The sequence below is a fragment of the Emys orbicularis genome, chromosome 9 (genome assembly GCF_028017835.1).
Source record: "Emys orbicularis isolate rEmyOrb1 chromosome 9, rEmyOrb1.hap1, whole genome shotgun sequence".
NCBI classification, from domain to species: Eukaryota; Metazoa; Chordata; order Testudines; family Emydidae; genus Emys; species Emys orbicularis.
Genome location: NC_088691.1, coordinates 30,042,179 through 31,167,253, shown reverse-complemented (window position 1 = coordinate 31,167,253; position 1,125,075 = coordinate 30,042,179). Strand labels below are relative to the sequence as shown.

General features: G+C 41.0%; 2 protein-coding genes across 2 annotated transcripts; one reads left to right on the top strand and one right to left on the bottom strand.

Annotated features, from left to right (window-relative positions):
• Window positions 1-411,837: 411,837 nt before the first annotated feature.
• Window positions 411,838-894,613, bottom strand: DACH2 (dachshund family transcription factor 2). Its single transcript, XM_065410944.1, has 12 exons — window positions 894,105-894,613; window positions 612,206-612,321; window positions 590,302-590,373; window positions 536,489-536,620; window positions 488,085-488,264; window positions 483,416-483,588; window positions 470,613-470,748; window positions 468,883-468,963; window positions 422,254-422,399; window positions 421,495-421,642; window positions 414,975-415,118; window positions 411,838-411,941 (listed from the first exon to the last, which is right to left on the bottom strand). Exons 1-12 carry the CDS (start codon window positions 894,611-894,613, stop codon window positions 411,838-411,840), a joined length of 1,941 nt encoding a protein of 646 aa, XP_065267016.1.
• A 73,995-nt stretch (window positions 894,614-968,608) lies between these two features.
• CHM (CHM Rab escort protein) lies at window positions 968,609-1,124,371 on the top strand. The gene is made up of 15 exons (XM_065410805.1): window positions 968,609-968,671; window positions 994,980-995,046; window positions 1,007,046-1,007,118; window positions 1,016,867-1,016,991; window positions 1,024,528-1,024,912; window positions 1,030,317-1,030,433; window positions 1,031,046-1,031,166; window positions 1,033,642-1,033,867; window positions 1,078,371-1,078,448; window positions 1,092,475-1,092,579; window positions 1,095,000-1,095,063; window positions 1,097,712-1,097,808; window positions 1,113,357-1,113,455; window positions 1,117,551-1,117,720; window positions 1,124,165-1,124,371. The coding sequence occupies exons 1-15, from the start codon at window positions 968,623-968,625 to the stop codon at window positions 1,124,369-1,124,371; spliced, it is 1,983 nt and encodes a 660-aa protein (XP_065266877.1). The 5' UTR covers window positions 968,609-968,622.
• Window positions 1,124,372-1,125,075: the final 704 nt, after the last annotated feature.

The following is a 1,125,075-nucleotide window of genomic DNA, read 5'->3' as shown; positions in this document are numbered from 1 at the left end:
GTACGGGCTCAACGGGTAGTGATCAATGGCTCGATGTCTAGTTGGCAGCCAGTATCAAGCGAAGTGCCCCGGGGGTCGGTCCTGGGGCTGGTTTTGTTCAACATCTTCATTAATGATCTGGATGATGGGATGGATTGCACCCTCAGCAAGTTCACAGATGAGACTAAGCTGGGGGGAAAGGTAGATACGCTGGAAGGTAGGGATAGGATCCAGAGTGACCTAGACAAATTGGAGGATTGGGCCAAAAGAAATCTGATGAGGTTCAAAAAGGACAAGTGCAGAGTCCTGAACTTAGGACGGAAGAATCCCATGCACTGCTACAGGCTGGGAACCGACTGGCTAAGTGGCAGTTCTGCAGAAAAGGATCTGGGGATTACAGTGGACAAGAAGAAGCTGGATATGAGTCAACAGTGTGCCCTTGTTGCCAAGAAGGCTAATGGCATATTGGGCTGCATTATTAGGAGCATTGCCAGCAGTTCGAGGGAAGTGATTATTCCCCTCTATTCGGCACTGGTGAGGCCACATCTGGAGTATTGTGTCCAGTTTTGCTCCCCCCCCCCACTACAGAAAGGATGTGGGCAAATTGGAGAGAGTCCAGTGGAGGGCAACGGAAATTATTAGATGGCTGGAGCACATGACTTATGAGGAGAGACTGAGGGAACTGAGCTTATTTAGTCTGCAGAAAAGAAGAGTGAGGGGGGATTTGATAGCAGCCTTCAACTACCTGAAGAGGGGTTCCAAAGAGGATGGAGCTAGGCTGTTCTCAGTGGTGGCAGATGAAAAAACAAGGAGCAATGGTCTCAAGTTACAGTGGGGGAGGTCTAGGTTGGATAGTAGGCAAAACTATTTCACTAGGAGGGTGGTGATGCACTGGAACAGGTTACCTAGGGAGGTGGTGGAATCTCCATCCTTGGAGGTTTTTAAGGCCCAGCTTGACAAAGCCCTGTCTGGGATTATTTAGTTGGGGATTGGTCCTGCTTTGAGCAGGAGGTTGGACTAGATGACCTCCTGAGGTCTCTTCCAACCCTAATCTTCTATGATTCTATACTCAGCATGTCTTAGAATCAGACTTTTTATTTTATGACTTCACAAAAATCTTCCTTTTACTTAGATGTAGTTCTTAATAATTAAGTATAAGCTCTGCCCTATACTTTGTAGAGACATTAGTCTGAATTTAATTACTGTTACAGTTACCCAATGTTTTTTCTCTACAATATTTTAATTGTATATTGTCAGATATTACCATTAAATTATTTTTTTCCTGGCTATGAAATTGCTGGGGTTTATGTGGAAAGCAAATAATTTCTACAAGATATTTATGATCACCAAAGAGAAAAGCAGGCTGGAATGTGCAATATGTTTCAAGCTGGAACCAATGTTGTTAGCATGCTGCTTTATAAGAATAATCATTTTATTTTGGAAGCATCCTCTACAATATGTCAGAGTGCTGTACAACATATTGAAATGTGTTTAAATACAGTGAAAACTTTTTTAAAATCATGTTCAAATAAAAGCCAGTAGGTTCCAATGCAAAATATGGAGTCAATAATAAAATAATAAAACCAGATTTCTAACAGGAAAGTGTTAAGTTGAGGAGAAGAAATTTGTGATGGAAGAAGTTCTACATCCTACTGCCTACTACAAAAAAGGCATGTTCACAGGCCAACTTAGAATGTGATTGTGGGATACAGGATATGTGTCTGCTCAGCTACTGATCAATAGGGGGCTTGAATATATATATGGCTTACAATATTTAAGGTTTTAAAATAAACTGGATCAAACTAGTCAAATTGCCACTTTATAGACAGTCAACGTAAAGAACATAAATTAGGGCCTATGACTAAATATGTTGCTGTATTCTGAACAATCTGCAGGTAGAAGAGATGCCCTGCTAACAGAGAATCTCAATAATCAAACCTTGTAATCAGTAGTATGTAAGTATTGCAGGTCATCATGTGATAAATTTGGGTGCAGCTCACTAACCCATGACACGAAAAAATATTTTGTACCATGCGGCTTTTTAGGCAAAGGGAAAATTCTGTTGTGACATTAAGATCTTTACCTCAACTCCTTGTAAACAAGTCCATTCAATAAGATAGAACATGAAGAAAATAAGAATATCTTCACAATGGCAACTTCCACTGCGCTGCAAGATCTGTTTTCCCATGATGAGGATATGGAAGCTAAGATACATTTAGTTAGCGCTATTATCTAAATAACCGTCAGGAGAAAATTGCAATATTTATAGGACAAGACATATGGTATCTTGATAATACTCCATCATGTGTTTACAAACTACCTTGCCAAGAGGCCTCAGATGTTTTGCACATGGTGGAAGATGGACAGATCCTTGAGATGCTACATACCAAACCCCCAGGTTGTGGTACAGAGATATCAATCAGTAATGGACTCTTACAATGTCTTCTAGTTATAACATGAACCACTGGACAGCAGTTCAGTCATGTTCCTTTGTCATCAAAACAGCACCCAGGTTCTTTCGTATCAAGCATAATAGCTAACCAAAATGGCCTATTGACCTTCATTTAAAATCAGCAGAGCATTCTCAACTGCTAAGCAAAGCCAGAATCCTACTGGTGTCTGACTGCACCTGTAGTTGAATAGCCACCACATTCTTTATCACCTTCCCTAAAAAGGGCAAGACATTGAACAACTGGAGGACAATTCCAGAAACAGCAGCAATTTCTTTTGTGAGTGAAGCAAGAACACCCTCATCAAGAGATGTCTTCTCAAAAAACAAAACTTCTGTCCATTTGAGGATGGTTGGCATTCTCTTTTCTTGGCATAATACATTATTAATGTATGTTATAATGTGGCTATGATACTGTTACTTACTATAAGCAATCAAGGGGCAGAGTCTCAAGGAAGTTAGAGGACCATAAAAATCATCATCAGAAATCCAAGTTTAATTCAACTAGAGCACCACAGTGTATCAGAGTCAATGGCACTTTCAGTCAGAAAGTCCAGAAAGACCATTCTAGAACTAATCTGAGTTTATGGTTCAATAACATAACTATATCACACTCACATGAACTTTGTGCTGAACAAAATGGTATCAGTGGTCCTGTCTCTACATAGGCCAAAAAGGGGGGCGTTGGTTTTCAATCAAGTTTCCTTAACTCAATTGAACCTGTCCCCTCACTTAACACCCACGCAAACATGGTTTAACACCTTAACAAACACAAACTGTCTTAATGTTGTAGCTTAGGTGGGAGCCTAAGGTATCTTAAATCTCTCAAGGGGGGGTGGGGAAAACCCATATACACACACCACCTTTTTTACCAATAGGCAGACAGGGCTACTGAGTACCAGACTTGACTCATCTTTGTCAAAACGAGCCTGGTGGCATTGTTCAAGCAAGTGCCAATGTAACTTGCCAGATCTGAATAGTGAAAGAGACAAGGAACCATACTTTTATTTTCACTAGAACTACTTTATATTTTATAGCATATGTTTCCTGAAAGATGTAGAAAGTGCTTGGAAAACTAACATTGTCTTTCTTTTTATGAATGTAGGAAGTCTCTCTTTATCCCTGTTAACCTTGACAAGAATGGAAATGTGAAATCACCCAGTAATTCATGTGAATAAAGGTGAGTTTCCCTCTGAGATGAATTCATTGTTGATGAAGCAGTTTTTGCTTTGGCAAGTATGTTCCTAATGTGTCCTAAGAATTTCAAGTAATCCAGAACAAAATCACTGCTATCTCTTTTCAGTGGTCTGTAATTACCTTTTCATAAAGCTCTCTTGTATGTATTGTTTTAAATAATTTAAGCTACCTCTTTCTATTACAAAAAACAGTGTGCAAATCACTAGCATATAAACACAAGAATGCATCAAAGAATTAGTTTGTCATATATTGTAATAAGTTTGAATGCTAATTAGCCTGCTGTGGTCTGAATGTATTTTTCTGACAATGTTGGTAATATAAAAAGTCTTTGCTCTAGTTCTGAAAACAAATATAGTGACCAGATAACTTCAACAGGAGATGAATATCTGAGAAGTAATTGTTGCAAGTGGATTTTTTTTTTTAAAGTGTGTCTTTGTCCAATTTTTGTTGAGCGGTGACATTTTCCTTTTTGGTGGTTGTGTTTTCAATCTACAAAAGCAGTTTTCAGGAAAGCAGATTGGAGCATTTGCAAACATACCCACACTGGTTGCTTGTTAAATGTGTCAGCAGTTGAATTGCATGGCCCCGGCTTTGAGATTGTTAGAGAAGCTGGGATATTACTTTTTATTTCATTGCTATTCTGAATCAAAGGGGAAAACAATTCCCCCGAGGCTGAGATTTTGAGAACTTGGCATTGTTAGCCATGGGGAAATTCAAATCAACACACTGTTTACAGTTTTATTTTTAACCTAACATACACTGTATCAGAATACAGTTGATACCATGTATTTGATCTTTACTGTCATTGGAACTGGTAAGTAATAAGATGGTCTTTTTAACTTTTAATTACACTAACAAATCACATGCAGTTAGTATATGATATATTATGCTTTGTTAGTAATGACAGTATATATTCCATAACTGACTTTGATTCATGAGAATGATAATAGATTGAGACATGCATTCTTATTTCCAAACTCCCCAGTATTGAGAGATGTGATTGTTTTTCAACAATTTCACTCAGTGTTCATTTGACTTGCTTTTTAATGTGTCTGCTAATTTAATTTAAAATATGACACTCCCTAAAGAATAAATAGGATGAGCCTGCTAAAAAGACGACTGTGTATTTTCCATTCTAAGAAAGGCCAGAGCTCATTAATGTCTATCACAACAAAAATGTATTTTTAGAAAGATAGAAAAAATCATTCTTCATGCATGAGTTCTACATATTTCTAAGCATCTTCATTACACCTGCAGTGCAATTTAACCTAGCAGCTGGTACACTGAGTTGGCATTTCAGAAAATTATACAACAAAATTAAAAGCCATAATCCCTTACACTGTCCTAGGTAAATGTATGTCCTTTTATATCTTTCAGAAGTTGTTTACTTTTTTCTTTGATCCTTGGCTATGTGCTTTAATGTTCAGCAATTTTTATCCATCAATAGCACTGATAATTTAAAGGTAACAAGGTGTGCTTCTTTTGCTGGTGTATAATGATTCAATGATTTGGAAGAAAAATATAAAATCATTGCTGATAAAGTATGCAGATGGCAATTTGATGGAGTGGCAAATAATGAGAGGTCATTTCTATAGGGCAATCTGGATTTCATGATAAAATGGAGTCATTTGAACAACATACCTTTTAATACAACCAAATGCAAGCTCATATATCTAGGAACAAAGAATGTAGGTCAGACTTCAAGGATGATGATTGTATTCTGCAAAGTGTAATAGGTGATTCTGTGAGGATTTAGGGTTCATGGTGGATAAGCAACCAAACATGAGCTTCTGGTGTAGCAAAATGGGTTAATGTAATTCTTGGGTGGATAAGCAAGGGAATATTGATTAGGAGTAAGGGGGTGGCATTACTCTGTTCAGAGTATAGGCAATGCTCTGTATAGAGCATTAGTGAGACCATTTCTGGAACACTGTGTCCCATTCTGGTGCGAACACTTCAAAAGGATGTTGACCAATTGAAAAGGATTAAGTCCTGCAAGAATTTATTTGAAGTCTAGAATAAAAATCTTACAGTGAAAGATTTAGGAAGCTCAATCTGTTCATTTTATCCAGGGGAAGATTAAGAAGTGACTTGATCATGGTCCATAAGTACCTATGTAGGTAGAAGTTTTCTGATAGAGGGAGCTCTTCAGTCTAGCAGGAGGAAGCACAATATGATCCAATAGCTGGAAGCTGAACCAACACCTGGAATACTACAGGCTAGATATGTGTAAATGTTTAACCATGGGAGTAATTAACCATTGGAACAATTTGCCTGGGAAAATGCTGGATTCTCAGTCTCTTAAAATCCTTAAAACAAGATTGAAGACTTAGGAAAAAAATGTCTCCTTATTCTGTTGGAGAAGTTATGGTCCTGATGCAGGAATCACTGGATAAAATTCTTTGCCCTGTGTTTATACAGGAGATCAGAAAAGATTATTATAATGGTCCCTTCTGGCCTTAAAATCTATGGATATCTTGGCTCTTGGAGGACAATGAAACATGTATAGTGTACAAAGTTCCCCAAGAAAACATTCTGCTTTTATATGTTTTCTTTTCACCAGGACTGAGAGTCTCAGAAAGTTCCAGTCAAGCCTTGATTTCAGCCTACAGCCTGCAAGAAAGCATCGTCCCAGTATAAATTGAATTGATAAATGAAATGCTTACTTTTCCCCTTTTGCAATTCTTTTATAAAACTGCAGTTCTAACATTGCTGTTGTCCATAGATAAATTGATATAGTCAATAAAAATTGAACTGACACTCAGGATCTTAGAGGAGAGCTAAGCATCTTGCAGAATCAAGCTCCAGTAACTATCCAGTTTAATGCTATGACACATAGATGCAATAATCTAGAATTGGCATGAATCCACTACCTATCACATGCTCCAAGTCATAAGACACTTTTTCAGTATAACCTATGAGTAGGGACTAAGGTCACGTCTACACTTCTGGCTAAATCGGCACTGCTGTGTTCAGTGCAGTGGTATCAAATTAGTGGGTCTGTTGAAAACAAGCTAAGTCGATGGGAGAGTGCTCTCCCATTGAAGTCTGTACTCCACCTTCCTGAGAGGCAGAAGGTAAGTCGGCAGGACAGCGACATAGCACAGCATAGCGTGGTGTAGACACCGCTGTAAGTTGACTTAAGCTACATCGACTTACATAACTGAAGTAGCGTAACTTAGATCGATTTACAGTGTTACTGTAGGCCAGCCCTAATTGTCTAAAGCAATGGTTCTCAAACTGTGGTTCGTGGACCACCAGTGGTCCACGAGCTCCATTCAGGTGGTCCGCGGATAGAGCCCTGTAAAGTGCGCACCTGGGCGGCCGCACATGAGAGAATGAAGGGCCACGCACCTAATTAGTGGAGCCATGCAGGCGTGGCTCTACTAATTATGTGCCTGGACCCTGGAGAAGACGCACATGTAAGGTGAAGTGGTGACCTTGGGGGGAATAGGGCTAGGTGGGAGGGGGCAATGGGTTGAGAAGAGGGGGTGGGGGGAATTTGGGACGTGCAGGGCTGCAGGAGCCAGAGAAAGAGGCAACTTTCCCAAGATCCAGTGCTGCGGCTGCTGGGGATAGACAGCCCTCCTTCCCAGCCTCAGCTCTGTGGCTGCTGTGGTGGAGGAGAGACCCCCACCTCCTTCCCAGCCCCAGCTCCGGGGCTGCCATGGCAGGGGAGAAAGGACACATTCATTGCATTAGAAAGGTAATACTACTGATAGTAAAATATGAGTTCTGTGCTTTTATTTGTAGAACAAAAAATGTTAATTATTATTAAGGTTTTTTTTATATAGCGCTTTTATCCAAAGCGCTTTTCAATAGTTAGCTAACGGTACAAACAACATTTGGAAAGATCATTAAGTGGTCCGCCGAGACCCTCAGCAATTTTCAAGTTGTCCACACAAAAAAAAAGCTTGAGAACCACTGGTCTAAAGAATGTTGTGATATGGAGCTTTTTACCTCCAGGTCAGCTGTTAAAATCCAGCCCAGTTTGATAGAGAGTGAGAGTCATTCCTGTGCATGGTAGTTCAGTGGACTAAATTAAATGAGTTAATTTCATTACAATTCCTACTGGAAACACTGCTATATAATTTAGCACTCTACTTTGCTTTAGCAGATTAAAAATAAAGTGCCTGATCCTGTAGGACAGTGGTTTTCAACCTTTTTTCATTTGGGGACCCCTAAACATTTTCAAATGGTGGCATGGACCCATTTGGAAATTTTAGACATAGTCTGCAGATGCCATGTGGTCTGCGGACCACAGGTTGAAAACCACTGTTCTATGGTAATGACAACTTTTTGAGAACCCCTTAGAAATAGTCTGCGGACCCACAGGGGGGGCGCGGACCATAGGTTGAAAACTACTGCTGTAGGGAGTTGAGTACCCTCATCTCTCAGTGACAGCACTGCAGGTTGAGGCTACTCAATAGTTTGCAGGGAGCACTCAGTTCCTTTCAGTTTGGGGTCCAAATACAGTAACCAAGTAGTAAAAGCAACAATGTATTAGCACTGGCTCTATGAAAAGCGGCTCTAATTTTCCTTTGGCTGTGGATAATGAATCACTTCTTAATGCACTTGTATTGAATGAGGAATTTAGAAGATAATTACCACATTGCATGCCAGGCAGGAATTGCTTTCAGATGTAGTAGGTTAAAATTATTCCTTATTTGTAAGCAAGATAACCCCAATTAGATTGGTTAGGAATGTCTGGAGATGGCATTTCACTTGCACAACCCTCAAATTCAGTTTTGTACTTCTATGTTAGAGTAATAATTTGTAAGTGACAGGGCAAGCATATGTTCTTATACCAGGGCTTCAGTGTGTTTGGACTGTAGCAGTTGAAAGCAGTGCCTTGGAAAAGAGGCAATGAGAAGAACAGTATGGCTGGAGATTTTGGACACAGCTTTTATATTGTTGGAGTGAGAATATTTTGTATTGGTATTGGGACATATTAGGCCCCCCCATCCAGGATGCCACCTGGTGTGCTGGGGTCCCACTGGTTCCGCCCGTTCCATCAGCCTGGGTTTCTTCACCCTGTCTTGGTTGTGCCAGCCCCTCAAGCCGTTTCTAGCATGCACATACGTAAGGTCACACCAAGCTGCAGACACAGACTGAAATCAGCACTGTGTGGGAAGAATCAGCTTGGGGATTTACTTAGCACTCATTTGCATACTGCCTTTGGGGAGTAAATCCAAAATAATATTGTCTTGCGTTATATAGAAAAATCCGCACAGCGCAAGCTAATAAAAATTGCCCTCTCCCTCAATGTGGAGAGAGCTATGCACAGCTTCTTGCCTCCCCTCCCCCAGATATGAATTGCACAAGCTGGGTTATGTTATGAACAAGAAATAAATTTATTAACTACAAAAGGTAAATTTTAAGTGATTATAAGGGATAGCAAACAGAACAAAGCAGATAAAACAAACTAGGCTTTATACACTCAACAAACAGGTTACAGAATGTAATTTCTCACTCTCAATGTTGTTTTAGGCAAGTTGCAGAGTTTCCCTAGCTTAGAGTTCCAGCTATTTCTCTTTACAGACTGGACCCTTGTCTTAGTCTGGACTCAACCCTGCCTTTCCCCCTAGTTGTTTTTAGCAGTCTTCCTTCTTGGGCAGGCAATGGAGGGAGAGATAAGATTAACTCCCTCCCCAGCCTTAGAAATTATTTACCTAAGGCGGGAATCCTTTGTTTGATCCACATCCCCATGCAGTGGAAAAATACCAGCAAGTTAAGATATTGTCCAGTACCAGGTGACACGGTCATCTGACCCTGCTGTGTTAATGTAGCATTCCAGTAACTTCTCAGGAAGGAGTGATATTAGCATTTTCAAAATTCTATTGTTCTCCTTAATGGCTCATCCAGGTTCTTTGCCTATTGTCTGGTGGGCGCTTCCCAGGTGAAAACACAGTTGTAATTGTTACATAGTTAATATTCCTAATTCCGGATACAGAAATAATACAGACATAAAAATTGGATAAACACATTCAGCAAATCACAATCTTTCCAATAATATCTCACATGACCCATCTTGCATAAAACATATCTTAGTTATGCCATATTCATATCATAACAATATTTCTATGAATAATATGGAGTGTAACGTCACAGTTTCCCTGTGGGGGAGGGATAGCTCAGTGGTTTGAGCATTGGCCTGATAAACCCAGGGTTGTAAGTTCAATCCTTGAGCGGGCCATCTGGGGCAAAATCAGTACTTGTTCCTGCTAGTGAAGGCAGGGGGCTGGACTCAATGACCTTTCAAGGTCCCTTCCAGTTCTAGGAGATAGGATATCTCCATTATTTTTTTTAATTTAGGTGTGTTTTAAGTTTTCTTCTTTTTTCGTTTACTATTGCTGCTCAAAGCAACAGGAACAATGTGCATAATGGCAATAAAAACAGAATAGGAAAGAATGCCTCACCAGTTTCTCTATCAACATGAATTAACCACTCCCTGATTTAAACCTGCTTTGACACCTCAGAAGCAGAACAATACATTTTAAAGGTGACCTGAATGGAGGTTTCCCTTCCAAGACATGAGTTCAGATATATTTCCCACTGAAAGTATCAGTGAAAGCACAAATACCTAAACAATGCAGAAAGCTTATGCACTGCCTTAGTGTTAGTAATGTCACCAACAAAAGCGGTACATGGACAGTCAAATATTACTCAGCTACATCAGTGTAAACACTTACTTCATTGGCATTACTCCAGATTACACCCATGTAGTAGAGCAGAACTTGGTCCAGAGCCTTGAACTCAAGGCTTACCGAGTAAAGAAAAATTGCTCATCATTTACTGTTTGGACAAAGCGAAGGACAATTTCTACTTCTGGTTTTTCAGTGTCCTGTGCCTTTCTGGTGAGGAAATTAAAAAAAAAGTCATCACTTTTTAAATAAAATTGAATTATAACTTTTGATCAGATACATTACTCTTATGTTGCGCAAAAGATGGCACTGTCCATTTTTCCATAATGCCACCATGATCTTTGGAAATACTTATTTTTAAGTTGCAGAAGTTCCCAATTTAAAAATAAAATTTGAGAGAAGAATATGACTAGAAATAATAGCTGCATTTTTATGCAGCTTCCATTTCTATGTATGAATAACAACTGCACGTTAACAGTGTGGCTGGTAAGAAATGTTCAGTTCATGCAACACAAAACAGTGTTCATATCCAATGTCTTTTAAAAAGATAGAATCTGCCACAATTCAGCATGCCTGACAGTTTGTTTTCTAAACATGCTTTTTGCACTTCAGCTAGAATATTTCTCTTATCTAACTTTAGAGGGAAGTGAATGAATCAGAGATCAGGATAAGCTTAGCAAAACAAAAACAAAAAGAAAAAAAGTAAAAATTGGAGGCATAATAGCTGCCTCAGCATCCTGTAGTTTAGAGGTAACTGAATTGTGAAATTAAAATTTGTTCAAACAGCTTTCTTCTGCTCTTATAAACAGAGTTATTTCTGTATTAAATATTTGCACTTTTAGCTTCTTTCATCTAACAATCTCAAAGCACGCTAACATATTATGTCTTGTAACATCACTTTGAGGAAGTTAGTTAGGTTTTTTTATACTCTCTTTACAGATGGTTAAAATACCTTGCTTAAGGTCAAGTGGCAGTGCTAACGTTGGGAAGTGAAGTTAGACCTGACTCCAAGTTCCTGCCTCTGACCACTAGGCAACTGACTTTCCTGTTCTTTGGCAGGGTGGCAGCAGCAGCTATAATCAGCATCTCCTGTCTGACAGGATGAAACAGAAGGTGTCATTTAATAACTGTTTTTTTTAGGGATGTATGACATTTGCATAAATTTGAGTGTGCTTCAGTTAGATGTTTTCCGTCCCCCAAAAGATCTACAGTTATCATCATGGATTGACAAGAATGTGACAGTATCTTGGTCTGTAATAGAATGAGGAAAAACAATGTTTAAAAGCACTAAATATTAAAACAAAGTGCACAAGCAATGAAAAATCCAAGCTGAGTCTTCGCTTTCTCAGCCAAATAACCTCTTGTTCTACAAGTGGAGAGTACCAAAATCACCATGAATCCTTGCAAGTGAGAAGGTGTGGAAGGGAATGCTGATTTCATGCTGTGCTTCCCTCTTTCTTCTTTCTGTCCCCAGAGAAATAGCTTTATGAATGTTCTGTGGGGATCTTGTTCTCCATTGCTTAGTGAAAAATCTTATTAGATAGAACATCAATATAACACTAATCACCTCTAAAAATTCTGAAGACACCTTCTATTAAAATCTAAACTAAATTATAAAATTTATTAACTAATTATAATCCTGCTTCAAAACCTACAGATTGATTTAAAATTTCTGCAGAAAGGATCCTGTTTTCTACAAAATACTATAGGATTTTTCTAAATCCTAAAATCTATTGGATTGTTTTCATAAGTATACTATGCTAATTTAAACAAGCTGATGATCTGGCTCACAATTTTGTCTGTCTATTCAAATTTTGAATATATAGGATATATGTATTATCGGATTATGTAGTTAAAGAATTCAGTGGATGTGGTCAAGCTAATGGCTTCTATGGAGTGATGCCACATTTAGCATCCAGCTCGTGACGCCATGTCCCTGCCAGCAGGTATATGGGATCTTGGGGAGCAATTACCACACAGGTGGGGTGCCAATTAATTTCTTTATTAAGAAAATGCAAAAACAGGGAAAATTCAATAGTGAGGGGTATGGGGTTTGTTAAAGTAGACAATTGGGGAGGGGTTTCTTTTAGTAAATGGGATAGGGGGTTTCAATAGTGGGGTACAATACAGTGGGGTACAATACAGTTGGTAACCAATTAACACTGAAGTGTAAATGTAACAGGTAGCTAACAATTTATATGTAAAGAGTGTGTCACAGCAGCATATAACCAACTAACAGTATGGGTAAAATGTGTTAAATAACCAACAACTTTAGGTAAAAAATGTGTCACAGTGGTGTAAATGTAAAATGTGAGGTGTGTTAGAGAGAAAAGGGGTGACCAATGGGGTTTTACGCTAGAAAGAGAGAGAGAGAGAAAGAAAGTGGTAGAGAAGTGAGGTTGGGGGATGGGGGAAGAGGAGCACGTGGTGGAGGGAGATTTAAACTCAGGGAGACACAGAGAGCAGACAGGCTGCAAGTTTAAACAGAAGAGAGACAATTATACAAAACACAGCAAAATCTTATCTATGATTTAACTTAACCAAAACTACACAAATTAGCAAGTAACAAAACACAATGCAACAATTCTTTAAGCCTAACTTACAGGGTACAATGCAAGCAATTTTCTAAACCTAACTTAACTACAGCTATGCAAAATGAAATTACAATTTATCTAGACTGAAAGACAAAATCTAACCTAATGGGTGCACCTTATACTAGGGGTAGTTCCAGAGGGCAGAGTGGTGTGTGCCTAGGATACAGCTCCAAGGGGGGAAGGGGATTTAACTAGTGGTGGCTGCAAGCTGGCAGCCCAGGATACAGTCCAGGAAGGCACAGGCTTATTTCTAGCAGCAAAGGCGCTGCAAAGCAAGAAACAGATTACAGATACAGACCAAGGAGTTTAAGAGAGGTTTTAAGACACAGACCAAGGTTTAGCTTTAGTCTGTGTGCTAGGGAAACAGAGCCAGCAGCTAAAGTAATAAAAGTATAGAAAGTTTCACAGAGGGATTCTTACCAGTCCCCAAGGCAGCAGCAAAGGCAGAAGCAGCAACAACATCAGAAGAAGCAAGGAGGGCTCGGTACGGTCTTGATAATCAGGAGGTCTCTCAGGCAGCAATTCGTTCTTCGTGGGTGGGGTGTTAAAAACGGGGGTACGCTCAAAAATAAAATGAGAGCGGAGAAAGGACCCCCCAGAACTCCTGGCTGATCAGACCAGGTAGCAATGCAGGAACCTTTCTGATGTTTGTTTCAAAAATGCCTGTTCTTAAAGGCAATCTCAGGCAGTTTCCCCACCAGTAATCCTGATAGGCTCCTTCTGTCACAGGGGAGGAGATACAGGGAAAAACTGCAGGTGAGCATAGAGACATGCCTGGGCAGAGTCCTGGACCATAGGCGTGAGTTCCCACCTCAGGACTCAAAAGCACATGAGGCCTATGACTCATGCCCAGGATCTTAAAAACACATTAGGTCTTGCAGCTCTGGACATTGCCTACCCTACACCGAGCCCAGGTTTAACAAGGTGATAACAGGACCAACCCTTTGAACAGGGCAGTAGTCCCACTTAGCACGTAGCACAAGTGGCCATCCCTTTGAGAAGGGCAATGGCTCTTGGTAAACAACTTAAGGGGCCCTCCCTTTGAGAAGGGCAGTGGCCCTGGTAAACAACTTAACAGCCAGGGAGGGGCGGCCACAGGAGGAGAACAAAAACAAAATGGAGTAAGGGGACAGCTGTAAGAAACAAAATGGAATAGGGGGAAAGCTGTAACAGACACTAATAAAATACACTTGTTCACTACATACACCTCTACCCCGATATAACGCGACCCGATATAACACGAATTCGGATATAACGCAGTAAAGCAGTGCTCCGGAGGGGCGGGGCTGCGCACTCGGGCGGATCAAAGCAAGTTTGATATAATGCGGTTTCACCTATAACACGGTAAGATTTTTTGGCTCTTGAGGACAGCGTTATATTGAGGTAGAGGTGTATCTAAATAAGCCACAAATATGTATGTGGAACAGCCCACCCTCCCTCACGATGTTTGGAAAAAGTGCTAAAATATCATAGAAAATACAAGACTAGAACCTATGAATTATTTCAGCTTAGTAGTAATGTGGATACGAGAACGAATGGATATAAACTGGCCGTGGGGAAGTTTAGGCTTGAAATTAGACGAAGGTTTCTAACCGTCAGAGGGGTAAAATTTTGGAACAGCCTTCCGAGGGAAACGGTGGGGGCGAAGGACCTCTCTGGCTTCAAGATTAGGCTTGATAAGTTTATGGAGGGAATGGTTTGATGGGATAATGTGATTTTAGTCAATTAGGCATTAACGGGCCATCGCGGGTAAAATGAGGGTCCGGCTGTAGAATCTTGCCTGTATGCTCGGGGTTCTGCTGATCGCCATATTTGGGGTCGGGAAGGAATTTTCCTCCAGGGTAGATTGGCAGAGGCCCTGGAGGTTTTTCGCCTTCCTCCGCAGCATAGGGCAGGGGTCGCAGGCTGGAAGATTCTGTTGTGGGTGAGTCAGCTTTTGTGGCCTGCATCATGCGGGAGGTCAGACTAGATGACCATATTGGTCCCTTCTGACCTTAAAGTCTATGAGTCTATGAGTCATTGCAGAACTACTGCATAGTCCAATAAGACACCTTGTCTCCAAGCTCATTTGCTGAATCTTTCTGAGTCTAAATTACTGCATCTGAAAAGTATGGCTAATATGGTTTTATACTTAATATCAACTATGTATCTCAAAGCACTTTACAAATGTGAATAAGTTTTATTAAACACATTTTAAAGTCAATCTAATTTAAACCTATTTCACAGACTTTAAGGCCAGAAGGACCATGATCATCTAGTGTGACCACCTGCATAACACAGGCCATAGAATTTTTATCTCTGTATATAGCCCAGCATCTTGTTGCTGAGTCAGGACTTAAGTTTTAGAAAGGCATCTAATCTTGATAGGAAAAACTCCAGATAACTGAAATTTTATGACATCCTTGATAATCTGTTGCAATGGTTAATTACCATCTTTACTTGTCTCTAGTTTAAACTTTGCTGACTTAAATTTTCAGCCATTAGATTCTAGATTAAATAACCCACAAGTAGCATCTCTCTTTCCACTGTAGGCTTGCAATCTAAGATCACATCACACCTTTGCCATCTCTTTGTTAAACTAAATAGATTGAGCTCCTTTAGTTCACTCATTGTAAAATCATGTTTTCAGCTCATGAATGATTCTTGTAACTCTTCTCTGAGCCTTTCCCAGTTTTTCAATATCTTTGCAAAATTGTGGACACCAGAACTGGACACGGTTCTTTAGAAGAGGTACTAATGGATAAAAGATGGCTCTACCACATAAAATATGAGGTTGCACTCTAGTTTTCCACGAACTTCCTGTGGAACCATTATAAAGTCTCTTCATTTTCTATTACTCATTTGCCCTGTCTGTAAACTTGTCCAGTGCTCATTCCTCTGTGTTCAAGAGGTCACTTAGGTGATAATTTGAGGTGCAGTAATTTTACTAGATACTAGGGTTTCCTTTTACTTTTGTACTGGGTTAGGATCAGTGTTCATGATGAAAGTGTTCTTCATTGCCATGTTCTTTTATGGGGAAACGTTATGCTCCTTAACTCACTACAATATTTTATTTTAACCAGTGTAGCACTTAAATAAATGCATAAAACTCAACAAAACAACTTTTCTGACATTTGAAAAAACTTTGACTACTCTCGTTTTTAATTTTTTACATACCTTGCATTTTCCTCATTTGGGGGGTACTGCCAGAAAAGCAATACCTCCTACTAGACCAGACAAGTACTGGAAGTACTAGAAATATCCCAATTAGAGCTGCGTAAACAGTTTGCATAGAACCCATCCAAGATGAGGGTATTCATGAGCATCAGTCCACGTTCAGGATTACTCACAAATATAGTGTGATACTATTCAGATGGCACTAACAGCATTTGCCAGTGCTTCAACCCATTCCCTTTTCCCCCAAACACATGTTCTGATTTCATGTCTATCAGGGAGGGGATGGTGGCTGCTCTCTCTGTTTTACTTGAGAGGGGATGCCGGGATGACCCTCTGAACAGGGTTTTCAAAATGAACCAATGCCACTCCGAAACTGAAAGATGAATTATCTTGGTCATGGGAGGCTCCTTCCCCTAGTGTAATGCATGATAACTTAAACTCTCCTACTCCCACTGCACCTGCTCTAGTGAGTTATGGAGCAGATGCTCTGTGATCCCTCCCATAGTACCTGGGGATGCGTTAAGTCTCACCATGAGTTTATTAGAGCAGCTTTGGGAGTAGAAATATTTTCCCAGTTGTGGTGCCCTTCGAGTGCACTAAATTAATGGAGAAAAGTGAATAAATACAGTAGGTTGTTGAACTTTCTGAGTAAATGTTGCTCTTTCAAAGAATGAACAATATGTGATATATTACATTGTCTTGAGATATAAGAATTTTATTTCCTGTTACTTTGCTCATTAAGTGATATGACTTTCTCAAATGCATTAAGTGAAGTTTTATTAAAGAAAATGAAACGAACATTAATAAGCTGCTGCAGCATCAAAATGATGACAAAAATTATACAAAAGTCTGGTAATTTCATCAGATAAAATTAGAGTAAAATAAGAGTCAGAGAAAGATGGGTATTTTTTGTTATATGCCACTAACTTACGCTTCAGATAGTTTCATGTGTGCATTTTCTTTATAGTGATTTTTCTTCTTGGCACTATTCAATTTAGTGTCATTTCTCTATTTTCAAGACATTTGCTAAAACATGAAACTAGGATTGGTCAAAAATTTTCTGACAAAACTGTTTTTTAGTGGGAATTTTTTTTGACTAAGCAATTTTTTTCAAAAAAGTATCTGTTTGCCACAGAAAATTTTGACTTGCAGTCAAAAAAATTAAAGTTTTCATTTATTGGCTGAAAATCAGAAAACTTTTGTGTGGGGAAGTGGAGGGAAAAGCACTTTCTGACCAGTTCTATATAAAATAGTTGTAGCGAGTAGAGCCAGTCAGGAATTTTTAATTGGAATTATTTTCAGATGGAAAATGCAGTTTCCATCTGAAAATTTTGATTTTGCTGAAACTTCAGTTTTCTGACAGGAAAACCAAAATTTTGTTTTAGATGAGTTTGACCCAGATTGGAATATTTCAGGTTGTTGAACTGACCCAAAACTTTTCATTTTGAGACAGTTCAACATTAAACTGCATTTCCATATTCTGGTGCAGTACCTCCTGGGAGTTGTAGTTTGGGCCCCCATTTTCTCCTCTGGGCTGGGCTTTTTGATTGGATTTCATCTTCCATGACACAATGCAGTCTTCCCTCTGACAGAGCAGTGTGAGTGCGTTATGGGAGTCCCATGACTGCAGGTACATCATGGAAGACCTACTTTGGCCAGGGATCTTGGTCAATATGAAAGAATGGGTTCATCAGACAACTTGATCTACAACTCCCATGTGACTATGTGCCACAATATGATAATGTAGTTTAATCATGAAATGACTTGACACAAAACATTTCAAGTTAGTTCAACAAACTGAAATGAAACATTTTGAATATCTCTAAATGTTTTGTTTTTGGCTGGAAATGCAAAGCAACATGTTTTGAGTTTAAATGTTTTGATTCCACAGAAAATTTTGGTATTTCAACTTTTTTTGTTCTGGTTCATTTTTGCTCAGCCCCAGAAGCAACACTGCTGGGGTCCACTCCTACAAAGTGCTCTACGCTTTTAACACCCATTTTGTTCTTTGTGAGTTTATGGCACTCAGTGCCTCACAGGTCGAGCTCGACCTTTTGTAAAATTGTTACATTTATACATTACCTTCCAGTCCTCCAGAATAGAAGTTATTTTTAATGAGAGATCACATAGTTTTTGTTCAGTAGTACACATGACTTCTGATATTTTATTGTGTTTTCTGAGTAGCATCCATACCCCACGGATTCTACTTTCTTTACTTTTAACTTCAGGGCCTGTTTCAGTAGCCTCATAATTTTAGTCATTTTATTGAACTCTCTTTGCTACCTTACTTCCCCTTTGGACGTTGATCCTGTTGAAATGAGTAGGCCTCTTGTCAGAGATGGTCAACATATCTAGCATGATCAGACACTAAATGTGAGTGGGTAAAAACAAATGTCTGAGAGGTATGGTGATATTTCCATTATATTTTCACTCTGATACATTTCTGCCTATGTTTTATATGTACAGTAAGTAATTTTATCTAATTTCAGTGGTATTTCATGAGGAATATCTTTGATTAATGACCACAACAGTGAAAAGTCTTTCTTAAATCAAACTCAGGCTCATGTGAAGAGAGGTGAGGAATTCACATTAGTAGCAAGTGAGTGGTAACTTCTAGTTAAAAACCTACAGTGGGATCCATCTAGACAAATGGTTGAAGAAAAAGAGGTTACTTACCTTACAGTAACTGGAGTTCTTCAAGATGCCTTTATCCACATGGATTCAATGATCTGCCCTTCTTCCCCACTGATGCAAAGTCCTATACCTGGATATCTGTATTAGCAAAGGAATTGCTTGGCAGGTAGAGCTGTTCCACCCTTTATGCCCTTGAAGGAGGGCGTGCAAGAGTGTTCAGGGTGCATACTCAGCCTCACCGGACACTGCTGACTAAATGATTCCAGGTTTATGTGAATGGGGTGCATACACCCAATGGGGTCTGTGTGGAGAAAAGCATCTTGAAGAGCTCCAGTTACTGTAAGGTAAATAGCCTTTCTATTGTATGGGTCTTAGTAAGATTGTAAGAAATGAATTCTTCTGCATAGCACCACATGCACTGTTGTCATCCAACAACTAATTAAACAATATGTTTATAATAAGTTTTTGACTGAATTATGAACTGTCCAACCTTTTGTCAGCAAATAATTTGAGCAGAGGGATTCAAACATTCATGGATGGTTGGAATTTCCATGTGCAACATATCTGGAATTTTTCATCTATTCACTAGTGATAAAGAGTGTGCGAGGGAGCGGGCATACCTCTAAACACAGTTAGTATGTAGGCTTGGCACTCATCAGTATAGATTTTCATTAAATGACATCTCAGGGCCTTGACAGAATAAGGACTTATGCCTAAGGTCAATCTTCCATTCTCTGGTAGTTCTCATGTTCATCTTTCAGAGAGTATCTTTCTTCACTGTCACTTAAAACACAATGAACAACTTTTCTAATCTTCAAAGAGTATGCCCCTGAGGTGGTTGCATTTCAGTGATGGGTGAAATGAAATGATCCCTAGATTTGTACAGTTTTTCAATCAATAATGCACTTCTGAGATGTTTGAAAGGTGCCATATAAATCAATAATTTATTAATAATGAAATTAATGTGGAAAAGCATGTAGCTCAAAGCTCCAGGGATAGAGGTATCTGAGGTTCTGAGATGGGTCATATTATTACCTAGTCATACATAACGTACATGCCTAAGATTGAGTGTTTTGTATGGTTTGATGCCAGGACCTGAGCCAGCCATTGGTGAATTTCATAAACTGTAATGTTTCTTCTTAATCGCCCGATTCAATGTCACCTATGCATATTGAGTAGTACAGGGACAAACAGATATGCACACCAGGGCAGGCAGGGACAGAAAAAGCCAGGGACTTATGCCATCTGATTTAACTACTAGAAGTAACCTAGGAATCTCTGTTAGACTCTACACCCATTCAGGCATGCAGCTTTAAACCAGGAGTAAAAGAAAGAAGTATGAGGCTGTGATTGTTGTGTGTGTGTCTGTGTGTGTGTGTGTGTGTGTGGTTTTTTTTTATAGTGTGGCAGTAGATTAACCACAGCTTTTCCTATTAAGATCCCATCAGTGTTCCCACCAGTTTACCTAAAGTATTATGGATTCTTATTCCTATACACTATCCTACAGGGAAAGTAATATCTTTCAAAAAACAGTTGCAAACATCAAGCATTATAGTCAACGTATGTGTGTGAAAGAATGTTTTAAACCAGCAGCACAATACCCAAACTATATAAAAGCACACTATGAACAAGCCTCTGTAATATTACATGTAAAAGCACAGCCTAAACCAGCTTTTGTATTGCCAAAACTCCATGTAAAATCACATTATTAACCAGCCCTTATTCAGTCAAACTACATATAAATTTAGTGATGGGGGAAAACTCCAAAAATTTCAGAGTTTAGAGGCTTACCTAAACTGAATCTGTGGGAGATCCATCACTTCAGACCGTCTGTCTCCATGGAGTCCCCTTTCAGCTCTACATTACTAGCACTGTCCTCTTCTGTGTGAGGACTAGTGTCCTTACACTATTGTTGGTGGATGGGCAGCTCTCCCATCCATTGTCTTCAGGGGCTGCTAAGCAGCACCATTGCCCTCTGTCCACCCAAAATCTTGGGCAGTTACTGAAGAAAGGGAATAATAGCTGCCTTCCCTTGCCCACACTGCAATAGGAGGCAGTGCATTCTCAAGAATTCAGCTATCCGTTACCTTCCAGTCATTGACACATCACCAACAGAGATGTCTACTGTCTACACTACTCTGAAAAGAAGTATTTCTACAGCTGAACAGCTTGAAATTAAGCATGAAGTCTTGGTCATCGACCAAGCAATATGTGCTTAAACACCACAAATCGGATGGAAAAACAAAGATGTGATTCTTCACAGTGACAAGAAACACTTTGCAAGACTTATTGTATTAGGTCAAAGTAGGAAAATTGATCTCAGGGAAATCTTGTTGTATTCTTTGGGAGCAGATTCCTGCCCTTTTGCTAGTACTGACAATACTCTGGCAAAAACCAACACATCAGCTCTGCTTGATCTGCTTCAATCCAGAGGTGAAGACTGCTGTATTGACCATGTTCCAGCAAATGGTGCAATATTTTTTGTTGGAATGTCTGTCATCCAAGCACTACGTGATGTTCCTTCAACATTTGGTGAGCTTGCAGACACCATTTTACTGTACATGATCAAGCTAGCAGGAAAGTACAAGTGTACTCATTTGGATTTTGTCATAGATCAGTCATAGATGAGTATCAAGATTTTGTCATAGATCAGTATTCTAATATGAGCATCAAAAATGTAGAATTGGTTTCTCCCAAACTATACATAGCCACAGAAAGGACTAGAAAACCACCAGTTAGTAGAAGTTTTTTTTTCTGATGGCAACAAAAAGAAAGCACTTCAGATATTCTTATACACAGTGTGAAGAGATGCATATTTCCATACTGTAGGCTTGTCACTGCCTGGCTGTGCAAAAGGGTTCAGTGACAGCCACAGCTGTTCATGAAGTAAATGGTGACCATGAAGAATGTGACACATGTCTATTTCTTCACATGAAACATGCTGCCAAGGACTACCAGAATGTGATCATTAGGAGCCAAGATACAGATGTTGCAGTCATAGGCATCAGTCTTAAGTCACAACTGCTAGTTAATTTGCATTTCATCACTCGTGCTGGGAATCGAAGCTGCATTATTGATTTGGAGAAAGTCCCTTCAACTCTAGATCCAATGGTCTTTTACCCCCCCTTATAGGACTCCACACATTCACATGTGCCTTCTATGGGGACGGAAAGAGGCATTTGCTGAGGCCTCTGAGAGTGAAGATGTTTGATGCTCTCACAGACTTTGGGAAAGATTTCACACTTCAAGACTCAACATTCCTTGTGCTTGAGAAATTTGTGTTCATCTGTATGGCCAAGCTTCACTGCAGGGTGTCAAGGATGCCCGATACAAGATGTTCTACCTAGCATCATTTTCACTGCCTGAACGGAACCTGCCGCTAACATGTGATGCTCTATACCAATGCAGTAAGCAGGCAAATTACCAGGCTGCTATTATGAGGTGCTCTCTCTTATCAACTGGATGCATGCTCCTTCCCATGTTGGCCATGGATAGCATTTAGAAAACAAGGAACTTGCCATCAGCTGGATGACAGGAAGTCTAGTACCAGACAGTATGTTGCAAGCAGTGCATTATGAAATTTGTTCCTCTCTTGCTACTCAGCTTTCTTGCACAGACTTGTGTAAGTATCAGAAGTGCAAGAATAGTGACGAGCTGCTGAACCTGTCATTCACACTGATGACATGTCAGACTGGGAAATAAAAATTTATTTTATTTGGGGAATAAGTATCACAGTGCCAATAGCAGTGCACATAATTTGTAACGAACAGTGGATTTGAACAAGGAAATAAAATTTTGATTTATATCAATAATTATGTCAATTCATAACAATCCAAATAAGCTGTTACTTATAAATATTTGAGAAATAAATGTCATATACAAGGGGATTCCAGTTAAAAGGTTTGTGTTTTACTTTTTTAGTGCAGTTGCTGAGGAAACTATGCTGGTTGTCAAGGAAAATAATATTTACATAGAAAAATGTATCAGATTTATTAAATTTTTCATGTCACGTAGTTAGACTGTTGTACAAACATTTCTCATGAGGGTAAATGGTAACATAATCCAGTTTTACAGTGAAAGACTAGTATTGCCAATAAAAACAAATTATGGGGATGAGGTGATACCTTGACCTAATCTTACTACCAAAAGATAAACACTTAGGAAGGAACAATCAGTTGTACACATATAAACTGGAAATGACTGTTTAGGAAGGAGTACTGCAGGAAGGGATCTGGAGTTCATAGTGGATTACATGCTAAATATGAGTGAAGAGTGTAACACTGTTGCAAAAAAAGCAAACATTATTCTGGGATGTATTAGCAGGGGTGTTGTAAGCCAGACACAAGAAATAATTCTTCTGCTTTACTCCATGCTGATTAGACCTCAGCTGGAGTATTGTGTCCAGTTCTAGGCATCACATTTCAGGAAAGATGTGGAAAAATTGGAGAAAGTCCGGAGAAGAGCAACAAAACTGATTAAAGGTCTAGAAAACATGACCTCTGTGGGAAGATTGAAAAAATTGGTTTTGTTTAGTCTGGAGAAAAGACTCAGAGGGGAAATAACAGTTTCCAAGTACAGTAAATGCTGTGTTATCCAGCCCTGTACCAACCTGAAAAGTCTATTAACTGGCATTTTTAATCTTCATAGAAAGTCCAGTTTATAGTCCAGTTGGCACAGGGCTGGTAGGATCCATACCTGGCTCCGTGTGGCTGCCCGGAAGCGGCGACATGTCCCTGCTGCTTCTAGGCAGAGGAACGGCCAGGATGGGGTTTGGAGTGTGGGAGGGGGTGTGGGGCGCAGGTTCTGGGAGGGAGTTTGGCAGAAGCATGGCAGGTGGCTCTGCATGCTGCCTCCACCCGCAGGCACCCCTCCCCCCCGCAGCTCCCATTGGCTATGATTCCTGGCCAATGGGAGCTGCGGAGCCAGCGCTCGGGGTGGCACGGGGGCAGCATGCAGAGCCTTCTGCTGCACCTCCACCTAGAAGCAGCAGGGACAGGCTGCTGCTTGCAGGGAGCCACCTGAGGTGAGCGCACCCCCGGATCCAGCACCCCAAAACCCCTCCCATGCCCCAACCCCCTGACCGGAGCCCCTCCTGCACCCAACTCCCCCCCAATCCAGCACCCCGAGCCCCCGCCCACACCCCAACCCACTGCCCCAAGTCCCCTCCCGCACCCCAACTCCCTCGCAGAGCCTGAGCCCCCTCCCTGCCCCAACCCCCAGCCCCCTCCCACAGTCCTTCTTAGTTAATCGGCATTTTTCACTTACCGGCACCCCACATTGCCCCAACATGCCAGATAAAAAAGCTTTTACTGTACATAAAAGGTTGTTACAAGGAGGAGGGAGAAAAATTGTTCTCCTTAACCTTTTAGGAGAGAACAAGAAGCAATGGGCTTAAATTGCAGCAAGGGCAGTTTAGGTTGGATATTAGGAAAAACTTCCAAACTGTCAGAGTAGTTAAGCACTGGATTCCACAACAGGGAGGTTATGGAATCTCCATCATTAGAGATTTTTAAGAGCAGGTTAGACCAACACCTGTCAGGGATGGTCTAGATAATACTTAGTCCTGCCTTGAGTGCAGGGGACTGGACTAGATGATCTCCCGAGGTCCCTTCCAGTCCTACGATTCTATGATTCTAATTTGTTGCATATTATCTGTTAGATTTATGATTGATGTATTAAAACACCCCAAGAGGGCAAGAATTTTTAGTTTTTTAGCATATTTTATTGTCCATAAATACTTTAAAAAATTAAAGAATTTTCACCAAAATTGACTATTTGCAATATTTTTCTTGTGTCTGACTTTTGAGTTCCTCATTCTACTCACTTGCCTTTAATATGCTTCCATATGCATTTCAATCATTTTCAGCCAACTTGCCATTTAGGGGGAAAATAATAATAATGTTGTGGGAAAAAATCCTTTATCGGTATGGTGTCAAAATTGGTAACTTTGTATGTGCTGTGGCGGAACTGCAGGGTTCTTGCAGAGAACTTTTATCATAAGGTGTCTCAAGTTAGTGGCTGTATAAATCTGAAGAGAGTAAGTAGAGTCCCTGTTGCCGGAATGAAACTCATTTTCTGAATACAATAGGTCTCACTGTACAGCCTACTGGAGATGGAACACTTGGGACACTGGATGGGGTGGGCCAGTGCTCTGAGGTGGCACTAAGCATTCTCTCTTTCTCAAGTGCTTATCTGGCTGATTTTTGCTCACAGGTTCCGGGTCAAACTGATCACAATATGTAAGGTCAGGAAGGAATTTTCCTCTTGGTCAGATTTTTTGGGGTTTCACATTCCTCTTCAGTTTGTGGTTGTGGAACACTTGTCAAGATTATCTGGGTATACCTTACCTAATCATTATCCTACCATGGGAGGGGCCTCAGGCACTAGTGCACCTCAACCCCTCCTATTCTCTCCCTGTTGCACATAATAGTCTAGTCTGCCATGGGCCATAATGCTTTGATCTAATTTTGGTGGTTGAGTTCAGTGTGCGGGGGCTGGGTATTTTGGTGGCTGTGATAGACAGGAAGTCAGATTAGCTGATCTAGTGGTCCCTTCTGGCCTTACTGTCTATGGCTAGGACAGCCTTTAAATTGTGATTTGAGGGCTTCAGTAACTCAGCCGGCAGTTATGAGTCTATTTCAGGATTGGTTGGGTGAGGTTCTGTGGCCTGCAATTTGCAGGAGGTGAGACTAGATCAGGGGTGGGCAAACTTTTTGGCCTGAGGGCCACATCTCGGTATGGAAATTGTTTGGAGGGCCAGCTGCTGCACGGGATTGGGGTGCACAGGGGGATGAGGGCTCTGGCTGGGGGTGCAGACTCTGAGGTTGGGCTGGGGATGAGGGGCTTTGGGTGCAGGAGTATGCTCCAGGCTGAAATCAAAGGGTTTGGAGGGTGATCAGGGCTGGGGCAGGAGACTGGGGTGCAGGGGGAGGCTCAGGGGTGCAGGATCCGGGCAGTGCTTACCTGAAGCGGCTCCTGGAAACAGCATCCTGTCCCCCTTCCAGCTCCCACGTGAAGGCAGGGCCACACTGCTCTGCGCGCTGCACCATCCGCAGGCACCACCCCAACAGCTCCCATTGGCCACGGTTCCCAGCCAATGGGAGCTGCAGAGCCAGCACTTGGGGCAGGGGCAGCATGCCGAGCCCCCTGGCTGCCCCACTTCCAGGAGCCAGCCGGAGCTGCTTCACATGCAGAGCGGAGCAAGGCAAGCCCCCGACCCCAATCCCTGGCTGGAGCACCAGAGCGGGGAAAGCTCCCAACCTCACCTCCCCGGTGAGAGCTCAAGGGCTGGATTAAAAGGTCTGACAGGCCGGATGCAGCCCACAGGCTGTAGTTGCCCACCCCGGACTAGATGAACATAATGGTTCCTTCTGGCCTGACAGTCTGAAGTGTATTAGTGAGAGATGTCACGGAAGATCAGGACTGTAAGGGAGCGGGAACACTAGTGATAGAAGAGCAGTGCAGTTTATGATTGAAGTTTACAATTAGATACCCACATTTTGAGATGCTTTAGGTACACAGAAATTTTAGTTATTCAGGTTTTCACATTTTTAGATGCATGTCCAAAATCTTTGGAGTTTTATCTATCCTTGCTCTATGCAGCAACAATAAAGACATCTGCCTGGTACTGTACTTGAAGTGCTTGTATTGTCTGATTATATTAGATATAGATTTAATTTCTCTACTCCACAGGCTTCTAATGAAACTTTGTCATAGCTTTTCACACATGTCCTTGATTTGTGTCCTCCTGTATGTCTGGTATGCCAGGGCAGGCTCCTCTGCATTTCTCTGCTATTGATTCACATGTAAGAAGAAAGTCAAGGAAAGTGTGGGACCCTTACTGAATGAGGGAGGCAACCTAGTGACTGAGGATGTGGAAAAAGCTAATGTACTCAATGATTTTTTTGCCTCTGTCTTCACAAACAAGGTCAGCTCCCAGACTGCTGCACTGGGCAGCACAATATGGGGAGAAGGTGACCAGCCCTCTGTGGAGAAAGAAGTGGTTCGGGACTATTTAGAAAAACTGGACGTGCACAAGTCCATGGGTCCAGATGCGCTGCATCCGAGGGTGCTAAAGGAGTTGGCGGATGAGATTGCAGAGCCATTAGCCATTATTTTTGAAAACTCATGGCGATCGGGGGAGGTCCCGGATGACTGGAAAAAGGCTAATGTAGTGCCCATCTTTAAAAAAGGGAAGAAGGAGGATCCGGGGAACTACAGGCCAGTCAGCCTCACCTCAGTCCCTGGAAAAATCATGGAGCAGGTCCTCAAGGAATCAATTATGAAACACTTAGAGGAGAGGAAAGTGATCAGGAACAGTCAGCATGGATTCACCAAGGGGAAGTCGTGCCTGACTAACCTAATTGCCTTCTATGATGAGATAACTGGCTCTGTGGATGAGGGGAAAGCAGTGGATGTGTTATTCCTTGACTTTAGCAAAGCTTTTGATACGGTCTCCCACAGTATTCTTGCCGCCAAGTTAAAGAAGTATGGGCTGGATGAATGGACTGTAAGGTGAATAGAAAGCTGGCTAGAGCGTCGGGCTCAACGGGTAGTGATCAATGGCTCCATGTCTAGTTGGCAGCCGGTTTCAAGCGGAGTGCCCCAAGGGTCGGTCCTGGGGCCGGTTTTGTTTAATATCTTTATTAATGATCTGGAGGATGGAGTAGACTGCACTCTCAGCAAGTTTGCCGATGACACTAAACTAGGAGGCGTGGTAGATACACTAGAGGGTAGGGATCGGATACAGAGGGACCTAGACAAATTAGAGGATTGGGCCAAAAGAAACCTGATGAGGTTCAACAAGGACAAGTGCAGAGTCCTGCACTTAGGACGGAAGAATCCCATGCACAGCTACAGACTAGGGACCGAATGGCTAGGTAGCAGTTCTGCAGAAAAGGACCTAGGGGTCACAGTGGACGAGAAGCTGGATATGAGTCAACAGTGTGCTCTTGTTGCCAAGAAGGCTAACGGCATTTTGGGCTGTATAAGTAGGGGCATTGCCAGCAGATCGAGGGACGTGATCGTTCCCCTTTATTCGACATTGGTGAGGCCTCATCTGGAGTACTGTGTCCAGTTTTGGGCCCCACACTACAAGAAGGATGTGGAAAAATTGGAAAGAGTCCAGCGGAGGGCAACAAAAATGATTAGGGGTCTGGAGTGCATGACTTATGAGGAGAGGCTCAGGGAACTGGGATTGTTTAGTCTCCAGAAGAGAAGAATGAGGGGGGATTTGATAGCAGCCTACAACTACCTGAAGGGGGTTTCCAAAGAGGATGGAACTCGGCTGTTCTCAACGGTGGCAGATGACAGAACAAGGAGCAATGGTCTCAAGTTGCAGTGGGGGAGGTCTAGGTTGGATATTAGGAAACACTATTTCACTAGGAGGGTGGTGAAGCACTGGAATGCGTTACCTAGGGAGGTGGTGGAGTCTCCTTCCTTGGAGGTTTTTAAGGCCCGGCTTGACAAAGCCCTGGCTGGGATGATTTAGTTGGGAATTGGTCCTGCTTTGAGCAGGGGGTTGGACTAGATGACCTCCTGAGGTCCCTTCCAACCCTGATATTCTATGATTCTATGATTCCATGATTCTATAATGTATAGAGCAAGCCATGTTTTAAACTTACAACATTGTCACCAGGTCACTCTGGCTCTGCAATGTTTGTAACCTCAACAAAAGACCAATTAATGGGCATTAGGCTGCTGATAATTTCTTTGAAGCAATTGTGTTCAATATCACTGTTTGACAAAAGTCATTAAGTTAGTTCTGTGATCAGCCAACAGCATTGTGTCAGCACTGGGTTATCAATGAGAATGAAACCAATGATAGAAACATAGAGCCAGAATTAGTGTTTCTTCTTTCTCTTAAATGACCTAAAGAGGCTGGATAAATTAGAAGACCTGGGTTATTATGTTCCTTGTATCTGACTAATTCCACTTCACCTCTTGCATGGGTAGAGAAGGGTAGGAGAGTCTCTCCAAATTGGGGATGAGGGTCAGCCTGTGTGGAGGTGGACCAAAAAAGGACTTTGGAAAGCGCTGTCTCAAACCATAAATATCTAGTCAAGTTTTCATTAGTGAAGAATTTTGGATGACAAAATAAATCTACAGTTAGAGCTTGTTGAAAAGCTCTATGCCAACAATGCTCCCAATCCTGGTGTTAAACTGAGAAGGTGGCTTGAGGCAAGTGGGCATGGCTACATGACAGTTATGCTCTGACTATTATCAGCTGCCAAACAGCCTTGGAGCTACTCTAGTTTACACTGGGTGGGGCAAACCCAGAATATAAAGAGGTGCAAAGGGGGCCTTCAAACCACCTTTTCCCCTCCCCCCACCATCATTTCTGTGCCAAGCTGAAATCGATCAGGTTCAGGGTATTTGGATTTTAGTGAAGTTTTTGGTATTGTTTCACAAAATATTATTCCCAGAATTAAAATGAACTTGGATATGAGTGTTGTCACTTAAACTGAGAACTGATGAACCCCCTGATAAAATGCAAGATACTGAGTAGGGGGAGGAAGTGTCTAGTGACACCAAAGGGTCTCTTCTTGTTTAATACCTTCATTAATTATCTTTTAAAAGGTAGTAAACAGCCCAGAAATTAAATTAAAGTTGATACTAAATTGCAAACATCATATGGATTGGGAAATAATACAAAGAGTTCTAGAAAGTTTAGAAGCATGGACAGATACAAGCATCTGAAGAAGAAAAATAATCCCCCAAATCCCCAGATTCACAGCAAAAGGGAGAAATCTGGAATGCTGAAAGATATTTAGGGATCTAGCCAGCAAATTAAACATGAGCATGTAGCTTGAAGGAAGAGTTAAAAAAAAAAAAGTTTTGGGCTGCGTACCCTAGAGACATCAAATCAGAGTAGAGAGGCAATACTGGGTGAAATCTTGGTCCCACTGAAGTCAATAGCAAAACTGTCACTGACTTTGATGGGGCCAAGATTTCACCCCCTGTGTATAACTGCATGTGGAATATTGCATTAATTTCTGGTTATTACATTACCAGAAAGATCTTGACACATCATTAGGGAATTCAGAGAGGAATAACAAAATTATTAGGGTTGTAAGGATTGATTTACGAGGAAATATTCAAAGAAGATGGATATCTATTGCTGGGGCAAGGGATGCTTACGGGGGATAAGAGACCTAAGTTAAGTGTAAACACCAAGAAGGCATGGGAATTTAGGATAGTAAAGGTACAACTAGAATGAAGTTTTATAAAAACTAAGTTCAGTGGATCCAGACAGATGTGCATATATTTTAGCCATGATACTGCAAACACTTATTCATGTTCTTAATTTTACTTGCGTATGTAATCAGTCCCATTAAAGTCTATGAAAAGTGTGTGCAGGAGTAGGGGCCTATTGATGACTGGATGATCTAAGGTACCAGTCCTGACACATGTAGCATATAGTTGGATCACTGCATTGATTTCAGTGAGACTCCTCAGTGGTGCAGCATTCCACCTGCGGGCTACTGATTACAGAATCAGCTCCTTACAGTTGCTGTAATCTTCATCCTGCCTTCTGCCACATTGTTTATTAAACATGCTCCCGAGTAATGGCTAAAATTAGACCCTGATCAGAAATGAGGCTGTGCCTGAATACATATGGACTTCAACCAGTAGGAGTAATTGGAGGCCATCGTGTTTCACCACTAGATGGCGCTGTGTGTAACATAGCTTATTTGAGCATACAACAAATATGCCTGGCTATGCATTAAAGGATCTCATGGAAGACACATCTCTAGTATCTGTCTCTGTGACTGAAGCTCTGTAGTCCATCTATATCTGGTTCAGGGGCCTGACCTGCTAGTAGCTACGGTGTGCAAGGTGTACATGACAATAGGAGCAGCTGCAGAAGCAATCATAGGAGAGCCTGCTGCACTGGAGGCAAGAGGTTAAAATGGGCCCAGCCAAGGCTATTCCTCCCACTAACATGCTTCAGATCCAGAAATGTGCAGGGGGGACCTGCCATTCTCTGGGGGCACTAGGACCCAGGTGGAGTTTCCCTCCTGCCCTGTGGTCTTGGGGAAAAGTTGAAGCTGGAACCTAACCAGCCATAGGGTGCAGCCTGGTGGCTGCAGATACAGCCAAAACAGGGACCTTCAGATGTTCAGAGAACTTCTAACATTTTTGACTGGACTTAATCTGCCCTGTGCCAATTGGCCGTGTGTTCCAACTGTCTCCCTCCCCATCCGTCTGTCTCATTGCCTCAGCTTTCCTGCACACCTGCCCTAGGGTTGCCAACTTTCTATTTGCAGAAATGCGAACACCCTTGCCCCACCCCCTTCCCTGACCCTTGTCCAAAGACCCGCCCCCACTCACTCCATCCCCCCTCCCTCCATCACTTGCTCTCCCCCATCTCTCTCACTCACTCATTTTCACCTGGCTGGGGCAGGAGGTTAGGTTACAAGAGGGGGTGAGGGCTCCAGCTGGGGATGCGGGCTCTGGGATGGGGTATATGAGGGGTTTGGTGTGCAGGAGGGATCTCTGGGGTCGGGGTTGGGGCCGAGGGATTTGGAGTTTGGGAGAGGGTTCCAGGCTGGGGCAGGCGGTTGAGGCATGGGAGGGAGTATGAGCTCTGGGCTGGAGTGGGGCCAGAAATGAGGGGTTCAGAGTGCAGGAGGGCGCTCCGTGCTGGGGCAGGGGTTTGGGTTGCGGGGTATGGGCTCCGGGAAGGGGCTCAGTGCTGGGGCAAGGGATTGGGGTGCAGGAGGGGTTGAGTGGTGCGGGTTGTGGGTGGCGCTTACCTCAGGCGGCTCCTGGGAAGCGGCAACATGTCCCTCCAGATCCTAGGCGGAGGCAGGGCCAGGCAGCCAGTTCCCAGCCAATCAGAGCTGTGGAGACAACGCTCAGGGTTGGGGCAGCATGTGGAGTCCCCATGACCGCCCCTACGCCTAGGATCCAGAGGGACGTGCTGGCTGCTTCCTGGGAGCTGCGCAGGCACCCTGCCTGCTCGCTGCAGGCAGCCAACCAGACTTTTAATGGCCTAGTGAGCGGTGCTGATCAGAGCCGCCAGGGTCCCTTTTCGACCAGGCAACCCTAATGTGCCCCTTTTACCTTCTTCCCTGCCATGCACCCCTCTTTGTCCCCTTATCTTTCCATTTAGTTTATCCCCTTCTAACAACCCCCTGCCCCCCAAAAAATCAGAGCACTAACATGATGTTTGCCACCATCACACTGTTCACTCTGCTTAGGTGTTGTATCCTTTCCCCACCTTGTATCTGTCTTGTCTGGTTAGACTGTAAGCTCCTCAGGGCAGGAACTGTCTGCTACTGTGTGTTTTTACAGTACATAGCACAATGGGGGTCCACTCTTGGTTGATCTTTAGGCACTACCCTAATAAACATGATTAATAATAATGATGGGAGGATCTAGTCCTTAAGCCCTGACCCTGCAGTTCATTGTGGACAGGTGTATAGCTGTGCCTGCGTGGAGTCCCACTGACTTCAGGGGTGCTTTGTATGGATACAACCTTTAGAATGGTAGGTTTAGGGCCTTACAAAGCAAGGACTTCTGGGTTTGAACTTATAGTTGTTTTTAAAACCCTTAGCGCACTATTGGGCATCTGAGTAATATGCATATGTATATTGAGAATTCAGTAATTCTAGGAATATGATTACATCCAGTAGTCCAGTGTTATTGCTGACACTGACATACAGGTACTGTAGGAATAAATGATGTGTATAAGTGCCCATCAGTGATAGGGTGGGTATACCTTGCTAAGGAATTGGCAGAGAGAGAGTTAACATTTTCTTTCATTTTGAGTAAGGAAAATGCCACAGCTGCCTGCCATAACTGCAGTGATTGTCAGAGTACCAAAGCTGGACCAGCTGTGATAGATTAAGTCATTTCCCTAGTACACTAGCCCTAGTGCTTGGGGGAGCTGAGGCTGGCTGGCATTGAGAAGTAGAATCTCCTTGAAGTAAGTAAGCTACATTAGCTGCAGATGGTTTATTTCAGGGGGTGGCTATAAGCACAGGGAGCTGCCCTTTGTTGATTAAATTCATTTGGAAACCAGGCTGAATTAAGCCTTTAGTTCTCAGTTTAAATCACTGACTAGAAAATGTTTGACCATGCACTAAAATGCCTGGCCAAATCAGTCAACTGGACTTTCGGACTTGTTGGTATTTGTCCCCTAGCTAACTATGCCTTTCTTGATTTATTGCACCCCATGCTCTTTGGATACCTTGAACTTCTGTAAGTAGGTGGGTATCCTCAACATCTCAAAGTAAGACACTCAGTTGACTTTAAAGAAGAGGTTCTTAAAATCTGTTTTCTTTGTGGTGGTGGGATTCATGGTGAGGAAAAGTGTATTATTACAATATTTCCTCCCCTATTATAAATTCAATAGGCAAATAACCTTTGAAGATTAAAAAAACAAGTGTTTGCTTTGACTACTTTTAGCTGCTGTAGGTCATATGATATATCTTAAATAATTAATTTTAATTAAATGTTCTGTCCCATGATTTCATTGTGTGTTTATGAAAAAGGTATGGGGAAGCCAGTGCCAAATAAATACTGCTGGACTTCACTTATCTTATAAGCCCTTTCTCACAGATTCCTCTGGGTATTTTTCCCCTCTGTAAAATTGCATTCTGTATGCTGGAGCAGAGCTCATTGTTTTTTCTGTCTGACTCAATTTCATCAGCTTGGATTGCAGACCTTTTACCCACATAATAAATAGCTGCATGTGGCAGAAAAGGTTTTCCCATATTAATGCAGTGTATACTTTATATGGAAATTACCATAAAAAGTTTTGTTTAAGAATGCGAAAAGTCCTACAAAGTTATAAAAATCATGTTTGTGATTCAAATGATTCATAGATCAAGGACCTTTTGAATCAATCTCTGTTGTGGAACTTGGTAGCCACTAGGCAGATATAATAAAAGGGTGAATTACACTTATACTACTTATACCAATGTAACAGTTATTTTCCTTTTACATCAGCCTCACAAAATTGTACTTGATTGTTTACCGAGGGCAAGTAATTTTTTTGGATTGGTAAACGAAATATCTTAATTTTTCTCAATCTCTTGATGGAAGGGTGAGCAAATCTTTTTTTTTTTTTTTTTTTTTTTTTTTTTTTGCTAAGCTACTGAGAATAGTCTTAACTTTTTTTGCAAGTCTTCTGTACAGTGGCATAAAAATAAATTAGTAGTAGTATTTTAAAGAAGGACACAACTTCTTCCTTGCTTTTTAAATCCCAGTCTGTGCTAAGCAGCATCAGACTAAGGCATGACAAAGGAAACTTTATAACAAAAATTATCTGGTGATAGTTATCTTTATCAGATTGCATATGTCTTGCATTTTAATTCTTTGACATACTTAAGTAGTGTTAAATTCATCACAATCTACAATCAATAGTTCATCTTCTATATTAAAAATTGATGGTTTGGTAACTACCTTAGTGTTTATTTGGCAACACTTTGCACTGCAATTCTATTGATGTAAGTTTGATTGCTATATATATTTTATATCTGTGCAAATGGAGATAAGATCGCTCAGGGGTTGACAATGAGAAATTGAGCCTTTGGCTTACTGGTCAAATGTCTAAATTAATCCTATCTTGGAATTAGCTAACAGTTGTTGTTGTTGTGACAAACTGCCACCAGTTAATGACCTATTTATCTTGGGCTTTAGACTTCTTTGGGGTTCACTCCTTACCTTTGCTAATAAAAGCCAATGTGCACAAGAAATCCTGAATCTTAAACTGGAGCTTTAATTGTAAGGAATCAAAATATCATGAATGTGATAGATTAATAATCACTTTTCAGAGGGTTAGTTCAAGTTGAATTTACACTCCATCAGCCTCTCAGAGCTGTGACACCATTAAAACTACCACTGTACCATTTTGACTTTAACCGATCCAGTAGTCTAGGATTTATTAGCATGCTTACTATTCTTGCCATTCTCACATCTTCCGTAAAATTAAACTCCTTGCTGCTGTTGGGTTGATTTGTAAGCCTTAAGCATAAAAGGCCTTATATTTATTTTTGTATTTGGTATTCCACAGTGGTGCATTACAACGGACTTTCAAACTTGGGTCTGTGTTCCTAGCTCATTACTGGCAGGAACTCCTGGAAAGCAGTGGTATCTGAGTGCCTGAAATTGTGGGCTGATAACTACCCCTATTATAAGCAGGTGTAACTGACCCCTGATCAGGAGTAGCAACCTTAGCACCTGTTGACTGTCATTAGTTCCTTTTTTGCTGATGCAGTTAGAGGAAATGCCCTATACTGTATCTTTTGTAGCAAACATTGGAATCATTTTAAATTCAAATCCTGTGGTGAACTTGAGTTTTGATTTTTGATTTAAACTAAATTTTCCTGCCTCTTAGTATGTCAGTTTGGAGGGAGAAAGGACTGGGATTTGTGCTGTGTAAGGTGATTGGTGCCTCATGTGGCTCCAGGTTACTTTTCTCTCTCTTCTGTTTCCTTTCAGTTTTGCATCTCACAGTTCTCCTCCATCCTCCTTCTTCTTTTTTTTTTAACTCAAGCTCAAATTCTGTCTCAAATTGACCTTAGTATCTTCACAAAGCCCTTTGTTTGACTATGTGTGGTTGGTATATATTCTTCTAATGAGGGTGCTATGCTACCACCAACACTTCGAGATTGTACTTCTGAGGCATACGTGGCATGGTGAAGCAAAACTCTAGACTTTGAAGTTTCCAGTGTCCCACTCTGGGTTGCCAACTCTCTAATTGCATAAAACTGAATGCCCTTGCCCTGCCCCTTCTTCTGGCCCCACCACCTTCTCTGAGGCCCCACCCCCACTCGTTCCATTCTTCCATCACTCACCCTCTCCTACCCTCACTCACTTTCACCAGGCTGGGGCAGGGGGTTGGAGTGTCAGAGGGGGCTGAGGGCTCTGGTTGGGGGTATGGGCTCTAGGATGGGGCCAGAGATGAAAGCTTTAGGGTGCAGGAGAGGGCTCTGGGCTGGGGCACAGGGAGGTGAGGGCTTCAGCTGGGGGTGTGGGCTCTGGTGTGGGCCTGGGGATGAGAACTTTGGAGTGCAGGAGGGGTCTCAGGGCTAGGGGCGTGGGGGGGTTGCAGGCTTTGGGAGGGAGTTTGGGTGCAGGAGGGGACTCCAGGCTGGTGCAGGGGGTTGGAGTGTGGGAGGGGGCTTGGGGTGCAAGGTCCTGGCGTCACTTACTGCAGCTGCCAGGAAGTGGCCACCAGGTCCCTGCAGCCCCTAGGTGCATGGGCAGCCAGGGAGGCTCTGTGTGTGGCCCTCCCACCCACAGGTGCCACCCCTGCAGCTCCCATTGGTTGCGGTTCCTGCGCAATGGGAGCTGCGGAGCCGGTGCTGGGGGCGGGGGCAGCGCGAGGAGCCTCCCTGGCCGCCCATGGACTTAGGGGCTGTAAGGACCTGGCGGCCGCTTCTAGGAGCCAGGGCAGGCAGGGAGCCTGCCTTAGCCGCAGGTCCCCACTGTGCTGCCGACTGGACTTTTAACAGCCTGGTTGGCAGTGCCAACCAGACAAACCAGGGTCCATTTTTGACCGGGCGTTCCAGTTGAAAACCAGGCGCCTTCCAACCCTACTGGTACCAGCCATGAGAACATGACTTTAAGAAGAAACATTGCTGTGTCATCTCCCTTTTCACCTTCCCCACCATATCCAGCACTAAAAGGAAGTCCTACCAGGCATAGTTGCCCCTTGTCCTGCTTCTGAACATGTAATACTAGGAGCAGGAACTAGAAGAGCAACTATGTAGCAACTACAGTTGGTCATAACATTTTTGACTAAATGAAGTTGTGTGTAAATATACTGTTTCTTCAAAGCTGGAGACATATCAGTGTCAATAAAGTTTTCATCTGGAAGGTTAGGGAAGGGTAGAGAGACCCGATGACACTCTCACTTAGGGCACTGACTTAGGAGGTGCAGGTTCATCTCCCTCCTCTGCCTGATTCAGAGCAGAGTTCTTCATCCTAGCCCACCCTGGGTCTCCCATATTGCAGGCCAGTGCCACCATGTTTATGCCTTCAGGTTTTGATGCAAGAATGCATATTATGACACAACTTTGTTTTCACAAAAATGTTCAAAACGTTCTGGTTTCGTTCCAATACAAAACAAAACTGACTTTAAATAGTTGCCAGTCATGAATGGAAAATTAGTCCTCTGGTTAGCTCCAATGTCAACCTCCCTTTGGTACTGCCTCTGTGCATCCCGTACTAAGAGGAAATGCCTGCACTGATATCTCCTACAACAAACCCTTCCTCTCTCTCTTTCTTGGTCAGGAGGAAGTTCCCTCTATATAAAAACGACTACTGTTAAATGCCTTGTCAGGATACTGAGTTCCCTACACAGAAATGTGACTGGTGGGGAGAGAGAACATAACACAGAGGAGGCCAGCCAGTAGAAGCATCTGTCAAAAATGTGGGGCGGGGAGAAGGGAGACACAGAGTGTCAGTCAACACAAAGGAATTGAGGAGATCTATCTATTTCCCATATCTGTGTTCAAAGACAATATTCACAAACAGGCTTGGGCTTTAGATCTCAAGATTTGCAATACTTTTATTAAATTTTAAACTGATTTGGGGAAGAGGCAATTGATTTGTAAAGAGACTTTTTGTAAAGAGATGAACCCTCAGCTGAAGCAGCCCAGGGGTTCCCAATGTGATGTCAGAATCACTTTGTGATCTATAACAATTAAATCCTTCAAATCCAGTCAGTGGAAGCATGCCCTGGTTCCATGAACACTGTTAGAGGCATCTGCCCCGATGTGTGCATAGTAATCACTGCAGAAACTGCTGGACATAGTTAAATCCATTGGTCCTGTTTGCTGTAGAGGAAGGATGGCTTAAAAATGAGCCATGGCTAGGAAAGCCCTTATAGAGTCCCAACTTTGGGACAAGAATAGTTTCTGAGACGAGTGTTTCCATCTCAACTCCGTCACCAGTTCAGCTGGGTAGATTTTTAAGGGAACCATTGTAAACTGTAAACTATGTTTGTGTGCGCTAAGAAGTTCTTTCATTACCCTCTGCTAACAGGATTAGCTGTCAATCCCACATAGCTCACACGTAGTTGCATATGTAGATAGGTTTGAATGACTTGCAGGGAGAAGTTCATTTTTATGTTCACATTAAATAACCAAATGCTCCCTTATGTCTGGGAATGAGATAGTTTGAGTTGGAGGGGGATTAATAACTGTGTAATCCATGGTGACTAAATGTGCAAATTTAAACTAATAAGAGGCTTGTATAAAAGTGTATATAGAATTCATGTTGAGGCTTGTATTAATGGATTTGGTATGTGTTATTGTTTGCCATGTCACTGTTACCCTTATGATGACAGTGATATTAAATTCTAATGATGAATTAGAAATGAGATACTTGTTTTTGCTATTTGGATAGAAAATAGTTAGTGAGAAATCAGTCAACTACAAGGGAAACACAGTGGGTATCTGCACACGCAGACAACTTGAAGGAATTCTGCCAGGAGCTGCTTCAGCCAGTCTTGTATTTTTAATCCATTTTATGATTGCTTGCTTCTTGAGGAGAATTCTGAGTTCCAGTAACACAAAAGTACATTTTGGAGCTGGAATTGGTTGTGTGAATCAATATGTTTCACAAAACAACTGACTTTTAAAAAAGCAAGGCTGTCTGTGGCAAATACCAACAGCATAGGATTACTGTTTGCCATGTTAAAAACTAAAATTGGAGAGCCACCCTGTATCACTTAGTTGATAGTATAAACATAATATTGTTTGGTAAAAGGGTAAAGGAGCACACTCTTCTTATGCAATAAATTGGGTACATTTTATGCTTTCTACAATTAAAATATAGGAGATGCTTTGACAGTATTGACTATTACTGCATTGTGGTAAAAGGAAACCAAAAGATAACAGAGTCAAGGGCACTCTTATTTGGAACTTGCATCATTCAGTAAGTTTGGAGAAACATTTTCTGATTCTCCCTTGTTTGTATTTTTCTTAAAGGAGAGTTACGTTACTCTAAAAAGTTGAAAATGAATTTCTCTCCCTGTTGGACTACTTTGTCCGTTGTTCATTACCAATTCTATTATTATGAAGTCACTCTAGGTCAGATTGCTTGGTCTCTGGCCGACTTGCTTTCACAATACATTACCATCTAGACTCACTTTTTATCATGAGTTCGAGTTTGTCCTTTTAAGTTACAGTAAATGTCTTAGGTTGACAATGGCAAACTCTCTTGTCCTCCTCCATGCCTTAAGGGTTATGGGATATTTCTAGTCAGTTAAGATGCTTTATCTCTGTGGTGTTATTGGAACAATAAACCTTTCTGAATGCAGTAGTTTCCCATTAGAGCATCAATGCTATAATTAGTCTTCTCTGAAGTCCAACAGCTTTTTATCACTAGGAGCAGAACTGTGCTATAGTGTATGTATAACATTTGGAGAAGAGAAAATTTATCACTTAATTCTAATTATTAACTGTTTCATTACAATAAAGCTACATGTCACACCTATCTACTCCACAAAATTGTGGATACATTCAAATATTGGTTGAAAAATTGATGGTTTGTGTCATAGGGGCTAGAACCTACATCCCCCTCAACAAGGGTGGAATATATTATCTATTGGTGTGGAAATGGTGATATATAACTGCTGTGGCCAACAAGTCATGCACTTAACATATGGACCTTAAAGCATGCATCTTTTGTAATGAAAACATTTCTGAGAATAAGAATTCTAGGTAAAAAAATTCTGTACTTCCTGAAAAAAACAGCTAGTTTTGTTTGACAATTATAATGTTTTAATACTTACAAAGTTTAAATGCAAATGTAATATCCTTTCAGTACTGTGAACATCCTTTCAAATTATTGAATAGTATGGAATTTAAAACCTTGAAGTTTCTGTACATGTGATGCCAAACAGCTTGAGACAAAAATTTGACAATATATTCTTCAGATTACCTTAGTGATTTATTTTCCCTATTATGCCTCTGACCTGGAGTATAGACCAGCTTTTAAATACAATGGTAATAGGTATTGAGAATATATTACTCTGCCGGTAGTTAGGTAGGAAGATATAGGACCTGGAGTAAAAATACTTCCTCATTTAACTCACTTCATTGTTTTGACTGACCCAAAAGGTGCTATAGCAGGCTCCTTCAGTCAATCTTTCTTCAGCTTACTTGCTCTGTGTCACTGTTACGGATATAACCCTCTAACTTTCTGTAAGCAAATACATTTCAGAAAGCCTGAAAGAAGAGTATAGCACCATTCAGTTTATCATCGTGTTTCATTTAGAATAGCTGCAATTAAACATACGAAATATTTATAAATGTCTACGATTATTCTTGCTGGCCTTTTACACTCATTTTCTGTAAAACTAAAGTGATTATACTTGCTTTCCAGGGTCTGTGGATTAATTCATGTTTGTACAGTCCTTTAGAGACGTAAAGAACTTTACACTATAAGTACTAAATATAGTTTATACTAAATTAATCTGTGCCACCATTTAAACTTTCCTTTATACCCCCAGCAATCTCATCTAATATCTATTTCTACTTGATATTTTTGACTAGAGTAATTTTAAAATTAGTCTGAACAAAGCTCTTGAGATATAATGCTGGAACACTACGAACATGCAGTTACAGAAGTTAGACAGGATGACCTAATTGGTCTCTTCAGTTTTTAATTTATATGATTCTTGAGTCTGAGATTGAAATCTTGACACTTTAAAATTCTATCTTTCCTATAAGGGATTTTTTTTTATCCTGAAGGATGAATTCCATTGAAACCTTTGTAGAAAAAGCCCATTTTTTTTCTATAGGACAGGTAGAATCTAAAAGCTTCAAGTCTGTGTATCTTTACTTCAGCATTCATTCATTCCCTCCTAGCTCAATAATCATTGCTATCTCCTTCCTCCGACATTTAAAATTACTCCATTCCAACAGTTTTCCCTGTGCTCTTGCTTTCACTATGAACATGGCCTCTTGCTTGGGATACAATAGCTTTTGTGAGTGCTCACCCACTAAATTCAGACTCTGTGGAATAATTTGTTTGGCACCTTTCCACATTCTTCTTTCAACGTCTCCAAATTTGACCATCTTTCTTAGTTGATTTTTTTTCTCTTCACTTCAATACTCTTAACTATCCCAATTTTCCTGACCGTGCTATCCAAATCTCTAACATCTATAATAATAATTTTGGATTTTTTTGCTAAATAAAATATATTTGACTAATGTAAAAACTGAAGAATTTATGTTATAATTATTTTCCTTAAACTGGTTATAATATGGCTTGATAGAGTAAAATAAAAATGTTAAATATTTTAATAAGGTAAAAACAAAAGTATAAAGTAATTAGAGGATCCCACACAGGTGTAGTAGTGGGACCACATGGTTCTCTTTCCAGAATTGGGGCATAAGTAATTTGCATAGGAAATTGGCTGCTGCTTTTGCGGAGTTACTTTCACCAAGCATTTAACATCAGGTCAGTTTTACCTAGTGAAGCTTTTTACATGTTTTCAGAGTATGCGTAACAGATTGTAAAATGTTAGCCACATATTTGAGGGAAATTTTGAATTATTTTAATAAAAAATTATGCATTCTCTTTCACATGCCAGGAAATCTGCATTAAGTTCACATCTCTGTTAATTACCAAGTTGTTAATATTTTGTATCTTCAACAAAACTAGTGTTGCTCAATTTCTTTCTCATACTGAACAATTTCATCTACATTGTTTGTGTTGCCAAACATTGCTTATTTTAGGCCACTGTCAAAATATATGTATGATAGTACCCTGAAAAGCATGGCATTCCCAGGACACTCCAGAACAGTGCCGAGTTTACAATGGCTCCAGTGGCTCCATGCTCAGAAGGGGCCCCGGCCTGCTATGCTTGCACTGTGCCCCAAGACCCCGCTGGCTCCCCTTGCCCACCACTTGCTCCTCTCGCCCTGCCCGCTGGCTGGCCGAGGGCTCCTCTCCGCTCCCTGGCCCCATCCCCATGCTCCTCTCAGCCCCCTGGCCGGACCCCAGTGCACCTCCGGCTCGGGGCAGTCTCTGCTTCCCACCACCTGAGGGGCCCCGCCTGTCTCCCCGGAGCTGAGCCACCTGGGACTGGTGCAGAAGCCTGGCCAGGCTGAGCCAGGTAGAGAGGGAGACAGTGTGGAGCGCTTGGCTGGGCCCCTCCAGGCAAGTGCATCTTGAGGGACCCCAGCCGGGGCAGGTCCTGGCCTGGCTGATCGCGCCACTCCCGAGGGGCCAGAGCAATTCCTGGCCCTGGGACCAGCCCTGGCTGCGCTGCTGGCTTAGCCTGGCAGACAGTCACCTTCCAGCAGGGCTGGTGAGTGCGGCCAGGAGGCAGGGCTTCGGGGAGTGGGTCTGTGGGGTGTATGGGGGGGAGCTGGGCTGTGAAGGGGCAGGGAAGATCTGTGTGTGTTGGGGCATTAGGGAGTGGGGGTTTTGTGGGGGGTGCTGGGCAGCTGTGGTGGGGCTGTGGGCAGGGGTGGTGTTGTGCAGGGCACTGTGCATTTGTGGGTGGGTCTGGGGGGGTGCTGAGCATAGTGGGTCTGAGGGGCCTCTGGCCTAGGGAGTCGGGGGTGTTGGGTGGGGGGGCTGTGTGGCGCGGCATGGTCCCACCCCCGAGGGGAAGGGGCATGCTGGCACCACAAGGCCGGGCAGGCCACTGTTTGTCTGACAACTGCTGGTTTGTAAATAGTGCCCTCACATTGGGTGGAGAAGGGCCGGGCCTGCCATGCCATGCCCCATTGCCTCTGGCTGGCCCCTCACTCTGGGGACTGACCTCCCTATACCATGCTCCATTACCTCCATGGGGGCCCAAAAATATGTTTGGCACTGGGCCCACAGACGGTTAATCCGTCCCTGCTCCTGAAATGTCTGTGTTTACATTATGAAGTTTTACTAGAACAAGGTATAAGCCCCCAATCATGCAAAGATTTTGGCATGTACCCAACTTGGTGCACTGTGAGTAGTTCCATTAAGTTAAGCGTGCATGTGAGTCTTTTCAGGACTGTGGGCTAAATCATGAACAAGATAAGGCCCATCCTTCAGTCATATCCAAATGGCTGGACTCTTGTGGCTGTGTGGAGCCTCTTTGAAGTCAGCAAGGCTCTGGCCACAGGTGCAGGAGTCTGCCTGAAGAGATCTAATTGCAAGACCATGGCCTAAGCATGCTTACATGGGGAAAATTGTTGTATTTTTATTTAATGAAAGCACAGAATTTGAGTTTTCTGCACAGGGGAATTATAGTCCTACTCAATGCTCCCATGATATTACAGAGACTGTTCCATGTCAGTGTGTTTTATAGAACATTATAAGCAGTAGTTAACCACTTAGCATGAGTCATCATTGGCTAGTAGAGATAGATTTGACACACAGTTTCTATTATTTTATGTAACTCCAACTGGATATAGATGAAAATACAAGCCGGTCCATCTGAAGGTATAAAAATATCAGTAAATAGTGGAATTAGAGAGCTAAACTTCACAGTGCAATAACAAAGCTTACAAGCTCTTCTCCTGAAAGTACTTATGCATGTGCTTAACTTTAAGCGCATAAGTAGTCCTGTTGATCTCAGTGGGACAATATACATGCTTACAGTTAAGCATGAGCCTAAGCGGCTGCAGAATTAAGTCTTAGATTGTTTAAAGTCAACCTTCCCATTTTGTATGGTAAAGTTACTACTTTTTTTCCCCTCAAACGAAAGTCACATTTTATTGCTAAGGCATTTATGAATGTACGTAGTGCCATTTGAAAAACAAACAGATGGTATATTGGTGGTATATTTATTTTGAGAGGAGTTGCCCTACCAAATAAAAATGAAGAAAGATGGACCCATTTTGTTTTAGATCCCTTCTCGTTTTCTGCAAAAAGGTCCTGACCCACTGAATTAAATGAAAAGATGCCTATTAACCTCAGTGGTCATTGTGTCAGACCCTCAATGATTTATACTTTAACTATTGCATAAATTGATTAATTTGCCATTACCTACCTTCTTAACAATGTGTTAAGAAATTCCTGACAAATTAAAAGGTTCATTATTTCACAGAATCCAATCTATCATTAAACACTTCCCTCCTAAAATGTTATCAAAATACTCTTTTAAAAATGTTTATGCTGTCGTGATTGTGTTGAATTTTGAATCATATCGAAACATGGTCCATAGGGCGAACTGAAGTAAAACCTAAGAAGCCTTACTTAACAGTGTAGGATCTACGGTGGTGTATTTTACGTAAAGGGAAATAGAAAGTACATTCTTCATTGTTGGGATGTTTCTTCCTGAATGAATCTTTTAGGCTAAATTCAGTTCTGTATTGGTTTATGAGTTGTGATGGTTTTTTTATTTGCATGTGTGAGGAGCAGATCTAGCAGGGGCAGGAAGAGTCTGCTGCTGCTGCTGATTTATTTTATTTCCCATATTTTGAGGGGTGGGGGTGAAATTCTGCAAGAAAATATTTAAAATGCAAAAGTTACAGATCATCCATATCTAGTATGTATATAGTTGTTTTGTTTATCTATTTGTAACTATGCTATTGTGCAAATAATTAAGCTTAAAAGTTATTCTAGTGATTTAAACATCTTTAGCTATTGCAAAGCAAGCATTTTTGGTTTCCTCATTCATTTAATCTGAAAAATTCCATTTCTGCTTCCATATTACCTAAGTTCTTGTGATTTTGTTTGTTATAGTTGTAGCATCTACATAGTGCTTTACAGTTTATTAGCATTATACAAACTTGGTCTCTGATCCTGGGATCTGATCTATCTGAATAAACCATAATGCATATGCAGAGTACCACTAAAGTCAAATAGGGCTTTTATTTTTTATAAACACACCTTGTAACTTTTTCTTCTCTTGCTGTTGTAAAATTACTTCCTGAATCTGAAATGTTGAATTAGCACTAACTTTTTGCTTAAAAACATTGATTTAGAAATTTCCCTTCTTATTTACCTGACCATATACTCCTCATTAATGTATCCACTGATAAATGTTATTTATTAAACAAAAACTCCTGGAAGTTCTCTAATCTTCTCACTCCAAGTATCAGTAGAGTCCTATTCTCATCAGTATGTTTTCACTTTCTTACTCAATGCCCAACACCCAGTCAATCAGAACTACAGTTAGGAATCCTTAGCTTTTCTTGTTCTGGTATCTGTTTCATTTATCTGTATTGTAAAACACATTGTATTCTAGTGTCTGTAGGAGCTAAAAGATGCCATTTTGCACTTTCTGATTCTCTATTAGAAGCTGTTGATAGTTCTCAGTAACTATCATTTGTTTTCTGTCCTTCACTGTTTGATTTCTTTACAAAAACAACTTATCTTGCATCTCTCCAGCTCATATTCTACAAACTGGAAATTAAGCTTTCATTTTTTTGGTATTCATAGAAGTTAGAGATGGGAAAGACCAGTGGGCCATCGAGTCCAGCTCTGTCAATGTTGGCTTGTTCCCTACGTTATATTCTCAATTGTTTTCTCTAGCAAAATTTTAAATGAAGTGGTAGAGCTTCCAATTTCCTGATGGAAGTCTTCCATATGCATCCCACTATTAGAAAATATTTCCTGAAATTCAGCTTAAATTTTTTTGTGCGTAACTTCCTCCTAGTATTCCTGTGAAGGCTCTACTATTTCCATAGAGTTGATCAAATACCTTTTATTAAGAATTTTTAGCTCAAGGCAAAAATCAACTGTTGTGCTTTCTGTTTCTCTATCCTTCACAGCTGATTTTCCACATTGCAATTGCAATGTCTCTACTACAGTAGGTTACCTGTCATGCAGAACATAATATACCTGTAGGTAGCATACACATTTCCTACCTTCAGTTTAGCTAAAGCAATGAAATTAGAACTCAAATCAAACTAGTTAAGACCAAATTCTTCTTTTTTTTTGTGGCTATACTTTGGCTATAGAATCCATTGCCAACTTATTTTATAAAATCTGTTCTTTCTGAAGTGTTTTGACACAAACTCCTGAATTATTTGCTTTTTGAGTAATTGTAAGTAATATACATGCTCTTTTAGTTTTTCCTTAGTCAGGAAATGATACTCTCTGCCAGTACAGTTATTATGTCTGGTCTATTCTTGTTCACTCTTGTCAGAAAGCTGTTGGGTTTCAGCAGATATTTCCCAAGCCATAAATCATTCCAGATTTCTATTATTTCTTAATTACTTTGTATGGGATGCCTGTTTGCAGATATTGTACAGTGATTTACAGTTTCAAGTGAAGTTTTTGCTAGCAAGGCTATATAATGACAATCTAGTAAGTCTCAGTCATGCATTCTTGATTAGTTTAAGGTACAGCGCTCATTACTTATACAGTTCTAAGAAATTGTTTTATGTTGCTATGTACAAATATGAGTTAACAAAGGCTTAGTTCAGTAAGCATAATGTGTTGCTACATTTTTGCTTATCATAAGAGCAGAGTAAATAACGCAGTTTTTATTGATTCTCAGCAACATTATAACTGAACACATTTTTTTCTAATTACTGCTTCTCATTTGTGAATCAGTATTGTATAGCTACAAAACTGAATGGACACGAGACATCTGTCCAGCTACAGATAAGATTTGGTATGGTTTGTTGCTGTTTTAATAAAAAGGAGAAAGTCAGATTGATAGCCTAGCATTTCAGCATTGGCTCCTGCTGCTTATGGAAAGACCTGTGATAAGTTTGAGGACAAATCTCCCATTCTCTGTACCAGCAGGGCTTAAAGAAACATTTAGGCAACACCTTTATATCCCTTCTGGCTGATCAAAAGATGGCAACTTTGGACTAAGAGATAATGACAATAATAAAATATTTAACAGTTCTCCAGCATCTTCCATCTAAGGATCTTGGAGGTCTTTACAAACACAATTAAGTTTTATAGCACTCCTGTGATAAAAGTAAGGTGACAATATCCCAGTTTTATAGCTGTGGCAATACTGATACATAGTTTATGCATTTTTCTGACATATACATAGGGTTTTTCATTAGTGGAACATAAGTCTCCTGACTCCCAGTTTCAACCACTGGGGCAATGCTGCATGTATGTGCATGTGTAGGCTACACTATATAACCATGATGTGAGATCTGTACAAGGGTCTATTACCATTTCTAATGAATAGTGTATGTTGTCTACTTTTGATGACTCCTAATCATTATTTAGTCAGCTGGCTACACAATACAGTGAAGTGAGTGAGGGAGGGAAGGAAGAGATGGAGTTTCCAAACACTGTGGCCCTATTCTACTTTATCCCTTAGAGTATGGAACATGTTAGGGAAGAGACCATGTCTTCCTTGTGTTTCTACATTGCTTAACACAGTGAGGCTCCGTCATCAATCTTTGAATGATGATAAACAATGGTAAATTGTCATACTTTTAAACTATTACTTACAACATCTCCTAGTTTAGAAATAAACCTCAGCGACATAAAACTATGCCTACGCTGACAATCCACATTTTAAAAAAATGGCCAATCTAGTGCCATGCTACAGGTTTCTTAGGTAACCAACATTCAGCTACAGAAGGAGAATGCACAAAATAGAAGGAAATTTTGAAAGGAAATCTGCAGCATTTCTGCATGATCAGTACTGTTCAAAGACAATAGGCCCAGAGTAGTCTGAATTTAACAGAAGGATTTTAGAATTAGGTTTTTCTTGTTTAATACACAGTAATCAGATGGACTATTAAGCTAGTCAAATTTGGCTCTTAACAATATATATTCTTCTAAAATTCATTTATACGTATATCTGTACATTAGAGAGGTGCAGTGACCTAGAGTGAAATATTAGGTCATTTTCAGAATACCCCTATTAAAAGACATGAAATTCAGTCATTTTTGGATCAAATGGAAAATGTTCATATTTTGTCAGGTTTTGTATATGCTTTGACTGGTGGTTGATGCTAATAGGTAACTTTATTTTGTAAGGGCACTATGGTCTAAAGTCATATCTGATTGAGAGAGAGGAAAAAAATTATCTAATTGTTCATCACATAACTAAAAATTATTCTGAATGGGGGGATAAGTGATTTTGGATTTATTCAAGACACATTGTTTTGAGTGGGCACCCCTGTAATGGGATTCCCTGCCACTAGCTCCATGTAAGTTTTTATCCAGTGGCCCCTAGCCTGCTAACATGTAAGCTGATGGAAAAACTGATTTCCCTCTGCCTGTTTTGTTCAACATTATTAATGATCTGGATGATGGGATGGATTGCACCCTCAGCAAGTTTGCAGATGACACTGAGCTGGCGGGGGGGGGAGAGATAGATATGCTGGAGGGTAGGATAAGGGTGCAGAGTGACCTAGAAAAATTGGTGCATTGGGCCAAAAGAAATCTGATGAGGTTCAACAAGGACAAGTGCAGAACTGGCTAAGCATCAGTTCTGCAGAAAAGGACCTGGGGATTACAGTGGACAAGAAGCTGGATATGAGGCAACAGTGTGCCCTTATTGCCAAGAACGCTAACGGCATATTGAGCATTGCCAGCAGATCAAGGGAAGTGATTATTCCCCTCTATTTGGCACTGGTGAGGTCACATCTAGAGTATTGCATCCAGTTTTGGGGCCCCCTTTACAGAAAGGATGTGGACAAATTGGAGAAAGTCCAGCAGAGGGCAACAAAAATGATTAGGGGGCTAAGGGAACTGGGCTTATTTAGTCTGCAGGAGAGAAGAATGAGGGGGGATATGATAGCAGTCTTCAAGTACCTGAAGGGGAGTTCCAAAGAGGATGGAGCTAGGCTGTTCTCAGTGGTGGCGGATGACAGAACAAGAAGCAATGGTCTCAAATTATAGTGGGGGGGAGGTCTAGGTTGGATATTAGGAAACACTATTTCACTAGGAGGGTGGTGAAGCACTGGAATGGGTTACCTAGGGAGGTGGTGGAATCTTCTTCCTTAGAGGTTTTTAAGGTCAGCCCTGGCTGGGATGATTTAGTCGAGGATTGGTCCTGCTTTGAGCAGGGGGTTGGACTAGATGACCTCCTGAGGTCTCTTCCAATCCATATCTTCTAGGATACCTGGCTGCTCCTGCATCCCCAGCTATACCAGGGTGGTATAGGGATCTACAGCACAGGGGCTCTTGCACAAACTCACTTTTGTGGACATTATTCCTCTCCCTTATTGAGAAGGAGTCAACAGCATGGTGTAGCTTGTTGCTCATAATAATCTGTCTGTGACTGAAAGGCATTTTCTCATTGCAAGGTAATGTGGAATGTCAGATTTTCAATGTCATCTGTTTCACCACTGCTATCTTCTACTTCAGTGCTAGCAGCACTAGCTCTGCTGACAGTAAAGACTCTGATGTCTCATTGTAGAACTGACTGGTAGGGGATGTGCACAGATCTTGATATTAGGATGTGTTTATATTCTGAAGCAGCCTGATTTTTATAAATTAAACAAAATTCTAGACAGTTATAAGGCTACAGACCTCTGTGGTGTTTAATTAATGTGATGTTCACCCCAGGATATGGAAAATGTCCGTTTTCATTGACTACAGCCACGATGAGCCTGGCTATTAGGCCACAGATGTGAGTAGGGCACTAAACCATTATCATGGTGAGAGAAGATGAGGAGAAAGAGGTCATAAAATTGTAAGCTCAGCGGCTTTGATAGATATTATTTTGGAAGTACATTGTTTCTATTTTTGGGTGGTATATGCAAGCCCATGCTCATATGATTTGCCATAATAGTTTGCATATATTGCTGTTAGTGCATATAGGATTGAATTCAGTGCCCCATGCATCAAGCCCTATTCATTAAGATTATTGGTGGAGTTTTTTTAATACTTAATTTATCATGACACTCAACCAGATGATCATACACGTGCTGCAGTGGTTGTGATGCCTGTAGTGAAAAATGATGTCTCTCTTATTGAATAGACGCCAATTACATAGGTGCTCTGGGGCTGGAGCAAAAAAAATAGTGGGTGCTCAGCACCCACCGGCAGCCCCACAGATCAGCTCCTCCCCCTCCCTCCTGCCCACCACGATCAGCTGTTCAGTGGCATGCAGGAGGTTCTGGATGGGGGAATGGGGAGGAGTGGGGGCAGGAAGAGGGAGGGGTCAGAAAGAGATGGGGTGTGGGTGGGGGCTTCAGGGAAGGGGTGGAGTGGGGGCAGGGCCTGTGGTGGAGCGGGGGTCCAGCACCCCCGGGAAAATCAGAGTCGGCACCTCTGTCTTTCAGTATCCCCACACATTTGTAATGGTTGTGCAAAATAATATTTACATCCAAGTCTGAGAAGCTCTGGGTCAGGGTGGTTTTCACCCCAGAAAAATAAAAGGAACAGTTGTAGTCCTGACTTAACATAAATAATTAAACATGGCGGGGAGATAGAAATCTTGGAAGACAGAATTAGGGAAGTAAATAGATCAGCAGGCTGAAAACAGAATGTGCTAACTAAGATAAGTAAATGAGTCGGTGAGCTAAGAAACAGAATGTCTGACCTAGCTAAGGGGCAGGAATGCCCAGAGAACCCTTTACAAAGGATAAGATAAGTTGGGAATGTAAAAATGAGGTAAAGAGTAGGTCAAACATGAACAGTGCTTGGACAAAGCATGCTGTATGGGGATTGGTTTCTACAAAGAAACTGAGACCATTTCAAAATGTGTAATGCAATATTATAGTAAATGCAATGAAATGTGTAAATGTATATAAAGGGGGAGAGGGGTTTTGTGTAACTTTGGATCTGTGATGTACTCTGCATCCACCCCCTGTGTTTGAGTCTGATCAACTCAGCACAGCATTGCTGTGTGTCAAATAAGGATACCTGACTGATCAAGTCTGGAATTGAACTGAGTTCTTGGGAGGCCTAAGGAAAAGAGTTCTTGAAGGCAAGCCCAAGAATAGTTTCATTCCTTGCACTGTGTTGCTATTCTGAATGGCCCAGAGCACACTGTGCACAGCCCCATTTGAAAAACATGCAGCAGTGATGTCACTGTTTCCTTATTTCCTCCTTTCAACCACAATCCCTGGCATTGCACCATCCTTTTTTACCTGTATCCTCTCGGTCACCTAAAAGCACCATCCAATATGTCAGTAGAGAGACATCTAGAATACTATGATTTTAAGCAATTTAGCTGAATTAGCCAGGGTTTTCAATTATGTGTGTTAGGAGGAGGCACATTCTATGCACATTACATACCCCTCTCCTCTATATGTCTGTCTTAACAGATTGAAAGTGTTGGCTAGCAGTTAAATTAAATCTCCTTGAGCTCTACTTCTCTTCCCTCCACTTTCAAATGTTTCTGCCATATCTTGAATCAGTTTGGAAGCTGGAACTGGTTCTGAAGGTGTCTGCCTGCTTGGTAAGCAAGGCAACTTATAGAAAGCACATGACACCTGAGCTCCAGGATCTTGTGAGGTGCCACATCGATTTTAAGGTGGTGGTTTAGAGCTATGATTTGGGGGTCAACTTATTTGAGAGATCATTTCTCTCCTCTGGAAGTTCTGATGCTAGATTCCCCCAGATATAAGACAAGGTGGCAAGGCATTCTCTGTGTAACCTATTGCTTAAATCAGTGGTTTTCAAACTTTTTTTCTAGGGACCCAGTTGAAGAAAATTGTTGATGCCCACGACTCAACAGAGCTGGGGATGAGGGGTTTGGGGTGTGGGAGGGGCTCAGGGCTGGGGCAGGGGATTGGGGTTGGAGTGTGGACTTACCTCTGGTGGCTCCCAGTTAGCAGCACAGCTGGGGTGAAGAGGCAGGCTTCCTGCCTGTCTTGGCACCGTGGATCACGTTGTGCCCCAGAAGCAGCCAGCAGCAGGTCTGGCTCTCCTAGGTGGAGCTGCGCAAGCAGCTCCACGCGACTGTCACCCACAGGCACAACCCTCCCCAGTCCCCATTGGCTGGAAATGGAGCCAGTGCTCAGGGTGGGGGACAGCACGCGGAGCCCCGTGGTCCCCCTGCCTAGAAGCCAGACCTGCTGCTGGCTGCTTCCGGAGCGCAACATGGTGTCAGAAAAGGTAGGCACTAGCCTGCCTTAGCTGGGCAGCACCATCGACAGGACTTTTAACATCCTGGTCGGCAGTGCTGACCAGAGCAAAGCGACCCAGCGCCTTATATGCCACAACCCAGTAGTGGGTCGTGACCCATGGTTTGAAAAACACTGTCTTAAATCACCTTCTGAATCAGATGATTGGAGGATATCTAAAGTAATACCGATATTTTTTTTTTTTTTTTTTTTTTTTTTAAAGTGGTGCCAGAGGTGATCCTGGTAATTACAGGGTGCTAAGCCTAATTACAGTATGAGACGAATTGGTTGAAACTATAGTAAAGAACAGATTTATCAGACACCTAGATGAAGACAATGTTAGGGAACAGTCAACACAGCTTTTGTAATGGGAAATTATGCCTCACCAATCTATTAGAATTCTTTGAGGGAGTCAGCTAGCTTGTTGATGGGGCTGATCCAGTTGATATAGAGCATTTGGACTTGCATTCTTTGAGGTTCCACACTAAAGGCTCTTAAGCAAAGTATAAGCAGTCATGGGATAAGAGGGAACGTTCTCTCATAGATCAGTAATTGGATAAAGATAGGAAACAAAGGATAGGGATAAATGGTCAATTTTTACAATGGAGAAAGGTAAATAGCAGGATCCCCCTGGAAAAGCAGGTGAATAGTGAGGTGGCAAAATTTGCAGACAATACAAAATTACTCAAGATAGTTCAGTTCAAAGCTGAACCAGAATATACATACCAGAATCAAAACGTTCTTGTAACCTCCTTGCCATTTGGTATAGAGGGTTTTATTGGTCACGCCCATGTACCACTTAGCTGATAAAATTTTGTAAAAACTCCATGGGTCCAGTATTATTGAAGATAGTGTATATCTCTGCCAGGGGATAGGATGACATCTTCACTTAAGGATACAAACAATTTTTAAGGTCATAGTGATGGATCCAGTAAGCAGGGGACAACAAATCACGTCAGTTCCTCCCCCTCTGCACATCCTCTTCTTCCTGGGAAAGCAGGAACTATGTTTCCCATCAGCCCTCTCCCTTCCCGTTGCTCTTCCCTTTCCTCTGTCCAGGTAAGGTGAAGGGTCCTGAACTGGGAAGTTCCTGGGCTCTGTGGGGAAGCAACAGCTGTATAGTGTGGCAGGAACTGGAAAGCAGCTGGATGCAGAGAGGAACCCCCAGGAACTATATATAGAGCCACGTATCAAACAAGCTGTGACTGCCAGACATCACAGCTGAGTGCAGGTCTGTGTAGGACTTATAGGAGAGCAGCAGAGTAGTGTGTCAATGCAGAGGAGCCCTAATGAAAGATACTAAGTGATCCTGGCTGGGAAAGCTGCAAGTGCCTATTCTCTTGAATAGAGACTGTACTGAAGAGAGGACCCCAGGCACTGTCCCAGTGACTAGGGTTGTCCGGTGTCTGGTTTTCTACTGGAACGCCCGGTCGAAAAGGGACCCTGGTGGCTCTGGTTGGCACCAGGGCTAAGACAGTCTCCCTGCCTGCCCTAGCTCTGTGCAGCTCTGGGAAGCGACTGCCAGGCCCCTGCATCCCCTAGGTGCTGGGACGGCCAGGGAGTGGGAGGTGCCGGGCACTGCCCCCGGCCCCAGTGCGGGCTCCGCAGCTCCCATTGGCTGGGAACTGCGACCAGTGGGAGATGCGGGGTGTGACACCTGCAGGTATGAAGGCAGCATGCACCACCAGAGCTGCCTGGCTGCCCATGTGCCTAGAGGCCGCAGGGACCTGGCGGCCTCTTCCTCGGAGCTGCAGTAAGCGCCACCGGGACATCTCCCCTCCCCCCCCCCGTGCACCCCAACCCTCTGCCCCAGCCTGGAGTCCCCTCCCGCACCCCAAACCCCTCATCCCTGCCTCACCCCCCTGCACCCCAACCCTCTGCCCCAGCCCGGAGTACCCTCCCAAACCCCTCACCCCAACCCCCTGCCCCAGCCCAGAGCCCCCTCTTTCACCCCTTATCCCTGGCCTCGCCCCCAGCAGAGCCCTCACCCCTCCCCAAGCCCAGAGACCCCTCCTGCACCAGAGCCACCCCAGAGCCCCCATCCCCTCCCATACTCCAAGTCCCTCAGCCCCAGCCCAGACTTCCATCCTGCACCCCAAGCCCCTCATCCCCAGTCCAGAGCCTGCACGCCTAGCCCAGAGCCCATGCCCCCTCCCACACCCAACGCCTGGTTCAAGTGAGTGAGGGTGGGGAAGAGTGAGTGACGGAAGGAGTGGGAATGGAGCAAATGGGAGCGGAGCCTCGGAGAAGAGGTGGGGCAGGAGTGTTCAGTTTTGTGTGATTAGAAAGTTGGCAACCCTAGTGGTGACCCAAAACAACCACTATTGCTCACTTTGAACTGTAACTGTTAAGCCTCTGTACCTAGGGTATTTGCAAACTTTCCTTTTCCTGCCAGCTCTAATAAAATACCCTAACACTTAGTCATGTGTCTGGCCACTGGGACTATCGCTGCTAGCACCTCACAAGGCCTAGCTGCTGCATGCCTACAGTGCTTGCCTCTAAGTTGCGGCACACTACTGGTATTGTAGGGGTTTGGTGTTTGGTGAACAGCCCCTATAATTACATCACTACTAATGAAATAACCTGATACTGATGGTCTTCTTTCATGCTGCCCCTTGTACATAGAACACCCTCCTTGAAATGACTCCTTAATATTCCCCTCTTTTAAATTCTTCATTACATTTTTTTATTAACAGCAAACCCATTAGTCAGATGTGCAGTGTTATAAATACAGTAGGGCTGAAACTGACCCCTGTTTAAAAGGCCAGCAGAATGTTTGTGTGCCACTTAATTCCCAATAAATTCCTCAGAATAGGTTTTAATTATTGGGTGAATGGAGTTGTGCAAAGGCATTTTGCTAGCCCTCGCCATAGGGATGAATTTCACTCTAAAAGAGTAGCCCTAAAGTGTGTGAAAGTCCTAGAAAGTCAGAGGGATTACTCTGTTTTCTGTAGTTAATGGTTTTCATAGCCTGTAAAGGAAGATAGCATTTGTTTGGGAAACAAATCTAATGGAAATATATATGCACTGTGTGCAAAGAGGGAACAGGAAGAAGCATTCTGACCTTAGCCGATGTGTCCTGTATAATAGACATCCTAATTAACATAAGAGAGAAATGAGATTTCTTCAGCAAAAATATTTTTCATAAAAAATAGTGATTACTTTTTATGCATGAGTCAATGAACCTTAACATAAACTTCCCTCTAGTACTTATGATTTGTTTTGTTTTGGCAGCACTCAAAGAAAGATAGTATAATTTGTGTGTGTCATGTACTGATTACTGACACTCTACTATATTTCTCTAGACTGGGATTTGATAGCTGACATCTACCTAATATGCTGTGTTATAGCAGTGTCAGACCCAGGATATTAGAAAGACAAGGTGGGTGAGGTAACGTTTTTTATGGACCAATTTACCTCACCCACCTTCTCTTTCTAATCTAGCTAATATGTGATATTGGCAAAAGGGACTCTTCCAATTTAGGCTTATCTAGCTACATATCAAGTTGCTGTGATATCTTGGATAAAAGAATATTACAAATAATCATAGTGTAATAAGTGTGGTTGAATGGTGACTCTCAATGGTAACCACTTTATATATAGGTGGAATCATAATATTTTGTAATATTAAAATAGACATGAACAAAAATGATTTATCCCATTCCCTACTCCCCCAACTTTTGTTTCTGACTCATCTCTAGAGAAGGAAGGAGACAACGCTTTCAAGCTATAAGTAATGCTAATAGCTATATGAGGCAAAGTGATTAAAGGAATTCAAAGAATTCCAATTCTGCAGAATACTAATAATGTCTGTAATATAAAATCCATAATATATTCCATAGCATTAATTCCTGAAACATTATTTAGTCAGATATAGTGAGCTTGTGCTAAACACATAAGCTAACTTGTAACATCATCAAAAAGATAATGAACCACCTGTTTCCCCCCCCCCCCCCCCCCCATGAACAGGATACCATTTTGATCATTTGCACTAAATATCTAATTTGAAATTGTTCTTTGGGTAGCATAGAAAATTCAGGTATCCAATGTAATTTAAAGAAGCAACTTAAGCATTTCATAATCAAAATTAACATGTTGAAATATGATTTCTATTATGACATCTAGGAGGTGTAAAATAATGTGGGCCTGCTGAAGTTACAGTTTAAAATTCAGATGACCATTTAAAAGATCAAATTTTCAATTTTGTTTCAAACCTTTCCATAAATGTGCAGGTCCGAAATAGCTTGTCTAAGATTTGAATTGTGCATATTCATGACAATTGCATGTCAAAATCAGGAAACCATCTCAGTAGTTCCTTTAAGTGAACAAATCTAAATTTTATGTTAATAGAAAATCAAATTCAGTCTTCAGACTGAATCAAATTTAGAGGCCACGCTTTAAACTTTGGCCCTTCTTTTTCAAGTAAGAATATTGGACTGCATTTAAGTGGGAAGTTTATGCAGTTGATCCTTTAGAACATTTGCCATGTGCAGGTATTAACATCATTTAACTGACCACCTGAAAATATTTTATTATTTTAAACATCTGGTACATTTAAAAATTTCTTACTCTTTTGTCTGTAATATATACACTATAATGCACTCTGAACATATATTCACGTTTCGAGATACTGTGGCTTTGCAATGAGTCGAATAATGTGAGGAAACATTTTAGCAGTATTTTACATTGGTGACATTAGTATGAGGTAGTGTATATTGGAATAACTTTTTAAGGACTTCTGAGGTGGTGTATTTAAAAAACAAAAGTAAAAAAACCCTTAGTTGGATTCCTGGTGACCTGGTTAATGGTTCCATGTCACTTTACACAAAAGCATTGGTTTCCTGCAGTGTCCCAAGGGTATGTCTACACTACGGGATTACTCCGAATTTACAGAATTCGATTTTTGGCAACCGATTGTATAAAGTCGAGTGTATGCGGCCACACTAAGCACATTAATTCAGCAGTGTGCGTCCATGTACCGAGGCTAGTGTCGACTTCCAGAGCGTTGCACTGTGGGTAGCTATCCCATAGCTATCCCATAGTTCCCGCAGTCTCCTCCACCCATTGGAATTCTGGGTTGAGATCCCAATGCCTGATGGGGCCAAAAACATTGTCACGGGTGGTTCTGGGTACATCCTCCCCCTCCCTCTGGGAAAGCAACGGCAGACAACCGTTTCACGCCTTTTTTTCCTGGGTGAACAGTGCAGACACCATACCACGGCAAGCATGGAGCCTGCTCAGCTCAAGACAGAACCTGCAAAACCAGGCGAGGAGGAGTTGGCTATAGCAGCGCGGCGACGAGAGTGATGAGGACATGAACACAGAATTCTCTCAAACCACGGGCCCCACCGCTTTGGAGATCATACTGTTAATGGGGCAGGTTATAGCTGTGGAGCGCCAATTCTGGGCCCGGGAAACAAGCACAGACTGGTAGGACCGCATAGAGTTGCAGGTGTGGGATGATTCCCAGTGGCTGCGAAACTTTCGCATGCGTAAGGGCACTTTCATGGAACTTTGTGACTTGCTTTCCCCTGTCCTGAAGCGCCAGAATACCAAGATGAGAGCAGCCCTCACAGTTGAGAAGCGAGTGGCGATAGCCCTGTGGAAGCTTGCAATGCCAGACAGCTACCGGTCAGTCGGGAATCAGTTTGGAGTGGGCAAATCTACTGTGGGGGCTGCTGTGATGCAAGTAGCCAAAGCAATCACTGACCTGCTGCTACCAAAGGTAGTGACTCTGGGAAATGTGCAGGTCATAGTGGATGGCTTTGCTGCAATGGGATTCCCTAACTGTGGTGGGGCGATAGATGGAACCCATATCCCTATCTTGGCACCGGACCACCAGGGCAGCCAGTACATAAACCGCAAGGGGTACTTTTCAGTGATGCTGCAAGCACTGGTGGATCACAAGGGACGTTTCACCAACATCAACGTGGGATGGCCGGGAAGGGTTCATGACGCTCGCATCTTCAGGAACACTAATCTGTTAAACGGCTACAGCAAGGGATTTACTTCCCAGACCAGAAAATATCCATTGGGGATGTTGAAATGCCTACAGCTATCCTTGGGGACCCAGCCTACCCCTTAATGCCATGGCTCATGAAGCCATACATAGGCAGCCTGGACAGTAGTTAGGAGCTGTTCAACTACAGGCTGAGCAAGTGCAGAATGGTGGTAGAATGTGCATTTGGACATTTAAAGGGTCGCTGGCGCACGTTACTGACTCGCTCAGACCTCAGCCAAACCAATATTCCCATTGTTATTGCTGCTTGCTGTGTGCTCCACAATCTCTGTGAGAGTAAGGGGGAGACCTTTATGGCGGGGTGGAAGGCTGAGGCAAATCACCTGGCAGCTGATTACGCGCAGCCAGACACCAGGGCGATTAGGAGAGCACACCAGGAAGCGCTGCGCATCAGAGAAGCTTTGAAAATCAGTTTCATGACTGGCCAGGCTACGGTGTGAAAGTTCTGTTTGTTTCTCCTTGATGAAAACCCGCCCCCTTGATTGACTCATTCTGTGTAAGCAAACCACCCTCCCCCCTTCAATCATAGCTTGCTTTCAAAGGAAATAAAGTCACTATCATTTTAAAAATCATGTATTCTTTATTAATTGATTATAAACATAGGGAGAGAACTGACAAGGTAGCCCGGGTGGGGTTTGGGAGGAGGATAGGAGGGAAGGAAAAGGCCACTTCCAAAGTTCAAAATAATGACAGCCTTTTGCTTGGGCTGTCCACTGGGGTAGAGTGGGTGGGTGCACGGAGCCTCCCCCCCCCCCCCACGTTCTTACACATGTGGGTGAGGAGGCTATGGAACATGGTGAGGGGGAGGGTGGTTATACAGGGGCTGCAGCAGCACTCTGTGATCCTGCTGCCGTTCCTGAAGCTCCACCAGATGCTGGAGCATGTCTGTTTGATCACGCAGCAGCCCCAGTGTTGCAGCCTGCCACCTCTCATCTCGAGCGTCCCTCATGGCCTCACATTCACCGGCATCTTTCCTGTACTTTGATACCGTGTCCTTCCACTCATTCAGATTAGCTCTTCCATCGCGGGTCGATTGCATGATTTCAGAAAACATGTCGTCTTGTGTGCGGGTTTTTTTGCCACCTTATCTGAGATAGCCTTCGGGACGGAGGAGGGAGGCTTGAAAAATTTGCAGCTGTGGGAGGGAGAGGAAAAAGAGAGAGAAATATTTTAAAAGATACATTTTACAGAACAATGCTTATACTCTTTCACGTGAACAACACTATTCACATTACATAGCACATGTGATTTCGGTACAAGGTTGCATTTTGCATCTTATATTGAGTGCCTGCGGCTTTGGTATTAGAGATCACAGACGCAGGGCCAGGCAACAGAATTCGGCTTGCATGCAGCCGTGGTAAGCCATTGTCTTTCGGCTTCTGCAACCTTCATAAAAGCAGCGCCCTCCTTTCCCATACCAAGCAAAGCCCATTGAGTGCTGCGGTTTTCCTGTTAACGTGCAGCAGCAGAAACGAAACTAAACCCCACCACCACCCATCCAATTCTGTGTGAAGATCGCTTTACCCCTCCCCCCACCGCGTGGCTGGTATCAGGGAAGATCCCTGCTAGCCAAACGCAAAAAGGTCAGGGCCAATGTCCCCCTCCCCCACCCCCGCCGCTTGGCTAACTGCAGGGAAGGATTTCTTTTCAGCCACAGGCAAACAGCCCAGTAGGAACAGCCACCTCTGTCCCCTTCATTAAATTCCCATATTTCAACCAGGTTACCATGAACGATATCACTCTCCTGAGGATAACACAGCGAGATAAAGAACGGATGTTGCTTGAATGCCAGCAAACACCGGGACCATACGCTGTCAGGCTTTGTCATGCAATGATACCAGATTACTTGCTACTAGCATGGCGTGGTTAAGTGTCCTACCATGGAGGATGGAATACGGCTGCACTGCCCAGAAAACTTCTGCAAAGGCTTTTGGAGTACCTCCAGGAGAGCTTCATGGAGATGTCCCTGGAGGATTTCAGCTCCATCCCTAGACACGTTAGCAGACTTTTCCAGTAGCTGTACTGGCCGCGAATGTATCCTAAGTCCTCAGGGCAAATTAATCATTAAAAAATGCTTGCTTTTAAACCATGTTTTATATTTACAAAGGTACACTCACCAGAGGTCCCTTCCATGGCCTCATTGTCTGGGATAATGCCTTGGGAGAGTTGGGAGGGTACTTCAGTCAGGCTGAGAAAAAGATCCTGGCTGTTGGGGAGAACGGTGTGCTGTGTGCTCTCCGCAAGCTCCTCCTCCTCCTCATCTTCCCCGTCCGCAAAATCCTCAGGCATGGCTGAGATTACCCCCTCCTCAGAATCCACAGTCAGGGGTGGGGTAGTGGTGGCAGCCCCCCTAGAATTGCATGCAGCTCAGCTTAGAAGCGGCATGTCTGCGGCTCTGACCCGGACCTTCCGTTTGCTGCTTTGGTTTTCTGGTAGGTTTGTCTGAGCTCCTTAACTTTCACGCAGCACTGTAGTGAGTCCCTATTGTGGCCTCTCTCCATCAGGCCCTTGGAGATTTTTTCAAATGTTTTGGCATTTCGTCTTTTGGAACGTAGTTCTGCTAGCACGGAATCCTCTCCCCATATAGCGATCAGATCCAGTACCTCCCGTACGGTCCATGCTGGTGCTCTTTTTCAATTCTCGGACTGCATGGTTACCTGTGCTGATGAGCTCTGCGTGGTCACCTGTGCTCTCCACGCTGGGCAAACAGGAAATGAAATTCAAAAGTTTGCGGGGCTTTTCCTGTCTACCTGGCCAGTGCATCCGAGTTCAGATTGCTGTCCAGAGCGGTCACAATGATATACTGTGGGATAGCTCCCGGAGGCCAATAGCATCAAATTGAGGCCACACTAACCCTAATTAGAACCGGCAATGTCGATTTTTGGCGCTACTCCCCTCATCGGGGAGGAGTACAGAAATCGATTTTAACAGCCCTTTATGTCGAAGTAAATGGCTTCGTTGTGTGGATGGGTGCAGGGTTAATTCGATTTAACGCTGCTAAATTTGAACTAAACTCGTAGTGTAGACCAGGCCCAAGGTACACATCATAAGAGTCTGTCTGGGAAACTACAGACCCACAGACAAATTATAGCTCAGTTTTGTTTCACATGGTGCACCAATTTAGAAATGTGAGTGTTTGGTAGGGGAACCACACATTGAGCTAATTTACAAGCCCAGGGAGATACCAAGTGTGACGGGTTGGATCACAGAAACCCCCTTGGGAGCTGCCACCCAGTGTACCAAGACTACTTCTATTCCTGTTTTCCCTGCCAGCTCAGGACTCCGGCACCCTGTCTTGCTGAGCCAGATACTCCCGCCTGCTCCAACACAGACCCAGGGTCTGAATTACTTGCCCCAAAGCTGCAAGTTTACCTGAAAACAGCTCACAGAAGTGTGCTTGTCTTTAGCACTCAGATGCCCAACTCCCAATGGGGTCTAAACCCAAATAAATCCGTTTTACCCTGTATAAAGCTTATACAGGGTAAACTCATAAATTGTTCGCCCTCTATAACACTGATAGAGAGAGATGCACAGCTGTTTGCTCCCCCAGGTATTAATACATATTCTGAGTTAATTAATAAGGGAAAAAGTTATTTTATTAAATACAGGAAGTAGGATTTAAGTGGTTCCAAGTAGTAACAGACAGAACAAAGTAAGTCACCAAGCAAAATAAAATAAAATGTGCAAATCTATGTCTAATCAAACTGAATACAGATAATCTCACCCTCAGAGATGCTTCAGGAAGTTTTTTTTCTCAGACTGGACACCTTCCAGGCCTGGGCACAATTCTTTCCCCTGGTACAGCTCTTGTTGCAGCTCAGGTGATAGCTAGGGGATTCTTCATGATGGCTCCTCTCCTCCTCTGTTCTCTTCCACCCCTTTATATATCTCTTGCATAAGGCGGGAACCCTTTGTCCCTCTGGGTTTCCACCCCCCCTCACTGGAAAAGCACCAGGTTAAAGATGGATTCCAGTTCAGGTGACATGCTCACATGTCACTGCAAGACTTCACTACCCACTTGCCAGCACACACACATACAGGAAGACTCACAGGTAAACACAGCCATCTGCAGACAATGGGAGTCATTAAGATTCCAAACCACCATTAATGGCCCACACTTTGCATAATTACAACAGGCCCTCAGAGTTATATTTCATATTTCTGGTTTCAGATACAAGAGTGGTACATTTATACAAATAGGATGATCACACTCAGTAGATTGTAAGCTTTGTAATGATACCTTACAAGAGACCTTTTGCATGAAGCATATTCCAGTTACATTATATTCACTTATTATCATGTTTTTATAAAACCATATAGACTGCACAACGTCACACCAAGCGCAATGAAGGAAATAAATATTGCAATAGGCTAGGAAAATATGTACAGTCTGTACAGGCCAATGGATCAGCAGAGATACAAAGACTGCTGTACACATCTGGTAAACAATTTTGTTTTTTCATGCAAAAAACAAATCACCATAGGAGCTCCCATGAGATTTGGGACAATTGCTGCTCTTATAGGAACCCCAGGACATAAGCCCCACAGCTGTGCAAATTGCATCCAGTCCCCCAGTATTAGATGCTTTAGAGAGAGGCCTTTACAAATCTTGATGTGGTTTTACTGTCTGAGCTTACCATATTTATATCAGGAATTATTGGTTTGACTCCAAATTTTATATTTTTCTTGTCACTGTACAAGTTTTCATTTTGGGGGTTTTGTTTGTTTGTAAGGGGGGATTGTGTTTTGTTTGTAATAAAGGGCATAATACCACAACAAAATACAAGATTTTATAACTATGCTACAGTGCTATTCTCCAATGCAGGCGCAGCTTTAGCATTTGGGTCTATCATGAAGCAGCATACTTTGAGAGATTGTGAATCTCAGCTGTGAGATTTAAACTCTGGAATTTTATTGCCATAATACCATATAAATGGATGCAGTTTATTTTGTATTTGCTAATAGGACAAGCAGTTTGAGAAATATCAAAGGAACATCCCTGAGTGTTTCAGAGCGGGAGAATTTAGAGTACATGGAGATACTTTTTTTTTTTTTTTTTTTTTTTTTTTTTTTTAAAGGATCAGTGACTGAATCACTATATCTCTTCCTATTCCTCAGCTAATCTCTAATTTTCTTCCCTTATCCATAAATGAAAAGATGTAATTAGACAGGCATAGGTGTGTCTACTATATTATTCCATTTCTTTATGTGTAATACCTTCTGCAAGTCTGTCTTTGTGTGTTGACTTTATTACAGAAAGCTTTTGGTAGTTTAATACTCTGTTCAGTAGTGGAGAAAAGAATGTGTGGCAACTGGATAACACTAAGGGTATATCTACACTTACCATGGATCAACGCTATGGCAATTGATCCACTGGGGATCGATTTAGTGGGTGAAGACCTGCTAAATCGACCGCAGATCGCTCTTCTGTCAACTCCAATACTTCACTGGAACAAGAAGCATAAGGTAAGTTGACAGGAGAGTTTCTCCCATCGACCCAGCGCGGTGATGACGCCACAATAAGTTGATCTAAGCTACATTGACTCCTGCTACGTTATTCACATAGCTGGAGTTGCATAACTTAGGTCAACTTAACCCTGTATTGTAGAGCTGAGCTAAAGAGTAACTGTTTCATTATTTTTCCAAAACTGGCAAATGCCAGTATTTCTCATTTACATAGTGCTTAAATATGTACATGAATAAAGTTGTCTTGGCTCACTTTATATTGGACTATTCTGCCTGCTTTATCAAGGTCAATAAGTGTTTATATATCACAATAACTTTTGAGTAGCTCAGTTTAAGATCTGTGACACATTTTAGTAATCCAGTGGGGTCTGTCTTTGTCTGTACTGTTACTGTTCTGTTCAACCACCATACTGCTTACAGCAGGGGTTCTTACAGGTTCTACTTGTGTATCTAGGTTGTGGTGCTCAATTCATCATTCCACTTTTTCCTCTGTAAGGGCTTGACTTTGCATCTCATCTTCTGTAATCCCCTGCTAGTATGATGTACACATGCTCCATAGGAACATGACAAGAATACATAACTGTGTGAACCCACATAAAAGGGAAGATTGTACTCTTTGAGTTTAACGTGCTTATGCTCTTCAAAATGCTAGTACAATTTTGAATTGGGATCTCCCTCACAACTTTGCCTTATAGTGCAACTCCACTAACTTATGCAGTTCTGCAGTGTCTTAGAAACACAGATCTATGATTTTAAAACTTCTTGAGGACTTTTCTTTTAAGAACTGTTTACTCTTGATCAGGAGTCTAAGGAAACAACTAGAAAGTTACTGGGAGAGTTAGGTTTGTTTACATTGACAGTTACATTGACTGCGGCCCACGCCGCTTCCTGCAACTCCTATTGGCTGGGAACGGCAAACTGCGGCTACTGGAAGTTGTGGGTGGACGTGCCTGCAGATGGTCAATGTAAACAAACTCTCTGGTGGCCTGCCAGCGGATTACCCTGATGGGCTGTGTGCGGGCCGCAGGTTGCCCACCACTGCTCTATATCCATTACTTGCTGGAATATATAATTGCAACTTATTAAAATTCTCAATTATTTACCATAATACATGTGACTTATTTAATCAATATTGTACATTTGTGTTTTCACTGTTTAAAATTCTATAATTGGGGGGGCTCCATTCGTAAACATTGCTAAAGAATGACATACGATGCAAACAATGTCATAGGTGAACACAGCTTGGGCCAAATGTTCTGCTGGTGTACATTGGTGTAACTGCAGTAATTTACACTGATAGAGATTGTGTTTTAGAAGTTGCATGTGGTTGTTCGTGTGTTTGTTTTTTAAAAAGGGAGCACCAAATTGCTTATACTTTACTGTAATAAGCCATGTATTAAGGAAAACCTTTTTTATCATAAGCTAATCAATGCTATGACCTCTCAGGTGGATAACATTTGTGCAGCCACTCATGATTTATGCAACAAAAATAAATGGCAAAAGGGTCCATAAAGCAAAAATGGCAATTTTGCAACATTGCATTTGAAGGAATTGAGCTGTGACCTAGTGTCAAAAATAGATCTGTTGATGTTTGCTTATGTAAGGGGACTGTTGCCCCCTTAGGGTATGTCTACACCCAGCCGCTAGTTCAGCGGCTGGGAATCGAAGTTCTGGGTTCGACTTATCGCGTCTTGTCTGGACGCGATAAGTCGAACCAGGAAGTGATCGCCGTCGACTGCGGTACTCCAGCTAGATGAGAGGAGTACCGCGGCGTCGACGGGGGAACCGCGGCGTCGACGGGGGAGCCTGCCTGCCGCGTGTGGACCGAGGTAAGTTCGAACTAAGGTACTTCGAACTTCAGCTACGTTATTCACGTAGCTGAAGTTGCGTACCTTAGTTCGAATTGGGGGGTAAGTGTAGACCAAGCCTCACTAACATTCAGTGGGGGTGTTTTGGTTGGCTAGCTCCCAGCACTAAAAGGGGAAGGGTTGATGGCAAATCAGGAGCCTGAGACTGACAGTCCCCAGGAACAATGGGGAGAGGCCAATGCTCCAGATCAGCCTGATTGACAGGCTAATCAGAAGGTCAGGAGGCCAGGGAGGTCCCGTCCTCCGTGTGAGCTGGAATTGCCTGGGTCAGACTGAGTGGGGCCGAGCTAAGGAGAAAGCAGGGGCCCAAGCTGAGCTGGAGAGCAGAACTGTGCCAGATCCAGAGGGGCCAGAGGCGCAGCCACAGAGCCAGAGAAACAGCCCAGGGAGAGCAGATCCTGTGCTGGGAGCAGAGACGCAGCCACAGAGCCAGAGACACAGCCCAGGGAGAGCAGATCGTGTGCTGGGAGCAGAGCCGCAGCCACAGAGCCAGAGACGCAGCCCAGGGAGAGCAGATCCTGTGCTGGGAGCAGAGCTGCAGCCACAGAGCCAGGTGTGGTGAGCAAGTGGGGCCAGCCAAAGGGGGACCTTGGGCAAAGGGCCCAGCACAGAAAGACACCCCCAGACAAGGGCCCTTGCAGGCCAGACCGGGAGGGGGACCTTAACCTGACGGGGGGCTGACGCTGGGAAGAAGGGTCCCACCACTCAAAGCCCGGAGGTGTGTGGCCACCACCATTGCAAGTGTCCAACCCGCAGCATACCTGCAGCACAGCCAGGGCCGGAGACGGAAATCTGGGACCTACAAGGAACAGACTGTGAAGTGCCCGGATGTCCAGAGACACTGTTTGTGATGTTCCCTGCCACAAAGCAGGGTGATGTGTTTTCCTTTAACCTTTTCCCATTTTTCCTTATTCTTTTCTTTAGATTAATTGTTAAACAACTTGTATTTGTTTTAAATTGTATGGAATAATCAGTGGGTCAGGGAGGTGCCCAGTGCAGAGAGAGTACCCCGGAGTGGGGACACCCTAGCCCCTGTTCTAGGTGACCACAGCAGGGTTGGGGGTTGAGCCCCCCAGGAATCCTGGGCCCAGCCTTGTTGGGGTTACGAGGACTCTGCCAGACAGGAGAGTGGAAGGGGAGCCCTCAAGGGCAGGGAGGCCTCTGGGTAAAGGGAGTGGGAGCGAGGACTCAGATCCTTTCGCTAGCCCACTTCACCGGGGTAGTGCAGAAGCCAGGAAAGTTCCCCACAATAGCGGGACCATTCCCCCGCTTACACTTATATCAGAGGTTGCTGGATGCATAACATGCAGATACTGAATATGTTTCTTCTTCTGAGTTGCTTTAATAATCTTGTCTTGTATACTGAATGAGTAATGGCTACAGATTATTAAAAATTAAATTTCAATGTGATAGCAAATATGTGTTAGAATTTTTGGAGTACAATTCTCTTCAAATGTTTGGGATTTGGTGCTGACAACACTCAATACTGCAGTAAAATCCTGTCTGAAATTTGTAGTGGAATCTGAGCATGACTTAAGTATCATGAGCCAGATTTTCAACATTGCCCATCACCTAGCAGCTATTGGGCATTGATCACCTTTGAAAATCTGGCCTCTTCGCTTAGAAGCCTACTTGGGAGCTCAACTCTTTTGTAAATCTAGCGCTTTCAGAATTGCTAGTGCTGAAGTCTTCTGTGATGCTTTGCATCTAAGGTCCTCAACACTTTACAGACAATAAATCAAGCCCCACAACATTCCTATGAAATAGGTATTATTAGCCCTATTTTACAGATGATGAAAGAGAAGCACAGATGTTGAGTGGCTCAAAGTCTTACAGGAAGCTTGTGACAGAGCTGGGAATGTAACCCAGATCTAATCCAATTCCCAGTCCTGCTAATTTATGCCTCAGTCACACAACTATCCTCTTTCTCTTTACATATACAATAAATAGATTTTGGTTTTGGAAAAAACATAAATATCAGAGGAGTGCTGCAATAGCTGGTTAAAACACAGTGCGCACATCTTTGGGTTCACGGAACCAAAAGCAATCAAGAATTCTCAGTAACTGAGAGAAACCTAGCTTTGCACAGCAGGGGTAAAGGGACATTAAAGTTTCTTGTGGGATTTCTGGGAGGAAAAAAGTAATGTTCTGCCTTTTGAGGCAATATAACTTTGTGAAGTTAAGATGGAGACCTTCCTTTGGGACTAGCATTTAAACTTCAGCTCCAAAGATTAGGAAAAAGCGGATGTGTTCCCAAGGTAACACATGACATAACACCAGTATTAGTGAACTCCTGCCAGCTCATCCACAGTTCCGTGCTGATGGCAGCTTTAGAGATTACATGTTCTTCCATAAAAGCAGTGGGATAGAGCCTTCCCCAGAATAGGAACTAGGATTTGGAAGTGGGAATTCAAATTAATAATATTTTAGCTTAATGTATTGGACCACATTGTAGCACTGTTATTATATAAAGCAAACAAAAATGATATTAAAGAAGAAACAAAATTACTTATAAAAACAAGCATATACTTTTGTTCTCATAAAATATTGCCATATATCTTTATCTTAAAAAGTACTGTAATGTACAATTATGTACATATTTACTCAGATTTTTAACATACAACTTTCCTGTGCATTGTGTGCTTCTCTCATAAATTAAAAATCACAACATAACCAAAGGGCTGCCCATACCTATATGCATTTCAGCCCATATCCTCCTGAACAGCCTCAAAGAAGAAAGAAAAATATGAGCTTAGAAGCATGCCCTACAGGTTAACAATTCTGGGCACAAGCAGATGAAGATGTGAAGTGAGTTCCAAAACAGAGATCCCATCACAGAGAATGTTCTTCCAGCAGTCTCCTCTTGTTTATACCTTGAGTGCCTCTGCTGAACGTCTCTCCCCCTCAAGGCATACTGCCACAGGTGAGATCTCTTGCATAACCAAGAATTAAATTCTTTAAAATACTCTATTACAAATCTCTATTGCAAATAGATACTGTAACTGCTTAGAACATTGCACCAAGTATTTTAATAATTTCAGCTCATTTAATCACGCCTCATGGAAAAATACAAAATTTAAGTTCCCCATAGTACTTGGCTTATGTATCAAATCCTTCCATTTGACCTAAATAAAATTTTCAACACTTGTTAATACCCATATTTATTTTGAGCATCCAGAATGAGGGTCATTTGCAGAGCTTGCCCTTTCTCATTGCATCATTTCAGTACACTTCTTGAATGTAAACAAAGGATGATCAAGAAGCAGAAGTACATGAGCCTGCAAAGGACTTACTATTGCACTATATTCAGTCAAGTAGAAAAAGAAATATTAGGAATCTTTCATCATATTTCAAGTTCTATTTCCAGATCATATCTGTCTTATACATATCTGTCTTGTACTAACCAAACCTGAATGCATTTTAGGACATCACTCATCTTATAATAAAGTTGTCAATAAAACATCTTAAATATTCTTTAGGTTGATGTAATAATGACATATGCTAATTAGGTTTATACCATTAGGTTTATACCATTAGCATACACCTATCACCAGCTGGGATCAGAAAGTATTTCCAGCATGGTATTAATTTGTACCCTTATTGGGGGTTAATAAGATTATTCCTTCTTCCAAAGCACCTATAGTGAGCACTGTCAGAAACATAATGCTGGACTAGCAGTTTGTTCCAATATAGCATTTCCTATGTTCTTATGAATGATATAGAACTGAACATCTGAAAACAAGAAAACAAAAGTTTTGAATAAGATCTTTGAGGCACTATACATGTGTAAATTACTACAGTATTAATATTTTCTCCAAACATTTTCTGTATTTTTTTGCCTTTATCCAAAACCTTCAGGTCTCTCTTCTGTGAGACTATTTTTATTCCTGTTCTAGAAATAGTCACAATTATTTAAACATTCTTCTTGTGCACAGCTTTCCAGTTGAAACAGTGGTTAGTCCAAAAGCCTCATTGCTGTGGATTTCTTGTGTGATTTCAGTAGCTCTTGCATCTTAAGCCATTTCTCTGTGACAAGGACATTTTGAAATTTTTCTACCCTGCTTCACTTGTCAGGCTAGAATATAAGCAGAAAATAAACCTCAACTAGAAATGAATGTCAAACAATGCAAAAATGACAGTTTCATCAAATTGATGATGACTAAAATGATTTGCCAAAGCCATCAAAGCCTTCATTACAAGAGGCAGACGTTGTAGGCTGGGAAAACAAAAATATTCTAGTTTGGATGTTTTTCCCCCAAATAGTAAAGAACTGCAGAGCAGTTTATATTTACATAGATCAGTTAATTTGACATTTAATTTATACCGGAGTATAAATTATGTATGATGACCATGTTGATATCATCCGAAGTATGTCACCACTCTCCTATTATTCTTGATTCAGCTAGAGTACAAGATTAAACAGAGGATCTGTTGCTTTCTTATTTAAAATGAATGAGTTAAATGCATTATCAATGAGGTCTTACTTTTTTTGCTATGACTTTTTCTACTATACAGTTAATACTGTTAAATGGCAGCTAATAATCGTTTCAATATTTAAAAGTAATTTGGGGGGGGGTTGGTTATTTTTTTTTTTCCCCCTCTTCTTTTCCCCTTTGAATTCACACTTGTCTGCTACATGGTTATGCTACATATGCTATAAATAGAGCTGTGATAAAATGTCAACAAAATTCCAAATCATGTGAATGTTAACTCATTTTCAATTTAATAACCCTTTTATGTGAATTTGGGCAGACTCGTGGTTTTGCATTGTTGCCCAATTTGCGCACACGACCTACTGAGACAAATAGAAAGAACACATAATTAATAATTTCACTTTCATGATATGACACTTGTCAGTGTCAGCTGAGTTTGGCTTTCAATTTGTTTCCATTGCTTGAGACCTGAAATTCTCAGGGATGTGAATGTGCCTGGCCAAAAAATGAAACTGTTTTCATGAACTCATATAGAGCAGAACACCAAGTTTTGCACAGCCCCAACTATATATCCTATTGGAACTCATTCTGCAGAAACAAAAACATTTTAAGTGAGGCATTCAATGTCTGATGGTTTAGAATTTGCTTATGACTGAAATATCGTGTTAAAATATGTCATGACAATGTAACCAGCTAAATCTTCAGCTGTACCAGAGCGGAGCTTGACAAAAGGTGACGAAACCGCCTTTCTGCCCCCAGGGTACAGCTGCTGGCAGTAAGCTAAACCAGCCCCAGGCATAAGTTAAAGCAGCATAGAAACTGCTTTAAATTCTATGGGTTTGTAATGGCCTCCAGGAGCCAATAAATTAGTGAAGACTGCCAGAATGTAGCTGCCTTTGGCCTGGGAAAAGGCCCTTATCCTGGACAGGAGGGGCCCAGGAGCAGGTGGCACAGAACTAGTGCAACCTGCTTTCTATAGGAATCAAGGAAATCTCCATCTGCCCCATTAATGGAACTTTCTGGATGCTTGTGCATGGCAAAGCAATCAGGCAGGAGGCCAAGGATTGGCATATTATGAATGGCTATCACTAATTCAGACTTCTGAATTTTGTTACAAATATAGGGATAGTTCCTCTGCCTGTTTAAACAGGCAATCTCCATTGACTTAATAGCGGTCCCAATTTACACCATCTGAGGAGCTGACCTATAATGATTTAGCTCGTACTTAATGAGAAAATGGGTGAAGTGCATCTTCATTATTCTAGTTTAAGGAGGTGAAAGGAATGCAAAGGAGATGAGAAAACAAATTACCCACACTCCAAACGTGTCTTCTCTCTGCTTCCTCTAGACAGAGCTGCAACAGGCAAAGTGTTCTATATCATTACAGTGGACCAGTAACATAAAATGGAATAATAAATGGAATTGTATTATTTCTGTACCTGGCGACTTCCCCTTTAGGGTGCGTAGGCTCAAAACTAGTTATGTGATTTCTTGTACCTTGTGCTCACCGCACAGATGTGACAAGAGTGGCAGCTTCATCTGCAGGAGTGCAGGGTTAAGAAAGGACTGGCTCTCTGTAGCTTCTTTCTTCTTGCACTCCGTGTTGGGGTGTTCACCCCACATCAGCACTGAAAGGGTTAAGGTGTCTTGGAATTAACCTTATAGGCTGCACCTGGGGGAGAGTCAGACTTGATTGAAAATTGCTAATAGCTGATAAAGCCCAGCTGGGGGAAGAAGCTGGGTAAGGCATAAAGCCAGGAAGTTTGCAGCAGAAAGGGGCTTCAGGGACATAGTCAGCAATCACTCTCTGGGCACTGAGAAGTGGGGAAGGGGAAAAATAGAAACATTAACAATTACAAGTGCCACTCATACTGCAGGAGCTGCATTCCTCCAAACCACAGCAAGCCCAGATTTAAAAAAAAAAAATCAACTGTGTCCCCTAAATATTTAACATGCATAAGAAGAAAAAAATAGACCAAAATGTCATATTTCTGCAGCATACACTTAGAGGCTGATAATTTATGCAGTTCTTACAAACCTTCTCTTACTCAACTTTCAAAAAATGTCCTTACATCATGCTTGCCTATTGTAATGACGGGAGCTGTATAAGCACATCGATGGATGAATTGTTTGTCTTACATAATGTGCACAATTTGTTACTTACAAGATCTCTGAAATGCAAGGAAAAAATACCTCCCCTGTTACCCTGTAATCTTCCGCCTTTGTGTTTTCTGCAAGGAAATATTTATTTTAAATAAACCCATTCTCTTTATTTTCAATACTGATTTATAATGAGTGCTGCAATTCCATTTGGTAGTGTTGCTAGTCATTTAAATGTATACATTCAATTTTCCTCACTTTTTTTAATCATAAAACTAACATTTTTCAAAAAGGGACAAAAGTTGAAGGAATGAAACTAATACTACCAATGAGCAATGAAACGGCACTTTCTGCCTGTAGACCATTTTATAAAGTTAACTTATTGAAAGTAGGAAAGGATAAAATTACCTTTGATTTGGTGCTTGTTTTCTGAACCGACGTTTTGTGTCTCATCTAAGGAAAACTAATATAAATTAGTATTTTAATGGAATGTTCTTTTATATCCAGAATCCTATTTCCCCACGCACAGGTGTGTATTGTCCAAGCCTTGATCATCTTGGTGCCTGACTACTGTAATCTTCTCTCTGGCCTTAATGCCTTCATACTTGCCCCCCAACCCACCACACCCCCCGCCCCAAGCTGGTGTAGTCAGCTCTTTGACACCACAGTCCCCTGTGTACGCAAATGGCTAGAGTCATCTGTTCTGGCAATCTCCGGTTGCAGTAATGGCCTACTGAGGACTCTCACCAGCTGGTGCAATTCGGAGCTGTCTCAGGTGTGCCCCAAGTTGCACCTCAGGTCTGGATTGATAGTTGGCAGAATCAGGATCGAGGAGGTGTAATGATGGCTTAACTCCACCTTCATGCACTTCCCTCTAGAACTGTACCAGGTCCTGAAGATCTGGCCCTTGTTATCTTGTGTTATGAGCAAGAGCATGGTAGGTAATCTGGGTTTGATGTGATCAGGAATGTTGGTTTTGTATTTGCAGTATATTTTAATATTTTGCCATTTGGGTCCAGTAAGTTGAGCCACTTGATTTTAGAGGCATTGGGTCATGTAGTCATGATTTTTGCTGGGTTTTTAAAGGTGATATAAGTTGGGATTTTTTCTCTCCCATTTGGAAGTCCAGAATTTGTTGTTACATCTTTCATTATGGTAGCAATCTTATTTATACAAAAATAGCTGATTTTGTGTGTGAAAGATCCACACAGCTTGTGGTTAGATAAATTCTTCTTTTAAGGAAAAATTGTTTTGTGCATTTTAAGACAATATGTTACCACATATGTCTGAGGCTTTATTTTTCTATATTTATAGGATTCTTTCCAGTTCTTGATTTGGGTCTCCTTTAGAAAATTACAAGTGTTTCTATTCATTACCACTTTTCATTTATTTCTCTCACTTACATTTTTTTGTTTTATTACCTTGATACCAAAAAATAACCCCACATAAGATCTTAAGAGGTAAATGATTTTAAGTGTCAGGCAGGCATGCAGTAAAAAAGTCTGTCATGTGTTAAAAATATCTCTGTGCTGACACCTCCGTACTGGAGGTGTCGGCTTCCTGGGAATATTAAAGACAATTTTCCAACAGCATTCTGCTCTCTCTTCCTTTGTACTTTTGGATAGTTATTCTTTCCTTCCTAGTTTGAGGGAAATAGCGGGAGAGAGGGGAGAACAATCTTTTAAAGCCCGATCTTGTGAACACGCACTCACATGCCTAACTTTATGTAGGGACACTTCACAGGAGTTAAGTTAGGCACATGCATAAATGTTTCAGTATCTAGTTCCTATATTGTAAGCACTTTGGGGTAGGGGCTGTTTTATTTTTGGGCACAGTATCCTCAGACCACATAAAACTTGTGTTTCCTCATTATCCTGTGGATTTTTTTTTTAACGTTGCTGTGTTTATATCAGCAATTAACCTCATTTTGAGGAGTATTTGGGAGAAGTTACTATTTATTTAGTAATAAATTTAAGCTGTATTTGCTCTAGCTGTAGAGCAGTTCTTCTGGTGTCTAATGGTTTCCTCTCGCTATTTTCTTTAAAGTTAATTCAGCTGCTGTGTAACTTTTCTACCTCTCCACATTTATTTTATTAATATGGTAATTTGCCCTTCATTTCTTTAGCGTTCAACAATTATTCCTGCTTCTTATTCCTTTCATGGTATGTTACACTTATTTGTACAGTTAAATTTTCTACCGTATAAGCATTCCATTAATCCCTTGATAGTAATAGGGAAAGCTTCTCTCAGACACTATTCTTTGTGCATCATTGTGGTACAACAGAGACTCCAATGGAGAAGTATTCCCTCTTCCCTCCCCGCCCCCCAATCTTCTCTCTGCTTTTCAAAGTGCTGTTTGTTTGTATATAATATAGACTATACCTGGTCAGCTTCCTCTCCCTCAGAACCCCTTCCAGCTTCACCTGTTTGGTTTTTTTTTTTTTCTCTCTCTCTCCCCTCCTCCCCCCAAAGACTCAGGTCTCTCCCAGGGCTATGAATGCTGTGACATTACACCCCATATTCTTCATAGAAATATGGTTATGATATGAATATGGTATAACTAAGATATACTTTATGCAAGAGGGCTCATGTAAGTTATCATTGGAAAGGTTATGATTTACTGAATGTGTTTATCCAATTTGTATGCATGTATCACTTTTGTATCTGAAGCTGGGAATATTGACCATGTCTCTGTATTTCAAATGTGCTACATTGGATGAGGCCAGACAATGTTGGTGGCTTTTTGAAGACATGCACACAAGCATAAGGATTACCCCAGTAACTGTGTGCGATAGAAACCTCTGAGAGAGAGCTCTACACAGTGGGAACTGTTTGACCCAGCTCACAGCAAGAAAGCTTTCCAGCAAGTGTGGGGAAGATATAAAAGAGGGACAATGACAACATGAGGGGTCCTCACTCTCCCTACAACAACACACCTGAAAGCACCTGAGGAATAAAGACTGAACTGTGAGAAGTGAGGGTCCCAGGCTAAGATCTTTAGCCTGTGTAAGAAAACCTGGGAAAGCCAAGGCAACTTGTTCCTTAAGAATCTGCCAGCCTGTTTATCACTTAGGTAAAATACAAATTAACAAATTCTCACCATCTAGTGTGTCAAGCTCAGTCTGCGGCTTTTGTTTATTTACTAAGGTAATCTGCTTTATTCTGTTTGCTATTCCTTTGACCACTTAAAATTCACCTTTTGTAGTTGTTAAACTTATATCTTGTTTATAATAAAACCCAGTTTATGTAATTTTTAACTGGGGGAGGCAAGAAGCCATGCACATCTCTCTTCACATTGAGGAAGAGGGCGGATTTTTATGAGCGTGTGCTGTGCAGATTTTTCTATACAGTGCAAGACAGTAGTATTTTGGGTTTATCCCCCAAAAGGTGTGTGCACGTGAGTGCTGGGGGAGTCCTCTCACACAGAGCTGACTTCAGTCTGTGACTGCAATGGGGTGCTGCAAGAAGCCGGAGAGCCTAATTCAGCAAAGGAGGGAGAGGAAACCCTGGCTGGTTGAGCAAGAGAGGGTCAATGAAATCCCAGTACATCCAGTGCAGGGGGGGTCAAAACCTGTTACAAATGCATTGATCAATTTCCTCTTTATATTGGTTCATCCAGCACACCATCAGGGGTCATGGCTTCAGAAGATTTTATTTTTTTCTTTGAAGTGTCTCAGCAAACCCAACACAAATCTGATGTCTAAAGGGTTAGTAGAGCCCCGCATCTGAATTTAAGGCAGCCTTGAGGTTCTGAATTGCCAGTGTTCATACTTCCAGCAAATAGCTCTTAGAAGTTCTGTTTCAAATACCCAAGTTCCTTTTTCATCCTCAAATTATTTTTAACTATTATTCATTATATGGAATAAACAGTGTTCTTTACTATTTTTTTTTAAATGGTAACAGTAATAAACAAAGCACTGTGAGGAATAGAAAACTAAATGTATCTTGCATAACCACACAAAAACACCCAATCCTGAATTTGAAAGTTTTTTTTTGTTATGACTCTACAAAATTTACTATAATCATGTAGATAATTTTGTATTTAATCATCCAGAGTTTTACTGGGGAAAGAGAACATTTTATTAACTTTAAAAAATAAATTTATAGTGCAACAGGAATTTTGATGATCTTTTATCATTGCTTAGTGTAGTTAAAGTATTTCTATCTTGTACCCTATTTTCTCTCTTTTCTAGGTCTTGTGAATTGTTTGTCATTCACAATCCTATTAAGTGGTAACAAATACATTTATCCATTGTTAACAATATTAAATTTTAGCCATCAAAGCTAGTCCAGTCAAACCCAAACTCATTGTTTTAGCTGAACTGATCTCTGGTGTTGCAATATTTTTAGAAAGAAGAGCCAGTATGAAACATACTAATCTTTAAACTCAAACTAATCTTTGATTGGTTTTTATGAACTCAGTTTTTTTGAACCTTGACACATTAGTTTCTAAATGAAAATAATAACAACAAAGAATATACTCCTGGGGAATTCAATCCAGAGCTTGGTAATTTAGCAGGTTTATGTATGCAAGGTTGCCATGGAGCTCTGTCAGGCACTTTGATTCAATGATCTTCCATATTGTGATAGTTTCCTTTAGGGTATTGTGACATATACCACTAATGAAGTATATATTTTCATTACTAGTTTATTCTGCTTTTCAGACTATGGGAGGGAGCTAAATGCTGAAGAAATTTCTTGATGCCAATTTCAGCTGTGATATATGCTTGTACACAGACCCTTAACCAATGGTAAAAGGGTTATACATAGGATGGCCAGCCCTCTCCTTGAACAAAACGGAACACCCTTGCCATGCCCCTCTTCTGAGGCCATGCCCCTCCTCTGAGGCTCTGCCTCCACTCACTCTATCCCCTCTACCCCGGTCGTTCGCTCTCCCCACCCTCACTCACTCGCTCATTTTCACTGGGCTGGCTCAGGAGGGCGTGGGGGGGAGGTGAGGACTCCGGCTGGGGGTGCGGGCTCTGTGGTGGGGATGAGGATGAAGGCTTTGGGATGCAGGAAGGTGCTCCGGGCTGGGACTTAGGGATTCAGAGGGCAGGAGGGGGATCAGGGCTGGGGCAGGGGGTTAGGGTGTGGGAGGGGTGCAAGGGTGCTGGCTCCGGGTGTTACTTACCTCAAGCAGCTCCCAGAGCTGTCCCCCCTCCAGCTCCTATGCTGAGGTGCACTGTGCCGTCTGCAGGTGCTGCCCCCACAGCTCTCATAGGCCATGGTTTTCAGCCAATGGGAACTGCAGAGCTGGTGCTTGGGGTGGGGGCAATGTGCAGAGCCCCCTGGCTGCCCTTATGCCTAGGAGCCGGAGGCGGGACTTGCCGTTGCTTCCGGGAGCCACGCAGAGCCACAGCAGGCAGGGAGCCTTGCCTTAGGCCCGCTGCCTGGACATTTAACAGCCTGGTCAACAGTGCTGACTGGAGCCACCAGGGTCCCTTTTTGAGCAGGTGTTCCAGTTGAAAACTGGACACCCGGCAACCCTAGCTATACAAGAGTCTAACCCACTCTAAATATCGTGTCCTCCAGAAAACATATATGAAATTCTGAAGTGAGGCTAGAGTGCAGCAGCCAGTTACAATAATTAGATTTATGCTACATTTTTGGTCTTGTTTCAACCCTAACAGAATCTTTCCTGCTTCTAGAACAATATTGAAAATGAGCTATAGGGATATAAATATGTGATCTTTAGCTCTATAGTTGCTGTGCCATTGATTTGAGGCCACTTATTTCAATAATACTTTGTTTTTTAATTGCTGTGCTTAGTATCCATCTACATACACAAATGGATGTCAGGCTGGCTAGCTAACTGCATGAATGTAGCATAATATAGAAATCTAGTCCAAAATTACTTAATTGACAAATATTTTAATTTAAATCATCACCAGTAATAGCACACCTCTCTTATTCAGGCCTGAGGCTTATAATCATTGTAAACTGATTAAACTTTTGTTTGTATTAATGTAGTACCTAGGAGCCTGAGTCATGGCCCAGGTTCCCCCATTGTGCTAGGTGCTGTATAAACACAGAACAGAGAGACAGTCTCTGCTCCAAAGAATTTAGCATCTTAAAATGAGTAGGTTCTAGCATATTCTACACACTGGAGAGCAGTGACACACCTTTCCACTCTCTACATTAAAGAAGAATTCTTCTTAGATTCAGTGCAGAGTATCTCTGGCCAAATAATGGCTTGGGGCAAATAGTTCATGACATCATTGAATATGAATTTGCCAACACTAGAGTGATTCTTCAGAAGAAATGAAGATTATGACAGCATTTGATGCACTTTCCTTGGATTTGATAATTTTCTTGATTGAAAATTTACCTCTGATGTAACTTGCTAATATCTAGGCCTTTAGAGTTCTGCTAAAGCATGTGTTCTAAACATGTGTTCCATCACAGAAGTCTTTGAGAAATCATATTTGCTATGTCTGGGAGGCAGTTACACTTACAATGAATGGTTTTACAAATATGAATAAATTAATTGCTCTTTTGGTAACATTGTGCGAATTCAGTTATTTGGTAACCACCAGGGTACGTACACCGACGCAGTGCTCATACTAGTGTATTCAGGGCCGGCTCCAGGCACCAGCTTACCAAGCAGGTGCTTGGGGCGGCCACTTCGAAGAGGGGCGGCACGTCCAGCTGTTCGGCGGCAATTCGGCAGACGGTCCCTCACTCCTGCTCGGAGCGAAGGACCTCCCGCCGAATTGCTGCCGCAGATCGCGATCGCGGCTTTTTGTTGTTGTTGTTGTTTTTTGTTTTTTGTTTGGCTGCTTGGGGCGGCCAAAACCCTGGAGCCGGCCCTGAGTGTATTTCCCTAGTAAGTGGAAAAAGAGGCAATCCTGTGTTTCTTATCTATAAGAAAACTAGCGTTGCTTATTCATTGACTCTGATATCAGTACTGGGGAAGAAAATCCAAAGAAAATAAAGCATTACTTTATTCGTTCCTTTGTTTAATTTACAGTGTTCGATACCAACTCCTTTTCATTCCTAAATTTTCTGAATTAATGTTGGTTCATGTATATCTTCATTCTGTTGAAACTCTGAATATGTTCACCTACTTGCTCACTATAAATTTACAAGCTACTGCTTTTAATAGAATTTTTGAATACTTATGTATCATAGAAGCATGTATCTTCATGTTTTACAGTTATGCTGTTAAAAACCAGTAGGGAAAGAAAATTGCAGGCACTTATCACTAAATATGCTTGAATAAAATTAACTTAACCACAGATACAGTGGAGAAACAATGCATCATAAGAGAGATTTTTGGTCCACTGCCATGGATGCCATAGCACAGCAACTCTTTTAAGCCACCTTAGTGGTATGGGATATCTAGAGTGTTAGTCATAAGTGATAAAGAGAGAGAAAATAATTTTCTATTCCATAGATCCGGTAGTTTTTATTTCATTGTGGCATGCCCTAAGAAGACAAGGGGTGTCTATCAATACCCTCTTATTTATTACCTAACCCTGAAATCTTCAAAAGGAAATGTAGAGACATCAAACCGTTTTCATCTGCTCAGTACTCATGTTCTGAGGAAAAACTGGTAATGGTGTCTTAGGGTTTTATGCTGGGAAGTCCGTGATTCACATTTTGTTTCTGCAAAAAAGTCTGTTCCCTAACCCCAGGAAATAACCTGAACGATTCCAAAGTAGAACATAAGCTGGTATAGTACATTTTCACCTTAGCTGAGGGTGAACAGAGAAATATGGACATTATAAAAACAAAACCAAAGAAAAATATTTGCTTAAAATTATGTCCTATGTGAGTCTTTGGTATCTGGATTTGGGTGAACAGAAGATCATTTTTAAACATTCATTGTGTTGGGCCTATTTTTTAAGGCATACAAATCATTGTCTGATTTTTTAGGACACCCGCCTGTACCCAAAGAGCTGTAGGTTCAGAACTGAAACTATGGCCAGAATCCAGCAGCCACATGCCCTCCTCATCCCCTGTTTTGTGAATACCTAGAAAGGCAAAGAAAAATATTTTAAAGTAAGCTTCTAGTTCTTTTTCATGTCTTTGGGGGCAGTACTGCCAAAGCCTTCATTTTTGGTAATAAGGTCATTGCAAGGTCCATCCCAGTTGGCTGTATGCAACCGAGCTGGTTCCTCTGATGAGCAGCCAGTGTAAACCATTCCCACAAGAAGGGGTCAGTCCAGGAGTATATATGAGAGCATAATCTTAAGGAATAAGCCTGTATTGAAATCAAGAGACTTTGGAATCTTGGCTTTGATACGGACTCCCTCTGTGGCCTTGGTCAATTCACTTAACTTTGAGGTGTGTCCCCAAAAGACAGAGTACGATTATGTTCAAAAAGACAATGGAAAACCTGAGAACAAATTCTGCACTGTTGGGGGCCAGGATGTTGCCCCCAGAGCTGGTGCAGGAGTGGAAGGGAACCATCCACAAGCTATATGGGCATTGCCAAGACAGCTGCATTGCCATGCAATCTGCATGCCAAAATAAAGAATTATCTTTGGTTTAAGTTCTCTTATAACACCCACAGATCAGTGTAAAGTCCACTGCAAAATAATTAGTATTCCACAGTAACCCTAAGGGGGAGTATGCTTGGATGCCTTAAAAGGCTTTTAAATATTTCTTTCTTTTTTCAAAATATTTCCTTTTCTCAAAACAGCTCAAGTTTTCGCAAAGCTGAGGACACAAATGACACAGTGAGTCAGAAAAATATTTCTAGTGCTTTTCTTTTGTGTATCTGCAGCTACAATGTGCCATTTGTTCAATCACTCTCATTTGTAACCCACGTGGTGCTGCAACCTTGAATGAGGAGCAATACGCACTGCAGCGAAGGGGTGTGGGGCTGGACTGAGTAAGCTTGAACAATGGTTGTTTGCACACTTTTGGAGAAATAAATGGTACAGAGTGTTTTAAATCTCTGGCATGGCTGCCATTTTGAGCATCAGGTAGGGAGATTAAAAGCTAAGGAGGCTGAAGAAGGCTAGCCCAACATAGTGGTATCCTAATGGTGCCCAGAACTGAGTTGTTTGATCCACCAGTACAGTTGTATTCTAATGTAGCATGTAATATTTACTGGAAGAAATCCCCTTCACAGGTTGGCTCTCAGTCAGTGGTTCAAGTTGATCCTATGGCTATGTGTGTTTGGGGAAGAGGATCTCCGGTCTCTAACACTGCATCTGCCTCAGATTTCAGCAGATTGATTGATTTGAATTGACAAGATTTTGTATTTCTATATCAATCTCCTATGTACTGATTGGCATTCGGAGCCTGCAATGTGCCATGATTCAGTGGTGGTCTCTCTGCCAAATATATGGTCCAGCTCCTCATGGTAGTTGCCGTCCATGTGAACTCCCTAGAGATATTCTTATTGTCCCTAACATTCTTATAATCTAGCTGGAGTGCCTTTCCAGTTTTGTGGCACTGGAGCAGGTCCCAGGAGTACCCCCTCTCATGCATTTGTCCAGATAGTCACTTGTAGGTCTATGCATTTTTGGTGCATTCAAGATCGGCCTGGACACAGTCCTCTCCCTAATGTGCAGTGAAATCCAGGACCTCAGCACAGGGCCACAAAGAAGGACGAGGCACAGTTGTTATATAACAATTCTTTGACTCCAAGTGTATGAACTTGCCTTGAGCTGAAATCACAAAGGCCATACCTGTGCCAGAATTTAAACTTTGAGGTGACATCTGGCCAGGAGGACCCCTGAGCAGTGAAAGCATGCAGATAAACTGACCAGCCAATCCAGCAAGACCTCAAAGCAGTGTGGAATAACAGTGGGAAGATTGGCAGATGCAGAACAGTTGTTTCAGGATGGCAATGCAGCCATATCTACTTTGTTGAGTGTATACTCATCCTGCAACTCAGTAAACCTACTTCCAAAGTGAGTGTATTAGCGAGAGTTAGTACCAGCTGATTCACAGACACAAACTTGTTTGGTCGCTATATTGTGAAATAATTCAAGTTAACCCGCAACAACATTCAAGTGTGGACAAGCCCTAACTAAATGTTTGCAAAGTGCTATGTAGTACCAATTTCACTAGAAATTGCCTGCAATCCTCTAGTGGCAGGGGACCTAGTGTTGCACAGACTTCTCTCTCATTTGAACAATCGTCCTTAGCAAAATCTGTTTAAACGTTGGCAGCTTTATGCAGAATCCAGCACAACCAGCTGGGTGGCTGTTGAGTAGCAGAGTGCTGAGGAACGAAAAGGTTATTTTCTCCTCCTTCACACACTCATTGTTAATTGAAAAGGAGGTCATCTATGTTTGAAGATATATCCCCAAAGAATCCTCTTGCTGACTTTGCTTTCAGACCAGTGAATAGTAGTGTGATCATGGTGGCCAGGAACTAGTTATGTTTTGGGGTGCAAAACATTGCTTCACAGGCCCACTCACAAATGGTAAGGCTGGCTCTGATAAAATCAAATTTCCTAACAGATCTCTAAAGAGGATAAAAAAACCAATGCTCCACCGAGTAAAGAATGGTGTTCAGTCCAGCGGGACTTAGCGACAGATAGATCTTTGTTGTTCTGGAGGTGTGATCAGAGTCTATTTAAGGAAGACATTGCTAACAAAGTTTTATTTTCTATCTTGTCATCCTGCATGTTGAATTGATTTCATCAGTCAAACTATGTATTTCCCTTCCTTGTTCTGGGTGGTTGTTAAATGTGGCTTTGGTAAACTAATAAATATTTAATAACTTTAATTTGTCTCTTGGGCTGTATTAACTCTCATTCCTACTCCATAAGTGACTATAGCCTCCAACTATGAAAAGCTGACTGATAGCCTGGCTCAAGTTATTTTATTAAATCTCGTCTGCTTTTATGAGGTTGTGGTGCCCATGAGACACAGTTTGAAATTTAAGCTTTTTCTTCACAAGGCTGTAAGCAGTTTCTGTCACTTGACATTAGACATGTGGATATCTATTTTTTTTGCTCATCCTAAAGAAACAGGATTTTTACCCTGCTCTATGATTTTTCTAATTGGTTTTACTAGTTCAAGAAAAACCTCCAGTGTGTCACTGTAGACTTTGTACCCAAGTAAGCTTCACAAAGTCTTCAAGAATTTTTATTTCTCAGGATGTAGTATATTTTGTCAGTTCTTTGGATTTTTGGTCAGACTTCATTGTTGTAATGAACATAAGAACGGCCATATTGGGACGAAAGGTTCATCTAGCCCAGTATCCTGTCTTCCGACAGTGGCCAATGCCAGGTGCCCCACAGAGAATGAACAGAACAGGTAATCATCAAGTGATCCATTCACTGTCGCTCATTCCAGCTTCTGGCAAACAGAGGCTAGGGACACCATCCCTCCCATCCTGGCTAATAACAATTGATGGACCTATCCTCCATGAATTTATCTGTGTGGGGTTTGTTTTTTTGTGTTTTGTTTTTTTTCAACCCTGTTATAGTCTTGGCCTACACCGCATACTCTGGCAAAGAGTTCCAAAGGTTGACTGTGCATTGTGTGAAGAAATACTTGCTTTTGTTTGTTTTAAACCTGCTGCCTATTAATCCCCTGCTTGGGGGAGAATGATACAGGAAAGCCAGAAAAAATGCCTGAAATTGCCCTATATATGGAAGTTCAATATCTGAAGTTTGAGATTTCACAATTAGTCACCAACGAACTAAGATCAAGGGTAAAACTCTGAACAATAGGTGCATAGCAGTCAAAAGCCACAGTCAATGCTAAAATGTTTTACTTTAAAAGAGTGAGGGAGCTTTCCTTTGTTCCTTAGAACTGTGCTACAATATAAATGCCTTACTATAGTATCTGCTATATAAATCTGCAGGTTAGCTAACTTACAAAGCTTAGGATTCCAGAAACCTGAGCTGAATGTTCTGTACCACAAGTCTTTTTATACCTAAAGAATGAGCTTTAAAGAGAGAGAGAGGAAAAGGGAGAACTTCATAGAAACATTCTGTGCTAATAAAAGAGTCATCTTTTGGTTATATGTGTAAGGTATCTTTGTGGGGATTATGCCTTCCTGAAGCATTGAATAGAAGTAATCTTTTAGGATCAAGTGGTCATATTCTATAGGATTAATTTGTTGAAATTATAAAGTGGCAAAGGAGGGATAGACATTGGAGTGAAACTTTATCTTCTGTAATGAATATCTTTTTCAGTAAAAATATCCCTGTCCCCTTATTTCCATATGCTCTCCTGTAACCCTGTTTGAGGATACCTTATCTAGAAACAAGTAGACAGAGCTGATGCATGATGAAGAACCATGCAGACTTCTGTGGTTTTTACTGACCCCCAAACCAGTCTCGTGTTCCACATTACTGGGGTTCATGATGCATGTTTTACACAGTTCTAACCAAAACTCTGTCAGGTACAACAAACCTTGTGTTAGTGATATTAGATATAGTGATGAGGTAAAGCCAAATCTTTGGTTTAGTACTTACCAGTTTGAATATTAAAGATTTAGTCACAATTTCTGAAGGAAGCTGATACTGATGCTTTAGATTGTGATCTGTCTTTGTAGAGCAGGTTGGTAAATTTGCCTGCTCATATCTCTCCAGTTCAGTTTAAATTTCAAGTATCAGTGTTTAGGAAGTACATTCTGATTTCAGTATGTCACTCAAAATCCCCTGCCATTAACCATATAGTATTTTTCTGTATTCACATCAACTAGGTATAAAGAAAACCTAATTGAAAGCCTACTGTGCTCAGAAATCAGACTTCAGTTTTATTTTTGCAACCCATGTAGAATGAATAGGTTCTATTTGCAGCACTAAATTTATATTCTGACAGACACATGCAGGCTACTCAATCAAAGGAGCTCATTATTGAAGATAAACAGTGGGTATTAATAGTAAGCATGTCCATTTCATATTATGTATTATTCTGGCAGAAGAATATTTTCCCTTCCAAATTATAGCTGAAGTAATTAAAATTCAAGGCATTAATTATACATTAATGAAAACCAAACCATATTTCATACTTTTGTTTTGGCAGCATATGGAAAAATTCTGTGTCCTCAACCACTAGTGTGTTGGTTCAATGACAAATTATATAATCTCTAAAGCCAAATAGAATTGTTCCAGTGAATTAAGTTTGTCTGTGAAGGAGCATATACAGTGTGTGAGGAGTAGGAGAAAAAAAAGAGAGCAGTAGTTTAAAGCATTTCACCCAAATGCCACAATTGTCAGAATTTATGAATAATGTGAATGAGCTTTTTTGCTCTTTCCTATGCAGCTTTGTGCAATCTTAAAAATCCATTGCTTTAACTGAGAGGAATTTGTATGCTAATGGCACAATAACCTTTTAATTTAGATTTCCCTAGAAGACAGCAATGCTGAGAGGTGTTTAATTCTCTGAAGGAGGAAGAGTGAAACTACTGTTCAGAAAAAGACCTAGCTAGACCCATTTTTGCTATTGCTATTTAATGCACCTTTGAAATAAAAAAAGGCATTTCTTTTGCTACATTGTTTTATGTTTTAATTTTAAAACAGAAGAATTTAAATCCAGAGGCATAGGTCTGTCAAATTTAGCATCTGCCTTCTTATGAGATTATCAGTAAAATGTTATTTTTGTATCATTCTGAGCATTCATTTGTTAAGGATTTCCCCCCTGAATTTAAAGAGCCATAAATTGCAGGGATTACTTATAAATTCAAAACCTTTTGGCTGGTCTGGGAGCTCTTCTGCTGGGCCCAACTCATGCTGCCTGCTCTGGGCTTACAGACCAGGCACTCTTAGTACTGTTAAGTCAGATGCCAGCACAAGCAAGGGGCGGCTCCAGGCACCAGTGCACCAAGTGCGTGCCTGGGGCGGCAAGCCGCGGGGGGTGGCCTGCCGGTCGCCGTGAGCTTCCGCGGCAATTCGGCGGCGGGTACGCTGAAGCCGCGGGACCGGTGGACCTCCCGCAGGCATGCCGCCTGACTGCTGTGCTTGGGGCGGCAAAATACATAGAGCCGCCCCTGAGCACAAGGGAGGTGAAAATAGTGTCAGGGATACTCAGTAGACAGGCATTTGCTGCTGCTATGATGTGCCCTGGTGTTTCCCAATTCCGGGTTTGAAAGATGACTTTAGCTGCCAGGATATGAAGTGGCCATTGGCATGGATCTTCCTCCCAAAGGCTGTCAGTCCAAGTAAGGTGGTCTTTGTAGTGGTTGTGATAAAGGGGCATTACAACTCCTTGCTGTTTTAAGCAAAAGACAACCAATTATTCAAGCCTTTTAGTTATATCAAAGAACGATGTCTCCTTGCCATGGCTCCTTTTGAGCCCTTCTAGTACAGGCTGAGGGAGATCACATGGGCATAGGCCACTGAAAATCATAGGCCCAGAGTGCAGTATTTAATGTCTGTTTCCAGGTTGTGCTGATTGTTTTATATCAGGAGTGCAGGGTTCTAGCAGGTAATGACCCTGATCTTTGATTTGTGCTGTTAATTTTTAAGCCAGCAGTTAATAAAGTTGCCACCATCTGTAGAGAGGGTGTTTGCATGCTTGCAGGAGACTTTGGATGACAATGTGGCTCAGATTTTCAAACATACACATGCAAAATGGTGTGCAAAATACCCAATGTGTATGCAGCCGTGACTTGCATATGTGCATTAGGCACAGATCAAGCCATGCATGGACATGTTTGAAAACCTGGGACTTCAAATGATGTGGCCAAATTGTTTGCATTTGGCTTCTCTCTCTAGCAGTTCTTAGAAGTCAGTTCTAGAATGTAGCTAAAGTGGAACTGATACTGGTGTACACCTTACCTTACTTGGTCTGACACTAAAGTTTCCAGGACCAATTTGCTGTGGTTAACTTGATTATCGATACAGATTATGTTTTACCAGTTAGCTGAAGATCTCGTGGCCAATATGACAACCACGGGATTGTCACATGGGATTATTGGCTATATTCAGACATCTGGCCACACTACTATTCAACCTAGTCATAGTAGTTTAATTCAACTAATGTAGCTTCTCTTTATTTAAAAGTTATTTGCAAACAGGCTTTGTTTTTATTACTGATTTGTTTATTTGTCATAGCCTGAATTTGAGAATATATTGGAGATTTTAAAATATGATGCATCTGGTGAAGGAGAGCCTGTGAAAAGGGTCTTGAAGTGGATGGAGGAAAGCTATAAGCTAAGTGTTGTGTTTTTCCATTATTGTTCAGCACACAGAGATCTGATTTTGTCAGCTCCAGCAGGGCCTAATATGTGCACCAACTTTAATGAAGTCTGGCCTATAGCCACAGGTGCACCAGAGGGAGAGTATGAATCTGAATTAGACCAGGAATCATAATGCAGTTGAGCTTTTGGGATAAAGAATTAGTCACACTAGTATGGATTCTGGGAAAAGGATTATTGTGCTATTTGTCAGGGATTGCTAAATGCATTCTTCCCTGTTAAAATTTTCAGGTTGGCTAGTCAAGCGGTTTTATTTATAATCAGTTGTGACGATCTGAAGAATCTGTCTATATACAGCTTAAGAATTCCGTTTCATATTGGGGAATCCTACATGTGTGTTTGTCAGACAGAAAATTCCATTTGGAATGTGTGGGCCTTGTTGCTTTCTCTTGTCTTTTTACCTCTGTATTGCACTGAAATTCCAAGGGTTCCTGAGGAAAGACTCAATGGAGAGTCATTAACCTGAATGGCTCCTATTGAAATGGGAGCACGTGGGACAATGGGATGGCTAAAGGCTAGGGTAAACGATTGTTCTCAAACTTCCCTTCAGGGCCTGGGGTGTAAAGCAGTGGAATTTGGTACAGTCCTTTAAAAACACAAAGATTTTGAATCTGGAGAGGTGACTCACAAAAAGTTCGGGAAGAAGAGAGAGAGAGGGACATGCTTTCATAGCAGGGGTTCTTGTTCAACTGTGGAACGAGCCAAAAAGAAGGAAATTGACTATACGAGAGAGATCCTTCATGATTCAAAGCAGCAGCCATGTGCAGGAAGGGCATCCTAGACTCCTTATCACTGAGAAGTATTGTCCGGACTAAGGGAAGCGTGCAGGGTTTTAATATTTGTATGGATCTTTTGTGATACCTAAAGACTAAGTATGTTTAGAAACCATTGCCAAGCCTACATGTCTGTCTGCTTCAACTATCACATGTCCCAGAAGAGGTAAAACTGTGGACTCAGAGCTCCCACAAGGATGGAGCTCTGGGAAAGAGTGTGTTTAAGCTACTGGGGCAGATAGTTGTCCGGACTGCTCCTGGGAGCCTAATGCAGCTGGACTGGGAGATCCCATTTCTGTGGAGGAGTACGAGATAGTCTGTACCAAGGAAGAGTGTCGGAGAAATTGGAACCAGCAAGAGTCTGGAGCGTACTGAGACCCAGAGAAGCTTAGAGAACATGGGGCCAGTATGGCAGGACATAAACACAGCAGTCCGGTGAGGATCCTGCCGAGGGGGCTGTGTGACATCATTGTATAAATATTATGTTTGTTGTGACTTTTGATATACTGTCAGTATAACACCATTATAATACCATTACAGTGGGAATTAAATTCTGGTCCTGTTTGAGTACAGTTACACAGTTGTGATGCATAGGTTTGTGTGGATCTAATCAAGAGGAAACCTATGCAAATAGACAATATGGTGTGTCACAAAGGACATGGAATTCTTTACTCATCATATAAAGATTTTCTCTGTAGTTTTCTGAAGATTTTCAATTATTTTTTGTTTTTCACACTGAAGTTTACTGAATTCATTTTGACATGTACCTTTTCAATGAAACTGATGAGCTATCTAAGTAAAGATTATTTTTATTAGCCTGGTATATATACTCTATCCCATAACCTTTGAATTCAAAAAATGATGCTTTGGAATCTGATGGGTTTTGTCTGTGGTACTGCATCAACAAGCCATGATGTTCTAATCATTTGACTCACTGTTTCTATATAAAGAACGAACATGCTCAGTAAGACTTGCTTCTTTTGGTTCTAGTTTGAATATGGATCTGACACATTCTAAATCCTGCCTTCCACACACAGCCAAGAAGTTCAGTGGCTTAGAAAGAACAAGAGATGTACAAAAACATGTATCAGTTTTATTTGTCTGGCAATTCGTACTTTGACATGTGACTTATAAGGTGCCATGGCATTACCAGGTGTCTGTTTGCTTTCCTCAGATTGCCAACATGATCCCTTTCTTCCATGTTAGCAGGGGCTGGGAGCAAGGTGAAGATAGCCTGTCAGTCCTCTGGGGCTTGGTCTACACTACAAAGTTAGGTCAACATAAGGCAGTTTACATCAACTTAAATATGGAGGTGTCTGCACTACAGTGTCCTTCACACTGCTTTAACACACCCGCTGTGCCGACCTAATAAAACCACCTAAGCGAGAGGCGTAATGCTTAGGTCAATGTAGTAAGACATTGCGTTGCTTATGTTGACCTAAGTAGTCTCCAGGAGGGGTCCAGCAATGCCCCACCATGACCACTCTTGTCACTTTTGAACTCTGCTGCCAGGCAGCCAGCTACATCGTTAAATGCCTGTCCCCTTTTAAAGTCCTGGGAATTTTTGAAATTGCTCTTCCTGTTTGCTTGGTGTGGAAAGCAAACATAGCAACTGCCCAGCTGACTATACCAGTTCCATACAGCAAATGCCTGGAGTACATGGGAGGTGGTGGATTTTCTGGGGCTGTGGGGAGAGGGGAGAGGCTGAGAAGTCACAGCTCTGATCCAGCCATAGGAACTTTGACATCTGCGACCAGGTCGCTCAGAGTGTGGAGGAGAAAAGGTACACAGGGATACACAACAGTGCCATGTGAAAATCAAGGAGCTCTGGCAGGTGTACCAAAGGGCAAGAGAGGCAAATATTTCCTCTGGTGCAGAACTGCAGACATGCTGCTTCTACCAGTAGATGCATGGCATCCTTGATGGCGGCCCATCTCCAATGACAAGTGCCCTGTGGATACTTCGGGGGAGCTGGAGTCACACGCCACTGCAGTGAACCCTAAGGACAGGGCCATCCCGAGCCATTTTGGTGTCCTATGCAGCTCCCCCGTGGGGGAGGCAGGAGGAGGCTTGGGAGGCAGGGGGGAAACTGCCTCCCAGCACGATATGGCAGAGCAGAGTGGGCTGGGGCCAGGTCACTCCACTTCCCACCACCCAGTGAATGCAGGGCAGGCCCGACCCCTCCTGCAGTCCTCGGGGGAAGGGGTGAAGTGGGGGCGGGGCTGGGGTGGAGCAGGGGAGGGGCCATGTGGAAGAGGCGGAGCAGGGGCTGGAGGAGCAGGCAGCTGCATACTTTGCGTATGGGTAAGGACGGCCCTGCCTAAGGATGAGGTGCTGGAGGAGGAGGAGGAGTATGTGGGACAGGTGACTGCGGGATCCAGTAGCATGGTGAGCCAGGACCTGTTTTTGACACCTGACTAGTCAAGTCACTCCCAGCAGTCCAACACTGACAAGCCTGATGCAGGGGAGGGAACCTGTGGTTTGCTTCAGTATTGCAGGGAGAAATCTGCTCATGTACTATTTTTTTTTTTTTTAAATCAGGCTAGAAGAGGTAGTGAAGTAACCAGTAGAGGTACAGTTGCTATCTGCTTCTCATTCCCCTGTATAGCTATGCAGAGGGGGACCTGCGGAACAGTTTGTTTATGGGGTGTCCCGTGAATCCTCCATAGAGATCTCTAGGACACTTTCCTGGAGGTAGTCTGCAATCCTCTGCCAAAGGTTTCTTGGGAGGACTGCCTTGTTTCTTCCCCCGTGGTAGGATACTTTGCCACGCCACTCAGCAATTAGTTCAGCAAGCACCATTGCCGCGCACAGGCTAGCAGCATACCGACCTGGTCTGCAGCCAAATGCATGCAGGAGCTGTTCCCTTTCAGCCTCAGTTATCCTCATGGGTGAGATATCAGCTAAAATCACCACAGCCTGTGGAGAACTGTGCCAGCATTTAGTTCAGTTGCACTATCCACTTGTACTAATGCCCAAGTGCTACCCCCACCTTATTTTCCAAACTTGGCCCCTGCCCTCCAGGCCATACTCACTATGGGACTGGGACTGCCACCATTCTCTCTGAATCACAATGGGAAGTGAAGATGTTGTGCTTGTAACTTCTGTGGATCAAGGGGAGTGAATGCACTCACAATAGTATCTCTGTCCATTGTTTCTTTAGCAGCTGCTAATGTGGCCTTGAGGGTTGCTCTGTCCACACCAGCAGAGCAGCTTGGACAGATAAGGAGGAGAAAGAAGAGTACAAGGGAAGACATATTCCAGGATGTCCTTAATCCTCTGGTGCTTTGGATTGCGAGCAGAGGCCTTGCAGGGTGGTGATCAGTGACTAAATGCAGAGGGATAGCAAGAGATGGTAGCACTGTCAGGAAGCAAACAGACATGTTGCGGTCTCTGATTGAACTTCAGGGTGACACATCTATGTTTGCCTCCTCCTGCAGCCCATAGAGAACTACATTCCATAACCTCCCTACGCACCCTTCCACATTCCACATATCTACTGGGGCCACAGCATTCCCCCAGGCACTCCACCAAGTGGGAGACTACACACAATTACAGCTGCACATACACTCAGGTGTGAGAGCCTTATTGGTGTATGTGCTTGTGAATTCCCTGTTCTTTCTCCTTTAAAGATACTCTTCCCTGTATATATGAAGTTTACTTCAGCATTACATAGGTATGTTTGTATAGGTGTGGAATAAAAATCTATTTATGGAAACTCAATTTGTTTATTAGTCTCCAACATATGCTGGCTGCCGCTAACATTGACAGACAATAGCAATAGGTGCATTTGCATTGTTATAGTAGTGCCCACATAGCAATCATTATGAGGTTTATAGTACACTCCAAAAAAAAAAAAAAAAGAGCCAGGCTCAGCCCACAACAACACACACTACTGAGACTTATTGTTAAAATGCTCCTTCAAAGCTCCCTTAAGCCAAATAGCTCCCCATTGAGCTCTTCTTATACCCTGGTTTCTGACTGCTCAAAATCAGCAGACAGCTGATCCACCTCCGTATTCCACCCCTGTGGAAACGTTTCCCCCTTTGCGTCACAGATATTATGAAGCACACAGCAGGCAGCTATGACCATGGGGATATTGTCCTCACTGAGGCCTAACATTCTGAGTATACAGCACCAGCAGCCTTCAAACAGGCAAAGGCACATTCACCAGTCATTCTGCACCTGCTGAGCCTGTTGCAGTGCCCCTTGATTCTGTTGAGGTGGCTGGTGTATGGCTTCACGAGCCATGGGAGGAAGGGGTAGTCTGGGTCTCCCAGGGTCACTATTGGTATTTCCACATCCCCAATGGTAATCCTCAGGTCTGGAAAGAAAGTCTCTGCTTGCAGCTTTCTGTACAAACCTGTGTTCCTACAGGTACATGCGTCATGCACCTTCCCTGACCAGCCCACATTGATGTCTGTGAAACGACCCCAGTGATCCACTAGTAATAGCATAGAAAAGTAACCCTTTCTGCTGATGTAATCCATCGCTAGGTGGTCTGGGGCCAAAAAAGGGATGTGTGCCTGCTATTGCCCCACCGCAGTTTGAGAACCCCATTGCTGCAAAACCATCCACTATTTCCTGCACATTGTCCAAAGTCACAGTCCTTCGTAGCAGGATGTGACTAAGGGCCCTGCACACTTGCATCACAGCAACCCCCATGGTGAATTTCCCAGCTCCAAATTGATTCCCGGCTGATCTGTAGAAATCTGGTGGTGACAGCTTTCATGCAGCAATTGCCACTCGCTTCTTCACCGTGAGTGCAGCTCTCATTTTGGTGTTGCTGCACCAAAGGGCTGGGACAACCTCCACACACAGTTCTAAGAAGGTGGCCTTGCACATCTGAAAGTTCTGACACCACTGCTTGTCACCCTGTACCTGCTTAATGATGCAATCTCACCAGTCAGTGCTCGTTTCTCGTGCGCAGAACTAGCCGTCCACCACATTGCAGCTGCTCCACAAATGCCATGGCACACAGCAAGGCATCCTCCAAGGCACCATCATCAGACTCACAATGCATCTGATCCTGCAGTATTTCCTGAGTTGTGTTTGTAATGCTCAGCACAATATTGAAGAGCAGTACAGGATCCATGCTTTCTGACAGAGATGGTGGATGTGCAGGTTACAGAGGCTTTTGAAAAGCAACATGAAACATCCTACGATGCCCATGGAATGAGGGGATGGAGAAAACTGCATCATAGGACACTGAACCTGCTCCCATGAGGCATTGCAAACCCTTCCTAAATCACCCTGCGCTAAATAGTGGCGAGTTGCACGGTGGGATAGCTACCACTGATCAAGTGCTGCTACTGTGGACATGCAACGGTGGCTTGTACATTCACACAACTTAAATTGACTTAATTTTGTAGTGTAGACAAGTCCTGGGATAGAGGGTTTATTCCTAAATCCAGCTCTATCCCACAAAAATCTTTTAACTGAGACCTTGTTATAAAATACCCCACTATCATCATTGTCATGTATAACCACATTTGAAAATCAGATATCAGTGTAAAAAAAAAAATTGTTCACATAACATTCTGTGGGGGAGCAGTGGGGGAATACACATTTTCTAGCCGCTATTCCATTCTGCCCTGGCTTAGAGTGCAGTCAGTGAACATTTTGTGCTGTTAAAACTCCCTTCTGTGAGGCAAACTGTTCCTTGAAGGTTCTTATTGTTATCACAGATTAATTCTATCCCATTTAAATATTGCTTGGACTGCAAACCACATCCTATATGCAGATACTGTACTGCCTGAAAGATTTGTAGGAGACAAACTTCTATTCCAATGCAATGGAAATGTTGGCATAAGCTGCTACACACAAATGAGATGTTTACAAAAATTGAATAGTATGCCATATGTGAGGCCATTTATTTTATATATACACACCTTTTTTTCTACCTCTTCACACACACAAATCAAGGGAAATGGATCTTGTAATAAATGAAAATATTAAGGGAAAAAACTACCCACCTGTCTTTATTTTGAAGCAATAAAAATGTATTTGTTAGGTTTTCATCTAATGGGCCAGTCTAGTGAAGTCTAGTATGGCCTCAGCTCCCATCAGTCAATGGGAGTTGAGGTTGCTTGGCATCTCCTTTACTGCATGTTAGATCAAAATAGTCTGAGTAAACGTAAGTTATTTTATAGGCTAGTGTAAAACAAAATCCACCTCACATGCAGAATACCTTCCTCCACTACCACTCGTATACTGTGGAAGAGGGCCTCTTCCCTTACCTTTTTAATAGTATGATGTCTATCCTGTATGTAAGCTCTAGTATTTATTACAAATCTACAACATCTTTATTGTTTTTTGAGGTGGATAGCTAGTGGGGAGACCCAGTGGCATTGGATGTTTGTTTTATTTTTTACTAATATTTTATTAATTGAAAAGATAAAATGAAAATTTGATTGAAAACTCTGCCCAGTTTACCCATCTATAAACTGTCTGTAAAGCATTGCGTTACATACTGACAGAAGTGTTACATAAACTGCAAAAAGCCTGGAGATGATGGATGAAACGACCCTTCTTTACATAAAGTCAAATTATTACTATAAAGGATTTTCCCTTTTTCCCTTTAAAAATCAACTTGTGCAGCTGCCTGCTGGTATTCTCAACTCTGTCTCAGAGCACTGAAGAGCTTTCTCTTTCTCATTTACCTCAATAAGGGCAGTATGTTCGTTTTGCTTCAGGTAATACTATGAAAGAATTTCCAGACTAAGTATACAGTGGAATCTTTGAGTGAAATGGTCAAATCTTCAACTAAAATTGTTTTTAAAAATTCTATACTTAAATATATTTCTATTCACTATTTGCAAATAAAGTATTCAGTTAAAACCCCACACTCCACTGAAAACTTAGTGGAGATAAAATTTGAATAGATTGACCATTGTTTTGTTACTAGCCTATTTGATTTCAAAAAGCTTTCTATCAGGTCCATTAATAATAACGAATTGTCACCAGGGCCTGCTACTATTAACGTTCAAGACTTCCTAATATTTTGCTGTTTGCAAGTGTGTGTAGCAATAGCAAGCCCTAAAAGTCTCATACCATAATTGTATCAACCAACGCATGTTATTTCATGACTATTCAATTGAATTGACTAAAATAATCTATTTTCTCATGTATTTTTTTTTTTTTTTTAAGCAGACAAAACAGAGAGAGGGACAGATTAGACAGCAAAGAGCAGTGGAAAACAAGACATTTGTAACTGAAAAGCCAAAACCACTGCTTTATAACAACTGAAAGTAATTAAACGGCTTTAAATAAAACAGCAATTTCCACTGCATTATCCTGTGAGATAGTGGTAGAACAGTAAGATAGGAAAAGTAGGGAAGTAAATAAAACTAGAACTACTACTGTCACTCAGGCAGAACAAGGAAGACACAATGTTTCCTAATATTTATAATTTTCTGTGATGCTCCACACACCTACCCACTTTTCATTATTGTTTCATGAAGACAGGGAAGGGGTGAAAGAGGCCTCTTATGCTAAGACTGACTTACCACTCCACTGCTACTCCAGCACAAATCCTCCCAAAGTTCCATGCTGCTGTCACAGTGATTCATTGTATTTGATTTTTCAAATGAATTCTAAATGCTAAATTTCCATGATTCATTTGCTTCTCTCAGCTTTAGTCACTTGAAACTTAGTAAGTGATTAATATCTTATCTTATTCTATAGTACGTGCAGTATTTCTTTCCCTGAATAGTCAGGTATTTTATACTACGATCCTCTGTTAAATGTAGATAATATCGCTCTTGACAAGAGTATCTGTTGCAGGTATTTTATATGCATAGGGGGAAAATATCCAAGCTGGATTCATTGTTAAAGAATACCATCCCAATTTTTCTGTTTCCATCTGGGATACTAATGTGATATGCTCAAATTATAATTTTTCATTCATCAAGCTGTTGAACTATCTACAAAATGTTGATATATCAACTTAAACAATTACTGCAAATAGCATTCAAGATAAATTGGACAGACCTAAATACTAAATCAGTCATTTCCTGAAGGCTTTTCTCTTCCCACTTAGATATGTGGTAAGATAGAAGAAACGCCTATTATCTCAAAGTTTCTGGAGAAATGCCTATCCTCTTTATTCATTTTTGTCACTCCATTGTTTGAAATATATTAAATTCTTCTTTCCTTTTCAGTAATCCTACCTTTCCCTGTGATCCCATTAGATCTCTCAAACTGTATTTGGGATGCCTCAGTATGGGAAGAAGAGGCCCCCGAGTTAAAACAATGGTGTTGGTGGACAGTAGGTGACCTGATTCATAAGTCATATTGAACCAATTTTACTGCATAATGGTGGTATTCACCTAAATTATTTTTACATTGATAATGTGCCCAATGCTTTATAGTACACACAATTTGTTCCCCCCACCCTTTATCTGTGTTTTCTATTTAGATTGAAAACACTTCAGGAGAGGGACTATCTTGGTGCAGTGCATAACACGAGGCCCCATTCTCATCTGGCCCATAGGTGGTATTGTAATACAAATAATAGCCAAACTGACACATAGTTATATGGCCCTAATTATATAACCTAATTTTCCTGAAGTAAGGAAAGGGGATTTCAGTTTTCAGTGCTGTCAATTTGTCCCCTAACTTTCACAGGCACAGACCACCCCATTTCTCCACTATGTAGATGGCAATCTGATCTACCAAGGGTGGTAGTTGTGCTAGTGATTAATATTAATTGTCTTAATGGAGAAATTGAGAGCATATATCATAAACAACTGAATTATGTGTCAAATCTTCAGAATCACATAAAAACAAATGTGTGCCCAATTACAGAAACTACACATACAGTTATAGAAATTATACATGCAAAATATGTGCACTCCGTTTTTAGGATTTGGGTGTGCAAAAAGTCTTAATTGCAAATACTTACTTTACTTGGTCTCAGTCCTGAAAACGTTTATCTAGATGAGTGTCCCTTTGCAATCAAATTAACTTCTCTATCTGTGAAAGGAGTAATCACATAAGCAACAATCTTGATGCAGTTTTCATGATTACCCTTTGGTAGTACTAATTTTGATGGGTTGCCCGCCTTTAAGGTACCACCTGATGTGCTGGGATACTACTGAGCCCACCTGTTCCGCCTGCCTGGGCCCCCTTTACCCTGTCTTACTGAGCCAGGCTCTTAAGCCTCTTCTAGTACACACACAGGCAGGTCCACATCCAGCTGCAAAAAGACACAGGCACGGAGATCAGCTCTGGGAAGACTTGGCTTAAGGGACTTGCCCCAGCACTCAGGTGCCCACCTCCCTTGAAGTGCAAACCCAAAGATATATTGTCTTGCACGGTATAGAAAGATCTGCACAGCTCAAGCTCATAAAAATTCGCCCTCTCCCTCAATGTGAAAAGAGAGATGCACAACTTCTTGCCTCCCATTAGAAATTGCACAAACTGAGTTTGATAATAAACAAAACAAATTTATTAACAATAAAAGGCAGATTTTAAGTGATTATAAGGGATAGCAAACAGAACAAAGCAGATTACTGAGCAAATTAAACAAAATATGGAGACTAAGTTTAAGATCTTAAATAAACTGGTTTCAAGAAGTAATTTCTCACCCTAAATGTTATTTTGGGCAAGTTTCAGAGTTTCTGTAGCTTGGAGTTCCAGTTATTTCTTCTTATAGACTAGACCCCTGTCTCAGTCTGGACTCACCCCTGTTTTTCCCCTCAGGTTAGTTCCTTTGTCCCTTCAGGTACTTTCAGCAGTCTTTCTTCTTGGGTAGGCAATAGAGGAGAGTCCAGATTAATCCCCCACTCCCCAGCCTTAAAAAGGATTTACTTAAGGCGGGGAACCTTTGTTTGATCCCCATTCCCCTACAGAGGAAAAGTACCAACAATGTCCAAGGTGGTATTTTGTATCAGGTGATCTTATCACCTGACCTTGCAGTGTCAAAGCAACTATGAAACTAAGTTTATTTGCAATGTCCACTGGAAGGAACGTGTAGTAGAGTTGGCCGAGGTTCGGCCCTCAGCAGGGCTGTGGGGTATCCCACCGCCTCGCTCCGGTCCACCGTCAGTCCTGGTCCGGTGACAATCTGGGCCAGTGGACACACGGTTAGGGGCAAGCAGGTTAGGGGCAAGCCCGCAAGCAGGGGCTGAGCCGATAGCTCAGCAAAGAGCCCCGAGCCCTCAACCAGGGCGGGGCAGTAATCACACAGTCTGGTGCTCTGGCCCTCAAGCGGGGGAGGCTGAGGCAGTGTCTACACCAGCCCAGGCCCTAGGTCAGGGAGGGGCAGCAAGCAAATAGTTAGTCAGAGGCCCAGGCCCTTAAGCAGGGGCTGGGTCCGGGTTTGTAGCAGCCCCCAGCCTCTCTAGGCCAGGGAAAAAGGGGGGAGTCTGCCACCCAAGGAGTGGGTGGCAGGGGGGACGCAGGCCCTCCCACTCCACTGCGTCCCAGCCCGGGGCCCTAGCAGCGACAGAAACTCGCTGCTGTCTGTGGGGATCCTGGCCGCAACACACTGACATCGGCTCTGGCAGTGCAGCAGCCAGACTGGGGTCGGCTGCCCCCGAGCTACTTCCACACTCCCCCTCGTATGGTACCTGGGCCGTCTTAGTATCATCGGTGCTCTCCACCAGCATTGGCTCCTCTGGGTAGGTAGCAAAGGGCAGGCTCGGCTCCTCCTCGGGGTAGCTGGCACGGGGCAGGCTCGGCCAGTCTTCCTCGGGGTACCTGGCACGGGGCAGGCTCGGCCAGTCCTCCTCGGGGTACCGGGCGAGAGGTAGGCTCGACCAGCCCGGTGAGTCAGCAGGCCAGTCGCAGCCTGCGGCTGTTTCCCAAGGGGGAGCTCGGCCACAGACGTCTACTCTCTCCGCCGGCCTGGGCTCCACTGAGCTCTGCAGGCAGGCTTTTATACTTCCGGGTCGGGGCCGTGACCTTGGAGGGGCGGGCGCCGGACCCGGTGGCTCCGCCCACGTTGGTATTAGGGGAGGTTCGGCCGTCAGTGGGGCTGTGAGGTATCCCACTGCCTCGCTACAGAACTCCAGGCAGATGGGAGATCCACATCTTCAAAGACTCATTCTCTTTTTCTAATGGCCCATTAAGGCTGATTGCTTACTGTCTGGTGGACGTTTCCCCAAGTACACACACAATTGTAATTGTTACATAGTCAATATTCCTAACTTCAGATACAGAAATGATACATGCATACGAATTGGATAATCACATTCAGTAAATCATAACCTTTCCAATGGTATCTTACATGAGCCATCTTGCGTAAAGTATATCTTAGTTATGCCATATTCATATCATAACCATATTTCTTTGAAAAATATGGGGTGTAATGTCACACTAATGGCAGCAGCATTTTGACTGGTAATATGGAAAATTCTCAAATGTTCTTCTGCACAGTCATGTCTCTCTAATACTGTATTTTGCTAATTGACTATAGAACTCTGTAGTTAATTTTGCAATTTAATTGTCTTGCGAGATGTCTGTTTCAATACAGCATCTCAATCCCCAGTCTAGATAAGTACAAGATAAATCTGAATATGCGATCTTTCAACAAATAAAATGTTCCAAGTTGATCTAGAAAGCTAAATAGAGTTGACTTCCGAGGGTTGACAGAGAACTTTTGGAAGGATAGCACTGAGACAGAGGAGGTGGTGAGAGAAAAGATAAAAGGTTATTATACAGAGAAAGCATTTCTGATTCAACTTCTAAAGATCGATTATTTAAGAAATAAGTGTGTGCAAGAGAGAGAGCAAAAGTTCTTTACTTCCTGAGATGTGACTCAGAAAGCTGTTTCCCATTTAATTAAATTGGGAAATTGTGAGACAGTCATGGTATGTGCCTCAGAATAACGAGACAGGTCAGTGAATGGCACTGAATGCTATATCTACTGTACAATGAAAAGTGCAGCATAAAACATGAAATGGTTTCATTTAAGGTTATTTTAGATTACTGTTTTCTTTTTCATTTGATAATGTGTTTTTCCTGCTCAGTGTGTTTTAATAGTCATTCTTTTCCTTCTGGAACTGGTTGACTCCAGTTACTTTATGGTCAAATATAAATTTGATTATGAAATAAAGTCTTTATTAATGTATCAAAATGTGTTTCACACACATTAGAGCTTAGTGAGAAAGAGAAATCCTTACTCTTTACTCTCCCAATGTCACCTTGGTGGAAAGCCTGGAGGTAGATTATCTGTAGCTACTGTTCATTATCTCACACCTTTAGGCTATTCAGTTTCAATAACAAATTGAAAAAAGAACTTTACAAGTTTAAAGGAATCAGGAGGGAAGGATAAAGCCCTTTTATGCAGGAGCCCACTTTAAATTAGAATGAAAGGGTTATAGATGAGGTTCATATCCTTGAAGATAAGGTTGTGGTGGATATATTACAGGCATCTTTCTGTACGATAGAGGAAGAATCCCAAGCTTCAGATAGCTGCAGAAAAAATGATCACTCAGAGCCATCGCCAAATGTACTTCATTCACACTGTAATTGATATAATATCTTTGCAGTTTTACTAAGGAATCTTCTGAAGTCTGATTGCTGGTAATTCCTTATGTGATCAGACTACTGTTTTGTATTATTTCTAGTTAAATGAATGAGCTCTCTCTCAGGGTATGTCTACACTACGAAATTAGGTCGAATTTATAGAAGCCGGTTTTATAGAAATCGGTTGTATACAGCCGATTGTGTGTGTCCCCACATAAAATGCTCTAAGTGCTCTAGTCGGTGGACCGCGTCCACAGTACCGAGGCTAGCGTCGACTTCCAGAGCATTGCACTATGGGTAGCTATCCCACAGTTCCCGCAGTCTCCGCCGCCCATTGGAATTATGGGTTGAGATCCCAATGCCCGAATGATGCAAAACAGTGTCGCGGGGGGTTCTGGGTACATGTCGTCAGGCCCCTCCCCCTCCATCAGAGCAACGGCAGACAATAGATTCGCGCCTTTTTACCTGGGTTACCTGTGCAGACAACATACCACGGCAAGCATGGAGCCCGCTCAGCTCAGCTCACCGTCACCATATGTCATCTGGGTGCCGGCAGACGTGGTACTGCATTGCTACACAGCAGCAGCAGCTAACTGCCTTTTGGCGGTAGACGGTGCAGCATGACTGGTAGCCGTGAGGCTGGCAGCCATAGGGCTGCATTGCACCAGCCCCTTGCCTTTTGCCTTTTGGCAGTAGATGGTATATTACGACTGGTATCCATCGTCGTCATATTGCGGTTCGATCAGAGGCACCTGGGCAGACATGCTCAGTCCTATTGAACTGTCTTGACGATGATGGCTATCAGTCGTAGTATGCTATTTTCTGCCAAGCGCCCAGTATTTTCTGCTAAGCACCCAGAAGAGGCCGAGGGCGATCTGGGTGCTGGCAGATGTGGGGCTGGCAGACGTGGGGCTGCATTTCTACACAGCAGCAGCCCCTTGCCTTTTGGTAGAAGATGGTATATTAAGACTGGTATCCATCGTCATCGTACTGCAGTGGCTATCAGTCATGCTGCACCGTCGGCTGCCAGCTTAAGATGTAAAAAATAGATTTGTTCTGTATTCATTAGCTTCCCCCTCCCTCCGTGAAATCAACGGCCTGCTAAACCCAGGGTTTTGAGTTCAATCTTTGGGGGGGGGCATTCTGTGTGACAGTTGTTTGTGTTTCTCCCTGATGCACAGCCACCTTTGTTGATTTTAATTCCCTGTACCTGTACGCCATGTCGTCACTCGCCCCTCCCTCCCTCCCTCCTTCCCCTGGTCCGTCAGATACTAGTTTCACGCCTTTTTTCAGACCAGGCGCCATAGCTAGCACTGGGATCATGGAGCCCGCTCAGATCACCGCGGCAATTATGAGCACTATGAACACCACGTGCATAGTCCTGGAGTATATGCAGAGCCAGGACTTGCCAAAGCAAAACCAGGACCAGCCGAGGAGGCGATTGCAGCGCGGCGACAAGAGTGATGAGGAAATTGACATGGACATAGACCTCTCACAAGGCACAGGCCCCAGCAATGTGGAAATCATGGTGTTACTGGGGCAGGTTCATGCCGTGGAACGCTGATTCTGGACCCGGGAAACAAGCACAGACTGGTGGGACCGCATCGTGCTGCAGGTGTGGGACAATTCGCAGTGGCTGCGAAACTTTCGCATGCGTAAGGGCACTTTCATGGAACTTTGTGACTTGCTTTCCCCTGCCCTGAAGCGCCAGAATACCAGGATGAGAGCAGCCCTCACAGTTGAGAAGTGAGTGGCGATAGCCCTGTGGAAGCTTGCAACGCCAGACAGCTACCGGTCCGTCGGGAATCAATTTGGAGTGGGCAAAGCTACTGTGGGAGCTGCTGTGATCCAAGTTGCCAGGGCAATGAAAGACTTGGTGATATCAAGGGTAGTGACTCTGGGAAACGTGCAGGCCATAGTGGATGGCTTTGCTGCAATGGGATTCCCAAACTGTGGTGGGGCCATAGACGGAACCCATATCCCTATCTTGGCATCGGAGCACCAAGCCACTGAGTACATAAACCGCAAGGGGTACTTTTCAATGCTGCTGCAAGCCCTGGTGGATCACAAGGGACATTTCACCAACATCAACGTGGGATGGCCGGGAAAGGTACATGATGCTCGTGTCTTCAGGCACTCTGCTCTGTTTCGAAAGCTGGAGGAAGGGACTTTCTTTCCGGACCAGAAAGTAACCGTTGGGGATGTTGAAATGCCTATCGTGATCCTTGGGGACCCAGCCTACCCCTTAATGCCATGGCTCATGAAGCCGTACACAGGCAGCCTGGACAGGAGTCAGGACCTGTTCAACTACAGGCTGAGCAAGTGCCGAATGGTGGTGGAATGTGCATTTGGACGTTTAAAAGCGCGCTGGCACCGCTTACTGACTCGCTCAGACCTCAGCGAAAAGAATATCCCCATTGTTATTGCTGCTTGCTGTGTGCTCCACAGTATCTGTGAGAGTAAGGGGGAGACATTTATGGCGGGGTGGGAGGTTGAGGCAAATCGCCTGGCCGCTGATTACGCGCAGCCAGACACCAGGGCGGTTAGAGGAGCACAGCAGGGCGCGGTGCGCATCAGAGAAGCTTTGAAAACGAGTTTTGTGACTGGCCAGGCTACGGTGTGAAACTTCTGTTTGTTTCTCCTTGATGAACCCTCCGCCCCCCCCCCCCCCGGTTCATTCTACTTCCCTGTAAGCCAACCACCCCACCCTCCCCTCCCCCCTTCGAGCACCGCTTGCAGAGGCAATAAAGTCATTGTTACTTCACATTCATGCATTCTTTATTAATTCATCACACAACTAGGGGGATAATTGCCAAGGTAGCCTGGGATGGGTGGGGGAGGAGGGAAGGAAAAGGACACACTGCAGTTTAAAACTTTAACTCTTATTGAAGGCCAGCCTTCTGATGCTAGGGCAATGGTGAGCAGATCCCGTACCTCCCATTCTGTCCATGCTGGAGCTCTTTTGCGATCCTGGGACTCCATCATGGTTACCTGTGCTGATGAGCTCTGCGTGGTCACCTGTGCTCTCCACGCTGAGCAAACAGGAAATGAAATTCAAACGTTCGCGGGGCTTTTCCTGTCTACCTGGTCAGTGCATCTGAGTTGAGAGTGCTGTCCAGAGCGGTCACAATGAAGCACTGTGGGATAGCTCCCGGAGGCCAATAACGTCGAATTCCGTCCACACTACCCCAATTCCGACCCGCTAAGGCCGATTTTATCGCTAATCCCCTCGTCGGAGGTGGAGTAAAGAAACCGGTTTAAAGGGCCCTTTAAGTCGAAAGAAAGGGCTTCGTCGTGTGAACGTGTCCAGGCTTAATTCGATTTAACGCTGCTAAAGTCGACCTAAACTCGTAGTGTAGACCAGGCCTCAGATGCAAGCACCCACTCTGATATAGCATTAGGAGTGACTTAAAAATATAACAAGCATGTACTGGCTGCAACTACAAGAAACAGACTTTGTTGCTCAGTGGGAAGTGTCTTAGCAGAGAATAAAGCCAGACTTGTGACCATCAGCTTTTCGCTATAAATAAAGGGATTAGAGCCCATCCAACTCCCATTAAAGTCAAAGAAGAGAGCTGGCTCTTAGGTGGTATGATTCTTAATTGCACAGTTGTCATGAGTCAGTTGGAGCTGAAGCCACTCTGGCCAACTGCACCAATGTGGAATTATTTTAAAATGCGTTTCAAGATGGATTAAACAGGCCATGCGATCATCTTGGCATAAGCAAAATTATAGAAAATCAAAATGGCAGCAAAAGCATTAGTTTGAAGTATGTATTTATTGCACATTAAATTGGCTCAAACATACACCATGTTTTAATCTGATAAAGTAATGTATCTGAAACGTACTGATGATAAAACAATGACACCCCAATAGCTGTGACACTTTCCTGCATAAAGTTTGCAAGGTTTATGGCAGGTGCTAGTGCAACAAAATATGGAAATAATATTAATCAGAAGGATTATTTAATAGTGTTGATTTCTTTACAGCATACTTTAGAATAGGCATTGCAGAATCTGTACAACTGCTATGAACTTGGCATAGAAATATGTCTGAATTTGTGGGTAATTCTTCCCATTAATTGCCTCATAAAATTAGAATGAGCTAAATCCTTTTAAGATACTGTAGCTCTTTTTCTTCTCACTTTCCATTTAAAAAAAAAAGTGGGTGGGGGGAGCAAGCCATAACCTTTCTGTTAAAAACTGCAGTTTCTCAGTTGCTTTATATAGTTACCTCCAGATTGTCCACTGTATCATTTTGCTAACTTCTGCAGCTCTTCACATTTTTTTTTATCCTTCTTATGATAGCTATTCTCTTCTTGACCTTACCCCCACACATGCACATACATTATTTATTTCAGCAATCACCTTCTACCGCAACATGGTTAAATGTGGAGAATGCAAATTTATTAAGTTATAAACCAATAATGAACCACTCACTAAGCTACCTGGCAAGGCCCTTCCACTGCAGAGTTTAACTGGGCACCATTGGTTGTGGATTCTACAAACCTGAGAATGAGTATAAAGACAATACCCCTTTCTACATTCCTGTGCCTTCCCAGGGATCCTGGCAGGAAGTCATAGTCCCAAGTCATTCCCCTCATCCTCACCCAAGGTCGGAGAGAGGAGATAAGGGGAGCCCCACAGTCCACAAGGCATGCACTATGCTGTCTCATGCAATGTTGTTTGCATCCCATGCCCAAGCAGCTCATTCTTAACACACCCACCAGACTGGAATCTCCTGTTATCCCCTGTCTATCCCCTCACCTTTCTGGGCATCTAGAAAGGAATCCACCCATTGCCTGAGATCCTCCAAGAAAATTTCTGACCCATGTCAGATAAATGTACTCCATCCATTCTAAACAGCTCTGGGGAGGTATAAATAATTCTTGAATGGGAAATCTCTGCACCCCCTAAGGTGATGATATACTTACTAATTTCCTGATTCACTTCTTCTACACCTGGTTGATATTTACTGGTTGGGCAATTATTCACCAAAACCCATCTTGGAATCATCTCTGATCCCCAGACTAGGACACTGCCAGAGGGACAGCCCACCTAAAACAGAAGGGACTGGAGAGCCAGAGTTCTCCCACCCAAAGGGAGGGAAGGGGGTGGCACATGTCTCCATTGCCCTCAGAACCAACAATTACATATCAGAGTTAGTGAAGTGAGAATTTTAGAAATATCTTTTCTTGGGGGATTTTTTGGAAAGGTTTTTAAAAAATGTGTATCTCAGAAGTATTTGAATGGAGAGAGGATAAAGATCATGTTCTTGGCATAACAAGCAGTATGGCCATTTAATTCAGCTGTCCATCTTGCCTGTTCCATGTCTGTGCTTTGTCTTCCCTGGACCCCAAGAACATTAACTTTCACACACAAAAATTTGCTTAACTTCCTTTACCTTCTTTCTTTAGTAAAACAAACTTTCTGTATCTTTAATAAACACTTTAACATTAAAGACATCTTGTGCTCTGTAGAGCTGGTAAATTCTCCCTTTAAAACTCTTTTTTCAGAGTTAATATGTGTGATACTGTATTTACAAATAGGATCTGGTCCTTCTGTAAAAGACAATGTAAAAACTCCTATTAACTGTAGAAGGAGCAGGCTTATAAATATTCAAAATAATAAAGTAAAAACATAATGTCACAAACATAATGGCACTGTTTTAAATTATATTTCAGTAGCCCTATAAACTGAACCCATGCTGCTAATTCCTTTTATTAACATTCTAAACTTTGATTAAGCATCCAGAATTCAGGTGCATCTCTGAACTGAATTAAATCCAGGCCCCCAACATAGTAACAGGCCATGGGGCTGCTGTGGAACCCCTGTGACGGCTTCTGTAGCCTATGGAATACTGTGTGTGTTAAAGTAGCACAAAGGGTGGCATGGAGGGGATAAATAAAAAAGATACACTATCTACTTGAGACTGACACTTAGACACCTTCCATGACTCAAAGGACGCAAAAGCCTTCCCTGTGTGTGACCACTCTTTCTGTGCTGCTACATTGTGGGGCTTGCATAATGGAGATGGCTTCCTGTGAGCCTTGTGCAGCTGTGTGGTTTTGAACTAAGGAGGGCAACTATTAGGTGGTAGATGAAGTAGGATAAATTTAAGGAACAGCAGCAGGCTACAATAGAGAGAGGAGGAACAATAGGGGGAAATAGTGGGTGCTAATCTGGTGGATATGGAGGAGAAGAAATTTTTTTAAGCGCTCATAGCACAGTCTTACACTTTTAGTATGATTTTTAAGTTAAATACACTGTTTTTGGCTACTATGAGGAGGTGTTAAGAAAATTAGAGAGATCATTTGGGTCAGATGTGGTGGATATTTGTAGTAGGCAACTGTTGCGTTTTGTTTCCTCATTTGTCAAAAAGTGACCCCAAATATTTTTTCTTATTTTTTTGTACTAGAAAATAGCTTATGGAGTTTTCTGGTAAAACAGTTATGTGAAAAAACAAAACAAAACAGGTAAATGTATATAGGAGGTTCCAAGATGAATGTTAGCACTGTTTTCCTGTCACTGATAACACACTTTGTTTCTAGTTCATACAGACCTGAAGCAGTATCAACCATTACAATATACATATTAAAATAAGGATGGTTCTTCTAAAATTCACCAAAAAGTGAAAGAATATGAACCTTAGAATTCCTTAGGTGAGTTTAGGCTTCGACTGACTTTATTGCAAAACATTTCCAAACCTGTGTGAAAAATACACAATGTGAGAAAATAGATGGAAAGGAAAACTGTTGGGGGGCGGGGCAGGGGATGAATGTTTCATGTAGATTCCTCTACAGTAAAATTTTAAGATTCCCTAAAATCTTTGTGAAATTCTAAATGGGTCATTCTAGTGTGAAAATGGTGACTTTTTTTTTTTGCAAAAAGAGATAATTTTACTTTATAGAAATAATGAACATTCATGCTTTTCCCCAGAAGACAAAATGTAGTTTTCACCTAAAATAGTCTTTATTAATGAAAATGGTGACATTTTCATGCAAACAAAACTCACAAATGGTGAAAATAACACTTAAAACAAATTTGAGATGAAAAAATTAGTGGTTTCATACACCTTTCACTTATCTTCATGCTGGGCTAATTTCAGAGAACTGCTCACTAGAGCTGTGCAAATAACAGCTTTTCTTCTTCAAGTGATTGTTCATGTCCATTCCAACCAGGTGTGTGTGCACCGCGTGCACGCCAGCCAGAAGATTTTTCCCATAGCGGCATCCATAAGGTCGGCCTGAGCGCCCCCTGCAGTGGCACCTTCATGGCGCCCAATATAGGGTCCTGCCGACCCTCCACCCCCTCAGTTCCTTCTTACTGCTGGTGACAGCTAGCTGGAACTTCGCTTGCTCCTACAGCAAGCGCTCTAGCAGTTTCTGATAGCATATCGTGTATATAGTTAATAGTTGTTCCTTATAGTTATAGTTAGTTGGTTTGGGGGGCTCCCCCACACACAACGTTCCCCCTCCTGGGGTATGCCCGAGTCTCCAGGGTTTAAGCTCTGTGAGGCCTGTGGCAAGTTTATGCCCAAGAGTGATCCTCACTCTTCCTGCTTGCGGTGCCTTGGTGAGAGTCACCAGAAGAAGAGCCATATCTGCAAGGTTTCTGTCCCAGAACCCTCAAAAACCGGGAACAGAGAATAAAACTTCTGTAGATGGAGGCGGCATTGAGGCCACACTCTGACCTGGGACCCACTGAACCTGCACTGAGCACGTCCTCATCAGTGCGCAGTGCTCCGGCACCAATAGCGTGCGAAATGGCCCCGACTAAGGACTCTAAGGCCCCTCGGCACCGCCACAGCTCAGGCCATAAGAAGTCGGCCTCAGCACGGCACCGTTCTCCATCCCCAGTGCCGGTAAATAAGAAGAGGCCGGTGAGGGGTCAATCGCCCCTCTCGAAACCTAAGGGGTCTGTGGTATCCATGGGTGTGTCGGGACAGACCGCCCCCTCCTTCCTACCACTGAGGGTCTTGTTGACTCCTGCCCCGGCCGGGGTTCAGTTGAGTCCGAACCCTCCTTGGTCCCCGGACCACCAAGGGGACATACAGCTACCAACGACGCCAGAGGCGTTCAAGGTGGCCGCAGACCTGATGCGCCTCCCGGTGCAATCCTCCCCACAGAGGAGGGACAAGTCGCCGGTGACCGGGCCCCCCCGTTCCACTCCAGGGGCAAGCCTGCCATGATGGCCTGCCGGTCTCCATCACCACCGCCCACGCAGACAGAAGGGCTGCACCGTTCCCCGGCTTCGCGGCACTGCTCGCTGGTGACCCAGGGTACTGCACCTCCGTGGTCCTCCTCCTTGGAGACCTCGGAGTCGGAGATGGGCTCTTATCACTCCAGCAGATCGTGGAGCAGGAGGTCCAGGTCTCGATGGAGTCACCAGCCATACCCGGCACCATGGCAGCAACAGTGGCAGCTGTCTGCTCAATGGTCCTACTGAACACCCTGGGCTTACCATCAGAGCCAGGGTCAAGTCCATGGTCCGCAATCCAGGACTGCGTCGGTGTCTTCGGCATCTTTCATGCCACAGATAGTGCTGGCACTGCCACCAGCAGCACCATCGTCCGAGGGAGCGGCACTTCTGGCACAGCCAGCTCCAGCACAGTCTCTCTAGACAATGGCACCGCCAGGGGCTCCAACTTCGACCCCACCAGCAGCGTCGGGCTCAGCACCGCTGGATTTGTCTGCCGTGGCACCAGCCGCGGTGCCAAATCCCCCATCAGCACCAGCACCACAGCTCAAGGGACGAGGGACCCCAGAGGGGCTGAGGTTAGCGAATGGGACCCGCTACCCATCCTCTCATCTTCGTCCTTGCCAGATGAAGCGGTCGCGGGGAATCGATGGCCCCGGCTCTCGAGGACAACCGTGTTCTCCAGAAGCTATTGAGACGGGCCACTCAAAGCCTGGGGAAATATGCCAAGGAGGTGGAGGAGGATTTGGACCCTGTTGTGGACGTCCTTGCTTCCTCCGGCCCATCCAGGGTTGCTCTGCCATTGATAAAAACAGTAGTTGACACATCCAAAAATCTGTGGCAGACCCCCACTTCTCTGGCCCCTACAACCAAGAAAACCGAGCGGCGCTACTTCATACTGTCTAAGGGGTATGAACACCTTTAAACCCACCCTCCCCCAGACTCTTTGGTGGTCAATGCGGCCAATCAGAGAGAGCGCCAGGGGTTCCAAGTCTCCACCCCTAAAAACAGGGATGCCAAGAAGCTGGACCTATTTGGCCAAAAGGTCTATTCGACCGGGGGCCTGCAGCTCCGCAGCCAACCAGCCATTGTAAGCCGCTATGGACATAACACCTGCTCGGCAATGGCTAAGTTCGCAGAGCTCCTGCCTCAGGACTTTCGGGTGGAGTTCTCCGCACTTGTGGAGAAGGGGAAATTGGTTTCCTGGGCCTCTCTGCAAGCGGCTCTGGATGCAGTGGATGCAGCCTTGCGCACGCTGGCCACAGGCGTGGTGATGTGGCAAGGCTCCCGGCTACAGGTCTCTGGTCCGCCCCACAAGGTCCAGCAGACCACACAGGACCTCCCCTTTGAGGGATCCTCCCTTTTCTCTGAAAAAACAGATAAGAAACTTCACAGTTTGAAGGACTCTAGGGCTACTCTGCGCTTGCTGGGGCTCCACACGCCAGCTACCCAGCGCAGGCATTTTAGGCCTCAGCCTGCCCGTCAGCCTTACCAGCCGCAGAACCGCCAGGACATTCCACGTAGGCAAAACAAGAGTGGTAGGAGGAGGAAACGTCCCTCCTCTGGGCAAAACTCTGGCCAGCCCAAACCTCCGCCTGGGCCTAGACCACCCTTTTGAAGGTGCGGTCGAGGACGGCTCACCAGTAGGGACTCTGGATCCTTCTCCTCTTACCTTCTTGTCCCATGTATCCCCTTTCTGCCATGCCTGGTCCCAAATGTCTTCAGACTGTTGGATGCTCCGCATGGTAGAGAGGGGATATTCCATCCAATTCTGTGCCCCCCCCCCATCCCTCCAACCTCCTTCCCCGTCCCTCTTCAGGGACCCCTCTCACGAGCAACTTCTAATTCAAGAAGTGCAGTCCCTCCTCTCGGTGGGGGCAGTGGAGGAGGTTCCTCAGGAGCTAAGGGGCAAGGGGTTTTACTCCCAGTATTTCCTAATACCAAAGGCCAAGGGGGGCCTCGGACCCATCTTGGACCTGCGGCAGCTCAACAAGTTTGTAAAGAAACTCAAGTTCCACATGGTCTCACTAACCTTCATTATCCCTTCATTGGATCCGGGAGACTGTACGCCGCCCTCAACTTGAAGGACGCGTAATTTCACATCGCAATAGTACCACATCACAGACGCTACCTCTGATAGTGGCCGCTGCTCACCACGAATCTGTTTGCCGTCCTCCTGTTCGGACTGTCGACAGCTCCCCGAGTATTCACAAAGTGCATGGCAGTCGTTGCGGCATTCCTGCACAAGTGCCAGATACAGGTTTTTCCTTACCTCGATGACTGGCTGATCAAGGGCCACTCAAGAGCCCACGTGCAGGGTCAGGTCGAATTCATAAGAAGGACCTTCCTCGAATTGGGTCTCCTCCTAAACAAGGCCAAATCTACTCTGTCTCCGGTGCAGAGGATAGAGTTTATAGGCGCAGTCTTAGACTCGACTCAAGCCAGGGCATACCTCCCAGAAGTCATGTTTCGCTCACTAGGGGACATCACACGGGGCCTCAGACAGTTCCCCACGACCACAGCAAGGAACTGCCTAAAGCTGCTGGGACACATAGCTGTACCACGTAGGTGCATGCAGTCTGTATTGGCCAGCCTGAGACACTCTGGACAGCATCATAACCTTGCCCCGCCTGGTGTTGGACTCCCTCCTATGGTGGCTGGACCCGCGAATGGTTTGTGCGGGAGTGCCCTTTGCCAGCCCTCAGCCCTCTCTCTCATTGGTGACAGACGCCTTGGATCTGGGCTGGGGAGCTCATCTAGGGGACCTCTGGTCTCAGGCGGACTTCGCTCTGCACATCAATGTCAGAGAGCTGAGAGCAGTACGACTGGCATGCCACGCTTTCAAAACCCACATAGCAGGCAGGTGCGTCTCAGTCCTCATGGACAACACCTCGGTGATGTTCTATATCAACAAACGGGGGGTGCACGCTCCTCTCCCCTATGCCGGGAAGCCCTCGCGCTGTGGGACTTCTGTGTAGAGCACTCGATCCACCTGCAGGCGTCATATCTCCCAGGAGTGCAGAACAGGCTGGCGGACAGTCTCAGCCGGACCTTCCACGGCCACGAGTGGTCCCTCCAGCCAGATGTGGTGAGCTCAATCTTCCGTCTCTGGGGCTCTCCCCAGATAGACCTGTTTGCCACTTGTGGCAACAGGAAATGTCAGCTATTCTGCTCCCTCATGAGTCACAGTCCGGGGTCCATTGCGGATGCCTTCCTCCTCCCATGGGAGAGGGGGCCGCCGTCTCTATGCTTTCCCACCAATTCTTCTGGTTCACAAGGTGCTCCTCAAGATCTGCAGGGACTGGGCCAGAGTCATACTGATAGCGCCAGCGTGTCCGCGCCAGCACTGGTTCACGTCGCTCCTGGGAATGTCCATAGTGGCACCACTTACTTTACCACTGGTTCCGGCTCTGATCATGCAGGACCATGGCCGACTCATGCACCCGAATCTAGAGTCGCTCCACCTCACGGCTTGGGTGCTCCATGGCTAAACACCACGGAGCTGTCATGCTCGGATCAAGTCAGACAAGTCCTCCTTGGTAGTAGAAAGCCCTCAACCAGGGCAACGTACCTTGCCAAGTGGAAGAGGTTCTCCATCTGGGCGGAGCAACGCAGTCAGTTGCCATTGCTTGCCCCCATACCATTCATACTGGACTACCTCCTTCACCTAAAACAACAAGACCTGTCCCTGTCATCAATAAGGGTCCACTTAGCCGCCAACTCCACCTTCCATCTGGGCATAGACGGCTTCTCGGTCTTCGCAAACCCTCTAGTCAGTTGTTTCCTCAAGGGCCTAGACAGGCTCTTCCCGCAGACATGTCAGCCTGGCCTGGCCTGGGACCTTAATCTAGTCCTCTCCAGACTTATGGGCCCTCCATTTGAACCACTGGCAACCTGTTCCCTGCTCTTTCTCTCGTACAAAGTCGCATTCCTCGAGGCAATTACCTCAGCTAGACAGGTATTGGAGGTCAGGGCCCTCACATCTGAGCGTCCTTACACAGTTTTTCATAAGAACAAGGTCGAACTCAGACCTCACCCGGCTTTTCTCCCTAAGGTTGTCTCCCAGTTTCACATGGGCCAGGACATCTTCCTCCCAGTGTTTTATCCCAAGCCAGACTCCTCCAATAGGGAGCACAGGCTGCACTCACTGGATGTACGTAGGGCCCTAGTCTTCTACGTAGAGAGGACTAAGCCATTCCGGAAGTCCATCCAACTCTTTGTGGCCCTGGCGGACAGAATGAAAGGTCTCCCTGTCTCTTCTCAACGCATGTCGTTGTGGATCACATCTTGCATTTGGAAGTGTTACGGCCTGGCGAGGATGCTCACCCCGCCGATTACCGCCCACTCTACCAGGGCCCAGGCCTCCTCGGCAGCATTCCTGGCGCAAGTCCCCACCCAGGAAATCTGCGGGGCGGCCACATGGTCTTCAATACATAGATTCACGATGCACTATGCAATTACACAACAGGCCAGACACGATGCAACCTTTGGACGCGCTGTGCTCCAATCAATGCATGACTCCGATCCCACCTCCTAAGCTTTGGCTTGTGAGTCACCTGGTTGGAATGGACATGAACAATCACTTGAAGAAGAAAAAATGGTTACTCACTTTCTCGTAACTGTTGTTCTTCGAGATGTGTTGTTCATGTCCATTCCAATACCCACCCTCCTACCCCTCTTTCGGAATAGCCGGCAAGAAGGAATGAGGGGGTGGAGGGTCGGCCGGGCCCTATATTGGGCGCCATGAAGGCGCCACTCCAGGGGGCACCCAGGCCAACCCTACAGATGCTGCTAAGGGGAAAATCTTCCAGCTGATGGGCACGCGGCACGCACACACCTGGTTGGAATGGACATGAACAACACATCTTGAAGAACAACAGTTACGAGAAAGTGAGTAATGTTTTTTCTTTTTCATTACATTGGTAATTCTGAAAAATTGGAGGAAATTTTGCTTTGGGTTAACCTGAAAATGATTTTTTTAAACATTTTCAGTTAATCAAAAAGAAAAAAACAAAATGCATTTCATTAAATAAGATTTGACAGATTAAAATATAAAAAATAAATATTGCAGACTGATTGTTTTGGACAGCAGTAGAAGAAAGTAGGTGGAAAAAGCAGAAGTTTGAGTGTAATTTTTAAAATGTGTGATTTTAGCTTTTATGAAAAATGAGTGAGACCTTAATTGAATTCAGGTCTGGTGGTACAAAGATATTAAACAGTTGTAAAATTTGGCTCTGTAGGAATTATGGAGACAGTAGTATCTCTAGCACAGTACTGTATGACACAGTTTACACAGTTTCCTTCATAGCTGGTTACTGCTTATACTGATGGAAAATTTTATATTAGAATAGTTTTTTGATGGAAATTACAGTTTGGTGAAGTTTTAAAACTGAAAGAAATCCTACAGTAGATTTCCTGCCCTGCAGGCTGAATCACATTGAATCCCTATTTAAACATAAAAAGCTATACCCCCCACTTCCTACGGTGAAGGTGGAATTATAAGGCTAGAAAACTGTAAGAGCATTGATCGGGATTGTAGGCATTAGAATTAATTTTCCTTAGGAATCACTATGGTGTAACACCATGGTTGTAAGCTCAATGTTATCGTTGTAAATACAAAAGTAGTGGGGAGGGGGGAAAAGTAATCTTAAACAAAACAAGGTGGAAAAGAAAGTTCTAAACTGGTACTATAAGGCTAGTGTGTAATGCTATATAAAAATATTGATCCATAGGATACAAACGGACTAGTATATGCAATAATATAAGACCAATGAATAATGTTGGGGAGACACAAATTTGAATAAGCAATTCTTGCTAAGAAGATATCTCTGCGTATATAAATATGTATATCTATTATTGGTGGAGGAAGCCCACTGCACTTAGAATAAAACACACTAAAAATAGTAACTGCTTGATTATAAAAAGTGTTACATTTCCATCCACCCCTTAAAACAATTATTTAATCCTGGATCAATGGTCTAAATAAAACAATTCATTAAGCTAAAGCAATTGTGATTTTTGGGGGGTAATTTTATCATTTAAAGAATGTTGTTTGTTACGCCTTGTTTTTATTGATGCACAAACATTTTAAGAGTGTGGGGGTTTTTAATTGCTCTTGTGCTGAGACTAAGGCTGAATCAAGTTGCATGTTATAAACTTATGAAAATGTTGATGCAGCCATAATTCAAGAACAGTGTCCTAATCAAGCCTTCCGCCCAACTCACATTGTCTGAATCAATATAGTATTCCAAATACATTATCTTCAGCTCATTTCCCTGTGTATCAAAACAAATAACGATTGAAATACTGTGTTGATTTTTGTTAACTATATTTCCACCAGCATAGCAGGCAACATTATTTCAGAATATTAAGTGCCCCAGGTAAATTAGTTAAAAAAATTATTTATGCTGCAAATTATTAGACTGTCTTGCTGTATGAACAGACCAGATTTCAAGAGAGCTTTAGGCACAGCTGGTGCAAGCTTTGTATGTACTATAGACAGAATCATAGAATATCAGGATTGGAAGGGACCTCAGGAGGTCATCTAGTCCAACCCCCTGCTCAAAGCAGGACCAATCCCCAACTAAATCATCCCAGACAGGGCTTCATCAAGCCTGACCTTAAAAACCTCTAAGAAAGGAGATTCCACCACCTCCCTAGGTAACCCATTCCAGTGCTTCACCACCCTCCTAGTGAAAAAGTTTTTCCTCATATCCAACCTAAACCTCCCCCACTGCAACCTGAGACCATTACTCCTTGTTCTGTCATCTGGTATCACTGAGAACAGTCTAGATCCATCCTCTTTGGAACCCCCTTTCAGGTAGTTGAAAGCAGCTATCAAATCCCCCCTCATTCTTCTCTTCTGCAGACTAAACAATCCCAGTTCCCTCAGCCTCTCCTCATAAGTCATGTGCTCCAGCCCCCCAATCATTTTTGTTGCCCTCTGCTGGACTCTTTCCAATTTTTCCACATCCTTCTTGTAGTGTGGGGCCCAAAACTGGACACATTACCAATGCCGAATAGAGGGGAATGATCACATTCCTCGATCTGCTGGCAATGCCCCTACTTATACAGCCCAAAATGCCATTAGCCGTCTTGGCAACAAGGGCACACTGTTGACTCATATCCAGCTTCTCATCCACTGTAACCCCAAGGTCCTTTTCTGCAGAACTGCTGCCTAGCCATTCGGTCCCTAGTCTGTAGCAGTGCATGGGATTCTTCCATCCTAAGTGCAGGACTCTGCTCTTGTCCTTGTTGAACCTCATCAGATTTCTTTTGGCCCTCTAGTTTGTCTAGGTCCCTCTGTATCCTGTCCCTACCCTCCAGCGTATCTACCACTCCTCCCAGTTTAGTGTCATCTGCAAACTTGCTGAGGGTGCTGTCCACACCATCCTCCAGATCATTAATGAAAACATTAACCAAAACCGGCCCCAGGACCGATCCTTGGGGCACTCCACTTGATACCGGCTGCCAACTAGACATGGAACCATTGATCACTAGATGTGCTCTTTCCTCCATATTCCTTCTCCAGTTTTCTCATTGTCCTCCTATTGTTTGTTTATGTTTGCTCTTATTGGCTCTGATAGGGACAAGCTCTTCCATTCTGTATTCACCAAATACATTTCCCAATCTTTTCTTGTTGCTGCTTTTGTTTTCTCATTCCATTTTCCCATTTGTGCATTTTCTCATGCTGCTCCAGTTGGAATAACATCTGTTCTATGTTCCAAACTGAACTCTTCTTCCTGTAATCCATCTTCAAAACTCACTCTAAGCTTTGTAGAGTATAATATATCTGTTTAGTAGTAGTTATAATAATGCAAGGAGGAAAGAGTCCATGGTGCCAGCTTATGACAGTATGCCTGATTGCTTTTTACACTGCCTATATCAACTACCCATGTTGCTAACTACGTTGCTTAAAATGGTCTTTTAATGACTGCCAATTTTGAATAGAAACAAGTGATATTAAAGGTGTTGCTTTTGCTTGGTTAGTTAATAATGAGGATTTTAAAATGATTCCACATCCCAGAAATATTTATTGAAAACCTGAATAAGAGATTGTGTATAGATTAGAACTTCAGGGCTCTTTATGGACTAAAGCACACAAGGGAATATAAAGCAAAACTTAAAACTCTGAAAATTGAGAAATATATATGGCAGGAATATAAAATACAAGATTTGGATAAGTTTTTTTCTCTCCGTATACCATTTTCCTGCTATTTTTTTAACTCTTTGCTATACTTAAGAATATAGTGAATATTATGTTAACTATCCCTCCAGGTCGCTTAATAGTGTTGCTCCAAGGTGTAGTCTTAGGAAAAACTTCCTGACACTGAGATCTAGTAGACTGGAGAATTTATCCACCAGTTCCCCTTGCAGGTTAGGTAAGCAGGGAGACCATTGCTCAGAATCTCCCCTCCCTTATAAATTACTGGGGAGATTTAGGAAGATAGGTCTGTGTTGATTTAGGAAAAGAGAAGTGGCTCACCTGGGTGTCTCTGAAGAAGGGAGGACTGAAATGTTACTGGGCCTTATCTCCCATGAGCCATTTGCAAGTGAGTGGAGGATTTGAATGGGGCGCTTGTGTTTGTGGGGGCAGGATATAGATAGGGGATAAGCATTCCCAAGTTGTTGTTGAGTAGGGAGACAGAGGCAGATATTCAGATTTTGATGATACAGTACTCAAATCTGTTCCAACTACCTAAAAAGTTGGTCATCCAAATATTCCAATTGAGATCACATTTGTATCTGTCTCAATAAGCACAGCCATTTCAACTTGTTTCTTCCTACTGATAGATGCAGACTTACGGTATTTAACAATACTGTATGTTTCAGTATAATAACTTGCAGATGTTTCCTATTAACTCAGTAATAACTGTATTCTTACCTATAAATTCCTCTCCCTGAGTAGTTAACATAAAAATAAAGTGTTATATTACTACCTATTAATGTTTGTAAAAAATATTACTAATATAATTCCTTCTAGAATCAAAAACAGAAAAAACAATTGGCTTCTGTTAGAGACCTAACTATCCAAAATATATATTAATGGATAAGTACTGTAGTTGATAAAACAAATTCAATTTTTTGTTCTAAGTTATCTTTATTGTGGCTACTTTAAGAAGACTAACAGCCTATAACGCCAAAAATGGTACAAAATTGCTTCTAACACATTTACATTGATCATTTTGGATTAAAAACCAGTTCAAAATATATAGATGAAAAAAGTATTGATCAGAATTTGATTTCAACTGTATTTTGGAAAAATAAACATGTCCTAACAGAAAACAGATTACTTCAATAAATTTTGATGAGAATATATACCCTAATGATTTTATTTTTCTAGTTAAACAATAGCCGTATACAGTATGCGTATGAGTAGAGAGATGGGACTGTGTTTGCTATGGTAGAATCTCATGAAGAGTTGCCATGACTCAAGCACAATACGTATAGCTAGGGTCTGAGAAGAAAAAAATAGAGGAAGTGGAAAACTGGAAAAGTGAAAAACAAGCTGGCAGGAAACACAGTTTTACAGCCTTCTAGGGACTGTCTGTTTATATGACAATGAAAATAGGTTTTAACTCAAAGTTCCATGGAGGCACGCAACTGAGCTGCTGTTTATCTCTGAATATACTGCAAGGTGGAAGAGGTGCAGAAACACTGACAAGTTAGGGAAATCTAACATTGCACATTTTAGGGAAACAGTCTCCTGGGAGTGGAATACAATTTAAGAATTATTGTTGTAATGATGGTTAACATCCTTCCTCAAAACACAGACCTAAGAGGCAATGTATACAAAGTGACAAAAGCAAATTAACTGAATGCTTATAATGCACACTCAGATGGGAGTCAATTGAACTCCAGTGATATGAAAGATAACATAGGACATGGATTTGTAGGGTCCACATGCATGCTATTGTTTCAGATGTGTATAAAAAGGCTGACATAGTTAATTTCAAAAGAATCAGTCATTGGTTCATAGTTATATTTTTCTCAGTTTCTAAATCAATCAAACCTAATTAGATTCAATCTGAGGATCTGCTGCAAAAATTTATTGAAATGTATTTTAACTGGTGAATAAATTGACATCCAAACTCTTTAAAAGAGCTGCTGATGTCTCGTAGAAAATGTTGGAAATAACAATTTATCAACAGGCCTACTCTGTTGATTCAGTTTTTATCTTTGTTGTTAAGGTATTTGAATGGGGGGGGGGAGGAATCTGTTTCTCAAACATTCATCTGTTCCTACTGTTTTAGCTACCCTTGAAGTCATAAACCCTATTTTTGTGACATCTTAAGTCTTTTCAGAGCAGCAAGTATATCATAACAAAGAGACGATTATGATTTCAGGTGAGGAATGAGCTGCAGGAGCTGATGAGCAGCTAAACAAAGAATCCTGTTTTCATGTAAATATCCTTAATAGAGAACAAAAAGAAAAATATAGATAATAATTAATATGTCAGCAGAACTGTACTGGGCAAAATAGATTTGAATTAGATATCTTAGGCCCTGTCTGAGCTCCCCCAGGAACTAAGGATGATCACAAACCTCCTTCCACTCCAAGTGCAAGGAGCATTTCTTTCACCTTGCCTTCTCTAACATAAATTTACAGCAACATGTATAATAAAAAACAAACAAAAAGCACCATACCACACAAGACACTCCACTGCACTCACTTCTCTCCCTGGGGAGAGGCTGATAGTCATGTCACTTAATGAACTACTGGAAGGCCCTCAGATACTACAGTAATGGGTGCCATATAAGAACCTACAATGAATAGAATAAAATGTATGTGAAAAGGTTTATAGTACCCAAAATGACTGTCTTTGGATTTTGAATCAATGGGGCTGGAGTAAGGGCTCCAACTGCTTAACTTCCCTTGGAGGCAAATTCTGTTTCTGCAACTCAAAAATGTAGACAACACCACTTCAGAGCTTAACATCAGGATTTCTCAACCTCCCCAAAACAGTACATAACCTATGCAAAGGTTTGCCAGACTTTGAAATGTAACCTGGGAGCAAAGTTGGTATCAGAGCTGAGTGAATAAAAGGGAATCCCTTTTTGTGGAACATTTCAATTTTTTTTAAATGTCCTGAATTTGGACAAACAGCCAAAAAAATTGCACAGAAAGAAATTTAAAGAATTATTCCACTTTAGGAGAACTAAAACATAATTTTTAGGCTTCATGTTGGGCAGCCAGAAAGCCATTCTCCACAGCTTACTGGAAAGACAGAACCTGGGCACTCAGCCTGGGCAACAACTCCAGGAGACAGAGAGCAGGGGCACCTGGGCTCCATGCCACTCCATCCTGAAGCTGGTTGGGAGGTAGGCAGCCCTGGCACTTCTCCCCTCCATCCTCCATGGAAACTTATGGATTTGGAAAAAGAGCATTTTTTGTCAGAAAATCATTCTGATGAAAAACGTGACGAACTCTAGTTGGTATAAAAATAGATTTCTTCTCCCTCCCCCAATTTGCTGGTTGTAACAGAAAAGATTAAAATTTTGAAAAAAAAAATCACCCAGCTGTCTTAAGAACCTCAGTCTCTGACTTTCAAAGGGATTTAGGATGAAAACTTTACTTAATCTCAAGAATGAGTGATGCCTGCTATCTGAGAAGGAGGGAGTTTACTCGCAAGTGTTTCATCACATGACTGGCCAAATTTTCTAACTGAGTGCAAACTTGCCTTTGAATTTGTGCATGCATTTTTTCTAGTGTCTCCATGAATAGGCAAGAAATGAAATTGGGATTTCAAAAGGTGGCTCATTCAAATGGAAATATATCCACGTGACCCTTTAGAAAGATAAGGTGGATGAGGTAATATCTTTTTATTGGACCAAGTTCTGTTGGGCAGAGAGACAAGCTTTCAAGCTTACATAGAGTTTTTCTTCCTGCAATCAACACAGCTACAACTAAACTGCATAAATGTGACCCTTTGTCATTCTCTTGTCTTCTTACTCAGATTTTATCTCCTGCTACACTGTCATCAGTGAAGAATCTGTTTATCATCATAAAGTCTCAATCCTAATTCCTACTGATTTTAGTGAGACTCTATGCTGATAAAAGAGTTCAGCCACATGAATTAAATTGTAGGATTGGTGCCTAATGTTTTTTTCTTGTAAAGTAAAAGAAAAAGATTTGGCCACTATTATTCCAAATAAGAGTGCCTGCACAGGGAATTATGGTGGTATAATCATACCAGTGTAGTAATGCTGGTAAAATTCCCTGTGTAGACCAGTTAGGTTTGACAACTTCCTAATTTCTGAAAACTGGGCCCCCTGACACACTTCTTCCTTCCGAGGCCCCACCCCTGTTTTGCCTCTTCTCCCAAAGCCCCGCCCCCTGCTTGCTCCTCTCCTCCCCTTCCTTCGTCACTCAATCCTTTCCACCTCCCCCACTGCCTACCTGGGCTCTCTCTGCTCCGGGACTAGGATGGGAGCTGCAGCCTGATGCAAAGCCTGCTGACTGACTGCCCACAAGATGCAGATAGGAGGCGGCCCTGGCTGGCACAAATTGATGACCTGGCACCTCCTATCCAGGGTAACCGGACTTTTGGTGTCCGGTCAGTACATCTGACCAGACATGACCAGGTCCCCTTTTTGACTGGACTTTCCAGTTGAAAACCAGACACCTGGCAACCCTAACAACAGCCTTAAACCCAGACTCCTCCTCCCATAGCTGTGACTGCTTTTTATTCAATACTGCAGATGAGACTCAGTACATAGAGGGAACAGAGCTATTACATGAAAATGTGCCATTTTTATACAGGTTTCAGAGTAGCAGCCGTGTTAGTTTGTATCCGCAAAAAGAACAGGAGTACTTGTGGCACCTTAGAGACTAACAAATTTATTTGAGCCCATGAAAGCTTATGCTCAAATAAGTTTGTTAGTCTCTATGGTGCCACAAGTACTCCCATTTTTATACAGTTACTATTTAGAAGAACAGCATTAAAACTAGTGCCCTGGTTACACATGTAATGCACCACAATAATCTCCATGTTGCTAAACTAATCTGAGTGGTGTGGAAGCAGTCTTACAATGAAATCAAGTAGCCAAGCAGCAATAATAATTGTTCAGAACTTGCTATTAAAGCATTAAATATTTTTAACAGATCACATTATTACATTTCTTATGTATTAGATGTTACTTATTGCAGAATAATGTATGGGATGAGATATAAAAATGAGGACACTAAATAATTTGATTTTGTTACATTATTCAATTCCACAGTAATTTGTTGGTGCAAGTCTTGAAAAGCATATGTGGCCAGTTAAATGAGCTCTTAAAACCATGTTAGAGCTTTTAAAGGATTTTTGTTCTTTGGCAGTACTATAATGGCAGAGTTCAAAAGGTTAATTACCAAATGTGTAATTTTCTAACAAAAATGTCCATCATTGCTCTGTCATCAATATTTTATTAATTTTTATCGCTTTAGATCTTTTCTGGTTAAGTCAAATAATAATATTTACAATGGATTAGGATTTAAGAAAACTCAGCTTTGATTATACCACATGCTGAGTATATGTATATATATGCTGAAGTCAGACTTCGAAACAAGATTGCTAAACTGGTATATTTGAGCTTTGATCTGTTAACACATGATTCTTGGGTACAATGCTAACAAGGTTTTGAGTTTACTTCCCTATATATGTTGCATATAGAAGGATTAGGACTGGACTTTTGAGAGCAATCACAGTTCTGTTATGGAAATACCATTGCTTTCCACAGAGAGTTGTGATGTACTTATTTATAAAATAATGCTTTTTTTATAGATAGGATCTTCATTGAACATACAGTTAGCAAACCATATGGTAAGTTCACACACATTTTCTTACATCTACTGAAAAATTCAAGGGTAAAAAAGAAGACAGTGCTCAAAACGGAGAAATGAAAAAGAAACCAAACAAAAATATATAAATGAGCTAAGGGTTGTAGAGGGTGACCATATACTCCAACCAACTGGAAAACTCCTGCATTTCAGGAGAAATCCAAGCCTTCTGTTTGGATTTACAGAGTAAACCTAATCTTTTCCAGGTTTTTGTAAGTCCACTTAGATCAGTTTCCTAGCTTCCTCTGCTGTTGTAGCACCTCCCTGCTATTTATTCTACCATACAGTCACCCCCTTTCCTTTTCTCAATCAGAGCAAAATCAATATGGTTGCCAATAGTTTATACAGATGTGAAATGGAGAGAAGACTATGGGTGCTAGCTCCTCTGGGGACTACTTCTCATATCCTTAGTTCCTCATTCCATTTCAAGCCATTTAGTCTCACTGAAGAGAGAATGAGGAGTAGAGAGGGAGAAGCAAGCAATGGGAATGAGACTAAAGCTGGGTGAGAGATAATTTTTCTCATCCAGTACATATGTTCAAAAAATGTTGAATAATTTTCCCATCCGAAAGTGGGGCAAAGAAGTCAAAATCTCAAAAATGTTCATGAGCTCTGTGACGTTGCACTCCATATGTTTATGGAAATATGCTTATGAGTGTAAATATAATGTAACTGAAATGTGCTTTATGCAAAAGGTCTCTTGTAAGGTATCATTACAAAGCTTATAATCTACTGAGTGTGTTCATCCTATTTGTATGAATGTATCATTCCTGTATCTGAAGCTAGAAATATGAAGTATTACTCTGAAGTCCTATTGTAACTATGTAAAGTGTGGGCCATTAATGGTGGCTTGGAATATTTATGGCTCCCATTAACTAGGACAATTGGTTCTGAATGGCTCTGTTTACTCACAAATCTTCCTGGGTGAAGACCAGCCCTGAAAGAATGGAGAATGAGGTCTTACATGTGATCATGTCACCTGGTACTGGAATCCATTTTAAACCTGGTGCTTTTCCATTTAGAAGGAGGGGTGGGGACCCAGAGAGACAAAAGATTGCTGCCTTGTGCCAAAGCTTATAAAGGGGATGGAACAGAACAAAGGAGGCTGCCAGTCATAAGAAATCCCCTAGTTACCACCTGACCTGGAACTAACAAGGTCTGTACCAGGGGAAAGGATAGGGCCCAGACTAGAAAGGAGTCTAGTCTGTGAAAGAAGCTTATTGGAACATCTCTGAGGGTGAGATTTACCTGTATTCAGTTTCTTAATGCATTAGGCTTAGACTTGCATGTTCTGTTTTATTTTGCTTGGTAACTTACTTTGTTCTGTCTGTTATTACTTGAAACCACTTAAATCCTACTTTTTATACTTAATAAAATAACTTTTGTATATTTATTAACCCAGAGTAAGTGATTAATACCTGGGGGGAGCAAACAGCTGTGCATATCTCTCTATCAGCTATAGAGGGCGGACAATTTATGTAATAGGGATCACAGATACACTCTCCCTGCCAAAGCTCTACATGCTTGTTACCAACCATTACTGTAAATAATCAATGTACAGACCTCTACCCCAGGGTGCATGGACTCACCTCTCAATCAGAGAGAGAGAGACAAAACAACCCCCTTTTTACTAAATTAACACATCACTCTCAGTTTTCAGTAATTCTCTCAAAAGCAAGATACTACTAGCCTACCACTAAGCGAATCATATTTCTTACAGTAAACCAGCAGTGTCAGTTGACCATAATTCCACCTTGCATTGTTTTCATTTGCACAAGTTTAGGCAAACCATTGCAGAAATTGAGATTTATAATCCCTGCTACTGGCCTAGAATGCAGGTACATTTTTGCACCTGCATTTAACAGACGATTCCACCTTTATCTTTATGCATGCCAATTTTACTTTTATGCTTTTGTAGCTTATACACTGTAATGGAACATTTTGAAATGAAATATTTTATATTAATTACAGATATCCTTATTCATTTTCAATAGTATGATTTCCATGGTGATTGGTGACTGGTGATTTCCAGTAGTATGGATCAATTAACAAAGATTTTAGGATATTTGCCAGGGTTGAATCATGGAATCTTTCCTCTGGGACTGTTAATAAAGGATACCAGAAAGCATGTCAAAAAGGGGAAAAGAACCAGCAATTTTAATAATATGTTTTCAGCGTAAAAGTCACCACCAATACTAGATTCTTAAATAAACAAGGATTTATCAGGCAAAATGCAAAACATGTCAAAACTGTAGGAGGAACTTTAAACAAATCTTTACTGACATAGGATATATGCTTAGGAATAATGCTTTGATTGTCATCTCCCTGAAATAACAAAGCATTATAAGAAGAAACAATAGCAATTGATGGGATTTGTTGACAATGGAAACAGAACAGTATCATGACATTTTCCACAATGCAGTGAAATGTTCTCAGTGTGCTTTGTGTTATCTCAGGTCATCTGTGTGAGAGGGTGAAATAGTCACCGATTATGAGAGAATCTGGAATCACTTAATTTGGTACAGCTTCACTACAGAATGTGGCTATAAGACAAGAAGTTTTAAATAACAGAAATCCCACTCTAAGTTAAAAAGACTAAACTTTGATAACTAGAGAGTTTAAATAGAAAATTCTTATCTAAAGAGTTTGAATAGAAATTTCTTTAAAAAATTCTACTGTAGTGTACTTCAGGAAAAACTTTATGCAATCAACCAAATAGTGAAGACTTCCATATTGTACTTTTAGTTCTTACCATAACTTACCATAGCTTTACTATAACATTTTGCTTTTTTTTATTTTGGGAATGGTTTTTCTACATACATGGGCCCAAGGGACAAGCCTATACAAGTGTCATAACCCATACAATTGTTAATCTTTGTTTGCCACACTTTGATAGTAGCAAGATCAGTGCAGAAGCTTTAAGATAAAACTATTGTGTGAAATACCATGTGAGATGGCAACTTCCGATAGTTTGTAATGCACTATAGTGCAATGAATTAAGCCTGGGAGAAATATGTAACTTCTCTACACCTATGGAAATCCTTCACGCTTCAAACAACCAGTATACTATAATTGACCAACTCTTGAGAATTACAAGATTAATACTGAAGCTGCTCTCATAGCACAAGATGTAGCACAAAAGCGGAACTTTAACTTTCATGAAGTAGAAAGATTGATAGGGGCAAACAGTGTGTTTGTGTGTTTTGTAGCATGCAGTAAGAGAACATCGATTATGACCTCTGATAAATGGACACTTTTGGAGCAATTTCTCTTGCTTCTGAAACCACATAAAATAAATATCGACAAAGAGTCCTGTGGCACCTTATAGACTAACAGACGTATTGGAGCATAAGCTTTTGTGGGTGAATACCCACATCATCAGATGCATATAAATATGAAACCTGTGCAGACCTCATTCAGATAATTCAGTACCACAGATGGACTCTATGCTATTCCCAATAGCTAGTACTAAAGGGCAACATTTTGTCAGCTTACTGTTGCAGGTGGGTAACATCATCTGTTCTGATGAAGATAGTAAACATTTTGTTGGAGCTCATTTGAACAGACTGTTGGCTCACCCACTTCATCTCACCAACACAGCTTGATGACAAGAATTGAAAATTGGTTAATAATTCCTGACAGCCATAATGGCATCAAGTGACTGCTAGCTTCACAAGTTCAGGTATAAGCATATAAAGATAATGGTTAAAAGAACTACATTATACTACACACACACACAGCACTCTTCATTATCTCACGGTCACACCACAAAAACTAGCATGTTGTGCACTGGTAGCAATAAATAAAACAGCTCAAGTGGTTTTGCAGGCTGAAAAAGTCCTACTTATAATTTGGAGAATACCTATAAGGACTTTTTGTAGCTAGCTCAGCTAAGGTTTTCTGAGTAAATGCTTGTAGCTTATTTTGCAGAGCCAAAACATATAAATATTTGTCAGCTTTTGGATGAACAAATTAGTTATATGCTCTGCTTACACTGTACCTTAGGATGTCCTCCAAATTTAATTCAGTCAAAGAATTTTTAGCACAAGTGGTAACTTTGCCTCATTTTAAATCACACCCAACTTCTTAGGCATATTTAGATTTTACGCCTCTTCAAAATGAAGAGTATGCCAACACTTAGTTTCTGAATACAGATTTAATCCAGCAAAGCACATAAGCATGCTCTCAACTGTAGGCATCCAGACAGTCCCATTGACTTCAGTTTAAACAAATGGTTATATGCTTTGTTGGACTGGGTTCTGAATTCTCACAAGCATTATCCAACATAGCCCTATCTTTTAATCAGAAGAATCTGATTCAATTAAAACAACAGTGGTGGGGTAATGGTGATGTAACTGCTTGCATCTTGGTCATTAAGCATCCTTTTCTGCATCTGTTTTATTTGGGTCAGCTCATTGCCATTGTCACATTTTCCAAGTATTCTGTTGCATGCTTTTCAGTCAAGCTTCATGGGATGCTCATATATTTCTAACTGTCAATATACCTTGTGTGCATGTGTGGCTGTTTTTTGTGAAAGACTGAATTGGAAAATACTGTTCAGCAGCACCATCCATTTTAGAATCTTTTGTAGTCTCCATCTTCAACTGTAAACAGAAGTATTTTGTCACCTTTGATTATTTCACCCCACACATATCTGTAAAAACTTATGGGTGAGATCAGAATCAGCCGTTATCTTTTCCCTGAAGTCTAGGCAGGGAAATATTTTTGGAGTAAGAAACAAGAATTCATATTATGAGGAGAAAGGGGATGATTTTGGAAAGGGTCAGGACAATGCACATGAGAATTTTGGCATCTACGGAAAAAAGGATACCCTATGCTGCTTAGACAGCCTCTCTCCATCATCCTCTTTACATCCAGCATGAAAAGCCAGGATATGCTAAAGCCAGGGGATGGTAAGAAGAAAATATTTATTCCTCAGCGTCCCCATCATTCCTTTCCCCCAGATCCCATCCTTGTGCTATCTTTTTTGTCCTGTTTCCATCAACCTAATTACTCATTTCCCAACTTTATTTCTTCTCCTCTCCTCCTGTCTTTACATTCTGCGGTCCTTCTCTTCCCAGTCTTTGTTCAGACAAGGTCATGCTTCTGCCTACTCTCTTTTCCCTTACTTTGCTTCCTGGCCCCTCTTGTATCTTTCCCCCCACCTATTATCTACATCTCTGTTCCCCCATGAGCTAGAATTGGCTTTATGATCAGAAATCACCTTGTGGGAGGCTAGGGTCAAATGTGTGAGAGAGATGGATGCCACAGAAAGGAGAAGATAGACTCAGAAACTGAAGAAGGGAAGAGGGCAGCCAGAGACGGGGAAGGTGAGGAAATCTAGCTAAAGGAAACAGAAGGAAAAACAGAGAGAATTGTATAGAGGAAACTTGGGGGGTAGAGACAGAGGAGGAGAAAAAATTCTTTGGGAAAGGACATGAATTTATGCAAATGAAATAATGGCAGAGTTATTTAAAAATTATTTAAATAAATTTCTTCATATTTTTATAGAAAATAGTTTCTGTAAACATTTTGATAACATTTGCAATAAAAACAGAAACACTAGAAAAAAGTAAAAAGCATGAATTTTTCATGAACAAAAAAAATAATTAAAGAAGAAGCAATTTTCATTTAAAAAACCCTCTTCATTCCAAAAAATTAGACAAGCACTACTCTCCAGATTTCTGGCTTTACAGCCTTAATAGGTATCCCTCAGCTCACACTTACCTTTGCCTCATCGCCTCTATACCAATATTGTCAATTACCCCAAGGCTTAATTTAGATCTGATCAGGAATTTTTCAAACCATATTTTTTTCCAAAGAACAATTTGTCAAAACCAAAGTGTTCATAAAACAGGGCCAATTTTGACTAATTGCCTGATTTAAAAATGATTGGAAAAAAAGTTTTGAAATCTAGATGTCCCATTTTCACATTTTTGAAAAGATTGTTTTTTTTTTTTAAATCAAAATGACTTTCAAAATGTTAGTACATTTAGACTAAAAGACTAAAGAATAAAAGGTCAAAACCAAAATGAAATGTTTGAAAATTATTGAAACAAAATGATTCAATTGACCCAAACAAAACTTTTTTTGGTGGGGTTTCAGCTTGTGACGGGTTCGGTCACAGAGACCCCCTTGGGACTGTCACGTGATGTGCTGGAATTACCTCTGAGCCCATTTTATACTGCCAGCTTGGGACTCCAGAACCATGCCTTGTTGAGCCAGACATGCTAGTCTGCTGCAACACAGACCCAGGTCTGGTACACGCCCCCAAAGCTGCAGACTTTAAACAAAAACTGCTCAGCAAGTCACTTATCTCCAGCACCCAGACACCCAGTTCCCAATGGGATCCCAAACCCCAAATAAATCTGTTTTTCTCTGTATAATACAGGGTAAACGCATAAATTACAAAGGGAGTTTGGAGTGGGGAATTGAGTGGTATTAAATGGGAGGAAGAAAGGGGACTTTACGTCTGAAATGTGGGTAAAGTGTGATCTCGTCTTTAGCTTGGTCTTTTATCCAGTTTCTTTAATTGGGGTGTGTGTTCAGCAAAAGACTCCTGAAATCTCTGCCAGGGGTGTCAGTGAAGCTTCTAACCCACACTTAGTGCAGCATTTCACAGGAAAACATAAGAAGTTGCTTTGCAAAGTTGAGCTCATGGAGCTCATCAGCGCTTCCTCTGATGGCAGTGCTACAGAACCCACCCTTTGCTATGGAATTGTGCTCTAGAATGAATGTAAACTCTTGTTTGTTTCTAGCTCTAGTGGTTGAGAGGATAAAGTTGAAAATATGATGTGTTTATAAGCACTGCGGTGTTGTCTGCCTAGCAGCAGGCAACCTGAAATGATACTTCTGAAAGAGATGAGAGGTAGCTTTGAGAGGGTGTACTATAATTAGGAAGGAAAAATTAAATGAACAACTATAAAATGGGGAATAACTGTCTAGGCAGCAGTTCTACAGTAAATGATCTGGAGGTTATAGAGGATCACAGATTGAATATAAACCAGTAGTGTGCTGCAGTTGTGAAAGAGGCAAATATCATTCTGGGATGTGTTAACAGGTGTGTCATATGTAAAACACAGGAGATAATTGTTCCTCTCTACTCAGCACTGGTGAGGCCTCAGCTGGAGTACTGTGTCCAGTTTTGGTGCCACACTTTAAGAAAGATATGGACAAATTGGAGATAGCCCAGAGGAGAGCAACAACAATTATAAAAGGTATGTAAGGAAAAGTTAAATTGTGCATGTTTAGTCTTGAGAAAAGATGACTGAGGAGGGAGATGACAAGAAGTCTTCAAATAAGATAAGGGCTGTTATAAAGAGGACAGGGATCAATTCTTCTCCATGTCCACTGAAGTTTGGACAAAATGTAATCAACTTAATCTGCAAGGGAAATTCAGGTTAGATATTACAGAAACTAATTATAAAGATACTGGAATAGGTTCCCCAGCAAATTTATGGAATCCTCATGACTGGAGGTTTTTAAGAAGAGGTTAGAAATATATATGTCAGGGAAGGTCTAGGTATACTTGGTCCTGCCTCAGTGCAGGGGGCTGGACTAGATGATTTCTCAGGGTCTCTTCCAACCCTGTTTCTATGAATCTTTTCTGTAAGTGCTAAATTTAATTTATCACCATATGATGATAATAAACAACATTTATAATAATCAACATTTGAACCCTTAGCTCTGTCAAATGTCCTAATTCCAGTCTTCCTCATTTCTCCCTTCCCCCTAGAGATTTGTTTCCAGCACGTTTGTAACAACCAGAACTCAGATCTTACTTAAAACTAGGCGAGTTCTCAGGGGTTTTTTTATTTTAGATTTCAGTTAAATGGTAACTTGTCAGAGAAGGAACAAGTAAACATGGTTGTGATATAATTGTGAGAGTACATTTTGGCTTAAGTGTCTTCTAAATTTTTCTCACCATGAATATATTTGAACCACACCATTTAAAACAACTTGGTTGTGTCTATTGTGTTTCACTTTGATACTGGGCTGGCTATGCTGTTCATTAAAAGAATTTATTTTAAAGAAATTAAATATGAAAAATAAATTGGCATAATCTTAAAGCTGTGAAACAAATGAAAAAAGCTAGGAGACTGAAAGCTAAAATTCATGTTCCAAGTTTCTTGGTGCCTTACCTAATCTAGAGTGTGTGTGTTTGTTGCTTTTGTTGGTTTTCTTCATATCCTTAAAATATATATTTAACACAATACTCAGTTTTCTGTACAAAATAAATATACTATTCTAAAATAAAAACGTCAATACTTACTACACAAAAATAATAGCTTTAAAAATATGAAATGTTTGACAAAATTAGAGGAAAGGATACATTTGTATATCAGAGGTAATGTGTAGACTGAGATTATACATTTGCTTGCTTGGATTCAGAAGAAAAGCAGGAACTTTATTATGGCCTCAGTAGTGATCTATAGATTCATAGATTCTAGGACTGGAAGGGACCTCGAGAGGTCATCGAGTCCAGTCCCCTGCCCTCATGGCAGGACCAAATACTGTCTAGACCATCCCTGATAGACATTTATCTAACCTACTCTTAAATATCTCCAGAGGTGGAGATTCTACAACCTCCCTAGGCAATTTATTCCAGTGTTTAACCACCCTGACAGTTAGGAACTTTTTCCTAATGTCCAACCTAAACCTCCCTTGCTGCAGTTTAAGCCCATTGCTTCTTGTTCTACCCTTAGAGGCTAAGATGAACAAGTTTTCTCCCTCCTCCTTATGACACCCTTTTAGATACCTGAAAACTGCTATCATGTCCCCTCTGTCTTCTCTTTTCCAAACTAAACAGACCCAATTCTTTCAGCCTTCCTTCATAGGTCATGTTCTCTAGACCTTTAATCATTCTTGTTGCTCTTCTCTGGACCCTCTCCAATTTCTCCACATCTTTCTTGAAATGCAGTGCCCAGAACTGGACACAATACTCCAGTTGAGGCCTAACCAGCACAGAGTAGAGCAGAAGAATGACTTCTCGTGTCTTGCTCACAACACACCTGTTAATGCATCCCAGTATCATGTTTGCTTTTTTTGCAACAGCATCACACTATTGACTCATATTTAGCTTGTGGTCCACTATAACCCCTAGATCCCTTTCTGCTGTACTCCTTCCTAGACAGTCTCTTCCCATTCTGTATGTGTGAAACTGATTGTTCCTTCCTAAGTGGAGCACTTTGCATTTGTCTTTATTAAACTTCATCCTGTTTACCTCAGACCATTTCTCCAATTTGTCCAGATCATTTTGAATTATGACCCTATCCTCCAAAGCAGTTGCAATCCCTCCCAGTTTGGTATCATCTGTAAACTTAATAAGCGTACTTTCTATGCCAATATCTAAGTCGTTGATGAAGATATTGAACAGAGCCGGTCCCAAAACAGATCCCTGCGGAACCCCACTTGTTATACCTTTCCAGCAGGATTGGGAACCATTAATAACTACTCTCTGAGTACGGTTATCCAGCCAGTTATGCACCTACCTTATAGTAGCCGCATCTAAGTTGTATTTGCCTAGTTTATTGATAAGAATATCATGCGAGACCATATCAAATGCCTTACTAAAGTTTAGGTATACCACATCCACCGCTTCTCCCTTATCCGCAAGACTTGTTATCCTATCAAAGAAAGCTATCAGATTGGTTTGACATGATTTGTTCTTTACAAATCCATGCTGGCTATTCCCTATCACCTTACCACCTTCCAAGTGTTTGCAGATGATTTCCTTAATTACTTGCTCCATTATCTTCCCTGGCACAGAAGTTAAACTAACTGGTCTGTAGTTTCCTGGGTTGTTTTTATTTCCCTTTTTATAGATGGGCACTATATTTGCCCTTTTCCAGTCTTCTGGAATCTCTCCTGTCTCCCATGATTTTCCAAAGATAATAGCTAGAGGCTCAGATACCTCCTCTATTAGCTCCTTGAGTATTCTAGGATGCATTTCATCACGCCCTGGTGACTTGCAAGCATCTAACTTTTCTAAGTGATTTTTAACTTGTTCTTTTTTTTATTTTATCTTCTAAACCTACCCCCTTCCCATTCGCATTCACTATATTAGGCATTCTTTCAGACTTCTCGGTGAAGACCGAAACAAATAAGTCATTAAGCATCTCTGCCATTTCCAAGTTTCCTGTTACTGTTTCTTCCTCCTCACTGAGCAGTGGGCCTACCCTGTCCTTGGTCTTCCTCTTGCTTCTAATGTATTGATAAAAAGTCTTCTTGTTTCCCTTTATTCCTGTAGCTAGTTTGAGCTCATTTTTTTGCCTTTGCCTTTCTAATGTTGCCCCTGCATTCCTGTGTTGTTTGCCTATATTCATCCTTTGTAATTTGTCCTAGTTTCCATTTTTTACATGACTCCTTTTTATTTTTTAGATCATGCAAGATCTCGTGGTTAAGCCAATGTTGTCTTTTGCCACATTTTCTATCTTTCCTACCCAGCAGAATAGCTTGATTTTGGCCCTTAATAGTGTCCCTTTGAAAAACTACCAACTCAGACTTGATTCTCATGGGACCTTACCTATCAGCTCTTTGAGCTTACCATTAATTACTATAATTAAGGCCGCACTGAGTTTTGCACGTAGAGATTTTAATCCTGCTTTATTTAACAGTTCGGGCATTACATTTAGTCACAAGTTTTCCATGGTTAATTTTCAGTGCATTGAGAGAGTATCTTATCCCCCATACCTCCAGAGTTGTACTGCAGTTTTCGTCTACACCACAGCTAAGTATCAGAACTTCATCTTTAGTTATGCTATCTTTAGTAAAAATAATTAAAGAGGGATCAAACCTCATACGTCAGTGTCTGTATTCTGTGGTATAATATTATACATAGGCTTGGCAGATTTCAATTTTTATTTTTTTATCATTTAGAAGGATAATATCAATGTTTATTTTTAAGCTTTTTTCTATTTTTGTTTAATTTTTAACAGTTGTGCAACATTATGGATTTTGAGCACTTTTACTGTCTTTATTAATTTAAATGTTCACAGTTGATCGGGACATTATGGTGAGGTCAGATAATTATTTTATGACAATACACCGAGGAGTCCCTAGGGGACAGTGAATCAGGGCGACCGCACCAGGGCCCGGGTTTTGGGGGTCCACGTGGGCTGGTGCGATTGCCCGGCACCTCATGGGCGGTGGGTGAACCACTGGCTGGGGGATGCAACCCCCAGCGCCGCCCCTTCCACCTGAGGGAGAGCATGCACCCAGGAGCACCATGAGGGAGAGCGTGCGGCAGCGCCGCAGCCTCCCAAGCCCCGGGAAGGCAGGCAGCGTAGTCCCAGCCCCCTGGAGCCCAGCGGCACCGCCGAAGCAGAACCCTGGCGGGGCAGTGTGGGTGGGGCCACACCTGGCTGTTTGGCGTGGTCAGTCACTTCCACCCCAGGCCCACACCCTCCTAGGGATGGCCCTGACAATACATGCTGAGATTTAAAAAGTTAAGGTTTTATAACAATTAAAACACAAATTGTCAACATCATATGTCAAAATATACAAACTAAAATGTCCTTAAATCAAACTCTAATACATTCTCAAGCAGCATTTTTCTTATTTTGCTTATCATTACATTTTGATTATCAATGGGAATATTTTTGTCAGTTTGTGTGTACAGGGTGAAATCAAAGTTTACCAATGTTAACTGATAAAAATCTAATCCTTATAAGCTTAGTTTTACATCTGGCCAAACACATGATTTCTTGCCTGCCTATGAGAGATCGTTTGTGAGCTAGACAGACCATTTGGTCTGGTATTACAATCCTTATGTTCATAGAAACATACGTAAACAGAGGTACATCTCAGAAGAGAATATCATTGAATTTTGTCTGTTTAAACTTCAGAAATAACCATTATTTTCACTACTTTTCTTAAAAAATAAAAAATGTGTAACAATATTAAAACATTAAAACATTGCTAACTTAAAATTTGGCATTTAGGTGACTTTCTGTTGCCTAATCATCTTTTAACTAGTTCTTTCCACTCAGATTTCACGTTCCTTTTTTCATCAAAACCTGATTCTCTCTAGCTATTAAATGCTTATGTATGTAATTGTAAAAATCAATTAATTCCATTGTGACAGTTCAAGGTAGTCTATGAGAACAGGTCCTGGGGGATTGCTAACTCTCATTACGGTTACTGGGAGTTATCCACGTAATTCCCTTCACAATGATTTGCAAATCTACCCCTCATTTAATGCTTTAAATATTATTTTTGTTCAGTGATAAAACTGGAAAAGATCCTGGTAAAAGCCATGTTTTATCTGCTCATTTCATTTCCATTGCTACAGGAACTGAATAGTTTCAAATGACAAGCCATTGATTCCAAAGCTATAGAATTAGGGATAATTCATTGTTCAGTTGAAATACCAATTGGTATGTTTAAGTGCTCTCAGACGGTCATCAAAACTATCTTCCCTGAGATACTGGATTATTACCTTGTTTACTTCAATATTTATTTTATCATCACATTTCTTGATAAACATAAATTAATTTGCAGTGCACTCCAAAATCATTAAGAAAATATGTTAAGTAGTGTCAGTGAAGGCATACATGTCATAACTATGTCAAAACCGAGATATTATTCGCCAGATTGCCATTTAGTGTAAATTGGCATAGTTGGCATAAACTGAAGTCAATGGAGCTATGATGATTTACACTAAATGAGGATTTGACCCTAATTTTCAAAGAAGACGTGACTCATTGTTTATCATTAATTCAAGATTAGAAGAAATGTGGATAAGGATAAAAGGAAAACTGACATGATTTGTGGTGTTAGTCCTTCATTTTCAGGACATCAGTGATGCACACCAGGATTAAAAAATTTCCAAACCTCAGGAGCCTAAGTCTCATTGAAAGGCAATGGGACTTCAGCTCCTGTCACTTAGTTGCTTTTGAAATTTTAACCTGATCCCAACCCACCCCTTGGCAAGCAAATGATATGTGAAAGGTTCTTCAAATGGAAAGAGAAGCAGCTGGATGTTTGAGAGGGACATTTTGTGAAATGTTGTAAGTCTGATATGTGTCAAAACAATTTCCACAGCCCTAGAGATCAACTAGAATTACTTTTGAGAGAGATCTTTATGCATTCTTCATCAATGATATCTTCAGTGCCTCCTTAGTCCAGCTCTTCATTGAAAGTGAAAAATTAGTCACAATTTTGTAATATGGAATGTAATATTCCTTATTGTCAAAGTGTTGGGAAAATCACCTTTCAGCTGCATTCTGAATGGATATGAGTAGAAGACATCATTTGTCAAGGCCAGCAAAAAGAATGTGTTGTAATCAAAGCCTGGAGTTTAGTTCTGTGACTTGATCCCATGCTACCTTAAACTTAATAGCACATCGAACATCTGACAGAACAGACCTAATATTGCTTTCTGTACTGTACAGTTTTGTGGCCATGTTGTATTAGCAATTTAAATAAACTTTAAATTGTTATTCCTTTGGAGGGGAGACAGCTAATTGCACAAAAGTTATGGGCATTTTGTCTTATTTAGTGAAAATGATCTTGATAATAAAATAACATTTTTTTACTATAAAGATAGATGAGTGACTAAAATCAATATGTTGTGATTACAATCTGGTCTAGTGAAATTATTTAGACAAAATAAGTACCCCCATTTCTAAATTACAGGATTGGATTACAGTAAAATAGCTTATCAATTCTTGGTCTCTTTCATTATCTTATACAATATAAAAACTAACAATTATTTATTCAATTTGTAAAGTGATTTCACGTCTAACTAAAAGTGCCAGGTTGATACTTCTTGGATTGAGGTCTGAATCCCATGATTATCCATACAAAGATATAGCAATGGGATTGCAAACTTCATCACTCTTTTGATATTCCTCAAACCTGACCCTAAGGGGCCACTTCTATTGCTGTAAGAGAATTCAGTCTTTATACCATCAGGTTATGGCCGTTCTAGTAAGAGTGCCATTATGGGGTTTTTTTATTATGTAAATAGCTGTCTGACCGAAATAGATCAAAGTTCCCCATCTTGTTTCATATAGACCCATGAACAGTTATCAAATTCTAATATGTTTGTCACTGCCAACATTGGTTAGATTTCAGTCAGTGACCATTTATAAAGTTCATATATATTTAGATAACTTTATAAACACTTGGAGGTAACTATATATAATCTGATGGATTAGGCCTATTAGAAACAAATCCAAACCTGTTTCATTAATAAGTTCAATTTAGTTTATATGTTTTAGATTATTAGAATTTGAATGAGACCTCACTCTCACTTACTGACAGCAAAATCTGGGAGGGACTTGTCTCATGTATCATTGGTAAAAATGGAGATCCGGCCATGCAACTCATTCTATATCTATATTTTATATTCAGTTCCATCTCACCCCACACGCACACACTGTATATCCCCAACTGCCCCCAACCTACTTTAAAAATATATATTATTTCAACAGCTTAGACCATGACCCCCTCTCTATATAAGCCCTCTTCCTCCTGCTATTCATTCGGTTAGGAGACCACTGGAACTCCAAAGGTTATCCCGCTGCTATCCAGGAGGTAGAAGTGGATCCCTGCTGGTGTTATATATAAAATGTCAAAGTCCACTGCTAATCTTCACCTTATTGGTCTCCCTGACACCCATGTGCCCTGTCAAGTCCATTCAAAATGCAGTTACTAAGACAATCTTCCTTTCCTGTTGATCTGATCACATCACTCACCCACTTTGGGATCCTCCAGTGGCTCCCACATTTGTCATACATCAACTTCAAATTTATCATCTTCAAGGCTCTACATAGCTATGCCCTTCTCTCTTATTGTGTCACCTTCTCTCTCCTGGTGATGTAAGCCTTCATGCCCCATTTATATGCTTCACCCATGACCATCTAGAACTGTTTTGCAGATCACACCATGTATGGGAGATGCCTTTGTGAGCTACTCTCATAAGCCACTACCCTCTCTTCATTTAAGACACCTCCTGAAGAACCATTTTTGGCTGCTACCCCTACAGAAAATTAGGGCCCAATTCAGCAACCTCCTTATGACACCTGTCTAACTTAAAGCACCTGAGTAGTCCCAGTACCTTGCTGAACTGACACCTAGTTGACTAAGTCATCTACTTATCCAATTTCACTTATTCAGCTCATATATGCAATGTTCATCTGTATTATGGATGAAGGAAATATAGAGAGAGGGACATGAAAATACTGGAATTTAAGGTGGGCACTAGTGTGGGGGGGAAAGACTTCAGGATTGAATTGTGATGAGAGGGTGGGTGTGGAGGAATTTAACATATAAAACTTAAAAACAAACAACCAGTACGTCTATAATCACCCTGATAATTTTGCTTGTGTATGTTCCTTCCTACCCCACTTTTTCTGTGCTCTTCAGTATAGAGACTGTGTTGTCACCTAAATTTGGAGACCAGCTGTAACACTGAGGATGCTGCTGCCATCTGAATAATAGAAAATACTATGTAGCATAACAGCTATTTAACTCAAACAGTTAGGCCTGGTCTACACTACCCGCCTGAATCGGCGGGTAGAAATCGATCTCTTGGGGATCGACTTATCGTGTCTCGTCAGGACGCGACAATCGATCCCCGAATCGACGCGCTTACTCCACCAGCGGAGGTGGGAGTAAGCGCCGTCGACTGGGAGCCGCGGCAGTCGATTTTGCCGCCGTCCTCACAACAGGGTAAGTCGGATCTGATACGTCTAATTCAGCTACGCTATTCGCGTAGCTGAATTTGCGTATCTTAAATCGACCCCCCCCCTGTAGTGTAGATGTAGCCTTAGATACATATCAAAGAGATAATAAAACCACAGGGCAGCAATCGGGGATTTAAATTTCATTTTAACCCTTTAAAATTCTTTTTGAAACAAAAAAAGGAAAAATGATTTTCCTTTAAATCCTGACTATTGGAAGGGCCATTTGGCTATTTCACTGCATGAGTGAGTGTTTTCCTATTTATAAAAATAGCTAAATGTTGCTCAACCAGTTACATTATCAGCTAATAAAATGCTTTTCAAAGCACAGAAGCTAAACCTTAATGAACATATATTTTCTTAGTCAATCACTGCTTAATTAACATAGTTGACCATCCTGTCCTGTTACCTCTACATGAAATGTTTGATTAACCAGAAGGTACTTAGGATTCAAACACAATCTAAATGTTCTCAAACTTACAGTTATAAATCACACACAAATAATAATTAGCAACAGAATGTGCCCATCCCTACTCAGGTACACAAAGGAAGAGAAAGGCAAGTTTCAAGAGGCATCCTCTTATTGCACTCCTGTGCAGAGGTCTGGTATAGTCTTACTGGAGAGCACCCACATTGCTATCTGCCGCTAACATCAGCTACTCAAAAGAATGCCTCCCACCTGAATGGGGTGTGAAGCTGTCATTGCAGTTTTTCCTTCATGGGAGCAGACCGCCGAGACCCCTAGATTTTGGCTGAATCAGAGTTCTTGCGGCAGCAGAGCCTCTTTGCTCCCTGCAACAGACTTTTGCCTGCCAAAATTAGAATTTTAACTTCAGAACTCTTTATCTCTACACCATAATGGTCCTCTACTAAGTGCATGGTAGCACAAATAATGGGCTGTATTTTGCCACTTTACCTTAAAACAAAAAAGTCTACAAAATGCTTTAACATCAACTGTTTTAATGCTGACAAGATCCTCAGTTTTCTTGATATGATTTTGTTTTTCCTATGCGTTGTCCAAAATCAAAAATCAACATACTAGTGATGTGTCAAAATAGCAATAAAATTAATGTTTTGTCCTATTTCTGAATTTGGCATGGAAGCAGAAAATATCAAGTGATAGCACAATGCTGCAAAAAGTCTTGAGTTGTGGTGCAATTTAAAATAATAAGTGGCAATACACAAGTGTTTTCTCACTGTTCAGTGAAAGATGATTTCAAAGAACTCTCTAACCAACTTCCTATTTCTTTTGCCCTTGGTCTGCTGACTAATATTTGCATTTCTCCTAAAACAACATATCTTCCTCCCTGGATGGAAATTCCTGATAAATGCTTTCCGTTGAACTTCCTTCAGCATCTACATTAAACAACACTGATGCCAGGGATCATTTCCTGAGGTCTTTGCTTTCTACTTTCTGAACAACATGCAGTATCCTCAAGAGTCCATCATGACTGCCTGCTACCAGTATTTTTGTTGTTCAGTCTTGGGAAGATTTCCAATCTTAATTATAATTATTTTAGGAATTGCTCCAGAAATGGTCTCCTGGTTATTCTTTTGGGAACTTCTGACTATGAGTTAAAGGAAAATAAAATGACTTAATCGAATAAGCTACTATTCTTAATCAAAGATTCATGCATTAAGCCAATTCTAGGGATAACCTTAAGAATCATTCTACCTTGGTTAGGAGTATAGTTCTGAAATATTTGCAGAAACATTTTGAAAATAAAATGAAACTCATTGTTTTGGGGTTTCATGTAAAAGCTTGTATCTGAGACAATAGTCATTGAAGTCTTTGCTTAGGTTTCAAGTTTTGAGAGATTTTTTTTTTTAAACAATCCAAGTCAGACTGAGTAGTTATAACTGAGTTTTGTTTTGTGTTTCAGGTTCAAATGAACCCAAAATACAAAGTGAAACTGGAGTGGTACCAACCAAAACAAACTGAAATCAAAGGAAGTGTTCATAAAACCCCAGATCATGTGAGTTCAAAGTTTCACAGTACTGTAAATTTAGCCGTTATCATATACATTTTGTTCTCTCAGATAATAGCTCCCAGAAAAACAACCATAAAAGGTAAAACTCCAGAAAATAGTAAAGATGCAAATAAATTGGACTGAAACACCTAACACAGAGGGTTTGGGGCTCCATCGGTAGGATGTGTTGTGGCTGCTTTGAAAGGCAGGGAGGTGAAAGGGGTAGCAGCTCTACATAGCATGATTTCTCTTCCGACCTGTTGGAAAGAATCTGTGCAAGATAATGCTGACCACTTTAGAGTTATCTTCCCTGCAATCCCTATGTGCACTGTCAAAAAATTAGGGGATGAGGTGAAAATATTTGTATTTCTGTAGCACCTACGGCAGTGGTCTCCAACCTTTTTATGCACAAGATCACTTTTTGAATTTAAGATCAACCCAGAATCTGCCCTGCCCCTTCCCCAAGGCCCCGCCCCACTCACTCCATTCCCCTCTCCCTCCATCACTCGCTCTCCTGTACCCTCACTTTCACCCGGGCTGGGGCAGGAGGTGAGGGTGCAGGCTCTGGGCTGGGGCTGAGGGGTTTGGAATGTGGGAGGGGGCTCCAGGCTGAGCCTGGGGCAGAGGGTTGGGGTGCAGCAGTGAGGGGTGCAAGCTCTGGTAGGGAGTTTGGGTGCAGGGGTCATATGGTCACACTGAACCCAATCTCATAGAGTCCACTGGACATTTCATGAATTTTACCTTTTATTAGTGTCATTTGTGGTTTATAAATCCAAAATCCCTCAGGGATTGTCACAAATCAGTGTAACATTCTCAACTGTGGGGTGTGCAGCGGCTGGCTGCTAGCACGTCTCTGCAGCCCCTGGGCGGGAGGGGACACTGGTCTCCGTGCGCTGCCTGCACCCTCAAGCGCTACCCCCACAGCTCCCATTGGCAGGTTCCCTTGCTGGGGGCGGGGGCAGCACGCAGAGCTGCCTCACCCATCCTCCCAGGGGCTGCAGAGGCGTGCCACAGCTAGACACTTCCGGGAGCAGCATGGACCCAAGGCAGGCAGGCAGCCTGCCTGAGCCCTGCTGCACCGCTGGACTTTTAGCGGCCCAGAGGTCACGATCAACTGGCAGCAGCTCCAGGATTGACCAATGACCTACGGGGATACAGTCACAAACCAGGATCCCACTGTGCTAGGCACTGTACATACACACACAAAAAAGAGAGAAATAGGCCAGGGTCCCTGTCAGTGCAGTTCCCAAGAAAGTAGAAGGGGGATCAGGGCACGAGGGGTAATCCAACAAATCCAGTCACATTGGATTGCTTGGTGTCCACAGAAGCATTCCTGTTTGTCCTGGACCATTTTATTAGGTGGGGAAAAGAGAAACTCAGCAAACCCAAAGTGAGATAAGGATGAAACAAAATATGGCTCCTTCAGTTTTCTTCAACCAGCTTTAGTCCCCTGCACACTGAGATTTCAGCTGCATGTCACTTAAACGTTACATGACTAAATCCCTATGCATCAGTGACTAAATCCGTATGCATCGGGATGTGACTATACCCTTAGTATGCATCCCAACTGCAGGTTTTGATGGTAATATGCTGTCACAAGCACAACTGAATGTTTCTTGAGAAGCTGTAACAATTTTTAAGGGAACAAAACAGAATATGGTATGTGCTTCTCTCTCTTTTCCCAAACAGAATTTTCATGACTCTATTCTCCTTGCATGACATGGCCAGGGAAAAAGGGTTAGAAGCAGCTCCCACTTCATTCATCCTCCATATGAAACAAAAAAAGCATCTGATGACAGGTGAACCTGAGAAGGTTTGGCATTTCAGTTTAGATAAGTATGTGAGCTTTTGATGTTTATCAGAAACTTATTGGAATTTATCTAAGTAGTTTTACCTCGAAATAGAGTTGGAACTCTAAGGAGAACAGGCTGTCTGATGATCTGACCAGGTAGAAAATGCCACAGACAGATTTTTTCCCCAGTATTTTACACAATCTGTTTCTGATTATTTCATGGACCCTTTCTAAGCTAAAGTAGGCAGAGTAGAATTAAGACAGGCTCCACAAAACTGAGCCCTGCACTGATGTGGGGGCCCATTGACCCATGAAGTTGAACTGAAATATTTTAATTTGTGTGTGTGTGTGAGAGAGAGAGAGAGAGAGAGAGAGAGAGAGAGAGAGAGAGAGAGAGAGAGAGATCCATCAGAGAACTCTGGAGTCTACGGGAATCGGGGAGTAGGGAGGGAACCTTGGCATTTGGGTTCTGCCTTCCACAATTGCAAATCTGCTCTTGCCTCTGCCCCTGCCTCCTTATTTCTTCTCTCAACGGACAAGTTGCAAGTTCCCTCTTATGAGTGCTGCAGGTACACTAAATGGTGTACCTGCACCACATCCCCCATCACCCTGACTAGCCCAGAAACCGTCTTCTATTGGCCAGGGCTGGTCTGAAGGTTGGTGTGCACCTCAGGTCACTTGAGAATAATTTGTGAGCCGGGGGCCTGACGGAGGAGGAGAGGTGCAATAATGGGCAGCCAACATGATTTGTGTGTCAGGGGCAAAATGTGCTGAAGATGGTTTATGTGCCTGCTTTTGCCTTCACTCTGTTACTATGAAACACCTCAGTGAACCAACCAAATGATGCTGAGGGCCACCACCAAACCAGAGCAGCAAAAAAGCATAAATCTGTTGAGTGGGGGAGAGGTTACAATCAAAGAGGGAAGGAAGAATAAGAAAAACCTTGGGACTCAGTGGGGGTAAGAACAAAAGAGAAGGGAGTTCTATGAGAGAGATAATGGGGGAAGAGGAGAAGAAAGAGCTTTTAGGGCTGAAGGGGAGCAATGCAAATGGAGAAGAAAGGCCCTTAGTACTCCTAGGTGTAGGGCATTGAGGCAAGGAGAGTAAGAGGGGCCTTTTGGGGCTTGGTGTGAGAGGCAATGTAGGGGAAAAAAGCACTTTGCTTATTTAGCTCATAGCTCCATACTTCAAGGGAAAGCCAGGTTTTAATAGTTAGAATGCTTTTGTTACCCCCCAAAAATGCTGAAAGAAGAAATTTTAACAACACTTGCCTCCATGGTTAGCGTTGCAATCTTACTGTGGGCTCTTCTAATTGTTAGCCAAGAGGATGATCAGAATGAACCAGAATTCTAAGGCTTAAAAAAAAATCCCTAGAAAAAACTCCAGTTGAAAAGAAATCTTAAGGTTACAATGGAGTTGAGTGAAAAAAAATCTGTTTCCTATCGCTTCTTGAACAGATAACAGAAATTATTTTTTTCAAAAAATGTGTGAATGTCCTCTGTGAATTATTCTTTGACAATGCACAGGTTACAAATAATCTTTTGTGAAAATTTGCAAGTCAGAATTTGTTATATAATTCACTTTGTATTGTTACTGTTCTCTGGTTGAATGACTTCCATCATTAGCTAGTGCAAAATGGAAATTTTGAAATAGAAAATAGAAGTCTTAATTAGAGAGGGATTTTCAAAAATGCTCAGGCTTGCCTCTCCTTCCATCAAGATCAGTGGGAGTTTGACTTCAGCAGGAGAAGAGTTGAGCCAACAGGAGCATTTTTTTGAAAATTCCAACCAAAGTAAATATTCTTATGCAGTCTTAAAATTTGTTTTTTCCAAATTTGAGCACTTTGGGAGAAGCAAACCCAAAAGATAACACATACAGTTGAAATGGAAGTTGCTATGTCTAATGGCTAGTTACATATAATATTTTCTACTATTCATTAAGCTTTAGTCACAGATTTAGCATAAATACAAGAATCTCTTGGTTGGGTTGTACCTGTATCAAGGCCCCATTTCTTAAAAACTAAAAAGGAGATTAAGATCAATGTCAGAGAAGCAGTAGCACATTGTACTACATTATATAAGATATAGTTTTGCAAATGTACTCAGTACTCCTTCTTCCTGAGTTGAGGGAGATGAAGTATGTCAAAGAAGTGACATGCTTGATTTATGAGCTAGAGAGGAAGGCTGCTAACCTTGCTCCTCTCTAGTACCATGGCTGTCTGATTAATGGAGTGTCATTAGTGCCAGTCTTGAGAACAATGTGTCACACCTTCCAAACTAACAAAAGGTAGTCAGCAGAACTAGATTGGCGGGGGGAGGGGGGAACTAGAGATAAAAGGAACCTGATTTCAGAATTCACATAGTAATTAATGCCAAAGTTCTGCCATCCTTGCTCACAGTGAATAGTAATTTACTCTGTGAGTAGGTGCCTTAAAATAAATTAATCTAATTCTGAAACAACTTACTCTGTAATTTGAATAAGGGTGGCAGGACCTGATCTCCATTGTTTGTTCATTTAAATGTTGCCATAGAATCAATAATTAGTCTAGTAATTTCTTTCCAGAATCTAAAGCTCCCTTGAACTGGTGGAAAACTTTCTTATAGGATACTGTCAAACCGAAGGAATAGACATTCCCTATTGTTTAGTTAAGATTGTTTAGACATTATAAAATTGCTTTAGTTTGCTTGCAGTATATAAGAAGTAAGATAAAACATAGGACTCTATTAAGTACAGTAACTCCTGACTTAACGTTGTAGTTATGTTCCTGAAAAATGCAACTTTAGGCTAAACAATGTTAAGTGAATCAAGTGTCCCCATAAGAATTAATATAAATAGGAGGGGTTAGGTTCCAGGGAATTTTTTTTTGCCAGACAAAAGACATTATATGTGGTTTGACTCACAGCTGTGACTAGGTAAGTGAATATCCTCTGGCCCCAGAGCTGTGGCTAGGGTGTGGGCCAACAACACCCCCACTCCTAGGCCTGAAGAGTCCTCCCCATGCAAGCTCTGTGGGTTTGGGCACGACATGGGAGCCAGGCGGAGCAGGCAAGCGGCAACACATAGGAAGGGATACTGCTGCATCCTTCCCCAGCACCCGATTGGGATGTCTCTGCTGGTCTCTGAGCAGCAGATCACACAAATGCCTGCTCCAGTTAGTCACTGAACCCCCCCACACACACACACCCCGGAGTGCTGGAGAGACCAGTCATCTCCTAAGGGAACCAATCTGCTAGGTTGCATGATACGCTTGGGACACACAATGCAGAGGCATGGGCCTCTAGATCCCTGCAGAGCTGGAGACAGCCATAGGCTTCCGGGGCCACAGGGCGCTGACTTTTCAAACTGCTGCGGGGTGCTGGACCCCTGGCTCTTCCCTGAGCCCCCACCCCGCCTCTTCATGCCCAGTTCCGCCCCCCTCCCCTGAGCTCACCGTGTCCTTGCTCCTCCCCGCTCCCTCCCAGCCTCCCTGCACGATGCAAAACAGCTGATTGCGGCGGGCAGGAGGCTCAGAGAGGAGGGGGAGGCGCTGATCTGTGGGGCCCGCTGGTGGGTGGGAGGCACTTGCGGGGGTGGAGGGTGTTATAATAGAACATTGCACAACTTTAAACGAGCATGTTCTCTAATAGAACAGTGACTTAATAATGAAAGAACTCTAACCAGGGCAACTTTAAGTGAGGAGTTACTGGATTGTATGTATAATTTCAGGCAGTGATTCATTTTGGAAACCAGAGGGAAGAATTAAGATATAATTTAGTCACTCATAACAACTATAATTTATCTCATTAATACAAATGGCATGAGTCTTTATTGATTTAATACATTTTGGGTGTATGTATAGAGATGTTACCACCTTAAGTTGCATTTGTTCCAAGGAGTACCCAACTCTTCTGTGGGAGTGTAGAGTAGTGCACTCTGTTGCTCAGTCTTCACTATGATGTTGTCTTTGTTAAAGCATTTTTAATATATATAATACACTTTAAACATTAAGAATAAAAATTTGCATAAGTGTTGCCTGTTCAAATGTCAAGCCTCACTACAAGGCTAAAGCTAGATGAATAATATTAATCCCTTTAATCAAAGAATATAAAACAGCTTTTAATATTTTTTTTGAATATTTGCTATCATTTACTCAGTTTATAGTTTGTTTTTTACATGTTCAGATTTATACTTTTACTTTCCTCCAAAAGTATTCAAGTTTGTCACCTTCCAGGTCTGTGCAAAGTTCCCATTAAAAGGAAAATTCTGGAAGAATTTTGAACAATGAAGCTACTTTTGGCATCTCCCTATTAAGGTAGAACATTTGTAGCTGTAAGGGGTGGTAACAGCAGCTACAAGGCCATAAATATGATTAAGAATAGTTATCAAGTTGAAACCTAAAGAGACTTCAATTAATACATTGTGTTATTTGGGGACTATATGCGTGCTTTTTTGCAATGTATTCATAACATTATTTGATAATTGTCTTGATTAAAAAAAAAGAATAAAATATTCAACAACATTTTCCCATTGTTTGTCCTGCTCTACTGTATCCTGCTTTAGGCTCAATGAGTTCAATGAAGTACGTATTTAAATGCCTTATTGTATTGGCATCTTGATGATCACAAGCTATTGATATGAAAGAAAAGTGCATATGCATATTGATAACTGCACATTTCTTTACAGTTATATTTAATGGTATTTTGGCTACACCCATCCTAATGATATTTAAATGCCTGTTAGGCTTAACAATTTGCAGTTTAATTATGAAAACAACTTAGGCCAGGTCTACACTACCGCGGTAGTTCGACAGCTGGCAATCGAACTTCCGGGTTCGATTTATCGCGTCTGGTCTGGACGCGATATATCGATCCCGGAAGCGCTCGCCGTCGACTGCGGTACTCCAGCTCGGCGAGAGGAGTACCGCGGAGTCGACGGGTAGCCTGCCTGCCGCATGTGGACCGCGTCTGAACCGCGGTAAGTTGGAACTAAGGTATGTCGACTTCAGCTACGTTATTCACGTAGCTGAAGTTGCGTACCTTAGTTCGAATTTGGGGGTTAGTGTAGACCAGGCCTTAGTATGTGAGTCACCTGCATGCTAAGAACTAGAATGAGCTTTATATTAAAACAAAAGATATTAAGGTAATCCTTGCAACATAGTATGTAAAAATAGTTTGTTACTCTAAATGTTGTAGAAGATCTGGAAAAAAATATAGCAAAAGATATTGCACATAAAGAGAGAGAGATTTTTAAGAAATAAAGCTAACTGTATTAACCCCATTACAGTAAACCTTGAAGTATGTGTCAAAATACTCACCTGACGCTAGCTTTAAAAATTCTTAAATTATTTTTTGGGACAAACACATTTTTCCCTAGCACACCTCCGTCCTACTGATGATTATTTTTGACACTGTTCTGCAATTTCAGACGTTTATCCGTTCTGTTAAATGTGATGTTTTTTGAGACAAAAGTGGAGGTAAGCTGTGAATACAGTAGATATGTAAAGTTACTATTTATGTAGCTTGTTGTGACACTTTTATTACTTCCCCTACAGAAAGATTCTGAAATATATTCCCCTTTAAATATGGCCCACATAGGTTTTGTATTGAAGGAGTTATAATAATAGAATTGCCAAATGTCTCGGGTTACATAGCATGACATATTTTAGTTCATGTACTGAAGCACATTTACACTAAAACTGCTGTGGCAATCGATACAGAATTGCAGTGCTAGAACACCAAGAATTATTTTTAAATCTTAGCAATTTATCCTAAAAGACTGCTTAGTCAATATTAAATAGCAATGTAGGACTGCTGCATTATAGCCTTATTTTATCATAATGTAAAAAGATAAAGTATTGATTTGTATTTGTTTTTATATCCTCCAATATAATACAAGAATGTCAATTTTAAACACTAAGATTGCATGCCTATTTTCTTATTGGTTATAAATTAAATAGGTATGTAAGGTAATAGTTGAAATTGGTTTGAGGCAAAATAAGTGCTGCCCAAAACAAAATATTTTTCTCAACTAAAGTAGTAATATTTTAAGAAAATAATCTACAGCTAGTGCATCCATCAAACTGAGCTTTCAGAAGGTCTTTTAACATTTGTATTTGTAGTATTGCTGTCTTTAATGTACAATGCACAGGCTTTGATTTATGGGTGAGTGCACACAGTTACTTCTAGAAAAGTTGTACAATACTCCATGATGTCAGTTTGTTGGGAGTTCACTTAATTATAGTCACCCTTGGCTTGAATGTGTTTGTACCCCTGAGTTTCACTTTGAGTTCTGGGTTTGAATGAAACCAAAGACGTACAGCCATCTGGGGACAGTTTTGCTTTATCTGGGGAAAAAAACACCAAGTTTCCCCCTGAAATAAGCCAGGTCTGGCTTAGTCACAGTTCAGCTCAGGTTCTCCAAAAGTTTTGTTAAATTTGGCAAAACATTCTGGGAAAACAGGACATGTCTAATTGTTTTTTATCTTCTGTGCTGTCAAGTAGGCACCAGTATTTTGTCACCATCTTCAGAGCATAATCCCCTTTTCCCCCTAATGTTTTATTTCTCTCTACCAAGATATAACATTATTTGATCCCATTCATTCACTAACAGTCAGAGTATATGCAGGTCTGCTAAGCAAGATGATGGATAATGAGACAAAATAGTTGTTTCTTTGGAAATCCAGGAAAAAGTGAAAAGGAAATAGGGAAGGCAGGAGACGGAACAAGATGGAAGCTGCAAGCTGGAGCTCTGTACAGTAGTGTTGCTGAGCACTGCTGTTTCTTTACTTCATGTTTTGCAATTTAAAATAAAATTCCTAGCAACCACCAGTGCTGCAGTCCAAATCAATAAAAGACTTAATATTCACAGACAAGAGCCTGTATCTATTATGGGCTTGTAATTGGATTGAAATGGAAATGCAAATAGCCAGAGCTCAAACCAACCAAAAAAAAAAAAGAAGAAAGAAAGAAAGAGAAAGAAAGAAAGAAAGAAACCACCGCCGCAATACCCCATCCATGTATGGCTGACAAAATGACTATACCTCCTCTTGCTGGATTTTGACATGGTTGCAGGGATGTACATATTTGCAGTCTCCAGGTTTGCATGTAGCTGTTCATTATCTCCCAGACTACTATTTCCCTATTCATTTCTTCATGGATAATTTATTATTATTTCTAAAAAGCATTTATAAACTTGCAGTTTTAAGATCAGTACTTCTTAGTGCAACTGAAATAAATAACCACAAGTGTTGCATCCAATGAACGTACATTAGCACTTGGCACCACTTTTTGCTTAAATTCAATATTCTTCCTTCCTATTGTGTGTTCTTTTGAATTCTTAACCCTCTGGGGACGCACTGACGTTTCCATTAGTCACAAAATGTGTGTGTGTATTGGACATCTGTATGCTCATCTTGATAACCCTTAGAGATGCTTATTTATCAGTGAAAGATTCCTCAAAAAAAATCTCCCCTTCAGTGTATTGATAGGCTCAAACCAAAACCCTAGATGTAAACATCCCAAACTTCGTAGGTGTAGTAAGAGGGAGTTGGGAATCTGTATTTTGCAGCTGGCCTTAACGCTGTAAGATTGCAAATACTTATCAGTGTTTTGAGTAAACAGGACCTGTTGTTTTCCAAGAATGATTGAGAATTTATTGCAAAATATTTTTTTTTACATTTCAGCTTAAAGAGTCTATTCTGTGTTCAGTTAGACATCTTTAATTGAGAGTATTCAATTAAGAGAGTGACGTTGAAGTTGAAATTGACAGTTGGTCCATAAATAAAATCAATCCCCTGTTCAGAACTGTCTGGCCCTAAAGGTTATTTAAATTTGTTTTCCGTTAGTAAATGCCAGCGTGAGACTTTAGACGTGCTTTACGTGTAAATGAGTGGAGGAATGGCACCGTGATCTTTCTGTCTAGATGTGTGATTAGCCACATATTTATGTATGCAAATGTTGTTTTTAGACTGGCTTTAGTAATGTAAGACACCTTAAAAATATATGTAATTGTATTTAATTTGTTAATTAAGAATACACAATGCTTCTACATTTGTAGCGGTGTCTATGCCCTTCATTACCATATTAATTATTGTGAGGCACTGCATAGTACTGTGATGAAAGCCATATGTCTGAGCAAGGTGCAGTCATAACTGCAGCAAGGAGGGCCACATAAGTACCTGGTACCTTGCAGGATCAAGCTCTTAAACGTTGAACTTTTGAAAAAGCAACAAATCTCTGCTTAGAGATTGAAAGTGCCTCTGTGCACATTGACAATATATACACTTTTATTTTGCAGGTGTATGCAGAAAGCAAATCTACACTGAAATGCATTTTTGAAGTAAATTTATTAGAGCTATTCTGCAGGAAGCCCACTTTGTATTGTAGCCTTTACAAGCCACTGTTTTTATTTTGGGATCATCATTTAGTGTAATGCAACACAGGTCTTCCCTCAACCGACCTCTGCTCCAGGGATGAGATTTGGCATTTGTTGTCTATGGGGCAACCTCAAGTGTTCAAATATCAGCCTTCTCTTCTCCCTGCCCCTCCTCCCCAAATAAGATTAATTATTTTAAGCCAGATTTTTTTAAAATAATACATTTGGGGTACTTTTAATTTGCCTTTTGAACCTATGGAGTTTGTTTCATGTTTTTCTCCATAACCATAAGGTCTAGAAACTTACTTCTTTAAATGAAAGCTGAGATATTTCTGTAATTTCATGACTCCAGAAGCTGGGGCTTTAAGAAAAACTACAAATATAATAATGCAAAAGTTGCCATTATTATTTGAGTGTGCCCTGGCTCTTTGAAGAAGTGCAATTTTAATTCTGAATTTCTGGACATCTAATATATTTGTGTTTAGGAGATAAAGTTTTGCAAAGTAATCCAAGTACAAAAGATTGACATGTGCCTCTTACCTGAATTTCATATTAACAAAGGATTTTGTGGAAGAATTTTGTTTTTAAAGATATTAAGATCCACTAGAAAGGAGCCTTTTTATTGCAGACCCTAGGAGCATGTCAAAGAAATGACTGCTCTAATCTATCAGATCTTAATGGGTTTGATGGGGAAATACCTCCTTAGTTTGTTGGTCACAAAATCTTTTGTTGATCAATTTGCATCCACCATCCCAGGAGAGGGAGTCTGGATGTTGCACACCATTTAATCTCTGTAGAACTTCTAACTCCTCATATTTGGGATTCTTGCATGCAGACCATAGGCTAGGAGGTGTGTCCAAGTGTGGCTTTCCTGTCAACTTCCTAAAAGAGCTGTTTTTATAAACTCTGAATTTCTCTATAGCAAATAAAATTCAGTGATTGACCCTGAAACAGACTCTTGAAAAATCTTTCTTATAAATTATTTTTAAAATTTTTTGTAGTTGATCATCTACTGAAAATATTATAATACCTGACATCAGTCTTCACTATGCTATCATGAACTGCCATTTGTCATTTCTTTGAGATTTACCTGTCTATTCCCTTATCAGAGTATAATCTGCACTAGATGTTAGTGTTTGTGAGGCTAGTTTTCATTTTCTTCTGTCAAGGCCCTGGGAAAGGACAATCCTGGAGGCAAGAGAAATATGAGAATTGGAGAGAGTGTCAGTGGAAAGATGCATTTTATTTTTTCTCTGAAGAGTTCACATGTTGAAAAACAATGAAATATCTGTCATCACGAAAAATGAGATAAAACAACCCCTAAAGTAAAATAATGTTTTAAGAATTCTTCTCTGCAAAATTATTTTCCTACTATTTCCCTATGTTACCACACTACTAGGTTTTTTAACTTGGCAATCAACCAGAAAGTATTAAATAAAAATTTATTTTCCTCACCTTAGACTCAGATTAATTTTTATTTGTTCTCCAGAACTGATCAAAAAAATAGAGAGAACCAATCATTTCCTTATGTAGGCTCAGTTCCACTAAGCGCTTCTGCACATGATTGTCTATACCTAATCATCAAAACAGTTAAGAATGTGTTTAAGTTTAAATTGATTTGTTGAAACAGGACCATATTGGATATGTGGATAACCTGGCAGTGGCCACAAAACAAAACTTTTTTTTCCCCTAAGCAGTTTTGTTGCCTCTATCTATCTTTGACATTTATCAGTACATCTTATAGAAACAAGACAATGCTGCTCTCATTTATGTTAAGTGAAAATTAGTTTAATCCTTAGCGTTTTGGTGTATTATTCTAACACTATTGAGGATAAAAATATCCTGGAGTATTGAACAACTAATACTGTGTTAGGGGAATTTCATTGCTGATAAACATGCCAAAGTAAGTTTTCCTTGAAGCACAGGTTGCTGCAGATATTGCAGCCTACATAAATATTGGTCACAGAGTTCTGCTGCACATGAGTAGATAAAAATGGTAACTGAAAGCTAAAAACTAGTTGGGAATCCACAGTGTATTCAGGCTGAGAATAAGAAATAGAAAACTACAACAGCAATTTTGAGCTCCTGAAATGTGAGAAATTAAATATATTTTAATCCTCCCTCCCCCCCCAAAAAAACTGTTTGAGCTGCCATAGCAACTGTTACAAAATATATCTTCCCAATAAAAAGACAGCCCAAAAGATTATAATTGAGTGCTCATACCAAAACATATTTAATGATATAGATTGCAGAAGTATTAGTCAACAAACAGCTTTTCTTAATTATTATCCAATTGTTTCCCAGCCAGAGCACAGCACTACAAAACAAAGTTGTAAGGCTGAATTCAGCATTCAAATGTCCTTCTTGCTTCTCCTATAACTTCAGCAGGAGTGTTCTGACATATGAAGGTAAAATCTGTCCCAAATGCTTACATTTAGATTGCTATTCTACATGTTTTTAACTGAAGAAAATGTTTGAGGTATAGAAAGGGTGTTTCCTACTTTTGACAACACAATATGATGAGTTAAGAGTTCTGGCTTTTCTGTTCCTAGTTATGTCATTGTTTGACCTTGGGCAACTCACTTAAAGCTCTCTACTTCAATTTCCTTATCTGTAAAATCTGCAATATTAGTTTTCAGCATTACAAAGGTATGTAAAGCTTAACTATTATTTGTGAAATGCTTTTGGGTTGAAAGGTGTTTGAGATGGGGCACATGCCCCACACTGGCAAATAAAGGGTTAAGAGAAGTCTCAGGGCCTAAATTAGCCGAAAAGGATACATCTGGGGTTGGGAGCTGAGGGAGGGAGTCAGGACTAATTTAGTATCAGGCCCAGCTAAGGAGGTGGAGATGGTTCCATGAAGACAGGCCTGAAGTAAAGTAGGGCAAAGACTCTGGAGAGGGCTCACAGAGAGGCTTAGAGTGCCTTCAGGAAGCTTCACAGTAGCATGCTGGGGAAGAAAACATACGAGGAGACAGAACTCCAGAGCAGGAGGTCTCAGCCCTTCAAAAAAGACTGATAAACTGGCAAGAGGTAGGAGCAGCCCAGCAAAGCTGTGAGGGATAGTAAGGAACAGTCCTTAGCTGCCTAACACAGGATCCCTGGGCTAGAACCAAGAATAGAGGGTGGTGTGGGTCTGCGTTCCCCTCCCCCAACAAGAGAAAAAGTACAAGCCTTGGGACTAAAAGGGGTCAAGAATGATGAGTCCCTGATGGGGACTGAAAGTCTGGCATAAAGGCCAGTAGACTTTGGGTCATTTCTGTCTGGTCTTTTCTGTCAGCCCAAAAGGGGACTGAAGTGAAAGGTGACCTGACTGGAGGGCTGGGCCACAGAAGCTGCAGATGGCTACAACACCAGAATGACAGACAAGGGGGACGACTAGAACAGAAGCACCCCATAACACCACAACCCATCACAAAGGGGCATTCTGGTGGTGAGTATACCCCATGGCAGTGTTATAATGCAAAGCAGCATTATTTGTTAAATATTTATTGTACAACTGGAATATATAAGAAAACAAAAGAAGATTTAACAATTACCACTTAGGAACAAGCTTTATTCATAGATGATGTGTTCTTACAAAGAGCCTAAGGTTCTGTACTTAAATGAAGTCCTTTCTGACCTTTCAAGCAAGGAATGCAGTTTTATTCCAGATGTTGACTCCTGACATTCAATCATTTACTATTTTTAATTTTTAACTCAAGGTGTCCCTCTGCTGGCTTACTTGATAACCGATGAGACAAAACAGTGCTTGGTGTTTGTTTTTTGTTTGTTTTTTGTTTTTGTTTTTAAATTGGGTATTATCAATTTAGATATTTCTGTCAGAGGAAGAGCGAACACCGAATGCACAATGTACAATGCACAGGCTTTGATTTATGGGTGAGTGCACACAGTTACTTCTAGAAAAGTTGTACAATACTCCATGATGTCAGTTTGTTGTGAGTTCACTTAATTATATTCACCCTTGGCTTGAATGTGTTTGTACCCCTGAGTTTCACTTTGAGTTCTGGGTTTGAACGAAACCAAAGACGTACAGCCATCTGGGGACAGTTTTGCTTTATCTGGGGAAAAAAACACCAAGTTTCCCCCTGAAATAAGCCAGGTCTGGCTTAGTCACAGTTCAGCTCAGGTTCTCCAAAAGTTTTGTTAAATTTGGCAAAACATTCTGGGAAAACAGGACATGTCTAATTGTTTTTTATCTTCTGTGCTGTCAAGTAGGCACCAGTATTTTGTCACCATCTTCAGAGCATTATAATTGAGTGCTCATACCAAAACATATTTAATTATATAGATTGCAGAAGTATTAGTCAACAAACAGTTTTTTTTAATTATACCTTTATCTTTCTTAGCTCTTATATTTTCTATGTGAAAACAATAGTATTGCCGGCAACAACAACAACAAAAGTATTTTTCTAAAAAAAAAAAATTCCTTTATATTGCTCTTTTGCTCAAAAACAATGTGTGGGGAGGGTTTTATTATTGTAATGATAAATATTTCTTCTGAGACAAATTGTTCAATTGATAAATATTGAGTCTTGGATTTCAGAGAGTTTTGAGTTAATAGTGTAAGTTGATTTAGGAGGAAGGATGGTCTTGTGACTAAAGCACTGGGCTGGACATTCAGTTCCTGACTTACATGAGCTTGTTCTATGGCAGGGGTTCTCAAACTGTGGTCCGTCGACCGCCAGTGGTCCGCGAGCTCCAATCAGGTGGACCGTGGATAGTTCCCTCTAAGGTGCACGTCTGGGTGCCCGCACACAAGAGAATGACAGGCCACCCACATAATTAGTGGAGCCACACAGGCATGGCTTCACTAATTAGGTACCTGGCCCCTGAAAAGACGCACATGTAAGGTGAGGTGGTGGCCTTGGAGGGAATAGGGGGTAGGTGGATGGGGGCAGTGGGGTGAGAAGTGGGGGCGGGGGGAATTTGGGACGTGTAGGGCTGCGGTGGCCAGAGACAGAAGCGACTTTCCCCAGCTCCAGGGCTGTGGTTGCCGGGGAGAGACACCCCCCCCCCCCTTCACAGCCCCAGCTCAAGGGCTGCCGTGGCAGGGGAGAGAGGGAGAGACCCCCGCCCCTCCTTCCCAGGCCCAGCTGAGGGGGAGAGATGGCACATCCATTGCATTAGAAAGGTAAAACTACTGATATTAAAATATGAGTTGTGAGCTTTTATTTGTAGAACAAAAAAATTAATTATTATTAAGGTTTTTTTATATAGCACTTTTATCCAAAAGTACGTTACAATAGTTAGCTAACAGTACAAACATTTGGAAAGATCATTAAGTTGTCTGCCGAGACCCTCAGCAATTTTCAAGTGGTCCGTGGAAAAAAAAAGTTTGAGAACCACTGTTCTATGGACTTGGTCAAATCACTTATTGCATCTCATTTCCCCAGCTGAAACTTAGAGATAATAATATCATACTGGGGTGCTGTGAGGATTACTCCTGGGGGCACTCTGCGCCAAAAAAATTAAAAATTCTATGCACAATATTTTAAAAATCTGCAAAATTCGCCAAAATTATTTGTCCAAATAACATTATATAATCACATCAGATTCAGTTATTTTGGTAATTTATTTCAAAATACCTGTCAGCAAGTATGTCTGTAACAATAGACGCACAAAAAATTTCCCCCTGAATAGAGAGTTAAAGAAGCCCCTAAGACAACCCAGTTCCTATTTCTCAGCCCCCTCCCCCCCAGAGGCCAGCTGTGGGGCCCCTCTGGCCCAGAAACTCACACCCTTCCCCCCCAGAGCTCAACCATGACCCCCCCCAGCCCAGACACTCACACCCACACCTCCCCGGCCCAGACACTCACACCCTGAATCCCCCAGAGCCCAGCTGCGTGCCCCTCCCCTGGCCCAGAGACTCACATCCCCTCCCCCCAGAGCCCAGTTGCAGTCCTCCCCCAGCGCAGACACTCTCAGACCCTATCCCCCCTCCTCCCCAAAGCCAGGGATCCAGAGGGAGAAACAGCCTGATGCTGAGTCCCGGGCTTGCATGGAGTTTCCTGCCTACCACCTCGTTTCTTCAGGGCATGCTGGGAACCCTCTGGCTCCCTCCCCCCAGCCTTGTCTTCTATTTGTGAGCTGGGCTCCTTTGGGTCCAGCGACCCCCTAGTAGCGGCCAACATCTCTGCAACCTATTTCTGTGGGGGGGAAAGGAAATTCTGCGCACCCAACATTAATTTCTGCACAATTCTGCATTGTGCAGTGATGCAGAATTCCCCCAGGAGTAAAGGATGCATTAATTATTGTTGGAGAGATGCTCTAATACTATGGTTATGGGTACCATATAAGAGTCAAGATATACAAGTGTTCATGTAAAGACTTCAAAGGGGGTACTTTAAAATTTGATCAATTGCATTACATAACTGAGATTGCTATTTAGTTAACTTCAATGTAAACAGTATTCAAGGTTGAGCTGGCTGAAATTTGGAACTTTCAATTTTCAGGAAATTTCAACAGTTAATAATTTGGTTTCGATCTTATTCAGACCGAAACCAAATTTTTAATCAGGAGCCAGCTCGCTCCCCAGGCTAAGTGATTGCCACAGCTTGGGAAGTCAGCTGTCCTGGCAGCCTGGGGAGGCATTGACCCAGAAGTCTAGGTCTGTGGTATGGGTCTCTCAGGGCTTCCAACTCCTTGTGCAGTGCCATGAGCATACACCCTCATAGCCCCAGGTTGAGCTGGAGTTTTCAGGGTTTCCGGGCTTTCAGCTATGGAGCTGGAGTTCCCAGGACTCCAGGGTCTCTGCAGCTCTGGGTCCCTGGCCCCAGGTCAGTCCATATGACAGGACAGCCCTGGTAGGTCAATATGACAGGATAGCTTTTTTGGAGCCAACTAGTTGGTAGGCAGGGTTCCGACAGAACCCTGCCTGTGATTCAGCGAAAGTTTGTCAAACCCGACTCATTTTCAAAAGAAACTTCAGGCTCAGTGAATCAGCATTTTCACTGAAATTCGGTTTCACTGAAAAGTTTCCAACCCCAGCTTTAATGCAGGGTACTCTGTACAGTAAGTACAGGGAAATACAAGGCAAGATTGTAGATGCTGAAGTAATTATCTATTTTATCTGAGGTAGAACTGACCTATATCGGTACCACCAGTTTAGTATTATGCACATCCAGTTGGATTGCAGGTCTACTTAGAATTAAATTCTAATCCCCAATTCAATGAAGTGCTCGGTGCTCTAAAAACCAAATGAAGTCATCAGTTTGCAAAACATTCCCCATAACTGCTGGAATCATGGTGTAGCATGCAGTGGGTCTTATGTCAAACCTTTGGATTTTTTTCAAGTAATGGTCACTATTTTGATTATTTTAAGTACTGGTAAGGAATAGAGAGGGATCTTTCAAGAACATAATAAAGAGCTGAATATGAAGATTGCCCAGGTCTGCGCAATTTATATTTCAATTTAACCTGACAAGAGAGGCCAAGAAAGCAAAGGAGCTCCCATCCCAGTGACTCACCCGAATCTCAAATGTTTTTTCTCAATTTATGTTGCTAATTCAGGAAATAACTCCAGATTTAGTTTGACTCCAATAAAACAAAACTCAGTATTCCACCTCATATAACCATGGGGATAGAGAATCCTTACTTGCACTTTGTCATATGTTGTGTATAGTTTAGTGATATCTTCTCTATCCCTTCATTGGGATGAGCTTGGAAAGTATCCTCCAAAAATTCCAGCATGAGCGTGGTAGTCAATAAGGGTTATAGGAAAAGTCTTTCCTGAAGTACTTGATAAATAAACAAATGAGAAGCAGTGGTCATACTGGATCTAGATATCTCAATCTCTTACAATATTGTATCCAAAGAGATCTTGTTACAATAATTGGTAAGCAAGATGTGAAGGAAAATACAAATGCACCACTCAAAGAGATACAAAACCAACCTATCAATAATGGGCCAGATCCTCAGTTGTAGCTCCACTGACCTCAATGGATCTCTAGGTCTCTCGCCTGATCTTTGTTATGCAGATAAGAATCCCTGACTCTTATTTTTGATTTGCCAAATCTGACTGCCTGAGCTTCCCACTTCCTTACTCTCCCGCCCCCACACCTGGAGCGTGTGTTCTAGTGAAACTAATTTTTTTTAAACAAAAAAAGGTGTGGGGGCGGGAAAGTAAGGAAGTGGGAAGCTCAGGCAGTCAGATTTGGCAAATCAAAAATAAGAGTCAGGGATTCTTATCTGCATAACAAAGATCAGGCGAGAGACCTAGAGATGACTAATGTCATGAGTTGATTTAAAATCATGAGAGCAAGGAAATAAATGTCAATGTTGTGGCTGATAATCCAGGTTCATGCTTCAGTCTTCACTTGCATCGTAGTTGGAAATAAAAGGCATATTACCATGAATTATGTGGCCAAGGTTTTAATCTTAATTTTCAACAATGAGCCATGAATTTCTTCCCATTTGTGAGTAGTCGGTTCCTTCATATAATTCAACTGTAGGTTTGCTTCTCAGAATCATTTTATACTGTTATTAAGAGCCTGATCCCTTATAGTATGGTGTGAGAATTGCCTCAATAGATTATAAGATCTATTTGAAACAATAACAATCATTACATAATTAAGTAATTATAGGTTTTATAAATAGACAATTTGTAATGTCTCTAAGGCAGAAAATGGGATCTATTATGCCAAATCTTTTGAGAGTATGTAGTGTTTAGTCTGCTGTTCATTGCTTCAGTAGATGATTATGAAATATCCAGTGAAGTGCTACATATAGTTTCTAAGACTCTGTGCTAATTACTCTTTTGGGGCACTTTTGATGACAAGCTAAAACTATACTCATTTAATAAAACAATCCTTTTATTTCATTTTTTTTAGTAATGAGACCATTTTAGTCTAAATTGTGGGTGAATGCCTGAAAATTAACAGTTACAAACAAAACTTTCCTCATATTATTCTAAATGTGTATAGGAGTGGGGAAAAAAAGCGATAGCGGAAATGTGGTCTGACTCTTAACTATAGCCAGTTTTGTAGTGTGTTACCTGAAATCCTCCTTCCTGTTTGGCACCAGAAAAAAAGGTAAGAGCTTAGATAGACGTATGGGTTAGAGTATAAATCTGAACATCTATTCTTCTTCGAGTGATTGCTCATGCCAATTCCAAGTAGGTGTGCGTGCGCTACCTAGCGATACCCGCTGGGTCGGCTGTGGTGCCCCCCGGAGTGGCACCTTCGTGGTGGTGTATATAAATCCCTGCCAACCCGCCGCCTCTTCAGTTGCTTCTTACCGCCAGTGATGGTCGTTGGAGCTACTTCTCTCTCGCGTTAGCAAGTGATTCCCTAGTGGACTCTGTTTTTCCTCCCTGTAAATAGTTTTAGTTATAGTTAGTGATAAGTTTTAGTTGGAGGTTACCACCCCACACTACTTTTGTTCCCATCCCAGGGACCAGGGCATGCCTTGGTGTCAGGGCTTCAAGCCATGCGGGTCCTGCCTGAAGCCCATGCTAAAGAGAGACCCACACAACTCCTGTCTCAAGTGTCTTGGAGAGAGGCACCAGTCCAACAGGTGCCACATTTGCAGGGGGTTTAAGCCCAGAACAAAGAAGGAGCAGGACTTTTGCCTAAAGCTCCTCTTAATGGCGTCAGCTCTTCAATCCCAGGCGGTTCCCAACCCGGCGCCAGGTGCTACGGTGCACAGCATGCCGTCCTTGGTACAGGAAGCCACGGCACGAAGGAAGGACTCCTCTAAAGAGCCCAGGCACCACGGACCAGCTCTAGTGCGAGGCACCACTCACAGTTGCTGGTGCCGCACAAGAAATAGAGGAGTGATCGGGCGTTCCCCCACTAAGGCAGCAGAGCAGGCGGGCACAAGTGGGGTGCGACCCATGTCGGGACCCCCAGCCTCGGGTCTGCCTAGACCAGTGCCATCAATTCTGGCCTCTCAGAGAAGTCTGTCAAGTCTGGCCCCAGTGGACTCCCTGGTGTGGGAGGATTTGGAGGAGGACTTGGATGCTTCCTCCATGCCAGACATGTTCGAGGCAGCCAGGGACCTGATTGCCATGACGGCACCGTCCCCCGCTCCACCAGCCCGGCGCAGGCAGCACCACTGGCACCGGTTTGTCATAGGGACAAGCCTACCATGATGCAGCGCCGATCATCTGCACCACCCTGGTCAGACTGGGACTTCTCTTCAGAGTCGGAGGCAGAATCCTACACATTCAGGTGGAGTCGGTACCACTCCCACACTGCTCCTGGCACCACCTGAAACAGAATGAAGTGCAGACAATACCTGTAATGTCCTGGCCCCCTCAGTAGCAGGAACTGACACACTGGCCCTTTTGGACAAGTCCAGGGGCCGGGTTCCAGGACCCTGCCGGTGGTGTCGGAGGTGCAAATCCCTCCATCGGCCGCTTCTGTAGCCCAGGAAGCTCCCCGGGGTAGGGATGCGGAAGCCCAGGCCAACAAGGATGCAAGGCCCGGCACCAAAGCAGCTGCAGCACCAGGCACTACCACCATTCCCTGCATCTCTCAAGTGGCACAAGGGGATCCCTGCGAGCTGGAGGGGCAAGAGGACCTGGTGCCACCAAGGGCATCGTCCTCATCCTCCCTGGATGCTGCGGTGGCAGGAACCTCCACCACACTGCCCGCTATGGACACTAGGGCCATCAGAACCTGGTCAGGAGGGTGGTCCAGAACCTGAACTTGCAGGCTGAGGAGGTCTCTAAGGACACGGATCCCCTGGTGGATATTCTGGCCCCTGAAGGGCCCTCAAGAGTGGCTCTGCCCCTCATTAAAACTATACAGAATACTACCAAGGTGCTGTGGCACACACCCACCTCTATCCCACCAACTGCCAAGGGGGTGGAGTGCAAATACTTTGCCCCATTTAAGGGGATATGAGCACCTCTTTACCTACCCCAGGTCTTGGACCCTGGTGGTAGAGGTGGTGAACCACAAGGAGCAGCAGGGGCGACCTGGGCCTATGTCCAAATCCAAGGAAACTAAGAAGGGTGGGATAGCTCAGTGGTTTGAGCATTGGCCTACAAAACCCAGGGTTGTGAGTTCAATCCTTGAGGGGGCCATTTAGGGATCTGGGGCTTGGTCCTGCTTTGAGCAGGGGGTTGGACTAGATGACCTCGTGAGGTCCCTTCCAATCCTGACATTCTATGATTCTAAGCTGGAGCTTTTCAGTCGAAAAGTGTACTCCACCAGGGGGCTTCACATAACAAACCAGCAAGCAGTCCTGAGACGCTATGCTTATAACTCCTGGAGTTCTCTGGCCAAATTCCAGGAATTGCTCCTAGCGGACTCCTGCTCTGAGTTTGGAGTGGTCCTGGAAGAGGACAAGGTGGTTGCCAGGACCACTCTTCAGGCTGCCCTAGACTCAGCCACCCACATAGCCATAGCCATGAGGTGTAACTCATGGCTTCAGGTGTCAGGGCTACTGCATGAGGTCCAGAAAACAGTCCAGGACCTTCCCTTGGACTGCTCTGGCCTCTTTGCAGAACAGACAGACTCAAAGGCTTCATTCCCTTAAGGACTTGCAGGCAACCCTCAAGTCTTTGGAGCTGCACACACCAGCCCCTCAAAGAAAGACATTTAAGCCCCAGGCCATCCCACACTTCTGCTCTGCTTTCTGCTATAGTCCTGTCTAGGAGGGGCAGAGTAGAAGTAACAGGAGGTGCCCATCTCAGTCCTCCTCCGGACAGGGACAGGGCTCGGCTAAGCAGCTTCTGAACTCAAAGCCAAACTTTTGAAGGTGCACCCGAGGACAGAGCACCACTTCAATGCCCAGATCCTTCCCCTCCCTTTGTGAACTTCTATCCCATTTCTACTGTGCCTGGCCTCAAATAACCTCAGACTGTGGGGTCCTGAGCATGGTAGAATTAGGATATTCTCTCTGATTCTGTTCCCTCCCACTCTCCCCATCCCTCTTCAGGGACCCTTCTTATGAGCAACTTCTAGTGCAGGAGGTGCGAACACTCCTACAGCTCTGGGTGGTAGAGGAGGTTCCTCAGGAGTTCAGGGGCAGTGGATTCTACTCCCATTATTTCTTAATCCCCAAGGCCAAGGGTGGGCTCAGGCCAATTTTAGACCTGCGAAATTTCAACAAATTCATGAAGAAATTGAAGTTCCTCATCGTCTTCCTGGCTTCCATCATTCCCTCTCTGGATCCAGGGGACTGGTATGCTGCCCTCAATTTGAAGGACACATACTTCCATGTCTCCATAATCCTGTCCAACAGACAGTGCGTGTTGCTGACCACAAATCTCAGAAACGATCAGTTCATGGTCCTCCTCTTCAGCCTATCAGCAGCCCCTTGGGTGTTCACCAAGTGCATGGCAGTTGTGGCAGATTTTCTTCGAAAGCATCAGGTGCAAGTCTTCCTGTACGTAGATGACTGGCTCATCAAGGACCGGGCCAGAGCCCAGGTGGAGAAACACATAAACCTGGTGTGTACGACGTTCCTCGGACTCGGGCTCATCCTCAACATGGCAAAGTCGACCTTAACTCCCAATTAGAGAATAAAATTCATCGGGGCCCTCTTGGACTCCACCCAGTTCAGGGAGTTCCTGCCCGAGTCTCGTTTTCTGGCCATGAGCGCCATCTTAGAAGGTCTCCACTGGTTCCCCACCACAACGGCCAGAAATTTCCTAAAATTGCTCAGACATATGGCAGCTTGCACTTATGTGGTGCAGCATGCACTGCTGTGCCTCTGACCCCTCCAGGTGTGGCTGGCCCAAGTGTACAGGCCAAACTGGGACCACCTAGACAGGCTGGTCACGCTCTCTCCTCAGGTTCTTGAGTCCTTCCGGTGGTGGCTCAATCCACAAGCAGTTTGTGTGGGAGTACCCTTCTCCATACCTCAGCCATCGCTGTCACTAGTCACAGATGCATCGACACTGGGGTGGGGAGCACACCTGGGTGACATCAGAACTCAAGGTCTATGGTCCCAGGAAGCACTATCACTGCACATCAACGTCAGGGAGCTGCGCGCGGTGCATCTAGCTTGCCAGATGTTTCAGGTCCGTTTTGAGGGCAAACGTGTATTGGTGTTGACAGACAACACCACAGCAATGTTCTTTATAAACAAACAGGGTGGTGCTCGCTTCTCTCTCCTGTGCCAGGAAGCCCACAGGTTGTGGGACTTTTGCATCGCCCACTCGATACAGTTGGAGGCATCGTATCTGCCGGGCATGCAAAACGAACTGGCCAATCACCTCAGCAGATCCTTCCACGGCCACGAATGGTCTCTCTGAATGGATGTCATCAGCAATATCTTCCTGAGGTGGGGATCTCCCCAGGTAGACCTGTTCATGACACGGTGCAACAGGAGGTGCCAGCAGTTCTGCTCCTTCCTGAACCACAGCCCCAGTTCAATCACGGATGCCTTTTTCCTCTCATGGACGGGGAGCCTGCTGTACACATTCCCACCTCTCCCTCTCATCCACAAGGTCTGGCAGGACAAGGCATCGCTGATCCTCGTAGTGCCGGCGTGGCCCCTCCAACACTTGTTTTCCATGCTGTTAGACCTCTCAGTGGACAAGCCCATGGTCTTGCCCATGATTCCAGACCTCTTCATGCAGGACCACTGCCACCTTAAGCACCCCAACCTGGAGTCTCTCCACCTCACAGGGTGAAAACTCCATGGCTAAATTCGTTAGATCTCCAGTTCTTCTATTTGCTTAGGCAGGTTCTCCTTGGAAGTAGAAAGTCCTCCACTCGCAACACTTATCTGGCCAAGTGGAAAAGGTTCTCTATTTGGTCCTCACAGAAGGGCACTCCTTTATACTGGACTATTTCCTCTACTTAAAGCAGCAAGGGTTGGCAGTCTCGTCAATCAAGGTGCACCTGGCTGGTATTTCCACTTTCCACCCGGGTGCAGTGGGGTGATCAGTATTTGCCAACCCCATGTTTGGACGCTTCCTTAAGGGGCTAGACAGGCTGTACCCCCAGGTGTGGCAACCAGTCCCTCTATGGGATCTTAATCTGGTTCTCTCAAGGCTCATGGGGCCCTTCAAACCTCTAGCAACTTGTTCTCTGCTTTATCTCTCTTGGAAGGTGGTGTTCCTCATGGCTATAACTTCAGCCAGAAGAGTTTGAGTTCAAAGCTTTAACATCTGAGCCCCCTTATACAGTATTTTATAAGACAAGGTGCAGTTGCAGCTGCACCCGGCCTTTCTCCCTAAAGTAGTTTCACAGTTTAATGCAAATCCGGACATCTTTCTACCAGTGTTCTTCCAGAAGCTGCACGCTAATGATAGGGAGCACATGCTCCATTCCCTAGATGTTAGACAGGCCCTGGCTTTTTACATTGAGCAGACAAAGCCATTTAGGAAATCGAAGCAACTCTTCATTGCCATCGGTGAAAAGATGAGAGGACTTCCAGTCCCATCCCAACAAATCTCTTCTTGGATCACAGCCTGCATCAGGACATGCTATGACCGGGCAAAGATACCAGCCCCAGCATTGATGGCGCACTCCACGAGAGAGCAAGCTTCATGTGCAGCATTCCTAGCGCAGGTCCCCATTCAGGATATCCGCAGGGCGGCGACGTGGTCATCTATTCACACCTTTACATCACGCTATGCCATCACACAGCAGACTAGAGACAATTCTGCATTTGGTAGAGCAGTGCTTCAGTCTGCAACTCAGTGAACTCTGACCCCTCCTCTGGAGGACTGCTTGGGAGTCACCTACTTGGAACTGACATGAGCAATCACTTGAAGAAAAAATGTACAGGGCAACACCCACAGGCTCTCTAGTCCCAGTCTTGTTTCCCCAGAAATGTGGGTCTTGTACTGTCCAGCACACTACTGAACAATGCAAGCTCATTGAAAGTCTGTCCTTTCATCAAAGGAAAACGATATATGCAACAGCTTTGTTATCCCAAATGGAGTTTCAACACACACACACTTTAATCCAAAAACACTGGTTAAGATAAAACAATAAGTTTAATAACTACAGAAAGGTAGATTTTAAGTGATTACAAGTGATGCATAAAAGTCAGGAGAGGCTACAAAAGAAAATAAGAAGAATACACAAACTAATACCTAATTTAAGAAGCTAAGTGAACTTAAAAGCAAAGGTTTTGTCTCATCATATGCTGTTGTAAATTTCACAGTCTGGGTCTCCTTTCAGCCTGCGACCACTCTCCCTTAGTTCAGTTCTTTGAGAGTCCTTGATGTCATCAACAGAGATGGCAGGAGGAGAGTGAAATGGAGTCTTGTAAAAGTGGTGACTAAATAATAGTCCTGTGGCACCTTATAGACTAACAGACGTATTGGAGCATGAGCTTTTGTGGGTGAATACGAAAGATCATGCTCCAATACGTCTGTTAGTCTATAAGGTGCCACAGGACTCTTTGCCGCTTTTACAGATCCAGACTAATACGGCTACCCCTCTGATATATAATAGTATAGACTATTATACGTATGTCATATGTAACTTATATGCATGCATAAACTTTTTAATTTTAATATTGTTTTGCTGGCTATGCCATTTTCATGTTCTCTTTTCTGATTGGTTACACTGCTCTACAGCCAAAATGCGTCTGAAATAAATGTAGTCAAACTTTACTAATTCTGGGTCACTGAGAACGAAAATGATGCTTAAAATTGTTAATTGGCTCTAGTTTTCAAGATATGATATTGGGTCAGTATATACGACCCTTGACTTGGGAATGGCGGAGGATAAGTGAGTTATAAAGGGAAGGGATCTCAATTTAAACCAGAAATGACTAAAATACATCTTTGACTGGATCTATGAATAAATCTATGACTGGGTTTGGACAGTACTTGCTTTTTAGGCAAAACAATGAATGATGCAATCTGAAGCTGGTATTGCATCATACATGATATGAATTGCATCATGTTATTCCTAGAAGTCATGGATGATGCAATCATAACGAAGCTTACATCACTCTGCTGAACAAATTGCCCTATATCAGCTCTAGAAATCATACAGTGTCGTGCTCTCTTATTTGTCAGTGTTTTATTTTGCAAAGGGACACATTTCTGTTTAGCCAAAGTGAGCAGGGATGCCTCGTACTTGTGTGAACAGTGCAGATAACTTCTGCTATGTTTGTGGTGAAGTGACTTTTGCATCACAAAAGCGCAGTATAACCACTATGGTTAAGAAAGCCTATCACCTTTATTTTGGCTGCAAAATTGGAGATCAGGACAAGAGGTGGGCCCCACACATATGCTGCAACACTTGTGCAACAAATCTTCGCCAGTGGTTGAACAGGAAAAGGAAATCTATGCCTTTTGCAGTGCCAATGATTTGGAGAGAGCCAACAGATCATACCAGCAATTATTACTTCTGCATGGTGCCTCCAGTTGGGAAAGGTGTGTCAAAGAAGAAAAAGTGGGCTGTGCATTATCCAAACATTCCATCAGCTATACGCCCAGTACCCCACGGAGAAGGACTGCCGGTTCTTGATGCACCAGAATCATTCTCACTTGAGTCAGACGAGGAAGAGGATGAAACTTCTGGTCCTGAACCATCAATGTCACAGGACCCACATTTTCTCCCATCCTCCTCCTCTGAACCACACCTCATAACACAAGGTGAACTGAATGACCTTGTCAGGGATTTGGAACTACCCAAGAGTAAGGCAGAGCTGTTGGGCTCCAGACTACAGCAGTGGAATCTCCTGGCAGGTGATGTTAGGGTTTCCATGTTCCGTGACCGTCAAAAGGATCTTGTCCCATTCTTCTTCATGGAAGGTGATCTTGTAGCCTGCAACAACATCGATGGTGTGATGGCAGCCCTCAACATCGTTCACGATCCAGATGAGTAGAGACTGTTCATTGATTCATCGAAGGTGAGTCTTAAAGCTGTTTTACTGCATAATGGCAATGTTTTGCCATCAATTCCAGTTGGTCATGCAGTCCATATGAAGGAAATCTATGACAACATGAAACAACTTTTGAGGTGCATAAACTATGACCAACATCAGTGGCAGCTTTGTGGCGATTTGAAGGTTGTTGCTCTCTTGCTTGGTCTGCAGACTGGATACACAAAGTACTGCTGTTTTCTCTGCGAATGGGATAGTCGTGCAAGAGATTCCCACTACATCAAGAAAGATTGGCCACTCCGACAGTCATTGGAGCCTGGGAGGAAAAGTGTTCAGCATCCACCACTTGTTGAATCAAGGAAGATTTTGTTACCACCCTTACACATCAAGCTGGGTCTGATGAAGAACTTTGTCAAGGCCATTGACAAAACACAAGCAGCTTTCAAGTACCTCCGTGGAAAATTTCCAAGGTAAATTGTGGTAAAGGTGAAGCTAAGATAAAGGAAGGTGTCTTTGTTGGTCCTCAGATTCGTGAACTTCTTCGAGATGATGCATTTGACCATGCACCGCGTGGCAAGGAAAAGACGGCATGGAAAGCCTTCCAGTTAGTGGCAATAAATGTTCTCGGAAACAACAAGGCAGACAACTACAGGTTGTTGGTGGAAAACCTCCTCAAGGCATACAAAAGCCTTGGTTGCAACATGTCACTAAAGATACATTTTTTGCACTCTCATCTAGATTTTTTTCCACCGAACTGCGGAGCAGTGAGAGACGAGCACGGCGAGCGATTTCACCAGGACATTGCAACAATGGAGAAACGCTATCAGGGCAAATGGAGCCCATCAATGCTTGCAGACTATTGCTGGACAGTGACAAGAGATGCTCCATTTAATGAATACAAGAGACAAGCCAAGAAGCGCCAAGTAGACACTGAATAGGACTAAACTATGTACATAATAGTTTTTTGCCTTTTGTTTCATAATAAATTTTATTTATATAACCCTTTTGTTGATTTTTAAAGTGTTACATAAACAGGACAGGTGAAATATTATCATGTAAAGCAACCATAAACACATGAAAAGACCTAGGTTTACAATTTATGATTAAAACTCTACTATCTACACAATATACATAGACATAAAATGTAAAAACTTAAATATTTTAGAAACAGTAGCCAATCAGTTGTTTTAATTGTCATATTTGAATTCAGCACATCAAAATACATAATAAATAGCACATTTTATCTCTGAAGCAGACAACTTCTCAAAAATTGTAGACCAGTGTTATCAGCGATTACATACTAATGATATTACCTAACTAGGTGAATTGACGGTACTATGCATAGGGACTCTTAGGGAATTTCCAAGTTCTCTGGGCTTTCCGTTTTCCCTGATTGCTTATGGCAGCACGTTTTGTATGTCAGGGTGTCTTTCTTCAATTGAATTGTACAAAACGTTCTCCTTTATCCCATACAAAAGTCAAAAATATTTTCTCCAATAACAAGGTCTAAGAAAACATTTTACTTGTGTCAAGCACAAGGATGATACCAGCACGTCTGAACTTATGCATCTGCCATACCAATTGTCAATATTTCAAAAGTAGCTAGTGATTTCTAGTTACCTAATTTTTGACTTTGCTAACTGAAATACCTTAAGGGGACCTGACTTCCATATGAGCAGAAATAATTCTGGGGTCATTCATTTTTCAGATAATACTGCTAACTTTTCTTTTTATCTTGCTTTTAATATAAAAATTATATGTTCTTGAAGGGCCTCTGTGTGCATTTCTACTTGTGGGTTATGGCACTCCTGGTGTTGAGCTGTGTGATTGCTTTGAAAAGATGTCTGTTACAGGACGTGTGAGATTTCAGATGAGGGTGATGTCATTGTTGAGTGCACCTCAACTCAGTATTGCCACTGCCCCTGCAAAGAGTAAACAGAAGTTAATTTGGTGTCTTTAGGTCTAGACTTCCCTGAGATTTAGACTTTGTAAATATTTAGCTTACAGTAGTATAGAGTAGTTAGGGTAAATAGCTCTTCCCCTTTCCTAAGACCTCTGAGCCCTTTATCAGCACTATGTTGGTCCTGAGCCCTGTAAGGGCTACAAGGGGTGTGCCTCCTGCCTGGGGATTAGTGCCTTTTCTGTCTCCCAGAGACCAACATGATGATTCAATGTATGGTTTTGCTGTGCCTTCACTCAAGACACCACAAGGGAAAGACACTTGAGGCTCTACATCTGGTTTCTCAATGCCTATACCCTGATAACCCGACATGGGTACTGAGACCAGATCCTATGCTGAGTTCCTCTTACACAGGATCTAAGATGCATTTACCACTCCAGCCTCAGTGCGCTTTTCTGTCTTGGGCTCCAGATTGGAATTTCCTGAGCCCTATACTGGGAGCACATCTCTCACCTGGTGTCGGTTAAATCTGAAACAGTATCAGTAATGAAGATCAAACTGGTCAGCTCTTACGGTCTCAGTAGTGTTGGTGCTGATGTAGGAAGCATTTATCTCAGCACCTACTCCTAACCCAACACTGTTGCCCTCAGCACTGACTCTGGATCTGTCCTTGGGCACAGACGCCTCTGCCTCAATATCTCTTGTCCAAGCAGATGCTTCTTGGAGAAGAAGAAAAGAGGAGAAAGTACATATCCCAATGGAGGGTGTAAACAGAAGACATAGAAGATCTGCATTTTCCTCCTCCTCCTGACCCACAAGTGCTTTGAAGACCCTCAAACAGCACTGCTGTCATCTCTTCACCACAATTCTCCAGCGTTGGACATCCCAGCACCAACAAAGTTGGACTTATCAGGATCTGAACTGGTGAGAACACCTCTGATCTCCCAGTATTTGAGTGGGGATCCCCCATCAAGGCTATTATCCACTCCTCTCAATGCTTTTCTGCTACCTGACTGCACCAATACCTACTCTTCTGGTTCCAATCCACAGTTGCCTTGGAGTATATTCAGCCGCATTGGAGATTAACTTGGAGGGTCCCCTAGATTTGATCTTGGGACAGCAGACTTCTTTCCTTCCCTCAAATCCAGATATCATGGAAGGGTATCATGCAGGTTCAGCTGTTCATGTGGCCCTACACACAGGATTCCATGAAGGCCCTTTTGTAAGCTGTGAGGCCAGCTCTGGCAGCAACCTCGATGTCAATACCAATATGCTTGCCTCTTAGCTCTGACCTTCTTGACTTAGCCAAACATATTTGGCTATCTCCTTTTTCAACCATATCTGTGTCCAAATGAACAGACAGGACATATTCTATACAAGCCGATGGACAGCAGTTCCTGCTACATTATCTTCCACCCAATTCTGTTATGGTTTCTACAGCACAGGAGTGAATTAGGGACAACAAAACATCACATTCTGCCCATTCTGACAGACAGGGACACAAGATGGATGCATTTTTGGGAAAGCCAACTTATCTGGGACATCAGTGCAAGGGCAACACCCACAGGAGATTTTCTCAGGAGCTACTCCTGACTTAGATTCTCTGGTGTCTCACCAAATCGTAGAACATCAAAACTCTCCCATTTGAGGGTAGTGACCTTTGTAAGTGACGTGACTGAATAGGCCCTAGAGAAGATCAAGGCAGCTAAGGCCACTGCCCAGTTTCTGGGACAAACTCAGTCTTCCTCTGCTCAGAGGAGGTTCTCCTACCCATCATTACTCTTCAGAGGCAGATTCTATCGCAGCAGCAAGGGATGCAGTCCCAGAGGCACTATGGAGTATCTCTGAAACCAACTGCTGGCAAATGACCTCAGCAGTACAGGAACAAGATTCCTCATTGCACATCCTCGCAGTCCTGAGGATAGAAGAGATAAAGTGGAGGCCTAACCTATATCATCCCAGCACCCCTGAGACTCAGAACTTTGTGGGAGACCATCATTCTGGGGGCACTTGAATCAATGTGGTGTCTTCCCTCCTTCCTCCACCTATGTGGTTTTGGGGAAAGAAACTGTAGCGAGGTGCCAGACAGAGATTCCAGCCAGTAGGAGCAGTTGCAGAGACAGCTAGAGCACAGACTTCTGCACTGGGAGAGGCGGGGAGGGTTAAAATAGGGTTGAGCCAGCACCTTTTGAACCCAGAACTTTGCAGGGCAGTCTGCCCTCTGGAGGCACTTGCATCCATTCATGCAGTGCTTCCCCTCCCCTCATCCATGTGGTTTTGGGTAAAGAAACTAAAGGGAAAAGTGTCGAGTGTCCTTTCTTGCTTCAGCCTTCAGAAAACCTGTAAATAAGATTATAAGTAGTTAGCTTTGTTCAGTTAATTTCTGGTATAGTTAGTGTAGTTTGTTTCTCCAGCCCTGGGACTTCCTCCCTGTGGTCGGGGACTATGCCCAGAGTTGTGAGCTTCAAAAACTGCATCTCCTACCAGTCGAGCCAAAGGGGGGTGGGGGGGTTGGATACAGTCAATGAAGCCACACCAGGTGCATAAGTATAACCAGTTTTATTGCCAAAGTATAATAAGCTTCCCAGCCTTCATGCGTTACTAAATACGTGCTTTCCAGCAACCAAGCAAGCAAGAATCAATGCTTACGTCCCTTCTGCTATGGACAGTCCTGGACCCTCCAGTCTTGTCCTTGAGGACTCGTAGCAGGCACTGCTCCAGCATGGGGAATTCCTGGGCACCCACAAGGCCAGGGTCCGCAGGTGAGACTGTTCATCCAAAGCAATTCGCATAGCTGTTTTTTATCATAATCTCTTTCTAAGGGGGTGTCATAAACATACAGCTATGGGTAGCATAAAATCCCTCCTTTACATGTAAGGAGTTAAGAAGCTCAAATAATCTGGTTGGCACCTGACCAAAAGGACCAATAAGGAAAGAAGATACTTTCAAATCTGGGGCGAAGGTTTTGTTTGTGCTCTCTTTGTTGTTCCCTCTGGATAGAGAGAGAGAGAGACCAAGCAGGTAACCCAGCTCCTACTGAAATGATACATCTAAGATTACAGAAATTGTAAGTAATAACAAGGAAATGCATTAGATTATCTTTTGTTTTAGCATGTGAATTTTCCCTATGCTAAGAGGGAGGTTTATTCCTATTGTAACTTTGAAGTTGAGCCTAGAGGGGAATCCTCTGTGTTTTAAATCTTTTTATTACCCTGTAAAATTACCTTCCATCCTGATTTTACAGAGGTGCTTCTTTTACTTTTTTCTTTATAATAAAGTTCTTCTTTTAAAAACCTGATTGGTTTTTAGTGTCCTAAAAACCCATGGGTCTGGTCTGTGCTCACTTTTTTAACCTATTGGTTAGTATAGTATTCTCAAGCCTCCCCAGGAAAGGGGGTGAAGGTGCTTGGGGGGGATATTTTGGGGAATTATGAACTCCAAGTGGTCCTTTTCCTGAATCTTTGTCTAAATCACTTGGTGGTGGCAGCAATACTGTCCAAGGACAAGGAAAGGATTTGTGCCTTGGGGAAGTTTTTAACCTAAGCTGGTAGAAATAAGCTTAGGGGGTCTTTCATGCAGGTCCCCACATCTGTACCCCAGAGTTCAGAGTGGGGAGGGAACCCTGACGGGGGGGCGTGTACATCCACAAGCAGGAAACACTACTGTTCCTACACTTAACTCTCTCAGGCCCTCCTTATCTCTTTACTTGTTTATCCAGTCGAGTGGCTGCAAGCCAGTTCACTATTAGCTCCCCCCAAACCATTCTGTAACAACAGGCCAAGGTAACTTGCGGTCAGCACCAACACTGCCTGAAATCCTTCTTCATCAGTGACAAATACAAACACTGTCTAGGAGAGACACACATTTCAGCAAAGTGCAGCCTTTGTGTCTCATTTTCATCAAGAACTTATGAAGCCCATGAGCTTCACCTTAGAAAACACTTAATGGAGAAAGCTATGAGGTCCCTATCTGATCTGAGCCAGGGATACTCCCTGTACATCAGGCCACCAAATGAGCAGCGCCCTTCCGAGCACATGCTTAGGAGCAGAGCCCTTTGTTTCTAAGCCCCAAAGTCTTCCTCCAGGGCTTCCCATGAGAGCATGGCACTGGGGTATCTTCCTTCCCTATCCAGTCTCCCCTCTTCTCTGGCCCAGCCCTCCTGAGGACATTACTACACCAGAAGATGATAGTACTTTGGAGTCCCTGGAACTTTCTCACTTACAACTGTCAGGTAGTATTACCCCAGTATTAACAGCCCTGTCATGCCAACAGGAGCAATTTTCGGATTTGGATGAATCTGATGAGCCGGTCCCTCCTTCATTCCCCACGAGAGAGCCAAGCCTAGACAGGTGATCCACAGGTGATCCAGGAATTAGGATACCACCCTTACGAACTCATCCTCCCTAGGGACTGATGGTTCACCTTAAAGTGTTGACCTCTCTGGCCCTACTGGGAACTGTGGGATTCCTATACCGGACATCCAGAACCCACCCAGTAGTCTTTCTGCTCCCCTCCCTTGCGTCAACAACCAGCTCCACTGTTGTATGAGGATGAACCAGAACTGCAGGTACTGACAGTTCCAATGGGAATCTTCTCTTCTCTCCCCAGATGAGGCAGTCTCTCCTTCTTCCCTATCCCCACCAAATGACCATAGGCAATACTAGGTGCTCTGTCTATACCCACCCAACTATGACATGGTTCATGAAGGGCTTCATCAAGACTTCCTGCCAGTTATTAAACCAACACCACCCTGGGATCTTAACCTCATGCTGTCAAAACTTACACTGTTTGAACCCTTAGCAACATGTTCCATGTCCTACTATCCATGAAGGTGGCATTTCTAATGGCCATCACTTCAGCCAAGAATGTCAGCATCTGGGAGTCCTCATGGTGCGCACACACCCATTTACGATGTTTCAGAAGGACAAAGTATCCTTTTGCCATTAGAAATGCTTCAAAATTTTTCATCGTGATCGCAGAGAGATCTCATGGTCAAGCTATATCTTCTCAGAGGATTTCCAAGTGAGTTTCTGGTTGTATTATCAAATGCTATAAACTAGCTCACTTCCCGCCACCCAGTGATATAATGGCCCACTCCATGAGAGCACAGGCTGCCACAGTCAGGACACATGCAGGACGCAGCCACCTGGAGCTCCATACACACATTTGCTAGGCATTATGCACTAGTCCAGACCTCTGTTGCACATGATCTTCATGTATCTTTGTTGCCAGCTTCCTTTCACCTACCTCCAATCTGAGTACTGCTTGTCAGTCATTCACATGTGGAGTACACATAGGGACCAACACTTGAAGAAGAAATTGAGGTTACTTACTGTAACTGGAAGTTCTTCAAGATTTGTGGTCTCTGTCTGTGTTCCACTACCTGCCCTCCATCCCCTCTGCTTTGGATCTGGTCGAATTCACAGTAAGAAGAACTCAAGGGGCATCGGCTCACACTGCCTCTTATACACTTGATCAGGAGCATGTGCAGACCAACAGACACTGCTCATTAAAATCTCCGGACTCAGGTGCATGGTGTGCATGCATATCCCATGTCTGGAATATAAATAGGGACCACGTGTCTCAAAGAACTTTGTTACAATAAGTAACCTCCATTTCTGCATTCCAGTCCAAAGGCACTCCACATTGGAATATGGAGAATAACCTGCTGACTGAATGTGAGCCATTTATGTTCTGAGTGTTCAAGCAATCTTTCTATAGTCCAGGAAGGCTTACCCCTGAAATTGTTCATTGTATTTAATAGCATAATTATAAAGGATCAGGGCAGAACATAATTACTACCAACTATTAAGCAAAATTATGACCAGGAATGAGAGAACACTTCCCCCCCTCCCCCCCGCCCGAAATCTGCTGTTGGTAAAACTAAGCTTCTGAAATAAATAGTCGCTCGGGGGGGGGGGGGGACACTAGTTACTGCTGTATAGGCTATGATTTTCTTCTTGATGTAAAGAGACTTATTTTGGAAATATATTGAAATGAATACACACTTTGCCTCTGATATTTCCCTAGGAAAGTGCTGATCTTTCTTTGTTAATTTCTTTGTAAATATTCAGCTCCTGCTGTTTGAGGTGTGAGTATGCTAACTATCAGCATCACATTTTGTTTAGACCTGACTTTGCTAAGGAAGCAGGCAGAGGCGTAGCGAGCGCCCTCCGTACCCTCCGACCGGAGGGGGCCTCGCAAGGAAGGGGGCCCCTAAAAGTGGCAAAATAAATACCGCATTCCAGTTTCTGCATTGTAAGGGGCCCCGCCCGGACATATGTTCGGAGGGGGCCACGTTCTTTGTTGCTACGGCCCTGGAAGCAGGAGCATATTGGGTGAAAGCTGCAATTAATTGCACAGCAGAAGCTGATTTGACATTCTGGTAAATCTCCTGTGAGTTTACATACTGAGTTGGATCATGGATACTAGCTTAGACTGTATGAATTGTTCCTCTGAGACATTCTGCAAGACTGCTTATTTAGACAGATTCTGCAACACTGCTCAGTTATGCTAGGTAGTGCTGCCCTTTTGGGGAAAAGGAGTGGATAACCTGAAAATATTAGTAGATCTACATAGATTGGATTGACAACATAAGTATTGCTGCATACCACCCTTTCTCAAATGTAGATTTTTTTGTTACCCTATATATATCATATCTAGCTATGAGAGGAATGAGGGATAGTTTTCATATTTCCACTTACAAGCAATATGGTCAGTTTTTAAACAATAGCTAGCTACGTATCTGAGGCTACATGTAATGGGAAAATAGTAAGATATTCCAATATACTACATATAATTAGAGACCTAGATAGTCCACTTTACTAGCTGCCCAGAATGAGGAATAGTACATAGCTGCACTGCTCCAGGAGCAGCTCACAATGCAGACTGTAATTCAGTCATGTTTTGTGTCCTGGTCCACATCCTGCTTCAGGTAGGGAAAAAAAAACAATTCTAAGCCCTGACCTGGTACAGTGTGTGCCATCCAACTTGCCGGAGCAAGTACGCTGTCTGGTATACTGGCAGTGGGGCAAGGCTCCACCTGGTCCCTTCCCTCTCCTGCCTACCTTTTCAGGTTTGATGGGGTGTAGTACCTCTCCTGTAGCGTCTGCTTTTCCTCCCATGCTGCAGTCCATGGTATAGGTAGCCTGCACAAGACATTAAGCCTTAAGGGGTTGCTTTATTCAATCCCTTGGTTGAGCATGTAGGACTAGTGGAAATCTAGCCCAATGTAGAGTAAATCCCTAAAAGAAATTGAGTCTCAAATATAATTTTAAAAAAATCAAATTGCCATCTTTAGTTTTATGGTTCAGATTAGACAATGGAAAATACAGCACACCATTGGAAAGCATGGAAAATATAGATTTTCCTAACTGTTATAAGAAAAAATTGATCACTTTTGCATTCAAATATTATTTATTCCTTAAAAGTATTAATGTTGAAAAGTGAAACTCTTAGAAATTATTAGCAGTTACAGTTGCCCACATAACCTTATCTTTACTCAGTTGTCATGTGGAACAAATAGTATACAGTTATGTTTATACACAAAAGGCAGAGTTAAAGTTGTGTGGACAACATTAATTTTGACATTCCTAGGTTTTGAGTGCTTTGTGTTCTTGTAACATGTCGCTCCATATATGGAATTCCTAGGTTTTTAAAAAATACATCTAAATTATATCATGTGAATCTGTCTATATAGCAATAATGCTACTAATATAATGGAATGAGGGAGGGCTGATTTAGCTCTAATTCAACAAAGCACTTAAACATGTGCTTAACTGTAAGCATATTCATAGGCCCCATTGACTTAAAGATAAGTATGTGCTAAACTGCTTTTCTCAACTGTCACTTCAAAGCCTGTCTCATTGCATACTTCCCTACACAGATTTTATGGTAGGAGAACTGAAGAGGAATGTTCTAGAGGATATTGGTGCACTGACTGTTAATCTGTCCCAAGGTGCTCCTTTCTGTGTCTCACAGTGAAAGAAGTTGTTCAGAGCTAGGGTAGCTCTTGTCAGTTTCACACTTGAAGCACAAGATTCTACAAAAGGGATTAATCAATAAATTTTCTAGAAAAACAAATTACAGGTAAGCCCTTATCCCTGTTTCACAGATGGGGAAACTGGTCAAGCTCAAGAGGGTCTTTGCTGATTTGCCCAAGGTTACACAAGAAGTTCAAGTCTGTGTCGGAACCAGGATTAGAAACTGTGTCTCTTGAAGCTACTAGGACACAGTGCCTCTTATGCAAGTCACTTACTTTCTCTGAGCTTCAGTTTCCTCATCTGTGAAATCAGGATAACACTACTTATCCCAGTGCTAGTCTCAAAATTAAGTAATGAATGTTTGTAAAGTGCCTCTCACTTAAGGCACTATAATAGTGCAATATGTTGTTGTTTTTACATTTTTAAGATTAATTCCATCAATACACTGTCATCCCTCAATAGTGCCAGACACTCTGTGTAAACTCCCACACATGATCCTTGGACCCCATTTTGCCATTAGCAGATTATGCTGGCTGGCATACTGGGGGTGGGGGGAGAGAGGTTAGTGCAAGCCTCCACCTGTTCCCTTCTCTCTCCTGCCTACTTGCACAGGTTTGATAGGGTGAAGTACCACTCCTGTGGAGTCAGCTTCCCCTCCCATGCTGCAATCTATGTTATAGTAGTATGCACAAGACACTAAGGGGTTGCCTTATTCAGTTCCTCGGTAAGCAGGTGAGGTAGTATCTTTTATTGGACCAACTTCTGTTTGTGAAAGAGACCAGCTTTCATAGAACTCTTCAGGAAGAAGAATAAAAGATATTACCTGACCCACCTTGTCTCTCTAATATCCTGGGACCAATACGGCTAAAACTACACCGCATACAATATTATACTTAGTTGTTTGCAGTGTTGTTGTATCAGTTCCAGGATATTAGAGAGACAAGGTGAGTAAGGTCATATCTTTTATTGGACCATTTTCTCTTGGTGAGAGAGAGAAGCTTTTGAGCCCCACAGAGGTCGTCTTCTACCACTCAAGGTAGAGTGGCTCATTAACACTAAAAATCATGAACCGAACAAAAAGACTGGATTTATGGATTATTACAGGGGTGGCCAAACTTACTGTTCCTCCGAGCTCCATACAACAATCTTCAGAAGTTTGAGAGCCGGGGCACACCAGCCAGAGACTGGGGCTCAGGACTCCAGCTCCGCGGGAGGCACCTGAAAGGGCTCGGGCTTCAGCCCTGCTCCTGCTGAAGCCCCAAGCCCCAGCAGGTGCACCCCACAGGGCTGAAGCCCCGAGACCCCCCTCCCAGCTGGACAGAAGCCCCTACCCCACCACCCCGCTGCAAAGCATAGGTCCTGAGCTCTCCCACCAGTCTGGTAGATGGAGATGGGGGGTGGGGGGGCTCCATGAGCCACACTTTAACAGTAAAGGAGCCACATGTGACTCGTGAGCCACAGTTTGGCTGCCCCTGGATTATTACAATAATCTGTAGCCCACTGAACTACCCATTTTGTCCTGTGACTGTAGAGGTGTAAACAGGCCATTCTACCCTGAATAGTCCCTTACAATATATGCTAATCACTTATGCTAAACAATCTGTTCCACCTTGCAACTTGCTGTGATGCTCAGAGGTGAAGAAGAGCTCTGTGTAGCTTGAAAGCTTGTCTCTCTCACCAACAAAATTTGGTCCATTAAAAGATATTACCTCACCCACCTTGTCTTTCTAAATAGAATATTGGCATTTAGATTTAGAAAGTATTTCATAGCAAATTTAGACCTGCGCTTTAAACAATCTATAATGACCTGAAAGTTTATCTTTTGCTATTGTAATTGAAGATAGTGACATTTTAGTTTTCAACAAACATATTGATGTTAACCATGAAATTAATAGTTGTCACTTTCACAAAGGCAAATTGATCAAGTAGATAAATTGTGATAAAGCTATAATTGTCATAAAGACTCCAGATATTTTAGAAAATATAAACAGATATAACATTTAATTCTGTGTAGATAACTAAGCACCCAATATAATATATGACCGATGAAGAAGTTCTAAGTGAAAGGGGAAATAACACTTCTTTATTCAAGTTCTCCACATGGTTATTGATTTTTATAGGCCTCTGTCCTCTGTCAGTCAACTCTTTTCCAAGCTAAACAGTTGCAGTCTTTTTAATCTTTCCTGTAAGCTCTTCCATACCCCTAGTAATTTTCATTGTCCCTTGCATGTGTGCGTGTGTGTGTATAGTGTGTGTATTGTAGCCTGTAACTTTTCCTAAAAATCATTATAAATTGTTAATAAAGTACCTTTTATAAATGATATTTTAAAGATTTAGTCTTAAATGGTTTATTTTCTGTTCTTGTATAATTCACTTTATGCCACTAGAGGGTACCAAAACATTTTCATAAAAAACATTTTGTTTTCCAAGTCGCTGCCATGATAACTGATCAGCAGTGGAGGTTTACAGTTGAGTTAATATTAATAGGCCTCTTAGCAAATAAATATGCACTCATTTGTGGTGAAATCTTAAATTGTACTTTGGCCTATATCCTTTGTTTTAGGATGTTTGCACTTTTTAAATATATATTATTTTTCCTTCTTTTGACTACATTAGAAGGAATTATATATATGTTTTCAAAAATGACTAGTGATTTTGGATGTCCTAATTTTTGGGTGCCCAGCTGATTTGGGGTTATCCTGTAAGGTTGCCCTTACCTTTCATTGTAGTGAGTGTGAAGTGAAGGTATTGAACAATTCTGAAAATCACGCATCTGTTAGATCACCTACCCGTTGAAAATCAAGCTGCTTTCAGATGTCTCAAGTTGGGCTCCCAAAATCACATCCCTTAGTTGCTTTTGAAAATCTTGGATGGGTGCCGAAAGTTAGGCTCCCTAAATCCATACTGAGTCATCAAAATATAAGTGGCCTGACTCCCAAAAGAATTCCATTGAAATCGATGAAAACTGCAGGGGCTTTTCACCTTTGAAATGTAGGCCTTATTTAAGTCACTACATATCGTCTTAGGAATCTAACTTTAGCTGGACATGCTTGAAATTTGGGCCGTTAATAGTAGTGTAGTAGTAATAGTATTTTGAAACCCCCAAAGGCCCTAATCAGGACTGGAGTGCTACTGTGTTACTGTACAGACACACAAGAAGACCGCTCCTGCAGAGTTTACATTCTAATCTGAGACAAGATAAAATGAAGGTAACAAACAATAGGAAGGAAGAGGGAGAAAATATTGTTAATATACATATGTAAGCTTGCTATAACTTTATTTATATTACTTGGATTTTAATTTACTAATATATTGGCAATACCTTAATAAATTATATATTTATTATATCAGACTGCATCAGTCTGATATAATACTGATACAGTCTACAAAATGTATGAGTCTATATATAACTAACATCCAATATTTTCAGAATATTGCAGTCTATATAGTTTACATGTATTTAAAGGTTCCATTTATATTATATATAATATATTATATTGACATGGTAAGATTGACAGTCTTACCATGTCAATCACTTTATCAGATCCTTCCCCTGGTTCTTTGTGCTTGTGATTTAAACAGTGTCTTACGGCCTGATCCTGTGAAGTGTTGCACTCCCCTATCTTCCATTATCATCAGTAGGAGATGAAGATCTTCATCTCTAGAGCTGGGCAAAATTGTTCAGATGGATAATGTATTTGTCAAACAACATAATTTGTGTTTAAAGTCACATAACCTTGCTCAAAATTTTTTGGGATTTAAGCATCATTTACAAAACAGTTGGAGGAGTTGCAAGGATTGAAGAAAACATTTCATTCAACCTGAATTATCACTTTTGTTGTCTTTTTTTGATTTGCTGATATTTTTCAGAGTTTTCTAATTTGGCTCAGGTCGAACTGGCTTTTTATTTTTCAGAAATGCCAGTGAACTGCAAAATCTGATTCATCCATCTCTATTCATTACCTCAAGGAGGCACACTATGTTTTACAAAATTAGACCTTTTATTTTGTATATTTGGCATCATGGCATGAAATGATCCCAGTTTGGATTTATAATCTTGAAAATAACTAACATAATTTGATGGTTTAATTTACACTGCAGAATTTAACCTAATCTACATAATTGTTTGTCACTAATGATGCATAAAAGGTTAATTGTCAGACTAGTGCCAATGAGCCCACAAGTTTTCTCAGTTACGCTGGTGTGACTCCATTGAAGTCAATAGGAAACTTGGTTGAATCTGAGTGAGTTTCTCCTGACTTATGCTTCCATTAATTTTATAGTTAATTGGGAGCTTTAGAAAGAAATAATGTTCTTTGGATATTCTAGGTGCAAATGAAATTACAGCAATTCATTACAATTGATTATCTTTGTGTCATGTTATGTCATGCCCTCCTTGACATCTTGTGTTCTGTTGTTTTATGTAGCATATTTGTTTGAATTACATTTAAGCTGATTGAGACCTTTACTTCTAAACAATGGTCAGATAGTACAGTGATGGTGGTCATATACATACCTAGATAAGTAGTCTGTATGCCACTAAGTACACCTATGGCTCCATAAGAATGATGGTAGTATGAATGATTAAAAGAAGAAGAAAAAGAAAGGGGAAAACCAGAGTGTTCTGAAATATTAGGCTGTGTGAGAAATCTCATTTAACATTGTACACATGAAATTCAGTGAGGGAAAATCCAGCATATTAAATATTTACTGTATTTCTAACCTTTAGAAAAGATGGGAGTGGCAGCATTCCATTCTGGTAGTCATTTTGTAGGCAGCTATTTTAGTCAGTCTTTTATTTAATACATTTTTGATAACTCAGGAAGTAAAATATAATAATTAATGTAATTGAAGTATAGATTCAAAATATTGTGAAACAACCAACACTCCACTTACTCTCCCATTGAAAAATTCTTCTGGAAATATGGGTTATGAGCCAATTTTAGTTCAGGTAATTGCAAGCTCTGAGGTACAATTAACATCTATTTTTTCATTTTTCTTAAGTCTTCTCTATCTATTTGAATTTAGTACCAGTTATTCTAATTCTAAATATGTGAAATTTCTTAAATTGTGCACAGTTTATATGCGGTTATAAAATATTTTGCATATTGTAATAAGCTTACACTAAAACAGTTTCAGCTATGAGAATGTTAAATGTGAGAAAGGGCAAGTCTCATACGTAATGAAAAAAAAATCTTAAAAACGGATAGTTACAGTTAGGCTCTAGAAGAAAATATTATTTGATTCTTTGATATGGGTCTCAGTTGCTATGTGTCTTTGATTAAATAAGAACAGAAATCAAATTTGATACTATTGTTAAAGAATTTACCTTATTTAACCTTCACCTCTCAGATTCAGTTATTTGGCTTTGCTCCTTTGTTTGCTGTTTGAGCAAATTCTCATTTAAGTCATAGACTGTTTGATTCCTTTGAATTATTTTGCCAAGCTTTTTTGACTGCTTTATCTCCCATTTCATTTCCTTTAATACCTACACAAGCTGAGATCCATACAAAAATGACATTGTTGCTGTGACATATTACCATATTATAGACATCAATAATTTCCAAAGCTATACCTCCTCTGGTGATTGAAATTTCTAGGGTGATATCAATGGCACTTAAAAGATCTGGAAAAGTGACAGATTGTAAAGGTTGTACTTCAGCAATCTAATTCAGTACCATCAGGACATCAAATAACTCAACAGTATAACCAGATAGGTAATCTAACTGACTTCTTCAACCCAAATTCACACATGCTAGGTTGATGAATCCTTCCTTTTCCTCCCTCCACCCCCAAAGAAAAACAAAAAACCCAAAACAACAACCCAGGAAGACTAATTTGAGAATATTAAAAAGAGAACTAAAGGTCTAAAATGAAGCCACATTTACAATTCGATTATTTTAATTGAATTGCCATCCAAGTAAAGACCTTGCGCACTGCAAAGAAGGAACCCCGAAGAAAGATTTCTAACTAGTGCAAGGCTACACTCAAAAATTTAGAGGCGTGGTTCAGCTTCAGTTGATTCTTTATCTCAAACATCTTCGCCTAGAGAGAGTTCAGAAACTGGACTGCATGAGATTTTCAATACTGTTAGTTTTATCTGGGTAAAAAATACTGCAAGAATAATCTGCCTTACGTTATCTCAGTATTTCCAGTTCTGTTCCTGGACTAAACCAGAAAGTTCAGGTTTGAGTGCAATGAAATGATTCACCAAATTTTATTGAACTTTACAAAATGTTTGAGTTTTGTGTCATTCCGGTAATGGACAAAGGTTCAAGCAATTAATTATTTTATCCAAACATGGTGCAAATTATTTTTGATTCATTCATGTTTTCTCTTTTGTTCTATACCATTGGGTTAGTTCTTACTGCTTCTTCCCCCATAACAATTCTAAATCAAATTTTCTTTTTCTGTACATACTGCTCAAATTATCATTCAGTTCATAACTGCCCACCTTGTTATCTGCAACATCTTTATTTTTGGCCTCCCCAATAATGAAATGGCTTCCTTCTGATGCATACAAAATGCAGCTGCTAATATCATATTCTATGCCCAACGCTCTGAGGACAGTATCCATCTCTTTGAATCTTTTCACTGGCTACCCATCTTCAACTGTATAAAGTTAAAGATTCTCATCCTCAGCTTTAAGAATGTTCATAATGTGGCCCCTCCTTCTGTACCACACTGTGTTGTCTTTTGTCTATCCATCCAGCCTCCTCCAGTCTGTCAATGATGCTAACTTTGCCTGCCTGGTTGCGTGCTTCTCCCCAAATGTCTTTACATCTCCAGTTTCCCCTTTAGGGAAGGTCCTCTCTGAAATTGCCAACACCTACACTTCTCCAAATGTTAATGAGGATAATCACATACGCCCTTTTTGTTATCAGTTTGTAACTTTTCATGATGATACTGTTTTGTCTCCATGCTTCCTTCCAATTATATTTATGTAAATTAATACTTTAATTATAATAGCTCTTCTTTAGTATATGACATGCAGTGAAGAAATTATCATATAACTACATGGTCAATAAAATTAATGTAGCTTTTAAAAATCAGCTTGCAGGATTAAATTTTTGACACTTATAATCAAATAATTTTAATCTGAATCTTAGGTAATAAAAGAGAATGTCTTATCCATTTCCTATATCAATGTCTCATTGTTCAATTACAAAACTGAATTTGATGACCCCAGGATAAGTAATTATTCAGTCATACTTCTAAATATTTAAATTCTGCAGTAAATGTCATTCTTTCCTCCTTATTGGAGATATGGAGGTAATGAATTATCAGTGGCTTGAAAGAATTCATAGATAATTTAAATTGCCCACCCTTTGACTACCTGACCTGCAAATTACCTACCCCATTCTTATGCTGAAGTTAGACTGGGTATCATAGGAAAGATGACAATATTGCGTGTTCTTCACTTTTGACATTTCATTATGTTGTCACATTGTGATGTATACTTGAAAGAGGAAGCAGTTTTAAAGCAAAACTTACCAGTATAGATATAGAACATACCATTTTAACCCTTCTCTATTTGTTCTTTAAAAGTAGTAATATCTTTCTTATAAAAACTCATAGGTTTGTGGTACAGTCTCAAAAGTATATGAAATGGATACATAGGAGAACCTTTTATATCAAATTTTAACACCAGCATACTCTTAGTGTACTATAGAAATGTTCATTGCTAAAACAAATCAGTTAAGGTAATTTACATGACTATTACAATATCCATACAGTTTGCACCTTCAGTTAAAAACCATTATCCTTACTAGATCCTCTAGTTTCTTGATGTACCATCTCCTAACAAACTCTAGGTCTCTCACATATCCTAAATGCTTTATAATTTTAAGTTATACCAATGTAAGCCCTTTAAACTTTATTTTCAAAGAATATCACAGGTAAACTATCCTTTCTTAAACAGCCTATTATAGTTTTTCACTGTCTATAAATACAACACATAAAAACTCCTTATTACAGAATGCTTTATTAACATCAGAAGACAGTCTTATGACATGATCTATGGTTGATTGATTTGCCTGAAAGACACTTTAATACTGAGGAAGAAGATTATTCATCTCCAGAAAGAATGACAGCCAACAATAAATCATTTCCTCCATCATCTTACATAGAGATGAAAGTAAGGCTATCAGATAAGAACCTAAATCAGAACATGATCCTTTTAAAAAAAAAAAAGGAAATGTAAAAGATTGCTTTCCCATTCTTGAGCTTTCCAAAAGTACAAACATAATCAGTATAAATATGATGAGCTATGTGAAAATAATTTAAACATGGCTGACAGTCAGTCATTCCATTACTTTTTATTTGAGTCTGTTTCAAATTTGATGATGATTATTCCATTTGATTTTTTTTAAAGAAAAGTATCCCAAACAAGGGAAATGTTTTGTTACACTAGTGCATACTGTATCTCATCAAACTAATAAACAGATTAATGCCTCAAGAGAAATGGTACTATTTTGGTTTATTGTGTCATTGCATCTAATTGACATGCATGTTTCAGTAAGTCCATATACAAAAAATACTTATTTCATGTGTATCTAAATTCCTTCTGAAGTTTCAACTTGGTAAGGTATTCTTCACTTTCTTACACTAAAAAACTGAGTAGTTTATTAAACACCTGTTGTCTCTCACTGAAGTGCTAAGCCATTTGAGCAATATTAGCCAGGTGATTTCTATAAACATCACAGCTTGGGAAACTCAGTAAAGTCAGGTGATTTTCCTACATCTAAGTGTCTTCATGAATGCTCTAGAAGAAGGGAGTGTCTGCTGCTGCGTATCACAGATCTTACGTGCACAAAAGTGAGGTTGTCGTCATGAATACCAGATACAATGTAAAATGTTGTGGCAAACTTTTTGTGGGATGAACTGCCAAAGAACCACCTAGAAACCTTCATTCATTTGATTTTTTTCCATGCCATATTGATCTTAACTTTCAGGGTTCATATTTTTAAAGGGAAATTCTCATGATAAAATTCAGTTTCTGGTGCAATCATAAGTTCAAGTAGCCATTTTTAGAATAGAAATATATCTTCCAACTTGGTAAGTGTAATCCTTCCTTGTATTCAGAATCCTGTCTGTGGATGTAAATGACTGTCTTTAATTGCTTTTGCTCCTGTAAATATGCTGCAAGAAAGATGTTTGAATTCCAATCAGTTACTCCTGAGTGTAACCCTATTAAAAAACAATGGGATTGTATAAGTGTCATTGGAGGCATAATTTAAAGACAAGGAGGCTGCAGAGGTGTAACTGGACTTTTATTTCTGTGATTAGTAACAGCCAGGCTAAGTTTGTAGCGCTGGCAACTGGGGGGACAAAACATCTTTATCTGTTAACTGAGAACATTTTTAATGGAAATTTGTGAGACAATAAACCTGGAACCCAACAATGTCACTTTTACTAAGTCTCTTCACAGTGGAAGCACACTTTTATATAGCTCATTCAAAATGAGAAGATTGTTACAGTTGAAGAAAAGCTAAACATTCAATAGTATGGAAATGACAAATTAAGATAATGGAATATGCATGTAAATTACCATGACAGTTAATATATTTGGTATGCAAAATAGAGAAAATGAGGCTCAGAGAAGTTAAGGCTCAGATTTTGAAAAGATCTCAGCCATGTAAGCTAACTTTAAGCACCTAAATAAGTGACTGGATTTCAAAAGGATATAGCTCCCATTTAAGTAGCCAGATTTTAAAACATTCTCAAAAGGAGCTGCTGGGTTTGAACCTTTTTTTAAAAAAAATCTGGCTAGAAGTAACTGTCCAAGTCCATACAGAAAGACCGTCTCAGACTGAGCTTAGAATCCAAGCTTACTTAATGCTAGGTGATGTCTAATACACTAGTTTAGTCACTAGATGAAAAGGGTTCCCTAAGGAGGTCACTAAAGTTGTTTGTTTTTTCATTTTGTAAAATGAGGATAATAAATATAATGCTGTGCACCTATAACACACACTCCTCTTTATTTCTCAAAATGCATGATAAACACGGCTGCTACTCTGAAACATGATAAAGGTAGTGTCCTATTACTATCCCCCTTTCTTAGAACAATTGAGATGCAGATTGCCTGGGGGATACAGTAGTCTAGTTGCTTGAACATAGCATAGGAGGTTGTAGACCTGAGTTTTTGAACTTGCTTCTGATGCTGACTTGCTGTGTGACTTTGTACAAATAGTTTTACCTCTCAGTGCATTTCTGATTATTGAATGCTTTATCTGTGCATCCCTAACATTACACTAATAGTGTTCTGCATATAATTTGAGTTATTTAAAGAACAAGAGTTTTTAAAAAATTAGAAATGGAGCTGAACAGGTAACAGTTGGATGAGGCAAACTGCTGTGTATTACCTTCATTAACCAACAGCAAATCTGTAGATTTAATATGCACCAGACAGCCGAAGGACAACTAATGTCAGTTATCCATAACTTAGCATACATTTCTGTAACAGCACATGAATGCATGGTATTTCGCAGGAGGAGGAGGATGGGCTTGTGTTTAAGCCACTAAACAAGGACTCAAGACCTGCCTTCTCTTCTTGGCTCTCCCACCGACTTCCTATATAACCTTGAGCAAATTTCTTAATCGCTGTTAGTGCCTAAATTTATTAATCTAAAATGGCAATATTTCCCCACCCATAGCAGTTTGTGAGGATAATGATTTAATGTAATAATTTTCATAATTTTTAATTTAAGAACTGCTAAGAGAGCAACATAAAAAATCTAGAAATATTAAAAATAGCACGCCAGTGTTTATCCAAACCTCATTTATCTGAAACAGGGAATTGCTCTTATAGGTTTCAGATAAGGAGATCACATAAAGGAGAGTGCAGAAGTCTTTACCTGCTGAGAGACCTGGTCACCCAGACTCCTTATAGCAACGTGTACATTTATGAAAGAAAATAAACCAAAAACAAGCTCTCCCAAATAAACAACCCCTACCAAAGCAAGACACTCCACTGCACGTGATTCTCCCCTAGGGGAGGGTGAGAGAACAAACACCACATGACAGATGTTAGTCACATTGTTTAATTCACTACTGGAAGGCACTCAGATACTACTGTGATGAATGCTGTATTAAAAACCTATGTAGAATAGAATAGTTTTCCGGGTGAACTGAACCTTGGACTGGGTGTGGGGGGAAGATGGAGAGATTGGAGAAGGAGCCAGTAGGGGGGAACTGGGACTGACTGGGAAAAAACACTCGGTACAAGAAGTTTAATAGATTTCACCGTTTAAGGCCAGAAGGAACCATTAGATCAAAATATGGAATTAAATGCTCATTAATTGAACACTGTTCATCCAATGCACTGAATGAGGCAGGGCTCCTGTGGAAAAAATAGTATGTGAACACATAATTAAAGACTGTATCATAATACATGTGAACAAGAGGGGCAAATTAGGTAACCTTATTGCACAGGCAACCTTAATTCTAACATCCTAACTTTTGAGTGCTTGACTTTATTAAGGCCTGGTCTACACTAGGCGTTTATGTCGAATTTAGCACCGTTAAATCGAATTAACCCTGCACCAGTCCACACCACGAGGCTATTTAGTTCGACATAGAGGGCTCTTAAATTCGACTTCTGTACTCCTCCCCAACGAGGGGAGTAGCGCTAAATGCGACATGGCCATATCGAATTAGGCTTGGTGTGGATGGAAATCGACGGTAATAGCTCCGGGAGCTATCCCACAGTGCACCACTCTGTTGACGCTCTGGACAGCAGTCCGAGCTCGGATGCTCTGACCAGCCACACAGGAAAAGGCCCGGGAAAATTTGAATTCCTTTTCCTGTCTGGGCAGTTTGAATCTCATTTCCTGTTTGGACAGCGTGGCGAGCTCAGCAGCAGTGGCAATGATGCAGAGCTCTCCAGCCGAGATGGCCGTGCAATCCCAGAATAGAAAGAGGGCCCCAGCATGGACTGATCGGGAAGTCTTGGATCTCATCGCTGTGTGGGGCGATGAGTCCGTGCTTTCCGAGCTGCGCTCCAAAAGACGGAACGCAAAGATCTATGAGAAGATCTCTAAAGCCATGGCAGAGAGAGGATACAGCCGGGATGCAACGCAGTGCCGCGTGAAAATCAAACAGGCAAACGGACGCTCCGGATCCCAGCCCCACACATCCCGTTTCTACGAGGCACTGCATTCCATCCTTGGTGCGGCCGCCACCACTACCCCACCACTGACCGTGGACTCTGAGGATGGGATATTGTCCACGGCCGGTTCCTCGGACATGTTAGCGGACGGGGAAGATGAGGAAGGAGATGAGGAGGACGAGGCAGTCGACAGCGCTTACCAAGCTGATTTCCCCGACAGCCAGGAGCTCTTCATCACCCTTACAGAGATCCCCTACCAACCCTCCCCAGCATGTAACCCGGACACAGATTCAGGGGAAGGATCAAGCGGTAAGTGCTTTAAACATATAAACCTTTATTTTTTACAAAACTTGAATATTAAGACTAATAACAATCTGTGATTCATGATTTCTTCCCCCTGGGCGCTTAAGTAATCAGTAACAACTATTTATAAAAAAATCAAACAGTGTCTGGTTGTGCATGATTGTGCTGCCCAAGCTGCTCCACTCTTTAGTCCCTGCTACTGCAGCTAGATGAAAATCCTGTCTATATGTCCGGGGATAGAGCAGTAGTCCTCCACAGACATCTCCACAAAGCTCTCCTGCAAGTAATGGGATAGCCTGTTCATCAGGTTCCTGGGGAGAGCGGCTTTACTTGGTCCTCCGAAGTACGAGACGTTCCCGCGCCAGGAGACAAGCAGGTACTCTGGTATCAGTGCCTTGCATAGCATGGCGGCATAGGGCCCCGGTCTCTGCAGGCTTTCTCGAAGCATCCTTTGGATATCGGTGTCCGGGATCCTCATGAGAGTAATGTCGCTCATGACAACCTGCTTTGAATTAGGTAGGGGACTGTTATTGGGACTGCTTGCAACAAGTTCCTTTACAGAACTGTGACCGCTAGTTTACAGCCACGCGGTGGGGGCGGGAGAGGGCCAGCATCCAGGGATCTTTCCCTGGCACATCCGCGAGGGGGTGGGACAGGGCCAGAGTTCCTGCTTGGCCGATTGCTGGCAGCACAGACTGGCAGTGCTTTCAATGTGAAAGGTGGCCAGTGGTACTCCTAAAGTTTTAATCTGCCACAAGTCTACGGCTTACCATGTTTGCCTGCTACAGAGAGTACCGTGTCCTGCCCCAGTTCCCAGATCGGCAGTGCAAAAGCCCAGGCACTGAAGGTGAGGTTCGAAAATTCGACCTTGTCCTCAGTGCGCATGTGATAGGTGTGGTTCATAGTCTTTCTCTGTGAACAAGACCATGTTCTTGATTCACAACTACATTTATCTTTCGGAGGAATTCACTGCCTTTTCCTCATTCCCACAGCCACATCTGCAACTGTCTCCCAACCCAGCCTGGCATCACACTCCCAGAGGCTAGCGCACATTAGGCGGAGGAAGAAGAAGCGAGAGGACATGTTCTCTGAACTTATGGGCTGCTCCCGAGCCCAGGCAGCACAGCATAACCAGTGGAGGGAGAATTTGTCCCAAATGCACCGGACACACATGGAACGTGAGGAGAGGTGGCGGCAGGAAGACCAGCAGGCGACTCAAACGCTGCTTGGACTTCTGAGGGAGCAAACGGACACGCTCCGGCGCCTTGTTGATGTTCTGCAGGAACGGAGGCAGGAGGACAGAGCCCCGCTGCAGTCTATCAGTAACCGCACTCCACTGCCACCAAGTCCCATACCCCCCTCGCCCAAAGTCCAAAGAAGGAGGGGCGGAAGAGTCCGTGAAAACTCTCACTCCACCCCTGCAGACTGCTCAAGCACCAGAAGGCTGTCATTCCCCAAAATTTGAAAAGTCCTTTCCTGGCCGCCTCACCCAAGCCCCCGTCCAAGTTTCACCCCCCAGTTTCATGTGTGGTTGTTAATAAAAAATACGTTTCTGTTCATTACTGTTTCAGTCATGCTGTTTTGAGGGAGAGTCTGTCTGCAGGGGGGGAAGGGGCTTGGTAATTGGACAGGACAGTCACCTTTAGCAGGGTACAGAGGCGGGGGCAGGTCCAGCAGCAGGGCACATACACAGTGCAGTGACTAGTTACCCTGGTCAGTATGGGAGGTGGTTTTCATGTTCTGTGGGGGGAGGGGGGGGTTAGTTGCTCTGTGACTTTGTGGCGGGGGAGGGCAGTTACAGATCGTATGCAGCGGTCCTTGTCCTGGATCACAGAGCCACGCAGCAGGGGATCTGTAACCCTCCTCCCCCTGCCATAAAGTCACATAGCCCCCACATACACGCAGTCCCACTCAGGAGGGCTGGCAGGCTCCGTTGAAACAACCAGTCCGCTACTGTGAATCCTGTCATTCCTGGAGTTTAGAAGGATCATTTGCATCAGTACACTACACCCGCTCCCCACCACAGTCTGCGTCCCCAGTTTCAAAGATTCCCGCGAAAACAGTACTAAAGACAACGGTGTTCAATAACAAAAGTAAAACTGATTTTATTTTTTTGGAAGGGGGTGGAGGGGGTCTGTAACTGGAGAGGATAGTCATCCTTAACTGGGTAAAGAAACGGGGGCATGTTCAGCTTCTCTGTACAGAAACTTAAAAGTCACTGGTTACCCTGCTCACTGTGGAACCTGGCTTTCAAAGCCTCCCGGATGCACAGGGCGTCCCGCTGGGCTCTTCTAATCGCCCGGCTGTCTGGCTGGGCGTAATCAGATGCCAGGCTATTTGCCTCAACCTCCCACCCCGCCATAAAGGTCTCCCCCTTGCTCTCACACAGATTGTGGCGCACACAGCAAGCAGCTATAACAATGGGGATATTGGTTTCGCTGAGATCACAGCGAGTGAGTAAGCTTCTCCATCTCCCCTTGAGACGTCCAAAAGCACACTCCACCACCATTCTGCACTTGCTCAGCCGGTAGTTGAAGAGTTCTTTTTCAGAGTCCAGGGCGCCAGTGTAGGGCTTCATGAGCCAGGGAATTAGCGGGTAGGCTGGGTCCCCAAGGATCACTGTAGGCATCTCCACATCCCCAAGAGTTATTTTGTGGTCCGGGAAGTAAATACCTTCCTGCAGCCGTCTAAACAGACCAGAGTTCCTGAAGACGCGAGCGTCATGAACCTTGCCCGGCCATCCAACGTTGATGTTGGTAAAACGTCCCCTGTGGTCCACCAGTGCTTGCAGCACCATTGAAAAGTAGCCCTTTCGGTTGATGTACTGGCTGGCCTGGTGGTCCTGTCCCAGGATAGGGATGTGAGTTCCATCTATAGCCCCACCGCAGTTTGGGAATCCCATCGCGGCGAAGCCATCTATGATGACCTCCACGTTTCCCAGGGTCACTACCTTTGAGAGCAGTACCTTGACGATTGCGTTGGCTACTTGCATCACAACAACCCCCACGGTAGATTTGCCCACGCCAAACTGGTTCGCGACAGACCGGTAGCTGTCCGGCGTTGCAAGCTTCCAGAGGGCTATGGCCACTCGCTTCTGGACAGTCAGGGCTGCTCGCATCCGGGTGTCATTGCACTTCAGGGCAGGGGACAGCAACTCACAAAGTTCCATGAAAGTCCCCTTCCGCATGCGAAAGTTTCGCAGCCACTGGGATTCGTCCCAGACCTGCAGCACTATGCGGTCCCACCAGTCAGTGCTTGTTTCCCGTGCCCAGAATCGCCGTTCCACAACATCCAGATGACCCATTGTCACCGTGATGTCCTCGGAGCTGGGTCCCGTGCTTTGTGAGAGGTCTGTGCCCCTCTCAGACTTCAGGCCCTCACCGCGGTGCCGTAGCCTCCTCGCCTGGTTCATCTGCATCTGCCTCTGGGAAAGGTGGATGATAACCTGCGAGGCGTTCACAAGTGCCACAACTGCAGCGATGGTCGCAGCGGGATCCATGCTCGCAGTGCTGTGGCGTCCGCGCTGTCACTGACCCGAAAAGTACGCGAACTGATTTCCCGCCGGCGCTTTCAGGGAGGGAGGGAGGGCGGTAGTGACAGACGGATGACAACAATTACCCAAAAGCACCCTCGACCCTTTTTTTTTACCCAGAAGGCATTGGCGGCTCGACCCAGAATTCCAATGGGCAGCGGGGACTGCGGGAACTGTGGGATAGCTGCCCACAGTGCACCGCTTCCAATGTCGACGCTTTCCCCGTTAGTGTGGACTCACAAAGTCGAATTACTGTCCTTAGTGTGGACACACAAGTTCGACTTTGCAATATCTATTCCACATATTCGATTTAAGTGAAATCGAAATACCCTCGTAGTGTAGACATACCCTAAGATTGCAATGTTCTTTTAATGGAGATTTTTGGGGGTGTAATTGCTTTAAGAAAGTGTAGACCTAAATTTATCCTGTCCTTCATCTGCAAATGCAACCTCAGGATCCCTTATACTGAGCTAGGTCCTTAGGTAGTTTTCCAAAAAATGCAGGAGGAGTGAGGGGAACGGAGAGTAAATAGACCAAAAGTAATCAAGATATGTAATACAAATATACTGGCTTCATTATTAGCAAGGCCTTTAGTTTTTGCCCTTTGCATCTTGAGGTTTTCATTTTCAATTTATTAAATGTTTATAAAAAATATGATGGACATCTAGCCTGAATAGTAAATGCCTCAATAGTAGTTAAATACCATGCTAAGAACAGAAATATCATTTCCCAAACCATTTTCTGCATCTCCCTTAATTTCATTTTCAAATGTCGCTGAGGTTTTCATGATTTTCCTAATGCAGTAGATTTTACCACATCAGGAAAGAAAAGACCACTCAACCTTGTAACATGAAACTAATTTTGCTTTGGATGTGGGTGTTGTGATAGAAAAAATTAAATACTCATATAAGATGCCAGATGGTCATTGTCAGAGATTTCAGCTGTCTATTCAGACACTGAGCCTGCGTAATGTTGGCACCAGTTGTGCAAATCTCTCCCTATCTCCCAACCCACAATCAACGTAACTCAGCTCTGTTGTGTAAGGACCACCATTAGAATGCAGGCAGCAATTCTCCATATCGAGTTCTAACATTAAACCTTTCTAAAGAGTGCCAACAAGGATAGCCAATTGGTGTCAGCCCTGATGGTGGTATATGTGAAGACTACATCTGTCCACTGGAAATTGGAGTGAGACCAGCAAAATATACATTTTGCTTTGATTCTTCCTCATTTTAGAAATTAAAATAACACAAGACATTGTTCTGATGAGAATATTGCCCCTTCGCTTTCTATTTCTGATCCTCGGCTAAGTCTCTGCTCTTACTTTGAAGTTTAGATAATCAACCAAATCAGGGTTTTCTTGTTAGTTTTTATATGGGTTTTTATCCATACTGAATTTATCACCGTAAAATCTTTATTGAGGTTTTGATTTTTCTTATTTGAATGCAATAAACCAATTTAGCATTGCCTTATCAAGTGCAACTAATTAACATCAAAGATATTGTTATTCATTATCATTCTATGATTGGTTATGTGTACTATAAATGCTGAATTTGCTTTTTTGAATCTCATTCAATACGCTAGCTTTAAGTTCCATATAGATTGCCTTCTTCATTTGCACAGTACTATACAAGTTAATAATGCATATGCATTTAACTGGAAAATTACCTCTTCCTGAAGAACCATCAGACCTTTCAGCGTTTTATAGAAATTAAAAGTACAACTATTTCAGTGCTAAAGGACAAAGTATTCCATCCCCACATATATCTTTCATGATGTTATGATCCATTCATATGCTATTTGATATATAATCAATGTATACTAAATAGATTTATATTGTAGGAAAATAGAAGTATAAGACTAAGTATTTAGGAGTGATGAGTATATTAGGTATACAAGTAAAGCATGGCTGAAACACAAGGCCTACAGGATGAAACTTGTAAGATTTAGGCTTAGCCATACTAGGTCATAGGCTTAAGAATGCTTGATGTCAGTGGGTGACCTAGAAATAACCCTATGCCAGAAAGGTCAGAAGATTACTGCATAAGATGTGCCAATAGTTAATGTTACAAAAAACTAGACTGCAATAAACAGTAAGGTATTGTCTAAGATCATGAGACATCTGATTACAAAGTCTTGGACATCTGTTCTGATCACAGGATACATGCCGTGTTTAGATGCTAATTAGAATAAGAAGAACTAAAAACAACCTAGGAAAAATGGGGGTACCCAATATTCATGGGGTGTGGAAGTACAGATAAGGAAAAGACCGTTGATACCTTCATGCATATGCATAAGGTTTTAGGTATAGCAGAATTACAATATAAAAGAGGGTTCCATGTTTGGGTAAAAGTGGAAAGATTCAAAGGACGACTCCTGGGAAACCCCAGTAGGAATCATCTTCTACTGATGATCATCTAGTGAGAGATGATCCTAGAATAACGTTTAGGATGTGAATATGACTGCAGTCATGGATTCTGTGACTTTCCGTGACTTCTTCAGTGGCCAGTGTGGCTGACCCCAGGGACAGCCACACCAGCTGCTGGTCTGCTAGCCCTGGGCAGCAGTCCCCGACCAGCCAGCCAGGAGCAGCTCTGGTCCACTAGTCCTGGACAGTGGTCCCCGGCTGGCCGGGAGCAGCCATGGTCTGCAGTTCTAGGCAGCTGGTGCCACTGGCCCCGGGTGCCTCCCCCCCCCCAGCAGCGGCCCCCTCCAGACTCTTCCCCCCACCCCCAGCAGCAGCCGCCCTCCCCATCTAGCACCCTCCCTCCCGGCAGTGCCCCCCCTGGACGTCCCTCTCCCCCCGCCCAACAGTACCCCCCGTGCCTCCAGTGCCCTCCCCCCCCCAAGATTTAATCACAGGTATTTTTAGTACAAGTCATGGACAGGTCACGGGCCATGAATTTTTGTTTGTTGTAGTTATAACTGTGACCTGTCTATGACTTTTACTAAAATTTCCCGTGACTAAATCGTAGCCTTAGTTATAACTTTTGCATGGGTTTTTGTAGGATTTCTATATGCATGGGTAATTGTACCTTTATTTATTGCTTTAATAAAACTTGTAATATGGTCAAGACTTTGTACTGGTGATTGTATCTGTGGTCACTATCCTTGGACTTTGTGTGTTCCTAGAGTCTCCAAATTTAAGAAAAGCACTAGAGGCAATTTTCACTCTGAAACTGTGGCAACTGGAGCCAAACCCATGGTGGTATAATACAACATCACTAGATTCACTTGAAACAAAATTAAAGGCCATATGGGGCAATTAGACTGTACTCTTTAGTGTATGCTGCACTTCATTCCCCTTTCGTCTGTGTTTTGCAGGGCAGTATAGACAAGCCCTTAACTTGCCTTGAAGATGTTCTGGAAGTGACAAGTTTGTATTTTGAGAGAAGAACTGTTGACACAGTTTACAAATCATCACTCAACTGATATTTAATATTTGACTTCAACTGCTCCATGCAGGCAAATCCCTTACCCTTTTGCAGAGCTCCATTAAAGTAAATGTGGCTCCACTTAAGTCTGCCTAAATGGAGCAGCTTGGTTTGTAAAACATAGGTGAAGTTGTTTCTTAGCTTGCCAGTGGCTATGTCTTCCCGTTGTAGGGTAGAAATCGGCAGTGTGAGTTTTCCATAGACATGTCTTCTGAAATAACAGATAAGAAATTACCTGAGGCATATATTTATCCATCTAATGGACCTATAAGAAGCATAAATTCACTGAGCAGTGTTGTTTCTTTGTTACTTGACATTTTTTGCTTCATTTTTGTTAGTGTCTATTAAACTAATGTGACAAAGTTCCTCCTCTATCTTGGTGGGTCCTGTGCTTATTGGCAGATTTTCTTGCCTCAGAGATTCACCATGTGGGTTGGGGAACAGCCCAGAGACCTTCCCCTCTGGAAGAACCCACAGTCCAGGTCAATTGGGAGGTTTGGGGGGAACCCGGGCCCGCCCTCTACTCCGGGTTCCAGCCCAGGGCCCTGTGGACTGCAGCTGTCTATAGTGCCTCCTGTAACAGCTGCATGACAGCTACAACTCCCTGGGCTACTTCCCCATGGCCTCCTCCAAACACCTTCCTTATTCTCACCACAGGACCTTCCTCCTGGTGTCTGATAACACTTGTGCTCCTCAGTCCTCCAGCAGCACACCCTCTCACTCTCAGCTCCTTGCGCCTCTTGCTCCCAGCTCCTCACACTCCCACCACAAACTGAAGCGAGCTCCTTTTAAAAACCCAGGTGCCCTGATTAGCCTGCCTTAATTGATTCTAGCAGCTTCTTCTTAATTGGCTCCAGGTGTTCTAATTAGCCTGCCTGCCTTAACTGGTTCTAGCAGGTTCCTGATTACTCTAGTGCAGCCCCTGCTCTGGTCACTCAGGGAACAGAAAACTACTCATCCAGTGACCAGTATAGTTGCCCTCTACCAGACTCCTGTACCCCACTGGTCTGGGTCTGTCACACTAAGTAGTATTTACCTACATTTCTTGCTGCAGTTATATGTATGCACATTACAGTAGAGGTGTTTGAAAACTCTGGCACTTGTTGATTTTGGGGGGGGGGGAGGGTATTAACTGTTTTTCTCTTAAACCATCATTTTTAATGGAAAAATAATTTTAAAAAAATAATTATCACAACTATTGCTAACTAAATGGAAGCCTAAATACCTTCCCAGCCCCAAAAAGGCGACTAGTGTGATGTCCACAGCAATGCCCAAAGACCTGGTCCTATTCTAATCCCAGATGGTAGGGTGTTATCTGTTGCTCCTGGACACAGAATGGTGCCCCAGGCAGAAATCCTGTAAGCAGGCTGACTTTCTCCACTACAAATTCATTTTCTCCTTCAGGTCTGCCATCTTCCTTACTAAACAACTCTACTTCTCAAACTTATTTGAATACCACACCTGCAATCCCAGCCACTTTTTTCACTATCTTTGTCTGCACCTCAAATCCTCTCCATCTTCCGCCTTCACTTGTCTCTCTGCACAGGGTTCCACAATTTCTTCCTAGAAAAAATGGACAACATGATGTGACCTTCCATTCTTCTTCTCCCCTCCAAATCTCTCCTCCTTCTCTCCTGTCACAGATGCAGAAGTTTCTTTTCTCTTGTCATCCTCTCACCTCTCCACTTGCCCCAGTGACCCCAACACGTGCCATCTCATCATCTCCCTTACACACACTCTTATTCCCTCCCTTACTCTTCTCCTTAACCTCACACTCCTCTGGTTGTTTCCCCTCACAATACAAACGTGCTTTAGGCTCTTCCATCTTAAGAACCAAACAGACCAAAAAACAAAAACAAAAAACCTTGACTCTCAACCCCCATTGAATCTCCAATTACCACCACATTTCCCTCATCTCCTATATCTCTGAGCTTATTGAATGAACTGTTTAAAATTGTTGGCTGGAGTCTTTCTCCAATTCAATCCTAGACCCTCTCCAATTCAACTTCGCCCTTGCACTCAAATGAAACTGCTCTTGCCAAAGTCTCTTGTTCCTAGCTAAATCTCAGAACCAGTATTCTTTCCTCATCCTCCTCGACCAGTCAACCACCTTTGACACAGTTGAGTCATGCTCTACTTCTTGAAATCTTGTCCTCACTCAATCCTTTCCTGATTCATTATTTCTGGATGTCCTTGAGAGGATCCTCCTCATCCTCTCTCCAACTTTCTATGGGGGTTCCTTAGGGCTCTGTCCTTGGTCCTCTTTTCTTCTCCCTCTACATTTTATCTCTGGGTAATCTCATTTGCCAACACAAATTCAACTATTATGTCCATTTGGGTGACTCAGAAGTCTACCTTTCTCCTCCAGACTTGTTTCCTTCTGTCCAAACTAAAATCTTGTCCCTTGTAACCATCCCTGCCGGCTCCTTTCTAAATCTCTGTGAACACCACCATCCTCCTGCCTGTCATTCAGGCCCATAAACTAGGTGTCATGTTAGACTCTCACTTCTCTTGAGATGCTCACATCCAAGCTATGTTTCAGTCTTGCTGAATCTTTTTGCATAACATGTCTAAGATAACTGTTTGGATGAATAAAGACTAAAATTTTCATCCAGGCTCTCATAATCTCATGTCTCAATTACTGCAAGATCATTTTCTCTGCCCTTGACAAATGCAACCTTTCCCCACTCATATTCATTAGAATGCTGCTGCAAAGATCATTTTCCTGGCCTGTCACTTTGTCCATGTCACACACCTCTTTCCATCTCCTCACTAGCCCCCTGTTCTCCATCACATCAAACATAAGCTACTTGTCCTCATTATCAAGCCCCTTCATGGCCTATCCCCAACCTATCTATTATTCCGTGTTGAGAGATTGACTCTTGCCTCCAATCAACCCATGATGTCGGTCATGCTGTCTGGAGCAATTCACGACTCTGAGGGAAGACTGTCAAAAAGCAGGGCAGCCACCCTAACCTTGGGGGTATGTTCTATAATTAGATGTGAACTTCAGAAGCACTAAACAGTTTTACCATGGAGTCATGGTCAATCCCCTTGGGCACTCCAGTCTATTTTGCCACAGAGGCAAGCTGGACTTAGTGATAAATGGTCACTTACAGCAAAAATCACAAAATATTCAGGTTGCTCCCAGTCCCAAGAGACCAGTCACTTACCCCAGCTCAATTTGTACCTCAGATCTCACACCAAAGACAACACTTGTAGCCAATCCTATAGTACATTAGCTACGGATTTATTAACTAGGAAAAAGAAATGAGGTATTTACAAATTAAAGCAGGCAACATATACTCAAATGAGTTAGTCTGTGATTCCAAAAGGTGACAGAGTTTTAGTAATCTGTCAGCAATTAATGTCTTTTAGGGCTAACCCAGGTTGACCCTGGGAATCTATGCTTTTGTTTTGTAGCTCCAGCAAAAAGATGAAGAATTTTCATGTTGGCTATCTTTATTTCCTTCTTCCAAAATTCAAGCTGATGGGACGAGTTTTCTCGCACATAGCAACTTCATGGGTGTAAGAGGACTCAGTCTTTGCATCATGATGTTTAAAGATGGCCCACTTAGTTTTGATAGTCCTTAATGGGCGGTGGGGGGGGGGAACACCACTCCTCTTGCCTGGGTTCACAAGTTCAGAGCACACATTTTTACGGTTATAAAGCAAAGCTTACATATTACCTTTATAGCATGGGATACAGACATTACAAGTAAGATTAATGCATGCAGCAACTTACAAGCATTTTAGAGAATCTAAACACAAAACACCTCCTTACAAGTCTAACATCTATCTTCAATAATACTAACCTATAGATGAGCTGATCCGGTTTCCAGTTCTGAATTTGTTAGTGCTCCGCTGATGCCTACAGCTTGGCAAGAGCTGGCACCTGGTCTACCAGCATCACAGTGCCAGCCTCCATTGCCCACTTGTAAACTTTCTAGCAAGCACCTTTGTGCTTTATCACACTTAGGAAGAACTCCCCATAAACTTCTGTAAAACGTTGTTATTGCTCTCTTCCTCCTTAAAACTGTCCTTTGCTGTGATGCCTACAAAAAACTTGACCATAGTTTGGCTGCTGGTGTGCCAAGACCACTGCCTATCATGTAGACCAGTACTGTCACGTTGTCTCCTTATACTTGCCTGCCCGTCTGTCTCCATCTATTGTCTCTTGTCTTACACCCTAATTGTAAGCTCTTTGGGGTAGGTACTATTTTTGTGCAGTGTTTGTACAGCTCCAAGCATGGTCCATGGCTGGTCCACACCAGACTTCTAGATGCTGGTGATAATACAAATAACACTGCTCTACAGCCAAAATGCTTCTGAAATAAATGTAGTCAAACTTTACTAATTCTGTGTCACTGAGAATGAAAATGATGCTTACAATTGTTGATTGGCTCTAGTTTTCAAGCTATGCTATTGGGTCAGTATATACGACCCTTGACTTGGGAATGGCGGAGGATAAGTGAGTTATAAAGGGAAGGGATCTCAATTTAAACCAGAAATGACTAAAATACATCTTTGACTGGATCTATGAATAAATCTATGACTGGGTTTGGACAGTACTTGCTTTTTAGGCAAAACAATGAATGATGCAATCTGAAGCTGGTATTGCGTCATACATGATATGAATTGCATCATGTTATTCCTGGAAGTCATGGATGATGCAATCATAATGAAGCTTACATCACTCTGCTGAACAAATTGCCCTATATCAGCTCTAGAAATCATACAGTGTCGTTCTCTCTTATTTGTCAGTGTTTGATTTTGCAAAGGGGCACGTTTCTGTTTAGCCAAAGTGAGCAGAGAAGCCTCGTACTTGTGTGAACAGTGCAGATAACTTCTGCTATGTTTGTGGTGAAGTGACTTTTGCATCACAAAAGCGCAGTATAACCACCATGGTTAAGAAAGCCTATCACCTTTATTTTGGCTGCAAAATTGGAGATCAGGACAAAAGGTGGGCCCCACACATATGCTGCAACACTTGTGCAACAAATCTTCGCCAGTGGTTGAACAGGAAAAGGAAATCTATGGCTTTTGCAGTGCCTATGATTTGGAGAAAGCCAACAGATCATACCAGCAATTGTTACTTCTGCATGGTGCCTCCAGTTGGGAAAGGTGTGTCAAAGAAGAAAAAGTGGGCTGTGCATTATCCAAACATTCCATCAGCTATACGCCCAGTACCCCACGGAGAAGGACTGCCGGTTCCTGATGCACCAGAATCATTCTCACTTGAGTCAGACGAGGAAGAGGAAGAGGATGAAACTTCTGGTCCTGAACCATCAATGTCACAGGACCCACATTTTCTCCCATCCTCCTCCTCTGAACCACACCTCATAACACAAGGTGAACTTGTCAGGGATTTGGAACTACCCAAGAGTAAGGCAGAGCTGTTGGGCTCCAGACTACAGCAGTGGAATCTCCTGGCAGGTGATGTTAGGGTTTCCATGTTCCGTGACCGTCAAAAGGATCTTGTCCCATTCTTCTTCATAGAAGGTGATCTTGTAGCCTGCAACAACATTGATGGTGTGATGGCAGCCCTCAACATCTTTCACGATCCAGATGAGTGGAGACTGTTCATTGATTCATCGAAGACGAGTCTTAAAGCTGTTTTACTGCATAATGGCAATGTTTTGCCATCCATTCCAGTTGGTCATGCAGTCCATATGAAGGAAACCTATGACAACATGAAACAACTTTTGAGGTGCATAAACTATAACCAACATCAGTGGCAGCTTTGTGGCGATTTGAAGGTTGTTGCTCTCTTGCTTGGTCTGCAGACTGGATACACAAAGTACTGCTGTTTTCTCTGTGAATGGGATAGTCGTGCAAGAGATTTCCACTACATCAAGAAAGATTGGCCACTCCAACAGTCATTGGAGCCTGGGAGGAAAAGTGTTCAGCATCCACCACTTGTTGAATCGAGGAAGATTTTGTTACCACCCTTACACATCAAGCTGGGTCTGATGAAGAACTTTGTCAAGGCCACTGACAAAACACAAGCAGCTTTCAAGTACCTCCGTGGAAAATGTCCAAGGTTAAGTGAAGCTAAGATAAAGGAAGGTGTCTTTGTTGGTCCTCAGTTTCATGAACTTCTTCGAGATGATGCATTTGACCATGCACTGCGTGGCAAGGAAAAGACGGCATGGAAAGCCTTCCAGTTAGTGGCAATAAATTTTCTCGGAAACAACAAGGCAGACAACTACAGGTTGCTGGTGGAAAACCTCCTCAAGGCATACAAAAGCCTTGGTTGCAACATGTCACTAAAGATACATTTTTTGCACTCTCATCTAGATTTTTTTCCACCGAACTGCGGAGCAGTGAGCGACGAGCACGGCGAGCGATTTCACCAGGACATTGCAACAATGGAGAAACGCTATCAGGGCAAATGGAGCCCATCAATGCTTGCAGACTATTGCTGGACAGTGACAAGAGATGCTCCATTTAATGAATACAAGAGACAAGCCAAGAAGTGCCGAGTAGACACTGAATAGGACTAAACTATGTACAGAATAGTTTTTTGCCTTTTGTTTCATAATAAATTTTATTTATGTAACCCTTTTGCTGATTTTTAAAGTGTTACATAAACAGGACAGGTGAAATATTTTCATGTAAAGCAACCATAAACACATGAAAAGACCTAGGTTTACAATTTATGATTAAAACTCTACTATCTACACAATATACATAGACATAAAATGTAAAAACTTAAATATCTTAGAAACAGTAGCCAATCAGTTGTTTTAATTGTCATATTTGAATTCAGCACATCAAAATACATAATAAATAGCACATTTTATCTCTGAAGCAGACGACTTCTCAAAAATTGTAGACCAGTGTAATAAATTGTCATTATCATCATTGGTCTGCCCTACCTACATTATGAGCTGGGCTTAAAAAGCCAACCCTGCTGCAGTATTTTCATTCTGCTGCAGAATTTCTATACTTAAAATATAGGCTATGGCTGTCCTTTTCTTACATCTATATGTGGATTCTATGAGAGTCTGACCAATCCCAAGGATGATCAAGCTTGTTTAAAAGGAATGCAGAATGCTTCAATACCTACGGTACTGCTGAAAGGAGGGGAGAGTTCTTTCAGCTCAACATCTTTCTTGCTTCAGGCTCCTCAAAGATTATTGCAGCTCTAGGACTGTACATAATTTTGGCTGTCAATTTGCCAAGAAGAGCCCATTCCCCAGCACAGTATGTATTTACAGAGAGAAATTTCTCTCTTCCTAAGCCATAAGAGATTCAGAACATGAATTCTACGGATGTCGAATGTAATCATACCTCAAAGACTTGATATAATTCCACCTTGAAAATAGTTCTCTCTCTCCTATCATACTATAATATACGTACATGACATGTTTTTGACACTCACAGCTACTAACTGCCATCATGGAAATAAGCCCAGTTTTAATTGGACACTATGTTCCAATTATTTAGACCTTTCCTTTGGTTTTCCAACATCTACATACATTTAGCCAGCTGCGATCTTCTCTGGCTCTTTACACCAAATATAATACTCATGGGCCATCTCCCCAGTTTGTCCTGTGGTATTTTCATCTGGAAATGTTTTCCGCAGTTTATTTTAAGTGTGTCACTGTGTTCTGTATACATACACATAGTTGTATGAGATTTAGCCAGATAGCTCCAAATATCTTTAGTTGGAGATATGTGGCAAAATGCTGTGCAGCTCCTAAAACTTAGTATGTACTTTTCTTACATTTTATGAAGACTTTGCATTTATAGATACCGAATGAAAATTGAGAAGCTGTAAGGCACTAGAGAATAATTGTGGTTCTGTGTCAAATAAGTATTTTGAGAAGGACTAAGTGAGGCATAGTATCAGGAAATGCCCTATGTAGATTTGATTTCTGTAGTGCCACTCAAGAGTACCCAGCTTCTGTAGTGGAAAGATCTGCAGTGCCTGCAGAAGAGCAACAAAAATGATTAAAGGTCTAGAAAAAATGTCCTATGAGGGAAGATTGAAAAAATTGGGTTTGTTTAGTCTGGAAAAGAGAAGACTGAGGGGGGACATAACAGTTTTCAAGTACGTAAGAGGTTGTTACAAGGATCTGGGAGAAAAATTGTTCTTCTTAACCTCTGAGGATAGGACAAGAAGCAATGGGCTTAAATTGCAGCAAGGGAGGTTTAGGTTGGACATTAGGAAAAACTTAACTGTCAGAGTGGTTAAGCACTGGAATAAATTGCCTAGGGAGGTTGTGGAATCTCCATCATTGGAGATTTTTAAGAGCGGGTTAGACAAACACCTGTCAGGGATGGTCTAGATAATACTTAGTCCTGCCATGAGTACAGGAGACTGGCCGAGGTGACCTCTCAATGTCCCTTTCAGTCCTATGATTCTAAGACATTTCTGAAGATGTAAGAATAGTGCAAAAACAGATGGTCATTTTTTTAAAAATTCCTATAGATTTAGAATGGGAAAAATAAACAAGTGCAGTCGGACTAGTAATCTTCACAATATGAAACAGACTACAGAAAAAATAGATTTTTACAGATTATTTCAAAAGGTTAGGTGTGTGCTTAGTATACATTTGAATGTCAAGTTTCATGCACAGTTGCTGCAGCTGGAGTCACCAATTGGGTGTTTATATGTGCAAGTGACTAGTTTAGATGCATAACTGGCGATTTGGATGTGCAAATACCAGATTGATATGTTTTGGTAATTGTGCAAGCAAATTGGGCTCTCAGGCTCTTCTTGGTGTGTGTGTGTGTGTGTGTGTGTGTGTGTGTGTGTGTGTGTGTGTGTGTGTGTGTATTAGGCTCTAATTGTTGTTTGCCTGCTCACAAATTATATTTGCTACTCACACCACGGCTAATTCTCATCTCCTTGGGTTTGTGGTAAGCTGCAACAGCCTGAGAATGAAGATCTCTGTTCATGCTCCTTGACTGAGACTGAAGTTAGAGGTTATGAGTTCTTTTCTCCTTGAAGGACCTCTACATGCAATTACTTTCACAAAATAAAACTTAACAAGGTTTATTAAAAACCAAATAAAAAAGAATTAAGGGAAAAGAAAGTTTGTTCAACACTTCTTGTAAGCTAAATTAAATAAGGCATTTTCAGCTAGTTATGGGTGAAATAAAAGTGATATAGTTTGCATCCCTTGAAAACAGCCCTCTCTGTCTTGACCCTTTTTGTTCAGCCTATTAGTATTATTTGCTGTCTAGAAACCACACAACTATGCTGTGTTCAGAACACATTTTTCAAGTTCCTGTGACTAGGTAAATGTTCAGACATGCCTCTTCTGACTTTTCATCCTTTGCTCAGTTGCTAGACTCCATTAACACATCAGAGTGAAGTTTAATTTATGGTTACACAGAAGGAGTCTTTGATCAGAAGTCCCAATTGGGAAGAAAAGCCTCATGACTACCACCTCCTGAGTTTTCCCCCCCGAGCCTTCCTCTCTCTAAGGCTGGTATGTCAAAAGTGACTTTTGTTTATTTAGACAAAGTATAGTGAACAACTTTAGATCTATACCTTGTTGCTTTTTATAGACGTTAGCTCATACCCTCTGACTAAATATATCCAGTCCATCTTGACTGGACACAGAGAGCTTGGATGTGACTCTTTCTAAAAATTTCTTCTATTAAATTCTCTTACTATCAAAAATACATTACTGACAGACTCTAGATTCTCTGTCATAGTATTTCTTTAGCTGATTATTTAATCAAGCAAATATTTTTCCTCTTTGCAATTTTAGGCACATACATTAAAGAGAGTACCTATCCGTACATTCTAGGCACTCTTGATGTAACTTAAAAATACCCACATACAAAGTAATACTTATGTCTGATGCACTGGAGGCATGTCCCTTTCAGAAGTTCATTCCTTTACCCAGGTATTTGTTTAAGAGAGCTCTAGTGTATAATGTCAGATCAGCAAGTCTGTACATTTTGGGGCTTACTCAGTTTTTAACATCTAACCTGTGACTGAAATATACCAATGGTGTGTCTAAACTAAACCAAAGAGAGGTCATCTCTTATGATAGCATTCAGTGGTCTCTGGAGATGTAGATTCAGCTAAGTGCCGACTCCATGCAAGTCATGACTGGTATGGCTAAATTTGTGCTCTAAATTAGCTTACCAGAACTGTCTCTAGAGAGTTTGTGATGTATGAGAGCATAGTCACACCAACTCTGAAAGAGCTGATAACTAGATACTCCCACTTATGCACTACAGCTCTAGGAGACGATAAATTATAGCTGCCTCTTACATGGGTGTTCCTCTCCCCACTCCAGCATGCTTATAAGCTAATCTATAATGCCGTGTACAGGCACCCAAAATGGAAGAGGAAAGAGACAAGGGGAACAGAAATTTCCATTTTAAAATCAGACTTTTGCTGTTTTAAACAGTACAGAGGTTAGATGATTGATTGTAGTCAAATGGGTGAAGTTATTTTAAAAGTGCTTTATTCTTGGTCATTTTTTTCTGAGACTATGGGATCTTTCTAGCTCTTCAAAAAATAAGACTAGATTATCTGAGACATTTTAATGTTTTGCACCAATTCTGGATCATTATACTTTGAAATGTTCCCTGTTCAAGGAACACACATAGGTCAGGCTGTAAAATAGATACAGTTCCCAAAGGAGTATTAAAGGCCAATCTGGTGTTAGGAAGGCTCAGAGAGAGAGAGAGAGTATGAGTTCCCAGTTGAACATTTAGCAGTAGTTACAGTTACACTGAACTCTTTGTGTCACTTTAGATCAGAGGCGGGCAAACTTTTTGGCCTGAGGGCTTCCAAAATTGTATGGAGGGCTGGTTAGTGGAGACTGTGCCTCCTCAAACAGACAGGCATGGCCCAGCCCCGCCCCCATCCGACCCCTCCTAGTTCTCGCCCCCTGATGGCCCCCCTGGGACTCTTGCCCCATCCAACCTCCCCATCCCCTGACAGCCCCCAGAACCCCTGCCCCTGACAGCCCCCCGCCTCTCCATCCAACCCCTCCTCTCATTCCTGAATGCCCCCCCAGGGACCCCTACCCCATCCAACCACCCCTTCTCCCTGTCCCCTGGCAGCCCCTGGAACCCCTGCCCCTGACTGCCCCCCGCCGCCCCATCCAACCCCCCCTCCTTCCTGACTGCCCGCTGGGGACCCCTGCCCCCTGTTCCCTGCTCTCTGACTGCCCCAACCCCTATCCACACCCTTGACCCCTGACCACCACCCCGAACTCCCCTGCCCTCTATCCAACACCCCCCCCCCCCCCGCTCCCTGCCCCCTTACTGCACTGCCTGGAGCACTGGTGGCTGGCGGCGCTACATCCGCGCCGACCAGGACAGCCAGCCATGCCACCGCGAAGCACAGAGCACCAGGTCAGGCCCCGGCTCTGCAGCTGCACTGCCCCAGGAGCTCGCAGCCCCGCCCCCCAGAGCATTGCGCTGGCGGCAGAGCGAGCTGAGGCCGTGGGGGAGGGGGAACAGCAGGGGAAGAGCCCGGGGCTAGTCTCCCAGGCCAGGAGCTCAGGGGCCGGGCAGGAGGGTCCCGCGGGCCGGATGTGGCCCGCGGGCCGTAGTTTGCCCACCTCTGCTCTAGATGATAGAAATGAATGAATTGCATGCTTACTTGACAGTTTGTGGGAAGAGCTAAAAAGATAATGCAGATTTGCATTCATTGAGGAATCAAACCTTGCTGCCCAAATCTCAAAATACAGTTGTATTAGGCTCTGGGCAGTAAAATACTAGGGATGGATTTTCAAAAGAATGCAGTAGTGAACAGCTCCCATTCAGACACCTAAATGAAGCAGCCAGGTTTTCAAGAGCACTCAGCATCCCGTAGCTGTCATTGAAAACCTTTGCTTTAGATACGAGACCATCCTTCCCCTTCTAATATGCATTCCCTGTTGGCTGAGGGTTTTTTCTAGGGTACAAGTTTAATTTTAAAAATATATATTTCCTATGACTGGAACAAGGCATAATTTGAAAATTACATTTCCTCTAACATAGCAATTTCAGAATGAATTGGAGGAGTAAGTCCTAAGAGGGAATGCATATATAAGCAATTTATTACTGTGAGGGGAACTGTGCTTAAGCCCTTTTCAGACCTGCCACACCTCACTTGAGACTTCTCAGTGCAATATCACGGCTAACCTGGTGACTGAACTTTGTGACTTTGTCCTCACCCACAACTATTTCACATTTGGGGACAATATGTCAGCGGCACTGCTATGGGTACCCGCATGGCCCCACAGTATGCCAACATTTTTATGGCTGACTTAGAACAACGCTTCCTTAGCTCTCGTCCCCTAACGCCCCTACTCTACTTGCGCTACATTGATGACATCGTCATCATCTGGACCCATGGAAAAGAAGCCCTTGAGGAATTCCACCATGATTTTAACAATTTCCATCCCACCATCAACCTTAGCCTAGACCAATCCACACAAGCGGTCCATTTCCTAGACACTACTGTGCTAATAAGTGATGGTCACATAAACACCACCCTATACCAGAAACCTACTGACCACTATACTTACCTACATGCCTCCAGCTTCCATCCAGGACACACCACACGATCCATTGTCTACAGCCAAGCTCTAAGATACAACCGCATTTGCTCCAGTCCCTCAGACAGAGACAAAAACCTACATGATCTCTATCAAGCATTCTTAAAACTACAATACCCACCTGCTGAAGTGAAAAAACAGATTGACAGAGCCAGAAGAGTACCCAGAAGTCACCTACTACAGGATAGGCCCAATAAAGAAAATAACAGAACGTCACTAGCCATCACCTTCAGCCCCCAACTAAAACCTCTCCAGCGCATTATCAGAGATCTACAACCTATCCTGAAAGATGATCCCTCACTCTCACAGATCTTGGGAGACAGACCAGTCCTCGCTTACAGACAGCCCCCCAACCTGAAGCAAATACTCACCAGCAACCGCACACCATACAACATAAACACTAACCCAGGAACCTATCCTTGCAACAAAGCCCGATGCCAACTCTGTCCACATATCTATTCAAGTGACACCATCATAGGACCCAATCACATCAGCCACGCCATCAGGGGCTCATTCACCTGCACATCTACCAATGTGATATATGCCATCATGTGCCAGCAATGCCACTCTGCCATATACATTGGCCAGACTGGACAGTCTCTACGCAAAAGAATAAATGGAAACAAATCTGACATCAGGAATCATAACATTCAAAAACCAGTGGGAGAACACTTCAATCTCTCTAACCACCCAGTGACAGACCTGAAGGTGGCAATTTTGCAACAAAAAAACTTCAAAAACAGACTCCAAAGAGATACTGCCGAACTTGAATTAATATGCAAATTAGATACAATTAACTTAGGTTTGAACAGAGACTGGGAATGGTTGGGTCATTACACTAATTGAATCTATTTCCTCATGTTAAAATATGTTAAAATAGCCTCACACCTTCTATGAGTCATCTCAATTATCACTTCAAAGGTTTTTTTCTCTCTCCTGCTGATGATAGCTCATCTCAATTGATTGGCCTCTTACAGTTGGTATGGTTACTCCCACCTTTTCATGTTCTCTGTATGTATAAATATCTTCTTTCTGTGTGTTCCATTCTGTGCATCCGATGAAGTAGGCTGTAGCCCACGAAAGCTTATGCTCAAATAAATCCGTTAGTCCCCCTAAGGTGCCACAAGTACTCCTGTTCTTTCAGTGCAAAAGGCTAGCAGTTCAAGGGAAACTGATCAACTTGTAAATTACACTTTTGTCTGATACTGTTTATCTTCTTTAGTTGCAAGTAAATCCTAAGGCTACTACAATTGAAATGAGTTGGCAAATATACTCTCTTCAGCTAGTTCACTTTGTGCATTTGACAGCCCCTGGTGTATAGTCATTTTTACTGTTTCCCTATACAGTCTGTCTTTTCTGTCCCACAATGATCCTTACAAACAGCAACAGGGAGTAGAAAACAAACAAAAACCTTGTATAAAAGCAATTTTTAAAAATAACTCCAATCACTCTTTAACTAATGTGGCTCATTGGAAATTGGATTTTATTTTTAATTAGTCAATTTACAAATAAAAGGTGACTATCAACTACTTGTGTATAGTCTCCACTTGCACTTCTGCACCCTAATACACACCACACAAGGACATGCAGGATAAAGACTAAAATGAAAATGTTACCATTAAAATGGCATTTGTCTCAGTCCCGTAGTCTAGGTTCGTCTTTGAGTAGCTGCAGCTGTGTATTCTACCTAGGAATGTGCGCGGTCAGTGCACCGGAGCTAGAGATTTTTGCCTCGCAGTACCTGTTGGGGTGGCGCCAGGGCCGGCTCTAGGCACCAGCAAAGCAAGCAGTTGCTTGGGGCGGCAAATTTGTAGGGGCACAAGAATCCAGCATGGGAGCTGAGAACCAACAGGAGGCCCTGGGAGCTGTAGTTCCTTGGTTAGCTCCCTGCCTATAGAGCCAGCCCTGGAGCACGGAAAGAACTACATTACCCAGCATTCCCTTGGCCGCAATTAACAGGAAAGGGAGGGGGAAGTGTGGAACTGAAACCTCATGCTGCAGCTTGCTGTGAATGGTAGGGACCGAGCCAGCTCTAGGTTTTTTGCCGCCCCCCACCCCAGCCCTGGCTCCCCCCGCACCCCTATGTTGCCCCAGCCCTGGACTCTCCCCTGCCCACACCCCCTGCTGCCCCAGCTCTGGTCCCCACCTGCACCCACCTGCCGCCCCAGCCCTGGGCTCTTCTCCCCCCCCCACACCTGCACCCTCTGCCGCCCCAGCTCTGGCCCCCACCTGCACCTCCTGCCGCCCCAGCCCTGGGCTCTTCCCCCACCCCCACACCTCCTGCCGCCTCAGCTCTGGCCCCCTCCTGCCGCCCCAGCCCTGGGCTCCCCCCCCCACCTCCTGCCGCCCCAGCCCTGGGCTCTCTGCCAAAGAAAGAATTGGGTGGACTAAATGGACAGTGCCCTCTCTATCTGAAGCCTAGCAAGGGAGGTACGTGGATCCCACTAGAATTTAAAATGAAAAGTAAGGGAGGGGAGGCTCTGGACCTGGGCAGCTTTAGATACAGTACCAGGCACATAGGAGGATTTACACTTCTGAGCCATGGAAGCAGAAATTGACTTTTCCTTTCCAGATTTAGCTAATATTCAGAAAGGGAATCTAGCACCTGCCTTCCAGATTTGAACACCTCAAAATTCAGGAGTGCTCAAGCTCAATTGGGGTAGCTGTTACTTAATTTCTCCCAAATCAAATATACTGATCCACTGTAACTTGCTGTAGAAAAAGTAGAATAAATTGAGCAAGAAATGCTTCCCAGTGGTTATTAGGACTGGAATTGCTATTTTCAACAGCCATTGCTTTTTTTTTTTTTTTTTTTTTAGTTTTAGTTTTGGTTTTATTTGTTTAAAAGGAAGACAGTGATATTGCACTGGCAAATTCCCCATAGAAACAAAGAATGGAACAAAAGAATAATAAAGGCACCTCAACTTTTCCTCATTTATGTAGGACAGTCTTATAATATGCATCCAGATATCCTTCAATCACACAAGCTGAAAATTGTTCCACTTTACTGCAGTTCTGTAACCATATGGGAGCTTATCCTGTCTGTGTTCTGTGCACATCCAAAATTCCTGCTGAATGACCCGCCCTGGGAGCGAGTTACCAGTGACCCAGGGCTGGGGTGGCAGTTGGGGGGGCAGCCAAAAATTTTTTTGCTTGGGGCAGCAAAAAACCTAGAGCCGGCCCTGGGTGGCGCTCATGCCATGTGACCCTAGCCCCTTTCCTGGCCAGATAAGGTCACCGCCACCCCGACCCCGTCAGTTCCTTCTCACCGCTGTGGCTAAAGTCAGAGTTCCGTGTGGTGTTTTCCACCTCACGCTTTCAGTCTCAGTCTCTGAGAAGTATATAGTAGTTAGTAGTATAGTTTAGTAGTACCTTAAGTTAAGTTAGTGTTAGTATAGTATTAGAACAGTTGGTTGCCCTTTGTGATACCCTCACCAGGATTCAAGCATATTCCATTATGTGTGGGGAGGCATCCTCAACAGTGATCCCCGCATGACGCGCTTGTTGCGTCTCAGCGAAGGACATGTTAAAGAAAAGTGCTCCATCTGCAAGTCACTCACAGAGAGGACTTGGGTGGTGAGAGACTTGCAGCTGAAGCAGCGCCTGCTGGAGCAGGCCATGAGGACTGCTTTGAAACTGAAGCCCTTGTCTGACTGGCGGTCCAGCACAGAGGGTCCCTCAACACTGGTGCATCCTTTGGCACCATCATTGTCTTGGCGTTGAGTTCAGTACTGCCCTTTGTACCAGCACCTTTCCTGGTACCAGTTGGGAGTCTCTCTCTTTCGGTACCTCTAGTACCAATCCCCCTTTCCTCTATGGCACCGATGCCATCTCTGTATTGGGCTTCAGATGAGTGTGACAGTTTGTTTGTTTGCCCTGTCAGGGCTGGCTCCCACATTGTCATCAGAGAACCTCCAGGACTCCTCAAGATCCAGGTTGGGGTCTTCCTCTCCCTTGTCAGATAGGTGCCAGAGATCATCCTGGGATCACCATCAGTACCTTGATCGGAATCCCTCAGGACGGGGCTCCTGGCCTGGTGCCTACTGTCACCAGTAGCTTATCCATAAGTCCAGTTGTTACGTGGGGTTTTCAGAACCCAAAACAGTGGTAACTTAACTGTTTCAGTCCAAGCGGTGTCAGGAATAAATCAATGGGAACACAGAAATTCTGTCTGATAAATGATTAATACAAGTAAGTGTGCTCTTAGCTAAAATTATGATTTATTAGATATTAAGCATACACAGACATAAGCAATAGGTTTAGGACATCCCAGATATAGTTACCCACAATCTGAGATGGTTTTGAGTAATCACCAACCCGACTTCCAGGGGGTGCTCTTTCCATCCGGCTAATGGGGAGTTTAGATGTCAGCTCCTTTCCCAAAGAAAAGCTCCCTCAGACTGCTCTGAGGTATTTACTTTTACCTAATCTTTTATAGCTAACTATAACAAAACACACAAGCTATAGTGACTCCTAGTGGGTCACCATAATAACCTGTATTGGGTTAATAATTCTCCTAATTTCAACAAACTACCCATTGTCTCAAAACATTTCTAGTATTTCTAGCCATAACAACAATATGTCTGGGGCACCTAAAGTAAGGTCGTTATTCACTCACTTTCCTCCATAACTTTCTATCCCATCTTCCCATTCTGATTAACAAACTGCAATATGCAGCTATCTGACCTTGTCTCACAAAGGCCTAAGATTATTCCTAGCTATGTGATATTTGGTTTTCAGCCGTCAGTGGCTGAACATACAAAATGGCTGACTGTAATACTGTCAAGTTCTGGGGTACATGCAGGAATATCAAATTCTGGGGCAACATAGTGGCCTCCCTGGAATCCTTGGAACACTGCGCAATCCGGGGGTTCCCACTTCTCAACTTGTGACAGAGCGAGATCACTGGTCCTAGTGGTGGCTCCCACTCCCAAAACATCTCAGCTGCAAGCGAGTGCTGAGCCTGCTCTTCCTAGACCTACAGAGCTATTCCGACTGGATCCCATGGTGCAACAGGAGCTGTCATTGGCACAGCAAACCACTTCCCCAGATGACTCTACTGTGTCAGAAACATCTTCTCCCTCGGTGCCCAAAGACTTTTAAAGCATATTATGGATCACCTCAGGGATATGGCCACTACCTTGGGTGTCCAGCTGGAATTCCTACAGGAGAATAAACATAAACTGCTGGATATTCTCCAATCATCAGCTTCTGAGAGAGTAGCCCTCCTGATAAATGAGACTCTTTTGGAGACTGCAAAGGCCATCTGGCCTCATTGCCTCCCATCGTAATGCATTTGAACAAGCAGTACTTCATTCCCATGTGGGATTTGAGAGTTTCCACTCCCACCCAGCCCCTAACTCTCTAGTGGTAACTGAAGCAAATGACAAGGTATGGCAGGGAAGGTATAGATCCCCCTCCTAAGGACAAAGAATCCAAGCGGGTGGATTTGATGGGAATGAAGATTTATAACTCCTCTTCCCTGCAAACCAGGAGGCATTGCTTTCTAAATATGACTGTTAGTTGGATGGCCATCTCTAAATTTGCAAACAAGTTGCCAGAACCCTCCAGGAAAAAGGTTATGGCATTCATTGTGGAAGGTTGTATAGTGGCCAAGACCTCATTGCAGTCAGCTCTGGATCTGGCAGATGAGATAGCCAGAATTATGGCATTGGCTGTGACCATGAGGAAGGCCTCGTGGCTTCAGAATTTGGGCATTGCACCCAATGTTCAGCAGAACATTGAGAACTTACTGTTTGATGGCTGCGTTTTGCTTGCAGAAAAAGAGATGAAATCCTGAATTCTTTTAAAGAGTCCCAAGTTCTTTGGGAATATATGCTCCAGCAGTGAAGAGATGCCACTGTAGGGGTCAGCAGCAGCAACAACAGCAATACGACCTGCAGCATTTTTTCAGACAGTCCGCCCTTCCTGTTAGGCAGTGAAACTATTTCCAGAAGGGCCACAAATCCTAGAGGAAAAGGTCCTCTGGTTCTGGGTTTAACCAGCCAGATCATTCCCACCCCCACTCCCAGTATCCAGCAAGTGCCCATTTTGACTCATGTGTCTAGGACAGTGATCCAGTAGTAACCTCTCTTTCTCCATCCCCCCATTCAGGGAAAGGATGATGGCTTGTTTATTTGTTTGTTTGTTTATTTGTTTGTTTGTAGGGGGGGGTTGTTTGTTTTTGTTTTTTTGTTTTTTTGGTGGTTGAGATTCAGTTACCATGGGCAGCCGGGTCCTAAGCACTGTCAGATCAGGTTATAAAGTCCCTCTCCATCCCTCCTACCATGTCTCTCTTCAAGGACCCCTCTCACAAGACATTGCTCCCTGAGAAGGTTCAGTCTTTACTGGTTCTGGGGGCTGTAGAGGAGGTCCCCTTGCAGTATCAGGGACAAGGGTGCTACTCCCAGTATTTCATGGTTCCCAAGTGAGAGAGGAGACTTATCCTTGGCTTCCACAATCTCAACAAATACATCAGATATGTGAGATTCTGTGTGATCACCTTGCAACTGTCCTCCCCACCTTAACTCACAACTGATGTGCTGCCCTGGACCTGCAGCTTCCTTATTTTCAGGTAGCAATCCTCCTGAGCTACAGGAGGTTCCTCACATTTGTCGTAGCTGGCCAGTACTACCAGTACATTGTGCTGCCTTTTGGCCTCTTTTCCACTCCGTGGGTTTTTACCAAATGCATGATTGTGGTAACAGCATCCCTCAGGAAGAGGGGAATTCATATCTTCCCATATCTGAATGATTGGTTACTGAGGGGCAAGTCAAGTCAGGAAGTCCTCTGTCATGTCCACTTCACACTACACCTACTCTATCATCTAGGTCTGATCTTAAACAGCGGGAAGCTAACATTGGTTCCAACTCAAAGAATGGAGTTCACTGGGGCCCTGATAGACTCTACAAATTTGAGAGCATTTCTGTTGACCAGGCGATTCCAGGTGATTCGCCACCTATGTCTGGAGCTGCAGTCTCAACCCTCAACCAGAGCCCAAGTATGCCTGAGGTAGTTAGGCCATATGGATGCAGGCACCTAAGTAGTCCAGTATGCCATTCTCTTCAGATGTGGCTTAAGTTGGTCTATCATCTGAATTGTCATCCCTTGGACAAATTGGTCTGACTCTGAGCCCTACTTGATGAGTACTACTTGTGAGTCACCTAAGTACCATATACAGCTGCATCTACTTGAAGAAGAAAAAATGGTTACCTACCTGTAACTGTTGTTCAAGATGTGATGCAGGTGTGTATTCCATGATCCACTCTCCATCACCTCTTCATCAGAGTCTGTACTTCTGACGTTTAGTGTGAAGGAACTGAAGGGGTTGGGGCAGCACTGCTCTTGTATGGCTGGGGGAGGGCCTAGGGCTGCAGGGCATGAGTACCACCCTTACAGGTATTGCTAAGCAAAGTTCTCTGGTTCCAGTGTGCTGGGTGTGCACCCCCCTAAGTAGAATACACACCTGATCACAACTTGAAGAATAACAGTTAAAGGTAGGTAACCGTTTCTTATCAGCATTTTCATTGTAAATACAGTATTATGAAATACAAATTCATTTGCATGAACCACCAAAATAGATAAAGTCCAATACTATTACAGCCCTTTACACTGAGGCATCCTGCTCCCTGAACGTCACCTTTCCATCACCATGTTCATGAGGAATGTTGATTTAGAATATGAATACACCTCTACCCCGATAGAACGCTGTCCTCGGGAGCCAAAAAATCTTACCACGTTATAGGTGAAACCGCATTATATCAAACTTGCTTTGGCCTTGAGCATTTCCGTCAAAATTATATGGAGGGCCGGGTAGGGAAGGTTGTGCCTCCCCAAACAGCCTGGCCCCACCCCCTATCTGACCCCCACCTACTTCCCGGCCCCTGACTGACCCCTCAGAACCCCCGACCCATCCAACCCCCCCCCCCACTCCTTGTCCCCTGACTACCCTCTCCAGAGACCCCCCTGTCCCTAATCACCCCCAGGACTTCCACGCCCTATCCAACACCCCCGTTCCCCATTCATCCCGCCCCCAGAACCTTCAAACCATCCAACCCCCCCTTCTCCCTGTCCCTTGACCGCCCCCCGAGACCCTCTGCCCCTTATCCAACCCCTTGGCCCCGGCCCGGCACCCTTAACATTCCGCTCAGAGCAGCGTGTCGGAGCCAGACACGCTGACGCACTGATCCGCCGGAGCGCAGAGCCCCCCACGCCACCCCGGAGCACTGCTTTACCACATTATATCCGAATTTGTGTTATATCAGGTCACGTTATATCGGGGTAGAGGTGTATGCATCTAGTGATCAAATAAATCAGTTTTCTAAAAGATTTTAGGCACTAGAAAATCAGTGTATTAAATATGGTGTCCTGTTGAGTTTTTCATTGTTATTGCTATAAGTTTGGAGTAAGTCATTGCATTTTGTAATAACTGAAAAATATAATTTGACATTTTTAATATTAAACCATCATGGTATTAAAGATGAACTTGAGCTCTGCTAATTCTATTAAACTGTTGGCTGCCAATGAGTTATAAAGTCTAATTAATCATTTTGTCAGCTTTGCCTTCTGAACTGAGTCAATATAAATTTGAATAAATAGAAAGCTGTTGACCCACGAACCTTTGAATATTCTAAATAAAGATGTGCCAGTTGTAAAATACTGTAACTGCCCCCTGTGTTGACTATAGGTAGTAGAAACACATACATTTATTGGGTATTACACAACTCAACCTACAGACACTCAGAATAATCTGCATCTAAATTGTTTAATTGTGGAGGAGAAAGATGGATAAAGTAAGCTAGGGTATGTAGTAAGATATATATCATTTTTTAAAACAACATGTTAAAGCATCAGACTAAAATATAAAGGTTTTGAGGATGACTAAAAATATTCTTAAAGTTTGTAGCTGACATTGCAGTGTGACCTGTCATTTCAGGTTTCATCACTAGAGCTGTATTATGTAAAAGTAATGAAATGTGACTGATGGAACCCAAGCTACTGTAACATACTGTAACTTATTGTGTCAGCATTTTTTAATAAAGCCTTTCAGGAATGCTTTTTGGTAAGATACAGTATCTGTTAGATACCTTTAAAAAAAATCAGAGTTAAAGATGAACATATATAAAAATTTGCTACCATCCACACATGCTAACTAATTATCCAGTAAGAGGTTTGTTGGTGGGTTTCTTTTTTACCTACCTCCCACTTATACTGATGTAAATTGGCACAGAATGGTTGAACTAAAATTGTCCCATCATTAATACAATAAGAAACAAACTGAGGTTCTGAATAGGATACTTAAGTGCTGAGCATTGGAAGCAAAATTTGACCTGGAGTTGGCACAGGGACATTGTAGATTTACCCAGTCTGTGACTGAAAAGATGTACACTGAAAGGAAAACATTGTTCGAACCTCCAAGTCTTCTGTAGACTATGCCCTATTAGAAGGTGTGGGGTTTACTTCTAACACGCTGAAGCTAAATCCTAAATCTTAATTTCCTTAAACTAAATGGGAGAAAGAGAAGGAAAATATAGCTTGTACAAATGCATCTTCAACATAAAATAGCACCTAACATCTGTGTTCTCATTTTAATTACAACTGAAATAAGTCAAATTCCAGCATAGATCCATAACAAACGTACATATTTTACACATTGATAAATACAACTAAAATGAACATATATGCATTATCACAGAAAACTCTGATCATATATTATGAAGTTAACTCACACTCCCAACAGCTTTATTAGCTTTTATTATGTTTTAAGTGTTCAATGTATCATAAAACTCATTTCTATAACATGTTCTAATTAGCTAGTAAGATTCATTTTTATAAAACATGGAAAACAAAAATATTAATTTTTAGAGAGGTTGAATTCCATCTATTTCTTTAATATCTTACAAAGCTTTTGAACCAGAAAGCAGAATAGCATTGTGTGAAGGATGTGATATATAAAACACCATTGCCACTGACATCCTTCTTCTGAGGATGAAAGACAGTAAACTGTTTGTCTTCAGCAGATTAACAGGGAAGGTTGTTTTTGTTTGTCTGACTGGTCAAGGACAATTTACAGTTCAGTTACTCTGAAGGAAAGACTTGTTGATCTGAGCACACTCCTATTATAGCTCCAGGTAGAGGATGATAGATTTAGCCGTCATTGTGATAAACTGCAGCCTATATGCCTGCAATACACAAAATAAATACAACACTAGTAGATCTGTTTGGTTCAGATACTTAACAACAAGCAGTGGCATGTAGGGGTAGACTTCTTTAGAGAAGTGCCGAAGATTTAAGCCCCTTGGGTCCAAACGTTTCTCCTCCTTTCTGTGAACAGTCAATATTTGTTCAAATTAGTTTTTTCTGTTTAAAAATAAATTTATTCTGAATCCTGTTAGATCACAGGAAATGTTGTACATTATATTCCATCATAAACATTGCTACCCTCATTTAAACTTTTTGTTTGCTTCTCTTTCTTTCACACTCTGATGGAATTTCAGAATCGAAAAGACCTTGTATATCATCTGGTTCACCCTTGGCCTATGCAAGATAGTTGCCTGTGGAATATTAATCCTGAATGCTTTTTTCTATTTGCTCTGTATAACTGCTGAAGATTCCCCTAATTTCCTTGGAATGCCATAATTAAATTGATAACCAGGTAGTTGGAAAATTTTGTTTCCTGACAGCCAATACTAGAGCAGTCTTCTCCATTTTCAGATCCCATATAACTACTTTTAGAATACTTTTCACATATAGAACCTCTCCTCTTTCTCTCTCCCTTATTTATCCTGATGGTATCTGTGAAGGGGTCTCCAGTCCCCACACTGAATCAGGACTGAGAGTAGAACAGTACTGGGTGAGGGAGGCCCCCACCTCTGAGCACGTGCAGGGCATGTTTCTGGTGAAGGAACAGTTAGTTTAAACGGACACTGGTAACTCAGGTAAAGGGGTTGCATGCTGTACCAGGAAGCAAGGCCGATGCTGAGGACTGTGTCAGGAGAAGCTACAGGTTGCTCCAGCAGCAGGAATTTGGATCTCCTCTCTCGTAGTGAAAAGCCCTAAAAGAAATCACTTGAACAGGACAGTAAGAGACTGAGGAGAATCTTCTAAACCAATAACCACTCCCCAAACCGAACAGATCCAAACTAGTAGGAAGTGACCCAGGGGAAAGCTAATGTGGGGTAGCTCAGTAACTAGGCCAGCTGGTCATCCTGCTACAGTATTCATCATGTTAATATTGCAGCTTTGCGAATCATCCTTCCAAGCTTCGACTAAGAAATATTTATCATGTGGTGTAATTTGGGCTTATTCCCTATGAATAAACAAGAAATAGATAGCATTAATATTGTAATATTTCCATGGAGTCTCGCTAATGTCCCTGACACTCCAACCACCTCCCCATCTCCAAAAATGTACATTTTCTTTATAAAAAGTTTGGACTGTTTTAAGAAATCAACTACCAAAAAATCTGGAAATAAATATGCATTTTATCCATGATTTTTCCTTTTCGTAGCCTCCTTCACCTCCAGTGCCACGCCCTACTCTATATTCCCTAGCTAAATCTTCTCTTTTGTTCCCCTTGCTCTACTAGTCACCTTCCCTTCTTTCCCACAACTCCATGTTTCATTTACTCCTTATATTTATACAGATATACTTGAATGCTGTTTAATTCTGTTTCTTTTCACCTTATCTCATGGTCCATCAATAACTTCTTCCTTTGTATCCATATAGCTTCACGTGTTTCTTGAAGTTAAAAGAGAGCACCGTTTGTTTAAAACCTTGCAACAGTTGAACCCAGAAAGTTAGCTGCTATTTGTTTTAGTGGAGACTATCAATTCAGCCTTCTTTCATTAAATAAGGCACTGAAGGTTTCCTTGAATCCAAAACCCGTTTCACTGCACTTTATCATTGCTTCCAGTGCTTGGAATCACCTTTGTCCTCTTTTCATTCACACTGACCTGAGTAGAGACAGAAATTAAAACCTTTTTCTATGAGTCAGTGTGATTTTAGGAGATGATGCCTGTCTCCCCCAATTCAGAAATCAAGACTATTTCCAAATCTGCCAATGGCTTCCTATGTAACTTTTGGAAAATCATTTAAATTATTGATTGCCTAGTTACCTCAGAAAAATGGGCCTGACAACATTTTGTTGGGGTATAGGAAAGGAGTGTGTGTTTTCAGATTCCTGGAGTTTCCTTTCATTTTTAAAAAGTTATTGAAGGTTGATGAGGATAATATTCTCTCACCATGTTTCTTTTCTCTGTAAGCTTCATTGACAGAAAATCATGTATAAATTTCAAATGGCAATACTTTAAAACATGATTCTTTTTCTATCCTTGAAAACTGCTTCATGTAGAAGCCTGCTAAAACTGACCTATATTTCATATGTTGTGGTGTAATGTAATTTTCTACACCATAGCCAGCCACCAGCCATTAGAAGACACTTTCTTGCTCACACATTGCCCAATCTTTTCTTACTGAAATCAATGGTAAACAAACACCCATTGACATTAGTGGGAGCAGGACTGAGCCTCAACCGTCAACTATAGTAACTTTGCTTAATTACAGCTTATTTTATTCAAGTATATCTGGGGCATGAATTTTCAAGAAAAATTAATACTATTTGGAGGATAATTAACATCTGTTTTTTAGCATAGGGACCCAAAGGAATAGTAAAGCAAAGTTTAACTTCAGATCAGAGAAAATTTTAAATGACCTGTGACTCAAAAATCTGTTGACAAATTTTCTTCAAAAATTACAGAACCATTCTCTGTGCCTTCAGAAAATATCTGGCAATATCAGGCCAAACCAATTTTCCAAACCTGTGTTATGAGGGACAAAACCAGGACTTTATAATGGAATCTAGTTGCTACTTTAGTATGGAGAGGTTACCACTTCTTTATCAAGCAGTGGAGGCTAATAGATTCAGAGGTCCCAGGTTCAATCCCTTTACACAACCCATCCACAGACATAGTTACATAATGACCTCCTTCTCCCAATAGCTGGTACAATTTGAATGCATAGCTTTGCAGAAATGTTTCAACAACTTAAATATTAGACATGTCTCCCTAAGTATGCCAACTAGTCCCATGCACCACATTTTTTGTGTACAGCCAAATATTCTGTGATATCTTTGATATTCTTGAGATGCATTTTTTTCATTAAAGTATCAGGAAGTCAAGCACAGGGTCATTATTTAACTCACTTCTGAATGGGACCTTTTGATCTGAATGGCATGTGATTATTTTATAATTTTGCATGACATTTTTTTATGCAGAGGGAATTCAAAAAAATTTACCTCTTCCCAGTCCAGAAAATGATGAGAACAGGTAAACATTTCTATTCTGCTTTTTTCATTTCTTTGTCTTGATCAGAATTTGAGTAATCAGATAACAGTTACCACACCATTATATCGGATATACCATAAGTTATTCTGTTCTTAGAATAGGGAATGCTGTGGTATTTCAGATACCATATTGTGGTAAATATTGACCCTTTACTAGCGACCATTATATATCCTTGTGATCAGCAACTCTCATTCTTATGAAGTGAAAGTCTTTAGAGGCACATGTGTGGTCATGAAGGAAAATATGAAAATGTAATCAGTAGGTTGTTTAAAGTAGGTACCTAACTTTCTACCACTTCCTAGTTCATACTTGTATGCTACAGTGTAGAAAATTAGTTATAAGACCACTTAATGATTTGTGGAAAGGAAGGATGATGGGACATTGGAGAGGTGTATTTTTTTGACATTCAGATGCATAACAGGAAATTTAAATTTTTTTAAAAGAGAAGATTTTATATAGGGATGAAGGCCAAAAAAAAAGCACTACTAAGGTGATATTTATAGATTAATAGTCAATACTAGCTATACTAATACTAGCACAGCTATAGAAATAACGGCTGGAGAAATAAGATCAGATACAATGGCAACATAATCAACAGTAATGTTTCATCCCACATATGCACAGAAGGCAGACATTAGAAACTAGGGCTTGGTTCTGAGAGGCAGAAGGTGTCAAGTATTAGGAGCTTTGCAGATGGTATCGATGACCTAACTATTTAGCAAATAATTTATAACAAATGAAATGAGGATTTATCTACTATTGTTACATTCTCCACCAGCTATTTGTTGTCCTGATCTCTTAGCATGCTGTTTAAAATCAACAGGATAGGTGCGGTTCACTTAAGTATAGAGCTGGTCAGGTTTTCGTCTGAAAATGCTGATCTGTCGAAACCAAAATGTGTCATGGAAATATATTGGTTTTGACAAACTTCCATGCAAAACACAGGCAGAGTTCCTGGATGGCTGCTGGAGACCCTGGGATTTCCAGGGTATGGATTCTGATGTACCCTTGCCATGCAGACTTCCCTATGAGCCCCAGCTCCAGCTGGGGCTTGGCTCCTGGCTCTGCATCAGGTAGCGTGGAACCCTTGAGAATCCCAACTCAAGCTACGGAGCTTGGAAACATTGGGGGCTGTCAGGACTACCAGGTTTCCTGGCACAGATTTACATTTTTGAAACAAAAACATTGCAATTATTTCTAAACATTTTTTCAGACTTCCTTTCCATGGGAAATTTTGAAATTCATTCTGTCATTCCAAACTGGAACAATTTTTTTTTTTTCAGAATTTCCCATGGCATGGAAATTCTAATTTTCAACTAGCTCTACTTCGGAAGCTTTAAAACAGGCAAGTTTCACCTGGCTTTGGCTTTTGTTATAAGTGTTCTTCGCAGCTCTATTCTTTACTTTGTATTAGTTGAATTTTCATTTCACAACTAACCAGCCTAGTTCAGATAGACTGCCAGATACTCAGTGTGCCTTGTAATTAATCTATAGAGACAAAAAAAATAGAAGTCAAAATAAGGGTAAATTGGAGCTAATTGTGCTTACAGACATTCCACAAGTAGAAAAAGATTAAATTCCTTGAGTAAAATGTCCCTTGTGAATTCTTCACTCTGCTTTATTTAATGGAGTATTTATAATTTTAATTAAAAAAAAAGTAGTCTAGATATACTGTTTTCTTATACTTCCGGAAAATATCCAAAAGTGAAAATGAGTAATTAAGTAATGTATTAGTGTGGTTGGATGCATAGGTGCTTGAACTAGGTGTCTGGGGATGCTACCACACTCCCTGGCTTGAAGTGGTTTCCATTATATAAAGGGTTTACCATTTGGTTCAATGGCTCTCAGCACCCCCACTATAAAAATTGTTCCAGCACCCCTGGTTGGGTGGCAATCTAAGAGGGATCTTCCTAGTGTAGTTGCAGTTTCAGAGAGCTGCATTCTAAAAGGGCCCTGAAGCATTTTGGCTTCTACTCCAGAAGCAACTTAAAATAAAAATCTCAGTGAATAATTTGACTTCAAAATAAGGTGATTTGCCAATAATGAGGTTTCTTTAGTAATGAGTTAACTAAAAATGCAAACACTACCATTTGCAGAAACTTATTGTAAATGCCCCAGTAGCACAAGGTACTGTATAATTTATTGCCTTTTTCTCTATGATTAGAGGAAGCAAACAAGTCCATCTCTGCACTCAAGGTAATTAGGAAATCAATTTCATGGAAAGGGTAAACAGAAAATCTCTAACCCCAACACATGAATATTCACGTTTACAAACTTCTGCAGACCAAGCAAAGTTTCTTCTTTTGCACTCTGATTTTTTTTCATTCCACAGTACAGGCTCTTAGAATTATTAGATGTCTGAATTTTAAAGGGTGATGTGATGAACTATAACCATATATCACGAGCCAAATTTTACCCGTTGATATACAAGTGTCACTCACTTTGATTTCAGTATGTATTTGAGGACAAATATTTGGCTCTGTTGTGTTTTAATGTAGAAGATGATACATCCATTAGAATTCTAAATGTTTAGAAAAGAATGTTAGTTAATGTACTGCTTCAAAATGTCTTCAAAATAATCCATATATATTGTTTTATGAAATAGAAGGAAGGAAAGTTTTACTGAAATTTAAATATTTTAAAAAACTCCTCATGTAAAATTAGTTGCCAAATTTCAGTAACCCCAGATTATACTATTTAGCTGGATTTTTATATACTTTACTTCACTCACTTGAATCATTTTGAACATGCACGTTGTAGTGCTATATGATTACTCATGTGCATAAAGCTTCTCACATGCATAATTATTTGCTACAGGATTGGGACTGAAAACTGTCTTTTTATTTCATGGCTTTAGTTTCATCAGTACGTAGTGTAATGACAATTTTAGAACTGGGTATACAGTTCAGCACCATGTATTCAACTCCCATTTTCCTGAAACTCCTTCAGATCCGCAATTTTGTCCCACATTAATCACATTCCTAGTCTTGCTCTCATTTATCTGAATTCCCATTTGACATTTTTTGATGTCCCTGAAGCACTCAAAACAATCAGGGTTGTGCTATCAGGTGCAATATATTAGATCTTTTTCAGAGTCACAAGATTCTAGACCTCTCGTGCAATCAGCTAGTGGACTCCAAATATGAAATGTGCAAAAAGTACATCTTTTTAAGACTAACCTTCTCTTGCTGGCCAACATAGAAACCTAAATGGAAAGACAGTAAAGACTATAAAACTCATTTTAAAATAAATCAGAAATTATCCTTTTCAAAACAGCAAAAACCTTGTTTCTTTCACAGATTGTATTTCAAAACCCCAATGACCCCATTTAAAGGCTAAATTATCAAACACTGGTGTCTGTTTTTGCAAATAATTATAGGCATAAATGTTTATCGAGAACTTTTGCACCCACAATTTAGATGAGAGATTTCCAGATACTGTCCGTGGGTTAGATGTCCAAATGACTTATAATTATTTGCACCAGCAATTTATGTGCATAATTATGGCCATGTTTACTTTATGCTTGAAGTTTTGCTCCCTCAAAAACAGAGGGCTAGCTAATTCTGGACTAAATATTTAGCCTTTAATAACTAAGTTTTCAGTATTCACTGGCACAGTTTTATGTTTATGAATAACTAGTCTTTTAGCAGGGCTTGTTTGCTTTGTTGCTTTGGGTTCTTTTCCCCTTCCATCTTGAAATTATGCTTTATTTCCACTAGGGAGCAGCAAACAACATAGAAAAAAGAGACATTTTTATCGCTTGTCTCTCTAATCCATTAGAAAGTAACCATACAAGTTGGGTAAAGGTTATTTTAATTAAATAAACTTGCAGGATTTTCTTCCTCCTTCAGTTTCAAAATGTTTTAAAATAGTTATAATTTTACAAATCGTCACAGTAGTCTGGTTTCTTTTTCTCTTTTCGTCTTTATTTCTTCCTTATTTACAGTGACATGCAATAGGTTTTCCTTGTTCAAGCAGCTGTCCAAAATATCAAGCCATGAGTTAATGAAGAGCTAGGATCTTTGTGGGGACTTGTAACATTACCACTAGCTACCAGATGTGATGAAAATAACAGAAGAGCCATCTTGCTTATAAAAACACTTAATTTTGGTTAAATACAAACAAACAAATCCTAATAATTTTCTGCTTATTTCTCATAATCTTATAGGCTTCAGTGCAGAATGGAACAGGGAAGTAATAAAAAAAACATGACTGTCAACTATTTTATCTTTAATCTGTGTAGGTATTTTATAGTTTTTTTTCCCTTTATCCTGCTAATTACTCCCACCTTACCAAAACCAAAATAAAGATCTAGCAGATATTGGACAATGACAAATATTGAATACTTGCACATGAAATAGCTGTATGTGCCAGCTAAAAATTAAATATGTATAGATGGTATGTGAAGAATATAAACACTAACAAGAGAGACCAAGCATTTAGGATGGTACAGGGTAGTTTAACCAGGTCTATTGGGATGAAATTAAGAAAATACCTGATAATAGTGAGAGCAATTAGACTGTGGAATAATCTTCCAAGGAAAGGGATGGAAGCTCTCTTGCTTGAGTCATTTAAACCGGACTACGTAAAGCTGCAGACAATATATTGAAAGAAAAAATCCTCCACTAATGGAGAGATGGATATAATCACCATCTCTTACTTTTGATGTCAGTTTTTTAGCTAAAGTATGTTAAGATTGGATACATTAATGAGAGGCAGCCAAAGACCTGTCCTGTGTTGCAAGGGGCATAGAGAGACACTTTTTACCCCCAGATCTTATCTTCACAGCAGCAGGGCCGGATTCCACCCTAGCACTTGCAGGTACTTGGAAGGGATCCTTGCTGCTGAAGTTGCTAGCATACTTCCAAGGGTCTTGTTCAGGCCCCCAGATATGCAGCATAAGCTCATAAGGGGCTCATGGTGCTAGTCTTTAGAGCAGTAATATCAATTTACCACTTGTTCCTGCACTGAGCTCTGTACCAGCAGGCTCACTGCAGTCGGCGTAGCATTGCCTCTTTCCCTGCCACACAGCTTTCAAGGGCGGGATTTTGCCCAGAGAGAAGACACAACATTATTTAGAAGCTTTTCAAAAATGTTCCATAACACTTGGATTATAGCAGTACTGATGTGTTCTGAGGACTGCTTGGTCCAAACTGTCAGACAGTTTGAAGTAATGAATTCAAGTGGCAAACATGATCTGAGTATTTGTGAGTATCTTTCAGGTCAGGATACCCAGCAGAACAAGGTCTTTTATGGACGTGAATGCATAATATATAGGGCCAAATTCTGCCATTGTTTAGTTCCCAATATGCGTATCTCACTCTAATGCGAGCTGTGCATGCACTGTTTCAGGGTGAGTGGAGTTTTGATACATAATTATTAGATAGTGAACTGGTTGAGCTATCTTTCTGTACCTGTGGAAAGCTTTCTTCCAGCACGTGTTTACTGTGCTGTCCCAGCTCATGAATCTGTGGAGTACAGTTAACGTTACTGAGAAAATTTAAAATAGAGTAGGAAAAGAACAGCAGAAAAGGTCTGACAGCCACTAGCGAATGAGAGGAAGTGCAATAGAACAGCAAAGAGACAATCATGTTGTTGTGTGATAGCCCTTTTCCCTCATGGAGCCACCTCACAATTTTAAGTAAAGTAATCATTGTGGGGGTGCTCCAAAGCCAAGAATGTCTGGGACACAGGTGTTTGGTTTAATGTCAGTTTCTGAAAAGTTTATATGAATATTCGGAATCCCTGCAGCAGGTGTGAATGATATTTAAAATGAAATTTCCTGCCTAACATAGAAATGATATAGACACAGCTATGCTGTCACTACAATGTTCTTCTTTTTGATACGTTTGTACTGAATGGTGCTGGATCTAGTAATGTTAAGATATATCTCTGAAAACAAAAAATAAAACAGCATTAAATTGTATTTTTAAATTGTTGTCCCTTGAGAAAATTTGAGTGCCTAAATCCATGTAGAGATGCCTAACCTTAGGCACCCAAGTATGAAAATCTCTCTCCTCTCTAGCTCATCATGGATATAAAAAGAAAGCATTAACCCCTTTCCTATTGGTTCCTCGTAAAGGCTTCGTGGGCTGGAAAAATATTGTGGCAGGCATGTTTCGAACATCATCATTTCAAAGGTGAAGTACCAGGACCATGAGGAAGCTCTAATGGTATGTTTTGCCCGACGTCCTGGTATGTTAGGCAGCTGAACGGCCCATTAATGTGTAGTCTACTTTGCTCTTTACATCTGCTTCTCCTCTTTCAATGTCTGTCTTTACATGAGAAATACAAAGCGCTTAAATAATTTCTTTCCAAACTCATTTTAAACTTGCCCCATTTCTTTCAACTTCCTCCAGTTTATATGCTAAACTCACTCTATATCACTTTTTAAAAAAATTTATAAATGTTAAATTCCAGGAAAGGGCCAATCCCATCCATGACATTGCCTCTCCTTAGCAGTATAAAACCTTTTAGAATAGTGGTGCTATTGGATCCAATTCCTGCACCCGCACAAATCCCTTCTATAGGCAAGGGTTGCAGGCATTGCATCCTTGCAGTACATGGAGAGCTAAGTGAGGGGTACCATGAAGTTCATAGAGAGCATACTGCAGAGTGCACCTATTTCTCAGTTCTAAGCACTGGACAATATGCCCATGCTCAAATTGCAGAGACCTGATTGTCCCAAAGGAACCATTCAAGAGAAAGCATGCTACAGAGGTACTGCTTTCCAGATTGGGGTCCATTTTTCTGACCTTCACGCTGCCTAGTAGAAGGAAGCATGTAGAAAGTGACTAGTTAAAAATGTGAGCGTTATTAGCAGAGAAATAAACACAGGGGAAGATGTGTTAAACTATTTCATCTATTTGTTCCTCTGCCAACATAATCTCTCACACACATTGAATAAAAAATAGTCTTCATGTATTATGCATGGTAATTATTAGGATAATTTCTATTCACACATCTGTTGTTCATGTTTTTCACACTAAATTCAGCATTTATAAACTATGGTCTGTATCTCAAAGCTACTGCAGAGAGTTTGATAAATGCTCAGGGTGCAACAATTTTTGGGTGCAGCTATAATTGAATAACAGGCTAAAGGTATAAAAACACAAAAATTGTTAGCATGTACCAATTGGCTGTTGATTTTGGGGTGCAGGGAATCTAAACTCTTTAATCACATCAGAATATTTGTATTACCCTATGTCATAGGATTCGTGTCACTCTGTTGGCTGTTTTATAAGTAGGAAATCTAACTCCAGCTTCAAGTTGCACACAAACTAAAAATAAATTAAATAAGATCATGCGGCTGAGTATAAATATGCTGAACTCCTTAAGGGTGAAAATTATGACTTCAACTTCTCTGTTGACTCATAGGCTTCAAGATGTTGGAATTTTGCACTGGTTCAGTAATACACATTTTGGCAAATATTTTATGCTTCATTTTCATTGCAAGTCTAAGACATGATCAGCAGTAATCTTATGAATTCAGAGAACCTGTTATAGCAGAGTCTAGAGTTTTGACAAATAGGTGGTTTTTTTCCCTGGCAGTGCTGCCAGCTCTGAAGCACTTTCGGCAAGATTCTGATCTCATTTACATTGGGATAATCCATAGTAACTGCATTGAAGTCAATGGAGTGCAATCAGCATAATTAAGACCAGAATCTGGCCCAGTGTTTCCAGTATTTAAACATTTTGGTTTTGTTTCATGATTTCTTTACATGTAGGAAATGGCTGGCAGAAAGTTTTGCTGATGCATACAGCTAGCCTTGAGAGTTCAAAAGGATTTATGTTCATCATTCTTAAGTAGTAATCAGTTTTCTTACAACTGTTCTCTGGGTTTTTCAAGATTTAGTGTCAGCGCCTTCCATTCTCTTGATTTGCTTTCCTTAGTAAAACTTCTAGTAGAAATAAATTACCCTATAACTAATACAGCTTGCATATTTTATCAGCATTCTTTCTATCATTTGTTTTCTTTCAATTTATTTTAATCTTTCCTGTTTAGAAGCTCGTACAATATAGTAAGTTACCAGTCCATCTATCATAAGGTTTCATTGTTGCCTTTGAAAAGGGAGTTCTGCCTGAGTCGGGGAAGCAGGATCAAGCCCCTTTAATGGAGGAGCTGCTTTCTGGAGCATGGTTTATTCTGGAAGTCCCACACTTTATCCAAGGGAATTGATTTGTTAGAGAATCATTTTTAAAACGAAGACAATACTTGCATGTATAAAAGTTCACTTCTTTGTTTACATCATGATATATGTAATATATATAGTATGTGATACAATTTTAAATAGTTTTGTTGTGGTTTTTAAAAGAAATTACAAACTGTAATTTTATACAGCTTTCATTCAGACACCTCAATGACATGCACTCAGTAGGGTATGATCATGCTGTGAATTAATACTTGTATGAACTCAATATATTTTGTACATATAATGAACATCTGGTGACAAGGCGCTTACAGCAGCAGCAACAACAACAAAAAAGACGAGGAGGAGGGAAAAAAGACGAGGAAAAGAAAAAAGGTAGTAAACTCTTTTGCATGCCTGCTACTTTTATGGCTTAAAAATAATTTTCCCCCAATCAGTGCATCCAGGGCAACTTTTTTTAAAATCAGTTTTAACAAGGAACACAATCTGAACTCATAAATATTGTATCTATTAATTGTGAAGCTTAATGGAACATTTTATGTTTCTGAACAACTCGTTTACATAATTAAAATCTCTTTTGATCTGTGAGTAAATGATTTAATCATAATGCTCATTAGGCTAAATGGGTCTTCCATTCAATTGTATCAAGATGGTATGGAAAATTCTCAGACCTTTAGAAAATATTTGTTTAGTTGTTAAGTAAACATAGAAACCTACTTGTGAACAGATATATTTTCTTTTATCTTTATGAATGTAATTAATGCAAAAATTATTCAGATTAAAGCATTTTTTTCTTTTATCTGATTTTGTTTGCTTCAGGAACAGTTCAGTGGAATAAGTGCATTGTTGGTCAATTTATGTTCATTAACCACTTCACTACAAAAATAATTCATTATAAATCAATCTGTCTTGTGCTGTTTGTGAGATATGTAGGAATTATTTTCCCTACAAAAGAAATATAACCCTAATACATTTTAAATCTTTAACAATGAAAACTAAGGCATTAAATGAACAAAAGTAACTTCAAAAATTAGACCCGTTGCTTAAGGCCCAGATTTTTAAAAGTATTTGGGTGTTGCTATGCTCAGCATGTCAATACTTAACTAATTTAGGAGCCTAAATCTCATTTTCAATTGACAGCCAATGGGATTTAGGTTCCTAAGTGCCTAAATCCCTTTTGAAAATGTGATTTAGGCTCTTAAATCAGTTAGGCGTTACATCACTGAGCACAGCAACACCGAAATACTTTTGAAAATCTGGGCCTAAGTAACTTCCTTTCTGTGGGTTTTTTTCCTCCATAACGTTCATACAAGATCCATATTCTGGTTTAAATTTAATTTATTTTTTTAAAATGACAGTCCAGTATTACAATCTATGGAGAGAATATAACATCTGTGATATTTATTAGTCAGGGAAGTGGTGTGGATCCAATGATCTATATGAAAGTATGTAGCATTCTTCTAACTCTGAAGGTTTATTTTTTATGGCTAAGGGTGATAGTGTAAAGAGATAACTATTTGAATCATGGCAATGACATGGCATTTGTGGCACATTCTATTGTATTCTGCATTTGAGTACATATTAAGCATAAGGATGTTATGAATAGAAAAATATTTGAAATAGCCTGTGAGTATTGAGATCAAGGAGGTACAGGAGTCAAGGTTACAAGTTCCCACCTGATACCACTATCAGAGCAGAGTCATCATTAGATGGGCCAGCTTTGTGCATTCTAACTGGGAATCCATTGTCCTTAATTCAATAAAATAAAAAAAGAGCATCCAAATTAAATATGAATTTGTGCAACTATGGAGGCCTTAGTCAAATGAATATCTTCATTACAGATCTCAGTAATTAAACTCTTATGATATAATCCCCAGTTAAATCTTGGAAATAAAGGGCCAGATTTAGATCTCGAATACACTGATGTAAATCCTGACTAACACTGTTGACTCCAAGAACTTAATGACTAAGATAGGTTAATGTCTTAACTTAATGACTAAGGTCAAGGTTATAGGACCCATAAAGGGGCAAGGTGGGCAGGACTGTTTCTAAAACATGGTATTATAATGAGAAAACTGTAATAATTTCTGTGCAAAATGTTAAAGAAAGGAACGACCTGTTACCTATTGTCCTGGGCATACAGGAAGAAAGACAAGATGTGAGGGAGGTGGTTTTGGTTTAATTAGGCCACAGCTGTAGTAACCTAACTCTCGTGGGAATTATCTTGAAATCAGTCATACAATGCATGTCATGATTCCTTTCTCATTCCTTTCCATCGATTTGCAGAGGTCTGCCATCAGCCCCTCTGAACTTAGTTCCAACCTGTACTGGGACCCACCACCTTCTCATCATATAAGGTTTAAGAGGCTGGGGAAAGTGGATTGTCTCCTCTCTGAACCAAACATTAGGAGCCCCCCACCCCATTACCTGCTTCTTTAGGCATCCCTTCCTCAAAGTCCTTTACCAATTCAGTTTATCAGGGAACTGGACCCCATATGGAAGTACCTGCACTGGACACAGGGGTGAAAATAACTGAGGACACTTACCGGTAGGGGGGGGTTGTGGCTCTGGCCCCCGGAAGGGGCGGGGCTAGGGGTCAGCATCCCCCAGCTGGCCCTTGGCCCGCACCACCCGGGGCTCCCTTGTTGATTTAAAGGGCCCGGAGCTCCGGATGCCGCTGCTGCAGTAGCCGCAGCAGCGTCCGGAGCCCCAGGCCGTTTTAAATCACCGGCCACAGGGCAGCTGCTCCCTTTCCCTCCCCACCCCGCCCATCAGCTGCCGCAGCAAAGGATCATCCTTAAAGCGCTGCCGCGCTTTAACATTGTTGCCCCTTCTCCCCCTGTCAGCGGCCCTGCCAGTACGGACCCTACCAGCAGGGCCCCGACAGGGGAGGCAAAAGGGGAAGGGACATTAAAGCACTGCTGCGGCAGCGCTTTAATGTGGGCTGGGTATGGGCCGGTGCGGGTTCTTACTGGTCTGGAGTACCGGCCCGTACCAGCTCACTTTCACCCCTGTCTGGACACCTTTCCCTAGGTGGTGCCAGCAATTAGAACCAAGTGTGAGAGGGCTCTGTTGAGCTGGACATGGAATCTATCCCCTCAACCTGGTGCTCAGGGAGCCAATGGGCCACCTGAGCCCCTCTGGCCAGCCCCCAGTTCAAGTGATGCCTGTCTCCCTGATCCTCTTGGAACACAAAGAAAGAGGGAAACCTATAAAGGAACCACATCCCCTTTCTTCCCACTTGACCAGGCACAGCCCTCCCACCTTTGAGGTTGCAGGGGTTCCATTGTGAGATGTCCAGACATGCAGGCCCAGTGCAAAATATAAAATTAGGCAAGGCTCTTCAGCCAGCAGTTAAACAACTGTCCTGTCCCTTTTGGGACTAAGCCAAAAAAGTGTTCCCATTGGTGGCTGATACAAGAATGGAAAAAAGAGGTAGTCTTACTTTAGCCTTCCTTACAGTGCAAGGACTTGCTCTGTTCTAGGGTTCCCTGCCCAGGAGTGTCTTTCACTTCCTGCTGAGCTCATTTCCCTGCTCCCTTTTGAGCAGGGCCGGCTCCACGCACCAGCTCAGCAAGCAGGTGCTTGGGGCGGCCAAGGGGAAGGGGCGGCACGTCGGGCTCTTCGGCGGCAATTCGGCGGAGGGTCCCTTGGTCCCTCTCGGAGGGAAGGACCTGCCACCAAAGAAGAAAGCGGCGCAGTGGAGCTGCCGCCAATCGCGATCGCAGCTTTCTTTTTTTTTTTTTTTTTTCCCGCCGCTTGGGGCGGCAAAAACCCTGGAGCCAGCCCTGCTTTTGAGGGAAACTGGAAGCAATCATGAATCTTCTGACTATACTCTTCTCCCTGCATTAAGAGCAGACAGCAGAAAAATAGGGTGTTTACAATCCATTTAACCTAAAAATAACAAATATATCACTGTGTTGTTACATATAAGCCAATGTATCCTTGATTAGAATTTTAAGTTACTGTAGTAGACACACAATATAAGAAATGCAGCCGAAAGTGTATTGTAACCAGACCAAGTACACCTTTTATACACTGTGCATGCTTATTTAGACATTGAAAATGTGTGTGTGGTTCCTCTATACAACTTGTTTATTGCATGTTCCTGCAATATGTATTTCAGTTGCTTTTCATTTATATATACCCTACATTTATTTCAAAAGCACTGATATTAGAAAGATCAATTCAGAAGTTGGGGGTCAGGGTTTTTGGGCTGGGGGGGTTGGTTGTTTTTTTTGGGGGGGGGTTGTTTTTTAGTTTTATAGCGGTACATCATAGCTGCTTGGTTTCAGGAGCTAAATCAGGCTTCACAGGTTGCTATTGTTTGGCAGTGTTCTTCTTGCACTGTAGAATGAAGCTAATGTCTACTCTTAGTTATACCATTGATTTCAATGGCATTATACCAATATAACTGAGAGGGGAATTGAGCCAGAGATTTTTATTAAGCCACTTTCCCTTTACTATATATGATATATCATTTTAACGAATAAAGTTTTCAGCATCACTTTACTATTTTGTTCCGAAGGCTGCCCTATTAACTACCATTCATTCTTTACTCAAGCAGAATTCTTATTGACACTATCTGGAAGTTTGCCTGTGCAATAACTGAAGGCTCAGGTCCTTTATTATTATTAAAATCATGATTAGTCAGGTTAAGTCTAATCCTGATCAGACTAATATCAATTTGTGTTTTGTTGTGGACCTCAAAGGGAGCAGGATTTTGGTTTTTACTGCTCACTGAGTTAGCACAGCAGTGTACATACATACAAGAAAGCACAGCTCTTTCCCCAGGAGATTATAATCTATTGCACACACAAATTGTTTAGAAAATATAGTTCAATAGATGCTGAAACAATTTCAAGTTGGTGATGTAGTGCCGGGGTTCTCAACCTTTTTTCTTTCTCAGGCCCCCCCCACACACACACACACATGCACACGCTATACAAATTCCACAGTCCACCTATGCCACAACTGTTTTTCTGCATATAAAAGCCAGGACTTACATTAGGTGGTAGCAAGCAGGTCAGTTGCCAGGGTCCCTATGCCACATGGGCCCCCCTGAAGCTAAGTTGCTCAGTCTTTGGCTTCAGCCCCAGGTGACGGGGCTTGGGGTGGCAGGGCTTTGTCTTTCTGCCCGGGGCCCCAGTGACTTTAATGTCAGTCCTGCTTGGTGTATCACCTGAAACCTGCTTGTGGCCCCCCAGGGGGACTCAAATCCCTCATTGAAAACTGCTGATGTAGTGGAACATTTTCAAAAGCACATACCGTAAATAACTTAGTATGTGGAACTTAGTCTACTATCAGTGGAATTTAGGCATTTAAACCACTTTGGCACATTCAAAAATTCAACCCATAATATGTAAAGGTCAATGCCAACACACTTTTGAGGTTATCTAATGCATAAGAATAGAGTGATATTAGCTACTAGTTATTTTCTACAATTCTAAAGACTGTGAAGAGTTAACATTTAAAACAATCAATTAAATTATTTTCACATGGAAAATAAATCCTAAAGGAGTTCTGTTTTGAGTATTAGCACCAGTTTTTTCCTTTTCATTCTTTTAATGTAACTTGGATAAACATTTTTATTCAGTTCATTTCACCTAATGGCAGTGATGTAGTAGTGACACACAAAGAGCTAAGAAAACAGCCACCAACAGAAAGAACCTCTGATATAACTTTGAGGACATCTTGGGGTAGATTTCAAGTTTTAACAATAATAAAATCAAATCAATTGAAACTTTGAGATTAAAATAGGGGAATTTAGGCTAAATATAATACACGTTGTATCCAAACGTGCAGGACACCTTATTAAGGCAAGCCTTTACTTATGTGAGCTTAAGGAAAATACAAAAGTTTTATGGAATTAATATCTTTACAATCAGTCAATTTCAGGATAAAAATTTAAATCCAAACAGATTAATCATGGGAAAATGCTATGTATGTGTTAAAACTGATAGCGCATTAAAAATTGATTCCACAAAGTATTTATACTTTAATACTGTTACCAAATTTAATTATGCTTGAATAAGATTTTAACCATTCAAATCAGAATTTAGAAGGAAACAAAATGGATTCCCGTAATACTGTGTTAACAGAACATCGCATAAAGATATGCAATTTTATCACCTGCTTTTTCAGGTCATGCCATTCCTTTCCATTTAGCATCAGTTGAAAAGTTGTCCATGACCTTAAGTGAAAGGCATTCTTTTCAAAGTTTTTGAGTAAGGTTCCACAGAAGAAACCTGTCTATTTATAATTCCTATGTCATATGATGATAAAAGGTGTGTTTCACTCATGTTCATGTAAATTTTCAATGTAATATCTGTACACTGAAATAAAATTGGTACTGTACACCAACTACAATTGGTGGCATGTTTTAATAGCACTTTTAAATTGTTTAGGTAAAAAATACAAAATTCACTCTCACGAGTATTTATATGATGGGTAAAATCTTGACTCCATTGCTGTTGATTTCAATGAGACCAGGATTTTACCCAAGGTCTCAATTTGCCCTACAATGTGGGTGTTGGTGTTATGAATAAGTCACAACAATTCTAAGATTGACTACCTAACCCCTTGTTTTTCTTTCTGGCCCTTTTTGCATCTCGATGTAGATCCAGGAATACATCTTATAAAGTAAAGCCATTCTTGTGAAGTCCCATGGTAGTCATGGGACATGATAGATGATGGTCAAACTAGAAGCTTCTTAAATTAAAGTTCATATCAGAGATGTGCGTACACATTATTTCTGTACCTGTGATTGGATTTAATTCCTTAACTAGCCATTGTACAAATTATGGGAAGGACTAGAGATATTTTTATTCTGATCCACAATCTTTCATTGTCCAAGCTTATCTTTGAAAGTCTAGATCACTGTTCATATTAAAACAGGGGAGGTAGTGGAATCTTTGTCATAGGACTTTTTTTTTTTTTTTTTTTTTTAAAGAATAGGTTAGACAAATGTCTGTCAGGGATGATCTAGGTTTACATGGTCCTGTCAGCTCAAGGGGGCTGGACAATATGACCTCTTGAGGTCCCTTCCAGCCCTACACTTCTATGATAACTAGTGATAGTCCCAACAGCAATAATAATAAATAATGAATCAGTCTACACATACACAGAGCTAGAGAATATTGAGACACACACAAGAGCAAGAGAAAATAAAAAGGGAGGACAAAATGGTCAAAAATGAACTGACGCAAATAAAAAGACTGTGTAACATTAAACAACTGAGGCATTCTGATGGACATACTCAGAGAGACAGAGAGCATACATAAGGCTCAGGATCTAAAAGTTCCTTTCTCAAACCAGAGGAACCATTGCTGTGCACAAAATTTCACAATGAAACTCCACTTCTGATTGATTTTGGGGTAGATTATGTGTTTGGTTTTCTACATAATACTAATAATTATTCTAAAAAAAACCCTTTTCAATAGACATTAAAGTTGAGAGTATAGATCAATAACTTAAGGGCAGAGATCCTTACAAGAACAATCATTAAAAAGCCATCTGATTCAGAATTAAAGTTATATTTACAAGAATCCCAAACTTTTGAAAGTAAGGAAATTAATATTTTAGTCAGTCATACAGTCTTAAAATTGAACCTCTTATCAATACCAGGACAGAATCAGAAACTCAGACTCCTGGGTTTATGGGGCTAGTTTTGAGTCCCTTGATAAGCCTACTAACGCTTACGGGAAATGTGAGAGGGAAACTGGAATGGACTTCAATGGACCTAATAAGTCTTGCAGGGTCCTAAGGTCCACAGGAGCCCTCCCAACTAGTATATGTGAGAACCTGTTCTGCTGTACCTCACGCTTCTTCATGGTCCTTTATGTGAGCTTGGCTAGCTCAGTCGGTAGAGTATCAGACTTTTAATCCGAGGGTCCATGGTTCAAGTCCCTGGTCAGGCGGCGAGCCCCTCGGAGGGAGGGATAGCTCAGTGGTTTGAGCATTGGCCTGTTAAACCCAGGGTTGTGCATTCAATCCTTGAGGGGGCCATTTAGGGATCTGGGGCAAAAATCTGTCTGGAGATTGGTCCTGCTTTGAGCTGAGAGTTGGACTAGATGATCTCCTGAGGTCCCTTCCCTCTCTAACCAGCTCACTCATCCACTTCCCTCAAACCATGTTTAGAGGCTTATCTCTGCAAAGAAAAGGGTTAGAAATATTTTAAATACTATTTAAATCTTCCAGACCTGATGTGCTATTCTCACATTAGTACTTCAAATATTAACTCATAAAAGTAGCTTGATTGACCAGTCTGTATACTGTATTTGAATCCAACTGTATCAGTGCAGTAAGCCAAGTAAAATATTAGACAGCTTTTTGGACTCTGGCAAATAGCTCCATAATTATAATATCATAGTCAATAACTGGCTCCATTCTTAACCTGCAAAATTTGAGACTGATATTCCTTTGTTTATGGATTTTGGTTGGGTTGAAGGGCAAAATCAAGCTTGTAATGGAAACGTAGCTGCAACCTTAACTATGGAGTCACAGGCAGTGGTTGAAAATGACTTGCCTAAGGATACAGAGTCAACTTCAGAGAATTCATGAAGTCCTGTCTCCCTGTCCCATGCTCAAACAACAAATGGCCTCTCATAATACTCTATTTTATTTTATTTTTCTAAATATTTGTTTTTTGGGTTTCAGGGACTGGGAAGGGAGGGGGGTGAAGGATTAATCATCTTTCATCTCAAAATCTTTTTAAAACAAAGCTATTTTAAGTAACTTGAAGTGCAGAAAATAATCTTAAAATAGTTGAACTATTCTCTATTGGGACTCCTCCATTTCTAAAGTGATCAAATGTTTATAAAAAGTTTCCTTTTAATATCTTCCGTGCCACATTTCAACTCAGAGCTAGTATTATCATCAGTTATATCCCTCTTATAAAAGTGGTTGTTATAATCTAAAATTTCTGCACCACACGTGGCCAACCTGAGCCTGAGAAGGAGCCAGAATTTACCAATGTACATTGCCAAAGAGCCACACTAATACTTCAGCAGCCCCCCATTAGCTCCCCCCACCCGCTCCCAGTGCCTCCCGCCCACCGGCAGCCCCACCGATCAGCGTCCCCTCACCCCCGCACCTCCTGATCAGCTGTTTCGTGACATGCAGGAGGCTCGGGGGAGGAGGGGGATGAGAGGGGGCATGGCAGGCTCAGGGGAGGGGGCAAGAAGGGGTGGAGTGGGGGCAGGGCCTGTGGCAGAGCCAAGGGTTAAACAGCGAGCACCCCCTGGCACATTGGAAAGTTGGCACCTGTAGCTCCAGCCCCGGAGTCGGTGCCTATACAAGGAGCCACATATTAACTTCTGAAGAGCTGCATGTGGCTCCGGAGCCACAGGTTGGCCACCCCTGGTCTGCACTTTCATGCTAATATTTTGTGTAGCAAAATACAACTTGTTCTGATACTCCACCCTGCACCCCTCCCACCCCCAAAATCAGTATATTAGACATTTCAAAATCTTTTTTCTTTTAAAATACCACAGGGCACCTGAGTCCGCATAAAACTGAAAGTAACATTTAAAATTAAGGATAGTGTTTATCTAAAGGGTAGGAAACTACTAAAGAGACTTACTAGTTTTTATATTATAATGAAATATAACTTAATGTTATGCTATGTGCACCTGGGATGACAGCTGATGCTCTGAGTTTCAGATAACTTTTGAGCATAGAATTATTTTTAAACTAGAAAAACAGGGATTATGATGGGTATGTTGAAAGAGTACAGGCTATCACAAGTTACTACCGTTTACTGCTTGAATAGTCCATTCTTGAGCAAATGACGCCTCATATTGCGCGCACGCATGCACACACAAAGAAAAGTGTTCTGTCTATGTATACCTACCATTAGATTCAGCCAACATGGTTCACTTTTCACCAGAAGATGGGTTCAGGTCACACTTAGATTTAGATCACAATGCACTGACTGTTTTACCAATGCGAAGATAGTGTGAAACTAACTATGAATAAACTTAGTTTTTGCATATTAACATTCACAGAGCGAAGAATTTTGTGAAAACTTGCAAATTAGGTCAGTAGTGAAAAATCATCATTCATGAGTGAAAATATTAATTTTGCTATGAAAATATTAATATTGTCAAAGAACAAATAGTGAAGCCTCACATATGCACTTCAAGGGAAAATTTAAAGATTCTTCCATAGAGGTTTTGCAAAGTTTGCAGCAAAACTTTTTTTTTTTAAATGGTTCTGCCTAATACTGCCTGCCATTTGGAGAAAAAGAAGTGATAGCTCTGAAGTTTAATCCGGAAGTGTTTTGATTTTGTGAAAGTGCTAAAAATGTAATTATCTATTTTATTTTATGGTGGTACAATTTGTTTTCAAAGGAGAGTGCTAGACTGGTAAGAGTTCCTGGTCTTGGGTCTGAGACCAATGAGATACTTAGAATGTACAAGACACTAGATAGAATTTTGTTCTATCCTAGTGGTCAAAAGGTAGTGCTTATGTTGGAATTAGAAGAGGAAAAATACCCCCTCCTCCCTCGATATGGAATTCCTACTACTTTGATCCAATCAGTGCTTGCTATACAGTGCACTTTGTGTAACACAGCTGTCAGCAGTGGTAGACAGATGAATCACCTTGACACTTCCACTTTAGTACAGCACCTAAATCAAATGCATCTGTAAGTGTGGGCTATAAACTATTCCTCACCTGCTCAGGGGAGATGGAGAATGAGTGATGCAGATGACAGTGACGTTTTCTTCATAAGAAAAAGTAACCTAGCTGGATAATGTTTAAATCCAGCATGTGGGACAGACTCTAGTGAAGTTTCATTGTGGATTGGCTCCCAGGCTTCTTGATTGCTAAGCAGTTAAACTGCTTCAGGGTAGCTACAGTGAAAACAAAGGCAATTTTCTTTATTTTTGTCCTCTTTAGACTTTTAATTAGCACTTTGTCAAAACAGTTACTCTTTAAATGTGTTCGTTCCAACACCACCTATGTTAGCCAAGCCTTCTACTATAACTATATCATACCAGAGGAGAGGGCAATGGGGAAGAGTGTATATAATTGTATTGTAACAGGGCAAGACCATGCAAAAAATGTGTGAACGAGTAGCCAAACAATAGACAACAAGACCTGGTAGAGTATTTCTAGTTGTTTAATGTCCTGCTTCATAATATGACTTAAGTGATAGGCTAAATACATGCTCCTAAAAGAAAACCTGTCATTATTAAGGTTCTCCAAGGAGACACTGTAAATAGGGATCCAAGCCATGCCACTTAAAAGAACAGACCTCTATTCAACCAAGATCTATATAGGGTCCCAAACTATAGCTCTGTGCTTCTAGACTTAAGCTCTTACTCCTTCTCAGAGAGTAAATGCATACTCAGGGATCCTGCCCCAAATTCCTCCTCCTTCATGCATATGAAAATAGCAGTAAGTAACAATTCCTTCCTGTATCCACTATGGGGATCAGTGCAGTTTACATGACACTAATTTTTACTGTAAAGTACTTACCTTTATTAGGTTTGGTGTGGGATAATACATTCTAACCATAGATGCTTCCTGTCAAATGTGTGGAAAATATTTAACAGATCTTTAAATAATTAGTTTTAAAACAGTGTGGTAGTAGTAAAAGTCATATATTCTATAATTTGAGTAGAGGAAAAGACTTTTATCAAGTGGAACTCTACCATTTGGATTATAAAATGCATCTTCTGGAACCATTACTGACTATTAGTTTCATTTTCACTCATATTATGCTCATGCTAGACAGTGTCTTTTTTTATATTTGTCATACAGCTTGACATGAATCCATTAAAACTTTATTAAATTCACATTCTCCTAATTTTATAGGCTGACTTTCTTTTTCCGTGATCAAGGGTCTCCAATGTAATCCTAGGAAGCTAATTACAAGGGATAATGAGTTGAAGAATTGGCACAGTAAGCAAAAATATTGGACAACTTTATATAACTGTTTGCTGTAAAAGTACTAACCTCTCAGTAAGTCTCTATGTAGAGAGGTGGTACTATTGATTTCTATAGTAGTTTATCTCAGTATAGTGTGAATTAAAAGAAAGTGGGACCTTTACTTTCAAACCTGCTTAGAGGTACAGTATACACTAATTTAAAGGTTTTGCACTTGCCTCTAAAGGTCGTTACAGAGACATGTCTAATGATCATTCTGTGTTAGCATATTCTTGATAGTTGCAGCATAGGTTTATAGATTCAGTTCTGTACTTCAGAACTAATCAGTATAAAAAAGAAGCATATAGCCAGAGTAAGAGGATCAGTAAGTGAGTTTTTTCTTAGTCCTAATTTAGCTCCACATAATGAAAATCTCTTCATCAAAGCTATTGACCTATGGGGTAAGGTACAGCCTTTCTTAGTCCTTTGGGGTCACAAGAAGAAAAAACCCATTTCAGCATCACAGGTGCATCTTATTAGACACACAAAGCACTTGTTAACAGAAAATATGGGATAGCTCACATTTATCAAAATTATCCTTGACATTTCCTTTTGCTCAGCTGAAAACAGTATCTAAGCTCCCAAAGCTACATGTTACTGGCTAGAGAGAAACCCTTGTTTTGTTTGTTTGTTTTTGTAGAGGACATCCAAATGAATATCTAGTGAATAAGCATTGTTAACTGCAGTTATTTTAATAGCCTGATAAGCAATATTTATGCCTATGTTATAGGATTTTTTAATTCTGGAAACTTCTAACTATACATCATCTCCAAATATTTCCATAAGTGTAGCTAAATACTTATCGTTTGTTCTGTTTAAAAAGATGATGCTTATAAACACCATGCAAGGTGTTGGACACCCCCTGAAAACGAACATCCTCTATTCACAGAGCAGGTAATGTATATCACAGGCAGGGGAGATGCAAACTTTGCAATTATTCCCCACCCGGCTGCCTCTGCCTGTCTAGAAGGAGATCACATTTAGGAGCAATTCAGTCTTCATACACATTCAGTTGATGGCCCCTCTGCAGTGACAACAAAGGTGCATGCTAGTGAAAGCTGTGGTAATGCTTTCTGTAATGTGTTAATAACTTTGAAAACCTAGCCTGCATAAAGCTTGTCTTTTTTTCTTCCAGACTGTCACTTAGACACTAAAAGAAGTGTTTGTGTGTGTTAATTGAATGTTGGCATTGCAAAGTTTAACATAACTTATTGTTGAAATTATTATATGTATCAATAAACAAAACAAAAAAAGTCTCTTTATGGAGAGAGGGAAAACAAGGGTTAAGACAGGAACACTGTGTAATTGTGAATTGCATTATTATTAAGACTGACAAATCTGATTTAGTTGTCATGCCTACTTTAAATAATATTTATCAAAAGTCGATGAAGGCAAATATGATTATTTCTTAGTGCAAGGGTACCATTTTTAAATAGTAGTTATAAAGGATTTTTTTTTATAAAGTATGCCTCTTGTTTGTTTTCACACATTTCTGTAGCAGCTGAAGGTACACAGGTAAGAGGATCTTGCAAAAAACAAGTTACTTAACTCCAGCAAAGTTCTTCCTAGATGTTGTCACAGGCTTCCAGCTATTAGGAAAATGAGTTAATAATGTGACAGGTTGTGTCTGTTGCTATGGAGAATTCAATCAAACAACTGAGCAAATCATCAGTACAGACTGCTAAGCTAGCAAAGTTTACCACCTGTAGGCTAAGGAAAACATTAAACAACCTCCACATTCCCAGCATCCTAGTTCCATGTTATCAAAAGAAAACCTTTCCATATGATACACACACACCTTATTATGCTAGTCTAGTTAACTACATTCCTTCATCAATGATGTAGCTCCTTTTCAAAACTAATCCCTTCCACATACTCTCTGCCCCCCTCTCTTTGTCAAGAGATGTTGACAATAGAGAAGCTTAAGATTTAAGTATACTTGAACATGAAGTGAATGTTCTGCCTTTAAGAACATAATCATTTGTGTATAATCAATTGATTCGAAACAGGTTTCAAATAATTTAAACATCTCTGTGCTTGTGATTCTCCTTTATCCTGGCCTATTGTAGCTCATGCTTCTTTTGCTAATGGACTCATTCTTCTCCTGCTGTTCCTCCTCCTCCTCCTCCTCCTCTACCTCACTTTACATCTTAATGGCGTACATCTGTTAGTGGACAGCTTGCACAGGATGAACATAAGGCGCTCTTTTCCAGGGTCAACTAAATTGCCAAGCTAGGGCCATTTAGCCTATTGAAATGTATCTTCAAAATTCCAGAAATTCTGCTAATGACAGATATCTTGGAATATTGTGCTACATAATAAACATAGTTGTGCAGGCCTATGTGAGGTCAGTGTCTCATCACAGATATATATTTGTGTGTGTGTGTGTGTGTGTGTAATATATAATTATAGTAACGTGTGTTCCCTATGATTTCAAATAATGCACTCATAGTCTGATTTGGGTTTAATTCAGGATAAAGGAATATGAAGGAAGCTCAGGAAGTTACATAACATTAATGTTTTGATAGATTTCTCTCTATACAGTGGTCACCTTTAAAATGCCAACAGATATCGTACATTTGCCACACATGGGGAAAAACAAGTATCTATTGGCAAATGCTACCTTTTTTGATAATCACACTGTGTTTTCTGGAGATTGTTATAGAATAACTCTGTTGTCATATATGGGTATGTTAACAATAGACACTAGTTTTCTTAATTCTCCATATTATAGGCTATTTAAGAGCTGGATAAACAACTCACAAAGCATTTGATAAAAAAGAGATGGCATACAAGTGAGCTGATTACACTAATATTGTCTATCAGCAAACACTTCAATGTTGTAATTGAAGGGCCTATCTCTATATGCTTACCTCAGATGAGAATGAAACAATTGTAGTAATTTTTGTGGACGCTAAACTTTTCTGCGTGGTTTGATATGTTCAAAGGTAGCACTGATATCTTAATAGTGTATTATACATTGTAACTAAACCACCATTTGTAGTGTAGATTTTTATCATTATTGTTGTCGAAAAGTCTGCCCATCTTTAAATATAAAAAAAATCAGAAAGCTACAGGCTACTACATTGATCAATAATAAAAATATTTAACTTACCCTGTATCTGTATTATTAAAAATGTACTCAGAAACAGCAAATATCACTGTAAAACATGACTCACTGTTGCCCTCTGCATTTGAGAAAAAAGGGTCCTTGATCTGCTGAAAATATATATATATATTTTTATGGATCCTAGAAATAATTCTGTACTAGGTCTTACATAGTTCAATGAAAGTTTGACACAGGTGCTACTAGAGAATTGGGGCCTCAACTATATTTGCTAAAAGTGGATATAAAGCTTACCTTGCACTACCCCAAGCAAGAACCAAACTCTGTATCTGGAAGGTATAGGTTAAAAGAGTGAGATGAACGTACTAGAGAAAATTAGGGCTTGCCTATCCCAGAAAGGAAGCAAATCCATTGAAGGAAAGAGAGGTCTCTGGTTATGAAATATAGCTCAAAAGGGGGCTGAAATGGGTGGGGGGAAAAGATTGTGTTTATTTTTGCCCAGTGATACATATAATCACAGTGACCAACAGGAATTTATAGTAGAATATTTTCATTACAGTAGCATGGCTGTTACTTGTCTTATCATCATTCATGCACACTGTCACAGCCAGACATTTAGATCAACCCTTCATTGGCTTGTCTTCATCTAAAAAGGAGCAAACAGGGAAGACAGGGACTGATAGAAGAAGAAATAAAGACTAAAAAATCAGCTACAGATATTAAAAAGGGAAAGGGTAGAGAAACATAGAAGAGAATTGATTTATACCAATTAGCTGCAGTTATCAGATGTGCCTCTTAGTATAGTCTAACTTCTTTTGTCCTGCTGAGAAATCTGAGTAAACATTATGGGTGTGATTAGCTGTGTAGTTAATATATCCAGGCTTTTTTTGTTTTCTGAATTACAGGCAGGGAATTTGAAAAGTAGTACCAGATGGAGTGAATGTTGTATTTGTCATTCTAAAAGTTATCAATGCACTTTTCTGTAAGTACTAGTCGTGTCAAGGATTTGTCAAGTAAAGTGGTGGTATTAAATATCCATTTTATTGCACCACATTGAGTCCATCTGTAGAAATAAATCATACTGCTAAGTTTTTGAATCTCCAAGGAATGCTTACATTTTTATAGTCTCCGGTAGTGTATCTTTAAATTCATTGTTTAAAATATAAATTTTTGTTTGGTAAATATGTAATAAATGTCCCATGTACTGTATATATCCTGTTATAGACCAATAAGTCCAATGAGGTAGCAATCACACACATACAATAGCTTCCATTAACCGGTGGAGTTATATATGTTTTGAGAAGATAATATATATGTATATGTTACAGAATGATATGTAGAGGAGACAATAGTAAAAAACAACAGCAAAAGGTTTGAACTTTTCTTGCTCTTTTTGTTAACAGATAAGGGACTTAAAGACCTTCTTGTCTTTATTTTACCACTTGTATTAGAGTTAATAAAATGCCCACATTTATTGACCAGGTAACTGATACAAGTTAGGGGATTCAGTTCCAATAACACTATTGATTTTCCAGTGAGAATACCCCTCCAAAGTTTAATTTAAATCCTTGGAAATGTGTAAGTAGGAGTCCTCTGCTTCCTATCATGCAAAACAAAGAAAAAGATAAATCCCATTCTTGGGAGACTCAGTTCTTGATTTCAGAATGGTCCCTGGGAAAACCCAGATCTCTGTTAACTTTAAAAATTATTTGCTAAGAGAAAATATAAGGGTGTATGAATAAATGCAAATTGATCCTATCAATGTCTGGTGGTGGGTAAAATGGTAAGGTGGTTTGGGTAATGGGCCAAATGTCTATTTTGTTTCCACAATGAATTGTCTCCATACTTTTGTAGACACAAAATGAAACCCAGCTTCTCGAAATCTGTGAAAAAAATCATCTATTGGATTGTCTGTTAACTTCCTGATGCTTGTGGTAATGGACTCTTGAAGATAATAAGAACCATTTTTGTTCAGACATAATCCACTGCCCCATTGACTGTAACATAGTGGAACAATAAGATTCAGTGCCTGCCTCTATTGCTGCCTTACCAGGATTATGCTTATAGTAATTTCCATGGCCTCTGCTACAAGTACAGAAAAGGCTGGACACAGTGGAGCATGTACTGCACCACTGATAATCCAATAGGTGCTGTTGTCTGCTCTGGTATATGGTTGTGCCTTGTGTTGTGCTTTTAATAAAAGGATATTGCCAAATAACCTTTTATCTCTCTCTCTCTCTCTCTCTCAAATACCATTGTAGAAGCTTTAACATGCTCCCTACCAATTTTGTCCTTTTTCCATTTGATAAACATTGATTTGTTGTCTTGTTTCTAATGGAGCTTGAAATTAACACAACTCTCTTTATTTACATCCTTGTTTGTGCAACCACTATCACCGGTAATATAACAGTGCAAGAAATACATTATATGCCCACACATACACACTCACTTTCCTCCATAAACAACTAATCTGGGAAGAGTGCTAATTAGTTTATTGCTACTAACAGAGCCAGAAAGAGAACACCGGGTATGCAGAAGTCTTACATAAACCAGGCTTTTCTTGTTAATGGTGTAATAGATCAAAATAGATATGTATACATTCCATCCTAATGATGATTAAATAATGTAGCATACATTTTGAGCCCAAAAGGGTTAATATCTTTAGGTATACTTTTTTGTAAATTAAATTTATCAGAAATATTCATAAAGGAGCACTAAAAACAACAGTTAACAAGCTATTAAGTTCAACTGATGGCTGTTAATGGAATGGTAGAAAAGACAAAGACCTGCAAATAAAACTGATCTAATGAGGAGACAACCTCTATAATATCAAATATCATTTAATAGCCTCCATTTTTAGCTAATATCATGCTGTAACTAATTGGTCAAAACAGTCCCAGAATAATAACACATTGTCAGCACCCCAGAAGAATATATTTAAAAAATTAGCATTTCCACTCAACTAGGCTAAACTTAGACATGGTGTACATTTTTATAGTTTACTTGAGGTCACTTGAGAAGTAACCTCTTACATCAGGTGTAAATTTGCCATGTTAACTCTACTTTTCATCCTCTAAATCAGTGGTGAGCAACCTGCAGCCTGTGAGATAGCAAACTGGCTATCTGGTATGATTTTTGCAATGGGAAATCTTTAAAAATCTCTTTAGAATATTTTTTTTAAAAGTCCATTACTTTGTATATTAGAATCCTGGGGATTTCTTTGTAGGGATGGATGAGCAATTTTGATAAAAAAGCACCAGGCCAAACCTTATCAATCCCTCTAATCACATCATACCATTCTTGGTGTCAACAAACTTTTCATTAAAATTTTCTCCACTTTTTGTTTTCATTTGGAATTGCCTAATTTTAGCCATGACTAGAGCAGAAATATTAAAATATTGTGTGAAGAGAAACTCTTGGGCATGACCCAAGCACAAATATGAAGTACCAGAAATGTCATAACAACCTAGTCTCATAAGATCTCTAACATCTAAAATTCTGGATGCTTATTCAGATCAACTGAATCTCTGAAAATTTAGAGGTTTACTCCATTGCAATCTTTATTTCAGAAAGTACCTAGGGTCCAGTCCGGCAAACACCCATCATCATGAGTCATCTTACTCCCAGAAGAAGTGTCATTAAGTTCAGTGGTACTTTTGTTAATGGGATTACATACTTGATTTTCCAGGACTGGGGACTAAGTGGTTTTATAAACCTTTTCATTGTGGTCCGAATCATGCAATCTTTCTTCAGTCTAAACTTCCAGATGACTTCACTGGGAGTCAGGGCTGCAAGATTCGGCAAAAATATAGAATAATAAAATGAAGGCACATTCAAGGGAGAAATGCTAACATAGTTTGGGTTGGTGCAGTCTTCATTATGTGGTATCAGATTATAAGGGTGGAAATTATTATAAATAAAAAGGTAGCAGGCAGAGAAGTGTGTGTGTGTGTGTGTATGTCTAGGATTGGTATTCTCTGCTCATTGTAGAAGCCAGCCATTGGGATCGGTTGCTGCCACTATTATTAATCTTTATCTTGTGTTGGCACTTGGCTATCAGAACACTGCTGAAGTTTGATGGGGCCTGGAACAAATGATTTTGTTGTAATAGAATTTTTATGTCTCTGACCAGTCAAGGAAAGAAGGAAAGACTTTTGTGAGCACAGGGTAAATATACAGCAGAACTTTTATTTTTCTTTAAGCTTTATTTTGTTTTGTATCTGACAGAGGTCAACAGCACAGAGAAAGTACAGCCTTTCTGTCAATATTCTTTGCTCACGATTAGGAATATTTATTTTCATTCATGATTCACAGTTGTTACAGCAATTCAATAAAGCATTCCAATATAAACTTACTCCCATACTATATCAAGTAATTAATAAATAAGGCACAAGAGCATGTGTGCCTTGTTGGGATTGTCATGCCTCAGGTGAGCTGTTAGATTGGAGGTCTAAAAAATTTTTGATCTACTATGTATATATAACCTTACCTGAGAAATCCAAAGATTGGGCAGAGGTTGACACAACCTTCTAAAAATCTGGCCCTGTGTAAACAAGTAAATGCAATCAGATATAAGGACTGTTCTATATCCATTATACATTCATCGGAAAGGATATTTGTTTATTCAATAGATAGGTATTATTTTACTATAAACATGATAGTCTACTGCAATACAAAATAATCTAGGGATGGTCTAATGCCTAAAGGCCCAATTCTGACACCATTACTCTTTGCGAATGGTCCCATGGAAGTCAGAGAGAACTCATGAAGTAAGGTTCTACTGAAGGTGAAACAGTTGGGTGCTTAGTGCGCTAAGGATCCTGGAAATCTATATGTTTTTTTGGAAAATGGTGGAACACTAAAAGTAAAAACAGAATAAGGAAGCACACAATGAAATCTTTTCTTTGTAAGTGTAGCCCTTTCTGCCAGGTGGAGTCAGCAGCAACAAGGGCCAGGTTCAATAAGCAGGGGTCCCTCTTAACAATACAACAGAGAACCGGCTCGAGCCCCCACCCCGTAATCTGGGGAAATTAAATACCACCCATGGGTGCCTCTCTGAGGCAATACTTCCCGCTTGCAAGCATGAAGTCTGCAAAAGAACTTTTTATTAAAAGGGGAAAGGAACCCAGCATTAATTTGGGAAAGCACCACAACCACGATTCAAACACATCTGACCATGAGCAAAACACCCATCTCAGAATGCGTGGGACAGGTTTTTATTGTTTTTAATATGTTTTCTCTGTAATGCTTTTACCTTAAGAACAGATTTACTTGCTTAGGAAGAGTTGTGTAGTAACTTAACTATGGCAATCACAGTTTTACTGTTTCTAAGGAGAAAAGTAAGGCAGGCCTGGTTAGGCAGTCTCACTGTGCAACCTGGAAATGCTGTGGTCAGAAGGGAGAGAGATGCATGTCTCTGCCCAAGAGAGATAACAGCTAGGGAGTCAGAAGCCTAAGAGTTGGGCCCTTGCTGGATCATAGAGTGGGAATTCAGGTACAGTTTCCCTGAATTGAGACAGATGTTGACAAATTTAGGCTCTGTTGGGCCAAATTCTTGTAATATTATTGGGAGTCCCCAGATGGCATTTTTCTAGTTAGTCCTCCAAGTTCTGTTTGTCTGACTATATAAGCAATTAGGTCTTGTTGACATGCTAGCTGTTAGTTGTAGTACAGTTCTTTCTAGAAACTATACAGAGACCAGTAAAACTGGTTCCCCGAGTGAATCTGACTACAATAATTTCTTAGGTGCTGAGCTGCTTCCTACATGTTATATCCATGAAAATAAACAAAAAATGGTTTGCTGGAGTATGGTGGCCCAGCATGAACTATGAAAGTATGAACCTTTCTGACTGGAAAAAATTCAAGCACCACATATAGCTCATTTTCAAGAGCCCTCAAATCCCCAAGATGAGGAAGAAAAATGATGTTGCATGCTGATGTGTGAAATATGGCAAATAAGTGAACTAAATAGAAAAAAAGAGTAGAGGTCATATTACAGAAGGTTTATGAATATGTCACCCTCAGAAGTTAACCAAATATTTGCAAGCTAGAAATTGCATTACAAAGTACAAGGCCTAAGACATCCCAGAGTAAATGTTGTTTATTATTACATGTATTTATGGCAACACCCACTATGGCCTAGGCACTTTCTAAACACTCAAGGATTGTACCCTGATGCAAGATGTTCACAATCTAGGGACAAAAGAGTGACAGTTTGCAGCATGGTTAATAGTTGCTGATTAAGGACTGTACACGTCCTAACACACACACAATTATTTGTGACAGGAGAACATTCAAGTCAGTTTTATCAAAAGTACATGAAAAGCTGATAGTTGAGGGAGCTAAGCTTGATTAAAGAAAGAAGTAGATGTTGCTAGAATTCATGAAATGGCAGAAGCCCAGCTAAATCTCTGTCTAAAGAGAAGGAATAGTGGAGTCTTGCTTTCCCTACAGTCAAAAAAACATTACATGGTATCAGAACCATAAATTCCAAACTCAGGGACTCTTCACTATAAACATCTTGTCTCAACCCACTTCTTTTTAAATCAGGGGACTAGTAGCTTGAGCACTTCTGGTCATCGCTGCTGCCATAGTATCATAGTCTTTTATCTGAGAACTACCTAGTTCCAGTCACCATTTCAGAAAATAATATTGTAAAACTCTACTTGGCATATCAGAAGGAAATCAGAACAGACTAAGTGAATAAAATATCATTTATTTAAAAGGTTAAATAAACTATATGTATTTCCCTTGAAAATAATTCAGAAGAAAGTATTACGAGATTATATAAACTATTGGCCACACACTAAGCACTACTTTAAATTGTGAAAAAAGACAGGAAATGAAGAATTTATTTCTAAAGTCCTTTACATAGCACTTAGTTTATGTCTCTACTACTGTACTGGAATAACTAGAATAAATAGTTTTTAAAAATGAGAAAATTATCTAGAGGTTAAATATATTTTCAGATGTAACTATTAAACTATACAGAGCCATTCTTAATGGGTCACATTCACCCCGGTGTATTCTTCAGTAGGGTTACCCTAGGGATTAATTTGGCTCAATACTCTAATATTAATGGAGTCTATTTCATTGGCTGCTGATATGACATTAAGTGAATATTCAAGCATAATAAAAAAGTGGAAATAAAACAAAAAAGAGAGAGAGGTGTAATGAGCATAGTATCTGCTATGAGTTCTATCTAGTTCCTTTCCAGAGGTTCTGAATCTTAGCTAAAGTCTATCTAGAAGATTTTATCTGAAATTTCTATAACTGCTAAACTCCCTGTCTCTTGGCAACTATCTACTAGAATCACAAAGCACTGTAGTTCCTCTATTCAGCATGCTATTGCATGAAGTTCTTGAAAAGGTCATCTTCTTGGGCAGTGAGTTTTCTTTCTCCACCAGTGGAACTGTGCTACAGGCCTCGTAACAGAAAATGTACTAGACAAACCATAGTTCTCATTTGTAGCAGGAGTCACAGAATCAGCCAAAGCAGGCCCAGAAGTGTTTGGCTCTGATAGGAAGAACCACAGCCAAGGTGTTCAATGCCTATACCAGTCTCCTGCACAAATATTTGTCCTTTCTTGCACCCTGGTGTACAAATTGTCCCAAGCCCAGCCACGTTAGTGGGATGAGTAATACACTTCTTCCAAATGATATTGCACATGTATCAGAGTTATATCCTCTTATGAATAGGGAAAAAAAACCCTGTGCTGTCACAGAGACCACTTTGTAATAACTGGACTAATGCTGGTTTTTAATGGCAGACACTGCACATTTAATTTTTTTTCTAATTGTGCTGCTTGTTGTTTGTTCTTTCAAAATCTTATTAAGGGAATAGTTCTTGAAGTTAGTGAGAATTCTACCTGTTTAAAGACTTTACCTTCAAGCTTTATGACCTTAAAATTGTCCTTGCTACGGTAGATCCCTTCAATCCCCAAAGGTTTTTTCAGTTGTTTTAAGATGATGATAGCTTATTCTGCCTATTTCCCTGAGTACTTTGAGTCCTGCGATATGACCAATAAAATCATCCAATACATTTTAAAATACTCAATGTTGTTTTTAATTTTTGCCTAAAAAGTGAAGCTGTGTGTGTTACAGCTATAGTGGCTTAATTTCTTAAATATGGGCTCAGGTTTGTTCATGCTCTTTCTATCGATAGAGAATCCCTATGAGCAAGGGGGATGTGTGTGTCGTACATGCACACACATCATAGTGGACTTGTCCATATGCACTTTATTTATTCTGTTCAAATATTTTATTAACTAAAATATAAAGCATGCTTTGAAAACTAATTCAATTTATTATTAATTTTGAGATTGTAGCATTTGGTTTGCAAAAAGGCTTAAGTACTTTAATGCCTAAAGTATGTTTATTTTTTAGTAGAATGTTAGTAAAAAAAAAAAAAGCAACTGCCAAAAGAGGAAAATCTCTCTACAGTTCTCATTTCAATTAATTACAAGAGCTGTTTAGTAGAGAAACATAAAACCTTAAACTTATAACAGTTGTTCACTGCAATAATATCATCTTCAAATTCAAGCTACTGTTGAGTATCAACATTTGTAATATTTCTCTTCAACCTGCGTATGGATTTTTAACAACCAAAATTTCATTTCAAATATAAGTCCTGACCCAGACAACGTAATATGATATGTTAGAATCATTTGAGAGGATAAATTGAAACCTATACTAGGAATAAAAACAAGCTACGTGGAAAGCCCTGGCTAATAAGTAGGTTGTTTTCAGGCACTTGGCCTGTAATATTTTAGCACTTTTTTTAAACCTTCTTTTCCATTATTTTTATTTCTGTTTTTTTAAAAGAAAACCATAAGGTTAAGCTCAGTAAAACTTTTGTTTGGTCATCTTAAATCAACTTTTTCCTGCTAATAACTGAAGATGGTCCACTTGCTATATTTGAGCAACTGTTTAGTGGCACAAAGTTATTTTCTCCAATTTCAACCTACATTTGATTTTTGATATTAAACATTATTTGTGCTACTCATAAAGTTCTTTGCTATAAACATTGTAATTCTTGTGCATTTTTTTATTGACTATTGTCTTGAAGTAGCATGTGTTTCTCTTTTGTTGACTAGGGAGATTTTGAAGTGGTGTTTGTAATTAGGAGTGTCAAACCTGATATGAAGGCTAAACTCACGTGAAAATATTCGATAATTTGCATGAAGGCTAGAACAATGTATTTCATCATGTTGAAGACTACAGTACAGTGACTGCAGGGTCCAGTCCTACTTCTGTTGAAGTCAGTGGGGGAAAGAACTGGGCTCTTTATCCCTAGTATAGTTAAGATTGTTACCAGATTTGTAAGTGGGCAGCACTTTGTACTGAATAGATTGCCCCAAATTAGGTATATGAATGTACTCTAAAAGGCTAGGGCCTATCAAACTCCGGCCTGTTCTCAAGGATTATTTCTACAGTAATTTGGAAAACTACTGTACATTAGTTACTTCTGTTAACCAGTGTTATTATGTTGTCTGTGTGGTACTGAAGTATACTCCCTCTTCCTTCGGCATATAATATTATTACGGTTTCTTTTATATTTGCATAAGTAACGTTATCTTTTGTTTTGGGCAGACTTGGATTTGTAAAAATAATAAATATCTATAACAGAATATTCTTGAACAAAAACATTTAAATCAGCTATCCTGTTCTTCTGTTGGACTCCAGGGATGATGTCCACAGGCAGGGCCGGCTCCAAGCACCAGCTTACCAAGCAGGTGCTTGGGGCGGCCACTTCGGAGAGGGGTGGCACGTCCAGCTGTTCGGCGGCAATTCAGCGGATGGTCCTTCACTCCCGCTTGGAGCGAAGGACCTCCTGCCAAATTGCCGCCGCAGATCGCGATCGCGGCTTTTTTGTTTTGTTTTTGTTTGTTTGTTTGGCTGCTTGGGGCGGCCAAAACCCTGGAGCCAGCCCTGTCCACAGGAGCCTACAGTACTTTTCTTTCTGTTATAAATATGCAGTTGACCTATTTACATAATGTTAGGAAGAGAAAATGACAAAAACAAACATATTTGTCTTTCTGGAAGGGTTGTGTGTGAAAATCTTCTTTATTTCACTCTCCTTTACATTTCCTATTCGCTTTTAGAAACTGCAGATTAAGGCAAGCTTCCTTCAGCAGGGGATGGCTGTTTAAGACTCACCCTAGAAGCCTTCATTGCTGATCCTCGATCAGTGGGACAGATGAGTCAAATGCAGTTATATGAGGCAGCTCTTCCACCTACCACTAGGGATAGAGTGCATTGCCTCAGTAGAACTCTCAGGATGTGTAGGCCTGAGAAGTTAGAGAATGCAGTCCAATCTTTCTCCACTGGCATCAATAGGGGACTTACTATTGATTTCAATAGGCAAAGATTCAGGCTTTGGATAAGGAAACTGAACACTGGAGTGCATAACACTTTAGAAATAATAACATTTTAAAAGAGACAGTTCCCAGCCCTGAAGAGGTTACAGTCTGACCCCCAGTTCTAGAAAGGCTTCTGGATGGTAAGCTCACTCACACTTGGGAGTACTTGGGAGGTGTGAACACAACACAGGTAAGGGGTTAAAAATATGCACAACAGGGGGCAGAAGAAACAAAGAACAAATTTCTTTGATTTTCACCCAGTCTTATGTCTCTATTATTATTTATTATGTTTATTACAGTAGTGCTTGTGTCCCAGACAAGATCAGGGCCCCATTGTGCTAGGCACTTTATAAACATAGAGTAATAGACAGTCCATACATTGAACAGCTTACAATCTAAATAGAAAAGACATACAAATGGTAGGGGAAAGGAATATTACATACATAAAGAGAATGATGGTTTGTTGGTTTAGACCAGGGTTTCTCAATCTGTGGGTCAGGACCCAAAATTGGGTCTCCAGAATGTTTGAAAGGGTTGCATGGCAGCTCCTGTCCCACAGGGCTGACTGGGCTTGGCTCCCTGCTCCAGGCACTGCAATGTCTGGGGTCTGAGTGCCACTCAGGTCTGGTCCAGCTGTCATGATGATGACGGGCAGGCCAAATTTGAGTGAGCAGCACTGCAACCCCATGAGCCAGGTCACAACTCCATTCACACAAATTTGGTCCATTTGGGGGGATGCGGCCAAACCCGAGTGGTGCTACAACCCTGAAGGTTGCAATGCCTGAGTCGGAGAGCCAAGCCCAGCCAGCCCCACAGCACTGAGGCTGCAGGAGCCACCACTGTGGGGTGAGTGCCAGACATGACCCAACGCTCCCCCAGGGGACAGGATCTGGCCAGAGTGGACCATAACCAGGGCGGGGTGAGCAGGGCAGCTACCTCCATCCCCTAACTCACCTCAGTGCACCACCCAGCATGTCGGGGTTGGAAGCCACAACTAGAGGGATAGCTCAGTGGTTTGAGCATTGGCCTGCTAAACCCAGGGTTGTGAGTTCAATCCTTGAGGGGGCCACTTAGGGATCTGGGGCAAAATCAGTACTTGGTCCTGCTAGTGAAGGCAGGGGGCTGGACTTGATGACCTTTCAAGGTCCCTTCCAGTTCTAGGAGATGGGATATCTCCATTAAAAAAAAAAAAAAAAATGTGAGGGGGGGAGCATGTGAACTTGTAATGCCCCCCCCCCCCCGAATTAAATGGATTAAAAACTGGCTAACTGATATTTCACAAAATGGAACTGTAAATGAGTAATCCTCTTTGATCAGGTGTGTTTTTAAGTGGGGTCCCACAGGGATTGGTGGTTGGCACCATGCTATTTAACATTTTTATCAGTGATAAAGTTTGCAGATGACACAAAGGAAGTTGGGGGACTGGTAAATAAGGAAGAGGACAGGTCACTTGTACACAGCAATCTGGAGTAACCTGACTGAGGGACTGGATAGTCAGAAAAGGACAGAAGTTGCTCTGTTTGGCTTCTTTGGCTATTTTTCACCAGTTTAAGATGAAGGAACCTGCTCCAGGAGCTGGATGGGGCACCTCTCTGAACATAGATTGTACCCCAAGGATTATCAAAGGAAGGGTGAGCTGGAGAGGAAAAATGTGTGCAGAGTTTATTACTTTTGTATAGATCTATGTATTACACATGTGATTAAGTAAAGATCAACAGTGTTGTAGAACTCTGTGTGAAGCATCCAGGTGTGTTATGTGCTATACCTACCATGTGATCCCTGAGAGAGTTAAACTGTAATCCAGAAGGCTCACACCTTTGGTGGAATTCTGGAAGATGATGTGTTTAAGATACAGGGGCAATATGAGGAGTCAGCACTAGTTCTAGGGGCTAGGCAGCTGGGGTGCGTAGTCACAGCTCTCAGATGGGAATGCTAAATACTGTGTCTGCACTGTGAGTGTGTCCAGGGACCCTGGCAGTCCAGAGACTTAAAGCACCTGGGGACCCAGAGGCTGGATTCTTCTCACAGCAATCTGGCAAGCCACCAGTAGGTGGAGTCTGACCCAGTCTGGGACACTTGTGATCATCTGTTCTGACCTGTGTAACAATGGTTTGTTCTGCCCTATAATCTATGGAACTGTGCATTCTGCTCAGCATTGGATGGGGCTGGTCATAGACCCCTGATTCTGAAGGCCCTATCCAACATAGTCAACACAATCCAGATCACCCCTTAAACCCTGGTCAAGACCTATCTTCAGCTGCTGGGGCCTATGGCAGCTGATACTTTCATTATAGACCATGCAAGACTGTGAATGTGATGCCTTCAAGGGTGGATCAGGACTGTTTATTCACTGAACAGACACAGTCTAACTACACTAATTTCCATACCCACCTTCATGAAGAAATCTCTCAATTGGTGGAAATACCCTCACAACATTTGTACAGGACTCCCTTTCACCTGCCCTCACCCAGCAGTTACCATAATGACAGATGTATCCTTGTTGGGGTGGGAAGTGCATCTAGACACCCACATGGCCCAGGGCAGGTGGACACCTCAGGAAACCATTCTGCACATCAACCTCCTGTGAGTCAGAACAGTCAGTTATGCCTGTCTCCATTTTCTACCACTAATCAGGGGCAAACATATAAAGGTCATGACAGATAAGGTATCATGCATGTTCTTTATCAACTGGCAATGAGGGGCAAGATCCCCCTCCCTCTGTGCCAGAGCTGTCAAACTTTGGAATTGGTGCATATACAATCAGATCATCATCACAGCAGCTTACCTCCCAGGAGTTTGGAATGTGACCGCAGATACACTCAGCAGGCACTTCTCTCAAGACCATGAGTGGGAGATAGATTCCATCATACTTCAGCACATATTCTGGCAATGGGGCACCCCTCAAATAGACCTGTTCCCCACAGTGGTAAACAAGAAATGCACCCAGTTCTGCTCCAGAGGCAGGCTGAGTAATCGGTCCTTGGGGGATGCATTTCACCTTCAATGGTCATCGGGTCTAATATACGCATTCCCCCCAACTCCTCTAATATCCATATTCCTACTCAAAATAAGAAAGGACAAAGACAGAGTTATTTAAATAGTCCCAACCTGGCCTAGACAAACATTGCTCCCTTACCTGATACAGCTAGCTGTTCATTCACTGATCACTCTCCAAGTAGCTCCTCATCTTCTCTCTCAGGAATGCAGGAAGTTCCTTCACCCCAATCTTGGGGTTCTCTGTCTCAAAACATAGCTGGTCAGTGGTTAACAGGATTAGAAACAACCTGTTCAGAGGAAGGAAAAAGAGAAACCATCTACCTGCTACACTTACTTACAAAAATGGACAAGATTTGCTTGCTGGTGTGACCTCAAACACATTCCACTGACAACATCATCACTGTCAGACATACTGGACTACATTATAGAACTAAAAAACTGAGTGCTGTTTCTGAATTCCATTAGAGACCACTGGCAGCAATCATAGCTTTCCATTCTTCAATAGAAGGTTATTCTATATTTGCCCATCCAATGGCAGTGAGGTTCCTCAGGGGGCTTGGAAAGCTGTTTCCACCAGTCAAATGTCCTCCTCCTGTTTGGGACCTCAATCTGGTTCTTAAATGTCTTTATAAGATCTCCATTTGAACCGATGTCTACCAGCTCACGCCTCCATTTGTTGATGAAAACAGCATTTTTGGTAGCCATCGTGTCAGCTCAATGAATTGGGGAGATAGGGGCCCTTCTGGCATACCTCCCTTTCACAATATTTTCAAAGACAAGGTCACATTATGATCACACCCCAAGTTTTTACCAAAAATATCTTCCGATTTCATATTAACCATCCCATTCACCTCCCTATCTTCCACCATAAACCTCATCTGGACAAAGATGAGGCATCGTTAGACACACTTGATGTCAGGAGAGCCCTGGCCTTGTATCTTGACAGTACTAAACCATTCAGAAAGACTCCCAATTTTTTTTTTTTGGTCTTGATCACAGACAGATCAAAAGGGTCTGTAATCTCTAAGGGTATGTCTTCACTACTGGCCGGATCGGCGGGCAGTGATCGATCCAGCGGGGATCAATTTATCGCGTCCAATCTAGACACGATAAATCGATCCCTGAGCGCTCTCCCGTCGACTCCTGTACTCCAGCTCAGCAAGAGGCGCAGGCAGAGTCGCCGGGGGAGCGGCAGCAGTTGACTCACCGTAGCGAAGACACCACAGTAAGTCGATCTAAGTATGTCAACTTCAGCTATGTTATTCACGTAGCTGAAGTTGCATAACTTAGATCGATCTCTCCCCCTTCTCCCCCCCCAGTGTAGACCAGGCCAAAACAAAAACTCTCCAAGTGGCTAGCCAACTGAATTAGCTGTTGCTAACAATCTTGTAATCTCCAAGCACCCTCGTACATATGAACTCATTCTATGAGATCTATTTCCACTTCTACAACCTTTCTCAAAAATGTTCCCATCATTGAAATATGTAGAACCGCGAGTTGGGCTTCTGTACATACCTTCCTTGAGCATTATGCAATAACTCACAATTCAGCTTCCAATGCTGCATTTGACTCAGCTATACTTTCTTCAATATTGGACTTGACTCCAAAGCCCCCTCCTCCTTAAAGGGAACTGCTCAGTAGTCACCTGAGTGAAGCACCCATTGGGACACTAATCAAAGAAGAAGAAATGGTTACTCATCCTGTGCAGCAACTGTGCTCCTTCGAGATGTCTCCCCCTATAGGTGCTCCACTACCCACCCTCCTTCCTCTCTGCTTCAAAGTTCTCTGCTATGGAGCTTCACAGTAGAGAAGGAACTGAAGATGGTTCACCCACGCAGTGCTATATAACAACAGCACGGAGCACAAGACTGAGTAACACACATGCATGGGCCGAATGGATACTGCTATGAGAAATCTCCAATCAAAAGTGCATGGGGCGCAAGTGCACCTAGAGTGGAGCAACCATAGGGGGACACATCTCCAAGAGCCACAGTTACTGTACAGCATAAGTAACCATTTCTTTCTTGCACTGTGATTCTTTTGGAATTAGATGTGTTTATATATAGACCCCAAAGTTGCAAATATTTATTTATATGAGTAACTTTACACATGTGAATTGACACCACCTCATCAATTATTGGGAGTGGACTTCATCCACCCTGATCGAATTGGCCCTTTCAACACTGGTTCTCCACTTGTGAGGTAACTCCGTTCTCTTCATGTGTCAGTATATAATGCCTGCATCTGTAATTTTCATTCCAGGCATCTGAAGAAGTGGGTTTTTTACCCACGAAAGCTTATGCCCAAATAAATCTGTTAGTCTTTAAGGTGCCACCGGACCTTACATTTTTACACATGTGAGCAGGTCCTTGAGTAACTCACGTGTGCAAGTGTCTGCAGGAGCAGGGCTTTAATAATAATATGTTTGTATATGATATTTTACCAAGTTTAGTTTGACTGATTTTTTTTATTTGTAATTTACCTAGTTTTCTTTTGCGATTGTCGGTAACTTCACAGAAACGTTTCTCTATGATTGATTGTTGATCTCTTTCTTGAAAATAATAGACGGAAAGGATGTTCTTATAGCTAAAAGCACAAGGGGCGTCAAGGATAACTGTGTTCTATGTTGGCTCTTTCACAGACTTGCTGTGTGACCTTGGGCAAGATACGTAGGTCCACGAATGTGGGGTGCCTTTTGTTTTTGAGTATTCAACTTGAAACATGATGTAAGGCTATCTTTTCAGATGTGCTCCACATCTGCAACCATTGATGTAAATTAAAATAATAAACAGACCTTGGTGTTTCAAGTAATGTATTCCAAATTAGTGGATACTTTTTGAAAACGTAGGTCTTGGTGTCTTCCTTTTTTCCTATTTGTAAAATGAAGATGATAATTCGTGAGTTTGTGAGGCTTAATTCAGTACAATTTCTGGGCACCTTCATTTAAAGAGAAAATGCCATAGAAGTTCAAAGTTTTATGTTTGTTTTTCCATGTGTAAAAAGTGAAGGTATCTGGCCCTCTGCACTCATGTCTCCCACTGACTAAAAGATCTACCTGCCCAGAAGAGTTGCAGCATAAAGCCCTCGCAAAACAATAGTAAACACCATGGAAAATTAAATTGTTTATTAAAGAGAGGGAATTCTATTGTTCATAATGTAGTCATGTGTAGTCATGAGATCCTCTGGCTATGTTGTAGAGTTAAGCAGATTCTAAAATTGGATTGTATTAAGTACAGAAAATGTGAAAATATACAATCTATTCCAAGAACCCACAGCATTGGGGTAAATTAATAGATGAATTTGTACAGTACATGGTTGAATCAGGGAGGGATATAGTGCAATGTTGTACATTTGCCTAACAACTTGTTCTGAGAGCAAAAAACAAAGTACCACTGTATGTTTCTTTCTTATCGAATGGAAAGAATAACAGTCTCAATTCTTGAAATATAAACCCCCACATTAATTTTATTTTTTGATATGTCATTGTAATTCAAGAGATGTTTTTAATCTCAGGATTGCTGGGGCACAATAAACCATTTTAAAAGTATTTGGCAAGGATCCCTGTGCTTAGCAACAGTTCCTTTCATTTAAAACTGTTTTTTGAACACAGCCATTCAAAGCTTTGTTCCACTTATTAAAATAAAGTATCGTACTTCAAACAACTGTTTCAGAGAATAAAATCAAGAGGATAGAGTTAGAACACAATGCACAGAAAATATAAAAGTGAAAAATACAACTACTTTGTATACATCATGTTTTTCATTAAGAGGGATTATAAAAATACAGAATACTGCTTACTTTTATGTGGCTTTATCAGGATGTCCAATACTCCCCATTCTTTTTATAATGTCTTTAAATTCATTATGCGATTTAATTTTAATTGATTTTTTATTTTGAATGAGTGATTTTGATTGATGAGAGACTGCTTTATTTTGGTGTATTTTCCAGTCATAGAAGTGATGTAAAACACAAAAGAGAAACTTCACACAAAATATAGTATAGGTTCCACGTCTTTTGCTGTTGGTTTATATAATTAAGTGAGCTGCATAGTTAATATGTTTGTATATTTTGATATGGATCTCTTTCAAACGCATTCACTCTCTGTACCTACTGTTCAACCTCATTTTTCTTTTGTAGGCTAATTTACACTTCATTTCACATTTTTGTGAATGTAATTTTCATTTTGTTTTCATTCTGTCATAATTATTGTTTGTTTGGTTTTTGCTCTGGAAGCACTGCTAAGATAACGCTGACTTCAGGAACAGAATGTAAATGCTCTATTTGCTTGCATAAATAACTCCATGTGATTCATTCTTCACTACATCCTGTTTCACATGCATTCCTTAGAAAGTAAAGGATGATGTGTAATGCCACACAAAAATCCTATTCAAACTATTTAGTAAAAGAGTTACACTTTGTTTAGTTTGAATTTACTAAAAATTTAATGTACTGCCTTATAGTCAAATACCTCTTGGGAATTGTGTCTGAATAAGGATAAGGGCCTGATCTTGTGAAGTGCTGATTGACTCATAGAGAGTCCTGAGTGCTCTCAACTCCCAGTGAAGTGAAGAGAAAATTGACCTAAAGGATGTCAGAACTAGAGCTGTGCTGAGAAAGGTAATTACATTTCACTAAGGATATTAATATTTCAAAATTTGGTTATGTTCAGATGAGGAACAAAACACCAACATTTTGAAATTCTTTTTGAAAGGGAAAGCCTTTGGGTCTGCAACTCCAGGGCAGTCTGCCTGGCTGGCTGTCCCAGGGCCACAGAACCTGCGAGGCCTGGGTCCCCAGGCAGTCTGCATAGAACCCTGCTGAATTCAAAAAGCCTCTGTGGAATGTTTTAATTTAGATACATTGATAAATTCAGATGAAAAACTGTTTCATCAGAATTTCTCTGACCAGCTCAAGTCAGAATCTTCCAGGGGACAGTCAACACCCCACAGAGTAGTGCCCTGAGTAAAGTCTGAAAAATGTGTTCCTCCAGAAGGTAAACATCTGATTTGATTCATCTTAAAGTTGCATATAATCAGAAATGATTTTTCATATATGGCCTTTGTTCATTCTTCAAGAAAAGCCTCTGTTATCAGAGAGTTTGGCTGCAAACATGGTGCTGATAAACCATAATTTCCAGATAGAACATGCTTTGGAATCTGATAGAGTGGGTTAATGTACTGTTCTGTCACCTCTGGGAAAACTCTATTGATCCTGTCCTAAATTACAAATGAAAGTTGAGTTTGTTTTCATCTTTATCCCCCATGTAATTATAATCACCCCTCAGAACCATTTTAGATTTGGCACTCTCCCCTCAAGAGAAACCCAACCCAATATTGTGATAATGTGCTATCTTTTTGTGTCTTTACAGTACCTAACACAATGGGATACTGATCTGTGATTGAGATCCCTAGGCACTACCAAAATTCAAATTAATAATAAGGTTTCATCAGATCGAGTGAAATATATTGACAAATTTATAGTGGGAATATTTGTACAGCTTGGTTCACTCAGTTCTTCACTCAGCAGCACAGAATCACTCCATTTACTATAAAAAAATAATTTAGGTTTCCCCACATACTAAGAGTAGGAGTATCATAAAAATCTTAACAGTAAGACTGGGGAAGATTTTTAAAACCAGCCTCTGCAATGCTGCCAGTTTGTTATTCACAAACGGACATTCAAACATGGAAACCAAGGAGTTAAATATCTGCCTATACCATTTGGGTGCACAAAAGTAGGTTTTAGCACTAAACTTACAGGTGCACATTGAGGCAAGGTGAACATTTGTCTCATATGTTTGTAGGACAATAGCCTCTTTTTTCCCCCTAAAGATATTCTTTACCCAAAACTAGTGCAGATGGATAACCCTCGGGCATACTGGCAAGAGAAGATATAATACAGGGAAAGGTTTGGAATAGTCCTGCAGAAAGACAGTGCTCACTGCAGAACTGCAGGATAATTCAATGACTCTCACTGTTAATTTTAGTTTCTCTGGGATTGGAATGATTTTTTTCTGCAGCACTGAAAGATTTTTCAGCTCCTCTCATTGACTTCAATGGAGCTATGACAATTGACATCAACTGAGGATATGCCCCTCCAGTCCTATGTTGGAATATTATAGACAAGAAAACATAGCTATATCATTTTATTGTTCTGATCCCTTACATTCCATTTCATGTTAATGCCTTTACTCTTTTTATTTTCCAATGGCCTTGTTCACAAGGCTTCTAAACGACCCTATTCAAGATCCAGAGCTTTCTCTTTGCCTTTTCTTTTGGCTCCCTAAGCACACCAGAGAATGTCATGTAGATTATTAAGTGTATTTCTTATTAATTTTGACCACCCAGCCCCTGACAATTGATTATAATCCCAGTTATCACATGTAGGTTTGTGGATAGATTCATTAAAAAGAGTTTAACATAATGTAAAGCCCACATGAAGAGTTTTCTCTGTGTTAGTACTTACTATTACATGGATTTCTAGTGGTGCCCATCACTGTAGTTTCTGGGTGCATTTTAATCTCTGGGCACCTTGTGGAAAAAAAGTTATTTCCAGGATGTTAAAATGCTAACTATATTCTGTTATGTTTTTGTATCTTGTATAAATGCAGCTTTTTTTTTTATTTTTACAAACCAAATTGGTAGCTTTGACATTTATTGGGCCCCCATATTTTTCATTTATATTCTCCCTTGTCTTTGCCATCTGTTATGATGGTAAATAAGTTTTAAGTGAGCTATATCTTCCTCAGTTACTTTTTCTGCAAAGTTTTTTTTTTTTTAAGTTGCAGTTGGATACCATATCTGAAGTCACAGCTTGTCTTCAAATATTTAGTAGAGTATTCCTCTGCCAAGGGATATCAATCTGCCATTTGCATTACTTACACTATAATTAAATATTATCCATTCCTTTCTTTCATATGTGGATGTAGAGGTTTTTAATTACTATTATTAAGGAATGAAGATCATCCCCCAGCATTTTTCCAGTTTGCAGGGTGTCGAAGTGGTTGCCTGTTGTAGATGACCTATAATTCTCACTTTTGATGCAAATTGTTCAGTTGTGTGGCAAGTAGGTATCTTTTTTTTTAAAGAGAGCAGCACTGATTTTATCTTCGTGTACATTCCCCCTAAGAAATTTAGTAGGTAACTTCTCTAGGCAACATGGTACATTTCAGTATATTTACTATCTATAGTTACTTCTTATCATAAGTGTATGTCTCTGGAGACTTCAACATACTGTACCAGAGGAGAGCTCTGACTCAGAAGTCAACATTACTCAGGAATGTCACTTTAATTTCATTTCTTTACAGAGGAAACTTTATATATATACCCTGGTTTGCTAGTTTCCTTTATTACAGCCTTTTCTGTGGATATTTGTGACACCGAGACTTTCTCTTAGTCCTTTGAGGATAACAAAGTAAAATGGCAGATGGTTTTGCTTCCTTCCCTAGTAATACAATAAATGCTTCCTTGAAACTATAATTAGGTTCAAAAAAGAATTAGATAAGTTCATGGAGGATAGATCCATCAATGGCTATTAGCCAAGATGGTCAGGGACACAACCCCATGTTCTGGGAATCTCTAAACAACTGCCTGCCAGAAACATGGAATGGACAACAGGAGATGGATTACTCGATGTTTGCCTGTTCTGTTCATTCCCTCTGAATCACCTGGCACTGTTGGAAGACAGGATATTGGGCTAGATGGACCATTGGTCTGACTCAGTATGGCCAATCTTATGGTCTTAATTTTTTCATGAGCTATCTCCTTTTGACAAGGAAAATGCTTAAAGCTCAAAGTACCACTAGTAGAGTGCACTGCAGATTTTTCATGTGGCTTTTTTTTTTTTTACATTCTCATAAATTGTTCAAGTATTATGTGTTTGCCAAAGAAAAAGTAATTCTAGCCCATGAGTTTCCCAAAGTTGTCAGCAGATATGCTATGATAAATTGGTAATCATAGTTGCTCCCTCTCCCTCCTGCCCCAGCCTCTTAACCCCTAATGTTCTTTGCTTTCATGGCCTTTCAAGTCCGGTTTATAACAATATCCATGACCTAACATGTCTGTCAGCTTCCTTTCATTGATACTTGTGTGGCATATAGTGTCAATGGTTCCATGTATATTTGATAAATTTAGAAATCTGTTGCATTCATCAGTTGCCTCATCATGTGGTAGCAATGGATTCTTTGTGAAAATGGTTCCTAAAAGAAAAATATTAGATGAGCTTTAGCTTTGCAAGGCTCAGAGGAATTGGTGTTTGCATTCTGACTTATATGTAAGGTCCCATGTACTATGTCTCACATAAGACCTATATTATGCAGAAAGGCATTCTGATTAAAGAAAGAGGTTCTCTAGCATTAAAATAAAGAATGTGTGCTGCATTGTTTTAAGCAAAAAGAAAACTGATGAACAATTAAGATTAACCCTTTTGTTTGTAAAGGAGTCTCACTATCAATTTGGTATTTATTAGCTTTCTACTATAGCAGTAAAGCTTTATTATTATTTTTATTAATGCAATCACCATTTTACCTTTTTCTACCTGTAAATGGAGTAATTGCACTTTTTTATGCTTTTCAAGTGAAATATTAGACTAATTTCATAGCAAATTCTGAAAGTTCATTCTCTTTCAGTATCAATCTTTGTTTTCCTTTTATTGCAGAATTATACTTACAAATAACATCATATCAGAACAGTAACATGAAAATATAGCTAATGCAATATCATATCATAGTTACAGGTTTATTGAGTAAACATTTTATTTGAAGTAATATTCTACTAGCTTACCTATTATAATATAAAAGTGGCAAGGTCAGTGTTAGTGGCTTAGCTATTCACACCTGGAGAAATGTAAGTCTATTCACTAGTGATCAGTTTGAGGCCACAAAACTCATTTCTATTGTAGTTTTTTGTTACTACAGTAACTTGTAAAAAGTATATAAAGGAAGTTGTTTATCTTTTTTTAAAGCAGGGTCTTGGATGTGGCATTGCTCTTATGATAAGAACTTGTTGTAGGATATACTTTAACAAAGCCAAGTGTTGTTCCACAAAAGTCAGTAATTAGCAGCTCATGTTGGTCTGTACCTGCTACTTCAGAAGAAGGCTCCAATATGCCTACTCCCATATCCTAAGGGGTTAAATTCTTTCCTGGGTAAACCTGTGTGACCTTTTGTGGTAAGAACTCATCAGGTTTCAGGGTTCATGGACAGAACTCTGCCCAGGTTCAACTGATATTCATTACACTTGGAGATAGTCACTTGAGTCCAAGCCCATCCAATCCCCAGGTCCAAGCTCAGGTGGCTAGCCCAAGCTACCACTGATGCGTCAACATCCACACTGCTATTTTTAGCTTGCTAGCAGGAGCAGAGCTAGCACAAGTATGTCTATTGGCACTGGGACACTCACCTCCCAGCTGCGGTGTAGACGTATCCTTGTAGGCTAAATTTCAAATTAATCTGAGCTCAAGTTTGCCAAACATGACGCAGGACATTCCCTAGTACTACTACGTTTTCTGGAGTGAATCTGGAGGAGGTAAAGGATGCAGCCAGAAGTAGCCTCTTTAGCAGCAGAATTTAGACTCCTGCTGCAACAAACAAGGGGAGTACTGGCAAGCATCCTATTCAGCTGATGAGGATTTCTGTAGACCGTGGGGACTGGAATTAACTTGCTTTCCCCTCCTGTTTTAGAGGCCAGTCAACTGCTTTCCAAAGATAGACAGACGGTAGATAAAATATTATTGTAGCATCTAAGAGCCCCAGTCTTGGACGAGAAAGCTGTTATGCTGAGACTTTAAAAAGTGACCAGTGGTTTTGGGTGCCCAACTTGAGACTCCATAAATGCGCCTGATTTTCAGAAGGTAGATGCTTAGATATGGGATTTTGCAGATCATTGTCCACATTCTGCCCCAGCAAAATTTTGTATGGTTTCCATCTCAAACCTGGCAAAAATGTATGGCTAGCTTTCACTTTCAGTATTTAATGTTTATTCAAACATGAATCTCAAAGTGAAATTAGGTAATTTGGACTCATGTGGACTGAAACTGGAAAGAAAATGTTCCCACTACAGTGGTGAAGGCACTGGCCCAGGACTCAGGAGATTTGGATTCAGTTGTTGTCTCTGAAACAGACTTCAAGGTAACCATGGGCAGGTCTCCTTATGCCTCAGTTTCCCATCTCTGAAATGTGACAGTCACTTCCTTTCCACCACCCTTTTTCTGTTTTGGCTATTTAGATATAAGTCCTTTTGGACAGAGGGTGTCTCGGACTAGATGTGTGTTCAGTACCTATCACAATAGGGCCCTGATCTCAGTTTGGACCTCTGAGTGCTACTGTGAGAGTTAATAAAAATAACTGACTGCAAACCAAGCCATCTGTCACAGAGCTCTATTCCTCTTTCCCTGATGATACCTTCATTCTCTGAGTGGGAGATTTGATGATCCCTTCCCTCTCCCTTGCATAATTACAAATATGATTATTCGTCATAATATTATCCAGTCACTTGTAAAGCCAAGTATAATATTTAACTCTGATAGGTCAAACACATAAACATACAGAGCTGATTTGTTTAACAGCTATCCATCACTATTCTTAATCGCATGTACTGTGCTTCACATCGTACTATTGCCAACCTCAAGCTTTCAAAAAACATGAGGTAGAACATGATTTTTTCTTTTAAAAAGGGTTCTTTTTATTTCTTTCTGGGGCTAGAAACTGACTTTAAAATAACAGGAGTACTTGTGGCACCTTAGAGACTAACAAATTTGTTAGTCTCTAAGGTGCCACAAGTACTCCTGTTATTTTTGCGGATACAGACTAACACGGCTGCTACTCTGAAACCTGACTTTAAAATTAAATCTAAAATGAGATTCTCACTTAAATCCCTGACTACAGGAGCTGGGGCTTTAAGAAAAACACCAACTATTGCAAGTCTAACAATAAAATTACAAGAGTTGGCAACACTACTTATTGTTTAAGCTGGATACATGTTAAAGTTTTGATTTTTGAACGTTGATTTGTCTCAGTTACATCAGACTGAAGAGAACGTCAGTTAAAATAGTGGGATTGTACAGATGTCATTTAGGATGAATTTTAGCCTGCACAATTTTTTGTAATTGGCAATGATGTACGAGAAGGAAAGAGCCCAGCTTCACTTTCAAAGCCCAGGCTTGAGCCTACAGGGCTGGCAGTTAGAAAAAAAAAAGTTTTATTTGCACATAATCTGGATAGCACTGAGAGGCAATAAACATGGAGCCATATAATGTCATTTTTAAGTTGTGTAACGTAATGTAATGGAACAATATTTGAGTCACATGGCCAGGTGCCGTCCTTAGGCATACGCAGCATATGCAGCTGCGTTGGGCACCTGAAAATTTGGGGCACCCCTGGGTCTTCGTGTCCACCCTCCTACCTCTTCCTATCCCTGTTCTGACCCTTCCTGCAGGCTCCCACCACAGCTGGCTGCTGCAGCCTGGTGAGTCTTCCTCTGGAGGGGATCTAGTACTTAAAAGTGAAAAAGCCTTCCAGCCTGGCAGACCTATTAGCACAACATTGAAACTGTTAAAGAGCCATTCAAGTGGTAATGAAGCCATTTAACAGGCATTTGCTAACCCCCAGGTATATACTGTCCGTTTCTGAATTTACTGACAAAAACAGTTGTGCATTGGTGACATGCAAGTGGGATGCCAGCAACCACTTCCTCCCCTTGGGAAGCTTCACCCGATTTGCCGACTGGAGGTTAATCCACAGGGCCCGGCTCAACTCCGTCCCACTGAACAGAGCCGTCCACCATGGGAATCAGGACAAGTGATGCAGGAAGTGCGGCTATGCCAACAAGACGCTACCCCACGTCCTGTGTAACTGCAAGCCCCATTTGAGAGCTTGGCAGCTGCAACACAACACCATCCAAGATCGCCTGGCCAGAGCCATCCCGCCACCCGTGGGGAAGGTTGCCATAAACTCTGCTATCCCCGGAACCAACAGCCAACTGCGACCAGACATAGTCATCACCAACGAGGACCAGAAGATCATCATCATGATAGATGTCACAGTACCCTTCGAGAACAGGACCCCGGCCTTCCATGATGGCCAAGCTTGAAAGGTAGAGAAATATGCCCCTCTGTCTGAAATCTTGAGAGCTAAGGGTTACAGGTCCAGACACATGCACTGATCATCGGAGCCTTAGGCGCAGTAACGAGCGAGTGCTGAGAGAATGCAGAATTGGTCAACGCTACGCTCGGCAGTCAGGAAAGTAACAAATACTTTCCTCATGGATTGGAATTTCTAAATAGACAACCAACCTAATTCTCAATTACTGAGGGACAATCTCCACTCATTGATATATTTTGCTTTCCACAACCAAATCTCTGTACAACTTTTCATGAGTGAAGTACCCGAGTATTCAGATTCTAATATCTAAACTGTATTGTTAAATCTATTCACCTAAATTTGGTTTATTGCTGATTATGTACTCTATGTATCAAGTGACTTTTAAAAAACTAACTTTGTATTTGTGGATAATCTAAGCACTATACCCAGATGTACAGACACTCTTTTCCCAACCTATGTATTATATAATTTTTTTACCATTAGCTTTAATAAAAATTTTAAATGTACTCAGAACATGTTAGTCTACATGACCTTAGTTTAAAATTTGCTTTAAAAATATTTCATTAGTGTGTTGCTGAAGATTATAAAATCACATCTCTAAAAAATCCTCGCATCAATTTTTAGATGTACAATCTGAGTATTCATCTTTAGCCTTAAATGCTTAGATCTTCAGACATATCGTTTTTTAAATAAATCCTTCAAAAGATCACCCTTATCTAAAATACACATGCGAGCCCGGGCTGCTGTCAGGCATAGGGGCACCAGTTACTGCATAGGGCCCCATAAATAATACTGTATAGGGCCCCATAAATCCTAAGGACAGCCCTGCACGTGGCCTTGAAGAAGAGTGCAGTTTAATGGTAAGGATAGATGTCAGAAAGTCAAGGCTCCATAGTTCCTTTTCTTGCTCTTCCTCTGCCTCACTGTGACTTTGGGAAGTCATCTGAATTCCTGCATGCAAGTTTCTTCATCAGTATATGCGTGTAATAAATAGCTTCTTTGCACACGGTTAATATTTTTTAAGTGCTTAAATTCCTCAAATGAAAGGCAGCAAAAAAAGTGCAAAGTAATATAATTATAAGCAAGAGTAATTTGCACAGTGTTACTATTGATAGTATTACTATCAACGAAAACATTTTAATTTTCCTAATAGATCCTTTGTATGGAAAGCATAGTTGCTATAGTCTGTGATTGTGTTCTTTCATCACTGGATTCCCTTTCTAGAGTTGTAGTTTAATCTTGTGAAGATTCTGTTTTAGAAATCAGGGAAGATATTTGCAAGTCTCTCTTTCCCCCCTTCCCCTTAAGTCAAAGATCTTTCCAAGGTTAGTTTACTTGTTTTAACAGTGATTTCATTTGCAAAGAAGAAATGTATTAAACCTGCTGTCAATTAGCTGAATTGATAACACCTGATTGAGCAATTGGTGAGATTTTTACAGCTGGGCTTCCTAAATATTTATCATCTCAGTTTAAAGTCAAGAAAAAATAAGTTATGAGGGTAAAGAAACATCAGACATATGTTATGTGTTACCATCTTATTCGCCATCGAGTATTTAATAACGATTTTTATTTTTAACTTCATCAAAGAAAGTGGTTTTTTAAAAATAAAGTATGAGACTCAACAAAGTCTAATAGACAAAAAGGGTGTTGTCTATTAGAATAAATAGACTGGTGGATCTGTAAATATCACCTATATCTGGGCTGAACCAGGGGAGAGTGGGGGGTGAAATACCCACCCCCCACCCCCACGGCCTTGCTGTTGCCAGCTTAAAAGTAGAATAAATGGGCTGAAGAAAAGTAATAACAATAGCATTAAAACATCTGCGGCAGACCTGAGAACTGATAGACTCTACACACCCAAAAATGAATTTCACAATAGAATGCATTGTTTCTATTTTGATCTCCACCAGTCTTAAAAAAAAATAAAAAAATAAAAAAATAAAGTACTATATATGGGCAGGTAGAGCATTCTGTGAAATGCTTTGATCAACAGGAAAACGCTGCTGAAAGTGGTGAGGAAGAGTGGACCAGTGCTTAGGGTGCTAGCCCAGGACTTGACACCTGGGTGCAATTCCTTGCTCTACAGCAAACTTCCTGTGTGACCTTTGGCAAGTGAGTTAGTCTCCTCTCTGCCTCAGTTGCCTATCTGTAAAACAGAACCTTACAAGGGCACTGTGAGGCACTGAGATACCATGGTAACAGGCTGTAAAAATACAGTCTATAGATAGAAAATGTTGACAAACTGAAGGGAGAACCAACTTAGAAGAACTATCTAGATCAGAGGTGCCCAAACTTTTCCTGTAATCCCCCTCTCCCCCACCACCAGTAATGGAATCTATCCATGCTCCCACCCGCCCCACCATTACTGCACAGTTGGCTCAGCAGAGGAGCTGATAGCAGATAGGGTGACCAGACAGCCACTGTCAGGGCCGGCTCTAGGCACCAGCGTTCCAAGCATGTGCTTGGGGCAGCACTTTTCAAGGGGCATTTTTTTTTTTTTTTTGCTTTGGCGGCAGCACTCCGGTAAAGCCAGACTAACTTGTTTTTTTCTATACTGTTTTGCACTATTCCCTATTTATGACTGGGAAAATTGAGATTTCATAGCCCTAATCTTTTCAATTAACAATGGGACTGAAAGTTAAGTAGTGTTCTGAAAAAATAGTTCATTTGTCTTATCCCTCGGTTTGACATGAATTATAACAGATATACCTCTGGCACTTGGTAATTATATTTTTCCACTGTGTGACTCAAGTTCTTTTATTGGACAGGTGATAATTATTTATTTTAACAGGTGAAAATTTAGTATTTTTAGAAGGGGGAAAAAGGAAGAAAAAAAGACTTTAATGTGATGGCTCTAATATAATGGGAACAATATTAAGTATTGGAGGGCACCAAATACAAAGCCCTGGAGGACTCCAGCGTAGTGCAAGAGAAGGGAGAAGGAAGAGCAAGTGAGAGAAACATTGAAGGAGTGAGTTGGAGAGGTAAAAGAGAACTAGGAGAGCAATGAATGGAGCACACGGAAGACAGGGAGATTAGGAAGCATGGTGATCATCTGTGCTAAATGCAAGAGAGATATCATGGTGGATTAGTACACAAGAGAGGCCCTTTGATTTGGCCAGGATTTAGTCCTTGGTAATCATAGTAAAAGCAGGTTCCAGTTGTGTAGAGGGGCTGGAACCCAAACTTAAGGAAGTTCAAGAGAAAACCAGAGGAGAGGAAGTTGAGACAGTGTTCTCAGAACACATACCAAACAAAGGTGTTTGCTGATAAAGGGGAGAAGGGCAATAGAGAGGCAGGTATAGCAGAGAAATGTATTACTATTTTATTATTTTTAAATAAATGGAGTAATGAGTATTCTTTTGAAGAGAGTAGTGAATGTGTTATAGAATAGCATTTAGCTGAGGATGGGGGAGAAGAGGGGGGGCACCGAAAGGAGGAGGAGAAAATGGGGCTTCCGCGAAAGGATGAAAGATTAGAGGTAAATTGCTGCAGGGCCACTTCAGATATAGAGAGCAGTGAAGAGGGTTGTGCCGCGAGTGTAAGAGGGAGTGAGAGCTTTCATTGAATTGCATTTGTTTTATACTTGCAGAAATTGCCTGGGCAGAGTTTGAGTGGGAAAGAATTTGAGTAGAGAGCTTTAAGTAGAGGAGATGTAAAGGGCATATATATAGAAGTTACCCTTGTTGAGGAAAATAGAGCTGTTTGATGGAGCAGATGCAGTAGAGACCAGCTTTATAGTGGAGGGATACAGCTTGATCCCATGATATTCTTCAGTGGTGCTCACCAGCATGGGAGCAGGAGCATTTGATCTAATTTCTTCATGCCTTTCATCATTTGATATTTTTATTATGTCCCCTCTTTTTCATCAACTTTCTGAAGTAAGCAGTCTCAATCTTTGCAATCTCTCTTCATATGAGAGTTTTTGCAGGCCCCTAATTCTTCTCATTGCCCTTCTCTTAACCCCCTGTACTTCTGCATTAACATTTTGAGACCAGTACAGCAAATAAGAGGGAACCATCAATATATATATAGTGGCAATACAATTTTTTCCATATTCTTCATCATTCCATCTGCATCCTAAATCTTTGCTTTTTTTGGTTACAATTGCATATTGAGAGAAGGTCTTTTCTGGCCTACACTGATATCCAGGTTCCTTTCTCAAGTGTATACAGTTAATTTAGAATCCTCTAAGATGTATGAGCAGTACAGTCTTTTTTCCTACAATATAAATTACTTGCATTTATCAACATTGAACTTCTTTTGCCTATATATTACCCATTCACCTAGCTCGGTTAAGCACCTCTGAGGTTTCATGTCTGGACTTGACTAACCTAAATAACTTTTTGTAATCTACCAATTTTGTTAACTCACTGCTCACCCCCCTTTTAAATATATTAAATATGAAAATCTAAATAAACAATACTTGCCACAATTAGGCAACTTTATGTAGGGTTCTTGCACCTACTGACAGAATGGGTCAGCTAAAGGGCCTAGACTTATTCTTACCTGTGAGCAGCAGTAGTCACAAATTTATAGTTGTGAAGTGGAAATGTCACTGTTCTTCTGCCAGTCTCAGGGCTGGAGTAGAAGCCACATATATCTGTGGAGCTGGCCTGCACCTAAGTTATAGTTGTGGGTACATTTTGTCCCTCACAACTCTTATAGAGTTCCAAATGCACAGCCAATTTACTCAGGTGTTGTGAATAGAGGAGGCTGAATTCCACATTTTGAACATATTATTCTCCATCAATGATTTTCTTGCCTTGTCATTTCTTGGATAAGAAGCAATTTTTAAAATGTGTTGTCAGATCCATCCCTTATGCAATAAAAAACTAAAAATCTGTGTCTGATGACATACAAGATGTCCAGATCTGCACTGGCTCATTCTCTGCAATCTGTTTACAAAAGTTAAAAAACACAGCAGAATGGGTTGATGTTTAGAAAGGTGCTTTGTAGAATGCTAAATCATTTGTGAAAAACTGAAACACTAAAAATTGTTTTGTTTAATTAAACAGGAGTTTACTGAGATAATTTGTAATTAAATTCCAAACTAAAAAGTGTTTCCCCACTACCCCACCCCATTTTAAAATGAATTGCTATTCCTAAATTACAGTATAAAACAAACCTATCACAGAGATATTGTTCCCTTATTTAAAATATGATTAACCAGAAAGTGAGCTACTTCTGTGGAGTTAAAATGGTGTCTGTGTCAGTATATATTAAATATAGAACATTAGAGACGTTATATGTCTGAAAAAAAAATTTCCAATAGCATTTGTATTAGTCTCTCACCTAGAATGCCTTTATGCAATTTAAATTCCTTTAAAGACTTCTCTCTATCACAAATATAAATTAATGATCTCATTTAAAAAAAAAACTCAGCCAAAATTTTCAAACTTGACTGCCTTGATGTTAGACTTCGAAATCAGTGGTCTGATATTTTAATCTGTGGTCTGATATCTAAGTACACTTACTGCCACTGATTAAAACCTCTGAAAAACAAGTCACCTATTTTGGTGCCACTTTTAACATCTCATTAAGCTGCAGGCAATTGGAAATTATTAAATAAGTCTTTGGAAGTGCTGTTAATGAAACAATCCCAATTATTAGAATGTGTGTGTTTGTGTGTATGCCTCCCTTATCCACTATAAATATTTTGCCATTTCGGTAGCATGGCCATAAATTTCTTGCATTATATGAGAGCTGGGCTCATCTCCACTTTTTCTCTATGCTATACATAAGGACAATGAAAGGTTTCATGATTGTTTTTATGAATACAGAAAAACAATCAGCCAAATCCTCAAATAGATGGGAGCAACATGAATTGACACTGGCTCCTTGTTACATGAAAGGTCAATGCAAGACCACTCCCTATTACTTACTGTAATTCATTCCTTGCTTATATGAGCTGTATCAAGGTGCCAATATTTTCTTATTAACCCACTGCCTACTAAAATTGCTGTTTTGATCTGTATGAAACAGATGTCCTGTTTTACAGGTGAATTGATTTTTTGACTAGTGATAGGTATAAATCAAACGTTCTGAGGTTCAATCTGGTTGGCATAAGAATAGAGCAATAATGCAAAACATTCTTATGCAAAACATATCCAGATATCTTGATTCTTCAAAATTTAGTTGGGAATCTCACAAGAGCAGGGTTTCTCATGAAATTTCCCTGCCAGAACCAGGAAGTGCAGAGGTACCCCAAAATGAAAAGTAATGGGGAAAAAGTTTTCTAGACAATGTTGAGGATAGCGTGGATATGTATTTGAATGAGTTCACCTATTCCATCTAAACTTGGGACCTGATCCAGCAACTAATAGGACTATTGGAACTAATGACTGAAGGATCAGGCCCTAGATAGTTTAGTGAACTGTATTACTGAAACTATAACATGAACTGGTAGAGCTGTATCTGTTGTCCTATTTTTAGTGCTAACAAAAATAAAGTATGTCAAATTCTGAAACAAACAAAACAAATGGGCTGTGACACTGCTACTGTAACATCAAAAAATCAAGACATTACCCTAATCTGTTTGGTTAATTAATGGCCATAATTTCATTGCTAACAGACAAAGCCAACAACCAGTTTCCCGACAATATAGCACGTGCAATGTGTAGTTCTTATGATAGGCATAACATCCTGTCAGACCCCAAGATGACAGAACATAACCATATAATGTAGAGATAGAAAAGACAAATTAGGGTCCAATTAATCCTGTATATTTGCTAATGTTTGATGGATGCTGGTGACGTAAAAGATCAACCTGCCCTGATCATTAGGATTCCCCCATACAAAGAATTGGACTCTGATTAACAGAGACCTAAAATTGGTGCACCATCGTAAAGCCCAGCTCATAATGCATCCCCTATTCCACTCAGTCCCTCAGGTTTGAGAGAAGATATGGAGCCAGCCATTCAATCGGAGCCATAATGGACTCTTGCCAACCTCTGTTTTCACCAAACAAAAATCTAGCATCCCAAAAGAGTGACTATAGTGAAACAAATAGCAAGCATAACCCTGTATGAGGTCTAACCAAACAGTCTGACTCAGTGTAACTACCTGCATTGCTGTATACATGCTCTAGGGGAAGGCAAAACACACACACAAAACAAAATAAACAAAGCCAACCAGCTGTGGTGTGGGAAAATTCCTTCCAAACCTCAAAACTAGCAATCAGCAAGAGTCGTAAGTACACCAGAAAGTCCCACTGCAAAATTTACTGTGTCACCATGAAAAACTTAGCTGCCCCAATATATAACTGTACATTGTGCCAACATACCCCCCTCTATTGTTATATCTGAAGCTACAGCAAACAAAGAAGAGACGGAGTTACTCCAGGTTCTTATGCATTGGCACTGCACTCCCTCATCCAAGTGTCCACAATATAAACCCCAGGAAATGAACAAAGCGTCACATTCACGAGAGCAAGTCAAGGCTTAATGGGCAATTATAACCTAGATCTTTCCCCTTGGTAACTCACCATAATGTGATCCCCTTCCAAGTCAGTAGCTCCAAACAATTTAAAGAATCAAATAAAAATAAATTAAACAATGATTGGAGTGTAAAAAAGTGAGGTTCCAATTTTTAAAAGCTCCTCCCACCACTTACAAATGATGAACATTTTGTACTATTTCACGTTTCTACCCAAAGAGAACGTTTACAGCCAAGTTATAAACCTTTGAACATTACCCTTAACTGCAGTTGCACTAGCAGGAATTGTTAGAACAAAATGTATTAGAACTGCTATCAAAAGGTCTACATTTCTTATCTTGAAACATAAAGCCTTGAGTGGTACACATTTTGGCAAGTAGGCTGCATGATTTTCAAGTCTTTCCAAGTTTCCACAGTCCAAAAACTTTATTTGTGACAGAAGACATGTTTTAATAGGGTTTGATGAATTTCCTTTCTGGGATGTGGGCATGCAGTGGTGTCGGGCACACTGAGTTCTTAGCTATCTCTTTGGTTTGTGTCAGTCTCTGAGCTGTAATAAAACAGTAACCGTCTTTTCATGTTTTTTCAGTAATAGTCCAAAAATCAAAATATATGGTTAGGTTTCTTGTTGGTTGGATTTTTTATCTGACCTGTAAATGATAATGTAACTACTATTTTCATGTTATTTTTGAAAAAGCTGCACGTCATAGTATTTTAAATATGTTTTTACATAATAATGATAGTGAAGGGGGAAAAGTCAGCATTCCAGTGGTAGGTCACATGTAGGTTAAAAGAAGGAACAAATATACATTCTGAATCTCTATCTTGACTGCCTGCCATGGGAGCGATGAGATCTAAATATTCAGGTCAGGCGTTCTGTACTGAGTAGTATCTAAAATATATCCCTCAGTACAAACTAGTGGTCTTAAAAATATCACAAAGCTGGGCAATTCATCCACATGGTATGAGAGGTCATTTACTGAAAGGTAAAAGTATAGGGTGAAGTTAAAATAGATCACGGGCCTTGAACAGATATGACTTGCTAAATCCAAGCTCCTAGTGTGAGCCTCAAAAATCATATTCCATTTAGTGATGTATATACGTATGTGAAACTCCTTCTAGTGCTTTACATAAGAATGTGTAACAATAATCTGTGCATCAATCATTGACTCAATACAATTTTCATTTCTAAAGTGCTTTTTATACAAACACCTTAGGGTGTTGTGCCAAAGTATATATAAAATGCTAAAACATTAAAGAACCAAGTTATACTCTATGGTCTGCTATTCGCAATTGATGGTTTTTCTCCTTTACAATAAAAACATCTATGCAACTGTTTATCTATTTCTTTATGCATCCCTGTATCCTTTCCATAAATTACTTATACACAGGTTTTCCACAAAATACACAGGATGTTCCTCTAAGAGAGATGGCTTTTGTAATATTTCAAAGAAGCTCTCTAAGGAATAATATTCAATACAAAATACTAAATTCTACTAATCTGGCATTATATTATTTAATTCTTTGACGCACTGTGAGTCCATCTATGCTATAATTATAGGGATTTCTGAATGATGCAACTTGTTGAAAATCGAATGACTATTTTGTTTCTGCAGCCCACAATGCTGCTGTTAGTTTGTGAATATTCATTCCTTTTCTTTTGCTTGTGCTTAATGAAAAGATTCAAAAGGCTGTGAACAATTACACTAGCTTATTAAGTTAGTTTTCTCCTCAGCTCAGCCATATGGAATCCATTAAGGAGGTGTATTTTTGTGTAGCTATTCGGCTAGAGAAAAACAAAATACTTTGCACTATACAGGATACCAGAATTATCTCCAAAAGGATAATATTAGGTTAAAATTATAAAGATCCCGAGTACAAAATTCAGATAAAGAGATGCGTCAGTAGGGGCATGTTTCCATTCCAAGGGGGAAACCCCCCTTAAGCTCCCTGAGGTCACCTTATGCAGTGTGCTCTGCATGCTCCTTTCAGGGGGGAAAGGGCTTGCAGATAATGCAAGAGGTGTGGACTGGAGATTCTGCAGAGCCCTAAACTCAGAGCAGATACCAGGCTCCATCTGTGTATGTCTGAGCTGCTCCCAGCTCTCCACATTTCCCAGCAGTACAGTTCTGTTACTACCAAGTATTCTTAGTAGTTGCTTTGCCACAATAACTACAGGGAATTGAGTATCCGAGGGGTAGCCGTGTTAGTCTGGATCTGTAAAAAGCAACAGAGAGTCCTGTAAAAAGCAACAGAGAGTCCTGTGGCACCTTTAAGACTAACAGATGTATTGGAGCATAAGCTTTCGTGGGTGAATACCCACTTCGTCAGACGCATGTAATGGAAATTTCCAGAGGCAGGTATAAATATGCAGGCAAGAATCAGTCTGGAGATAACGAGGTTAGTTCAATCAGGGAGGGTGAGGTCCTCTACTAGCAGTTGAGGTGTGAACACCAAGGGAGGAGAAATTGCTTTTGTAGTTGGCTAGCCATTCACAGTCTTTGTTTAATCCTGATTTGATGATGTCAAATTTGCAAATGAACTGAAGCTCAGCAGTTTCTCTTTGGAGTCTGGTCCTGAAGTTTTTTTGCTGTAAGATGGCTAGCTTTACATCTGCTATTGTGTGGCCAGGGAGGTTGAAGTGTTCTCCTATAGGTTTTTGTATATTGCCATTCCTGATATCTGACTTGTGTCCATTTATCCTTTTACATAGTGACTGTCCAGTTTGGCCAATGTACATAGGGAACTGAAATCTCTATTAAAATGCATTAACTCTGCTGTGGGTATCTCAGCAAGGCAAATTTCACCCTAGGGGTATCTTCCTAACCTAGACCTCTGCCTTACTCCCATTCCAAGGGCACAGTAGGTACATGGATAAATTAATGCCTGTCTCAGCAGCATTAACTATGTAATCTGTCAGCTGTTGAGAGGAAAATGTCACAAAGAGTAGGTGCTACTCACCAGCTCTGATCCCCTATCCAAGCATGCTCCCCAGATCTGGGAAGCCTTGTTTGTGCAGAATGGGTGCAGAGGGACTTCCACTGATTCACAGGATGGAGACACAACCAATTTATCTACTCTCAGATTTGTTCACTTGACTAACAGGTAACAAGCTGTCACCTGTGCTGGATTGGAACAAGCATATGGCGTAATATTCATATGCTTGAATATTGATCACATCATCATGGATAAGGCTGTGAATCTTGGAACTGCCCTCAAATGTAGTAAGTTGTATAAAAAATTATGGATAGGACAGGATTGAGTAATCTTCAGGCCCCTTCTTTGTGTCCTGTTGCAGGAGAAGTGGAATTAGGCGGCTTGTGCTGAGATATTGAGTAGCAAATCTTATTTTCATGCACAGACTGGTTCTATGGTTCACGACTGGATTAACCAAAAGGCACATTAAACTCATGGCTAGAGCTCCAAATTCATGTCACACCCTCATGTGATCCTGAAATCCACAAGGGACAAGTTCTGTTGAGGCAGATTGCTTCACCCACAGCCACCAGGAAGGAGAAGAGAGAGTCTGCATGCCTTATTGTCAGTTTTTTCCACAACATCAGACCATTCCCTACCATGTAAGCTCCTGGGGAGACTGTCAGCCAAGGGATGAGGCGAGATCAGCCACTGCTGCAGCTGGGAAGAGGGAGGGCTCTCAGCTCTCACTGCAGTGGGAAGGAGAGCCTCACTGTTACATGTAGAGAGGGGAGCCTGAGCTTCTGTAGCTGCCAGTACTTGTGGGTGATGTGGTTTTGCTGGCTGAAGTTGCTCCTGGGCTGGCTGAACAGTGGGGAGGGAAAGAGGAGCAAAGTAAGAGGGACAAAAGAAGTCACTTTTATAAGGAGTTTAATGACAAAATATTAAAAACACACAGTACTGTAATGAAAATGTGGTACAAATGTAAATATGCATGGGCCCTAACCAAATTGTTTTGCAGGGAATCCTGAATTTGCACCACTCAAAAATGTGGGCTGATCTCTTCACAAGTTTATTTCAAACTATTGATCATCCTGATGCTTATCTGAATCAATTTGGTCTGAGAATCAAGATGTAAACTGGGGAAAAACAAGCTTCTTTATGAAATTTCCAGTACTCCTGGTTTCATCTGGGTTAGGAAATTTGCTCAAATAGCCTGTCTCCGCATTTTACTATTTCCACTCCCAGCTAGAGCTCATGGGGCAGTTTCGTTGATTGTAACTGCTGAATTATGCCTCTTTGAATTTAAGATATTTATTCAGCCAAGCAGAGACATGTGAAAGGTAGAAACTTAAACTTAAAACATGTAGTTTGTTTCTGTTTGAAGGGTTCTGGTCAGTTTTTAATGTCTGAAATGTCTGATATATCTCTACTCTCCTAAATAAGTGCAACTCTTACATTTGTCTATTGAAGAAAAAATGCACTCCTAACAATCTCATCTAACATGGCCCAGCATGCACTTTTTCAGGAATGATAGCACTGAAAAATCTAATTTAGCGGCATCAATATTTGGTTCCTGTAGCTGGTGGGACTCACCCCTGCTGCGCCTCCTGCTGGTCTCTTCTGGGAATTAGCTCTGTCAGCCTTGGAGTGCCATCTGTAGGCCGGTGTCCCACTGCCGTTTGGCCCCCGTGTCCCTCCCTGGACTCCGGTGCCACTTTATCTGGGGTGCTGCCCCCTGGCAGTACACCCCTCAGTCTCAGGGTCACCCCTCCCTGGGGAACCCCCACCCCCTATCCCCACCTCGCCTCAGTCATAGGCTACTGCCAGTCACCAATTCACCCCCGCGCCCTAGGGCAGACTGCAGTGTCAGCCACTCATCATAGGCAAGGTCGGGTCTGGACCTGCTGCCTCTCTCTGCAACCCAGTGCCTCTTTGGGGCCTTGGACAAGGCCCTGCAGCCTGGGCAGTTGCCAGCCTGGAGCTCCCCAGCCCCTCTGGCCTTTCCCCAGCCCTGCCTCACTTTAGGCACCCTGAGCTTCCCAGCAGCCAGGCCGCTCTCTCTCTGAAGGCAGAAAGAGACTGTTGAGTGCCTGGCTCCCAGCCTCTTATATAGGGCAAGCTGAGGCCTGATTGGGGCGTGGCCCAGCTGCGGCTGCTTCCCCAATCAGCCTAGTAGCTGTTTCCCCCTGCAACAGCCCTCTCCCAGGGCTGTTTTAAGCCCTTCAGGGCAGGAGCGGGTGATCACCCCACTACAGTCCCATTCAATGTAAAGGCTATTTCCATCTCCTAAACTAAAACTTTGTATCTTTTAAAAGTAATTTATGCATGGCAAAATTAATATTTACAAAAATAAGTTTGAATTAGATTAAAATCAAAATCTATTTGCCTATCGAAATACATTTATTATGGATTCTTTTCTGTCTTGGATGACAGATTGATGTGTCAACACTAAAAAGAGTTATAACTATCAATATGTCTCATCTTTTATGACAGTGATTTACGACTACTATTCAGCATGTCTGTTAACATAACTTTCAGATTAGGCAACTATTGGAGGAAATATTCCATTGGGACAAATATCCAGCTGTACTAAGAGCATCACTTCCAATGTGCCTATTGGAGCTATAAAACATCTGTGACCTCAACCATCTAAAGAGAACCAGGCAGAAGGACCCCTGTCCTGCATGGGCACCCATCGAAGTCATTTGTGCACCACGCTCACTTGGGCAATTCTCTTTGCAGGATAAGGGCCTAAGGTTGGACTTTGAGAACCTAAGGGCTAGTCTACACTTACCCGGTAGTTCGACGGCTGCGGATCGAAGTTCCGAGTTCGATTTATCGCGTCTGGTGTGGACGCGATAAATCGAACCAGGAAGTGATCCCCGTCGACTGCGGTACTCCAGCTCGGCGAGAGGAGTACCGCGAAGTCGACGGGGGAGCCTGCCTGCCGCGTGTGGACCGCGGTAAATTCGAAGTAAGGTATGTCGAATTCAGCTACGTTATTCACGTAGCTGAATTTGCGTACCTTACTTCGACTTGGGGGGTAAGTGTAGACCAGGCCTAAGAGTTCCAGAATTTTTTGCCTGTGGGACATATTTGCAATTCCACATTTGGTCAGTGATCAGCCAATAGGTAGCTCAATATCTGAGACTAGATTTAATACATTTGATGATAATATTAATAATATGTATTCATTTCTATGTGCCTAAGCCCAAAGGCCTTACCAAAAGATTAATAAATAGGGCACTACCCTGCACCCCTTGAACCAAATGAGAAATCCCCCATTAATTTCACTGGATGCAGATTCATGGCCATAATTATTCTATAGTGGATCATCACTATACAATCTAGTTTACCCTAGTAGTTGCACCATTTCCCATTTTATGTATAGGAAAGAGCACAATAAATTTAAATACCTTTACACAGTAGATGTTTTTATTTATTTAGTGGAAACCACTGTAAATAGGCAATTTTTTCAAATAAATCCAAATGGAAAAGCATGTGTCAGAGTGGGAGGTTAATTCTGAGATCAGAAATACAAAAAGCTCCATAGCATTTTTTGTACGAGAAGTACACTGATAAAAATCTTTGTGCCTAGTTAGCAAAGTTTAACACATGCTTCTATTTATGCTTAAAGAGCATAGTATCAACAGATGATCAGAAAGATTATTCCACGATGGATTATTCCAGGTAGATAGTATTCTAATTGTATTTAAATTTGTTGTGATATTTCCTATACTAAGCACCTTTCAGTGATATCAGCACTAGATATCTAAATAAATAAATAGAGAGCACGTGACTTGGTTCACACTTCTCCTACAGGATGTGAAGAGAATGAGGTAGGGTTCTGTCTCATTGTAAACTATGGGAACATAATTCGGAGATATGGCATTTTTACTTTTAAAATAAGAATTTTGAAAAAAAGTCAAGAATTCCATTCTGAACTCCCATTATTTTTTGTCAGAAAACATAGGCATTCCCCCAAATAATTAATATATTGCTCAATAGAATTTTTTCTGTTTGGGGGGTTTGCACCAAAATAAGACCTTTTCCATCAATTTATATATTTTATCAGTCCTTCAAATTCTGAGGCTGAAAGTGAATATATGGAATTAATAATTTAGCTAAAGATTTATAGCCATGGTAATAACAGAAAAATTAGAATCTTTCTAAAATTTCACTGGACATATTAGTAATGATGCTGAATTTAGAGTCTGGTCAGCATCCCTTACTTAACAGGATTGGGACGGTGGTTATAATTAAGTAATTTTTATTGGTTCTCAGTATTCCAAACTTTGTAAAACATTTGTACTAAAATTAAATATTGGTGTTATCAATGACAAAATAGTTTTTATTTTTTATTCCTGATTATGAAGAATTTTTGATATACTGGAAACCTGGTGATTTACTATTTTACGTTTTTAAAGCCAAAAGATTGGATCAAGCACTAGATAGCAATGTGGTTTAGACATGTTTTGGCATCTTTGGACTGTTTTCAGTTATGTGCAACTTTTCCTAGTATTTTTCTCTAAGCTCTGCTGGCATTAATAAAGGATTTCCTCATATTTTTGACTTTCCTCGCTATACTCCATACTGAAAACTGTATCTGTATGCAGAACTTAAGTTCAGTAAGTGTATAATTGAAGATGACATGGCTCTTACTTGCTATGTCATAATGCCTTTTCTCTCTCAGTACAGCAAACATCATGACTTGGTGTCTTCTTCAGATTTTTGTACTCATTAACTTACTGTTTTAATGAAGGACAGCTAATCACTATGTATGACTGTTGATAAGATTAAAAAGTTGGAGTAATATTTAATATATGGTTGCTTAATGAGAGAGAGAAACTCTGGTCCTTCAAACATATGAAATCCTTATATGCTATTAAAGCTAATCCAGTGTTCTCAAGTTACAGATATAATGAAAAATACAGTATCTCTCAGAGTCACAGTCTATGACTGAACTTAACTTCCTTCGAAAGGATTACTTCTTATGACGTTAGTGAGAAAATGGCCATATTGTGTTTGGGCTATTCACTCCAGATTCCAAGAAAGTGCTGAGTAAGGAAACTACCATAACATTGCAGTCGGCAACTGATATGGCCATGTCTCATGAAATTGCACAAGCATAAATCACAACAATGAACCTATGACTGAAATCCGTAAGCGAACTCACAACTGCATGAACTTTGTCAAGTTGGGTTTTGCTGTCAACATTTTCCCATGATCCACCTGCAGACTCATTTAACAGGAAGTGTACATTTGTTACTACTTTTTTATATTTCAGCCTACCGTGACACTATAGCACTGTAGTAATATCAACAATATTCTTCTTTTTAAAATACAATTGAATTAGATATGTTCATATTTTGTTTTGAAAATTTCATTTTTGTTCTGTCTTTTGCAACAACTAGTGTAGTGTTAAAATTTCTACAGGCTACAAAACTGTGTTGACAAAAGGCTCAAGTCAATTATCATGAGAAGTAAAACAGGAGGCGAAGAAGAAAATTGTGGTTTCCTAAAGACAAAGATTGTTCTACTGTAATTCAGCCTTCCAATCTGTTGTAGCAAAATTGAAAGATTACAATAGAGCATATGTGATTTATGAGGAGTTTTCTTCTTCAACACACCTTAGAAGTAGCATGACAACCATGTTATGTGATAGTTGTCATAGTAACTATCAGTTTTTTACTAAATAATGTATAATTTGAAAGTTGTTATGGTAACACCTATCTTCTTATTACATTAGTGGAGTAAATAGTTGTGGGGAACTGGCATAACTTAAACACTTGTAAATTAAAGATCCATCAAAGCAGCCTTAACTCCTCTCTGGTTAATGTTTTTGTCTAGTTATGTATATTTAACTCTTTTTTTATTAGGCACAAAATCACACTGCACATTTTAAGAATATAATATTATAACACGCAGATATTACAAGGTCACTCACCAACTCCAGATCATAATTAGTTTCCTCTCACAGAATGTAACTGCAAACTCTATTCCAAATTCAAATCCATTGCAATTTCATGCTGCTTCAGAGTACTTTGCTTTGTAGCTGTGGGATTCCTAGGATATAATACCAGAATACTTAGCACACAGAACACAATAATAAATACAGCTATTTTGCCTTTTCCTATTACCTTGCATCCTGAGTTTGTTGTAAAGCATTTTACTATCATTTATTAAATAAACCTCAAAAGACTTTATAACAATTCTTGTTAAAAAAAATCATTACTGTACTTAATCCCCAAAATTTATAGTGCCAGTGTTAACAGCACAAATACAGTTCACACTGAAATTGTTTAGAGAGTCCTCCTGCTACTGTCCCAACATGCATTGGTGGCATTTTGAAATCTCCCAGAATCCAATTGTGTAGTGTGGACATTAGAGGCCATTGCAAGTGAAATTATTCAGATGAACACACTGGCATGAATATGGCTCAACACTACAATAGGTCAGAAAATGAAACAGCATGTGAACACATTGAACCAGTGGTGCTTAAACTGATGCAGTCTCATCTGTTCAATTTGAAATGGTTCAGTTCTCTAGTGTGGGCATGGCCTTATTGATGGTGGTGCTTTCTTCTGAGTTTCTTCTTCTTTATCAGTAAAAGAGCACGGCTAATACCAATGTTATAATTTACTCCAAGTTAGGGGAGTTGGGTCCTATTCCCAAGTCCGCTGCAGACTTCATATGACAGGGCCAGCCATTAAACCACTGTATGCTTTAGTTGCCACATCTTTAAATTGGGGATAATAGCAATCTATGTCTAAGCGGTGATATGAAACTAAGTCCATTAATGTTTGTGAAGTGTACACAAATAGAAGGCACTATAGAGAATGCAACATAGTATTATGAGCTATCAGCATATACTGCAGATATAGATTAAGCAATGAACAGGAACTGTTACAAAAATATCTTAAATGATACCTATAGGTAGAAACTCAAAAACTAGAGTTCAGTGCACTACCAAGAAATGTAACTTTCCCATAGTGTGTTAGCATAGAGTTTCTAAAGATCATAAACATTTGCTAGATCTTTTGGCATAAACCCCTTAAGTTTTTTTCTCAATTAGTGTCCTGCCAAACCTTTTTTCCCTTTTACTTTTTAGAGTATAGACATTAAAACTCTTGCCTGTGGGGATTTTTCAAGGGAAACTGACTTTTTCATTAAAAACCAATAGAAAGGGTAAATCTTGGCATCAAATTAAAAGACAATCACTTTTTTTTACTACTAAATTAATTATCTTCAAATGTTTCATTAACAGAAGATTTCTTATCACCAAAGTCAACTTCAGAATTGGAAACTGGACAAGTTTCTCTCTTTATCAAAGGAGAAAACATTTTTATGGCCCTTCCCCCCCCTTCACCCCCCTTTGTCCTTTTAAAAGACTACAGCACCTACAGTGGGATTCACAATGAGTCTTCAAATCTTTTCTTTCTTTTTTTTTAACTGGAGTTCAAAAATATAATTCCAAAACAGCAGCTAATTCACCAAGCTGATTTAAACTAAAAATTAATTCCTGTGACGCATTCTGGGATATGCTGCTTCTATTGCTAAAGAGAGAAACATCTATATAAAATGGCCTGTTCTTCGGCCAATTCAGTTCCAGAATTCCACTTATGTGTGCACATCCAGTGCACTGAAGTCACAAAACTTTGCTTATCTCTACCCGTCAGGGTACCGCACACACACTTTGGCACTCATAGTCCCTCCCATGGCTATTTAAGGGTAACAACACCAAGACCCCCCTCAATTCCTTCTCACCACTTGCGGCTTGAGTTGGAGTTTTCTTTGCGGTATTTACCTCACAGTTTTGTTGTTATCTCAGAGTTTTCTCTTTTGTTTTGTGTATGTAGTTAGTAGTTATAGTTAATAGTAGTATCCTTAGTCTTAAATCAGTGAGTCTGAAGGTACTGAGGCAAGTCAGGGCGGCACCACACTTAAATAGCCCCAGGAAGGGTATGAAGGCCAGAGGGCACACAGATCGCTCTAATGGGTACTGCTAAGCCAAGTTCTCTAGCTTTGGTGCTCTGGGCATGCACACACCTGAGTGGAATACATGTCTACACCCACATCTTGTAGAACAATAGTTATACTACAGGTAAGTACCCTGGGGTTTTTTTGCTTTTGCTTTTTGTTGGGGTAGTGGTGATTTTTTTTACTGTGAATGAAGAGAGGGCTGCTACAGGTTTACTTAAAACTGTAAAGCTCAACATTTTCATTTCTAAGGGGTTTGTGTGAATCATTTTCCCCCTTCAGTTTGCACGTGTGCTCCTTCTGAGTTTTGCATTTTGCTTCATGTTTGCATGGAACAGAAAATGCAATAAGATATTTACCAGTAACCACTGAGTTCTGTCTGATTTCAAGCTGAAACCATTTGAAATCAAGTTTCACATTGTTTCACTGTGAAAACATGAATCAGTCCAGATTCACTCAACACTTGATTCAGGTTCACTAAGGGTATGTCTATACTGCAATTAAAAACCCACAGCTGGCCCATGCCAGCTGACTAGGGCTAAGGGGGAGTTTAATTGAGTTGTAGACATTCGGACTCAGGCTGGAGCCTGGGCTCTGGGACCGTGTGAGAGAGGAAGGTCCCAGAACCTGGGCTTCAGCCCAAGCCTGAATATCTACACTTCATTTGCCCCAGCCCCAGAAGCCTGAGTTAGCTGGCACGGGCCATCTGCAGGTGTTTAGTTGGAGTGTAGGCATACCCTATGATTTGTTCTGTGTTTTGGGTGGGTAATGAAACACCAACCTAGGACAGTTTTGCCTGGTTTCAGTTTTCATTATGAAAGTTTCACACAATTCTGATGTTCCTACTTACAAGTGTCCTTTCTAAAAATTTAAGAACTTTCTACGTAACGTATACAATCTAGTTGTAAATGAGTATTTTTCTGCTAGCTCTGACTTGTAGCATGGCTTGACATTAGTTTGGGTAAGCAGATAATTTACCTAGAAGACTAAGGAAAGGCTATCACTGATCACATTAATTTTCCGATTCCACTAGCTACATCGTATCTTGCCTAACATTTTAAAAAGACAATTTGACTCAGAATACCCATACAAGGAAATGGTGGCAGATTCAGAGTCCAGGAGGTTGAAGAATTAGATATTACAGAAGGATCCCCATACTATATGCCTCGCAATGAGTCTCAACTCAGAGTTGGAGGACTATCTCCAGTATGGTGGTTTTTTGTTAATAGTAAAATTGAAGATGAAATTCAGCCCCAAATTGCCAGCACAAATGCTATGCACCTATTAAGTTATACCTAAGTCTTTTTTTTTTTTTTTTTTTTAGTACTTCACTGAGATTTAAGTTGTCTATAGCCCTCATACTGGCCCTCTACTCAGGGCTGAATTTCATCTTTAGGGATCACCTGGCTGCATTAATTATGCACATTTCAGGTTGCATGGTCAGTAAGGTGGGGGTAGAGTCCTCACCTCATTCGCTGCACAAGGACTGAGGCAAGGGCTCCTCAGGATTTGTGGGCTATAATTATACCTAGCAATTAAAGAATCCATTTACCTTCTGCACATAGAGAAACAGCTTAAACAATCAGCCTTTACTGGGCACATGCTGTTGGCTCTTTTGTAGGTGCTCATATTAAAATCCCTACCTTAGCCCAGACTCACCTTCTGCACTTCCTTCTGAGCTGCCTTTGCTTCTTGTTCTTTCCACGTATATGCTCCCAATTACCTCATTAGCTCAGTGATTACCACCCAGGCTCACAATGGCCCAGCAGAAACTGTAAATGGCCTGCAGCCTTCTTCAGCCTGCAGCAATATCAGTGATCAGAGTGCTGCTGATAGTGCCCTGGCATAGACATCATTGGCTGATCAGGGGCAGGAGTCGACATTTAGGTAGTAGAAGTGGGGATAGGTATGAAGGGCCTTGAAAGTGAAGACAAGCAACTTGCCTTTAATAATCCAGAGAAGAAGGAGGTAGTGGAGGGATGCAAAGGGGAGAGGGGGATGATATGATCAAAGTGATAGCCTAGGAGAATGATCTTTGCAGCAGCACTCTGAATGGAAATGAGCCTGGCAAGACTGCATTTCTCAAGGCCTGAGAAAAGGATGTTGCAGTAATCAAGACATGAGATGATGAAAGCCTGGACAAAAGTTTTAGCTGTGTGGATGGATAGGAAAGGCCATATCTTAGAGATGTTACATAGAAAGAATCTGCAAAGTTTAGACACCATCTGGATGTGAGTCTGTAGAGAGAGGTCCAAGTCAAAGAGGATGCCCAAGTTATGGGGCTGAGTGACAGGCAGGATGGTAGTGGTGTCCACAGTGATCAAGAAAGGAGGTGCAGGGGGAAGGGCTTCAAGGGGGGGAGGAGATTAAGAGCTCAGATTTAGCCATGTTAAACTTGAGCTGATGGCTAGACATCCATGGGGAAATGTCTGAGAGAGAGGTTAAGATTCTAGTTTGGATAGAAGCAGACAGGTATGAACAGAAGTAGAGCTGTGAGTTGTCAGCATCAAGATGGTAGTTGAATTTGTGTTAACTCGTTACTGTATTAACAATCATAATCTCGACTTTGCTGCCACCATTAAAACTATTGTTTGCTAATACAGCTCAGAGTTGCCACCTATTCCAAGATTAGGAGAAAAATAGTAGTCTCAGATACTGTTGTGTGGTAACAGTTGCTAATGCTGACTTGGCAGCTGCTACATTTTATTTTCATGGTATTGATACTGTATTTATACTTCTAAATTTTGACAATTTATGTATTGGTTTTTCCGTTATGTTCATCACCATGGTTATGTAACATTAGTGAATTTAGTCCTCAGTACCCCTCAGCTTTAGGAAATATTATCCCTCATTCACAGATGAGGAGCTGAGGCATTCAGAGATTCCTACAAAACTGAACAAATTACCTTTTAGACTGACGCTTTTCATGTTTGGTTTCAACCAAGCCTATGTTTTCACTGAAGAACCGAAAACTTTGAAATTGAATCATTTTTACAAAATATTTTGATTGAGTTGAAACTGATTTTTTTTTAATGAACAATAATTTAGTTCAAATAATTTCAACAAGCGCTTTATATAAGTGAGCCAGGGTTGGGGGAGTAGTAGGAATTGTCATAGGTGAGGTCAAGCTACTGGGGAACAGCTCTATTTCTGCAAAATTCATAGTGCCATTAGACAGAGGCTCCAGTTTTGAAGAGCTTAACAATTCTGCATGTTCTTTAGTCATGGAGGCTGTCTCTTCTCCTGAAGAGTGTTAACACCACCCAGGGCTGGGAATTTTTGTAGGATTTATAAGCGCCAGCCACTGCAGAGTGTATGAGCTTGTAGGCCTTGATTCCCTAGGGCTCTTTCTGTTCCTATGGAACTTAGTAAATTCTTCAGGCTTCTTCATGCCAGCAAGCCTTTTTGCTCCTGAGGCTCATTCTGCTCCTATTCAGCTTATAAATTACAAAGGGTCTTCAGCCTAAGGGTCTCTCTAGCATAAGCTATGAGAGAGTATCATCCCAGGGAGTATATAAATTCTGAGACTTGGCTCCCTTGTAGAGTTTTCAAACTTTGAAAATAATATTTGTACCTATTTAAATCAATGATAAATTTGGCCCAAAGCATACTAAAGTATTGCAGTTATTGATGATCTATGCTGTTAGTAACTCAGTGTAATAGTATACTTGCTTTTTTATATCTATTGATAATGAATACACATATTCTACAAATCAGATGAGTTGGATCAAACCATTTCTTTTTTCAGTGGACTTTGCAGCTATTCACAGTTACAAATGGTACATTTAATTTTCTTGTGATATATTTTAAAAGAAATTATCATTACAGTGTAAGCATGAATATTTCTCACAATAGTTAAAGGCTAATCACCATTGCTGCTAGACATAAATCTCAAACAAGACTATGTGCCAAGTAAATGTGAGTTTGGCTAACTCCTTAAATCTTGAAGAAATAGAAAAAACAGAAATCATGCCGGGTTGCCTTTCTCTATATGTTTTTTGTTGCAAAGTGTTTAAAAAATAAAGTCAATTGCTGGTAGTTGCACACTTTTTACATACAAAAGGCAATGTCTAGCTTTCCTTTATTATCCCTTACTGGGATAATGTTTTCAATCTCTTCACATATAAAAGCAGTAGAAATAGTTTCGCAATTAATAAATTCCAATACCCAATTTATTGTGCAAGAAATGCAAGAAAGTTTTGACATTCATAAATTGTTTCCTACTGTAGTCTGAATAGCTAGCTGGGTAGCATCCATTTGATGTTGCAACTTGAAAGGCCAGTGGTCATGTGTTCCAGGTGTTCTGAGTTAATATTTACACATAGTATGGTGTAAAAAAATATACAGTTAGCTAATAAATAGTTGACTCCTGGCATTAGGAATAAAAAGGAAGGTTTTCTTTTTCAGTCAAAGCTTTGTTTCTGCTTTAGTGTAATATTACTACTGGAAGCTCAAATTTGAAAGACCTACAGACATCAGGGTGGATTATTATGTGTAAGCAGAATGGTGATTTTGCTTAATAAATGGCTTATTTCTGAAGTAAGTAATAGAAAAATTGAAATTTCTCTTTTGGGAGACTTGTTTCACATAGTAGTTTGAACTGCCAACTGAGATACAGTTAGGATTTTTTTCTATATAAATAAATGGTCAAAAGGACTTCATCAGTTGTCATGACTACATGAATGAAACTTTATTTATGGACCTCTTTGACGCTGCTAGTTACAACTATTGCCAAAGAGGTGGGCTCAGAGCAGTGACAAGAATATCATAGCGTAATGAAGTGTAGGCTTTCAGGTAAGCAAACAAATAACTCAGTGAGGTCTGAATCAGATGGTTTGTTTAAATAAAATAAAATGGAACATTTTTAAATATGCCAGCCAAGCATCACATCTGTATATCAAGGCCAACTGTCCTTGTCAATTGCTAACTTTCACCTACAAAACTCATTTTGGAGCATTGCTTTTAAAACCATTATTTTTATTGATAATGTCTAATTATTAACCTAATAGATATGCATTTTTAAAAATAGCTTCTTTTGTCATCATACCAATGGAGTAGGTATGTATGAAAGAAAGGGTGAAACAAGGGGAAGACTCCTCTACATAAGAGAGTCCGCTTCTCTGTAGGTGAAATTAACAGCCTCCCTTTTCATCAGGGAGATCAGTCCCAAAAATTTCTTAATCCAAATAACCATTGGGGTTACTGTTAGAATTCCTTGGAGGGGGAGAGAAGGAAGGATTTGTGCCCCTGAATATCCAGTGGTGCAGAAGCAAACACGGCTCAGTTTTGTTTTCTTCATGTTTTGTGCAACAGCGTCACTGACAATGTCAACAAAAGTGAACAGAGCTCTGGCAGTTGTGGGTAACTGCTTGCAGCAGGTTCCAAGGACAGCTGTGTTTCATAGTATCAGAATTTTGGATTCTTTCTAAATGAAACAAATTAGAATGTTTGCTGTGTACAAGTAAGTGGGAAAATAAAGAAATTGGATCATGGAAAAACCTTTCAGAAGACCGTATATACCACCCTTGTTCCTTTATTTTCCTCCTATGGAGCATGACGCTGCTCTTAATGAAGTATTTTGCAAAACTAATTTACTGCACTGGAAACTGGATCAGGTCTATCCTCCTACAATTTCATTTCCATTGTCCCTTTCATATTTGTTTCAAACAATTTCCTCCTTCAGTATTTAACTCAAGCTCTATCATTTCATTGAACAAATAATGTGGATAAAAATAATATAAATCCACTGAAATATCACTTTGAAGAGCAATCAAATACAGTTTTATAAGTGAGCTACATAAAACTGAAATATAAGGTAGCAGAACAAAATGCTGACATCATGCAGCCTACTGAAAACTTTAAGTATTAATGTAAGAAGAAGAAAAAATCTCTAGTGGGGGAGAGCAATATGAACGACTCATTATAGTTTTAGTTCTCAGAATTATTCCTAATGTTGTTAGGTTAACAAAAGCCTTAGACACCTTTTTGTCTAAGCTTAATAAGGTTATCTCCCACGCTGCAGTGGATTACAAGCATTCCTCTTGTGGTTCACTGCAGAATATGTACAAGAAGAAAAAAACATTGTTTCCTCTACAGTACACTGAAGGCCGAATTCTGGCACTATGCCCAAAAGTCAGTTCATTCTAAGCAATGGTGCACCCTCAGATATGCTGACAGAATCATCCAATACAAGAGAAGTCTTGCCATGCTAGGACAAGATGCCTGCCCTCATGGGGACCCAATACACTGCTTTTTTTGTGTCAGAGCTAGAAAGTGATAAAGTAACAATAAAAGCTCCCCACTGTTCAAAGGAGAGGCAGATTAGTGAAATAGTGTAAGGTAGCTTATACTACTGATGCTTATGCTATACCTATTCTGTGAATAAAGTACTTTAGTCCACAAGAATTTCAGTCCAACACCTTTCTGGAGCAAATCCTGTATGCCAGATATGCAAATCACCTCTCTGCTGAGCACACCACCTACCAATTATTTTATTAATCTTGTGTTAGGAGAAGGAGCAACCTTGTGTTCTGTTCTCCTCTGTTCTTTAATCAGCACTTCAGAATTTCCCATTGATTTAATTAAGCTTCTGTATGCTCAACAGCTTGGCAGCTTGGAACGAGGTATACTTGACCTGGTGATGAGCCAAACTTCATGGCCTTTGAATGTACCTCTGTATTCTCTTTTGAGGTATAAAATCTCTTACTCTACCTGTAAAAATAAATGCAGTTTATACAGGTCTATACTGTGAGCTAAATTCTATCCTGGAGTAAGCAGGTAAACTCCTACCTATTCCAACACTGAATTTGGCTCCATATGTATGCATTGACTGTTGTGGATAAAACTGTATAGAAACATAATGAGGCTACCCCATTGGTGCATATTTTGATTAACTTATAACTTATATAAATATGTATTTAGTTTATCCACAGCAGAGATATTGCATGAGCAACAGTAGTGCAGACTTATTTACATTGTTCTTCTAATTTGCCTCAACACTGAACTGGAGAGAGCACCTCTAGGTCTGGAAGAACTGTTCCATTTCTATGCCAATTCCATCTTCATTCTGTCTGCCAACTCTGGGGCCAATTAGTGTCAATTGTGATGCGTACACCTGTTCTCTTTAACCTGAATGGAGACTACCAACTCATTTAATGCAGGCCACTAAATAGTGTGATTGGATTGTAATAACTTTCACAAGATACTTATCTAGCAATATTTGAACTGGTGACCAGGAAGTTGGTTTCTGTATTCAATGCCCTGAACCATCCAAGCTCCCATATACAAAGTATTATGCCAAAGGGACTACCCAGAGGACCAACAAAAAAGTGGTCTCTTGAAGGAGATGAGTCAATGAAGGTTGCTACAAAATTCACTTGAAAAACTGAACATAGTCTCATAAAAGATTAAATTATACTTGTCATACCAAAATTATTCCATTGTTTTATAAAATACTGAAAATACAAACACTTTGCTTTTATAGAATAATTGAAATACAAGCTTAATACACAGACAGGTTTTTATGTATTTAAAATGTTGTTTGAAGCAGAAACATTGCTCTGTCCACCAATTACCCCAGACATAAGTAAAATACAAATTTAATATGTATTAAATTTAACTGCTGTCTGGTGTTTCAGTATAAAATCTTAAAGCAATTAGCAAAAAAATTTGTAAAGTGCATCATTGCCTGTTCATATGCAGTGTATACTTTCCAGTCTTTGCAGTCCAAAGTGGTTCAGCTGTATCTGGGAATCAATTTTGGGTGGTCACTGGTTGCTTCAGCAGTACAAGGGCAGACCCTCAGCTGTGTTAAACTGGTGTGCTCTATTCCAGTGGTCACCTAATAAAATAATTTAATACTGTAAAATCCCAGGCAAGGGCTTGGGATGGTTGATTGGGTTAGATTGTTGGTGAATAAATGTGAAGGGGCCAATTTAAATAGGTGATGTGTAAGGTGCTGTGAGTTAGACTTCATTAGGCCCTGTCAAACTCAGACTCCATAAACCCACAGGTCTTCTTAAACCCACTCTACTGATGTGTAAGGAAGTCTACACCCTGAATAACTAAAAGAAGGTCTAAGCAAAAGAAGGATAGGGTCTACAGTAATTTACACCTTCTTTCATCTTCTAGAGTGTGACATCAACATAAACTCCCTATACATCAGCAATGTGGATATAATTAGGTGTGACCAGACTATGTTGCTACCCCATCCTCAGAGAGCAAAAGACTATAATTTGGTGCCCAAACTTAACCCCCTTCCTAGGGTCTGGCTGAATTGGTATCTCAGAAACAACAACAAAAACTTCAGCCTAAGTTTCTACCTTGAGCTTGGGTTTTCATAGGGCTCCTTCAAGATTCCTCTGGAGCAAACTGACACTCCCATCCTCGTTTATATTTTAGGATTTTGTATTGCTGTCCATCACCATAGTATCAGAGTGCAGATGCTACAGTAATCCTGATAGGAGGTAATTGCACCCAGAATGATTCAGCAGTAATCACTCAGTTTTACCACTCAACAGAAGAGTTCTGAATTTTGTTATAGTAGGTCTAAAGGAGTCTAAGGGTAATAAAAGGGATCTAACTTATACCATCTTACACGTCACCTGAATTTAGCCCATTTTACTACGGGTTTCACTGTATCTAAGTTTAGAAATATTTAGATAAAAGTATACGTACTAAAAGAAAAGTATTTTTTGCACCTAATTCTTTTTTTGGACTGTAGTACTTCCCTGGCATTGATGGACTATTCACCAGATAATAAGATGAAACAAAACAAAAAACTGGTGTGAGACTTACCTGTGAATTCTTCCAGTGAAAACTGGTAACTAAAAATACCTTTGAAAAGGTCAGAGAGATGGGAACTCTCTGTTTTTAATTGATTTTGAATAATTTGTTAGTGTACACTTTTCACCTTAATGGCTAATCCCACATTGAATTCATGTGCCCTGCCAAAATGAATTTCTCATAGACAAAATTAATTTTCCACAAACTTCTTCCCTATTTTTATTCCAATTCAAGGGCTCCAGAAGGCGTGCATAGGTTTAATGATTAGATCTATAAATATAAGACTTTGAAGTTCAGTTTAACCAATATTGCTGTGTATTGAACATTTTAAAATATTAATATTGGGTGTGACTTGTAGGAGAGTATGATTCATTTTCATGGAACAGATTCTAGGTACAGTATCTGTATTGGTGCTTATTAATTACTTTAACAGAAGTGTTTTGTTCCTTTAGTTCCTCTTGAGGATTAAATACCACATAACATATGTTAGATTTTGGCAATCTTGTGTTTACAGAAGTTTAAAAAATATTTTGAGCAGTTGTGCATGAAATTATTTAATATCCCTCATGAGAGGAAATGCTAACAATGTTAAAACCAAATACAACTGCTTTCTATGAATACTTTTTTCATATCTCGTGAGAAACTACTGAAAGGAATATGAAATTTCCGGACTTACTCAGGCTGTGGAAAAAAAGACAACAATGATACCTGAAAACACACATTTTTAGAGAAAAATGCTGAAGATAATTGAAATTTACATACATTAACCAGGTTATAGTCCCAAATTAGGAGAAAGTAGCTTCCTTTTTTAAAGCAGGTTAACAATTTAATAGTACAGGAATTCAAGTGATAAAGAGAATATATTTGAGAACTATTAAGTTATTTTGCTTACTTTGACATAAATAATAGAGAGATTCGGAACATAGTGAGTAGGTAAATTTCCCTCTGAAAGAGAAAAAAAGAGTCCGTGAGTGGGGCTGTGCAAACGACTGATTTTTTTTATTTGTTGGACGTTCCAAAAAAAAAAAAAAAATCAGAGAAAAATTTTGTTTCAGGTCAAACAAAACAAGTGAAGCATTTGAAGACTGCAAGATAAAATGAAAGTAAAGCCCAAAACAGGAAAAGAGGGAGGCACAGATCAGAGAAAGGGAGAGTCAGAGGCAGTTTTGGCTCTACATCATGTCAATCTGTAATCACTGTCCATCTTGCTAGCCCACACACCAAAATATCTGGTTTCCTGTGCCTGGGTTAATATAATTGTTTTTCTCTCCTGTATAAAGCAGGAATTATAAATCAGTATTTATAACAATACATCACTAGCATAATATTAATAAAGATTGGACACATTTTTAACTTGATTATGGTCTAAACAGGCCTTGTACTTTCAGAAGTATACAAAGTTCACTGTGAGGAATGCACTCTGATGTATTTATCTCCCAAAATCTTAATGTACCAAAAGGGTGAGAGAAACTTTTTGTGCTTATGTTACACATTCCATCCTGCACAAAGCCATCTTCACTTGTGCACATACGTATATGGAACTATCCTTAATTTTGCTAACTGTAAAGAAGTTAGGAGGGAATACTAATTGTAAGAGTTGCCATCAACTTGAGGACTGTAATGGGGTGTACTGGCCTTTTAAACCTAAGAGGGGCCAGAAAACCCCCATCCCAGGGATGTTGGTGTGAGCACAGGCTGAGGAACTAGCCAAAACTGGAAGAGAGGTGGTCGTCCCAGGAAGTTAACAGTAGGATGAAAAGAACTCAGGACACAGTTACTTTAAGGGCCTGGGATCAGAAGCCTTGTAGTGTAGGTGGGGGCAGAGCTCCCTTCTCCCCTGACCAACTGGAAGGATCTCTCCTAAGGAGATATATGTATGCCACCTTCCCTCTCAGAACAGGGTGCACACTGACAGAGGAAGAAAGGTAGAGCCAGAAGTCTAAGATTCTGCTGGACAGAATAAAGTCTCTGTGAGTAGCAGGAGCATCAGAGATGCGTGTGAACCCTGGGGATGCTATGGTGGACCTTGTGTTTGGGACACTGAGGACTATTTTGAATTACTTTTGGCTGCTGACCCAGTTTCAGAGGAGGGCTGATGATTCCCCTAAGAGAGACTGTACGGTGCTCCTAAGAGGCCTAAGGAGAGGATGCAGATGGAGGGCACTGTGGAAACACCTGTGGCCACAAGAGTAAACCGGGTGAATGGTATCCCTGCCACAGGGACCATTTATGTTTCAATTGAATTCTGTAGTACAAAACAATTCCAATTAACATCCAAGGAAGTAGGATCTGATCCTTCAGGGCAACTTCTAAGTGAGGAATGATGAACTATAGAGGGGAGAGGTCTAATGGACCCTCTCTCTTTTGTGGATTTTAAATTAGAATGTATTACATAAATACAAATACTTTACTATAGCAAATGTATGTCTGCAGCTAACTAGATATGTGCTAATGCTAACTTTTTACTTTTGTCTACAAAGCTTTAAAAATTTGCTGACAATAAACCAGTCTTTTAAAAATGAGGAAAGATGGGCTTAGAATTAAGGCATAGGACAGGTCGCTGGAGAATTGGGTTTCTATTTCTGGCTATATCACAGTCTTTGTGCTACTTAACCTCTGTGTGCCTCAGTTTCTCTTTGAAAACAAGAATGATAATTAAATACCTAAGAGGTGTTATGAGGATTAATTGAATAAGAACTTTAAGAATTTGAAATCCTTGGATACAGGTTGTTATAGAAATGCAAAGTGTTATCAATACTATTAAGTAAAACATTTTTAAAGTAATTATTTTCATCTAGGTCTTGTTACAGATTTGCCACTATTTTTTAAAAATGGTACAGCAGTTTTAGCTGTGCAATTCCTTAGTAAATCAATGGAAATAGGAAAATATCAAAAATACAGCATTGTATAATTTTCCACTGTGAACATACTCTAAATCGTTTAATGGCTACAAGAATTGCATTTTTCCTCCTATTGTATTACTAGGCATACAATGGACAGGGTGGTAGAATAAACACGCTAGTTAAATATATTTAGCTTGCAGCATTTTATCTCATTAATGCATACTATACATTTATGCCATAAGCAAACTTTAGAAAAACCTCAGATGCTACAAGAATGCACCTACATCAAAAAGGAACTAGTTGGGTAGATACATATGCAATATATTTAACATTAAAAATGTAATATATTTTTGAAATCACACTGCACAATAGAAAACACTGACATGACCTAACTGTGGTTGTGAAAGATGCCTAATGGGCTAGATTTGTTGGCTTCTGATGGAAATTCCACCAAGGAGACACTTGTGGAAGAGTCAAGTGACTTCCAACTTCCTTTGCTGTGGAATGGGTGGGTGGGAGCAGGGCCAGTGCAAGGAAGTTTCGTGCCCTAGTCGAAACTTCCACCTTGCGCCCCCCCCCCAGCCCTGCGGCAGCTCCCCGCCCCCCCTTAACCCTTAGGCGCCCCCCCCACGGCAGCTCCCTCCCCTCTGCCCTGAGGCACCCCCCCTGCGGCAGCTCCCCCCTCCGGGGAGCCATGCGGCAGCTCCCCACCCCAGCTCACCTCTGCTCCACCTCCTCCCTGAGCACGCCGCCCCCACTCTAATTCTCCTCCCCTCCCAGGCTTGCGGCGCCAAACAGCTGATTGGCACTGCAAGCCTGGGAGGCGGGAGAAGTGGAGTGGCCGCTGTGCTGGGAGAGGGAGTCTGAGCCGCACATGTCAGCGCGCCGCTGGCAGCCCAGCCCAGGAACGCTGTAAAAAAAAAATTGGGGGCACCGCTTTTTGGTGCCCCCAAATCTTGGCGCCCTAGGCAACTGCCTAGTTTGCCTTAATGGTAGCACCAGCCCTGGGTGGGAGCTCTAAGAAACCAGTGTAGCACAAAGTGTAAAATTCACCCTTGGTGCACAGGCCTGCACACCACTTACATCTCGCTTAAATCTTCAAACTAGAACAATGGTTTTCAAACTGGGGTACACGTACCTCTAGGGGGATATGCAAGAAATATCCTGTAATGGCGGGCTTATCCCTTACAGACCTTTCCCCCCTCCCTCTGTTTTCATAGATGTATTATGACCCTATCTCAGATGTGGGTACGCGGTAGACTGCATTATTTGGAAAGGGGTACACAGCCTAAAAAGTTTGAAAACCACTGAACTAGAGATTCACAGGATTTTTGCCGGCTCTTTGCAGAGGAGCCTATTTTATTCCCAAACCTCTTCTATTCAGTCAGTAGGAGTTTGCCCGAGTAAGCATTGTCCTTTATTACCTTATAGTGTAGTAACAAGGCATCTCATAGCTTCCGTGCATGCCTTTATTCAGTGGAATCATACAGCTGAGGCTGTTGGATTCCCTGTGGAGGAGCTTGGATGAGGTTATTTTCCAGTTTAGGTCTCTTGGCCTTTTTCTTTGGCCTTCAAAGAGAAAACATTTTCTAGACAAACACACACCTGGTGGTAAAACAATAGATGCTAATAAATAAATTAATAAAGAAGATGGAATGGAACCATCATATACAAGGTTTCCAGGAAAACAATTAGCTGTGAGTTACTTCAAGCCAGAAGATACGTTTTTTCTTTATACCTACAGTACATGCAGAGCAGCAAACCTTAAAAACTTTCTCCTCCAGTCACAGTAGGAATTTAAAAACAAACAGAAAATATATATAGTTTTAAATTTTAAAATGTTGGTGTAGTGGGAGGGAAAGTTGTAAGTTTGTGGAAATATGTTTTTCTTAAACACATGGAGATTTTGCATTTTGGGAAAAATGAAGTAAGCAAAAACCAGCCTAAGTGTTTATTTTAATTAGATAGAAGTACCACACAGATTAATACTGTGGAAGTAATAAAGATATGAGCATAATATTATGTGCCATGTTAAAAAAATTAAGAGTATATTCTGCATAGTCTAACCACTGCAGAAAGGAATTGAGCAACATTTGACCAGAAAGTTGAATTAGTGGTACAAATCCTGCACACAGTGCATCTTGGTGGAAGCAACATTCTGAGAAACATTTAAAACTGCATTAGAAAATATGATTGTACTGATCTTATTATTTTCTGTAGGTGCCTCCATCTACCCACCTGCTAGCTGAGATGTTATTCCAGAATTGAATTATGTTAAAACCCCAGGGTTTGGGTGTTATTAACAATATTTGCCCACATTCTCCTTTTTTTCTTCCTTTGATTTTTACTTTATTTTATTGATACATATTCACATAGCATAGATAAAACTAGAAGAAAATACATAAAAAGGTACAGGAAGACTACAGGCAAGTCCTCAGTTATAGACAGATGATGAGTGGGTGGGTTTTGTTCATGATCCATCTGTAAATAGTTTTAAATATAACACCCTACAAATATTCGTTGGAGTGGATGGATTCAGGTCTGAAGATTAGGTTTAAAATACTTAGGGCAGATCCTCAGTTGGAGTAATGGAGCTATGTCAATTTACAACAATTGAGAATCTGCTCCTTAGAACCACAGATTGAAATATCAGCAGATTCGACTTTCTGTAAGGATTGCACTGGTGTCTTTGGCCAACAAACAGTAAGAAGAAAGTATACAGAGGACTAATTCCCTGATCCAGTAAAATGCTTAAACATGTACTTAAAGTAAATGGACTACTCATGTAGTCCATTTACTTATGAAACAAGAATTTGGCTCAATATGGAAGACATTTTTAAAATAAAAAATTGAATCTTTAACATGAATTGGCTGGAAAAACCTTGGAACATAATTCCAGTGACATATGCTTTTTTGTTTCATTACCCTTTATTTTGACATCACATAACATGTAGGAGAGGAAATTTAAATTAAGATAATAATGAGCAGCATTAAAAAAAGAAACCAGTTTGGAGACACAAAGATCCTTCTGCTTTACATTTTAGGAATCATAGGTAGCAAATGAAAATCAAATAGTGATATAATAAATGTGTGTAGAGAAAATCCAAATGTAACCATTCACAGAAGGTAATGTCTAGTGTTGGTATTTGGATTGATATACAGGGAGTTGTTGAGTTATTTGCTAAGAATAAGAGTCACTGAAGGTGAACCTCTTTTTAAATATACTACGCTATATTAGATAAGATTCTATTCCTGAGTGTGGCACATGTCCATTTAACAGCAACAGCAAAGCTATTTAAAACTAAGCTATTCAAACTGAATAATGAACAAATCTTAACTTGCATCATCTTCCTTTCAACCTCACACACATCTTGGACAGTAAATAGAAACATACATACATGGAGTGCAGCACAATAAGGACAATATTTTGCTTTGGGTTTTGGAAAGTTTGTGTCTGCTTTCCATATTGTGGTCCATAGAACTCTTCCTTGTGGTCCATAGGAAAGTGGGCAGCCACATGGTGCAGTCAATCCCAGCCCCCTATGTGCAAGTATGGCCAGGATGTCTCAAACATAAAGCTGGAACTGCCTGCTGAAACTGCTCTTTAAAGTGAATTAATTCCTACTTTTCCCCCTAACTCATGGGAGGAGGGGGGTGAAGGTGACAGGCCCCTACCAGCAGACTGGGAGACAGAATAGCTACCACTGCTGACTGGAACCCAATGCCCTGGAACCCCTTGGGCTTGACAAGGACCAGCTGTTACCCATAGTAGGAAAATGACAACTGAGGGATCCTTAATGGGAATCAGAAAAGTCACACTGAAGGAAGACAATTGCATCAGAAAAAGAAGTGGAGAGAAACCAGGATGTAGGGACTCTTGCCTGGAGCAGTGGGAAGAGACAAAGAAAAAGACAAAGATATGCCAGGACTGCTGCCCTCTGAGGAGACGGGGTAAAAAGGATGAAGCTGGAGTGAGAACTTGGAAGGGGCTTCCATGAGACCAGGGCTTCTGAAGGACAAAGATTAGAGTAGAAATGTGCTTCAAGGGGAAGGGTTGTGATTGCAAGTGTATGTAGGGAGGAGAATGAGATTCAGTGCGGGAGAACTGGTTTTGACTGGGGAAAATAAATTGATCTTGTGCACGTGTATGTGGAGATTAATTTTGATTTGTCTGGGGGTGAGGGAAACTGATTTGTGAAAACTTGATTTTGGGTTGAATTAATTTTAAGGGTATTGGCAGTAAGTAGTTTTGAGTTACAGAGGGAGGGGATTGATAACAGATGTCTAGGGCCCTACCAAATTCATGGTCCATTTTGGTTAATTTCACGGTCATGGGATTTTAAAAATCATACATTTCATGATTTCAGCTATTTAAATCTGAAATTTCACAGTGTTGTAATTGTAGGGGTCCTGACCCCAAAACGGAGTTGTGGTGGGGTCGCAAGGTTATTGTAGGGGGGAGTGTTGTGATACTGCTACCCTTACTTCTGTGCTGCTGCTGGCAGCAGTGCTGCCTTCAGAGCTGGGCTGCTGGAAAGCGACGGCTGCTGGCCAGGAGCCCAGCTCTGAAGGCAGAGCCACCGCCAGCAGAAGTAAGGATGGCATGGTATGGTATTGCCACCCTTACTTCTGTGCTGCTGCTGGCGGGGCGCTGCCTTCAGAACAGGGCATCTGGCCAACACCCACCGCTCTCCGGCCACCCAGCTCTGAAGGCAGAGCAGAAGTAAGGATGTCAATACTGTGGCCCCCTTAAAATAACCTTGTGACCTCCCAGCAACTCTCTTTTTGGTCTTCTCCCCTCATTGCCCTTTTTCCGTGGCCACTGGCCATTCCACTGTACTCCCGGTTGCTCAAGCTCACAACCTTTAGGTTATCTTTGACTTCTCTCTTGCCTCTTCTCCTCACATCCTCATTCTCCCTTTTCCTATTATATTTTTAAAGCTTTCCCCTCCCATGCTAGCACTCTTGTACATACCATGCTTTTTTCTTACCTGGTTACTATTGTAACTGCCTTTTATCTGGCCTCCTTGACTATTATCTTTCCTGTTGAAAATCAAATATAGTCTTCTTTTCCTGCTGTTCTGTCTTACCCTGACTACATGTCATCCACCTTCTCTTATTGCTTCCCACCTTGCAACCCACACTCTGCCTGCTCTTCTTGCCTCCTTATTCCTTTGTTGCTTGCCTCCACACTCATGCCAGAAATGGTTCAAATCTTGCAAGATCTTCTTGAATGGCACATCTTTTATGTGATTTCAATTATCTTGGGCCAAAGTCTCCTAGGAATAGCTGCTCTAATGAGATTTCAGTTTCATTCAAACAGCAGCAGGCAAATATGGGTCACTTCTAGCTACACATTTGACCTGATCCTTCTCTTATCCAGACCTTCCCAAAAGTTGAATGGGTGCAGATTTGGTTTTTGGCCTCACTCTAGCTGAACTATATAAACTATATTAGAGCTTGTTCACTAGTTTACAGCAAAAGAGTGGGTGTCAAAACCCCTGTACCAAATCTCTAGCGCAGACTGATGAATTTTTGTCAATACTTTATTTTTGTGAGCTATGGGAGACTGAAAAATCTGAATGAAAAATTGCTGTCTGTGCTGTTGCAGGCAGAAAATTACCGTATATACTCGATCATAAGCCACTTCGTTTATAAGCCGACCTCCGCGAGACGGATAACTAAAAATGGAAAATGTGTATGACCCGTTCATAAGCCAACCCTATAATTCAGGGGTCAGCAAACTTTGGCTCCCGGGCCATCAGGATAAGCCGCTGGCGGGCCGAGATGGTTTGTTTACCTTGATCATCCGCAGGCATGGAGGTAAACCTAAGTAAACAGAGTGTCCCGGCATGCCAGCTGCTTACCCCGACAGCCCGGGACAGCAACTGGTGGGGAAATTTTTTGTGGGGGAGAAGCTGGGGTTCAGAGGAGTAACCCCTGTGACCACCCCCCACATGACCCCACCCCCAGCCCGGGACCCCCACATGCTCCCCATCCCATCCCTTCCCACTTTATCTGAGGAGGGCCAGGGGAGGCTGTCTCTGGCCTGGCTGGAGCTGCTCCCACAGGCTGAGCAGCGTGGCCGCAGCCTGCTCCAGCAGGCCAGACCCGGCGGCGTGGCCGCAGCGTGTTCCAGCGGGCTGGGCCGGGCAGCGCAGCCACCGCCTGCTCTGGGGAGCGGGGCCGAGCGGCATGGCTGAAGCCTGCCAGACCCGGAGCTGCAGCTGCTTCGGAGGCTGGGGGGAGAGCAGCGTGGCCAGAAGCGGAGACACTCTGGCTCTGCCTCTTCCCTTCTGGTTCTGCTGGCTGTGCTGCCTCTCCTTGCTCCCTCTGTTGGGGGGGAGGGGCTGTGTCCCACGTCTCCCTCTCTATACCTGTTCATAAGCCAACCCCCTTCTCTGGTGCTTCCCTTTTTTACTAAAAAAAATTGGCTTATGAACGAGTATGTACGGTAATTAGTTGATTGTACAAATCTGTACTAATATGAACTTGGTGCCTTTCTTCTAGCTTAAAATCATATGTGATGTGTTCACAGCTTATTATAGCAGTCTTCTTCAAAAAGACAATAATGGAAGGAACACATTATATCTGAATAGATTTGAAAGAAACAATACAATGTTGAAGTCATTGGTATGACTAACATTCCCTTGGGGTTGAGGAGTTGTCTCTATTTCTGTCTTGAACTGTTTTAGTCTTAGTTGTGTATTCATGTCTCCATACATGCACATTAGCAAACACCTTTTACCTGGGAATGTCATAGCTAAGCCCCTGCTAACATTGCCTGTTCTTCTACACAAAGTGAGAACATTGGCAGTGGTGATGATCAAAGCTTTGATTCAAGGATGGCTGTCAGCAAATAGCATTCAGCACAATGTAGCATAGTAGAGAGATGGGATATTGGGTCAAAGCCATCAAGGGAAAATCCTTATTTTATGAAAAGTGCCATGGGGACTTTTCTATCCATGTAGGGCAGGCAAGGCTTCAGATTTTTACATACGCACACAGAAAAACAAATAGTAATCAAATTACTTACCAAGAAAGTATGTAGTACTGAATTGGCCATGATGGGATTTGAACCCATCATAAAAGTGAATCTTGGTATTTTATACCAGACGCTGAAACCACTAAAACATTCCAATAGGAATGCAGTGTTGTGGTAAAATTGTGGACGTCTCCTCTGGATTTTAAACTGCCTAGCTCTTTTCACAACTGGCATGATGGTTCTTTATATCATGTCAGTTTAGATATTGTATGGCTTTCACAAAGACAATTCCACACAGGAAAATGGCGTTGTCTGATTTAGTTTTCTCTCAAGCAAGCATCTCGCAATTTCATCAACATGGAGTTTTCAGAGGGCTAGAGTTAAGATGCAAAAGGCCATACTTAAAATATGCTTCACAGTGGATCAGTTTTCAGATTTTGCTTTTCAGTTAAAAAAAATAAAAAATCAGAGCTGGCAACAGCAGAACAATGGCCAGTATAGCTGATTGCACCTAAAAAAGCTGTCTTGAAATACAACATGGGCCTTTGTTTCTAATTGACTGAAATAACATGAGGAAGAGTAGTTTTAATATAGTCTCTAGAGAGGACTTAGATTTTGGTAAGATAGGACGAAAGAAAACTGAATATATTTTATGGGCTGTAGAGATATGCTGAACAGTTTGGTAAAAAGAATTACAAATAGATATTAGCCCATGAGTAAGTTAGTTATTTTTAGATACACACGTATGCACAAATATATATAACATATATTAAAATATATTGTCCACACTTGAATCATGTTTCTTGTGTTTTAATTGTGGTAAGCACATCTCATTCCCCATATATATGGTGTCCTTCATGACTGTACACTCACTACCCTTCAGATACAGGCTTGCAGGTTTTCATGTTCAACTATTTAAATCTCCCTAAGGCTATTGGTAAAAGACAAGTAAATATTATATATACCAAATGCACAAATGCACCTTTGATTTACTGCATTATCAGCAAGTGAACATTCATCACACACCTCATGTTTTCATTTGTCCCATGGCTTGCTGGCAATGTGCTTAGAAGCAGTTTGTGAGACTGACTCCCAAGTATAAAGCTAGCATTGTATATCTTTGTTTCCTACTGTGAGCTTTTAAAGATTTTTCTTCTTGCTCTTTACAGCACTTTTTTCTGTTATAACCATTTCACTAATGCATATATGCCTTTTTTCCAATCAAATTGAATGTAATAGCAATTTTAAAACCATAGACTCTCAATATAAAGACAATGGGCCTGGAACCTTTATGGTGATGGTCTGAGCGCTGTATTTTGGGGATTCAACTTTCCAGCAGTATAGCATGCAAGTAGAATAATAGCCTGGTCTTGCTCTCATTGAAGTCATTAGGAGTTTTGACATCAAAGTGGCAAATAGGATCCAATCTCACTTTATAATCCTTTACTTAAAAAAATAAACCTGTACTGAATAAAACAGTCATCCAGAATTACCCTTAAATGAAAAAAAGGCTAAAAATGAAAACAACAAGTTTGACAAATTATAGCCAAATAATTAAATGTGTATAGAATGAACTGAGATAAACAAGTGAAAGGCATCTTTGATGCCTGCTATGTGAGGCTGGCTACACAGTGGTTTGCATGGACAGTAGAAGCAAAACCCTAGCAATAATTTCTTCCACAGAAAGGTCATTTTGAGTTCTTGCTAACAAGTTGTTGACTCCAAATTTTTAGGTTTGGATTTATTTTTACATCTTTAAGAAAGATGAAGCACTGATTTATTTAACATTTCTGTTGACATTCCAAACTAAAGGAAGGTCAGGTTAGTCAAGGCTGAAAATAATGAAAAGAAAAAAAAACTTGCGAAAGTTTGATATGCTGCCAACCATTGTGCCTGTTTATATTTGACAATATTCACTGGCACCTGAAAGTTTTTTTTTTTCATAAAGATTTGTTTTCATGTTTAGAACAGAATGTAGGATACTCTGTTAGGAAATACTGATCTTAGTTTCCTGAACTAGTTGCGGATGAAAGATGATGGTATCCTTTAATTTTGGCAGCAGGAACATGTTTGTGACCTTATGTCACTTTCACTGCTAGTGGCCTTAGAACATACCAGGGTGTTTCCTATGTGTAAGATGTATCACATGGTGTTTCCATGCAGACAATTATGTGTGTATGTTAAATCCCAGAATGACACTTCTGCTCAAAGAAAAACCACTGCCCATGACAAATATGTTCTAAAGATAAACAGAAGACTTACATCTCTATGGTCATATCTGTAGAACAGAGGTGGGCAAACTATGGCCCGCAGGCCACATCCAGCCCCCAGGACCCTCCTGCCCCGCCCCTGAGCCCCTGGCCTGGGAGGCTAGCCCCGGGCCTTCCCCGCTGTCCCCCCTCCCCCGCAGCCTCAGCTCACTCACTCCGCTGCTGGCGCAATGCTTTAGGCAGCGGGGCTGGGAGCTCCTGCGGCAGCGCAGCTGCAGAGCCCTGGCCTGACCTGATGCTCTGAGCTGCGTGGTGGCGGCAGCGGCAATGTGGCCCGGCTCCAGATGGGTGGCGCGGCTGTAGTGCCGCCAGCCACCGGTGCTCCAGGCAGCGCAGTAAGGGGGCAGGGAGCAGGGGGAGGTTGGATAGAGGGCAGGGGAGTTCAGGATGGTGGTCAGGGGGTGGGGGTGTGAATGGGGGAAGGGGGATTCTGGGGGGACAGTCAGGAAGGAGGGGGGGTTGGATGGGGTGGCAGGGGGCAGGCAGGGGCAGGGGTTCCGGAAGCAGTCAGGGGACAGGGAGAAGGGGTGGTTAGATTGGGCAGGGGTTCTGGGGGGGCCGTCAGGAATGAGAGGAGGGGTTGGATGGGGCGGCTGGGGGGCAGTCAGGGGTGGGGTCCGGGGACGGTCAGGGGACAGGGAGCGGGGTGTGTGGATGGGGTAGGGGTCCCGGGGGGGGCCGTCAGGGAACAGGGGGGGTTGGATGGGGCAGGAGTCCCAGGGGAGGCAGATAGGAGGTGGGGGCCGGGCCGGGCCACGACCCCCACCCCTAACCGGCCCTCCATACAATTTCTGAAACCCGATGCAGCCCTCAGGCCAAAAAGTTTGCTTGCCCCTGCTGTAGAACCTTTTATGAGCAGCAAATACACTTTTCTTAAACATCAAAACAAAGCTAGGAAGCTTTTGATTTAGGTCCTGTTGTATCTGAACCCTCACATTTCTTGTTTAGACTGAGGACTAGAAATTAGTCTAATTTAGCACTAACTACTTGAGAGATTCTCTCTTCTTTTGTCTTTATGTCCTCCCACAAGTTACATTCCACTAGTACTATGAAGCTGTCAATCAAGGAGGGGAAGTTCATGTGTGCAGGAGATAGAATTTCTCACCTTTTACTATGGTACTCCTGCAAAAGCTACAAATTTCCACAGACTTCAGTACTTTCATAGCTAAATTCAAATCTCACTTCAACTTCTCTCCCTCAGTAACCTTTTCACAGGCACAGTTACTCTGTCTCTCTCTCTCTCACACACACACAGTCATTTAAATATATTAAGCAAAAAAAAGATACAAATAATTAAGCTATTCTGAAAACTAGGAAGGAATAAAAAGAAAAATTATTTCTTTTTAAAAGATATTTTGAAGATGCTCAGATATGATGTAGATCACTCAAATACCTAGATAGATAGATCTACATTTATTTAATTATATTTAAATGAATCAATATCAAATATATCTATTATAGGGTGATTTCGTTAATCTGTTTTTATTTTTGAGTTCATCTGTTGTTGTTGTTGTCATTACTTCCTTGAGCAGTATTGATGACTATGGAATTTCATAATATCTTTCAGAGATTTCTTGCTGCTGTTGCTTATTTCCAGAACTTTTTCTTTTGTTCTGATGAGTCACTTTTTTGATGAGTCACTTCAATATTTGTTATTCATGTATAATGAGGCAAAATAGTGAGATAGATGTGTAGGAAAGGTGCAGTATTTGAAAAGCCAAATAAAAAGTGCAATTTTCTTCAGCCTCAATATAATTAAAACTTACACCCATTTAACTTTAGGCACATGAGTAGCCCTATAGAAATACTCACATACTTAAAGTTAAGCATGTGTGTAATCATTTGTAGGATCAGGTCTTTAAATGTTTTCTTTACCACAGAGTAGTAATCTTGGAAGACAATGTTGATTGTATAGACAGTAACTCCACTCTGCTACCACAGTTTAAAAAAGATTGAGGAAAATATGTCTACAGTGGTTTGGCAAAATATCAGTGATCACAGATATTTTTATACGAGAGTGGTATGCTATTGACCAAAGGAAAGGAAACTCTCTGTGGTACAATACGATTGTATTATTTGGTTCAGGGATTGTATTCTCTCAGTTTTGCAGGATTATTTTTCATTACACTAGAGAATATCTAATTGATATTGTGAACTAGAAAAGGTAAATCTAGAGATTTCAAACTTTTGAATTTTTCTTATCATTTAGAACTATGGTGATAATGTTACAAAAGGTAACTAGGTGGACTGGATGGTTGAGATTTAGATGTGTAACACATTATCTATCTTGCTCACCCTACTCTAAAACTAAATAGTACTACTTGTGTGGGAGGAGATTTTCCCTGCCCCTCCACCTGCCAATGCCTCTTCTAAACCCTAATCCCTCTAAAACCATTCCATGTGAGCTCCTTTCCCCAAGGAAAAGTATCTTGGTTTTTCACTTAAGAAACTGGTTACCCTATGTCATAGGGTGCTCTGCTCACCTCTAGGATGGCACCTCCTCTGGCTGTTCTGGGGATTATTTTTCCATGACTGACACCCCTTCCTGCAGTTGCATGCTTTTTGTGGAGCTCCAGAAGCTGCTGTGTTTCCAGGTCACTCAGAATTTCCTCCTTCTGGGGTAGTCTTTCTACTCTTTCCACACGTAATGTCAGGTCGTCTTCCAATTCACTGCCCCTGTCTGGGCACCACTTCCCTAGGGGCAGGCAGGGGAACCCAGGCCCACCCTCTACTCAAAATTCCAGCCCGGATACTCTACAACATGCAATCAGGGTCTGTTCAGTCCCCAACCTTGATGCTTATTCCATGGGCTGCTTCCTACTCTGCATCCCATAGGCTCTCTTCAGCCAAACATTTTGATTTCTCTTTCAAATAATATAAAATGAATAAAAGTTTTGATTTAGAGTGAAAACAAACTTATCAAGCAACCTAAAATGATTATTTTTTCTGACTTTTTTTATTTCATGAAAATTTTGATTTTGTTTTGTTTTGTTTAGTTTAGAATGGGAAAAAATTCAAATTTGCAGATTCTCCCACAAAATGAAACATCCAGTCCCCACTCAGCTCTACTGATATCATCACAAATCCTCAGGGTTTATTTCTGACTAAACACAATGAGACTTCTGCTATGAAGCCAACTAATGGTTAGTTCAAGTGTCAGTTGGGGATAGTTGTCATTTATATAGTAGGAAATGTTGATTGTATATTTATCCATCTCCCCCGATCTTTTGTTTGTTTCTTGCCTTTCTATATTGTAAATTCTTTGCCTCAGGGACTGTGTGTTACTACCAGTCCTCCATTTATTCCATGGCTAGGAAATTTGCCATGAAATCCACTTCTTGAATTGTGTTCTGGAGTCTGAGATTTCATTTATATATTTAAAAAAGGGTTCTTGCCCTTATGATTCCAAAGAAAACCATGAAAATATGCACCCAAGTGTAAAGTAATTCAGTGTTGTATTCCTGAGTCTGCAGATAGCAACTGTCCACAAGCCAATTGCCAAAACCTCCAGCTTTACCCTGATAAGGTCTAGAATGCAATTAGGCATTGTCAGTGCAGAACTCTGCCAAATGAAAATGTGGGGACAGAATGGAACACTGTGGGTGCTACAACAATACAAATTATATATAAAAACAACAATAGTACATTATGCAAAATCTAAGTTTGAATCTTTAAGTCCTGTCCTAATGAAGCTGGAGTTCAGGGGGCCATTAGGTTTCCAGATATTTGCAGGGTTTTGTATGTGTTCTGCAAGTATATAGCATTTTGTAAACATTAGTTACTAAAGTTGCATTCACTGGTATATAAAGTTGTGTCTAAATCCATGTTTATATAGTCTGACCTATGCATACATCTATTTAAAAGGATCGTCTATCTTTGCTGTAAGTGCTGCCTGACCATTCTTAAACACACAGTCTTGAAATAGACCTCTCCTGTATCTCCTCTTCAGCCATTGGCCAGTATATCCACATCAACCAGCACTAACCCAGCAGCTAAAAACATACTTAAGACCTATGAGCTCTCTCACCAGAGCCATCACATTCCCTCACAGCCAGGAAAAACAATGGGCCTAAATAAATGTGGGCTGATTTGCAGAAGTGCTGAAGACCTGCAGCTCCCACTGAAGTCAATGAAAGCTGCAAATACTGAGCACCTCTGAATTTAGTCACTAAATGTAGGTAGGCCCCCAAATTTGAAAATGTTGGTCCATGCGAATTGACAAATACCACAGAAATCAGTGTAAGAGCTGGGATTAATCCCTTGCTCTGTCCATTTCTTAGTCCAGTATACCATGCTGCCTCTCATGCTATTGAGCAGCCCCTGCTGTAGCCAAATGTCATACTGGTTGCTCAGCAGGGGAGCTGTTTTTGCTGCTATCCAGCTGATGGCTGCTGGAGAGCTTGCAGCACCTGTAGTGCTATTAGTGCAGCCCGAGCAGCACTAAACAGCTGGGAATTACTCTGGGATCTTCCCAGAAATCAAGGGATCGATGGCTATGGTTTTTCTTGACTCCAAAGTCTGGCTTTAAGTGGTACGTAACTTGTGAATACTCTGTGATCTTTGGGAAAAATCAGTCACAAGCTTTCCTACCTACAGATTGAAAGTTTCAGTCTATAAAATGATACAAGTCAAAGAAAAATAACAAAAACAGATTTTCCAAGCAAAGGGACTTGCAGGCCTGCAGAGGCCAGAGGTTGTGTTCCTGTCATTCTTAGTGGACCTGTCCCCATTCAAAAAAGCAACTGGGCAATCAGCATTAGTTAGAACCTGTGTTAGCAGAGTGGGGATAGACTGAATGGAAGGATCATGGAGATTCAGACCTAGTAAGGGAGTCTGCAAACAGAGGATGTGGAACATTGACAGGGTAGTTTGGAACTGCAGCTGAATCGACTATGCCTGTTTGCTGGATAAAGACAGAGGTTTTCATCTCCAGGGACATGACAGTTTTTCATAACAACTAAATGCACTTTAAATTTAAAGGTTTTAAATTGTTCAAAAAGAAAGAATGACAGCTTCAAACAAAACTGGTATCAAATAACACTGAGGCAAAACATTGTTCAAATATAAAATCAACATAACTTTTTATTTTGGTGAGCGTTTAATGTTAGATAAGGTGTATCAATGTTTCAAACATGCTGGAATAGGATTTTTCTGGAAAAGAAAGAATTTAGTTAGAAACAAAATGTAATGTGGAAAGATATGCAAAAAACGTGTTTATCTTCTAAGAAGAGCAGTATATTTGTTTGGAGTTGATTTGTTTTGGGGGGGGTTAACAATTTCACACTGACTTAAATTGAGCAGTTTGAGCATTTAAACAACGTTCATAACCATCTGATTCCTTAATAATAGTTTTAGAAGGTTTGAATAGTTATTTTAGATGTTGGATCTAGAAACATGCCTGTCTGCCTCCCTCCCTCTATTTCTCTCTCTCTCTAAACATATCCCCAGTTTCCCAGCAGGTTCAAACACAGATGGCAGCCTTATTGCGACAGAAGCAAAAATGCTACATTAATGTTTAAAGGGATTAAAAATCCTCTTGGCATCAGTGGCATATGTTACCAGTTAATTGTAGCACTGGAAGCTTCCCTGCTGTTTTAAAACATGGACTCATTTTACATGCTTTCTGCAGAGCAGTATGAAATGTCAAATTTGTTGGTATAAGTTTTGAATCCAGTCAGACAAAAATGAGTCATAAAGATAATGTTGTGCTATCTAACACAGCTTTTGAATCCAAATAATGTTTTACTGCTGTTCCAACTATGGTGGAAAACTGGCTTGCTGCTCTAACACTGCAGTTGTGTGCATGTTTCATGCTTATAGCAGAGGGTACTCACATTTGGTAGATGATTTTAGCTTTTCACCTGCATTATTTCAGATTGTCATTTTGGCTGAAACACCTTGCTTGTTGTTTAAATTATTTTCAAGATGCAACACTAGCATTTCTGGTTTCTTCAATCAGTTGGCTATAGAATGGCAAAACCCACCATGTGATAGCTTGCTAGCAATGAACATTTTGGTTGTGGTGAGGACATTTTTTAACTGCCATGGTCAGGTGATTAACATACTGCTGAGTAACATAATTCTTACCATGTCCCTATTCACAGATTAGCAATTCTCAGTAATGAGTTGTAGACCATATGCAGCTATTCTGTGTTATATTTCAAGTGAAAAGAATAAGAAGTTTGAAATGCTGAAAAATTGTCATTGCTTTAAGTAAAACAAAAAATCCTACAGTTGGACTTTCTCCAGTTCTCTTCAAATCAGGTAACACCTGTCACATTAGATATACATTATTGTAAACAAAGGATTCAACCCCCTAACTTTAGCTTTCAAACCTCAGATACCATTAAAAGAACATTTTTTTTACCATAGGGCTGGTATGAAAATGATGTCAATACAATAAAGGGTATCATTTCAACCTTTTCTACATTTTTGATGACAAGTAGAGCTACAGATGTTTCTGTAACCTTATAATCCTGGAAAATAACAATGGCTTGAATAAATTTTCATAGTATGCACTCAAGTTTTTAAAGGAATTTTACTGTAGTAAGTCAGAGAGGAAAAACTAAAAGAAGAAAAGATAAACAAAGCCTAATCTCATATTGGCTATAATCATTTTTATTTGTCCATTACCATATGTGCACATTTTGTTTTACAGATAAGTAAAATACATTGTTTCTGCCCCAAGGAGTTTACAGTCTAGGTTAGATATCACATGGAGAGAGGGCATGAGGCAAGGGGGATGAAATTGGCACCCTTGTTGGTAATCTCAGCAGGAAGGCCAAGGCTAGAATAGGCACAAGGAGTAAATTAACCTAGCTTGCCTAAAGGTGGTCCCTCTAGCTCAAGGTCAAAGCACACAATGACAGAGAAGAGTGCACAACTGCTGCTCCTAAATACTTGTGCAGAGGGCTTCAATCTGCAGGGCTACCAGTGTGGCATCCTTGACAGGCACTGATGTCAATGTTTTGACAAATCTGTGCTGGCGCAAGTGGCCAGTGTGCTCAAAAAGGAGCACATTGCATGTTTGGGCACTTGGAAGATTTTTCAGAACAGGAGCTCAGTCATTCCCCTGTGCCCAGAGAACTTTGGGTGCTAAGAACTCATAGACTTTAAAGCCAGAAGGCTCCATCATAATCATCTCCTGCACATCACATGTCCTCACCCAACCTCTCCTGCAGTATGCCCATAACCTCTGGTTGAGTTACTGACCTCCTCAAATAATGATTTAAAGACTTCAAGTTACAGAGACTTCACCACTTATCTAGTTCCAGCCAGCAAGTGACCCATGCTCCATGCTGCAGAAGGTGAAAACTCACCACAGTGTTTGCCAATCTGACCTGGGGGGAAATAAACCCTGAGAATGTGGGTGAGACCCACCAGCTATACAACTGGGAAATAATTCTCTGTAGTAACTCAGAGCCCTCCCCATCTAGTGTCCCATTTCCGGTCATTGGAGATATTTGCTAATAACAGTCACAGATGGGCCATATGCCATTGCAGGCAACCTCATCATATCATCCTCTCCATAAACTTATCAAGCTCAGTCTTGAAACAAGAAGTTTTGGCAGGAGCATGGTTAAAGAGATGGGTCTGAATCAGCACAGCAGAATTTCATAAAAGCTTAGGGCAAGAAGTGAAACATCTTATATACTTTTGGATCTCAAACCCAATCTGTTGGCAATAGGCAAAGGCTAAGTATAGGTGCCCGGCGCCCCAAGTGACTGTGATGATTTAGATGGAGAGTGATTGATGACATTAGCCAGTGGCAACTGGCAAGAGATTGGAATATTTGATACAAGTAATCTGAGTGACGTTTTGGAGATAAAGGTAAAATCTGTGAAAATGACTGCATGTACTGTTCTCTGCTGAATTACTGTGAAAACCTAAAATCTAGCATAAATCCTGGTGATTATTGCCCGTATGGAGCATGAATTCTTGGATGCAAATGAAGATATTGCTAAGAAGGAGTGCAAAAGAATAGCACAAGCATGTAGGAACAAATCAGAAAGGCTAAGGTACAAAATGACTTGCACCTAGCAAGGGACATAAATGGAAATAAAAAGAGGTTCTTTAAATACATTCAAAGCAAAAGAGAGACAAAGGAAAGTGTAGGTCCTCTACTTACAAGGGAAGGAGAGCTAATAACTGATGACATCAAGAAAGCCGAGGTGTTTAATGCCTATTTTGCTTCAGTCTTCACTGAAAGGGTTAATGATGACCAGATACTCAACACAATTAAATTAACAACAAGGGGGAAGGAATGCAAGCCAAAATAGGGAAGGAACAGTTAAAGAATATTTTGTTCTCCATGTCCTCTGAAGGGAATACAAGAAGTAATGGCTTAATCTGCAGGAAAGAAGATTTAGGTTAGCTATTTCTAACCATAAGGGTAGTTAAGATCTAGAATAGACTTCCAAGCGAGGTTGTGAAATCCCCATGTTCGAGTGTTTTTAAAAACATGTTGGGCATACACTTCTTAGGGATGGTCTAAGTTTACTTGGTCCTGCCACAGCATAAGCGGCTGAACTTGAGGACTTCTTCAGGACCCTTCCAGCCCTAAATTTCTATGATTCTGTTCCTGAATGAGGTAAAGTGCAGGTTAGTGTGTTGGAAGGCATTAGATGATGTATAGGTAGAGACAACTACTTGTTGAAAGATTTGCAGGACTGAAAAACACTGGCGGTATGTGGGACATATGAATGCAGCCAATTATTGACACATCTTTGCTACATTAAAGCAAGATGTAGGAGCAGCATGTTTGTTTCTATCAACTACCATCAGTTAGCTTTTTCACCCGTAGATGGCAGGATAGCAAAATACTCAGATTAAACAGAAGTGATGAATCCTTGACTTCACTATATGTCAGATAAAGACATGGAGATATGTTCCATTGTTTGTCTATTTTGGAAGTGGTGACTTACCAAATTAAATTGATGTCATGATTGTTTATGGCAGCAAGGAATCTGTTAGTCTGTTCTTTTCCTTCCTATCTGTCAGTGTCATTTTGCTCCAGATCATAAAATTCAGCCATACCTACTTAAGATTTTGTATTATGATAAACTAGTACCCTGAAAAATCTGAGTCACCATATTCTGGAGATGCTGTAGTTATCCTTTTTATCACTTATTTTACCAAAAGACCATTTGTCCTCAACACACAATTCTTGTGGATCCCACTTTCATTTGGTCATTCAAACATTCTTGCTTTTTCCTCCTGCTGCTTTTCCCAGCTTAATTTGATTATATCAGAGACTTAAAATATACATAGTGAGGAATCTGGCTTAAGGCCTCCAACTATGAGCAACAGCAGTAGTTTGCTAACATAAGAAATATACAAAAATCCCTGCTGTTCTTTTATGGATTTCTGACATGTGTGCCTCGTTGTTACTAAATACACATACTATTTGAGATGCTGCATGTTGCTAGAGGAGCATAGAATCAGGAGGTCATCTAGTCCTACCCCCTGCTCAAAGCCGGACCAATCCCCAACTAAATCATCCCAGCCAGGGCTTTGTCAAGCCTGACCTTAAAAACCTCTAAGGAAGGAGATTCCACCACCTCACTAGATAACCCATTCCAGTGCTTCATCACCCTCCTAGTGAAAAAGTTTTTCCTAATATCCAACCTAAACCTCCTGCATTACACCTTGTTCTGTCATCTGCCACCACTGAGAACAGCTGAGCTCCATAGACTCATAGACTCATAGACTTTAAGGTCAGAAGGGACCAATATGGTCATCTAGTCTGACCTCCCGCATGATGCAGGCCACATCCTCTTTGGAATCCCCTTTCAGGTAGTTGAAAGCAGCTGTCAAATCCCCCCCTCACTCTTCTCTTCTGCAGACTAAATAATCCCAGTTCCCTCAGCCTCTCCTCATGTGCTCCAGCCCCCTAAGCATTTTTGTTGCCCTCCGCTGGACCCTTTCCAATTTTTCCACATCCTTCTTGTAGTGTGGAGCCCAAAACTGGACACAGTACTCCAGATGAGGCCTCACCAATGCCGAATAGAGGGGAATGATCATATCCCTCGATCTGCTGGCAATGCTCCTACTTCTACAGCCCAAAATGTCGTTAGCCTTTTTGGCAACAAGGGCACACTGTTGACTCATATCCAGCTTCTCGTCCAGGGGTGGCTCCAGGCACCACAGCAGCAAGCACGTGCCTGGGGCGGCAAGCCGCGGGGGGCAGCCTGCCAGTCCCTGTGAGGGCGACAGTCAGGCTGCCTTCGGCGGCATGCCTGCGGGAGGTCTGCCGGTCCCGCGGATTCGGCGGCAATTCGGTGGTAGGTACGCCGAAGACGCGGGACCGGCAGATCTCCCACAGAAACGCCGCTGAATTGGCGTGACCAGCGGACCGCCCGCAGGCGCGCCGCCGAAAGCCGCCAGACTGCCGTGCTTGGGGCAGCAAAACACATAGATCCGCCCCTGTTATCATCCACTGTGACTCCTAGGTCCTTTTCTGCAGAACTGCTGCCTAAGCACTCGGTTCCTAGTCTGTAGCAGTGCATGGGATTCTGCTGTCCTAAGTGCAGGACTCTGCACTTGTCCTTGGTGAACCTCATTAGATTTCTTTTGGCCCAATCCTCATATATCTTTCCCAAGTGCAAAAGACTCTTTATTGGAGAAAAATAGCAATTATTAAAGCACCTATAAAGCATATATTTGTGTGCTATTTAATCTGAACTAGTAAAGATGGGCAGGAGTTAGAATACCAGAAATTACTAGAAAATTCAACCTAATTTAGAACTCCTAGACTGCTGGTAGGAAGACAGTACTTTTGGGAATGATGAAACAGTGTATACCAGAGGTGGCCAACTTGAGCCTGAGAAGGAGCCAGAATTTACCAATGTACATTGCCAAAGAGCCACAGTAATACGTCATCAGTCCCCCCATCAACTCCCCCCCATGCCTCCCGCCCACCGGCAGCCCCAGTGATCAGCGCCTCCCCCTCCCTCCCCACACCTCCTGATCAGCTGTTTCGTGGCGTGCAGGAGACTTGGAGAGGGATGGGAAGGAGCGAGGGCATATAAGGCTCAGGGGAGGGGGCGGGAAGGGGTGGAGTGGGGGCAGGGCCTATGGCAGAGCCAGGGGTTGAGCAGTGAGCACCTCCTGGCACATTGGAAAGTTGGCACCTGTAGCTCCAGCCCCGGAGTCGGTGCCTATACAAGGAGCCACATATTAACTTCTGAAGAGCCGTATGTGGCTCCAGAGCCACAGGTTGGCCACCCCTGGTGTATACAGTGATGACAACTCTTTTGGCTTTAAGTTCTCCCACCAACAACATCGCTGCCATACACAGTTTTGAAAAGTCATATTTTTCCAACCACATTTGTTTCAATGTTCAATCCAGTGATCAAACATTCTGGCTTGGCCAGATGTATCACAGCAGACTTACTTTTAAAGAACACATTTATGAATACAACACACACAGCTAAAGTAACTACCTCATACTAGGACTCTCGATTAATCGCGGTTAACTCACACGATTAACTCAAAGAAATTAATTGTGATTAAAAAAATGAATCATGATTAATTGCAGTTTTAATCGTGCTGTTAAACAATAGAATACCAATTGAAATTTATTAAATATTTTGGATGTTTTTCTATATTTTCATATATATTATATTCTGTGTTGTACCTGAAATAAAAGTGTATATTATTTTTATTACAAATATTTGCACTGTAAAAATGAAAAATAGTATTTTTCAATTCACCTCATACAAGTACTGTAGTGCAATCTCCTTGTCGTGAAAGTGCAACTTACAAATGTAGATTTTTTTTTGTTACATAACTGCACTCAGAACCAAAACAATGTAAAACTTTAGAGCCTACAAGTCCACTCAGTCCTACTTCTTGTTCAGCCAATCACTAAACAAAACAAGTTTGTTTACATTTATGGGACATAATGTGCCCTCTTCTTATTTACAATGTCATCAGAAAATGAGAACAGGCATTTGCATGGCACTTTTGTAGCTGGCATTGCAGGTATTTACGTGCCAGATATGCTAACCATTTGTATGCCCCTTCTTGCTTCGGCCACCATTCCAGAGGACACGCTTCCATGCTGATGATGCTCATTAAAAAAATGTGTTAATTAAATTTGTGATTGAACTCCTTGGGGGAGAACTGTATGTCCCCATCTCTGTTTTACCCGAATTTTGCCATATATTTCATGTTATAGCAATCTTGGATGATGACCCAGGACATGCTGTTCATTTTAAGAACACTTTCGCTACAGATCTGACAAAACGCAAAGAAGCTAGCAATGTGAGATTTCTAAAGATAGCTACAGCATGTGACCCAAGGTTTAAGAATCTGAAGTGCCTTCCAAAATCTGATCGGGACGAGGTGTGGCGCATGCTTTCAGAAATCTTAAAAGAGCAAGTCTTAAAGAAGTCTTAAAAGAGAAACTACAGAACCCGAACCACCAAAAAAGAAAATCAACCTTCTGCTGGTGGCACCTGACTCAGGTAATGAAAATGAACATGTGTTGGGCTGCACTGCTTTGGGTTATTATTGAGCAGAACTCACCATCAGCATGGAAGCGTGTCCTCTGGAATGGTGGCCGAAGCAAGAAGGGACATATTAATCTTTAGCACATCTGGCACATAAATATCTTGCAACGCCGGCTACAACAGTGCCATGCCAATGCCTGTTCTCACTTTCAGGTGACATTGTAAAGAAGTAGGCAGCATTATCTCCTGCAAATGTAAACAAACTTGTTTGTCTGAGTGATTGGCTGAACAAGTGTATTTGCAAGCTCTAAAATTTTAAATTGTTTTTATTTTTGAATGCAGGTTTTTTTGTACATAATTCTACATTTGTAAGTTCAACTTTCATGGTAAAGGGATTGCACTACAGTACTTCTATTAGCTGAATTGAAAAATACTATTTCTTTTGTTTTTTTACAGTGCAAATACTTGTAATCACAAATAAATATAAAGTGAACACTGTTCACTTTGTATTCTTTGTTGTAATTGAAATCAATATATTGAAAATGTAGAAAACATCCAAAAATATTTAAATAAATGGTATTCTGTTATTGTTTAACAGTGCGATTAATCGCGATTAATTTTTTTAATCCCACGATTAATCGCGATAATTTTTCTAAGCACTTAACAGCCCTATTTCATACATAACAGTAGTTTTCTGGAATACTCCATTTAGTTGTAGCTTAGACTTATACCAAGATTTTGAATGTAGAAATTGTATACCATAAAATCAAAGGGCCAAGGCCAAAGGCAGTCTTGTGGGATTTCGTTAGCTAAGGGGCTGTAAATTTTAATTGTTCTAGGCCACAGGTTGTAAACTATTTAGTTGGACAAATATGACTTAATTGTATGTTAGTCCACAGTATATTTATATAACATTTTGCAAAATATCTATTTTTTAAAATCTGATTATTTCATGAAAGTCCAACCTTTCCAAACGTTCTCCTATTCTCATTCAAAAACTGAAAACAGTATTCAGAAATTTCAGTAGAAATGTAAGAATGAAGCCATTGGTGGAACTAATAGTTTTAAATCTGTGCATTGAACAATTCCCCACCTCCACCCACCTGCCCACAAGCTGTACCAACAATCTCTCAAAATAGTTATGCTGTTACGCCAGTAGTTCTCAAACTTTTGTACTGGTGACCCCTTTCACATAGCAAGCCTCTGAGTACAGATCCCCCTCCCCCATAAATTAAAAACACTTTTTTATATATGTAACACCATTATAAATGCTGGATGCAAAGCGGGGTTTGGGGTGGAGGCTGACTGCTCACGATCCCCCATGTAATAACCTCATGACTCCCTGAGGGGTCCCGACCCCCAGTTTGGGAACCCCTGCATTACGCCCAATAAACTAACCTCATCTCTGATGAAACTCTATTGGCCTAGTTTTATTCACTATCACAGCTCTAGGGAACTCGACAGGGAGCAGTTCCAGACACCTTTCATTTCTAACTCTATTTTATGTTCACAATTAGTATCTTCAAGAAACTTCCAGGTTCCAGTCAAATCCGGGATTTGCTTTATTTTTCCTATGTTCAGGAAATATGAAGTAGAATATCAGTCTGAAAGCAACATTAGCATCATTTAGTTAAGACTAGTTGTGTATGAATTTCTTTGTGTGAGAGAAATACTGAGATTTAAAAGTGAAGTCCTACTGTGAATGTGGAACTATTTGTCAAATTATGAACTGATCCTAGAGCCTTAACCCATTTTGTTTTGTTTACATAATGACTTTGCTTGCTAAAATGGTAGAGGTGCAAATACTTTCCATGCACAAGTTGAATACATTTTACTATATTTCTGCATCACTTTGAATAGTCAGATTATCTGTTTACTAGTTTTTTTGGAATAGCAACAACAATTAAGATAGAGTAAAGGTACCAATTCCTTGAAATTTACATCACTAAGTAAAGTTAAGAGTAATCAAATATACTATGATTTCACACTTTTCTGACTTCCCTTTCTGTATATAATTCAAAGGAAGCCTACAGTAGCAAAAAAGCTATAATTCTTCAAAGTTTTGTTCGTGCTGTCACATTTTTGCAAAATTGTAATAACAGCACAAAATACTCCAATATTAGTCTTTACATAATTCTGAAGTCAAAATGAATCTGTTAAAGATATAAGCAAGACTATTTAGTTATTTGCATTATTCATGTAACTCTGGCAATAAGATTCAGTTTGGGGTAGACAATTATTGTACATTAACATCGGTGTAGGGCAGTTGAAATGGTTTGTAATGAGGTGTTACCAATCCTGAATATCTTTTAAGAGCCACTTGACCCAACATTTTTTTTAATTGGGTCATCTTCTTGATTTAAAACACTTAGACTTATTTTAAGGATTTGATTAATCGCTTGTACTAGTCATGACATATTTGGGGTAAGAAATGCTTCTTCTATTGTCATGCAAAGGACTGTGAAGGTTTGAGAGACCAGCAATGACTATAATCTGTCTTTAGGCTTTTATACAGCACCTATAACCAGAGTAAAAATGTATGTTAAAGACAAGTTTGACTTTCTGCTTTCCAATAAGGTCTTCTTCATATGAATGTTTTTTTTTCTTCAATTCAGCAAAGGCACATACATTTCACAAACATAAGAACAGCCATGCTGGGTCAGACCAATGGTCCATCTATCCCAATATCCTGTCTTCTGACAATGGACCATGCCAGATGCTTTAGAGCAAATGACCAGAACAGGGAATCATTTAGTGATCCCTCCCCTGTCATCCACTCCCAGCTTCTGGTAATTAGAGGCTAGGGACATCCAGAGCATGGGATTGCATCCCTGACCATCTTGGCTAATAGCCATTGATGGATCTATCCTGCATAAACTTATCGAATTCTTTTTTTAACCCAGTTATAGTTTTGGCATTCACAAAATCCCCTGGCAATGAGTTCCACAGGTTCACTGTGTGTTGTATGAAGAAGTACTTCCTTTTGTTTGTTTTAAACCTGTTGCCTATTAATTTCATTGGGTGATTCCTGGTTCTTGTGTTATATGAAGGAGTAAATAACACTTCCTTACTCACTTTCTCCATCCCATTCATGATTTTATAGATATCTATTATATCCCCTCTTAGCCATCTCTTTTCCAAGCTGAAAAGTCCCACTCTTTTTAATCTCTCCTTATATGGAAGCTGTTTCATACGCTTAATCATTTTTGTTGCCCTTCTCTGTACCTTTTCCAATACTAATATATCTTTTTTGAGATGGGGTGACTAGAACAGCATGCAGTATTCAAGGTGTGGGCATACCATGGATTTATATAGTGGCATTATGATATTTTCTGTCTTCTTATCTACCCCTGTTCTAATGGTTCCTAACATTCTGTTGGCGTTTTTGACTGCCATTGCACATTGAGCAGATGTTTTCAGAGAACTTTCCTCAATAACTCCAAGACCTCTTTTTTGAGTGATAACAGCTAATTTAGATCACATTAACATCCTTGAAGTCATCATTTTCCTTAGACAAATTTTTCCCTTAGGTCTGTCTATTGATCTAGCAGATTCTTGATTTTTCTTGTCACTGGATATACTATTTGGGAGAAATAATATTAATTCTAGTGTTGGTCACATTTGACTTAATATTTGCAGTAGTTTCACCTTTTTGTCTTTGTCATCTTTATTTTAACACTTGATTGTCTCAGATAGTTATCCCTATTTGTAAGTAAAATATAAAGACAAATTGGACAAACCTTTTGTTTTTAGTAAGTAAGGTTTATAGATTCTTAGTCTCAAAAGATGGGGTAACTGCCACTATATCTAACTTACAGTATGGTTTAAGCTAAAAAAGAGGGACATCGAATTAATTTGTCACAGAATAAACATATGTAAATTGTATAATTTCTAGAGTAATGTTTGGTTTTGGTTTTACTGGCCACTATGGTGATTACATTTAAAACTTGTTCCCCTAGAATTTAAATAAAGTTTGACACTTAGTAAAGCAAAAATCAGGCAGACTTGCTGTGATTTCTCTTTTCATCTTTAGAAGTACCAATATCTCCTCAGCATTGTGAATGGAAGTGTTCATATATCTGCTTATTATTGGATACCGACTAATATCATATTACTTGATGTTACTTTTGTTTCAAAAGCAGATAACCTATATAGTCCCTGATAACAGTATTTGTTTGTGATTGTCAGAAAAGAAAACTATTTATTAAATTATCCATGTTATTGTAATAATGATAGCCTGTGACAGGTTTGGGGGGACCCCGTCCAGTGCAGAGCGAGTGTGTCCCTTAGGGTGTTGGGGCAGGACGTACGTGACCTGCATCTATGCCTTTGTAGCCAGAGTTAATATACTTGCCCCAGTTAGCAGGGCAATGAGGCCTAATGACCAAAGTCAGTGTATTTGCCCCTATTAGCAGGGCAATGTAGCCCAATGGCCAGAATCAATAGATTCACCGCAGTCAGCAGGGCAGTAAGATCTAGCGGCCGAAGTCAATAGAATTGCCCCAGTCAGCAGGGCAGTAAGACTCACTGGCCTCAGACAATAGATTTGCCCCTGTTAGGAGGCCATAAGGCCTAGTGGCCAAAGTCCACGTACCCACCCTTGTTAGTGGGGCAGTAAGGCTGAATGGCCAAAGTCAATGTATTCACCCCTGTTAGCGGGACAGTAAGGCCTAGTGGCCACAGTCAATATCTTTGCCCCTGTCTGTAGGGCGGTAAGGCCTATGGCCCTGGTAGTGGCAGGAGTGCATGCCACTGAGTCAGGGGTGGGCGGTTTCTGACCAAAACATGCTGACTCAAAATTCCGGTTCACTAACCAGGCCACTATCTAATTCCCCTGGGCTGCTTCCTACTGTAGTTCCCACTGCTGCGGTCTGGGCATCTCTGCTGTCTCCGGGCTCCCCGGTCTGTGCTGTCCCTGGCAACCCTGGACTCTGTGAAGCTTCTGTGTGTACCCTGATGTCTGCCTGGGTTGCGGTGTGTCTGGGTCCCATGGCCTTGGGCTTTGGCTGATCCTTGGCTGGAGCCTGCGGCAGGTGCTCGTCCTTCCTCTCTGGTGGTTAGCCCCAACTGAGCTGAGTTGCTCCCTTTTATACTAGTGCATTTGGAGCATGCCCAGTAGAGTTGAGGGAGCGTGGCTTCCTCAACCCACAATGTAGGGTTAACCCTTCCCTGTCCAGTGAGGGACAAGTGCGCCCTGTCACATATCCCAAATAACAAGTCCAGAACCCTATGTCCCAATATAGTAGTAAAGGCAAGGAAACATGACACAAACCAAATTGTAAACCAAATAATAATATTTGAGAATAGGTTGGCTGTGGTTCTTTTCTTGATGGAACATACAGTGTATGAATATTATTTACCTTAATGAGTAGTGGTGGGTTCAGAATATGAGAGAGAAAAACTTTCTGGCTGTTATACCAGTACAATGCCAGTTACTGTGCTGGAGTCTCTTTCTTCCTGTATTTGTAATCTATGTTGCATTAATATGCTGACTTTCAAACATGTTGGGTTCAATTTCATGTAGGTAGATGGAATTTTTTTTTAAATCAGTTCACTATGTTACATGGTTCAGCAACTATTAAAACTTTGCATTTGCAAGCCTGGTGGGGAAGAGTCTGAGTTTGCTTCTTTATGGCCTCTCCTGTTTCTTTCTCTGTGTCCTGGACAGTATAGGTAGGCAATTAGTTTGTTTCTGGACCTTCCAAGGATCTTTGTTTTAGGATTTTTTGGTGGGGAGGCTTATTTTATTTTGGGGGGAGGGAATGAGAGGGATATTGAACTTGTCATACCACCTTGTGTCACAGCAGTGGCTGCAGTTTTTGTAGATGAGACTGAATGGATCCTAATCTTTCAGAGCTGGGCTAAACAAAATGATGGGATGATTTACATGGTTTTGATCCACACATATTTGGAGGGGGAAGGGCTAGATGTCCAAAGTGGAGTGTTCTCTATTTGCGTACAAGGAGAGCCTTGCATGCAAACTTCAACTTATATTTGCGTTGAGTTTCTTTTAATAAAATGGAAGGTTTGGGGTTTAAAGGAATTTCCATATCGACAAATGTTTACCTAATCCACTACTGTATACTAGAAATATGACAGTAATGACCTGGGAGCCTGCTAAAATGAGACATAAGGGACAGTTGGAGTTTTCACATTTATAAACAGCAAAAGCTGTTGGGGTGGTAGGTATGTTCAATATGGTAAATTATAAGCAATCATTCTAAACTTAATATTAACAAGGTAGGAGGTTGACTGTAAAAGCTTCCAACAAATTTTCAAGTTAGTACCTATGTAGCAACCCGTATAAATCATAGGACTGCAAGGAACCTCAAGAGGTCTTCTAGTCCAGTTCCCTGCTCTGAAGGCAGGACTAAGTATTAACTAAACCAGGGGTGGGCAAACTTTTTGGCCCGAGGGCCACATCTGGGAATAGAAATTGTATGGTGGGCCATGAATGCTCACAAAATTGGGGTTTGGTTGTGAGTGGGGGGGGTGAGGACTCTGGTTGGGGGTGTGGGATCCAGGATGGGGCCAGAAATGAGAAGTTCAGGGTGTGGGAGGGCTCCGGGCTGGGGCGGAGGAGTGGAGTGCGGGTGGGTGAGGGCTCTGGGGTGGGGCTGGGGATGAGGAGTTTGGAGTGTAAGAGGGTGCTCTGGGCTAGGACGGAGGGGTTTGGAGGGCGGGATGGTGATCAGGGCTGAGACTGGGGGTTGGGGTGAGGAAAGGGGTGCAGGCTCCGGCTGGGGGTGAAGGCTCTGGGGTGAGGCTGGGGATGAGGGGTTTGGGGTGCAGGAAGGTGCTCCAGGCTGGAATTGATGGGTTCGGAGGGCGGGAGGGGGATCAGGGTTGGAGCAGGGGGTTGGGGCACGGGGAGAGGCTCAGAGATGCAGGCTCAGGGCAATGCTTACCTCATGCGGCTTCCGGAAGCAGTGGCATGTCCCTTCTCCGGCTCCTATGTGGCGGTGCGGCCAGGCAGCTCTGCACACTGCCCCATCTGCAGGCACCGCCCCTGCAGCTCCCATTGGTTGCGCTTCCTGGCCAATGAAAGCTGCGGCACTTGGGGTGGGGACAGCATGCAGACTGCAGCCCCCGGCTTCCCCTATAGGAGCCAGAGGGGGGCCATGCCACTGCTTCCGGGAGCTGCCTGGAGTGGCCCCTGACCCTGCTCCCCAGCTGGAGCACCAGAGTGGGGCAAGCCCCAAACCCCACTCCCCAGCGGGCGCTCGAGGGCCGGATTAAAATGGCTGGTGGGCCGGATCCAGCTCGCGGGCTATAGTTTGTCCACCCCTGAACTAAACTATCCCTGACAGGAGTTTGTCTAACCTGCTCTTAAAAATCTCCAGTGATGGAGATTCCACAACCAACCTGGGCAATTTGTTCCAGTGCTTAACCACCCTGACAGTTTTTCCAAATGTCCAACCTAAACTGCCCTTTCTGCAATTTAAGCCCATTACTTTTTGTCCTATCCTCAGAGGTTAAAGAGAACATTTTTTCTCCCTCCTCCTTGTAACAACCTTTCCGTTGGTGGCCTCAGCAACAAGAGCCTTTGAGAAACCTCAGCGTAGGTGCTGACTACAGTTGTCTAGATTAACCTTTCTCTCGGCAACAAGGTTTTTGTAGAGACTCTTGGGATTTTCTACTGGTTCTTGCAGCTGGACACTCTTACCCTCCACCCTATCCCCCACTGCTGGCCTAAAACTACTGAGGTGCAGAAAGATTGAGGTTTGCAGCTTTAGCAGTCATATTGCTTGGCTTGCCACTCCCTTTGTGGCACTGGTTTCCAAACAAACAAAACTCGATCCATTTCCAAGGGGTTTATGCAACAAGGAATGTTGTTCTGTTCCTGGGGCGTATAACAAGGTTGGAATTTAGGGGTAGGGGGTTTGTCTATAAACAAACCATCCTCAAATATACAACAGCCTGCAATAGTCAGAGAAGCCCCTACCAGAGTGAGAGAGAGGCACGATTAAATGAATGGTTGACTCGCCTTAGAAAGTGAAAAAAGATATCCATCCAGAACCAAGAGGATTTCTCTCACTATGAAATTCTCACACCCACAGTATGGGATTAGGGTGGAAGAGCCTTGTGAGTTGAGAGTTCTATTGGCACCTACCATTTGATCTGCAGACATAAGAAGAATCTCTCATTCACATACAGTACTGTATGCAGTGTAGTTGTAGCTATGTCAGCCCCAGGGTATTAGAGAGACAAAGAGGGTGAGGTAATATCTTTTATTGGATCAACTTCTGCGGGTGAGAGAGACAAGCTTTTGAGCCACACCGAGTTCTTCTTCAAGTCTGGGAAAGAGACCTGAAGAAGAGCTCTGTGTGAGCTCTAAAGCTTGTCTCTCTCACCAACAAAATTTGGTCCAATAAAAGATATTACCCACCTTGTGTCTCTAGTACAATACTACCCACCTTGTGTCTCTAATACAATACTATAGTCAGTTTCAGGCACCGTTTTACATAAACAGAGTCCTAACACTCTTGCCTCAGCTGTTGGCCCTACAATAAGCTCCCTTGAGAACTCCTCTTCCTTTCTCCGTGCATCTCCTAAAGCAATTTCCAAAGGGGATTCTCTCTGTGGAGGCCCAACCAGGGACAGGACACTACATCACACCTCAAGTACTTGGATAGCAGATAGAAATGTCTGAATGCCAATTAATCCTGTCTGTGCTTTTTATATGGAACAGCTAGGTATTTTATCCAAGTGGTCTTGGAATTGGGAAATATCAGGCAGAAGGCTAGGTAGTTCAGTATTCTAACACATCGCGTAACAATGTGCTATTAAAGATAATGCAACTGGAAAGGGCTGGGTGCTTTGATATTTCCCTTTGAATTTTTTATACATGATTTACCAGTTCAAAGTAATATTTCCCATATTTTAAACTGACAGAAGGTTTCGCTAGGGTTCTCCTAGTCTTTTCATAATCTGGCTCTTTATCTAACCTCTCAGTATTTTTTGTAGTGCATTTCTATTCTTTGAAAAGAATATTATGGTGTACTGAAGATGGGAGGTAAGACTGACAAAAACAATAAAAAACCCAACTTCTTCAAGTGGCTCTGCATAATCCCACTTACGGGATATTGCGATGCCTGGTGGCATCTAAGAATAGAACCTTCTCCAAGCAGTATCCATTAGAGTGTACCTTTCCCCTCAGTACTTCCGAACGCTCCAAAGGTGAGACTATCTACCATTTCAGTCCTTCCAACTGCAGCGTCAAATGGAATTGAACACTCCTGTTCTTCGAATCCGGGTTTTTCTCCATTTATAGTGCCTTGATAGATTATAGTTATTCTTAGTGTAGTTTTTAATGTAAGGTAGTTTTAAGTATAGATAGTTTAAATGTAGATCTTAAGGTCAGTTCCCTATGACTGTGGAACCACAGAAGAAGAGGCCAGGCTTTAAGAGATGTGCTTTGTGCCCTGCTGTCTTCTGAGACTCAGATGAATACATCAGCTGCCTTAAGTGCCTGGGAGAAGGACACTCTCCATGTGGATGTTCTTTTTTGCTGGACTTTCACATCCAGAGCATGCAAGGCCAGGCAGAACAGATTACAGGTGCTTCTGCTTAAAGAAGCTCTTGCTGCTAAGCTGTACAGTTATGGTGGATCATCAGATCCGAAAACTAAGAGGCCTGTTTCAGTTCCAGTAGCTTCCTCCAGCCAGGATAAGTTGTCTAAAGGTTCCAATTCATCAGGATTTTTTTTGGTGCTGATTCCTGATTCTTTGGTTAAAGCTGTCTAGGATTCAAAGGCACCATTGGTAGACAAGGGTCATCTGCCTGATAAGGAGCCTAGAGTTATTTCAGTTTCGATTGTATCAGTTCTGAAGAAGAATCTGAGGGAGAAGATGGCCACTGTTTGATACGTCATTCTTATCAGATCTGTCTGATTCTGACATAGCCTTTGTTGTACCAACTTTGAAACCCAAATTGGTTCCATTTCAAAGTCCAGTGCTGTGGAGCTGAGTGTTTCTCCAGGCCGTGGGTGCCAGTTCCATCATCCACTCCTGTTCTAGGACCATCCTCTATGACCAAAGAGGATGTTAACGGTAGTGGATGATGTGCACCTTCCTGTGTCTGAGCATTCCTCAGAGTCAAATGATAGGAAATTGGCAATGAGGAAGAGACAGTCTTCTTCAGTTCTGTGATCTGCTTCTTCCTCCTTGAAAACAGGAGAAAGCAGAGGAGATTGTTAGTCTTTCTCTGGATCCATCTATAACTCTTCCTCAGACTCCTATGGAATTTTCAAGCAGATCTTTCTAATCTTTTCACTCTCTTCACCCTACAGTTCCATTGCTGTCTCGATAGCAGATCTGAGGTTGGATCTATTTTAGAGGAGGATAGCGGAAGAATTTAGAAACCTGATTCATCCTGGTATATGCCTCCTTATCCTTTTATTCCTCCTCCTATGGGTATGTTTCCAGATCTTAACTACTGGGAGAGATTAGCAGCCCTTGTATTCATGGCCATATTGGGTTCAACCACAAGAATTTTTGGATCAGCTTCCTGATAGATGGAGAAGTGATGTTTCATCCTGTAATGATCTGGTAGCTCAACAGTCCTTGGATCCATTTCCTCTGGATCCATAAGCAGCTCATACAGCTGTACCTGATATGCTTTCCGAAGATGAGGCGATAGCTGCTGTTTTTGAGCAAGAACAAATTAATATTGACTTTGATACCAGTTTGTCACATCTTGAGCAACTGGGTATAGCTTCTGCTTAATCCCCTTATGAGAATACTTTGCAGCAATAAGACTAATGAATTGTTGGAAAAACCACAAGAAACCAGGTCGACTGCTTGTTCTCTGGGTCTTTACCCTCAATCAGAAGGAGAGCTTCTACTCCTCCTTTTCAATATCAGAGGTAATATTACCCTCAGTCATCTGCTTATTTTTTCCTCAAATCAGAGATGTCTTTGACAGCACCAGCAACCTCCATTTTCATTCCAGGCTTGGCATAAAAACAGGTCTTTCAGATCTAGACCTGAGATGAAACAATCTGCTCCCTCTTTTTCATTGTCTTTGAACACCAGGACTCAGATTTGATGTAGGATTGAGAGTCATGGACCATCAGTGAGGATCCATCCCTTCTTTTATATGGGGACAAGCTATCCCAATACATCAACAAATGGAGACTGATTACATCAGACTTATGGGTACTATAAATTTTAAAGAAAGATATAATTCTGTTTGAAACACTGCTCCCTTTCCTTCCTTTTTCGGGGAACCTTTTCACAAGGTTTTTCTACTTACAGAAGTACAGAAGCTGCTCTAGATAGGAGATGCTGAGGCGGTAGCCAAACATCTGTGGGTTCTGGTTCTATTCAAGATACTTCCTGGTACAGAAAAAAGATGGGTTTCTCTATCTGATTTTAGATTTCATAAAATTGAACAGCTACATCTGGAAGTTCTGGTTTCATATGTTAACACTGGCTTCCATAATTCCCCCACTTACAGTTACAGATTGGTTCTCCACCCTCGATTTTAAAGGATGCTTGTTTTCATCTCAGTCCTACACAATCATCGGAAATACCTGCATTTCACGGTGGCAGGACGTCATTTCCAGTACAAGGTGCTTCAACTGTCAGACACACTTCACATCTCTTGTCACAGCAACAAAGCAGGGTCCTTCATCCAGATCCTTAGTCTCTTCATATGACAGTCTGGGCTATCAGACTTTGACTAGTCTTGGTACAGAATTTATTGCCTAATTCTAGAAAATTGTATACTAGAAAGTGTTGCTATTTAAAATGGGCTAATTTGTTGATTGGATACAGTGAAAATCTGTTTTTCCAGTTTCAGCTTCCATGCCCTGTATTTTGGAATATTTAGTATACTTAAAATCTGAAGGGTTATAATTGTACTTTAAAACTTCACCTGGCAGCTATTTCAGTTTAACACTTTGTGGTTGATAGTAGATCATTGTTTGTACATGATTCTTGTAAAAGGTTTATGAAGGTGTTATCTGACATGTATCCTCCTTTAAGAGATCTTAATCTGGTTTTATCTATGCTTGAACAGTGATACTCAGACATCAGTGGTTCAGGAGCCAAATTAGGAATCAACATTATCCAAAAGAGCCACAGTAATGTGAATTCATTGTTTCATTCTCTCTCTCTCTTTATATATCTTGTGACAAAGTTCCTCCTCTATCTTGGTGGGTCCTGTGCTTATTGGCGGATTTTCTTGCCTCAGAGATTCACCATGTGGGTTGGGAACAGCCCAGAGACCTTCCCCTCTGGAAGAACCCACAGTCCAGGTCAATTGGGAGGTTTGGGGGGAACCCGGGCCCACCCTCTACTCCGGGTTCCAGCCCAGGGCCCTGAGGACTGCAGCTGTCTATAGTGCCTCCTGTAACAGCTGCATGACAGCTACAATTCCCTGGGCTACTTCCCCATGGCCTCCTCCAAACACCTTCCTTATTCTCATCACAGGACCTTCCTCCTGGTGTCTGATAACGCTTGTGCTCCTCAGTCCTCCAGCAGCACACCCTCTCCCTCTCACTCTCCCTCTCACTCTCAGCTCCTTGAGCCTCTTGCTCCCAGCTCCTCACACTCGCACCACAAACTGAAGTGAGCTCCTTTTTAAAACCCAGGTGCCCTGATTAGCCTGCCTTAATTGATTCTAGCAGCTTCTTCTTAATTGGCTCCAGGTGTCCTAATTAGCCTGCCTGCCTTAACTGGTTCTAGCAGGTTCCTGATTACTCTAGTGCAGCCCCTGCTCTGGTCACTCAGGGAACAGAAAACTACTCATCCAGTGACCAGTATATTTGCCCTCTACCAGACTCCTGTACCCCACTGGTCTGGGTCTGTCACAATCTATATCTATATAGTTGATTCCTAATTTGAACCACTGAGGCCTGAGTATCACTGTTCAAGATAAAGATATTAATAAGATAATACATAAATAAAATAAAGAATGCTTTGTCAGGAGTTCAAAAGGTAACCTCACAAGCATAGCTAAAACCATATACTGTATATTCATATATATATATACTGTATATTCATTCATTCTCACAGCAAAATGACTGACCCAGTACTGATTGGTAAATCACACAATCTAAATGATTAAATTATTAACCAGTGTTTTAATATGTGCTGCAAAGAGCCACAGGAGACACATTAAAGAGCCCCCTCCCCAAACCCGGAGCCCCTCCTGCACCCCAAACCCCTCATCCCTGGCCCCACCCCAGAGCCTGCACCCAGAGCCCTGACCCCCTCCCACACCCCAACTTCCTGCCCCAGCCCTGAGCTCCCCACAAACCCGGAGCCCCTCCTGCATCCCAAACCCCTCACCACCAGCCTCACCCCAGAGCCCGCACCCCCAGCCCAGATGTTGATCATTTAAGAAAACAAATTATATTTTCTAGGAATTAAAAATAGGCAGATACTGGAGAGAGCATGTATAATGTAAGAGCTAGCTCTTTCTTAAATGTACACATACTTTTACCTGTGCAGAACTTCTTAACTTGAACATATATCAAGAATTGTGGAGGCACAACTTAGGTGCTTGCAAAGGTGCACATACTTTGGAAAACATTGGCCTATTTCACCAATATGTTACTATAGATCTGTTAGGCCAATTATGATATTTCTGCATTTTCTTATCCACATTTCCTGTGACATAAGCATTTTTTAAAATGTTATAATTAATGTAGCTTTCCTTTCTCTGTTAGAACAGGAATTTGAAATAATTGTGCTATTGCATTGAGTATCTTGGAAATGCCATTCAAACTATACCTCCATTATAGAGTAGGGAAGGCAGGGTAGTAATTGCAGTAGGACAGCTGCTACATGCCCTGGAGGCTTCACATACAAAAAGAGGAGAGTGGCACAAGAAACAATCAGCTCTTCCTTTCCCTTCCCACAGCCTAACCAATGGCAGCAGGGAGAGGCAGAGAAATCTCTTTTCCGACCCTGCCTGTCTCCCAGCCTCAGGCATGATCTCTACATGTGTTCTGGACAGAAGTAGGAAAGTGGGGAAATGGACAAGGCCCCAGAGCAGCTGTGCGAGCCACTCTCTTTTTCCCCTCCTCTTAGGACTTCAAGCATTGTCATTCCTTTGCTGGTCTCCTCAAACATCTCTCCTTCCTGTGACATGGGGTGGGGAAAGAGCAGAGGTGAAAGTAAGCCGGTACGCCCCGGTATGCCCTGGTACGGCGTACCGGCAAGAGCCAGTGCGCTGTACCAGGGTGGCCCAGCTTCTCCAGGCGACAATTTAAAGGGCCTGAGGCTCCCAGCAGCGGCTGGAGCCCCAGGCCCTTTAAATTGCTGCCAGAGCCCTGCTGTTGGAGCCCTGGGGTAGCGGCAGCGGGGCTCCAGGGGTTATTTAAAGGGCCGGGGCTCCCGCTGCCTCTACTGCCCTGGGCCCTTTAAATAGCTGCTGCAGTCCCGCCGCCACTACCCCAGGGCTCCGGGGGCTATTTAAAGGGCCGGGGCGGTAGAGGCAGCGGAGTCCTGGGCCCTTTAAATAGCCCCCAGAGCCCCGGGGTAGCAGCGGCAGCCGGCGGCTCCAGCAGCGGTTTAAAGGGCCCGGGGCGGTAGCGGCGGCCGAGCCCTGGGCCCTTTAAACTGCTGCCGGAGCCCCCGGCTGCCGCTGCTACCCCGGCGGGGGAGGGCACTTACCGGTACAGAACGGGCCGGGGCTGGCTCTGAGCCCTCCCATCCCCGCCCCTTCTGGGGTCCAGAGCCGGCCCCAACCCAGCCCTGTACCGGTAAGTCCCTATTTCTACTTTCACCCCTGGGAAAGAGATTTAAACTGTGCTCTCCCACTATTCTATTCTCAAGGACTTCAAGAACCTGTTTAACAAATGGACTGAATGAAGGCTGATATTTTATACTACTGCTGTAGGGGGGTTTATTATTATTTTTAAACTAACAGTAACTGTGAGACTGTGCAGGGAAAGAATGCTCACTTAGGCCTCAGTCCTGTAATGGAACTCCACCTCGGCACCAGGGTTCACCCACCAGAGATCATTGCAGGATCATGAATGTAGACTGTAAATTCTTCAAGGCAGGCTATGCCTTCTTGTACATAGTAGGGATAGTGCATCACACAAAGAGGCCTCTGGGAGCTTTATAAATGTTTAATAATGTGATAAAAGTTCAGGCCAAGTGTCCTAAGATGGGAGCCTAGTGTTAGACTCCTAAGTCCATATTTAACCACCAAAAGTTGCCTGATTTTCAAAGTGCTGATCACCCACTATCTTCTATTTACTTTATTGGTAGCTGCTGGGTGCTCCACTCATTTGACAAGCCATTTATTTAGGTGCCTGAATGTGCATTTAGGAGCCGTACTTTAGGCCTTCATTTTTAAAAACTGTGGCTTCAGTACTAATACAAAATTGTGATATTAAAGATTGAGGCACAATGCTTAAATCGTAAAATGAAAGGCTTAGACAGCAAATGTATTGTCAGTATATGAAAACAAAATCCATATTTCTCCAGATTTAAAAATATGTATCTTTTTTGTGGCAACATTTGTTTTCCTTTTTAAATACTGACTGTGAAGCAACTGAAGGTGAACTTGAAACCCTACTATTCAATTCTGTGAGAGTTCAGGTCACAGGGCCTGATTCAAAGCCCAGCAAAAACAACAGGAGCCTTTCCTTTGACTTCAATGGGCTTTTTATCTGGCTTGTAGAAGTCATGTGATAGAAGACGTATCAGATATTAAACTGATACTACACTTGGAGCAAGATTCTCCATAGCCCTTTGTTGGGAAGGGAGAGGGGAAAAAGAGCCTCCCATTTTCATTGTGCCCCTACCGAGAAGCCAGATATATCCTGTTAAGAAGCACAGGCCCTCCTTAATGGTAGCATTGCTGCTGGCACTAGCTAGCCAAAAAGGGAGTGTGGAGAGACACAGTGAGCTGCTCTGCTTTTTTGACACCAGCCAGCTAGTCACTAAGAGCTGTCCCTGTTGCCAGAGCTGCTGCTCCCTGGCAAACTCCAGTGGAAATTCTGACTCAATTCTGCCTGGGTTCTGCTGCTGCAGCACAGCCCATTCACACTCCCTCCAACACGCTTCTGGCCTTAAAAACCAGCATCTATCCCTTGATCGTAGCCGAAAGGCTGAGAAGGGCTGAAAAGTTAACATCTGTCTTTGTACAGTAAGTTCAAATGTTCCTTGACAGAGATTTCACTAATGATAGCCACACATATCCTCTACAGGCCTTCCATGACCTTCTCAGATCACCCTCTTAACAACAGCTTAAAATATTTAATGTCTTCACCCTTCTTTATGTAAAAAAGCCCAGAAGATGTGGCTTAGAATGTTCTCTTTCCTCAAAAGGAGCCTGCGATAAATATTCATCTTAACCTGAGGCACTTCCATTAATATTCGACCTTGTGCTTTTGAGCTCCACTTTGCTCACAGAGCTCCTCTTTAAAATAAAGATGGGCACACGCTTTCAGCAGATGGGCTTGACCAGGAAACTGCCTTTTTGATAGATATTTTGCAACTGGAGTTACATTTAACTTTCCAAATCTTTTGTTAATTCAGCTACTTTGGTTGAAAACGCATGAGGTTTGAAAATTTCTGAGAAATCTTACTCCTCAATTTAGATGAAACCTCAATAAGTAACATCTGTTCATTTGCTCTGCTACAGACAATTGCTTCTTACAGAACTGTCTTAAGTCATTAGTCAAACTTATCAGTACTTAATGCAATAACAATTATACTGTAGTAAAGTTACAGTCGAGTATTATCTGCAGCACAAGAAATGATTTGGAAACAGTGCCTTGTACTCTGTAAAATGCTGTGGTGAATCCTGTACAGGAAAAAAAGGCCAACCCTGGCTCCAAGCAAGAATGGGAAAAGGGAGCCAATTGTGAGTCACTGCATTGAAAATATCAGAAGTGTAAAACTTCTGCCTCATAGGCATTGGTTATATTGATGATGCAGGTCTTGTGGAAGAAACACTTTGTGAGGTTGTGCACATACATGCTCTGAATCAAGGGATTCGGAACTTGGAAGACAGCTTGCAATACTGTGTTGTGCAAAAGATTCAAGGAGAAAAAGCTCAAAGGCCCTAATTCAGTAAACATTTAAGCACATGCATGTGCTTAATTGCTATGCTGAATAGGGATGGACTGCTGAATTGGGACCTTGTGACTGCTGCCTTTTTATGAAGAAAAATCTCAGCAATAAGCCAGCCTTTAAGGAGAAAAATAAAAATTTCAGGTAGTTATTCTGCCAGTATGCTAAGGCTGACTCTGAAAGTATGTTTGTTGTACCTGAGTGAGGGTGGGGAAGAGTGAACAACGGAAGGAAGGGAAATGGAGTGAGTGGGGGCGGGGCCTCGGAGAAGAGGTGGGGCATGGGCGGGCCCTCAGGAAAGGGGCAGGGCAGGGGTGTTTGGTTTTGTGTGATCAGAAAGTTGGCAACTCATTCAAAAATTAGGAAATGCCAGACTTATGGTTATCTGCAAAACCTTAATTTGGCTCCCTTGTGCATAATCTTTATGACAGAATTTAATTACACAAACGCCTACTATTTTTTCCACAAGACCCCCTGCCTTATTCATGGGCACACAAGGGAGCAGAAGTGGGAAAGCAACTATAAATCTAGCATTTCCTACCTTTAGAGTGCTTGACTTTGTAATCTAAATAACATTCTTTTTAAACATTTAAAATGTAATAATTATTGAGAGTAATCACTATATATTGGCCCACATTGTGGGATATACAACCACACCTCCTGAGCATCATCTAGCTTTCTGTTGTTCAGTGGGAGTGTGGTCACTCATACAGGGTACACTCTGTACTCTCCTCCTAGTCCAGTCAGCTTCTCTGGCTTCTTTAGGGGGACTTGGGGCCATGCCTATGCTGTTGCTGTTTCTTTGCCTCTTTTGAGGTGGCTAGTGCCCAAGGAGTATAAGTTGGGAAAGGTCCTGATACACATTGAGTACAAGGACTGAAGGGGAAGCCAACCCCAGTGAGTGTGTTGGGCGGGGAATGTGGTACATCATCTTAGTCCTTAGAACACACCAATGAAATGGGGAAATATTCCTGTTTACAGAAGAGGAAACTGAAGTGCAGGAGTAAATGAATCAGTGTCAAAACCAGGATTAGGAAGAAAGGTCACCTGACATCTGTTGTTATGCCTATTCCACTAGATTGCTATGTCTCCCAAGAAACTTAGTATTTGGCAAAAGTGTGGGGGAGGGTGGTACATGCGTGCACACACACACACACATTGCACACATATATTTGGTTGAATAATGAGTAGTCTTCTAACATATGTGTAGAAAATTAACTTGTATATATTTACAATTTTAGTTTTGTGCACTTTGTAGTAATATCTGTAGTTATAAAGAGCATGAAAGCTTTATCAATTTTCTGATATTCATATTTATGTAACAGTTTATCTACAATAAATGTTTTGATTCCTGATCTGTAGTACACTATCTAAATTACAGAGTTTTATTTTCCACAGTATCTCAGAATGTTCATGGTGGGTCTTTAAAGTAAGATGGTTCAGTATCATTTGCCACACTCTATAGTGCATTTATAAAGACATTTTAAAATTGCCTAAGATATTTTCCAACACTTTAGGGGGGCCTCTTCAGAGGTAGTATGTAGCAAATTAGCCTTGTTTTATTCTTTTTTGTGTGTCACTTATTAGGTATCAAGGAGTAGAATTTTTTTTTTTTTTAGTGATATTTGGCCTTTGGGGAGGGGAAGAGGATGCTGAAGTTTCTGAATAAGAATATTTCTCAAGATGTGCAAAATATGTTGTGATTTACACTGAAGAAGAACAACTATGAATGTGAAAACATGAATGCAACAGGCATGAGTTTTAGCACACTGAGCCTGCTTCTCCCCTCATACTGCTTTTACAGCAGTGTATTACTACTCCCATTAGCTTCACAACAGTTTCTTCTTCCATCAGAGTAGCTGAGAGGAAAATCAGGCTCTTTGCCTTATGCATATTATAGAGTGCTTTTCCAATACAATCGCATTTTATACGCTTGGTACAAGTTAAATTGGTAAGGTTTAGTGGGGTACCTTTTTAACTTATTCAGATATGTGAACCCAAGATGGCCTTTTTCACTTTACCCACTGCACATTTAAAAAGGGGAAGCATTTGATTATTGAAGGAGAGTAGGAATGTGGAAAATGCACAGTCTGTTTCTTTAAATTATCTTTCTAGATATTTTTTCTCTGAAAGTAGCAAGTGCTTAAGTATCTCCTGCTGTCTTGTTGTTCGACATCCACTACTGCCCATCTGCCTATTGATTGGTAGGAAACTCCAAATGGGAATTTCATCTCATTAATCATGTCACATCACAGGGATTAGGACAAAAAGAAAACCTTCTATGCTTCACAGCAGCCATCTAATGCCCAGTAAGACAAGTGAACGAATATGATAGGGATAGAATATCTTCACACTAATTAAAGATCATCTGCTATAAAATTGTGTATCAGACTTGCTTAGATTATCCCAGAACCCGTCTGCACATACAATTCTTTGCCATGTGCAAAGTTCAGTAAACATTTATTTGTAATTGTGTTATGTAGTATAGGCTTAGGAATAGTGGAGTGAGGTTGTTAACCTTAGTTGTGACAGTGCTTATGGCAGCAGGTCTTCAGAATAGATGTGAGGCCAAATTCTGTTGACCTCGCTCATTCCCTCCTCACCACCATCAGCATAACCATGGCATTACCCACAAGCCTTCTCTGTCATCCCCCAGCACCACTATTAATATAGTTGATGTCCTACTCAGAACCCTTCTTTTTCTACCTCCTCACTCACATCGTCTGCATTGCAAGATACCTGGCTTTTTCTAAATCTATTTGGTCCCATAAGGAGCAAGAAAAAACCAATTAAAAATGTTGAGCTGTGATTGAGCAGGTGAGATGAGGTTTCTTTACTATCAAAGCACTATGCAGATGAGAGGGACACACACAGACTTGGAAAAAGGCCAACTTATTAATGGAATTTGACCATGCAAAACTTGTTGAAATCCCTCTAGAACATCAAATGCCACATTATAATGTCTTTACTGAGGCCCCTGCCATTTCCAGGAAAGACATAATTCCCTTTTCAGAGAATGATTTTTCAGTAATACTTTCCAGAGTGAAATTTTTGGGATTAATTTTGTTTCTGTTTTATGTCTGCCTTTATCCTCCCTGCGTGAAAGATCTCACCCATGAAAAGAGGGGAACTGCTTTTAACAGAGAGAACTTTTCATGGATGTGTGTTTTTTCTTTTTATCTTTTAAATTAAAAATTATTGTAAATTTGTGCATTTCTGTCCAATTGAAATCATTACTGTTTACAGCATCTTATGCAAAACATTAGCATTCATCTCACTCACAATAAAGTCTTAAAATGAAGGTTAGAAGAAAACATGTTTTAAAAGAAACCACAACTGCTATGATAAAGTAACAATGGTCCAACTTAATACCCCTTGGACTCAGTTTCCCTATCTAAAATGAGGATTATATTACTACCGACCTCCCATTGGTGGTGTGAGGACTGATTAGACACCGTTTGTATACAATTGTTGCCTGCCCAAAAAGGCCTCGAGATGGCAAACAGGGTTCGTCGCCCGGTGTGCTTGGCACCAATAAAGACACCGAGGGGAGAAAGCAAGCCAAGTTTATTTCAGAGCTCTGAAATGGCACTAGGAGACCAGCTTGTCTCAAATCCAGTGCAGCACATACAAATAAAATTTTCCCTTTTATATTCCAAGCTGTTTCTGTGTAAGCCTTTGTTCTGTTACTACCTCTTACCCCTCCCACCCCTCCCTTCTCTAGCAGTTACAATTAGAAAAATTCCCATTCGTCTGCTTATCTTTTGGCCTTGCAAGGCCTGTTTACAGCAGCTGCCTGCTAGAAAAGCTGACCCTTACATTTCTGCTTCAACATGTAAGCAGTTAGCATAGAAGTAGGTGAGAGTTCACAAGATGGAGTTTTGTGGTTCAGGTAGGCCCAGAGCAGAAGAGCTTCATCGGCTCTTTTGGCCTTCTACTCCCCTGAGTTACCTGGTAGCTATGCCTAGTGACACCAACACAATTATTGTTATTTGTATTGTGATAGCACTTTCCAGCCCCAGTCATTGATCAAGACCCCATTGTAGGCACTGTACCAACACGGAACAAAAATATGGTTCCTACCCCCAAAGAGCTTATTGTCATGAAGATGAAATGTGCTGTTTATTCTTAGTATTATTAGTTTCCCCATCCTTATAAGATTAACAGGTAAAGCTGAAACTCCATGTTGACTCAGTGTCCTTAAGTCCCTCCATTTGCTTTAGTACTGTAGCAAAACATTCTAAAGTACATAGGTTATGATAAATAAAATCATTCACTAGTTTGGAAATTCTAATGCCTAGAAGAGCATGATTAATGAAGGAAAACTTTTGGGCATTAATTGTATTCCCTTGCTTTTGTACGTTTAAGTCAAGCCCCTATATGACTGTCACTTTTATTTTTGCATAACAGTGGAATTTAACAAAGAGAGAATTCAGAGGGCAAGGATCAAATTATTTGCATCTCCTCGATTAGAGTTGTGTTAGCAGACTGTGTCATAATCCCTGAATATCTGTTTCCCTGGTATGCAGATTATTAATGTTTATTAATTAATTAATTCATCTAATTTTGAGTAATTCGTCTAATATGCATAGTTGTGGATTTTAAGAAAGTGTATTACAGGGATGACTTCATTAAACCATATGCCCATAAGGTTTCATGACTGACCACATTGCTGCAAGTTATTGGGGCAGACACTTTAAACACAAATAAATTATACTGATTGTAGGGACAAGAGCTTAGCTGGTTTGTAGGGAGAAAGAATATGGTTTTGCTCCCATTGAAGTCACAGGCAAAGCTCCCAATGACTCCAGTGGAAGCAGCATTCGGTCTGAAAGAGGAAAAATATTTTTTAAATATTTATTTAATAATTTTCCCTTTGAGAAGTCTCACAATCCCACTTTCTTCCTTTTTTCCTTCCTCCCTTTTCCTGCATGTTATTAATACATTTTGCTTCAGCTGACAGGAGTGACTTCCTGACACAACATCTTTGTTGCTGATAGGCAGCTTGAAACTTGAGATGAGGGAGACAAAAGTAGCCAATCAAAAGTATTTTTTTATATTTGGAGAACTAAAAAATGACCACTCTAGGATATGATGCTTCTTCTGCACACTCATGTTGAGTAGTGCCATTCACTGTGAATAATCCAAAGCATGGAAATACTTACGTAGTGTGATACTACTCAAAATGAATAAGACTCATTGTGCCCATAATGATTATGAAAATCAACAGACACATCCAGCCAGAGCACAGGGAATTGCATAACTGTGAAGAAATTGTTTTGTGGAACAGTATTGCTGCACTCTGATTGGCTCAGATAATTCTGTTTCAATATCATATTTATATGTAATGGATGTAATCCTAGAATCATAGAAATATAGTGCTGGAAGGGACCTCGAGAGGTCATTCAATCCATCACCTTTGAGCTGAGAAAGAATCAAGTATACCTAGACCATCCTTCATAGGTGTATGTCTAACATGTTCTTAAAAATCTCCAATGATGAGGATTCTACAACCTCTTTTGGTAACCTATTCTACTACTTAACTATCCTTATAGTTACAAAGTTTTTTCTAATATCTATTCTAAATCTCCCTTGCTGCAGATTAATCTAATTACTTCTTGTCCTACCTCCGGTGGACGTGGAGAACAATTGATCAGTCTTCAGTCTCCTTTTCTCAAGACTAAACATACCCTCTCTTTAATCTTCCTTCATAGATCAGGTTTCTCCTTCTCCAGTCCTCACCTGTCCTCCATGCATTCTCAAAGATGATTGCTAATGGTTCCAAGATTGCTTAATTACCCTGTAGTGAATTTTGTCAGACCCTGCTGAACTGATTACATTCAACTTGTTTAAATATTCATTAACCTGTTCTTTCACTATTGTGTATTTGTCCCAATTTTAATTGTGTTAAGCACCTGGTTACAATTAACTTTTTAGTGAAGACTGAAGCAAAATAGGCATTCAACACCTCAGCCTTCTTGGTGTCATCCATTATTAGTGCACCTTCACTGCTAGGTAGTGGACCCACACTTTCCCTCATCTCTCTCTTGCATTTAATGTATCTATAGACACTCTTCGTATTGCTTTTTATTACTCTTGCTAGCTGTAACTGATTCTGTGCTTTAGCATTTTTTATTTTGTCCCTGTTTGTGCTATTCCTTTGTACTGCTTCTTAGCAATTTGTCCATGTTTTCACTTTTTATAGGATTCCTTTTTTATTTTGAGGTCATTAAATAGCTCGTGATGGAGCCATATTGGTCTCTAACTATTCTTTTCTGTCTTTCCTTTGCATTGGGGCACTTTGCTATTGTGCCTTTAATATTGTTTCTTTGAGAAACTGCCGGCTCTCCTGAACTACTTTTCCCTTACATTTTCTTCCCATGGAACCTTACCTACCTGTTCTCTGAGTTTGATAGTCTGATTTTTTGAAGCCCATTGTCGATATTATGTTGCTTTCATTCCTCCCTTACCTTAGAATCATGATGTCATTATTTCATGATCACTTTCACCCAAGTTGCCTTCCACTTTCAGATTCACAACTAATTCCTCCCTGTTAATCAGAATTAAACATAAATGGTGGCCTCCCTGGTTAATTCCTACACCCACTGAAACAAGAAGCTGTCCCACCCACTACATTCCAAGAACTTATTGGACATTTTGTGTTTTGCCGTATTACTTTTCCAAAAGATGTGTGAGTAGTTAAAGTCCACCATTAAAGTGTTTTGGATATTTCTGTTTATAGAAATGCCTCGTCCACCACCTCTTCCTGATTTGGTGGTTAATAATAGACCCCTACCATGTTGTCATCTGTGTTCTTTTCCCCTTTTATCTTCACCCAGAGACTTTCAGTTGGTCTGAACCTCAGAACATGTGTATACATTCTTGATGAACAGTGCAACACCTCCCTTTTTCCCCCATCTACCCTTCCTGAACAAGTTATATCCCTCGAAACCAATATTCCAGTCATGAGATTTATCCCACCAACTCTTTGTGATGCGAGTTGTGTAATAATTTTGCCTATCTACTAATATTTTCAGTTATTTCTGTTTCTTTCCCATACTCTTTGCATTTGTGTATAAACATCTAAGATGTTGAACACATCCTGTTATTGTTTTTCCCCTTGTTGCTACTATGACCCTATTGTAATTCCTATTGTAAATCCCCCTCAATGTCCACCCCTCTGTCAAGGTCACCTTTTTTTATATACTTACCTGGCTTTTGTTATCTGCCCCCTTTGAACCTACATTAAAGCCCTCCTCACTAGGTTGGCAAATCAATGTCCCAAGACACTCTTCCCCTTCGCCAGATGGATCCCATCTCTTCCCAGCAGTCCGTCTTCACTGAACAGCTTCCCATGATTGAGGGAGCCAAAGTCCTCCCATCGGCACCATCTGCACATCCTTGCATTCATCTCCAGGATGTGTCTGTCCCAGTCTGGACTTTTATTCTCAACCAGATGCATGGGTGAGAACACAACCCACAACTCCCTCTCTTCTGTTCCCAGAGCTCTGTTATAACTACTGATCTGCTCTGTCATATCTGGCAGTGTCATTAGTGCCCACATGGAAGAGCAGCATGGGATAGGGGTCAGAGGAATGGATGAACCTTGGCAAACTTTCCTTAATGTCTTAGATGTGGGCTCTAGGCAGGCAGCACACCTGCTGGGATGTCAGGTCACATGGGCACATGGATGACTCTGTCCCTCTCAGAAGGATGTCCCCAACCTTCACCCCCCTTTATCTCCCTGTCTTGGATATGCTGGCCGTGAGCCTCCCAACTTTGGGGGCAAGTTGCTCCTCTTACCCGACTATTGGAATCTGGCTCTTTACCATGATGGACAAGGGACTGGGGGTGGGGAACACTGTCTGCTTTCCAGTAGCAAGTAACCAGTCTCCAGTCTCCAGAGCAGTTAGTTCTCCTTCCCCATTTGGTGCCACTGAAGTCTCCTCTACGTGGCTGTCACCCTACATCCCAGATGTCTCCATGTGCATCCTATCGATGAAGTCCTTGTGCTCCTGGATGCTACACAAATGAGCCACCTTCTCCTGCAGCTCTGCTACCTGCTTCCTGAGACACCTCTCACACTCTGAGCAGATGAAGGGCTAGCAGTGATGTTGGCAGTGTGCTGTTTTCCCTTATGGTGGGTTCTTCCTTGCAAACTACTGCAAGTAGAAGAGAAAACTACCTCCCTGCCTTCCTCTGCCGGCAAACTCATCTGATTAACTTCCCTAGTTTTCCAGCTATCTTTGACTCATCAGCCATGTGTCTTAACGTCCAATTTGATACATATTTCAGTTTCCTTTGTTAGTTGACATTGTACAACTTCTTCTTTAGCTCACTTTCATAGAAATCTATCTTTCTAGAGCTCAAATTCTCATGAGTTCTCTTCCTGAGGCTACTTGCTGATAATCATGCTGTCTGTATGTTTGTAGTTATGAATCATTATGTGTCAGCACTATTTTATTTCCTACTGCCAAGTGCAGTGGCCAGCATTGATGTTAAATCTATGCAGTGTTATTGTATTATCATACAGCTTAAAGCAATGATACTTCTCATCTACAAATCTCAAATACATTATCCATCATGTCATCACAACTAGATCAGTGTGGGTAACCCAGCCACACAAAAAACTACATTAAAAGAACATTCTGAAGGTTGCCAACTCAAATACTCAAAAATGACAGAATTAAAATTCCCTGTGCAACCGTAATTCAGCTCCCTTGTGCATTATAATATAGTCTTTAATTACATGATCAGACACTGTTTTTTCAGCAGGACCCTGCCTTATTAGTGCACAGGATTTTTTAAAAAAGCAAACTTAAAAAAACCCCAAAATTCCACTATGTGTCATCATGTTGACACCCTCATGGATCACCAGCAGGTTTAGAATCTTTAGATCAGTGGTTCTCAAACTGTGGGTCAGGACCCCAAAGTGGGTCACAACCCCCCTTTAATGGGGTTGCCAGGGCTGGCGTTAGACTTGCTGGGGCCCAGGGCCGAAGCCCGGGCCCAAGCCTGAGCCCTGGGTTCAGCCTACAGCCCCCCCCCACCCCCGCCTAGGGCTGAAGCCCTTGGGCTTTGACTTTTGCCCCCCTCCGGCCCAGGGCAGTGGGGCTTGGGCAGGCTCAGGCTTTGGTCCCCCCTCCTGGGGTCATGTAGTAAATTTTGTTGTCGGAAGGGGATCGCCGTGCAATGAAGTTTGAGAACCCCTGCTTTAGATCCACTACACTCACCTTTGCCACTTGAGCTAATGGAGTAACTGATAGCAGTAGTATGTTGTCATCCTCTGTGTGGACCAGCACTAGAGTGGGATTGGAGAGAGACTTTTTCAGTATGGTTTACAGATATTTGCTGACAGCAGAGGAATAGTGAGACTCAGGAATCTATAGTCCCATTCCAGGCTCTGGAGGCGAACGTCTAATACTCTTCTGCCCATTCTCCCCATCAGCCTTGATCCTAAGCCAGGAGCCTGATGACTCTGAGAAGCTAGGAGCTGTGAGGGGTCAAGCATGAGCAGTGAGAACACAATCTTTGCAGAATTTAGCTGCTAAAATCCAATAAATCCCTACTGAGGATTTGCAAACTGTGACTTTTCAAAGGTGTATAACCTGGGAAAATCTGAACAGATTTTCATGGGGATGGCAAAGGCACATCACTGATACAAAGGCCACCCCCTTGCCAAATTTCAAGTCTTTGTTCCAAAGCATGAGGGCACTAGAACTTTTCAAAGAAAAAGTTGCTAGAATTTTTTCACATGGGCAAAACAATGTGTTTTTCCCTAGATCTGTTCTTGGAAATGGATAAATCATTTCATCAGAAATTTTCAAAAAGAACTAAGCTTGAGGCAGACAGCCAGCATAGAAAATTTTAGCCTACATGGTTAACATTTGGCAAAGTTATAAGCACCCGAAAAAGGGTCTTAGAATAGGAAATGTCAAGCATCCTTAATGATAGATAGTGATACCAGCCCCAACTATAATATTGTATGGCATTTGTATGTAAAATTTGTATAAATCATTTGTCATATTGCTGCAGTAACATACTGCCATTGTAATAATCGGTAGCTATTGTAGTAGCTTTTTGAGAGCCATCAGGTAGGGTTGTTTCTGCATTAGGATCAAGGCAGGGCAGATTGTAAGGGTAAGCTCTATTGCTACTTTAAAAAAAAAAAAACTCCAAAAATCCTAGATCACTTTTTTAATTAAAAATTCCTAATGTCCTTTCACTCTTCTTATATATACACTAAAACATAAAGATTTTATAGAATCAAAAAGAATTTCAAAAACAGATTCTACCCTATGTTATTATGTAAAAATACACTTTCTCCACTGCAGCCAAATCACAGGTTCACAAAAATGCTGCATATTACAACCAATAAGACTTGGAATGCAGTGATCACTGTTAGCTCACTAGTCTTCGTCTCAAACATTTCAGCTGTTGCTGGACATCTTTATACTATTTTGACTTTGTGAGAATGATACCAGAGAGGGGATGTCTCAGAGTTACTGTATCAATGGACAAAAGTTAAGCATAGTCATACAGGACAATAAACTTAGGCAAACTCCCTTTGTTTTAGGAAAAAGTTCCCTGAGCTGGCAGGCAGAAGGCCATGGTTCTAAAACTCACCTCTACTACTGACGGTACTTTATGATTCAATGCACTTCAGAGCTCATATTATTCAGTATTGCTTCATATCTCTTATCCTGGGAGAGAAGTTAATATCATTTCCCCCTATTTTAGGAATATGTTCACTGAAAGGTTGTACAAGGTGACATCTGGTAAAAGAACTCAGGTCTGTATATGAGAGAGCCAAGCCTACTCCACTCAGCCATGTAGCCTTTCAGAATGAATGTTTTGAATCTATATTTTTAGCAATCCTGTACGAAATAACTGCTCTGACCACAAGACAACACTCCCCTGCCAAGGGCGGGAATACTCAGCTGTAATGTTCTATTCTGTCTAGCAAATAATAGTGTCAAAATGTGTCTCATCCCCTCTAGTAGCTGGTCTACAGCAGTGGTTCTCAACCAGGGGATCCACCAAGAAGGGCCAGCATTAGACTCACTAGACCCCAGGGCAAAAAGCCGAAGCCCTGCCATATGGATCTGAAGCTTGGGACCCTGAACCCTACCACCCGGGGCTGAAGCTGAAGCCTGAGCAATGTAGCTTCATGGGGGGCCCTGTGGCATGGGGCCCCAGGCAATTGCCCTGCTTGCTGCCCCCCTAACACCGGCCCTGGTTTTTATATGCAGAAAACCAGTTATTGTGGCACAGGTGGGCCACAGAGATTTTATAGCATGTTGGGAGGGCCTCAGAAAGAAAAAGGTTGAGAATCTCCGGTCTACAGAAAAGATAATGGTCCAATGTACAAAAGCAGTCTATGCAGAGGACTCTTACTGTTTCACATGATTGAATTTCTGTTTTTTCTGCGATTTTTTTTAAACAATTGGTTTATTTAATACACACAATGAGAAAATATCCATATAGAAATGTATAGTTAAAATATATAATTTATGAAATACGGTACCACATGCAACAAAACACAGTTGTTTCACATTTCAGTTATTTGCTGCACATTTCAGTTACTTCTGCCACATGTTGGCAGGTTTGAAAGTTATGAAGTATAAAGCCAAAAACAGATGCTTTGGAGGTAAGATAAAAACACACTTTGGATCTCCGTGTGCTGCCGAACATTTCTTAAATAAGGGAAGTATCCATATGTTAAAACCCGATTACTAAAGTCATTTATTTGTAGATTGTATTTTGTGTTTATAGCCCTTGTAAACTCTTTCTGGTTATAGGCAAGACGTGATGATATGGAAAGCAGAGCTAATATAGGTAGGGTCCTCATAGGGGAAAGGCTAGGATGTCTATCAGTAAAGGAATGGCTTCCCTATGATTTCTCCTGTGAAGATCTAGGTTGGGAGGGAACCAGTTAACTACTGGGGGGCACAGGATACTTTTTTATTGGGAGGGAGGCTGACTTCTGTTCCAAACTCAGTGTTTTCTTTATTTATTGATGCAATCCCTAAATGTTGAGGGGCTAAAGGCCTCCAACTCCAGTTGTCTATGTCCATGTACAAGGAAGAAAAGAATAGAGAGGAGAGATGTGCAAAGGTTGGTGCTGACTGGCCAGATAGCCACTGACTTCTACATCTGCATACACTAAAGGCGTATCAACACTTGGAACTAGGGGAGTGATTTTCACCTCAAGTAGATATACTTGCTGTGACACACAGGGTCTTTGGCAATTGGTCCTCTCTTCTTTGCAAACAACTCTCACCTCAGACAGGACAAACTCCTACACCAAACACGTGTTTCACAGAATATTTATCCACAAAGAGTGATATGTAAGGTATCTAAAGACAGCTTGTAACTTTTCCAGCTTCATAATGATTGTGAGATGTATGTATGGGAAATATTTAAAGAATAATGTAACTATGATGGAAATATGAAACTGTGTTGAAATTTTTATGGTCTTGGAATTAAAGTTAGTCACCAGGGGGACAATATGTCTCAGAAGGGACTTGTCACCTCTCCCTTTTTAGCCAGTGATGTAATGCAAAGCTCAATTGTCTAGCCTTGATCCATCCCAAGACTATCAATGGAAAGCCATCAGAGACAACAGCAGTCAAAACCCACTTGCAGGTTAAAAAGAAACATCGCAACAGACAGAGAATCACTCTGTCTGTGAATAAAGACAAAAGACAGATTCAGTATACAGGTGGGATGGGGGAAGACCTTCTGCATTGTTTTACTGAGGAGGCATCTCAGGGGAGCAGGGATGTTCTCATGAAAAATTGGATCCTGTTTCCCATGAAGCTAGCAACAGATTGAATTTGGGGGAAGGGGGGGAAACCTACTTTATTAGATAGAAAAGGTAATTATTAGTAAGTGTAGACCCAGGTTCAGGTTTAAATATTTTGTTTTGCATTGTAATAATTTGTTTCAGTCACTCTCTCTTGCTTTTAGTAGAATCTTTGTCCTTTCTTCAATAAACTTCTTTTGTTTTATTACAAGTGCTGTGTGCAATACAGGAGCGGGGGTGGGAGGGTTAAGGTAAAATGGTAAATTGGAATATACTGCTCCTTTGGGGACAGAAGGTCTGGGATTTCTGGGAGTATCCAGTGTCAGGGGCTGGATATCACAGGAGAATGCTTCCAAAGGACTCAGGGACTGGGGTGTACCTATTGTTAACCTGCAATGCAAAGAGAAGGTTGGCACAGCCAGAGGAGAGTGTTTCAGTGGCTGAAAGGCTGGTGGTATTAGGGAGATGACACCCAGCTAAGTACAGGTAAGAATCCCTCACGCTGCAGGCAGGGGATAACAAAATGACTCAGTCCTGGGTGCCCCAAGAACCATCACACTTGCACTCTCTCTCATTGAACTAGCACTAAAAACTAGCACTATTACTAAAAAAACAGTAATGTAACTGCAGTAGAACTGGCAGCAGTGGCATGGGCTAACCACCCGAATACACACCCAACTGGACCCCGCGGGTATGTACTCAGCTGCTGCTCTCAGCTGCCTGTGCTACCACAGCTACACCGCTATTGTTAACACACCAGTTGAATGACAGCTAGCATGGGTACATCTACCAAACTGGGAATCACACCACAGTTCCAAGTATAGATGCAGCCTCATATTGTAGAGCACGAAAAGATACAAAAGTGCTCCCAGTGGCCCAGATTTGCAATTACTGCCAGGAGCTGGCTCATTCCCTTGGCTCTATCTCGGTGGTGACTGCAACATTCTTCCCTCACTTATCCCTCTCTTACTCCACACACGTAGGAGAAACTTTTCAAGAACAGCTTGTCACTGCAGGCTGGTGACATAATATGTTTGACCCTCATAAAGAAGGGCAGGGAAAGGCTCAAATGCTTCATGACTTATATTATACTGTCATTCAGTTGAACCTGGGGTGATCAGCTACACCTGGGCCAGGTTTACATTTTACACCCACATTTTCCAAAACAGATGGACGGTTTTGAAAGGAGAAGAATGCAGCTTGCTCATTTAGCTGTTTACTCCTGGGGAAAACTGCCCCCCAAAAATTAAAAATTCTGTGCACAATATTTTAAAATTCTGCAAAATTCTGCACATTTTATTTATCAAAATAACACAATATAATCACACCAGTTTCAATTATTTTGGTGATTTATTTCAAAATACCTGTCAGCAACTATGTTTGTAACGATACAGACAACAAAAAAGATTCAGGAAATATTTTTTGACAAATAGATTCCTTACTAGGCATATTAATATAGAACTCTGAGTAATAATTCATTTAAACTACAATACAGAACAGTATTTCCTGCACCCCTAAGAAGAAGTGCAAAGGCTTGGGGGAGTCAGGGATAACAGAGGAGCTGAGGGAGAGGGAAGTAATTGCTGGGAAGGAGCCTTGGAGTGAACCTGGAGGGTTCTTGGGTGTGGGTGGGAGAAGTATGGAACAGTTTTTTGGGGGGGAGAGATTGCTATGGAGTTGGGGAGCCTCCCCCATGCAGACCCCAGCTGACCCCTAGCTTCTCCCAGTCAGTCAGGCACATCTGCCCCTGTCCCCATGTGGCCTTGCACCGCCACTCAGACACACACCCCCAGTTCCCCAGCCCCATATGGCCCTGCACCCCACTCCCATTCAGCCCCTACCCCAGTCTATGCCCCCAACTCACCCTTCTGGACCCCAGTCTATGTTACCCCTCCCCCGCAGCAGCCCCATGTCCATCCTCCCTATATCCCACCCCCCCTCACCTGGCTCCACAGGCATGTCACTATGAGAAAAGCAGCTTCTGCTCTCTCCCTATTGGCTGCTGGCTGCTACGGTGAGCTGGCTGCCCTCTGTTCTGGCGCCACAGCAGCCCTTGGTGGGCGAAAGGCATAACTGCAATGCCTCTCTGGCAGACTGTATATTCTGCAGAGAGAAAAAATCTGCGGGAAACAACAAATTCTGTGTGTGTACAGTGGCACAGAATTTCCCCTGAAGTAGATGTATTCCCTGATCCTTTAATATGTTTGCATGTACCCATACTCACATTTCTTCCTTCAAGCATACACTTGTACCTGGCACGTTTCCTGAACTATACGCCTAAATCTGGTTGAGAATGGTTCCACCACACAATTTTAAGCAAGAAATGTGTATCACACCACAGTTTGTTTTAAATTACTGAAAAACCCCAAAATCCAAGACAAGGACGTAAGTAGAATTAGAACATTCCTCAGGATACAAAGTTTACCTAGCATGTATTACTTTCTAGTGATTTACAGTAAGCAAATGTTTATCAACCATAATTTTATGAAAATGACAAGTGAACCGGACATCTGGTGAGAATTTATTTATGCCTTTTTACATTTTAAACAACCTGGCTATTTTTACTCTCTTAATCCTCTCCAAGGGAGGGCGATGTAATGAAGCATGGAGCTGGAACTAGGCCACACCTCAGTTGGAAAATGTCAAATTCTAGTATGCAGCCCTCAAAAGCATAAATCATACCTGTGCATTTTTAAAAATACCAAAGACAGAAGGAATGATTATAAAAGCATGTTACCTGAATGATATACAGCATGTTTACAAGAAAGAGGACTTTTTTGGTCTTTCTTTTAATGAATGAATGTAATAAAATATTTGCTTGGTTGAAGTCTATAATATATAGTATTTTGTTTTTGCTGAGGGATTTTTTTAACATCATTCAGGTTTTCAAATCCCACTTATTATTCTATTGTCAGTTATTAAACAGGTCTACTTTAAGTCGTACTATACTTTGTTTTAAAGTCTTTACATATAAAATCAACCACAAAATTTGGATCTGAATCCGAACAATCCCAGACTTAGTTCAGGCCCATATAATTACACCTATTAACTGTAAAGTACACTCATCTCCATTTTGCCACAAGAACTGGGCTGGAACCACCTGAAAGAGAGCAACAGTTCCAGGTGATATTTTGTAGTAACTGCTCGTTTTCATGTGCAACACATTTTCAGAATGCAGACATTTCTGTCTGCAGTATATTCCAAGATAAATGTTGGAAATTTTAGAAAAGTGCATGGAAAGCATTTTAACTGGACCCATCCTCTTTTTATATGCAAAATTATGGTAGGATTTTAGATGCCAAATTATAGTTGGTTTGGATATCTTTCTAAATGATCCAAATGTAAATAAACCAAGTTGCAACTAAGCAAAAGTATATTTGGATAAGTATAGTTACAGGAGAATGACATGTATTCTTTTAGGAAGTATTCATTATGATATTTGCCTCTAATCTCAGATCTTGTTTGTGTACGTACCTCTGCTCTCTTGCTGACAGTACGTAATAATGATAAAAAATTAATTTAAATTGCATCACAACATTTGATCATCCTTACAGTTCACTGTAGTGAGTCACGGCTAGACACTAGTTCCAAAGATGTTCACTTGATATCAGATTATTCTAATGGTAGATTTCCAGTTCACATTTCTTTGTATTGCCAATAAAAAGAGATCACATCCATTGCTGGATTCTGTGGCAGGTATGTCATTAATCTATGTCACTGACTCACTGTTTGATTTAGAGGCTCTGACTCTGGCTCTCAGAATATTCTTCTAAGATTTCAGTTTCAATAGAATAGACTCTATGGGCCACCTTCTCAGCTGGTGCAAATCAGCATAGCTTCATAGACCTGCATTTATTTACACCAGTTGAGAATCTGCCTGATAGGTATAAAAGTTCTCTGAGTTCTCTGCTGTGACTTGCCTTGTATATTGTTCCTCTTTTCCGTTTCTGTGAGGTAGTTTACTGACATTCTTTTTCTGTGGCAATATAATCTGGAATTTGTGTGAGCAATGGTTTGAAAGCAAAATATATAGCTCTTGTAATGATGTAACTAATGTAAGAAAGGCAGACTCCAAATATGCACTGTGCAAGCAAATTCCTGTGAAACAGACAGGTTCCCCCGCCGCGCCCCCCCCCCCCCCAACAAGCACTCAGTTTGTGCTAAACTGTGGACTTATTCTTGGGTCTGCAGTTGAGCAATATGTTTTGTATATGCAACTATATTATATTTCAATAACCTTGTGTCTGTTAGTTTATAAAGATGGATTTTCTTTGTTTTTTTATTTTATTTATTAGCAGATCCAATAAATTGTTATTGAAATATTTTTGCAGCACTAGCTTTACAATTCCACAAAGAATAGGTCTGGTGGACACACAAATTCTGGTACATAAACTGGGCTTCAGAAGTTGGTAATGCTAGAATGGTGGCCGATTAGTAAGGTAGCAGTTTAACAACTTCTCCCATCCTCAATATTCAAAGACAGTCCTCAGTTTTTCAGGTTTCATGGTGCAGGATGATTCTTTCCCATTGGATTCAAGAAAATTCCACAAGGTTTCCAGTAAGTATTTTTTTTCCTTCTTCCCTGTAGAACTCTGAATGTTTGGGTCACCTTTTCTAGTACTAATATTTCCCATACTTTTTGAAACCAGTCAGTTTAGGGAAGCCATGTCTCTTCTGCCACCATACAATTGTGATTCTTGCTGCAACTAACAAACAGGTAGTCCAGGGGTCGGCAACGTTTGGCATGCGGCTCGCCAGGGTAAGCACCCTGGTGGGCCGGGCCAGTTTATTTACCTACTGACGCGGCAGGTTCGGCCGATCGCGGCCCTCACTCGCCGCGGTTCGCCGTCCCGAGCCAATGGGGGCGGCGCGGGCGAGGGATGTGCTGGCCGCCGCTTCCCGCCGCCCCCATTGGCCCGGGACGGCGAACCGCGGCCAGTGGGGGCCGCGATCGGCCAAACCTGCCGCATCAGCAGGTAAATAAACTGGCCCGGCCCGCCAGGGTGCTTACCCTGGCAAGCTGCGTGCCAAACATTGCCGACCCCTGAGGTAATCAGATCTTTGTAGCATTTATACAGAACAGAATTTTCAGGAAAATTCAACAAAAACATGTGGTTAGTTGGCAACCCATCATCTCCTTAATGGAGTCTACAGCCTCTTTCCAATTGTCTTAATTTTTGGACAAGTTATCCATACATAAAGAAATCTGCCTGTTTCATTATACACCTCTACCCCGATATAATGCGACCCGATATAACACGAATTCGGATATAATGCGGTAAAGCAGTGCTCTGGGGGGGCGGGGCTGCGCACTCTGGTGGATCAAAGCAAGTTCAATATAACGTGGTTCCACCTATAACGCGGTAAGATTTTTTGGCTCCTGAGGACAGCGTTATATCGAGGTAGAGGTGTACTTTCTCCAGTATTGCGTGTGTTTCAGGAAAATGCCAAAACAAAACCTAGCCAACAGTCATAACTGACCAACTAATTAATTATTTGCTTATATGCTCTATTACTTTTCATACTACCATAAAATACTGACACTGTCTTACAAAGTATATTAGCAATACCTGCTTACGCTCTGGCATAGTCTCCATAACCACATAGAAACCTGCATTGTGATAAATGTATTATTTTACACTGCAACCATGTATTATTAAATGCTGTGTTGTTGACATAAAATATAAGTTGATCAGACAGTCAAAGAATATTATTTTGACAACTGAGTACCCAAGGGATCATTGTACACTGAATGTCAATGTGTAATATGGTATAAATCTTCATAAGAAGAACAACCTATATTGGATGCACAGAAGGTGTTTTTGCTTATTAAATACAGGAGATAGTCACAGGGGATTTGAAGCATTTTAAAATATCTTTATAATTTTTTCCTTCTAGCCTATGGGCCCTGGAAGGTTGACAGATACAGTGTAGTAAGCATTTCCTGTTGTTGTCCAAAGGTATAGTAAACTAGGACAATTTCAGTGTCACGCTGCTCTACCTGAAAACTAACACATTTTTATTTGAAACAAGGTTGCTGAGGTAATATCTTTTATTGGACCAACTTCTGTTGGTGAGAGAGACAAGCTTTTGAGCTTACTCAGAGCTCTGCTTCCAGTCTGGGAAACATACTCAAAGTGTCACAGCTATATACAAGGTGGAACAGATTTTTTGACATAAATAGTTAACTCGTATTTCAAGGGACCATTCAAGGTGAAGTGGCCCCTTAACACCCCTCCAGTCATAAGGGGGAAAGGAAGGGAAGAGGACAGTTAGCCGGGGGGTTGTTAGTGGGATTTAGATTGTTGTAATAAACCATAAATCCAGTGACTCTATTCAGTCCATGATTTTTAGTGTCTCGCAAAGTTATGAATTTAAGCTCCCAGGCTTGTCTTTTGAAAGTGTTGTGCAGGTTTCCTTTGAGCAGTTTTTCCCAAACTTGGGACGTCACTTGTGTAGGGAAAGCCCCTGTCGGGCCAGGATGGTTTGTTTACCTGCCGCGTCCGCAGGTCCGGCCGATCGCAGCTCCCACTGGCCGCGGTTTGCTGCTCCAGGCCAATGGGAGCTGCTGGAAGCGGCGCAGGCAGAGGGGAAACACTGCCTTTGAGGGTGAGGACTTATAGATCAGATAAAGTGATCACTCTGTGTGAAAAGTGTTCATCCACAACTTCAACAACCACCACCCATCCATTAAACTCTCTCTGGAAAACTCCCACACTAGCATCAACTTCCTGGACACCACGATCAGCTTCAACAATGGAACCCTACGGACAACTATATACAAGAAATCCCACGGATCAACACACCTACCTTCAAAGATCCAGTAACCACCCCAAACACACCAAGAAATCTGTTATCTACAGCCAGGCACTCGGACACCACAGAATATGCTCTGAGGAAAAAGTCCAGGATACACCCCTTAACACACTCAAAACTGCCTTTACCAAACAAGGACCAGAGAAGTAGATCACATCATTGAATTGGCCACTCAAATACCCAGCTCTCAGAGCTGCTTTTTCTATTTACTTTCAAAAGCATTAGCAAACAGTCTTCTAGACAACCTGGGTATTGTTTCAAAGTAATGAAAAATAGATATCAAATAGATTGAATGCCTTTTGGCTACTTGCTTTCAGTAAAATATTAAAGTTGTTTATGTAGTGCTCACTGATTGTCCACATAGTGACAGCATTAGACTAAAACTAAACTCAAACACTCTCCACAGTGCACAACCCCACAGAAGGTGGCTATTAACTCCAAGGAAACCAAAGTTTTGAAATCAAGACTCCCTTAGAAGAAACTAAATATATTAAGTCCTTAATTCTGAAAAGAAAGACACTAGCATGGATCCCTACATTCACATAGATTTCCACTAAAGTCAGTGGGACTCTACACAGCTGCAAGAGTCTGCACTAGAACTGGGGAAATAATGTTTTTTGGTTTGCTGGCAATTCTGAAAAAAATCTATTAAAAATGTATTTGGAATTCACCTGAAAATGAAATTTTCAAAAATTCTAGGTAACCAAAAAATCAGAAAATATTTGTTTAGATTTTGACCATTTTTTCCTGTTTTTAAATTTTTTATAAAATTAAAGGACATTTCAAAACAAACAAAAATTCATGTTAACTCAAGAAATTGAAATTAAATGTTTAGAAAATGTCAAAATGAGACAATTTGATTTTTCCAGATTTTTTTCTGCAATCTCTACACAATTCCGCAAAATCTACACATTGTGTAGATAAATTAATCTGCACTTTTTGCTGAAAAAAAAGTTTGAGGGGAGAAATTTCTCTTAGCTCTATTCATTTTTTTCAGGATAGAAACCTAGATAAGTGGCTCCATCTAAGTGGAGGCACTGGAGATTAGTGGAATGATAAAAAATGATAATATGCCAATATGTAAATTCCTGTTCTTTCCTAAAGTTTAAATATACAAATAAATTCAATTTTCATAACTGTTCCACTTAACAGCTTGCACAAAAGTGTAAGAAAATGTATTTACAGCCAAATTATTACATCAATTATTTAGCTGTATTAGTTTATCTTATCTTACAAGTACAAGTGATACATTTTAACTGAACAAATACAAATGTATGCAGTGTTGTTGTAGTTGTGTCACTCCCAGGATATTAGAGAGAAAATACACTCTGTGACAGGTGTATAAACCTTGCACCAAAATGGAAGGGGTTAAAGAGATGCTTTAAGCTGGAGTAGCCTCATGCCGCTGCACCTGCAAGTCATGCTAGGAATGGAGGAGGAGTTTAAAAGGAGAAAGTGCCACTCAGTAGTGAGCAGCCTCTGCCCTCACAGAAGGGGAACACAGATTTCCTCTGCTAAAAGGGAGAAGAGACTGTATCCTATAACTTGTCCTGGAGGCCCAGTGGATGTTGGAGTGGACTGTGGCTTATCCAGTATCCTGGCTAGAACTGTCTACTCTTTTTGTTGTATGCAGTGTTGTTGTAGCCATGTCAGTTCCTGGATATTGGAGAGACAAAGTGGGTGAGGCAATAACTTTTATTGGACCAACTTCTGTTGGTGAGGAAGACCAGCTTTCAAGCTTACACAGAGCTTTTCTTCAGGTCTGTGTCATAGCTAGGTACAAAGTGAAGAAGAGGAGGTTGAGTAAGCTTGGAAAGCTGTTCTCTCTCACCAATAGAATTGGGCCAATGAAACATATTACCTCACCCACCTTCTCTCTTTATGGTTTTCTTTTTGTTTTTTGTTTTCCTGCTTTGCCTTTCCCCTTTTGTTCACTTTCTTTTGCAGAGCTTGGATTTTTTGTTTGTGTCACTTGGAACACTGAAAAGGGAAGATGTAGACAGAAGGCCATGGCTAGAGGGCTGAGAGCCTGTCATTGCTAGACTGCCATTGGAATGTTCCTACTGGAAGGACTGGACTTGTGTAAAGTGTGCTTTCCATGTAACATCTAAAGCAGCTGCTCTGATTGGGACAGACCCTTGACAGACTCACTGTAATGGCTCTCACCTAGAGTGTGTGTGTGTGTGTCGGGAGGGTGGGGGGATTGTTTGTTTATAAAGTAAAACTACATCACACTGTTAGGTTTTTTTCCAAAATCAAGGTATAAAATTTATTCATAATAAGATTATTTTTAATGTGTATTTTACTAATTGGGTCCTGGCTTACTATTTACAGATTCTCACTCTATGGGCCTTAAGGCAGGTCTATGCTTAAAACATTACAGCAGTGCAGCTGAACTTCTGTAGGGCTTCAGTGAAGATGCTGCTACACCGATGAAAGAGCTTCTCCCATCGGCAAAGTCAAAACACCTCTGTGAGAGGTGTTAACTATGCCCTCTTGTTAACATAGCACTGTCTGCACCAGGGGCTAGGTTGGTATAACTACGTTGCATAGGGGATATGGAGTTTTCACACCCCTGAGCAATGTAATTATACTGATGTAAGTTTATAGTGTAGACCTGGCCTGAGAAAGAGTCTTAAAAGCATGAGGAATGCAGTATTAATATAAATTGTACACACTGTACTGTGCTACTATCATTGCAAATTAATAACATTGAGTCTGATTTTCAGAGGTGTTAAGTAATGCCAGCTCTCACCAACATCATCTTTCTTCAAGGCATATTTTCCTATCTCCCCTTGTCTATTTCTATATTTGAGTAAAATCAGAGAAGGAAGTTGCACAGTCAGGCAGGAAAACTTAATTTCAGTGGGAGTTCAGTCCTACAGCACTGCAGCTTTCCCTAAGAAGCAGGAAAGGTATCTAGCCAGTGGAGTGTATGGTGTGAAAGGACTGGTGGCTAGTAAAGCACTTTGGTAGGGCCAGAGAGACCTTTCCGCATGTGTGGAGTCAAGAGTTGATTTTAATTAGTGTCACAGGTAGATGGTCCTCTGAGCAGGCCAGGCACCCAACCTACCTGTGACAAGCTCTGGTAAGGAGAATGAGCCAAACCAAATCCACCTGTGAGTAGTTAATTACCTAGGTGGCTGAGTGGCAGTTAATTAGCTACAGAACACCTGGGCATAATAAAGGTTTATGATGGCTCAGTCAGGAAGTCTCAGAAGACTTGAGATGAATGAGGCGGTGCCTACGTCTCAGAAATATTGTTTCAAGCTTTCTGCATGGTCAGTCAGACATCTCTGCATTGGTTATATTCTTAAATATTTAGAAGATTTTTTTCACAACCATAAGGGCTAGATACTAGAGCTGTGTGAATAACAGACTTATTGGTTTGGTGAGACAAGGTGGGGGAGGTAATATCTTTTATTGGACTAACTTCAGTTGGTGAGTGAGAGAAGCTTTTGAGCCACACAGAGCTCTTCTTCAGGTCTGGGAAAGGTACTCCCAGTGTCACTGCAAAATGCAAGTTGGAACAGATTGTTTAGCAGAAGCAGTTAGCAGATATTGTAAGGAACCATTCAAGGCAGAATGGCCAGTTTGGTGGTGGAACCGAAAAATCGGGGGAGAAATCATTTTGGGTCTACTCAAATTGAAGTTTGTTTTGAATTTTTCAGCAAAACAAAAAGGTCGAGCAAGTCATTTTGCTTGATCAATAACTAAATATTATGTTTCATGTTTGATGGGTTTTTACCATTTATTTTAATAAAATTAAAGCAAAATTCAAAACAAAGTCATTTTGTATCAAAAAATCAAAACACTGCAATTTTTTTAGAACTTTTGTCTGAAACAATTTGGTGAATTTGAATCTGCTGGCCTGGGCTGAGTCCTGCTGCTCGGCTTGGTCTGCTCCGTGCGCTGCTGCCCTGAACCTCTCTCCCCGTGAGTACCCGCCACCCTGCCCACAGCTAGCCCCTGTCTCCAGCCCCTGCCGCACCCCCTGCCCGCAGCAAGCCAGCCCCACACACACCCTGCCCTGCCTCCAGCCAGCCCCACACCCCCTGCCCGCAGCCAGCCCCTGCCTCCAGCCAGCCCCTGCCGCAACCAGCCAGCCAGGACCGGTGCAACCTATTAGGCGACCTAGGCAGTTGCCTAGGGCGCTAGCATTTGGGGGGCGGCATTTTCTTCAGCGGCGACCGGATCTTCGGCTGCCCAGGTCGTCGTCGGCATTTAGGCGGAGGGAGCTGGGGTAGGGGGGGCGCGGGGAGGGCTGCCTGCAGCAAGTAAGGGGGGGGCGGCGGCACGCAGGGGAACTCCCAGTCCCAGCTCACCTCTGCTCTGCCTTCTCCCCTGAGCACGCCGCCCTGCTCTGCTTCTCTCCCTCCCAGGCTTGCGGCACCAAACAGCTGATTGGCGCCGCAAGCCTGGGAGGCGGGAGAAGTGGAGCAGCGACGGCGTGCTCGGGGAGGAGGCGGAGCAGAGGTGAGCTGGGGCGGGGAGCTGCCACATGGCTCCCCGGGCGGGGGGGGAGCTGCCACGGGGGAGGTGCCTCAGGGTGGAGGGGGGGTGGGGAGCTGCCGCAGGGCTCGGGGAGGGGGCGGAGCAGAGGTGAGCTGGGGTGGGGAGCTGCCGCACGGCTCCCCGAGCGGGGGGGGAGCTGCCACGGGGGAGGTGCCTCAGGGTGGAGGGGGGGTGGGGAGCTGCCGCAGGGCTCGGGGAGGGGGCGGAGCAGAGGTGAGCTGGGGTGGGGAGCTGCCGCACGGCTCCCCGGGCCGGGGGGGGGGAGGGGGGAGCTGCCGCGGGGAGGGCACCTCAGGGCGGAGGGGGGAGTGGGGAGCTGCCACAGGGGGGGCCCCTCAGGGCAGGGGGTGGGGCCGGGAGCTGCCGCAGGGCTCGGGGAGGAGGGAGAGTGCAAGATGGAAGTTTCGCCTAGGGCGCGAAACATCCTTGCACCGGCCCTGCCTTCAGCCAGTCCCACACACTCCCTGCCCTGCTTCCAGCCAGCCCCACACTCCCTGCCCGCAACCAGCCCCTGCTGCACCCCATGCTCTGCCTGCACCCCCTGGCCTGCCCGCAGCCAGCCCCTGTTTCCAGCACCTGCCACAGTCCCTGCCTGCAGCCGGCCAGCCACACACACACACTGCCCTGCCTCCAGCCAGCCCCTGCCGCACCCGCTGCCCTGCCCTCAGCCAGCCCCGCCGCACCCCCGGCCCTGCCTGCAGCCAGCCCCACACCCCTCGTCTCCAGCCAGCTCCGCACCTCCGGCCCTGTCTGCAGCCAGCCCCGCCGCACCCCCGGCCCTGCCTGCAGCCAGCCCCACCGCACCCCCGGCCCTGCCTGCAGCCAGCCCCACACCCCTCGTCTCCAGCCAACCCCGCACTTCGTCTCCAGCCAGCTCCGCACCCCCTGTCCTGCCCGCAGCCAGCCGTGCACCCCCTGCCTCCCGCTAGCCCTGCCCCATGCCCGTGTCTGCAGCCGGCCCCATGTCCACTGGTGCCCTGCAGTTCCCAGGGCAGTAACCCTGCACACCTGCTTCAGTGAGGGGGGCAGGGAGCAGCTGGGACCCACACATGTGAAACGGAGCTAATTTCTAGTTCAGGCCCATCTTTTAAAAAAAGAACTTTAGGTAGGGTTACCAAACGTCCGTATTTTCCTGGACATGTCAGGCTTTTTGGTTCTTAAATAGCTGTCTGGGAGATATTTTTAAATTTTGAAATACGGAAAAATACGGACGTATGGTAATCCTATTTAAATATCTAAAAACATCCAGGAGTGCAGCTGCAACAGTGAAGGTTCTTCTCCCCCAACCCCCGTGGAGTGTCCTCTTTTTTGAATGTTCAAATATGGTAACCCTAACCTTGTCTCGCTAATATCCTGAGACTAACATGGCTACAACAACACTGCATAAAACTTTAATTTGTCAGCTTCCATGGCATAAAGAGAAACATTAATGATTAAAAATGCTAATTATGTTTCTTTTAACTAAAATCTAGTTTATGCACAAGACTTTGTTTAGATCTACGTAAAGTTTCAAGTGTTGAAATAAAACCATGTAGTGTATGTCAGAAAAATATTTAAAATCACCCCTAAAATAAAAAAGGCACATTTAACTGTTTCAGATTACTAATTGATTTAAGATCTGATCCTGCAACTAGAACTACATGGGTGGACCCTGACACAGATCTAATTGCAGGATCTTATTTATCTTCTAGAAAAGTGAACTTAATTATGGCGTTACTATCAATGCTTCTGTAATGCTCTGTGCTCCTGAAAGATTTTTTTTCTTCTTCTTGATAACTTCAACAGAGAGAAGGGTTGACAGATAAATCTATCACCACTTTAGCATCTTCTATAAATTTTATATTGAATATGCTACAGTGGGTAAACAATTTGCAAAAACATTGGATGAAGGTTAGGGTTGCCAACTGTCTAATAGCACAAACCCAAACACCCTTGCCCTGCCCCTGCCCCACCCACCCCTTCTCGGAGGCCCTGCCCCCCACTCACTCCATCCGCCCCTCCTTCTGTTGCTCGCTCTCCCCCACCCTCTCTCACTTTCACCAGGCTGGGACAGGTGGTTGGGGTGCGGGATGGAGTGGCTGCCCCTGCCAGGACAGGTAGGGAGCCTGCCTTACCCTGCTGCGCTGCTGCCTGGACTTTGGCCTATTAAAATCTCCTGGATTGCCTTTAATAGTCACTGGGAGATTGAGGCCAGTTCCAGGAGACTTCTGGCTAATCCGGAAGGTTTGGCAACCCTAATGAAGGTAGAAGTTTCACCTTGTTTGAAACTATCTATTTTTATGGTCAAGACACTGCTAGAATAGCAATACAAATTATATTAATATGTACACAGATAGCACAGCCCCAGGTTCTTGTTTTCTCTGTATCCCATTACTGTTCCCCCATGTGTTTGTGTATGTATTTACGGTTCACCCATTGTTACTTCCTACTATCTGTAGGCCTCAATCCTGTGAAATCTTATGCACCTGCTTAATTTTAGGTGCTATGAGTAATCCCATGGAAATAAACAGGACTACTCACAGTGCATAGTTAAGCACATAGATAAGTCTTTGCGAGATCAGGGTCTTAATTTGTAATTATGATCAGCTGGAACTCTTAGTATGTAGCCCTCTAAAGTTGGTCAATCAGTCAACTATAGATATCAATAAGAAGAGGCTGCCACAGCAAAGCTATTGGTCTTCTACTCTTCAAGGTGACAGTGAGAGTTATACAAAACTTACTGCTTTTGGAGAATTATGTGGAGTCTCCCCCCCTTTAAAATATAATGCTCTGGAATTATTACTTTAGCCACATAGGGGCAGGTGTCATAGTCATTGTCCTAGAGCAGGGATCGGCAACCTTTCACACGTGGCCCACCAGGGAAATCCACTGGTGGGTTGGGACGGTTTGTTTACCTGCAGCGTCCGCAGGTTTGGCTGATCGCAGCTCCCACTGGCCACAGTTCATCGTTCCAGGCCAATGGGGGCTGTGGGAAGTGGCGCGGGCCAAGGGATGTGCTGGCCACTGCTTCCCCCAGCCCCCATTGGCCTGGAATGGCAAACCGTGGCCAGTGGGAGCTGCAATCGGCCGAACTTGCGGACGCTACAAGTAAACAAACCGTCCCAGCCTGCCAGCGGATTTCCCTGACGGGCCGTGTGCCAAAGGTTGCCGATCCCTGTCCTAGAGCTTGAGGCCAGAAGGGACCACCAGATCTTCTACTCTGACCTCCTGAATATTACAGGCCACCAACACCACCCAGCACTAAACCCAACAACCAAAATTAGACCAAAGTATTACAGCCCACAGGAGACTAGACTAGGCTAATATATGCCACAGGCAGAGAATAGGAGGGACCGAGATGCACCAGCACTTGAGGACCCCGCAATGGCAGGGAAATGGTTAAGTGACATATTTCCAGATAATTGCAGAGGAAGGCAAAGAAGACCCAAGTTCACTGCCAATCTGGCCTGGAGAAAATTTCTTCCTGACCCTACATATGATGATCAGTTAGACCCCGAGCAGGTGAACGCAATTGTTGTTGATTCGTTATGCTTAGCATTAGTGCTAGTATCTATGTGATGTTCATCACCATGGCATCTGGGCACATTTGCAAGGCTTAAACTGAATCATGCAAGACATCTATAAGAAAGAGTAAATACCATGTTTTCTTTCTAGAACAAATCTGAGCGATATGCTCCCTTCTTGCAGCTTAGGCCGCAGTCCGGCAAAGACGTATGTGCATATTTAAGAGTTTATAAGATCAGAGTCTCTGAGGGCACTTCACTGCAATAGTGGGGTAAAAAAGTGCTACATTTCTGTCAGAGGGGCAGTGGGAAAGCAAGGAGCTATGGCCAGGGCTAGAACTTCCCAACAAAGATGTTCTTTAAGCAGCCAGTCTCAAAAAGGAGTTATTGATAAGTTCATGTCCCTGAACTGATGGGAAGCAATAATAAGCAAACTTAAGGTGGACACTCAGTGGGCCAGGGGCTGTGGTGAAAGTCCAGCTCCACAAAGGGACTTATGCACCTAAACCCAGATTTAGATGCCTAAGTCCCAGTTTTAGGCACTACTGTCATCCACAAAACCCCCACGTGGCTGCCACCTAACCCTATAGGAACCTAAACTCACTCAGTGCCAAAAGTGGACAAGGGATAGAAAAGTGGTGGAATTGTTATGGTCCCACTCTCAGAATAGTAGTTGATGGCACTGGGAGCTGCACTCTTGATTCAGTGCAGACCTTACTGAAAACTACTTCCTAGCATGGATTTATAGAACCAGGTGGGTCTCCTCTCTGTCTCTAGCAATATGCTGAACACTCAAGGGCACTTCATTTTTAATATATTGTATAAACAGAAATTGTAAAACTTTATTTCTTATAAAGCCCATATGGAAATGACATGTACAGTAAATACTCTTCAGTTTTTGTAATATTATTTACAAGCTGTCATCATGGGCATCTGAGGCTAAATAAATAAAAGAAATGAAGCTATTAACATGCTAAATCTTCATGTTCTGTGGCTTGCTGAGCTGGAGCTGAACTGCTCAAGAAGAGGATGCTTTCCCTTCACTAACTTCTTAGACTTGCATTAAGAAGCCTCCAGTGATGTTACATTAACCCCCTACAGCTGGTTAATTAGCCCAATACCAGGTGGAGTTGACAGTATCAGAACCAGCACAAACACTTGGAGAGAGTTTACCTGCATCGAGAGAGAACCTGGTGTAATTATTTCCTAGTAAGCTGTTATAATAATGTAACCCCAAGTTAAATGCTAAAACAATGAAGCAAATTCTAAACATAACTGTTTCCCCATCCTACCCTCTTGCTCCACATTTGCTGTCTTATATGGCAGCCCATGTGCCTAGAGAAAGCCTTACCTGAGTGTAGCTAGAGTACTTTCAAACTCTTCATTACAGGATTAAGCTCTCTAAAGTAAATTCCAAACTATTGCATGCAGGCAGGGCCGGCTCCAGGCACCAGCCTGGCAAGCAGGTGCTTGGGGCGGCCGCTCCGGAGAGGGGCGGCACGTCCAGGTATTCGGCAGCAATTCGGCGGACGGTCCCTCACTCCCGCTCGGAGCGAAGGACCTCCTGCCGAATTGCCGCCGCAGATCGCGATCGCGATCGTGGCTTTTTTTTTTTTTTGGCTGCTTGGGGCGGCCAAAACCCTGGAGCCGGCCCTGCATGCAGGAGAGCTTGGGGAACACATTAGAAGTCAGATCTAGTTAATGTGTACTTGGTGTGTCTTGGGCTGGCCATCTAAAAACTGAGTGTACAATAAATTGCAATCTGTATGTACCAGTGGTTTGTTACATTTTGTAAACTCCAGTTATTTGAATTCAGATTCTAAAGACTGTTTAGTCAGGTATCAGTTCGGGCTTAGTATTGCTTAATGTTATTTCTTCATTGATGTTTAGAGTTTTAACAATACAGGAAAATTATTACAAGTCAAGTGAAGATGAACAAAATCAACCCAAATCAAAGCCTTTCGGTTGCATCTGTTTTTCTTGTCTTGACTATGTTTTCTTCATATGCAGAAGCATGTAATTTTATGTATGTATTTAGTTGGTGGAGGATGAGTGACATTAAGGGACCAAATTTGTTCTCACATACATCGACTCAACTTCATGCTTATGCAAAATAGTCCATAAGTATTAGTTTTCAGAAAAGGCATTGGACTGAGATTTCAGAGAGACCTTGGTTCAGTTGCTAGCTCTGTCATAGACTTCCTATGTGACCCTGAAAAAGTCACTTAGTGTTTTGGTTCTTCTGTTCCCCGTCTGTACAAATAATGATACTTAATAAAATGTCTGTATCCAACAGGGTGATGGGAGACCTATCAGTACATATATAAATAGTTTTTTGGGAAAACCCACATTCCCTCATACTGAAGGGAAGATACATTTTCATAATAAGCATATTTTTAATCTATTCCTATAAATCTACCTAAGATGTATACCAGATGTCATACTACATATTAGTACAGCTTTACTGTTGTCATTATTATTTTGTTACTTTCTAAAGGTCAACAGTATTCTCAGTACTGTACAGAACACAGAAGTCCTTGCCCTATGGCACTTTCCCTCTAAGTAAAACACAAATTTCACAGTCAAATCAATGTTATGTGTATACTAGGCACATATATTGGTTGGTTATCAACATGGCTATAGGCACATTAAATGATCTATACCTTTTGATTCCTAATCAGCATTACTGAGGCCCCATACATGGGTTGCAGTCCTTGATAGGTAGTGAGACAGAAGTGTGTTTTGAGGAAGAACTTGAATGTGGAGAGAGCAAGTACAAAACAAGCTAGTTTATAATACTGTCCAAAATCTTTAGCATGACATTTTTCAGACAATATTTGCAAATTTTGAGTAGGCAAAATGTCTGAGAAATTGTAGTTGTTTGGGAGGAAAAAAGTTGTTAAAACAGCCAAAGGAATACGCATGCCTTGCCCAGCTGTATACCTTCTGTATACCTTCTGTACTGTCTGTTCCTATATACTTTGTTCTTTTAATTTTCAGTTTAAGTACCAGATATGAATATGACGGTCGGTGCCCCCCCATAAGGCTTTATGGAAATATGCTTATCTATGTGTATATATATAACATAACTAGAATGTGTTGTATGCTACCTATGCCATGTAACATATCTCTGCAAAGGTTATGATCTACTGAATCTATCAATCCTATTTTCAGGCATGTATCATTTTTGTATTCAAAGTTATGAATATTGGCTGCATACTTGTTTGATTCTAAGTAGGCTGTAGTGAAGCAGTTGGTCAGCTTCCTGAGAAAAGACTATTCTTAGTAAATGCCCAATCAAGAAACACTTAAGTCAACAATGAACTTGGAAAAAGCAACAGAGGGTCCTGTGGCACCTTTAAGACTAACAGAAGGATTGGGAGCATAAGCTTTCGTGGGTAAGAACCTCACTTCTTCAGATGCAAGTCTGACTTGCATCTGAAGAAGTGAGGTTCTTACCCACGAAAGCTTATGCTCCCAATCCTTCTGTTAGTCTTAAAGGTGCCACAGGACCCTCTGTTGCTTTTTACAGATTCAGACTAACACGGCTACCCCTCTGATAATGAACTTGGAGACACCAATCCACATCTGGGCTTTCCCAGGAGTGTGGCTTGGCTGGTAAGGAACTCAGTCATGCATGGACATGTCACTTGCCCAGGTGACTCCAAAACTCCATTTTGTAGCTGGACTTTGCGTAGGAGAGAGGAGGGGGTCTCCACCTACAAGAGAAAGTCTATTTAAGCCCATGGGAGACCCCTCCATTTTGTCTTCAGCTGGCTAACGAGAGAGCCTCTCCACCCCCAAAGATACCTGAAATAAACTGGAACAAAGGACAGTGACTGCAAGGGGTGTGAGTGATTGCTGGACCCAGACTAAAAGGAGATTAGTCTGTAAAAAGAAGCTTACTGGAACTGGTGAGGATCTTATCTGTATTCAGTTTCTTACTGTATTAGACATAGACTTGCATGTTTTATTTTATTTTGCTTGGTAATTCACTTTGTTCTGTCTGTTACTACTGGAATCACTTAAATCCTACTTTCTGTATTTAATAAAATCACTATTTACCTATTAATAAACCCAGAGTAAGTATTAATATCTTGGGGGGCAAACAGCTCTGCATATCTCTCTGTCAGTGTTATAGAGGGCGAACAATTAATGAGTTTACCCTGTATAAACTTTATACAGGGTAAAACAGATTTATTTGGGGTTTGGACCCCATTGGGAGTTGGACATCTGAGTGTTAAAGACAAGAACACTTGTGTAAGCTGCTTTCAGTTAAGTCTGCAGCTTTGGAGAAAGTGGTTCAGACCCTGGGTCTGTGTTGGAGCAGACAGGCGTGTCTGGCTCAGCAAGACAGGGTGCTGGGGTCCCGAGCTGGCAGGGAAGGCAGGGCCAGAAGTAGTCTTGGCACCTCGGGTGGCAGCTCCCAGGGGGTTTCAGTGATCCAACCTGTCACAATGAGATCTGCATGGCTCAAGCAGTAACTTAAAAATCAGATATTACTGAATGCTTACTGTTGACAAAAACATTGTTGTTGCTGCTGTTTAACTAATTATGCCTCTCTATGTTACACTGTCAGTACATATATTAGCAGCACTGAAAAGATGTTTCTGCAGCATCGTTAAAGGGAAATTGCTTTTTTCAGAACCTACTACAGTATAAGAACATAAGAATGGCCATACTGGGTCAGATCAAAGGTCCATCCAGCCCAGTATCCTGTCTACCAACAGTGGCCAATGTCAGGTGCCCCAGAGGGAGTGAACCTAACAGGTAATAATCAAGTAATCTCTCTCCTGCCATCCATCACCACCCTCTGACAAACAGAGGCTAGGGACACCATTCCTTACCCATCCTGGCTAATAGCCATTAATGGAGTTAACCTCCATGAATTTATCCAGTTCTCTTTTAAACCCTGTTATAGTCCTAGACTTCACAACCTCCTCAGGCAAGGAGTTCCACAAGTTGACTGTACACTGTTTGAAGAAGAACTTTCTTTTATTTGTTTTAAACCTGCTACCCATTAATTTCATTTGGTGGGCCCTAATTCTTATATTATGGAAACAAGTAAATAACTTTTCCTTATTCATTTTCTCCACATCTCTCATGATTTTATATACCTCTATTATATCCCCCCTTAGTCGCCTCTTATCCAAGCTGAAAAATCCTAGCCTCTTTAATCTCTCCTCATATGGGACCTGTTCCAAACCCCTAATCATTTTAGTTGCCCGTCTCTGAACCTTTTCTAATTCCAGTATATCTTTTTTGAGATGAGGAGACCACATCTGTATGCAGTATTCAAGATGTGGGCGTACCAGGAATTTATATAAGGGCAATAAGATATTCTCCGTCTTATTCTCTATCCCCTTTTTAATGATTCCTAACATCCTGTTTGCTTTTTTGACTGCCACTGCACACTGCGTGGACATCTTCAGAGAACTATCCACGATGACGCCAAGATCTTTTTCCTGATTAGTTGTAGCTAAATTAGCCCCCATCATATTGTATATATAGTTGGGGTTATTTTTCCCAATGTGCATTACTTTACATTTATCCACATTAAATTTCATGTGCCATTTTGTTGCCCAATCACTTAGTTTTGTGAGATCTTTTTGAAGTTCTTCACAGTCTGCTTTGGTCTTAACTATCTTGAGCATTTTAGTATCATCTGCAAACTTTGCCACCTCACTTTTTACCTCTTTCCCAGATCATTTATGAATAAGGTGAATAGGATTGGTCCTAGGACTGACCCTTGGGAAACACTACTAGTTACCCCTCTCCATTCTGAAAATTTACCATTTATTCCTACCCTTTGTTCCCTGTCTTTTAACCAGTTCTCAATCCATGAAAGGATCTTCCCTCTTATCCCATGACAACTTAATTTACGTAAGAATCTTTGGTGAGAGACGTTGTCAAAGGCTTTCTGGAAATCTAAGTACACTATGTCCACTGGATCCCCCTTGTCCACATGTTTGACCCCTTCAAAGAACGCTAATAGATTAGTAAGACATGATTTCCCTTTATAGAAACCATGTTGATTTTTGCCCAACAATTTATGTTCTTCTATGTGTCTGACAATTTTATTCTTTACGATTGTTTCAACGCATTTGCCCGGTACTGATGTATGTAAGATTACAAGTAGTAGTAGTCACTGCATAGCTTAAAATCTCCACTACTGATGTTACAATATTTGTGGATTTCAAGTTGTACAAATGCAATCAGCAGGGTTGTGTGAACATGTACTGATATGGGGACAGCGATTAGGTGAGCACTTAGTTCTGTTCAGCAAAGAAAACTCTTTTCTGAATTGAGACTAGTGTACCTTATTCATTGGCAGTTTCAGTATGAAGAATTTGTGAACTGTGGCAATATTTAACTTACTATCCTTTAGGGCAGGGATTGGCAACCTTTGGCATGCGGCCCATCAGGGTAAGCCCCCTGGTGGGCCGGGACGGTTTGTTTACCTGCAGCATCCGCAAGTTCAGCCAATCGCAGCTCACACTGGCCGTGGTTCACCATTCCAGGCCAATGGGGGCTGCGGGAAGCGGCGTGGGCCGAGGGATGTGCTGGCCGCTGCTTCCTGCAGACCCCATTGGCCTGGAATGGCGAACCGCGGTCAGTGAGAGCTGCAATTGGCCAAACCCGCGGACGCTGCAGGTAAACAAACTGTCCTGGCCCGCCAGTGGATTTCCCTGATGGGCCACATGCCAAAGATTGCTGATCCCTGTCTTAGGGTGTATGTGAGGATTAATATTAGTCTTTACATGTGTTTTTCACAGGGCACTTTAAATGCTGGGTAGGGAGCTGGAGGCAATATGTACATGCAAAAATTAAAATTGAAAACATTTTGTCTTTGTGCCCTGTTTTATTGCTAGACAGTAAAGACTTTCTCTCTCTCTCCATACACCTTTTTCCTAGACTCTCCTTTTTCTATGGCCTACTTCTCCTTTCTATCCCCACTCCTGTTCCTTTTGTAGAGACTTCTAGCAAATTCAGACTACTCCAGTCCTTTGTGTGACCTTTCCTAGATACTCTTTTTTTTTTAAATTTACATCATATTTACATTTTATTTTCTCTGTTAAAATGTTGACACTTGTGAATTGCAGACATGACTGAAAGGGGCACTTGCAACTGGTTTGCAGACTTCTCCACTTGAATCATAACAAAACTTGAAAGCAGCTATGCTTGGAGTTTGAACTGTGTCTGGGAACCACAAATACAATAGTCTGACAGAATTTTTATTTTTTCCAGCAGATTGTCAGTAGAAGCACTGTATTCTCTGAATGTTTGTGCTCTGGCTTCCTGCAAAACTATTGAGGCCGTGTTCATTGTCTGTTCCAAGTATAGACTTGGTTCATTGGAATGGAATACATTAGACAAGTCACCTGGTGGAAATTGTACGGTATTTCTCCTACATACCTCACTGTCTTAGTCTGCCCAGGGTGTTCGGGAAGCACAGCCTAGCCCAGCAGGAGCTATGTTCGGAGAGTCAACGTTCTTATTGAGTGCCGTCATCCAGCTGGAAAACTCCTGCCGTTTTGGCTGCAGCAGTAGGAGCAACCAGCAGCACAGGATGCTGCGCATCAGTGGCCTCAATAAGTCACAAACTGATAATAGCCTTTTGAGAAAATTTCTGATTGGAGTTCACTTTTCAAAGTGACTGCCAAAGTTTGTGTGTTGAGCTCTGGATTTTGGTTCAGATAATCTCTAACTTCCCAACACAATATTTTCTGCTTTAACCAACAATTTGTCCAGTCATCATGTTTATTCAAGGGTGAATTATTTTTATTTCTTTTATTATTATTTTAAAATTTGGTAACATCCCACTCCTTCAATTCTGAGATTGCTGAACATGAATGAGTGGGGGTTAGTCACTAGTCATGAGTATTTTTTCAGGCATATTGTAAAATTTAGGTAACTCAAAAATGCCTTATTTTTAAAATTTTAGACTTGAGACTCAAATGCCTTTGGCAGATTTGAAGAAATTTGGTTTAGGTATAATAACTTCATTACAGTTCATTAAATTACTGTGTATGCTGGCAGACTTTTTTAACTGAATGTTTCAGCCATGATCGTGGAGTGGTGATTTTGTTGTAATTTGTTCCAAAATGCCAACAGCCTGTGGCCATATAATCAAAGGCATGAGTTACGCCAGGTTTAAAAATGCCTGTCTTAAGAATTGTGTAAAATGACAATAACCACTGTATAAAACCAGTAAATGTAAATAGATTTTCAGGCTGAAATTTTGTAGTGTCAGACTTCAATTAAGTGTGAATAGCTTTTTACATCTTATTTACACACCCTTAATGTCAAACTTAATCAAGGGAAAATGTCCCCCATCTCATAGGGTGAGAATATTGATTGGACCAGCAGTAGAATAAATAGCTTGGAAAGAAGGGAAAATGGTTTTTCTTCATCCCTCGGTACTCCGCCTCTTGTTGGCCAGCCAGAGGAGAGCTGGGAGCTGATAGGCCACACACTCACCCTCCCTAACACACCATTAATTTGAACTTCTTTTAGGGACTTGTGTCCCCTTTTTATGTCTGATTTACAAATCCTTAACATCAAACTTCATAAATGACAGATGCTGAATGGCATAGCTGCTGTGCATGGCTATTGTGTCTCCATGAAGTGTGTTTTAAGTTGGTAAAGTTATTTGCAGTAAAATATTACTCCTACTTTGTTGAAGCAACAGAAGCAAATTCACATGGCTAAGATGCAGCCTGATAGTGCATATAATGAACTTCCATCTTGAATGATCCCTTGCAAGTCTTCTTCTTTTGGCAAGAGTAAGGGCGGGAGAGTTAGGTTTTTCAAATCCCTCAGAATTACATCTTCCAACTTCATAGAATCATAGGGTTGGAACAGACCTCAGGAGGTCATCTAGTCTAACCCCCTGCTCAAAGCAGGACCAATGCCCAGACAGTTTTTCCCTCCAGATCCCTAGGTGGCCCCCTTAAGGATTGACCTCACAACCCTAGGTTTAGCAGGCCAATGCTCAAACCACTGAGCTATCCCTCCCCTTCATTTGTGGTCAGCCTCATACTCTACCTCCTTCAAGCTCAGCTCTATATATTTTCTAGAAGTATAATGTTTTCCACACATTGGACATTTCCCCACCATTACAATCTTGTTCTCAACTTCTACAAGACTGCAAGTTGCTGGGATTGTCTACGTATCTCCTACTTTGTAATTCAGTCTTTTATGCTTTCTCTAAAAAGAGTAAGAATTAATATTTTCTAATTTTGTTGTGTATATTTTGCCTCTGATCAAGCATCTTTGAGAAACATAAAAATCTGACACAATATCTTTTTACAAACGGTGGATATTGATTTGGTAAGGCCTTTTCCATACTAAAACCATAGTGATTTGAGTTTCTATTTTTATTCCTTGATATAGTGTATGGAAATATGTGGGCTTTATAGCTAAAAACAGCATGCAGAATTTATTCAACTCTTACTCAATTTACAGTTAATTTAATGATTTTTGCTGTTTAGAATGGTATGCCAACTATGCCACCATATTTTTCCCTACCGTGTTCTTCATGGTTATTTAATGAAATGATGATAAAACATTTCCGTCTTTCATTCAGGAAAGCTTAGTGGAAATATTTGTGGCTTTCATTCTGAGAAAATGTTTCTGAATATTTAATGATTCTTCTTGAAGTGCTGGTCCCTATGTGTATTGCATTGCCGGGTTTGCATATGCTCCATATGCCGGAGACAAGAATTCTTGCAAGTAGTGTCCATTAGTCTGTACCCACACCCCTGTTTTCCTCAGTTCCTGAACCAATGGTATAAGGGGCGGGGCAGACTGCCCGCCTCTCCCATTCCTTCTTATCACCGCATGGCCTCAGTCAGAATCCTTCAGCATCTGGAGCTTCTCCTTTCTCTTCTTGCTGTAAATATTCAAAGTTTTGATATTATTCTTAGTTTTGTTGTTAATGTTTTGATAGTTCTAATTAGTTAGTGTTAAAATCCCCAACCCTGGGAACAGTTCTGGTCTCCTGGCACAGGACTTAGATTATGCTCAGGATTCCAGGCTTCAAAAACTGCATTTCCTGCTCCTTTTTGGTCAGTGATGATCACTGGCACTGCCTCTATTGTCTTGGGGAGGCAAATGTCTCATCCCGTAAATCAGCCAAAGTCAGCAAGGTGCGCACCCCCTACTTCTATGTCTGACTCCAGAATGGAGAAGGGCAGAAGGAAGGATCCTTACTCTCATCAGAGTAAAGGGCACTCTCACAAACACAAAAACAGATCTTCTAAAAGGAGAAATCCCTCCATTCAAATCTGGTGAGCCTTCACACCCAAACCATAAGGAGTTATGTCCACCTAATCTGCATGGGCATGTACAAAAGACTCAGAGGATTAAGACTCCTTTGGTACTAGCCTTCGCATCAATTCCAGCACTGACCATGATGCCACCTAAAAAAAACCACCAAGACAAGAAAGACCAGGAACTGCCTACCTTCAAAGATTGTGAGGTTTGAGTCTCGTTCACCAGGCCCTGTAAAGAGCCACCATCTAAAGTAGGGGTGGGCATACTTTTTGGCCCGAGGGCCACATCAGGATGGGGAAATTGCATGCAGGGCCATGAATGTAGGGCTGGAGCAGGGGGTTGGGTTGTGGGAGGAGGTTACAGTGTACAGGAAGCGGCTCAGGGCAAGGGCTTGGGGCGGAGGAGGGGTGTGGGGTGTACAAGGGGAGTCAGGCCAGGAGTTGGGGTGCAGGAAGGGGTGCGGAGTGCAGGAGGGGACTCAGGGCATGGAGTTGGGGTGCAGGAGGGGTGTGGGGTGTGGCAGGGGTGCAGGGCAGGGGTTCGGGGTGCAAGAGGGGGATCAGGACTGAGGTTGGGGTGCAGGAGGGGTGCATGGTGCGGCAGGGGGCTCAGGGCAGGAGGGGTTGGGAGTGCGGGCTCCCGGCCCGGCGCCACTTACCTGAAGCAGCTCCGGGGTGGCAACAGTGCTGTGCCACTAAGGCAGGCTCCCTGCCTGCCCTGGCCCCGCGCTGTGCTGCTCCTGGAAGCGGCCTGCACCACATCCCTGCGGCCCGTGGGAGGGGGCAGAGGGCTCCACGTGCTGCCCTCACTTGTGGGTTACACACCCCAAGCTCCCATTGGCTGGGAACGGAGAACCGAGGCCAATGGGAGCTTCGGATGTGGAACCCACAGGTGAGGGCAGCGTGCTGCGCCTCCTCCCCCCACCCCCCAACCCCCGGGGCTGCAGGGACGTGGTGCCGGCCACTTCCAGGAGCCATGGGGGTGGCAAAACCACGGGCCGGATCCAAAGCCCTGAGGGGCCAGATCTGGTCCACAGGCCATAGTTTGCCCACCCCTGATCTAAAGCTTCTCCAGTGGTATCAGTCCTCTGAAGGTACCAGCAATTTAAACCTCTCCTGACCCACATCATCTTCATCATCCCCGACCCACAGTCTCCCTTGTTATTGCGACCGCTCCTCACCCGTGAGATACAAACACCTGTGGGAATCCAGGACTCCAGAAAGTCGATCCCCATCCCTTCCACTAGCCATGATTCCCACTCAGTGGATCTGTCAGCACCACCATTAGACTCAGATCAGAACTTTTAATCTTTGGGAGAGTTGGATGTACTGGTAGTACCATCGTCTCTCAAGGAATTCAGCCCAGAAAGGGGAGTTGAGAATTTCATGGAAACAGCTTGGGCCATACAGAAAGGAATTTCCTCCTTGGGACTGGTGGTGCCCAATGCCTTGGGAACCACCACAGCCTGCCTTCAACCCCTCATATTGGCCTTATTTGGGGATCTTTGACCCTGTATACAAGTTAACTTGGAATCAATCCATTCCAACAAAGATTCTTAGCTCTCCACTCCTTCAAGGAGTCAATCTGAACCCTCCTAGTCCACAGAAGAAGGAAGGAAGATGAGCTGGATCCGCCAGTACTGCTGGTTCCCATGGGTATAGTCCTCCATCACCTGATGAGGTTATCACTCCAGCCTCTCCATCTCCCCCAAACAATCATACACAGATTCAGAAGCTGCTATGAAGAGAGGCAGAAGAGCTGCAGATCTCCTTAGAGGAGGCCAAGGACCCTCAACATAAGCTCCTGGATATCCTGCAGCCTACGGGCTTCAGCTGAGTTGCTCAGTCAGTAAACAAAGCCATACTAAACAAGTAAGGGCTTTGTGATATACACTAACTACCTATGCCCCTACCCCTACGAGGGCAAAGAAGTGATCCATTGTCCCAGATAAGGGAGCAGGGTTCTTGTTCAGCCACCCTGCCCCAAACTCCTTGGTGGTCCAGATGGCCACCGACAGATCCAGACAACCATGCCCAAGGACCAATACACAGAGAAATGTCTTTACATCTACCAGCCTTCAATTTAGGATTTCATTATCAGGCCTTTCTCACCAAATAAGATTTCCTGAACTAGTCTAAGTTCCTGAACTTAGAATTGCCTCAGAAAGACAGGGATCAAGTTCAAGCCCTTATTGATGTGGGTAAAGTAGTAGCCAAAACCACTTTACAAGCCACAGTCAATGCAGCTGATAGGATAGTGAGATCCATGGCAACTCCCATTGCGATGTGGCGGAAATCATGGTTACACTATTTGGGGACCCCAACAAGGTTCAAGACGTGTTTGAGGAGGTACCTTTTGATGAGGCAGAGCACAAGGGGAGCATTTATTTTTTGGAAACAAAATGTCTCAATAGATTGTTCCTGCATTGTGCTTTTGACTTCAATGTAATTTCACAGCAAATCACTAGAGTTGACTCCTGAAGACATATATTGATGCGGAAACCTTACATAGTTAAGGTTTTGTGTTGAAAAAAAGGAACATTTTGTTCCTTAAAATTTTCATAAAGTCAAAGGCCATTTCTGCAAATAGAAAATGACAATTTCATGAAAACTTGCAGGGGGATTTTTCCTTCAAAATTGGTCCTTTTCCTTGTGAAAAATCATATCAGAAAATTCATGAAAATTCAAGATCAAGAGGAGAGACAGAAAGTTGCTGATTTTTGCCACAAAAGTCTCTGTTCACTGGTGGAAAACAGAACAATATGTGAAATAGAAAAAAAAATCTCACTTTTAGTGTTCAAGATGAAAATTAGTCATTTTTCACAGCAGTACTCTCAACTCCCTCCCATTATATAATAGCAGCTATCACAGGGAAATCTATGACTTGCTGCACTAAAAGACATAATTACATGATGTTCAACATGCATTAAACGACAGATAATTTGTTTAGAGATGTATGTTCATTCTGTGAAAGGTTAAGTAGCTTCTATCTTTTATATTTTCTTGTATTCTTACATAGGGGTAGCCTGCTGTTGGTGTCATAGTATTGAAGAAAGACGGAGATGCAGTTTAAAGTACCCATGCTTTTTCCATTTTAATTAAATGAGAAAATAGCAGGTGGCCCTGCAGTGCACACCTACTTTAATTTAATGTTTAATATTGACAAAAGTTCTTGAGTGGCATAATCCTAAAAACCTAGCTGCTTGTGTACAGATTGCAAAGTCATGCTGTTAATGTAGTGCTTATAGGGTTTCTACACACAGTGTGCTCCTTTTCAAGATGTATAATTTTGTGTATACGATTTTCATGTAAAGGAGATGCCCTATTACCTACTTAGTTAAGGTTATGTTGTTACTTTTACACTTAAAACTGTTTATAACTCTGTAGAACTCACATTATCTTACCATATTTTTAACCATCTGAAAGGTTCAGTTTGAGTTTCTAGATAACTATTTCACCAGGTTTGCCAACAGTTTTTATTTTCTAAACACTATAAAATCCCTCTCTTCTTAAAATTTCATTTTTTCTTGGATCCCCTGTAACTGAAGTATATAAATATTTCAAATTTTCCACAGTTATCAGTCTTCACTAAAACACTGACATAAGGACACAGACCCAACCCACTTATGATGAATATCACCATAATGTATTTTCTTTATTGCCATAGAAGCAGTGGAGACTGTCTCCCCAAAGTGCTTCCCTACACAGAAGCAGGAGACGAGAACCGGTGACAGCTGGAGCCCAGTAGGGGAGCCAAGCAAGTTAGGCACTGCAAGGCCTGTACTCCATCTGATCCTAGTATCCATTTACACTGCAGGATAAGTAACTAATTGTTTGTTTTACAATATACCTGGAAATGGTGTACGTACAGCTATGAATTTCTGGGGATACCCTAGTGGAAATCTGAGACAACCAGGCATAACCCAGATGAGGTAATTAGTGTAGTTATTTTGGAGAGGTGGGGAAGTCAGATATGTGGTCCTGGTTGAAACTTATGGAGAGAGACCCCAATTTTTAAATTCAAGTTTGGGCTCAGGCCTAGATTTTTAATTCCTTTCCAAAATATGTAAGTATTTGCATTGATGATTCTGATTAGAGTCCATCACTGATTATTTTATTATTATGAGAGCCATCAGTGTGTTCAGCTCTGGTTGGGGCACATGTATTATGCTGATTATATGTTACCATATTTAATTAATAAAAGTTGTGACCATTACCATTTACCATAATGGATCTTGTGATTTAATTTTGACAGGCTGTGGCATTTCCAATGGAAAAGATGAGCTATAAAAATTAGCGTTAGATGACTAATACATCTTTTCTATCTGCCTGCTATTGCAGTATAAGCAAATTGTTTTTAATAGGTGCCATGTTTGTATTGAAATAACTGAGGGAAATCCTATTGTGGGTCTCATTCACTTTAAATTTAAAATCCCAGCCACACATGGACAAAATTAATTCCCATTTCATCTTTATCTTCTTGGGTGATCTTGTCCAGCATTAGCCACCTTATCTGATTGTTACGCCCAGTCATTCATGCATTTCCATTGGTTAAGGTTATGTTGTGCACCGGAGAAACAGGTTTCACACACTGAAAAGTGGGGTATTGCTCTGCAAACAAAACAATTACCCCCAACAAAAAATATACAGAGTACTTTGGAGTATTTCAGTATTTTTCCTGGCACAAGATGCTTCTCTATTTAGGTTTCCTATGCCTTTATATTTGTAGTATTTATTTTTTCTCTTGCACATCCACAAAAAGCAAAATTAAGATCCAATACACTTATGTTTCAGATTTTCTCATTAGTGAAATCCTCTTCTTTGTGCTAAAAGGAAGGGAGTCAGAGGTGGACTCATTGGGGGCATACACAATTCAGAAGAGTTGAGAGAGGCAATATATGCCACAAAAGACAAGGAGTACAGGTCTCCAGAGATCTGTGTCTGACTCTAAATCCTGTGACTTCACTACCATAATAATAATGCCCAGCTATTCTGTACCTTTCTTCATCCATAGATCTCAAAATGACTTACCCCCATTTTAAAGAAGAAGAAAATGCGGCAGAGAGGAGTAAGGTAATTGCCTAAGATCACAACAGGTCACTGACAGAACTTGGGCCTAGAACTCAGATCTCTAGTTGGCCATGTGGAGCAAGACCCTTCATGCAACTCAATGGTATCTGTCTGTCTGTACTGTGATAATTTTTGAAAACCAGAAAAGCCATCAGTAAGAAAATCAGAAAACCCTGATTTCCACTGGTGTGAGAGGAAAATCAGGCACAAAGAGTGTCCATTTGGTGCTGCAGGCACAGCAATTTTTCTGGTGTACCCTGTTGCTGCCTACACACATCACAGACAAAATGTGCAACTGCCTAGTCTATTGTCCTGTAAGAAATAGAACAAATACTTTGAGCAAAAAGAATGTGTTACAGTATACTAACATAGTCTTCAAAAAATGGCTACAGACATGAGTGCATTTCCTGGCTTCCATTCTTTCCAAAATTACCTGTGGATGCACATAAATCAAAAGTATGTATGCTTATACCTTATAAAATGTTTTACTGCATAAATTTCTCATTCTTTCACATAACAGATGAACAAAGGGAATGGAAATGTTTTATGAATTGGGCTCTTAAATTGCTTACTTTCTTTGTTAAACCTTGATGTTTTTGCATACTGTGTATTAGAGAAGTATGCAAACATTTTCTTATAGGGGAAAATTCTAATTTCCTTTTAAAAACTGGCAACCTTATGACTCAAAAACATGATAAAACATCACAGTCTATTTCTAAATGCTTTGCATTTTAATATGGTTGAAGTTAAGGCAGTAAGCAATTTCAGAGATTTTCCCTTGAGCTGTGTAGTTCTTTTCATATGTAATTATTCTCTGAGTGCATTAGATAATGCTATGGTTCCCACAGCTGTATACACATCTATAAATCATTAATGAGGCAGTTAACTGAAACAAAACTATAAAAGATTTGCATTACCCGGCAGAACCCAGCCTTAATTGACTTCCAGTTATTTACAATTAATTTTTCCATTTGGAATAATGATTGCAAGTAACTTCGTTGTTTTTTTATTGCTCAAGAATTAGATGCTGTCTATTCATCAAAAGTTTTTACAACAAAACTCTGTCAGCAACAAGCCTGAGGTAAACTTATTTTATAGACTATATGCACATTTGTGCACACACTGATATATATAAACAGCGCATTAAAATAATTGTGTGAAAACAGTGAGTTGGGGTAAAGTGGTAGTCCAATTTAACATTTTTTAAAATCACATTCCTAAATTAAACATTATTTTATATTAATTTCATTTTCTACAATAGGTATATGAAAGGAAAAGTGATGGATGAAAATGTGTGTATGGTAGATAGACAAGGTGGATGAGGCAATATTTTTTCTTGGACCAACTTCTGTTCATGAGGGAGACAAGCTTTCGAGCTTACACAGAGCTCTTCCTCAGGTCCTGAAGGAGAGTCTTCTTCAGGTCTCTTCTTCAGTTCCTCTGTAAGCTCAAAAGCTTGTCTCTCTCACCAATGGAAGCTGGGCCAATAAAAGCTATTACCTCACCCGCCTTGTGTGTTTAATATTCTGGGACCAATATGGCTACAACAACATTGAATGGTAAATGACAGACTAAACCATGTGCGTTAGGAATGAGCAAATGCATATTTATTCATATGCATTATTTTAGTCTTTTTTCCCCCTTAGGCTGTAATTTAGACATTAGGGCATAAATGCTCCAAAGTCTATAAAGTTAATGTGTGTTTTGTTACTCTCTTTTAGAATAGCATATACATGAATCTAATATATATTGTAAATCTTTGCAGATCTTTGACTCAATAATCTAGGATGCCAGTGTCTGGTAGACATGTACAACTAAAAGACCTTTTCTCCCTGCATGACTCTGATTGACACTAATGGTTTTGTATGTATTTATCAAGAAGGAAAAGACCTTTAAGTCATGTGTTGAAACTTCTAATGAAACTTAAAGTGAAAAAAGATGCACAGCAGCTGACTTTAAACTTCATCAGCTCAGCTGGGTTTTAATTTTCCAAACAGCCAAGTAATTCGGCCATATTAAGAGTAACTGCTGGCCAATTTTCAGTTTTTAAATGGTAAGTGGTTTAATAAGTCCCTCAAAATACACTGGGATCTGATGAATGTATAGCATTGGCCTTGGAAGCCTGTGCTCCCCTCTGTGCCTGCCTAAATGAACCACTTCCTTATTTCTCCAATCTACCCCAAGGTAAGAGTGCAAAGCAAAAAAAAAGTTTTTTCTGGGGTTCAAGTAGAATGCAGAGGGATTTCCCAGGAGGAAAAATGACTACATTTCTTTTTCTAAAAAATTTAAATAACATTGTTGTCCTTGTCTTGTATTTAAGGCTCCCTCCCTCCGTGCACAGTGAATAAGTGTGACACAAAACTAATGGATCTGGAATGGAAATTGGAAACATAGTGAATATGGGAAAGTGCTGTCATAGTGAGAACTAAGATTTATACTTTGGGTAGACTGGGAGACGTAGTTGCACTGGTATGTATCAGAAAACTTAATGCTGAGTGATGTTAAGGCTAATGGTTGACTTCTTAGCCTTACCAATAAGTGCCAGCTAAAGGTCACTATAGTTGTTGCTGTTCAGCTTTTGCAGATCAATCAGACACTTGTAACCTTGAAAAATCTCTCCATCTACTACAGAAGTAATTTTTTTTTTAGGTTATGCCAAGTTATGTTCCATTGGATCATGTTACAATTTGTAATGTAAAATAACATGACAAGCCTAGACATGGGTCATTCAGTCTGTCAGTAATTCAGATGCTGGCAAATTGGTCCTCCCTCTTCACCAGTCCATGAACTTCACAGATACTTAACTTCTTCATGCTATGCTAGCTCACCACATTATTTTATCTGGGAAAGCTACTAAGTTATGTGAAGTCAGAGAGGCTTTGCCAGCTGAAATTGTGGTGTCACCTGATGGGGGAAACAGCTTTGTTATTTGCACTAATACATTGCATACTTTAATGTGGACAATAAATTTATGAATAGTAACCACATAATGCAATACAAACTGTAGAATATAAATTCAGATTTATATTATGTATCCATGGTTTCATATGAATAGCATCATTTTTCAATTGGACTTAATTTTCTAGGTATGTTTTTACTCTTGTGTCTCAGATCTACTTGTTTTATGTAAGTCTGTGACATTGTCTGCTTTTCTTTGCTTCATGAGGCAATTTTTGAATATTTCTATAACCCGGGATTTCACCAACTTCAGGCAAGTCCTAAGTTTGTGACTCCTCTTTGTCCCAGACAGCGTGCACGCACATATGCACTCACAACTAAAATGAATCAATCCAGATGTAAGCAGAGTCTGAATGAGCTCTCCCCTGACATCTAGTGGTGAGCTGTGGAAAAAGATTTCAGGAGCTTATCTCGTTTGCATGGACACACCCACCCTGCCTAGGTGCTCAGCATAATGGGATTGCTTGCCCAAATGATCACTTGTGGCTGGTGTTGGATCCCCAGTCTCCTTGTTATGGGGCAGGAGTTATCCTTGTGGTGTGAACCGAGGTCAGCAAAACTGTACCTGGCCTACCCCGATGGAGGGACTTATCCTCAACTCAATGGCACTTGCTAGGCAAGGGACATGGGTTCCAAAGCCCAATGAGTTTAGAAAGGGTGGGAACAGGTACTTGTATCTAGTGGCATGGACACCAGTTGATCCTCTCTGCATGATAATAAAAAAAGCTAATTTAAACTCAATTGAGAGTCTTGTTACATGTTGCAGAGCTGAAATCGCTGATACCTAGGTCTAAGTATTACATGCATCCGACAAAGTGGGCATTCACCCACGAAAGCTTATGCTGCAATACATCTGTTAGTCTTAAAGGTGCCACAGGACTCTTTGTTGCTTTTTACAGATCCAGACTAACATGGCTACCCCTCTGATACTTTGGGACAGTGTCTCTATTGCAAGAGACTGGCCAGTGTACACCAGCAGTGATGTTCCCCCATTAACAGCTAAAATCACTGAAAGCTGTGTTAAGTGCAGGGGCCCTGAAGATACCTTGGCAAGTGGCCAAACGGGAGGCTGGTGGAAAGGCATGGCCAGCAGGGCGGATGGCCGAGAGGTCCAGTAAGCAGCCATCAGGGTGACTGGTGGAGAGGGCCAGAGCAGAGCCCTGCAGAGAGGTGCGGCCATCAGCCGTTGGGGCAACGAACAAGTGCCCAAACAGTGGAGTGTGTAAGGTGCCTCCTTACCGCCTGCCCTCTCCACACAGGGTGGGAGGTGAACTCTGCGGATGAACCTCTGAACTCTGGGGCTACACTGGCCAAGGCGAGCTGGTTTTGTGTTGTATTGTTGAAAAAGAACCTCTGGATACTGAACCCGGCCCTTGTTGCTGCTGACTCCACCTGGCAGAATATGTAAATATTACATCTGTGAATTAGAGCTGGTCAGGAAAGCAAACCTTTTAAATTGCTTTTGTTTGTTTGTTTGTGTGTGTGTGCGTGCGTGCATGTGTAAAAACAAACTATTTTTCAGTGAAAATAGATTTTTGTACAAATTTCCATTTAGCTTAAAAACAATTTTCAACCTGTTGTACTACACATCAGAAATCTCAGTCCTGCAATGTTTTCATCACATCAGCACGTCAGTTCACCCACTTGTTTTTGTTTCAGTTATGCCAAATTACTATTTAGTAGAGCTTCATAAACTTTGGAGGAAAAACTGGCCTAAATCTTTGGAATTGTCTCATTTGTTAACTACAAATTCTCTTAGAATTGCTGGAGCTATTGGACAATACAGTGCTCAATGCCCAGGGAAAGTCCATCTTCTAAGCTCCCTTCTCTTCCACTCTGATAAAGACTGAGAAGTATGACAGATGAGATAAATAAGTATACAGCAATCTCAGTTCAATTAAAGGTAGATTGATAGTATAGATGGCCTTGACCTGTCAATTTCAGTTGTGAAGTTCCCCATCTTGGGTGTGAGGCGGGGTGGGAGGGTTTGCTCTTGGGTTTTGGTTCAGTCTCTTCTCTGACTGTTCTAGCAAACCAGATTCATAACAGAATATTGTGCATCTGTATTAGCAGTAGAGACACAGGCCTCAGATTTAGTGGGAAATATAGGGATTTTGGATTTAAATACAAAGGATGGTCCATCTATATAGGCAGATTCTAGTGTATTTCTAGTAGGGAAAAAACTTCATATTAGGCTGGCAGAGATACTATAATCATAATCATGGAGAACTTATAGGAAAGCCAGAAAGTCCTTATAAGTTTGTGTGAGACTGGGGGAAGGAAAAAGACAGCAATTAGCTTTTAAGGCCAGCACACTCTTCATTTCCCCAGAACTGAACCACTGGCTGAAAGCCAAAGGAAGGAGATGATGCCTTAAAAAGGATTTATTAACCAGAATCTACAAGCTTCAGTTTTATTTTGGCCCAAGCTTAAAGTCCTTACAAAAACAGTGCGTATATCTTCAGGAATATTGCTGGAGCCAAATGTCTGAAAAAAATACTCCAAAAAATCACAAGAGACCAACTCTAGTGCATAAATATCAGTTATCATCAGTGACTTAGATAACATCACGTAGTGGAAGATATATTAATATCTCATTATATTTCCAATTGCGACTCAAAGTAATAAAGTTCCTTTTTATTGATAATGAGCCCTGAAGAGAACTTTTATCCTTTATCAGAGAACATAATTTGTTTCCTGTACTCCTCCTACCTCCACTCTCCACATAAAGGATGGGTGGGTAAGATGCCTATGCCAATTGTCCAACAAAATCAGAAGTAGTTTAGGTTATGATGCAAACAGCAACTAGCAATCCAGTTGCATGTACTAAATATAAGGGGTTTTTTATTATTTTCATTGCTTTCACTGAGATGAGAATATAAAATGTCATGTTTCATAATGAGTCAATATTTTATTTAAAATCCTGCATTTCAATTTTTTTCCACAATGGCCTAAGACAGACTTCTGCAGACAGAGCTACAGCTACATTTTTCAAAAGCGAGGTCTCCTAAATTGACCCACAGTGGCTTGATTTTCAGAGTGGCTGAGCACTCACAATTCTCTTTTCGCCACAATGAGCGTTGTAGGAACTCAGTAGGTATGAAATTCAGGCCAGTTATTTAGACTTAGCACATAGTATCTAAGCACCTCACAAACATTAAGTGCGTTACGTTTCAGTGGGTAAATATTATTCTTTATCATGGATAAAAAGACTGAAAACAAATTTCACTAAGAAAGAAATGGGTATAACTAAAACACCAGGAGGTGTTTATGAAAATAATTTTTCATTGATGATCACTTACGTTCTTAGGCCCAAATCCTGCACCAAGCCCTAGTAGGTGGTCTGGGGAATGAAAAAGAAGAAGGGAAAATCTTCTCCATCACAAAGCCATGGAACAGCAGAGGAGGAGCCTACTCCATTATCTTTGGGAACACTTTCCCTGGGAGTTAGGGGAAGACAGAAGTATCCTGCTGCACAGACAGCCCCTATACAGCTGGGCTGTGTCTTGCAAGGGATGCACGCAGGGCCGTCCTTAGGCATACGCAGTTGCGTAGGGCACCCGAAAATTTGGGGCACCACTGGGTCTTAGTGCCCACCCGCTTCCTAGCCCTGTTCTGACCCTTCCTGCAGGCTCACACCACAGCTGGCTGTTGCAGCCTGGTGAGTCTTCCTCTGGAAGGGATCTAGTACTTAAAAGTGAAAAAGCCTTCCAGCCTGGCAGACCTATTAGCACAACATTGAAACTGTTAAAGCGCCATTCAAGTGGTAAAGAAGTCATTTAACGGGCATTTGCCAACCCCCAGGTATATACTGTCAGTTTCTGAATTTACCGACAAAAACAGTTGTTCATTACTGTAATATTTACTCAGAACACGTCTACAGGACCTTAGTTTAAAATTTGCTTTAAAAATATTTCATTAGTGTGTTGCTGAAGATTATAAAATCAGATCTCTAAAAAACCCTTGCATAGATTTTTAGATGCACAGTCTGAGTATTCATCTTTAGCCTTAAATGCTTGGATCTTCAGACATATAGTTTTTTAAATAAATCCTTCAAAAGATCACCCTTATCTAAAATACACATGCAAACCGGGTTGCTGTCGGGCATAGGGGCACCAGTTTAATAATACTGCATAGGGCCCGGGCCCCATAAATCCCAAGGTCGGCCCTGGATGCACACCTTCTGAGTGGCTCACATCTGTTGTATAGTAGTAGTTCACCAGTTTCTCTCTGAGCGCCCTCTGTATTTGCAAACATTGAACAGGAGTAGCTGCTAAAATTAGGGCATTATTGACTTAGGTTCCTCAGCAGCACCCATTGATACCAGTGTCAAAACCTATAGTAGACCTATAATGGCCAAGGTTTCAAGCACAGATGCCTGTGTTGCAACACAACACATGCCTGTGCTCGCATAAAGGCACCATTCTCTATTTCCAAAATGCACAAAGTATATGTAATATATTCATAGTGGCCTATATTGTCTTGACATTTGATTCATTGTTTGTGTGGCGAGGGAGTTTGAAACCAATCAGGTTTGTCAGTTTTCTTGGGAGTTTAACAAACTACATTATATGTAAATATGTTTATTCACCATTTTTGAGTAGCATTTCCTTATTCTAGCAGCTTGTGTACACCCATGCTTTTCTAAAGGAAAGTGTTTGTGCTGTGCATAGCTATAGATTTTAAACTGGGAGTGTTCACTATTGATTCTTATATTATGATTGTTACATTACACAAGAAATATAAATTCATTACATTACTAATAGAAATATGCTGTGCACTAACCTACCTGCTCCAAACCAAGATCCCTTGCATGGACAATTTAAGGAAGACAACACTTAATGGGAAAACAGTGCTGTCACAGTGACTTAGGGTGACCAGATGTCCCGATTTTATAGGGACAGTCCCGATTGTTGGGTCTTTTTCTTATATAGGCTCCTATTACCCCCCACCCCGTCCCAATTTTTCACATTTGCTGTCTGGTCACCCTACAGTGACTAAAACTTCCATGGATGACAGGAAAATATACACAGGATGTCACTTTAACATGTGGGTATATACTAGTCAGTAGCATACCTACGTGTCTTATAGGACGATACAGGTATGCCCATCTGCAGCTATGCATAGGGCACCAGAGACAATGCAACTTGCTCTACTGTTGAGACACAGTTTTTCAGTATGCTTGTTATTCAAATAGTTGTAAATAGGATTCATCTTAAAACTTGAGGTAAGTAATAAGACACATAAAGGAACATTCAAGCAGTATTTTTATCATGTTTTTCAAGCATATATTTTCAAATACTAAATTTGTAATGTGAATGACATGCATGTTATATCTTAATGGAATGCAACATAGCTATTGAACCTTAGGGCTTTTTACAATTAATCTCACTAGCTTCATTCACAAACCCACCTTTCAGTCTTTCAAGGATATCCATCATTGTAGTTTGTACGGCTTTGTGCCAAATGACAATCACAGTGAAAAGACAACTTCCAAAGCATCTAAATAAGCATATTTGTCACTTGGTGGAACAATATTGTTAACAAAGGAGTGACAGAAGATAGTTATAAAATGTAAAAATTTGGAATCTGCATTTGTATATAAAGTAAACTATTGCAAATGGCCTTTATATTTATTCACTACTTCAGTATATTACCTTTCTGCAAAAGAATGTGTGGCTTATTAGGTTGGGTTGAGACATAAAAGCTCTGTATCTTCGTTTGTCAATATTTTTCAGGAGTTGTTAGCTAAGGAGGACTTAACAACAGATTCCTTCTCTGAAGCTTATCAGTTCCCTAAATCTCATTTGCTAGTACTTTGACATTTAAAACTATTCTTGGAAGGGCAAATTAGAAATCAATGAAGTGCTCATGAACCTAATATCAATGCAGTATGAAGAAATGTAGATCAGTCTTTGAGGAAAAATGCTGATTGCCTTTATGGAGGGTAAAGAAAATGCAAAGATTTCAAAGTTCTTCCTTAATACTCCAGCATTAAACTTTACATTTGGATCTCCATATAAAACTAGCTGAAAGTTTGAGCTAAGGTTTAGGCGATAATAGAGTGGTAATGCTAATGATTAGCCTCTCTGATGACTGAAATTACATCTGCTACAGTGAGAAAAAGCTTCACATGCAGCTTCTGGGCATATTCTATTACTCAAAGAGCGGTCTCTCCAGAATCCACATTTTTTGAAAATAACATCCCAGTGTTTGCTCATCTGCAGTCCCTATGCTGTAACCTCCTTCATCGGGGCATAGATACTCAAAGATGCACTATAAAAGCTTCTAATGCTGTTCTCGTGACTCATTGTGCAGAAAGGGCAGAAAGACTGAAACTTGCAAGTTGTATGTCCTGTGAGTTGAGCATCCTCTTCCATTTTAATGGGAGTTGGGAGGATTGGCAAATGGTAGGAAACCCAAACCAGGGCCAGCCCACAACATTTTGGCACCTGAGGCACCTGAAGAGCTCAAATGACGCCCGCATCCCCCCTCGCTTGGGCCAAAACTTTGAAAGGTCTCAATTCTGCTTCTTCCTGTTCTACTCCTCTCATACTACTGCTCTGCTACCTACCCCAATAAAGGAGAACTAACAACTTAAAATGCCTTGTTCAAAATTTTTAAGTAACACTTAACTTTCAAACGCCTGAACAGCAAATGTGACTTTTCTTGTCTGCATAGTAAACACTGGCATTTTTATCTGTTTGAATAATCAAAGTGGTGCTTCCCGTGCCTTCTTGGTGGCAAAGATTTGAACTGCTTCCTGAAGGTCCACAGTCTGGGCCAGCTCATGCTCTATTGAGATGGTTGCAAGGCCGACCAGCCTCTCCTGTGTCAATGTGGAGCGTGGATGTGTTTTTATTAACTTCAGCTTGGAGAAGCTGCATTCTCCATTGGCAACTGTTACAGGAAGTGTTAGAAGTATGCACAGAGCAACAAAAGCATTTGGAAAGAAGGTGGTCATCTTATTTGTGCACATATATTCCAGAACAGCCTTTGGAGTTGATCCTGCTGAAATGTATCTTGAAAGGGCTTTCAGTTCATCATCTAAATCACTCGCATCAATATAGTGCATGTCATCATGTGTCAACACTGTCTCTAGTACCCTGCATTGCTGGTGTAGGTCTTCTTCAGGTATAGTGAGGAGTTTTGGAATATCATACAACATCCCAAATATACTACTGTGTTCCTTGAGCTGCATGAAACATTCTTCAACTGATTGTATTGCACAGTCTAGCACCTGGTTAAAAAAAATCAACTTTGAATCGTTGTTTGGGGTCTCTTATGGGATTATTCCGTGCCTCATAATCAACATGTCTTCTTTGGTGACTCTTGTATTCTTGAATGGGTGGGAAAATAGCTTCAGTGTGAAGTTCCTCTGCCAACTTCTGTGCACTCTTCAGAATATTTTGAAATCCCTCATCTAACCGGTAAGACTGTAGGTATGACTTTGCTTTGTCCAGTTGTTCCATTGCTCCAGATACATCAAGGTCAACACCTCGGAGTCTCTTGCTTACAACATTTATTTCAAACAGTATGTCATGCCACAACACTAAGCCACACAGAAATTTGAAGCTATGTATATTTCTGGTGATTCCATTTCCCTCTGCCACTGTTCTCCCATGAACAGTTCCTGTCATAGCATTATCCTCCATAATGACAACTATGGCATCATCTATCTCCCCAGTTTGGTGTTTGATAGGCTTTATCACCTCCCCTCGACTTTTCCATCGTGTGGCACTCAGTGGTTTCAGTGTCAGAGAGGATGTTCCCAGATGTTGCTTTAAAATTTGCCATTGATGAGTTGATGCAGAGAAAAATACACAGATGCTTTGAATTACATAAAAAAATTCAGCAGCCTCACTAGAAGTTGATGCTGCATCACTGACCACCAAGTTCAATGAATGAGAACTGCATGGGACAAAAAAAGCTCGAGTGTTTAACTCTGGGATCCGTGTCTGCACTCCTCTGTTCTTTCCTCTCATGTCAGCTATCACAATTCCCATATCTTCCAGCTTTTTAAGAAGCACATTTGTCATACCAGCTCCTGTAGTATCATCAATGTCAATAAATTCTAGAAAATGCTCTCTGACAGTCACCATTGCAGGAACATTTTCACTAGGTTCTGTTGTTGTTACAAAACACACTATTAAAGTCATTTGTTCCGTATGGCTGATGTCAGGTGTGCAGTCCAGAATAAAAGAGTAATATCTTGCTGACTTCAGATTTGCCACAATCTTCTGTTTGACTTTTGTTGTCAGTAACTGTATGATCTCATTTTGAATTGTTTTTCCAAGGTAGCGGTGTGTATACATTTCTTGGGTGGTGACTCTTCTTAGATGCTCCTGGAGTTCAACATCAAACTCAGCCATCTGCGCCACAATTTTAAGGAAGTTTCCATTGTTTGGCACATACAGTTGATCTGAAGTGCCACGCAGTGCTAGGTTTTGGGTAGCAAGCATTCTCACAATGGCAATGAGCCTTTTCAGAACATTTTGCCAGGAAAGAGACTTGGATGCAATCTTCTCTTGATGCTGATCATCTATGGTGGCCTTTAACCTTAGTCTCATCTCAAGCTCTTTCCACCTATGGAATGCTCTCTGGTGATTTGCTGCCTTCTCATGGCATGCCAGATTTCTAGCCAGATTTTTCCAGTCCTTTGTTCCTGTAGAACCCCATGTGGCTGGAACATTAGACTGGAAGAGTTTGCAACAAAAACAGTATGCAGCATTCTGGGTTTTTGAGTACATAAGCCATGGCCTCTCCACTTTGTCACCATTGGGGATTTCACGCCAGAAATGTGTTGGATGGAAACTTCTATTTTCATTGTCTTTGGGCAACATGAAGTTTTTCACTTGCTGTGGCCCATGCAGTACAAGGAAGCCCCTCAGGCTACTGCTCAAGTGGTTCCACAGTCCTGGATCATCTAGACTTAAGGAACTAAACTCAGCAGCAGCTGTTTCTTGCGCCTCCACCACACTCTTCTCTGATCTACACTTTTCTTCAGGAATGTGCATTGTTACATCCATTTGAGATGGGGCTATGGATGTTGCAGTAGCTGCCAGGTCACCTGCACTCTGACTAAGTGGAAGATCAGGCATCTCCTCACCACTCACATCCTCACTGGGGCTGGAAGGCTCACCGTGAACATTTGTGTCTATGTATTTCAGGAGAGCTTCTTCCTGCTTAGATCGAAAAGCTTCCTTTGCTTTCTTTCTTTTTCTGAATGCTGCCCCAGAGGGTCATTTTCTTCTTTCACTCATGACTGCTGTTCTGTGCCAGCTATAGTGGTTCTCAATACTCAATTGAAGAGGACAAATAATCAGGCTGGTAGCAGGGCCTGAGTGTGGGAAGATATCAGCGTTTTAGGAGCCTAACTGGCTCCTACTACTTCAGTTGACAGTCTGTTCTCCTCAAGTGGGTTCAGGGAAGCAGCAGGAAACAGGAAGCTCCCCAAGAAGCTGGTGTTAATCAGTCCAGGCTCCTGGGGGTGCTAGAGAGGTACATAAGAGGCTCCTCCTCCTTGCTCTCCCTGCAGCTCCTGCTGCTTTCTGTTATTCCCTCTCACCTTTTCTCCTCCCTGCCTGTTATGTCTCTTGTGCCCCCCTTCCTCCAGCACAGCACTCCACCATCTCTGTACATCTAGAGCAGAGAGAATACATATGCACCAGCAGCAGACACAATTTTCTACACTCTGGGTCCTAGTGGCGCCCCCACACAGTCTGGCACCTGAGGCAGCCACCTCATTTCACCTCATGGTAAGACCAGCCCCGAACCAAACCCTTGTTACCAACCAAAATGAACATTTGCAGAAAATGAATACATTTGCATATTTGCTGTGTATAAAAGGGGCCCACAAGCTTCTGAACACCCCTCATTGAAAATTCTTTCAGTTCTGCAAACATCATTTGGGGAAATTTCCAAAAGCTGGCCTCTGCTTTTGTACCCATGAACTAAAGGTGCAGTAATTGAGGGTGCAAGTTTGTACTTGCATCCATTTGTACCCACAGTTAAGGTCATTTGGACATCTACATAACTGATTTGGAAATGAAAAAAAAGGTAAGATTGGTGGCTTGTCTGAAGATATGTAAAGATGGCTCTGTACATGACACTCAAGATTGGTGTGTGAGAATGGGAACCTTTGGTAAACTCTTTGGTCCTAGAAATGAGAAGTTACTAGAATTTCCAACATTTATTGTACAGTCAAGGGGAAAATAAATAATTTTTGAAAAGGAATTAAAATTATTAGTTTATTTTTACTTTTATTTTGGCCTTATGCAAACTCTAAACAAAAGGACATCCAGTCAATGCAAAAACTACACTGAAAAGAGTTTCATTTACTCCTGCCAATTTTGGTGGTTTTCAAATCACATTTATTTAGTGTTTAAATATTTTTTCTTGTTGTTGTGTGAAAGTCCCATACAAACAACAGAGGGAAACTGACTATGCATGGAATACAGTAAAAGTACCTTTACACAAAGTGTTGTCCAGTGCAATGAGTTTGCAAACTGGGGGTGGAAGAAATATTTTTCCATCCTATGACAGAGAAAATCAGAGGCAGACTTATGGCTCCACCTGTTAATAAGCTTTGACAAAAGAATTATGAATGAGCCCCCCATCCCTTTGACTAAACCCCAGTTTGCCCCTCTTCAATTCTTTTATCAACTTGACCAGGAAGTATGGCGTCCTCACTGCAGTTCTCCACTCTATCAACTTCATCCACTCTGCTTTCTAATTCTCTTATTTCCCTCTCTTTTACACCAGTCAAGAGGCAGATCGAGGAGATGGAAAGAACCAAGACAGCAGATTCATCTTCGGGATCCGAGAGCAGAGGGAGAGATCAGAAGAGATGGAATATCCCATTCTACATCTTATTCTCCTGTTAAAGGCAAAGCCCTGTGAACAGAAGATGCTGCTTCTCTCACTATCCCTTCTCCTGATGATGACAAGGAAATCAGAAAGGGTAGGGATGGTATTGTTGGCTCCTTGGTGTCTTTGCCACCCAGGATTCTTTGGTGAACCAAGCTTAGACTCTGTTTAACCTTCCTGCCTAAAATTAAGTGCCAGGAAATTGAAAGGAGCTGTTTCATAGCTGAGTATCTCTTCACAAAGGTTGCAGATTGCCTGATTAGAAGCAGGACTTTGACCTATTCCTGTACAGAAGCCCTTCACTAGATGACCACTAGAAGAGGTATGAACAATTGTTTCTGCTTATTGCAAAACATCTTGACTGGATTCAAAAGTAGCTATATTTACCAACTGTCCCAACTGTTTCTGTTGCAGGACAGCAGGAGGAGTCTATGACAAATACAATTAATGGTAAGTAGTTTTCCTTTTTATCTTCCAGTCTTAACAATCTTGTACCGATAGTTGCTAAACATTTCCAGATTTTTTTTTAATTTTCCAAAGCAGTTTTAATTAATAGCAATTCACTATAGACACTTTAAAAACTGTATTCCTCTTTTTAAAATCATTTTTAGAACTAGGGCCCTGATCCTCATCCCAAAGAAGTTAATGAGAGGAGAATCTAGCCTGAAAAGAACTTTAGGCTGTCAAAAAACCCTACATTTACTAGCGAATCCAACCTGACTCTGGCATTGTAGCGTGATCCTAGACCTTTGTGATTTTTCAAATTGCCAGCATTGCACAGAACAAGGAAACTATCTCAGTCACTAACATGGATTCGTACTGGCATAATTTTGAGGATCATTTGTACTACAATACTACCATCTAATTGTAAATAGCTAACCATAGGCACAATGAGCACAATGAGCTTTAATTAAGGGTGCAGTAGTAGTCTTAACTCAGTGTGCCCTTGCTTTTGATGTAGTTAAATGCATTTTGTTTAATCATATGGAAATATGTTTGTTGCAGATACTGGAATTTAAGTGTTCTCACTTTGTTTTAGAGCAAGCAAAGCAATAATATAAAAAGGAATATTTGGAACGTTTAAATTATGGCATGTCCTGTTTTTTCTGCTTATATTTATTACGTAGTTCAGAGACAAAGTTTGTAGAAGTTTATCCTCATATTAAAAAAATTATCCTACAAAGATAAAATTAACCAAAATTTAAGTTCTACATTCTTACATTTCTAAAACATAGAGTTGAGACATTTAACATTGCCAGTTTAATTTTTTTCAGCACATTAAAAGGATCACGTCATACGATTATTCAGGCATTAGGGTACATGAGAACCAATACAGTGATTGCCATTGAAAAAGCCAACATTTTCCAAGAATTACATATGTCAGTATGAGAGAGACTGCAGTTATTTCCTAGTTTACATGTGCTGAAATACTGGGCACCTGCGGTACCATCACTTTTTGTACAGTTAACACAACTGAAAGCCCTTTAATCATCTTTGGATGCAGAGCACAGATATTACTTCCATAAAATATATGAAATATCTACAGTTTAAAACAATTTAAGGGACTTTTAACTTCAATTTTATATGCTCCTGACTTGCTAATTTTGACTTGTTAAATGCATATTCATATACAGAGGTCCAAATTCAGCCCTCACTTGCAACACCTGACTTCACTCTACTAGAAGACACTCCACCTTGCATTTGGCCCCCACACCAGAACTATGTTATCATGCCTGTATTTAAGGAAGAGGAAGCTGCTTTGTTTTTCTGAAATGATCTATTTCTAATCATACCCTGCTTTCATACTAGTCCCATTTAATTGTGTGTGTGTGCATGCGCATGCATGTGTGTAAGAGTAGTAGTGCGACTGAACTCATGTGAGTAAAGGAAGTGGGATCTGACATTTAATCAGTCGAACTAAGTGAGAAATGTATATTGTATGCACTTTGTTCCTTATTTTATTCTTTTCTGGCAATTGGGATGCACAGCATTTTGTACTTTATTTTTAGTTTTTCACTCCGTGTTCTGTGGAGTAGTTGCAATTCTTCATGTTCATGATAAAGAATCACAGATCCCCTATTTTAATACTCCCGAACAAGGACCATTGCAAAGAAATGGCGACATAGATTTTGATCAGCGGGCAAATTCACCACTGGTGTAACTCAGTAGACTTATGCCTGCTGAGCCAGTGATGAATTAGGGTCAGAGGCCCAAATCCTGAGCTGCCATAAATCAGTTTAGTTGCACTGACGTCCATGGAGCTATGCTGATTTTCATCAGCTGAGGATTGGGGCCAGAATCTTCAGTGGAATTCCATTCAAAATCCATCAAAACTATTACATAATCAGCTGAAGGGGCTTCTGTTGAATTACTAGCAGCACGGGAATCTCTCTGCATAGCAAAGGCTGAGCGGCATCTTGCCTCCACAGTTCTTTCAACATGGGAGCAAAGACCAGACTGAGCATAGAAATTGAAGCTTCCCACGTTGGTAGTGCAGAATGCAACCAATAAATTATTCCTAGCTAATGCTTATCTTGTTCCTTTGAAAAATCTTATACAGTTGATATTTATCTAATAATTGCATAAAACTTCTGTGAATGAGGGAGTAGAAACTAAACTGATTGGTTCCACCTAACCAATGCATCTTTCAATTACCTGTTTGAGCAAAGGAATGACTCTGGTAAGTTTTCAAATAGGTGTGGAATCTGTGACATATAATAATTAAGAAAAATGTCTGATACCAACCCCCCTCTTTATTAATTCATTTATCAAAATATGTATCCGTGCAAAATATCAGTTTTGAATTAGCATAAAAACTGTGGGAATCCATGTCCAAAAAACCAAAAAAAGATTTCCAAAGTCAAACAAAAAGTTTTTAATACTGTATTCTTAGCAAGAACATTTTAACAAAGAATGTGTACTTTAACTTAATATGGTACAACAGAGAAACCATACTTAAAAGTTTCCATTATCTACCACTCTACTGCATATTCATTTTTTATCTTAAAAGACCAAAAGCCAAGCTGAACTGAGCATAAAAAAGCATCAATTATAATCCTCATATTACGTCAGCTATTAGGGTTTAGCTCACACTCTTGAATTGGTCATCTAATGAAAGGACAATTTTTACATCATTGTTTTAAAAAATGTACACACATTTTCTTTAAAACGTAATATATTGAGTATCAGCTTCAGTAAACAAAGCTTAATTTATAAACACAATTGAAACAGCTCTATGTTGAACAGTTTCAGTGATAAACTGGACTTGTATGATGTACAGCCAGTGAGGACATTTGCGGCTTAATAAAATCATTGTGCCATTGCTATACAGTAATCACTACCTCCTTTAAAAAAAAAGTTAGTTCTTTTGGGGAATAATTCCTTTATGTGCTTAAAAATACTACAACTTCTTTCTATCTTCTGGGACCTAAAAATGATCAGTTGCAACAGGCTTGGTTTGGTATGGTAAGCTTGTAAAAAGTCTCAGTATATCTTAATGACAATACGGCAGTTTTCGATGCAGCAACAGTAAATTGCTTGAAATTGTCCTTCAAGTTTCATGCTACAAATCCTTCACACAGTACTGAAGGCATCAAAGGTTGGAAGGGATGTCTTTCATGTACTATATAGTCTTCAAATAGTGATCATTATATATTTTTCAACAATAGCTTCCTTCAGTACATAATAGTAGGTTTGACATATGTTCTGTTTTCTGAAAAAAATAAAAAGTTGGTTACATAGTGATTTGTATATTTTATAAATGAAACATTTAGGGTTCTTTAACCATGCAATTTAAATTATCTGATGTGTAAGTGACAGCTCTTGGTTCAAATGAGTGTCTTTTACCTCTGGAAAACAGGTGCCCATGTACTTTAGTGATTGAGGCCATATAAGGAACTAGAGATATAGACTCTTATGTATGTCACAGTTGGAAATAAGCTTAGTATCCAAGCAGATCCACCTATTTGGTGCATTGACTATCCTCCTATATATGGTATGAGTTGTAGACTTTCAAATTGGTTTACAAATGCATGTAATCCCAGCTATCTCTCATTATAAACAAACATAGTAGAGGCTGGACATTAAATATTTAAAATATCCACTGCCATGTATCACCTCAGCTCCTGTTGCCATCTGCTGCCCCATCTGACGTCTGCCATCCTTTCCATCCTTTAGTCTCAAACCAGCTCCCTCCTACAAGCCCATCACTGCCCCAGACTCACCCCATCCCCAGCATACCCTCACTTGCTAAATTCCACTTATGACCCCTTTCAGTCAAACCCAGCCCTGATCCTCGAGTCATGATCCCTTCTCCCCCCACAGTGTAACTCCCTCTTCATGGCAGCTGTGACTATCTGGGTTTGGATTGTGCATCCCCTGAAAACTAGTAGCCGCTATCAATGACTTGACAAATCCCCAAAAGCTGGATTTAATCATATCTCTAATTTTTACCCCCCATAGGACAATTTTTAAACCAAAGGGGGAATAGTTTTAGTTCTGAACTTAAAAGTCCACTCCATGGCCAAATTCCACACTGACAGTCTGACAGCATTGTATTGCAAGGGATCTGCAAGGCAGATTTTGGTCCTACACATTTTAAAAAAATGAAGAATTGAGAACAATGTTCCTCTTCCCCTCCAATTCCTGACTGACTTACCCCCTCTTTGTACCTCACACTAATGGGACAGATTCTTATCTCTGCACTACAGCAGGCTGGCTGCTTTGTAAATCCATTGAAATCAGACACATTGTAGAACCTGGCATGCTTCTAGTGAGACCAAATATGGTTATGGCAAAGAAGAGAAAAGCCATTGTTCCCTTATTTATAAAATCCTTAAAACTTAAATGACAGTTTTTCCTCCCGCCACAACCTTTAAAAAAAAATTAACTTCTGTTTCAGAGGGTAGAACCATGACGTACTTAATGCAGTGTTCAGAGTACCACAGAAATTAATGTAGTTTATATTGTGCAGAGTAAAATGTGGCTATTACAGACCCAACAAAGCCTTCTGCAAAGCAGTGCTATTGAAGAATAAAACTGAAAATCAACATGGTAACAGCAGTAAATCAATATGTGTTCCTTAGAAAAATGGTGTTTCACTCAGAACACCCCCCCCCACACACACACACACACGTCATTTAATTATTGTCTTTATTTGAAGAGACAAACAGAAATCCACCCACACACATCATAAAAAATTTGCTTGGGTACAGAGCCTATCATGTGTGATCTTCACATTCAGCAGCTTTAAGCCCAAAGACAAATAAATGTTAAAATACCCTCAGAAAGCCAAAGTAATATGAATCCATATTCCTATCCAATAAACACTGAATCAACAATTCATACAGCTAAACCTACTAGTTCTGATTCTGAAGATGGTAGCAAAATGATAATCTTGAGTAGCATTCTGTATAATGTTGACATCTATCCCATTACTGTTTTACATATGCCAATACTGAATACTCATAAGGAAAGAACCAGTATTGACCCGCTAACTGACACAGATCCTTGGAGCAATCTCAAAGTTTGCCACATTTCAATTTCAAAATGCATTTCAGCTATAATATGAGTGATTTATCATTTAGCAGTAGCTGTCAAAGTAAGCTCCTAGATAAAACAAAAACATCTGGAACCATAAACAGAGGAGAGCAGTAGCTGAATTTTAATCCAAATCTGACATGCTCACTTCATTAGGAACGGGAAACAGCTAATTAGTAATTGAATGTTTCATGTTTAAGAGGGCTCCTACTCTCCAAGCAGAGATGATCTAATATATATTTTGGATGTAAACAAGAATAAAGATCAAGAAGAGCCAGGGAAAAACATCTCCCAAGGAATGTCTGAGAGCCAGGGAACCTCAGCAAGAGTTAAAGAAATGATAGCTGTGTTAGTCTGTATCAGCAAAAAAAAAAAAAAAAGAGGAGTCCTTGTGGCACCTTAGAGACTAACAAATTTATTTGGGCATAAGCTTTTATGGCTAAAACACACTTCATCAGATGCATGGAGTGAAAAATACAGTAAGCAGTATATATAAACAGCACATGAAAAGATGGGAGTTGCCTTACCAAGTGGGTGAGTCAGTGGCCTTGTTAGCACAGACCCCCCCCAATTGTAAGGCAACTTGCATCTTTTCATGTGCTGTAATATATACACTGCTTATTGTATTTTTCACTCCATGCATCTGATGAAGTGGGTTTTAGCTCACGAAAGCTTATGCCCAAATAAATTTGTTATTCTCTAAGGTGCCACAAGGACTCCTCGTTGTTTTTGCTGATAACATTTAGTATCTTATGATTTATTGGGGAAAGTTTGGGGAGTGAGTCAGTAGACATGCACATCTTGTGGCTTTTTTTAAAGCAGATTCACAAGAGTTCCTCACACAGCAGGCTGTAGATTATGTCTCCTATTTTAATGTTGTACTTTTAACTAATGGATTGGTACTCATCTGGACCTATTGACATAGCAGATATTGATTGTCCTTGAAAATCATAGAAATGCCTTCAAAAGGGCCCTAGTTAAGTCCCGAAGGCTTAGCTCATAGTGTATATGTGGGAGACCTGATTCAGTAACACAAAAGCTCTGTAATCTGTAAGGAGGTGGCTTCCTTCGTAGTCCCCAAAAGCAAGATTTTCAAAGGAATGTAGGTGCCTAAAGATGCAAATATGCACTTTTGTAAATTCCACTAGGAATTTGGTGCCTACGGCTCATTGACTTTCATTTGAGTTAGACACCTAACTCACTTTAGTGTAGGGCTACTCTACAGCCATCTGTCTGTCAGTCAGGGTAAGACTGAAGACGTGTGATACCTGTGCCAGTGGAAGGCCCTAGTGTAGTTGCAATTATACTGGCAAAACTCTGCTTTTTCCAGTCTAGTGTGTTTGTCTCATGGTGGATGGTTTGCTGATATCGTTACATCCACACTGGGAGTACTTTGCGGGTATAGTGTACCAGTATTCCTATTCCAGTAAGACCTGTTCTTAGACACTCTTGAAAAATCCCAAGAGACACTGATCTGCAGCTTTAGGCCCCTGAATACCTTTTGTTTATCTGTCCGCAAGTGTACATAGCATTCAGAGAGCACATTCACGGGGTTGGGTTTATATGGAGAGCTGGCTGAATACTGGCTTTTCAGTTAACACAGAATTCCAAAAAATAAAAATAATAATGCATTTTGGATGAATCTGAGAATAAAATGTTTAATTTTATTTTAATTTCACTAGTTTCAGGTCAAACAAAACATTTTATTTGACCTGAACCAAAATGTTTTCTTTTGGTTTTTGACTTTTTTTTTTTTAAAATGTTTTTAATTTTTATGTGGCAAAAGGCAGTCTGAGACACTGCCTCAGGGCAAAAGTTACTTTGTTGAGGGAGAGAGGACATGAAAGATCTCATGAAAGAGTTCCTTCTTCTCACTATAAACAAATTAAACAGAAAGCCTTTGTTGTGACATGAGACAGGCTGAAGGGTATCCAAGGATTCGTATACTTTTACAAATACACAAGCATTTCAAAGAGATTTTTGTGGATGTTTTTTAACGTTTCACAAGCTTTTCAACAGTGACTTATACAAAATGGACTGAAATGTCTTTTGGTCAGCTAGTCAGTAACTGGAACAACGACGCACTAAACCAACCCAGTTAGGAAAATTTGGTTTAAAAATGGCTACAATTTTTATATAGCCATCTCAATAGGAAAAAGAATAGAATTGTGTTTTAAAATTTCTTAAACTAGCTCCAATTTTGCAACTGTTTTGTAAATTTGAAAAATAGGTACACTTGGAAGAAAAACATTTTGCTGTGAACAGTTCAGCTAGTTCTCCTCACATAGGGAACGGGAGAGGCTGTGTGTAAAAGCACTCCAAATTATTAGTCAGTATGTAATTACCCAGCTGTACTAATTTACGCTCCTCTGCAGTGCATGCTGGGTGAAATTTACCCTATGCAAAGGGCTAGTACAGGGGCTATGCACTCTTTAAGTTCCACATAAACGTTAGTGTGTGGTTTCAGTGGCGCTTAAGTGAAACATAGGCCTTGTATTGGCCCTTTGCACAGTGTTGAATTTCACCCTGAGAGATTCTGTGACAAAAGGCACTAGCAAAGTGCTAAATATACACTTTGCTTAATCTGGACACATTTAACTGGAAAACCTGCTTTTTTCAGGACATCTTTTAGGGAAGCTGTAGCAGCAACTGCTGCTCAGTGTTGAGACTAATTCCACTTCACTGGTTTAAGGTGTTCTACCTAACCTAAAGCACTTCTGTTGAGGCCTAGTTCTGTGGACATCTTAAATGCAGTATATTTCTTGATTTTATTCTTGGTAAAAGTTAATAACTCTATTATAAATAGTTAAAATTTGAGGGTCGGCAGTGATTACGTAACTTGCATGAGGGCAATATTGTCTAGTGGTCTGGATTTTAATGCTGAAACTGGCTTGCTATTTAAATTTTGGCACTAAATTCTCTAAGCTTCAGTTTTCCAATCTGTTAAATGGAAGCAATGCCATTACTTCACTTCATAGGAGTATTCTGAGGCAAAATTAAGTAGTATTGGAACAGTGTGCTCTTAAAAACAAACAGCGAGGACTAGAATTAGACCTCCTCATTCCCAGTCATTCTTCTAGACCTAGGGCTGTCAGGTTTTTTTGTTTTTGTTTTTACACATTACAGCTCTATTTACCACACAAGGTTGAGAATCCCTGTTCTAGCATATTTGCAAGTATACCACCAGTCGGTATGTGGAGTTTATATTCAAATACCAACACTTCATTCAGAATTGGCATTCCCTTAATGACTTTGGTGAAGCTTAGTGCTTGTAAATGTGAATCTGAATATGGAGGCTCTGGCATATTATGGCCATCCTGTGTCTACAAGGTTCTGTTTGGCAATATACAGATAATGAGTAATTTAAATATTTCTTGTTTCAAGAGCACTTATCAGACATCAGAAACAATTCTGTATTACTAGTTGTGCTATTAAACGTCACTGTATGGCATTCTCTAATTCCACACAACCCCCACCTACAAGAAGTTAAAGTTTTAAAAGCATCCTTGATGCGATTTGTGGGAGAAAGGCAATGAAACATGGACAAAAATTCATAGTACCGCAGAATATTCAGTATCTCTTCCCCGTAGCCAACTGCAACCCACATACACTTTTATAGCATTTTATGGTATTATATAGTCAAGATTTGAATAAATCTGTGTTCAATAAATGTATTCTTTTATTAGGTTTATCCCTTAATCAAATATTCATTTATGTAGGCTTCATTCTATTAAAAAATGAAATTAGACAAAGGTGAGCAAATCTGTAGAGTTACAGTAGTTTAAAGCTTAATCTCATTCTCTAGGGGTAATATTGACAATATAAAAAGTGCATAAATGATATTCTGTAACACTGAAAAATGCTTATGAGCCCCCTGTGCATGTTATACTGTTTTACAACCTACAGTGAAATGCATGACTCGCTTAATAAGCAAGACCTTTAGAAAGCTTCCCCACACCTCCTGCAATGTATAACATAAGTAAAGATCTCACCGTTTCTATGTGAGCCAAATCCTATATTAATTATTGTAATTTTCCTGTAGGATTATGTTTTCTTTCCTAACAGAGTGGTCATTTCAAGGTATGTGTATCTCTCTTTTTTCCCACAACATAATTGTTTAATAATTTTGAAGTCTTAATTTATATTAAACAGAACAAAATCTACAGGCAGTAGTTACCATTTCCATATATATTCACATTTCATACTTAATTTATCTCTCTTTTTTCTGCAAGCCCATTTGTTCTGGTCCTTCTCCTTCCCCCACCCCCAAACAAGTGTGCAAAGTCTGACATTTTCAGCCTACTGTTCTTGACAGTGCTCCTTTAAGAAAAATGAGGGTGGCAAACAAGCACAGAATCACCTTCCTGTCAAACACTTTTCTCTGCAGTTTTTTTCATGAATTTTGCTTGTTATCATAGGACATGTCCCTTTTCTGTTTCCCTAATCCCACCCCTGTTGTGGTTTGCACATCCTTGTGGAGAGGGCTGGCAACCTGTACCTAAAATGCAATTTTTTTTAATGAGTTACAGAAGTCAAGGGCAAGTCTACCATACATTGAATACAAGACATGCAGGTGTTAGATTTGAACACACAGCAAGACAGAGTTGTAGTTAGCACTGAGGTAAGATTCAAGCTTCTACTGAAGCTTCTTCTCTGATTAAAATGTTCACATCCCCTTCCTAAGAACCGAAGATGAAGAGAACATAGAATATTGTGGACGGGGAAGCCTTTCTGCTGAAAAAAATCATTTTCTTTCCCCAGTTCTCCATAAAGTAAAAAACAAAACAAAACAAAACCAACTCTCTCTTTCACCTGCACCCAAAAAATGTTCCATATGAAATGTCCAATTAACATGCAGGTTAAGAGTAGTGGTATAGTTATTTTAAAAGCACTGTATTTATATTTTACTCAAAAGAGCTCTTTAATAATGTATGAGAATTGTAAGCTCCTAGCTGGTGACTAGCAAACAAGCTGCTTTGGTTCAGAAGTCACATGAGATGCATATAACTTTTGCTATTCTTATATCAAGTGTAGGCTTAGTTTCTGATGCTTTTGTTACAATACATGGAAGAGATCATCTGACACTTTAATAATTGAACCATTACAGTATTTTTTTCAGAAAAATTATTCTTGTAACATTACAAAATTAAGTAGTACAAATTAAAAACTGGAATCCTTACTCAGGGCTGAAAACACCTGAAAACCAGGGCTGAAAACACCAGTGGATCCACTGACTGTCTAAAAGGAGTTCTTGGCGTGGGGGGAGGTGCTTGGACTAATTTAGCAGAACAGAGGGGTATCATGTGTCTGCCTTGGGAAGCTACCACTATGTAGGGGTCTCACAAAACAAAAAGTTCCGTTGAACATGAAGGAAATGACAGACACACTAATTTTTTTTAACTCTACTCACAGTTTAAGGAACCCTGCAGAAACTACCAATGCAACCAGAGTGAAAAGACTGCTTTATGGGAACAGGCATGAATGAGACAAAGGAGGATACATATAGAAGAGATAAAATGAGGCTTGGGCAGGAGACGGAAGATATTTGAGAGCCTGCTGGGCAGTAGTAGAAATATTAGGGCTCTATTAAATGAAGAGTCAAGGTGCCAGTCTCAAAGTGCCGGATCTGATTCCCTCATCCCCACCCCCCACCGCACACACACACACACACACACACTTTCACAGGGCTTGGCCTGTTCTTATTGAAGCTCTGGCATTGACTTCAGTCGGAGTAGGACTGTGGGACTCAGTCCCGCAAGGTGTTGAACTTCTCTCTTATGAGATGCTGAGTATCCTCAACCACCACTGAATGCAACTGGTTTCAGTGGGAGTGTAGGATGCACCTTGAGGCAGAATTCGGTACAGTGACAAAGTGGTAGACTAAACTGATTTTTTTTTTAAACTGGGCTGGTTTCTGTTTGTCGCAGAGGCTTGATTTTACAATTGTCTTTCACATATTGGGATACTAAAAAAATAACTGTTGGGTTCCAGCAGATTTACGAATAAATAATAGATGGCAAAATAAATACTAAAGTTAAATAGTCCTTTATCTTTGCAAAATGTGTAAAGAAGCAAGAAGTTATTGATGTTTATTGACAGTCCTCCTGTTAAATATATTCCTGGCTTTTTCAAAAACAAAAATTACAGTAGCATTGTGTCACCTTGCCCTTGTACTTTATGGTGTATTTCTCAATATATTTTTTTAAATTACAGAAAGGTCAGTTCCCCAATACTGTCATCTGTTTACTTAAATTTAGGGCCTTCATACTTTTTATGTTGGTTCACCTGCTATTAATCTGTTTATAAAAAACTAAGATAATGTGCTTTGATGATTGTATCAATATCCCCCAACAATGAAATACAGTCATACAAAAGTTAACTAAGGTATAAACATGCAAAAGGAGAAGTCTCCCTGCGATCATAAAATCATGTTATTTTCTGTTCAGCAGTTCATGTTACTGCTGTTCATGCTAATTAATTAAAGGAGCTGTTGCTGTAATGTGCAAACAGGGAATCTGAGAAACTGAGAGGGCTTTTAGGTCTCTGAGTGAAGTTAAGTCAATCTGGGTGCGGGCAATCAAATGTAATGAAATCACTTGTCAGTGCTAAGCTTGCAAAAACTGTGAAGTTTGACTAGGGAGTAAAAGGATTATAATTAGATTTCCAATAGGATAATAACTAAATGGCAGAAAGCAGTAAAGAGAAAATATTACTTTGTTAGCTAATGGTGCTGCTGTTCAGTTTTAGTTTTTATCAGCACACTTGTAGTTGTGCTAATTTAATTTGCTTTTATCAGCAAAAATGCACTACTCAAATGGTACTTGAATGTCATTTGCAAAAATCATTGATCTGAAGGTGCACTTAATGACACCCAGTATGTTTATTTTATGTGAAACGGAGATTGGTTGATAAAAAGGTTGACGTGCTATCTTTCTGGCCCACAAGTAAGTTATGGAAAGAGGAATGGAACGGTATTTGTGTGCATGCATCGCCCTTTCCTTCACCATTCAACTATGCAGTGGACATCACCATAAGAGCGACTATTATTTTTTTATTTTGTCAGCTGAAAAGATTTATCCAGCTTAAGCCATACTCGGCTGATAGACTAAACATTTAGGAGGATTGTGGGTATAATTATTGAGAAAGTTACATATAGGGGTCGGACTATCGGGACAAAATTTCAGATCAATTAACATAGAGAAAAGGAACCAACTAAACTGAAAAGATTTATAATGCATATCAGAATCCTAGTACATGAACAGCTTGCATTAATAAAATCATTTTAAGAAATGAGCATAAAATATGATGTGACTTAATTACTGTGAAAGGTGGTCATGCAATATTTTTGTAATTCTCCTTTAAACCTTCTTAAGGAGATACTGGCAGTGGAACTAATTGAATTTCAAAGGAAAGGCACTGTGTGAATGATAGATTTCTCTCCAACAGAGCTATTGACAACAGAAAAAGAAAAGTCCTCACTGATGCCAGAGATTTTTGCTATGAGCTGTAGATATTTTTTGGAAATAGCTTTGTATTAGGGATGCATGAATTGTTACCCCCACAAACAAAGCAAGCAAATGAAGATGGTGATGGAGAATATATTTAAATTGTTAAAGACTAAAGGGCAGTTTTAGCTGCCAAGTTTTGTAAAAGTGTAATCAAAAGAAAATGGAAAAAGATAATACAGTATCAACATAGAGTAAAAGGATATGGGACACAGAGTTACATAGCAGAATTGCAGTGAAAGCCAAAACAAACCTTAATACTGTATTAGCTAGAGAGGGCTTCGTAATAGCCATTTTACAAGCTCATTGTGGGTTTGTAAGAGTACTATGTAAGCTCACAGCACTTTTAAGTATGAACAGAATTGTCTGGAAAGGCTCCATGGCAGTCATTTGTTACTGGTGATAAACTATGTTTAAGATGAATTCTGATAATATTTCTACTCTTATTTCGCTGCATGAGGGAAAGAAAACCTTTTTTGTGCTTGGACCTAACCTTCTGTTAGAGCTGAAATTGTGATTCTGTGGTGTTGTTAATACTAGACATTGTGTGCACCAACATACAAAAAGATTCTTGGACTCTAGCATTTGCAAAATTCCAAAATAATTCTAGCAGGACATTTAGCTTCATCAATGTTAACCACTATGCTTATGAAGAATGGAATTTTACATAATTTTGTGGACCCATTTTAAATAATAAAAGAACATTAACTTGAACAATATCAGATGAAGACAATGATTTGCCCAGTTAAGAGTTTCTGATAGATTTACAACTAAAATATACAGAGTCCTATTTTATGCAGTCATTTTTATATTTATAGGGGAGCACCAAACTGGGGAATGCTCAACCTAGCCCCTGAATATCCAGCCTCCCACTCTCAAATTCTATCATTTAGGGCAGGGATGAGCAAACTTTTTGGCCTGAGGGCCACATCGGGGTATGGAAATTGTATGGCGGGCTATGAATGCTCACGAAATTGGGGGTAGGGGTGCGGCCTCCGGCTGGGGGTGCAGCTAGAAATGATGAGTTCAGGGTGCAGGAGGGGGCTCTGGGTTGGGGCTGGGGATGAGGCATTTGGGGTGCAGGAGGGGGCTCCAGGCTGGGACCGAGGGGTTCGGAGGGGGATCAGGGCTGGGGTAGGCTGTTGGGGCATGGGGGGGTGAGGGCACTGGCTGGGGGTGTGGGCTCTGGGGTACAAGAGGGGGCTCTGGGCTGGGATCGAGAGGTTAGGAAGGCGGGAGGGGGATCGCAGCAGGGGATTGGGGCGCGGGTGGGAGCTCAGGGCGGAGCTTAGCACAAGCAGCTCCCGGAAGCATGTCCCCCCTCTGGCTCCTATGAGGAGCCGTGGCCAGGTGGCTCTGCATGCTGCCCCATCCGCAGGCGCCACGCCATCTGTAGGCACCACCCCTGCAGCTCCCATTGGCTAGGAAATGTGGCCAATGGGAGCTGCGGGGGCAGTGCCTGCGGACAAGGCAGCGCGTTCTACGTAGGAATCAGAGAGGGATCATGCTGGCTGCTTCCTGGGAACCGCGTGGAGCGGGGCAAGCCCCCCGACCCTGGTCCTCAGCGGGAGCTGAGGGCCAGGTGTGGCCTGCAGGCTGTAGTTTGTCCATCCCTGATTTAGGGCCTGATCCAAAGCGTACTTGCCCCGCCCGTTTGAAAATGTTTGCTTTTTCTTCAATTAAATATGGAAATTTACTTCCTTTTCTGATAGGATTCAATCACACCTTTGGTTCATACCTCCATTATGTGAACAACAATGATGTCAGTGCTTTGGGGCTTCGTAAAGACGATTTAAGTATATTTTTAGTTTGCCAAATTTAAGTGGGAAGATCCCAACTATTTGTTTATTTCTTTTTATCTAACTTCCACATTTCAATACTTACTGCAAAACCATAATCATTTATGTGTAATTGTGATTTTTCCACATTTAGTAGGTTACTGAAATTATCATTAGAAATACAAAACTAGTAATCAAAATGTCAAGTAAATCATTTTAAAGAATATTCTAGGCAGAACTGGTAGCACTGGCTATTATTAAGGTTGCATGACACTTTCGATTAGAAGACCCAGAAAAGGTTGCTTATACCTTTGTCAAGCTTTAACTGTTTCAGCTGAAATTTTCCATGCTGGATGTTTGCCTCAGAATGTGTTTGTCTGAGAAAATGTCACCCAAAATATTTACACCATTTCCAAGAACAAGGCTAGGAAAAAATTCATTGTTTTGCCTATTATTTGGGTAACCTTTTATTTGAATAGCTCTAGAATTCTGCTACTTTGCAACAGAGACTTGAAATTCAACAGGGAATGACCTTTGTGTCAAGGATATGCCATGGGTTCAGAAACGGACTGATGAAGATGGGGGAGAGAAACTGAAGGTATGTCTACACTGCATCGGGGAGTGTGCCTCCCAGCTCAGGTAAAAGACACCATCTAGTTCTGCTCTGGTATGCTAAGAACAGCAGTGTAGATGTTGTGTAGAAGCCTGTCTGAGCTCAGGTGACTAGACAGTGCCACAACATCCATACTATTATTTTTAGCACACTAGCTTGAGCAGAGCTGGCATATGTCTGTCTACCCAGGTTCAGAAGAACGGTCCCAGCTACAGTGTAGACATACCATGAGAGGGAAAACACACTGTGTGTGTAAAGACATATGGGTATACATATAAAATATGTAAAGACACTATTCTTTGTAATAATTTTGGCATTTGGGCTTAGCTAGGTTTGCACTTCTAGTGATGATTTTAAATATATACAGTATGTGTATATTTGTGTACATAATACACACACACACACACACACACCCCTCTGATTTTGACATGCGGGTAAATAGAGGGACTAAAACTATCTCAAAAGATGTGCAATTCTAAAAGGCATGTAAAATCACAAGACATTACATCTTTTGGATTAAACCTACATATGTGCTAGTTTGGCAGTTAAGTATGAGATTTGCTTACACTGGATTAAAACTAATTTAATACCTGCACATCTAAATTTACTGTGTTTTTTAAATTGTTTTCTAGATTAAACAAAAAATGAACTAACAGACTGTTCTGCAATTTCTGCATTTGTCATCAGGCATGAAAAATTAGATCAAGCTGATGCTGCATTGAATCTCATTTCTCTGGAATACCACAAATTATAGATTTTTAAATAACAGCGTGAAGTATACTGCACCTTGCATTGCTGCACTGTCATGTTGAGTTCCATTGTGTTCTATTTCCATGTCTGGGATTCCAGCTTCTGAAAAATGTGACACTTAAGATTAATGTCTTTGTCCTTCCTTGATGCAGCTTTAGAAAAATACTTATTGCAAACCAGGACGATCTTTAACTTACACTAGTCCTGCATAAAACATTGGCATTTCACAGAATTTCCAGTAGTAAATTGTTTATCAAATGTGAAAAAGTATTGCCAGTCTTATAGTGAATTATTTTTAACATACTTCACACATTCTCTGGTGATACAATAGTAATCAGCATATGTTATTAATATGTCAGTGAAATTCTCTTTTGGAGTACTGGTGCCATCTCTCGCATGAAAAAAGTGGAAATTCAGATGGGGAAAATACTAAACTAAATTGCCCCATCCTAGCAGCGTACTTGCAAAGCAAAATATTAGATAGGGCAGCCAATGCCGTTGAGAGTGTCAAATGGTATGATCTGAAGCCATTGTACACTGTTACCTCCTTGCCCTAATTGTATGTCATGATAATGTCTTTAAAATATTCCCCTAAAGAAGACTAGCAGTATATCATATATTTGTTATAGTTATTTAAATGTTTTTTCTCAAGCTTGTGTTAACCCTCTACTGTGTGTGTGTGTGTATATATATATATATGTATGTATATGCAGAAATTGTACAAGATTTCTTTCCAAGTCTTTTCTAAGAATGCTTTAGGTCCCATAGCAAAATTATATATGTTTAATAATTTGAAATGTGAAGCACTTCCAAATCTCTGAAAGGAAACTCCCACCAAACTGATTGCGTTCTTATTCCCAAGTTAGGAGAGATGTTCTAACAATGTAACACACACACATATACATGTCTGAACCATAGTTTAATGCTGATAATGTCTTTGTAGGCAGTGTTTGTGGGTGCTTTGGGGCTCAAACACCCAGGAGTGTTGGGATAACAGATGCCACTATACCATTCAATGCCATCAAGGATTAACATGAGGAGTATGTGATTTGAATTCATGCCCTCCCCCATCCTGTGGAAACATCTGCTTTCCCTTTATAATACAGCACTTAGAAACTTTGGCAGAGCCCATTTAAAAGGGACCTGCAAATATAGTGTAAGGAGTCACACAACTTTAGAATTTTGTGCTAAATGCCCCAATAACTATTCTGCTAGTTTAAACTTACCTTTATTTTTTCCTCCTTTAGGTCTGTGACATCCAGACTTGCCAGTACTTGTTTGGTACTATGGACTAGCATGCACTCAGCTGGTCACATCCTAACCACCACTAACCCTCACTAGGGACCAGTGCAGGTCTACAGAAGAAGGTAAATTCCATACTTGTATAGTGTTGCAAAGATTTTAATATTTTTATCATATATATAAATGTTTACAAAAAAAAATCACAAATGACTGTAGCCAAATGGGCTTTCCTTGCCCTTACTGGTATTTGTATGGGCCCGATGTCACCAGCAGAGTGTATGCTGGTGCATCGCACAGAGAGAGAGAGTCACTGGGTCTGAATGTCATGGATCTGAAGGAATAAATAAGAACAAAGGCTGCATTTTAAACTAGCAATAATCTGAATGTCCTCCTTTCCCAATTATCTGGGGCATTCAGTACATATTTCTAAAGGGTTTTATTAACCTTTTAAAATATATGCTGTATGTTCATAAAACAACAAAATCATCTGTAACTAACAACAGTATCTGTTACAGGGACAGACCATCAGAGTTAATTTAAAAACAAAATTCTTCACAATCACCCTTCAAATGTTATGGGCATAAAATTGTACCTGCAATTAAATTGTGGTGTTGGGTGCTAATGAGCTACCTGATTTGCCGGTGAAATCAGATTAACATCTAAATACCAGCATTTGTGCTTCTTGCAGGTGTTAACTATAGACATCTACCTGATTGCAAATTAAGTAGTTGTCTAAATGTCTAAAAGAGCACAATTAATTGTAGATTTAACTATATGCTGATATAATTAGTGGAGTACTGACAACCCTGACATGATTTTCAGAAATGCTGAGCATCTACAAATTCCAGTGAAGTCAATGGGAGCTGCAGATCCTTGGCACCTCTGAAAAAAATCAAGCAAATGGATCTTAGGTTATATCAAGATTCAATTTACTCCAACACAGTCATCAGTTGACTGGCTGTGTAAACCTTTTGCTACAGAACCTGAAACCAAGTGAAAACACAGAAACAGAAGTGCTAATTTTTGTTCACATCTCTTTAGACTCAATATTTTTTAATATCACTTGATAGAACTTGTTGTCCTTGGTTATTCATACATTTCTGGAAATTAAGTTGTGTGGTTTTATTTTACAATACTTGAGATGGCTGTGAACCTAAACAGTCACAAAGATTTACGCAGTGTAGAGCTTGTCTACACTGGCACTTTACAGCACGGCAACTTTCTCGCTCAGGGGTGTAAAAAACTCCCCCCTCAGCGCTGCAAGTTTCAGCGCTGTAACGTGCGAGTATAGACAGTGCACCAGCACTCGGAGCTATGCCCCTCGTGGAGGTGGTTTCTTTAGAAACTTCTCTCCCAGGGCTCTGCCACGACTACACAAGCCACGTTAGAGTGCTGCCGCGGCAGCGTTTTAATGTTGCCAGTGTAGACAAGCCCGTAGTAAGCTTAATAAGTCTTCAGTTTGAACGAGTTCATAATGAGTTTGAACAAGTTGAACTTTTGGAATGAAATTCAATAGTTATGAAACTGAATCTGCACAGATGGGAAAGTCACAGAACCTCATGCAAACTGAAACCAACAAGTTTCACACTGACCCAGCCATCACTGTAACAGGTTTCTAGGGTAATAATGTGTAGACTTTCTTGGCATTCCTGCATTATTTGTATGTCTGCCCTCCTCTTTCTTTCTAGATCTAGACTTACTTATTTTTTCTTGTTTAATTCATGACTCAGAGCACTTGACTTAAATTTGTTTTTTAATTATTTCTGGACAAGGCTCGTGTTTAAAAACTAGACTTTGTTTTTTGCATCTCTAGTGCTATTTTATATTTTCCAGCTAATTAGAACTGATAAACATAATTCTAACTTAATTGTCAAAGTCCAACTAAAACATTACCATTTAACATCCTGAGACCATCACCCGACGTGGCCTGTTTAAGTGCCTGTTCCACTTGTTCTCTCCTCTTTGATTCAAACTCCAGGGCTTCCTGCAATTTTCTCTTTGCTTTTTTCTCTTTCTTCAAGCGCTTTTGAATTGTTGCTGGAAAATAAATGTAGTTCAAAGACTTCATTAAATAGTTCCAAGTAAGCTATAAATAATGCTTTCATAACAAAGATACTTATCAGCTGACATTCAAGCTCTGTGCAGCCAGGAGAGGAAAATATCAGAAATGGGTCTGCTACAAAAATTATAGATCCATATCCAAAATGTGAAAATGTTTGGATCATAAAATTTTAAATGTCCTGATCCCGCTATCCTCAATGAGAGAGAGCATCCCATTGATGGCAGTATACCATTCAGTGTAAGCAAGCATGACAGAATCAGGCTGAAGGACCAGCAGTGAAATTTGGACTAGTTTTGGATTTGCATTTCACAAAGTTTGAGGGAGTTTGGACTTGGAGTTTTGTTTTACACCAATTCTAATAAAAATTTAATTTCCTCAGCAATGACATGTGTCTAGTCTTCCATTCCAACTCTTCTCTTCGTCATTGAGAATATTAGACCCACCTTCCCCGATGACTGTTTGCTTTCTACATACAACTCCAATTATATTAGTAATGTATGCAAAGCATGTGTCAGATGCTGGGACCAGTGATATTCACATTGACATACCAGAGCATTTATTTACTACTTTGACATCCAGTGGTATTTTCCAATATTAAAAGGAAATGGAATTTGCTATGTTTGAATTCCCAGGTACTATAAAATCTGGAATGATCAATACTATTATGGAGTTGGGGTGAAACCTCATTGAAGCTGGTGGGCATGAGAGCGTCCTTCATTCACAATAAATGTAAAAGCAGTCAGACTCATTTTGGAGTAAAATGGCTGAAACTGCAGGAGCCATGACCACTTGCAAGGCCAGTCAAAAGCTGAGCTATGTGGGTGGAGGTACTGCACCAGGGACTGAATGCAAATGCAGGAGGTTGGATATTGTTTGATGGAGGCGTCTGTATTTGTGAGCAGAAGCAGCCCAAGATAGGCAGAGATGGAGAAATGAAGGAGACAATCAGAACAGTAGCAGGAGCGTACTTCTGAGAGAAAGCCCAGAGAGAGAGCTTTTTGGGCATAGTGTTAACTGGAAAGAGGCTTGGAACTGTCAGCAAAGAGTCTGCCTCCCAGGGCTGCCCAGAGGGGGGGGCAAGTGGGGCAATTTGTCCCAGGCTCCGGGCCCCGCAGGGGCCCCCACGAGAGTTTTTCGGGGCCCCTGGAGCGGGGTTCTTCACTCGCTCCGGGGGCCCCAGAAAACTCTCGCGGGGCCTGGGCCCCTGGAGCTTCTTCCGTTCCGGGTCTTCGGCGGCAATTTGGCGGCGGGGGGTCCTTCCGCTCCGGGACCCGCCGCCGAAGACCCCAGGCCCCCTGAATCCTCTGGGCGGCCCTGCTGCCTCCTGCTGTTTGAGTCTTACTGTTCAGGAAAACAGGCCTTTGTACATTATTTGTGTTTAAATAACAAAACAAATCAGGATTGGATCTAAGAAATATCTGATTCTGTCATCAATTTCTCCTCCTAACAGAAACAACCCACCAGATCCAGAATTTTGGTCCAACACTCAGGTCAAAATAGGTAAAAGTATTATAAGAATAATACCTAACTCTTAAATACTGCTTTTTTCATCAGTAGATCTCAAAGCACTTTGCAAAGGAGTTATGTATTATTATCCCTGTTGAACAGATGGGGAAACTGAGGCACAAATAAGTGCAGTGACTTGCCCAAGTTCACCCAGAAGATCAGTGGCAGAGACTAAGGTCTCCTGAGTCCCAGGAGTGTGCACTATCCATTGGAATGCCATTTTCTTTGAAGAGCTCAAAAAATGAAAATGTTTTTCCTGAAACTGCTTCAATATCCTTTATAACAGTTGGGAAGATTAAGACCTAGATTCAGCTACCCTGCTTCAAGGGTAGCCTTCTTCTGCATGCAGTCCTATTGTTTTATTGGGGGCGGGTGCTTGTAAAGAACAGTGCTACATGCCTTGAGGAAGGGTGAATCAGTCCCTCAAATATTAACTGAGAGCATTAAATGAGAACAAAAGCCCACAGGTAAGTATAAAAAAGGAAAGTTAAACAGAGGCCCAGATGTTGGGGGGACAAGGAAAATTACATTAGGGTCATAGGAGCAATAAGCAGGAAATTGGTGAGGGAATCATGTCAACAGCTTAGATGCCTACACAAATGGAAGGAGTATGGGGAGTAAACAGGTAGAACTTGAAGTATTAATCCAAAAGCTAATTTATTATTTAACTGGCATCAAAGAGACTTGGTGGGATCAGTCTTGTGACTGGAATATTTATATAGAGGGGTATAGCTTGTTTAGGAAAGACCAGCAGGATGGAATAGGGGATGCTATTTTATATATTGAGAATATAAATACTTGTTTTGAGGTCCAGCAGTAGGTGAGAGACAGACCAATTGAAGGTCTCTTGGTAAAGGTAGAAGGGGTAAAAAAATAATAGGGGTAATGTCATGGTACAGGTCTACTGTAGACTATCCAGTCAGGAAGGTGTTGGCTAAGGAATAACAAAAATATCCAATATACAAGACCTGATAGTAATGGTGGACTTTACCTACCCAGACATCAGTTGGGAAAGAAATATGGCAAAACACAAACTTTGCAATAAGTTCCTAGAAGGTATTGGGGGGAACTTTTTGTTTCAGAAAGTAGAGGAAGTAACCAGAGGGACAGCCATTTTAGGCTTGAGTCTGAGCAGCAGGGAGAAATTGGGAGCAAATATGGAGGGTAATTTGAGTGACAGTGACTCTGAAATGATAAATTTCATGATTCTAAGGAAAGGAAGGAGTGAGCGCAGGAGAATAAGAACAATGGACTTCAAAAAACAGATTCGGAGAACTGATAGGTTAGGTCCCATGAGAAGGAAATGTAAGGGGAAAAGGAGTTCAGGAGGACTGGCAGTTTCTTAAGGAGATATTAAAGGCACATCTGAAAACTGTCCCGATGCGAAGAATAGTAAGAGTTCAATATGGCTCCCTCAGGTGCCCTTTAATGACCTCAAAATGACCTTGGCAAATAGGTCTGAAATCAACAAGATGAATTTCAGTAAAGAAAAGTGCTGTAGGAGGAAAAATCAAATGCACAACTACAAAATGGGGAATAACTGGTTAGGTGGTAGTACTGCTGGAAAGGATCTGGGGGTTATCACAAATTGAATAGGAGTCAACAGTGTGATGCAGTTGTGAAAAAGGCTAATATTCTGGGGTGCATTAAAAGGAGTGTCATATGTAAGACATGGGAAGTCGTCGTCTCACTCTACTCAGCACTGGTGAGGCCTCATCGGGAATACTGTGTCCAATGCTTTAGGAAAGATAGGGACAAACTGGAGAGAGTCCAGAGGAGAGCAACAAAAATTATAAAAAGTTTAGAAAACCTGACTTATGAGCAAAGGTTAAAAAACCTGGGCATGTTCAGTATTGAGAAGAGAACCTGTAAGTCTATAAATATGTTAAGGGCTGTTAGAAAGAGGACGGTGATGTTTGCCATGTCCACTGAAGGTAGGACAAGAAATAATGGGCTTAATCTGCAGCAAGGGGAATTTAGGAAAAATGTCCTAACTATAAAGGTTGTTAACCATTGGATTAGGCTTCCAATGGAATCCCCATAATTGTAGGTTTTTAAGAACAGATTGGACAACCACCTGTCAGGAATGGTCGAGGTATAGTCCTGCTTCAGCACAGGCGGCTGGACTTGATGACTTCTCAAGGCCACTTCCCACCCTACATTTCTATGATTCATTGTCCCGACCCCTTTCCTTCTCCACCTTCTGCATACTGTAAAGAAAGGGATATTTGGGTGTCGCATGCTTCAGCTGGGTGCTTGTCCCAGTCCCTATTGCTGCTACTGGGAGTGGTGTGAGGCCAGGTTATTAGCTGTCACCTGGTTGATGGAAGAGGGGAAGGAGAGATACAGTCTGCTTCGCATGCATGGTAGCCATTGCAAGGTCCCTGTTTCATCTCTGACTTATCCACCTTTTAATAAAAAGGGGACTATACTGGTTGTCAGTTTTGGGGTCTGGAAGTGACTTTTCCCATATGGTGAAATTGACACAAAGCTGTATGGGTTTTTCATGTTTTCAGGAGGTCTGTTTGGGGCTGGGGGATGTTGAATTACAATTATCATAACTTTGATGGGTTCAGAAGGGTCTAACTGAGGGCCCTAAATCCAGTGGGCTGCTTGTCCATTGGTTCTGGACACACATGGCATGGCAAAGGCGGAATACATCAATGTCTGCTGCATATTGTGGCTCCCCTCATCTCTCCTACCTCCAGCACGAAGGTGAGTCAGGACCCTAAAACTGAGGGTGCATGGCTTTCACACTCACCCCAGATGTACAGTCCATCAGGGCCACCGGTGTCCATTGGTTCATACTGGACAACCCTGCCAGGTAGTTTGGGGTGGTTACCCCAGTCAGGTAATAAAGTCACGGCCTCTGCATTTAACCATTTTACGGTGTCTTTTTGGTCACTGTTTCCATGTTCACATCAATTGTTCGCTGCAAGTACTTTACCCAGCTCTCTCTAGCGATCTAGTTAGAGGACAGCCAAAACCAGCTTCTTTACGCGTACAAGTAGTCTCCACTGAAATAACTGGCGTACTCAAAGTCAAGCAGCCCAGCCTGCATTGAAAAGTCCTTTCAACTAATTTCATACTACATTTAAAACTGAAGTTATATATTGAAGTTATAGTTCAGATCATCTCAGATGATATATTGCCAATCTCCATCTATCTGGTCTAAGACTGCAATGGAAGGACTTTAGTGCTTTTTAATATTTTAAAATGTAATCAAAATACTTCTTTAAAGTGTAGAGGGAGTGGTTCTATTATCACGTAGATTGTAAAGCTATGGCAGCTTTATGAAGGTATTTAATTCTGTTTATTTTCAGATACAGCAGCATCTTGAGACTACCAAAGCCTGATTCAGTTTCAATCTTCCAGTATTCACATAGGAGCAAATCCTGCCTTCTTACCCCAGTCAGCCATAGAGGTTCCTGCCTGCAGCAAAAGTGCTGCAGTTCCACTACAATGTGGGGAGGGGGACATGATGCTGGGAATTCAGCAATCTCTGTGCATTCTTTTGTGAAACAAAGACCAGGTCCATGGGAGCTCTTTCTGCACTGATGGAGATGGTCTGGGAGAGGAACAAAATCAAGGCTGATGCATCAGTGATTGTTGGTGAAACTCAGTCCTGTGCTGGAGGCCACCGAAGTCTATACATCACTTCAGTCTCATGTAAGGATTGTGATGGTTTAAATGAACCTTAAGCGATGCACAGATTTTGTGCTGGCCTTTTACATAGGGGTGAATTTCACCTTATGAGAATATACCAGCCTTTCTTTCCTTTGGATTGTGGGGGTACAACAAATTGCAGGTCCTCTGCAATTTAATTATCTCCGGGGAGTTTTCTCTCCATTCACTTCTGACTCCTAGAGTTCCGCAGGCCATCTACTCAGGCTTGGCACTGAGAATAGGAGTTGTCCCCATAATCCAGTCTCAACTTCAGGAGAAGCTGCAGATATGCATATAAGGGTAGAATTTGATATGATCCATGGACCGTATTTTAGTACGTTCACTATAACTTCGACTCATTTCATATTGCCCTGTAATGTAGATTCTGAACTTTGGACAAGTCTGCTCTCTTTGCAATACCACAGTGAAAAATGTTACACTTAAAGACTCCATATTATAAAACTAACACAATCATAGTGCTGTTGTGATTATACTTCATGTTACAGCCTTACAAGACCCAGTTTAAGAGCTATATCGTGTTTCCCTCCATGATACGACAGGAGAATTAGTAAGGTTATTTGCTTCTGATCTCAGGGAAGGACAGTTTTGGATAAGCATCTTCTCCTCCCAACTGATCCATGGTGTGGCACTGGAGTCATCTGCAAATGAAGCAAACTGACTAGCCTCCCTGTTAGTGTAATAATTACCCCCAAAAGGATGGGCTAGCTCAGAGGGAAGATGATGAAAGAAATTCTGGTGTAAACACATTTTAGAAATGTACTTTCCTTGTGAATCTTTCTCAAAATAAGACTGCTCCTCACTGGTGAAGATAATAGTTGGAAACACAGAATAAATTAAAGCTGCCAGATCAAGAATTCAAGTTAAGAACCCACAGAAGGACTGGTAATAATACATGTGAAAGCCATGGAACTGAATCAGCTCTCAACTAGGGGAGCTGCCAAAATATTTTGTGGCCAGTTATCCTCTAGGAAACAGTCCTACAGTCAGTTTTTTTCCGATCTGCCTGAAGAAAAACTTGTTTTACATTAAAACTTAAATCTTTCTTTAACAGTTTGTCCACTACTGTATTATGCTAATCTATGATTGCTAGCTAAGTCCAAGTCACCAGCAGCTCAGAGCAGGCAAAACATATCTAAAGTCCATTCTTAATTCACTTACCTCTGCTTTGCAGCTCAGCTGTAAGTTGCCTTTCTAAGCTCTCTCTCAGTTCTCTCTCTCTACAAAGCTCCATCTTTAACTCTTTCTTTTCCTGCTGTATCTGTTTTTCCTGGACTCGTGCGTTGTCCACAGCTACTTTCAGTAGACCCTAAAAGCACACACATACATCAGCCTTGTGAAAAATCACATTTAATCTCAATGGTAGCATAAAGCATCATTTGATCTTATTATCTGTGAGCGAATAGAAAAAAATATGACAGGAAACTTGTAGACCTTTGAATATAACTGAGAAGATTAGGCAGCGATATCATATTTAATATTCTATGAGCAACTTTGGGGTGTGGACTCATTCAAAATAGCTTTTCCAAATTCATCCTGTTGAGGTTTTTTATCACACAAAAACTAAACTTAAGTAAAAGACATGTGAGGACTCAAGAAACACAAACATAGATAAACTGCACATATGTATTCGCATGTTCTGTACAATCAGGGGGGAAAAAACCCTAAGAGAGACATATTACTGCTGTTCTGAAAAGTTTAACTCTTGCACTGCATTTTAAACAAACTATCAAGTGTAGCTAGCATTCTTCAGTTTGCTTCAAAAAATCTAATTAAAATAGATCTGATTTTACAGATTACTCTGAATCCAAAGAAATATGATTTTGTAGAATGTATGAATTACTAAATAAATGGGAATGCTGCATGTTCATTCTTTATGAGTTAATTTATCATTATGTAGCTCTGGTTCCGATAATTTACCTGAATGTTGGTTAATAGAGTTTCTACTGATGATAAACCATCAGCAAAAAGAAATGGTGCAGGGAATCCAGGAGGCAAGGTCTGTCCAGCCAGTTGGACTTTATCTAAGGTTGGTTTCATTATTGGAATAGCAATTTGGACCTCTTCTGTAAAGACATATTAGAAAGCAACATCAGAAAGTTAATATATTGGCAATGGCAACCTTCTTATACAGGCAGGTGACTGAAATGTTTAAAGCCAGGACTTAATTCACCTTAAAATCAACTCATAACTATTATAGCAAAATTGGCATTGTTTGTCTTACGGCAGCAAGAATTGTGATTATGGTAAGGCTGAAAAATAGTACAAGTTAAAGAAAATTCACGCTGAGCAGCCTGGAGGAGGTGCACTAATATTATGTCATACCCCAAATGTCAGTATATTACAGAATTATAGCTATGTTACTCAGGTCATTAGATCTGAATTGTTTATCAGAGAATAATGAAAAGTAGGGTTTTTCTGTTACAACAAAAGAAATCCTCTATAGTCACGGAATTTATCAGTTCTCCTTCCCTTTAATTTTCTCCTCCCAGAGTCAAATCAACTCAGTTATTCCCTCTTGCCTTGATGACACTGAGTCTCAGTTGTAGGTGAAATGTCAGTTCAGATTTTCCTACAGAGTATCTTGCTATTGTCATCCTTTCTAGTGTTCAGCATTAGCTAAACATGCTTTGATTATTTTAGGTGAGTTGTTTCATCTAGGGTAAAAACAGAAAGGGTGTATTCTGAAGTAAGTCAGGCAGTATCATGGTAGAGTAGGGAGAACCCCTTCTCCTGCAATTTACAATACGTAGCCAAACTGGTGTACCTTTTCTAAATTGCAGGATTCTGGCCCAATACAGTATTCCCTATTTGACAGGCAACACATTAACTTTTTACATCATGGACGGGCAATCTCCAAAGAAGCAACATCATTTAAAAATGTTTTTCACCAACCTGTCTGAGCCCAAAACATTTTTTATGAATTAACACTGTCACTAATGAATATTGTAGAGCAGTAGTTTTCAACCTGTGGTCCGCAGACCTCTCAGGGTCCACAGCCTATGGCTAAGATTTCCAAAGGGGTCCGCACCACCATTCGAATTTTTTTAGGAATCCACAAATGAATAAAATTTGCAAACCACTGTTGCAGAGCAATAACTGACATATCACCTTTTTTTAAACCCTCCTCTACACATAATGGCTTTAAGTATCAAGCTTACTGCTGAGACCTATAGAACAAAAATCTTCAATCGGTTATTTTACATCAGGTGTTGTGTTGTACATTCTTTGAATCTGAAATGTCTAGAAATATATCTGTGTAGTGTTCCTGTGGAATCCATGAAACACCCCTTTAATTCCTTTGGCAGTTGCAGAAGTTATGAAGAACATCTTCACAGCAATTGCTTTTTAGTAAAGCTTGAAACTAATATATTGATCATAAATGCATGATGCATGTGTTTTCTAAAGGCAATTGCACAACCAATCCTGATAGTTTCATTTGTCAAGTCCCTTGGTCATATTAATTCTAAGATTTACAATTAGATCACATCACATTTCCCCCTCAGCATTAAAAAAAAAATGCAGAGGGAATCAGTACATCAGTTACAAATACTATGACAGAAATTAAACTGCAGGTCTTTACATTGGTAATATTATATAGCTTGAAAAACAAATTCCTTGGGCATCTCTTGAACAAGATAACGTGTTATGTTTCTGAAATACATTTGCCAACAACTAACCCAGGAGTGCTAGTAGTTTTCCTGTATTTGTTGAAATCTATATTAGGGAGTATTTTGTCTTCACTGTGTGAGAGCATTGAATGGAACATCTTCATAATGATGCCTCAAGTATTAATAACAAAAACCTACATCATATTCACATCTATGTAGCTAACATTTTATAAACTGGATCTATGTCATATAAATTATCTATTTTTAAACAACTGTGGTTACATATTCAGACCACTGCAATCTTACCGATTCAAAGACTATATACCGTTTCTCCTGTTTAAATATTTTATATAAGAAGTAGAATTCTTAAAATTAATTGATTAGCTCTTGCATATGATATTACACAGAAATTACATTTATGCTACAGAGTTAAGGCAGACTAAACAAAAGTGGCATCTCAAAAGGAGAGCAATACATAAAGTATGCATAACAGAAAACTATAACAGCTTTAAAATGTCTAGAAATCTCTCCTACTTGGAGATGAAAGTAATACTATTAAATTGGCTGAAAGGAAAATTACTATTGACTGTGAAGACAGGTTTCATGGTCTATGGTTTGTAATGTTGCTATACAGTAGATTGAAGTTTCAAAATAGTATTACTCTTCTTTAAAGAGATAGACACAGCTAAATTAGGTGCTGCTTGCTGCAGTGAGGATCAAATGCAAAAAGAATCATATTTCATCAGACCTAGTCAACACCAGGAAAATAAATAGAAATATAAGAGGTATGCAGGCAATGATTCATTTTGATAATCTGGCCCAAGAGAGACACATAGAGACAGCACACAGATCTAAGCTTCTACCAAAAGACAAATAGGACACAGAGGGTGGGAATTGGGATGACAGTGTAGCAGAGGTCACATCGATTTTCAGCAGCAGTTTTCACACAGATGAGATAACCCTGGACTCTATTTGGCCCATTGTTCATATCCTACCTGTCCCACAAGCAATAAATTTCCTAGTCCCAGAAAAAGGGCAGTAAAGAAGAAGGATTCTACTTATGACTCCTTATGATTAAGTTTTTGTGCTAACCAAACATGCTTTGCAGACCAAGGTCACATTGCATGTTAAAGTCTGTAATAGCTGAAAACTAGTAGAAGCATATTATGTTTTAGCGTATATGGGTGGAAACTGTCAAACCATTCATCATTTTTTTCTGATTGAAATCACACGCTGCAAAGATGAATGATAAATGCATTAGAAATCTATTTCAATCTTGTAATAGGTCTTCACATCTGAATGGTGTCTACATTTTGTCCACAGTCTGAATAAGTGCACACAATGGCAGAAAGGTATTAGCGAGGCTTGAGAAATCCTAATTGACAAAGTAATTAAAAAGTGGGCAAGTGCTGGAAGCATATTTTGTGGGTTAAATAAGTACATCTTTTTATAGTAAAAGAAGAAAAGGTTTTGACTCAAACATTTTGAATTTAAAGCCCTCTAGAACTGTACATATTAAAAGCAGCATTCATAAATATAACACAATAGAATAAACAAGAAATACAGCTGGGACAACTACTATCTAACCAAGGACACAAACAACCTTTCCATTTATTGAGGCAAAGTGAAGCCTGCTTTTATTGAGCCTGTTTGTTAAACCTGGCACACTTTGTAATAGCATTCAGGAGTCCATTTAGAGGGCAAGTCTTTTTATTTTAATTTCTTGCTTGAGGCTGTGCTGACTAGACATAAAGGATGGCAAGAATTATATTTGCAGAAAAGAAATATACAGTAAATACCAAGAATGAATTGAATGCTACTCCTGAAAACTACATTTTAGATGACTAAAAAATTTTCTGTAGATCCAACAGACCACTGTAGTTCATCTTCTGGCTCACCAGTCTCTTGCCCAGCCCTGATTGGGAAGTGAAACTCCAGCCTATGGACTAAAAATCAGGACTGGGAATAGATGCTATGTGACTAGTCTCTAACCTGAAAGTGCAGCGCACTACCAATAGGCTAGTCAGTATTTTTATTAAAGAAGAAACCTGCTAGTTAAGCACATTCTTTTAACTCTATGTGATATGCACCTCACACACTTGATAGACTACGAGTATGAAAACAATCTAGTTCCCTTCTATTCACATCCTAAAACATTATTTATAAGCCCACCAAGTTGGCACCCATTGCTCCTGAGTGGCTAACGTCTACACACATCTGATTAATTTTGTTACCCTATCTCCCCAACCTAAGCAGCTACAGTGATAGCCTCAAAGGGTTTACAGTTGAGGAGAGGTGACAAACATGTGGGTCTGGGTTGGAGAGGCAGGGTAAAAAAATTACTTGTGTAGGGCTTAGTCCTCGGTTGTCAGAACTAGTACAAATATAATCAGTTGGGAAACTCTACCGGCAACACTGGGGCTGACACAGCTGCACTAGGCCATAAGACTATGTATGACCGTAAGCGCCCCCTCGATGCCAAGTGGCAGAGGCAGGGGCGACTCCAGGCACCAACGCACCAAGCGCGTGCCTGGGGCGGCAAGACGCGGGGGGCGGCCTGCTGGTCGCTGTGAGGGCAGCAGTCAGGCTGCCTTCAGCGGCATGCCTGTGGGAGGTCTGCCAGTCCCGCAGTTTCAGCGGCAATTCGGCGGCAGGTATGCCGAAGGCGTGGGACCGGCAGACCTCCCGCAGGCATGCCGCTGAAGGCTGCCTGACTGCCGTGCTTGGGGCGGCAAAATACATAGAGCCGCCCCTAGGCAGAGGGCCCACCATACATTAACTCATATCAGGTCTGACACACACAACACATAATTATCATAATATTTATCTAAAAGCAGCCATATAAGGGATCATGCATAAACTGGTGACACACTGGGGCTGACAAATCATTGTGTTATGTATGTATGGGTAGTGTAGATAAAGGGTTTTTTTTTTTTTTTAAATATGTGTGCTGTAAATATGGTCTTAAAAAAAACTGTTTGGGAGGCAGAGCATGCAAGAAGCCTGACAAAGCAATGTGGATTTCCTGTCTGACCAGCTTGATTACATATAAGGTAACCAATGCCATCAAGCAAACAAGCAGAGGAGATAACTTAGTAAACATGCCAGGTGACAGAGTCTGCACCTCAGGATACCTTCCTGCTCTCACAGTGGAGACAACGGAGTATGGGTAACATAAGGGGAGGGAAAAAAGCCTTTTTATCTACCAGGTAGGGCACAGCACCTTATGAGTCTGTGAAAATTGGATCCTCTTGGCCTGAAAGGAAGGAGCAGCTGGTAACTAGCTTAAGTGAGAAACTGTTGTAGGCAAAGATATAACTTCCTAGACTTAAGTTTTAGTTGCTTGTATTTTTTTTGTTTGGTTTGTAACCATACCAGGCTGGTGAACACCTGCTCTGGCCCTAGAGGGATTGGAAAAGCCCTACAGAGGGCTGGGGCTGGGCAAGGTAAAACCCTGGCTGATTGGGGGAAGTGGCTGCAGCTGGGCCACGCCCCAATCAGGCCCCAGCTGGCCTGTATAAAAAGGCTGTGAGCCACTCTCTGCATTCAGGAAGAGAAGGGCCTGGCTGCAGGGAAGCTAGACATAGGGTACCTGTAGTGGAGCAGGGCTGGGGAAAGGCTGGGGCGCTCCAGCCTAGATGGCCCCAGGCTGCAGCCTAGCAGGAGGCTAAGGGGTACTGGGGGTTGCAGAGGGCAGCCCAGGGCTAGGCCAAGGCAGCAGGTCCAAACACAACCTTGCCTGTGATGAGTGGCCTATACTGCAGTCTGCCCCAGGGAACAGGGGCTAGTTGGAGACTGGCAGTGGCCTTATTCTGAGGTGAGGTAGGGATAGTGGGTGGGGGTTCCCCAGGGAGGGGAGACCCTATTACTGAGGGGTGTACTGTCAGGGGGCAGCACCCCAGATACAAGGGCACTGGGGTCTGGGAGGGACACGGGGGCCAGAGGACAGGTGGATCACTGACCTGCAGGGGGTGCTCTAGGATGCTGGAAGAGCTAATTCTTGAGACAACCAGCAGGAGGCGCCGCAGGAGTGAGTGCGCTCCTCTACACAGGCTCTTTTTCTCTTGCTTAGTATCACTCAAATTTCTGGTCTTTATTAATAAACCATCTTAGTGCTATGTACACAATGTGCCCTGCTTGTGATGGACAAAGACTTCTCAAAGGTTGTCAAGAAGAAATTAAGAATAATCATGATAGTGATAACCTTTTGTATTTTTTTTTTCTCCAAGTGATGAAGTGGTGGAAACCTACATCCTTACGGAAAAGCTGTAGACAGTTGTTGTGTTCTTTGAATGGGGGAAGGGATTGAAGATATAGTTACAAATACTTATTTTCCTCTGCACCAACTTACTGGGATAGATAAAATCTAGTCTGTCCACTACTGAAAACATTATTCCCTTTCAAAAATTTTTTTTAAATCAAATTGCCCCCTATTTTAGGATCAGGTCCCATATGTTTCATTAAAGGAAAAATATTTTGCAGCAGTGTATTCTCTCCTGTGCCTATTTAAGAAAAGATGCCTGTAGTTGTATATAGGAGGAGGTGTAAAACACAGGAGGTGCTGTGCACCTATCTTTTAAAAGAACTGAACATTTACAACTCTAATTGAAGTCAATGGACACTGCTGACTAGTACTACTGTGTCCAAAAAAAATCTAGTCTCCCTGTACACAGATTTAGGCCCTGATCCTCCAAAGGGATGCAACCACAAGGATACTTATGCCTGAAAGTCAGTGGAACTCTTGACAATTTATTTTGGTAGGATTCTCATCAAGCTAAGGGTTGACACCTGTGAATCCTCATGTAGGCTCAGGCCCTCAAACTCATGCAGGGCTGTTTATCAAAATGAAGATTTTGTTTGATTATTATTTTTTTTTAATCTTGGCAGCGCCAATGCTTCCTTAGTAAGTTGTGGGATCAGTTTCCACTACAGTGGGACAGACAGTAAAGAAGATGTGTTTATTTCAAACATGGATGGAATATATATGAAGTCTGCAAAGACAGTTATCTGTCTGCAATGACTTAACAGCTCTGCAAACCCTCACTGCTTCTCTGCCAGGAGGTGAGCAGTTCTTTTAATCAATGAGAAAAGTGATGCAGCCTCCTAATCTGGCACAAGTCAAAAAAATTAACTGCTTTAAGCATGTGATTCAGGTGCCAAATTTAAAATAACTCCTTTTTTTTCTTAATTACACTCCCTGAATGCAGAAGGTTAATGAGGGCAATTGGAAAGCAGCTGATTATTCCAGTATACCAACTTTAAATCGAACTTTGATCCATTTAAAAAAGGGCTCTATATCACTTCATGTCACAATAGTGTTTTTCACTAGTGCACTTTACAATAAAAAAAAAAACCCTCACTTTAACCATAAAACTTAACCATTATGTATGAATTTTCAGGATGCCCTAAAAGCTTTGGAAGCTAACAGTAAAGCCAGCTATTCTCCACATCACCTTATTCAGTTCCCTTGTGCTTTTCATCCACTCACTCTAAAAATCAATTTATTTTGTTTTGAAGAAGTGTTGAATAAAACCTTGTAATTGTTTTCAACACATCCAGGGGAAAACGTAGATCACTTCTATAACACTTGAAGCAATGTGAAGGCTTAAGAAAAGCAGACTATTTGCAGTAGTAAATAAGAGAGAAAATAGTGTAAGCAATGCATATACTGCCCTTTCTATAGAGCTGTTTTCAGGAGTTATGAGGGTACATTTACCAGGAGGATTTTATGAAGTAGGCACTTAGGAAGTATTTCAATGGAAAGACGAGTCAGATAGCCCTGGAATGGAAAACTTGACTAGAATAGGTTGAAACAACAATTTGCAATTTGTCTTTAGCTGTACACTCTTTAACAAGGGACACATGGATAATTATACAGATTTGACATTTACATCAGTGGGCTCTCATTAGTACCATTGAAAATTATACCTATTTATAGTTGCACATATTTAAAATATACTTGGCTCTTACAATAAAAACAAGGGGTTTTTATTAATTTAAACCTTAACAAGGAAAGAATCAAGTTAGATGAGATTTATTTTGCAATATTGAATAAGAAATTGTGGAACAATGCATACTGTTTGCTGGTGTCAAGCCTTGGAAATGGTCTTGCGAGCTACTTTACAAATAGCTTCAGTGTAAAAATCGACATGCCGGGTTTAATAAAAATAAAGTTAAAAAAAAATCCCATCACCACCTGGGTACGGTCCTGTTCTTTAACAAAACTCGTAAGTACAAACAAATTCTACTCATACAATAGCCATTTCCTATAAAATACTTACCAAACAATATATTAAATAATATCCTACTATTTACAATTTGTAGTCTGGTTATTTTATTCTCATATTTAGGTTCTAATAGGAGTTATGCAGCTTTTGTAACTTGGATGCTGAGTTTTGAACTGATGTTCCCTTAATGGACCTTTACAAAGCAGTCCTTAAACCTACATGAAAAGTCAAGTACTATCAAATTTTATTTGCCATATGACAACTTTCTGAAGCTTTATTAAAATAACAGGCACCTGCTAGTAATATTAACCTTGCCATTCCCCCGCATAAATATACAATGATTATTTCTAGTGGCCAACTACAAAAGCAAGGATTTGAACTATGCTGTAAAAGCCAAGAACACTTTTATTTCAGAGCTTTCCAAAGATCTCCCCATTGTGGATCAGAGGGATGCAAAGCAAGAGAGGGCAAAAAACTATGGTGTCTACAAAATCTTTCTGAATTAACTGTTTCCTATTCAAATTGACATGTGTTTCTCATGGTAAGGTTTAGGTTTCACTGCTGTCAGACTATTCTTCCACTGAGATGTAAACTCTCAGATGAGGTTGGGTGGGTAAAACTTGCCAAGAAAAAAAAAAACTTAAATTTTCTTGGCAGATTCAGCCTTTTTCTATTAATGTTGAGATTATTTCTTCAACTATTTTGTTGCAAATATTTATGACTCCATATGGAGCAACAGATGTTGAAGGGAAGGCATGGCAGAAAAGACTTCTTTTTCAGCAATTACTCTACTACTTGTTGTCATACTGTAGGTGTTTTTAAGTGCCTCTCTTTGCTCACTGCCCTGTCCTCTCACATACTGTAAGAACGTCAGTTTACATAATTAGTATAATAACTTCAGGCCCTATCTATACACAGAGGGGAGTAGTACAACAGGCGGTAAAGATCAGGGAGGATGGGGGACTACATGCATCGTTCCCTCAACCCTGCTGGAAAATCTGCTCAGAAATTAATATAGTGCAAAGCTATATTAGCTCCTTAGTGGAAACTGTCCCCCCTCCCCCAATGCCTTTAAGAGATGTTCTAGGGGCTACAGCCAGCGGCGGAAGCCATACCAGGAACCATGCTGACAGGGAACCAAAGCAGGCAACACGGATCATCCAGGGGACATAAGGGTTTTAGACTTTGAATTCTTTCTTTCAGAGGAGTTGCCTGCTGTGGTGTAATCAGAAGGTTCTAAGAAAATGTCGGGATAAAATTTAAAACAATTCCCTTTAAATAAAATAAATAAATTTTAAATAAATTATAAAAAATAATAAATTATTATTTCCCCACCCCGAACCAAAAGAGGCAGTGATCTGGCTATTCATTAACATCTCATTCACTCTAATAATAATTTGGCTGTTTACCACATATAAACATATTTTTGCATAGGTTTTCCATTTTCCCACCATATTCTTTCTCTTTAGCCCTTTCTTCCATAGTATCTATGGCAACAATGTTATCAAACAGAAGCAAGGCTGCAATATTTTAGATAATGCAGCAGTAACCTTTTAAGAGTAACAAGACTTCAATAATTTAAAACTAAAAATCAAGTTGGGAAAATTTCATTATTTTTCTTATTTACAAAAACAAATCTACTGTATAGATTCTTCCTGATCCCCATGACAGCCAGGGCCTAATTTTAACCCAACATTGTATACATGTTTACACTCCTACTTGGCACCCACACAGCTTCATCTGAAATGTTGGGGATTTGGACACATAGCTAGCTAAATAAATGCATCACAAGTTGTCTACCGAGCCAAGTGTCCATACAAATCCCAGATTTGTATGCGCATGTGGTTGTGTGCTGAAAACAGTCCTACGTTGGCTCCCATGAAGTCTATGCTACTAATCTGTGAAAAACAGACTGGAATCAAGACACTCTGTGAAAAACAGACTGGAATCAAGACACTTGATATCTTCCAGGGTTCAGAAGTAATCAAATCTGCCATAGGGAAATCTAACATTCTGTGATATTTTCTTGTAGAAAAGAATGATAAGGAACATCATCATTCCTTGACATCAACACGTGGAGACTGGATATGTCTACACAGCCCAGGTCGCCAGACTCAAGTTAGTGAAACTCACAGGTAGAGCTCTGAAGCATAGGGAGGGGGTGGACTTCAGCACCCAAGCGCCAGTCCACGTTGCAACTTTAAAGCACAGTAACTTCTCACTTAACATTGTCCCGGTTAACGTTGTTTCATTGTTACGTCGCTGATCTATTGGGGAACAAACTCCTTTAAAGTTACACAATGCTCCCTTATAACGTTGTCATTTGACAGCTGCCTGCTTTGTCCACCGCTTGCAGGATTCTCTGGAAAAGCAGCCCCTCCTTGTGGGGATTAGAACTGGGGGGGCCAACAGCCCCCCCATCAGCTCCCCTAAATTCCCTGTAAGGTATGTAGCTCGGCAGCTGCCCAGCAGCAGTTCAGCTGTCCCTCCCCCCACTGCTGTGCTGCTCCTGACCTGCCCTCTGCCTTGGAGCTGCTCCGGGGAGCTTCCGGCTTGCTGAGGGAGGGGGGGAGAGGGGTGCCGATATCAGGATGTCCCCCTGATCCTGCCCCCCACTCTGTAGCCCCTCTCCACAAAACGGAGGAGGGAGACAGGGCCCAGGGACAGAAAGGAGGGAGCTTGCTGGAAGCTGTTGCTTCCTGTCTGAACTGGCTGATCTGCTTAAAATGGCAACATACTTGAAGTGGGGGTCAGCATACTCAAAGGGGCAATGCACGTCTCTCTCACACTCATGTACGCGCACCCACCAGCACTTTGGAAAGTTAGCACCCGTGCAGACGTGCATGTGCTGTCAGGAGGAGGAAGTGGTGCACTCCAGCTGGATAGTGTGGGCTCATCATCATGTTCGGTTTTTGCAGGGAAGTGTTTGCAGCCACTGCCCTGCATCTATTGTGTTTCCTCCCTCCTGCCTCAGTCCATGCTGCCTTGTAGAGTGTGAGGCTACATTAACAACAGTATATTAACCCTTGAGGGCTCAGCTGAGTGCTAGTTCATCATTTAGCAGCAAGGCATTCCCTGGGAAATATTCCACCCCCTTACTCCACCACCTCAACCAAGCTTCACAGTCATTCATTGTGTACAATATTAAACTTTGTGTTTTAAATTGTTTAAAACTTATACTGTATATCACTGTTTCCCAAACTTGGGACACCGCTTGTGTAGGGAAAGCCCCTGGCGGTCCGGGCCAGTTTGTTTACCTGCCACGTCCGCAGGTCCGGCTGATCGTGGCTCCCACTGGCCGCGGTTCGCTGCTCCAGGCCAATGGGAGCTGCTGAAAGCAGTGCAGGCCGAGGGACGTACTGGCCGCCGCTTCCAGTAGCTCCCATTGGCCTGGAGCAGCAAACTGCGGCCAGTGGGAGCCGCGATCAGCCGGACCTGCGGACGCGGCAGGTAAACAAACGGGCCAGCCCCACGGGCTTTCCCTAAACAAGCGGCGTCCCAAGTTTGGGAAACACTGCTGTATATGTATATAATGTCTTTTGTCTGGTGAAAAAAATTTCCCTAGAACCTAACCCCCCCATTTACATTAATTCTTATGGGGAAATTGGATTTGCTTAACATTGTTTCGCATAAAGTCACATTTTTCAGGAACATAACCACAACATTAAGTGAGGAGTTACTGTACTGTCTACACCACTATTTTTACAGCAGTGTTAGCAAGATAACCACCAGTTGGCGCCTCAAGGTGCAACCAGAATATAAATAATAAATAGTAATCACAAGCCTTAAAAAATAAAAAACATAAAAAAAAATTCCCTTCTAGGTAACAAGTGCAAGCATTATTTGCAATAGATTTATATAAACACTTTACATTAGATGGTGTATGATAACACACTTGATATCTCATATCTCTTAAAATGGCACCCTACTACTATTATATTATTATTATTATTATTGTTAAGTTCTATTTTTAATGTAGGCGCATAAACAGCAGTTAAACTTTCAGAATCCTTCAAAATATCTGAAGCAGTCTGAAGACTGCATTTCCTACTCCTGGGTAATTATTTCTGTTTTATTAAGGTTTATTTTACAACTGTATGAAATAGGTTATAAAGAACAAATCTGCTATTATGTTCTCCGCTTCTTAGGCTTAATAAATATTATATCCCACACCATACATTAAAGCCAAGCAGTGGAGAAAATAAGAGTGGTAGTAATCTCCTCCACTGATGTAAAATACCCTTAATAAAATAGGGGTGTATAACAGTCAGGAACAAATTACTCAGGTCTGCTTTAATAAAATAGTATCCTTAAAGCAGTATTATTCTTAAGGTACTGACATTCCCATTGGTGCTGCAACTGTGTCCTTTCAAAGCAGTATAACCTGTTAAAATAGCAAGATATCTTTTTGCAATAGAGTGTTTGTGTCCAAGCAGATAGAAGGTTTGTAGAGAATGCATCCAGGGAGCCATAAAACTGGTGGGAAACATATTTCTCTGTGGTATTTTAGTACTTTGAAAAATTCAATCACTGGGAAAAAATGTTTTGCTGTAAACATCTGAAGAGCCTTATAAAAGCAATGGCTTCCCACAGCACCTGCTTAAATAATTTTAAGAGATGGAATATGTCTTTGCTTATGTTCTAAAACTCATAGAGAGCTTCTCCTATTAATTTCCCTGGTGCTGTCAGGCCAGGGCATTTTTAATCAGGAAATAATTATTAGTGGAAATAGAGGGAAATTCACCAGCATGATTATTACATTTTTAAAATCAAGCAAGTCTCAAAAGTGATTACTAGAAAATCCTTTACAATATGATTTGGACTCTACTTTTGGCTTTATTTAGAAGTGTACATACACACAGTAAGAATGATCTCTCCGCAGTTTCCTTGCCATAACGCAGGGAAGGAATTCTAAACGTGGCCAAAAAGGAGAATAGCATTCTGTTCCTATATTCCAGCATTTTAATATACTCTCTTAGTCGTGCATTGGATTTACACACACACGAAACATGAGGCATTATTTCCTTCTGAATTTACCTGTTATCATCTTTAATTTAATACGTAAAGTAGAAATGCTATGTCACAGACACTGCCAATAGCATACCTGACATAGAAAGGCCTCTGGCTGCAACCTTATTAAAAGTTTACATTTTATTAAACTTCAGAGTAAAACTTGTATTACCTACCAGCTCCTCAATCCCTATAGGCTCTTTATCTGCTGTAGACTACTAAGGCCTATGGGAATCTAGTCATCTGGACCCTAACAATGTAAGTATCCAACCTGGCCTTTTTCCTGGGAGGAGGCTCTCATTCACCTATTGTGGGCAACTTATGCTAGTGCCTGGTCACAATTATGCTTTAATCACAGTGGAGATCGGTGAAATTTCCAATTTATTTTTATAAAGAAAAATGTGTGACTCACTTTGTACTGTTACTCACCAGGTAATAAAGGTGGCAAAGGGTTAACTTCTTTCTTGAAATAAGAGGAGCAATTCAATAACTGATGAAAAGTCACTTAGTTACTGATAGCCCATTCATACTAACATCACTAGGAGGTAATTACTGCAAATCTCTAAACAGTTAAACAAATTTGCAGAAGTACCACTCCTGGGGGAAGTTGCATATACAGGTTTTGACCAGGTTCAAGAGACGCAGCAGACAAAGGACCAGGAACTGTATAAAGTGGGCAGCCTGCTATAGAGGAGGGGTCATCCTCATTGGATCCAAGAACTCATATGAGATTTTAACCAAGAGCAACAAATCCTGCTGGAAGGGTCTGAAGGACTTCGAAACCTACCAGGGTTTCCATGTGGAAGACTGATGACAGCTGGTAAAACAGGCAGGCATATAGGGTTACTGTCTTCAAGCTTTGTTTTCTCTGTAATGCTTTTGTTCTCAATAAATACTTTGCTTTGTGAAGGGTGGCTGGTCACTGGCTAACCCTGTCACAGCCCATGGAGACAGCAGGACAAAAATTGCTGAGCTAAACTCAGACTTGCTAAAGTGATCACAGTGAGCTGCAGGAGGCACTTACCACCTAATTCCTAATCTGGAAAGAGAGCAATGAAAATTACTGCTGGGAGAAATGTGACAGCTCCAGGCATGAAATGTGAGGGGGGGAAGGGGTGCTCTCAAGGAGGCCACAAAGGAGTCAGAGGTGCAGTTATTCCAGAACTGTGACAGCCCCTCCCTCCTCCAGTCCACAATGCTTGAATTTGGATTAATACTAAACCATATTCTGTCCTACTATGAGGCTGCCCAATTCCTAAAGCTTTGACATTAAATCTCAGTAACAGGATGACTAGTGGGCTCAAATATGTCAGCACTACAACAGCTTCCAGTTACTAAGAGCTTCCTATGTTTATAACAAAGTCAGGGCAGAACTCTCTCACCAAACAATCCTCACGTGATACTCCAGAGAAAGGCAAACTCTTCCTAACTCTCAGCTAATATGCCAAAATGGAAAACTCCTTCCTGACCCAAGTGGTGGATGGGATCAGTATATCAATAAAACCAATGTGAATGTGAGCAAGAGTCAAATGTTCAAAACTTACTGCTTTATAATCCAGTAACTGCTCAGGCTACTGTTTCCCAACTCATTCCATGCTCTTCAACAAGGTTAGCACCTACCAGAGACCAAACAGAGTGAGAGAAGGAGAGCAGAAAGAAAAACCTGAGCAGGAAGAAGGTACATCTCCCCTTTCCCCCCATACACACACCCTGACCTCTATCTGTTATATCCACAGGTGAAACAAAGTCAGGATGGGTTTAGCCATGGGGAAGGAGGAGCCTACCTACTTCCTCCTGGCATCACCCCGGTAGGGTCATTGTAAACACTGTACACCACAGTGAATGGCAAGTATACAACTTTTTATCTGAATATGTCATTGGAGTGATTCCCTGAACATCAAAAAGTGTATCAGATGGAACATCCCTTAACTAATAACAAATTAAAAGATATTTTACATGCTAATAGCTAAGATCAAGGATCCTAGACTTTTCCTGTAACCTTTGATGGCCTAAACAATTAAAAGAGTGCAGGGAGCCTAATTTCTAGGGGTTGATCAAAACAATGTTTATTAAGTTTCAGAACAAAAGTTAGTTACCTGGTAGGCCCTGACTCCCTACTGTCTTTCTCTCTCTGTGGGCCCTAAAGGCCCATATGAGCCTCTGTGTCCAATTAGCTATACCCTAGGCCTCAAACTGCAAGCCAACATGAGGAAAAACAGACTCTTCTTTCTGTGGGATGCTTATGCTAATATTTGGCAGTAAAGCTCAGCCCCACATGTAAATTCTGTTAATAATATGCCAACATCTGCTGCATGCAAAACACAAACACCTGAGCTCTGGTCTTGAGAGGTAAATGAAGGATGAATAGTATTAACTATTTTGTTCAAACACATTTATAATGATGAAATGTTCGCATATCTTCCATCACTGGTTTGGTGTTACTTTTGTAAAGCACCCTGGCGGGCCGAGCCAGTTTATTTACCTGCTGACGCGGCAGGTTTGGCCGATCGCGGCCCCCACTCGCCGCGGTTCGCTGTCCCGGGCCAATGGAGGCGGCGAGAAGCGGCGTGGGCGAGGGATGTGCTGGCCGCGGCTTCCCGCCCCCATTGGCCCAGGACAGCGAACCGCGGCCAGTGGGGGCCGCAATCGGCCGAACCTGCCGCATCAGCAGGTAAATAAACTGGCCCGGCCCGCCAGGGTGCTTACCCTGGCGAGCCGCGTGCCAAACGTTGCCGACCCCTGAGCTATACAATAGGGGAGTTTAGTGGAGTCTGAATTTTGCTAATCTTTTTCAAGTTTCATGAACTATTTTCCCATTAAATTATTTTTCAAGGGAAGTTAAAAAAACACATGAGAGACATTTCTTACCAAATGGAAACCTTTACATTCTTGTTTAAAATTAGTTCTTGCCTGGATTCCAAGACTGACAGGGAAATGTAGTTTTAAAAAAAATAACTACTCATGCAGACATGCATCATCCAAAAATACAGAAATTGTGGCACACTGATGCAAGTGATCCTTTAGTGGGACATTTCCCAGGTAAGATGGGGAGTATGTTATCTCAAGTAATATTGTTTGATGTTTGTAATCTGTATTAATTTTTCTGTTTGGTGGATAAATGCAAACAGCCATTTAATTTTCAGGTTTTTTTTTAACACTACTACTCCTCATGGGTTTTAATAACCAATCCTTTGTAAACTGACTTGCTCATTTCAGAAGTATTATATTCCCCTGCTTTGACACTGCACACCACTCAAGTGAATGGCTGACATATCCGCTCATGTCAGGGCAGGAAAATGAAGCTTAATGAATCCCACCCAATAGCAGCATACTGTATCCATGTGTATGCCACCTTACAGGTTCCTCTGTAAAACTGAAGCGTTTGCTCAGAAATTTCTCTTGAAAGGACCTTTTATTGTTTGTAATGTTTAACTGCCTTTTTCTGCTCTTGTCTCCCTTCAGTATTGCTCAGATGGCAAACTCATTTGGATGATACAGGATGGGCTACAGCTGTGTGTTGCTATTTAGAGGGTAAACTATGTCAAACCGTTAAATAATAATAATATATGGAGATATACTTATCTCATAGAACTGGAAGGGACCCCTAAAGGTCATCGAGTCCAGCCCCCGCCTTCACTACCAGGACCAAGTACTGATTTTTGCCCCAGATCTCCAAGTGGCCCCCTCAAGGATTAAACTCACAACCCCGGGTTTAGCAGGCCAACGCTCAAACCACTGAGCAAACACAACAAAACGTAACTTTTTAACTGAAGATTATTAACAAGGCAGGGCTGTTTTTTCTAAACTGAAAGTAGTATTTGAAATCAGCAGCATCAGGTTTTTTTAAATTCTGAAACGTCTTGATGCGGTCCACATTGCCTCTTGAGCGCCAAGGGTTTCACAAAGGTTGTTGCAACCCAGCGTAACAAAAAGTAGCTGTGAAGCTTGTGCAAACATGCAAGTCAGTAGTCACTCAGTCCCCAAGCAATCATTAAGTACCGGATCAGAAAGTTTATCAATCTTGATTATTACCTGTAAATGAGTTTTTAAATATTTGTTACAAAAAGTGGAAAAAAAAAAAAAATCAGGGGCCACTCACTGTTCAGATTAATGAAGTAGCATGTAACCTCTCAAACAACTGTTTTCAAACAACACAAAAAGTTCTTAATTTCATGACCTATCTTGTTTGGGTTAATATGCTTTAATAAAAACTATTGACTAAAACGGCAAGTTGTACTATTTCTGACACAATTTCCCATGTAAATTGATCACTCAGTCTGGAGCTAAAAGAATTAAGGAACTCTTCCTATAATTTACCCGCACTGATAAATATTTGACCCTTTGCCCAAATAAAACCTTTCAAACATAAGACTGTCCATAAAAACTAATGTGGAAAAAAAAAATAAAGGAAGCAGCAATCAAAATCATTTTGGGTTCAAGCTAAGTATCTGCTGCATGGGTGCTAAGGATTGGATTTTAGGCACTCAGCACCTTACAAGACACAAATAATATAAATGATTAAACTGGAATCAAGTCCATGGGGACAAATTGTGCTCACCTTATTTGTATGAGAAAGTCCCATTGATTTCATTAGGTCAGTTGTACCTAAGGGTACGTCTACATGAATATAAAAGACTCACGGCACAGCCATGGCGGGCCCGGGTCAGCTGACACAAGTTTGCGGGGTTGGGCTATGGAGCTAAAAATTGTGGTGTAGACACTTGGGCTCAGGCTGGAGCTGAGCTCAGACCCTCCACCCTCACAGGGTCCCAGAGCTCGGATTCCCGCCTGAGCCTAAATATCTACACAACAATCTTTCAGTCCTGGAGCCCGAGTTCCGCAAATCCAAGTCAACTTACCCAAGTCAGCCATGGGTTTTTATACCCGGGTAGACAGTGACACTACTGGAATTACTCGTGTGAAAAATGCCTGGTGCAGGTAACTAGATTTCATTCTCAATATAGATTTTTTGTTTGTTTGTTTGTTTGTTTGTTTGTTTCTGAAATGTAGGCAATAGGAACTGATAATCTCTATTAAGTGGCAGTATGAAGAACCCTCATTAGCTTGAAGTACATGGATTATCAGTCAAAAAAGAAATAAGCATAGAGCAGATGAAAATGGCAAACTGCTATAATTACAAATAATGTTATGTGCATGACTGTGTCTCAAGAACTGTTACAGGATACTTGTAGAAACAAATTAATTTATACTCACAGTCTAAAATAACATGGTCCATTACAATGAGGTACTTTGGAGCAGGAAATGTCACTTGTTATGTCTCACATTGTTTCTGGTCCATCCAGTGAATCAATATTTATTTTGCTTTTTTAAAAGTGCAAATTTTTGCTTGCAAGCACCAAAAAATTATATTGTATAAAACTCAAGTTCTACTTCAAATTCTTTCCCCTAAAATGCATAGTTGATATAAATTGGATGTTTATTACTCACTTTGTATGAACAATTGCCTTTTTTCCCCAGGTACATTTGTTAAAAGTTATATAAAAACAATGAGCCAAATTCTCTTCTTAATTACATCTATTCAGCTCCACGGAACTCAGTGAATTTGCACCAGAATAACTAAGAGAAAAATTCAGCTCACTATTCCAAATATAGCTGAAAACACGTATTACTTTATCTTTAATCCTTTCTCAGCTATTCTTCATCAGGCAAGAAATAGCAGATATGCTGGTAGGCAGTCAGGACCAGAGATAGGAACAGAAATAATGGATATACTACATCCGCTCAGTTAGTTGGGGTCAAATTCTGCATTCAGTGTATATGCACAGTTCCCACTGAAGATTAGTGCAGAGGTTTCCATCGACTTCCCTGGGCAAAAAAACTGGTTTCATTTTCTTTAATGGAAGTTGTGTGCACTAACTTTCCCATGAATAATCTGTTTACAAATATATTACATGTATTCAAAAACACACAAAGAAGAGTCCAGTAGAATGTCTTAAAGTTATCCTAGCTATGGGGAAACTCTATTCAGAATGGAAGACAAATTGTCTTGATGCACTACAATGTGTGAACTGAAGTTCTGGTTATAGGAGACCACTGCTTATGGTGAAGTTGCATTACATTAGGGTTTTACTGCATTTTGATTGATTATGTCTTTCTCAACAGAACTCGCATGAAAAATCATTCGGCTCAAAGACTGCTATGTGCAACTGCAATAGGAACAAGGTTGAGTGTCTCTTGTCTGTCATTCCCCAAGAAATTATAGTTTACAGCTTGTTAGTTGGAAAATGCTATGTTTAAAATTTAAACCAATGTTTTCAGAAATATCATATATTGTCTTTATTGCTGAAATAACAACCCCCACCCCAAAATATAATAGCAAGTAATGTGCTCATTGCCCTTGGCAGCACCATTAAACTGGGCAGCGAACTACTTCAAATAGCTGAGAATGTTAAACATTAGTTCTGCCTTAAGTAGGTTGATTTTAACAGCCAAATGTGCTCTGTAGTCTATTTGAGCATTAAAAGCACCTTTCAAACTTCATTTTACAGAAATGTTAATGACCAGAACAAACTACTGAAGGCAAAAAAAAAAAAAAGTAATTATTTCAACAGATGAAAGGAAACAGTAAATTAAAGCTTCTGGTTAAAGAGGAGTGCACTAACATATCTGTTTTAAGGAAATGTCATTAGCTGAAGGCACCGTGGAGATGTTAATCTTTTCATGTTTTTCTCTTTTCTCTTTTAAACATGAGACTGGGGTGTAAGAAAGAGCTTTAAATCTTTAGTCAACATGTGATAAGCCTCAGAAATACTTTACTGAAAAAACAACAACGTAATGGTTTCTAAATGTCTAGTTTACAAGGTGTTGTCTATTATGATGACACCTAAGAAGATATTACAATACTGTGACTTACTGAGACCAAAAATAAAATATGTGGGCTTCTTTTAAGTTTATCAGATGACTGGAAAATAAAATAAAAAATTATACAACTCGGAGGAAAGGTAAGCCGTATCAGAAGTGAAATACTTTAATGTGTTTTGATCTGGTGACGTCTATACAAATGCAGTGTGAGAGAGAAGAATGAAAGGGGGGGAGGGGAGGAGTCTAAAGTAGTGATTCCTTTTGCTACCAATGGGTGTCTCTGTAAATATTTTTTTTAAATGTTAAGTGGGGAAGCCAAGAGACTAAGACATTAGAAATATGGAAATTTAACTAATGCTATTTCAGTTCATTAGAAATTGTTACCTTGAGAAAATCTTTTCAAATGAAGAATATTAAACTCTTTGTAAACATGAAATACATTTTAACATATAGGGATTTTTGTGTATGTTAGTGTTGTAGTCACAATTTAGGAATCTGCTTAGAAAATTTTGTCTTTGGCTTCCAAGAAACATTGATTCCCAGAGGAATTTCAGACACATATTTAAAGAATTTTTAAAATAAAATTGAGATTCTGATTTCTGTGTAGAGGATGCAAATATTGCTCATTATTAAGAAATACTTTGATATGAATGAGGTTTTGAAAATAATTTCCTTTCTTTATACTTCGCTGCATAGGCTTTCTCAAATTAGCCACTCATCCAGTTCAGATCTTTAAATGGGTAATTTCTCTCATATGTTTGTGAGTGCAACCAGGTGTCCATGCAAACTTTACTGGTGCAATTTGGGAGACTGTTTTGAAAATTTGGCTCAAATGTCACGGCAGATTCAGGGAATGTGGCTCACTGTGTGGGGGAAGGGGGAAATCCCAATTAATTAACAGAAATTGGCAAATGGTTTTTGTTAATCATTTTACACTGATTACAGTTGTTTAATCTTGTCTTTCAATCCGTTCTTTTTTTTTTCATATTAAAGCCCGCTAAGATATTTGGGTAGATAAAGTGGTGATAGCGTATTTTATATACACACATGTATACATAAATAGACATATATATACACACACACACACACACACCCCTCTGAATATGTCAGAGGTAAGGAAAAAAAACTGGATTTGAAGGTAAGACTGGAGTAGGTGAAGAGTCAGAGGAGGGAAAGTCTGAGGGTAGGAGAAGATAAGTTTTGGGAGGGACTTGGACATTTCCATGCTCCCCAGATTTTGATATGGAAACTGACAAAACCTGGTTCATAGTTACATTTTAACTACATCAGTAATGTTTTGGTCATTTCAGATTTTTTTTTTAAACAGATGAACATAAAAAGTATTAGTCAAATTTAAAAAAAAGAATCAATAGGAAAAAACAGTAGGGATAAATTATTTTTTTAATAAACCAAAACATCTGGACAACATCTTTTGAATATTAAGTTAATTTAGTTTAATTTTGATTAATATTGTATTTGTATGTATATTTAAAACAAATGCCTTCACTCTCCTGAAGAATACTGCAATATGCATGAGAGCATGCTGGAAATACAGGCTCATACAGTAACTGAAACAATGACAAAGCCCCTCAATGATATTGGCACTAACACCCTAATTCAACATGCCTGAGCCAGCATTTACTGAAGTTATGTAAGTTTTGAGATTCATTCCAGTGGGACCAGAATCAGACCTTGACTCTTAGGCTATGTCTACACGATGCACCTTTTAGTGACACAGCTGTGCCGCTAAAAGGTGCGCAGTGTAGCCGCTCTTCCCAACGACAAAAAATATGACACCCCCAACGATCGGTGGTTGCTTTGTCGGCAGGAAAGCTCTCCCGCCAACAAAGTGCCATTCACACCAGTGCTTTTTATCAATAAAACTTTTGTTGTTCGGGGGGTACTTTTTTCACACCCCTGAACAACAAAAGTTTTACTGACGAAAGTCCAGTGTAGAAAAAGCCTTAGTAAAATCTGCTATGATGCTTGCAAAAGCTTGAAAGGAAAGACTTTTCTGTTGAGGAATAGAATCATAATTTGGTATTGACCTGTGATAACTACCAGACCACTTAAGCTTTCAAATGATAAGTCCTAGTGTCACTAATACAATTTGGCCATATTGCTCCTATGAAAACATCTGTATCAAATATTTCAGTAAGTGACTTTTGTAAGCCAATAGACTAAAATCATAAGTTTTAGCTGCACCCAGCAAGGTATACTTATTTAAAACTAAATGTGAAATTCACTCTTCCACAAAAGAAGCAGTGTCATGAGAAAACTTAGGCTTTAAGTTTTGTAAACGCTGCATTTTCAATATTAGAGTGTCAGTCTTCATTCACTCTCTGACAAGGTTGTCAATCAAACAACAATCTAGTTTTGTAAGACTTTAACCAAAGATCAGAGCAATGATACTGCTGAGTTCACATTATCTTCCCAAAGATAACTACTTGAACACTTTCATAGTGCTGCATCGATATTACTTTTGCACCATTCTTTCCAAGTAAATAAAACACTACAAAGTTTGGCAGTCCTTCTGGGTTCCAGTTTCAGCTCTGATATAAACTGATACCCCCCCAACACACTCCCTCCCCCCTCCCCCCCCAATTGCTAGCTGTGAATAGCAGGACTTGCATTCAGCTAAACTTATGTCAATTAAAAAGAAAATGAAGCATGCTCTCTGCCTCTTTGAAATATATTGAATGTCTTTTATTCAATAACAATAGTTAGGCAATAAAAAGAAGAGAGAGCAAAATGTGGTATATCATCGTTTTGCTTCTGACTTTAGCCAATGGCAAATGAAAGGCATCCAAAATCAATTTCAAGAAGCTAATAAATTCAGTCTATGAAAGCAATGAAACTATAACTTTTGCAACCTCATCATCAAGCTGATTTGTAAGCAAAGCTGGGCCCAATTCCTGAACATTATGTCACCTACATTTTCAGTTTCAAGCAGGTAATATAACATTTCTACACAGCTTATATTCAGAGGCTAAACATGTTTATATCTTCTTTCCCCAAACATATGTCCTGGTAATATCATAATAAAAACCTAAATGTTCTATGTATAGGAAATAATCATGTCGATCACTATCAGTTATTTCTTCAAGTGATAGAAAAGAAAGGTGAAGCCTCATGTCTGAAGCCAAATGATTGAGTGTTCTGCACAAACTCTCCATGGTCTTCTAAACAGACCATTTAATGGGAACTGAGATTTTAGTTCTGTTTTGTTTTTTAACTGAGTGAAAAGCTCACCTGCCACGCACAGTCTCAAAGAATAGATAGCACTTTCTAAAGGGGAAATTAATATAGGTTAAATTACAATTTAATTAGAGATTATCCTGTGAGGTGCTGAGTATACTCAATTCCCAGATGTATAGATTCTGATCTTAGTTACACAGGAGTAAACCTGGAGGAACTCCATTTACTTCAAACATTATTTCAGATTTACATGAGTTCACCTAAGAATATAATTTATCCCACGGACTGTAGTATGCATTGCAAGTGCTTTTCACCTCTCTTCTGCGTAGCACGTTCCAGAATCAAATACTAAATCCACATAGCTACCCAAAGAATTCAAAAGGCTGTCTGTTATTGGTAACAGTTTTTGCCATTAAAATAAGAAGAATCATTCTTAAAGATGATTAACAAAGAGAAAAAATGTACCTGTAACCTTTTTTTCTACTTTATGCAGGGGTGGCTGGCCAGATGGGGCTAAGCCCAACCAATTAGGTCCCACCTGTGTAGCCTGGCTGATGTCCCATAGGTGCACCACCTACCACTTTGAACTAGTGAGGCTAGAACTTTTCCGTCCCTGGGAGGCTGCAGTATATTTGGCTGCCACTGGAGGTCTTTTCATCTAAGGCCTGGTCTACACTGGGGGGGGGGGGGGTGTTCGATGTAAGATACGCAACTTCAGCTACGGGAATAGCGTAGCTGAAGTTGACGTTTCTTATTTTGACTTACCTCCCGTCCTCACAGTGCGGGATCGACGGCCACGGCTCCCCCATCGACTCCGCTACCGCCGCTCACCCTGGTGGAGTTCCGGAGTCAACGGGAGCGCGTTCAGGGATCGATGTATCGTGTCTAGACGAGACGCGATAGATCGATCCCCGATAGATCGATCGCTACCCGCCGATCTGGCGGGTAGTCTGGACGTACCCACAGTCTGCAGGTGCAGAAGGAGGAGCCACACACTAGGGAAAAAAGGTTTCTGTATGGATACTTCAGTTTTTCTCCACATAGGGAAACTATGGGGCAGCCTACATATATACTCTGTAGCCTGCATTCCAGAGACTGAAAGCAAGAGACGAAGAAGGCAAACAGAACAGGCAAAGAGAGCTGTATTCAGCTTCTGTGCATTGATTTCAGACACGCACATGGTCCATGCTACCTCTGCTACTATATTTTCAGACCCAGCTATAAGTTGGGATAATAAAAGCTGAACCACACTAATGTACATTATTTTGGAGAATTACCTCCTATAGTTGCATTTTTTCTTCGGTTTGCTCATTTTAAACTATATATACACAGATGTATGTGCACATAGATTTCTGAGCCTGGAGAGTTATGTGTGTGCACATGGACTCATTTTAAGCCTGAGAGAGAGAGATTTGGTAGACGCTGCAGAGAGATTGGGGAGGGAGCCAGGTTCTCAGGCTGAGGGGGAAGAGAGAGTTTCTACGCAGATGGGAATTGGGCTGTGGGGCGCTGAGAGGACCTGGGGAGTTTCTGAGACAGGAGGGAAAAGGAGTTAGGTTGGCAAGGTTCAACACAGGGGGAAAGTCAAGACCAATGGGGGTGTGGGCAAACAGGTAGCATGTGGAAGTTTATAGGAGGTGGAAATTGTGGGGTACCATTACATTTGAAGGGGAGAAACTGGGACTACCTGAGAACTATAAAGGAGTCACATACACAATGATAAATACTGGTTTTTGCCATCCTGCTTTTTCTGTAAAAGTGTCCTACTTTTTTCCATTTTGGACTGTGGTACTGGAACGAGAGCTGGTAGCACCTCCCGGCTTGAAGCAGTAATAACAAACGCCAAATACATGGTTTCCATCATCAGCACCCCACTATAAAAATTGTTCCAGCACCCGTGATTCTGGAAGAGGGAGGGTTTGGGAAAGGATGACCTCATACTTTCCATTTCCTCATCAGCCCACCTTATCCCTCATCAGCCCACCTTATCCCAACATCCCCTTCATCTGATCACCATGTCCCAGCTCTTAACGTTGAAAATATGATCTATCTGGTGTCTGTCTTTATGGGTTACAGACAAGGATTACATTTTAAAATATTTTCATGCTTGATTTTTACATTCAGCATATCAGGTCTAGTTTACTATGCTATTTCTCTAGGACTCTACTGATCAATAGAAAATGAGGGGCATTACAAGAGACAAGTGACTGAAGTCTGAGCATGTGAGAGGTGAATACTGTTATTTGTTGTTAACATCTATTCATCTCAAACCCCTTATAAACAAGGGAGAGAAAAGCTTTCTTTGTTGAAGTTTGAAACACTCTGTTCCTTCAATTGAGCATGGAGAAACCACCTATGCCAATTCTCTACTCTTTCAAATTCAAGGAAGCCTCTAGCAAAACCAGGGAATTCAAAATCCAAGAATTGATATTCCTGATATATATCTGTGGTTAAAAACAAGCAGAAAAATACCTTTCAGTTCTTCTTTAGAAGCAAAATAGGGCAGAAGTGCTTTTTGGTGTATCCTTTTGTAGGTCATTTTTAAAATAACAAAATGTTCAAGTTAATGCATAATGGATTCACTCTGACTTTCTGTACCATGCTTCCATGCTTGTGTCTTTATTTCCCAAGGATCCACTGCTTAGTTGAATGAGTGCATCGCCTGCACTGTATTTAGTAGAAAACTAAAAATCTGATCACACATTGGCACGTGGCCAGGGTTTAACCAGCTGTGTGTATGAACAAGAGTTTCCAATACAAGCAACAAGAGTCTTCCTTTTGATAAGGAAAAGCAAAAGCTACACTGCTAAATACATACACCACTCAGCAACAAAGGCCACTGTAGAAGCAAATCCCGCCCTAGCTTTTGTGGCTACAGAGATGTCTCTAGAAGTAGAACCTATGCAGCTTAAATGTGCATGGGTAGAGGCAGGATTCTGGGGACATAGAGGTGGTCTGCTGGTGTGAAACTCAGCTGTGTTAGGGCCTCCTGCACACTACAGAGATCCTCCTCTTTCCCCTGCTACACTCCCCAAAGCATTTCTTGGCTCCACAAACCCCACATGGGGCGGAGCAGCATACAGCCTGGTACTCATGTTGCCCAGAATTCAGACCTAAATATAGAGTAAACTGGAGCATGGGTTGTCCACCACCAGCTAGTATTTTTAAGGGTGATAAACTTTGCCTAAACTAGGTATTAATCTGTTTTTAAACAGCACTTCATTGAAACATGTCTGCTAACATGTTTTTTAAACAGTTTTTTCCTACTTTAGAAAAGGACTATGGGACTGGTCCTATAAGGTGCTGCCCCCTTTGTTTAGCTCTCACCAGATATGTCTACACTGCAATTAAAAACCCGCAACTGGCCTGTGCCAGTTGACTCAGATTCACGGGGCTCGGGAACAGGGGCTGTTTATAATTGCAGTGCAGAAGTTGGGGCTCAGGCTGGCTCAAGGAAACTGCAAGGTGGGAGGGTCCCAGAGCTCAGGCTGAAGCCCAAGCCCAAATGTCTACGCCACAATTAAATAGCCCCTTACCCTGCGAGCCTGAATCAGCTGTCACAGGCCAGCTGTGGGTGTCTAATTGCAGTGTAGACATACCCACCAGGTGCTTAAACTTCTAGGTGAGTACACACTGACTGTTTATAACTTAGACATGAGACGGACATTTTATTGTTTTTCAAATAATTTTCATAAACCAACATTTGTACAATTATACAAAGTTTAAATCCGTTTAGATTTTTTGAATTATTAGTTGATAGATTTTCAGATTTATGTAAGCTGATAGCCCTGCAATTCCTTTAGATTTATGTAGTTAAAATTCATTTTTATTGCTTAGAAAATGTAAGGTTAAGTAGCTAAACTTTTCTGAATTTGCTTGCACCTGTGACTCAAATGCTATGCTGTAAAGGGTTATCTTAAATTCATCTCCTGGTGAGAGACTGGTGATAAATTCAATTTAAGACATTTATAAAGACAACATTTTATCATAACCTTGGGAAGACTAATAATGTATTACTATATTAAAGTAATAATCCTAACTGGGCCTAACTCTTCACTCAGTTTTGATATTGTCTCTATTATTTATTCCTTGAAGGAGAATATTAAACACAGTAGAGTTTGCAAATTTCCACTAACGAACAAGAAAAGTTCATTGGAAGTACTGAATTTTATGAATTAGAAAGTAAGTAAATTAGATAGAAAACAAGTCACATGCATCAAAACCCATCATGTTTGTATATTTGACAATAGTTTATTTCCAATTATTTATGACAATTTGGGATAGGAGAATTAATTCTGCTTAGTTTTTATTCAAACTTGAACATTAATTGATTAGTTTATATTCCCCATGCTGTGAAAAAAAAGGGTGAAGAAAGAACCAGAGATTTAAAAAATTTGGTGAAAGAACACTGAAAAATGAGGCTGAGAATGAAATAGGGTAAAATAAATGCAATGAGACTATGATAGTGAGAGACAAAATTTTATGAAAAAATAGATACTGAGTATTCATCACATACACTGCGGATACCAGTTATACGAGCATTATATTTGGGGTGCTCATTCCACCCTTATACATAGCACAGGCTCTCTCTAGGCAAAAACAGTTATTTTAATTGCATCACATTTGGGGTCAAAAAACTAGATCCCAATCCTCAGGTCTGGTGGAACTATGGTTGATACAGGACTCAAGGATACCCTGCAGCAACTGAGAGCTGGGTTTAGCCCTGAGCATCACTCAGAACATCCTCAGGGCTGCTTTAAATTATGCTGACTGGTAACAGCCCTCCAGTAGCAGTTCTGCTGGTCAAGGATTGTCAGAGCACAGAGTATTCCAGCCACACCCCTACTGCTTCCAATTTGCTCCCTACCAAAGTTGCCAAGAGCAGGTGGTACAGAGCTGCTATGCTGTTTTCATGCCACCTGGGGACTCTCCTGGCTGTTCAAGCCCACAATCCATCCCCTGAGGTGGGACAGAGCAGGGCAAGGATCTAGCTGTGAGACAAAAAAAAAAAAAAAGTTTCACACACTAGTTTCATCATCAGTTCTCAAACCAAAATGTCTTTAGTGTGGTTCAAAAACCTCAAACTCCATGAGGCTTGGCCATCTCTAATGACAATATCTGATAGTAAACTAGTAAATGTTCTGCAGTACATTTTGTAATGGTAATGAAATCTCATTAATATGAGACCTTATTACAGGTCAATATTATTAATTCTTTGCAGAGAAGATGGAAGAATATTGCTGGATTTTGAGTGTGCATTATAGGATGTGCAGATTAGCAATGTGCAAATTAGAGAGATACTATTGTATCTTTGAATCTACATCAATATTCACTCTGTTTCTTGATGTTTTCCAATAAGAACTTGAAAGGGACACTTGAATACTTTTTTATTTATATTCCCTCTTCCCCCCCCCCCCAGCCCACCCTGTGACCTTCATTGCTGTCCTTGTGACATCTTTCTAAAACTAGAAAAAAAGGATGCTATTAAAAATGCCTTTGCTACAGTATGTGTTAGCACCATTACAGGAAATAATTGCTGCTTGGGATTTCTAGCCAGTCAATTAACCCCCAATTCGCACCTCAAGTAGCAGAGCAGGCGCACAGTAGATAAAGGGTAGGGGTTCAAGCCTCAGTTAGGATGATATTTTCCCCTAATAATTTAATATTTTGGTCAGTTAAGTCCCTTAACTCTGAATTAACTGTTACAGGAATTGTAGGAGCAACTTCTCATTCAAAGGTTAGTTATGGTGTATTGTTGCTGGGCCTGAGTACTAAACTTATTCTCACTCAAATATTTTCAAAACTGCAGGTCAATTCTATTTAAAGGGGGGGGGAAGCATTCTCTCTTGGAACAGGAAAAGAAAACGTCTTTCTACCATACTTACTAAACCACAGGATACTTCTACATCTGCTGTAACTTCTGTGCCAAAGACAAGGTTACAGTTATGCAACAGATCTATTAGAAGTAAGTTAACTACTCCACCACGCACTCATATCACTTGTCATATTAAGAAGGATTTCAGCATAGATCTTTAAAAGACTAAACTCATCTCCATCCTACTTAGCTTGTTTCACATATTGCTAGGCATAGCAGCTTAGAATATTAGCTTGCTTTCCATCTGCTAGTCACCTAGACACTATCCGTTTGTGAAGTACTTTCTTGGTACTCATTTTCGGAGAATAAAGTCCTGGATTGCCTCATGGGAAGCAAAGGACATATGCTGATGCTCTACAGCTACTGAGTTGCTGCAGAGATGAATTTTTCTTGGACAGCATTCTGTTGAGTAGGTTCTGGAATCATATAAAACAGCCACTTGCAAAAAAAAGTAAAATGGTGAGTTCCTCGGCCAAATCAGTGATCTTTCTTCAACTAATTATTTTTTTCTTGCTCAGAATGAAAACAGTCTGTCTTTGAAAAAAATCTATCATTAAAAAAGAAAAGTATTGCAAAGTTTTTGAAACAACTATAACAGATGTCATAGTAGTTGAAAGTACAATTAGAAAGCACAACGCCGCAGAAATAAAACTTCAAACAAAAGCAGAAAGAGCTCTTTGTGCACATCAATAATTTAGAATGATTTAAGAACTGTTTTATAGATGCAAGTAGAGCTCTCTCTGTCCATATATAATACACTTTCAATAAATTGAATGTGGTCTTTATAGGCAAACAAAAAGGGATACAGTCCTTTTAAATTATTTTTAGGATAATTGTTTCCTCAGCAAACATCATTATTTATCAGTTTTGAAAAGAAGCCAACTGCTAACAGTTGAAATGCACAAATTTTGGCACACAACATAGAAAATGGTAATCTCTCCCCTTTTCAAAAACAGTTTTGCATCTATTTTACACATTTGTCAAGTTCTTATCTCAAAGCCCATGTAGTGATACACAGTTCTATCAGAAATCATTATACTCCATTTCTAATCATTTCCCCATAGCTAATTTGGTAACAGAGAAAAAGAAACATTCATTGCTAACAGGTGTAGTTACCTTCTTGGCTGCTTATGTAACACTATAAGGACTGCAGGGATTTGGGTGGAAAAGGTTTAATCTTTGTTTTTCTCTTCTTTGTATTTATTTTTGTCTCTTCGATTCATTGTATCTCTTTAATCTTTTTTCTGAGACAACCAAGCTCATGACAGTGGTATATATGCTCTAGTTTTTACTTATTTGGGTTAAAGATCTCTCTCTCTCTCTCTCTCTCTCTCTCTCAGAGAATCAGGTTCATGGGTTAGATACATACAATAGCCAGATTATCCCTTTTTTGTTGTGAAGGATGCAGGAGAAAGATGAAGTGGAGGGAATCCCCGAAAAGATCCCCTCAAATTGTCCTGACTCCATCATTTCAGGGTGAGGGGCGGAGAACAGGAACAGCCCATAAATGCCTGCCCCAAGCCTGCCCCAGCCTCAGGGATTTATACACATGGAGAATCCATAGAAGGCCAGTTGTTTATTTTGTTTTTAAACAAATTATATTATTGACCCTACGTGCCCATTCTTTGTGGCAGAAGTGTGCATTCAGGAGGGATTTGGATGGTAAGGAGGATAATTTGTGCAGAAAAGCGTTCCAAGTGGAAAACAGCAGTGCGGGAAGTGATGTGAAGTAGTAGTGGGGTATTTAAGTAGGCTTCAGGCAGTAGAGAAGTAAGAAATGGGAAGAGAGTGACAGGCAGATATAAAGAGCCTTGTGGGTGAAGATGAAAAACTGGTCCTCCAACAGCTTTCACTTATGCATGTAAAAATCTGGAGTAATTCCATTTAAGTCAATGAACTTTTGAGTGAGTGGAGTCAGACCCCAGATCTTCAGAGTTTTGGAACTTTTCAGAGATTAAAACCGGCAACACATGGGATGCCTCTGAGCCAGGGAAATATTGATGTAAGCAGTCTGGATAGCGCAACCAACCAAAGCTAAGCAGAAAGAGCAACATATCTGAAATAATACCCCAGTGTGATATCTTCAAAGGTAACAGGCTTGTTGATGGCTGTGGAAAATTAGATAGGGGACAAAGTCAATAAAGGAAGTTGACAGAGATCAAGGAGCCTGCTGAAGGTTGGAGAGAGAAAGTTATGCAAATCAAATCTCTGAAACTTTAGATGTTTGCCCAGCACTACAATTTGTTAGCCCAAACATCCACATTGTCAGAACTCACTGGTCAAAACACTAAGAAAACAACATATACATATATTAATACACTTTAGACTGCACACTTATAGTGTCATAATATTTTTCAGATGTTGGAAGGAATCTATCATCTACTTTTTGTGTGTGATAATGCACATAAGTTGCATATATACACACACGGTAACTGAAGCCTGATTTATATGATTGTTGACATATACTATAATGGCAGTAAATATTACAGAACATTATTCTTTATTCCACAGGAAAAATAACTTGTATAGTATAGGTAAGTACTTATTAACACTACAAGAAAATGTGCCCCAACTAATTCTTTGATTAGATTTCAATATATTGTATTGTTCAGAGACAGGCTAGTAATAAATATTCTTGTAAAAATAAAAATGCCTTTTACTAGCTCACTTTATTAACATTGAATAGTTTTATCTTCTACCAAAGGGTTTTGTACTGATTCCCATCATGTAAGTCCCTCCCACTGCTCTTCCACATATTTATTACTAACTTTGTTTTAATTTTATGACAGTATTTTGTTTTCTATAAAACATGTAAATTTGTGGAAAACACCAAGAAAATGCACTCCTTCTAAAAAAGTAATTTTTCATTTCTCCTTTGCATTTCAATCCCCTTCTGTCTGTAACGCCTAAAGCTACATGACAACAATATCAAAAGTCAAACAGCAACTGGCATCCTTTACTCTGTACATTTCCTTCACTCTTTTACCTGGATGGCACAAAGGAGAAAACCAGCAACACTGTGATCACTCTTCTCCTTTAAAAATTAATAATAATAAATAAATAAATAAATAAATAATAATTCTGGTTTAACACTTTTGCCAGCATCCTGATTGTCTGCATTCAAAATTATTCTTTTAAAAATAGCTCTAGTGAACTGTCTTTGTCTTTGAAAATGCCGTCTCCAATCCCCAGCCATACATATCTAGGGATTTCCAGCAAATTCACATGAGCTGATTCTAGATATCATAATTTTGCAAAGAAATACAGGTGAAACCTAAAATAGACAGGTGCAAAACCAGAAGAAAGGTTTTATAGTTTGGAAACAATGTCTTGAAATGCACCTGGAAGCAGAGTTTTATTCATTAAACTACACACTGTATTCTTCAGGAAAGTCCATTATTTCAATTAGAAAAAAAAAAAATCTGCTTTAGAAACCTACGTAGAATTAACTAGAACAGAAAAAGGAGAAAATAAACTAAGTGGTGTTTTCAAAACAACATACAGAGAACAAGCTTGATAAAAGGACCATGTTAAGGATTAACATACTTGAATAATAATTCACTAGTTTTCAGTTTCTATATCTTTTTCATGGCCAAAAAGATTAGATGTTGATGTGTCTTTTCATTCTGATACTCCTTCTCCACTTGTCAATTTTCTCAGACATATAGACTGATTCGTGTGAGTATGTTTCTAAAGACAAACTTTGGAGACAGGAAAAATATACACAAACTGATTCTCACTACCATGAGGGCTATTAGCAATCTGTCACAATGGAGTAAAATTTTCCAAAGTGTGTAAGTGATTTAGGAACCCAATTCCCATTTTCAAAAGTGAGTTAGATACATAGGTGCCTAAGTCTCATTGAAAGCAATGAGGTGCTTTTGAAAATGTTACTGCTAGTCTAACAATGCTTAAATTTCCTGTCTTTCATATTCCATTTCATTGTAACTTGTCAGATCACACCACTCTCATGTACAGCCTGTTGGTGTAATCTGACAAATTTACACCAACAGCAGGTTTTTGGGGGGGGTATAACTAATTCATTGTAGAGTTTGGGAAGGTATTGGAGAAGGAGCAGAATATGGGGGAATGAACCAGTTTGGAAAAGGCTTCTCAACCATTTTGCATATTTTTTCCCCAAACATTTTTAGGGGAGAGATTACTTTGAGAGGGAGATACTCTAACACAAAACTGAAAGGACATTAAATTGGATCTGACCAGGATCACAAAAAGACAAAATAAAAAATGTAGGGTTTCCTCTTCTCATCCCTGTATGTTTGTTTTAATGATTCCTTCCTAATACTCATTATTTTATGTACCATTCATAATATACATCTTGTTCATTTGCTGGCTTCCAAGCTGTCGCACCCACACGTCTACTTCACAAGTAATACTAAGCTAAAGTATTACAGTAGTAAGAATCCAGAAAAGAATACCAGATACAAACCACCTTATATAGTGCTGAATTTACAGAAGACTGCAGGGGGAGGCTTTGTGAAGAGATAATTCAAAGCAGGTGCTTTTTGTTCTTCTACTTTTAAATATGCATTTTTAGACCAAAAATTGTCCTAAAAGCATATTTGTACATTGCTTCCAGGCACCTATTCTATTCTTCCAGGTAAAGGACACACTATTTCAAATATGTTTACATGGACTAATATTAAAATGTTACTAATAAAACTGCCCATCACCAGAAAGAAAAATGGCTACAATGAACAGGTACTTAGTACAGTAAGACAGTAGTGAAGCCCCCTGCCCACTACCCCAACATGAAACCTAATTTCCTTGAAATCGTAACCTGAGCTGGCTATAGTCCGGACCTCCCTATGTTCTGCAGCCCCAGTGGTTTTTGAGGTCAGTGTACAGGTCACATCAGCTCTGCTAACAAGATATCATGCATCCTAATAGATGTAACCCAATGCAATGCCTGAAATATAATGAAGAGCACACTTATTCTAGATTCATGCCTTCCTATCAATTTCAAGCATAGATAACTACCAATCAGAGGTTTGTTCACTTTCTTAAATATCAGCAGAAGTGTTTACTACTTTCTATGCCAGGAAATTATATCCTAGTAGGGTAGGAAAACAAATATTTTGGAGGTGCAAGTAAAGGTTTGTGTTCCCAAACTTCTAGTCATCAACAGGAAACAGATCTGTGGGCCTTGATACTACAACAATGGATACTTTTCAAATAAGATGGGGGAAGAGAGAGAGGGATCATGTTTACAAGGTGCTTATTCTGCTCTTATGTAAGATGTGACATAGGCCCTAAAGGAGGGGCGGGGGGGGAGGTCTCTTAAAAATACTCAAAGGGCTATTATTAAAGGAGAGAGAGAGAAAATGTGCTCACTTCAACTGCCTTGGCTGGCTAGAGAAAGAAACGGGGGGCTCTTTACAGAGCTGCATTCAAAGAAATTGTGAGGGGGAATGGAATACTCAACTGAACAGTGCCGGGGTAGGGAGGCAGGGGGAAAGGGCTGGGGAAACACTATCCCAACATGTGTCCAGGGAAGGAAGGTATTTGTACATCATGGTAGGAATTCTTTCCTTCTACCTCAAGCCAACAACATCCCCCCGCTCACCCATGGGTCAGACAGAGTAGGACTGGGTTACTATGATCATCTGGGGGCATTACACTAGTTGCCCTTTGGCGTGGAAAGGAATTTTTTCCCACTCCAACACACTGGCCAGGTCGGTAGGTATTTTTTGCCTTCCCCACAGCTGGTCAGGGACAAGGGTTTGGTCAGAAATGTCACAGATGGTTTTCCAGGTGTCATCCAAATATGAGCCGCTACCCCAGAAAGGCACTCTGACCACAACCCCTTTCTATGCCCCAGGAATGCCGTCTACTCTGGACGTGGGTTCAGGAGAGGATCATATGGGGCCAGATCCACTGGTACCACATCAGCCACATTTTCCCCTAAGCAATAGGAATCCTCAGCAGCCATTTTAAGGTGAATTTCTGGCCTTTTGTGCCACAGGAGTGATGCAAAGGGGACAAAGCAGGGGGTCAAGAATCAGTCAAGAATCAGTCTCTAAACTCTACAATCCAATTACTATAACTATTCTCTGAAAATGAATACACTTTACTATATTTCATTATAATTAATTTAGTGCTTGTGAAGGATTTGCAGCCCTAGAAACTGGAGTTCTCTAATTGACCATGTAAAAGTTACAACATGGACAGCATCAGCGCAAGTTTCTCCACATTGCTCTGCTTTACCTAAACCTTACCTAAAGGGACCACTCTCTTGGACTGGTCAGTTTGGTCAGTCACCATGTTTATTCAACACGTGGTCTCTCCTTTGTGACTGGAAATGGACAGGTCACCAAGACTCATTATATATTAGTTACTAAACACATCAGACAGGAAAGATTTTCATTCCTCCAGCCCTTTTCTGGGTTCAGAACAGATACCTCAAAAAGTTCCAGATCCCATTAACAACACCGTGAGTCATCTAGTCACCATTTCTATATGATATATAACTGATATGAATGTGTTGTCAGAATCTGCACTTTTAAAATAAAAATATACTGCCAATTATAGTGTGTTAATCAAGATTTTAGTGAAGTTTAATTGGGACATTCGCACCTATCTATGAGTATCATGAAAGACTTCATAGTTAATCTAACTCAGAACATAACCATTAAGTAAATAATAATAATAATTAAGTAATTTTTCCCAAATGTCTGCAGTACCTGGGATAATCTCAACGAAATCTATGGCAGTTGCACTTTTTTAACCCTATGTTACGTTATTGCAAACGTAACATAGGGTTAAAAAAGTGCAACTGCCATAGATTTCTTTGAGATTATCCCAGGTACTGCAGACATTTGGGAAAAATTACTTAATTATTATTATTATTTACTTAATTAATATTGTTCTTTTACCTTGACCTCAAATCAGATGCAATGAAAACTACCAAAAATTTCTTTGCTGATAGCATACACCTTCCTTAGAAGCAGAAATTGCTAGCTTCTAAAAAAGTTTTCCAATGAAGAATGATGTTTGACCTCAGCCTTCATTGTCCTTCCTGACATCAGCAGTTTTTCCAATAAAATGTGCTGTTAGGGGAAGCCAAACTTTCGAAAAGGGATGGTCTAATCCAGATCAGATCAACTTATATTGATGAATACATCATATCAGAAACTAAACCTTCTCAGAATGCATGCCTGAGCAGCATGTGCATGCCCACACACACACTTTCTTCGAAGGGACAAAACTCTACACGATTTTGAAGATACAGTAACGGAGACAATAAGAAAATTCTCTGCCAAATCTAGCATCAGCCCTTGAAGCCAAATCGAAAGCATGTTTAGTAAAAATGTATATAGAACTCCAGGTTGCAGCTCTGCAAATTTCAGTAACCAGGATTTGCTTAAAGCAAGCAAAAGACACTGACAAAGCTTTGGTGGAACAAGACTGTACCATTGTAAATACAGGAATTTCTGCTAATGTGTAATACTGAACAATACATTTTTTAATCTATCTAGAAACAGTCTGGGAAGACACAGTATAACCCAGGGTGATTCTTAGCATAAAACATAAATAATCTAGATGAATATCTGAAAATTTTTAGATCTATTTAAGTAATATGTGAGAGCTCTTCTTGCACCACAGAATGTAAAACCAATTTCCCCTCATTAGAATGTGTCTTTGGAAAAAAAAATACTAGCATATTAATTGTCTGATTGAAGTGAAATTCAGAAACCACTTTGGGAAAACCTGCGATCAGATCTAAGAACCACCTTATCTTTACAAAAAGATATAAATGGTGGATCAGCCATCAATACATTTAATTCACTCACCCATCTGGCTGATGTTATGGCAATAATGAATGCCTTAAGAGAGAAATATACAGAGAACTCTCTGCCAAGGGTTCAAAAGGTGGCTTCATGAGTGTAGGTAAGGCCAAATTAAGATCCCAAGGGAGTACAGGATTTCTTAAAGGAGGATACACATTAGACAGCCCCTTCTTAACTGTATTACGCACATACAGCAATCTACAATCAACCAAAATATGGTAAATTGATATAGCTGCCAAATGAACTTTCAAATGTGAGTTAGATAACCGCTCTGGTTTTAAGTGCATTAAATGTTCCAAACCACAAGATATGGAAGCTGAGACAGGAGAACCAGATTTTCCCTGTATCCAAGCCCCAAATCTGGACCATTTCAAATAACAACACTTTCTGGTAGAGAGCTTTCTAGAATTAGGCACTACAGTTTGCACTGACAAGGAATGTGACTGTTCCTTCTCAGATGGAGTCGACAGAGTCTGCCAAAGGGTATGTCTTCACAACTGGCCAGATCGGTGGGCAGCAATCGATCCAGCGGGGATCGATTTATTGTGTCTAGTCTAGACGCGATAAATCGATCCCGAGCGCTCTCCCATCGACTCCTGTACTCCAGCTCAGCAAGAGGCACAGGCAAAGTCGACGGGGGAGTGGCAGCAGTCAACTCACCGTAGTGAAGACACCGCGGTAAGTAGATCTAAGTACGTCGACTTCAGCTACGTTATTCACATTAGATCGATTTCCCCCCCCCCCAGTGTAGACCACACCTAAGAGTAGACAGAGTCGAAGTCTGATTGCCCAAGCCATCAGGATCCAGATGAAGTATCCTGTTACTGAGGCAGAAGGTCTTGAGACAGAGGAAGACATGGAAGATGCAGATGGACAGTTGAAACAGAATTGTCCACCACTGCTGACACAGCCACGCTGGAGCAATCAGAATTATCCTTGCCCTGTTCTGACACATCTTCCTTACCAACTTCTGGATTATTGGAAAGGGAGGAAAGCATAGAGAAGGCCTCTTCCCCAGTGCAGAATGAAAGCACTCAAGATGGATTGACTGTCCCTTCCCACTCTTGAGTGGAAACGGCAACACCTCGTAGCAAATAGGTCCACATCTGGCTGACCCCAACTGGAAAAGATGCCCTGATTCAACTGATCCTTCAGGACCATTCGTGCATCTGACAGTTGTCCCTGTTGAGATGATCTATAACCACATTGTTTTCTCCTGCTAAATTCAGGACCACTGGTTAAATGTCCTGGAGAATATACCAGTCCCTTAATCTGATTGCCAATATGTTGACATAATGCATAGCAGATGTATTGTCCATTAGTACTTGAGGGAAGGAGGAATGATATGAGGGCCAGACTAATAGCGCTTAACTCCAACACACTGATGTACAAGCCTCTCTCCTGAGAAGTCCAGTGACCTCAAACTGTAAGATGACTCAGATGTGTTTCCATTGACACATCGGAAGTTACTCCTCACTGATGGTGAAGGGGGACTGAACTGGACATCTCTGAGAACATATGGTCTAATTAACTACCATGTCAATGAATCCAAAATATTTCAAGGCATGCTGACTAACATCTGTAAATTGTCCATATTTGGTCTGTAGACATGAGACATCTAATGCTGCATTGGCCTCATTCTGAGACCTGCAAACAGAGTCACATAAGTAGCAGCTGTCATGACACCCGTGAGATCCAGAAAGAAAATTACATTCTGAGTTTGATGTATTTGAATGTTTAAAACATATTGAACAATTTAAAAAAAATCTGTCATCTGGTAGAAAAGGCTTTCCCTGCTACCAAGTCCCATATGGAGCCTATGAATAAAATTCTCTGAGTTCAAACAGAGGTTTACTTTCTCACATTCATAAGTAATCCCGGGTCTAAAAAAAGTTGTAAAAGCAATGTGGTTTAACACATCCGTGTGAGCAACGGCCTTAAACAGCCAGTCATCAAAATGTGAGCCACTACCCCAGAAAGGCACTTCATAAAAACTCTTGGTGCTTTGGACAGGTCAAATGGAAGCACCTTGTAATGGAAATGGCATCGCATCACCACAGAATAAAAATACTTTTGATGACTGTGTCAAATAGAGATATGAAAATATCCATCCTTTAAAATCGGAAGTCACAAACCATTCCCTAGCTGAAAGCAAAGGGATTATGGAGGCCAGAGTGAACATGAAACAAACTTTCAAATGTTCAGGTTTCTTAAATCTAAAATTGGAGGAACTGCCCCCTCCTTTTTCTACACCAGAAAGTATCTAAAGCTTCCTCGGGTGCCCAGATACCTTCTTGTCAGCCCCTATCAGAAGCAACTTTTGCACTTCTGAATGTAGAATAGCTTCATAGAAGGTTCCCTGAAAAGGCCAGGTTAGGGGGGAATTAAAGAGCATAGTTTCTTGAACTTAATGACATAGCCCTTCTCTATAATTCCTAGAACCCATTTGTCCAGTGTAAGAAGCCTCATTTGTTGATAAAAATGGGCTAACCAGCCTCAAAACAGAAGAAGGGAAGGGGCTTTGCTGACTGGTTCTTAATTTTTGATCCTCTATCAACTCTGAGGCTTGCTGTTCAACCAAGATGAAAGGGAGAGAGCTTAGATTTAAACCTTGATTTAAAAGACTTCTCTCTGTGTTGGCTTTGGAAAGATGTAGCCTGCTGTGCTGTTGTAGACATCTTTTGATTTGATGAAAAATAAGCTGAGGAAGATGGCAGATAATGCTGTCTCTGATAAGAGAAGAAAAGAGCAGAAGGTCTTGTAGAAGAAATCAAGCCCAAAGAACAGGACATCCATCTTGTGTCCTTCACCTTTTTCAGCCACTCATCCATCTTTTCACTGAAAAGACCATCCTCTTCAAAGGATAGATCCTCCACTTTAATTCTAGTACAGTAGAACCTCAGAGTTACGAACACCAAAGTTATAAACTGACCAGGCAATCACACACCTCATTTGGAACCAGAAAGTATACAATCAGGCAGCAGCAGAGACAAAAATAAAAGTGCAAATACAGTATAGTACTGTGTTAAATATAAACTACTAAAAATATAAAGGGAAAGTAGCATTTTTCTTCTTCATAGTAAAGTTTAAAGCTGTATGAAGTCAATGTTCAGTTGTAAACTTTTGAAAGAACAACTATAATGTTTTGTTCAGAGTTACGAACATTTCAGAGTTACGAACAACCTTCATTCCCGAGGTGTTTGTAACTCTGAGGCTCTACTGTATCCAAAGCAAAAGAAGAGGACTGTCTCCTCAGAATAACTACAGAAGTCAATGCTCTAGCAGAACAGTCTGAGGCATCAAATGGAGCCCTGAAAGCGTGCTTTGCCACATTTTGGCCTTCCATTATAATCACATCTGCCATTCTCCTTTTGTCTTCCTGAAAACCCTGCACAAACAGTACCATGTTTTCCCACAGGTGGAATTGATAGTGGGCCATAACTGCTTGGTAATTTGCCACCTTAATACCATGACAGGAAGAAGAGAATACCTTTCTCGCTAGGGAATCAATCCTTTTCCCTTCTCTGTCAGCTGGAGTGGAAAGTGCTTGTCCAGACCTTAATCTACTACTGGCTGCAGCCACAGCCAATGAATTAGGTATAGGGTGTATGCGAAAATATGAAAACCCTTCCAAGGGTATCTATTATAATTTGTCTGCCCTTTCGAAAATAGGCTGGCAAGAGGTAGGGGTGGAGCAAGCAATCTTAGTGGGCTGCAGCCGACCACTGAGAATTGGTAATGACATCCTACTCTTGGAGGTAGTTCCAAGAATGTTGGACACCGAATGGGAGGTTCCCCCCACAGGTACTGAAGGGAAGTTCAATGTGGATGCCATGCAATCCACCAGGGCATGAAACTGCAGAGCATCCGCAGAAGGGGAAGAGGCATAAGCTCATCTGGTGACAAATCATCGTCTGTGTTCAAAAAAAGATGTCATCTTCTTCCTCAGACGGAGTATGTGGCACCCCTGTCTGGTAGAAGTGGATCTGAGGTTTTCTCCCCTGCCAGATCCTTTACAGATGAAACATCAGGAGGACAATTGAAAAATTTCCACTGTGGCCTCCAATAAGGCCAACGAGCCAGGACTGCCTCTCTCCCCAGCAACTGGTATTTGGGAACATACCTGAAGGAAGAGGGCCGAAAGGCAGCATGAAATAAGGGGAAACAGGTCTCTTTATTCTTCCTCTATCCTACTCTGGCAATGGATCCAGCCTCAGATCCATGATGGACTGCACCAGAACCAGCAATAGACCCGGAAGATGGAGAGAAATAAATGGAGAGAAAGCTCTTCATTGAGACCCTGTAGGAATCTTAGGAGGAGGAAGAGATACAGATAGATCCAGAGAAAAATTAATAATCTCCCATCTCCTTTTTTCCGGTGAAGATGATGCAGCCCTTAAAGCTTGTCTCTTCCTTGAGATCATCTGTTTCTTACTCAAATCTGAGGAATGCTTGGAAGCAGAATGGCGTACATCAGCCACCAAAGTAAAAGTCCTCCTCTGATCCAAAGATGGACCTGGAATCTGAACAGGGGTCTAAGCTGTATCTGAACACCTGGATGGCACAGGATCTGGTGAAATGAAACCCCATGACTTTCTTTTAACCCTAATATATTATTTCTTTCAACTGTTATGAAATGACCTAAGAGTCTGTAGTGTGCATGGTGAGAGACATCAAAAGGAACATGAATTTATTTTTAATTTGGGAGTCTTCAATATTTCTCAAGAGGAACATTCACAAGAAATAAAAATTAAATATGTCTTGAACATGTTGTGAAATACTGGTATGTTGACAACACAGCCAGTGAGTGAATTAAGATATACCCATCATGAAAATTTTGAATAGGTGTTGACATACACTGTGCACTTTCTGTATTTCACACACACTGTGTATTTCAGCTTCATGCCCTTTAGTTCTTTTCTTATTCCTTGTAGACTCCATCTGGATGCTTTCAGTTTAATTGTTGGAAAACTTCTGTCTCAAGAGAGCACATCCTCCATATAGCATGGTGCCAGTTGCTGTTTCAGGTGGTCTGCACCTGTTTTTACTCTTCCCCTCACACTTAAATAACCTACTCCTCCTTCGGCAATGATTAATTCAAACTGTATAAAAGTCTGTTGTCATCTAATGAAATGTGTTAAACAAAACAGCTAATTTTTCAGTTGCCTCAAGCTTCCAGTCAACTGTAAATATTTCTGTCACTTTCAGTAGAACTTCTATAGATACCTCAGCTGACAGAAAAGATGCAAAATCCCCAGTTCCCTTTGAATAATATGGGAAGAGTTTTTTTTCAAAAGAAAAAAAGAAAAAGGAAAGTAATAAATACCAGATTCACAGCTCTGGAGACCAAAACTCTCTGTAGAAAAAATAGAACATATCCCACAGGGCTTTGCCTAAATGCCTAGAGAGTGCTAGAGAGCAGTTTCCAGAACTGGGCAACTAATTCAGAGCAAATAATTTTTTCAACAGATGTAGTCTCTTTTTCAGCTCCAAGTATAACCATGAGCTTGTCAAACTATCCCCTGATTCCATTATTCACATTTACACAACAACTTTTTCTTGCAAGATTTTTACTTTGTTGTTCAGTTGTGAATAGTTCACTGAGAATATCTGATTCTTGATATTCCAAATTTGTGCTGTGATGGTTAGTTGTGACTGGCCAAAAGATACAGTATTGTTTCTGTTTAACTCAGTCAGGAAAAAGCTGAGGCTTTGAACCTCTCAGGGTAAGGGAGCCGTTTTGACAAAGGTAGGGAACAGGTCTAGGGTACTAAATAAAATTTTAAAACTTTTCTAGGAAAGCACAGGAATCTTTGCTAGAAAAAATAGGCTACTGAGTGATTTATTGGTTGGCTTTATTATCTGGGTGGGATTTTTAAAAGTGCTTATCATTGACCTAAATGTACCCCAATGACTTAATTAGGAGCAGAGGTAGGCTTTGGCTTTTAATAAACTTACCCTGGGTGTAAGTTTAAATTAATTTTTCTCTTCATATAGTCACAAACAATAACTGCAGGCTCATGCATGATCCTAGTTGCGAAGGTAATGGCCAAATATTCTTGTCTAGCTTATTTAATTGTCTCAGTGATAGGGTTCTGGGGAAGAGTTTGGGAAGCCTATTCTCTGCTGGGTTGAGCACTGACCTGTCCCACACAAAAGATACCATCTCCATTTGAGCTCAAAGTTCACTTTAATATCTGCAAATATTTGTGGAAAATTTTTGTGATAAATTTGCCCAGCTCAACTAGTTTCCTTTGCAAGAGCCCACCAAATAATTTCAAATAAACTACAAAACAACCCTTAAATATGGTTTATACTGGCTAGTATGTATAACCACAACAGTCATCCACCAAAGGGAACTTCCGAACTGTTCAATTCGAGGATTAAAAGCCCCTCTATAATTGAGAGTTTATGCTGTTTCTCCTTCAGCAAGCTAAAAGTTATGCACACGCTTAAATACCCTGAAGAATCAGGAACTATATGCCAGCAGCCGCAGTTTTATTACTCGCTACTGACCCTACTAAATGTGAATTGCCAGCATGAAGGTGAAAATCTCCGTAACCTATCACTAATCCTCTGTGCCATCTGGTGTCCTGACACCTCTGTGGTATTTTTATTAACATAAAATGATAATCTGTAACGTATATTATACAGATCTGTATATACAGATTGCCATATCATAACAACAACTGTGCTACATGTATTTTAAAGCTATTTTTCTCTTAAAGACTAACTCAATCAAAATTATTTTGATTAAAGCATATATTTTGTCTGTTTCTGACATCATTCTATACGATGGGAGAAGAAAATGCCTGAAAGTTGCTTATTTTAAAGTGTATTACAGCATTCACTGATAACAACTAGGATAAACTCTTACTGTTTCTTGTGCTGAGATTTTACATTAGTAACTCCAGCAGCTGAATTTTAGTTAGTTAATTTTCATTTTGTTACTCCCCTAATTGTGTCAGAATGCTCAAATTTGTATAAGTTATAAAAAGGTGTATGTCACAAAAAAACATGTTCTATACATGTCTTCAATAATAATTTCTTCATTGTCTGAAAATTTCCAAGTTACAGCAAAGCTGGCATTTTATGGCGTGTACAGCTATAAATCATTTTTAAATCATGATGATATTACTCAAAACAGATGTGAAAACATATGTTTGCCACGGTTGTATAAAGTGCTTACTTGTCATACTTAATAAATGTTGATACTTTTATTTAACTACATTCCTTCCTAATCTTTTCTCTGGTAAATATATTTTGCTTTGCTAAAGGCAGTGGCAGTGTTTGAAAAATGAAGCTCACTGTTTATACAAATGATATCTGTAGTATTTACTGAGCAGTTCAACATATATCACCCTCTTCTATTACTGCCACACCCATATGTGCTAAAACTATGATCTCATAGAGAGGTGTGACATGCTGCTCTCAAATATGTTGGTACAAATTACTGTGTAACTTCTAAAATCAGCTAATTTGCAGATGCACAAATTCTGCAGTTCATTTTTCATGTTATGTGGCAATGTGCTGTCTGTGTGCAAGAATCTAACCTTTGGGAATAAAGTTCATGTTAAGGATGAGATACTTTAAGTGAGGAATAATATTGTGACATTTACATAGCACAAGAGAAAGGCCTAGGCTAGAAAGTTTAGGGGCTTTCAAAAGCCAATCATCATGGGGCAACCATTGGATCACTATAGCTAAAGTAAAATAGAAACCTCCACTCAATGGAGATTTTACCAGGAGCTGTAAAATAAACATGGAGGCCAGTCACCATGCTAGATGTGAATTAAGTTTGGAATTATTTGGATATACAGTATTGCCAACATTCATAATTTTATCCTGAATCTCATGATGTTTAGTATTTTTCATAAAGTCCCAGCTCCTGGAGTCATGGGATTACAGGAGGGTTTTAACTTTTTTTAAAAGAAGTTTCTATACCTCATGGTTTCAGAGAAAAGCTTGAAAATGTGATCCAAGTGCACCATAAAGGCTGAAAAATGAAAAGGCAAATCAAAATAACCTATCACCCCTTTTAAAAAAAATCGTATAATTTTTGAGCCAAACTCAGGAATTTTGGGGAGGGCCTGATTCAAGATTTTTGAATGGGTTGGGTAGACAGTACTGTTTGCACCAATCTCTAAACAGCAATTTCATCCTAAACATCCTTCAAGCACTTGTATAAGATACATGTGTATATATGTGGCACTCAGTGGGTGAAACAAAGCAACACTACATAAAAATGTAGGACAAGAAATGAAGATTACTATATAAATTGAAACTTCATGGGAAGTTGGCTAGGACATTGGTGTTCATTCCCCTGTTCATGAAAAAAGTTACAAGGGATATTAAATGACTACAGAAAGTCTGGATTTGAGTTTAAGTTCTTAAAATGAATTTTATATGGGATTTGGGTTTTGGGGTTGACTTTTTTGTAGTTCATTAAACTATACAGGATGTGCTCTGCCTTGAGTGACAGACAACTGCTATCAGTCAAATATATGATTTGCATCTTGGAGCCTCATAGGGCAGATTGCATTGTTTCACTGAAAAATGACTAAACATGTGGCAGGAAACCATGCATGCTTCAACAAAATTAAAATCAACCACACTTACAGGTTCAGACTAAAATACTCATCTACGTAATAACTGAAGTAAAGGCAGGTTTCAGAGTCACAGCCGTGTTAGTCTGTATCCGCAAAAAGAACAGGAGTACTTGTGGCACCTTAGAGACTAACAAATTTATTTGAGCATAAGCTTCATTGGCTACAGCCCACTTCATTGGATGCATGGAATGGAATATATAGTGAGGAGATATATATACATACAAAGAACATGAAAAGGTGGGAGTTCTTAGTTGGTAGGGGAACTCCTGCTGAGGTGAGTCGGAGTGGCGCTCCCTCCCTGGACCCCGTCGTGTGGAGCTGGCTCGAGCCCCACTGGCCCATCCAAAATAGAAGTTAAACTACATCTGTGCCCAAGGGTTGCTACCCCACCCCACCCCCCGGCCCGGAGCCCTGAATCCCCCCTGTCCTGCTGGGCCCTGGAGTTAAAAAGGCTGAGAACCCCTGGAGTAACTACTATTTAGCTCCTGGTGTTGGTTTGTTCAACACTGCCTACACAAATGCAAACTGTTAGGGGAAACAACGGTGAAGGACTTAAGCATAAGGGCCCAGGGGGCATATGAACTCAAGGTATTCCATGAACTCATTACGAGTTCTCAAATGAACTCAATAGGGCCCATCATTGGGTTCCTTGAGAAAGAACTGCAATGACTAGAGAAACATCAGAAAATGGGTGAGGAGGAGGAAAGGGCAGTGACCACTAGAGACACAGATCAGTAAAGGTAAGAACATGCATTCTCTCCCCCAGGGGAGAAGAGGTCAGGGGTCTAAAGAACCTCTTATCCCTGCCTGCCCTGACCCAGCACTGCTCCCAGAAGTAGCCCACAGGCCCCTGCGTAAGACTGAAAGCTGCAGAAGCCTCAACTCTTTGTTGACATTAGCAGCAGGGGGACCTAGTTAACATTTGCCAACAATGTCGCCCCCAACTTGAGCAACTGAATTGACTGGTATGACTTTTTGCAGAAAACAAACAGACTGCCTAAAAAGCATTCACAGAAATTAAATTCACATGCACAAGTATTAACACTGAAGGTGCTTCCACACTCACCCAGTAAAGGAACAGAAACAGTACCAAGTAGCTAACCAAATATTTGTAGAGAATTATTCATAATCAATTAATAAAATTTAAAAGATTTGCTAAATATTTCTCCAATAATGAATAAATACAAAGAAATACAGATCTTATTGTTTATACTTCCTAAGCAGAAATACGGCTAAATTCATTGGATACCTTATTCATTGCAAATTATGTGTTCAGCTCTATAAATATAACATGTTATGCCACTGGATATATAGAATGTGGGCAATGCAGGTAAAGTGCATTATTAATTTCCTTACACATGCAGTATAAAACACAATAAATGATTCTACCTTTCTCCTTTTGGAGTTTTTTTAGATTGGTCCCAGTATCTTGATCAATGAGTTCTCCTTCTCTGGTGTTGGTCAGCATAGCTAAAAAAATCAGAGTGCACAGCTCTGTAACACTGCCAGTGAAAAAAATTGCCAAAATACAGAATGAAAATATTAAATGACATTTTTTTTCTGCCAATATTCTCGCAATTTTGCATTCTTATACAGCGAGTTCTTAAGTGGTGGACCATTTTTTGTCATCTACTAAATTCCAAATCTTCAACATTTACAGCAAAGTATTAACATAAACAGCAAAAGCAAATTTGCTTAAGTTGATTACACAAAGACACCAGAACAGAAGAAAAATTACCACTGGGATGAGTGCAATTTCCTATAAAATGCTCAAATTAACTAATTACAAAAGTGCTTCACAGAAATCATTTTGGGGAAAAAAACATGTTTAATAGATGAGAGGATTTAAAGAATCAGTAATTATCTATAATGCAGCTAGCTTAAGAAAGAAATACAGACAGATAGATGGTTAGCAACCCAAATTGATGGATGACAACTAAAAGACAATCCTTTCTGATGTTGAGAGAGCAATTCTTTACTTACCACCTGGAAAATCAGTGAGACATGTTAAGTTTATGATTTCAGAATGCTTACTTTCTTTGTTCTTATTTGATTAAAACATTACCTTCTCCGCAATTAACTGATTATAGAATTTGAAATCACTCCAGATCAGGAGAATTGCTAAGAACTTTATGTTAATTCTTTAGACAGTGTTTAACTGGAAATAGAAAAAGTTAAAAAATATTTATATATCCTTCTAAAACCAGCACAATATGGGCAAACATCACTATTAGACATAGAACAATATTTTGGTTCAGCATAAATTTAGGTGCTGCCTCAAAGATTTTTTTTATTTTGGCAACAATACCGTAGTTAATAATACCTAACACTCCTGGAGCACAGAGGATCTCCAAGTATATTATTATTAATAATCATTTATATAACAATGGCATCAAAAGGCCACAGTCTGGATCAAGGTCTCATTATGCTGGGTGCTGTACAAACAGATGAAGAGACATCGCCTGCACTGGAGAGTTTTACAAGCATGAATTAATTGTCGACAATATGTAAAATGAGGAAATATTATCCTATTTTGCAAATAAGGAAACTGACATGCACAGGGATACAGTGATTTGCCCAAGGTCAAACAGGCTGTCTGTGGGAGAGCCTGATCTTATGTGTCCCAGAACTGTGTTTCATCCACAAAGCCATCCTTCATCTAAATAATGCACAGACCCTAATGCCTATGGTGAAAATAAAAAACTCTTATGACAATGGAAAAAAGTGGGGGGTTTCCTTTATTATAGTCATGATATCATTTGCTGAGTTTGAGGTAAATACAACAAATGTACATTTAGAAGGACGCCATGAGACGTGTATGTTATATCATAGTAGGGGCAATATACTGTGACACTGAGTTGATGTGTGCATGATACGTACTCATCTGATTGGTCAGGTTTTCTGCAGTAATGAGCAAGTATGAGAAGAACAGGCAGCTTTATATCCTGTATTCTAATGCCTCTCTAATTTATGTGAATGATAAATGACTGCTTCACAGAGTCAGTTTTAAAACTAACACTGTCAATTTTCCTTTAGTGAAGTATTTTTCACAGCACACTTTTCAAATCCACAGAATAGTTGTCTGAGTGAGGGGAGGCTGGGAATAATAAAGTACCAACCAATTCTATCTGGTGTGTTGTCTAGTTGGGATGGAGAGCTGGACACACTACTGCTCTGATGTGAAGAAGCATGACTCCCAGGCCTCTGACTATCTTCCAGAGATGGAGCAGGAGAAGGGCTGTCTTGAATCCTCTCCTTAAAACAAAAAACAAAATAATGGCTGTTAAACTGGGCAGTTTGTTTTCATTTACTTTATGTACGCAGTGTTGTTGTAGTCATGTTAGTTTCAGAATATTAGAGAGACAAGGTGGGTGAGGAAATATCTTTTATTGGAGAGCTTGTCTCTCTCACCAACAGGAGTTAGTTCAATAAAAGATATTGCTTCATCCACCTTGTCTCTTTAATGTACTTAAGTCTTATCTAAAATAGCAAATCTCCTTTTGAAGGTAAATTAATTCAGCTCCTTTGTGAACTCACATTCAAAGACCCAGTACAGTCTTGCATACATATAATATCTGGGCACCATGTAACCACATAGGTATGACACCCTTATCAGCATGACATAGCAGCTACTGTGCGGCTTGCTTTTTTTTTAAGCTATTCAATTACTTGGGGTACTTTTTATTTTGTTACATTTTCATCCATATTAATACAAAAATGCATATTCCTCCTCAGTACATTACTATTTTTATCTGTATCTATAAATGATACAGAAGAGTCAAATTTCAAATACCAAATTCAGATTAAATTGGCAATTTAAGATTCATATAAATACAAATACTAAACAATTGCAAATTCATAAAAACAATCATTGGTCTGCCTGAATAACTTCCATTCGTCCCCATTAAAGTTATATCAGCCAGATTTCCAAAGCCATGCATGCAAAAGTGCACAATATCTCAGTGTAAAGACAAAATTTCTCTAAAACTCTAAAAACGTGCTCTAAAACTCACAGGAGGAATCAAATTGCCTTGAATATTGGTGTGCCACATCAGGAGTTGACTTTCTGATGCAAATTTGTTGTCACCTGGCCAAAGGGTTCCCAAAAGAACCTCCCTCCCCCACAAAGACCTGGTTTTAATTTTCAAAGGGCTCTAAAATTCACATGTATCTGGAGATTGTCCTGAAAATAAAGAGTTATGGTAAGACTAATTTAACACTGCACATTCTGGTTTTTCAGAGGTTTAAGTTTAATAGATCAGAGGATTTGCCAGCTCTAGGCAACATTAGCTCTGCATTAACATTTTTTAGAAGTAAATATAAGACTGTGCTTGCAAAACCTAACATATGCATGTGCATGTTTGCACACACAACTTTTAAAATGTGGCTCCCAGTTCAAATATACCTGATACCTTGGGTAGAGAAAAAGGAGTAAAACAAAAAATTGCAAAATTTTCCAAAATTTTACCCATAATGAAATTCTCCCACTTTGTTCACCTGTAATAACAATGTTATATGCATTGTTTTTTCCTAGAGCTTTCACAATTATAGCTGAAACACACATTTTCATCATTTATCCCCTCCCACCTACTCCCACATCCTATAACCAATGAAAATCCACTAAAAAGCACGTATTACAGGCTGAGACTGTACTTCTTCTGGGCCTTTTTCTCTGTGGCTCCTTCCATGAGGTAGACTGCCTATAACACTTCAAAGGTAGTATTGAAGGGAGAGTCCCTGGCAGTATGGTTGCAATGGAGCCATGCTATGAGGAAGATGGATAGGATTAGGGAGCTCCTGAATTTGTGGACAGTCCTGGCCTCTGGCAGCTCCCCGATATCCCTGTGTTCCGGGAGCTGAATTCTTTGCCTCTTCTGCGAGAAGGACAAATTCCCCACCACTCCACAGTATAATCTGGGGAAGCTCCGAGGATAACTTTTCAGCTTTCCACCCTTTCTGGTACATTCCCAAAGATTTTTCAGTGAAATGGTGTGATCTGGCCCCTTCTGACCATGTGCTAAGGAGCTCAACAGTGATTGAATTCCCCCCCCCCCCCAAGGTTGGGGTAGAGAACATGACAAATCAATAAAATACCTTTAGAAGCAGATCTGTAGATTCGAAAAGTCTCTCCATTACTAATGATTAACTTAATAATTTCTGTTCATTATCTACTGCTGTAACTCATTAATACCAATGGCAGTTTGGTTAGTGTGTTAAAAATACTCTGTTACCCATTAAAACCACATCTCCAAAATACACTCAACTTTATATTTAGGGATACATTGTAGCATGATGCACATGGAATTAAAGAGCATCTCCTCTTAACAATAATGGGTGGTGTTTGTCTATTCCAGTCACACCACACTGAAAATGTAGCCTTGAATGTGTTTTTAATAGGATAGTTATTATACATTAAATAACAACTGAGCTTCGGAATCATGTAACAGATGCATATCTATTACATAGCTGTTAATTCTCAATGGATATGTTTTCACTAATTATCTGTTATTTAATGAACATACAATAACTAATAAAACCTAAAGAGAGACTTTTAATTGCAGTAGTCTTGGTATGCTAATTAAAGATGTTTATTAAGTTTTAATAGATATGCACCTATTATAGGGATGTCAAACCTCAGTAGCTTTATGTTTTGAAAAAAATCAACTGTTTTCAGCAAGTAATATCCAACCATTCCAAATCTTACAGCAAATCAGTACAATGTCAAAGCTATTGGCCTATAGGCTTTCCCCCTCTATGCTCTGAAATGCCCTGCAAAGGACTTGGGAATTAGTGGCTGCTAAGGAGCCTTTATGCCCTGGCTTCCTGTCTTGAAATTCCCTCTATTGTGTCACATTAGAAGGCTTCCATCCACCACCCTAGAGGTATCTTTACTAATCAATGAATTTTACACATACAGGCCTGATCTTGTTGGTTCTCTGTGCATGGACCTTCTATTAAATTTGATCAAGTAGCAGCTTTAGAATTGGGACCCAGGTGAACAAAATTGTGACTTTATCTTTAATTGCTTCCTTTTATTTGTCATGGCCTACTTGACATCAGTCACAGTCTTGTGTACCTAAAAAGGTCTCTACCGTTGTTTCAACTCAGAATGTTCAAATGATAATTTGCCACAAAGATACGTAATGTACCTATAACAAGCATGTGAACAGCCAAGGAAAGAGTTTGCCAACTGCTCTACAAAAAAGATCTGAACAAACCAAATTACTGGACATTAACACTCAGAAATCACATATACAGCAGTATATGTCATCCTTAAATGAAAATTATTTGAGTAATTCAGAAGTTGATGATTTGGAAAAACAGAGGATTCCAGCTCTCTCTGGAACTGCATTTTCTCATTGTCTGGCCATCATCCTTTCCTTAATCATTTCCAAATGATTCCAGGACCCAAACCAGGTCCTGACCAGGTCAGTTCCCCGCTGTTTCATGTATAAGAGCCCCAACCCCCCTTCCTCAAGTCCTTTAAAAGGGACTAGGAAAAGGAGGGGGGGTTGGATCCCCACTGTACAAGATGTAGGAGCCTGAAACTCCCTTTACTGCTTCAGTATGGGATGGATTCCTTTACATTCTTTTGCAATCCATTTAATCCGATAACTGTATCCCTTCCATAATGAGTACCTGCACTGGACATTTGCCACAAATTTTACATATTAAATTGCAACATTATAATCTAACCTCCTACTCCACACCACACGGTCCCATGGATCCTGTGGGGAAGGTGGAAAAAAAACACCCAATCTGGGAGTCAGGGGAAAACTCCTTCTCAACCCCCAACAAAAAGGGCAACTAGCGTAATTCCCCCAGCGGGTTAGGAGGGAACTTGGTCCTTTTGTTCATGGGTGGGTGGGTGAGTGAGTGAGTGCTGTCAGCCTGATGCAGGTAAAAGAGGGCCTCCCTAGAGCTGCATGGCATATAAATACCATGCCCTTGCTTCTGGCCAGAGGAAGGACAGTGCAGTGACCTTCTCCCGACTTTCCCCAACTGCTTCCTGCCCTTCCCTGTAAACTTTCCCCCTTCTCTCCAACCATTGTAAGGAAGCCCTTAAAAGGGCTGTGCCACTTTTCTTCCAGCTAGTGGGACAAAGAGCCGCCACCCTGCTTCATGAAGGTTGCAGTGCCTACATTGTCTCCCACTATAAAGCAATCTACTTAAAATAATCTGCCTTAAAACTCATACTATGTTGGATTTACAATGTTCAGGTAGAAATAAATGTGTCAAATAATAATGTCATGCTTAATTACACAGTGAATCATTTTATGAAATAATTTGTTGATTATGTCATCTAACATCTTACTGCCTACTAGAATTAACATATACCGGGAAGATACAGTTTTCCCTGTAGACAACAGAAGAGCTGGAATTTTCTCTACATCATATGTACTATAAATGAGGATAGAATATTATCACCTGAGCCTGAATATTGGTTGAGAAATGGTCTATTTCTAAGTGTTTGTTTGGAAATGTATGAGTTTCTCCTACCATAATGAATAGCACTCTGAACAGTTTCTTCTTTGCAAGTAAACAGATCCATTTTTCAGTCCCGTAATCAGTATGCATCTATTTAGCTACTTAACAGCAATGTGCTCTGGTTCATTAGGCAGCTACTGTTGTGTCTCAGCCTAGTTAAAATTTCACAGCAAGTTAATCTATTTTATTACAAATGAGAACACAAGTGATAATGTCCTCACCATTTTCTAAACATAGGGTTAACCGTATTTGTAACAAATCAAAGAGGGAATTTAAATGGGAAAATTGCAAATATAAAATCTTAATATTTTTTACACAATTATGACTTCATTTTATGTCATTTATGAATTTTACAAACCTGTTACTGTTCATATATTTTATTTTTTTCTATTAAAAATAGCTGTCGTTCCACTACAGGCTGCAGTCCAGCCTGCTTCTGCAGTCATTATATTTATAGTATCAGAAGAATATTACTTCTAAAATAATGCCATATTTCCTAAGTTCAATTTGTTTTCACATTTTGCAAAATTCATAAACTAGGTTGTAATGTACTGAATTAGAGAGATAATTTACAGATTTGGAAATTTGATGAAAGAATTAAAACATGTCTGAAGATCTCATCTATTTATCTATCTGAAATGCCTACTTTATATATCTTATATTTCTCTTCTCTTAACAGAGCTGTACCATAAATTCTCAAAAAAGACTTTTGCAGTATTAAATCCTTTTGAAGGACGATATATTTCTGTCTTACTAAAGGACAGCATCTTGCTTTGGCTCAGAAAATGTAGCTACAAAGCTTGACATAGTTACTTTTAGTTATGATTTAGGTTAATGGCACTAAAGTCATCAGCTCTTCCAATTTTCAGGGACATCCTTGCTTTCACCTCAGTATCCCTTTTGCATCCCTTGTGAGGTGCTATTCCATACAAGAAATGTGAAGCACTAACATAACAGTTACATCCACAATAATTGTATTAGAAGTATATATGAACGGCTTACCAATTTTTGACATAATCACCTTAACTTTAATTCCTTATCGCTAATATTTTATAGTATTGATTCTCATCTTATATGTCAAGAATTTTAGAAGAGCTATGCTGTTGGATTTGCCTTTTTATTTTTATTTATTTTCAGTTCCAATGTAGCTGTAATTACTCTTCCAAATGTTAATCTATTAATGAGCTCCTAAAGGATTTAATGGCATTTCATTGCTGACAAGCAGGTTTTGGACATTTGTCTGAATGCTGGATATTTTATTCATACATTTGTCTTGATATTTCATATTTAATTGATGTGCTCCTTCTGTACTCTACAGGGCTCTATAATGGCAAGACAGCTTGGAACATAACAGACTTTGCTAATGAAAATGGGGGCAGGGAAAAATGTGGTGGGCTGTTGTTGGTTTTAAGTTCCAGATAAGTATTTGCCACTAATCCAAGAATAAACTTGGAGCTGCTGAACTTATTGGAAGAACCGTAATTCATAGATCCTTGAAGAATAACTTTTTTACTTATTTGTGCACTAGTCCCAATTAGAGTTTCTACAGTATTATACTTGCCTTCCTCAAGGCCAGCTTACCATCATTCAGACTCTCAAAACAGTTCAGGAGAAATTCACCCCAAACCTCCACAATCACCAAGTAAATGGGCTTTGTGTGTCAAACCACATAGAGGGTGAAGTTACAGAACCCACATGCAGGATATAGGACAGCTCAGAAGCTCATTCTGTGGCTGCTATAATAGCATCAGGACTGAAATAGGGGCAACAAATCCTGCAACCACTTCCCCACCCTCAAATGTCTCTTCAAAAGTGGTATACGCAATGCAGAGATATGAAGGGGCGGGGGTGGAGAGTCAGCTTGGATGCCTGCTCAATAGCTATCCATCTTTTGTACAGATCTGGCAGTTTTTCTACTTCGAAGGCCTACCATTGCCTTTACTCAAAATTAAAATAGGAAATATACAAACACTACTGTTTTAGTTACCAAATAATATAATGGTTATCATTTGATAACAGCTAATATCAGGATTCATATTTCTTTTCCAGTTGGACCTTAATTTAGCATTATGATTATTTTAGTTTCTATGAAAAATGTTTAATACTTGTTCTAAAGTTTATGGTCCTAAACTAACACATTATAGCTGGAGGTAAAGCATAACGTGCATTTCCACATTTACAACACAGATAATAATTCTGGCTCAGTCTAAAGCAGAAATCATGTCAGATCAATGTACAGCTGGACTGCACACCAATCCCTTACAGAGATGATAGCTCAGGAGAAACCTCTGGACTTGTGTTCCTTGGGTAAGTAGATACCAGGCTCAAAACTCGGAAGACCTTGATATGGGTGAGGGGAATAGGCAAAGAGATCGGCAGACTCAGTATCTCCCCTGGTCTCCAGAGCTAGAGTTGTGAGAAGTGCAATTCATACAAGAACTGGGGATCACATTTTAAATAAGGAAAAAGAATGACTGAGATGTGGCTGGATGCCTGCCAAAGAGTCAGCTGGATTCAACTATCTTCTGCTCCAACTCTTATCTGAAATGAACTCACATACAATATACTTATTCCATTTACAGTGCAGTCATATTTTTAATTGTGTGCACCAAACATTTCAGTAATAGTCAACTAGTATTTATTTTCCTACTGAATTTAAGAAATCACAAAAAAACCTCTTCTGTGTTTACTAATTTTTAATACCAGATGTTCACTTGCTAATTCCACCGTCTTGTGACTATTTCCTATCAATTCATTAATTGCCAGCTGCTCAGCCAAACAAACAAACAAAAATCACAGCTAATCAGATGGTATTGGTAAACAGCCAAACAAGAGCTTCCCACTTTGGTGTTTCTTAAATTAGTAATCAGAGGGAAAACAATGGCAGCTTTCACCCGTATATTACAAAGTTGCCATTAAATTTGTTTATCAGTATTGTCAATGTGCAAAGGTGTAAAACTGACTAATAATGGACTGGCTGTTGTGCAGGTGAATCATCATATATATCCTTGGTCCTTTGAATTCTGCCATGTCCAGTGCTAGAACTGAATGAAGAAAGGACACTCCCAGGCCTAATGATGTTATAACTATATTATAGTTATGTAATAACTATATTAGCTAGTAACTTCAAATGCTAATGGCTGAGCCAATGCTAAAAGGATCTGAGCCAGAACTAAAGGCTATGTGTTTGGCCTAACAATATTACCATGCTAACTCTGGGGGGAAAAGCAATTGTGTTTGCAACTTATAATGTCTTTTCCACCTTCAGAATCAACGCAAGCATCCACGGGTTCCCCTTTATGTTGGAAACATGCAGTTCCCAATGTTAATAAACAATACATACTTGATGTTGGGAAAAGGCGTATGAGAAATAAAATAGTAGTTTAAATGAAACGAGACTAAATAAGATTATAGACATCTGAGTATGTCCAAACATTGCAGTAACCTGCATGGCAATGGATAAAAAGATATATGACTGCACATCCTCTGCTTTCTTGCAATGGACTCAGCTGTTCAAATTAGCCACGAAAAAAGTTATCTCAAATTACTTTCTCTGTTGTATGATCTTTCCCTGACATTCCAGCAAACATTTCATCTACAAGTTGGCAACAATGAATTAATTCTATAAGACGGAAAAGTATAAAAATAAATGTGATCAAAAGTTATAATTTTTATACATTTAGATTTAAAAAGTTGAACTTTATTCTGAAAGTATTTCAAAATGTTGGGTGGGCATAGAGAGGAAAAAGTAAACATGTATTAATCCTTAAAATATATCTGTGTTTTTGTATTTTTGGGGAACTGTTTTTGAGAATTTTGAGGTTGGGAGATTTTTTTCTCTCTGTCAGTAAATAAATAAATACTGGTATAAGAGTTATACAGCCCACAGAAAACAGCACCGCCCAGTAATGATTGCACAGCCCATCTTTTTTCTCATTAGGGAATTTAAAATTTACGTCATACATCCTTTACAACTGCTTTGGGTTAAATTTTCCACATCAGGTTTCCGCCCGAGGATGAATGAGCAAATGAGTTAGGTTAGGGGGGTGGAGAGGGTGGGAGAGAATTTCAGCTAAAATAGTTGAGCCATTTCTGAGAATGAGATTAGGGAAAATATGATGTTTCCCCATGTTAAAAAATTCTTACAACAGTTTTGCTGAGAAGCAATATTGTCTCTGTGTGTATTGCCACAGAGGCAGAAGGAAGGATCTATAATCACTGGACCACACCCCCTTCCAGAACCTGGTGCTGAACACTGTAGTCTTGAGTCTCTACAATCCTCCACCGTCAGCAAACAGGGAGGGTGGGTTAAAGCAATCGGCGAGAAGGCGGGAGGGGGGGGAAGGAACAGGAGCAGGGGAAGAAAGGGACAGGAGTTGGATGGGTAGGAGAGAGGACAGGGGCAGGAGAAGGATGGTAGCAGGAGAGGGGCAGGAACGGAGGAGAGGTCGGATGGGGCAGAAGGAGATAGGGAGAGATTAGGGGCAGAGCAGAATGGTCTTTAATCACTCGAGCACACTCCCCTACAGAAACTGGAATTGAACCAATTACTCCTGAGTCTAAACATTCTTTTGCTGTCTTGTAAAGAGCAGCGAAACCCACTGGTTTTTGTGTCTCCACCCTGCTCTAGTGGCAGGTCCACATATAAGTCCACCAGACTTCTACTGCCACCAGTTACTATGTTGGCTCAAACAACAGAGGACTGTGCTGAGGATCTAAAGATCCCAGCCCTATTGATGTGGGGTCAATATGATTCCAGATGATGGCATTTTTGTTTTATCAATATTTAAGTTTTTAAAAACATAGGAAATTACATTAAAACCCCTACATGAAAAGAACATTATGAAGGTTGTAAAGTAAAGCAATCAAAAGCTAGGAAATACCAGAATGAAGACTTTCCAAGCAATCTTCATTCTGACACTTTGTGAGTATGCATTATGATACAGTCTTTAATTACATGATCACAGTACCCTTCTGGCCATAAAAGTCATTAAGCAATTTCTGGATAAGCAGGCTCCTAGTTTACCTAGTGAGGTAGGAGGAAAAACAGTTTCTATGATGATATCTATACAGAATTTAGGACCAGATTTCCTCCCCCTGTTCTGGCTTCTTTGTGCTGCGTAAGCAAATGAGCCAAAATCTGGCTGCAGCTGCCCGCTGAGAATTGCGGCTCGACTGGTGTAAATCCAGTGGAGCTAGATCCCACATCCAAACATCTACCCTAGTGTAAAGTATATGTCAGGGGTCTGCAGGCCACAATTCTGCTCTGCCAAAATCGCAGTTTGAGTATGTTGCTCTGGAGACCATAGCCAGCTGGAGTAAGTTAGGGCCCAAGGTTGCTCTAACTTACAGCAGGGCTAGCAGTGGAGTAGCTGGAGCTTGACAAACAGGAACCTATAACTGGCTCCCTAAAGGGATTCTTCCTAGTTCTCCTGTGCTCAGTGGATCTTGGTGCAGAAAAGAACTGGATCCTTACAGTTAATTTCTGTAGCCTATCTGAGCTTGGGTTGTATAAATTGGGGGGCTGAAAGCCTATTCTGGTTTGGCGACACCACTGGAGCGTCCAGACCTCATTGCTGGATATAGGTGGAGGGCACCCTGCAACCCTGCAGGCCTGATTTCACCCATGGGAACAGGGGCGGCTCTATGTATTTTGCCGCCCCAAGCACGGCAGTGAGGCAGCCTTCGGCGGCATGCCTGCGGGAGGTCCGCCAGATCCGCGCCTTCGGCGTACCCGCTGCCGAATTGCCGCCGAAGCCTCACAGCGACCGGCAGGCCGCCCCCCGCGGCTTGCCGCCCCAGGCACGCACTTGGTGTGCTGGTGCCTGGAGCCGCCCCTGCATGGGAATGATTAGGATGAAGACCCTGGTCTGGGTAAAAGGTTCAAAATCTGTTATCAGTAAGGTTCGGAAATCTTTAACACAGACCTTGAGTTGTATGCTCACTGTGTTGTGGCATTGAATGAGTGGCACTTGGCATCCATTTATATACTGTGAATGCTCAGCTCCTTTGCACCCAATATCATTTTAATGGACATGAAAAAGATTTAGCAATATTTTGAGCATTCTATTTAATATGTATTCTCAGCATAAACCTTAACGACTCCTTTATGTGTACTATATGCTGTGAATGCATATTAATAGTCATATGTATTTGCATATTATGGATCCATTGTATAATAAAAATCTTACTGAAAAGTACATATACCCTTGGTGTAGAACTGCTCCATAAAATTCAGAAGAAAAAAAGTTTTAGTTTATGTATAAAGGACCTATTCAACCATATGGTCTAGAGATCTGAAAATAATGTCAATGAATAGATTTTTTTTTTAAATTACAGACACGCCAAAACAGTATTGGATCACAGCATACTACTTCATTTATTTTGTACTCTTGTAACTTAACTGAACAGATAGTTCTGAAAATTTTTAGCCAAGTTTCAGTTGGAGCAAGTTTTTACAGCTGAGCTGTAAATCCCTGAAAGTAGGGATTTATAATGGAAGACACTGACAGACCCTTAACTATAGCAGCGTTAGCAGGTGCCACTGTAATCACATTAGATTATATTATAGATGGCAAAGAAGGCTTTGTGAGTCTGGCCATTGTGGCTGCCTAATTTATAGTGTTCCTGTCAAGAAGAAATCAAATTTCATAGTTATGACATTTCTTTCTGGAGCACTAAATGTTAACTTTGCTGATCATGCATATTTTGGTAGGACAGCTTATTTCTAAATGGCAGATATGATATAAAAAGCATTATGACTTCATTCAAATCCCTTTTAAAGCAGCCCATTCACAAACTAATAGAAAATGGGCTAAATGGTATTTTAGATGTCTAATTATGGAATTAGGTAAACAGTATCTTCAATTCAGTTTTACATTTTAAGTAGCCATATCATGCCATAATTATGATATATTTAAAAACATGGTCAGTTTTATGCACTCGTATTACATGGATTTAAAGAGTATCAAGCCGGTGTGATATAACAACAGAATAATGAATAATGACAAAAACAATACTTTGCTTGTATATAGTTAATTTAATCTGAGAATCCCATTGCACTTTACAGTCATTCAGGACCAGACTGTGGTGCACGAAGCAAGGACAGAACACAGGGAGTCTTTCATCTTCCCTTGAACACTTACACAAGGGGCAGCCACAGTCTTAGTCATTGTGCAGTCAGAACACAAAGGGGAGGAAGGCATTACTAAACACCCCCAAACAGACCGACATAGCAAAGGATGCATGCTGTATCCTGTGAAAGGCTGTGGCAGTGGCCACTCATTGCATATTTCCCTACATCAGACAGGAGTAATTCTGGCTAGAATGCCTCCAGGACCTACTGCTGCTGCAGAGGTATTACACCCCCCACCCCACTGGTGGTAAGGGAAGCTGTGTGCCAACTTCCCCTTCTATAAAATGGGGATAATATTGAGAGATTCCATTCAGGAAGTCAGTAGAAGAGCCAGGAATAAAAATCAGAACCCCCGATTGCCAAAATGGAAGCATTTAACACCTACTTTGTGCAAGTGAAAATGATTATATAAGAGGCAAAGCAACAGAGAATTAGGACCTAATAATCCTAATATTTAAAATAATATTTTAACACACACACACACACACACACACACAAACCCAGAGACAAAAAATGGGAATATAATTACCCCATAACAGTGCTACAATTTCTAAACTTTTTTTAAATTTTTCAAAATTGCTAGAGAAACACACATGCTCAAATATTAAAACTGACAAAAAGCCCTTTTTATTTTTTGTGCAAATAAAAAAGGTGATAGAAGCCATTTTTCTGAAATTTTACAAAAAATGTCCACATTGTAGCTACCTGCTCTTCAATATAATCCATCAGTCTTGATCCTTCACACTCCCATTTCTAATCTCTTTCCTCTGAGAATTTAATCCATGACCGGACTTGCTCTTTCAAGGTGGTTACCAAATTTTCCTAATAGCCTACTTGCAAGAGTCTTTATCAAAAGTCTTTTGAACGTCTAAGTACATTTTATCCATCATTTAAAGAAGCAGGAGTCCTATCTCGTATTATAGTAATTAAAGTCCTTTTAATGATTTTCTAAACTTTTTCTCAGATACTGAAGTAAGGCTTGCTGCACTAGAATTCCTGGGATCACCTGTAGCACTTTCCTTTAAAATCCATGTTAGTATCTGTTTTTAATAATATTACATACTTGCATCAGTAGCAGAGATGCTTTTTCTTTATTTGCTTAGTGATTGTTGTTATCAATATTTATTGATACTGCAATAGCACCTAGAAACTCCCGCCAGGAACCTGGACCCAGTGTGCTAGCTGCTGTACAAACACATAGCTGTTCACTTATGTTCCCAAGGAATCAGTATAATGCCACTGGGAGTGTGTTTTTTATCCATAAATCATTGTTTTCTAAATCAAATATTGCACTCTTACCTTAATAACAGAGGCCCCTGCTCTGGAAAGAGGACTATGCATCTGGGCTGCAGCAGCCATGTTAGCAATAGTATTGAGGTGGTTCATCTGATTCATTGCCATTGCAACTGAAGCAGGAGGTAGGCTGACTGGGAGGAGAGGATGGGGCATCATCATAAATGGCAGATCTATCCCTAAAAGAGATGGTGGGCATGATGGTTTGTTAGTCTCTCATTTCATAATCCAACACTTTAGTTCAAGAGCGTAGCTATCATACTACAGAAAGAGTAATTAGTCTAGGTTGTCATTATTATGAGTTTGAAATTTATATAACTAATACGACATTGCCATTTAAAATAATTAAGAAGTCAGAGAGAATGCCTCATGCTAATGGTATTTGCATTCCATAAGAGGACTATATGTACTGCATTAATGAAAGACAAATCTAGCTGTAAACAAACAGGCAATACTAACAAAACAGGTATGCCACAATCTGCAAGCTCAATGACCCCTTTAATCAGCAATGTAAAAATCCATGGGACATGCAGAAACTCTTACAATTATATTAAAACAGATCAAGGGGTAAGTTAATTAATATACCGTATATACTCGTTCATTAGCCCATTCGTTTATAAGCCGACCCCCCAAGATGGTTAGGTAAAAATAGCAAAAAATGTATGACCCTTTCATAAGCCGACCCTATATTTCAGGGGTTGGCAAACTTTGGCTCCTGGCCCATTAGGGTAAGCCGCTAGCGGGCCTGCATGTTTTGTTTACCTGGAGCGTTCACAGGCACGGAGCCCCTCAGCTCCCAGTGTCCACGGTTTGCCGTTCCCAGCCAATGGGAGCGGCGAACCACAGCCACAGGGAGCTGAGGGGCTCCATGCCTACAGACGCTCCGGGTAAACAAAATGACAATGTATAAGATATTCAATCCAATGATTTCACAGAGTTTAAAATCATCACATTTTGGTGTAGACCCGTTTATAAGCCGACCCCTGCTCTTTGATGCGTCACTTTTTTACCAAAAATATTCGGCTTATGAACGAATATATACAGTAGTCTATTCTGTCATCAGTGTATACACTTAACTCCCATTAACATTATTGAGTATTACTCATATGCAGCAATTTGAGACCAGATTTTGATGTGTTACTGAATACGATTAGACCAGTAAGGACTGAATACAAGATGGTAGCTAAGTTTGTGAATTGAGATGTGCAGTGTTCCAGTTTAAGACAAAAAATATTTCCACATAAGGCTAGGGACCTAATTCTCATTTACACTGAAGCCATTTCACACTGCTATGGCAGTATAAAGGGGCCTGGAAAAGGAGTGAATTACATGTACGTCCACATTAAAGCTCTTTGACACTGCCAGAGTGGTGTAAAGTAGTCCTGGTGTAAATGAGAATCAGATTCCAATACCATATGTTCCCTTAACACACTGGTTCTCAAACTATTGTACTGGTGACCCCTGTCACATAGCAAGCCTGTGAGTGTGACCGCCCCCCTTATAAATTAAAAACACTTGTTTATATATTTAACAGCATTATAAATGCTGGAGGCAAAGCGGGGTTTGGGGTGGAGGCTGACAGCTCGCAACCCCCCATGTAAAACCTCGCGACCCCTGGAGGGGTCCCGAACCCCAGTTTGAGAACCCCTGCCTTAACATGTACATATACTGCATCACTTGTCTTACAATAGATCATATAGTTTTCAATGATGATCACAACACTTAGGTGGCACAAACAGACTAAACTACTGAGAAACCTTTTTAACTGCTCTGACTTTGAGTAACACCTAATTCTTAAGACTTCTCAGGAGAGACTTCCTGATCCCATTTACCTATGAGTATTACCTGATTTTCTCAACACAAACAGGACCAAATTCTGCCACTATACAGAGTCAAAATGGCTCAATAATTTCTGCAAAGGGAATTTAGGCAGATTAGAAATGATCATCACTAACCTCTGGCAAAATATGAAAATAACATAATTGTATAGCCTGTCATAATTGTAAACTACGTGCCTATTTATTGTAGATATTTCTCTGAGTTTATTACCATGGTTCTACCTTAATCATTATCATATTACAAGGTAAATCATTGTTTTCCTATCTTATATTCCTACAGTAAGAGTACCATGAGCTGATCTTGCTTACATAATTTCTTTCATTCAAAACACAATTTTTTGATCCACCAGACACCAGAAACACCCACATAAACCACCATCTGCCCACAAAGGGCAGAATCATCTGAAAACTGAACACCCTTACTACCCCTGGTCAGCCATCAGCCAAACACTATTATATCCATTCACTGCGGTGTGTTATGCTTCACATTACTTTGTTTATGAGATGGTCCATGTCATTGTTAATCAAGATAGTAACAAGACAAAGTCCATGGACATCTCCATTTACTTCAAACCATACTGACAATCCCTTCAGTGCTTATATACATAAGCTTTTGTTCCCTTGTATATCTCCCGTAGCAGCCGAATAATCTTTCCTCATACTCCATAGAGTTCCAAAACTCCCAGACACCATCTGTCCACTTTGAGTTGTATGTCTACTTAAAGTCCAATTGACATGCAAACTAAATGCAAACTACAAACAGAATATAACAGCACATCACCAGTTTTAAGACACAACCCGTCAAGCATTTCTGAGGACTATAAAGGAAATACATCTTACACTTGCAAATCATCAGACATAATGTCTGATATTCAATAAACCTCTTAATAGCCTTTAGACAACTACTTAGAATGAAAAATACTGAATAATATCTGGAAAGATTACCAAAACAGGGAAGACCACAGTTGCCTCATATGTAAAACATGTGCAGATACTGAATTACGTAAGTGCATATTCCACAGATAAGGAACATAAAATTAAAGAATCATCTATAGTACGTAAGAGTCCTGCAGTCTGCTCCATTTAATCAGATGACAGACCCTAACTGTGCATGAAAGGGGACAAGCACCTATAATAAGAAACATTTAAATGGTCTCGGCTTCTCCACCAAATTCAGTGACACTACATAGATAGTGATCAAGGTATCTGGTCCTAAAAATAAGGTATTTCTGATGAATAAGACATTTCATACACTTGTAAAAAGTAAGTCCTTGAAATCAATTTGTAAAACTCTCAGAACAAAGATACATACATGAACAATAAGGATTTTTAAAACTTTAGCAGTGTTTCCATTCCTTCATCCCACTGTAATCTTTTATCCAATTATCATGTCCCACCTCTTCCTTTAACACTGATTCTATTTTCATTTTGGCCTGAACAATAAATTCTTTATTTACAAAAGACTACAAAAACTTTCAGGCCAAATTTTTTGCTGGAGTAACTCCATCGACCTCAGTAAAGTTATAGAAGTAGAGAACTTGACTTTTTAGACTCCAAGATTTGGAGAGGATTTTTACAGTACCTAATCCAGGAAACAGGAGAGATCTTAGAAAAAGAGCAAAATTCACCACCACCATTTGGGTACACATTTACCAAAATGAATGCTAGTTACCTTTATATAAATGCCTTCATATAGAAAACTTGCTACTGTTTGTGATGCAGAACTCATTAAGTTTCAGGAAAACTTTTATTGATTTGAAAACAATGAAACTAGGATATATAAAAAAGTATATTGATTGTATGAAATAACACAAGCTTTATTTTTTTAAGGAGTTAGAGTTAGTAATAAAAGAAAGCCATTCAATTCATTAGTAAAACTATTATGATAGTGTGTCTAAACAGTGAATTAATCTTGAAGTGATATTTATAGCTTGGTCGTTTATTTCACAGTCCGATATACCTACATTAATGTTAAATCAAATCATTAGCTGCACTGTGACATAGTATAAATGCAAAAGACTTAGTTAGGCAGGTCTAGGGTGTGTAAATGGTAAGTATGGGAGTGGTGCAGGGACAAGGAACTCAGGCACCTGCTGATTACTCCTCCCGCTCTGAGGGGTAGCATGTGATGGGTCTAACAGTGTGTGCTCTGACCTGTCCCAGCCATTCCTGCTATCACTGGATGACTGGGGTTATGTCAGACTGACTGACTGGCACCCTCCTTGAAGAGGTAGGGAGAGGAAGGAGTTTTTTCTACCCACTGCTGGCTCGCTGCCGTTTTGGCTTTGTTCTAGTCCCACTCATTCCCACCTTTATATGATATGCTGGATTTTGTAGGATGCTGTGGACTATGTTTATTGCCAAAATTATATTTGGTGTCTGGAAGAGATTTTTCCCCTTTGGCAAAACTGGCAAATTACTGTGTGGGTTTTTTCACCTTCCAACCAGCATCCTGGAGCTCTGTTTTAGGGATTTACATTACATGTGTCCCATAGGCTGGGCAATATCCATCATCCTCAGGTTTGTAAAAACCAGGGCTATTCTGCAATGGAATGGCTCTGCCAGTTAGTTCGGGGAGTAGTTCCTCATTGGTTAATAGTTTAATCAAGTTACAGCCTCTGCATTTACCGACGTGTGTGTGTGTGTGTGTGTGTGTGTGTGTGTGTGTGTGTGTGTATGTGTGTGTGTGTGTGTGTGTGTGTGTGTGCACTAAATTCTTCCAGCACATTATGTTATCACATGCTATTTATTAGTTACCAACTTCTTGTATATCTTTCCTTCTTTACAGACAAACAGTATAAGACTGAAGGTGTCTGTATCTTAGAATGTCTTCTTACTATTTATAAGGACAGTAAACGTACTGTTGGTGAGCAGGTGATTTTGCTGGAGAGGACTGAGGGGATGTGCACTCCCAAGGCTGGATTGCCCTGATAGCGTGGCGTGACCAACACCATGCTGTGATCCTGTTGTAATAGGAGACTGAAGTTTCTCTTTATCCCAGGAGGATTCACTCCCACCTGCAAAACAGTGTACAAAGATATTGTAAATACCATATTCTTCCCTTGAAGAGATTTTGCTAGCTTTACTGCACACTTTTTATTATCCTAAATTACTCAATTTTTGTTTTGGAATACGTCATAGTTTATTGATTACTCAGCACCAAAAGACATGTAGGTGCTGCACCTGAAATAAATGAATAATTTAATAATCATAAACCAGGCCAAATAACCTAACTAGAACACCGTGTACCCCTTCTGGAAACAGAGAAAGCTAGATGTTTAAGGAGAAAATGAACCAAACAGGAAGGACTCACAATTAGTTGTGATAACAACTAAACAGGGACTCTTCTTTTGTAATCGACACACAGGACCTCATCATTGACAATACCCAGTGGGAGTTTTTTTCAAGGAGTTGCTAAATAATAAAATAATAAAAATTAATAATACCAGCTAGCACTAATATAGCAATAGATGGGGAAACATGTGCAGAGAATTTAAATGATTTGCCTAGGGCCACCGAACGGGTCAATTTTAGCATCAGGATTAGAATTTAGTAGCTCCTGGATTCCAGTCCTGTGCTCAGAGCACCAGACCAGGCTCCTCTTAAATTCTGAATATAATTGAGAGATTCAAAGACTGAGCTTGTAGATAGTCAGCTTTGAGGCATTCATATGTATCATTCGGATGTAATTTTTGTTCACCACAATTGATGTCTAAGAGAGAAAGCAAAGTATGTCATATTAAACAGTGTAATACTAATCTGTTTGTTTTTCCGGAGAGATCTTATTTTGTATTGGTTTCATGGCAATCCCTATGTCAGACAGTTATGCACGTGAATAATCATATGCTCCTCTTATTAAATCACAGTAAGGTAGATTGTGGTAAGAATTTTGCAATGAGTCTGGTCCACAAAATAAAGCCTTTAAACAACTATTTGTAAAAGTTGAACATTTCAGGAACACAAAAAGGCCATAATGTTAACATAGGTACATTCCTTTTCCTTCCATCATGGATATTTTAGATTAGATTAAAGAATAATAAGAAACTGTGTATCTGCAGTATTGATATTGTCTAGAATGTATTAACTTGAATTGCAATTAGAATCAGTAACACACTGTTGTGATGCAATGGATAGAGACAGCAGGCACAAAAAAAAATGTATTTTAATTGAAGATGAAAGTAACCACATAGAAACATTCAACATTCTTTATGGTAACACTCAGCTAATAAACATGATTAATACTACCAAATGTAAAAGACTGAAAGATCAATGATTGTGCAAAATGGGAATCACTCCATCATTTTAATACCATGTCCAAGCCATGAATTACCTTACCATTACAGATTTGTAATTTGTAAAATGATGAGCAACACATTGACAAAGAAAGATACATTTATTCAGCACTAAATTATACCATATGATGTAATATAATATGGCATAATTACAGCAGTGCTCAGTAGCCCTGCCACTGTTAAGGTGGCTGTTTCAAATCATGTTGAACTGAAACTTCAGTTATTCACAGCATTAACATTTGATAAAATATTCCTTGAGTTAAACAAGTGAGGAAAAATGATTTTCTAAGAACACTTTTTAAGAACTGATTTGCTAAATGATTTCTACCATTTTCCAGATGTTTTTTCAATATTTTAGTCTAATGTTTAATTTTTTTTTTAAAAAAAGCATTATTGTTCAAAGTACAGCTTGTATGTACTTAAGTGACCTAAACTTTCACTGGCACTTAAATATTTAAAAGTAGATTTTCAAAAGTATGTAAAGAATGTATACACATACATGTTTGTGAGGTATTAATTTATCAAGTAGAAATATCTCAACAGTCCTTGGACCATAAACTTTTATTTTACAAAGCAGAAGGTCCAATCCTGCAAATGTTTACAAACAAGCTTGATGTTACACATGATTAACCCCACTATAACTCTCTATGTACATTAAGTGTTTGTTGTTCAGGACCCCAGACATTTTCATGTCTTTTTCCTTGTGAAGTCAGAGTCATGAACTTCAATGGAGCTCTGCCCATTTTAACTGACTGAGGATCTGGCCCACTACCTTCAAAATGTAAACTGATTGCTAAGGAAGTTTGTCATAGTGATTTTTCAAAAATGAGGGGGGAAAATCACAGTCCTTGCCTGAAAGCACACCCTTACCAGCTGTGCTCTCTTCCCTAGTGGCCTACCAGTGGCCAGAGCTCCAAACTCAATTACCTACTCCTAACAGTTTATCCTTCCTTCAATACCTCACCATGGGCCCAAGTTCTAATACAATATCCCCTTTCTCTCCCCCCCACCCCGACATATTCTACTATCTGCTCTTGTATTCAGTAGCAGTACCACTGCAAGTCTCCTCCACCCACACCCACTCTCCCTTGAGAAAAAAAAGTCCGTCTCACAGGGAAGTCTAATGAAACAATCAAAGTTGAATGCTAAGTGAAATTTAATTATAGGGTCTGAAATTTACATAGATATCACCACACCCTGCTGTGGTAAAGACTGACAGACACAGTTTCCATAATTAAGTTACATGGTGAGTAATTCATTGAAAGAGAAAACTATTATGAATAATAACACCTAGCTCTTACATAGCATTTTTCATCAGAAACTCGCAAAGCACTTTGCAAACGAGGTGAGTATCATTATCCCCATTTTACAGATGGTGATACTGGGGCACTGAGCACTGAAATGACTTGCCAAGGTTATCTGCAGGCCAGTGGCATAGCTGGAACTAGAACTCAGGTCTCCTGAGCTTTAGGTAGTGCTCTGTTGTCCAGAAAACCTTTTCCCTGACACTACACGCACTATGTTGCAGAACTTGTTAATGGAATTGTCACTGAGCAGTTAAGGACACGAACCTTAAAAGATGGCTTTTATCCTTGCCTGAAAATAATTCTCTCTTTCTTCATGTGCTTGATACAATATGAAAAATTTAAGTGTAAATTTAATAATAGGCAAAAGTCTCAAGACCCAGTATAAATCCATTCCAATCTCTACTTTCTATATCATTCTTAGGAGCTAATGGTATAAAGACAGCAATGAAGTAATTTTGACTTCACTAACAAAGCAAATAGCTCATTTTATAAGTTAAATATGCATAGTGCAAAGGATCCAAATCTCATACTCTTCTAATTTCAGACACTTCTTCAAAATTCCAGAGAAATATTTGTGCATACACACACACACACACACACACTTTCACACCAATGCTAAAAGCATAATGTAATGTACAATTATTGTCTGTATAAGAATAGTGAGCCCATCACATCAACAGTATACATATTCTCAAATTGTTGATTAATATCATAATTAGAGGTCAGTACCTACAGCAACTAAATCAGCTGTAAAATTTGAAAATCAGATCCAGATACAATTGTTCATTAGATTTTTGTTAACTGTTCCCATATTTTGTGCAGAGAGACTATGCATCATCAATACGGCAAATGTAATTGTCCCTTATAACATAAAACAAACACATGATATTAAATCCTGCATTGGGATACAATAGTTTATAGGGCCATAACTGAAAGCAAAATTAGGCCTGTGGTCTTCATCATGTACAAGATGCACCATATGGTAAAAGGCAAATCGGTCCCTCCCAGACATGGTGGAGTAGGTATATTTAAACAGGCTAGATAAATCTGTCTTTTGCTCAATCCAAAAAGTGTAGCCTTTGGAAAAACACAACATATTTTCTGTCATAATTAAGCTGTCGAAGACCCACATTCTTTACTAAATAGCGGTTGTGGAGTGTAAATTAAGACAATGATCCATGCCTGGATGCATGCCAAATAACGTCTCCACGATAGATGCTGAACAGGAGAGAAGGGGAAAAAAAGAATGAGAGACAAGAAAACCAACAGGCAGTATCATTTAGGGAAATGAGGCAAAAGTCTCTTACAATAAAACAGTGATGTGAGCTGTCTTACGGGTTATATACAAAGGAATGTAATTTATTATTCATTTTTAGGAAGAAAAGATTTCATATTTCCGTATAAAAGTTACGAAAAATTAAGCAGATTCTTAAGTGTCATAAAATTATTATTAGGTCCTTTTTAAGTACACCTCTACCCCAATATAACACTGTCCTTGGGAGCCAAAAAATCTTACTGCGTTATAGATGAAACCGCGTTACATCGAACTTGCTTTGATCTGCCGGAGTGCGCATCCCCCCCCCCCCCCGCCCCCGGAGCACTGCTTTATTGCGTTATATCCGAATTCGTGTTATATCGGGTTGCGTTATATCGGGGTAGAGGTGTATATTTATTTGTCAAAATGCATTTCTGAACATTACGAATAAGTAAAGAGCTTCACATTTAAAATTGTCACCCCTGCACATACAACCTCCCTCCCCGCCCCAAACAAAAGAAAACACATGAAGGTAACTTTTTCCTATCTTGCTTCCATTCTTGTTGGTCTTGACTAGGACCAGACTCTCTCAGTCCCTTACTCAGGTGCTCAAAAGGGGAGGAAAGACCCCATCTTGCACAGTCTATGATGCCAAGGGCCTATTACAGATGCAGTCCTCCGTTCAGGTGGGACCACAGGGACTGCTCCCTCAATACACATGGTGACCACAAAGGGGACAGAGAGACTGTAGGGTCAGGTCCTGTCTACCTGCCTTCACATCAGCCTGCAGTGCAGAGTGTGTTGGTTGCAGTGGAGGAGGGTAAAACAGGGTATAGACTACACAGTGCCCCTGTGCCCCAGGTCACTCGTGGGGGGGGGGGGGGAAGAGAGAAGAGGTCACAATCCTGTCCTGGCCTCCCCCTGGAGTGGTGTTGTTGCACATTACCCCTATCATTAATGCTATGTTTCAGCATACACACAGAAAAATTAGATAAAAATCTAAGTACTCCTGCTGGAAGATTGCAACGTGACACTACTTTATTTCTGAGAATTCAGAACAATAACACACAAAAACCAAAACCAGAGAGAGAGAAAGCAAGCAAGCAGGCAGACAGCTCCCTAAAACTGAGAGGCACAACTCACTCCACCCTGGCTAACTGCAGACTGCCTGCTGCATGCTTTTGCTACAGAGCCCTCTAGCTGTCAAGAAGGTTCCGGAAACAGTCCCCTCCCCTCCCTCAACCCCGGGTTCTTAAAGTGATCACTCACAATTGCAACACAGTCCTCAATACACCACAATTACTACCTCAAGCTATCAGCTAAATACCAAAATTTGGCCCAAACACAGAGGGCCTTTTTATTGTGTGCCTACTATATAGCACCTATAGGAGATTCTAAGTCTGAAAAATAAAAATATAGTAGCTAAGATATAAATGTAAGCCTAGGTGTGGGAAAGCACTGGTACACGCTACAATAAGTAAAGCCCAGGAGCTAAATGGATTTAATGAGAAAAATCTTATTTATTAATTAAAACTAAGTATTTATCATAGGCTTAACAGAAGAGTGTTTGACATAACTCATATATCAACCCAGGAATTAGACTGGCATGTTCAAGTAAGCAAAGGTAAAACTAAAATAGCAAGTCCCAGTACAGTCACTTCTAAATTAAATGCTGTGAGATGTAAGTATTCCCCTAGTACTTCTTTACGGCACAGTGGCTAAAGTCTGTGCGTTGCTGTTATTGAGTTCCTAAGATTAGTTCAGATGCACAGGGAATTAAATTGCAGGTAACAGAAGAAAACATGTGAAGTCAATCTAAGCAATACACACACATTTTCATTAGATGATGTACTGTGTATTTACAGTTTTGTGATAAGCTTGTAAATGTGGGTATTCACAATTGATGAGAGTTATGTAACTGGAGGGCCTCTGTTTAGGTTTCATCTACCTACAGTAAGAAAAGGAGGTTTTCCTTCCGTTGCTTTCTCCTTCCAGATGAAAAACGTGTCTTCATTCCTCTGTAGATGCTGCTGCTCACATATTTTTTATTTTTCACTACTGAAGTTGAATTTAAAAAGTCAAGCTCCATCTAATATACTTTCCTTCTGAAACCAGAATCTAAGAACTTTTTTGATGAACATATCTTTGTGAAGATTAAATTACCTTCTTAGTTTTATGTGTTGAAAGATTTTCAAAAAGTAATCTAAGTTCAATTCAGTGACAGTACCTTATTTGGATTTGAGTTCAAGCTATCAGCCTCGAAAGTGTGTGCTCGGCCTAAATGAAATTCACACTCTCAGAGGTACCTTTGAATTGAACAATCACACTTTTTCAATGTATGTCTGTCATTTTATTTTTTGTTGTTATATATTTCAGAAAAATATAACTCAAATTTTGAAAATGTCTTTCATGCCCAGTTTTAATGTAAAGCATTTTTAAACACACATTTTTCATGTTATTAGGTATATTTTCAGCACACTCCTGAAAGTATATATATGTTGTTGTTTCAGCACTGTTAATCCAGAACACTTATCACCAATGGCCTGATTTGCAACGTTGCTGATTACACCACAATTCCTAGAGACTTCCTTGGGATTTGTGGATGCTTAGCACTATGAAAATGAAGTTAGAAATTCTGCCCTTGGATGCTTATGTGCAGTGTCCATTGACACCAACAGGTATGTGAGAGCAGAATTTGCCCCAAATAACGTAAGTACACTTTTTTTTTTTTTTTTTCAAAATCTGGTAAAACTCTAAATCATGTGACCTAAACATACACACATTAAGTTCATGAGGCAGTTTTCATAGGTTAAGGAAATATCAATTTAGCCTTAAAATAACATATACAGTATTTTAAAGCCTAATCAGTAGATTTTAACAGATGTCTACAATATTGGAACACAGCACTCTGGTGTTAGGTTCTAAGTGCAGCACTGGTGTCCAGTGCTCATGGCTAATTACTCCACCGAACAAGTAAGCTGTGGCATTTTGCACTAGTTGCAGCTAGATGGATGTAAGGTGTAACTCCATGTAGTGCATAATGCAGTAGTCCAGGCTAAAATAAGCAAAGGCAGGAATCATGGAAGTAAGGTCTGAATCTGTGAGGAAGGTTCACAACATTCAGACAAAAATGGAAAAAGTAGCACAGCTGATTGCTACTATTTGATCATCTAAAAGCATCTGGGACTCTAACCAGAGTACTGAGTTTCAAACTTTGGTTATAAAGAATGGATGAACATCCTCCTTTAGGAGAGCTGATGTAAACTCATCCACTTACTTTCCTTAGCCCACCATAATCACCTCAGTGTTCTCAGATGTCCCAGCCCATGTCCCATCTCACCTAGATACTGGGAAAGACAATCAGTGTCTCTGGGCTGTGCATAAAGCTGAGTGTATAAAGCTGAGTATCATCAGCATACTGAAAACACTTCAGCTTGTATCTCCTCACTAACTCTCCAGAGAGCCTCATAAACATACTATATTAGTGGGATAACAGCAGAGACCTGAAGTATCTCACAGCAGGAGACTATCAGGTTAGAAAAATAATTGTTCAACAATACCCTATGAAAGCTCTGATCTCTCAGTGAGAAAAGAACAATACCACCAAAGAGACCAGGGACCATAAATGTGATAACTGCACCTAACAATCTCAATGGTATTAAAAGACAGCACAGAGCTCTAATAGTATCAGCACAGAGGTATGATTTTCATCCATCAACAGGAGATCATCTGCCAATGTGACAAATGTAGTTTCTGTGCCGCATCCAGGTCAGAACACTAATTGCCAGTGCTCAAAGAAGGCTGAGGCATCAGCATATTGTGAGAGTCATCTCATCATAACCTTTTCCATAATATCCTGACTAAAAATGGAAAATACATATCAGTCAATAGCTGGAAAGATTTGCTGGTCAATATCTGGCTAGTCAGCATCAAGATATGGCTTTTTAAGAAGAGGCAAAACACACAGTAACTCCTCACTTGTAGTTATGTTCCTGAAAAATGCGACTTTAAGTGAAACCATGTTAAGTGAATCCAATTTCCCCATAAGAATGAATGTAAATGGGGGGGTTAGGTTCCAGGTAAAAATTTTTTTGCCATACAGTACAGTATATGTGCCCCCGCCTTACCCCACACAGGCACAGCCCACTGGCACTGGAGACAATGAGGTAGGCAAGGAGGCTGAAGGTGCTGTAGGCTAGGAGAAGCACATTGCGCAGCAGCAGCTTCCCCTACTCTGCAAGCACCAGGGGCGGGGGGGCTCAACCCTCTGCCCGCCCATGCCACCACTTCCCCCAAGCCTCCACCCTTAACCCGCCTCTTCTGTCCCCTACTCCTCCCCCTTTACTCCGCACGCCATGTCCTCGCTTCTCCCCCTCCCTCCCCTTTCTCCTGTCCACACCAATCAGCTGGCTTGCAGCGTTCAGGAGGCAGGAGGGAGGGGGGAGGAGCAAGGACACAGCGCACGGGCTCCCCTTCCCTCCCCTGCCTCCTGAACGCCACAAGCCAGCTGATTGCCACGGGCAGGAGGCGGGGTAAAGGCAGGAGGCAGGGTCTGCCAGCAGGCGGGAGGTGCTGTGGGGGGGCATAGGGGGCTGATAGGGGGGCTTCCAGCTGTGGACAAAGCATGCAGCCAAACAACGTTATAGTGAAGCATTGCGCAACTTTAAATGGAGCATGTTCTGTAATTGAGCAGAGACGCAAGATCAAAACAACGTTAAGCGAGAGGACGTTAAGTGGGGAGTTACTGTAGTTCATTTACAGCAGTTGGTGCCCTGCCATTCAAAAAGGAAGCACTGACAATTTCCTCCAATAAACAGCCCAGTATTTATCCATGGGCATTCAGCAGTCAGGAAGGACAAGAATCCAAAGCATAGATTGTGCCAGGGATCCTGAGTCTTCCAAACCTCTGTACGCTAAACTGGTTGGCACTCAACATATTATCCTGCTTACACACACACAGTCTAGTCTGAATCAAATTAGTTTGATCAACCAAATAAGCAGAAATGTCCATATTTTAGGTTGAACTCACATGAGCAACCAAATGAAGACAGTTCAGCTTAACCAGGCTATCTACCAACTAAAATGTAGGTGAGAGTCGTATTTGATAAACTTTATACTGAAATGTCTTCCCAGTGAGGGTGAGACAGTCCTGTTCTTGTTAAATTGCTGGCAAACTGTCAACTAGAAATTGATTTTTTTTAAAGCAAGCATATTTGTTTCAATGAGTCTATGATTAAAATCTATTTTGGACAAAGCAGTCTCCAAAATAATGAGACCTATAAGAATCTCAAAAGCTAAATTAAAGATGTAGAAAGGCATTTTAGACTTGAATGTATTGATTTGTGTAGCTGCATGTGTATTTGGCTGTATCATATTCTGGACTGTTCTCTAGAAATAAGCCATAAAATTGGGGAAAGTAAGGTATTAAAAATGGAGAAATCTAGTGATGGCTTTACTGGGTTACTTCCAAAAACTTATCAAGTGGTTCAGCAGATGTAATTACTGCTTAGCCATGCCAAGGTTTTGAAATGTGCCCATTAATTCAGCAATTCCCAATCTGTCCATCAGTCAGTCATACTTAAAAAATATGTCTGTCACAACTTAGGTGAAGTAATCTACTGATAATTATACAATAAAAACTCATTTGAAAATCTGAATATAATTTCAAAACTTCCTGAAAAGTCTAATGATAGCAAAATGAAAGTTTATTTCAAAGCAAAGGAAATGCTGAAGATAATCATGGACATGTCAGAGTTTTCAATGCTTGTGACTAATATTAGTTTTTTAAATTTATACATGTTAAGGAGAACACCACAATCATGACTAGACAGTGACTTTCTAGAGGGGAAATGTGCCTGACCTAGAGGCTGTATAGGGAACTAAGTGCACCTGCCCAAAAGGTACCCCCCCCCCTTTCTCTTTCATGGGGTAGAGAATGGAAAATAAGTAGAAGGTCAAAGAATTATGATTTTAGAGAAAAAACTATACACATAACATTTTTACAATTCCTAAATTATTCCTATCACAGATTATTCCTATCACTATTTATATAGCATTTTTACTAGTGGATCATGTATCCCTGCTCAAGCAGGTCTAAATTACATCCAGTTAAAAATATTGGTGGCCACTAAAATATTGTCTAGACTTGTGCTCCAACTAACCCCACCACTATTGGAAATGAACCAGTGGTTGCAATAGTTGGAAATTTTTTAGCAAAAACAAAACAAAAAAACACCCACTGTAGATAACATCCAAGAGATAGTCCCTTCCCAAAAGAGCCCCAAATCTTAAAAAAAGAGGAAAACACAATGGAAATAGTGATGGAAAGAAAGGGTGGAATGAAGTAAAGGAAAGATAAATAAAAACAGAAGGGGGAAAAAATGGGCCTGATCTTTAATGGGTCTGCTAGCTGTGCAGCAATACTTTTGGATATATTAGTTTGTCTATAAAAACACAGAGTTTTATATGTACAAATTAATAGTTAACAATTACTTAATTTGCATGCCGGCTCTTTTAAGGAAACCCACTAAACATTTCACCCCGCTAGTAAAATTATTATTTATAGAAAGTTTGATGCAAAAATAGCACAATAAAACACACAAAGAATATGGCAATATTAATACACCCTTTTCAAAAATGCCTCTGCCAAACTCCATCCTCCTAATTTCTTTTGCTAGGTTTGCACACATATTTATATTAAACAAAACATATGCTTCTTCCTAGCTATTTAGGAAAGTGACAAGACTGACAAAAATTGTGAACAATTGACAAACGAAATCTTTAGAACTAAATCTTTGTAGTTCAGTCTGTGTGGAATTAGCTAAAAAAGATGATAAAAAAAATCTCTTCTAAATTTTAACATCAGCAATCGGACACTTCATTCCTGCCTTTCTAACTAGGTGCAATACTTTAACAGGGATGGACGCAGTAAATACAGGAACAATGGCTGCCAGAATGATGGGCTATATAAAATATAGATTCTGTTCTTCTAGGATTTAGGAGTAAATTCTCCTGATACAAATGAACTGCAGAATTAAAAATGTCAAAAGTGTGTGCAAACTGAGTCCTATTCTGGGTGGTACTAAATTACTTGTGCTCTCATTGACTTTAGCACTTTGTCTATGGAGGTCAGCACAACATAGTCTGATCTATCTGAAGGACCAGTGTTTCCCAAACTTGGGACGCCACTTGTTTAGGGAAAGCCAGGGCCGGTGCTACCATTTAGGCCAACTAGGCGGTTGCCTAGGGCACCAAGATTTGGGGGCGCCAAAAGCCCCCTTTTTTTTTTTTTACAGCGGCCGCTGCGCTGGGAGGGAGAGGGAGTCTGAGCCACCGCCGGCAGCCCAGGGGTTCACCTGGGTCAGCACGCCGCCGGCAGCCCAGGGGAACCCCTGGGTCAGCGCGCTGCCGGCAGCCCAGGGGAACGCCTCAGGGCGGAGGGGAGCTGCTGCGGGTGGGGGGCATCTCAGGGTAGGAGGGGCGAGGAGCTGCCTCAGGGCTGGGGGGGGGCGCAAGGTAGAAGTTTCGCCTAGGGCGCAAAACTTCCTTGCACCGGCCCTGGAGAAAGCCCCTATCGGGCGGGGCCGGTTTGTTTACCTGCCGCGTCCGCAGGTCCGGCCGATCGCGGCTCCCACTGGCCGCGGTTCGCTGCTCCAGGCTAATGGGAGCTACTGGAAGCGGCGCCAGTACGTCCCTCGGCCCGCTCCGCTTCCAGCAGCTCCCATTGGCCTGGAGCAGCGAACCGCGGCCAGTGGGAGCCGCGATCGGCCAGACCTGCGGACGCGGCAGGTAAACTAACCGGCCCCGCCCGACAGGGGCTTTCCCTACACAAGCGACGTCCCAAGTTTGGGAAACACTGCACTGGGTTAACAGGCCAACAAGAAACCCTCTGAACATACAGCACATTTTAGTATGTTAACCCCCGACATTTTAACTAAACACAGTGGGACTAATTCAATCCCTGGCAGAGCCAAAGGTTTACAATTGGGATTAACCTTCCCCACTCTTTCTAAAATAACACTTTTCAGTGATGCTAGGTCAGTTTATAATTCCCTGAGGAAAAAGGAGAAAAAAGCCAATATCCTAAAGACTGGATATCAGGGCTCATGGGGCCAAGAGAGGACAGTGCTAACCTCTCTCCAAAAGAAAAGAATGTCAAGAACTAAAAACTTCATTTGAAGGACTGAATCTAATGCAAGGACTAACATTACTGTAAACAGAGGTACTAAACTAAATGGTTGAAACAGCTAAAACCCCAAACATTAAATTTAAGGAAATACAGTCTTCATAAAAGTGAACTAGTGCAGAACATGCAAGTGTCCTTATCTCCATATAACAAAACAAAAAAGTTAAGAGAACCAAATCCATCATAAACTCATCAGGGTCAGCCCTGTGCAAAGCAAGATGCCTGAGGCTTCAGGCAGATATCCATAAACCCATAGCATATCTCAGGAAGAATGATTTGACAACTGGGTGTGTTAACTCTTCTAAATCCTTCAAGCAATCCTATCAGCTATGCTGGGACAAAGGGGTTTTGGGACCTGGACATGATTGGGCCATTGCAGTTCATCTTTCAAAATGTGTGTGTGTTCAGTTGTGACAGGTGACTGAGTCAAGGAGATCCTAACTGCATGTAGAAAAATGGTTGTGACAAAGCTGGGCTTCAAAAAATCTGTCCATGGCACATATCATTATTCCAAATGCCACCTTGCAGGCAAGCTCAGCAGAGAGGATAAGGTTATAGTACAACTCTAGTTGGAAATGTGAAAATAGTGCTTTGTTACACAACCGATCTGCTTCCCATGTGTATTCAGAGTCATAATTGTTGACATTTTTGGTAACCAATATAAGATTTTACTACTTTATACTCCTGTTGTTAATGAAGAGCTAACAATGCGGTGGGAGAGTGAACTAGAGTCTATTCTGATTTAGCACCAGCAATAGAACTGTGAACTAAGTTCCATCTGCAGAGCCAAATTCTGCCCTCCATAATACTTGCACAAATCCTCTGAAGACAATGGATTTTCCCAGGTGCAACTAACGGTAGAATTTGGCATGAAATGTCTTTATTAATGTTGATGATACACAACCCAGAAATAAAACAGCTTGATTTTCAGATCTGAGTCTGCAGAGTTGGCAGATAGCATAAAACATCTTTTTACTTCAGATTTCCTCAGTTTAGATCTGCAAGTCACTGAGATCACAATATTTTTACAGAAGATACTTATAGGAGTAGAACTACATTTTAAAATGCACAGAAAAATGAACTTTCATTCCTAGAAATTATTTAGAAACTGAATCTGCCACTCTTTGCATTCATAAAACAAGCACTTTATGAAGAAATAAAAAAAATTTCCCCCATAGTTGACAAATGAACTGAAATAGCCAATGAGATAAATATAATGTGCATTTGTAATGTGTGTATATTTGGATGATCTGGTTTTCAAAGGCTTTGAGTATTTGCAGCTCACAGAATTGCAGTATTTGTGAAAATCAGGCCATTAAAGTTTCAACAGTTTATAATTTACTATTTCTTTTAAATATCACTAACAAACAGAAGAAATCACAGATTGTTATCTAATGAGTTGAACTGTAGCAGCATACAAAAATGATGTACTTATCATCTCTTCAGAAATTCCTAACAGGGAAGAGCCCCACATGAAAAGTATAGTGGTTTGCCTTTAAATCTGATTGGGGGCAGCTCATACTTACATATTTGGACAACTTTCCAACCTCTGCCAACCTGACACTAATCCACACAAAGCTGAATGCCATAGGAGATTTCATCAGAGAATGAGGGATTGGAAAAGTGCTGCATAACTATCATCATTTTACATTCAAGCTGAAAGAGTTTAGGTGCTCTCCGACTAAATTTACTATCATAAGCCAGTCTTGAAAAGGATCAACAAATGCAGACGCTTATTCTTGCAAAGTCCCACCAACTATTCCAGTATGTGGGATATTTGTAGGGTGTGTGCTAGTTCTAATGTTGCAAAACTATTTTATACCTGGTATTTCCTACATGGCAATATTCTTTCACCAACTCCCCCAAAATCTGGAGTCTCTGCCAAAACTATGAAAGCTTGTCAGTATGCTTAACTCACCCAATAAAGGTCAGCAGTGAAATCCACAGTGCTTCAGTTAATGTCAGTTTAAAAATAAACATGCAAATATGTAAAAACCTTGACTCTGCCAACAACCAGCATACTTTATACTTCTTTTTTTAATTCTGCTTTTAAAAATATGTATATGCTTAACTTTTTTTCTATTGCCGTTTCTAACAACTGAATACAGATTTAAAACCGAACTGTATGGAATTGTGAAACATTGAGGGAAGTTGTCTAAACCTTCAGTCATCCTAGTTTACTGATTTTTTAATTTCAATTGAGGCTGGATTCTCAGGTCACTTTTCTAGCATATCAACCCTAACCATCAGGATCTCTCATAGATTTTGAGGGGTCTAGTTCTCTCCATAGAAAGCAATGGGAGTTTTGCCACTGACTTGAATGGGAGAAGGATTAAGACCTTGGAGATATCCAGCAGTTGTAAGAAAAATATTCAGGATATTGACAAATCCAATCCTTGTTGTGGTATAAAATGTATTTTAGATTTTCAAAGGGATACTCTGCCTTTAGCCACACAAAAATCTCAAGCTTAGCTACAATAAGAGAAGACATCATTAAAATATTGGTAGCGACATTTGATAGAGGGAAAGTACTGCCTAACTGAAAGACTCTAAAGAAAAGAAAGAGTTTTAGCGGCAATGTATAACAGCATTGTGCCAGCCTAAATTTAAACGAAGCTTTTAGGTTTTCTGGGTGGGTTTCACTTCTGCTCACGATGTAAGTATGCACCACCTTCATTAAAAAAAATACTGACAGCTTGCATTCTCATACCAATGCCTAGTAACAAATTCCAAATGTTTTGTCACATTTCTTGTGAGCAATGCCATCTGCCAGAGGTGGCATTTCATGGCTGTTTACCCCGACTCCCTCCAAGAATTCATCTGCCACTATCTAATGCTGCCTGAATAAAGGGGATTAAGACTCTGATGCAACAGAGACTATTGATAATTTGGTATAATTGGGAAGAAATGAAGATAAATGAGGTTGAGGATGGAGAGGCAATTAGTTGAGCCGCCTGTACAGCTGTGTTCTCGGCCTAGCTCCCCTGGCCTTTTCTTTGGTAAGGTATGTGCAAATTAAACATAATGACAAATACACACTCTCCAAAGCTCTTTAGTTTGGAAATCTTGAAGATATGATTTTCACTTTTGAGATCCTATGTAGTTTTCAATGAAAAATGAACACTTTCTGTAGAGATTGCTAAAAGAGCAATGCACTTTATACCACCACTCCTACTATGCATATCTACTATTGTTCATAGTTCTCCTTTATTTGATAATGACAGCACATTTGTTGCTTGTACACTGGCTTTGATTGAGGGCATGAAGGCCACTATTCACCTAAATTCTACAGATGGCCCTAAACATTCCTGAAGTTTGGGGTTATTCACAATCCAAATTAAAATTCATATTTTAAAAAAGACACCTCCCCCCACAAAAAACAACAACAAAAAAACAAAAACAAAAGCCTTGATCCTAATACCCCCTAAATTTTGGGATGTTTGAATTCCAGGTCCAGATTCTGCAGCTGGAGCCTCTTTATATAATGTTTCTGTTTTTAAAAGTATTGGTCAGTACACCTCAAGGGAGATCGCTAAAGTAATCACTTGAAAGTTGGAAAGGGATTATAGGTGATGGTCTTTTAGCTGTGAACAAATCAGAAAGATAGTTATCCAGGCAATTAGTTCCACTTTCTAAGTTGTCATGTTAAGGTAGGCATAAAGTAGTCATACCTACTGAACAGTAACTTAAATCTAAAATGAACAAGATTGCAATTCAGACCTCCATGTAAGAAGGCTCAAAGCCAGACGTATGACCTAAATCAACATCACATTGAAATTCTTCTTTAAAATATCAGCTTATATTTTTGAAAGTAGCCTGTTATTTTTTTTGTCACAAAGTCAGCTGTATTCATTTTGCAGAAGGTTTGAGAACAAACGGTGAATTTTTGCATTAAAGAAACAACAAAAATGCTACTTAGAAAGAAGATCAGTGGGTCAAAGGGCATTTTGGCCTAGAAAGATATTTTCACTAACTGAAGAACCCAAACATCTCTTCAGATCTATTATCATAGAATAGAATATCAGCGTTGGAAGGGACCTCAGGAGGTCATCTAGTCCAACCCCCTGCTCAAAGCAGGACCAATCCCCACACAGATTTTTGCCCCAGATCCATAAATGACCCCCTCAAGGATTGAACTCAACCCTGGGTTTAGCAGGCCAATGCTCAAACCACTGAGCTACAGGGCCGCCCAGAGGGGGGACAAGTGGGGCAATTTGCCCCAGGCCCCGCAGGGGCCCCCATGAGAGTTTTTCGGGGCCCCTGGAGCCTGGTCCTTCACTCGCTCCGGGGGCCTCGGAAAACTCTCGCGGGGCCCGGGCCCCCGGAGCTTCTTCCGCTCCGGGTCTTCGGCTGCAGTTCGGTGGCGGGGGGTCCTTCCATTCCTGGACCCGCCACCGAAGTGCCCTGAAGACCCATTGGGGGGGGTCCTGAATCCTCTGGGCGGCTCTGCTGAGCTATCCTCCCCCCATATCACCCCAAGTAGTGTTCAGCTGAGTCAGTTCTTGGGTGGCAGACCTCTGAGTCATACTTTTTTTCTGTATCAGTATTGTCTTAATCAATTTCCAAGCATAATATTAGTGGTCACAGTGCTGCTAAAAGTACTATCTTTTGGATAAAACATAAGCCCAGGTACTGAGCTATTAAGCATTAAAGGAACTGGTGGTGGTGGCAAATTATGAGAGAAAATACAATAAAGTCCTGCACTAATGTAATCTTGATTAGTTTCTTTCACAATCTGCATTTTACACTATTTAAATTATTGTGTGTTATGAAAATAGCTTTCTGGAATATTTGTAGTGAACTTTAAAACACTTGAATTAGCCCCTTTCCTAATTCAGGGGGTATCTACAAAAATATAATGTTTCCTGCTAATTTTTTGCATCAGCAAAACTTTCCTCAGTGCTCAGCACGACATTCTTTCCAACTATCTGGAAGTCAATGAACATTTCAGTGCAGCTTTCTGTTATGTATTGTTGCGGTTTGAGCTGGGATGGTTGGATTGCATCATATGGCTTAAGACACGGTATTTCAGAAGAATATTATTTTAGTTTGGGAGTTGCAAATCAGGAGGGGAAAATTGGAAAATGTAAAAATATTCTATATTCAAAACCTAGTTTTTATGTACCTGAAAATTACTTGGTATTTGGCTATTCCTTTAAATGTAAAAATCATTTACATATGAATGTGTGGAAATGGCCACATTTTCCTATTGGTCCCCATTACTTTAATTTTACATTTTATACCTGTGGTCTGTTATGAAAATCCTCTTTAATATCATGCAGTGGTGTAGGCAAGTTGATTTGCTGCTACTGTTTCTACTGCCTGATAGTATTTTATTTAACTTTTCTAAGCTAATCTTCAATCCTGTGACTGACAGCATGCAGTGCACAGCCTGTGCCAGTCACATTCAGTAATGCTTTGGCTTTTCATTAGAGTCAGAAGGTGTCCTCGTATCAGAGCAGGCCAGCAGCTCCGCCTAGCTCTGCCTTTGCTTCTCAGACCTGCAGCACAGATGCACACACTTACTGACATTCGTGTTGGCAGCCTCCACCTCTTAAAATAACAAAGGGCTGAGCATTCCCAAATAAGGCCAAATGCACATATTTGTGGGTGCTCTTGAGATGCAACAACACTGCTGTAGTCACTATGCATAGCTTGGAACCACCATTTACCTCCTTCCCAATTTCTCTACAGTTAGCATATCAGTTCAAGCCTTATCTCAGGTGACATATCCCCACACCTTGGCCATACCTTGGTATTTTACGCGCAGTTATAACATAATTTATATTACAATAATACCTAGGAGCCCCAATCAAGATCAAGGATATACTGTGCTACACCCTACATAAATAGATAGTGAGAGACAGTCCCTGTCTGAAGAGTTTACAAAATAGGCAAAAGGCAGGAAGGGAAACAGAAGCACAGAGGGGGGAAGTAATTTACCCCAGGTCAGACAACAAGTCAGTGACAGAGCTGGAAACCGAAAAACTGCAGCCTCCTCCCCACACTTGTTATCCTCTCTGCACCCTCCTCCTCCATCACAGTAATAATGTGCATGTAATAAACTCCTCGTACACTGTTGTTTTCTCACTCCTTTCCCCTCCTCACAAAGGAAAATTTTTGTAGACGAGCGCTATTCTATTTACACTTAAATTTTGCAATCACAACATATAGGGCCTGATCCAAACCCAGAACATGGGAAAGACTCCCACTAACTTCAATGGGCTTTGGATCATGATGTTAATGAGAAAGCAGCTTTTCTGTGTTTTCATATGATCCCCTATATCACTACCTTTCAAATGCCCTTGTTGATAACACAATGTAAGAAATATGTTTGTCATTACACTAGAGAATGTTGTGACGTTAACCATGAATTTTACTCCACCTCCTTTTAGAACAACTCAGAACTATACTTCTCACATATTATAGATATACGTAACCCCTGCCTGCTTGGCATGGCACTCTGTCTCCCTCTAGTGGTGGCTAGGCCAGCTAGAGATTGGTGAGCCTGCTACAGCCTTGGCTAAAAGACAGGTGTCTTTTAGCTCAGGCAATAAAGGTTCATGCATTTAACTCCAGAGGTCCCAGGTTTGATCCCTGCTGCCAATGCCTCTGTGTGGGTCAGCGTTACATATATAAATGAAGGATCAACAGAGATTAACTACTTTGACTACTAGGAACATTTATGTAACTTCCCTATACCTCATTTTTCCTCTTTTTTAATACATGTACCATCATTTACCTGTGTCACAGTGGAGCATGTGGCCTTAGTAATAACTTTTGTAAAGTTATAAATAAGGGTAAAGTATTAAGACCAAAACAGATGGGATTTCCCAAAGATTTTGTGAACCTGAAAGCAAAATAGTAATGGATAAAGAATTTTCGCAATGCATGTTTCACCCAGTTCCCTTGAACCAGTTCACAGATATTTAACTGTTGAGCTTAAGGTGAACCTGTGGCAATGGCATTGCTGTTTTGTGTGTCTTCAAAGGGGTATGGCTTATAATTACATCAGAGCACAGCATGAAGAATACAGATATCTTCTTCTTATAATCAGAGAACAAATGTCCCTGTGGAAAAAAATGTTATTCTGAATACATGCTGGCCAGATCCATGAAGGTGACTTGAGAAGTAATTTGTGGCCTATTCTTCTATTTGTAAGAATGAACCAATGACAGATAGCTATTACTGATAATGGCCATGGATTTCAAGAGGCTTTTAGGGCTCATGGTATTAGACTGAGAACAAAAATATCAAAAGGGTCTTCTCTCTAGCACTGCTGGTGTCAAGGTTAATGAGCTAAAACTAGTTAAATTGATATTACTAAATTAATGAGTTTTTTATAGTACACTGCATGGATGTTAACAGACAGCCTAATGTGGAATATGGCTAGTCTTAATTGAATTAGAAGGTATCACATGTATACAATTAAGATAACTGAAGACTGTGGTGCTATAAAGTAATTGTATCCAGTTCTATCCCGTCCATCCCATGCCCATCATCACATGCTATGTGTGCTATACCACAGCAAAAATGTGCTTAGAAAGCCAAATTCAATCAATGAATTCCAAACACATTCAGTTACAAATCATATAAAAGGGAGAAAATGGATGTGGCTGCACAAAAATTGGTACCAATACTATGATGCCTACCTTAGAATTACTATTAACTGTGAATTTGACACTTGAAAAAGTTGCTAATTCTGAGCCCTACAAAGAGGTTTTCATCAGTGAAGAAAACAAGGAATAATTTGGCCTTCAAACATTTACGCTTGAAGATTTGTGGGTCAGATACTCTCCTGCATCAAGATATGCTCAAGTTCAGGAGAAGCAGGGTAGGTTTTAGCAGATCTCAAGCTGCCATCACTCTAGGGGACATATGCCAGATGAGAACTGCTGCAGGGGAGCAGAACACCACCTCGCCATGCCTTCTCCTTTCCCCAGCATACTTCCTATACTGGATGGGTGGAAGCTGACAGATTGATTAGTGTAGGAATCAGCTCTGCTGGATTCTCAACAGTTCAGATTTCTCCTCCTCCTTAACTGGTCAGTCATGGCTAGATTACATGCAGTACAAAGGGAATGAAACTAGATCTGAGAATCTGTCTGAGAAAGGAAAAAAACAGCTTGACTTAGATTCTAGGATGAGTTTGCAGTGAAGCAGTTAGGAAAAAAAGCATCCTTTTTACTTATAAACGGAACACTTTTCATAGAGAAGTTATCAAACTAAAATGAACACAGAAGCGCATGATGCCATTTTTAAAGTCATTTGTCAGAATACAACTCCAGACTACATATCATATGTTTATATAGAGGAAAAATGAAAATACAATATCCACATTCAAAATGGATGAACAAAATCAGAAAAAAAAAAGAATTTTTGTGTGTGTGATGTTTTAAAGAGGAAGGAACATATAAGGAAATAAATGGCATTTGCAGATGGTTAAATTCTGAAGGAAAAGCATTGCATAACTGGAACAACTTTTTCTTGTGAGCATATTGTGGCCAACCTATTTACTTTAGCTATTTTCTAAAGCACTCATGTCCAAGGATTTGAGATCCTGTACAATTCCAAAAAAAATTAACACTGGATTGAATGTCCCCCAAAACTAGCCACGTTATCAAAGAACAATAGAAGATCTGTTGCAAAATAATGGAAAATATGCACAAAAATGAACTGACTCAAATAAAATGGCTTCACACCAAACCTTGGAGACAATCACAAAGAGACGTTAGCTAATAATCCCAGGAAAGAGTTCCATAGGTATCATCTTTGATCTAAGAAAGCCCACCCCGTCCCCGAGTCATTTAACTTCAGAACAGAAAGCAAGAACAACTCAACTGACGTTGACTATCTCATATGGGTAAAGGGGATATACAATCACTCATCTACCACTGGATTATTAATGGTTTATACTCTATTCTGAATCTGTATATATCAAATTTTAGGCATTTTAGAAGTTTCCCACCCACACAGTCAGTACAATAACATGATGTGTGTCTCTTGAAAAAAAAAATATATATACACATACACTCACACACACACATACACATATATATTTGCATCTTCTTCAATCTCACAAATGCAGAATAGCCACAATAAAACAAGTCTCTTGATTTCTCAAATTTTAAGTATCAATGCATGTCTGATCTAAAAGGCAAGCTTAACATTTATGTCTTGTCTTGGTGATAAAGTTCATGAATATATAATGAGAATGGAACAACTCTACTACTGATTAAATGTCAAAAAAGGTTTTTATTGTCAAATATACTGTAGATATAGAAGATATACAACAAAGAACACTAATTGCTGAAAGCTTTGTACAGTAAAAAAATTCACACGATGTGTAGAGGAAATGTTTATTCTCACCGTCAACTATCAATTATAAGTTGCTTTAAGATTTCATTCAGGCTGAACCACACTATTACTGACTATAATACAACCAAGCTCTGCTGAGTGAAATGTTTCAAATTCAAGTGTAGAGATACAGTCTATATAGCAAGTAAGGCTACGTCTACACTACAAGCTAGGGGCGGGATTCCCAGCTCACATATATATACTCATGCTAACGTGATGAGAGCTAGTGGGAGTATAAATAGTAGCATAGCCGGGGCAGCACAGGAAGCAGCAGCAGGGCCTAGCCTAGCCAACTACATACTATGGGGTTCAGGCGGGTTCGTACTCAGCATGCTGCCACTGCCTCTGCTACCACAGCTATACTACTATTTAGTCCAGGGCTAACCCTCATGAAGTTAGCACGAGTATGCATATGTGAGCTGGAAATCACACCTCTACTTCGCAGTACAGATGTAACCTAAAGTTATAATATAAGCGGTAGGTATAGCAGAGGCAGCATACACTGTATAAGAACAGCTGCTTTCAAACACGCAGTCAAATCATGCCAGTAGTATTAAACAAGGCTACTAGAAGATTACAATAATAATTTGTCAGATTTTAAGGATTTTGGTCATCATTTCTTGATAATATATTGTAGGAGAAACCATAGAAATTGTTCTACACCTAATTTGTATTCTTCAGTTCAAACAACACTTTTTATTAGGCATATAGGGTGCACTAAGCTGCTCTGTGATGTTTGTCTTGGCAATAACTGTAAATTCAACTTCCAGTTTTGCACTTTTGCTAAGCAACAATTCTTAAACTACTGCATGTCTCCATTAATTTCCAAAGCAGATGAGCTGAGAAATCAGACTGACAATATTATAGCACAAGACATTTACTTGGAACTTTACAAATCTATGCTAAAAAACACTCCCTGCTCTGAAGAACTTATAGTCTGCTGCCAGATATACAAGACAAACAAAGATAAGGGTCTCACTTCACAAATGGATGATGGCAGGGCCTGGAACAGCAGAAAGTCTTTCTGGAAGGGAGGTCTCACAGTAGCACAAGCCACCCACAACTCCGAGAATGTCAGGGGGACTAGAGACAGTCATTGCAGCCCCACCAGTGTTTCGTGCTGGCTAGGGAAGGAGCATGGCCAAGATACCCAGAAGCTGCACTGATTCAACACATATCCTGGAGCAGTCTCTGTTGGTGATGCTCCGATAGGAGCCTCAGAGACAAATTAAAAATTCCCACTCCTGGCAGAACTTTTGACGGACATCAGTGCCTTCCTCTGGGAATGAATGCCTCTTCTAGCACACCTATGCCCACTGGGGCTGATGTTTGCAAACTGCACACATAACCCCATCCCACCACTATGCCTCCAGGGATGAATCAAGCTCACAAGCCCAGGTGCGTTTTGACAACAGTTCATGGGAGAGAAGATACAGCAAGTAGGTGGATGGCAAGGTGGTGAAGGACCCAAAAAGTGGATATAAAGGACAAATGTGGAGAAAAGAGAGGGCATTTGGGGGTAGAGAAAAAGGATGCTATTCCATGCTCAGGGAGCTGTATGAATCAGGGCACAAAGTGAGGAGTAGGAGGGAGCAGCAGGTAAGAAGATGGGAAGGAGTGATTGGGAGAGTACCCCTATATATGCTGGCAGAAGTCTGTAGCATAAACCTAGCCTAACAGAACTACCTCTGTTAGGTACTTCTGTTAGGCCAGGTCTATGCTACAGACTTCTGCCAACACAGCTATGTTGGTCAGAGTGTGAAGAGTTGTGATCTCTGAGCAACACAGCTACACGGTCATGGCAGAAGCCCTTAAGTGTAGTTGCAGCTATTCTGGCACAAGAAGCAACAGAGGCCAGCGAAGGCAGCTTTCTGTGAAGCCCCTCCCTGTCCTATGACTTCAGGCTCCATTCCTCTCCCCTGCTGCCCAACCTAAGCCTCAACAGAAGTCAATGGAACTAAGTTCTATTAGGCCCTGGACACCCTAACAGCTGGAACTCAGATCAGTGAGATCTGTTGTTCTTGATGTATGGTTGCTTGGATGGGTGTTGAGATGTCTCCAAGACTTAAGGTGCCTCCCTGTAGCCTGGCCCAAGTCTGTTCAAACATTGTGTAAACATTACCTAGTTAATTCTTAACATACCCTTGTGAGGTAAATTAAATTTACTGTTTTAATGGTCTAAGACATCTCTTTTAGCAACCTTCTGCTATTAAACAAACTGAAGATGCTGGAAACCAGAAGGGAGCAAAGTCAGTGAAATGGAGGCATAAGCCCATGACATACACAAATTAAATTTACAATTATATTTAAGATTAAAACACAGATAATAGGTTACGTTATGGTCTCAACTTGACAAATAAGAACTGATAACAGGTAACTTAGGTATTTCTCCTTATAGTCATACATACTATGGCCCCAATTCAGAAAAACATCTCTATTTTGGAGTATACTTAAGCAGGTGGTTATCTGCTTTCCTGAGTTGGGGCCTAGGTCTGGAAAAGCTAATGTACAAATTGGCTGTTTTAAAATATGTATGTACTAGCCACTTATTGTAAACAATGGATCACACAATATTCATGCTACCTCTAGGATAATAAAAACTTTCTCAGAGCAACACACTCAAAATGTAATAAAATATTCTTTGTATTTTCACTTTATTTTAATGGACAAATTAATAGTTTCCAATATACTCTGCCAACGTGATTTACTTGTTCATTGCTTTACTACATTTACTGGACTAATTTTTAATATTTTTCTAGGTTCTTATAAATATAAAATGTATATTTTTATAAAAATACAAGCAGTTGTGGAGTTAGAAATAAAGGTGTTTAACATGGCAATAATTTTCTATGGGCACATTTGTCCTTGACTGGAGGAAACATGACAGCTCCTTTTCAATCTTAGCTAATATTGATCTGGCAAACTGCTGCTGTGAATATACAGCCAGGTCTTTTTTTGAGCCAAAATCATGGTACACCCACCTGCACCCATTTGAATTTGGTATGGAACCACCTTGCCAAAATTCCACCAACATGTCACTTAGAGTCACGGAACACAATTTTTAAAAAGTATATATAAAATACAGATAAAAGGGAGTAAGCTCTCTTGTAAATTCATAGACTAAATTCAGGCTCCACCTAATTGTATGAATCAACACCTTAAAGAGAGAAACCAGAATTAAATTACTCAGCTAAGCTACCCAAATTCTATAAAACTAAATAAGGCTCAAAAGATATCTATCTATCTTAGGTATTTCTAGGCATATTTCATTGTTACTTCTAAGCCCTTACCTGTATGTGCGTTTATATGTACACTTATACCGACCTAGGAAACTAAGGGCCTGAATTTTAAAATTGCCCTCTCATTTTATGGATCCAAGTAAAGGCAAACTCAGCTGATGTCACTTAGATATCTAACTGTCTCACCAAGTCCACACATGAGGTAGACACCCAAACAACATCAACTACACCCCTATTTACAGCTGCAAGCAAAGTTGTACTCTTTGTAAAAATCAGGCACTGAATCTCTAGTAACCTGTATACACAAAGAAAGTCACAGCTAAGGGTGAAATGGTTGCTGTGCCATTGTGTGAAAAAGCACACAGCATTCAGAATGTGCACATGATAAGAGGTATTTCTTTCTATGTATGCACATCAATTGTATTTTTTAAAAACATTTCTGATTACAATTGGCATTTATGAAATTCCTGCTGTTAGCAGTTGTATTGCGACAGTAACACCCTCAACACGTGGGCTCTGCATGTAAGATAGTATGCCAATTTCCATCCTAATGTATAAGTGACTTAACAAGCAGGAGAATGTTTCAAACTTTAAAATTGTATTTAAATATTAAAGTACTTTCTTCTGATTGCTAAAATACCATTAAAGGGAGATGGAACTAACTCACTAACTTTGACTCTGGATTACTATAATGACAGTATCACAAATAGTGTCACTTTGCATGACAAAATGGTAGTGTCCATCAGCTGGAAGTTCAGAAATGCCACTTTGACTCAAAAACATCTTTTCCCTAACCACCTGAACTTTCAGAAAGGGATGCTGATCAAATGGGCAGGTTTTTTTTTAACTTAACACTGATAATTTAGGGGGGGGGGGGAACAGTTACTAACCTTTCCGTAACTGTTGTTCTATATGTCCATTCCCATGTAGATGTGTGTGTGCCCCAAGTACAGATGCCAGAATTTTTTTCCCTCTTGATATCCATAGGGTTGGCTCTCGCACTTTCTGGTGCTATGTGCACATGGTGCCGGTATAAATGACCCTGCTGACCCCATTCCTCTTCAGTTTCTTCTTGCCGACCGCTTCCAAAAAGGGGACAGGGAGTCTTGGAATGGACATGTGCAACGCATCTCAAAGAACAACAGTTACAGAAAGGCTAGTAACTGTGTTTTCTTCTTCAAAATGCACATGTCCATTCCCACCGAGGTGACTCACAAGTAGTTGTATAGGAAGTGGGTTTGGAGTTCAAGGACAGGCTGACTGCAAAACTGCCCAGCGAAAGCCAGCATCCTCTCTAGCCTGCTGAACAATGGTATAGTGCATTGTGAATGTGTGAATGGATGACCAGGTCACTGCCCTGCAGATGTCCTGAATCAGAACTTGCGCTAGGAAAGCCACAGAGGAGGCTTGGGACCTTGTAGAGTGAGTCATAAGGACAGCTGGGGGTAGGATGTTTGTGGACTCATAACACACCTGGATACACAAGGTGATCCAGGAAGACAGTCTCTGTGCACAGATGGGGAGACCTTTCATTCGGTCTGCTATCACTATGAATAGTTGAGAAGATCTGCATAACAGCTTGGTCCTTTGAATGTAGAAAGCTAAGGTCCTCCGGATGTCCAGCGAGTGGAAACACTGTTCTTCTCTGTTTGCATGCAGCTTAGGGTAGAATACCAGTAAACAGATAGCTTGACTGCAGTGGAACTGTGAGACAAACTTTAGGCAGCTGTACCTTGTCCTCCGATATGAGGGCCCAGATCTCTGAGACTCTTCTGGCTGACGTGATGGCCACCTGGAAGGCCACTTTCCAGGAAAGGTGTAACAATGAGCATGATGCTAAGGGTTCAAACGGGGGCCCCATTAGATTTGATAGGATGAGGTTCAAGTCACAGGTGGGCGTGGGATCTCTGACCTGTGGGATACACCCTTTCTAGGCCTTTGAGCAATCGGATGACCATTTTGTGGGAGAAGTCTTATCGGTTGTCCATCTTGGGATGGAAGGCAGAAATAGCCGCCCCGTGGACCTTGACTGATGAGAGGGCTAGGACTTGTTTCAGGAGCAGCAGGTACTCCAGATAAGCTGTAGAGATGACTGTAAAGGCGGGTTCTGTTGTTGGGAGCACCAGATGGACAATTGCTTCCATTTCGCAAGGTAGGTGGCTCAGGTGGAGGGCTTCCTACTGCTCAGTAGGACCTCACTTCCCTGCTCCGAGCACGCTACTCCTCCAGGTTCAGTCATGGAGCTTGCAGGCCGCCAAACGGAGAGTCAAGATTTGGATGTAGCAGCTGGCCATGGTCCTGAAAGATCAAGTCCGGGACAATGGAAGCTGAATTGGCGCCTCCACAGGTATACCGAGGAGAGTGGCAAACCAGTGCTGTTGGGCCATGCAGATGCTATGAGAATGACTCCCGCGCAGTCTTCTTTGATTTTCACCAGAACCCTGTGAATCAATGGAATAGTAGGAAAGGCATAGAAAAGGTGACTGGTCATGGCAACAGGAACACCTGTGTGAGGGAGCCCAGGCTGTGGCCTCATAGGGAGCAGAGCTGATGACATTTCCTGTTGATGCGGGTGGTGAACAGGTCTATGAGGGAAGACCCCCACTGTTGTCCCTCACAGTGTCTGGTCAGAGAGACCACTTGTAATGAGAGGAGAAGAACCTGCTGAGGTGATCTGCTAGCTGGTTGCTGGGAGGAACGATGCCACTAGATTGATGGACTGAGCGATGCAGAGTTCCCTGAGGTGGATTGCTTCTTGGCACAGGAGGGAAGAATGTACGCCTCCGTGTCTGTTTATGCAGAACATAGCTGTCATATTGTCCGTGAGAATCAAGACAGTCCTGCTGTCCATGTGAGGAAGAAACACTGGTAGGCTAGACACACTGTCCTGAGTTCCCTGATATTGATATGGAGGGTGAGTTCTTCTTGGGACCAAAGGCCCTGGGTCCTGAGAGACCCAGGTGGGCTCCCCTGCTGAGGACTGATGCATCGGATACTAGAGAAAGGGACAGTTGAGGACTTGAGAAGGGTACCTCTGCCCATACCATGTGGCTGTCTAGCCACCAGTCACTGAGTTGAGGACGTGGGTCGAAACTGTGCACACTGAGTGTAGGAGATGGCAAGTGGGGGAATATACTGTGGCTGGCCACACTTGGAGAGGTCTGAGACGTAGCCTTGCATGTTGCACTACGTGTCTGCATGATGCCGTGAGGCCCAGGAAACTCAGACACTGTTGCACGGTCATAATTGGATGAGCTTGTAAGGACCTTATCAGGGCTGTAATTGAGCTGAACTGGTCATCTGGGAGTAGAGCTCTCACTTGCACGGAGTCAAAAACTGCGCCAATGAACTCTATCCTTTGGACTGGGATAAGGGTGGACTTCTGAGCGTTCAGCAGAAGGTCTGATGTGTTGAGTGTCGATTGAACGAGATGGATGTCAGCTTCCATCTGAGTTCTGGAGTGACCCTTGATTAACCCAGTCATGTAGATATGGAAAGACAAGGACTCCCTTTTTTCTGAGAAAAGCTGCTACCACTGCCATACATTTGGTGAAGACTTGTGGGGCGGCTGACAGGCTGCACAGGAGCAACGCAAACTGGTAATGTGCTTGGTTCATTATAAACCTTAGGAAGCATCTGTGGCCATGGAAGATTGAGATGTGGAAGTAAGTGTCCTTTAGATCGAGGGTGGCATACCAGTCCCCTGGATCCAGAGAGGGGATGAGGGAGGCCAAGGAGACCATGTGGAACTGGTTGAGATGGCACAGGTCTAAAATGGGTCTGAGCCTACCCTTTGCTTTTGGGATTAGGAAGTAACAAGAGTAAAAAAACCCTCCCTCTCATGTGAACTGGAACCTCTTCTTCTTCCATCCGAAGGAGGGATTGGACTTCTTGTTCCAACAGATGCTTGTGAGAAGGATCCCTGAAGGGGAGAATGGGTGGGAAGGAGGGGTAGATAGAAATGGGATGGTGTAACCCAGTTCTATTGTGTTGAAGAGCCAGTGGTCCTATGTGATCTGAGTCCAGGCATCCAAGAAGCGGGAAAGGCAGTTGGAAAATAAGGGGGTAGCTGGATCCGATGCAGGGGAAACAGCAGTGCAGATCTCGAGCATCTTGTCAAAACATGTGTTTTGACAATCCCAAGTGTCTGAGTCCGGGTTGAGTGGGACCCGTCGATGAGGACAGGGGAGGAGGTCTGTGTCTAAACCCCCTATTTTTCCTCTATGTTGATCCTGCCTAGGAGGTTGACAGAAGTAGTGGCCTGTCTGTTGTGTCTTGTACTGCTTTCTTGACCCTGCCGGCATGTAAAGTTCCAGGGATTTTAAGGTTGCTTTTGAGTCCTTGAGGCCGTACAGCCTGCCATCCATTTGCTCTGAAAAGAATGATGTTCTCTCAAAAAGGAGGTCCTGAATCGTTTGTTGCACCTTGTTAGGTAGCCCTGAGGACCGCCACCATGAACTCCTTTGCATTGTCACTGCAGTGGCCATTATCTGGCCGCAGAATCAGCAGCATCCAGAGCCGTCTGCAGAGAGACACAAGCCACAGTTTTCCCTTCCTTAACAAGGGAGGAAAACTCCTGCCTGGAGTCCTATGGGAGAAGGTCTTGAATTTCATCATGGACTCCATCATATAAAATCATAATGATCAGCAAGGCTTGCTGGTTCGCTATGCAGAGTTGAAGGCCCCCTGAGGAATATGCCTTCCATACGAATAGGTCCACTTTCTTTGGTTCTTTTGCCTTAGGCATAGGAACCATCTGTCCCTGGCAGTCCCTCTTATTGGCAGCCGCAACAACCAGGGATCCTTGGGGAGGGAGGGTGAGAAAAAAGAAATCCATACTCCTTGGCCAGTACAAGATACTTGTGCTCTGTGCGCTTTGGTGACAGAGGGAGAGAGGCAGGGGTTTAACACAGAACCTTCATCAGTTCCACGATGGCATCATGCAGAGGTAGGGCCACTCTAGAGGGTCCCGTGGGTGATAAGATGTCCAGGAGGCCATGCACAACCTTCTTGACCGCCTCTATTTGGATACTCAAGTTTGAGGCTACCCGCTTTAACAAGTCCCGTGTTACGCCTTGTGGTTGTCCTGCAGAGGGAAGACTGCTGGTGACACTAGTGCCTCATCTGAAGAGGAGGATGAGGAGGCTAGGACAGGCTGTGGAGCTTCCATAGGTTCCTCAGCATCCACCGGGAAACTATGGGCTTCCTTCGTACCATGCTCGATACGTCTGGATACGGAGCCTCCCTGAGCGGTGCCGGGGGCGCTATCACCTCTGAAACAATGGAGTATGAGCACCTTGAAGGGTTTCCAAAAGGGCCACTGTATCATCGGTGGACCCCATGGACCCTGTGGCTATGCGTCTGGCAGTACCATGGAAGACAGAACCGTGGTATGGTATGAATGGCCCAGAGAGCTGTGATGTCAGCTATGTTGAGGAGGGGAATAATACCCGACCTCTGAGTCTGACGAAGACTCTGAGCTCTGGTGCAGAGAACAGGACAATGCCATGCCGCTCGGTGCTGGAGATGGAAAACGAGGCAATCCTGTGGCTGAAAACGTGGCCTTTCCCCCAGACAGCAGTTGCGGCACTGGGTGAAGTTCAGGGAGTGGCTCCCTGCTGCTCAGTGGCACCGGTGGTGCCGAGTCTTGACCCTCTGGGGATCCTGGTACCGGTAGGGTAAGAAGGTCCCTGGCCGCTGCGAATGCCTCAGGAGTTAATGGCACCGTGAACTAGCCGGTGCATCATCTACTCTGGGATGTTCCTTTGTAGGTGTCCGAGGAGCTTGTTGTGGCTGACGTTGTGGTGCTGGGGGAGATGATTGGTCCAGCGTGGTTCTCGCTTTTTCCCTGTCTCCCTTCAATTTCGGCATTGGAGACCTGGTATTCTCTTGGTGCTTGCAGTGCATCTTCTTAGACACTTAGATCGGTGCCAAGAGTCCCGGCTCGATGGAGGAGTACTCCGAACCAAAGTTGAGGTGCTTGGTGCTGAGTCCGAGCGTGGCTCCGAAGCTGGTCTTAAGGCTGCTTCCATGAGGAGGACCTTCAGCCGGGCCTCTCAGTCCTTCTTAGTCCGGGGCCTGAAGTCCTTGCAGATTTGGCAGCGGTCTTTCCTATGATCTTTCCTCAGGCATTTGAGACAGCTTGAGTGGAGGTTGATCAGGGGCACAGGCTTACCGCAGGCAGCACAGAGCTTGAAACCCAGAGACCGAGATATGCCCTGGCACTGGGAAGGTGGACAACCCCGCAATTTAAGTACGGAGGCATCTGAGCTTTCTAAAACCTCAAACTACTAAAAACTACTTTAACTACTAACTACAACAACTATTTAGACTAAAACTGGTATGACAAAAACACTAGGAGAGAACTGCCTAAGCAATGAAGGATTCCAGCCAACCATCACAGGCAGTAAGAAGGAACTGAAGGAGAACGGGGTCGGCAGGGCCCTTTTTACCAGCGCCATGTGCGCACGGCACCAGAGAGTGCTAGAGCCAACTCTACGGATACTGCTAGGGAAAAATTTCTGGCAACTGTGCTCAGGGCATGCAAATACCTATGTGGGAATGGACATGTGAAAGCAATCAATGAAGAAAAAGTCTATGACTTAATTGGCTGAAGGGTCCGACCAGATATTCAAGCCTAAATTTATTTGGAGGGTTTAAGACAGACAGACAATGCAGCATCAATGAAATTTTTTTAATTAAAGAAGTCTTTAGTGGGTTTTATGTAAATAATAATAATATGTAAAGAGAAGAAAGGCGGGGGGGGGGGGGGAGGGAGGGCAGCCTTCTAAAACCTTTATTGTATTATGAGCATTGATACCTTTTAGTATACAGACAGATGCATTGTATGATGTTGTCATCTGATAGTTAGACCAGATGTTACAGAAACAAACTAAGTTACTTAAGATTTAATAGGATATTCTTTCCATAACTGTGAGCTCACTCAAACCTACGTTCCAATCCCTAATTTGTGGTGCTTACAATAACCTCTATTAAAAAGCAGTCATTGTCATAGGGGAAGCAATATAAATAATCGTCTTCATCAATGGCAGTATTATGGAAGTTTCATAAGTCACTTAGAAGAAACAGGCACGTTACTTAGTATTTTTGGATCCATAATTAATGGGATTTAGTTGATGATCTCTGCCATTTAGGACACTCCCAATGTTATGGGTAGTTGATATGACACATGTGAGAAAAGTGAACTCACCACCTTAAGCTGTGGGGACCATAGTCTGGCTTGTAGGAAAAGGTGTCTGGCCCCTTTAAAGACAAGACAGTTATAGAGAGACTTGCGTGGCAGCTTCAGACCAGGTTAGTGTGGGAACGCTGATCCATCCCCAGTTCACTGGGTGACGAGAAGGGAGGGCTCTTTAGGTCCACATTGGTGCAGGAAAAGCCCTCTTTTACCTGGGCCAGGTGAAGCAGCACACACCCTCCGACCAGTGAAAGTAGTTAGATACCAGGCTTTGTTATGATCCACTGTGGGCATTACAATAGTCACTCCTTTCTCGGGGGCTGTGAGGGAATTTTTTTCTTTATCACCAGGTTGGCCAAGGTGAGCTGGGGATTTTTCACCTTCTCCACAGCAGGTTGGGGTCTTAGTTGGGACAAACATGAAACGGAGGTTAGACTATGATGTCACAACTCAGTATGTATGCATGGGGCAGATGTCCAGTGCAGGTATTCCACAGGGAAGGGATACATTGATCAGATAAAATGGACTGGTAAAGGATTTAAAGGGGGTATTCTCTAAACAAGTGGAAACGGGAGGGAGGGTTGGACTCCCCTTTAACCCTCATTCGAGGGGAGGATGGTGAGATCCCAGCAACAGGTTGGCTGGGGACCAGGATGGGTAAAGCAGGAGGGCTGAAAGCAGCCCCCCTATCCGCTGGGTATATGTAAATGATTATGGAATTACCTGCACTGTACATTTTCATCTCCTGGATACTCCCTGACATTTAGGAATAAAGTTGTACCCTAATTAAACCACATCCAGTGACTCCTGTCCTTCTTCCATCATAGCCAGAAAAAGAAGAGTACCACCCTTAACATTTTCCCCAGAATTTGTAATTTTCTTTCATAGATGTAACACTAAACATGTTTTTTCCAGATAATTTGCAATTTACATCTCTACCCTGATATAACGCTGTCCTTGGGAGCCAAAAAATCTTATCGCGTTATAGGTGAAAGCGCGTTATATTGAACTTGCTTTGATCTGCCGGAGCGCGCAGCTCTGTCCCCCCGGAGCGCTGCTTTAACGCATTATATCCGAATTCGTGTTATATCGGGTCGCGTTATATTGGGGTAGAGGTGTATTATAAAGCATATCTTAGTTAACTCTTCAAAAATACACAGCTGCACACAAAAGGAATAACATTCTGTTTAAAATCTCCCAAAGCCAGTCCACATCCTAGGACTACATTTTATTATATGCCACTATTAGTAAGTGTGGGTACAGATGTAAAATATATATTATTAAGTCTTAAGCAATTAGAGCCTATTCTTTCTTTATTTGACCTACTCCCTGTGCAGTCCCTTTGCTTTCAATGTCACTACACTGAAAGTAAACAGGGGCAAATTTTGTCATTTAAGGTATGACCTATATTCTTTTCATTTGTCATGATGACTAGATTTATATTAGGGCAAGTACTGAATTTGGTCCACTGTCTTTATTCTCCTCTTGATGCCATGGGAATTACACATGTGTCTTGGGGAGAGAGACTAGACTTAATGAGTTACAATTTTGGACAACCTGCTTTCCTTTGGCAGGTTTGTACCGAACACTAATATTTGTTACCAGATATGAAAATTATAAACAAGGAAAAAATGTTGCCTTGAATCTACAGTGGCCAGTATGATTTATGACATCAAAAACTAGTAAGAAGACTAATGTTCTGAAGGGGTAGCTCTTTGAGTTAGCCTACATTCCCTTGTACTATGCCACTCTTAACTACTTCATTTGCAACTATAAAACTGTTTTAACAGACAAAATTAATTATTTTGAACAATCTTCTGAAATATTATATGCATTTTAATTGTATACACGCTGTCATTAATTAAAGTTTCCTACCTTTTTGGTGCATTAATTCAGAGATCATATCACTGGTAAGGCAACAATTATAAAAGGTTGTTTACTAAAATTAAAAATAAATGAAAACATTAATGTATTCTTATAATATATTTAAAGTAATGCTAAAATATTTTGATTGGGCGGTTTTATTAGATATTATTTTCCTACTTTTAAAAATCAATCTCTTTGTTCCTTGAACACATTTCCTGTCAATAAAATGAAAAATGATATAGATTTAGGAGGATAGTGGTCTCAGCGTAGCATCTCTCATATTATTATTCCAGTATCATCTGTTACAAAGTAAGACCAATTCCCACATCTAATTACAAACAGGATTTCAGAGTCATTAAACAAAATACATTTCCATTAGTGCTGCTGTAAGAAGATAGGGGGAAAAAATGAAGATTAGTTCATGCTGCACCTCTGTTTTTCAAGCTTTGAAGATTTAGACCTCTGCACTCTGAGATTATAAATTTGTAAGGGATCGGAAAGGTGACAGACATGTGAAAGCTCTCAATTCTGAACAGTTTAAACCATACTATTTGCATTTTGTCATTGGTCTATCTTGTGCTCCATTTAGTTCTGATAGAAAATATAGCAAGAACCCAGACATGCCTAGAGGTATTTTACTTGGGTTCAGGGTTCTTTTTAAATAAACATTTTTTGCTTATTTAAACTAAATTTGTTCCAGCAGAATGTAGGTATGAAAACATAAGATTACTTGTAAGTAATTTTATCTTGATGGAAAAAAATTATTATCTGCTATTAAAAATGAGTATAGATTCTTAGAATCCAAGTCAGACTAGATAAATCAAGTGAATAGATTATGCAATATGTCTAAATGGCTGAAATACAAACTAAGAGGCATATATTCTCCCTCCTCAATGCGTGCATTCAGCTACCATTAATTGTAATGCGTCAGTGGAAAAATATACCCCTAGAACTGCCAGTTGAATAAAGTATGCACACAAACATGCTTAAACATTATTTAGTGACAACTTTTCTTGCCAAAAGTCTGTCTCAAGTAGTCTCAACATTTTGCTGCCTAAATGTTGAGACATATACCAAGTTATCTATTTTAGTTAACTGTTGATATATACATAATTTTTAGCATGTGTGAAATGAGACCCAACAAACAGAAACTTTGGGCTTTTTTTCTCCTTTACAAGAAAGGGATGCTGTAGAATAGTTGCAGTATAATAGAATTTCAGTTTTACCCTTGTCCATAATTGTATCTCCTTCGTTATTTTTAAAATTATAGTGTCAGTTATTTATATTGTTTGAAGTTGTTTCTCTGTGGGTCCAAATACAGAATAGTTATCTAGTCAGATACTATTACCTTATGAATTACAAGATGTGCCAACCATATTTTAGGCCCTGATTCAGCACAGTAGTTAAGCACATGCCTAATTTTAACAACGAAAGTACTACCACTAAAAACAAGAAATCTACTCACATGCTTGAAGATAGGCATGTGCTTAAGTACCTTGCTGAAGTGGGGCTTTAATGGACACACAAAATAGTTCAGAGTTGACTAAAGGGATAAAAGCACTGTAATGTTTCACAGCTTTACAGATTATATACTTGTTAAATTCTTAGGGCCAAATTCCGTTCATAGCTACACTGATATAAATCAATGGGGGAATGGAGCAAAATCTGGCCACTGATATTTATTCCGAGAATAAACCTATTTGCAAAATAAATAAATATATTTGCACCTTGCAAGCTAGACTTGAGGTTTCAAGTTTTCACATATAGGGCTGGGGTCTCTCACAGGCTGACTGGGAAAACCAATGAAGCCAGCGATATAAATGCCTACTATGCAGGATCACAAACTGAATACAATACAAAAAACCTGTTCCTTTTACTGGAACCCACATTTGTTAGTAGATCCTCCAGGAGGATGATCAATCTGCCAGGCACTCCCTCATTTTTCCTTCCTCTCAAATTCTCATCCCCCTGTTTTCCCAGCAAGTTCTTCTAAAAACTCTGTTCTTCCTTCCTCAACATCCTCCAGTTCTCCCATTTCTGAGCTATTCCTCACTCCCCAAAATGTTCTGCTCCCCACTTTCACAATTCCTTCTGTCACAGTTACAGGGCAAACTGTACCTCTGACCCTTCCTGGTCTCTCCTAGTATACCCCTGTTTAGGTCTCAACCTGGGGCCATTACCTGTCTCTTGGGATTGAATCATGTATTTCTCTTACTCTCAGACAAGGGCCTGGTTGCAGTCCGCTGGGCGTCAACTATGACTTACCTCAGCGGGTCTGACTTATATCTAGACCCTGCAATTCTGTTCCCTCTGGGGCAATGACAGTAGTCATCAGTGATCAGACAGCCCCATTAAAGCAATGTATTATTTATTCAGAACAAAAGCATTTCAGGGGAAACATATAAAAACAATAAAACAGACTGTAGGCATATCTAGCTTTTCCCTAAAGCTTACAATTCCCTGGCTCTGGAAAGGCCCAGCTTCTTAGACTCTCCGCATAGAGTATTTCTCTCTTGTTCAGCCTGTCTCCCAAGACAGTTTCTGACCAGTGACACCTCCCCCCTCCACACTCTTTTTCTACCCTGAAAAATGCTTTTCAAACTCTTCAATATTCTTCTGATCTCCATACTCCTAGCTTGCAACTTGTTCGAAACCGGAGTCACGATTCTTGAGGCTAACAGCTTGCCCTGCTGTCTTTCAAGTATATGCTTCGGTGTTCTTAGCCTGGGAAGCCACTGTGTCACCTTCATACCCAGAATCCACTGAATTTGAGTATTTTAGGCATAAAACAAACTTTCCACTACCCCCAGTATATAATCAGTTCCCCTCACTGGCCAGGACACATACAGTGTTCATAAAACTATTACATAGTATCATGCATAACATTATTACATATCATAGCCATAGCTGTCATCCCTATAAGGAATAAAACTTCTCCCTGAAATGTCCACTCTACCTGCTGTCTCTCTCCCTCCCTCAGGTGAGCACACTCCCTCTAAAGCTGCTGTTTGATCTCTATAGTAATCAAAGGCAGCAACACTAAAGGGCGCCAGGCTTAGCAGCTGCCCCTGGTGCTCGCTCCCCTCCATCATGTGATCCTAATCCATAGGGCAGAACTTCAGCGGGAGGCTTGGACAAGATGATGCATCCAAAGTGCCTCTATAAAGTGGCAACTTATTTTTTAACTGCCTGTTCACATAATTGGTCTGCCTTTGTTAGGAGGCTGTGGATTGTTGGGTCAGTCATTTGAAAACCCAACCAACTGACAATCTGATATTTACATTTGGTCAATTTCTCTAGCCATTGCTTAAGTGTGCCTCAGTGCAAAGCTTTTTATCTTCTACCAGCAGTTTGGAGTATACAAAAGCAAATATCCTCACCAGCCATTGAAACCGATGCAAGTTTTGGTTTCTGATTAATCAGCATAGATGTTCCAATTAGTTAGGAGAAAGGTTTAATGCATTTATTTTAAGTAAGTTGAAGGAGTGTGGAAGTCAGCAGAACATAATTTGAGATCTAGGGCAGTGGTTTTCAAACTTTTTTTCTGGCGACCCAGTTGAAGAAAATTGTTGATACTCATGACCCAATGGAGCTGGGGATGAGGCGTTTGGGGTGTTGGAGGGACTCAAGGTTGGAGCAGAGGGTTGGGGGGGCAGGCGTAAGGGCTGTGGGGTGGGGCCAGGAATGAGGGGTTCAGGGTATGGGATGGGGATCTGGGTTGGGGGAGGGAGTTGGGGTGCGGGAGGGGATCAGGGGTCTGGGCTGGGGGTGCAGGCTCTGGGGTGGGGCTGGGGATTTTTTCATAGATTCTAGGACTGGAAGGGACCTCGAGAGGTCATCGAGTCCCGTCCCCTGCCCGCATGGCAGGACCAAATACTGTCTAGACCATCCCTGATAGACATTTATCTAACCTACTCTTAAATATCTCCAGAGATGGAGATTCCACAACCTCCCTAGGCAATTTATTCCAGTGTTTAACCACCCTGACAGTTAGGAACTTTTTCCTAATGTCCAACCTAGACCTCCCTTGCTGCAGTTTAAGCCCATTGCTTCTTGTTCTATCCTTAGAGGCTAAGGTGAACAAGTTTTCTCCCTCCTCCTTATGACACCTTTTTAGATACCTGAAAACTGCTATCATGTCCCCTCTCAGTCTTCTCTTTTCCAAACTAAACAAACCCAATTCTTTCAGCCTTCCTTCATAGGTCATGTTCTCAAGACGTTTAATCATTCTTGTTGCTCTTCTCTGGACCCTCTCCAAATTCTCCACATCTTTCTTGAAATGCGGTGCCCAGAACTGGACACAATACTCCAGCTGAGGCCTAACCAGTGCAGAGTAGAGCGGAAGAATGACTTCTCGTGTCTTGCTCACAACACACCTGTTAATACATCCCAGAATCATGGTTGCGTTTTTTGCAACAGCATCACACTGTTGACTCATATTTAGCTTGTGGTCCACTATAACCCCTAGATCCCTTTCTGCTGTACTCCTTCCTAGACAGTCTCTTCCCATTCTGTATGTGTGAAACTGATTTTTCCTTCCTAAGTGGAGCACTTTGCATTTGTCTTTGTTAAACTTCATCCTGTTTACCTCAGACCATTTCTGAGGATGAGGGGTTTGGGATACAGGAGGGGGCTCCAGGTTTGGGTGGGGGCTCAGGGCTGGGGGTTGAGGTGCGGGAGGGGGTCAAGGCTCTGGACTGGGGGTGCAGGCTCTGGGTTGGGGCCAGCGATGAGGGGTTTGGGGTGCAGGAGGGGGCTCTGGGTTTGGGAGGGGCTGGGTGTGGGGTGTGGGAGGGGGTCAGCGCTCTGGGCTGGGGGTGCAGGCTCTGGGGTGGGGCCAGGGATGAGGGGTTTGGAGTGCAGGAAGGGGCTCTGGGCTTGAGGGAGGGGGCTCAGGGCTGGGGCAGGAGATTGGGTCACGGGCTTCCCTCTGGCGGCTCCAAGTCAGCAGTGTAGTCAGGGTGCAGAGGCAGGCTTCCCACCTGTCCTGGCACCGCGGACTGTGCTGCACTCCAGAATCGGTCAGCAGCAGGTCCGGCTCCTAGGTGGAGGCACGCAAGCAGCTCCACGCGGCTTTCACCTGCAGGCACCGCCCCTCCCAGCTCTCACTGGCTGGCAACCGACCAGTGGGAGTGTAGAGCCGGTGCTTGGGGCAGAGGCAGTGCGCAGAACCCCATGCCCCTCCCCCCCCCCCCGCCTAAGAGCCAGAGCTGCTGCTGGCCGCTTCCGGGGCACAGCGCGGTGTCGGAACAGGTAGGCACTAACCTGCCTTAGCCGCGCAGCACCACCGACGGGACTTTTAATGGCCCAGTCAGCAGTGCTGACCAGAGGCACCCAGTGCCTTACATTCCGTGACCCAGTACCAGGTTGCAATCCCCAGTTTGAAAACCACTGATCTAGGGTGTCAGGAGTCAAACAAAGGTATCATTTGGGTAAGATGGTGTAGAGAAGTAGATTAGACTCTCTTATTTCAAGACTATACACAAGTTATTTTAGACTTAAGGATAATTAATATAAATGAAATTCATACCTGGTTCTCTTTACAACTGATCCTAAAAATACCAACACAATATCTGACTGGTCATAGAAAACAATCTCAAAAATATTCATGATTTTTTTAAAAGAAAATTTATCCCCTTTGAAATAAAGACACTTTGTATGAATGTGTAAAAAATACCTGATTTAACAACAGAAAAGAACTGACTTCATGAAACCTGCATGGCATTCAAAAAGATAAAAACAAATTCTGTTCTTTGGTCTTGTCATCTTTACTCTTACAATAAAATAACAGCTTAGGCATCCTGCTTTTTAGAATAAAAGACCTACCTCTTTTGACTTTTCAAGCACTTGAAAATTTAAAAGAGAAAGCCTAAAAATGCTGACCGTGTAATAGCTGGGTATTCATGGTAGGTGTAGAACATGAAAGGTTACAATATGGATCTGTGCCTACGCATTTCTTTTCAACTTGAGCAGCATCCTCCTGCTTCTGCTAACTCGGCAATCATACAGCTGACAGATTTCTGGGTTTTCTAAATAATGCATGGGATTTTCTTTTAACATGTCAGTGCAAAAATATCAATTCTGCCCCTGTGTCGTTTGTGATGCTGATTTTCCTTGACAGCATTCCATTAAACCAATGAGTTTTTTCCCTCCTGATGGTTCCTTAAATATTCCTCTGAGTGATGTATTTGTGGTTTTTTAAACAGATTGTGAAGGATGTTTGCATTTATGAGAAACCTGCATGGCAGGTACTGCAAAAAAAAGGAAAAAACGAAACACTTCCCTCCCCCCCGCCCCCCCCCCCCCCCAACACACCTATCTCTGACTCCTCCAATGCCAAAAGGTATGTGGAGGGAATGTGGGGGGAGAATTTTCAGTTTTCTGCTTACTTAATTTATTTTGTTCTCTGGAAATTAAGCAACAACAGAGTCTACATTCAGAGTAACATTTGGACTTCCTAAGGAAATACCATTGGAAACACAGTACCGTTTGATATCACTCCTGGGAAAGCAAAAAAAGCATGTATGCATGTTAACTCCAAAAGCCATCAAAAGGAAAACAACTAGTTTATCCTTTGCATAGTGGTTTGTACAAACAGGTACTGTCACTGATACTCTACACTGATACTTCTTGATTATGCCACTGTGGTACATAGTATTCTTAAAGGATAACAGAATAATGCCAGCTGTACTGTATTTTTGCACCCTATCATTCATATTTTCCACTTAAGCTACTGTCCCATATACTTTAGCTCTTGATCACCTGTAGCAAAGAACTTCAGTTTCACTGTGAAAACTAGCATGATTCAAATCAGTTTCAGGTTCCCCTAGTCAATGATATGTTAGTTTTCCATAATCCACATCAGCCTAATATTAGGACTGTATGATGATCAAATATATAATTTTATAACCACTTTTGTGCAACCAGAGAAGTTTTATATTGTTTGCCTTGTTTCTGTAGGACAGCAAAATTGGTCTTTTGGCTTGGCTGTGGCAATCTGCACTCAGCTGACATAACTAGCTTCAGCTGTGAGATTTGAACTCTTGCTCTTATTCATTCACTGGAGTGGGAGGAGTAGGAAAGGCCATGCCACTTACACTGCACCTATTACCAAACAGTCTGTGGAGCATTAGTCATAGAATCTCAGAGTTGGAAGGGACCCCGGGAGGTTATCAAGTCCAACCCCCTGCTCAAAGCAGGACCAATCCCCACACAGATTTTTGCCCCAGAGTAGGCTGACCAGACAGCAAGTATGAAAAATCGGGACAGAGGGTGGGGGGTAATAGGCGCCTATATAAGACAAAGCCCCAAAAATCGGGACTGTCCCTATAAAATTGGGACACCTGGTCACCCTACCCCAGATCCCTAAATGGCCCCCTCAAGGATTGAACTCACAAGTCAGGGTTTAGGAGACCAATGCTCAAATCACTGAGCTGTCCCTTCCCCCCTCATGTTAACTCTTCAGAATCTAGCCAGTTCCCAAATGACTGGTAAATTGAGTGATCTCCAAAGACTATATAGAACAATTGAGGAGGAGGAGGAAAATAAGATTAAGAAAGATGCAATAAAAAAAAAATCTAAATTTGTGTTTCCAAGTAAACATGTAGCCCTCAAACTCTTTGTTACAGTAAAAAACCCAAAGGAAACAAAAAAAACCCCTCAGCTGCTGTATAACTATATTTTTGATTTGACAGCTACAATTATAATCATTCAGGCATCTATTTCCCACAAATTCTCCACAGCCATAACCTTTAGTGATTAATTATAAAGTTCCAGGAGCAATAGTACATAGACTAATTTCCTAAAACAATAAAAGACAGGATTTCTCATTTAGAGCTAAATGAAACACGAACAGGTTGTTATTCATGCTGAAATCTAGATGCAGAGTCATGTTGCGGCCATTACAGAAGCTATTAAACGCAACCTTGAATCAAAAAAACTGTAGGTCTGTCTCCTAAAATAAAATGTTTTTCCTCCCATAAGATGCTTTTGACTTCTTTTTTCCACTTTGTTAGTAAAAAAAACTTTCAGAATCCAATTTTCTTTCTCATTCTGCATCACCATTTTTTTTTTAGTGGTCATTTAAACCCAAACAATCTAGGTGAAAACAAACTTTTGAAAAAGCTTCCCATGCACATAGAATTATTAGGAGGTGATTTCATAGTTTCACAATACCCATAAATGAATCAAAGTTATAAAGTGTGTACTAACTCCTGATCTAAATGCCAACCTTTTTTCAACTGTTAAGCCCCTACTCTGATCATTTAAGGCAGTTTAGAGTTTCCATGCATAAATGGGTGAAAGTTTGATGAGTAGTCTGTTGCTTTATACAGTAAAATCAGTAGTTGCTGATCTGGTGCCCTCTAGGAAAGTTCTCTATTCCTACACATATTTCTCTTGACTTGAGACAGACACTTATTTTCTGTACAACCTGTCCTTTACCAGTAATCATTCAGAGAGTGAAAGATCAGCTAGGCTTTATACAAATAAGAATATTACAGAGATTAAGAAAAATAAAAATTGTGATTTTTATTGTATTTGTTTTGTTTTAACAATGGATATTTTATTTTTCATCATGGAACAACTTTAGGGCCCAATCCTGCAAATATGCACTTGAGCAACTTTACCCAGTAAGACTAGAGATATAAATAAAATGTTTGCACTTTTAATTTTTCTCTGTCATTTGATGGGATTTTATGCAACCACAGTGGTATTACTGAATTTGCAATAAATTCAAGGACAAGAAAAGCAATCCTTTCACCATATGTACCTAAGCCCCAATCTCCAGCAAAAGTCAATGGAAATCTTTCCAATTATTTCAATGAGTGCTGAATCAGTTCCAGAATGCAGAGAATCTCACATGATACAAAGCCTCTCTCATTCATACATACTGTATCCTCAGCATACTTTGGGAATATTTACATGATGGTCACCCAGAAAACCTGACCATTAGGTAACCAAAATAATGTTGACTCTGTACTTGAAATATTCCCTAGTGTTCCCATCATACATATATCAAATATTGCAAATGCACGGCTGGTAGCTCTGCCTATTATTAAGGTTGCCTGACACTTTCCATTGTAAGGTCCTGTTTTCAGTTGCTTATAGCTTTGCCAAACTAACTGCTCAGGCTGAAATTTCACATGCCAGGTGACTATCTCAGGTTGAACTTTCTTCGGAAAATTTCAGTCAAAACAGTTGAGCCATTTTGAGCAAGAAACGCGTGAGCTTTTTGCCATTGCCATGAAATCTGCCACAAATTGGCCAAGTTATAAGCCTTTGAAAAATCAGAGTTTGCCATGCTCAGTAGAGACTTGCTGGAGTTTAACAGCTAAAATCTCTGAAGATTACATCCTCACTGAGCATGCTCAAGCCTCTCACACCTCCTAGTGCTGACCAGATTGTGCATGCATCATCCCCACAGGACAACTTAGTATGCACCATCCTTTCACAGCTCTTATGTGTAACAGAACAGCATATATACCATTCCTACAGAGTCACTGAGCATGCTCCAGCCAGGGCTACAGGGGAGAAGCCAGACTTTCCCTACCATAGCTGCCTCTGGCTGTGGTGTGGCTGACTGTTGGAACTGAGGGCACGAAGCCTGACACTCCTGATAGCACCCAGGCAGTTTGGAGGAGGAAGTTGCCCAATTCAAATGCAGAGGGGAAAACAGCCAGATCTTAATGTTGTGGTGGAGAGCCAGGAGAGTGGATCGGGACAAGGAGCTTGGGGTGGCAGAGACTAGGACTGGAGGCTGGCATGGGATGGGCACTTGGAGTAGCTAGGCACGGGGACTAGGGATGGAAACAGTGAGCCAGTGGGTAGGGAGGACACTGAGATAGGATGAGGAGCTGGGGCAGAGTGGGACTGGCAGGGCAAGGAGGAATCAGTGGGGCAGGGGAGAAGACAGATCTGACACGGAGCCAGGTGGTGGTGGGGAGCTGGTACTGGTGTGGCAAAGAAACTGGGACAAAGATCTAGGGGAGGAAAGGATATGGACACTGGATGATAAAACTGGGGAGAGAGACTGGGACTTGGGGCCTGTGGGGATGGATAACGTGATGGGGATGGCGGCTGAGGGAGACAGATCAGAGAATGAGACTGAGTAGGCAATGAAGGTGGGAGTGGGAGTGGGTGAAAGAGTTGAGGGAGGATAAGACTTCCTGGGAAAGGAGACTGGGATCAGAAGCCTGAGGCCTGGAGACTGGGACTAGGTAGGTAAGGTGAATAGTAGTGGGACAAGGAGCCAGTGGTGGCAAAGAGACAGGACGGAGGCTGAGACAGGTTGAAGAGGATGGGGTAGAAGTGGTCAAGTTTGGGAAGAATGGGCAGAGTCGGTACCCACTAAAGAACACTTTCCTCCACAGCCTGAAATGGAACCTGAGATACTGGAGTATGACAGTTCCTCTACTGCCAGCAAATAAAACCAATTGGAACATAAGAACATAAGAACGGCTGTACTGGGTCAGACCAAAGGTCCATCTAGCCCAGTATCCTGTTTGCCGACAGTGGCCAATGCCAGGTGCCCCAGAGGGAGTGAACCTAACAGGTAATGATCAAGTGATCTCTCTCCTGCCATCCATCTCCACCCTCTGACAAACAGAGGATAGGGACACCATTCCTTACCCATCCTGGCTAATAGCCATTAATGGACTTAACCTCCATGAATTTATTCAGTTTTCTTTTAAACCCTGTTACAGTCCTAGCCTTCACAACCTCCTCAGGCAAGGAGTTCCACAAGTTGACTGTGCGCTGTGTGAAGAAGAACTTCCTTTTATTTGTTTTAAACCTGCTGCCCATTAATTTCATTTGGTGGCCCCTAGTTCTTGTATTATGGGAATAAGTAAATAACTTTTCCTTTTCTACTTTCTCCACATCACTCATGATTTTATATACCTCTATCATATCCCCCCTTAGTCTCCTCTTTTCCAAGCTGAAAAGTCCTAGCCTCTTTAATCTCTCCTCATATGGGACCCATTCCAAACCCCTAATCATTTTAGTTGTCCTTCTCTGAACCTTTTCTAGTGTCAGTATATCTTTTTTGAGATGAGGAGACCACATCTGTACGCAGTATTCAATTTATATAAGGACAATAAGATATTCTCTGTCTTAGTCTCTATCCCCTTTTTAATGATTCCTAACATCCTGTTTGCTTTTTTGACCACCTCTGCACACTGCGTGGACATCTTCAGAAAACTATCCATGATGACTCCAAGATCTTTTTTCTGATTCGTTGTAGCTAAATTAGCCCCCATCATATTGTATGTATAGTTGGGGTTATTTTTTCCAATGTGCATTACTTTACATTTATCCACATTAAATTTCATTTGCCATTTTGTTGCCCAATCACTTAGTTTTGTGAGATCTTTTTGAAGTTCTTCACAGTCTGCTTTGGTCCTAACTATCTTGAGCAGTTTAGTATCATCTGCAAACTTTGCCACCTCACTTTTTACCCCTTTCTCCAGATCATTTATGAATAAGTTGAATAGGATTGGTCCTAGGACAGACCCTTGGGGAACACCACTAATTACCCCTCGCCATTCTGAGAATTTATACTTTATTCCTACCCTTTGTTCCCTGTCTTTTAACCAGTTCTCAATCCATGAAAGGAACTTCCCTCTTATCCCATGACAACTTAATTTACGTAAGAGTCTTTGGTGAGAGACGCTGTCAAAGGCTTTCTGGAAATCTAAGTACACTATGTCCACTGGATCCCCCTTGTCCAAGTTTGTTGACCCCTTCAAAAGAACTCTAATAGATTAGTAAGACATGATTTCCCTTTACAGAAACCATGTTGACTTTTGCCCAACAATTTATGTTCTTCTAGGTGTCTGACAATTTTATTCTTTACTATTGTTTCAACTAATTTGCCGGAAATTACTGTTTTTTGTTTTTGTTTTTTTTACAAAACTAGGAAATTACACACACAAAACTCTACATTAAAAAGACATTAATGTCGCAAAGTCAAGCACTCAAAAGTTAAGAAATATCAGAATTAAAGTTGCCTGTACAATCTTAATTCAGCCCTCTTGGGTGCATGCAATATGATACAGTGTTTAATTATATAATTACAAACTACATTTTCTATCCTACTCTGGCAATGAATCAAGGATGTGTAGTGAAGAAGGCTGTTATTCGTAGTACCCCTGCCTCATTTGTTGCAGCAGTTTAAAAGTGTATATTGAATAAGGGAGGAGACTACAAGAAGAAAAAGGATGGTCTCATAATTAAGGTAGTTGAATGTCATCCTGAAGAAGTCAATTCTATCTGTGCCTCTGCCACAGAGTTCCTGTGTGATATTAGCCAAGACACTTAAACCAACCTTTTCACATGTCGTCACTAATTGTGGTCCCCATTTTTTTGGGTGCCCCACTTAGACCCTTCAGTCTGATCTACAGAAGGGCTGAGCATTCTCAGCTGCAACTGAAGTCAATGAGATGTGTGCTTGGAATAGATGAAGAGCTATATAATGCTAACAACTCAAAAAATCAGGGCTCAGCTAAAATAGTGGATACTTTGGGCCTTAATCTCTATGTGCCTCACTTCCCTGTCTGTAAAATGGGGAAAATACCCACTCATCTCACAGGGTCTTGTGAAAATAAATTCATTAATATTTTGTGAAGCACTCAGACACTATAGTGATGAGCACATAAAAAAACCTCATGAAGAAATGAATAATTCTGTCTTCAGAGCAGGATTTGAACAGTGTGCAGTTAAGAAGGCCTGGGGCCACACATTAAACAAAGAGAAAGCAAAATATAGAATTGCTGCTAATTACAGTGAGCACCATCAATTCTGTGCACTGAATGAGGCAGGGAGTCTTAACTCTGGCATTTCCTAGCTTCTTAGTGCTTGATTTTGCAACCTGAATAATGTTCTTTTAACATAGTTTCTAGTGTGTAATTTAAGGTAAAATTAGACTATTTTTATAAGGCGACCACTGTAATTATACTAATCCTTAAAACTAGCCATGGGGTTTTTCTATGGGAAAATTTCTGCTCAGCCATTAGGGCTGAGAGGAAATATTTGTTATTTATCAGTTATGTTTTCAATCATACCTTTTACAATATATACTCATGAAAACTAACAAATGCAACTAGGTTTGAAATTTGTGGAGACTGTATCTGAAGGACACAAATTTAAATGATTATTCAGTATACACTAATTGATATGGGTTCGAAAATGTGAACAAGAAGTAAATATTCTGCATACTGGATTTTTCTGGGAGGAACAGGGGGAGTTAAATGCATGACTTGAAAGCCCAATTTCTTCAATACAGATGAGCACACACAATTCAGTTAGCAAAAGGTAATGCCACTTCTGGAGAAACTCTGCTTTGTGAATAATTTGTCATGAGTTCAAAGTTATTCCTTTAGAAAATGAGCCTAAGACATCCCAGCTGCTGCCTTATTTGTCTAATAAATTACCATTTTGATGGTACAACACATATACACTAAATGCCATTCAAGCAACAAACGCTGTTAGAATGCATCTTCTTTTGATACATGTGTGATTTCCACTGATGTCAAGGAGAGTTCTGAGTACAGACAGAGGGAATAATATACAGTACCATTTACATCAGTGATGAAAATAAAAACTGCATTATATTTTAAAGTGAAAAAATAATATATGGGAAGGGGAGAGCTCTTGTTGAAAATAATAGGCCTGAAGAAACATGGCCTTCTGACAGCAGGCATTCTAATCTGGCCTGTAGTATCTCCACTACTTCCCTGAGTCAGAAATGGATTCATCTTATTCTAGGTTGCTTGCAGTGTCCTGGGAATACTTCCTTTGAATGCTTCCTCTATATTCCTGACAAGGGTTCTAGAATAACCAAAGACATACTTTCTTCAAAGAATCCATCTCAGGTTTTATCTTCAGCCCAGTGCTTGTTGAGTCAGAACTTTGGGAGTTTAGTTCAGTGCTGTGTGAATATTTATACAGGGCAGACATGCTCAATAACACTCATAACTTAACTACCTCACTAGTGAGTTTCAGTGTATTCATTTAAGAATATCTTCAGTTATCTATGATATAACATGCACCTCCTATGTCTCTAATTCATAGCTCTGGGCTGTAAATAGGAAGGCTAGTGTGCTGGAAGGCAGAACTGCAGAGTTTAAGGTAGTAATTTACCACTCCCTCCTTCCCTCTCTCTGATGAATTGTGACTCATCCTGAATTCCAGAAATCGGATTGCTTTGGAAACCTTCCATAATTTACAGGAAAACTCTACACTCAATATTTTTTGGCAACAGAGAAGGCTTTTGTTACTACAAAAAGTATTTAGAGAGGCATTTAGAATGTTTGTGATTTTTGCATAAGCTGTAACAATCTTAAGCAACATTTCTGAAAAATTAGTGTAAATTACTGTTATGAACAACATTGGGGAAGTGTGTGAGGTGATTGATTCTGGGGGTGTATAACTAACTACAATAGCACCAGCATGACAATACCAAAGAGCCACTCATTTTTGCTTTCCATGCCCAAACCATAGGAGGCAGAGCCCTCTTGGGGATTATACAGGAGACAATATTTACCTGCATTAGAATTGAGCTCTTCATTCTCTGATTCTGTTCCATTTTGGCTTCCACTTCCATGGAGGCTGTTCATTGCCATAAGCTTCATCTTCTGTAACTTCATTGCCTCAGCCATGGCAGCTGCTGTTAGACCTAGCAAATGTAAATAAATAACTAAATAAATAAAAATGGAGCATTCCTTTCTACAATATGAATAAAACACATGAATGCAGTTCACATCTCTTTGCCAATTACTATACTGTTATTTTGAACATCACCTGAAACTGACTTACTTGGGATATTCCTGGATCCGATTTTATTTTTAAATATTATTTCCTGTTGCTTTGATCACAATCTGCTAATAGAACTGCAAGAAATTCCTGAATATATATAGGTCCTTAATTTCAAAAGCAGGTGGCCAATTAATACCACCACACACACACAAAAAAGGCATGAAGAACACAATTTTGGCATTTTTCCAGTCAGCAATATGGGTATCTGATGCAAACAAAATTTTTGCTGTCCCACTGGAAATGAAACAATGCCATTAAGAGTTCAGGTAACTATAAACTTGACCTCCAAGAAGCCCAGGAAAGATGTTACAGTGTTTATCAGCTAAATCAGTGGTTCTCAAACTATTGTACTGGTGACCCCTGTCACATAGCAAGCCTCTGAGTGTGACCCCCCCCCCTTATAAATTAAAAACACTTGTTTATATATTTAACACCATTATAAATGCTGGAGGCAAAGCGGGGTTTGGGGTGGAGGTTGACAGCTCGCGACCCCCCATGTAATAACCTCGTGACCCCCTGAGGGGTCCCGACTCCCAGTTTGAGAACCCCTGAGCTAAATAGACCCATAAAAACATACAGCATGAATCAGGTAGGAATGGGAGGATTTTCAAATGGCTCAGAAGCCACTTTCTCTGCCATATAATCTGAAAGAAAGGGAAATGAGGGGAGGGAGATGGGAGTAGGTCCTGGGCATTGCTTATCATCACTGGTACTGTTTGTAGAGAAGAATGAACCTTAGAAGTTTTGGCATTTTGGCTTAGCTCAGCATCCAGAAAGTCAGATGCTCTTTTAGACCATGTCCAAATTACCCGAAATCCTAATGTCTGCAAAGTTGAGCTGGAAATATTTTATCTGAAGCAGTTTCTCCCCCTAGCAGGAATATGAAGAAAGAGAAAACTATCAATCCAAAGAACTCTACAAATATCATTTATAGTTCTTCTTGTTTGTTTGGAGGTTTTTTAGAATCCTAGGCTAAATGGGCTTTTCTGGCTCCCTCTCAATAGAATATTGTATAACTTGTCCTGTGTCATTTGCTGTGACTCTACACAGTCCCACTGTACTTCAGTGGCAGTGGGCTGGGATGCTTTATATCAGACATTATTCACAAGTTGTTACAATTGTTCCACAAAATCACTGAATTACTTTAAACACACGCACAAAAAAGTGGGGGAGGGGGAGATGTTGCAGTGCTGTAGTTAGTTAGAAAATTAGAAACTTTAGGAAAAGGTTTTATTTTCATACTTTCATAAGAGTGAAAAGCCTGCAGGGTGCAAGGAAACTTTTTAAAAACACCATAATAGAGGCTCAAATTAAATCTATATCCCAAAAAATAGTAAGAGGACCAAAAGAAAAAAAATAGTACGAGGACAAAAAATGCCAATGTTGTTTAGCTGTGGCTAAACAACAGTGTAAAAGAGGCAGTTACAGGCAAAAAGGCACTCTTTAAAAATTGGAAGTCTAATCCTACTGAGGAAAATAGAAAGGAGCATAAACTCTGGTAAGTCAAGTGTAAAAGCATAGGCCAAAAGAAAGGCCAAAAAAGAATTTGAAGAGCAACTAGCAAAAGTTTTAAAAACTAATAGCAAAATTTTTTAAGTACATCAGAAGCAGGAAGCCCACCATACAATCAGTGGGGCCATGAATGATCAAGGTGCTAAAGGAGCACTCAAGGAAGACAAGACCACAGTGGAGAAGCTAAATGAATTCTCTGCACTGGTCTTCACTGCAGAGGATGTGAAGGAGATTCCCATACCTGAGCCATTCTTTTAGGTGACTGACCTCCCAGGTTGAGGTGTCAGTAGGCCACCAGGACCAGATGGTATTCACCCAAGAGTTCTGAAGGAACTCAGATATGAAATTGCCGAACTACTAATTGTGGTATGTAACCTGTTACTTAAATCAGTTTCTGTATCGGATGATTGGAGGATAGTTAATGTGAAGCCAAATTTTTAAAAAAGGTAAATCCTACTGAATCCATTGCCAGGAGATGTTGTGAAGGCCAAACTTATAACTGGCTTTAAAAAAGAATTACATAAGTTCATGAAAGATAAGTCCATCAATGGCTATTAGCTAAAATGGTCAGAGGTGCAATCCCATGCTCTGGATGACCCTAAGTCTCTGACTGTCAGATGCTGGGAGTGAACGATAGGGGATGGATCACTTGATAATTGCCCTGTTCTGTTCATTTCCTTTGAAGCCTCTGGCACTGGCCATTATTGGGAGACAGGATTAGACTAGATTTTCCATTGGTCTGATCCAGCATCACCATTCTTATGTTTTATTTTATTTTCTAATGCTGTATCATGAGCTGGGAAAACATGACCCAAAAAAGAATGAAATGTTCTGTTGTTTCTGGAAATTATGCTTTATTGAGACATTAGGCACTGACTTCACTGCACTAATATATATCACAGACTTTACTGTCATATCTCCATAAACCAAAAGTAAAGATGACTTTATTTTAAAAGTTCTTGTATATGAACTTGATACCTAACTAGGTGTTGTGCTTTTCAGACTAGTTCCTTATATAGGCTTCACAAGAGTTCTTACTATTGTAGTTTGGCTTACGTAAGGAAACACCCAATAAAATTAAACTGAATTCTTTGTTCCTGATTTTCTTTTCAAATAATTTTACACTGATATGGCTCAACTGACTTCAGTGAAGTTACTCCTGATTTACATAAGGTATGGGTTCAGAATGAAGCCAGTTATCTAAGCAAACTCATAAACCACTCTCCTCCATAGTTAGTTGTTTCTCTCCTTGCCTAAGAGCCTTCCAGTGTTCCCAGGTATGGACTGCATTTACTCGCTTCTCTATTCCAAAATCTACTGAACATCACCCGTACTAGCTAGGCATCTGTTTCATAATCCTGTCACCTACATGTGAAAACACCAACTGTATTTTAATAGGGAGCTCTTTTAATACTCTTTTAATACAAATAAGAATATTTATATATTATTCATTTCAGAAAACAGCATCAGAAACTTTATTTCAATATTTTAATACAATTCCCAACCCGATACACATTAGACCACTACTCAAGCTATAGCATGCAATCTCACTTTAAATGCAAAACAGTTAAACACACTTTTTTTGGTTATACTTTTGCAAATGCTGATTGTTAATCACTCAAATATAAGTCAGAGGGTCATAATACTACCACTTTTGTTGCTACAGATCCTCAGACCAATATTACTGGTACAATCCCAAAACCACCCCCAACAGACACTGGAGAAATTCAATGTCATTTCTTTCAGGCATTTTTCAGCTCCCTAACTAGGCATTTATGCCATGAGGATAAAAGCCAAAAACAACAATATGGCAGAAATCAATGTTGTGACATCTGCCATATAAGTGTCACTCTAAGCAAGGAGGTTGGGCATCTGGGAGTTTCAGTGTTCAAACTGTAAAGGATAAAAAACAATTAGTCCTAGTGCAAAAAGACTATGCCTTAAAAAGCTTGGGTAGCCTGGCTAACAGTTAAAGGGTTGAAGCAAGCACATCCCACACCATTTTGAAGTTAAAGAGTATCACTGAGGTCCTTCGGCTCCCACTTGGTCATCCCCCACTCTATATCATTTATTGTCTGCACTGCAGTAGTGCCTAGGAGCTTCAGTCATGGACCAGGACACCATTATGCTAGGTGCTGTACAAACAATGTATTTAGTTCTGTAGCATTCCTGAGTTAAAAAGTCAGGAGCAATACACAAGGCATAGGCAGCACAAATTGCTGGTTCTAAGCAAGTGACATAGATTGAAATGATGGTACAGTGTACAACAAATAACCCATTTGCACAGGCTTCAACTAGGAACATTGGAGAGCTGATCTATGAATCGATGTTCCCATTTAATGTGGTTCCAGCTGACTATTCATAAAATTCATAGCTGCAGCTGATTCAACTCTCACTAGCTGTGGCAAAAAGGGCTCTTCTCCATCTGACTTGCCCACCATTCAGGGTGAATTTAGGAGGCATTTTCCTTGCTATTGGTTGCTTTGTTAGAGGCAGAGGAACCCTATTTAGTACAGCCAGATCTGAGTGCCTCACTTTAAAATAAATACATATACGGAAAACATCCCAGATTATGCATCTGCCCCTCTGATTTATAACTCAGAAGACAAGGCTCACTAGAAAGCCATAGTCTGGCAATTTCCCTGTCTCAGAGACAGCAGCTGCCACAAAATAAGATAAGCACAGACACTCCTGGGAACTTAGAAAGTGATCCGCAATATCACTAATGCAGAGCATCCAAACCAGTTTTGTTTTCTGAGTCAGCTCTAAATATATGAATCTTGATTACAATTGGATAACTGGAAATGTCAGGGTGTATGCTCATATAGATACACCTATGTTGACTCATTGACAAAATGGCAAATGATCATTCATTTCCATTTCATGATTTATTTTTGTCAGGACACTGTATACTCTCCCTTCGACAGTGTACATGACCTCTATTATATCATACATTCAGACATTCTTGAACTAAACCTTCAAATACACAATGATCTATTCTGTACATACTACTATCAGCACACAATGAAATGAGATTTTGAAATGGTTTTCTTAGTCTGAATTAAAATACAACATAGCGTGGTTTATTTCGTGGCCCTGGATGGATTACATATACAATCATATTAAAGCCAGATTTTCTATGGCCCTTGCCTGAGTGTGAGGATGGTACAAGGCATATCCTTCCGCTTGTGCATCCTGCATAAAAGTCTGGGACTATTCCATTCCCTCTGGGTAGCCAGAGAGCATATATCAACCAAACTGGGATGGAGAGACTATGGCTGCAATACCCCACCCCATCCCCAGCCTTTCTGCACGGCCTGCACAAGGCTTTTTGAGGGACAATACAACATACACACCGTCCCTTTGGACACCAGGGAACTACAGGAGGGTTTGTATCAGGCCTGTGACTAAATACCATAATTTAGACTTTATGAAATACCCTTAATAGAATAATACCTAGTTCTTAGATAGTGTTTTTAACCTGTACATTTCAAAGTGCTTTACAAAGGACGTCAGTATCACTGTCCCCATTTTGCAGATGGAGAAACTAAGGCACAGAGCAGCAACATGACTTGCCCAATGTCACCCAATAGGCCAGTGGCAGAGCTGGAAAGAACGCAAAAGAAGACATACTGAACCAAAGTTCAGTTACACCCTTGCAACGCCACTGACATAGATGAGGTAGCTCAAGTGCAAATGAAGGCAGATTTGCCTCCACATATATAACACATATCCAGTCAATGAAAACTAGATTCAGACAGTTAACAGGACAGAGGACTAAGTCAGTCCTACAGAGAGAGTTCCAAGGTGATAGAATGTATCTAAGTAATCCTGTGCTCTAAGTAAAGCTATTTTTTCACTTTCCTAATTAGTTATACTGTGCCCATCTCTTCATATTAGTCTGAAAGCTTTTCTGTCAAAACTGTGAACAAGGAAATTAACTAAAGGGGGGCTATGAGTAATCAAATCTTAAGGTTTGCAATTAATTAAATGAAATGGTGAGTCAGTGCACTGCAGTATGGTCTTATATTAAAACAAAACATTTAATTAAATTAACAGTCAACACATTGCAATTAATAATATTCAAAAGAAAAAAATGAAAGGCAGTTTAGCCCTGCCATATTATTTCAGTCTAACAGTCAAGCGCTGTGTATCAGCTTGTTTGTTATTTGCGTTCAAAGCTGCTATGGGTCAAGTGTGATGTGCTAAAACAGGAATAATGAAACATCTGGTGGTATGAAATGTTAATATGAGATACCATATTGCAAACAGTAAAAACAGTTCTGAAACATCTTATAAAGTATGCTTTTGAAGATTGGGGGTGACGGGCTTGACTCATTTTTTTCCATAAGTAATAAAACAATGCTTACACAGTGCTTTACATTTTCAAAGTGCTCTCCAAACATTTACTAATTCGTTTTCACATTAAATAATATAAAGTGGAGGCCTCCATGTTGTTAAAACATACAACCCCTACTTAATGACCACAGGTGATAAAAAAGCTGCTACTGCTTAGCATGAGGCTTAAACAAAACCCTAAATAAGAACATTAGAACCCTTTGGATCGGAGTCCAAATCCAAGTCCCTGTATTGCAGCTTTTGCCCATCTCTGTTAATTGAATAAACTAGGAACAAATATGAACAACATATCTACATACAACTAGAGTATATGCTTCTCCTACGGACTTCTATTCTCAAGGGTGGTACAAAAATATCCTAGCTACCATTTCAGACAGGCCACAGGAAAAAAAAAATCTACCACAGCAAAATAACTTTGTGAGAGTGTAAAGGTGGAAGTTAATGAACAATTGGTCATGGGGGTGGGGGGCTTCTTGTTATGCAAACAATACATTTTGCACAATCTCAGCCACAACCTTCATTTATAAAGACAATCAGTTCTAAGGGCAGAATCCGATCTTTAGGATAAAGCAGTAGGGAAACACAACCATTTACTCAGTTCATTGTGGACATGCAAGTCAACAGCAACAGGAATCAATTAAAGAGAATCTGGGATGATTTTTGGTGTCTCTCAGCATGTATCACTAAGAGGTAACAAGAAAAAAAAGCAAAGTGACAACTAACAGTACTAACTGGGCGGAGAAAACAGATGAGTTAGAGAGCAAATCACAGAAACAAAACATGCTTGCCTGATTTTACGTAAGTGAAAAATAGGAAAGGAATCCAGTGAATAAGAATATATATCAAACTCCAAATTTTAGCAAAGGAGAAAAATATGGAATCAGCTACAGATAAACGGACCTAATTCCACTCGTGTTATACCAGCAAACCCAAGGAAGCTTCTCTTGATTTATGCTAGTAACAGGAGAGCAGAATTAGCCCCATTAATTGTTTTCCTTTTATAAATGTCAGTAGAATTATTCCACATTTACACCCAGGCAAACGAGAATAGAATTTGGTCCCAAATCTTTTTGAGTAAATCTACAAATTTAATTCACTAGTGTATTGTCTCTTCATTACTAATCTCTTTGTAAGAACATTTCTCATTATTTTCAAATATTAAATTTAATATATTATTTTAAAAATACAAATGGAAATATCAGTGCCAAATTCTGGCTGGAAATTTGCATACAAACATCAGAAAACCTGCAAGCAGTGGCAGTAGTTTTTGGCAGAAGTTGGCTGCTCCATGTTATGCCTCTGCCAGAAAGCCACAGACACGTACAGAAGACTTATGAAGCTGACTTTGAACAGTGGTGGAATGGGTTCATGTGTGTGGTCCACAAGTATATTTTTTATTTCACAAGGATATTGTGAAGCTCAGCTCAGTGTCTATAAAGTACACTGAGACCCTAGGACACATAAAACATGTCATAAAATAAAGCTTTCACTTGTAGAACTCAAAGTCCTTCACAAATGTGATTAAGACTTGCCAAGGTCACAAAGCAAGTCAGCAGCAGAGCTGGCAACGGAAACCATGTTTCTTCCCTCCCAGACTTATGATGTAGTCACTGGTCAATGCTGTCTTCTAAAAGCCTCCATAAAAGAAAGATAAGTCATATTTACATTTGTATTAACATAAAAGCTAGTATACTAATAAAGGTGCCTGGACCAAACAATCCTCCCTATGCAATGCTTGTAATCCAAATCATTCCTTGTCTAAGGACAGAATCAGTTAATACTTGAGGATGGTGCAAGTAGAACATGGATGAATATCAAATAGAAATTTGCTCAATAACAAAAATGAGTTAAAATACATCACTGTTGTTCCACTGAACCCAAGACCCACAAGCATGCTCAGTGCAGATAGAATCTCTGTGGAATCTGTCTGCTAAAATCAAAAAGTCTCTACTGAGCATGTCTGAACTGCAATTTATTCTAATGCTTATAATTTGGACAAGTTTTCATGGGGATTGTGATCAATGAAAGGGGGGGAGGGGTAGCTCCCTTTTATGGACACCCAACCAGCCAGTTAGCTATAAAATCCCTGTTAGTAGCTGTTCTCTACGTTTTTTTATCTGTAAGGGGTTAAAAAGTCCATAGGTAAAAGGGAGGGAGTGTACACCTGACCAAAAGAGCCAATGGGAAGGCTAGAACTTTTTAAAATTGGGAAAAAACTTTCCCCGTATATGTTGTTCTCCCGGAGAGCAGGGACAGGGCTGGAACTATGCTGTAAAAGCTTGTGCCAGGTATGAAAATCATCAGATCATACCTAGAACTACTCATTTGAAAACCCAGATATGTAAGTAGATCAGGGAATGTCTAGGAAGAGGCAATTAGGTTTATCTCTTTTATTTCTTTATGGCTTGTGGACTCCTCTATGCTAACCCCAGGTGCTTTTGTTTTGCTTGTAACCTTTAAGCTGGACCTTAAGAGAGCTATCTTGATGCTTAATTTTTGTAAAAGTTTTTTTAAAACATAGCAAAAAGCCTAAGTTCCAGATGTATTTTCTTTCCTTTTGTTTTTAATAAAAATTTTCTTTTTTTTTAAGAACAGGGTTGGATTTTTGTGTCCCTAAGAGGTTTATGCATATGTTATTTAATTAGCTGGTGGCAACAGCTAATTTCCTTTGTTTTCTTTCTCAGCTCTTCCCCGGAGAGGGAGGGTGAAAGGGCTTGAGGGTACCCTACAGGAAGGAATTCCCAAGTGCGCTTTCGTTGGTTCTAAATGGGGTTCTTTGCACTTGGGTGGTGGCAGCATATACCCATCCAAAGTCAGAGAAAAGCTGTTACCTTTGGAGTTTAATACAAGCCTGGAGTAGCCAGTATTAATTTTTAGAATCCTTGTGGGCCCCCATCTTCTGCACTCAAAGTGCCAGAGTTGGGAATCAGCCTTGACAAGGATAGAAAAAGGCACATCCTTGACACAAAGGCCATCTCCCTGCCAATTCAATTCTCTGCTCCAAAGTATGTGAGCATGAGAGCTTGTCAAAGAAAAGGTCACCAGAAGTTTTTAATATGGGCACAACAACATATTTCCTCCTAACCTCCTCCTTGGAAACAGTGGAACAATTTTGGTTGAGATTTTCCAAAAATACTCAGCATAGTGACCATCACTATGGAAAATTTCAGGACAAACAGTTAAAATTTGGCCCAGTTACGAGTAACTGAAAGCAGGTTCTTATAACGGAAAATGTCAGGCAACCTTAATAATAAATAGTTCTACCACCCCCACTGATAATGTGTTATCACTTTATTTAGAATTGAGTTATGCCACCTTCCATAAATTAGCCAGAATTTGGTCCCTTGTGTCTAAATGTGAAAATGCATGTGTTTTGTTTTTGTTTTTTAAGAAATAGGGAAAAATAATTCCAAATTTGGAAATACTTTCATCTGTTGTGTTACAGAAATTGTATAAATGAAATAATAAAAACAAATGAGAGTAAAGTAACTTTTACCTCAGAAAGGAGAAAAGAGCCCTAGGCATGTATATGTAATGAAATTTTAAAAATACAAGAGAGACAATTTTAAGAATGTGAAAAACAGCCTACTTGCTGAAAATTATAAATACACCTAAAGTTCTCTGGGAATTTAATCAGTTACCCAACATTACTGCATCTGATGTTGTTTTCAGTTCTCTTGTAGATGTACCATGCAATGCAAAAGCTGCTGCAAGTGAGATATTTTACGACCCTCCCCTGCAGGAAGAAGTAAAGGTAGCGGATCTGTCTGATGCATTGGCCAAACCCAAAAGGACTCAGTTTGAACTATAATTACATCAAAACATTGATCCCAGATGTTCTGTCAACTGTCTGCTTATTACATGTAGTGATGTATAAAATTTTAAGGCCTTGATTAATGTTAAAATGAAAAATGATGCTAAAACTCTACAGACAAATACCCAACTACATCTTTTACAGAAAGTTTCACATCCTAAAGGTTGACCATATCTTATTACAATCAAAAGTGCAGGTGGTCTTCACAAAGCTGCAGAAAGGCCCAGCTCACAAATGCTTTGACATGGGACTACTTTTTAAAAAAAATTAAAGCATGGTAATTCCCTTGATGGAAGCACTGGGACCCAGACAAGAGTATTGGATTCTGAACTGGGAAAACATTCCCAATGTGCAGTCTGTGACTTTGTCAGATTAATCTTAAAACAGCTTTATTGCAATATACTCTATCAGAAAATTTTCTCATGGGAGCTGTATGTCACTGGTTTGTGCTTTGCATATCAGAATTCACTTGTCCTTCTTAGAGTAATTTTGATTCATGAAAACTTCAAATTATGTGATTAATAAATTCTATAAGACCAGCCACTCTGAATTTATTTGTCTTTTACATTCTATAACCCCATTATCAGGTTATAAGGAAGAGATAAATGCATGTTCTTGCATGTGAGATTAGATTTAGCTGTTGTGAATCCTTCCTTCATGTTTATTCCTTTGCTATTAAATCCATGTCTGTGATTTTAAATCACTTGTCTGTATGCTACAATGATGGACAAACCTCTAAAGTTTTGGAGGTCCTTTTCAGTAAAGCACCAAAAAGTGTGAAAGTTTATCTGGTGTTGATGCAAACCTCTTCTGTATGCAAAATTAATTAGGCTGGAAATCTTGTGAGAATATTGCAACGTTTGTGTGAAATTTCAAGCTATTTCCTGCTTCTAATTGGACTGGAAATACTGTGAAGATAGTTTTTTGCAATAGATGGAATAGCTCCATTGTCTAAGAATCAGGTCTCTCAAGCCACAGCTTAAAATCCTGAATGTCTGCTTCTTGTGAGGTAAATACTGAGTTCCATGAAGCCCATGTAGAGTGACCAAATGTATAGGGACGGTCTCGAAATTTGGGGGGTTTTCTTATATATGTAAGGGGACTGTTGCCCCTTACTAACATTCAGTGGGGGTGTTTTGGTTGGCTAGCTCCCAGCACTAAAAGTGGAGGGGTCGATGGGAAATCAGGACACTGAGACTGACAGTCCCCAGGAACAATGGCGAGAGGCCAATGCTCCAGGTCAGCCTGATTGACAGGGCGGGCAGGCTAATCAGCATGACAGGAGGCCAGGGTGGGTCCCGTCCTCCGTGTGAGTTGGAATTGCCTGGGTCAGACTGAGTGGGGCCGAGCTAAGGAGAAAGCAGGGGCCCAAGCTGAGCTGGAGAGCAGAACCGTGCCAGATCCAGAGGGGCCAGAGCTGCAGCCACAGAGCCAGAGACGCAGCCCAGGGAGAGCAGATCCTGTGCTGGGAGCAGAGCTGCAGCCACAGAGCCAGGTGTGGTGAGCAAGTGGGGCCAGCCAAGGGGGGACCTTGGGCAAAGGGCCCAGCACAGAAAGACACCCCTAGCCAAGGGCCCTTGCAGGCCAGACCGGGAGGGGGACCTTAACCTGACGGGGGGCTGACGCTGGGGAAGAAGGGTCCCACCACTCAAAGCCCGGAGGTGTGTGGCCACCACCATTGCAAGTGTCCAACCCGCAGCATACCTGCAGCACAGCCAGGGCCTGAGAAGGAAATCTGGGACCTACAAGGAACAGACTGTGAAGTGCCCTGATGTCCAGAGACACTGTTTGTGATGTTCCCTGCCACAGAGCGGTGTGATGTGTTTTCCTTTAACCTTTCCCATTTTTCCTTGTTCTTTTCTTTAGATTAATTGTTAATTAAACAACTTGTATTTGTTTTTAATTGTATGGAATAATCAGTGGGTCAGGGAGGTGCCCAGTGCAGAGAGGGTACCCCGGAGTGGGGACACCCTAGCCCCTGTCCTAGGTGACCACAGCAGGGTTGGGGGTTGAGCCCCCCAGGAATCCTGGGCCCAGCCTTGTTGGGGTTACGAGGACTCTGCCAGACAGGAGAGTGGAAGGGGAGCCCTCAAGGGCACGGAGGCCTCTGGGTAAAGGGAGTGGGAGCGAGGACTCAGATCCTTTCACTAGCCCACTTCACCGGGGTAGTGCAGAAGCCAGGAAAGTTCCCCACAATAGCGGGACCATTCCCCCGCTTACATATAGGTGCCTATTACCCCCCACACTCTGTCCTGATTCTTCATACTTGTTATCTGGTCACCCTAAGCCCATGTGAGAGATCTCAGATAAAAACTTAAAACCAAGGTCTTTCTCTGCATGGTATTAATGGTTAGATTTTCAAAAATGTTGAGCGCTGACATTGACTTCAATGGGAACAGTTTGGCCAATGCGGAATGCTTTTGAGAATACCACCCTAAAGCTCCCATTGGCATTCTCTCTTTCCCACAGTTTCCTAGGGAAAGAAGTCTCTATATCCACTCCTTTCCCAGCCTCCATTTCACCACCCTGTTTGCTCTGAATAGCAGCGATGAAACTGAACAAACATTAATTTCACTCTGCTACTTAGAAAAGCTATGAGCAGAACAGAGGAATTGGTGGTACCTCTCTGCAGACTCAGGAAGACAATGTCGCAGTAAAGATTACCGTTGTTACTAGAAAGGCTAAGAGCAACTTTGTTGTTCAAATGAAAAGTTTAAATACTACAGCAGTTGATGGGTTAAGCATCCATACTCATTAAGGTTACTCACTTTGAGTAGTGATTTAATTCATAAATGGTAAATCAACGGGACTATTTGCAGAGATTAGGTGCTTGTTAGCATAAGGTTACTGGAAACTGGGCCCAAGTGAAACTTCCCATTCATCACTGGTGAGTGAACAAGAAGGTTTGATCAGGACACACAGGCAAATGAAGAACAGACACAGGGATGGATTAGAGGCCACAACATTATTAATTTAATATTGGGGAGGAGCATTATATGCCTTCCCTCCCACCCGCTACTATCACCTAACAGGCATACAGCTAGTTCCAGTATGGTTACAAGGCTCCCATCATATTACCAATAACTTGAGGTAGATCCTCCTCAAACTACGCCTAGGGCTCAGCTCACTTCGGAATCCATTAGCCTTCCCCACATGGGAATGTAGAAGGAACCAAGGAAGGACCTCAGTCCTTGAAGACTTCAGGTGTCCCATTCTCCTACAGGCACAAGGTCCACCAGCGAAATCCTGGGTCTCACTTAATGCTGGATGCTGCTCTTTTAGCTATCATCCACACTGGACACCACATAAGTTGCAATGAACTCAACAATCTGACCTTTCCTAATATTCAACTTTCAAGTCCTATTCCTTTCAGCCCAGCTATGCCTCCATGATGTTGTGAGGAAGATGAAGAAAAACCACCAGACGGTGGCTAATTTAGCTGAATAAGAAAAATTAGTTCCTAATCCCAAAACAAGCAATTGTTCAGAGCTGAAGCATCCTGAAAAACATAGCTCTTATACTACAACTAACAGGAGGCCGGCTGAAGGACCAATAGGCTCTTTAAAAGCCTGGGAAAGCTTTAAATAAACTGGGAGATGGGGCGGAGTGGAAAAGAACACGACAGCCAATCAGCCCCCCCAGGCTCCACTCTTGCCTCGTCTCCCAGGCACTGTCTCATCCCTGCCAGTCCAACTCACAACCCCTCACACTGACAGGGGGCATTTTGAAGGTATGACAACAATGACAGGTTTCTTCCCCCCCCCCCCCCCCCCAGTATTGCTGGCCAGAATTTGTTGTCTTCCTGTACACTGTATTATAACTTCTTGGTTGTTGGCTGCTCATCCTCCATTAGTATAATCATTGACTGATTGTCATTATTGTGTTCAGCACTGAACAAAGGAAAATATGATCCTTTCCTCAAAGAGCTTACATTCTAAGTCTCTACTGCAGAGAAAGCTATATGAAAGAAGACATTTTTTTTTGTCTATGACATCTGAATTATTTGAGTTGCAAAAGACTCATGACAGAAGCCCTCCATTATGATTTCATTTAATTTGGAACTCAAATAGAAGAAAAAAAATAGTGACTATTCTTGTATAACCTTTAAATTGAAAGCATAGAAGAAATACAGGCTAAATCCTTTGTATATTCAATAATTGAAGAGTAGTTTTCCATGTAAAGACTTTCAAAAGGTGCTAGCTGCACTGCTGATGAAAACTACACTGGAAAAGTTGCAGTGCTATGCTTCTCTAGATGTACTGTAGTAACTCAAGTTCTCTCACACTGTTTCTTCTACCTTCAGCCTACAGTATTTTCAACAGCAGAACATAATTAAGGGACTATATACTGCCAAGCATATTGCCATTACAACCACTTCTTCAAACCACTACCACAGTTTGATAAGATGTAGGAGGATCATATCACTGACATTTTTCTAAATCAACACAAACTTCTGCAATATAAAAAAAATAAAAAATTCATCTGAAATCTTGTTTTCAAAAGTATTTGCACATTTCATTTTATTATTAAAAATTCCATATGATAATATGGACTTTTCTTTTGATAATATTTAGCAAAATTCATTTACAACAATATTAACTGAAATACAATGTGCATTCCATAGTTACAATGGATCTGTACTATATATTGACTGTTACACTGATGTGACCAAAGTAATACAGGTCATTCTTACAGATCTAAGCCACACTCTGCTTTTTACAAACTCAAAATGAGATGCATCTCTGCTCTCTATAAGAACAAAATACATGACATATATAAAAAGCAACAGAGAGTCCTGTGGCACCTTTAAGACAAACAGATGTATTGGAGCATAAGCTTTTGTGGGTGAATGCCCACTTCGTCGGATGCATGTAATGGAAATTTCCAGGGGCAGCTATAAATATGCTGGCAAGAATCAGTCTGGAGATAACGAGGTTATTTCAGTCAGGGAGGGTGAGGTCCTCTGCTAGCAGTTGTAGTGTGAACACCAAGGGAGGAGAAACTGCTTCTGTAGTTGGCCAGCCATTCACAGTCTTTGTTTAATCCTGATCTGATGGTGTCAAATTTGCAAATGAACTGAAGCTCAGCAGTTTCTCTTTGGAGTCTGGTCCTGAAGTTTTTTTGCTGTAAGATGGCTACCTTTACATCTGCTATTGTGTGGCCAGGGAGGTTGAAGTGTTCTCCTACAGGTTTTTGAATATTGCCATTCCTGATATCTGACTTGTGTCCATTTATCCTTTTACGTAGTGACTGTCCAGTTTGGCCAATGTACATAGCAGAGGGGCATTGCTGGCACATGATGGCATATATAACATTGGTGGACGTGCAGGTGAATGAACCGGTGATGTTGTAGCTGATCAGGTTAGGTCCTGTGATGGTGTTGTTGGTGTAGATATTGATATGGTGTAGAGTTGGCATCGAGGTTTGTTGCATGGACTGGTTCCTGAGTTAGAGTTGTTATGGTGCGGTGTGTGGTTGCTGGTGAGAATATGCTTAAGGTTGGCAGGTTGTCTGTGGGCGAGGACTGGCCTGCCTCCCAAGGTCTGTGAAAGCGAGGGATCATTGTTCAGGATGGGTTGTAGATCACTGATGATGCGTTGGAGAGGTTTAAGCTGAGGACTGTAGGTGATGGCCAGTGGAGTTCTGTTGGTTTCTTTCTTGGGCTTGTCTTGTAGCAGGAGGCTTCTGGGTACACGTCTGGCTCTGTTGAGTTGTTTCCTTATTTCCTTGTGTGGGTATCGTAGTTTTGAGAATGCTTGGTGAAGATCTTGTAGGTGTTGGTCTCTGTCTGAGGGGTTGGAGCAGATGCGTTTGTACCTTAGTGCTTGGCTGTAGACGATGGATCGTGTGGTGTGTCTGGGGTGGAAGCTGGAGGCATGAAGGTAGGCATAGCGGTCGGTGGGTTTTCGGTATAGGGTGGTGTTAACGTGGCCATCACTTATTTGTACTGTGGTGTCTAGGAAGTGAACCTCCCGTGTAGATTGGTCCAGGCTGAGGTTGACGGTGGGGTGGAAGCTGTTGAAATCGTGGTGGAATTCTTCCAGAGTCTCCTTCCCATGGGTCCAGATGATGAAGATGTCGTCAATGTAGTGTAGGTAGAGGAGGGGCGTGAGTGGACGAGAGCTGAGGAAGCGTTGTTCCAGGTCAGCCATAAAAATGTTGGCATATTGTGGAGCCATGCGGGTGCCCATGGCGGTGCCACTGTTCTGGAGGTATATATTGTCACCAAATTTGAAATAGTTGTGCGTGAGGATAAAGTCACAGAGCTCAGCAACAAGTTATCCTCACGCACAACTATTTCAAATTTGGTGACAATACATACCTCCAGAACAGTGGCACCGCCTGGATAGTCACTACGTAAAAGGATAAATGGACACAAGTCAGATATCAGGAATGGCAATATTCAAAAACCTGTAGAAGAACACTTCAGCCTCCCTGGCCACACAAAAGCAGATGTAAAGGTAGCCATCTTACAGCAAAAAAACTTCAGGACCAGACTCCAAAGAGAAACTGCTGAGCTTCAGTTCATTTGCAAATTTGACACCATCAGATCAGGATTAAACAAAGACTGTGAATGGCTGGCCAACTACAGAAGCAGTTTCTCCTCCCTTGGTGTTCACACTACAACTGCTAGCAGAGGACCTCACCCTCCCTGATTGAAATAACCTCGTTATCTCCAGACTGATTCTTGCCAGCATATTTATACCTGCCCCTGGAAATTTCCATTACATGCATCCGACGAAGTGGGCATTCACCCACAAAAGCTTATGCTCCAATACATCTGTTAGTCTTAAAGGTGCCACAGGACTCTCTGTTGCTTTTTACAGATCCAGACTAACACGGCTACCCCTCTGATACATGACATATATACTGTTCTGTTGCTTTCGGTAGTACTTCTGTGTGTCTAGATGGGGATACATTTTTCAGCTTTGTGCTTCTGCCAAATATGGTAAGAGCTTATTCTATATAGATGCCTGTAAGAGAGATCTTCTGGCAGCTATTTTCTTTGTTAGTCTCTAAGGTGCCAGAAGGACACACCCCCACCCGTTGTTTGTGTATTTATTTGGTAAATGCTTTGATTGGTTAGGAAATAATCATATACCCCCCAAAAGTGCTATTTTTAACCAGAGGGAAGAGGGAAAGAGTATGATGAGGAAACGGATCACTGGCATCCAGCACGGTCTCCTGAAAACAGCAAATGACTCCACCCACTGCTGTTGAATCCTTGTGATGAGGTAGCCACACCTGCTGCCCACCCACCAAGCACTGCTAGAAAGGGAAAGGGCTAGGGAGATGAGAGAGGGACAAGGGAGCTGGAAAGAAAAGAGAAAGGACGCGTCAGATATAGCTGAGGAAGCAGAAAGGAACACAGATGAGATTATGGAGACAGAAGCAGAAGGAGAAAAGTCAAAGTACATAAACAAATGCTGACTGGCTGTGAGGACAATAGGAGAAAAAGAATTGTACCTAGAAAAACATAATTCCACTGATTGCCAATAATCATAATTCCAGGATTTGTTTTTTCCTCAGGTCAAAAACTAACTATATTTATGTGTATGGGACAAAGGCAAGGTTGCAATTTTAATGTTAGAATACTCGGAAGTAAAAAATGTTAACTATTCAACTATAAAGTTCTCTTACTACATTTTTGTATGGAATGTATATCTGCACATTTCCCCCAAACAGTAAAATCCTACCTATTGGGACAAGATAATTCTGTGTGGCACCATCTTTGATGGTGGAAGCATGCTGGAATATTTTGTGCTTCAAAGAAGCAGTAACTCTTTTATCCTATGCTGCACCCTGAGGTGGAGAAGAGCATTATTTCTACCCCACCCTGATTCTAGAGGCTAAAAGTGGTACTTCAGCCAGGAGGTTCCCATCTAACTCAATAGGAACCAATGCCATTGATTTTAACGGGTACTTAGATAAGTGTTTCAATGTATAATTGTATCATTTTCTTCCCATTTAACGTGTTTTTAATTTTTCCCTCCAATATGTATGGCCCAGGAAGGAGATTTATGTAACTGGAAAATGGTTCACACTCAAACTCAATTAGCCAGAGGGCAGAATGATTGTAGGTGGAAAGGTGTACTTTCCAAAGTAACTAGTGAGGGAGTGAGTCAGAGCCAAAGAGAAAATATTAATTGGTTCAGCCACTGAGGATTAGAATGCTGAAGTGGAAGGCGCTCCTGTTAAAATACATACAAACTAGTATCCTTTGTGGCTCTCAACCTATTCTCCACATTAGTACCATACTCCCTCATATGGATTGCAAAATTTTGCAGCTAGGAACTGCAGCATTTCAGAACATTTGGCATGCATCTAAATGAACTGAAAGACATATCACAAGTCAGCTTCATGGCCATAGCAGGCCTCAGACCATGTGTCATGCTCTGCTTTTCAGTAGAATTAAAGATAAGAAATATTGCAATCCCCTCTCACATTCTGGAAAGACCATTTCCCTTGGATTATGCTCTCTTGTAGATGGTCTTCTGAAACAGTTAAGTAAAACAAAGAACATTTTAAGTAATTTGTATCGAATTATACTTGGATTGGTTTAAAAATGAAGAACACTATATCTATCACAAATGAAAAAAAAAATAACCCAACTACATATTGCATTGAATGTAGTCCATTCTTTGTTCTAAGGACATAAAGTCCTCCAGGTGCACATACATAGAATATTATATTCTGTATTTAGATTCCTGAGTTAGGAGAGAAATGTGTAAAATGTGAAAAATCCCAGAAAAATCCCTGTTGGCTATGTAATCACAAAGACTCCTGTGCAGTCTTCCTTCTGTCAGATATTTAGAATCTGCTCATTTCAGACAGGAGCTTATAATTAAGTGGAACATTGGGCCAAAAACTCCTAATTTTTGGTCAAGATGCACTTTTGGTTTGGGAGGAATCTCTCGGCACAGATATGGTACATATATTGCACTTTTGGAGGATTGCCACAGTCTAATGTACAATATGCTATTTCTCCACAAGTGCATAGGTCAAATACATCCATACTTTGCTGCTGCACTCATATGGATCTGAGATCACACTGGAGTCCTTGTTATAAATTAAACCAAGAACAAAAGTGTACAATCAGCAAATGTGATTTCAAACGTGCCAAATGAGTAAATCACTGTCTTACTTTTCAGAGTGGATTTAGAGTGTCAGTGAGTAACTCAGAGAACAATTTCTTTGTTGATGACATCATGTTACATCCCATTTCAAGAGCACCACATTATAAGAACCATATTTCAAAGACACAAACATCAAATCAGAATATAGGACACCAATGTATTATAATTTTAATCCAAGGAAAGTTCATATAATATGTAGGGTATTCTTGGCCTGATGTTTAATTTTGTTGCACTAATGTAAAACAGTCTCACACTTTTAAAATTAATACAGCCAGACTAAATTCTATTAAGGATTATTTCTGGTAATACCCTGTGCTGAAGAGTTGTAAACATTTTAAATTAGTTTAGAGGGCTAGCATTGGTGATAAATGATAATGATTCTCATTATCTTTTCATAGCTGAGAGGTTTAAGGCTGCTGTAAGATGTTTTTCCACATTGATATACTGAGTATGATATGTGTGTGTGAGTGTGTATATATACACACACACTCATACATACATACATACAAACACACACACACACATATATATATATGAACACATTTCTTCAGTATACATTTAATTTGATTATTATATATTAATGTATATTAACCACCTGCTGATTATAACATTCATCCAGATTTGATAGTTTGTGCAAAAGATGTATACTGTTTCTTCCATGCATATTTCTCCTAATTAAATGTTTTTAGAGAATCATTGGCTAGGTCCATGTATTTAAATTGCCATAACTGTCACATTATATCTAAAGAGTTAGGTTTAGTTGGATAGTTATTACAGGTTAATTAACAGTTGATGGTTATTCAAATCTAACTGCTGTGTTAAAGATAAATCCAGTGGTTTTAGTCTTTTGTATAGTTTTAATAATCAATTCATACATATTTAATATACAATTGCTATCTTATGATATCTAAATTAAAAGTGAATCTGAGGCAGTTAGGACATTGCAATTTGCAAGACCCCACAGATGACCAAGAAACATCCTTGTAATCCTATCCAGGCAATAAAGGATGCAATACCCACAGCCCAACTTGTTTCTACTTTAGAAACAAAAAACCTCACTAAACTTCTCATACTTAAGAAAAAAATAATCTTTTTCCTGATTAATCACTAGGCAGCTTTGATTGGTGAAGAGAAAATTGTATTACAAATGAACAGCTACCTGTTATCAAATTACAAGGCATTTTCATCAAAGAACCAAAAACGGCAGCAGATTGACCAGTTAACATGTTTCCACTGACCTGGGGGGATTTTTCCAGTTAACAGCCTCTGAAGAATGCTTCCGTTTGATTCTTGTCTCTGACACAAAAATGATTGTCCCATTTAACCAGTGTTCTATCACATATATCAGGGAATCCTATTTACTCACACACTACTGGAACATTAAAACACAATAGTGTGATTGTCTCTGGAAGAAAATTTTAAAGATTGACTTTTTTTCCTTTTTCAGAAAAGGGGGTGAGATCAAAAGCTAACTTTAATAGATGTTTGACTAAGGTCATACTGCTAGGAAATGGAACACTGAAGATGAAAGAGAACAAATAGATTTGGCTTTTGATCTCAGCCAAATCCTTTTGGCATTGTTTAGCTTTTATATAATACTTCATTTTCAGGTGATATCATGAGAAAAATGAATTGGCTTTTGTCTTGAGGTTTCAATAGCTTAGTAATAGTTTCATATGTACCAAAGTTTAGGAAAATAGCGTCCTACTTTCTTAACTATTAGGCTAGATTTTTTTTTAATAGCAGTCAGGTTAACCCTCACTATAATTGCCAACACTGCGAATGTGTAAACAAAAATATTGAAAAGCTAGCAAGTTACATGCTGCATGTAAAAAGCCTGGCTTGAATTGTGACATAATTTACAAAGCACATATCCTTTTTAAAGATGCTAGTAAATTATGTACTGTTCTGACTTCACTGAGACCAGGATTTGGCCTTTAGAGAAATATGACATAGGAAACAGAATAGTATTCATTGCATTTAGAATGATAATGGTTCTCTTTTTATTTTAAGCTATTTGGACCATGTTTAAATTTAGAGTAATCTAGTGGTAAGCTATCAGAGTGAAATTCACCATTGTGCAGAATGTCAGCACAAGATTTTATGCACCAGTTACATCCCATTTAAACCCTAATTTAAGATTAAGGCCCCTGTTGACTTCAATGGTGCAGAATCAGGACCACTGATACTCTCATTTAGAGTTTTTAACTTTTTTTTTCAGCGGGGGGGGGGAGAGGGGGAGATGTAGGAGGGCAGTATTCAGATAAAGGAAATTACACATCTGACAATTTTACTAAATTATTCCACAATTACAATCTGCTACTTCTTAAAACTACTATAGACCGGAAACTTTGGAAACCCTTATATCTTTACAGGATTGAACATAACAAGTTCTAAAGAGAAATAGCCTACCAATATGAAATTAGTTCTTTAAAATCCTTTCATAACAGTGCCCATCTCATTTAAAAAAAATACTAAACTTGTTAAAATTCTCTAAGCAAAAATTGGGATTATTAAAGAAAATAAAATGAAGTAGTTGGAACTAAAGCTCTTCTATTAATTGATTATTATTGTTTGAAACTATTTAATGATTTGTAAGTAGCAGTTTAAAACAATGCAACAGCCCATTCTCCACTATGCAGGACATCTAGAGTCATAACTGTTAAAAACTGATTTTGTCATTTGGGGATTAAGCTATCATTTCATACATTTTAATAAATGCTATTGATAGTGGCAACAAATCAAGGTCGGAATGGTATATTCAAAGCAAATATGTGATTTTTTCTCATATCAATAAGGAGTAACTTGGAGATGACAACATATACATGGTAATCAGTGATTTAAAAGCAACATATTTCAGATATGTAGTAATTCTTCCCAGCTAAAGATATAGGCTGATATAAATCATTTTTAGTTTGAAATGGTATTTAATCTTAAAATGTAATTGAAAATAAATAACATCTGAAAGTAATAAGTAAATGTAAAGTTATATATTTTTGAAAAACATTTAATTGGAATAATTTATAATGCACCCTCTTGTTATTTAGTCAATGGGCAACTATTTCTTTAATATCTACCTTTCAAGTGATTTAATTCCTTCATGTTTGTGAAAGCTTAAGTCTTCAATGAATGCTCAGATTAGCAACATAAGTACTCTACATATTTTTATTTTAAAATACAGCATAATCTGAAGAAACTGGCACACATTGTGTTTACAAAATAATGGCTAGTTCCCCTTAGCAAGCAGTTTTTTCTATGGATATCCAAACTAATATGTACAGAACCATATATTTTCACAACAGTTTATAAAACAGAGAGTTAGGTGGGGTCAAGGAGCTTGAGGAGACTCAGACTTCAGAGGATGAAAGAGTGGAACCTGTGGTGTAAACTGGGGTGGAAACTTTCTGCCTGAAAGCTTCTGCAATTGCTATATCACTTGCGTCCAGAGAATAGTACTGTCTTACAAGTAGCAAGTCAATCAGCAGTATCCTTCTCCTTCAAGCCTGATTCTGCAACCTTCACCCATTTATGCACAGAAATAGTTCCTTTGAAGTCAATGAGAGTACTCAGGTGATGGCTACTCTACATGATTAGGGTTGCTGAATCCAATTCTTAGGCCTGGTCTACACTAACCCCCCAATTCGAACTAAGGTACGCAACTTCAGCTACGTGAATAACGTAGCTGAAGTCGACGTACCTTAGTTCGAACTTACCGTGGTCCAGACACGGCAGGCAGGCTCCCCCGTCGACTCCGCGTACTCCTCGCGCCGAGCAGGATTACCGGAGTCGACGGCGAGCACTTCTGGGATCGATTTATCGCGTCCAGACAAGACGCGATAAATCGAACCCAGAAGTTCGATTGCCTGCTGCCGAACCAGCGCGTAAGTATAGACAAGCCCTTAGATAGTATGTGTGGTAAACACCCTATTCTGGGGCCAAACTTACCAGTTAGCTACTGGCCTGAACAAACGATGGGGTGCTTTTCACTAGCCCAGGGACAGCCCATCCTTCCTGGCTCCCAAGCCCTTCCCAAACATCACGATGAGCACCCTACACCATCCTTCAGTGACCACTTCTCACTGAAACAAAGAGAGGGAAAGCTTCTCATTCAGGGAGGAACAAAGAATAGAGGTTTCATAAGGCCTCCCACATTCAAGAGGGAGGAAATCCCTTTAACTTTATCACCCCCTCCTTAGTAAATGCAAAATTATATCTGTCATGCACTTATGTCTTCCCAGGGGCTAACAACAATTCTTTTTCAGCTCCTATAGAATCTAATGCTCCTCTCTGAGCCGGACCTGCTAAAACATACTACCCTTTGAACAAATGCAGCTATTAAGTCATTTTGCTGACTTGCTCAATATGTAATATTATGCTGACTCAAGCTGTGTTACCTTCAAAACATTTCACACAGCAGGAATTTAAGTTTCTAAAAATGTTTTCGTAGTGGATGTTTTATTCTGTATGGTTTGTGTTTGCAGTTGCCTTTCCCTAAAGAAGGAAATTCTGGATTGACTGTCTTCTGAAACTACTTAGTTGTTGTATATGAGAGGCAGATTCCTTGTTATCTCATCTATGTAGAAATCTGTACAGATGATAAGATACAGTTACAAATAAATATATCAGTAAGTTTTATATTGTAATAATTAACTTGTTATGGTGATCAGGCCCTAGGATCAAATTGTACAGCAAATTATGATAATGACAATGGAAGTAGTTTCCAATTTGACTTTCAAACTTCCGACTACCTACTCTGTTCTCTGGGAAAGGGCAATTTCTACCCACCAGATAATAATTTACCTCTCCTAAAAGCTTCCATTGTTATGAAAATATTATCCCCTCCTAATTTTATACCCAAACAAGCTGTATGTCCAAGGAAGGGGGACTCAAAAGACTGCTCAGCTTTTAGTTAGAATTAGCAATTTATGATCATTTCAAAGCAAGGTTTCCCACCAACTTTTTTGGGAACCTCATGGCACACCCCTGGTTGTAAAGCTAGCTTTGAAAGACATTAGGACAAGTGACATTTATCTTTGAAAAAGTGGCACTGGGGGAATGGTCCTGAGCACCAGGAACTCCTGTATTCTAATGCCAGATCCGAAACCTACTCCTCCTTCTGTTGCCTTGGGTAAATCACTTATCCTCATCTGTGAAATGGAGGTGATACAATTTACTTACCTACTTCAAAAGGTGTGTATTGACAGTTAATTTGCTAATGCTCATAAAGTAACTTGAAAATAAAAAGTACTGTAAGCGCTAAGCACCTGGTAGGTCTACCAGCTGACAGCATCTGGGGGGGGGGGGGAAACTAATATAATTGAATTATTTAAAGCTCTTTTCATCCACACTGAAAGAGTTCTTAATCTTCCTGGAGTAGGATGAAGCTCTTTTATTAATTATTGTTATTATTTATTATGATTGGCAAAAGACAAGAAATTCCATAGAAATAAAAGAAGTCATGCATTTATCATCTTTACAACAGAAGACAAACTATACAGATGGGCAATGCCCACAAATCCTAAAAGTAATCTGGGGAAGAAAGGGATGACTTCCTACACACACCTCCACTCGTAAGAGCATCATTCAAAATATGGCAGAAACTTCCTAGTCAGCCGCTACCCAACCTCTAGCCACAAACTGCAGTATATCATTTCTTCCTCCTTTATATTGTGCAAATCTCAGAGGATTTTCTACTTGCTAAAAAAGGAAAAGGTATTCAATTCCTCTATAGATAGAATTTATTGTTTTACCTACTTTATTTCTGCTACTTTGGCGATTTGCAAGATTTGCTGAGCCTGCTTGGAGTCCTAAGATCTGGAGACAGACTAGAAAACCCTAATAAACTTAGACCTGATGCTGATGGGTGCAGAGGATGTGTAACTCCATTTTACTGATCAATACTTTAAATATGTAACTTCAAATACTGTCAGGATTTATTACCCTTTATGCACTGGTGTAACCTGCTGGATCATCCTGAGTGAGTTAGGAGACACCTATAACAAATATACTCTGAATTATCACTCTTCAGCATCTCAAATCAGTATCAATTTACTCTCCACCAAAGAAGCATATTCTGACATATTGGTGCCTCCCCCACTCTTATTCTACACTCCTTAAAATGCCCATACATGCTGACCTACATGGTCATATACTACACATGGGGAAAAAATGCCTTAAAACAGGATTAGGACTAGAGGCTCAGACAAAGAATATACAAAGAGATTTGATATTTAAACCACTGCAGAAAGTTATTCAGTGAAGTAACAAGTAACAAACCATTTTATTTTACAGCTAATTGATTTCCTGTGAACACATACTGTTGAAACAAAAGTCTGTATTGAAGTTTACCAAACTGGCTATCAAAATCTCAAAATCACTTCTTTATCGATATAATTCTAGATTATCTTTCAGCTTTAACACCAAGTATTATATATTTAGAGATCATTTGAGTCGATTCAGCTTCATTCTCTCCATATGTGGCATTTCAGAGAATAGGAATATTTGAAAATACATGAAGTTGAAAATCCATCCAAGGTGGCTATCTAGATACCAGCTTTCAACATTATTTTTAGACTATTTATAGGGCTGAACCATCTCCATCCCTGGAATATTTAACTCTTATGAAGCTGGCAATTTTATTCCGGATATTTGTCGATTTGAAATGAGATGGTTATTATTTCCACCAAGCGGATTTTAAAACTCCATGTCCTCAGGATCAATGTCCCTTTATAAGCATTTAAGAGGATGCTATATATTCCTGCCAAGGTATTAGCTTCCTGCCCAAATGCCACAAACATGGCAAAATTAAATTGGAATCTCTCTCTTCAAAGTTTACTCTTTAGAAAGACCAAAATTACTTGATATGGTGAATGTACATGATCACCAAGTTGCATCTGAAAAGAACCAAAAGAACTCACTGGGCCTTAGAGCCTGGGCTCCAGCTCAACCCTGAACATCTACACTGAAAGTTTATAGCCCCGCAGTCTGAGCCCCATGATTGCAAGTCAGCCGATCCATGCCACGGGGCTTCTATTGCAGTGCAGACATACCCTCAGTGACTGGCCTCTTCAAGACTGCCTACTTGCATTACTGCCTATTGTTCATTGTTCGTGTTTGAATGTAGATCACCATTATGGGGGCATATTCTACCATGCGCTATAAAGAACACCACAGCTACATGCTAAATTCAAACACAAGAGATAGCAGAGAGCAGCCAGGACCAGCTCCTGCCCTCACTCATTTCCAATAGCAAGATCCCCTACGATGTTCTTTTGGGCCCTGAGCATCCTGCTGGCCAGCCATAATTCACACCCTCAGATCAATGGGATGTGTTTCATCTGTCCCTACTTTCATTGATAGTCACAGCCTCCATGTCCGGGGGCCTCCTGAGAAATTTCCTGTAGCTTAGAGGACAATATGGAATGAAAACAAATTTCAAAGCCTCAAACCATAAAACAGAATTGTCATGCTCTGGATCATCCTCTACAAAGCATCCAAATCATGTGTTCAGTATCCTAAGGCTTTATATCCTTGGGAGAAATTCTAAGGACCTGATTCTACAGACACTACATACTGTACATTACACCAAGAAATAACTCGGGTTCTTTCTCTCTCTCTCGTTTTTTGTTTGTTTGTTTGTTTAATTTCAGGTTACTTTTGGCCACAGTAATCTATCTAGTGGGAAATAGGGCATGACATTTTGCTGGTATAAGAAGCAAACACACTAAAGGCAAAGGAGCTGTACGCAGTTACACCAGCACATGATCTGGCCTTTGGATTTTTATGGTATTGCAAATAATTCACGGTTGTTTTTTTCTTTAGGCCAGATTTTGTAAGTGTTCTGCTACATCATTTCAAAGTTCTAGAAGATTCCTGTATATCAAACAGACTTTTGGTTTCATAATCCTTAATGTCTGGGTCTGTGCAAGAAAAGGAGTTTGTTAAAAGATGGAACTATAATTTTGAAAAAAACACCCACACAAAAAACAAAACAAAAACAAACAAAAAAACAAAAAAAGAAGTGAGCGCTGCATGTTTTCTAAATAAAGTACATAAGAATTATATAAAAATAAACAAAATAATGTTTTATGAATTATGTCTTCTCTATGAAAATAAAAGGACCAGTCCCATCTGCTGAAACAGACCACATGATTGATTTATGCCATGATTATGGAATCATTGATACATATGCTTATATATAATATTTTATAGGGGGCATCAAGGGATCACACCATCTGGTAGACATCAATGATAGTACCTTCTTCTAAAGACTCTAGCAGCCAGATACCAAAATGATCACACAGAGGTTTTATTGTTTTCTTTTAAAATATGGAAATTTTCCAAGGAAAAGCATCAACAACAAAAAGTTAGAACAAAACCAAACCAAACTGCTCTAAGAAGCTCTCTTCTCAAAGGAAATGCTGGGAATCATCATTATTATGCCAGCAATGATGATGTTGCTCAGTAGTAATAGAAAATTCTAGACATGGAGATGTACTGTACTGCTGCTGTATTTAAACTGAAGATAAATACATTATTCTTCCTAAAAGAGTACTTTGTGTTAGGTAGAACAACAAACACGCACATATAAACAATTAAAATTAAATATGATAATTCCCTAGCTCCATGAGCAAAATATCATTTTAAATTGTCCTTTTCCAAACAACATGGAGACTAGTAACAAAACTTTGGAAAAAATAATTCCAACTACACAGATATAATAATGGGTTCTAAATTAGCTGTTACCACTCATGAAAGAGATCTTAGAGTTATCATGGAGAGTTCTCTGAAAACTTCAACTCAATGAGCAACGGTGGAGGAACTCTTAGAAAAGGGATAGAAAATAAGACAGAAAATATCATAATGGCACTATATAAAACCATGATGTACTCACATCTTGTCTACTTTGTCCAGTTCTGGTCACTCCATCTCAAAAAGGATATAGCAGAACTGGAAAAGGTTCAGAGACGGGCAAAGAAGGGTGATTAAGGGTATGGAGCGGCTTCCATACACGGAGAGACTAAAAAGATAGGGGTTCGGCTTACAAAAGAGATGACGGGGGGAAGGGGTCTGATAAAAGTCTATAAAATCATTAGTGTGGAGAAAGTGAATAGAGAAATGTTATTTACCTTTTCACAAAATACAAAAACCAGGGGTCACTTGATTAAATTAATAGGCAACAGGTTTAATACAAACAAGAAGAAATACATTCTCACACAAGGCACAATTAACCTGTGGAAATTGCCATGATGTTCTGCTGGCCAAAACTATAACTGGTTAAAAAAAGAACTAGGTAAGTTCATGGAGGATAGGTGCATCAATGGCTATTTGCCAAGTCAGGGATACCACCCCATGTTTGGGGTGACCCTAAACTTCTGACTGCTAGCACCTGGGAGGGGAAGACATGGTAGACCATTCCAACTGCCCTGTTCTGTACACTGTACCTGAAGCTCTTGTATGAGTCTCTGTCACAGACAGGATACTGGACTAGATGGACCATTGGTCTGACTAAGTATGGCCATTCTTACATTCTAGTAAAGAGTTTGTTGCTGTATTTTGCTTATTTATTGGTTGAAGAGTGCTGTACAATGTGAAGTTGTACAGAACAGAAAACAGTCTAGCAAAGATCATTATTTACATATAGACATTTAATATGACTCCAATAATGCTTTTTCCCCCCTCACAATTTCAATTTCTGATTAACAAGCCCTAAGACTGCAAGAGTTAGCTCACTACAATCCACATTTATTCAATGAAGAGTCTCATTGCTGTTATTAGTTGCTTATTGTTTATATTGCTATTTTAAGGGCTTAAGTGGGACTAAAGGTTATATGGACCTTATGCAGATTCTCTGTCCCGGTTGAACTTCACTCTAACAGATTTTATGGATGCTGGGTCTAGAGCTTCCAGATGCCAGGACTTGTGGACAAGAGTTGATCAAGTTTCATAGTGGAAGAATTGCTTTCCTAGCCAGGACCTACATAGTCCAGGACTTAAGTATTTTTTTTGGCCAAGTAGAGTGGGAAATTAACAGACAACAGATATTTATATGAGATGTTTGGCCCCCAAAATCAAAACAAAATATGAATGGTTTGTAAGGGTCTGCCATAATCTGTTTTTAAAAGATAAGAATATACATTTTATTCTCATGATTTTCTCAGCACCAACGTGCCTAAGAGAACAGAAATAATTTTCTAATTAAACATTTAACCAATTAAATCTAACGTCCCTTGAACTCAGATAAAGAAGATTAGTAAATGAAGTTGGTATGAGACAAGCTATCATTAGCACGCTATTTTTTAAATGAACACTCATTGCTGTCTTGGAAATAACCACAACTAGACTCCACTCATTGATGTTTCCCACTGTCTTCGCAATCTCGTTGAAGCATTTAAGTAGACATTGCCATCTTTAAGGTACGAGAACTGAATAATCACTTAAATGTTTTCCCGAGCATAAACCATTGTTTTAAACAATATACCTGAGCACCTTCTAAAATTACATGGATCTACCACAACTTCTAATAAATATTGATATTTAGTTCTCTCTGCTCTTCCCCAGACAGCAATTCAATATTTATTATTGTGACATAGTGAAGAAATGCCACAATTCTTCTTTTAGTGAAGAAATGAGTCTTAGACATTTTGTTGGACAAAACAGTACAATTTCATTGGTGATATTGCAACTCAGAACAAAAAGATTTGCATACAAAATGTGAAATTGAAGTTCTGGTAAGATGGGCTGATTGTATGGCATAAGCCCTAGCATCATGACTAAATTCCAATTTGGGTAATTACAAAATGTCTACCTGAAATTCTCCCTGGAGCTTTAAATGCATGTAATATTGATTAGGACACACAGGCAAATGAATGACGTATACACGGATGGATTTAAGTGGCAGGCCACAATTTTATTTAACACTACGGAGGGGCGTTATATTCCCCGCTTCCCCCTCTCACATACAAGGCATTTAATGGGGTCCTGTGTGGTGTTTAGGACTTCCACCATACAACCAATAGCTTGGGGTAAACCCACCTACACCTACTCCTAGAACTCAGCTTGCTTCTGAATCCCCTCCACATGCCCCTGTGTGGGGTGAGGGTTAAGATTACCAAGGAAGGACCTCAGTCTGCAGACTCCAAGTCTCCCCTTTTTCCCATAGACAAAAGAACCACCATCAAAATCCTGGGTCTCATTTACCTCTGAGATCTGGTCTCCTTTAGCCTTATCCAAGAAGGCTAATGGCATATTGGGCTGCATTAGTAGGAGCATTGCCAGCAGATTGAGGGAAGTGATTATTCATCTTGAATACTGCATCCAGTTTTGGGGCCCCAACTACAGAAAGGATGTGGACAAATTGGAAAGAGCCCAGCGGAGGGCAACAAAAATTATTAGGGGGCTGGGGCACGTGACTTATGAGGAGAGGCTGAGGGAACTGGGCTTATTTAGTCTGCAGAAAAGTGTGTGTGGGGGGAGATTTGATAGCAGACTTCAACTACCTGAAGCGGGGTTCCAAAGAGGAGGAGCTAGGCTGTTCTCAGTGGTGGCAGATGAAGAACAAGAAGCAATGGTCTCAAGTTGCAGAGGGGGAGGTCTAGGTTGGATATTTGGAAAAACTATTTCACTAGGAGGGTGGTGAAGCACTGGAATGGGTTACTTCGGGAGGTGGTGGAATCTTCATTCTTACAGGTTTTTAAGGCCCGGCTTGACAAAGCCCTGACTGGGATAATTTAGTTGGGGTTGATCCTGCTTTGAGCAGGGGGTTGGTCTAGATGACCTCCTGAGGTCTCTTCCAACCCTACTTTTCTATGATTTTATGATCCACACTAGACATCAGCCAAAAACTGAAACAAGCTAAACAGTCTTACTTCTCCTAATATTAAGCTTTTTAAGTCTCACCTCTATAACCTAACTGTGCCTCCACAATTCTGCAAGGAAGCCAAAAAACCCAGCCAAACTTCTTGCCACTTTCGACCAAAAATATCTTCCTGATCACAAAATGGGTGATTGAATAGACCTGCAACATCCTAAAGAACACAGCACCAACACTACACGTAAAGGGAGAGTGGAGGGGTAGCTAGCTGGACCAAGAGGCTTTTGAAAAGCCTAGGGGAGTTTAAATAGATAGGGGAGGGGCACAAGAGCCACCCAGCTACCCCATTCCCGCATCCCCAGAAGCCAGCAGACACATCTCCCCCAACACACACCCATACCGAAGGTGGCATTCCCCCCTCCCAGCTACTCATGAGCTTGTGTCTGCCTACTATTCCCCCTTCAACACACGCACGGCTGTCTACATCCCCTGCAGTCCATTCAAGATTGCTCCTTTTCTGCAGGGGAGGAGCATTCTTCTCTTCCTGTTTGTGTAGCATTGCTTGACAATACTTTTTATTGTTTAACATCTGTTGTGTTCCACCACAAAGCTGACCTGATCTCAGTGATGGGAGAAGCATTTCCTGTATATATTCTGTATATGCTTAGAATAGGGCTGTATGGGAGAGGTGATACAAACTGCCACACTCCTTGAGTGGTTCTTTTCCTCTCTGGTCCTCACTGTACACCCAGCTCTCACCTGTGGCTCCAAGTAGCTGTAAGTATGCGACAGCGGCCACACTCCGGTAAACTGCCTCGGCAGGTGGGCTAAACCAGGTGAAGGTAACTGGAAGTGTGGAAACTGACAGTGATTTAGAGATTGCCCTCCCAAGCAAACAAAGACTGTTCTGGTGGCCAAAGCAGAAGAGACCATATCTTCGTCCAAGGGCTTGAAAAGCAGTGCACCAACATATTGTGGAAGGCAAAAGGCATGATGGGGCACTACAGAAGTCGTGGCTATTCAGTGCAGATAAAGAAGCCTCCAGCTGTAACAGCCTTTGTGCGACTGGGCCAAGCTTCAGCAGCCGAGAGAATGGGATTGTCCCAGTGCAACGACTCTCCCACTTCAATCAATCTCACGCACACGTCATTCATACACATCTCTCTTCAAAAGTCCTGTGGCGATGGGGGAGTGGCAAAGCGACAGGTGAAGATGATTCCTGGCAGTCGTAGCCACAAGCCTGCATGCAGGCGACCTGGGACATTGGCCGCCCATCCCTGACCTAAGGGCAGCAGGGAAGCTCGGCAACATCCCAGGTGACAGAGCAGCCCTTTTTAGGATTGCACTGCTCTCCCTTTGTAAGGGAAGGGGCTAGAAAAGGTGCCTCAAACATTGCCTGCCCAAATTAAATCTGGACAGTTTACCACAGCTGGTGTATCATCCTCAACACAGTCGAAAACCAAAGATAACTAAAAAAGCACTAACGATTGCTGCTTGGAACATCAGGACTATGATGAACAATGACGATACTTCTCGATTTGAAAGAAGAACAGCTCTCCTTTCAACGGAGCTAGCCCAGTATGACACTGACATTGCAGTGCTCAGTGAAACTAGATTGGCAGATGAGGGTATTATTCAACTAAAGCAAGTTGACAGCAATATCAGAAATAATCAATTGTTAGTTGCCAGGGAAAAGCGTCGTACTTCTGCTATAGCTACCAAGATGCTCACCAATGACTTTGTCTGCCCGATATGCTCATGAGCATGTGCGTCACGCTTTGGACTTCAGAGTCACTCCAGAATCCACAAAAAGAGATAGCATGAAAATGTCATTGTCAAACCGACAGATTACCTCCCCTCCCCCCCACACACACACTTTGAATAGCACTTGGAGATCTTTCAGAATGGAAGGTGCTATGTGAATGCAAGAGATTGTCATTAACAACAGAATACTTATTTTCAAAATATTTTAGGGATGGTTAAAACAGCAGTATAATGAGATTTAAGGTGGAGGTAGAAGCCATGCTGAAAGTTCAGATCAAAATTTCACCAAACATTAGCAGTGTTCATATTGGAGGATGTGTTCTGCCCCATTTCTACATCAGACAATTTTCATTTAGAACACATTGCACTGAAAAATAAACAATGAAGTGCCACTAAACATGAAGTTTACATGTTCCCAATTAAATCACTGACTTTTTTTTTAATGTAAAGCATTCTGTCATTGATTTAAAAGAAAGAAAAATTAGACATGATTAGCTGAAGGCCAATGAAGGAAACCTTGTAAACCAGGGGGAAAAATGACTGGACAATTTTTATCAATTGCAGGTAAATTTCTATAAAACTCAAATGAACAAAAGCACATTTTGTTCTACCTATCCTGGCTGATACGGTCACTCAGCCTCACTGAAGATAGCATTGGTTTTATTTTATTCAGAAGATTAAGTGCTCCTTCTGTGGACAAAAATACCTAGTCTCTACATACAGCTACCAAAAACAAAAAACAAAACAAAACCTGTCTCAAGGAAATGAGCTAGTTTTCCCTTCCTGAAAGAAACTCATAATATGAAGAGCATAACATCACCAATAATGAGATGAAATGGCATTGTAAACCACAGTAGAAATAACAAATCTATTATGAAGAACTCCCACCAGAAATCTTGGAAACTGGACAACTTACTGTCTGTTCTTATTTTATTTAGTCAGAGCAGAAAAATGAGAGGGAGATCTGTATGCCTGGATTTCGATTGGCTTTACTCATAACTTCCAATTGCATTCACTCACAGATGACTAATTGTTGTCTTCCGTTCTTGTCTTTCCTATTTGGCCAAACTGAACAGAAGGCAAAGATGTCTGCTGTCCCTTGACGCATTAGTATTCATTACAGTGAAAAGTAAATGAGAACTATTTCATCTTCAGAGCACTATCCTAAGACATTAACATCTAATAACAATATTAAAGTCACATTACAGGTCTTTAATGTGTGGCAGTAATAACGTTGTCTAGTTTAATAAAAGTATGTATTAAAATAAATATTTGGGCTATCCACTCTTAGGAGTTTGAAAACAATATTAGTAGCAAGTTAGACAGACTTCAAGAGAGTTAAAACTAAATTGTAACAGAGCAGTGCTGGATAATTTTAATTGTTCTTATAACAACAGATTTCCTTCCTCCTCTCCTTCCCACCACTATTCCTGTACACAGAAATACAAGGTTTTATGAATGTATCTTATGTTGGTAGCCTTTTAACAAATAGCATGCAAGCTCTGAGACTAAATGTAACCCCTGGAATTCTGCAGACTGGAATAACCACAGCATAACCACAGCCGTCAGTACTTTACCAAATCTATAGCAATTCCTCACCAAATTCAACAGATGTTCTACAGTGGAGAACAACTTTAACAGATACTTTTTTGTTGTGCTGCATAGGGAAATTGCACATTTTTAACATCTTTATTTAACCAGGTAAAGAAATCTCTGAGATAAGAGCCTCTTGTAAAAAAGATGCCTGGTTAAGACAGCAAGCCATTACATGTTACATAAATATGGCATATTTATAGCTTAATTATATCCTTAATTTATTATACTGACATACCGTATAGATAAAATAAAATACAAAGACTATACAGTGCTAATTGCTGCCAATGGTAGCTTCCAAATTAATTCAGTAACTACTAGGAAATGTATCACACTAAGTTCCTGTGGTTCTACACTTACAGAATTCAGGGTCAGCTTAAATTTTTCAGGAGCTCTACGTAATCAGGTTCTACCTCTTTCATCTACTGTGTTGCGACCATTGCATTAGCCAAGGAGATATTCAGCAATTACGCATTTTAACAAAAATAAGAAACAAAATAAATGTATTTATGCTGTTGGCTTCATGGAAAATGCAGCCAGCATTTTAATATTGTAATATATGCTCTCCTTCTATTTGTTTTGGGCTCATGACTGAGGCCTCCCTAGCCAATCATGTTGCTTTACTGAGGATGGATAACTTGGAATTGTTGAAAGGCTTTTAAATCATATTCTGACATTCCCTAAAACAGCATATGAAAAGCTTTGGAACTGGAATTTCCTAGCACAGCAATGCTATGTGCTGCATGGTTTGTTGCTATTCCTTTTTTTGCACAGCTGCCTATATCAAATCAGTTGCAAGTGATGTCAGGTGAGATGAGCCAATACCAAACCCAGTGTCTTCCATTTGAAATGTCTGCATTTTATTCACCTGTAAAAAACATTTCCTATTGTACTGCATTTGATAAATTATTCAGCTGGCAGAATCTGTCTGAGCAAATGAACAAGTTGCACAACTCATCCTCCAAAATGTATTGAAAATCTTGGTAAAATTGGGTGCATACACTGTGGAACTTTCTTTACTCTTTTCATATTAAAATTTAGTCCTGGATTGACAGTGTGGAGGCTCTGGCCCTCTCTGACTTCCCAGACACATGCATTATCTGCACCCTTTCAGCCCATACAAAATGCCCATGCAAAAGGAAGTCATCTTCTTTGCCTATCAATTTGTTCATAAGTTCATCTACAGCTCCTCATCTGCCATCACATCAAATATAAACTTCCTGCCATCACCTTTAAAGCTCCATATTACTCTAAACATTCCTACTTATCCTCCCCTGTCAAGTTTCCCTTCATCAGCTCTGCCAATGTTCCCATCCTTATTCACCTGTCAGTTTTTTCATACTTACCTTCTTCCATACACCTCTTATGCATTTTATGACCACCCTGAACTCTGCCCTCAAAATGCCCCTATCTGTGTACATTTAAGTTCTTAAAGGACCTGCTTCTGCCTTATTGCCTACATTGAATCTAGCTGAGTTGTATAAAAGTCTCTATTTGTTGTTCCCCTTTCCCTAAACTCTGTCTGCTATCTATCTACCCTTCCACTGTGAGCTCCTCAAAACAGGGGCCATCCCTCCTTAAATTCCTGGGAAGTGTCTAGCATATTGAGAGCGCTACCATAAACAAACAATAATAATCCACAAAATAAGTACATCAACAGTAGTACAGGCTTTCCAACACTGATCACCATGCTTCTACCCTGTTTTGAAAGAACCACACCTAGAGATTAGTTCAGTTTCCCTACCAACTCAATCGTTGACCTCTCTTGTTGTGAATGAAGTTTCTGTGACTTTGGGTATAGAATGGTGACAGCACTTTCTGGATGCCAAAGCTGCTCAGCATTATCCCTACAGAATTCTGCTTACACTTTTCCTTAACTATCTTACAATATGATTGTATGCCCTCAGAAGGATATGAGTGTGAGAGAGCATGTGCACACATCTGAGAGTGCAGAAGGAGCCTTCATACTCTTTAGTATGTTCTGTATTTCCAAATAGTTGGTTTGGCTGAGATTGTACAGATTTCCCCTCCAACATTTCAAGTCCCCATGGATTCAGAACTGATTTGTATCAACACTATAGAAGAGCAATTTTTCAGAATTTCCATTTCACAAAATGGAAATGGAAGATTTGGATTTTGTCCAAATTTGGGATACAAATAAATTTCTAAATCTCAAAAATGTCCATGTAATAGAAATTCCATTTTCCCAGCCAGCTCTAATTTTTCACACAATTTTTCAAGTATGCATGCACACACATGCTCACTACAGTACATTATTTTGGAAAGGATAAAGCTGTAATAAAAATGGAAAAAATGCCACAAAAATGTTTTTAAACCATTTATATTTATATATTATATACACTTATATATTATATACATGCAGACCAGCTCTAAAGCTGGTCAAGAAACAGGAGGAAAAATTTGCAAAAAATTGTTGAATGTTTTCCTAATTATTTTTCAAATTTTGATGTTAAGCATAAAATTTTAAAATTCTAAAAATTTTGATCAGCTCTAGTAAAATAGATTTTATTCAGCTTTGCAGAATCTCTATAGCATGATTATCCTTTAAGTAGACCCTTGAAAAGTCTTTTCTGCTGAACCAATCTGGACATATCATAGGGTACTCAAAAGCTGTAGAAGTCATTCTGATCAACTTGTGACTAACTGCCACAACCAGAAGTTTATTCAGGAAGGCAATTTGCTTACTTGCACAAAGTGTATCTAGTTTGCCTGAGCCAGTTTTCCTCAGCAAGGCCAGAGATGGGTCTAAGTGTATGTCCTGTCTAGCTCAGGGGGTTGGATTGGATGACTTCTCAAGGTCTCTTCCAGCCCTACATTTCCATGATTTATATGACTGCAATTGGCATTTGTATATTTGTGTTGATTCCATCATTCCCTTTCATTTTTTGATAGAAAAGAGATGGAATTTAATGTACTGATAGTTATTAAGATCCAGGAATAATTACTCCTAAAGATACACTAAGAAGGTGTAAAAGCACACAAAAATACACACGGACTGTAACAATCTGTACACTGAAACCACAATTGGCACATGATTTATTGATTGCCCCGCTCCCATCAAATAAATAGTTATCAGCTAGTTAGAGAGTAAAATTACTAACTAAAATGATAGCAAAGGGAGATAAAAAGTAAGAGGTTCATGTAAGGGGGAAAAGATGCATTTTTAGCAAAGACAGTAAATGAGATGGAGAGTCAATGATAAAGAGATACATGCAGATCCTTCCAGACTATAAATAGATGCAGAAGAAAATGTTCTTGTAGCAACAATTAGATGTTTAGAGGGAGCCAGTACTAGAGAAGCAGAGTAGACAAGGAAGGGCTTGAGGTAGGCTGACCCCCATTTTTAAAGTATTAATAATTTCAGGGTAACCCAATCTGTATGGAGGGCCAGACAGAGGAGGATGGAGTCAGAACTGACTAAGAGAGCGTGAACTTAGTGTCAAATTGAAAACAAGTTTTGTAGCAACTGTAAATGGATGAGTTAAAATCATCATAATCATACAAGAAGGCATCTGGAGTTCTGAATACACTCCTTTCATGTGTCCCTTTCCAAAGCAAGTTCCACTCCTTTTCCCTACTCTTTGTGGCCACCCCTCTACCTCATTTTACCCTCTCAACACTCTCCTGCCCCAAGTTCTCTCTCTACATCACTGATTATTGGCTCTCCTTCTTCCTACACACACCTGCAGTGTTTTGCTACTCGCTCAGAGCTGGAGCAGTACAACTGAGTTTCCAGCAGCTGAGAGCAAGAAAACAGGAGGCACCAAGGGCTAGATGCACTAAGGGAGCTGGGTGTGGTGAGGCTGAGCTTTGCTACACTTAACTTTTAGGCACCCTGCTGTCAGTGGAAACCTTGAGTTAGGTGCCCAGACTCCCTATACAATGTAGGCTGCCAGCCAGGCACCTAAGCAGGGAGTCTTAGAAGCTAGCAGCCTGAGTGGGGAACCACCTAACCTAGCCAGTAGTAAATACTGAGGAGATGGGTGAGAGCGCCTGTCTCCAAAGGGAAGTTAGACACCTCCCTCCCACCCAGAGGTACGTGCTTATTTCCGCTTGGGATTCAAAGCCACAAATTCTCTCCTGGAGTTGGGTGACTAAGCCAGATCAGCCTTTTCCCAATAGCCCAGGGGTTAGGGCACTCACTGGGGAAGTAGTAGTTACTCTTACAAGCTATATGTTTTAGTTGTATACATCCTTTGGTAATGTATCTATTCTATGGAAATGTGTATGGCCCTCTATCAAATAAGTGGACCAAGAATATTTGGTTATAATCATTTTGAAATCCCTAGTGGCTGCAGTGTTTCACATTTATAAGTGTTGAATAACAGGTTTAACCATGCATCGTACGGAAATTGAGTTGTGTCCTTCTGTTTATTTAAAATCGCTTTGAGACTGACTGAAAATAAAATGTTGACAATTGTTTTTATGGATGTTTTCATGTTTATGTTTCATATATATAAACTTCTTGTGTCTCATTCTTTTTTGCATTTGGTCGTATCTATGGAAATAAAATGAAATTACAAATTGGGTCTATGTTAATTTGTGGTATTTATTACCTATGGTCTATGGCTAGATTGTGTCACTTAGTCACAACAGAGCCACCCCGCCACAGAGAGCACACTGGGAGGCAGTGAAAGGGACATACCGAGGCAATACAGGTGCACAGCAGGGAGCGTGTGCACTGCTACAGCCCTTTGTGGGGGTGCAGACTGTGTCCCTCAACTGTCTGAAACCTAACAGGATGGTGCCTACTTTCCATCCTCTGCCCCAAAGATGCCATGTCTCCTCAGGGAAGCATCTCGAGAGCAGTCCCTGTACTGTCTTGAGAACAAGGATTGCAGCTTTCCCTGACTCCTGCTCCGGTTGCAGGAGGAGGCTGCCTAATCACTCTGAACACTACACAACCATGGAAGGACTAAGCAGAATTTAGCCCATGAGGATTTGTGTATGTATGTCTCAACAGACATAACACAATTACAAGTAAGATTGCCATGTTGTATGTATCTGATGGGCCATGTCCTCAGGTCTTTATTCACTTTTTACTGAGTCCTTAATGAAACAGAATTCCCACTGAAGTCAACAGGAGCTTAGCATGAGTAAAGACAATGAAAATGGAGAGCCCAATGCAGAAAAATTGAAGATAAAATGGGAAAGATTATAAGGGCAACCACTGTATAAGAATTATACAGTTCATTTACTGAGGGCATGGGATCCACTGGACAGGCCAGGTGTTCTATGACCCAAACACAAAGATTCCTCCAAAGAAGAAAGGCTCACTTGTGCCAAGACTATTTGCTTTTATATTGCCACTTGTCTTCCACCAGATTATCGAAAACAAAGTTCCTATAGAAACCATCCTGATATGGTCTCCCCAAACCATTGTTGTCCTGGAATCTTCTTCCTAGGACACAGTGTGTAGTTAATTTGTGAGTTTCTACCGCGCTTTTCATGGAGAGAAGAGAATTTGTCAGTAGCTGGCTAGCACCCCTCAACCCACAGATCCCAAACCCTCACAGAGCCTTCTGCAGTACTGAGAGAAAAAGGGAAACATTCCAAGGAACTGGCACTCCTCTAATCCCCCACCCTACCACACAAGCTCAGATGCACAGCAAGTGTCTCCCCTACACATTCCTGCACAGAAGAGGGCTTGGGGAGGGGCTGAGTTCCTAGGTTAGGATTTGGTCCTGTGAGTTTCTATTACCATATGGTTATATTTATTTACATATTGCATATATTTGAATCTGTATCTATGTGCTTACATTCTTGTGGAAGTATGTATTATTTACAAGTACATTTCATAAGTAATAAGACCTTGTGGGATTTATTTTCCAAATAGACTCGGCACCTACCAAGATGTCACTTTTCAAGTATTACTTAAACTTTTTATTTCCCAACTGTCAAAAGTGATTAAAGGGCAAATCTAGACTATTCATAGAATCACAGAATCATAGAAGATTAGGGTTGGAAGCAGGGCCGGCTCTGGCTTTTTTGCCGCCCCAGGCAAAAAAGCCTCCGCCACCCCCACCCCCGCGGGGGGGGGCGGAGCCCGGGGGGGGCGGCGAGCCCCGGCGGGGGCTCCGCTCTCCCGCCGGGGGGAGGGCGGCCGGAGCGGCCCCGGGGCGAGGGTGGCGAGCCCCGGGGCGAGGGTGGCGAGCCCCGGCGGGGGCTCCGCTCTCCCCCCGGCGGCCGGGGGCAGGGCGCCAGGGGGGAGGGCAGCCGGAGCCCTGGGAGGAGGGCGGCGAGCCCCGGTGGGGGCTCGGCTCTCCCCCCGGCGGCCAGAGCGCCGGGGGCAGGGCGGCGAGAGGGCGGCGAGCCCCGGCTGGGGCTCGGCTCTCCCCCCAGCGGCCAGAGCGGCAGGCGGGGGGAGGGCGCGGGGGGGGAGGGTGCGGGGGGGGGAGGGCGGCCAGAGCGCCGGGGGGAGGGCGGCGAGCCCGGCTGTGGCCCCGCTCTCCCCGGCGGCCCGAGCGCCGCGCCGCCCCCCTCCAGGTGCCGCCCCAAGCACCAGCTTGGGTGCCTGGAGCCGGCTCTGGTTGGAAGAGACCTCGGGAGGTCATCGAGTCCAACCCCCTGCTCAAAGCACAGGAGCGGATTTACCATGAAATAAACCATGTGGTGGTACGGGGCACCCAACAACAGGGGGCCCCCCCAAAATGGAGGACAAATCTCATCTGACAACCAGCCCCTGAGTCCCGGCCGGTGGCGCAGCAGGGCTCAGGCAGGCAGGCTGCCTGCATGCCATGGCCGGTGGCCCCATGCCGTTCCCGGAAGCGGCCAGCTGCTGACACATCTCTGCGTGTCCCTGGCGGGGATGGGGAGGCGGCTCTGCACACTGCCCCTCACACCGGGCAGCGTATGGAGACCCGCTGCTCCCCTGCCCCAAAGGGGCGCCCAGAGATGTGCCAGAAGCAGGGCAGCTCCCTGCCTGCTCTGCCTCCCTCCCTTCGCGCCACGCCACTCCCAGAAGCAGCCGGCATGTCCTTGTGGCCTCTGGGGGATGGGTGTCTCCACGTGCTGCCCCCACTCCGAGCACTGACTCCACAGTTCCCATTGGCTGGGAACTGCGGCCAATGGGAGCTGTGGGGGCGGCGGCGCTTGGAGACCCCCTGCCGCCCCGCCTAGGAGCCGCTGCCGGAGGGTGTGTGTACCGGTCGCTTTGGGAGCCACGCTGCCAGAGGTAAGCGCCGCCCCCCTCCCCAGCCCAGAGCCCACACCCAAATGTCCTCCCAGAGCCTGCACCCCTCACTCCCTCCCACACCCCAACCCCCTGCCCCAGCCCAGAGCCCGCACCCAAACTCCCGCCCAGATCCCAATCCCTGCATCCCCTCCTGCACCCCAACCCCCTGCCCCAATCAAGGTACCTCACTTTATTTTCATTTACTTCCCATTACTTATAACAAAGGAGGAGGATGAAGAAAAAAAGAATGAAAAACGGGGAGGGAGATAAGAGAGAATGTTCTTTTTCTTGGCTGGGTCCCGAGGGGCGGACCCCGAAAATGAAGCTGCGCACAGGGCCCCACTAACTCTAAATCCACCATTGTCAAAACAGGACCAACCCCAACTAAATCATTGACCTGCCAAATCATATTTAAATCGAAGTAATTGTTTGGACTATTTTAAACCCAACAAAACTGTATTTGAAAGTGACTAGCAATTTGTTTCAATACGTGTAATTTAGGGCTTGTCTTCACTGCAATAGTTACCTCCATTTACTACAGCTGAGTTACTCCACTTGAGCCTGCCTAGCTAATGTGAGAGCAACCACACTGTGAAATAGCACTCAAGCTATGGAGAGTGATTGGATTAGCACAGGGGTTCTCAAACTGGGGGTCGGGACCCCTCAGGGAGTCGTGAGGTGATTACATGGGGGGGCACGAGCTGTCAACCTCCACCCCAAACCCCACTTTGCCTCCTGCATTTATAATGGTGCTAAATATATAAAAAAGTTTTAATGTATAAGGGGGGGTCGCACTCAGAGTCTTGCTATGTGAAAGGAGTCACCAGTAAAAAAGTTTGAGAGCCACTGGATTAGCAGATGATGAGTTGTGCTAACTGTGAAGCAAGCCCACAGCCAAACCAGGGCTGCTCAGTCAGCTGGCCCTGCAAGGGAGCTGAGGTGAGTCACCAATCAGGCACATGTAGCAACAACCCAGTCACACTGACTTACCTTTCCAACAGAGCCTGCAGTGACTCAGCCCTCAGGCATGCGGCAGCAACCTATCCCTGAGTCAAGATGGGTCAAATGACCCTCTCCCCTCCCCAGGCTCAGGTATTTCCCCAACCCCCAGAGCTGCATGTCAGTCAGATCACTACGTGGCCAGGAACCCTCCTGCTGCCTCCCAGTGTTTCAGACTCTTGAGACTCTAAGCCCTGTTCCAACCTTGTCCTTGGCCCTACTCTGACTTTGCCTCTGTCATGTTACTGACCTGCTCCAGTCTTTCCTCTACTTCCTGACCCTCCTTGGACATTTGGACTCTGACTACCTGCCTTCAACTTTTGGGCTGTGTCTGGACCCTGGCTACGGTACTAACTTGGCTTGTCCCTGGACTATGACCACCTGGCTTTAACCTTTGGCTTGCACCTGGACTCAGCTATGGTACTGATTCTGGCTTGTTTACGGACTCTGATCTCAGTTCTGACCCTGGCCTGTCCCCGGAACTTAATTCCAGTGCCACTCTTGGCCCAGTTCCAACCCCACATCTAGCTTCAACCTCTGCTCCAACCACTATGCTTGACTACCAGAGGAGGCAGTGCCTGACACTAACTCAGATTTGTAGACTGTAGCTGCATCCTCGCTGCATTTGAGTGTTGCAGCACTTGAGCTTCAACCCATACCCCTTTGGCAGGCCAGCTAGCTCATGCTTAAAACAAGGCAGAGGTTTGTGGGGGGGGGGGGGGGGGAAAGGGGGGGGGGATTAAGGACAACTCTCAAGTTACACCTTGAGCTTACACTACAGTGAAAACAAGCCCTTAAAAAGAGTCAAGTTACTTGTTTAACTGAAAATTTGTAAAAGAAAAAAAAATCAACCCTAGACTCAGTTCTCACTGGTCAAATTTAAACCTAACATTACTGTACCTGAGAGCAGATTTTCACAACTCTGAAAATAGGGGAGAGGAAGGAGTGCTTTGCAGTGGAGACACAAACAGGCATTATTAAAAATGACTCTGAGAGACTACCAGAAAAAATACAAGTAACATGATAATTTGATGCATATATTAAACTCAAATAAATTCCCTCCCCCCGACTTTACGTTGGTTAATTACCTTTAAGCCACCTCATTTGCCTGAAAAAGACTGGAATAGACACCTTGAACACCAATTGCTCATTAGGTTAGTGAGGAGTTTTAAAATCTGTCCTTTCTTCTTCTTTTGGAGTAAAGGAAACATCTAAGTAGGGCAATTCATTATCACTCCTACTGACAGCACTAAATTAGATTTTCAAAGAATGATCTTTGACATTCTGTCTGAAGCTGGAAAACATGAAATTAAATCTAACTTTTAAAGTGGGTTTATGACAAAGGAAGTAGCACATAAGCACTGAACTGGGTGTATCATGCATGGGATGGTTTGGGGTTCCAGGAAGAAGGTGCTTTATAAACCTTTGAGTCCTGTGGAAGCCCTAAATGTTATAATTACTCCCATGCCATGAGTAGCCTTTCCTTGTGAGTGGTGGATTTGGCATGGATGCAGTTGGTGTTTGTCAGCCATGTTCTTAGCATCATCAAGGATACCAAGGCACTGGTCACTCCGAAAGTGTAAAATCCAAATGTATATCCTCTATATGTCAAAATGTGTCATTTCCACTTTAGTACTGGACCACCCCAGAAATAACCATTGAAATAAGTTATGCAAACATTTGATCTGCAACAATGGGAAAATGCTTTCAGTATAGAGGAGATATATCTGTGCCGACTGAGAGCAGGTGGCCAACTACCCCAATATAAGTAACTTGTAGCAGTGTAATTTAGTCCTAAATGCGCAGCTGCCTCTGCACTGAACCACCTCTTCCCAAAAATAACTACAAATGTACAGAAAAGAACTGAGAAAGATGGAAAGATTTTATTAACAATCAAATATCTCTGACTGAACCATCACTCTCCTCATCTCTGTCACCAGCCTTAATCCCCTTACAATTGTATATGAAGACTGTATTAGGCATTCCCTATACTTTTACATTCTCCTATTCTGTCCCTTAAAACTCATCCTTTCTCTGGCTAGAAAAATAAAAAGGTATAATTATGACCTCACTTGAGCTTGTTTGGCTTTGCTGTCTGACAAAGCACGTCCCAATAGACATTTTATTTCTGAGAAATCCATTAAAGGCCCAGAAGGAGCCTACTCAACTAGATTCATGGTGTAAACAAACGTTATAGTGATAGTGGGAAATAAACACTTAACCCTTGTTAACATCTAATGGGGTAGGATAATATCATACATTACTTACTTCCACAATCAGTATTTATATGATACTATAGATAAAATGCCCTTTTAAATTACTTTTATGAACTTTGATGAAACCTATTATTATAGTGGACTCACTTATCTTTAATATGACAATTCCCTGTGGGAAAAATACTAAGAACACATAATTCAAGAAGGCTGAGGAGTCTAACCCACAGGTATTCAGACACCAAGAAGAAAATCGTGTAAGTGCTTAGAATAAATAAGAGAGAGTTATCTACTAAGTGACTGGCGTGATTGCCCAAAAGGAACCCCCAAAATATTTACTATTGTGGGACCACAAAAGGCCCATCGTTAAAGAGAATAAAACACACACATTTTTGTTTCTTTATTTTAACCCCAAAACAAAAATGTAAGAAGAGAAGATATTTCTATATGCTCCTTACACAGCTAAGCACAAGGCCTCATTCTACTAATGATAACTGCAACAACGGAACATTCACTGTATTGTTATTTAAGTCACACACATGATGTTTCAGACCAAGAGACCTAAGCTTTGTGCTTTATTTGCATGGAGAAAATATAGACTTACTTCCATGCTGCACTAGTTTACTAGCTTCAGAGGCTGCCATCAAAACATATAAACCTTCTCTTTGTAACCTCTGTCCCATCTCCTCTGTTTTTTTACAAAAGCAGGTTACAGTAATAGAACAACCTCACTTTACAAAATGCATACCTGGTTATTAGGTGCAGCAATTAAATGTTTCTTTCCATTTAAATTGCAACCCCTGACTGTATACAGTGTATAGAAACATACAGGGTTGTCGCAGTTTGAAGATTTCATATTACCTCTTTAATTGTGGACATTTAGCAGACAGCCTCTTATTATTAAGATACTGCTGACTTTCATTGACAATGTGGCCACAGGACAAGGCTAATAATTACCAGCACCAGTAGCAGCTTGTGGTTTTATATTACATTGAGGTAAATTACACTGGAATTAGAGTGGATTACTTTTATCAAATGGGGAATAAGCTGTTAATTAACTCCCCGCTGTAGCAATCTTTTTCTGAGCTTGCAACTGTTATTAGCTCTAGATTAAACTGTTGAATTAATTTCCCACTTACTTACTATTTCAAGAGTTTTTAATTTACCTGGCAGCAGTTTTAATAGGAAATTGTATTAGTGAGCATAAATTGTTTTGGGGAAGGGTAAACAGTTTGTGATAATGTTTATTAAGTCATTTTGTTTGAGCAAAAATATAATTGCAGTTTTAATTAGTGCATGGTTGTCAGAGTATTAGGTTTGAGATTACATTATGGGTTTCTAAGAAAACAATCGCCCAGGTAATCCCAGCGTTTATAACTGATAGCAAATAAAAAAACCTGTGTCAATATGCATTGACTTGTTTTTGTGTGTGTATGCATGTGCTATGTTTTGGAAAGAAAAAGGAAAACATAATTCAAACTACCCTTTGTGCTATTACCTGAAGGTTTACGGTTTGCATTTAATATAAGAAAATTGAGCAGATTTGAACAAAGCAGGAAACTTTTGTCAACTGTAACGTGTGTGAGGCAAAGCTCTCACTTTTCACATTTAAAGATTAGGATCTTTCAACAGGGCAATAACCCAGCCTACTTGCTTTAAATATATTGCATTTTCCAGTCCATAAGCAAGTAGTTGGGTGTAATGCTGAGCCTGAGGGATTCCTTTAGGTCATAAAAGAAAAATGTAGGGGAAAACAATTCATCTACCATAACAAATTGCACAGACCATTTACTTTGTTACTTATTTGCTGTATTTATGGCTGTTCGTTTACAGTAGCTTGCTGTTTTCAGATGTTTGCAAATCTTATGTGTTTCATAAGAGATAATTAATATCCTTTTGGACAGTAATATAGATGGATTATTTTCTGTCTATAACATATTATACGAATGAGAAATTTCAGATAGTTATTGCCAAGAAAAATTCAATGTTATCCCTCCTTATAAATGCAACTAAAACACTTACTAACATTGTGTACCTAGTTGGCATCTAAGTATGGGCAACCAGTTCTACATTTGGACACCCAAATTGAATTTAGGATCCAGATTTTCAAAAGGTAGGCTCCTGAGCCCATATTCAACCACCTAAATAATTTTCAGAAGTGCTGACCTAATTTTCAGAAGTGCTGAGCACCCAGTCAACAGAAGCTGCTGAGTGCTTGATACTTTTTTTAAAAATCAGGCCACCTATTTAGGAGTACACTGTGAAACCTAACTTTAGGCATCCATTTGAAAGTGCTGATCTAGGTGCCCAAATATCCTGTGTTTTTAAGTTATCGTTACACAACATGCATATATTGCTGTAAAATTCACAAGGTACTTAAACACAGAAAGATATACCTTCCTGCAATCCAGAGTTTAGGCACTCCAAAGAGATCTGAGCCCGTAAATGTAGAATGGTGTTCTTATTGGTTGTGGTTTAATTAGGCCACAACTTTATTCTCTTAAAATAACTAGGAATAACCAGCAATAAATTGTACAGTGCGGGTCATCATTATTTCCCTAATCGTTTCCACCTATTTAGGGGGCTTCCATCAGCCAACCCCCTTTCCAACCTGTCCCAGTCAGCCTGTTGCTGGGACTCCACCCTCTCCGCTGAGGATTAAGGGGGGGTCTGGGGGAAAAAGGGGGGGTATCTCCCTGAGGTTGCAGACATTCCTATAGAAGCCACTACCTCCTTTTTTCCAGATTCTTTAGGGTATGCTTCCCCTAAATCGACTTTTTAACTCCTGTTTATCAGGGAACCATAACCCCTCCGTAGTTCTGGATATTTGTCACATCTGCTACCTCCTAAGTTGTGACAATCTTGACCTAACCTCCTTACCTACCGCTCCTATCCACTGTGGGAAAGGTGAAAAAAATAACTTGCACTGCCTTGACCAATCTGGCGGTGACAGAATTTTTTCCCCCACCCCGAAAGAAAACGGAAGTGACCAGTGCAAGCCCACAGCAGACCATAAAACACAGTCCTACTCAGATCCTAAGGGTCCCATGTAGTTTAGTAATTCATGGCAAAGAGAATTCCCTCCAAAATGCAGAGGGTATATATATACACCCTCCCTTCTCCTCCCCTGCCCCCCAGTGCACATGGTGGGTCAGTGCCTCAACCTGACCCGGCCACTTCCTATTCCGCCCCCCTTTGGCTCCTCTCAGGTAAGTCTGTCCCCCCTTTCCTTCTCTCTCATAACCCAAATGCAGTAGGGATCCTTAAAGGAGCCCTGTCCTTTCTTTCCTGCTGCCCAGACAAAAAATTACTGCATTCAGTTGCAGTGAGAATATTTTAAGATTGGTCTCCTGTGGACAAGATCCCATGAGGTGTTGAGTGAGCTGAAATTTCACTAAGTGAATGGGAGTTGAAAGTAAACAGCACCTCCCAGGATTAGGCTTCATGTATTCAACTACAACACTGCCTTTAAATGTAAGCCACTTCACCAAACAGCTATTCATTTTGTAGCTATGCCCTCCACTGTTTAGTCACAGTCAGCATCCTCAAAGAGACATCAATAGAAACTCCAAGGAGGCAACAGCACAAACTTCCTTCTCTCACAAACAAAGCAAAAAAATGTATTATTTTATATTGTGGCTTTTCTATCTTTCTTCCTCGATCATAGAATCTGAGGGTTGGAAGGGACCTCAGAAGGTCATCTAGTCCAACCTCCTGCTCAAAGGAGGACCAATCCCCAACTTTTTTTTTTTGCCCCAGATCCCTAAATGGCCTTTGCAAGGATTGAACTCACAACCCTAGGTTTAGCAGGGCAGTGCTCAAACCACTGAGCTACCCCTTGATATCAGTGTTCACAGCAGCAAATATATAATAAACTGCTTAGGCAGTTGTCAAAATCAGCCAGCTTCATTTCAGCATTTAATTATCCCAAAAAGTTGTTTATTGCCTCACATTGCTGCAAAGGGCCACCATGAACATTAACCTTAGGTAGATTTTAAAAATGTCTCAGTATAAAACCATATGTTCCCTAAAATCTACAGGAAACTGAATGTTTGATATACCCAAGACAAATATGTGAATATTAATTTAGTACTGCAATAGGGTTAAACATAAGATTGGATAATGGGGACTTGCTACCTGTAGACTTAGAAATCTTTTTAGCATTTTGAAAATTGAGACCAGTCCAGTTTATGACTTAGTAAGGTCTCGTCTTGAGGTCAGGAATGTTAGATTCCAGGCTCGATGACTTTTAATCCTTTTGAACTCGGTATCATTAATAGTAATTACCTTTTGCTATAAACAGTGATTTGGACTATGTCTAATGTTTGTTATTGTCTATATTTATTTATTTCTTCCATCATTTATACATATAACATGACCTTTGGTTCCAAGAAAATCATGTACTTTGAAGACACAAAGATAATTAATACCCATTCACAACATCTTCCAGCCATTACAAATAATGGCTTACAGATGGACATAACCCACAGCCCTAAGACTGTTATTTTTCTGGGTGTAGTAATTAACTTCTATTGTATATTCCATTATTACCTTTTAAATGCAGTTTGTACTCTCCAGTTAATATTTTTGGTGACATTATGATTTATGTTAAGCGCTACATTCTGGCTGCCCTGGCACATATACAGTACACGTAAATTAAGGAAAGGCACAGATAGCCCCTTTCCTCGTCACCAGAGCTTGCCCTGCATTTACAAGGTGGATGTGATAGAATGGCTAGATGTACTCTGCACTTCAGGGAATCTAGGTTTAGGGGAGTGGAGGAAAGGACAGGGCCTCACCACTCCTGCACATCAGTTGGTGGCTGGTGCTACAGGAAACACTTTACACCTTTAAAAGGAGGTACAAAAGCTGCTTCTAAACAAGCTGCCCTAGCAGCATTCTGTCTCCTTCAGTATTCCACAGACAGAATGCCTCTAGCAACAGTCACTGATGAGTATAACTTCCTACTCCCTATCCCACTTCAGCTCCTGCTGTAAAATACATAGTAGTAGTAACAACAGTAGCAGTATAAAAGCTATAACAGAGCTCTAACAATTAAGAAAATAGGAGGTTTGAAGAATTTAGGCCTCAATGCAGCAGAGCATTTAAGCACATGCTTAGCTTTAAGCAAGTGAATGGTCTCATTGACATTCAATGGCACAGCTTATTTGCTCATAGGCAAGTATGTACTTAAGTGCTCTGCTGAATTGGGCCTTAGATGTTCATTATAAAATTACATTTGTGATTACTCCTTAAGTGATTGCTGTAAGAAAATATAGTTAACTCAAAGATTACTAATAATTTGAAATCCAACATTTTCAAATTTAGCTGCCTAAAGTTAGGCATACCTCCACCCTTAATTAAATGACCTGATTTTCTGAGGTGTTATACAATGAGTTCTGTGCTGACATCTCAGAAAGTCAAATCACGTATTTTACTGCCTAACCACAGACCCCCGAGTTTGAACATTTTGGTATCAAACAGAATATCAAATTACCGAAATACAGACTAATGAGTAGGCAGAAGTACTGCACAAACTGAGGAGCAGATCCTACAGTCCGCATACAGTGACAACTCCAGCTGAATACCAAGCTTTAAGGCCTGCCATGGTGGTTGACCTTAGGGATTCTGTATTGTGTTGGGAAATAAAATTTAGATACAGATACCAGCAATAACAGCTATATTACTGAAATAAACATAGTAACTCTGAGAACTGCTACTGAACATTTGATGTTATTTGCTCCCCTACATCAGCACTATTTTTCCTGCCCTACATTATCTCAGTGAGGTGTGGTCAATGTTAAGCACCATCATTTGCTGTGAAAAAAAGTTTGCAATGCGCTTTTTTAAAATGCAAGCAAAAACATAAAAACATTCAATGGGAGTTTATTCAATTAATTTTAGTTTCCAATTTATAAAGATTTTACTATTCATGCAATGGAAAATGAGAATTAAAATGTGCCTGAATATGCAATGTGCTGACACCAAGCTTAGTTTTACAGCCTTTTTAATACAAAAGTAATTTTAAAAATAATAGGCTTAAAAGAGTAAAAAACAAAAACTAATAGTTTTACTAAATTACCTTTTTATTACATGGTTTCAATTAGCATTTTTTCCTCTCAAAGATACAAATTACTGTTTTCTCTGGAAAGAATTAGGAGATGATAGAAATACAGAGAAAACTTCGACCAAATGCTGGACTTAACCCCAATTGAAAGCATACGTCCACATAATTTCCAGAATGGATTTGTTCTTGCAAATACTGCAAACATTAACAATTCTTACAAGTGTACATGAGTTATGAGACATGCTTCTCGCATATGGTAATACATATTATTCGACTAAACTCATTAGTTATTACATTTAATATATACAAAGCTAAGAATTACAAATAATAAAATGTTTTCCATATGAATGTGGTTTTCGGTTTCTTTGAAGTCATAAGAAAGATGCTGTGGTATTAGTCAAGGTATTATGCTATAGCATAAGGAAAATATTGTACTACAGGTGCAGAAAAGATTTATCCCACATGTTATCAGGCTACATCTGGTGTAAAAACAGTGAATTAATCTTTAGTTCCTTTGGGGTTTAAATCTCACAGGTCAAAAAGAAAATGGCTCAACTCTTAAATGATATGGCTCCATGTATTGTCAGAACCTTTTACATCATCTACCAAAGATTTTGTGATACAATGTTTTCAACATTCATTTTTTTAAAATGAAGAAGCTTGAAGTAGGCAGATGAAAAAGTAAAGAAATATCCACAACCAGAAAAAAAAGTGTTGCTCCTGCTAACATTACAACAGTGTGGTACCATAGTACAACTATATTGAAGGTATGTGTTAGTTCAAGTTTCCCATTGTAAAAAACTAGTTTTTGTTTTTCCAAGATTAACAAACCCATTGGAAAAAATGTGCCCTAATACTAAATTTCACACGCAATATACTGTATCTGCCTAAGCTTTTGGAGTGTATTTGTGTTTTAAAAAAGTTTGACAATTTAAAATTTTGTCTATAGAAGCACTTTTAATATACAATTACAAAAAAAATTCATTTAAGAAAATAAAAAATATTGCTAGTGATTTGTTCATACTGGAGCTGATGCACAGCAAATCATACATTAGATTAAATTAGTCTCTTTTTCAGTTCACAAATTGTCCTTAGGTAGCAGACAATTTTCTCAATTATGTTAGTTATTTGAAATTATTCACTAATAGTGAAATACACACCAGGTAGCTTGCATAACTTAAGTCCAACATAAATGCTTCTGCTGGTCCTCTTCACAAGGGAGAATTTCCCCCCAAATAATTTCTGCAGAATGTTGAACTCTGAAGAGTCACAACTCTCAAATTCTGCTGACCAGATTTGATTAAACATATACCAGCTATTTTTTCTGTTCCCTGATTGGATGAATATAACTCTTAGAATCAGGTTTCTTGTGTAAATATTTGCATTTAGGAATTCCAAATGTCCTTTCAACAAATATTCTCTATTATTCATCCTATTTATTTATATTTAACCTAATATTATGTGGCCTAAATATTATAGCACATATGTGAAATCATTCTATGTCACGTGACCCCTTATCCATACTGTGAACACAATGTTGTTGAGTAGAATGATGGAGCTTTAGCATTCATTATACAATTTCTGTTTATGCCATTTCTCATTCTACTTTTTAAATCTCCGTTAAGCAGAAAACAATAATTCCAAAAAGTATACAGATTTTGTGATGTGCATAAATATTCAGCACAGGCTAGCTTGTGATCACAATACTCTCACAAACTGAAGGACAGTCTTGAAAATTTACCAGGTTGCCTAACTCATTGTTATTGTAATAGAAACTGCACACATATATAGGTGTTTATAAGCTAGAAATTAATATGTATTATGAGAAAGAAATAGCATAATTACAGCAAATACATGATTTTCTTCTCTGGAGAATTTCACATGTACCACACCAATGGCACTACACATATTATACTAAATACTATGCGATCAACAATATAACCACCACTGGACTGTGTTAGATTGGCCTTTGTGTTAACTTTCTCTCTGATACAAATCATGCTACATATTATAGTACTACACATTAAGGTAATAACAGTGCTACTGTCCAACTAATTTTGGCCCAAGAAAGTTATAGATACAGGCTTGCTTGTTCAAGTTGTTATAGCTAGGAATTTGGAGGTGTAAGGGTGAACAAAATTAATGAAATCATATTATAAAGCATATAAACATTTAGAGACCAATTTTACATTAGTTTGGTGTACACACACACACTTTATATATAATATGTAGATAAATGCATATACAGAGCCATAGGCAGTGCTTAAAGTGTGTTGGGTCGCAACAGGTCACAGACCCAGGGAATAAAATTTCTAAAAAATGAGCTGGGTCACTGAGGCACAGAATTTTAGTACTGTGGGGAGGGGAATCCCTTTGAGTCTCTGCTTTCCCCGCTTGCCCACCTCCTGAGGAACAGCAGACAATCAGGCTCCTGCAGGAAGCAGGTAGAACTCTTTCACCATTCTCACAGGAGGGGAGGGAGGGAGGAGCAGAAAGAGCCCAGCAGCTCAAGGCAGCTCCGCAACATTCCCTCCCCACCCAACACCATGAGCAACAGGAGAGCAACTCTATTTCTCCCCCATCCCTCCCAGAAATACCTGTCCTTGTAAGGGGGAGAGGAGATCCTGAAGCAGCTCACCCCAAACTTGAGAGGGGGGTGAAGAAGTTGCATTAGAAGTGGGGGAAACTGCAGAAGGCATGGGGGAAGGGGTGTCTGGAGGGTTCAGCAGATGGGGAGCAGAATTAATTGGGGGACAGGATTGATTTGGAGGTTGGGGAAGATTTAATTGCTGGGCAGAGGGACAGGCAGATGTGGAGGTGATGACAGACGCCCCCCCCCCACAACACACACACTTTTTTCAGGCTACTTTAAGCACTGCCCACAGGTATAGCTATACTGACAGAGATGGATAGACAGCATACGTCTTCCTATTCATCTGTCTCGCTACTTGAAAAATGCAAGCCTCAAGGTTAAAGAAGCAAAATTCTATACAGCTGTACAAAATAATAGTTAAACAAAGCTTATAACTAGAGCCAAATACAGTCATTTGCATGAGATATAAATAGTAGTAAACACCTTGGATTTGAAGAGTCTTGAGCTTTGCAAACTTTATCTGGGTTTCATCAGGAAAAAACAAAGTTCTTAAATCTGGAAAAAAAACACACTGTTAAAAGCACTTATATGTTATTGAAATAGAATTCCATCTGCTAACAATATAGCTTTTTAAATTCTAAATATACAGATTGACCAGATATCACCAGTTTAAAAATCTCTGGAGAAGCTAATAAGTGGCAAAGGTATGTTTTCATTTGTTCATCTATATAAGTGTATGAGGTTTTTTGTCTACATGAGGTGGTTCCCACAAGTGTTTAACACTGATGACTCTCCCAAGGTGGAAATCTCAAAAAGCTTCATTACTCACAAAAGCACATGTTCTCCAAGGAGAGATCACAGAGGAGAAGTGTCATATGATTGTTTACCTCTTCAAAATGACGGCTGGGGATCAGTACAAGTAAGCAAGACTCACTATGACTGGCAATCACAACGTGAAGCCAATATACTACAAACTTAGATCAGTACCAGCAGCGTTGTGTATGAGTCAGGTATGCTGTAAAATTTCAATGATGCCTTTAAATTCTAATGGTTTCAAGCTGCTGTAAACTTCTGCAGCAATCAAAAATAATCTGTCATGGGACTGAGGGGTATGAACATCATGTCATAGCCACTCTGCTGTTAGATTTATTGGAGGGTAAGGCATGTCATTTATGCACCAACTCACAGGAGAAAAAAGCAATCCCTATGAAGTTAATCTAATAATAGACTGGAAAGCAATGATTACTGTTTCATGTGCACTAGCTATTTGTAGCAGTGATTGGCCTAATTCAGCAGGCCTCACTTGTCAGAGCTCTGGGATTAACAAGTGTTTAGTTGAAAACCTATTGGGAAACATCAAGAAATGGTTTAATGAGGAACAAAAGTCTTCCACTTCTGGGTCACTGAAACCCTCCCCGCCTCTACCCCCACCTTTAAAGAGCTTGTTGGAAAAGACTTATTCTGGATATAAAACAAATGCTGTGGAATGGTAGTTTTAATGAATCTACACTATTATCAACACATTTTTCACAATAAAGGAGTTTGATCCGGCAATCCTTATTCAGGCAAAACTCCCAGGAAAGTGAGCAGAGTTTTTGCTAAAGTGTGACTGCAGGATCAGACCCACTGTAATACAACAACATATTCAGCCCCTTCTGCTTATAGAGCACTTTACAAACAACAATTAACCATCTAATTCTCAGAACAGCCCTGTGAGGTAATTAAAAATCAGTCTTATTAACCCCATTTTATAGACTGGGAAGCTGAGAATAGCAAATCTTAAACTAAGAGCCACATCACACAGCAAGACACTGGCAGACCTGAGACTGAAACTCAAAAGATCTTGATTCCCAAGCCCATGCTCAGTCCACTAGACATGCAGCCTCCTGCTAAATGTCCTTAAACATTTCTCAGTTCTGAAAACAACTTGTACAAAAGCTCTCCAGTCCCCAAGTTATTTATGTGCAGTAGTGTTAAAGAACCCTGGGAAAGAGTTTGCCTTTCAACTTTCAATAAGAGAAATTCAAACTAAATTGCGGGAAGGGGTGCTATTCTCCTTCACACATAGACTTGTAATTCACGTTAGAGCCGCAGGAATGACTTGTATGGACAAAAGACAACATAGCTCTTGTCAACAGGAAAATCAGAAGTTAATCCTCCCCTCATCGTATAACTCATTTTTCTCAGAAAAATTAAACTGCTCAGCATGGAATGGAGCAAAGCTGCCAAAAAAAAAAAAAAAAAAGATTGTGTATGTGTGTGTGTGTGTGTGTGTAATTTAGGTACCCCCTCCTTTCCACACCCATGTTGCCGCCTCCATTCCCTCAGAAAGAAAATCACATGAATAGCAGGAAGCAGCTGAGAACAATAATCCACATAGACTAAAACCTACATTTTTAAAAAACTGAAATAGATAGTGCTACTCAAAGCAGCATTAACAGAGAGGTCACAAAGCACTGGCCAGAAGCAAATGGCAATGCTGTCACTGTTCTGATGGATCAGACAGAAGACTGGAGAAGCAGTCCCTTTGTGGACCCAGTCAGAGCTTGAAGGGGTGAGGCTAATGTTTTGTGCCACTCCCCAGCAGACTGCTAAATCAGGCTGCATTCTCTCCTCTGGCCAAGGCTAGGTCTACACTGCAGCGGGGGTCCGACCTAAGATACGCAACTTCAGCTACGTGAATACCGTAGCTGAAGTTGCGTATTTTAGGTCGGCTTACCTAGCGGTGAGGACGCGGGAAAGTCGACCGCTGCCGCGCTGCCGCCGCCTCCGCTGCCGCCTCCTGCCGAGGTGGATTTCCGGAGTCGACGGCAGAGCGATCAGGGATCGATTTTACCGCGTCTTCACTAGACGCGGTAAGTCGATCCCCGATAGACCGATTGCTACCCGCCGGATCGGCGGGTAGTGAAGACAAAGCCCAAGTCTTTCCCCTCCCTCTTGGTCCTACACAAAAGAAGAGATGCTACGTTGGGCCAGCAGATCAAATCCTTTGTCCTTTTTCAGCTACCCGTTCCTCTCTTACATCTTTTTATTGGCCACAAAAATTCCAGCTCATTTCTCAGTAAGAAACAGGGTATGCAATTCAAGCCTACCAAATTGTTAAATGTGACCAGCGGCATAATACTATCAGTACATCCTGTCATACAGAATATTGTATCTGCCAAACTTCTCAGTGGCTAGGGAATCAGGAGCCCCGGATGCATTCTCTGATATTAAAAACAATGAAAGGAAGTTTTATGTTTTTAAACTATAACTAAAATACCCTTGTTAACTGAAAAGTATTCTCTAGAATCTTAATGTTTTGCAGACTATTAATGGAAAGAAAATTTAGAATTCATGATCAGTTATTTGCACTAGAAATCTAATCCTAAGAATTATGCTCATTCAGACATGTGACCTATCTGTTCAATTAAATCAGAGCTTTTACTGGCACAGATAAAAGCAAGAGAGCCAAAGCTATCTCAAACTTTAGCCAATAAAATACTTGAGACTCCACTCAGTGCTTCTAAATGAGTGAAACAATTATACAAATGCAGACCTGTTTCTTTAGCAATGGCAATATCTAGCACTATGAAAAGTCAAACTTGGCCAGCAATGTCAATATAGAGTATCAAGCTGCTAGGTGCCCAGAATCTAATACAGAAAGCACCTGAGTCACTGTTAAACTAAAATTAATCTAGAAAGTGCAGAAAATGCTTGCTTAATTTTTAATCTGGGATTTAGCACAGAAACTCAGTGGACAATATTTGTATTTTACTTTAACTCCCTATTGAAAGGGTAGAGTCACTTTGAAAAACATCACAAGCCTGACACATTCAAATTACACTGATTTTGGTAACTGCATTTTCACACAAAAGAATAACATCTTGGACTTGTTCTGCACCCAAGAAGATTTACACACTAGAATTTTTTAAGTTTAGAGCAAAAAATCCCAAATTTTAGTTGGATTCATTATATATATAGCAACATGTGTAAAACTGTAGTAAGAAATTAACTACTTATGAGAAAAATCCTTTTTTTCTTGTGCATACCTTGAAAGTGATGCATGTAGTTCCTTAACTGGTTTATGTTAGGAAGCATGTACAATTCCACCAATATATTGCACTGTTTATAATTACAATTCATGGCATCCCAAGAAAGCATTGCAGGAACAGCATTGATATTCCACAGAAGACAAATATTGATTGAACCAGATAGAGCATTTATAATGACAGGAATTCCACAAACAAACTGGCACATCTTGACACATGTGAAAGCAAACCTTTGAGATGCCAAACAGAAGATGTGGAGCATGGAAGTCACATTGCTAGCTGTCAACCAGCAAGAATGTACATGTGTGACATGTGAGTGATAACATCAGACAACACAGCTCACCCATTTCTGTAAATGCCCTCTAATTTTCTTGGACAGGAAAGTGTAGCCTTAGCAAAAACACCCGGGAGCTCAATATCCACTTACCTGACTAATCAATTTGGCATTAAAAAAAGAAATAAATAAATAGCAAATCTTAAAGCTGAATGCTCTTTTACTACCTTAAACTGGCTATTTGCATTATTGTCAATGATTTGTATTACAGAAGCACATAAAATATGGTACGTGCTGTACATATAAAAAGGCAAAGATGCTGCCCCAAAGAGCTTACAATCTGAAAAACAGTCACAGATGAAGAGTAAGAGAAAGAGGTACAAGAATAAGAGTAAGTGGTCAAGATGATAATAGGGCACATCTTGAGAGTTCCATCATGTCTTGATGATGATGACGATATATAGCTGGCTAGTTTTTTGTACTCATCAGAGTAGAAATGGATCTTGATAGGGATTTGAATGCAGAAAGGGTAAGACCATCCAAGGAAAACATCTGATATATAGGAAGTGGCATGAAAGAAAGCACTGTTGTAGGAGAAGCAGACAAACAAGATGTTAAGGTTAGCATCGTTGGCTGAGTAGAGAAGACAGGAGATCAGACAATACGAGACAAGGAGAGATAAGTAAGGAGAGGCAGAGTAATGCCAAGCCTTGAAAACAAGGCAAGAAGCTTGAATGTGATTCAATGGAGAAAGAGGACCAATTGGAAGGATTCAAAAAAGGGGGTGATATGGTTATATTGATGGGTAGGACCCTACCAAATTCACAGCCATGAAAAACGCATCATGGTCCATGAAATCTGGTCCCTCCGCCCCCCGTGAAATCTGGTCTTTTGTGTGCTTTTATCCTATTCTATACAGATTTCACGGGGGGAGACCAGCATTTCTCAAATTGGGGGTCCTGACCCAAAAGGGAGTTGCAGGGGGGCCACATGGTTATTTTAGAGGGGGTCACGGTATTGCCACCCTTACTTCTGCACTGCCTTCAGAACTGGGAAGCCGGAGAGTGGCAGCTGTTGGCCAGGCGCCCAGCTCTGAAGGCAGCCCCCCACCAGCGGCAGCACAGAAGTAAGTGTGGCAATACCATACCATGCCACCCTTACTTCTGCACTGCTGCCTTCAGAGCTAGGTGTCCAGAGTGTGGCAGCTGCTGACTAAGGGCCCAGCTCTGCAGGCAACAGCACAGAAGTAAGTGTGGCAATAACATACGATGCCATCCTTACTTCTGCGCTGCTGCTGGCGGCAGCTCTGCCTTCAGAGTTGGGCTCCCGGCAGCAGTGCAGAAGTAAGGGTAGCAGTACCGCAACCCCACCTATAAATCCTTGCGACCCGCCCCACACAACTCCTTTTTAGTCAGAATCCTTACAATTACACTACCACGAAATTTCAGATTTAAATAGCTGAAATCATGAAATTTACAATTTATAAAATCCTATGACCGTGAAATTGACCAAAATGGACTATGAATTCGGTAGGGCCCTATTGATGGGCAAAGAAGCCAATCTCAGCGTTAGTTCCTATGTACAATGCTTGACTAAAATTTGTCTGGGTACACAAATTCTCATCAGCGTTGGGACTTTTGGTCAAACAGCACCCTTGCTGGGCAAAAGACAGATATAACAAGCAATTTCCCCCTCACATAATAAGCTACTGAGGAGAAAAAATCATCTGTAACTCCAAATGATGGCTCCTAGTTACAAGCAATGCTCCAAACAAGGAAGACTGACCTAAATCCTGATAACATGTCTACAATGCTTAATAGATTTTTGCATAGGGATAGTCAAGCCTGGCAGCAAAAAAACTTTCAGTAATCTGAAGTTGGCAAATAGTTGCCATTTACACCAAATGAACGTCATCTAGGTTTTTATAAAGCCTACATTATTCTGATATATTTCAAATACACATCCAAGATTTTATCGTAACAGTTTTTAAGGGCCAAATTTGCACGTATAAACACCAAAAACTAACCAATGGATCCACTGCATTTTCCATACATCACATACAGGGACTCTGTTAAGAGCCTGCTAGAGCTAGCAGAAGCTGGTCCCATGCCACCAGCAAAGATGCATCCATCTTGTTAGCAGTGTGAACCTTCCCACTCCTTTCTAAGACTCTGCTTGCCTTTGAGACTTCTGCCTTCTTTCTCCACTGATCTGCATAAGTCATATTCTGACTCTGTGTACTGAATCAGCAGGAGTGGAAGTTTCTTTCAATTTCTCCCTGACCACATCTCTTGTTTCTGTACATTTACATGAAATGAAATAAACGAAATGAAAGACACCAACATATCTTAATCTTTTTGTGTGGGACAATAAAACACTGTGCACCTAGAGGCACAAAAGAAATGTAGGGCTGGCATATGGACAGAATTATATACTGGGATGCACCATCTATATGGGTAAATTATGTAGATCTTTGGTCTCATTTCTACAAGACCCCTTAGAATTTTAGTCCATATTTAAAATTAAAAACAATATTAGAAGCTTTCTAAGGGAGTATTTGTTCTGCTAAACTCCTTAAAATTAACTGGTACTTAATGGCCTGCAATTAATGGCAAATATGTTTCTAATTCTTAAAAGTGTAAGTTAAGTGTCCCCTCTGAATTATATCTGTTATTTAAAAAAAGCTCAGCCACAAGTAATTTTAGTCAATTTTAAAATCATATTTAATCTTTTCTTCTCATTCTGTCTCATCTGAAAATCTGAAATATTACTTTCTAATTATATAAAGTCATAAGAGAGTTGGAATTTTCTTAAATGGACCTAAGTCTTCAAGTATTTCAGCATCACTGCATGAGAAGGTTGCACATCTGAAATAGCTCTAGTATGCTGGCTGATTCACATTCACTAAATGGATCAGCTGAAATAAGCATAATAAATAAAAGAGAATAAAATAAAAACAATTTCACACTAAGTGAAGGCTTGACTTATAGGAAGTGGCAGCTCTGATGGCCCAAGGCGTAGAATTAGTTTTGCCACTCGATAATTTGACTGATTCACTTGAGTGGCCAGAAGAGGACATTTTCTGCCTGATTTCAGTGTAATCAAGTCACCTGCTCTGTGATTGCTGGGGCCAAGTCAATTGCACTCTGTTGAGCATGGAATGTGTGCAGTGAGTAGCAAGAAGAGTGTTTTCTGCATATGTGTGCAGAACTATTGAGCTGTCAATGACAGTGGGATTTAGCTGTTTCTGTATATTAGTGTACTTTCATTTGAGATCATATATGTAATATGAAAATAATCCATTCAGATTTACTCCTTCAGTTACCCACCATTTAGGAATCAGTGACAGTATTCAGAGACTCAGATTCTAAAGCCAGATGGGACCACTATGATCATCTGTTCGGAGCTCCAGTATAGCACAAGCCATAGAACGTCAACAAAATTGACTACTGTTTGTAGCTCTCCTTTCAAAGCTCTGATTGTATACTCACATGACTGGAGCACTGTCATGGATAGGTATAAATTGTTCAGGAAGGACAGGCGGGGGAGAAAAGATGAAGGAGTTGCAGTGTATGTAAGAGAGCAGTATGATTGCTCATAGCTCCAGTATGAAACTGGAGAAAAGCCTGTTGAGAATCTTTGGGTTAAGTTTAGAGGCGAGAGCAACAAGGGTGATGTCGTGGTGGGCGTCTGCAATAGACCACCAGACCAGGAGGATGAGTTAGACGAGGCTTTCTTCAGACAACTAACAGAAGTTTCCAGATCACAGGCCCTGGTTCTCATGGGGGACTTCAATCAGCCTAACGTCTGCTGGGAGAGCAATATAGCAGTGCACAGACAATTGAGGAAGTTTCTGGAGAGTGTTGGGGACAACTTCCTGGTGCAAGTGCTGGAGGAACCAACCAGGGGCCGTGCTCCTCTTCATCTGCTGCTCAAAAACAGAGAAGAATTGGTAGGGGAAGTAGCAGTGGTTGGCAACCCAGGCAGCAGTGACCATGAGATGATTGACTTCAGGATCCTGACAAAAGGAAGAAAGGAGAGCAGCAGAATACGGACCCTGGACTTCAGAAAAGCAGACTTTGACTCCCTCAGGGAACTGATGGACAGGATCCCCTACTATGAGGGAGAAAGGAGTCCAGGAGAGCTGGCTGTATTTTAAAGAAGCCTTATTGAGGGCACAGGAACAAACCATCCCGATGTGCAGAAAGAATAGCAAATATGGTAGGCAACCGGCTTGGCTTAACAGAGAAATCTTTGGTGAGCTTAAACATAAAAAGGAAGCTTACAAGAAGTGGAAACTTGGACAGATGACTAGGGAGGAGTATAAAAATATTGCTTGAGCATGCAGGGGTGTAATCAGGAAGGCCAAAGCACAACTGGAGTTGCAGCTAGCAAGGGATGTGAAGGGTAACAAGAAGGATTTCTACAGGTATGTTAGCAACAAGAAGGTGGTCAGGAAAAGTGTGGGACCCTTACTGAATGGAGGAGGCAACCTAGTGACAGATGATGTGGAAAAAGCTGAAGTACTCAATGCTTTTTTTGCCTCAGTCTTCACAGACAAGGTCATTTCCCAGACTGCTGCACCGGGAAGCACAGTATGGGGAGGAGGTGAGCAGTCCTCAGTGGTGAAAGAACAGGGTTAAGGACTATTTAGAAAAACTGGACATGCACAGGTCCATGGGGCCGGATGGAACGCTGAGGGAGCTGGCTGATGTGATTGCAGAGCCAATGGCCATTATCTTTGAAAATTCATGGCAATCAGGGGAAGTCCCGGATGATTGGAAAAAGGCAAATATAGTGCCAGCTTTTTAAAAGGGAAGGAGGAGAATCCAGGGAACTACAGACCAGTCAGCCTCACCTGAGTCCCTGGAAAAATCATGGAGCAGGTCCTCAAGGAATCCATTTGGAAGTACTTGGAGGAGAGGAAGGTGATCAGGAACAGTCAACATGGATTCACCAAAGGCAAGTCATGCCTGGCCAACCTGATTGCCTTCTATGATGAGATAACTGGCTCTGTGGATATGGGGAAAGCGGTGGACATGATATACCTTGACTTTAGAAAAGCTTTTCATATGGTCTCCCACAGTATTTTTGCCAGAAAGTTAAAAAAGTATGGATTGAATGAATGGACTATAAGGTAGATAGAAAGCTGGCTAGGTCGTCGGGCTCAACGGGTAGTGATCAATGGCTTGATATCTAGTTGGCAGTTGGTATCAAGCAGAGTGCCCCCAAGGATCTGTCCTGGGGCTGGTTTTGTTCAACATCTTCATTAATGATCTGGATGATGGGAGGGATTGCACCCTCAGCAAATTCGCAGATGACACTAAGCTGGGGGGAGAGGTAGATAAGCTGGAGGGTAGGAACAGGGTCCAGAGTGACCTAGACAAATTGGAGGATTGGGCCAAAAGTAATCTGATGAGGTTCAACAAGCACAAGTGCAGAGTCCTGCACTTAGGACGGAAGAATCCCATGCACTGCTACAGGCTGGGGACCGACTGGCTAAACGGCAGTTCAGCAGAAAAAGACCTGGGAATTACAGTGGACGAGAAGCTGGATATGAGTCAACATTGTGCCCTTGTTGCCAAGAAAGCTAACGGCATATTGGGCTGCATTAGTAGGAGCATTGCCAGCAGATCGAAGGAAGTGATTATTCCCCTCTATTCAGCACTGGTGAGGCCACATCTGGAGTACTGCGTCCAGTTTTGGGGCCCCCACTACCTAAAGGATGTGGACAAATTGGAGAGAGTCCAGCGGAGGGCAACGTAAATGATTAGGGGGTTGGGGCACATGACATACGAGGAGAGGCTGTGGGAACTGGGCTTATTTAGCCTACAGAAGAGAAGAGTGAGGGGGGATTTGATAGCAGCCTTCAAGTACCTGAAGGGGGATTCCAAAGAGGATGGAGCTAGGATGTTCTCAGTGGTGGCAGATGACAGAACAAGTAGTAATGGTCTCAGGTTGCAGTGGGGGATGTTTAGATTGGATATTAGGAAAAAACTATTTCACTAGGAGGGTGGTGAAGCACTGGAATGGGTTAACTAAGGAGGTAGTGGAATCTCCATCCTTAGAGGTTTTTAAGGCCCAGCTTGACCAAGCCCTGGCACGATGAGTTAGTTGCAGTAAGTGCTGCTCTGAGCAGGGGGTTGGACTAAATGACCTCCTGAGGTCTCTTCCAACCCTACTCTTCTATGATTCTATGATACTGTATTTCAAATGCAGAGGATTTCTCATTACTTCTGAAAAGATTTCCTTCCTTTATAAAAATATTAAGTATTGTTTTTATTATTTGAAAAGCATATCTAATCAACAGACAAATTACAGTGTCAGTAATTAAGCAATTTACCATATTTTACAAGCAACTAATGCTAAAAACAAAGTTTAAGCTGTATAAAATTGATGTAGCATTGTTTCAGCCTATTTTCTTCTTGACATATGTTACTGCATGATTCATCCACATTTTCAGAATCAAAGTCCACGATCTAGCAAACCTAATCTGTTAATAAAATGAAAAGGTGACCTTGCCTAATTTAATAAGTCAGTGTAGAAATACTCTTTCAACATGTTAAAGAATTACAGAAAGGTTATCATAGCTTGCTTTTATGGGAGTGTACTCTACCTTTTCCAGATCATTTCTCAGACTTGCATTACTGTAATTCATTTGATTATATAAAAACCTTTGTAGATCACTATATTTTAATAAAGGCTTTGTTTTGCTACTAAATATGCCTATCATTTACATTTTAAGCATGTATTATATACCGTACTTTCCTTTTTGGAGTCAAGGTTTAAATATTCTGCCGATCGTTAAATGAGGCTTGTACTTTGGGGAATTTTTTTTCTTTGCGAAATATTTTTGGGATGAAATCAGTGCTGGCTAAAGAGTCTAGCCTGATAGCCTATGAGACTGAAGTTCTGCAGTTAGTCTTAGAACTGGTACAACATGATGGCAATAGTGCAAGCTGTCCTATATAACCCCACAAACATGCCTCAGTCTTAACTGGAGAGGACCATCTCCAAGAGTGAAAGGGTAGTTTAGTATCTATTCCCATTCAGACACTAGCCTCTCATCTTGGAACTCCAATTAATAAGGAGAAGTCATTTTGCAGTATGGACACATTTCCACTCCGAACTTAATATGCCTCATCAAGTTATTTAAGATGACTCATCAGACACACCAACACATTTCAGTTAATCTAGATCAAAAATGGAATTCAAAGTTGTGCCAAGAACTGCATATTTAGTAAGCATAACAGGAAGCAAAAATATTAGAGTCTTTATGAAGGTATCAGGTTTTTGTCCTAAATGCATGAGTCTAGATGGATAAAGTAAATAAGGAACTGCTATTTACTTCTCATAACACAAGAACTAGGAGTTACCAAATGAAATTAATAGGCAGCAGATTTAAAACAAACAAAAGGAAGTATTTTTTCACACAACGCACAGTCAACCTGTGGAACTCCTTGCCAGAGGATGTTGTGAAGGCCAAGACTATAACAGGGTTCAAAAAAGAACTAGATAAGTTCACGGAGGATAGGTCCATTGTTGGCTATTAGCCAGGATGGAAAGGGATGTTGTCCCTAGCCTCTGTTTGCCAGAAGCTGGGAATGGGCGACGGGGTGGATCACTTGATGATTACCTGTTCTATTCATTCCCTCTGGCGCACTTGGCATTGGCCACTGTTGGAAGACAGGATACTGGATTAGACAGACCTTTGGTCTGACCTAGTATGGCCGTTCTTATGTAAATAGAGCATCTGCCCAGGTGCTCAGTGAAATGGGAGGGGTTGGAAGGAGGGCACACAGAATGTGCTCCCCCACATATCCCTTGCAAACTTCCATGCAGGGGGTGACAACTGCAGCCCATGCATTTCCTACAGCATAAGATCTGCTCAGAGATACTGATTCTGCACATGCAGTTTCTCCAAAAGGAGGAGGGAGAAAGTAGGGCCATGCTTTTCTGCTTCGTTCAGCAAAGCTGGTCTTCCTCAACATGCTGCTCTTCTAAGGGATAGGCACAGTGTTAGCACACTCCCCGGGAGCTCCAGTGCAGCTCTGTCTTACTCCGTACACAGAGCTGTGACTTCATGGCACAGTCTGGCTCACAACTGTGAATTTTGCTGGACTGACCCTCTCTCTGGTTACCTGCAGCAGCAATTCCTGTATCTGAATCCAACCATTCCCACCCTTTCGTCAAACATGCAACTTTATTGACAATTCCAACACAAATGCCAATCCTAAAATTCTGAAGTAATAAACAAGCATAAATGAGACATTAAAAGTTGTGAGATGCACATTTAAGGAAATCTGGACAAAGTCCCTCCTTCACAATTTGCATACTTGTGACATGTGAAATGAAGGTCTTTGTGGAAAATGAACTTCTGTGAGAGTTTTTTTGTCTAGCTTCTTTTTAAGCGCAAAGTATTATTGTTAAAAGCTCTGCTTGCAAGTTACAACAAAATCACTTTTAGTGCTTGTCTCTCAAGTCTGGTGTATTTTAATTATTTTTTACTTTCATTTGGTATTTCTCTTTTATTTTTTCATAAATGAAGAGCCTGCAGTTCAAGCCTTTAGCTCTCACAATTTGGACCCAAAACAAATCCATTAGCAGTGCGGTTTCATGATTATTTATACTGTATAGTACTGAAGTAAGCTGAGTTGACTGTACTTAACACTGGGAAGGTAACTTTACTGAGCCTTGTCTACCAAGATGCAAACTTTTCTACAACTAATACTCCAAATTGAAATAAGTTTGCAGTACAGCAGAGTGGCATTTAATTGGCAAGCAGACACACACACTAGACATACAGTTAGGCACTAACAGTCCAAAACAGACCAACTAATAAAGTGCGACCAGAGAGAAGGACTAGGAAATAGATGTGTCACAGACAGATGTGTAAAAATATATATATACAAAATTTGCTACAACGATACACTGAATAAAAGCCATTTTCACTTAACCATTGTTTACCCAAATTTTAAGAATCTCTGACTTGATGCATTAGTAAATGATGTGATAAGATCAGCAAATATAATTTCTAGAAAAAATGTAGGGAAAAATGCTTTCTGGAAAACTAATTTATGTAACTCACATCATCTCTGAATAAAAAAAAAATCACATATTTCCATTAATAACCACTTTTTGCAAAACATTATCAAATCTTTTCACAGTTAAGCGTGAGGGCAAATGACTGTTGGTATCCATAGGCTGTCAAAAATACTGTCAGAAAATTAAGTTCTTCTCACACAACATTTGCCAACTCTAATCCCATGGATATACTTCAGGTTAAAATGAGAAGGTAACACATAATATTGATACTGGGAGTTAAGCTTCATCAAGACCAAATATTCTTGGATGCCAAGAAAGCACCCCCACAGAATTCCTAAACATATAGACTATTATTTTTCTAGCAGAGTAGTTTTAAATTAATTTATTGTATTTTTATGGAGCGTAGTCCCACATCTTATTCACAGGCTGTCAGCGCAGCAGCAAATTATAGAAAACATAATACTAAACATTATAACATAAAGCAAATATTTATCTAATTTGGATTCTGTAATTTTTAAAGTAAGTGACTGCTTACTTTATTTGTGTCAAAAGCAAATAAGTATGGCCATTACTTTTACTGGTAGTACAATGTAAAGGGAGTATGGCTATCAGTCAAGCAATTTCCACTGTAGACATTAGCACTTAGACTTTTCACTACAAGAGTTGTTTTCTATTCCTCTGAAAAGAACCTAGGTCATCAACTATCAAAGTACTTAAGCATATGCTTAACTTTAAGTGCATGAGTAGTCCCATTCAAGTCCGCAGGACTAGTTGCATACTTAACTTTACTACAGACTACAGAGCTCTACTGGTACTAAATTAATAACGTTATCCAGCTACTATATTCCATCAAGAGGAATTAACCACAGAGGATGAAATACCATTAAGAAAACTCCTGCATTTAAATATGGTGTGTGTTTATGGTACCATTTGCTGAGCTTTGTTTTGTTCCCTATATGAATTTTCTGGACAATTTGCAACAGTATTGTTACACCAAAATACAGCCTTAGAAGACTTTCCTATGAGAAATCTCACAACTCAAATGGAGCTGACATTAAAGAGCATATTATTTGAGCAAACAGGTTGGATTAAGACACTGCAAATAGATAGTTGACTATATTCTTTTGCTCCATAGATCGATGTTTTCCTGCAACCCCATTATCTCTGTGAGATATGGTAACAGTAACTGTCAACCCTGCAATGAAAAGTTTACAATTGTGTTTATTTAAATGGAGGACTCTATTAAATTAAATTTTGGTTTCCACTTTATTACAGACAATTACTAGTCAAGCCACCGAAAATGAGAATTAAAATGACTCAAGATACAATGGGCCTATGTGTCCTTTGCGAAACACCACTAAAAGCAACTGAATAAATTTGTCCCAGAGTGCAGATACTAGTGGGGTGACAAAGGATTTATGCTCCTTTTCTGTAATATTATACCCCATCATTTTCAAAGTACTGTTTTAGCACACATACTGCCCTATTCCCAAACAATGGAGAATCAGGATTAGGCATGATCTTGGCAAAAGGTAGAATCTCCAGAATCTGAAGTTGCTCAATTTGACTACAAGAGGATTATCATACTAGAGTGCATTTTGATGAGCCTCAAAACCAGCTGAGTCAATAAACTGATCCCTATTAATGTCAGTGGAAAATGCCTCAATGCCAACTTAATTTCAATTAATTCAGACATTTAATCAAAGCTAGTATAACTCATAGAACTAAGATTTAAGCTAACACCCACAAAATGGTTTGAGATTCTTAAAGGAACACTGTCAAGCCATTTAAATGCCAGAATATGTACTGTGCTTTAAAGCTACATTTATTGGATGGAGATTCTACACTCTCTTTCAGAATCCAAGTATTTTTGTTCAACTTACTGTTGCCAAGAAAAATAAAACCCAACAGCCACTCTTCAGTCACAATATTATTTTGTTGCTGCTGAAGGAACCATCCAAACAACAGAGGGAGCTCAAATTAACAAGCCGTCTTTCGGAGCTTTACAGACATCATTGTTAACCTTACCTCTATTCATGATAATTCTGAGTAATGAGTTATGTAGAAAAGAAACATTGCCAAGCCACACTAGTTTCCCCACAAGAAGCAAAGCATGAGCCTGGGGGAGAGAATCAATATCTGCTAAATGGAGAAGGACAAAGTCATTAACAGGAAACAAATTTATTATCAATCTGCTAAGAGAGGTTCGGAAAACCATGAAGAAAAATAAAGATTATGAATTATTAAAAAACTTGACTTGTTATTAATTTATCTCCTTATGCATGTGAGGAAACTTTCTATCCTTTCCCTAAATTTATGACCCACCCAGTCTACAGCTACTCTACAAAGCACCTAGTCGTAGCATAATAAAAAGAACTTAAGAAATTTTAATAACAAACCCCCAAAACAGATGCAACTTCCCTGATTAAGAATTTTGTTACCATCTTGAAACAGGGGCCAAGTTTCCCAAACAGTTCACTGACATTAGTAATCTGGCCAAGTTGAGACCAGACGTGGACTGAATATTAAGTGCACCCAGTTTTTCTGCCTGTTCTCACCTCAAACCTGAGCAAAATTGGCTATTTTGGCTGAGCTTCATTTTGAGTTTTGAGATCTCAAAGGACGTATAAACTCAGGAGCATCAAAACCAAAAACAGCTTTGCACAAACCCCTGTGAAATGAAGCTATCAAGTTTCACACCTCTCTGATAATAATTAGTAGCTGAGACCATGTTTAATTAAGTTATCAAAAATATATTTTCGGGGAGGCTGAAGCTCAGACTCTTACTTATAGATGCAATATGACTCTCCTAAAAATGTCCCTGTAAAACAGAGGTGGACACTGAAAATGTGGCCCTTAAAGATAGATAAAACAAAATAGAAAGGGAGGCTCTGGGTTACTGGGTATGTTTTTTCAAGATATCACTGCTCTTGTAAGGAGTTGCACTTTAAGGATTAATGACTAGTTAAAAAAAACTGGTCTCATCCAGCATTCTTCATACACTCAGCACTCCCATTCATTTCAGAATATTTACCCTTCACAGAAAGCTGTAGGAATCAGCATTTTGATCTGTGATTTTGGCATCAAATACTGGGGTATTTAAGAATTCTGTATATATGGAATTTGATTTTAAAATCAAATTAAATAATGTTTTAATGATCACATGTGCATCCAACACCAATTATTTCACAATTAAATAAAATAGTGACAGTGTAACTTATCTGTCAGTTGTATAGTACAGTAGCTCGCTTTCCTACGTTATTTACATGTGTTTTCCTGTCTCAGGGCAACAATCATTAGCTATGGTAGTAAAAATGAGGAGTTGCTAAAGAAGTATATGAATTTTTATTATTTGAAAAAATAGTTCTTTGTACAATTATTTAAGATTTAGCTTATAAGCATGTCATTGGTATAAAATATTTCTCATCATTTTGGGGACACACCAGATGGAATGCAGGGCACTGTGGGATATGCCATTTATCACAATGACAGTGCGTAGGTAGCAGTGATCCTCTCACCACAGGGGGAAGCTAGAACTGCAAATGTGGAGCAGCATTAAAAGCTAGGCTAGTGGAGTTTGGCAACACTTGTATTTCTCATTAACTGAATCATATTAATTTATTAGCCATATATATCAAAGTAATTCACTACAGAACTGTCACCAAGAACAGTTTATAACTGTTAGCATTCCCCATAGGCAGAGAAGTGTGGCAGTCATCTTGAAGCAGTGTGCATGTCTTTGATTTTTTTAAAGATAATAATAACTCAGTCAAACCAGGTAATGCCAATAATGACAAAGTTGTCCATATGCTTCCTATTAGAAGGGGAGCTTAAAAAAGAACATCCATGATTACCAAAAAGGGATATTGGGAAACAACATAAGTGATCTGCAGAAGTGAGATGTAAACATACCAAAATGTTCAGTCTACTATGTTGATGAGGACAGTTCACTAATCCATATAATCATTTGCTTCCTTTGTTCCAAGGCCAGTTTAAATGGGACATAGAGGATTCACACTTCTTTCATTTTTTTGACAGCAGCCATCAGACATGGTCGCCCTATATCCAGATACTTTAGGTGGTGAAATGAGTCAACAGGTACTGTAAATTGACCAGGAGGGTGTGCTTACAAGCTACTTCCTCTAAGAATCCAATCTGCTCAGCTTCACAATAAGAACAGAGGAGCTTCTAAAGATTTGGTGGCTTGTATATTTTTCTAGTTTGAATAAACACCAGAATTTTCTAAGTTGATCTGAATTTCAAACATTTGAGCCAATGCCACACATTGCTATTGACCTCCATGAAGCAGAGCCCTTTCTTTTGGCAACAGGCCCTACTCTGTCTTGGCTGCATCTCTCAATAAGCATGCTCTCATTCCTCCTCACCCCTCAGCTCTGCAGGCCTTCACAGCAAGTCTTGCAGCTTCTCTGCTAGGCCAAAGTCGGCTGCTCAACTGCAGCTTGGAAGCAGCTTTGGGACCACGTATGGTTGGAAATGGGGAGAGAAACTGCGATTAATAAAAGGCAGGTGGGCACTGATTGTGTAGGCAAACCTCACATTTAGTTCTCTAACATATAGAACCTAAATTAAATTGCTGGAAAGACCAGAGACAAATTATTCTTGACATTTTTTCCTATGCCTACAGAAACAATAAGAAGCTACAGTTTAATATAGTAATTGGAAGCAAGGCAACACTTAAACTTACAGTATTCCGATAGCACCTACTTTATTGAATTAATACTCCAAGGTGCTAGTTGGTATTCATTATCTACTAATATATTTATAAAATGAAACTATTCTATTTACAGTTAAACTTTTAATAAATCAAAAAGAAGTTAAACAAGGTATTGAGTTTTCTACCCAAGCACTTGCAGCCAAAAAGTCAAAGCTGGGAAGTACAGTATGCCTAATTTAACTGCTTGTTTATTGCATGAAAACGACGATGTGTACCTGAGCTGCTACAAGCCAAATGGGTGATGAAAATAGCAGCAAGAGGCGAAATGAGATGGCTGACTCAAGTCTTGAGAAAGTTGCTGACTGTGACTCTCCAGACTGATCAGTTTACTCCCCAACTCATAGAAGCAGCTCCTTGGGACCCATTTATGCACCCAGCAGAATGGCTGAAGGTGAACTGCTGTGAATTGATAGATCACTAAAAGAGGGATGGGACTAACGTGAACAAAAGGAAGGTATGAATCATGTCATTGTTGATGAGGAATTCAGTTTTTGCCATGCTGAGTTTGAGTGAGCAGTTACCAACTAGGATGATATGTTGGAGAGAGACAAACTGACTGTGGAAAATTTCAAAGCTACGCAAACATAATGAGTTTGAAATTTCCCATTTGAAGCATGAAGGCAGATTTACATAACCATCTTTATGTGCTTGCTCCACCAAGATGTGACAAGATCAGAGGCTGGGTTCTTTAAGGGGAGAGAGTTCAGTGGAGATGTAGGCCTGAGGAGGCCCAGAAAAGGAAACCTAGAGAGGAAAACTGCATTGCATGTATAGAGACAGAGAAGACTGAAGAAGCACTGAGATGTAAGGAAAAAATCCTCCCCACACCATTTCCCAGTCAATGGAAGGAGTGGGTTCTCCCAAGGCTATGCCAAATTGCTGCACTCTCTCCCCAGTCACTCTCACAGGCTGGGCTGTTCTCCACTCCTCCTGATGCCTGTTAAGTGCGGCTAGCTGGCCCAGCAAACAGGAGAAAGTGCTTCTACTTCCCATGTGGCAGAAAGCTGACATTGTTTTAGAGAGGGGGGGGGGAACTCCTGTAGGACACTGGCCAGGACTATCACTACTTACAGAAAGGATAGCCCAAACTAAACAACAAATAATGGTAAGTATGAGAATATAATTACCCAAACTGACCTGTGACCAGGAGACAATGGGTTAATACCTCTGTGATCACTCCCTGGTTCAACTTTACTACACATCACCCTAGTCTTATAATCATCCCACCTCCTTTGAGAAGCAGTAAAATGAATTGTTTAAGTTTTTAGTTTAGCTTAAAAAAAAGGAGGGGGGGGGCAATTGTCAGAGTCCTGAAGCCATTCCAGGTCCATACCTCAGATCCCCAGCAAGTGTGGAAAGGGCTCTTGTAGCACCTTTCTTTCCTTCCTCAAAGACTGCCACACCTCTTCCTTCTTTGACAGAAAGTTTTTTTTTGGGGGGGGGGAGGAGGAAAATAAGATGCAGCTGCTTCAAGTAATTAAAGCTTCAGTAATATCCAGCTGCACTGTTTCAGCTTCCGTTAGCTAAAGGAGAAACTCTCATGGATCCAACTTTCCCTTGGAGTCCTCCTGTACCATTGTCTGGTTTCATAGCACTTTCCTGTAGTGCAAAGAATGTGGGGAGTGCTGTGACAATACAGATTCTCATTTGAGTCTCCAAAGGACTTTTATCAGCCCTCACAATCCCTCTTCATTCTGAGCAATATGTCAGCAGAAATCGTTTTAAAAATTTACTTTGGTATTTGGTTAAACATCTTCAGCTTTTTCCAAAGGACAGTCTAGTAATTTGAAGCTTAACCTTTTTTATTTGATTTTTCCGATTTTTAATTTTAAAGCATGTTTTGCTATTTTCTGTGGGCAGAGTAGCATATAGGACAGGGGTGGGCAAACTACGGGTCATCAGACCTTTTAATCCGGCCCTTGAGCACCCGCTGTCGAGCAGGGTTGGGGGCATGCCCTGCTCTGCACATGCCGTGGCTCCGCGTGGCTCCCGGAAGCAGTGGCATGTCCACACTCTGGCACCTACACATAGGGGCAGCCAGTGGGTTCTGCACGCTTCGCCTGCCCCAAGTGCTGGCTTCACAGCTCCCATTGGCCGGGAACTATGGACAATGGAAGCTGCAGGGGCGGTGCCTGCAGATGGGACAGCACACAGAACCCCCTGGCTGCCCTTATGCGTAGGAGGCGGAGGGGGGACATGCCGCTGTTTCCGGGAGCTGCTTGAAGTAAGTACTGCCCCAAGCCTGCACCACTGACCCTCTCCCACAGCCCAACCCTCTTCTCCAGCTCTGATCCCCCTTCCACCCTGCGAGCCTCTCGATACCAGCCCAGAGCACCCTTCTGCACCCCAAATCCCTCATCCCCAGCCCCACCACCAGCTGGAGCCCTTTCCCCCCACTCCCCAACCCCCCTGCCCCAGCCCAGAGCCCCCTCCCGCACCCTGAGCCCCTCATTCTGGCCCCAGCCTGGAACTTGCACCCCCAGCCCAGAGCCTGTACTCCCTCCCACACCCCAGTGCTACAAACCCCTCTGCTCCAGCCCACAGACCCCTCCTACACCTCAAACCCCTCATTCCTGGCCCCACCCCAGAGCCCTCACCTCCTCCTGCATCCCAACCCCCTACCCCAGCCCGGAGCCCCCTCCTGCACCCTGAACTCGTAATTTCCTGGCCCCACCTCAGAACCCACACCCCCATCCAGAGCCCTCACCCCCTTCCCCACCCCAACCCCCAATTTCGTGAGCATTCATGGCCCGCCATACAATTTCCATACCCAGATGTGGCCCTCAGGACAAAAATTTTGACCACCCCGACACAGGACCACACCGAGCCACTTGAATACTATTTTACTATGCACACAATGCACCCTGGGGTCCTAAAACATTACCACTTTAATCCAATATGCCTTTTGCATAGCTTTAGGCCCTATTTGCAAACACGCTGTGAAGCAATGGGCTATGCTGTGTACTTTTGCCAACAATTTATCAACACTGGTTGCCTCTTATCACCAGTGGAGAACAAATAAAACACAGACTATATGAAAACCCTTGGTCTGGGAACACTAGATACTGTTTTAAAAATTCTAATTAAAAATGTGTTTATGAAAATCAGTCTTCAGAACTTCACTACAGTACAAATGAATTATTAATTACACATTATTATTATTATTATTATTATTATTATTAGATAATAGACGGGGACCAACTGAACTGGGGTGGGGGTTGAATACAGCAAAATGCTTTCAAACTTTGAGTACGTCTGAAGCAATTATTAATATTAATATTGCTTAAGAAGGATCACTCCTGCTTCCATGATGGTGCTTTATCGACCCAGTGGGTCAAGAGAACTGAAATTCTTCATTAATTTCTCACTTACTGCACAATGGGACATAGGGAGATTTAAGGCCCTGATCCTGGAACTTCTTGTATGTGGGTGGACCGCTGTGTCCATGCCCCACTGAGCTCTATGGGACAGTGCAGCAGTCCACCCATGTGCGAGAAGTTGCAGGAACAAGGCCTAAGTTACCACGCTCTAGGCACTCCCTTATGATTGCTAGGCCTGTTGAATATTTAAGTAGAACATTTTACTGTATGTTAATTAAGTTGTGGATTGTTGACCTTATTATCAAATAAACATATGCACATTACACCATCAGTTGGTGGCAATGGTAACAAGAAGCTTCACTGAAGTTTAAATTCTCTTTGCTTTTAATTTACATTGCCTTAAGTTACTGAATAGCAGCAAAACACTGTTAATGATGGACTATTTTAGGTGTATTTATAGTCAACAGTTACATTGTGACACTAAATTAAGAGTACGAATACAGAACATCATGACCATCTGCATTTGGTTTTATTCATCCTTTTGAGAACCACGTCTTCCATAGTTAGTGTGACCAGTTTTATGTCTTCCTAACCTACACTAATCATTTTATAGCATACATATTAGCCACCCTGTTTATATCCCATGAGAACTAAAAGACACATGCACCAGAAAGGAAGAAACCCACACTTTAAGACAATGGCTAATTTTCTCTGAGGGTTTTTTTCATAATAAAATAATGTATTTAATGGAATTTCCTGTAAGGAAATTACAATTAATAAAGAACTAAACTACAAATCCATTAGATTTTAGTCACTGCAGCAACAAAACACAGTTTTCATGAATACTCAAAAAATCCAATAATGTAACCTCTGGTAAAGCTTGAAAAGCCCTGAAGGACATGGCATTTGGATCAATATTAGTTTATTTCAACTGCTGTGCAGTATGAAGAGACCAGGCTGAACATCTGATGGATTTTATTACCTGTCGGGGAGATAAGTCCTGGTGATAACAGGCCTGGGACTCCATGGGGCAGAAGACGTGCATTTTCTTGTATTGCAACTCCCAGAGAGCGCTTGGGGGGTCTTCCTGGCCGTGAGCTGTTGAAATACAAATAGGATAAATTTAAATTTATTTTCTTTTTGAAATGTTTGCTTAATGCATGTTATATTGATTTGTATTATAGAAATATGAACCATCTCTCTCTCTCTCTCTTTTTCTGAACCATCTCTCTCTCTCTCTCTTTTTCTGTGTGTATATATAATATGACATTTTTGCCTAGGAGAAAAGGACCACTTGTGGCAGGTTAAACATAACAAGTGTTGTACTGTACTCAAATGATCCATCAGTGAAACACTCTACATGTAAACTTGCAAAAGCATGCACTCAAAGTCATATGGAGTAACTGTATATTAAAAGGTAAAGAGCTATGAGAATTTTAGAACTAAATCACTAGGCTGAGAACAAGGAAATTCTGACTTCCAATCCTGACTCTACTACTGATTTTATGTGAGGCCTTCAGCTGGCCATTTAATCATTGTTTCTCAGTACTCTCAATACTCTGTACAATGGAGACAATAATGTGCTTCACAATGGTGCTGCTAAAATTAGTTGATTTAAGAAGATAACTACACCAGTAGTAGGGATTATTTTCCAGATTGCTGTCACCAAATTGGGGCCTGAGCATGTAAACTGTGATGGGACAACCTGAATCCTCTCTGGGGCCACTGGTACACTGTCACAGAGTGTGGGGGAGTCAGGGCCCTGCACCCCCAATTCCTGCGATTCACAGTGACTCTCAGCCAGCCAGTAAAATGGAAGATTTATTAGACGACAGGAACACAGTCCCAAACAGAGTTTGTAGGTACAACCAGGACCCAGGGCTGCCCGGGGGGGGGGGGGGGGGGCAAGTGGGGCAATTTGCCCCAGGCCCCGCAGGGCCCCCCCAAGAATATAGTATTCTATAGTATTGCAACTTTTTTTTTATGGAAGGGGCCCCCGAAATTGGAGCTCATCCCTCAGCTTTGGGGTTCCCTCTGTTTTCCAGCCAGCTCCAAACTAAAACCCTTCCAGCAGTCTCCTCCAGCCACCGCCCCCGGCTCCTCCCCCAGTCTTTGTCCAGTTTCCCAGGCAAAAGGTGTCACCTGGCCCCAACCCCCCTCCTGGGCTCAGGTTACATGCTCAGGTATCCTCACCCTGGTATCCCATCACCAATGCAGACAGTCTCAATACAACTTCCACGCAACATTCCCAGGTCAATACTCCCCACTCCCTGCTCCATCACATACACAAACACCCAACCGAAAATCTTCAAACTAAATAAAATAAAATAAACAAAAAACAAAAAAACCCCACAACACTGCAAGGATCTAGATAACCATTTAGACTACCAGTTAAATTACTATAGCCACTTAAGAGCGGACATTACTATGAAATGTGGTTTAAAAGGTATGGAGGGAGGAGAGGGGAGACAGGAAATTAGAAGGAATGAATACATGTTGCATTCAAGTCTTTTGGTTTCTTGCTTTTGGGTCCTGGTTTCCCTTCCTCACAGACTGATTGGTATTTTTGACTGCTATGTAAGGGCTAAGCTAACAATGTTGGCCTAACCTATCAAATTCTCACATTTTTCATCCTAGCTGGAACAGCTTATGAATTCTGGTTACAAGTTTTAATACATAATGTAAAGAAGTAAAAGATCTGTGTATTTATCTATTCCATTCCTCCACTCCCCTAACACAGCTTTTGTGTCTGGACTATCATTCTGCAGCTGTCACCACAATAGAGATCTACAGAGCAAAAGCCATTGGAATCATTCTTTCCCAAGCCAAATGATAAAAACATAAGGTTCTAATGTTAGCAAAGATATTGCCGCTTTTCTTTGGCAAAAATACATTTTACTCAGCTGAATAATAGAGCTTTTGACAAAATAGTGTGAAACACTCTATAAAATAATCAAGGTGCAACAATAAATGAGGTTAAAATAGAAAGCATATCCAAAAGAGACTTTTGCTTCACAAAGAAATTTCAGTTAAAGTCCACTCTATCAACTTTGCAGTGGCAAAGCTCTCCATCAAGGTAAGACAAACTCTGTGTTTAAATGAAGACAACTTCCAGCACCACTACACAGAGGTACCATTACCCTGTTCATTTTTCACACAATGTGCTAGTGTTATTTTGTTTTATTGTACATCAAACTAGCACAAAATCATTTTTTCTGGTTTACTACTTCAGTCTATAAACCTTCCCACTCTTCTTTTTAGCTTGTTTTAGGCAGTTTTGAATTTCACTTTATTCAGTGCCTTTACTGTAATGTCCAGATAATCATAGAGTGTGTGTGTGTGTGTGTGTGTGTGTGTGTGTGTGTGTGTGTATCTATCTATCTACCTACCTATCTGTGTGTGTGTGTGTGTGTGTGTCTGTGTCTATCTATATATGAATGAGTATTGCACAAGAAATTTGGACCATTTTTCTATTATCTCTCTGCTCCAAAAATAATAGTATTAAGCAAATTTACCGAGTAATCTATATAATTTCACACTATATTCTGTCCTGCATTTCACTACTACTACAACATCATGTGATTGGGAAACCTCCTCACTATGCTAAATTCAGTTAAACTTGTTTCTGTTTCACTAGGAGTACTTCTTCCCATTTTTAACTGATCTTAAATGTAATCTTCTCTCAACATATTCAGTACATGCAAAGTGTCAAAAGCATGCTATTAAGGTATACTAAACCATATATTTCCATGTCTAATTTACCTATTGACTAGTCTGTTTAGAGAAATTCAGTATATTTCACATAAAAGTAGGATCTCAGGTAAAATTAGGCCTAGATTTTAGGCATTGTAAAACAAAAACAAACTATTGTTTGATTTATAAAAATATACATCAAAAGGTGCCTATCTAGCATTTTAAGTGATTTTGATATATATTACAAAAACAAATCAACTTAATTTAGCAGCTCTGCTCACTGACCGCCCACAACAAAGCTCAACACTCAACAGAACATTTATAAAACTTCCCACCTCAGCTTCAGTTAGCAAGTGTTTTACATAAATAGGATTTTAAGAAAAAATCTTTTAAAATCTAAATATAAAGAGTTTTGGATGGGAGGAGGAGAATGGTTGGATTGTTGTACTGAGCCTGCATTTTTGGCAATGTGTAATTTTACTCACATGAATAGTCACTTTGATGGGACTACTCATAAGTCTAATTGTTTGCAAGGTCAGACCCTTAAACATTTTTCAGTACTGTTTCCTATACAGGTTTCAGAGGGGTAACCATGTTAGTCTGTATTAGCAAAAACAACAAGGAGTCCTTGTGGCACCTTAGAGACTAACACATTTATTTGGGCTTAAGCTTCCGTGAGCTATAACCCACTTCATCAGATGCACGGAGTGAAAAATACAGTAGGCAGGTATAAATATACAGCACATGAAAAGATGGGAGTTGCCTTACCAAGTGCGGGGTCAGTGCTAACGAGGCCAATTCAATCAGGGTGGATGTGGCCCACTCCCAACAGTTGACAAGAAGGGGTGAATATCAACAGAGGGAAAATTACTTTTTGTAGTGACCCAGCCACTCCATGTCTTTATTCAGGCCTAATTTGATGGTGTCAGGTTTGCAAATTAATTCCAGCTCTGCAATTTCTCATTGAAGTCTGTTTTAGAAGTTTTTTTGTTGAAGAATGGCCACTCTTAAGTCTGTTATTGAGTGTCCAGGGAGACTGAAATGCTCTCCTACTGGTTTTTGAATGTTACAATTCTTGATGTCTGATTTGTGTCCATTTATTCTTTTGCATAGAGACTGTCCGGTTTGGCCAATGTACATGAAGAGGGGAATTGCTGGCACATGATGGCACATATCACATTGGTAGATGTGCAGATGAATGAGCCCCTGATGGTGTGGCTGATGTGGTAGGTCCTATGATGATGTCCCTTGAATAGATATGCAGACAGAGTTGGCACTGGGGTTTGTTGCAGGGATTGGTTCCTGGGTTAGTGTTTCTGTTGTGTGGTGTGTAGTTGCTGATGAGTATTTGCTTCAGGTTGGGGGGGGCACCGAAAGCTTATGCCCAAATAAATGTGTTAGTCTCTAAGGTGCCAGAAGGACTCCTCATTGTTTTGGTTTCCTATACAAATACTACCAGCAAAAATGAAACTCATGAGTCATGACACAAAGTGTCAACACTAAATAAATATAAATACTGAAAAGTGAATTAGCACCTGAATTCTGGCATACACTAATAGTTCTACTGACTTTTAAAAGACTACTCACATAAGAAATGTGAGCATGATTTGACCCTTAGTTTTTTAGAATGCTTTTTTGGTTTTGATGACCTCCTCTGTTTCTAATGGCAGATAAGGAAATTTGTTTTGTTTTGTTAAAGACACCACATATGGTTTTTAACCTGTTCATCTCCTTTTAGCAAATATTATAATAGTAATAAAGCACTTTAGGCCTGGTTATGATCTTACTTTCACAGTTCTAACCTTACTAATTTTAGTGACATTATTCCGAATTTACAATAATCTAAATAAGATCAAAATCAAGCCCATTGTCTCTAATTTAATATTAAAGTTTAATTTAAATACTACTGTCTAGCTGCTATTCATCATTGCTTGCTCCTCATTCATTCCACATCTGCCAAAAATTCTATATGGAATTTTAACATTACATTCAATAAGTCTGCATGAAATTAACCACACTATACCTGAAGCGGGGAATGGGGGTGGGGGGCATTGGCATTGTCCGGGCTTGCGGGAGGAAGGGTGTGAGGGGAAGGAGGTCAGAAGCAGCTGCAAAAAGGGTAGGTGGGGGGTCAGCATGGCGACGCTGACTCATCCCCTGGGAACATAAGTGCGGAAGGCTTTAAAAGGGGCAGGTGCCAGTGTTAGAAGCCCTTTTATCCACGTTGCAAGCTAGGCAGCATCCACCCTTCTTCCCCTCAAGGTGGCAAATATCAGACTGGTTTGGACCTGGTGTGGGCATTGCACTAGTCATTCCTTTCTAAGGGGGCTGAAATTTTTCTGTCACCACCATGTTGCCTTAGGTGGAATGGGGGGGGGTTTGTGTTCCCCACAGCAGATTTCAGGGAGGGCTTATTATGGTGAGTAGGGAAGGATGATAGGCTATGATGTTGCAACTCATTTTGTAAGTGTGGGGCGCATGTCCAGTGCAGGCACTCTATAGGGAAAGCATCCAGTGGCCTTAAAAATGAGGTGCTGGTTAAAGAAGAGGTCGGGGCTCCCATGATTGGTATGGCAGGGAACCAACCTCCCACCCCCTTTTTATAGCCCACCTTAACCCTCCTATGGGAGGGGGCTGAGGGGATAGTAAGGTCCCAGCCTTGGGTTGGCTGGGTGACCTGGACAGAAAATTAAAGGGGGCTGGTGGAAGCCCCAGGTAGTTATTTGAATGGGATAGCTCAGCTGACTCGCTGACCTTTCGGGGTCCCTTCCAGTTCTATGAGATAGGTATATCTTCATATATTTTATATTATTATAACATGGATTTGCCTGCACTGTACACTTTTATCTGCCAGGTGATCTGAGACATCTAATAATAAAGTTGTGGCCTGATTAAATCCATATGAAGTGTTTCCTGTCCTTCTTTCGATATAGACAGACAATCCTTTATCTTCTCAGCTGGTATCAGACTCATAGCACTAAAGCGAAGATCCATTAAGGTAACAATGTTCTACAATGAAAAAGTCACTGGGCTAATTTACTTCTTTACTGTATATTAAAGAAATCAAACGGAACATGTAAAAATATCTCCTGTGCTGGAAACTCTGGACTCAATTTCGTCTTTAAATCTGTGATACCACAGTGCCTTTTCTTCAATATTTTAGATGACAAAGGCTTAGTTCAGCACTGCACAGCAAAATACACTGAATGTCAATATTAGAGCTGATAGGAAAATGTTTGACTTTTCAGTCAAAAATTGAAATATTACAATTCCAAAATCAATGACTGTGCCTCATAGGAGATGCAATTCTGGTGTCTCATGCTCCCATTCTCCTCTCAGTGCTAGGATCCCTGATCAGACTACATTTCTCATGAGGCATCAAATTCTCCCCACTTGGGAGGGGACTACAACTCCCAGGAGGCAGCATATCTGAATCAACATATTTTGGACATAAATTGAAAACTTCAGTTTTTGAGCATTTGCTAGTTTGATATTAAAATCAAAACGTTCCATGGAGAGCAGATACTTTTAGTGAAAAATTTTGTTTAAATTGAAAACTTAATTTTCTATAAAAACACAGTTTAGATGGAATATTTTCAACTAGCCCTATTTGATATACTTAATTTACTATTCCTCTATGTACTACTGGCTAATTTCTTGTGATGCCCCAAGCCCCATTGGAGGCATTTCATTGTTACCAACTCTCACTCATTTTTCACAAGTCTGACACTGTTTGATGTTTTTTCTTGAAGCTCCAACTCCAGGAGTCAAGTGATTATGTGGGAATCTCAGCTTTGTTGTTAAAAAAGTAAGTTTCTAGGCCTCATGTCTGAGGAGAAAAGTTTGAAAACCTGCCCCAAATATACACTGAAGGTTTAGAAAGGAGAAGGCAAATAAAAAGAATCACAACTTTTTTTTTTTAAATCCCATGACTTTAGGGGAGACCTTACTCATGATTTTTTTGACAATTTGGCATTAGAAAAACTGACATTTTTATAATGCTTTTCTTAATTCTCTCACCCCAGGCTCGTTTATACCCAAATTTTTGGTTTAAAAGGGGTCACTTTCACCTCCTCCTTTTTTTCTATCTCACTTAAGTAAAGGCATACAGGTTGGAGGTGCAAAAGAAAAATTCTGTACGTACCTATTAGTCCGTGATGATAAAAGGAGCTGAAAAACATGATGAGGAAGCTTGTGCTCACATCATAGTTTCCTACACATTCATAAGCCATACAATCAGCCTAAAAATATTTTTCTTCTAAATATATTACCTACTGGGGTTTTTTCCCTAAGGCTATATTTGCTGCCAGTCAATCTCTGAAAACAAAAGGTGATTCATTTGATTCTAAATTAGATGTTATTTCACTTAGAATGACTAATTGAGAAAGTTGTGTTGATTCTGTAGATAAATCTTAGAAGGATTTTTGTTGTAAAGTAAAAAAAAAAATCACACTCACAAGTCGTGAACATTAAATCAATAACAAAAGTACTCAATAAAGAACTTTTTTTTTTTGAAAACTTGAGCATCTCAATGATTTTTCAGGATCAGGTTCAATAACCATATCATATTTCTTATCATTAACATAAAAAATGAACTAACCAATAAAGTTCCAGGAGAACTGCAATACCTTACGGATTTCAACTGTATTCATATTTCTAATCTTTTTTACAATCTCTGTAAGTTAACTTCAAATACTCCTGTTGCCGGTTCCATACTTTCCATTAGGAGGGTCATTGTTTCTTTAGGAATTATCACTGATTTGGAGAGTATCATAGATTAAGTTTAAAAAACTAAGGGTAACATTTAAAAAAGAAATTACTTAAGCTAACAAAAAGAATTCAGTCAAAAAGGAATAGATTTCTTTTTGAGATCTCAGCTTCAAAGTTGCAGTTTCCAAACATCTGTTCTATTTCTGCTAAACTCAGATTAGTTAAGAGGTTCTTGTTTTATTACTATAATTAGGCTAAGGATTTCTTGTCTTCCAACTGCCCAAAAAGAAGGCATCTGTAGAAGAAGAAAATGAGGAAGCAGTAGACTATTCAATCTTACACAAACACAACTCACTGCAATATTTTTTATTTTTTGTATGTTTGGAAATGAACTTTGACAGAGTATATTAGAATTTTTTGATTTTTTTTGGTGGTTACAAAGTTATGTGACAAGGTATTGGGAATCAGTAATTAGCGTATTTTTTTCCCTTTTCTATGCCTGGTGAGAGCTAATTATTATTACCTTTTTCTTTTTTAACAGACATATGTAATCCCTTGGTGCCCTGGGGAATATTTTTACAAGGCCACTTTTGTAGTTTTGATAAAAGTATTGATCAGCTACATCTTCTTTAATGTTCTTTTGTGCTTGTTATAGACAACTGCATAGTTTGTGATGTTTGCAACTTTATCAACATTTTGTAAACTATAATTCATCAGTGGAAATTTACAGCAAATCACACTTGAGTATGACAACGATGTTCGCTTGTGCTTTTTAATGTCAGAGATTTACTAGAATCAGAAATAAATTTCCATATTAATCAAGACAAAGAAACGTGCTGATTTAACTAGGAAACTGTTATTTGGATGACAATTTAATCAGCTCAGGTTGAAAGGTCCATCACTGCAGCATCCTGTTACTGCTAAAATATTGATTGCGTTACTGATTTCAGTAATGCTTTATTTTACAGGGCACAAATAACCATGTAATTACTCTTTAATTGAATGGTAATTGCTTGCTGGCAATTATTTGTTAAATTTTGCAGTTTAATTACAAGTTTATTTGTGCTCTGTAAAATAAAAATATTCTATATTTTAGTCATTCTGAAGACTAGCTATATAGGCTGTCAAAACCACAAAGTTAGTTATGATGGTACAAGTCTGACAAAGCCATAATAATACTATCACTATTATTAAAAGGATCAGATGAATCTTTGAATGCTTCAGCTTTACAAAATTAACATCAGATGTAACATTTGTAAGATTAATGGAGGAATACTGTACCACAGAAGTATGATTTCCTCTGGGGTCTAGTCCACCATTTAGCATAATTTATCCTGATGTTTTGCCTTTCATTCTCTGAGCTTTTTAAGAGAAACTGAAATAGTATCCTATTCCCCTGAGAACAAAGAATAAACCGACTAGAAATATAATTCAACAGTACTTCATATTTCTGCAACTGAAGTGGATTACCACCTTTGCATTATCTTAGCAGCCTATAAACTTTGGCAGTTAGGTAGATAACAAGAAAAAACATTATGTCTTGTAGTGTCAATGATATATAACCCATTCCATGATATTTCGAGTTATGATAGATGAGGTACCCAATACTTTGATCATTATAATTTTGAAATTTAGTGTTATACTTTTCATTTATGTCATTAACTATTTATGAATTGTCAGCAATTTAGTGAAAACTGTGCTGATTTTGTTTTTTCAAATGATACCCAGTTAATAAATTAATTATTGATTCCATGAGACTATAAGCCATTTGATATAAAAATATGCTACAGTTTTGATTTAGTAAACTCTCACATGTATCACAGATTTCTTCAATAGTAACATATTTTATTAGGCTTCAAGGAAAATTCTGAAGCAAGTATATGACAGGCTGTGTAAATTGCTCTGAATATAGTAGCAGTAACTCTGGTGTCAGTACTTACTAGTGAAAAACTATCACAATTGGTTTGCTGAAGTTGGAACAGTAACCACAGACTCATCTTTCATTTCCCTTATACATCACTGGCATTATTAATCTATTCCTTCAGTCCCAGAAGGTGTCATCATTCTTGTGTTAATTTATTTGTATAAGTTAAGAAAAATGTGAAAGGTAAGAATTTTTAAATATTATTTGGGAGTTTTACCAGTAAAAGCAACATTCTTGCTATCTTGAATAAGAAATGTTTATTTTTAGGACTATAAAGTTTTTACTTGCATCATGGATAATAATAATCTCTCTGTTCTGGCATTTATTACAACATTTCAAAGATGTCAATAGTAGTTAAACTCTACTTGACCTTTCAATGTTTAAGAAGAGAAACAAATTCTGACCTCACTGCAACCTGATTCGGTCTCCTCTCAGTGTTGGCAAACTGATCACTTGTCTAACTATTGCTCTACATTGTATTACCAACCAGATCAAAGGCAACAACAGCCAATTCAGCAGCAGGGAAAAAGTCATTCATACAAAAAAGGCAATTAACATTAATCATATATGAAGTTGTTTGAGAACTAGATGTATGATAACTAGAACCCGGTCACTATGACAACTTTCATAGAACAGGTGCTCATTTTAAATTAGGACTCTAAGCACCACGATCTACGACGCTTGTGGCAGCCTCATCCTGACTCTAGCAGACAAGAGCAAGTTCCCCAAAACAAAAGTTACCCTCCAAAGGGCAAATCCTCCCATTGATTTCAATGAAATTTTTGCTTGAGTGAGGGCTTCTGGATTTAGCCTTAACTGAAGCATATAACTCATAACTATAAATAGTGAAGAAAGAATATCTAAAACTGAAATCCACAAATTTTGATATCACAGAAATAGCACTTTAATTATTCCTTCTTTATTATACTGAGGTTCATATTAAAACAAAAGTTCCTTAACATTATAAAATTGTTCAGAAAATGCAGGAAAACAAAACACAGACACAGAGGTGGATTTCAAGCTTCAGGTCAGAACTTCATTAACTGTACCATTAAAGGTTGGAGCCTTGATCATTAATATTTCTCCCTCTCTCTCTCTCACTCTCTCACACACACACACACAACCAGGCATTTAATTAGGTCCTATGTTTGGTTAAATGGTGCAAGGTCATTCAACCTATGAACCAGATTGGTGTCTTTTAACACAACTGCATACCACACTGTACACCAGCTGTAGGTTGCAACAATAACAATGATTAGGGTGACCAGATGTCCCAATGTTATAGGGACAGTCCCGATTTTGGGGTCTTTTTCTAATATAGGCTCCTACTACCCCCACCCCGTCCCGATTTTTCACATTTGCTGTCTGGACATCCTAACAATGATTAAACTACTACCTTCCCCCACCATTTTTTAAAACATTGCTAACAAACTAACACCCTAACAAATGGAGCTTCCATATTGTTGTGACACAAAATTACCTATCAGACATCTCACCAATCTCAAACAGGCGGAAAAAAATTCTTCCTGATCCCAAACAGGGCACTCTGATCAGATTCACAAAAGAATCTGGAAATGCAGTCCTGACACTACTTTACATATAGGCATAGTTGCCAAGTTTTGTGAAGCTCCATGTGTGGCATTTTATGTAAAATATGTAATTATCTAATTTGCATATTTGCAACGAATTTGTATATGCCCGTAAAGGTATTGGCCTCTCTAGAAACTATTGCAGTGTCTTCGTGAGTTTGCAACATAGGAGCTGGAACTGAGATTACGAAACTCATTTCAAACATCCATTAGATTACAGTTTTTAATCCCTGTTGAGTAAGGCTGGATTCATATTGGTGACATACAGACAAAAAGCTCTGAAGATCATTAGTAATGTCCTAAGGCATCCAGTCCCCTAATAAGTGCTCATGTTATACCTTTAAGAATGAAATTTGTTTTCTGGAAAGATACATCTATTGAACCAAGTCATCACCTTTTTTGCAGGGTCTTCTACTCACTGAACACACAAGCAACTTCTCCCATCCACACACTGCTCTCAGCCTTCTTCAACCAAAGGCTATGCTGTGCTCCACTCTTTTCTTAAAGGGACAACATCCATTAACCAAATACAAACACTACAAATATAACAATAAGCCAAATATTAATGCAACATCCAAATTTATCTCTAAATATATTCTGCAACATAAATAATTTCAACTATTATTCCAGGGTCTTCACACTAACTTAAACGTACTTGCTCCACGTGAGTCATCAGTCATGTTTGAACCCACAGTGTTCAAAATTCACAGCCCAGAATTTTATCCTTCAGCAGTATGAGTAACTGTAGTGTGAGGCATACTTCTATGAGGAAGGGCCCATAGAGGGAGAAACAAGACACACTTTATTACTGGGTAACAGCTATCTATAAACTAACACTAGAACTTTGGGTTCAGTTACTGACTCTTGGAGCAGAGTATGTCCTAGTGGCTAGAGACAGCACAGATAAGTGTAACACTGTCCCTGCTGCTTGGTTCACCTGCAGGGTGAAACTGGCATCTCTGGATATAAAATTATGAGTTTCTACCAGTGGAGCTAAAGGACTATGCCTATTACTACGCAGGCAGTGGCAGTCTCAAACCTCCATATGCGATCTACCCATTAGAGAAGGCAAATATCCATAGGTCTTAGCAGAGTTTAGACAAGCACATAATTTGGCCCATCTCATCTGACAGGTAGTATGGCAAAGTAGAAGAGACTTCGGTCTGTTTTTTTTAGTTACTTGGATTCTACTCCCAGTTTGGCTGGGATGAATCTTTCAGTCATTTTATGTGTAAAATGGGTGAATGACAGTTGCCTCTACTAAGATTGCGGTGGGTGGGTGTGTAGAACCTTGGTTAATAAGTGTCATGACATGCACAGAAATATTAAAAACTGTCAGTAGAAGAGCTGGGGTTATAGCTCAGTGAACCTTCCCCTAGACTAGGCTACAGAGTATTTACACAAGAGAGGTGAGGGAAATGTCTCCCCTCCCACACTTCCGAAATGTTACGTTACCAGTTGTGTAGAACTGAGTTACAGACCAGCAAGACACAACACTTGGCAGGTCTGTAGAGGACAGGAAGGTGGAGCAGAAACAGCAGCAAGATGGATGCTGTGGACACAAGACGACCTTAAATGACAAGCAGGAGGGTTGGGAGGGCCAATCAGCCCTCTTGTCCCCTCTCCCCTCCCAAATAGGTCAACAGACGACCTTAGGGCAGCAGCAGAGCCTTCCACTTTCTCCCTCACCTCTACACAATCCCCATGTGCATGCCCTACTCCTTCTGTCAGGACCCCAGAGGGTGGCCATCCACTCCAGTTTAATCAAAACACTCTGCCTGCTGAGATGGGGTGAGGGCATTGTAATTCATTGTCTCTTTTTTACACACATCCCCAGCCAATTATTTAGAGGATTTTTTTGTTAATGTTTCTAATTTCTATATTTTATTTTCTCTTAACAACTAAACCTGAATATATCTTTTCTCATTAATACCATTGGTAACATCTTGATAAAGATTCATTTAATGTTTTCTTTGTCAAAAAGAGAAAGCTGATGGAACACACAATTTAAGAGTCGACTACTCACCTGACAAAAAGTATAACGGTGAAGCTATTTTATATTTCATTTACTTGACCTACTTACAATATTACAACCCCAAATATTAGAAAATCATGACTCAGGAACTCAAAATTATGAGACTGGTTTAAAAACAAACAAACCAACCCATTTTCATTCTATTTGCCTTTTAGTTTTTGACTCTAAGTTTATATTTGAGTCATATTTTCAAGTTTTTCTCTGCAATCACAAGAACATTACTTTAGTTGGGGGATTTTTTTTAAGTGTAAACTTGAGATTTTCTCATAATTACTTGATTCCAGAAGCTGTGATTAAAAAGATCATGAGGGTTGGCAACACTGTTGTAGCTGCCTATTTCAATAAAATGTGATCAAGACCTTGTGCTAACGCCTACAGAAAAGATTTTTGTGCGATACAGTCTAGCTGTACAATATACTGAAGTCCTACATTCACGTGAGGACCAAGTATTGATGTCAATTCGATCAAGTACGGGCTGTGAGCCCAATTCTGCTCCCACAGGAATAAATGGCAAAACTGTTTTGCATCAATGGAAGCAGGATTGGGCGTTTTAACACTTAGCATATACAGCAACCTTTAGATGTTAAGAAATTAAGTATCTTTGTCCTCCCCCTAGAGCCTCTGAACATCAGAATTTTTGCAGAAAAATAAATGTTGGTCTGACTCAAAAAGCCTTAGTCAATACAGCAATTTGGAAAAGTACTGTACATGATATAAAATAATGTAAACAGATCAAATTTTCAATAAAATGAATATTTTAACAGAATGTCACTGATAAAACCCACCATTAAAAGATCCATATACTGCCAATGTTGATTTAAGTATGCCTTTCAGGTATTAAAACTGACATGTGCATGTATATTTAATGACATAAAGATAGATAGATATAGATCAGGGATCGGCAACCTTTGGCACGCAGCCCATCAGGGAAAGCCGCTGGCGGGCTGGGACAGTTTGTTTACCTGCAGCGTCCACAGGTTCGGCCGATCGCAGCTCTCACTTGCCACGGTTCGCCGTCCCAGGCCAATGGGGTCTGCGGGAAGCGGCGCGGGCCAAGGGACATGCTGGCCGCTGCTTCCTGGAGCCCCCATTGGCCTGGGATGGCGAACCGCGGCCACTGGGAGCTGCGATCGGCCGAACCTGCGGATGCTGCAGGTAAACAAACCATCCCAGCCTGCCAGCGGCTTTCCCTGATGGGCTGCATGCCAAAGGTTGCCAATCCCTGATATAGACACACAAACTTTTTATAGAAACAAATTACACAAATCCAAGACTCATTTCTACGTACCCTGTGAAAAAATCACAGAGTTTAGTATTAAAATAAGTTTATTTAACCATCTTATAAATTTTAAAAAACTGATGGTTAATCAAATAGGATAGTTCAGCGAGCCAACAGAAAAGAGATCACAACTCTCTCTCAAATTATATCAGTTTATGGAGTAATGTGTGCACAATCATGTTGGTTTTATTCCTATTAAATTCTATAGGTCTTTTCCACAGAGCTACAGTAGAAAGAAATGCCTAAACACTCAGTATTCAAAAAGTATTTTTCCTCTGATTATTACTAAAAACCATTCTAACTCTGAAAGCCAGCCTCACATTGTTAGCAGGTGATAGGCTTTTCACGTTTGAAATTTTAAATTGTTTATTTATGAGGACAGGCGTTTTAAAATATCTTCTAAACCATGATAGGAATGTACTATCTAGAGGCTGGAATTTTACATAACTATTTCTAATTTTCTAATTGCATCTGACTTTAGACCCAGCACAACTTGAGCTCAACCAACATAAAGCAAGTTCATTCACTTTCCTTCTTCCTGTCAGATGACACTTGGCATATTTCCCTTGCAATGCCAAATGCTTGGTCAAAAACCTGTGCAAATCCCACACTTTATTTCAGTTTAAGATTGCATTTATTTTCAGGTTAGACTATTAAGAATTGGTTTAGGCTAAACTGAAACAAGCCATTTTTAAACAAAAATAAAAAGTATCCACACAGGGGTTTGCAACAGTTTATCTACTGATTTTAAATTAATTTAAGAACTGATTCAAGTTAAACTAATGCAACTTTCCCACATAGACAAAGTTACTATGCTAATACTAAACAACACATTATTTTGTGGTTACTACATTACAGCCTACAGTATATGACAATAAAAGCTAACAAAAATTGTAATAAAACTAATATAGTGCCATACGCCTCATGAGATTGCATCATATATCTCATGAGATTTGCTGTCCTAAGAAGCTTAGGTAATTCGGGAAGCTATAATAGAACTCCTGGATTGTGAATCAAATCTGCGCTCTGAACCATTTGAGGTTTTCCCATCATTAGACAATTTGCATTTACATTACCTTGTTATTTCCTAAAATACCTGTGTAACCAGCGTGCAATTAAAAAAGCTATGGCACTGGCCTCCCAAAAATATGCACTTTTGTGTCTTTTACTGTAGTTTTAAATTCTAAGGGACATTTACACCTGTGTGTGGGAGCTCTGCACTGACCTAAATAAACTTCAAAACAGACAATTTAGGACAGACCATAGAAGGCAAAAAGCAGCTGGTCCACAATTTGGTTCTGCAGTAGTACAAAACGGAACAGAGATCTCATATAAATGAGCCCTTGCCTGATTGCCTACCCCCATGGAATCACAGAGCTACTGCGAACTTCAATAGCCTTTCCTCCCTCCACAGACTGACTTGTGTGGAGGAGGACACAGGAGCATAGGAGACTCAGTCCCTAAAATGTTACCTGTGTATCTATGTGGATGATTGGAGAGGGCTGTGTTGGTCTTTGCTGCCTACCCCTTTGTGCAGTGTGTCTATTTTAGCTAGAGAGACCACCTTCCCTAACTGACAGCTCAATTTCAGAGCTGTCGGGGTGGAGGGTATCACTCAGCCCCCTCCCTATCTCTTCCTTGAACACTCCACTGGCATAAGAGGGGGGCAGAATCATGAACTCTTTCTCCATGGGAAATGGATGTGTGGAGCCCATGACCACCACATTTTGGGTTTGGCCTCATTATCTATACGTTTGATTTCTTTGTCTGGACTGCAAAAATGTATTAATAAAAGTTAAGATAACTGGACCAGAAATAAAAATATTCCCACCAAAATTTTCAACCAACCTATGGAATCACCATCAAACATTAGAAATGATCCTTTTCCATGATGAATGTCTCAGTTTATTTTACACTCTTACCAGCATCATTTATAAGCTATACATAATTGGGTTCAGTGCAAATTTGGAGAAACAATATTATAACAATTGATTTTGAATTGTTATTTTTTTGCATTAATGGAAACCACAATAAAATTCAGTCCAATGAAGCATGTCAAAATATGTGATCGTTTAAACCCGTTATCTGTAAAAAAAAAAAAAAAACACTCTTGACAAATATTTAGAGAATTGTGGATCAAATGACCCACATGAAGTGCTAATTTTAAATCAGTGGCATATCCTCGTATGGCGGTACAGTATTTTTAATAGTAGTTTAATATGGATGTTATGGAAATTGCTCTTCCATTAGCTGTTTTTAACCTCTGAATCACCAATTTCAGTGTTTGCACAATTTTTTATAGTCTCCTCTGTGTTAGGAAAGAGAACGAAGTTTAAATTGAACAAGTGAAAGTGTATTGAACCCTGTGCACTGCTCTGTCCATGTGGCTGTGTTGATTCCAGCCTAACTCCCTGTATTCCCTGTTATAATAGTCCCTTCAGAACACCGTTTCCCTGATTCCAATTTCACTAATCATGATACATCTTCCCTATTTTACAAACATTTTAATATATAAACACTAAAAGAACACATAATCAATGCACAGGCCCTCACCCTGTGTCCCTTTGGTTAGAGGTTGCTAGCACATAGTTGAGTGAGAGTCTTGTCTTTACCCCAGACTCAGCTGGTTACATGGTCTTTGAGATAATTTGGTCTCTTCAACAGGCAACAACACTGGGCATGACCTATCTGTCTCTCCCTGCCTCCTGTCTCAGAGTCTAGTAAATGCTCTCTTTCCTTGGAGCCTCCTCCCTCCCTGTGGGGTAGGCCTCCAAACGACTCTCTGTCTCTCCATTCTGTGATGATCTCTGTAGTCTTTCTGGGGGTTTTGTCTGCTGGCTCGTGTTTCCTGTTCCTCTGGATCATTTGTTATCTCTCATTTTCACCTCATATGACCTGGGTGCCACTGTACCCGTCATGACTTTTTTACTCCACTCCTTCTAGTGTCTCTCTCCTGGCTAGATCTTCACAGTAGTGCCTGTCTGCGAGGCCGGCAGGTCCTTGGCTGATCTGCTGTACTCTAGTGCCTATTTTCTCTCATTGTTGGCCATCTCTGAGCGGTGTCTCCATCCTTCTGGCTTCCAGGTCTCCCCTCACTGGCAGCAGGATTTTGGTCTACTGTTCCATCAGAGTCTGCACTGGATTGTTTTGGCACCCCCTAAGATGGGGTATTCCTGTGTGCCAAAAATACTAACAAGAGGTCCAAACCAGAAAAAAGAGCCTTCTGTAACTGTCTCTTAGCTGTTTTCACAATTGATTCCACTATACCATTACTCTGTGGGTATGCTGAGGAGCAGGTGTGGTGGTCAAACTCCCATTTGCATGCAAATTTCCTGAATTTTTTGGAGGCATATTGGAATCTGTTGTCGGTGAATACAGTATCTGCAATGCCATATCTTGCAAAGTAGAGTCCCCCGTTTGCCAATCACTGACTTGCTTCTGGTATCAAGCATGGCATCAGCCTCCCCAAAATCTGAGTATTATTCCACTGTAATCAAGTCCTGCTTTTCCTTTAATGTAAATAAGTCCACTCCTACCTTTTCCCATGGTAGGGTAGGTAGCTTAATTGGTAACAGAGTCTCTTTCTGCTGCAGTTATCACAGAACCAGCAGAATTACACCCTTCTATCAAGGAGCAGAGTTGTGTATTCATTCCTGGCCAGTAAACACACACTCAAGCCCGTCAAAGATAGCTGTCAATGCCCAGGTGTGAAGCCTGTATTTTTTTCCTCATGAAAATCCTTACATAATGATGCAGGGACAGCTGCTCTCAGTCCTCGAAATATGATTCAATCCTACACACTCCGTTAAGCTTTAATTTTAAAATATAGCTCTGCTCCTATCAGTACTTGGCTTTTGTCTTCTGGCAACTCTGCGTATTGCTGTCTTGACTGCCAGTAGTTTGATGTTGTTTTCTGTAGCCTCTTTGACTTACATCAGCTTCGTTGTTGAAACTGGGAGACAGTGTCGCATGTTAATAGATTCAATATCCTGATCCCCTTGCCCAACTCGCTGATGCTAGGTATATATGCCCTGTTCAGGGTGTCATCTAGCTCCACTAACTCCTGAACAATATCTGATCTCTACCTGGTAGTCCTCCAGGCACATCAACATGCGCTGCAACCTCTTTGGAGCACTAAGAAGGGGCTTTGCCATTATTGTCTCTAGGGGTTTGTGGTCTGATTGCATTCTTACTGGGTGGCCATATGTACACTGATGGAATTGCTCCACCCCAACTACCATAGTCAGAAGATCTTTTTCTATTTGGACGTACCCCTGTTCAGTCTCTGTCAGGTATCTGACTGCTGGCATAACAACTAACTGCTCCTGAAAAAGATCTACACCAATTCTTTCTCTGAAACATCTCATTGGAGTGTCATTGGCTCTTCTGGCTGGTAGTACTTCAAGACAGGGGCATCCATTATAATTAGTTTCAGCATGTCAAATGCTTGCTGTTGGGGATCTACCCAGTTCACTCAACATCCTGCCTTATGATCTAACAAATGGGTTCCACAACTGCAGCCAGGTCTGGACAGAACTTGAACAGAAAATTTATCATTCCTATGAATCACTATATCCCTTTCACATCCATTGGCGGTGGCATGTCTCTGACTGCCTTGATCTTGCTGGGTTCTGCTTTCAGTCCCTCCGCTGTGAGTAGATTTCCAGTGTATGTCACCTCTGGGTTAAGTTCTATGTTCTTGTGCTTTCATTGCTGCAAAAAAGCTTGAAATTTTCTGACATGGACTCCTTCACCTTCTATATCATGTCTCCCTTCACCAACAATGAGGATATCATCTGCAATTATTTTCAATCCAGGCAGTACTTCCAGGCCTTGGGTGAATCTTTTCTGGTACTGGGTTTATGCCCATTGGCATGCACACCATCTGTAGCAATCAAATTTGTCAGCATGCTCAACTCTTTATCCGGGTTTATGTGCCAGAACCTGTTATTCACATCACAGACTGTAAAGATTCTAGCTTTGGTAAATTATGGCAAGCTGTGGGCAATGGACAGTGGCATCTTTTCAATGCCCTATTCAGTGGCTTGGGGTCTATGCAGATACATAATTTGCCTGGTGGCTTTTTTACCATCATCATGCTGAACTGGCCTCTACAGGTGCTATGATATCCCTGCTCTGAAGACTTTTAAGATTTTGGCATACTGGATTATGCTGTGCCACTGGAATTTTCCTTCGTGTTAAGCACACCAGTTCCACCGTGGGGCTTACTTACAGTCTCAGCTTTCCTTAGAGGCCCCTGTCACCTTTGAAAACATCCCCAGTATACTTTTAAACTTGTCTCCATTGTACACGGAAGTCCCCTTTGGCTTCTTCTGGCAGTGCACTCTGGTCACGTCCACAATTTGTCCAAGAGGGGTCTGTGCTGCTTACCATCCATCACCACAAACTGAAGTTGGGACCATCTGTTATTTTTCAGGGTAGTTACTATGAGCAGGGCCGCCGAGAGCGGGTTCGGGCCCCGGTGAAAAAATATTTTCAGGCCCCCCAGCAAGGGCGGACCGGCTAAACAGGGCCGACGGCGGGAGGGCGGGGGGGGGGGGGGGGGGCGGAGAGCCAGGCCCTGGGCCCCCTTCCTGCCTGCTGGGCCCCAGTAATTTGTACCGGCTTCCCCCCCCCCCCTCGTCGGCCCTGACTATGAGGTTACATTTTCCTAAGCCTGCATTATGCTCTCTTTGTACATTATTAGATTGCACCTTCTCTTTGTAATTGGTGCGCTTGAGACCAATTCACCCTAAGGAATCACACTGCAGAAGGCTCCGCTCTCCAGTTGAAATAGCACTGGCTTATTTTCCTGTTAATACTGTGGCATGCAGTATGGTTTTATCTGCATACCATGAGGTTGGTATTATCCCTTGTTGCTTTCCTGTTATGACAGCTTGAACTTGATGTGTTCTCAGACTCAAGGAGAATCATGGTGTCATCACCACTGTCCAGTGATGAGCTCCCAAAATCCTAAGAACCGGTTCCCTACCGGGTCCACTCGCTCTGGGTTTTCGGCGGCATTTCGGCAGCAGGTCCTTCACCCGGAGTGAGTGAAGGACCTGCCGCTGAAGTGCCGCCGAAGACCCGGTAGGGAACTGTGCGGTGAGTACAAGCCCCACGTGCCTGTCTCCCCCCCACCCATCCGACCCCAACCCACGTCCTGCCCCCAACTGCCCCCCTCAGAACCGGCAAGTTTCTCCTCCCCCCCTCTGCCACCGGGGTAGCAGCAGCAGCCCTGGGCTCCGGGGGCTATTTAAAGGGCCGGGGCGGTAGAAGCAGTGGGAACCCCGGACTTTTTAAATAGCCCCCAGAGCCCCACAGCCCTATCCCAGGGCTCCAGTAGTGGGGCTCTGGTGGCAATTTAAAGGGCCTGGGGCTCCAGCTGCTGCTGGGAGCCCCGGCCCATTAAACTGCCCCCTGGGGAAGCCGGGCCACCCCGGTACGGCAAACCGGCTCTTGTCAGTATGCCGAACTGGGGCGTACCGGCTTCACCTCTGCCCAACCCCATCCACCACCACCCTGACAGACCCCCGGAACTCCCACCCTACCCAACCCCCCCGTTCCCCGGCCCCTGACCACCCCTACCAGAACCTCTGCCCCCTCCAACCTCTCCCTGCCCAGCCCCTGCCTTATCCAACCCCTCCTCCCAGCTCTGACCCGGCCCCCTTACCATGCTGCTCAGGGCAGCATGTAAGGATGCCGGGTCATGCCACGCGGCCCACTGGAGCTCACAGCCCTCCCCCCTTACCTTGCTGCTCAAAGCGGCAGGAGCTGAGCTGCCCAGAGCACCAGCGCCAGCGCCGGCTCTGCGAGTGGGGGGAGGCCGGGGGAGCCTCGGCCTCCCCAGCTGGGAGCTCAGGTGGGGGACAGGATGGTCCCGTGGGCCGGATGTGGGCCCCTTTAACAGCCGGTTCTATACCGGCTTCTAAATTTAACAACCAGTTCTTGCGAACCGGTGGGAACCGGCTCCACCTCACCACTGCCACTGTCTGATGTGCCATCCCCTCCTTGACTGAATCTTTCTGAGACCTTCCTCTGCTCTTGCATACACTATTAACATGGATCAACTTGTCCCATTCCTTCCAAAGCTGCCCTAGTGTGGGGCACTTCTCCTTTGTTGTCTCGTTGTATGTGATTTTGGGGGTGTTGAGCGCCGCAGGGCTTTCATCCTTTTTCTTGAGGCTCCCCCTGCATGCCCCACCTCTAAGCATTTGTCTAATTTGAGATCGCCTTCCCAGCACAGATGTTCCTGCAGGTGGTGATCCCAAATGCTGCAGACTATCCAGTCCCAAATTAGGGTGTCTGTCAAGTCCCCAAAATTGCATGTAGCAGCCAATGCATGTAAGGCAGTAACACAGGGGTCTATCCCCTCCCCTATGGATTGGGCTCTAGCGAAAAACTGGTGTCGCTCCACAGTTATATTCTGCTTTGGGGAGCAATAGGTCCCCATGGCTCCTAGGACTGTTGTGAGGTTTGAGGCAGTGGCAAGCTTCAAAGTGGTGCAGACCTCTCTAACTTTTTCACCAACATGATGAAATACTAGTTTTCCTTTCCTGCTGCTGTTGTACTCCTGCAAGTACAAATATGTGTACAGCTCAAACTCCCCCTTCCACTGGGTCCATCCCTGGGATAGGTTTGTGTCCACAAAATCCACAGCTCTAGGGGCTTCACACCACACTCCATGATTCACACAGCCAGTAGCTGCACTTCAGAGAACTCATAGCTCTGATGGCCAACTTGTTTCATTTGCAAAGAGTAAAGCTGAATGCAGTGTAAGCTGAACAAGTTAAACTTTAATAAACCCTGGCCACTGCTCTCGCCATGTGGCTGTGTTGCTTCCAGACTAACTCCCTGTACTCCTGTTTTCCAGGGGTCTCCTAAATAACAGTCTCTCCAAAACATTGGCCCTCTGACTCCAGTTCCACTGATCATGATTCAGTAACTACCTCAAGTTAATTGGCCGTCAATTAACTCAAGGCAAAAAAGCCTTAACTATGTTGACTTTCACCTTCCTGAAATTTGTGATGCCACCATTTCATTGATTCTCCAGCCATCACAGAGTCTGTCAGGGTAGACAAGACAAGAATTTATACTTAAAAAAGAAGTGGCGGGGGGTGGGACCCAAAACTTTCAGCTCCTCTTAACAGAACAAAGAAGGGCACAAGCACAATTTCTTTTCCTTTGCAGGTTACTTTCAAAACAAGGGCCGGCTCCAGGCACCAGCTTAACAAGCAGGTGTTTGGGGCGGCCAAGGAAGAGGGGCGGCACCTGCGGCAATTCGGGGGCGGCAGGTCCCTCACTCCCTCTAGGAGCGAAGGACCTGCCGCTGAACTGCCGCCGCCGATCGCGGCTTTTTTTTTTTTTTTTTGCTTGGGGCGGCAGAAATGCTGGAGCCAGCCCTGTTCAAAACCATCCATGTAAGTCACATTAGCTCACACAGTACAGTCAGAGGCATACATCAAGCCTACAGTACATAGCTCAAGTCTGTGTTAATCAACCACCTATGATTTCCCTTTATACATATGAGATGTAAAGCTGAATTAACTTTTACCGAACAAAGAGCTCTGTGTAAGCTCAAAAGCTTCTCTCTCTCAGCAACAGAAGTTGGTCCAATAAAAGATATTACCTCATTCACCTTGTCTCTCTAACTTTTACCATCATTTATTTAGAAGTACAAATTAAAAAATAAAATCTACAATTAAAATGGTATTAAAAGATTTTACTTTAACTTTATTTCTCCCTTCCCAAAACAGTCCATTATTTGTGTATGATTTTTTGCAAATCCTTCATTCACTGAATATTATTTATGCCAGAAGTGCACTTGACAAACATAAATCAAAACAGAAACTCTTAAGGACAGTAGGCAATTCCTCTACAGGTTTTCTTCACATGCAGAAGAAAGTATCGTGTGCTGCAGACTGAATATTTGTGTTACAGGCTGGCTGGCTCTTTAAGGCCAGGCTCAGCCTTGCCTGTGACCTAGTAGCTATCCCTCAGTTATGAGGATGGTGTAACAACTTAGACATAATTAGTGATCCCAGGTAGGTACCATGGAGCATGGGGTGAGAGAGACGAATACTTAAACAGAGCTGTGAACTCAGTCAGGGGAAAGCGATCCAGAAGAGAAGGACAAGGGGAGTTTCCTCTCTGGGAAGGGCATGGGAAGTCAGGTTAGAAGAGACCTGCAGGGAGCAGGTCAGATGCTTGTGGGGTAGGCCCTGAGAAAGGCCTGTAAGGAGCAGGGAGATTCCTGATCAAAGCTGCCAGAGGTCCTGCGTACGGGAGGCACTGGGGGAAACCTGCTGGGAAGAAGCAGTTTAGGAGAAACTCTTCCGGGGCCAGAAGTCGGAAGCAAGAAGCAAAGCAGTGGACCCCAGGAAGGGTGGAAAAATTATTAGTCTGAATATTTATTTGGACTTATAGTTGGACGTTTGTTGTCCCGAGGACTGAAAGTTAAGTGACCTGGCTGCAGGGCCAGGCCATGAAAGACTCATGCACAGACAGGCCACTATGGGGCCAAGGAAATGGGCACTAAGAGGTGCTAGGGGTGAAGTCCCCTGCAACACAGCAGCCTGATGCCAGGAGGCAGTAAGAGCAACCATATACAACTTCCTACATCTAACGATACTAAATGTCATTCCTTTGGTTCAAGGTTGGAACTATTCACAATTTCTGGGAATGAATGAATGAATGAATCTAGCAAAGTCACCATCTCCATCAAGATTTAAGAACTAGTAGATCTCTTCCTCTCACACCTAGTTTTTATTTATAGATTGGAAGAGGAAAACAAACTTTCCTACATTTTCAACTCCCGGTTGGTTTCTTAACTTTGAATGAGCTAGTAATTGAACTGAACTATTTGAATAAACTGAAATGAAGAAAATATTCTCTCTGCACCTACAGTAGAGGCGATTGTGGTCAAAAGCTGATTCAGCACTTCAGCAAATTCTGGTTACAGGTGCTTAGCCATTGACTTCCATCAGTTCAGTGGTCTGACTTTCTTTAAAACTTTGGCAGCAAACATACTGCTTAATATTATACTAACTTATTTTAAATTCTTTTAATATAGTAAGTTTAGGCCTTAGCAGGTTGTCATAATTTCAAAATTTAATTTTAAATAAATTCATTTGGTTTATTTTTAAAAATAAAGCTGTATTTAATTTAAATTTTAAAAAGACCATTACGTTTTTGTTGTGTTGTTTCCCATGGTGTTGATAGGTCAAGATATCCTTTTCATGACTGCATGATCCATTTATTTCAGGGGTATGTCTACACTGCCACTTTATCGGCAAAAGTTTTGTCTTTCAGTAGTGTTGAACCCCCCCACCCCCGAATGACAAAAGTTTTACCGACAAAAAGCGCCAGTATGAACAAGGAGTGCTCTCCTGCCGACAAAGCCATTGCCGCTCACGGGGGGTGGAAGTTTTTTTTCGCAAGAGAGCTCTCTCCTGCCGACAAACAGCAGCTACACTGCGCGGCTTTTAGCGGTATGTACCGCTAAAAGCTGCGTAGTGTAGCCATACCCTAGGAAGCACACTGTAAATGGTAATTTATTAATATTGTTTACCTTTATACAATATTTAACTCTGATCCAGTGTGAGAAAGAAAAAATATTAAGTGTTTGTTTGATTTTTATGGCAAAGGTCTTGATGGCCACAATCATAAGACTAGCCCATTAAAGACTACCAGTTTTGCCACTGACTTCAAGGGAACGAGAAATAAACCCCAAATATCCCAATTTGTTGCTCCTTTGTGAAAATGTAAAATTTATTTTTATTGTTTGAGAAATGACTAAAAATTTCACTTAAAATGTGTATGAACAGATTTCCTGCAGATTAATGAAAGACATAAGTTTCCACTTACGCCAGCCTGTTAAAATTTGCAAGCACAAATATTTACTTAGGACTCAGAGAGGGGGGAACAATGAAGAAAACTACCATATAGTCCCTTCAAAGTTTAAAAATGGAAACACAGGGGCCATTATTTATAAATAGGAATTGGGAATGTGGGTCATTCCTGTGTATATTTTATGTTTCTATCACATTATTTATCTACTCCATCTGCATTCTATTCTTATTCTATTCTTAAACCAGAAAATAATTTCTTTGTCACTTGCTCACATTGTATGCATTAATTTTCATTAGACTTTCTTGTGGCTATTGATTTCCTGCTTCCTTGGAGTGGCTTTGTTTCTTGCTCAGCAGGCTATCCTTTTAAAAAAAATTGTTAAACTAACAAAAAAATAAAACTAATTTAACTTTAGGATTTATCTTCATTCAATTTTATCTGTGTTAAATGAAAGTGACGTGCTTTCTTTATTAGGTACAAAACTAAAAGGAAATATTTAATACCTTCCAGAATTAGGACTGAAACTCCTAAAATTTTGCTTTTCCAATATAGCATACTTATTTTCTGTTTGGAAACGTGAAAAATAAAATTAAAAAAATTAAGGGCCAAATATTGCTGTCCCCTGACACCAAAAGTCCTATTGAAATGAAGGGGTCCAATTCATCCCACAATGTGGCCCTTTCATATTGGCTTCATCACTTCAAAGGACTGCAATGTTGGCTCCTGGGCCTTAGCGTACAGACCACCCTGGTTGATGTACAGTTGGTATAACCAGCTCTGCACACAGCAGGCATCTGTGGTGTTCTTAGGGGACTGGCCAGGCTGCTGCTATGCTCTGACTAATCCTAGCTGCTGTAACAACCTCTTGAGGCCATAGGCAGCTGCCCCTCACTCTGCTGTAACCTACACTGCAGACTAAAGTAGCTCCTAGGGGTATGTCTCCACTGCACCTAGTAGCGTGCCTCCCAGCCCAGGTAGACTGACTCGTACTAGTTCAGCTCCAGTTACTCCACTAAAAATAGCAGTGTGGCCGTTATGGTGCCAGAGGAAGCTCAGGGTCCTTGCCCAAGGTCAGACCCACATGACCTCCCTGGGTCATGCTGCAAAATATATAAATAATAAAGGAAGGATGATGAACAGGAAAATGGCTTAAATCCTACCCAAGCGTAGAGCTTTTATAATGTCTATGCAGACTAATACGGAACTCCCACATAGCATTTGCCAGCTCCTAGAACTCTGGACTGAGCCTCTAGGGGTCCCATCCTATGGACTACAACAATAATAGACCAGAGCCCTCTGACACCATTTCTCAGCAAGCTTGGAGTCAAGGAAGGAGGCTTCTGAATGGGGTGATATGGGCAAGCAGTTTGCAGGACCAGTGATGAGCCAGGGCTGCTTAGTCCCTCAGTGGCTGACAAAGAGACTAGTCTTAGTTTCAGTTTTGAGTTTGAGTGTGGGAGCTGAGAGAGAAGCCAAACAGCTCAGGGAGTCTCTGATTAACTCCCCATCCCCACAAAGGGATTCTCTGGACTGCTGTGGGATCTATTGCATGGATCAAGCCATTCCAGCCCTGCTGAGACCAGCATCCAGAATGGCAGAGATCTGACCTGTTGCCAGCTACCGAGAGCAGCCAAGACCTCTGTAGGACTCCAGACTAGGAAGCCAGGAGAGGACCCTGTCTTATCGAGGGCGAAGACTTTGTAAGGGGATCCCAAAGTTCACAGCACTGCAGCAGTCGTCTCAGAACTCCTGCTCAGCTTATCGTTTGTGTGGGAAGGTGCCAGGGAGGGAGTTGGAAAGAGTTGAGTGTTTGGAGGTTGACTTGTTGATGTTTAGCACTTATTTGTTAATCCTATCCCTTTCCTTCCCCACCTCCTATTTTCCTGCTCCCACCAAAGTCCCCCTTTTCATTCTGTTACTTTGGGTCTGTCATTCCTTTGCTGGGTTGCGTTGATGTACTTTATTGTCGTACTGGGTTTTATAATCCTTGCCAGCATTATTGTGCATCAGGCACAGCAAGGAATCAGCTTGGGTGGAGGAATCAGAAAAAGAAGCCAGATCCAATCTATGTGAGAAGCTGGAAGAAGCCACTCTGAGTGGCAAGCACCAACAAGGATGCTTGAGTCATACCTGGGGAGAGGGGCTACAAATAAAACTCTCGGGGGGAGAGATAGCTCAGTGGTTTGAGCATTGGCCTGCTAAGCCCAGGGTTGTAAGTTCAATCCTTGAGGGGGCCACTTAGGGATCTTGGGCAAAATTAGTACTTGGTCCTAGTGAAGGCAGGGGGCTGGACTCGATGACCTTTCGGGATCCCTTCCAGTTCTATGAGATAGGTATATCTCCATAAATGTAACAACAAAACAAAAAGACATTTTAGAGAAAATGGCAGTTCTGACATTGGCTAAAGGTTGTCTCTGTGCCCCCTCCCCACATACACTTACTAACTGAAGTCAAATAATCTACAGAAAAAAGGCAGCATTGCACTCTGTGTGTTAAGACGGGCAACCATTGTGAGATTTTCTGCAAGGATCATATTATAAGGTACATATCATTAGGGATCAAAAAGATCCTGCACATCATTCTCATCCCTATCCTGTTTTTCCCTGCCACAACCCCCTCCCCCTTCTTCTTGAGAGTAATCTGCCCTGTACTAACACCAACATCTCTCTTTAAAGAAAAATAACCCCCTGGTGCATTATTCACAGATAATTGCTCTCCAGAATTACTGACCTTATATCTCATTCTGTTATTGGACAGCAGCCTGTGACTCATCCTCTGCATGCAAAAAAAATTACCCTATATGAAAAAGGACATGTTCCTTAACAGAAAACACAGTGTCATACTGAGAACTGTGTTCCCAAAACACCCAGCAAGGATTCTACCAATAATGCCATTAAATTAGATGGACAAAGATAGCGATTGCACCCTTCACAGCTAGGGCTGCACAAAATCACTGGCCAGAGCTCTGGCACAGAGGTATTAAATAAGTCAATAAAAAATCCAGTTGCACCCTTCACATCTGAGACCGCATAGGCACACTCCACATAATATTATTTTGTGTGAGTGTGACAAGTGAAAATTAATTACAACTTTCCATTCTTAATTATAGCTATACTCATGCAATCAGGGAAGAGAAACAATATCATGTGACCAAGACAACCAATTACACAACATTAATAAAGAATTAATATCTAGTATGCTACAAAAAGAGTTCACAAACAATCCATAGACTCAAATCTATTTGCATGAAATATTCATCTATCAGTTATAAATAGCAAACCAATTAATTAAAATAAGAATGTTTGTGAACAATTCATGAAGAAGAAAAAAAACAAAAGTTTGTGGAGGAAATGGTTTGCTATGGAACCAAAATCTACGTAATATTCTAATATAACAGATTACAGGAATAGGACACTCACCTTCTCCATCTTTTTCAATTGTCCATTGGCTTACTCCACAACGTTCAAGCTTACATTTAGACCATATAACCATGGGTCTAATTCACCACTGGTGTTAATAACTGTAATTGATTTATGATAGTGGTATATTTGGCCCTGCACTTCATTCCAGGCTTATAGTTCATTTTGCCAACATTAACTAACTGAGCCTCATAAAAATTCTATGAATTAGGTGAGTATTTTTATATGCATTTATAGATTGGTAAACTGGGATGCAACAAAGTACCTTCTACTATTATCTTTAATAACCACAGGTGGCAAGTTTATAAAACTGTACAGAGGAAAAACTGATGTATAAATATGTAGTCTAAATTTAAAAGGGAAACTGTTTATAAAAAGTTTGAAGGATATAGGAAACCAAAAAGAAAAATATGTTTTCCTTCAGTTTCCTGTTTAGATGTAAGGATAGATTTGCTTCAAATAGATTAGATGAGCCACACAGAAGTTCAGTTTATAAGGGTCAGATGGTAACAGTTTTTATTTAATGCATGACTTACATTAATTTACAGGAAAATTAATCATTTTAAGTAGTCATCAAAGCAAGGGTGAGGAAGTAAGGCTTTAGCTTTTTCCCCAAACTCTAACCGAGGGGCTATTGTTTCCATTATCTGTCTTCCAGAAAGTGAGTAACTGTGTTTAAGTTAAGCTATTCATTTAGCCTTCAGATACAACATATTATGAGCTGCTTTTCAATGAACGTTGGCCCCTTAAGAGTGCAAACTCTCTGACAGCTTCCTTTAGGAGACTTGTGGTTACATGAGCATTTCACAAAAACACTCTTCACAGCTGTACACGTTATAATTTACACATTAAATACAGCAGGTTTTCACCTTACGCCTGTTGCTAAGAATAATCTTTTAAAAATCTTTCATCCTTTTGTAAAATGATAATTATAAATGTGCAACTAAGCAGCAAAGGAAAGCCTTTAGAATAATCTTCTCTCCTTTAATAACTGCAGCCTGATGATGAGAGGAATTAGTTGAATCAAAGAAAATGAAAAGTCAAATTTTTTGGTCGGGATAACAAATAAAATTCAAAACATGATACATTAAATTGAAGGAGTCACAGGCCTGTCTAACCATCCGAAATACAACCAGTCTTTTGTGTTGGAAGGACAAGAAAGTTGTAAACATCATTGCTGATATGCATCAGTACAAAGTCATGGAGAGTGCACATGCACAAGAGTTATTTGTTGCATTTTTTTCCATGAACTGAGTATATCCAGTGACTGCTGTTCCCCAAGGATAAATAATATGCTCATTTTTGTCTTTTGTTACAATTTAAATTTGTATGGTGTGATCTTGAAGTTCTTCCTCTCCAAATACAGGTGCTTCCCTTTTGCTAATTAAACCTGAGTATTGTGTAATTGTTGACATGCTGAAACCAGTGTAATCACTCTGGACTAAGTGGCTGACAGAATTTTCAAATTATTTTATTTGGTAGATAACTACATACCTTTTGCAAAGCTCTAAAATAAACCCAAAAAAACAAAACAAAAAAACCACCTAATTGAGAAGTCCCTGCTGTTTCCAAATGAACCAGGACTATTACACTTCAATAGTATATGTTAATTTTTCAAAATATTGCTGTATTTTGAGTGTTGCTTAAAAATCATGCTTGAGTCTAATTATCTGGGAAAACTGTCAAATACATCACAATTAGTTCTCTCGTTCAACACTAGGCTCTTTTGCTAAACTTAATTCCACAGTAACTGTCATCTGGGAAATATGTTCTCCAAATAATTTCAGTGAACAAGTGTGTCAATATTATCCAGTTCTATCATTTGGATTTATGTTTTTCTTTCCTAGAAATTAAAATTTTTGTTTTTCAAATGACGTTCAGGAAACACAGCAACAAGTGATGGACAATATTCATGCTGGTCATGTTTGCTCAATGTGTTTATAAGAAAAGAAGAGAAAAATACTAGCAGCCCAGATTTTTTTTCTTTTTATAAACTATCTGATTTGGTATTATTTGAAGAAATACATAAATCTAAATACACCAATATCTAAATTGCTTTGAGTGTTCATTGTCTAATAGTTAATGTCTGCTTTCCCAAACCACAGATTAGATTATGTGTACTGTTCTCAGGTAGCTAACTGTATGAACACATATTAGCATTTAACATAGTGTAAATAATCAACATTAACACAATTAATAGAACACTGTTCTTTTCTTCAGATGCATAGAGTGAAAGTTACAGACACTCTATGCATCTGAAGAAGTGAGGTTTTTACCCACGAAAGCTTATGCCCAAATAAATCTGTTAGTCTTTAAGATGCCACCAGACTCCTTGTTGTTTTTGTAGATACAGACTAACACGGCTACCCCCTGATACTTGTTCTTTTCTGTAATTTCAAATTCTGTATCAGTATCTTTAATAATGAAGGCATCCAAAATCCCAATTCTGCAAAACCCCAAGGAAATCATTGATGGTTGAAGGCACTCAGAACCTTTCAGGTTCATAACTAGATGAATGTGAAATAAATAAAGCAGGCTCTTTCTACTCTAACTCTGTAACTGTCAGTTACTGTTTGTGCTACAATCCTCCCTTGCAGCTCCTCAGCAAGTAGGTAATACCAGTTGATACCTACTTATAGCCACCCAGTTTACTGGTGCACAACTTAAACAATTACTCGTTCCTTTTTAATTTGTCCCTATTTCTTTAGTTGCAATAACGACAGAAGCAACAGGAAGGGAAACTGACACTGACAACTGTCGAAAGTACATTTTTTCCCCCTAATTAACTTCTCTTTGAGAAAAAGAAAGAACGTAGGTCCATAAAGATCTACAGGCTGAAAATGCATGATCTAGGAAGGACGGATATACAGGTCTGGTCTTCGCTACAGAAAAATCCACATCTCTCAGTGACGTAGTTATACCGACCTAACCCTCCCCCTACCCCCCGTACAGATAGTGCTATGTCGGTGGGAGAGCTTCTCCCACATAGCCACCACTTCTTGGGGAGGTGGATTAACTATGCCGACTGGAGAGCTCTCTCCCATAGGTGTAGTACATCTTCATTAAAGCACTACAGCGGAACAGCTGCAACAGTGGTGCAGCATTTTAAGTGTAGACATGCCCATAGTTTATCAAGCACTCCACTTCTGATAGGAGAGATACTTCAGATGTTATTTCTACATTAATATACAAAAATAGGACAAGAAGATCTGAGAGCTTTCTGCAATTTCTAAACTGTAAGCAACCACATTCAGAATTGTATCAAGTTTCCAAATACTCTAAACCAACTCCTACAGAAAGACAAAAATGGCTTCCATGTAATTGTCCCATGTAGGCAGCAGTAATACATAGGATTAACCAACAGCCCTCGTGTTCTATGGTGGCACAAGCAGATAACAAAATGTATAGGAATAGGAAGCATTCCCAAAACATGAGCATGCAAATGGTGTGTAGGATACGAGAAACATAATTATCACATTTCTTTTTAAGTTATCGACACATATTTCCACTGTCAAACATCCAGAAACCGCTGAAGTCGTGGTCTTATGGCTTTGGCTAGCTGCTCAGTGAGTATGTTCTAATTTTTGTCTTAACATTTTACAGTTGCAAAGTGCTATGAAGTAGTTAAGGGGCTACTTAGGTTTCTTTTTTTAACCCTATTTTATTAAGGTTTATAAACACTAACATGCATATTCGCTCTGCAGTTAAATTTGGACCTTCTAAGATATTTTAAATACACAACTGAGGTATCAAGTGTAATTCTCTATCAGCAATATACAAGAACATTTTTATTACATTAGTTCAGAATTTATGAATGTGGAGGAAATTATCCATTTGAGAAAGATATCTAGGACACCATTTCTTATTCTCTTACAAGTTTTAATAAAGTTAACATTTAAGTTAAAAGAATATAATTCATTTCTATGTCTTTCATGCTCCTTGTTTTGTAAAATGAAAGGTTACCGGCTCCTAGACTAGTTAACATTAAAATATGATTTTATTTTAGACTCCAATGTGTGACTGATGTATGTCTCAGACACTCAGAGTGGCTTCCACCTTCTAAGCTATTCAGTTTCTTCTTACCAAACAGATTATGGTGCAACACATCTTAAAAAACAAGTTAGAGAACAAGTTAGTAACTGTATTTTCTTCTTCGAGTGATTGTATATGTCCATTCCACTTCAGGTGACTCACAAGCAGTTCAAATTGAAGGCGGGATTTGAAGTATACCTGAACAAGGACTGAAGAACTCCTCGTTCAAACTTGGCATCATCTCTGGAATGCGGAAATATAGCATAATGAGTTGTAAAAGTATGTACCAATGACCAAATGGCAGCTCTACAAGTGTCTGTAATAGATTCTTGAGCCAAAAAAGCTGAAGATGCTGCCTAAGATTCTCTAAGTTCTCTTAGCTGTCAGAAGCAGAGGAGATGGCATTTCCCACAAAGATTTTGCAGGCTCTAGTATAGTCTTATTGATTGGTAGAGCCACTCTAGAAAGCCCTGCCAAACCCAGAATGTGTACCAGTCTGAGAGAACTCTCCTGAACAACCTCAACAGGAATATCAAGAGGGGTAGCAACTCTCTTTAAAAGGTCATGAGGTAAGACCTGAAGTCATCTTGGACAGATGGGGAATCCCAGGGAATTACAGTCTCATCAGGTGATGAGGATGAATAATGCAAAAGAGGCTGAGGCTAATCTTCTTGCAGCACAGTATGTGGAGGTTCAGATCTTGAACGTCTTGCTCAGTAATCATGTCAGTACTGACAATAACCTCCTGGACCTCCTCACATATGCTAGCATGTTGTCTGCTAGGAGGTCTGAAAGACTGAGGAATTGGGGAGGACGTGGAAGTGGGAGGCCGGCCCCACAGGTTCCAGCAAGGACCTGGGTACAGCATAGGACCCCAGCCATGACTGTTGCGAGGCTCCCTGTCTCTAGACTCTCTCTGGATATCTATTGGATACAAGTACCTTAACTCCCTTGATGAAGGAAAAAGGGAATGTCACCTTCTATCCCAGAAGCAAGGGGCATAAGACTCTACCTCAGATACCAAGGAGGACCCTGAGTTGCCTGACCATGATGACGCTGTGCCAGGCAGAGCGGAGGTCAAAGGGCATCACTGTGCATATATCGGTACCAGGGACATCATAATGGGTTTATCTTTGGACTGCACAAGTTGAGAAAGTGCCAGAGGCTCTGAAGATCTAGCCTCCCCGTGAACCAAGGGCTGATCATGACTGTAAGATAAATCTGTAGCCAGGGCCTGAGGATCACCCAGTGCTGGCTGGCTTGTCTCAAGGACCATTGGGGATTCTGGCACCAAAAAGGAAAGTAGGTCTCAAGCTGCTGCATAGGCCTCTGGCATTATTGGTACCCAGAGATTTTCCTGGTGCTGTTGTTGTTGCATGGAAGTAGTTGGTACCATGTGGTGGTCAATCTCAACAGCCCAGGCTCCGGTGTAGGAGTCGACAGCCCTGACAAAAAGAGGTCAGTACCAGGGAGCGTCTTTTCACAGAATATGCCCTTCCCTGCTCTCCCAAGCTGCTTGATGGTACTGGAGACCCTGGTCACCTAGGGAACTAAGTCTCAGCTCCTTTGATGAATCTGTCCACTTGTGCTTCTTTCTTGTCACCAAAGAAGGGGATTGGTGCAGACATTCAGAAGCAATGTCCACACAGGCACTCGTCACTGATGCCGAAGCACTCGGTGAGCACGCCAAGTGGGAACATTCAGAAGGTGGATATAGGATGCTCTCCATGAGAATGTGGCGCAGTCTCACCTCTGGTCCTTTTTGGTCTGTATCTTTAAGTCCCTAGAAATCTGGCAGTGTTCTCTAATGTGATCCTTGCTGAGGCACTTTACGCAGGTGGAATGAAGGTCGCTCACCAGTACAGATTCTTTGCAGCCAGCACAAGGCTTAAATCTCAGAGACAAAGGCATACCCCAGTACCATGTGTCCACCACCCAAGAATAAGAAGGACTGACACGCCAAAACAAACAAGAATAAATTACAAAGAAAACCTATACTAATCTAATGAATACCACTACCTATACACAGTAGGGAGATCATTTCTCTCTAAAAAGGGAGAGAGAACATACAGTAGCAAATTGATGTGCTCCAACTACCAATCACAGGAAGTAAGAAGGAACTGAGGGGGAAATCTCATGTGCCTCCCCCCTTTGTACCATTGTACAGCAGCACGAAGCAGCAGAGGGCACTTACACTTCCCCAACAGGCACTGCTAAGGGAAAAATCTCTGACTCTGGTGCACTGGGCACACACCAAGCAGAAGTGGAACAGACATGTGCAATCACTCAAAGCAGAACTCTAGAAGACCAAAGAATTTTGCGGGCATTGCTCTGATATATCAGATAACTGAGAAAAAAAGAAAGATGGAAGATGTTTTGATAATTGATAGAAGAAATTTCCTACAAATATAAAAGAAAATGCACTTAGACAATTACATTGACATAATATACAAAGTTACAATTAACATACAAAAGCAAGTGAATATGCTGATATGTCAACCATAGCTCACTTTGTTGTACCTAGACTTGTAAATGACTCCACACAATCTTGGATTTAAACAATATTTACGCCACAGTAAGTAAGTAAATCAATTTATTCATGTCTGAATATTGGTGACATCATAGCAGAATTTTCAGAAGTCTTCATGATCCATTGCTAACTTCGAGAACTCAGCTGCTAACCTGCCAATAATCTGCCATACAACATTCATCTCACTACTCACCCTTATTACGATGATCGTAAACCATTCTTTCCATAATAATTCTCTCAAGGTTATTTCCATCTCTACATCTAATGTGACCAAAATACAGAAGTTTTCAACTGTTGATTTCTGACATCAGGGCCTGCTTCTCTCCAATAATATTTCTAATATAGACATTCATCTTTTTTTTTCCATCCAGGAGATATTCAAGAGTCTTTCCCAGCTCCACATTTCAAAAGCTACAATTTTCTTCTTGTCAGCAGCATTAACTTCCCACAATCCATATCCATAAATCGATATGAAAAAAATAGGTGGCACCTTTGTACATTTTGAGATGACACCGTTTTTTTGCATTTCCTTAAGATAGACAATAACTGAGCGAGCCATCCCTAGTCATTTTCTGATTTCTTTGGAGCAGCCTCTTGATTGGATATATATGATCCGGGATAATTAAATTCATCTACTGTCTCTACAGCTTATTCACTAATTGTGATACTCCTTGCATCTTTTTTTTTTTGTTAGTCATGGCAAAGTACAAGCATTTTGTTTTTGATGCATTCAGGAATAGTCCACATTCCTCTCTAACTGTTGTTACAGTCTCCAACATTTCTTGCATTGCAAAGATCATTGTGTCATGAGCATATGTGAGGTCGGTTAAGAGGTTAAGCCTTGTCTCATAATACATTTTGCATATATGGTGCAGAGGCTGGGGGACAAAATACACACTTGTCTCACACCCTGCCCAGTGGAAAACCACTCATCGTTGCCGACTGCCATTTAATCTGTTGGTGGTGGTAGAGACTTGCAAAGAGTTCAATGAGATGCTTTGGAATTCCATGTCTGGCAGTATCCTCCAAAGATGGTTGTGTCATATGGTATCAAATACTTTTGAGTAGTCAACAAAGCACATGATCAATGGGTGATTGTACCGTCTGCATTTTTCGGTAATGTGAGGGATATTTGCGATTTGGTCACATGTGCCTCAGCCCGCTCTGAAATCAACTTTTTGTTCTCCTAGCCTTCATTTCATGTGATCCTGGATTATGCAGAGCAGAACTTTGTTCATGTTCAACACCAGGAAGATGGTACGATAATTACTACACACTCTTATGTTTCGCTTCTTTGGTAAGAAAAATTCCCTTCGTCCAATCCTCTGGCCAATTTCTAGTCAATCATACATAATTACAGATTTTCCACATAAAATTAGCATCACAGTCACCAATCACTTTTAACAATTTTTCAGGCACATTAGATACCCCTGGTGCTTTCCCAGGCTTCATTTTCATATCAGAATTCACCACGTCCTCTCACAGAATTGATGGCTCCGGCTCCATACTCTCTTTTCCATCATCCTGTTTTATGAGTGGCTCTGGTAAGGCATCCATACTGGCATAGTAATCTCTACAACTGTCTTTAATATCATCACCCTCGGTGAGGACTCTGCCATCATGATTTTATTATGCTTAATCATGGAGAAAACCTTTTGGTAAGAAGTCTGACCACCGTGAACATACCTTTTGCATTATTACTACTCTTTTTATAATTTAGAGTTCTGATGGGAGAAAATTCAGAGGGTGGTTTTCTGTTGCCTTCCCTCTAGTTTGTGGCTGCTATTGGTTAAATCATTATTTAAATCTTCAGTGGCATTTCCTCCATCAAGAGACCCACTATCTTCCTTCTGTCTGAGATGTGTTGCTCAGGTGTATTCCACAGTAAGTGTGCGTGCTCGCCTGTGCACTGGTGCCGGAAGTTTTTCCCTTAGCAGTACCCGTAGTGGGGGAGCCCCGCTGCGACCCCTGGAGTGGCGCCTCTATATCGCGCCATAAAGGGGGCTGCGCGCTCCCCCCACCCTCAGTTCCTTCTTGCCAGACAACTCCGACAGAGGGGAAGGAGGGCGGGATGTGGAATACACCTGAGCAACACATCTCGAAGAACGCCAGTTATGGAACAGGTAACTGTCCTTTCTTCTTTGAGCGATTGCTCATGTGTATTCCACAGTAGGTGACTCCAAGCTATATCTGATGGAGGCAGGTAGGAGTTTAAGGGTTACCCAAGCGGAGCACCGCCCTACCAAACCCGGCGTCATCCCGCGTTTGGGAGACGATTGCGTAGTGCCATGAAAAGGTATGGACAGAGGACCATGTAGCAGCCCTGCAGATGTCCTGAATAGGGACATGAGCCACGTAAGCAGCGGACGAGGCCTGAGCTCTCGTCGAATGAGCCTTCACTATAGGAGGCAGGGGAATCCCTGCCAGGTCGTAACAAGTGCGTATGCACGAGGTGATCCAGCAGGAGAGCCGCTGGGTGGAGACCGGTCGCCCCCTCATGCTCTCGGCTGAAGCAATGAAAAGCTGAGGGGACTTACGGAACGGCTTGGTTCGGTCTAAGTAAAAAGCCAGCACTCTGCGCACATCTAGCATGTGCAGGCGTCATTCCTCATTGGAGGAATGGGGTTTAGGACAGAGGACTGGGAGAAAAATGTCCTGATCCATGTGAAAAGCCGAGACTACCTTCGGCAGAAAAGCTGGGTGCGGGCGGAGCTGGACCTTATCCCTATGGAAGACCATATATGGGGGTTCGGAGGTCAGGGCCCTAAGCTCCGAGACCCGGCGGGCTGAGGTGATAGCTACCAGGAACGCCACTTTACACAATAAGTGGGACCAAGAACACGTGGCCAAGAGCTCAAAGGGAGGCCCTTTGAGGCGGGAGAGCACTAGATTCAGGTCCCAGGGCGGGACCGGGGGTCTAGCGTAAGGGAATGCCCGATCCAGCCCTTTCAGGAACCGGGAGGTCATGTGGTGTGAAAACACCGAGTGGCCCTGCACCAGGGGGTGGAAAGCCGAAATGGCCGCCAGGTGCACCCTGACCGAGGAGGGCGCCAGCCCTTGGGTCCTAAGGGACAGGAGGTAATCGAGGATGAGCTGAATAGACACGGAGGAGGAGGAAGAACCCCTCTCCCTCGCCCACATAGAGAACCGATACCATTTGGCCAGGTAGGTTCGACGTGTGGACGGTTTCCTGCTCTCAAGCAGGACCTGTCTAACATCCTCAGAACACCTCCCCTCCTCCTCATTCAACCACGGAGCAGCCATGCTGTCAAATGGAGCGCAGTTAGGTTGGGGTGGAAGAGATATCCTCCCTCCTGGGAGAGGAGGTCCGGTCGGAGCGGCAGCCTGCACAGGGGGGGCCACTAAAAGCTGCAGGAGGGTCCCATACCAATGTTGACGGGCCCAATCTGTCTGCCTTTACCTTCTGTAGGACCCTGCCTTTCAGGGGGAAGAGCGGGAAGGCGTAGAACAGACGGCCCGACCATGGGATTAGGAACACGTCCGATATCGCCCCTTCGCCCTCTCCCGCCCTGGAGCAGAATCGTGGGCATAGGCGATTCTGGACGGTGGCGAATAGATCTACCTGGACAGTGCCCCACTCTAGGAAGAGCTGCCTGCCCAAGTCCCTGTGCAGAGACCACTCGTGTTGTTGGGTTGAAGAACCTGCTTAGGCGATCCACGAGCGTATTGCGCCTGCCGGGCAGGTGAAAAGCCCTCAGAAGGATGTCGTGGGCTATACAGAACTCCCACAGGAGCTGGGCTTCCCGGCACAAGGCCACGGAACGCGTGCCCCCTTGCCTGTTGACATAATACATCACGGTCGTATTGTCCGTGAGGACTCTGACCACCTTTCCCCCTAGGTGCTGGCTGAAGGCTACGCACGCCAGGCGCACCGCCCTGAGCTCCCTGACATTTATGTGCCGATGCAATTCCGAGGGCGACCATCTGCCCTGGGTTTTGAAGCTCCCCACATGGGCTCACCATCCTAGGTCCGAGGCGTCCGACACCAGATCTAGTGAGGGAGGGGGTTCCCTGAAGGGGATACCCTGAAGCATGTTGCTCGGGAGGGACCACCATTGCAGGTCGGCCACGTGACGACCTTGTCCAGGCCGTCCCTGGCCTGGGAATACTGGGAGGCCAGCCAGAGTTGAAGGGGCCTCATCCTGAGCCTGGCATGTCGCACCACGGAGGTGCATGCTGCCATATGGGCTAGGATTTGAAGGCACACCCGTGCCGTCGTCACTGGAAAGGCCGTGACCGAGGCGATGAGACCTTTGAGCGTCTCAAACCTGTCCCGGGGGAGGGAGGCTGTGGCCACCAGGGAGTCTAACAGCGCCCCTATGAAGTGTATGCGCTGAACTGGGACTAACATGGACTTTTCCTTGTTCACCACTAGGCCTAGACTTGTGCAGGTATCTAGCAGGAATTCCATCTGCGCCTGCACCTGGGACCGAGACTTGCCCTTGAGGAGCCAGTCGTCCAGGTAGGGGAAGATCTGCAGCCCTTTCCTCCTGAGGTGGGCTGCCACCACCACCATGCATTTGGTAAAAACCCTGGGGGCCGTGGACAGGACAAAGGGAAGGACTGTAAACTGGTAGTGGTCTGTCCCTACCAGGAAGTGGAGGAAGCGCCTGTGACCCTCGAAAATGTGGATATGGAAGTACGCATCCTGGAGATCCAGGGATGCGAACCAATCCCCCAGGTCCAGGGACGGAACAATAGAGGTCAGGGACACCATACGGAATTTGCAGTGAACCAGAAACTGGTTGAGATTCCGCAGGTCAAGGATGGGCCTGAGCCCGCCTTTCGCCTTCGGGATCAGGAAATACTGGGAGTAAAACCCTTTGCCCTGGAATTCCCGAGGTACCCTCTCCACCGCGCCTAGGGCGAGAAAGCGCATCACCTCCTGATTTAAAAGGAGGGCGTGTTCCGGTTCCCCAGGGATATCCCGGGACGGAGGATGATGTGGTGGGGTTGCATCGAACTGCAGCCTGTACCCCTCGGAGATGGTATCGAGGACCCACCGGTCCGACGTTATACGGGACCAATGCACTCTGAAGGCCGATAAACGGTTGCGAAAAACCAACTTTATTAACTGGGGGGTTTCCCTGACAACAGGCCAGGTGACCCCCGCCAAGAGTCAAACGCCTCTTCCCTTGCCTCTTGCCCTTCGAGGGGCCGGGGCGTGGGGCCGAACGGGACTGGTGCTGTGACCTGCGCCTCTGGTCCCTAGGCCTCTTAGGCGGGGGCTCGTATCTACCCCTTACGGGGTGAGCCGAGGGCTGCGGCCTGGGTTTGTCCTTGGCTGGCGGGACATACAGGCCAAGAGTCTGCAGGGTGGTGCGGGAGTCTTTCATCCTGTGCAGACGTGTATCCGTTTGGTCCGCAAATAATGCTTTGCCGTCGAACGGCAGGTCTTGCATCAGGGACTGGGATTCCACGGACAGCCCTGACAGCGAAAGCCAGGACACCCGTCGCATGGAGATAGCCGAGGCCATCTAATGTGCCGCTGTGTCAGCTGCATCCGAGGCCGCCTGGAGAGCTGCTTTCGCCGCTGCCGCACCCTCGTCGACTAGAGCCCTGAATTCCTTCCTGTCCTTTTCTTGGAGGGAGAGCTCGAATTTTAGCAGAGACCCCCACAAGTTAAAGTCATACCTACTCAGGAGTGCTTGATGGTTTGCCACCCTGAGCTGGAAACTCACAGAGGAATAAACCTTTTTTCCGAAAGTGTCCAGTCTCCTCGCATCCTTGTCCTTGGGCGTGGGTGCGGGCTGGCCGTGCCTTTCACGGTGGTTGACCGACTCCACCACCAGTGAGTTCGGGGTAGGGTGAGTGTACAGATACTCATGCCCCTTTGTTGGCACAAAGTACTTCCATTCTGCCTTCTTAGAAATGGGAAGCAGAGAGGCCGGGGTTTGCCACAGAGCGATTGAAATGTTGGCTACCCCCTGGTGAAGCGGTAGGGCCACGCGGCCTGGTGCCGAGGAGAACAAGACATTAAACAAATTTTCCGACGGTTCCTCCATCTCCTCCGCCTGGAGCTGGAGGTTGGTGGCTACACGCTGGAGAAGCTCCTGATGAGCTTTGAAATCCTCCTGAAAAGGAGGGGGCGGCGCCGCTATGGACTTGTCCAGTGCCGACGAGATGACCGGTACCGCCCCTAAGGCATTGGGCGGTGCCGGTAGGTCGCACTCCGTGTCAGGGTCCGGGTGCGGTGCCGGTGGTTCGGCGCCCGAGGACTGTTCTCGGTGCCGAGGCGGGGACGCTGAGGGCGCTTGGGATGCCCCAGCCATGGAGCAGGGCCTCGGCGGTGTGGGCGCCTGGGGCCACGGTGCCCACCTGCACCACTGTCCTTGCCATGGTTCCCCTTGCCACTGCGCCGGCTGAGGCCCAACCAGAGTTACACGTTCCTGAGGGACGGTGCGGCCTGGGGAAGGACGGCTGGGAGCCGAGGCTGAAATGACCGAGGATCGCACGGTGCCGTAGGAGCGGCTTGATCGGTCCCATCTGTGTCGAGTCCGGTCCCGGGATTTAGACCTCGACGACGATGAGACGTAAATGTCGGAGGTGCTATCTCTGGACTACCGTCAGTGACCGCGGCTACGACGCGTCGGTGCCGGTGACTGTTGGGATACACTCCGAGCATGGCGCGTGCCGTGGTATGCTCAGCGGTGCCGATGGCGTCGTGACCTGCTATCACTGCGGCTGGACGAGGAGTGTCGACGCTTTCTGTCCCGGCGCCTGTGGCCCCTGTGGGCCAAGGAAGACTCCGGCGACTCGCTCCCAGGCGACCCCAACAACGGAGTGGAGACCTGACGCGGGCTACGGGAAGGCCCCGCGGATCGAGCAGGGACCTCAACCTCCGACCTGTCCGGTGAGGGCTGGTGGGCGCCCAGCGGCGGCTTTCCTCGGGACTGGGGCCCCAACTCGGGTGGCCCGTTCGGTACCGGCATCATGAGGATGTCGCGTGCTGCCTGAGCTGCCTCTGGCATCGACGGAATCCTCATCGTCGGGAAGGCACGCGCTGACAGGGCCGGACTACTCCGCTCCACGCGAGTCGGAGGTCTTGGTCCCGAGGGGGATCGTGGGCTGCCCAACTCAGGTCCAGCCTCACCCCTGTCCTTGTCTCGGCGCCGCTGGGTCTTGCCTTGCTTCTTGGCAGAGGAGCGGTGCCGACTGGTGGATGGGGCTTCACTCCGCACCGAAGACACGGTGCCCAGCGCCGGGTCGGGTCGGCGCGCCGGTGCCGGGGCCAGAGCTGACTCCATAAGCAGAGCCTGGAGTTGGATCTCACGTTCGCGTTTAGTCCGGGACTTGAAGGACTTACAGATTTTGCAGCGCTCACTTATGTGAGCCTCGCCCAGACAGCGAAGACACTCGGAGTGTGGATCGCTTCTGGGCATGGAATTGCGACAGGAATCGCACGACTTGAAGCCTGGCGCTTGGGGCATGCCCCGAGCCAGGCTACTAACTGGAGAAACTAGTAACGGTCGAAGATCGTACTACTAAGGAAGATGCTGCAGCAAAGCTGGAGCACAAGTTCCGACTACCTTCACTGGTAGTAGGAAGGAACTGAGGGTGGGGGGAGCGCACAGCCCCCTTTATGGTGCGATACAGAGGTGCCACTCCAGGGGTCACAGCGGGGCTCCCCCACTACGGGTACTGCTAAGGGGAAAACTTCCAGCACCGGTGCACGTGGCGATCATGCACACCTACTGTGGAATACACATGAGCAATCACTCGAAGAACTAACCATAACTTTCCATCCAGGTGTGTATTTTAGTCCCAGTAAAATAATAGAACAAGTGCTAAAGGAAAAAAATGATAAAAACCTAGGCATGTGGTTTGATTACACTGGTCTACAATTTTTGAGAAGTCGTCTGCTTCAGAGATAAAATGTGCTATTTATTATGTATTTTGATGTGCTGAATTCAAATATGACAATTAAAACAACTGATTGGCTACTGTTTCTAAGATATTTACGTTTTTACATTTTATGTCTATGTATATTGTGTAGATAGTAGAGTTTTAATCATAAATTGTAAACCTAGCTCTTTTCATGTGTTTATGGTTGCTTTACATGATAATATTTCACCTGTCCTGTTTATGTAACACTTTAAAAATCAGCAAAAGGGTTATAGAAATAAAATTTATTATGAAACAAAAGGCAAAAAACTAGTCTGTACATTTTTTAGTCCTATTCAGTGTCTACTCGGCGCTTCTTGGCTTGTCTCTTGTATTCATTAAATGGAGCATCTCTTGTCACTGTCCAGCAATAGTCTGCAAGCATTGATGGGCTCCACTTGCCCTGATAGCGTTTCTCCATTGTTGCAATGTCCTGGTGAAATCGCTTGCCGTGCTCGTCGCTCACTGCTCCGCAGTTCGGTGGAAAAAAATCTAGATGAGAGTGCAAAAAATCTATCTTTAGTGACATGTTGCAACCAAGGCTTTTGTATGCCTTGAGGAGGTTTTCCACCAACAACCTGTAGTTGTCTGCCTTGTTGTTTCCGAGAAAATTTATTGCCACTAACTGGAAGGCTTTCCATGCCGTCTTTTCCTTGCCACGCAGTGCATGGTCAAATGCATCATCTCGAAGAAGTTCACGAATCTGAGGACCAACAAAGACACCTTCCTTTATCTTAGCTTCACTTAACCTTGGAAATTTTCCACGGAGGTACTTGAAAGCTGCTTGTGTTTTGTCAATGGCCTTGACAAAGTTCTTCATCAGACCCAGCTTGATGTGTAAGGGTGGTAACAAAATCTTCCTTGATTCAACAAGTGGTGGATGCTGAACACTTTTCCTCCCAGGCTCCAATGACTGTCGGAGTGGCCAATCTTTCTTGATGTAGTGGGAATCTCTTGCACGACTATCCCATTCGCAGAGAAAACAGCAGTACTTTGTGTATCCAGTCTGCAGACCAAGCAAGAGAGCAACAACCTTCAAATCGCCACAAAGCTGCCACTGATGTTGGTCATAGTTTATGCACCTCAAAAGTTGTTTCATGTTGTCATAGGTTTCCTTCATATGGACTGCATGACCAACTGGAATGGATGGCAAAACATTGCCATTATGCAGTAAAACAGCTTTAAGACTCGTCTTCGATGAATCAATGAACAGTCTCCACTCATCTGGATCGTGAACGATGTTGAGGGCTGCCATCACACCATCAATGTTGTTGCAGGCTACAAGATCACCTTCCATGAAGAAGAATGGGACAAGATCCTTTTGACGGTCACGGAACATGGAAACCCTAACATCACCTGCCAGGAGATTCCACTGCTGTAGTCTGGAGCCCAACAGCTCTGCCTTACTCTTGGGTAGTTCCAAATCCCTGACAAGGTCATTCAGTTCACCTTGTGTTATGAGGTGTGGTTCAGAGGAGGAGGATGGGAGAAAATGTGGGTCCTGTGACATTGATGGTTCAGGACCAGAAGTTTCATCCTCTTCCTCATCTGACTCAAGGGAGAATGATTCTGGTTTATCAGGAACCGGCAGTCCTTCTCCGTGGGGTACTAGGCATATAGCTGATGGAATGTTTGGATAATGCACAGTCCACTTTTTCTTCTTTGACACACCTTTCCCAACTGGAGGCACCATGCAGAAGTAACAATTGCTGGTATGATCTGTTGGCTCTCTCCAAATCATTGGCACTGCAAAAGGCATAGATTTCCTTTTCCTGTTCAACCACTGGCGAAGATTTGTTGCACAAGTGTTGCAGCATATGTGTGGGGCCCACCTCTTGTCCCGATCTCCAATTTTGCAGCCAAAATAAAGGTGATAGGCTTTCTTAACCATAGTGGTTATACTGCGCTTTTGTGATGCAAAAGTCACTTCACCACAAACATAGCAGAAATTATCTGCACTGTTCACACAAGTACGAGGCATCTCTGCTCACTTTGGCTAAACAGAAATGTGTCCCTTTGCAAAATCAAACACTGACAAATAAAAGAGCATGACACTGTATGATTTCTAGAGCTGATATAGGGCAATTTGTTCAGCAGAGTGATGTAAGCTTCGTTATGATTACATCATCCATGACTTCTAGGAAGAACATGATGCAATTCATATCGTGTATGACGCAATACCAGCTTCAGATTGCATCATTCATTGTTTTGCCTAAAAAGCAAGTACTGTCCAAACCCAGTCATAGATTTATTCATAGATCCAGTCAAAGATGTATTTTAGTCATTTCTGGTTTAAATTGAGATCCCTTCCCTTTATAACTCACTTATCCTCCGCCATTCCCAAGTCAAGGGTCGTATATACTGACCCAATAGCATATCTTGAAAACTAGAGCCAATCAACAATTTTAAGCATCATTTTCGTTCTCAGTGACCAAGAATTAGTAAAGTTTGAGTACATTTATTTCAGAAGCATTTTGGCTGTAGAGCAGTGTAATTCATAAACAGAACAGAACTTTGTCAGACCAATGAGATTGCTCTTCTGGCACAATTACATAATTAGTGGATAATGGGAAAACAGCAGATGTAATATATTTGGACTTTGATTTTTGAAGACATATAATGTGATAGGAACATGTATTAGTTCAATCCTGATTCTTAAATGCTCTAATTCAAAGAGCAAAAAAAAAGTTTAAAAAAATTCACAAGGTTACTAAGTTGGGAAGAGTTGCTAAGACCAGAAGGGAGGGGGAGAAATAATATAAAAAAACTGTAGCAAGAATAGAACATGACAGCAAATAACCAAAATGAGAAAAACAAGTTAATACAGTGGGCGATATAATGTAAAACTATTCAATGGGAAGGCAAGATGTGGAAAGCAAATATACTAAAAGAGACTTAGGTGTGATAGCGGACAGCAAATCAGACAAATGTGATAGGATAACAAAAATGGTCAATGTAGTGTTGAGCTGCACTGAGAAGTGTCATGTCAGAAGAGAAAGACATTGTGTCTATCTATCCTGCTCTTGTGTGGCTATACCTGTGTGTATAGGTTCTGGGCTCCTCATTACCAAAATGACATTACCACGTTGGAGGGAGTTTAGAGCAAAGCAACAAATACGATTAAGTGATGGGAAGGACTGATTTACACAGAGAGATTAAGAGTTGCCTAGGCTGGGGGAGGGGGAAGGAGGGCGTGGTAGCACAACAAATTAGAGGATTGGGGCAAAAGAAATCTGATGAGGTTCAACAAGGACAAGTGCAGAGTCCTGCACTTAGGACGGAAGAATCCCATGCACTGCTACAGACTAGGGACCGAATGGCTAGGCAGCAGTTCTGCAGAAAAGGACCTAGGGGTTACAGTGGACGAGAAGCTGGATATGAGTCAACAGTGTGCCTTTGTTGCCAAGAAGGCTAATGGCATTTTGGGCTGTATAAGTAGGGGCATTGCCAGCAGATCGAGGGACATGATCATTCCCCTCCCACATTGGTGAGGCCTCATCTGGAGTACTGTGTCCAGTTTTGGACCCCACACTACAAGAAGGATGTAGAAAAATTGGAAAGAGTCCAGCGGAGGGCAACAACAATGATTAGGGGGCTGGAGCACATGACTTATGAGGAGAGGCTGAGGGAACTGGGATTGTATAGTCTGCAGAAGAGAAGAATGAGGGGGGATTTGATAGCTGCTTTCAACTACCTGAAAGGGAGTTCCAAAGAGGATGGATCTAGACTGTTCTCAGTAGTACCAGATGACAGAACAAGAAGTAATGGTCTCAAATTGCAGTGGGGGAGGTTTAGGTTGGATATTAGGAAAAACTTTTCACTAGGAGGGTAGTGAAGCACTGGAATAGGTTAGCTAGGAAGGTGGTGGAATCTCCTTCCTTAGAGGTTTTTAAGGTCAGGCTTGACAAAGCCCTGGCTGGGATGATTTAGTTGGGGATTGGTCCTGCTTTGAGCAGGGGGTTGGACTAGATGACCTCCTGAGGTCCCTTCCAACCCTGATATTCTATGATTCTATGAAATATTTGAAGAATGTAAACACCAAGATAGAAGAGAAATTACTTAGCATACCATATTGAAGTAATGACTGGAGAAATGGGATTAAATTAAGGAAGTGACAATTTACAATGAACATCAGGAAGAACTTCTGGATAATGAAATTTATTAGCCTGCTCTCCAAAGGGATGTAGTGAAGCCCCACAACTCAGCACAACCAAATCAAACCAGATGAAACATTAGTAAATATATAGTAGGGAACTATTTCACTTAAAGAGAAATAGACTAGATGACTTTATACAGCAGGTCTTTTCCAACACTATATTCTATTTTATAAATAGGGTAAAATTCCTAAGGCCCATTGGAAGTCAAGTTTGGTTCTGAGGTTCTGCAACCAAAATGATATCTGTCAGCAGATATGGAATGAGGTGATGCAGAAGGTTCTATAATTAAAAATTTTAAAACTATTAAGCACTGGTAACAGGGCGCACATATCCATTAAAATATTTCTGAATACCTGTGGAGCAAGATCCTCAACTCTTTATCTCATAAGAAGGCAGGGTATGTTAAACTGGTCTTAATAAATTAAAAGTGTATTTTATTTGAGTGCACAAGCAAGAGTTTGCATAATCTCAGACTTTTCATCCTTAACATGTTTGTTTCTTTTTTGGTTATATACGAGCACATTTAAAATGATTCTATAGTACAGTAATTTGTTACTCAGTAATCTACAACAGCAATACGTTTAATAAATTTCAATAGCTAGAAATACCATGCTTTTCAGAATTTTGCATGTTTTAATAATGATAAACTTTAAAATATATAACTAAGTTATCTGGGACATTAAAAATACCACATCATGTTACAGGAATTTCAAATACCATATTAAAATTTTGCATTCTTATCTACCTGCAGCTTACAGGTTGGATGATAGAATTAATGATTCCACTTCTATCCTTGTTACATAACTGAAATTCTAGCAGCCAGAGAAGTTCTTATTTTAAGAGGCCCTTCCTTGATTACCTGTGATGTTCCTGACCTCTGAAACTGACCTTTTCTTTTAAGCAGACTTCAGAAAATTCTCTATTTGTATTTGAGTCTCTCTTCTAGTAGTAAAGGAGGCTGATGACTATTTGGAGTCTCCTGTTTCTGGAACACGTGTCTTTTTGGCAGGATCATATTTTAGTACTTAAGACCTCTGAAGGAGGTTGAAATACTGGATGATACTCTTAGGGATGATACTCTCACCCGCAAGCACTGCCCCCCCCAGCTCCCATTGGTTGCGGTTCCCGGCCAATGGGAGTGCAGAGCCGGTGCTTGGGGCAGAGGCAGCGTGCGGACCCCCGTGGGCTTCCCCCCCCCGCCTAGAAGCCAGACCTGCTGGCTGCTTCTGGGGCGCAGTGAGGTGACCAGGACAGGTAGGGACTAGCCTGCCTTAGTCCTGTAGCACCGCCGACCGGACTTTTAACAGCCCGGTCAGCAGTGCTGACCAGAGCCATCAGAGTCCCTTTTTGACCAGATGTTCTAGTCGAAAACAGGACACCTGGCAATCCTAGATACTCTGGCCCCATCAGTTTCATTTCTCGAGGCTGCAAGTGGTTTCTACCTATTACATTGCCTACCTTGTCCCAAAATGTGACAAGGCTAGCAGCAACGGATTGCCAAGTAACAGATTACAGATTAGCAATCCCTAAAGCATCAAAAGAAACATTTGCAGATTGCTCCAATGTAGTTTATCTCTTTCAGGACAATGCCCTGAGAAACTGCTCCAGTTTTTTGTATTTTTTTTTATCATATCAGTGAAATCTATTAAATACACAAAGGAGAGGTCGTTAATCTATTTGTTTCCAAAATGAGAAAGTACTGTAGCGGTATTTTACCATGTATATATAAAATTACATACACGCATATATAAAATTAGGAGACTGAAGCTGTTTAAATTCTCACATCTAATCATATTCTGGATTGCTACCCCTACCACACATGCATCCAAGGGCAGTACTATCCATATGTAAATCTCCCATTTCAAGGGTCTGTGATTCATGTTAGTATGGGCAGAGACTGTGTGGTCTAGGAGCAGGGCCAAAAGGGACAGACATCTTTCTCCCTTCTAGTATATGGATGTTCCCCAGAAAACAACACATCCGTGCATGACCCTCACATCCGGAGGCCTATGGGGAGTTATGATGAGGGACTCCTCATGGGTAAGGCTCCAAGCGATACAGAGGTGAGGCTAGTGAGATCAGAAGTGACGCAGAGGCACACAACCCATAGGTTTGTGTATTGGCCCTATAGCCTACTCTGGGGGTAGGAGGTGATGTGGTTGGGGCAGATACCGCCTCCCCATTTAAACCCTGTGGACTGGAGGGAACTCTGGAAAACAACCTTTGTAGAGATTTTATGACCAAGAGCCCCCTTGCCATAGATTTTAATGCAGGAGGACATGATCAAAGTCCCCATGGTTTGTATGCTTCAGAATCAGAATATGTGCAGTGTACAAGATTTGCAAAGTAACAACAGAGTTATAGGTCTATATTCTGCAATGATACCGCAAAGGGTTTTTTGAGGGGAGGGGAGAAGAATATTTTTAGATTTCTTCTCCACTGATGCACACTGTAGCTTCCTGGCTTTGATTACATAGCTTTTCCTTAAGTAAACATTAATGACAGAATGAAGTCCCTTGCTATCTGAAATGGTTATTTACCAGTAATGCTCTAATACAGTATATTTGTTTTAAGGCCTCATGCTATCCAGTCTAAACTTAATATTTAAGCAACTGTAAAGTACATAATGTTATACATTTTAAAGTCCATTACAATCAGTCTATTTCTAAATGGCATAAGAATTCACTGTCTGGGATGGAATTCTGCTTAGTTTGCGTTGTTGTAGCCTAAAAGTGAAATGTGTGAGAACATATTTTCAGCAGATCAGTGAGTCTACTTTTTCTCAAAAATTTGGATAATTTTGAGCTTACTAGACAAATTCTTATCATATTACTTTTACTATGACTAGGCATGTGGTAGATAGTGAAGAAAAAAACTGTGAAGCCTTGTGGAGATTTCTTAGCTGTTAGCTGCTTCCCATGTGTTTTCCCACAAAAGGAATAATCAAGGCTATATTATTTTTATTTTATATTGTTTTCTTTGGTCAAAATTTGACAGTATCAAATCACGTAAGAATTATATATTTTATACAGGTCTGGGAATAGCTTATAAATGATTAAAAGTTTCAGAAAAGTTATCCGTTCACTTGTGGGCCAAATCCTGCTCTCCCTATTAGTTCTTACTCAGGTACAACTTTCTTTTACCTGAGTAAGAACTTAGAGGATGATCCAGTACAAGGTTGTTACCCTTGTAGGAATGGGGTGTACAGCATCACAAGTTCTTTTGACAGGGTCACGCACTGTAAAGACTGAAGCATTATCCCCATGTACGTTTCTTAAAAGATTTAAACTTTGCACCACCATAAATTATTCAAATAGATCTAATTACAATATACACTTATTTCCTTGTAAATTGACATTGAGTTTGAACTAATTAAAACATTTTAGAGCTCAGTCCCTGTAAATTGCAGGGAGAGACAATGTTTTATTGGAGCTTTGCTAACATACTCTACTAAAAATGAAAAGTACAAATCTGAAAGCAGCAGGGATTTGTTAAACAAGCTATACTGATGAAACATAGCAAACTGGGATCAGTTGCAATCGTACACTCAAATACTGTGAAATCAATGACTAATATACAAATACAATTCCTGCAAATTTTACAATGTAGTTTTTAAATCAAACACACTTTTCAGAAAAAGTATCTTTTTTTGTATTATGCAAATGTCTAAAATCTTTTATCAGGATTGTGTTGGGTGCTGTACAAACAGACATATTGTCAATTTTAAAAAATACTTTAACCTTTCTCTTTTTGTATAGATTTTTATTTTAACCAAAGCCTTTTAATATTTATTATAAACATTTCCATTTTTTTGTTTATATGTTTAATCCTAAAAACTTTATTTTTACAATTATTTCTATTTCTTAGTATTTTTTAATCTTGCCATAAAAAATAAAATAGTTCCTGCCCTTTTTTCCTAATTTAAAAAAAAATACAAGTTCAGAATTGGATCTAATTCAGTGCCACATTCAGGCATAACATGTAATTAAACAATTCTAAACTACATAGAACTTCTCTATTTTATAAGATATTGGTATTTTACATTTAAATGCTTGAAATGTTTTTGATTTTACATAGCATTGGAAGAGCAGAGCTAATTGTAGAATCATAACATCCAGGAAAAGTTAATAAATTGCATAAATAAATGATACAGTAAAAAAATGTCCTCTATGTCAACGTCACTTGGCAGTGTATGAATTTGAAAGGTATTTATAAGGACAATGCTCTGCCCTCAGATTCCCCCACAACTCCTGCTGACTCACTCCCATGCAAGGGAAACATTTTGCTATGTGCAAGGTCCTGAAGGCTGTGTAGAGAGGCTAGAGAATGGGCTGATGCAGCTCACAGAATGGCCTGCCTACTGTAGAAAGTCAAAGATTTACAAAACCGCTTAGCATCTCGGAGTTGCACTGCTAAATGGGACTGGAGAATTCAATTCTCTTTCTCCAGCATGCTGCAACTCCTCAATCCAGGACCAGTTTTGGTTCCATGCTAGGGAGCAAAGCACAAGATTTTTCCTTCTCAAACAAAGTATTGGAGACAGGTGGGTTTGTCAGAGAAAATGACCCGGTTGTTCGAGGTAATAACAGATCCCTAACTCTCTCTTTCAATTTCAATCACCATTAGCTGCTATTGGTGGGGGGGGGGGGGGGAAGGGGGAGGGAATTGACTTAGTGCATCTCATCTCATCCCACTTACTTATGGTTAAGCACTATTTCAGAACCTTTAAATATTTGTCCCTATATGGTTGACTGTTAATGAGACATGACAACTAGGTGGCTTTCAGTCTTTTTTACAGGGAGAATACTCATAGAGGACACCCTTTGAAGAAAAAGCAGAATCCACCACAGGATAGCCTCAGTGAGCCAGAAAGCAGAGAAGTAAATTTTGGCCCCCTGCCCACAAGGTGCTCTGAACATGTGCAGGGATCCTCTCATGCAGCTTTTTGCAGCATCAGAGTCTATGACTGAACAGAGCCTCAAAGAACCACCAAAGTGGTTCTAATTTTATCCTACATAATTATCTTAGTGTATAGTATCATAAAGTTAAAATTATTTATAAGGGGGGGAAGGAGGGAAGAAAGATGAGACAAGAAAAGAAAAAAAAGGCAAAACTATTCCTGGAGAGTAATGAATAATGTTTAAAAACAAAATGGGGTAGAATAAACAAGCGTTCACAAATGGAGTGATCTGGCCAACATGTGTTATTAAAACGTTCTCTTTCTTGACAAAAGAAATGTCCTGTGTTCTCTCTCTCTTTTGCTTTACTCAGTCATTCCAAACCCATTTCAAAAAGCTTTTAGTTAATTTGTCTCAATAATAAAAGAGCAGCATGTCAAAATATATGGAGATTATTTGCACTAAGGATAAATCATGACTGGTGAATACAAATCCTTAAATTTCTCTGACTGAAGGATGTTTTAGTTGTGATATTGATGTTTTTTCTTTTTTTGTGAAAGAAGCTCAAAAAATGAAATTGAAACTGCAATAAGTTTAATCACAAAAAATTCTTATTGCTCTACTGATACTCATTCTGAACTAATGAGAAATTCAACTGTGTGTCTTTTTACAACACTATGGGCAATTAAATTCAGCTCATACAATATTTCCACTTTTGTAGGTCAGAAACTAGAGCTTGATGCCAGACCAATTGTTAATAATGCACCTCTGCAGCCTCCCACATGAACTTTGTCCCCTTTGACCCCACCTCTGCTCCTTGCCTTCAGCGCACCTCTGTTTATAAGAACATAAGAACGGCCTTACTGGGTCAGACCAAATGTCCATCTAGCCCAGTATCCTGTCTTCCGACAGTGACCAATGCCAGGTGCCCCAGAGGGAATGAACAGAACAGGTAATCATCAAGTAATCCATTCCCTGTCGCCCATTCCCAGCTTCTGGCAAACAGAGGCTAGGGACACCATCCCTGCCCATCCTGGCTAATAGCCATAGATGGACCTATCCTCCATGAATTTATCTCGTTCTTTTTTTAACCCTGTATAAACTTCCTCCTGTAGTCCGGGGTTCTACACCCCCCTCTACCTTCCCAGGCCTGGGGGTGAGGGGGAGAGAGAGGAAGACACAGAAATAAAGAATGAACTGGCCCATTTTTAACAGGAGGGGAAAGGAAAAAAGGAAACAGAGCCTCCCTGGGTTCTTTCTGCTCCCTGAGAGAATGGAGTCAGCTCTTGCCTCTCCCCCAACCCCACCCCCTTCAAAAAACACCCTCCTCTGGTTATTAAGGAGAGAAAGAGGAAGGCTCTGCCAGCCTCCTTCAGTAGGCCAAGATTGGCTGTTCTTCCCCAGGAAACAGTTAAGGCAGCCAGTCTGAGGGGGATTTTGCCTGGGCTAGGGCTAGCACTGCATGAAGACTGGAGTTTCTCACCTCCTTGCAAGATGGGGCCCAAATCCCATGAGAGCATTGTGAGAGTTGGCCACATGCAGGTCTGTGACAAGCATGTGAGTAGTTCCAATGCTTGAAGTCAGGCATATGCTGAAAAGGGCTTACTGAATTGGCCCAAAATTAGTACGTTTCTGAAGTTTCCCTCATAATTTCCATTTCCTTTTATATGTTAATGCTTACATGGCAAGTTTATGGTGGGTCTTGCATAGGTGTGTGATGGCAAATAGGACACAAGTAGCCTGACCTTCCCATTGCCCACTTTTTAGTGAGGCCAATCATAATTTCAATTCCTGTGCTCTCAGACATAAAAAAGCACTGTGCACCATCGTAGGGGCTGACACACTAAGAAAACTCCCCCTAAGCATCAGAGCACACCAGGAAACATTTTGCCTTCCTATGGCGCAAGGCCTCCTAGAATTCCTGGTGCATATATGCTTCTTTCGGGAAGATAGCATAGTAATCACTAAAGCTGATTAGACAAATATTTTGTCAAAAAACTTCCATCAAAAAAATGCCGTTTGGTGAAATTGAAACTTTTCACAGGAAAAAATCAATTTCAACAAATTTCACATTTTGAAATTTTTTGGAAAAAAAAGTTGCACAATTGTCAAAACATCCCATTTTGCAAATTTTGAAACTAAAACTTTTTTGGTTCTAAATGATTTTCGGTTTAGAAATTTAAGTTACTTTATAGTTTTAAAAAGTTTTTTAAAAAGTCAAAATCTAACAAAATGTTTTTGAAGTTATCAAAGCAAAATGTTTTGATTGACCTGATGTGAAAATTTATTTATTTATTCAATTTTAGATTTGCAAAAATTGTGAGATATCTTTTTGTCCAAATTTGGGATGGGCATTTTTTTTTTAATCTAGAGAATATTCACGGGACAGAAAAATTGTTTCCCACCCAGCTCTATTAATTGCACATGGAAAATATCAATTCTCAAAAAATGTTTTGTAAAACTTAAATCAGTGGTGGACAACCTGCGGCCCAGGAGCCGCATGCAGCTCATCAGGGTAAGCTGTGGCGGGCCACCAGATCGTTTGTGTACATTTGCACGTCCGCCCGCAGCTCCCAGTGGCTGCGTGTGGTTCGCTGGGAGCTGCGGGCGGCTGTGCAAATGTAAACAAGCAGTCTGGTGGCTCACCAGCAAATTACCCTGACGGGCCGCAGGTTGCCCACCACTGACTTAAATCATGTATTTGCTACTAAGCATTTTTTAATGGTGGTTTAGGACCTGAGCCTGCAAGCCCTCTGCCCACTGAACACCCACCAACATGCGTTATTTATGACATTAATACTTCAAGAGAAGCACTGCACACAGAGAGGCCTTTCAGCAAGCACGTAATTTGTAGATACATCAGAAATTTTAACTATGTGACCCAACAGAGTAGGGAGAGGCTATTCTGGTTTTTTTTTTAAGTATTTTAGGTCAATTGTATTCCAACTTTGAATACAATTTATATATGTATAAATTTTATACACACAATTTCTCTCTCTCTCTGCTCCCTCCAGCTCCCCTCAGAGTGAGCTCAATCCTGCAAGTCATGAGCATTCTGGCCCTGATCCAACAATACACTTAAGCACATGCTTAAATTTATGCACATAAGCACTCCCGCTAATTTCAATGGGCCAACTCACATGCTTAAAATTCAACACTTGCTTAAGCGTTTTACTTGTTCATGGACAAGGTGTTCGTACCCTTGCAGGATCAAGACCATTATGTATATATTAGATGTTCAAGTGCTTCAACAAATATATGTAGCAGATTTTGCACAGCTGCTGTAAGCCAGCTGATTTAAACCAGCTGGGGATCTAGCCATAGATGTCTAATGTAAGTGAAAATTATCAATTAATCGGTTTTTGTGTGACAAGTTAAAGGGAAATCTAACTCATAAAATCCAAGTACAGCATTACTTATTTTTTAACACTGCAAGCTGTCTCTGGTATTTGAAATATAATGTTAAATAATTAAATTGACTTAAACTTGAACATTTATTCTCTTTATATTTAAAGTTGCCAGTAAAATAAGTTTATTACATTTTTTTAAATTTTCCCATTTTAAGCCACAGGTATATACTGATTACTGTAATTATAATACATAACAGAGTAGCTAAAACATACATTTCTGTATTCTTACATTTATTAATATAGTTTTTGTTCAACAAGTTTAGAAAAAAATAGTAAATACTATCCCCTCATATCCCAAAGACAGCAGCCAAAAAAACGAATAAGTCAGGGTGCCTTTGAAGATATTTAATTAAAATCTAATCCCACATTCTTAAAGGCTCACATAAATTAAGCTGTCATTCAGGAGATTTATGCATTCACATTTGCATATAACATACAATTCATCAATTACTCATGTTTGAAAGCAATGCCTTTCTCAGGGAGCTGAGCTGCCAACAGTCCCAACAGGCGCACCGAGACACACAAACTGTACCTGCTGGTACCTTGGAGAAAGCCACTTCCATATGTCTGTTCTTCTTTTGCACATCCACACAGCCCCAAGCATGCTCACAAAAATCTGACTTTAACATGATGGATTCTTTTCAGCTCAATCTGTCAGCTAAAGATGAACATTTTAGTTTGTCTTGAAGCAAATATATTAGGGTGAAATTTGACACTTTTTACTGCAGAATGTAAACTTCACAATAACAACTAGTATATTATATGATTATTCTATCTAAGCTCTACCATGGCAAGACACTTCAAACCAAGGACATAGCCCTGAGCTTCTTCAAAAGGTAACGGATAATAGTGCACTCCTATGAAATGACAACATTTTTCCAGCAATTTTCTGTGACAAATTTCGTAAGTAGTTCTACTAAATTCTGGCCCACTGCATAAATGGTCCCTAAAAATGAGAACCTTTTTTTTAAATAAAGCCATATTCTGGCAAGCTGTGGTCCTATGCATAGCTCCCATCTAAGTAGGAATAATAGTTTGGTAGGTAACCTCTGGATCAAGACTCTTCCCTTCAATACAACAGCTCTTTTTATACAGCTAACTAGCCACAATTTTTTTTTTAGTTAAACTCTTAAATGGCCAGTCATAATCCAGTTGTTAAAATAAAATAATGCTATTTTAAAGTGTATGACTTTTGGGGCAGAGTTCCTGTTCACTGTTGGGCACACACTATCAATTTTACCTCCAGTGTACCCCCAGTATCTAGAGGTATAAGCGAGAGCAAAATTTGGCCTTTTTTCAGGAAATACAGTAGAATGAACTATAAAAAATTACTATTTATTCAAGTGACGAACTGTCCTTTCATGAAAGCACAGCCCATTTTAGGAACCATTCCTAAATTTGACCTAATTGCTATTTTCCCACCAATGATATTGGGAGGAAGCTGGCGGGGTTTGGAGAGGAAGTTGCATATATTTCACCTGGCATCTTTTTTTTTTTTTTTATTTACTTTAAAAATTATCCTGTCACTGTTAATAAGAAGCAATGTAACCAGCCTTAAAAGTGGGGGACTTGAGCATATAGTCCACCACAGACACTTACTGCAGTTAATGTTGTATGAGAAAAAAGGATACCAAAATACGAAACACCTTTCTCCCATCGTCCTCTGTAGCATTTTAAATTCCAAACATTTAGTGTGCTGTGAGCTAAGAATTGATCAAGCCAAGAGAGGACAGAATCATGGTGAATCATAAGAATCAAGAGCCAAAACAGCAAATAAATACAATGTCCCTTCTAGGCACACAAGTGCTAATAATACCAATGATTCTTCTGCTCACTATCCCATCATTATGTATTATATTTTACTATATATTTATTTATCTTTGTCCGTTGGGATTAATTTATTGTTCCTCAATGTACTAAGGGGCAAATTGAATCAACTCAGAATGCAAATAAGCATTTTGCAAGTTCTTCCACACAGCTTTGACATCTGAGTTATAATCTGCAACACCTCTGCAAGCCCAAACTGGGACTCTTTAGAACAAAGGCTGTTTGGCACCATTCAGTTTAATGGTGCCAAACTGAAATGAGTGAAACCATCCAACTCGGTACAACTGTATCCTCCACCAGGACTTACATTCAGATCTCCAAAGGTAAAAGGCTAATGCAAAATTCCACTCTTACCTGGTCCTGTCACCTCAACCCTTCTCTTCCCCCCCCCAAGTTTTTGTTCTAATTATGTTATTCAAACAAGCCTGTCATTATTGGCATTCTTCCACCTGACCCTTTAAAAACAGTAACTTCAAACAGCTCATTTCCATCAAAGCAAATTTGCAACTGCCAGCTGCCACAGTTATAGAAAAGTACAAATAATGATAATAATTTGTTAACATCTGATGTCTGTTAAGGGGCTTATGTGAAATGAGCTGGTAGACCAGTGGACAAATTTATCAGAAAAAAACACAATTGGTGCTAACAAGAAATTTTCTCAAAGTCTCCGTTTTAAGGGTATTAATGGGCACTGAGTCTGGATTATCCTCTCATCCATAGACAAAGACTCTTTGGAACAGAGTTGAGGACACACAAATGGAGCAGTTCAGAAAGGCTCATACTGCCATTGCCCATATTTTAACTTTTCTTTGGGTAACAGTGCACTTCAGACTCTGGATCTGGTATGTTTCACAAACACTAAAATCACTTTTAAAATATAGAAACAGCCACTAATAAAAAATATCATAAGCCATTTTAGGAGTTATTTTTCCATTTGTTTTAAAGATAACCTGCAAAGAGAAAAAATGGAGGTGTGCCCTTTTTTGCTTTTTTATGGGTACTATATAAAGAAGGCCTGAAAGGTGTTTGGTTTTTGTTTTTATTTATTTTAAAATCTGCATGTTTTTTCACGTTAGAAACTCAGCTCATCTACCTTAGAAATCTATGGACAAGTGGGGTTATAAAAATTATAAGTGGCAAAGGGAGCAACTGAAAGGGAAAGAGATTTCATGTGACTTTCTAGAACTCTATGTCTTTGGTTTTTTGTTAACTCATTTTTAACACCAACATCTGAGGAATATTTCTGGGGGAGAATGGTATTTGTTCCAACATCCCTCACCGATTCAATTCACGGATAAGAAAACTCATGATTACTGAGACTCAAGAGTCTTCCAGCAAAATCAAACAAAACCTTCCTAATATTTCTGTCATACCTTAAGAGTTGTTGAGAACCCTCAACTCTCACAGACTTTTCAGGAGGCATTTGGCACCTCACAGCATCATCTCCTTCAGTTGCAGCAGAAGTGTGCTAAAGAAAAATAATTTATCTGATGCTCTGGTTTCACAAACATGGGCCAAACTGTGCAAGGAGCTAAGTATCCTCAAACAGAATATTTCTGCATGCATTGGGGTGAGTGGTGGTAAAGATTTACTATTAAATATGGGATTGCCTGGTAAAAGGGACACAATGTATTTAATGTTTAGCACTTTGTGCACCATCATCAGCCCATGAATTTCAATACATTATGTCAGTGGTATTTTGATTGACAGACTTTTTTTCATTTTTAATAGTGTTTTTTGAACAGAACATATAATAACGTAGCTTCACTCTGGGCGGGGCATTTATCCTTGCTTGTTATGTGATGACTTGTCACAACACATGAACAGCACAGTCACTCATACTGTATATAATGTCTTCCTCCAATTCCTGAGGATAGCGATAGCATTTATCTATAATATATGTGGTTTATACAACAGCTCTACTTAACATGAAAAACGAGAAATATGAAGTGGGAAAATATTTTACTAAAAATTGATGCAATTACTTGTATTATAATTAAAGCACAATATATGTTGAGATATTACACATGAGAAGACAGAACAGATTTGAAAAACAAACCTGTAAGACAATCAATATATGAAACCTAACAAAATACTACAAAAAGGCAAAACATTTTTAGCATAAGAAAAGCAAAATGCCTTTGGGCATAAACTAAAATAAAAATATTGATGGCCCTGCAAGCTTTGCTTGTCTAGCTGGTGTTGTGCAATTTATTGTAAAGGTACAACCGTTCAAGAGTTTTTTTTCTCATTACTTTAGTCTCACAATAGCTATTAAATCACTACTTAATTTTAATTAAAGTTTAACATAGCTTTTAAACCTGGAATCCATTGGCCTGTATCTGGTAAATAGAAATTTCTTTTATTTTATTTTTTAAAGGTATAGAAAGTTAACAAATGGCTAGATTCATAAAACAACAAAATTTACAGTAGTTTCTTCATATATTTTGATTAGCAAAATGCCTAAAAGTTTGTCTCTCTAAAATAACGTTAATAGTGAGACACTCTAGGAGGGGAATACAGAGGAGTTTTCCTCAGATTTTCTGATGGGGGGCAGTGTTTAGGGAACCACACTCGTGGAGTTAGCTGAAAAGCACTGTGCCCCCACATGCCCTGCCAACTCTAGATTGCCAGCATTGTGCCACACGTTACTTTTTTAAGGGCCAATCCTACCCGGTCCCTTTTATTTTTCACCTCCTAAACCTTGGTGCTATATCCCTTTCCTCTGGCCCCGTGGCCTTATCCAGAAATCACTTCTCCTCTTCCCCAAACTCTACTTGCCCACCTTTTCCCCCCAGTATAGCACCCCTTTGCCCTGGAGCACTACAGCCTCACTCTCCCACCAACTGTACTCCAGTCCTCCCCGATTCCCAGCAAGACTCCAACCTCTGCCCTCTTCCCCAGACAAACTCCAGCCCCTGCCCTACCAGCCTCTTTCCGCTTTAACTCCAACAGGCTCTAACTCTTAGCGGAATTTCTACTCTCCCTTCCCTCCCAGAAAGTCTGCAGGCCTTGGCCCCTTCCGGTCGCCGTTCCTTCCCAGGCTGACTCCGGCTCCTGGGCCACATTCTTCTCCTGATCCCTCTCCTCTGTATTTATCATCATCATGTGGATTACATTCCATTATTGAGGAAAGGAATGAAACCTTGGTTCCACGGAGCCATCTCCTCCCCTTCTAGGAGAAATCCTGCAATGTAGAAGTGCAGACTACGGTGCACAGGAACTGCAGAAAATGCTTCCTGCTCACAAAGAGGAAAAGCAGCCTGTGGGAACCATAGAAGTACTGCAGGCTGTTGAAATAAAACTGCTGTGCTGTCCACTGCTCCTTGTGTGACCAGAAGCATCTTGGAATAGTGGTCCAAAATCACAAGTGATAGCAACCCTAGAGTTGCTGGTAGAAATGCATTTGTTCTTTGCTGCCATGATTATTTGGGGATCTAATAGCACTTGAGAGTCCAAATGGATCCCAACATTACAGACCAACCTTAACTGAGAGCAGAAACCGTCTCTATAGCAGATACTAAGATTAAGTCCTTTATTGTGATTCTCTCTTCCTACCAGCATCACCTCTGTTCTACCTACATTCAGCTTTAGGCAGCAGTTCATCATTCAGCTACTGATTTCTGCTAGTCACTGAGAAATCTGAGCTATAGTAATATGTATGTTTGATCTAAGGGTGATTTAGTACTACTGTAGATAGACATAGTAAGAAAACATCCTGCTGTTATATGCTGTAGTACTGAAGGGAGGGATAGCTCAGTGGTTTGAGCAGTGGCCTGCTAAACCCAGGGTTGTGAGTTCAATCCTTGAGGGGGCCATTTGGGGATTTAGTTGGGGATTGATCCTGCTTTGAGCAGGGGGTTGGACTAGATGATCTCCTGAGGTCCCTTCCAACCAATCCTAATAATCTATGATTCTATGAAGCAAAGAGCAGCCATTTAAAGAGTTTAAAAGGGTACATTAGTAACTTGTGTTGCGTCTTAGTTCTCCTTACTAAGTCAGCTTAAAGCAGTGTGAAACTCTGCATATGAGGTTCAAAGGGGTTTACACAAAACTTACATAATCATTGCCCACTGTCAGCTGCTTCAACCATCACACTTCTCCCACACACCCTGCTTTTGTGACGCACTCTTCACCTACTGCCTTCTAACAACCAAGGAATCTTCCACAATACATTGTTGCCAACTGTCACAATTGTATCGTGAGTTGTGTGATATGTGGTGTTTTTATTAAAATTTCAGCTTGTGGAGTCAGGCGATTATGTGAGAATCTCATCTTTAATTTTAAGGAAAAGTTTATAGCTCTCAGAAAAGCTGAGAGACATGAATTATAAAGGCTCAAAACCCAGCACATTAATAAAAAGACCCAAAATTATTATTTTTTAAAAAATCTCCTGATTTGGGGATGTCTGATTCATGATTTTTGAATGCTTGAGGTTGGCAATACTTTTTCCTGTCAGAAGTAAGAAGAACAGCAGCAGATTCATCACTTTGCCTCTACTAACCTATTATTACTCAGCAGATTCACTGTACCTGTTGCTGGTTTCATTTTATGTGAGTTAAAATAACCCCTTGAATTTTATTTTGAGTTTGAACCTAACATTTCAAAGCAAAGCTCATCTGAACTGCTGAAAGTTTCACCTTGTTCCAAACCTCAAACCATATATAAAACCAGACTGATTTGAAAACCAGCCTCCATGCACAGATCTCAGTGAATGTGAACCAAGTTTCAGGATCGTAATGAAATTTAAGTAGCAGGATGTTTCATCTAGCTTGGGGATTTTGCTACAAAAATTTAACACAACTCTGTTTAGCATAACAGTACATGTCGTCTTAAATCATTATATATAGCTTTATTATGAGCGAGTGTCATTGCCTATCGTTCATTCACCAAAGGTGTCCCAGAGCTTTTGGGAATTTACTTTTTTTTTTTTTTTTTTTTAAATGGAGTGATGTGGTGTTAAAAGACAAAAAACATTTAAGTGTTCATTAGACTGGAAGGTGACACTGAAACATCTGGCTGCAAAGCAGAAAACTAAGACTGTTTAAAATTAATAGCTTTCCATATTTTAATGTATCTTTAATTTTTGCTGTATAAACATTAAACTGTAGTTTTCTACCATTTAAATAATGTTAAAGCAGGTCTATAATTTCCCTTTGATAGTTGTTCAAATAGACAGATGGTTGCCAGCTATATTTCAAATCAGAACACAGACCCTCTGGTTCTAGTACATCTTCCTATAGTTTTAATCATGAAAATTTTTGTTGTTTCCACTCCCCCTGTAATATTTCTGTATAGGGGGGGGGGAAATGCAACTAATGGCCCACTACTGGGGTACCTTAACAACTTAGACTCCAAACTAAGATGTTCAAATTACTTGCCATTAAGATGGGATGCGCATATTTTCCATTTACCATAATTATTTATAGAAAGCAAAGTATTAGTTTTATCTGTATAAGTTTAAGAGAGCCTGACAAGAAAGGTACATTTGTATGTATTTCAATTTTCTCTACATTCAAACAAATTACATTTTAAGTTTAATATTTCAATTAAAGAGCAAACTCAAATACAGCTATAGACTTCCACCGAGAATTTGAATTGGCCAACAGCCAGTTCAAGCCATCAGTATTCCTTTCTGCCAGAGAAAAACACCATAGAATAATCTTCAGAGCAGTTGCTGCTTTTTTAATATTGAATTTGGCCACTGTGAGCAATGGGCTTTAGGGATACAAGAGTAAAGAGAAACAGTAGAACTATACACCAATCTTTTTCACAATTATCAACACATTTTATTTATTTACTATACCATGAACCTCAGCTGATAAAACTTCTTACTCTTTTATCCATTATGACTCCCACAGAATTGATCTTTATTATCTCCAGACAATTACTATGTATCTGCTCCATACATAATTCAGGGAAACTAAATGTGATTGGAAGGTGCTACACAGGTGAGATCAAATTACCTTTTACTCTTAATGAAAGGTTACACTTTCAGTGTTGTTAATCAGATTGTGCTAACGAAGATTATCTGTCATCTACCTGCATAACAAGCGGCAGAAATATGGAAGGCTCACCACAACAGAAACATTAGTATATTACAGCAGCGTATGGAAGGTTTTGGAATATGTTTTCACTTCATTCCAAGCCATTCCACAAATAGTACAACTAGCATACTAAATATTGTCATAGAAAGTAACACTGGAACCTCTCATGAGAGGTCAAAAGGTGATGGAGACTCCAGGTCTAAATAATTATACTGAAATGGAATTATCTCAAAGCATCAGAGTACAGGGATGCTCTACAGTTACTCCTGTATAACTGTCCACTCACTTCTAGTTATGACGCTCCATGACCCATATTAGCTAAGGAGGTCTGACATAAGTAATGACTGCACTGTTATTATAACTTGAGAGTATTTCCTGGTTATGCGGTAATAGCCATAATCTGTCCTAAATAAACTCTGCTGCCAAACATGGAGGTGTTTATAATAAATACTCAGCGATCAAAGGCCACAGAGTTTATTATTCTGGTATACATACATTTCCAGGTAGCAGGGAACTCCCTTAAATTATCATTATATCAACATTTCAAAGGAAAGAGCAAGGAATTACAAAACCCCAAAAGAGCTACTAATGTGCTGTAAAGACTTCTTGAAGTTAAAAATCCCTTTGGCCCTTTCCTTCCTCTCCTGTCATCTCCTGTTGTACAGAGCACTAAAACTCTTGATCTCATAAAAACATAAGAATGGCCATACTGGGTCAGACCAAAGGTCCATTCAGTCCAGTATCCTGTCTTCCAACAGTGGCCAATGCCAAGTGCCCCAGAGGGAGTGAACCTAACAGGTAATAATCAAGTAATCTCTCGCCTGCCATCCATCTCCACCCTCTGACAAACAGAGGCTAGGGACACCATTCCTTACCTATCTTTACCTATCCTGACTAATAGGCATTAATGGACTTAACCTCCATAAATTTATCTAGTTCTCTTTTAAACCCTGTTATAGTCCTAGCCTTCACAACCTCCTCAGGCAAGGAGTTCCACAGGCTGACTGTGCACTGTGTGAAGAAGAACTTCCTTGTATTTGTTTTAAACCTGCTGCCCATTAATTTCATTTGGTGGCCCCTAGTTCTTATATTATGGGAACCAGTAAATAACTTTTCCTTATTCACTTTCTCCACTCATGATTTTATATACCTCTATCATATCCCCCCCTCCTTAGTCTCCTCTTTTCCAAACTGAAAAGTCCTAGCCTGTTTAATCTCTCCTCATATGGGAATTCCAAACCCCTAATTATTTTAGTTGCCCTTCTCTGAACCTTTTCTAATGCCAGTATATGTTTTTTGAGATGAGGAGACCACATCTGTACGCAGTATTCAAGATGTGGGTGTACCATGGATTTATATAAAGGCAATAAGATATTCTCCGTCTTATTCTCTATCCCTTTTTTAATGATTCCTAACATCCTGTTTGCTTTTTTGACTGCCGCTGCACACTGCGTGGACGGCTTCAGAGCACTATGCACGATGACTCCAAGATCTCTTTCCTGATTAGCTGTAGCTAAATTAGCCCCCATCATATTGTATTCTCAAAACAACTGCAGCATATTTCCATTTACATTGTGTTTTAAAACTGAATTGGGGAGACGGTTTTAGATTCATCCAATAAAAATAAAACAATGTCAACACAAATATATGACCATTGTTCTGAGATTGAAAGCCCAACATCTTCTACACAGGGAAGGAGTGAAACAAGTCCAAGAATTTTAAAAATCTTCATTCCAAACATTTAATTTCTTTTTCTGTGGTTTATTGGCCTCAATTTTTTGTTTTATTGCTGCTACTCACTCTTGTCTCATGTTTTTTGAGGGGGTTTTGAGTCATCTGAACAGTTTGAGAAGTTGAGGCAGCATCTTTTTTGCTGGTAAACAGCTTGAAAGTTCTAAATGCAGGAGCCAGTCAGAGCAGAGGGATTATAACTGCCAATTAGTTTAGAGAGATTTGCATATTCATTAGCATGGTTATTAAGAAATAACCATACTTTGATTGTGTAAATCAGATACCCAGATCCAACTGGTGTACAGGGAATTGCCTAACTGCAGGGGAAAATCCTGTATAATTAAGTAACACTAACTCTTCACCATCTATGCACTCTGATTGGCTGAAACAATTCAAATTACCTGAAAAGTATGCAAATCTCAATACTCTTATTGTGACACAATTAGCCAGTCACAGTGAAGGCATTTGTATAATCGCTGTACAGTTATTTCTATTAGAGAAATTATTTGGTATATAAATCCTTCTACTCTGATTGGTTACTGGCCTGTTATATTTGGTGCTCCTCTTAACTCAATAATAACCAAATTTAAGCTCATAAATCTTTTTTTTTCCAACTCAGTTTCCATGTTTATTTACTCCAAGATATAGTTGTTACCACAAATAGAAGGTACTCCCAGACTGTCATTTAATTGTACTGAAATGAAATAGTCTCATTAGCGGGATTCTTACTGACAAATGTATGGTAGCTTGCAATAAAAATACTATATGAATATACCTGACCACTGGTTTGCTACTTCTCTTGGAACTCACCATCCATATGTCCAGACTGAACATATCCACCTTAACTTCTCAGCTTTTCCTCCACTTAAAGGCATTAATTTTTATCAATTAGTACACGTAACTGCAGTTGAAGTGTTGCAATGTGGGGCATTACAGTCATTAGATATGTCAGTGTCATAACTTCATGTGCTTCCTGTTAACTCGGTAGCCACTTTATCCTGAGCTAGACACTTTGGGTTTTAGTCTTGGAGATACTTCAATAAGAAAACATTATCTAGTTGGTAAACTGCAAATGTGAAGTACTCTCAATTTTTCATGTAACAATGCACAGTTAATACTGCAGTATATAACTAGCTAATATTATGCTCTTCTGTCCTCTACATTCCCAAAACACTGGCATGTGCACCTATATATATGTTCCAATAACATTAAGCATCTGACTAAAATCCATATTAAAAGAAAAATCTGTCATAAGAGATGTAATGGGTAAACCACAGTGATTTTTGGCTAATTTCACTGCCAACTCCTCTGCCATGCCTATCCCTTCCCATAACCGCTGCAAATATGAGGACGTGTAAAATTTGATTTTTGTTACTTCTTCTCGTTTCATTTTGTATAACGTTTTCCATTTTAAAAAATCGGTTTTCCAGTCATCAGCTTCATTTATTTCCCTCTGCTGTCTTAGTCTAATTTTAAAGCAAAAGTAACATATTTATCTAATTTAGAAGTACCTATCACCATCATATATCAGCCCCTAACGATAGTAATTAAGACTCGCATAGTGTTGTCTAAGTGGACATGACTGTCGATTCTTCTCTTCATCCCGCAAGTTCTTGGCATCTTAGTTTGGTTGTTTTTTTTTAAAAAATACTTTTGTTTGCGTGCAGTTGTTCCTTCTCTGGTTATTGTGGGAAGGCTTTTGTAAACAGGCAAGTTTTGCAATGTTATATTAAAAAGGTCAGGTTTATGCTCACTTTATTCTTCTTTCCTTTGGCCCTTGACAAAAATGTTTTATCTCCAGCTCTCATGATCTTGCTCTTCAACACTGTTAGCTGTATTGTTCAAGAGGAGCACAGCTGTTTTGGTTGGTCATGAAAGAAGAGGTGATCTCTGATGTAACTCGATCTTAGACCGTTAAAGGGTTTGAACTGGGACTGGAAGCAAACTGGGAATATTACTGGAAGCTGCAAAACACTGGTGTATTGTGTTTTTGTAGATATAGACTCCTGAAAACGCTATTACTGTGTTCTGATAAGTTGGAGTCTGTGTTGCCTCCACCTTCAACCACAGGCATAGTAAATCCAGTCTGGAGTTGACAAGTTTATGGATCACTGAGGTTAGAGCCTTATCCTCCTGGCAAGCTGAAGATAGAAAGGGGCATTTCTCACCACTGTTGATACCTTGGGTGTCTATGATGATCAGTGACAAGTCCAGTAAGGCACAGATTTTACACCACTTTGATGAATAGAGGGCAGATGTTATTGATGGATGATGTGGTCAATATCCTTGGATGCACCCTCAAGGTGTTTTCTTCTTCCCACCTTGGGCTCAGCTGGATTATCTTTCCAGCCGGACAATAATCAATTATGGACATTTTGACATCTTTATGACATCTGCTGAAAGAGACATGAAGGGGAGGGGACAGTACTGATTCCTTTGGAATACAATATGTGAAGTCTCTTGAGGATTAGGAGGAGCTCTTCTTTGTACTCAGGTTATATTAGAGCAGGGATAGCCAACCTATGGCACGCGTGCCAAAGGCGGCACACGAGCTGATTTTCAGTGGCACTCACACTGCCCGGGTCCTGGCCACCGGTCCGAGGGGCCCTACATTTTAATTTAATTTTAAATGAAGCTTCTTAAACATTTTAAAAACCTTATTTACTTTACATACAACAATAGTTTAGTTATATATTATAGACTTATAGAAAGAGACCTTCTAAAAACATTAAAATGTATTACTGGCACGCGCAACCTTAAATTAGAGTGAATAAATGAAGACTCGGCACACCACTTCTGAAAGGTTGCCAACCCCTGTATTAGAGAGAAACAACTGAAACCATTGTAGAGAGCTGTGCCAGCAACTCCAAATAGATGTTACAAGTAGTTCAGCCACACCTTGTTATCTGCTATGTCAAAGGCTGCAGAGATGTGAAATAATAGTCTGAGCATTGTGGTTCAACCTCTATCCATAGCCATAAGTACTGCCAGAGCAGGTTCTATAACATGTCCCAATCTAAAGTCTGATTGCGACAGCTCCGAAATGGCAACAGATACCAGATGATTTTGGAGTTTAGTTGTTCACATTCTCAATACTGTTTTCCTAGAAATGGGATGCAAATGACAGGATAGTAATTGGAGACTGTCCAAATCAAGTCTTGATTTCTTGAAAAGAAGAGGGCAAAGTACTGAATACTTTAGGGAATTTAGTAGTTTCCTCTCTAAAAGAGGCATTGATAACTGGCCAATCTGCTCTTCCTCTACTTTTATTTGCCAGGAGGGGCAAGGATCTATTTTGCAAGCCGCTGTTAGATATTCCCCAGAACTTTCTTTGCCTGTGCATTTGCCAGGCTCAATCTCAGTCAGGTGTGGCAAGACAGTTAATGCTTTCTGTTCTGATTTGGAGCTCTCCATCCCAATGAGTTCACTTTGTATTCGGTTTGTCTTCTCTCTGAAAGAGGATGAGACTCTTTGCAACATAGAGTTCTTGGATCTCACATTTGATTTATGAAGCAGAGGTTGATTAGCTGAGCCACCAGTCAGAGCATTTCTGCTGCTTGTGATTTCCTAGCTAATATGGGAGAAGAAGAGGGGTTTTTTTTGCTCAGTCAGAGCACTAATGTATTTCTGCAAGTTTTTTTGCTGTGATCAGACAGATAAATATGTTTTCTGCAAATATTCTGTCTTTGTGCTTCATACAATGCACCTTGTTGGTGAACCCTGATGATAGGGTGGTTGGGAGCCTATTGAAGCCATTATGCTAATGAGTGCAGGTACCAGATGGCTATAATGCTCTCTCACCTAGTACACCGATCCTGAAGTTTGATGACTTTCCCTTCTCAGAAATATGGAAAACTCATAGGATTCAAAACCCTGTACATGCAAACCATTCTAGATAGCCCAATACTGAGGCGGGATGGAAGAAAAGACACGCCTTCCACTTGAATGATGGTAGTAGTAGCAGTAGGTCTAGAAGAGAGGCATATTTGCTATGTTCTCCACATCTCCTCCCAATATCAGGAGATTAGCTACTAGAGCATGGGTAGCCTCAACAGTTCGCATATAAGAAGGCTCTAGAGCAATCAGAAGGGTTTGTAGAACACCAGAAGAACCAGGTTCCTTTTGTCCCTTGCCCCGCTGGTCATGGGGGCAGATAACAAGGAGAGGAAAAAGACAGACCACAAAAATATTTTGCTTTCTCAGAAATATTTCTAGGAGTATTTAAAAAATTCCCTATATGGAAACTAGAAATCAGTCTCCCAAAGACATAACTATTGTTGCATGTTTCCCTCTAGAAGCTAATTTCTTTTTAAATTTTCTCTTTCATGGTACTAAATCCATCCTATTAGGTTTGTTTTCATATTATTAACATTCTTCACAGAAATGAAAAAATCCCTGTGTTCTAGGTTTTCTGCTAGTGGGAACCTGTTTGAATGAACCTACTGTATTGATAGCCCCCCTTTTCTTGTTTATACAGACTTTGGTCAGAGTTCCATTAGTGTTTATCCAAATTAAAAATCTTATTCCAAGAAGTGAAATTGAAAACCTTTTTTTCTATAGGTGAGGGGTGAAAATGTTATTCACTGTGAAAGAAGCCAATATTTCGAAAGGTAAAATTGTCAGGACAAATTTAGATACAACTTCCCCGTCTTCCCCCACTTCATGGCATGAACTCCAAAGAAAATCATATAATACTACTTCTATGAATTTGTAATTGCATCTCAGAAAGCAAAGAATAAGATAAACATTTTTCTGTTTGTTTTTCACTTTCACAGTGACGCCATCCTTACTTGCTTCTAGATGGTCACATTTTGCTGACATTTACAAACATTTCATGTTGATCTTACATTGGGTCACATCAATCATCTATACAGTTTCAATGACACTTTGTTAAATAAACTGTCATGAAAGATTTATAGAGAATTTGATAAAAGTAAAGAAGATGTAGTTTAGCTTTTAAAGATGCATTACCCCTTTTCTGAGGTGTAATATCAGCTCTAAAACACTATTTAGCTTTTCTGGCAGGATCTGAAGTAAGAAAATAAAATGTACTCTTTCACCAGCACTCACTTATTTGCATCACTCCGCACTCCCACAAAATTCAGTTGTAGTAGGGACCTTATACTGGTTTCAGAGGAAAAGGGGCACTCAGAGTCTTATTCTGCACTACCCCTCCCCCATTTTCTGTTGTACTTGCTATTACTAATATTAAGCAGAAGCCATTAATGTTCAGCTAATGCATTAAGAACAATACCTGCCTAAGGGTCCAAATAATTATATTGTAAAATCATTGTTTTATGCAGGGAGATGGATATTCTGAGCTCACCATTCCTTAAAACACTGAGACAGGTGATGCCAAGGTGACATGACTTCATTTGATATTAAAATTAATAAGTACGGCATAACATAATTCCGGTGTGTGAGAAGAGTTGCATCAGTTTCTAGTCGTATTACATAGTGAAGGTCATGTTAAAATAGAATAATGTTTTACTGCATTTGGGCAAGGTCCCATGTATTCCATGGCCGTGGAAACCACCCCTTGCCACAAAACTGTGCTCCAGAATCTCAGCTTCCATTTTTTAAAATTATGTTTTGAGCCCTGATGGCTGTAGAAAAAACCTTGGACCTGTGTGCAAACTGACACAGTGATGTGTGCTGGGTCTGCAGAGAGCCTGAAACAATAGCTCTAAGAGGCATGACCTGTCCATTGATGTCAGTGAAGACCCTGGGGAGCCTGCTGCTGTGGAATTCAGCATTACTCCAGGATATGACAGAATTCAGCATTTTTTCTGTAGCCAGGTGCCTGGTATTTTGTTTTCTTTCTCCCTGCCACACTGAGACTTGCCTGAATACGCCTCTTATTCTCCAGCTTTCCCCATATGGGAGAGTTAATCCAACTATAGTGCATCCTCCCTCAACTGTTCAATAGAGCCAAGCCCTGAGGACCCAGACAGATGAGCTGCTGAAGCTGACTACAAGTTTACCTCATTTTCCGGGCATACATGGGGAAAAGAGATTCTCAGCCAGGATCCAAGGCCCATGGAATAGTGATGAGCTACCTGAAGAGTATAGCAAAAAACCTAATCCTTGAAAATAATGACTGATTAATTGTATATCAACTGTCAATCATATTTGTGTCTTTATGTGGGGGTGGAGGGAATGGAAATGAATAGTATTTCATGACAATAGAATAAATTAATATTGCCATACAGAATAGGGGTTACTGATGTGGAATTTTATTCCATTGCACCATAGAGTATATGGGGCCCTGCATGTCACAAACATTTTTCTCTGACTTTATCTTTTTTTTGTCTTCAGTTATCAGTTAAGACACTGGTACATATTTGATTGGCAAAATTAAAAGTTCATAATTGACAATGGACTTAATGGTTTAGAGGACTGATAACAGGATAAGGAATAAGCGACAAAGAGTCTGAGGCACCTTATAGACTAACAGACGTATTGGAGCATAAGCTTTCGTGGGTGAATACTCACTTCGTCAGCATCTGACGAAGTGAGTATTCACCCACGAAAGCTTATGCTCCAATACGTCTGTTAGTCTATAAGGTGCCACAGGACTCTTTGTCGCTTTTTGCAGATCCAGACTAACACGGCTACCCCTCTGATACAGGATAAGGAATGTCATATCTGTTCTAGATCAGTGGTTCTCAAACTTATTTGGTCACTCCCCCTTCTTTGTGTCTGTAGTATTTTACGCCCCCCGCCCCATACATATACTGATAAAAAAATCAAAATGCAACTCACTAAATATTACAAACAGTACAGCATTGATTCAAACAGAGCCATTTAAATATATAGGCAATGTTACACCATGCCATCCTTACTTCTGCACTACTGCTGGCGGTGGCACTGCCTTCAGAGCTGGGTGCCTGGCCAGCAGCTGCCACTCTCCCCATCTTTGGCCGCCCAGCTCTGAAGGCTGCGTCGTGACTAGCAGCTTCTCACTCCGCCCCAGAATACATTCCATGCCCACCACCAGCGGGGCTTGCTCCTCCCACCCCTTGTTTGAGAACCTCTGTTCTAGATCACTGTTTTGAATACAGCCAGAAGGGCTATGTGAACTATTTCCAACAAAATTCAAAAACCTTGGCCTTGCAAAAGAGCTGTTGCATTCAGGGAGTTAGATCTCCATTTAGCAGCTACATCACAATCATAAGTAGTTTTTTACATGTTCCCTTCTCATAAACTTTTTATTAACTTTAAGAGGAGCATGATTGGACCGGGAATGCTTTAAAAGGTCATGTTATTAATCCATTTCTGCACCCCACAAAAAGGCAAAACAAACCACAGCATTCTAATTGTGAGGGGTTTTTTTTTTTTTTACACAAACAAAAAAGTGCCATACTGCAGACAAAAAAACAGTAGGTAAATACACATAACTTAAGCAAGTCAAACAAAAATTCTTCCATCAAGGAAGAGAAATGCAGGGAATTGCCTTTCACTGGATATTCTACATCTGTTATCTTCTATTTTGAATGTGCTTTTTACCAGTAATTATCTTTTCCTACCCATTGTCACTACAGTATACATTTCATGATTTGAATATCCATCTAGAAGAACACTCAATTTATATCATGATTATGTTCTTACTATCCGTGGTCTCACGATGACCTTCTATATAGCTATCTTTAACATCTGTTTCACAGTAAAAAGATAAAACTGTATTCTTCAACTAGCATCACAGGGCTGACCTCATACAAGCCAAATGTCCTCTGTTGCTATATTTCTTCAGTCCATTATCTCCTTCATTAATCACATTCCATCACCCCTTGACGCTGGGTGAGTGGCTTTATTTTCAGATTGAGTGTTACCCTTTCACATTACTAACAGGATCTTAATCTAGTCTGATTTAAAGACCCAGTGTTCTTATTTGGAGACTTCAAACTGAAGCAGCACCTTTGATATTGAGGTTAGCCAAACTAATTTAAGAAAAACAAATTAAGACACTCAAAAAATCTCTTAGAGAGAAATACTGTATATTTGCAAAGCATTATACAGGGTACTAGCCATGAGATTCTCAGTCATACCAATCATAGCTAAAACCCCAGGAACTTTCAAAAATGTATTCCTATCAATTGCTAAAAATCTGACATCTATATGTGAAAGAATGTATTAATCTTCTAAATTCTAGGCCATTTGTTGAAGAGGTTTTAGTCATAGTAAAACCTTATTCAAAGTGAGTTTAAACAGTGTTTAAACTATTATCAAATATATACACAACACATATCCTGCAACAATAAACTCAACAATAGCTGACACCTCAATCATACACCTCAACCAGATTGTAGATACTATATCTACTATATTAGCAAATTGTGTTTGGGACTCCATGAACTCACAGGAAAAATATAGTTACAGTGGTTGTCAGTTTAAAGGCAACATTTATACAATTACCACACAACATTTTCTGAGATGTCACTGGTGGTAAGTCTGTATAAATGTTGACTTTTAAGGACAACCATTATAATCATATCTCTAGACATTCTGAAAAGTGGTAGTGCAGTGAAGTCAGCGTTCTCAGTGTAGGTTCAATTTTTTAAAAAGCAGAGTAATTAAAATCACAATTCCTACTCTGAAAATTTTTGCCATGTATTTGCATAGGTAGATAGAATGTAATATAAATGCATCATATTTACTGGATGATTTGTGGTCTTTAGAAAAGATCACATCCGTATGGGAAAACATTTTTTTTGATATTTCTTGATTTCAGATGCTGACTCAATTATTCTAGTTAAATATTTAGGGTCCATATGTGCATTCAACCTTGAAATCATGTGTCCAAAGTTTAGCCTGTTTCCGAAAGGAACTTATTTTCATTCAAAACTGCAAAAACTTAATGTGTTTCTAATACTCAAATGATATGTCAAACACAGGAAGCAATTCTCAAAACTAAGTTGTAGGTTACACAGGAACCCTATTTTTCTATTAAAAAAAAGTAGTAATCAGCAAATATATCAAATACCAAGAATACAACTCTGTTATTTGGTATTTGTGGAGAGCAGACCTTCTGCCTAGCACAAACTGGTAAGAAAAATATTAATTTTCAAGGAAAGACTAATGATGTGAGCATGAAAAGATTAGATGAGTGAGGGCCCAACATTTTTAATTGTCTTGCAGACTCCTGTTTATCATTTTTCTCATTCAGGAACATAATATTGTATAAATGACAGATCAATGGAAATGAATGCTTTTGTCCTGACATTAGGATGTGTATGTATTGTATTTTGTTAAGGATTCAGCTCTCTTTGAAAAATGCATCACATACCATGAAATAATGAAAACAGGGACATTTTAGTAAATTTCAACACAAACTATTGAGGGAATATTGTTTGGGTACACCGCAAGAAGAACAGGAGACACTTGTTATGGATTTTAATCAGGCCGAAACTTTATTATATAGATGTCTGGGACTACCCAGCAAATAAAGTGTACAGTGCAGGCAAATCCATGTTTATTCAAATCAATTCTTTTCCATCAGCCCCCCTTTGTTTCCATCCAGGTCCCCCAGCTGACCCATGGCTTGGACCTTACCATCCACCACCCTCGTAAGAGGGTTAAGGTGGGCTATGAGAATGGGGGGGGGGTTGGCTCCCTGTCATACCAATCAGAGGAATCCCCAACCCCCTCCCCTGTTCTGTTCCTTTATCTAGTACCGCCTTTTAAGTCCTTTACCAGGCCATTTATCTGGTCACTGGCTGCCTTCCCTATGGAGTACCTGCACTGGACATCTGCCCAACCTTACAAAGTAAGTTGCAACATATGGCCTACCACCTTTTCTTCTCACCAGAAAAGGTCCTCCCTCACAACCACTGTGGGGAAGGAAAAAAACCTCACTCCACCGAAGCCAATTCAGGCTAGCGTAATGCCCACAGCAGGTCCTAACCCAGCCTGCCATTCTCCTCCACTAGGGGAGGGAGGGTGGGTGCTGGCTTCCTCGCTGCATGGAACAAAGAGACTTGCCCCACCCAGGTCTCGTACCTTTATGCCTTTCGGACCTGACATTCCTGGGAAATGTGACCACTAAGCACCGTTTTTACAGCAGTTTCTGACCTCCTTCCTACCTCTCTCCCGGAAGCTGTCCTTCCTGGGTAAACCCCAGACAAACTCTGCCCCACCTTAGTGGTGGTGCAGTCATTCTCATCTTGATGTGTGGGAACTTACACCTTCAGCTTCGTACAACATGTAAGAAGGATATCTAAACTATCCTCACATGAAGTGACTTCATTTCAAAAAATCATCTCCCAAATAGTTAGATCATGTGACTGAAATCTAGTTTTATTTTAACTCTCTGAGGCTATGAACTTTGGTCCTAATAACAAAAAAGTGACATGTAAATTAACAGTATTTGTTTAATTATGAAAAATCTCACCAGAGTTTTGTTAGACTTCCTGATTGATAACATTTCCTCCTCCTCAAACCGTTGCATGTAAGTAGGACAAATTTTGAAGTACAACCTCAGTTTATGAACAAAGCTCATATTATTAAACATTGTAATTTTCCCCATAACACGAAATGTAATTAGCTGAATTGTAAAATTCTAGGATCACATATTTTTTTCCAAATAGTTTTGTTCAAAACACAAAACAAAACAAATTTTTTTTACAGTTGCTCTGGTGGGAGAAAGAAACTGTAAAATGTTTCTCAAAATTAAAAACATTATTATCTCTTTGATTCTGCCATTTGATAAAAACTATTCTCATTCAAAAGGGAAACCACATTCAGGGTCTGATGCTATGCCCACTGAAGTCAATGCAAAGCTCCCATTCAATGGAGGAGGAGTAGGGCAGGGTTTCCCAAACAGGGGTTGCCGCTTGTGTAGGGAAAGCCCCTGGCGGGCCGGGCCGGTTTGTTTACCTGCCCCGTCCGCAGGTCCGGCCGATCGCAGCTCCCACTGGCAGCGGATCGCTGCTCCGGGCCAATGGGAGCTGCTGGAAGCCGCGCGGGTCGAGGGACTTATTGGCTGCCACTTCCAGCAGCTCCCATTGGCCCGGAGCAGCGATCCGCGGCCAGTGGGAGCTGCGATCGGCCGGACCTGTGGACAGGGCAGGTAAACAAACCGGCCCGGCCCATCAGGGGCTTTCCCTACACAAACGGCAACCCGTTTGAGAAACCCTGGAGTAGGGTGTCATTTCCTAAGGCAGAATTTTACCCTCACCATGCTAAGAGTTCTTCCTTACAGTATCATAAGTTAACCTAGGACTTGTAGGGCCATATTTCCAAAGGGATCTCAACTTGGTCTCCAAATTTGTGCACGTCTCTTTTGAGTTTGATCACTTGGCACATGGCCTATACACAACTTAATTTGTATATACTTACTTGGAGGGCTTAAATAGGTCTTAAGTGCTGCATAGCCCTTGAATAAGTGATTATAACAATGAAAATTGTGCTAACTTTCTGCACAGGGTGAATTTTAGTTTTATATTCATAGTTGATAAAAATATGTAGTCTGTCTCAATTCTATCTAAATAGGTTTAGCTCATGTAAATTCTACCACCTACATGTAGAACTGGTAGTGCTCAAAATATGTACCCACAAAGGTTTGTGAACATGAATGGAGAGATTATATTCTGAATGGACATCTAGTGCCCAATAAATGATAAAGAACTCTAATGAGAATATATATCTTTCAACATTCAATACATTTTTTTATCTAGGCTGATGCAGATATTTTGGTATGGCTTACTGCTGTACTTATGGCACACCCTTATGATCCAGATGATCTAAGTAGCCTCTTAGTCTGACATTTCTGATTTTCCAAATCTTTATCAATGTGTGTTACAGGCTGCTGAGGGAACTACATAACAGGATTTACTAATGGCAATAACCCTCTTTTGTCAGACAGGATTACTGTCATTCAGCACAAGAGGAAACTGAAAACCATGAGTTCCTTTTGTGGTATTTATTTAATATTCTACTCCATAATCTGTTTGAAACCGTATTAGTGCAAAATGTCATGGGAAGATGTAAACATTCACTGGATTCTTTTTAGTACCTACAAACAAAGCAAATGAAAAACAAAAAACAGTTTGTTTCCTGTTGCTTAAACTGTTCCAAGATCTGATTCTCTATGTTATTTAATGTTTCAGCTGACTTAGGGGACATTGCAGACTTCTCTGATAAGGCATGTTCTAGTGTCAGCCAATGGTTTATTCTGGGCACGCTTGTCAATCAAAATAAAACTAACAGACGGCTTTCTTTGTTTCAAACAAGTTTTCCTGGTCATTAAAATTCTCTTTTTATTACAAACTCTGCCATTATGAGAGAGCAAACTGGAATCTTTTATGGTCTCTACTGAAAATGATTGGTGCAGCAAAATTTTAAAAATACAAGAAAAGTGTTGTCCCATTGCTTGCATGCCAGATGCCCTCCTTTAGGAGTGCAGGCAGAAATTTATAACTGGTCTCACTACTGCATATTTATGTTAACGTTTCCTTATAGTGTGCCAAAACTTGTAATCTATACTTGGGCAACAGTACTGTAAGACTTTGGCTATAACTTCAGTATTCTTTCGGGGATGTAACTGACACATGAGATATTGTAGTGAAATATGGTTTCCCTGAGGTGGGGAGAGGAGGGAGAGGGGATAGAAAGAGTTGAAGTGTACAGACACAGGTGGCATAAAATTACTGTGGTGACCATTAAAAGGTCAATTTTTGCCAAAACACATAATACAAGAAGTGATGACAGAAATGGTTTGTGTTAAATAAGTCCTAATCAGCACAAAATGTTAAGACAAGTGTGTTGCTTGTTATTTGGAGGAGAGGGACACAGGAAAGCAATGACCAGAACTCATCCAGTATTCCTCAAATTGAGTAATTCTTAGGCATTTTAAAAAAAAATAATTGGAAACTCTCAAGATAAACTTTGTAAAGTTGTAGTGAAGGCTGAGAGTACAGATCAACAATTTACAGGAAAAAAAACATATCAAAAAGATATTCAAGGGCCAGGAAATTGACAGTTATAAGTAACCAACCTATTTTAAGGACTTTCATAAGCACTGTCACTTTCATATTACTTTACAATCTTCCATATGGAGTGAATTTGTAAAACAGCTGTGAAGAAAAAAGTTTGTTCACTTTTTATAGTGAGGTCATTGGAATTACACTGGATTCACATTGCAATTTCATTTAAACTACGTTATGCTTTTTGTTACTGGTAATGACCACAAATTTGTATGAGAAAGTACATTGCATGGATTGTGTGGTGTAAATGGTATAAATTATGCCACAGTTCAGCCCTATATTAATTAGTGGAAATTACATATTGGAAAGGAAAAGCCCAATTACACAACAAATGCAATGTAACTACAATGCCCTCATTTTAAAATGCTATTAAACATTTACTTTTATTTGAACAGAGTTAATTTTTTTATACCTGCATGAGTTGAGATGAGCAAGTACAGATCTAATGGTTTGCTCATTTGAATGTGCCTCCCACAGGCAGGTAACTTACAAAACTCAATATTTGGTTTTCTGACAAAACATCTAATCCAGTGTCTATGCTTCATAATTTCTAGAATGAAATTAATCAAACCTAACATTACTGTACATAAAATTTCTGTCACATACATGGAAGAGAACATTTCCTAGACTAACCAAAAACATGCGTGATGTGCACCATATACAAAACACCTAGTGCCAAATTAACTACACTGCTAGAAATTCACTTGGGGATTAAACTGGCCCCTAGACTTCAATCTACACCACAGTCTTCCATTAAGGATAAAAGGCTGCCTTGTTAATGTAATAATAAATTGCCCTTTTAAGTTATTAAAAATCTCTATTATCTGGAATGACTCCTCCTAAGTATGTGGCAACAAAATAAGGCAAAAGAAATAACATCAACAACAAAAAGATATGTAGTCTAGAAGTGTTATATCACTTCAGGATTTTGACTAAGATACTACCTCCAGGAGAAATTCATAGGGGGAAAAAAACAAAATATACCAACTTTTCCTGAAGTTTTACTTAGCAAAATGAGCGTTATTGACTATTAAACCTGATAGGTGTATAAAGTACTTTGTTGGGTTGGGTTTTTTTTTTTTTTTTTTTTGGTCTCTTAGCCCAGTTGGTAAATAAAATCAAATTAAAGAGTTCTAAATGTAGAGTAGGTTTGAGAGATCATGCACCCCCTTGTCCTTAGGGCTAGAGCAATAAATCCCAGCTCTGACAGCCAGTATTACAGTAGGCATAATAAACTGAAGGATCTAAACTATGATGACAGATGTAATACTCCCATTGCTTTAAAAAAAAAAAAAAAAGGGTTCTGAGAAAAAGGATAAGCCACTAATGGTGTAATTTCTAATTGTTCTGCTTCCAAACATCCAAGCGTGATTGAGGTGAAATCTTGGATTCCTTTATAGAACCAGCAAATGTAAGGCATGGATTAGTGAAAAAGAACTCATAGTGGGATTTCATTACTTAATATTTATATATTATTAATATTATAATATCACATTAACGGCACAGAACCATAAATCCTCATTTTCCCCTAAACAACCTATACCAACATATTCAATCACAACTAATCCAATAATGCAGTGTTTTTCAACCACTGTTCCGCGGCACACTAGTGTGCCGCGAGATGTTGCCTGGTGTGCCGTGGGAAAAAAATATTAAACCATGCTTGAATGTATTTTATAATTTTTCATATTTCTGTTTACTTACTATTTCATAATAAAGTAATTATAAAATACTTTCTTTGTGTTTATTTGATTCCTATTCAAGAGAATTACTTTATATATAGTCAATATAGGCACAGAGTTAAATTTTTTAACATTTTCTAATGGTGGTGTGCCTCGTGATTTTTTTCATGAAACAAGTGTGCCTTTGCCCAAAAAAAGGTTGAAAAACACTGCAATAATGCATCTTAGTTTGCCTAGGTAAGTTAGGCTTGATCTCCTCCTTATGTAAAGTAATGCTCACTACGTTAAGCATATTACGTGGTTTAACAAAAGAAATACATGAAGTAAAAACTTTTACTGATTCAGCCACATCAAAATAAGGGTATGTGGGTTTTCAATATCTGGCTACCAAATAAGAATTCCCCATCAAACAGGAAAGTGATATTTCCCTCCCTATAAATCTAACAACAAAGAAAGATGTAAGTGTGTAGAGGCTATTCAAATATTGTTAAAATTATTTTCTGAATACAGAAAGAACAAGATAATTTAAGCAATATAAATTATTATACATAATTTCTAAGCTTTCTCAGTGTTTATTAATGTAATGTTTAAATGAAGCAAATAACCTCCATTTTTTATGTTCTTTCAATTATTTTACAAAAAATGTAAATTAGAAATATTGTTATTATTAACTTCTGACACTAAGCAATACATTTTAGGTGCATGTGAATATGATTAAGGGTTAGACAGAGGGTAAATTTTCTGTAACACAATTATAGCATAAAAATAAGCTGCTAGAAAAATATGACAGCTTCTGGGGGGGTTGGATAATGTAAATGTGCTCTATTAGCAAAAAGAAAAATGCTCAAGCACAAATTCATGTACAGTACTTGTGATTTTATTAGACAAGGCATAAACTCCATGGAATATTTTAAGGAAGCTCTCACTAAATAGACTAATTGATAATTTGGTTGAAAGAAAGTGGGTGCGAGTGTATGTCCATGTGCTTGTGTGTGCGTTTGTCACAAACATTTATTAACGCTCTGCTACTTCATTTATGCACCACAGGATAATAAAGGCAGAGAAGTTTATTTCTGATAAAGCTGAGCAAATTTGTTGAGAATTATTTATTAAATTAATTTTAGGACTTTCTGATTACAAATTGTCCATGTGCAGCTTAGAATAATCTTGAACATATTGAACATTTTATATCATTTCTAAAAATAAACTATTGGTTTATAGATTGTTAATAAGCAGTCCATTGTGAATACTCAATATGCAAAATTCAAGCTAGGTTGGCTAGTTTTGATTGGACATGTAGATGATGTGGTATTGTTTCTGTTCTGTTGAATAAGATTAACTCTTAGAAATGGGATTCCAGTATAATGATTTGCAACAACAGTTTAACATTTCCTTAAAATTCACTGTTTTCATCAACAACCTTGCATGTAAACTTGTTCACTGAATTAGTCACATAAAGAACACACTAAAGAGTGAAAATGCAGCCACGGTTAATTCAGTATTTTATTTGAGCAAATTTTGAGGGAAAATTTTGAGGTATATGTCCAGTTCTAATTTCTGTTCAAAAGAAAAGTATCATAATCTGGGTACTAAAATTGTACTAGGATGGACAGAACAAAGAGTAAGCTGTTGTTAGTTCTTTAAATGACGTATCTCACCAGCTCATTGTCTTCGCTTATCAAGTTAAATATGATCTTGATCATAAAAGACCAACTTTATCTATATATCCTCAGCTCCTTTGATACTGCATGAATACTGTATTCATGCAGTATCAAAGGAGCTGAACCCACTTCTAATGCTATCCAGTGTAGAGCAAAAGAGTTAATGATGCCCAACCTGCATTATTCATTTTAAAACAAATAAACACTGTAACGTTGTTACTTACACTGCAGTAACTGTGGTTCTTCAAGAAGTGTTGTCCACATGCTTTCCACACTCGGTGTCCATGAGTGCTCAAGATTGGAATCTTTTGGTCAGCAGTATCTGTTGGGCTATGCCTGCGCCCTGATTGCCCTCATACCCCTCCCCCCACCACCAGAGGGCATAAAAGGGAGAGCCAATCAAACTTCATTTCCTTCGCCAATACAGAAACGAGGTGTTATGGGAATCCGTAGTAGTGGGTTTGAGGGGCAGGTTGAGGAACACATATGGACAACACATCTCAAAGAACCACATATACTATAAATAATTGTTCTTTCTTCTTTGACTAATTGTCTCTCTCTATATATATATATTTCATTCTTGGTAACTCACAAGCAATAACCTGTGCTCAGAGTCTACCTGAACAGAGACTGTAAAATTGCTCTGCCAAAGGAGACATCCAGCAGCAGCAAGCTTTATGTGATTGATGGATATGTTCATCAGAGACTTGTGTCTGCTGAGGATCTGCTAGTGGCATCGGGGGACTGCTGCTCTTGAACCCTCAGAAACTGTACTGAGGAAGAAGATCTACTCCTAGAGAGAGCAGAGGGGAAAGGCTTGCTGGCATGATGGAAGCCCCACAGTGTCCTGTACAGCCACGGATGACAGCTATAAGTGAACTGAGGATAGGACAAGAAGCAATGGGTTTAAATTGCAGCAAGGGCAGTTTAGGTTGGACATTAGGAAAAACTTCCTGTCAGGGTGCTTAAACATTGGAATAAATTGCCCAGGAAGGTTGTGGAATCTCCATCATTGGAGATTTTTAAGAGCAGGTTAGACAAATACCTGTAAGGGATGGTCTAGAGCAGTGGTTCTCAAACTAGGGCCACCGCTTGTTCAGGGAAAGCCCCTGGCGGGCCGGTTTGTTTACCTGCCGTGTCCACGGATTCGGCCGATCGCGGCTCCCACTAGCCGCAGTTCGCCGCTCCAGGCCAATGGGGGCTGCAGGAAGCGGCGCAGGCCGAGGGACGTGCTGGCCGCCCTTCCTGCAGCCCCCACTGGCCTGGAGCAGCGAACCACAGCCAGTGGGAGCCGCGATCAGCCGAACCTGCGGACGCGGCAGGTAAACAAACCACCCCGACCCGCCAGGGGCTTTCCCTGAACAAGCGGCAGCCCTACTTTGAGAACCACTGGTCTAGATAATACTTAGTTCTGCTATGAGTGCAGGGGACTGGATTAGATGACCTCTCGAGGTCCCCTCCAGTCCTACGATTCTATGAATTGGAGTCCATGGGGAGGATATCAGGTGAGATGTCTCTCCTTATACTCCCTGTATTTACTAGAGTAATTATGAACCCTAGATTCTCTGCTGGATGTATAAGTAACATACAATGGAGGTCTTGGGGAGTATATAGGTCTATGATCTGATACAGACAAGAAGAAACAGTCCTCCTCAAATGGCAAAACAGACTTGGTAGATGTCCCAGTATTTGACTAGGGAAAATCTTTCACTGGTATTGAAGATATTCTCAGTGCCAAAAAAATGTGCATGGTTGGTGCTAATAGGGAAATGTTCATAATGCTCAAGAGAACAGTACTGACCACTAGATACCCAGGATCATGACTCTGTGTGGAGACTGTCGATAACATAAATATGGGTGTAAGTGTGAAAAATCGGGACGGGGGTATATAAGAAAAAGCCCCAAATATCGGGGCTGTTCCTATAAAATCGGGACATCCGGTCACCCTAAGTAAATAGCAATTTTGAGGCAGACAGTACCAAAGTAAACTCTTCTGACGAAGTTAGTACTGAAGTCCTTGGTACCTGAATGAAACGCCTCAGTGTGAATACCAAGTGCCCAGAAAGTAGTGCTGTAGTGGCATTAGTGGAGATCTCCTGAGGGTGCACCTTGGTTGTTACTGGTGTACAGGTACTGGAATCTTTTCAAGTGCCAAAGGGACCTAATTCAGGTTTTATGCTACCACTGTGAGAAGAAAGCGGGTTGATATATATATTTAGACAGCTTCTTACAGAGAGAGTGTGTAGATCCCCAAGGATTGCAGTGTGGCCCATGAATCTTTTGGTAAATTGAGTGCTTCATTTGTTCTGCTGCTAAAGAGTCCCATCTCTTCAGAGGGCAGGTTCCCTATGGTGGACTGCACTTCTTTCACATTGTCTGAGAACCTCCTCATTGTGACAGCTATGGCCATTGATCACACAGCTGTGTTGGATGCATCCACAGCCACTTGCAACACCATTCTGGTCACCATCTGACTCTCATCTCTTTCAATTCCTCACTGTTCTCCTGTCCAATTCTGGACAGGAATGACCATCGTGGGTTGTGATTAAAAATATTTCTTCAGTTTACTTCTGCCTCGCCACGAAATCACTGCAATATCTGTGCATTAACATTCTCAATAATGACAATTTCAGCATGCATCCCAAAGCACCATAAATGCTCAAAGGGGGGGGAAATAACTGGCATGTTTGTTCTCATCAGCTCCTGATGTCTGTTTACTGAGCATTATTAGCGTTCTAGATTCTAGTAAGCAGCCAGGTGCTGGAACAAGCAACAGTTTATTCCAATCCCAAGCACAGGGCAAACACACATATACTTCCAGATGGGTGATAGAAATGCAAATCTAGGCAAGCAGCTTCCTCCTGCTCTTCACCAGGATGTTTTCAACAGCAATAGAGTACTTTAGTAATGGCCTTTTCCCTTCCAGAGTATCTCCCAGGTTTACTCTCTGGATTTAGTGCATACTGCAACGTTTTAATATATATTTGCAAACATTTCTTTTAATGAGGTTTTGTTAAACCTACTTCTAACAAAATTTAAGTTTAACCTACTCTACATTGTTTTTTAATTGTCTGTAAAGTATGTATCCCATTAACTTATTTATTATTCCAATAGAATACAATTTTTTTTAATTATCATTAAATATGAATGCAAATAGATCACAGAAAAGGAGAGCCACACACATGCTTTACAAATTTTAGGTAAGTGAAGGTAGAGCTTCACTTTACCCTACTCAGCTGCTGCTGGATGATACATATCAAATAGGCTGCTCTGCTTGCAAACACCAAGACTTTCATGCAGCCAGCCAGCCACTGGATGCAAGTCACATGGGTCAGAGTGAACTTTAGGAATTGCTAAGTTTAAAACAGCTTTGAACTAAAGCAGCTAACAGAATATTTGTTTCAGTTGGTGCTGTGAGAAAAACGTCACTCTAAAAGTGAAACTAGTGAAATTTTAAAAAAATTGGGGAGAGGGACAGCCGTGAACTTCTGAAAAGATGATGCCAATGTCACTTTTCAGCAGTAGTTTTAAATATTGGCCATCAATAGGGAATCGTTTGTCCTGAACTCATGAAAACTGCACAAATGCGACTGTAAAATATGTTAACAGAATAACAATTTTTACTTAAAAAAAGGTTTACAAGGTATTTTACTTTGGCCGCAAATTTTCAGTGACGAAAATCTAGAAGTTTTACACAGCTCTTTTTCAAGGCCCAAAATGACATCATGTAATATTGATTTAGGAATATAATTGCAGCTGACAGCATGATATAGTGGCAAAAGAGGAACAAGGGTACACCAAAAATTGTGTGGCAGTGTGTCTCCAATGCAGCTGCAAAGGAGCAGAAGCAACACTAGGTCAGTCATCCTGAATGCTTAAGTGTTCTGATCATTCTTCATTTGCTCAGAGTCCTCTTATGCAGGTATCAAAGTTCTGGAGAAATTATATGTGGCTTCAGAGGAAGTTAAGAGTTTGTCTTTCACTACAACACTTCCACTGTGGAGGTTCTGCTCCGTAGTAGACTCCTTTTTAAAGCACAGTGTTTGTATTTAATACTTAAACAAGGTTGCCTGTGTGACATTAATTCAGCCTCCTGGTGCATATACCGTCTTTGATTAAAGGATCACATATGAATTTTTTTTCACAGGACCCCTGCCTCATTCACTGCACAGGACTGACCTACTCTGGGGATGAATCAGTATTGTATAGTGAAGGAGGCTGTTGTCTGTAAGAACCCGGCCTCATTTGTTGAAGAAGCTAGAAAATGTGTAGTGAATGAGGCAGCGGATTGCAGCAAGAGAATGCATGGTCTCATGGTTAAGGCAGTTGAATGCTGCCCTGGAGAACTGGAATCTATACCTGCCTCTGCCACAGAGTTCCTGTGTGATGCTGGCCACCTCACTTAAAATGAACTTTTCACAAACTTTGTACACTGAGTGTTTCTGAATTTCCGGATGCCTGACTTGAGACCTTGGGGTCTGATCTGAAGGAGTACTCCGTACTCTCAGCTGCAAATCAAAGTCAATGTGAGCTATGCTTTGAACATATGAAGCACTAAATAATGCTAAATATTCTGAAAAATCACATCCTAGATGTCTCAAATTGAACACCCAAACTTAATGTATAATTTTCACCTTAATCGCTCTATGACTCAGTTCCTCATCTTTAAAACAGGGATAGCCAATAACCCCTTATCTCTCAGGAGTATTGTGAAAATAAATGTATTAATGTTTGTGAAGCATTCAGCTACTACAGTGATGAGTGCCAGAGAAAAGCCAGAGAAAAGCCTCTGTCTTCAGAGCACAGTTTGAACAACATGAAGTAAATAAGACCTGGGGCCACACGTTGAACAATGAAAAGAAAAGAAAACATTGAATATGTGCTCATTAAGTGAGCATCATCCGCTCTGTGCCCTGAATGAGGCAGGGGCGCCGTGGAAAAAAATAGTATGTAATCATGTAACTAAGAACAGTAGGATAATGTGTGTACACCAGTGGGCCACCTTAAGGCAACCTTAATTCTGGCATTTCGTAACTTTTCAGTGCCTGACTTTGCAAACTTAACAGCGTTCTTTAAATACAGTTTTTTGTATCAGAGTATGAAGAAAACTACAGTGATGGGTTGCCTCCTTTACAAAATTTTTCTTAAAGTCAGGATATATAGTGGGAGGACTTGCAACAAAAAACTTCTTGAGAGCTTCTAAGGTTCATGCTATTCAATATTTGGATTTGCACACAACCTAAGATCCCCATCCTGCAAACAGTTGGCCCAGGATCACTTGCTTGTATAAAGTTAGGCACATGGATGAGTGTTTGCAGGATCAGGATCTAAATCCCTCCTCTGAGCAAGCACGTTGATCCACTGACTGGAAGAAGAAGAAAGGGGGGAGAGAACACTGGGTAAAAGCAGTGCTGAAATAAATTTTGGATAAGAAATTTATATCTGGACAAACTTTGAAAATTTCAGATTCAGAGAAGCATTTACAAGTTTGAAAAAACTTGCTTTTTGGATGTATAATTTTTATTAGCATAACCTTTAAAAAAATGGCCAAGTGAAATTCAGATTTTAAAAAATTGGCCTATTTTTTTTGCTTATGGTCTGTAATGTTACTTCAACTGAAATTCTGTTCCCTTGTTCACTTCTAGTGCCACCAGAAGGCTAATTTTACACCTAGAAGAGTGTGGGATGGGGTGGGGTTTGAATTTTTTTTCCTGTATGGAGGCTTGTGAAATCTTGATTACAGATTTGTTGTAAACCACCAGAAGACAAAGTCATCAGTTCCAACTTGGAACAGCTGTTATTTTCCAATTAAAGTCACAGGACCAAAATATTAATTTATTAAGCAACAGCATTTAGTTTGAGCAGCCACAACTACATTTGCTAGCAATGTTATCTTTTAGAAAAAGATGCTGTCATGATTTCTTTGGCATAAATAATTTAATGTGACAAAACAGTTTATTGTCTGCTGCTGTTATGCAAACAACTCCATCCCATATTGTGAAATATTGTGCTCAATATGTAACCAAGTGTAAAGGATTTTCCTTACAGGGAAAAAAAGATTCATTGACACTTTTCCAAATATTTCACCTCATAAAGTATTAGTTGTGTTACACAGTAGAAAGATTATCATTTGCTATCAAAGAAGCAAGTGAATAAAGTGACAGTAACAAACTGTTGAATCTGTCCAAGTTTATAGATAAGGATGTCAAGCTCTAGGTTATCAGCCTACAGTACTGACACTGTTCATATATCATAGCCCCCCAACACTCTCACTGCCAGTGTTGTTTATTTTCAGGCAGGGGTTAAATAATGACCGTGTAGTAAGAATGCCTTTGGGGAGCTGCTTTGTCTTACATAGGGTTCACCTGTTTACTTCAGAGCAAGTTTTCATTTGCTTTTGTTTAATTCTCTGTTTGTACAGCTGGAATTTATCAACTTCAAATAGGCTTCAGGTCAACTCTATGACAAATAAGATTTTTTTTTTACTTGCTATGTACCTTTGCATGTGAAACAATTTTTAAAAAATAAAGAAACCTGAGAATATTGCACTATACCTAGAGATTCCAGTTTTCAGGCTGAATACAAAAATACCAACCATTATTGAAAAAAATTAATACAGAAGCAAACAAACAAGGAAACAGGAAAACAGGAAGGTTCTTTCATAAGGACTTACAACAGAATTCATCTCCTTTTCACACTGCCCAAGGTAAATGACAGTCTGTATCGCTTCTTGCTCACACACACTGTAATTCCTTCATGGTTGCAGATGATAAAAGTTTTGTAAGCAAAAATGTTTTGGGTTGTTGGGTTTTTTGTTTGTTTGTTTGTTTAGCTTTGGTTTTGGGTGGTGGTAGGTTTTTTGTTGTTGTTGTTGTTTTGTATTTTTGTTTTTTTGTAGCTACAGAGTGTAGGATGCAAACAATCAGTTTCATAGATTCCAAGGTCAGAAGATACCATTGTGTTTAAGAGATGTTTCTTATTGGTTCACTTTTCCGTTTCTAGTAGTTTAAACCACCAATTTCTACTCAAATGTATGTAGGTATCATTCAAATAAACCTATGAAACTGATTTTTCTAGCAAGGTACAAGGCACTAAAGGAGCCAAAAATTAAAAACACGGAAAAATGCAGAAAAAGGGAAGAGAAAAGCAGAATCACTACTTCTATCTAATTACAATTCACATGGCTTTATTTATTAATGTTCAGTTACTTTTGCTTATTTTTATTTCAAATACAATTTATCAAGGTGACCCAGAGACTATGTGATCGTATTCTACCAAAAATCAACATCCAGAACTGGCTTTCCCAACCGCATATTTGACTATACAAGTAAAAAATGGGTGGCTTGAATCCCCTTCCTTTCACAGGGCTGGATCCTGAAATCCTTACTCAGCCAAAACTATTACAGTTGTTGGGACTATTTTTGAGTAAAGAGTTTAGGATATGGCCTATAGTGTATCACCCTGAGGATGCTATTTCTGATGGGCTGGATTTTGTTATTCCCACATCCTAAAATGTCATGGTCAGTATGCCTAATTGGGATGGAAGAACAAGGGCACACTCTAATTTTCACTTAATAATGAGGGAAAACAATTGTCATCTACATATGATTCAGAAGCTTACGAGAAACACTTCAAGTTAGGGTTTCTAGGCCCCAAATTCAGGGACTAATTGTGTCTGGAGTTTGGGGGAATGGTAAAACAAGGCTTCTTGTGGCCTGCACTCCCACAGAAGATTACACATAATCTGGTCCTTCGACATTTGAAAAGGTAATAACATTAGTCCAATACACTTAGAACTATGTATGGACCTGAACCAGGAATACAAATCCTAACTTCCCAGAACTTAAAAGTACGCTATTGGATTTTGATTCATATCAAATTTTGGCAGCATGCACATCCATATAGAGTTGAGTCAGCTCATTTCTCCTTAGAACCTCACATTAGCCAGTTATAATGGAAATGTTTCAAGTTTCATAAAATAAGGTTATTGGTAACATCTTTAAAAGAACAGGTAATTCTTTTAATAATTCTGTTTCACCACTTTCTATTTATTGTCTTTTTCTTGTGGTTTTTAATTATGCTGGATTGTCATTCTGTGGGGCAAAAATTACAGCAAACCTTTGGTCTGTAGTGAAAACAATATAACTGCATACACATGGGGCTGCCCACGCTACAAAAAATAAACCACAAAGCAGATCTTATGTCTTATTAATTTTCAGAAGAGATATTAGCCAACTCTCAATAATAAACATTCTTAACATTTTTAGAAGATAAATTAATTTCTTATAAGAAAAGCTCAACACATAGCAAAGACACAGAAATATATTCCCTTAGAGACAGACATTAATAAACAATTCTAATTAACCTTGAAAGAAGGGCTTTTAGAATCTAAGTCAAGTATTAGCTTTAAAAAATTATGACATTCATTTTCACCGACACAAAAATGCAAGAAAAGGATTAATTTAGACAAACCGAAAAGGGACTCACGCATTTTAAAGTAAAAATGCTACATGAAATATACTACCCCCAAAGAGAACTATGCAACACACCTTTCAACATCAGAGCTTGCACTCAACCTTGAAAGGGAGAATTACATCTTTTCTTTGAAAGGTCCTGACCGACACCACTCTGTCTGATTTCTGCTACAAAATATGCTTGCAGGTTTTACATAAAACATTACAACCTTTTGATTTCTAGGATGATTTTGAAAAATCCCTGCAACATTTTTGACCCTTGCTGAATGAGATCTAATGGATTAAGATTCTAGGAGACCTCCTTGAGTCTTGCATTGGAAACTTTTCACAAGAGTCTACTAGCCCATTGTATAAAAGTAACCAGGGGGTGCTGAAGGAGTTGGTTGCTATGGTAGCCTCTCATAAATCATCAATTATTGTCTGTTATTATGAAGGTGACAGCCTCATAAAGAGATTTGCATTTTCGGCTAATTTTAAGATTTTTTTCCAGACATCATTTTCTTTGTAAAAGAAATGTCATGACAACCACAGAACACTTAAGCTTGTTATCGGGTAGTCAGGCATTCACCGGACCCTGTCAGTTTGGCATTTAAGCATCCCAGCCTCTTTTGCATTATTGAGTAGTTTATCTTTACAGTTCATAAATATATTTCTAAACATGGGGATGGCATAATAGACGAAAGCCAGCAAAAGAAATAGAGGTCTTCTGGTTGCTATGACAACCTAAACTGATCAATTTCCTGTCACTGTTTTAAAAGAGGCACTCTCCTGTGGCCGTAAATACTAATTACAAATGCAGACCGTTTGCTAACATGTTCAGCTTACAGATTAAAGCAGTTCATGCCTAATTTATCATTTAACATGTCCTCCCACATTTGTAGTGCAGTACAGAATGAATAATATCTTCACTTGTTTACAGCACTTTCAACTTAATTCCACTAATTAGTTTTGCAGTTGCAGGAATTTTAGATGTGCTAACAGTTCTGTATGGTCTGTGCAGGAAATGTCCAAAGTATAGTCTTTTAAATGCAAATTCCTACCTACTGTCCAGAAAACCACCTCTTTTTTGCATAAGATATATTTTTCTAAGAGTGGTGATTTCTTTTTTGATGGGGAGAGAATTGGTGAGAGAAATTTTGCATGAGATACCACAATCCACCATGTAATATATTATGCTTGAAACCAAATTACAGTACATATCTCTCACAAAAATTGACACAAGTATTGCTGCACTCTATTGGTCTTTGAGACCGTATTACTAGCCAGTTTAATTTCATAATGTTTAAGGAATGTGACATGAATTTATTTAAATCAGATTTTAAGCTGATACTTTTAGTTGGCTAATGATGGAAAAATTTGCTGTGATCGAACTTGAAAAATAACATAATTTTTAAAAGATCATTTAGCTATATAAAAATATATAGATCTGAAAAGTCACTAGACAGTCTTTTCAAAACTTTCTGGAAAACACTTGTGGGAGTGTTCAACATACCATCATCCTATGAGGTCTTGGTCTTTTCATTATTCAGGTTTCATGTTTGAAGTTTGGTCCATAGAAGAACAGAACAATTACAATAAAATATTTGGGAGGAAAAAACCAAAAACATGTCATGCCCAATAAACAATCAGGCAAGCTTGCATTAGTAGTTCACGAATCTATGGAAAGGAACCTATTTAAGTACTTTGACAACTGCCAGAGCTGAGTTTTGTTCTTCGTAAATCTGGAAACTTTCTTTGGCATTTCTGCTGAAAGTGATGATTTCATAAATTTATATATTCCAAAAACATGCTGTAATTTCAGATGGCAAAAAAAGAAGATGGGACCTGAAAAAGTTCACATCTGGGAATATCAACTGTGCAGCTTTATGTTTGAAGACAACTGCCCCAGGGAATTAGGAGAGAGAAGGGATTCTGGTTCCCTGGTAATATTTGCACTATCATAGCCACAAAGGAGATCACTTGACAGCCCCTGCCCCAGGCAGCTCCTCCCTGTCATCAGTTTTACAAAAGGGCTCCTTCCCAGAACTCCTGTTAATCAACAAAAATTATACATCCAAAGAAAGTTAAAACCCTTTAGTAGGTCTCAGGGGACTTCACAAGAGGGAGCGACGAAGCGCTTCCAACTGCTTCTCAACCCAGCAGCTGCAGCCTGAACACTCTAGGGGCTCAGAATTCAGTCCAACAGTCTGCGCTCACAGGTGCTCCTCGCTTTCTAGCACCAGCTCAGTGACTTTACAGCAGGCTTTCTACATTACCACAGTGTCAAGGTTAAAGCTCCAATGCCCTTATTTCAAAGGGAAATTTGGTCAGCTTGAAGCAATGAAAACCAATCTGAGCACAGCCAGCCACTGATCAGGAGCACATGCTAAACAAAACAAGGATTTGAATAAAAGTGCACATAGAGATAGCAAAAATTCAACTAATGGAACACAGCTTCTTTCTTTCCAAATCTTTTAATATAATCTCCAATACCCAGGTAACAACTGTAACCATCAGTGAGCATACAGTATTCAGAAGCAATGACTAACAATATACGGGAAACACTCAAAAATTAGCAATAGTAAACCTTTCTTCTCATTTATACTGTACAAGCTCTGTCGAACTGTGTCTGTGACTGGTGTTTGTTTTGTCATCTTATTTAGCCTGTAAGCACTTTGGGCAAGGAAAGTGTCTTATTTGGGTTTGTTAGGTGCCAGGGCATTTAGCAGTGCCCTATACATGTGTTTTAATTATAATAATAATAAAATCATAGAAATGTAGAACTGGAAGGGACCTCAATAAATCATCTAGCCCTGTCCCCTGCACTGAGGCATACATTATTATTTTATGGAACTTCAAAAATACAATACAAATATGAAGTTCATATTATTTTTCCTGTCAGAGAAACCTCCCGACTTCCATTCTAAACTAGCTGTTAGAAGGAGCAAATACATTATCTTAATTACCCGGAACAGTTTTCATGTTTTAGTTGAGCACATTATTTTATGTATTTTACAAACAAATGTACACAAAATACACAAAATAGTTGGCAACAACAAGGAAGGAGAGATGTATTGATGAACTGGATATACTGGCACTCCTCCAGATTGTTCAGATATAAGAATTTACACCCAGGACAGCACAGGGCCTGTTTCTTTCAAATCTACTGCTGACAATTTTTTATTTGTTAATATATTATATTTATTTGTTTATTGGACTTTTACCTCCCCCCCCCGAATGAATGCTAAAGGTACAAAAGGCATGACAGTCTCATTATTACCATCATTATCATTATGACTATAAGAGTTTGATGTAGAACAAAGCTTTATGTTTTTCAGAAGCTGGACAAAACTGAAGATGTAAAGGTGAGGGCTAGATCACCCTCAACACAGCTCAGAGTAAGGGATGCTGCCTGGGTGAATAAAGGAAATATTGTGCTTCAGAATTTGGTGCTACACACTTCCTTATGGAGTGCACTGTTTTGACCTTTGCACTGGTTCTTTTTTGGAGCCAGTGATGAGATACTGGGTGGTGCTGTGGCTTCATGTCCTCCCTGTCCTCTTTAACGTGCTTTGTGCCAATGGAGAGGTAGGGAGAGAGCAGTCTCTGCAGTGTTCTGAGAGCAGGGACTGCATTTGTTCCCGGCCTTTATGCACACCAAACAAGAAGGGAAGGGAAAACTCTTTACACCCTCCTCCCACAAAACCCATCTAATGTAAAAACCAGGCAGACTACGTTCCTAAGTATCTGTTCCATAGTACGTTTCCAAACCTACACCTAGATTCTCCTCTCGCTCCCACTGTGTAAAATCAGGGGTAACTCCACTGACGATAACTGAATCACTCTATTACGAAGCTGGTGTAAGTAAGACGAGAATCAAGCCCCTAAAGCCCAAGCCTTCTGTACTTACTGGGGCAAAAATCCACTGCAGGATCAATACCTGTGTACTGTTGTCTATTTGTACATAAACACTGTGTGTTACTTGTTGAATTTCCAGTTTTTGGTATTTCTATTCTCTCACATTCTTTAGAGATACAAACATTAGTCAATCCATAATCTGGATACATAACAGTAAGGAGCTAAATTCTGGTTCCTACATTGAGCACATAAACCACTGTAGAATCAATCATATAGAGTCAATCGCCTTTCTGTTGGTTTCTTCAAGGTATTGTTTTAGATTTCAAACAGTTTTAAGGCAAACTGGATTTTTCAGCTATGCTTTTGAATTATTTACTCGTCAGACATTGAATATAGAATTAATTTAGATACATAGTCCATAGGACATGACAAAGCCTCAGTAGATCTTTGGGGTCCAGCATTAGTGGGAAGAAGAGGACAGCTATTAACTAAATTCCATCCACTGTGTCTAATTTCAGTTTTGCAAAAGACTCTGTAAGCAGCCCAACTCTCTAGGTCAAATATGTCTAAAGGAGTATGCAGTAGGTTGTACTGATACCATTCGGTGTTGGCAACTGCTGAATTAACAACAACAAAAGCCATTTAGGAACAATAATCCTGTTTCTATAAAATGATTATGCTCTGCTCAAAAGAGCGCATCACAAATAGTCTTGTGCCTTTGCAATTTTCCGATTTTACATTTACTCAATCTCTTGACTCCTTCTTGAGATCACAAATCAGCTGTACTAGACATCAGCAAAAAATGTAGGATTTTCTGAATGCTTAAGGACAGGACTCTGCAGTCTTAGAAAAAAGTCACCACTTTCTTCATAAATTAATGGCATGTTTCTCATTACACAATAATAGGTGGTTATTATCCTCTCACTCTTATCTCCCTGTCATTTAGTTAACTTTACCCTCCACCACCTCCAGAAATTCTTGGCCCATCACCTACTTGCTGGAATAATGGGTGTGTTAGTGCAGTCCCCTTAGGTTTGAATTGCCAGTCAAATTTTCCAGTTTTTAAAGAAAAAGAAATGAACAGCTAGCAATATATACAAGGAACTGCATCTACTACAAAATTTCTATTGAGCAGCTCTAAAACCTGTTTGCTCTCGGTCTAAAATAATAAAAAACATGCCTGAGAATTTAATACATTGTACTTTCACATTATTAAATGTAACATGCAGAACATTACATTATTATGCTACACATGGCTAAGGAATTTTAGTATTCACAGGATTATGGTAATTAAGTCTTCCTTCACTTTGGGTGATGTGACACTTGCTTGACTATAATGTCACTCCACTTAAAGTCTGTGTAAACAACATTATCTTAGTCACTCTGCATTACATTTCCAACTGTGAGCAAAATTACAAGGTCAAAGTGGACAAGAATGTAGGTAATCCCAAGGAAACATCATGTAAATGACTAGCTCAAGGTTCAAACTGGGTTTTCAAGAGTAGTAAAAGGCTTATGTACTACACCAGTATTCTGGTATTATTTTGTAGAACATATCACTAACAAAACACATTGCTATTCTTAGAGAAAACTCTGAAACAAAGGAACCTGTTATTTTAATATTTAGTCGGTCAGAACACTACAAACCTTTTACAAAGACTCAGCTGATGTGCCAGGAGTAAAGAAGAGTTAGTACTATATAAACTGAATTTTGCATTAATTAATTTTCTTATTAGCATAGGTATTCTAGTGTTGAATAATTAATATTTTCCTTGCCAATGTATGACTCTAACAAGTAAGATTTATGTTCGTGTCACAGGGAGCTGCCTCAGCTACCCATGTGCCGCACTGCCGGATCCGTTTGTGTGGTTTCTTACTCACAATATACACACAGTCTGTTTCTTTTCCCCATGTGTATCTTTAGATTCCCAGCTTCACAGAACATGGTGGAGGCATGTGTCTGGAGGATCCTTCCACCCAGCTTTCTCCAACACATTCTCATTCTCTGAGCTCCTCCCTGACTTCCTGTTCCTGCTAATTATATATCTTCCCTTATTGAGTAATTACCTCATTGGCCCAAACATTGCCATCAAGCATCAATAATCTCAACATAACATGTCAATTGCCAACAATTAAGCTTGAAATATTCTCTCTTACACCACTACCTAACTGACCAGTGTGCTACAATTAGAACTCTGTCACATACCTTCCCCCTCTCCCCCACCCCCTTTATTTCATTTGAAAGCTTTTATGTCCTCCTAGGGAGGGTCTTCCTCCCATCCTAGACCTATTCCCTTTGTGGGGCTGAGGTTCTATGGGGTCTTCCTGAACTCTTTCAAACTGGCTGTCCATGGGCCACCAGTGGGGGATCCCCTGCCTTCTATCCCGAAAAGGTACACGCAGAGAGTGGAGGTTTGCCCCATATTTCCACCTCAGCCCACAGGTCATTACGCCATTCACATCTCTTAGAGATTTGATCCGGCTTACTTTACCCCCTGGCTTGAATCCATATCAGGATTTCTCTCTTCTCTTAGGTTTGGGGTTATATGGGTAAGATTCCTCCACAAGGCCTCATTATTGGGGCCCTTTTCTCCCTCAGTAGTATATTTTCCATCTTGAGTTTTGCCCATGGCTTGCTCCTCAGAGGAGATGGCCAAGTCTCCACCCTACTTCTGCACTAGGCATTTGAGATCCATCACTCCCAGATCTATTGCCCCTTTCTCAAGTACTTCTACCCCTCCCAAGTCCTCCAGCATACTGGTCATCTCTGAGCTTGTTGGCATGTGTCATGAGTTATTTAATGTGCTCCTGGACTGTTACCCAGAGGGTGTACTACTGAGAGTACTTTACACTGGTTCCACTGCCAGGGACACCTTTTCAGTCCTCCACTCTTTTTTTCCTAAGGGAAATGGAAACCAGTCCTATCATTACTGCACAGGGCAACTACTTCACAACACCCAATCTCTGCCACTTGAACTTCCCTTCTAAAAATAACCAGCATTCCCCAGCTCCCAAGATTTAGCCCAGTTCCGGGGCCATGTGGAGCCTCTTCCAGCTACATTTCAGCAGCCCACACTACCCATCTGAACTAGGAATGGGAACCTGGCCTGACAGATGCTGTGGGTCTAGCCAATCACTTGTTGGGGGGGGGGGGGAGGAAGGGAGGTCAGGAAGGAGTTTTTTCTCCCATGGGCCAAATGGCACAGGACCAGGGAGTTTTTCTGTCTTCCTCACAGCACCTTCAAGCCAGACCGGGTTAAATAGGAATGCACTTGATACCTAACTGTGGTAGTGGTGTTTATTCATCCCAACTTGTGACCATTGGTTAAGAGAACAAAATGAACGGTTCCCAGAGGTAAAAGACCTGGGATTTTGGTGATTAGCCTTGGGCTCATGTGATAGGGTGTGGCCTTTGTGGGCTGAGGTCAGATTTCGTGGCCCTCACAGACTGAGGTCCCCATCCTGCTGCACCCTCTTTCCCTCTCGCAGGGTGTGTGTGTGCTAGGATTCAGGGAGAGCAGAGTCCTGGTGGGTAGGCTGAGGATTGCCTACCTCATGTTATGGGTTATGTAGTAAGGAGCCCTGTAACCCCCGCACTAGGAGCAATTAAATGCCTGATATAGGAATGCTGAGTGATAGGCAGGTAGTGTGTTAAAGTTTAGTAAAAGTTGCAGCCTGCTGCTTAATTCCATGCATGTGTCTGTCCGCATTTTGCCACTTGCTTTGATCCGCCGGAGTCCACATCAATAGACACAGGGTTAATTTTGTTACAGTAAATAAAAATGGATAAACAGAAAAGTCTTGTTAGTAACCACCAGAAGGGAGTTCAACAAAGTGCATGAACATTGTAAAAGTTCAAATATACAAACCTACAAACATGGGTGCATTTAGAAACCAACCAGGATTGAGGATTTAGCTTGCCATGCCAATAATGGGATTTTAATTATTGCTGGGAATCTGCAGATAAAGTACTACCTTTGGGCATGTCACTGCCACATCACATATTCTGGGATGTCATTTCTGTCATTTCCACCTTAAACAATAGAAGTGAGAAATTTAATTAATGACAAACTATACGGTTCTAAATTCCCAAGGTGGAGGTGTGTTTTGAAGCTCGCTGATAGTCAGAGGTATTTGTAAGAAATTCAGAACATACTTTGTGCATACTAACCTCCCACTTACTACTATTACAAGTGTACACTGTCATGTTAGAACATGATCACTTGATCTTAATTGAGGTTTCTTCTTCATTCTACACTATAAATCACACTAGTTTACATGAAAGGACAAGAATAAGTACATAATCTAAGCAACTATATTCCATCTTGGTTTCCTTTTCCCTCTTACAACTAAGATTCCAGACACCTTTCACTTTTATTATAAAACCCAAGGCAAGAATACAGATCTCTTTCAGCTATACATTTATATTTAAAAAAAAAATCAAGCTGACAAAAGTGGTAATAGCCACTTGTTCCTAAAATGACATGCTGCTGTTCAGTGCAACACCACGCCTAGTGTGGTGAGCATTAAACCTAAAATGTTTAAGATTTCTGAAAATTACTCTATCTAGGTTATACCTTACGCCCATCACTGTGGTACCTGAATGCATCTGAATTATGAAGTGTACATACAAAGATATACTTTTCTCGCTGGCCCTCTTTTCCTATGTGTGGGGAGAGGATTTTGGTTTGCTTTCTTTCTTTATGTTATTGTGGAAATACTCTGCCAAAGAAATGGGGATTGTATTTTGTTCTGAAGGCTCTCCAGTTCACACTCTTCTTGATCTCTTCTGGGAGTGAGTTCCAGGTCCTTTGGATAGTCACTGAGAAAGCTCAATTTCTTGCACATGCAAGTTTCACCCTCTATAGCTCCATGATCACACAGGGTGAGGCAGTTCCCCAAGGAACTTGCTCCACTGCCATAGAGGGCTATGAAGATGAGAACTGAATCCTCAATTCTGACCCTTTATGCAGAGCAGAGCACTGGAGTGATGAATGCTGTGCAGCTTTGTGGACAGACTGCTGGATTCTGAACCCATTGTAGCTTTTTAAAGGTTGGTTTCATTCCTAAGTATGGAAAATTACAATAAACAAAAAGAAGATGCAAAGGTATGGCTCATTGTGGCTAATACCAAATCCATTAGGAGAGGGAACAATCTTCTCCTCAGCTATTAATGGACATCTGTGGCTATCTGCATACCCAGGCGCAGAGAGGAAAGAGTTTATGCAAATTCTGAGGCTGTGGATTATCCTAACAATGATAAACTCTCTCAGTGCAGGGTGAAGTCATGGGGATGGTAAATTCTTTAAAGTGCCAGTGGGAGGAATGAGGCATCATGAGCTGTTATACTTTCAGGGGTTGATTTTAACCAACTCTTAATTATGAGAGAGAGTGTTTGTGTCTGACATGACAAGGTATAGAGTTGTGTATCATCTAGATTTTCCTGTTTTAGTTCATGTTTCACAATCTCTCCTAATGGCTTCATATATACACCTCTACCCTGATATAACGCTGTCCTCGGGAGCCAAAAAATCTTACCGCATTATAGGTGAAACCGCGTTATATCGAACTTGCTTTGATCCGCCGGAGTGCGCAGCCCCGCCCCCCCGGAACACTGCTTTACCGCGTTATATCCGAATTCGTGTTATATCGGGTCATGTTATATCGGGGTAGAGGTGTACTTTAAAAAGGATGAGGGACAAGATGTATCCCAGTGGACCTCCACAGGTGAGAGCGCTCTGGAGACTAAAGAGCAGGTGTCCTCTCAGAGTAAAGTTTGAGAGGAACAAAAGAAGCTCTTATTGCATTCTCATTAATCCCGACCTTCTCTGCGACACCAGGATCAATGGTCAACTACATCAAGGGCATTGAAGCTTGCATTTCTATGTAGTACAAGAGCACTTATTGGGCTTGATAACAAGCTTGCTAATTTAATGTTACCTAGAAAAAAGAAATTTGCACTACTGTGAAAAACTATCACCACTGTCTTTAGTTTAATGTAAAACAAAAGTAGTAAAAAAGAACTCTGGCTGTAGCGTACTACTGCCCTTGCAAATATTACTCCATTTGCTCTCTGTTCCCTACCCTTCCATTCTGAGAAAGGAACTGAAAAAACATGTGGAGACTTGGGCCCCACATGTAAGTCAAGAAGAACTAAAAAAAAATTTATTGAACTGGTAAACAATCATATTTTAACCACAATCTTATACATATATATAAAGTACTTATAAAGACATGAGATGAAAGGCAAGATAGATTAAATATAACTGAGAAAAAGTAGTAAGGCCTGCAGCAAGACAGCTTTTAGTAAATACTGGCACAACTTTCTATTTGGTAACACTGCTCTACAGTCAAAATGCTTCTGAAATAAATGTAGTCAAACTTTAGTAATTCTGGGTCACTGAGAACGAAAATGATGCTTAAAATTCTTGATTGGCTCTAGTTTTCAAGATATGCTATTGGGTCAGTATATACGACCCTTGACTTGGGAATGGTGGAGGATAAGTGAGTTATAAAGGGAAGGGATCTCAATTCAAACCAGAAATGGCTAAAATACATCTTTGACTGGATCTATGAATAAATCTATGACTGGGTTTGGACAGTACTTGCTTTTTAGGCAAAACAATGAATGATGCAATCTGGTATTGCGTCATACATGATATGAATTGCATCATGTTATTCCTAGAAGTCATGGATGATGCAATCCTAACAAAGCTTACATCACTCTGCTGAACAAATTGCCCTATATCAGCTCTAGAAATCATACAGTGTCGTGCTCTCTTATTTGTCAGTGTTTGATTTTGCAAAGGGACACATATCTGTTTAGCCAAAGTGAGTAGAGATGCCTCATACTTGAGTGAACAGTGCAGATAACTTCTGCTGTGTTTGTGGTGAAGTGACTTTTGCATCACAAAAGCGCAGTATAACCACTATGGTTAAGAAAGCCTATCACCTTTATTTTGGCTGCAAAATTGGAGATCAGGACAAGAGGTGGGCCCCACACATATGCTGTAACACTTGTGCAACAAATCTTCGCCAGTGGTTGAACAGGAAAAGGAAATCTATGCCTTTTGCAGTGCCAATGATTTGGAGAGAGCCAACAGATCATACCAGCAATTGTTACTTCTGCATGGTGCCTCCAGCTGGGAAAGGTGTGTCAAAGAAGAAAAAGTGGACTGTGCATTATTCAAACAGTCCATCAGCTATACGCCCAGTACCCCACGGAGAAGGACTGCCGGTTCCTGATGCACCAGAATCATTCTCACTTGAGTCAGACGAGGAAGAGGAAGAGGATGAAACTTCTGGTCCTGAACCATCAATGTCACAGGACCCACATTTTCTCCCATCCTCCTCCTCTGAACCACACCTCATAACACAAGGTGAACTGAATGACCTTGTCAGGGATTTGGAACTACCCAAGAGTAACTCAGAGCTGTTGGGCTCCAGACTACAGCAGTGGAATCTCCTGGCAGGTGATGTTAGGGTTTCCATGTTCCGGGACCGTCAAAAGGATCTTGTCCCATTCTTCTTCATGGAAGGTGATCTTGTATCCTGCAACAACATCGATGGTGTGATGGCAGCCCTCAACATCGTTCACGATCCAGATGAGTGGAGACTGTTCATTGATTCATCGAAGACAAGTCTTAAAGCTGTTTTACTGCATAATGGCAATGTTTTGCCATCAATTCCAGTTGGTCATGCAGTCCATATGAAGGAAACCTGTGACAACATGAAACAACTTTTGAGGTGCATAAACTATGACCAACATCAGTGGCAGCTTTGTGGCGATTTGAAGGTTGTTGCTCTCTTGCTTGGTCTGCAGACTGGATACACAAAGTACTGCTGTTTTCTCTGCGAATGGGATATTCGTGCAAGAGATTCCCACTACATCAAGAAAGATTGGCCACGCCGACAGTCATTGGAGCCTGGGAGGAAAAGTGTTCAGCATCCACCACTTGTTGAATCAAGGAAGATTTTGTTACCACCCTTACACATCAAGCTGGGTCTGATGAAGAACTTTGTCAAGGCCATTGACAAAACACAAGCAGCTTTCAAGTACCTCCGTGGAAAATTTCCAAGGTTAAGTGAAGCTAAGATAAAGGAAGGTGTCTTTGTTGGTCCTCAGATTCGTGAACTTCTTCGAGATGATGCATTTGACCATGCACTGCGTGGCAAGGAAAAGACGGCATGGAAAGCCTTCCAGTTAGTGGCAATAAATTTTCTCGGAAACAACAAGGCAGACAACTACAGGTTGTTGGTGGAAAACCTCTTCAAGGCATACAAAAGCCTTGGTTGCAACATGTCACTAAAGATAGATTTTTTGCACTCTCATCTAGATTTTTTTCCACCAAACTGCAGAGCAGTGAGCGACGAGCACGGCGAGCGATTTCACCAGGACATTGCAACAATGGAGAAATGCTATCAGGGCAAATGGAGCCCATCAATGCTTGCAGACTATTGCTGGACAGTAACAAGAGATGCTCCATTTAATGAATACAAGAGACAAGCCAAGAAGCGCCGAGTAGACACTGAATAGGACTAAACTATGTACAGAATAGTTTTTTGCCTTTTGTGTCATAATAAATTTTATTTATATAACCCTTTTGCTGATTTTTAAAGTGTTACATAAACAGGACAGGTGAAATATTATCATGTAAAGCAACCATAAACACCTGAAAAGACCTAGGTTTACAATTTATGATTAAAACTCTACTATCTACACAATATACATAGACATAAAATGTAAAAACTTAAATATCTTAGAAACAGTAGCCAATCAGTTGTTTTAATTGTCATATTTGAATTCAGCACATCAAAATACATAATAAATAGCACATTTTATCTCTGAAGCAGACGACTTCTCAAAAATTGTAGACCAGTGTAATCAGTCAAAACCAACATTCCAGTGCTGAATCTACAATCTAGAAGAAAATCAGCAGTAAACCAATTTCATCCCAAAACTATAGATTGTAACTGAGATTACAGAAATGAACCTAGCTCTACTATAAAGCTGATCATGTTCAAAAACACTTTAGTCTACAAAATGTGTTCTATTTGCATTTATTATGATTTTATGATCATCATAAACATCAGAATTATGCAAACAAAGTCCTAAATCTTCAGTTAGAAAACTTTTCTTTATTTCATTGTTGGAATATGTTGAAAAGAAAGGAGATAACTATGAGATGTATTTTATGTGCAACCTTCAACAGACACTTACCGGAAAAGATATTTGGATGTTTGATAAGAGTAGCAGAATTTGCTTTGATAAGAGTTTTAACACATTGTCATTTGGTGCCGACTAGTATACCGTTCAAGTCTTTCAGTATTAATTCAAACAACTAGAATTATACATTCTTTTGGATTTTGCCACTTTAAATTTCTTTACTTCTTAGGATTTTAAAAAGTTAAAATACTCTAGAACTAATTCACTGTTGGTGAATTTGGGCAAGACTTCATTGAGGTCAATGGAGTAGCGCCTACTTTTGCCAGCAGTGACTATAGCTTTATGTTTCTGATTTATTCTGTGTTCCCTCATACATGACTCTGACTACTTAAGTATGTTTTCTTTGAAAAGTAGAGATTTTTTGGTGAGATATTGGAATTTAATTGTTTCCTTTTTAGACAAATATGCTTTTTGGATTGATGCTGATGGAAAGGGCAATCAGATCTCAAAAGGGCAGCAGTACAGTGAGATTATGTGCTGAGGTCTAGGGCAGGACAGGCAAACAAAGTGGAAATCTCAGATCACTTGAGCAGACCCCTATAAATAAAAGCTCAGATAATACACTTTTGTTTATTCTGTATAACTCTGTATCAGCAGTTCAAATCAACTTCTGTTATGTTAACTACTTAAGTTTCTTTCTTATTAACAAATACTTCTGATAACATAACACAACCCTCCTCTGTGAGCATCTGGAATGAAAGAGAAAAGACTAAGTGATTAGCAATAAGATGTCCTGTATCTCTCAGAAACAATCTGTGCTCTTCCCATTAAGGAAAAAGAATTTAAAAACAAAACAAAAAATGTTGCAGTGAAAGACACTCTGCGTGACTGAGAGTTGGCTATTATAGCAATTCATGCTACAGCCATCTACAGTAGACTAATATTCTCTATGCCAGGCATGAAAAGAATGTCCTGCTTCATATAATGTTTCTTTGTTGAAGCAGAGCACATTATGTAGTTCACACTTTTGTCAATTTTAGGCTGTTTAAAATGCAAAATATTTGAAGTATCTCTTTAGAACTGAGAACTAACACTAAAACTACAATTCATCAGGAACTCTCTCTGTATCTGTTACTAAACAACTCACAAATGAAATGGATACAATTATTGATAAATAGAACCAATTGAAATAAATATATATGCAGAAACTTGACAAAAACTGACTATATATCAAAAATTCTTCATGGAAAATTTAGACTTTTCATCAAAAAGTTAGGCAAATCAAGGAAAAATATTTTTTTTTTTCAGGTTGGATAGACTTGAACTGAAATATTTCAGTTTGTTGAACCAAATCAAAATGTTTCATTTAAGGGACATTCAAGATAAAACTTTGCCATCTGTGTTGCCATAGTGCGTTTGGCAGTCCTAGTTCAGGTTCCTTATGCCCCTCTTCTCCCCAGTGAACTAAGCTCCCTAGCTGTACTACCTCTCCCATGATGCACTACCATTTCCCTCATAGTGACATATCACGGTGCTTCTTGGAAGATGTAGTCTGGCTGGTGAGCCAAGCTCTGCAAGGGAATGGCGGCATGAGGCACTGTGGTGGTTCAAGGACTGTATGATTTAATGTTGAACCAAGCCAAATCAAAAACATTTCACCTCAGGAATGTAACAATTAGTTTTGATCAAAAATGTCCAAATTAAATGTTCCTTTCCAAACAGAAAGTTTCAGTTTGTGGCTAAAAATATACGTTCATAAACAAAAACCTTTTTTGGTTTTTAGGTGTTCAGTTTTTCAGTCGAAAAAGCCAAAAATTGCCACAGAAAGCAGACACTTTTTATTAAAAAAATTTGTTTAGCCTCGCTCTCCAGTTTTCTATCCAAAAATATAGTTTTGATGGAAAATTTTGGACAGCTCTATCACTAAAGAAGAGTTACCACAGCTATTGAAACCAGAGCAATAACACAGTTCAAAACAAGTTCAGTGTCTTGGTTCTTAACTTTAAGGCATTCAATGGCCTGAGTCCAGTGCTTAATTTGTGCCAGGGCTTACTGGGCCTGAGCCCTGGCACCTCTAGGCTTGGCAGTTCATAGTCCAACACCTCTGGGCTTGTTGCGTCAGTTATGAAAGAAAAAATAATTGCTTGAGCCCCACCACCTAATTGCTTGAGCCTCAGCACCTCTTTCATTACAAATTAAGCACTGCCCATCCCAGCACATCTAAAATATCTTCTGAAGTTCCAGGACAAAAACTCCACTCAAAAAGGCAAAATGGAACTTTCTATCATAATGATAAAGTCCATTTGTGCCAGAGATAGAGCTTTCCTGGGAGCTCATCTGAGACTGTGGAATGAACTCCCACAGGAACTAAGTACATAAGAAAGACCATACTGGGTCAGACCAAAGGTCCATATAGCCCAGTATCCTGTCTTCCGAAAGTGGCCAATACCAGTTGCCTGAGAGGGAATGAACAGAACCGGTAATCATCAAGTGATCCATCCTGTGTCGCCCATTACAAGCTTCTGGAAAACAGAGGCTTGGGATCATTACCAACCTCACCACCTTCTTCTTCCAAAGGTAAGGTGCAATTCTTCAACCTGCTTCCTCTAACAGAAACTCATAGCAACGTGTCCATTTAAAAAAAGGAAACTCCACCAACCAAGACCTACCAAAAACAAAACATTGCACTGCATACACAATTATCTTTTTAGGGAGAGGATGAGAATGAACCACACATGACAGACATTAGTCATAGCACTTAATCCACTGTAGGTATCTGCTCAGATACTACAGTAATGGCTAATATGGCTAGAACATGCTGTGCTTTGGAATACACCAGCTGGTAGATGGTCCCCTAGGGGCTATATCCAGATGGAGTAGATTAAAATAGCCCAGAGACTCCTCCAATCTATGCCAGGGTTGATGAAGAATCAGACCCAGAATCAGGGAGCCATATCCATCGCTTTGCACAACACTGCCAACTATAACCAGTAGATACTGGGTGCACAGAATCTTGACCATACCGTCTGTAGATTCCTTTTTCAATTTCATGTTTACTGTGCAATATGTTTTGTTTTGTAGTGTTAATAAATACCATAAACAAGCTTGTCCTTAATTGCATCCTATTTAAGGCTGTAGCTTCCCAAAGTATCTCCATTAGGTCCATTAACTCTTTTTACCACAGTGGCCAGGCAGATAGGAGAGTGTTTGATATGAAGACCCCATAATATAATGCATGTATAATCTCCTTCCAACACATTGCAAGGAAAGTGTACCTCAATGGTGCAAAATCGGTTACTTGTTAGGGTTTCATGATGCATCAAATGTGTGATGACTGACTAGATACATTATTGAGGCATCTGGAAAAGGAGTCTGACTCCTAGAAAGGATGTTCTGATGGGCATTTCCAGATCAATCAGAATCAGGAAATACCAGAAACCTCACAAAGAAATATATTCTTTGTGATATTTTAAACCCAGATTTTCAGACACAAGTGGTTCAGGTAAATTGAGTATGAATTTGTTCTTTGCCTTATTGCACCTCCCAACTTTTTCATGTTCTTTCATCATTAGAATTGTTCCCAATTAATTCTCTTCTCCAAATAGTCGTCTCCTTGGAATACCTTCGAGGACAGCTGGGCTCTGCTTTTCGACAGTCTCATAATAAAGTTCAGAAGCCTTTTAATCTAATTCATAGTATTTCACCATTACTTTGCAGTCTTCCCATCATCATCATTCAGGTGTAATACTATTTCTTGCCAAATCTACTTTTTGTTTTCTTTCTTCCGCTATTTTCATTTTTGTTTAAGCAGTAGGGTGAGGGAAGTAGCTAATCATCAATGTTATCCCCATTCCAAATATCGAATAATTAATTATCAATTTCATTGTAGTTAGGTCTACAACAACACTAACCTTAATTTTATTGTGCTGGAAGGGGGCTTTACATAGTGTAAATGGAAAGTAATCACAAATTAAAAACTAAAAGGAAATATGGTAAATCCATATCCTTAACACACAGCCTCAAAACAGACATTTTTCCAGTGCCAACTAGCATTTCCCTATGTTGTGGGAACATCTAATGGAGCACTTTTTAACCTGAAATGTGTTTGTGCAAGGAGCTCAGTTTAAGCCTGTTGCAACAACAAAAACATTAGCATATATAATGTCTCAGCCTATTTAAATATTGATGGATTTTTGAGGTTCCTTTTCTAAAAATCTGTAAGATTTTCCAATTATTTATTTTTTATGCCTTTGAACAGTCTCTCTATACATTGCACTGAACTTAACATTGATATCACACTTCACCAATTGAGTTTCGTGGAAATTTCACACAAGTTGCCCCAACACTTTGCATTTCAAGAAGAGAAAGTTGAAAGTTCAATCTGAGAACTTAATATCCAGAAAACAAATTCTTGTAGATAACAAAGACTGATTACATACAATATGTCAGTACATGTGATACCACAGCATTTGTACAATATTATAAGTCCATGAATGTTCTTGTCTATTATTAATTCAGTCCATAACAAAGACTAATAATAAAGTTATAAACAGAACTGGGAGTTTACCAGTGAAAACTGGGACATCTCTGATAATGGGCGGTAATGAGCAATGCAATGGGAAGGTAGTAGGCTTCCTCTTATTCTGGGGATCACTCAACATCTCTGGAATAATTACCTCAACTACAACACCACTTTTGGAAATGATAATTAAATTGAATAGACTTCACCAGTAAAATAGAGGTAATAAAAAAGTGGATATGTAGCAATTGGCAAGTATCTTGTTATGTGAACATGACTAGCAAAGAGAAAGACAAAAGCTTTAATTTCAATTATCTATAAAGAGGTTTGTAATTAGTAGCCAATAGAGACATTTTACATTTGGTTTTTTCTTGGTGAAAATGTATGCTATAGCATACCCTATAGCCAACACAACTACTTGCCATGGGCCAAATTCAAGGATAGTGTAAGTCAGTGCACCTGCTTAAATCAGATTTGAATTTGATTCCATCTCTTACATAAAACTATATCAACCTAAATATCCTGAGTTGCATCTCTTCTATTTTGTCTGGTGGCTATTTAGAAGCTAGATCCTGCAAACAGACCTATGTAGGTGCACAGATAGGCTGGGGTAGATCCATTCGAAGGATATAGCTTTTACATTGTGACACTTTGGGGGAGAGACCCTATCTTATATATATGGAAAAGCATTTTTATGCTAACAAAATATAACAATCACAAGCAAGTGCAATAGGTTCTAATGTGAAAAGTTCAGGAATTTTGAATAATTCAGTGTTTTATAACAAAGTCTTCTTCTCACATCTTAGCAGAAACACAGTCTTAAAAAAAAAAAAAAAAAAACAAAAAAAAAAAAGCCTTTTTAGAGCCAAGACTCCCTAAACTATCATTTTCATGCACTTTCACTCCCTGGGCCTGCAGACAATCAGAACATGTGAAGATGAGATTCACAGTAACAGGACTGTGACTCTCTATATCAGTCATGTATCCCTCTGAATAATCAGTTAAATAGTAGTATTGGAACAGGACATAGTGGACATGTTACCTCAACAATAGAATTCAGGGAAACTATGGAGTACTATGGTTGTACCATGGGTAACTAGGTTTCATTATGAAAAAGCTTATTTAAAATGGGCACAAAAAGGAACAGGTGCATGAAAGACTCATTACCTTACCAGGAAAAATTCAGAATCCCAGAATCACTATTAGATAGCAAGAGATGCTTACTTGAAAGCACTTTTGGGGGTAAAATGCTAAATATATTTTTTTTAAAAATGAGACATTATTAAAAGTCACTTAAATATTAAAATAAAAGTTAAAGTATAGTTATTTTTTAAACACCCGTTTAAAAAAATTAGGAAACAGACACAGAGATGTCAAGTGATTTTGCAATAAGCAAGTAGGCAATGTTAAGATATGTCTCAAGTCTTCTGAAGCATAATTCTGTGCTCCAACCACTAAAATGATGCTGAATCTGCAAGATATGTACCACAGAAGGTACTTAATGCATTGTATGTCATTGATTAACACTATCTTCACTAGAAAGATAACGGTTTGGGGTTCATGGAGCTAATGATACTTTCTCCTCTTTTTTGCATACACACTTCCATGCAGGAACACTCATCCAAAGATCACAAGCAGGGCAGAAAAACATGTTTGTGTTCAGTGAAACAGCATAATTCACTCAGAAAGGCTAAATTAAAATCCACAATCAGTACCCAGACTGTAGCAAAAATCACATTAGATCTTTAAATAAATTGAGTGTATTCATTTGTTGGACTAGCTTCTAACTCTTGTAGTCTTACATTTACTAAGTTGGCCTTTAAGTGGTTCATGAGTGGTCACAAAACTTTTCCTGTTTCTCTTGGAAGCAACTTACATGATCCCAAGTACACATGACACCATGGACTGAGAACAGATGTAATAAATTATAAGTAATCCAAGAAGAGTCTCCTTCCCTTCATTTTCCATGGCAGGAAATATACAATAAATACTTGTTTATAAGCAACTTTAGATTCTTTACTAAGATGTAACCTAACCATTTCAACTTCTACCTTTGCACTATCTTGGAGGGCATTTGAAGACTTTCCTATACACTTCTAAACTGATACCTTTATCCATTACATATGCCAAATATCACCATGTAACAGCTGCTGCAAAGCTATTTAATCTCTGAGAATGCTCTGTTAAAGCCTGTGACTTGCAACTATGTTCTGCAAGAGAAAAGAAAAATGCCTTGAAAAATCTTCAGTTTTAAAAAGGACAAAAGGAGGATCATATACACTTCGTAATGGCTTGGGTTTCTGAAAAGCACTCCAAGCAACTCCTTTCTTGACCGTTTTCCAATCCTCTTTTCCTACAAGAGGGTATTGGGACCAAAATAATTGACAATTGCCACTTTTGCAATTTCTTATTTTGTAGAGTGGTTTACCTGAATCTCTGGTGATGTACTAATCTTAATCTCAAACAAGTTAAATCTTTTGGTTTTTTTCTGCTTTTTCATAAGAACACTGTAGTGCATTCTCCTGACTATTCTCAATGAAGACAATAGCGTCTCAACACAAGGTCTGGAGAAATTTTTTATATATATATATATAATTAGGCAGCTACATTTATGCCTGATTTTTTGTAACAGAATCCACTGGCTATTGATATAGAAGAGCTGCTAAATATGTCTCCTTGAAGAATGCCAAAGTTTAAGTGAAATGCCTTGGACAGATGATCCTTTATGCAAACAATACTATTAGGTCCAGTCTGTACAACTCCAATAGGTTTAATGATTTTCTCAGATATGCTGTAACAGCAAAGAATCTTGGATTCAGCTTTATGGTTCATAGTGTCAAATGTTTTTTAGAAGCCAACATTCATCACAAGTAGAAGGACTTGTTCATCATAGGTTGTATCAATAATTGTTTCAGTATGTGAATGTTATCAATGTAGCTCCCATCAAGAACAAATCAGGCTAGATATCTTCTAATGGTAGCTTCAATACGCTCATGAATCCTCTTCAGCAATATGACTCAGTCAATAGACCTGATGAAGTGACCCAACATCTCTCTCAGAAAGTGGTTCAAATTATTAAATACAATGATGATAATACAATCCATTATGTAATGAACATTACAGACTTCTAAGAATATTGTAAGATTCCACATCATCATTAGAAAGTTATCATTCAGTACTCATGACTGTAGAGTTGCATTGAGGAGCTGTACCGGGGTGTAGTCTTCATTTTTAATGTGCAAGTACTCTGCCCCTGCCAGCGTGACCCCTGCCCCCAGCATGTTTCTGTATAAAATGGCATCCTCCATGTGGCAGGACCTTGCACATAGAGTGAGTGTGAGGTCAAAAGTGCAGGAACACCATTCCCGCTACCTTACTGAGCTGTACCCATTAAAACACAGTAGGTGAAATCTTGGTCCCACTGAAGTCAACAGTAAAACTCCAGTTGACTTTAATGAGACCAATATTGCACCCAGATACAATATTCATAAAATATAAATGGCTAAACTCATTCTTTCTGTATTTCCTGACTTCTTAGAAAGGCCCAGTTTCTACAACTTGATGGCAAAGTTAAGTGGCCTCAATTTTTTCTTATATCACTGGCAGTTGCACCTGTGTAACTGAGCTAGGAATTGAATCCAACATCTTTGGTCCATTCCTTCCATCATTTCATTTTTCTCTTTACACATTTTAAAACATGGTTCTTGGATAACCAGTCATGCAAGGATGCTAATTGACTTAACCTACAGATATTAAATTTTATCACATAGGATCTTCTATTTGGCAAACAATCAGGTAATGTGCCCCTTGGAAACTCAAGTTCAAACATTCTAATATAGACCTCTATATGTAAAGGATGACACACAGCACATATCCATAAGGACACACACTCTTGTATTTATTGATATATTTATGTATTGGTATATTTATTGATCTCAGTATTTCATACTTAGTTTTACCACTCTCTCTCTTTAAACTATCATCATCATTGAATCAGTGATGGTAAAATACCATATAACTAGACAAAACTATTTCTGGATAGAATAGTTTAAATTTTCATTTAATTATGCAGTAACTTTTTAAAGAGCTTGTTTACATGTGTAATGAGTCTTAAATTGAATGTTAAATTTTGACAAATCCATAAGCTCAAATAAGTGATATCTAGTTTCCAACAGATTTGATTCGTTACCACTAGTAAATCACTTTGACACCCTCATATTTGTATCTAGATACTACAGTAATGAGTGCATTACTACAACAGCTAGTAAGACAGAATTCAAAGTCTCTCTAGAAAAGGATAAACCTTTTGAATAATATGGACACTTTTACAGATCAAAAGTCTGGTTGTCCTGTGATAAAGTATATACTGCATCATTTAATTTCCATATTCTCTCTCTTTCTCTCCCCCCCCCCCCCCCCTCTCTCTCACACACACACACACACACAGTTAATGACTAGCTAAAATGGGGGTGAATTTCTGCCCCATCTTCAACATAATATATGGATACAGAGTTAGGATCCAAACTCTTCCCCTGAGGCTGAACTTAGCTGGTAACTCAACAATACCACAGCAACAAACTCAAAAGTAGAGTTTGGTGGATCCAAGATTTTCCCTTCAAAATCTCCTCTGCCCTTTTGCTCTCTAGCACTAAGAGACAGTACTACCCCGCTTTATATTCTGGTTGGGAGTTAAATAGGTCCACCTGCCAGCATGTAATTCCAATAATGACCTGGAATCTTAACATAGGGCTTTAGAATTTGAGTCTAGGTTGACTTAATAAAGAGCCCTTCATTCTTGTACCTGAAGCAACCTCTGTAAGTAAAGGACTGAACCTGTGACCTTCAGCGACAGAACACAGGCCTCGATCCACTTGAGCCAGCGCAACTGTTAACTGGTACCACTGTAAGGATCTTAACCTCTGTGTAGTACCCACTAGATGGGGCACAATACACGCTTACAGGAAGTTGTCAGGTTGGTTTTCTATTTAGCTAAAAATGCCCTTAAATATTCTCCTACTAGAGGGCCAAACTAACACATTCAAAATATTCAATAATATACTTAAACTCCAGTGATACCCGTTGGTTGGCCACTGATGATTGCATGTACCATCTACTTACTTTTATAGCAGGAGGACACTGGTGCAAAGTAATTCACCAATGACATTAAAAGAGGACAGCACTCTCCAGTGACACTAGATAGAATTAAGCTGTTTCTACAGCTAGTGGAATAATATCTGCAAATAAGTTTAGACTATTTTTCCATTAATTAAATGATGAATATATTATTTATATATTTTTTTTATTATTCCACCAGTTCTAATTGTTTCAATGATTCCAAAAATGAAAGAAAAATCTTCTTACTTTTGACTTCATGCAGGAGATCAGAGCCATTATTCTTTTACATTATATAACACTTGAAAGAAGAAAAAGAAGAAAAAGCTCAAATGTCTGAGTTAGTTTCTCCTCAACTGATATTTATGACTCCTTTTACAATAAGCTGTGCTGTGATAAAAATAGAGTTGACATTATCTAGCTATATTATATATATATTCAAGAGAGCTTATATTTTTCAATTAAATCTCTTTTAACCTTTGCTCTTTAAAGGTTATAGAAATTTAGGATTTTAGTCTCTCTTCAGAGTTCCTAGCTTCTAGTCCTATGGTCAATCAAATCCCCCTTTTCAAATGCTACATCATTTTAAAAAAATATGGTCACCAGAACTAAACACAATATTCTAAGTAAGGTCAGAAGATTTCTATATCATTATATATTCCTTAGATTTTTTCACTCCATTATGGATCCTCTTTTTAACTCCTCTCTCTCTCTCTCTGTCTCGTTTGTGGCTACTTTTCTGACTTCTACATAATCTATTATTATTATTCACAAATCCAATTCACTTAGCTCTTCTAGACCATTTTTTACTGCAATAGCTTGTAGTAGAATCTACTCTGCCTACCTTACTCAGTTTGAGTAATGCCATTCTACAAATAGGCCCACTAAAATATTATAAAACTGTGTAATAGTTTACAATTGTACACACTAGATCAAATGCTCCCTATAGTTCACTTTCAGAACAGGGTGATGACAAAGGACACATGAATTTGCCAGACTCCTGTATCAGTTACACTCATATACTACTTTCTATGTTGCATAAATCTAAGTCAGGTTTACAAACAATGAGACAAATTCTTTGGTTGTTTAGACCTCCATTACAGCCAGTGCAGTTATACCAATAGTCACTCAAAAAAAAGTGAACACCAAACTGCTCAAAATCTGTGCCACAGTTTAGACCAGGGATCGGCAATCTTTGGCATGGGGCCCGTCAGGGAAATCCACTGGCGGGCCAGGACAGTTTGTTTACCTGAAGCATCTGCAGGTTCGGCCAATCGCAGCTCCCACTGGCTGCAGTTCGCCGTTCCAGGCCAATGGGGGCTCTGGGAAGCAGTGTGGGCCGAGGGATGTGCTGGCTGCCACTTCCCGCAGCCCTCATTGGCCTGGAATGGTGAACCACGGCCAGTGGGAGCTGCAATTGGCCGAACCTGCAGACGCTGCAGGTAAACAAACTGTCCCAGCCCGCCAGTGGATTTCCCTGACGGGCCGCGTGCCAAAGGTTGCCAATCCCTGGTTTAGACCATTCATGAAGACAGTCCATATCAGAAGATATTAGTAACCTTCTAGTCAATAAAATCATGGCACTAATTATAATCCTCTTTACACTACTTCATGACAAATGATAAAAAAAACCCTGAATGATATAAAATAATTTGCTAATTAATTTCCATATGAATAATATAACAACTTGAAGCCTGAAAGCAAAATTCAGTTTTGTTTCATGTTCTTTGTAATTTAAATTCAGTTAGGACTGTTGTTTAAATCAGTTGAAAAGAAAAAGAAAGCAAATTAGCAACTGGGTCAATTAAAAAGGTATAGTAAATGACTAATTTAAAATAAAAATTTAATTTTGAAATATTCTATTCTGTTAAGGAAGTTTATTATTGTATTTTGTTCAGCGTTATTTATTTGTACTTCTGTTAGTGCCAAGAGACCCCATTCAGGGATCAGGCCCCCTTGTGCTGAACACTGTACAAATGCACAGCAAGGCACAGTCCCCAACATGAAGATTTACAGTCTATTTTGAGACAAGACAAAATAAGTGTAACAAACAATAGGAAGGAGGAAGTACAGGGGTAATGGTACTCAGATCCTGCAGTTACCACAGGTTAGATACACACACAACTTGATGATTTCAAGACATTTAAAAGGTATTTTTCCCTTAAAATAAAATAAAATAAAAATCAGCTCTCCCAAAATGCTGCTCATTCTAGCTATCATCTCATGTACTGGCTTATTTACAGTAAGGGTCAGAACAGAAATGGGTCTTTAGTAGGGGCATAAATCTCCGCAACTCTCGAAGGGGAATTTTCATATTAAATCTAGTAATTGCTTTGAACAGAGTGGATGTTGGTCAGATTGCCACTTTTGATCAGTCCAAGCACATTAGCACAATAATGCTTCTAATTATTAGTGCTGATGGGTGAGCATTGGCTGTGGGTTTTGGTTGGGTCAGGACAATGACACCAAGTGTGTCATTTAAGAAAATGTTTCCCCCATAGGGTCTCTTGGGTTACAGGAGTACTGCTTTGAATGTTACACTCCCATATTACTAATGTCTAAATCTCTAATCTGGTTAACATATTGTGCTGACAGGGTCAGAATACACCATCTGGACTATTTCCCTACAAATTTTTCCTGACTAATTGTGGTTTTATTTTAATTTGCCCCATTTCCTCCTTATATAATAACAGAATGCTGTTTGTGTGGACACATTCTGGCAATCTGACAGACCATTCTATCAACTTCAAAATGCCTCACCACATGCATATTTCCTTATTTAGTATCCTCAACTTTTCTTAAGTAGTTAGTCCAAATGGACTAATCTGGTGCTGGAATATGCCGTGATACAGTTAGTTGCTTCAGCATCCCACCACTATCCATGTATGCTCTGAAATCAACGAATAATGGTTTGATCATTAGTACAGTTAACTTCATTCTCTTTAGAAAACTGCCTAGAATATGCGTGCAGGTTAAACAGAAGGAATGGTGGCTTTTTGTCCAGTACATTCACTAGAACACTACGCTGGTCATCCAAGTTTACTTATTGTTTACTTGCATCCCTCAGCATCTCTTACTTTTAATATAATTGTCAAGGAATATTCTCTCTAGATCATACGTCAGTGACTTTAATGGTATGCTCCTTGCAATATCTATAAATGTCTCTTCATACAATTTTTACAGTGCTATTTGGATGGCTATATTAGATCTGTTTTTACTATGAGGATACCTACTTGCAGATTTAATAAGTCAATGTACCTTTGAATGCTTCCCTGCCCCTTTCACCATTTTTTACCATCAGGTCTATAGAGAAAAAAAAATAGATCTGAATCTCTACTGCATTATGCCAGAGTAACTCCACTGACATCATTACAGTTACACCAGGGTAAAATTGATGTAGCAGAATGGAGAATAAGCCCTGGTATGCTTTTCCTTTATTACTTAGTCCCATTTAGTATCTCCCAGTTCTTCCAAAGCTTCCTCCACCCAAATCTGTCTTTAGCTGTTTGATTTCACTAACTAGAGTGTGGTCACTATTGCCTGAAGCTCTTCTACCTCCCACATTAAGTCCATTATATTCCTCAAAATTAAGTCATAGATTGCTTTAGTGTCAATGGTCATTCATTCGTTGGACTGACTGATAGTAGAGAAACAAGGGGTCCAAATAATAACAGTTGTGGTAGCAGGTTTTCGTTTTCTTTTGTGATGTGATGTGAGGTCAGCAACATTTTCTTCTTTCTGGGCTTTTCAATTGCTATTTTTTCTCTTTACGCCTTACAGAATACTTGTTTCACTGATTAGCATTATTCCTCCTTGTCCTGTTTGTTTTAGTTGTCGCTTCTTTCATTTTTGGTAGCACCTCTGTGACTCCCTATGTATGTTTTCTTCCCAATCAACTATTCAGAATGCTGTCCTTGCAACATTACCTCTTCAATTCAAAATGCAGGACAGTAAAGGCTATCTTCAAAAGACGCTTCAGCATACTTTTGCCTCATAAAATCAAATACCCTAACCTCTACACCAATTTTCAGCTATATTCATTTGTCTCTCATCTTCGAACAGCCTGGCCCTAAGATTATTGAAAAAATTACTCAAGGCCTAGTTCTTTCTCCTTGAAACTTTGATTGCAGAAACTCCAGTCTATTAATACCAATGTAATCGGTTCCAATAGGGATCATATGTATAAAAGCTCCTGTCCATCTCCTGTCAGGGGACAAGAAATCACACAAGACATCGGGTCATAATTTACACTACATTTTCTAAGTATTGGGTCCATCGCAGACAATGTTTTTTTTCTCCCCATGCATCCATTCTCTTTTCATAAAGCTTGAAACTACACTCCCACTGTATATACTGTACTAGTGCATGCCAGTCCCTCAGTATCTCAGAGAAATGAGAGATAAACAAAAATATATTCCACTGCATGACTGGTCATGCCTCCTGGGTGACTATACCTTCCTTTTTTCTTCTTCCAAATTCTCATGTGCCAGCCCCATTTTTACATTACTCACTCTTCTTCTAATGATCCCATCGCTGATCATTATCAACTAAATTGATCAGAACTCTTTTTTCCTCATAAAAGTTATGTAACATTGCTATACAGCTTTGAAGGTCAGCATCCTTTCTCAAGCTGCTGAAATGGACATCAGATGTACATGCCAGAAAGCAATATATTTGGCATCATTCAGAAATCATAGGCTTTCCCTCCATTTTATGCTCGTATTTACTCAGACTCACAGTCCTTCATGATCAAATAAAGCTGAAAGGACAATCTATGTCAATGTCACACTAAACAGGTAAGACATCCTCCATTCACTCCATGTATATTCTTTCAACCTATGCCAATAGTTATTCTATGAAGAAATCACAGGGGAACATCTAGGGGAGTTAGGCACCCAAATCACATTGAAATTCAATGATATTTGGGCATCTAACTCTCTTAGCTTCCTTTGAAAATCCCAGCCAAAATGTTTAGCTACTGTATTTTTCTGGACTAAAATGTGTATGAAAATTAATAGATTAGCACAAGCAAACTCACTTGTGTGAGGTTTCAGAGTAGCAGCCGTGTTAGTCTGTATCCGCAAAAATAACAGGAGTACTTCTCTAAGGTGCCACAAGTACTCCTGTTATTTTCACTTGTGTGACTACGTTACATAATCTAGCTAAAAAATCTTATGCAAAGGTTTTGACATTTTTATTATACTGCTATCTCAAAGCTCATGTAACAATGTCACAAGGGTAGCTTACTTAATCCAACTCATGTCCCATTCTAATATCACTTCCTCTTTGTACAGATTGTATAAAAGGCCTTTGACGTAGCTGTGAGCTCCTACTTTCAACATTCGGGAGTACATTTTAAGGCAATTTCCAGGGTCTTTGCTCTACTACTATTAAAAAATAAAAAATGGGAGTCACATGAATCACCTCTATAACTCTCACTGAAAATGCACTCCCTCCATCTCTCTGATCCAGTATGCACTGCCATGCTAATTTTAAATAGCTTTAAAAGAATTGCAGAACCTCTGATTTGACTCATTTTCCTTGAAGAACAGTCTTCTTTTATACACCTCAGTTCTTTCCCCTTCTAACCTTTTAAAGCATTACAAAAATAATGCATCTAGCAAATATGAACAGAGTGATCTTAACGCACCATGCAATAGATTATATTCTGATCTGTGGTTTGTATAGATGAATATGGAGGGCTTGAAAGGAGTTAGTTATATTAGGGATGAACATCGTCCGCTGCTTTTGTGAAACACTTCCTCTCAAATGGACATTTGAATGCATCAGGAACTTGGATGGGTATCTTTATTTAAAAATAATAAATCCCATAATTTATTATCTAAATATGAGAGAGCTTCCAAATCTCCAAATATACAAATTTGCTAGCACAATGAAAGGATCAGCATCTGTTGATGTCACCATTAATACAATCAAGGAGGCTGTTCTTTCCAAAATCTCTCCTTCATGCAGTTGTTCATAGTACCTCAAACTGCATCAAATGTCCCAACAACCACCATAGGCTTGTCTACACCACACAGCTTTTAGTGACAAGTCAGCGTGTGTAAAAGTGTCGACAAAGTACTTCCAGCCCCGCGAGTGGCGTTAGCTTTGCCGGCAGGAGAGCGGCTCCTGCCGACAAAGCCGTGTCACACTGCCACTTGCGTCGGCAAAACTTTTGTCTTTCGCGGGGGGGGGGGGGGGGGGGCTTTTTTAAGTACCCATGAAAGACAAAATTTTGTCGACAACTTCACAGTGTAGACATACTCCATGTGGTTAAACCGGGCAATCACTACACTCTCGAATGAGCTCAGAAAAATGATAAAAGACAAAAAACACCCTATCACCTGCACAAAGTGATCACTCCATATCTGACCTATCAATCCTTGGCCTCAAAGGAAACCTGCACAAACATCTTCAAAACGAGCCTGGGAACTTAATTTCCTAACTCTGACAGACACTAAAAATCATGGTCTCAGCAGAAACACTGATTTTATGGCTCATTACAATAATTTGAAACCTATTAACCCTTCTTTGTCATAGGACTGCAGAAGTGTTAATTGCCCACTTCATTTTAAGGGCTTTCTTGCAAAATGTGTTAACTCGTTATACTTAATCTGTCTCACCTTGTATTTAGCTGACACACTCTGGTTACCTTTTCCAGACCTGAAGAAGAGCTCTGTGAAACCTGAAACTTTGTCTCTCTCACCAACAGAAGTTGGTCCAATAAAAGACATTATCTCACCTACCTTATTTCTCACATATCCTGGGACCAACACGGCAATAACAACACTGCAAACAATATATGTGCATTGTCCTTTAAATAACACAACACTCTCCATACTTACTACTTTGCTTTATGGTGCATTTGTTTAATTCTACACAGTGTGGCAATGCTCTAAGATATCTTTGCTCTGTATCAAGATTACCTCAAAATTAAATATATCCTTGCTTCCTGAGTGCTTTTTTTTTTAAAAATTCCGGTTATGATTTAGAATGGCTAAAATATTAGATTCTAACACCCCAAAAGTGATTGACCCAAGTCCAGTGAGAGTCAGGAAGCATTATAGTCCATTAACTTTAATGATGGTATTCGAGACAATAAGGGAGGTGCTACATCCTATGTGAGGACATGCCACTTCCTCAGGAATGAGGGGGGAAAAGGCAATGTAGGCAGCAACATAGCAGCAGCCAAAATACTTTACTAACTAAAAGGGATGCAGGTGCAGTATCCAATAGTCAACTGCAAAATGGCCACCAGGGCTGTAGCTGGTGCCTTCTCCTAGATTCTCCTTCTGGAGGCACTAGGTTTGGACTTATGCAACGTCCCTCTCTCTCCCCCCAAGCCACGTGGCCTTGGGAAAAGAGATTGTAAGGATGAGACTGAAGCTTGGCCTACACTTGAAAGTTATATAGGTATAGCAGTATCAGTAAAGGGTATGAAAAAAAAAAAAACTATACTCCAACCAACATAGCTACGGCAACATAACCCCCAGCATAGACATAACTATGCTGACAGATGAGTGATTCTGTTAACACAATTAATGTCATTCAAGAAGGTGGTGTACCTACATCCACAGAGAGACTCCTTCTGTCAACATAGGCTGTGTCTACACTATGGGGCTATGCATAGTCTCCAAAAGCACAGACATACCCTGAATACAGAAATGCAGATGAAGAAGCATCTTAAGCAGCGACTGCTTAACAGTGATGATGTTGTCAGAGGGTTTTCTTCGGTTTTGAATACACATTTTCTCCCCTGTACCAATTGGCCATTTCCTGCAACCACCACCCTTATAGTATCTTCATCTCAGCCTCACACCACCTGCCCTTCAGACCTTTCTCCTTCCTCCTTCTTCTCCCCTGTCCTCTCCCACCTCTTCAATGTCCCCTGTCTTTTCATTTAATTAATCCCCCAACTAATCTTCATCCAAAATTATTAACAAGAAAAAATCATGGAACTAACTTGACATTTGCAAGCCATCAATTTGTTCACTCATTTGTGCCATCACACTGTTCCCCCACTTGTGTGTTCTTCCACCCTTCATCTGTCTTGTCTATTTAGACTCTAAGTTCTTCGGGGCAAGGAGCGTCTGTTACCCAGTGTTTGTACTATGTCGACTACAAAGCAGCCCTACCATAATATACCTAATAAATAATCAATAGATTTAAAAGGTCAGTTAGTAGAAGAGTGCATGTTGTAAAAAGTCCACAGACTAAATCCAAAGTAAAGAGTTCAGTGGTTACCAGACAGTCTAAAACTGGAAACTCTTATTTTTAGTAAAAGGGGCCAAATTCCCAACACTGAGAACTGAGCATCTGTAAGAAACAGATTGTCACTGTACCATATCTGCTATTTTATTAATTTTGGACATTCATTTCTATATTTCGTTGTGTTCTGCTATATCCAGACGTATAACTTAAAGTTAAGTAACACTCTGAAAAGTGACTCTGTAAAAATAGCACCTTCTTACTACTTCCCGTGTGTATTCAAGTCGCATCTACTGACTTCAGTGACAAAAATGAATTTATGCTACTTTTGTTCATATTGAGAAACAAATACACTCAAGAGTGAGTGAGCTACATATTGTTGCTCCACTACTACCAGCAAGAGAACTGTTTATTAAGTTCCAGCTACAGGATCAATCAATTACACCTGTGTAAGCCCAATGGGCACTTCAAAAGGTATAATTGAGAGTATAAATTGACCTGAATGTGAGCATTTATTATTGGTTATGGTGTATGACAAGGAAAGAACCCAGCTTGACTCTCAGGACCCAGGTTGAATTTGCAAAGCTGATCATAAGAAAACCTCCCTTTAACTTGCAACCTGAGCAGGTTTAATATAAAATTAATTAGGGAAAGTTAGTAATATAAATAAATACACATTAATTGATTTTTTTCAAAGAATTATTGATTTAACAAAGAAATTCCCAATTGGGTGTGGAAAATAAATATAGATGCTTAACAGCACCAACAAAGCGTATTGTATTTTCATGCAATTTGCAAACACACGATTATAATGCACTGGATTGTGAAAGTTTTGTTCAGTTCATAGTGATGTAAAGTAACAAAAGGGATATTTCACACACAGTGATGATTACACATGTTGAATAGCTGACCGGGGCATCACTAATTCTTTTGAAAGCTAAACCCCAGTCAAAAAGTATCAAAAAAACTCTTTACATTCTCTCTCTTTCTCTCAAAATCACAATTTACAATCAAAGTAAAATTATTCAATGGGAAAAATATATATAAAGAAGACCAGTGAATCATGTTTATAGCAATTTTAGCTTTATAGATACAGATTTAAACTATGGGCTGGCAACTGTTTACTTGGAAGATTTCCTTGCTCCAATTGCTACTACCACAAAAAAAATTAATTTAATTTTTTTTAAAAATCACACAAAAAGTAAAGGAGATTATGCAAAATTGTACGTGGCATTTTTTTAAATAAACTAGAAGACAGGTAAATTTTAAAGATTTTTTCAAAATTTAGCAAATAGCCAGATGGATATGAGAAAAGACAAGCTGTTCTTTCAATTCTGAAATATTATTGTAGGTTTTATTCGTGCTTCATCTCATTAATGTTTGTGTTCATGATGGGTTTTTCAAGGGTCCCTCAGAACACATAACCAAATGAAACTGGTATTGAACTGAAGCTCAAAATATTTCTGCAAGCAGAAAACCATAGTCTGGTCTGCCATTACCAGAGTAAACAATACACTAAAATTTATACTATATTTATTTGGCAAACCTTGTTGTGTTGTTCTAAAAAAAAAGAGTACATACTTTCCTTATATAAGCAAGTAAGTAGTTAGGTTTTAATTGTAGAATAACTTCACAACTTTATTATTTGCAAAATATTTTTCTATGGACCCTGAACTTCTAAGCTGAACTCTCCACTGAATACATACTTTTAATTCCCATTAACATTCATGAGTAGTACATTACACAAGTGCACTTGAAGAGGAGAATATAACCTTTAGTATTAACATTAACTGGAACAATTGCATATTGTTTGGTTTACATTATTTATGGTTTAAGATTACAATAGTGAAGTGTCAAAGAGCATCTATTTCTCTTTCTGTGTACTTTAAAGGCTAAAGAGCCTATTTTTTTTCTTTGATGTGTAGTGCGAGGATTTTACACAATTAATTCACATTAGCATCAATGGGAATTGCATGTGTAAATCCCTTACACTTTGAGAGCAAATTAGTCTTTAAAAGCAGAAAGAATGACCATTTTTGTAACTGGATGAAGATTGTATCAGTGGTTCAATACAAATCATGGAAGACACATATGCAGTAGATATGTACTCTAATAATATGGAGATGAATATAGTACACACAGATTAGACAGATGTCAGGCATATTTAATGACCAATATTCTTTCATGACTATAGAAGAGATAACTGTCTACATGATACAAAGAATGAACATAAATAACTGTTTCATAAAATACTGGTATCAGCTAGAGATGAGGCTGAAACAAATCCTTGTGGTGTTTGAATTAGGGTTTTGGTTTATTCCATTACAAAGTTATATACTGAAGGGCATCTAGGTGTGGATTTCCATAGGGAAACCGTTAAATAATAATGTAATTCACGACATGGTAGAATATGCAAAACTCTGCCTATATTTTTATTTTACCATAAATAATCTTCTAAAAAGGGACAAGCTGAAGAGACAAAACAAAAAAAAATGCTGCCACTCTCCACTGCATGTGACAAACTGGATTAATTTACACGTCGACATTCATTTCAAACTTCAGCTCAAAGGAAGAGGTCCGTTTTCAAAGCGAGACAGCTGTCCGCAGTCACTTCCCAAGGAAACCATGCCTACCATAAATACAACTTCATATCCCAACAAAAAAAAAGTAAGCCACTTTGAACGTAGTGGTCTTAATAAAAAAGAATCTACTGGGATGAAACACCAGATTTTATTTCCAGAATATGCATGTGTTTCATCCCATCACTTCCCATAACTCACTCAAGTGTGTATCATGGGGACTGGTGAGTAGCGGGGCACAATATGATGACTGTTCCTTAAAGAGCTTGGGCTTGATTCTTCACTGCCTCACACCTTGCGTAGGCATTTACACCTGTGTAAAGTACAAAGTGGGTGTAAAATGCTTCTAAATCAGAATAAAAGTATTTTACAACCACTAGTTAGTCACTGAGCACAACATGCAAAAATGTGTAGAATTGGGCTGCAAATCCCTTTTAGGATTTTCGCTACTTTCCTCCCTCTCAGGGAAAGTCACTGTATCCTGGAAATAAGGAAAGGTAAGTGTATGAGGAGGAGGTAGGATGGATGCATTTCGGGAGTAAGGTGTTCCCCTCATCCCCCAGTCAATGTTTTTGTAAAGCTTTCATAAAGAATCAAGTATCTTCCTCTCTGGGTAGGAAAATGTTGGTGTATTTCATGTTAGGAATGAGGCATTCTCTCTTTAAATATAGATTTTAAACATTTCAATGCATATCTTCTCACACCAAAACCCTGTTTTTTTTCCTTGAAGAGATTTTTTTCTCCCATCTCATATACAGAGGACTTCAACACCCTTGCTGCCTTTCCACTGGCTGTGATATAATGCAACATTCCTTGGAGGAGGAGAACTAAATGGAATTTCACTTCCGAGGCATTAATAATGTTCCTCACTGAGACACAATAGTTGCTGTCAAGGTATGAAATACTATTTGGCGCTCTGCACAACTTAAAAGATGAGCAGGGCAAGGGGGGACATAGCAAGAGTGAATGAGTTTCTTCACTGCTCCTACAAAAGTTGGTACGGAGAATAGCTATGGGGCAGGCTGGAGGCAAACCAAGGAAGGAGTCATTGCATTTATGCTATGTGGATCCAGTGGTTCCTACAATCTCATAAGTGGGACTGTGGGACGCCAGCTCCCACCAGGGCCGGCTCTAACTTTTTTGCTGCCCCAAGCAGCAAAAAAAAGCGCCGCCCCCCGAGCGCCACGCAGCGCCACCCCCCCCCGAGCGCCGCGCCCCGTGCCACCCCCCCGCCGAGCGCCGCGCCGCTGGAGCCCGCCCCCCCCGCCGAGCGCCGCCGGAACACCCCCCCCCCCCCGAGCGCCACGCGCCGCGCCGCCGGAGCCCACCCCCGCTGAGCGCTGCCGGAAACCCTGCCCCAGCGCCGCACCCGCGCCGCCCCCCCCGCCGAGCGCCGCGCCGCCGGAGCCCGCCCCCCCCCCGCCGAGCGCCGTGCCACCGGAGCGACCCCCCCACACAGAATGCCGCGCCGCGCTCCCCCCGCCGCCCCTTACCAGGTGCCGCCCCAAGCATGTGCTTGGGTGCCTGGTGCCTGGAGCCGGCCCTGGCTGCCACTTCCACTCACAGGCAGCACTCTCAAAAGGCTACACAGCAACCCCATGGCCTGACTCTGAGTTGGATTTTGTTTCCCCAAGCCACCTACAGTTCCCCTGTCTAGAGTCTAATTATACTTGAGCTTTGTGCAGGCAAAGTAGATTTCACTCCAAAGTGGCTATGCTATATAAAGTGCTGGTATAAAAACAGGTATATTTTGTGTCTTTCTGAGTACCACATAAAGGAGTGCATGTATGTATATGAGTGATGTGGATGGAAAGATAAGTGTGGTATGTGTATGAAAAAAATAAAATACATAGTTGAACTTAATCTTGATTCATGTTTTATGTCAGGAAATAGGATGAGAACATTTAGGTCTGCATTTTGTAAAGGCTTGAAAAAAGCAACACTATTTTCCTCTCGTTTTATTTAAAAACACGGAGAATTTCACATACATAGATTTCCATTCTAAGAGGAGGAACAATTTTAATCCCCTGAACCGAACTGTGGTTTTGGCCTAATCCTACTTTGTTAAATTGCAGCCTATTCTGCTAGGTTTGCTTCAAAGCAGGGATATCTCAAAGAATACAAGGGGGGGGGGGGAAATCTTCTTTTATTTATACCAGTTTTACACAAATATAAAAATATACTCCACTGAATTCAGTGGCTTCACTTGTAATTTACACTGATGTGAAAAGAATTAGGCCCAGGATATTCACAAGCAGAAAATGAATAGTGTAGTCAGCAAATCTGGCCAACAGTTTATACAATTTATTGCATATTTGTTGCAATCCTAAAATCCATGAAATCTATGATCAAAATGTTTCATATAAAAAACAAAGGATTAAGTTCAACAAACCTTTCTCATGAAAGCTTTGCACTCTAATCTGAACTTTTACTGTAAGCAGTCATTTTCAGTTCAATTATATTTCAGCAGACATTTAACCAGATAGCTTGGAAAACTTGACTTGTTCTTGTCTGCTTCAAGAATTAGCAGAGACCAGAGTTCACAGCTGTCTGGAACAAGATTGTGTTTATAAAAGACAAAAATATTAAAGATGGGAATATTTTTTAAACAAACAAATATAAAAATCTCAAAGCAAACACATATCTTTCATCCTGTTAAGAAAACACATAACCATTTCCTTTTTCGTTCTGTAGAAAATAATCTTATTTGGTTGAATTTTTTAAAAATGTGACTACTACCTCACAAATCTAAGATCAGATAGTATCAGAACTTTTTTTCCACAAAAATTTCACAACAATTTTTTGACCATAAATTGTGTGTCAGTGAAGGTTAGGTTGAACAAATGGTTCTGTAACAAAATAAAATGCACTGATCACAGCATAGTGAGTTCTTGAAAGGATTCCAAGATTAAAAGAACATAAAAAATGAATTACCCTTTTTCACCTCTCAAGAGAGTAATCCTACAGGTCAGCTTTGAGGTACATCTGAAACAAATGGTAAACTGGTTTGTAAACAGAAGGGTTTTTCAGCCGCTCTTTTTTTTTTTTTTTTTTTTTTAAAGGAATCATGGGAAAGTTTAGATCTAATCACAACGTACAGGAGTTCAAACCAAGGTTGGATCTATTTTACACATCCTGCCTATAAAGTGCACAACTCAGAAAAATTGCAAGCTCCAATGATCCCATTCATATTACTGTCTGATTGTCTTTGCTCATGACCCGTTCAAAGTACTTCTAATTCTCAAATGTATTATTTTTAATCATATAACTTAGCCTCACCCAACAGCACAAATTACTGGTGTATCACTTCCTTTTCACTTAGCAAAGAAAAGCTGAGAGCTCTAATTTGCCTGATGAAAAGCATATAAATTCTAACAGCTCTCATTTTTAGGTACTGAGCAAAAGGGGTTTCCCTCTCTACCCACTCCCCTCATTTAAAGCAGTCTCTACATTGTAATCCCCAACCAAGAAAAAGCCAGATGGTGGCATGCAGGCATGTAAACATCAGTGCAGTAGTACCTGTCACTGGCAAGATACCCTCAGAAAGTAGATTTCCATTCCTAATTACAAGCAATTTATACATCATTTAGACTGAGTTGCATGGGTACTTCTTAAAGAGGATGCTCATAAATTTCTGTGAATTTGGAAACAAGGTTTATTGTAAAACTTCTGAGGCAAAGGAACACCCCACACACACACACTCCAAAATTAGCCAAGCTCCATGTTTTTTCAAATAACCATATAGCTACCTTCAGCATATGTGCAATGCAGAATACCAGCAAATAACATCCAATTCTATCCAAGGATTCTATGACTGTATCACATTCAATTCAAAGAAAACTACCTACACTTTAAAAAAAAAAAAAAGCAAAAATGTTGATTTCTCAGCTGCATTTATGTTTATTGAAAAAAAGGATGGTAAGTCTTTAATTATTAAACCAATTGCATTTAGCAGATGGTCAAAGAAAAGTACTTTTAAAAAAGTTGCCCAGAGGGTTATATAAACTAACAAGCAAAAACAGCTGGCAGCTGGTGCGTGAAATCAATAATGAGAAAATGAGTTCTACTGTATCTTTGTTTTCATTGTCTGGCTAGAGACGGAGAGGACAAGGGAAGAGGAACTTCACAAACTGGCTGAATGGATTACGTGTATCTAATTAGAAAAAGACAAACATCTGAAGTTTGCCTGTAACAGGAGAAACTGTGTGACCATGTGTCTTTGTGATGCTGAGGAAAAAGGGGTAGTAGTGAGGGGGTTTACAGTTCAAATGTATGTCCTGTTTTTGCACTGGCTGATTCATTGCTTATTTTACAAGCCTGGGAAAATTCAAACTGCACTTAATCAGAGCAAACATTTTGAGACTGAATAAGCAAAACTAATCAAACATAAACAGTTGGAAAGTATTAATAATTTTCCTTGCTAGATATACCTCTAAAACAATTTAAGTAATGAAGATGGTGGTTGTTAGTAAGGGGACTAATTTGTCAGGTGAAAGCTTTTCCATACATAATTACAGAATCTAGCTATTCAGCTCAGGATACAAATGACTATTATGTTTCAATATCCAACATCAGTGTCATCAGATCCCAATTTCTCATTATTTATGATCCAAACTGCATCCCGGTTACCTGAATTTTGAATCCAGATCAAAATTTACACCTCAGGCCTCTTTCAGATCTTAAAATAAATGCTGAAATATTGACATTCATGTTTTAATCTGGTAACATAGATGCTGATCCCTTAACTCCCTCAATGGGAGTTGCAGGTGCTTAACTTTTTTGAGGAGGTACTTAGGAGGACAAGGCCATTTTATCTTAAGCTTGCTCCGTTTAAATCACTGACAATATTCCTATTAACTTACATGGAAGTATGATTGGTGGGTCCATAAAGATAACAAACATAATTAAAGTTCCTTTATTTTGTGGTCAAGCACTTTTCCAAAGTCTTGCCTACAAACAACAGAAGACCACTTTTGGTCCACAGAGGAAATACCTTTTGTACAGATCAACACAAAAGGAAGACTAACTGATTGGTGGGAGGAAAAAAAGCATAGTGAAATACACAAAGTAAACAAACAGGAAATCGAGAAAAACATTTTTTCCTCTAATATTTCTGTTATAGACTTTTCAAGGGTTGTAATAATATGTTTAAAAGTTTCATATGAAGTGCAAATATTAAACTGATGGTGTCCCTTTCAGTAAATAACCAAATTGATACATTGGTTGGAATATTTTGTTTCCAGGCAAGGTCTACTGATGAGACAGAGAGGCAGATTAAGATAACTAAATAAATTACTAATTGCTGCTTGAGCCAATCATAGATAACTTAATATGAAACATTCTAAACTGTATTTTTAGCATACAAATAGTACCTTCTGTTCCAACTTGGATCAGCTGTTTTATTTTATAAGATTTTATCTTAAAATGAAAACAGTACACACTGCTCCAACTCACATCAGCTGTTTTATTTTGTAGGATTTTATCTTAGGAAGCAAATAATACTGTGTACTCCAACTAAGATCAGCTGTTTTTCTAGTTATTATTGACAAAGTATATTGGAAAGTTCATTGTGAACACAAAGACCCTTTCAGTATGTATTAAAACATGGAAGTGACACTTCCTGTGGACATCAGTACTAGGACAATGCAATTAACATTAGATTATTTGGTTTATGCAGTGGAATGTTTCCCACTACAAATAAAACATTGGCTCTCAGCCTGTTCATAAGATAGGCAAGAGTTTACACCCCCAGCTAGAGACTGTGCAGGTTGGTAGTGGTCTATGTGCTAGTGTTCAAGTAAATATGATGCACCACAACATCCATTTTGACATATATTAGATTAAAAGGAAGAGGGATGTTTTCTTTGATGTTACTGGGACTTGATTTTCATAGCTTGGCTTGTGTTTAAAAAAAGATTTGCAAACAAGGTTTATTTTCAGAAGCTCAATTTACCTTCTGTTATCACATAAATTCTGTATAAATAAAGTACAACCATCATTTTTCTTTTCTGCTGTTCAGCAAGTCTTACTTTCAATCACACAATATATAAAATGTAGATTGCTGGCACTAAGCATTAATTTTGTCTGTTCATTTATTTAGGAATCCTGAAATAAGCTTCTGAAACATTGCTTACAGCAGAACTGTAAACTAAAAAGCACTGGAATAATAAAGATAAGGCTGTACCATTTAGAAAGGGAAATTTCTACATTCTTGAGTAAACAGAGTGCTCATAAATTGAGCAATGCCTTTCAGTGTTGTCAATGTGACTTGAGTCTAGATGGCCCATTGTGTTCTCTAAGAAACTTAATTAAAATATTTATTGTAGAATTGCTTTACCAAGGATGAGAGATAAATTTAACTCTAGCAAAATATTTTTAAATCTCTCTTTTTTATGAAGTTACTTTTAAAATCTAGAATAAGCATATTATTTGAAGTAAGCAAATTGCAATGTGGTATCTAGATTCCATGGTCATGTTTGTATCAAAAATACATAGGTGCAGCAGATAGGAAGCATGAATGCACAATTTATCTTATCACTACACTTAGAAGTATGAAATGTATGGGTCCACTTCATTGTAATCCACGTTTACATTATGTGGCTTTCTGTCTCCCTCTAGTGGGAGAGGGCACATAATGATTTCAGTCTGATACAACCTTAGAGAGACTCAGTGTAGGTCTTAGCTCAGATAGTAGTGGCTCATGATTTTAGATTCAGAGGTTCTGGATTTTGTTCCCCCATGCCAATGATCCATCCAGGGATGTTGAGTTATATTATGTTTAACTGGATAGCCAAAGAGACTTTCAGAGAGCTGTGTGTGAAGTAACCACTTGACACCCATTCATTTGGAGAGTGGGATTTGAGGAAAGTACACAAAAAATCATAAGGAGTGAAGAAAGAGGATGGAAAAATTGTATTGCTCTCTAGCACCACCTAGTGGTGGGTTTGTAATTATATTATAAACATACAAGAAGCTACAGTACCTTGCTGCAAAAATGAGCTGAAGTGCATGAGAAGGAAGAATGCATAGGTTGCAAAGGGAAAGTAGTGACCAGAGCAGCAGAAAGCAATAGCAATGATCATGAGAGGCCCCTCAAACTTGCCTAAGAGAAAAGCCATCGTTTCTGGATGGGTCAGTCATAGTGTGAGATGGACAACGGAAAAGTCTGAACCTCTAAGCCTACAGATATCCCAAATAATTAATTGTAAATGAACTTCAGTTACTATACGTCTGTGGTGACAAATATTTTACTATCTGAAAGATGTTTTTTTGGCTAGTGTAAAATAAATCAGTGCTCAGCCCAGCCCCTAGTAGACAAACAAATCACAAAAGCTACTGTCATGGCTAGTACCTTTCTTGGCAGACTCATCAAAGGTCAAGCGTCACATGGATTTGAACAGAAACCTACCTTGTCAACCCTCAAGGGCTCACACCATATAAAGGCTCAGCCTTATTTATAAAGCAGTGGGAATAACAGCACTGCTGCAGTAACATTAGATCTGTTTTGCAGATAAATTGAGGAACTCAGTCTCCAGACCTATCAATTCAACTTTCACAAGCACTACATCCACTTTTAAAGACTATGACTAAATAAATAAATCTTGTCAACATCAAAGCAGAATCAAAGGATGTGCCACAGTGCTGGGTAAACATATTGTCCTCTTCGAAATATTTCTGAATTTCAAAACTTCAAGTCAATTCTGCCCAACAATTTAATCTAGAATGCTATGACAGTAGGGTATGAATTCTTAAAACACAGCTAAACATTTTCTCTCTTATTAAAAGATTTATACGACCCTTATCTTCAATATAAGAAAGGATTTAACAGTTTTCTAGCCATGGTGAATACTATCAGCTTTTAACCTCAGCTACAATACTTACCATGCACTATTTAGTTTTAGTAAAATTAATTATTTTTAACATGTTAACTGACAGATTTTTTAGTCATACTTAAATACTTACATAACTGGAAACCAATTTACCTTTTTCTGCCACCTTATCAACTTAAAGTGTTAGGAGGAAGATGTTCCTGATTTTGCAAAACTATGTCTGTGTCCAATACAGGATTTGTTACTGGATATTAACAGAAACAGCAATGTATCTTCAGCTTTTATTACCCATTGCATTTGTTAAATTTAATGTTGTAAGACATTTTAAAAATCACTGGCCTTTCTAGACTGTTTTGTTAAAACACTTAAACTACTGCTCCCATTTAAAAGAAAACAAATAAAATTTGGACTTTTCAAGAAAATTTATAAAAAAAGGAAGAATATATTTTAAATTAAATAAGTAGCTTCATCTAAAGAAAAAGAGATACAGCTGTCTCACTAATGGGAGCATTTGCTACCAGTTATGGAAAAATGTACTGACTTTGCCATGATCGTCAAAGCTGACTGTGAAGGTGCATGGGTACGTTGTGGTAGTATTTTAATTCCTTTCTCGCTAAATGTTTATAGTAGGGCTGTTAAGCAATTAAAAAACTTAATTGCACTGTTAAATAATAATAGAATACCATTAATTTAAATAGTTTGGGATATTTTCTACATTTTCAAATATATTGATTTCAGTTACAACACAGAATACAAAGTGCACAGTGCTCACTTTAAACTTTTTGATTACAAATATTTGAACTTAAAAAAACCAAAAGAAACAGTATTTTTCAATTCACCTACTACAAACACTGTACTGCAATCTCTTTATCATGAAACCTTTGAACTTACAAATGTAGAATTATGTACCAAAAAACAACTGCATTCAAAAATAAAACAAGGTAAAACTTTAGAGCCTACAAGTCCAATCAGGCCTCCTTCTTGTTCAGCCAATCACTCAGACAAACAAGTTTGTTTACATTTGTAGAAGATAATGCTGCCCGCTTCTTGTTTACAATATCACCTGAAAGTGAGAACAGGCGTTCGCATGGCACTGTTGTAGTTGGCATTACGAGATATTTATGTGCCAGATGCACTAAACATTCATATGTCCCCTCATGCTTCAACCACCATTCCAGAGGACATGTGTCCATGCTGATAACTGGTTCTGCTCGATGACCATCCAAAGCAGTGCGGACTGACGCGTATTCATTTTCATCATCTGAGTCAGATGCCACCAGCAGAAAGGTTAATTTTCTTTTTTGGTGGTTTGTGTTCTGTAGTTTCCGCATCAGAGTGTTGCTCTTTTAAGACTTCTGAAAGCATGCTCTACAACATATGCTGGGTCATTGTCTGAGACTGCTATAACATGAAATATATGGCAGAATGCAGGTAAAACAGAGTAACAGACATGCAATTCTCCCCAAGGAGTTCAGTCACAAATTTAATTAATGCATTATTTTTTTAACGAGCAACATCAGCATGGAAGCATGTCCTCTGGAATGACGGCCAAAGCATGAAGGGGCATACGAATGTTTAGCATAACTGGCACGTAAATACCTTGCAATGCCGGCTACAAAAGTGCAATGGGAACACCTGTTCTCAGTTTCAGGTGACATTATAAATAAGAAGCAACCAGCATTATCTCCCATAAATGTAAACAAACTTGTTTGTCTTAGCAATTGGCTGAACAAGAAATAGGCCTGAGTGGACTTGTAGGCTCTAAAGTTTTACATTGTTTTGTTTTTGAGTGCAGTTATGTAACAAACAAAAAAATCTACATTTGTAAGTTGAACTTACATGATAAAGAGTTTGCACTACAGTACTTGTATGAGGTAAATTGAAAAATACTATTTCTTTTGTTTGCCATTTTTACAGTGCAAATACACCTCTACCCCGATATAAGGTGACCCAATAGAACACGAATTCTGATATAACGCGGTAAAGCAGTGCTCCAGGGGGCGGGGCTGTGCACTCCGGCAGATCAAAGCACGTTCGATATAACGCGGTTTCACCTATAACACAGTAAGATTTTTTGGCTCCCGAGGACAGCGTTATATCGGGGTAGAGGTGTAGTCGTAAAAAAAATAATAATATAAAGTGAGCCGTGTACACTTTGTATTCTGTGTTGTAATTGAAATCAATATATTTGAAAGTGTAGAAAAACTAGGGTTACCATATTTCCACAATCAAAAAAGAGGACACTGGGGGGGGAAGCCCCGCCCTAGCCCCACCACTGCCCTGCCCCCATCCACTCCCTCCCACTTCCCATCCCCTGACTGCCCCCCTCAGAACCCCAACCCCCCCTGCTTCTTGTCCCCTGACTGCCCCGACCCTTATCCACTCGCATGGGTGGCAGTGTTGTAGAAATTTTGGTGGTGCCCAAAACCCACCCACCCCCACCTGCCTAAGGCTCTGGGAGGGGGGTTGGGTGGGGGGAGGAGGTCTGGGGTGCAGGTCCTGGGCTGGGGATTAGGGTGCAGGAGGGGTGCAGGGTGCAGGCTCTGCGATAGAGTTTGGGTGCTGGGTGCAGGCTCCGGGCTGGGGCAGGGGGTGGGTGTGCAGGAGGGGGTGAGGGGTGCAGGCTCTGGGATGGAGTTTGGGGGTGGGAGGCAGTGCAAAGGGAGGGGGTGTGTGGGAAGGGGGGAGGGGGTTTGGGAGGGAGTTTGGGGATAGGAGGGGATGCAGGGGTGAGGGCTGTGGGTCTGAGGATGAGGGGATCATGATGCAGGAGGGGGCTCAGGGATGAAGCAGAGGATTAGGGCTCTGGCTGGGGCTGGAGATGAGGGGTTCACGATGCAGGAGGAGGCTCAGGGCTGGGGCAGAGGATTAGGGTGCGGGGGGATGATGGCTGGGGATGAGGGGTTCATGATGCAGGAGGGGGCTCAGGGCTGGGGCAGAGGATTAGGGTGCAGGGGGATGAGGGTTGGGGCTGAGGATGAGGGGTTCATGATGCAGAAGGGGGCTCAGGGCTGGGGCAGAGAATTAGGGTGCGGGGGGATGAGGGCTGGGGCTGGGGATGAGGGGTTTGGGGCGTTGGAGAGTCTCAGGGCTAGGGTGGAAGGGCAGGGTAAGGGCAGCCTGTCTTCCCATTAGTGGATGGGGGACGCTAGGACCCGCGGGCAGCGGACAGCAGTTGCTGCTGGCTCTGGCAGTACAAGCAGGCAAGGGAGAGGCAGGCAGGGAGGGGGGTCCCACGGGGGGGGGACGTGCGGAAGGGGGGTGGCAGGTGGAGGCTGGGGACCCATCCAACACTCCCCCGCTCCCTGACTGCCCCCCCCAGACTCCCCTTACCATTCTGGCTCCACGTGTAGGCAAAACACGCTGCACGGTGGGTCGGTTTGTGTGGTACACAGGGCTGCAGACAGAGGGAGGGGGGAGCAGGGGAGGGCTCTGGCTGCTGGAGGCCAATGGGAATGGCTCAATCGGCCCAGCCGCCCAATCAGCAGCCGCACTCTGCATGGAAGGGAGGGAGGGAGGCGAGGGAGAAAAAAACCCCGGACATTTTAACCTTGTTACCAATTTCTCCCGGACGGCTATTCAGAGACGCAAAAGCCGGACATGTCCGGGGAAATACGGACGGATGGTAACCCTAGAAAAACATCAACATATATTTAATAAATTTCAATTGGTATTCTATTGTTTAACAGTGCGATTAAAACTGAGATTAATTGTGATTATTTTTTTAATCGCAATGAATTTTTTGAGTTAATAGTGTGAGTTATCTGCGATTAATCAACAGCCCTAGTTCATAGAAATTAAGATTTAGGTCAATGTCATGCTATGATAAACAAAACAGCTGTCCTAGAATACACTGTAACTGCAAATGTATAAACAGTCTGACATGAATGCAAAGACCCCTAAAATCTAGAGATCAATAGCACCCATCAAATGCATAGGCAGCTCACATGGATATGGAAATACAGCATGAATAACATTTATACTTCTGTATAGGATGAATTTCCAGACAAAAAACCCTAAAACAAACAAAAGAAAACAAAGCAAACATAACACCTATGCTAAGATGGAGTTAAAACTGAAAATATTTTTCAGTAATTTAACCATATTAAAAATAATTGCAGAGATAATTAAATTACCCCAAAAATGAGCACTATAACCCCAGGAAATACAGAGTTAAGGTTACACTTAAAACAAATTCAAACATGTTAAACTGGAAGTACACAGTAAAGGCATCCAAATAACCTTAACTCTGTCCTGTAGTGATGTCATGTAATAATCATACATTTTACAGATATTTTATTGTTTGTGATCCCAAATTAGATTAAACTGATTTTTAAAGACACATTAAATTTTTTTCTCTTTCACAAGAGGGCTGAGTTAAGGTAGTATGTTTGACAGTGACTCAGATTTGCATTTTTTATCTTACTATGTTTGAATTTATTTCAAGTGTAAACTTAAGTCTGAATTTCTTAAGCCTTGATTTTCAGATAATTACAACATCACTATAATTTTATTTTACCTGTAAGTTATTAATACATACTCTCAAACCCATCTTAACCGTTTCTTTTCCTCGGTTTTAAAAAATAATTGTGGTATAATGTCATAAATGAACACCAAACAAGAATCCCCAAAAGCTTGCTATTGTTCAATATTTCTAATGAACTGAACATATATACTAAGGGCAGATTCACCGGTACATCAGATCAGGCAAAGTGTACCAGCCAGTTAAACCAGGTTTACAGCCACTTTGCATTGCCAAGATGGCACAATGCAGCTGAAACATACTGGTGAATCTGGGCATTAATTTCCCCTTGACTTATTGGTTTAGAGGGTTATTTTAGTGAGACACTGTGGCACTATATAAAGTGGGGTAGAGTGAGCCCAGATCCTGAGTCCCAGCATATTTTTCTGTCTGAAGGTTCCCTCTGCACTCCTGCCTCAGTTCCCCCAACAGTATTGCTTCAATGCAGCAGTTCATGGGGAGTCTTTCCAGCACTGATGCCCAAGCTAGTACTCAACAGCAACAGTCTTGAAAGAGCAGTGACAGCCAGACCAAGTACTCTACTACTCAGAGTGCAACATGTGCCCAGTTTCTTCTTTACCTCTAAGTTATTATAACCAATAGAAATGCTGCATGCAAATAAGCTGTAGGGAAGGGTAATGATGGATTAAATAACCTATGATTTCATAATGGCCCCACATAAAGTTACCTGAGCTGTTGACCCAAGCCTGTATGAAGCCTAAATAATCGTAAAAGATTATTACCTGTTTCATAACTGGTGTTCTTCGAGATGTGTTGCTCATGTCCATTCCATATTAGGTGTGTGTGCTCGCCACATGCACAGGTGCTGGAAGTTTTTCCCTCAGTGGTATCCATAGGGGACCAGCTCTGGGGCCCTCTGGAGTGGCGCGCATACGCCGCGGTGTAAGGGGCGTCACCGACTCCCCCAACCCTTAGTTCCTTCTTGCTGGAAACTCCAACAGTGGGGAAGGAGGGTGGGTTATGGAATGGACATGAGCAACACATCTCGAAGAACACCAGTTATGGAACAGGTAACTGTCTTTTCTTCTTAGAGTGTTTGCTCATGTCCATTCCATGTTAGGTGACTCCCAAGCAGTACCAACTGAGGTAGGTAGAAGTTCATGGACGTGTAGATTTCAACACAGCTCTACCGAACCCAGTGTCATCCCTGGCCTGCTGAGTGATGGCGTAATGTGCCGTGAACATGTGAACCGAAGTTCACGTCATAGCTCTGCAAATTTCCTGGATGGGAATGTGACCCAGGAAAGCTGCTGAGGACGCCTGGGTTCTGGTCGAATGGGCCCTCACAATCAGCAGCAGTGGGACCTGTGCCAGCTCATAACAGGTCTGGATGCAGGAGGTGATCCAGTTGGAAATCCTCTGCGAGGACATCGGAAGGCCCTTCATCCTGTTCGTTGTCATGATGAAGAGCTGAGTCGACCTGCGGAAGGGCTCGATATGCCCCAGGTAAAACGCCAGGGCACGTCTGACATCCAGGGCTTGTAGCCTCGTTTCCTCACTAGTGGTGTGCGGCTTGGGACAAAACACCAGGAGGAAGATGTCCTGGTTGACATGGAAGGAAGACTCCACTTTTTGGCAGAAAGGCCAGATGTGGTCGCAGTTGTACTTTGTCCTTGTAGAACACATATACGGCGGCTCCAATGTCAGGACTTTAATCTCCGACACTCATCTCATTGATGTTATCGCCACAAGGAAAGCGACTTTCGACAGGTAGGAAAGGGAGCAGGAACCCATAGCCTCAAAGGGTGGGCCCGTGAGCCTAGAGAGAACAAAGTTAAGGTCCCACTGCGGGACGGGAGCCCGAACCGGTGGGAAGAGTCTCTCGAGGCCGACATGTCTTAGGATAACACCTTCTGACCCTGGAATGGCGGGTGAAACGCGGAGATAGCCGCCAGATGCACCCTAATGGAAGAGAGGGCCAATTCCTGGTTCTTAAGATGGAGGAGGTACTCCAGGATGGATTGTAAGGAGGAGTGCGACAGAAGGATACTCAGATACCCAATGGGAGAACCTCGTCTACTTGGCCAGGTAGGTTGCTCTAGTGGACGGCTTCCTGCTTTCCAGGAGGATTTGTTGAACTTTGTTAGAGCAGGCCCATTCCTCTGCGTTCAACCATGCAGCATCCACGCTGTGAGGTGTAGGAAGGCAAGGTTGGGGTGCAGGAGGCGGCCGTGGTCTTGCGAGAGCAGATCTGGCCGGACCGGGAGGGGTAAGGGGGCAGTTGTCGCCAGGTCCATCAGCGTGCCAAACTAATGCTGATGTGGCCACGCCGGGGCAATCATAATGACTTTGGCCTTGTCCCTCTTGATCTTTGACAGGACTCTGCTGATGTGCGGGCTCGGCAGAACGCATACACCAGAGCCCCCGACCATGACAGTAGGAAGGCATTGGGGGAGAGTCCTTGCCCAGCCACTGCAGGGAACAGAACTGATGACATTTCCTATTCTGTCTGGTGGCGAACTGGTCTGCCTGAGGAGTTCCCCACCTCTGGAAGAGCATGCGGGCTACCTCCGGATGGAGCGACCACTCGTGGTGAGAGGAAAAGGATCTGCTGAGGCAATCCGACAACTATTCCTGACAATCTGACAGCTATTCCAGGAAAATGACAGGCCTCCAGGTGGATTGCATGCTTGATGCAGAAATCCCACAGATAGAGCGCCTCTTGACAGAGAGCAGACGAGCACACTTCCCCTTGCTTGTTGATGTAGAACATCGAGGCCGGATTGTCTGTCAACACCCTTACCACTTTGCCCAAGAGATGTGGCAGGAAGACACTGCAGGCCAGGCAAACCGCTCTGAGCTCTCTGACGTTTATGTACGTCAGTTCCTTCGGGGACCACATACCTTGGGTCTGCAACGCGCTTAGATGTGCGCCCCAGCTGAGGTCCGAGGCGTCCAACCTCAGTTCGACCGAGGGGCACGGACTGTCGAATGGAACTCCATCTAGGACTGCCTTGGGGTCAGTTCACCATTGCAGAGAGGTAAGTACTGCTGGCGGGATGGTGACGACATTGTCCAGATGATCTCTGGACTGGGAATAGACCGTCCACAGCCATTGATTGAGAGGACGCATCTTGAGTCTCACAAGGCAGACAACATAGGTACAGGCTGCCATGTGGCCGAGCAACCGGAGGCATACCCGGGCCGTGGTCAGAGGGAACGCGGAGACCTTTGTGATGAGATCTATCATCATCCAGAACATGTCTTGAGGCCGGAAAGCTCTGGCGCAGGTGGAGTCGAGCACCGCTCCGATGAATTCTATCCTTTGCACTGGAACTAATGTTAACTTCTTGTCGCTCAACAACAGGCCCAGGGACCAGCACGTGACCTGTAGTACCACGACATCTCTTTGGACTTAAGACTTGGAGCGGCCTTTGACCAGCCAGTTGTCGAGATACGGGTATCTCTGAATACCTCGACGCCTGAGGTAAGCTGCTTACCACCGACACACACTTGGTAAATACCCTCGGTGCTGTCACTAGGCCGAAAGGGAGGACCACAAACTGGTAGTGGTCCGATCCCACCATGAAAAGCAGGAAGCGTCTGTGTCCTTGGAAGATCACTATATGAAAGTACGCGTCCTTCAAGTCGAGGGCGGCATACCAGCTTCCCAGATCCAGGGAGGGGATGATGGAGGCCAGGGAGACCATGCGGAACTTCAATTTCTTTGGTATTTGTTGAGGTCTCACAGGTCCAAGATGGGTCTTAGCCACCTTTGGCTTTTGGGATTAGAAAGTACCGGGAATAGAACCCCTTGTTCCTGTACTTGCGAGGAACTGCCTCCACCACTCCCAGCTGCAGTAGGCCCTTCACCTCCTGCACGAGGAGACTTTCGTGAGAAGGGTCCCTGAAGAGGGACAGGGTATGGGGGGAGGAGGAGAAAGAAACTGAAGGGTATAGCCCTGGGCTATTGTGTTGAGGATTCAGCGGTCCGAGATTATCGCGGTCCATGCAGGGAGGAAAAAAGAAAGGCGGTTGCAGAAACATATGGAGGATGGATCCAGGGTACAGTCTGGTAGGTCGCCCTCGGGCACACCCTCAAAATGGGCACTTGCCACCCTGCCTGTTGTGGGTGGAGCTTGACTGCACAGAGGGCTGAGGTTGGTGGCCTTGATGGTGCTTGTAGTCTTTGCTCTTCTTGTGACCAGGCTCTGGCCTAGGTTGGCTCCCTTGACCCTGGGATTGTTGTTTAGGGGCCAGACCCGGGACGTAGAGCCATAGGATCTCTAATGTGGTGTGGGAGTCCTTCACCCATGTAACTTTGTATCTGTCTGTTCAGAAACAGCTCCTGGCCATTGAAGAGGAGATCCTGTATGGATTGCTGGACCACAATCGACAAGCCAGACAGAGTCAACCAGGCCGCCCTCCGCATGGAGATGGCAGAGGCCATAGTACGAGCCGCGGAGTCCGCCGTGTCCGAGGCTGCCTGGTCTCTGGCTGCAGCCCAGCCCTCCTCCAGGAGCACCGAGAACTCCTTCCTGGTGTCCTCAGGAAATCAATTCTCGAACCTGGCCATGGCTTGCCACATACTGAAGTCGTAGCGGCCAAGGAGAGCTTGGTGGTTGGCGCATCTCATCTGGAAGCTGGAGGAAGAATAAACTTTTCTTCTAAACAGATTTAGCCTCTTGGAGTTCTTGTTCTTGAGCATTGCTCCCGGTTGGCCTTGTCTTTCTCGTTCGTTAACGGCCGCGACTACCAGGGAGCTTGGGGCTGGGTGGGTGTATAAGTATTCAGGGCCCCTCACTGGCACACAGTACTTTCGCTCTGCCCTTTTTGAAATAGGGGGCAGGGATGAGGGGTCTGCCACAAGACGTTAATAATTTTAGATACCCCCCTCATGTAGGGGTAGCGCCACCCTAGCCGGTGCTGTAGAGCAGAGGACATCAAACAAGGAGTTTAATCATTCCTCCAGCTCCTCAGCATGGATCCCCATGGAGGCGACATGTTTCAATAGTTCCTGATGCGCCTTAGCATCATCTTGTGGAACAGGGGGCGGGGTCAGTAATCGCCTCATCAGGAGTCGAGGAGGACGAGGCTGGTACCGTGGGCTCAGCTACCTCTGGTGGTGGTCCTAGTGGCCGTTCCTCGCGGTCCAGGTGGACCTAAGGGGTTCCATCTCCCAGGAAAACTGCCTCTGGAGGGAGGCGAGACACCGTGGCCGATGGTTTGTCCAAGGCCCCTGCCAACGATCTGGGCCAGGCTGGGCCAGAGGTTCCAGGGGTACCCGGCAGTGGACAACTGGCCCTGGGGCCACAGAGCAGCAGGCGGTACCGCTGATGGGGCCAGTGCTGATGGTGCCAGGACTTGACCCGCTAGCAAGGACTCCTCTCCGGTGCCGGAGTCCGAAGCAGAGGGCCAACCACGAGCAGGTAGATGAGTGACTTTGCTTGCTACGGTGCCGAGTACTGTGCCGCAACTGGGGATCTCTCCTGGCGTGGTGAGTCTTTCCTGCGGGTGGTCCGGCAATCTACGTGTTCTGCTGCCTGATCAGTACCCAGACCTTGAACAAGAACGGGAGCTGGAGCAGGACAGTCGCCAGGAACACCTCCCTGGACGAGGGGACCCATGGCATGGCGACTCATACAGATGCTCCGATGGTTAGTGCCTTCGTTCTCGGTACCATTCGTCCAACTCCTCCGACCGGTGCCGGGTGGAGGGTAAGGCGCTACGCTGGTCCCGGGGCTGTTGGTGCCAGATGGGACGTACCTCCCTGGGTCTATGCCAAGGTACCAGTGAGCCTCATCTCAAGCCAGTGCCCTGAGCCCGGAGACCGACCCGGGCTTCGCCAAGTCTGCCTGTCTGCCTCCGAGGCCTGGAGGCTCCGCGAGGGAGAGCGGTGGTGGGACGTTCCCTGCGACAGGGACCAGTGCCGCAGAGATAGGGACTTGCGGAATGATGCCAAGGCAGGTTTACCCCTGGATCATGGTACCGCCGTTGCCAGTGTGGGTGGCACCGGTAGCACCATGATATCCTGTGCTGCCTGCAGGGCCTCCGGTATGAAGGGACATCGAGTTGCCTGAGGCCCACGTCGCTGTCCAGCGAGGCAGGCATGGCTCGCGGGGGGCTAGCCCGTTCTCTCTGAGCTGGGGCCCCACCCACAGGAGGAGGATGGGAGCCGCCCATCTAGGGTCTTGGCTCACCTCCCGCCCTCTCCTTGCCCTTATGGGACGTAAAAGATCTTCCTCTCCCAGTCTTCTGTTGCTTGGCACTGGGGAGGGGGATTAGCACTGGGGAGGAGGAACTTGGCAGGCACTGGGGAGGGGGATCAGCACCGGTCCATCAATGGCATCGGGGGAGCACTCCACACCAATGCCACGGTGCTAGGAGCAGAGTCGTACCTTAGCTGCTCTGGTGCCAGGGCTAGCACCAACTCCATTAAGAGTGCTCTAAGGCCTACATCTCGCTCCTTCTTTGTCCGAGGTTTGAAGGTCTTACAAATTTGACACTTGTCGGTTATGTTGGACTCGCCTAGGCACCTCAGACAAATGCTATATGGGTCACTGGTGAGCACAGGTTTTCTGCAAGAATTGCAGGGTTTAAAGCCTGGGGACAGGGGCATGCCCCAACCCCTAGCTGAGTCCCATCCAGGACTAACGTTTTATCTAATACTAAGGGTTTTCTAAAACTATTCACAACTATTTACAACTCTTTTTTTTTTTTTTTTTTTTTTTTTTTTTAGAAAAGTTTGTTAACTACTGAGCAAACAAGAAAGCTAGCCTAAGCAGGAGATGTTCCAGCACCGTTACTGGAGGCAAGAAGGAACTGAGGGTCAGGGGAGCCGGCGGCGCCCCTTATACTGCGGCATGCACGCACCACTCCAGAGGGCACCAGAGCTGGTCCCCTATGGATACCACTGAGGGAAAAACTTACAGCACCTGTGGCGAGCACACACACCTAATATGGAATAGACATGAGCAAACACTCGAAGAACAATTAGATACAACAATCATTAATAGCTTAGCTTAATTACAGTCTAATTTCTTCAATACATTGCCTATGCACAAGTTTTCTATTAATTTTAACTACATGAAAAGTTTGAAGTTTATATGTCATTCTGTCATTAAGATCATTTGAGATGAAGAAAAGACGCTACATTTCTTAGTGGTTCCAGGTTTTAATTATTTTAACTCAAACCAATTAATGGATTTTTTCACACAAAAACACAAAGGATGAATCCCTGCTTTAAGAACAAAATGGAACTCAAACTTAACTATGAAGTTGTGATCAACACCTCAAAGATTGCAGTGGCACATTTTAATGTGAGTGGATCTTGTCTGGCTAGCTAGAAGAAAAGTGGCATTACTTCTTTAAGGGCTCCCAGGCAACAGAGGGGAGAAAAGGGAAAGCTTACAGAGATGGACAGGAAGGGAAAGCTGCTGTCGGGGCCAAGTCAAGGTCACTGCATTGCCCTTCCTCCCAAATGAAAAAGAGTGGGAGGGTTATTTATACCCCCATGCAACCACAGAGAGGCCCTCTTTATGAGGATTGGAATGGAAGCACCCATCTATCCACCCATGTACTTGGAATAGGACTGGGTTCTCTTTTGACATGTTGTGAGCATTACACTAGTTGCCTCCTTTCCTTGAGGCACGGGGAGGGAATTTTACCCTCACCGCCAAACTGGCTGAGGTACAGTGGGCTTTTTTTGCCTTCCCCACTAGTGGTCTGGGGACCCAGAAGGAGTAGAGTAGGGGGACTAGGTAATCAAGTTGCAGCTTATACACAATACTTGTGGCAGACGTCCAGTGCAGATACCCGGTATGGAAGTGATATGGTTATCGGATACATTGGATTGGAAAAGGATTTGAAGGAAAGCATTTATTATGGAAACTGAGTAAGGGATGTTTGGGGCTCCTATATCTCTCCAGACGGGAGCAGACCCCCTTCCTTTTCCCGGTCCCCGTTAAGGGAGCCAATGAAGGAGGTTTGGGTCTCCTACCTCAGGATAGGCAGGGAGCTGACTCCCTCCTCCTTGCACTGTACAATTTGTTACCAGGTACTCCCAGATATTATAAGTGAATAAAGTTGTGGCCTAATTAAATCACATCCATGGTCTCTCCAGCCTTTCTTTTGGTGGGAGTGGACAATATTGCACTGCTTTGGTAAGCAGACTGAAATCTCCTTGTTTTGAGCCAATCCTTTAACACTTGTTTTTAGTTTTAGAACTCTTCTCATTGCATCCCAAATATCCCAAAACTGTTTAGTTTCCTAATCATTGTGACTCCACGACAGTGACACCCCTATATTCAGAATTACACTCATGTTGGTGTGAAAAGAGAAACATACACTACTCCTCACTCTCTGCCCCCAGCATGACCATCTTATGGCACTATATCAGTTTAAATCATATCAATTAATATGTTTTTCATTGTGTCAAATTAATTTAAACAATTTTATATACCACTATATTTTGTGAATAATTGTTTGATTTTCCCAAGTCACAGAATAACGTAGTAGTAAAAAAGTTACATTAACTTTGTAATATAACTAATCCCAGGCAAGAGAGGTGCAAGACCAAATTAATAATCACTTATATTTAGCTCAGTTCTGCAGTCCTCACTTGATCATAACTTGTAAGGAAATTTTGCCATATGAAAGGACTGGTGGATTAACTCCAACATCTGGTATTTGGAAAGTATGTTGTTGCATTCTAGGATTATTTACCAGCCAACATAATTGGCTGACACTGCATAACACTATTGCATTACTACAGTTGCCACCCATAGATTCACTGTCAGATTGCAATCAAATTCATTCAAGCTGCATTTTTTAGTTCACAGGCAGAGAGGTATTGACATTAAATCAATGGGTGATAATGGTAATCCCACTCACCTATCACCCAGAGTATTTCTTACTCAATGAATATTTCTCACTGTATAGACATACAGTAGTTCCATCTGGGTGTAAAACCAAAATCCAGACATTTGGGGTTGTGGATGCTCTCTGTATATTTTAGGATCCATCATTGAGCCAAGAGTATATTCAAGAGCATATCTGGCATGCAATGATTAAATTGACACCTGACACTGCTGAGTCCCTGCCATACTTAGGGACACATTTATGGATAGTCTTTAATACTTGTAATTCAATAATTAAATCATTTTAGAAGTAAATAAATCACCCAAATAGGTTTAGGCCTAGTATTTTGTGTTAAACTGATACCAAGGAATTGTAATTTTTACAACTGTTGTCCCATTACTACAATCATTTTGTGTCAGATGTCAGAGTGGAAAAAAGCATCCTTTCTTGAATACATCAATCAACAGTGAAATAGTTATTAAAGTTAACAGTTAAATGGTCATTATTAGGTTTCACAGTCAACACACCGCTGAGATGAATGGGGCAGCTTAAACCTTATTTAGCATTAGTGTGTGAGTCTTCTGTAGACTGAGGCAGGTTTTCTTCATAACCATAAGAGCAAAAAACTTGTTTTTGATTCTGGAACACAAGATGGTAGTTACCACAGAAGACTACTGGGTTGCTGACCTGGTGCTACCATTCCCAATCCAACTCCCAAGTGGGAATGGCTACACTACAGAGACTATACTGGCATAGTTATGTGAGCATAGCTATGCTAGCATAGCCCCATAGTGTAGACGCAGACTACACAGATGGAAAAGGGTTTTCTGTTGCTGTAGAAACACCATCTCCCCGAATGAAATTAGGTGCAGCTTACAGCAACGGAAGGGTTTGGCCCGTGACAAATTTGAACCGGAGACCTTACAGGTGAAACTTTATCGTGAGATTTTGAAAAGCACTCAGTGCTGGCCTAACCCTGTTCCCACTGAAGTCAATGGTAAAATACCCTTTGGCTTCAATGGGAGCACAGTTAGGCCAAGATGAGTGATTCTGAAAATCTCACCCTAAAAGTTTCACCTATAAGTTCACCAGTTCAAATTTGGCACATGTTAGTAATGCCCAAAAGGTGATACCATATAATGGTTATTTGGCGGCTTTTGTGAAATGTGTTGGGGTTTCAATCTGGTTCCTTGTAGATAACGTTTACATCACAATTTCACTCACAATTGGCATTAATCATTACCTTAGTGGCAAGTTTCAACAAAGATTAAGGACTAGATTTTGCAAAGGGTGGGGGGGAGGCATAATTAGTCTCTCCCCTCCCATCCCCCTTGTGCATAAAAGGACCAAGCAGAACTCCAGCTCTTACATTCTTGGGAGCATAGGAACTGCTGCTTCCCTACTCCCTTGGAGACACGTGAGATCTCGAAACTCAGCAGTGGCGGGACAAGTAGGCAGTGGCCCACATACACAGCTCAGTCACACAGAGGAAGTAAAACGCACCCGACAAGGGGCATTGTAGCAAATATGTAACCTCTGAGTCGCATTCTACCTCTCTAAGGCATAATGCCTCCTAGTGCTCCCTGCACACTACTTCTTACAACAGACTGTGCCCAAATGGCTCAATCTTGCCCTATAAGCATGGCACAAACTTGTCCTATCCTTCACAGTTGTAGAGATGGTCCCCTCAGAGCAGCTGTCAGGCACATTAATGGGGTAGCATAGGGAAATCTTGCACTTCTGATTTCTTTGGGGATTGGTCCTGCTTTGAGCAGGGGGTTGGACTAGATGACCTCCTGAGGTCCCTTCCAACTCTGATATTCTATGATTCTGGTCCCCTTTCTTTGGGTCTCCAGTATTGAACTTTCATAAGTACTAAAAATTAAGAGGAGAGAAAAAGTAACACCCCAAAAAATCACCAGCATTGCTGACCACTTTCCAAAGACTTTACCTTTTGGAGATTCACAAATTAAGAAACCTTGATGCCTGTCAGAAGGTCTAGAATCAAGTCATAATTTATTTTGTTCTTCAATGAGAAAATCTCAGGGAATTTTGAAGCTGAAAGAAAACAGGCAAGAGAAATAATCCAGAAATAATGGTAAAAATCTCCTCTGTCTTAGCAATGTCAACTTGGAGGGCATGCACAAGTCAGTGACAATTAGACTGCAGACAGATTGGCTTCTGTTTTTTCTTCAGGGATTTACACTACAATTTAGAGTATTTCTCTAAAGCTTGAGGTTATGACAAAAAGGGACTTGCCTGGAACATTATATAAAGTTCTTGCCCTTGTGATTAATTTTCATACCAAATATTTTCCAGTAAGGAAATTCAGTATTTGTTTTATTTGCTGTGATACTTCTGAATTAACAATATGCACTAATGCACAATATAGCTCTACTACTGTCACTCTCTGAACCTACATTGCCAACCCTTTCATCCAAGGGAATGTGACAGCAAAAACTGTGCGTTTTTAAATGTGCAAAACTCATAGTGAGCTGGTCCGCTTTGAAAATAGATTTACAAGCTCAAGTACAACACTGGTATTTTCTTGTTTAAAGTCCTGTTTATAAGCTATTGTTCTACACCGCCACATTGCAATGTAAAATCGCTATACATCTTCAAGTTTTTCCAAACTATGGGATATTTTCTGTCTATAACGGTCAGATGTTGTATGTAAAAATATCCAGGTCATTTAAAATTTTTCAGAGTTAAGTTATTTTCAGTTCTTCAATATGAAACATTCATGCTTGTTTGATTAGCAGCCCAGCAGTGTAAACATACTGACTGGTTCAAAACCTCCCTTATGGTTCGACCATATTAATGTCAGCAAGTCTAATTTGCTACCTACAGTACAGAGCATGTCATTCCCTTTGTTCTTCCTACCGTATTCCCTTAATACTCAAACTTAGGCCTGAACTTAACCTGAGTTGAATCCTATTCTCATCAAGTACAAATGATTTCTATATAATTCCTAAACTTTTTCTGAACACTAAGCTTTTACAATACGTGAATTTTTGCTACAAAATAGCCTTGTTATTTACATGTTTTGTTAATTTATAGCAACTCGACCCCTCCAGCATTTTACAAGGTTTGACTTTTCCTCACTCTCTGTCATCAAGAGTTTATGACAAAGGACATCTCCCAAACACCTCATCTAGACTAGAAATTGGACAGTGTTAGCTAGCATGTTAACAGCTTAGTGCAGACAAAGCTTTATACCTTTAACACCTAATAAATTGGTCTAGTTACAGCCTAGGCTCCTAGGTTTTTAACTGTCTCAGATGAATACATGTTAAAGGCGTTCTGCCTTGTCTACACTAGGCTGTTAACATGTTAGCCAACATTTTCCAACTGTAGTCTAGACAAGATCAAACTAGAAATTAAAGTTACAAAATTTAGCTAATTAGAGTCATTTTTCTGATCCTTAGTCTACAACATTATATATAATACACTGATGATTCTTTGTATAACATTTTCACATCCTCCGATGAAATGGCTTACAGAAGTACAAACAAATGAAATCTCACAAGACTATTTTAATGTACGCAGTGTTGCTGTAGCCATGTTGGTCCCAGGATTTTAGAGAGACAAGGTAGGTGAGGTAATATCTTTTATTGGACAAACTTCTGTCTCTCTCACCAACAGAAGTTGGCCCAATAAAAGATATTACATCAGTCTTGTCTCTTTAAGACCTTTTTAAGATAGGTAAGTACTACACCCATTTTAAGCTGGGTGATTGAGGCAGACAAAGTAGGCATTCGTTTGGGGTGCCTCACTTAACTACTCATTTGTCCTCATTTTCAGAGGTGGTGAGCACCCACAACTCCCTGTGTCTCCAATGGGAACTGTAGGTGCTGATCTCTTCTGAAAATCAGGCCTATAGAGTGTGAAGGTCACAACCAAAACAGTGGGCACCTCCAAAAATGTGGGTCTAAGTGACTTGCTCACAGTCACTACCAAAGCACCCCGTCTTCCAGGCTCCATTCTAACTAGATTACATTATTGTCCCTATTATTTCCCCATCTCCTCCATCCCCCTACCACATGTGCTTATAGCCCTGCAAATCCATATATATCCATAGATGCAGATATCCGCAGATCATTTTTGTAGATCTGATCCGGATACAAATTTTGTATCCGTGCAGGGTTCTACAGATGCTCTTGGAACACATATATGTAAATGCAAAAAGGTGCTCCTAGCATGTCTTATACTAACTCTGGCCTCTCCCAAAAAAGAAACACCTTTGCCATGCTTTCAGCCCAACTAAGCCAAGGAGAGGGACTCGAGGTTATTCCTGAACCTATGAATGACTAAGCTATATTTTCCATAGACACAGTTCAAGCAGCAGTAGTTTATAATAAATAACTGCATTCCCAAGTGAATTCTAATGGGATCTCCAAATTTAACGTGCTGTTGATAGGCTATCATCACATGAAAGTCCCATAACATGATCTAAAACAACATGATGTGTTGCCATTGTCCTTGAAACCTGCATCTTCTTCAGTTCTTTGTAAACCGCCTGCTCACAGATACACACAGCATCCTACCCATTTACAACTGAATCCAAAGCTCGCCAATACTTGTATGCAGCAAGGTCAGAATTTTTTTTTAAACATTCTTTGATTAATGCTGAGAGCTGCAGCATGTTTAGACAGGGTCATGACCCCAGGCATCCATTTAATCAAATTTCTCTGCTGCTTGTCCCAGTGGAGCCATCGCAACAAGAAACTCTCTCAATGAAAAAAAAAAGGGAAAAGGGGAAAAAAAGCACACTTCACATCTCACATTGTTTACATGCTGTTAAGTAATTATTTCACTCTTCGACCCCCACTGGCCATCAACAGACAAGTCACCTCCTTGGAGATTCTGAAAAGCTTATTCAGCTGTATATAATTCATTTTGTTTCTCTCCTTCATAGTGAAGCTAACTGCTTAGCTTAAAGACTTCTTTGTGAATACTAAAGTACATGGTGTCCATGCTAATGATCTCGCTAATTATAAGTGTATTTATCATATACAAAACGTTCTCTGCTATTCTTTACAAGTGGCATTTTATTTGAACTATAATATATCAATAATTTCTGCCTCCTTCCTCATCGCACCTTCCACCCTAATGAACAGACTCTCCCTCACACATGAACGTTGCCTTTCTAAGGAATTTTGTCATTACTTGAGTGACCAAACAAGTTACTCAATATTTGTTCAGTTTTCAATAACACTCTGATCTTTTATGCAGCTCTTTTCGAGGGCAAAGAGCAGAAATGAGCCAGGCAGGTAATAAAGAATTACAGTTTGCCTTTATTTAATAGCTCCATCAGTCAGAGTAATAGAGATGGATAAAATGGTAACCTATTCACCCAACCCTTCCTAATTGCTATCCTAAAAAGCATAAAGGGAAGTGAGTACAAGAACAAAGTTTATATCTAATTGCAGTTCAGAAATTAAAGGTGAATTACTAAGCATAAGTATAATCTACCCATCTTCTAACTCCCATGGAAATGGACTATAGACAGCATTAGAATTAGAAACTGAAGAGAAGACTGAAAAGCAGGAGGAGCTTTGGACCTTGAACAACAAGGACCTTTTAACATTCTGTTTCTTTTTCTCTTTTTTTGTTCCCCTCCTGCATAAAGTAAGTATATTCCGGTTATGTTGTTTATATGAGGAAAAGAGGAAGAGTAAAGGTTTACATGAGAATTTTTTCTGTACAACAAACAGTAGAAGGTTTGGGAAATGATGGCGAAAGGCTTCTGAAAAGTAGTGTTCATTAGAAAATGGAGTTTTAAATTTTGTACTTGATAACTCAACAAATTTTCAGTTTTCATTTTCTCAGGTTTAACTGAATATTTCACAAATAAACTACCTGTCATGGTCCCTTTGTAGAGGCCAGAGTCTCTACCAGTACCTGGAGGTCAAGGCCAGTGGTGGGATTTATATTTCCCCAAAAAGAGGGATTGAAACAACTTATAACAAAAAATAAACATCAGAAAATGTAATTAAAACATCTTAGTCTTGTTTATTTCAGCCATTCTAGGAAAAATTCAACCTCCTGTCAGATTGAGTCACTTCAGTGTATCAAAAGCAACGTTAATAACAGCATCAGTGCCAACCAAGGAATGGAAGCTCATTTGAAGTTTAAAAAAAATTAAAAAAGCAAGCATAAAATCAGCAGCAAGGAGACCAAGTGACGTTGTGCTCAAAGACTAATATTTTTCTGAATATGAAATAGAGGTATCAAAAATAATAATGTCCCTACTACACTATTTCTCCAATATAGGGATGTTATTCAAGTAACCAGTTAAGCCAGCTTTTCATCCTTTTCACATTACCGATGTAGTGCCAAAGGACTTTAATGGACTAGAGAATCTGACCCACTGTAGTGTTTTACATCTGCTTTATGCTCACTCTCTACAGGTGTAAAGGGCAAAGCAGTGGAGAACCCAGCCCAGATAGGACACGCCAAACACAATGTCAAATACCCATTAAGCATATCAGACATGTTGGCTGGGTTCAAACCTTCATTGTCTCAAGCCTCAAGTTTGATGCTTGTTTTTGTTTGATTACAATAATCAAAAGAGTGGACAGGGCATGATAGAAGTCACAGTAGAAATGTGTTTTAAAAAGTGATTTGAACATGGAAAAAGAAGATTCAGATTTGTGATTTTTTTTTTCTTGCTAAGACTCTGAATTCATTGGGAGCAGAATCATTGGCAAAACTCCCATTGATTTCAGTGGTGGAGAATTAAGGCCCAATAGCCCCATTTTGGATCCCTTAGTAGTAATCTTGGATATACAGAGGACGCACAATCAGGTTATCAATTTAAGTTATAAAAAGTAAGTATTTGGGGATAGGTTTTTTATATGTTTTAGCTGGAAAGAATCATCATAAATGCTATTTTTCTAGAGCTAAGTTTCAAAATTAAAGTCAAGTTACATTTCTTGTATAGCCATCAGAACCTGTATACCACAGGAAAATGTTAGTTACTGGGAACAAAAAGATTATCACTGAGTGCCAATACTGTGGATATGACCTTCGATTTCTTCAGAGCTTACAAAAGTATTCTTACAGCAATTTGGGTGAAGTTTTCTGTTTATCTGCCTTTGACATGCTCTCTTACAAAACATTCTGAGTACTGTAGTTATCTTAAATCTTTCCTGCAATGTCACTTCTAACTGCTAACTAGGTTTCTTTCGAAATGTAAGAATTGCAACAATGGGTCTGAGTAAAACCAGCAAAATATTAGCTTCTTTCAATTTTTTAAAAATGATCTAATTATATGTTAAACATGAATAAGATTGTATCCCCTGTGTAAGTACCTGGTTACTGAAAGACCTATTGAGCTAGGAATCTGGATGAAAGTACAAGTTATGAGTCATCCTGGATAATGTGGAAGTGACCTCAGGAAAAATTTAGAAACAGAAACCTTTTTATTCACTGCCTTGCTCTTGTGTAGTTTGCTCCTGGTAAAAGTGAGTATTAACAAAACCTACTAAATCAGAATGGTACCATTTTAAATCCATTTTTCACATGTGTAAATCACTACAAGCGCAGCAACACAGTGGAAAGTCAGGCCCAGAGTCTGCTGTGTCTTTTTCAGGTGTGTATTTGCTTTTGACCAAAATGGCTGGAAATCTCAGGCTCATACTAGAGCCTACCCTCCTCCTAGATAGTAAGAGTGGCCTGTAACACCTTTTGCCATCTCAACTCTGAAACCATGACACATGCCCTTGTCAGCTCCAAGCTAGGCCACTGCAATGTGCTCTAGGGCTTCCCTTACATCTAACTGGAAACTCCAGCTACTGTTAGCCCATAATGCAATACGACCTTCTCCTGCATGGGCTGCGATGTAACAAGTACTCGTACACCTGAATTCTTAGATTTTATGGCAAGAAGGGACCATCATGATCATCTAGTCTGACCTCCTGAACAACACAGACCAGAGAATCTCACACAGTAATTTCTGCATCAAGCCTCATGCATTGTATCTTTGTTATAGTCAAAACAGGTTCTTTATGCCATCTGTGGATCAGCCACTAAAGGTGGGGAAAAACCAGACACACACCTAACCAGTGTGTCACAATCCTAGCATCACAATAATCAGTAGAAATTCTGTTGCTGTGGATCCTGAGGTTAAACACTCTATGTTCAATGGCAGGGAGATCTGCTAAATCCCAAGCCTACCAATATTCAGAGCGTGACATAAGATGTTTGTATCTTCTTCAGCTTAGTCTGGTTATATGGAAAGAGTTGTTTTTAATCCTGACAACAGGATGATTTTTTTTTATTTGTCGGAATGTAATGTTACAAAGTTTATTTATAGTACAGATTAAAAAAAATAACTCCATAGATGCTTTGATAGGCGCTGTAAAAATCTTTGAACAACAACTTATGGGGCAAGATCCTTTTCTGCAATGTGGCAGAGCAGGTTACATAGCTAACAGTGATGTGCTAACTACATTTATGTTAGGACTGTCAGATTTACAGAACTGCATGACTTTTTAAATGGGCCCCTGCCTATAAAAATTACTGGCATTCTTGGGGTGCGGACAGGTCAAAGATTTTCCTAAAAGGTAGGGTTCTTTTCCCTTTAGACAACATATTTCTAATAAGCATTCTCCCGCTCTCCTGTTCAAAAGACTCTGTTTATTGGGGCATGGCGTCTATCAAGGTGTTTCTATAATGGCCCATCACTTTGGTACCCAAGTGGAAACACCAATATATGTCTCAGACAAATATAGACTAGTGCAGATAAAACCAAGTATCCTTTTCCTTTTTATTAAATATGCTCATGTGTATTGGCTCAGGTTACCAGAAGCACAAGTAAATCTTATCATGGTCATCAGTGCATTCCAGAAATTTAGAGATAATTTGCGACCCTCAAGAATGCCTTCAGTGCCATAAAATGTGAACATCTTAGGCAGAGAACTAAGGATCTGTTTATAACAGCTACAATAAATATATTTTGACCATAATATGTATCAGCTTCAGAAATCACACCCTATTGCTGATACTGTTGGATTCCAGTCCTACTATAACAATTGACTGAAAAATTTAAATACTGTGAAAGCCATTTTTTTCTTCATATTTTTAGCATCAGAAATAGGCCCATGTATCTTATGGATCTAAAGTCCAGGTTTGAAATACATAATTCCAAAGAACAACAGATTCAAACCCTAGCAGGTTTGACTCAGCCCATTAGCAATAGATAAACAGAGTTTGATGCTGCTTTCTATGTTTAGTTCTTTTAGATGAAACCTTAAAATCATTGATTACATCTCTCTACATAGATGTTCAAAAACTGCACGGCACTTTTCACACACGTCAGCTGGCGCAGCCTCCTCTCCCCAGAGGTAAGTGAATTTCAGTTAGGGGGGAAATAATTCCTCTATATGTAAAGTTTGGAAAGCTTTTTAGGTTTCTTTAAGATGAAAGGTACTGAGTTAAAGCCTATATAGCTATTATTGTCAGGTCACACTGGCTGTTATCTAGACACTGTTCTTTTCCGAAGGAGTCTCTATTTAGCATGTTCTTATGGTTAGGGCACTGAAACGGGAGTCTAGAGACCAGGGTTATTTTCCTGGCTCACTGTGGGTGTTTCTACGCTGCAAAGACTCTCGTCATCCAGAGATCTCAGATTGCTTTATAAAGATGGGTGAGTATTTGAGGCACAACAGGCTTAAGTGATTTGCCAAGGATCACTCAGGGTATGTGAACACTGCTTCACAGAGACTTACAGCCAGGGTCAATTGACTTGGGCTTGTGGGCTCGGACTGCTGGGCTGAAAACATTCCCACTCAGACTGGAGTCAAGGCTTCAAGACCATCCCCTCACTAGGTTTCAGAGTCTGGGCTCCAGCTCAAGCCAAACATCTATATTGGTGTTTTTAAACCCACAAGCCTGAGCCCTGCAATCCCAAATCAACTAACCTGGGCTCTGAGACTTGGCACTATAGGCAGTGTTGCCATCCTAAGTGGAAATCTGGATGTGCCAGTTGCTTCTGATTTAACCATCAGGGTCCTATTTTTCTTTTTGGGTTTTCTTTTTTTCTTTTTTTTTTTCTGCCAGCCATTCATGTGTTTTGGAAAGCCTCCTGTGCTGCAGAAAGAACCTTCTCAGTGGCATTCTGCAGACAAAATGTCAAGGGGAAAGGGGCCCGATCTGTAACCATGAAATATATTACAATGAATGTGGAATGTAGCAGGATAATTTCAAATCCACTCAACAGACAAATGCATCTAAATATTTTTCTCTCTCTGGAAGTCTAAGATATTTGTCACTGGAAGAATCAGGCTAACCTCTGACTAACAAATTCTGCCATATGCCTTGAATGTACACTTGCATTAAAAGAATAATTTTGAGACAGATTCTGTCATAAATTATGTACATGGATTCCCCACTGACAACAGTGGGGGTTGTGTGCACATTACATAGTGCAGAATTTGTTCCTTCATCTTTATGCAGTAGTAATGCTTGAATAGTTAATTATTTTTAGAGCGGTATTGCCAATTCCAGTGATACCTTCCATTTTAAGTATAACGAATCTCTCTCAAACCTACAGAACCTTTCAAAAGGGAAGGAGCTTTTAAGTGTGACCTTTGGAGAAAGTGGAAATTGTGAGTGGTACAAATAAAATGTAGAGCTGAGATAATTAATTTGCAACAATGTAAATGACAAATTTCACCTTTTTATGCTCACAAATTATCCATTCTCATATTGAAAAATTCTCTGTTGTATTCGGTATTTGAAATTATTCACAAACATCTTCACTGGATAATATTGGTATGAAAATCATACAAGATATGAATATTAAAATAAAAAATGAAATTTGCAAATCATGCTGTAAAATATCTAACTAACTTACCTAACGTAGGGATCTTATGCAACTATCTCAACCAATGAATGGTGTAGGAGTTTTTAACTATATTTTCATTATAATTCGCATTGTGCTGATTAACTACATATCTCATCCAACCAGGTAACAAAAACAACGTGACATGTGTAACTAACCAACACTTCATAAACTGCAAGATTTACAAGTTATGTAATTCAAAATATGCTTTTGCTAAATATTCAAGTAAAAAAATTGCCTTCCATGAGAATTTTTTCTTGTAAACACTTACTACTTTAATGTTCACTGCTGAAGGTGCGGAATCCTTTTTTGCACTGTTCGTTCAGCTATAATAAAAAGTATAAATGCAAAAAGAACAAAAGAATCTAATATAATCCATAAAACTCAAAAATATGAAGTATTCTTCACATTTTGTAGGCAGGGCAGAAGTAGGGTGACCAGACAGCAAATGTGAAAAATCAGGACGGGGGTGGGGGTAATAGGAGCCTATATAAGAAAAAGACCCCAAAATCGGACTGTCCCTATAAAATTGGGACATCTGGTCACCCAAGTCAGAAGGTGCTTGGTGCATTTTGCTTTAAAAAACCTCACTCCTTATGAAAGCTAATTAATTCATTTCTAACTGAATATCAAGTCATCTTTTTGTGAGGGGAAAAAAAAACCCTACCAGCCTAAGTCTTCTTATCTCATCAATAACTGACTTCTGCCAGAGAGTTGTCATGTACCATACAGTCCCTCTCTCAGAGAGAAAAGGCAAGCATTCTTTTACTGAATAAAAACACCAAGGGGAAAATTCGTGGAATATTACACACCATTTACAAACTGCTTCCAAATAAATTAAGGACTTCTGCAATTCATTAATCCCCAGGTATTGCTGTTTTGCATTTGTGCTTAGTGCTAGGAAATCTAACACTTGGCACCAAGGGGTAAACCTCTTTTCCCCCAGCCCACAGATGGTGATCTTTCTTAAGCACACCCAAGGGATAATACACAATATAACTTAGAAATGAAGAGGGATCTGGGCAGATGCCACCAGAAAAGAAATCTCCCCAGCATACATGGCAGGAAGTAGAAAACTAAAATTCTAGCTTGCTTGAGGCAGAATTAACTCTGGTCATTTAGTAGTTTATTTACTTATAGGCAGCAGTTTACAACTTTTGACAAACTTTAATTGTTCTGGTTGAAATTTTTTCCATGCCAGGTGTCTGCCTCAGACTCAATTTTTTTTTTTTTTTTTAAATGTTTCATTTACACAGTTCAGCTGTTTCTGAGACCGGGTTAGGGAAAAATACATTGTTTTGCCCATGTTAAAATTCTTATAACCATTTCATTGAGAAGATTTAGCACCTCCTTGCTTTGGATGGGAACTTGAGGTTTAGCAGGGGAGTTGGCCTACTGGCAAACTTGCAACCTTAATTGAGGCATTTCCTAACTTTTGCATGCTTGACTCAACAAACTTTAAGATTCTTTTAACATAAATTTATTTTAATATAATTTTATGTAAGTGTATTAAAAACACCTATTCAGGGATGTAGGGGTTCGGTAATCATCACAAACACTTCCAAATTTAGGGCTAGATTGAGCAACCTTTATGTTTAGAGAGCAATTCCTTTGTTTTGGTATTCCAACTGAGTTCAAAAGGATCACACACATGACTAAGGGCTCACCAATACCAGTAAGGCTTCCACAGCATAGCCCTTAGTGAAAAGGCCAGTACTATATTTCATGTTTGCCATTAAGAGCCTGATACAGCATTCTTAGTGCACCATCAAGCTCCCACTGGAGTTCAGAGAAGAGATTGGAAAGTCCCCTTGTCCTTATATACTGGTTGAAACAGAACATGACTTAGAAGGTAGATCAAGTTTAGGCCTCTTACTCTAGAATGGACGTGTAGTGTTAAAGGGAATAGATAAATGGAAGGGTAGGCAAAACAATAAATGAACTCAAAGATAGACAATGAAAAATTAAAAAGCCTGTGACTATTCACAGAACTAAAGGAGCAGCACACACAACAAAAAACATGAAAACCAGTATTCTATCGATGAATACACAAATGTATCCACGTCTCTGTCTCAACAAATGCGGTGGGAAATATGGTCCCTCCTTCCTACTGCCACACTAATTGTTGAGTATGTTTTATCTCTGTGTGATTGATAGCTGGCTAGAATGCTCTTTTTTCAAAGAAAGAATTTCCACTAAGTTCATGAGAAAGAAAAAAATCACAATCTTCATTAAGCTGCATTCCTCCATAACCAATTTCTTGTCAGTTTAAACTCTAGCAGAGCCCAGAATGGATTTCAGCAGTCTAGTTTATTAACATTTGGAAGGGGTGGTATGCGCCTACCCCACCACTGTCTCTCACGTACCAGGTATTTAAATGGGTCCAGTGTGGGGTATAGGGCTCCCACCATATAACCAGTAACTTGGCCTACACTCCTTTGCCTACCCTTAGGACTCAGATCACTGCTGAATCCTCTTGCCCTTCCCCTCCTGAGGAAGGTAAAGGGTACCAAAGGGGAACCTTGATCTGCAAAGACTTCAAGTCTCCCCCTTCTCCCAGAGCAAAATTCCAGGTCTCTCATGTCTCAGATCCAGCCCTTTTAACTTTATGTGCACTAGACAAATGCCCGCAAGTTGTGACAAACTACAACATTCCTATGAATTCTTAGCATTGAATTTCCAAGTCCTACTCCTTTCTACTAATTCTGCCACCATGATGGTACAAGGAAGGTAAAGGTGAGTGTGCTGTAGGATTTTCATCTTCTTGCCACTGATGAAAAAATGGAGTACAGCCGTGATACTAATATATTTTTGGGCCACGGTGAAGCACCATTGAAATCAATAGAACTTTTGCATTGATGTATATTTGAGTAAAATGAGACCCTGAGTCAACACAAATTCCACTTAAATTCCATCTCTGAATATACTAAAGGCAAAATGTAACATACTGATCTATAATATGAGCTTACTTAACTCCACCCCCAGGCCAGTGCCTATGTGGGTTTTCAGTCTAAACTGGGCAGAAAGTAGTCACTTTAAGAATTATATAAGCAGTTCATGGCCAGATCACATAATACTTTCAACAGTTATTTTACCTGATTAAAGCTGTTAGACTTCCTTTATGGATCTTGCTAAAAGTGTTTCCTGAAGGCAAGCAATTGGAAAGTTCTAGAATTCAGACTTTCATTGCTTAATTTATTTACTAAGCCTACATAAAAGAAAAAAAATCTTTGAATTTTCAAGTTCCCCTTCTGTATGTACAGCAGCCCCTGCAACTGTCCAAGCCTTCAGAAATTTCAGAAGCCCTTCCATGTCAGTGCTATATTGGGATAATTTAATATAGTGTAAGATATGCTGATAAAATAAAAATTCCAACCATGTAACAAAAATGCAGTTGACAACATGTATATTATGCAATTATGACTGTCATTTTATTACTGTTATTAATTTATTAGTATAATTGCAATTTTTTTCAATGTCATAATGTGATAATAAAGCACTTGTCATTACTAAGTTAACCTCGGAACATCTCTGACCTCAGGGGAGGTAGCTGTACGCTTTCAGTCCAAAATGAGCTGTCAGTTACCACAACGACATTTTGATGACTACATTATCTTGTAATTAAATGTCTCAACAAACTTCTCCTTTTGATTGACAGGTAGTTAAGACTATCTTTGACCACAGGGCAGTTTCTTTATTTTTCAAGAATAATTTTTCAGCAAGTGAAGAATAAAAACAAGAGTTTAAAAATTAAAATGTTTTCAACTACATAATAATCTATACTTGCTACTTATAAGACAGTGAAAACTCTGCCAAGCTGTTTTCCACTGCCCAAGTTATTGTATAAAAGTGACAACTTTGATTGATTAAGGGATTTTTATAAAGTTCTTTGTTAACATTTAGATACATAAAGAAGTAAATTGTTTTTACTTCCCTTCTCTTTCATCTCCATTCTGTTCTGGTAGAACAGTAACAAAATGCATAGAATCAATGCTTATAACTACTTTAAGATCCAGTATAGAGCATCTAAATAGATCTATTATACACAAACTCATAAGGACCCAATCCTGAAAGTCTTCCACTCACAAAGAACTCTTATTGAAATAAATGGGAATTCAATTAAAAGATCAGGCTGACATTGTTCAAGAAGTCCTATCCACCTAACGCGTAAGTGCTGTTATAGCTAAAAGAAAAATGTTGCTCCATTGGTCTTGTAATTAAGTGAAGATGCTACCTATGTCAACAGAAGGGGTTCTCCTATCAGTGTCAGTAATCCACATCCCTCAGAGGCAGTAGCTAGGTTGACAGGAGAATTCTCCCATCGACCTGGCACGGTGTACACTGGGGATTAGATTGGTTTAGCTGCATTGCTCAGCCATGTGGACTTTTCACACCCCTGAGGGATGAAGTTATACCAGTCTAATTTCCTAATGTAGACCAGGCCTAATGGGGAAAAGTGGAGGCTGAGCATCCCTGACAAGTTGTTTGTTGCATTGCTGTAGCTATGTTGATCCCAGGATGTGAGAGTGACAAGGTACAAATATGATAACATAATACATTCTGCATGCATCAAACCAAACTTTAACAGAAAAAGTCAAGCCCTTTGAAATGCAAACCAAATGGTGAAAACAGAAATAGAAAACAGAACAGAAAACTGACTGAGAATAAAATGAAGAGACAGAGGGTTTTCCATACCAGATTAGACCGGAGGACAATCAAGTCTGGTATTTCTGAAACATCTGTCATGAAGCAAGGCTTTTAGCTACATGACGCCTTCATAGTTTAACTGAATTATTATGTAAATCTTTAAAGGAGTTGGGCAATATTTTGGGAATTTTAGAGTAATTGTCTGTTATTGTCACTTAAACTGAAAAGCCTATGGGTTAAGGATGAATGTTCGGGAAATCACTGCATGGACCAGATACTGAAGGGTCATAGATAGCAAACTGAAAGCTGCATATGCTGGTGGATCCATTGCTCCCCCTCTCAAAATACTTCTATTTTCCCCACATAGACATATATGATTGCTAAAGTCCCAATCCAACTTCCAATGAAGACTCAGTGTTGACAAGATAGGTAGTGTTTCTCTTACAACCCCCGTCCTGGAGCCATGTAATTATGTGAGAATTTCAGTTTTAATTTAAAGAAAAAGTTTCTAACCCTGATGGTTTCAGAGAAAAGTTGACAGCATTATACGTGAAGGGTCAAATATCAGAATGCAAATTTAAAAAAACCCAAACATATTTTTAAAAGCTCATAATTTTTAAACAAAACTCATGATTATTTTTTTTTAAACATCTTGGGCTAGCAGTACAGGCTCCTATTGACTTCAGTGGGATCTATAAGAAATGTTGCCCCAGAACATTTTACACCATAACTTGTAGATAGGATTATTCCATATAACTCTGGTGGGGATGCAGTTCAACTGAATTCTTCAATACAACATGGCAACAGATCACAGGTGCACTGGAATTCTCATTGCTAGACTGAACACCATTTGTCACTTGGACTACTGGACTTTCTGAAGCTTGTTTTTCTTTTGTCTTCTAAACAATATGTAAAGTTAAAATGTGGCAACATTTTAAATATTACAATGTATTTATTGGAAAGATACGACACTGTTACACCTACTTTACTTCCTTATCTACATGTACCACTAGTGTGATTAGTTCCTACAGTTAGCTACATATATTTATGTAGATAATAAGATGTGGATACCAGGCTACATAAGGTACCATATATACTCGTTCATAAGCCAAATATTTTTGGTAAAAAAGTGACGCTTCAAAGAGCGGGGGTCGGCTTATAAACGGGTCTACACCAAAATTTGATGATTTTAAACTCTATGGAATCATTGAATTGAATATCTATTACATTGTCGTTTTGTTTACCTGGAGTGTCTGCAGGCATGGAGCCCTTCAGCTCCCTGTAGCCATAGTTCGCCATTCCCAGCCAATGGGAGCTGCGGGAAGTGGCCCACTGGGACCTGAGGGGCTCCATGCCTACAGACGCTCCAAGTAAACAAAACGTCCTGACCCGTCAGCGGCTTACCCTGACAGCCGGGAGCCAAAGTTTGCCAACCCCTGAAAATGTAGGGTCAGCTTATGAAAGGATCATACAGTTTTCGCTATTTTTACCTAACCATCTTGGGGGGGTCGGCTTATAAACGAATGGGCTAATGAACGAGTATATATGGTAATTAAATCATATACATTTAAACTCCTTGACAAGCAGTCAAGTAGGTAGGATGATAGAAAAGAACTAAAAGCAGATTTAGTGTTCCAGAAGTGAAATATCAACCCCTTCACAACGCAAAACACACTCTCGATTACTACTGCAGTTTTAATTATTTCACAGTTGATTGAATGCTAATATGTGGCAAATGAAGTATTGAGCAAAGTAAAAGCTTTTAATCAAGCAAAACAAAGAAAAAGGATGTGGACAAGCAAAAGAGGAACTTTCCAAATTCATAACATCTCAGAATTAAATGACATGAGTGGAGAAATAACGTAACTCAAGAAGAGACTGAAACAATAAGAACATTTAATCCATTAAAAGACTATTCTTCCAGCACAGGTCAATGAAGCAATGCTATGTATTTGATCTTATCAATAAACAGTCCAATTTTATGGTCAGAGAAATGTTGAAATGTCTTATACAGTATTTTGTTCATAATGTTAAGCAATGTGGCAAGCCAATTATACAAAAGATTCCGTAGCACCACACTGATAAATTTGAAAGCACTGAGAAGTTTTCTCTGGCTTCTTCCATAGTAATTTTACAATAAAAAAAACAAAAACTAAGAACCTAAAACCTTCATACCTATTACTATTAAAGGAACTCAGAATGATTTGGAAGGCTGATTTAAATCAGAATCATTCAATGATTGAAGAACACAAGAGAAAGCATTTCAAACATAAATATATAGCAAAAAGGTAATAAATTCTTCCATATTTAAGTACTGAATTTGTCTTCCCTGGGAAAATGATGTACAGCCTTCTCAAATTAATAATACATTACATTGATATATATATTGATAAAAGTAGCTTTCATCAAAAACCTTCCTAACTCACAACATCATTCACAGATAGATGCTGTTATACCTGTTTAACAGATAGGCAAAATAAGGCATAAAGAGTTTAAGTGACTTATCCAAGGTCATACAATAGGTTAGTGATAGCACTAGGAACAGAAAAAGTATTTGCCATAATTATAAAACAATACTACTGCCTTTGAGTTCCCAACTGTTTTCAATTGTTGCCAATTAGACTAACCAAGAAGGTCAGGGTAGCTCCATCACCATGATTAAGTAAGCAGCCAATCTTTGTCTGTGTCAAATTTGACAACTCTTTTAATCTACTTGTCATTTTTATAGAGACTAGACAAATTAATTGCAACAAAAGATGGGCATGCTCAGCACCTCTAAAAAATTAGGCCATTTATTTTAATGTCCATTATTAGGATCAGGATTAGGATATTAGGATATTTCAGTCACAGGACTTTGAATTAAATCAGTCTGCATTTGAAGATCCATTTCAGTTAAGGAAACGTAGAAATCACACTCCAGTTGGCTGAAAATCAAGCTGTAAACTATAGAACTGTGGAATATGATATGGAACAGTTTAATAATAAAACAGTGGTACTGTACTCCTGGGATACACTTACTCAGTGTGATGCCACTGTCTCCAGAATTGCAACAGGAAAACCTGAACCATCTGATCTCTGTACAGTAGAAATAGTGAGCAGTCAAAAATGACTTAATATGTAATATTCATGAAGGTCACTGATTAAATTAAAAATATATACATAAATGTATTTCATATTTAAAATATTAATTAGAAATAACATGTTTCTTTGAAAAAAATGACTTGCTTTAAATTCATTTCAGTATGAACTTTAATTAAAAGCATCTATATTTATATCAAGCTGAAATAATGTGTCCCTAAAAGAGAAATTAACTATGAAATGACAATAAAAGAAATGTTTTGACACAATGTTTCTTCAGTTATAAAGAAGACTAAGATAAATACACTGTTTAAAAGCTTTTATGGTGTGGTGTGCTGCTTGGCTGGATAAAACCAAAGAGAAAATTAGGCAACTGCAATACAAGACTCTTTATTCTGCCCCACTAGGGCTGTCAATCCTGACCTGCAAGGATCATGTTCTCTAAAATATGCTATTGGAAATGTGCAAAGTCAAGTATCTCATTTAGTTTTATGATATCCTGATGTGCTCATTTTAAGTATTCAGTGTAATATGATTATCTCACAACCTTCAAAATAGTTTCTAGTGAAGGGAAAGGTACTAGGGTTTGTTTGTTTTGGGTTTTTTTTTGGGGGGGGGAGGAAGGGTGTTGGTGTATTTTTTTTTTTTAAAGGACCCGTGTTGCTAACAAGACCACATACATTCAGGAAACTTTCTTTTAAAAATTAGGACCAAATCTTGCTACATTACTCCTGTGAGGAACATAAGAACAGCCATAGTGGGTTACACCAATTATCCATCTAGCCCAATATCCTGTCTTCTGACGCTGGCCATTGCCAGATGCTTCAGAGGGAATGAACAGAACAGGGTAATTATTTCTTGTGTTATGTGAAGGAATAAATAACACTTCTTTATTCAGTTTGTCCACACCGTTTATGATTTTATAGACCTTTATCATAACCCTCCTTAGTCGTCTCTTTTCTAAGATGAAAAGTCCCAGTCTTTTTAAATCTCTCCTCATATGAAAGCTGTTCCATACCCCTAATTATTTTTGTTGCCCTTTTCTGTACTTTTTCCAATTCTAATATATCTTTTTTGAGATGGGGTGACCAGAACTGCAGGCAGTATTCACAGTGTAGGCATACCATGGATTTACATAGAGGCATTATGATATTTACTGTCTTATTATTTATCCCTTTCCTAATGGTTCCAAAAATTCTGTTAGCTTTTTTGACTGTTGCTGCACATTGCGCTGATGTTTTCAGAGAACTATCCATAGTGACTCCAAGATCTTTCTTGAGTGGTAACAGCTAATTTAGATCCCATCATTTTATATGTATAGTTGGGATTATGTTTTCCAATATGCATTACTTTGCATTTATCAACATTGAATTTCATCTGCCATTTTCTTGCCCAGTCACCCAGTTTTATGTGATCCCTTTGTTACTCTTCATAGTCAGCTTTGGATTTAACTATCTTGAGTAATTTTGTATCATCTGCAAATTTTGCCAATTCACTGTTTTCCTCTTCTTCCAGATCATTTATGAATATGTTGAACAGCCCTGGTCCCAGTACACATCTTTTGGGGGGACTCTGCTATTTACCTCTCTCCACTGTGAAAACTGACCATTTATTCCTATCCTTTGCTTAATATCTTTTAAACAATTACTGATCCATTTGAGGACCTTCCCTCTTATCCCATGACTGCTTACTTTGATTGAGAGCCTTTGATGAGGGATTTTGTCAAAGGTTTTCTGAAAGTCCAAGTACACTATATTCACTGGAGCACCCTTGTCCATGTTTGTTGACCCCCTCAGAGAATTCTAATAGGTTGGTGAGGAATGACTTCCCTTTACCAAAGCTGTGCTGACTCTTCCCCAACATACTGTGTTCATCTATGTGTCTGATAATTCAGTTCTTTACTATAGTTTCAATCAATTAGCCTGGTACTGAAGTTAGGCATGTCAGCCTGTAATTGCCAGTAGTATGGGAATAGTCCCATTCATAGGAATTCACAGGATTCATACTGACCCTTTCGTTACTTATTACTAATCAGTTCAAATCAATAAGTGAAATAATTTGGGCCTAGAAGTGACAGCATTTAAACTTGGCTGATGAAAAGCAATGGCTACAATTTCTGACAGTAAAAAGGGTGGCTGGCTTGTCCTACATTATAAGGCTGATGCATGAAAAATCCAACTGTTCACTTTTACAATTATTTCCATAAAGTTTTAGAACCAAGCCTGAATTAACACTGAACAACTGGAGGGGAAACAAAATTGTGTCAGTCAATAGGCAGAATACCATGAGATGCCTGTGTCTACAATGCATGTTTCCTCCATTTAGAAAAGTGCAGTAATTCATCAGTGATTTAACCTATAGACATTTGAAGGTTGGAGAGCACCTCAGAGGGGCTGTTGACCTTCAGCAGCTGAAAAAAACTGGAGCTCCCGCCTTAGTCAATATATATTTATCTTTCTGTTGGGACTATTACAACTGTTCAAGTAATGCTGACCTTGAAATTTCCTGCACATGATGCACTAGAATAATGATCCCTGAAGGAAGAGTATAAAAATACCTAAATAGGATATCTAAATCCAAAATGCACACAAAGATCAAAGCAAGAATTCCAAATATAAAGCTACTTTAAAAGAGATCTTATTTTTGAGACTCCTATTATGATTTGCATAATGTACCTAAATAATACAAATTTCTAAATAGTTTAAAGCAAGAATATTACTTTATGTCAAAGACCGTGTTTGTTTCATTGTGAATTAATTTTTCCTCTTTTTAAAAATGAATTTAATACTGGAATGACAGCCTTATAAATAGAAATCCTCTAACCACGGAGCAGGTGCAGCATGGTAACAAGATCACAAGCTCCCCCCTCTGCTCCACTAGTGCGCTGTGGACAAACCACTTTACGAAACAAAAGGATCAATTTAATGTAAATTTATAAATCTCTATCTCCATCTCATTGATTTCATGTATTCTGGGGGCTCAGAGACAGTTGCACACTGGGAGTGGAGGTGCATTACCTGAAGCTGCCTGGAGTTGCTTTGCTTATCTAAGGCATTATGACACCAAAGTTTCTCCACTGGGAGTCCTATGGGTCTCTTAGTGCTAGACACACCCCACTAATTCCTTGGGCTCTCCACCGCCTAAAGCCAAAGTATGGCCATCCTCTGTATGAAATGCTGTGGATGAGGAAAGGGAATACAGCTCCCTGCATCCTCTCCCTTTTTAGAATCATATGACCAAGCCTAGTTCCAAGGTCCTTTCCATGCACAACAAGAGACTATCTTTGATACATGGGGGAAAACTCTGGCACAAAGTAAGGTCACTTCATAAGCCCTTCACTTCTTTTAGGTTGCTTATTCAAAGAACGTTCCCTAGGCCAAACAAACAGATAAACGTACATATGTTTGCAGCAATCCCTCAAGGAATGTGGAATAGTTTTCTCCGAGCAGGAGCAGCCTTCCTAGGAGACTGCCTTGTTTAGATGTACTCTCTGAAAATCAGGTGCCACTGTCCCACCGCCTTGCCTTGAGCTCCTGAGACCTTGGGGTCTTATCTTCCCACACCCCTTGCAGGTGTTGGTTCTTTTCATCGGGAAAGCTAGGATGGGCAGGTACCATGACCACAAGAGACCTAATTTAAGTCCTAAAGGGTCTGTACTTGCTATCACACACATCCTTAGAGTAACCATAACATGGCTCTAAACTTACTCTAAAAAGATAAAATAAAAAAGGTCCCCAAAAGGACACACACATCAAATCCTTTCTTTACAAGTACTGCCTTAGGACTGGTCTACACTACCCGCTGGAATCGGCGGGTAGAAATCGACCTCTCGGGGATCGATTTATCGCGTCCCGTCAGGACGCGACAATCGATCCCCGAATCGATGCTCTTACTCCACCAGCGAAGGTGGTAGTAAGAGCCGTCGACGGGAAGCCGCGGAGGTCGATTTTGCCGCCGTCCTCACAGCGGGGTAAGTCGGCTGCGATACGCCGAATTCAGCTACGCTATTCGCGTAGCTGAATTTGCGTATCTTAAATCGACCCCCCCCTGTAGTGTAGATGTAGCCTTAGTTTCATCTTCCTGACAAACTAAAGAGAGTCTAGAGGAGAGCAACAAAAATGATAAAAGGTTTACGAAACCTGCTGAGACTCATCCATCCCTCTGACCACTACCCCAAGATGCTCATTCATGTAGACACTAAGGATACTGCCAGGTATAACAGTGACTACTGGACTCTTGGAGCAAGGGTGAAGGAGTCAGGATGCAGGTGGTGTTCTTGTCCATCATCCTGATTGAGGGTAAGGGCCCAGGTAGGAACTTACTCATCCTGGAGATGAATGCATGGCAGTGCAGATGATGTTGACAGGAGGGCTTTGGCTTCCTCGACAATAGCATGCTGTTCTGGGAAAGAGGACTGTTAGGAAGAGATGGGGTCCACCTGACCAAGAACGGGAAGAGCATCCTTGGATGCCAATTCCCCAACCTAGTGAAGAGGGCTTTACACTTGATTCAAACGGAATAGGGAACAAAAGCCCACAGGTAGATACATAAAAAAGGAAACCTTAAGAGGACTAGATGTTGTGGGGGGGAATGGAAAATTACAATAAGATCATAGGAGAAACAAGAGGGGAAACAGTAGGTGAATCTGCTCAACAGTTTAGATGTTTATACACAAAGAAAGGAGTAAGGGGAATGAACTGGAAGTATTAGTACATAAGTTAAATTATTACTTAATTGGCATCACTGAGACTTGGGGAGATAAATCTCATGACTGGACTTTTGGTATGGAGGGGTATAGCTTGTTTATATATCAAGAATATATACACTTGTCCTGAGGTTCAGAAGTAGGTGAGAGACAGACCAGTTTTCTAAAAATCTCTGGATGAAGATAAAACGGAGGGAAAAAAAACAGGAGTAACCTCATGGTGAGGTCCACTACAGACCACCAAATCAGGAGAAGGAAGTGGATGAGGCATTTCTAGACCAAATAACAGAAATATCCAAAACACAAGATCTGGGACTACTTGGGGACTTTAACTATCCAGTCTTCTGTTGGACAAACTTTTTGTTTCAGAAAATGGAGGAAGTAACCAGAGAGAGTGGTCATTTTAGACTCAATTCTGACTAATATGGAAGAACTGGTTACAAATCTGAAGGCTGAAGTCAATTTGGGTGAAAGTGACCATGAAATTATATATTTAATAATTCTAAGGAAAGGAAGGAATGAGAGCAGCAGAACAAGGGCAACTGTCTTAAAAAAAATAATAAAGCAGTTTTTCACAAACATAGGGAAACGCAGAGAACTGGTGGGTAAGGTCCCCCAGAAAGAAAATCTAAATGAAAAAGAAGTTCAGGAAAGCTGGCATTTTCAGAGATAATATTAAAGGCATAACAGTAAACTATCACAGTGTGAAAGAAAAATAGGAAGAGGTCAATATGGGCCCAATATTTTACCTCAGTCTTCTCGAAAAAGATTAATTTGACCCGATACTTACACAATTAACGTTAAAAATAAGAGAGAAGTAACTCGAGGCATAATAGGAAAGAACAGGTTAAAGAATATGTAGATAAGTTAGGTGTATTCTAGTTGGCAAGCCCTGATGAAATTCATCCTAGGGTACTTAAGGTACTAGCTGAAGCAATCTTGGAACACTCAGCAATTATCTTCAAGAAATCATTGAGTTGGGTCCCAGAGGATTTAGGTTTAGTGTGCAGGTTTTGGCTTTAGTGTGCAATTGCTGGATAGTGTTGATTGCCTGTGACATACAGGAGGTAAGCCCCAGTGTTTCTCAAATGCGGCCACTGTCGCCACATGCAGCCACCAGGGACTTTTCTTGCAGCCACAGCCTCCTGGGTAGTGATTTGGGGGGGATGGTGAAGCAGCACCCCCCTCCTACAGGGCTGCCAGCAGTGGCTGGACCCTGCCCAACTCTGGAGACACAAAAGCTGGAGGAGCAGGCAGTCAGTGAGTTCCCCACCTTCCCAGGGCTGGTGGGGTCAGGCTTCAGCCCTTGGGTTGTGGGTGGCAGGCTCCAGCCATGGGGCTGCAGGCTCCGTTCCCCAGCCATACGGTGGCAGGCTCTGGCCCCAAGGTCACACACTCTCCTCCAGTGCCCCTGGCCCCCACAGCTTCCATATCCACCTCCCCATCCAGGGCACCTCCCCATCCAGTAAGTCTGCTGTGAAAAGTGATATATTTGTATGTTTGTTAATATCGCTTTTCACAGCATACTTAGTAACTAGCACATCTTGGGATGGGGGGGGGGGGGGAAGCAACCAAAAAAAAGCAAAAGACAAGAACATACAAAGCACCTTATTTGTGTTTCTATTCTGTTTAGGTCCAGTAAAGAATAGAGACAACTGTACATTATTTTTAATATTCAGTCTAGAAAAAAAAAATCCAACACAAATAAATTACAGTGATTTGGACATGTATATGTGCATATTTATTTGTTTTTCCTAAAGTTAATTAAGTATTTTAGGAAAAATTGTCAGGGCAGCCACCAGCAAGAGATGGTGGCCGCATTCTGACTGTTGCGAAAACTGTTGCGAGAACCCCTGGACTAGATGATCTGGTGATCCCTTCTGGCCTTAAATTCTATTACTATGACTAGAGAAGGGCATACGTACCTATCTTTAAAAAGTCTTTAACCTATCATTTAAATCAACTTCTGTACCAGATGACTGGAGGACAGCTAATGTGACGCCAATTTTTAAAGAGGGCTCCAGAGGTGATCCTGGCAATTACAGGCCTGTAAGCCTGACCTCAGTACCAGGCAAATTGGCTGAAACTATAATAAAGAACAATATTGTCAGACATATAGATGAGCATAATTTGTTGAGGAAGAGTTAACATGGTTTTAGTAAAGGGAAATCATACCTCACCAATCTACTAGAATTATTTGAGGGGGGTCAACAAGCATGTGGACCAAGGGGATATAGTGTATTTAGATTTTCAGAAAGCCTTTGACAAGGTCCCTCACCAAACGCTCTTACGCAAAGTAAGCTGCCACAGGATAAGAGGGAAGGTGCTCTCGTGGACTGGTAACTGGTTAAAAGATAGGAAACAAAGGGTAGGTATAAATGGTCAGTTTTCAGAATGGAGAGAGGTAAACAGTGGTGTCCCCCAGGGGTCTGTTCTGGGACCAGTCCTATTCAACATATTCATAAATGATCTAGAAAAAGGGGTAAACAGTGAGGTGGCAAAATTTGACAGATTGGCAAAACAGTGAGGTGGCAGATGATTCAAAATTACTAAAGATAGTTAAGACCTAGGCAGACTGCGAAAAGCTACAAAAGGATCTCTCAAAACTGGGTGACTGGGCAACAAAATGACAGATGAAATTTAATGTTGATAAATGCAAAGTAATGCACATTGGAAAGCATAATCCCAACTATACATATAAAATGATGGGGCCCAAAGTAGCTGTTGCCACTCAAGGAAGAGATCTTGGAGTCATTGTGGATAGTTCTCTGAAAACATCCACTCAATGTGCAGCGGCAGTCAAAAAAGTGAACAGAATGCTGGGAATCATTAAGAAAGGGATAGATAATAGGACAGAAAATATCATGTTGCCTCTATATAAATCCATGGCACGCCCACATCTTGAATACTGTGTGCAGATGTGGCCGCCCCATCTCAAAAAAGATATATTGGAATTGGAAAAGTTTCAGAAAAGGGCAACAAAAATGATTAGGGGTATGGAACGGCTTCCGTATGAGGAGAGATTAATAAAACTGGGACTTTTCAGCTTGGAAAAGAGACGTCTTTGGGGAGATATGATTGAGGTCTATCAAATCATGACTGGTGTAGAGAAAGTAGATAAGGAAGTGTTGTTTACTACTTCTCATAAAACAAGAACTAGGGGTCACCAAATAAATTTAAATAAATTTAGGCAGCAGGTTTAAAACAGATAAAAGGAAGTATTTCTTCACACAACGCACAGTCAACCTGTGGAACTCCTTGCTAGAGGATGTTGTGAAGGTCAAGACCATAACAGGGTTCAAAAAAGAACTAGATAAATTCATGGAGGATAGGTCCATCAATGGCTATTAGCCAGGATGGGCAGAAATGGTGTCCCTAGCCTCTGTTTGCCAGAAGCTGGGAATGAGCGACAGGGGATGGATAACTTGATGATTACCTGTTCTGTTCATTCCCTCTGGGGCACCTGGCACTGGCCACTGTCGGAAGACAGGATACTGCACTAGATGGACCTATGGTCTGACCCAGTAGGGCCATTCTTATGTTCTTAACAGGGGATCAAAGAGGATTCAGGGAATTATCGACCATCAGCCTAACTTTAATACCTGGAAAGACACTGGAACAAATTATTAAACAATCAATGTGCAAGCACTTAAAGGATAATGGAGTGATAAGTAACAGCCAACACGGATTTGTAAAGAATAAATCATGCCAAACCTACTTAATTTCTTTCTTTGCCAGGGTTACTGGCCAAGTGGATGGGGGGGAAGTTGTAGACATGATATATCTTGATTTTAATAAGGCTTTTGGCACAGTCCAAAATGAGATTTATATACAAACTACGGACATATGGATACATACTGTAAGGTGTGTGCATAACTTGTTGAAAGATCATACTGAAAGAGTAGTTATCAGTGGTTTATTGTCAGTCAAAGAGGACATATCAAGTAGGGTCCCATCCTGGGTTTGATACTCCAGTATTCAATATTTTCATTGAATACTTGGATAATGGTGTGGAAAGTATGCTTATAAAATCTGCAGATGACACCATGCAAGGAGGGGTCACAAGCACTTTGGAGGACATGATTAGAATTCAAAATGACCCTGGCAAATTGGAGAATTGGTTTGAAAACATCAAAAAGAAATTCAATAAAGACCCAAGTGCCAAGTACTACACTGAGAAAGAAAAATCAAATGCACAGCTACAAAATGGAAAACAACTGGCTATGCACTACTACTGCTGGAAAGCACCTGGGGGATTATAGTGGATCACAAATTGAATACGAGTAAACATTGTGATGAAGCTGTGAAAAAGGCTAATATTCTGGGGTGTATTAACAGGAGTGTTGTATGCAAGACACAGGAGTGAATTGGCCTGCTCTACTTCACCACAGCTGGGTACTGGGTCCAGTTCTGGGTGCCACACTTTAGGAAAGATGTGGATACATTGGAGAGAGTCCAAAGGACAAAAACAATAAAATGTTTAGAAAACTTCACCTCTGATAAAAAAAACAAAACAACTAGGGATGTTTAGTCCTAGGAAAAGAAGACTGAGGGGATGGGGACTGGATAACAGATTTCAAATACGTTAAGGACTGTTATAAAGAGGATGGTGATCAATTGTTCTCCAGGTCCACTGAAGGTAGGACAAGAAGTAATTAGCTTACTCTGCAGCAAGGAAGATTTAGGTTAGATATTAGGAAAACTTTCTAACTACACAAATAGTTAAGGACTAGACTAGGCTTCTAATGGAAGTGGAATCCCTGTCACTGAAGTTTTTTTAAGAACTGGCTGGACAAATATCTGTCAGGAATGGTCTAGGTACACTTGTGCTGCCTCAGCATAGGGGCAGAACTAGATGACCTCTAGAGGTCCCTTCCAACCCTACATTTCTTTGATTCACACATAATGTTCCAGAACTCAAATAAAAAAAAGTATGCATTAAAAGGGCAAAATATTCTTTCATACTTATTCTTCTGCAAACTAATGACTTGAGATTATTAAAATCTATCATTAGGAGAGATCTCACTGAAAACTATAACATAGATTTATGGTTAGATTTTTGTCATATTACTATGTACTTATTCCTCATACTATCCTCCTCTCTTTTATACATACAGTACAGAGCATTACCACAATGCCAACCAGTATCAGCAGACATAGACATCAATGCCAGGCAAACACACCAAAAACCATTATCAAGCAATTAGTTTCTCTGCATGCTGGAACAGGATTAGTCACATGCCCTCTCTTTGGATTTTTTCCTCCCTCTTCGCAAGTGTAGACAACTATGTGAAAAAAATAAGCTCCTCTGTTGGCTTGTCAGGCCCTAGAAACTTGGTCCCCAATGTGACTGTGACTTGAGTCAGTCAGCAATCCCAGATAGCCAAAGCAGTTAACACTTATACACCCCACAACTGCTTATTCAACCTTCATTTTCCTATCACAGATTTTATAACACTGACTAGAGTTTTCTGTGACCTAAAAGCTTTACAAAATGTTTGTCTTATCATATCAAACCATCTTTTCTGCTGAATCATTCTGAAGCAATACCCTGAAAAACAGCACACATTTACTTCATGGGAACGCTGTTCAAGCAGAAAAGCAGCTTTGTCCAAGTGTTATATCATACACACAAAGTATTATGAGTTACATTCCGTACTATTTGTGGAAATTAAAAAATAATGTTATACTGAAAGGTACTGGTGACTGCACAGATCACAACGCTCATTGAAATTGATGGATATAAATGCACCCTTTAATTAACATAACTGTTAGGATAACTTAATCACAAGTCCCCACTTAAGGCAAAAGGGGTATGTTAACCCATCCAGGAGCTTTGGATTGAGTGGGTTGACGGGCTTTCCTGAATATTTCTGGTGGGTGGGGATGAATGAGAGCGAGCTCACAGACAACCAGAGAGAGCAAGACAGACAGCCTGAAAGAGTAGATGAAAACACTAAGTGTGATCTTGAAAGAAGCCCGCAGAGAAATTTTTGGGTTAGGGAGCAGGCTGAAAAAATTGTGTTCTTGGTCCTGTGAGAAAAAGAAGCTGTTTCCTGCTATTTGATTCCTTCTGTGTTCAGAGGCACATAAGTCATACATTCTTCGTAAATAAACAAAACTGCATCAAAGAAATACCTATCACCAATTTCTCATCCTAACCGGAGCAACCTACTAGATCCTGAATTTTTAGTTAGCCACTCAAGTCAAAAGGGATAAAAACTTATGCAAATGTTTTCTTATATCCAATACAGAGTAAAAAATATTGTGGATCAGTCAACTGTTTTATCATCCTGAAAACTAGGAGAGCCTGCATATTTTGATTTTGATTTCATATGGTTTAGTGGTGGTGGCCCCCCACTTTTGCCAGTGAACCCCTGGCCAGAGAAAGTAAGGGGAGAAGAGTGTTCTAACGATGGAAAGAATGCACAAGAAAAAAAGAAAAGAAAAGAAAAGAAAAGAAAAGAAAAATGCACAATATGGAAAGATGGAAGGGCCTGCCTAGATGTAAGCAAAAGGGACTGGAACAAAGGGTTTATGAAGCTGGTCTCCACACACAACACCTTAGTCCAGGTGAAGACTTAATGCTGATTAGATCTTGGTACAAGGGTTTTAGCTAGATGCTATTTTCTGTTTAAAGATGCATTTTATAAAGCAGTGATTATTTCTATTACTGGGACTTAAGTTATATTAATATATTTTATTTACATTTGATATTTACATTGAGCTCTTTGTTCTGCTGTTCTTCTCTTCGCTGTTTCCATGAGTCTATAATCTATATCTAATATATCACAAATGTAATGTGGTACTCTCCTCTGTTTAGCGAGATAGGGGACAGCTGCAAAGTCTAAATTCAGAACTGGGATTAGTACTAAGTCCTCCATCCTAAACCTAGATGTTTTATTCAGGTATCTCTTTACTCCCACTCTTATGATTCCTAAGCCTGTCATCACTGTAACCTATGAATCAAATAGGAGGCAGGTGATAAGAATAACAAATGTGAATGATTTGCAGGGGGAAGGTGGCTTGTTCTGGGTCAGGCTTTGGAACGGCCATTTTTCTGTGAGTTAAACTGTTAGTGAATTTAACACTAGTGAATCTGATGGCCTGACAGTTACATATTAGAAAGTTTCCTAATGGGGCAGTGTCAGCAGCAGTATAAGCTCCCTAATATTGCACCACCAATATATTTCAACTTTTAGCTACAGGTACCATCCCCACTGAGTATTTCAGTCTGCATGCTTATTCGGCCTTTAGCTTGAGGACAACAGTTAGGACAACTGTGGTGGTGGTGGTGTAGTGATGTTGATACTTGACTGTTGGGAGCTGTACTAGAGACCAGAAACTCACTTCCCTACAGGCTGACAACTGATAAGATAACTTTTACATACTTTTAAACCTTGGTTAAAAACTATATTCTAATGGATCCCTGACTTACTAGAAAATATCTGAAAGAAATTTCTCCCACATCTTGATTCTGGACAGTGTAAGGAAGGAACTATTTAGGTAGTGGGGAGAAGCATCAATGCATTATACTAGTGTCCTCACACAAAAGTCTTCTACCCCTAACTTAACTGAAAACAATTCAGGTGGTTTGGGGATGAAACTCTAACCTGATGCATCCTTCTTTTTCACTAACTGTCAATAAATCAAGTCATAAACTGGACAGAGGAGTTGGCTTGCAGCACAGCCTATTCAGACTTTTGCCTAGTAATTTGAGGTCAGATTACCATGTTCAATGTGTTTAGAATTCCCAAAAGTGAATTTGCCATATACCAACCATCAGGGTAGACAAAGTGATGGAAAGGGAGAAATTAAGGAATAACTATGGTAAGTGCAACATTTGTAGCATACTTATTCCTTTGAATTGGAGGAAGCCCTCAAAAGCTAAACAGACCAGAAAGACCTTGTATCTTCTGTAGGGCCACATCATTTACCCAACATCATCTTTTTCTGCCCCGTGTTCTTCTGCAATCAACTTTCCTTTCCAGTGCTGATAAACATACATCACCCATTGAAATTCTTAAAATATGCCCTGCAAACTGAATCTTTTTTTCATAAGAAAAGTTATATAAATTCTATTTATTATTGTTCTGTTAAAATGATAACAGTGATCCTTAGCTGATAATCACTTAAGAATGCAATAGTCCTAAGAAAAAAATTGTTGCCTTAATCCTAATTATGCAGCTGCTGTATTCACAATAATGCAGTTTAAATTATATTGCAATTAATAGTTAGCAGCTATCTATATTATCTATAAAATGAATGGGTAATTTCTTGTGGATTAAATATACATACCCACCAGTGCTGATTTGGTTAAAACAATCCATTGACATTAATTTCATAATTTCACTCTATTCATATTTCCTTTATTCCTTTTTTAATTTACTGTGTATGTTCATTTAGCTCTTGTAAAATGTGAGGAACTCACAGCTCTAGAAACTGTAATTGTTATTTGTATTCAGCATAGGTACAGCATAGGCATCAAGCACTACCAGCTTCCCTGCAATGGAATCTATCATATCTTGAGCATGATCTAAAGGGATCATGCTTGCCTGTTTAAATGGGCATAGAGGCTGGTCTCAGAAAAGCTGGACTGTAAGGGGCAAAGTGGCTCAGACCACATTTCTTCACTAATCCATAAAACAGTCACTTGAAGGAATGTGTACTTGGGGTGGGTGTGGAATGCTTTACAGAGGGGAGGGATAAGGTTCTTGTAATAGAAAGGAAACTGGGATTTCATTCAACAATAAATTGTTTCAGACATAGGTGCCACTTGCTGCATTTTGTGGTACACCAATATCTGAAAACTTCAGCTCCTTTAAGTCTCTTTTGCAACAAACATTATTTTTAAAAGGCTGTTAAATATCTAGAGGAGGATGAACAGCGCCAAAGACAAGAAGTCTACCCCACCAATTCAAATACCAGTTTAACATACACAAGTGTGCATCTTATCATTTGGAGTGCAATTTATTAAACATTACCTTGTTATTTTTTTATTGCTTTTTTCTCTCTTTACTCCACTCTTTTATTCTATAGTACATCTTGTATTGTTTTTCTGTCTTCAAGTGTCTATTATTCCCTCTTGCTTTGTTTCCATCTCTCATTACAGAGGTTAAAGGTTTTTTTTTCCTATAAATCATACACTCTTTGATCCCACAAAACTTATTTTAATATTGCCAATCCCTCCCTTCTTCACCCTCCAGCTGAGTCTTTGCTCACTCAGTAATTCCTCAAACTTCCACATTTCAAAATTCTCCACCCACCTTTAGGTCCCAAAATTCATCAGTCACTTCAATTAATCATCCATCACAGATCAAGCAAGCAGTGACAAAAGGAATTTGTAATGTGTAATTTAAAAGTGGCTTTTAAATAGCTCATAGAATCCAGCATATACTTCACATTCTTTTTGCAGGTTTCCCTGGGTCATTGTGGGTCACTAGTGTCACTGTGGAAATTCAACTCTTCGATCATGCAGAAGTAGTAGACTCCTTAAATGAAGGCTGGAGGCAGCTTCCTTGGTAAAGTCCTGTTTTAAGCCCTCATAAACTTGGCTTAGCAATTTAGTATGACCTGAAAACTGCCAGATTTATCCTTAAGGAAAAAATGTTTCTGTAAATCATGCAACCTTTGCCAAACTGTCCATGGTTACTGGTCATAAAAAAAATTACTCAACTGATTTATTTATTTATTTATTGGTCTGGGTGTCTCCGAGCTCAACAACAACTTGTTATGGTATCCTCCTATAACACCTGAGCAGACTACACTGGTGAAACAGGTTTTAAACAACAAATATTTAATTTCTGTTGTGGACAGTTCTGGGGATTTTTTGATTGAGAAACTTTTACTACCGACTTCAACGGGAGAAGGTTTAGGCATTATGGGTCCTTGCCAAAGCAATTAAGCAAGTATTCAACTTGAATCCAGTGGGATTGCTTGCATGCCTTCTGCATTAAGGCCTACATTGACACGTGAGCATATTTCCCTTTTTTGGTTGGTACAGTTCAAAAGGAAAAGAAGGGCCTTTTAGAAGGACATTCTTGTAGTTGTATACATTGAAATAAGTAAGGGTTCTTATATAGCTGGCAACTAATGTCTGTAGAAAGAAAAAAGTATAGAACCAGCGTTCTAGTCCTGGCTCTACAGGTATGGTTTATTAGGCGGTAGAACCTTCATTGTTCAGGATGTGACAATATGGCAGATTTTGATCCCTTTAACTCCAGAAAACAAAAAACAGACTCATACTTTCAAAATCTTAGAGTGTGTTTGACTTGGACTTACCATTTATTGATAATGGTGAATAAAATGAACTGTCTGAGATTAAAATCATTACTTCTTCTGGAAACTTTTGTGAAGTATTTAACCATCCAACAACAAAACAAAACTTCCTATAAAAAAAACAGTTAAGATAGCAGTGTGACCTTTCACATCATTTACAAAATCCATGTACTTAAAAAGCAAAAGAATAACTAAATGAAAAAAAAATTAACTACCTAAATAAAGGAAACCAAACAAATACATATTTCACCATAGCACAATACTTAACTGTGACCCGAAACAAGTATTTTCATCAGTAAACTTTAAAATATAACAAAAGACCCTTCTGAAAAAGAAACATTATAGAATCATAGGACTGGAAGGGACCTCGAGAGGTCATCTAATCCAGTCCCCTGCACTCATGGCAGGACTAAGTATTATCTAGACCATTCCTGATAGGTGTTTGTCTAAGTTGCTCTTAAAAATCTCCAATGATGGAGAGTCCACAACCTCCCTAGGCAATTTATGTACGTACTAATGATACATGTTGATTCTGGACTTGAATATCTAAGGCTAAATATACACAATTTTATTAACAGTTGCTACTTCTTGAAGTATGTATAAAGTACTTCATTCAAAAACAAAATAATTAAAACCTTTGTCAGTGTATGCCTCAGTAACTCTATCAATTAAAAAAAAATTTTAATACCTTAAAGAAAAAATATATTGAGTAAGTAAAGGGTTTTTGTTGATTAAATGAACTTCTTTGAACTAGATACAGTTATATGGTTTTATGGGGGCAGTGCAAGATTCGATGTTCTTTGCTTTTCATTTCTTTAAATTCTTGGATTTGGAAATAACATGGACAGGTCGTATATTATTGTGACTCAGCAATCTTGACTCGTTTTTGAAACTTTTTTAATCAAATAAGCACCATGGCACATAGGGAAATTTCCAGGCTTAGTGTTATTTGAGCACCAACAGTGTGCTTGGTGACATACCAACATAAGTACATTTTATATTCTAATTTAATTGAAAAGGACTGTATAGTGTCAGACTACTTCACTTACCGAAAAATGAAAATATACCACCTCGTATCTTTTATCAAAGTGATTCTAAAACACCTCAGACTACACAAGAATAAAAATTATTCTAGCCATTACAGCCACTTCTGGTTTAGCACACTGCAGCCACCTACTCCCACAGTTCACAACAGGGCTCATACATGCAAGTACACTGGCATGAATGTCTGCCATAATTAAAGTGAAGCTCAGATATAACATTTTTCCGTAACATAGAACTGTGGTTTTCCTGTCTGTAATTAAGAGTTTAGAACATGGAAGCTTCTAGTGCGGGTAGGCCTTCAACTGCCTCAATCTTCTGCTACTGTTCAAATACCGTTTGTTGCTATCAACCAAACAATGCCTGTGGGGATAAGGGTACTCACAGGCTGGGAGGGAAAAAAAGATGTGATTTTAAAAAAATAATCAAAGATTCAAGTGTTTGGAGTGCTGATGGCTTGCAGCTTTAAACTCAACCACTGCTGAGGGACTAGGATTATAATCATACTTGAAGTTTTGGCATGAAAAATAACCCCCTTTCCCCAACTCAACATAACAAACTTTCTTACTTACAATGTGCTGGAGGTAAGGAGTACGAACAAAACTGGCAGAAGATGCAGGGATAGCATACCAAAAGCACTTATTTCACAAAGTTAATATTTGCCTAAATTGTGTGATGCTCCCATCCTAAATGGCATTTTGTGTCATTAAAATCCAACCAATAAATAAATAAAACCAACCACCCCTGATATGGGAATATGCAGCATGGAGATTCCAAAGAGGAGATTTTCCCACTGTGCTTCTCCTATTCACGGAATGATTTTTTTTGTTTTTTTCCCTGCAGATAATGAATTCTTTATGCCAGGTGGGATGGAATATTAGTTGTCAAAATTCTTGTTGGCACCTCACCCACTGGGATTACAGGTTTTAATATTCTTGTTCTGCACATTTATTGCTATTGACTCAGTGCTAGCTTATTTTATATACAAGTATCTTGGATTCAGTTGTGGCTCACTCAGGTTTATTTATTTAACACAGGAACATGGGATTTTGCCATAAAGATCACTGATCTATCTAACCAGGTATCTCACCTCCAAACAGTAGCCAATAAAATGTGCTTCAGATGACAACAACAAAATCAAGATCAGATCTGTTCAGTTACCCCAGTCCTAGGGTACATCTACACTTTCCGCTCGGGTAGACTTACCTGTACTAGCTTGGATCAATGTAGTATGCTACAACAGAAGGGTAGCCACAGCAGCACAGCCAGAGAGACAGGCTAGCCAACAGGAGTATAATCCTGGTACCCTAAGTACTTCACTTGGATAGCTAGCCGGTTTTGCTGCTTATGCCAGCATAGCCTTGCTTCTATGTTTAACATGGTAGCTTAATTAAAATCTAGCGTGCATACATCTGCCTGGACTAGAAATTACACCCCTAGTTCCAAGTGTAACTGTACCCCTAAAAGTTGGTTTCAGATGATTAGTTCAGCATACTAACCTAGTTTATCTTCTAGAGATAGCACAATTTGACTGTATTGTACAGGGAGAAAAAATGACTCACTAGTGATTATGCGTGGAAAGGCACTTGTACCTAAGCCTGATAGATGATGGTGATCTCTCACCATGAATGTTGCTGTTCATGTACTACAGTGAATATACAGCCAATCTGAGCTAAATTCTCTGTTCTGCTTTTGCTTGGGGAAGATGGGTTGTGTGTTGGGTAGATTGGGAGAGAGTTAAACAGATGGAGCTTGTTTACAGAGTTGCCACACGGAGTGAAGGATAGGAGGAGCTGCACAATTGACCTCCTTGTCCTGGCCCAAAAACAAGGAAGGACAGCCCAGCAGTTCGGTGCTAGGACTTGGGAGACCTAGGTTCAATTGCTTGCTGTGCCACAGACTACCTATGTGATTGTTTGTAAGTTGTTCAGCCCATCTGTCTCTCAGTTCCCCATCCTACCTCACATGGGTATTTTGAGGACAAATACATTAAAGATTCTGGAATGTTCAGATACTATGGTAAGGGAGACCATATAAGTACCTCCAAAAGATTCCCTTGGTCTGCTTGTACAACACATCATGCACGAGGACATGTATGGCACTCCTGCAGGGCAGAGCTTTGCACTAAATAGGAGTGGCACACTCGTTGCATATTGCCCCACTACCTTTCCCTTGTACACAGAACTACGTAAGGATTTTGGCTTTACTTAATATGTTATGTTAATATGTTATTATAACGGTTTTCACTCATGGAGCATTGCCTAGTGGTCAGGCCTTAGGCATGAGGGGTTTTGGTAGGGGAGACCAGGCCCTTCCACTCCACCAGACTCTGGCCTAGGGCCCTGTAATGGCAAACACCAGGCTCTGATGCCCAGGAGCACCTTAAGGCTGCCCTGCCTGGGCCACTTCCTACCACCTCGCAGTCTATCACAGGAAGCTGTGAAAGGGGTCAGCTCACACTTGGCACCTGTTCACAGCGTGATGTGGCATGGCATCTCTCGGCTCTTGGGATAGCAGCTGCTTCTTCTTGTGCTTTGGCCCTCCAGTGTCCAGTGTGGCCTGTGTCATATCTTCAAAGACATCCAGGTTCCAAACTCACACCCATCCCAACTCCGCAAATTCTGAAACGGGGCTCTGCCCTCATGTGGCTGCTGAGAACACAGTGAAATTCATCATAAAAGTGATTATTGGGGCACCACCAGATCCCTGGCATTCGGTACCTCACCTTGAGCCCCATTATCTTTTCTCTGCACTGCTGTCTGGTCTGCTCAATCCAGTGTTCTTCCTGCAGCTTCTTACATATACTTTCACACAGTTCAATGTTCCTCTCTGTGCTGTCAAGGTCACATGTTTTGCTCATGTTGGCCCAAAGACACACAGATTCTGGTGTGTTAAAAGAGCTAGGAGGGTGCACAATGAGCGTCTTATTAAGAGCTACTATTCTACTGCTTCAGACATCAGAGATGGGCAAAGCTGGGGAAACTGCAAGCAGACTGGCGCTGTGGATGCTGAGCAGAGGGATATAAAAGTTGTCCACTTCTGGTCAGGGGTCACAGCACAAGTAGCACAGGCAGATGGGAAGAAAATAAAAAGGAATAGTTTCCCAGAGGGCTTATGGGAAGGGATTGGAGGAACCATGATATCTCGGTTGTCTTGGGTTCCTGTGGCTGAACGTACTCACCGTCTTAACCTTATAGCAGCAACATACAATCAAGGCAATCTCGCAGTCAGCCCTAATTATCAGAGCACAGTGAATGCCTGACCGTGTGCCACTGATAGTAGTATGTGTGAATGCGAACCATGTTAAGGCGGAAAACCGGGGTTGAGGATAAGGTTAGTATGCAGTGAAGACAGCGCTCCTTCTGCAGTTAGTGTCCACAATTGTTTCCATCCAGCACTTTTCACAAACACCAAATTCAATTCCCTTTCTATCTATCCCCCCCAAAAGAAAATTGAACCTGGCTATATATCTTTTGATCTATGATATGCATTTTATTTTTCAAAGCCATAATATAATTACTGCACATTTTGTACATACCCTAGTAAGTTGGGAGGCAAGAAATAAAGAAGATTATTAGTTTTATTTAGCCTGCGTACGGTCTCCTCTTCTTGTTGTTCCTGATTTTAGCATGGGTAGCACTGGACAATAATAAAACTTAATGGGCATTGGGACACCAGGTGCTGTAGAAAAAATGCTGATTAAAGAAACAAATACACAAACAATTTGTTTTGATTGTTTCTTTTTTATTGCATGTGCAGTTTTACTAGGTCTCAATACTGCAAGATATTGATTCAAAGGAACTGAATATCTCAAAGGCTACCTTATCTTCATATAGTATTTCTTGAAAAGTTGTTGGTCTAACTGGGATAGGGGGCATACACAGGTACTACTCAAATACGACTTCTAACAGTGGTATTGTTCCAACATCAGTCTCCCTATTTCTTTTAACTTACCCAGTGTATTGGCAAGTAGTGTTTTATCCTTTTAGTCATATAGGAGGCTAATCAGCCCTCTACGAGGCTAGAGGCTATATTAAGCTAAATATGTGTAGCAGAAAATAAGTGACGCATAGGAGATTTAATCTCTGCATGCAAATACCAAATGGGACCATGCTAAGATCTACCATATGACTTGTTTACTATACAGAAAGAGGTCATGGGGTATGAAATGAAGAGAGGTTAAGGTTCGATATGGAGGTGGGATTTCTCAACCAGAAGTTCCTCACTAGATTGTAAAGGAGCCTCCCATGACAAAAAGTGGGGAAAACAGTATTATAGAATTTTAGCCATTAGTGTGGCATATCCTTTTCAAGATATGTAACAAAACTGCTGGGTATAGTTGCTGAGACACAGCCTGGGAAGATTTTGGTTCTCTCCATCCATAAAAGACAGTTACTCACCTTTGTAACTGTTGTTCTTCGAGATGTGTTGCTCATATCCATTCCAATTAGGTGTGTGCGCGCCGCGTGCACGATCGTCGGAGAAATTTTCTACCCTAGCAACACCCGGTGGGTCGGCTGTGGAGCCCCCTGGAGTGGCGCCTTCATGGCGCTGGATATATACCCCAGCCGACCCAGCGCCCCCTCAGTTCCTTCTTGCCGGCTACTCCGACAGTGGGGAAGGGGGGCGGGTTTGGAATGGATATGAGCAACACATCTCGAAGAACAACAGTTACAAAGGTGAGTAACCGTCTTTTCTTCTTCGAGTGCTTGCCCATATCGATTCCAATTAGGTGACTCCCAAGCCTTACCTAGGTGGTGGGGTCGGAGTGAGACATTGCTGTGTGCAAAACCGCTGATCCGAATGCAGCATCGTCTCTGGATTGCTGTACCAGCGCATAGTGAGCGGCGAATGTGTGGGCTGACGACCAAACTGCAGCTCTACAAATGTCCTGGATCGGGACTTGAGCCAGGAAGGCAGTCGAGGAGGCCTGGGCCCTCGTGGAGTGAGCGGTGAGGCGCGGCGTCGGGACGCCGGCCAGGTCGTAGCAAGCACGAATACAGGACGTGATCCAAGAGGACAGGCACTGTGAGGAGACCGGTGAGCCTTTCATCCGGTCGGCCACTGCAACGAAGAGTTGTGTCGTCTTCCTAAACGGCTTTGTACGGTCAATATAGAAAGCCAGGGCCCTGCGTACGTCCAAAGAATGCAAACGCTGGTCTTGGCGAGTAGCGTGTGGCTTAGGATGGAAGACCGGGAGAAATATATCCTGGTTCACGTGAAAAGGTGAGACTACCTTGGGAGGAAAGGCAGGGTGGGGGCGAAGCTGCACCTTGTCCTTATGGAAAACAGCGTATGGGGGCTCGGACGTAAGCGCCCTGAGTTCAGAAACGCGCCTTGCTGAGGTGATGGCTACAAGGAAGGCTGTCTTCCAGGATAGGTACAGGAGTGAACAGGTAGCCAATGGCTCGAACGGAGGCCCTGTGAGCTTGGAGAGAACCAGGTTGAGATCCCACGTCGGAACGGGCTGGCGTTGCTGTGGGTACAGTCGGTCTAAGCCCTTGAGGAATCTAACGACCATCGGGTTAGAGAAGACCGAGGAAGCGAGTTCTCCTGGGTGGAACGCCGAAATAGCGGCCAGATGAACTCTGATTGAAGATATCGCCAAGCCCTGCTGTTTTAGGGAGGAGAGATATTCAAGTATGAGAGGAATAGGCGCCTGCAAGGGGGGCGTGGCTCGCTGCTCGCACCAACAGGAGAACCGTTTCCACTTGGCTAAGTAAGTGGTCCGTGTAGAGGGCTTTCTACTTCCCAGCAGAATCTGCTGGACGGAATGCGAGCATTGCCGGTCTGTCCGATTCAGCCATGGAGCATCCACGCTGTGAGGTGGAGTGATTGCAGGTCGGGGTGACATAGTCGGCCACGGTCCTGAGAGATGAGATCTGGACACAAGGGAAGTGTGATCGGTGTTTGAACCGATAGCTCCAACAGTGTGGTGTACCAGTGCTGCCTTGGCCAAGCTGGAGCGACTAGAATTACCCGTGCCTGGTCTCTGCGTAGCTTGAGCAGTACCCTGTGGACCAGTGGAAATGGAGGGAAAGCGTAGAACAGGTGGTCTTTCCAGGTTAGAAGGAACGCGTCCGACAGAGAGCCCAGAGCTCACCCTTGTAGGGAGCAGAATGCGTGGCACTTCCTGTTGGCTCGAGATGCAAACAGGTCGACCTGGGGAAATCCCCACCTCTGGAAGACGGAATAGATGATGTCCGGGCGAATTGACCACTCGTGTGTCTGGAAGGACCTGCTGAGACGGTCCGCTAGCGTATTCTGGACTCCAGGAAGGAACGATGCCGTGAGATGTATCGAGTGGGCGATGCAGAAGTCCCACAGGCGAATGGCCTCTTGGCATAGAAGTGACGAGCGGGCTCCTCCTTGCTTGTTGATGTAAAACATGGCCGTGGTGTTGTCGGTGAGGACTAACACGCAACGGCCCTGTAGGAGATTGAGAAATGCCTGGCACGCCAGGCGCACCGCCATCAGCTCTCGAACATTGATGTGCAGGGCTAGTTGGGGTGCGGTCCACATTCCCTGGGTATGGTGCTCCCCGAGGTGAGCGCCCCAACCTAGAGATGAGGCGTCCGTAACCAGGTGCAGGGAGGGTTGAGGGGTGTGGAACGGCACTCCTGCACAAACCACCTTGCGGTCCAGCCACCAGGTGAGAGAGGCCAGGACCGAGGTCGGGATCGTGACCACCATGTTTAGGCTGTGTTGATGAGGGCGGTACGTTGACGATATCCAGGCCTGCAGTGGGCGAAGTCGAAGTCTGGCGTGTCTGGTTACATAAGTACAATAGGCCATGTGACCCAATAGGGCAAGGCACGTCCTTATTGTGGTAATCGGAAAGGCCCTGAGCCCTCGAATGACGCTTGTGACGGTATGAAAGCGACTGTCTGGTAGAATAGCTCGGGCACGTCTGGAGTCTAGGACTGCCCCAATAAATTCTATCCTCTGGGTTGGCTCTAGAGTGGACTTCGCTTTGTTGAGTAGAATGCCCAACTCGTGGAATGTTTGTACTATTATGTGGACGTGAGCTTGAACTTGCTCTCTGGTGCGGCCGCATACCAGCCAGTCGTCTAAGTACGGGAACACCTGTATCCCTTGTCGACGAAGGTATGCTGCCACGACAGCCATACATTTTGTGAACACTCTGGGAGCCGAGGACAAGCCGAAGGGAAGGACTGCAAATTGGTAGTGCACCTTGTTTACCACAAATCGCAGGAAGCGCCTGTGAGGGGGATAGATCGCTATATGAAAATATGCGTCCTTCATGTCGAGGGCGGCAAACCAGTCTCCAGGATCCAGGGAAGGGATAATGGTCCCCAATGATACCATGCGGAACTTCAACTTTACTATGAATTTGTTGAGTCCGCGTAAGTCTAAAATGGGTCGCAGAGCCCCTTTTGACTTGGTGATCAGGAAGTAGCGGGAATAAAACCCCCTGCCCCTTAACTCTGGCGGAACCTCCTCTATGGCCCCCATAGAGAGGAGCCCAAAAACCTCCTGTGTAAGGAGATACTCGTGAGAAGGGTCCCTGAAGAGGGACGGGGAGGGGGGGTGGGGGGGGGAACGAAGAAAACTGGAGAGCGTATCCCCTCTCCACCGTGCGAAGGACCCAACGGTCCGATGTTATGAGGGACCAAGCACGGTGGAAACGGGAGAGGCAATCCCGAAAGGAGGGAGCTGGATCCTGGGTAGTGGCTGGGGCGCCGTCCTCGACCGCACCTTCAAAAGTTTTGCCTAGGGCCTGAAGGTGGCCTAGGCGGCCCCTGGTTCTGACCGGGTTGAGGGCCGGTCGACCTTCGCCTACCACCTCGACCCCGCCTTCTGGCGAAGTCCTGTCTCGGACGAGGCGGGGGAGGGTAGAACCTTTGAGGCTGGGGCCTAAAGGGTCTGCGCTGGGGCCCTGGGACATGCATCCCCAGGGAGCGCATGATCGTTCTCGAGTCCTTGAGGCTCTGCAGCCGAGAGTCCGTCTTCTCCGAGAACAGCCCGTGGCCCTCAAAGGGTAAATCCTGCAGGGTCTGCTGCAGTTCCGGCGGCAAGCCCGAGACCTGGAGCCAGGAGACTCGCCGCATAGCGATACCTGAGGCCAGCGTCCTCGCGGCCGAGTCCGCTATGTCCAAGGAGGCTTGTAAGGAGGTCCTCGCCACCTTCTTACCCTCCTCCACTAAGGCCCCGAACTCTTCCCTTGAGTCCTGGGGAACCAACTCTTTAAATTTCCCCATAGAGTTCCATGAATTAAAGTTGTAGCGGCTCAAGAGCGCCTGCTGGTTTGCCACTCTGAGTTGCAGCCCTCCCGCTGAATACATCTTACGCCCGAACAAATCGAAGCGCTTAGCGTCCTTTGATTTGGGCGCTGCAGCCTGCTGGCCGTGACGCTCTCTTGCGTTCACCGATGACACCACTAGTGAACACGGTGGGGGATGAGTATATAAGTACTCATAGTCCTTGGAAGAGACGAAGTACTTCCTTTCCACCCCTCTGGCTGTGGGTGGAATAGAGGCAGGAGTTTGCCATATTGTAGTGGCATTAGCCTGAATCGTCCGAATCAGAGGTAATGCCACCCTGGATGTGGCATCAGCCGAGAGGATGCTCACCACCGGGTCCTGCACCTCTACTATCTCCTCCACCTGGAGATCCATATTACGCGCCACCCTGCGTAATAGGTCCTCGTGGGCACGAAGATCTATCGGGGGCGGGCCCGAGGCTGTTGTGCCCGCCACCGCCTCATCTGGGGAAGATGAGGAGGATGCCTCAGGTGGCAAGGGGTCTAATGGAGGGTCCTGCTCTAAGGGTCCCTGAAGCGGAGCATCGCCTGCCCCTGGGTCCAGGGCCTCAGGTGGTGTAGGCACGGGAGCCTCCATGCCCCCTGGGGGAGGACGGGAGATGGTGGCCTCCGGGACCCTGGGCTCAGAGCGTGCCGAGCGAGAGGCTGATGGTGGAGCCCCTTGCGCCTGGTGATACGCCCACGGGGTCCAGAACGACCAGTGCGTAGGTCCCTGCGCAGGGTCCTCCGCCACCTCCTGCCAGTGGCCCAAGTCAGCTGCAGCAGCCTGACCCTGAGGAGGGTATGCCGATCTCGAGGCCCCGTCAGAAGAGCGAGACGCTGATCTCGAGGGCCAAGGCGGTGCCGAACGCGTCGGAATCGGCTCAGGACGATACGGTGCCGATCGGTGCCGGTCCGCAGGTGATCGGTCCCTGCGCGGTGCTGGTGAGCGGTACCGGGATCGGTGCCGGTGGCCATGTCGGTGCTGAGATCCGGATCTGGACCTAGACGACGACGACGACCACGAGTAGACATGGTACCGGGAGCGGCCCCTCGAACTGGAGCGGCGCTCGTACCAGTGCCGAGAACTACGTCTTGAGTCCGATCGGTACCAATGATCGTGACGGTGCCGAGACGTAGACTGGTGCCGCAAAGAAGATCTTGGCCGCGAGTACGACCGGTGCCGAGGCGATAGTCGGCGCCGAGGCGATAGTCGGCGCCGGGACTGCGAGCGGCGTCGGGACCTGCTCCGAGACCTGGAGCGGTGCCGTGAGTCCACGTCCTGAGACGGCGGGCGTACCAGGGCAGGCTTGCCCCTGGATTGCACTGCGCGAGGAGCCGACGGTGCCGGTGGTTGGGACGGCGCCAGCTCCGTGAGAGCAATAAGGTCTCTCGCCGTCGCAAAGGTCTTTGGAGTGGACGGAAGACAAGGCTCCACCGCCGACCGAGGTGGTGATCCAGTCCGCACCGGACTCAACGGCCGCGGTGCCGGAGTCGACGGTGTAGCAGGCACTTGCTTCTGGCGCTCTAAAGGCAGACGCGGCTCTACCCCCGGCACCGGGGGAGCCGGCGTCTGCAGGACAGCAGTCTCCTGCGCCTTGCGGGATTTCTTGCGTCCCGGAGACAGGGAACGGCGCCGAGGGCCCTGTGGCGGGCGCGGTGCCGAAGGAGGCCGGTGCCGTGAGGCCTTGTCCGATTCTGCCCGCGGTGCAGTACCAGTCAGTGCCACAGGGGCGCTGCGCACCGAGGTGCTCGGTGCCAGGGCTGGGCGCGCCGAGGGAGGATCCGGGCTAAGTGCCGCCTCCATGAGGAGCTGCCTAAGCCTAAAGTCCCGCTCCTTTTTGGTTCTCGGTCTGAAGGCCTTACAGATCTTGCACTTATCTGTCTGATGGGACTCTCCTAGACACTTCAGGCACGAGTCGTGCGGATCACTCGTAGGCATAGGCTTAGCGCAGGACGCGCACGGCTTAAAGCCAGGAGCCTTGGGCATGAGCCCGGCTATGCGCCGGGGGGAAAAGGGGGGAGAACAACCCCCTTAACCCCCGCTAACTATTTACAACTACTAAAAACGAAGATGAATAACTATCTAAAACTATACAACAACTATGACTACAACTATCTACAGAATTAACAAGATAAGCTAGGGAGAGTGGAGAACAGCTATGCCGCGCTCCACAGTTCCAACGACCGTCAGGGGCGGTAAGAAGGAACTGAGGGGGCGCTGGGTCGGCTGGGGTATATATCCAGTGCCATGAAGGCGCCACTCCAGGGGGCTCCACAGCCGACCCACCGGGTGTTGCTAGGGTAGAAAATTTCTCCGACGATCGTGCACGCGGCGCGCGCACACCTAATTGGAATCGATATGAGCAAGCACTCGAAGAAGAACTTAATTGTTTCTGTTCTGAGACTTGAAGAGCTGAGCAAATAATTCACTCAGTGAATTTAGCCTCTTTCTGTTCATGAATTGTCTGAACTTCTGACAATTTTCTATAATTCATTGATTATCTGAAATTATTTGACAAATATTCTACTATTAATCTTTGTTCTGTAGCATATTTGGATTCTGAACATTAAATGCTTGCAATTAATTGCTTGTGAACTGTGTTGGTTACTTTTGACTCAACACAAAGATCACATAGTATTATTTCTCCAATGCTAAAATATATATATATATATATATATATTAATGGAGATATCCTATCTCCTAGAACTGGAAGGGACCTTGAAAGGTCATTGAGTCCAGCCCCCTGCCTTCACTAGCAGGACCAAGTACTGATTTTGCCCCAGATCCCTAAGTGGCCCCCTCAAGGATTGAACTCACAACCCTGGGTTTAGTAGGCCAATGCTCAAACCGCTGAGCTATCCCTCCCCCCGCTGGAGGAGCACAGCTCTTAGTACATTTTTGAATACTATCCTATTAATTTAAAATTTGCTTTCCACAAATATTCTCATTATTCCTATTAGCAAGTTCATTCACTAGAATGGCCTTCTGAAAATGAACACAAAAGCTGAGATTAACAGAGTTAAAACATTTCATTTTTTCATTCAAGCAAATATTGGCAGAAACTGTTTTTCTATTTGGGGATTTTGGGGGAATGGGGTTAGTATTTACCCAGCTCTAAGTAGGGGTTCTGCACACTGATAATGCTGCTATGGGCTGAGTATATCAAATATGTAATGGTGTGTGTGTGACCGTAGGCCACCCTGTGTTCACATGCTACATACTGGTGCAATGAATTTTGTATAAAATACACCTTGTGAGGTATCATTTGAAAAGTAATAACACACTGGTCAATAAATCATGTATATGTAACAATGCTGTATGTGAAATTATGGATACTCACTGATGTTTTAAAGTTTGTGACTAAAAGGTATTTAAAGAAGGCATGTCAGGGCAAGTTGATAAGCAGGTTTTCCCCAAACAAAGGAGAGGCCAACACCTCAAACCAGGTGTGGCCAAATTCAATGGGCTACTCATTTGTATCAGAGGTTGCAGCAGGAAGAGATAATTTGCACAGTAGAAACCACAAAAGGGGGAGGAACCAGCACGGAGATGTCATGGCACCTTCACTCAGCATAAACTAGTGAACTTTATCTGTGGGTACCCTTCAGAAAAATACATGTCAAAGATTCACTGAACTATAAGGGCCGGCAAAATTCTAAATGACTTTTCACCTTAAGGAGAAAGAAAGAAACCAAGTGGTTTGATCTCTGTGATGGGTCCCCTGAGAGTGAGAGAGAACATCTTGAACAACGACTGTATCTTGATAAATTAAGTTTTAGATGTTTAGATGCATATTTTCACTTTTATTTGCTTGTAAACATCTCTACCTTTATCTCTTTTATTTGATATCACTCAAACTAATTTTACTTTTACTCTACCCCAATTTAGGGCTGTGTTTGAAGGGAAGGGTATATTTACCCCAGTTAAATTAATAAGCTATGATGTACTGACTCTTAACAGAGCAGCAAATTTAATATCTTCTGTGAATACACAGTGGCAGGGGCTGTGCATTGCCAAGAAACATCTCTTAGGAGCTCAGGGGCTGGAGTTCACTGAGTGTTACCTGCTAAAGTAAGGTCTGGGCCAGGAGTGCCTTCAGGAGTTTGCTGGTGAGGAAGACAGGCTGGTGCGGCAGAGATCTGACACAAAGTCTAGACACCAGCAAAACTCACTCTTGCTGAGGCAAAGAGCTAACGGTGGCTCACAGCTTGCATATTCCCACCAGCATATTACAGTGTGTGCTCCCTTTTCAGATGGAGAGAGGAGTCTCTAAGAAACTATTATCTTATTGGAACATCCCACTTCCAGAACATTTTGTAGCGGTGCAGGATTCCAAGCCTCCAAGCCCTTACAGGAATGGCTGTGGTGACCTCCATTCTATTCAGAAAGTATTCAAAAACAAAGATTCCAATACCCCTGTGCCAGGAGCAGAGAACTTTGCTGGGGGAGCCAGTTAAAGGAATGCTAAGTCTGCTCCCATCCAAGAAAAAGATAAAGGACACCAGCAATGCCAGGCAGCACCACAGAGCAGGGCAGTGGATGCAAACTACATTCCCTTTCCCTCCAGCTTGCATTAAATAGCCAATGAAGTTAATATTTTCTTAGGTACACGGATGGCCTCTGATTTGCACATTTTCCTAAACAGATGTATTGTTGCTAAATAGTCAAGCAGTAGTATTTGCTATTTGGGTGAACAGTAGATGCTATTTTCAGTCCCACAACTCATTTTTAACAAAGCTGGAAAAATACAGTATCCTATCAATATACAGATGTATTTATCTCACATTCTGGAACAAACTGGGGAAGTCAATTACTACCGCATGCTGGTGTGGTTCAGAGCTGCCATCTCCGGTGAGAGCACTTGAAGGCATTGTGTCCTTCTACAACTCCCCAAACTATTAGGAGGCTACAGTGTGCACTGCCCTCTGTAGAGCTCTACTTTCATGCTCTACACTTCAGAAAACTGTAGAAAAGCGGCTTATCTTAACACATATGGATAAGAGGGCAGAGTTAAGGTCATGTTTGCAATCCTAACTTTGGCATTTCCCAAGTAATGAGAGCTTCACTTTGCAACCTGAATGATATCCTACTTTAGAGAGGGGGAGTTATTGGGTGGGGATGGACTATATTATATCTGCTGAAAACTATATGGCTCTGGGACAACGTTTTAAACAAAACTTCCAGCCAACATTGTACAGATGGTATGTAGTCTCTCCATCTTTATTACAACAAATAAAAATGATGTACAGTATACTGTGGAGTTATTCAACTAACAATTCCCAGGAATCGCCTTGACTGCAAAGTATGAAAGAAACTGAGAACTCTTTATACGATGTCAGAGGTTTACTGAGCAGCAACAACACACTCGCAGCTGGTTGTTATGAAAAGGATCAGGCTTTAGGTAGATGGATGTGCTTTAGCTCTGCACATTGCATGTCAATGAAAAAAAACAACAACAAAGTTTGTGGCAATATATTCTTCAGCAGAGCTGCTTTTAGCTTCTAAAGTGGTACCTCTGCCCTCACATCATGCTAATGTACAATGTCAAACCTTTCCATTTTTGCCACAAAAAATGAGCGATCTATACCATTCTCAGGGAACAGGGCATGAGGTCTCGGAAACTATCCACCCAACTCTCTGCCCAGCTTATTTAGAAAATGTTCATATTCCTTCCACCCTCAATCACTCAAACTGCTATTAAATTGTAGATTTAAAATGTCACCTAAGGCAATTTTCCATACAATTAAAAGCTATTTACTTCTCTACTGTTTATCTTTTTTCTTTTCCTTCTCTCTTTCCACTCTGCACTTTTCCTTCTATAACCAATAAGTCTCTTCTTCTATATTTTTTCAGTGGTCATGGTTTTTTCACCCTTTTAAAATATTTTTTCTCCTTCTTTACAATCTCATTTCACCTTTACCAATAGTTTTCATGTTCAGTGTTTTCCCTCTTCCTTCCTTTTTTATGCCAGTCTCTCCCCTCCATTCTCCTCCCTATGTCTTTTTGGAATTTGGGCAAGAACATGGTCCCTGTTCACCCTCAAATGCAGGTGCTGAGAATATTAGAGGGTGAGTGAATGACATCATTCAGCGAGTTGACAGCTCTGCAGTGTTATGTGATCAAGATAGAATAATCACGACATGATAATCAACAGAACATTTCAGCTTCAAATAAGAGAGCTTTTAAAAAAAAATTAGAATGTTTCTTTTCTCTTTAAATTTATACATAAAATAGGAGCAGCGTAGTAAAAGCATAAAAAATTAAAATTTGAGTAAAAAGGAACACAACATTTCTTACCACATCCTCAACTGTGGCGGAGAGGGAGATGGAGAAATTAGAAATATAAGCAACCTGTGTTTTAAACTTGTAATGTGCTCAGATACTATTGAGAGCACTGTACAAAACTTTAGAAAGTATACTTCTTGTCCCCAAAATAGGGCTCTGCATTTCAGAAGACAATCTGTATAGTGGTTTGCATCAAAAAGCGACCGTAATAAATATTCCAATTCAGTGGGGAAAACTGTATAGACTTTTCCTATATATGTGTATGTATACACAGAGAGGAAAGTATTAGTCCCCAAATAATTTAATTCAAAAGCAGGTAAATTAATTTTGCTTAATACGAAATGTAAAATTTCAGCAGAACTGTTCTTACCATTAAACAACTTAAGAAGTGGGCTTGGAAATTTGCACTGCTTACCCCTTTGTCATCAAGATGTTCATCCATGCTGCTGTTTAACCACATTCTGCAACTCTGAGGTAATCCCATGCCACACAACAATGTCCAACACAGAATCTTCCCTCCTCAGGTTTGGTTTGTTATATATAAAGATATAAAGTATATCCCTTCCCATTCACATCTTCCCCTCGGCCTTTCAAAGACCCTCTGATTAGGGTTTGTAAATAATCATTCTTCTCTTGTACTAATAGTCATACCACCACCTCTGAGAGGTGCCTTTCAAACCAGTACTTCCTTTGCATCTTGATTCACACTATCCTTCAACCACGACTGCCTCCTTCCCATCTGCAAATAATCTTTTCACCCCTTGGCTGCAGTATGGTTGCCATCTCCAAGACACAGAAAAAAAGGACCACTGGCAACAACCCTCACCTACAAAAAATGCCCACTAGCCACCCTACACACATACCAACAAAAAAAAGGTCCTAGTGCCAATTTTAGCTAAAAATTACTATAATGTTTCAAAAAAAACATTTTATACAAATTGTAACTAATTAATCAATTAACACAATGTGTGTATTTTTGTTATTTTATCATTTTTCTTACCTTACCTACCAAGCTGCTGAAGTCCAGACTATCAGGGGTGTGAATTGTAGAGCACTCTAACATGGCCCAAGTGTGGGGGCAAAAGGCACATTAAATCTTTTAGCTGGCAAGGCAGTACAAAAACCAGCCCAAGCCAGTTTAAAAACTCATCAGGTAGCAACCTCACTGTAGGGGTTCACAATACATCCAGAAAGTCCCTGGCTTTCTCACCACCTTTCCGTCATAACCCCTCATATTCTCCTTCTCTGGTTCAAACAAGCCCCTCCCAACTTCCCTGCCTGTAAAACAAGGCAGCGGTTGCTGTTCCTTCAAATATCTTCCACCTGGTAGAGCCTATCCTCAAGTCTTCCTTTTCATTAAGAAAACAGCTTTCCCGGTATATCCCTGCTTCCTCTCTGAGAGGCCTGGTTCTAATTCCATGTCCCTATGGGAACTACCACCTACAAAATTAAAATTTGTCAAAATTTGTTTCTTCTTCTCTTGGTGGGTTGTTTTTTTTTTTTTTGCCTGCAGAAAATTTGAGTTTTTAGCAAAAATGAAAACAAAATATTTTGGCCAAAATAAAGAAAAAATGCCACTGCAGCGCCTAATGGGAGTCATAATTTTGGTAGCACATGCCCCTATTCTCCTCTATAGGCCAAAGTCCCTGGCTGGACTACATCTTCAATGATGCACCATGCTCTTTTCTCAATGAGAGCAGACCGTGTATCATGGCAGATTCACAGGAGATGTAGTCCAGCAGGGGTCCCAGCCCAAAGGAGAACAGGACCATGGGGAACCAGAACTACAACTCCCATGAGGCACCCTAGTGGCATATCAGAATCAAAATCTCTGTTTTCAGGCATTTAGTTTTTCAATGTAAAATTGAAATTTTCCACAGAATGTAGATGCTTTTCACACAAAAAATGTAGTTAGCTAAAACCCCAATTTTCGGTTAAACTCTTCTGAAATTTTTTTTTGACCTGTTCTATTCAGAATGCCTGACCTTAAAAGGGCAGAAATCCTGTAACAGGAATTTTGTGCCTTTAAAGGCCCAACAATTGGTTACAAGACTATAATGTCACTGTCATTATGTCATCTTAATGTGTAATATATAATGTCACTTTGTTTACCAACATGAGCCACACCAATATAAATACCTTTATTTTATGCATCCACATCCATACTTAGTTAAATTGGTACAAAAACTCTGTGTAGATCAGCCCTGAGTCTGTTGCCTAAATAGGGGGGGAGGGATAGCTCAATGGTTTGAGCATTGGCCTGCTAAACCCAGGGTTCTGAGCTCAATCTTTGAGGGGACCATTTAGGGATCGGGGGCGGGGGGGGGGGAAACTGTCAGGGACAGTACTTGGTCCTGCTAGTGAAGGCAGGGGACTGGACTCAATGACCTTTCAAGGTCCCTTCCAGTTCTATGAGATAGTTATAGCTCCATATATTATTTTTTATTATTAATATATTCATGGTGAAACACACAAACACACAGGGCAACTTAAATAACAAATAATAGTGTTTTCACTACAAGGAAAATAAATAAATATATCTATGTTTAATCAGCCAAGTTATCCTAATTAAGGCCTGATCCTGCACCACTGAAGTCAGTAGGAGTTTCACTTGACTTTAGGGAGAGGAGGAATCAGGCCTTTACACTTTTTCAGCCAACAAAGTGATAGTTTTCAATTGGCAGATGCTAAGAAACAAAAATTCTATATACTGAGCCCTTTAATAGAAATAAGCCACATTAGGGGCTCCTGCAAGTCATCAATGGATGGTACTCCTAGTTATTAAAACACCTGTATATTCAGTACTGACAGAGTGTTCTAAATGTCATGACTTTCCAAGTGGCATTATTTAGACACTACATGAGTTCATGTCTTCTTTGATAATGGTAACATAAACATTTAATACAAAGCTTGCAGTTATGTTACCATAACCATAATAGTTCCATAGTACAGTGCATGCTTACTTTTTTATGGCTTTGCCAAACCGTCTCTTAAAAAGTTCAGATAAATATTTTATTCATCTACCCATATATTGTTCACTTTCCACATATGTTAACAAAACAGAGAGCATGACACCTAACTTGCTAAGAACTGTTTTGTGAATTAAATGAAACACAATTGTTCTTGTACGAAAGACAAAAACAATACACTGTGTATTTTACACAATTCTAAAAAAAGTCCTTTACAATTCTATTTCTGGGATCCCACATTTCCCACATAATACCAACATACATATGCTAACAATCAAAGGCCCAATGACGCTCATGGAAAACTTTGATAAACTTTCTATTTATAGACAATTGTGTTTCTATTCAGTATAGTATAATCATGATGTTTCTTTTCCCTTTATTTGCTGTACTGTTTTGTTTGGGGGTTTGTTTCCATTATTAGGGTTGGTCAAATCTGTCAAAAAACAGTGAGTTCTGACATTGTTAATGAAACCTTAGGAACCAAATTTACTGGTGTCAGGTGAACCTTTGCCCTAATCTCTTCATTTTTGCTGTCTCAGGAAATCAAGGAATAGAAAAATGATTTTGCAAAAAGTTCACAAGAAGCTTGGCCCGTGTCACTGACTGACAGAAACCAAGTAAGTTTTGCCTTGTTTCAGGCTGTTATTACATTTTTGCTCAACCCTAAGAAAGAATTGATCAGCACGTGCAATTTATTCCTTGCTTTAAAATATAAACCTTTGGGACCTCAGGATTGTTGACTGGGAAATTACTATTACAGTAATAAATAAGGATTCTTTTCAGTAGCTGTCTTATATTCTTGTAACTTAGGTAGCCACATTGGTCCTTTCTAGGGCCTCTGCATCACACAAACACACACAAGCTACAAGCCAGAGCATAATCTCGATTCCATGTCCCATCTGGTTCCAATGCCAGTAAACCAAAGCAGAGATTGAATTCTCTAGCTATCCTCCCTCAATAGGAAACGTATGCTTCCACTTCATGCTATGCCTTTATGTTCTAAGTAGGAATAATCAGAGACCACGGAGCTTTAAGTGTGAGGGGTTAGACAAGAGTCCAGCCTAGGAACTACTCATCCCTTATTTGGTGCCTTGTGTCCTGTGGTCCACAGCAAGTTACCGAAGGATAAACTTTGTCCCATATTTCCAGCAATAAACATGCAAAGGATGTGATGAATAAAAAACTGTAGGGAGGTATCCCCTAAAAAATAATTTTGTCCAGCACTTTTCATACAGTTGTCCTTTATTTCCTTGAAACACAATTGCTCAATACAAGAAAGGTCACAGACAGAAAAGCAGAAAAAACAGGTAAGGAGGAACATTGTCATAAGTAAAGAAGTGAGAGTGGAACTGATTACAGGTGGGGCTGTATAGGAAGCTGGATCAGCTCCTTATCCATTATGTTGCAAGAGCCTCAAAAAACCTGTGCCACATTGATTATTACTTTGACTGAGGAATAAGCTGCATCAGATAAACTTCCAGATAACAATGATCCTCGTTTCATTCAACTTTCTTTAATAATAACAAATTAATGCAGAACCCCTATGGCCCTGCTCTTGGAATTATAAGAAATATGGACTGAATGGTTCAGAGAATTTTTTCAGCTTTCCACCAGGCTCTTTAAGGTTTGATTTTTGTACACTTGAAAGCAAATAAAAATAATGCTCGTATCAAAAAAAGTTTAGGCAAGGAGAGGGGGGGGTCATCCAGATGATAAATCCATGAATGGTTTTTCACCATAACAGAATATTTATAAATAAAATCATTAGCGTCTTGATTTTTTTTTTAAATCTGGAGGATTCAAACACCTTTGGTGATTTGCAGTGATATGGTCTTGGTCCTTAACTTTACAAGCATGCACGACAGCTGATGCTACGGGTAGCAACCACTATGTCAAGGAAAGCAATTTTGCCACAATTATTGGTGCTAGCCCATTGGGGGACCCAACCAGGAATATTTTGGGGGTCCTCCCCCCACACAATAATAAAAATCATCATCATCATCATCAAAAGCTTCTCAGAGCCCTAAGCAATTGCTTATCTGCTTATGCCTAGCACCAACTCTGGTTAGATCTAATAGTCTGTAAATCTACTCTATACAGCTTACGGTTTTTATAAATAGATATAACAAAACAAAACCAAAAAAAACACATCCAAGCCCACACTCCCATCAAAGTGTAACCTTTGCTTTTCTGTTGTGCATTCTCAAAGTGATCCAGATCCTCAAAACAAGAATATGTGGTTAGTTTATTCTTAAACATTCCAGAACTAAAATAGTTAAAATAAAATACTTTTTAAAAACGTATTCCTCCAATATAATTTTTAAAAGCTATTTTAGTGAGATAAAGCTGATTTTAAAAGCATTGGCTATTTAGGTGTTAAACACAAGTAGTAAATCCACTTTACCAAATTGCCCCATTTATAATATTTAATCTTCCTTCTGTAATCAGGAGCACTGAAGTACACATTCAGAGTTGCTTTCCTTTGACACAGTTCTTTTATTACTGTCTCTTTTCCTCACATAATGTCCCACAACAGCTGTGCCATTATGATGATGCTTTCTCTCTCTTTTTTTTTTGTATACAGCTTCTCCAGCACAAATAATTAAAACATGTATTTACCTTCCGTTGCTTGGCTGAAACTAAGTGCATGTTTTGGGGAGGGGAGTTGTTTGTTTCTTTTTATTTTATTTCTGAGCAGTGACATATTGATGTTTCGGATAATAAATCATTCCAATTTGTTCATCCCTGCCAACAATGGTTTTAATCTTCATTTACGACTTGCAAAGTCCGTTTTGTTGGAAGCATTTGATAAAATACTCAATTACTATTTTTTTTTACACTGCAGTTCAACTGCTGTGCTGATAAAAGGCTCTAGCTCAGAAGATAAACTGCAAATAATTCCTGAAGAACAAATGTCAGAGGCAGTTTACAATGAATGGAATTTTTTTTTTTTTTTTAGAGCAGATTATTCTCTCACCAAAGTGACAGGGCAGTTCAATATTTATTTTGTTGAGAATGTCATTTAAATATTGTTTGACACCTGCTCCCCACAGTCAGCTATTCAGCACATTACAATTTCAAGGGGTTTAAAAGTGAGGTTTTAACTCTGCCTGTCTACTAACAAAATTCAGAAATTCAGTTTAAAAAGCAGAAATGTGACGTGAGCACTAACTAGCATACATACACAGAAAGAATGGGTGTATGTGTGAAGATGTGTGTATTTAGGACAGAGAGTAGAGATTTGATTCTTCCCCTAATCTAGGCATGTTGATAGTTTTTTTTTTTAAATTCCACCATATTTATTATTTGCAGGGTTGGGTTTTTTTTCAGATTACCTTTCACAATTAGATCAACTGTGAGAAAAGAAAGATTATTCTTGCATTTTCCTCCTATATATACTCTAGATGGCACTGCTCATTGACTGAGAAGACAACTCACATTACATTAGTTTATAATAGAACAAAAATTTCTTGAAAGGAAAGGGGATTTCTTTCATATGCCTCCAATTTTTAAAGTTAAAAAGTTCCAGGTAAAGGTAGTTGCGAGCGTGGACAGTTATTTCTTCCACTAGCTATCTCAGAAGAAAAGGGTCTTCCATTAAGTACTCTCCCCCAATAAGTAGCACTTTTCAGTTCTTAAATTTTAAATGTCTGCAGAATTAATCTAATTATGCCACAATGTGGCCCATAAAATGCCAAAGGTGTATCGAGAACATTTTCTAAGAAGGTAATGTATATGGTTTCTATTGTTTCAAAGAATGACCCATAAAGTGCTATTTACCTAGCTGGACTGAAGGAAAAGTAGTGAGGTTCAGTTGCTCCCCTTGGATCAGATACTTTAAAAAAAAAATCTCTTTTCATCAGCTCCAATTTATATGTATGCTTTGCTTTACTTTCGGTTAGGACTCTTATATTAAATCATTACTTATCTGAAGGGATACCACTGAACTCTTGAGAGTTAACTGTGGGGTCTTCCTGTCTTTCATTCACACTCTAACTCTAAAGTGGAAGTCCAGCAATCATTTTACACATAATTCTCCCAGTAAAGTTTTGAATGTTGACCAACTGCAGGATTACACTTTATGCTACATTGATTATTTTACATTTACTCCCTAACAGTCAAGGACTCTGAATAGCTACACTATCACAGTAATTCTGGGGTGTCTTAGACCTGTTGAAGCTGACAGAATATGGGTCAAGGAAGCAAATATTACTATTCATATTTTTAGAATTGGATTTAGAGGCATGTCAGATCAATGTATCTTACCCCTTTATTTAAAAAACCAAAACCAAAATGTAATTCCCTGTGCAGCAGATTGATAATAAACTCCACGGTCTTAAATATAGATTAATGGTCCCCAAAGGCCCATATTTAACATCTTTTCACTTGCAGAGCTCCCATTTACCTCAATAGGAGATCCAAGCATAGAATAACTGCAAGGTTTGTCCCTTAATCTGTAGTTTTACTGTTTACTTAATGTGAAGAGCTTTTGAAAAAAATCACATATTGCAGCAAAAGAAATTCAAGAGGTCAACTCCATGTCTTGAGTAAAATGAACAAAATGCTAATGAAAGACTGCTTGTTAGAGGCAAATCAAGTCAGTATAAAGGCCATAATCTGTTAAATTAAGTCAAAGGTGTATCTTTACTATGACTAATCAATTTTATTCTATCTCAGATAGTTGGCTTTAAGGAAAGAGATTTTAGGCTGAAAACATTTTTAAATGAAATTAAATGAGTGCAGTCTAAATAAACATAATAAATAAAAATGTGTACTCTGAAATAAATGTAAGCTTTTTAATTACCTATACAAAAACTCAAAGTGCTTTGTCTGTCTCTCATTTTATCTCTCTCTCTCTCTCTCTCTCACTCACTCACACACACACACACTTATAGATAGTGGGGGAATTTCTTTACTTTTCATCTCATTTGTGGTTACTTTCATAATCCCTTCAATAAGGGAAAGAAATAAGATCAAAATAATGGATCAAAATATCTAAATTGGACTCTTTAAAGAAGAGAGGGTATATTCATATCAAAATATTGAGTAATAAACATACACTATTAAAAACAAACCCAAACATTCATTTTTTAGAATGACAAATTATTCTATTTTATGCCTCTGCATTCTTACAAATTGAGGCCCAGATCCCACAGACGCTTACGCATGTTATTAACTTTAAGCACAAGGAGTAGATTTATTGACTTCATAGATCTAATCTTGTATTTAAAGTAAAGCACATGCATAAGTGTTTGCAGATTTGAGTAATTAGGCCCCAATCCTGTAATGGCACGCACACACGCACGCACACACGCAGAGAGAGAGACCTATGGGCCAAAGTAAATGGCAAACAATTTATTGATTTCAAGGGAAATTCCAGGATTTGGCACACACCTATTGAACGCTAATATACATTATCATAGAGAAAATACAGAGAATCAAACTTCTGTAATGTTTATATGTGGCCCATTTAAAAATCCATTATTGCTTTTCACTAGCCCCTTACAAAGTATTAAGGTTAATGAATCATTATGTTTCCAAATCTTTCTTACTTTTCCTCTTAGCTATCTGTAGTTCAATATAGACATCATTACTTCTCTGCCAGTATAGTGATTCTGTTCGTCATGCCTGAAACAACTACAGCAGAGAGATTAAATACAATCTATATCCACATAAATCATTGAATAAATGAATCATGAAATTAATATGTAAATTGTGTGTTTAACCTCTATTTATACAGCACTGTCTGTCACCATGTTGTAAATCTAAAACTAATTGCAAATTCACAACTCTGCAAAAAGAACACCATGGTAAAAGCTTGACATATTTATTAACTAAATGTTGAACTACATTGAGTAAGTAATTAACAGTCATGCCAGAACAGGGAGAGAAAATTATATTTAAGCGCAGATGTCACCTGTATGAAAAGGCTAAAACTATTTTAGATTAGATTTTGATATTAATCAAAGAATACTGCTATTTAATTTTTGACAGACAAATCTGTTTCCATTTATTCATATCTTTAAACACTCAGTTTTTACACTTGCTTCCCATGTCCATCCCTAGTCTGAAATGTTCCCTTTAATATGTCTTTTAAAAGGAAAAGGACTCCCCAAAGGTAAGGTTACGTGATAATAAAACCTTTACACAGTCTAGACAAAATCCCTCTTAATAGGGCAGCGAAAATAATTTAATATTAGATGAAACTCTGTGATATAAACAGAATTAAATACAATTCCTTCATCTTAAAATAACATCTGCAATGTCACCACTATATATTTCAAAGACTTCTTCTCCCTAACAAGTAAGAGGCATTCCTAATTTGAGTATTGTGAAAGGTACCTTGGCTACTAACACCAGCCCACATAAATCTTTTCAAAAGTTTAATTTTGTTCTACAAATGACAAATTATATTAAATCTTTATACGTGAGTGGCAGGAAAAAATAAATTTTATAGCACACACACACACACATATATGGACTAAACTGGCTCACAGAAGGTGGAGTTCTGGCAAAGAAGAGACATGGAGAGAAGCATTTTACCTACAGGGGGCAGAGGCAGGCATATTGTCTCTGGGGAACTGAGGGACTTGTCACTGTTCCCAACTCTTGTGATTTTATCAATAGTCTCACTGCAGTTAGTATTTTTCTGAAATCCTCAACTGCTAGAATCAAGAGACTTCCTAAGAAGTTCAACTTTCATAAATCAAACAGCTTCTAATTCTCATGGTTGCAGGAAAAAACTTGAAAATTGAAATGAGTACTCCCTAAAGGTCAGATACCAAATTAAAATAACCCCAAAAATACTATTTATAAAAACTCACTATTTTTAAGCTAGTCTCATGTTTTGGGGGGGCCTGATTCATGATTTTTTGACTACTTGCTACATCATGTCAGTAAGTGTAGTGGATGCGCTCCACCATACCACTCTGAGCCCTAGCCAGTATATGAAGGCGTTGCTCTGGCCTTGCTCTCTGCCACTCTCCCTTCCAAACATTCTCAATAATGGTGAGGGCACTGACTGACTCTTCTTCATTTTCAAAATCCCTTTAGGTTTATAAGAAAATATTGGACTGAGTTCTTCTCAGCTACACCAGTGTAAATCTGAAGTGACTTCATTCATTTCTCCATATTTACACTGATGTTTCTGAAAGAAGAATCGTGTCCATTGATTTCCATTGAGGTGAATATCAAGATTTATTGAACAAAGAGGTAAATATTGACCAAGATGAAGAAGAGATCTACATTTATTTTGGAGGGATAATAAAGTCTTTAAAAATCACAGTAACAATTTTGTTACACATATTCATGGCTACAGTAATTAAACGTAGGTGAATTTATAATAAATAATAAGTACTTTGTTACAGGTGGCACTCATTGTGACTTAGGCTTTATAATTCCACTAGAAGAAAAGTGTTACTTTCTAGGCAGAAACAGGCAGGAGATCCTAGGAATGGTCAATTGAGCTTGAGGAGAAAGTTTAGACTGAGTTATGTTCTGTTGTTTTTTTGTCACAATGAGTCTGTAGAATTTACTTCATAGTTTTTTGCAGTTGTATAACATTTGTTAAGAAGGCAATATCTTATTATTTATCATCAACTCAGTTTTGATTTGTCCTGCTAATATTTACTTAGAGTTCATTTTTCAGTTATGAATCTATCCCATGCAAGAATCAACTAAGTAAATTCTACAGACTCATTGTGACAACTGTGGTTTATAATTCCATTACAATATAAGGCATGTTGGGTGTTACTTTCTAGGCAGGGACAGGTAGGAGATCTTAGAAATGGTCAAGCTTGAGGACAAAGTTTAGACTGAGTTTTATGTTCTGTTGGGTTTTTTTGAGCTACCAATAAAGAGGTAGTACCTTTCACTTTGTAATAGCATATATTGACTTTAGTTGTCCCCTACTCACAGACCTCCTACATATAGGACTTTTCACCTGAGAATTTCAAAGGACTTGACAAAGTACCTGAATCCCCAATTCACAGCTGGAAAATCTGAGGCACAAAAGAGATTAAGTGACTTGCCCAAGGTCACGAAGCAGCTCAACAGTAGACTGGGCAATAGGACCCAGGTGCCTTGACTCCTAGTCTGGTGCTCTGTGTACCAGACCATGATACTTATAACTGCTCTTACAGCAAACTATTCCTCATGTCATCCATATCAGGTCAATAAGCCCTTAAATTGTATAAGCTTTCTGTTATTTCTACGGTAGGATCAGACTTCAATATGAACCTGACTACATTTAGAAAGCTTGGGATGAAGAACAAGCATGGGAATACATTTTCCACCATCTTGGAAGGTTGAGTGCAATGAGCAGAGCTGTTCAAATAATGAGAAGACACAGATTTGCAATATATATTTGTGAATATATACAGGCTAACTCTGCTTTACTGATAGTTATGGGGTCATCTTATTCTTTATCAATGAAAGGACTGGAAAGCCAATTGTTATTTGTGAATCTCAGAAGTTAGATTAATTTTGGCACAAAATGATATTCTGCAAATTCACACTGGAAATTTGCTATTTACCATTCACTATTTCTTATTCAATTAGTCATCTGTTATTCTCATGTTTCAGAAGTTTCATCCATCTAATTAGGGAGCAAAAATAATACTATGTGTTTTAATTATTCACACACCACTAATGAAACAACTAAGGGCGACTAGCAAACAGACAAAGTGAATACAGTGCAAATAACCCAAACGTTGAAAATTTGTTCATTCAAACAGTTTGACGGTTTATGAATAACAAATACATAGGCAAAAATCAAGAATGACTTGCAAAATATTCACAAATCTTTTTTAAAAAGGCATATGTAATATTATTCAAATGAATAATTTGATTAGCTATAGTTTGGGAGTACAGGACACAACAGAGCTTCAGAAAAAAGACAAGATTCACAAGATCACTGTATTGTGATTTCATTTTTTTTTTTTTTTTTTTAAGCAGAAGGAAGGTGAACCTGATCAAGGACAGACTTGTAACTGCATCAGAGAAAGTGTCTGAAGCATTAAAGATTGTAAAATAGTAGAGCAGCACTTCAGTGTGATATCTTCTTCAGAATCAAAGAAAGTGAAAAAGGAAGCCAGGCAGAGGAACAATCCCATAGAGACATCTTTTAATGCCTTTTTCCCAGAAAGTATTCAGAGCAGAATATCCCCTTTAAATTACGTGCGTGTATATTGTCTGGTAGTTAAAGTGGAGAATTAAGAGCAAAAAGACTCACAACTTCCATTCCTTAGTTTGATACTCATTTTCTGTGACCATAGGCAGCTGAATGCTTTTTGAGTTTGACTTCATTGGGAACTAAAGTGCTTTGACCCTTTGAAAATCAGGTCCTACGTGCTTATATTTCTGCTGCCAACCCCGGAGGCACTAAAAATCAGTTTCCCCATCTTTGAAATGGGGACAATACCACCTACTTCACAGGGATTTTGCAAGGATTGATTAACATTTTACCAAATAATTTTAGATTCTGGGATGAAAGAGTCTATTATTATTATTATTATTAATAAATGTAACTTAAGCTAGTGGACCTGGTGAATTTGGATAATTTTATATGTAAAAAGGAAAAATATATTTAATCAGTGGACTGTCCAGCACACTGGGGTACAAAAACGTTACATTAATTTTCAAAGTTTGTGGTTCCACTCTTTATATATGGCTATACACATTTCATATCCTAGCATATCAATTCTGGCAGTTTTCATGGTGCTTGCTTGCTTGTTGAACCACCCACCAGAAGTGCTGTACTGTATGGGTAAAACTGCCTTGCTATCCTCATATTTCTTTGTCTCTGTGGCTCAGGCCCTCCACAGTGTTCCAAACTGGTAAATGAGCTGGCAAGATAAATAAGTCAATTTCAATTCTCCAGCACTTATCTAGTTTTCTTATCTTTCCTTCTCGGTTGCTCTTGTGAAGAGAGAAAATTCAGAACAATGGTCATTAGGGACTGCAGCACATTTTAGGGCTTGTCTACACTGGCGCTTTACAGCACTGAAACTTTCTCGCTCAGGGGTGTGAAAAAACACCCCCAAGCGCAGCAAGTTTCAGCGCTGTAAAGCGCCAGTGTAGACAGTGCACCAGCGCTGGGAGCTGCGCTCCCAGTACTGGTAGCTACGCCTCTCGTGGAAGCTCTCTCCCAGCGCTGCGCCACGACCACACAAGGCACGTTAAAGCGCTGCTGTGGCAGCGCTTTAGCGTTGCCAGTGTAGACTAGCCCTCAATCTGAGCTTTGCAGAGGTGTGAAGGAAACTATAGAAAGAATTTAGAGTGGAAACCATCTTTTTGGGAAAGGAGGGCTGTACAGTGCCTCGCACAATGGGGCCCTGATTAGGGCCTCTAGACAGTATCAAAACACAAATATTTAAAATAATTGAGAGCAAGCAAGAAAAGTTTTACAAGAGAAAAAACATGCCAGAGGAATGAAAATAAGCATGCTGGAGATGAAATACAAATGAAAGCAAAAAATAAAATTATTGAAAAGGGGGAAAGAGTAACAGGGTAAGAATATGAAACAGAGCACAGAGAATTACAGAAATTCATAGGAGAAAAGCGATGAAAAGGATGGACATAGAGAAGGGAGGGAAACCCTGCAGCTTTTGGAAGTGTATATAAAAATAGTAATAGAAAAAAAAAGGATTTTTTTTTTAAAGAAAGAAAAAGCAAGCTTTTAATTATATTGAAACAGTCATAACTCAATTGTTCAATTTATGATGTTTACCAGAAGAGGTAGCATTTTACATAATGTGAAAGTGATCTCACACATTTTGGTTACATATTGCCAGACTGTGATATGACTTGAAAAGTCTATTCAGAACCCACTTATTAAAAGTACCCTGAATTCCCCTTATGAGTTACAGAAAGTATCAAGCATAGACATTCAAACTTTGTGACCATGATGGCCATTATGACAAGCTACCCACGTTGTACCAATGTGTACATAAGAGTGTTTAAACCAAAAGGTAAACGAATGTAATCACAATACTTGATCTTGTATCCTTCTATTCACTGAGGAAAATGAAGGAATTGTAGTTTGATTACATTAGCAACAAAACCAGGCTGTTCATCAAGGGAGAGGGTGGTCATGAACTATGTTTCAAGACTCCTAAGTAATGTATTTCCCCCAGTTTCAAAGTTCCACCTGTTCAAAACAAATTCTAGCAGATCTGAAGTGAGTAGCTGCACAGAGTTCCTCACATCAAATAAGGATAATATCAATTAAGGAGGGTGCAGAATTGGGAGAAGCAGGAGAGAGCAGGGAAAAGAGGTGGTTACTCACCTGTGCAGTAACTGACGTTCTTCGAGATGAGTGTCCCTGTGGGTGCTCCACTCCAGGTGTTGGTGCGCCCCTGCACCTTTGCTCAGAGATTTTGACAGCAGTACTCCTACCCGTCGCGCACACGCAGAGCCTGCCTCACGCGCCAACTGTGCCTCAATAGTATGCGTGTGCGACCGGTCTCCTCAGTTCCTTCTCTACAATGGAGGCTACCCCAACTCCGAAATAGAGGGGGAGGAGGGTGGGTAGTGGAGCACCCACAGGGACACTCATCTCGAAGAACGTCATTTACTGCACAGGTGAGTAACCTCCTCTTCGAAAGAGAGATGTCCCTATGGATGCTCCACTCCAGGTGACTTAAAAGCAGTGTATCTCAAGGAAGTAGGGATTTCAGATCTGGTAGGAATACAGTGGATAGGACAGCTCTTCCCAACCATGTGTCAGTGAGAGGACCTTGAGTAAGGGTATAACGCTTAACAAAGGTATGTTCAGAACTCCATGTGGCTGCTTTACAAATGTCTGCCAAAGGAACTTCGCATAGAAAAGCCACGGAGGTAGCTACAGATCTAGTTGAGTGAGTTCTGATGGAAGTTGGAGGAGTTGCATCCTTTATTTGATAGCACAGACGGATACAATTAGAGATCCAGTTGGAAAGTCTCTGGGTAGAAATAGGTGTCCCTTTGGAGCACTCTGCAATGGAGACAAAGAGTCTGGACTAGTTCCTAAAAGGTTTGGTTCTATCCAAATAAAAGGACAGAGCCCTGCGTACATCCAATGTATGCATTGTGGACTCGAAGGAGTTTGCGTGCAGTTTAGGGAAGAAGGTTGGTAGGTGTATAGGTTCATTGATGTGAAAAGACAAATGCACTTTTGGAAGAAATTTGGGGTATAGTCGGAGGGTAACTTTGTCCTTAAAAAAATATTGTGTATGGTGGATCCGCCAAGAGAGCTGCTATTTCTCCTGCACGTCTTGCGGAGGTGATTGCCACTAAAAATGCTGTTTTCATGGAGAGGTATAAGAGAGAGCATTTGGCTACTGGTTTGAAAGGTTGTTGAGTCAAACATCTTAATACGAAATGGAGTCCCATGGTGGGGTAGGGGGTTTAATGTCCGGGTATACGGATTGGAGTCCTTTGAGAAAACGCTTGGTGATTGGATGAGCAAAGACTGAGGTATGATCGATCTTGTGATGAAAGGCTGTAATAGCAGCTAGGTGGATCTTGATGGAGCTAAAGAAAGGATGGATTGCTTAAGGTCTAAGAGGTAGTCAAGTATTAGCGGAAGAGGTGCGGAAGTGGGAGCAGTTTGTTTGGTCGAGCACCACTGTGTGAATCACTTCCACTTTCAGAGATAGGTGGTGCGAGTGGATTGTGTTCTGCTGTGTAATAGTACTCTTTAAATCTGTTCTGAACATGTTAGTCCTTTTGTGAGAAGCATGTAGGAACCAAGCTTTGAGGTGTAGCATGGCTAGGTTGGGGTGGAGAAATAGGCCGTGTTGCTGTGATAAGAGGTTTGGAATGATGGGCAGTGGAATCAGTGGGTGAATTGAAATTCTGGTGAGGAATGGATACCATGGTTGTCTGGGCCACATCGGGGCAATCAGAATTACCATGGCACGATCTGTCTGTATCTTTGTCAGAAACCTGTGGAGAAGTGGTATGAGGGGAAATGCATACAGTAAGTCTTGGTTCCATGAGATCATGAACGCATCCCCTAAGGAATGTTTGCCTAGTTCTGCTCTGGAGCAAAATTAGGGACATTTCTTGTTCTTCACAGTCACAAAGAGGTCCAGTGATGGGTAGCCCCAAATTTGGAATATGTTGCATATGACAGTATCGTTTATCTCCCATTCATGATCCCAAGGAAATCGTCTGCTCAGTTCATCCGCAGTGGTATTCAGGGCCCCGTGTAGGTAAGAGGCTGATATCTGGATGTTGTGCTTGAGACACCAATTCCAGAACTTCACAGCTTCTGTGCAAGGCGAGTGAGATCGAGCTCCTCCCTGTCTCTGTAAGTAGAACATGCATGCGATGTTGTCTGTCATTATTCGGACATGTTGGTTCTGAATGAATGGGAGGAATTGGCGGCAGGCGCTGCGTACAGCCCGAAGTTCTAGGATGTTTATGTGTAGGGAGGTTTCGGTGGGAGACCATGGTCCCTGGGCTGTATGGTGGAACATGTGTGCTCCCCATCCTGTGAGGGATGCATCAGTAGTTATTACATGGAGCATCCTAGAGAAAAGGGACTCCGGAGGAGAGGTTGGAGGGAAATGTCCACCATAGGAGGGAATCCTTGACTCTGAAGGGTAGGGATAGAGGCCTGTTTAGAGCATGTATGTTTGGTCTGTAAACCGTGGTCACCCAAGCTTGGAAGCACCTCATGTATAGGCGTGCGTTCCTGACCACAAAAGTACATGAGGCCATGTGGCCTAAAAGTTGTAGGCAGTCCCGAACAGTGACCTAAGGACTGTTGCAAAGTTTTGTGACCAGAAGTTTTATGGTATTGAAACGGTCGAGCAGAAGAGTTGCTATTCCCTTCCGGGAATCGAGGTGTGCTCCTATGAACTCCAGTTGTTGGGTAGGAGATAAGGTGGATTTGTTTCTGTATATTTGTAGGCTGAGGGACAGGAAGCATTCGACGGTCAGCTGTGTGGATTGAAGAGCTTCGTCGAGGGTTGTGGCTTTCAGGAAGCAGTCATTGAGGTAAGGAAATATTATAACCCCCCGTTTTCTGAGATGGGCAATGACGACTGCTAGAAGTTTGGAAAAAACACGGGGGCGGTGGATAGGTCGAAGGGCAGCACCCTGTATTGAAAATGTTTTGAACCTAGGGTAAAGCGAAAAAAACGTCTGTGGGCTGGATGTATAGTCACATGAAAGTAGGCGTCCTGTAGGCCGAGGGCTTAAAACCAATCACCCTGCTCCAGCGCTGGGATTATGGTGATGAGGGTAACCATTTTGAACTTTTGCTTTTTGATGAATTTGTTGAGCTGCCTGAGGTCGAGAATCAGTCGCCATCCCCGTTTTCTTTTCTGTTAAAAAGTAATGGGAGTAGAAACCTTTTCCTTTGTGTTGTTCGGGCACTATTTCCACTGCTCCCAATTGAAGGAGATGTTGTACTTCTTGGAGGAGCAGTTGCTCGTCAGAGGGGTCTCTGAAGAGGGACAGGGAGGGGTGATGGGTGGGAGGCAAGGTTAGGAAAGCCAATTGTGACGACCTCCATGGCCCCAACTCTTTTAAAGAGGTCCTGGAATTTTGAGAAATCATCCGAGGACGTCGGAGGAGGAGGAAGTACTGCTTCGTCTGGTGTAACTACTGGATCTATTGGATTGGAGGAGGTACACCGTGCTTGTTCCTCAAGGTGTGAAGGGGCTGCCCGATGTCGTGACTCAGTGGCAGATGCGTTTACTGGCGGTACCGAGGAGGTCTCACCCCTGCCTCTGGTGGCATATCGAGTGTGATCCCGAGTATAAGGTGCCCATGGAGCCCAATATTGCCACTGAGCTGGGACCGGCACGGATGGTACCATCCATGGGTTTACATACCGGGGGCAGGATCCTGGGGGTAGGACGAGGTAGATTTTCTATGACCCATGTTGATTGGGGTCTGTGAACGGGAGATCTGATAGGGTGAAAAGTCTCCCTGCAGTACAGATTCCTCATCGCTGGAGAAGTGGGAGTTAGCAGGAGAAAGTTGCCTGGACCATGCGCAAGTGTCTGGAGAAAAGTAGGTGTCAAGTAGGGGTGACTGCAGGATAGGTGACACCTGCAGGTCCCTTGACTGAGTAAACTGCAGTGCCGCAGAGCCTAGGTGTGGTTAGGTCTGAGCTGCTGTGCTGGAGGGTTCATCTGCAATGCTGTTTTGAGGTTGGTAGCACTACTGGCAAGTTCAGAGACTGATGGTGCCAGCATATTGAGAGAAGCCTGCAGAAGGTCAGGCAGGCAAATACATGTCAGCACCACATCTTTCGCGGTGCCGAATGGTGCTGTGTGAGAGGCAGGCAGCTGGAAGCCTGAAGCCTCAGCACCGGGGTTTTGTGCTGTCGCCGCAACTGCAGGCAAGATTCACGCAGCACCGGAGGAATCCGGTGGGTCAAAAGTGCTGAGTTGGGGAAAAAACGGGAGAGATGTAGACCTGCCGATGTTTTAGCTCTCGGTGCATCCCTTACCGGGGAGAGAGGCTGACGCTTTTTGGAGGATTTTTTCTCCTTTTTTGAGGTGGGGGGCTGCAGTGTGCAGAAGAGTCCGTGCCCGGGTCCGAGGCTGGGCCTAAGGACTTATGCATAAGGAGCATTTTTAGTCTCATTTCCAGGTCCTTATGTGCCCTGGATTTAAGCACATTTTTGGGGGATGTGGGATTCCCCCAAGCATTTTATACATTGGGAGTGGCCACTGGAGATGGGAATGGCATCCCAGCAGGTGGAGCAGCGCTTAAAGCCTGGGGAGTCAGGCATGTTGGAGGCGGCTGCCGCTGACAGGAAAAAATAAAAGGCCTTTTCTCTTAAAAAAAAAAAAAAAAAAAAACACAAAAAAACAAAGGAGATAGGGGAAGTTCTATCTAACTAACTGGGAAGCTAAACTAAGCTAAACTAAGAAGGAAATTATTTTAAACAAGGTCTGCTGAGCTCCGTCTCCGGCTGGGGACGGTAGAGAAGGAACTGAGGAGATTTGTCGCGCACGCGTACTACTGAGGCACGGTCGGCGCGTGAGGCAGGCTCTGCGTGTGCACGACCGGTATGAGTACTGCTGTCAAAATCTCAAGAGCGAAGGCACAGGGGTGCACCTACACCTGGAGTGGAGCACCCACAGGGACATCTCTCGAAGAAGTTTACTTCTGCCTACAGACAAATTTCATGGGTGTTGCCTGCTACCCACAGGCTAATCCCAATGTCCTTCAGAGGCATCAAAAACAGATAGACCAAAAGCACGGCTAAACAAGTGGTCACTGGCCAGCAACCATGGCAGTATCATCTTAGGAGAGCGACCCACTTCTGATCTGCTTCAGAATCTGATACTATTTGACACCCATTATGCACAGCAGGATAGGCATAAGCATTAGCTGTGGCCATGCAGCATTATTATAACTTTACTTAACAATCAAAATTTACTCCCTCCACCTTTAACTGTTGCCAGGCTAAGTGGACAAAACCGCATGCTTGTCATTACCTTGGATCACCCTTTCAGTGCTCAAATTCAAAGCATATCATATATGAATTAAAAAAAAAAATACTAGGGAGGGGGTGGAGGAGGAGAGGACATCATAAAAAGACTTGTTTCTTTATGTGAATATGGAGAAGATTGGCAGAGTGCTGTTTTTCAAATCACTAATGGGTCAGATACTGTTTCAAAAGAAGATTTATGTTAAAAAGATAACTTTCCTCACTTTTTCGTTTTCATCTCTGCTCCTTGTCTCTGTCCGACATTTCATTCTAGGAAGGAGAAAGAGCTGCTCATCTCTGTGGCAGGAAAGAACAATCTTAGATTTATAACTTGCTAGGAACCCATCACTGTGATAGAGCAATCTTTCCACCAGACATCTCTCCATTACTGAAGCTGATGCCTCCTTGCCCTGATGCCACTTCTGGACTGATCTGTCAGCCCCCAAAGGGGGGCTAACAGCAGTACCTACCCACACACACATTTTTCACTTTTATCTCAGCAAGCTTTGCAGTTCTTCTTAAACTGTTAAAATATACTGTCACTGGCTTTATTTTTTAACATATGTATTTGATTGTAACAACATGTGCTCAGCAATACATCTTATGCTGACTTTATTTTCCTTCTGATTTTATTACAAAGTTTCTTTAGTTTTTATTTAAAAAAAATAAGGATGAAGGCTTCACTATCACTGTACTAACATACTGGACTGAGAAATGGGATAGTTAATAAAATAAATTTGATGTATGTAGCCACAGCTGGTTTGGGAGCATCTTTTTCTGTAGGACTAATTTATATTTAGCTATTACTTATGTTTTGGTTTGTGATTTTGATTAGCCACTAAAATGAGCTTTCTTTATTGCTTTATGCTAATCTGCTTAAAGGCAAAAAAACAAAACCTAAACAAAAACAAAAAACAACCTTGTGTTACTTTATTACCTTCTCAGATTCAAGAAAAGTTATCACCAGAGGATCCAATTCTCTAGGTTGCTAAGTGCCCTCAAACTACCACAGGCCTCCATGGGAGTAGAAGGTACTCAGTACCTTGCACGATTTGAGCCCAAAAATAGCCAAAGGAAGAAGGCTTTGACCCATTTCATGCCATTGCACATGCTGCACATAAGTCAGTTACTTTAAATGTGCCAGTTGTTCTCTCTGTCCACCTTCAAATCCTGCCTCAAGACTAACATCTTCCATGAAACCTTCCTTCACTGATCTCACCTGCGGACCTTCCTATATCTTAATTCAGGTCCTGTGTATAGAAGTTGTCCGACTTAGGCTTCAAGAAAGAACCCTGTTTTCTATGGTGCTCCGGACAGCACCAGGTACAATTACAGTGCTATATAAATTATGCCCACAGTAATAATTTCCAATTCCTTTTTTTCCCCCCTGCCTGTTGGCCTTGAATTCAATATCCATGTATTTATAAAATCAAACTAAGAAAATACAAATTCAGGACAAGACAAAAAAAAAAAACAACCATGCATATGTGAGCAGCAGATTCCTTGGGTCACGTGCTTATACATAGGTCCTTTGCCACTCCTGAACAAAAAGCCATAAAATCCATTATTTACCTCTTCTGTCAAAATTGGTTTAGACCTCTATTTTCTATGGCTATTGAGATTTTAAATTTGAATCTCACAAGGCTTTTATGAAGGCCTTTTAGAAATTCTTGTATTTTATCAAAAATATGACAGTCAATGCATAAAAAAACAATACATACTGATTTCAACAACAAAAAAAGGGAAATTTATTAATCAAGAGACACACAGGGTGGCTATAAAGATATTATGGAACTACAGGGAAGAGTCCAAAAAAGATTCCGCAGATTCAACTTCATTCAAATAATTTTAACCTTCTAAAAAGAAGACTAACTACAGTAATCGAATAGGCTACAGAAAAGATTTTCACAAGCAACTAGTGATTTTAGGCACCCAACAAGAGACACCAGAAGCACTCTCTGAAAAACTCCATCCCTTAATGGTGCCAATTTGGGAACCCAAAATCACTAGTCAGTTTTGCTTTCCATTAGCAAAAGAGAGAAGAACCCCCCCTATTATTTGGAATTCAATTTTCCAAAATATTTAGATCCCATTTCTACAGTCTGATGTATTTAAAAAAAAAAATCACTACCAGCACAAAAATAATATTCCACAAATGTATGTTTTGAAAGTGTTTTTTTAACACAAACAAATTCTAAGACCATGCATGAACATTTCACGGGAACATAAAGAGCATTTGGAAAACAAATGTCATTATCCTGAAGGCAGCTCCCACTGGGTGGTCATAACTGCATTTGTCAAACCTGCCCTTTGTTCAAACTACAGGGAAACTCTACTTTACAGCTTCACTAAAGATAAGCAAGTTAATCACCTGATTTAAAGGTAGGCTGCGCTTTATATTATCTCAGAAGTAAACTGACAGCAGTAAGGCTTTTACAGTGACAATGTTATGATCAATGCTGCAGTTTCAGGTGTTAATGCTTCATTTACCTTTAAAAGCAGATGTAATAACCCAGAAAGATCAATATTATAAGCTCTTCATTCAGTGTGAAATTACTGTGAATTCATTGTATTAATATATTGCAGAATTTCATAACATTAACTGTCATCTCAAAATACATTAATACAAACCAGCATATTCTAGTTTCCTTTACTATGACCTTTTAACCCTTGCAAAATCTAGTGATGAACTGCAGAGTAATTTAGGAGGATTCTGACAACATTGCTAGAGTGAAAATAAACAAACAATGAGCTATTTGGGAGAAATGTATGGTTCAAGAAATTGGTAGTAGAATATGGAGTCCTTCATCTCTAGATTGCTGGTTTAAATGCAACCCAGATGAACAGAGATCAAGAGCTAGTTTAGCAATGCTCAGGATACACTGCAGGAAAGTTTAAGGTCAATATCCCAGTCTTTTTTGCTTTTGAACAAAGGATAGTTATGAAACGAAATGCAAACAAAGTAAATGAAGGAGGAAAACGGAATAAGTGAAGAGTATAAAGTCTACTACTTCCATATTTTCCAAATATTTGTCTTTAGTTAGCAGGAAAAAGCACCAGATGCTGTCCTATTCTGTTGAAAGCTCTGGATTATTATTACTTAGAATATATAAAATGAAATGTTTCACCACAAAGCACAGAACAGTAAAGATGGCATCTATTTTCCACCACCAGGTGTTCTGTGATAGTGCAATGAGAACTATGCAGTAGATACCACTGGCGGGGAATCAGGCAACTTGGAAGAAATAGAAATCCAAGCCAGGCAGCAGCTTTTCTGGTTTGCATCACTTTTTAGTGTGTCACAGCCTTCCAAAGTCACAGCTAATCCTCAAATATACACCCACTATAGCACTCCTGTCATTGCCGAATAATCTTAGCAGGATTTACATTTGCTAGTTTTGTTTAAAGAACAAGGTTAATAATTATTTTTAAAAGTCTCTTTATTAGTTTCCAATAAAAAACTCAGTTACCTAACCAAGTCAACAGAATTCAGCAAAGAAAACATTTAGTGAATATTAAAAAGTAGAAAACATCTTATATTTTGACTAATTTGATGCTCATATTGTGCACAGAAAGGGCCACTCATTCATTATGCCCTGAAAACTATTATTATATCTGGATTGCTCTCTTTTATCTAAGTACAGATACAATCAGAGTGAAGCAGTGAGCAATTTTATTAAAGTAAACACAACCCAAATGTAACATTTTCATTATGTAAATGCTGTTGCAGTCCTTTAATAAATGTATCTTTTTAGCAACATTATAAATATTTTCACAGACATATATAGTATATTTTCAAAATTTAAAAGCAGGCTCTATAACCATAAAAAGCTTTCGTTTAGTCATGATGGCCATTGATCATTTTACATTAGAAAAGCCTGGTTAGTAACTTACATTATTTTAGACACCTAAAGTTTTCCAAAGTAGGGAATAAAATTATAATATCCAGTCTGGCAGCTAACACAGTACAGTAGTAGGCTTCTTCCTATCCACTAGGCACTGATTCATTCATTCATTCATTTTGGTGTCACTCACTCCGACATTTCCTACTGAGTGCTCGATATCTGCAAAGAAATACTGTTTTGCATGTTAACTTTGCTGAATTTCCTCATTTAGAAAAGAAAAAAAGAGAACAGTTCTGGCCCGCTGGAACAGGTTCTCTTCTAAGATGGATGAGCAACATCTGATAGCAATTTCAAAGCTAAACAGTGTGGTGGGAGTTATCCAATTCCCAAATCCAGTAGAAGAACATACTAATATAGCTATGACAAGAATACAGAATACAGGAGAGCCTCCCTCCTCCAAAGAGTGTCATGAAAAGTCACACCAAGTGGTTTCAATTTTGTAAAAATGCACATACTAAGAACACATTTCTGTTTATACAGTTGTAGTTATTCTTTAATGAAGTTGAAAGGCATAAGAGTTGGTATGATTAGCATTAGCCAAGTCCCTCGAAAGCAGTATTCACCACAACTCACATGCAAGATCACAAGATCATTTAAAGAACATAACTTAGAATAATTTTTTTTATTTTAACCAAAAAGATAAAAATCTTCATGCTCTGGGAAGTTGAAGATGCGTTCTGAATGCTGCCCGTCCCAATTATAAAAATCACCGGTCAATTAGAAACTTATCAGTTCAAGGAATCCCACAAGCAGAATTATTAATAAAGTTTCTGCATTAAGGATCTGATCTAAAGTGCATTAAAATCAATGGAAAAGCTCCTATTGATTTCAATGGACATTTGATCAGGCCCTTATACAGCATCTTCTGAGGATCTCAGTGCATTTTACAAACATCAAGACTCTAGGTGGTATAAAGCGTATGTACTGTTGTTACATACGGTAAGGAAAGACTATCTGAAAATAATCATGTGAAGTGTTTGCAAATTTTTACTATTTACTGCTGTCTAGGTAAGTCAGATAACGTACACAGATTAAAGCAGCATCACTGGCTGGAGTAGTTTATTGAATTTTAATTGCCATATATGAAGTTAAAAAGAAATTCTTCCTGGACTTAATCTCCTTTGGAATAAGCATAACAAAAAGAAAAACTGCTATACTATTGATATTTATGATGATAATGAAGAGATTTCCAGTTATTTCTGATTCAGACATTCCTGGTGTGTATAGTAACAGATTCATTGACTTCCTATTTCAGTTAACTTTAAAATTAATTATCCCTCAAGGAAAATATTTACCTCAGCATCACCTCAGATCAATAAATCTTCTTCAGAGATCCTGGAAACACACAGGGTGCCACCAATGGGCACTGCAGAAGATGATGATGCAGTGTCCTGCCTCCTCTGAACCTGGCAGCTTTGCCCTCCTTATGCTGACTTTGCAGAGGCCACTGCCAGCAGTGATTGGACACTACACCGCTACCTCGATATAACGCGACCCGATATAACACGAATTCGGATATAAGGCGGTAAAGCAGTGCTGGGGGGGGGGCTGCGCACTCCGGTGGATCAAAGCAAGTTCAATATAACGCGGTTTCACCTATAACGCGGTAAGATTTTTCGGCTCCCGAGGACAGCGTTATATCTAGGTAGAGGTGTCCTTCTAACTAGTCCTTGCAATTTGAGGGGCATGAAGACTATATTTTGTTTAGCACTTACAAAGGGGCAAAAACAGCCTGATTTCTTGTGCCCTTTTCCATCTTTTGCAGACATATAAAACCTGTATATTTTGTCCCATGAAGTGCAATCCCTAATTTGCACAATGACACTAAAATACTAAAATCTAGATTGGAAATTACAGAGCATGCTTTTATTCCATGAACCTAAAACTATGTATCATCACTGGCAAAACAAAAATTGCGGGGAAAAATGTTTGGGAAAAATATTTCAGCATTTAATAGGAAATGTGCATCGGGGAAAAAACCCACTAGCAACTGGAAATGCTCAGGTACCAATGCAAATAAAGAAAGGAGGACTGCCCTCCATACTGCCAAAATAAAGAGGTACACTTTCTCTCTTGGCTTTGCTAATTAACTAGCAGTGTAGCCACTACTACTCATACACATTTATCTGGAAAATTGGGGCCAAATTCTACAGTCCTTACTCATGCAAAACTCCCACTTTGTGTTAATGGACTATGTCAGTATGGAATTTGTCCCTAAAGTATTTAGCTTTTTCATAACCTTAGTCAGACAATAGTCTCTCTTAAAATAATGTAAAAGAATCAAATTTTAGTTTTTATATTGGTTATTCCTTTTAACTTTTTTAATTCAAACACTATTTCTTTGGGGAGCAGGGTCAAACACAAATCTTTAGCATTAATAGAACAAAGATAGCGAAATCATACACACTCACCCTCACGCAAACCAAGTCCTACACAGATGTACATACTATACATAATGCTTCTATCTCCTATGGTTCTAAATATACTTATCAAAGTACACACACATTGACAGTCAAAAACAACCTGGTGATTTCATGAAAAATTCTGACCCTTCTTCACCAGCATTTTTTTTTTTTTTTTTTTTTTGCAAACACTGTCTTACATGAAAAATGTATAAAAGTAATGAAATTCCAGACTGAGGCTTTAATCTCCAGTCACTTCTATAACAGGGGTAGATCAGAGAGTATAATTTGCCCTTATCATACTGCTCATCTCCTGTGTTGACAAAAGAAATCCTCTTGTTAGTTTTTCTTAGACAAATGTGACCCCAACCTGATATGACACTTTATTTTTTCAGCTGTGTAACAACACTTTAAAACCAGGTGCTTCTGAAGCTGCATTATCAAATTTGGGGAAATTTTTGTATTGCTATCAACAAGCTAACATGTTTTTAAAAATAAATTTTGTTTTAGGTAAAGTTCTAGCTTTTTTCTAGCCCATTAAATTCTATACATTAACTTCTCAACATTTCCCAAAGATAGAAATATTCAACAACTTAAGGTCCCCCTTTTGATTAAGTTCAAAATAGGGATAGTGTACACTTTTAAGGAAAATATTGATATAGTTTCACCATGAAGTGAAAAGCAATAATGCATGTTAAATATTTGTTATTTTTCTTAAAATTGGTCATTAGTATTTTCTATTCATAACATGTTTGTAATCTGGGGGGGGGAGGGGAATGGCATGTGCTTTCTTCTTTTAATCTCTGCATATTCATCAGTTAAAAACAATTTTAGACCCCAGTCTCTTTGCATTGTGTTTTAGTACTTGCTAGCACTGGAATTTTGCACCATAGCTCTAGATTTATAGCCCTCATTTAGCCATCACGCTATTCAAAACCCTGACTTTAAATATCCGCCACATAGATATGAGTAACAAAAAGAGACATAGTATAGCTATTGTGCCTTCAAAGAAAAGCAATAAACCATTCTGCTTGCTCTCCTTCATGTTCTTTAATTCATTTCATTTCATTTTAACTACCCAGAACAATTTCACCAGCCATTAGCCTGGAATGAAACCTTACAAAGGCTGATTGTTGTTATAAAGATGGGTCCCAGCACTCCCTCCCCCTCCTTTTCATAAGTTTTAGGACAAATAGCCTTCTTCATAGCTTCGGCTTTGTTTTCTAAAGCTTGGTTTCTTGTGAAGCAAAGGACAGACAAACTGCTTCAGATTGACACTCAAAAGATTCCAAAATAATATCCACTCAGTTGTTTTGACTCACAGTTTGTAAACTGAGATCCTGTTAGGACGAAAGAGACAACAAAGGAAGAAACTCTTGAGTTATTTCTAATCAAGATGCCTCACAAACCCTCTCAAAATGGAAACATCAGTCCCCATGACTTCAAATCCTGGAGAGTTTGATGCCTTTTTTATAGTCCCATAATTTAGGAAACTATATTTTAATGAGCTTTTTTAGAGTACATATATGGTTCTATAAAGAGATAAACCTTCATGGGTATCATTCCTAATATTTTACATTACAATATAAAATCACCAAGAATCTGTTTCTACTGTATGTATACTTTTAAACCAGATTCAAGAAAACACTGAGAAATCCTATTTTGTTTTCATTTTAAAAAAGAGTCCATTGACTTGAGAGCATCCGTTAGAGTTTATCCTTTTAATGAAAAGCTTGTGAAACGGGGAGTTCATTCTAAAATGCATTCATGTGTTGTTACTGCCTTTCCTAACAGAGGCTATTTACAATTCATTAGACTGGTTTGAAATTTAGGCCCTGATTCTGTAAAGACTTACACGTCCTAAAATTTATCCACACTATCTGTTAGCAAACTGTTCACAACCCTGATCTTCAAATTTATTTATTTGGATTTATCTACCCAATAGATTGAACAAATCAGTTTCAGACTATAGGCTGTCAACAAACTGGTCGACTACTCCCTACTTGTTTCATATGTTGAGTAGCTGGTATTGTTTCTGTTCCATGATTAAAAGGTTTCATTTGTCCAAACAGCAAAAAGTTAACATCTTATTTCTAGTACCAAACTGATTTTATGCTAATAGTTGTGAAACTTTCAAGGTTTACAAACATCTTCGCAAATATCCACCTTTTATTCAAATACTCACAAGCAACACGACCCCATAGATCAGAGTGAACAGAACTCTGTATTTTTATTCATTAATATATTCACATGTAGGTTATGGAGTTGAGGGGGGGGGGATTGTGTAGAGGCGGGGACTTGACTAGTGTCTATGTTTCATCATTTCACACTCAAAGCAATGGCTTAGAAAAAATCCAGAGCAACAATCTGAGGCTGAGCTGACTTTTCAAGTAGGGACAAAAAACTTAGAAGGCAATCTCATGCTCAGTGTTGAGAGTCTCCATAAACAGAGCTGCATTGTCCCAGATGAGTTGTTATTTGTGATGCTAATAATCAGGGCATTTTAAAGACTTTCTGTAAGACAACTGCATATTTTACCATTCACTCCTGAACTATGTAAATCAGTTCCACATGAAATCATAATTTCAGACATTTGATTAGTATGACAGAATAATGAATAAGAGGAAATAGCAGTATGATGAACATCCATCTCAGATGACATGAAATGATAGAAAGCAGTCAATAAAGAAAACATTTGAATAAACACTCCTTCTTCTGCTATTTGTCTTTAAGTAAATACATTTTGCAAATATTGTCCAAATATTACCCAAACAGAATTAAAGAACTTCTATTTACTTCCAATTACATTCCGCATACATTTTCATTCCAGTGATAAGTGCTATTTGCCATCTCATTTTTTTAAAGCTCTTGAACATTATTAATTTGAAACTAAATCGGAACATAATGCTTGGAATTCCATAAAGATGATTACCTGAGATTTCTAAATAGCTTGGGGCTTACACTGAAGCAGTATTATTGACGCTTGAGAGCACGGTGGGCCTATTTCATACAAAAAATTACCTACTTAGTTGTGGCATACTGAATCCACAGAAGTTTTGTATGCAAGTAGCAACATACATGAAACCTATGAAAGAGAAAATGTGCAAGCTTCACAGCAAAGAGGTGGAGTAATATTGCATGTAAACATAATTAACAAATAAATTCATTCTTGAGTATTTGCTTTTCTATGTCCGCTCAACACATCTGAACACAGTTTTCAGGGCAGAATATTCATTACCCATTATACACAAACATTTAAAAGGTATAAATTACCGTTAGTAACCAGAATCAAAATAAGGGCAAGGAAAACCACTACGTGTTGATTTTCAAAGCAATGTATAGAAAGTACATGCACAAATCCTGTTTATTTCTACCTTCTCCATAGTGCTTAAAAATATACTCTCCAAATAGCTAGCATGGGTTTTTGATGGAAAAACAGTCAAAGGATAAAATGATAACAAGAGCCCAATCCTGCTCTCATTGATGACAATGAGACTTTTGCCTTCAACTTCAATAGGAGCAGGAGCAGGCCCCAAAACTAAACACAGACACATTCCAAACAGAGATAAAAGCTCTGTAGATATGAACAGAACTAAATACAGTAAAATTTGGTTACCAAAAGCAACACCTGCCCTTTGATAAATAAGGAATCACTTTATTTTGCCAGTATAGGATCAATGATCACAAGTTGCACCACAGATGTTCTAGCTTCTGCAAAGATAATAGCATTTTTCTTCCCAATTTGAAGTCAAAGAACTGGGACTACTGCAATCCAATTATTGGATGCTCTTGCACTTTTCCCCACAAAGATAAATTCTATAATCTTGTGGGAAGGAGGAAACATGGATAACACACTTTTCTTAGACATTCACTGTAAAAGGTACTGTATCCAGAGAACATAGGATAAGGTTTGTAAGTTTTGAAAATGGACATGACTCCCCCTACTAATTGCATGAATGGAAAATATATTAGTGGGATAGGGTATAATGTTAAGCATGATGTTAAATTAAATAAAATGTGCATTCCTAGGAATCAAGTAACATCACACCTGATGATGTAATCTAACAAAATCATTGTGATTTGGACTGTCACTAGAAACATGACACAAGAGAAAGAGTAAATAGATGATAGTGTAGTAGGAACACCAAGACCCAACAAAAGCCTCTGGACCAAATTTTGCTCTCTGCTATGCTGATGTATATCTGGAGTAACACAAAAGACTTCAACAGAGTTACTCCAGATTTAGTCCAGTGTAACTGAGAAAACAATTCAGCTCTCTGTTTTTGGAGAGCACCCAGGACATTTTGGATGCTACCACAATGTATATAAATAATATTAATATCCTCAGGACTAGAAATCAGGACCTCATCCCTAATGCTAGAAGGAAAACTACCATAAGACTGGAGTATGAGGAAATGAAGTAGTGAAGGTTTGGGGTCTTGGTATGAAAAATCTGAAGTTTCCTCACGGTCACAGCTTGAAAAATAGATTAAATGTGAAACAAAAACATTCCATGGCTTTTAAGTTACATGAGTGAAAAGGTAACACAACAACAGGCACTGGGTTATTGTTTTTGGAGAAAACATCAGCAGACATATTTTTAAAATAACTATCCTATGCTCCTTCATTTCCACTCTTTTCTTTGTTTAAAGAGTAATATTTTTGTTTGTATGTACACCATGGTTTGCCATCACAGTGCCTTGTGCTGTGATGTCATCAGATCTCACAATTAAGTAGGGTCAGCACTTGGATACAAGGCCTCCACAGAGCACATAGATGCTGCAGAAGGTAGCACTGAAGATTTAGTAGATTTACTGAACCAGTGTCATACATAGTGTTAGGGGACAATCTATTGCTGGACATGCCACTTTTCCGAGAGGTGGGAAAAATTAAGGTTCTGTCTGCATCACTTTATTAAAGATTGCATGGCATTTTTAGCATAATATGGATTGAGGTTTTAATCCCATTGTTCTGGCTAAATTCCAATTCAGGTACACCTCTACCCCAATATAACACGACCCGATATAACACGAATTCGGATATAACGCAGTAAAGCAGTGCTCTGGGGGGGGCGGGGCTGCACACTCCGGCAGATCAAAGCAAGTTCGATATAACGCGGTTTCACCTATAACACGGTAAGATTTTTTGGCTCCCAAGGACAGCATTATGTCGGGGTAGAGGTGTAATTGTTATTTTGCATACTTCAATTCTTCCTTCTCTTTGAACTGGATATGGTACTCTTCACTTCCTGTCTTAAATCTTGGTGCAGGTAGCCGTGAGTGATTAAACTGATATACCACTTTATATCGCAGTGTATAAAGGGATTGTTGCAACTCTCTCTGGGCTGAAACACAGCAACTGTTTAAATTTGCACAGCACTGTGAAACCCTTCAAATATTATTATTAAATTTCAGGGTCTGAATCTCTCTGGCTCTAAGTACACTTTGTGGGTTTTAAATTTCTGTAGTAAGCATGTTGCACTAATTAATACAGAAGTACTACTGTACTCTAACTTAAATGTAATTGGCTAAGGAAGAGATAGATTAATATTTTTTTGCTGCCCTGGCCTAAGACTTTATCATTCAACAGTAGTTAAAAAATCTGCCTACCTGTTCCTTTCCCCCATAGACTCCCTAGGGTAGTATAACCAATTTTTAGGTATACATGAGAATGCCCAGGACCGAATGTCCAAATATTCAGAGATCATCCAGTAAGACATAATTAAATTGTCACACACTGGTCAAGCTCTCCCTACTGGATACTGTCCAGGCTGCTATGTTTGGATCCCGACACTGGACCCAGGTGCTTTTAAAGCTTTCCTGAATCTGAGCAGAGTCCAGGCACTGCCTATAGCTCTGTGATTCTAGGCACACTCTTGAGGTGCATATTCTGTTTCTAGCATTCCCTTCTGAGAACAAATACCCATAGTCCAACTTCGAAGTCCCTGAGACTGTGCTGGTTCCTCCCAGACTCCAAAGTTCCTTAATCACTTCCTTTTCAAGAGCTTCAACATTTTACCTGTCCAGGGACACATGACAGTTGAAGCAAACGGACATGGGCTTTGAAAAACTGATTTCTAAAACAATTACTCTTTAGACAGCACAAGAGATAAACAGATCTAACTAAAAATAAAAAGACACATATATGAGAATTCCCTGCCTCAGTTTCCTCACTCTTGGGATTTGTTCAGAGACCACTACGGTGTTTATAATCTCCCTCGTGCAGCTCAAGGCTTCTCCTCCAAATTTATGGGGTCCTTTCCTCTCCTCCAACCAGCTTCATAGAATCATAGGATTAGAAAGGACCCTGGAGCCACCCCTCCCCCCCCCCACTCCTAAGCACAAAGACTGTGAAGTAAGAATACAGTAAAAGACAGCCATAAGAATACTCAGTTCATAAAAATCAAACAGGAATTCATAATTTATACAGACACAGATCTCCCAAATCGTCACAGGAATATATACACCTGACTCTAATAGAAAGGAAAATGGAAACATATTATAAATAAAATAATAAATAATTATACACTGTGACAGACCCAGACCAGTGGGGTACAGGAGTCTGGTAGAGGGCAAATATACTGGTCACTGGATGAGTAGTTTTCTGTTCCCTGAGTGACCAGAGCTGGGGCTGCACTAGAGTAATCAGGAACCTGCTAGAACCAGTTAAGGCAGGCAGGCTAATTAGGACACCTGGAGCCAATTAAGAAGAAGCTGCTGTAATCAATTAAGGCAGGCTAATCAGGGCACCTGGGTTTTAAAAGGAGCTCACTTCAGTTTGTGGTGTGACTGAGAGGAGCTGGGAGCAAGAGGTGCAAGGAGCTGAGAGGGAGAGGATGTGCTGCTGGAGGACTGAGGAGCACAAGCATTCTCAGACACCAGGAGGAAGGTCCTGTGGTGAGAATAAGGAAGGTGTTTGGAGGAGGCCATGGGGAAGTAGCCCAGGGAGTTGTAGCTGTCATGCAGCTGTTACAGGAGGCACTATAGACAGCTGCAGTCCACAGGGCCCTGGGCTGGAACCCGGAGTAGAGGGTGGGCCTGGGTTCCCCCCAAACCTCCCAATTGACCTGGACTGTGGGTTCTTCCAGAGGGGAAGGTCTCTGGGCTGTTCCCCAACCCACATGGTGAATCTCTGAGGCAAGAAAATCCGCCAATAAGCGTAGGACCCACCAAGATAGAGGAGGAACTTTGTCACAACACATATATACATAGTCTCACCCCTCTTTGAAACTGCTAGATGTTGCCCCTATTTTAGTAATGCTCCAGGCCAGGGGCCATCTGACTCAGGTAAAACCAGCATTGTGTCATACATTAACCAGAATGTGCATTACTCATTACACAAGCTGATCACTAACATTTTTATATCAGACTTTTTCTTTAATTAAATTCTGTGCCTTTATCCAGCATGGCAGACAGAGGTCTCATTGCATATGGACCCACAAGCATTTGACATACAAAGGAAACAAACAGCTGTTTGGAAACAACCACTCTATATTTTCTATTCAAAACAAATTTCACAGTATTTCCATGATTTGGTTGAGTCCTTTGTAATTTTCAGAAGTCCAGAATATTGCATCCCTAGTTAGGTTTGCCACGAAGCTCTAATATCTCCTCTCCCATGTAAGTATCATGGGACTCTCTTTTCATTAAAGGTACCTAGTCCAAAGCAGATACACTAACTTATACCCTAGTTTGAATTTCCTTTATTGATAATATGGCCACTGAACAGTTATTTAATAAGATACTAGTTTTCAGAAGTTTAACTTTCATTACTAATGCTATTGGTAAATCCAGACAGCAAAGAGCTTAGGTATTAAAAGCTCATCATAAAGGACCATGTAGTCACTTATTTTTTGTCAAGATCCAAATTTCTTGCTCAAGGTCCAGACTCCAGAGAAAAAAAAAAAAAAAAAGTACACCTCTACCTCGATATAATGCTGTCCTCGGGAGCCAAAAAATCTTACCGCGTTATAGGTGAAACTGCGTTATATTGAACTTGCTTTGATCCACCAGAGTGCGCAGCCCCCCCGGAGCACTGCTTTACCATGTTATATCCAAATTCTTGTTATATCGGGTCGTGTTATTTCGAGGTAGCGGTGTAACAACAATAATGATAATAATAAGTCAAAAAAAAGATTTTGGGATTCATTCAAAACCATCTGGCGGTCCAGATTTGGCCCACGGTCCGCCTATTGACTACCCCTGACCTAGGTATTAAAAGCTAATCATAAAGGGCCAGATTGTGGTCCCATTTCAGTGGCCACAAAAGGGCTTAAGGGGGCATAATGCCCCATCCTCCTCCCTTCCACCAGCTACATGCATTATGAGTAGCACTACAGAGAATAAACAGCAGTCTCTGCACAAGTGGGCAATATGAGGTGGAGAGTGGGCAGAGTCTCGGCTATGCACCCAGCCCACTGGTTAGCATAGCCATGTTGGAGCACCAAGGGAAGGAAACTTTAAAATAAGAATTTTCTGTCCACAAACTACATAATTATATGATAGGAAAAAATTTCTCTTTCTACACACACACACACACACACACAAAATTAGTACTAAAGGGCCATTTTCCCCCCCTCTGTTACCATGGGCAGCAGAGGTGAAAACACAGAAGACTGCTGGGAGGGGACAGAGATAATGGGGAGTGGTGCATCTGTGGCATCATTTTCCAGTTCACCCCCAGTCCCACAGAAGCATTACAAACTTAGCAGTGTCCCTTTATCTAACAAAAAATAAAAAAAGACAATATTGGTTTCTATACATCAAAATATTACTCAAAGGTTACTTACTCTGTGCAGTAACTGTGCTTCTTCAAGGTGTGTGTCCCTATGGGTGCTCCACTACATATGTGTGGGTGCCCCATGCACCTCTGATTTGAGATTTTCATTAGCAGTTGTCTGCTCAGCCCGCATCTGCATCCTAGACATCCTTGAGCCCCACACCAAAGCTATATAATGCTATATAACCATCTTTCTTCACCACGGAGTCTCATAAGAAACTCCAAAGCAGAAGGGAAGAAGGGCAGGTGATGGAGCACCCATAAAGACATACATTTCAAAGAACCACAGTTACTGTACAGGGGAATAACCCATTCTTCAAATAGTGTCCCTATGGTGCTGCACTTCAGGTGACTCCCAAGCATTTCCCCCAATAGGAGGAAGGAGCTTTGGAATCTAGTCCATAACTGAGGAAAGAACGGCATTGCCCACTGCCTTATCCAATCTAGAAGCATCAATTAGGATGCAGTGTCTGGAGAAGGTATGTACCGAGGACTATGTACCAGCACTGTAGATCTCAGTTACTGGGACATTTTTAAGTAGGATTGATGTAGACTGAGACCTCACAGAATGAGCTGACACACCAGGAGATGGAATGCTGGCAGCAGCATAACAAGCAATAATATACTTGAAGATTGATTTTGACACAGTCTCTGGGTAGAAATAGCAGATCCTTTAGATCTATCCACAAATGAAACATTCAGTCTAGAAGATTTTCTGAATGATTTAGTCCTGTCTAGATAGAAAGTTAGTGCCCTCCTGACATCTAGAATGTGAAAAGCAGCCTCCAAAGTGGAATTATGTGATTTCCAGGGGAAAAAACAGTAGATAAATAGTATGATTCAGATGAAACAGATGATACTTGTCCTTGTAGAATATTGTGAATGGAAGATCTGCCATTAAGGCCCAATTTCGCCCACTCTTCAGGCTGATACAATAGCCATTAAAAAGACTTCATAGATAAGTTCAATAATGAGCAGGTTGCCATTGGTTCCAAAAGAGGTTTCATGGGATTTCTAAGAACCAAGTTGAGGTCCCAAACTGGAGTAGGGACTTTCACCTAATACATTTTCCCCCCCAATCTTTTCATGATCCTTATAGTTACAGGATGAACAACCAGCAAGAACCCCTCAATCATGGAATGAGAAGCTGTTAAGGCAGCTAAATTAATCTTGAGAGAACTAACTGATAACCCCATTTTCCCCAGAACCAGTGGAAGCTGGCCAGATTTTGGAACAACTCACTGGAGGGTCACACCAATGACAAAATCTTTTCCATTTTTTGAAATATTTCTTGTAGACTCTATCCTATTATATAATATCATCTTCTGTAGCTCTGCACAATAGGTTGACTCTCACCCAACAAACCCTTCAGGAGCTCTGCCTTGAGGCAGAGAGTTCTCAGACTGGGATGTAGCAATCGACCAATATCCTGCAAGAGGAGCTGAGGAACGACTGGAAGATCTATCGCTGGACAGATAGCTAGGTGAAGCAGGTAAGGAAACCATGACTGCATCAACTATGTTGGGGCTATCAGGATAAATCTGGCTTTGTCCTGTCTGATCTTGTTCACCACCCTGAGAATAAGAGTCATTGAGGGAAATACATAAAATAGTTTCTCAATCCAAAGGAAGAGGAAGTCATCCCCCAATGAATTACAGCCTAAGTCTTTCCTTGAACAGAACAGGAAGCATTTTTTATTTGAAACTGTGGCAAAGAGGTCCACTTCTGGGAACCCCCAAGTTCAAAATATGTCAATAAAAAAATCTGAGAGTCCAACTCCCATTCATAGCCTCGTGAAAAGGCCTGCTGCTGAGAGCATCATCTGTGACATCTGCCTGCCAGGGGGAGATATTGCCAAAAATGCCTATGCAATGCCTTATATACCAGTTCACCCAGAAGCTGAAGACAGTTTGAAGATAGTTTCTGACTGAGGTCTCGGGGCTCATCTGACTAGTCCTGACAGGGTTTGACAGTGCTAAGAATCTGTCTGTGGGAAGAAAATCCAGGAATCCCCCTATAAACTGTATATTCTGTACAGGAATAAGTGTGGATTTCCTCACATTCAATTGAGGGCCCAAGTCCAAATATAAGGCAAGCGTCCTCCATATGGCAGACAGAACCTCTTTGTATGACCAACCCTTGAACAGCCAATTGTCAAGGTACTGAAACACTACAAATGCCTGTTGACAAAGGTAGGCGGCCACTACCTCTAGAATCTTTGAGAATACCCTCGAGCCAACGAGAGGCCAAAGAGAAGCATTCAGTATTGAAAGTGATTTTTGCCTATAACGGAATGCTGGTATCTTCTGTGGGACAGGTGAATCGCTATATGGAAGTACGCATGTTGAAGACTGATGTCCATAAACCAACCCTCTGAATTAGGGCTGTTGATTAATCACAGTTAACTCACGCGATTAAGTAAAAAAAATTAATCGTGATTAATCGCACTGTTAAACAATAGAATACCAACTAAAATTTATTATATTTTGGGTGTTTTTCTACATTTTCAAATATATTGATTTCAATTACAACACAGAATACAAAGTGTACAATGGTCACTTTAGATTATTTTTATTACAAATATTTGCACTGTAAAAATGATAAACAAAGAAATAGTTTTTTCAGTTCACCTCATACAAATACTGGAGTGCAATCTCTTAATCGTGAAAGTGCAACTTAAAAATGTACATTTTTTTTGTTACATAACTGCACTCAAAAAAACAAAACAATGTAAAACTTTAGAGCCTACAAGTACACTCAGTCCTACTTCTTGTTCAGCTAATCGCTAAGACAAAAAAGTTTGTTTACATTTACGGGAAATAATGCTGCCCACTTCTTATTTACAATGTCACCTGAAAGTGAGAACAGGCGTTTGCATGGTACTTTTGTAGCCGTCATTACAAAGTATTTACGTGCCAGATATGCTACACATTTGTATTTCCCTTCATGCTTCGGCCACCATTCCAGAGGACATGCTTCTAAGCCAGTGGTTCCCAAACTTGTTCCACAGCTTGTGCAGGGAAAGCCCCTGGAGGGCCGGGCTGGTTTGTGTACCTGTCGCATCCGCAGGTTCAGCCGATCACGGCTCCCACTGGCCGTGGTTTGCTGTCCCAGGCCAATGGGAGCTGCTGGAAGCGGCGACTCGGCCCGTACCGCTTCCAGCAGCTCCCATTGGCCTAGAGCAGCAAACCGCGGCCAGTGGGAGCCGCGATCGGCCGAACCTGCGGACGCGGCAGGTACACAAACCGGACCGGCCCGCCAGGGGCTTTCCCTGCACAAGCGTCGGAACAAGTTTGGGAACCACTGTTCTATGCTGATGACGCTAGTTAAAAAAAATGCATTAATTAAATTTGTGACTGAACTCCAGGCCCGCTGACAGAAATTCTGGGCCACAGGGCTGTCCCTAGGGCAGGCAGGGCCTGGGGCCGAAGTGACGAATCCATCACTTCCGGGACCACCCATCACTCCTAGGCGCGCACGAGCGCTACGGGGCTCGCGTTTTGTGGGGCCCCGCGGGCTGGCATAACTGGCCAGCACGGTCACGCGTGCCTAGGAGCCCTGCAGCCCACCCAGGCAATTTTAAAAAGCCCGGGGCTCCCGGCTACCGCAGCAGTGGCATCAGCCGGGGGCCCCCAAGCCCTTTTAAATAGCCTGGGCCCCTGGGCAATTGCCCCTCTTGCCCCTCCACCCCCCTGTCGACAGACCTGCAGAACTCCTTGGGGGAGAATTGTATGTCTCCTGCTCTGTTTTACCCACATTCTGCAATATATTTCATGTTATTTCTGTGCTAAGTGCCATGCATATTTTTGGCACTATACAAATAATATTCCATATTTACACAAACACATAAATATATAAATTTCCATGATTGCATATATAAGACACCTTGAAATCTGTACATTTATATTGTTGAGGAAGATTTTTTTCTTGAGGAATAAAGAGGGAAATACAGATAATTTAAAGTTACAGGAAAAGTTAAGAGAAGACAGAGATCAAATACCATGCTGCATTGCTATACTAATTTGGTTAACTAACCTGGTTAATGTTGTTACTCTTCTTCTCTTTGTGGTAATTTTTCCAACAAAAGTTATTGGACACCCAAAAAATAAAAGTTATTTTGTTAATGTTAATTGAATACCACACTTTAAATGTCACATTCACTTGTTTCTTGAATAATACTAACATTTAATCCCAGAGTTTGGTTTGCTTTGGGTATTTATCAACATGAGAGCTTTTAACAAGATTCTGAATGGTTTGCATACATTATTTAGGGAAACTTGAAAATCTCCGAGAGTCTCAACACATTATTTGCTTTAAGTAACTGGCAAATTTTCAGTAACTTCAAATGTGATTGAAATATAACTTTATTATACATACAGGTGAAATTCTGATTTTGCTTTCAGTCATGCATTCCCATTGACCTCAGCTGAGTTTCACAAGTGCATGTAAGGGCAGATTTTAGCCCATAATATTGGGCTTTTAAAAGCCTTGTCTAGAAAAAATATTAATGATAATAGTGCTTTTTTATAACTGTGGTTATAACAAATGACAATTGTCTCCAAGAACTGAATGACTTACTATTGTAGTGAATGCCTATAAATATGGGAACATAACAGAATCAGACCTCTTCATGGAGAATAGCTGTCCTGTTCCCAACGTGGCTTGCCCCAGCCAGTTTCAAACAACTGAAACTTTTGCAGTAAAATGCCTGGATACCATTACACCTGACAAGGTAATTAATGAGAACAGAATCAGTAATTATGAGGTAGAGGAGAAAGGAGAACTGGGCTCTCATCTCCTTTGACCACACACTGTAGAAGTCATTAAGCCAATCTAATATATGACCAAGCACTGGAAGACAGCTGTTACAAGGATGCTACTAGCCTTTTTTCAGTATAATGTTGCGATATAAAGATTGTCTTGGGGAATCATTAGGAAGCTGAAAGGGAGCTAAATATATTGTAGATTTGTGATCTTGTATTACAATGAATCTGTTGCAGTTTTTCATTACAATAAGGGATATGATTTTTCTTTTCTTTTTAAAGCTATTATGTCTATTATCCCGCTGACAGAATATTGAATATAGTGACCTGTAGAGATGTGGACATTCACTATTACACTTATTACCACTATTTCCATGTGGATAAAGTATACTTACTTTTTTTAAAGTCCACAAAAACAATATAACAAGCTACAATCCTATTGTTATAAATGTATAGTAAATTTTCCATGCTTACTAATTAATTGTTGGAGAAAAAATAAAATCAGTCATTCAAATGGTTGAAACTATGTTAGCATGTAGGTTGCAAGTAGAATGTGAAGACCTGATGTAGGGATTTTTCTTTTAAATTGAATATTCAACTTTATTAGATACTGAAATATCATTCATTCAATTTTAAAATCCACATTGGTTTTACAAAAAAAAAAATCTGTAAAAATTATGATCATTTCACTCACAGCAGAATATTATCTAATATTCTTTTTAATTACAGTTGGTTAAAGGCAATATTTAAGTAATGAATACAGTCTAAAACAGTCAAATAGATGTTTAATTGTAACACTATCCCTGGAGCCAAACATTGCATATTTTTATAATAAGATATGTGTTATTTGAAAAGGACTAAATGCTCCCCCTTCCACAGAAAAACCCACGGGGGAGGGGAAATATTCAAATACTCCAAATACCCTCTAGGAATTAATGAAAAACACTCCTCTCATGAAGGAGAGATTTCTTTCTACAACAGAGAAGGACAAGGCTACAGTCTTCAGACCCTGTGAAGCTGGAGGATCAACAGAGAAATCATGTCTCAAAACTGGCAGAGTCTAGCCAGGGTTCCCAATGCTGACAACTTTATCGTGAGTCTCACAATATTCGGTACTTTTCCTAAAGCCCCTGTTCCTGGCTTCCTATAATTGCAGAGGAATCTCAGCCTTTATTAAACAAAAAAAGGTGCATTTCTAACATTCACGGTTCTGAAGAAAAGCTTGAAGACATGACCCAAGAGGGGTAACCTCAATGCTCGAAAACTAGAAGGCAAATTAAAAAAAAAAAAAAAAAAAAGAAAGAAAGAAAAAGTTAAATCTATTTTTAAAAAATGTCATGGTTTATAAGCCACTCTCATGATTTTTAGGGCCAGACTCATGATTTTTTTTAAACCCTTAGAGTTGGCAATACTGCAACCTGCAGAAGGTCTGACACTCCCAACTGTTCCTTAACCAATCAGTGAGCTGCACTGCCAGAACCATGAAGAAAGAAACTGCTGCTCATTGCTCCCTCCCCAATGACAACATACTAGCTACCTTTATGAAGCAGCAGAAGCCATGGAGCTGCAATAAGTATTAACTCACATGTGGATTTCCACTGGGGAGTATGCTACAAAGATTAGTTGCTCCCTCATTCGTTCCTCCCACCTCCTCCCAATTCAGAAAGTTCTGAATATGTGGAAATTCCACAGAGGTATTTCCTTACTCTTGGGAGGTAGCGAACAGGCTATGTAGCTGCCACTCCCCCGTCCATGAGTTGTGGATCCTTTTTGCCCCTTCCATACCATACATGGGAAATACTATCTGAGCACCAAAGTAATTTGAAAGGGCCTGAAGTCTAAAATGGGTTTAACTGAGAGGTGGCGAGATTACTTTTCACATCAGAGATTACATTGCGCACAGGGCCTAAATGAAAACTACTTGTCTTATGTTAGAAGTGTTGGCCGTTAAAAAATACAAGCAAATTTGCTTGAAAATACCATGTGCTATGGAGCATGTAGAGGAAAATGAGGCGACATCTATCCACCTGACTCAGTCCATGCCTTTTCCAGGCAAATCTTAAAGTTATTAAGAACACACATTGAAACATGCATCTTCTACAAAGCCTTGAGTCCAGATGCTTTCCTATTTAGCAACAATTAAAGAGCAACTAAGCAGTAAACATTATCTACAAACCGGACAATATCTGTGTTATCTGCATCTAGCTCTGGCACAGTGCAGACAGAAATTACTGTGATTAATCCTGATGTTCCTGAGCCAGTACTGCATCCTGCAAAGTACAATACAGAGTAAAAAGTACAAAAGACAGCCGTATATATTTCCCATTTAAGTGCAGATAACAAAAAATAGGTTTACCCTATGGGAGAAACTAAAGCACCGCATTCAAAGAAAGTATGCAATTTTAAAAGAAGAGAAAATGTGAAAAGAAATGGAATACAAATGTCAGTAACATTCTGTCTAACCAAAGTGTTATAGCCAAAGTACTTAACCTGAAGCAGATACTGTTAAAAATTAGTGAAGCTGATACATTTATCAAAGAAAAAAAAAAAACTTTCTTGAGCACTAGTATCTTATTTCAGCCTACAACTTTAGTGAGCTGCAAGAAGGAAAAGCCAAATAGCATCCTACTCACATAAGACAAAAAGGTACATTCTAATTAAATATGAAGCTAACTGTAAATCTGGGAAGGTGAACGGCACAGTATATAACATACTTGGATTCGCTGACCTTTTTCTAGTTTGCCTACACAGCCCTTACCACAGAATATCTATTAAACACACTTCTATTAACAAATCTCTGTACCAAGGTTAGTCTTATTCAAGTAACAAGTGTAATGTATGTGACATTTTAAATGTGGAATGCACTTAATAATTACCACAAAAGAACATGTTTATATACAACATAGATACAATCTCAAAAGTGGTACTGTATCTAAAATGACCTCATTTCTTAGTACAGATAGAATATTTTTTCCTTAAAAAAATAAAATAGAAAATGTTGCTGCTTTTTTTTTTTTTTTTTGATTCATCAAAAAGGAAAAGCCCCAAGGTCACCTGTCAATAACAGAACAAACTCTCAGTAAATCACAGTGCTTCACAAATAAATTCCTCATCAGTAATTAAAACCAGGCTTCTCTGGCCCTGTGTTATCAGCTCATCAAATTCATTGCTCATCTAGAATAACAGATCCACATCTGCAGTCATTACAGCACGCCAGATAAATCAATCCTCTCAATGATGCTTTGAGCCATCTCTGCTCCCTTTTAACCAGCCCGATATTTATTTCCCCCTGACACTTCTGACATTCTATTTACTGTAGGCAAATGGAACTCATACGGCACCTTGTAATGGCTTTACCAAATCCCATTGTGGGGCATATCTTCGAAGACTGATGGTTGCAATAAACAAGGTTTTATGGTGTAAGTGTGAGCTTCCAACTTTTTTCCTCCAGAATTTGACTTCTGCAGTGAAGAAGGTTTATTACATTTGATTGCAGGTGGAAGAGCTGTTCCCATTTAGAACCCTGTTAACTAAAAGTCAGCAGAAAATTTTCAAGTTGATGTTATTTTTGTAATTTTACTTTTACATCAAAAACAACATTGGACAGAAATAGTTACAGCTACATTTCAGCTATCAAAGGGAAAACCTATAGTTAACCAGTTTTTCCTCTACTCAATATAGAGCAGCTATAACAAGTTTCCAAGTAGAATACAAAAGGAATATTTAGTTTCCCAAATAAGTACAGTATATCTATCATATATATTTTTCCACATAATTATATTGGTATAGTTACACTCCACCTTCAATGGGGTTTTTTTTGTTTAAACATATGCTTGTATATATTTAAATACATACACATGGGATGGAAAAACTTATTTTGACCAATTTGAATGAAGTAAAAATCATGGATTCCAGACTGATAGCAAAACCCATAGCTTTTCAGCTTTGAGGTCTGTTACACTAGTGTGAAATACACAAGCTCTGGGTTGTTGGATTTTTTTAAAAACACTGTTCCTTTGAGAGTTTTTTTTTAAAAACACTATTCCTTTGAGCTGAAAACACCACAAAAATACTTTTCAATATGAATCTTTACTGTTTACATACCACAGGTTTCCATTCAATTTCCCGTAAAAAAAAAACAATAGTTTAAGTGAAAGGGATAAATAGTTTCTGAAGCTTGAAAATGTTTCCCAAAACACAAACTTTTTATTTAAAAGATTTTAAAAGGTTTTGCTATACCCAAAACACCACCAGATAATCCCATCATTACATGCATACACACATATTTATAAGATAGACTAAAGTAGTGCTATTTGGAGTGTCAGTGCCACCAGATCTGTACACAGTACCAAATGACCTAATAACTGCTAGTGATGATTTTGTATTAAATGACCCAGAGATACTTTCAATTGCTACCTATGAATAATTTGACTGACAAAATGAATGTCTGATATAGCAGAAACTAGCAGTCAATGAAGAAGGCGAAGTCCAGCTTGTGAAAGCTAGAAGTTACTCTGCCTAACCAACTGTACCTCAGTTGCATCTATGTCATTTTACACAAACCATTCCTTAGAAGTGAACTGCACTCCACATCATGACAGTAATTATGCGTGGCTCAAAATTGACTTGCATTAAATTACTGTCAGAGTGCTAGTGGATCTCTCCTTTAGCATATATTAAAATTTTATTTCTGTGTGTCAAATGATGCCTCACTCCAATAACATTTGAAGAAGGCTGTCAACTTCTTTTATTTTTTCTTGCTACAAGAATACAGTTAAAGCATACTGCAGGTTGTGTATGCCGAGATCCTCTTTTGAACACTGATTCAAAAATGACAAGATATAGTCTTTTCCTTAATGAAAATTCTATATTTACCACTCTATTGTTCTTGTGTACAGATCCTACTGCTCTCTAAGGCCGAAGTTTGAATATATTGGGTTTTGAAATAATAGCCCAAGACACTGAGTTGTGAGATCATGATACATAAATGATGGGAGGGTTGTCCCCCATTCCCTACCCCAATCACAAAAGGGAAACACAAATTCTAAGTTGGAACTCTTAAGAAGTCTACATTATCTGTAGCAGAAAGGAAATTATGTAGTAGTCTTCAGAGGACTCCAAACAACACAATCAGGAAATTCTGAGCAAAATAAATCTGCCTACTTGCCTTACCGCACAACCTACCAGTAATTCCTTGCTTTAAAGTCATGAAAATAATGCCCCATTGCTACCCTATGTTAACATTACATCAGTTTTTGCGTATTTAGTTACTTTCTCTGAATTCCATTTCAGATTTTTAAAATATTTTATCACAGTAAAGAGTGAAGTGGTTTAAAAAGAAGTTAATTCAGCGCTGGAAAAAGGTTCAGGACTGCTGCCACTGGAAATACTCTGCTTAATAATTAACAGGTATAGCACAAGTAGGAGGAGAATAGGCTCTCCTATACAGTCCAGCCAATATCTCTTACCACATTTTGGAGGAAGCAGTGAAGGGGTAATAATAATATATTTTATTTATAGGATGAAGGGTGGTCCTGTGATTAAAGCACAGGACCGGAAATCTAGGGGACCAATTCTCCACTTCTTTACATACCTCTGTAAAATTGGTATTCTGCCAATATCTGTGGAGTTACATCAGTCATAAGTGGTGTGGGGTGAAGAATCAGGCTCCCAAATTCTATTTCTGTCACTGGTGCAGACTCCTGTTGTGCCCTTGAGCTGCTCACATAGGTTCACGTTTTCAAAAGTCCCCACTGATTTTGCCTGCCCAATATCAGACGTCTTGCCCCTAATATCCCACTGACTTCAGTATCAGTTATGTGTGCTCAGCATCTCTGAAAAATCAGACTCTTGGTGTTTTATGTTGAGCATTCAAAAACTGAGGCACCCAAATTTAGTGGCCACTTCCATGCTTCAGTTTCCCAGTAGTGATGAGTGCCATAGAAATGAACACCTAACATTTAGGCACTGTTTCACATAGCAGAACCCACAGCCCCAAATTAGATGACCAGGTTCCCTATACATGTGGGAGAGTTAGGTGCTTAAGAACAGATTCACAGAAATCAGCAAGATGAGCGGGGAGCAGCCTAAATGAACCAATAGGAAATGCCAAAGACAGGAGTATGGCCTAAATCCTATTCTCCAAAGGGAGTTAAGTGCCTAACTCCAGGCCGGAGGGAGGAGCTTTCTCCACTTGGGACTCAGAGCTGGGAACCCTCTCCTGAAATCAGGTGCATAGATCTTTCTTGCAAAATAACAAGGAGGCTATGGTGATCGTGCCACTACTCTTATGCCCTACACACCACTAGTTAGATCACTCACCCAGAATGAGGTAGATCCAGGTTCAGACCCCCACTCTACCTCACTTAGAACAGAGACTTGAACCCAGGTCTCCCACCTCCCAGGCGAGGGCCCTAATCACTGGGCTAAGGAGTATAGTAGGGGGAGCTCTCAATCGCTCCTTTTGAAGCTGTCCACTTTGCATAAAATACTTATTCATAGGAGCAGGGACTGGAACCTCGGTCTCCCAGGTGAGTGCCCTAACCATGGGGCTATAGAGTCATTTTCACTCTCTCTCTCTGGCCCAATGGATCAGGCCCTACAGATAGGCATTCCCCTGCTGGGGCTCAAACAACAAGCTGCTCAGAGACACCAGGACTTGGGCATGCCCACTGGCAGAAATTTAGGGAATTTTACCAGAATTTATGCACCATGTGAATGTAGGCACCTACATGCTTAGGTGGCAACTGAGAAAGGTATTTGAGAATCTAAATTTTGGACTTAGATGCCTAATGGGACAGTTAGGTGCAGGGCCAGCTCCAGGGTTTTGGCCGCCCCAAGCAGCCAAAAAAAAAAAAAAAAAAAAGCTGCGATCGCAATCTGCGGCGGCACTTCGGCGGGAGGTCCTTCGCTCCGAGCAGGAGTGAGGGACCGTCCGCTGAATTGCCGCCGAATAGCTGGACCTGCCACCCCTCTCCGGAGTGGCCGCCCCAAGCACCTGCTTGCCAGGCTGGTGCCTGGAGCCGGCCCTGGTTAGGTGCATAAATCACTTTGTGTATCTAAAGCATTATCCCACCCAAAAATAATTTTTCTTCTTAATGCAGATAATTTGCTTGTAATACATCTGCCTTGTCATTGGTAAAATTGTAGTAGCTTCTCTCCAGATAGGAATGTGACTATAGGTTTGTAAAATTCTGTGTATTTTCACTTCTGCTTAAACATCTCACAGAATGAAAATCAACACTTTTATCAAAACTTGAGATCACATTATGGCCAGACCCTGAGCAGGCGTGCAGGGAGGGAAGAGATGAGCTTGCAAGGAGCCTCCCACTTTGCATTCTCCTACTCATAATTGCAGCCATAAACACACAGACGGCTCCCTCCTTGTGCCACTAAGGGTGCTATGCAGCCTAGAAGGAGAGGGGAAGAGACGTGACATGGCCCTGCCCCGACTTCCTTGCCAGACAGCAAAACTGCATGGGCAGAGAGAAGAGCACAGGCTGCACCTTTCAGGAGTTGTAGCAATGGGTGCACTCCTCCAAATGCTGGGAAACTTCAGGACATGCTGAAACAGAATGACCCCATTCTGCATTCCAGCTGACCTGAGACGCACGTTGCACCTCTCACCACCTTTGTACCTCCAAGAATTAGGAGCCAGCAGAAGACCAAAGCAACAGCCCAGAATAGCAAGTAATCCAGCTGTGGGCTCCAATCATGTGCCCTTCCTCCTTCAACACACTTCTCCCTGCTCCGGTTCACCCTGTCCCAGGAGTAGAATGGGGAGGCCAGCACAGGACCATATACCAGCTCTATACTACAATGAAATCCCCCTTATGACTAAGAGTTATGGGGAGATTCATTAGTTTTGCCCTTGCCTGCCTGGTTTTTTTTTTCCTTGTTACTGTTTATTTCCCTTTGCTGTTATTTGGTCCTTAAAACATCTTGCCAAAATGAATGAATTTAGAATACAGTAGAATATCAATTATCTGAAGGTCTTGGTAGAGAATCTTAAACTAATCAATGTTTGGATAATCCAGGGAGCTAGCTAATTTGGAATCAGTCCACTGCTGACTTGAAAGTGTCCTGAGACAGAGCATCTGATCACCAACAACTTTAGAGGAGAAATTCCACTTTAAAAAACAGGTACAGTTTGGCCCCAGAAACTAAAGGAGAGTGTGAGTGTGAGTGGCCAGATGATTTCCTAAGATTAGTGTGCATCCATCTTTATTATAGGAAGTGCTGCTGAGCTTAAAAGATTTAGGAAAACTAGCTCATTGTCCACATTTTTCTTCAGTTTCTAGTGAATCTGGTTTTAAAGGGCAATGTCTTCTTTTCTAAAGCAGGGGAGTACAGGAGCCTGATTTTCTTCTCACATAAACTGGCCTAAATTACAAATAACTCCAGTGAAGTAAATGGATTTACTATTGTGTAAGTGTAATCAGAATATTTTCCTAGGAGTCCAAACTTTATCAAATTCACACTTATCTGAAAGTGCAAAGGAACAAGACTCTGGGGTTTCAGTACAGGAGGTTCACATATCCTAGGTTCTGATGACATTTTAAGCTACAGTGTCATACTTGTACCACATACTTGGTATCTTCATACAAATTAGTGGACTCTTGCTAGAATAGAGAAGATGTTTCTTTTTTCTTTCTGTGTGAACACATTACTAAAATGAAATTAGCTTCATAAATTTGAAATTCTAGAATACCTTTATCACACAAACTAAGTCACTGTACCTAATGCATGTGTTCATAGTTAATGCTATAAGTTTTCTCTGATTTCGATGTGCTGCTGACTTAAATCATGAGATGATTTAATTACCTTTTTTAATCAATCATTTTTACAATAGTTACTGGGACCTGGATTGTCTGTTTCCTGTTGTTTTCCAAATGCTTCAGCATCCTGAAATGTGCTTGCAAATGAAAATGTCAGGAGTAGTACTCAAATCAAATCAGTATTCTCTGATGCTTTCTGCCATTACCAGCACTTTCAATGGGAATCTTATCCCAACACTGTAACATGGGACATGTGCAGCCTTCCCCATCAGCAGTCCAAGACATAAAAACCTGTATCTCCTCCAGGCCTCCTTGTCCTGTTTTCTAGACAGACATGAACTCTCCATGTCTTCCTTTTTATGGTGCAGGTAGGAAATTTAGGGAGGCACAAGTGGGTTGTGAAACTGCAGTAAACACATCTAGAAAGATACATCCTTTTAATAAACACAAACAACTATTAATTCCATTTAGAAGCAATCAGTTATATTAGTTGAGCTGTGGCAGCCTGGCTTTATGCTACCAGAGGTAACTAACAGGTAATTCCAAACAAATTGATATAGTTATCAGTTTCCTGGTCAGGAGAGGGTTACCAGGTCTTAATTTTGCGGTTATTCATAGAGCAGGAAGAGCTATCGTGCTGCATTTCACAGCAGATCTGACTTTTGAATAACTAACAGGATTCAGTATTTGGCTATTGATACCATATAACAGAACAAATTGTATTAAAAAAAACTTCATTCAGTGAGAAGCTGCAGCTTCAATTCAATCATCGGCATCATGTAGGTTGTGCTGATTCTATGGCCACACCAGAGTGCAAATGGGCTGAGTGGCCTCTTTGGATCCTCTACAGAGAAAAATGCCATTTTTTATAAAAGTTATTACTACTCATTTTCTAAGGATGAGTGAACGCCATAAGATCTGACCATAAATACTGTACATGCAAAATCTTAACATTGTTTTCTCCATGAAGATTTATTGTTTTCTCTTTGAAAGCATGAACCTGGAACCTGGAACCTTTACTCATGTAAGTAGTCCCACTGATTCCAGTAGTGTTACTCATGCGATTAAGGGCTGCAGGACAGGATTTAAATTATTAATTAGACGGTGAAAGTAGTAACTATTTAGCTTAAATGTAGAATACGAATCACAATGGTAATTTACAAAACACAACCCTTTTCAGAAATCAATTCGAAAACAAAGAGTTAATGTAATGGAAGGTTTATATCAGGGGAAAAAATAATGTAACCCAAATTTGACCCTTGATATTTGAGACTACAGATCCAAGGCTTTCTCCTAGACTAGTTCAGTCTCTCCACTTTGTTGTGTTTCACTGAAGTATGTTATTATCACAACCTCTATCTTGAAAATACTCAAAAGCAGCAACTAGCATCTCTCTCTGTAAATGCAGAGGGGTTTAATCTACTTTTTACATAGGAGGGCAGTTGTGGAAAGAAAGCAGGCAATTTTTTGTTTTACTTAATCAAAGAAATCACAGACTCATGTTGCAACTGCCTTGAAAATCAGATTATAAATACAAATATTTGCTATCTTTTCTGAAGCATATTGTTATTTTCCAAAAAAAAAAAAAAAAAAAAAATTGATAGACCTCATTATATTTCCCACATAAAGTTCATATTAAGGATAATGGATTATAAAAAAAAAGTGAAACAGAATTTTAATCCTAAAATGTACACTCACCAAAGGACACTGCGCTACATATTGAAAGGCACCCAATGCCTGGTTCTGCTCTCACTTGGACTAGATTTACACCAGTGCAACTCTGTTGACATTTGTGGATTTGCAAAAGTGTAAGTGAGGGAAGACTCATGCTCATAATATCTCACTTAAATGTGCTTAGATAAGAGGCTTCCAATTTGTAACATTCTCCTTTCCATTTAAACTGACTAGTAAATAAAATACAATACATGAAAATAAAGTCTATGGAGAACAGTTTTTTAAAAAAATGTGTTCAGATAAAGTCAAAATTGATTTACCAGGATAAAATATATACTATACTACTCTCTCTCTCGCTATATATATATATATATATATATATATACACATACACATACATATACACACACACACAGAGGTTTGGCAGAATTCAGTTTTTTATAATTTTGACAGATAATGTTTATTTTTATTTTTTTAGATTTAAATGTTTATAGTTTCATAAAATTATGGGTTTTAAGCTTTTTTCAATTTTTATAGATTTAAATGCTCACAGTTGCAGGAAATTAGGGAGCGGGTCAGACAATTATTTAATGACAGGAGATGTTGAGATCCAAAAAGTTAAAACTTATAAACCATTGAAACAAACTGTCAATGTAAAGTATCAAAATATAAATATACTTAAATCAATAAGTCACACCTGTTCATACTATTAGATTGCTAGTCCATTTGTAACAAGCCGAATTCAAAAGTCTACATCACTAGATTTTGACTCAAATTTTCAAGCAGCATTTTTGTTACTTTTCCTATCTGTAAGTCTCCATTATTATTATTATTATTATTGATGGAAATATTTTTTCGTCGGTGTGTGAGATTAATAAAAAAAAATCACTGTTTACTGTGTTTTTCTGATAAAAATCTAATCCTTCCACACCCCTTCCCCTCTAACTAACAGCTCATCTAGAGCCCCAATTTTGCCAACGCACACTTGTTTAACATTAGTCATGTAAACAGTTCTTTTGACTTCAAACGATTTGCAGGATCAGGGTTTAAATCAGTACTTTATATCAAGGGAAAGAAAGTCATAATAGAAATGTGCTCACTGAAAAGACCATGAAAGCTAAACTATATTTTCTCTTGCCCAAAGATTGCAAAGACATTCATAGTAAATAATAATAATAATAATATCAGAGATATCAAAGTTCATTACAACTAAATCTTAACAATACTCCTCTGAGGTATTTCAAACATTTCACAGATGGGTACACTGAGGTATAGAATGATTAAGAGTCTTGCCTGATGTCACAAAGTAAATAAGTAACAGAGCCAGTAACAGAATCTAGGACTAGCTCTCAATCTTATGCTGTAACTACCATGCCACATTCCCAAGTAAAAAACAGTAATGTAAATACAGGATATCAAAGTTCAAACTCAGCTCAGGGATATCAAACTCATTCTTTAGATAGGACCAAACTGCAATATTTATTATTGTCCCTGAGCCAGGACTGCAAAGTTAGAGTCATATCCTCCCTCAGTTCCCAGGAGAACTCCCTCTCACGAGCTGCACAGAGACCAAGACTAGAAAACAGCCTTTATGTAGTATAACTAAGCTTTTATTTAATAAAGTTATTGTTGCATTCAGTAGTATCCAGTAGGAAAAGATGATGCAGGGTCCGTTTAGGACCATCACTTCATCTGCCCTCTCTTTATTTGGCCTCTTCAATTGAAGTTATCTGATTTGGCCACACACAGTTATGGGCAAATGAGACATGTAACTGTGTGCCTATTTTATTTGAAACCTGGCCCTCAACGTTTCACAATAAGGTTTCTGTATTAACACCTGTTGTTTCAGGCCAACAAGTCAACGTTACTTCAGGTGTCAGTCAAAGATGTCAACCACAGGTACTAGAAACATTAAAATTGTAAACAGCTTGTATTCTGGTCTGGAGAATCTGAACCTATCATTGGGGTCAGATAATTATGCACTGAAGACCAAATGTAGCACATGGGCTGGAGCTTGAGACCCATTATTTTCAAAGAATTTTTTAGTAAACTGAATGCTTATGAAAGCTGTCAGCAGACCATGCTGACGAAGAATTCAAGTGTTCTATCTACAGAACAGGTACAAATCAGCTTTCTTTCTAATAGTCATCCTAATTAAAATTAACTAACTATCTTAACTTTCTGTCTATAAACTTAAGATTTGTACACAAAGGATTACATGCCTGATAATGTAAGTACACATGAACATGACTAATTTATCCAATTCCTTTCTAGGATTGTTTTTGTTCTGCCACTTGTTGCATCTACAGCAAATCGTACAATCATACATTTAAGAATAACCTGTTAGTTCTCTCCAACATTCTAAAACGGAGTGCGTCCATTTTCAGCTGGGACAGCAGAAATGGTGTCTGAAAAGAAACACACACACACACACACACACACACACACCCCAAAAAACTTTGCAGATGAAGTAGTACCCAATCTAACAAAGCATTTAAGCATATAAGCAGTCCTCTGGAAATCAATGGTACTACTTAGATGCTTGAAAAGTTAACAAGCACTTTGCAAGAATGGTGCCATAAAGAGTAATTTATCTGGTGTGTGCGCACATGCGCAAAGAAAACTTTCCATTCCCCACACAACTCTCTCTTCCCCGACCCTAAATGTTTAGTAATCTCACCAGCCACTACAGTAGTTCCCATGTCTTCCTATTTATATTTTTCTGTAGTTTGAATTCTCATTTGCTAAATATATTCCAACACACAATTTATATCTGTCTGCAACTTTGAGAACTTTCTGTGACTCCCTCCAGGAATTTCACAGATAAATCACAGTTGTTAAATGGAAGCAAGCCATGAGTAAGCCACTATTCCTCGAGGAAGGAAACATTATTATTGGCATGATAATATTTAACATTTATTAATTCTTTTAATCTTCAAATCATTTTACAAAGTATTAACTAATTAATCACCAACTATGAGTATAAAAAATGGGAAACCTGTGGATAGAGCTTCTGTTTTGGGGGGTGTTATTAATTTCATTTTTCAGGGTTTATTTTTAGCAATTTTTCGGTCTATCTAGCTATCCAAAACTCAGAGTTCTGGGGGCCTTTCTTTTTGCATATACATGTAGTACGGTTTCAAACAGCACTATAATAAAGTGCCCTAAGGAATCTTTAGTGTTGACAAGCAGGATCTACTTGGACCAATTAATATGCAATACATTAGTGCTCTTTAAGAGATTACACCCCCGTAGTCCATATTACTGCTCCATGTAGACAAGCCCACGCATACAAGTCAGGAGGCAGGGACATCACCTATATAGACAAACTGCACTGGGAAAGGGGTGAAGTCAACATGAACTGAGTAACCATTTTGGGTAGTTTTCCGGTGTTTATTAAAAAAAAAAAAAAATCAAAAAAAATCAGTGGTTATCCAATAATCAGCTGTTTTTTCCCCCACTGTTTAAAACCTAAAAGCAGAAGCCCTATCTATGGACTACACACTCATCTAGTATAAGCCTACTCTTTCTCTCCCCAAAATATTGTTACAAAAGAGAACTGTTGCCCTAAGAGTAACAACCATTCTATATCTCTCTGGTTCATCAACTCAATCTATTTTCACATCTAATCTGAGAACCATCTTTTCTCTTGCAGATGCTTCTTTTTGATGCTCTACATACAGTTTTTATATTGCTATATCTATATATGTATATATAGATTCATATAGTTAAATCAGTGCAATCTCTCTACTGTGGATACTGTTTTAATGGTGCTTATACTGGTATAGCTTTTTCCTATAAATTTAGGGGAATAAGCTATATTCCTATAAGCACCTTTATACCAGAATTGGCACTAGCAGGCCAGCTAGCAGCATCAGTTTCTAAACCAGGGGTCGGCAACCTTTCAGAAGTGGTGTGCCGAGTCTTCATTTATTCACTTTAATTTAAGGTTTTGTGTGCCGGTAATACATTTTAACGTTTTTTAGAAGGTCTCTCTCTCTAAGTCTATATATAATATAACTAAACTACTGTTGTATGTAAACAAGGTTTTCAAAATGTTTAAGAAGCTTCATTTAAAATTAAATTAAAATGCTGATCTTAAGCCACCGACCTGCTCAGCCCACTGCCAGCCTGGGGTTCCGTTCACCTAGGCCATCAGCGGGCTGAGCGGGGCCTGCGGCCGGAACCCCGGCTGGCAAGGGGCCGGCAGCCAGAACCCCAGACCAGCAGCGGGCTGAGTGGGGCCGGGGGCCGGGACCCCAGACCGGCGGCGGGCTGAGCAGGGCCGGCACCCCAGACCAGCAGCGGGCCGAGTGGCTCAGCCCGCTGCCGGTCTGGAGTTCCATCCACTGGCTCCTGCCAGCCAGGGTCCCAGCTGCCAGCCCCGCTCAGCCCGCTGCCGGTCTGGGGTTCTGGCTGCCAGCCCCTTGCCAGCTGGGGTCCCAGCCGCTGGCCCCGCTCAGCCCGCTGCCAACCTGGTGCTCAGGGTGGGAGGTGGGGATGTGGGGGGTGCAAAAGTCAGGGCATGGGGTGGGGGGGGCTGGGTATGTGTGGGGAGTGCAGGAGTCAGGGCAGGGGGGCTGGGTATGTGTGGAGGGTGCAGGAGTCAGGGCAGAGGGCTGGGGGCATGTGAGGGGGTGCAGGAATCAGGGATGGGGTCATGGTGGGGATGCAAGGGGCTGGAGTGCAAGGGGGGTGCAGGGGTCAGGCCAGAGGGTTGGGGGGGGTGGGCTGGGATCAGGGGGGGTGCTCCCAGCCCCCTGCCCCCTGAGCGGCTCAAGGAGCGGGGCTGGAGGGATACGCCCCGCTCCTACCCCCCTTCCCCAAGGCCCTGCTCCTACCCCCCTTCTCCACCTCCTTACCGGTCTGAGCAGCAAGGGCGCTGGGGCTGCTCTTCCCCCCTCCCTCGCAAGGTCCATCGGCAGCAGGGAGGGAGAGGAGGCGGGGCTCCACGCAGCACACTCGGGGAAGAGGCGGGGGAGGGGGAAGCTTGGCTGCCGGCAGAGCCTGCCCTACAGCAGCAGCCGGCAGGACCGAGCTTGCTTCTGCACCCTTCCCCCACCAGAGAGAGCGGTAGGCGGGGGGTGGAGAAGAGCGGGGTTCGGCAGCGGGCTGAGCGGGGCCCCTGCAGGCAGCAGCATGCCAGTAAAAATCGGCTTGCATGCCGTCTTTGGCACATGTGCCACAGGTTGCCAACCCCTGTTCTAAACCAATATGGTTATAATGGTACAAAAACTGTGTTATCAGCCCTAAACTCCTCTGTCACTCTGCTTTCATACTCTAATTTTGCAAATGTACTGTTTAACTTTGCAAAGCATTTGGAATACAGCTTAGATGACAAAATACTGTGACACTGAATTAGGTACTCTGTGGTCTTCAATGACCAAAGTTCTAACCTCAGTTCTGCTGCTCTCTACCCTTACACAGATGCTCACAGGAAGGATTATAGTGCAGCTGACTGGGAGATACAGGGACAACAAGTTTTGGGGAAAGCTGGGCTCCACACCCAGTGGTTATAGGGCTGGGTTGTATCTCAAACTCTGTTGAACTATTTGGATTATGATAATTTATTTTATTGCTATAAACACTTTCACCCTCTGAAGAAAAGACCTTGCTGACTACAGCTGTGTTTTTGCAGCTAAGCTACTCCACCAATGCTACAGAAAAAAATAATTTCTGATTCTAAAATAGTAACATGGCTTTTGTCAATACAAGTTAGAAATGAGATACACCACTTCATTCAAACTGCTACGTTGAGACTACAATAGAATCTGAGAGTTACAAACACCTCAGGAATGGAGGTTGTTCATAATTCTGAAATGTTCGTAACTCTGAACAAAAATGTTATGGTTGCGCTTTCAAAAGTTTACAACTGAACATTGACTTAATACAGCTTTGAAACTTTACTATGCAGAAGAAAAATGCTGCTTTCCTTTTATTTTTTAGTAGTTTATGTTTAAACACAGTACTGTACTGATTTGCATTTTTATTTTTTTTTAATCTCTGCAGCTGCCTGATTGTGTACTTCCAGGTCCAAATGAGGTGTGTGGTTCGCTGGTCAATTTGTAACTCTGGTGTTCGTAAATCTGAGGTTCTACTGTATTATGGAGTACCTCTAAATCAGTGGTCACCCACCAGCCGATCGCAATCGCCTGGTCAATCCTAGAGGATCTCCCAGTCGATCATGATCTCTGGCAGTGTAGCGTGGCTGCCGCTAAGGCAGACTCCCTACCCCAGCCCCGTGCCACCCATTGGCCGGGAGAGCTGCGGGGGCGGTGCTTGCAGAGAGGGGTAGCGCATGGAGCCACGTACCTCCACCCCACTGCAAGGGTGCGTTGGCCCCTTCTGGGAGCAGCGTGGGGCCAGGGTAGGCAGGAAGCTTGCCTTAGCCTCGCTGCGCCCGCTGCCGACTGGGAGCCACCGGAGATAAGTGCTTCCCGGCAGAAGGCCGCACCCCAACCCCCAGCCCTGAGCCCCCTCCTAGAGCCAGGACCCCATACCTCCTCCTGCACCCCAAGCCCCTGCCCCAACCCATACCCCCCTCCCAGAGCCAGCGCCCCATACCCCTTCCTGCACCAGGCCAGACCCCCCTCCCAGAGCCAGCACCCTGTAGCCCCTCCTGCATCCCAATTCCCTCCTGCACGCTAACCCCCTGCCCCAGCCCTGACCCCCCCCAGAGCCTGCACCCTGCACCGCCTCCTGCACCCCAACACTCTGCCCCAGACCAGAGCCCTCTCCCAGAGCCCACACCCCCTCCTATAGCTTGCACCCCTCACCCCCTCCTGAACCCCAACCCCAGCCCGGTGAGTGAAGGTGGGGGAGAGCGAGCGATGGGGGGCGGGGGGATGGAATGAGCAAGGCGGGGTTGGAGGAAGGGGTGGGGCCTCGGGGAAGGGGCAGGGTAGATCCTGGGTTGCCCTTAGATTCAAAAAGTGATCTTGGGCGTAAAAAGGTTGGAGACCACTGCTCTAAATACATGAGTGTTCAATGGTGGGTAGGGACTTCTAACATGGAGAAAACTATGATTTTAGGCCATTCCAAGAAATCACAGCCCAGAATATTTCTTGGGTTGCCAATGCAGCTTTGGAAGTGCTGAATAACTGCTGCTGCTGTTCTGAGGTCATTTCTATAATTACCATCTTCAGAATAATATCATATTATTGCCCCTGGTCATATGGACAGTTACAGCTAACTCATGAATGGAAGTAAACAGTAGATATTTTGTTTCCTGCTCACCTGCAACTCAGCTTAAAGAGAAACTGCACGTCCAAGTTCGTGTACGTACAATATGCAAGAAGAGAGATTTAACTTACATCCTTTTCATTTAGCCAAATATTCAGATATATAACTTCATAGGCATGTTACCAGTGTGAATTTATATATATTTACATACACAGAGATAGACTAACCTCAAAGCTGCAAAGACAACATCCTATTGTGATACTTTTACTATCTGTATTTTGTAAATAAACATACATAAATTAAATATTTCTTATAAAGATAGTGTATTTTTAAATTGACCTAAACATCATATGCTCTTATTATTTGAGCCCCATCTATTGACAAAGATTTGGAAGGCTTAACAACCAATTAAATAAATGACACTGGTGTGCTGACATGCTTTATGAGGATGAATGCAACTTGAGAATCCCCTCACACCCCCAAATTATCACTCTGTCTGTCTGTAATTAGGTTTAAACTTTCCAGCAATATAAATCCCAGTACTGAAGGCATTCTACATGAATATATTCCAGATAGGGCTTGTTGACACCACAGAAACAGGGCAACAGTTTCCTCTTTTAAAAACAGGTTATTGCTTTGTTAATATAGTCTGTATACCAGCATTTCTCAACCTTTTTCTTTCTAGGGCCCCCCCCCAACATGCTATAAAAATTCCACAGCACACCTGTGCCACAACAACTGTTTTTCTCTATAGCCAGTAGATTAAAAGCCAGGGCCTGCATTCGGGGGTGGCCAGCAGGGCAACTGCCTGGGGCCCCATGCCACAGGGGTCCTTACAAAGGTAAGTTGCTCAGGCTTTGGCTTCAGCTCCAGGTGGTGTGGCTCAGGCTTCGGATTTCTGCCCTGGGCCCCAGTGAGTCTAGCACTGGCCCTGCTCTCTGGATTATTTTGGCGGACCCCCTGAAACCTGCTCGCGGCTCCCAGGTAGCCCCAGACCCCTGGTTGAGAACCACTGCTGTATAAAACACATGATCATATATGCTTTTGATTTGAGATACATGCTGTATGTCATGCATGAGAACCCAGCTGTACCAAATATTAATCTACACGAGAGAAATATATTAGATTTATTTTAAACTTGTAAAAGCTCCTTTGAAATACCTTCATATGGTGAGCATACGTCACCACCCTCTCCTTAATCACTTCATAGCTCATTGCTAAACTTACTTCTTACTTGGTCTTTTCTATGGCATTTTTCATCTGCTTTAGCATTAATAAGAAGATATATAGCTATACCACAAACAGATGTACTTACTTTGTACAAATGCTTTATGGATACAGAACTATGCAAGGTTTCCCTTACTCTCGATGGTGACCAGGTCATCTAGTATGACAGGGACCCTGCTTCAAAGCTCATAAAAGGAAGTACCAAATTAGACTTTTCTGAGTATTTTCTACACCCTTTCTGAGCCCAACTTTACTCACATTGAAGTTAATGGCAAAGTTCCCACTGTGAAATATGCGTGTTCTTCAAAATGTAACAAAAAACAGTCTATGGTGCAACCACTGTGATGCACAAGAGACGTGCCCTCTTCTTGACTTTTAATTGTCCTATTGATGTCTCCCTCGACAAGGCCACAAGTATGCTACATTCTCACTGATTTTTCAACCTTTTCCCCCAATTTTTCATATGGCTGCATCTTTGAAAATCAGCATTCCTTCTAATTGGAGTTATAGAAAGGTCATGAACAACTGGTCACAGAGGTGCATTGCAAATAAACAAGCTGGTATTTTTAATATTTATAAGCCATAACAAATAGAAAATTGAGCAACTTTTAGAAAATGTAGAAATTCAAATTCACTATTATTTTTTAAAAAGAGAAATAGAAACTAAGAAATCACCCAGTTAAGATCACTCAAACAAGCTTAACTCTGCTCCCATTTCCTGCTCACCTTCTACCAGGCACACCTATCTTTTGGTAAGAACTTTAAGAAATTTTCAACCTGCAGCTGTGGACAACTTGGGACTTAAACTGCTTTTCTCCTTTTCAACAGGCATTTCACCCATATAAGTGAAGACAGACCTATCCCTTTAAACCACTTTATTTGTGTTTTGCTTTTGAAGTCAAGGAAATCTGGAGTACATAGTTTTGGTTTTGTATGTGTGTCTATGATTCCCAAGTGTGATCAACTGCTTCCCCACATCAATTTCTCATAATTTGCTGACAGACAGCAGACTATGCCTATCCATGCTAGGGCCATGCAGAATTAAGATCACCATGCTGCCCATACTATTTGCCAAAACTCTTTTCAATTACAAAACAATTCCTCTTACAAATTCACAACAAACTATTCAAATGGCATCAGTTCATGTCAAAAACAAGATATGAAGAGACTTGGAGTTTCTAGGTTGAACTGTTTTGGAGTTATGATTAGCCAAAACAAAAGTCAGGAAAACACTCAAGAGCTGAGATCACCATACTATATGAACCCTCACTTCTCCCATATGACCTGTCACAACTGTCTCAAAACTTCTCATAAAAATGCAACCTTGCTGCAAGAGCATGCTCATGAAGTTTCAGGTGGATTATTTTGACCCCCACATCTAAAACAAAATTTACAGGTAATGTAAAGCTATTCTCTACCTTAACTATAGAAAAGGAGAGGTTACTACTCACCTTGTGCAGTAATTGGAGTTCTTTGAATTATATGTCCCTGTGGGTGCTCCACTTCAGATGCGCATGCATCCCTCCGCCTCTGAATGGAGATTTTTGGTTGCAGTGCCTGTTCGGCCCATGTATGCACCCTACAGCAATGAGATCTCCTGTGTGAGCAATTGATTGTGAGACGGGTCCATGAAGAGGGACGGGGAAAGTGGTTGGAAGGGCAGGATGGAGAGGTAAATTGGATAGTATAACCCGAAGTTATGGCCTCCAGTACTTATTTGTCCAATGTTATAGCCTCCCAAACTTCATGAAATAAGAAAGAGGCAGTGTCCAAATTGAGGAAGGGGGGATTGTATCATTCAGCTGAGAAAACCTGGTCATTGGGTGGTTTGGACTCTTGACCAAAGAATCAAAAGTGGTGTTTGGATGATATTGAAGGCTGGTATGAAGCATTCGAGGTAGTTGCAAGCTTTTTCTTTGAAAACCTCAACCTCTTAGTCAGTGGTTCCAGTGGCTTATGGAAGGCAGAAAATTGAGCAGGATGGGATCTCTGTGCCGACTGAGACATGCTAAGCTTTCTTGTATTTGCAGGTGTGTATATCCCTAAAAACCTAAGTGTTGCTTCAGAGTCCTTTAGGATATGAAGCAAGTCGTCCGTGTAATCTGCGAAAAGCTACAGGCCATTGAAAAGTAAATATTCCACAGTCAATTGTACCTCCCGCACAGACCCAGACAACTGAAGCCAGGAAGCTCACCTCATCGCTTCTGCAATGGAAACAGACCTGGCTGCAGTGTCCACTGCATCCAGTGACACCTGTAGTGAAGCTTTCACAAAGAGCTGATCCTCCTTTATTATGGGTGCTCTGTTCTCAATGTTCCTGTGGTAAATGGTCAATAAAAGAATTAAACTTCTCGTAGTTCAGGTAGTCGTATTTGGTGTCTAGTGGTTAGCTAACCTGAACTGAAGTGTCGATGACAAGTAGCTCTTATGACCAAAAAGATCCAGACATTTCTGGTCCTTATAATAAGGGGTGGCCTAAAAAGGTATGTTGCCTGCTGCTGCCTCCTTCATTGACTGCATCTATGACTAAAGAATTTGGTGCTGGACTGAGCAAATAAAAACTCTGAATCGCTGGCCAGGATGTAGTATTTTTTTTTAAATCAGCCCTTTTGTATGTAAAAGGGACCATTGCTGGAGTTTGCCAGGTAGACTTGACTCAAGTATGGCTTCATTAATTGGCAGTGACATCCATGCTGAGGTAGAAATGTGCAATGTGTCCAGGACCTTACGATGGGAATCCTGGACTTCTTCCAGGTGTAAGTGACCTGCTTCATCAGGTCGTGAACTAGCCTAAAACAATCAGCTAACAACGGTGGTGATGGCATGACTGCTTCATCAGGTGATGATGACAAGAGGAAACCTCATTTTCCACCCTTGGGTCTTGCCCCTCAAAGATCTCCTCGGACTCAGAGTGAGGAGGAGGGATAGATGGTACCAGGGAATGAGGTCTATGTTCTGTGTGGGACTGAGTTGAGGCCCCTCAAAACTGCTGGTAGTACATGGCCTTACTGCGATACAGACGCAAATGAGGGAGACCATGGGGGGAGGTATCCAACACTGGTCATCCCAAGTGTTGGAAGGCAGCGGCCTTTGTTGCATCTGCAACAGGGAATAATATCTCCTGGAATAAATTGGAGAGCTTTGAACAGTAAATTCAGAGTCTGAGTCAGAATGCTCCTCCACGTATTGTATTCCAAGTGACAGCCCCTCTTTCTGGATAGTGGAAGACGGAGAAGAGATACCTCTCCCAAAACCATGAGCAATCGGTGATCCAGCCAACTTCATTACCGAGAGGTGTCTGGAGGTCACAAGGAGCGGAGACTCAGGCTCATTCGGTACCAAAAGGTCTTTTCGGTACCAGAATTACTGTGGTACCAGGAGTACAGCAGAATTCATTACCAACATCAATGATGTTGCAGAAGGCAAGCGTGATGTTGCAGTGTGAGGCACGGATGTCTATACCAAGGGGGTCAAGGATTCCATTGAAGCCGGTCTGATAATAGTAGTCTTCAGTACTGAGCCCTTTACCACTGAGGTATGGGACTTACCTGAAGTCTTAGTGCACTTCACAGTACATGAAATACTCACAGCCTCACTAACACTCCTGTCAGGACCAGATTTTCTTTGATGAGGAACTCTGTCATGCTCCTCTTATTCCTTCCTTTTACTTTGAGTGGGAAATTCTTTGTACTGTCGCCTCGGTTATCAGTACCTCACTCATGGAGAGTGTTGGAGACCAGAGTTTCGATGCTGTCTTCCCCTTGGAAGCTCTCAATGATTGTGACCTTGACAACAACGGAGCACCGACAAAAGTGGAGAGTCCCTGTACAGAGGGGTTCTCTTCCCCCAGATCAGAAGGCAATCTCAACGCTTCCTCCATCATTAAGAGCCTATACTTCATTTCCCTGTTCTTCCAGTATCTTCCTTTAAAAGAAGGGCAGATCTTACACTTGCCGGGAATACAAGAATCTTCCAAACAACGAATGCAGAGAGAGTGCCCATCACTAACAGGAATTGCCTCTCAACAAGAGAGGCACCTTTTAAAGCCCAGGGAACCGAGCATCCCCAACAGAAGAAAATTTGTTCAAGCCCCTCAATAAGGGAAAAAGAAAAACAAAAATGTGTGTGCATGTGCATATATATATATATATATATATGTTTTAAGAAAAGAAAGAAAAAACGGAGAACAAATTTTTCAACAATTATAAGGTGCTAAACCTACTACTACTACTGAAAACTCACTATAAAAGCTAAAACACTTATACAAGAGGGAACAGGCACATGCTAGACTCTGTCTCTGGCCAAAGGCAGTTGAGAAGGAACTGAGGGAGGTTCACTCGCTCAGCCTATAACTTCAGTATGTGGCACAAGGATGTGTAGGGCGCATGCTCAGGCTGAATGGGCACTGCTAATGAAAATCTCCGATCAAAGGCACAGGGGTGCATGCACACCTAAAGTGAAGCACCCACAGGAATACTACTCAAAGAAGTGTATTCTCTCTCCCTCATGGAGCCCCATTTGTAGCCATTAGAATGGGAAATGCTAAGGGCTACTGAATAGTATCCTCAGTGTGTACACCTCAGGGGCAACTGAATGGTATATTTTAGCTAGTAGTTTTATTAAGATATTGATGTGGGTGAACGTATTCATAAAGGCAAAGATGGTGCACACAACATGGGTGATAAATAATTTTTCCAAAGAGCACAAGTAGTAAGTATTCCAAGAGGTATGAAGTGTATCCCTTTTATAGGTTAGTGAGCTTGCATTTCTCCTTCCCCCTCCCTCTAGCTAGTGACCTAAAAATTACTGCCTAGGGTGAGACCATGTATTGTCTCATTAACATTCAGTACAACTGCCACAGCATGAAGGGAACAAAACAGATGCAAAAGAAGAGCAGAAATATGCAATGGACATTCTCTTAGCAAATTGTTCAGCAGTAGAACAAAGTTCAATAAATACAGTGCACAAATGTTTGGTTTTCCAGCAGCCAGATATTTTGGGACAGGCTATTCCACACACAGAATTGTTGTGAAGGGAAAGAGAGACACAGAAAGAGAACTGTACATTAATCCCCCTCTCTTCCTCTTCAGTATAACTCTTTGAGTTATTAATTAGAGGGCTGATGAATAAGCTGGAAAGTTTTCAAAATACAGCCCTAAATATGGAAACTGAACTAAAACTCATCTTTGGCTGCTCTAACATTGCACCAAGTGTTGTACCATGGGACAGCTCTAAGAACAGGTATTTTTATCAGTGGTATCAATGGTAGACTTTTCATTATCTGCATATTCATCCAATGACAAGAATGGAGTCTGGCTATTTGCATAATGCAACCATACTTCAGTTGAGAAATTAAAACCTAAGATATCTGTTTTTTTGGTACCCACAAATGGCTGGAGTACTGTGGTCCTATGCAACTTCTCATGTAACCATTAGATTAACTACTAAGACAACCTGGACTCAAATTCCAGCAACATTCAGAGGCCACATAGCTCTAACTATCCTTTACCACATATGACAACAATACCACCACCAAGATAGCCCAGTGCTAGGATGATATCAGCTCAGGGATAAATAGCTGGTTGAAGCTGAACCCAAGTAAAACAGAGGTTATGCTAGTGGGCAGAGGAAAGCAGCCATGGTGCACTCTCCTTTGGCTAAAGGTGCACTCCCACAACTGGTCAACTCAGTCCATAGTTGAGGAGTGCTCCTGGATTCCTTGTTTCGCAGCATCCAGGAGCATATCTGACTGGCTGGGAGACTCCATTCCCTACTGGTGGAGGATGACCTGGACTTGGTTATACGCACCTGTCTCATTTGCTGTCTGAACTACAGCAATGCAATATACTGGTACATAAAGCTATCAGCCCCTAGGAAACTCCAACCAATATACACTACTGCAGCATGTCCCCTCTGTAACATGGACTACCACAAGCACATCAAGTTTGTCCTCCACTCTATCCACTGACTTCCCACAGAACATCACATCAAGTTCAAAGTCTCAGCTCCTATCTTCAAGGCACTCAATGCCCTAGGTGCAGAATATCTAAAAGATCATGAAGACTCTGGTCGACAACTCCACTCCTCAGGCACAATGGAACTTTCTACCATAAGGACAAAAACTCATCTGTGTAGGAAACGGAGCTTTCTTGGGGGCTGGCCCAAGGCTGCGGAATGAACTCCCACAGGAACTAAGGACCATCACAAATCTCACCCCTTTGCAATCCAAGTGCAAGGTGCATTTCAACCTGCCTTCTCCATCTCTTGTATAAATGAAGAGTAGATGTACATGTAAAAAAAATAAAAATAAAATAAAAAAATTCAACCAAAACAAAAACAATACACTGAACACAATACGCCCCCTGAGGGGAGGATGAGAAACAGAATGAACTTTCAGTGGTGATGGATGTTATTAGTCACATCGCCTAATGCACTACTGGAGAATGCTCAGATACCACCATGGGGAGAGGAGCAGTGTTAAAAGAACCTAAATAGAACAGACCAGAACAGAACAGAGCGCCAATCTCCTAGTCAGATTCTAACTCAAGTATTTCCACAATGCCTATAATTTTTCATGGGGTTTCAATTTGAAAGTATTCTTCATTTTCTGTCCTAAAGTTGTGTCATGTTGCTGAGCTTCATTTAACAGTTGCAATTTTTCACCTTACAAACTGCATTTCAGTAGCAGGTGAAGTAATCCCTATATATAGTTTCCAAATCAGTTTTATTATGTTTATAATAAAGTTAGGGAAAATATTTGTAGTGATTTTGTTGTTGTTGCTGTCAAGATGTACTTGGGTTTTAGAATTTGTAAATTTTTCATTAAAACAGAACAACTGTATGAAATTTCTCCCTTAATTTTTCTCCAAAAGCCTAAATTGCCACTGGTTTTATGTCTCATTACAACGATCTGAACCTACTAACTCTCCTTTGTCATATGACTGCAATAAGGTGCGAATTGCCCATTTCATTTTGAAAGGTTTCTTGCAACATGTGTTAACTTCTTACACTTAATCTGTTCCTCCTTGTTCAAAGAGCTTGTCTACACTGGCAAGTTTCTGCATAGTAAAGCAGCTTTTTGCGCTCAAACTGCAGACATGTACACACTGCCAAGCCACTTTGTGCACAGAAACTACTCAGTTGCAATGCTGCAAAAAAACCCCACATCGACAAGAGTCGTAAGGCTATTTGCGCAGAGGCTCCAGCACTCTATTGCCAGTGTAGACACTTGATTGCTTTCTGCGCTGTAATTGGCCTCCAGAGCTGACCCATAATGCCTCAGGTGACTGCTCTGCTCATTGTTTTGAACTTGGCTGCCCTGGAGACATGAGCCCCTCCCCTTTCAAAGCACCGTTTCTGACAGCCGTGGCGTGCTGTGCTGATCTGCTCCAGGACACAAAACAAACCACTAATGTGGAATGCTCCTGCTGTTGAACACAGAGGCAGGTGTGTGTGTGAGAGATTGCTGTGCAGAGAGCTCAGGGAGGGAGGCGGGGGCTGATGTCGGGGTTTTCCCCTTCCCCTTGTCTCAGGACTGGTTGCTTCCTGTCACTGTCTGAACTTATAAGACAGCATGCTGACACAGTCCCCCAAAACACACTGTCTCTCCCCCACCCCATACACACACACACACACACACACACACAGTCCCTGTCACACACTCTTTCCCCTCCCCCGTCCCACCCCCTTCAGTTGAAAAGCAGCTGGCAATGTAGTAGGATGCCCATAAAACAATGGGATTGGGAAACCTGCATCATGTTACGCTGTGCCTGCCCCATGAGGCATTGCAAACCCTTCCCAAAGCACCCTGCAGCCAGCTGCACAGTGGGATAGCTACCACAATGCGCTGCTGTCTTTGTCTTTGCGCTCCAGTGGATGCGCTCCAGTGTCACAAGGAGCAGTGTGGACACGCAACAGCGGTTTAATTCCAGCATTTTAATAAAAGTGGTATAACTTGTGGCGCAGAAACTTGCCAGTGTAGACATACCCTTAGCTGTGACGCTATGATTATCTTTCCCAGACCTAAAGATAAGCTTTTGAGCTTCACAGAGCTTGTCTCTTTCACCATGAGAAGTTGGTCCAATAAGAGATATTACCTCACTCACCTTGTCTCTCTGAAAGAAAGTTGCAGTCATGCTCCCATCTTGAAATTTGAGTGAACGAAATTAAAAAAAAAAAAAAAAAACTACATTTTGAGGTAGAAATGGATTTCACAAGCTTATGTGTGAAAAGCTTTTGGGCCCTCAGAATTTCGTTAAGTTCTGAGGAGTCAAGTAGCATGAAACAAACGATCACAAAAATGTTGCGTAGAATTTTTCACCAGTTTTGCCCAAGCTTTATTTGTAAAGCATTTTAGGACTTTTATGGATGAAAGTAAATGTAAAGATGAATGTAAAGTGATTATCAAATGCATTTGGCTTGCTGGGAGCCACAGAAAGTGAAGGCCAGTAAGTATGTCACGCTTCCCACCCTCAATTTGTTTATGAAGACATTCTGCCAGTAATTTAGGTCTTTGATTTCAAAGCAATGTCAGAACTCATATTCTTCATTATAAACCATTCTGCTAGTTCTGGATTTTGAAGACAGTTAAGAAAAACTAGGTTATCTACAAGTGTCAACATTTTAAAGTGCTTTCAAATTTAGTTTGCATGTTTTTCAAGTGTACAGGGCAGACACTAGATCGGTAAACACTAGTATTATTCTGGCATCACCACTACCAAGTTCTTGACATTTCAGTGAGACCTGACTTTCTAAAGTTGTGTTTCCCAGCCTGTTGTATAAGGTGTTCTGGGAAACCTTTTTTCCTTCCTGCAGACAGATCAATATATTCTTCTGCTATAAAAAAAAAAAAAAAAAAAACACAGACACAATGTTCACAGAGGTGCTTCTGCAGGCAAGCATCCGTATTCAAGAAAACCCTTAAGCACAGGACCAGACTTTCCATACCACACATAACTCAAACATTCAGAATCAGATCTCATTACAAACTCTATTCCCTTTCCAACACACCAGAATACATTCCTTTGACTTAAAGATGGCAGCTGGTAGAGCAAGAGTACTCACTGGATTTGCAGAAAGGCACAACTTTTTACAGTTGTTCCATGGCTACATCTGACCACTAGGTTGAACTCTCCCATGTGGCAGGTAGCTTGTACATAGTAGCTGCTTGCTTGGTCTCCCTTCATGCTTTCACACATCCTCAGGTATATGAGTACCTGAAGTGTCTTGGTCTCATTTGGCTAAGCCCTAGGAATTTCCTTAGTTTTGCAAAATTGAGTTATTTTTAGCAAGTACAAGAGCTAAATAAATAATTTTAAATTATTAAAAGAAAAATATGCACCAAGTGGTCATCATCATATTTGACTATGAGCTTGAGCATTTAATGCAGACTGAGTTCATTATCCTTTTGACATTGGTATAAAAATACTGGTAATTTGATTTCACTGCAGATGGACAACAGTCATTGATCTCACATTTGCCCAAAATGTAAAGTGATGATTATGTCTACAAGCTAAACAGAACCTCAGTCTTAATAATTTATCATAAACAGAAGCCCAAAATTTGAAGTTACAGAACATTACCACAGAAGTTCTCAATTCTCTTTGGGATTTGCACATGAAAATTTTTAAACTAAAGAGAAAAATTATTGTTAATAAGCAGTTAGGTCTCAGAGATTGAAATGATTAAACTTGCATTAATACTCATTTTGTTTACAAAAATCTGATGGACTTTTGATGCCTAGTGTTGAGTAGAAGACACATTTTTTATAAAAGAATCTACAAATACCTATATGTTGTTTTCCAGATAATACAGTTTGTGAAAGCCAGACAAGGATGCAGAGGCTTTCATATTCTCACCACTATCTTTTCCAATTCTTACAAACAAGGGATTGGATTCTTGAAGCCTGTTTACTAAATGTTAATATACAAAATTATGATGAATCAAACAGCATAAAGCAGAACTATCCTCATTTGAAATGACAGCACAAATCAGAAATATCACAACAGGGCCTTATTTTTGCTCCTTTTAACAAATCCTCATATTCATCTTGTACAAGTACAGTACCTTCAGACATTTCACTGTCAGCTCCCATTTTCCGCTTCCTGCATTCCCCCCTCTCCCTTCCTGATTCAAAACCATCCCTTTAACACATCATTCCTAATTAGATGATTAGTGCTTCGAAGGGCAGGAGATAAGTCATTTGCATAATTTAATCATAAAAAGAAGTTAAAGATACAGATTTTGCTGTTCGTTTGTACAATTATCTTCTCCGGCCTGGGGGGCTGAGATATTAATGTGATTAAACAGTATTTCTGCAAACAGGCAACTATGTGTCCTCTATTAAAGCAGAGCTGGAGGCAAATGAAAAATTAATTTTAGAAGACAATCAATTTTATTCTACATGACTGTAATAAATAACAGCCCATCTGCAGACAAGTCATTAGGCCTTGGGAGGGTACATGTGTCACAAAGTCTAAATGACACACAAGGCTGAATTTTCTACCAAAACAGAATGAGTAATAAATGGTCCACCAGCTGTCATTTCAACCTAGACAGTCAATACATAGGATTTCCTAGAAAATCAGGTGTACATGTAAAGTACTGATCATACACCACCAGTTAAACCTGTACTGTGTGCATAAATGCAGGCAATTGCTGGTTTAACATGCATCATGCTTTCAAGTCCAGCTTGTGAATCGTATTTTCCATCCATATTAGCATGTACTACACTTATATTGGATAATTCCTTGGTTTTTGTGAGCACTAGTAGTGCTCTGAAAGGTGATGTTGTTGGGCAGTGTAGGAGGATAGGAATAAAATGGAGGAGTCACATAGGTTTAATTTTTTAATGACTAATCTTCCGCAAGCTGTGTCAACTTTCTGTACTTAATACACTGAAATAAATTTTAGTGAAACAACTATAGCAAAGAATCATCTGTTTTAAAATGTCTAGAAACTTCAACCAAGAGCCACCAGATTCAGATTTTCCAAACTATCCTTAGCAATAAACTTCCTTTTAAAAAAAAACTTTAGTTCCCCACACAATGAGTGTTATATAGAACATGACAAATCTCATGTGTGTAGTGCATGTTCTATATAAAAACACACATACTTGCCAGTTAGTAATTTTGAAGGCTCTCTTTTTTATAGTACATTTTCATGTGTACTCTTTTGTAACACATTCTCTCACATGTAGTCCTCTCCAGAGGATTATAATGGAAACCAAATAAAATGGGAACATAGACAATACCATATCTCACTGAGATATCTAAATACCCCATAGCCTTATATGTTAACAATTTACAAATATATATATATATATATATATATATATATATATATTATATATATATATATTTCTGCAAACAGGCAACTATGTGTCCTCTATTAAAGCAGAGCTGGAGGCAAATGAAAAATTAATTTTAGAAGACAATCAATTATATATATATATATATATATAACAACACAGACATATTAATCATCCAATACAGGCAGTCTGCAAAGAATGTACTGCTTTGTTTTCCCAAATACAAAAAAGGCCATATTTTATTTAGAAAAATTATTTAGGTGCACATTCATTTAAAGAGTAACTGTCAAGATTTAAAACATATATTTACAAAAATTCTTCAACTAGTTTATTAAAAACACTTTAAATTATTAACAAAAGATTTTTAAACATCTATATTAAGCTTTTACCATCTGCACTGTTAATTTGTTTTTTTCACTTCAGCTACCAAATAAAGTGAAACTATGCTGGTCGAGACATTCATAGTCAATTTCATATCTTGGTTCTCATGTACAACAGCAGTACAATGCTGATGTGTTTGGGTTACAAACCTAATAGGGGAATGTTTACATTGAAAATAAAACATTCCATTGAAATTGAGAAAACATTAATGAAGACATTTTGATTCACATAACATTTTGTGAAACCTCTTCATACCCAAAAGTACTTCACAGCATCCTTTTAAACTGGCTGGGAAATATCACTACACAAACTGAAACTAATTAATCAACCTCATGCAGTAGCTCAGGGCAGTGGTTGCTATTTGAGAGGAGCAAATAATTCATAGAAAATTAGTAACAACTCATAGTAAATTATTTGATAAATTTAACCTCTGTCACAAATTCTCCATATACACATTACAGTGTTCTCAAATGCATTTGTTACTCAAAAATGTTCACCAAATAATTTCTACAAATAATCATGTTGAGGTTGTGATTCACAACTCCCAGATCCTTCTCAGCATGGCTGCTGCCAACCCCATTATCCCCCATTCCGTATTTGGGCAATTGGTTTTCCTTCCCTAAGTGTAGCACCTTACATTTGTCTTTGTTAAATTTCATTGTTGTTGTCTATTACCCAGTTCTCCAATTTATCAAGATCCGAATTTTAGCTGTAGCCTCAAAGTGTTTGCAACTCTTCCCCATCTGCAAATCTATGTCACCTGCAAATTTGATCAGTATGCTCTCTAGTCCTACATCCAGGTCATTAATAAAGATGTTAAACAACACCGGACCCAGAACAGATCCCTGTGGAACCCCACTCGAGACCTCCTTCCAATCTGACATCATTCCGTTAATAGTTACTCGTTGTTTGTGTTGTTTAACCAATTATGCATCCACTTAATGGTAGTTCCACCAAGTCCACATTTCTCCAGCTTACTTATCAGAATGTCACGTGGAACTATATCAAAAGCCTTGCAAAAATCCAGATATATTACATCTAGCACATTCCCCCCCATCCATCAAACCTGTTACCCTGCCAAAGAAGGAAATCAAGCTGGTTTGGCATGATTTGTTCTTAGTAAATCCATGCTGGCTGCTAGCGATTACCCCTTCATCCTCCAGGTGTTTTCAAATTGAATGTGTTATATATTGCTCTAGTACAGTGGTCCCCAACCTTTTTTGTCTGGCGGGCGCCAGACAACGAGCCATGGAGGACCGTGGCGGCAGACGAGCATCTGCCGAAATGCCGCCGACAAGCAACGTCAATAGGCGTCGCCGTCGAAATGCCGCCAAGAAGCATCAGCATCCAGAGGTGTCGCCGTCGAAATGCCGCCAAAAAATCGGCGGCATTTTGGTGGCGACGCCTCTGGATGATGATGCTTCTCGGCGGCATTTCGCCGGATGCTCGTCCACCGGCCAGTACACGGGCGCACTTAGATGCCCCGGCGGGCGCCATGGCACCCGCAGGCACCATGTTGGGGACCCCTGCTCTAGTAGCTTCCCAAGTATCGGAGTCAGGCTGACTGGTCTATAGTTCCCTGGCTCCTCCTTTTTAAAGATGGGCACTACATCAGCCATTCTCCAGTCTTCCAGGAGCTCTCCTGTCACCCACAGGTGTTGGAACAATTTTTATAGTGGGGGTGTTGAGAGACACTGAACCAAAACTGTAAATCCTGTATATGATGGAAACCACTTCAAGCCAGGGGGTGCAGCAGCACCCCCAGAACTCCTAGTTTCAGCAACTATGCTGTCATCCATGAGCAGAGCCGTCCCTTGGGTATGGCAAATTGGGGCGACCGCCTCAGGCCCCGTGCTTTGGGGGGCCCCGCAGGAGGCAGGCGGGGAGGTGAGGCAGAAGGGCAAGCAGGGAGAGGAGGCTAACAGTGGGCAGGTGCGAGGAGGAGCCGACCTACCAGAACCTCCCCCTCCGCCCAGCGCCTCCTGCCCGCCAACAGGCCCCGCCGATCAGCGCCTCCCCCTCCCTCTCAGCACCTACCACAGATCAGATGTGTCGCGGCGTCAGGAGGCGCTGGGGGGGGATGGGAGAGGAGCAAACTGGGCGGGGAAGAGGCGGGGCGAGGGCGGGAAGAAGTGGGGTGGGGCCTTGGGGGGAAATGGGTGGAATGGGGGCAGGGCCTGGGCAGAGACACCACCCCCTTGAAGATTAGAAACTCGGCACCTATGTCCAGGGCCCTGCACTCCCCTAGAGATGGCCCTGTTCATGAGTTTGCAAATATTATTGCCAGTGGCTCAGAGGTTTCTTCAGCTAATTCCTTCAGCACCCTAGGGTGAATGGCATCAGGCCCCGCTGACTTGAATTCATTCAAATTATTCAGAACATCTTTGCTGTGTTCTTTACTTATCCTGATCTGCATCTCCTCCCCTTTATTGTCTATAGTAAATTTGCTAGTAGCCTGATCACGTATTATTTTTTGTGAGAAGACTGAAACAAAGCAGGCATTGAGCAGCTCTGCCTTCCTATCATCTTCTGTTACCAGCTCACCTTCTCCACTGAGCAGCGGGCCCACACCATCCCTGATCTTTCTTTTTTTGTCTGACATATTTGTAGAACCCCTTCTTGTTATCTCTAACATTTCTTGCCAACTGTAACTCATTCCTTGCCTTGGTTTTCCTGATTTTGTCCATGCATGCTCACACTATTCCCATGTATACTTCCTTGGTGACATGCCCCTCCTTCCATTTCCTGTATGTATCCCTTTTGGTTTTTAGATGGCTAAAAAGCTCTTCTTATCTTTCCTCTGCATAGAAATACTTGAGGTTGAGCCTCTAATAATACATCTTTTAGGAACTGCCAGCATCCTTTGACTCCTTTTCTTCCTAATTGGTCTTTCCATGGGATCTTGCCTACTATTTCTCTGAGCTGGTTGAAATCTGCCTTTCTGAAGTCCAGCATCCTTGTTTTGCTGTTCTCATGTCCTCCTTTCCTTAGGATTTTGAATTCTATCAGATCATGATCACTTCCTCCCACGTTCCCAACCACCTTCACGTTTCGCAACTAATTCATCCCTGTTGGTCAACACCAGATCCAAAATTGAGGAAGCAATTAGGAGGTCCATCCAAGTTGTCCCCTATAAGGACTTGCAGGACATATGATGTTTTGCTGTAACAGTCTACCAACAGATATCAGGGTAGTTAAAATCCCCTATTAATACTAACTCATGTGTGTTAGCTAATCTTGTTACTTGCTTGTAGAATGCCTCATCCACTTCCTCTTCTTGATTTGGTGGTCTATAATAGACCCCCACCATAACATCGCTACTGTTCTTTTCCCTTTTTATTCTCACCCAGAGACTCTCAGTAGGTCTGTCGCTTTCTTCCTCTTGGATCTTGGAGCAAGTGTATACATTCTTGACATATAGCATGACGCTTCCTACTTTTTCCCTTACCTATCCTTTCGGAACAAGCTATATCCCTCAATGCTGGTACTCCAATCATGAGAGTTATCCCACCAAGTCTCTAAAATAATTTTCTTCATATTCCATGACTTCCAGTTCATCCTTCTTGTTCCCCATACTCCTGGCATTCTTATACAGACACTGAAGATATTTTGCTGACTGCCCTTCTGCTTTTCTTCTTAAAAGGATGCTTTAAATCCTTTTTTCATCCATTTTATTCAATAATCACATCCCTTTCATAACAAGTACCTGCAGTGGACATCTGCCACAAGGAGGCACCAGCAATTTAGCTTGGCTGCCCCCTTCCTATTCCGTGCATACCAGATATTTACTGATTCCTTCCTTAAAGGAAGACAAAAAGATAACCATTCCCCAGTTGGACATGTGTACCCCATCCTCCCTAAATAACTCAGGTGCCCAATAATACATGTTCAGATGAGGAATTACCAATCCCCTGTGGTCACATATGAATTTAGCCCCTACTCACGCACACCCTAGCCTTACCAGCCTGCAGAGGCTTTGTAGCTCCTCACTATACTCTCTGCTGCAACTTTTCAAATCAAATAATCATTACCCAGGATTTTGTCCCCAGAATCTGCCAGAAATCTCTCTCAACTTTGATCATCAAGTCGACCCCCTTACACACTCCTAAATTATTTCTGCTGGGTTTTTTGTTTATATAAGATGTAAACAAATAGAACCATGTTTTCAGGCAGCAAAGGTGAACAAAGGATGCACTTGTGCACGAAGAATCCCACATTTGCATGAGTAAAATAGGTATTTGCACGTTAATGAGAACTTGTGCAAATGTGGGGGTTTGCATGTGCAAAGGGTACACATTCATTTTGGTGGGAGTACCCATTACACTCTTGTTTGAAAACACAGCCCATGTCTTGAGAAAAAAACATTCTAACAGTATAAGAAAATAACAAATCTGCAACAGTTCAATAAAAGAAATTAAACAAACACACTCTGTTATCCTACTTTCTGATATCGCCAGAACCTCACAATGGAATTATATCGCTGTATGCAGGGCTGTTTTTCTTTTTTTAAATTATGAAATAAAGATCTGCTGTGACCTTGTAGATGGCACCAGGCTTGGCAGCAGATGGACAGTGAGCTTGGTGGCTTCTACAGTTAATCCAGCTCCATTCAATTTTCTTTCTCCGGGATTTGATATGGATGATGCTGGTATGGTGACTGCCCACCAGTAAACTGCATGCTGCATGTGGTCTTCTATAGCCCATCTTTCTCTCTTTAATGAATGTGGTGAGGAGGAGGTTTGGCCAGTTCAAGGATGGCAGAAATTTGCCTCCTGACCACAGGGATTCACATGACATTCCATATCAATGGCTCTGATTTTAACCCTGCCATACACCAGCACAGTTTCTAAACTCTGCCAGGGTTGTAGCCTTTTGCAGAGCTAACGTTTAACACACACACATTCACATGCTCCACAACGTTGGTCTAGGAATAAAGTGTACAATGTATAGGAGATGGAGTGTCTACATCAGGGATCGGCAACCTTTGGCACGCGGCTCGCCAGGGTAAACACCCTGGCGGACCGGACCCGTTTGTTTACCTGCCACGTCCGCAGGTTTGGCCGATCGCGTCTCCCACTGGCCGTGGTTCGCCATCCCAGGCCAATGGGGGCTGCGAGAAGCCGCGGCCAGCACATCCCTCAGCCTGCACCACTTCCCGCGGCCCCCATTGGTCTGGGATGGCGAACCACGGCCAATCGGAGCCACGATCAGCCAAATCTGCGGACATGGCAGGTAAAGAAACCGGCGCAGCCCGCCAGGGTGCTTACCCTGGCGAGCCGCGTGCCAAAGGTTGCTGATCCCTGGTCTACATACATTCTACAGAAAAGATGTATTTAAGGATTTATAAACTCTTCATGCTCTCCTGCAATATCTGCATCAGAGTACACCTGTACAAGGGTTCTGTCTTCTTTCCCAGACTCTACCTTTCTCTTGTGCTTTAGAACTTACAGAATTCTTAAAATCCATCCCCACAGCCCAATACTGTATTCTGAACTATGAAAACTCCATAAAGTCCTATACATTTCCTGACTAAGGGTTAGCTACAAAACACATGGCCCAAAGTTTTGACCAACTGCCAACCAAATTTGTAAAATCCACTGGATTTTATAGATACTAAAAACAAGAAATAAATATTTAAAATCATGCAAAATACTAACCAGACACAATGCTCAGTGAGGCTGAATGAATAAAATTTGTTCAGAGTTTCTATGTTAAGGAGTTTTGGAAATACACAGTTCCAAAAAAAAGTCAAGATTTTTCAAAGATCAAAACACTTAGTTTTTAAACTCATTTATTCAGAATACCATGCCTGATTATTTGGGGGGAATTTCACATTACTTTTCCCTGGAAAGACAGCAATTTTGAGAAATTTCAGCTCAAAAAAATACTGGTCTTATAACAGAAAATTTGGTAGAGAGAGAAAGGATGTTCTTGTGGTGAAGGCACTGACCTGAGATTCAAGAAATCTGAGAAAATAACAGGAGTACTTGTGGCACCTTAGAGACTAACAAATTTATTAGAGCATAAGCTTTCGTGGGCTACAACCCACTTCTTCGGATGAAGTGGGTTGTAGCCCACGAAAGCTTATGCTCTAATAAATTTGTTAGTCTCTAAGGTGCCACAAGTACTCCTGTTATTTTTGCGGATACAGACTAACACGGCTGCTACTCTGAAAGAAATCTGAGTTTTCTTCTTAGCTCTTCTACAGACTTCCTGTATGATGATGGCAAATCACTTATTAGCTGTGTGCCTCAATTCCTCTCTGCAAAATAGGGATAGTAATGCTTCCCTACCTAACATGAGGCTGAAAGGCAATATTAATTCAATGTTTGTGAAGCCCTCAGATGCTACAAGTGCCACAGAAAACCAATAAACTTTATCACAAAAAGCCTGCTGTTTCAGTAATATGCTCATCAGCTAGAGAAAGCACAATTATCTATTTTTTAAAAATATATGTGATTTTGATGTTAGGTTATTGTTCAAGGTTTTGTTCAGATTACATATTCTCTTGTTTTATAACTGCTACCATTTTGATTATAGCTATCTACTTGTACGTTCTGAAACGGAGAGAAAGGGGAATCAAGGAGGACAAAAAATTAAAAGCCTTTCTAATTTCTATTTTTCAACAGTGTTTCAAAGTACACGTGTGATCATAATTTCCTTAAGTTTGATGGGAACTACACACATGCATCCTAAGGAAAATATATTCCCAAGACAATAAAGCCACCTCCAAAGCTATGAAGTATGAAATATGTCCAAGAACTTTGCAAAACCCAATAGAGTTCATGTTTGCCTGCAGCAGGTCCTTTCTGATGGTATTTATTGTTAAAAAATCAAGTCCAGTAGTCAAAGTCTGAGCCTGCAGCAGAGCAAAAGTAATGTGACTGGCATTTATCCACTACCAAATGCATAATATGCAATAGTTTAAAATGCACTTACAGTATATGGATTCAATATACTATATTTACTTTTCTTAAAATATTTTAATTTTCACAATGTTGAACACTTGTGTTATTACTACATTGAAGTAACTAACTCGTTCTAATGCGGGGATTTGGGCTGTCATAAAAAGATACAATAGACTTCTTTATGGTCAGAACAGAATGTGTTTTCTACACTCATTCCCCCTTGGAAACAAAACACACAATATTTCATCAACATATATGTCCTCAGAAATTTAGCATGTAATTTGGGGTGCAGAAGGAGTGCAAAGATATTTCTTCTCAATTTTAAACATTAGAAAGTTGGCTTGGCATATATTCATGACTTCACTATTGCCACGTAATGTGATCATCCCAAACTCACGGCAATAAACTTTCCTACCACAATGTACCACCCTGTGTTGTCTAAGTATACTGGACTAAGCTTTCTATTTCCATTCATGGTAATATGATAATTTTGATTAACTTAGTAATTAATAATGAAGTGTTTTGTTTTAGTTTCACTTTTCCTGGAAACTTGGTAAACAGAAAAATACAAAACTAAAGTTCTGAGGATTGGCGTAATTAAGGAAAGGACATAGTGAGGATACATATATAGTCATTTTTAGACAAATCTACAGGATAGATATAATGAAAAATAAAGGTATGTGCTGAAAATTCTATTTTCATTACGTGCCGACACATAATATATGACATATCCTTAAATTATAGGCTTTTGCAGGGGTTAACTGAAGTTAGTTTCTGGAGTATTTCTAGGAATCTCACACACAATAATGGAGCTGTGAAGGTGGCTTTTATTTATTTATTTATTTAGAGTATTCTAATTCTGTATGTACATATAGGTCCCATTACAAAGGATTAACAAACCACATCCCCACTGATGCAAATTTCAATTCAATGTTAAACCCAATTTCTACCTAAATTTCTTTATAGGTTCAGATGTGTTATGTGATAGTATATGAAAACTTATCACAGAGGGACTTTGGCTGGGAGCAAAAATGACACGGAACATTAACAATATTCACAAAATTAAGTAGAAAAAAAGCCAAAAGCACTGGATTTTTTTTCCCTGAGAAACTCAGTTGTTCTTGATATTGATAAACACAGCCCCCTGTTTACAGTACACCTCTACCCCAATATAACGCGGTCCTCGGGAAACAAAAAATCTCACCGTGTTATAGGTGAGACCGCGTTATATCGAACTTGCTTTGGCTCTCCCTGTTCCTTGTTCCCTGACCGCCCCCTCCAGAGACCCCCGTCCCTAATCACCCCGCTACCCAACCCCTCTGCTCCCTGTCCTCTGACTGCTCCGACCCCTAGCCACACCGCCAACCCCCTGCAGGCACTCACCGGCAGCGGTGGGAAGCGGAGCAGCCCGGCCCCAGCCTGCTCCACTCTGCCACCTCCCAACCACGGCGCTCCGCTTCCTGCCGTCGGTGAGTGCGGGGAGGTTGGGGAAAGGACGCCCCCCCACACTCACCTGCGGCGGGAAGCGAAGCTAATCCCCAGGGCCACTCTGGGACTGCAGGGGCCCCAAAAGTGCCCCCCCATGGCTCCTCCCTCCCAGACCCTGTACTCAGTAGTCCACATCTGAGACCCTGTACTCAGTAGTCCACAGGAGCCCCTGACCGCCCCTGAGACCCTCTGCCCCTTAGCCAATCCCTCGGCCCCGGCCTGGCCCGGCACCCTTAACACGCTGCTCAGAGCAGCGTGTCAGAGCTTTACCGCCTTGTATGCGAACCCGCGTTATATCGGGTCGCGTTATATTGGGGTAGAGGTGTATTAAGTTTAGAAATGGGTCATTTCTCCAAGAGAAGGCAAAACGGGTCAACATAATCTTCTGACATGAAGAACGGAGCCATTTCTCCCACTTGGCATGGGATACTCTGAAGAGTTACCAATCTGATGAGCCAGTGAGATGTGGACTACTGAGTACAGCAACGAAAGGAAACATGCATTGATGATGCAAGTGATGATACACTTCAACTCATTCCAATCATAAATGTACTGACTGCACATATTTTTAAAAACTAAATAAACCTGAAATAGTTTACTTCTAAAAATATACTTTTTAATTCAAACAACCCTGAAGCCACTATTGCATTATTTCACTCTATTTTAAAACTGATATCTAAAAATACCCGCCCCCCTCCCCAGTACTAGTTATTATAGCTCTTTATTTCAAAAGGATAACACAAACAATACTGCGTTACAGAAGATGATCCCAAATCTCTAGGGGTCTATTCTGATGTGCCACATATAACTTTTATTAGTATTGAGGATAATTAGACATGTATACTGAAGGGAAAGGAATCTCAAAATATTTAAGATTTTCACTGGGTTTGCTGCTGCAAAGTGTCATAGAAATGATTCAGATTAAGAAAGACAGCAAGTTATCTGAATTGCTAGATAAAAGTTGTCAAAATTTACATTATGCATCTGTATATGCTGTATATTATAAATATAAAACAAGACCATATTTTATGTCAGTATTTGGTGATGTGCAAACTACTCATACTTTAGTTAATAGTGTCACCAGAAACCTTCAATTAAATAAATTAATAATACAGCCTTAGGCTGCATTGGTAATATATCAGATGCATGATATTGTCAGATATCTCAAGTTGTATACAGTACATCGCAAGTATAATATTTTCAGATATCTTGAGTTTTATACATGAATAAACTGTAACAGCTGGATTAATAAAGAATAAGACAATCAAAACATTGTCTGTGATGGTATTACCATACCTTTAAGATAAGCAAAAAAGAGACTTCCTTCTAAATAACAACTAAATGCTCAGTGTCTAACATATTGCTGCAAGCTATAATGGTTATAACTGTTAATCCAATACACCTTTTATACAAACCCATAAACACATGAGTGGAAAAATAGCACAGATGTTCATCTCTAATGCAATTTCCATTCAATTTCCTAAGTGCGGTCCCTGTGTGCAAACTAGCTTAACGTTATGTTTAGCTTGCAAATTCTTTTAATAAATAATGAGTGCAATAAAACTGGTAGATCAATGGCAAGCTGAGAAATCATAAAAAAAGCCTTTTGTGTTCAGGTTGTTGCCGATTTCAAACTTTAATCCAGAGACCAATCAATATTACTTTTTCTTTTTAACCCATCACATAAATAGCAGATAGACTAAATGTAGCTTAAATGCTGCTACCAGATATCAGCTGCCAGAAACTTGATAAGATCATCAGTCACAACTGAAACTGAACATTTTCGACCTTAACATACACACTACATTATAACAAGCAGACTTGTTTAAAAATCATTGTACGACAATAAAATTGGTGCTACTCTTTTGTTTTGGTTCTTTGTACTTTTGGGGGTGGGGGTGCAGTATTTATAACTGAATCAAGAAGGCTCTGACAATACACTAACAAGCAAAACAGGCTTAACAGGTCAAAATAATGTACAGCCACAGGAAATGTAATCTCCCTAAGATTGCTTGTGACAGTAAACTTTTTATATATATGAACACACATACACATACAAAAAAAGGCAACCTACCTATGCCACCAAGGAAAAGAGAAATGCATGTGAATATAAGTTTCATTAGGATTGGTATCTTGGAACATTTCAGGGCAGGCTACAAAGTGCGCTACTTAATACGTATCTATGTTTCTAATTCACAGGTTGTAGAATGAGAGAAAAAATACCTATTACCAAGTCAATTTGGATAACCATGCTTTACCAATAGGGAATCAAGATCAAAAGTGCACTGCCCCAAGGGACAGTTCTAATATCAAGCAGGATAAATCTAAATCACTGAGAATCATTACATACTAGTGTACTTGTTGTACTTGGTAATTCATGTTTAATCGTAACATATAAAAATCTTGCCTTAATTTACACTGAAAGAAAAATGTCATAGTACTACAATATCTCTAATGTACTTTTCAAAACAATCTAAGGAATCTCAAATTGTGAATGTTATCATCATATAAATTGCCATTTATACATTTGATTATTTTTTCTTGTTGCTATTACAGTTTTTTATTATTTTTAGAGTACTCCAGATAAAGATGTGTTAAAAATTGTGCTTTTTGTACTATCTCTGTTTACATAATAAGTTTTATTAAGCTGAAGAATAATCACACAAAGAACTCTGCCAAAAAAAAGGAAGCAAGGGTGCCTGTCAGGATTCTATTGATTAGACAAATATTTTAGATTTAAAGGTGTGCATCTTTGTTCATAACTTAAAATAATTTAAAAATTATACTAATGCAAGAATATGCAGAGCAAAGAATAAAGGTCCTGAGTTCTGTGGAAGAAAGATCAGGCCCAAAATTATTTATGGTACTTTCTGAGAAGAAACACATGTACATGCCAATTCTTTCCTTGATATGTAACAGACTTATCACTTGCAGAAAGGAAATCAAATGAAGGTTTTAGCATTAGGACCCAATTCTGAAAACAAAGGCTCATGTACTAGCAATATCTATAAATAAGTTCTTACTCATCCCTTGTTCTGGCAAACTTGCACTGATCTCAATGCGAGGTTCACCTGAGCAAAATCCAAATATGGACTTTAAGACTAGGCCTCAACATCTTTTAATGTGGGCACTGACAAACTGTTCTGACATAATCAGAATTCCAATTTGTAAAATTTGTTCAACCAGGATTTAACACCGACAGAATTCCCTAGCAAAATTATTCATACAATTGTTATAAAATATTTAAAAATAAACAATGATCTCTCATTCCAAAGCTATACAATAAGCAGTACAATTCCGATATAAGGATTTTTTGCTCTGGGCCTCAACTGTCCTGGAGTTCACTATCAGCTTACCATTTAAAAAGCGCACACGTACCCAAGAGCAGCCTATACAGAGTATAATTTCATGAAGTTAGAGCTGGTCACTTCTGGCTTTGTAAGTTTAATGCTACACCACACATTGATATATTGGATAAATAAAGGTACATGTAACAATGTTAAAGTGTCAGGTTATTTGCATATACTGCATATTTCTATTACATACTGTTTCCTTTATCAAACTGGAACTGCTGTAGCAAGAATGCTAAGAAGGCAAATATAAATCTACATCTGTAACAGCTGATTTTTCCCACTTATCCTCAAAAGCCTTAATGAAAGGAAAGTAACAAGTTTTTTAAATCTATACATTTGTACATGATTAGTCATTTATAAAAATAAAATGTTAACATAAAAGAGATGGAAATGATAAAGTTGACAGAGATTAGATTGATGCATCTCACAGGGTTCACAACAAATCACAAGATATTCATTTACCTATTAGAGAGAAAACAAGGAATGCCATTAAAAAATAACATAACAATACTATAATTGTGTTTAATGTAGTTGGGAAGATCAATTACAGTGTAATAACAAGGACCTTTTATGCTTTACATAAGCTTTTTTAGAATTTAAAATAGTCGGTGAAAGTCAGAATACTCCAGCCTATTTTATGATCTGTGATCCATGGGTTCTACTCCAAGATAGTGGATACCTGACTATGTGGATCACAAAAAAAAACTGTGATCAACAACTTTTGTAATATTTTCAGCAATAAATTGTGAAGTAATAATGGAAGCACAACAGACAAGCTGCTTCCTCTTCTGCATCAAACAAATGTTAAACCTAGATGCGTTAAATCCAAAAGAAATACATTACTGAGAATTAAAAAACTAACTCCATCCTCTAATCAATTTGGACACAATTATATTCTATTTATAGTGACACTTTCAATGTGTCCCAATCTTATATTATTTATTTTGGTCATTCTTGTTACAATGAAATATTAATATTGAGAAAATGGTTACACTATTAAAAAGCTATGCTACATTTAGATTTTAATATTGATTTCTAACATTTTACAATAATTAATCATTCAGTATGAATTTATATATGTTTAACTTTATATTACAGAGTGATCCGGAGATTAATATTTCCCCAGATTAATCCTTTGATTAAGTTTATATTTTTGCCCTGTTCCAAAAAGACAATTTAGTTATTCTAACAGAACTGAAAAAAGGGGATACCGCCACTTTAAAAGCTTCAATCTCTTTGACATTGCTGGCAGTGTATGGGAACATTAATGCATCTGTCATGATAACAAGCTAAGAATAACATCTAGACATCAAACCGAGCAGAGAATCCATCTGAAGTGATTCATTCAGATCTGTCTCATTGATTTATTAAACACAGGGCAACATCTGCAGCCTCACAGAGCCGCCTGGCAAAATTAATGCAAGATCAATTCAAATGGAAAAAAGTGCAAAAGAGATAAATCAAAACACAATTTGCATGCAGTTCCACAATCAGGCTTATTGGGTGCAAATGCTCTATTTCTTTCCCAAAGCAAATGAGTTTAAATGTTGTTTTATCTTTTTAGAATTGTGTGATTTGAAGTGACAGTGAAGAGTTCTGCAGGTTGAGATGGTGAAAAGGGAAAAGGAGAAGAAATGCTTGCAAAGACCTTTTGAATATGCAACAAGAATATCATTAATACCTAATTGTTTTGCTTTTTTGTCTTTGCTCCAGAAACACAGTATTTTCAATTTGAAGAAGTTACACTAGAAAATTTAAATAAATGTAGACAGGAAAACTATTAAATGTTCATCTTTTGGAAAAAGCCAATTATGCTACAGATGGAAAGCTCTACTGCTATCAGAAAAGTAAAGAATTTTGATTGTGGTTTCTTCATATTAGATTTGCCTATGAGAAGCATTTTTACAAAAGCCAAAGATTTTGAGATGAATAAGATAACTTCAGAAGGCCAAAGATGTTCATCTTAGTTATTTTTCGAAAGGTATCAGTAATTTCCTTTTAAAAATGGAAAAAAATCTCTTTCTGCATCCCGACGAAGTCCACTACACTAGCAAGAACCCTCAATAAAATGTTTTAAGTAAATCTCCCCATCCACAAAAGAAAAAACAGAAAATTGATTATTTTTATTTTAATATAACATCACCTCCTAAACTAACAAGTTTTTGGCAAGTATGAATTAACACTAAATATTTACTTAGGCAAAGGCAAAGTAGTTTATGGAAGCGTAAGTGTACATTTAAAATCAATATACACATGGACGCTCTGTGCAGTGGCACATGACTGGATTGCTTTAATTATAATCTTGACATCATTCTTCTAATAAAAGACAGAGCATTGTTGACTATGGGGCTGCTTTTAATAGACAACATGACTAGACCCTCATTATGCCATGAAATAAAATGTCTGCATTTACTGCATAGATTCATTTCTAAAGTCTTTAATTGTTTGTGAACAAGCCAAAGTAATACAAAATATTAGCTTAACAAAATAGTTCAAATTTGTCACAGAAAATAAGCCATGTGTTGCTCTGCAGTTCCCTTTACCTGAAAACACTTTCTCATGTGAAATATTTTACTATATGTTCACCAGATAATCCAGAGCAATACTACCACAACAGTCTACAGCATTCATCCAATACAAATGCCCAGAAGAATCTTATCAAAAATATTCTACTGGTTGGGTATGAATCATACATATGCAATTGTGATTTTAAGGGTCTATTATACATTGTTGTACAACTGTTCTTACTGTAGTTGTATATTAAGTTGTTATAACGCAACCACATTATACAGCTTTTGCTTTTAAATCTTAGAATAAACTTTATAATGCTACAATTAATCAATTGGTGGTCTGATTTGAGTAATCTTCCAAAATATCATAAATTATTTCTTAATTAGGCTTTGTAAAAAGATTCACTCATTCTTGAAGTTGCTACTTACAATGAACTGACTTATGAAAAGGTTAAAGTTTTATTTCATGGTTCCTAAAAATAAATTATATAACGATGGATAATTAGACCATTTATGGGGATGTGTGTACAACATTATATTTATACCACACAAAAAACCTCACTTTGGTGTAAGGGAGGAAAAATCCCCAACCAAAACTTTCACTTGTAGATGCATTTCTCTATAATTCTTAAGAGCTCTGTAGACAAGTTCAATTAAGAAAATATTGTGTCAGAGAGGAGGAGTGAGAAAAAAAGTTAAATATGTCCATTCTTTGATTAATCTGCACTGCCGTGTTTTTCATTCTAATGCAAAAGCGCAAAATGCAAAGCTGGAAACAAGTTGTTGTTTGTTTTTAAAAATCACACTAATATAGAAAGAGAAAAAAATCAACTATGAGATCTCTAATTACTTTTCCAGCGATTCTCGAGCCCGCCTCAGCATTTGAACATGATTTTAAATACAATCTGCTATAAAATTGTTTTTATAACTCAGAGGATAAGGAAGGAATGTACAACATTTTGGAACTGCAAGATAAAATGCTTAAGTAATGTGTTGTTCTACCACATCTTCAAAGATTTTATTCTAACTTTTCACTGATATCACAGTCTTTTCCTGACTTTACTTCCCAGGTATAGGAATACAACTATTTTACACTGTATGACAAAATGAACTTTAAAATGTCTTATGTAATTCATAGAATGTGCACAGTAGTGTCCAGGATATGTTACATCTAGTAAGAGACAAGAGAATTCCATTACGTATGACAATTTATCTATTATCATCAGACATTTTTGGACATGAAGTATACCGGGCTGGTCAATAAATAATTTGATTGGCAAACTAAGTGTCAGGTTAAGCATTTCAAATTATCATGATACAATACGATTAATATGGCTAAGCTGCAGGCATTCAACTTTAAGATAATTCATTTGAAAAAAGTTTGTTTCACATGCACTCATAATCGCTATTACGCACTACATGTGTAGATCTGAATGCAAAACATATTGATAGTAGTGAGTTTATTTCCAGATATTGGTACTTTCAAAAGAAGAAAAGAATACTGCATATAAACAGCGAGATAGTCAGTGGTGACTAAAATATCTTGGTAGCAGTTATCCCTAAACAGATGAAGATAAATTTCATTTCCGTAATTAGGTAAAAGGGGCTTATACACATGGCACATGCGCTTTTTCCTGTATAATCTTTTAAACTAAGAGTTGCTTTTGCCCTTGGACAGGTATGTGCTTTATTTCAGTCCTGTTGGTCTCTCTCTCCAATGCCCTAGCCACATTTTTCTGACTGCATCTCTTGGCTCTTCTGGCTGCATCTTTCAAACCCTCCTACAGCATCTCTCAGCTCCTATTTTCTCATTTAGAGCTCCTCTGCCCTTGCCTCTCTTTGCATATCTTATCCCCTCTCCCAGCCATGGGATTTTGGTGAAGAACAAATTGAAATAAACACTTATTTCAATATTTTGTGCCATTTTTGGTCAATTTGCACATATCTTCATGTCATGTGTATAATGGGGCTGTATCATCCACTCAGTTGTGTGCAATTACTTATTTCCACTAATCAACTTGGTCGTTTTGTGTGCATTGCTCAAAAACGTGGTTCTGAGATCAACTTGCCAGTCAAATTTCAGAAACATGTTATTTTAATATTAGCTTGGGCACCAAGATTTTGTGAATATTTTGCAAAAAGCCAAAGATATTTTAAGTGCTAGGTATGCTAAGGGTACCTTATAGAATTTTGTTCCCATCTTTTTCAAATACAGTGGTCACAAACCTTGCTTATACATCAAAACTTTGATGTGGCAGTAGTTGTGATGTCACAGAGGAGTATGACTTGTTGAAATAAATGGGCAGCAGGAGAAACTGAAAGTGAGCAAGAAAAAGAATACAGTTCATGTGGACACAGGCAGGAATGGAATTAAAGCAGCTCTGAAATGTCATCTTTATCACTGAGAACAAAACATAACAACAGGAGGAGAAAAAAAATTGCCATAAGAATCAAAAGCCTAAACCTGCTCTTACTTAAGCCAATGGCAATGGAAGCAGGATCAGACCCCAAATAAGTGAAATAAGACTTTTAATTTCATCGTGTACATGCATTTACTTAAAACATGAAACCATCGTATAGCAGAATCTAAGTGGTAAGAACTAACCACCTGACTTCTAATATAGAAAGTTAACTTTTCCCTGCTGTAAGTCATGGCAGGCCTAAACAACGTACTTGTAAACAGCATATGCAAAGATAACGTTTCTTCTTAAGATAGAAAGATGAGTCTGAGTTTTTTCCTCAGAAATTGCTGAATGTTTAACTATTAGATGTCATCTAGAGTTCGCTCTCTTATAATTTACCCTTTCTTACTATATATTTCTATTAAGCCCTGAGAGTTTTTTGTTTATGAGATCATTATCATTTCTAAAGCAAGAACTATGAGGTCACAAACAAGTATTCTGACCCCCCATGTATGAAGAACCCAGCAGGGATCTTCCATGAATACAATCAGCTTTGGGTTTAATCATTTAAGCACAACAGGACAAGGGCTATAACAACAGTAAAACCTCTTTGATTAAATAATGTACCATTATTCCAGAGTTATACTAAGCAACAGTTTGTCTGTAAACTACCCATACTCCTCAGGCACACATAGCACATGTTCTTTGGCTATCGTTATTTCTTTTGCAAGACTTATGACTACTGTATCACAAGTTATGTTCACAACCCAGACAACTAGAGATCATAATTTTCAGTGAGAGAAAAAATATACAGCTAAGAACTTAAAGCAAAAAGTACTGAGTTCCTTTTTACATAGTCATTTGAAAGATTATCTAGATACTATATTTGCGAGAAAGTGAATAATCATTTCATATAATTAGCCAAGTTCATGCTTAGTGCAGTTACCTGGTACACAGATTTAATAAACCTTAGCAAGAAAGTTCAACAGTTTAAGAATTTTGTGTAATCACCTACACTAAATCACTCCTCTTTCTCTAGAACAGATTTCATACAATTTATTGCCTCCTTTACACCATCTAACTCTGCTATGGTCCCTTCTGGCAGCGAGCATCATAAACTGTATTGCATGCTCCTACTGCTTCTGTAGTTAGAGACAGCGATTTAAGGTGACCATACCGTACGGTCCAGAAAACTTGTCTAACAGTTAGCCAAAGTGAAGGGAGCATCCTCTTAACACTGCCCCATTCGCAACCTGACTATTCGTGCCAACGTGGGGTTTCCGTTTCTAAAGCATTGCTTAGTTTTGGCGCATCCTGCATCTCGACCCTCTCTCAAAGAGGCCATCACAGGGTAAGAGGCAGTTTGCACGTTATCAACAGACCGTCCGGTATAGTCGTGCAGCGGAGCCCCACAATTAGGCTGAACTTCTAGGCGCTCATCTTCCCGAACGCGGAACCTGCAGGGCTGTAGGCACCTTGCAAGGCGCGCTAGGGAGCGCTCAGAGGCCTGGAGGGGACGCAGCGGGCTCGGGAGAGCTCGGCAGCGGGCTCTTTGCTCTGTTTACAGAGAAGAGCCTCCGGGCTGGCCTGGCACGAGCAGCTCGGGAGCACTCTCACCACCCACCCCAGGCTTGGGACTCCCGCGGAAACAAAGTTTTCCTGGCGCGACTGTGCCCAGGGCTCCGGCTGCCTGAGGAGCGCAAGGTGCCCGGGCACCCACCCACCCGCACCCTGGAGGAGGCTGAGCACCCTCCCTTGCCACCAGTGGGCAGCCAGTAAGGAGAGGCGCCGAGCCGGGGCGTGAGGAGTGACAGCGAAGTTTGCCGCTCACCTGGCGTTGGTGCAGTCGTTGTACAAAGTTTCGAAGTCTTTCCTGGTGATGAGCTTGCAGCGGTTCACGCCGGGCTGGATGGCGCCCAGCCCCCGCAGGATGCGGACCTGTTCCACCGTACACACCACGGGCGATATATCCAGCCGCTTCAGCTTGGTGTAGACCGTGTGCAGCCCCCCCACCAGGTGCTTGAGGAAGAGATCAAAGACCTGCGGCAGGCAGATCAGCTCCTGCCCCTCCACCAGGAAAGAAGCCACCTTCACCCCGTGCAGATCAACCATCTTACACTCGTTGCTGCCACCCCCTCCGCCGCCTCCCGTGCCCGCACCGCCGCCGCTGGAAGCCAGGAAACTGTTGACCAGGCTGTTGGTGAGCCTGGGGGACTCGGAGGGGCTGGAGGAATAGAGGGGGTCTGCCCGGAACAAGCTCCCCGGGCCCCCCACGCTGCCGCTGCTGCTGCCGCTGCTGGAAGTTGCCGAGATGACGGGAGGCGCGGAGGAGACAGCCATGGTCACTCTCTGCGGCGGCTCAGCCCCGCGCTCCCTGCCACGCTCACTCTCCCCAACTGTTTGCAGTACGACCCAAAACAGAGTCTCCCACTCACTCGCTCGCTCGCTCGCGCACGCAGCAGCCGCTCGCTCAGAGCCCTCCCCACCTCCACCGGGGCGGGGGGAAGAGTGACAGCCCCCTCCAGCCAATGCGCCTGGCCCTCAGCAAGCGTGGCCCCGGCTAGTGGCTGCTTGCAGAGGGGAGCTGGGGCTGCTGCCGCTGGAGGAGGAGGCGGCTGCGGGTGTTGCTGCTGCTCAGGAGGGGGAGTGGCGTGGAGCCCTGCCTCCACCTTTTGCCCGCCCCCGCCGCCTCCTCTGACCAAAGTGACCATCTGCCAGCCCGCCTCTTGCCTTCGGCCACCTGGGGCTGCAGCAGCCTTTTCACTTCTCGCCACCATAGGGTTGTCACCTGTCCATGTTTGCCCAGGACCGGCCCTTCTTTGCAGTTAGCAGTAGCTGTCCGGGGATGTCTGCCAGGGTGCTCAGTACGCTGCCAGCTGCCCAGTTCTGTGGGCTCAGGACCATCCTGCGTGCTCCGTTTGTTTGGGGTTTCTTTATACCTCAGAGGCGGCAACCTTAGCACATGGGTGCATGTGTTCCCCCTCACACTTTCCTCCCCTTTCTCCTCTCCGAGTTTGTAGTGGGCTGATGGACCCCCTGCTTCCTCTGCCTGCCCACTAACCCCCTGCCCCTTGTGGTTCACTGCTCCCATCTAGCACAGACCCCTTCCCCTTGCAGTAAACTGTCCCCCTTTTCTCACATGCCCCCTTTCCCTTTGTGGGTCATGTGGCGGTAGGGTGACCAGACATCCCAATATTAGGAGCTTTGTCTTATATATACAATTATACCGTCACCCACCCACCCCCGGGAAAAAAAGTGTCCTGATTTTTCACACTTGCTATTTCGTCACCCTATGTGGCCCCTCCCATCTTACATGCCCCCTCTGTAATTCCCTCTCTCCCACATTTTGTTGCTAGGCAGGCCATTTGTCCGATTTTAAGCCGGACAGTCTTGTTTTTCTAAGGTTTGTCCCTGTCCAGCACTAATATAAAACCAGACATGGTTTAGACCAGTGTCATTCTGGACACATGGAGGATGCCATTTTGCAGAGTGTAGTGCTCTGCTCCCAACAGCTTGACTTCACATGTACACCAGAGGGGGCGAGATGGGTGCTTTGCAAAATGGCGTCCTCCATGTGAGTACCCTGGCAGGGGCAGGGTCACACAGGTAGGGGCAGGCCACACTATTCCAGAAGTCCCATATTCTGTGGATGCATGAGTGGCCACCCTTTTTGTTGCCTACCTCCCTTGCCCTGCCCGCCCCTTCACTTTACTGCTTGTTGCCTCCTGCCCCTGCCTCGTCTGCCCTCTCTCCTTGCTGTTTGTTGCTGCCTGCCTCCCTTCACCCGGCCTCACTTGTCTTGTGCACCTGCATATTCTTGTGCACCTGTGATTCCCCTCTTTTGTTCGATACCCCATTCACTGCATTCTCACCCACACTTATATACGCCCACCTAAACTCCCAGTGCAGCCGGAGTAACCTCCTACACTGCTTGTTGTAGTCCTCCCATCCTTTGGGTTTGCCTACACCCTCCACCTCCTCCCCCATGCAGTCTAGTGCAGAGGAGTGGCTAGCTTCCATTCTCTCTCCAACCACCCTTTCATTATTTACATGTCCCCATCTGGTGGCTGTTCCATCACCTGTCCTCAATGGTGGCCCTCAATCTGGGCAGAGACTGAGGGAGGGTTCCCTGGCCAACATTGTTGCCCCACCTCAGCTTTTCTGTCCCATCCGCCACCACAGCTATCACCAATACCTCTGCCAACATCACTGGTGTGGCAGCAGAAGGCACAGGAAGGGACTCTGCTGCCAAAAGCACCACCGTCAATGAAGCCCCCTCAGTCAGCAAGAAGGGCAGGGCAAGAAAAGGGCAAGAGCCCAGCACAGAAGGTTCCTTCTGCAGCAGTGGCTGCTACTGCCATGGTCCACCACCCTCCTGCTGTCCCTTCCACCAGCTCTAGAGGCACCCAATCTTCAGCCCCCAGGGCATATGCCCAGGTGGCTGCAGACCCACCTGCTGTGGCCCATCCAACCATTACTACTGCTACTGCTGCCACTGCTTCCTCCTTTTCCATTTACAGTAGTTGGGGAACCTTCCCCACCCTGACCAGGAGGCAAAGTGTCTACCACCTCCTGGTAGTCACCTCCCCCCACAGTGAAAACTATGTGCTGGTGTTGGCATGGGTGCAGGGCCGGTGCAAGGATATTTTGCGCCCTAGGCGAAACTTCCACCTTGCACCCCTCCCCCCAAATAAATCACATACATTATACACGATACACGGTCACAGAGTAACATGTTATAATTTAGAATTTATGTTTCCACGCTTTAAGTTTAGCAAATTTAGAAACAAGTTCCTCCAAGTATCAGAGGGGTAGCCGTGTTAGTCTGGATCTGTAAAAAGCAACAGAGAGTCCTGTGGCACCTTTAAGACTAACAGATGTATTGGAGCATAAGCTTTCGTGGGTGAATGCCCACTTCGTCGGATGCACGTAATGGAAATTTCCAGGGGCAGGTATAAATATGCTGGCAAGAATCAGTCTGGAGATAACGAGGACCCTCACCCTCCCTGATTGAACTAACCTCGTTATCTCCAGACTGATTCTTGCCAGCATATTTAAACCTGCCCCTGGAAATTTCCATTACGTGCATCCGACGAAGTGGGCATTCACCCACGAAAGCTTATGCTCCAATACATCTGTTAGTCTTAAAGGTGCCACAGGACTCTCTGTTGCTTTTTAAAGTTCCTCCAAGTCAATGCTGTGAGCAATGTCATGTTCCAGGGCTGCCCAGAGGATTCAGGGGGCCTGGGGCAAAGCAATTTCGGGGGCCCCTTCCATAAAAAAAAGTTGCAATACGATAATAATATGTATTTGGAAATGTAAAAAATAACTAGTGAAATACATTCAAAAATTAATTTGTAATAATTTGAAAATACACTAAATACATTATTTAAAAACATTAAAAGCTGTAATGGTATGTATACATTTGCAATTACATAATGGGCTGTTGCTGGGTGATGGTGATGGTTGGTACCAATGGGCTGTCGCTGCCTGGGGGTGGTGCTGCTGTTGCCCAGGGCTGGGTGCGGAGCTGGGCTCTGGGTTCGGGGGTGCCCGGCTCACAGGGGCTGGGCTCAGGGATGTGGGGAGATGGGGTCAGGGGGGTGTCCGGCTCAGAGGGGCTGGGCTCGGAGCTGGGGGGGTCAGGCTGTGGGGAGGATGGGGTCGGGGGGTTTCCGGCTCAGAGGGGCTGGGCTCGGAGCTGGGGGTCAGGGCTGTGGGGGGGATGGGGTTGGGGGGGTGCCCGGCCCCGGCCCCTTACCATGCCGCTTACCCCCTCTCCCAGGAGCCTCCGACATACTCGTGGGGCAGGGGGAGCCTCCGACATACTCGTGGGGATCCCCTGCGGGGCCCGGTGCCTGGGGCAAATTGCCCCACTTGCCCCCTCCCCCCCAGGCGGCCCTGAACTCAGATACCGGGCATGACAGAGGCTGGAGCAGGGAGAGGGGGGCACTGGGGCAGCTCAGCTCTGCAGGCTGCCGTCCTCTCCAGCCGCCCACGCACAAGGAGAGCAGGAGCAGGGACCAGCCAAGTACCAAGGGGCAGGATCACAGGCGCCTGAGGCCGAGCTGTGGGGAAGCGCTTACCTTGCCCAAGGCACGGGCGTCAGGGTCCTCTTTCTTCCTCCGCTCCACCAGACCGCCGCCCGAGGCTCTTTTCTTCTCCGTGCCCCCTGCTGGGGCTGACCGTGGAGGCTGAGCCAGGAGGCAGCCGCCCCTTTCCTCCAGAAGCCCTGCTGTTGCGCCCGTCGCCGGGCTTGTGCCACGTGCTCTAAGCAGAGCTGCGGAGCTCTGCCCAGCCACCGGCGCCCCCACCAGCAATGAGAAGAATCGCATGGGATGGAGCGGCCACTGCGCTGTGAGGGAGAGGGAGTCTGAGCCGCTGGCAGGCAGCCCAAGGGGTCCCCTGTGTCAGCGCGCCGCCGGCAGCCCAGGGGTTCTCCTGTGTCAGCGCGCCGCCGGCAGCCCAGGGGTTCCCCTGTGTCAGCGCGCCACCGGCAGCCCAGGGGTTCCCCTGTGTCAGCGCGCCGCCGGCAGCCCAGGGGTTCCCCTGTGTCAGCGCACTGCCGGCAGCCCAGTGGTGGTGGTGGTGAAACACAGCAGAGATCCCAATCTCATCCCTTTCTCTCCCACTTCTAATGTTGCTGCTACCTCTGGACTTGTGAGTGTTCCTGTTGGCATATGCTGATGACATAGAATCATAGGACTGGAAGGGACCTCAAGAGGTCATCTAGTCCAGTATCCTGCACTCATGGCAGGACTAAGTATTATCTAGACCATCCCAGACAGCTGTTTGTCTAACCTGCTCTTAAAAATCTCCAGTGATGGAGATTCCACAACTTCCCTAGGCAATTTATTCCAGTGCTTAACTATCCTGACAGTTAGGAAGTTTTCCCTAATGTCCAACCTAAACCGCCCTTGCTGCTGCTCATGATCCAGGACCAGGGTACATGGCATGAGTGGAGGCAAGAGCTCTGGCCAAAGAACCTCCAAGCAGAAACTTCAAAGAGAAACTGCAGAGCTACAATTCATTTGCAAACTTAACACCATCAATTTGGGCTTGAATAGGGACTGGGAGTGGGAGTGGCTGGCAATTTCCCCTCTCCTGGTATTGACACCTCCTCATCAATTATTGGGAGTGGACCACATCCACCCTGACTGAATTGGCGTTCAACACTGGTTCTCCACTTGTAAGGTCATTCCCTTCTCTTCATGTGCCAATATATATTTATGCCTGTATCTGTAATTTTCACTCCATGCATCTGAAGAAGTGGGTTTTTACCCACGAAAGCTTATGCCCAAATAAATCTGTTATTCTTTAAGGTGCCACTGGACTCCTCGTTGTTTTTCTCCCAAGCAGAGGCGCTGACTTTCTAATGTGCCAGGGGGTGCTCGACCCTCCCCGGCTCTGCCCCAGGCCCTGCCCCCACGCCACCTCTGCCCCCAAGCCTCCACCCCTGCTCTGCCTCTTCCCACCCCCGCTCTGCGTCTTCCCATCCCTGCTTCACCCCGCCCCCCACTCCACCTCTTCCCCCAAGCCCACAACTCCACCTCGCCTCTTCCTGCCCCATGCCCCGTTCCACCCCCTCCCCCAAGCCACCCAGCCGTCGCTCCTCCACCTCCCCCCAGCACCTCCTGCATGCCACAGAACAGCTGATCGCAGTGGGTGGGAGGCACTGGGGAGAGAGGGGTAGCTGACTGTTGGTGGGTGCTCAGCACCCACTATTTTTCCCCATGGGTGCTCTAGGGCTGGAGCACCTATGGAGTCGGTGCCTAAGCTCCCGAGTACCAAGTAGTGGGACCTTTTTCTGCCTATGGAGGACAGGGAGCCCCGGTAGGTCAGCATGCATCTCCACCTTAGTCCAACGGCCCACTGCAGATCTCAGTTGGCAGTTCCTCCATGGAATCATGAACACGGATATGTATCCTGTCTTCCAACAGTGGCCAATGCCAGGTGCTTCAGAGCGAATGAACAGAACAGGGCAATTATCAAGTGATCCATCCCCTGTCGACCACTCCCAGCTTCTGGTTGAGCATGAGGTTGCATCCCTGACCATCTTGACTAATATCCATTGATGGACCTGTCTTCCATGAATTTATCTAATTCTTTTTTTAAATCAATTATAGTTTTGGTCTTCACAACATCTCCTAGCAATGAGTTCCACAGGTTGACTGTGCACTGTGTGAAGAAGTACTTCTTTTTGTTTGTTTTAAACCCTCTGCCTATTAATTTCATTGGTTAATCCCTGGGTCTTCTGTTATGAGAAGGAATAAATAACAGTTCCTTATTCACTTTCTCCACACATTTATGATTTTATTGACCTCTATCATATGCCCCCTTAGTTGTTTCTTTTCCAAGCTGAAAAGTCCCAGTCTTTTTAATCTCTCCTCATATGGAAGCTGTTCCATACCCTTTTCCAATTCTAATATATATTTTTTGAGACGTGGCAACCAAACTGCACTCAGTATTCAAGATTTGGGCATACCACGAATTTATATAGTGGCATTTTGATACTTACTGTCTTATTATCTATCCCTTTCCCCATGGTTCCTAAAATTCTGTTAGCTTTTTTGACTACTGCTGTACATTACACTGATGTTTTCAGAGAACTATCCACAGTGACTCCAAGCTCTCTTTCTTGAGTGGTAACAGCTAATTTAGATCCCATCATTTTGTATGTAGAGGGGTGGGATTATGTTTTCCCATATGCATTACTTTGCATTTATCAACGCTGAATTTCATCTGCCATTTTGTCACCTAGTCACCCAGTTTTGGGAGATCCCCTTGGAATTCTTCGCAATCTGCTTTGGACTTAACTATCTTGAGTAATTTTGTATCATCTGCGAACTTTGCCACCTTACTGTTTACCCCTTTTTTCCAGCTCATTTATGAATATGTTGAACAGCATTGGTCCCAGTACAGATCCCTGGGGGACACCACTATTTACCTCTCTCCATTGTGTAAACTGACCATTTATTCCTACTCTTTATTTCCTGTCTTTTAACTAGTTACTGATACATGAAAGGACCTTCCCTCTTATCCCATGACTGCTTACTTTGCTGAAGAGCCTTTGGGGAGTCACCTTGTGAAAGTCCAAGTACATGATATTCATTGGATCATCCTTGTCCACATGTTTGTTGACCCCCTCAAAGAATTCTAATAGATTGGTGAGGCATGATTTCCCTTCACAAAAGCTGTGCTGACTTTTCCGCAAAAAATCATGTTCACCTATGTGTCTGATAATTCTGTTCTTTATTATAGTTTCAACCAATTTGCCTGGTACCGAAGTTAGGCTTACTGTCCTGTAACTGCCAGGATCGCCTCTGGTAAGAGGGGGACTTTGGCACACATCTGCATAGAGTGAGTCAGGCTGCAGCCCCTTTTCCAGCTTCTCCAGAACTTCCTGTTGACGTTCTGGCTGCACTTTTCCCTGTGCTTCCTTGTATATGCATATCCCATCCATGGCCCCACAAAGTCACGAGACCTCTTCATCAACTGTCTCCTGATGCTGGCCAAGATGGCCATCCACAAGACCAGCAGGAGGAAGCTTGATGATGTGGGGGAGATGGTGCTCTGTGACTGTGGAGCCTGTTTCTGATCCCTTGTCACTTCACGCATACAGCCAGAGTTCCTCTGGGTAATGTCCACTGGCTCTTTGGACTTCTTTGAGGACCAGTAGATTTTGTCCAAGGTTCTCTGCTCAGTGTCCCTGTAGCGGGATGGTCATCCCGCTCCTGCCTGAAGGGGATAAAGCAGCCCTGGAGAGGGCTGCAGTGGGCGGGGGGGAGCCAGGCTGATTGGGAAAGCAGCCACAGCTGTGGTCAGCTTAATCAGGGCCCAGCTGGCCCTTATAACAGGGCTGTGGGCCAGAAACAGACACACACACACTCTCTCTAGCTTCCTTGAGAGAGAAGGACCTGGCTGTCTGGGAAGCTGAGGAGGGTACCTAGGGTGGAGCAGTGCTGGGGAAGGGCACCAGGAGCTGGGGAGCTCCAGCCTAGAAAAGCCCCAGGCTGCAGGCCGAGTTAAGGACCCACAAAAGGGTACTGGGGCTGCAAAGAGGCAGCCCAGAGATAGGCAAAGGCAGCAGGTCCTAACCCCCTTGCTGATGATGAGTGGCCATTACAGACTGCAGTCTGCCCCAGGGAAAGGGGCTAGGTGATGACTGGCAGTAACCACTGAAGCAAGGTGGGGATAGGGGTTGAGGGTTCCCCTGGGAGGGGAGACCCAGAGTGAGAGGGGACTGCGGTGGGCAGAACCCCTGGGCAAAGGGTACTTGGGTCCAGGAGGGACACGGGGCCAGCGGCAGGTGAGACACCAGCCTGCAGAGGGCACTCTGGGCTGTAAGGAGCTAATTTCCTGGATGACCAGCAGGAGGTGCCACGCTGGTGAGTCGTTGCCCCGCCACAGTCCCCATCTGGATCCCTTGTTGTAGCCCCATGATCTTCACTTCTGCCCGTTTCCTCATTTGTTGTCCCCCAAACTCAGTTGTGGTCATGCTCAGCAGTTCATCCCCCTTGGTTGAGGGGACAGGCCTTTAGTTTTGGGCCGGGATACTAGTACCCACGATAGGTTGGCTAGTGGAGCTGGGCGAGTGCATCCTTGGCCATAATATCTAAGTTTCAAGTGCTCTGCCTATGAACAGAAGTTGACATTAGAGCAGTCCAAAGAGAGAGAGGTGCGCGCACACTGGGATCCCAGCAAACAGCTCTCACACTAGTTAGTATGGAATTCGTTTATCCATACAGATGATCAGAAATGTCTACTGGACCTACTCTTCCCTCTGACTCAGGATAGTAAGGACTGTTGCTAAAAAACAGATGTTCTCTCACTCTTTTTGTGCTATGGTGAGAAAAATTGTGAAACTGTATTCACACATTTGCAGGGGAATCTCCCCATTCAGGAGCATTTCAGCAGCTCGTGATAACTTTAGCAAAATAAGTAACTGAAATTGGAAAAGGAACTGCGCAGTAGGCAGGGAGGGCAGGGCCAAACTGGGAGTTACACCTGAGGGGCAGCCCACTGTTAACAGTCTCCCACTTCTCCTCTCCCCATTGCCAACCTCCACCTCTTCATCCAAAAGGTGACTGCGGCACTTGCAATCATCTGACACTCTCTTGGGTCCTAAAAACATCTATGATCCTGCAAAAGGCAGAAAGAAATAGGAGATCTCCAAAAAGAAGAAGTACAAGCCTTTCCATGGCTAAATAATAAACCAGGGTTTTCATTATGTTACTAGAGGAACAAACAATATGTAGTTTTTCATTTTTGTAAATAGACAGCTAAGATAATGACTGTTTACTGCAAATGATCTAGGACTACTGCAGAGCAAAATCCTCCAGAAATTGGAGCTGCATTATATTAGCAGTGTGAGAGTGGACTGAGACAGAAGTGAAATTTTGTGATCATTAAGATGTTAAACAACTTAAATTCTCAGGAGACCTTCTATATAATTGGCCACTCTTTCCAGCAGCAACTGAAGCATCAACAGCACCTTAGACAGAAGGAGGACTAGCTGGTATCCTATTGACCCTCTATGCTCCCATGAGAATGGAGCACCCCCCAGAGACACTGGGTACCACATGTGGCCCCTGGCTTACTCACATGAGCTCACGGAAAGTAAAACTAATTGAGAATGACTCCTCCAGCAGCAACTGCACTAAAAGAAGGGAAAAGAAGAGGTCCAGCCAAGGGCTCCTGCCCACTCCACCTGGATCTGATCAGGTGGCGTGGCATCCTCCATAATACCAAGCTCCATGTGATCCCTGTCTCCCAGCTATGTGAACTCAAGGGAATGTGAAGCAGAAACCCATAGGGAAGTCCCAGCCTTAGAGGTCAGAGATAGTCCCCTAGCAGCAACCACAGCAGCAACAGCAAGGAAGTAGAAACCTGCACATGGGGAATATCACCTGACTGACTTTTTGAAGTTCAGAGGCTGAAAATTATTTTTAGTGTTCTAATTCACTGTTTGCTCTTGATCTCCTCCTACAGCAACCTCATTGTCTGTGTGTTTCCAGCCTGATTCTCCCTGTCCTCCATTAGTCATCGTCCTTCCCTCCTCTCTCTTTTCATCTCCACTTCATTGTCCCTCTTCCCCTTTGACATTCTCACTCCATTGATGCTGTTAACTCTCCCCTCCTGCCTTTCCCACTTATCCAAATCTATTCAGTTATATATTACAAAACTCACCACATAAAACAAACATATAAACATTTAAAAATAAAGTGAAACTAACATGGCATTTTCCAACATCCCCTTGATTACTCTCCTTATATGATGAATTCCTTTCTCCCACCCTTTGCCAGCCTTGACTATTTAGGCCCCAATCCTGCAAAGATTTATGCATATGCTTAACTTTACACACTGTGAGTAATCCCACTGAAAATTATGAGGCAATTAAAAATGTGCATAAGTCTTTCCAGAATCAGAAGCTTAGATTGGAAGTTCTTTGGGGCAGGGACTGTCACTGTCAGGCCCCGTATTCAGCTGGGGCTAGGTACTATCATAATACAAATAATATGAAAAGTCCCTCAAACAGAAAATATATGTGGCTAATTTATTGGACATAATTGCTATTAGAAGATTTAATAAATCAGATTTAAAGGTTTCTCATTGTTTTTCTCCTTTACTCCCTTTAAAGACATTTTGCTTTGAGATTAATGAGATAATCAAATTCCACTCTCAGGATTTTTTTTTTCCTTTTTGACTTTAATGTCTTCCACAAGCTAAACATATTTCTAAATAAGGCTGAGTTTTTGCAAGGCCAGAGGAAGCCTTGCGCATCAACACCCTGCAAGTTGGAGTGGCATGAAGCAATATAAAATCATAAAGACTGTAGTAAAAACAGTACCCTTGAGAGGTGACTATCCATGGAGAAAAGAACTGCACTTAGACTAAGAAAATGCTCAAGGTTTGAGAATTAATACCATGCAGCAACCCAGCTCAACTAAGCGTATAAGAGTCAACTATATCAGTAGATATTATTTCCTTGTAATTTTACCCAAGATAAGGCAAAGATGCTAAATCCAAAAAATCATACTGCAATATCTTGTGAGTTGTAAAATATCCTGCATTTGTCAGCTGCTTTGATTGACTGGGGTCCAAATGTGTAATATGAATGTGTACAAACTATTAACTCTCCATATACAGTAGTAATTAGCCTTTTAGAATGATTATTTTTAATCCAATATTCAATATTTTTGTCCATTTCAGCCCTGAGGGCAAAATATTCCATTTTTCTTGACATTAACAGCCAGTGAAATGTTGGTGCCGTTTTAATTACATATAAAAATTGACCGCCAGTTGCTGGATTGCAAAACATCAAGGAAAGGGGCTTGCTTGTGTTTTTTTATGGTATGTAGCCTGCTGAAGTAAAAGCAGGGACAAGTTCTTCACAAATGCCAGAGGAGAGAGAGCAGAGCCCTGGTCAGTTTCAAGCCCCAGTAGAGAGGGCTAATCCACAGCTCTCTGTAAATTACCTATTACCAGTAGTCATTAATGTGACCACTGGCTCATCCTATAGAGAAGATGCTGGCTGACACAAATTAACAAGGAGGGGGTAATGATGAAAGCATTAGCAGCCTTTTAAAGAAAACAGTAGGGAATTTTCATTAACAATAATAATACCTAGTTCTTATATGCCACTTTTCACAAGTAGATCTCAAAGTGCATTACAAAAGAGGTAAGAATCATTATCCTCATTATAAACATGGGAAACTGAGGCATGGGGCAGTGAAGTGACTTGCCCAAGGTCACAGAGAAAAAGAACTCTTTTTTGCTAAATGACTGGAAAATTCAGTAGTGATGTATGTGGTGCAGTTAACTGTGTTTCAATTTGCCAGTGGCCAAGTGGGGGGCAAGACACTAATGCAGTGACTCAAGAAAAGTTGTAACGTAGGAGATTAAAATGATGCAAGATTAATTCTATGAATAACATATTCTATAAACTCTATCATGATACAGCATGTCTGATGTCAGTAGTATACAGGAATAAAAGTTCATATCAGTTTAGTGAAGGACATAAGTACACATGGGATGAAGTTCACATCAAATATGTGAGTAATGAACATAACACTAGATTTGTGAGCGATGAGGTACATGTGGGCCCAGAATGAAGAATGAAGGCATAGTTGAAAATTGCATATCCTACTCAATTTCAGCTATCTGAGACACCACTTTTTCTCCATTCTTTCCAACCTGACAAGCGCTTAGTGCAATGCTGATGTTCTCCTTTTTGACATTAACAAAAGTCCATGGAAGTCAGTGGAAATATTCCCACTGACTTGACTAGGCTTTGGGTCAGGTCCTTAGTAAATGAGCTGTTTATATAACTAATTTTATGAACACAAGCTGGGACAGGAAGGGGAAAAAAAATTATGAAATAATTTTTCCAAAATTAGTCTAAAATGTAGTTCCTTAATTTGTATTAGAACATGTAACTCTGATTATATTAACAAATGTAGGCCACTGGTGTGTGAGAAACAAGATACTGAAATGGTCATTTTTACTGCCCACATTTTGTAGTGCACTAATACTGGAGATTTGAATTCAATTTATTTTTGATGTTTCAGGAATTTTTATTGAAGTGTGGATTAAAATTTTTCACCTAAACAGCAAGATTTTTTTTTAAAACGATGAAACTAAATGTCTGAGTATCAATAGAAAAATGATCCCTTCTCTTGTGTAATTAAATGCATTGTATTAATGTGTGCATAATGCAAAATCAATAAATAATGAATTACCACTGATTGTAATTGAATGTTTTCATAATTTTATTGTCAGCCATGATAAATAATCAGTACATTTATACCGCATTAAATTAATTAGTGTGTCATTTCTATTACATACATCAGCAATGAAGTAATGCAGTGACATCTGTTTCTAATGTTTTAAAGATGTGGTATCCCTTATTAACTAAAAGAAAGAGTTATTAGAGATGTTTCCAGTGATTGTCAGTTATACTGGGGTATTCAAGGGGATCTAATTGAGGAATTTACCCTCCTAGAAAGTGCTGCATTTTAACCCAATAATGGTTGTTAATAACAATGGTTAGAGTCAATTTGCTTCTTTGGACATTTAAAGAAAAGAGTGGAATTTTCTTCTCTATAAAAAGAGTAGAAAATTCCACTAAGACTGGGCCCTGACACCTTCTTTTTAGCTAAATTCCATCAATATAATCAGGGAAGATTCAGTAGAACACAAAATAGTTGACACTTTGAAATAGGAGTCTACCATCTATATCTGTTTTTTCTGCCTCAGCCCCAGTGATCTCTAGATGGACACAAGGGCCTGCCCCGCATGAAACTCATTGGAGGATCGGGGCTTTGGCAGTCAGATGGTTATGTAAAAAGAAAACAATGTCATTTTGATGTACTAGGAATATTTTACAAAACCCCAAACTTAGACAGAAGAAAGCTTTATATTTTAGTCTGGCTACAGTACATTTCTTACTGAGGGCACCATCCTACAACCACTTAAGTAATGTGTAGTTTAGTTTAAATGAGTGGTATGTTGACTTTAATGAGACTTCTCATGTGAGTTAAGTTATGCTGTGTAGAAGTGTTTGCTGGATCAGGCCCTTAAACTTTAAAAGTAAGTGGTATTCATAATGCTCAGCACAGTGCTGTGTAATTCCTCATGCTGAAGTGTATTTGTTACCATGCATCAATGTGCACTTTCCATTGAAGTCAGTTTGTGTATAGCTTCTGAAAGAATAGCGACACAGGATCTGACATTCTTAAGACAAGCATTTCTGAACCTCTGGTTGGTGCTCTCCATCTTGCCTTAAAATTACATGATTTGTGACATGGCCAATTGGAGGTTCTGATGTTATACATTGTAATCTAGTGTATATACTATTTGAATTCTGAATTTGTTAACTCAGTCAAATGTATTTTAAAATTAAACATTTTATTATTACTTCATAAAAGTATTTCCCCCTTCTTAAAACAGTATTCAAGCAAAATCAAAACAGTTTTACAATCTTTTATATTAGGTTTTCTTATTTCCAGACAAATTACCTCATCTGTCAATAGGAGGTTCCAAAATTCCCTTTTTAATTAAAAATAATTGAGCAAAATTCTGGAGTTCTTTCTCAAGCAAACTGACCTCTGTATGCTGTACTCCTTATTGAAGTCAATAGGAAGACTTCAATCAGAATTTTCCCTGAACAAGACCTTCAGGATTTGGACATTCACCATAAGAACTTTATTAAAAAAAAAAAATGACCCAAAGCCATTATCTACAAAGGCCCTATCTGCTCTTCATGGTAATTAAAGCTTTTATGGGACTTATAAGAGCAGAGTTTTGCCCTTCTGCATTTAGCCAAAATTTCCTCTCTCAGGTGATGTGAAATGTGTTGTGCCTCAACTGGCTGTCATCCTCCACCCCAGAGGTATCTGCACATCAGTTCTATAAGAAAATTTGTATAGAACTTTAATATACTTCACAATGAAAAGTGTTGCATAAATACAAGTGATATTATTGTTAATTAAATGAACCATCATCCCTAAAGAACCAACTCAGAATCTATCACATTAAACATATGATTCACCACTTTAATCTTTGGCCCAATTTTGCATTCCATTGGGGATCTTCAGTGGCAAAAATTGCAAAGTCAGGATCCTATTAAAATCATCAATAAGGATGAAATAATTACGATATAATCTTTCTTGAACCCATTTTTCTTAGTGGAGATAGGCTAGTGGTACTTTTAAATCTCTACACTGTGAAGTTATGTATATCTACTCACATTTTTAAATACAGAAAAGTTAATATCCAAGAGCAGAGTGGAAGAAAGTACATTATAAGCTGAACTCCCCATTCTCTCTGCCAGGCAGCCAAATACAGAAAAAGTTTCCCCTGCACTGTCTGTTGCAGTATCTCTAGCGCTGACCTGAAGGCACCACCATCTAGTGGGATGAGAAGGTATTTCATTTTTCTTCTTTGTAGATTTTGGCATTTTTGAAACAGACTTTAAACTCTATTTAGAGCAACAACAAAAAAGTAATGTTTTGTTAACTTATATTTATATCAGAAGATACAAAAATATCTTCTGTAGACCCTTCATAAATTTTCATATCCTGTATTGAATGCAAAGTATTTTATGACAACAAAATATAAGTGATGTGATAAGTTTCCATAAGAAGAAACTGATTAATGAGAAAAAGTTCTACATATCCAGATTCCAGTATAAATTTAATGAATATATCAAATTTAACATTTCATTGAATCTATTTTTGTGAAATATAAATTGTCAAAATAATTAATATTTTAGGAGTGGTAAACTTGAGATCAGTTTTAAAACCGATATATATCTACAATATCAATGATACATATTTGTAGAACTATATATAGCCATTAAACATACAGTATTTTAACTATACTCAAACCATTAAGTCATATCAAATGCAATCTTCAAAGTTCTGAATGGAAGAATACATTTTTCCTGAGGCTTTAAAAGTGTCCATTTACTGTACTTTGACTATATTGATATATTGGATTGAGTTACATGATTATATTTCTTTTTTACTGACTTACCAATTATTGTCAAGGATAGCAATTATTTTTGTGTTGTTTAAAGAGTATGCATGCATATGCAGCTGTTATCCTAAGATGCCTCCTTGCATATTCAGCTCCACTGATTTTGTCTAAGCATTGCACATGCACTGTGACAATTGATTTACATCATTCATAGATACATAAAGATAGTCGTGCATTGACACTAGAATAAATGTTAAGATTTTGTCAAAATATTTGAAAATTCCTCCCATAAATATCTAATTAAATTTAGTATGGCTAATAAAGTTAACAAATAATTAAGAGTTAGATGTTCAATAATGCTGAAAATATTTTGAAATATTTACCAACCTACATGATGGTAATTTTGCCAATGACTTCTGTGGGAGCTGGACCAGACACCAGTGTTAAGTACTACTATCCTCAACTCATGTACAGAAATTCCACTGATATAATTTGGCATCAATGGGCATTCTGTATTTTAGATCAATGCCAGGATATGCCTGTTAGAATTATATTGTATATCTTCTAAGAGCCATATTGCTACATTAAGACATTCAAAACTCCATACTGAAAATCAATATGGAGTGCTGCATAAAAATTAATGTCAGTAGATGGTCCTAAGAGTCTCAAGTGGTGCCTGCTATTTTGCCCTTCTGATGTCTAAAATACATGGCTGAAAAGCTGCTCATTGGAGACATAGCCCAATGTGCAGTTTAACATGTTTACACAGGTTTACAGGAAGATACCTATTTGCACTTCAGAAGGGCCCATATGTTTTGCCTCTTGCTCACTGAGAACAACAGAGAAATTCAAAGACTGCCATGGAGGACTAGCCAGGAAGTGAATACTAGTGATCTGCAGGACTTTGAGCTCCCAGACTTGGATTCAACTATGCAAAGGGCTTCTTCCTCAGTGCTCCCACCTATCCCTTCAACAACCTGAGATGCATGGGTAGTTTGAAAGCTGTATTCCATTGTCTGCTGGCTCCTGGTTGTGCACTATAACAGCTCTGAAGATTAATGATAGAAAATGCAGTTGGACTTAATTCTGTGTTAAGCAACATTAACTAGATATTTATGTGCACCAGTTCTTGACAGGGAGTGGAGAGAAAAGCATGCCACTTAAGGGTTCATTCTCACTCACACCACTGTTACACAGGTGTAACTCCATCGGGCCTGATGCCAGTGTAAATCAGGACTAAGTCAACTGAAGCCAGTGGAGTTACACAAGTATAAAGCGAGATCAGATCAAACCCTTACTATAACTTCTGTTGCTGATCCCACCCTCAATTTTGGTCTGGACAGTTAATCTCAATGACTTTTTAAAAACAGAGTCAAAAACAGCTCCACTGCAAAGGAACAGCATTATGCATTCCTTCTCTTCTATTCCATACCAAGATTAATGTGAAGAACACACTACACACAGGTCATTTTTCTAGATCCTATAAAGACATGCAATGCCTGATTCTGATCTTATAGTGGTTTTACATTAATGTAACTGCACTGACTTCTGTGAAATTACTCTTGATTTACACTCATGTAAGTGAGATCAGTATCAGGCCCAGAGTTAGAAGCACAGGTTAAAGCAATTGTAATACATGACTATTGTTGAAATTATTTCTTTCCTTCAGTTTGTCTCTGTAAAAATTATCATTAACCATCTATGATGTGGAGGTCCTTCTGTACTGTGTGATGTGGCCATGGATATGCTATAGGATGCAAATATTTTTGTAGAAATACCTCAAGGCGATGTAAAGATATTTCTCAGCAATACACAAGGCTTGGCTTAAAAGTGATGTGAAAAAATAGGGTGCATAAAGATCATGTTACTCAGGTTTTATTAGGAATTTCCATTAACATATAAGACTTTTACTAAAAAAGGGAATTACTTCAACAAAAAGAGACTTAGGTACCCAAATGACAGAAAATATTAACCCTTTCTTTCTAAATTAAAAATAAATCTTGAGATTCCTGGAGTACTTTACTTGTAAGGACTCTTTTTAATTCATATAGCCAAGGATTGTTAGTGGGGAGGGAAGAGGGAAATAAAAAGGATGTGAGAAATTCTGAGGCTATAGTGATTGCATTTTTCAGCCTCAAATGCAAGAGTTCTGAGTTGATATTTTTCTAAATCAAGTGGTTAGATGTCTAAAGATAAAGGGACCAGATTCTCCAGTTTCCGTACTGTAACTAGTCAATACCACTAATTTAAAATTGTAGTAACTGAGAAAATAATTTGGCTATAATGGGCCACGTTATAGCTAGTCCTTATGTGGCCATGAAATGGAGAAGGAAGGAGTAAGAAGTCTCCACACTTTCTAAGCCTATCTCAGGGTGGCCCAGAAGCACAGCCCTTGGGGAAGCAGAGGGGTTGCTATCATTTGTGAGAACAATGTGCTGAAAAGGGGGCAGGGAGGGATAATGATTAGGAGGAGCGATGGCTCTATCCCTCACTGGCAATAGTATACTGCAGCCCTTAAAAGATATCTCACAGATTGCTCCCCACTACCCAACCAGGGAGCTTTGAAAGCTTTTTGCCTTTCTGCTCAGTGCTCTCTGTGTCCAAACTATAGAGTGTACCTAAGTGGCACAATCTAGCACACTGAAATAGAGATGAATGGAATGTGATACATGTTATAACAACATATTGATTATAGTAGTATTTATTTTAAATGCAAAATAAAGGATTGTTAATATTGATTGGCAATTAGCTTTTTCATTATATTATTTCAGAATTATAGAATATTGCATTCAAATAGACCTCCTGATATCTTTTTAATGAAGGATGCATATATATTTTTCATTATATTAAGTATGCTGTGACAAGATCTGTCATCATTTTATATCTTGTAGTTTTTGAATTCAGCCCAGTTCATAGTTTCATTTAGGCCATTGGATTTAAAGAACTTTTTCAGAAAATGTAAATGTGAGCTATAATTTTAAATACACATAGATGTTTAAGCTGGGAAGTCCCTTATATTTTAGATATTGTTTAATTTTCAGTCAAATAACAAAAAATATGAGTAAGAAAAACAATTAGGAGTTAAACTTTAAAACAATGTTAATTTTACCCTAAAGTAGTATAGCAAGAGCAAGCTTCAACATTAATATTCTGGGCTAGTAGTTTACTAATTACAGTTAATTAAAAAAGAAATCTGCATTACCAAATTTAGTCTAAATGGAAAAAATAAGGCTTGCTTCAGCCAGAGTGTAAACAACAAAGGTAAATATTCCATTATGCAAAGTATAAAGGCAAAAGTTAAACCTTCCTATAACTCATCAGGCTCCAGTACATCGCTGGAGAGCTCCCTGCAACTCTACCATTTCCCTCTCCTGATCTTTCCCTCTTGCCAATTTAGATCACTTTTCCTCTGCAGAATCAGCTGTAGACATGTGAGCAGCATTCCCCTTCAGGAACCTTTGCTGTTTAATAACTAGGTTATCTGTGGGACTGCAGGCAGCAGTTGTCCTCTGCAGTCACAATAATGGCTGAGGGAATCCCTGATAGCCTGGAGCAGCAGTAACCCCTGGGTTACCCAGTCCTTCGGCAAGGTCCCTCTACATTTCATAGTACACATCCATCAACAGAAGACAAATTAACGTAAATTAAAAAATCATATTTCCAGTCAAGATTGAGAAAATAAACATGCAGCTGTGGAATTTAAGGCTGCCAAATTACTATTCTATATCTCCTACTCAAGGGAAAGTGTGCGCTCTTGAAATTAATCTCCTCCATACTGTCATATATATGAGGATTACATTCAAAAGTTTTTTTTCCCCCCTGCTGACAATAGCCCACCTTAACTGATTACTCTCATTATAGTTGGTATGGAAACACCCATTTTTTCATGTTCTCTCTGTGTGTGTGTGTGTGTGTGTATATATATATATATATATATCTTCCTACTGTATTTTCCACTGCATGCATCCGATGAAGTGGGTTTTAGCCCACGAAAGCTTATGCTTAAATAAATTTGTTAGTCTCTAAGGTGCCACAAGTACTTCTCATTCTTTTTTGCTGATACAGACTAACACGGCTACCACTCTGAATTCAATCCCATTGTCTTTCTTTAACTATCTTGCTATTTATTCCTGCAAACACTTATGCATATGCTTGACTTTATGCTTCTGAGGAAAGTTAAGAATGTTCATAAGTGTTTGCAGGACTGAGGCCTAAACTTGAAAGAATAAATAAATGACTAGAGCTGATTCTCAATTGCACTGCCCCTTGTGTAGTCCTTCACACAAGTGCAAAGTGGATGTAAAATGCTACTCTTCTGATTTATACAAGTGTAAAGGTCTACATATATGCAAGGTGGTGGAGAATCAGGCCCTAATCTTTTGCTTTGCAATAGGGATTTATTGTGATTTCTAATTTGAAAGAACTCATTCTCATTTATTTTGAAACACCCTATATGAATTAACATTAAAGACCAATTTATGAGACGCCTAAGACCTGATTTTCAGAGATGGTGAGCATCCATGACTCCAATTAACTTCATTAAGTTCGTTAAGGAGCTGCAGCTGCATGTTGGTGTGATGTTTTACTTATAGACAGTGTGTTCTTTCCATAACAACTTCAAAGTTTTTAGGGAAATAGAATATTGGTTTTAAATCATTATGGAAGAGTCATCAATGAAAGTAACATTTTTATTAATGACCTTGCAATAAAAAGTGGCATAGGTGGTGCATGAGTCTTCCATTTGGGGAGGCTAACAAGTGAGCACCAGAAGCTCCCTAGAAGTGTGAGGAGCTCCACCGGCACCTAGAGCGTGGCACCGTCCCCCCTCGGCCTCTACCCTCTCCCTCCCCCAAGACCCTGCCCATCCTCCGCTCACTCTTCTCTGCCTCTTCCCCCGAGCCCCCGCTGCCTGCCGCTTGCTCCTCTTTGCCCCCTCCCCCAAGGTCTCCCCACCCACTGCTCACTCCTCTCCAACCCCTTCCCAGAATGAGTGGGGGCAGAGGGCCAAGGGGCCATTGAGAGGAGTGATGATGGGCAGGGAGACCTCAGGGGAAGAGGTGGAGCGAGGACGGGACCTTGGGGAAGAGGGAGAGTGAGGGTGGGGCCATGGTCCAAGCACCAGTGGCCCCTCCCACTTCTATGGAGCTGCACTTCCTGGTGCTCCAAAGGCGGTGGTGAGTCAGCGCGCCTCCAGAGGAGTAGGTAACCCATGCCACATCCGCAGAATTCCCCCCTGTATGGCCAGACTTTTTTCTAGCCTCCCCTGGCTTCTTATATGCACCACCCATGGGAGTGGGTTAATAAAATTTGTGGACGATACGAAGTTGGGAGGTATTGCCAATACAGAGGAGGACCAGAATATCATACAAGAAGATCTTGATGATCTTGAAAACTGGAGTAATAGAAATGGAATGAAATTTAATAGTGCAAAGCGCAAGGTCATGCACTTAGGGACTAACAGGAATGTTTGCTAGAAGCTAGGGACTTATCAGTTGGAAGTGACAGAGGAGAAAAAAGGCCTAGGTGTATTAGTTGATCACAGGATGACTATGAACCGCCAATGTGATGCAGCCATGAAAAAAAGCTAAATGCAGTCCTAGGATGCATCAGGCGAGATATTCCCAGTAGAGACATGGAAGTGTCAGTACCATTATATAAGGCAGTGATGAGACTGAGTGCAATTCTGGTCTCCCAGGTTTAAGAAAGATGAATTCAAACCGGAACAGGTACAGAGAAGGGTTTTTAGGATGATCAGAGGAATGAAAAACCTACCTTAAGAGAGGAGACTCAAAGAGTTTGGCTTGTTAAGCCTAACCAAAAGAAGGATGAAGGGAGATATGATTGCACTCTATAAATACATCAGAGGTATAAATACCAGGGAGTGAGAGGAGTTATTTAAGTTAAGTGACAATGTTAATATAAGAACAAATGGATATAAACTGGCCATCAATAAGTTTAGGCTTGAAATTAGACAAAGGTTTCTAACCATCAGAGGAGTGACATTCTGGAACAGCCAATCTAGGGTAGTAGTGGAGGCAAAAAACCTAACTGGCTTCAAGACTGAGCTTGATAAGTTTATGGAGGGTATAGTATGATGAGAGGGCTTACAATGGCATGTTGCTGATCTGCTACTTCTAGTAGCAAATATCTCCAACGGCCAGTGATGGGACTACATGGGGAGGGCTCTGGGTAACTACAGAGAATTCTTTCCCAGGTGTCTGGCTGCTGGGTCTTGTCCACATGCTCAGGATCTAATTGACCACCATATTTGGGGTCAGGAAGGAATTGTCCCCTGGCTCAGATTGGCAGACACCATAGGGGTTTTTCACCTTCCTCTGCAGCATGTGGCATGGGTCACTTGCAGGTTTAAGTTAGTTTAAATGGTGGATTCTCTGTAACTTGAAGTCTTTAAATCATGATTTGAGGACTTCAGTAACTCAGCCAGAAGTTATGGGTCTATTACAGGAGTGGGTGGGTGAGTGTGGCCTGCAATGTGCAGGAGGTCAAACTAGATGATCATGATGGTCCCTCCTGGTCTTAAAGTCTATGAGTCTGAGTCTATAAATACAAAATAGAACAAAATTTGTGTTTATGTTTATTGTTGGTGATATAAGATCTATGATGTCTGTAACTATTCATTTCCATACTTTAATAGGCTTGGATGTTGTAAGCTGTGAGAAGAAAGTACAATTGCACTTAGCAACCACAACTAATTTCTATACAAAATTTTTAGGTTTGATTCAATATATTCATGATGAAATAATAGCCCAATATTCTAATAGCACAAGACACTTAATACAAGACAGTTTCCTATTAGGTCCCTTACTGCTACTGCATACTAGACCATGGATTAAATATTGACTCCATAAATATAGTTATCCCAACATTTTCAAAAATGGCCACTGATTTTGGGTGCCTCCATTTTTACATGCCTAAACTGCTGGGTATATTGGGCCTGTTTCACAAGTCCTGATTTCCTGCAACTCTAATTAAAATAGGAGATGATACTTCATTCTGCCTTAACCTGAATGAAGCAAAGCCTATATTGGTCCTGCTACTGATCTGTATCAGACTTGAGTCATTGTTAAAAGCATCTTTCTGTTTTGTCACAAAGACTGGGCTCAGGGTGGAAACCTACTATTCTGAACCTCTTTATGGAGTGCATATGGAGGTGCTGTCACTTAATATCAGTTTTCTCCATATAAGATGGTTATTTTTTACTGACAAAAATGCAAAAAAAAAAATACTCTATATGAAACATCTCTTCTTGTCTTTATTTTATTTGCAAAGGGCTTTTTTTCTTCTAAATGCCTGTATGCTGAAATAACTTCCATGACAATAGCTTCCATTAAAAGTTCAGAGGCTGAAGAAAGCAAATAAAAAAATCGAAGCACTGGAGCACAAAACAGAAAAGAATTACAGTGACATGTGAAATATGTTAAAATTCTTCTTTGAATCAGTCATTTAGACATACAAAGATAATGATGATGATTACGATGACAATAATTATAATCAGCTAAAATTTAAATTCATCCATTTTCTTCTATACAAATACAAATTATATTTCTTTTGTCTAATCTGAATGTGACCATTTTAAGCAGTTATTCTTGCAAACCTTCCTCTAATAATCTGCTTCAACACTAAGAACTATACAGCTATTCTTTCAAAGTGAAAGCCCCTTCCTGGCTTTTAACTTATGTGAAAGAGTGGATATATCAACTAAGTGGTGTTAATGTTTGTACTTCCATCTTTAAAAATGTGAAACACTCTGGCCCCCACCTTCCCCTCTGTTTCCACAAGTGAAGAGGATTGCCTGTGCCTGCTAATATAGGCTGAGTGGGTGCAAAAGTGACTCCTAACAGCGTATTTCTATCATTCTCTTTTATGGGGACTCTGTGTGGCTCCCTAAATAAGATGGAAGCGTTTAAAGGGACCGTAGGTCTCTGCCAATTTCACTCTCTCTAAATATAGATCTAACAGAGTCTGCAGTAATTTGTGCTGGAAAGCCTGCTCTGGTTGGGGCAAGGGGTGGTGCTAGAGGCAACCAAATTTGGGGGAATATTTAGCAGAATAACTCCTGAAGGAAAAGACACAGTTGGGGACCACTGAGAGGCTGTATGAAACTGGGGATATGTTGCATTTAGGATGTCAAAACTCCACCGTCTTCTAGGGGAGGGCAAACTCCAAATAAATTCCAAACCCCACACCCCACTCCAATAGAAGAATTACAAGAAGATGTTATGCGTATAAGGGAAAGTTTGGCCCTGAATTAGTGCTATATATTACAATTCAGCATACACCTGAAGTCCTAACTCAGGCAAAATGGGAATTTTATATACGGTCTACAGATTTGACCCATTATTGTTTATTTACTTTATTCATTATCATTCTATCTGTGCAGGGCTGGCTCCAACTTTTTTGCCGCCCCAAGCGGCGGGAAAAAAAAATAAAATAAAATAAAGCTGCGATCGGCGGCACTTTGGTGGAAGCTCTACCGCGCCGCTTCATTCTTCGGCAGGAATTCGGTGGCTGGTCCTTCCCTCTGAGAGGGACTGAGGGATCCGCCGCTGAATTGCTGCCAAAGACCCGGACGTGCCACCCCTTTCCATTGGCTGCCCTAAGCACCTGCTTCCTGCGCTGGTGCCTGGAGCCGGCCCTGTATCTGTGGAATATAGACTAGAGAACACCATGGTATTATGGCAATGGTGCATTTGAATTGAGATTTCAAATTCTGTAATTTTTCAATTGTGCCTATCCCACAACACAGATTAAACTACAAACTTTTACAAAAAATGTAATGCATTTTAAAATAACCAATAATTCCAATGCATAAATTGCTTATGGCACTGGCATTCCCTTTCTAACCAGATAAAACGCAACAAAAGTTTAATAAACTACAATGTACACGTCTCAATTTTCTGCATGAGAGAGAAGATGACACTATAAATGAGGTGTATTGTACTTGTATGGCTTGGATTAATGAAAAATAGATGGTAGGTCTACTCAAGCTGGAGCTTCTAATAATGTCCATTTCATTTCCTCAAAAGTCACCACTCCACATAATTTGGTGTCAGTTCACAATTTCTGAAAGTTGAAATAAGAGCACACTCTAGGTCTACATGTGTCAAGCTGAAGATAATTTCCTTCAACCTTCTACAAAAAGTAGAATGATTCCTTTTTTAAAAAAGAATGAAATACCATTGCTACTCTGGCCCTAAAATCCTAAAGGCAACTCCTCTAAACCATGCACAAAACACTGCTATTTTATTTTCATCTTTAAGGTGCAATGTTGTAAAGGAAACACTTAATGATGAGTAGATTTTCCTTGTAAGGCTTCAGTGAATTTATTTGTTGAAAACAAGAGGTAGAATGGACATGTCCCTGTTCCCTGCAAACAAGGCAAGATGACAACAGAGGCTTATGTCTTCCTTTTTGGCTGTGGCCCCATTGATACCACCAATCTTCCCAAAGTCACCTTCTGTCTGGTGACAAACCCATTTATATATGTCCTTTTTGCTCAAAGGCAAAACACAATAGGAGTTACTGCCAGCTCCCCTGCAGGCCATGTCTACACTAGGAAACTTTAAAAAGAAATTCTCATTGTGCTAGCTGTAAAGTCCAGACTCAATCTCTCCCTTCACCACAGACATCTGATGAGAGCATTAAAAGACAATGCATTCAGACTGAGGCAGCTTTAATTCACACATCCAGTTTGTCAAAGCTTTAAAAAAAAAAGAAATAATATTTTTAACTTGCTCTAGTGCTAGCTTTTCTCTGTTTTCTACTTTTGCTGCTTCTAATTTAGACATTAGACTTTATACCAGTGTTAGCTTCTTGAAAGTACTCCGAGATTGTTTAACCTGTAAATTGGGTTCTCATCATTATTCATTCTTACCTTGCAGGTGTCTGTTGCTGATGGTTTCATGTGTGAGTCCCTGGTGAGTTTAAGATAAGTGTGTCTTCACAAGGATCTGAGCTTGCAAGAACTCATTTCATCTGATGCCTTTATAGCCTTTTGTTTATGGTTTCTCTGCTGAAGTCCAGGTTAAAATACTGCATATGAGAGACATCAATTCACTCAGCTTTATGGATCACGTTAAACCCTTTTAATTATATGATGATATTTATGATGAGATTCCTAAAGGAGCTTTCTCAGTTTCAAGAACTTTAAAGATTAACAAATTTTCTTTTTCCAGCTTACTTTCCTTTTCAGCCATGCATAATGCATGATAGTTGTCTGTTGTAATAAAATACTTCAGATTCTTATATTTACTCATTTTCTTTAGATGAAAGATGCAGTCTTCTAATCTGAGTATATCTGTGTGCTTGCTATGCCATATTATCCATTTTCTGGACAAAGCACACCTTTTTGCAATATTTATATAGATACATAATTTTAAGTACACATATGCAATCAAATACTGTAAAGTGTCTTATGTGTAAAACAATAAACATTTGAAACCTTATTTTAATTCATTTTTATCCATTAGTCAGAAAAGACCATGATACACTATTTGCTGTTTGTTTTTAAAGACATGATAGCACTGAAAGTCTACTCCCATTTAAGTCACTGGCAAAAATTCCATTGACTTTAATGGTGCAGGACTAGGCCTTAGGGTATGTCTACACTACGAGAGTAGTTCGATTTTACTTAAAGCGAATTTGTGGAACTGATATTACAAAGTCGAACGTGTGTATCCACACTAAGGACAGTAATTCGACTTTGTGAGTCCACACTAACGGGGCAAGCGTCGACATTGGAAGCGGTGCACTGTGGGTAGCTATCCCACAGTTCCCGCAGTCCCCGCTGCCCATTGGAATTCTGGGTCGAGCCCCCAATGCCTGCTGGGGCAAAAAATGTGTCGAGGGTGTCTTAAAGACTAACAGATTTATTTGGGCATAAGCTTTCGTGGGTAAAAACCTCACTTCTTCTCTATGCTTCCGAAGAAGTGAGGTTTTTACCCACGAAAGCTTATGCCCAAATAAATCTGTTAGTCTTTAAGGTGCCACCAGACTCCTTGTTGTTTTTGTAGATACAGACTAACACGGCTACCCCCTGATACTTGTCGAGGGTGGTTTTGGGTAACTGTCGTCATTCAACCCTCACTCCCACCCTCCCTCTGTGAAAGCACCGGCGGGCAATCAGTTCGCGCACTTTTCTGGTGATTGACAGTGCAGACGCCACAGCACCACGAGCATGGAGCCCGCTGCGATCATCGCTGCAGTTATGGCCGTTGTCAACACCTCGCGCCTTATCATCCACCTTTTTCAGAGGCAGATGCTGAGAAATCGGGCGAGGAGGCTACGGCAGCGCGGTGAGGACATTAAGTCTGAGAGGGGCACAGACCTCTCACAAAGCACGGGACCCCGCGCCGTGGACATCATGGTGGCAATGGGTCATGTTGATGCTGTGGAACAGCGATTCTGGGCCCGGGAAACAAGCACAGACTGGTGGGACCGCATAGTGCTGCAGGTCTGGGATGAATCACAGTGGCTGCGAAACTTTTGGATGCGTAAGGGAACTTTCCTGGAACTTTGTGAGTTGCTGTCCCCTGCCCTGAAGCGCAAGGACACCCGGATGCGAGCAGCCCTGACTGTCCAGAAGTGAGTGGCCATAGCCCTCTGGAAGCTTGCAACGCCAGACAGCTACCGGTCAGTCGCGAATCAATTTGGAGTGGGCAAACCTACCGTGGGGGTTGCTGTGATGCAAGTAGCCAACGCAATCGTTGAGCTACTGCTCTCAAAGGTAGTGACCCTGGGAAATGTGCAGGTGATCATAGATGGCTTCGCTGCGATGGGATTCCCAAACTGCGGTGGGGCTATAGATGGAACTCACATCCCTATCCTGGGACCAGACCACCAGGCCAGCCAGTACATTAACCAAAAGGGCTACTTTTCAATGGTGCTGCAAGCACTGGTGGACCATAGGGGACGTTTTACCAACATCAACGTCGGATGGCCGGGCAAGGTTCATGACGCTCGCGTTTTCAGGAACTCTGGTCTGTTTAGATGGCTGCAGGAAGGTATTTACTTCCCGGAGCACAACTCCTGGCTGTTGGGGATGTGGAGATGCCTATAGTGATCCTCGGGGACCCAGCCTACCCGCTAATGCCCTGGCTCATGAAGCCCTATACAGGCGTCCTGGACAGTGAAAAAGAACTCTTCAACTACCGGCTGAGCAAGTGCAGAATGGTGGTGGAGTGTGCTTTTGGACGTCTGAAGGGGAGATGGAGAAGCTTACTGACTCGCTCTGATCTCAGCGAAACCAATATCCCCATTGTTATTTCAGCTTGCTGTGTGCTCCACAATCTCTGTGAGAGCAAGGGGGAGACGTTTATGGCGGGGTGGGAGGTTGAGGCAAATCGCCTGGCTGATTACGCCCAGCCAGACACCCGGGCGATTAGAAGAGCCCAGCGGGACGCGCTGTGCATCCGTGAAGCTTTGAAAGCTAGGTTCCAGAGTGACCAGGGTAACCTGTGACTATTACGTTTGTTTAAACAGAAGCTGAACCTGCCCCCGTTTCTTTACCCAGTTAATGTTGACTATCCTCTCCAGTTACCAACCCCTTCCCCCCCTTCCAACACACCTTTAAAAATAAAATAAATGAAACTTTGTTCATTAACACCGTTTTCTTTATTAAGGATTTTGCGGTAAAGGGTTGAAACTGGGACGCAGACTGTGGTGGGGAGCGGGTATAGTGATGGAAAGGACGCTTCTAAACTCGAGGAATGACAGGCTCCTCTCCTAGAGCGGTCCGCAGTGGTGGACTGGTTGTTTCAACGGAGCCTGCCACCCCTCCTTTTTGGGACTCTGTGTGTGGGGGCTATGTGACTTTGTGGCGGGGGAGGACGGTTACAGATCCCCTGCTGCGTGGCTCTGTGATCCAGGATAAGGACCGCTGCATAAGATCTCTAACCGCCCTCCCCCGCCACAAAGTCACATAGCCCCCCCACACACAGAACATGAAAACCACCTCCCAGACTGACCAGGGTGCCTAGTGACTGCAATGTGTATGTGACCTGCTGCTGAACCTGCCCCCGTGTCTGTACCCTGGTAAAGGTGACTGTCCTGTCCAATTACCAACCCCCTTCCCCCCCTTCAAACACACTCTCCTCTAAAAGAACATGATGGAAACAGTAATTAACAGAAACGTATTTTTTATTAGCAACTACACATGAAACTGGGGGATGAAACTGGGACGGGGGCTTGGGTGAGGCGGGAAGGAAAGGACTTATCAAATTTTTGGGAATGAGAGCCTTCTGGTACTTGAGCAGTCTGCAGGGGTGGAGTGACTGTTTTCACGGCCCCTGCCGCCCCTCCTTCTTGGGACTTTGGGTGAGGGGGGTATGGGACTTTGTGGCGGGGGAGAGCGGTTAGAGATAGAATGCAGCGGGGCTCTGTCCTCCTGCCTCCGGTCCTGCAGAACATCTACAAGGCGCCGGAGCGTGTCCGTTTGCTCCCTCATTAGTCCAAGCAGCGTTGGAGTCGCCTGCTGGTCTTCCTTCCGCCACCTGTCCTCCCGTTCGCTGTGTGATCGCTGGTATTGCGACATGTTCTCCCTCCACTGGGTCTGCTCTGCCGCCTCGGCTCGGGAACAGAACATAAGTTCTGAGAACATCTCGTCCCGTGTCCTTTTCTTTCGCCACCTGATCTGCGCCAGCCTCTGGGAGGGGGATGCCGGGGTAGCTCGGGAGACACTCGCAGCTGTGGGATGGGAAAAAGGGAGTGAATTCCTCACAAAGATACATTTTTGTGAACAATGAATATAGTCTTTCTCTGTGAACAAGACCATGCACAGTACCTATCACATGTGCACTCAGTACAAGGTCGAATTTTCTGTCTTCACATTGAGTGCCTGGGGTCTTGCTTTACAGATCACACAAGCGGGGCCGGACAACGGAATTCGGCTAGCAGGCGGCCACGGTAAGCCGTAGACTTTTGGCTGCTTAAAGCTTAATTTACAGCAGTGCCCTCCTTTCACATTCCAAGCAATGCTCCTAGCATTGGCCAGTTCCTGCTGCCAGCGATCCGGCCAGCATGAACTCTGCCCCTGTCCCACTCCCGTCGCGGCTGTCCCCGGGAAAGATCCCTGCATGCTGCCGGCGAACCGCTCAGCATGAACGGTTTGCCTCCCCATCCCCACCGCGTGGCTGGGCTCGGGAAAGATCCCTGCACGCTGCCGGCGAACCGCTCAGCATGAACGGTTCGCCTCCCCGCCCCCACCGTGTGGCTGTAAACCGCCGGTTACAGTTATTTAAAGGAACAGGCAATCAGTCCCCATACTAAAATTCCCCTAATTCAAACCAGGTCACCATGAGTGATATCACTCTGATGAGGATTACGGAGACAGAGAAAGACCGCATGCTGCGTGAATGCCAGCAAACACCAGGGCCGTATGCCGCCATGCTTTGCCAGGCAATGATACCGGAGTACCTACTGCTAGCCTGGCACGGAAAAGTTTCCTACCATGGAGGAGGCAATAAGGCCGCTCTCCCCAGGAACCTGATGCAAAGGCTTTCACATTACCTCCAGGAGAGCTTCGTGGAGATGTCCCAGGAGGATTTCTGCTCTATCCCCAGACATGTTAACAGACTTTTCCAGTAGCTGCACTGGCAATGACTAAAAAGTAAAGCGCCTAGGGCAAACTAATCATTAAATACCCATTGCTAACATACCATCCCTATTCTATTCAAAATAAATGTTTAAAACACTTACCTACTGATCCTTCCCCTGATTCACGGTCCGGGTTACCGCCTTGGGAGGGTTGGTAGGGGACCTCCGTGAGGGTGATGAAGAGATCCTGGCTGTCGGGGAAATCAGCGTTGAAAGCGCTGTCGACTGCCTCGTCCTCCTCATCTTCCCCGTCCGTGAACATCTCAGAGGAAGCGGCCGTCGACAATACCCCATCGTCAGAGTCCACGGACAGTGGTGGGGTAGTGGTGGCGGCCGCACCTAGAATGGAATGCAGTGCCTCGTAGAAACGGCATGTCTGGGGCTGGGATCCGGAGCGTCCGTTTGACTCTTTGGTCTTCTGGTACGCTTGTCTCAGATCCTTGATTTTCAGGCGGCACTGCATTGCATCCCGGCTGTATCCTCTCTCCGTCATGGCTTCTGAGATCTTCTCGTAGATCTTCACATTCCGTCTTTTCGATCGCAGCTCCGAAAGCACGGACTCATCGCCCCACACAGCGATCAGATCCAAGACTTCCTGATCAGTCCATGCTGGGGCCCTCTTTCTATTCTGCGATTGCATGGTCACCTCTGCTGGAGAGCTCTGCATCGTTGCCAGTGCTGCTGAGCTCGCCACGATGTCCAAACAGGAAATGAGATTCAAACTGGCCAGACAGGAAAAGGAATTCAAATTTTCCCGGGGCTTTTCCTGTGTGGCTGGTCAGAGCATCCGAGCTCGGACTGCTGTCCAGAGCGTCAACAGAGTGGTGCACTGTGGGATAGCTCCCGGAGCTATTAGCGTCGAATTCCATCCTCACTAACCCTAATTCGACATGGCCATGTCGAATTTAGCGCTACTCCCCTCGTCGGGGAGGAGTACAGAAATCGATTTAAAGAGACCTCTATGTCAAAATAAATAGCTTCGTTGTGTGGACGGGTGCAGGGTTAATTCGAGTTAACGCTGCTAAATTTGACATAACCTCCTAGTGTAGACCAGGCCTTAGTAGCTAAAGAATCACTACTGGTGAGTTGATAAGAAGTAGGAAACAGGAGAATATGGAGAAATCCAATGAATAAAAATACCATTAACAGATACTAATAACATAATAGATCTGTCCTTCCTCTTGTTGGCCTAAATGAGAGCAGGATCAAGCCAACTGTATTGTGTAATATATTTTTCTCACTCCTTGCATATATATTTATATACAAATATTAATGTTTAAGCAGTTTTAGATATTTTCCCTTTTTTTTCCAGATGGCATAAAGCAATTTTGTCTCTTTGAAAAACATATACAAAGTGAAGCAGATGCACTGAGCATGTGGAAATGAGAAAAAAATTGCCTAAGAAATAATAAACACATGTATTCTCTCAGATCTTGATTGTTCATAATGTTTTGGAGTACTGTTTTCAACTACAGCATTAAAGATAACTACAAGAAAATATCTGAAGACCCAGCAGATGTACAGCATCAGAGAGGAAGAATGGACTTGTGGTTAAGACACGGGTGGTCAAGAAGAGCCGAGCCCTATTTCTGCTTCTACTTCCTATTTCTGGGGCAACTCATTTATACCTGCCAGTGCCTCAGTTTCCTCACCTGTAAAATGGAGTAATAATATCAAACTACATAGAAGATTTGGAAGATTAAATTGATTCATGGATCACTTTGAGATTCTCAAATGGAAATAATATAGAAGGGTAACTATTATTATAATTATAAAACAACAGTATCACAATTACATTTCCTGAAATGTTAACATGGTCTGAAGCAATTTTTGAATGAAATTTAGCAAAATATATATTACATGATTTGAACAAAAATACTGTGTATTCTGCATGGTATTGACAGCTAAAGTAAATTAGACCAAATGATCCCTTGTGTGCATTCTAACATTGGTGAGATGTAAACTGGAAGGACTTCTTAATCAAATTACTGTAGCATTATTATTACATCATTGTCCTTTCCAAGGCAACACTCTAACAGCATAGCATGACTAATATAAACTAGGTGGCTTGTGCTATGAGGATCTTCTACAGCAGAGAATTTAGGAGAATGGGGCTGACTTGTCTCCCCCACCTCCCCAACCTTTCCAGGATCTGAGATCTCTGATTTATTTTCTGCTTAGAATCATCCTTAGTTAAGTTTTGGTCGGTCTGCAAAATATTTTTTTGTCAGTCAACTTCATTCCATATGTTACCAGTTTTTCTCCACAATGATCACACTGCTGTGCAGAAGGCCAGCCTGAGGATTTTGAAGAGGACTAGGGAGATGATTCTTTGGGGTACTCCACAAATTTTACTGACTTTTTCTACATTAGGCGTCTGTGTGAGGGAAATCCTCAATTTAGTATAAATCATTTATACCAGACCCTTCAGAGTGGTGTATCTAAGGCCTGGTCTACACTAGGAATTTATGTCGAATTTAGCGCCGTTACATCGAATTAACCCTGCACCCGTCCACACCACGAAGCTATTTAGTTCGACATAGAGCTCTCTTAAATTCGACTTCTGTACTCCTCGAAAACGAGAGGAGTAGCGCTAAATTCGAAATGGCAATATCGAATTAGGCTAGGTGTGGATGGAAATCGACGGTAATAGCTCCGGGAGCTATCCCACAGTGCACCACTCTGTTGACGCTCTGGACAGCACTTCGAGCTCGGATGCTCTGACCAGCCACACAGGAAAAGCCCCGGGAAAATTTGAATTCCTTTTCCTGTCTGGGCAGTTTGAATCTCATTTTCTGTTTGGACAGCGTGGAGAGCTCAGCAGCACTGGCAACGATGCAGAGCTCTCCAGCAGAGATGGCCGTGCAATCTAATAGAAAGAGGGCCCCAGCATGGACTGATCGGGAAGTCTTGGATCTCATCGCTGTGTGGGGCGATGAGTCCGTGCTTTCAGAGCTGCGCTCCAAAAGAAGGAATGCAAAGATCTACGAGAAGATCTCTAAAGCCATGGCAGAGAGAGGATACAGCCGGGATGCAACGCAGTGCCGCGTGAAAATCAAGGAGCTGAGACAAGGCTACCAAAAAACCAAAGAGGCAAACGGACGCTCCGGATCCCAGCCCCACACATCCCATTTCTACGAGGCACTGCATTCCATCCTAGGTGCGGCCGCCACCACTATCCCACCACTGACCGTGGACTCTGAGGATGGGATATTGTCCACGGCCGGTTCCTCGTCGGAAATGTTAGCGGACGGGGAAGATGAGGAAGGAGATGAGGAGGACGAGGCAGTCGACAGCGCTTGCACCGCTGATTTCCCCGACAGCCAGGAGCTCTTCATCACCCTTACCGAGATCCCCTACCAACCGTCCCCATCCGTTACCCCGGACACCGAATCAGGGGAAGGATCAAGCAGTGAGTGCTTTAAACATCTAAACATTTATTTTTAACATAACTGGAATATTTATATTGTTAACAATGGGGTTTTCATTCACTCATTTAAACATAGAAACTTTTATTTATAACACAACAGGAATATTAATAATATCAGCAATTGGGTGTTCATGATTTCTTTGCCTTAGGCAACTATTTAGTCCCAACTATGTAAAAAAAATCAAATAATGTCCGGATTTTCATGATTAGGCAACCACAGGACGCTCCACTCTGTAGTCCCTTCCAGTACAGTTACACCAAAATACGGTCTATATGTCCGGGAATTGACACAAAGTCCTCATGGGAGAGCTCAGCATAGCTCTCCTGGAGGTACTGCTCAAGCCTGTGCATCAGGTTCCTTGGCAGGGCGATCTTGTTAGGTCCACCGTGGTACGACACGTTCCCACGCCATGACTCTATCAAGTAGTCCGGGATCATAGCACGGCAGAGCATGGCGGCATACGGCCCTGGCTTCTGCATGCTCTCCCGAAGCATCCATCCCCTGTCGCTCTCCGAGATCCTCATCAGCGTGATGTCGCACATGACGCCCTGCTTTGAATTAGGGAGGGGAATGTTAGTATTGGGATTGCTTTACAGCCACGCGGTGGAGGCGGCAGAGGGGCAGCATACAGGGATCTTTCCCTGGGACAGCCGCGAGGTGGTGGGACAGGGGCAGAGCTCATGCTTCCCTGATTGCTGCCAGCAGAGAGTGGCATTGCTTTCAGTGCGAAAGGAGCCCAGTGCTACTATTAAAGTTTTAAGCTGCCACAAGTCTACGGCTTACCATGTTTTCCTGCTACAAAAGTAGAGGTGTCCTGCCACGCTTCTCAGATCGCAACTGCAAGACCCCAGGCACTGAAGGCGAGGGCCGAAAATTCGACCTTGTCCTGAGTGCGCATGTGAAAGGTGCAGTGCATGGTGTTGTTCACAGAGAAAGACTATGTTCTTTGTTAGCAACTTCATTTATCTGTCTCAGGAATTCACTCCCTTTTTCCCATTCCCACAGACACATCTGCGACTGTCTCCCAACCCAGCCTGGCATCACACTCCCAGAGGCTAGCGCAGATTAGGAGGAGGAAGAAGAAGACGCGTGAGGACATGTTCTATGAACTTATGGACTGCTCACGAGCGCAGGCAGCCCAGCAGACACAGTGGAGGGAGAACTTGTCACAAATGCACCGAGCAGTCATGGAACGGGAGGAGAGGTGGCGCCAGGAAGACCAGCAGGCTACTCAAACCCTGCTTGGACTAATGAGGGAGCAAACGGAGACGCTCCGGCGCCTTGTGGATGTTCTGCAAGACCGGAGGCAGGAGGACAGAGCCCCGCTGCAGTCTATCTCTAACCGCCCTCCCCCGCCACAAAGTCCCAAACCCCCCTCACCAAAAGTCCAAAGAAGGAGGGGCGGCAAGGGCCGTTAAAACTTTCAGTCAACCCCTGCAGACTGCTGTAGCACTAGAAGGCTCTCGTTCCACAAAGTTTGAAAAGTCCTTTCCTACCCATCTCACACAAGCCCCGTCCAAGTTTCCTCCCCCCCCTTTTCATGTGCGGCTCATAATAAAATATTTGTTTCTGTTAAGTACTGTTTCCAAGATTTTCTTTTAGAGGAGATTCTGTCTGAAGGGGGGGAAGGGGTTTGGTAATTGGACAGGACAGTCACCTTTAGCAGGCTACAGAGGCGGGGGCAGGTCCAGCATCAGGACACATACACAGTGCAGTCACCAGTTACCCTGGTCAGTCTGGGAGGTGGTTTTCATGTTCTGGGGGGCGGGGGGTTGATCTGTGACTTTGTGGCGGGGGAGGGCAGTTAGAGATCTTATGCCGCGGTCCTTATCCTGGATCACAGAGCCACGCAGCAGGGGGTCTGTAACCCTCCGCCCCCTGCCAGAAAGTCACTTGGCCGACACATACACGCAGTCCCGCCCAGGACTGCTGGCAGGCTCCGTTGAAACAACCAATCCACCACTGCAGAGCCTGTCATTCCCGGAGTTTAGAAGCATCATTTGCATCAGAACACTAAACCCGCCCCCCGCCACAGTCTGCGTCCCCGGTTTAAAACATTCCCGCGAAAACAGTAAGAAAGAGAACGTTGTTCATTAACAAAATGGAACAGATTTTATTTGTTGGGAAGGTGGTGAAGGGGGTATGTAACTTGGAAGGATAGTCAACAGTAACTGGGTAAAGAAACGGGGGCAGGTTCAGCATCTGTGTCCACAAACTAAACAGTCACTGGAGACCCTGCTCAGTCAGGAACCTAGCTTTCAAAGCCTCCCTGATGCACAGCGCGTCCCGCTGGGATCTTCTAATCGCCCGGCTGTCTGGCTGGGCGTAATCAGCAGCCAGGCTATTTGCCTCAACCTCCCACCCCGCCATAAAGGTCTCCCCCTTGCTCTCACACAGATTGTGGAGCACACAGCAAGCAGCTATCACAATGGGGATATTGGTTTCGCTGAGATCACAGCGAGTGAGTAAGCTTCTCCATCTCCCCTTGAGACGGCCAAAGGCACACTCCACCACCATTCTGCACTTGCTCAAACGGTAGTTGAACAGTTCTTTTTCTGAGTCCAGGGCGCCAGTATAGGGCTTCATGAGCCAGGGCATTAGCGGGTATGCAGGGTCCCCGAGGATCACTGTAGGCATCTCCACATCCCCAAGACTTATTTTGTGCTCCGGGAAGTAAAGACCTTCCTGCAGCCGTCTAAACAGACCAGAGTTCCTGAACACGCGAGCGTCATGAACCTTGCCCGGCCATCCGACGTTGATGTTTGTAAAACGTCCCCTGTGGTCCACCAGTGCTTGCAGCACCATTGAAAAGTAGCCCTTTCTGTTAATGTACTGGCTGGCCTGGTGGTCCGGTCCCAGGATAGGGATGTGAGTCCCATCTATAGCCCCACCGCAGATTGGGAATCCCATCTCGGCAAAGCCATCTATGATGAGCTCCACGTTTCCCAGGGTCACTACCTTTGATAGCAGTACCTTGACGATTGCCTTGGCTACTTGCATGACAGCAACCCCCACGGTAGACTTGCCCACACCAAAGTGGTTCGCGACTGACCGGTAGCTGTCTGGCGTTGCAAGCTTCCAGAGGGCTATGGCCACTCGCTTCTGGACAGTCAGGGCTGCTCGCATCCGGGTGTCCTTTCGCTTCAGGGCAGGGGACAGCAACTCACACAGTTCGAGGAAAGTTCCCTTCCGCATGCGAAAGTTTCGCAGCCACTGGGATTCATCCCAGACCTGCAGCACTATGCGGTCCCACCAGTCCGTGCTTGTTTCCAGGGCCCAGAATCGCCGTTCCACAGTATCCACAAGACCCAGTGACACCGAGATGTCCTGGGCGCAGGGTCTCGTGGTTTCTGAGAGCTCTGAGCTACTCTCCGACTTCATGCCCTCATGGTGGTGCCGTAGCCTCCTCTCCTGATTTCTCTGCAGCTGCCTCTGGTAAAGGTGGATGAGAAGCTGCGAGGCGTTGAGAACTGCCACAACTGCAGCGATGGTCGCAGCGGGATCCATGCTCGCACTGCTGTGGCGTCCGTGCTGTCACTGATCAGAAAAGTGCGCGAACTGATTTCACGCTGGCGCTTTCAGGGAGGGAGGGCGGGAGTGACGGACGGATGACGACAGGCACCCAAAAGCACCCTCGACACATTTTTTTACCCAGAAGGCATTTGGGGCTCGACCCAGAATTCCAATGGGCAGCGGGGACTGCGGGAACTGTGGGATAGCTGCCCACCGTGCACCGCTTCCAATGTCGACGCTTGCCCCGTTAGTGTGGACTCACAAAGTCTCACAAAGTCGAATTACTCTCCTTAGTGTGGACACACACGTTCGACTTTGTAATATCGATTCCACATATTCGATTTAACTAAAATCGAACTACTCTCGTAGTGTAGACATAGCCTAAGTGCCCACTGTACTATCTATGTTATGTTTTCACTCACACAGTAATCAAGCAAAGAGACACTTTACATATAGAGATGCAGTACACAGAAAACAGGATCATAAAATTTGAGCTCCAGAGCCATACACAGTGCCTATGTTCCTACTGCATAGATGGACTACAAACACCCTCCCCTGCTTCCCCAGCTGACACCAAATGCAATTTTTTGACAGTTTCAGTGGAGAGTATAGAACTGACTGGATCTCGAGATAGGGTCAACACTAAGGGTGATCCGTCAAGTTTAAGATATACTGCCCTACCAATATGATCTTGGTTTAACTATTGCCACGCTCTACTTGTTCTATGGATGGAGGACTTCACTGTACAGAACAGGTACAGCTTGATTAGAAATATTTCCAACACTCCCACAATGCTCTACCCTTGAACTTCAACTCTTACCTCTGTGGGTGAGACATAGCAGAGTTCATTATACATAAGTGGAAAAGCTACATTAATTCAAACCTAAGATTATGAGTATAAGTAAACAGGTCAGGGTATGGAAAAAAACGGTATGTCTACAGAAAAGCAGATGATGGCAGAATCCACAAACACACTGTTATCTGCAGGAAGGTCATGGGTAGAGGGGGGGTATCTTTTACTCCTGCCCCCTTCAGCCCTGGTGGTAGCACTTATCTGACTGTAAAGGGGTTAATAAAAAAGGCACGGAGCTCAATGGAAAGGATAAATCTGTGATTTCTGCAATCCCTTATACACGTCCCTTAAAGGAAGAGCCACTGGGAAAGGCTGAGAGAAAGCAGAAAAAATGGAAGGCCCAGTGGAGAGACTCCTCAGTCAGTCATGGTTCTAAAGGGGGATAATGAATGACAGAACCAAGTGCCCTACTTCCCACTTCCTATTAGTTTCTCAGCAAGTGTAACTCTGTGCCAGAGAACATACCACTCACTCTCTGCTATAACTCTTTCATTTCCTCAGCTCATGTACTTTCTTCACATTCCATATATATATATACACAGAAACACAGCATATTGTTGCTTTGATATTAACACTTTATTGTTCTCCGTGTTCAACACATACAGTACTTTAAAAAAGAGCCACAACTCAAAAAGGGTCTATTTTTGTGAAATTCTGGTTAATTGGGCAGGTATACTTTGTTTTAAAAAATGTCCTGTAAATGTTTTTCTTTTAATTAATTGACAAATGTTTTCTACTTTACTTCTCTACTGCATATTATAAAGTAGCTAATATTTAAATAATAGTGTTAAGAAAGTGTTCATGTTCTGTAGTTCAAAAACAACGTAATCATACATTAAATGTACCTGACCAATATAGATTCCATTTTCTGAAACCTACAAACTGTTTCTGCTAAACTCCATGGCAGAGTAAATAAAACACAAAAATACAGCTTCTTGCCCACACATTTCAGGGGGGGAGTTTTAGGTGTGAAAGAAATGCAGGTTAAGGATCAGAATGAGAAGAACAACATGGCACTTTGTTTTACACATATTTCTCTTTTCAAAACACTATATAATATTATTGTATGAAAACTAATTATACCATTCTGCCACTTTTGCTTCAAGTACAAGTGGAACTCCTTACACTTTAGGGATTATGCAGCTTTTCTATGCCCTAAATAAATTTGTTATTTCCTTGGATTATTTTGCATAATTTTCAGACAAAAATGGAGATGTAACTTCTTACATGAACTACAGAGTCCAGATGTCTTGAAAAAGGCACACCTTTTTCCTGGAGCTTGAGGACACTAGTCTGAAAGCCTCCTATTACTCAATAACAGCAGCGTCAAGTAATACTGCAAATGAAACAAGGAAGTAAATGAGTACTTAAAGATCATTAAACACACACATCCCTGCCCAATTTTACATACTTTTTGTAGTTCTATACTTCCCAGAAAATTACATTTTCTGTTGGTTGTTTGCCACTGCTGAAAGAAATGTCATTAAAAATCATGGTTTCCTGGTGCTGTAAAGATGTAAATAAGGGGACTGGTAGGACACAAAAGCCCATATTCTGCTCTCAGTTACCCCAGTGTAAGTCTGGAATAACTTCAGTGATTACTCCCAAATTACACAGGTGTAACTGAGAGGAGAATTGGCCCAGAATTGAGATATGCCATTTTTTGTGCATTGACGAAAAACATCATGACACACAAGGGTTACAAAGGAATGATTAAAAAATAAGTGGCAATTTACAATTAGGAGTCAGTTCAAGATACAGATTATGTAAGCAAGATACAAACTGAAGAAATATGAGATATGGAGATAAAGCATACAAGATATGGGGATCAGTGTGGGATGGGGTGCGGGGACTAGTATAAGTAAGGCCCTACCAGTGCTGGCTCCAGGCACCAGCTGAGCAAGCAGGTGCTTGGGGCGGCCAAGGGGAAGGGGCGGCACGTCGGGCTCTTTGGCGGCAATTCGGCGGAGGGTCCCCTGTCCCTCTCGGAGGGAAGGACCTGCCGCCGAATTGCCGCCGAAGAAGAAAGCGGCGCGGTGGAGCTGCCGCCGATTGCAATCGCGGCATTTTTTTATTTTTTTTTTTCCGCCGCTTGGGGCGGCAAAAACCCTGGAGCTGGCCCTGGGCCCTACCAAATTTATGGCGATGAAAAAAGTGTCTACGGACCATGAAATCTGGTCTCCCCCCATGAAACTGGGTCTTTTGTGTGCTTTTACCCTATACTATACAGATTTCATGGGGGAGACCAATATTTCTCAAATTGGGAGTTCTGACCCAAATGGGAGTTGCTGGAAGGTCACAAGGTTATTTTAGGGGGGTTGCAGTATTGTCACCCTTACTTCTGCACTGCCTTCAGAGCTGGAGAGCTGGAGAGCCGGAGAGCGTCAGCTGTTGGCTGGGTGCCCGGCTCTGAAGGCAGTGCCCTGCCAGCAGCAGCACAGAAGTAAGAGTGGCAATACCATACTTTGCCACCCTTGCTTCTGTGTTGCTGCCTTCAGAGCTGGGTGGCCAGAGAGTGGCGGCTGCTGACTAAGGGCCCAGCTCTGCAGGCAGCAGCGCCAAAGTAAGGGTGGCAATATCATATCATGCCAACTTTACTTCTGTGCTGCTGGTGGTGGTGGTAGCTCTGCCTTCAGAGCTGGGCTCCCAGCCAGCAGCCACTGCTCGCCAGGTGCCCAGGTCTGAAGGCAGTGCCGTCACCAGCAGCAGCACAGAAGTAAGGGTAGCAGTACTGCAACCCCCCTACAATAACCTTGCAACCCCCCCACACACAACTCCTTTTTGGGTCAGGACCCCTACAATTACAACACTGTGAAATTTCAGATTTAAATAGCTGAAATCATGAAATTTATGATTTTTAAAATCCTATGACCGTGAAATTGACCAAAATGGACCGTGAATTTGGTAGGGCCCTCAATATAAGTGGGAGCAAACCAATTAGCTAAATCCAAAAAAGTAAACAGAATTTAAAATTTTTGTTTGCACTAACATGCCAATGTACCCATTATGTATGGTAAATCAAAACATCCTTACAGAAAACATGCCAGAAAATTACAGTAACAGACCTTCCAAGAAATAGGTGTTGAGAGAGTAATGTGAAAATATGGCAATTCATAATAGTTCATTTTTATTTAAAAGAAAATAAATGTAATTGCTTTTCAGCACTTAAAGTCTTTCATATTTTAGTCCTCTTATTTGTGACCATTTAAATTCCATTGTTTCCGTAAACTATTCCTAATAGGCTAGTGGGAGCAGAAAATATTAATGGGTATGAAGCAGGAACAGGACCTCACTGCATAAATTAAACTAGGTCTACACTTAAAACTTTCACTGGTATAATAACACTGGTTAGGGATATACATTTTTTACAACATTTTAAAACTGGTCTAAGCCTTAGTTTAGACAGTTTACTGGCAAAAAAGTGCTTTTGCTGGTATAGCTTATTTCATTCAGGGAATTGGTATAAGCTACACCAGCAAAAGCACTCTTTTGCCAATATAAGCTGCGCCTACACTAGGATGTTTATACTTGAATAGCTATACTGGTAAACATTTTCTAGTTAGACTAGCCCTCAGTGTTATCTTTTTATTTTAATTTCTGGTGTGTGTGATTTTTTTTCTCTTGCATCATTCATAATACATAAATGTCAAATTATCATTGTAGAAGGGTGGCTTACCTTTCCATCATCAGGGTTGGCAGCTGCCTCAGTTTCCCTACTGCTAGGCAGTCTTCCTCTCAGTGATTGATTAGTTTAGTCCTCCAGACAAACCAAAAAACTCCAGACAGGTTAAACACTAGCCCAATGCAACAAGAATCCAAACCAAAAATCTTCCACCAGTTTTTTCTGGGCCACAGCCACAACCATGCCTCGAGGGTCTGTGAAAACTTTTTCCCTTGGTGCATCCCAAACTAGGTCTTCACCCCTGGGTTGGAGGGATGCCGCTCTGTTCTTACGGGGGAGTCAGCACACAACCTCAAGGTAGCACTATTGAATCATAATGGCACTTATGTCCTCCCCTCTTCTACCACAGGTTCTAGCCTTCAGGACCTAAACAATGGAACAGCGGTCTCCTCCAGCCTCACCCATTCCCAGTTCACTTTCCCTCCCAGGGCTAATTCCTATACTTGTGTAATCGTTGCCACCTCGTGGGCAGGGCCAGCTCTAGGCACCAGCAAAGCAAGCAGTTGCTTGGGGCGGCAAATTTGCAGGGGCACAAGAATCCAGCATGGGAGCTGAAAACCAACAGGAGGCCCTGGGAGCTGTAGTTCCTTGGTTAGCTCCCTGCCTATAGAGCCAGCCCTGGAGCAGGGAGCAGGGAAAGAACTACATTTCCCAGCATTCCCTTGGCCGCAATTAACAGGAAAGGGAGGGGAAAGGAGTGTGGAACTGAAACCTCATGCTGCAGCTTGCTGTGAATGGTAGGGACCGAGCCAGCTCTAGGTTTTTTGCCGCCCCCCACCCCAGCCCTGGCTCCCCCCGCACCCCCATGTTGCCCCAGCCCTGGACTCTCCCCTGCCCACACCCCCTGCTGCCCCAGCTCTGGTCCCCACCTGCACCCCCCTGCCGCCCCAGCCCTGGGCTCTTCTCCCCCCCCCACACCTGCACCCTCTGCCGCCCCAGCTCTGGCCCCCACCTGCACCTCCTGCCGCCCCAGCCCTGGGCTCCCCCCCCACCTCCTGCCGCCCCAGCCCTGGGCTCTCTGCCAAAGAAAGAATTGGGTGGACTAAATGGACAGTGCACCTCTCTATCTGAAGCCTAGCAAGGGAGGTACGTGGATCCCACTAGAATTTAAAATGAAAAGTAAGGGAGGGGAGGCTCTGGACCTGGGCAGCTTTAGATACAGTACCAGGCACGTAGGAGGATTTACACTTCTGAGCCATGGAAGCAGAAATTGACTTTTCCCTTCCAGATTTAGCTAATATTCAGAAAGGGAATCTAGCACCTGCCTTCCAGATTTGAACACCTCAAAATTCAGGAGTGCTCAAGCTCAATTGGGGCAGCTGTTACTTAATTTCTCCCAAATCAAATATACTGATCCACTGTAACTTGCTGTAGAAAAAGTAGAATAAATTGAGCAAGAAATGCTTCCCAGTGGTTATTAGGACTGGAATTACTATTTTCAACAGCCATTGCTTTTTTTTTTTTTTTTTAGTTTTGGTTTTATTTGTTTAAAAGGAAGACAGTGATATTGCATTGGCAAATTCCCCATAGAAACAAAGAATGGAACAAAAGAATAATAAAGGCACCTCAACTTTTCCTCATTTATGTAGGACAGTCTTATAATATGCATCCAGATATCCTTCAATCACACAAGCTGAAAATTGTTCCACTTTACTGCAGTTCTGTAACCATATGGGAGCCAATCCTGTCTGTGTTCTGTGCACATCCAAAATTCCTGCTGAATGACCCGCCCTGGGAGCGAGTTACCAGTGACCCAGGGCTGGGGTGGCAGTTGGGGGGGCAGCCAAAAATTTTTTTGCTTGGGGCAGCAAAAAACCTAGAGCCGGCCCTGCTTGTGGGGTCTCTGGTATGCAGTGGTCACCACCCTTTGTCCTGGAACAGTCCCTGGTAGTGCGTTCTCTGTACCACTAATCAGGCAAGTGCGGTGGGCACTTCAGGCTAAGGCTCTAGCTCCTGGTGGGTAACAAATAGCACTCTGTCAGCTGGCTAAAACCACTACACTTCTCCCAGACCCCCTGCCTCTGTGACCCACTCCCCCCCTGCCATGCCATTCTACCGACATAGAATTTGCCCCTCCCCATTCTGGCTGAGCAATCACCCTCCAGTCAGGAGTGAGACTAGCAACAGATTCACCCTTAGCAATTCATCACAATGCCCTCTGCTGTTCAGAAGTACACAAGACCCTCAACATTGTTACTAAAATTGTTAATTTTAGAAAATCCTGGACAGTGAACATATTGTTTTAGTATTCTGTGCTGAGATGTGCTCTGACAACACTCAGCTTCTGTTTCACAGTGAAATCAGGTGGTTGTCATGTGGGAAAATATTACAACACGTCTTTGAATTTTCCTCCTTGGGAAAATAGATCTTGAAGGTTACATGTTTAATGTGGACTTCTTGACTATGTTAGCTTATCTGGTGGGCATATATGGCAAATTGAATGCACTAAATCCAACACTTGAAGATAGGAATACAAATATACTAGATATGAAAGAGAAAATTAGGGGAGTCATAAAGAAGCTTTGTCTTTTGAGATGCCACATGAAAAGGGAGATATTGAGATGTACTATCAGAGTATGTCTACACTACGAAATTAGGTCAAATTTATAAAAACTGGTTTTATAGAAATCGGTTTTATACAGTCGATTGTGTGTGTCCCCACATAAAATGCTCTAAGTGCATTAAGTCGGCGGACCGCGTCCACAGTACCGAGGCTAGCGTCGACTTCCGGAGCGTTGCACTGTGGGTAGCTATCCCACAGTTCCCGCAGTCTCCGCCGCCCATTGGAATTCTGGGTTGAGATCCCAATGCCTGATCATGCAAAACAGTGTCGCGGGGGGTTCTGGGTACATGTCAGGCCCCTCCCCCTCCGTCAGAACAACGGCAGACAATCGATTCGCGCCTTTTTACCTGGGTTACCTGTGCAGACGACATACCATGGCAAGCATGGAGCCCGCTCAGCTCAGCTCACCGTCACCATATGTCATCTGGGTGCCGGCAGACGTGGTACTGCATTGCTACACAGCAGCAGCTAATTGCCTTTTGGCAGTAGACGGTGCAGTATGACTGGTAGCCTTCATCGGCTATCTGGGTGCTGGCAGACGTGGGGCTGCATTGCTACACAGCAGCAGCCCCTTGCCTTTTGGCAGTAGATGGTGTATTACGACTGGTATCCGTCATTGTCGTATTCCAGTTCGATCAGAGGCACCTGGGCAGACATGCTTTGTCTCCTGGAGACGCAGTCCTGCCGGCAGTCCTATTGAACCGTCTTGACGATGATGGCTAGCAGTCGTAGTACAGTATCATTTGCCAAGCACCCAGAAGATGCCGAGGGCTATCAGTCATGCTACACCGTCTGCTGCCAGCTTAAGATGTAAAAAATAGATGGAACAGATTTGTTCTGTATTCATTTGCTTCCCCCTCCCTCCGTGAAATCAATGGCCTGCTAAACCCAGGGTTTTGAGTTCAATCTTTGGGGGGGCCATTCTGTGTGACAGTTGTTTGTGTTTCTCCCTGATGCACAGCCACCTTTGTTGATTTTAATTCCCTGTACCTGTACGCCATGTCGTCAGTTGCCCCTCCCTCCCTCCGTCAGTTTCGCGCCTTTTTTCAGACCAGACGCCATAGCACTGGGATCATGGAGCCCGCTCAGATCACCGCGGCAATTATGAGCACTATGAACACCACGCGCATTGTCCTGGAGTATATGCAGAGCCAGGACATGCCAAAGCAAAACCAGGACCAGCCGAGGAGGCGATTGCAGCACGGCGACGAGAGTGATGAGGAAATTGACATGGACATAGACCTCTCACAAAGTACGGGCCCCAGCAATGTGCAAATCATGGTGTTACTGGGGCAGGTTGATGCCGTGGAACGCCGATTCTGGGCCCTGGAAACAAGCACAGACTGGTGGGACCGCATAGTGTTGCAGGTGTGGGACGATTCCCAGTGGCTGCGAAACTTTCGCATGCGTAAGGGCACTTTCATGGAACTTTGTGACTTGCTTTCCCCTGCCCTGAAGCGCCAGAATACCAGGATGAGAGCAGCCCTCACAGTTGAGAAGCGAGTGGCGATAGCCCTGTGGAAGCTTGCAATGCCAGACAGCTACCGGTCAGTCGGGAATCAATTTGGAGTGGGCAAATCTACTGTGGGGGCTGCTGTGATCCAAGTTGCCAGGGCAATCAAAGACCTGGTGATATCAAGGGTAGACTCTGGGAAACGTGCAGGTCATAGTGGATGGCTTTGCTGCAATGGGATTCCCAAACTGTGGTGGGGCCATAGACGGAACCCATATCCCTATCTTGGCACCGGAGCACCAAGCCACCGAGTACATAAACCGCAAGGGGTACTTTTCAATGCTGCTGCAAGCCCTGGTGGATCACAAGGGACGTGTCACCAACATCAACGTGGGATGGCCGGGAAAGGTACATGATGCTCGCGTCTTCAGGCACTCTGGTCTGTTTCGAAAGCTGGAGGAAGGGACTTTCTTCCCGGACCAGAAAATAACCGTTGGGGATGTTGAAATGCCTATCGTTATCCTTGGGGACCCAGCCTACCCCTTAATGCCATGGCTCATGAAGCCGTACACAGGCAGCCTGGAAAGTAGTCAGGACCTGTTCAACTATAAGCTGAGGAAGTGCCGAATGGTGGTGGAATGTGCATTTGGATGTTTAAAAGCACGCTGGCGCAGCTTACTGACTCGGATAGACCTCAGCGAAACCAATATCCCTATTGTTATTGCTGCTTGCTGTGCGCTCCACAATATCTGTGAGAGTAAGGGGGAGACATTTATGGCGGGGTGGGAGGTTGAGGCAAATCGCCTGGCCGCTGATTATGCGCAGCCAGACACCAGGGCGGTTAGAAGAGTAGAGCAGGACGCGGTGCGCATCAGAGAAGCTTTGAAAACCAGTTTTGTGACTGGCCAGGCTACGGTGTGAAACTTCTGTTTGTTTCTCCTTGATGAACCCTCCGCCCCCCCCCCGGTTCACTCTACTTCCTTGTAAACTTACCACCCTCCCCTCCCCACTTCAAGCACCGCTTGCAGAGGCAATAAAGTCATTGTTACTTCTCATTCATGCATTCTTTATTAATTCATCACACAACTAGGGGGATAATTGCCAAGGTAGCCCGGGATGGGTGGGGGAGGAGGGAAGGAAAAGGACACACTGCAGTTTAAAACTTTAAAACTTTAACACTTATTGAAGGCCAGCCTTCCGATGCTCGGGCATTCATCTGGGGTGGAGTGACTGGGTGGCCGGAGGCCCCCCCACCGTGTTCTTGGGCGTCTGGGTGAGGAGGCAATGGGACTTGGGGACGAGGGCTGTTCGTTACACAGGGGCTGCAGCGGCGGTCTCTGCTCCTGCTGCCTTTCCTGCAGCTCAACCATACACTGGAGCATATCAGTTTGATGCTCCAGCAGCCGGAGCATCGACTCTTGCCTTCTGTCTGCAAGCTGACGCCACCTATCATCTTCAGCCCGCCACTTGCTCTGTTCAGCCCGCGATTCATCCCGCCACCTCTCCTCTCTGGCCTTTGAGACTTTTTCTAATATTTTGCCATTTCGTTTACTGCTACGGAGTTCAGCTAGCACTGATTCGTCTCCCCATATGGTGAGCAGATCCCGTACCTCCCGTTCGGTCCATGCTGGAGCTCTTTTGCGATCCTGGGACTCCATCATGGTTACCTGTGCTGATGAGCTCTGCGTGATCACCTGTGCTCTCCATGCTGGGCAAACAGGAAATGAAATTCAAAAGTTCGCGGGGCTTTTCCTGTCTACCTGGTCAGTGCATCTGAGTTGAGAGTGCTGTCCAGAGTGGTCACAATGAAGCACTGTGGGATAGCTCCCGGAGGCCAATAACGTTGAATTCCGTCCACACTACCCCAAATCCGACCCGCAAAGGCCGATTTTAGCGCTAATCCCCTCGTCGGAGGTGGAGTAAAGAAACCGGTTTAAAGGGCCCTTTAAGTCGAAAGAAAGGGCTTCGTCGTGTGGACGTGTCCAGGCTTAATTCGATTTAACGCTGCTAAAGTCGACCTAAACTCGTAGTGTAGACCAGGCCTCAGACTTTTTAAAAGAACAGAGTGAAAGGGATCAAAATGCTACTAAAGACCAAATAATAACTCATTTGTCTGGATTTGTATTCCCATTATGATGGATATTTTCCTGGAGTTTAACATGACTCTCCAGATACCTATTGGATTCTAAACCAATTCTTGATAACAATTAACACCACTCCAACCGTAAGTATGGCTCAACAAAATCTCATAGAATTGTCAAGTGATCACCATGCTGAAGACCAGGTTTTCATATCTAAAATACCAGGAATTCTAGATTTATGTTAAAGAAGAGTACAAAGAACTCAGTGATGAAGCTATGAAAATGCTGCTTCCATTCACTTCAAGTTATCTCTATGTCTGGGTTTTTAGCAATGATTTCTGTGAAAACTAAGCACAGAAATATTTAAACTTGGAAAATGACTTACATCTGCGGCTTATCAGAAATTCAGCCAAACACTGTGCAACTATGCAGTTTGAAACAGGCCCATTTTTCTCACTAAAATCTTAGGCAGTGTCCGGACACACTAAAAAATCCATAATTTCAAATGATAGTTTTAAAAAGCCAGAGCAGATCAGATTAGATTATATACCGTATATACTCATTCATAAGCCAATTTTTTTTAGTAAAAAAGGGAAGCACCAGAGAAGGGGGTTGGCTTATGAACGGGTAGAGAGAGGGAGAAGAGGGATACAGCCCCTCCCCCCAACAGAGGGAGCAAGGAGAGGCAGCACAGCCAGCAGAGCCAGAAGGGAAGAGGCGGGGCCAGAGTCTCTCCGCTTCTGGCCACGCTGCTCTCCCCCCAGCCTCCGAAGCAGCTGCAGCTCCGGGGCTGGCAGGCTGCAGCCCTGCTGCTTGGCCCCGCCCCCCAGAGCAGGCTGTGGCCGCGCTGCCCGGCCCAGCCCGCTGGAACATGCTGCGGCCACGCCGCCTGGTTTGGCCTGCTGGAGCAGGCTGCGGCCACGCTGCTCAGCCTGTGGGAGCAGCTCCAGCCAGGCCAGAGACATCCTCCCCTGGCCCTCCTCAGATAAAGTGGGAAAGGATGGGATGGGGAGAGTATGGGGGTCCTGGGCTAGGGGTGGGGTCATGTGGGGGGTGCTCACAGGGTGCTCCCCTGACCCCCAGCTTCTCCCCCCCCTAAAATTTCCCCACCAGTTGCTGTCCCGGCCTGTCAGGGTAAGCTGGCGCTCTGGGACACTTTGTTTACTTAGGTTTACCTCCGTGCCTGCGAACGCTCGAGGTAAACAAACCATCTCAGCCCACCAGCGGCTTATCCTGATGGCCCAGGAGCCAAAGTTTGCCAACCCCTGAATTATAGGGTCGGCTTATGAACAGGTCATAAACATTTTCCATTTTTACTTATCCATCTTGGGGGGGTTGGCTTATAAACGAACCGGCTTATGATTGAGTATAATTATGATCAGTAATTAAACAAACAGTAGTTGATTAAGATTGCAAAACTCCAAACTCTAGTGTCCCTCTTGAGTCTAGTGTCCTGAACTCTTTAATCTACTGTCCTGAGTCAGTTAAAAAAAGTGGTATTTGGTTATCGGGAGCCACTAAGTTTGAAAATATCTGTAAGAGCCACATTACTAAAAAGTTTGGGAACTACAGGTCTAAGAAATAAGAAATATTTTTCTTGATAACTGTAAGAAAATCAAATTATAGCTCATTGCATATCTGCTCACTGCTAGCTAGATCACAATTTGATTTATATGATTCCCGTCACAGAACTTCCTCACATCTTTTATGGTTCAACTGCCATAAAGCCTGATCCTAATTAAGAAAATCGAAAGAATTTTTGGACAGCTTTCATGGAGAGGGTATTTCTGGCTTGTTGATTACTGCAGAGCAAGAGGTGACTCTGCTGCACATTCTCATATATGGTATGCAGTGCTTGAATTATGGGGGGAAAAGTAGGGGGCCCTTAATGAATGTGGACAGTCCCAGAGGCAGTGTTGAGCAAAGTACCAGGGTATCCATTGGCCAGCTCCTGAGCTGGCATCCTCTGCGCTGCTGTCTTCTTCCTTCTGCACTTACCCTTTGCCTTGTGCCCTACATCCTCCCCTACCCCTAACTGCCCCTCCTCCCTTATCTATTACCCCATGCCTTCTGCCCCTGCCTCTGCCCTTACCCCTAAGGGTATCCATATCCCTTACCTGTTACCCCATGCCTTCTACCCCTTTCTCCTCCCCTACCTCTAACTGCCCCCCTTATCCCTTGCCTGTTAACTCTCTCCTTTTGCCCTGGCCTCCTGGACTCATAATCGCCCCTCCTGCCCTATCCCTAACTCCCCCACTCCCCTATTTGTTACCCTGCAACATGCCTTCTGCCTCTGCTTCCTCCCCGACTCATAATTCCCCCTTCAGGACCTTCCCCTGGAGTGTACACAGTCCTTCTGCCCACCCTTACACCCATCAGACTTCTGCCCCCACCTCTAACCTGCCTCTCTGCTCCCCCGACACCACCTAGCTCCTCTGCTCCACGGGGAGGGGAAGCGCCCAGGCTTGGAACTTCAGCCCTGCGGCTTCTGCTGGGGCTTGGAAAGAGAGTGCCCAGGCTCAGGGCTTCAGCTCAGGGGTACTGAAACAGGGGGCGGGGGCCAAGAGGCCATGGCTCCATCACTTTTAAAAATGGGAGGGCTCAGGTCATCCACTTTTCCGGGGGCCCCCAAATTGGCTTAGTCAAAGAAGTCTTTGTTTTTTCCATAAGCTGCAGCAAGGTCTTTCAACTTTAGACAATATTTGCACAGTTCTAGTTCTAGCTGTGGCTACTATCATACATATACTTTCTAATGAAAACAGCAGTGATGCAGATTAAAAATGAGGAAGGCAAGAGAGTGTCTTTTGTTGATTTGTAAATGTGCCTGAGTGTGAACAGCTGTGATCCATTGCATGTGATGCAAATGTTTCCCTGCAGTAAAAGGAGAGATGGCATTTGCTGTGTTATACAGACCATTTTAACCTTCCATTGTATGGTGTCTTTGGTAGGGATTCAATCAACTTGTACAGTGAACTGATGTCATCTAAACAGATGGACATAAGTGTAGGCAATCAAGAGACCATGGTGGTAGCAAGAGACCATGTGTGTGACCAATGATTTTTGGATGATAACACTTAAAAAGCTGTCTGGCCTAAAGCTTGTGAAAGTATTGAAAAGTTCACGTGGGAAATAAACCAGTTCAGAGCTGGATGAACTTTCAGAATGGGCATGTAGCTTTCAAAGCTTTATGAGTTATAGGCCAGCTTGAGTGAAGTGTGTTGCTGCACAGACTAGAGGGAAGAATTAAAATAAAGTCTATTTGCAGAAGACCCAGTGGCAAAGTTTTGTGTTATTAGGTCAGTAAGGTGTGAAGATCAGTTCTATTCCTTTTGCATTCATCTGCACAGGAAGGAATGCAATATTTAGTATCAATAAAATCTTTTTATATTAAAGAAAGATTTATGGTGGAAAGCCTTTATAACAATGGATCATCCAGTTTCATCAATCATTGTGAATACAGTGAAAAAAACAAACAATTAGCATAAATTATGAAAAGTATATTAGAGTTTTAAAATTCTCACTATCTTAATAATTAAGATAAGAGTAACTCAGGTAAGGTGATTTGTTTTTAATATATGATTTTTCACCTGACAGTATCTCTTTGTTTTGTTTTCTTTTGTTTTTCCTTCTTTTTAATAATTTGTTTGTGTTTTACTGGGCTATTTACAGGTTAGCATATGGATAAATATAGATATGTAAAGTGCAGGAAGTTATACTGGTTTTAGTTGTGTTATTATGTTCAGATACAAATTAAGGTGCAATTGGTGCACTTTTGTTCTGCATAAAACAAAGAAATTAGTGTAAAATTGTTATACACAGACATATAGGGCCTAGTCCAATGTCCATCAAAATAAATGGAAATCTTTCCACTGACTTCACAGGGCTTTAGATCAGGCCAATGGTGCAATATTGTTCTATCATGAGCAGTTGGTATACAATTTTTGTACATAGCATGTTACAAATAGCTCAGTAGCTGAACATCATTGTTGTTCAAATCAGTCTTTGCTACTCTCTAATCTGAGCTGTGATGTTCCAGATCTCATATTTTTTATTATAAATCATAACATGATGATGCATTTCCTTGCTGCTATTATTAACATGCTAAATAAATATATTTGATTTGCAAATGTTAGTATGTGACTGAGTTTCTCCCAGAACAAAATATACTGTTTTTTTTAAATCAAAAAATGAGTTAATCTCTGATCTTTCACTTACAGGAGACCAAATTGTCTCGATCTGTGGGAAGTTTCAGAAAACGTGTATGTGAATACCCTACTTGTCCATGTATACTAAAGCTGAAACTACGTCTTGTTGAATTCATTTTGATGGTGATCCCTGAGTTTCAAAATAAATGACTGATTATTTTTCATTGGCATTCTCTCCATGAAGGTGAGGAGATAGGGGTGCGGAATTTTGGAGGATATATGTATGCTTCTCTTTTATATGCTATGACTTGTCTATATCTGGGCTATTCAGAACTGCACAGAGAATGGCCATCTGCCCTTTACATTTGTCTTTCTTTTTCTGGGTCTTTGCAATTTGTTATAGGTCTTGGACATGAGTGCTGTATGTTGGCCAGTCCATGCTGGTATGGGGGTAATATCAAAGCTGGGGTATTTATAAAAATTTGAAGTTATTATTATTTATTATTAAAATGGCAAAACAAACAAACAAACAAACAAACAAACCTTACTCTCCAAGAGGCACATAATGCAGTTTTAGTGGGAAGCCCTCGAGCTCCCGTTAGAATAGGCAGAAATTATCAACCCTTCCCAGGTGTGAGTAGGCTCTAATATGTCTGAAAATTCCTTAAAGCTAAACAAAAAAGACCCACAGCATTTTTCATTTCTTGGCTGCATATAGTGCTAGGTCCTGAGATGCTGTAAATGGAGCTATGCTGACTTACACAAGCTATGGATCTGACTTATAAATTTTAATGTTAAAAGTATTTCCAGACTTGCTGTCCCACTCATATAAATTGAAAAAATATGCATTAAAAATAACTTATATTGGTATGCATTGTCTTTTCAACCCCCAGTCAGGATTAGGAACCCATTTTGGTAGGCATTGTACAGAGTCAAGACATTCCTAATTCATTCAGTGATCTTCAGTGGCTTGCAGTCATGTCATCCTGTGCTGTAATTATATCAGATTTCACAACTTTTGCTGTTGGACTATCATTCACAAATTAAGTAGGGTGAGTTTTGGTCAAAAATTGGATGAGAGACTTTTAATCAACCCAAATACTGCAGGATATGGTATTGGTGATTCTGGAGACCTTGCCTGCTAAATTGCTATATGATCCTGGTTATAAACATGAGATAACTACTGAGTACCAGGAATGAGAACAACAGTATCAAGGAAAGGAGGTCATACTCAACACCATTACTGAAATGCTGGCTCTTCAGTGACACTTTTTTTTTGGGGGGGGGGCAATAGGTACATATAACTAAAGATTTTGTTGTTACTCTGCATGTAACTACAGTTACTGGTGAATGTCCTTCTGTAGGACTGATGAATGAAATTGTTTTTAATTGTTCACTTTATTAATGCAACTTCATAAGTAAAGTTTTATGAATGAAATAATATTCATTCATAAAACCGGTTACCCCAATAACTGGCTAAATAACAATTAAGATGCCTGTTAAGAGCCATAGCTGTTCAGTCAGCTGCCTCTGTAAGTTTCACTATCAATCCAATTCCTGCTTAAATCACTGAGGGTATGTCTACACTACGAGGGTATTTCGATTTCACTTAAATCGAATATGTGGAATCGATATTGCAAAGTCGAACTTGTGTGTCCACACTAAGGACAGTAATTCGACTTTGTGAGTCCACACTAACGGGGAAAGCGTCGACATTGGAAGCGGTGCACTGTGGGCAGCTATCCCACAGTTCCCGCAGTCCCCGCTGCCCATTGGAATTCTGGGTCGAGCCGCCAATGCCTTCTGGGTAAAAAAAAAGGGTCGAGGGTGCTTTTGGGTAATTGTCGTCATCCGTCTGTCACTACCGCCCTCCCTCCCTCCCTGAAAGCGCCGGCGGGAAATCAGTTCGCGCACTTTTCGGGTCAGTGACAGCGCGGACGCCACAGCACTGCGAGCATGGATCCCGCTGCGACCATCGCTGCAGTTGTGGCACTTGTCAACGCCTCGCAGGTTATCATCCACCTTTCCAAGAGGCAGATGCAGATAAACCAGGTGAGGAGGCTACGGCACCGCGGTGAGGGCCTGAACTCTGAGAGGGGCACAGACCTCTCACAAAGCACGGGACCCAGCTCCGAGGACATCACGGTGACAATGGGTCATCTGGATGCTGTGGAACGGCGATTCTGGGCACGGGAAACAAGCACGGACTGGTGGGACCGCATAGTGCTGCAGGTCTGGGACGAATCCCAGTGGCTGCAAAACTTTCGCATGCGGAAGGGGACTTTCATGGAACTTTGTGAGTTGCTGTCCCCTGCCCTGAAGCGCAATGACACCCGGATGCGAGCAGCCCTGACTGTCCAGAAGCGAGTGGCCATAGCCCTCTGGAAGCTTGCAACGCCGGACAGCTACCGGTCTGTCGCGAACCAGTTTGGCGTGGGCAAATCTACCGTGGGGGTTGTTGTGATGCAAGTAGCCAACGCAATCGTCAAGGTACTGCTCTCAAAGGTAGTGACCCTGGGAAACGTGGAGGTCATCATAGATGGCTTCGCCGCGATGGGATTCCCAAACTGCGGTGGGGCTATAGATGGAACTCACATCCCTATCCTGGGACCGGACCACCAGGCCAGCCAGTACATCAACCGAAAGGGCTACTTTTCAATGGTGCTGCAAGCACTGGTGGACCACAGGGGACGTTTTACCAACATCAACGTTGGATGGCCGGGCAAGGTTCATGACGCTCGCGTCTTCAGGAACTCTGGTCTGTTTAGACGGCTGCAGGAAGGTATTTACTTCCTGGACCACAAAATAACTCTTGGGGATGTGGAGATGCCTACAGTGATCCTTGGGGACCCAGCCTACCCGCTAATGCCCTGGCTCATGAAGCCCTACACTGGCGCCCTGGACACTGAAAAAGAACTCTTCAACTACCGGCTGAGCAAGTGCAGAATGGTGGTGGAGTGTGCTTTTGGACATCTCAAGGGGAGATGGAGAAGCTTACTCACTCGCTGTGATCTCAGCGAAACCAATATCCCCATTGTTATAGCTGCTTGCTGTGTGCTCCACAATCTGTGTGAGAGCAAGGGGGAGACCTTTATGGCGGGGTGGGAGGTTGAGGCAAATAGCCTGGCATCTGATTACGCCCAGCCAGACAGCCGGGCGATTAGAAGAGCCCAGCGGGACGCGCTGTGCATCCGGGAGGCTTTGAAAGCCAGGTTCCACAGTGAGCAGGGTAACCAGTGACTTTTAAGTTTCTGTACAGAGAAGCTGAACCTGCCCCCGTTTCTTTACCCAGTTAAGGATGACTATCCTCTCCAGTTACAGACCCCCTCCACCCCCTTCCAAAAAAATAAAATCAGTTTTACTTTTGTTATTGAACACCGTTGTCTTTAGTACTGTTTTCGCGGGAATCTTTGAAACTGGGGACGCAGACTGTGGTGGGGAGCGGGTGTAGTGTACTGATGCAAATGATCCTTCTAAACTCCAGGAATGACAGGATTCACAGTGGCGGACTGGTTGTTTCAACGGAGCCTGCCAGCCCTCCTGAGTGGGACTGCGTGTATGTGGGGGCTATGTGACTTTATGGCAGGGGGAGGAGGGTTACAGATCCCCTGCTGCGTGGCTCTGTGATCCAGGACAAGGACCGCTGCATATGATCTGTAATTGCCCTCCCCCGCCACAAAGTCACAGAGCAACTAACCCCCCCCCATCCCCCACAGAACATGAAAACCACCTCCCAGACTGACCAGGGTAACTAGTCACTGCACTGTGTATGTGCCCTGCTGCTGGACCTGCCCCCGCCTCTGTAGCCTGCTAAAGGTGACTGTCCTGTCCAATTACCAAGCCCCTTCCCCCCCTTCAGACAGACTCTCCCTCAAAAGAGCCTGACTGAAACAGTAATGAACAGAAACGTATTTTTTATTAACAACCACACATGAAACTGGGGGGTGAAACTTGGACGGGGGCTTGGGTGAGGCGGCCAGGAAAGGACTTTTCAAATTTTGGGGAATGACAGCCTTCTGGTGCTTGAGCAGTCTGCAGGGGTGGAGTGAGAGTTTTCACGGACTCTTCCGCCCCTCCTTCTTTGGACTTTGGGCGAGGGGGGTATGGGACTTGGTGGCGGGGGAGGGCGGTTACTGATAGACTGCAGCGGGGCTCTGTCCTCCTGCCTACGTTCCTGCAGAACATCAACAAGGCGCCGGAGCGTGTCCGTTTGCTCCCTCAGAAGTCCAAGCAGCGTTTGAGTCGCCTGCTGGTCTTCCTGCCGCCACCTCTCCTCACGTTCCATGTGTGTCCGGTGCATCCCTCCACTGGTTCTGCTGTGCTGCCTGGGCTCGGGAGCAGCCCATTAGTTCTGAGAACATGTCCTCTCGCGTCTTCTTCTTCCTCCGCCTGATGTGCGCTAGCCTCTGGGAGTGTGATACCAGGCTGGGTTGGGAGACAGTTGCAGATGTGGCTGTGGGAATGAGGAAAAGGCAGTGAATTCCTCCGAAAGATAAATGTAGTTGTGAATCAAGAACATAGTCTTTCTCTGTGAACAAGACCATGAACCACACCTATCACATGCGCACTGAGGACAAGGTCGAATTTTCGAACCTCGCCTTCAGTGCCTGGGCTTTTGCACTGCCGATCTGGGAAGCGGGGCAGGACACGGTACTCTCTGTAGCAGGCAAACATGGTAAGCCGTAAACTTGTGGCTGCTTAAAACTTTAGGAGTACCACTGGCCTCCTTTCACATTGAAAGCACTGCCAGTCTGTGCTGCCAGCAATCGGCCAAGCAGGAACTCTGGCCCTGTCCCACCCCCTCGCGGATGTGCCAGGGAAAGATCCCTGGATGCTGGCCCTCTCCCGCCCCCACCGCGTGGCTGTAAACCAGCGGTCACAGTTCTGTAAAGGAACTTGTTGCAAGCAGTCCCAATACTAACAGTCCCCTACCTAATTCAAAGCAGGTTGTCATGAGCGACATTACTCTCATGAGGATCCCGGACACCGAGATCCAACGGATGCTTCGAGAAAGCCTGCAGAGACCGGGGCCCTATGCCGCCATGCTATGCAAGGCACTGATACCAGAGTACCTGCTTGTCTCCTGGCGCGGGAACGTCTCGTACTTCGGAGGACCAAGTAAAGCCGCTCTCCCCAGGAACCTGATGAACAGGCTATCCCATTACTTGCAGGAGAGCTTTGTGGAGATGTCCGTGGAGGACTATTGCTCTATCCCCGGACATATAGACCAGATTTTCATATAGCTGCAGTAGCAGGGACTAAAGAGTGGAGCAGCTTGGGCAGCACAATCATGCACAACCGGACACTGTTTGATTTTTTTTAAATAGTTGTTACTGATTACTTAAGCCCCCAGGGGGAAGAAATCATGAATCACAGATTGTTCTTAGTCTTAAATATTCAAGTTTTGTAAAAAATAAAGGTTTATATGTTTAAAGCACTTACCGCTTGATCCTTCCCCTGAATCTGTGTCCGGGTTAAATGCTGGGGAGGGTTGGTAGGGCATCTCTGTAAGGGTGATGAAGAGCTCCTGGCTGTCGGGGAAATCAGCTTGGTAAGCGCTGTCGACTGCCTCGTCCTCCTCATCTCCTTCCTCATCTTCCCCGTCCGCTAACATGTCCGAGGAACCGGCCGTGGACAATATCCCATCCTCAGAGTCCACGGTCAGTGGTGGGGTAGTGGTGGTGGCCGCACCAAGGATGGAATGCAGTGCCTCGTAGAAACGGGATGTGTGGGGCTGGGATCCGGAGCGTCCGTTTGCCTGTTTGGTCTTCTGGTAGCCTTGTCTCAGCTCCTTGATTTTCACGCGGCACTGCGTTGCATCCCGGCTGTATCCTCTCTCTGCCATGGCTTTAGAGATCTTCTCATAGATCTTTGCGTTCCGTCTTTTGGAGTGCAGCTCGGAAAGCACGGACTCATCGCCCCACACAGAGATCAGATCCAAGACTTCCCGATCAGTCCATGCTGGGGCCCTCTTTCTATTCTGGGATTGCACGGCCATCTCTGCTGGAGAGCTCTGCATCGTTGCCAGTGCTGCTGAGCTCGCCACGCTGTCCAAACAGGAAATGAGATTCAAACTGCCCAGACAGGAAAAGGAATTCAAATTTTCCCGGGGCTTTTCCTGTGTGGCTGGTCAGAGCATCCGAGCTCGGACTGCTGTACAGAGCGTCAACAGAGTGGTGCACTGTGGGATAGTTCCCGGAGCTATTACCGTCGATTTCCATCCACACCAAGCCTAATTCGATATGGCCATGTCGAATTTAGCGCTACTCCCCTCGTTGGGGAGGAGTACAGAAGTCGAATTTAAGAGCCCTCTATGTCGAACTAAATAGCCTCGTGGTGTGGACGGGTGCAGGGTTAATTCGATTTAACGGCGCTAAATTCGACATAAACGCCTAGTGTAGACCAGGCCTGAGACTTGCACTGTTTCAGTATTGTAACTTCTGTTCACCATTTATTACACTTGCCTACAGTGTAACTTCTGTTCACTGTTTGCCATCCATTATACTTGTCTATATTGTAACTTCTGTTCACTGTTTGCCATATTGTAATTCAAACCCCATTTTAAAACGCTTACTCCATTTTGTAAGGGCTTGCTGCAACCTTCATTTTTGCAAACCCTGCTGTAATCTTATTAGTTTAGTTTAGATGTGTGAATGAGGTATGTATGGATGATGAAATCAACCTCCAGCCCCAGCCTGTCCTGATTAAATAAAGTTCAAACATCAACAGCTGAAGATGCAGACAAGAGCCCTAACAAAGTAAGAAGAATCCACCCTAAAAAGAAAAGGTACAATAGAAGGAAGATCAAAGCCCGGTCCGAGGCTGAAAGTCATGTCTGCAATTGACGGGTGATCAATCACCAAACCCAGAGGCAGCGTGACACAGCAAGACCTATAAACTCTGGATTCAAACTAAAGCCTACAAAAAGGATGGGTGAGATGGAAAACTTTGGGAGAAGGGTAACATTCTGCTGCCAACATGGAAGGGTATCGGTGCATGCCCAACAGAGACCCAGCTCGTCCTTGTGCCCGGCTTTCCTGGCCAGTTAGCCGCCACAAGCTACGAACCCAAGCTGCAAACTCAAGCTGCAAACTCAAGCAGGACTGGTAACTATGCAGCAGCTGCAGAACATCTGATGTGTGTGTGTGTGTGTGTGTGTGTGTGTGTGTGTGTGTGTGTGTGTGTGTGTGTGTGTGTGTGTGTGTGTATAGGTATTAGGTATAATGTGTGTATAAGAAATAAGTAGTAATAGGAATAAGTAGCCAAACAACGTTGTTTACTGTTATCTTTTATAGTATTATTATATTTACAATAAATGTGGCATCTTTGCCTTATCCCTCTTAATAAGATCCTGCTGGTTTTTATTCTATCCGGGCCAGTTAGCCGCCACAAGCTACGAACCCAAGCTGCAAACTCAAGCTGCAAACTCAAGCAGGACTGGTAACTATGCAGCAGCTGCAGAACATCTGATGGATATGTGTGTGTGTGTGTGTGTGTATAGGTATTAGGTATAATGTGTGTATAAGAAATAAGTAGTAATAGGAATAAGTAGCCAAACAACGTTGTTTACTGTTATCTTTTATAGTATTATTATATTTACAATAAATGTGGCATCTTTGCCTTATCCCTTTTAATAAGATCCTGCTGGTTTTTATTCTATCCGGGCCAGTTAGCCGCCACAAGCTACGAACCCAAGCTGCAAACTCAAGCTGCAAACTCAAGCAGGACTGGTAACTATGCAGCAGCTGCAGAACATCTGATGGATGTGTGTGTGTGTGTAGGTATTAGGTATAATGTGTGTATAAGAAATAAGTAGTAATAGGAATAAGTAGCCAAACAACGTTGTTTACTGTTATCTTTTATAGTATTATTATATTTACAATAAATGTGGCATCTTTGCCTTATCCCTCTTAATAAGATCCTGCTGGTTTTTATTCTATTGGTATAACACTTCCATCACCAATTTCTGCCCTAATGATTTTTTACCTTTAGTGTCTTTTAAAGAAAAATGATTTTGAACTGGAGAGATCTGTCTTGCATTCAGAGAGGCTTCTGTTACACACTTTTCTTCTCTTTCTGTAAACTATCACCACTATTGAATTTTAATTCTTTTTCCCACTCCTCTTTTCCACTGTGGTCTCTTAGAGGAATAAAACATTGGCACAGAATGATTTTCTGGACTGTTAATTTTAGAAAATATGCAATGCCATCATAGTTCTAGAAAACTAAAGCAGGGCCTCTTATGTCCATTATGAAAAGTTTACTTTCTGTAATATCTAAAATTAATCTCCCCCACATCTCTGAGACATCAATTTCCCATTTTTTAAAAATGCAGCTTTTATTTTATAACACCTTATAGTTATCATTTACGGTTTCTCAGTGGTTTTCTTTTAAACATTAAGGACTACACTGTGGCATAAACTACAGCTAAGCTTTGGGTGTGGTGCAAAGCCCCTCCCTCCCCTGTGCACACCTACAGCAGGAGTTCTGGAAGGCACTGCCTCTTGGAACTCCAAGGAAACCAGTCACTATACTAGCCTCAAAGAGGTTACAGTGTATTCTCCCCTCCATATCCTGTCAGATTTTCTGGCCTAGATTTCTGGCCTGTGCAGATTGATCAAGGCTATAGTTTGCCTTTTGCCACCCCTCTGTACCCACTTTGCATAGGGTAGCATTGATTATGGCACTAATTCTGCAGAATCCTTTACACATTGGCTCATATGTGATCAGGGCCGGTGATCACGCCCTAGGCGAAACTTCCACCTTGTGCCCTCCCCGAGCCCTACAGCAGCTCCCCACCCCCCCTCCGCCCTGAGGCACCCCCCTGTGGCAGCTCTCCACCCCCCCCGGCCCGGGGAGCCATGCAGCAGCTCCCCACCCCAGCTCACCTCTGCTCCACCCCCTCCCCGAGCCCTGCGGCAGCTCCCCACCCCCGCCACCCTGAGGCACCTCCCCGCGGCAGCTCCCCACCCCCCCTCCGCCCTGAGGCACCCCCCCCGCGGCAGCTCCCCACCCCCCTCTGCCCTGAGGCGCCCCCCCCCGTGGCAGCTCCCCCCCTCGCCTGGGGAGCCGTGCGGCAGCTCCCCCCCCCAGCTCACCTCTGCTCCGCCTCCTCCCCGAGCTCTGCGGCAGCTCCCCCGCCCGCCCTGAGGCGCCCCGTGGCAGCTCCGCCCCCTGCCCGGGGAGCCGTGCGGCAGCTCCCCGCCCCAGCTCACCTCTGCTCCGCCTCCTCCCCGAGCACGCCGTCGCTGCTCCACTTCTCCCGCCTCCCAGGCTTGTGGCGCCAATCAGCTGTTTGGCACCGTAAGCCTGGGAGGGAGAGAACCAGAGTGGGGCAGCGTGCTCAGGGGAGGAGGCGGAGCAGAGGTGAGCTGGGGCGGGGAGTTCCCCTGCGTGCTGCCCTCCCCCTTACTTGCTGCAGGCGGCCCTCCCCGTGCCCTCCTGCCCCAGCTCCCTCCGCCTAAATGCCGGCGGCGACTGGGGCGGCCAAAGATCCGGCTGTCGCGGTCGCCGCTGAAGAAAATGCTGCCCCCCAAATCCTAGTGCCCGGTCGCCTAATAGGTTGCACCGGCACTGTATGTCATTAATAGAAGGGATGGAGGAAAGAGATTCCTTGCCCTGCATGCTCACATAGGGACTACTGAACACAATCTAGCTCTGTTCTGAGATTTTCCCATCTCCCTAAAAAATCCCATAATTTATCTCATACCTGAATAGTGTAAAGTGCTATTTTTAATTGGTGAATGTGAGCCTTAATAGGAGAATGGAACATGAATCACCTATCCTCTTCTTAAAAAATAAGTTTCATCCATTGATTTCTTAGCGCTAAGCCTAGTGCATTAGAGCTTACTTTTCTTGAAAAATACAGGTCAAAGCTCTACACTGGTGATGCAGCTTTGCAGTTGATATGTTTAAGCCACTCTTTTGCTTTAAAAATAAAGATTTTAACTTAATTCTTGCCTATTTCGCCTTTCACGGTTTCAAGGTTTCTTTGTTCTCTCAGTCAAATAAAAGAGAACTTAATGGGGAAATCACTTCCATCATTGATTTATCTCGGTCTGTGATAGGAAATTTAAATTTTTTATCCATATCTGCTTCTTTCATTTTAAGAAAAAGTTAATTATGTCTTTAAGAGCATTACTGCAATTATTTGCATCTTTTTTCTTCTTCTTCTTCTTCTTTTGGAAGGGTAACTATTTTTGCGTTGAATGGTTCATCTGGGATATTTCTGAGACCTTTTCAATGTGTAACAGAATTTTTTAAAGAAGTTCTTTGAGGATTTTGTCTAAAAATACTTTTGATTTTGGCTTCAAAGTTTTCATAATTTGTAGGATTCTTTTTAAGAATTCTTTTTTAAGTATTTAGAATGTGGTATGGTATCACAGTTAATGTGTAATTAACTGAGTCATAGGAGACATCATAATAATTTCCCATCTGTCACAAAAGAGGTTGATTTTCCCCTTCATCTGTTTTTTTTCACCTATCAGTAAATAGGGAAGTATTGACTTTTAGCCGATCAACTAAACTTTCTGGAATGACAATTCTTAAGTAAATAAAATATTTTTTAATCAATGCAGGGATGCATGTAGTGGATAGAAGCGCCTCTGACTTTGACCAATGACCAGAAAGGCTTTTTGCCAAGACATTGAAGTCAATGGGATTAATCACATGCATAAAACTAAACGTGGTCAAATTGTTTGCTGGATTAGGGCACAAGAGTCCTTATGACAGTCATCAGGTGCAGGCGAACTAGAGGCAGGAAAGATGGGATAGTAGTTAGTGCTCTAACCTTAAGTCTGGGATCTTGGGAGATCCAGGTACAATTATTTTTACCACCACAGACTTCCTTTGTGACCCCTTGGGCAAGTCACTTAAGTCCCAATCCATGAAAGTAAATGGCAAGACTCCCATTACCTTCAATGGGAGCTGGATCAGTCCTTCTGTGCCTCAGTTCCTCAACTCTCAGCCCTGGTCTGCACTACGAGTTTAGGTCTAATTTAGCAGAGTTAGGTCGATTTAACCCTGCACCTGTCCACATGACCAAGCCTGTTTTGTCGACTTAAAGGGCTCTTAAAATCGATTTCTGTACTCCTCCACGGTGAGGGGTTTAGCGCTAAAATCGACCTCGCTGGGTTGAATTTGGGGTAGTGTGGACGCAATTCGACGGTATTGGCCTCCAGGAGCTATCCCTGAGTGCTCCATTGTGACCGCTCTGGACAGCACTCTCAACTCAGATGCACTGGCCAGGTAGACAGGAAAAGCCCCAGGAACTTTTGAATTTCATTTCCTGTTTGGCCAGCGTGGTGAGCTGATCAGCACAGGTGACCATGCAGAGGTCATCAGCACAGGTGATCATGGAGTCCCAGAATCGCAAAAGAGCTCCAGCATGGACCGAACAGGAGGTACTGGATCTGATTGCTGTATGGGGAGAAGAATCCATCCAGGCAGAACTCCATTACAAAAGACGAAATGCCAATATATTTGCCAAAATCTCCAAGGGCATGATGGACAGAGGGTACAACAGGGACACACAGCAGTGCTGCGTGAAAGTTAAGGAGCTGAGGCAAGCCTACCGAAAAACAAAGGATGCAAACGGTCGCTCCGGGTCAGATCCCCATACATGCCGCTTCTATGATGAGCTGCATGCAATTCTAGGGGGGGCCCCTACCACTACCCCCCACTGTCCGTGGACACCTGCAAGGCGGGAGTCTCACACAAAAAGGGATGAGGATTTTGTGGATGAGGAAGATGATGATGAGGAGGAGGTTGAGGATAGGGCACAGCAGGCAAGCGGAGAATCCCATCTCCTCAGCAACCAGGAACTGTTCATCACCCTGGAGCCAATACCCTCCCAACCCTCCCAAAGCAGGCTCCCGGACCATGAAGCCAGAGAAGGCACCTCTGGTGAGTGTACTTTTGTAAATATAATACAGGGTTTAAAAGCAGGCCTGTTTAATGATTAATTTGCCCCTGAAGACTTGGGATGCATTCGTGGCCAGTATAGCTACTGGAAAAGTCTGTTAACGTGTCTGGGGATGGAGCGGAAATCCTCCAGGGACATCTCCATGAAGCTCTCCTGGAGCTACTCTAAAAGCCTTTGCAGAAGGTTTCTGGGGAGGGCAGCCTTATTCCGTCCTCCATGGTAGGACACTTTACCACGACAAGCCAGTAGCAAGTAGTCTGGAATCATTACAGAACAAAACATTGCAGCGAATGGGTCCGGGCTTTGGTGGCATTCAAGCAACATCCGTTCTTTATCTCTCTGTGTTAGCCTCAGGAGAGTGATATCATTCATGGTCATCTCGTTGAAATACGGGAAATTTGTTTAAGGGGACATTCAGAGGTGCCCTGCTGGGCTGCTGGGCTGTTTGCCTTTGGCTGAAAAGAAATCATCCCCGCTGTTAGCCACACAGTGGGGGGAGGCCTGTTCATGCTCAGCTGTTCACGTTTGGCTGACAGGGATCTTCCCTGATACTAGCCACGCGGGGAGTGGAGGGCGGTTTGAAGTGATCATCCCAGAGAATTGGGTGTGGGGGGGTTGGACTGTGCTGCACATTCACCCTAAAACCACAGCCCCTCCTTTTAAATGACCAATCCAATGGGCTTTGATTGGTATGGGAAAGGAGGGCGCTGCTGTTTGAAACCGTTTCCATATGTTATGACGGTTGAAGAAGCCGAAACCCTTTGCCTATTACCATGGCTGCCTGCAAGCCGAATTCTGTTGCCCAACCGAGCGTGTGTGATGTCTCACACCAAACCGGCAGGCACTCAATATAAGAGGCAAAATGCGACCTTGTACCAAAAGCACATGTGCTATGTAATGTGAATCACTTGATTCAGTGTGAAATAGTCCTCCCTTTGTTCTCTAAAATGTATCTTTTTAAATACTACTCTCCCTTTTTTTCCAACCCCGGCTCCAAATGTTTCTACGCTCCCCCTATCATCTCCGTCCCAGAGGCTAGCGCAGATTAGAAGGCAAAAAAACGTACTCACGACAACATGTTCTCAGAGCTCATGCAGTCCTCCCACACTGAAAGAGCTCAGCAGAATGTGTGGAGGCAAACAATGGAAGAGTCCAGGAAAGCGTTAAATGAACGGAATGAGAGGAGGGAGGAGCACAATGAGAGGAGGCAGGATGCAATGCTGAGGCTAATGGGGGAGCAAACTGACATGCTCAGGCATCTGGTGGAGCTGCAGGAAAGGCAGCAGGAGCACAGACCGCCGCTGCAGCCCCTGTATAACCGCCTGCCCTCCTCCCCAAGTTCCATATCCTCCTCACCCAGACGCCCAAGAACGTGGGGGGGGAGAGGCTACGGGCACCCAGCCACTCCACCCCAGAGGATTGCCCAAGCAACAGAAGGCTGGCATTCAATAAGTTTTGAAGTGCAGTGTGGCCTTGTCCTTCCCTCCTCCCCTCATCCACCACCCCACCTGGTGCTTCCCTCCTCACCCACCCCTCCCGGGCTACCTGGCGAGTTTTCCCCCTATTTGTGTGATGAATTAATAAAGAATGCATGATTTTGAAACAATAATGACTTTATTGCCTCTGAAAGCGGTGATGGGGGGAGGTCGGTTGGCTTACAGGGAAGTAGAGTCAACCAAGGGGCGGGTTTTCATCAAGGAGAAACAAACAGAACTATCACACCGTAGCCTGGCCAGTCATGAAACTGGTTTTTACTTCTCTGATGCGCAGGGCGCCCAGCTGTGCTCTTCTAATCGCCCTGGTGTCTGGCTGCACATAATCAGCTGCCAGGCAATTTGCCCCAATCTCCCACCCCGCCATAAATGTCTCCCCCTTCCTCTCACAGATATTGTGGAGCACGCAGCAAGCAGCAATAACAATGGGAATATTGGTTTAGCTGAGGTTTAACCTAGTTAGTAAACTGCGCCGGCAAGCTTTTAAACGTCCACATTCTGCCACCATTCTGCACTTGCTCAGCCTATAGTTGAACTGCTCCTTACTACTGTCCAGGCTGCCTGTGTATGGCTTCATGAGCCATGGCATTAAGGGGTAGGTTGGGTCCCCAAGGATAACTATAGGCATTTCAACATCCCCAACGATAATTTTCTGGTCTGGGAAGTAAGTTCCTTCCTGCAGCTGTTCAAACAGACCAGAGTTCCTGAAGATGCGAGTGTCATGCACCTTTTCCGGCCATCCCACGTTGATGTCGGTGAAACGTCCCTTGTGATCCACCAGTGCTTGCAGCACCATTGAAAAGTACCCCTTGCGGTTTACGTACTGGCTACCTTGGTGGTCCGGTCCCAAGATAGGGATATATGTTCCGTCTATCGCCCCACCACAGTTAGGGAATCCCATTGCAGCAAAGCCATCCACTATGACCTGAACATTTCCCAGAGTCACTACCCTTGATAGCAGCAGCTCAGTGATCGCATTGGCTACTTGGATCACAGCAGCCCCCACAGTAGATTTGCCCGCTCCAAATTTATTCCCGACTGACAGGTAGCTATCTGGCATTGCAAGCTTGCAGAGGGCTATCACCACTCGCTTGTGAACTGTGAGGGCTGCTCTCATCTTGGTATTCTTGCACTTCAGGACGGGGGAAAGCAAGTCACAAAGTTCCATGAAAATGCCCTTATGTATGTGAAAGTTTCGCAGCCACTGGGAATCATCCCAGACCTGCAACACTATGCGGTCCCACCAGTCTGTGCTTGTTTCCCCGTCCCAGAATCGACGTTCCATGGCATGAACCTGCCCCATTAGCACCATGATGTCCAAATTGCCAGGGCCCATTCTTTGAGAGAAGTCTGTGTCCATGTCCTCATCACTATCGTGATCACGCTGTCGTCGCCTCCTCGCCTGCTTTTGCAGGTTCTACACATACTGCAGGATAATGCGCGAGGTGTTTACAATTCTCACAACAGCAGCGGTGAGCTGAGCGGGCTCCATGCTTGCCGTGGTATGGTGTCTGCAGGAGAACAGGAGAGCAGAGTTGCAGTGGAAGCGGTGGATGGCGACGGATGCCACGAGAATAGATACTTATACAGAACGACGAGAGATCCTGCGAGGTGGATTCATGGCACCAGGAGAGCAGTAGAGCAGAGTTGCAGCGGAAGCGGTGGAGGACGACGGTTAGCACCGCGCACATTTCCCGAGGACGAACACATGTAGCCGGGAGCCCCTGACAGCCAACATGGAGAAATTCGCTATCGAGACAAGAGCAGGAGAGCAGAGTTGCAGCAGAAGCGGTGTATGACAACTGTTAGCAATCCTACTTCACTGTCTGCTGACAGCAGCACCCAGGACACAACAGCGGCAGTGTCGGTGAGCTGAGCTGAGTGGGCTGCATGCTTGCCGTGGTATGGCGTCTGCATGGAAAAAAGGCGTGAAATGATTGTCTGCCGTTGCTTTCACGGAGGGAGGGGCGACTGACGACATGTACCCCAAACCACCCACGACAATGTTTTTGCCCCATCAGGCATTGGGAGCTTAACCCAGAATTCCAATGGGCAGCAGAGACTGCGGGAACTGTGGGATAGCTACCCACAGTGCACCGCTCCGTAAGTCGATGCTAGCCACGGTAGTGAGGACGCACTCCGCCAACTTAATGCGCTTAGTGTGGACATGCGCAATCGACTGTATAAAATCGATTTCTAAAAATCAACTTCTATAAAATCGACCTAATTTCATAGTGTAGATATACCCTAAGATGGGGCATAATAGTACCTCCAAGGAGAGTTGTAAGGATAAAACACATTAAAGATTGGGAGGCTACATTAAGGAAAGTTTCCAAATGGAAAGGGGGTATCCAAATCCTTTTTGACTATAGTTAACGTAAAAGGATTTAAAAAGCAAAATTTGTGGATATGACTTCTTCTGTGGTTCTAGGAATGTGACTTAAATGTTTTGCTTCAGTTTTGTCCATTTGTGAAATGGAGACAAAAATACTTAATTATTTCACAGACCTGTTGCAAGGATAAGTATGTGTTTGTAAAGTGGTTTGACAAAGATTAAGAACTAAGTATAACTATTTTACACTACTGTGAAAGGCAGATTTTTAAAGTCAAAAGTTAAATTCTGTAAATACATGAAAAAGCTCAAATATCAGGCATAAAGGAAAAAACATATTTTGCTGAAAGTTAACAAAAATATGGAAAATAATTGGTAAAAATGGAAGACTAATAACATCAGAAGACTAAACATGAAATCATAACATCAGATTTGCATGTCTTTCTGAACTTCTATTATTTTAATGATGCAGTTTGAATCATTTGTTAAAATGCTGTGCTGGATTATGTATTAGTTCAAACCTTGATGATAAAAAACCAAAACAAAGAAAACAAATTAATTTATTGAATGTAAATAGGTACAGTTTTTACCTTTAATCTTGTCAATGTGCATTCTTGAATGTGTTTAGGCAATTCTAATTGACTGGGTCCTAGTTCAATATAATATAGGGAAATTCTGCAATGAGGCCACTGAATGTGCAATTTAATTATGCTGGTGTGCACTTCTATTTGTTTCTAATGCAGAGGATCTATTGGTAAAATGAATGCCCATTTTGTGGTCTGTTATGCAGAAAATGTTTAATCCAGTGTTTGATTTACTCTGTTAAATCTTCTTTATTGAATGCGGTTATTCATCCGTGCAGAATTGGGTATGCTGCTTTCTGTTACTATGACATTGAAATTAAATAGCTAAAGAGAAAAACATGGTAAGACATTTTCTAAAGGTCCATGACATTCCCATAAAATTATTCATATTTATATATTGTTTTTCTCTTTTATTTGTTTTTACAGTTGCCAATACTAAAACTGAACAGTACAGAGAAATATTTTTTCATTGCAGAGCTTGACAAATCCAGCAGTTAAGGATCCTAGATGAACATTTTGTCAAATAAACTAGTACTAAGAAGAATTTCTGGTCCAGTGGATAATGACTGTCATCATGAAATAGGATTGTACTGATTGCCATCTTATGAATGAAGCTAGCAGGAGCTCAGAGAACCAAACAACAGCATTTTGTGATGGGATAAATAGTTGGGCACTTTGGATACAGGAAGACAGTGATAGGGAAATCACTCTACCCCTGTGCACTTTTAGAATGGTATTAAATCATAAAACATATTCTCAAGTTTAAATACTTGAAATAATGTTTTCATGCACACTTCCTTTTCTTAGCAAGAAAAGGGTCTGAGAGGAGAATTTATAATCTCTTTCTGTCACATTTCATCAAATATTAAATTATAGATTATAACATTCTCAATGATATGATGGTATTTGCTCCTCATCTCAAAACATTTAGGACAGGGATGATCAACATTGTGAAGTATTTGGGGCTGAACAGTTGTTGTTGAGGGTAAAAAACAAAGAAAAGAGCCTTTGTTAATAGGATAGGGCTACAGGGACTGCAGGACAGGAAAACTGTAAACAAGTTTTTGCAAAACAGCTGCTAGGATAATTATAAGGGACATAAGATTTGGTCTTACTACTTTTATATCATTAGAATCCATCATTATTTGTTTAGCCTTAAATATTATAACTATTAATTTTCTTCATCTGTTACTTGTTTCTTAGCATATTGAGAAGCCCCGATGTCTGAACACATTTTATATTTGTCTTTAATGTTGTTTGAAGTTTTCCACTAGAACACTGTGTTTCCTAAGCTTTCCGGCGTGTGTCCTATTAACAAGGATTCCGTTGTGTATGAACTTTACCATGTCTGGTGGAACTTTAGGACTGAGGTGGTCTCTGATTTGCATTAGTTGTTTTCTACTATTTTTTCCATTCTTTTTCTGTGTGAGCAAGGGACTTGTAATAAGGTGTTAACAGGCTACTGGTTGGTTTATTATTACTAATGTTTTAAGGTGTTAAGACTTGAATATATTCACACACACATTCAAATAACATTAAGAATTTAGTTAAAACATTCACAAGGCAATAAATGCAGAGTAAAAAATGAAACTCTGTCTAAATGTTATCCTTTTGTACTTAGGGTAGGTATTCCTAGCTCTTTGTAATCTTGCTTAAATTACTAAGGCTGGGGTTTTCAAAATTGCTCATCTTTCATTTAGGCACCATAATAAATACTAGATTTTCAAAAGAGTCAGGGCCGGCTCCAGGCACCAGGCAACCAAGCTGGTGCTTGGGGCGGCACCTGGAGGGGGGCGGCGCGGCGCTCGGGCCACCGGGGAGAGCGGGGCCACAGTCGGGCTCGCCGCCCTCCCCCCGGCGCTCTGGCCGCCCTCCCCCCCGCGCCCTCCCCCCGGCTGCCGGGGGGAGAGCCGAGCCCCAGCCGGGGCTCGCCGCCCTCTTGCCGCCCTGCCCCCGCCGGGGCTCGTCGCCCCCGCCCCCCCCTCCCGGCTCCGGCCGCCCCCCCCCCCCCCCGCGGGGGGGGGGGGGGCGGCGGAGGCTTTTTTGCCTGGGGCGGCAAAAAAGCCAGAGCCGGCCCTGAAAAGAGTCCAGCAAATTTGATGCCAATCTCTTTTGAAAATCTTGCCAAAAGTGTTACAATAGGATTTGCTGGATGTTGAGCTCTTTTGAAAATCTGGTTCCAATTATGGGTGCTGAGCATTTGAATATCTGGCCCTTAGGCCCAGATCCACAAAGGTACTTAGGCGCTTAAGACTCGGGTTTAGGTGCCTAAGTCCCATTCTCCACTGTGATCCAGAAAACTGCTGCTGAATGCTGTAGGTGCCTAACCTCCAGAGAGAGAGAGAGAGAGAGAGAGAGAGAGAAAGAGAGAAAGAGAGAGACTCTGTAGTCCAGGTGTTGGGTGACTCTAAGTCCAGTACCCCTACTCCAATCTCTCTTTCTTTATTTATGCACAGTAGAACAGATTCAACAGCAGTGGTTGAGAGAATATCCCGTAGTTCAGTGGTTAGAGCCCGCTCCTGAGAAATGGGAGACCCCTGTTTAAATTCTTTCTCCCGCTCTGGTAGAGAGAGAGGAATTGAACCTGGGTCACCCACATCCCAGGCAAGTGTGATAACCACTGGGCTAAAAGTAATAAGGTGGCTGCCACCATAACCACCTGTTAGTTCGCCAGACATTTTGTATGGTGCGACTCAGGCACCTAACTCATTCCTGTAGGAAGTGGCTTAGACGCCTAAGCTGCCTGACTTCAGGCACTGGGTTCCTATTTGTGCATCACTCAGGAAAGATAGGTGCCTCTTTGCAGCCCAGACTTAGTTGCCTATCTCTGAGAGAGGGGCGGGGCTTAGCACACACCCCTGTTATCTGCATCTCCTATTGGCTAGCTTAGGTGGCTCGCCGCCTAGCATACTGGCTTTTGTGGATTGCATTCTTAGCTGCTCATCTCTTCCAGTTCATTGTATAGGCTCCTTGCCTGATTTGTGGATCATTCACAGTGTTGTTCCTGTGATTTTCCAAGACACACAAAAATTAGGCACTCAGCATGGCAACTCCTAAGTCTCTTTGGAGATCCCACCCTTAATCACTATAGCTGTATCTACTTAAGGTTTTTGTTTATATCTCCTGTCATTCCTTGTGCATCACCCTGAAGTAGCAACAGTGGGACCCTGGTAGTACACTGGCCCCCTTTTCTTTTGTTTCACCACTCTTTTACCTAGATCTCCCTGAAAAAGGATGGAGGAAATCAAATGTGTGCTAAGAGTCTGCTAATATTTTCAGGGAAGAGATGATGACAGAAAGAAAGGAGTAAATGCTAGCTGAAGGGGTTAAGGAAACTAAGAAGGGATTTTTAAATATAACAGAGAACAAAGTAATACCAGTACTGGAAGTAATGTTGGCTTGTTAATAAATGTGGAAAGGAATTAAATTAATTATTAAAAAATGGTTGAGAGTCTAAGCTCCCTTTTAAAATCTATCTTCAACAAGCAAAATAAATGAAATAAGTGTGAATAATTAAAATTAAGGTAGACTTTATAAAATATATTTTGTCATTAATAAAATAATGAAATAAACATAATGAGAAAAATCATTAAATATTGCAAGATATGTTGAGTAAGAGTATCATAATTTAGCCCTAAACTTTATAGTATAAGAAATGGACAGCATTAGTTTTAAAGAACACCTCTCACCAAACAAATTTGACAACTTTTTTGACAGAATTTCTAAATTAGAGGATAAGGTTAAGTTGTACCAAAGAAATAGCATATTTGTAATTTAACTAAGCATTCAGTAGAGTGGTCCATGAAATCTTATTCTCGGCATTAAATAAAATCAGCTGGATATGAACATTGTCACATCAGTTTGAAACTGGCCAAAGGATCATAAACAAATGTATCAAAGTTATAATATATGATAAATGCAAAGTATTAAATTAGAGAGAGGTGAGTTGGAAAGACTTGAATGATATTCTGCTAGTCAAATTGTATTAACAGAATATATAATTCAATGAATTGTTACCTTTTTTAAAGCATTCACAGATTGTAGGCCTGGCTTGACATAAATAACTTGACATAAGTAACTTGCCAATTTCATAGTGGGATGATTGGGCAAGTGAAAGGAAGGTTAAGTTGTCGTAACAAGCAGTCTTCTGGAATCAAGATGGCTAGCTAAGATCAGCAGAAACATCCTGGTATTAGGAAACAAACCTAAAATGTAAATTAGAGGTCAGATTATGCATGAACAGCACATGGATAGAGCACACTGTACAGAGATAAGTTCCTACAAAATAACCAAGCCATGCCAAAACATATGATGTAATGTACAATAAGTGTAATGTAGTGTGTAAACATATATAAAGGAAGAGGTTTTCTGTGTAACTTTGGATTTGTGGTATGCCCTCAACTCAGCGTGGCTTTGCTGTATGCCAAATAAAGATACCTGGGTGATGAAATCTGGAGTCAAACTGAGTTTCTGGGAAGTTGAGTGGAAAGAGTTCTCAGAGGGAATCCCAACACAGACTTGGTATCACAAACAAACAAACATCAGTCTATAGAGTTTTTGTGAATTATCCAGTGCTGTTATTTAATACTCAAACTTCAGAATTGGTCACCCAAGTATTTTAATGTGTAAAATACATTAATTGTACTTAGAATATGTGTTTGCAAATAAGTACATGAATTTTATGTTGAATTTGTGTATATTATTGATTCATACTGACCATTTCCAAAAGTTCACAAATGTATGAATGCTAAAGGGCTTGAGTACACTCAATCTGATCTGAAGCCATAGCATTCAAAAATAGTCATTATTTTTCCATTATTGAACTAGCTCTAGGAATCATTGATTTGTCCAATTTATTTAGTATCTTCGTAGGTGATCTAGAGAAGGGATTAAACAGCACACCAATGACATTTGCGATTGATACTAAATTAGGAGGAGATGCAAAACCAGTAAGGAAAAAGAAATAATACAAATGGACCTAAAGAGACTGGATACAACATAGGAAGAAAATAACAAAATGAGATACATCTTGGAAAAATAATCCAAAACACATAAAGAGGGTGAAAGCTAGAAATCAGTAATGCTGAAAGAGAGTCTCTATAGGAGTGACACTGGACAACAAATTAGGCCTCAAATAAAATTACATACAAGATGGTAGCAAAAAAGGCTGATGCAGTTTTGGGCTGCATATGCATAAGTATAAAATCATGAAGTGAGGAAATAAGGGTTTCCCTCTGTAATACTGCATTCCCTCTGTAATATTCCTTCTGTAATACTGGGCATCTCATTACCAGAAAGATATTGCCAACTTGGAGAAAATTCATAGAATAACAATTGTTCTGGAGCTAGAGGAAATCTGTGTCCCTGGCTAAGCCATGTGAAAGAATGGAAGAATGATGATAATCAACAAATATTTAAGATCTTGAAGTAGCATATAACTAAATGTAATGGGATGATTTAAATGCAGGCAGAATATTCCATGGGATAGATAGTACTGTTTGTAACTGTATGACTTGGGTGGTTTCCAGAGTCACTGTAGATCAGGAGCCACAGAGGGGAATGTAGGGTGGACAGAGGAGACCAGCTATTTTCAGGGATAGAATTGTATAGGTTTTTACTTCCCACTGTAGATTAATTGTTTTTCTTTCCCCCAAAAGGACAAAACTGTTGAGGGAAGTGTCTGAGTGAAAGCAGCAATGAGGGGACGGTTAGACTAAGGATAGAGCAGCAAATCTTGACTCATAATAAGAGCCACACAGACCCTCTCATTTTGGTGACAGGCTCTGAAAGACGCAGGCAGCAATACGCTCGTCTTCCGGATTATGAGGCGTGCAGGGCTGGACCCAGCAGGGGCAGGTCTCCGGGGTTCGAACGGCGCAGATGCTGGGGGACCCCTACCCCCTATAGCCATGCTATAGACCTATCAGGAATCAGGATACAGTAGGTGCAGGAGGAGCATGAGGCTGACCATGCCCTAAGTGCTCCGGGCACACAGCAGACAGTCAGAGCTCTGCCTCCGCTGTCCTGTTCTGTCCAGCAGCTGCATATCCGCCAGCCAGGAGTCCGATCGTTAAATCGCCAGCGTCCCTTTAAGGGAATCGTCCCTCCCGCGAGAACTACACTCCCCATAATGCCAGCCGCCCGCCTTGAATTGCAGGCTTATTTCCGCAAGCGTAGGTCATATGATCGCTCCCCTCCCAAGATGGCGGACAATTTGCCCTCCGAGTTTGATGTGGTGGTGATAGGAACCGGTATGAGAGTCGCACCCTCGGGTCGGATCTGGGCTTTGGATTGTAGCGCTCTGGGACGCGGGGGCAGAGCGGTGGGGGCGGAGCAGTAGAGGTGGGGGCTAGGCAGGGGGTCTCAAGGGCTGTGTGGAGCTATAGGGACGAGGTGGTGCCTGGGAGGCGGGAGCTGTGCTTGGAGGCTCATAGAATCATAGAATATCAGGGTTGGAAGGGACCTCAGGAGGTCATCTAGTCCAACCCCCTGCTCAAAGCAGGACCAATCCCCAGACAGATTTTTACCCCCGTTCCCTAAATGGCCCCCTCAAGGATTGAATTTACAACCTTGGGTTTAGCAGGCCAATGCTCAAACCACTGAGCTATCCCTCCCCCCAGCTCGGGGGACTGAGGTCGGTGGCAGGAGACAGCTGTGCAGGCACGGTCGGAGGAGTTCAGGCTAAGGAGGAGGGAGGACTGGGTGCCAGGTCTGTACTTGTGGGGTGGGAATCAAAGCAACGAGGCTGAAGTAGGGGAGTTGAGCAGGTGGCGGGGGGGATGATGGAACAAGGTGAGAATTATACAGTATAGTGCTGGGACCAAGGACAGGTGCTGCTGCTAGGGAACAGAGATCAAGGGAATGAGGCTGTGGACATGTTGCTGAGGTAAAGATGGGACTGGGACTTTAATAAGGAGGTGGATAAGGAAATGGACTATGAATCTGAGGCATGGGTTGGGGCCCAGGACTGGGAATCAAAGGGCATGAATTGTGCCTCGGAAGAGGGGAGCTGAAGTCTAGGTGCCAGAGCCAGGTATTCCTCTAGTATCTATAGCCTTTTTAGACTCTCATACACCTGTGACCAGACCTATAGGAAGCCGTCTTCCTCCTGGTTGAGTTAAAATATTACCCTTAAGCCTTTAAAGCTTTTAAAAATTAAATCTTACGTGACAGGATCTTCTTAGTTAGGTGGTAGATATTGACAATCTCTCTAAATTTCACTCACATAAACAATAGTTGATGTTTTACTTTGGGGCAATTTAAGGTAGTTTTTAAATATCTGATTGAAACACAGCAAAATATTTACCAGGAAAACAAGCTGTTAAAATTTTCTCCTTTTGTATTCATTTTGAAGGGGATTTTCTGCCCAAATAACTGAACTGAGAGCAGGTGTGCTTAAATATTTGCTGTTTCATAGAACTCCATGGTGATAATGGCCTAGCTGAAACAGCTCTTACTATAGAAAATCTTAAACTATTGTGGTGATTCCTGTATTTTGTACAAAACTAAGATCATTCCCATCCCATATATCCTCTTTACTTGAGATGCACCAGCTTTTGAGCCCAATCCTGTAATCAAATCTGGCTGGGTGGATCCAAGCACCCTTGTGGAGCTTCACAGAGTCTGCTCTGACCCAAGCTCTTCAATCAGAACCCTCTATCTCTGTAATTTTTCTCTATTTTGAAGTAAGCAATCATGTTTGTTGTTTTTTATCGGGGAGAAGTGATTTAAATCAGAGAAATTGAAATCACTGATTTTTTTTAAACCGTGATTTAAATCAGCCAGAAGGAAACTTTGATTTAAATCAGCTTTAATAAAGTTTTGCATTTGTACTTAATTATTTTCCTAATGAAAAGTTGACTCTCCTGGGTCGGTAACATGTTGATTTGCAGTTATATATAGCCTTTATACTAAACTTGGTGCCTCTTTTTGCTAAAACAGGAGGATACACTATATCTATGCATATTTATTTAACCTAGTATATAGCTTGACTTACATCTATTCACATATTTTTTACATTTCATATTATGTTAATGATCTTTTCTTATTTACTAGAATAATTTTTGACTTGCAATTTGTGTCATGTTCTTTGGATGGAAATTCAAATTCAATTAACAGCATAAAGCATCATTTAAAAAATAAACTAATTTAAATGCTCTGGATAGGTTAAAAAAGGTTTTATCAAAATATATTTTGTGTATTAAAACTGTTTATCTAAACTATTTAACTTAGTTAGTGAATTGAACCGAGAGTGACCAGAAACTGTGCCCTTCAGGATTTTAGAACTAGAAGATCTCATCCTCTCGCATCTAGTTTTTATTCATAGATTGGAAGAGAACAAGCTCTCCTCCTTTTTCAACTTCCAGTGGTTTCTTAACTTTAAATGAATTAATGATTGACCTGAACTAGTTGAATGAACTGAAATGAAGAAAATATTTTCTGCACCCGCAGAAGAGGCTATTGCTATTAAAAGCTGGTTTAGTACTTTAACAAATTCTGGTTCCAAGTGCTTAGCTAGTGACTTCCACCAGTTCAGGATTTCACTTTCTTTAAAACTTTGCAGCAAACACATACTCCTTAGTATTATTTTTATTTAATTTAAATTATTTTAATAGACCATATATAAATTTAGGCCTTAACATAGGCTGTTCATTTCCAATTTAATTTTAATGGGGATTATTTTTTAAAAATAAGCCTATATTTAATTTAAATAAAAAAATCAGATTTAAAAAAAAAATCCTTGTATCCATTCTGTGTGTATGAAATTATTGTGTGCTATTCAAATTAACTTGCAGTCTTCTGAACCTTTAAACCGGGGGTGTGAGAGAGACAGAGAGAGATTTGTATTGATAGACATACCTGACTGGCGCATTCTGGGAATACTTGCTGTTTAAAAGGTTTAGTCAAAAAACACATTCCTATTGTGTATGTATTATTGTTAAAAGATTTCTTAGTTAATATAGGGGCTAGCAAAAAATAGTAAAAGCTGGCTATTTTTCCATTGGTGAACATAACTGCTATTAAAGGTACCAAATCGAGATCCTTGGGTCAACCAAGAGACCTCTATGGGCTATTTGTGTAGCTCAGTAGCAGGATTGAGGCCCTAATGAAGAAACTGTAATAGTTTTCCTGGCCATTCAATTCTTGGTGGTCAGATAGTGTGAAGAAGAATGAGAGGGAATGGTAGTCAGGGTATATCAAAACTCCATTTGTTTCCTGTGAAAATTTAGTGATTAAAAAGCAGCCAAGCTTAATCATATTATTTGCATATCTGTGATGTATAAGCAATTTAAAAGAAAAATCCTTCCTGAAAGTCAAATCAGTGTTTGACCAAGTTAACCCATCTTGCCTCTCAGATACCAGAGTACTACTGATGGTGGTAGTACAGAGTATAGGTAGGACAGAGTATAAACCTATGATGGAGTTTTATTGCTTTTCATGGTCACATAACATAAAATACATGGAAAGCAATTGCCTCACTGCTTCAGATCAATTGTCTGTCTAAGCCAATGTCCTGTCTCCAGTGGCGGCCAGTACTTGTTGCTTCTGATGAAAATACCTTATAATTGCCAACTATGGAATAATCTTCCCATAGGGAAAGACTTCCTGACTCTACTAAGTTATTGACTGATTTATACTCTGAAGCCTAAGGGTTTCTCTCATTTTTCTTACTCTGTTGTGGCTAACTTACAGATACCTAATGTGCATGAATACAGCCAGTTGGATGCTATTTGCTTGTATACTTCAGGTATCTCCCTCACCCTTAGGTTAGGCCAGGGGTAGGCAACCTATGCCACGCGTGCTGAAGGCGGCATGCGAGCTGATTTTCAGTGGCACTCACACTGCCCGGGTCCTGGCTACTGGTCCGGGGGGCTCTGCATTTTAATTTAATTTTAAATGAAGCTTCTTAAACATTTTAAAAACCTTATTTACTTTACATACAATAGTTTAGTTATATATTATAGACTTATAGAAAGAGACCTTCAAAAAACGTTAAAATGTATTACTGGCACGCGAAACCTTAAATCAGAGTGAATAAATGAAGACTCAGCACACCACTTCTGAAAGGTTGCTGACCCCTGGGTTAGGCACATGCAAGTATATGAGCACTATTGACTTTAAAAATCTCATAGTATAAATATATATATTTTTAAAAGAAATACATAGACTAAGTATCTGCCTAAATGATGTAGGTAGAAAAAACTGGTATATTAATAAAATTAAATTTGTAATTGTCTATATGTTCATAGTAAATAAAATTACATGCATAATCAATATTTCTGTACATATTCATTTTCCAAATGTTTTCCCATTCATCTCATGTTGCTGCAGAATTTCCAGTTTGTTAGTAAATTCACCTCTGCATATTTCCCTTTATGAAGAAAAGTGTTGCTGATAGTTTTAACCAATCAACTCTTCTTAGTTAGGTTACAAGTAGCAAGTTCTTTCCTCTCCGTCTGAGAAAGGCCAGAAAAATGTAAGAAGTCCAGAATGTTGTATAGCTCTGAAAAGTGCTTTCTAAAGCCTGGCATTGAAGGGGAAGTCTGTTTTTTCTGTTCTCAGACCCCGGAAGAGCAGAGTTATGACTTCAGGGAGCAGCTAGCTCCTGCCCATAAATCACAAGTTCCAGCCAGCCCTTCTGTAGTTCCCTCCACATCATCATGATGATCTCCCAAGCTTCATGCCATTTTCTCTTGTGACTCTGTGATGTTTCAGATAACTCAGGTTTCAGTAATTAAAATCAATTATGGCTGCTCACCATCACATTCTCATGTTTAACATAAAATCCCAATACACAGAAACAAGTATAAACCTTATGACTGACTTGCTGTACATGGCAAATAATTTGTTTTACAATTTGCCATGTCTAGACTGAAATGTTAAGGTGTCTCCATTTCTTTCACTTTTGGTTGTACAAGGGAGATTATTTTGAATGCTGGAAATTATTAGAAGATGAAAACTGCCTGAGGACAGTACAGCTATATGACTGAGTAAATAGGGATTTTAATCTTTGCAATACCTTGATGTTGTGAAGGTTAATCTTTGTGGATTAGTAATTGATGTGCTCTAAGACAAAGGCTATGCCCTTTGGAGTTGTTAGTCCTTGCTGCATGGTAGTTAGTGATATAATAGATCTGCCATTAAGGAGAAGTTACTCTGTTCATCTTCTAAACTGAGGGTTTTTATCGGATCTTATCTATTTCAATTTATAAAAGAGCCTAAGCCATAGGCATTTATACAAAACTTAAAATAATCAAATACAGAAGTTTAGATATTATGTAGGAATAGAATTTCATGGGGTTTTCAAAGCAAATCAAGGTCCTCTTATTTGCCTGTATATTTCTAGTGCCCAAAGACTCGAAGTAGGATTAGGGCCATAGTGTACTAGGCACCCTACAAACACATAGAGACTCAGTCCCTATCCTGAATAGTTTAGTCTAGCAAACAGATGGAGATAGGGGAAGATAAGGGGACTGAGAGAAATTACTTAGATTAGCTCTCTCTAAAACTTTATTTTTATTTAAAATAAAATATTTAAGTAGTTCAGAACCATAATCTATTCCTAAGTGTCCCTTACCATATTTGTTAGCTGGCTGACTGCTTGCAGAAATGGGGGTCTGAAGAGGGGTTAGAAGGAGAAAGAGTACATGTATGAAGGTGAACTGAAGAATGTACAGTGGCATTTAGTGAGAGGCAGACAAAATCGGTACTGGAGGCAGGCATCTTTCATGCTGAGGCAAACACAGTAAGAAACAAGAGGTTAGTAGGAAGGGGCAGAGTTGTGAAGGGCCTTGAAGAGAGGTACAGTTTGTTGTGGTGGAAAGCAGGGAGTCAGTGGAAGGATTCAGTGAGGTGGGCCTTATGGTCAGGGCAAAAGACAAGGAAGAGATTAGCAGCTGCATTTTGTATGGCTTGGAGGGGGTGTGTTTTATTTGTTTTAGTTACCTTTTCCTTGTTGTACTTTAGAAGATATCAGATATTGCACATACATTGTATTTTAATTAGCTAGACACATTCATATTGGAAGTAAGGCATCTGGAAAAGCTGACAAGAAATGTGGTGGATTCTCCCATCACTTAATCTTTAAATCAAAAGTAGATGTCTTTCTAAAAAAGATGTGCTAGTTCAGTGGTTTCAACTTTTTTCATTTGCGGATCTCTCAAAAATTTCACATGGAGGTACAGACCCCTTTGGAAATCTTAGACATAGTCTGCGGACTCCCAGGAGTCCTTGGGCTCCAGGTTGAAAACCACTGCTCTAATTCAACCACAAGTTACTGGACTTAATGCACAAATTTCCGGGTGAAATTTTATGGCTAATATTGTGTAGGAAATCAGATTAGATAAACAATCCCTATTAACTTTACATCATATGAATCTACGAATCTTTGCAATAGCAATATGACTAAACATTATCAAACCAAAATGCTCTTGTTCAAAAGATGCAAAAGAGAGAAGCTGTTGTGGGTAGTAAGTTTTAGTAGATTGCCTTAGTTCTGTGTTTCTCTGCTTTTTGGTGTTGACTTAATGTTAATGTTTTAATGTGTAGCCATTGATATCTAATTGTCAAAAACATGATTTTTGTAAAACATTAAAATATTTATGCTGACTTTTTAATGCATATTAGTAATTAAGACCTTTTACCCTTGCAGGTCTTTTCCTGTTTTTGATTATATAATTTGTGCATCTGGTAATTTTAGTGATTCAATTAAGTGGTGACATTAGATTTGAATTTGTTCTTATTTCAGGTTCATTTAACTGTTTTCCCCATGGTGAACTTAATTAAAATGGAACCTTACGCTAAATTCTGGTCATCACTTCTCCATCTAATACTTCACTTCTTTTCCTTCTGCTCCTCATAGCTTCTGAATTAATACCATGATACTCATGAAGTAAAGAGAAATGTTGTTGCATTTACTGAAGGAACTGGCTTCCCTGATTACCAGTTAAATGCAGCAGGTTTTTTGTCCTGATACAATGGAAAGATAATTTCATTTTTTAAAGGAAATTATATAATAAATTAGCTGTGTAGGATAAGAATGTATGCTCTATTTTTGGCTGTACTGTAGGTCTAAATCAGCAACAAAACTTTAATTATCAAAAGGGGGAGAAGGGATAGCTCAGTGGTTTGAGCATTGGCCTGCTAAACCCAGGGTTGTGAGTTCAATCCTTGAGGGGGCCATTTAGGGATCTGGGGCAAAAAAATATATAGTTGGGGATTGATCCTGCTTTGAGCAGGCGGTTGGACTAGATGATCTCCTGAGGTACCTTCCAACCCTAATATTCTATTAAAGTAAAGGTAAACTTAATCCCCCTTTCCTTAGGACTTTAGATATAAAAGGATACAAAACTGTTAACCACATCTTGAATTTCCCAGGTTACGAAATTAAGCAAGCTTGTCTTGCTATAGCAACATCTTTTTTGTGAGTTCTTTTTTTTAGTCATAATATTTAAGAAGTCAGGCTTTTTAACATCCTATCAAAGCCTCTCACATATCATTATATTTTGAATGCAGTATATATTTTTATTTTGGTTAAATTATCTAGTAATTGAAAAACCTGATTTGTTTAACAGGTATTATACATGTCATTAATTCCATAAGCCATTACTTCCAATTTGATCAGTCTGTGCTTTTTAAAAAATTGTATTTTAAATGAACGAGTAGGAATTCCTAATCTGTCTGAGAATAGTATTTCAGAGTGCCTGATCTTGCAAACACTTTACTCACTTGAGTAATACATTGAAGGCCATGGGATTATTCATTTGAGTAAATTTATTCACATTCATATGTGTTTGCAGGATCAGTCTTTGAATTAAGACATATTAAAATATTGGTTATACTTATTAGTCTTGGAGGAGGACATAATGAGCTCTTAGATAAAATTGCACCTTTTCAGAAAAAGCATAAACTTGTTTGCTTGATTTACATGATAGAATGGCACTGTCAAGTATTCAGGCTCATACACTTCTCTTTAAACGATGATTAAAAGGAGAAAATTATAGACAAACTAATTCAATAACATTGAAGTTACGGTAGCATCAGTCTTAACTCAGAATGGTTTCTATCTCTACGTAGTGCCTTTATATTGTAACAGCACAGATTAAGGATGTAGTATCTGTCCTAAATTGAGTTGCCTTGTTTGGTTGGAATATACTGTAATATTAACATTGCTTAAACTTGTCTGATATTGTAGAAGGCCTGTGTTAGCTTCTGTTTAAGTTGTAAAATAAAGGATGTTGTTCTCTAAAAGGTGGTTGTATTCACATGTTTTGTCTGCCAGTAATTCTAATTTTTTTTAAAAAAGTTATTCTTTATAAAAGCAGTCACAGTAAATTTTCTAGTTCTGTGCAATTTTCTTTCCATTCTGGTCTTCACTGGTTATAAATAACACATGAAATGACTTTCAAGGTAGAAAGCAGGAATCCATTTTGAAATATTCTATAAAATAAAGAGTGATTTATGGTTTCATATGATTTTGGCTGAAAGCACTCGGGCTTTGCCAGGTCATCAAAGTCCTGTCAGGGGAATCTATTATTTATTATTCGATATGCTGGGAGTGGTGTAAGTACTTTATTTTATGTTTATCTTATGTAAGTATAGTGTTAGAAAAAAATCAATTCCAGATACTAATACAATTTTTAAGATATATCCTGGAAAACTAACCTAAAAATTATAGATGTGAATTATGAAGCTGAACATTATTCTGTTCAGCTATTCTGATCTAAAAGAGAATTTTGAAAAATGAGTAACTCCTAATGTTGCTGAAAGATATTTTTAGGATGTACCTCAGGAATTTTTCTCTGTAACTTGATAATTTGCCTTCTCTGCTTATATTTTGGTTACTCTGCTTTTCATAAATAAGCAGTCTCGTTTTACACAAGTAAATATTTAGGCACATGATAGGAAAAAGCTGGACAGGGTTAGTTTGTTATAAGAGCATATGATATTCCTGTGAACTTCTGAAATATTATGCTAGTTTCATGATGTCATCTTTGTAAATAAATGGTAATTAAAGATATTTGTTTAATCTCATAGGCTAGCAGAGTGGCATTGACTTGTTGTATTAATGTTTATAAATCAGGGGACAGAGCTATATATTTTTGTAAATGGGTAATCCCCTATCCTTTTAAGTGTCAAGAGAGCAAAGCTGATTTTCACAACCACACCTAAAGTTTTTGGTATCCCTTTTCTTTGCCTTCTTGTTGACTTTTTCACCTGACTGCCTTGGAGGTGTCACTCTTTCTGCCTTTCAAGTGCTGTCTCTGCTTTGAGTAAGTACTTGCCCTTACTGATTTAATTCCTGATTAGTTTGGACATCACATCCAAAAGCTTCTCAGACAATGCAACTGCTATTGAAGCCTTTTCAGAGTCCTTTTAAAACGGACAGGGTTCTGCTCCAGAAGTCTTTAGCACAGAACACCATCACAGATTTAAATTTTATTAGAGAATATTTAAAAATAAACGGTACAAAAGATTTGAAGAGTCAGTTGTCGATCATTGGGGGAACATACAGAGTATGGGGGGGATGTTGTTATGTCAGGGTTGGCAGCACACATAATACATACAGACTGTGATGTCTCCAATGGGGGGGGTAAGCGGTGGGCGAGATCAAGACACAGTTGGTAAGCGGTGAGGGTCAATCATCCGCATAGGGGGTACAAATAGTCATGGGTACGAGTAGGTGGGCTGGGTAATGGTGATGGGGCGACCCTCACGTGGTGGGATTCGGTTAGGTTGGGTAGGTTCGGGGTTCAGCGAAAGAGGCCCAGCGGGGGGGAGGGGTTAATAGGTCCCTTCCCCCTTGTGGGTGGGTGAGGTCTCCCCGGCTCACTCTTGGCATTGGCGGTGGCCGGTGAGGTTGGGTGGGTTCAGGGCTCAAGGGATAAGGCCCATCGGGGGGGGGGGGGGGTATACAGGCCCCTTTCCCCTTGCGGGTGGGCGAGGTCCCACCGGCTCACTCTCGTTATCGGCGGTGGCCGGTGGGGTTGGCTGGTTCAGGGTTCGGGGGGGATATGGGTCCCTTCTCCCTTGCGGGTGGGCGAGGTCTCCCCGGCTCACTCACTGAGTTGTCGGTGGCCGGTGAGGTTGGGTGGGTTCAGGGCTCCGGGGGTAAGGTCCCGTAGGAGGGGGTTTAAGGGTCCCTTCCCCTTGCGGGTGGGTGAAGTCTCCCTGGCTCATTCTCGGTATTGGAACTGGCCGGTGGGGTTGGGGCTCAGGGTATTGCTTCTTCCCTTTCCCTCATGTAGTATGAGTGTTTTGCAATTCTGTGAACCCTTTACTTCTCGGATCATCTTGCTTAGGGTCCTGATGCTACCAAGACTGAAGTGGGGTAAAAACACAGGCTCCAGTAATCTGCAACCCTGCTTCCAGCCCCAGTATAAAGATGTCTATATTAGCAGCAGGGTGAACACATAACTTCATTAATAGTGCAGGATCAGACCACCTTTCTGCAGGGCTGCCCAGAGAGGGGGGCAAGTGGGGCAATTTGCCCCAGGCCCCGGCACCACAGGGGCCCCCACGAGAATATAGTATTCTATAGTATTGCAACTTTTTTTTATGGAAGGGGCCCCCGAAATTGCTTTCCCCCAGGCCCCCTGAATCCTCTGGGCAGCCCTGCCTTTCTGCAAGGAAGCAGAGGAAAAAGGAGGGAGAGAGGTTTTGGAAGACTCAGATACAAGTCAAACAAAAATAGCTACATCTTTGGTTGCTCTCCTAAACTGTCTTTGTGGATTTTGTCCAGTGTGACTTTTCTTTTCCTGTCTTGGGAACTGTTGGTTTAATATTGTCTGCATTTATGCTTTTATTATGCTATATATAGAATCCCTACAAATCCAGTGTTCCCAGGACATTTTTCTCCTTAATCAAACCCCTCTGGTCCTTGGTGTATAAATCTCTTGTAGTTGTAAATACTCAGAGAACTGGCCATTCAAGATAATTTCGGCATCATTACTCTGTGATATCAAATTGTTTATGCAAAAGTTTTTAGTAAAGCTAAAACTGTATATATTGATAGTTTTATGTGTGTGGGGCATGTGTATATGTTATCGTGGCTCATTGCCCTGATTTCTTTGAAATTATAATATGCTCTGGTGAGTTACTTGGATAAAACCTAATAATGTAAATCACGTGAAAAATAATTTTGCAACTACACAAAAGACTGAAAAGTTGTATGCAGAGACGACCTGTTAAAATGTTATAAATTGCCAGTGAGTTTTTAAATAGTGGTTCTGCTAAGAGTAATAAAGTATTTATTTAGCAATAGAATTAAATCATACTTAAGAAGAAATCATTAAAATAAAATTAAGTAGTGAGTAGTATTTTAGTGGCACTGTGAACCATGCTTGTTGGTTCTACAGGGTTAATGGGCCCTGAGACTCTTCTAAAGAGGAGTGGAATGGACAAATATGCTTATTATGATCACTGTAAAATAATTTTTTATGATACCGCTTTAGGGAGAGCCTTGCCTAATACTTGATCATGATTTCAGTTGTCTGACACTTGATTTTTTTTAATTGAAAGCTGATATATGTATATTACTGAATACTTTTCTTTGACTGTTTGTTTCTCACTTCAATTTTTAAGTTTAATACATCAGACATTGGGAACAAAAGAGCAAATTACTGAAGCTGTGGTGTTTTCCCTCATGTTACCCTGCCAGGTTATCTGATCAATGAACTGAAGTTGGGTGCGAGGCCATTCTATCCTGCATGTGTATTCAACGTAGTCACTTTCAAACAAAACCTTTGTCTATATTTTTCCCTCTGATGTTCCTTCATTGGTAGTTCCATGTCATTAAGAACATAAGAATGGCCCTACTGGGTCAGACCAAAGGTCCATCTAGCCCAGTATCCTGTCTTCCGACAGTGGCCAGTTCCAGACGCCCCAGAGGGGATGAACAGAACAGGTAATCATCAAGTTATCCATCCCCTGTTGCTCATTCCCAGCTTCTGGCAAACTGAGGCTAGGGACACCATTCCTGCCCATCCTGGCTAATAGCCATTGATGGACCTGTCCTCCATGAATTTATCTAGTTCTTTTTTGAACCCTGTTATGGTCTTGGCTATCACAACATCCTCTGGCAAGGAGTTCCACAGGTTGACTGTGCGTTGTGTGAAGAAATAACTTCCTTTTATTTGTTTTAAACCTGCTGCCTATTAATTTCATTTGGTGACCCCTAGTTCTTGTGTTATGAGAAGTAGTAAATACACTTCCTTATCTACTTTCTCTACACCAGTCCTGATTTTATAGACATTAATCATATCTCCCCTTAGACATCTCTTTTCCAAGCTGAAAAGTCCCAGTCTTATTTATCTCTCCTTATACGGAAGCCGTTCCATACCCCTAATAATTCTTGTTGCCCTTTTCTGAACCTTTTCCAATTCCAGTATATCTTTTTTGAGATGGGGAGACGACATCTGCACACAGTATTCAAGATGTGGGCATACCATGGATTTATATAGAGGCAACATGATATTTTCTGTCCTATTATCTATCCCTTTCTTAATGATTCCCAGCATTCTGTTTGCTTTGTTGACTGCCGCTGCACATTGAGTGGATGTTTTCAGAGAACTATCCACAATGACTCCAAGATCTTTCTTGAGTGGCAACAGCTAATTTAGACCCCATCATTTTATATGTATAGTCGGGTTTATGCTTTCCAATGTGCATTACTTTGCATTTATCAACAGTAAATTTCATCTGCCATTTTGTTGCCCAGTCACCCAGTTCTGAGAGATCCTTTTGCAGCTCTTCGCAGTCTGCCTGGGTCTTAACTATCTTTAGTAATTTTGTATCATCTGCAAATTTTCCCACCTCACTGTTTACCCCCATTTCCAGATCATTTATGAATATGTTGAATAGGGCTGGTCCCAGAACAGACCCTGAGGGACACCACTGGTTACCTCTCTCCATTTTGAAAACTGACCATTTATACCTACCCTTGGTTTCCTATCTTTTAACCAGTTTCCAATCCATGAGAGCACCTTCCCTCTTATCCCGTGGCAGCTTACTTTGCATAAGAGACTTTGGTGAGGCTGATTAATTCTGTTTTATCAGGTAAAAAGCTAAAAAGGCACGTGCTGCAGCTTCTCCCTTTGACCAATCAGAGGATCTTGTTTAAATCCACGAATCGTCTTTCCTTTCTAAATACTTCAATTACTCAGTTTGTGGCTGCTGTAGCACCAGAAATATCTTGCTTTATTGTTCTGTAGCACCACCTACAACCAAACAAACCAAAAACAAACCCCCCAAACCTCTTTAGGTTACTTGATATATATTTTTGGTAAAAGCCACAAGCTAGTTACGTTTTGAATCTAGGCATTTACGCATTGCTTGTCATCACAATATGATAACTACTCACTTAATGTTGTTTCATTGTTACGTTGCTGATCAATTGGAGAACATGCTCGTTTAAAGTTGCGCAATGCTCCCTTATAACTTCATTTGGCAGCCGCCTGCTTTGTCCACTGCTTGCAGGAAGAGCAGCCCGTTGGAGCTAGCTGGTGGGGGCTCGGAACCAGGGTGAACTGGCAGCTCCCCATCAGGGCCGGCTCCAGGCACCAGCAAAGGAAGCAGGTGCTTGGGGCGGCCAATGGAAAGGGGCGGCATGACCGGGTCAGGGGCGGCATGACCGAGTCTTCGGCGGCGGGTCCCTCACTCCCTCTCGGAGGGAAGGACCTGCTGCCAAAGAATGAAGCGGCGCGGTAGAGCTGCCGCCGATCGCGGCTTTTTTTTTTTTTTTTTTTTTTTTTTTGGCTTCGCCGCTTGGGGCGGCAAAAAAGCTGGGGCCGGCCCTGTCCCCTATCAGCTCCCTGTTCCCCTAAGTTCCCTGTACGGCAGCCGCCCAGCAGGCTATCAGTTGCCGGCAGTTCAGCTGTCCCTCCCCCCACTGCCATGTGCTGCTCCTGCCCTCTGCCTTGGAGCTGCTCTCCAGAACCTCCTGCTTGCTGTGTGGGGCGGGGGGGGGGGGCGGAAGAAGGGGGGCTAATATCAGGGTGTCCCCCTCCCCCCTGCTCCTGCACCCTGCTTACCCCATTTCCAAAGGGCGGGGGGGGACACGACATGGCTCAGGATGGAGGGAGCTTGCTGGCAGGAGCTGCTGTCTCAACTTGCTGATCTATTTAAAAAGGCAGTGTACTTAGAGTGGGGTCAGTGTACTTAAAGGGGCAATGTACATCTCTCTCTCACACACGGTGCGTCTCTGTCTGCCATGCTGTCTCCCCTCCCTCCATTCGTGCTGCCTTGTAGAGTGTGAGGCTACATTAACAACAATGTGTTAACCCTTGAGGGCTCAGCGATTGCTAGTTCATCATTTAGCAATAAGGCATTCCCTGGGAAGTATCCCACCCTCTGACTTATCCACCTCAACCAAGCATCACAATCATCATTGCTGTGTACCAGTATTAAATTGTTTGTTTAAAACTTATTGTGTGTGTGTGTGTATAGTCTTTTGTCTGGTGAAAAAAATTTCCCTGGAACCTAAACCCCCTCCCCCCATTTACATTAATTCTTATGGGGAAATTGGATTCGCTTAACATCGTTTTGCTTAAAGTTGCATTTTTCAGGAACATAACTACAATGTTAAGCGAGGAGTTACTGTACATGAATGCCTTACAAGTTCTAACTATTGCAGAGACCTTGCTATTAGGATTATCCAGTGAACTCCCCCAGAATTAGCTTCTACTGTGTTTTAAATACACCTCTACCCCGATATAACGCGACCCGATATAACATGAATTCTGATATAACGCGGTTAAGCAGTGCTCCGGGGGGGCTGTGCACTCCAGCGGATCAAAGCAAGTTCGATATAACGCGGTTTCACCTATAACGCGGTAAGATTTTTTGGCTCCCGAGGACAGCGTTCTATCGAGGTAGAGATGTATAAATAAAATGTATTACAGTGAGTCAGCTGTGTGACTACAGAAGACTTTTGTATTGAAAGTGCCTGCTCGCTTCCTGCATTCCTTTGCTTAATGGTTCCCTCCAACACTTTTTTTTTTTAATTATAAAGTGCCTCTTGTGACTTGTTTAATAGAGATATTTAACTGAATTAAATGTTTAAACTTTTTGCTACAAAAGTCCTGTATAATTTGGTACAAGCATATTAGTTACAGTGGAAAGATCCAATTTCCATTGAGTAATTCAGGAATTGAGACATTTCCTACAAACAGTTGCAGCTGTATATGTTATAAGCTGCTTGGATCAGGAAACTTGTCCATTGTAATTACTGGAAAGAGCCTTGCACATGTGGGGCATTGTGTAATAATAAATGGTTGCTAATCAAACTGAGAGTGAAGTGGGAAAGCTAAATGTAAATTCTGGATTATATTAAGGTCAATTATATATTTTTGATGTCGAATTTTTTTTAGGGCTGTCAGGTGACTAAAAAAATCTCGACTAATTATACTGTTAAACAATAATAGAATACCATTTATTTAAATACTTTTGGATGTTTCCTCATTTTCAAATATATTGATTTCCAGTACAACACAATACAAAATGTACCGTGCTCACTTTATATTTATTTTTATTGCAAATATTTGCACTGTAAAAAACAAAAGAAATAGTATTTTTCAATTCCCCCATTACAAGTACTGTAGTGTAATCTCTTTATCATGAAAGTTGAACTTACAAATGTAGAATTATGTTAAAAGAAACTGCATTCAAAAATAAAACAATGCAAAACTTTAGAGCCTACAAGTCCACTCTGTCCTACTTCTTGTTCAGTCAGTTGCTCAAACAAGTTTGTTTACATTTGTGGGAGATAATGCTGCCTGCTTCTTGTTTACAATGTCACCTGAAAGTGAGAACAGGCGTTCGCATGGCACTCTCGTAGCCGGCGTCGCAAGATATTTACGTGCCAGATGTGCTAAAGATTCATATGTCCTTTCATGTTTCAGCCACCATTCCAGAGGAAATGTGTCTATGCTGATGATGGGTTCTGCTCAATAATAGTCCAAAACAGTGCGGACCAACGCATGTTCATTTTCATCATCTTTTCTTTTTTGATGGTTCGGGTTCTGTAGCTTCCACAGCGAAGTGTTGCTCTTTTAATCTGAAAGCATGCTCCACACCTAGTCCCTCTGAGATTTTGGAAGGCACTTCAGATTCTTAAACCTGGGGTCGAGTGCTGTATCTATTATTAGAAGTCTCACATTGGTACCGTCTTTGCATTTTGTCAGATCTGCAGTGAAAGTGTTCTTAAAATGAACAACATATGCTGGGTCATCCTCTGAGACTGCTATAACATGAAGTATATGGCAGAATGCGGGTAAAACAAAGAGCAGGAGGCATACAGTTCTCCCCCAAGGGAGTTCAGTCACAAATTTAATTAACACAATTTTTTTAACATGCATCATCAGCATGGAAGCATGTCCTCTGGAATGGTGGCCAAAGCATGAAGGGGCATACGAATGTTTAACACATCTAGCATGTAAATACCGTGCAATGCCAGCTACAAAAGTGCCATGCGAACATCTGTTCTCACTTTCTGGTGACATTGTAAATAAGAAGCAGGCAGCATTAGCTCCCGTAAATGTAAACAAACTTGTTTGTCTTAGTGGCTTGCTGAACAAGAAGTAGGACTGAGTGGATTTGTAGGCTCTGAAGTTTTACATTGTTTTGTTTTTTGAGTGCAGTTATGTAACAAAAAATATCTGTGTAAGTTGCACTTTCACGATAGAGATTGCACTACAGTACTTGTATGAAGTGAACTGAAAAATATGATTTCTTTTGTTTATCATTTTTACAGTGCAAATATCTGTAATAAAAAATATAAAGTGATCACTGTACACTTAGTATTCTGTGTTGTAATTAAAATCGATATATTTGAAAATGTAGAAAACATCTCACATTGTTTATTTAATGTGAGATGTTTTATTTATAAAACATTTTATGTGAGACCACAATATTTAATAAATTTCAATTGGTATTCTGTGTGATTAAAACTGTGATTAATTGCGATTAATTTTTTTATTTAATCGCATGAGTTAACTGCGATTAATTGACAGCCCTAATTTTTTCCCCTCTTTGAAGCACTAGATTTTGACTGGGCAGCTTTGAAAATTGAACAGTGAGAGCTCGCTGAATTGAAATTCAGTCATACCTAACTTTTATTTCCTCATGTAAGTGGAACTACAGTTGATATTGGCACCTTAATGACCATGCCATATTTAATACATAATTTTGAGGCAATTTAGTTACATACCTGTATATTTATTGTATTTTTTACTTATGAATCACATTACCATTAATGAAATTTAGGCTGATTCTCAGAGGCTCGTTGGGGGGTTCCGGGTGCAGGGGCATGGCAATGGGACTCAGGAGATCCAGGTGAAGGTGGTGGAGGTCTGGGTGTGATGAGATGGGGCTGGGGGGGGGGGGGTCTGGGTGTTGGGAACTCATTGGGGATTGATGGGGTAGGGGTCCAGGTGCAGCAGGTTGGGGATCAGTGGGGTGGGAGTCTGGGTATGCGGGGCTCGTTGGAGGGTTCCAGGTGGAGGCGGGTATGGCTTGTCAGGGTGAGGGTTCAATGGGCCTGCTTAACAGGGGAGCCCTGCTGCTGCTGCTGAGGGGATGCCGCATGCTGGGCTCCTGCTTCCCCCTGTGATTCCCCTATCCCCTTTTATTCTCCATCCCCCGCCCCTCACTCCCACATTCCCCTCCCCCTGCCCTATTGCACCCTCTTCCTTCCCCACTGCCTCTTCCCCCCACACCCCCTTACCCTCCCTCACCTCATTTCCCCCACCTCCCCTTACCCACTGCGGGCACTCACTGTTGTACAGAAAACAGGAGGGGTCCCAGCACACAGAAGGGGAGCATGACTGGCACTAGGACCAGGAGGCGGTGTTCAGCTGCAGAGACAGTGGAGCGGAGATGCAGCCTCCTTCAGCTGGGCAGCTCTGTGCCTGCAGAATGAGGGGGGCAGTGGAATGTAACCCCATGTGTCGCCCAGGCCTTGCATTTGTGGAGGGGGGGGGGCAATCCCCACCAAAAACTGCACCAATGGTTGCCCCCTGCCCTCTTGCGCCTCCCTCCCCCCCTGCGAGTGGCTTTCCTTTGCTTCTCTGCTGTTTTCTGCAGGGAAACACAGGAAATCTGTGGGGGGAGGAGGGGAGGGCTGTTTACTCCTGGGGGCGATTCTGCAGGACTGCACGCCCACAGAAAAGTGTTTATATGAATTTCTTGTATCCAGTAATGTGTGGATTAAAGTTTAAAAGAATTAGCTCGATGAAGTAACTTTGGAAGTACCTTGAACTGTCTGGATCTTCTCTGATATGGCTGCTCTTGGCCTGCTGTGATGGACACATTTGGTTCTGCCTCCAAGGAGCTGCAAGCAGAGGAAAGACTTGCTGTAATAGATCTGCAGACTTTTCTGCTATAATAAAGAAAATGTCATCTTAACTTACACAAAAATTTCCTATTTTCACTATTTTTAATTCTATAATTTCATTGCAGAATAATTTACAAGGAAGCAGTGCTTTTTACTTAATTTTGAAGTGGAAAGGTATAAATGTCCCTGAAAAGTAGGCAGATTTCAGATTTTAAAATTTGTAGATCTGAAATGTAGTATTAAAGATAAATTGAAAAGCTTGTTAAAAACATATTAAATAGTATATTGCTAAATCATTAACAGAGTTTGTGTAAGACTTAAGTTTTAGAGGTAAATACATTTTAAAAAGCTGAAAATAATTTCCTCAGAGTTCAAGGTTGTTTCCTTTGAAACCATTTATTCATTTAATGATTTTTTTGTGGCCAGTACCATGACATTTAGGTATATGACAAACAAAAAAAACAATATCTCATTGTTTCCTGCATTAGACAGCACAAATAACCACTCCACTCTTACGTGTAGCCCCAGTGCAGTATAACTAAAATCTTAGTGAGACAAATACTTCACAGTTGAACAAATGCTTGAGCAAACAGGTGTGTTGTGTGCTGTACTTAAAGTAAACCTCTATTTCTGTCGTAATAACGGAAGGTGCAAGTTCCACAGCTAGAGATGCTCCATCAAAAAGCAACCTTTTGGTTCTCAAGAGGGGAGACCTGGGGACTCCTGGGAGTGTGAGAAGTATCTCAGCTGATCTCCACTGTCACATGGGTCCTGATCCCAAGCCCATTGAAGTCAACTGGAATCTTTCTATTAGCTTCAACAGGATTTGGATCAGGCCAATGATGCATATAGAAATTGAAGAGAATATCTCTAAATCCTAAAGCGCAGCATGGGGAGTAATCCTAACCTCTGAGATCTTGTTAAGTTTACATTTAATAACCTATCAGTACTATTTTCAAATATTTCATAGCTCATGATGTATCTTTTTCTTCACTGTCTTTCCTATTATGTCCATTTTAATATAAAAGGAAGTGTCATCTTTGACAAAAATAAATCCATAAGGAGAGAATTTAAAAACAGCTAAGCAATCAATATTTAAGAGTATTTCTTAATTCTTTTTTCATGTGGGTTTGCATCCCTTGTAACTTGATCTCTTCCACAACTGTCCACAGGCGACTACTCTTGCCCATAAATTATCTACTTATAGATTGCTAGCACTTTGTCTCTTGCAGCAAAACATTAAGCTGTGTGCTGGCCTCATCTTCTGTCACTACTAGCACGTAGCAATAGGTGGAGCTACAGATTGGATACTTAACTGCAGCACCCTGGAATAGCTGATAGAGAGACGTTTTTATGAGAATACACCTACCTCTACCCCAATATAACGCTGTCCTCGTGAGCTAAAAAATCTTACTGCGTTATAGGTGAAACTGCGTTATATCAAACTCGCTTTGATCCGCCGGAGTGCGCAGCCCCCCCCCCCCCCCCCCCCCGGAGCACTGCTTTACCGCGTTATATCTGAATTCATGTTAGATCAGGTCGTGTTATATTGCGGTAGAGGTGTATATCTAGGTCGGACAATGTTAAATGCAGTATCAGGACAGTATATGATTAATGAAATACACTTTGGCGATCCATAAATTGCACAGCTGGCATGGAAAAGTTACATAAATTGTTTAGTTAACTGCTGTAAAATGGACAAAAGAAGTAGGAAAAGATTTTTAATCTACATTCATATTACTAATTAGGAATAAAATATACTTACTACTACTAATTATTTAAAACAGCCTATTTGTCAGTTGTCATTCACGTTTGTCAGTGTGTTCAAAACAGTTTAAACACATGATGTGACATAGTCATGTCATTTAAGGTGTTAAGTACTTGAATTGGAATTGGCACCTAAATTGTTATTTATGAAAGTAGCCATGATAACTGATACTTAGGAGGCTTGGATCCTGGCATCTTTGGGGTATATTACAGTAATTAGCTTTTCTTATAGAACAAAAACTCCTGCCATACCTCCTCAAATTATAATCTTGTCAAATCTTGCAAACTCTTCAGGCTTAGTTGGTAGTTGGATGGGAAATTTCAAGCATAAATCTAAAATAGTGGTTCATGATTCTTTAGATGGTACTTCTTCCTTTGATTAAACTCTGAAGTGGTTCCCCTGGTATTGCATTAGGTGCACTGTTTCTAGATGTGTAGCATCTTTCAGATAAGATGTAAACCCAAGGTCTTGACCACTTTTAATTATTAAAGAACCCTGTGCATTTTGCTCAAGATCAATTGAGGACAGCTGTTCTAGCCAAATTTCATGTGGGTAATTACATTCTGTTTATCAAAAACTAGCCCTGCATTTTCAATTGAATACAGTAGTCATCTGCTGTGCTAAATAGTTACCTAGTATTGCGGTTACTTTCATCCTTGGAGGCTGCTGCACTTCAGTGGTGAGCCTGCATGTTTATAGTTTGTAAAATGGTTTTTGGATGTTTGGTGTGTGTGTGTGTAAGGTAATAAACGTAAAATAAGATTATTAGATTGCAAATGCTGGTTTTGAAATCTTTGTATGTATTGCTTAAGGTTTAGAGGTTTCTGAAACTGGTTGTGGGGCCAAATGGCATAAACTACAGGTGTTGTCTTTTGAAGTAAGATATTCTGGTACATTGCATGGTATAACAGTGAAAAAGAGCTGGAAGCCTATGCATAATATGATTTGTAAATGGACATCAATATGCTAATTGACTCAATGTGCACATAGAAAAGGAACATTTCTTGTAAGTTTGAAACACTGCTACAGAGAAGCTCAGTGCCTACTATTTGAAGTGCCCTTTGCCTATGGAATTGTCTAGTAAACAAAATAAACTTTCCCAGAATGTATGCAACTGTTCTTTTTTCTAAGATAAAAGCCATGTATAGCATCGTATTTTATCATAGTAAAGTAGTCAGTGACACAACAAAGTTGCTCTGAATCTTCATAACTTTTTCTATTTTGCTAGTTAAGATGACAATTTTCACGATCCCTCAAAGTGGTAGGTCTTAAAAATGAAAAAGTTGCAAGAAAATTTGAAATTTTACCTTCAGTGCATATGATGATTTGAAATAGAATAGCCAATGGTTCACGCTGATTCCTGAATGAGGAAGACACTGTCATATTTTGTTGACATAGTACAAAAGTCATTAATTTGATCATCTTTAAGACTGGGTGTAGGCATTTGGTTGCAACTGAGTATTTTAGAAGTTATACAGACAGCATACTGTATTTAGTACTTAACTGTACTGGACAAAGGAAACTTTTCCAGGAAAATGAAGCTGTTTGAAAGGGAAAGTATTTTTCTATTTAGGCTAGCTAAATATTTTGTAATGCTTTTTTCTGTAATCTGATTTTTGTAATTTATGAGAATAAAGTGGATAATAATGCTAATTTAGTTCTGAGGGGGAAGGGAGGAATTTTTAACTGCCCTAGAGAACCTGAGCTGAGTAGAAGAATTGTGTTCCGATCAATGTCTTAGGACCCAGGGGAAAGGAAGCAATTGAGTTTGCATTCTATAGTTCCAAATCCAGCAGTCTTTATTCTGGCAAATAATGTGTTGATTTCAATGTGAACTAGCCCTAAATAAGGACTTGAGGCCATGTTTACACTATGTGGAGTATAGTGGGATAGCTACAGCACCACCCCATAATGTGGATGCAGCTTGCAGTGACGAAAGGGGTTTTTCCGTTGGTGTAAGAGCTACTTTTGCTCAGGAAGGTGGTGCTAGGTCATTGGAAGCATTCTCCTGTTGATTTAGCTGCTTCTACATTGAGGGTTAGGTTGGCATAGCCATGGTGTTCGGGTGTAGATTTTAAGTATGGACTAGACCTGAGTTCAAGACTATAAAATATGGCATTTGATGTCTAGATCCTCCTTGTGTTATCTAGTCTTGGGTTCTAGGGTTAACCAGGACTAGGCAAAACATTTTTAATCTAGTACAAGTCTTCAGTTTTTCTTCGGGTTTGAGCTATCTCAGGGATTGGCAACCTTTGGCATGCGGCCCGCCAGGGTAAGCCCCCTGGTGGGCCGGGCCGGTTTGTTTACCTGCAGCATCCGCAGGTTCGGCCGATCGTGGCTCCAGGCCAATGGGGGCTGCGGGAAGTGGTGCGGGCTGAGGGATGTGCTGGCCACCGCTTCCCACAGCCCCCATTCGCCTGGAGCGGCGAACCGTGGCCAGTGGGAGTCGCGATCGGCCGAACCTGCAGACGCTGCAGGTTAACAAACCGGCTCACCCCACCAGGGGGCTTACCCTGGTGGGCTGCATGCCAAAGGTTGCCGATCCCTGAGCTAGACAAATGATCACTTGATAGTGTAGACCAGGCTTCAAACTACAGTTAGGTCGACAAACTGCCTTACGTCTACCTAACTGTGTAAGCGTCTTCACTATACAAGGGGTCCCTGGTATAAATCTCCTCCTTATCCGTTGTTTCGGATATCCATCGCTCATCAGTAGGGGAATATGTTCCGATTTATGTTGGTCCTGATCTGCATATCCCCTATTGTACAGTACTGTACTTGCATCCACTGGCCACGTTCAAGGCTTATTACCTATAGAGGACATTCTCCATGCTGAATAAGGAGATGGCAGGTGAAGGAAAGCCCAGTGTAAAGGAGTTTTGGAAGTCCTACAACATCTTGAATGGTGTGGAAAACATTGATGTGTCATGGGAAGCGGTCACTTCGCAATGTATTAACAGTGTTTGGCACTGTGCATGGCCAGATGCTGTCCACAGCTTCATGGGATTTGATGCTGTTCCTGCTCTCGAGCAAGAAATTGTCAAGTTGGCGGAGGATGTCGGCTTCAAGGAGGTGGAAGAGGATGATGTACGGGAGTTGTTGGAGTCTCATGCTGAGCAGACAAATGAGGAACTGATTGAACTGGGCCAACAACGGGTATCCGAAGAAAGCAAGGACGATGATGACGATGACGTAAGGCAGGAAGCCAGGAGTCTGACGACAAAGAATCTCTCCCGTTTCTTTGGATTGCTGGATGAGATGACGGAAATCATACAGAGTGGGGATCCATTTCGTGAGCGGTCTGCCAAAGTCTCCAGGCCTCTCAATGATGCAATGGCTTGCTACAGGGAGATCTACCATTCAAAGATTCATGCAGGAGAGCAGATGTTGATAAAATCCTTTTTTAAGACTTCTGCAATCAAAAAGCCAGCCACAGAAAAGCCAGCCCAAGAAAACCCAGCCACCACCCTTCCCTAAGTTTAGTGTAATTGACACTGTTTTATACCGTACTGTATTTATTATATTAAAATGTTCTACCTGTTTGAATAATGTTGTCGTCAGACGCTCCCGGTGTGGTGCTCTGCTCTGTTCAATGTTGATATCAATCGGCTGCGTGTGTGTGTTCCCTCTGTGTGCTGCCCCAGCTCTGCGCAGATGGCTGACACAGCAGATCCCAAGAGAACCCCCAATGACCACAGACTCTAGTAAGATACGAAGGCATGTCGGCCAGGTTTATTGTCGAAGAGAAAGTCTCCAGCTTTCCCTGGCATAGAAGTCTAAGGTGCTGCTAGCTAGTACATATGTGCTCCCTGACAATGGACTCAGCTCAGTCAGTGGCGGGACTTTCCACTGCCCCCTAGGCTGGATAAAGATATCCACTCAGGGATGCATTCTTAAACAAGTTAAAGATCACTCCTGACGTATTGAGGTGCAACCCCACTACGTAGTAAGGTGCTGCCTCTCACCTTGTATACGTTGGTTTGAACAAAACAACTCTATCCATCATATTACCCTTTTGGCCCTGTCATTGGGATGGGTAAGCTTGTTCCTTGTTATGTGTGGAATGTACAAGTATGCGAATGTTCTGATATCTGGTGTCTAGTACCTTTTAGGTATGTCTCTTTTTGCAGCATCAGCCCTTTCCTTGCCAGCTTCTGTGAGCAGGGCCTGCCTCGAGCTCACAGCTTAACTTTGCTTTATGTTAGCAAAGTCTTGACCATTATTTTAGGTCAGGCCTCAGGCCTCATACTGGGCCTCTGATAAGGGTTTATGTTTCAGGGCCTCATCTTACTACAGATGTTAGTAGGGTTCTGTAACCGTGTCTTTGTGGGTCACAACTGACAATACCAAATTCAGGACAAACTGCTGAGAAATAGGACAGACATACACCAAACTGGTGGTTATTCTTCCAATATCTCCAGTCCCAGACACAACCCTAGGATCCTCCATCTTGCAGTGTCCAGTTATGCCCGCTGAATGCTGTAAACTTATGAGTTTGTCAGTTTAACAAAGACACGCTTCAAACCAAACACACTGCTTCAGGTAGAATGAACAAATTTATTAACCACAAAAGATAGATTTAAGTGATTATAAGTCAAAGCACAAGAAGTCAAATTTGGTGAAATGAAATAAAAGCAAAACGCTTTCTAAGCTGATCTTAACACTTTCAGTGCCTTTACAAACTTGGATGCTTCTCACCACAGGCTGGCTGGTAGCCCTTCAGCAAGGCTTTCGCCTTTGATCAACGCTTCAGTCGCTTGGTGGTGATGTCTGTAGATGGAGGTGGAAGAGAGAGGGAGAGCATGGCAAAAGTCAGAGCAGGCACTCCTGGCGAGGATGTGCACAGACAATAGAAGGAGCGCAGTGTGGATACAAAGAGCCTATTTAATTACTGTGGTGGCTGCAGGTCGACCTAACTTCTTAAGTCAACTTAATTTTGTAGTGTTTTGTAGAGTTCCTCACATCAGTTCAAGGAGGGCTGATGTTAATTTCCTTAGCACACTTTTAAAGTTAGTAACTACTTGTCCTTATAACCTTTTAAGATGCTACATGATGTATTTGAAGTGAATTATCAGGTTGCTAAGATGAAGACACCTTACTGTGTCCTTTTTGTAAGAGGAGAACTGGTATTGTGCCTGAGGAAATGGAGAAGAGAGAGGACCTATAGTTCTCCTTAGTTTCTCTCTCTAGCTGAATATATAGTTTAAGCAGCTCTAACAGAAATCAGGTCATGATTCCTAAGAATGGGTGACAGTAAATCTTATTGGGTCCCCTGTAACTAGGCATTCAAAATATTTGAAAGAAAGATGTATTTGAAAGAGAGAATATTTGAAAGAGTTTGAATTGGGCTGGTATGTGGCAGTATGGTATACCAGTGTCTTTTGTGCTACCACTTTGCTCTCCAAAGCTGTAGCTTTAATTTTTAAGTCTATAGCTATTATGGCTGAGATGCACTCAGGCCTCGTCTACACTGGCACTTTACAGTGCTGCAACTTTCTCACTCAGGGGTGTGAAAAAAAGACCCCCCTGAATGCTGCAAGTTACAGTGCTGTAAAGTGGCAGTGTAGACAGTGCACCAGTGCTGGGAGCTACTCCCCTCGTGGAGGTGGTGTATTTTTGTTTGTTTTTTGTTTTTAATAGCGCTGGGAGAGCTGCGCTGGTGTGGGGACTCCAGCTGGTGTGCTGCTGTGGCGGCGCTTTAACTTTGCTAGTGAAGACATGCCCTCAGTTTGTGTTTGAAGCTAACTATTGCAGTTTCTTCTTCCTGCTTTAGAAGAACCTGAAAGAATAGCTGTAAGTGGTGTGAACTGCCCCATTCATTTCAATTAGTGCTGACTCAAAGGAATGATGCTCAAAGGAATCTAGCAGTGAACAGAATACCTGTTGAGTGGGGAGTAGAGTCTAGAGAACGTGCATAGTCATATTTTAAACATCTACCTAATCTGCCATAAGTGATGTCTCATGTAGGCAGAGTATTTAGTAGAACTCTACCACCATTTATCAACTTTGATTCCTGGGCTGAAGTATAGTGAAAATAACTTTATTTTCAAATAACTCAGGGTCTGTATCAGTGAGGTAGACGCTTCTGAGCATCCCATAAAGCTTCAGGCAGTATCACATAGGAAATGCTGATATCAAGTCATCTAGGAGAGAGGCTGGTGACAAGATTCCACAAAGAGATGCTAATAGCATTTGCAAAGACAAAATGCTGTGTAATGTAACAATAAATAAATAAATTCTGTGGCTATGTTCTGTAAGTTCCTTAGGATAATATTGAAAAACCTCTTATTGACACTGAAATTTTGTATTTGATATTTTAGCATGAATGTGTAAAGGCTTAATCTAAAAAAGATGTGAGCCTTTTCGGCTAAATTGTATGGCACTGACATAGTAACTCTCTTATTCTACTTAATACACGCACTTTATAAACCGTTAACTGTTAATAAACATTATTTTATAGGTTTGCCTGAATCTATCATTGCATCTGCATGCTCAAGAAGTGGCCAGAGGGTTCTACATGTTGACTCGTAAGTTACTTCAGTGATATACTTCATTGATCATTTAAGTGTTCGGAAATAGATTAAAATCTCTAACTTGAGCTGATTCTATGATTCTAAAATATGTAGCCAAAGTTACTGTTGCAAATCTGCTTTTTGCGGGGGGGGCGAATGGGAGGGAAAGCTTTGTGAGAATCTCAACATGAACCATTACCCAGCTACATATCTTATGGGGCAAAAGATAGTGTCTGGATTCAAGTACAAGTTGCTGAACTGAGTACAAATGTAGGTGCCTAAACTTAGACACTAAGGGCTTGTATACACACAAACTGCTACAGTGGCATTGTCTCAGCTGTGCTGCTGTAGCACTTCAGTGAAGATGCTACCTACGCCAATGGATTCTCCCACTGGCGTAGGTAATCCATCTCCCCGAGGGGTGGTAGCTAGGTCAATGGGAGAATTCTCCTTTTGACCTAGCGTTGTCTACACTGGTGGTTGTTTGGTTTAACTGCATCGCTCACGGTTGTGAACCTTTCACACCGCTGAGTGACATAGTTAAACTGACCTAATTTCCTAGTGTATACCAGGCCTTAAATTAAAGTGACTTGGTTTTCAGAGTGCTGAGCACAGGTTGCTGCTGTTGACTTTATTGGGAGTTGAGTGCCCAGCCTGTAACGCCGGGTCGCATTTTTAGGTGACTACCATTAGATACTCAAGTTGGAAAACTTTGTTCAGACTATCCTGAAAACTCCCTACATTGAGTTGCCTTTTTTTTTTTTTTTTAACCTTTCATCCACTTTTTTAATCACTCTCCACTTGGCCTTTGTCAAGGCTGATTCCCCACTCTGGTGCTTCGAGTGCAGAAGGTGGGGGGCCGCAAGGTCTCTAAAAATTAATACTTGCCACTCCAGGCTTGTATTAAACTCCCAAGGTTACAGCTTTTCTCTGACCTTGGATTGGTAGATGCTGCCACCACCCAAGTGCAAAACCCCTTTGAGAACCCAGAAAGGCGCACTTGGGAATTTCTTCCTGTGGGATACCCTCAAGCCCTTTCACCTCCCATCCCCTGGGAAGAGCTGAGAAGAAAAACAAAGGAAATCAGTTGTTGCCACCAGCTAATTAAACAACATGTGCACAAACCTCTTAGAACACACAAATCCAATTCTTTTTGCGGATACAGACTAACACGGCTGCTACTTTGAAACAAATCCAATTCTGTTCTTAAAAAAAGGTAAATTTTATTAATAAAAAAAAATACATCTGGGACTTAGGCTTTTGCTAGATTAAAAAAAAAAAACAATTACAAGGATTAAGCATGAAGAATAGCTCTCTTGAGGTCCAGTTTAAAGGTTACAAGCAAAACAAAAGCACCTGGGGTTAGCACAGAGAAATCCACAAGTCATAAAGAAATAAAAGGGATAATCTTAATCGCGTCTTCCTAAACATTTCCTGATCTACTTACATATCTGGATTTTTAAATGAGTAGTTTCTAGGTATGATACTGATAATTTTTCATACCTGGCCCAAGCTTCTCACCGCATAACTGCTCCATGTCTGCCTCTCCCCGAGAACAACAACAGACAAATAAAAGGAGAGTCTTGTTTCAATTTTAAAAAGTTCTAGCCTTCCCATTGGCTCTTTTGGCTGGGTGCCCGCTCACTTCCTTTTACCTATGCATAGCAGTGAGACTTTTTAACCCTTTACAGGTAAAGCAATTAGAGATCAGCTACTAAGAGGGATTTTATAGCTAACTGGCTGGCTGGGTTCATAAAAGGGAGCTCTCCTTCCCCCCTCTTCATTTATCACAGCCTCCCTAGCTTGGTCTTGACCAGGCCCTAGTTTCCAGCCTTCTGTTGTTGCTTTACAGTTTTTTCTCTCTTCCCTGCTGTCATTTGTCCAAGAGCTTCCAAGTGTCATGAATTTATTGAGACACATGTGTTTGGCAGCCCTGCTGCCTGCAGTTCAGCTTCACTCTTATAGAAGGTGTAATTCCACCTGTGGCCACTGAAGGCTGCTGGGGAGGCAGGCTTCCAGTGGATTGTCTGTTCTAGATCGGTGATGAGCTTGGTATGAAAACCTAAGTATCTGAACGCCTTCCGATAGTACATTAAGCAACATGACTATGACTAACATCTGTTGTATGTGTTCGCTTATCCTCTGCCCACCAGTATTGCTTGTCCTGCTTGGGTTCATCTTCAGCCAGCTGTTTATCCATGAGCTAATCTCATGCAAGCAGTAGGCCATTTTGGTGGTAGTGGTGAGGTGGTAGGTGGTGAAGGATAGGTAGAGCTATGTGTTATCAGCATATTACTGGCATTGAGTCTGTCGTCTGACCAGTTCATCTAGTTGCTGCACGTACATGTTGAAAAGAATTAGAGAATTGATCCTTGTGTGACTTCACAAGTGAGGGGTCTGGTAGGAGAGATGTAGTTTCCCATCACTACTTGTTGGTATGTCCCTTTAGAAAAGACTCAGATTGTTTTAGTGTATTACCCTTGATCCTTGCACCTCTTTCTGGTGAGACAGCAGTATCTCATGGTTGACAGTGTTGCATGCTGCAGAGAGGTCCCAGGGGATGATATCCATTGACAGGAGATCATCCAAAAGTGCCACTAAAATGATTTCAGTTCTGCTTCTGCTTTGAGTCTTAAGAGGGCATGTGGTTCACATTTGCAAACTTTTTCTCTGCAGCCATTAGGGCTAGATGCGTGGGTTTTTTTTTTTTTTTTAATGAAAGCTGAGATTCTCATGCAATGTGATTCCAGCAGTTGGGGTTTGAAGAAAATACTAAAAATTATGAAAACTCATAGGAGTTGGTCAGCTGGTGGGAACAAAAGGTGAGGGAGCTCAGTATTAGCACATGCCCTGGCTCCACACTGTGCACCCCAACCCCCAGCAAGACCCTTTGTATCTGCAGCCAGACCTCTGCCCCCCAAAAGACCCACTGCTTCATAGCCAGACCCCAGCTCTGTCTCCCAGAAACCTCAGCCAGATTCCAGTCCTTTTCCCTCCAGGGAGACCACAGCCATGAGTTCCCCAGCTACCAGGGCCCAGACAAAAACCAGCACCCACCCAGCTACTTCAGTTCATCAGACATCCCAGCACTCCATCCAGCTACCCCAGGCAACACTGAGATTTCTGAGCCTTCCCAGTTACCTGAGACCTTCCAGCACTCACCTAATTTAGCAGTCCCAGACATCTGCCAGCACCTCCACCTAACCCAGCACTTTAGATACTTATTTTCCTCCCTTCATGCCCTAGCCATGTAGCTGCCAAGCTTTGTACAGCTCCCTGTCCTCGTCCTCCCCCCTGCCCATAGCTGGTTGGAGAAGTGTATATTGTCCATAAAACCAACATTTATAGTCATATGCAAATTATATGAAAATATTCAAAATTAGTTTATTAAACATGCCAAAACTGTCACATGGAGATGCACAAAAGTTGCCTCAGTCAGGTCTGGAAGTAGCAGCAAAAAGGGACTGTACAGTGCAGTGAGGGGAAATGGGGCACTTCATGAACAGAATAGGGTTGTTTAGCAGTGGGAGGTGATGTGCATCAAGCTGGCCCTTGCTATGGTGACCAGAAATCATCCCCCAGGGTATCCCAAAAACTCTGGGAACTGGCCAGTCCCTAAATTGGTTAATCCTAAAGTGTTTTACATCCTAAAATTATGGGACATCACAGTTCAATACTTCAGGCTCCAAGTTTAATGTAATTTGAAATTGAGTTGAGTGGAGAATGTCCTGTAGATTGGAAATATCTTTTTCTTTAAGAATCTTTAACTACATCATCAAGAAACATGTAGTAGAGAATCTGCAACAGCGCCAGCAAAGAGGGCGTAGAATCCTAAGAGGTGCTGAATCCTGCAAATCTCATTACTGTGCATGAGGCATCCATAAAGACTTTAAACAGGAGCCATGTTAATTACAAACAGTACTTGGAACATGGAAAAATGCAACGTTTGAAGAAAAGTAAAATGCTAAATTTGTAGGGGAATACAGTATGTATTTTAAAAAATAAACTTGACCATTAATAGGCACCTTTTAAGACCTAGAATTACTAAATTATAATCAGTTAATTTAGACTTTAGATTTCACCTCCCACAGTAACACAATATTATGAATTTACTATTCTGTTCTTTGTTGAATTTGATAATTGCTTCTCATCTTATTTCTCCAACTTTAGTAGATAGGATCTATTAAGCTATGTAATAATAGCTGGCTACTGTAGCTTCGATTTAGAGTATTCATGTCTTTTTGGTAATGGTAAAAGACCTGCAAATTACAGCCTACAATCTCATAGAAGTAGGCAGCAATTAGAACTGTGGAACGCAGATTTTTATTACTGTTTCCTTAATTGTGTTTAGTTACGTTCATACATGCTTTCTCATTTTCATCGTTAAAATGAAAGCAAATTTCCACATCTAATGATACTATTCTGCTGTGGATTAAATCTTCCAAATCTTGTACAGGCTATAGGCTTGCCAGGTCACAGTGCATCATAAACTAGAATTCATATATTCGGGGGAAGGGGAATATGACATGTTTATACTGTACAAAAAAATTAATAGGCAAATTTTACAATGGTCATCTGCTATTTAATCTTAAAAATATTAAGCACTACTGTAAAAAGCCATTGTCAAGGGCATTTTAGATTTTATTTGGGAGGAGTTATAGTACTGCTAAACTTTTCAAGATTTTTTCTGACTTGAAATAATAGGAATGTTCTTATTTTATTCTGGTGAAATATTCTATGATCTTCATTTTTAGATGAATTTACACATTATTTAATCTTATTCAAATAACCAATCCAAATCTGCTATTTTCAAAATGTTGTGTTTTATATCTTGGGTTATTGTCTTTAGGATTATGGATTAAATTATTTCTAAAAATGAGAATTTGAGCCTACTGAAATGCTTATTTGTATCATAGACATTCATCATAATAGTGTATATCTGCCTTTCTCTGCAAATGTTTAAAGAAGTTAGTTATAAAATATGGAATAGGTGTAAGTAAAATTTTGAAGTATATTGTGTGTGTTGCTTGCATTCATTACCATGTGTTGATCATTGTACCAATTTTAATCTCCAACCACTGTTTGTATTGATCATACTATACTGCACAGGTGATAATGGTAGATGGTTCTGAAGTGGTCCATTATAAAATCCTAAGTACTAGCCTCTGTTGATTTATAAACACTGTCCAAGCATCACCATCAACGGCAGCTAATCTTATTTAAAATAGTCATGTCATTGCAGTGTTGCCATAAATTCCTGTAGACAGATTTTAAACTCAAGTTAGCTTCTGCCAAAGTGTAATTGAAGGAGCCCTATTTCTGTGTGCCAGCTATCTGTCTCAATAAATGTAAAATCTGTGGTTCTTTTCAGAGAGCTACATTTACTGTAGATATTAATGAGCTGTTGACATGTGAAATTTCAAGGATAGATGTTAAGTGATTTAGAAAAGTAATTTGCAATTTAAAATTAGGAGATCGGCCTTTAGTTTAAACTTGAAGTTGCTAAAGGGAGGTATATCAAGACTAAAAGTTGATTACTTTGTGCACTGAATGCAGCTCCCACAATAAATGTTCATGCATATGGGACTTTTTTTCTTAGCATGTGCTGTGTTCTATTTTTATTGTACCCCTGCTTATTTTATGTTTATTTTTTGATCATGTTGGGGTGGATGGTGGAGATAGTTTCCCCCCTCAAGACTTCTTTCTTCATATCAGCTTTGTTTCTATTTAGTTTCTGGAATGAAGATTCAATTTAAATTGTTCCCTTGTCTTTCACAGAAAGGCTTATCTAAAATTTCAGAGGGTTTTTTTTTATATTCCTTTTCACCACTTCACACACTGCAGATAAGATGCTGCTTCTCCTCCTGTTGAGTTTTAGAGGTAGTTCTAAAGCTGTCAGTCAAGGGTAGGTAAAGGAAGATACCAAAAATGTTCTGCCTTTGTAAAGGGCCTGTGGTAGTCATCTCAAATGCTCCTGTTTTGTTTGTTTCAGTGACTCTGGGCATATTAGCAGTATGAGTTACTTTAAATTCTTTTTGGAGAGCTTCTCTTTTTTTTTTTTTACAGAGCAAAGAGAAATATCAGACTATTCACTGAACTCTTAAAGAGCTGTCTTCTCTACCTCCGCCTAAACAATAAATTATGTGTAGCTCAAAAGCTTGTTTCTTTCCCCAACAGAAGTTGGTCCAATAAAAGATATTACCTCACCCACGTGTCTCTCTAAAGAATAAGTGTCAGTCAAGCACATGCAGGAACTCCTTCCTCAATATATTACATTAGTTTCCTTCTCCTTTGTTTGCCCCTCTGTCTAGACTTAGGTCTTATCCTATCTCTCTGATATGTCCTCCTGCATGTTTCTTAAACTAAACAAGTTACCTGTTTTTTGACCCACGTGTTTAGCTGAAGTTTAATGCGCTGCTGGTTGTTTCCGTTAAGAGGAATTTATGATAGTCATATTTTGATGTAATGCTGTTTCTTTTTTTTTAAAAAGAAAAAAGTACAAAGTCCTGTTTCCCTGAACACAGGAGGATTCAAACAGCAGGAGTCAGTTTCTTTGCTCATACTTTCAAGCCCCTTTCCAGGCAGTACTCTACCCAAAAGTTTTCTGTCAACTTTTTTCCAAGTTCATGCTACAAATCCTTCTCTGGCTTAAGGGTTTCTTGCTGCCCACTCTCTCAGCTTCTATGGTTTTTCTGCTCTTTCTTTCACAGATGTACAAACCTACACAAAACAATAGCCAGCAAAACCCCTACACCTGTGCCTTGCAGGTGCCTTTGTTTTAGATGGTGACATGCACCTGTTTTGGAGGTGAAGGGCCCTATTATTTTAGCTCTTTTATTCTATAAAGGAGCACAAGGGCTTCTTACAACTCTTAAATGAATGGCAATCGATGCACCCCCTACTTTTAAAGAAGTTTAATCCAACCCCCACCAGTAACAGAAAATTAATTTTTCTCCCTACTTTCTCCAATACTTCTGAAAACACTGCTATCCTTCCTTTTCAAGCACAAAACTTGAGAACTCTGACTCTTCACATCTGAGGCTCTGAGCTTATGCCAAATCTTGTTGCTTCTCTGTTTGTTATATTTCTAAAATCTACCCTTTCCCCTTTGTTCCCAATGCTTAAAATCCTGCTTCATGCCCTCATTCTTTCACCTGTAACATTACTCTTTTTAGACTCCTGCACTCTCGCCTCTCCTTTTTTCAACACATCCAACATTCTGCACCTAAAGTTCTTTCCTGCCACTGTGAGGATGAAAGGTGTGTGACACGATCATTCATTGACTTCCTGAATCTTTCCACATAAAATTCAACCCTCTCATCCTCACATCTAATGCTCTGCCTTTGAATTCTGCTAGGCATGGTGTCCCTAGCCTCTGTTTGCTAGAAGCTGGGAATGGGCGACAAGAAATGGATCACTTGATGATTACCTGTTCTGTTCATTCCCACTAGGGCACCTGGCATTGGCCACTGTCGGAAGACAGGATACTGGGCTAGATGGACCTTCGGTCTGACCCAATATGGTTTTTCTTATGTTCATTGTATTTCCCATCAGATTCCTCCATGCCACAATTTGCGCCGTCCTCTTTTGACATGTTGTTGTTCTTCTGTCTCTGCTTCCCGCCTTCATCTTCATTCACTTTTCTCTTTGCTCCAGGTGTCAAGTACTCAGTGTCCTCTCTCCTTAAAATTCCTATTTTATATGAGCACCCAAAGTGTGGTAGGCCCCTGTACACTTCTGCCATCTGAATCTCTACAGTTTGTCCTGCCTCTTTATCTAAATTTATCAGAACGGGTAAGATTTATAATATAATACAACTCACATTATTTGTGTTTGTTAACTACTATCCTTCCTCTTTACCCTTGCACTTATGTGAAGTTATGAAGCTAATAAATATTTAATAGTAAACTAGAAAGGGAAAAGGACCCTTCAGTAATGCATTGGTCTTTTCATTCCTATCCAAGAAAAGTGAGGAAATTGGTTCTCCGGGTCAAAAGATTTAATTCAAACATTTTTTAACCTTGATAATTAAGACTAAATGGCAAGAGTTTTACCGAAAGAAGTGAAGAGTGGTTATGGTTAATTTTTTCTCTTGGGAGCCAAGAAAGGAGCCTGTCGTTCTATTTAACTGTGTTTTGGAGCATGTAACTACGGCAGAATGGGAACTAATAAACACAAGAGTTTTAACAGGTAATGCATGAAATAAGTCATTTTGTAATCAGCTCCTTAAAATCAATGTGGCAGTAGCTTCCCTTGCAGAAGACAGCTATTTTGATGGAAGGAGACTTTTTTTTTCCCTGAGAAATCAAACAAAGGATAGACACATACAGGCAGCTCTCAGGAGAAATCATGAAGCATCAGCAGCTTTGACTTGTTTTACCACAGCTATTATGGCATGACATTCAGAAAGGCAGCCAGCCTAACAGAGACATATTCTACAAAAGATGTTACCTGCTGCTGCTTTTGTATTGCATGCTTTCATAGGTGCTCTGAGTTTCTTGACTTGAGCCATCTCCTGGAATGACGCTGCTTGGTGTTACCTTTAGATTGAGGCCCAGGAAAGCTGATCAGCAGGAAATCATTTACATTCTCAGTGGGAATGTTTTGGTCTGGGATTTGTTAAACTGTTCATATAGACCCTAGATAAAATGGCAGTTGGCAGACCAAGAAAATATCCTACACATGGTTTAGCAGATGAGAAAGTTCAAACCCTTTCCAGAGCCAACGCATTCCTTTGCCAGGCTTGATTACCTAGAATTTACAGAAGATATTCTGGGTTTTTCTACTAGTACATCATGGCTTCAGATTCAGGAGTTAGAAGACCAGACTTTTTGTTCAGATTGTCCATTAGCCTCAGACAGCAATTTCGTTTGACTACTTTTGAAGGCTTTACCCAGAACTCCAGATTCCATAGTAGAAGCTGTGAGCAAATGACACTCAGACAACAGATGAAATTGGTTCTAGAAGTAGTTATTCCAGTCTTCAATTTTGTATGAGCAAATTAAATCTGTAACAACAAAATATACGTTGAAACAAGCAGGTAGTATATCTGTAATATTTCAGGTCCATATCCGGAAGATAATGGGGAAGTCTGTACAATATTAGAATAAGTTCAATTATCAATCCATCTTTTTTTGTAGTCTGCTAGGACAGCTGTAAAAGGGGAAGATTCTAGTCCTTGAGAATTTAAGAATTGGATTGGACCTCTGGCATTGCTCGATCAACACTAATCCCAGAGAATGTCCTAATTTTGATTGCTCTACAGAATAATACATGAATATCTCAATCTGATATGACCAATTCTTAAATTTATTAAAATCCTGATAGTTAATTCTCTTCCCTTCAAACTGTCTCCCTCTTCATGGGTTTTTATCAAGAACTTTGCTATCTTTGGCACAGCTGAGATTACATCCCTACCTGTGTCTGGACAACATTCTTTTCAGAGTATTCTGAGGGAAGAATTGACAGAGGTTTCCACTACCACATAATGCAAGTCATATACAGATACACCTCTACCCCGATATAACGCTGTCCTTGGGAGCCAAAAAATCTTACCATGTTATAGGTGAAACTGCATTATATTGAACTTGCTTTGTTCTGCCGGAGCGCGCAGCCCCTCCCCCCCGGAGCGCTGCTTTACCGCGTTATATCCGAATTCGTGTTATATCGGGTCGCGTTATATCGGGGTAGAGGTGTATATTATAAATTCTGAAAGGAGCATATTCATGCTTTTAGAAAAGATCCAGACTTTAGGTGATAGGGCATTAGTCTTTCCTCTGATATGTCTTTCCCAAGCTATCGTGATTCATTTAGAAATATTAGCATGCATACTTAAAGAAATCATACACTCCTTTGAACATTGGTGGACCATAAGAGACCATTATAGAGACTTTTGCTTAAAAATAAAAGGCACAGTACTGGCAATAAAAAGATAAAGCTTTATCTTCGTTTTAGACGTGTCAAAGGTGTACACTACTGACAAAGATATGAGAAAGATTAGACCACTGCTGTCAATTTTTCACAGAATGTCCCATCATTTTATTACAGCATGTTAATACTGCAAGTTCTTCTTGCTGAAAATGTATTTAAAATAAAGGACACTTAAAGTTAGATTAGTTTTAAATTTAGGAAGGCCAGTCTTGCTCAGTTTTAGATAGGGTTTTTTTGCAGTTTTTGTGACCGCTGCCTTTGCTTGTTCTGACAGCCAGACTGCGTTCCATATTCAGGGAAACTTACAGCTAAGGTGGCAGGTTCCCTTGGCAAAATAAATCTTGGTGGCTACATTTTTTTTATAATCCAAGAAGAGGCAGATTAAATCATTTTCAGGGTTTGGATTTGTTTCTGTGGTATCTCAGGAAAGAACAAAACAAAATTAACGAGTTTCTCTGCACCACTGGAAATGTGTATGGGGGGGGGGGCATACTTGATTGATAACTTGATAAAGGACTGAGACCTGAGTCAAACTGCTTCTTGATGGACTGAATCAAGTATGCATCTTTCACTCTCATGTTCTATTGATTCCAGATAATAAATGCACTTAAATTTTCACTTTTTTAGCGCTTTCTATGAATATGAATTCTCTCTCTACCCCAGTGAGGCAAATAAAATATTTGCTCCCTTTTACAGAAATGTTGGCTTTCCTGGTAGGTGCTAATGGTGACAGCACTGCAGCTCTTTCCTCTTGTTAAAATGAAAACAGTGGTGGCGGAATTGTACAGCACTGTAAGGTCTCTTAGAGAAAAGACCTAGTCCACTTGGACCATAAAATCTTAAACTTCAGATTCTGTTAAATGAGGCCAACTTTAATTCAGTGATAGCAGGATTTTCTGTTATCTTGAGGGAAAATGTCCTATTTATGTTCCTTACTATTTCCCTGAAGTAACTGAAGGACTTTTTTAGGTCAGTTTCTAGTCATGAACAATTAGACATTGTTTAGCAGACATCTGTCTTTCATGTGTTAACTAAGCAACATAGTAGAGCATCACCCTCTGGTTCTACAAAGAGACTGACATTCTCAATCAAGTCTTTGTCAGTACATATAACTTGTGAAAAACATCCTCCTTTAAACACACGAGTTGAACTTAAACCCTCATCTTAAACTTTTCCATTTCCGAATTCAATCTAGGAGGAATTGTATGATTTTATTATCTCTGGTGTAAAATGCAACCTGCCTTTTTTCTTATCTTTCTGAAAAGTTTAAATAATTATTACTCAGTGTTTTTAAGCTTCTATTATAGAATTTTTTAAAATACCCCTCCATGGGGGGGGGGGGAGTACAAAAGAAATGAATAAAGTGTGATTAAAGAAACAGACTTCAGTTCAGGTTTCTATGGGTATTAGTTTCCCCTATGCATGATTTAACAATTGTGGCAATATTCTAAGTCAAACGATATCTTTCTTCCCAAACGTGAATCTTTAATTTATAATGTAACTTTACGAATCCATTGAAGAACGCATTCTGGCTTTGGTCACTTTTGAAAAGTCCCAACACGCTTTAGATAATTGGTATTAGTGTTAAATCCTGTGACGTAGCATGTTTTATTATAGGTGTGGTAGAATCCTTTCATTTTATCAGTATGCTTACTTTTATGGGAAGGAAGCAAGAAAGCAACATTTAAATTTTACTTAATCTCTTATTCATATAATGGAAAAGCTCACTAGTTAGTGTGATGTTTAGGGAAGTGTCAATAGGAAAAACTTAAAAAGGGAAGCCAGAGGACCAACTGCTTAAAAGGAAAAAAGCACAACTATTTACTTACTTTTTTGTGCTGAAATGAGTAAATTGACGACAACTTTTCAAGTGGGAAAGAGCAAGTATATTGGAGAGCATTCAATGAGATGTGACAAATCAGCAGAAATTGGCTCTTTTGGCTCAGAATATAGAATATGTAATTCTGTTAATAAAAATAATTTTCATGAAGTTCTGCACAGTCCCATAAGCAGCATTATAATAGGTATCCAGTAGCTATATTTTTGGTTTTTTTTTCAACCAAGTTTCATTTTTTTCTTTGCAGGAGAAATTACTATGGAGGAAACTGGGCCAGTTTTAGCTTTTCAGGATTATTGTCCTGGATTAAGGAAAACCAGGTAAGAAACTAGAATGACTTTTTTCTTTCTCTCTTGTCAGGTTTCTAGTACAGTAACTCCTCACTTAGTCATCCTGGTTAACGTTGTTTCTGTTTCGATGTTACATTGCTGATCAATTAGGGAACATGCTCATTTAAAGTTGTGTAATGCTCCCTTCTAACGTCTTGCTTTGTCTACTGCTTGCAGGAAGAGCAGCCCCTTGCAGCTAGCTGCTAGGGGCTTGGAACCAGGGTGGACCGGCAGCCCCCTATCAACTCCCCCTATAAGCTCCCCGCTCCCCTAAATTCCCTGTGCAGCAGCTGCCTGCAGTTCAGCTGTGTCCCTCCCCCCACTGCCATGTGCTGCTCCTGCCCTCTGCCTTGGAGCTGCTCCCCGAGACTCCTGTTGCTGTGCTGGGGGGAGGGAAGGAAGATGGGGGCTAATGTCAGTGTGTCCCCCTCCTCCCTGCTCCTGCACCCCGCTTACCCCATCTTCCATAGAGCAGGGCTCAGGACAGAGGGAGCTTGCAGCAGCTTCTGTCTCAGCAAGCTGATGTAATTAACAAGGCAGTGTACTTAAGGGAAATGTGCATATCTCCCTCCATTCCTGCTGCCTTGCAGAGTGAGAGAGTTAACCCTTGAGGGCTCAGCTAATTGCTAGTTCATCATTTAGCAGTAAGGGAAATATCCCACCCTCTGACTCCTCCACCTCAACCAAGCTTCACAATCATCATCACTGTGTACCAGTATTAAATTGTTTGTTTAAAACTTATACACTGTGTGTGTGTGTGTGTGTGTGTGTGTGTGTGTCTATATATAGATAGATAGTCTTTTGTTTGGTGAAAAATTTTTCCCTGGGACCTAACCCCCTCACTTACATTAATTCTTATGGGGAAATTGGATTCGCTTAACATCGTTTCGCTTAAAGTCGCATTTTTCAGGAACAGAACTACAACGTTAAGTGAGGAGTTACTGTATTCTATTTTTTGTGAAAAAATACATACATAACAAATAACTTAGGAAGTGTCTAGTACTCTTTGGGTATTACATATTTAATAAATACTAAAGCCAGCAAAACTGAACTACCATGCATCTCATTTTTATACATGGACAAAACTGGAACATTTTATTTTAAATAGATAACTCCTAAACAGCAGTGCAAGTAGGGCGGTCTGGTACACCACGCCATACCAGTAAGATATTTAAAGCTGATACGGTGTACCAGAAAGACACAAGAGGAGCAGAATGTGGGACCGCTGGGTGGCCCAAAGCTGGCAACTCCTCTGGCGCGGCTGTACTGCCCTCAGCCCTTTCACGCAGGGTCTCCTCCATCTGTACAGCAGCCCCGCTGGAGGACAGGGCTGGGAGGCGGGGCTGGGGGCAGTACAGCCGTGCCAGAGGAGCTGACGATGTTCTGCTCCTTTCCCCGCTGTGGTTCCTGGGAGAGCCCTGAACTGCAGGGCTCTCCCGGGAACTGCAGCGGGGAAAGGAGCAGAACGTGGGGCCACCGGGCGGCCCCACACTGGCAACTCCTCTGGTAGAGCCATCCAGCAGCCCCACGTTCTGCTCCTTTCACCACTGCAGTTCCGAAGCTCCGGCACAGTGGGAGGAGGACAGAGGCTCCCCCTCCCCCCAAGGTAAGGGGGGGGGTGGATCATGGGGAGGGGACGGGGAGAGCATGGGGGCCCCAGGCTGGGGGAGGGGAGGACTCTTGTGGAGGGTCATGTGAGGAGGTCATGTGCCCCCCTGTTAGCTGTCTCTCCACATACTCGCCCCCCTACCAGTAAGAAATGGATTCCACTTCCACTACTGCTCCTGAACTAAACTACATCTGGTAATCTCAGTATTATAATTAATTATAATACGCATTATCAAAAAAGGCATCTCTGAAGTATATCTTAAAATAAGATAGTACTGTTTTATATGAGTATAAATGAGACCATACAGCCACATAATAGGTATACTTTATTAAATGAGCTTTTATAGACTTCACCCATCATGGATATATTCTGAATTCATTTTATCTGTTTGTAAGAAGTGTTCTGTTTCCATTTCACTGTCATTACTGGATAAAAATACTAATTTGCACTTCTATGGAACATTCCAAGTGAGGATCTCAAAGCACTTTATGGATACTAATGAATTATGCCTCACATCACTACAGTGAAGAAAAGTTATCAGTATTTTACAGAATATCAGAACTATTTTATATGCTTGCATAGCTTGAAACCGGACTATGTTAATGCTCACTATAAGACTTTTAGTGTGCTCCAACAGGGTCTGCACGGGCTAGTTAGTGTGCAACACATTACCACGGATTAAAATTTTACACCCCTCTGATGCGGACAAAACCACCATGTAGACAAGCTGTGGCAGAGTTAAGAATACAATCCACATCTGCTTTTGTGGGATCACGTGGGAACATAGCTCTTTATGCTCATTCTGTATCCTGTGTGTGTATGTGCTATATGCACACACACCTCTACCCCGAAATAACGTGACCCAATATAACACGAATTTGGATATAACGCGGTAAAGTAGCGCTCCATGGGGGCGGGGTTGTGCACTCCGGCGAATCAAATCAAGTTTGATATAACGCGGTTTCACCTATAACGCGGTAAGATTTTTTTTGGCTCCCGAGGACAGCATTATATCGGGGTGTGTGGGTGTGTGTGTGTGTGTGTGTGTGTGTGTGTGTGTATATATGTGTGTGTGTGTGTATATATGTGTGTGTGTGTGTATATATATATATAATATATACACACATATGTGTGTGTGTGTATATATGCATACACACACATATATATAAATATCTCGTGTGTGTGTGTATATATATATATATATAGAGAGAGAGAGAGAGAGAGAGAGAGAGATATGTGTGTGCGTGTATATATAGGGGTGTGTGTGTATATATTTAAAAATAAATATTTATAAAAATATAAATAAATATAAACTGTGTAATCCCAGTTGTTGGCATAATTTATTTCTGGACAGATTGCCATGGTTTTGGTATGCTTATCAGATCCTCCCTCTGAAACTTATCATGTAGCCAAGACAAACACTTTAATTTTAATGCAGATAATGCATTTTTCTATAACCAAGGCTTATGTAATTCATGACCGTTCACTCAAAGCTTTTTAAAAAGGGCACTCACTTAGAACAAGCGGGCATTTGAACTATATTAGCAAATGGATATGCACAGTTACTGCTTTATTGCTTTTAAATTCCTGTTGGGATTATCTACTGAAGTGTTGTTAAACCAGCTAATCCATAGGAAATAACCTCTCCAGTTTAGTCACGTATGTCTATTTATATTGATTATACTAAAAGGAAACACTTTGTAATAGGGCTGCTCAATATCAGAACTTAAAATTGGAAGTGAGATCACCACTTTCATGTATGTCACACAGTCGTCTCTCTGATTCATGGTTTTCTTCCTGAACACACACTTACTCCTTTTGAACCAAGCAGTTAGCCAAAATTCAGGGCTTGTCTACACAACTGGCCGGATCGACGGGCAGCGATCGATCCAGCGGGGGTTGATTTATCATGTCTAGTATAGATGCAATAAATCGACCGCCATTCACTCTAGCGTCTACTCCGGTACTCCACCTCAACGAGAAGCGCTAGGGGAATCCACGGGAGAGCGTCTCCCGTCGACACACCGCAGTAAAGACAACTCGATAAGTAGATCTAAGTACGTCAACTTCAGCTACATTATTTACATAGCTGAAGTCGCGTAACTTAGATCGATTCTCCCCCTCCCACTCCTCCCCATTGTAGACCAGCCCTCAGGGTCTATCAGGTGGTTTCCATTAGTGGGAGAAACTGATGAGTCAGGAATTTAAGTACAGTCATCTCTATTTACAAATTTCAGAGTAGCAGCCGTGTTAGTCTGTATCCGCAAAAAGAACAGGAGTACTTGTGGCACCTTAGAGACTAACAAATTTATTAGAGCATAAGCTTTCGTGGGCTACAGCCCACTTCTTCGGATGCATAGAATGGAACATATATTGAGGAGATATATATACACACATACAGAGAGCATGAACAGGTGGGAGTTGTCTTACCAACTCTGAGAGGCCAATTAAGTAAGAGAAAAAAACTTTTGAAGCGATAATCAAGATAGCCCAGTACAGACAGTTTGATAAGAAGTGTGAGAATGCTTACAAGGGGAGATAGATTCAATGTTTGTAATGGCTCAGCCATTCCCAGTCCTTATTCAAGCCTAAGTTGATGGTATCTAGTTTGCATATCAATTCCAGCTCAGCAGTTTCTCGTTGGAGTCTGTTTTTGAAGCTTTTCTGTTGTAAAATAGCCACCCGCAGGTCTGTCATATACCACCCTATACCGGAAACCTACTGACCGCTATACTTCCCTACATGCTTCCAGCTTCCATCCAGGACACACCACACGATCCATTGTCTACAGCAGGGGTCGGCAACGTTTGGCATGCGGCTCGCCAGGCTAAGCACCCTGGCGGGCCGGGCCAGTTTATTTACCTGCTGACGCGGCAAGTTCGGCCGATCGCGGCCCCCACTCGCCGCGGTTCGCCGTCCCGGGCCAATGGGGGCGGCGGGAAGCGGCGCGGGCGAGGGATGTGCTGGCCGTGGCTTCCTGCCGCCCCCATTGGCCCGGGACGGCGAACCGCGGCCAGTGGGGGCCGCGATCTGCCGAACCTGCCGCGTCAGCAGGTAAATAAACTGGCCCGGCCCGCCAGGGTCCTTACCCTGGCGAGCCACGTGCCAAACGTTGCTGACCCCTGGTCTACAGCCAAGCTCTAAGATACAACCGCATTTGCTCCAATCCCTCAGACAGAGACAAGCACCTACAAGATCTCTATCAAGCATTCTTAAAACTACAATACCCACCTGCTGAAGTGAAAAAACAGATTGACCGAGCCAGACGAGTACCCAGAAGTCACCTCCTACAAGACAGGCCCAACAAAGAAAATAACAGAACACCACTAGCTGTCACCTTCAGCCCCCAACTAAAACCTCTCCAGCGCATCATCAAAGATCTACAACCTATCCTGAAAGATGATCCCTCACTCTCACAGATCTTGGGAGACAGACCTGTCCTTGCTTACAGACAATCCCCCAACCTGAAGCAAATACTCACCAGCAACCACACATCACTTAACAAAAACACTGACCCAGGAACCTATCCTTGCAACAAAGCCCGATGCCAACTCTGTCCACATATCTATTCAAGTGACATCATCATAGGACCTAATCACATCAGCCATACCATCAGGGGCTCTTTACCTGCACATCTACCAATGTGATATATGCCATCATGTGCCAGCAGTGCCCCTCTGCCATGTACATTGGCCAAACCGGATAGTCCCTATGCAAAAGAATTAATGGACACAAATCTGACATCAGGAATCATAATACTCAAAAACCAGTGGGAGAACACTTTAACCTGTCTGGTTATTCAATGACAGACCTGCGGGTGGCTATTTTACAACAGAAAAGCTTCAAAAACAGACTCCAACGAGAGACTGCTGAGCTGGAATTGATATGCAAACTAGATACAATCAACTTAGGCTTGAATAAGGACTGGGTATGGCTGAGCCATTACAAACATTGAATCTATCTCCCCTTGTAAGTATTCTCACACTTCTTATCAAACTGTCTGTACTGGGCTATCTTGATTATCGCTTCAAAAGTATTTTTCTCTTACTTAATTGGCCTCTCAGAGTTGGTAAGACAACTCCCACCTGTTCATGCTCTCTGTATGTGTGTATATATATCTCCTCAATATATGTTCCATTCTATGCATCCGAAGAAGTGGGCTGTAGCCCATGAAAGCTTATGCTCTAATAAATTTGTTAGTCTCTAAGGTGCCACAAGTACTCCTGTTCTATTTACAAAGATTGTAGAAAGTCCTGTTTCCCTTAACACAGGAGGAGTTAAATGCATGAGTCAGTTTCTTTTCTCACAGTTCCAAGCCTCTTTCCAGCCAGCACACACTCTCTAAAAATTCTCTCAAATTTTTCTCAGGGCCATGCAACATGTCTTCCTCTCAGCTGTTTTAGGCACTTCCCTTTTGCCTTCTCTCTGTTTCTGTGCAGTTTCTATAGCGTGTCTCATTTGGAGGACAGAGCTCGGAGGTGGGGCTGGGGGCGGCATAGCCGTGCCGGAGGAGCTGCCGATGTTCTGCTCCCTTCCCCGCTGTGGTTCCTGGGAGAGCTGTGAACCGCAGGGCTCTCCCGGGAGCTGCAGCGGGCAAAGGAGCAGAACGTGGGGCCACTGGGTGGCCCCACACTGGCAACTGCTCCCTTTGCCCACTAGCTTCAATTAGGTTCCATCCAAACGCAATCATAACAGTGTACACACTAACTCAAACTTCAATCTACTTACAATACATTGTGATTTTTAGTAAGTACTATAGCTATCAGAGAGAATAACCATTTTAGCTAAGTTTTAGCTTTATCTAACCTACCCAGCAAATCCTAAAATTTTCCCATTCATTCAGTTCTTGCAAGAGTCTCTAGAGGAAGTGTACATTGAACTATAAGAGATCCTAAATATTAAAACTTTCCATAAAGGGTAATGCTGTGCTCTCAATCAGGGTGACAAGGTGGGTGAGGTAATATCTTTGGACTAAATCTGTTGTTTAATATTACTGTAGTTAAAGTCCTTCTTGGGGACTTTGGTGCATTAATTTGGAAACCAGACAACACCCTTTAACTTTTTTCAGGTTTGATGAAGTACAAATACAATCACTTTTTATTTGACATTTGCTTTTTCAAGTGTCCCTGACTCTAGTACCCTGTAACATTAGCAGATAGTAGTAGAAATTATATGTAGTAGCTTTTTTTCTTTAATTCTTGAAATTGTAATGTTTCAGTAATTTTTAAAATGTTGGAATCAAATGACACTTTAAAACATGTAAAATAAACTAACACATAAATACACATCAAATAGATAACCTGTGCATACCAACTGCCTTATCAGGAAATGGAGAAATATCCTTATTTTAATATGGAAATCTGTTCAAAATTTTATCCTTATGACTTCAAATATCTTAATTCATTTGCCTTTTAACAATGTTTGCTACCTACTTTCTTTCACTTGGCAACCACAGACTAGATACTACTTGTTGTAGCTGCAAGAACTTCTGCAAGACTGCCCCCTTGTGACACTGCATTATGTCCAACAGGCACTGAAAAGTTACACAGGTTACCCAGATTTGCGACTAACTTGAGAGACTATCATTTTTAATTTGTTCTGTGCTTTCTGTATTTTTGAAGAATTGCACTTTGTGCAGAGCTACAGCATCAAATCCACTGGAAAAATTTGTCCCAAATGCTTAGGGTATTGTGTAAGAATGCAATTACTATTTACATGCATTCTCCATCAGACTTAAGAAATTGAGAACCATATATTCTATATTTTCCGTTCCTTTTACACTCTTTCAATCCTAGCTGAATCTCCTCTGCAACCTCACCTATTTAGGGTGAGCATGATTGTTGTTTTATCTAAAACCTTGAATACAAGAAAAGACCCCAAATTCTGTGTCACTCTAATTGCACCCAGTTACAAATGGAGAAAAGTCTGTTGCTCAAGGTCGTCCAGGAAGTCCATGGTACAGCTAGGAAGAGATGGCTGATCTCAACTCCCAGTTTATGCACAAGACCATTTTGCCCCATTCTCTGTTGTTGTACTGGCCATATCCTTTTGCACAGACAGCGCAGTCTATTGCTCCATTACCTTTCACTTTAACTGTGTGACTGTTCAAATTCTTTGTTTCACAAAGCCATTTGTAAGGTGAGTAAACTAATCATTTGACAAAAGCAAGCTTTACAAAGTGTCTAGAGCAGGTAGGTTCAATTTAAAATACTGTACCACAATAATGTTTCTCTTAGAAAGGGGGTGGGGGAAGTACTCCTCCAGTAAGAAAAAACCCTACTTCTCCTCCACAGTACATAAGTATGCTACATCATTAGATCAGACGACCCCACCCCCAAATACAGCAGTAGACACCACAGTGCTCTCTCCAAGAGCTCCACTTTATGAATAAATTGACATATACATACAAACTGCACAAAGTAAATGAGTTACCAAGACTTGAAAGGAAATGCTCATAATGAGATCACCAAAACAGCCAGCACAACTATGAGGATAACTGCATGCTAAACAATCAGCAGTATATCATACCTGTTTTACCATTATGCTGGAGACAATTGTGTAGACTGGTGATTTCAACCTTTTTTCAATTGTGGATCCCTAAAAAATTTTGAATGGAGGTGTGGACCCCTTTGGAAATCTTAGACTTAGGCCCCCAGGGGTTTGCAGACCATAGGTTGAAAATCATCGGCGTAGACTGAATGAGTACTTTGCACTAGAAGGGCCAATAAGGGGTTCTTAGTTTTGTGAAGATGCTTTGTCATATCTTAGATTTTTCATAACCTATTAATAGTGATTGGGGGAGTGATGAAAGATGGGCTTTCATCTTTCATCACTCAGTTAACAATAAGGGGCTCAGTTAACAATAAGACAAATGTTTTGTACAATTCTTAACCACTTTTGATAGTTGTATGGAAAGATGAGTTTCTTCTTTCTCTGTGATGCTAAAAGAGAACTTGTACGTGCCCAGATTGAAGATCAAGAGGAATCTTGCTTATTCTCTGAGTAGTTTGTGTCTGTTTGCCACATTTGACAAATGTCCTTTGTTTCAGGTGCTCTTCCAAAAATAATCTAATGGCTCTTGTACTTAAACAAGCAGGATGTTAGCAAGAGCTAACCTCTTGGGAAAAGACTGTTGCACTCATTTTCTTTCCAGGGAGAGGGTTCTTCCTAAAATCTCATCATTTGACCTAGGTAAATGTCTAGCCTGACTAGCTAATTCTCATATCACTTCATTCCTAGGTGTGGTCTCTAATACAGGAGTTCTCAGCCAGAATTGAGGGATCAGACTCTTAGGGTATGGCTACATCCGAGTTGGCGGTGTGATTGGTATGCCAGCCTGTGCTGCAGTGCTTGCTTTAATCTAGCTACAATGGCCAAAAATAGCAGTGAAGACGCAGTAGCACAGGCTTCAGTGTTAGCTAGCAACATGAGTACGTACTTAAGGTTCCCATCGTGCCTGTACAGCCCACACTGAAACCTGTGCTCCTGTGTCTTCACGGCTATTTTTACTTGTACTAGCTAGATTAAAGCTAGTGTGCATATGCCAACCCATTCTGCAATCTCGCCTTGGACTGAGTTACAGTTATGGGAACTAACCTGTCGGATGTAATACTAGTTTCTTTTTTAAATAGTCTATTTGATATTGCTTGCAAGCTAAGTGAATTTTCACTGTAACGTACCATGTCAACATCTACCTGACATAAATAGGTCTACAAATTTGAAAAAGAAAATGCACGAATTGTCTCTATTTTTACCTTAACTTGCTTGATAAACTTTCAGTAGAAAGTCATCAAATACTAAATCAGTCAAAAGATGTATTATGGTACTTTGAAACCTTGTATTTCACCACAAATTATAAATGCCAGCTCTCATTTTAAATACTTTTATTAGTGCACACCTGTGCTCCTATCTAAACTGAATTAATAGCTAGCTATGGGAAACTACAAATTTAAACTGTACAGTGGCATAAAAAGGAAATTTTCCTCAAAAACTTCACTAGAAAGTTAGATTTGACGGAACTGAAGTTTATTTCAATTTACAATAGCATCCAGGTTGGTAATATTTTAAATTTAATTAAAAAATTAAAGTAGAGTTCAAAAAATTTCCTATCATCTTATATTTCTTTGTAAGGAAAAGACTGATGTCAGAGAGGACAGTGAAGATTGGAGAAAATTGATCCTTGAAACAGAAGAAGCTATTTCTCTTAACAAGAAGGATAACACCATTCAGCATGTAGAAGATGTCTGCTATGCTAGGTAAGTATAAGTAGTATGGAAGATATATAAACAAAATTCCTTGGTATAGCTTTTTATGTTGTGAATGATTAATTACATTGTGATCTCAGTATAAGTGATTTTTTCTCTCTCTTTCATCTATAACCTTTTGGGTTAATGAAAAAACTAAGAATTATAAATTGCTCTCCAAAAGTTCCATACTTAAGTCTCCTGTACTTAGTTGAAGCTGGCTGATCCTTTACTGGCTTCGCTTCAGATTTGATGTAATAAACATGTTGGACAACTTAGTGAATAAAGGCTAATAGTTCATTTCTGATTGGAAACCAGCAATAAGGTGTGTTTAGAGGTGCTCACCATCTGTGAACTATTTTCACTGTAACGTACCATGTCAACATCTACCTGACATAAATAGGTCTACAAATTTGAAAAAGAAAATGCACGAATTGTCTCTATTTTTACCTTAACTTGCTTGATAAACTTTCAGTAGAAAGTCACCAAATACTAAATCAGTCAAAAGATGTATTATGGTACTTTGAAACCTTGTATTTCACCACAAATTATAAATGCCAGCTCTCATTTTAAATACTTTTATTAGTGCACACCTGTGCTCCTATCTAAACTGAATTAATAGCTAGCTATGGGAAACTACAAATTTAAACTGTACAGTGGCATAAAAAGGAAATTTTCCTCAAAAACTTCACTAGAAAGTTTTTTAAATATATTTATTTATTGTACTTTACCTGAATGCAGACCAAGAAGATGCAAAGATGCCGTAGAGAATATCTTGACGCTTTTAACTAAAATCTCTCTTTTCATGGCAGTTGTAAATAGAAGAACATAGGTAAAATGAATGTGTCCAAACAGTACTTCAGTAATATAATTAACATTGATACAAAAATTGCAAGAGTGATAACCAATTTCAGTTCTTAACAATTCAGACAATAAACATTTTAAGATTAGCATGATATTTTAGATTAAATTGTCATGAATGAAGGGTCCCTTTTAATGTAGGGTAAATTCAGATAAGCATTCTTGTGGTTTATCTACTTTGAATTTGGGAGCCTAATGTAAGTATCAGAAACCAGTCCATATGTACATTTTAAATACTGGTTCAGCACTGAAAGGTGATAAAATGTTTAACAGGGTATTGTGTAGGATATTCAAAAGTTGAGGTTCGCACACTAGGTTATAAGCAACAGAGGGTCCTGTGGCACCTTTAAGACTAACAGAAGTATTGGGAGCATAAGCTTTCGTGGGTAAGAACCTCACTTCTTCAGATGCAAGTAATGGAAATCTCCAGAGGCAGGTATAAATCAGTGTGGAGATAACGAGGTTAGTTCAATCAGGGAGGGTGAGGTGCTCTGCTAGCAGTAGAGGTGTGAACACCAAGGGAGGAGAAACTGCTTCTGTAGTTGGATAGCCATTCACAGTCTTTGTTTAATCCTGATCTGATGGTGTCAAATTTGCAAATGAACTGGAGCTCAGCAGTTTCTCTTTGGAGTCTGGTCCTGAAGTTTTTTTGCTGTAAGATGGCTACCTTAACATCTGCTATTGTGTGGCCAGGGAGGTTAAAGTGTTCTCCTACAGGTTTTTGTATATTGCCATTCCTGATATCTGACTTGTGTCCATTTATCCTCTTGCGTAGTGACTGTCCAGTTTGGCCAATGTACATAGCAGAGGGGCATTGCTGGCACATGATGGCATATATAACATTGGTGGACGTGCACGTGAATGAGCCGGTGATGTTGTAGCTGATCTGGTTAGGTCCTGTGATAGTGCTGCTGGTGTAGATATGTGGGCAGAGTTGGCATCGAGGTTTGTTGCATGGGTTGGTTCCTGAGTTAGAGTTGTTATGGTGCGGTGCGTGGTTGCTGGTGAGAATATGCTTAAGGTTGGCAGGTTGTCTGTGGGCGAGGACAGGCCTGCCTCCCAAGGTCTGTGAAAGTGAGGGGTCATTGTCCAGGATGGGTTGTAGATCACTGATGATGCGTTGGAGAGGTTTAAGCTGAGGGCTGTAGGTGATGGCCAGTGGAGTTCTGTTGGTTTCTTTTTTGGGCCTGTCTTGTAGCAGGAGGCTTCTGGGTACACGTCTGGCTCTGTTGATTTGTTCCTTTATTTCCTTGTGTGGGTATCGTAACTACGATCGTAACTACGATACCCACACAAGGAAATAAAGGAACAAATCAACAGAGCCAGACGTGTACCCAGAAGCCTCCTGCTACAAGACAGGCCCAAAAAAGAAACCAACAGAACTCCACTGGCCATCACCTACAGCCCTCAGCTTAAACCTCTCCAACGCATCATCAGTGATCTACAACCCATCCTGGACAATGACCCCTCACTTTCACAGACCTTGGGAGGCAGGCCTGTCCTCGCCCACAGACAACCTGCCAACCTTAAGCATATTCTCACCAGCAACCACGCACCGCACCATAACAACTCTAACTCAGGAACCAACCCATGCAACAAACCTCGATGCCAACTCTGCCCACATATCTACACCAGCAGCACTATCACAGGACCTAACCAGATCAGCTACAACATCACCGGCTCATTCACGTGCACGTCCACCAATGTTATATATGCCATCATGTGCCAGCAATGCCCCTCTGCTATGTACATTGGCCAAACTGGACAGTCACTACGCAAGAGGATAAATGGACACAAGTCAGATATCAGGAATGGCAATATACAAAAACCTGTAGGAGAACACTTTAACCTCCCTGGCCACACAATAGCAGATGTTAAGGTAGCCATCTTACAGCAAAAAAACTTCAGGACCAGACTCCAAAGAGAAACTGCTGAGCTCCAGTTCATTTGCAAATTTGACACCATCAGATCAGGATTAAACAAAGACTGTGAATGGCTATCCAACTACAGAAGCAGTTTCTCCTCCCTTGGTGTTCACACCTCTACTGCTAGCAGAGCACCTCACCCTCCCTGATTGAACTAACCTCGTTATCTCCACACTGATTTATACCTGCCTCTGGAGATTTCCATTACTTGCATCTGAAGAAGTGAGGTTCTTACCCACGAAAGCTTATGCTCCCAATACTTCTGTTAGTCTTAAAGGTGCCACAGGACCCTCTGTTGCTTTTTACAGATTCAGACTAACACGGCTACCCCTCTGATACTTGACACTAGGTTATGATGCAGATAAAATGTAAAGGTTCCATTTGTCTTTTAAAATTACTGTGACTAATCCCAGTTATATAATCACTGCCATAACTTTATCATAATGTTCAAAACTAGTACTGAAGTAGGATTAAAAGTTTTAATCTCTCTCAGATATAACTAATTGCCAAAGAGGTTGCGTGCTGAAAAATGGCTCTGACCAATAGCAGACTCAAAAATGGGTTAACTAAAAATGTTTTCAAATATTTCACAATTTGTACAAGAGAGTCTTAATCTGAACTTCCAGATTAGTTCTAGTTTTCTTTTAAGCATCTAATTAAGTCTAGGTCATTTAATAACACAATGTTTGCTCCTCTTTCTGCCTCCAAATAGAGCTGGTAGTTGGATAAAAATAGCAAAGAAAAAGTTTGCCTAAACAACTTTAAACTTTTTTGAGAGAGTTGATCATGGTACTTCTGACAGCTTACATGTTCTGTCTGGATTTTGTTGTTGTTTCTTAACTTTAGAACGCCTATGAAGTAACCATTAAACATTTATTTTGAAAGAATAAACAGCTGGGTAGCAGTATAATATATACTGTGCAAATTTGAAATGAATGGCCCCAGAACAAAGTGCATCCATCAAAGGAAAAGAATACTGTTTCTGCAACAAGCTGTATTGAAAAAAGGAAAATGGCTGAAAAATAAATAGTGAACACCTGTGCTGAATAAATTAACCAGCTGGTTGGCAATTTTTCATTTGACCTATCTGAAGGGGTGGCTGTTACAAGGCATTAATAAGACACATTCACTTTGAGATATTCCTTTGTTACTACCATTAATTGATGAATGGTGGTAGATAATATTCAAAATTTACACAACAATTTGCCTGCAGATGTATCCTTTTTGTGAATTAGTAGAAAATTGTCTGCCCAAAGGTTTAATTTGAGTGATTTTTCTTTTTTTATAGACACAGTTGTTACATTATTCAGGGATGGTTATTCCTATAGGAAAGATGTCATGAGTTCGGTTTTATATAAAGGGGCTGGGATTTTATTATAAAATGAGTAGACCTGAACATCATACAAATTGAGATGTTCATTAACGGAGAATTGAATAGATTTTAAAATACGTTAGTACTGTGAAACTTCCTTATATAGTGGAAGTTTGATAAAGTAAACTTCCATTTAGAGTGAGGTAGAATGCTTTGCAAAGTCCAAATTGAACTCGGGTTATAATGAATTTTTGCTTAAAGTGAAATAGTTCTGTGACTTCAACTTGAGGGTTCCACAACATCTGCATGTTGACAGAGCAGAACTTCATATGTAAGGATACAGCTCGAATGAAGTAAGACCTTCATTTTAATGTTTAAATAAATATTTATAGCTTATACATTAAGTTTACACAAACATGATATCCTGTTATACAAATAAATATCTCAACAATATTGAACTGATTTCTAGCAATATAAGTTAGCTGAGATGAATTTTAAAAATATTTTCTAAGGAAAAAAGTCGCCATACTGTATCATTTAAGATATTGTAGCTAGACATTTAACACTGTATAGAGAAAACAGAATATTGTATAAAAAGTTAATGTAAATCAAAATAAAAATGACACCTGCAGCAAAATCATGATCATTTCAGCTTTTTCGTGTGAACACTTACGTGTGAATTATTTTCATTTGACTGTTCTAGTATAAGTGTATGTATAAATATTTATGTATATTGTATGTTTATGATGGATTCTGAATATATAATGATATGGTATAAAAATTTTATTGACATAGGTTGAGAATAGCTGCATTGCTTGTGTGCACTAGAGCCATATGTGACTTTTACAAATGGACCAGAATGAGTGCCTTTCTACCAAACCATACTGGTGTTTATTATGCCCCATTTAATAGAAAAACTATTACAAATTTTGGGGAGTTTCCAATGTGATTAGCTGTTGTTTTTACCACTCAAAATCACGTGTCAGGAGAGATGCGACCACATGTAACCATGCCAGCTCCTCTGCCCGCTGCTTCCTTGCAGTAGCCTTTTCTTCCCAATCCAGAATGGTTTGGGGAAGGGCTTATAAGCCATCCCCTTACGTATGCAGGAGCCAGTAGGTTTATGCTGCACTTCTGTACAACCAGTCAGACACAGAACCCTCCTCAAGCCTGTAGGGTGGGGTGTTGCAAGGGTCTAGGGTTTTTTCCAATGCTGACTCTGACAAAGTGCCCCCACCTCTGAGGAAAGAGATGCATTTTGGTAACTCTGCTGAATACCCCTTGCAATTAAGAGAATTTTTTATATATATATATATATATATATCGATAGCCACTGGAATTATAAACTGTACCTTTGCAGATCACCTTTAAAATCACAGTTCATTAGTTTTCAGCTGAGCATAAAATGTTTATTCAGGGCCTTAATGGCTTGTGGTAGAAAGATAAAAAGATAATGGAAAATTGTTGCTGAATTTCTTTCACTTATAATGACATTGATTTAATTCATCTCAGTTGGTAGCATAAACTAAAATTTCAAGTTCAAAAGTATTAGTTGCTGAGGTAGACTTCATTGAAGTCCAAGATAAAAAAGACAGATGAGATTAAATATGGAGTTCTGCTTTATAAGGGGAATTTTAAAGAATTTTTTCATTATGAAAATGAGGAAGACTGAGCAAAATACTTGCTACTTAGGGTGATCTCCCTTCTCTGACCAGGTGGCCTTTACTGTAGGCATATTACAGATTAATCAGAACTGTACAAAGACATGCCTTCATTATAATATTTTACTTAAGCTTATTTACTGATGATTAGATACAACCTAAGTTTAATGGCATTCTGGGTGCCCGTTTGTATTTGGTTAACAAGTGAACTATACTGCTTTTTAAAAAAAAAAAAAAAAAGTTTTTGATACTTGAGGAGACTGGCCATTTCCCATGTTCCTATCACCTGAGTGGCTAATTTCCAGGGTTTTGTTAAGGAGATGTTGAGGAAGAAGAATCTATGGCTGCTGGGAGGCAGGGACAGGTTGGGAGTCTGCTTGTGGTGAGTCCTACTTAGTCATGCTTCTTCTCTGCCAGGAACCTTTCTGTTGCTGCTCACTGGTGTTCTTAGTGAGTCTCTCCTATTCTGTTTCTAGGTCCCACCTTATCCTCAACCCATAAAGTAGTAGTGAGCAGAATGAGCTTGCAGCAGGAGCCAGGAGCATGGTGGGTTAGACCTAATGTTAGCAGTAGCCAACAGCTGAAAGCAGGGAGGCTGGGAGAATGAGGCTCTATGCCTACTCGGACAGGTGGTGGCCCTTCAGAAGATAAAAGCACGCGCTAACAGGGAGAAAACTCATGTGGAGGTGGGGATGAGCCTCATTTTGTAGGAAGTACGGGGGCCCAAGGTATGCATGGTACTGATACGAAGCAAGAGTAGAACTTTTCCTTGGGCTTTCCCTAGGTTTACGGAATACACATATCCTGAAAATGACATTGTTATATGGGTCACACATGGTTATTAATGGGTTAATAAATTATTAATAGATGTTATAAATGTGTTACACAAGTAGTGATGGTTATAAGCACATCAAAAACGGTAATAGATTATAAATCATGATTATAAGGTATTTATTGGATTCCATAAGAATCTGACAATTGATTAACTATTTATTCATTAATCCTTTATATTAAAGTCTCATTTATAAATTATTTATAAAGTGACTGAATTGTACATACTTAAGCCCTGAATACAGAAATCTGAACCACATGGGTCTTCAGTGAGACTCCACACTGGAATAAGGGCTGATTTACATAGATCAGATTGCAGGATTAAGGCCAAAAAATATACTGAAAGCTCTTATGTGCCAAAACTTCAGTTCACAATTTTGTATTTCTCCTGAAGAATTGATAGAATCAGTCATAATATTCCTACTCAAATCAAGTATGCCTTATTCTGAGAGTAGTCCCTTTGTCTTAAATTACTTTGATTTTCAAATATCTTCAGTGATTTAGGCTTTCCAACAGGTTTTTGTATCCATACAAAAACATTTCAAATTACCTTTTAGTATCTGTTTATTTTTAATATCACACTCCTTGTTGTTGTTCTATTTTGGGAACTAACATCTGCTGCATTGTTTATCACGTTGAGAGTTTTAAGAGTTACTTGTTCTGTTAATTTGTCCGGTCTCTCTTGTTTTTTTTATGCAAAATAAGAATACAGATATGGAGTCTGCATGTCTACTATTTGATATATTAAAGTAACCCACATGAGTAATAGCTTTATAATCAGAGAACCAGAGTAGTTCAGCTGATCCAAATAAGACACCTGATTTGGACCAGTCAGATGAATCTAACAGCTTTCATGAAAGGGCTGCTGACATTTTCCATTCCTTGCAGTAACATCATGTTGCTGGAAATAAGTTCAGTTTTAAGACTATATTAAAGACTCTTTTTGTGTTTTAATCAGTCAGGATTTAGCTGAAGATGTTAAAGAAGCTGGTGCATTGCCAAAGCTGCCTGCCTTTGGAGCTTCTGATACTAGTGAGGCTGCTCAGGAGTCTGAAAAAGAGTGCCTGCCTGTGGAAAGCCAGTCATTAGGGACCGAGAGCTGTGAAATATCTCCAGAAAGTGTTACGTGCAATGATCCGGAGAGTATGACAGAAAGGAAGGATGCAGAAATGACCTCTGAGAGAGAGAACCTCTGTGATGCAACTTTTGACCAGTCTGCTTTGGAAACAGGAAAAACAGAAAATGTATCAACTGCAGAAGCTGCTGCCTTGGACCCAAAGAAAATTACTTACACGCAAATTGTTAAAGAAGGCAGGAGATTTAATATTGATGTAGTTTCCAAGGTAGGAACTAATTGACTTTCTTCATAAAAATACATTTACTTCATTAAAAAAATTGAATATACTTTGTGGACATTTAAGGGTTTAACAAGGTGATCATAACGTCACTGGGGAAAAGAATTTGGACTCTAAAGTGGTGTACATGTTATACTTTTAAAATGTCTGTTCAGCAACACATCACAATGTGTGGTCTTGAAGGCCTGGGTGTTTTAAACTAAGGAAACCAAAAAATATTAGCTCAGAAGTAAAGCTGTAAAAGCATATTTCCCTGTAATTGAGAGCTCAAGTCAGAGGTCTAAAACTGTTTTCTGATTGCAATATTTAAGATAAAAAGGAACAAAGCTATATTTAGCAACAGAAGTTCATCTAAATGAGAACTTCAGAATTTTTCAAGATGCAGAGTATTTTTCATATCCAGCATATGGAGTTATTTTAAGCACACTTTCCTGAACCCCAGAAATTGCTCCTTTGAAGCCGTCCTGGTTCTTCATTAAGTATTTATTAGGGAATTTTTAGTTTTCATGCCATTGACACAGTGGATTGTAATAACGTGCCTATTGAAAAATATTAGAGGCAATTAGTCCTTAATATAGCAATTAAGCTGAGTGAAGCTGTGTGTTCATCATTGTTCTGAATTCCTGCTCTTGTGGTGTTTTTAATTAGAACACAGAGTTACTTCTCAAAACCAGGTTCTTTGCTCTTTGGCTACTTCACAGTATATGTACAGTATACATAAAGTTATAGAAAAATGTTTGCTTTTATGTTGACTTCAGTGAGCTTTGGATCACATCCATAGTGTGTGTAGCAGATGTTTTCTAATTCAGAAACTGAATTTTATTATTCAATATCGGGAGCTGGAAAATAAACAATTTCTTCAATAACATATTAAAAGCTTAGTTAAAATTACAAAAAAACATTTTTTGCTAGATTCTCAGCACTTCAAATGCAGATTTCCCCATTATGTGCTGTCACAATGATATTTAAGGTTCTATAATTAACAATTTACGGTAACTAAAATAGAGAATATTGTTTTATAGAGCACATTGGTCTAGGCATTGGGATATATGACGTACAATATTGGCAAATATATTGCAGATAATGCTAATTCCACAAAATTCCAGAGCTCATAATTGACAGGCAGTGGGCACACCAGAGCACCCAACTGTCTCAATTGGATCTCTAGGGGGACATACACAGGCAAGGGAGAAACACCTGAACAGATAACATCTCAAGAATGATCTAAAGCTAGGATACAGTGTAGGACAAATGAAGGTAGAATGAAAGGAGCAAAACAAAGGTAGAAGAAATGGTCTGGCAGAGGAAGACATAAGGAGTAAGGGCAACAAAAGGCTACAGTAAATCTCAGCTGTTCACATTTGGCATTGAGACTCTTTAAGACTGTCCCAGGCTGCCCAAGGTAGTGTTCCAGTAGACCTTTATCTTGAAAAGGAATCATTAAAACTCACTCCAAAGGCGTGGCTCTTCAGAACTTGAAATCTGAGATGGCAGCCAGGATTTTGCATCTCCTATGGAACTTGACAAATTTCTGCACTCAGGGCGACAACTTTTAGAATGATAGCACTGTATATGTAATTTTCTCCAGTGGGGCATTACTTTTAAATTCAGTAATCCATCTTGTACTAGTGGTTACATTCATGTCCTCCCAACAGTGTGCAATAAATTTCTAGATTATACAAAGAGTAAAACAAAGCGGGTTATAAGGTTTTATGGCTAAATATGGCTAGCTTCATTCAGCAATTGAATGAAATAAAAGCAGGGACTAAGCTTTTGAAAAACTTCAAGGAATTTTTTAATTAGAGGGGACATGCATTTTGGGGAATATGACACAATTATATTTAACTCATAGAGGAGAGACATAAATAACAATTGTTTACTCAAGAAAAGGAAGAAAAGCCAAATTATGTTTGGAAATAGATTGTTAAATAAAATTTTAGGGAAGCATGATGCGTGATACAGAGAATGCACATTCTCTATGTAGTAATAATAGGCTGTTCAGGACCTGAGTCAAATGTGTTGTTAATGTTTACTTAAAAGTTCCTTTAGGGTTGTATTTACCTAATCAACATTTGATCAGAGAAAACCAATTTCATATTTTTTTACTTTTATTCAAGAACATAAGGAACTGTAAAGTTAACTAATTTATTATACTTCCCTAAAGCAGTAAATAATATGAGAAACTGGTTAAGAGTACAATGTAAATCAAGCAGCGGAGAGTCCTGTGGCACCTTATAGACTAACAGACGTATTGGAGCAGACTACGTCTGTTAGACTATAAGGTGCCACAGGTCTCTTTGCTGTTTTTACAGATCCAGACTAACATGGCTACCCCTCTGATACTTGAATGTAAATCAAATTAGTCAAATCAAGGAGTTAACCATAGTACAAATTAAAATTCTTTAATTAAAAAGAAAACCATTTGAGAACAACAATTGGTCAAATCATTGCATGAGCATAATCAGTAATAAAATCACAAAATTAAGATAAGTAAATTGTTCAATCTCTATGTAGTTTATTTAGTAGCTTACTTTCTTTTGGGGATATAATAGAGGTTAAGGTTGGAATCATCACACATCCCAGGCAACCTCTAGTAATCTGTGGTAAGATTTGCTTTCAGCCTAGGTTGTACTATAGGGTTATATGTTCATGCTATTAGGATATGTCTATGCTGTATGGTAAACTGAGTCTATGGGGCCCGTGTTTGTGGAGTCTGTTGCCAAGCTTCACTCGGGCGTCTACTCTGCATTGTAAACCTAGGTTTACGGTTGCTGGACCCAGGTCTCATAACCATGCAAACGTTCATACAGCACTATACAGACCGTCTGTCTTGGGTCTGTTGCTTGAGCTGTGTTGACACTGCAAAATGAAAGGGGTTGGACCCAAGTTGCATTGGGATTGCAGGCCTGAGTGAGACTGATTTGTGTGTGGATGATCGGGGGCTTGGGCTTAAAACAGTTTGAGGGTAACTGTGCTGTGTAGACATACTATTACTAGCCACACATACATTCTCCACCCCCATCCCCCCAAAAAAACAGTTGACAGGTCTTTCCTGGCAGGCTTCCCTGCATAGGTATTCAGGTATCCAGTTAAGGAAACAAAAAGATAAGTTACTTGGGGGGAAGGGGGGTCTTCTCTTCGGCTCACTTGCTTTGTGGAGCTTCAGCATCAGTTAAGAACAGCAGTTCTGGGGACCTGTCTTCTCTCTCAGGTACAGTCATGCTTGTGGACATCATCCTCTGGTCAACTGGCTGGTCTGCGATATCAATGCCGGTTTTGGTGGGAAGAAAAGTAGGGAAATAAGCCATCTTTATCATTATGGTGACCTTGGAGAGCGCACACTTCCTTGTATACTTAGTCTTTTAAGGGTGAAATTCAGGCTGGTATAATCCCACAAGACCTTTGTGTATCAGACATTTCAAACCCCAATTGCATTATCTAATCCTGGTCAAGTGAAGTCATTCTGACCTTTGGTCCATCTTGCGGCCCTCCTTTCTAAGGTACTGCTTCTTTGTCATGTCCACAAATCCATATATTTTTCCCAAGCAACCAATAATGGGAATAACAAGAGAGGATGACTTGACCCAGGTAAGGGGAATTGAGGTAATTCTGGTGAACAGTCAGGGCTCCTATATGGCTTTTTTGAACATTAAGGCCTGGCCACTTTCCTGGTCATAACTTTGACTTAGAAAAGTTGTTCATTATCCATTCACATATCTCATGATTACACTTTCTCAAGACCTATGAGATCTCATGACCACAATAAGAAATTACCGATCTGTCACCCTTTCTGGGGAATTGTGTGAAAGGTTATTTTGTTCTGTCAAAGCTCGAAGCTGCCTCAAAAGTAAATCCTGTTAACATAACTTTAATTTGCCATATTTTAACAAGTTTAATGTCTACATTACTATGGGCCTATACGTCCTACATATAAATAAAAATTCACCCTTACACTAATTGACTCAATATCACCAAAAGGATTAAGACTGAAAAATTCTCATGGCTCTTTGATAATTCCTGATATAAGGGGAAAATAATTATCTACATAAAGCAAGATAACTGTGGCTGTCCGTAAGTTTTGATCTTCAGAAGAGGGCAAAAGGAAAGAAACTTGAACTTGTTTTCATCATTTTACAATTTACACCTACAGAAATGTAACTTTAATTTAGGCATCAGGTTTCTATGGTATTTTAACAGCTTGAAAACACAAGTAAATTAGGACAAATGTGTGTTCAACATCAAATGAGATCATAGCCTCTTCTGCTATAGAAAGCAGCAATGCAGTACTAAATTGCTAATTAGGTCCTAATAGAGAGAGGGTCCCATTGTGCTAGGTGCTATACAGACATCTAAAGCATGGTGTAGAGCAGGGGTTCCCAAACTTGGTTCGCGGCTTATTCAGGGTAAGCCCCTGGCGGGCCATGAGACGCTTTGTTTACCTAAGCGTGGTGAATAGCGACCACTGGGAGCTGCGAGCAGTTGTATCTGTGGATGCTCAGGTAAACAAAGCGTCTCGCAGCCTGTCAGGGGCTTACCCTGAACAAGCCGTGAACCAAGCTTGGGAACCCCTTGGTTTAGGGAGAGAGATAAATCTGAGATGACACCCAAGTCACGGGTCTGAGTGCTGTGGAGCATGTTTTTGGTCATGGTAGTAGGAGAGAAGGGAGAGCTTAAAGGGGAAAAAATAAGGTGCTCACTTTCGGCTATGTTGATTTTTGCGCTGCTCACTGGCCATTCATGAGGTATTAAAAAGGTGAGCCTGAAATGCTGGGCTGGACAGAAGAAGATGGACTTGGAGCCAGAAAAGGGGTTGATTTGTTAACAACCAGTATAAAGATAACTCTGTAAGTGGATAAGATCTCCCAGTGAGAGGCTGTGAAGGGAGAAAAAGAGGTGGCCTTGGACAGAGCCTGGTATATCTTTCAAATCCCAAGTGACTAGAGCAGAAGACCATTTCTATAGCCATTCTGATGATGTAGAAAGGCAAACAAAATGCAAAGGAATGTCCAGAACTTTTACTGAAATCATACAGCAGTGTTATCTGGTAGCCAGCAGTCCCTGTGCAGTACAGATGAGAGCTTCCCCATGCACTGAACCCGATATGCTGATTTCACCAAACCAATAAAACCATATCACTGTTGGGTAGGAACATACTTTCTTATGGGATGCCATCCTTCAGCTACTTTTGTGTGTCTCATCCCTCCCACTGACAAAACGTTCTTATTCTGGAGTCTTTGTATTTCTTCATATCCTCCTATTTCACAGTACTTACTTATAGGCAATTATGGGAAAGAGGCTATAAATCTGATATGACTGAGGTAACTGTTTCGTTTTGATGTAAGTGCTTGGTTTTTCTTTATCCTCAGGTATTTTATTTTCTTGATTTCTACAGCTGCTCTATTCCCGGGGACTGTTAATTGACCTCCTAACTAAGTCTAATGTTAGCCGATACGCGGAGTTCAAAAATGTCACCAGGATTCTTGCATTTCAAGAAGGAAGAGTGGAACAGGTACTGTAGAAGAATGCACTATATAAGTTGAATCAATTCTTTCTTAAATTATAAATGCGTTGAAATTGATATTCATGAGATGTTTTGGAGCTGTTTGTTAGTATTTTTCCTGGAAAATGTCTCTATTTGCTCTCTGGTGTGATAAGCAGGTACTTCTATTGTCTCACTTCATCAATTAAATGTTAGGATATTGTTCCGCTGAAAGAAGCATGTGGAACTGAGTAGACTACTGCCTTTGATCTTAAGATCACATCAAACTACTATTGACTCAGCAGTTAAATCTCAGAAAAAAGCCAATTTTAAATTTTCAGACTACAGAGCTAGATTTGATCTGTCATTTGCTCCTGGTTAGGAGGGAAATGCCATTGGCCTAATAACGGCAACAGGAGTTATTTGGCAAAGTTAAGAAAAGTTGTTCATATTTAACTATCTCTGCAGTCAGCAAAGATGCTATTGAAGCTGATGGGAAATAAAGAAAAACAAAAACAAAGTATCGGGATATTCTGGTTATTGGGACTACATGAATTTTAAAATGCTCAGCAGGTAATCAATATAACAAATAATCTCTTTCCTTTCTTCCCTTTGAAAAACTATTAAAATATTATTTTCCAGGTACCTTGTTCCAGAGCAGATGTCTTCAACAGCAAAAAGCTCACTATGGTGGAAAAGAGAATGCTAATGAAATTTTTGACATTTTGTTTGGACTATGAACAACATTCCGATGAATACCAAGGTAGTGCGTTTCACTGAAAAGTTACACAGTTACACCGCTGTGTGTTCATTCAGTTACCTGTAATTTTGATAGTGCTGCTGTGTTTTCACCCTATTTACTTTTGTGGATTCAGTTTCAAAGTATGTTTTGACCTTTTCACTTCAATATTAAATTCTGCTTCTCAAACTCCCACTCCTTTATTTTTCTCAATTTCACTTATTTCCCCCCCCTTTTTTCCATAGTATATTGCTGCTGGTTTGCAAAATGTTATAAAGTAACTTTTTACTGAGGTATTTGCTAACATTATATGATATACATGAATTTTTCTCTTTTGGATAATGCATACATCTTATTTTTGATAATTTGAATTGGATTTTGGATTTTGTGACTATCTGGAAGCTACTGAAGGTGTCAAAGGATGTAGTGATATGCTCTCCAATCCTGGAATGAGAGAGTAGTTTGCCTGAGGCATTCTGTGCCCTCTAAAGTTTAGGGGCTGAGTTAGAAAATATGTGGAAAATAAAATGGCAACAGTAAAGAGAGGAAGTTAAGACATTACAAAGATTTCAGAGACTGAAGAATCCAGGTGCCTTAATAGACGACAGAAAATGTAAAATGGCTTTGCTTTTGAGCAAAGGAAGTATTTGAGTACATTAGTCACACTGAAATGTGTTTAAGGGAGGGTAAGTGAATTTGGAGTTGCTTTGGCTGAATACGACCATTGGATTGGGTGGCAGAAATGATAGTAGGCAAGACGCTAAGCACGTGCCAGAAAAAAAGAGAATTGGTCAATATAGATAATGAAATGATAAAACTAGCAGAGGGAAGTATGTGACGGACTAGTGATGAACTCTGAGAGATCCTGAAGGTAAAAACTCATTAGGCCAAAGTGCTTTATAGATTACAGGCAATTTCAGGTTTGCTGCTGGTGGAAGAAATAGAGGTGCTCAGAGAAAGAATATAAGGTGGTATTTAGAAAATTTATTAGGTACCAAAAAGGAGACACCACATCAATTTTAGATGCAATTCATTGATTCATATACTGGCATGACATTAGATTTATTTTACTTCCAGAGATGGTAACACAGACTTTGTTACCAGATTTTAAAGCCGCCCTTGAAATAATTGGATATATTTTTAGTTAAACTTAACTAATTTAAATTTTTGAGAAGTTTTAAAGCTGCTCCTCTTGAGACCATTATATTCATTTTGGAGGGCAGCTTTCTAATGGGGAGTGCATGGAATTTTTTTAAAAGCTTTTTCTCTAAAATGTAATATTATATAGGAAGCCTAAAATGGAGAGAGGCTGAGCTACCTTTTTTATAAAGACAATACAATAAAAGAAAATGTAGTGTATTTTATGATTTGTTGCATTGCTATACATAGGTAGTAAAATATATTTGTAATAAAACAGTGGCTGAAGCTCAAATAGAAAATATCCTTTTGTAATATTTGTCATTGCACTGTAGAAAATGTCTGAATTATAGTCCTGAATTTTGAAATGACCAGAATAAGCCTAAGAAAAGAGACTTCTTAATTATATAGAATGACATGAGTAGCTGAAATACAGCGGGTGCCATTTAAAAGAAAAATAAAAATGTATTAACCATGGTAATTAAATTTAGCCCAATATTTGAATTTTCTATTTTAAGTATGAGAAGTGTTGCAGGCCTGCAGTATCTGCATTTCAGATATCATCTTAACAATAATATTTTAAAAAGGAAAGTAAATCCTAATCATCTGCTCTTCATTCCCTGGTACATCCCATCTCCACTCAGTTGTTGCTTTTTTGTGAATAATAAATCAGCCATTTACAATATATTCCAAGTGTTCAGCATTCAGGATTAAAATGCTGTTCTAAGGGCTTGTATACTTTAACTATACCCATATAATTAAAATGTTACAACACTCACATCTCCCAAGTTTCAAGATGCATCATCACACTTGAGCTTATCCTTTTCCCTTATGGGAATAAGCTATACTAGTGTAAAGGCACCTTTATGCTGCTATAACTGTCCATACTAGGGGTTGTACCAATTTCACTGTTTTGGTAGAAAACTGCATCCCTAATAGAAATAGCCAAATTGTACAAAAATTGTATTTAGATCAGGCCTAACTCATTGAATAGATGAAAACATTTTTAGGTGTGTCACTACTCTACTCTGTTCTCCTAAAACCTTCCAGACTACTGGAGTCTCTTCACAGGCAGTGGATTTCTGTCATTCTTAAAAGTTAATTTTTTATGAGATTCTTTTTTAATTCAAAGTCAAGGCTGACAATCCATTTTTAACTTCCGTCGTTTGGGTTACCCATTTCCAATCAGACACATTGAAAAATTAAGTTGTCATTACTAAACTGTAATATTTTCTTTTGTGTTCACCTTTTAAAAATATTTAAATGTAAGAATGTTTCTTTTAATTGGAACTGTACTAGGAGAAAAATTGCTGTGTTAAATTGCATCCTTTACTTGAATTGTATTTTTTTTCCCTGTAACAGATTACAAGGAATGTACATTTTCAGAATACTTGAAAACCCAGAAATTAACATCTAACTTGCAGCACTTTATTCTGCATTCTATTGCAATGGTGTCGGAGGCTGACAGTGACACCATAGATGGGCTCAAGGCAACAAAGCACTTTCTTCAGTGTCTTGGCCGCTATGGCAATACACCCTTTTTGTTTCCTTTGTATGGTCAAGGAGAGATCCCACAATGCTTCTGCAGGTAAGCAGGACTTTTTATATTTTTTTTATAGTAAATGGAAATATTTAATATCTAATACTAACTCATTTCTGTAGACTTGTAATAACATCACTTTTGTTTGCCTTGTATTTTTGTAGACTAGAAAATTCTCAAATCATTCTTACACTTTTTTGAAGAGATTTCTTCTTTTAGAGCAGTGTAGCATTGAACTGGCCATTTCAGTGTGACTGTTTAGAAGAAGGGGGTAAAAGTTCATCTGTTTTTAAAAAGCAGAAATTAAGATTCTGCTAAGTTAAATATTATGGCATACATTTAACAAGGACTGACTGTAAGTAGAACTTTTTGACTGGCTATCAATGATGGGGCAGCCATGGCAATAATACCTAGTAAATGTGCTACATTACCTTTTTTATTTGTACATATCTTTTCAGAATAGTATTAAGTCACTTCAAGCACTGCATTTGTAAAAGGGATCCCATTACACTTGTTGGTAGTGTGACGGGTTCGGTCACAGAGACCGCCTTGGGACTGTCACCTGATGTGCTGAAATTACCTCTGAGCCCGTTTTCCCTGCCAGCCTGGGACTCCAGCACCCTGTCTTGTTGAGCCACATGCTAGTCTGCTGCAACACAGACCCAGGGTCTAGTCCACACCCCCAAAGCTGCAGACTTAACTGCAAACAGCTCAGCAGGTTACCTGTCTCCAGCACCCAGTCACCCAGTTCCCAATGGGATCCAAACCCCAAATAAATCTGTTTTACTCTGTATAAAGCTTATCCAGGGTAAATTCATAAATTGTCCGCCCTCTATAACACTGAGAGATATGCACAGCTGTTTACTCCCTTAGGTATTAATCACTTCCTCTGGGCTTATTAATAAACAAAAGTGATTTTTATTAAGTATAAAAAGTAGGGTTTAAGTGATTTCAAGTAATAACAGCCAGAACAAAGTAAGTCACAAAGCAAAATAAAACAAAACATGCAAGTCTAAGCCTAATACATTAAGAAACTAATTACAGGTAATATCTCACCCTCAAAGATGTTCCAATAAACTCCTTCCTAGTCTGGGCCTAATCCTTTCCCCTGGTACAGTCCTTGTTAGTTCCACCAGACATCTTAGGTGGTAAGCAGGGGTTTTCTCGTGACTGGCCGCCTCTTTTGTCCTGCTCCCCCCCCCTTTTATAGCTTTGGCACAAGGCGGGAATCTTCTGTCTGTGCTTGTCGTCTCTTCTCCCTCCCCTCCCCCCCCTGCCCCAATCAATGGAAAAGTAGAAGGATTAAGATGGATTCCAGTATCGTGTGACATGGTCACATGTCACTGTAAGACACCTAGTCTCCATTCTTCCTGGGTTGGCCCACACATACACAGGAAGGTTTGCAGGTAAATAAACAATTTACAACCAATTGTCCTAGTCAATTGGGGCCATCAAGATTCTAAACCACCATTAATGGCCCACACTTTGCATAATTACAATAGGACCTAAGTTACACTTCATATTTCTAGCTTTAGATACAAGAACTATTCATGCATACAAATAGGAGGAATATATTCAGTAGGTTATAACCTTTGTTATAATACCTTACAAGAGACCTTTTGCATAAAGCATATTCCAGTTACATCATATTCACACTCATAAGCATATTTCTATAAAACATATGGAGTGCAACGTCACAGGTAGGTTAAAGGAATTTGCACTTCAGTCCTCCACACACTTAACTTGAGGTGAGACAGTTGCCAGAAAGTACTGTGACGGGTTGAATCACAGAACCCCCCCCTTGGGAGCTGCCAGCTGATGTGCCAAGACTACTACTGCTCCTGCTTTCCCTGCCAGCTCGGGATCCCAGCACCCTGTCCTCCTGAGCCAGACACGCCCGTCTGCTCCAACAAAGACCCAGGGTCTGAATTACTTGCCCCAAAGGTGCAGACTTAACTGAAAGCATCTTACAGAAGTGTTCTTGTCTTTAACACTCAGATGCTCAACTCCCAATGGGGTCTAAACCCAAATAAATCTGTTTTACCCTGTATAAAGCTTATACCGGGTAAACTCATGAATTGTTCGCCCTCTATAACACTGATAGAGGGGTATGCACAGCTGTTTGCCCCCCAATACTTTGGGTTAATTAATAAGTAAAAAGTGATTTTATTAAATACAGAAAGTAGGATTTAAGTGGTTCCAGGTAGTAACAGACAGAACACAGTAAGTCACCAAGCAAAATAAAATAAAACATGCAAATCTATGTCTAATCAAACTGAATACAGATAATCTCACCCTTAGAGATGCTTCAGTAAGTTTTTTCCTCAGACTGGACACCTTCCAGGCCTGGGCACAATTCTTTCCCCTGGTACAGCTCTTGTTCCAGCTCAGATGGTAGCTAGGGGATTTTTCATGATGGCTCTCCCCTTTTTCCTGTTCCATCTTCTTATATATCTTTTGCATAAGGCAGGAATCCTTTGTCCCTCTGGGTTCCCACCCCCACACTCCCTTCTCAGTGGAAAAGCACCAGGTTAAAGATGGATTACAGTTCAGGTGACATGATCACATGTCACTGTAAGACTTTATTACCCACTTACCAGCACACAGGTATACAGGAAGACTGACAGGTAGAACAGAGCCATTTGCAGTCAATTGTCCTGGTTAATGGGAGTCAAGATTCCAAACCACCATTAATGGCCCACACTTTGCATAATTACATTAGGCCCTCAGAGTTATATTTCATATTTCTAGTTTTAGATAAGAGTGGTACATTTATACAAATAGGATGATCACACTCAGTAGATTATAAACTTTGTAATGATACCTTACAAGAGACCTTTTGCATGAAGCATATTCCAGTTACATTAGCATATTTTCATAAAATCATATAGAGTGCAACGTCACAGTACTCTGCCCTTTGTGTCTGTTTGATAATTGCTTACTAGATAGCCTTTTCATATTGAATATTTGGGGTCATGCAATGACAATATAATATGAAGAACACAGTTATTGGGCACAGTTATCAGCTGATAGTCATGATTATTAAAATGAATGAAGATTCCACAAAGACACATGAAAGTTAATAATTATTTCTGTATTGGTAATTTCCTAGATGCGTAATTAGAATAAAAATAAGTCTGGCAGCTATGCAAGAAGGCTAATATGCACTTTCAGTTTGGTTCTTGGGCCAATATCAGCTTCTTCAAAAACAGCTGTAATAATTCTTTCATAATCACTATTGTTGCCTGATTTTGGAGGTTAATATTATTATGTTAGATTAATTGGTGAGCCTATAACCCATGTTTGATCAGAAGATAAGGTTCTTGTCCCAGAATCAGGCTACACAGAGTTTGCAAGGACCCTCTGGATGTATGACAAGGATGTTCACACTGAGACAAATGTAGGCTTAAAGATTTTTTTTTATTGAGATAAATGGAATAGTAATCAAATGGTAAAATAATCAGAGGTAAAAGACAATAATATTGTTCTAAAGGTACATGTGATATTATGTACTATAAAGCTTTTGATTAATATACTCACACTCTTCCTTGATAACCTGGTGGTAAGAGACAAAGGACCAGCCTCGCCTCTGGCATGCCAAGAGAGTTCAGGTTCCTCAATTCTTGAGTGGGACGTGCAAAGCTTAGGAGAAGTTAAAGAGCTCGAAGCTATCAAAGCTAACTTAACTGACTTAAAATTTATAATTAAGAACTAACAGACGAATACACTAATAAACAAAAGGGGAACGAAGAAGCCTTGAAGCCTAGAAGCTTCCTTGGTGTGGTGGGTCACCTCTCTTATAGAGCTTGGGCACAGAAGGAGGGCTCAGATGCTCAAACTTAGTTTCCCCTCCCACAAAATGTTAGGGTACACTTATTCCATAGGCTGGTATGTTTGTACGTATTGATGACATTATACATACATATTAATCAACAGAGAGTCCTGTGGCACTTTTAAGACTAACAGATGTATTGGAGCATAAGCTTTCGTGAGTGAATACGTCTGACGAAGTGGGTATTCACCCACGAAAGTTTATGCTCCAATACATCTGTTAGTCTTAAAGGTGCCACAGGACTCTCTGTTGCTTTTTACAGATCCAGACTAACACGGCTACCCCTCTGATACTTGATACATATTAATGACATTAGCTCATTCTCACATCTGTTATTTCTGTCCTAACCAGTTCTTTCGGTTCTTTCTAAGTTCCAAATTGTGTTGTACCTGTTAAGTTTAAAGAGAGTATGAACTTAGGTAGTGTGCATATACCACCCTGCTTGAATGCATCCTTTATCTATCTATGTTAAAGTTCGCAACCATATATGGACCTTATGCTTTAGCTCATCCCTATCTATCTAGGTGATAGGTCCCAAACACATTTAGGCTTAGCTAAAGGATGTGGCCTGTAAGTCCCTTGCATTACAGCCAAAATAGTCTAATATAAACCTATAAACACAACAAATAATCAAACACATAAGAAACCCATAAGAAAAGATATAGGCAAGCAACCAGGCTAGCCCTATAGGCTAACAGTGAAGAATTTTCCTCCATCTGTGGGGCAAATCTCCATGGCTGCTGTGAAGATTTTATTGATTTGTTTTCAATTTCAAAAGCAGACTCAAGGACTTGCCCCTCAGACAGAACAAATCCAAACTGGCAATCACAAGCTGATGTGACATAATTGTGTTGCTCTCATAGAAGAGTCCTGCTCATTTTAAAAGCAATGACACTACATCATTATATTGCTTTATATTAAATCCTATGCTTATTCATACTGGAGAAGGAATAAAGACATGTCCTTCCTTTCTCTTCACAAAATCTCTACAGTATTTGGAAACCCAAATTCACAGTGCAACATAAATAGCAATTGCATTAAACGTTCCATGTTGAGCCAGTCCTGATACTGCATTGTTCACAGAATGTACAACTACTACAGTTCTGGATTCTTACTTCAAAAAGTCTTGTACTTCTGTACTACACACAGTCCCTGAAAATAATTAAGATAAAGAGAGGCATTGATTCTAAAATAAAAACTTGTTGATAATACTTCTCTGACAATACACAGCAGTCCTCTTGTTGTAGTAACATTGCTGGGGCCATGACAGTGACACTCATTTCCTTAGCTCCAAAGTCTGGCTAATAGGATGGTTAATCATGTTACTAGGGTTCGTGTTTCTAGAGGGGCAAGGGAGTTGGACTGGAGCAAAGGCTCTTAAGCAAACTGTCATGGGATAAGAGGGAAGGTCCTCTCATGGATTGGTAACTGGTTAAAAGATAGGAAACAAAGGGTAGGAATAAATGGCCAGTTTTCAGAATGGAGAGAGGTAAATAGTGGTGTCCCTCAGGGGTCTGTACTGGGCCTAGTCCTATTCAATTTATTCATAAATGATCTGGAAAAGGAGGTAAACAGTGAGGTGGCAAAATTTCAAATGATGCAAAAATTCTGAAGTCCCAGGCAGACTGCAGTGAGCTACAAAAAGATCTCTCAAAACTGGGTGACTGGTCAACAAAATGGTGAAACAGATTAAATTCAATGTTGATAAATGCAAAGTAATGCACATTGGAAAACATAATCCCAATTATATGTATAAAATTATGGGGTCTAAATTGGCTGTTACCACTCAAGATCATTGTGGATAGTTCTTGGAAAACATCCACTTCATGTGCAGCAGCAGTCAAAAAAGCGAACAGAATGTTGGGAGTCATTAAGAAAGGGATAGATGATAAGACAGAAAATATCATATTGCTTCTATATAAATCCATGGTACGCCCATATCTTGAATACTGTGTGTAGATGTGGTCACCCCATCTCAAAAAAGATATATTGGAATTGGAAAAGGTTCAGAAAAGGGCAACAGAAATGACATGGGGTATGGAACGGCTTCCGTATGAGGAGAGATTAATAAAACTGGGACTTTTCAGTTTGGAAGAGAGACGACTAAAGGTAGATATAGATCTATAAAATCATGACTGTTGTGGAGAAAGTAAATAAGGAAGTGTTATTTACTCCTTCTCATAACACAAGAAGTAGGGCTCACCAAGTGAAATTAATAGGCAGCAGGTTTAAAACAAACAAAAGGAAGTATTTTTTCACAGAACGCACAGTCAACCTGCAGAACTCCTTGCCAGAGGATGTGAATGCCAAGACTATATCAGGGTTCAAAAAAGAACTAGATAAGCTCCTGGATGATAGGTCCATCAATGGCTATTAGCCAGGATGGGCAGGGATGGTGTCCCTATCCTTTGTTGGCCAGAAGCTGGGAATGGGTGTCAAGGGATGGATCACTTGGTGATTACCTGTTCTGTTCATTTTCTCTGGGGCACCTGGCATTGGCCACTGTTGGAAGACAGGATACTGGGCCAGATGGACCTTTGGTCTTACCCAGTATGGCTGTTCTTATGTTTTTAAATGGGCACCACTGAGCACCAGATTACTCCCTCCCCCTGATAGATGCCTTTGGAAGCATGACACCGTATAGGAATCTCTTCTTACATGGCAAGCAGCCACTTTCTCACCCACCCTGTGCAGGTGCTAACGTAGTAACTTGTGCATTTGAAGTAAAAATTATGTATATTGTAATTATTACTATAGCACCAACAGGATGCTTTGAGTATGTGATGGTATCTGAGAGTGTAAATGTCGTTACAAGGTCTGATGTGGGTTGTTATTTAGGCTGCAGTGGGTGTGGTAATTTTTACACATACTTTGCCATTGTTTCCTTTGAGAGTGTTCAATGATCGCTTTCCTCCTTTCTAATCTCAACAATGGACTCATAATTTCTCTTCTCTTGTAAGAGGATTCCAGCTTTTAGGCTACTCACAGCTGGAAGGATGATCCTATCAGCATGGGGTTCAAATTTGGCTGTCTAGAGGGTGGACATGATTTCTCAGTACCACAGTGATGGGGGATAAGGAGGTGTATTCTCTCTGAATAGACACTGCCATTGCTGTGAATTAAAGGGCCCTCTTCTCTCAGAGAGAACATGGTGATATTGGCACTGATAGCTAGCATCAAGCCCTCGGATCGCTACCCCTTCCTGCTTCTCCACGTGGGCACCAATGATACTGCCAAGAATGACCTTGAGCGGATCACTGCAGACTACGTGGCTCTGGGAAGAAGGATAAAGGAGTTTGAGCCGCAAGTGGTGTTCTCGTCCATCCTCCCTGTGCAAGGAAAAGGCCTGGGTAGACTCCGTCGAATCGTGGAAGTCAACGAATGGCTACGCAGGTGGTGTCGGAGAGAAGGCTTTGGATTCTTCGACCATGGGATGGTGTTCCAAGAAGGAGGAGTGCTGGGCAGGGACGGGCTCCACCTAACGAAGGGAGGGAAGAGCATCTTCGCCAGCAGGCTGGCTAACCTAGTGAGGAGGGCTTTAAACTAGGTTCACCGGGGGAAGGAGACCAAAGCCCTGAGGTAAGTGGGGAAATGGGATCCTGGGAGGAAGCACAAGCAGGAGAGCGCAAGAGGGGAGGACTCCTGTCTCATACTGAGAAAGAGGGACGATCAATGAGTTATCTTAAGTGCCTATACACAAATGCAAGAAGCCTGGGAAACAAGCAGGGAGAACTGGAAGTCCTGGCACAGTCAGGGAACTATGATGCGACTGGAATAACAGAGACTTGGTGGGATAACTCACATGACTGGAGTACTATCATGGATGGATATAAACTGTTCAGGAAGGACAGGCAGGGCAGAAAAGGTGGGGGAGTTGCGTTGTAAGTAAGAGAGGAGTATGACTGCTCAGAGCTCCGGTATGAAACTGCAGAAAAACCTGAGTGTCTCTGGATAAAGTTGAGAAGTGTGAGCAACAAGGGTGATGTCGTGGTCGGAGTCTGCTATAGACCACCAGACCAGGGGGATGAGGTGGACGAGGCTTTCTTCTGGCAACTAGCAGAAGTTGCTAGATCGCAGGCCCTGGTTCTCATGGGAGACTTTAATCACCCTGATATCTGCTGGGAGAGCAATACAGCGGTGCACAGACAATCCAGGAAGTTTTTGGAAAGTGTAGGGGACAATTTCCTGGTGCAAGTGCTGGAGGAACCAACTAGGGGCAGAGCTTTTCTTGACCTGCTGCTCACAAACAGGGAAAAATTAGTAGGGGAAGCAAAAGTGGATGGGAACCTGGGAGGCAGTGAGATGGTCTAGTTCAGGATCCTGACACAAGGAAGAAAGGAGAGCAGCAGAATACGGACCCTGGACTTCAGAAAAGCAGACTTTGACTCCCTCAGGGAACAGATGGGCAGGATCCCCTGGGAGAATAACATGAAGGGCAAAGGGGTCCAGGAGAGCTGGCTGTATTTTAAAGAATCCTTATTGCGGTTGCAGGAACAAACCATCCCAATGTGTAGAAAGAATAGTAAATATGGCAGGCGACCAGCTTGGCTAAACAGTGAAATCCTTGCTGATCTTAAACGCAAAAAAGAAGCTTACAAGAAGTGGAAGATTGGACAAATGACCAGGGAGGAGTATAAAAATATTGCTCAGGCATGCAGGAGTGAAATCAGGAAGGCCAAATCACACTTGGAGTTGCAGCTAGCAAGAGATGTTAAGAGTAACAAGAAGGGTTTCTTCAGGTATGTTAGCAACAAGAAGAAAGTCAAGGAAAGTGTGGGACCCTTACTGAATGAGGGAGGCAACCTAGTGACCGAGGATGTGGAAAAAGCTAATGTACTCAATGATTTTTTTGCCTCTGTCTTCACAAACAAGGTCAGCTCCCAGACTGCTGCACTGGGCAGCACAATATGGGGAGAAGGTGACCAGCCCTCTGTGGAGAAAGAAGTGGTTCGGGACTATTTAGAAAAACTGGACGTGCACAAGTCCATGGGGCCAGATGCGCTGCATCCAAGGGTGCTAAAGGAGTTGGCGGATGAGATTGCAGAGCCGTTAGCCATTATTTTTGAAAACTCATGGCGATCGGGGGAGGTCCCGGATGACTGGAAAAAGGCTAATGTAGTGCCCATCTTTAAAAAAGGGAAGGAGGAGGATGCGGGGAACTACAGGCCAGTCAGCCTCACCTCAGTCCCTGGAAAAATCATGGAGCAGGTCCTCAAGGAATCAATTATGAAACACTTAGAGGAGAGGAAAGTGATCAGGAACAGTCAGCATGGATTCACCAAGGGGAAGTCGTGCCTGACTAACCTAATTGCCTTCTATGATGAGATAACTGGCTCTGTGGATGAGGGGAAAGCAGTGGATGTGTTATTCCTTGACTTTAGCAAAGCTTTTGATACGGTCTCCCACAGTATTCTTGCTGCCAAGTTAAAGAAGTATGGGCTGGATGAATGGACTGTAAGGTGGATAGAAAGCTGGCTAGATCGTCGGGCTCAACGGGTAGTGATCAATGGCTCCACGTCTAGTTGGCAGCCAGTTTCAAGCGGAGTGCCCCAAGGGTCGGTCCTGGGGCCGGTTTTGTTTAATATCTTTATTAATGATCTGGAGGATGGAGTGGACTGCACTCTCAGCAAGTTTGCCGATGACACTAAAGTAGGAGGCGTGGTAGATACACTAGAGGGTAGGGATCGGATACAGAGGGACCTAGACAAATTAGAGGATTGGGCCAAAAGAAACCTGATGAGGTTCAACAAGGACAAGTGCAGAGTCCTGCACTTAGGACGGAAGAATCCCATGCACAGCTACAGACTAGGGACCGAATGGCTAGGTAGCAGTTCTGCAGAAAAGGACCTAGGGGTCACAGTGGACGAGAAGCTGGATATGAGTCAACAGTGTGCTCTTGTTGCCAAGAAGGCTAACAGCATTTTGGGCTGTATATGTAGGGGCATTGCCAGCAGATCGAGGGACGTGATCGTTCCCCTTTATTCAACATTGGTGAGGCCTCATCTGGAGTACTGTGTCCAGTTTTGGGCCCCACACTACAAGAAGGATGTGGAAAAATTGGTAAGAGTCCAGCGGAGGGCAACAAAAATGATTAGGGGTCTGGAGCACATGACTTATGAGGAGAGGCTGAGGGAACTGGGATTGTTTAGTCTCCAGAAGAGAAGAATGAGGGGGGATTTGATAGCAGCCTACAACTACCTGAAGGGGGGTTCCAAAGAGGATGGAACTCAGCTGTTCTCAATGGTGGCAGATGACAGAACAAGGAGCAATGGTCTCAAGTTGCAGTGGGGGAGGTCTAGGTTGGATATTAGGAAACACTATTTCACTAGGAGGGTGGTGAAGCACTGGAATGCGTTACCTAGGGAGGTGGTGGAGTCTCCTTCCTTGGAGGTTTTTAAGGCCCGGCTTGACAAAGCCCTGGCTGGGATGATTTAGTTGGGAATTGGTCCTGCTTTGAGCAGGGGGTTGGACTAGATGACCTCCTGAGGTCCCTTCCAACCCTGATATTCTATGATTCTATGATCAGTATAGAATGTCCTGATTTATCCCCAACGTCTGTGACTACGTGAAAACCCTGTGGATTTGCCTTGACAGGTGGTTGAATGCATGAAAAAAAGGCAGCAGCCATTACAGGCAAACGGTGTACTACTTTATCGGTGCCAGGATTTCTGCAACCCAAGCAGATAAATTCAATTTCAGTTAAGTCTGAGACCTTTTCATTTAGTTCAGACAAACGAGTTTGCAACATCTTTTGAGAAAGTGACCAGATAGTAGTTACGTATTTGTCTTGCATAAACAGTGAATATGAAAAATACGTTCCATTGTACCATTTCTGGGTTGAGTTCCTCAGGAGCAATTCTGTATACTTGTAGGCGTAACAGCCCTCTGCCTAATTTCTAAATTCTGATTTTTGATTTGATTCAATTCAATGATTTTTGTCAGTAAAATTTTGTTTATGGGGTTTGCCAGTTGTTTTTCCAATTGTTTTTCCAATTTGTTTCTTTTATCAGATGTCTTGGGCAAGTATCCAATTCTGTATTGCAAATGAGAATTCAATAACTTTGGCCTGGTCCACACTAACCCCCCACTTCGGACTAAGGTATGCAAATTCAGCTACGTTAATAACGTAGCTGAATTCGAAGTACCTTAGTCCGAACTTACCGCGGGTCCAGACGCGGCAGGCAGGCTCCCCCGTCAATGCCGCGTACTCCTCTCGCTGAGCTGGAGTACCGGTGTCGACGGCGAGCACTTCCGGGATCGATCCGGGATCGATTTATTGCATCTAGACAAGACACGATAAATCGATCCCAGAAGATCGATTGCCTGCCGCCGAACCAGGAAGTAAGTGTAGACGTACCCTTAATGTGTGCAATAGGCTTTTAGGCCGTTCTTTGCAAAATGGCTTATTCTTAAATTCTGATGATCTTCGATGACAAAATACACAGTTCACCAACTTCTTAACTAAGCAAATATTTGTGTTTTAGACATTATGGCCCCCAATCCTATAGCTGCATCAGTCTGGGTGGATTGTTATGCTCGCTTTACTTCAACAGAACTTCACTTGGCTGAGAGGTCTGCGCATGGGAATCAGACTGCAGTGATGGTGACTCTGCTTACTAATCTGTTTTACTGTGAATGTCTTCTAATATTCTAAACCACTAACCACCTTCAAATAGGTGATACAGTAACTCCTCACTTAACGTTGTAGTTATGTTAAATGCGACTTTAAGCGAAACGAGTGAATCCAATTTCCCCATAAGAATTACTGTAAATGAGGGAGTTAGGTTCCAGGGAATTTTTTTTCACTAGACAAAAGACACACACACACACACACACACACACTAAGGTTTAAACAATTTAATACTGGTTGAGGTGGAGGAGTCAGAGGGTGGGATATTTTCCAGGGAATGCCTTACTGCTAAATGATGAACTAGCAATTGGCTGAGCCCTCAAGGGTTAACTCTCACAGTCTACAAGGCAGCAGGAATGGAGGGAGGGGAGAGCACATCGCAGACAGACACACACACTATGTGTGTGTGAGAGAGAGATGCGCATTTCCCCTTTAAGTACACTGCCTTGTTAATTAGATCAGCTTGCTGAGACCGCAGCTGCTGCTGCCAGCAAGCTCCCTCTGTCCTGAGCCCTGTCATGTGTACCCCCTGCTCTATGGAAGATGGGGTAAGTGAGGTGCAGGAGCAGGGGGGGAGGGGGACACCCTGACATTAGCCCCCCTCTTCTCCCCCCTCCCCCCCCCCGCACAGCAAGCAGGAGTCTCGGGGAGCAGCTCCAAGGCAGAGGGCAGGAGCAGCACATGGCAGTGGGGGGAGGGACAACTGCAATTGCTAGCCTGCTGGGCAGCTGCTGCACAGGGAGCTTAGGGGAGCAGGGAGCTGATGGGGGGGCTGCCAGTCCACCCTGGTTCCAAGCCCCCACCAGCTAGCTCCAACGGGCTGCTCTTCCTGCAAGCAGTGGACAAAGCAGGCGGCTGCCAAACTATGTTAGAAGGGAGCATTGCACAACTTTAAACGAGCATGTTCCCTAATTGATCAGCAACGTAACAGCGTTAACCGTGACGACTTTAAGTGAGGAGTTACTGTATTTTATTTTCAAACAAACTGAGATAAATGTTTTCTTCATTTCCCATCAAAGATGGGATTTTCTCACTACAATTTCACTGGCACACCTTTACAGAAGACCCAAGGAGTTGCTGGCTCAATGGCCAGATAGGCAGTATTCTGTTCCACACCTGTGATAGGTTTAAAGGGACCGCATAGTCTTAAACATACTTCTCTCTGGCAATTTTGTACCTATTGTTAGTTAATATCTCTGGGATTATAAGAATTCTTCAAACTGGCCAAACTGTAAAATAGTGCCCACTGTAGTCCACTATTTTGTGTACTTTTATTTCAAGTAATGGACAACATTTATAGTTAAAGTAAGGAGATTATATCTATGGGGCTTGAGACTAATTGCTTTATGTCAAATTGCAGGCTTACCAGTTTTTAAAAAGATTTAAAGTACCACTGTAATAAAAACTAAAATCTGAAATCTTAACATTTCTTGTTTAAGTGAATATTGAAACAATTTAGAAATCAGTCACAACTTCATTTAATTTTGACTGTTACAGATGACCTACCACAGGTATTGTCTGCTAAAACTGAACAATATCTGAAGTATATTGTTCAGTCTGTATAGTAAAGTGGTAACTCTACTACCTATACATCATATCCTACAGTTTTTATCACCAGATTATCAGAATAAGGTGTCACCTGTTTTGTGATTTCTAACCACTGTTCTATATTCTGTTTTAATGTAAGCCTCTTAAACGTTTCTTGCAGCCAGCTACACTGTGTTCTCATCAAGGCTACTGTTATAAATGGCATACATGCATATTTATGTGAATGATTCAAAGACATTTGTAAGTCACATCCTTACATTCTAAATGGATTCTGCATAAACAGTACAACACTTTATAAGTACTGAAGACATTTGAGTGAATAAAAGCAGCATTAATTCTTTATTGGTTTAAACAGTTATGTTTTAGTAGAGAAAACTAAACTATTTTATATCACTGTTATGAACCTCCGAGTATGCCAAGGTAGAGATGTGAGATTTCTATCCCCATAAATTGGATTTGTGCTACAAGAAAGGTCATTGGAATCTTCACATTGTTCCATGCTGACAAGCAAAGGAACTTTTTCCAGCCTTTATTATAGCTTCCTTTGTTTTTAACATGTTGATATGAGACCAAAATCATTCTTCCTTTCTGATGAGACAGTATCTGGAATTATGCTTGAACAAAAAAAATGATATCCCATACCTTGAAGAAAAGCCTCTCACACCTCTAGAATGGAGTGCTGTTTATATTCCCAACCAGTTGAATGTGAGGTATATGCAATAAGGATAGGGAACTGATATGGAAAACTTCTCTATTAGCGAGACAGCACCAGCATGCTTTCACCTAGTTGTACCTTGGAAATACAATACGCAAAGTAGTGCAGCACTTCAGCATCTTCTGGGAAACCGGGAGAGTGCCAAGATCACTCAACACAAATTATTCTTGCCACTACACTGTATAAGGCACAAGTGATTGAGCGTTTAGAATATTTAGTATAATTTTGGTCTTTTCATTGTAGGGAAACCATTAAAGGACAGCCAAAATATTTCCTGGATTGGGAGGTTTAACTTGCAAGAATTACTAGCTTGACTTGGCCAATACGGTAACTTGGTTATGGGAGAGTTTCATGGTCATCTTAAAATCAAGAAAGTATGTTAATTAGCCATTTGGTGTAGTAACTCATTTATGAACCAGAGAACATGATTTAGAGGTGAGGGGCTAGTTTGTAATTGAATCAGGCAGAATTTCTTTACATACAGTAGTTGAAATATTAAACTGCAATGGCAGCAATAGCAGGAAGGAGGCTTAAATTAATTTGATAGAGGTGGACACTTTATTTTGAGAAGACAAGGATTGGAAAGAACATCTAACTATATTATAAGAAGACGAATGAGGTATACATTGATTCCTAGGTTTTTAGAAGAATGTCCTGATGAGTCATTTGTACTTACTTTTGCCCTTAAAAGTTCCCAGTAATTTACTGTTTTCGATTTCAGACTTTTTTGAAAGACATAAGATTTGGCTCAGAGCAACAATTTGCTCCAGACTTCTATTCTAGCTTTTATGCCTCCCTCCCACCCCAAATTTTTCAGAAATAATTGTCTATAACCCCTGCTTGAAGTGGTTTCCATCATACACAACAGGGGTCGGCAACCTACGGCACGTGTGCCAAAGGTGGAACGCGAGCCGATTTTTGATGGCACGCGGCACAGGCTGAGCCGCTCAGCCCGCCGCCGCTCTGGGGTTCCCGCTGCCGGTCCCACTCAGTGCCCGCTGCCGGCCCCTTGCCAGCCGCCGGCCCCTTGCCAGCCGGGGTCCCGCTGCTGGTCCCACTCAGTGCCCGCTGCCGGCAGGGCCGGCTCCAGGCACCAGGCAACCAAGCTGGTGCTTGGGGCGGCACCTGGAGGGGGGCGGCGCGGCGCTTGGGCCGCCGGGGAGAGCGGGGCCACAGCCGGGCTCGCCGCCCTCCCCCCGGCGCTCTGGCCGCCCTCCCCCCGGCTGCCGGGGGGAGAGCGGCGAGCCCCGCCCTGCGCTCTGGCCGCCGGGGGGAGAGCCAAGCCCCAGCCGGGGCTCGCCGCCCTCTCGCCGCCCTGCCCCCGGCGCTCTGGCCGCCAGGGGGAGAGCCGAGCCCCCGCCGGGGCTCGCTCTGGCCGCCGGGGGGGGGAGAGCCGAGCCCCCGCCGGGGCTCGCCGCCCTCCTCCCAGGGCTCCGGCCGCTCTCCCCTCCAGCGCCCTCCCCCCGGCCGCCGGGGGGAGAGCGGAGCCCCCGCCGGGGCTCGCCGTCCTCCCCCCCGGCGCCCTGCCCCCGGCGCCCTGCCCCCGGGGGGAGAGCGGAGCCCCCGCCGGGGCTCGCCACCCTCGCCCCGGGGCTCCGGCCGCCCTCCCCGGAGTGGGGGCGGCCGGAGGCTTTTTTGCCTGGGGCGGCAAAAAAGCCAGAGCCGGCCCTGGCTGCCGGCCCCTTGCCAGCCGGGGTCCCGCTGCCGGTCCCACTCAGTGCCCGCTGCCGGCCTGGGTGAAGGAACCCCAGGCTGGCAGCGGGCTGAGACTCCGGCTGGCAGGAGCCTGGGGCCGAAACCCCAGAGCAGCGGCAGGCTGAGCCGCTCAGTCGCTGCTCTGGGGTTCCAGCTGCTGGCCCCTTGCCAGCCAGTGTCCCTGCCACCACAGCCCCACTCCCCTTGCTTCTGGTTGGAGTTCCAGCGCAGGCCCCCTGCCAGACAGGGTCCAGGCTTCCGGCCCTGCTCAGGCCTACCAGCCGCCAGCTCCACGCACCTCAGCTGCCGATCTGGGGTTCCAGCCGCTGACCTCCTGCAGCCGGGTCTGGATCTCCAGCCTTGCTCAGCCTGCTTTCCGGCCTGGAGTCCCAGCAGGCCACCCTGGGCTCTGCTCCTGGCCTTGGATCAGTGCTCTGCAGCCTCCCCGCTGTGGCCAACAGTCCCCAGCCTGGGACAGTGAGGGTTGCACACCAGGCAAGAGGGGGTGCAGCTCAGCACCCCCATCTTAAAATTGCTTATATCAGACTTTGTGCCTGCCTTCTATCACCATTTTTTTCCCACTGAGAGTTGAAGGGAACATTTGAAAAAATGGCAGCTCCTAAGACAGCGAAGCTAGATGTCTGATCATTTCAGCCTGCTTGGACAGACTCATTTGGATTTATTGAAAAGAAGGACCGTGCTATTTGTGCTTTCTGTTATGAAAGTGTGGTTTGTCGCACATCAAGTGTTCAACGTTTTGAAACGAAGCACGAGAAAACCTTTCTTGACGAAGCAGACGACTGAATCAATCAAAAAGGCAGTAGCAGCCTATGAGAAGCAAAGCAGTGTTTTTAAAAGCTTAAGTGTAAGTAAAAATCAAGCTACAGAAGGAAGTTACAAGATTGCACAGTGCACTGCAAAAAACGGACAGCTGTTTACATATGGGGAATATATAAAATAAGTTTTTCTCAGCAGTTCGGAGATTTTGTTCAGTGATTTGCCAAATAAAGATACAATCATATCTAGAATAAAAGAACTGCCCATCTCTGCCAGAACAGTTGAGAGATGCATACGTGAAATGGCAGAAAACATTAAGGAAAGGCAGACGACTGCATTGAAAGACACAGCAGTGTTTAGTGTTGCAGTTGATGAGAACGTGGATATAAACGACGTTCCACGTTTGGCAGTTGTTGCAAGATATTGTGCTTCTGATGAAATCCAAGAGGAACTTTGTTGCCTAAAACCCCAGCATGGCACAACAAAGGGGGAAGATATACTGGAAAGTTTTGTAAACCGTTTTGAAGAATGAGGAGTTGACATCAGAAAAATATTTTGTGTGACAACAGATGGTGCTCCTGCCATGGTCAGAAAACAGAAGGGATTTGTAAAGTTACTTGAAGATCAAATTGGCCGTCCGACAGTCAAATTTCACTGTATCATCCATCAAGAAAACCTGTGTGCTAAAATTTCTAATTCAGAGCTTAATAATGTGATGAATACAGTGGTGCGAATTGTGAATTTCCTTGTTGCTCGATCTGCTTTGACTCACAGACAATTTAAAGCACTGCTAGAAGAAATGGACAGGGCTTATAACAACATCCCACTTCACAGCAACATTCGGTGGCTAAGTCGTGGCAAGGTTTTGGTGCGCTTTGTAAACTGTTTTGATGCAATCAAGGCCTTTTTGTCGGAAAAAGAACAAAACTACCCCGAACAGGATGATGACAAATGGCTGTGTAAGCTCATGTTTCTAACTGATATCACCGCTCACCTAAACGAACTCAACCCCTCCAGGGTGCAGGGCAAACAGTTCTGGATCTTTATGAAGCCTGGAAAGCATTTGTTGTGAAACTAGGAGTTTTTTCCAGGGATATTCAAACTTCTACTTTCCGCTACTTCCAACTCATAAAAGAACTATCGACACGTTGCACTGTCAATGTCTATGAGATTGGAAAGTACATGCAAGAACTAGAATCAGAATTTTCTGACAGATTTCAAGATTTCCAGCGATTTGGCCCAATGCTTTCTTTTCTAATTAAACCTGAAAAGTTCAATGAAAGCGACTTGGATTTGTCTGTATTTCAGTGGATGGGTGTTGAAGATTTCGAAATGCAACTCATTCAGTTAAAAAGCTCAGAATTGTGGACATCAAAGTTTGTGCATCTGCGGAGTGCACTTGAAGCTACCGAGAGAGATCATGGGGCCTCTATTCTGACCTGCTGGACGTCCCTGCCAGTGAAATTTAACTGTTTGAAGAAAATTGCATTTGCAATGCTTTCAGCATTTGGATCCACATACCTGTGTGAACAGGTATTTTCACACATGAAATCTGTCCTCTGTCCCTCTCGGAGCCGATTAACAACTGATCACTCAGAAGCCCGTGTGCAGCGTAAAGTATCCAAATATGTGCCAGACATTAGAAAATTCAGCAAGGAAAAGCAAGGGCAAGGAACACACTAAACTGATAAGATCTGCATTTTAATTTAATTTTAAATAAAGCTTCTGAAACATTTTGAAAACCTCGTTTACTTTACATATAACTGTAGTTTGGTTATATATTGTAGACTTATAGAGAGACCTTCTAAAAAATGTTAAAATGTATTACCGGCATGCAAAGCCTTAAATTAGAGTGTATAAATGAAGACTCGGCACACCACTTCTGAAAGGTTGCCGACCCCAATATACAAGGTTTACAATTTGGTTCAATGGCTCTTAGCACCCCCACTATACAAATTGTTCCAGCACCCCTGGCTATAACTGATATAAAGCAAGCAACTCTGAAATGTGTTTTTTCATGGAAAGCTTCTATTCTATACTTGCAGGATGGAAGTGAGTGGGTTTATAATACTTATGAATTAATGAGGAAAATTACCTAGAGAAATACTCAATGTAGGAATAGCATTGTATTGTTTCATACTAACTTTATTAAAATACTGTGTACTTATGATCACATATTAGCACCCATTACCAAAGTATCTGAGCACCTTCCAAGAGTAAAAATGGTGACTCTTTTTTGACTGCAAAAGCCAGCTTGAGCTTTTAAATTATTATTGAAAATAGAAGAGTGAGAGTGTTGGAATGCAAAAAGATACCATTGCTAGAAAGCTTAGGCAAGAGGTGTGTTTTGCATTCCATCTGAATGCAGTGGAGTATAGTGATCATTTTTTACTACTTCTGGCGGTGAGTTCTACAGTCTCTGCCTCCTGTTAAGGTTCTGTGGCTCCCCGTTGGTTGACATATTTGGAACAAAGCTGTCATGAGAGGTTGTGGAGAGAGAGACTTTTTCAGGGAGCCTGGAGGAATTCCGTGCAGGGCTTTGAAAATTGAGGAAGACTCCTATTTTCAATGGGGAACATGTACAAAAAGCAGTAATTTAGAGTGATTTGTTCCCCATGACCTGTGTTGATAAGCAGGTGGGCTCTTGCATTTTGAAGTAACTAATACTGTTTCAAGACATAAGACTTCGTTTTGTAGATATAGAGAACTGATAGTTAAGCCTAGATCAGGGATTGGCAACCTTTGGCACGCGGCCCATCAGGGAAATCCACTGGCGGGCCGGGATGGTTTGTTTACCTGCAGCATCCGCAGGTTTGGCCGATCGCAGCTCCCACTGGCTGTGGTTTGCTGTTCCAGGACAATAGAGGCTGCGGGAAGCAGCGGGGGCCAAGGGATGTGCTGCCCGTCGCTTCCTGCAGCCCCCATTGGCCTGGAACGGCGAACCGTGGCCAATGGGAGTTGCGATCAGCCGAATCTGCGGACGTTGCAGGTAAACAAACCATCGCGGCCCATCAGTGGATTTCCCTGATGGGCCGTGTGACAAAGGTTGCCGATCCCCGGCCTAGATGTTAAGAATAAATGGATCATTATGGCCACATCCTGAGACCAGTGGGATTTGGGTGCAATTTTCTGACCCAGCTGCTGACAGTAGTGGGTATTTTTTTGCCATTAAGGCTATTTGCATTTCAGAGTGAAGTGTAGAGCTCGCTAAGGCTGTGGATTAAGGTAAATCTGCCGATAGAGTACACTGGGTGAAATTACCGTAGAGGAGGAGAATTCTTTGAAGTGCTATCTTATTTCTGCCAACATCACCTTAATCTTATCTGGGTTCATCTTCAGCCATTTGTTCTTCATTCTGGCTCTGATCTCAGTTTGTCATTAAGAGAGCCAGGAGAAAATACAGGTGGTCCCTAGGAATCCTAACTGAAATTAGAGTCCCATCATGAAAATAATGATGGTTGCTGTTTCTCTTGTGATGAGGGGGAAGTTCTGATTAAGATGCATTGCCAAAATCTATATGCAGCCTGAGAATCTAGTTTAGGGTATAGTTGTTTTAGTAGGATGGCTCTAGAAAATTCTTGTAAGAAACCAAAGGTTCAGAGATTGTGAGATGTTGTGCTCTTGCATTTGCGATAACCATGTGATTTGTTCAAGCCTTCCAGGATGAGTCCAATAGTGTTTGTGTCATGTCTTCTGGGAAGCCTATATTTTCCCAACATCTGTAGATTAGAACGATGCTCATGGTTGATTTGTCCCAGAACTTTCGGGTTTGTCCCAAGACTTGCAACAAATTTGGTATTGAGTAATTATTTTTTTTTATTTGTAGCTGTAAAGGAATAGAATAACTGCCTTGACTCCAGATTTGAGCAACTTACATAGTTCTTCTGTAAATTTTGCGAGCATAAAAGCTGGCATGTTAATAAAATATGGGAAATTAAGACATGTTAACTTAACATGGTGTCAGATATGTGGGCAGATAGCATTGAGCTTTATGAAATCGGCTATAGAGTATATCTGTGAAAACAGAACAGCTGATTTTATCAGATATGATATGTTATCCATATCTAAGATCTGAGTTGAGTCCTAAATTTTAAAATGTGTAATTTGCATATTTATCATTTCTTTGACCTGAAAATTCATCTTGGAAGTACTGTAAATATGAATCAAGTCAATACTTAGGCACATTTTCTTTAAGTGCTAAATGTGAACAATACTTACCTTACTCCTCTTTTCTGAACTTTTTACTTGCATTCAATTTAAATAATGGGGCTCTTGACATAGCAATTTAAAAAAAAGACAGATATTTTTCTTTAGCTACAGTTCATATTGCCATAGGGATGCAACAAGGGTAAGTGTAGTTAGCATGATTGTTTGTATGATCTGTTTGTTTTTCCCTTGAGGAGAGAGTCTTCCTTGGGATAAACATTAGGGAGGTGAGATAATCCATCACTTTGAGGCCTGTTCTCTTGTGATGGATGGATAGATTGGTAAAGTAACTCAATAATCTCCCCCCCCCCTTTTTTTTCAGGTTATTCACAGATCAGTGAGCATTGTCGTTAATAAAGCTATAGAATGCTTTTTTGTGTCCTTGCCCACATTATTTCTCAGGTTTTGACAGTAAGAGACTTTTAATTTGGAAATAACCTTTTATGTTGAGACATACATCCTAAGTATATGAAGACCTTTGTGAATAATAGTATCCCTCTTAGACGTGAACTCTCTTCACAAACTGTGCTTTTGTGTGTCTTTTGCTTAAATAAGTTATTTGAAAGTATTGGAGCTATTTAAGTAATTACTAACTACTTCATTGGCTGAATACTTGGTATTCTTCAGAATACTAGATTATACAGTATGGAATCCTTTGGGTGGTTATAAGGATGTTGTCAAGTGGTTTAGGCTAAAAGTATATAGATTAATCCAATAGAAATGTTTTCAATAAAAACAAGCAGTTTATTGCACTGAGAGAGGATTTAAATATTTCCTTGCAGCATGGGAAACACCAACCCAATAGCATTTCTGCTGCATAACACTGAGAAAGTGAAACTGACAATAGTAATAGTTATAGTTTCACCACTCTGATTGCATTATACAAATAATGAACCTGAAATGCAAAAAGTACAATTTTTGATTTAATAATTAAGGCAGTTGTTAATACAAGACAAGATTGTTTCTAAAATATTACTTTTATCTTGTCAGCGCCTCTTTAAGGACCCTATTCAGTACCATAGCAAAACTCCCATTTCCATTGGAGTAATGAATAGGGCCCTAAAATAGTATTAGCAAAGACTCAGGGCTTGTCTATACTACCCGCCGGACCTGAGCGCTCTCCCGTCAACTCCAGTACTTCACTGGGGCGAGAGGCACAGGCGGAGTGGACAGGGGAGCATCAGCAGTCGACTCACTGCACTGAAGACACCGCGGTGAGTAGATCTAAGTACATCAGCTTCAGCTACGTTATTCACATAGCTGAAATTGCGTAACTTAGATCGATTTCCCTCTTCCCCTCCCCCCCAATGTAGACCAGGCCTAACAGCTTGTCTACATGGGGACACTCATGCAAGCTACTTTGTGAGGGCAGAACTGCTTGCAGGTTTGAGGCCTAAGGGTCTAATCCTGGAAAAGGATTCTCCATTATGAGGTCAATGGGATTTACAGCTAGAAAAGCCTCAACTTCAATCTTTCTGTGCATAGAAGTTAATCTTGTGATTACTACCAAATGTTGAAATATTCAATTAAACATATGATAAAAATGTACTAGGACGCACACTTTACTTCTGTAGGCTGAACTCCTACTCCTTGCACGCACCAGGAGCTCCTTGCATCCCTCCATTCTCCCCCAAAAGCTCCCTGTGTGTGACACCCTGCTGTTCCCCTCTTGTTCAGGGACTCCCTGTAACTCCCCACTCCTTCCCTCATGCCAGGGCCTTCTTGTTTGTTCCTCATTCTCTCTTCCCCCCCACACCAGGGTCCCTGTTCTCTCCACCATGCCAGGGGCTGTGTGTGTCTCCTTTTCCTTCCCACTGGGATTAGAAGGGATTGGTGGATGGCTGATGCTCCCTCTCCCCCACCATTGAGGAGGATGGAATGGGTGAAGCCGCCTTCTCTCTCTGGCTGCTTCTGTTGGTTGAGCATCTGCACCATGTGTGTTAGGTGGCTCCTGACACGGACAATAGTAATTTCTATACAATATATTAAACTCTATTGGGAGGCTAGATGGACATGAGATAAAGCTGCTATTATGTTGGTAGGCATTAATAGTGCCATCCACTAGTGGTTTTATCTGAGTCAATTGTAGGGGTTCTTGAAGCTGGGTTTACTAAAGTGCTGTTAGGGGCTCCAAGTGTCTCCCATTTCTCTCTTCATGTTTTCTGATTTTCCCAAAAATCTTACTTTGAAGGTGTTTATTTTCATCTTCAGTATGTTAATATAGCCCATAATGAGAATGGGGCATGTGGTTCGAGAGGAATACAGACCCCCATGTTTCCCCTCATTAATTTCTAACTTAAACACAGTTTTGCCTATTCCATGTTTGTCATAGTGAAAATATTGTATACCATTGTTTTAATCCTTTTAACTTAATAAAAATGCAACCCATTTTTTGTTACATGGATTCTTTTTTAAGGACAAAGTGGGGAGAATGCATCCGTATTTTTGCCACTCTGTTTTAAAATATTTTACAGATTACTTTTCTTTACTCCATATTTGTTTCTCCTGCCTTCAAAGGATAAAGGAAAATACAAGATAATAATCTTCACCTCCTATTGAGGCTAACCTTGTTTAAACCAGCATTGCATTCATTCCTTGTTCCAGTGTTTAATAAACCTCAAGAGTTAGAATAATATGTCCAGACAAAAACACAAGCTTCAGAGAGTGGGCCAAATGCATCCCTGTTGGAAGAAGGTATGATGCTTTGGGGTTTTGTCACTGCCTGCCCTGCAACCCCGGGTGCTTCTGTGCTGTGCTGCTTTGGCTCAGAGCCCTGATACCATCAGCCTGCTCACAGCGCAGAAGCCTCATCTTGGCTTCCACCAGCCAAGTTACTTTTTGGAGGGTGACACCAACACCCTTTCCAGTTCCGAGTCTCCAAAACAGTCTCCCCCGCAGCATGCAGTTCCTCTCATTGGATACTCTCAGAAATTAAGTTTGCTGCCTCCAAAGAGACAGAGTACACACCAGTCTGTTGTTTTAGCTGAGGACTTCATCCTTCAGTTTAATACACAGCACTGAGATGGTTTTGTAATAAAATAGGAATAAGCTTAGTGCTGTGGTGGTCTTCATGGAGAGAATTATTCACTGAAAGAATTGATTTTATTATTATTAACAGATATTTAAGTGATAGAACAGAAGACACATTGTTACAAGTAAAACAAAACATGCTTTCTAGTGACTAAAACGTAACTTCAGCAAGTTACCATCTTTGGGTAAGCAGGTTTCTCACCTGTAGTCAGTTTTAGCTGCTGTTGGTTTTCATGAGCTCAAAGGGTGCTGCTCCCCATTTGTCCCCCAGGTGATGGATGCCAAAATGGCTTTTTCTTTCTACTTCTGTTTCCCAAAGTCTATTGTCTCTGTTTCAAGAGCCAGGAAGGCTTCTTACTGGTGCAGTCTCCATCCCCTGTTGTGATCATTAAGCAGTCTTCTGCCATGCTCATTTAGCTTGATAGATTTGTGTGCTTTAGTCAGCATCTCTAAGAGCCAATATCCATTTTGATACAGAACGTAATGTATTGTCCTTCCAATGACCAAATACATCTTTTTGCTCATTAGCAAGCTTATTTTAAGCAACTTTTGCTTTGAAACTCTGGTTAATTTTCCTCCAGTTACAAAATGTTGCTTATTATAGATATTAATATCTAAAATAATAATTCTCTGATTTGTTTCTGGTCTTTTCCCAAAACTCAGCCAAGTGTGCTGTGTACTTCTAATCCGAGTTAGTCACCCTGTGCTTCACTCTGTGGAGTCCTCTGGAAAATTTCTTAAATGTAGGTGTGTAAAGTGGCAGTCCAGACCCCTGAATGGCTAAAGAGCTGTTTTATGCCATTCCTTATTATAGGATAAATTCAGTTCTTGTTCCTAAGTTATTTTAAGACTGAGTAGTTTTCATATTGGGGGCTGGTAGTTCTACAACCAAGAAATCCAGTGTGTTCTGTGAACAACTGATTTCAGGCCAGTTCCAAAATTCTTTCTCTGGGGTGTTGGAGAGGTGCTCAAAAGACCTTTCATGCTGGTGCAGAGTCTGTCGTATTTAGTCACCTCTGAACCTAGTTTTTATTTACCTTGCAATTTCTGGAAGCAAATAAATTTCTGGTTTGAAATAAAGCCTAGATTATTAATATTCCTTTATACTTGCACAAATGACAGAATACTTGCAATTTTTGTGACTTACTCCAAATAGGTTTTTACCATGATAAGCTTTCAGAATCCTTTGTAACTTAAGTTTCCCATATTTGTCTGAAAACTCTATTGTCTTCAGTACCTGAGTGAATTCCTCATAAATACTATTGTAAAACAGTGAGGAAAATTAAGAAATCTTTCTCTTCCACTTTTGCCGAGACTATTTTAAACACATTCTGCCTAGAAATTAACCATAAAGGCCACTTGGAAATTAAAACCAGTATAATGTGCAGTGCCTGCCTGCTAAGCAAGACCGAGCAGTAAGGGTATATTGCACAACTTCTTCACTTTCTACATGGGCTACATACTGAGACCAGGATCCCCTATTTAACATGCAAAGCTTCCAAATGGTCTGGACTTCAGCTTTCAGAGGGACATACTATATGCCTTAACAGCAGCTGTGGTAAAACAGGACACATCATTTGAACAATCTCCAGGGCATACCTCATAGGTATGGGGCAGAGCTGGTGGAGTGTTCAAAGCTATGAAACAAGCTTCTGTCATCATATTTTTCTGAGCCTGAGTTTTATCACTTTCAGGGATCCTGAAAGACCTATCTTTCTCTTCCCCCTTAGATGGTTTTAGTCCTAGAATGTCTCATTTATTCTGTGCCTTCTGATAAACGGTTCAGGAGGAAGACATACAGAGTTAGGCCTATGGTAGGGGCAATCCTTAGGATAGATTTACACAAAAGCACCCTGATGGTAGTTTTCATAATTCATGTGGGTTAAGCATCAGTTTACTGCAGGGGAGACCTTGTTTCCTTTTTGCAGTGAAGCTTGCTTCCAGGTGGATATCCCAGCTGTCCCTCCTTTTAATCTAGGAGGACCCCTCCTCCTTCCTTATCACTATTGCTCAGAGACATCCCTCTAGGAAACTAAAATAGCAACTCCTCTTGTATACATTTCAAAGTGGTGTAGTGAACTGTGATGCTAGTCTGTCAATTTTATCTCTGACTTCCAAGAATTTCCTCTTTGTGCTGAGATTCGGACATGTGGAAAAAGAGATGACCCCACAATGAGTGTTTGTGCATACTGTAGAACTAGCAGTGTTTGTATTACATTTGCCCCTTGCTTGTTACTGTTGTACAATGTACAGATGCAATGTTAATTTCCTAAATACGGTGTGTGTGTGTATTAGGCATATCAAATTATTTTAAACTTTGGGGGGGAAATTATTCTAAAATGTTTGTAATGAAGTATTCCTAATAAGTACATTTAATTATAAAAATTTACTGCAATGCCACCATTTATATTAAATTACTATTTTAAAGAGCATAGTTATACATATTGATTTTTTTTATCTTTCGGCATTGATATTTTCAGCAATGGGTACTAATGGGTGCAACTAATTGTTTTCCCCTTAAATCTTCTGAATTATCAGCCATGTTCTGCAGGAGTTACATTATGCATTAATAATCTTAACTAATATATTATTCAATTACCCTGGTGAACTAACTGTATATGATGCTAAATGCAGAGCTTAGAATAAGTGTGTTTACTGTGTTACACAACTCTGCTGACTGAATGTTAGATGTTGGGTTAGCTCCTAATATCCTACACTTGTGTGGAATTTATTGCAGGATTGGAGCCAGGAATATGCCAAAATCCTATGAACTGGAAAACTTTATTTTTTTTATCATTAAAGGCAAAAGTTACATGGAATTTAAATGGTTCATGGCCATCCAAGTTTCTGACTTAAACGGTTCAGTTTTGTTGCTGGAGTTCCATATTTATGCTATTAAAATTGATGTCATTTTATTAAAATTTGGAAATATTAAGAATTTTACATCATTCTTTACTAATCCTAGTAAATCCTAATAAAATGTTGCACTTCGGTGTAGATTGTGCCATCTGAGGATCTTAAGCCACAAATATGAAATGCATTATTCCTTGCAACACAATGGAATTTTGCACATTTTATACTTGGGGAAACTGATGCCCAGAGGTTATCACAAAGGGGTCTGTGACAAAGTCAGACATAGCACCCCGTTGCCTGACTCCCAGGTTTGTGTTTTAACCATACCTGCTCCCAATTAAAATCAAGTGCACAGTACTGTACCACAAATTTTTACCTAAATAGCGGACTTGGTTTTATATAGAGGGGAAGAGTTATTTCTTAACAATTAAAATCAGATAATAATAATACAGGTTTTAGCCCTTAGGATCCTGGGGAATAATAGATTTAGTAATTTGCTCTGAGTATTGCTTTTTGCTGGATTACTTTGTCCCCCAGACATCGCTTCTCTCCCCCCCCTCACCCCGGTATCTAGTACGCTTCTTCCTTGCCCTGTGCTCCTACTGTGAAAAGAGTCCACCCCAAAACCAAATGAGTGAAGAGGCTAATACTCTTCATCCAGTATCTTATTCTTCAGCATGGATGATCTCCTGGCTCTTGGCCAGGATGTCCCCTTCACCTAGTCGCAGTTGTATACCTCTGGCTTCCCACTCCTTGCTGGTTCCATGTGAGAGTGAAAGGTCAAGAAGATAACTTGCAGTAGGAGCATAGATGGATGAAGAAAAGTGGACCCTGCATCATACTCTCCTGGAAATTAGCTATCCTCCAGATGAGTCTACCTAGATACTTACTGGTTATGTAAGATTTAAGTATAATCTAAATATTGTCATTTTGCTACTTATGCTAATACACCAAGTTTTAGAGACAATCCTTGAAGACCTAGTTAAAATGTTACTTGCAAGACTAACATAATCCTTCAAAATCAGAAAAACAATCCGAATAGTTGACTCTGCCATTCATTTGCTTGCTAAAGCACCTTACTGCTATGTAGGAGATTGGTATCTTTGAATACCTTACCAATAATTCCCTTGACACAAGAGAGAGTTACAGATGGTGTGATGGTCTTCCTACAGAGAATTATTCACTGAAAGAGCTGATTTTTTTTTTAAATGCCCAAGTGGTCCGTAAGCATACTAAGATTTGCTTTTGTATACTGCAATTTTCTGATGGGAAAATTTATCTATTTATGGAGATATGGCCTTGTTTGAATTACGTTTGTGTTGGCTATAGCCTATTTTCCAGGGTTCTTTTAGAACATATAATACTATACTTCAGGAAATGTTGAAGTTCCAGGGACTTTGAGGAAACAAAGAATATAACATCAGATCCCGGACACAGCTTGCCCTGTGTGTAAAAAATAAATTGAAAGAAGATAATGCATTAATTCAGGGTTTTGGCATGTTTGTCTTTGATCTTTCTCCAAAGCTTGCCCTCTCATGGTCACAGAGTAGTCATCTTTAAGGAAGAGGGGAAAATTGTATATCCTGCTATAGGAAAAACTGTTAGGGCAAGGACTTCTCTTGTGTCATCACTACACACAAATTTTAGAAAATAAAAAAACCATGTACTATAAATGAAAGCTTTTCTGTGTGGTGAAGGATATATTGTAATCTTGTGATGCATTTTTCTTAGTCGTTTTCTGTAGTTTCAAAATGATCTGAAGGTAATCTGTAAATGTAAGTTTTTGTTTGATATTTCTATGTTGAAAATCAAGATGTCAGATGAAGAGCCCTTCTATTTTTTAAAAAATTAGGATCAGGGAGCATTACATCAAAGCAATGTACTCCTCTTGTAGCAACAGATGCAGCAACCCTAAAGCCTATTTTCTTTCTTGTTACATTAGTGTTTAATTAAAGAAAACAGCTAGTTGGAGGCAGTTACTTTCTGTGAAATGTAATGAAGATTTATTTTGGAAGTGACCTTCACTGTATTAGCTGAAACAGTAATCAGTAGAATTAATAGAATAATCAAATTATATACAAACTCATAAATCATCATGAATATGCTGTCAAAAGTTCAGCTATTAATGGGTCCTATTGTTTTGCAGCTGTATTAAAAATTACATCTGCTGATTCCTGCCTTGATAGGAACTGAAATGGCATTTAAAGGCTATGTATGATGGGGTCTACCAGGCCGAAAATTTTCACAACTGTTAATTTAGCTGTAATATGATTTGATGTCACCAGGGCAAAGTTGAAGTCGAGTACAGTGTTGGTGCTATCTTTCAGCAAAACTTGAATTATTGGTGGAGGCAGTAGCCAGTTAATTAGAGTAATATCAGTTTAAACGTCTGTCGTTTAGGGTTAATGGTATCAAAGAGTTACCTTGTACTTCTAGTGTAGTCAAATGATCTTGAATAGCGTATTGTATTAAGGTAATGTTGGCATGATGATTTTTACTTGACTTTGTCATAAATTATTGGGACTTCATTTAGTTTAATTCAGCTTCAGTATTTAAATAATATTGGATTGCTTCCAAATTCATATATTTCACGCAAAGCTATTTTAAAAGGAATTCCAGTTCTTTGTACTTGTTTAACATGATACACACAATTCCTTGCCATTTGCCTTTTTTTTTTTTTTTTTAAATTGGATTCCACCTGCATGCTTTGAAAACAGGTCATGTCCTTTTCCTCTGGGTAGCAGACTACTCTTGGAAATAAGAGCCATTCACACTTTTGTGCAGTCAAGCAGCACAATTCTGTCAGACCATGTTGAGAAAGTAAGGTGCGTTTATCAAAAAACACTTTACTCCTCAGGTTATGGTGGAAGTCAAAGAAAAAAAATATGTAATTTATTACAAAGAGAGCTTTGTTTTAATTAAGTTAAACTGTAACTAATTTCTAACATGAACCATTATGAAAGAAATATTGCCGAGCTCCACCATGGAAAGCCCTAAAGTAAAACACCTGCTTTACAATGGTTAAAGATCACTGGTTGCAATTTTACTATTAAATAAAACCTGTGAGTGTTAATAACCCAGTGGTCTAGGTCCCTACAATCCTTCAGTCAATGTTTATCCGCTAAGTCAGCCTACTTCCCAAACAGATACGGGGTACAAATTGTCTCTTCACCCAAGTTATTCCCTCTGAGGAGAATCAGTTCCCTAAAAGGCCAGTGTTTTGTACTTTGTGCCTAGCACTAAGTGATGTTACTGATATCTGCCTGACTCTACTCTCTTTTTCCAGTGTAAACCTGGATTTTGGGATGCTAGGGCTGGAATTCTTCACTGTCAGACTCAGCCAACGAAGTTCAGGCAAAACGAGAATGACAAACTGCCCAGCTCACTGATGAATCACTATCGTCATTAAAAATGCTCAGGTGTCTTCTTCTTTATTATTTGAAACCTGTAAAGTGCACAGAGGAAGAACTGTCAGGGCCTATATACATGGCAAGTGACTGTGCAGCAATCTGTGAATCTACAACATGCCAGCTTGCCACGCAGTGACTTATGTAGACCCTCCTACTGAGTCCCAGAGGGTAGCTTAACGTTCTTTGAATGGCAAGCTGGTGCCCTATAGATTCACACTGTGGCTTGCAGCACAATAACTTGCCATGTAGACAAGCCCTCAGGCTAATCTGCCCTGATAGGAAAAATCCTTTCTAGTGGCAACTGAACAGTTGACTACTACCAAGTTTAACAAAGCACAATGTGGAATCCAGTTTGGCAGAACCCTGGACGCTTACAATCACTTAAATTCAATATACCTCCTACTTGGCAGTTACTGATTATTACTGCGGGTGTCATACTGGGTTAGCCAAATCAACTAGAGGAGTCACTTTTAGAGTGACCAATTTGGGTACATAGTCTGCCTTTCTTACTGGCTACGAGGAGTGAGGTTGAGAAACTACAACCCCCATTTCAGTTCTCTCCAGGTGACCAGGGCAACACTCTGCTGTAGGCCATACCCTGCAGTTTCTTTCACCGTTAGTTTTGGTTTGGGTTGAATGGTACTATTAATATTTATTTCATTAAAAATATTTATAGAAAGTATCACATTTGGTTTGGCCTTAATATGATACAATTTTTGCCACAGTATATTTGTTTCGTATCGTATTAAAATAAGAATTTCTGGTGGTATCTGATTTAGCATACAGGGTTGTTATATAACAAAGTTTTGCGTTAAAGGCTGGAGGTATTACATAACTGGCTGAATTGGAGTAGTCTGTTTGCCTAATAAGGGCAACACAGTTGGTATATTTACCCGAGTGTGGTCGGTCTGGAGGAGCACAAAGGAAAGTTGGAATCAGTACAATATATAAAGATTATCTTACCTTGTGGCTAAGTCACTGTTCTTGGGCTTAGGAGATCTGGATTTGTTTTCCACCTCTTCCACAGACTTTGAGTCACCTTAGGAAAGTCACTTAGTCTCTCTGTGCCTCAGTTTCCTTCCTGTTACATAAAAATAATACATTTCCCCCACTTCATCCATTTTGTCTCTTTTAGACTGTAAGCGCTTTGGGGCAAGCACTGTCTCTTATTTATGTGTATGTACAGTGCCTAACACAGTGGAACTATGGTCTTGATTGGGTGTCTCGTGTTTTAAAGGCAGAACAATACTCATGCTTCTGAATTTCATTGTATCTGTGGATTTCAATCTGTCCCTAACATTACTGTAATTCCTTTTTTGTATTTAATGTTGTTGTGTCCAAGAGAATGTTCTCACTTCTTCCTCTTTCTAAGGCACAATTTAAAATTTACTTACCCCAACTGTATTTATTTTTTTTAAACAACTTGACAAAAATATGTCATCTTTGACAAATAGTTGATCAGTTATTGATTCAGCTGGCTAACTGTGGAAAAAATTCTTGGTACATTTATTTGAGAAGAGTCACGTGTACCATGCTATCATTAAACATACTAATACATATTTATAACTTTTAGACAAGTATTTGCCTAATAAAAAGAACAGGAGTACTTGTGGCACCTTAGAGACTAACAAATTTATTAGAGCATAAGCTTTCGTGGGCTACAACCCACTTCTTCGGATGGGTTGTAGCCCACGAAAGCTTATGCTCTAATAAATTTGTTAGTCTCTAAGGTGCCACAAGTACTCCTGTTCTTTTTGCAGATACAGACTAACACGGCTGCTACTCTGAAACCTAATAAAAATGTTTGTTTGTTAAACTATATTGATAAATATTTTGCCTTCTGTTATGTTAACAAACTGATTAATTATCTGGTGAAATATTTACTTTCTGAAAGATAGGGTCCAACTTTCCACTCAGCACTGAGACACTTGCATGGTGTGTTTGTATAATTTCAGTATTTACTTTTTCACTTGGGTGTAAATTCCCTACATTTTTCATTTGAGGCCTTCCTTTTAGTTATAACTTAGAAAGGTATGAGCCTTTAATAAAATAATATTTTGAATATTTATGGTGGCTTTAGTGCCTGTGAATGGTGTTGGATTAACAACTGTGAGCACTGAAGTTTTCTATTCACAAAACTGGAAGCACAACATGTGTAAGAACTGTGTGAGTTCCCCACCTTTCCAACCTTTGGAATGACTAAGGGACAGAGGGTATTTCAAGATCGTCTCGGTAAGACAACCAACAAAATTGCAAGTTAGATGTCCACATCACAAAGACAACTCAACCTGTCCAATAATTACTGGTCTAAGACTACCGAATAATTTCATGTAAATTGTAGAACAGAGGTCAGTTAGTAACAACCGTCAGCTGCTTCTGTGGCCTGTCATTCTCCCCAGCTGACCTAGCCATAATCCCTGAAATAATTTGACAGGTTTTAAAAATTAAAAATAGAGGTGGGCCTCCTACTAGATACCAGAGAAAATGTCCTCAAATGCCCCCTCCAGTAGGCAGGCAAGGCCCAAGCTGACTCTTAGAAACCCCTAGTGCTGAGAAAAGACTTGGGCTCAGCTTTGAGGGACAACTCTGTCAGCACCAGTACTAAAGTCTGACACTGAGATCGACTGCTCCAAGCATATAGTTGGAGATTCTAGGGAGAGCTCACTTTCTACTGATGGGGGAAAAACTGCATAAAGCCTCTGGGGGGAAAAAAATCCCAAAGCCCCATGCTGAATCCGGGACTAGTGAGAAGTCACCATCTACCATAATGGGACTGACAAAACTTACCCGGCATTGACAACTGGGCAACCATCAGTGTTCACTCTAGCCAGAGATTTGCTGATCAAACACATATATTGTTGAAGGATTCCAGTCCCATATCAGAAACAACCCCAGGACCAAGACAACCACCATACCAGTGTGAACCCGGGAACCAATAGCACCATGTGCTTCAGTGCCTCCCTTAGAGGAAACCTGTTCCTCCTCCATAAGGCCATGCCTTCTCACTTCACTGTCACAGGGAACCTTGCCACTATTCTGGATTCAGAAGAAAGACTGGAAAAGCAGTAACAAGTTTCATGGAAAAGCTATGAATGTTTTGTTGCCCTCTCTAATTTGTGCTATTTGGTTGTCTCAGCAGTAGAAGAAAAATCAAAATCTAAAAGAAGCATCCCAAAGGATGAAGACCCAAAGAAGCTTTCTTTGTTTGGGAGGAAAGGCTATTCTTCTGCCTCCCTTTAACTTCAAGTGGAAAACTATCAAGCTCTCCTTGCCAAATATAATTCTCTAACTTGGGATATAGTGGTGTCCTTCCCCCCCCGCCCCCAAGTCCCACTCATGTACAGGGATGAGCTCAAAGAGGTCATCAAGAAGGGCCAGTTAAAGGCTAAGACAGCCCTACAGGCGGCCATGGAGGCCTCAGATATAGCAGCAAGAGTCAGGGCTTTGGCAGTGATGATGTGAGGAACATTATGACTCCAGGTTTCTGGAATTCCCAAGGAGATGGAAGCCACAAGAGAGAACCTACCTTTTGAGGGAATGGAGTTGTTCAGCCGACATAGTGACAATGCTTTTTAGTCCCTTAAGAACTCAAAAGCTAGCTTGCGCTCCATGGGAGTCTGTATCCTTGCCCATTACTGCAAACTATACCTCTACCAACCTCAGAGAAACCGGTTATAGCACACTAGAAGGCCCAAAAATCCTTCTAAGTAAAAAGCCATGTATATCAGGAGATGTCAGTGTGACATTCTATACCTTGGGGAATGTCTGGAATGTCGTACTGGAACCCCCATATTCCTCATTTTCATATAATCATGATCTTGTATATAAAGCATGCCTTGTAAGGTATCGGGGAAAGGTTATGATCTGCTGAAAGTCATTTCTCTATCCATTTATGTGTATCATTAATGCATATGAAGTTATGAGAATTGTGTTGTATAGTGGTCACTAAAACATGCTGTAAGTTGGGGAATCAGCCAGATATTGGCTCCCCAGATGCAACAGCAAGGAAAGTAACCAACACCTGGGCAGGGTATCAAACAACCCATCAACAGCCATTGGGAGCTACAATGCAATGACTCACCTTCATGTGGCCACACCAGGGGAATTGCTCAACCTTGCTTGGAGAAAGCAACAGAGGGTCCTGTGGCACCTTTAAGACTAACAGAAGTATTGGGAGCATAAGCTTTCGTGGGTAAGAACCTCACTTCTTCAGATGACTTGCATCTGAAGAAGTGAGGTTCTTACCCACGAAAGCTTATGCTCCCAATACTTCTGTTAGTCTTAAAGGTGCCACAGGACCCTCTGTTGCTTTTTACAGATTCAGACTAACACGGCTACCCCTCTGATACTTGCTTGGAGAGACTCAGCAATGCCCCCCAAACATGCCTGAACTTGTGCTCCCCAAGCACATGGACTGAGGGTATAAAACAGAGGGGACACATACTGGGCCCTTCTCCAGCCCCCACCTTCGCTGCAAGCAACTAAGACACAGAGAAGAAGACAAGACTCCAACAGAGGAGATTGGCTCAGGTCTAAGGAACAAACCTGTATATTAAGGACTGCAATATCCAGTGAGGTGAGAAAAACTGCTTAATCTAGATGTTGCCCAGTAATAGGGTTGAGAGTTTATTCATTCATTCATTCATTAATATATATATGAGAGAGAGAGAGAGAGAGCGCGCCAACCAACCAACCACTCTGACTTTTTGTCTGTCGCTTACTATCACTGAAAATCTATTTTTGTAGTTAATAAATTTGTTAATTCTACCTGAAGCAGTGTGTGTGGTTTGAAGCGTGTCAGAGACTCCCTTTGGGATAACAAGCCTGGTAGATATCAATTTCTTTGTTAAATTGACAAACTCATATAAGCTTGCCGCATCCAGCAGGCATAACTGGACACTGCAAGATGGAGGTTCCTAGGGTTGTGTCTGGGACCGGAGATATTGGCTAGTGTCATTCAGTTGCAAGTAGCTGGGAGCAGCTTACATGCCAGAGGCTGTGCGTGAACAGCCCAGGAGTGGGGGTTCTCACAGCAGAGCAGGGTAAGTCTGTTTTTGAATCATAATACTCAAAAACCAGTGGGAGAACACTTTAACCTGTCTGGCCATTCTTTGACAGACCTGCGGGTGGCTATCTTAAAACAGAAAAACTTCAAAAACAGACTCCAACGAGAGACTGCTGAGCTGGAATTGATATGCAAACTAGACACAATCAACTCAGGGCTAAATAGGGATTGGGAATGGCTGAGCCATTACAAACATTGAATCTATCTCCCCTTGTAAGTATTTTCACACTTGCTTCTTATCAAACTGTCTGTACTGAGCCATCTTGATTATCACTTCAAAAGTTTTTTTTCTCTTACTTAATTGGCCTCTCAGAGTTGGTAAGACAACTCCCACCTGTTCATGCTCTCTGTATGTGTGTGTATATATATCTCCTCAATATATGGTTCACTCTATATGCATCCGAAGAAGTGGGTTGTAGCCCACGAAAGCTTATGCTCTAATAAATTTGTTAGTCTCTAAGGTGCCACAAGTACTCCTGTTATTTTTAACTAATCTGTCTTCCACAAATCCCTATACAAGGTGTGCCTTATTAATGTTTTGTCTCTATATCACATTCCCTATATAATAAGGCTGACAAATAAACAGTGACAAGTTTTTAAAGTTCTTGTACACAAATGCTAGAAGTCTAAATAATAAGATGGGTGAACTGAAGTGCCTCGTGTTCAAGGAGGATATTGATATAATAGGCATCACAGAAATCTGGTGGAGTGGGGACAATCAATGGGACACAATCATTCCGGGGTACAAAACATATTGGAAGGACAGAACAGGTTGTGCGGGGTGGGGGGAGTGGCACTATATGTGAAAGAAAATGTAGAATCAAATGAAGTAAAAATCGTAAATGAATCCACATGTTCCATAGAATCTCTATTGATAGTCATTCCATTCTCTAATAAGAATATAACAGTAGGGATCTATTATCAACCACCTGACCAGGACAGTGATAGTGACTATGAAATGCTATCAAAATAAAGAACTCCATAATAGTGGGGGATTTCAGTTATCCCCATATTGACTGGGTACATGTCACCTCAGGATGAAATGCAGAGACAAAAAATTTCTCGATACTTTAAATGACTGCTTCTTGGAGCAGCTGGTACAGGAACCCACAAGGGGAGAGGCAGTTCTCGATCTAGTCCTGAGTGAAGCGCAGGATCTGGTCCAAGAGGTAACTATAACATGACCGCTTGGAAATAGTGACCATAATATAATAACATTTAACATTCCTGTGGTGGGAAGAACACCTCAGCAGCCCAACACTGTGGCATTTAATTTCAGAAAGGAGAACTATGCAAAAATGAGGAGGTTAGTTAAACAGAAATTAAAAGATACAATGACTAGAGTGAAATCTCTGCAAGCTGCATGGACACTTTTCAAAGACACCATAATAGAGGCCCAACTTAAATGTATACCCCAAATTAAAAAACACAGTAAAAGAACTAAAAAAGAGCCACCGTGGCTTAACAACCATGTAAAAGAAGCAGTGAGAGATAAAAAGGCATCTTTTTAAAAAGTGAAAGTCAAATCCTAGTGAGGTAGATAGAAAGGAGCATAAACACTGCCAAATTAAGTGTAAAAATGTAATAAGAAAAGCCAAAAAGGAGTTTGAAGAACAGCCAGTCAAAAACTCAAAAAGTAGTAACAAAATGTTTAAGTACATCAGAAGCAGGAAGCCTGCTAAACAACCAGTGGGGCCCCTGGATGATCAAGATACAAAAGGAGCACTTAAAGACGACAAAGTAATTGCGGAGAAACTAAATGAATTCTTTGCTTCAATCTTCACAGCTGAGAATGTTAGGGAGATTCCCAAACCTGAGCCATCCTTTGTAGATGTCAAATCTGAGGAATTGTCACAGATTGAAGTGTCATTAGAGGAGGTTTTGGAATTAATTGATAAACTTAACAGTAACAAGTTACCAGGACCAGATGGCATTCACCCAAGAGTTCTGAAAGAACTCAAATGTGAAATTACAGAACTATTAACTATGATTTGTAACCTGTCCTTTAAATCAGCTTCCGTACCCAGTGACTGGAAGATAGCTAATGTAACGCCAGTATTTTAAAAGGGCTCTAGAGGTGATCCCGGCAATTACAGACTGGTAAGTCTAACGTCAGTACCGGGCAAATTAGTTGAAACAATAGTAAAGAATAAAATTGTCAGACACATAGAAGAACATAAATTGTTGGGCAAAAGTCAACATGGTTTCTGTAAAGGGAAATCATGTCTTACTAATCTATTAGAGTTCTTTGAAGGGGTCAACAAACATGTGGACAAGGGGGATCCAGTGGACATAGTGTACTTAAGTTTCCAGAAAGCCTTTGACAAAGTCCCTCACCAAAGGCTCTTACGTAAATTAAGTTGTCATGGGATAAGAGGGATTGAGAACTGGTAAAAGACAGGGAACAAAGGGTAGGAATAAAGTATAAATTCTCAGAATGGAGAGGGGTAATTAGTGGTGTTCCCCAAGGGTCAGTCCTAGGACCAGTCCTATTCAATTTATTCATAAATGATCTGGAGAAAGGGGTAAATAGTGAGGTGGCAAAGTTTGCAGACGATACTAAACTGCTCAAGATAGTTAAGACCAAAGCAGACTGTGAAGAACGTCAAAAAGATCTCACAAAACTAAGTGATTGGGCAACAAAATGGCAAATGAAATTTAATGTGGATAAATGTAAAGTAATGCACATTGGAAAAAATAACCCCAACTATACATACAATATGATGGGGGCTAATTTAGCTACAACTAATTAGGAAAGAGATCTTGGAGTCATCGTGGATAGTTCTCTGAAGACGTCCACGCAGTGTGCAGCGGCAGTCAAAAAAGCAGACAGGATGTTAGGAATCATTAAAAAAGGGATAGAGAATAAAACGGAGAATATCTTATTGCCCTTATATAAATCCATGGTATGCCCACATCTTGAATACTGCGTACAGATGTGGTGGTCTCATCTCAAAAAAGATATACTGGCATTAGAAAAGGTTCAGAGAAGGGCAACTAAAATGATTAGGGGTTTGGAACGGGTCCCATATGAGGAGAGATTAAAGAGCCTAGGACTTTTCATCTTGGGAAAGAGGAGACTAAGGGGGGATATGATAGAGTATATAAAATCATGAGTGGTGTGGAGAAAGTGAATAAGGAAAAGTTATTTACTTGTTCCCATAATATAAGAACTAGGGGCCACCAAATGAAATTAATGGGCAGCAGGTTTAAAACAAATAAAAGGAAGTTCTTCTTCACACAGTGCACAGTCAACCTGTGGAACTTCTTGCCTGAGGAGGTTGTGAAGGCTAGGACTATAACAGGGTTTAAAAGAGAACTAGATAATTTCATGGAGGTTAAATCCATTAATGGCTATTAGCCAGGATGGGTAAGGAATGGTGTCCCTATCCTCTGTTTGTCAGATGGATGGCAGGAGAGAGATCACTTGATCATTACCTGTTAGGTTCACTCCCTCTGGGACACCTGGCATTGGCCACTGTCGGCAGACAGGATACTGGACTGGATGGACCTTTGGTCTGACACAGTATGGCCATTCTTATGTTCTTATGTCTGTCTTCAGTCTGTCCCATTCTCCAGAAAGGAGTGTAACACTGAATTCATTAAACTTAACATAGAACAGAAAAGTTGTATGGACAATATGAAGTGGAAGGTATTAGGGGATGGTGACTTTTTTTTTTTTTGAACAGAAGAAACTGATGAAACTTGGCATAACCTTAAATATAGTGCCATGACCATAGTGTTTTACTGAAATACTGTGTATAAAAAACTTGTACCACATAATGTGAATTAAGGAATCTGAACTAGTCTTTCAAGTTATAGAAATATTTTTTTTAAACTTTCGATGAAGGATTTTTTTGCTCCAAGTGTGCAGATAACTTCACGTGAAATCAGAGACCAAGCAGCACAAAAGGGTAATGCATTAGAAGGTCATGAGAACATATGAATAAGGGACTAATATAAACTTCCTTTACTTGTGCATTACAGTTTTTCTCTACCGCCTTACTTACATGTATATTTAGAACCTGTGGTCATGTAATTTTGACTGTTTTGCAATGCTTACTTGCAAAATGGCACAGTTAAGGCTGGAAACAACCTTAATCTTCTTGCCTGTCTCTTTGATTGCTGTATTCTGCAAATTTAGCTTTGTTACTTTTTTTTAGCATTGTTTCCTATGTGCTTATAGAAAACCCACCACCCCCTCAAGTTTAAGACTGCTTTTCCAGATTCTTTTCTTTTTTATTTCTTGGTCAAGAATTGTATGCTTGTGTGTGTCAGGGGCCATTACGCTAGAAATTTGGAGGCAACAGGTGGGCTTGGTGAAGCTGTGTTGATGCCAAATTCAGAGGAAAAAGAAAACCCTGAACTCTTGACCTCTGGGGTTGGATATGCCAACTTCCTGCCTCCCACCTCCCATTTAATTTTGTTTCCAATACTGCCAGGACCAGCTCTCAGAAGAGAGATGAAGACAGATGAATTCTACCATGTCGCTGTGATGACATTTCAAAGTCTGAAGTTGGCTATGCAATACAAACATAATTGTTACAAAGTCCAGATGTCTGGTCCCCCTGCCTTAACTGCAATGAATGCCATACTCCTTCTTAACCCAATATACAGCAAACAACCCATACACATAGTGTGACAAAGTGGTATCCTATGCAATCAATAACCCCAGAAGAAAAAAAATTGTGATTGTGGATGATGAATCTGCAGAAGGCTACCTCTGTCTGCTCCTGTTCATATATAGGCAAACAGCTTGTCAGACAGACAGTCCCAGCATCCAGACACAGTCCATCATCCACCCTGGGGTGTAAGTCCCCGTCCCCCCCCCCCCCAGGCTCAACCCATAATTTGGCTTGTCTGGGAAGGGCCAACCCTCTTTTATATATGCAGGCAGGTACATTCTGTATCAACTGATGTTTCTTCAGTTGTAGCCCCAAATAAAGCACATTACTGTAATTGAGTCTGGCTGAAGGTGACAAAGGTAAGGTTGTTGAGGCTTGTATCGGAAAGGAAATGTCTCAACTTTCTTGACAGAAGCAGGTGAGGGTGGGAATTGCCATTGCTTTTTGGAAGTATAGAAGAAGAGGTTGAGGATCTGACAAATCCCAAATTTTTATTTTTAAGTCAAAAAGTTTGGGCAGACTCCTTTAATCAAGGGAAAGATGTCGTTTCTGTTTCTAATATCTATTCCCCCATGCTACCAATGTTTTCTTGGTCTTCTCTGGATTGAGCCTCAGATTATTACAGATCATCCAAGAATGGTTGAAGACTGGACACTGGGAAAACCTATTGACTATGCCATTCTGATATATTTAAGAGGAAAAAAAGGGGGGGACGGACGACAGAGAGCTGAGTGTCATCAAAGTATCAATTGCACTACAATGCAAATTATCCAGTATTACTTTGAGTTCTCTTTGAGAGAGAAGGATTGAGCCACATAAGCACAATTTAGCTATTCCTGCTGTGGTTTCCAGGCATGTCAAAAGAACCTTGCAGTCAGTGATATCAAAATTTGCTGATAGATCTTTTAAAAAAAAAAAAAAAAAAAAATCCCCATAGATGCTTAATGACTTACTGAAGGTAGAGACTGATCAATTTGTTCACGCTAGCAAACCAAATCTTTAAAAGAGATCAAGGAATTCTAGAATTCTACTTCTTCCTTAACTATATTTCCCCAAAAAATTGAAGATTAAAAACAAGAGAATAATCATCCTGCCTAATAAGCATCAGTCTCACATATAACTTCTTGATCATGGCCCTAACAATCTTCTTCTTAAGAAACGCTGGATATCCCAAGAAGGATGTGAGGCCAAATTGCCAGTTGTAATTTAGAGCTCTGAGTGCTTCCAGAGTCTGAGTGAGCAAAACTGCCTGAAACACAAAAAGAGGAGGACTTCTGCATCGCCTGCTCTGTATGCACATCTTTTGCCATGCAGGTCAATAATTCAGTTGCAGATTGGGCTCATTTCTCTCTCAAACATCAAACGGTCATTGTTTTTTAATTCCTCTGTGACATAGATCAGGACCCTGGAACACATCATCCTAAAACGTGAATATTTTGCAACCTTACCTGAAGTGTAAATACCGAATATATACCAAATGTTTATTCAGTATGAGCAAAAGTGATGACTAAAACACGACTTTATTTTGGAACCTTAATTCATAGGTAAGCATCAAACTATCTTCAAAGAAATCTCCATCACGCACATATTGATACTGTAAGATCACAAACTGCTCTGAAGTCTTTACAGTGGATTGCTTATTCTGGGACCTTCACGTTTTAAGGAACTTTAGAAATGTACTGTAATTGTTTTAGAGTTTCTCTCTAAGCTGTGACTTTTCTCATGGTTTTAGAGCAGACTAGTAATATTGGTTTATTATTTTCGGTGGTTTAATTTTCTTTACTTGCTTTTAATGGTAGCATATTTTTGAAAGGAAAACCTCTTGATACTGCATTGTTTGGAACTCTGTAGTATTTAATCATTGATCCCCATGGCCACTTCAAAAGGTCCATTTGTCTTTTGGGGAAGATTCTTGCCATGATCATTTATGCCACCTTTTGTATTTATGTGTTAAGCAAGGTCTGGTAGGGTCTTGGATGGAAAGTGTCAAAAAAGTCTGTGGTGGGAAGTGTTAATTCAGTTGGAGGCACTCTTCTGTCTTAGTAAACACCTAATTGTGCCATTGTGTGGCTGGATAAAACGCAAAACTAAAGCCCTAGTTGCTGGTAGTCCATAAAGTTCCCCTAGTAAACCACTTTTTTTTTTTCTCTCCTAACCTATGTCAGATTATGCCTGTTTTGGATTGTAGCTGCCTCTGGTGGGTGTGAAGTGACTCCTACCTCTATAAATTTGTAAAGTCTGATCTGTTGGATGAAAGGCACTGAATAAATGTAAGCTGTTATTTTTATTATAGTGATAGCACCCCAGACAGTTCCAGCTATAATATAGAATTTAGTGGTAGCTGTTGTAGTACATTAATGTAAACTGAATGTGAAATGAGGTAATATGTTCACTGGTCAGTCTAAAAAGACAGTGTTACCTATGAGTTAGATGTCATCACTTTTACCTGATCAGCATTTCAGAGTATTCTCTTCAAATTTATATTTTAGAAGAGAGTTGATAGACTATAACTTGATAACAGGATATAAAATTATGTTGGTTTCTTTCAGGATTTATGGCTTTATAATAATTTTTGTACTTATGTACTTATGTCTGGATAACCGTACTCAGAGGGTAGTTATTAATGGTTCCCAATCCTGCTGGAAAGGTATAAAGAGTGGGGTTCTGCAGAGGTCTGTTTTGGGACCTGCTCTGTTCAATATCTTCATCAACGACTTAGATATTGGCATAGAAAGTACGCTTATTAAGTTTGCAGATGATACCAAACTGGGAGGGATTGCAACTACTTTGGAGGATAGAGTCAAAATTCAAAATGATCTGGACAGATTGGAGAAATGGTCTGAGGTAAACAGGATGAAGTTTAATAAAGACATGCAAAGTACTTCACTTAGGAAGGAACAATCAGTTTCATACATACAGAATGGGAAGAGTCTGTCTAGGAAGGAGTATGGCAGAAAGGGATCTAGGGGTCATAGTGGACCACAGGCTAAATATGAGTCAACAGTGTGATGCTATTGCAAAAAAAGCAAACATGATTCTGGGATGCATTAACAGGTGTGTTGTGAGCAAGACACGAGAAGTCATTCTTCCGCTCTACTCTGCGCTGGTTAGGCCTCAACTGGAGTATTGTGTCCAGTTCTGGGCACCGCATTTCAAGAAAGATGTGGAGAAATTGGAGAGGGTCCAGAGAAGAGCAACAAGAATGATTAAAGGTCTAGAGAACATGACCTATGAAGGAAGGCTGAAAGAATTGGGTTTGTTTAGTTTGGAAAAGAGAAGACTGAGAGGGGACATGATAGCAGTCTTCAGGTATCTAAAAGGGTGTCATAAGGAGGTGGGAGAAAACTTGTTCATCTTAGCCTCTAAGGATAGAACAAGAAGTAATGGGCTTAAACTGCAGCAAGGGAGGTTTAGGTTGGACATTAGGAAAAAGTTCCTGTCAGGAGGGTTAAACACTGGAATAAATTGCCTAGGGAGGTTGTGGAATCTCCATCTCTGGAGATATTTAAGAGTAGGTTAGATAAATGTCTATCAGGGATGGTCTAGACAGTATTTGGTCCTGCCATGAGGGCAGGGGACTGGACTCGATGACCTCTCGAGGTCCCTTCCAGTCCTAGAGTCTATGAATCTATGTATTTATTCTTTAAGAGGGTGTCCTGACAGCCCCCACTGGTATAGAAGACCTTTGTTATAGTAGAACCAGCACATTCCTGCACAGGCAGTAATGGGTAAAGGATACAGAAGGTCAACTCCACCTGCATGCTTCAAAGCTCTGCTAGGGATGTGTTTCTTCATTTGAAAGTCTGGTGGAACCAGAGTATCTGTGATCTACTTAAATCTGTTTTATTATACAGTATGCCAGCCATATAGCTACTGCAGCTGCTCAGAATTGCACTGCCTTGATGATTCAAGCTGTGTGCCAGGGAGATTATTTGGCCCTTATTTTCTACAATAGGCAATATGTTCCCTAATTTGGGAAACTGAATATTCCCGTATTTGGGGATTAGTAGCTGCCCCAGTAAATGAAGTTTACATAATCTTCTGTTTTCCTCATACTGTGTCATTTGTTTCTACTAACAATTAAATATAAGTTCTGTTCTGTGTTAGTATCATTGTGCCTTCCCACAGAGATCTAATGTGTTTTACATTGAATGTAATAAAGTTAAGAGAATTAACCATATCATGAGTCATAGATAGCTGACATAAATACAATGACTATCATATAATGAGCAATATGTGTTAACTTCCTTTTAATTAAAAAAGATGTAATCCTCTTTACTGGCCTTTGTAATTTATATGTTTAATATATTGAATACAATTCAGATTAAGCCTATTAACCACAAGAGTATGAGAATTTTATTGTTGTTGCTCTACAAGAAAGTGAATGACAGCTGGTATATCTTTTCAGTAAAGAAGGGAATCTTTGGTGATGTATAATAGAGAAATAGGCATTTTTTCTTTTAAATAACAGTAGTAGAGATCCTGTTGAGTGTCGCAAAATTGTAAAGAGCCTTATTAAGCTCTTGGTAACAGTTAAAAGAAATACTTTTCTCCCCAGGACTTTCTCGGCTTCAAATACAAGTCCTCTAGAGAGAACCTCAAGAATAGCAGGTGCTCTGATCCAAGATAGGAAGGTCCATGTGGTCAAAAGAATATCTGGATTTGGATACTGGTTTCTGTGGGGGATGGAAATCTTTTAAATTAAATTTGCTGTCTTTTTTTATAATAATCTTTTGATACTCATTTTTAAGTGTTCAGCAGCAGCAAAAGATATGGTTTGTATTCTAAAACAAGGCTTTTGCAGCAGAACTTGCAACATGGTCTGACTTTGGCCACATTGTAAGAGGTGCTTAGCACCCTCCACTTCTAGATCAAGCCCTTTGAGTGTGCTAGTACGTGTGCGCACACTGCTATCTGATCTAATGTCTCTGGGTGCTAGTAATAATTCAGTTGCATGGTTCTGAATACAGTTTTGAAAGTATATGATATGGCTCATGTGGTACAGAGAGATCTCTCTGATTCTGTGATTCAGACTTCTGTCTCTCAGGATGTTAAATTCTGGTATATTGCTGTACTTACTTCACTTTCCCTTTCTTATCACAATATAGAAGTTGTTTACAATCAGTCACAGTGAATCTCTTTTATTTTTTCAAATATGTTTCTAGGATGTGTGCCGTATTTGGTGGAATCTATTGTCTTCGCCATTCAGTACAGTGCCTTGTAGTGGACAAAGAATCTGGACGGTAAGGGTAATGCTGTACAAGTAACCTTTAAACATAAAACACAGTTAAAAAATGCTGAAGTCGATTTAAAAAAAAAATTCTTCAAAGATCCTCCTTGGTATTAAAAACACATCAACCTTGATTAAAAGTAATTTGTGTATAGGTCCTCCAGAACAAGGAAAGTGGGTCTAGAATATAGAAACTAAATTAATTTCCCTGTGATATTACTACAGCTCCTGATCACCCAAGCTTGGAAGACAAATCATTTCAGCTGCCGGGGGGCTGGTGATGAGTGATGTTAGTTTTCCTTGTGGCCTTACCTACTCTAATTGATTTTCATCAGATGACAACAAAGCCCTCTGTTATTGCATTTTTAAAAATGGAGCTCACCTAAAGACTCATCAGATTAATCTTTGCTGATAATGCATGTCACTCCAAGAGAAAAGACTTTAATGAGTTTTTAGGTAGATTGTTGTCATAAACTATGCTGCCCTCTTATCCTAGGATAAATTTTTTTACAGCAGTATCAGGCCTGCAGGCAGGTTTAAAGTTGAGTGAAGAAAAATCGTCCCACATTTTTCCCACCCCCAGTGACATTGCTTGCACCTCTGTGGATTGTTATAGTTGCCATTATATGTGTCTTTTTTTCAAGGATTTAAAAGTCAAAATGGCCGCAAACTGAAACTTGATGATCTAAATCTTGTTCTGAGAGTAAACTTAATTTTAAAAACAAAACAAAAAAAGTTAGAGTATTTTTTCTAAGGGTATGTCTACACTACGAGAGTAGTTCGATTTTAGTTAAATCGAATATGTGGAATCGATATTACAAAGTCGAACGTGTGTGTCCACACTAAGGACAGTAATTTGACTTTGTCAGTCCACACTAACGGGGCAAGCGTCGACATTGGAAGCGGTGCACTGTGGGCAGCTATCCCGCAGTCCCCGCTGCCCATTGGAATTCTGGATCGAGCCGCCATTGCCTTCTGGGTAAAAAAATTTGTCGAGGGTGCTTCTGGGTAACTGTCCTCATCCGTCCGTCACTACCGCCCTCCCTCCCTCCCTGAAAGCGCCGGCGGGAAATCAGTTCGCGCACTTTTCTGTTCAATGACAGCGCGGACGCCACAGCACTGCGAGCATGGATCCCGCTGCGACCATCGCTGCAGTTGTGGCCGTTGTCAACGCATCGCAGCTCATCATCGACCTTTCCCAGAGGCAGATAGAGAGAAATGAGGCGAGGAGGCTACGGCAGCGGGGTGAGGACCTGAACTCCGAGAGTAGCACACGCCTGTCTGAAACCACGACACCCAGTGCCGAGGACATCACGGTGGCAATGGGTCTTGTGGATACTGTGGAACGGCGATTCTGGGCCCGTGAAACAAGCGCGGACTGGTGGGACCGCATAGTGCTTCAGGTCTGGGATGAATCCCAGTGGCTGCGAAACTTTCGCATGCGGAAGGGGACTTTCCTCGAACTTTGTGAGTTGCTGTCCCCTGCCCTGAAGCGCAAGGACACCCGGATGCGAGCAGCCCTGACTGTCCAGAAGCGAGTGGCCATAGCCCTCTGGAAGCTTGCAACGCCGGACAGCTACCGGTCAGTCTCGAACCAGTTTGGCGTGGGCAAATCTACCGTGGGGGTTGTTGTCATGCAAGTAGCCAAGGCAATCGTGAAGGTACTGCTGTCAAAGGTAGTGACCCTGGGAAACGCGCAGGCCATCATAGATGGCTTCGCCGCGATGGGATTCCCAAACTGCGGTGGGGCTATAGATGGGACTCACATCCCTATCCTGGGACCGGACCACCAGGCCAGCCAGTACATTAACCGAAAGGGCTACTTTTCAATGGTGCTGCAAGCACTGGTGGACCATAAGGGACGTTTTACTAACATCAACGTTGGATGGCCGGGCAAGGTTCATGACGCTCGCGTGTTCAGGAACTCTGGTCTGTTTAGAAGGCTGCAGGAAGGTATTTACTTCCCGAACCACAAAATAACTCTTGGGGATGTGGAGATGCCTACAGTGATCCTCGGGGACCCAGCATACCCGCTAATGCCCTGGCTCATGAAGCCCTGTACTGGCGCCCTGGACACAGAAAAAGAACTGTTCAACTACCGGCTGAGCAAGTGCAGAATGGTGGTGGAGTGTGCTTTTGGCCGTCTCAAGGGGAGATGGAGAAGCTTACTGACTCGCTGTGATCTCAGCGAAACCAATATCCCCATTGTTATTGCAGCTTGCTGTGTGCTCCACAATCTCTGTGAGAGCAAGGGGGAGACCTTTATGGCGGGGTGGGAGGTTGAGGCAAATCGCCTGGCTGCTGATTACTCCCAGCCAGACAGCCGGGAGATTAGAAGAGCCCAGCGGGATGCACTGTGCATCCGGGAGGCTTTGAAAGACAGTTTCCAGACTGAGCAGGGTCACCAGTGAATTTTAAGTTTGTGGACACAGAAGCTGAACTTGCCACCGTTTCTTTACCCAGTTACCGTTGACTATCCTCTCCAGTTACATACCCCCTTCACCCCCTTCCCAAAAAATAAAATCTGTTCTGTTTTGTTAATGAACACCGTTGTCTTTATTACTGTTTTCGCGGGAATGTTTTAAACCTGGGACGTAGTCTGTGGCGGGGTGCGGGTTTAGTGTTGTGATGCAAATGATGCTTCTAAACTCCAGGAATGACAGGTTCCGCAGTGGTGGACTGGTTGTTTCAACAGAGCCTGCCAGCCCTCCTGGGCGGGACAGGGTGTATGTGTCGGCTATGTGACTGTCTGGCAGGGGGAGGAGGGTTACAGCTCCCCTGCTGCGCGGCTCTGTGATGCATTAGATCTGTAACTGCCCTCCCCCGCCACAAAGTCACAGAGCAACCCCCCCCCGCCCCAGAACATGAAAACCACCTCCCAGATTGACCAGCGTCACTAGTCACTGCACTGGGTATGTGTCCTGATGCTGGACCTGACCCCGCCTCTGTACCCTGGTAAAGGTGACTGTCCTGTCCAATTACCAAGCCCCTTCCCCTCCTTCAGACAGACTGTCCTCCAAAAGAAAATCATGGAAACAGTAATTAACAGAAACGAATATTTTATTATGAACCACACATGAAACGTGGGGGTTGAAACTTGCACGGGGGCTTCTGTGAGGTGTGTAGGAAAGGACTTTTAAAATTTTGGGGAATGAGAGCCTTCTAGTGCTAGAGCAGTCTGCAGGGGTTGACTGAAAGTTTTAACGGCCCTTGCCGCCCCTCCTTCTTTGGACTTTGGGTGAGGGGGGAGTGGGACTTGGTGGCGGGGGAGGGCGGTTAGAGAGAGACTGCAGCGGGGCTCTGTCCTCCTGCCTCCGGTCTTGCAGAACATCCACAAGGCGCCGGAGCGTGTCCGTTTGCTCCCTCAGTAGTCCAAGCAGCTTTTCAGTAGCCTGCTGGTCCTCCTGACGCCACCTCTCCTCCCGTTCCATGACTGCTCGGTGCATTTGTGACAAGTTCTCCCTCCACTGTGTCTGCTGGGCTGCCTGGGCTCGGGAGCAGCTCATTAGTTCTGAGAACATGTCCTCCCGCGTCTTCTTCTTCCTCCTCCTAATCTGCGCTAGCCTCTGGGAGTGTGCTGACAGGCTGGGTTGGGAGACAGTCGCAGATGTGTCTGTGTGAATGGGAAAAATGGAGTGAATTCCTGAGACAGATAAATGAAGTTGTGTACAAAGAACCTAGTCTTTCTCTGTGAACAAGACCATGCACTGCACCTCTCACATGCGCACTCAGGACAAGGTCGAATTTTCGGCCCTCGCCTTCAGTGCCTGGGGTCTTGCAGTGGTCTTGCAGTTATCTGAGAAGCGTGGCAGGACACCTGAACTTCTGTAGCGTGCAATCATGGTAAGCCGTAGACTTCTGGCTGCTTAACACTGTACTAGTAGCACTGGCCTCCTTTCACATTGAAAGCAATGCCAGTCTCTGCTGCCAGCAATCAGGACAGCATGAACTATGCCCCTGTCCCACCCCCTCGCGGCTGTCCCAGGGAAAGATCCCTGTATGCTGCCCCTCTCCCTCCACCGCGTGGCTGTAAAGCAGTCCCAATACTAACATTCCCCTCCCTAATTCAAAGCAGGGCGTTATGAGCGACATCACCCTGCTGAGGATCTCGGAGTCCCAGAGGGAAAGGATGCTTCGAGAAAGCCTTCAGAAACCAGGGCCGTTTGCCGCCATGCTCTGCAGGGCAATGATACCAGAGTACCTGATGGTGTCGTGGCGCGGTAACATGTCCTACCACGGAGGGCACAATAAGATCGCCCTACCCAGGAACCTGATGAACAGGCTGGAAATGTACCTTCATGAGACCTACGAGGAGTTCTCCTATGAGGATTTCGCCTCTATCCCCGGCCATATTGACCGGATTTTCGCGTAGGTGCACTGGGACTAAAGAGTGGAGCGTCTTGGGCAGCATAATCATGACTTACCGGACATTGTAAAAAAAAATTTTAAATACTTGGGACTAAATTGTGAAAAGCCTAAGGCAGACAAATCATGAAAAACCCTTTGTTACTCTTGTAAATATTCCAGTTTTTTTGCAGATAATTGTTTACATGTTTAAGCACTTTAGGAAAAAGCCATTGTTAATATTATAAATATTTCAGTTCTTGTAAAAATAAATGTTTAGATATTTAAAGCACTTACTGCTTGATCCTTCCCCTGATTCTGTCTCTGGGGTAAGGGATGGGGACGGTTGGTAGGGGATCTCGGTAAGGGTGATGAAGAGCTCCTGGCTGTCGGGGAAATCAGCGGTGCCAGCGCTGTCGACTGCCTCGTCCTCCTCCATCTCCTTCTTCATCTTCCCCGTCCGCTAACATGTCCGACGAGGAACCTGCCGCGGACAATATCCCATCCTCAGAGTCCACGGTCAGTGGTGGGGTAGTGGTGGCGGCCGCACCTAGGATGGAATGCAGTGCCTCGTAGAAATGGGATGTGTGGGGATGGGATCCGGAGCGTCCGTTTGCCTCTTTGGTTTTTTGGTAGCCTTGTCTCAGCTCCTTGATTTTCACGCGGCACTGCGTTGCATCCCGGCTGTATCCTCTCTCTGCCATGGCTTTTGAGATCTTCTCGTAGATCTTTGCATTCCGTCTTTTGGAGCGCAGCTCTGAAAGCACGGACTCATCGCCCCACACAGCGATGAGATCCAAGACTTCCCGATCAGTCCATGCTGGGGCCCTCCTTCTATTAGATTGCACGGCCATCTCTGCTGGAGAGCTCTGCATCGTTGCCAGTGCTGCTGAGCTCGCCACGCTGTCCAAACAGGGAATGAGATTCAAACTGCCCAGACAGGAAAAGGAATTCAAATTTTCCCGGGGCTTTTCCTGTGTGGCTGATCAGAGCATCCGAGCTCGGACTGCTGTCCAGAGCGTCAACAGAGTGGTGCACTGTGGGATAGCTCCCGGAGCTATTACCGTCGATTTCCATCCACACCTAGCCTAATTCGATATGGCCATTTCGAATTTAGCGCTACTCCTCTCGTTGGGGAGGAGTACAGAAGTCGAATTTAAGAGAGCTCTATGTCGAACTAAATAGCTTCGTGGTGTGGACGGGTGCAGGGTTAATTCGATGTAACGGCGCTAAATTCGACATAAAAGCCTAGTGTAGACCAGGCCTAAGTTGGATATTTTTAAGTTTATTGGAATGGAAACAAAGTAGTGTAAGTTACTGCTTTAGAGGTGCTGTGCAACATTCAACAGCTGTTGAGTTCTAAGCCAGAGGTATGGCAACTTAGCAGTGGTGGTTGAAGTGATTCCTATAAATGGTTTGTAAAATGTTTTGATTTCTTTTCAGATGAAAGAAGCTGTACATGGAAATTCTTGGTTTTTGTGTTTTGGGATTTTTATTCTTCGGAATTCTTGTTTTGTTTTGTTTCCAGGTACTTTGTGTGAGCTTTTGTAACTCTGTGTTTTTAAACTGTTGTTCAGTTTCTGTTGACAAATATTTCAGAGTTTGTAAGGAGGATATTGAAAATCAGTTCTTGTTTGTTAGACAATGTTGATGGGCTTGTGCAATAACATTTTAATAAGGATAATTGTTTAATATGTTAATTGAAATTGACACAACTCACTTGCATGGTTCTCACAGCTAAACTGAACCTTACCATATTGTGCTTAGATATGCACGTAACACCAATTCTTTGTGGGCCACTGAAATTCTAGGAACATACAGAGTTGTCAGTTTCAGGGCTAACTACTCCACAGTTGATTCAGTAGTACTAATTGCTTAACACAGCAGTTCCCAAACTTCAGTCCATGGACCACTAGTAATCCACAGAGGGTTGACTGTCCAGTGGTGCTGATTCTCCTTCTTCTTACCAGCTGATTCTGCATGCCTCCAGGAACTTTCAAATTAAAGCCTTGTGTGCATGTAGAAGCAACTGTAAATGAGGAGGAGAAGCTGACATAGTTATTGCTAAACAAAAGGATGAAGAGAGGAAACAGAAATCATCTTTGGGGAGCAAAGCCTCCAGTGGGGCTATGACTCATAGCCATCAAAAGGAGAGCAGTGTTCAGGGAGACAAGGAATGGATGGCTGGGCAACATGTGATGATAAATGTAATATGTGGTTTCAAAGAGGAGGGGAGATACCTCCTGGTCCACTCCTCTATTAAGATGTGGTGTATTTTGTGAAAAACTTGGAAAACTTTCTTCTTTAACCCATTAGGTCACCTAGTAATTCTCTCCCCCCCCCCCCAGTTTTCTGATTTTTGCCCCCTCATTTCCTATCCAATTGATCTCTCATCTTTTATATATTCTCCCCATCTCTCTTAATTACTCTCTTAGTCTCTGTTGGTGACCTTTTTTCCACACAGTGCAGTTTTTTTTTCTTTCCAGCATGTCCCAAATGCTGTGTGTTATCAGAATTTATCCACCATTGGTGCCATCTTTGCCTCTTTTATGGCCACAACATTCCTGTTATTTGTCTTGCCAATTATTTCTACTATTGTACCTCTCCTGTTTTCTGTATTTTTTTTTTTTCATGGAAAGAGAATCCATGCAGCATCACACTGCTAAGCGTTTCAGACTCTTCTTAGAAACTTGACTCTTGAAGTTACCACTCTTTGCCTGTTAGGTGTGCCCTAAATAATGTGAATAAATAATCTATTCACTTCATCAGAGTTCCTGTGAGTCTTCATACTTCCTATATGTGCTTGGATTAGCCCATTTGCCTAATTAACTAGCCCACTCATGCCATTTTAAGTCATCTGCTCCTATTTTCACTGACTGTCTTTACCAGATTCCTTCTTCCTGAAATAATTCACCTTTGAACAGTCATTTAATTACTGTTATCTGAAGCTTTATATGAAAATATTGCATAAAGTCCAGCTGCCCAAAATGTGGTTACCTGCATCTTCCATGGTTTGGGCAATCATGAACACATTAAGCCCATATTCCAGTCCCTTTCCTGGCTACCAGGCTTCCAATGCCAGTTTTAAGGTCTTCATCCTAATTTTCAAAGCCATCAGTTGACCAAGTCCAGGCTATATTAAAAATAAAAACTAAATTTCAATCTATGAACAACTGAGACAGTGTAAAAGACGGGGACAAAGCTTTCTCGGTTGACAGAATACAGCTATGGAACAAACTTCCAGAGAAGGTTAGGTGAATCCAGAACCTGACCATCTAAAGGAAATGGTGCAAAGCCTTTCTTTTGTGACAGAGCCATTCTAGAGCATTCAAGAATGCCACTCTCAAAGCTAGGACCCCTTTCTGAATCTCCCTCAAGAAATTTCCCTTTTCTCTGCTAAATTTTCACATTTGGCATTTTTGTTCTTTTGATTTGAGTTACATGTGTCTTCCACTTTGAGCTACCTGTCACTGCTATTAAAAGTTTAGTTTAGGGCTTCAGTATCACGGAGTATAAATATACAGTGTATATTGTATACCAGCATTTCTAGTTTACTATCATTCCAAGCATTTCCAGATAGTTCATGGGTATTTTCATTTTCAAATAATTGGCTTTGGATCACATCTGTACTAGCATACAAACACCTTTGTATTCATCCGAATGAATATAGTCTAACATTTGAGGCACACATCCAGAAGATAGATAGTGATCTATGTGTGGCAGATTTTGTAATGGACACAAGCTGATCAAGAGAAGTTGTATAACTCCCCTACAAGTTAGTGCAAGTTCACCAGCAAAGTGGCCACTCAAAGAACAAGGAATAAAATAGACTTGTCCTTGAAGTTTAATAAAGTGATTTTATTTGCTGGTTGGCTATCGTCTGACATGGCCAACAGCTCAGAAAGTTTGTATGAATAACAAAGTTGGTCCTGTTTGTCACAGTGGTTTAAGGATACACATGAGGAGCCTCTCTATCACTAAAACAAGTTTTCAGGCCACTACCCACCTTCTCTGAAGCACATCTAACATCTTATCAGTGCAGGACAGATAAGGATCAATACTCCCTTCCACAGTACCCAATGAAATTCCATCTTCACTAGATTATTGTCCATATCTTATATCATAGAATGGCTTTCTGGAATGTAATTGTTAATAATAGCCCTTTACATGTAGTTTGTCGTATATGAACCATTATAATAATATGCAAAGAAGAGGTTATAGAAAGCTGGAATCTTTTAGATCTAGCTGTTCCAAGACTTGAATAATGCAACTAAAAGTTTTTTCACTGTAGCTATGTATCTTTGTTTGAACAGGTGTTGTATAAATAAGTAATTCTGCTTCAATTAAACGTAAAGAAAGGAAGGAAAAAAGCTGAAAAGTTTACATAAACAAGCAACCTAATGTAAATCACCAACTTTAAAAAATGTTTAATTAGTTAAGATACCATGTTGCTAGATACTATAAACTTGACATAACTCTGGTGTTGTGTGTTAGCAAACTGAAAGAGCATCATGCTGTTTGCTCTAAGTGAAATGCAAATTGAATTTCATTACTATTATCCTTTTAGTGTCTTTTGCTTTTAATTCCTGTATGCTTAGCAGAGATTGCTCATTTAGCTTAATTTGGTAAGATTTAAGGTATTTTAATTCACATCAAATATATTTCAAGTATGGTTACATTAAAAATAATTGCTAACATTTTACGTTGAGCCTACTTTAAATGTGTTTCTTCTAAAATAATTCTGGCCCAAAAACTGAAAAGATGTGACAAATGTAAATTTATATTTCTATAATAAAAAGATATAGCAAACACATAGTAATTTACATATCTTTCCTGAAATATTGCATAGTGGCTTTGTCAGTGCTGGTAAGTCCATTTCAAGGATGTCGCCCTTAGTCCATTAGTTTGGATAATGAGCCCTATAAAGTACATTTATAACTCATGGCACTGCAAGGAGATGGATTCTAATTTTCATCCTTTTATCTAGACACATTGAAAGAAGGTCAATGGAGGGTTCTGTATGATTCATTGTCCCAACACATATCAGATGACAGAGACCTGATAATGTCAGTGCATAAGTGTTTTCCTTATTTGGTAGCAGCACTTGAAAGAAATCTTCTCATGATCATCCTTTGAAGTGAAGTGGAAACTGATATTAAAAGAAGCAAGAAGCACTATCTTTTTTTCTGTTTAAAACCTTATCAGACATATGACTTGATAGCTATTCCTGAACAAAGGAGAGAAAACAACACTTAACAGGAAAATAAAAAGCCTATATAGTTGCTTTTGCTGGCTTTGACTGATGCAACATGACATTTAATCAACCTTTTCCCCCTCCAGAATGTTTGGGGGGGATGGGGGGAACTTGTTTCATAAACAATATAAAAGGTTATAATTAGATATGAATGTGCCAGCTTGACTTGCTTGTTTATTAGCAGTGTTTAAATGAGTGCTCTAGAGTGAAATTAGTTCAGCTCACATTTAAAAAAAATTGAAGTAACAAGTGAAATACATGTTGAGTAGAATGATTTACATTATATGTATATGGTATTTCATGTTTAAACTTGATAATAAAATATTAAACATTTATTTTAAATATTTAATTTTAATATTTAATATATTTAAATGGACTATGTGCACTGAAGCTGTTGAATTTAGACAGTTAGAATGTTAGACGGGTGGTTTGCAAATCGCACATTGTCCATTATTATGAAATTAATATTTAGATTTTACAACTCTTTTATACCCTTGTCACTATTAAGTTCTTGCTACCATTCCAACTAAGTCGTGAGTCTATTCTATCCGTATTTCTCTTCTGACTCTCATTTCAAGCACCGACTTTCCATAGAAAGTTGGGGTGAAATCCTGGTCTCACTGAAGACAATGCCAACCCTACCATCTACTTAAATAGGGACAGGATTTCATCTTTTGTGGGATTTTTAGGTTTGTTTACTGTAAGAAAACTGACTAATAACTAATGTTATAGAAAATGTTTATGCTTACTTTATAATCAGATATTTTATTGGTAGATGAGTAATACATTCTGGAGTGTGCTCCATTGAGGCAACTGATTTGTGTCACTTATTTGGGTAGCCGATTCAAAAAGGCTTCACTCTTCTAAGTGGGAGATGTTTTGCATGTCAGCCAAAAAGTTCAACGAAAAAGTGTTCAATGTTTTTATACAGAAAATGATCTGACATTATAGAAAGCCTTAAAAATCCTTTTGAGAATCCAGTATTAAGCCTTAAAGATCTTTGTGACATTAAAAAAAAAAATAGCCCCAAAGGAAGAAACTGTAGAATGTGTATCCTACTTGAAGTTGAACTAAGGGTATGTCTACACTACAGGATTAATCCGAATTTATATAATTCGAATTTAGGAAACCGATTTTATAAATTCGAATGTATTCGGCCACACTAGGCACCATTAATTCGGTGGTGTGCGTCCAAGCTACCGTAGTAGCATCGATTTCCAGAGCGTTGCATTGTGGGTAGCCAATAACATTGAATTGCCAATAACTTCGAATTGCGGCCACACTAACCTTAATTCGGATTAACAATACCGATTTTGACGCTACTCCTCTCGTCGAGGAGGAGTACAGAAATCGAATTAAAGGGCTCTTTAATTCGAATTAAATGGCTTCGTTGTGTGGACGGGTCAAGCGTTAATTCGAATTAAAGCAGCTAAATCCGAATTAAAGTCGTAGTGTAGACCAGGCCTAAGAACAGCAGTCATTAAGAAGGGTATCCTCTGAAATTGTAGTCTTGTCCAGTATGTTCAACTTCTCAGCTTTGGGAAAATATAAACAAACATGGCTTCAAAGCATGTCAGTTGGTCAGTAGTGGCAAGTTTTAATTATTGCCCTTAGGAAACATGTTTAATTTGTTTCTAACAATGTTTTAATCTTTAGTTGCTAAGTGTAACTATTTTGTTTTTATTCTTCAAGTGATGGTCTTTATGTGTATTCCATACTTGGGTATGCATGCGCCTAAGTTCAGATTTTTTTTTTTACAGGAAGTGTCCATTGACCCATACATGCACCGTAGCTTTATTTGTACTGTGAATCAAGGGTGATGCACGAGAACACCTCTCCAGTTCCTTCTTACCGCTGCATGGTCTGAGTCAGAATCTTTGGTGCCCTCAGCTCCTTTCTATTGCAACATTTCTATAAATATATTGTATATAGTTTGTTTTGCTGGTTTTATAGTATAGTGTGATCTTCAGTCATCCTGTCACACCTAGATTTTTTTCAAGGGACTTCTTGAATCCTTTCCACCATTGATGAAATTCGCACCTTAGTGGGACCTTAATTTCATTCTGTTGTCTCTCACCAGACCTCCCTTTGAGCCACTGGTCACGTGTTCTATGGCCCATCTGTCTAGGAAGGTGACCTTTCTAATCACTGTAACATCAGCCAGAAGTGTCAGTGAGCTGGGTGCTCTCATGGCAGACCTTCCATATACTATCTTTTATAAGGAAAAGGCCTTGTTATGCAGCCACCCTGGATTCATCCCTAAAGTAGTGTCTGAGTTTCATGAGTCAAACCATCAACTTATTAGTATTTTTTCCTAAACCTCATGCCTCGGATGAAGAGAGGAGCCTGCATTCTCTGGATGTCCAAAGGGCTTTGGACTTTTATCTAAAAAGAACAAGAGACATTAGAAAGCTACCTAAACCACATGTTTCCATAGCAGAGAGATCAAAGAGTCAAGTTATATCTGCTCAGACTTTCAAAATAGATTTCTGGTTGTATTATCCTTTACTAACTAGATCACATGCCCCCTCAGGGGGTGTGAGGGCTCATTCCAGAAGGGCACAAACAGGCTCTGCTGCATCTCTGAGAGACATACCCTTAGTAGAGGTAAGTAGAGCAACCACCTGGAGATCCTCGAATATCTTCACAAGACATTATGCTTGGGTCCAGTTGTCTACTGTGTATATAGCTGTGGGGACTGCATTATTACAGTCAGCTGTCGCTTCTGCTTCCTCACACTCACCATCAGTTTGTCCACTGTTTTTTAATCTCCCGCATGTGGAATATACATAGGGACCATCACTTGAAGAAGAAATGGAGGTTACTTACCAGTAACTAGAAGTTCTTTGATATGTGTGGTGTCTATCTGTATGCCGACACCCACCCTCCATCCCCTCTGCCATGGATTGTTTGGACTCGCGGTAAGAGTAGGAACTGGAGAGGCAGTGGCCTAAACCACCCTTTATGTGCTCGGTTTGGAGCACAAGTAGAGCTATGGTGCATTTGCAGTGCATGTGTACTCATGTGTGGAACACAGATAGGGACCACACATCTCAAACTTCCAGTTACGGGTAAATAACCTCCAATTCTTTGAGATCCTTTTTCTCTGCTTGTATAATATTTCAATAAAATAGCTAAACTTCAGCGCATATTCCCCACCATTTTAGCTTTCTGTACTAGTATTCTTGTTACATATTTTGTTTTTTGGACTCAGTTTTCAGCCTTGATAAGTAAAGAAACATTACTTTGTTGCATTGTACTTTAACAGAAGATATGAAGGATTATTATAACCTCAAATATTGCCAGACAATAGTATCACAATTTTTTTATATAGATAGCAGCTGTTTTTTTACTTAGTAAATGAGTGAATGGCTACCTTGAAGACTAACGCCAATGACATTTCCTAGAAAATAACTAGTGTGGAAGTATTTCACAAAAAGGTAGTTAGACCGTATTTCATAGAGGCTGAATCTGTGTTGTGCCTTCAAAGGGATTCCAGGTCTTAGTTATAAATTATTATTTAATTTGTCATTATTTTTATATTCTAGTAGCATCTACATGCCACAGTCAAAATCAAAACTTATACACATATCCTACATGCTGGTACCAGTGTAGACAAGGCCTTAGAGAAGTTCTTAATATTAGATTTTCAAACATTTGCCTGAAGCAAACTTAAAATAATTTTTTTACCTTTTAAAACTCTTATAATTTGTCTTTAAAAGAGTATTATCTATCATGACCATTGTTCTGCTCTTAGAACAACATGGTCTATTGTGCTTTGTCAATACAACTGAAGAGTTAGATCACAAATGCTTTGTAGAATCATAGACAGAAGGGCCAGAAAAGATCACTTCGATCACTCAGTTTATCCCTTCTCACAACTCCACATTTCTCAAGACTACTCCCTTACAACAGTCAAACTAACTTTCTTTCTGACTTGTCATTAAAGCTTTATTACTACAGTAACCTTGTCCTTGCTTTGATAAAGGGTACCAATGGAAAACATACGGGTTTGGACACGTAGTAAGAGTAGGAACTGGAGGTTCCTTATAGGAAATCATTCTAAGTTTCACTTTTTCAGTTATCACCGTCTGCAGTTGCCATAAAGAGCCAGGGTTAGCAATGTGGATGTAATACATGATTTTTGTTTGTGAAATGATTATATAATGCTCTAATACTATTTTTGGTATAATTTAGAACAAAACTGCATGCACTACATAATGTTTCTCTTTTCTTGTAAGGTCATGTTATAAGTAATCAGATTTGTGCTAAGGAGTCATTTCTAGCTGTTTATAAGTAAAATACATAGCATTTATTACTAATTGTTGGAAACTCAGTTGAATCCCTCAAAAAATGTTCAACTTAATGAGCCTAACAAATTACTTATAAAAATTATATCATGAAATTAATCTCTTCCTATTGTGTCATGCTTCTTTTACAGATGTAAAGCACTCATAGATCATTTTGGGCAAAGAATAAGTGCTAACTATTTTGTGGTGGAAGACAGTTACCTTTCAGAGAAAACATGCACAAATGTGTGCTACAGGTAAATAGTGAGCAAGAAGCATAGTAAGTGCTATTTTTAAAAAACCTCCAATATATAAACTACGTTGCAAATGAAACTTCACAACTTGATGCAGAGGGCAGCCTCATGGTAATATAGCCTAATCCTGTGTGGTTTTTTTCTCTTATGTGTGCATATTATAGAGGGCACTATGCACCCTATATTTAGCTCCCCTAGTATTTTCATTATACATTTTTTTCTGAAGGGTTTTTTTGAAGAACTCTTAACATTTCTGTTCATGCAGCAGGAATTTAGTATTTGTCAGGGCGATATTAATTGGTTTAGAGTGGCGCCTGTTGTTCAGATTTGGATGAGTGTTGAAAATCATCACTTTTTTCCGTGTTGCTGATCAGAGTTCATTACTGGTTTCTTGTCACAAGGAATTAAAAAAAGTCGTTCCATTAGCCTTGCACATATACTGCCCTTATGTATTCAGTGTGTTCCAGATGGGGGAACAGGGAAATGTATCAGGTACAATATCAAATTTACACAGTCAGTAGGGGAATTAAGACTTGAGTTCATGATCTCCTGATTCCCAGCCCAGTGCACCTTTTTTTAGGCTGGAGGGCTGGAGTCTTTGCTAGAGTGTTTTGAACATATAAATTGCTATAAAAATGCTAAGTAAGAGACTTGATAAAAAAAATTGTCTGTTCTACAGGAAATACCAATATTTTGACATTTGTTTTCATCTCAGATTTGTTTTGAGTTAATATTAATCTCTCTATCCAGCTGAGTTGTCATGATGTTTCATGGGAATTGTAGTTCCAGGTCTCTTATGCCTCCATTCTCCTCTGTAGGCCTTGTTCCCTGGCCAAACTATATCTTGCATCATATACTGTCATCTCTCCTTGTGGTCAAGCTGCCATCATGCTTTGTTTTTGTTTCAATTTTTCCAATGGAAAGTTCTTTCAAAAAATTATATTTCCCTGTGCAAAATTACAATGTAGACAGAACCCCGTTTTCTGGAGGGGAGATATTTATTTGACAGTTTTCAACCAGCCCTGCTAAGAACTCTGGAAAATCAGGCCATATGTGTCTCAAATTGGGGTATGTCGAAAATTAGGTGCCCAAATTAGTGGAGATTTTTTGCAAATTCTGGCTTTAATTTCCCTATGCTTCAGTTTTCCATTTGTGAAACCTCTCCCAAGCTCACACAGGTGTTGTGAAGATATGTGTGTTAGGCTCACATATTACAGTAATTAGTACTGTAGGAAAGGAGATGAGAAAAATACTTGTCCTTTGTTTCATGCAGCATTTGGATGGTGTACAGTAAATAAGGAATGGGGGCATACTTTGAGTATAAAAATAAATATTGAATACCTCAGTCCCTGAGCACCATTTATCCTGTGCAGTGATGTCTATCTCTATATTTGTGTACAGACACACATGGGTTTGTTTGTGGTGGAAAACTTGCTTTTCAAATTGAAAAAGTGATTGACAATATAGCTTGAGGCAGTAGTGCCCACCTGCGGTCGCTCTTCCAATCCAAACACCAATAGTTTTCTCTACAAACTTAAAAACATCAGTCTTTGTTGTTACTTCCTTTTAAAGGTATTTTTTACCCTAAATATGTTGTAGATGCAGTTACAGTTCTTCCTTTTGAGATTTTTCTTGTTTAGCTCACATCTTCATATGATGCTGGCAGCCAGCGGGAATTCTGTAGCCTTATTGGTAGTGATTGTTGCATCATTTCCCTCCCTCCCTCCCCCCCAAAAAAATTCTGTCAGAACATTGTTTCGGGGAGCCTTTTGGTGCTCCTGGTGTAGTATTTAAAAGTAACATTAGTCTTGTACCATTTTTGCTTTATGTACCATGGCTTTTGTTGCTGACTAGCCTGACCAAGTAGCACAAGAGCCAGGAAGCTTGACCCAGATGCTGCAGAAAGTGCAATAAATTGAAATTTCTCAAATATACAGTTTTTAGGCATTGAATATGATTCATCGAGGCCATGTGATGCTACCCATCCCAGCTCACCTCTGCTCCGCCTCCTCCCCGAGCATGCCGCCCCTGCTCTAATTCTCCTCCCTTCCCAGGCTTGCGGTGCCAAACAGCTGATTGGCGCCGCAAGCCTGGGAGGTGGGAGAAGTGGAGCAGCCGCTGCGCTGGGAGAAGGAGTCTGAGCCGCACATGTCAGCGCGCCGCCGGCAGCCCAGCCCAGGAACGCTATAAAAAAAATTGGGGGCACTGCTTTTTGGCGCCCCGAAATCTTGGCACCCTAGGCAACCGCCTAGTTTGCCTTAATGGTAGCACCGGCCCTGGTAATCATGATAGCTTATATTTAAGTAACAAAAATAATTTGCCACAGTGGTAATATTGTAACTAAATTATTTTCAAAAGGCCTGAATCCAAATAGCTATGTTTTCTCTCTTGTGAAGTACCATAATTGCTTTATTTAATTGTAGGCAGATCTCAAGAGCAGTGCTCATTACAGATCAATCCATACTAAAGACAGATTCAGACCAGCAGGTATGTATCAATGCCATATTTGTAATCTTTTTAAAGAGTTGTATATGATCAAATTAAACTTCTGTGAAGAATTAATTTGTATTTTTGTTTCTATTTGAATCTATCTTTCCAGTTAATTGGTTCTATTGATATTATCTTAATCCTATTTTTTCTCCTTAAAGTAGCAAATTAAATGTAAAATCAGTCAAAATGGAAAACTACTAGCTAGCAATGGAACTGGCATATTTTTTTGTTTGTTAATAGTCACTCTGACACCTTTTGTTAGTAGTCTCAGAGAAACCAAGAATTGAATCAGAATTGAGACTAAACATCAAGCTTATCCCTACGAGAGGTTCCTCTAGGCCAAGACTGGTGTTTGTTTGTGGAGCTATTTGAGGAAGCTTGCATAGTCCTTGGCACTGTTAATCTGGTGCCTTTCATGATCTGTTCACTCAAGGTATATTTACACTGCAATTAGGCACTCGCAGATAGCCTTTGCCAGCTGACTTGGACTTGCAGGGCTGGGGCTGCAGAGCTGTTTGATTGCAGTGCAGACATTTGGGCTTGGGCTGCAGTCCAAGCTCTAGAACCCTCCCACCTCACAGGGTCCTAGAGCATGAATGTCTACGCTGCAATTGAACAGCTCCTCAGCCTGAGCCCAGTGAGCCCGAGTCAGCCATAGGTTTTTAATTGCAGTGTAGACATACCCTTAATGTTTAAGGGGAAAAACATTTTAAATAGCATAATATATTTAGTTTAAATCAGATATTGTATACTAGTGCTTCTCAACCCATAGAGTGCAACTTGCAGATTGGTCACATGGAATGCTCACTGAATCAGATCCCAAGGGTTGAAGCAAAATTGGTAGAACCATGTAGCTAGAACCCAATGGAAGACAGAAAGGAGTGACTTTCTTCCTCATCCATCCTGCTGCTCCTCTGTTCCCGAATGTAATCACAGTGCAGCCTTTAATTCACCTGCACAGTGGCCAGCTCTGGGGAGGGTGAAGCAGCAATTCTAGAAGCTGTGGCGCCAGCTTCACAGCCTCTTGCAGCAGCCATGCCCAGAGTTAAGTGTTAAATAAGTGGAATATAGGAGAGAAGAGAAGCATCCACAACAGCCAGTTATTACCTCCAGTCACAGGAACATAGGTATTAGACCCAGGTCCACAGAATCCAGTATCTTATCTGTGACAGTAGCCAGCACCAAATCCTGCATAGGAAAGCGAAAGAGAACGTGCAGTAGACAGATGTGGGCTAATCTGTCCCTCAGGGAAGTCTCATTCTAATCCATAATAATGATTGGCCACAAAGCATGCAGGTTTCTTTATATCCCTTCCAAAACTTTTAAATGTTGACTATTATAACTCAGATATTTTTATTATCCATATAAATATACAGTCCTCTATTGTGCTAAGTTCTTTGTGGAATTTACTGCCAATCTGTCTACTGTGTGGTTAAAACATTTTCTTTATCCTTCAATTAAGTAAAATGTCCACATGCTCTTCTATTATGAGAAAGGGAGAATCTAAGTTCCTATAATTTTTCTCTACATCATTCATTTTGTGTGCATGTTATTTTATAGACTCCCAGTTCTTCCAACTCTTCTCACAACCAACAGCTGCCCATATAGAATCAAGACTCCACTAGATACTTGGCTTCCCCACTTATTTCCATCCTCATGAACCAATGGCAGTTTCCAAATTCAAAGGGTTGTGTTTATGTCAGTTGTGGCAAGAAAATACTTAGGTTTGTTGGATTCCATGTGGGAAAAGGTTAAGAACCATTTTTCTAAAAATGGCTACAGTGTTGATTTTTTTTATTATTGTACATCTTGTCCTGCAGACCTTACTAGCAAAAGTAGTCTCTGTGGCACTATACATGTGAGTAAGGTTAGGATTGATCCCATGGATTTCTTTCTGAAAGGAGTACACCAGAAAATAAAATTACATGAAAGTAGTCTTAAGTGTCGCCAATTACTTTTTACCTTAACCGGGAATTGCCTTGATTTTGTGGGATGTTTGATCCTTCATGTTACTCTACTTTAACAGACTTGTTTATGAATTTTTAAAGCAGTTCATAAAAGGAAATAAATCTGTCATGTACAGTATGTATGGGATTTGACAACAGCTTCTCTGGAGCTTTCTAAGTCTATTGCATAAATACATATTTATGGTGTTGATAGATTGCATACTTATTTACCCACTAGTCTGTAACAGCTCTTTTTGTGACCATATAAATACTCAAGTATGAACTTCTTCAAACTTATTTGTAGGACTCAAATCAAGCTATCTTATTTTAGAAAATACGGATATTTTGAAACTTGATAGTCAATAACAGCATCAAGTTTGAGTAAGACTTTGCAAGTGTATATTTAATGTTAAAATATGTATTATATATTCAAGATTATATGCTGTGTAGATATTAAAGAAATAGTTATATATGAAAATATCAATATTTATTGGGGTGTTTGGTTTTTTGACTTTTTTGGGTGCTTGAAGATTTGTTCCCACTTTGATCCCTTGTGGCAATAGGCATTTTTATATAGGTAGTCAATAGTCTGTTAACAGTGTGACATGTTGCACCATTATAATGTAGAATAATGAAACAAAGTTCAAATTGCTTCTTTGGCTAATTTGATATTCAGAATTTTCTGTTCCTTTCTATTAGATTTCCATTTTGACAGTGCCACCAGTGGAACGAGGGCAGCCAGCAGTTCGAATCATTGAGTTGTGTTCTTCAACCATGACGTGCATGAAAAACACCTGTAAGTTCAGAATAGATGTATTTTGACTGGGTTTTTTTTTGTTGCTTCCATCAGCTATGAAAACAAATTGTTAAAATATTTGTTTGAATCATTCTTCTGTTGCACAATTATCAGATTCCTGCTTGAGCAAAATAATCTAGAATAGCTTACTGCTGTCAATAGGAAAGAGAAATAATTCCACTCACCCTTATCTTATTCAGTACCATGTACCTAGTATTTCATGGGCTTCTGTGGGCTGCTTTTAGTTATCTAAAAAGATATTTTTGAAAAACTCAGGTACCAGAATTGTTTATGTAAACTCTTGCTATAATGCTCCCTTATTTCCAGAAGAGTCCCTGGGGAGAGCTGATCATGTAGGTATAGTCCTCATATCCAGTTGCAGTTAGGGCCACATGTTGTTTTATCTCATTTAACTAACAAGATATAGTGTAGAACACTATAGTGTAGTATAGTGTATTTTCTGGCACAGAAAATACCGAAGACCAAATCTTGTCCCCTTGACTCATATCATTACTATCACTAAGTTTGATGTCACTGATGGTGTGTGATCAAGCAGGATTTTGCCCTGTTGGTTTAATTATAGAATAGTGCTTGCCTATTTCTTTAACACAGTTAATGAAAATATTCTACTTTATGTACCAGGAGATTTTAAAAGTAAATTACAACCCCACCCACCCAGAACAATATTTAAAATGTTGCATGGCTACTTCATGATATAAAGATGTTCCCCAAATCCCCCTTTTCCTAACTTTTCTTTTTCTCTCTCAGAAATAGAGGTCCTGAGTAGAGATGGCTAAAAAAAGGGAATCCCCTTCCAAGGAAAAAATTTGCTTTTTTTTTTTTTTTTTTTTTTTTTTAAATTGTCCCATATTGGGACAAAATTGTGAATTTTTTCATGGAAGGGAATTTAGAAAAAAAAATCCATTTCAGAAGCATCAAAATGGAATTTTTTGGCCTCCAGGTTGCCCACTGGGAAGGCTGTCATCAAATTACTTGTTAAATTGTGACAGCCTTCCAGCCTGGCTGCCAGAGAAACAGAGCACCCTGGTATTTAGCTTGCCCCTCCCCCCCCCCCCCCCCCAGCTTCAGGAGACAGAGCCCAGGTGCTCTGCCTCTGTCCCCTGGAGCTGTGGGAGGGAGAGAGCACTGGCAGAAAGTAAAACTGGCAAAAGCTTTTTCGTAAGGGCAGCCAGGAAGGCATCACTTTGATTTTTACTGAGGAAAAATCAAAACTTTTGATCAAATCAAATCAAAAAAGTTTTTCAAAAAGGGCATTATTAATTGGATAATCATTCCGATGCAAAATGTTCACCAAGCTCTAGTCCTGACTTTTGTTTTGCAATCAGCCTTTGCTAGCCCAGTGTTCTGCGGCAATACATCTGCAATTCCTGCTCCCCAAGTGGCACAATAGCCAGCTAGCACTGCCACAAATGTGGCCAGGATTGGCCAAAGATGGGACATGGCCAGGGTGTGTTGATTCAGCTTTTGCCACTGATGCAGCTAGGGAGCTCCATTTGCAACTTAGTTGTCCTCCACTAATGGGCACCCACCACCACCAAGGAATGGTGTAATGTAAATACAATTGCATACTCCAGCACTTAGTAATCTATTGAGGGTACAGCTTCTGTCACCGACTCAGTGAAAGTCACTAATTAGCTGGGTGACTTACTGTGCTCCCAATTGGAGTTGGGAGAACTGCAGTTCAATTTCAGCCTGAAGCTGTGATGTCACTTTCCAGGTGCTAAATTATTGCCAAAGTCCTCTGTCAAATGAGGAAGTCAGAACCTGATATTTCTGAGTTAGCAAATAAGCTGAGAAAAAATTAGGAAAAATTTTGGGGGCATCTTTGCATTGTAAAGGGGGCAGTTGAACTATAAAAACAATACAAGTTTATCTTTAGTAGAATAGCGGATCTGTTTGTTTGCCACTTAGACTTGCACGCTGTTGTTAAAACTCAATAATAAATAGTTAGGTTTAGTCTCCAGAGATGTGTGTGCATTACAATATCACCATTAAACTGAAGATCTTTTCTCATGAGAGAACCAAGATTAGATTAGCTAGGTTGTGTGGATTATTTATGAAAAATCTTGCAAAAGGTGTGTGCGGAAGTGGGCTTACACCGTGTGTTGGTTCCCATGGACAAGGGAAGGCCTGCAAGGTTGGTGGGTTTTTTCCCCAAAGAGCTTTTTTTCCTCCTGCTTATTTTTTACATTGGAAATTCAGGTTTTGTTTATCCTGGAAGACTATCAGGATGACAATATCACTGTTACCAAAAAAAGTGAAACATGAGTTATTGAGAGAAGTGATTTTTTTTTTTTAATTTTAATTCTTCGTTTTGTTTTTTTGAAGGAGAGCAATGGGGGTGAGTTTTGTGACCACTTAACTAAAAATCTTGGGAGAAAATTTTTAAGAATTAAACACCCGACCCTTGATTTTAAATCTGAAACAGCTTCCAGTAGCCTCTTCTGACTCATCTAAGCAATCCTCCAGCAAAATAGGAAGATCAGACGTGAAATTCAGTGCTTCTTCATGCATCATAAAGATGCAAGGAATGGCACAATTGTAACTTTTTTCCTTTTTAGATTACCTTTAAGCCTAACACCATAAATCCAATCCTGTATTGCAATATGTTATACTCTACACAGGATTACAAATATTTCATTTCATAAGCACAGCCTTTCAACATAGGTAGCAAATACACTTAGGAGGAGGGATTTTTTTCACAGAATATTTTGGAAACAGTCTTTGTTTTGTTGTTTTTTAAATGTGTGGTCCTATTGATCTCCATCTTTTTCCTTTGTTCCTGTGTATACTGAGCAATTAATGTAATTCTATTTGATATATTTTCATATCTACAATTAATCCAACATAACAAACTTCCTACTGTCAATAAATAAAGCACTAACCATCTGAATCTCATCTGACACCTCTTTTTGGAGTTTGTTCTTGAAAGGACAAATTGCTAAGGCAAAAATATTGTATCCAGCACATATTAAGTCTTTCTCTTTGTAGCTATAGAATGTAGCGCCAATATTAGAAAATGGGATTTTTCCATCATAATAATATTATTATAAGAGAAATGAGATTTTATCGGAATTGTATGGCTATATTAAATATTTCTGCATTAGCCTTTAATTTTTTTATATATGTGTATGAATGAAATGACTAGAAGGGACCTTCCAGTGTTTCCATTAAAATTTCCTATTTATAAGGGTTTACGTCTGAACCGTTAACATTTGATGTGGTCTGAAAAAGTTGAACAAATTGTTCCTATTGAATCTCTCAGTAATCCGTTGGTCTTTTCTAAATTCTGTTAAGGGTTTACCAGTTTGAGACACTTCAAGGAGATAAGTAGAATGATACTGAATAATAACCAACTCATGCGCTGTAACCTACATCTGAATTCAGGTCTTCAGAAGGGAAAGGAGGTGAGCTTATCCACTGAGCCACCTGGTCCCTTAAAACTGTTTACAGTATAGAATAAATAAAATTCATTTTAATAATCATTTTGTTGTGTATTTATACAACAATCATTTTGTTGTGTATTTAGGTCAGTTGTGTTGCTAATGCTCATTCATTTAAATGACAGATTTGTTGCCTTGGTTTCTTCACTATATTATGAAACACAATAGGAAGTCAAACCTAGAAAGCATTTAATGTTCAGAGTGGGTTATAAACTCACATGCAAGCAATATTCTAAATTGAGGCTAAAATCTAGCACAAGAGCATGATGGAATCTTAAACCATTTCCTCCATCCCGCCCATCCACATTACTTCCACTTCACACAGAATTTTTGTAGCCTTTCCTCAGAATGTACTTGTTGTAATGGATTTAAATTGCACACTTTGATACTTTACTTATTTTTTGTTCTTATACTCAATTAATGATGAACTGTTAATTATTTTTTATCAGAGTGTTGAAATAACATGGTGGCATTTGGGCAGAGCTAAATTCTAGTAGCAGAGCACATTTCATAAATCTCTTACTTTATTTTTACATCATTATCTGTAAATGGGTTTTAACCTGACTGATTTCTCCCTCAAACAATTACTTAAGATAAGTATACAAATACATCTAGTCTTTGATCATAGTGCATAAATGACAGGCACATAATCGGTATTGCCAGCTGAGTGGAACCAAACTCCTTCACTTGCCCTAAAAATTGAGACTGTAATGATGAAATCATGAACTAAACTCATCGTTCTTCTTGCTAGAAGAATTACTTGAAGACAAATGTTGGCAACCACTGTAACTAATGCAGTTATACCTGAGTAAATCAAACATAATCAAACTATATACTGATGAGACTTCGTGACTCATAACCATAACCTCAAAGGTAATAACAATGATTTTATAGAAAGTAAATGATGTGAACATCAGTGATTTATAGCTGTTTTTTTTAGAAAAATAAATTGTATTACAACATTTGAGATAGTAAAACATTTTAATTAAGGTTGCAAGACGACTTTCATTATCACCACACGTTTTAGTTTACTTATCTTTGTGATATACTCTCTTTTTGGGCTGAAAGATTCCATTCTTGGTTGAGCCAAAGGATAAATTAATTTCTTATATTCCACAAAAATGTTGGGTTTTTTGGTCTTTGTTACCCAAGAAAAGATGTACTTTTTTTCAAAACTCTCATTGACTTCGGTGGGGCTAGGAGTTCACTGAAAATGTTTTTGATACACTTGTAAATGAAATGACTTAACTTTAATGCTATGCTGGACTGCAGTTTAAAAAAAAAAAAAAGTGCCATGAGTTTTTCTTATTTTTTTTTTTTTTTTTAAATTACAAAGCTGTATACAATTTTCTTAAAATAAGGTTTGTGTATGTGCAGTAACATTTTTATTCAATTTTAAGTAATTGCCTTTCGTACTGTTGGCTTGATCAAAATTGTATGTAATGTATAGTGACATGAGAATGGTAAGTTGAAAACCTATTCAGTTTGAGTTGAAAATCTGTGGAGATGCTCACAGCACAGTTATGCTCTCCACAATACTGCAACTAGCATTTTCCTTTCCACCTGCTCCCTGCCCTTCCTTGAGACAGATTGTCCTGTCCTCTGATGAAACTGGGAGGGGAAAAGGGCCAGAAAATACTGTGTGGTTGAGAGTTCGAGGTAATTATCCACTTGGGTAGGAAGAATTGGAGATAGTGAACAGAGTGCATTTCCTCTCCATCCATCGCTGCAAAAGTCTTGTACCACTAAAAGGCTTCCAGTCATAGCAACACTGCTTCTTGAGAACTGTGATATCCATGAGTTCCCCTGTAACTGCTTTCCAGTGGAGGGGTCCAGCACGAGGTAATGCTTGCTTCAAGATCTTTAATACTGAACAGCGATCTATGGAGTCCAATAGAGACAGTATAGTACAGAGCCTGGCTCCATCCAAAAAGAAGACCCTGGGGAGCAGAGAAAGAGACCACGTAGGTGCCCCATGGGAGATCAATGAAAAATTCCATCCCTTTTTTCATAAAAAACAAATATCCAGCAACCAAGAAAATTAAATACTAAACCTATATTCATACAGTAAGGTTGCAAATTTGATCACACGCAGGAAGTGTATAGTTTTGTGTTCAGTAGCAAGATTGACTTGCCCATACAGTATGTAGCATTTTCTGTTTTGATTGGTTATACAGGACCATAAATATACACTTTCCACATAGGAAAAAATCTCTCTAACAATCAAATTCTTCCACTGTCAATGTCGGATAGCTTTCTACAGTGTATTTCTCAGAGCTTCGTACAGTCTCTTTTTTAGATACTTGAAATCATGCTATCCCCATAGTACAGCCTTGAAAATTGTCATGAATATTTACCAGACCGTAAGCAAAATCTGTTTGTCCCCACACACCCACTTTATCATGATGATTGATGGCAACTTATGATATTTTACTCACATATAAAAAAATGGGCAAATAAATTTTCACAGTCCAGTATTATTTGATATTTAATCAAATATATGTATGTATTTAGTTCTTGTAAACTTGAATCAAAAGCCAGTTCCTCTCATCCTTAACAGTTTGGTGCTCTTCTATGAATTCCCTTCCGTGACTGAAAGTACCCATGTATTCATACCTTACATACTATTGTAATAAACTTTGTACAAAAGATGCCTTGTGAGGTATCATTTGAAAACTAATAACTCACTGATCATTATAATCATGGTGAAATGTATGTAGCAACATTATATGTAAAATTATGAAGTCCCCCTGTGTGGTGGTGGTGATAGCCCATGTTCAAAACCACCCAGCTCTGACTAGGCAAAAGTTCTTAAACAGGTCCTATGCTAAACAAAGGCATTTGTGTTTACCTCAATTTACATACAAGTAGTAAACAGGTCCTTGAGACAGCAGGGAGAAGAGATGGCAGGAGACAAAGCACATTTGCATTTCAGCAAACACAAGTGAGAAGAGAGAACAAGGAGTGTCCTTCACCACCTGACTCCGTGTCGCCACCTTTACTGTTTAGGAACCAGCCCTTTGACTCTATGGGGAGATTCTAACCTGAGAATCATAGAATATCAGGGTTGGAAGGGACCTCAGGGAGGTCATCTAGTCCAATCCCCTGCTCAGAGCAGGACCAATCCCCAGACAGATTTTTACACCAGTTCCCTAAATGGCCCCCTCAAGGATTGAGCTCACAACCCTGGGTTTAGCAGGCCAATGCTCAAACCACAGAGCTATCACTCCCAAGTTGGTCAGCTATGTTGTTGGGAACCTGTGATCAAGATTTTACCTGAACCAAGCCTAACTTGTGAAGATTTAGCTACTAGGAATTGTTTTATATTTGTTTTTCTTGTAACCATTCCTGCCTTTAACACCTTATGCTTCTAGTCACTTTAAATACTTAGAGATAGATTTTAATAAACTAGTTTTATTTTTAATCTAAACAAATCAAGTGTTTGTGTTTAAACTGAACTGTTTCGGTAACTCCAGTTAAAATAGCAAATCGTTGATTATTGACCCTTTACATGGGCAATGGACCTTTAATATCTGAACTGTCAATGAGAGGGCAGGATGGTGCAGAACACATGTTTTGGGGAAAATTCAGCACTGGGAGTGTGTGGGTCACCCTGCAAGTGGTTACCAAAGCTGATGGAAGTCAGAGTGTGACTAGTGTGCTGCTGACAGGCTGCTGGGGTCAGGGCTGCAACTATGCACAGACACTCAGGCCGATGGGGGGGGGGGGGGAGCCGGTACAAATTACCGGGGCCCGGCGGTCCGGAAGGGGTCCCGGGGCCCGGCTTCCCTCTCTCGGCCCTGTTTAGCTGGTCCGCCCTTGCTGGAGGGCCCGAAAAAAAATTTCACTTGGGCCCAAACCCGCTCTCGGTGGCCCTGGATGTGATCAGCATGCAAAACATTGTGAAGCACCCAAGGTTGCAGGGCAGGTGATGACATAGCTCCTCACTTGTCTGGATTGTACCTTGATATGTGGCACCTCAAATTTGTCAAAATGTGAGTTGCCCAGAATTACTTATAATCTAAATTCCACCAGTGCCATATAAGGATGCCTCTCTCTGATCTGTAAGTCCTCTCCATAGCCCAAAATGACTTACGAAGTGTGCAGGATACATGACGTCAGCCTCTGTCCTTGTTGTTTCCCTAGTAACACTCCTTCTCAAACCTCAGAATTAAACTTGAATTGACTTATAAATTTTCAAACAGGCTTTTGATAGCATTTGGCACAAAGGTTATGGCAAGTTATGAGAATGTATGGTGTCCCCGAAAAATTGACAAAGCTGATAAGAAAAAATCTACAGCAAGTCGATAAGTACAATGAGAGTAGACAGCTGATGGAATGATTCAGAATGAGCATAGGAGTGAGACAGGGATGAATTCTGTCACCAGATTTGTTCAGCTTGGTACTGGAAGCAGTAATGGCTGTGGCACTGAGATGAAACAAGAAGACTCATGTTATGTGGTAGGATAGTGCACAACCTTAGGCCTGGTCTACACTAGGAGTTTGTCGAATTTAGCACCGTTACATCGAATTAACTCTGCACCCGTCCACACCACGAAGCTATTTAGTTCGACATAGAGGTCTCTTAAATTTGACTTCTGTACTCCTCCCCAACGAGGGGAGTAGGGCTAAATTCGACATGGCCATGGATGGAAATCGACGGTAATAGCTCCGGGAGCTATCCCACAGTGCACCACTCTGTTGACGCTCTGGACAGCAGTCCGAGCTCGGATGCTCTGACCAGCCACACAGGAAAAGCCCCGGGAAAATTTGAATTCCTTTTCCTGTCTGGCCAGTTTGAATCTCATTTCCTGTTTGGACATCGTGGCGAGCTCAGCAGCACTGGCAACGATGCAGAGCTCTCCAGCAGAGATGGCCGTGCAATCTCAGAATAGAAAGAGGGCTCCAGCATGGACTGATCGGGAAGTCTTGGATCTGATCTCTGTGTGGGGCGATGAGTCCGTGCTTTCCGAGCTGCGATCGAAAAGACGGAATGCAAAGATCTATGAGAAGATCTCTAAAGCCATGGCAGAGAGAGGATACAGCCGGGATGCAACGCAGTGCCGCGTGAAAATCAAGGAGCTGAGACAAGGCTACCAGAAGACCAAACAGGCAAACGGACGCTCCGGATCCCAGCCCCAGACATCCCGTTTCTACGAGGCACTGCATTCCATCCTAGGTGCGGTCGCCACCACTACCCCACCACTGACCGTGGACTCTGAGGATGGGGTATTGTCGACGGCCGCTTCCTCGGACACGTTAGCGGACGGGGAAGATGAGGAAGGAGATGAGGAGGACGAGGCAGTCGACAGCGCTTACAACGCTGATTTCCCAGACAGCCAGGATCTCTTCATCACCCTTACAGAGATCCCCTACCAACCGTCCCCAGGCATTAACCCTGACCCTGAATCAGGGGAAGGATCAGTCAGTAAGTGTTTTAAACATGTAAACATTTATTTTTAACAGAACAGGAATATTAACAATGGGTTTTTCATGATTAGTTTGCCCTAGGCGCTTAAGGTTTCAGTCCTTGGCAGTGCAACTACTGAAAAAAAATCTAACAATGTCCGGTTTAGCATGATTGTTTTGCCCTAGGCGCTCTACTGTTTAGTCCCTGCCAGTGCAGCTACAGTAAAATCCGGTCTATATGTCTGGGGATAGAGCAGAAATCCTCCTGGGACATCTCCACGAAGCTCTCCTGGAGGTAATTGGAAAGCCTTTGCATCAGGTTCCTGGGGAGAGCGGCCTTATTGGGTCCTCCGTGGTAGGAAACGTTTCCGCGCCAGGAGACAAGCAAGTACTCGGGGATCATTGCCTTGCAGAGCATGGCGGCATACGGCCCTGGTCTTTGCAGGCTTTCCCGAAGCATCCGTTCTTTCTCCGTCTCTGAAATCCTCATCAGAGTGATGTCGCTCATGGTGACCTGCTTTGAATTAGGTAGGGGAATGTTAGTATTGGGACTGCTTGCCTGTTCCGTTACAGAACTGTAACCGGCGGTTTAGAGCCACGCGGTGGAGGCGGGAGAGGAGCAGCATACAGGGATCTTTCCCTGGGACAGCCGCGAGGGGCAGAGTTCATGCTTGCCGGATTGCTGGCAGCAGGGACTGGCATTGCTTTGAACGTGAAAGGAGGCCAGTGCTATTATTAAAATTTTAAGCAGCCACAAGTCTACGGCTTACTATGTCAGCCTGTTACCCAAATTCCGCTGTCCTGTCCCACTTGTCTGATCTGCACTGCAAGACCCCAGGCACTGAATGCGAAGGCCAAAAATTCGACCTTGTCCTGAGTGCGCATGTGATAGGTGCTGTGCATGGTCTTGTTCACAGAGAAAGACTATGTTCTTTGTTCACCCAAAAATTTATCTTTCTGAGGAATTCACTCCCTTTTTCCCATCCCACAGCTGCGACTGTCTCCCGAACTACCCTGGCATCACACTCCCAGAGGCTAGCGCAGATTAGGCGTAGGAAGAAGATGACACGGGAGGACATGTTCTCGGAACTTATGGGCTGCTCCCGAGCCCAGGCAGCCCAGCAGACCCAGTGGAGGGAGAACTTGTCCCAAATGCACCGATCACACATGGAACGGGAGGAGAGGTGGCGGCAGGAAGACCAGCAGGCGACTCAAACGCTGCTTGGACTAATGAGGGAGCAAACGGACATGCTCCGGCGCCTTGTGGATGTTCTGCAGGACCGGAGGCAGGAGGACAGAGCCCCGCTGCAGTCTATCTCTAACCGCCCTCCCCCGCCACAAAGTCCCATACCCCCCTCACCCAAAGTCCCAAGAAGGAGGGGCGGCAGAGTCCGTGAAAACTCTCACTCCACCCCTGCAGACTGCTCAAGTACCAGAAGGCTCTCATTCCCCAAAATTTGATAAGTCCTTTCCTTCCCGCCTCACCCAAGCCCCCGTCCCAGTTTCATCCCCCAGTTTCATGTGTAGTTGCTAATAAAAAATACGTTTCTGTTAATTACTGTTTCCATCATGTTCTTTTAGAGGAGAGTCTGTTTGAAGGGGGGGGAAGGGGGTTGGTAATTGGACAGGACAGTCACCTTTACCAGGGTACAGACGCGGGGGCAGGTTCAGCAGCAGGGCACACACATTGCATTCACTAGTTACCCTGGTCAGTCTGGGAGGTGGTTTTCATGTTCTGTGTCGGGGGCTATGTGACTTTGTGGCGGGGGAGGGCGGTTAGAGATCTTATGCAGCGGTCCTTATCCTGGATCACAGAGCCACGCAGCAGGGGATCTGTAACCGTCCTCCCCCTGCCACAAAGTCACATAGCCCCCACACACAGAGTCCCCGAACAGGTGGGGTGGCAGGCTCCGTTGAAACAACCAGTCCACCAGTGCGGAGCCTGTCATTCCTGGAGTTTAGAAGCGTCCTTTGCATCACTACACTACACCCGCTCCCCACCACAGTCTGCGTCCCAGGTTCAACACTTTCCCGCGAAAAGAGTAATAAAGAAAACGGTGTTCATTAACAAATTTCAAGTGATTTTATTTTTAAACGTGTGTTGGAAGGGGGTGAACGGGGTATGTAACTGGAGAGGATAGTGAACATTTACTGGGTAAAGAAACGGGGGCAGGTTCAGCTTCTCTGTAAACAAACTTAATAGTCACAGGTTACCCTGCTCACTCAGGAACCTAGCTTTCAAAGCCTCCCGGATGCACAGCGCGTCCCGCTGGGCTCTTCTAATCGCCCGGCTGTCTGGCTGGGTGTAATCAGCAGCCAGGCTATTTGCCTCAATCTACCACCCCGCCATAAAGGTTTCCCCCTTGCTCTCACACAGATTGTGGAGCACACAGCAAGCTGCAATAACAATGGGGATATTGGTTTCGCTGAGATCAGAGCAAGTCAGTAAGGTTCTCCATCTCCCCTTGAGACGTCCAAAAGCACACTCCACCACCATTCTGCACTTGCTCAGCCGGTAGTTGAAGAGTTCTTTTTCAGTGTCCAGGGCGCCTGTATAGGGCTTCATGAGCCAGGGCATTAGCGGGTAGGCTGGGTCCCCGAGGATGACTATAGGCATCTCCACATCCCCAAGAGTTATTTTGTGGTCCGGGAAGTAAATACCTTCCTGCAGCCGTCTAAACAGACCAGAGTTCCTGAAAACACGAGCGTCATGAACCTTGCCCGGCCATCCGACGTTGATGTTTGTAAAACGTCCCCTATGGTCCACCAGTGCTTGCAGCACCATTGAAAAGTAGCCCTTTCGGTTAATGTACTGGCTGGCCTGGTGGTCCGGTCCCAGGATAGGGATGTGAGTTCCATCTATAGCTCCACCGCAGTTTGGGAATCCCATCGCGGCAAAGCCATCTATGATGACCTGCACGTTTCCCAGGGTCACTACCTTTGAGAGCAGTAGCTCAACGATTGCGTTGGCTACTTGCATCACAACAACCCCCACGGTAGATTTGCCCACGCCAAAGTGGTTCGCGACTGACCGGTAGCTGTCCGGCATTGCAAGCTTCCAGAGGGCTATGGCCACTCGCTTCTTGACAGTCAGGGCTGCTCGCATCCGGGTGTCCTTGCGCTTCAGGGCAGGGGACAGCAACTCACAAAGTTCAAGGAAAGTTCCCTTCCGCATGCGAAAGTTTCGCAGCCACTGTGATTCATCCCAGACCTGCAGCACTATGCGGTCCCACCAGTCCGTGCTTGTTTCCAGGGCCCAGAATCACCGTTCCACAATATCAACATGACCCATTGCCACCATGATGTCCTCGGCGCGGGGTCCCGTGCTTTGTGACAGGTCTGTGCCACTCTCAGACTTCAGGGCCTCACCGCGCTGCCGTAGCCTCCTCGCCCGATTTCTCAGCATCTGCCTCTGGGAAAGGTGGATGATAAGCTGCGAGGTGTTGACAACGGCCATAACTGCAGCGATGGTCGCAGCGGGCTCCATGCTCACAGTGCTGTGGCGTCCGCGCTGTCACTGACCAGAAAAGTGCGCGAACTGATTTCCCGCCGGCGCTTTCAGGGAGGGAGGGCGGGAGTGACGGTTGTATGATGACAGTTACCCAAAACCACCCTCGACACATTTTTTTCCCCAGAAGGCATTGGGGGCTCGACCCAGAATTCCAATGGGCTGCGGGAACTGTGGGATAGCTGCCCACAGTGCACCGCTTCCAATGTCGACGCCCCGTTAGTGTGGACTCACAAAGTCGAATTACTGTCCTTAGTGTGGACACACACGTTCGACTTTGTAATATCGATTCCACATATTCGATTTAAGTAAAATCGAACTACTCTCGTAGTGTAGACATACCCTTAGATTCGCAGATGATTTTGACGTCACACCATTGAATAAGGAGGATTTACAGAGAATAAGTGACAATGCAGACTGGGAAATTAGAAAATTTGATTGAAGAGCTGCATGTAGAAGACAAAAATTATGGCAACTGGAAGAAAAGAGAGGTAAAATCAAACTGACAAAAAATTAGAACAAGTGGAAAAAATTGTGTACCTTGCAGGACTGTTATCGAAGAATGAGAATTGTGAAGATATAAAAAGAAGATTCAGACTTATTGCTGCTGCATTCAGAAAAGTCTGCAAGATCTGGAAGGCTAAAAGACATTTCATAAAAACAAAAGTTAACACAGATGAGACAACTTTCATGCTGGTCCTGTTTTTCAGGTTGGAATGCTGGAGTTATGAAGACAGTCAATGAACAAAAGGTTTTGATTGCAGAAATGAACTGGCTCAGTGGAATACTGAGAGTTTCAAGATTGCAGAAAATAAAAATTGAAGAGATAAGAAAAAATCTAGGGCAAGAATTAACACTGTCATAGAAAATTAAAGAAAGACCTCTGTGATGGTTTGGAGACATGTCAAAACTGGACCTGGAAAGGATACCCTACATAGCAACACATGCCACTGTGCAAGGAACTAAAAACAGGAATACCAGGGATGTGTTGGATAGATACAGTAAATAATGACATAGATCAAAAAGGTTTAAAGATGAATGAAGCTGGTACAAGACAGACAGACTTTATTCAGCCCCATTGTTGCCATTGAGCTCACAGACGGGAATCAAAGAAGATGGAGGAGATCTCATTTCACATGCTCTTATGCTTTTAAAAAAACAAACAAAAAGGGTGGTGACCTCACAGACAAGAGAATAGCATCTTCACTGAGCCAAAACTTGGATAGTCACCTCAGCACTGAGAGTATTGTCTGCAACGTCTTTTGCGTGGCTGTTCTCAATGGGGGGGGGGGCATTAGGAGTACAAAATCAAACAAAAACCTATATAAAATCTACTTTAAAATAGAATTTCCCTAGCAGCATCTTTCAGGACTCTCACCTGACTAAGATTTGCTGTTCAATCCTGGAGGGACTGCAGCTCCGTCTGTGGAATTTGGACTTGCAGACTAACATCTGATGACATCCTTCCCAAATATTCTGTTGGTAATCTCTTTGGGAAGCATAGGGACAAAGCAGTCATTGAAGCCATGGACAAGAGGAAATAGGTCGTGTTTAAAATGTTGGCTAGCAAGTGTTTTCAGATATAACCTGATGCAATAGTTTATACAGGACCTTATTTAGATACCTAAATAGAACCTGTTGGGGTCTCTGAGCTCTTCTGAAAATCTGGTTCAAAATTATTGGGTTGTGAATATATTTTTGTTGACATCAATGACTCTAAAAGTTGAAAATTCTGACAGGGATCTTTTTACTGTAAGTTTCAGTAAGCTTCAGACGCATGTTCTGATCCATCCTCCACTTTTACAAGCTGTCTGGAGAGACACCATAGCTGACATTGTGCCAAGTATATGCATCACTTTTTCTTGTTGCTGCTTTTTTTAATGTGGTCATATCCTGATATTGGAAGCCTTTTCTGTAAGTGTAAAATCTCCTCTCTATATCTACCCATGGATCTCAAATGATATTCTGCTCTCCCAATATACACAGAAAACTTATTGACATTAACATGAGATCTGTAAATGTAAACAGGACAGATTACAGTGCACAGATGACACATAATCTGACAGGGGAATTTGGCCCTAAAATTAATATTGGCTTCTTTTGGAATGGACAGTGTTTCATGTGCTTTTTTTAAAGAGGATAGTTTACAGAGGTGCTGCAACTTCTGGTAGAGTTCTAGCTTTCTATTCAGACTGATTTGTCTGGTGCCTCTTCCAAGCTCTTTCTTCCTGCAGCCTGTGCTCCTCCCTCCAAACTCCCTGCAGGTTGCTACAGACAAAACTCTGGATATTGAACTATTACATCAGAACTATATTGAAATAGTTGTTTGTCTGCAACTTCCACTCATGCTAGTAAGACTGTTACTCAAGAGGCAAGTTAAACCTATTACAGGCAATGTTGTGCTAATGATTGTAGTCACACCTCTTTGTTCAACATGTGACTGAGCTACAGGTATACCTTCATAGTGAACTGCTATCTCGGTATTGCTTGGTTAAGTAAATGATCCGATATTTTTAAGTACAGTGTTGAATGGAAACATTGCCTTAGACTTTGGATTAAATTGCTTGAAAACACATTCACTCTCTGAACTCCTTTTGAGGTTTTGCAGGCACTTTATTAGGTTATTAGGTTTAGGAAAGGAAGGAAATTGGAAGTTAAAGGCTCTCGGGTACAAATACCAATATGTCTGAATGAAGAGATTGAAAATATTCATAAAGATCTAGAAAAGGAAATGTACTGTTGTGGATCTGTTTTTAAGGTAGATTTTTATATTATGTATAATTTAAATTTAAAAAGCAGATATTAAATGTTTAATTGACTTGCTCTATAAGAATTGGAGAAAGCTAAATTTTTGCACTGTAAGGGTCAGGTGTGGATAGCAGAGTTACTGGTTCCAGTAATGTTTATAAAAAGAGAGTCTACCGCCCCCCAAAAAGCTTCAATTTATGTTTGGGGATCTTTCTCAGAAATTTATCATTACTCTTCCTAAACTGAACTTCTCTGCTCCGAAAATGCAGCTCTTCTCTTAGTTGAGAAAAGTGACATCTGTTTAGAGAAGTCATTTCTTGGCGCTGGTGTTCTTTTTTTATTTTTAACGTTGTAATCAATATTTGTATGTAAGGGAGTGGTAAGAATCATAATCAATCTGTGTTTTCCCCCTCCAACAGACTTGGTTCATTTTACCTGCTCATCAACTAAAACTGCTAAAGAAGATTTAGAGCCTGTTGTACAGAAGCTGTTCTCCCTAAATGCTGAAGCAGAGAGAGGTAAGAAAAATAGATGAAAAGTATTATGAAAATTTTTTACAAATATGTTTATCTTTTGAATTTTAACATTTCTTCTACTGAACATCTGAATCCACTATCAAGATGAAAACAAGAGTGATATCCGCTTGGTCGGCTGTTTGGGTATCCATGTTCTAAAGTAAAGGAATGGATTCAAAATATTTTTAAAAAGAGTGAGAGAACATAATTAGATAAAGGTCACTTATCTCTTTCCTTGACTATGATGTAATGGTCTTGGGTATACCGTCAGACATTGTTTAGGTCCAACAGTTCTGAAGGAGCAGAGCAAGACTTTGGCTATAAATGTCCAGCATTGAAGAAAGCATGGGAGGCCTGAAAGCATTTTCTGGTGTTTTCATTTCTAACAAATGTTTCCTTGCATGGGAAAGGTTTGTTCAAAAGAACTTAGACAGACACTACTGCTGAAACATCAGTGCAATTTCCAATGCATTACTTGTATCCCATCTTTTTCTTATCCTTCCTTATTTCTTATACTGCTGCCCATCATTTAGTATTGGCACTCCCAAGATAAAATAAAATCCCAATAGGCTGATGATTTACTTTTCCAGTCTGATTCCCCAGAGCAGTCAGGGCTGTGTGCTTTTTTATGGTGTTCTTTTCCTTTCTCTTATGACTCCTCTTCCATTGCTTCTCGTCTTTCTCGTCTTCATCTTTTTCCTCCACTTCTCCTCTTGTTTGCTGTTTGTAACTGCAGTTGTACAAATTCTAAGTTGAAGAGAATTGTACACTTCATCCTGAAGATAATGAGATTTCTAGTCACTCTTATTCCCAGTAATGAGTCCCAAAGCCTTGACCCTATTTCTGAGAAAACCCTGGCAGATGTTTTCATTACATGCCCTTGACATGGACAGCTTCATAGTGCCTGGGGAATGTAGCTGTTGAAGAATGCGGTTGTTTGAAAGAGAGGATTGGTCTCTGAGGTATCTTAAGCCAGTTCATCAAAGGTCCTCAAAAATCAATACCAGAATTTTGAATGTAACCTTGTATTTTATGTGGAGGCAGTGTAGAAGGTGGAGTAGCAGGGTAAGGTACTCTTGGTGGTTGCTGCGTTCTGAACGAATTAAAGCTTTTTTTAACGTTGGAGTACTCATACTCAACTATAGTGAATTGCCTTCTCATAGCAAAACACTGGAACTTTTTTTGTCAATCGGAGTATTACTTTGCGACCAAACACATATACTAACTAGTGTAGATCATTCTAATAATCATTGCTGATAACCTACTAACTTGCAAAATGATCACTGTGTAGCTAAGGATTCACAACCTATTTACCATGTTTTGTGAATAGTTGATATTTAACTTTTCATTCTTTTCCTGTTTCTTCTCTTTCCCCTTTTCTTAATTCTCTTTTGTAGCTTCAAGGCTCATTGATAAAATGTTTCTTTTTGATAATAAAAAGTGGAAAAGCTATTATTTCCTTCACCACAAGGTCTGATTTGGTTTGAGCAGCACATATATCTTCAAAAAATATTCTTTTCTTTCTTTTCAGTTTACAGTACAGGCAAATCTCATTTTTACAAAAGGGGAACAGCAAAAATTGAAAAATCAGGTTTTTGTAAAATTTGAGGAAAATGCAATTACCTACCTATTGGACTTTGGAAGACAGATTTTGGACAAAAAAGGGAGGGTTGTAAATACAAGTTTGTAAAATAGGGAGTTACCTGTGTGTTTTATTTCTTTCATTCAGATATTTCATTACTAATGTGCTCATTCAGTTAAAGCCCACAAAGCTGTATACTAGAGATCTAAGCTTAAACATATAATCTGTAGCTTGCATTTTAAAAAGCAGTGTTGTATGCCTCTTAGAGTATCAAATGATAAATAAATGATTAGCTTGCAGTTCAGTGTCTTTTTTTACATTAATCTTAATGTTTAAAGTGATCCAGTTTTGAAGTGATGTATTATTTAGAACCTGACTGAAATTTTTCTATAAGAACTCAGATCAGAAGGGGTCCTCAGGTGCACTGAGGCACTGAAAAGCTAGTTTTCACTGACACATAGGCCTTTTTATCATCAGGATGAGGTAGTGGTCGTATTTTAATTAAAATGTCAGAACAAATACTGTTGGAGTTATTGAAAATGAATCACTAGATAAAGTGAGCACTGGGCCATGGCAGGTCAAAGAGGGAAAGTCACCTGGAGAAGAGGACTCCATTTATTTTCCTGCCTAAATGAGGAAGAAGTAACTTTTATGAGCAGTATGAACTTTTTAATATATTAAAGTGCATCTTATTCTGTATTAAGGTTCATGCTTTCACAGGCTGATGGATTTAATTTGTTTTCAAATTATTCAGTAGGGTTAACACCTATTTTTTAAAATAAATTGTTTGATAGTCATAAAAAATAGATGCTGATGGAATGATATAGATTTATCCTTATGTTCTTGCTGTTTTGTTTACAGTACTATGTTGCTTATGTTTTTCTGAATGTCAGCATTATCTGGCAGGACAGTTGGTTCTTTGAAAAAGAATAAATCTAACAGATTATTTTACAAGGAGTAAAGTTTTATGCAGGATGATAATGCTGGCAGCATTTATTATAGAGGATGTAGAATACCAAAAGGGACAGAATGAATTTGCCAAATAAAATAGCATCTAAAAATCTCAGTATCAGTATTGTACATTCTGCTTTTGCATTGCTGCACTATCGTCGTCTAAGAGGTGTTGCTGGTTTTGTGCAGGTTGACAAACAATATACTGAGTAACAGGAAGAAGATACAGATAGTAAATGAGGAAGAAATAGAAATTGGTGCTTTCTCGTGCATTAAGAATAACGTGCACTCTTTGATAAGCAGAGATAAATAGATAAATTCACCTTTGATTGCCATTTAACAATGACACAACAAAAAAGACAAAATAGAATGACTAAGCTATCTGAATTGGAGTAATTTATTATTTTTGTTGTTCTCTGTTATCCGTGGTGGTTGTAGTTTATTTTCTGTATTTGTTGCCAATTCTTTCATAAGAACTCCCGTTTGCATTGGGAGTTAGGCACCTTATTTCTGTAGGTCCCTTCTAAAAATCTCACCCTGTTGCTTGATAGCAGCAGGTTGACATGTCATACCTGTATTCAGGAACAAATTCCATGCTCTCATTCCCCTGGTCAGTGGAAACAAATGGGGTAAGGTGAAAAGGTACTTGGGAGCCAAATTCAGAGCTTCTACAAGCATGTATATTTCCTATGTAAATCTCTGGATGAAACTCAACAGTGATATGTCTTTATCAGTTGGTCAAAGCAATAGGTCTAAATGGAAAAGCAATGTAATTTGCATTTATTTGGCATTTGGTTGATGTACAAAACAAGTGTAACTGTCATACATACTGAAGGGATGGAAAAGGGAAGTGAAACAGAAAAAGCAACTAAGAGGTGGGTATAAGATAAGATGAAATAAGGGGGTGGATAGATCGACTGTTTTACCACTTACACCTGTCTTGTGATGTACAATGTCATATCAATGTAAAATTTGGCTTTTGGTTTTTAGGCATAGGAGAATGTACAGTCCATAACTACACTTTTTTTTTTTTTCCCTGCAGAGAAGCCCTTTTCTAAACAAGTCATGGAAAAACATTTAATGTGATTTGCTCTTGAAATTAAAAAGGGAGCACTGAGGGTAACACCAGCTAGTGAGAAGGGTAGGGAAATGTATTGAACTTCAAAATCAGCAACTCCAGAATGAGGTGGTCAGTTTAGCACATACTGTAAGAGGACTCTTCTGGGGTCAATCAGGAGCAGTATAAGGCATGTTGGATTCAAATTAACTTGAATTTTTTTTACTTTAACAAAAAACTTTATTCAAAAGTTAAAAATTGTAATAATCCAGCAAGATTTAAAATGTTAAGTGGCTAATTAGGAAATTCCTTTCTTGAAACCTTATAATAAGAAGAATGTATTAAGAGCACTATCAGTATGCTTTAGTGCCTTTTAAAATATATATATTTACACTCTATTACAGTAATTTCATGCTAATAACTGAATTGACTGTTTTATTATGTTGAGTTATACAAGTCTCTTATTATATTTGAATGCTGGTCACTGAAAACATTTCTTGCCATTTAGAGTCCGAAAATGGAGGAGGACTGGAAAAGCCCAGAGTCCTATGGGCAGTATACTTCAACATGAGAGATTCTTCAGGCATTGACAGGAATTCATATGACTGTTTACCCTCAAACGTCTATGTCTGTTCTGGGCCAGATTGTGCATTAGGAAATGACTATGCTGTCAAACAGGTAAGGGAACTCATATTTTTCAGCTTTGTGGTTTAAGAGCTTTCAGTTTAAAGGCCTCAGCTGGTGCTGGGTATAAAACAATACATTATAAAACAACAAACAGAGTGCATTGACAATATAGCTGTAATGTGCTTCATAGAACTGGTGACTGTTAAGAAATTTTTTGGAAGAGAAGACGTTGAAAATTTGGGGCTCATAGAGAAGCCAGCTAATAAGGGGGATGGGGTAGCTCAGTGGTTTGAGCATTAGCCTACTAAACCCAGGGTTGTGAGTTCAATCCTTGAGGGGGCCATTTAGGGATTGGGGCAAAAATCTGTCTGGGGATTGGTCCTGCTTTGAGTAGGGGGTTGGACTAGATGACCTCCTGAGGTCCCTTCCAACCCTGATATTCTATGATTCTATGAATATGGAAGACTTGAAAGTGGGAGTGGGAGAAAAAGAAAGGGATCATTAGAAGACACTGTGGTGGAACACTGGGTTATAACAGAAGATGGGGCATAATTTAGACATGGACAGAGCTATAGTGTCATTTGATAATAGAGGGAAAGTTTAAACTTAATGGGGGTGGGGAAGGGAAGCTAGAGAATCAAGAAAGCAGACATAACTGAAAAGGATGATCCTTGTATCAAGATTTTTGGCTATATTACAGGTGAAAGATGGGAAGACGAAAGAAAACAGGATAGATTTAATCACATAGGGAAATAACCAGGGAACAGGCAATTTTTTTGGCAGTGGGAATAAAGAGAATAAGGTGAATTCTGATGTCTTTGTAGAGAAGAGAGCAGCACTAACCAAGAAAAGCCAGAAAAAATTAAAAGTAGAGTTCACACTGTAGAGTAAATTTTCAAAGTACAATGGATGTAGTCATGTAACTTCTGTTTGCTTTATGAAAAGATATAAGACACCGATGCTCAGCTGAAGACATGACCTCCCAGTGCTTTGGAGAAGATTTAAAAAAAAAGTTACTAGGCAAATCTAAATTTGCCTATCAGAGCAGCAGAGAGGTGTGGAAATAACCTTAACTATGGGTGGAATAAACAGCAGCCCAATCATCCAGGCTGCAGGTAGGATGCCCCTCAAGTACTGCTATATCACCTAGCTCCTCTTTGCCTGCTCTCCCTACTACTGTGCAGCAGAGGAAGAATGGATCATCTTGGTGTCCAGGCCCTGCCTCACCCCAAAAAAGACCCTCAAAGGTGTCTCCTCTTTGCTGTTCCCTTCAAGAATCCACCCTAGTAAGATAGGTTGGCAGTTTAGACCTATATACTGCACTTATCACCATGATATGAGTGCTTTCAGTGCTAGCACACATGAACGGTTTTTACACCTACATAATGTTAAGTGACTCTAGTATTTTTTTAAAAGTTGTTTTTTTAAGTGGCTCTGGCCAGAGAACATGATTGGAAAACTTTTATCCAACTGCAGTTTTTTATGGCCAAGTATAAACCCTTAAAATACGGTTTTATAATGGAATGGCTGACACAGCCTGAACTTTAGTGTCAGAACAGTATAATTAAGGGCTAATAGTATCCTTCACTTTGTTTTACAAGGCAATAATTTGCTTCCCAAGAGGATATACTATGAGGATAACGGATTATGCAGAGAGAAATAGTGCAAAACATTAGGGTAGCACTGTTACATTGTAAATGACTTGTTTAAAAGGGAATTTTAAACTGTTTTACCATTTTAAACTGAGTTCCACTTAAAAGCTGCTTAAATTACATTTAAAAGTTAATTTTGGGCATATTACACATTTTACCCAATGATGAGATGTGGTATACCATGTCCACACCATTCTGTCCACACCCTATTATCCACCACCTTTTCTAGGACCATCATTGTTTTCCCCTCAACTCCATTTCAATGTGAGTGATATTACTGTAACTGGAAACTACTGCTGTTCTTTAAATTTAAAAATTCAAGTTGCTGTAGTTCCTCTATATGGCTCTGAAATGACTGCAACTAAAAGTATGTATTTTCTTCTGGGCAAGTGACCACTGAAAAGCTATTTGTAAACTGGATTGAGCTCAGAGGAAGAGCCAAAGAAATGATCAGGAGCTGGAAGGGTTGACTTATGGAAATAATGTATTTAGTTTACCTAAGCAATGACTAGCTTTCAGTGGAACATAGTTCACAAATACAGAAAGGATTTAAACAGCAAGGGGAGAGAGGAATATTTTAGTATGAAACATAGGGATGTTACTAGAAATAGTAATGGGATTAAACTAAGACTAGGAAAATGTAGCCTGAACATAAGGCAAACTTCCTGAAAATGAGGCTATGGATTAATCTTCCTAGGAATGTGGTGGAAGTTCCCTCACTTAGGATACATTTAAACTGCATAGGACAAAAGTGCTAGAAAATTTACTGTAGGGAACATGCTATATTAGCATGGTGGTGGTCTGATTTTTGTACAACTACTAGTATGTTCTATATGACTGACAGTACCACAGTTTCTTTGCAGATGATTTTACTGCCAAAAAAAATCCAGTAAACAGGCTATTTAACCTAAATTTTAATTGGTTAATTTTCTAGTATATCATATTGGGTTTTAATCTGATGTGATATTTTAATTCCCTCTAGGATAAGGCTAAAGAGAGGAATTAGTGCTATTTGGAACTCCCTCTAAAGACAACAGGAGCTCTGAGTTTAAATCAAGGGCAGAATTTGGCTCCCAAATTTATTTGTTCAACAGCATAAACTGTTTATAGATGAATTATAGTGTAGTAGGTCAGTGTGGTGGTTGAATCCAAGGTTTCATATTTAGTATAATATACCTGCACCGTATTTAAAATGCGTAAGGTATTATTCATCTCAAGTTAATAGTATGCACTAAAGACCCTGTCAACATTTGTGGCACTGCATGCCTTTTCCCCATTAACTGGTGGTATTTGGAAGTATTGAGATTTATGAAATTTATTGGTCATTTTGTATTTCATCCTGTTGTTAGTTCCACAGGATTCGGTATACATTTTATTAAATAGAAAGGGGTTATATAGCTTCTGTGCAAGCTATTAAAGGTAGATGTCCAGAATACAGAAAAACACTATACAGTACATTGTCATTTTAATTTTTTTTTAAAACAGTGTAATGGTTGTTAAACTACAATATCTCTGTAGTTTCTCTACACAATAGTATATGGTGCTTAACTAAGGCTTGGTCTACACTAACCCCCCAAATCGAACTAAGGTACACAACTTCAGCTATGTGAATAACGTAGCTGAAGTTCGAAGTACCTTAGTTCGAACTTACCTCGGTCCACACGCGGCAGGCAGGCTCCCCCGTCGACTCTGCGGTACTCCTCTCGCCGAGCAGGAGTACCGCAGTCGACGGCGAGCACTTCCGGGTTCGACTTATCGCGTCCAGACAAGACGCGATAAGTCGAACCCAGAAGTTCGATTGCCAGCCGCCGAACTAGCGGCTGGGTATAGACATACCCTTAGAAATTTACAGATTGGAACGCTGTTACCTGTAACCACTAAATATCAAAGAAACTATTTACTATATCAGTTACTTACCGTGACTACCAAAGTGTTGTAATGAAGAGGCTGTTGAAATCATGCAGAATAACCAATAATAATTTAACTGAATACGGTTAACTTTAAATTGGTAGACCTGAAAGCACTCTGTACTATTAAATTGTTCAATTACAATCAAAGTCATGCTGTCCTACATAGCATACTGAGAAATGCTGTCCATGTTCAATCTCATAATTATCTGACCAAGTTTTGGAGTGGGTATTTGCTGGCTAATTTGATACTGACTATCAAAGGCAGATGCACTGCAAATGTTGGTCTGTTTTAGTTGGTGTTTTTCTTTAAATGTAAGATGCCATTACATTTTCTTCATCATAGCAATGTCACCAGAGTAACTGTTGATTTGCTGTGAGTTAAAATAGAAATGCTGGGGATTTTTTTTAAATGTTTTCTTACCTTATCTTTAAAATTTTCCTTTGAGACTTGATATACAGAGTTTGGGCTTTTTTTTTTTTTTCCAATCAAAAAATCAATTTGCCTGATTTTCAAATTGAAAAGGCATGGTTTGTATTGTAAAATAGAATTTGTGTATTAGACATGCTATATTCCTGATTTGTAATGGAAAACAGTTTTGAAAGAGGAGAAAAAATGTAAATTAGGGAAACCAGAATTTTACAATGATACCGAAATGAGTCTGTGTCACTTTGGGTATGTCTACACTACGGGATTAATCCGAATTTATATAATTCGAATTTAGGAAACCGATTTTATAAATTCGAATGTATTCGGCCACACTAGGCACCATTAATTCGGTGGTGTGCGTCCAAGCTACCGTAGTAGCATCAATTTCCAGAGCATTGCATTGTGGGTAGCCAATAACATTGAATTGCCAATAACATCGAATTGCGGCCACACTAACCTTAATTCGGATTAACAATACCGATTTTGACGCTACTCCTCTCGTCGAGGAGGAGTACAGAAATCGAATTAAAGGGCTCTTTAATTCGAATTAAATGGCTTCGTTGTGTGGACGGGTCAAGTGTTAATTCGAATTAAAGCAGCTAAATCCGAATTAAAGTCGTAGTGTAGACCAGGCCTTAGATAGAACCTTAGTAATGGAATCCTTCATCCTTGGAATCTCAGTTCAAATCCATTGCTGGTCAGAGGTGAGTGAAGTTCATCATTAGAAGGCTCTTTGGTTAATGTGGACTTGTTAATCTCAGAACAGTTCCTGAGTGGACAGGCACCCCCACCACAAAACCCACGTCTGCAATTGGTACTGGTTGACCTCATTGTTGGCCAGTGCAAATGCCAGTGATTGGATGGGCACAGAAACTAAGTGTATCCTCTAATCTCTTGAAGTGATACCTACACACGTCAGGATGAGGTATATTGAAAGGAGAGAGTGGGGGAATCTTCTGTTGCTGCTGTCCATGCTATATCTGTTCTGTGACTAAATAGACCCCTTCAGTCTCCATTTCCAAGCTGAAAATCCAGCTTGAGTACCACTAATCCCTTGAGTACCACTAATTTCACAGGTGGAGGTGGGAAGTGGGAGTTGAGAGTACAAATCTCATCTCATTCCAGACTTTATTTAGACCCTGATCCTGCAAAGAGATGCACTCAGGTGGATCCCTGTGCTCTTGTAGAGCCCCATTGACTTCTGTGGGACTGTGCTAGTGCCAGATCCACTTGCCTTAGAGTGTAAGCTCTTAGGGACAGGGAAATTGTCTTCAATTTGTCTGTACAGTGTATATCATTTGGTGTTATCTAAACAATAATCCCCAAACTGTAAGACTCCTTAGCTCTCCTTGTAAATCAGAATAATTAAATGGCCTATAAAAGGAGATTGCTTAATTTGGGAAAAGCAATCCGCTCATTGCTTAATTTGGGAAAAGCAATCCGCTCATTGCTTAATTTGGGAAAAGCAATGTAAATAGAATAATAAAATAAGTAATACCACCTTTTGCATAGCTATGGCTATCTGGGATTTTGCCCCTGGTCCCCGAGATCTTGAATCTATGCAAAATGTATGATTTGCCGGAATTACTGTTCCTTTGCCGTTGCATGCTTACCCAGAATGTAGTGTATTTACTATTGTAATCCATGCATTATTATAGCATGTGTCCTGATTCTTCCTACAGTAAGCATTTTTTTTAACATCGATCATTGTGACAGTCGACAGCTTAACACTGTCACTTTTAAGTACTTAATTACTGAACCTTAACAGTGTCTGGAATAAATTGTTTAATGATGAAATCATTGTGTTACTTCTTATAGCAACTTTATTCTTATTAAAATATAATGTATTATGTATATAGACACCTTTTTCAGAGAGGTGGTCTGTGTGTTTGGTTACACATGCATGCAAACACAAACTTTATAGATATATAAGCATTTATAACTGTTTTGGTAAAATATAAAAATAAATCATGCAAAACTACATATACATTTGTCAACAAAAATAGTACATTTTACAGTAATAGTAATGAATATTGAGCTATGCATTTAATGAGAAAAACATCAGTAGTAAATCCTACATACAAGCAATACAGCTATGATTTTTTTGCGGTTTTTAATTTAAAAAAGGAGGTATTTGGGGGGGATAGATGATCTATGTTAAATGTTAACATTTTAATGGCTCCAATGGGCGGTAAAGTTCATACCTTTGCTGGAACCAGGTGTGTCTTCTCAATGGAAAAAGATTCATACATTTTGTAAATGAAAGCTACATTTGCAATATACTGTAGAATGCACCAACAATTGCTGAGAAACTCTAAAAACCACAGAATCTGTCTTTTCACACCATTGGTTTTCTTTCGGATTTTGATCTGGTTTTAGTAATACTGTCAAATGATCATTATAGTTTGTTGCAATGATAGAATTTTAATCTTAAATGTCAGTAAAATATTTCTGCAATATATTAAACGTCAACCTAAAGTTAACTTTTTGTGTTTTCCTTGAATAGGCTGAGACACTTTTTCAAGAAATGTTTCCTAAGGAAGAATTCTGTCCACCACCACCAAATCCAGAAGATATAATCTATGATGGAGATGGGGCTCAGCCAGAAGACCCTGGATTCAGTAGTTCATCCAATACAAAAACAGAGCCCTCGCCCAAGGAAAGCAGTGATGGAGATAGCTGTAAAGTTTCAGAAGAACATCATAAAGAATAGAACATACTGAGATTGAACCCAATATCACTATCATCTCAGTGGAAGAGTTTGACTTAGTCGCGGGGGGGAGTAGTACAAACAGTTGTATGTATTATATACGATCTCCTTACTTAGGTTGAATAATATCTTACTTTTTAAGTAGCCCCATTTGATTTCGATGGGCCTGCTTATAATTGAGTAATACTCAACCTGTCACAGGGAGGTTATCAGAGCTGGATCCAGAATCATAAAATAAAATATTTCATTTTCAAATCTGATTTTAATTTCCTTGAGAAGACTTTTTGTTTTTTAGTAATGATTCCTCCACCTTACAAACAGAGACACACTTCAAGATTATCAATAGCAACAAAACTTGTGAGTTAGTTAAATAGAATTGGCAACGGGACAAATCATCCGCTGATGTAAATTGTAATAGCTATATTGACTTCAATTTACACCAGCAGAGGATCTGCCCCAAAATCTTTCCCTCCTTTAAATTGCATATAAGGAGGGAACTTTAGACACTATTGACAGTTCTAGGGTGTTGAAGCAGATAAACTTTTATATTTGCTGATACAAGTCCTTCATTTGAAGGCTGCTTTTAGAATAGCTAATATCACATTTACTTTGCTTATGAAAAATATTCTATACTAGTTTTTGAAATTGGTGTCATAGGTTCATTATTCATATTAAGCAGAAATAAACTGTATATAATAAATACATTG

Bases quoted from the DNA above. Each gene is read 5' to 3' on its own strand.
- DACH2 (XM_065410944.1), bottom strand. From the start codon at position 894,613: ATGGCTGTCTCCTCCGCGCCTCCCGTCATCTCGGCAACTTCCAGCAGC. The intron at 536,621-590,301 runs GTGTTTACTACT...TACATTTGCTAG, and splicing joins CAAGACTCTTCAAATCCAAG to GTCTAACAGCAGCTGCCATG. The intron at 415,119-421,494 runs GTAAGTGAATTA...TTTATTTTCCAG, and splicing joins AGCTGAGCTGCAAAGCAGAG to CAACAATTCAAAAGCGCTTG.
- CHM (XM_065410805.1), top strand. From the start codon at position 968,623: ATGGCGGACAATTTGCCCTCCGAGTTTGATGTGGTGGTGATAGGAACC. The intron at 1,097,809-1,113,356 runs GTAAGTTCAGAA...CCCCTCCAACAG, and splicing joins GACGTGCATGAAAAACACCT to ACTTGGTTCATTTTACCTGC. The intron at 1,113,456-1,117,550 runs GTAAGAAAAATA...CTTGCCATTTAG, and splicing joins AAATGCTGAAGCAGAGAGAG to AGTCCGAAAATGGAGGAGGA.